Here is a 1,044,395-nt window from a genome sequence, read left to right as displayed (position 1 = left end):
ATTCGTATAAACCGAAAGGAGTGATGATAGCCGTTTTACATTTGTCTTCTTCTGCAATGGGAATTTGAAAATAAGCTTTGAATAAATCAATTTTAGAAAAAATATTTGTACCTCTTAAAATATGATGAAAATCTTCAATGCGAGGAATTGGGTATCGATCAGGTATCGTCTGCGCATTCAATCGTCGGTAGTCTCCGCAAGGACGATATGAACCAACCTTTTTCGTAACAAGGTGCAAGGGGCTTGACCACTGGGAGTTTGATGGACGAATTATTCCATTGTCAAGCATAAATTTAAATTCCTCTTTAGCTATAGCTAAGCGTTTTGGATCGAGCTGTCGTGCCTTTGAATAAACGGGTTGACCAACAGTCGAAATAAAATGTGTAACACCATGTTTAATTTGTGTAGGAAAAAGGTTAGGTTTAGAAATTTCGGGATATTTCGACAGTAAATCGAAAATTTTTATGGATTTATTTAATGTGGTTACTGAGTAATCACTGGAAATAGCAGCGACATCACACTGGACACAAAGCTGTGTTACGCCATCAATTAATTTTTTCTTATTTATATCGACAAGCAATTTATATTTGTGAAGAAAGTCAGCTCCTAAAATACCTTTTGTGACATCAGCAATTATGAATGGAAACTGAAAATCACGACGTAATCCCAAATCAAGAGTTAGCGTTTTTATGCCATAAGTGGAAATATCTGTGCCATTAGCTGCATACAGTTTATATTCAGTTTTACATTTATTCTGTGAAGTAGCAGGAATTATGCTTACGTCAGCTCCGCTATCAATAAGAAAGTGCAAATTTGATCTTCGGTCACGAACGAATAAACGAAATTTGCGACAATCCTTCATATTTTCTGCAGCAGCGTTTGCCGCTGAACCTACTGCAGATTCGAGTTTTCCTGGTTTTTGAAATCGTTTTTTACCCAAGCACACGGAGGCTTGCATTTCTCTAGAATGAATTTTGCTCCAAAACGAAAGTGATAAAAACAAAATTTGCCAGTAGGGTCATATCGTTTACGAGGTTGGCTTCGAGATCGTGAACGTGAATTACGTAAATCCGAGTCCCTTCGTCTTGAGCGAATGGTTACTTGATCAATTTTTTGTTCAAGAAAGGTAATTCTTTGCAACAAATCATTTGCGGGAACAGAAGGAGCATTAGTACTAAATACTTCTGGTTTCCGATTCATATCACTAATTTTATCTGCCATAGACGCTAACTTGGTTACATCTTCATCACTAACTAATAATATATTTTTATGGAGTCAGGTAGCTTCTCCAGCCATAATGTTTTGATTAGATTTTCAGACACATCTGTAGTAGCAACTGATCTCAACTTCTGCAAACGTTGGCTTGGTTTCATGTCTCCAAGTTCGATACCAGTAATCAAACGTTTAATCCGTACATTTTCACTTTCTTTGAATAAATGTAATAACCTAATTTTAGCATCCGAATATTTTGTGGCACTATCGTTCGTTACAATGTCCCAAATATTTTCGACGAACTTAGGTTCAAGCTGTGAAACTAAATAATTAAATTTCGTTTCTTCTGAAACGATATTTCTAAGTTTGAACTGAGCTTCAACTTGAAAAAACCATATTTCCGGTTTATCAATCCAAAAAGGAGGTATTTTCACACTCACCTTATGAAGCTCCGGTGACTGTATCGTATCTTTCATAGCAGTTTCAGAAGAGTCATTTGTTGACATTTCGAAAATTAATCAGGGTCACCACGATGTAGCCTTGGCTACTAATGTTTAAAATTAATTTATGACTAGTAACAGCATGAATTATAAACAAATAGCTAAGTTATTGCATTTTATTTTCCAGCTATCGAAATGCGACGCTACGAGCAACGTTTTGAAACCAAAACCTAGCAATCATGAATCAGAACTAGAACTAGTTGCCATTCAGCATAAAGAAATTTAAATATAAATATGAATATTAACAAAATATTAAAGTTAATTTTATAAAATAATTAAACACATGAACAAATATATGAAATAAAAAATAATTATTTCTCATGCAATAACTGGGTCACTACAACGCCATATATCGGCCACAGATGAAGTTTTCGTTGGATAAGCTATAATAGCAACTAATAATTTTGGCATATCTTTTACACATTATCGTAGATTTGACACAGTATCGTACAGTAAAAATGGAAAATAATATATACAAGTCCCAGAACTTTTTTTTCTTTCGTCTGAGGCGAAAGTACCTATATCTTAATACTCATAGGGAAGGAGACGCGTATTTCCAAACCCTACCCCACTTTTCAAATTTTTGACGTCACGGAAATATCGACTAGTTTGGCAAGACGCCTACCCCACTTTTGACTACTACGGTGCGCTTTCGAAAGAATTGTGCTCCTGAATAGTGTGTTTAGGTGCTAATTGTGAGATTTTCGCAATTTAAATTATTATGAGTGGAAATTTACGCAAAATCTTTAGTGAATGGTTATTGTTTAACGCCGTAGTGTATTTGAGGAAAGAGGAGAATAATTCACTGCTGATGTATACATTAACAGTATGAAAAGTCTGGAAGGTGATACTCGGCAATAAATGTGCTGCATTTCATCGCAAAATTCAGCGACGCCAGTAAAATAAACGAAAGTGTTTGAAAAACTTATCCACATCTGAAGCCACTATACAAAAATTATATGTGTGCCAATACAGCAATTTAAATAAAAAAAAAAATTGCAGAAAACTTCAGATCAAGGAATAAGAATTGCAGTGCCTCTATGTGCTTAAAAACTACGAAGCATTCTGCAGACTTTCGTGCCAAAATCAAGTTTGACAAATAGATTAATACATTTTATTGTTTCTTTTAGTGTATATATTTCAAAATTATTAAAATAACTTGAACAGTTTATTGCTGTTCAAGTTGCTTAAAACAGCAATAAAGTTCATTTATAAAGATACACAAGGAACTTCATAATTCATTGCTTTGATGAACAACTGAAATTTACTAAACTACCTAACTTTATAACATTAAATATCTTTGTAACTGTGTTATTATGCTCTGTTTTATAAAAGTTTAACTAGTTCTAAAAGCTAACTACTAACTAAAAGCTTAGTTACTTACTATTAATTTGTTATACATTAAAATATTTTCTGATTTATTTACTAAATGTATTAAGAATTTCCATACATGCTTGTGCAGTGTGAATGCATGTTTGTGTAATGAACTTTGATTTTCATGAACGAAAAAGAAATACAATCTCCGAATAAGTGTTTTCCAGTTCCTGTGTTTAGCTGTAAAAGTAAATTCACTTCAAGTATGTGTCTGTGTAATTTTGACGATGTAAATGCTGAAATGTATGTATAGTAAAAACTCGACAAAAAAAAATATCCGGAAAGCTCTTGAAATTTTGGATAGCCGAGCATATAAAAAATGAAATATTGTAATAAGTGAATGTAAGAATAAACTTAGTCTAAAATCATAAAAACAGTTCATCTTATTTGTATCAACTTGACTATCAAAAGCCAATATTTAATATTATGCACGATTTTGAAAAAAATGTATGCTGCTGATCTTTGGAATATGATAACGGGTGATTTTTACAATGGTTGTTATGTGGATTAAGACTGCAAGTTGAGACTTTAAATATGAACAATAGTAATCTGAAAATTTGAAGTAGTAATTTCATATCCAACAATCTCTGCCAAATAACTTCTATGTTTTAAGTAATTAAAAAATATATTTTAACCACTTATTATTAATTTTATAAAGTATATTCTATAATTTAAATTTTATTTACTTTCATCTATTTTTAATGTTTGCCATTATAAATTTCATACTATGTACTTTTTTAAGATTTCATAGTTGCTAATTAAACTTCCTTTACAATTTATTTAGTTATTCTATACTTACAGTTATATTTTATGTAAGAAAGGGATTTATGTGCAAGAGATATACAGTGAAAGTCATTTAACACAAAACTGAGGGGACTGAAATATTTTTTCGTGTTAAAGAATATTGAAAAGAAAAAAAAAGCATATATTCAACAAAATTAAGCTTAGCTAAATTAAGCTAATCCGATCCCTAAAGATCCTTCACCTTCGGACTTATCCAAAATAAAAACTGCGATCAAATCTTCGCAAATCATTTCAAGCAACTTAAAACATTCGCTTATCCCATCTGTTGCGAATTGTGCCAGATTATATGTTCTTCCCAAAATTCATAAAAGTGGTATTCCTTTCCGCCCTATTGTATCAAATTTAGGTACTGCCTCGTATCCATTAGCTAAATATTTAGTTTCTAGATTTTCCACTCTATTAGACAATAACATTTACACCATAAAAAATTCAATAGAGTTTGTAAAAAAGGTTAAAAACATTTCTCCTCGTAATTTACTCATGGTTTCTTTTGATGTAAAATCATTATTCACCAATGTCCCAGTGGAGGGTGCATTAAGATGTCTAGAAACCAGACTTCGCGAATTTCATTTCTCTTGCATCGAAATTGATGAGCTAATTTCTCTCACTCAACTCTGTTTGAAACAAACACATTTTGTTTTCCAAAATAAATATTACAAGCAAACTGAGGGATTAGCCATGGGAAGCCCCCTCAGTCCCATCCTGGCTGATATCTACATGCATTATTATGAATCAAAATTGTTTGAAACTTTAAACTTCCCGGCATGGTTCCGCTACGTAGACGATACTTTTACCCTGTTTGAAGGTAATAAAGATGATTTAAATAGAGTTCTTTCAACAATGAATTCTATTGATCCTGCTATTCAGTTCACTTTTGAACTTGAGACTTGCAATTCTCTTCCGTTTCTCGACATTCTGGTCACACGCAACACATCCAACTTCAGTACTACAGTTTACCGTAAACCTTCATCGGTTTGCCTTCCACCACACTTTAAATCATGTCATCCGACTAAACAAAAGTTAGCTTCATTTTATTCCTATGTTTTCCGTGCTCTTCAAGTTTGCTCCTCCAAACTAGCCCTTGATGAAGAACTAAATTATTTAAAAGCAATAGCTATTGACAGGGGCTTTTCACCTAACATTATTAATCAAGCAGTTAAAAAATTCTCATCTCAACACACTAAAAGCCACACTCTTATTTTAGGAGATTATAAAAATTCTGTTGTTATTCCCTTCTTTCCATCAATTAGCTATAAAGTTGCACATATTTTGCAGAAATTTAACTTTCGGGTTGTTTACTCTCCCATCAATAAAATTCCAACTTCTAAACTCAAGGACCCCATTCCGGATATGAATTCCTGGGGTATTTACTGCATAGCAGCTTTCCCTTGACCAAGAGTTCGCATTGCATACGTAAATCTTCTGTTTAGCTCTGATATATTTTTTCGGACACCCATCATATTAGAGTTTCTGAAAGTTCTTTTACATGAACACTTTGAGCATAGTAACTCAAATTTTGAGCTTAAACCATGATGAAATAGTTCACTTAAATGAACATTACAAATTTTACAACATAAATTATTTTCAATACATTGAAATAGGATATCCAAATCAAATAGTCTATAACCACTAAAATTAGGCTCTAAAGTTATCTTTATCTCTTGGTGGCAAAACAGTGTCACTATTTAATTTTTTAAACGAAGAACTGACACCACACTTCTTATTCATTGTATCATTATGCTGATTTCCCTGGAACTTTCTTTTCTTTGGTCGATGAATATAAGATCTTTTATTTTTTACATCTTCCTCACAATTTTCCATAATTATCAGGTGATAAAAATACTAAACAAAAACTGCAATGTTATAATAAAAACACCTTCAAAAAAGTCAAAAGAAATTTAGAAATCGCAAAAGAGCTTGTAAACAATCACGTTTCACGCTAATCCAAAGCTGGAGTAAGATTTCAACACATGCCTATGTTAGATTCCTACGTTAGAATAGTGCTATGTATAAATCTAATATATTCCTAAGTCGCGCTTTCGAGACATGAAAAACGCAGTTTGAGTTTTGTCAATCGGCCCAGTAGAACGGGAGATATAGCACAGTCCTCCTTTTTTTTTTTTTTTTTTTAGCTTGATAACACGTCAGCACTGTTTTTCCACCATCTCAAAATAAATTATGAAGATTTGTGCTTATGCAACTAGTTGAATTTCAACAGAAATACACGTTCATATGAAAACGTTGAAGCTCTTTTAAAGGGCCGGTTTTATACCTTTATGCAAATGTAATTCTACCGCATATAGCAGTACTTCCCTGTTCGCTGAATTACTTTCACACTGAGTCTTCCGATGAGAATTTTCCTAATTAAATACCAAAGGATGAATGATTATAAATTTCAAAGCACCTACTATCTTAACGATCGTTTCACTCAAAATCAAATATTCGAAAAGTGAGCAGAAAGGCAAAATAGACAATAGCTAAACATGCGAACATTGAATGTGAATAGCACTTTATTGTTGGTCTGCTGCCTTTTAATAGCTAAGATAGTACTTGCCAGAAACCGAAGATTATCCAACTGTGGGCATTGTGGCAAGAAGTCCTTTAATGAGTTCTCCAGCCGAGTAAACGTAAATGCGATTAACCTCTCGAAGCCGGCTGGTACAGCAGTTGTACAAGGAGAATGACTTTCTCAGACGCCGGCATCGGTACAACTGTCGTACCATCCATGCCCTCCCCATTTTAGAGAATCGCCTATCTGTAGATCTTTGGGTGGTCCATTGTCGCTGCTCAGAGTAGCCGCTGGCTACGCATTATTTCCCTCTTCTTATCAGTTTAGCTACATTTTGGCAAAAACCGCAGGTTTCGTCTCGCGCCAATATACTTGAAAATTAAATAGAGGCCATCTCTTTCTCAATCTGTCTCATAATTTTAATGCTATTTTTTTTAGTACTGACTTTTGCTATGATTAAAACGTCAGCGATTTTGCACGCTCTTTAAGCTTACCATATTTAATGTTCTTTAATCATAACAAATAAGAATAGATTAATATTTTAGATTTAATGCCCTTCTAGAAAATAGGTAAAACCGTTTTTATCGTTTACTCGTTTACTTCCTTTTCATACTTATGAATAATAAGATTTTATTTTGACATTGTTTTGTGGAGTGCATAAAACCCTTAAGAACTGTCAACTCTTTCAAAGTGCTTCTATTATGCAGGCAATTTTGTCTGATTTATCAGGAGATAAATAAGAGACAATTGTATGCATAATAGTTTTTCTGATTTTCATTCATTCAGTGATTGCTTTCAATGATTTTCATTGATTGTAAATTAAATAAAATCAATTTATCTTTACACCCTCTTTTAGGATGAGATCTGCCAAAAAATATTTAAATATCAGTAAAGCTCACGTTACTTCTAAACTGAATCAAAACATCAGTTAAATGTTATAAAATTTTGGCCAGTTTTATTTGCTGAAATTCTTATACTCTTCAAAAGATAGAGAGAATTCAGACAAGTTGATAAAAAAATATCTTAAAAAAGTTGTTATTTTGTCTGTAATAAGGTGTATGTCAACTTACTACTAAATGTATGAAAATTAGGATTGGATTACGGAAAAGCACGCGAACGCTATCTGCTTAAGGGAATGGATGCTTTCGTGTAAACCTTTTTAAGAGAAAATTGCTCGCATTTACATTCCTGGTGGAAAACTCCACATGTAATCAACCCGTTCTTCGGTATTGATTGGATTAATTTGTTCGCTTACTGAATTACATCAAAGCACCCAACGATTACCTGTATAAGGGGAGTTATGTCTTCGCGGAGGACTTTCTAAGAGAAGCTGGCTTGCATTTACGTTACACAAAAACCATGACTCCAACTATTTATCCGGGATTCAAATCCAAGCGAGCTATAAGTGTTCAGCCACCTTTACCGCTTTACTGAAGAGCAGGTAAAAATATTGATAAAGGAAAAGTATTGAATTAACCGGTTTAATTTACTAACCTGTATTTCGCAATCGGCAGTATATAAATTACGCATGTGAGGGGGATTATTTGTGAATAAATAAACTGTATTGGACTTTTATCCACTATGTCATATTACAATGGAATTATTGCATTTCAAAGTTATTTCTCATGAATTAATTTTGCTCTTCATGATTTTTGATATTTTCAAAGAGAAAATTCCACACTTTAAATAAAAATATACACGAGAAGATACTTTATGCAAAATTTGGCGTAAACGGTTTTCTTAATTTTGCTTTGAAAATATTGCAGGGTAATCGTTTTCATTACTGGAAGAAATATAAAAAACAAATTTACTACATGGTATCAACACCCAATATTTCCTTATTCTTTTGAAAACGTGAAAGATTACTCTTTCTAAAATAAATTGGAAAATATATTATGTGCAAATAGAATATTCGTTGAAAATGAAATAGACTTCAACTTTTGGATATAACGATAGTTTTAGACGAAATTTCTACCTATGGAAAGAAATTGACGTATAATTAATTTTTCATGAACATTTAAAACTGTTCTCAAAATTCTTTTGATGATTGCATGTATAAGTCACGAATTTTTTTCTCGGCTAACATAAACAAAAGCCAATTTTACAAAGAAAAATTCTCGTTAAAGATATACCTTCTTTGCCTGATAGTCCAATGTAATATTTGTTAAAATTAATTATTAAACGCAACCAATGTATCTCGGATTTTGATTTTTATATTATAATAACAAAATTATCGAAAAAAGCAGATTTAAATCTCTGTTATTGTTATGTAAAGCTTTATTATTGCTGTAAGTTCATCTCAAAATCTATTTGTATTGAATCTCATTCTAATCATCTAATGGTAATAAATATTATTATTATTATTTCATTAAATTAGTCATTACCATTATTTTATTAATGAAAATATGTTATTAAAAATCGCATTCCGGCCTGCAGACTTACAGATCTAGTCTGTATTTACTATATTTTGTTAAATTTTGTTCTCGCTTGCTAATTTCTAATACGAAAATACGCGAATATAAATGAAGAGTGAAAACAAAGTTAAAAAATTCACAAATTATTTACGAGATTGATTAGAAATAGTGAATGAAATATAAACATTGCATACATTTTGTTCTAAATAAAGTGTGCACTGGATATGCATCCAGTACTGCACATTTATTTATGCACTATTTATTTAGAATTTTGCTTTCACTTAAATATGAAAGCAAAATAATCATCGAAAAAATTGCAAATCTAGCAACTCCTCTACTATGGGACGTAGGCGTCCGACAAACATGTAAATTTTACTTCATCCATGGAGGGGAACTGACGACTTTTCTCATTAGGAAAATGTCAAAGAGGGGGCAAAACTGTTTCGGATTGCGCTGGTCTGAAAGCTATAATATGAGAATTTCGGCCCGGTTTTAGAAGGTTAAGAGGGTAATGCTTGAGAACCTATTGTAATAATTTTGTGGAAACATTTATTTGGAAGAACGTTTATAAAAGTATAAAGAAACATTACAATGAGAGAGAAAATATAAATTTTATCAGGTTTTAGTCAAATTATCTGTATATGAAACGTCGAAATGGTAATATGAGGAGTATTTTATTCATTTGTGTAAGCATTTTATTTACTTGCATACCAACGAGTTCTGACGAAAAGTCTGCATAGATTTATTACCTAATTATTGGCACTTTTTGCAGACTCAAATGAGATCTAATCAGAAAATAATCAAGAATCTGAATCAGTCAATCATCAACACGCACATTCTAAATCAGATTTCTGAATTACTTTCTTGAAGCGTTTACGGTCCAAATAAAACTGAAGAAACATTTTAAACACAAAACAAAGCAGCAGAAGTGTGATAAGTATATATTACTATAAAGCCAACACTCTGTCAGTTAAAGACAAAGTAGTTTGATTAAATAAACAAGGTGAACAGAGACACAGTTGTAGCCGTTTGTAATTTTAAAGTACATAAAGCGCAGGAGTATATGAGAAAACTAGTGAGTAGCACATTGGTTACAATTTTTATTATAAACATGCTGAAACTGTGAATATAATTTCAAGCATCGGTGGCATCATCGAATGGAGACATGCTTCAGTGTCAGATGTATTTCATTAAAAGATATGAAATATTTTTAAACGTTTAAGAACACAGTTTCTGAAGTACTTGACAGCTCACCCTGTATAAGCTTCATTCCTTTGTTTAAAAGTCGGTAAAGCGTTATCACAGATTTTCTTAAAAATTATCGGTGATCAATACTGGTATTGATCAATCATAACGACAATAACATACATTGTTATGGAAAGAGAGAAAGTACTTGTGAGGCTTTCTGAAAGACCGAGTCTCAGTTTTAATATTTGAATATTAATCTCTACAAGTCTGAATTAACTGACACTACTGAAATAGTTACGAAAAATTGATTCCCACTGTTAAAAAATTGATCTGCATTTTTTTTTCGTAAATTTTATTTTTTTAAACAACATGTCTGTAATCAATGTGCGCAACCGCTTTGATGCTGGAAAAACACTAAAATTTGAATCATCGTTGTACAAGCTAAAAAAAAAAAAAAAAAACAATATTTAATTGTGAGAATAAAATATTCTAACGACTATAACGATAAATCATGAATAAAATCAAATCTGTAGCTGCAAGCCTTTTTTTAGCGTTATGGTGGTTACCATAACGCTAAAAAAAGGCGTTAGTGGAAACCTGAGTGCGATACCGTAGGGCTCAGGTTCGAATCCCGGAGAAGGCATGGATGTAAAATTGTCTGTCCCTTCATAGGAGGCAATGATGTCCCGCCTACTAGGCGCCTCCATGATAAAGAGACTACCGATCTGGCCTTAGGGCAGGACGATGCCGACATAGGCAAGTGCCAACCATAAGAAAAAAAAATTGATTGTAATCTTATTCAAAAATTCCTAAGTATAAGACGCAAATTTTTAGACACCTTTCTCATGTTCGTTTTTAATGGTAATCAAACTAATATGAAAGTGGACTGAAAAGTCATTTTTAAATGAACCCCATAATCTTATACGTCTCTGTACATTTGCATTAATCCATAATGGGCCAGGTATTATTTTGTCGAAGGACAAGAGTCTAAATGGAACGATTATTTCGCTTGCTTGCGAGTGAATTCTAGGAGGTCCGACGAAGACATCGCGGACGAAAACGTAGCGGAGAAAACAACGTAAGAGGGAAACTTCGTTGTAGAAAACATGTGGGAGAAAAGAAGGCAGGAAAACATATCGTAAGTCTAAAACATCATCGAAGAAAACAATCGTGGTACAAAACATCGACGAAGAACAGAAAGAGGTTCCAAAACTTCGCAGTTTAAAAATATCGTCGTGGAAAATATATTCCTATAAAAGAGAGTAAATAAAATAATCGCATGACGATTATTCTGCAGATATATCTTTTCTACATTTAAAAGGTGCTGGTGCGTATTCGAGTAATGAATTATAGGTGCGAGTAAGAATGAGGAATATTTTTACCTCTATATTTCATATATTTCCTTTCATTAATAATTTTTTGCTAAAAATCCAAGAAGGAACTCTTGCATTGAAAAGTTGAAAGGAAGTAGAAAATTAATGATACGTATGGGAGTACTACGCAGTATTTAATTTTTATTTTAAGAGAATTTTAAATTTATTTACTTAACTATTAAACGTTATTATTTAATTAAGTCATTTCATAAAGTTGTATTGGCAGTTCTTCATGAACAATATATTTTTAAAAAATTAAAAAAGGGAAAAGGAGCATTTATTTTAGATTAAATGTATTTAAAAGTTTTATGCATGTCTGAAATTTCTAATATTATGTTCTTTGAATAAAATTAAGACTTCTTTTGTTCTTTTCCCTTCAGCTTCTTCAAAGTAATCCTTTTATATAAGTATCCTTTGCATGTTGCGATTCGTTAGTTGTGATGACACAAGTCAGGATGAACTACGTAATATTTCAGTACCGTATTTATATTTATTGGATTATTGGAAGAGCACGTTAGGGCTCTTTTCCTAAGGGGAGGGAAGCGTTTGGGGAGGACTTTCTCAGGAAAAGTTTCGTACGCACATTACACATTAGAAAAACCACAAAATTCTCAAGCAGCGTGTTTTTGTGCTGGGTCTAGCTACCAGCGTTCAACGACTTTACCTCTGGACCCCTAAAGCCAGATAGAGTTTTTAACGGAATAGATTATTAACGGAAATGCATTCATTTTCACACTATTTTTTTGAGAAAGATCAAATTTAAATTTAGATCTAGAAAATGTAAACGCAGAATTTTACAAAAAGAAAATATAGGTACAATAAATCCTCTTGTCGATTACCATCCTAAGATGACCGATGTTTCTGAGAAAATAAGTAAATATAGGTTTTTCACAATGTCTCTCTAAGATGACCGCATCAACGGAAGACTAAAGAGATATGGAATCGTCAACGATCGCTTTGAAACGAATATTTTATATTTAACTTTACATTTATATATTTTTATAAATGATTCTAAAATATGGTTAAGCTTCTGTGTCTCAGTGTGCCACTACATGGAACACCCAAATTGAATCGCTTCGAAAGCCTCTAAATTCAACCGTAAATAGATAAAAATGCTTTTATAATATACTTTGAACTTTTCTTTTTAAACCGTAGATAGCAGCATATCACAAGGAGACACATAACTTTAATTTATTATGTGTTATTAAAATCCATTTTTTCAAGTAATTTTCTCTGTTTTTTTAATGATATAAAAATTTTATTTGGAGAAAAAATAGGCATAATTTTGCTGGCTGTACTCCAAATTATTTTTTTAATCTTTCATACAAAAATCATACGCAGAATCATTGAATAAAACCAGGTGTTCCATTAGCGGGAACACTGCGCCTTTAGCAATCTCATGCTCTTACTAATCAGAACATCTGTGCTCTTAGGAGAGAACATCCGTTGTTTTCGTTTTCTGTTTCCGTTGATTTTTTTTGGGGAGGGAATGAATTGAAACAAAGCAGCATTGATGGGCGAGGTGGTTTTTGTGTTATGAAAGCATTAATATTGGCATCTCGAAATTTTTGGGGGCAATTTTTAGGCGGGAATTTCATTAGTAGCTTGACTCATCTTTACTTAGACCTACGCGAATTTTTTGCTGTCTTTTTAGTCTCATTCCCGTTTATTTTCAATAATTGTGTAGATATATTTCGTGTATCTCTCTATTATAAGCTTATTTTTCTTTTTTGTTAATATTAATCGTAGTTAATTATTTTAATCTTAGTTGGTTTGTGCTTCCATCAAAAAGGTGTGACTTGCTTTGAACAATTTCACGAAGCTAAGAAATAGGAAAATTTATAAACATTTTTGTATATAGGACTTGTGTATATAGATATGTATCTCATTTATCCGTATATATTCAAGAATATTGTGTATATCCAGGGAACCATGTATACAGCCATAATACAGAGTTTTTTCATTCTTATGCAAACGCTTCTACTCATTTTCGTGCTTCACTGCAATGCTCGCTTAGTCGCACTTTTAAAAGCTCTGGCGGCGCAGTGTTCCACCTCATGGAACACCCACAGAATTAAAACGGTAAGTGCAATTTTTACAATATTTTACCTGTATACTTATTTAGGACTAAATAGACTGAATACAACGTTTCTTGCTGAAATTCCGACTTTAACGTACAGTGCGCCGCAAAGGATTAAATATTTTAGTTCTATGTTACGCAAATTGTATTTCTCTCTTTGTACCGAGGAGAGGCGCAGACACAAATTTGTTAGGATCGTAAAGCTCGGGTTTAGAGCTTTTAAGTTGCGGTGAGTTTCAACTAAGACGAGGTTCTCCTGAGTTTACTTGGTGAGCCGCTACTGAAGGCGGAGATTTCAAAGTGTTCTTCGCCGTTCCTCAGCCAACTTAATGTTTGAAAGCCAATAAAGTAGTTTCGGTCAACATTATGACTCTGAGGTTTCTTGGGTTCTACACTGAGGGAACATCAAGTGAATTTACAGTCCACTACTTTTGAACGACGGGACATACAGTTTTCACACACAATTTATTCGAAAATGTTTTAGTTATTGCTTGAACTTTTAGAACGAAGTTCTCAGCGAACCACTTTTTTTTACGACCACTTCTTTAAAGTATAGCTGTGGAATTCTGGTACTAATTCTCATCTTTTTAAGATTTCCCATTTAGGTAATATTTTATTACTGTATTTTACAATATAAAGGAAGTATTATAATTACGAAAATTTTTAAATATCACATTTCAGTGGAAATATCCATTTTGTCCATATCTGATTCCATTTGGATGATTTTTGTGCGACATCTCATACGGACAGAATAAAGACATCTTCCTTTTCATAATATATTTTATAATGCATTCAAAAGGGATTTTTTCGTGTTCTCTGTATGTATGTAGATATAATATATGTGTGTATGTATCTCGCATAACTCAAAAACGTTTAGCCGAAGAATATTGAAATTTTCTAAAGAGTAGGCTTGCTTCTCTCTTTATATTGCAGGTTAGCTGTACCAACCGTATATGTATATGCTCACGTATATGTACACCAACATCCTTTATCCGGCTTAAAAGTCCCTACACGACCTTTATTTTTGCAATCGTTGCTTGTAGTAATATACTTCCAGTTATCGAAATGTTTTTAAATCACGAAAATATTCATGTTTTGGCGATGTCAAATTTTAACAAAAATTCTTTTTTGACAAATAAGTAAATCCAAATTTTAATACAGTCTCGCGGTTCGTATACTTACATTTGGGAAAGTTTCATACTTGTTATCTATATAGTATATAAAGAAGAAAGTTTGTGTGTTTGTCCTCTCATAACTAGGTCACTACTATAGCTATCACCACCAAACTTTCTACAATTCTTTTATCGTTCCCGGAATAGGTCGACGTCACTTTTCTAAAAAAAAAAAAAAAAAAAAAAAAAAAAAAAAAAAAAAAGTAGCTAAAATCAGAGCTATAAATTAAAAACTCGGAAAAACGATAATTTTCTTTCTCATTTTTCGAGTGGCAACAGTCTCGCAAGCTGGAGACGAAAATCTGCTTTATTTCGAAAGTTGTTACCATTGCTCTCTTTCAAATCCTAGAGTTTGTTAAAATACGAAAATAGACAAAAGATGAAATAAAAATAGCTTTCCCAAACATTAAATACGTTATTCCCGACTCCGAAAATTCGAGGGAAGCCATTTCGACTATACTCATCTTAACTACTTTCATGAGCCAAAATACTAATTAAAAATTCTGAAAGTTCTAATTTTCGCACTCATTTTTCCTAGTGGTAACAGTCTCGGGCGTTGGAGATAGAATTGTTTTATTTCGAAAAGTGTTGCTACTGCTCGCTTGCAAATCGTACATTTTGTTAATAAAAAAATTTGTAAATTTTACATAACCTATATATATAAAGAAGAATGTCTGTTTGTGTGTTTGTTTGTTTGTTTGCGTTATTGATTTCTGATCAATTATGATAAATATTTTGCGACATTGAATCGACTAAAGTTGAAATTAGGTGAAATATTGGATGGAACTTGAGCTGTTATGGCCATTTGATTAGAAAGACGAAAATCACTAAAAGCTTAGTGACATTGCTTCTGATACAATGAGAGAGAATTATATTTTTCTATCGAAATTTTTTATGTGGGGTTGCATATCGCACCAGACTGAAAAATATATAACTATGAATCGTATTTTTTACATCGTTAGAGAAGGATTACAACGGTATCGTTCTCTCTGTTGTTAGATACATTGCTTTCAATCTAACTTAATTGACATCGGGTACTTCCGCTAATAAAGAAATAAAATTAGAAAAAATTCATAAACGCACGACCAAAATTGTGCAGTATACGTAATTTCAAAATCAGCAACTTTCTTTTAGGAATCGGGTATTCAAGTTTGAAAGAGCAATTCGAAGAAATAAATTTAAATGATCAGCAGCAAAAAGTGTGTATAATTTAATAGGCCTTATAAGGAAATTCACATAACTTATAAGGAACAACACATAAGGCCTTACAAGGCCTTATGTGTTGTTCGCCTGAGATTTTTTATTTTAGTAAGCACATAATTTTTCGATTTTTTTCATTCGAAAAAATATGCGTCTGTTTCTCGTACTTTTCTAATATACAGTAAATTATTTCATAAGGGCATTACGCGGAAGTTTCTAATTATTAGTTTATATATAGTATATAGACATTGTCAAACATTCGTTTCCTCCAGATGGAAACCACCTGTTTCTCGACCTGGCCCAAACAGCTTTTTACATATTGTTAACTGCAAACAATCATTCGATTTACTGCATAGTTAAATGGAATGTATTCTGAGAGCTGAAAAATGTCATCTAAGCAATTTGCAATTTGATTCATTACTAGTAAATCTGAAATCAGTTTCGTTATTTTAACAAGAAAGGGCATTTTTATGCATAGTGCTGGAAATAGAATAAAGATTTAATAAAAATTAAATTTTAGGTTTGAGTTCCATTTGACGAATATCAAAATGTTTACCTTGAAATCTTAATAAAAGTTTTTTGAAAATAGGAATGTAATTTTTAATTATTTTAAATCTATTTACTCTAAAGCAAAATGCCGTTACATTAAATATCAGAGGCACAAGTAGAAGATATAGAACTGGATATAGATGGCTAGAAGTAAGAAACAAACAGAAAAGAAAGAGAGAGATCAGAGTAAAATTATTCATGTTAAATTCAAATGGAAAGAATTTGAAAATGCTATATTTCAATAGCTAAGATTTAGTTAACTCTAACAGGGAGAAGTACCTCATATGGGCATAGTATACATCACAAGTGAAGTGGTGAAAGCATACGGTATCGTGTTTTTACTATTTGAACACTTTCGAAGATCTGAATGATGAGTTTATATATGTCAAATACTCTATTAATTACTTATCTCTATCTATCTCTAATTTTACACGTACTGTCCACCAATGAATGCTCGATGTATAGGTCACAGCCACTATCCCACCAAAAGAGAAAACTTTCATTTATGAAACTTCCTAGTACGTCTGCCAGGGAAACGAAAAATGGCTTTACATCTAACATTATCCTGCACATTTTTATGAAAAATTAACATTTTGATTCGACCCTTTTGTTTTATTTTGTTTTGAGTTTTGTTCAAGCAAACGTTTCGAAAATCATTCCTACTTGTAAATACCTGTTTGTTTCTTGTATGTTTGGGGCACCATTGGTCATGTGGTTAGGATTGCAGAATACTGAGAGTTTTATGGAACTGATCATCCCAATTGTAATTTCCATTATTTATATACAAAAACAATATAGGAGCATGAAAAACACCAATATGGATAGTTTAATAAGACGAAACTTCAGCTCGTAAGTGCTGATAAAAAACAATGTACAATAACTAAATGTTACTGTAGGATGTTTATTATAGCTTAAATAAACAATATTCTGTTTTTGCTCAAACACAGCGTTAAAAATACCAAGTGGTTGACACGAAGCCACATAAATTTCATTTGACTAATTATTAATATATTATTATATCATAATATTAGTTAGCAGTGGTAAATCTAGGTATTAAAAAACCGTAAACACGAATTTTTGAAAATTTTAATATTTCTCCTTTGACCACGTTTGAATTATCCATTTGAAATTAGGCATCAAGAAGGTGGCAAGGGGCCTTCATTTTCAAGGAATGATTTCTACCGGCAGTAATTTTACAATAATATTATAACATTAGACGTAATAAATCTGACAGCATGAAAGCATTATATGAAAAAAACCAGGAATTTGCATTATTTTGCTGTAGAATGTTATACTAATTCTCGATTATCCGTGTGTGGAATACCCGTCTTGCAATTTGGAACTAGGTACCGTTGAAGCAATTTTAAGCGACCAGCGAATATATTTTTCATTTAGTCAATTTGTCGAAATTTTAATCTTTTTAATTGCAGTTTTACATATTTTGATTACCATTAAAAACGAACGTGAGTAACTCATCTGAAAATGTATAAGCTGTGAGAGAAATCATATTGAATGATCTGAGCATACAGAGGAGACTAATTATATGCCTTTGGCTTTACAATCCTTGTTAGAATATTTCATTTTCAGAGTTGTGTTTCTGTGTTTATTGCAGCTTGTAGGATGATGAGTGAAATTGCTTGGAACTCCGTGCATTAAATAAGTGCAAACATTGATTACAGACCTTGTTAATTAAAAAAAAATAAACTTTACAAAAAATAATATTACAGAATACATATATTTCTTTTACATTCCGAATCAATTTTCCGTACCTAGTTGAGTCACATAAATTATGACAAACTTTGAGAAATGAATTTAAAAGAATTAAATATGAAAAAAAGAATTTAACAAAACAATTATAACTTGGCTGTGCGAGAAATCTCACAAATACTACGTTTATGTTTCTGAACAAATGCATAATATTCCCTTCATTTCTATCCATCAATTTTATCATTTATCTCTCACACACTTTTTTATAAAAATCTGTGATAACACTTTACAAACATTTAAACAAATAAATGAAACTTATACAGATTGGACTGTCAAATACCTCGAAAAATTAGTTGTTAAATTTCAAAAAATTTCAGATTTCATTACGAGATATATCTGACATCGAAACAGGTCTCAATTCGATAATGTCATGGATTTTTAGAATTATGTTTACAGTTTGAAATTATCCTCATTATACGAAAAATATTAAATAAATTTGTTAATTATTAGTTTCCTTGCACACTCTTGTGCTATATGTACTTTAACGTACAAAGAACGTTATAGAATAGTGTTATCAAGGGTTATTTAAATCAAACTGCTCTGCGTTTTAAGGCTGAGCGGTGGCTTTCCAATTAACACGCTGAGTTCGGCGCCGAATTTGCTGTCCTTTCCATTCAGCCGGCAGCGAGTTAAACCTTAAAGCTAAGCCGTATTATTGTTTAGAATGTTTCAATACATTTCATTAAAGCTAAATTTGATCACATTTTATTGACACTATGTTTATTAACTTATACTGTCGGTCCCGTGGAACGACGCCAGGCAAACGAAAATTCCAGTGCCGGTCCCCAGGAACCGACGCCGGCCACACGGAAAGTTCACTGTCGGTCCCCAGAGAGCGGCGCCGCGATCAACGTGTTAAGAAAGTTTCGGGCCGGTAAGTAAATATGTATTTAATTCAAATATATGAATTAATATGTAATCTATATATATGATTGATTGCATTTGAGTTCCATTTCGAATACTCAAAACTTAAACACAAAGAACTAGAGCCAGCAGATACATAAATCAGTTTATTGAACGCAATTTAACAGAATCGTTACAGGTGATGAGATGTGGGTAGCTCACTTCACCACAGAAACCAGCAACTCACGATTGATTGGCGTCACAGGGATCCACGCGCCGGACGATCCTCAGTCTATGCACGGAAATTGATGTGCACGGTATTCTGGGATAGTAAAGGCATTCTGCTCATTGACGTATTGGCGAGTGGTGCTCCGGTGAAAGCTGATCTTTATTACGCTTTACTAGAGAACATCTGAAGAGCCATTCAGAACAAATGGCTTGGGATGTTCAGTGCTGGTGTTGTGGTGTCCTCCGACAACATCGGACGCATACGGGGAATTCCACAAAATGTATGTTGTAGACGTTTCGCTGGGAGATGTCTGACCATCATGGCTCCGATCTTGCTGTCAAGTACTTTCACGTGTTATTGCACCTGAAGACGTTCTTGTCTGGGCACACTTTCCTACAGGTGAAATGTTGCAGACAACTGTGACGGGCTTCCTTTCTTCCCAGGCGACAGACTTCTATGACACTCTAATGGAAATAGGTAACCGACGCTATGACAATTGGTATAGTTCCATGTTTCTTATGCTGAGAAGTAGCAGAAATATAGCTGTATCTTTTGCAATAGAGCTTTCCAGGTAATAAGACTTTGTTTTTATGGTTTACGGCAAAGTAATTTTTCGGACGACCCTCTTATTGTTTAAATAATCATTATCAAATGAATATACCTTCATCTAAATAAATATCTAACTCATTGAAATCATCATCTATATAAATTTCCTTCTAAATCCAATCAACTTCATCTGCTAAATTTAAATCATCATCTAAGACATCTAACTAAGCATAACTACCCAAAACACATCTTCATGTTAAACCATCATATATATATTATCATCATCATCGTCATTGAAAATATCGCCAAATTAAGATAAATCATCATAGCTCAAATCAACTAAATAAAAAGCAGTATCATCTAAATCACCACCATCAACAATATGGTTCTCATTTGATCATCGTCTTCATCACCTCAACCGTCTAAATCACCATCAAAATTGTTATCTGAATAACCAAGAAAAAAATTATAAAATTATCACCAGATAATTCAAAACCATCATTTAAATAATCATCATCATCGAAATCATACCTTCAGTTTAAACCGTCGTATATGTCATCATCACCATTATCATCGTCGAGAGAGATCTTCCAGATCATCTAAATAGAAAGCAATATGAACCAAATCATCATCTTCTTCATCCTCATTTAATCATCGTCTTCATTGCCTAACTCCTCTAAATTATTATATAAATCACTCTCACATCATGTATAAAATCGTCATCAGTCAAAACTATGTCACCATCAAATTCATCTAAATATTTATTATCACTTAATACACATCGTCATTTTAACCATCATGTATATCGCGTCACCATGATCATCGTCAGAATAAGATAAACCATCATCACCCAAATCACAAAATTTTAAACCATCCTATGTATCATCTTCATCATCATCATTGAAGTCGTCGTCAAAATAAAAGATCTTCACCTAGATACAAAGCCCAATCACCTCAAGTTTTATTATCATCCTACTCAAATATTCATACTCTTCATCATTAAACCATATACTCACGATCACCTAAATAAAAAATCATTAGCAGTTAATCTAAATCCTCGTCCTTAAAATACCAGTTAAATTATTTAAATCATGATTTTTTAGTGTTTCGCTAGAGTGCCGTCAAAAAGAGCCAGTTTCGTTCAGGTACAGACAGAAGGATATCACCGGAAGTTCACTATCTTTGGTACAGGTGTAGTAACCAAACGCCCTCAGGAGATGCCAGAGGCTTGGGTACGTAGCCGAAACCTATGCCATCTTAGATAACGTGACACTCGGAAGTGACATAAGAGTTTGAATAACGTAATGTTTCAAAAAGTTTTGTTTTTGTGACAACGAAAATATTTTTTTAAGTTTCATTTCAAAACGACGAATTGTTTTCTTTTTTTTTAGGCAACGGCCTCTTGAAATCTTGTTTGTAATGACATTAAAAATTTCCCTTTTATCATTAAATCTGTATTTGATTTTAATTGAGCATCTCATTACTTACTGTTTGTTCATTTTGCATAATTTTAATATAATAATAATAAGCAAAATGCAAAATGTTAATCGTTAATGAAAAATGCGACCAGAGATATAAAATAAAAAATTAAAAGACAAAGAATTAAATTTATATATAAAGTTTTACCAGAATAGAAAAAAAAGAGAAAGGACTTTAAAGAATAGAATAGTTGAAGGGGTGTTGTTTATGTGAGTATCGTTTGCTTCATTTTATTGTTGCAAACAGCGTAAATTCCTTTTGCTTTTCTTCCTTTAGTTTTGAACTTTATGTGTGGCAACAAGATAATTGATTGATAGAATTGTGTTTGTGACAGCCATGTAGAATGGCTCGCTTATTTTGTATCAATTATTTTGCATCGCTGACAAGTGTAATTTAATAAAAGTGTAGGAATACAGTTCATTTGTTGATTGATTATAGTTTGTGAAACATATTAATTTAATAGAATACAGGTGTTGAAAGCCAAAACATTTCATAAAATGAGGATTTCTGATATTTGCATTTTCAAATTCTCTATAATTTTAGCTTTCTTAAAACACCATTCTTTAATCTCTATGAAAATTAGGACTGTACAAAATCTAGCTTTAATTTGTCATTGAATGCTTTGATAATTGAGAATTTTTACATAAAATCGCCTTTTTCGAACGTGATTTTTTTATACTCGATGTAGTACCTGTTCTCAAGAACTACTGCTCACAGGTATCTGAAATTTTTATACCTTATTTACTACGCTTCCAAATATTTGCCGAAATGAGCTTTTGATTATAATCAGTGCTAAATTTTACTATGCGTAACAAAATATACTGTAAAATACTCTAAAATTTAAAATGATAAAAAAGCTCGTTTCAGGATATTCAGCTAGGTATTGTGATGTTCCTTCCCTTAGCGAAAGACGTTTCCAGAACATTTTATCTGCGAGGGGCTAAAGACGGTTAAAGGAAGGGACGTAGTTACGCCGGAAAACAGAGTGGAGGCAAGCTGGTGGGAAGAATACGAGACTTGTGACTTTTGCGGTTGGACCGGCAGTCATGCCGTGTGCAAAGGGATAACTTAAGCTAAATGTATAGTAGTGGTATTTGTTTTATTGTGTATTGTTTAATAAATTAGTGGATAAAATTTCAAAGCTGATCGAGATTATTTTCCTATTATGGCGAGTGCATTAGAAATGACCGAACCCGCCTCGGAGTTAAAACGGCGCGAGGTGCAAATCGGCGCAGTCGATTGGATAAGATTGTGAAAAAGGAAATCACTAAATAGTGAAAATAATAAATAAATATGGTTGTAAAAAGTTACTGAAAGTTATAAAATGAAATTCGGTGATAGTTCACGAATGGATCTACGATGAGAGAAGATTTTTATGACGAAAGAAAATGGCGCGTTTAGGGCCATGTGTGCGAATAAATTCATCCGATTTGTGAAAGCGTGATGTGCTAAAAAGTTAACAGCCAGTGAGTGGTAAAATGGGATCATCAGTGTTGATCATCCTAGTGAAATCGTGAAAAGTTAAATCAGGGGTAATGTGAATTACCGTGTTGTAATCATGTCAAGTTACGTGCCACTGCAGTGTGCTCATGATTAAAGTTAACAGCGTCAAGTTGTGCTCTTCGTTCGATATTTTCACTATCGGGATCAAAGGTAAGTCCTTCTTAATTTATATATTAACCATATTAACTTAGAAAATTATAATTGTTTTTATCTCTGTTAATAACATGATTCGAATGTCAGGCGTTAAAGCCAGTAGACACCGAGAAAGTATATTTTATATGGAAATGAGAAATTAAGGTTCTTATTTTTATCAAGATATAGGAGATTCTTAGAGATTCTTAGAGCAAGGGAAACGATTATTGAAACATTTGAAAATAATGAAAGGAGTTATGTTTGACTCACCATCGAAAGCTGATAAATGGCTGTTCTTTTTACATCATGCTAAAGTGATTCTTAATCTCTATAAAATATCTGAAGAAGGGAAAATTATTTTGCAGAGTTTAAAAACAAAAGTTAAAAGTTTGATCGCGACTCTCAATGAAATGGATTGAAATAACAATATTATGATTAAAGACACCGTATTAAAAGAATTCGAGATTCCTCGGAAAAACCGATCGAGGCAGGCTGGTGGCGTGAATACGAGACTTGGTACTTTAGCGATTGGACCGGCAGCCATGCCGTGTGGAAAGAGATTACTTAAAACATGTTTTGCGCGCCTTATATTATGTATATAGTTGAAATTACTTAAAGAATGTTTTGCACGCCTTATATTATGTATATAATTAAATGTATACTATACTAGTGATATTTGTTTTATTGTATATTGTGTACCGTTATGTGTAATAAATTAGAGGATAAAGATAGAGATTATTTTCCTACTATGGCGAGTGCATAGACGTCCTGCCTTCGTGGTGGAAAGGGCGCGAGGTGATAGATGTACTTTAATTATGTAAAAACCTTCAAGCCTGTAAGAACAGTAGATTTTCAGAAAAGGTAATCCAAAAATGGCCAATTTAACATTGCCGCTATAGGGTTTCCAACACCCCTTAATAAAAAGGAGTAAAATATTTTTTAAAAAATGCCATTTGTGGAAATACAAAAAAGAAATATATTTTGCTTATAAGAGTATATAATATTTCTGTAAAATAAATAAAGTGAGCATTTAAAAGCAAATTTTAAAATAAAAAACCAAAAGGAAATATTTATAGTTTTCAAAATCAGTATTACTTTTGTAAAATGAAAGAACTTAAAACCTTTTTAAAGTAAAAATAGTGAAAAGGAAAATTTAAATTAAAGTTTCACGTTATTAAAGTTAAATATTGAAGAGAAAAACATTTTTGACACGAGAAAGGGAAAATAAAAGAATTTTAAAGTCAAAATTACATTTGCACAAGTTGCAAATTTGATAGAGATTCGCGTTCCTTTAAGCCTCGGGCGCATCCCTATGACGGTCGGTTACTATTAAGCTTGTTATTGTAAACTGGCTATTCAAATTACAGTCGGTATGCGCAAAGGGGGCCTGAATCTTCATCCTGAAAAATAAACAAAATTATTGTTACACATCACATAAAAATATCAGTTAAAATGATAATTCAATTCTGAGTCACAAGCATGAGAATATTTGAAAAGGTTATATCGCATACGCAAATAACCAAAATGAAAGATACTCGAAACGGATGACTGTGCACTGTCTGCAAAATTTCAGACCGGATCTTGGTCGTTTGTGGTGGGCATTGACTTCCAAGTACAAAAGTGTTTTGAAAAACGTAAATGTTTGCGCTTTGGTACTTTTAAATTTAAAATAATTTGTTTTGTAAAAATTACGAAGCCTAGCTCTTCATATGTTTCTCCGACACTCATGATTTTATGAGGAAAAAGTTTGCACTCGTTATGAAATAATTTTGAACATAAGTATCTCCGTCTGATTTCGATGGACATCAGTCAATTGTTTTGTGATTTATTTCTTATAACCAAATACCTAGACAGAAGTCTAGGTATTGGAGGAAAAAATAATTAGTCAGATTTCGTACTTTGTGCAATAATAACCGTTTATTATTCGAAAAGACAAAAAGTTGCGTCATTTAAAACAGATTATTAATTGAAGTATATCCACGGTTGCACAAATAAAGAGCGAGTGAATATTTTGTGGACAGAGCGTGTACAATTTGATGAAAGGCATATGCAGTAGAAAAGTGCCCAAACTGGCGTAAATGGATAAAACGGCTTTTGTGGGAGTAAAATCTTTTTTATAATTAAATTTTAAATTAGTAAGTTATTTATTATGATATAAATAGTAAAATATAGATAACTGGTACTTTTATTTTCAGCTTTTTTGAAGTAAACTCATTACGCATCGTGCCAAAAGAAAATAAAAAACTTCTTTCAAAATTTAATGCTTAACGTTCTTTTTTGGAAATGAAAATATCAATTAACAATAGACAAAACTCTTCCTTGACCTTGCAAATTATTCTAGAAATCCTTGACTTCCTTTAGCTGGTAAAAACCTGAAATCTCTTACTAAATTTGGCATGGAATATGCCAGTAAATTTCAAACGTAAAAATGTGCGCCATTTGTTTTTACATAAAATTTCTCATATAAATAACTCTTGGATTAGACTTTTTTTGAAAAGTATCTTGACCCAAAACGTCTAAACTGTTTTCTTAAAACATTCGTTTGCTATTGAAAATTTTTAAATATAACTAGACTGAGTTTTGAATAAATGAAATTACAACGCATAAGTACATTGTTGGAACATTTTGTATAAGAAAACGTAATCGCATATAAATCAAGTTCTTATATCGCTTAATTACAATGCATCAGGTCTTTAGTAAATAAAGAAAGCAATAAAATACACATGGTGGTTTGGCAATACCAAAACCATCATATCCCGCAACAGCTCTTCTTGATTATTTCATACCTTAGGAAACACGAGCAAATATGTCAATTGCGGAAACATTGCAGTTTGGCAAGCGATAAGGTGGTGCGCAGGAGAAATGATTATCGGGGAAAATATTTCTGCAAGGTAGGAGGTGATTTGTATTCATTCTGGATGTGGAAGAGAATGTTATTCTAGGACTTCGAGAAACAAGGAACATAATTTGGATAAGAGTGCACTTTCGACCAAAGTGAATTTGCGGAATTAGGAGTCATGTTCTTCTTTCTGTAGTCATTTGAAACCGTGGTTCTGATGTCAACATCAAAGACTTAACGATATCACATTTGATTTTAGTGAAGTGTAGTTCATCCAGTGCTTTCTTCAGCAGTAGTTATGGCTTTTGCCGAACGAAACAAACACAATGCAAGTTTCAAATGTTAAGTCATTCAGTTTGCGAAAGAAAATGGAAATCATGCAGTTTGGTTTTCGTGAGTGCTTCGTACACGAGTGGAGGAAACATGAAATTTTACAATGATTATTGCGCCAAAGAATAACTGTGCATTGCATAAAGAAGTAATGAAATAGCTTACCGTCGGCGAAAGTGTTGGAAACTGCATTGTAGAAAATCCCCATCATCGCTAGAATGAATTAATTGTAACAAGAAACAGCGTACGTTTCTTTGACTTAAAAATAGAAAAAAGGAGTGCAAATGGAAGTGAAAACTCTAAAGCAAACTGAGTTTGTGTTTTCGATTTACTTCACGGAATAATTCAGTTCTCCGAGAAAAAAAGACAAAATTTTTTCAAAGGCTTCGCAAATATAGAGATAAAACTTTGATGAGTTTTTAAAAATATGGAAAAATTTAATTACTATCACGTGTTGCAAATATGGATGTCATTCCAGTAGTTTTTATACGGTAGGAGATAAATAAACAATGATATGAAAGAAAAATAACGGTTAACATAGAAACATTAGTCCAACGAGAAATCTCACCTCACCGTACTGATCTCCTGCTTAGCCGACCGTACGAAATTAAAATCCCATCGATATCTTTAAAAGAAAGATTTTGCAGAAGTGCAGTTTCCCGAAAGTGTTTTCATCCGTATTCAAGAGAAATGATCGACGGAGAAAAATGTCGTGAAACTGTGGATAAGAAATATTTGGCAAAAGATTCCTTTTGTCTCAGATAATCAAGAAAATCCAATACTTTGAGACATGTTCAGCCTCCATCTAACGGATAACACAAATATGTTGTTGAAATAATGTTATACAGATATGACAGTTTATCCAGGCGGATTATTGCCATCAGTTCAGATATTAGACATATATGTCAATATATCATCGATAGAATATTTTTAACGTCAGTGGAATACTCGAGCAAACGTGAAGGTGAAAAAAACAGTTACAAATGGAGACCAAATACGTCATGCCAGTCCATAAATAGTGTGTCAGTAAATAATAAAAGCACGGAATAAAATTAAACCCATTTAATATATGTGGTATATCTGACGGTCTAGTTGAAACGGAAGATGATTATTTATCTGTTGATCAGAGAAAAAGTGACGGCGAAAATGAAACAGAATCCGATGATGTGCTTGAAGATATAACTTAAGCCGAATATGAGGAACTTGGATCTATGGAAGTATGGATCAGATGTGAAGGTGAAAATGAAACAGAATTTTTATAACGAAAATTTTTAAGTACATAAACTGTGTTATTTCTTTTAAAGAAAAAAAATTTAATTACACGCAGAAATCTAATTTTCGTATGCTCACTTTTTCCATATTTCCAAACATAAAATTTTTATAGCTGGCGTACAGAGCGCACGCATAAATTTCCATCTTACATTTTGTTTTAAAAGTGCGTCTTATACGCCTGAATATACTATAACAAACATAGCTGAAACTTAAGTGATAGAGATATTTACATGCTTGCTGAACCATTGTATTCTGCTTTTTCCCTTCTATTAGTTTACAAATGTTTTCAAAATGTCGATGTTACGTTTTTCGATCTTTGTGTTGAGAAAAGAGATAAGGAATTAAAATTTTTATCTCGGAAAACAAAATTCCAAATCAGATTTCTAATGAAGAAGTGAAATTTTCTATAGCTTTACTTTCCGGATTATTTAAAATTAAGAAAAAGAAGAGAGAAAAAAAATAACTGATTTGGGTAAGCAGAATATTTAGCCATTCAGAATCTATTGATGGGAATGTATATAACTCTAATGAATAGTACAGAAATAAGATAAAGTTACGTTTCAGTTTGTAGGCCTTACATTTCAAAATGCTTTTATACATCTTAAAGCGCATAGCAAAAGATTAGGCTCTCAACCGCTTTTTGTGTAATAACGTCAGAGAATAATTCTTACAGTTACAAGGTTTTCAAATAATACATTCCTTCAAAAGTAATCTATTGTATTAAGATAATGCGTTTTCGAGGGGGAAGAAAATGAAACAGAACGGCGAGATCCTTCAGAGTATGATCCTGTAATGCTTTAGCAAATCTTTCGCAGTCTAAAGTAATAGAGAAATGTGGTAGAGCTTCATCTTACACTATAGTAATGTAGTCAGATTATTTATATTATGTGACTATGTGTCTCTATTCGATGTGTGGGAAAAAAACGTCTCCAACAGGTTTATATATACGATACCATTCAGATAAACGCAAAGCAAACCAACATTTCCATCTAATAATATTTATTTTATTTTAGTTATACCATTTTCTAGTTAGATAACCAATTTGTGAGCAAGAATTTGTATCGTAACAGTGAATCATATTGCTGCCAAATTCCAAATATAAAAAACTAAAGCTCACGAATCACAAACCGAGAGTTTCTGTGAGATTTGTGAGGTGCGAAGGAATCTCTATTTTGAAAGAAATCGAAATTGATATAAATTCGCTTTATAATATATTATTCAGTTTTTTTCTCTAATTATATTATGATTCTGATTTAATGTATACACACATTTTAAAAGTTATTTTTTCGCTCATTTTAATTTGTAATCTTGAATTTTTACACTAGAAAAATCCTGAGTAGAAACGGAAACTGTGGTATGTCAAACTACATTTAAACAAGGTGAAAGCAAATTAAAAGCTAATGTACATACTACAATAGCTTTTAATTTGTTTAGAATTACAATCTTAGTAATGCAACTCAAGCTGATTAACACATAATTAAAAGCTGATAAACATTCCTTTTTGAGCGTTTCTTTGAATCTTGATATAAAGTCCTATAAATATCTGCAGTTGGATAAGACAGCTCAGGGTCAAACAAATTTTAAAATGAAATCTGTATAAATTAATTTCATGAGTTCAATTATGAAAGATATGACGTGCAATATTTATTTGCACAATTTAAAGCCAGTAGCATAACATAAATTTATAGTTGAAAAATACTGTCATGTGACTATGTGTTAAAAAAGTCAATAAACTGTGACTTTCCAGGTAAAACCGGAAGACCTCGCAGCCATGAAAGGCACTGAAAACATAGATCTGAACTACGAAAGAGTGTACTTAGTTGCTGCTAAAATAATGCTGATATCTTAAAGTTAGCATGACTAATTACTAGCTAATAATATATCAGTAGTTACACTTACCGAGCAAAATATTATCAAATGCTGTCCATATACTAAGAATACCATAAAGTTCTTCATAATAAAAATGTTATTGATAATAAATTTTGGTAAAATGAAGCAGGTGTATGATTTATTTGTTCTATTTTTCTTTTCCGGGTCTTGCTTCGTTTGGTCATTAAATCAATCGTTCTACAGTTGTTATCGAGTTCTGGCTCTTTTCGCAGTTCATCCGGTTTCCTTTTCGGGTTTGACAGTTCTTTTCCGGTTCCAGCTTGTTTTTCAGATGAGGATTCTTTTCCGTTTTTTGCTTTTTTTCCAGGTATTGCGTCTTTTCTGACTCGTCTATATTTTCCAGTTCTGGCATCTTTTCCGGCTCTTGCTTCTTTTCCAGTTTTTGCATTTTTTCCAGTTTCTTATTCTTTTTCAGTTCTTCTTTGTTTGTTGTTTTTTGCATTTTTTCCAGTTTCTTCTTTTTCAGTTCTTCTTTGTTTTTTAGTTTTTGCATTTTTTCCAGTTTCTTTTGACTTTTCAGTTCTTCTTTGTTTACTAGTTTTTGTATCTCTTTCAGTTGTTTCTCCATTTTCAGTTCTTCTTTCTTTTCTAGTTTTAGTATCTCTTCCCGTTTTTTCTTCTTTTTCAGTTCTTCTTTCTTTTCTAGTTTTTGAATCCATTCTAGTGTTTGTTTCTCTTTCAGTTCTTGCTTCTTTTCTAGTTTCTGTTGCTTTTCCAGTTTTTGTTTGTTTTTCAGTTCTTCCTTCTTTTCCAATTTTTGCTTCTTTTTCTGCTCTTGTTTCATTTTCAGTTCTTGCTTCTTTTCCAGTTTTTGCTTCTTTTTCAGCTCTTGCTTCTTTTTCAGTTCTTGCTTCTTTTCTAATTCTTGTATCTTTTCCTGCTCTTGCTTCTTTTCTAGTTTTTGTATCTTTTCCAGCTTTTGCTTCTTTTTCAGTTCTTGCTTCTTTTCTAGTTTTTGTGTCAATTCCAGTTTTTTCTTGTTTTTCAGTTCTTGCTTCTTTTCCAGTTTCTCCTTCTTTTCATGTTCTTCCTTTTTATCCAGTTCTTGATTCTTTTCCAGTTTTTGCATCTTTTCGGGTTCTCGCTTCTTTCCCAGTTCTTTCTCGTTTTCCAGTTTTTGCTCCTTTTCATGATCACAAGGAGGGTTTTCCAATCTACAAAATAATCAATATATCTTTATTTCAGTAGTAAAAAAGTGAAAGTAATGCAACGACTATCACGTTTAACATGTACAACACTTCCATATTTAGATACTATATAACACTTTTGGCTCAGTTTCATAGGGAAAAATCTCCCCGTAGATTTATTGCCTGACAGAATGTTTTTCTACAAAAGGCGAATTTGTTGCTTTTGTTCTTCTGACCTAAAGCCAAGCAGAAAAGTTAAAGCATTTGGCGTGATTTGTATGCAATAAGCGACCTCCATGAATCTCACGTAGAGCGTAATAATTTGCAAAGTTTCAGTGCCTTACTTTTCCTTACTTAATTTTGACATAAGTTGAAATAATAATAATAGTAATAATAAACAGGTGGCTTAAAACAGAGGGAAACAATGGCGAAAATTGCAAAATAGGAGGAAAAATGAAACTGAAATGAAAAATAAAACAACTACAAACAAAGGATGGAAAAAGCATTTTAGAAGATATACACGTAACGTTCTTTCTGAATCAGCAAAACCTGTATTTAAACGAGTATAAGTTTGAAAGCTTTGGATTCATTTATTTTTTGAATCAATTACTATTTCTTACGCATGCCAGATATTTTAAATTTCTTCAATTTTTGTATAATTTACTTACGTATTTTACCATTTCTTATTATTATCCAGTAGAGGTAACCTTACACATCATTAAAATATCTCCGAGTTTCCTCATTTAAGTCATCTTTCTCGCAGATCAATCTCTTTGCATCGCTGGCTGCACAGGTTTCAAATTTTCTCTCGTTATTCCGAATTCGGAACATAATGCTGGTCTATTTTGTCGTCCAGCAAGAAGAACTAGGATTTTTGCCATCATTTGTTTTCAATTGAAAAATTTATTCTCATCTTCAGTTGCATTCTTAAAGTTTTATTATTTATACAGGAATAAAGAAAGAAATCAAACAAAGCAAAACAAATTAGGAAAAGAAATATCTGTTTTCTCCTATATTTATTGTTCCCTGTAATTTCTTTTGCCTGTTCCATTAAATTTATTGAAGGAAAATTTGCTAAATCTTTCAAAATGTATTTCCTAAATCCTTATGCGAATTAAACCTTTCTGAGCGTTTCGGCTACACTTTAATGGCTTTTACAATTTAATGTTTGAATACTGACAGTTGCCTATGCTGAAATAATTTCTCCATTGACCTCGAAAAAAGAAGAATTAAAGTTCCAGGAGATTTTACAATGAAGGACACATATTTCTTATTTGAAGCGCAAGAGGATAAAAAAAAGATATTTTCGGATGGGAATATGTAGCATTTTAAACACCGTGTTTGTATATTTCATCATATAGTAGCAACACTTGAGTCATAAGCATTTATGCTCATATATGAGAGAGACGACGATGACGAAAAATGAAATGGCAAAACAGGGCCGAAACAACTTTCCTGGCCGCTACAAACAACACAAAACACAAGAAAGAACGGACACCAGTTATGCTTAGCGCAAGAGAAATTAAAAAATAGGAACAAAATTAGACACTTATGGACCTGAAAGAAGGTGTTCGAAATTACGACCTGCACCCTGATGTTATATACTGGCAGAATTTTAAAAAAAGAACATATACATCAGTGTTTTAAAAATACGAATTTTGCATCAAATTGCAAAACAAATATCTTAAAATCTGCCTTTCCATGCATAAGAGTTCAGGATTCGGAAAATTATATTTTCGTAAACGGTTTAGGAAAAATAACAAAAATTATTGCCTTGAGAAATGGATAATCTTGATATGAATACGAATTACGCCAAGACTACTCGTCAATGGTTGTTTTGAACACGCCCTTAATGTATATATATAACCCTTAAAAAACGTAAAGTGAGTGAATCTACTATTCGAGTGTGTCTTTATATCTTGAGTATTTAAGAAATAAGAATTGCATTTATGTATCTCGATAAAGCTAACGCTATTGCCCGAATAACAACGTTTATTTAACACTTGATATAACCAACTTCATATATATCTTGAAATAAAACATAAATTTCCTAATCAGATACTACCAATTGCAGAAAAAATACAAAAATAATGGAATTTCTAATAACACTACAAGTAACATACCGAGGAATAAATTGCGCTGCAAAACTGATGCAATCTACAATATGTAAACCACAAAATTTATGTACCGCTATAGAAATGCAATAGAATGAGAAACGAAACTGTGATGAGAATTATAATGAAAAATTTACCATAAACTATTAGTATATGATATAAGTAAATATATACTTTTAATACTATTCATTTAAATATGTTCAAACGTTCATAATATTCATTACTTACAAACGCTTCTTCATCCATCGAAGCATAGCACAAGCCATTCTCAATTCAGTGCTGGTGCACGTCAATAAAATAAGGATAAATCCAAATTTTTACAAAAAATCAATCGCTTTGGCTCGTTTCTCAAAAAACGTATATCTACAAATGCAGTATTAATATATCACATCAATATAATTCGGGATCATAAAATCACCAAACAACGCATTAAACGCAAAAAAATCGCATTAAGACAGAATGAAGAATTTTCACTCTTACAATGACTTTTACAAGAATATATAATAGAAAATTTTATTCTCATTCTTCAGTTACATTCTTTAAGTTTTAATCATTTATACAGGAAGAAAGAAAGAAATCAAACACAGTAAAACAAATTAGGAAAAGAAATATCTGTTTTCTCCTATATTTATTGTTCCCTGTAATTTCTTTTGCCTGTTCCATTAAATTTATTGAAGGAAAATTTGCTAAGTTTTTCAGAATGTATTTCCTAAATCCTTATGCGAATTAAGCCTTTCGGAGCGTTTCGGCTACACTTTAATGGTTTTTAAAATGTAATGTTTGAATATTGACAGCTGCCTATACTGAAATATTTTCTCCATAGTCTTTAAAAAAAGAAGAATTAAAGTTCCAGGAGATTTTTTTAATGAAGGACACACATTTCTTATTTGAAGGGCAAGAGGAAAAAAAAAGATATTTTCGGATGGGAATATGTAGCATTGTAAACACCGTGTTTGTAAATTTCATCATATAGTAGCGACACTTGAGTCATAAGTAATTATGCACATATATGAGAGAGACGACATCGTGGAAAAATGAAATGGCAAAACAGGGCCGAAACAACTTTCCTGGCCGCTACAAACAACACAAAACACAAGAAAGAACGGACACCAGTTATGCTTAGCGCAAGAGAAATTAAAAAATAGGAACAAAATTAGACACTTATGGACCTGAAAGAAGGTGTTCGAAATTACGACCTGCACCCTGATGCAGGTATCACATCTCTCGCACATCGAACATAGGATGTTCTCGAAAATACCGTGCATTCCCAGGACTTTCCCAGCAGCTGCCACGATATGTGTCACAAGTTCCTGTGTGACTTCTAACAGAGGTTTCGTGCAATAATGTGTTGACGTATCCCGAGAGGAAGTCACCGAAGGAACTTTCGAATACTTTCTTTGATGACGATCCCCTGTTTTTGTTCTTATTTCTTAGTTTCCGCTGCGCTAAGAATAATAAACAAATACCTTTACACTGTTCGTACCCTATTTTTCTTGTGTTGTGTCTCGTCACTATGGGGCCAGGAAAGCGTTTTCGATCATGAATTGCAATAAACGATTATATATATATATATATATATACGGGAGTTGGTTTCTTCCCCTTGAAAAGTCAACTATTTTCTGATCAATGACAATGATTACATGTTTTTAATTTAATTTTTCCTTTTAAAATTGAAATTTTGTTCTTCATGATGATTTAATTCTAGTCCCCGTTAAAACATTATTAACAATTTACTTTCAAGTTACCTCAAAACATCTTTCAAAATATAACTTACCAGTATTGATTCACTATTTTAAAATAATTCTACTTTAAATAAACTTAGGAGACAATATAATCAATTAATCAATATTGTTTAGGAAATAAATTATATATATATAATCGTATATATATATATATATATATATGTTACCGTGAAAGATCGAAACTGGAGAATGTCGACTTTCACCGGAGAATGTCAACATTCACCAAATACGTCGGTGAATGATCGAATATTGCATTACATTTTTGTACATTCGGACCCTCACCGGTGTATGTCGACAATCACAGATATGCTCTGGTGTAGGTCAAAAAGAGAGGAGTATATGTACACGCTCTCGTTGCAAAAGGAAGTGTTCCACAAATAAATGCAGTTGTAAAAGCAAGGGCCTCTTGTGCAATTGAAAGTGTCCTAATAGTTTAAGTTGTTGCAAATAATAAGATTTGAATCACGTAATTTAGTAAATTTTTAACTTCTATTATTTTCCTTTCTCATTTTGAATGTACAGTGTGTTTCAAGTTCTTATATTCTTAAGTTCTTATTTTAAGTCCCAAGTGCGTTTTTTCGCGACCGAATTACGGAGAAGAAAATGTAATATTCTTATGTGTTCAACATTCACCATTAGTAGATGGTGAATGTCGACATTTACCGGTGTAAGTCAGAAATAAGTGTTTTTGAAAAATATTTCGGACATACAACAAGCGACTATGTGAATGTTGACATTCACCGGTGAAAGCCGACATTCTCCAGATTTCGGTGTTTCACCGTAACATATATACGATAAACGTATATATATAGATATATATGCAAATGTGTGTGTGTGTGTGTGTGTGAATTAATGTTAGGAATTCTGATCGCACATATTGATCTATAATACAGAGCAAATTTGGCAGATGAATAAGATAAAATATTCAGATTTATTTCAATTCACATTTGCGCCCCCAATTCATTTGAAATTCTAAACTTACCTATTTCTAGAATATTTATATTTCTCATATTGTTGGAATAGGAAGAAAGTAGCACGACAGAGATAGGAATACCGTGCCAGCGTTGACAGAGATAGAAAAAATATGCATAGTTCTACAATATTGTGGTTTAGTAAGAGAAATATTTGTTTCAGGAAAATTTATATTCCCACTTAGCTAAGTCATCATCTTTAACTGAAATCATGTGATGGGGATATATAATATTAGATTTTTTTTCATAGATAGATTTTGCACTTGATTTGCTTATGCTTCTGAATTTAAATGATATTGTAGATTAGTTCGAGAATTAAATCGTTTACATGTTTGCATATTTTTAAATTATTTTAAATTATTTGGCTTTTTTCCTTTTTTTAGAATTTAAATTTGCATTTTTATATTTTTATTTTTTACTTTTATACGTATTTGTTAAGAATTTAAATTTGTTTAAATATATATATATTTATATATATATATATATATATATATATTTATATATATATATATATATATATATATATTATATATATATATATATATATACATAAACATATATTTTAATTAATTAATTTTTATTTTTTAATTTGTTATTAATTCAAAATTATTTAATATTATATATTAAAAAAATAATTGCAATGAAAAGTTAGAATCTCGAAATTTTTATTATGTTTGATGAGTAAATTCTCAAAACTATAGCTAAATAATATCATAAATCTCTGTAAATCTAGAAATATGTAGTCTAACAGAAACAGGTGGGGAGAGAAAATATTCTCACGACCCTCTGATATCTTTTCATAAATATATTTTTTATTAAAGTGTTTCTTTCATTCCGATCCTTTTAGGAGGTGGGAATGACCCTGACATTTAGATGGGGTCGCGATACCGACAGATGTCGCGCGAGTATAAAAGTGTGTGTCCTCCACGAGATTTCTCCAGAGAACGGAAGAAGCTGGTAAGTCCCTTTGGTCCTATGAATATGGTTACCTATAAACTCGATTTGATTCTTTGTTTCTTTTTTTAATAATCATAATAATCATAACTTCATTTAAAAAGAACTCTCTTCTTAACCCTTTGAAAAGAAAAATGTCTCTTTCAAGACGACGACTCTAAAACGTTTTATTGTTTTTTTTCCCTTTCTAGATCTTCCCTGTTATACATATATACCTTTTCGATTCTTTTTTTTTTGCTCCTGTTTGTGGAAGACATCACCGTATTCATCGCCATGGCGTGTTCAGAAAACTTTATCGTGCTCGATCTAGAGGGTTTCCAGTCCTACAATCCTACAACCACAAGAAGGTTGAATTTACCTACGTTTTAAAAGAATTGGGCTATGCGACAAAAGATTTTTTGACCGTGGGATCGTTGACGTTTGCTCCTCCTCAACCCTTCCACCAACTGAGTGAAAAAAACCAAAAGACGAATGCCTGGCTGACGAGAAACCGGCACGGACTTCGTTGGAACGAGGGTCATATTCCCTACAACCATTTAGGACGCATTCTCCAATCGCTCACTCACAGCTTCTCCACGATTTATGTGGTGGGATGCCAGAAAGCTAAATTCTTTGCTAAAGCCTTGGATTATCAAAAACCCGTGACGGAAATTTATGTGCCAGATGGAATCATTTGGAAGTATCGGGAAAAATGTGCCCGACATCATCAAAGGAGGAAATATTTCCATTGTGCCGAAAACAAAGTGCGCAACTATCGATGGCATATTATGGAAGGAGATTTTCATATCAATCACGTCTATCCAGACGGAACGGAGAAAGAGGAGAGGATTCAGGAGGAAGCAGACAATCCTCTGCAAGCTTTTGATAAGGCCTACGATCAGTTAGAGAAGGATCCGTCCCCAAAAGCGTACGATAATCTCATCCAGAAATGGGATAATCTGTCCTGTTTCCAAGTGATGGAACATCCGGATGAGCATACGCCTTTCCACTTGATGGGCTCTTCTACCTCTTCTTTGTCGTCAACTTCCTCCAATAACTCGAGGAAGACGGAGGGTTGGGGAGACATACCTGAAAATATTCCCCATTACGATCCAGCAGCCTGTTGGGACGAACCTTCCAAAGAATCTCATGAGACCCCCAAAATATCTTCAGAGGATCCAAAGACAAAATCCACTGAGTGTTGGGACAATGAACGGACAACTCATGCTCCAAAATCCACTAAGACTATATCCACTGAGTGTTGGGACAATGAACAGACGACTCATGCTCCAAAATCCACTAACACTATGTCCACTGAGTGTTGGGACAATGAACAGACGACCCATGCTCCAAAATCTACTGAGACTATGTCCACTGAATGTTGGGATAATGAAACCGAAAAGACGACACAGAATTGGGATGACCGTTCTCAAAAGTATTTGAATTGATATATACATAAACTCAGGAGAAAAAAATAAAGAAAAGATTTTTAGAAATAAGTAGGGAAAGGTTCTCCGCTTTCCCTATATTTATGGAAATGGACTGAGAAGAGAGAGAGAGAGAGAGAGAGAGAGAGAGAGACGAATCAGGAGACCAAAAAAAATGGGTCTTGGAAGGAATGAGTGCAAATGCATTCGATTCCTTCCGAGACCCATTTTTTTGGGTCCCTCCCTCATCCAATCTTGGAAAAGAACTTTGTCCTATTTTTCTAGGTCCATTCAAAAAGAAATGAATCTATCCATAAATTTTCTTAAAAGAAAAAAAAAACAAAAAAGATCCTTTACATCTTGACGGTCCAAAGTCGAGAATCTTGGAAAAAGTCATCCACTCTCCATCCAGTCAAGCTTCTCTGTAGAAAATCTAGTAGGTGCATCTGCATTCTTGAACACCTGGCAGTTATTATTGGACGCGAAACGTCGAATGCTGAAATAGTTAACATTGAGCCCATTCTTAAAGAAACGGGGATGTTTTATTCATCCAGTCGAGTGCGGAAAAATTTCTGAGAGCCGGAGAAAAATTTCTCTGGCTGGAAAAAAAAAAAAAAAAAAAAAAAAAAGAACCCCTTTTAGTCTGAAAATTGATGTCTTCAATTTTTCAAAAATTGAAGACATCAATTTTCAAATTTTCAGACTAAAAAGGGGGGTAATTTATTTTTCAGAAACTTTTCCCAGCCGACTCGATGTGAATAAAACTTTACTGTTTGTTGAGAATGTTATTTAATGGATCGATTTCAACCTATCGAGTTTCGCTTGAGTTCCGGCCGTGCTGTGGGCCCACCTGGATACAAGTTTTCCCCTTTTGGAATAGAATAAAACTTTACTGTTTTTTAAGAATGTTATTTAATGGATCGATTTCAACCTATCGAGTTTCGCTTGAGTTCCGGCCGTGCTGTGGGCCCACCTGGATACAAGTTTTTCCCTTTTGGAATAGAATTTCCGTCAAGGTAGGCTACTTTTCCTCTTTTTGCATTTTTCATGTCATTTCATTTGTATTACAATATACTGAAAACGGGCGTTCGAACTGATTTCTAGGCTATTTCTATACAAATGGAGCTCGATCCAAGAAAGAAATGATGTCTTTTTTTTATTTTGTGGACTGCCAATTTGTATTGGAATATACTGAAAACGGGTCTTTGAGTCGGGTTTCAGTATATTTCAATACAAATAGAGCTCGATCCAAGAAAGAAATGATGTCTTTTTTTTATTTTATGGACTGCCAATTTGTATTGGAATATACTGAAAACGGGCGTTCACGTCGGTTTTCAGTATATTCCAATACAAACGGAGCTCGATCCAAGAAAAAAATTATGTCTTTTTTTTATTTTGTGGACTGCCAATTTTGTATTGGAATATACTTAAAACGGACGTTCACGTTGGTTTTCAGTATATTCCAATACAAATGGAGCTCGATCCAAGAAAAAAATGATGTCTTTTTTTTATTTTGTGGACTGCCAATTTTGTATTGGAATATACTGAAAACGGGCGTTCACGTTGGTTTTCAGTATATTTCAATACAAATGGAGCTCCATCCAAGAAAAAATGATGTCTTTTTTTTATGTTGTGGACAGCCAATTTTGTATTGGAATATACTGAAACGGGCGTTCACGTTGGTTTTCAGTATATTTCAATACAAATGGAGCTCGATCCAAGAAAAAAATGATGTCTTTTTTTTATGTTGTGGACAGCCAATTTTGTATTGGAGTATACTGAAAACGGGCGTTCGTTGGAATATACTGAAAACGGGCGTTCACGTCGGTTTTCAGTATATTCCAATACAAATGGAGCTGGATCCAAGAAAAAAATGTCTTTTTTTTATTTTGTGGACTGCCCTATTTGTATTGAAATATACTGAAAACGGGTGTTCACGTCGGTTTTCAGTATATTCCAATACAAGTGGAGCTCGATCCAACAAAAAAATGATGTCTTTGTTTTTATTTTGTGGACTGCCAATTTTGTATTGGAATATACTGAAAACGGGTGTTTACGTCAGTTTTCAGTATATTCCAATACAAGTGGAGCTCGATCCAAGAAAAAAATGATGTCTTTTTTTATTTTGTGGACTGCCAATTTTGTATTGGAATATACTGAAAACGGGTGTTTGAGTCGGATTTCAGTATATTCCAATACAAGTAGAGCTCGATCAAAGAAAAAAATGATGTCTTTTTTTTATTTTGTGGACTGCCAATTTTGTATTGGAATATACTGAAAACGGGTGTTTGAGTCGGTTTTCAGTATATTCCAATACAAGTAGAGCTCGATCCAAGAAAAAAATGATGTCTTTTTTTTATGTTGTGGACAGCCAATTTTGTATTGGAGTATACTGAAAACGGGCGTTCACGTTGGTTTTCAGTATATTTCAATACAAATGGAGCTCGATCCAAGAAAAAAATGATGTCTTTTATTTATGTTGTGGACAGCCAATTTTGTATTGGAGTATACTGAAAACGGGCGTTCGAGTCGGTTTTCAGTATATTCTAATACAAATGGAGCTCCATCCAAGAAAAAAATGATGTCTTTTTTATGTTGTGGACAATCAATTTTGTATTGGAATATACTGAAAACGGGCGTTCGAATCCTTTTTCCGACTATTTCTACACACATTCCACTATATTAAAATGACGTTATGGTTGAGTCCAAACAGAGTCGTCCCCGGACAGAGTCGTCTCCGGACAAAGTCGTCCCCTCTTTTCTTTGAATTCTATTCTTTAAAAGGATGAGTCATGGTCTATTTTTAGAAAGTGGGAGACAACATTCCCAGACAAAAGGGGGGTGAGTTAATTTTTATCATGTCTAGAAGACATGATAAAAATTAAAAAAAAGTTTTTTTTTTTTTTTTTTTAATCTCAAAATTTTTTTCTGAGCTCTGAGAAATTTTTCCTAGCCGATCCCATTTCGTTTTTCGAATTTCACTTTCAACTCTTCACTTTTCTATAAAAGCATTCCACGTTTCTGTTCAGAACAGTGTCTCTCTCTACCCAAATCTGAAACCCTAGTCACGAGAGAATATGAGACAAGAAAAATAGTTTAGCTTATTGATCTAAAAAATGTCCCATGTTAGAACTCAGAATTATAATCAGAGCGGGGCTTTCCAGTATCCACTTCCAAGATTTTAGATTTGCCATGGATGACATGTTCCCAAATTCATAAATTTTTCAATTATAGTCCCCTTCTTTGACAAATGGCTAAGAAATTCTTAAAGAATATCATGATAAAGATTTAGCTATCTATATATAACATTATGTTTTGTTTTCAAAAAAAATCGAGTCTTGATCGAAATGGACGTCAAGTACAATTTATTGTATCCCCCCCTTTCCAAGATTGGCTTGAAGAAGTGATAAAAAAAATGGGTCTGGAAGGAAAAGAGTGCATTTCGAGAAAAGGAAAGAGGACCCTCTTTTTCTCGCAATGCACCCGTTTCCTTCCAGACCCATTTCTTTTGCCTCCTCAGAACTCTCTTTCTTTTCTCCTCCCTCTCTCTCTTAAGAGGGATTGAAAGAAAGAGGCTAGATGGAAAAGTTTCTTTTTTTTTCTTTCGAGAAGATAAAAAAAAATTTGGAGGAGGAGCAAATTTTTTTTGGGTGGTGGTGGTTGTTTTTTTTTAGAAGGTGATGACTTTAGTGACATTTAAAGAGACCACCAGAGGATCCGTTTGAGTCTCGACGACCTTTTCTTGACGGGGGTCTGTCTGGCAATAAGCGCTGGCATATTGTTTAGGGTAAGTAGAAGAGTCCGTCATGCCTGGATGAGGCGGTATGTAGCGCACTCCCAGATTAAAGAGGGTGATGAAGGGAAATTTCTCCCCCGGATAGAGCAGTCGGTAAACGGGTTGATTGGGTACAACTCGAACCAGCGGCTGAGTTAAAATGCTATACACCCAGGCCAGAAGCTGATTTTTTTTAGGATTATTTTCGGCCAGATGTAACATTTCTTCGCTGGAGAGGACATATCCCTCTTGAGAACTGCCGAGACTCTCAAGATCTTTTATTTTCCTGAAGACGTGGTGTTCGTCGAAAAACACGGAGAGAATGTCCCAGGTTCTTTTACTGGAAGTATGAATCAGAGGCAAAATGTCCGTAGCGTTCCAAAACAATCTTCCGTCATCCACATAACAGCGAATGCTCACAAACTCATTATATAAGACGCGGATCATCATCTTGAGCAGAAATATGGATACGCACAGCAGTCTCTCTCTCTGGGAAATAGAGTCTGTCTTCCACTCGCCTCTCTATATATACGAGAAGACCACGTGATGGGCGACGTGACGGTTGACTTCTAGAGAAAAAATCAACTTTGTCTACCTCTCTCTCTCTCTCTCTATGACCTTCTATTTTTTTCTTAAAGGACACCCCGTCACCTTTTCAAAGGTCATGGGATTGAGAGGAACGAAAGAAAAAAAACAACCATCCTTTGTATACTACCTATGACTTTCTCCTAGAGACCCCTGTCATTTTCTTCTCGAGAGCTACGTGATGAAAGCTTTTTTTTTATTCTAGAGTTTATCAACTTTGTAGACACATGACCCCGTCACCTTCTCAAAGGCCATGTCGTATGGAATGGGACCCTTTTGGTTTTTTCTTTTGAGAAAATAAAAAATAAAACAACTTTATAATCATCTCTCTATGACCTTCACAAACACTCATGTTTTATCATTTTTTTTATTTTAGAATTCATCAACCTTGTTCCTCCTCCCCTCTCCCTCTCTCTCTCTCTGAGGAGTCTATATAAACGGATCGCCAGCGAGCTCTTGTTCATATCAGACGAGTGTTTCGCCTTGAGAACGGAAAAAAAAATACAAAAGCCATGCTGCTCAAACTGGAATATAACGATGACTATTACGTGCACGCGTATGTGGATCTAGGATTCGTGTACTGGAATGCCAAAGATATCTTGACTCTCTTGCCTACGAACGTCTCGCATACGACGAGTGTTCTCCAAGTCTTTTTTCCTAATCGACACCATTTTCTTCGACTAGGCGATTTGGACAACTACTCCAAAGAATGGGGTCAACCGAACCAGATTGTCCTCACTTCGAATGAAGCGGCCTTCGTCGCTTCGAAATCCCTGCATAACAAGTCGCTCTTCCCTTGGATGTGTAAAATATTCATGAGACCTCTGACGAAAATTGAGGAGGACGGGGAAACGTATATCACCCTCCGAGAGACTGTGCAAGACGAACAAGAAAGGAAAAAGAGTCCTCTCTTTTTCATCACTCAATTCGGGATCCATCATCTCCCCAAAATCATCCAGAGACATCAAGCCTTCGTTGAAAAGTATCAGAAAGAGGATGATGGTGATGATGATGATGATGCGATATGGTCTCCAGTCGCTTAAAGAAGGGGAAACGTTCTCCGCTTTCACTATTCCATAGACTGGAGAGTTGAATCAGGAGACCAAAAAAATGGGTCTTGGAAGGAATGAGTGCATTTCAAAATGCATTCGATTCCTTCCGAGACCCATTTTTTTGGGCCACTCTCTCCTCCAATATTGGGAGAGAGAGAGAAAAGAAATTTATCATCTCCTGTCCACACAAAAAGAAACTATGTATTTTTGTTTTTCTGGATGCGGCTGAATTTGAAGAGGAATCGTCCAGAAACAGGCCCTCAAGCCCATTTTCAGACTATTTCTATACATATTCGGTCATCAAGATGGTCCGGGGACGACTTTGTTTGGACATCATTTCTATATAGATGGTGAAATTTGTATAGCCATTTCTAGAGAATCTCAGAGAAAACTAAAAGCGAGATTGCAAAAAAAAGAAATAGCCTCCAGTGAACACAATTCCAACAACAGTGGATAGGAAAAGTGAAGAGTTGAAAGTGAAAGTCGAAAAACGAAATGGGATCGGTTAGGAAAAAGCAAACTTTACAAAACTTTTGCCTGTAAAGAGCGAACTTTTTTTTTTTTTACCGTGCACCGCATTGAACCTAAAATTTAAAATGGCTACTCGTATAACCAACCCCTTAAGCCGGCACCTCTTCTTAGAAAGTTTCCTATGCAGATGACTTGGAAACTGGTTTCAGATTCGGTGAGAACAATTTATCCCGATGTGTATGTGGTAGCCGCACATTGAAACTAGAAATCTCTCATACAAGACAAATTGTAATAGTTTAAGTCCTCCTTGCTCAACAAGAATAAAGGTTACTTGTATTCCGGATGGATACTAGTAAACGCATTTATATTATATGCGAGTTTAGAACTGAAACATTTGCAAACTTGCAAAAAATTAATTTCAAATATCTCTTAATTTATTATTAATTCTATGCAAATTTGTAACAGTGGAAAAAGAAGAAACTGAAAAGTTTTCTTCCAAATGAAATCTCATGAAGATTACTATTCTTTCATCTGAATATCTAAGCATCTTCTTAAGCAAGGGAAATGGTTTTGCAAGCAATTAGCAAGGGTCAATAAAGAGTGACTGTAACCAAAGTATATGTATTTTTCTCTAGACCATTTTTTGTTCTTTAATGAGGGAAAAATAAGATTATAAGGAAATACAGGATGATTTGATGACCTCTTAAAATTTATGGCTCCAGGCATGAACCTTTTAGGCCTAGACTGTAAATAAACTCTGATTAGTTAGTGCACTGTAGAATCTGCCATCAGTCCGCTGTCGATAAAATGGGTTATTATAATAATATTCGATAAAATGGTTAATTTCGTTTAGGGTGTCTATGCTGGAACGGCGATTGATACGCATAATACATATATTTGCTGGCAGGCAATTCTTTGCTCTAAAGCTATTAAGGAATTCAGCTTAATAGATAGTGTTTGTCCTATTAATGACGGCGCTAATTTCTCAGAGCTCAGAAAAAATTCTGAGATGTAAAAAAAAAAAAAAAAAAAAAAAAAAAAAAAAAACTTTTTGTTAATTTTTATCATGTGTTCTAGACATGATAAAAATTAACTCACCCCCCCTTTTGTCTGGGAATGTTGTCTCCCACTTTCTAAAAATAGACCATGACTCATCCTTTTAAAGAATAGAATTCCAAGAAAAGACTGGGTTCTGGTCTATTTTTAGAAACAGTGAGACAACATACCCAGACAAAAGGGGGTGAGTTAATTTCACTTTCAACTCTTCTCTTTTCTATAAAAGCATTCCACGTTTCTGTTCAAAACACTGTGGGCTGTTGAAAAGGCAACACGCCTCCCTCTCTCCCCTAATCGGGAATCCTGATCCAGGTGTCCTCCGCTTCACGCTACCCATCTTCACCCTTTCTAAAGAATCTCAGAGAAAACTAAAAGCGAGATTGCGAAAAAAAGAAATAGCCTCCAGTGAACACAATTCCAACGACAGTGGATAGCTTTTTGGGGTCCTTCCAGATATAAGATTCCGGCTAGGAAAAATTTCTCAGAGCTCAGAAAAAAATTCTGAGATGTAAAAAAAAAAAAAAAAAAAAAAAAAAAAAAAAAAAAAAAAAAACTTTTTGTTAATTTTTATCATGTCTTCTAGACATGATAAAAATTAACTCACCCCCCTTTTATCTGGGAATGTTGTCTCCCACTTTCTAAAAATAGACCATGACTCATCCTTTTAAAGAATAGAATTCAAAGAAAAGAGGGGACGACTTTGTGCGGAGACGACTCTGTCCGGGGACGACTCAGTTTGGACTCAACCATAACGTCATTTTAATATAGTGGAATGTGTGTAGAAATAGTCGGAAAAAGGACTCGAAAGCCCGTTTTCAGTATATTCCAATACAAAATTGATTGTCCACAACATAAAAAAAAGACATCATTTTTTTCTTGGATGGAGCTCCATTTGTATTAGAATATACTGAAAACCGACTCGAACGCCCATTTTCAGTATACTCCAATACAAAATTGGCTGTCCACAACATAAAAAAAGACATCATTTTTTTCTTGGATGGAGCTCCATTTTTATTGAAATATACTGAAAACCAACGTGAACGCCCGTTTTCAGTATACTCCAATACAAAATTGGCTGTCCACAACATAAAAAAGAGCCATCATTTTTTTCTTGGATCGAGCTCCATTTGTATTGTAATATACTGAAAACCGGTGTGAACGCCCGTTTTCAGTATATTCCAATACAAAATTGGCAGTCCACAAAATAAAAAAAAAGACATCATTTTTTTCTTGGATCGAGCTCCACTTGTATTGTAATATACTGAAAACCGACGTGAACGGCCGTTTTCAGTATATTCCAATACAAAATTGGCAGTCCACAAAATAAAAAAAAGACATCATTTTTTTCTTGGATCGAGCTCCACTTGTATTGGAATATACTCAAAACCGACGTGAACACCCGTTTTCAGTAAATTTCAATACAAAATTGGCAGTCCACAACATAAAAAAAAGACATCATTTTTTTCTTGGATGGAGCTCCACTTGTACTGAAATATACTGAAAACCAACGTGAACGCCCGTTTTCAGTATATTCCAATACAAAATTGGCAGTCCACAAAATAAAAAAAAAAGACATCATTTTTTTCTTGGATGGAGCTCCACTTGTATTGAAATATACTGAAAACCAACGTGAACGCCAGTTTTCAGTATATTCCAATACAAAATTGGCAGTCCACAAAATAAAAAAAAGACATCATTTTTTTCTTGGATGGAGCTCCACTTGTATTGAAATATACTGAAAACCAACGTGAACGCCCGTTTTCAGTATATTCCAATACAAAATTGGCAGTCCACAAAATAAAAAAAAGACATCATTTTTTTGTTGGATCGAGCCCCATTTGTATTGGAATATACTGAAAACCAACGTGAACGCCAGTTTTCAGTATATTCCAATACAAAATTGGCAGTCCACAAAATAAAAAAAGACATCATTTTTTTCTTGGATGGAGCTCCACTTGTATTGAAATATACTGAAAACCAACCTGAACGCCCGTTTTCAGTATATTCCAATACAAAATTGGCAGTCCACAAAATAAAAAAAAGACATCATTTTTTTGTTGGATCGAGCCCCATTTGTATTGGAATATACTGAAACGCGACGTGAACGTCCGTTTTCAGTATATTCCAATACAAAATTGGCAGTCCACAAAATAAAAAAAAGACATCATTTTTTTTCTTGGATCGAGCTCCATTAGTATTGGAATATACTGAAAACCGACGTGAACGCCCGTTTTCAGTATATTCCAATACAAATTGGCAGTCCATAAAATAAAAAAAAGACATCATTTCTTTCTTGGATCGAGCTCTATTTGTATTGAAATATACTGAAAACAGACTCAAACACCCGTTTTCAGTATATTCCAATACAAATTGGCAGTCCACAAAATAAAAAAAAGACATCATTTTTTTCTTGGATGGAGCTCCACTTGTATTGAAATATACTGAAAACCAACGTGAACGCCCGTTTTCAGTATATTCCAATACAAAATTGGCAGTCCACAAAATAAGAAAAAAAACATAATTTTTTTGTTGGATCGAGCCCCATTTGTATTGGAATATACTGAAAACCGACGTGAACGTCCGTTTTCAGTATATTCCAATACAAAATTGGCAGTCCACAAAATAAAAAAAAGACATCATTTTTTTTTCTTGGATCGAGCTCCATTTGTATTGGAATATACTGAAAACCGACGTGAACGCCCGTTTTCAGTATATTCCAATACAAATTGGCAGTCCATAAAATAAAAAAAAGACATCATTTCTTTCTTGGATCGAGCTCTATTTGTATTGAAATATACTGAAACCCGACTCAAAGACCCGTTTTCAGTATATTCCAATACAAATTGGCAGTCCACAAAATAAAAAAAAGACATCATTTCTTTCTTGGATCGAGCTCCATTTGTATAGAAATAGCCTAGAAATCAGTTCGAACGCCCGTTTTTAGTATATTGTAATACAAATTAAATGACATGAAAAATGCAAAAAGAGGAAAAGTAGCCTACCTTGACGGTAATTCTATTCTAAAAGGGGAAAACTTGTATCCAGGTGGCCCCACGGCACGGCCGGAACTCAAGCGAAACTCGATAGGTTGAAATCGATCCATTAAATAACATTCTTAACAAACAGTAAAGTTTTATTCACATCGAGTCGGCTGGGAAAAGTTTCTGAAAAATAAATTACCCCCCTTTTTAGTCTGAAAATTTGAAAATTGATGTCTTCAATTTTTGAAAAATTGAAGACATCAATTTTCAGACTAAAAGGGGTTCTTTTTTTTTTTTTTTTTTTTTTTTTCCAGCCAGAGAAATTTTTCTCCGGCTCTCAGAAATTTTTCCGCACTCGACTGGATGAATAAAACATCCCCGTTTCTTTAAGAATGGGCTCAATGTTAACTATTTCAGCATTCGACGTTTCGCGTCCAATAATAACTGCCAGGTGTTCAAGAATGCAGATGCACCTACTAGATTTTCTACAGAGAAGCTTGACTGGATGAAGAGTGGATGACGTTTTCCAAGATTCTCGACTTTGGACCGTCAAGAGGTAAAGGATCTTTTTTGTTTCTTTTCTTTTAAGAAAATTTATGGATAGATTCATTTCTTTTTGAATGGACCTAGAAAAATAGGACAAAGTTCTTTTCCAAGATTGGATGAGAGAGGGACCCAAAAAAATGGGTGTCGGAAAGAATCGAATGCATTTGCACTCATTCCTTCCAAGACCCATTTTTTTTGGTCTCCTGATTCGTCTCTCTCTCTCTCTCTCTCTTCTCAGTCCATTTCCATAAATATAGGGAAAGCGGAGAACCTTTCCCTACTTATTTCTAAAAATCTTTTCTTTATTTTTTTCTCCTGAGTTTATGTATATATCAATTCAAATACTTTTGAGAACGGTCATCCCAATTCTGTGTCGTCTTTTCGGTTTCATTGTCCCAACATTCAGTGGACATAGTCTCAGTAGATTTTGGAGCATGGGTCGTCTGTTCATTGTCCCAACACTCAGTGGACATAGTCTTAGTGGATTTTGGAGCATGAGTCGTCTGTTCATTGTCCCAACACTCAGTGGACATAGTCTTAGTGGATTTTGGAGCATGAGTTGTCCGTTCATTGTCCCAACACTCAGTGGATTTTGTCTTTGGATCCTCTGAAGATATTTTGGGGGTCTCATGAGATTCTTTGGAAGGTTCGTCCCAACAGGCTGCTGGATCGTAATGGGGAATATTTTCAGGTATGTCTCCCCAACCCTCCGTCTTCCTCGAGTTATTGGAGGAAGTTGACGACAAAGAAGAGGTAGAAGAGCCCATCAAGTGGAAAGGCGTATGCTCATCCGGATGTTCCATCACTTGGAAACAGGACAGATTATCCCATTTCTGGATGAGATTATCGTACGCTTTTGGGGACGGATCCTTCTCTAACTGATCGTAGGCCTTATCAAAAGCTTGCAGAGGATTGTCTGCTTCCTCCTGAATCCTCTCCTCTTTCTCCGTTCCGTCTGGATAGACGTGATTGATATGAAAATCTCCTTCCATAATATGCCATCGATAGTTGCGCACTTTGTTTTCGGCACAATGGAAATATTTCCTCCTTTGATGATGTCGGGCACATTTTTTCCGATACTTCCAAATGATTCCATCTGGCACATAAATTTCCGTCACGGGTTTTTGATAATCCAAGGCTTTAGCAAAGAATTTAGCTTTCTGGCATCCCACCACATAAATCGTGGAGAAGCTGTGAGTGAGCTATTGGAGAATGCGTCCTAAATGGTTGTAGGGAATATGACCCTCGTTCCAACGAAGTCCGTGCCGGTTTCTCGTCAGCCAGGCATTCGTCTTTTGGTTTTTTTCATTCAGTTCGTGGAAGGGTTGAGGAAGAGCAAACGTCAACGATACCACGGTCAAAAAATCTTTTGTCGCATAGCCCAATTCTTTTAAAACGTAGGTAAATTCACCCTTCTTGTGGTTGTAGGACTGGAAAGCCTCTAGATCGAGCACGATAAAGTTTTCTGAACACGCCATGGCGATGAATACGGTGATGTCTTCCACAAACAGGAGCAAAAAAAAAGAATCGAAAAGGTATATATGTATAACAGCGAAGATCTAGAAAGGGAAAAAAAACAATAAAACGTTTTAGAGTCGTCGTCTTGAAAGAGACATTTTTCTTTTCAAAGGGTTAAGAAGTTTCAAAGGTCTTTTTAAATGAAGTTATGATTATTATGATTATTAAAAAAAACAAAGAATCAAATCGAGTTTATAGATAACCATATTCATAGGACCAAAGGGACTTACCAGCTCAGTTCACGTCTTCTTCTGTTCTCTGAAGAAATCTCGCAGAGGACACACATTTTTATACTCGCGCGACATCTGTCGGGACCGCGACCCCATCTAAATGTCAGGGTCATTCCAACCTCTTAAAAGGATCGGAATGAAAGAAACACTTTGATAAAAAATATATTTATGAAAAGATATCTGAGGGTCGTGAGAACATTTTCTCTCTCCCCCCGCCTATTTCAAAAAAAAAAAAAAAATAAAAAGTCTTTCTTGGATCGCGTCAAGATTACAAAACAACTCACAGGACTTGTTTATCTCGATCTCGTCAGGGTCACCGTTTCACATAAGAAGATGGATGGACCCTGAACTTTAGACATGATAAAAATTAACTCTACCCGCCTTTTGTCTGGGAATAGGGTCTCACCGTTTCTAAAAATAGACCAGATCCCATTCTTGGAATTCTATTCTTTAGGAAAGGAGGAGTGATGGTCTATTTTTAGAAAGTGTGAGACAACATTCCCAGACAAAAGGGGGGTAGAGTTAATTTTTATCATGTCTAAAACATGATAAAAATTAACAAAATTTTTCTGAGAGAGCTGAGAAAGATTTCTCCTCCCAATCTTTTTTCGACGATGAAAAGGGAAAAACTACTGATCCGATCTCCCTACGCTTTAGGGAAAAAAACAAAAAAAATACTTATGAAATATTCATGTGTTGAAATTGGCTATTCAAATAAGTGACATTTTGTTTCTCATTGGAACTGTTCAACGGCGAGTCCACTCGTCTCATTCTTTGGGGTAGGGGATGAAAGTACAGCGGTTTGTTGAAATCGATGATAGTTTCCTCTTTAGTCGGCGGAACTGTAAATCTATCCCGTCTTAACTCTTCTAATCTCTTTGAAAGTCTTTCCACTTGCTCTGCTAAGTTTTCCTCGGTACTCATGGTCTCTCTTAGTTTAGGGAAGTCTTGACGTATTGGCTAGAGAACAGAGGGTTTTTTTCTCTCTATACATATATCATGTGGGAGAGTGTGATTTATAAATCCTTGTGAAATCTTTCTACGTCTTGTGTAACTTGGAAGATTCGTGTTGTGTAACTTGGAAAATTCTTCTTCTTCTCGTCGATTGGGCTGGAGTTATGGAAAAGAAATGGGATTGGACAGAAATCAACATATTACAAAAAAAAGGAACTTTTTTCTATTTTTTTCTCTAGGGATTTACATACCATTTCATTCATGAACATTCAAGGCTTCTCTCCAAGACCAAATTTTAGAAGAGGACCACAAAGAGTACACTTGAGGATCCTCTTTCAGGTCTAGGTGAGATAAGGGTTGAGACCAATATTCTTGGGTCTCTAAAGCATCCCAACTTAGACATTTATTATTATTATTAGAAAGTTCATCCTCCTCCTCCTCCTCATCGTCGCACGAGTTCTCCTGGGGGGATTCTTCCGCCTCCTCTTCGTCTTCGACAGCTTTGCTTTCGGAGGGGTAACAATGTAATTTCCGGAAAACGTAACTACCCTCCATCAAATGGTATCGAAAATTTCTCACCTTGTTCTCGGCACAATGAATCATCTTTTGGAAATATTGGTGTCGCGTGCATTTCGACTTGTTCCGCCACTCGGTTTTCCCTGGGATGTAAAACTCGTAAACGGATCGCTGGCAGAGCTTGCTGAAGAATTCGGCTTTATCGTATCCGTTGACGTAGATCACCTCCACATTTTCGGTCAGTATTTTCAGGATCGTAGGAAGACGCTCGTAGGAAAGACAACCCTCGGTCCATTGCAGGCCGTGTCGGTTATTTGTAGTCTGGTTGACCACAGCTTGATTGCGGGACGATAAGTCATCGTAATGGACAGGAGGGAGAAAAATCAGGGATCCGCATAAGGTTAAATCGCAAGTGATGTAGCCCAGTTCTTTCAAGATGAAACATATATCTCCCGTCTTTGGATCATAACAATGAAAGTATTCCATGTCCAGAACAATGTAGGAATCTTTGAGAGGTTTGGCACTCAAAATGTCCATCTTCTTCAATTGAGGAAAAAAAGAAAACAAAATTCTCTCTCTCTCTCGCTGTGTGTCCTGAAGGAAAAAATGGATAGCGTTCTCTCGCCGTCTCCTCTTTTATATATATAGAGAGAGAAGGTTGCACGTGACAGGTCGTATGAATTCTGGGAAAGGTCACATTCGTATATATATTTGTTTTTTGAATAATATCGTGCGTATCTCAATACACATCCATCATAATAATAATAAAGGTCACCTTGGAAAGAAAAAGAAATAAAAAACATGGAACTCGTGCTCGACTTTGAAGGTTTCTACGATTCTCAAGGAGCCTTTATTGTGAAAGAATTGGCTTACGTCACATTGGACGGTACTTCTCGAGGGGTATTTGTTTTTAAACCCCCGTTTCCGTGGCAAATGCTCACCGAAAAAGAAAAACGAACCGCTGTGTGGGCGAGTGATTATTATCACGGCTTGTCGTGGTACGAAGGAGAAATTCCGTACAGTTATTTTCCATGGGTGTTAACGATGTTGACGGAACCTATTTCCATGATTTGGGTGCGAGGAGAAATGAAACGGCGGTTTTTAGAGAAATGGTTGCAAAGATCCATTTATTGCATTTCGGGATCGACGCAAGAGATTCTCAAATACAATAGGATCGAACACATGAATTGTCCTAACCATACAAAAGGTTTTTTCCATTGCGCTCTACAAAAAGCGGTTCGGTATCATTATTATTTAAAGAGACAGAGAAGAAATTCGCAAGCTCGATCCTGCACAATTCAATCTTGACAGAACTCATTAAAAAAAATACATATATCACGTTACTTCTTCAACAGCACAGATGGTTCTGAAGCGAAACTTGGAATTTTGAAATAATAGATCAGAGAGAAATCATTCTTAAAAACAAATGGTAAAGTCTCGAATCGGCTGGGAGAAAAAAAAAATTCTCAGAGCTGAGATAAAAATTCTCTAATGAAAAAAAAAAAAAAAAAAAAAAAACTTTTGTTTAATTTTTATCATGTCTTAGACATGATAAAAATTAATGACCCTCCCTTTTTGTCTGGGAAGGATGTCTCACCCTTTCTAAAAATAGACCATGACTCATCCTTTCTCTAATGGCAATCATTCCATGAATGAATCACGATTTGTTTTTCAAAAGAGTGAGACAACATTCCCAGACGAAAAGGGAAGGGGGTCGTTAATTTTTATGATGTCTAAGACATGATAAAAATTAACAAAAAGTTTTTTTTTTTTTTTTTTTTTTTTTTTTTTTGGGTTGTAGAATTTTTCTCAGCTCTGAAAATTTTTTTCCAGCCGACTCGAGACTTTACCATTTATATTTACGAATAATCTTTGGATTATTTATTTATTTTCTTTTAAAAAGAAAAATTCTAAGCTAGACCTATCTATTGGCTTAACATTCTGGTCATAGAAACAGTCTAGAATCTCATTTTTTTTTTCGAGGCTAATGCACGGGTTCTCCAATCAAAAGGGTTACTATAAAGGGATTGGTTTGAATGCATTTATCTGCAAATGTTGTAGGATTCTGTTGTTGAGAAGGGGGTATATTATTATTATTATTATTATTATTATTATTAATATTATTATGATGATGATGATGATTGTGGCAGATTCGTTTTCTACATGGAAGTCTAATCTCCTCCGAAGACCTTTTCTGGGGATCGTCGATAGATGGTTTTTCAATAGGAATCGTTTCCCTCGGATCCTCAAGAGATAGAGGGGGGTCCTGTCTTGAGACATGGAGCGGTCTCTCCTCCTCCTCCTCGAGAAGTCTTGAGAAAGGGAGAGGATTTTCGGTTCCCTTATTCTCGAGGGGTCTTGACAAATTGAGAGGTCCCTCCTCTTCGAAAGAGAGAGAAGTTTTGGTTCCCTTATCCTCGAGGGGTCTTGATAAATAGAGAGGTTTTTCATCTTCGAGGGGATTTGATAAAGGAAGAGGTCCCTCCTTCTCGAGGGGTCTTGAGAAAGGGAGAGGTTTTTCATCTTCGAGGAGGTTTGACAATGGGAGAGATCTCTCCTTCTCGAGGGGTCTCTCTTCCTCAAGGGGTCTTGAAGAAGGGAGAGGTTTTTCATCCTCGACGGGTTTTGACAAACTGAGAGGAATCTGAACAGGTTTCTCCTCATCCCCATCATTATCGAGGAGGATGAGGATAGGCTTTTGGAAAGGTTTTTTCTTTTTCTTCTGAACACGCTCCTCTTGATGCTCGGGGAGAGGGATGGGGTAGTTGTTCCACCATTCTATTTTTTCTTGCTCGAGGATTTTTTCAAAAGTCGTGGCCTCTTTAAGATGAGACGAAGGAGGAGAGTCCTCGAGAAGAATATAATAGGTATTCTTCCCAGTCTTCTCGATCGAGAGAGGTTCGTGCAAACATTTGTGCAACCATTCACTAAAATGAACGAGAATCCCTTTTGTCTTCTCAAGACGATCCATAATCCTATTCATTTGCGAGACGGTTAGAAAGTGGGACGTGTAAAAATATTTGGCTCGTTTCATTAACAAAATTTGTGCATCCAAAGGTGGAATGTCACGAGCCATCAACACGTTTTCGTCGGATAAAAATTCATCCCGCATCTTTTGATAACTCCCCACGGTATGATAACCCGCACATTTTGAAAAATCGGAGGCTTTCAGGTAAACGACTCCTTGGATGATATAAAAGGAAAGATCAACATATTTATATTTGAAAGGAATACACGTAGTGAGCTGGGGATGCCTCCTCATGATCCACTTGGACAAAAATACGACTTTGGGGCTCTCCCCTTTTATTTATAAAGAGAAAGAGAGTGTGACCTTCCCTTCCCTCCTCCTCTCCCCCTGCTTCCTCTATCTCTGGTCGTCCTTGGATTGGAAAGGATGACTCTGAAAAAAAAACAAGGTCATGGTTGGATAATTTTTTGTTTATTAAATTATTACTTTCACTTCCTCATTCCCACACACATTCATCTTTTAAGAAAAGAAAAAGAGGTCATGGAGATAAGATTTCTTGGAAAGAAGAGAGAGAGAGAGAAACAAAAAAAAACAAATAAAACGGACGTCATAGAGCCTCTATGTGTATCTGTGTGTGTCTATATATATAAAAAGGCGAGAGTACTGGGCGAGATCATTTCTTTTCCATTGGGAGCCATGTCGCTATTAGACGTTTTTCCAACTCAACGGATTTCGAACGGGGAGGATTTGAAGACGCTAAAGCAAATCTCCAACTTGAAAATTTTTTTGGCGTGTCATTGTGCGACATTTATTCCGCATTTACCACCTCATCAAGCGATCGTTTCTTTCAACCAAGATGTCGAATCCTCCAACCTGCTCGTTCAGAATATATACAGAAATTTATTCGAATCGCAACAAACGAAAGAGGAATCTCCCTTCTCTTGGAATCGGATGGATCGAGCTTTGAGACGGCCCATTCAAACAGACCGGCGATATACGGATCCGCGCACGAGTTTTGGTGGAAGAATATTTTTCTCACGAAACGATATTTTACGTTTGGAGTGAGAATGACGGCTGAGGACGAAAATCATATTGTTCAGACCACAGCCGCTCCTCTCGCCTATTACGAATCATCGTCCTCCAATCTGAAGGAAAGAAGTTTTAAAGTCAGCGACAGGATGAAATATAAGAAATATATTCTAAGACCTTTTCAAAACTATGTCGTTCCCCCGAAAACGCAATATCTCATCGTCACAACCCAGAAGAGTCTCTTTCTCGTCGATCGGTGCTCGTACTCGCTTTGGAAACAATTGAAAGAGGAGATTTCTTTCCAATCGCCGATGATGTTTCAAGAAAAAGAAGAAGAAAACCCTCCGCCACCTTTACCCATCCCTTCCTTAGATGATAAGAGGAGCTGGACCAAACCGTTATTTCCCGAAACAAAATCGACCCGGCAACGGAATGAAATTGAAGTCATCACAATTGAAGATGAGGAGGAAGAAAAAAAATTACCTCTTAAAAAACGGTAAACTTACCGGAACCTACCTGGCGTGCAAGTTCCGCTCCAGAACCCAGAAGCTTCTTCTTCTTCTTCTTCCCCGACTTGTTCAAACAGGCAACCTCTTTCGGACTCCTCACAGACAGAACCTCTTCCAGTATCCTGTTCTTCTTCTTCTTCTCCTCCTCCAACCTGTCCCAACATCGTAGAGGTAGAATGTCAGACGGGTCCACAAGCTTCAAAAAGTCCCGACATCGTAGAGGTAGAATGTCAGCCGGGTAAACAAGTTCCAACGGGTCGAGAAATCATGGAGGCAGAATCACAGCCGGGTTCACAAGTTCCAACGGGTCCAGAAATCATGGAGGCAGAATTTCAGCCGGGTAAACAAGTTCCAACGGGTCCAGAAATCATGGAGGTAGAATCGCAGCCGGGTCCAGACATCCTAGATCCCTCCACTCATCCCAAAGAGACTCCAAGTGTTTCAAGACAGCCTTGTGAGGATCCAGCCCTTCCCGTATGGAATGATTATATGGACTTACAAAATTTGGTGCAACAGGAAGAAGAAGAAAATAATCATACGGATGGGTGGGTCAAAGACTGTTTAGATCATTTAACCTCGAATGAAATTGAACTGTTATGGAATTGCATTTCTGAAATCACATCGGAAATGGGATAAAAACGAAAACAAAAAAAAACTTTTTTAATAACAAATTGGAGGAGGGTCATGATGTCAATTAAAAAAATATTATATAGAGTCCAATCTTGGTGGTTCACTTCAGTTTTCCAGCATGAGGTGATCCACGTTTCCCGAAATATGAATCCCATTCCAAGAGAGATTGTGTAGAGCCTTCACTTCAGTTCTTTTTTTTCCTACCAAGAGGAGAGGGTCCCCAAGGGGCTACCCATGTCCAAAGAGAGAAAGTGTAGAGCGTTCATTTCAGTTTTATTTCCAAGTTTAGGCGAGGGAGGTCTCAAAATGACACCCCCCCATTTTCAAAGAGAGATGGTGTAGAGCGTTCATTTCTGTTTTTTTCCAAAGTTAGGGAGTTTTCAAATGACTACCCATTTCAGAGAAAGAGAGAGAGACAGAGAGAGAGAAGGTGTAGAGCGTTCATTTCAGTTTTCCAAGGTTAGGATGGTGGTGGAGAATCCTCCAAAATGGCTACTCATCTCAAAGAGAGAGAGAGAGAGAAAGCGTAGAGCGTTCATTTCAGTTTTCCAACATTAGAAGGTCCCAAAATAACCTTCTGAATTCAAAAGAGAGATCGTGTAGAGCGTTCATTTCCAGTTCTCCAAGATCAGAAGAAGAGGGTCCGCTTTTCCCAAAAGGGCTTTCCGTATTCAGAGACAGCGAAGTGCAGACTTCAGTTTTCTCCCTCCCCAAGAATAGAGGGTCCCAAAATGGCTTCCCATTTCAAAGAGAGAGGGAGAGGCGTTCATTTCCATTCTCCAAGATAGGGTCGTCTGCTTTTTCCCAAAATGGCTTCCCAATTCAAAGAGAGAGAGAGAGAGAGAGAGAAAGGGTGTGTAGAGCGGTCATGTTCATTCTCCAAGATAGGGTCGTCAGCTTTTTCTCAAAATGGCATCTCCCCATTCAAAAAGAGATCGTGACCAATTTTTTCCAGTTTTTTCCAAGATGGGGGGGAGAAGAAAACCTAGGATGGAATAACACGACACACAGAGAGAAAGAGAAAAAAAAACGCCATCTTGTCATTTTCTGATAGGGTACCGGTGTTCGAATACTTTTGTGACCGACTGTCTGATTATACTGGGAGAACCATAAAATCGGAAAAGCGATGAGTTTCACAGTTAACGAGGCAATCGAAGACAGACTGGGAAAGAGAGATCCTTTTTTTTAGCTGAGAAGCAGATTACCCTGGAAATCCGTGACTCTGACCATATAATTTCTCCATAGACTCTTTGAACGGTATTCAGGAGACATCCTCCATGAGGGCAAAAAATCTCCCCTTCCCCTTCTAAATCGACTGGAAAGAGAATGAGGTGGAAGAGATCCATCCACGAGAGATCATACTCTTGAACGTCAGACAAATATGAAGTCGAATAGGTTAAACAAAAAATGCTTGAAAAGTCATCGAGTCTCGAAAATCTAGGTCTCTCTCTCTCCCTCTGAAGGAAATGAGAAAATGGGAATCTGCGTTTTTCATCCTAAACGGCTGACATTCATCTGAAGTGACACTCGAAATGTTTAAATAGATAAACGAGAGTCCATTCTTAAAAAAATGACGCTGTGTCGTCAATTGGAGAATCGAGTCGGCTGGGAAAATATTTTTGAGAGCCAGGAAAAAAAATTTTCTAACTCTGAAAAAAAAAAACACTTTTTGTTAATTTTTATCATGTCTTTAGACATGATAAAAATTAACTACCTTCCCCTTTTGTCTGGGAATGTTGTCTCACCGTTTCTAAAAATAGACCATCACTCATCCTTTCTAAAAAGAATAAAATTCCAAGAATGGGTTCTGGTATATTTTTAGAAACGGAGAGACAACATTCCCAGACAAAAGGAGGGTAGAGTTAATTTTTATCATGTCTAGAAGACATGATAAAAATTAACCAAAAGTTTTTTTTTTTAGTCCAAAGGGGCATTGTCCCCGAAGGACTATTAGTTTCGTTTGGGCGTTTTGCGTCGGAAACCGTAAGAAGGCTGTATCACTTTTCAAAATAACGCACTTATCCTGATCCACTCTCACCTCCTCCTCGCTCTCTTATCCTTATCCACTCTCTCCTCCTCTCTCTCTTATCCTCCTCCTCTCTCTTATCCTCCTTGCTTTCCCATCCTCCTCCACTCTCTAATCCTCCTACTCTCTCTACTCATCCACACTCTCTCATCCTCCTCTCTCTTGTCCTCCATTTCCATATAGTTACCATTTCCCGTTGTATGAAACAATAGAATAGTAATCATTCTCAATAAAACGGTAGTCAAGCAACCGCAGTAAGAAGAAACCATTCAAATAGACCTTAGTAAAAAAAACTATTGTAAAAATCATTTGTATTGAAAAACAATTATCATATCATTAATAACAATCAAAGTCCTTCGGGGACAATGCCCCTTTGGACGTAATCCAAAATCTGAATTCTTTCAGATTTTTTTTTTTTTTTTTTTTTTTTGAGTTAGAGAATTTTTTTTCCCGGCTCTCAAAACTTTTTCCCAGCCGACTCGATTCTCCATTGACAAGACAGCGCCATTTTTTTTAAGAATAAACTCTCGCTTATCTATTTAAGCATTCCCAGTTTGGCTTTAGATGAGTGTCAGCCGTTGAAGAAGAAGCATCCTGTCACTTGGGAGAGACATATTTTGAGGAGTCAACATGTTGTGTGGACCGTTGAGATCGATTTTTCTCTTCCCATTGTGTGGACATTGTTGGGCGTTTTGTGAAGCTTTGAAAGAATGGAGCGTTTTTGATGGAGAATATTTCTTTTTATTGAATTTTTAAAAAAAGATTTAAGATTGACATTTTATAACAGGTTTTACATGGAAAGAAGTTTTTTCTTCTAGTTTGACGATTTCTTTTTCTTGGGAGATGTTTCTATTGGAAAGATGGAAGGAAAGAGGATTCCCACATTGAAGAAGGTTCATGAGAAACTCGTACGGATCTTGGTTCTCCTTTCGAGCCGATATATCATACGGAATCCGGGACATGTTTTGCAATCGCTCCAGTTCCTCCTCGTATTTTTGCTTGCTCGCCAATTTCATGCGGGGACGAAACTGGTCCAGAATATACAATCCCTGGGGTTGAGTCACTCGAGAAAAAGCGACATATTGCTGAAATGGATTAAAAGGTCCGTGCATGTAAATTGCGATCGACGGAAAGGTGGCTCCTTGGGCTTTATGAGCCGTAATCGCTTCGGCTAACATCAAAGGAAACTGCTCGCGATAAAATGCGAGTCTTTTCGTCGAACAGGTGTCAATACGAATGGAGACGCGATCGATAGGAGCTAGACTATTCGAAAATTGCAGCCAGACACGCGTCACAACTCCGTCTTCATCCTGGTCTATTTGGTGTAGTGTTCCAATCGCTCCATTCATCCATCCTTTGGATCTGTCGAGCGTTTCAGTCAATTGATATCGCGCTCCTCTTTGTAAATGGAGGACGGATTCGAGATTCGCCATCTGAGATCGATGTAAATGTCGACTCCGTTTCATCATCCTCTTCCGCAATTTTTCGCTCTCGGAATAAATCACGTCTCGAGCCAGACACGAACAGTACGTCCCTCGGGATTGGAGACGTTTCATATTATATTTCTCTGCATCCTTGCTCGAAAAACAGAGAATAATAGCTTCGCGAGGAATTTCGTCGAAACTGCGAACGCGGGACTGGAAAAATGCCACATCGTCCGGTTCTAAAAAGTGATTTCTCGTTAAACGATCGAGTCTCTCCTCGTAATCCAGAGAAAATCGCATACATTCGACTAGTTCATAGTAGAGCGTGGATTGAGGCGTCCACCACCCTTCAGAATAAAAAATGGGCGTGTCGCGAATCGGTTGGAGCTGCTGCAAATCTCCAAATTTAATCATATGCACATTCCCAAACGGCTTATCCGGCACATGACACAATTGTCGAAGTTGCTGGTGGAGGCGCGAAAATAAATTGGATCCGATCGTGGAAACGTCATCCAAAATCACCATCCGTAAAGGAGCATACAGGGGTCTGTAATAGTCTAAAGTCTTTTGGGTCAGAGGTCGAACAAAAGTCCCGTTCATTTGAAGACGCAGGGCATGATGCAAAGTATCTCCCGTAATGTAAACCGCTCCTTGAGCACTAAGTGCGAGTTTGAGAACCGAGCACGCTTCGCTAAAAAGAGGCGTTCGAATCAGAGTTTGGTATAAAGCTTGGATCAGGAAAGATTTACCCGTTCCGGCAGATCCTTGCACAATAATATCCAGAGGAGGGGGACGTTTCGATTCAGGTAACGCGTAATAGGTGTACAAACGAACGAGAACGTAGATCAGGAAATTGTATTGCTCTTTATTACATTGTCGAATACATTTTTGATAGGCTTCTTCGGACCACATATCCTTATACTGCAAATTCGTATAGCTTTCCCACTGCTTGGGAGGAAGATGTTTCTTTCGCGGTCGGGAGTTTTTTTTAAGAACAGCATAACGTTCCCTTTGAAGTATTCGTTCTCGCTCTCGATTAGCTGAATTGCTTCGCCAGCGTCGTTTCTGTTCACGCATTCTTTCCCTAAGACGTTCTCTACTGGATAGGCTCATCGTGACACCACTCAAAAAGGTGAAGTGTGTGTATGAAAATCACTTCCTTTAATTTATATATATATATATATATATACTTTTTGAGGAGGAGGGGGGTGTGAAATGACCTCGTCTCGAAACGAACCAATAGCACTTTGAGAAGACTTGGAACGAGATAGGTTTCTTAGAGAGAGAGGGACACAAAAAATATATAAAAAATCAGAATGATTTATCCGTCGACCTCTGGGCTAAAAGTAAACAAACAAAATTTGAAAAGGTCAAGGTGAACTCACTGAATTCATCTTAGAAATCAGATAGGAAAAAAAAATGAGGGTACCCATGTTTCCTCTTCAACAACATAGACTCATCTAAAACGAAACTCGGAATGCTTACACAAATAAACAAGAATCCATTCTTAAATAAAAAATGGGGACGTCTTGTCGATCGAGTCGGCTGGAAAAAATTTCTATAACTCTGAAAAAAAAAAAAAAAACTTTTGGTTAATTTTTATCATGTCTTCTAGACATGATAAAAATTAATGAACCCCCCTTTTTGTCTGGGAAGGATGTCTCACTCTTTCTGAAAATAGACCATCACTCACCCTTTCTAATAGCAACAATTCCAAGAATGAGTCATGGTTTGTTTTTTTCGAATGGGTGAGACATCCTTCCCAGACAAAAAGAGGGGACAGTTAATTTTTATCATGTCTATAAGACATGATAAAAATTAACCAAAAGTTTTTTTTTTTTTTTTTTTTTTTTTTTTTTTTTTAACTTAGAAATTTTTTTCAGAGCTCTGAGAATTTTTTTTTTCTAGTCGACTTGGCTGGACAAGACATCTCCGGATTCTTTCTGGAATGGACTCTATGATCTATTTAAACATTTCGAGTTCCGAGTTTCGCTTCAGTTGAGTGTGAGCCGTTCAAGAAGAAGAAACCATCCTGTGACTGGATAGAGAGAACTATTCCTTTTCCCATTCACCCGTTGTGTTGAACCGTTCAAATATTTGCTTTTATTAATATTTTTTTTCCTAACCCACCCGTCTTTAAACAATGGAATAGTTTGAAAGGGTCAACCCATTTTATAGATATCAACCTCATACCCTCATCTCAACGGGTCTCGAGTGGGAGGAGGAAGGAGCAGGCGACGAGAACTAAGCATGTCTGTTTATCGAGTAGACGCATCGGGGAAAGAACGATACCCGACCGACCCCCAACATCCTCATTACGAATTATACGTTACGGATCCTGAAGGAAATCCTATCTTGGCTCGAGACAAAAACGGTCATGAGTATTACGCAGTAGATTTAAACGGAAACCAATACATTTTAGTTCCTCGACGGTATGCCCGAACGGCTTTTGGACGAGAATACTACCCGAAATTTCAAAATGGGGACGAGTATTCGCTTTATACGTCTGTTTTATTCCCTTATGCCAAAGACGAATCGGGGCATGAAATGTATCCTAAAAAGGCGGATGGAGTCGAATATTGTTTAACGGCCGGCGATCGAATTCGTTATGCTCGCGATGCTTGGGGAAACGAGTTTTATCCTCGAAGAGCGGATCAGCAAACGGAATACCTCTGTGAAGAAGTGGGGTATGCGAAAAGAGCCGACGGATCCGAAACGTATCCTAAATTTTATATCTACACTTCTGGTTAAGATCTCTCTCTATCGAAAGAGAAGAAAATAATAAAGAGTGTGTTACTGCAATGGAGCATTCTGACGCGGAACCTGTTTCGTATTCCATTTGGTGTGTGAAATGCCGAGCCAAGACCGATACAGTCGACGTCCACTATCGCATGTCGAAAAATCGACGGCCGATGGTCACGGGAAAATGTCAGGCGTGTGGAACCAAGACCTCTTATTACAAATGCTTCCGTTCCACCTGGAATTCAGTTCCTGGATGAGGAGGAAGAAAAAGGAAAATGTTCCGAGTAAGAAGAAACAAGTATATTCAAATCAAAAATTGGAAAAAGATGGATCTTACTATTATATGCTCTCCTAAAGCGGGTGGTTCTCCTTTACAGTTTGCATACAGACGGATTCGCATAATCCGATTCCAAGATTCGTGAATTTTCCTCAACCGGCAACTCCACCCTTAGATACTTCTTCTTTGAATGAGTTTTCTAGCATTCTGAAAGAATATCTAAACGTCGTGAGAGAATTGATTCTTCCCCTGCATCGAAATGTTGAAGAAAAGAGCTCTGAATGTGGAAACAAGGACACGGATCCAAAGCCAAATTCGGAGGGTTGAAAGTCCATTATTAAAAAAACAATGGTCATGTCATGTCTTGTCGATCGAGTCGGCTAGAAAAATTTCTCTAGATCAGATTGAAAAAAAAAAAAAAAAAAAAAAAAAAAAAACTTTTGGTTAATTTTTATCATGTCTTACAGACATGATAAAAATTAACTCTCTCTTCTTTTTGTCTGGGAAGGATGTCTCACCCTTTCTAAAAATAGACCATCACTCACCCTTTCTCAAGGCAATTATTCCAAGAATGAGTCATGATCTATTTTTAGAAATGGTGAGATAACCTTCCTAGACAAAAAGGAGGGACAGTTAATTTTTATCATGTCTAGAAGACATGATAAAAATTAACCAAAAGTTTTTCTTTTTTTCTTTTTTTTTTTCTTTTTTTTTTTCACTCAGAAATTTTTTCCAGAGCTCTGAGAATTTTTTTCCAGTCGACTCGATGATCCAAACAACAAGACATCCAAAATTGTTTCTAGAAGAAACTCTCGCTTCTCTATTTAAACCCCTCGCGTTTCCAACTTCAGATCCGTGTGCGCTGTGCACTCAACCTAGATACGCGCTTCTCCTCCCTCCTGGAAAGAGCCTTTTTTTTTTCTGAGCTCTTAGCATTTTTTCTCAGCTTCATTTCCATTCTACAGGTTTCTGTCTCCTCCTTTCCGTTAACACTGCAAAATTTCTAAATTTCTCATCACTCGGAGCTTAAAAATCTGTCATCAAAAAAATATGACATAACTCTGCTTTCAAGGAGTCGGTTTAGATTCGTCAGGATCATGGCTGATTTTCCATGACGGCTCTCCAACCGCAATATTAGAGTTTAAAAGGAATAAGGTAAAAAAGTTCGTCCTAGATATCCAACGAAACGTAAAAAGAGCGACGAGGATCTAAAAAAGCTACGACCCTTTCCAGAAGGGGGAGGGAGCAATGGATATTCAGGTGAGTCCACAGCATGGACTGCACGAAAATGAAACGGCTTCCGCAGATAACAGAATGTTCGAAATGTCTCTCGTCGATCAAGTCAGCTGGTAAAATTTTCTAAGAGCTGAGAAAAATGTTCGCATACCTTCACAGAAATTCTTTCCAGGAGGGAGAAGTGTGTATCCAGGTCGAATTCACAGCACAGACTGAACTGAAGTTGGAAACACGAGTGGTTTAAATAGAGAAGGGAGAGTTCCTTCTAGAAACAATTTGGATCTGTCTTGTTTGGAGCATCGAGTCGGCTGGGAAAAAATTCTCAGAGCTTTGGAAAAAATTTCTGAGTGATGAAAAAAAAAAAAAAAAAAAAAAAACTTTTGGTTAATTTTTATTATGTCTTCTAGACATGATAGAAATTAACTCTCTCTTCTTTTTGTCTGGGAATGATGTCTCACCGTTTCGAAAAATAGACCATCACTCATCATCCTTTCTAAAATAATAGAATTTCAAGAATGGGATATGTTCTATTTTTCGGATATCTTTTACCTCGGATATCTTTTCGGGACCGGGTTTATTATTTCCAAGCTCAAAGGTAAAGGATTAGTGAAAGGTTCGATCGCGACGGGTAAGAAATTTTACCGTCTTGTACAGAAAGTGGCCTTGAAAATACGCGAATTTGAAAAATCCGACGAAGAAATTTTCTGGACGATGGAAATGGTGAAACTGTTCTTATGTTCCGACGGGTATATGGAAAAAGAATTGAGAATGTTACTCAATGTAGCGACGAAGGAATCTCAAGTTCCCTCTCGTCAAGAAATATGTCAAGGAGGAGGAGGAAGAAGAAACGAAGATGGCGAAGAGATGGATATGTCATAATCAAGTAAATAATTGGGAAAAATGGCAGACGCAGAGGAAGAAATCTGTGGAATTTGCCTGAAGGCCTTCAAAGAAACGAAACGCCATAAAGTCTTCAATCTCGATTGTGAGCATTCCTTTCATATTAAATGTATAAAGAAATGGATTCGAGAGTATGGTAAAAAGAAATGCCCGACCTGTCGGACTCGTATCAGCCAGGATGATATGCTCTATTTTACCAGCGGAACATTGCAAATGGAACATTTAAGAATAGATTCGGATGAAGAGGAGGAGGAGGAAGAACCAGAGGTGGAAGAACCGCCAAGGCAACGACGAAGACGAAGACCCGAAGAAGAATTAGTCGATCTGGGAGGCCATGGTCTCATTTTTTCAGGGTCTAGTACCAGTCAGACGAGACCCAGAAGACAGAGAAGAGAAGATTTAGTGGGAGATTATGCTTATATGGATACACCTAGACAAAGTTCACCTACCTCAGATGATGAAGAACGGGAAGTCAATCCTTATTTTGGTCGACCGAATGCATTTTGGAGAGAAATGAGACGACAAAGACGAAGTAGAAGGAATTAGATGATTCTTAAAATAAAAATAAAAACAGTAAACAAAAATGGAAAAGTAAGACTCACGAACGGTGTATAATATTTCGTTATCAACAGATCCATCTCCTATACATCGTTATATCAACAAATCTATTTCCAAATGGAAAAGAAGTAAAACCGACCGACTGTTGAAAAATATTTCTCAAAAATTTTGATAGTTAAAAAAAAAAAAAAAAAAAAAAAAAAAAAAAAAAAAAAAAAACTTTTTGTTAATTTTTATCATGTCTTTTAGACATGATAAAAATTAACTGTACTTTCTTTTTTATTTTGAATGATGTCACCTTTTCTAAAAATAGATTTCTAAGAATCAATCATGCTTTTCTTGGAAATTTAATTCTTGGAAATTCTTGGAAAAATAATTTCTTGGAAATCTTTTGTCTCACTCTTTTGAAAAACAAATCGTGATTCATTCATGGAATGATTGCCATTAGAGAAAGGATGAGTCATGGTCTATTTTTAGAAAGGGTGAGACATCCTTCCCAGACAAAAAGAGAGGGTCATTAATTTTTATCATGTCTAAAGACATGATAAAAATTAACAAAAAAATTTTTTTTTTTTTTTAATACCATATTAGATTTTTTTGAGAAATATTTTCCACCAGTCGGTCGGTTTTACTTTCTTTTTTTGGAGATGTTGATAACGATATATAAGTCTATATATAAGTTTCACTCACTGGGTTCTGATTCATTCGTTTTCGCCTTTGCTTTCACGAGATATCGAGACCGCTTCAGCATTTCGAAGGAAGCCCCTTTGATGTTATACTGTTTCTTCAATCGTCGCTTTAGATTAAATAAATACTGGTAATGATACTGATTCAGAAGTCAAACAACAAAAATCAGCGTTAATTCACAAAATTTTCACAGGACTAGTTTCGATGGTTTTACCGAACCATCATCTTCAGCTGCAAAACCGCAAATGAAAAAGATAGGAAATGATGTTTAGATAAGATAAGAAAGCCTGGACAAGAATAAGCAAGTGGCGCCATCTGTTGGCGAAACCAGAACTAAAACATAATTTCTCTAAAAGCCGAAGGCAAATTTGGATTGGAATTAGGATCGTTAACTAGAACAGAAAGATTTTTATGAATGTGAAATGCCTCTAGAAAATCCAGTTCTCCAATGGAAGATGTTTTTTGAATAATTTTGGCAGCAGAAAAATTGAAAGTGTGATTTTCGGACCAACAATGTTGAGCAACAGAAGACTTCTGTGTTTCCTTTTTTCTAACATATGCCTCATGTTCTTTGACGCGAAATTTTAAGGCTCTCTTAGTTTGGCCAATGTAAATTAAACCGCACTGGCAAGGAATCCTATAAATACCCCAGGAATTCATATCCGGAATGGGGTCCTTGAGTATAGAAGTTGGAATTTTATTGATGGGAGAGTAAACAACCCGAAAGTTAAATTTCTGCAAAATATGTGCAACTTTATAGCTAATTGATGGAAAGAAGGGAATGACAACAGAATTTTTATAATCTCCTAAAATAAGAGTGGGGCTTTTAGTGTGTTGAGATGAGAATTTTTTAACTGCTTGATTAATAATGTTGGGTGAAAAGCCCCTGTCAATAGCTATTGCTTTTAAATAATTTAGTTCTTCATCAAGGGCTAGTTTGGAGGAGCAAACTTGAAGAGCACGGAAAACATAGGAATAAAATGAAGCTAACTTTTGTTTAGTCGGATGACATGATTTAAAGTGTGGTGGAAGGCAAACCGATGAAGGTTTACGGTAAACTGTAGTACTGAAGTTGGATGTGTTACGTGTGACCAGAATGTCGAGAAACGGAAGAGAATTGCAAGTCTCAAGTTCAAAAGTGAACTGAATAGCAGGATCAATAGAATTCATTGTTGAAAGAACTCTATTTAAATCATCTTTATTACCTTCAAACAGGGTAAAAGTATCGTCTACGTAGCGGAACCATGCCGGGAAGTTTAAAGTTTCAAACAATTTTGATTCATAAAAATGCATGTAGATATCAGCCAGGATTGGACTGAGGGGGCTACCCATGGCTAATCCCTCAGTTTGCTTGTAATATTTATTTTGGAAAACAAAATGTGTTTGAAACTTTAAACTTCCCGGCATGGTTCCGCTACGTAGACGATACTTTTACCCTGTTTGAAGGTAATAAAGATGATTTAAATAGAGTTCTTTCAACAATGAATTCTATTGATCCTGCTATTCAGTTCACTTTTGAACTTGAGACTTGCAATTCTCTTCCGTTTCTCGACATTCTGGTCACACGTAACACATCCAACTTCAGTACTACAGTTTACCGTAAACCTTCATCGGTTTGCCTTCCACCACACTTTAAATCATGTCATCCGACTAAACAAAAGTTAGCTTCATTTTATTCCTATGTTTTCCGTGCTCTTCAAGTTTGCTCCTCCAAACTAGCCCTTGATGAAGAACTAAATTATTTAAAAGCAATAGCTATTGACAGGGGCTTTTCACCCAACATTATTAATCAAGCAGTTAAAAAATTCTCATCTCAACACACTAAAAGCCCCACTCTTATTTTAGGAGATTATAAAAATTCTGTTGTCATTCCCTTCTTTCCATCAATTAGCTATAAAGTTGCACATATTTTGCAGAAATTTAACTTTCGGGTTGTTTACTCTCCCATCAATAAAATTCCAACTTCTATACTCAAGGACCCCATTCCGGATATGAATTCCTGGGGTATTTATAGGATTCCTTGCCAGTGCGGTTTAATTTACATTGGCCAAACTAAGAGAGCCTTAAAATTTCGCGTCAAAGAACATGAGGCATATGTTAGAAAAAAGGAAACACAGAAGTCTTCTGTTGCTCAACATTGTTGGCCCGAAAATCACACTTTCAATTTTTCTGCTGCCAAAATTATTCAAAAAACATCTTCCATTGGAGAACTGGATTTTCTAGAGGCATTTCACATTCATAAAAATCTTTCTGTTCTAGTTAACGATCCTAATTCCAATCCAAATTTGCCTTCGGCTTTTAGAGAAATTATGTTTTAGTTCTGGTTTCGCCAACAGATGGCGCCACTTGCTTATTCTTGTCCAGGCTTTCTTATCTTATCTAAACATCATTTCCTATCTTTTTCATTTGCGGTTTTGCAGCTGAAGATGATGGTTCGGTAAAACCATCGAAACTAGTCCTGTGAAAATTTTGTGAATTAACGCTGATTTTTGTTGTTTGACTTCTGAATCAGTATTTATTCGGCGTGTTATTGTGTCTTAATTACTGGTAATGATATTTTCCAAATAGTTTGGATGGAGGAGCATTGTAAAGAAACTGGAATAACTTTATCTGATTTGGATCCTTATAGACTTCTAAAGATTTAGACGCAAACGCTTTTCGTTTCTCTGGATCATCGTTTAGATAGCCCAAGATGTGAATCATCCTCAATTCCGTTTCTAAAAGTAATAAGACTATCAGCGACAGTTCATCTGTTTCATAATTGGAGAGACAGTGATTACGGATTTGATTCATCTGCTCTGCTGTAAAACGTTGGTGTTTTCGACGACGAGGTTTCTTGACCACCACCTCATCTGCAGAAGGTAAGAACCATTTTCGTCGAATAGCATTTAAAGCATTTGAAATATATTTCGCGGAACGTTGTTTTTGATCGATAAGATATTGATGATATTCTTGAAGTGTTTCGGTATGATTTAGATCTTTATGCATTTCTAAACACCAAGTTTCATATTGATTTTCATAAATAGAGTAGACTAATTTACTAGTTTTTGAGGGAGACATGATGCTTCTTTTATTTTTGGTATAATGAAGAACTCTTACTTATTTATAATTTTTTTAATAGGTTTTTGAATCAAAAAAAAATATTTATAATAATAAGAAGAAACAGTAGAGACAAAATGGCCGAATGTTGTCCAATTTGCTTAGACGAACTCATTGCCGAAGATGTAGAAACCATTTCTACTTTAACGTGTCAACATCAGTTCCACACGAAATGTATTGACATTTGGAGAGAAAAAGCATTGACGTGTCCTGTCTGCCGAGAACCGTTTGAAGATGCCCTGCAGAAATTAATTTCTATGTTTCTCCCTTTGCGACGTTCTTTTTTATATGATGTAATTTACGATTATGAAAACCGCATCAGGTTTTCAGACGATGAGGCTGATTTAGATGATTTACTCATGTATGAATTATTGGGACCTTGGGAAACTTCTGAGGAGGAAGAGGAGGAGGAAACAGAATCAATCGAACCTGAGGAAGAAAACCAGAGTGAGGAAACTAATTGAGACTGGAAAAAGGAATCGAGACTGGAAAAAGGAATCGAGACCATAGATGGGTTTGAGTAAATTAGCCGATGACGGATGTAGGGATTGGACTCGAACCGATGGAATGGATTGGGACTGATATTCATCCCATTTCTTTAATCCCATCCGAAGATTTAAAGCCAATGACTTTTTCATATATTCGGAAAGAAGGAATCGCCAGGTTTTGGGACGATACTTTCCAACAATCTCGAGAGCGTTTAACATGCTGAGATAGCATTCTTGAGCTGTCCGACACAGTTTCAAATGAAAGACAACATCCATTTCATTCTCGACTTGCTTCCACCATCTCCCAGTTTGATATTTCCTTGGGTACAGCACTTCATTGTGTGGATATATTTCAGCCTCATCTTCTATCCACGGTTTCATGGTACTGGAAGGAAGGTCGCAGGGATCGCCTAAATGATAATTCAGTAACTGACAATTAGATAAATTGAGATGAGGATGGCTCGTGAAAACAATGAGACGACCGGCATAGGCTGGTTTGACCACCGAGTCTCCAAAATTCGGTTCGATCCAGATGAGAAGATCGCAATGCGTGCCGTCGCATTCGTAAGACGGATCTAATCCGCTGACGAACCAATCGTTGGAATCGTCGAGAAGAATATGAACCGTTTTATGATGTCGAACATAAAGGGTTTCCAAATGATAGGATAAGAGGGAAGGATGCCTTCTTAAATTACCTAATACAACGGTCACGGGTGCGTCTTGACATTTCTTGAAAAGATCTTGAATGGAACCCATGCTGGTTGTTCCGCATACTTGATTCCCGAGACGAGTCAGAAAAGATCCCATGCTTCTTATTCTTTATTTTTTTAACGCAGCTCGCATATATTCTTGATCTTTCTGGAATTCCGATTCAGGATAAGGTGGCTTTTGAAGACTGGCATTCACTTCATTATGAAATTGAAACCAGACGTGGGCAAAGTGTTCGCCTAAAAACCGTTCTTTATACGTTTTGAGTTTGGATAAGTAATGATACACACAAATCCCGCATCGGAGAGTTCGATATAAAGATTCTGTCACAAAGTCTCTCCAAAGAGTTTTCGCGAGACGAATATCCTCGTCCTGCTCGTCCTGAACTGAAAACGCTTCGGCCATCCAATGTAAAAGCCGCCAGTAATAAGGACCAAAGACCAACGTGTTGTGGTAATTGATGTGATGAAAATAATCTTCGGCTGAAAAAGGTTGTGGGGATACGGAAATGCCGATCCGGGTCATCAAGTCTCGAATCGCCTGACTTTTCCCCTGGAGTAATTCAATCACCGCTTCGTCTAAAAAGAAAAAGTATTCGCTCTTACATCGAATACGGTACAGGAGCGTTAAGACGCAGTACGTGGTCAATTTAAAGAGTTGAATCCAACTGTATTCACCTACCCAAGCTCCAGGTCGTAGAAACGTCCGTCCCCATTTATCTTGGTTCATTAAATTGGCCATGAATAATAAATAGGTGACGACGACTTCATCTAATCGTTGTTGGGGCTCTTCTTCTCGGAAAGCGGTCGTAAAGTGTGTGACGTCAATACCCGGAGGAGGAGGTGGAGAAGAAGGGGTTTTGAAGTGTAAAAGTTCATGAATTTTATGAGCCACGAACGGTGAAACACGAGCCTGGCATTCTTGGAGTTCGTTCGAAACATTCGGTTCATCTTCTAAATAAGTTCGTTTTAAACGTTTAAAGGTTTGAGCATCCATTCTCTTTACTTAAACCACCATTGACGAAAACGGCAATACCAATCTCCCACGTCTTTATTTTGCACCAAACTGCCGAGCAATTCGCCGAAGGTTGTAAAAATCGTCAGCTTGCGAATGTATCCAAAAGCCAGAAAGAGAAAAATGAGTCCGTTGATGAGGAGGAAAAGGAGAAAGAACCAGCTTTGTGTTAAAATGAGACAAAACAGGATCACGAAGGACGTATACGCTCCAGCGACTAAAAGCGTTCCTAATGTTAAGGAATCCATTGGTTTTTTTTCTTCTTCTTCTCTATTCTTGACCTAATGTCTCGTAATAAAGGGTCCGATACGTAATATTCTGGTAAGCATTATAAACGGAATGGTGGATAAAGAGAAATAATAAAATCCATAAGAGGATCGATACCATATTTTTGTTTTCTTTGTTCTGAGTCAGAAGAGAAGAGATAATAATAAAGTAACTCATATTAATTAAAAAAAATGGTTCGAACGGATAAATCCAAATCTGATAAAGCGGAACGAAAATTGCTTCGAATGGAAGCAGCTCCTCCTAATCATGTAGGAGACCCAGTCGTTGACAACCCCCTTAACAATCACCCTCCAAGCAATCCATCTAACCATCCTCCTCCAATCCATGACAATCCTCCTAATAATGATAATGTAGGCAATATTCCCATGGACGTGGATGAGGAAATAATTCGTCGGCATAGGCGAGATCTCCTGAATTACGAAGAATACTACCCCGATCGAATAAAATCAGATAAGCGCTATGCCAAATTGGCTGACGGAAATGAGATTTATGCTAAGAATCGACAAGGAGATGAATTTTATATGCTGGATCCCGATCGAAATATTGTGTTTGCAAAACAAATCTCTCCCATCACCGGTAAAATAACCCCTGTCTATGCCGTCGATCATATGAACCGTTCTATTTTACCAGTCGACGCCCAAAACCGTCCCGTGTATGGATTTGATAGTGATGGGGAACCCATGTTTCCCATGGAAAACGGAAAAATGGTGTATCTGTTCTACGGAGGAAAAGAATGGTATCCGGAAAATCCTCAGACCAAAGAACAAATCTATGCTTTAGACGAGCACCATCGACCCTATTTTGCCAAAGACGAGCATCAAAAGCCTTACTATGCTCGAAAACTCGATGTCAATCAATTCCCCATCGAATATGCCCCTCTCGATTCCAACGGTCAACGGATCTATATTCCCTTAGAGAACAATAAATTCCAATACCCGTTTAATCTCGTCACAAAACGACCGCTGTTTGAACTCTCTCCGGATCAGGACGAAATGTATTTCCGAAACAATACGCTAGGCGAATATTATCCCGTCAACGAATTCAACGATGAAATTTACGCTCGAGATCGTTTGCACAATGAAATGCCGGCTAGGAACATCGATGGAACCCTTATTACGCTAAGAGAGCGAGTGGGGACGAATACTATCCCAAGCAACTCAACGGTCTCGAAACGTATATTCGAATTGGAAATAGGGACGAACCGGCCTTAGATGCTTTGGGAGGAGGCATTTATGCGAAAGATGAAAACTTGGACGAATATTATCCGAGAATTTACCATGACGACAATGACGAATAAAGCAAAACGATTACCAAAGGATCTTCGATGGCAAAAGATGAGTATTATGCAGTCGACAATCTTGGAAATCAGCGATATAGAAAGGATCGAAGGGAATTTGAAACGTATATTACCACTGACGATCCCAGTCTACTGTATGCCCTAGCCAAATATAAAGTTCCCCATTATGCTAAAAAACCCGTGTATATCGGTGGAGAAAAAAAATTTGAGGAGTATTATGGAAAAATCAATAACTTGCCCGTCTTTCTAAAGTACCAGGGTCGAGAAATTTATGCCAAAGAGCATTCCGGGGCCGAGATGTATCCCAAAGATTTGTTTGGGAACGACATGATTGCTCGAGATGCCGACGGGCGGTATTATTATGCTAAAGATGAGACAGGAAATGAAAAATATCCCTTGTTCGCCGACGATACGGAACACAAGCCCGAATACATGTCTTACGCCCTCGATAAAAACGGTATTCCGTTCTATCCTATCAATTCTCAGGGTAAACCCATCTATCCTAAAAATGCTACAGGCGATGAATTTTATCAAATCCTTCACCCTTTCACTCAGCAAGTCATCTTTGGAAGAGATACCGATCAGAACCAAGTGTATGCGCGGAAAGCGGATGGAGGCGAAATTTACCCGGATAGCGGTCAATTCGCCATGACGAGGCTGAAAGAATTCTTTTATGCTCATGATAAGAACGGGGTCATTATTTACCCGGTCGATCAACACGGCAACGAACGATATTTAGTGACGGACAAAGGATCGTACGATCAATTGATGAAAGATCCGGCCGTGAAACGATACGCCAAAGATGCAGACAATAATGAAATCTATCCGGAAATTATTCATGCCGATAAGCGCATTACCCAAAAACCTTTAGGAAACCGGTAAGCTCAAAATAAATTGGGTGAATATTACTACCCGGTCGATCGATACAATAACGAGTACATTGTCCAGTTCAAGAAAGTAAGTGAGGAACAATTCTTTGCGAGTGGATACCCCATCACGTGTGATCAAATCATCATTGTTCCCAATTTAAATGACAAGCCCTGGACGCCTGCGTTTATACGAGATCCTAGAATTGAACCCGAAAATTTGATAGGCCACTTGTACCGATCGCATTCGAAACCGATGGATTATTTGACCAATTTGAGATCTAAACGCGCTTCTCGACACGGGTTCCAACCCTATAAAGTTATATATAATAACTCGGAGGGTAAAGTGGTCGAGAAAGTGGAAAGCGGTCTTCCAGGACAGGAAGATCCAGTGGAAGAGGAAGAGAAAAAGAAGAAAAGAAAGAAGAAAATATATGCCAACCCGATACAGTCTGACGAAAATAATCATCAATCCACCACCAAATGGACTAAAATCATTCTTTCTATGATAGGTATCTTGGCCATACTTGCGTTCCTAATCTGCATTAATATACTGTTTAAAAACTAAAGTCGTGAGAGAAAGAAAAATATCTGAAACAATCCATTCTTAAAAAGATTGGGATGTCTTTTCAATCCAGTCGGTTGGAAAAAATTTTTCAAAGCTGAAAAAAAAAAAAAAAAAAAAAAAAAAAAAAAAAAACTTTTTTTTAATTTTTATTATGTCTTCTAGACATGATAAAAATTAACTATCTACTCTTTTTGTCTAGGAATGATGTCTCACCCTTTCGAAAATTAGACCATGACTCACCCTTTCTAAAAATAAAATTCCAAGAAATAAATGAGTCATGGTGTATTTTTAGAAACATGGTGAGACATCATTGAAAACAAAAGGGGATGGTTAATTTTTATCATGTCTAGAAGACATGATAAAAATTAACAAAAAGTTTTTTTTTTTTTTTTTTTTTTTTTCATTACAGAATTTTTTTCTTAGCTTTGAGAAATTTTTTCCAGCCGACTGGATTCACAAGTCATCACCATTTTTTTTAGGAATGAACTCTTTCTTATTCTTATTCTTTAAGCATTTCGAGTTTTGCTTCAAATGTGTACGTGCTGTTGAAGAGGGACCCACCTAGATCCTAGTTGACTCATTCATGGGGAAGGAAAAAAAAAAGTATTCTATAACGTGTTGGATAATGTTGGAGGTAAGTCTCTTTCTTTTTCATTTTTTTCTAAAGATTTATGAATGACAAACGGAAAGGTTTCTTTCTTGTACTCTTGAAGGCGATGAAAATAAAACAAAGCTTCTTGAAAAGCACAATATTTGGTCCGACCTATATGTTTCGGACAAAACGATGAATATTCATAGTTCATTGGTATGGGCGCGGTATGAAACGCCTCCTTGTTCTTGGAGACGAAATTGAAATAAATAGGACGGGCCAGTATCTGGTACAAATCATTAATTTTCCAATAATGAGGGCAGTAAATGTTTTTATATCCTGCCGTTAGAGCTACGAGAAACGGTTTTAATTGATCGTACGCAAATGACCCTCATTCCATGAAAAGCCATGCGTTATATCCGCTAACGGTAAATGAACACTCGATACACTTTGTTTGGCGGAATAGGATAATTCAGACCACGGTATGGGTGGTTCCACGTAGATAATGCTTTGGGAACGATCATGGGTGATATAAGCCACTTCTTTAATAATATAGTCGGAAAAGTCATCATTATAAGAAAGATTGAGTTCTTTGGCGAGAGGATCACCATTCAATTCGAAACCTTCGAAATTGAGAACGATATAGGATTCCATGTTTTATTTTTATCGGTCATCTTGTTTCAGGAGAACATTGAATCTAAAATCCTCTACGGTTATCACATGAAAATCTCTCAATTTGCCTTTTAGATAGGTGGCTGCAACTAAGTGGATGGATTGAGTTCCATATTTTTTCTTTAATTGTTGGAAACAAATCCGCTCTGATACTTGTACTGCAATAGGTCCTAGACGTATCCTATCCTTGCGAGTGAACAGAGGTATATATTCTATACCCACTCGATGTTGACGAAACTTTTGTAGAAATTGTATTAAGGAAAAGATTGAAGACCCAAGGTCGATTTTAAATCTCTTTCCAAATTAAACGTGGCAGTATGTGAAATAAGAACAATATATCGAAAGGAGGGACCTATTTGTCGATTGAACCGTTCGGTGATTTGCCATGGAAGAAAGGTTGAATGATTCATTTTTTTTTTCAATTTAATTTAATTTTTTTTTCTTCTTCTTCGGTTCGAAGGATTAAACAAGCATGGCAGAGTATTACGATATTTCTGTTTTGAAAACTATTCAATTACCGATTGATCGACTCATCCGATTCGTGATTGGGCAAAATCCTCAACTTGAAAACTATCAAGCGACGTACCGGTTTCTGAATTTATTTTTTGAGATTACGCCTCGACTCGTTCGAGATTTTCAATCACAGGCCGTTGCTCATATCCGTCACGTGTTAGATAATATGTCGCAATATGGACACCTATATCTTTTAATCGATCAGCAGCCCCTGTTTAATGCCCTGGAATGGAATGATGAAGAATTTATTTTATCGAATGAAGAAGTCTTAGACCCTATTCGCAAAATGGCCAGTCAGTTTTTTCCTAAAGATTCTGCTCATTACCATATCACTTGCATCTATCTCTTATATTTTTACGCACTCCTCGCGAATCCGAAATATACTTGGATCACAAGGGATTATTTAATGCACGGCAATAAATATCATCAATATTTATTAGCTAAACATGCTCACGAAGAAAAGTAAAAATAAAATCATTAGACGAGAAATTTATTTTTGAAAAGATAAGGCAATATAATGGAATTTTATCCGAATCGATATGGTAGCGAATATTACAAATATCGAAAAAAAGATCCAGTCTTTGTGAAAAGTGAATATGGTCATGAAAGGTATGCCATTCACTCCCAAAAGGGGGAAATCTATCCCGACAAAGGTCATCCTTTCGCTAAAACACGAGACGGCCTTCCATATTATGCCAAAGATCGGAAAGGAAATGAAAAATATCCTCTACAACGTAAAAAATCCCTCGTTATTCAAATTCAAAACGAATTCGTTCTGGCCAAATACGCGGACGGAAAAGAACGATACCCGGTGGATTCCCGAGGGAACGAATATTATTTAGTGAAAAATGAAGAACCTTACGTCCTGAAAGATGCCCAAGGTGAAATCTACTTTGCTAAAACATGTAGTGGAAAAGTCCTCACTCCCTGGAATTATTTTGAACAGTACAAGTGTCTTCTCTCAGAACATTATAAACGCACATGCGATGCTGCAGGAAACTGCGTTTATCAATCCACGGTACCCGTTGAAGAAATTCTTAAAACGTTGTTTCCATGCCTCTGTTTGTGCTTAGCTGAAATACCTACAATGGCTTTTATTCTAGCAGCTACGTTAATGTCAATACCAGGACTGTAAGAACAACGTTCTTATATTTAGTCAGTGAGAAGAGAAAGAATGACTCGAAGCTGGCTGAGAAAAAATTATATTAAGAAAAAAAAAAAAAAAAAAAAAAAAACCCTTTTTCTTCCGAAATTGATGTCTTCAATTTTCGAAAAATTGAAGACATCAATTTTCAGACTAAAAGGGGGTATTTTTTTTTTTTTTTTCTCAGCTGTTAGAAATTTTTCCAACCCGACTCGATCGACCGGACATCACCCTTTTTTAAGAATGGACTCTCACTTATATATTTCAGCACTGCGAGTTTCACTTCACATGATTCTGTGTTTTTGAAGAAGAAACATCTTGAAATCTGGCTTTCTTCAGTCAACTTTTGTTTTTTCCAAGTCATTACACAATGAAATGTTGGGAACCTACCTCATGCATATGTAAAAAGGTTAGTAATTCTTGTCTTTCTTCAGATTTTTGATGATAACATTATCGTAATAAATAACTTGTCTTTTATGCTGAGGCAGATCAATGGGTTCATCGTCCACTTTTAAATGTTTCGTGGTTGAGTGTTCTCCCTCTTCGTCGTCATGCTTTCGTTTGAGAGACGAATTCAATTCGGCATTTTCAAACTGAAGGGGTTCTACTATATCCAAAGACGAGGAAATATTATTTTCGGCTGAAAAGGAACTGAAATCCATTTCGGTCCGTTTCAAATGTCCAAATTCATCATTGAAACGCATAATGAGTTCCGTTTCGTGGATGGAGGTGTCGCGCATCGTTTTCAAAAATTGTCGAATGGCCGATTTCAGTTCGTTAAAGGTCGTAACAGAACCGGGAATGATTTGTACATCGGCATACTGTTTGAATTGTGTAAAAATATCGGTCGAAGATAGAAATTCTTTTTTGAATTCTACTAATATTTCAGGTTCGGAACGGTAACGGATCATGCCGTCCTCCATGTTAATATTGTGGGCCAGATGCAGATAAATCATTAAAAAGAAACCTTTATAGGAATCTTCGACGATAGAATCTTTGGTTTCGAGTAAATATTGATCCTGCATCACTTGTTCTGAGGTGAGGGATGGAGCATTTTTCGTAAACACGGCGTCAAAAGGAATTGCTACCACGCGATCATTAAACGCCTCTGTGGCCGTACACACTGGGAACGTATTGGTAGAAGCCATGAGTTTGGCACTGGGAATCGCTCCTACATTTTGCTCGTACAAATTCCGAAAACTGGTGGTCGAATTACCCGTGATTTCTTTCACGAGGTTTTCGTTTAATTTTCCCGACATTTCTTCAACAGTCACTACCCGACAACAAAATAACGAAGAGGCCAGTTCGGGTTGGGCTGATAGTCCTTGACCACTCGTCGTTTGTAAATTGACGGCTCGAATACCATGACTATAGCCTCCAAAGACCTTCGAGATCATTTGAAAGAATTTACTTTTGCCATTGCGCGTGTTGCCTTTCAAAATAAAAAATTTGCGACCGTAATTGGTCGCAATGAGAAGACTGGCCAGGACATCTAAAAGGTACATGAACAAATCGTATTCAAAACACGTATATTTACACATGTGCACATAAAAATGAAGCATGCTTTGAATGAGCGGGTTGGTTTCTAGTTTGTCATGAAACTCGCGCACTTTTTCCCGCAGCGTATCCAGTAAATCGTCCGTGAGGTCGAGAAAACAGCTTTTCAGGTATTGTAGAAAAAATTTCCGGTCGGTTAATAAACGATAGATGGCTATCAAATCCGGATCGTGACGAAATTGCATCAACTCGTGTCGACTAAAATTGATGCCCAGACGTCGATCCGATAGGTAAAATTCCGGAACCGTCCCTCCTACATGACCCGTCAAGAGATTTAGAACCCCATCGTGGGTTCGAATATGCCATTTATGTCGATCCATTTGAATGATTTTACGATCAATGTTGGTTCGACTCAGAATGGACGAGACCACATAATTAATGTTGACCTGTTTCATAATGTCTGTGAAAGGACGCATGTTTTTAGTTTTATCGGCAAACTGATTCCGAGCATAGGCCTGAATGGAGGACCAGATGGCATTCATCAGGTTTAGAATTTCTATCTGGTGGGGCACTTCTTGCCAGTACTCGTGGATATTATACCACATATAGCGTTGAGGTTTCTTACAGGAATTGTGCATGGTAATGACGAGAATCGGAAAATATCGCTCTTGAATTCGATGAATTTGTTCCACGAGCTGATCTCCAGACACCGAATATAAAATAACGCCTTTCATGGTTTTGATAATAGCTTCCAGTTTATCTTTAAATTTGTAAATTTTAGGATTGAGATTCGAACCACAAAAGAGGATCGTGTCGAGAGTAAAATCTTGGGAAATGATATCTATAATTTTACTGTTGATTTTTTCCACAGAATCTATGAGTTCGTGAGATTCTAATATCGTACGCAAATGGGATGCGAGTGTATGGGAGGACATTCGTAAATGTTGACACAAGGCACAAAACACAGGTAAAAAATAGTAACCTTGATTGTACTGCATAATCGTACGAAGGGGATTGGGATCGGAATGCAAACTAGGATTGTCTAACTTGAGAGCTTGATTCACCGTCTGGAATACATCGTTTTCGATGACGATAGAATTTTGACTTTCCCGGTACCATCGTTTTAGAGCCGGGTTATTTGATTCAAAGTCTGAAATCACAAACCCGTTAAACTTGATAAAGTAAAACGTTTTTAACCAATGATGACCTTCGGTTCCAAAATCCTTCCCTTTGTAAATATACATCGGGGTTTTTAGTTTATACACAAACGTAGCCACTTTTTCATCGTGGGGTCCAGCTTCCTCATCTTTGCTAATAAGCGTGGGATACGATACTCGATACAAAGGATCGTACAGTGTCACCACAGGCATCATATATTCATAAAGTTGTTTTTGAATATCCATTGGCTGGAGGTGGAGCAGTTTACGAAAAAAGGAATTGGTATTATCCTTGCGACGTTTAAATTTTGATTAAATGCCTAACAATCGCATGCTGAAAGCATTGGGATTGGTCAAATCTAAACGCCAGGTGGTTTGTTCGTCTACATAAATAATCAGCATGGGTTCGTATTTATTCGTATAGGGCTTGGAGGAATTCACAAGCGTCGCATTCGCTAAAACGTCCAACTGGAAAATAAATTCAGATGTTTCGTGATAGAACCGGGGTTGAAGTTGGCTGCAGAATTGAATATAATCATCATGAGCGATCGAGATTTCCGGCAAATGGACATGAATACCACCTCCTGGACGAACAGCCACAATAAAAGTAAAATGCTTAAGGGATAAAAAGTAAAATTTTAAGGTTGAGAGAATAACAGAATCTACATAATCGTAGAGCATAGATGAAGGAAGGGATGCATCGCATTCGGTTTTAATATCAATATCTAGGATAAGGGAATGATGGGTCGTCGAGCAAAGATCCATCGTTAAAAAAAGATTTTCGGCAGACGTTCGAGTATAAAATCGAGAAAATTGTGCGTAGTCTTTTCGGTTACAGTAAAAGATTCCTCCCGACATCTGGTAGAAAATGTAAGCATCGTTGGGCGCATCTCCAGCCGAATTAATCCTTTTTAAATAATGGAGGCTCTGCGACATGATTATATATCTTTAACTTGATTAATATTTCTTAAAAAAATACAAGCAATGCTTTGTAAGTAAATATCCTATAACATCTCCACGTGCTCCTCTAAAGAATAAATAAACTGAGCACTTTTACCTTCATAAAGTCTGTTCCTATATACTGTTGAATTCACGGCACAGAATGATTTCAAGTGAAATTCGTTTCGCACGTCTTAAATAGATAAACCAGAGTTCTTTCTAGCCAGAACTCAGAAAAAAATTCTAAAGTAGATATAAAAAAAAAAAAAAAACTTTTTGTTAATTTTTATCATGTCTTTAGACATGATAAAAATTAACTACCTTCCCCTTTTGTCTGGGAATGTTGTCTCACACTTTCGGAAAATAGAACATGACTCATCCTTTCTAAAAATAGAACTCCAATAAAAGAATGGGTCAAGGTATATTTTTTAGAGAGTGAGACATCCTTCCCTGACAAAAAGAGGGGACAGTTAATTTTTATCATGTCTAAAAGACATGATAAAAATTAACAAAAAGTTTTTCTTTTTTTCTTTTTTTTTTTTTTTTTAATATACATTTCAGATTATCTGAGAAATTTTTCCCAGCCAGCTTTTACTTTTCTAGACATAAACGTCCTTGTTTATGTCCTTGAATGACGTCATCTCTCATGTATATATAAAGCGTGTAAGTTGGCTCTGTAGACTTATTCCTTTCGAGGAAGAAGGCGAGATAAAGTAAGCTCTGTCATGGATAATGAAAAGTACTACAATGTTTCGGATTATGTGGAAGCGTATGGAAATGTTTATAGACAATATTATTTTATAGCTGTTCGTTTCAAACTACCCATCTTCCATGTCGATACTTTGAAACATTTTAGCCCGGGTCTCGTTCAAGCACCTTGCATTCTCGTGGTCAGTGAAAATCGACTCATTTTCCAAGGAGAAAATTTAGACAAAGACTATCCGTTTCCTCGTGGGTCTTTAGTCTTTTGCGTGCATGGAACAAAAGAGGATACTCGTTGGATTAACGTCTCTAGAGATACGACCGATCAGTTTTTACAAAGTTTATTTCCCTCTCGAGATTTTATCAAGGTCTCCTATGAAAATAATACCTTATTTGTTTGTTCGACCATCAATCCGTTTTCCTTGTTCTGGAAAGTACTTCCTCGCAATATGGCTTTTCGCGCCTTAAGCGATCTGACGATGACCTACATAAAAAGAGAACCTTTCCAGTTTGAGCATTGCATGCGCCTCCGATTTTTCAAACGAAATACGCACGTCTGGGAATCGTGCTCCAACTGGTATCACTATTTACATCTCATGCTCATCCTCCTCAATTGGCTCAAAGTGCTCAATTGGCTGCCAAACTTCATAAATTGTGGAAACGCTCCCTTCCACCTTACCTGCATACGGATTCTATTCCATCGGACTTTTATACTTGTGAAATAACTTTTGATGCCACGAAATTAACCGGTGTTTGGTTTGTCGTTTTGAATATGTCTTTAGTGATATATGTTTCGCTCATGATTGCGTCATTCCATCATGAAACGTTCCTCGACGTGAATCCTGAACAATGTAATTATTGGCTACCGTTTTACCGAAATAATGAATTATGGACCCGAGAAGGATTTAAAATATACGTTTCCCACTTTAGAAAGAATCGTCGCTACTTGAAAGAAGTCATGATTTGGTTATCGTCCCGCTCCGAAGAAAAATATCAATATATGTTGCTCGATTTGAACAGAGTAGCCTACCTTTTAATGATTTAAAAAAAGCAAAAAGAAAAGAATGTTACGAGAACTGGTTCGATGTCTTATTCAATACCAGTCCGACCCCACTTTTATATCTTTAAATGTCGTTGATGGTCTCAAACAAAATCTTCGAGACGACGTGATCGATGCTTTTCTCCTGAGTCGACCTTTACTCCATCTCTATCCTCAACTGTATAAAAAGAGTTCGAGCATCATCGATTTCTTGTTTCGCATTTCGGGCTTGCATTTGGAAGAGATTGTTCCGATGGAATCGCAGGACCTGGAAAACAAAATCGCTTCTTTGGAAACTCAATTGGAGGCAGATCGGAAAGCTTTTGAGAAACAAATCGAGACGCTCCAACAAGAGCACCGGAACGAAATGCGTTATTTTCTAGCGGAAAAAGAACAATATGTGAATACCGCTCGATTCGGAAAAGAGCATTCAGTCGTGGATTTGCAACGACAATCGGAACGCCTTACATGGGAGAAAGAAACCCTGCAGACTGAGTTGGAGCAGCTGAAACGGAATCACGAAACCTTACAAACTCAGTGGGAGCAATTGAAACGAGATCACGAAACCTTACAGACACAAATTCGAACGCATGAGTCTGAAAAAATACAATGGCAGAGGCAAATAGTAGAACAACAACAACAACAACAACAATTGAATAATAATAATAATAATAATAATAATAATAATAATATCGAGTTTCCAAACCGTTTGATGAACGAATGGCAAATGCTCCACCAACGCTACGAAACAGGACTTGAAGAATGGATGCAACGAACGGAAAGTTTAATCCGCCCTTTGCAAATGGCTTTACAAGAAACGATCGAGCAACTGAAACTTCCTCCGTCTTCTACGACTACGGTCATTGAAACTTTACCGCTCGAATCGCCTCCTTCTCAGCAGCTCATGATCGAGTCGTCGCGATCTAAATTAGAGCAATTACAAGAAACCCTCGACGAGTTTTTAACATCATATCAATCGGAACAAAAACAGCACGTCCAGCAATTGAACGAGAAACTGAAAGGACAATTGACCCTTTGTCAAAACGAAAAACGGATATTGGAAAAGCAGTTGGAGCAGGGTCAGAAAGAACGAACCGACCTCCTGCAAAAATGAAAAATCGAGTCCGAAACACATTTTCAGGAAGGTATTCAACGCGTTCTTGACACACTGCAAAAGAAAAATCCTCATATCGAGACGATTCTTCGAGACGAAATGGCTAAACAAATGAAGGAGTTCCACGAAACGCAGTTTATGACGTTTTTACAGACGATCCTTCCCCCCTCATTTTGGAAACCTTTAGGTGCGAACCAAGATTGGAAAACATTTTTCTTCCAGCAAATTCAAACGTATATCCAGTATTTACAAAATTGGCAAACCCAGCTTTTGAACCAATTAACACTTCTCGGGAATGCTTTAAATCAATCGCTAACGCCCGACAATTTAGCTCATACCGTTCTTCACAGTCTCCCTTCTTCCTCTAAAAGCATGATGGAAGACACGACCCTCTTGCAACGATTGCACGATCTTCAACAATCGATTGAGAACCAGAACGAAGCGAAGGAGGTCCTACAACAAATCCAAGCTCAACTCCATCGGGATCGTAGCCAAGAACATAAAAAATTACAGCAGAGTCTAGAACATGAAAAACGGCAACGCGTCGCTTTGGAAAAGAAACTGGAGGTCCTGAAAACGAATTTGGTAACTCTGATACGGACTAAATGGAATGCGTATTTTGGGGCCACGGATTACGATCAGATTCTCTCGGAACTCGGAAAAGTATTCCCTTTCAAAGAAAATCTAGAGAGGACCCTCGAAACGCAATTGGCGCAACTGAAAGGTCATTTTCCCGAAATACAGGTCGTTCAATTCGATAATTTGGCGTCGAGCATGATCGAATGGGCTCGACAGGTCGAAAATCGCAACGATTGTGAAGTCGAGCTCCGTAAAACCAAAGAACAACTTTTCGAATTGAAACAGAAACTCGATCAAGTCGAAAGTAATTATACGAAATGTAATAAGTACCTTCTCTACGCCAAAACGAAATTAACCACGTTCCTAAAAACGATCCTTCAGAATGACCCTAGTGATCAAAGAGAAGATTGGCCGCAAGCCGTTGTCCATCAACTCCAAAACGTGATTCACGAGCATCGACAATTTCAAGATCTCGTTTATAAACAAATTATCACGCTTCGAGCCCAGTTTCCGAACATACCGGATCCCATTGAAGAATTGGCTAATTCGGTGATTTTATATTTCGAGCAGGAACGAGACCTGTATCGACGGCAGTTGGAGGAACGTCCTCACATTACCGAAGTGAAAGAACCCACTACCGTACCGGCCATTACGTATCCTACGGATCAAGTGGAGGAATTACAGCGGGAAGTGAAAGATTTACAAAACCAACTGGAAGTGTCTCGGTCTCGAAACCAAACTTTAGAAAACCAACTGGCTAAAGCTCTCATAGCTCCGCAGGATGTAGAAATGTCCGATACTTCGAAATATAAACGAAAGCACGTATCGACGGTCGACGAAGACTATGTAAGAGGTCTGTCATTGGATTTACAAGATGCCAAACACGCTTTAGATCGATGTCTGGACGAAAAAGCCCACTTACAAAAGGAATTGGAACACATTAAAACCGAACCAACCCCTTCTCCCTCCGTATCGTCCGATTTCAAAATGCTCAGCGACCTGTTTTATCAATTATACGTGTCCTATTTTCGATTACGATTTGATGTCGTGTACGGAAAAACCGTTTTTTCGTCGGAGGAATATATTAGATCCGTGCTGAATAAATTGGATTTCGTGGATCGAAGCATTCGATCCAATATGACTGTGAAAGAATGGACCGATGTTTTATTGCAATACATCAAATGGGAAGTACAAACTCTGACAGGAGGGTTAGATTGGCAGGAGTCGCATACAGCCTACATTAAAGATGAATTCTTAACCTATTGCATGAATCAAACGATTGAAATCATTGACCGGTACGCGAAAGAATTGAGGAAACAGACCGAGATGTTTAGAAGTCCATAAAATAATAATAAAGGGGAACTATGGAATATTCAGAGTTAATCGATCGTATTCTTGCGCACCCGATTTTAAAAGCGGGGATTGACGAAATCGTTGAAAATAACCCGAGAACGTTAAACCTCGTGAGTCGGGAATGGAAAAATATATTAGCCAACAATCCTCAGTTTCAAGATTTTCAAGCTAAAGCGATCCCGTTCCAGCATCCCGTAGAAAAAGGTTATATTCAGATTGAAAATATTAAAGATTTCAATCATCATTATAATATTCTCGTAGCGGGGTATTGGGTTCTCTGCGCTACTAATTATAAGAGGAATCTGAATGCCCATTCTTTCATATGTAAACTCTGTCCTCCTCTGGTGGACATTACCAAAGCCGTGGCCGCCGATCATTCCCAAATGCTGATTTCAGAACAATGTCGGTTCTTCATTGAAAAATGTAGACCTTCTCTCTGTAAAGCGTGTCGGCAAATGAGTCAACGAAATAATCTGAATTCTCAGATGTCTCAAAATCAATGGTGTTTACGCAAAACCAAAGTGTTTGATGGAACGACCCTTTTAAGCGTGTTTCAAGAAACCCTGGACCAAGAATTTGTGAATAACGATATGTTTATTGGTATTTTAAATATTAAAATTAATTCGTGGTACTTTTACGAAACGGACGCTTTGTATTGTAGAGTCGGAGGCATTTGTAGAGATATGATTCTCTTTCAAGAAGATGCTCTGAATATGATCGAAAAACCCGTGTTTCAGTTAAATATTTTAGAACCTTCTTCGAGAAATATTATTAACGAAACCATTTCCACTACCTTCGATAAAGAGAAAATCAAAACTGAAAAGGTGGATCCAGACCAGGTTCCCATCAAAAGCAAGATCAATCCAGATCTGTGCAAACCATTCAAGAAAGAGAAGCCTAAGAAGGAGGCTGAGGATGTAAAAGGCAATGAGGATCCAGTCTATTTAGGTGAGGTTTCTGCCAGTTCTATGAAGAACAAGTTTAGTAAATTTGCGTATAAACCGTACGCTCTCAGGTCTCGTCGTGATCTGGATGATCTGGATTAGAAATTTAAAAAAAAAAAAAAAAAAAAAAAAAAAAAAAAAAAAAACTTTTTGTTAATTTTTATCATGTCTTTAGACATGATAAAAATTAACTACCCTCCCCTTTTTGTCTGGGAATGTTGTCTCACTCTTTCGAAAAATAAACCGTTACTCATTCTTGGAATGATTGCCATTAGAAAGGATGAGTTATAGTCTATTTTTAGAAAGTGTGAGACAACATTCCCAGACAAAAAGGGAAGGGGTTTGTTAATTTTTATCATGTCTAAAGACATGATAAAAATTAACAAAAAGTTTTTTTTTTTTTTAGATCTCAAAATTTTTTTCCAGCCGACTCGATCAACAAGACCATCATTTTTTTTCAAGAATGTGTTCTCACTTATCTATTTAAGCCATTCAAGTTTCATTTCAGATCGTTTGATGTTGTGGCCTGTGTACAAGCTTCTACATGATGAAAACAGATTCTGTGTCAAGGTATATTACCATTTTGTTTTTTTTTTCCTTTTTTACATAATAGAAATTTTTCTGTACTGACTTTTTAACCCCCCCCCAACCAAATCAATTTATTTCTCCAAACCTTTTCGCATTTAGCAAGTTAGGAACCGCGTATCAGAAAACTGCATGGCATTTTTCATAATGAGATTATCGGGCAAATCCTTTCTCGTCAATTGTTTATTTAAAGCCGTTTCTTTGGGATACGTGATGCATTTGGATTGATAGAGATACGAAGATCCTGTTTCTTCTCCCATCACAACAATCGGTTCAGGGTGACAAATATCTTCTAACGTATAAAACCCAACCCCTTTCTTGTACGCGACATTCGAAATAACGGTTTCGGGAACGAGGTCTAAATTGGGTAGTTTATGAAAATCGAATAAACAATGCGCCAGCAGGAAATTGTAAAAAGGAGAGAATTCCGTTTTAGGGTCGACAAAGAGACCTCCATTCGCCATGTCGCATACCTTTATCTTGTCGAAGAGCGTCGCTACATTTGAATTATTAATATAGTGGTATAAACCGCAAAGACGTTGCTGAAGCGTGCTCTTGAAATGAACCATCATTTCTTCTTGCATCTTCGTGGTATTGTTCACGCCTAAACCAATTTCGTTCGTGTTGCCAACACTTAAATTCCGTAGCAGTTCGTAATGGAAACGCCGATCAAACACATCCATGGCGTTATTGCGTTTCAAGTCGGTCGGGTCTTGAGAATACAGGTGGTTGATATAGTGCTCGATGCACGGGTTGAGTTTAAATGGGAGATCGTCCAACTGGACGTCGTGTAAATCGGGTCGGAAATGTTTATCCAGGAACTCGCGCGTCGGTAAAATGACAGTATTTTTCGGAAACGAGAAATTTTCCTTCACAATCAGGAAAGGTCCAACGACCTTGGTATGCGATTCCGATTCCATTCGATGAAAATAAATTTGTAATCCATAAGGATTTCGAAGATGGTTCAGGCAGAGAATATTCCGAAACGCCGAAATATTGTCGGACCCACAAGGAATTTTTCGATTACTAAAAATACAATTGGATTCGTTCATTGTCTTGGTTTCTGAAAATCCGGCAAGGGTCAAGAGACATGCGATTTTTTAACAAGTCTGGAGGCAAAGTCGCTAAACAATTTAAACAATTCGACATTCCTGTCAAACGAGCAGGGGAGGTCGCTAAAGTCGTCGCGAAGAATAAACCCCTTCAAAAAGCTTTTGATAAAGTGTTTAGTAAGAAAGCTCGTCTGAGGGGTGACGGCCGTCGCGCTCGGTTCTCAATATGTCAACCAATACATTCGGGACAATTCGGGCTGTTTTCTCTACAACGGAGGGGACATGGTTTGTAAACTTAAAGAATTGAGTTGTTGTCAACCCGAACCTGTTCACGGGATCGAATCGTGCACGGGATTTCCTATTCAGCAATGGAATGCGTGTGAAGGGTACGACAACGAGAAAGAGGATACGTGTTGTCGATTATGTGATTGTCAATATCACGATTGTACACCGACGCAAGAATTGAAATGCCGTCGACCCACGATCGGAGAAGCTTTAACGCATTTCAGTCAAGACGTGACGGGTTCCATCACGAGTGGTATTTTAGATGTTTTGGGTAATATACCGTACCTAAAACCAATCTTGTTGGGAATCGTTCTTGTCATCATCGGCCTTATTATTTGGAAATTCGTATAAGAAAAGATGGATATCGTTACACTTCAATCCTTAAAGACTCCTATCGATCACCTTCTTCATCATAAATATCGTCCTCGACTGAATACCGTGGTACCTCAATATATCAAATTTCATAAATTTCCGCCCTTCACGAGCCTCGTCACGCTCGAACTGGTGCGCGATCCAGAAGTACGGGAAGCGGTGCGAGACTATATTCAAACGCTGTTTCGAGAAAAAGAGAAATACGGCTATTTGTATTTTTTGAGTGAACAAAACCTCGTACTTCCATTTACGATTCAATGGAATACAGAATTGGTCGTGGATCCATTGAACTTTTTTACTATCATTACGGAAATAGATCAGATAGCCGACCAGTTCGCTCAACGGGGAGATATGACGTACGAAATAACTCGCGTTGAAATACTCTATTTTTTAGTGTTGATTGTGAATATTCAACTCAATTGGATCACGGTGGATTATTTGCTACGATGTAATCAGATGAATGATTACTTGATTGTTGCTCCTAATCGAATCTTGACCAATTCCGAAATGGAAAAGAATACAATATGATCTCCAAGTGACGAAATACTTCTTCTTCAACCCACCTGAGCGATCTGAAGTAAAACTTGAAATGTTTAAATAGATAAGCGAGAGCCCATTCTAGAAAGAATTTTGAGATGTCTTGCCAATCGAGTCGGCTAGGAAAAATTTCTGAGAGCCCAGAAAAATTTTTGTAGATGAAAAAAAAAAAAAAAACTTTTTGTTAATTTTTATCATGTCTTAAGACATGATAAAAATTAACTCTCTCTTCTTTTTGTCTGGGAAGGATGTCTCACCGTTTGAAAAAACAAACCATAACTCATCCTTTCTCATGGCAATCATTGCAAGAATGAGTCACGGTTTGTTTTTCGAAACGGTGAGACATCCTTCCCAGCCAAAAAGAAGAGAGAGTTAATTTTTATCATGTCTTAAAGACATGATAAAAATTTACAAAAAGTTTTTTTTTTTTTTTTTTTTTTTAAGCTCTCAGAAATTTTTTCCAGCCGACTCGATTCACAAGACATTTCAAGATGACTTCATCGTTTCAAGAATTGTGTATATCAGTGGATACCTTTCGCACTTCTTGTGAGTTGAGTTCCTAGCTGAGCTAAGGGAATCACCATTTCTCAATCTACAGATATTTGTTTCGTTTTTTTTCTCTTTACAACAGAACACATGGAGAGGAAACTGGTCGTTCCATAAATTCAATTCTTAACCGGACAATATCGAGAAATTTTCGAGCTTCCCGACTTAGGCGAATGACGATCGGGGACGATGAATTTCTTGGTACAATGATACCTTCTTCTTCTTCTTCGGTTTCGACCGTTTCGGCCGAAAAGCATATTTTATGTCGAGCCAAAGTTAGAGCCAATTGAAAGAGTTTCAGATTGCCGTACCTGATTTCTGGATCCGTGGAACGATTCTGATGATAAAACTCCAGACATGATTGAACCAGGTAAGGTAGATGAGCATAGGGTTTAGCAAGTGGAACTGGTTTTTCTTCTTCGATTTTGGTCAGACACCATAAATCATGAGGAATGGAAGCATATCGAACTCGGTGAAGCGCATGCTGACAATCGTATTCGTAACTCTCGAGAAACGTCAATTCGCTCACATCTGTGACGGGATGGAACAGACACGCTGTGTTTCTATTAGCAGGTTGTTTCGGATGAGATTCGAGCATGACATAACTTAAACATAAGAAAGCCTTTTTGTATTCAAACCCGATGATCGTCGAACAGAGTACGACCGGTTGAAGTGGATACGTGGTTTCTGGTTCGTAAAGAATAGGAATCCAGTGCACGGTCGTGGGGATGGCTTGCATGTACCGCTGATACGGTGATCGAACATATAAAATCGTTTCCGGTTCAGAACCGTTGACGACGAGTCCAATGCATTTCCCGTTAGGATTCGATCGAGTAGCATTTTCGAACCCGATTTGAAACGGGTATTCGATCAAGAGTCCGACCTTCTCAAGCGAATTTCTCTGATCGTACGTATTCAAAATATCTTGGACAATATATTGAGGATGGTGCTGATACGTCCATTGTTTTTGAATGAGCGCCGTACTCTTATTGTACTCAATGGGAAACGGGATGGGTTTCTCAGGATTCACGGACGGTAAAAATTCAATAAAGGAAGACGTTCAGAGGATCGTAATAAACGTCCGGTCGATCTTTCCATTCGTTGATGAAATTATGGACGAGGTCATTCTCGTGATGGACCTGGTTGGACAAAAAACAAAGACGATACCTTTTCCCTCCGTCATCTTCTGGTAAATGTAATCTGGGCCCGTTATCATCATCAAAGTAATGTCCTCCTGGATACGGTATATCCCATTCGTCTAAATATAGAATTGTATGATTATTTTGGGAGCGGTACACGTTTTCGAACACGGGATTTTGTAAATACCGTTCGATCGTTTTAGGATCTTTCACAAAAAATGGTGTGGCGAAAAGTTTGAAAAGATTGTGGGAGGATTCCGATGAATTCGGGATCGTGGGGAAAATGACCCGTTCGTTTTCTAAAAGAAGGATCCATGACGCATTGCGTTGAAGAAAAACGGTACACGACAAGTCCGACATTTTACAATAGGCGGCTAGGGCAAGAACGAGTGGTTTCTGACTCGGGACGACTTTATCGAAATGAACGAGTTTTCGAATCACAGAAGGTTGAAGCCGCATATGGGCTAAGGGAAAAAAAATCGTATCTTGAATCACATTGAATCCTCCTAAATGCAAGCCATGAAATTGGCTGTAAAGTGTAGCGTATTTATGAATATTCATTATCCTTTGTTTTTGAGAGGTTCGGATTAAAAAAAGAAGAAAATAGACATCTGAGAAAGTATCCGCAAGTGGAAAAGCTTACGATGACCCGATTTTATAGTTGGCGTAGTATCCGAACTGACATTCGCTAAGGGGTCTAATAAAATCTAAAATCCATGGCTAGAGAATAGATGGGGAAAGTCTTTTATGCTTCTGATAAAAACCGCTCGTTGTAAATCCAGAATCCATTGATTAGAACAGATGCGGGAAATGTATTTGGAATTCTAATAAACAGACCAAACTGCCTTGAGTATCTGCAAGTAAAAAATCTTACGATGAGTCAATTTTATAGTTGAAGTAGAATCTTGGATCCATTAAGGATATTGATAGAACTTGTATGTAATTAGAGAGAAAGGAATGAACAAGATAAAATGAGTTATGAATCATTTCTCCGATCCGTTTTTGGATCTAATTATAAGACATTTATGCCTTTTATTCATACTATTCAGCTTTACTGTTTATTTGTCATTACATTAGTAATTTGTCTGACCATCTACATGATTTATGAAACACAGCAAGATAAATATTAGGAAAACTATGTTCCCCCTTCATGGTATTTGTTTTTCAGACATATATATTATGGATTAAGTTATTTCTTTATCAATAGCGTCAGATCCTGGCACCCATTCAAAAAATCATTAATAATAATTTAATATCATTAATAAAATTTTGAAACCTTCTAGTATAAACCTTTTTATCAAATTTTTAGTAAAATAACAAAGATCCTAAAATCCTTACCTTTTAAATCTAGTGTGTCCCATAGGACAAACCGGTTTGTCCTATGGGACACACTACATTTAAAAGGTAAGGATTTTAGGATCTTTGTTATTTTACGGTCAAGGAAAATTTAAAAGTTTTATGGAATCCTTATATTTTTTTTTAATCAATTTACTTTTTAGGTACCAAAAAAGGATTAGATTGAAAAATATAAGATGAAGTGAAAAATAATAGATAATAATTAATAATGAAGGGTAGGAATCAAGATGGATACTGAGGAACCTACAACTTTATCTGAAAGGAAAAGAAAAGCATATTTGAAACATTATTGGTCACTGGAACGAGTAAAAGAAGCAAATCGATGGAGAAAACGAGAAAGGCGAAAAGATCCAAACGTTCGATTCAAAGAAAAAGAATACCAACGAATGAGACGATGGAAATGTTGGGATAACGCTCTTCCTAAACATAGACATAAGCCTGACAATACAGTATTCAAACAATGTCCGTCGATGGAGGAATGTCAAAATATTATTAAACGTATGAATATTTCGGAAGGAACACGAGCTAAGTATGAATTTTATTTTAATGAATTCTATAATTGGTATCAAAAACATGGTGACGGTATAAAATATCATTATAAAAGAGCACTAGAGATATATGAAAAGTATCTGACTGAGGAAAAGAGGAAATCGTATAATAAAATAAAAAATAAAATCGTGTTTTTATACCGTTTGCTCGGTGAAAAAAGGGAGCGCTCGAAACAAATTCATATTAAAAGATGTCAAGGTCCTCTTCTTACATTAAATGATCTCAAAAAACTTAGAAAAATAGTTATAGATCGCTATGAATATGAAGAGATGGCTTTATTTATTCTTGTCATTCTTGAAACTGACTTAAAAGCAAACGAAATTTTAAAACTTCTGAACGAAACAGATCTTCGACGACATTATGCAGAAAAGAAATTGGCATCGTCCAATATATGGGATCAACGTAATCGGTTTTTGTATGAATTTTTGGTTTGGGTTATTGCCGGCCCACTTTTCCCTCGATCATTAGATGGTTGCTTAAGAAAATTAAAACGATTCTTTCGAAAGTATTTTCCGTATCGACCCTTTAATCCTTCCTATACCATCATTAAACGTTCCATGAAAATTGCAAAATATCGTAAATATATACGAGAAGAAGCTAAAAAAGAGATGAAATCAGTGTAACTAATGGGAATCAAGATGAATATTGAGGCATCTACAATATTGTCTGAAAGGAAAAGGAAAAAAAAAAGCGTATATGAAATGGTATTGGTCACAGGAAAAAGTAAAAGAAGCAAATCGATTGAGATCTCGAGAAAGGCGAAAAGATCCAAATGTTCGATTCAAAGAGCGGGAATACCAACGAATGAGACGATGGAAATGTTGGGATAGCGCTCTTCCTAAACAGAGACATAAACCTGATAATACAGTATTCAAACCATGTCCGTCAATGGAGGAATGTCAAAATATTATTAAACGTATGAATATTTCGGAAGGAACACGAATTAACTATGAACTTTATTTTAATGAATTCTATGAGTGGTATCGTAAGCATGGTGACGGTATACCAGATCATTATGCTGACGCCTTAAAAAAATATGAAAAATATCTAACTGAGGAAAAGAAGAAATCGCTTAATCACGTAAAGAATAGACTTTGGTTTCTATATCGTTTGTTAAGTGTTAAAAAGGAGCGTCCGAAACAAACTAATACTAAAAGGTGTCAAAGTTCTCTTCTTACATTAGATGACCTCAAAAGACTTAGAAAAATAGTTATAGATCGCTACGAATATGAAGAAATGGCTTTATTCATTCTGGTCATTCTTGAAACCGAATTAAAAGCAAAAGAAATTTTAAAACTTTTGAACGAAACAGATCTTCGTCGACATTATGCAGAAAAGAAACTGGTGTCATCCAATGTATTGGACCAACGTAATCGGTTTTTGTATGAATTTCTAGCTTGGGTAATTGCCGGCCCACTTTTCCCTCGAAGGTTAGATAGTTGCTCAAGAAAACTAAAACGATTCTTTCAAAAGTATTTTCCGAATCGATCCTTTTGTCCTTCCTTTACCATCATTAAACGTTCTATGAAAATTGCAGGTTATCGTAAATATATATAAGAAGAAGCTAAAAAGGAGATGGAATCAGTAACACAAGAGTCTATTCTTTAAAAAACTTTCAAAAAATATAGGGATCATTACTTTTATGGATTGAAAAAGATAACCAGATTGGATCTTCAAAAGCACTTCGTAATCTGAAGTAGAACTCAAAACACTTAGAAAGGTTCAAAAAAATAGGATAATCATTTCTTTCTAGTAAAACAAAAAATAATTAAGAAGGAAAAATCTCTTACCTTTATTGAAGCATTTGTCGTAACGTAGAAGCTGCGTTGAAAGATGTTACCTCTTCAGCAGTACAGACTGATCTGTAGGGAATGTCGGATTGTTTAAATAGATAAGTGAGAGTCTGGATAATTAAAAAACCACAAGGATCAAGTCGATCGAATTGGTAGGAAAAATTTTCTGTAAACTTAAAAAAAATCCCCCTTTTCGTCTGAAATTGATGTCTTCAATTTTTCGAAATTGTGAGACATCATTTTCGGACAAAAAGGGGGGGGGGTAATTTCTAATTACACCCAATGTAAGATAGAGTCACGGTTTGTTTTTTCAAAAAATTTGAGACATTTTCAGACGATTTTTTTTTTAGTCCAAAGGGGGCATTGTCCCCGAAGGACTATTAGTTTCGTTTGGGCGTTTTGCGTCGGAAACCGTAAGAAGGCTGTATCACTTTTCAAAATAACGCACTTACCCTGATCCACTCTCACCTCCTCCTCGCTCTCTTATCCTTATCCACTCTCTCCTCCTCTCTCTCTTATCCTCCTCGCTTTCCCATCCTCCTCCACTCTCTAATCCTCCTCCTCTCTCTACTCATCCACACTCTCTCATCCTCCTCTCTCTTGTCCTCCATTTCCATATAGTTACCATTTCACGTTGTATGAAACAATAGAATAGTAATCATTCTCAATAAAACGGTAGTCAAGCAACCGCAGTAAGAAGAAACCATTGAAATAGACCTTACTAAAAAAACTATTGTAAAAATCATTTGTATTGAAAAACAATTATCATATCATTAATAACAATCAAAGTCCTTCGGGGACAATGCCCCTTTGGACGTAGTCCAAAATCTGAATTCTTTCAGATTTTTTTTTTTTTTCAACTTACTCAATTGATTTGGTCCTTACATTTTTTAATGATTCAGTTCATTACGGATCCCGATAAAACCGAGCTATATTTCTATGCACACACTGAGGTTTTCCTTGAATCATAGCCTTTACTTGTGGAAATTGACACATGCATTCATGCTGATTGAACCCCCTATAGATAAATGTACCATTTTGACAAACGTCTTTCGCCAATTCTCCACAATCCGGTCCATTGTAAAAAGCTGGATCCGTACAGTAACACGACCACTGATAGAATCCATTTTTTTCGGTAAGAATAATCATACCTCCTTTTTCAGTTTGACACGGGTAAGGATTCAGTTTGGGCATACAGAGTCCTCGAACACATTGCATTTCTTCCCCGTTTGTGCAAAGAAAATCACATGTATCCACACACCAGACTTTTTCTCGTCGACAATCTTTAAGCGGTATAGATTCGTTCATGGAGATGGAATCCGATTCTATGACAGAAGTAGGAAAGAAAAATAGAAAGAGACCAAACATCATCAAGAATATATACATTTCAGCCATCTTTTTTTTTTCTTTGGAAAAAAAACAAAGGATAAGGATATGGAAAGACGAGTTGATCAACACGAAGAACGTCGATCTTGTCGTCAAACGGCTCTTCAGTCTAAAATTAATACTTGGCGAGATGCTTGTACGGCATGCTTTAAAATCATGGATGATTGGGCCACGATCGATTTTAAAAAATTCCATTTCATATTTGAACGATGGGTCTCGATTCTCAATCGTATCTTGGAAAATCCAATTCGTCGATTGGACCGTTACGAAATGTCCATGTATTATTGTGAAGAGCCAGGAGGACCCAAAGAGATTATTCAGTTATATATTAATGAAACCGAAACCGAGGAAGGAAAAATTCCCGTCTACGTTATTTTTAATCTTTTCGAGTTTATTAAAATTCATCGCAATTACTGCTTAAACTATTCCACTTCGAACAAGATGCTGGTAGATCAAAACAGGGGCACGATCAATATGAACACCTATTATGCTAATCAGGTCAATGTAGATCAAACTCGATTTTATCGTAATGAAACGACATGGCAATTATTATTCATTTTTACTTTACATGCCTTGGCTCATTTAGATGTGTTTGATTTATACGATCACGCTTACTATGATACACACCAGCACGTTCGAGATTCAGTTTTCTTCCGATTATTTTCTTCCGAAAAAAAATGTCTTATCCTTCCAAAGTTCCTATTGAGTATGTTCAAAAAGTGTTAGAAGAGGAATTAAATCGAAACGTGCGTCGTTCTGAATTGACAGGGACATGTTCGTTGGGGCACGTTTTATTCGACTTGTCTCATTTACAAAAAGTTTTTCCCCGCTATAGTCCAGAAGAGTTTATAAAGTTTCGAGACGATAAATTTATAATCATTCCGGGAAATTACTGGTATGACGCTATGAGTGAAGAACCTCGTGTCCAAGACTATGTAAAACGTTTCTTAAACCGTAATAAAGTAGAAATAAATCCAAATATGCGGCGTCGATCTCAACGTCAACGTTCTAGAAGTCGATCGAGAAGTCGATCTCAAAGTCCAACGAGAGTCCGAACACGATCTCAAAGTCCAACAAGAGTCCGAAGTCAATCTCCAAGTCCAACAAGAGTTCGAAATCGATCCCGAAGTCGCTCTTCGAGTATAGATATACCCATTCGGCATTACTTGGCTCCTCTACCCAAAAAAAGAGGGAGAAAGAGAAAGTCCAAACTCAAAGCTCGTGTTGGCTACGATCAAAAGTTTATAAAAGCCCTCGAGACAAACGAATCGGGTCTGATTCTAAAACCGACTCGAGGAATGGATCGAGATTTAAATTTGCCGGGATCTATTTGTCGGGGTATTCGCCAAGTCTGTCGCTACAAGGATCCTCAAACGAAACGTTACGTCAATTTTGTTCGTGACGGGAGTGAAGACGATGAGTACGTGCTGCAACTGGAATATTAACAAATGATGGGATTTTCTAACGGATTAAAAGCCAGCGGGACAAGAGCCTTCCAGTGATCCGAATAATATAAATTATAAGGATCGTAATCATATACATAAGACGGTAAAATGGCTTTATCGGTATGATTCTTCCAAGCATAATCATCTCGAAGGGACAATAATACTGATTTAGAAGTGCACGGTGACAATAAACCTTGAATCATGCGTGTTTCCAGTAAAAGAGATGAACGAGGTCCAAAATATTCGGGATCCATAATTTGATGAGTGATCTTGGCCGTTTTATAGTTATACACCCATAGTCGTATGGACTGGGGTAAATATCGAGTACTTTCGTCCTGAGTTAAGTTCAAAAATTCTCGAATGGCAGGAATGTTACTATTCAGATACATTATGAAATTATAAATTTGTTCTTCGAACATCTTGTATTTAAACATATCAAATTCAGCAAGATGGTGACTGGACAGTTTAACACGAAAACATTTTTCCGGATATTGATTTATATTAAAATCTTTAGGATCGATTTGTCGTCGAATAACCAATTTACTACTCTCGTCCGAAGTGATAAATTCCAGTTTATATGGATTGGGTTCTTCTAAATATCTTTGATTCAACTCGAAACATGGGGAGTCAAATCGTTTTACTTTCCCGTCTGATTTATAAACCTCTTTGTAATAAATATCCATGACCACATAATCCAATAAAATGGGATATTTTTTCTGTTTCAATAAATCGAGGACGAGTTGTTTATAATCCATCTTCTTGTTTATCTCGCAGAAAGCCACGTTCGAATGAGTTGACGAATAGGCTCATGGGGCATGAGTTCTTGAAAAGTATCTAAAACCTCGGCCAGACTGCGTTGTCGACTTTTACAAATCAGTTGATGCGTTACATCGTTGAAGACGACTTTCTCGGAGAGAAAGCATTGAGCGCGACATTTCTTCTTAAAATAATCCGGATGCATGAGTTTCACGTACCGAATAATGTCTCGAGTCGTTCGTCGTTTCATGAACCGATGCCATTTCTTCTCGTTTAAAAATTCTCGATGACCGATGCGTTCTCTCTTTTCCACATTCAGAGCTCCAATATCCACGAGCACGGGATGATGGTCCGTGTACACAAAAGAACATAATTTTAAAACGGGAGCCGTTCCTCCGAGTCGATAACAAATACTACACAAGAAAACAATGAACGTGTAAAACGTTTCTGCTAAATATTCCGGTTGAAGAATGCGAGCACTATAAAGTCCAGGATTCATTTCAAAGAGACCTAATGTATATCCCGAACGTTCTCGGAAATGCGTTGCAAAAGGCAACACATACTCCGAACTCAATTGTCGATGAAGAAGGATCAAATCGAAAAAATGTTCGGGTAAGTCACAAGAGCTGCTGGCACTGTAAGATCTCCATTGCAACGAGTGGGAAGTAAACAGGCAGTGGAATCGTCTTTGACTGAAATTATTTAAAATGAGGAAACAGGCATAATCAAAATGCCAAGGACATTTGGAAGGAGCATAATAAACAATTTCTTTCACGTGTTCAATAATAGTATGAGTGGTGGATCGACTCATCTTCTTCTTTCTTTAAAAAAGGAAGATGGTGGTGGTCTGTGTCTTAGATATGGATGAGACGCTTGGATACTTTGAAGGAGAAACATTTCAAATTCGACCCAAAACCAATTTCCTGATCCAGTTTTTACGTCTTTGCAATATCGATATCATTTTGTGGAGTAAAGGTTCGGATGATTATGTCGAGCGAGTGATCAACAGTTCATTGCACGATATGCGTATCGGATATTTGGCCGCACGCAATGTGAAAAGTCGTGCCGAAAGTATAATATTTCAAAATGTTCGGAACATATCAGAGTCTTGTACGATTACGACATTCTTTTAATTGGGGTTTATGATAACGTCAATGAAAATATGGACGAGCGCTATGATTTAAGAATTCACGTGAAGCCGTACAAGCAGATAGATCCCCGTGATCAAGAACTGTATAAAGTCGTGGAAAAAATTACCCAATTTTGTATAGATCATCAACGAGAGTTGTAGATGAAGCGAGATAGGGTTTTTGCTATGTCAGCTGGGAACCCCATTCCGTATAGAGAAGTGAGTACGAGAAAGTTATGTCTATATAGTTCTTGAAGGAATGACGTCATTTTTAAACAAACCAATAGCGAGCCAGTTTTAAAAAATGATGATTGGGAAAAGGTCGGTTGAAAATCTGGCTGGAAAAAAATCTGTCAGGAAAAAAAATTTACAACTAAAAAAAAAAAAAAAAAAAAAAAAAAAAAAAAAAAAAAAAAAAAAACTTTTTGTTAATTTTTATCATAAGACATGATAAAAATTAATGACCCCCCTTTTTTGTTTTCAATGATGTCTCAGCATCATGTTTCTAAAATACACCATGACTCACCATTTCTAAAAATAAAATTCCAAGAAAAGAATGAGTCATAGTTTATTTTTAGAAATGGTAAGACATCATTCAGAGACAAAAAGGGTGGTAGTGTTAATTTTTATCATGTCTTAAGACATGATAAAAATTAACAAAAAGTTTTTTTTTTTTTTTTTTCTCTCCAGATATTTTTCTTCCAGGTCTCACAAAATTTTTTTCCACTCGACTTCATCAACCAAACAAGACTGCAAAATTCTTTCTAGAATGAATTCTCGCTTATCTATTTAAGTCATGCCATTTTCGCTTCAAATCAGTTTTTGCTGCTGAAGAGGTAACATCTCCTAAGGCCAGTAGTCTAATAACCAAGATACTACATTCTACTTTGTTCGAAAAAAAGAAATCTATTGAGAAAGAATGGATTATTCGTTGATTATCAAGAATATTCTTTCTTCTCCCATCCTTGAGAAAGCTATCGACGAATTAAAAGAACGTCAAGGTGCTCTCAACTTAATATGTCCCGACTGGGAAGATGTTTTAAATCACGATCCGCTGTACGAGACACATTGTCAACAAAAAGTTCAATTTTCCAAAGGAACTCGAAAAGATACTGTTCACATCCGAAACATTATTGGTTTACAAAATTGCTATAATGTTCTCGTGGCTGGTTATTGGTATTTGAAACCGGGGGAGAATAATAAAACAGGAACTTTGTTCATGACTCGACTGTGTGCTCCTTTAACTAAAATTGGCGAAAGCATGAAAGAGAATCCGCAACACAAATTTGCGGAGAATTGTCGTTTTTTCCGGTGCGATCCCGCGTTTTGCTCTGCTTGTAAAGGAGCCCAAGATAAATTTCAAATTCATAGAAATATGTGGTGTATACGAAAGAGTCGGATCTTTAATGGAGAGGGTTTAAAAAATACTTTTCAGTGTTCGATTGAAAATATGTTTGGTACGACGACTTCTTTTCTAGGTATTCTAAACCTTCAAATTTCTAACCGGTACACTTTCGGAGAAAATTCGTACAAGATAGGAGGTTTAGTTCGCGAATTTATCTTATTTAAAGAATCTGTTCTGTTCTCGACCGATCTGGATATGGAAACTCCTCTTTCCCTCCCTGTAGTCGAAGAGATGGAAGAAGGGGAAGAGAAGTGTCCCGAAATTATCGGCATTCCCAATTACTTCAAACCCGTTACTCATTTTTAAATAAGAAGAAAGCATTTAGAAATGGATTTATGGAAAATCCATCGTCGACATTTATTATCCAAACGACGTTACCGATTTTTTGCCAAGATGGCTCAAAAAGAAATGGATCAACTTCCCTATCTCACCCCTCATAATATGTTTATTCATCGAGGTTTATCGGAATCGCTGTTGAGTAACAGTTTTGTGATTACCGATCATATGCTTTCCAGCATTATACACCGAAAAGATAATATTGATCCTCAGTACAGTCAATATTTGAACAAAATCGTTCCTTGCCGCAATTTTAATCAACCTCTCCTCCTTCAGTTAATAGCCACCTCGATCGTGGAAAAGGTGAAAACGGAACAGAAAGAATTACCGATGGACACAAGAGGACTTCCTAAAGACCCAATAGAGGATCCAAATGCTAGGAAAGTAAGTGTTATTAAGGGGGGTCCAGGAACCTCCACTGAATCAAATGTTTGGCGTAAACAAGTAATTTAAAAAATAATGGACGACCCTGTCAAAATGGTGAAGGCTCAACGAAACGATATGGTCTACAGTGTTCGAAAATATTTATTATCGATCCAGAATCTACAAACCAAATATAAATTTTTGCAATATTTTGAACAAATAGGGGCTCAACGAGATAATGCCGGTCTGGTGCATGAAGATCGAGGCGATAAAATAAAAGTTGTGAACCTCTATTGAAAAAAAGAAGATGACGCTTTGGATATTTCTTCTCGTCTTTTATCTTTACCTGATCATGATCTACCTGTTTCGAAACGAGTCCCAAACGACTACAACCCCTCCTTGGCAATCCATTTCCTACCACCCTCCTCAGCGGACGACGCTTTATTCGACTTGCATTCACGCAACCGATTATGACGACGATCAAATATGTTTTCGGGGTGAATGTCTTCCCAAACTCCTTCCCCATACCACTCGTTCTTCAGCTACGGGAGAGTGGGTTCTGGTGAATCAAAAAGGATTGAAATTCGCGACCTGTTTTTGTAAATACCCTCATCTCGTCACGCAAAAAGAACGCGGGGGGGAATTGTGACGTAGACGTTGCTTGCGGACCTCACGGCTGATTAGAAAGTTTAGACAAAGATCCTTTGAAAGAAGGTAAATGTGTTTGCGATTTTGGATACAAGCCGCTTTTGCAAGGTTTCGGGTGTGAAGAAATGACCGCTCACGAACGATTAGCATTTTCGAAGGAAGAAGAAAAAAACAACGTATGGGATCCGAGCGTATTTTCCGAAAAGTATCTCGCGTCTTTCCAAAAACCCGGTTACTTCCAGCAGCCCTGTTCCTTCGATGCTTTTACAGGTCAGCCTTTAAAACATACTTTTTATCATGCAGAATTTGGAAGTTGTGTGTGCGATCCGAGGTATGGGAATATTGGGGTGCGACTCGATCATCCCTATTATTTGAAAAATAACGATAAGGGCTATAATGCTTGCGCGAATATTTTTAAAAGCGAACCCGATTCCCCGATCCATCATGTGAAACTGTTTGCCTATTTCTACATGTTTGATTATTCGCCGGTCGCGTTCATCGAATTTGAGAATTTAGACCCGACTCAATTATCCTATCCTTTCAATTATTACGTGGTCCAATCCAAGAAACACCATCTACAAATCGAAGAAACGTGGCCTTTTGACTACATGCAATATGTTTTTAAGTACCTTCCCTTTACGGTGCATACGCGTCACTGCCACGAAGATCCTATTTTTCATGTTAAAACGTGCTACGAAACCATTATTCGACAAAACCAGCTCACACGTTGCCAGTTGATCGAGCAAGAACTGGGTGGAAAATTAAGTCAACACGCGAACGCCTACACGCTCCTGTATCGATATCCCGTATGTCTTTTTTCAGAGGAGGATCGACGAGTTCCCGAAATTTATCAAGGCCATGTCGTTCTCAATCCTTTCCATTTACTGTTGAAAGCCCTCCCAAACCTTCTTCGATCGAACGGTATTCAGATGAAACCGAATGAGGAAGGCATGTGGCACGTCACGTTTGCTCGAGCTCCTTATGTAGAAACATATGCGGCGACGTTAGATCCAGTCGTCTTTCCCGATATTAAAGGAGAACCCACGAAAGCGTTGGAAAAAGGTCATTTCTTTTAAAGAGAAAGAGAGAGAAAATCAAAATAAAAGAAAGGGAGACATATAATCAAAATAAAAATGAAACGCGCTCATGAAGAATCCGAAAAGGAAATGGACCATGAAGAGGGGGAGAAGGAGGAAGAAGAACCTACCCATAAACGAATTAAAGAGTCGGACGTGTCTCTATTATTAGAGCTTCAAAATAAACACACGGATCCCGGTCAGCAAATGAATCGAGAATTGGAAACGGCTCGCGAAAAATATCTCGTTTCTTATCTACGGAAAGTCATTGAAAAACTGCCCATGAGTAAACATGTTCTAGATTCAACGACCGAAATTCCAGAAGGCTACGAAGGATTTTTAAAAATGTACAGTATCGTTAAAACATGCGTCCATTCGGAAATTCAGTTAAAAAAATTGATGGCGTTTAATTCCATCTTTGACATGTTGAATGGCGTGATCGGAAAAGTCATTCACGATAAATATATCGCTCCATATTTAAAGAAAACTCGTCACCGATCACGATTTGAATCGGGCTTTTGCCGTATTCCAAGAAACTCTGCAAGCAGACGATACGAACGTATCCACGCAACTCCATTGCGTATGTTTTTGATTCAAGACGAATTGTCAAAGAAGGAACCTCTCAAAGTCCCCAATCCTTTGTATAACCGTTTCACACAGCAAATGTATGCCGTCAGTAAATACCTGACAAGTATATTAATGGCGATCGCAGCGAATCATGCAACTGCATCTACGCCTGACTTTGAAATGATCGGAACACCTAGAAAAGGAGAAAAATAACCAATGAAAAAAAAAGCTTAGGAATACGAAAATCCATTAGTAACAAAACATGACAATGTCAGTTGGAAAAATTTTCTAAGAGCTTTTTGTTAATTTTTATCATGTCTTTAGACATGATAAAAATTAACTCTACCCCCTTTTTCTTTTTTGTTGTGAATGATGTCTCACACTTTCTAAAACTAGATTTCTAAGCAAAAGAATAAGTCATATCGTTCTTGGAAATTTATTTTAGAAACATGTTGACACCTGATTCAAACCAAAATAAGGGGTGAGGGGTGGTAAAGTTAATTTTTATCATGTCTAAAGACATGATAAAAATTAACAAAAAGTTTTTTTTTTTTTTTTTTTTTTTTATGGCTAGTTTGATGTGGACAAGAAGTTACCCTTTTTTAACCAGAATAAACTTTCACTTAACTATTTAAATCGTCAGTCAGTGCTGTGGCCTGGATCCAAGCTTATACTCCATCATAGGAAAAACCTTCTTATTTGGGTCCATATTCTTAAAAGAATTTCTTTTTTTGAATGTCTATTCTCCATTCGATAAACCACGCAACCAACACCAGAAACACGATCCATCGAAACTGAAATATATAGAAGAGTTTAGGAAAGAAATGAAATCCATGGAATATAGTTTCGGCCGCTTCATGGTACCGTAAACGCCGATCAAGGTTGACGAGCTGTTTAACCGGTTCAGGAGCGATTAATAATTGTCTGTCTTGATTCACCAGAATCACGGAATGAGCCCAATCCACCTCATTTAAAGAATCCACGTTGAATTTTTCTGCCGAGGGGTAATTGGGATAAACATGTTCCGTTACATATCGTAAATGCGCGTCTGAGTTGAGCTGTAAAAATAATATTTTTGGGATACGTCAATAACAATTGACTTCTTAGAAATTCTTCCTGATAAGGAATCCAAGCTGATGAACGATCAAGAATCGTTTCCATCATGATATTATTTCATGTACTCTGTTTTTTTTCTTCTTTACCTATTCCAATGTTTCATGTACCGAAATTTACTCGTCTATTATTCGGGACAATCGATCCCTTTTCATTTCAATCTTCTTCAATGGTATCGACAAGTCCATCAAGAAATCACATAATAAAGGAATCATTAGTGGATAAAACAATGTTTGGTTTTAATCTTCGTTCGACTCTCGCCATAACCATTTTAATATGTCTGGTGACAACACTGGTCATCATGGCCCTCATCGTATATCGTCTCTCCTACGGCAGTGTGGCTTTCGTTTACGATGCTGCTGATCCGAATAAAGTCACGACCAAAGGAACGACAGCGAGCGATTTCTGGGCCAATAATAAAATGTTGCTCATTGCTCCAACGGTTGTCAATGTGATCAATATACTAATGGTCGGTTTATTACTTTACGTGTAACCGAAAAGAGAATAAAGACTAGATTCAAAAATACATCACGATGGATACAAAGGCTATCATGGTAATTATCTTATTAGGAATTGTATTTGTCTCGTTACTTAATTTCGGCTACCTGGCAACAGCTATTTACAGTGATGCGACACCCAAAACAGGAGCCGAACATTTTAATCAACGCAACTGGATGTTTTACGGAAATATAATGCTACATATTATTGCTCTGATGCTAGGTGGAGGCATTTTTATGAAAAAGTAATGATTTAATTAAAAAAATATGACAAGACCTCCCAAGATGAATCCAAAATCTTTCAGAGAAATACTTTCATAGATAACGATGAGTCACTCGTATTCATAAACACGTTCAAGGTGATGGACGGGCGTAACTTCAATCCAAGAAGAAATATACCAACAACTGCTTTTATTGACATCTTGCCCACTCAAGAAGGAAGAACAAGAATGATCAGAGTCAGCTAGAAAAAAAAAAAACTTTTTATTAATTTTTATCATGTCTTCTAGACATGATAAAAATTCACTCTACCCTCCTTTTCATTTTGAATGATGTCAACATGTTTCTAAAAATAGATCTCTAAGAATGAATCATACTTTTCTTGGAAATCTATTTTTAGACACATGTTGACATCATTCAAAACGAAAAGGAGGGTAGAGTTAATTTTTATCATGTCTAAAAACATGATAAAAATTAACAAAAAGTTTTTTTTTTTACTACTAGAGAATATTTTTCTCAGCTCTCAGAAATTTTCCCAGCCAACTCGATTGACCAGATATCACCATTTTCTTACAATAATGAACTTTCACTTATTTATTTAAACCATCCCAGTTTCACTTCAAAAAATCAGTCTGTGCTATGACCTGAATACAAGCTTCTGTTCAGGTATGTTAATAATATATTTTTTATTTCTTTGGCTTTTCGCGTTTAGTTTATGTGATTCGTCTTTCGCTATAGAGATCCAATATTTTATAATGGCAATTTTGATTTAAGATGGTCACCATTTTCGCCATTTTCCGTAGCGCTTGATCTGCTCGAGTGTCCATGTTGCGTCTATCTTCATAAGACATATCTAAACACAGCTCATTAGCGTTCGGTTCAATATTTAGGTGATACACTTCATGATTGCGTTCTTTGTCCATGAGAAACTTGAACACATCAAATTCATTTGGTCGGCGATCGGATTTGAACGGTTTCAGGACTCTCGGACTGTAAAGTCGTTTCCCCTTCGGATCAAAGACGAAACCCGGACAAGGTCCACCTTTTTGAGAACGAACTTCCACCTCGTCCGGTTCAACATCTTCTTCGACCTGTCGGCCATTGTCGGAACGATACTGTAATTTAAACCGTCGCCAATTGTCAATAAACGCGTCGAGAGTATCCTCCGATTCTGGAAAATATTGTCGGTAAAGCGTTTCGGCTTGAGTTTGTTCTTCGGGTAATAAATTGGCATACTCCACATATTCAGTGAACAATTTTCGGAAAATAGGATCTTTCTCACTTAAATAAGTGGCCATTTCATCCAACGTCATTTCGTATAACTGTTCGACAAAATTCATGATGGAAGTGCTTTTTTCTTCTTATTATTACTATTGAATTTTCAAAGCGGACATTATATCTTCCATTCTCTCACATTGATAGCGGTATTTTAAATATTTGAAAGATGTGATGGCCATGAGCGCTAGAAAAATGACGAGCTTTAAGACCGTGAAATGAAATTTAAAGTGAGTTTCTTCCTCATGCACAATCAACACGCAAATGGAATAGAGTAATCCGCCCGCTAAAGCAAAGATACCGAACGGTTCTAGCTTCGAAATATTCATGGGGATCCTAAAAGCGACTGGGCAACTCTCAAGTTAGTAAATACTTTATTCCAAAATTCTTCGTGAATAGCGAGCGAATTTTCTAAAGAGGCCTGGAACGTTTCGTACTGAGGCAGAGTTTGAGCAAACGATAAAATACAGTCTTTGGGATTCTGCATCGGCGTATGAACTAACCATTCGCGTAACCGGTTCCACGTCTCGGGCCAACATTGAATTTCTTGGTTGAACCGATCGGCAATCGAGGGACCGAACGTTTCATTCAAAAACCAAGAAATGCAAGCTACAGTTTGTTTCATAATCGTTTCTGAATTCATAGTTCCTTATTTTTAAATATTTTTTTTCATTTATTTCAGAAAAAGAAAAAGAAGAGCAAAGAATGAATCATTTAGACGAATTGTTTCAGTACCTTCTCCAACACAAGAAAACAATTGTGTTTGGGAACCTGAGTCGATTACCCTATGTGATCAACAATTACATTTCCAAACATTTATCCCACCTCACCATTTCTGTCATTTGTCCCTTTTATACGTACCCGTCTTCCCCTCATGTGCGTGTAATTAAACCGGAAGAATTGAGCACAAACACGTGCGATTTATTATTCTACATTGAACCTTTTCCGCATGCCGTTTTAGATCACGACATTAAAACGGCTCAACACCTCGTCATTTTAACGAGCCACATGATTTTTATCGATCGATACCATACGTGTTCCTATTTATCCTATTTTCATTTCCCGGGAAGTTTAGAAAGGTATATTTAAAAAACAAAACAGCTGATGGATTTGGAACAGACGTTCCTTTACAAAACGGATCTACCCGAAGTTAAAGAGTCCAAGAAAGCTCTTTCGATCGGTCCTAGTCCTACCCTGGATCGATGGATCAGTCCCGAGAATCCCGATCCGACTCCCTTAGAAAACATGTCATGGATTTTAATCGATCTCACGTCCTTCCGGAATACGTCGTCACTGTTATTTCATTTTTGGACAGCTTTTGATTACATGCTGAATCATATCGATCGCATTGAAGGCTGGCAATTGTGTTTTAAAACGTCCGCGGAAGCTCGTGCTTATAAGAAACTCGTTCAGAAATGGATCGATTATCTCTGTTGTAGGGAATTCCAGCACGGGAACGTGTTACAATTGAATGAAATTCTCTCCCTCACGTCTTTTTATCGAGCAGGGACGGTCGATCTTCCCATTATTTTAGAAAAGAAACGATTCGGACCTTTGGAATATATTCTTTGCACATCGGTTCAAGATGCATATCGAGCTTCTATGCGATATAACTTAGATCCTGTCGTCGGATCCGTGTTTCGATTGAAATAAAGTCAGAATGAATGATCCTAACGAGGATGATGTTTCGAAGGAAATTCCACCTCTTGGAACACCCGAAGTTATTTATTATGACGATATTCTACCTTCACAAATTCAAAACCAAGTCGACCTTCCCGACAATTTCGAACTTCAATTTCCTCTCCACACGTATGCCAAATCCGATGTAACCACTAGCCCTTACATTATTCGACCGTCCGTTTCTCCTTCTTCTCGAAGTTCGAGTCCAAGTTCAAGAAGAAGTCCAAGAAAACGCAGTCCGAGTCCAAGAAGGAGCAGAAGTCCAAGTCTAAGCAGGAGCAGAAGTCCAAGTCCAAGAAGAAGAAAAAGTCAGAGAAATCGTAGTCGTAGTTTAGAAATACGTCATTCTAGAAGAAGAAGTCCTGTAAGAAGAAGTCGTTCGGCTTCCTTTTCATCGTCTGCATCTTCTTCTTCCTCTCCTTCCAATATCAATCGTAGAGGAACACAAAGACCCATTCGTAGAAGACCTATGAGAAAACGTCGAGGATACGTTCTTGGATCTCGAACCGTTCGTGTGGGTCCTAATCGATTGCTTCATAAATATGGTAACCATTCCATTACGTTTGTGACCGAAGGTGGGGCCCACATACGAAATAAGAAAATTCCCAATAAAGCTTGTCGATATCTATTAAGTCATTGCTCACGACGGCATCCAACAGCTCGAGATTGATTGCCACGACAAGCTCGTATTGTTTTGAGAAAGAAAAGAGCTTAAACACAACGAGTTGAAAAAGAAACAATATCCAAGCAATTCACAAAAGCCAAAAAACAATTCAACAAAATAATAAAGTTCACTTACCAAAATGTGTATATAATAGACTTTAACTGAAGCTCTTTGGAGGCTGGTATCCAAAGCACAGACTGATCTGAAACCGAAACTCGAGTAATTTAAATAGTTAAGTGGAAATCCTTTTTCTGGTTTTATCGATCGAACCAACTGGGAAAAATTTCCAGAGCTATATTAAAAAAAAAAAAAACTTTTTGTTTATTTTAATCATGTCTTCAGACATGATTAAAATTAACTATCCCCCCTTTTGTTCAAATGATGTTAATCTGTTATCTCGATATGTTTCTAAAAATAGAACATGACTCATTTCTATCTTGGAAATTTATTTTTAGAAATATGTTCGAAAAGATGAGACATCATTCCCAGACAAAAAGAAGAGAGAGTTAATTTTTATCATGTCTAAAGACATGATAAAAATTAACAAAAAGTTTTTTTTTTTTTTTTTTTTCCCCGAAGCTAATTTTTTCCTACTACCCAACTTTTGCTTCTCCTTTCTACCTCCTCCCCCTTTCGTTTCACAGTATATAAACAGCTGGAGCTGAGACGATTTTCTCATTTCATACTGAGGACAAGATGGATCAGGAAAACACTGTAACCCTGGAGCCTTTGACATTACCCTTGAAGGATCGTCTCAAGTACGTGTTGGATGAAGTCGTGCTGGAAGAATTTAATCAATCTAATTTGTTTACGACTAAAACCACCGTTCAGTTGAGAGTTTTAAAAAGAATAGCTAATATGATGATGTTTCCGTGGACCTTGATTCAAGATTTGAAACCTCTTGTACCCGTTCATCGATACTGTTTAAATACCATTTGGCGTTTATGGATGGATGTGCAACAGCAGTTGGTACAAAATAAAACCATCTCCACGCCAGATGAATGGAATATGATCGAGAAAGTTTTATCTAAAGACTATTCTAGATCGACCGATCTAATAAGACTTTCCAACATCTTATTCAAACGACAGGAAATACCTAAGATAGAAGTGTATAAATTATTTGCCGTAGATGGATTGCTGGGCGAGGATCTGCAAAAGTATGTTTTTAATCTACAGTACGGAGGAGATGAAAAAACACCTTTAAACGAACAAGAAGCTCTAGATTTTAAAGCAGTTCATGCTCGAATCGTCCGTTGTTTATATCACGAAGTTTCCAAACGATCGGAATCTCTTCTCTACGTGGATGTGATTCGACATACTATAGAAGAAATAATAAACACTACACCTTCTACCAGTGATGAAATAAGCGAATGGGGTGCATTGTATTTAAAGTATCTTGGAGAGGATCTATTTTCAAATATATTTTACGAAATTAAAGTCTGGAAGACGAAAGAATTGGAACAATACCAGGCGAAAAAGAATCAACAAGAAAATAATTCTCAAAAGAGAAAGAATGTGAGAGAGGATCCTAGAATCAAGAAGAAAAACAGAAATAATATGTCGGACCTTACTTTAGCTTCGAGTGATTATTTCGACCCTTCGATTGTCGATTTACAACCTGTTTGTTATCCTTCTCCCAAGAGTCCACCTCCATCGGAAAAGGGGGAAGAAGATCCTATTTCTCCCGAGAGTCCACCTCCATCGGAAAGGGGAGGAGAAGATCCTGTAGAAGCTTCCTTCGAAAGACTAGAGTGTGAAGACGAAAATGTAGAAACTACAAGTAGTGAACAAGGCAAAATGAACCCCTAGAGACTCGGAACATTTTTTCCATGGCTCTTTAATGGAATATAAAGAGTGGACAGTCCAATAATACATTGAAGGTATGTGGGAGACTATATATATATATTTTTGGAATAGATTTGAATACTTTAGATGCACAAATATTAGACGAAATGAACTTGTTTTTGTCCTTTACAAGAAGAACTACTAACCATGATAAAATGTTTTTCGAATAGCATCCTTTCCAAAATATTTTTTCATCAGGTTCCATCCTCAACTGTAAAAACTGATTTTGACAAGATTTTATAGATAAGATAGTTCATTAAAAAATTTTTTTGAGAACTGGTTTTTATTGCTATTCCATACGCAACTGTAAAAACTAAAATTTATAGGATTTTATAGTTGAGACAATTTATTTTTTAATTAAAAAAAAATTTTTTTTTCGAACTGGTTTTTGTATATGTTCCATACGCAACTGTAAATACTGAATTGAATCTCATTTTATACTTGTTACTATATAGAAAAAAAGAATCCTTTTATTTTTGTTGTTAAAAAAGCAACAACATCGAACTTTTTTTCGATATATAGGAACAAAGCCCTCCTTCAAGATGAAATGGGATTCGTTTCAAAATAGAAATGAATATACTGTCACTTCTTACGATCTCGATCATGCTTTTCGGTATGCTCAAGAAGCGACTCAACTCTATATTTACGAACAAGCTCTTCAAAGTCGGTACGCTTTTATTTTTAAACATACCACCTTCCAAATAAGAAAAGCCGACTCCAAACGGGATTACTACATACCTAAAACCCTCGATCCGGAACAATGTCACGTCGTCGAAAAATTTGTTTTTACGCAAACGGGATGTGACATGATTGCCTGCTTCCCTTTTCAAGAAAATTTAGAATCGTGTTCCCCGGAAGATGAACCGCGATGGATTCGACTCGGAACGGGTTTCAGTTTAGCTTGCCAACCCGCCTGCGATCGTTTATATTCCAACACGCAGCAGAGTATGGACACGGAATATCGAAATGGAAAATGTGTAGCCGTAAATCTCGCCAAGAAATTATTAGCTCTCTTGCCCGAACAAGTTTTCTTTCAATCGAATCATCCTTCTCTTCCTCGTCATCATGCCGGCGTCAATCTCGTCGAGGGTCATTTACGACTCAACCAGCCTTATTGTGAAGCGTACGGTCTTGTTTTCAACGGGTCTGATTGTGTGACGACGACGGGGCAAGATATTGGCGAATTATTCTTGGGAAGCAGTATCTATCGATCTATTTCCACTCTGCAAAAAAATCATACGTTACCACCATATCCTCTTCATGTTCCCGACTTTGTACAAAACTGGCCCAAGAAACATGTGAAACGGTCCTTGGTTCATGAATTGGCGATTGATGTAGGGATCGATATCGGATTAGAAGCTGCGCAAAAAATCCTTGAAAAACGGATGCCTAAACTCTTAACCAAATTGAGTATGCAGTCTCTTCCCATTCAATCGGCCACCCTTCAAGCCGTCGTTCGGACCCAATTAAGTACGCTCGCAACACTTTCCAGAATCGCCGCGACAGGATTCTCGGTTACTTCCAATGTGCTGACGGGTATAAGTATTCTGTCCGCCGTACTCGATATATTGGATCCGTTTCATTTCAATAAAGTGCTGACCGCTCGAACTCTTTACGATATCGATTGGCGATTAGACGTTCAGTTTTATCAATCGGAAACGGACCATGTTCTAGAAATCACACCCGATCTTCTATGGGACGTGTTAGAAGAAGATGCGAGCGATCGATACTTCTTCTTTGCCGAGAAAGTGCAAGAATATTTAGATGCTATCCATAAAGTGCCCATGACCGATCGACCCCAAACGCGAATGTCATTTCTCCAAAAATCACGAACAGACGCCTCGAAAAATTGGATTTATTTCACGATAATTGTTTATTTGTTAACAGGATTCACCTTCCTATTTCAACCCTACATGCATTACTTATGCGTGACCATCTTTTTCCTATTTGTGTTTTATTTTTATCGTCATTCTAAAAGCTGAAGATTTTTGGAGGTGAAAAAAAACGAATGACTTGGAGGGGGAGTAACTAACCAGTGAATAAACTAAAAAATCAGTTAGTACTTACAAATTACAAGATGTTTCTTCTTTCACAGCACAGAGTGATCTGAAGTGAAACTTGGAGTTTAAATAGATAAGCAAGAATCCCTTCCAGAAACAATTTTAACATGTTTGATTTTCTGGATCAAGTCGGCTGGGAAGAAACTCTAAGAGCTGAGAAAAATTTCTAGATAAAAAAAAAAAAAAAAAAAAAAACTTTTGGTTAATTTTTATCATGTCTTTAGACATGATAAAAATTAACTACCTCCCCCTTTTGTCTGGGAATGTTGTCTCATACTTTCTAAAAATAGACCATCACTCATCCTTTCTAAAGAATAGAATTCCAAGAATGGGTTCTGGTCTATTTTTAGAAACGGTGAGACAACATTCCCAGACAAAAGGGGGAACTAGTTAATTTTTATCATGTCTAGAAGACATGATAAAAATTAACCAAAAGTTTTTTTTTTTTTTTTTTTTTTTTTTTTTTTTTTCAGCTTTAGAAAATTTTGAGAAATTTTTTCCCAGCCGACTCGATGGACAAGATACCATTTTTTAAGAATGCACTCTCGTTTACCTATTTAAGCTTTCCAAGTTTCGTTTCAAATGAGTTCGTGATGCGGATACTGTTTTCCTGAAGATCTTTCAATAATACCACTTTCTCGGATAAAATTCATCACCATTCGCTTTTTTAGCATAACTTAGATAGATATAGAGAAATTCCTCGTTTTTATGATCTTTCGGGTAATACTCATTTCCATTTTCGTCTCGTGCATATCGGATGTAATTCGTCTCTGGCTTTTCCCGAATTCTGTCCTGTATATAATATTCTTTTCCAATGCTGGATTTAGGATAAATCTCTCCTCCCCTCGCATTGACAGCATACGTTTTCACATTTACATCCAATGAATTTAACGGGTATTCTCCTCCATTGTTTAATTTAGGATAAAATTCGTCTCCGGAATTGGATTTGGCGTACCGACGAGGAAGCGCTATATATTCATGACCCCGATATTCCACAGCGTAATATTCATTTCCATGCTCGTCTTTGGCAAAAATAGGTCGATTGTCATTATCGAAATAATACAGCTCCTGTTTAGGTTTTTTAGGATCTTTTGGATATCGTTCTTTTCCAAATTCATCTATGGTGTAAACCGAAACCATGTTTTTTTCCTTTACCGATCTTGATATTTACATGAGTCACCTCCGATTATCCAGTTATCTTTTGATACATCTTTCGAATCCAGTCTTCAATCGATTGGCCCGTCGTTTTGAGATGTTCGGAATTATGAACGGTCAAATAAGCCATGTAAGCAGCTAGACCAAACGTGAGGACTAATAAAAATAAAAAGATGAGCCGGTTCGTTAAGAGGGTGACTGCGACTAGGATGATGCTGATATAAACCGTAGAGTAAAACAATATGCCTTGACCTAAATAACGATCCATTTTTTTTCTACTTTATTCCATTTGAATCAACGAGTCAGCCGAGACCGGATAGTCATCGGTCGTGACGGGCTTTTCGGTCATTTCACCTGTGTACAACAACGTCATGTCAGGATCGGGGAGGGCTTTTAATTTTCGGTCTTCCCAGTAAGCTGAACGAGGATGCGTGACGAGAATTCTAAAAAACAATTTCATGTCGCGCTCGGTCCAAATTTCATAGACTGAAGTGAGGAGGGGGATACCTTCGGGATGCTGCGTCGCATCAAAAACAGCTTCTCGTCCATCTATTTTATATCGCGCTCCATGTTCCGGTATAATACGACTCAGCTCTTGAACTTCAAGTCGAAGGGTTAATCCAGCCGGTAAAATCCCTTCATAGGCTTCTTCTTTGGGTACGCATACGTGATACCCGTACGGAGTGGCTCGAATTCCTTCTGTGGAGGAAGAAGGACAAAAGACAAAAGGTTGACGCCAATTACAAGGGGCGTATAATACGGAATCGGGAATAAATCGTCCCGATCGTATGCGATGGCCTTCACGACACGTTTCGGGAACGCTATAAGTCGAAGCCTGTTTCACGAATCGCTGCGACCAAAATTTCAAACCTTGCCGTCGAACGCGTTTCTTTCGAATTTTTCCCTTTTCGAAAAGACACATGTGAGAAGTGGGTAAATAAATAGCCGTTTTCAATTGTTTGAGGAATGGGTACGGCGTGCAGTCGGGATGAGAACAAATATTATAGCCGGGAATATAAACTTCTTCGTTGGTTTCGTCACAAGAGGCACGAGGTTCATGATCAAGAGTCGTCCAGGGCCGAATCCAATTCGCAACGATCGATAAATGATCGAATTTAAACACATCGAGATGCCGATACTGAAACGCCCCGGGGATGCGCGGTCGACATTCATTTCCGTCAAAAAGTGTTTGAGGAGGACACGTTTGAATTTCCCTCCGAGCGCAATCAAAATATCGATGGCTCGTATCGCCTATCGCGAGTTTCGACGATGACGACTTATCCTCACAAGCCCATTCAACCGTATATTGATCCGACACTCGATAGCCTCGTTCTAGAACCGTACGTTTTCGGGTTGGATCACACGTGTAAGCTACAGCTCGATCCAAGGATGTTGAAAATTGATAGGACGGAACATGTTTCGTATACTCGTGAGCGGGAACGACAATTTCTTTTGAGCTCGGTTGAACATTTTCACAGAAAAGAGGCGGTTGGCATGTTTGGGACGTTTCGTCGTACACCATCGGTAAATGGAATAAGGCATCGCCGGTCCATGTATCCCAGGAAAGAGGACAGGATATAGTGTCGCGAACCATTCCGTTTTCACAAATCGCGTAAGCCGGAGAGTACAGAAAAGATCCTTTTTGGACGATGGGGAGAGGTCGTTGCGTATTATCCGGAAATACGTCGCAGAGATCAGACACGCATCGCCGATAATGTGTCGAATATTTTTCTCCGGGCGGACATCGAATCATTTTCGGTCGATGGCCACGACACTCGATATACGTCACCTCGTCAATCGGAAAATGTTGACCATCTTCACAGTAAGATACGAAATGTTTTCGCGAAGTGCAAGCGTCGTAGTAGAAAAATGTCTTGGGCGGACAGGCGATTCGAATCGGTTGTACGTTCTGGCATTCGTAATAAAAACGTCGATTGGTCGGGTAAAACCGATCCGTCATGCTGATCGATGCAGGGATTGAGGGGAATGCAGGTAGAAGGAGAATGTTCTTCTTGACACATGAGCACGTCTAGAACACGACCGTGCCGACATCCATAATAATAATAAATCATGGACTTTTCGCGGGGTACAAAACTCTGCGATCGTAATAAAAACAGGTAGAGGTTTTTCCCCGTTGCGGGGAGCTGAGTATCATCGGGCTGTCCAAAACATTCATCTTTTTCCCAAATCCGTCCTTCCGCGAAATAATATTCGAGTGGGAGAGGAAACGTCCATGTTTTTCCCGTGGAGATGTGAAACGAGACCTCGTTGTCGTTTGAGGTCTCGATCTGATATTGGAAACGCGTCGTTGTCGTCCGAGGAGAAGAAGGAACTTTCGGGGACGAGACCGAAAAATTATAGAAATACATGTAGCAGTAGTATAAACCCAAAACGAATAAAAGTATGGCGAGCATCCAGCCTTTATTCATAAACGAGATGTGCCAATTATGGAAAGAGCAAAAAATTCCGAAAAAGGACGCAGCAGCGTGTTGTTCCAAACCGAATTATCGACATTTTTTAAAACAAGATCGCGCGTTGGATGAAATGCCGGCTCTGTATCGCGAATGTTTATCCTGTCAACAAAAAAGAAAGATCTTGGCGCGATAAAAAAGTAAGTCAGAATGGATTCGTATCGTCTAACCCGACGTTATTTTCGTCAATTGCAACGGCTTCACTTCCTCTCGCAAATGCGGCAACGCGATTGGTATCATCATATCGTCATCCAATACGTGATGGATCCCCAAAAAGGACGCCATTTCACACTTTTTCATCCGGCTATGGATACCCATACAGAAGAGTCGCTGGTTTTCTTTGGAAAACGTCGCTTGTTTCTTACGTTTATGTTGAAACGGATCGTTCACCAAGGTTTGAATGCCGAACAACGGTTACAACCGAACGCGTTATTACCTCTCAAATCGCTCGACGATCCCGTCTATGAAACACAACGCAAGGCTATTCAAAATATTTGGGAGGTCGATGCTCATTGGTATACTACGGAGAATAAAAACGATATTGCCGTGAAGAATACGGCTCCTTTCATCAAAACCGAACCTCAAGCTCTGTAATTTAAAATATCCATCGGATGGGTGAGATGATTCGGATACGACACGATTTCAATCGTATGAGGCCATTTTAGCATGTATTTATAATGTAAAAGATCGTGCCGTCTCAGCGTATCGAGCCGGATAGCTGAAATATAGGTTTTTTCTTCGTTGGTTTTCTCGTACAAATAACAAATACCTTGATCGACGAACACGTAAACGTCTTGAGGAAACAGTTGCAGAAGCGACTTGTCCTTGGAAAAGTGTCGAATCACAGTATAATGAGAACTCGTAGGGATTGGAACCGGTTCTAATTTATAAAGGAGGAAAGAAAGAAAAATGATACACCCGAGCGCGATCATTCTATGCATTGTATTTCTAGTGACTCTCTTGAATCTTTTTAATAAACCCGATCTCCGGATGCCCTCTATTCCTCCCTCATCATCATTAGCCTTACCAGAAATTTCAACCGAGACGTATTGCCCTTTCCAAATCTTTCAGTGTCCCGATAGCCATTGCGATTGTTCTCAGCTCTGTGAAACAAATCCCACGTTTTACGAAAAACTCACTCTTTCTGATAAAACATGGAATCATCTCGAACCGGGTACTTATTGTATTCCCCAAGGAATTCGGACCGCTTGTCTTTCTTCCTCGGAAATTCCCATTTTTTCGGCCTCGGGATGGCTCTGTGCTCCTCATTCCTCTTTCACCCATCCCTGTCAACATCCAGAAGCCCGTGATCCTTCTCTCAATGTTTTAATAGATCGTCGAACCCAACAACCCGCTCAAGAAGTAGCCGATTATTACGAAACGTTAGAAGATGGATCGTTCCGATACCAGTGTCAATGCCATTCTTTAGATCGACGAGGTAATCGAATGATTCAAACATCTCCGTGGGTCTGTTCTGTCGATTACTGCGTTCGAGATTTGTGGAACGTGCCCGGACTAGGATGGGACGCCGAACGACACGTCTGTGAATGTGGACCCTACGTGCATCGAGTTCTGGGCGATCTATCTTCCCCCTGTGTTTTGGAATATACACACATAGACGAAAAGCATAGGTTAACGGGAAAACGAGAATGTATGACCGACCAATCTGTTGAATTCCGACCGATTTATTGTCCAGAGAATCAGTCGGTTTTACGGTTCACAAAACGGGTCTTGCGAGGCAACACAGCGTACGATTATGTCATTGTACATGTAACAAGTGTTCCTAAAATTTCGAGAGGTCAAGAATGACATCTCATTTCAAACGAATCGAGAAAAATTTTCAAACGGACCAGGAATTGAGTCGGTTTGAAAAGGAAGACGAAAGCCCCAAAGAGGAAGGATGGTCGAAGAGACAAACGTTCGCCATTCATTTACTACTGGTAACGGCGAGTCCTACGATTCTTTTTGCTTTACTGGGCAACGTATTGAAGATTCATTATTATGTCGTCTGTTTAATTCTATTATTTTACTTTGGAGCTCTGGCCTACTTGATACGATACCGATTTCAGTGGCTATTGCAAGCTTTTAAAGAAAGCCAGAAATATATTCGTTGAATATGGGACTTGAAGAGTGGATTATATAAAAAAACTTTGAAACAAAATGAAGAGGGAGAAGAGTAATAAAAAAGGAAGAAGCAATAATTTAACCATGGCGATGGATCCTGTACTTATTCATCTATCTCCCAAAAATTCTGAAGGTAAAGAGTTAGATTTGGACATATGGATAAACCCCGATGATACGGATGACAAGATTATAGAAATACATCGTCATGATCGCAAAGACAAAACGAAAGAATTTGAACCCTGTTGTCAAAATCCTTTTTTAACTCCCGTTATCCTCCAACGTATAGAAAATGAAAAGAATAAGACGATAGATAAAACATTAGAATTTACCAAAGAAGCCATCCACATGTTGAAAGAAGTCTTTTCGGGAAATGGAGAATTCAGTACAATGGAATTTGATGCATCGTCCACTGAGGTAAGAGCTGATTTTAGACAGCCGACCAAAGAACCTGAAGTTGAGAATGCAACAAGTTGTCAAGGTCGTAAACATAAGAAAAGAGTTAATAAAAAGAAATAGTACATTTAAAAAGACCTCCCCATCTTTCCATGAATTTCTTGAACAATGAACTGTTTTCACGAGACTCAATCCACATCTTTGCTGGATCTAAAGAGAATCTTGAGAGAAGACATGGCTTAAACTGTTTCCAGGAGAGTTGAAGTGCAGGCCTTTTCAACAGCACAGAGGGATCTGAATCAAAAATTGAAATGTTGAAATATATAGAAGAGATATTCTATTCTTAAAAAAAACTGTGATTTCTTGTCAATCGAATCAGGTGAAAAAAATTCTAAAGGCTTTAAAAAAAAAAAAACTTTTTGTTAATTTTTATCATGTCTTTAGACATGATAAAAATTAACTCTACCCTCCTTTTTGTTTTGAATGTGTCTCACCTTTCCTAAAAATAGATTTCTAAGAATGAATCATACTTTCCTTGAAGTCTATTGTTTACAAACATGTCTAGACAACATATTGACATCATTCAAAACGAAAAGGAGGGTAGAGTTAATTTTTATCATGTCTAAAAGACATGATAAAAATTAACAAAAAGTTTTTTTTCTTTTTTTTTTTTTTTAAAGGCTAAAGAATTTTTTCTCCCAGCTCTCAAAAATATTTACGATGTCTCGATACCTCTACCTACTTTTATTTCTCCCCTCTCCCTCTCTTAGTATATAAATGGTTGAAAAAGAAATCGGAGTTCATTCTGTTTCGTAAAAAGATAGCGAAGACATGGCAACGGATAACTTAGTCATTTCATGTAAAGAAGATCCCTTTGAGGATATTCCAGATACGGAACCCACTTTTTATGGAGCATTTTCACCCGTTTTTAGAGTACCGAAAAAGTCTTCTCCTTCTCCAACTCATTCTTTGGAAATACTGTCTTCTCCTCCTTCGTCATCCACTCATCAGCGCTCTAGAAAGAAGAAGTCCTCACAGACCAAGCTCCACCAAAAAATTGTTGGTGTGTTGGCTGTCACCTCTGATGGATATACTCTTACGAACTGCGTCCGGTTTATAACCAGAGACCTGAAAACACATACGAAGGAATTTATTCAGCAATTGAATGCGGATCTGGAACGACTTCATATTGAAAAACTCTACGTGGCGAATGAACCCACTCGAGAAAAAATTCATCAAAAGGTACATCTCAAGTTTTTATGGACTGTTATTTACAAACCTCAACATCGTCAGCCACAGCAATGTCCATCTTGTCGATCGAAATCTTGTCATCGATTTATGGCCATGCTAGCGCTCCAACAATTAGTGAAATTTGCTGTTCATAAATGTATTCATTGAGTGGATAGGTAATCAAGGAATTTTTCTCTCTTTTTCCTTTTTTCAGATGATCCAGAGAAACAAATACTCTACTTCATATGGTTTAGTGGTAAAGACCTCATCAGGACAGGTGGTGATGATTCATCGAAAAATGCCATACTGTTTTCAAAATTATTTAATTCAGCTTTTAAAAAATAAACGTATCGAACCACCCTTCGATTTGGAAAAAATATCGGTGCTTCAAGATGAATTTGAAAACCATATTTATCCGACTCTCCATCCCAATTTACAAGACGATTATGATCGGTACAAGGCTAAATTAGCTTATGAAGATGAATGGGATTTCCCGCATGGACAAATGGATAAAAGACGCTTCAAGAAAGACGACGACCCTCGATTCAAATGGTTCAGAGTCGCGTATCAGGAATTTGAAGAAGAGTCCGGCTACCGATTGGCCTACCAACCCTCGGACGTGGCTCAGTATCCCTTAATCAAACTAGAATTTACGGGATTAGATCAATGCATTTATACACAATATTTTTTTATAGTCGAACATCCTAAACATTTACGCCGTAATACCTACTTTGATAATTATTCTCCTTTCCAATCTCAAGCTGCTTATAGAATGGCTCTCGAACGCAATATCGGGAGTATTGATGATCGGATGGTCTATCGGGGTTACTTAATTAAAATCGAAGAGGCTCTAAAGTATCTAACACGTCAACAGGAAATGAAAAAGGACGGGAAGGATCAAGTGTTGCTATATTTTTTAGAAGGAGATAAATGGAATCCACCCGATTCTATTTGTTATTTAGAAAAGCAAAAAAAAGGAATAAGATCCCTTAGCCACCCCGCATTTCCCACTTGAAGAATCCATCCTATCTATTCTTTTTTTAAATGTCTCGGGATGTCATCCGACGCATTCTCTCCGCCAAAAAAAAACGAGTTCCTCCCACCTACCCCAAAAAGAAGAAGAAGAAGAAATTTCCCATGAGTCTTTTCGAGAACCCTTTCCCCCTCTCTCTTCCTATATATAAAAGAGACCGAGAGAAATGTTGTCTTTTCTTTTTTTTTCCATCTCGTCCTCAGGAGAAAGAGAGAGAGAGAGAAAACCAAATGCCATGGAGTGGTTACGGCGAGAGTCTTTTTCCCTCGCGATTCGTTTCCGTTTCGCCAAGACAATTCCCCTCACGTTTTACTTAGGGTCGGGCACGCTCTATTTTCGAGGATCGGAACTCGTGACTTGCCTTTCCCAGCAAGGGACTTGGATGAGTCCGAAAGGTCAACGGACCCTTCAGCAATGGATCTCTCGAGCCCCTTTTCGCCCTTACCGATCCTTAACGACGGATCTCTGGATCGATACGTCGGACCGCCCCAGCCGGATTCTCCGCTATACTCCTTTTATCACCTTCGATTCCCTGGAAAGACTGCTCAACGATTTGGGTCCAGACGCTCTCCTCTTTTCGACCTGGCTTTAGAGTGTGATGAGAGAACCTCTTCAAATCCAAGAAGATTTTCAGACCGGGGAAACTTATTTTAGTCCCGTGGAGAACAAGGTGATGGACTTTCAGTTTCAAAATTTATCGGAACTGTTTCAATGTGCTTTATGTTTTTATTCTTCTTAAAGAGTGTGGGGGGGAAACTAAAAATTGTAGAATAATCATAAAAAATAATTTCGTTTTTCTTTAAAAAAAATATTGAGATAGTCCAATCTTGGGGAGGAGGTGGAAAATTCAAAACTATTATCTAAAACAGATATGGCTATCAGTCCATTTCGATCCACGAAGGAGGATATGTGTGAGATTCTCTGATCCATAGAGGGTTTCAGGAAAAAAAACTGCGAAAGTTTCCCCCCTATCTCCAAAAAATGGGTATCCAGGTTGAATGCACAGTACAGACTGATGGGAAGCCGAAACTCAAGTTCCTTAAATAGAAAAAAATAAGAGCTCCTTCTAGAAACAATTTTAGATGTCTTGTTTGGATGAGTGAGTCGACTGGGAAAAATTTCTCAGCGCTGTGGAAAAAAAATTTTTGAGTTAAAAAAAAAAAAAAAAAAAAAAAAACTTTTGGTTAATTTTTTTTATGTCTTATAGACATGATAAAAATTAACTCTCTCTTCTTTTTGTCTGGGAATGATGTCTCACCGTTTCGAAAAATAGAACATATCCCATTCTTGAAATTCTATTATTTTAGAAAGGATGATGAGTGATGGTCTATTTTTCGAAACGGTGAGACATCATTCCCAGACAAAAAGAAGAGAAAGTTAATTTTTATCATGTCTGAAGACATGATAAAAATTAACAAAAAGTTTTTTTTTTTTTTTTTTTTTTTTTTTTTTTTTTTTTTTTTTCAATTCAGGAAATTTTTCTCTGAGCTTTGCCAATTTTTTTTCCCAGCCAGCTCCATCCATAAAACAACACCTCTCAAAATCTTTTCTCACTTATCTATTTAAACCACTCGAATTTTTGCTTCCAATGAGTCCCCGCATCTTGGCCTTTCTTCCACTCTGCTCTGAGAAAGATAAGATAGATTGTTTTGGGTGGACCGTCCTGTTGACGCTTCCGATTTATATAGAGAGCTATATATCGATAGGGTCCCTCCTAACTCCCTCTATTATGACTATTAGTCTTTTTCTTTTTTTCCAAGAAATATACAAAGAATGATCCACACTTTTTTTTCCGTTAATGAAAAAAAAAATGCTTCTACCTTCCGACTTCTTTTTTAGTACCTCTTTAGGTGTCTCCTCCTTCTGGATCATTTCCTGCTCCTCTCTTCCTCGCGAGAAGGGAATTGGAAATGCTGTTCAGGATGCAACGCTCGTAAAGACTCCATTTTCTTCCTGGAGAGGGCGTCTACGGCAAACACCGTCTTGTCATGAAATTGGAGTTGGTAGTAAAGAGGTCCGTGAATAATATACACGGAGCGAACTCGCAGTCGATAGGGAATCATACGATACCCGTCGGCTTCTGATTCCATTTCCCATCCATAAAGACGGATAGAAGCTTCTCCGGTTTGAAGAATATGAACCCACTCGGGTGAAACGTAAAACAGTTTTAAAAAGGTTCCAGCATCGACGGCGATCACATTTTCCCATCGCAGATAAGCGTGTAAGCGAAAGGTTCCTGCCTCCATCATCGATTGGAAAGCAAAATGCTTGAAAACTTCGATGGACGAAAAATAATGCAGGATTTTTCCATCGTAACAGGATAAATAGCACATGGTTTCTTGGACGATTTGTTCCATACGCTCCGGGTCCCGAAACCATTCTTCGAAACGGGAGAGAGGTTCCCATTGATGAGCTACTTCGAGATGACAGACGGGCGTGATTTCCACCAGGGTAGGTAGAACTGCGACGGCATCGGTCGACATTTTAGTTTTGCTCGTTTGAGAAGGAAGAACGAGAATGAACCCTGTAGGCAGAAAAACTCGGATCTATATAAATACTAGAGGAAAAAAGGCGGGGGGAAGGGAAGTTCTTCCTTCCTCCCAAAGAAAGAAAAGTGGGTGGAAAGAAAAAAAATCATTTCGCTCTCAGGAAAAAAAAAGAATTTTTTTCTTGTCAACATGTTGTCTAGACATGTTTCTAAAAATAGATTTCCAACAAAGGTTCATTCTTTTCTTAGAAATCTATTTTTAGAAAAAAACTGACATATCCTTCACAACTAATTTCTTTTTTTTTTCCTCCCTGGAATCTATTTTTAGAAAAAAAATTCTATTTTTAGAAAAAAACTGACATATCCTTCACAACTAATTTCTTTTTTTTTTCCTCCCTGCCAACTGGATGGGCAAGCGTTTCGGGTCAGATCAGTCCGTGCTGACATTATTTTTTTTAAATACAATGGAATTAGTATAGGAATGTACTAGAAACTGACCCAAGGTTGAAAAGAAAATATCAAAATCAATACTCACTTCTTGACGATTTCTTTTTTCCAAAAACCTGTCGAAGAATTCTTGATGGGTTATCCAATCTCTAGACCTGTCTGAAGGGAATCCAATCTAAGGTGAGCGCGCATTTACCTGACGCGAAACTCGGAATATCTGCATAAATAACAAAACGTCCATTCTTAAAAACTCATCGTCTAGTCCATTGAGTTGGTTGGGGGAGAAAAAAATTCTCAAAGCTCTGAAAAAAAAAAACTTTTTGTTAATTTTTATCATGTCTTATAGACATGATAAAAATTAACTGTCCCCTCTTTTTGTCAAGGAAGGATGTCTCACCGTTTCGAAAACGAAACCAAAACTCATCCTTCTCATGGCAATTATTCCAAGAATGAGTCACGGTTTGTTTTTCGAAACAGTGAGACATCCTTCCCAGACAAAAAGAAGAGAAAGTTAATTTTTATCATGTCTAGAAGACATGATAAAAATTAACAAAAAGTTTTTTTTTTTTTTTTTTTTTTTTTTTTTTTCATCACTCAGAAATTTTTTCCAAAGCTCTGAGAATTTTTTCCCAGCCGACTCGATGCTCCAAACAAGACAGATCCAAATTGTTTCAAGAAGGAATTCTCCCTTCTCTATTTAAACCACTCGTGTTTCCAACTTCAGTTCAGTCTGTGCTGTGAATTCGACCTGGATACACACTTCTCCCTCCTGGAAAGAATTTCTGTGAAGGTATGCGAACATTTTTCTCAGCTCTTAGAAAATTTTACCAGCTGACTTGATCGACGAGAGACATTTCGAACATTCTGTTATCTGCGGAAGCCGTTTCATTTTCGTGCAGTCCATGCTGTGGACTCACCTGAATATCCATTGCTCCCTCCCCCTTCTGGAAAGGGTCGTAGCTTTTTTAGATCCTCGTCGCTCTTTTTACGTTTCGTTGGATATCTAGGACGAACTTTTTTACCTTATTCCTTTTAAACTCTAATATTGCGGTTGGAGAGCCGTCATGGAAAATCAGCCATGATCCTGACGAATCTAAACCGACTCCTTGAAAGCAGAGCTATGTCATATTTTTTTGATGACAGATTTCCAAGCTCCGAGTGATGAGAAATTTAGAAATTTTGCAGTGTTAACGGAAAGGAGGAGACAGAAACCTGGAGAATGGAAATGAAGCTGAGAAAAAATGCTAAGAGCTCAGAAAAAAAGGCTCTTTTCAGGAGGGAGGAGAAGCGCGTATCTAGGTTGAGTGCACAGCACACACGGATCTGAAGTTGGAAACGCGAGGGTTTTAAATAGAGAAGCGAGAGTTTCTTCTAGAAACAATTTTGGATGTCTTGTTGTTTGGATCATCGAGTCGACTGGAAAAAAATTCTCAGAGCTCTGGAAAAAATTTCTGAGTGAAAAAAAAAAAAAAAACTTTTGGTTAATTTTTATCATGTCTTCTAGACATGATAAAAATTAACTGTCCCTCCTTTTTGTCTAGGAAGGTTATCTCACCATTTCTAAAAATAGATCATGACTCATTCTTGGAATAATTGCCTTGAGAAAGGGTGAGTGATGGTCTATTTTTAGAAAGGGTGAGACATCCTTCCCAGACAAAAAGAAGAGAGAGTTAATTTTTATCATGTCTGTAAGTCATGATAAAAATTAACCAAAAGTTTTTTTTTTTCCAATCTGATCCAGAGAAATTTTTCTAGCCGACTCGATCGACAAGTCATGACATGACCATTGTTTTTTTTAATAATGGACTTTCACCTATCCATTTCAACCCTCCGAATTTGGCTTTGGATCCGTGTCCTTGTTTCCACATTCAGAGCTCTTTTCTTCAACATTTCGATGCAGGGGAAGAATCAATTCTCTCACGACGTTTAGATATTCTTTCAGAATGCTAGAAAACTCATTCAAAGAAGAAGTATCTAAGGGTGGAGTTGCCGGTTGAGGAAAATTCACGAATCTTGGAATCGGATTATGCGAATCCGTCTGTATGCCAAACTGTAAAGGAGAACCACCCGCTTTAGGAGAGCATATAATAGTAAGATCCATCTTTTTCCAATTTTTGATTTGAATATACTTGTTTCTTCTTACTCGGAACATTTTCCTTTTTCTTCCTCCTCATCCAGGAACTGAATTCCAGGTGGAACGGAAGCATTTGTAATAAACTGTTGTTTCTTGGTTCCACACGCCTGACATTTTCCCGTGACCATCGGCCGTCGATTTTTCGACATGCGATAGTGGACGTCGACCGTATCGGTCTTGGCTCGGCATTTCACACACCAAATGGAATACGAAACAGGTTCCGCGTCAGAATGCTCCATTGCTTTTATTATTTTCTTCTCTTTCACACTCTTTATTATTTTCTTCTCTTTCGATAGAGAGAGATCTTAACCAGAAGTGTAGATATAAAATTTAGGATACGTTTCGGATCCGTCGGCTCTTTTCGCATACCCCACTTCTTCACAGAGGTATTCCGTTTGCTGATCCGCTCTTCGAGGATAAAACTCGTTTCCCCAAGCATCGCGAGCATAACGAATTCGATCGCCGGCCGTTAAACAATATTCGACTCCATCCGCCTTTTTAGGATACATTTCATGCCCCGATTCGTCTTTGGCATAAGGTAATAAAACAGACGTATAAAGCGAATACTCGTCCCCATTTTGAAATTTCGGGTAGTATTCTCGTCCAAAAGCCGTTCGGGCATACCGTCGAGGAGCTAAACTGTATTGGTTTCCGTTTAAATCTACTGCGTAATACTCATGACCGTTTTTGTCTAGAGCCAAGATAGGATTTCCTTCAGGATCCGTAACGTATAATTCGTAATGAGGATGTTGGGGGTCGGTCGGGTATCGTTCTTTCCCCGATGCGTCTACTCGATAAACAGACATGCTTAGTTCTCGTCGCCTGCTCCTTCCTCCTCCCACTCGAGACCCGTTGAGATGAGGGTATGAGGTTGATATCTATAAAATGGGTTGACCCTTTCAAACTATTCCATTGTTTAAAGACGGGTGGGTTAGGAAAAAAAAATATTAATAAAAGCAAATATTTGAACGGTTCAACACAACGGGTGAATGGAAAAAGGAATAGTTCTCTCTATCCAGTCACAGGATGGTTTCTTCTTCTTGAACGGCTCACACTCAACTGAAGCGAAACTCGGAACTCGAAATGTTTAAATAGATCATAGAGTCCATTCCAGAAAGAATCCGGAGATGTCTTGTCCAGCCAAGTCGACTAGAAAAAAAAAATTCTCAGAGCTCTGAAAAAAATTTATGAGTAAAAAAAAAAAAAAAAACTCTCATATTCTCTCGTGACTAGGGTTCCAGATTTGGGTAGAGAGAGACACTGTTCTGAACAGAAACGTGGAATGCTTTTATAGAAAAGTGAAGAGTTGAAAGTGAAAGTCGAAAAACGAAATGGGATCGGCTAGGAAAAATTTCTCAGAGCTCAGAAAAAAATTCTGAAATGTTAAAAAAAAAAAAAAAATCTTTTTGTTAATTTTTATCATGTCTTCTAGACATGATAAAAATTAACTCACCCCCTTTTGTCTGGGAATGTTGTCTCCCACTTTCTAAAAATAGACCATGACTCATCCTTTTAAAGAATAGAATTCCAAGAAATAACTGGGTTCTGGTCTATTTTTAGAAACGGTGAGACAACATACCCAGACAAAAGGGGGATGAGTTAATTTTTATCATGTCTAGAAGACATGATAAAAATTAACAAAAAGTATTTATAATATATATTATATAATATATAATATATAATATATATATTATATATTTTTTCTTTTTTTTTTCTGACTCAGAATTTTTTCTCGGCTCTCAGAAATTTTTCCCAGCCGATCCCATTTTGCTTTTTGACTTTCACTTTCAATTCTTCTCTTTTCTATAAAAGTATTCCACGTTTCTGTTCAGAATAATACGGGCTGTTGAAAAGGCAATATGTCTGGTCATCAAGATGGTCCGGGGACGACTTTGTTTGGACATCATTTCTATATAGATGGTGGAATTTGTATAGGAAGAGTTTAGAAACCGACTCGAACGCCTGTTTTCAGTATATTGCAATACAAATAGGGCTGTCCACACAATAAAAAAGACATCATTTTTTTCGTAAATAGAGCTCCATTTGTATAGAAATAGTCTAGAAACTGACTCGAAAGCCCGTTTTCAGTATATTGCAATACAAATAGAAGGCACTCTCTCTCATCCAATCTTGGGAGAGAGAGAGAGAGAGAGATCCGGTTTCCATAGTCATCCTGTCCATTCAAAAAGACATTCTTTTTGTTTCTGAATGCAACCGAATGTATATAGGAATATATTAGAAAGCGCCCCCCCTCCAAGCCCATTTTAAGTATATTTCTATACAAATTCGGTATAAAATTGTCCGGGGACGACTTTGTTTGGTCTCAACCATGACGTCATTTTAATATAGTGGAATGTGTATAGAAATAGTCGGAAAAAGGACTCGAACGCCCGTTTTCAGCATATTCCAATACAAAATTGATTGTCCACAACATAAAAAAGACATCATTTTTTTCTTGGATGGAGCTCCATTTGTATTAGAATATACTGAAAACCGACTCGAACGCCCGTTTTCAGTATACTCCAATACAAAATTGGCTGTCCACAACATAAAAAAAAGACATCATTTTTTTCTTGGATGGAGCTCCATTTGTATTGAAATATACTGAAAACCAACGTGAACACCCGTTTTCAGTATATTCCAATACAAAATTGGCAATCCACAAAATAAAAAAAAATACATCATTTCTTTCTTGGATCGAGCTCTATTTGTATTGAAATATACTGAAAACCGACTCAAACACCCGTTTTCAGTATATTCCAATACAAATTGGCCGTCCACAAAATAAAAAAAAGACATCATTTTTTTCTTGGATCGAGCTCCACTTGTATTGGAATATACTGAAAACCGACGTGAACGCCCGTTTTCAGTATATTCCAATACAAAATTGGCAATCCACAAAATAAAAAAAAGACATCATTTCTTTCTTGGATCGAGCTCCACTTGTATTGGAATAAATATACTGAAAACCGACTCAAACACCCGGTTTCAGTATATTCCAATACAAAATTGGCTGTCCACAAAATAAAAAAAAGACATCATTTCTTTCTTGGATCGAGCTCTATTTGTATTGAAATATACTGAAAACCGACGTGAACGCCCGTTTTCAGTATATTCCAATACAAATTGGCAGTCCACAAAATAAAAAAAAATACATCATTTCTTTCTTGGATCGAGCTCTATTTGTATTGAAATATACTGAAAACCGACTCAAACACCCGTTTTCAGTATATTCCAATACAAATTGGCCGTCCACAAAATAAAAAAAAGACATCATTTTTTTCTTGGATCGAGCTCCACTTGTATTGGAATATACTGAAAACCGACGTGAACGCCCGTTTTCAGTATATTCCAATACAAAATTGGCAATCCACAAAATAAAAAAAAGACATCATTTCTTTCTTGGATCGAGCTCTATTTGTATTGAAATATACTGAAAACCGACGTGAACGCCCGTTTTCAGTATATTCCAATACAAATTGGCAGTCCACAAAATAAAAAAAATACATCATTTCTTTCTTGGATCGAGCTCTATTTGTATTGAAATATACTGAAAACCGACTCAAACACCCGTTTTCAGTATATTCCAATACAAATTGGTCGTCCACAAAATAAAAAAAAGACATCATTTTTTTCTTGGATCGAGCTCCACTTGTATTGGAATATACTGAAAACCGACTCAAACACCCGTTTTCAGTATATTCCAATACAAATTGGCAGTCCACAAAATAAAAAAAAAGACATCATTTCTTTCTTGGATCGAGCTCCATTTGTATTGGAATATACTGAAAACCGACTCAAACACCCGTTTTCAGTATATTCCAATACAAAATTGGCTGTCCACAAAATAAAAAAAAGACATCATTTCTTTCTTGGATCGAGCTCTATTTGTATTTAAATATACTGAAAACCGACGTGAACGCCCGCTTTTCAGTATATTGTAATACAAATGAAATGACATGAAAAATGCAAAAAGAGGAAAAGTAACCTACCTTGACGGAAATTCTATTCCAAAAGGGGAAAACTTGTATCCAGGTGGGCCCACAGCACGGCCGGAACTCAAGCGAAACTCGATAGGTTGAAATCGATCCATTAAATAACATTCTTAAAAAACAGTAAAGTTTTATTCTATTCCAAAAGGGGAAAACTTGTATCCAGGTGGGCCCACAGCACGGCCGGAACTCAAGCGAAACTCGATAGGTTGAAATCGATCCATTAAATAACATTCTTAACAAACAGTAAAGTTTTATTCACATCGAGTCGGCTGGGAAAAGTTTCTGAAAAATAAATTACCCCCCTTTTTAGTCTGAAAATTTGAAAATTGATGTCTTCAATTTTTGAAAAAGTTAAGACATCAATTTTCAGACTAAAAGGGGGGTATTTTTTTTTTTTTTTTTCCAGCCAGAGAAATTTTTCTCCGGCTCTCAGAAATTTTTCCGCACTCGACTGGATGAATAAAACATCCCCGTTTCTTTAAGAATGGGCTCACTGTTAACTATTTCAGCATTCGACGTTTCGCGTCCAATAATAACTGCCAGGTGTTCAAGAATGCAGATGCACCTACTAGATTTTCTACAGAGAAGCTTGACTGGATGGAGAGTGGATGACTTTTTCCAAGATTCTCGACTTTGGACCGTCAAGAGGTAAAGGATCTTTTTTGTTTTTTTTTCTTTTAAGAAAATTTATGGATAGATTCATTTCTTTTTGAATGGACCTAGAAAAATAGGACAAAGTTCTTTTCCAAGATTGGATGAGAGAGGGACCCAAAAAAATGGGTCTCGGAAGGAATCGAATGCATTTGCACTCATTCCTTCCAAGACCCATTTTTTTTTGGTCTCCTGATTCGTCTCTCTCTAACTCTCTCTCTCTCTCTCTTCTCAGTCCATTTCCATAAATATAGGGAAAGCGGAGAACCTTTCCCTACTTATTTCTAAAAATCTTTTCTTTATTTTTTTTCTCCTGAGTTTATGTATATATCAATTCAAATACTTTTGAGAACGGTCATCCCAATTCTCTGTGGTCTTTTCGGTTTCATTGTCCCAACATTCAGTGGACATAGTCTCAGTAGATTTTGGAGCATGGGTCGTCTGTTCATTGTCCCAACACTCAGTGGACATAGTCTTAGTGGATTTTGGAGCATGAGTCGTCTGTTCATTGTCCCAACACTCAGTGGATATAGTCTTAGTGGATTTTGGAGCATGAGTTGTCCGTTCATTGTCCCAACACTCAGTGGATTTTGTCTTTGGATCCTCTGAAGATATTTTTGGGGGTCTCATGAGATTCTTTGGAAGGTTCGTCCCAACAGGCTGCTGGATCGTAATGGGGAATATTTTCAGGTATGTCTCCCCAACCCTCCGTCTTCCTCGAGTTATTGGAGGAAATTGACGAAGTAGAAGAGCCCATCAAGTGGAAAGGCGTATGCTCATCCGGATGTTCCATCACTTGGAAACAGGACAGATTATCCCATTTCTGGATGAGATTATCGTACGCTTTTGGGGACGGATCCTTCTCTAACTGATCGTCGGCCTTATCAAAAGCTTGCAGAGGATTGTCTGCTTCGTCCTGAATCCTCTCCTCTTTCTCCGTTCCGTCTGGATAGACGTGATTGATATGAAAATCTCCTTCCATAATATGCCATCGATAGTTGCGCACTTTGTTTTCGGCACAATGGAAATATTTCCTCCTTTGATGATGTCGGGCACATTTTTCCCGATACTTCCAAATGATTCCATCTGGCACATAAATTTCCGTCACGGGTTTTTGATAATCCAAGGCTTTAGCAAAGAATTTAGCTTTCTGGCATCCCACCACATAAATCGTGGAGAAGCTGTGAGTGAGCGATTGGAGAATGCGTCCTAAATGGTTGTAGGGAATATGACCCTCGTTCCAACGAAGTCCGTGCCGGTTTCTCGTCAGCCAGGCATTCGTCTTTTGGTTTTTTTCATTCAGTTGGTGGAAGGGGTGAGGAGGAGCAAACGTCAACGATCCCACGGTCAATTCACCCTTCTTGTGGTTGTAGGACTGGAAACCGTCTAGATCGAGCACGATAAAGTTTTCTGAACACGCCATGGCGATGAATACGGTGATGTCTCCCACAAACAGGAGCAAAAAAAAGAGTCGAAAAGGCATATATGTATAACAGGGAAGATCTAGAATGGAAAAAAAAACAATAAAACGTTTTAGAGTCGTCGTCTTGAAAGAGACATTTTTCTTTTCAAAGGGTTAAGAAGTTTCAAAGTTTCAAAGCTCTTTTTAAATGAAGTTATGATTAAACCATATTCATAGGACCAAAGGGACTTACCAGCTCAGTTCACGTCTTCTTCTTTTCTCTGAAGAAATCTCGCGGAGGACACACACTTTTATACTCGCGCGACATCTGTCGGGATCGCGACCCCATCTAAATGTCAGGGTCATTCCAACCTCTTAAAAGGATCGGAATGAAAGAAACACTTTGATAAAAAATATATTTATGAAAAGATATCTGAGGGTCGTGAGAACATTTTCTCTCTCCCCCCGCCTATTTCAAAAAAAAAAAAAAAAAAGTCTTTCTTGGATCGCGTCAAGATTACAAAACAACTCACAGGACTTGTTTATCTCTATCTCGTCAGGGACACCGTTTCACATAAGAAGATGGATGGACCCTGAACTTTAGACATGATAAAAATTAACTCTACCCGCCTTTTGTCTGGTAATAGGGTCTCACCGTTTCTAAAAATAGACCAGATCCCATTCTTGGAATTCTATTCTTTAGGAAAGGAGGAGTGATGGTCTATTTTTAGAAAGTGTGAGACAACATTCCCAGACAAAAGGGGGGTAGAGTTATTGTTTATCATGTCTAAGACATGATAAAAATTAACAAAAAGTTTTTTTTTTTTTTTTTTTTTTTAAGGCTTAAAATTTTTCTGAGAGAGCTGAGAAAGATTTTTTCCTCCCAATCTTTTTCGACGATGAAAAGGGAAAAACTACTGATCCGATCTCCCTACGCTTTAGGGAAAAAAAACAAAAAAAAAATACTTATGAAATATTCATGTGTTGAAATTGGCTATTCAAATAAGTGACATTTTGTTTCTCATTGGAACTGTTCAACGGCGAGTCCATTCGTCTCATTCTTTGGGGTAGGGGATAAAAGTACAGCGGTTTGTTGAAATCGATGATAGTTTCCTCTTTAGTCGGCGGAACTGTAAATCTATCCCGTCTTAACTCTTCTAATCTCTTTGAAAGTCTTTCCACTTGCTCTGCTAAGGTTTCCTCGGTACTCATGATCTCTCTTAGTTTAGGGAAGTCTTGACGTATTGGCTAGAGAACAGAGGGTCTTTTTCTCTCTATACATATATCATGTGGGAGCGTGTAATTTATAAATCCTTGTGAAATCTTTCTACGTCTTGTGTAACTTGGAAGATTCGTCTTGTGTAACTTAGAAAATTCTTCTTCTTCTCGTCGATTGGGCTGGAGTTATGGAAAAGAAATGGGATTGGAAAGAAATCAACATATTACAAAAAAAAAAGAACTTTTTTTAAATTTTTTTTCCTCTAGGGATTTACATACCATTTCATTCATGAACATTCAAGGGTTCTCTCCAAGACCAAATTTTAGAAGAGGACCACAAAGAGTACACTTGAGGATCCTCTTTCAGGTCTAGGTGAGATAAGGGTTGAGACCAATATTCTTGGGTCTCTAAAGCATCCCAACTTAGACATTTATTATTATTATTAGAAAGTTCATCCTCCTCCTCCTCCTCCTCATCGTCGCACGAGTTCTCCTGGGGAGATTCTTCCGCCTCCTCTTCGTCTTCGACAGCTTTGCTTTCGGAGGGGTAACAATGTAATTTCCGGAAAACGTAACTACCCTCCATCAAATGGTATCGAAAATTTCTCACCTTGTTCTCGGCACAATGAATCATCTTTTGGAAATATTGGTGTCGCGTGCATTTCGACTTGTTCCGCCACTCGGTTTTCCCTGGGATGTAAAACTCGTAAACGGATCGCTGGCAGAGCTTGCTGAAGAATTCGGCTTTATCGTATCCGTTGACGTAGATCACCTCCACATTTTCGGTCAGTATTTTCAGGATCGTAGGAAGACGCTCGTAGGAAAGACAACCCTCGGTCCATTGCAGGCCGTGTCGGTTATTTGTAGTCTGGTTGACCACAGCTTGATTGCGGGACGATAAGTCATCGTAATGGACAGGAGGGAGAAAAATCAGGGATCCGCATAAGGTTAAATCGCAAGTGATGTAGCCCAGTTCTTTCAAGATGAAACATATATCTCCCGTCTTTGGATCATAACAGTGAAAGTATTCCATGTCCAGAACAATGTAGGAATCTTTGAGAGGTTTGGCAGTCAAAATGTCCATCTTCTTCAATTGAGGAAATAAAGAAAACAAAATTCTCTCTCTCTCTCTCTCTCTCGCTGTGTGTCCTGAAGGAAAAAATGGATAGCGTTCTCTCGCCGTCTCCTCTTTTATATATATATAGAGAGAAGGTTGCACGTGACAGGTCGTATGAATTCTGGGAAAGGTCACATTCGTATATATATTTGTTTTTTGAATAATATCGTGCGTATCTCAATACACATCCATCATCATAATAATAAGTGCACCTTGGAAAGAAAAAGAAATAAAAAGCATGGAACTCGTGCTCGACTTTGAAGGTTTCTACGATTCTCAAGGAGCCTTTATTGTGAAAGAATTGGCTTACGTCACATTGGACGGTACTTCTCGAGGGGTATTTGTTTTTAAACCCCCGTTTCCATGGCAAATGCTCACCGAGAAAGAAAAACGAACCGCTGTGTGGGCGAGTGAATATTATCACGGCTTGTCGTGGTACGAAGGAGAAATTCCATACAGTTATTTTCCATGGGTGTTAACGATGTTGACGGAACCTTTTTCCATGATTTGGGTGCGAGGAGAAATGAAACGGCAGTTTTTAGAGAAATTGTTGCAAAGATCCATTTATTGCATTTCGGGATCGACGCAAGAGATTCTCAAATACAATGGGATCGAACACATGAATTGTCCTAACCATACAAAAGGTTTTTTCCATTGCGCTCTACAAAAAGCGGTTCGGCATCATTATTATTTAAAGACACAGAGAAAAAATTCGCAAGGTCGATCCTGCACAATTCAATCTTGACAGAACTCATTAAAAAAATACATATATCACGTTACTTCTTCAACAGCACAGATGGTTCTGAAGCGAAACTTGGAATTTTGAAATAATAGATCAGGGAGAAATCATTCTTAAAACCAAATGGTAAAGTCTCGAATCGGCTGGGAGAAAAAAAATTTCTCAGAGCAGAGATAAAAATTCTCTAATGAAAAAAAAAAAAAAAAAAAAAAAACTTTTGGTTAATTTTTATCATGTCTTAGACATGATAAAAATTAATGACCCTCACTTTTTGTCTGGGAAGGATGTCTCACCCTTTCTAAATATAGACCATGACTCATCCTTTCTCTAATGGCAATCATTCCATGAATAAATCACGATTTGTTTTTCAAAAGAGTGAGACAACATTCCCAGACGAAAAGGGAAGGGGGTCGTTAATTTTTATCATGTTTAAACCATAATAGAAATTAACAAAAAGTTTTTTTTTTTTTTGAGTTGTAGAATTTTTCTCAGCTCTGAAAATTTTTTCCCAGCCGACTCGAGATTTTACCATTTATATTTACGAATAGTCTTTGGATTATTTATTTATTTTCTTTTAAAAAGAAAAATTCTGAGCTAGATCTATCTATTGGCTTAACATTCTGGTCATAGAAACAGTCTACAATCTCATTTTTTTTTCGAGGCTGATGCACGGGTTCTCCAATCAAAAGGGTTACTATAAAGGGATTGGTTTGAATGCATTTATCTGCAAATGTTGTAGGATTCTGTTGTTGAGAAGGGGGTATATTATTATTATTATGATGATGATGATTGTGGCAGATTCGTTTTCTACATGGAAGTCTAATCTCCTCCGAAGACCTTTTCTGGGGATCGTCGATAGATGGTTTTTCAATAGGAATCGTTTCCCTCGGATCCTCAAGAGATAGAGGGGGTCCTGTCTTTAGACATGGAGCGGTCTCTCCTCCTCCTCCTCGAGAAGTCTTGAGAAAGGGAGAGGATTTTCGGTTCCCTTATTCTCGAGGGGTCTTGACAAATTGAGAGGTCCCTCCTCTTCGAAAGAGAGAGAAGTTTTGGTTCCCTTATCCTCGACGGGTTTTGACAAATCGAGAGGTCCCTCATTTTCGAGGGGTCTTGATAAATGGAGAGGTTTTTCATCTTCGAGGGGTCTTGAGAAAGGGAGAGGTCCCTCCTTCTCGAGGGGTCTTGAGAAAGGGAGAGGTTTTTCATCTTCGAGGAAGTTTGACAATGGGAGAGATTTCTCCTTCTCGAGGGGTCTCTCTTCCTCAAGGGGTTTTGAGGAAGGGAGAGGTTTTTCATCCTCGACGGGTTTTGACAAACGGAGAGGAATCTGAACAGGCTTCTCCTCATCCCCATCATTATCGAGGAGGATGAGGATAGGCTTTTGGAAAAGTTTTTTCTTTTTCTTCTGAACAGGCTCCTCTTGATGCTCGGGGAGAGGGATGGGGTAGTTGTTCCACCATTCTATTTTTTCTTGCTCGAGGATTTTTTCAAAAGTCGTAGCCTCTTTAAGATGAGACGAAGGAGGAGAGTCCTCGAGAAGAATATAATAGGTATTCTTCCCAGTCTTCTCGATCGAGAGAGGTTCGTGCAAACATTTGTGCAACCATTCACTAAAATGAACAAGAATCCCTTTTGTCTTCTCAAGACGATCCATAATCCTATTCATTTGCGAGACGGTTAGAAAGTGGGACGTGTAAAAATATTTGGCTCGTTTCATTAACAAAATTTGTGCATCCAAAGGTGGAATGTCACGAGCCATCAACACGTTTTCGTCGGATAAAAATTCGTCCCGCATCTTTTGTTAACTCCCCACGGTATGATAACCCGCACATTTTGAAAAATCGGAGGCTTTCAGGTAAACGACTCCTTGGATGATATAAAAGGAAAGATCAACATATTTATATTTGAAAGGAATACACGTAGTGAGCTGGGGATGCCTCCTCATGATCCACTTGGACAAAAATACGACTTTGGGGCTCTCCCCTTTTATTTATAGAAAGAAAGAGAGTGTGACCTTCCCTTCCCTTCCCTCCTCCTCTCCCCCTGCTTCCTCTATCTCTGGACGTCCTTGGATTGGAAAGGGTGACTTTGAAAAAAAAAGAAGGTCATGGTTGGATAATTTTTTTGTTTATTAAATTATTACCTTCACTTCCTCATTCCCACACACATTCATCTTTTAAGAAAAGAAAAAGAGGTCATGGAGATAAGATTTCTTGGAAAGAAGAGAGAGAGAGAAACAAAAAAAAACAAATAAAACGGACGTCATAGAGCCTCTATGTGTGTCTGTGTGTGTCTATATATAAAAACGCGAGAGTACTGGGCGAGATCATTTCTTTTCCATTGGGAGCCATGTCGCTATTAGACGTTTTTCCAACTCAACGGATTTCGAACGGGGAGGATTTGAAGACGCTAAAGCAAATCTCCAACTTGAAAATCTTTTTGGCGTGTCATTGTGCGACATTTATTCCGCATTTACCACCTCATCAAGCGATCGTTTCTTTCAACCAAGATGTCGAATCCTCCAACCTGCTCGTTCAGAATATATACAGAAATTTATTCGAATCGCAACAAACGAAAGAGGAATCTCCCTTCTCTTGGAATCGGATGGATCGAGCTTTGAGACGGCCCATTCAAACAGACCGGCGATATACAGATCCGCGCACGAGTTTTCGGTGGAAGAATATTTTTCTCACGAAACGATATTTTACGTTTGGAGTGAGAACGACGGCTGAGGACGAAGTTCATATTGTTCAAACCACAGCCGCTCCTCTCGCCTATTACGAATCATCGTCCCCCAATCTGAAGGAAAGAAGTTTTAAAGTCAGCGACAGGATGAAATATAAGAAATATATTCTAAGACCTTTTCAAAACTATGTCGTTCCCCCGAAAACGCAATATCTCATCGTCACAACCCAGAAGAGTCTCTTTCTCGTCGATCGGTGCTCGTACTCGCTTTGGAAACAATTGAAAGAGGAGATTTCTTTTCAATCGCCGATGATGTTTCAAGAAAAAGAAGAAGAAAACCCTCCGCCACCTTTACCCATCCCTTCCTTAGATGATAAGAGGAGCTGGACCAAACCGTCGTCATGGCCCGAAACAAAATCGACCCGGCAACGGAATGAAATTGAAGTCATCACGATTGAAGATGAGGAGGAAGAAAAAAAATTACCTCTTAAAAAACGGTCGACTTACCGGAACCTACCTGGCGTGCAAGATCCGCTTCAGAACCCAGAAGCTTCTTCTTCTTCTTCTTCCCCGACTTGTTCAAACAGGCAACCTCTTTCGGACTCCTCACAGACAGAACCTCTTCCAGTATCCTCTTCTTCTTCTTCTCTAACCTGTCCCGACATCGTAGAGGTAGAATGTCAGACGGGTCCACAAGCTTCAAAAAGTCCCGACATCGTAGAGGTAGAATGTCAGCCGGGTCCACAAGTTCCAACAGGTCCAGAAATCATGGAGGCAGAATCACAGCCGGGTTCACAAGTTCCAACAGGTCCAGAAATCATGGAGGCAGAATCACAGCCGGGTTCACAAGTTCCAACGGGTCCAGAAATCGTAGAGGTAGAATTTCAGCCGGGTAAACAAGTTCCAACGGGTCCAGAAATCATGGAGGTAGAATCGCAGCGGGGTCCAGACATCCTAGATCCCTCCACTCATCCCAAAGAGACTCCAAGTGTTTCAAGACAGCCTTGAGAGGATCCAGCCCTTCCCGTATGGAATGATTATATGGACTTACAAAATTTGGTGCAACAGGAAGGAGAAGAAAATAATCATACGGATGGGTGGGTCAAAGACTGTTTAGATCATTTAACCTCGAATGAAATTGAACTGTTATGGAATTGCATTTCTGAAATCACATCGGAAATGGGATAAAAACCAAAACAAAAAAAAAATTTTTTAATAACAAATTGGAGGAGGGTCATGATGTCAATTAAAAAAAAATATTATATAGAGTCCAATCTTGGTGGTTCACTTCAGTTTTCCAGCATGAGGTGATCCACGTTTCCCGAAATATGGATCCCATTCCAAGAGATATTGTGTAGAGCCTTCACTTCAGTTCTTTTTTTTCCTACCAAGAGGAGAGGGTCCCCAAAGGGCTACCCATGTCCAAAGAGAGAAAGTGTAGAGCGTTCATTTCAGTTTTTTTTCCAAGTTTAGGGGAGGGAGGTCTAAAAATGACACCCCCCCATTTTCAAAGAGAGATGGTGTAGAGCGTTCATTTCTGTTTTTTTCCAAAGTTAGGGAGTTTTCAAATGGCTACCTATTTCAGAGAAAGAGAGAAAGAGAGAGAGAGAGAGAGAGAAGGTGTAGAGCGTTCATTTCAGTTTTCCAAGGTTAGGATGGTGGTGGAGAATCCTCCAAAATGGCTACTCATCTCAAAGAGAGAGAGAGAGAGAGAAAAAGCGTAGAGCGTTCATTTCAGTTTTCCAACATTAGAAGGTCCCAAAATAACCTTCTGAATTCAAAGAGAGATCGTGTAGAGCGTTCATTTCCAGTTCTCCAAGATTAGAAGAAGAGGGTCCGCTTTTCCCAAAAGGGCTTTCCGTATTCAGAGACAGCGAAGTGCAGACTTCAGTTTTCTCCCTCCCCAAGAATAGAGGGTCCCAAAATGGCTTCCCATTTCAAAGAGAGAGGGAGAGGCGTTCATTTCCATTCTCCAAGATAGGGTCGTCTGCTTTTTCCCAAAACGGCTTCCCAATTCAAAGAGAGAGAGAGAGAGAAAGGGTGTGTAGAGCGGTCATGTTCATTCTCCAAGATAGGGTCGTCAGCTTTTTCTCAAAATGGCATCTCCCCATTCAAAAAGAGATCGTGACCAATTTTTTCCAGTTTTTTCCAAGATGGGGGGGAGAAGAAAACCTAGGATGGAATAACACGATACACAGAGAGAAAGAGAAAATAAAACGCCATCTTGTCATTTTCTGATAGGGTACCGGTGTTCGAATACTTTTGTGACCGACTGTACAGGCATTATCGATTTCTGTACCTAAAAAGGGTGAAGCATGGAACTCATTTTTTGATTCCATAGAAAGGGCTTTTAAGCATAAGAACGTACCAAATGAGTTTAAGTCTGAAATTTTACTTAAACTGATAGGTGATAAATCTTCTAATATTCTAGTATATATTAAAGATGATGATTTGAAAGATTATGAAAAAATTAAATCTTTAATTCTTAAGGAATATGAACTATCGCCAATTATATGTTTAGAAAATTTTCGCCAAGCTCAAAGGTTGACGGGGGAAACTCATTTGCAGTTCGCCTCTCGTTTAAGATCATGTTGGATCCATTATTGTAAAAGTAGAAACGTCAATGATTTTGAGTCTTTAATTAACTTAATAATTTCTGACAAACTTTTTCAAACATTGGATAGTGATTTAGCGTGCCATGTTGCAGTTCGACAAGGTGAAAGTTGGCTACATCCAGAAGAACTAGCGAAGGAATGCGACACTTATTTCATCGCAAAAGGTAAATCTTTTGATGACATAAGAGGTGAAAAACGCGCTAATTTTCGTGATTCATACAACAAAAACTCTAAATATATTCCACCAGCGCTAAGAAAAGATTTAGTGGTAAATGAACAGAAACATTCGTTTAAACCGCGAGAATGTTACGTGTGTAGTAGCAGTTCACATTTGGCTAAGGATTGCCCGAACAGGCGAAATAAATTTGAGAGGTCCAATAAACAGAACGATAATTTCCCGGTCAAACCGAAAGTTAACACTTCAACTAAACCGAAGGACAATGCGGTTGTTACAAATGTAAATTCTAAACATTTACAAAAACCCGAGTGTTCCGACAGAAAACTTAATTTTTATTCCTTGGAAAAGATTACTATTTACATTGCAGGGAAGCAAGTAGAAGCTATAAAAGATTCAGGTACGGAAATACCAATTTTGAACACTACATTAATTCCTGATTTAAAAATAGAAAGTAAGGGTAAAATCATTTTAAGTTCCGCATTTGGCGACGTCATAGAGGCAACGTTAGCAACTATTCCCATTTATTACAAAAAACCAAACAGTTGTCTATATTCGCGCGTAGAAGCTCTTTTCGCGTTGACAGATAAGCTAAATGTCCAATGTTTAATTACACCAGATGTATGGGATCGCATATTTGAAGACGAGAATGAATCAATGGTCTACCCCGAGACAAAACCGGAAACTCATAAACAAAAACACCCTAAGGTTGGCGCCGTTGAACTGTCAAATGTAAATCTTTTTTATAGCTCAGTTGCGAATCAGAATGATGAAAGACTAAACAGTTATTCGGAATCGAATAAATTTAAGGTCGATCAGAGAAACTGCCAAACGTTAATAAATTCTTTTAAGGACGCAGAAGTAGTGAAGAATAATTTCTTTTTACAGGACGAATTATTATTTCATAAAGAAAAAATTTGTGGGGAAAACATACAACAGTTAGTTTTGCCCGAGAATTATCGAAATAAAGTCCTTCAATTAGCTCATGATTCCATATTCGGAAATCATTTAGGTATGAGGAAAACTAAAGAAAGAATTAAGCTTTCATTTTATTGGCCGAACATATCCAAAGATGTAGAAAATTATTGTAGAACATGCGAAAGATGTCAATTAAAAAGTCCGGAAAGACAATCGGATAAAATTCCGATTACTCCTATTGTTCGCGCGCCATATCCCTTTCATACAGTAAATATAGATATTATTGGTGAAATTTCACCTCCTTCAGGAAGGAAACATAAATATTGTTTGTGTTTGATAGATAATCATTCAAAATGGCCAGAAGTCATACCTTTAAAAAGTCTTTCTGCTAAAGCTACTTGTGAGGCTCTTTTAGATATTTTTATGAGAACCGGTATTCCAGAAATAATTTGTAGCGATCAAGGCACTAATTTTACCTCACAATTAACTCAAGAATTCGAAAATAGGTTAGGAACTCATCCTCGTTTTTCGACACCTGGTTACCCAGCATCAAACGGCTCAGTGGAAAAATGGAATCGGGTATTTAAACAAATGTTACATCATGTAATTCGCACAGATCCTGTTAATTGGGACAAGCACATACCTTATTTACTTTTTGCGTATCGTGAAGTTCCAAATTGCACTACCGGTGTATCTCCATTTATGCTTATGTACGGTCGTGAAGCTAGAGGTCCCTTAGCTGTGTTAAAATCATCATGGTCCGGTGAAATACCATTACCTCTTAATCTGAGTAATTCAGCAGTTGATTATCTACAAGAATTAAAGATAAATTTAGAGAAAGCATCTGAGCTCGCTTCTTTATCTGCCGCGGAAAAACAAGAAGCTTATGCATATTATTTTAACCGTCGCAAAAGTTTGAAAGAATTTAAAAATGGTGATCTAGTATATTTACTTATACCAGACTCTAGCAACAAGCTATATGCTAGGTGGACAGGTCCAGGTGAAATTGTTGAAAGAGTGAATCCTCATTCTTACAAAGTTAAATTACCCGATGGGAGTGTGAGGCATGTTCATGTGAACAAAATAAGAAAATTTTATGTTCGAGCACAAACTGTGGGAGTGATATTTGAAGATGATTCTGAGTTTGGGGAAATTCATACCACTCCAAATAAAGGAGATTGCGCAGTAACTAGAAGGGACATCGAGGTGGATATTAGTCATTTAGAGGATAGCAAACAAAAGGAATTACACGAGCTCTTACTCAAGCACATCGCGTTATTTTCTGGGGAGATCCAAATAGCCAGAGTTGGTGAACATAGAATTCGGTTGTTACCTGGAGCTGAAAGAAAAAAGCCATATATCTATAAGATCCCAGAATCTTTGAAACCTGAAGTAGATAAACAGATCGAGGAATTGGAGAGCTTGGGTCTTATTGAGCCAAGTGAAGCTGAAATAGCATACCCAGTCGTATGTGTTGCCAAGAAAGACGGAAGTATGAGGTTATGTATTGATTTCAGGTTGTTGAATCAAGTAACCAAGCCTGTTGATTTTCCAATGGAGAATGTGACTGATCTAATCAATAAAATTGGACACGCGAATGTTATCACCTGTTTAGATGTCTTGAAAGGTTACTGGGAAATACCTTTAGAAGAAGAAAGTCGTGATTTAACATCATTCAAGACACATCGTTCCCAATATCGTTGGAAAGTGATGCCTTTTGGATTAAAAAATGCAGCTTCTACTTTTCAGCGAGTGATGAATGATGCCTTAAGAAAACATAGTGAGTTTTGCAAAGCATATATTGATGATATTGCTATCTTTTCACCAGATTGGGATTCGCATCTCAAACATTTAGATGCTGTGCTAACTACATTAAGTGATCTCAGGTTTACGGTGAACGTGAAGAAATGTGTTTTTGCACGTTCGGAGATAAAGTATTTAGAACATATAATAGGAGCTGGAAGACATCAACCTGATCCTGAAAAATTACAAGTCATTGAAATTATAAAAAGTCCTAAAACAAAGACTGCTCTAAAGAGTGCATTAGGCTTATTCAACTATTATCGTGATTACATAAAGAATTATGCAGAAATAGCTCGCCCATTGACGGAGCTTACGAAAAAGAAAATTCCTGAGATAATTCCATGGACTGATGTTGAGGAATCAGCATTTAAAGAACTGAAACGTCGACTGTGTGAAGCACCAAAACTTTACACTCCAGAACCAGAAAAACCTTACACCATACAGTGTGATGCTAGTTCATATGGTGTTGGTGCTTGCTTGTCACAACGAGACAGCAAAGGCAGTTTGCATCCTATCAGCTTTGCCAGTCAAAAACTTTCGAAAACTCAGCAGAACTGGTCAACTATTGAACGCGAGGCTTATGCCGTTGTGTGGTCATTAAAAAAGTTCGAGTGTTGGGTGTTTGGATCGAATATCGAGCTGATCACAGACCATAATCCATTATTATATTTGTATAAGTCGGCACCGCATTCAGCCAAATTACAGAGGTGGGCAATGGCACTTCAGCGCTATAATATTCATATTTCTCATTGCCCTGGTGCACAATTAAAAAATGCAGATGGTCTTTCAAGACTAGTGGGTGAATGAAATAGGTGTGAACTAAGTATGAACTAATATGTTTTAAAACTTTGCATTAGTTACTTTCTTTTGTTCCGGAATTGTACGAGAGCTACTTTCCATCTGTTTTGAAAATCAAATTACTGGTTTCCATTTAATATTGCATTATAATAGTGTGTTTTGAAATAGTATTGCATATATGTTTTATTACAGAACTCCGGTATTGTATCAAGCCATCTGTTCATCTGTTGTGAGATGAATGTTTATTGCATTTATTTCAAAGTATGTTATTACATCATGTATACATGTTCATATATTTTGAATTAATTTGGTATGTGGAGTATGCAATTTAAGTTTGTATTTGCTGGTACAGTTTTCAGATTCTGCTTCGCTTTGGCGTAGCACAATCTTACCGGGGGGGTGTCATGTATCTGGCAGCGGTGAGCCAATCAGCTGCCTGGCAGAGCCCAGCAAGTGAGAGAGAAGAGAGTTGCATGTTAGCCTCAGAGGAGGCAGGTTGTAGGTTAATTATGTTGTAGGAGCGAGGTAGTGCTCCGAGTTTGCCTTTATTCTTTAAATGTTAATTCTTTTTCATTATTCTTTGAAAGTTAATTTTTAATAAATGTTGGTGTCGTTTTCCTTATGGTGCCTTATTAATCCGCAAGGTCATTACAACCTTTAACCAAAAGCCATGCATTTTTCTCATTTAAGACAAACTTCATATCTTTAGACCATGTAAAATAATTACATGCATCAAGTTTAGCAATATTATGCATGACACTAACAGTAGCCATATTTGAATTTTAACAAAAACCGCCCCCCAATCTCTTAAGTCCTAAATTAACTTTAAACTTCAAAAGTCTGCACCAAAAATAACTCAGGGTCTGTGGCCCATAAACAAAATGATGCTAAAGCAAAGTTTAAAGTTTAAAAAATTAAACTTTTAGCAGTAGTAGCAATAAAAGCTCCCTGAGATACCATGTTGTGCAGACATTGAAGACAATAAAAGGTTTTGAACTTAACCAATTTATTAACAATATAATAAAGAATAGAAACACAAAAAATAAATTTCAACAATATCAGATTCTTAGGAAAAATATAATATAACTATCATTCATCAAATAATATTTTTTACCTGGTTTCCAAAAACACTGGCATTCAATACAAATAAAATGTCCTAAACAGTAATTAAGCGGCCTCAAAATGAAGTTGGCTACACATTCAAAAAGCCCATGATCAATGGTCGAGAAAAACACCTGAAATTTAAATCAAGTTCTTGAAAGCACTCAAAACAGGCCTAACTCCGTTTACATTCGTTAAACACTAGGAATCGCTGCTCACGTATTTTAAATGCCACCTTCATTGAAGAACATGGATGCCGCTTACGGCAGTCACTCACATGGTAGCCTCTGGAACCTAGGAATTTATTCTGGAACAATCATCTTGTGGACAGGTACCAAGGAACTTTATTCAGGAACAGTCATCTTGTGAACAGGAACCAAGGAACTTTATTCACCGGACTGCATGCATTCTTCTGAAGGGGCTAGAAACCGCACTCCGAAGTGCCAGGAAAGCAGGAACTAGAAGAAAGGCTGAGCCAGATCAGATCAGATAGTATCATGAAAATCGCAGCATTAGTCGATCTACGACTTTGACTGCGTCTGTTGAAGATTTTTGCCCTAAGGCGATGAATTTAAAGGAGGAGAAAAAAATCTCCGCGCCGACTACGGCGAAGCTCCAAAACGTAAGAACGCTTCTCTGAGAAAGGATTTGAAAGCTGTCCGGTGATGCGTGAATGGTGGGGTCGGTCAATGACCCCGTGCTTAGCGTCATGAAAGCGCTCTTCTGGTAGAAACTGGTTTCCTTTGAATAGACACGGAGATTTGAGTAGTAATGTTATCAGCGTTGAGTAATACACAAAAATTTTCTAAGCAAATTTTTGTAAAAGTCTTTCGGCATTTAAACTAAGTCCATTTCTTAGTAGTTTACACTAAGTTGTTGCACTATGTACACTATTTATACATATTAACACTAATTTACGATACTTGAAACACTTGAATAATAATTTTCTTGGTTAGATAAGTTGATAAATATGAAGAAATAAATTAAGTAAGTAATAAAATAAGTAAGTATAAGATGCGGTCGGGTACCGGACCAAGTCCATTTTTTCAAAGTCACTATATACAATATGTACAATTACCACCTTGAGTTGTGGAATATGCTGCGAGGTCTTTTTGTTGATGTGTTGATTGTAGGATCGTAGTCAATTAGTTTCCTAATATGTTCATATCTTGAGTGCGCAATTTTAGAGTAGAAGTTGTGGCTGGTACTTAATATTTCATCTTCTATTGCATTTATTTTAATATCTTTATGAAGTGAGCGTTTCGCACGAACCATGATGCATTTAGTATTTCTCTTATTATTTTGTTCTGAAATATCTGTATTTTCCTTCTGTATGTTTTGCAAACCGTAGCCCAAACTGGTACTGCGTATAAAAGCATTGGCCGAATCAAGGTGAGATAAATTCTTCTTTTAAGGGTGATGCTAAGGGTGGATTTTCTGTTTAAAAGAGGTCGTAGGGCCATTTTTGCTGCGGTTGCTTTTCTTATAGAGTATTCCACTTGGTTTTTGAAAAGTAATTGCTGGTCAAAGTAAACTCCAAGATATTTAATGTTGGTAACTTCATTGACTTGCTGGTTATTGATTTTGATATTATTTTGTACTGGAGTATTTTTATGATGTCTTCTAATGATAAGGACTTGACTTTTAGTAGGGTTAATTTTGAGTTTCCATATGTTGTAGAAGTGGGCAATTTGATTGACAGCTAGTTCTAGTTTGTCGGCAGCAAATTGAGGCTTTAAAGATTTTGTTATTATAGCTGTGTCGTCTGCGAATTTGAAAATTTCTGAGTTGAGAGGTATAGGCATGTCGTTGATAAATATATTAAAAAGTATTGGGCCTAGAACACTGCCCTGTACTACGCCGCTTTTGATTTTTTCTTCTTGGAAGTACGTCTATTGATTCTTACTTGGAAACATCTTCCTTTTAAATAGGAATTAATTAATCTTATGAAGTTGATAGGCAGTCGAGCAAGGTAAGGCTTGTAGAGTAAACCCTCATGCCATACCTTGTCGAAAGCTTTCTCAAGATCAATGAAACAGCTAGCTATTGTATTTTTTTTTTTTTTGGATATTGCTTCTGCCATGTACTCTGTGACATTTAAAAGTTGATGTATGGTACTATGTTCCTTCCTGAAGCCAAATTGCTCTTTCTTGATTATGTTGTTACTTTCAAGATGGATGGTCAGATGCTTTTGCAGGACACGTTCAAAGACTTTACCCATACAGGGCAGCCGGCTGATGGGTCTATACGAATTTAAATCTGTTGGATTTTTTCCTGGTTTGACGAAAACAGTGATAATGACGTGTTTCCACTGCCCAGGGAAGTAGTTGAGCCGGATACAGGCGTTAATGATGTTAGTGAGAAGTACCAGGTATCTGTGGGGGAGAATCTTAAGTATTTTGTTAGTGATTCCATCAAATCCAGGGGCTTTGCGCGTTTTAAGGTTTCTGATGATCTGTTTTATTTCTGCAGGGGTGGAAAAGGGTATCCGTTCAGTATCTGTGTAGTAATTAAGCTGGTTGATAAAATTATGGACTTCATTTTCGGTGTCTTCATCTTGATAATCATTTGTGGTGAAGGTGGTTTCGAAGTGTTCTGCAAGTGCTTCAGCCATTTCGGTGTCAATATACGCCGTTCCTTAGCCTGTGTTGATAGGTCCGAAATTATTACTGTTGTTTCTGAGGGATTTTGCTATTTTCCATACCGTATCGTGATTAATGGACATGGAGTCAAGCAGGAGTTCCCAGTTGTTGGATTTGTATTCGCTCATTAATTTTTTGACTTGTCTAATCTTTCTATTAAGGATATTTTTAATTCTAGAGTCAGCAGTAATTCTCCATAATTTAGCGGTTCTATTTTTATCTTTAATTTTATTCCGTATTTCTTCTGGCAGTTTAGGCTTTTTATAATCTTCATATTTAGTAGCTTGGTAAAGTGCTGTGTTTACGTTCCTATTTATTCTAGTGATCTGAAGTTCGATGTCAGCTGTGTCGGCTAAAGCCGGTCGTGCAGGTAGTTTTTCTAGTGTATTAGTGAAGATATCCCAATTAATGATTTTTTTTCATAGGTATGGTGTTATCAAATCCGTAGTAGATGAATAGCACAGGAAGGTGATCTGAAGTTAGTTCGTGAAGGACTTCCAGGTAAGGCGTTTGGTGAATATTTTTGGTTATGATAATGTCTAATACTTCTGCTGTGCCAGTATGGTGGTATCTAGTCGGCTGAGTGGGTCCTTGTATTTTGAGATCGTTGTTAATAGCAAAGTTATTGAGAAGGATACCGTTAGGGTTGTTAGTGCTTGAATTCCAGGATTGGTGTTTGGCGTTAAGATCCCCGGCTATTATAATGGGGTAATTGCTATTTGTGAGCTGATAAAGATCGTTATAAGTGATAGTATTATTAGGTGCGCTATAGATAGATATGAAAATTGTAGGTTCGTCAATATGCGAGTGCACTATGACTGCACAGTATTCGAGGTTGTTAATACCCGTAATATTATAACTGGTGGCTTGTATGTGCTTTTTGGTGAGAATCAGGGTTCCCCCTCCTCGGTTATATCTTCGATCAGATCTAAAGGTATTGTAGCCCTGTAATTTAAATTTATTGGCTGCACGTAAGTGCGTTTCGTTAATGAGGAAGATGTCGATATCATGCTTTGTGGTAAAATCTTCAATTTCAGTGCGCTGGTGCGCAACTCCGTTAGCATTGAAAATGCTACATTCAGGCTGCTGGGGGCAGCAGTGTGAATATTATTAATATTATTGATGTAATTAATTATTGCAGGTGGCAAGTAATTCGAAGGCTTCCAAGCCTATTTGGAGTTTATCCATGATGGTTTTGGCTTTGAAAAACCTATCTAATAGGGTTTTTCCTTTTTGAAAAAGATTCTTTATCCACATGAGCATGTCAGAGGTGGAGGTGGTGGTACTATCTTCGGTATTATTATTATCCTGGCTATTGTTATTGGAATTAGTATCATTGGTGCTAGTAGGGGTGGGTTTTCTACTGGGTAATGGCGGGAAATTTTCAATATTATTGACAGGTGCTGGGGCTGCCGTTATATTATCTTTTTGTGCTCTTTGAAGCTCTATGGATTTTTTGATATTATCCGGGTGTTTTTCACATCCACGATAGGACGAGACATGCGGACCCCCGCATAAACAGCACTTTCCTGGTGTATTTTTTGCAGAGGTAAGTGAAGTGTTTTTTGCCACATTTAAGGCATCTTGGATTATGTTTGCAATGCGCTTTACTGTGGCCATATCTTTGGCATTTATGGCATTGCTTATGCCCTAGTGTTGGTCTAAACGGACAAATTTGGACTCCAAGGTCCAGAATATGCATAACTTCAAATATTTTTTTGTCGTTTGCGTTGCGTGCGACTTCTGCACTGTAAGTGGGTAATGTGATTATTTCGGTTTCAACTTTTTTAGTAACTTGCCGTACTGTGGAAACAGGTATCCCCAGTTCTTTTAATTCTTGCATGATGTCTTCGGTTTTGGTATGACCGGGAAGTTTTTTGATGACTGCTCTTATAGGTTTTTCATGAGGTAAAGGGAAGGTATGATATGGTATGGCTTTGGTGTCAAGATATTTGGTTATTTTTCTGTACTCGTCAGAATCGCGAACTTTGATGTGAATATCACCTCCTTTTAAATTGCTGTCAAATTTTTCTACCAGCTTTTTAAGCTCGTCTCTTAGGGGTTTCGATTCGATCACGTCAGAAATTATTATTGGTGGAATTCTTTTGGTTGTTTTGTATGGTTTAGTGAATCCTTCTTCATCAGTGGTTTGGGAGTTAATCACTTGAGTGTTGTCTATGGTATCCATGTCATCCTGAATTCGTAGTGCGGTGTATCTATTTTTTACCGAAGTTAGTGATGAATTGCTTCCTTCACTTAATGTTCTTTTGTGGGTTTTTCCCGGTATGCTCCATTTTCCGGTGGTGTCATTTTGTAATGTGTTGTTGTGATTTGAAGTGCTAGGTTCTACAATTTCCGATATAACGGGTGCGTCTCTAATGGCCTGTTCAAATTGGCCGTTAAGCAGTATTTTCTTTGCATTTAGGCGATCATAAATATCGCAGAGCTTATCAAAAATATCAGGTGCGACCTGAACGGTTTTGTTAAGAATTAGATTTTTTTGAATAGCTAGGTGAGTAATCTGTGCATCAATTTCCTCACGAGTGCCTTTTTTAATTATTTCCTCTATGGCATTCGATTGCCGAATAAAATCGCAGGGCTCCATAATGTAGCGCTGAATCGTACTCCTAGTCTGGCATGTCGATCATGATTTCAAAAGTACAATACTCACGAATAGTCAAGGAGAGCTGATAAAGTACAACCTGCTCGGTCAAAATCCAAAGCTGAATGAGATGAAGGCTGAGCCAGAGCGACGCGAGATACTTATAGCAGAATTAGGCATGACGTCATCTCACGGCAACCAATCAGCTATCGGCACGAATCGGCTTTCCAGATGACGTAACATCACTTTCGTTTTTGCATCTCAATTAGGTTGAAACAGCCCGTTCTCAACGCAAACAGTGGCAGTAAGAAAAAGAAGTAGAAGTAACTAATATATTACATTAAAATAAGAACTAAACTAAATAAATATTTCAAGGAGGAGAGATGATGCAGTAAAAGGTTTACAATAAGTTATATTTTCCAACAACTGTTTCTAGCTTCTATTTTAAAGATCTCCAGCGATCAATATATGTTTCTGACTCATCTACCACTTTCTCTATTTCTGTATCGGAAGTATTTTCAGAATATAACAATTGTTTATATTTCTCTTCAATTACCTTTAATTTATTAATTTTCTCAACATAATTCAGTTTAATTTCTTCCTCATAAGAATTACATGCTCGAGTAAACAACCTTATCAGTTGTTTTCTATCTTTCAATAGTTGGCTAAAGTGCAGAATCGCCCATTTATTTGTTTGGCGCTTTTTACAAGAGTAAGAAGAATTGGATTTTTGACATAAAGTCAAGGGAGTGCACAATGCCATTTTTCTGCAACTGGGATGTTGTTTTAAGTGAAAATAGGTCGATGTGTACATGGATACCGAGTATGTGCAATTCTTAACCTTCCAGCACGCGCGTATGTGCAAAATTTACGACAAATTCAGTTTTCAATGCACTTTTTTCGCATATCGAAGCTGAGACGTCTGAAGGTCATTTCTATCCCTCCTTTCTACCCTTCCCCACATCACGGAATGTGCCAATAGGAAGTCATTTGACTTTTTTACTGGGCTTTTGTGCTACGTGGCAGTGTTTTCATAAAGGTTTAATCTTCGGATTATGGTAACTTGGCGATTTTTTGGCGACCAACCCTGCTACAGCAACCTCCTAGTTTTTTTTGGATGCCATTTTGTTTTCACGAAGTAAAGGTATGTTTTTTTTTTACTCAACATTTTTTTCCAACAATCTGCTAGCCGAATTACGCTTATGCTAGAACTTTTATGGAACAAAAGTGCTTAATTGGGAGAAAGTGCAGAATCGCCCACTGCTTGCCGCGTTTTTAGGAATCGCACATACACGGCATCCATGTACAGGTCGACCTATTTTCACTTAAAAAAAATCCCAGAATTGCACAAAAATGGCATTGCGCACACTCTTGACTTTATCCATGTGCACTGCTAAAGTCCTAGCTAGTAACCTTTATCGCCTTACCAAAATGTCGCCAAACTACCTGTTACCATATTCCAAAGATTAGCCTCGTAAAGTTATGGAAACCTTATTATGACGTAATCGAGTGCATGATTCTGGGAAATTTTGAATCACGGGATGTTTTGTAAGCGTTTTTGTGGTGTGTGTTGGTTTGATTCATTAGACGGTAGAATGGCCGAATGTAGTAAGATTACTTTTAAGTTTCTGTACGATTTGGAGCGAAAGGGGAAAAGAGCTTTAATTGACTGGTGTGTAAATGAAGGTTTACTTAGTAGCCATTATAAGTGTCCTGTATGTAGGAAGGATATGCGTCTAGTCGAACGTAAAAACCATTTAGATGGATTTGAATGGGTTTGTAGGAAGAAAGGTTCAGATGGTCACTATGGGAAGCGTTCGATCAGAAAGAGTACCTGGTTTGAAAAAAGTCATTTGAGTATGACTGATATTTTGATTTTTACGTGGCTCTGGGTGTACGAAGCGAACTTGAAAAGCATGGTAAGTGAATATATGCTTTTGGTCGTGCTTAAATGTATAAAATGTTTTTCCTTTTTTGATATTATTTTATTGTTTGGTTTAAAATGCATTTTACTGAGATTATGTATTTTTTGTTTGCGTATATTTTAGAATTTGGTGCTCCTTTGACTTTTTAAGTGAAAATATATCGAAGTGTACATGGACAAAGTAAAGGGAGTGTGCAATGCAAGTTTGTGCAATTCTGGGATTTTTTTTTAAATGAAAATAGGTGGACGTGTACATGGACAAAGTTAAAAGAGTGCACAATGCCATTTTTGTGCATTTCGGGGGATTTTTTTTAAGTGAGAATAGGTCAACGTGTACATGGATAAAGTCAAAGGAGTGCGCAATGCCATTTTTGTGCAATTCGGGGTTTTTTTTTTAAGTGAAAATAAGTCGATTTGTACATGGATACCGACTTTGTGCAATTGTCTTGTGAGTCAGAGAATTGCACAAAATCGCAAGCAAATGTAGTTTCAACATCTCAAAATAACATTCAAATATAAATGGCGTAAGATAAATACTCATTAATTTCTCAAAATACATGTGACATGCAAGTCGAAGCCATTTTTCTCCCTTTCTCATAAACAAGCAAACAAACAAACAAAAAAAAAACCTCAGCAACCACTGAGTATAAACAACCTCCTTGGTATAAACGGAGTTCAACAACGAAAATGTAAACAACATCCGCTGTTGCCATACGTAATGTTCTAAATTACATTAAACAAAGATAAAATTAGGTAGAGGTTTAACTTGACACTCTTTGTGGAGTTTCCCCCCCAATGGCAGATTGTGAACAGTTATAGTTTTGTAACAGAGTCCATTAATGTATACTAATGGCCAGATGTGGTAGTCTCTTTGTTATGGAGGCACCTAATAAGTGGGTCACCATTGGTTTCTATGATAGGACGGACAGTTACAACCATGCCTTCTCCGGGATTCGAGCCCAGGCCCTACGGTATCCCAGTCAGTCTCCCCTAAACGGTATACCGTCTGGGAGGCACTCTTTGTGGAGTAGATCGCAAAGCATACATTGACTATATTTGCAATCTACGCTTTGTACATATATACGAGGGCCATCCAGGAAGTAGATTACGTTTCCGTCTGTGTCCGCTAGGGGCGGGGCTAGCGCGGCCATCTTGGGGTCAGAGCGTTGCGCAGCTCAGTCTGCATCTAGCCGTGCTAGTGAGAGGTTCGTGCTGTGCTCCGTTCAGATACTGTGACGGTTTGAAATGTCTGCGTTAATTGAAAATCCCGCGAGCTGCGAGGTGTGCTCAGTAATAAGGTTTCTGACTGCAAAAAACTGTAAACCGATAGAAATCTATCGGCAGCTTCGTGAAGTGTATGGGGACAACATTATCACTGAAGGTGGAGTGCGTCAGTGGGTCATAAGATTTCAAAATGGCCGAACCAATGTTCACGACGAAGATCGAAGTGGGAGACCCAGCATAGTGACCGCCGAACTTCTCGAAAAAGTCGATGCTAAAGTCCGTGAAAATCGAAATTTCACAATAACGGAACTTTCTTTGAGTTTTCCACAAATTTCGCGAAGTTTGTTGCACGAAATCATCAGCGAAAAGCTTGGTTACCACAAGTTTTGTGCAAGATGGAAGGCAAGAAGAGGTAACGAAGTGGTTGAAAGCGCAGGCGGCCGAATTTTTCGACGAAGGAATTTCCAAGCTCGTACATCGCTACGATAAATGCCTTAATTTGTATGGTGACTATGTAGAAAAGTAGTATTTGAGTGTGGCTTTCATCTGTATATAATAAAATTTGTTTCCTATACTTTGTTTATTTTTTTATTCCAAAACGTAATCTACTTTCTGGATAGCCCTCGTATATGTAAGATAAAATTATATGAATCAGAATAACTAAAAACATTAATTCTTCCTCTTTATTCTAAAATCGTAATAACTTCTCTGCATTGCGTCATTTCTAGATCACTCTATGGCCCGCGCAACTCTGATGACGTAATAATTAAGAACTGAAACCGACCTTGTAAACCAAAACTTTTCTCTTCGCGTGCTTCCATCTTTCATAACTACGTACTTCAGCTTTTGCTTGCTACTCTGCTAAGATGTGATTTCGCTGGCTTGCTTTCCTTCTCAATTATATCAAAAATGTAATGTTCTTGAATAGGCACGACTAGAGTGCCAAGTGATTGTGGCCACAAATATCAATTGGAAATAAAAATGGAATTAAAACTGCCTTGACTGCCAAGTTCTTTAAATACTACGTAATCAAATTCTTCTTCAATATGGGTCTAATCACGCATCTACAGTGTTCTGTCTTTTTTTTCCTGTGCTTTTAATATGACAATTTAAGCCGGTAGGATAGTTTCCTGCAGCCCGAAACCTCAATGGAAAATTTAATTCAGCTCTTCAAATCATCGTTTTGTGAAAAATCCAAGATAATGTGAAAGAAGTGAATCATTAAGTTTGTTTTTTCAGTGTTTAAAAAATAACAGATCATTCTTCTACTGTGGTGTTTTGTTTTTTCAGTGTTTAAAAATAACAGATCATTCTTCTGCTGTGGTGCAAGTGCTTCAAAAAAAAATAATCACGCGTAGTGTTTACAGATTGAAAGTAATATCTCGATAAATTGAGAAGTTCGAATGCCTAGTGAAAAGGAAATCATCAGTGAATTACCGTTTAGGAATTCAGCATTACAGCGGGTTGAAGGTCGATCTGAGTTAGTGTTTGCAAGTATGTGCGACAGAAAATTATTTGCACTTCCGCTTTTTCAACAGCTCAAAAATTATTACATTCGTGTGAATTTAGCTCAGGAACTAAATTATTTAATGTGCTGCGGATTCTGTAGTTTTCATTTCAACTTTGGTTAAAATTTTTGCAATTTGTTTTGAGAAAATCTGATATTCTTGTTCATTAATTTTTCTAATTTTTCATAATTATGTGTGAGCAAATTAAGTAATTAATTTTAAGCTATTTAAATTATTCATAGGGAAGGATATTAAGATAAGTTTTTATGTTTTTGCAATTTTGTTCAGAATTTTGAATACAAATTTTATAATTATTCTAAAAATGAAGTAGGTGTAAAAAATAAGTAAAATTATTACAGATACGTAATATGAAATTATGGTAAATTCATGTTAAATTTATGGGTGATTGTATGTTAAGTATAGTGTATGTCGAGGGAGTACTGGTTCCTTCAACACAGGCCTGTTATTACCTCTGTACAGTTGTTCCTTTTACCCTCTTCATGCAAGATAATGTTGGAGGCTCTCATTTTATGAATGCATGTAAATTTTTTATATTATTATATATTTTTTTATTATGGAATGTATTAGTGCAGTTCTGAAAGGCCAGTTACCTTAATGCAAGGAACGGAGGTCTTTTCAAGTAACTGTGTAGGCACCCTGGGCCACCAGTGCAGAGAACACACTGGTTAGCTCAAGAGGACAGCCCTATTGATGGATATGTTTGTTTAGAAGTATTGCGAGGCTTCCAGTTTGGTAAAATCAGGAATTGTAAATGAAAGATGATAACGGTGAAACCATAATTTCAGAAGCTTACTCCTATTATTATATGGTATTAAAATATAATTTATCAATATAGAAATAAGTATCATAAATATTTATGTGCATTACATTTAATTACAAGTAATGATTGTGTAAAAGTTTATTTTGTGATATTCTGTAATAACAAGAACCTTCCCTGAAGAATTATGATTATGTGAATTCTCAAACAAAAAGACTTTTGGACTGAAATGCTGAAAAATTCAATAGGACTCTAAAAATTAAAAATTTATTAAAAAAATTGATATTTATAAATTATACTTTACAGGACAAAAATTTTATGATTTATGTTTTTTTTTTACATTTGCTAGTGCTTTAACTCTTTCTCTTTCAAAAGGCTTCTCTGTCGCTACACCTTTTTCTTTTTGAAGGGGGGAATATGTAAGATAAAATTATATGAATCAGAATAACTAAAAACATTAATTCTTCCTCTTTATTCTAAAATCGTAATAACTTCTCTGCATTGCGTCATTTCTAGATCACTCTATGGCCCGCGCAACTCTGATGACGTAATAATTAAGAACTGAAACCGACCTTGTAAACCAAAACTTTTCTCTTCGCGTGCTTCCATCTTTCATAACTACGTACTTCAGCTTTTGCTTGCTACTCTGCTAAGATGTGATTTCGCTGGCTTGCTTTCCTTCTCAATTATATCAAAAATGTAATGTTCTTGAATAGGCACGACTAGAGTGCCAAGTGATTGTGGCCACAAATATCAATTGGAAATAAAAATGGAATTAAAACTGCCTCGACTGCCAAGTTCTTTAAATACTACGTAATCAAATTCTTCTTCAATATGGGTCTAATCACGCATCTACAGTGTTCTGTCTTTTTTTTTCCTGTGCTTTTAATATGACATATATATATATATATATTTGCGATCTACTCTTTGTGGAGCATATCGCAAAAGACGATCCGTTCTTCCGGTCTCGGCGGTGTCCGGACTACGGTCTCAAGATTGAAATTTTGCTATACGGCATGTCACCTTGTACGCTTAAAAAAACTTTAAAAAACTGGAATTTTGGATAGGGAAATGCAGTTTGAGAATGTATTTTAGAATTTTCATATCAAACATAATTATATTAATGCTACTTATTAACATTGACAAATAGATATGAGTTCAGGTGTATCACAACAAAGAAGTGAAGCGAAGAATTGTACAAGAAATGTATTTTCCGTGTTAGTGAGTGCAATGCGTTTTAATTATGATTTGTTATGTGTATATTTCTGTCTAAATAGATGAATTTGTTAACTCATTTTCTATGTTATCACTCTAAATTAAAAAATGGCCGAGAGATTTACTCGATTTCACGAAGATCGGGATTATGAGGTAATACCATCTTGTATAAAAAAATTGTAATGAAACATCTAATTCTTTGTATGTTTCTTCAGAGTAGAATACCAGTATTATAAGCGGTACAGTTAATATCTCGTGTTTTCTTATTTATTGCGGTTACTGCTGTATATTCGGTAATAATCCATGTAAGTATTTGTCACATCATTGGATATCATCAGACTTCATGATTTTATTGTATTTTCTCGTTGCTTTTCATTCATAAACATAAATGTATAAATTATATTTCAAAAAGTCTGTTTAAGGCTACAAATCCGGTCTGAAATGTTATTATTTTTCATTTGTCAATATATGCAGAATTCTTTATTAAAATTAATGAATTTAAAATTATGTATTAGATTCACATTAAGAATAAAGTGGAAATTTCTTTACATTGCGACTCAGAGCATTGCTTATGAATTGTGTAAAAAATTTGAATTTTTCAAGCGCTGTAATATTATGTTTTAATGTATGTAATTATGCTTGAATTAAACTTTTATTTTCAGTTTAAAGTATATAGTTTTAGGTACTAAATTTTGGGTGTTCGTGTTAATTTATATCTTTAATTTCTATAGGCAGTGACTTGCCAGTATTGAAGTTTTTTGATTGGCTGTAGTGTAGAATTGGGTGTCCTTTCCGTTAGCAACATTTTTAAAAAAGTTTTGGCGATGAAACCTCACTTCTCGTTACCATGATAGTTTTAACTTTATTTTAACTTCCGGATTTTATTTAAATGAAAATAGATTGATGTGTACATGGACAAATTTAAGGCAGTGTGCAATGCCTAGTTTGTGCAATTCTAGGATGTTTTTTTAAGTGAAAACAGATCGATGTGTACATGGACACAGAGTTTGTGCAATTCTTTGACTTCTTATTTTGGTTTTCTCTAGTGGCCATCTTGAAATTGTGCCTTCCTGGCGCCGATCTTGGCGTCAAAAAAGAATTGCCAAGAAACAAGGGGCACCCAATTGTAAACTTTTACCTTTTGATTTCTTTTAACTGCCATAACTTATCAGTAAATGTTTGGCTATCTATTGCAGCCATATATAATCATAGTTGTGTTCTATTAACTGTGCATCCAGTTTTTTCTTATATGCTTCTCAGCAATTATTCTGAGTGATAATTAAGAGTTGTGTAGTTTTGAACAGAAGAGCGTGAAAACAGAAGCTCACCATTTTAGCTTGATAACAGTGTAATGCTGAAGAATAGAGTATACTAATTCTAATGTAATTAATTTATGCATACTTTTGAAAGTGTAGCATTGATAAGTGAAGGAAACAGAACATTTTTGAAAGTTTCATTTACATTTAGTGTATGCTTTATTAACTGTTGTCTTTATGTTTGTACATATCTGCAACTTCCAGACAGCAGTTTGCTGTCAAGTTATCACAGTTGGTACTGCAGAAATAATATGTATTGGTTACACGTAAGTATCAAATTTTGCTTGTATCAGAAAGTAACACATACAAAACTAAAAAACCTTAATGTTTTTCGGCCATAAAATGTAATAGAGAAGAAGGCTAGTTCTGAATTCTGCTGTGTAGCAGGAAATGGTAACATTAATATACATCTATCAAATTATTGAAACTTGTTTATTATTTCAACACTTTATTTACATTCATTATACATATATTTTATTTTTGTAGAGCAAGAACATTGATACATACGATGATGGACTTTTAGAGCTTGAACAGTCTTCAATGGCTCAGCCTATATCCCAGGTGATTTTGATGTTTTAGTAATAAAGTTATTTATTTTATAAGTATATAATAGCTTATTATTTAAAATATTCGGTTAATCTTTGGATTATGGTAACTTGGCGATTTTTTGGCGACCAACCCTGCTACAGCAACCTGCTAGTGTTTTCACGAAGTAAAGGCTTTTTTTTTTTTTTACTCAACATTCTTTCCAACAATCTGTTAGCCAAATTATGCTTATGCTAGAACTTTTATGGAACAAAAGTGCTTAAGCATGACGATAAGGTGCGAAATTGGGAAAAAGTGCAGAATCGCCCACTTCTTGCAGGGTTTTTAAGAATTGCACTTACATGGTATCCATGTACAGGTCGACCTATTTTCACTTAAAAAAACATCCCAGAATTGCACAAAAATGGCATTGTGCATTGTCCTGACTTTATCCATGTACACTGCTAAAGTCCTAGCTAGTAACCTTTATCGCCTTACCAAAATGTCGCCAAACTACCTGTTACCATATTCCAAAGATTAGCCAAATATTATTTATTTTGTGTGTGTCTGTGTATGTACGTGTGACAAAGAGTTGAGAAAAATTCAGATTATGTGATGCATAATAGAAGAGGACCTTTTAACTGTATGTGGCAAAGATTTAAACAGCTTTTGTTGGTTAAACTTTTAGAATTGCTGAGTTTAGTGACTGTTTTCCCAAACTTAAGATGATATTTACATCAATCAAGATTGTAAGAATATTTGGCTAATCTTTGGAATATGGTAATAGGTAGTTTGGCGACATTTTGGTAAGGCGATAAAGGTTACTAGCTAGGACTTTAGCAGTGTACATGGATAAAGTCAGGACAATGCACAATGCCATTTTTGTGCAATTCTGGGATGTTTTTTTAAGTGAAAATAGGTCGACCTGTACATGGATACCATGTAAGTGCAATTCTTAAAAACCCTGCAAGAAGTGGGCGATTCTGCACTTTTTCCCAATTTCGCACCTTATCGTCATGCTTAAGCACTTTTGTTCCATAAAAGTTCTAGCATAAGCATAATTTGGCCAACAGATTGTTGGAAAGAATGTTGAGTAAAAAAAAAAAAAGCCTTTACTTCGTGAAAACACTAGCAGGTTGCTGTAACAGGGTTGGCCGCCAAAAAATCGCCAAGTTACCATAATCCAAAGATTAACCGAATATTTTAAATAATAAGCTATTATATACTTATATATGCTATTATATTAACAAAATATCTTGTGACCTGCAAAAAGCCATTCATGTTACACAAGGTAAGGGGGTGGGCTTCTAAATAAAATGGTCAAATAATTTATTTATTATATTTTATGTTTAAAAGGAAAATAAAAATTGGATTCACAACTCGGAAATCACTATAAACGGGGTTTGTATGGTCCTTAAGAGTCAGCATTTTGGAGGAATATTTTTGGCAATTCACTGACATATATGGTTATCTTTTGAATGGGTTCATGGGTTATAGTTTGTTTCGATTTCTAGTATAAATGATGGTATATCCAGTTCTAAGCAAGAAGTGAAACATAAGCATTTTGAAATTAATTTTTTTCTAATAAAGAGCTCTTAAACAGCTTTTCAATTTTGGGGATGTGAATTCTTTTATAAAATGGTTCTAAATTTGGTGACTTATCAACATTTTGGTGATTTTAAGTATGAAATTTTTAATTCCAAGCTCTAAGAACTTTTCGGTGATTTTTTTTAAAACGTATCATTGATAAGTTTCTTTAAAATAATGGTAAGATATTGAAATTATATTTTAAAAAATAACATTAAAATAAAACTTTTTTTATGTTTTGCTGTCATATTACAAAGTTTCATTTTGGCAACTTTTAATAGAATATTTTGAATCTGAAAAATAAACAAGGTATAATGCTATAAAGCACAATTTATGAAACAGCTCATAGCAAAAGAAAAATTAGCTATGTAATTAATTAAAAAGAGTCTTCTTTTTAATTTTTTCCATAATAAGAGTTTTCCCTATGTAATTGTCTCAGAATATTCAAAACTCTCAGAATATGTATCAGTTTTTTCTATAAAATTAATTTTCCACTTTTTCCTCCTTTTTTTTTTTTTTTTTTTTTTTTTTTTTTTCGAAAATATTTCTGGCTTTTTGCTGTTACAGAATTGGTAGCGATAATTTTTCTTTAGGATTTTAAACATTGCAGCTTGGAAAGTTTAGAAGGATTTGAAGGCAAGATTTCTAGACCCACAATTCTAGAAGATTCGGGAAATATGTGACAAAATGAAAAATGTGTCCATGGTATCAAGACATAATGGAGGTATTTTACAGAAAGTTTGCAATGAATTTCTTATTTTTTAGAGAACTTCTGGAAGAACAATGAAAATATAATATTTGAATGTTTTACTTATGATACTAGAATCTTTTTCTTAACATGTTTATCTTCCCTTTATTTTCTCTACTTTTCACTAGGCACAAGCACGTAAAATATCAAAAATGCTTCCAATCTTATCACATGGACATTATAGAAAGGGATTTTTTTTATTTATTAATAAAGAAATTGAAAAGTTACAATTTAGAAGATTCATCTAATATGTCTTAATGCATCATACACATAGCTGGCACTAGGTTTTTTCAAACTGATGCAATCTCCGTGAATCCTAAATTTTGCTGCCTAGTGCCTTTCTAAATTCTGCTTCCAATGCCTGCTCTAAATTCTGAAAAATTTGCCATTTCTAGATTTTGTTGTTCGGTGTGTGACTAAATTCTAAAAATTCTGCCACATCAGCTCTGTAACTGGCCTTTACCATATATATTTTATATTTTTTCTGTGTTCATATTAACAAAATAAAATTAGCCTTTTTTTCTATATATTCTAAATGCATTTAGTGTTTTTTAGAATAACAGAAATCCTTAATTAAGTCCAAAAATTCTAAAATGAAAAGGAAACATATTGAAGAAAGAAACTGAATATATAAAGAAAATTATTCTTCAAAGATATGTGCAGTTATTATTATGTAAATTACTCAATTGTTTATGATTTGAACCTTTACTATAATTTCCCATTTCTATTTCCTCATATGAGAGAGTTACTGAGCCAGATTAAATTAAAATTAAATTGTGTAATCTTTGACCACTAGTCCACATATGGGTGCCCCTTTAAGATCATAAGATCACTTTGTGATCAGGTGGGTGGGGGAGCACTCCAGCAATCTTACCACTGTGTGCAGAAATGTGTACGAACCCTGTAAAAATTTTCGATTTAAATGTGTTATTTACTAGGGCATTCAACAAAATATAATGGCAGAGCCTAATTTCTAAAACCGTAGGGCTTGAGCCCTCTGGAAAAGTGGTGGGAAGGAGGAGAAAATAAAGGAATAAAATAACTAATAATTAAAATAAAATTCAATAAATGTAAAGATATAAATGAAAATTTAATAAATTATTAAATTAACAATAAATTGTGGAATAAAATATCAGGCCTCGTCTTATTTGGGGCTCTGATTGACCTTATAATATTGTACAAAATCTAAGAAACAGCTCAGCCTGCCTACAGCTGAATTTAGACCTTAAATATACAGTATATAACATGCTGTTTCAGTGGGGGTGATTCTTTTTGCAGTATATTTTTCAGTTAATTCTATTCTTTTTTTGCAGTACACTGATAAAAAGTAAAACTATTTAAGTATAAGTAGACAGAAAGCTAGAAACAATATGAGAGTATGGAAAGAAATTTTAATGGAGAATTGTAGCTTTGAAAACAAGCAGAGAAGAGTATAATTCTTTCTGAGCAGGATGAAGCCAATATAATTCTATCTGTGAAGCTCAAATATGACAGGAAAAAAATTTTCTGTGAATCTGATCAGATGATAATATGGGAACAAAAGTAAGGCGTGCATGTGTGACATTTTTTGTCCTCCGTATTTGGTTATGTAATTCAAGTCTGCAGCTCTGCAGTGAGAGGTCAATAACACTGGATGTGGAAGACGAAGGTAATCACTGTTAATTCTTTTGGGAACAAAACATTTACTGGCCTTTGACATATGAATGGGCACTTTTCTTTCCTTAAAAGTCTTAAACTCTGTCAAAGTGTTTGTTACTTAGAGAAAGGCGTGAATTCAAAAATTATAATCGGCTTTAAATGTATATTTATTTAAAAAATAAAATTTGTCTGCTGAAACTGTGTTTCACTTACATAAAAGAAGTACTGGAACCCTTTTATTTAGGGTTCTGATGCACTTCGGCTAGCATTATAATTTATCTCAGAAACTGAGAAGTACCGGAGCAATTTAAGCTCTGAATACAAGCTTTGAGCTCAATTTAGAGCTTTTGAAATAAATAATTCTTTATAAGATCTGGTACTTCTTTGTTAAAGCAGCACATAATTTTTAAATTCATAAAAATCTTGAAATCACTTGATCATAAAAATTTGCAAACTTCATAGTCTAATCTGCAATAATTTGCTAATTTCAAATATTGCCAAAGACTTCATTGACTGCTTTAACTAGGAAGGACCGAAAATTGTTGTCACGGTAAAAAAATCCGATTTGGACACCACATGACTTCCTTATATGGCCTAAGGGTATGTGTGTGTATATATAATATATGTTTGGTACTGCTGACTGCAGTAAAAAAAGGTGCACATCTAGATATTATAGCAGTCCCATATACAAAATTTAAACATTGTATGGCTAATCATTTTCGAGTTATGCCAGATACGATACATACATACATATGTACATACAGACATCATGAAAAAAACTCTTTTGAATCCATTTTAAATCTGTAATCTGTTTTGGAAAAAAAAAGGTCCTTTATTTTGTCTGTACATGCAGATGTCATGCAAAAAAAATCGTCCAAATGGATTTGGGAGCGCTCAGAATGGGTATTTCATTTGAAATACGATACCTGAAATTTTTTACCCTTTTTAACATGGAAGTAAAAAGGTTGGGGGGGGGGAAGATGTAATATGAAGCTATCAGTGTTATTAATAGGTCGACATTTTTTCCCAATAATATATCAGCAAGTATATGTTGCAAAATTTGAATAGTCATCATATGTTGTTGCCATCCAGAAGGAAGAGCTGTTTTTTAAATTTCTAGTGTGAATGGCTACTTTTTTAATTAATAGCATAGGCAGTTAAATTAATAAGCGCAAATTTGAACCTATGCATTAACTTTTAAAGGCATTTATTTTATAGAACTTGGTCCTTTTGAACAAGGAAATATACACTTTGAATTAGTGTGTTCAGTGCAGCTTGTACACATTTTAATTTAAAAACAAAGTTAAATTCATCAAGATAATATATGCTGAAATTTGAGTATATATATGTATGTGATAATTTAATATGTAAGATATAAAATAAGAAAATACATTTAATTAGCAGTAGCCCCTTAAATTTCCTTTTTAGATTTAATTACTTACCCTCCTAAAATCCAGCATCTGCAATGTGTTCTGTAGTGCCAAATATTCTTGACCAATCCCTGCTTAGATTCTAGACAAAGAGTTGCATCACTATAAATAGCCCAGCTTTTACTGCGTTGTCCCTTTTCTTCGCTTCTAGCTCCTGCTTCACTACACATAGTATTTGCTTTGCCCATTATTTCAAAATGTGATACATTGTATAGCTATTATAAAGTGCTTATTGCATTCATAATGTCCCAGCTCAGTGGATATGTATTTCTAAAAAATCATTCTTCAGGAAATAAATTTTTGCTGTTGAAAAGCTGTTTTATGATTTTTCAAAAATGCAGTCATCTTTAATGCAGCATAGGTCATCCTTCTCCATCAGGTTAATTGCAAGGTACTGATGCCCTTTCTCTATAGAAAATGTTTCTTCATTTCCACAGCCTAAATCACGGTATATTTTTAATGAGAATATGTAAAATAAAAAATTAATCACTAATAAATTATTGACTAGATTCTAGACAAAGACTTTGCATCCCTATAAATAACGTGGCTTTTACCATGTCACGCCTTTTTTCACATCTTGGTCTTGCTTCACTAACACATAATCGTAGCTTGCTGACTTTGTCCATTGTTTCAAAATGTGGTATGTTGTATAGCTGCAATTGCTGTAGTGTTATCCACAAAGAGTATCTGAAAAGGTAAAACCCTTGTCAGTACAGTGTACAGCGAGATGCTAGTCCATGTTGACGCTGCTATCAAGGCAAAACATTGAACTGAGTTCCAGCGAAAAAAAGTAATGTTCCATCAAGATAAACTTTATGTGTCTGCATTCACTGGCTGGACTCTGTATGGACTTGAATAGGATCTTTTGCCACACCCATCATATAGCCCTGACATCGCTCCTTCAGACTTCAGTCTTTTTTCACACCTGCAGCTACATCTTACTGGTGCTATCTTCCATTCTGCACAGGATGTCCGAAATGAGATTGATCTGTTTTGGAACTTACGACCACCAAGTTTCTGGGCCAAATGCTTTGAAAAACAACGAAAACGTTGGCAAAAAGTCATAGATTTGGGTGGTGATTACTGAGGTTTTAAAAAACTACGAAAACGTTGGAAAAAAGTCTTAGATTTAGGTGATGATTACTATTCGTACTAAGGGTACTGTTTTCATGTTTTTTTTCCTAACTCTATTAGGAATGTTTTTTGCTGGCAAACTTTCATTACGACCAAATATTTTCTTTTTCACATATAGCAAATATTTATTTAAAATTTGTCTAAGAGCTCTCAAAATAGCTGGTTAATTTTTCCAACCAAAAGGTAATTTATCAAATTCATAAAGACAAAAATTGGTTGTAAATGGTAGTTTTTCTAAATCTTTTTTATTTAAATTTATATTCTAATAACCAGGTGCTGAATCTAAGTTAAAAAACACTTTTGCATTCATGAATTGATCTAATGCTCTATGTATTCCAGGTATAGGTTTGAAACTGTTTTAGTAATTACGTTTTCCATAATCAATACATAATCTGTGTCTTGCATTTTCATCTCTTTTATAAACTAAAGTAAAAGGGGCAGCTAAGGGCTGAATGATTTTTTTATGATACCTGCATGTAATATTTGCTTTATGATTTTGTAATTACGTATCTTTAGGGGGATGGTCAGAAAGCCACGGGAAGCTCTGAAGTCCGTATTACTTTTGGAGGTTCAGTATTAATACAACCCACATTATATTTACTTTTTACAAATATATGACTGTAATCATTTAGTACTTCTTCCAACTAGTCATTTACATAAAAATGCTCATACTAGTTATTCTCAAAATGATTAGCATAGTCATTTTCATTATTTTCACATAAATATAAAAAAAATTACTCTAAAAAGGATTACTTAGACATATATCTTTGCTTATAGTTTTTTAAATTGATACACCTCATAATCAGTATAATTCAATTTAAATAAGGGATTACGAAAGGAAATAATTTAAATAAGAATTTAGCACATAAATTCGAAGATTTCTACTTATTCTTCCATTTTGCATGACAATTAATTTAGTGACGAGACCTCCAAGTGACGAGACCAAGTATTTTCAGAAATTACATTAATCTGACTACCTGTATCAATAATAGCATGTTAAGTTATTACTTCCTACTTTAAATTAAAATATTGTGATTTTTATCTGACGTTTCATTTTGATGAGAGGGAGGTTGATGATAATTTAAGGCAGGATACTGGGAATTTGGATATTTCAATGGTGGTGGCTGAACATTTCTCCAAACTGGATTTTGAGGCAAATAAGACCTAGAGTACAATACTCTTGGAGATACCTTGGATGATTAAAATATGAACTAGGATTCTGCATCAGAACTGTAAACCTGGGTGCATTAGTGGGGCTTGGTTATTGAGGTGAACCTGAAGTTGGAAATAGTTTTCTTGCTAGGGAAATCCATTTTTGAAGGGAACTTATCTTTTAAACAAATAGTAACATATCATATTGCTCTGGGTAAACCCTGTGTTAATGATTCAATTATAATTTGATCACTTATATGCAATCCAGAATGTAATTTTAATTTCTGGCGGAAATATTTATTAACGTCTTCAAATTTAGTGACTGAAACACAGGCATCAAAGTAACATGTTCAGAATTGGAAAAGTACTTCAGAAATTAATTTTTAAGAATTTCTCTTTTAATGGATTCCAACTATCTATTTTGGTACATTCGTATGTATAGCATGATAATACCTTAAAAAATTCAGCAAATAAAGCAAATTTTTCTTTTTCAGAAAGATCTATTGTATTAATTTGCTTTTCGGAAAATATCATATATTTGTACGATTATATTATCATATAATTGTAAGTGGCATCAAATACTGGACAGGTAAATGTGTCTTTATCTGCAGAAGCAATTTCAGATTTTTGTTAGACCATAATGGTTTTGGATCTTATCTGCATTTAAAATTTTCTCAAAAAAGCAATAACTTAAGCATATTGTTGCATGGATACGGGTTCATGATAGATTGAATGAACACAGAATTGATCATAGCTTGATAAAATTTATTTTATCCAAGAAAGCACTTCACAGTTCTGGAACTTTCCAAAAAATATTCCTACAGCTCTTCACAGAGGATGAGTAGTTACACTTCAAAGTACTAGGAGCATTAATCACTATGCAAAGTGCATTTAAAAGGCAGAAGTTCTCATGCATATCTCAATACTCTAAAGTTGCTCTGAATTGACAACTAACAGCTGAAATACTTTCACTGGTCTTATATAGTTCCCCCCAGCCATCGAGAAATCTCTAGTATTTTCTGTTTCTCAAAAGTACTGGAAGGCATATGAGGGCTGGATATGGTTACAGCTAATATAGGTATCAATTACTGTTATTCAGTTACAATATGCATTGCAGTTATACAGGTACCAGCCCAAAATGTGGGCAAATGGTTGCCAAATTTGGTGACTTTTTAGGATTTCTCACCAAATTTGATGACAAAAAGCAGTATCCAACAATGTTGTTAACTTGGCGATATCTCATTAAATTAGTGAGATAGCCAGTTACTCAATGTGAAATAGACTTATCCCTGTATTCTTATTTTTCTGGCAGAATGCATTTTCTTTCAAGCTTTTCATGTTATATTATACAGAAAAATACAGCAATTACATATATAATTTCACTAAAATTATTTATCAAATTTATATACCTAAATTTTTAACATTGTTCCCTTCCCAAGGAGTGCATATTCTGGCTATACAATCCCTGGACAGGAAGTCATACATACAACTAAGGCAAATCAATGCAATACTTAAACAATAATTGCAATAAATGACATAAAACAAATCAAATGCTAAATCAATAAATAAATGCATAAATTTAGAAATTTATATACAAATATGACCACGGTGTTATGGTCTATATACATAATGTACATTATGGGGACTAGGTACTATGGCCATAGTAAGGGAGAAACTTGTCTTAATGAACGACTTTAGGCTTATAATTGATGACTTGTGGATCCAGTACTTTGTAACTAAACAAGATTTTATGCCTGTTTATAGAATTAAAGAGAAAGTATTTGCATAAAAAACAAAACAACTTAAACAACTTACATTGAAAGAAATGTTTAATAAAGTAAAATAAATACTAAGCTTTTTTTTTTTGTAAATTTTGATACCCTTTAGATCTTAATTGTATAATTTCTGCATGCCATCTTACCAGATTTAAATTGATAGTCTATAATCCGGAACCGCCGAAGTCCTGACGAGTCTGGATTACGGACTTTGTACTGTATAACTGAAATTTCACACATTATAAGATTTCAGGTTATGCGCCAAAAATTCCACAACTATCCCCATCATGACCAAGTAGGTATATTTACACAAAATGATTTAATTTGAAGTGCTGGCTCAAAAGGTGTGACTGAATCTTAGAATAATTTTAGACTTAATGCTTTTTTATTATTTATATGTTGTAAGTATGTTCAACTTATTTCCATTTTATGTAGGATAATCTGGGTTATCAGCTTCTTCAGAAGCAAGGATGGAGTAGTGGTAAAGGTTTAGGTCGAACAGAACAGGGTATGTCTATATACTTTTTACTTGCTACAAAATACTTTTTTTTTCAGAAAAGTTTCATTATTCTTTTCAAATACATCTACATTTTATTTTTTTACGCATAAAACTTATTAAATTTGAAAGCAACTTTTTCTAAAAATTTTATTATTAAAGTATGTTTGTATTTACTTACTATTTTTGTAAAAAGTGTGAAGATGTTGAAATTTTGAATTTGTTTTAACTTCCCTTTAAATTCTATAAGGAGTAGTAAAAAGTTTTTGTTTGATAGCGCCAAAATTACTTGCATGATATTCATTATTAGCCAAATAGATTGTGCTTGAATTATACCATTGCTATTGTGTTTGTTGCTGTCATAATTATGGGTGGAATAAGTGATATAGTATATATCGATGGCTTTGGCACATACTTGATTCTAGTCTTTCAGATGCAACTTGCAATTAAGATGAAATGTCTAGCTACATTCTGTAAAAATTCCATCCTCTTGTTCAATAATGCATATATAACCAAATGCAAAAGTCAGACTTCCTTAAATGGAAGACTCGGGTTTGTAGCCTAGATTAGGGGTTTACAGCAGGGTAGATATAAAACCCTGGTGATTTATGATTTAGGGATAGATAGTCCGGTATGCATGGGCGATTGGTTGGTATAATGAAGATCCCATTGATCATAGAAATATTTTTTTATATTATTAAATAGATAATTAATTGTTTATTGGTATAAAGCAGAGGTTCTCAACCAAGGGGAATTTCATAGTGTTGTTTTGACTATCTCACTTGTCTGACAGTCAGAACAAGCCCACGAACTTCATTGTGGCAAGGAGAGCAAGATTGTGCCTGTCGCTGGCAAGAGCTATGACAGTACAATTTCGCTCAGTTCTGCCTCCAGTTTTGATGGAGAGCACCCCAGGGGAACGGATCCAAGGGTATCTCACACCTCTTTCCCTACCACCAACCTCTGAAGAGGACTTTCGGCTTACTGCAAATTTAGAGTGTCCCATGCCACAGACACTATACGATTACAAGCATCCATACCCTTATCCAGGATTCGAATCCGGGCCCTTCAGTACTGCAGTATAGTCCCCTAACCACTATATCATAGTTTCAGGGAAGAATGCTTTCAATCTTTTATTTAGCTGTTCGGTATTTACCATATAAGCTGTGTATAAGCTAAGAATTTTTGAAACATTTTTCTAAACCTAAATTACGGGAGTTGGCTTTTATATGGATCTGCTATCTTGCAAGAAAATGTAGATACTTGTTAGCCAAGTGAAAGCAATAAATCGACAAATACTGCACTTTTTACTTCCTTGTACAAGTTAAAAGAAGTATTATAATCACAAAAAATTTCGTATATCATGTTTCAATGAAAATATCACTTTGACCACTGTTGTGATCATTAAAAATCATTTTGACCGCTTTTGAATCCATTCAAACTATGTTTTTGCATGACATCTGAGCATAAGAGACAGAATAAAGGACTTTTTTTTTTTTTTTTTCCTTCCTCCCTGAAATGGATTGTAGCATGAATTCAGAAGATATTTTTTTCATTACATATATGCATATGTCCATACTTACGTATGTATCTTGCATAAATAAGAAATGAGCAGCTGTAGAATGTACTAATTTTGTATATGGGGCTGCTATAAAATGTAGTTTTGCACCTCCCTTTTTCTTTGCTACTGGTTGCACCAAACTTATATTTTCTCTATATATAAACCTATAAACAAGATGACTAAAGTCCGATATGACACATTTAACTGTCGAATGGCTGCAATAGTCATAAAAGTCGTATCTAGGTATAATACAGTAGCTGTGCAGTATTTGATGAGACCGCTTATGCCACCACTTGGTGGAACACAGAGTAAGCATTCTTATCTCAAAACCAGCACAAGATGAGAGGAAAAAGTGAATTACCAAATTGTGGAGCATCATCAATTTAGTACAAAAAGGCATTTCATGGCCATGAATATTAAAAACGGAATGTTTTAAGTGCACGTTTGTGTGTTCACAATTTCCTATACAGCGATGTGGTGAAACATTCTTAGAAATGGGTGGGGGGACACCTAATTATCACAAGATACTTTATTTTCAATGTTCGAACTTCACTCCATCAGCTGAAATACACATTAGGACCCTTGTTAGAACTTCACGTTGTTCGCTTTGTTGCATAGCCGGTGACATGTTTGCATGAGCATCTGCAATACATCATTGAAGGTCCTGCAATGTTTGGGTAGTATTGCATACATCTGCTGTTTGAGGTATCCTCGCAGGAAAATGTCTATTGCAGTCAAGTCATGTGAACGGGATCCAGTAGAATGGTGTTCAGACACTAGGGTACCTGGATTCAGAGACCCTACCCTTTGTAGAACGTTAAATAACTTCAAATCGTTAGAGTAGGCAGGTGAACATGGAGGCTACTCTTCTAAACCACCTTTACCCTGAGACAATTTACCCCTTTATCTGAGACAATTTAAAGTTCTTAACAAAATCAGATTTATGTCTTGCAGAAGTTTTAAATATTGTGCTGCCATTAACGTACCGTGACAAAATATTAGGTTGATTAGCCTGTTATTGTAAATTCCACACCAAACATTAATCAAAAACTGTAATTAATATCTAATCTTGGCAGAAAGGGATGAATTTTCTAGCACTCGGTAATGGGTGGTCTACCTGTTGTACGTTTCACTCCATGAAAATCATTTGTGTACACTATATCTGATAAGAATGTTGTCTGGACCTTTTATTGATTCATGATGAAGTTGCTCAATGCAAAATGTCTCTTGACATCTCTGTCCAATAATGTCTAAACTCATACTAATTCATTTACAACTTTACAAACTTGACTTTTTGAGAGGATATAGTTTTCTCTTATGTTTCATGTGTTGCTGTTTGGATATGTGAGGGCGTATGATAATACATCTCCCAGTTGTACTTTCTGCCCTACTTTAACCAGTTTGCCGAATTGAAGTTAACTAATGACACAGCCTGTTTTCCCTTAGACTTTTCAAAACCTTGTAGTATGGTCTTTCAGGAAGGATGCAGGCCTGCTGGTAATTGATGCCACAGACTGTCGATTGTATCTTGCATCCACTTTTACCATAAAGTAGAACTATCTCGCAGTAATCATTTTTTTTTTTTTTTTAAATCACTTCATGATCATGAGTTTCAACATACAACCCTGAGGATATACCTCTTTTATAGGTGTCTCATGTAAACACTTGTGACATTTTATGCATTATTTGCATAATGTACAAATTTTGCACACCAAGCTTAAAGTGCGTTGAGTTGGTGCATTTTGTGACATGATTATGCACAATCTGCATATTGTCTACTCTGTTTATAAAGAAAAGTACATGGATGCACCCCACAGGGTTAGAACCATAGTCCTCTCAACTGTGAATTACAGGCGATACCACTGTGCCCTGATTTAGCCTCGTTTTTCATTAGAAAGATAATCTTTTCTTCTTTTGTTCAAGTTTCATGATGTAATAATTTCAGAAATTATGAAGAAACAAATATACATTTTCAGCATTCTGTTTTTAACATTCATATCCACAAGGTATCTTTACATACTAAATCGATGATGTTCTACAATTTTGTAATTCATTTTTTCCTCCTATCTCTTACTGTTTTCGAGATATCAATACTAGCTATGCCTGTTTTCACCACATTGCACTGTGAGCAGTCTCATCCAATAGTGGGTAACCACTATACTGCAACTGACACCACTTTTACAACTATAGTTGCAGCCATTCAGCAGTTAAATGGGTGGTAACTTTACTGGGCACCCTGTATGTATTGCCACTGGGCTACCTCGTTCAGTGAGTTTAGTTTTTTTTTATTCTTATAGGATGATGAATTGTGCTTGCATTAAAAGTGATTGAATTATGCTCTTATGTTCCAGTTAAAGTTTTTATGCCTTTAGTTAATCTGTACGCAGTAGTTGTAGAATTATCAACAATTTTAAAGATTAAGTGCCTCTCAACCTAATGAGGCCTCCATTTGTTTACATTTGAAACTCTTAGTAGAATAGAGAAATAAGTCAGAACTTGAGTGATTTTTTTCCCAGTGTGGGAGAAAAATAACTTTCAATTTTATGCACCAAATATTTTGTCTTTCTGCCCGTTGGTCGAATTGCTTGTTATGCTGTAGAGAAACTCTAATTTTAATTATAAAAAATATTTTTTTAAACTGTTTTTAATTGTATGTGATGTTTTAGGTTTTCCTGTGTTTTACAGTTTTTAATGAATTTTTATGTATTTTTGCTTTGCCAGTAAATAAGAAGTGAATTGATTGAATTAGAAATATATCTCTAATGAAATTCGAGGAAATAAGTTTAAATGAAGTGCAGCAAAAACTGTGTATAATTTAATAATCTGTTCAGAGAAATCATGGGGTTTCCACATCAGATATTTTATTTTAGTTTATTTTTCATACAAAAAAAAAAAAAAAAAAAAAAAAAAAAAAACTTAAAATCAAATTAGATACTTATTGTATGAAAATCAGTTCTTTTATTTTTGAAATTGTTTATAATGATAGTTTGGTGCATTATCACCAAACTTAAAAATCTGTTGTTGGTGAAATGTGCATCCCGTTTTTTTCCTGTCTCGAGCTTTTTTTTTCATGTGTGGAGAAATGCTGAGCAGCCAACGTCAGAATTTTCATCAAGCTCTATCACCTCATCAAGCTCATCAAGCTCTATCAAGTTGTTATAAATTTATCATATAACAATTTCTCTTTCCAGTCATCTTTCAGACAAAAAAGAAAATGATACTGAGAAAATAAGACTGATACCAGTTGTATATAAGATGACAAATGAATGGGGAAAATATGCTAACTTTCAGATAGGGTTTCTAGTCTTAAAACTGTCGTCATTGGCGTCTGTCATTTTACATTATGGCAATTTGATTGGAAAATAATTTACCTGTTTTATGTGCTTGACAACATTTTTGCCTTCATGGTGTCATGTTTGAATGTTACAGGATTCTCCCCTGTCCCAATATTGACTTATATATGAGTTTTGATAATATTTCCAGGAGATATTAATTTCCAGGACTGATGTAACTGTAGGAGAACGAAAAGTCGGAAGATAGTGCTAATGATTGCATATTGAAGAGTGTTTTCTTGCACATGTGCAATGGGCGCCATTCTGAAGTAAGTGGTTCTCGTGGAAAGCCGCATTAAAACATAGCTTAAATTCCTAATGTCAAAGTGAAAATGGAGCAAAGAGTTAACATTAAATTTTGCTTCAAATTGGGCAAGACAGCTGTGGAAACCTATGAAATGTTAAAACAAGTTTACGGCGAGGAAGCATTATCCCGCTGAAGAACTTTTGAATGGTTTAAACGCTTTCGAGAAGGGCCAAAAGCGTTGAAGATGATCCACACACAGATCGGCCACAATCCATACGTAGTCCGGAAGCAATTGAAAAAGTTCACGATACGGTGAAATGTGATCATCGATTGACTATTTGAGTACTCGCCAATGAATTGAACATGGACAAAGAGATGGTTCGGCGAATTTTGACGCAAGACCTAGGCAAATGCAAGATTTGTTCCACATTCATTCCTCACCATTTAAGGGACGAACAAAAGGAATTGAGACTGGACGCATGTGGCGAACTTATCGACAATGCTGATGCTGACCCTACGTTCCTGGATAGGATAGTCATGGGAGACGAGTCTTGGTGTTATCAATATGATCCTGAAACCAAGCATCAAAGCTCCGAATGACGGTCTCCAAGTTCACCTAGGCAGAAAAAATTTCAATTTGAAAAGTCCAAAATCGAGGTCATGTTAATCGCTTCCTTCGATTGCGATGGACTCATTCATCATAAATTTCTTCCTCCTAACATGACTATCAATGGGCTGTTCTATACAGAAAATCTAGACCAACTTCGAAAACGAGTTCGTAGAGTGAGGCCTCATTTTCAACAAAATGGGAGTTGGCTGTTGCTACATGACAATGCCCGCCCACACATTGCCTTGCCTGTGAGGCGATTCTTAGCCTAGCATGGTTGCCTTGCCTGTGAGGCGATTCTTAGCCTAGCATGGTGTCGTTGAAATGCAGCATCCACCATACTCTCCAGACCTAGCACCCGCAGATTTTTTCCTGTTTCCTAAGTTAAAAAATCCGTTGAAAGGAACAAGATTTCAGGATGTTGAAGCCATAAAGAAAACTGTAACATCACTATTAAAGAGCTTCAAAAGAGGACTTTAAGACTTCTTTCCAAAATTTGTACAGCCGAGCACAGACGTGCATTACAGCTGATGGGATTACTTTGAATCATATTAAATGGCTATGTGTTTAACCTTTTTCCTTCTGAGTTATTCCATGAGTCCTGGAAATTAATAGCCAGATCTTGTATTTTGACTTAAAGAGAATGAAAAACATATAACTTGCTTTGCCTTAATTCAGAAGTCAAACAAAAAAAATCAGCGTTATACCTGCAAAATTTTCACAGGACTAGTTTCGATGGTTTTACCGAACTGCTGCAAAACCGCAAATTATTTGCGGTTTTGCAGCTGAAGATGATGGTTCGGTAAAACCATCGAAACTAGTCCTGTGAAAATTTTGCAGGTATAACGCTGATTTTTGTTGTTTGACTTCTGAATTAGTACTTATTCGGCGTGTTATTGTTGCTTTGCCTTGTTCATGAAAGCTCCCATTTCCATGGGAATGGCTTCTTTGTTGGGATAGAGTCATAAAAAAATGGCTGCACCAAACTATATATTTTAGATGGAAATTCTGCTTTCAGTCACAGGCATGTGGACAAGGACTTGGAATCCCATGGAAGGCTGTTTATTGATGCTGTTGGCCGAAAGTTTTTTTAAGTGCATTACAGTTCTAATTTGTATTGAACACCTTTATCGTCAGACTGTTTAGAAATAGAAGATATTAATCAAATGGATTGGCCAACTTACTTATCATCAGATTTAAACCCTGTTGAGCATGTGGGGGATGTCTTAGGATGCCTAATTGTAGTGTTTCATATGTCTTTCTGGACTGTTTAGGATTTGAAAAGTGTGCTTTTCAAAAAAATGGCATGCAACTCCTCTTTCTGAAACTTGATCAACAGTTTGCTAAATTCCATGAAATCACTCACCTTGTGAAATTTGTATTTCTGTCACAAATTTGTTATAAAACAAGGGAAATCATTTTAAAATTTCTATAAATTTGACTTTAAATTCAGTATTTTGAGATTAATTAGCTGGCAAAAGTGTTAATATATGTTAAGTAGCTCTTTTCTACAAGTTATTTTTAATCCCATAAGTAACAGTCAAGTTTTATTTCTGTAAGTATCATTTAATTCTGACAAGCTGTGTTGAATGGATATTTGGAGAAGATGATACGTTTGTGTACTTTTTTTTACAGATTGGAAAGTAAACATAACGAAATTCATTTTGCACTATAAGTATCTTTGTTTCATCCTATTTGTGTAGGCATGGATATGCATTTATGTCTTAAAAATGGATATAAAAACGTTGAATGTCCTATGTTCTTTATGTGGCATATTCTATAATTCAAAATTTTCTTTTGATAAAACTTTAAAATTAATATTGCAACTTCTTGTTTATTCTTCGTTTTTAAATTGCCTCTTCATCGGATAGAGAAATATGACAAACACTGATAAATATTTACTTTGACATCATATTAAAATTGAGTTTCTGTGTGACTTATTCTCATATTTGCACTTTTCGTATCATTTAACTTCCCTTTGCAATTTGGTACATTTTAAACTAACAATAAAATCTTATAATGTAAAATTTTGATTTGTTAAAATTCTATTATTTTGAAATGTTAATAATGGATATTTTGTAATGGAAGTATGGACTAATATGTAGTTTCCATATTAAATTTGCTTTTTCTCATCCTTTCCTGTGGGATGAACCTGAAGAGATATTAAATACTGGCCTTTTTGGTCACACAAGTATTGCATGTTGTCAAGGTACCTTATGAGCATGTACGTATGTATGTCTATCTGCCATTGACATTAACAGAAAGGAATAAATTATTGTTTTTGACTCGGAAATCATGCAATTTGAAAAGTGATGACACTAAAAGTAAAACAAAAGTAAAAAGCAAAAATAAATACAAAGTGAAAATTTTAAATTGTGTATCATATAAGCTTGTGAGCCAAGTTATCAGTTATCAATTGAGATTTGATGTAATCTAGAATTTTTTTAGCATATTCAAGTACCTTAAATGACATTTTCTGGGTTATATTAAATCTATGGTGTAGATTTGGTAAATCTTCAAAGTGCACAACAAATTGATTCTTTTATTAAAAATTTCATTATAGGTTATTTTATTATGAAATGTAGAATGAATGAGCATTTATTAAAATGCTAAAATGACAGATAAATAAATGGGCATACTGTTTTGTTAGAACGTCTGTAATTTTATTTCGTTCATTTATAATTGAACTAAATATTTTTTACCCATAAACTATAAAACATAAATTTTGTATTTGATTACAGTTAGGTATCTTTTACCAGAAACACCAACATTTTTTCAAGTACCACGACATAAATGGAAAATATTACAAGAATCTGGAAAGCATATGTACAAACTGATCTCTATGCTATAAAACATAAGAAAAGGCTATTGTGATAGATGTAAAAATGAAACTAAATGTGAACATATAAAGGAAATCAGTTCAGAAGTTTTTTTTTTTCTTTAGTAATTAGTCATGAAATGGATATGACGATCTGAATTAAAGTTGCCTGTGATAGTAAATGAAAATGAAGATGGTTTTTTTAAAATATGACAGAACTACATGATTCATTTTTATTTCAATATTGGAACCAGAGTATAAAATGATATAGAATAGTATTAATTTATGAAATTAAGCGAGGTCATCTTAGCAAAACCATAATTCATATTGTTATGGATGTTGTTAAAAACCTGTTAATGTGTTATCTGGGTGTGTGTCATTACTATTTGAAATAGTCACTTCCTGAGCAACTTCATATATTTCTTCTTGACTACATTTGGGTTTATAAAGCGCAAGCTTATGCTTTTGCAGCTGAGGATGATGGTTCGGTAAAACCATTGAAACTAGTCCTGTGCATTAGTTTAAAAACATAATGCTGATTTTTGTTGTTTGACTTCTAAATTAATACTTGTTCGATGTGTTATTGTATTTTACATTTGAGTTGTTATATTTTTTATATATGATATAATACCTATCTTAATCTCATTCTCATTTATATGGTGCATTTTTTAACTGTGGTCAACAATTATAAAAATGGTGAGATGTTGGGAATTATTTAATATTTATAAAATTAAATTTCATGAAATAATTGAAATTTAAGAGTTAAAAATTTGAGAATTTTGCCAGTTAATACACTGCTAGCCGTTCAAATTGCAACACCAGGAACGAATGGTCTGATTGATGAACATCAAAATCACATGAAAGGAAGAATTAGGTTGGGATATGCAAATGATTAGTAATTCAGCGCAGTTAGACGACGCAGGAGGGAGAAACGACATCTGAAACACTGCATAAAAGTTGTGTAGTGGATTTCTCGTTCGGAAAGTGCTTTGTAAGGATGGAGTTTGCTCAGAATATTGTGTTATGCCTCGAATAAGAAGAGGAAAAGCTTACAAGCAAGTTTCAAAATGTCATAGATGCAGAATCATTGCCTATCGAAAGTGTAGATTATCGTTCCATGATATCAGCTGTCACATTGGTCAATATCCAACCACTGTCATGTGAATATAGAATCAATGGATTGCTGAGAGTCATGCTCAACAGCATGCAGGTGACCTCCCATGACTAATGCCAGAGAGGACATACATGTTGTGAGGTCAGCTCTGCAAAACTGTACAACCACATCATGGACCATTAGTCAGGAAATGGGCATGTTTGCAGCACGTCCAGTATCAGCTTGTAAGGCGCGTTGACATTTGCAGCAGGGTGGACTATCAGCACAGCGACCATTATTTCGGCTTCCCTTAACAATGCAACATAGAGAGAGATGACAAGTCTGGTACCCCAAACAACAAAGCTGGACATAGGTGTGGCTCAATGTAGTCTTTTCAAATGAATCCTAGTTCTGTGTGCAGTATTCTGATGGCTGGTTTACGTGTCTGAAGGCTCCAAGGAAACCGCATGTCACCTGCTTGCATTCAGTATGGCATAGGGACCCTGGTGATCTGGTGTGATGGTTAGGGCAGGCATTGGGTATACAAACGCAAATCTCTAGTCCCAATCGACAGTAATTTGAACGCAGATCAGTACATTTCTGACATGTTATGCCCAGTGATTGTGCTCTATCTTCGAGGCCTGCCAAATGCCATCTTTCAACAAGATAATGAAAGACCACATGGTGCATGTCGTGTTCTGACCTTCTTTGATACACAGGGTATTTTATTGCTGCCCTGGCCTGCACGATCTTCAGATTTATCACCCACTGAAAACATCTGATCATGGGTTGCTGAGAGACTGGTCTGCCACCCCTCTCCAGCTAATACAGTCAATGAAGTGCAGTTGTGTAGTGGATTTCTCATTTGGAAAGTGCTTTCTAAGGTTGGAGTTTGCTCAGGATATCGTGTTATGCCTGAAATAAGAAGAGGAAATGCTTACCAGCAACTTTCGAAATTCGATAGAGGCATGTTCACTGCCTATCGAATGTGTAGATTATGGTTCCGTGATATTGCCAGTTGTACTGGTCAACATACAACCACAGTCACGTGAGAATATGGAAGTCAATGGATTGCTGAGGGTCATACTGAACAGTATGCAGGATCTCAATGCCCTCCTATGACTAATGCCAGAAAAGACAGACATATTGTGGGTCAGTCCTGCAAAACCGTGCGACCACTCACGGAACATTAGAAAGGAAATAGGCATGTTTGCAGCACATCCAGCGAAAAAGCTGCGTATAGGAGTGGCACTATGTCACCTTTTCAAACGAATCCCGATTCTACATGCAGTATTCTGATGGTTGTATACGTGTCTGGAGGGTCTGATGATACCGCTTGTCGCCTGCTTGCATTCGATATCAGCATGGAGGCGGTTCACCTGGTGTGATGGTTTGGGCTCTATTTGGGATCGACAGTAATTTGAATGCAGATGTGTACATTTCTGACATCTTATGTCCAGTGTTTGTGCCCTATCTTTGAGGCCCCCAAACACCATGTTCCAACAAGATAATGCCACACTTCATCAAGTCACCACATGTTGTGCATCGTGTTCTAAATTTCTTCGAGACACAGGGTATTCGATTGCTGCCCTGGCCTGCACAGTCTCTAGATCTGCACCCATTGAAGACATCTGGTCATGGGTTGCTGAGAGACTGCCCTGCCACACCTGTCCAGCTAATATGGTTGATGAAGTGTGGCATAGACTTGAATCAGCATGGAATGAGTTGTCCATTTCTGTCATCCAGGCCCAGTTTGACTCCATGCGTAATGGGTAAGGGTAATTTTAGCTGCCAGTGATGGCTGCTGTCTCTACTAATTTCACAGCCCTGTGAACCTCAAAACTGCTTACAAATTAATTAAATCATTATGTCTTCATGCCATACTGTTTATGTGCAAAATATCATTTTTGTATTTGCTTTTCTTCATGGTGTTGCAATTTTAATGGTAAATGTCAGTGTAAATGTCCACTTGAACACAAAATTGAAGATGTATTTGTCAAGAAGTATCTTATAAATCATCTTTCAATCCAGCATGAAAATTCTGTTTCTTAACCACATTTATGCTCTGTGTTTGTGTAATAGAGTTATTCAGTATGAATTAGGGTACTTGTTATAGTAAGCACCTCAACAGAAGTCATTAAATTTTTGGAAGATTCCAAACTCAGGCAACCATGCTCATAACAGTTCTTCAGTCAAGATACATCGTCATCTCATATGCATTCGTTTTGTTGTATTCCAAGTTTCAATAGTTTTTGTAAACAAATTGGGACTTTTTGGCTTTAAACTTGGTTTAAAACATGCGCTTGTGGAATTTTCCAACAATAGAAGGAAACTATGGTAAAATTTCTGCAGGAATACAAAATTTTGCTGCAAAATTTCTAATGAAACAAGATGTGTTTGAGAGACTGCCACTGTTGCCGAGGTTTGTGCGATGCCAAATGACTGTAATTTTTTAATATGGTTTTGAGCAAAAACAGATCCCTATGTACTCAAGGAGAAGAATAGTGCAAAAATATTGCCGAGAGATTTGAACAATGTAAATTTTTTAAATGTATTAAGTAATCATTATTTAATTCCATAACTGCCGCAGGCGTATATATACGCCTTTCTCAGCCGATGCGCTAACTGTCCCGGGTGTGTGTATACACTCTTCTGAAATACTATCATATGCTCTGCTCTGCTAGCAGTAAAATTATTCACAGAGCTTTGGAATGCAATGCCACAATGACCTTGACAGAGTATGCGATTTCGGAGAAGAGGGGGGAGGAATTAAGAAGGGGATGTTTCTGAAATGGTGAAAATAACGAATGTGCTGTTATTTGTGTTTCTGTTTGAGTAAAACGTATTTTTTTATTCTGTGTGTTCGGTTTTCGTTTACTGTTTGTAGTAGGTACTTACAAATATGTCGGCTCAGGCAAACTCGATGAGCTTTGCTGTTACGGGTGCCCGTGTGTACATGCTATCCCGCCGTAATGATTTTCAATTCTTTGAGTGTTCTAACAGTTTATGAGACACTTCGAAGAAAATGAAAGTTCAGAACAGTTCACAGTATGGGGGAGCACGTAAATACAAGTCCGACAGAAACACACGTGCGGTACAGGCCTGGAGGCGAAGGTAAGTGCACATGATAAGCAATAACATTTCTTGGATAAAAAGAAATGCCTTATTCAGTATTCAGTATATACTCTCAAATTCTGTGTCCTCAGCTCGCAGAATTTGAGAGTATCTTATGTGTTACATTAACAAAATAGGAGTAGATAACATAAAAATGACAGTAAACATAAATGCATATATAAGTTAGAAAAAATATATACAATATGTACAGGTAAATGTATACAAACGTCAGCAGCTGGCCAGAAAAGCAATATGAGAAATTGTGCATAGGTATAATTAGGATGTCAAAACTGAGTAAATGGGTATTAAGAATTACAGTTAATTATCAAGATATCTGAGGACCACAAGCGGCTGTAGTCATAATTTAGCACTGGTATTGTGCTATTGTTAACATTTGGTATATTTTAAAAAAATTTATCTGCGAGATTAGCAAAGTAAACACATAAAGTTGGTACTTCAAGCTCTTGGTAAATTGCTGAGTTTCTGACGAACTATTGATAATTCGCCGCTTGTCTGAGTAAGATGTTCTGCAGTATTTGGAGTTTCTTTACATTAGTAAGACTAACATATCCCCAAAAAGAACTGAGTATGTCTGCCAAATGTGTCTGACAGTGACGACTAATGTCTGCTCAGTTATTGCTCTTGTGTTTCTGATTGAATAAATCATATATTTTTTATTCTATGTCGCCTCCACGCTTTCCATTTTTTGGGACAGCCAGGTATAAAGAAAGGTACAATGGATTTTTCAAACCCACTTATCTGTTTTGAATTATTTTTTGATGAAATGCTTGTGCTTCATATTGTTACTGAAACTAACTGCTTTGCAGAGCAGTATATGAACCAACATTCTGCAAAAGAAAATTCAAGAACAAAATCGTGGCATCCAACCAATTCAGAAGAAATACACACTTTTGCAAAAACATCGAAGTACCATGAAGGAAGGGGTTGTTTTTGATGAAATTGAATATGTATTTACACAGATTATAAAATGATTAAAATTCAAGGTCATATTACCTGTTCACGTCTCGCAATCACCCATTGAGTGTTCAACTTAGTAGTTGTTTGAACCGCTCTTGGCTGCAATGAATGCTTGAATTCATCGAGGCAAGGAGTGGTAGAGAATCCTAATGTCATCCTGCAACACATTCTGCCAAGCATTCATCAGTTGTTCCTCCGGATATGCGATATTTTGTGGTGCCTGAATCTGGCGGCTTACTATATCTCAGACATTCTCAATTGGTGAAAGGTCTTGTGATCTTGCTGGCCAAAGAAGAGTATCAACTGCACAGAGACAGTCCAGAGATATGCGAGCAGTATGTGGCCTGGCATTATCTTGTTAACAAAATGGCCCCAGGATGTCGTGCCATGCAGGGTAATGCAACTGGCCGCAGGAATGGTATCAGCGTATCGTTGAGCTGTTAAAGATGTACGGAGGATGACTAAAGATGACCTGCTGTTATAAGAAATAGCGCCCCACAACATCACACCAGGGATTATTGGCTGTATGCCTTTGTAAAATAAAGGCAGATTGGGACTGCTGGCCCCGTCCTCTCCAGCCACAAATACGGTGGTCATCTGCTTCAAGAGTGAAGCAGGATTCATCGCTGAACACGATACCATGCCAGTCTGGTGGCAGCCATGATGATCGGGTGCCACACCATCTAGATGACTCTGCTGATGTTGTTCGGTCAAAGGCAAACGTCTTAAAGGCCTCTGTGAGTGTAACTCCGCCTCAGATAAACGCTGTGAGATAGTGGACGGTACCACGGGAGGTATAGATGTGGCTGTAGTACGTTGAATAGTCGACAATGATACCAATGAGGCAATTTGGACCTGGCAAACAATCATTCTATCTTGCCTCGCATTTGTGCTCCTTGGCCTTCCAGAGCCTTCGTTTCATTGGCAATTTCCTTTTACCAACCTTGTGGCCTTTTTTATGACGCCGTTAAGGAGTGCCAACATATGGACATTTTCAACCTATTTCACTATGAAATTTTACACGAGGACAGGCACCTCCGTCCATATGCCGCTTTTCTACTCAGTGGAAACCAGGATTTTCCAACATAATTTGTGTTTTTAGTATGTAGTACTCTGAAAAACTTATTTGACTTGTAAATAATGATGTTTAGAAATCTTAGCCGGATGATCATGTGACACACACAGCCACGCCCACAAGATATTACTTATATTTTTCCTGTATGTACTATTTTACTTTTTGGAATCGTATTTTATTTTCTGCATTTATGACTGCAACACACACCTTTTTTGAACTGATTTAATACTATTTTATGTATAACTATTGTAAAACTTCAGATTTACAGCGCTACGATGCTTGGATACCTCATCGTTAACCAGATGTCTTATCGCTCATCACGTGACATTGGTCACACCCCCAGCATCTGCTATCCTGTCTCCACGAGAACTACGTTCGGCATTTCCTTACCTGCAGCGCTCCTAGAAGCACCAAAGTTCAATAGCTGGAACACAACCTGCGATTTTGCAGGTTAATCGCGGCAAATAAAGCAAGTTGGAGTTGGTACGCTGCAGGTGGCGGCCTGTTGCTCAGTATGACCCCCCAGCTTGACGCAACTCTACAATGCGACGACATTTAAAGTCATTTAGTTGTCTGTAAGGTCTTCGATATCGTCGTAATGGCATCTTTAGTTGCTTCTTTACGGAATTACAATGGCAGCAACAGAAAAGATAAATTTTCCTCCTCTGTTATTGGTTTATACTTTGCGAATTGTGCAGTAGAAATGCATTCTATGATCGGAATTCCTGTTCATTTACCTTGAAATTTTGATCATTTGCATGTTCGATCAAGATGGTTTTGCATACCAAATTTCGTCATGATCGCAAAAGTCCTTCTTGGTGCTTTGATTTTTTTGCAAAAGAGTGTACGTGGTTTTTTAGGTACAGTGATTTTAGAAGGTATAACACTGAAACCTGATATTACAATAAAAATAGATTGATCGAAACTATTTTTTGGCATCCTTTTTATTATCATTTTTATTATACTTGCATCTTTTTTGTTATACTTTTACTCTAAACATTATTACTTTTATTATTTATTTTGCAAAAGTAAACAGTTTTTAGACAAAAAAACTTGCACTTATTTTCCCCCTAATACATCGCATAACTATGCACACCTGTGTAAAAACAGTGGCACTGGAGAGTGAATCTTGTATGTTTCGTGTGTCAGTTAAGGGGTTAAAAATTAAAACTTGTATTTTAAATCTATGTGTTCTCTTTTCATATGTTGGTAATGCCTGTCAGATTATGTTAAAGATTGATAATTTAGGAATTATTTTTTAAAACGTTGCAAAAACCACCAACTTGTATTTGTTATGCAACTTTTACCTCTTCATCTGTAAAAAAATCACCAAATTGCACCAAAATGTTTGCACCAATGCATAAGTACCTGAAATAGCACATATGCAGCATATATGTGATATATATATATATATTTAAACTGAGGAACATGGCATAAATAACACATACTCTTAAATAGATAAATATAATTAGCACATATGCAGCATTTATGTGATATATATATATATATATATATATTTAAACTGAGGAACATGGCATAAATAACACTTACTCTTAAATGGATAAATATCATTTGAAATTAAGGAATTATTACCACACAATTGATTTTGTATGTAAACCTTTTCTTCTGTATTTTGCATTCTCAAAATTAAAAAAAAAAATTGATATATCTTATAGAAAAGAATTGGTTTAACGAAAGTTTTTTCTTTATTATTGCATCTGCTAAAATGTAATCCTAGTACAGTCAAAAGTCGTTAATTCGGACACCTATAATCCGCACATCAAAGCTACAAACTTTCTGCGCATGCGTCGCGTTGACCTTTACGGCTGCGAACATGCGTGTGCGCGTGCGCAAAATATGTTTACGAATGCGCGTTTAATGTATAACGGACGGGATAAGCTAAGCTAAAATTATCTAATTCAGTTAATGTTGCAGATTGCGTTGTTTCTTAATCTTCGAATTGGATTCGGCTTTTCATTTTTTGCAGACTGTTAGAGCAATTTTATAAAAGTAAGCTTGAACTTTCGATTATGTCAAATAGAATTTCTGATATATATTTGCTAATATGTAAAGGATCTACAAAGCGAAAGTATGTTTCGAAGTCCATTAAACAAAAAGTGGAATTGCTGCAAAAAATGGATAAAGGCATATTCTTTGTTTATCTAAACTTTAACATTTGTTTATCTGAACTTTGTTTATCTTTAACGCTGCGGCGCGCAATGAATTGGAAGTTGATCTGTCAGCACTATCCTTATCTTCAGAGCAGATGTTTTTATTTTATTTGGCTTATAATTCCTTACTAAATGTAGTATTTCATCTCGATGTACTCCGTCCTTGATATGATTTAAATCAAATATCTCGTCATTATAATTCCCTTCCGATAGCAAAGAAAGTGACAGAGGTTATTGAAAACGAAAAAATTTCAATTGACAGATTAGTCGGTATTCTTGACACAGCAATTGACTTAAACAGTGGAACTTTGTAACTGAACAAGAAATTATGTCTGTTTATAGAATTAAAGAGAATGTATTATCACATAAAAAACGAAGCAACTTAAACAACTTTCATTGAAAGAAATGTTTAATAAAGTAAACAAATAAATATTAAGCTTTTTTTTTTGTAAATTTTGATACCCTGTAGATCATAATTGTTCTTTATTTCATAAATTACGGTTTCATATTTTTAATTATATAATTTCTGCATGCCATCTTACCAGATTTAAATTGATCTATAATCCGGAATCTCCAAAGTCCAGATTACGGACTTTGTACTGTACAATATAGAAAATGCATTATGTATGTAAATAAATATTTAGTTAAGGGAAAAATTATTTCTCGAAAAATGTTACTTCATTTAAAATTAATAGTATTAATCAAAATAGCTCCAAAGTCACGTTTTACAGTCGTCGATGATCTACTATACACTCTCTGGAACAATCAGCGACACAGCCTTCAGGTTAACAGGCTATCGCGGTGGGAACAGCTTCACTGTAAAGCACCAGAGTTCAGCTCCCGACTGCTCGGTCGTTCTTGGAACTCCACATACTCTCAAGACTCTCCACACTACAACTCGCAATGCACTCGACGACACATAGAGCACAGCTCCCAAATCTTCGAAGTCGTTCCCAGAGCTTAACACACTCTCTCAACAATGCACAACCGCAATATACTACGAGACTCTTCGATGCACTCAAGTACCCACTCGGCACTTGCTGCTCACCTGTCAACTCGATCAACTCCGCACGGACTGACTAACTCGAGACTAACTATCTCGCACTCTAGACGAGGCACACACACTAAGTGACTGTGGACCTGCAGGATTTATATAACTTTTAGCTTTCGTAAAATAAACAGCAGGAAATGTTTAACTAAATATTTCAGTATATCACTCAAAACTAACCTAAAATGCATTTTATTAATGAAAACAGGAAAGTGCTTTGTACTTACAAGAAGCGTCAAGGATACAAAGAAAAATTAATACATATGTACTGTTTTAATACTGTAATGTATTATGTAATTACAATAGCATAACTGTAAAACTACACCTTTTTGAAGAAATCAGTCATTTGTGTTTGCTTCTTGCTTTGGAAGCATTTTCTCTTGTTCCGAGATTGCATTTTTCGTAGCATAAGTTTCTCGGCCAACGCTGCGTCATCTTGTTCTTCCAAATAGCTCAGCAGTCCGTCGACTTGTTGCAAAGCCGCTTCGTGAGTCTTCCGCGTCTGCACAGTGGGCTCTTCTTTGCCTTCACTTCGCTCTCCTTCATTCTTGGCCTGTCCCCTTGCTTTCTTCACAATTTCGTCATCTGTCAAGCGTTTGAAGCCAGGTTCGTTGACGTCACATTCCAGCCACTCGTTAATGTTTTCAGCATCAACATTCTCACCACCCGGAACTGTTTTCACCATATCGGCAAGAGTTGCCGTGGACATGTCTATATCTTCATTCTCTTCTTCACAACTCAAAGGGGTTAGGTTGTTGTTGTTGGCTTCAACATTAGGCATGAGCATTCTCCATGATTTTATGAGGGATGATGGTTTCACTGAGTCCCATGCAGATGCAATATCGTAGATACTGTCCAAGATTGTGTAGTACTTCGAAAACTCTTTCAGATCATAACCTTCTTCAATTTTGATCATTAGCAGCTTGGTTCGGTATGTTCTCTTCATTGTTGCAATGACTCCTTGGTTCATAGGTTGGATTAGCGCAGTAACGTTTGGGGGGAGAAACTTTGCAAAAATTTGTCCATCAGAAGACTTTAGCACGCTTGTTGCTGGGTGAGAAGGTGCGTTGTCGATCAATCAAAGCATTTTTAGGCAGGTTTTTCGATTTAAGATGTTTTTGCTCTTGAAGAACAAAGATTTTTTCGAACCATTCATGAAAAATTATTCAGTTCATCCATTCTTTTATTTATTTATTTATTTATTTTTTTTTTTAGTTAAAGTAATCTATGGTTAAATTTTCTATCCTTGTGCTTTAGAAAGATCTCGTTTTTTTTTTTTTTTTTTTTACTTTCCTATGACAACAAGTCTAAGTTTATACCCACCGGTAGCATTACTACAAGACCTGATAGTGATCCTTTCCTTGCTGCTTTTATGACCCGTCGCTTTACTTTCACTTTCAAATGCTAAAGTGCGAGTGAGAAGACATTTCCATAAAAGTCCTGATTCGTCAGCATTGTAAATTTGTTCAAAAGATAGCTCTTCTTTTAAAACAAATTCTTCAAATTCATGGTGGAAATCGTCGGCTGTTTGTTGGTCATCATTAAGTTTCTCCCCATGAAGTCCAATTTCTCGAATTCCATGTCGCTACCTAAAATGAGTCAACCAGCCAGAAGACGCATCAAAATTTCCTTTCAGGCTTAACGAGTCAAAAAAGGTTTTTGCCTTCGCCGCAATGATAGGACCATTTACAGGAGTACCCTCTTTTCGAACTTGAGCTATTCACTCTGTCAATGCCGTGTCTAGCTCATCAAAGGTAGAACCCTTCATAGTTTTTTGCGTTTTCATTGCGGAAGCACTGTCCGACATTGATGCAAAGTTCACTAGTTTGTCTTTTTGCTTTAGAATGTCACGCACTGTTTTTTCCGCGATTCAGTAATCCAGTTCCATCTGCTGTCTTGTAGCGCCGTTTGCTACTTTGGAAATTAATTCTGGTTTTCATGCAGTCGTCAACACAACCTTCTTTAATTTTCTTGACATTTTAAATCGGTAACAGAAAGCACAAAACCGGAAAGCACAAGCACTGAATACAATAAAAGATAAGAAATTAACTCCGACCGGTTTGCAAACACTATCAGGCTTAAACTAACAATGGTGAGTGGGAGGAAGTGGACGTGTCAATAAGATTAAGACAAGAGAGGGCGATGAAGCGGGCACTACAAGGCATCAGAGGGGAAGGTTTCGAGAAGGTTCTGAGAAGGCCTGGGATATTTTTGCCATATATAAGCAGGATGTTAGCAAATTTAACATTTCGCTCAGTTTTGTGAACATTTTTATTTTCTTTGCTTTATGCTTGGGGGGGGGAAATTTAAAACAGTAGTGTAAATTAAAATTACCCTTGTAGAATGCAATTTAGTGGAAATTCATTATAAATTGACTACTAACGAGACATATATGTCCCACCAAAAGACTGAGTTAATAATAACTGGGTAAAAAAGTACTTAAAATCTCCTGAATGTTAGGTATCCTCATCCAATAGTTGGAAAATCAAGTTGCTGCCGTGCTCGTTTTGCACAAACGAACATGGAGAAAAGAACAAATATGAGTTGCCCAATGTGTAATGTTGGGTTATGCAAAGAATGCTTTGCCCTGTGTTATATGATGTAAAATCTATTTCATATAATAAAGTTTTCCAGAATAATAGTGTAAGTATTATAGTAAGTCTATCACTAGGTGTGGAATGTATATACTCCTCTGTTAACTATGGCTGGGACATATGTGTCCCCGCCTTTGGCTTAAAAACCATTTGTCAAAAAAACTCAAATGCTGAATTTATTTTATTTATGACATATTTTATTCACTTGGATAGAAAACGAGGTAATTTCTCTCTCTCTCTCTCTCTTTTTTTTTTTTTTTTTAATTCATAGTCAAATGGTTAAAAGTGAAAACTGTTAGTATAAAATTATTAAAACACTGTGAACTTTATCTTTACAGCCTTTAGCTAAACTGTTGTTATTTTTATTTATTTTTACAGGCTTCTCAACTTTAGTTAAAGTAAAATATTTCTGTGGTTAACTTATACATAAATAATATTAGAACTGCATGTTCAGATACAAATAAAACTAGGTATATTTTTGCTATTATTTTATTCTCCTGTTCTTTTAGCAATAATAAACCTGCACATCTTTTCTTGAAGGCAAAGCCAAAAAGAAAAATTGATTTTATTTCTGTAAATATTGTTTTATTAAATTGGAATAATTTGTAACTGAATTTAGTTATTATAAAGGTATGCTAATGAGCTTCAAAAAATAACTTTTTATGTGTGCAAGTATTCAATAAATTCTTTCATGTACTGGATGGTCAAAATTTAATTTTGAGTTTTGATGAACTATTATTATAGCTACTTTGTGCACTTTGGATTAATTCATGCTCATTTCTTAAACATATTATGAACAATACAATGGAATTCTTTTAACTAATTGATATAAATATCAGGTACTTTTACAAATTTGTCTTTCTCTTTGTGACTAAGTATGTTTTGTTTTTGGATGTGATGTTGCTGGTATTCCAGCAATATCATTCAGGAGATTCTTATTCATAATTTTATTTGAAGTAAAATCATTAAATATCTCAAAGCTAATTATACTAAGATGACAGTATTACAAAATGCACTTTTCACAAGATGTAATTTTGGAACCGAATACTCGTTTTAAGAATATACATTGTTACCTTGAGTTCCACCATAGGATGTACTATGAGTATATTGACATGCACAATGTGGGAAAAAATCAACGCTGTTTTTAATAATGTGCATGCCAGCTTTATTTTCACAATAGCACATATTTGGATTACTATGATACACAAAATTATTTTTTACTTGTACGAAGTAAAGGAAATGTAATCGCGAAAAATTCCAGGTATCATATTTCAACGAAAATATCGATTTTGAACAGTATTGAATTCAATTTAATGATGTTTTTCCATGAAATCTATATGTAAGGACAGAATAAAAGACGTTTTCCCCAAACAGATTATAAAACTGATTTAAAATGGATTCAGAAAAGATTTTTTCTGTAGTGTTTATATGTAGGTATGGTATGTATGTATCTTGCATAACTCAAAAACGAGTAGCTTCAGAACGTTGAAATTTTGTATATAGGACTGCTATAATATGAAGTTGTGCACTTCTTTTTTGGTTGCAGTCAGCTGTACCAAAAGTGTATATGTTTACTGGGCTCCATGGGCTGAGTTTTTTTTTTTTTTTCCTTTTTTTTAAAAAAAAATTCTTGTATGTTGGTAAATTACGCATTTTTTAAGTGAGTTTTAAATAAATTAATTTTAAAAATAAGTGAATTAATGTTGTTCTTATCTTTCAGTTAAGTTTTTTGTGCTTTAGTTAATCAACGTGTAGTAGTAGAATTATCAATAATTTAAAAGTTGTTTAAGTGCAGCTAAGCCTATTTTTTTTTTTTTTTTTTTTTTTTTTTTAAGCACCATAGCAGCCATATTTGTTTACATTTGAAACCTAGCATAATAGTGAATTCAGTTTCTGCACCTTCAGTGTTTTTTTGCTGAGTGGGACCAATTTTAATTTTTGTAAATTAAAGTAAATTTTAATTTTTGTACACCAAAAAATCTGCCTGTTGTCTGCTGGCCAAATTGCTTCTTTTTGCGTAGAAACTAATTGTAAAAATTTTTAAAATTGTGTTATTTGTATTTGGTGTTTTATTTATTTATTTATTTATTTTTTCTCTATATTTTTCAATTTTTAAAGAAGCTATTTTGAGGTTTTATGTATTTTTTGCCTTGTCGTGAACTGAGAACAGAATTAATTGAATGAGAAATATATCTCTAAAGAAATTCGAGGAAATAAGTGCTTCGTATTAAGAGCAAATATTGTCGCCAGTTTGTCTCGGTCAGAGGAGAATGTTTATGAGTAGTGCATGTGTATTATGTAAGCAGCTGAATCGTCTGTGAAAAACTGTTTCTTTTTTATTTGTTTAATTTCTTTTTAACATCATTTTAGTTTTATGATAGTATTTGAATAGAACATGTGGCAATGATTAGATAATTCTTCAGATGATATAATTTTTGTGCATTGTGAGTTATAAAATGAATGAGATATAATGCTGTTAAGTGAACCTAGTGGCAGAGTATCGCTATGGTAAATAAATATAGTGGATTTTAAAGAGTGAATTTATTCGATTGTGATGTATGCGCTATTGCCGAAGTAGAAATCAATAAGTTTAATTGAAGTTCAGGAAAAAATTTCTGTAATTTAATATTCCATACAAGGAAGTCGTGGTATAAGCATCAAATTTTCTTATTTGTAACTGTTAAAAATATTACCATGATAGAAAAAATCTGTATTAGATATATTAGATATGTGTATGTGTGTTGATTGGTATGCTATCTATTGATACTTGCGTCAGTTTAGTCTAAACTCGGGTCTTTTGCCTTCAGAAACGGGCAAATGTCACATTCATTTATGCAGATAGACCTGTTTAATGTGTTGCTGAAAGATAACTCATTTTGTCTGTTATTAATTTAAAACTCTAAGTTTAGCTTTTATGGTGTTTTGCACCATCTCTTCTTTTTAGAGCAAACCTATTAGTAAGTATATGCACATGAGCATCTTTAAACATAACTGTTATAGCAGTTGTCATGTGAGTTAGCGTAATGTGGATTCCATGCATTTGTCCAGATATTCAAAGAAAAAATTCCATTTGTGTATGCTGATACACAATTATCTAGTACAGGAGTTCTCATTCAGGGAAGAATTTCATAGTGTCAGGGTAGGGGAATGCAGTGAATCTTTTATTATTATTATTTAGTTTCAATTTATGAATAAGTTATGTTTACCAGCATCATCTGTACCCCCTTTTTTGTTTAATTTATAAAACCTCTTTAAAAATAATGAAAATTTAAATAGTATATATGTTTTTTTCGTGTTTTGGAAAGGAGGGGGCTGGGTTGATAATCTAGTTATGGTGAAAGTGATGCATGAGGTAAAAAAGGTTGAGATTCACTGCTGTAGTATTATCTGAAGCTTTTCTGGAGAGCTACAAGAATTTATGGGTGAAATAAACTCTTTAGTTATTTATTAATTAAAATTAATAAGATAGATGAATTCTTAAAAATAGATAATGAAAGAACCTTACCTTCTCTTGGTTTAAATCGGATTTGATATAGGTTTAAGATTGGTATTTGAGTGATAGTACTTTACATATCATGTAGACCAATGTTCTCAGCCATTTTGCTCCGTGTAATCCTTTCAGCGTTGCTAAACAATTACTCCCCTTCGTGCATTCCAAAAGTCGAAAAATACACGCACATTTGTTTAAATTTAGATTATTTTTTAGTGTGCTTTACAAATTAAACAAGAAGAAGCATAGGAAATGTTGATAAATACCAAAACTTGAATAAAAGTAGTTTTTATATTCAAAATAAAAAAATACTTAATAAGGGAAATAGAAGTATGTCTGCATTCCTCTGTAAAAACTGTTCCTCCTGGTTGAAAGCTCCTGGTCTAGATTTCTTCTGGACCTCAAAATAGAATTAGTATGAAAGTAAGAGGTCTTTACCACACCACCAAGCACTGTGTCAGGTTTCCCATGCTCTCAGAAAATTCTAGAAAGTTAGAAAAATTAAAAATTGATGGAGAAAATGTGATTTTTTTTAAAGAAAAATTGTATCTTTTTTCATAAATTTATAAATGTTAAGTAAGGTAAATTTAAGGTAATACAGAGTTTATGTTTTAAATTGTAACCAGTTAATTGCTTCTCTTAAAAAATGGCCGAAGATTTACTGCAATCTTTATTTTCTGTGTAAAGAAAAACAACTAAAATTCTGGGTTTTACTTATGCCATATCTTTTACAATTATGTCAACACAAAATCCTTCTCTACAGCTGCTTTTAAACTGTTGATCACTCTTCTTTTTAGAACTATAACTTTTTTACCATCTTTCAGTCTTTAGAAGTGAAATTGCCTTTCAGAATTAAATAGTGTAAGTTTTGAAATTACCGTGCTGTCTGTTTTATGGTGTCATAGTTAACCCTTAATTAAACACTTTTTCTATTCGATGTATTGTTATATTATCAGTATCATTTAGCTGTAAGCATTGTGTTCAACATATCTGGTGTAGGAAATTAACTGAATCCCTTAACCAGTTCACTGTTTGCCCCGAGAGAGATACGTTCACAGGAAATGCATCATCATCTGTTAGCATCGGCAGACTGTCTTCGGGGTGAAATCTGGGTATGTACTAATATAGGTGGAGAATTCTTGGCAAATCTCATGAAAGTTTGCATTTTCATCTATTTCCTTCTACATAATTTTCATGCTTTGCATATCATTTTCATCTCCCCCTTCTCATCTTTTTCCCCCAATACATGTCCAATTGTTTTACGTCGTCATGAGAGAATGTGACATAAACAGAACTGTCTACATCCATTCAAACCTGCGTCTCCTCATCATTAATATTAATTAACCTTCTCCAAATGTACAACTAAATCTAAGAGGTCAGCCACAGGAGTCAGACATACGTTAAAATTAAGAAGAATTGTGTCATTTGATTTGTCATCTACAAAAATGATAGGCCACAATTTATACCAACAGCAATGTAAAGTGACTGGTTTTACACCTTTCCAATCAAGAGACAAAGTAAATGTGGCATCTTTCAATCTGAACTGTTTCTCAAAATTATGGTCACTATCTTCAAAGTTCACCTATCAACACATAGAAAGAGATCGGTAGATCTTTATATTCTGGATACTTTACTGGTTGGAAACATAACACAAATACTCAGATCTTCAGTTTGTTAGGCAATTACATATTTTTCTATTGCATAAGCTTAAATTTTGAACCCGCAAAAATGCCTTTGTTTCGATATCACTGATTAATTGGGTGCCAGTTACGAGAAATTTTACAGTATAAATTTACATGCACACACTATATTTACATATCTTTAAATGAATTGTCTAAAACATATAGCCTGTTAAATTGCTGTTAAAAATTGTGTGCATTGGTTTTATTGGGGGTTACTAAGTTTTAGTTTTATTCTTGATTATTCTTGATTATCCAGAGAAAATTTCAACTTGCTTAGTTTTATTAATGTAATTGTATTAATGAACTATCATTTTATTTCAAGTTTTATGTTAAACTTTGTAATTTGAATATTAATATTTTGTAAAGGGTTGTCAGAATGAGTCTTTAGTATTTATATAGTATAGTATTAGTTATATATCTCTCTCTATATATAATAAGAAATATGTATATAATAACAAAGCATTTAGAAGAATAAAAATATTTTTAATATTAAAATTTTGCATTTTTATGGTATAATTAGTTATTTAGAGGAATATAGTCAAACCTATAAATCTCAAATCTTGTTGAAGGGGGGGGGGAATCAAGATAATGAGGGTTTAATTTCTGACAGATTTTAAAGCAATGATTGGATACGAAGGTAGCCATTGAATACACATTAAAAATATTTAATCATTAAAAATAATAATACATTAAAGTATTTAATCTTTAATTTTCTTTTAATATATTAATATTTTAATTATTAAAAATATTTAATCAATAACTTGAATATTAATACATTAAAATATTTAATCTCATTAGTATTTAATTTAAAGCTTTTAAACTAAAAATACTTTACAAAATTTTAAATTTAAGTTTTTTAATTAAGTACATAACAGAAATATAAGTAGCTACTACAAACCATAGTGAAAATAATCTGTTAATAAAGTTTGTTGTCCATTTAAATCTTTTGTAGATTAGACAATTTTCGGTAAAGTGGTAATTGAGCTGAATATTTCAAGGCCAGTGTTTTCAGAAGCTTCTAAAATGATATGCAGTGTGTTTGTTAACTTCTCCATCTTTAATCATCATAGTTTTATTAGCATTCTGCAATTGTACTTCATATTTATCTTCAGATGAGGATTTTATATGTCCCACAATTTCTACATTTCTGTATGTTATAATTGAAGTATTCAATTCCCATATATATATATATACATATATTAATTTGTTTATCTAAATTTATATATATATATATATTAGATTTCAAGATTTAACATAGTTTAAGAATTTTCCACTTTTTAAAATCAATTAAAGTTTTTTTCTTGACTTTCAACAAGTTCATTGGTTCGATTTTCTTCTTAATTATTCTTTTCTTAAAAGAAAATTATTAAAGATTATTCTTTCTTTCTGAGAAATTACGTAACTGTAGATTATCTAAATTAGTTCATTCTTGATTTAGTGATATTTAAAGGTTCTTAATCAATTCCTTGGAATCCTATTGCGGCAGACTTTAATAAGAGGCTATTCTTTGAAGTTTTTTCTGTTACCCTTCCTGACATCAGCAGCCTTAAAAATCCAGTTCTTGTGGAAATTGCAAAGGTTTTGCTTGGTGTAGTGTATTGTGTCATGGCAAGTGACTAAGAGATGACTGCAGTGTCTTATTTGTCGTGGAAGACATTAAGCCTTTCAACCCAACTTTTGCATGATTAAAATTTAACTACAAAAAGTTGTTTAATTTAATGTTGACATACTAAAAGAAACATAATATGAGTTTAAAGTTTTTAACTTTTCCAGTTTCCTGGAAATCTCATGGAACAATATGTCCCAATCGTATAGGATATTACCCTTTCTCAGAAAACAAAACTAAAATTTGTGGTAATATATGATGTGAATATTACAAAATGTAAACTTTGCTACATGCACCAGTTCATATACAACAAAAATTTTCATATATGTTTCATAATTGTAGCATGTAGTAATTGTTCATAATTCAGCATGTAGTAATTTGATCACTAATGGTACATATTAACCCACTGTTCAATACAATTGGAACAGTATATCCCACAAAAAGAATTTATTCAAAATTTCTTAAATCTGACATTAATAAAGTTAAATTATTACTTAATAAGAACAATAAGAACTATTTCATATTAAGCATGCCTTAGATATAATTGTATTTACTGTAAAATTCAAAAACAAAACAAACAAACAAACAAAAAAAAAAAAGATAAATTGAAATTTAAGTAATTGGCGTGCTCAAAAACATAAGTGCGCCATTTGCAATTTAAAAAAGGTTGCAGGTTTCTTTAGTCATGTATTTGTTTCCTAATTCCTTAAAAACGCTGCAAATGTAAAACCTCTTTTCAAAGAGAGCTTTATTTACTCATTTCTTATTATTTATTCATTTAAGACATTGTATTGCAGAAATTAGGCATATTTTATAAATCTTAAGTAACCAGATTCAGACAATAATTGTGTGGTTCTACTTTTAAAATTGAATAACGTTAAATGCTACATCCCATAGCACTTTTTTTTTTTTTTTTTGGTGCACTGTCATTTTTTATGAAGCATAAAACAAAATATGTGATAATGTGATGGTACAGTTGACTACATTGTATATGTTAGAATACAGAAGTATGTGTCTTTACAAATATTATTTCGTATTTAAAGTACATATAAAGATTGCAAGAAGATTGTCATAAAAACACTACCGTATTTGACGGTATATAAGACACACTTTTTTTCCTAAATTTGGTCTCAAAAAAGTTACCTGCGTCTTATATGTGAAGAGCACAGGTTAACTTTCAATACTGAATGCTATTTTTAGCCCGGATAAAGATCTAGACACAGATAACTTTGGCCTTCTAAATAAGGGTGCGTATTATATGCCGTCAAATACGGTATTTCTTATTAATATGGCTCTTGTATGTAAACAGTTTCAAGAGCCTTCTTGTTAATGGACTGGGCCAAAGCAGTAACTATACTAAGAGCTGTTTGCTGACAGTCCTAACCACAATCACTTACAGTTTGCCTGTCATGAAAAGAGTTGTGAATATAGTTGCTAATTTGATGCAGTCCATTGGCTAGAAGACACTTAGCAGTGTTAAAATAATGGCGAGTGTGGTAACAAGTGAGTACCAGTCATGCTTTTCTTACATATTATTTTTATCATTGGTAGAATACTAATTGATAGAAATACTAAGGAAATATATTCAGAATATAGCTTCCATTTTATTCATTTACATATTGGGAAACACCAGTTTAGAAAAAATAATAAACATAGATTTTGGCTGTAGTATAGAAAACATAGGTAATCAGAACATAATGAGCAATTTGTAATACTCCAATTTTGAAAAGAAATCAACAATAGCCTAAAACAGGTAAAACATTATCAAAGCTAATTTTGCTAGTGAAATTTGTGGAGTGTAATTTTGAAGCTCCAACAATATCTTCTTTTAGAAAACTAGTTTTTTCCCTTCATTTTTTAATGATAATGATTTCAGAATGAAAATATAGAAATACAGAGTGTGAATTGTAAAAATTAAATCAATTATTTTGTATGTGCAGCAAAACCTGATCCTTTTTTTTTTTTTGTGTGTGTGTGTGTGTTTTGATCCTATTTTTACTGTTGTACATGTAGTTTATAGAATTTAAAATAATAATAATAAAAAAAAAAAACTAGAATCTAGTTTATTGATTTTGAACTAGATTCTAGTGTATTAATTTCGAATTTTTCTATTTGTGTTTCATCAAGTTTAAATAAAAATTTTGGCACGTAAGACTAAATAAAATCTTTTCTTGAGTTATAAAAGTTTGATAATAATGAAAATATGTTTTCATTGATTTTTGGCTTTTGTAATTGAGCATGAATACTACTTCTTTACAATATTTCAAGTAAGAGATTTATTGACATTATTGAAAATATATGGTTAGTTGTTCATAAAGAAAGTGTGTCTTATGCATAAGATTTTTTTGGGTAATGTTTTTTTTTAAAAAAACTTTTCTACTATTTTCTTTTTGTTTTTTACATTTGTATTTATTATTATTTTATAGCAAATCTAAAAAATATAAGCCAGTTTCCGTGCTTTTTTTTTTTTTTTTTTTTTTTTTTTCAAAAATTAGGTTTAATCCAAGCAATATATATATATATATATATATATATATAAAGCTGATTCGTATTATGATACTTTTTTCTCATTACTGCAGTTTATATGACCTCTGGTTTAAATTCACTCTTTTGCTTTCATAGTTATTTCATGACCCTTGTAGGTCGCCTTGATCCACTTCCAATTGTATTGAAAGAAGATATCATGGGCTTTGGACGATGGGAAATGGAGGTAAGATGCCAACAAAATGAAAGAAAAGTCATTAATTATTAATTAAAGAAAAGTCAGCTTTTGAATACAATATTATTTTTTTCCTCTTTTAGAGCTTTTTTTATTCATTTACTCATGTGTTTAAAATTGAAAATACGATTAGTAACTGATGTTTATTTCAAAATAGGTGGAAATTTTTTTGTGAAATAAAAAAAAAAAAAAAAAAAAAGGACCTGTACAAAATTTCTTATTCTGTAATTTTGATGTATGGTTATGTGTATAATCTTTAGTTGGGACTTACTTAAATTTATTAATTTTTTGATTCATTAATTTAAAATACTCTTCAAGATATTATTTTTAGTATAAAATAATAATAATAATAGCACAAAAATAATGTAGCACAATTAATAATAACTGTTCCTGAAGGTTAAATTTTCTGATTAATGTAAATGAAATTATTAAAAAATTTTAAGATCTACCAGAAAACTTAAATGTTTGAGCAATAACTGCTGTTAATGCAGTATTTTAGCAGCTTTTTTATTTGAAAAGTTTTTTGTTATTTATGTGTGTAAAAACATGAATGAAATTTCTTAATTTTTTCCCCTTCTGACAAGTTAGGTAGTCATTAAATAGAAGTAAAATATATATTTTAATACAATTTTTGTTACATGAGAAAAAATTTAATATATCAAAAAATGCTTTTCTGAATTTAAAAACTTAACTGTTTTAATTTTGGTTAATATTTAAGTTGATGCATTCTCCTAACAAATTCTGAGCTGTGTGTAGCCATACTTGTTTCTAAATTTTTCTTTAAATGCTGAAAAATTGAATGTTAACTGATAATTATTATTTCTTTCGAAAATTTTTTTAATGTGTTGTAGCAATAAATTGCTCAGATTAATATAAAAAATATCAAATAAAGGTTTTGTCCTGCAAATATTTTTTGTTTATAATTAATATTTGGTTTTATTAATCAAAATTGAGTTTTCTGTTGTGAAAATTTAAAATTGAAAAGTATGTGAAATAAACTGAAAACACATATTTGACATTTTAAAGAAATTTTATGTATGGGGTGAATCCCAAAGTTTAATTTACCTCTGTATGCAGATAGTAAGCCATGCTGTCACAGAAGATAGTATATGAATGCTAGAGATTCATGTGGTGGCAATTGTGTGGGCCAAGTATCAATTCTCATTTGTTTGCAATAGCATTGCTGCATCAGCTGAATGTGGTGATTGACTGCTAGATATTGGATCAAATATGTAAAGCATGATGTTCATCAAAATTTATCATCAGCATTTTCTGGTGCATGGGCTAGATGCCATAAGCCAGTAGATGGTAAATTCCCAGCACAATCTGTTTTCAGAAAGTCATCGAAATGTCCATAAGGAGGAGGGGTCTTTACCTAGAGCCTTGTGGAGCAAGTGAAGGATCATATTTTTTAAGAATGTTGCTTTGCATTTACAGAACTCTGCTGGCATTTGCCTCAGATATGTGCTTCTTGTTGCATGAAACTGTTATGAAATACTTGTTTTTCTGGAAATCAGGCATGAGATAGTCACTAAAGAAAGTAAAATTCAAACCAAGTAGTATTGATATGTTTGCAATGGTGCCATGTTGAATACAGCAAGATTTTTTTTTTTTTTTTTTTTTCTGGATCATCATTACTGATAAAATGGTGGTTTCATATTTCAGGAAGCTAGCGGCAGTTGATGCACTGGCATGATAGTGGATCTTGAAAAAAATCAACCATTTTATTTTCTACTGAAGAAGTATTTGGAAATGTAGAGATCCTCATACTGGCAAAAAATTATATATTGAATATTCTTATGAAGCACATATGCTTAAACACAACAAACTTCTGGAGGATTTCTGCTAAAAGCTTTTGAACATCTCTAGTATATTCCCAAACTTGTTTGCAATGATCCCCATCTTTTGTTTCATTTTAGGAATTTCCAGTTTGGTTAACATTTAATGTGACGCATAGGTGCTAGTCACACATTAGTGACCACTCATTGGTAACTATCATACTTTGCTTTTGATGCCAGATAAGATTCATTGATAGATTCAAATGATGATTTTGTGGGATTGTATTGAAAAGTAGATGAGCAATTGATGTTCTGTTGTAATAAATTTTTCCATGAAATTTTGTTACTTCCCAAATATTGGCCCAATAAACTTACTTTCTGTATGTCTCATAACACACTGCTCGACATTGAAAATGCAACACCAAGAAGGAGTGGTTAGAAACATAGAGTAGATGCACGTCACTGAGTTATGCGAATGATGTGAAGTGCACAGCTCTCCGACACACGTGAAGTAAGATATAAGGGAAGGAACGTGCAGAATGGGCAATATTCATGTCGTTACTTTCTGCCAGATGAATTATCGAAGAAAGTTGGTTTTTGTATTGGAGGACACGTGTAATAGTAGAGAATGCCAGGCCGCCGGCAACAAAGGCACTTTCAGCAGATAGATGATTTTACAAGAAGTATGGTGATGGACTGAGAAGGGCGGGTTTGTCCTTACATCAAATCGCAGCTGATACCCACATGGATGCGAGCACAGTGTATTGGCTATGGCGAGCATGGTTGGAACAAAGAAATGTGGGACGAAGGAGGGTTGCAGGCACAGCCAGAGTGCCGTCAGCATGCGTGAATTGATGCATCCGCCGACAAGCTGTGGCGGTCCTGCAAGTCACTTGTATCGCGATTCTGCAGCATGTGCAAGATATCCTGGATGTTCCTGTGTCGACCAGAACCATTTCCCGTTGATTGGTTGAACGTGGCCTGCACTCACGGCGTCCGTTAAGAAGACTGCCATTCACACCACAGCATAGACACCAACTTTTAGAATGGTGCCGGACTGTGGATGGCAAAATGGCAAAACGTCGTGTTCTCAGATGAGTCATGCTTCTGTTTATCCAGTGACAGTCACCGCATACGTGTGTGGCGTCGATGTGGAGACAGATCTAATCCGGCAGTAACTGTGGAATGCCCCACTGTGCGACAACATGGCATAATGGTTTGGGACGCTATTGCCCTACGATTCCAGGTCTCCTCTAGTTCGTATTCAGGGCACTATGACGGCCCAACAATACTCGGACAATGTACTGCAGCCGGTGGAATCCCCTACCTTCAGAGGCTGCCTAATGCAATTTTTCAGCAGGATAACGCCCGACCACACAGTGCTCGCATCTGCCAACATGCTCTGCAAGGTGTACAGATGCTTCCCTGGCTGCCGTACTCTCCTGACCCCTCACCAATCGAACATGTGTGGGGTGTGATTGGACGCCGTTTGCAGACTCTGCCCCTGCCTTGTTCAAAAGGCGAACTGTGGCAAATGGTTGAAAGGGATCCCTCAGGACACCATCCACACTCTTATTGGCTCTATGCATAGACATGTTTCTTCGTGCATCGCTGTCTGCGATGGTCCTACATCCTACTGAACCGACACCGTTCTCGCTCTGGATTCTGACTATCATTTTGAAATAAAGTTCACTTATTGCTGCTTGCTGTCTCTGTCTTTTTTTCCAAATTTCATCACTTTCTGACCACTCCTTCTTGGTGTTGCATTTTCAAAGTCGAGCAGTGTATAAAAGAAGAATTCATTTTATTTTGAACATTTTTTCTCTTAGTGGAATATATCTTTTATGCAATTCTCAGACATCTCTCCCCCTCCAGCTTTTCAATGAATTAAGAACTGATTATAATAAAATTTCAAAAGGAATGCAGCATTTCATTTAAAGAAAATATATAAAGCAATTTTTTTTCCTCAAAATTAATTTAATTGTAGCTTTACATAAGTGCCTATAGATTTTGTTTTCATGGATCTCTTTGTTTGAAATTAGGAGTTGTAGTTTTCAGGAAATAAAGCTTTGTTTAGCACCTAATAAACATATTTTTAAACATCAATTTCATTGCAATGCATTTTTAAATATGTTTCAGTAATTTGCATTCAAATTCATTTTTATAAATTACAAATAATTTGGTAAATTCTCATGGGAGATACGTAAAGTTGGTCAAGATTAAAACATTATAGTCGTCATATTTTTAAAGCATGAGTAATGTTATTGTATTTTACCCTAAGTAATAAATTCTGATTATTTTAATGTTTTACTTGAATCTGTAATTGCATAAGGAGTATTATTTGTTTACATTGCAGCATTTTGCACCTGATAATTAAAATCAATTTAATGTTTTACTTTAGTATAGTTTATCTTTTTAGGTAGCTATTTTTGAAAGGCCTATTTTACTGCAAGTATGCTAAATATTTTAATCTTACATTTGCATATATATGCAGTAGAATCAGGGCTGTGGAGCCGGTAGGGAAAATGACCTATTTCGACTCTGACTCCTACACCTAGAATTTTTAAAACTCCGACTTCTACTCCCTCATATATACATGTAAACATATATGCATGGTTTAAGGCTTTTTTTAATATAAAAGAAGTAATAGATGCTACAGAAAAAAAAAAAAAAAAAAATGTGATGGCATAACAAATTATTATATTAATTAGCATTTATTATGAAATGGGAAAACTGGCATTAGTTATTTCTAAGAAACAGCATAGTTTCAGCTAGAACTCCTTTGTTGGAGGACCATAGATCTGATTTGATGAACTTTAGAGCCAAGAAGAGTTTCCACACTTACTTGAGTAGGAGGAAATGCTATTACTGTTAGGGCTACTTCTTTCAACTTTTCAGGATAGATTTTTATAAGCTCTAAAAGAGGTGTCTTGCAAGAGCAATCATATTTCTCTCTTTCTTCAAAGGCCGATTAGAAATCTTGTTTGTATTTTTTCATTTTTATATCTAAAGTCTCTTGATTTTTTTATTTTCATTCATGTTGCCTTAGCCTTTTAAATATCATCCAAAAACATGTCTCAAAATCTAATTCATCATTGAAAAGAGGATTCTGTGTTTTGGATCTACATATATTGAACCCAGCAAGGTCTCCTTGTCTAGTAAAATAGTTTGTCTAGTCTTCATTGAAGAAATGAGTCCTTCTGCAATAAATCCTCCATTTCAGAAAGAACTAACATCACATTCTTCCATTCTTGCCTCCTCTTAATTTTTCAGATTGTAGCTTTTTTTGTGGCTAAATATGGTGTAGAAACAAGTTTCCAGTTCTGAAAGATCAGACTCTTTCTGTTAGTGAAGCATTATGGTTATCTACATCTTCTAAAAACATTTTTAATTCTAACAACCTCTATATCATCAAATATGTACTTCCCATCGCATCCAACAAAAACTGGAGATGGAGTCCAACCTGCTTTTAGTAACTCCAGCTTCGACTCCGTCTCCGACTGAGTAGAGCTCCTAATATATATACATACAGTGTGTCATAAAAATGATAGGATACTATTTTTTGTATTTTTTAAGTAACAGGAGAAAAGCTTTGAAATAAAGTAATAAGGAATATTTTTCCTTTGAATACATATTTCTTATCTCCCTTTTTGTACTTAATAAATTTGAAAAAATAAATAGTAAATTTTAAAAATAACTTTTTAGGCTGGAGTTTGGGGGGGGGAGATATATATTACAAAATTAATCAGACATTTTCAGAATCCTTATTAAAATCGTCTTTAATAAATAAAAAATAAACTTTTATGTAATTAATTTGGATAAAGAAGCTAGGCAACAATCTAAAAATCATTTGCTTTTATAATTAATTTCATTTTGGCATTTTGCATTGGTTCACAATAAATGTCACTTCACTTTTCAAATTGTTGCCACCAACTATTATCGCCCTGTATTATATTTAAAGAAATTAAATAATGAAGAATCTGCATAAAGTATGTTTCTCGCATTGTGATAAAACAATGGTACCTATAGCCATCAAATTTTGAATAATGTTCATTTCCACATGAATATGGGCATCTGGAAGCCCAATTTGGAATTTGTTTTATTACCTATTTCATATTTTATAGAATTTTAACGATTTTGATTGACAAATTCGGCGATTTCAAAGCGAGTAGTGGCAATACTGTACAGGAAAATGAAAAATTTATCTCCAACGTGCAAGACTGCGTATCGGAAGTTCTAAAGATATGCTCATTTTAAAATTGTTTTGTGATATTACTGTTGACATGAATTTTATGGTTTAAGTACAAAGAACGTAGCCCACTAGCGGCCGAGCGGTAAAGTTGCTGAACACTGGTAGTTTGATCCGAGGTTCAAATTCCGCAAACGGGGCTGGCTGCATGGGCGTTTTCGTGGTTTTCCTCCATGTGTAACATGTATACAGGCCAGTTTCCCTTAGAAAGTCCTCCATGAAGGCATTCCTCCCATTAGGCAGATAGCCCTCGAGGCTTTGCCTTAATCACACACACGCACACAAAGAACATCAAATTTAATAAATAAAGGTTAAAAAAGGTCCCTGTAAGTGTAATGTAAAATCTGAAAGGAGTTTCAGATTTGAAAAAAAAATTTTTTTTTTTACTATGGCTCACTCACAAAAGTAAACATCTGTAGAAACTTGTAGATTAGTTACTGATTTGCATCAAAAGAAAAAGAAATCTATTAGAAAAAATGCTGATTTACTTAAGTAGTTTTACAGTTTTTGATATTATTAAGCATTTTAAGAAACAAAATTGTATTGAAAACAAAAGAAGACCTGGAAGACCATCTAAGTTATCTGATGGTTTATTCTAAGGTATATTAAAAGAATCCAAGACTGAGTGCTCCTAAACTTGATGCAGAGCTACGTGAATTATATGGAACATTTGTAAATCCAGAAATTGTAAGAAGGGTAATGCGATCTGCAGGATATCATGAGTAGCAAGGAAAAAAATTATGTCAGTAAAACAATTAAAAACTTCAACTCTCTTTCTGAAAATTGATGAAACAAAAGATATCCGACTACTGGAAAAATGTGTTTTTTGTTGATGAAAGCAAATTTGACATCTTCATCTCAGATGGACGAGTGCTGTTGTAGAGAAAACCCAAAGAAGAATTTTGTAAGTAAAACTTAGTACCAAGCTTTAAACAAGGTGGAGGAGTACCGTAATTTCGCATGTATAGACCGCACCATCGTATAGTCCGCAGACATGATTTTATATAAAAAAAATTTTAAAAATCGTCAGGTAGTCCGCGGACTTTACGTCCGAAATTACGTTTTTTAATACGGCAATATTCCCATGCTTTTTAAACGCATCCTTTTGTTTGCGCCAATTTCTCACCGCTTTCTCGTTCATTTCAAAATAACGGGGTAAAATCCTAGTATACGGTGCAGCCTTGGCACGACTTTGAAAATTATCGCCAACACCAAAAATGATCCAAAGAACGTCTATATATATAGTATACACACATAGTATATGTATATACACACATAGTATATATACTATATGCATAGTATATACTATGTTTAACTATATATTTTCTTTGAATGACCCGTTAACTACTCATCGTATATGTCCCGTTTTCACTGCTCATCATAAAGTCGCCAAATCCCGTGTGCACCGAATACTAGGATTAAACCAATAACGGCCCACTTCTCTATTTCCATCTTTTTCAGCTTTCTCAACTACCTTGAGTTTAACTCAGCAGTAAAACTCCGGCGATGTTTCATCAACGTTATCGAAGATGAAAGACAAAATACGAAAACAAAATACTGTGCAACGTGCTATGCTCGTGATAAGTGGTAATGAAATGTGACCTTCGACCCCACTCACTCGGTGTTGCCAAACCACACTTTATAAGTAAACGAATCACGCTTTTTTTAAAGCAGTGCGAAGGATAGTGGGATACAAGACTTTGGTTGCGCTAAGTGAGTGCTCATACAAGACTTTCTTTGGCTCATATCCCGGCATCGCTTGATGCGCCAGCCTCGATTTTAGGAGCTCTACTTGCTACTACTTATTCGTTCTGCACTATGCTCTATGGTTTACTATCGGTACGATACATACGAATGTTTTCTTGAAATCTTGCGCATTTTTTATATTTGATCATCGGCAGTTCACGACAGCGTGTTTTTTAAGTTTCAACGATTTTAACCGTGAACAACCAGCGTATTATCCGCACTGGTGGATAGTCCGCAGCTTCAAAAATTCGCATTTTAAACACAGACAGTCCGCAGACTATACACGCGAAATTACGGTAGTTATGGTATGGGGATCTATGGCATAATTGTGGAGTTTGTAATATAGAATATATACATGGTATCATGGATCAGTATAAGTACCTTGACAGCTTAACCCATTAACCGCTGGTGTTGCGTTGACGCAAAGGTGAAAATAAATGCATATATAAATATAACTACCTAAGATATTTTATACCAGCAGATGATTTTGTGTAGGGAATATTATGAAGATTATATCTGTAAAAAAATATTTGCCTTCAACAATCATTTTGTTTATAATAATTAATCTCATACTTTAAGCAAAATTTTCGTCCGGGTATTTTTGCTGAAAATATTTAACGAAAGAATTGCCGTCTTTATGTGATCTATTTTTAGTCAAGGTCACCGTTTATCAAAACATTACATCAGTCAGATGTTTATATTTGTGTTGGGAAGGAAGGGAAAACAAGTGTTGCGCTGACGCAAGGTCAGCGGGAAACGGGTAGTCGATCTCCTTTTCCACTCAATCCTTTCGATGTTCTGGTTGTTTAAAAATGCCTAGAACGAGGTATCTTACATTAGAAGAAGCCCTTCAAAGATTTTTTAATGAAGAAACGGATGATGATAGTATTAATAATGACCAGAATGAAACTGATATTGTTGTTCGTCCCCCAGAAATTGCAGAGGCTAGTGACGAAAAAGAAAGGAATGGCAATGTTTTAAATAATGATAATGATATTTTACCAAATGATACTGCTGGAGAAGTTGAAATTCACGTAAGAAGTAAGTTTCAGCCTTCTAAAAATAGTTAGAGTCATACTAAAAAGTTTAAAAAGCAGAAGACTGAAATCTTAAAGTGGATAAAAAAGGAACTGTTAGTTATGTCCCAGGAAGAACATGAAGAAAGAGATAGAAGAGAAATTATAAAACACAAAATATAAGGTAAAACTAGTGCACATATTTTTGATTTTCGTTTTGGTTTAGACATTTACTCTCTTCTCGTTGAACAGACAAATATATACTCTCAGCGAAAAAACAAACAAACAAAGAAACAAAAAAACAAAAAAAAAAAAAAAAAGCACCCAGAATTTATTGCATCTGAAGCCTATATGAGAAGATTTATTGAAATATTATTGCTTACAGGAAGGATATCATTCTTTACCTCAAGAAAAAAAAAATGTATTGGCTTTTGATAAGGACATTTCTGTTCCTGTTTTACGAGAATCTATATCATGTTTGCAGTACAGGAATATGAAACAGAATTTGCATTTGACAATAGTCAAATTGACAATATTGATAAATTATATGACGTGAGATCGTATCTAAACTTACTAAATCTCATCACCTTTTTACTACTGGAAATATAAAGTCTCTTTTATATTTCAGACGCGAGAATGCATTATTCCTCAAACTCCTATTGAGAGTGTAGAATTAGCCAGAAATAGATCAGCAACAGGAAGACCTAGTAAATTCAGCATTAAAAAACCACCGCAGGGAGATGGTAGACATTTTATCGTAAAGTCCGTTGATAACAAAAGACCTTGTTGTAAAGAGTACCATAGCCAGACTGTTTATGCAAAGTATGTAATGTGCCAGACTGTTTATAGATGCAAAGTATGTAATGTTGCTTTACATCATGATTGTAATCAAGCTTGTCATGCTTGAATCTTTCAATTGAAATAATCTGTATTTGTAAAAGAAATACAATGTATATTTTAATATTAAATTAATTAAAAGTAAAGTCATTTGGTAGATTTATAAAACGTTATACAGCTAAAAAGTAATTCTGCACTCCACTCGAAAGAAACATCACACGAGCACAATCCTACTTACTAAACATCCGTAGTCTTATTCCGCTGACGTTGCGCGAACACAACACTCGCGTTTTCCACAGGTAAGAGCATTTTTTTTTTCAATGTATTTTCAATGTAAATTTATGTTACAAATGCTTAATTTGATATGTGTTATTATTTTCATGAGAAAGGAATCATTCCTTGTAGTTTTGGCGGTTAATGGGTTAAAGCAAAACTTGGCATCATCAACACAAAAACTTAATATGCAAAATAGTTTTAAATTCTACCAGGACAATGATCCAAAGCGTACTGCAAACAGTATTAGACTCTGGTTATTATATAAGTTTCCAGAAGTAATTAAGGTGCCAACCCAATCTCCAAATCTTAATCCTATTGAACATATTAAGAAAAGCTGGAATCAAAAATATTATAACAGAGTATATCTTCATGACAACAGCTGAAAGCAGTGTTTCAAAAGAAGATGCATAAAATAAGTCCAGAAATAAAAAATCTGAAAGGTTTCAGATTTTAAATGGAGTCCAAAAAGGCATTTTTTTTTAATGGTTTGTGTTACCTTTATTTATTAAATATCATGTTTGCACTTAAACCATGAAATTCAGTTCAATAGCAGTGTTGTAAAATATTTTGAAAATGAGCATATCTTTAGAATTTCCAATACATAGTTCCATGCGCTGGAGATAAAAAGTTTTTTCCCCCGTAGAGTGCTGCCATTGCTCGCTTTTAAATCGTTAAGTTTGTTACTCAAAAATTCGTTTTACAAAATACGGAATCGATAATAAAACAAATCCCAAATTTCAAATTTGGTCTTCCACATGCCCATATTCGTAGGAGGATTACGTCATTCAAAATTCAATCACTCTATATACCGTTCTTTTATCACAATGCAAGAAATATACATACATTTATGCAGATTTTTCATCTTTAATTTCTTTAAATATAATGCAGGACTCTGGCAACAGTTTGAAAAGTGAAACGGACATTTATAGTGATTCAACGCAAAATCGCAAAACGAAAACAATTGTCCTTAAGGGACAAAGACCCTTTGAACTAAAAAAATAAAATTAAAAATTAAAAAAGGGAAAAGAAAAATTGTTAAGAAAATCTGAGAGGTTTCAGATTTTAAATTACATCCAAAGGATCCTTTTTTAACGTTTTGTGTGTCACCTTTATTAATTAAATATCATGTTCTTCGCACTTAAACCATAAAATTCATTTCAAGAGCAATATCACGAAATAATTTTAAATTGAGCTTATCTTTAGAATTTCCAATAGACAGTCTCACGTGCTAGAGATAATAGTGTTTTTTTCCTTTTTACAACATTGTCGTTGCTTGCTTTGAAATCGGTGAGTTTTTAATCAAAAATACATTAAAAGTTTTACAAAATATGAGATCGATAATAAAACAAATTTCAAATTTGGGTTTCCAAATGCCCATATTCACAGGAGGATTACGTCATTCAAAATTGGATGGCTCTAGGTACCGTTGTTTTATCACAATGCGAGAAACATACAGACATTTATGCAGATTCTTCATTATTTAATTTCTTCAAATATAGTACATGGTGATAATATTTGGTGGCAACAGTTTGAAAACTGAAGCAGGCATTCAGAGTGATTCAACGCAAAATTGCAAAATAGAAAAAATAGTTCCTCAGGGACAAAGCCCCTACCCAAAAAATTAAATGAAGTAATCAAGTATAAAAGTAATCCCGCAAAATATCAAGGAGCAAAAACAATGTAATTTTTGACTGTTACTAAAAATGTCCGATTATGTGACAGTATTTCTCATCATTAAACAAACAGTATTAATTTTTTAATTTAATTTTTATCTTTTCGAAAGTGTATTTACTATAAAAAGAATGTTGAATTTACATGTAATCAAATTAAAAGCATTTATTCTTTTAATTTATTTTAGTTTTTGTGTTCATAAAGTATACAAAAATTTAAAATGTCCAATCATTTTTGTGAGCCATTTTTAAAATCTTTGGACTGTTTAGAATATTTACCAATGTTTGCTTAAAAATCCTTGAAGATAAAGTGTGCTTAAAAAATTATGTATATTGTGCTATGCTTTAAATATAAAACTAGCATTAAAGTATTAATTCCACGGGGGGAAAAATACAAAATCATGCACATGCTATTATAAAGGACATCTTTAAAAGTCTTTAATATAGTATTTGCACCAACAAAACATTTTGTGCTACTTTTCAGGTATATTTTAAGCTTGGCATCCCAGGTGGATCACTTGTGTAGCCCTTTGTTCGCCTCCGTCTTTTACGATGCTTTCCATGCATGTTTTTTAAAGCTCCATTTTATGCAACTTTTAAATTTGATTTCTAATTTAGCCATTCCAGTTGTGAGGTTATAAGGTATTTCTCCCGCATTCTTAGCTGGCCTTCGTTGTGTAGTGATCAGCACGCTTGGCATGTATTTAAGAGGTCCGTGGTTCGATTCCTGTCAAGGGCATTGCTCATTTTTCACATCTCCTGCTTTGAAATAACCTAATGTCTCTACAAGGTTAAGTGTTCATTTCTTCTTTTGTATGTAGGTAGGTGTGTGTGTGTTTGTGGGGATGACGGTGCAATACATTCACAATACTTATTATGATGATACATACTAGATTGCTCTTAGCATAGTACATTTAGAAAGATGCTCTATTCATAATATTTTAAATGCAACAGTAACACTGGAAACTTACTTTTAGTGCAATCACTTTGGCATGAAGAATGATGGCTTATAATAGCAAAAAGTTGTTTATTAATGCATACATATACATTTTCCATTTTAACCCTCTAACTGGCAAGGCCATATATATATGTAAGATAAATTGTATGAATCAGAATTATAATATAATTATAAACATTAATTCTTCCTCTATTTTAAAATGGTAATAACTTTTCTGCATTGCGTCATTTCTAGATCAGTCTATGGCCCGCACAGCTCTGATGACGTAATAATTGTAAACCGGGACTTTTCTCTTCGCCGTGCTTCCATCTTTCATGGCTGCGCACTTCAGCTTTTGCTCTCTACTGTGCTGGGATGTGATTTCGCTGGCTTGCTTTCTATCTCAACAATATCAAAAATGTAAATCTTCTGTGGAAAGGCACGACTAGAGTGCCAAGTGATTGTGGCCACAAATATCAAGTTGCAAATAAAAAAGGAATTAAAACTGCCTCGACTGCCAAGTTGGCATTACTGGCTTACTTCGCGGTCAGAATCTTCTTAAATGTGGGTCTAATCACGCATCTACAGTGTTCCATCTTTTCCTTGTGCTATTATTATGACATATATACTAGAATATTTTTTGTGATATCGCTTAGAACATACACTGGTGTGCAAAAATTAAGGACGAAGTCGAAAAATTAGCATATCAGCTGAATGAAGAGGCAGAGCGGACAGAAAGACCAATCAGGAGATTAAGTAAGGTGATGTACGGTAGCACATGCACAGATATGCAGGTAGACGTAATGGAGGAGTGTCTGAGTAGTATAAAGCATGTTGTCGGTGTAAGATCAGTATTTCTGTCAAAGAGATTGCACGCCGTATAGCAGTTATAATCACACCGAGTTGCTGCCTCAGCAAGAAATGGCGAATAATCAATCTGTTAGACTACATCTGGATGCTTTTACCCGAGGTCGAATCATTGGGAAGTTGGAGGAAGGCCGCAGTGTGACAAGTGTGGCTGCAGAGTTCGGAATTGCTCACAGCATCGTTCCACAACTTTGGAGACAATTTCAAACTACAGGAACAGCTATCCGGGGGTTTAGTAGTGGTCGTCCACGAGGAACCACACCCGCAGATGACCGGTATATTGCCTTACAGGCCAGAAGAAACAGGCAACAGACAGCGGGAGAAATCGCTAGACACATGACACAGGCGACTGGACGACCGATATCGTGTTTTACCGTGGCCAGAAGACTGCACGGTGGTGGTCTGTTTGCACGACGCCCTGTACGGTGTGTACCTCTAACGCCTGCCCATTGGAGAAGGCGTTCTCTGTGGTGCCGGGAATACCGGAATTGGAGAGAATGAATGGGGACGAGTACTCTTTACAGATGAGAGCAGATTCAGTCTGAGTAGCGATTCTCATCGCATGCTCATCTGGAGAGAGCGGGGAAGCCGCAATCATCCCTCGAACATCATTGAAAGGGAAGGTATGGAGGTGGCGGTGTTCTCGTTTGGGGAGGCATCATGCTTGGTAATCGTACAGACCTTCACATCTTCGACGCAGGTTCAGTCAACAGGACCCGTTATTGTAAAGAGATTCTTCTTCCATATGTGCGTCTTTTTAGAGGTGCTATGGGTCCGCAGTTCCTTTTCATGGATGACAATGCACCATGTCATCGCACAGTAGCTGCCAAACAGCTCTTAGAGAGTGAGGATATTGAACGTATGGATTGGCCGACACGATCTCCGGATCTCAATCCCATCGAGCATGTATGGGATTTTCTAGACAGACGCTTGGCAGCTCGTACCTTACCACCAGTAACGATTCCGGAGCTTCGATTGGCGCTGCAAGACGAATGGGCAGCAATACCTCAACAACTCATTGATACCCTCATTCTCAGCATGGGCAGACGCTGTAAAACCTGCCTAGCAGTCAGGGGAGATCATATCCCCTATTAAAGACCGGATGTTTCTTGCTGGACACCCATCACAGGGATGTTTCGGCCTTCAGTCACATTGCGCTCCATGCTACTTTTTCAATAAAGCTTCTTTTTATCCCTCTGATTTCTCTTTTATTAAGTGTTGCTTACATTACTCATGTCCTTACGTATTGGGGATCTTATGGTATTAAATGTGTTTATTTGGAAAGCTTTTGTACAAAGTTATATTGAAAAAACCGTCTCGTCCTTAATTTTTGCACACCAGTGTATGTATATATACGTGCATATTAAAATATGTCAAAGTAATTAAGGCAATATATTAAAAGTACACAAATCCAGATATAAAATACCAAAAGAATTTTTCATTAAAATCAAGAAAATTTTTTCTTATAGTACTTTTGGGAAATTTGTACTTTCTTAACGAAAACCCTAGCCGGTCAGAGGGTTAATATATCCCCAAAATCAATCAACAAACCTCGTTGCAAGTGTGTTTTTTCCTTTCCTGTTTTGGTAAAAATTTTGTAGCAGTTAATTCAGAACAGTTGTTCACTGTACTGATTTTGTGAGAAAATATTGTAATCTTGCAGAAATTTACCTTGCAGAGAAATTCCATAAGTATGTAGTTTAAAACTGAGCTTAAAACAAAAAATATCGCTTGTTGAAAAACTGGTGGAACGTGGAAAATAACACCAAGAACTCATATGAAAAGGGTGAGATTGTTGTTGAAACTGGAGAACTGTTATTAGATTGGCTGGCAGAGTTTGGCACAGTCTGAAAAGTTGATTACTTATATTAAAATTATCGATCAAATACTATGTTCTGTGAACTAACATGTAAATATCAAATATTGTATACTTCTCAGTTATGATTTATCATACTGTGTACTTAAAACTTTAAAATAAATACTAAATAATGTACTCATACACTAAGCAGAGTTTCTAAGCATGAATACTACATAATTTTTTATATTTTAAACATGAGTGTCACATAATATTAGACACTACAGATGAACACTAAATATGATATTCCCAAACATGAACACTGAATATGTTGTTTTGTATATATTATATAAAGGTTAAGTACATATAGTAATTCACATTATATAGTGCAGCATTACAGAGTACAGTAGAATTATGTGGTACAACTCATTCATACTTAAACTGTAGTTGCCAATATAAGATGGAGGACGGGAGTATTCTATAAATATTGTAAACTTTATCATAGGACTAGAACAACAGTGGCATAGGCTATAGTGAAAACAAAATAAAACCTGTTGCCTCTTGAGTTTTGTTCCTTGAAAGAAAACCCCAAAAAATGCAAAATATTTTGAATAAGTTCAAACTCTGTCATTTTATAAAAAAGTAATATCATAGGAAAAAAATAACTTAATCTTAATATACATATATCAGTTTCATGATTTTTCATCAATCTACATATGTTTGCCTTTGTTAACAGTGTATCTGTCCTCTTCAGCTTTGGAAGCAATAATGCTTTGATTAGAATGAATTTTACATAAAATAAGTTAAGGCCACTATTGCTTCATTCCTAAAGATGTTTTAGCATCTGACCTTTTAAGAGTTATAACAAATATTAAATGTTATGTTCTTAGATACTACCAACTAAGTTTAAGAAATCTCTTATTCACGTATTGCTAACTGCACTAAGTTTTATCTTTTTTTAAAGCCCACAAAATTGCAATTTCTTTTTGACCTGTATTTTCTAACTTAGGACCAGCATCATACCATTTAGCCAGATATTTAGTTTCTAGATTCTTCTGCTTACTAGCTAGAAACATCTGTTCTTTTGAAGTCATTGATAACCTTAGCATATTTCTTCCTAGCACTGAGTTATGGTTTCCTTTGATGTTAAATTACTGTTTACTAATATTCCAATATAGCGAGCATTAAAAAGGCTTGAAAACAAAGTTAGGCAATTTCATTTCACACTTACCAAAATTGAGAAGTTAATACCCATCACTAAAGTTTCTTTGAGTCAGACCCACTTTGTTTTCCATAATAATTAGTAGCAACATATATAAGGATTAGTTATAGGTAACCCCTGCAGTATAATATTTGCTGCCATTTAAATGCATTGTTTTGGAGTCAAATAATTTTAAAAACCCTCTTTCTGGCTCTGGATTTGTATATACTGATGACACATTCACACTTTTTGATGGTAATAAAAGAAGATTTAAGACTTTATCTCTATAAATTTGATACATTCAGCATCCAGTTTACATTTGAGATTTAATATTACAATTCCCTTACGCCCTTAATATTTTGTTATCTGCAAAAAATTTCATTTCAGTGTTACTGTTTATCACAAATTTTTTTTCTGTTTGTTTGCCTCCCCATGCTAAATCATGGTACCTTTCTTAATGAAAAATGGCTTGTTTTTACTCTTACATATGTTCTTAAAGTTTGTTTTGCAAAATCGTTGCTTTGTTATGAACTCAGTTATTTGAAATCAATTACTATTGACTTTTCCCTATGGTTATTGATGCTTTAAATAATTATCTTGTCATTAAAAATACATTTTGCTATTAGAAAAAACCTTCATAACCTTATTATTATTCCATTTCATCCTTCTGTCGGTTTCAGATTTGCTTGAGTTCTTCAGAAGCTCAGCTTTCATGTCTTTTTTTTACCCATCTTCAAATTTCATTATTTCATACTTAAAGATGGGTAATCAGGGTTCGTACAGTCCTTAAGAGTCCTTAAAAGTCCTTAAGTTTTTTGGAATACATTTTTGGTCCTTAAAAGTCCTTAATTTTAATCATCAGAAATTTCTGTCTGTTTTTACGACTGTCATTTTGAGTGTGAATTAACATTTTAGAGTAATAGTTTTGGCGATTTGCTGATAAATATGTTATCTTTTAAATGGGTTCATGGATTATAATTTGTTCCTATTTCTAATATTAAATGGTGGGATACTCGAGTTTCTGAGCAGAAAGTGAAACATGAGCATTTCAAAATTATTTCATTTTTTCTAATGAAGGGCTCTTAAACGGTCTTCAACAGTTGCAAAATTTAGAATAAATATCATAATTTTGGCGATTTTAATATCTGTTTCTATAGAAAATTTTTAATTCCGAGATCTAGGATATTTTTTTAGAACATTGTAACATTGATAAATTTCATTTAAATAATGGTAATATTTTTTTAATTATATTTATGAGATAAGATTAAAATAAAGCATTTTTATTTTCTGCTGTGATATTATAAAGTTCCATTTCAGCCATTTATTATATGTGGAAAATGAGCAATGTATAATGCTATAAAGCACCATTTATGAAACAATTCTTGGCAAAATCAAACTAGCTATGTAATTAATTAAAAATGTATTTTTAATATTTTCATGGTAAGGTTTTTTCCCATGTAATTGTCTCAAAATATTCAGAATTCTCAAAATATACACTAGTTTTCTCCAGAGCGTAAAGCTCAGGCACAATTTAAGCTCTGGAAGAACAATGAAAACATTATAGTTGAATGTTTTACTTCTGATACTAGAATCTGTTTCTTACCATTTTAATCTTCCCTTTATTTTCTCTACTTTTCACTAGACACAAACATAGAAAATATAAAAAAATGCTTCTAATCTTATCATATGGACAGGCATTATAGAAAGGAATTCTTTTATTGATTCCTTACTATAATGCCTGTCCATATGATATGGAATTCTTTAAAGATATTGAGAATTGAAAATTTAAAAGATTCATCTAATATGTCAATGCATCACACACAGGGCTGGCACTAGGCACTTTCCCATCTGATGCAGTCTCTGTGGATCGTAAATTCTGCTTCCAATGCCCGTTCTAAATTCTAAACGTTTTGCCATTTCTAGACGTGCAGTGTATATTACATTGTGTTATTGCTCAGTGTGTCACTAAATTCTAAAAGTTATGCCACATCAGCTCTCTAACCGAAGCTTACCATATATATTTCAAATTTCTTCTGAATGTTCATATTACTAAAGAAATAAAATTAGCAGTTTTTTCTATACATTTTAAATGCATTTAGTTTATTTAGAATATCAGAAATCTCTAATTAAATCCAAAAATTCTAAAATGAAGAGGAAACGTAAAAGAAAGAAACTGAATGCATAAAGAAAAATTTATTCTTCAAAGATATGTACAGTTATTATTATGTAAATTACCCAATTGTTTACAATTTCAGCCCTTACTATAATTTCCCTTTTACAATTTCAGCCCTTACTATAATTTCCCTTTTACAATTTCAGCCCTTACTATAATTTTCTCACCAGAATGCAAATCACATAGACAGTTTTTAAACCAAGATTTTTGGAGTGTAAAACGAGTGTGTTTCTGACCTCCACTTGCTCACTGCATTAGTTCCTGCCCGCTGTGATAATTTGTAATTATTCGTCTTGGATTACCGTTGGCGACATTTGAGTTTGTTATGATGATAGAGTTATTGAGCCAGCCTAAAATGAAATTAAATTGTATAGTTTTTTACCACTAATCCATATTTTTAGTTTGATTTTGACTCTTGTTTCGTTACATCACTACGAGCTGTAATTGATTTGTTAGCATAAGAACATGCCTTTATTTTTTAAGTTCTTTTTAAATAAGAATCTTATTTAAACCTTTGTCAGACATTGTAGTTACTTTCAGACATAGCGATAATTTGCTTCATATCTGTTGATGTGTTTTGGACTATTTAACTTTTACCGGATCAACTAAACCTTCATAGGTACATTATGGATAGGTTGACAGGTTAGGAGATAAAACACGCAGAAATTAGAGAGAACATTCTTTTGTGAATTGAGACAAATTCCTAATTGTTAAAAAAGGTGCTTAAAGGGACGGAAATTGATATAAATTAGCCAAAATGTCTGGGAAGGCTTCAAATTAAAAAGGTGCATAAATATTTTGTTGAGTATTGTTACTACAAAACATAAATGTTTTATGTGTAATTATCCAAATATTGTTTAAGAATCAATGTCATAAATTACATGTATTTTAAACTGTGAAATTTTATTAGATTGGGATTTTAATAGAGCTAAAAATAAATAAAATTTAATAGTGACCATATAAATCCATAATAACTAAGGTTTTCTTATACCTAATTTAGTTACTTATAACTGCTTACTGCTTGCCCTTAAAAATTATCTCTGCTCCTAAAGCACCAGCCCTAAAGCACCAGTGCATATTAAAGTGAGTTATTGCCTTTCATTAACCCTTACCGTAGTCACAAGATAAAACACAAAAATGTAAAAATTCATGTAAAACTTATTCTTCGCATCTAGTGGGACTTGAAATAATGCAAAACAATTTATCAGCTCTGGTGCTTTAGGGGTTTATTAGAACCTTAAAGTATATTAACTGAGTCACAACCCCTGCAAGTAAGCAGCAGCAGTGACAACAGCCAGTCTTTTGTTGCTCATCATGCTGATTATGATTTTAGTTCTCATTTTAACCTAAGCTGCTTGATATAAAATCTGCTTACTATTTACTAAAACTCTAGATTGAGCAAGTATGTGACAAAATGAGGTATAAAATAAAAGGAACATAAAACTAACTGTTAGTAAAACGTAAATAAAATGTCACTTATCTCCTTTCAAATATGTTCTGTTCTTATAAGTGTAAAATTTATAATGCTCCTTGATAAATTTCGGCCCACCAGCGGCCGAGCGGTAAAGTCGCTGAACACTGGTAGTTCGGTCCGAGGTTCGAATCCCGCGAACGGGCTGGCTGCATGGGCGTTTTCGTGGTTTTCCCCATGTGTAACATGTATACGAGCCAGTTTCCCTTAGAAAGTCCTCCATGAAAGGCATCCCTCCCCTTAGGCAGATAGCCCTCGTGTGCTTTGCCATAATTAAATACACCACCTTGATAAATTTCATATATTTTATTCTCAGACTTAATAATAATTATGTTAATTAAGTCATGTTTAATAATAATCCATCCTACTTATGGATCTATTTTATTTTTAGGATGGTATTACGAAAGTGAAGTTCAGGCATAAATAATATTTTTAATTGAATTTATTCAGTTCCCATTCCCTCATAGGTCCTTAATTTTTTTCATTAATGGTCCTTAAAAGTACTTAATTTCCATGCGCAGAAATGTGTACGAACCCTGGTAATTACTTAACCATTTCTGATATTAATTCCTGGGGAATTTAAAACATATCTTAGCAGTGTGGTTTGATATATATTGGCCAACCAAACAAAACATGAAAGTTTCATGTGAAGAAATACATTTTTTGTTCAAAAAGGGGAAATCAACAGATCTTTGATAGAATGTATATCCATGAAGCTTCTTCAGATAGTGAATTGAATTTCCTTAAAGATATTTCAATTTGCAAAAATTTGTCTTTTTTAGTTAATGATATTAATTCTAATCCATATCTTTGTAATGCTTTTTTTGATTTGTAATATCTTAGTTTTACACATTTCACAGTGCTCATGTTTTCTTTGCTGTGTGCCTTGTTTTGGATATTGTCTCTCCTCCCATTTTGCATTTTTTAAAATCTCCTGAAGAAGAGTCCTTTTCAGTTAGGTTTGATCCAGCTTGGATAGCACTAAAATTCTGCATTTAAGGGCATGAATCCTGCTATAGAAAAGGTGAAGTAAATAAATCTTGATATCTAATTGTATTTGATTTCCTAATTAATCATAATTAATTTTGATCTTCACTGATCTCAGTTCACTGAAATCTCCCCCCAATTCCTCCCGCAAATTTTGATGAATAAAATTTCTTTCATTCAACATTTATTGTCTTCAGAATTGACAAAATTAATTAACTTTAGTTAATGACATTGGTTAGAATTCAGTTTTTCTTCAAGTTCAAATTTCTAATATCTTATCTTCAGCCTTTTTTCTAATATCTTAGCAATCGAGTTTTCAAATTTCTAATATCTTAGCTTTCATGCTTCTTTGTGATTTCGTTTGATGTCTCTATATTCATTGATATAATTTTATATACAGTCTGCATCATTCTTAACATTGTTTTATTGCTTGCTTTATGCTGAAGTTATTTATTAAATCATTCACTTGTTTTATTAACATTTTCTAAAGTAAGTGTTTGTTTATAAAATATTTAAAAGGCAAAATGTATAAAACACTAATTGTGTCTTTAGCTAGTCTATCAGTCTATCTTCAGAATACATTTGAATGTATTTTATAAAGTATTTCTCCTGCCTTCTTAACATGCCTCCGTGATGTAATGTCAGCACACTCGGCACATTTTCGAGAGGTTCGAGTTCCAGCTAGAGCATTGCATATTTTTCATGTTTCCTGCTTTGAAATAACCTAATGTCTCTAAGTGGTTCCTAAACTAAAAAAGAAGGTGGATAATGATTCTCCATGACCAGGAGTTGGCGTTTGAAGCCCCTAATCCCCAGTTGCCTTTAAAAGGGAGAGTATGTAAGGTATTTCTCTCATCTTCTTAGCATGCTTTCATGGTGTAATGGTCAGCACATTCAGCGCGTCTTTCGAAGTTTGAGTCCTGGCAAGGACATTGGTCATTTTTCATGTCTCCTGCTTCCAAATAACGTAATATCTCTACAGTTTGATCTTAAATAATTTGAAATTGGTATTTAATTTTGTGATAGTATTTCAAGACTCACTATTTTGTAATGGTATTTCAGAAATCAGTATTCAGAAAGAGTGTTGGAGACTCATTATTCTGTAACAGTATATCATTTCAGATTTTATTGAAATCCATTTTAGCCTGAAGCCTAACCTGAATTATGCATTTGGCTAGTCTATGTACAGAATGCATTTGAATAATTCTTTGAAGCCAATATATAATTCTATATTATTTCTGAATCTATTATTGTGTAAGAATGATGATAAATGATTTTCTTAGAATCATTATTATAATCAGGGTTAGCAACTTTCTTCCATAGTGGAAAGCACCATAAAAAATGGCGGAGAAAATAGTTTCTTTCATTTAGGTTTGAATAACAGAAGATACTATTTTTATTTATTATTATATATGTATTTTGTTTATATGTTGCAATATTATACATTTAAATATTTACATTTTCTGTATAATTTAAGGAGTTGTATTTATATGTTTTCAATAACCTTGTTTTGTGTTATATATTTCCATACTTGTTATGAGATTTCCTTTCGTGTCTATGAATTTAGATAGATTCTGAAATTGAATTGCAGTTCATATGAACAACGAAAATAGCAAAATTACATATTTATTTAGAAAGGAAATTGAATTATTAAGGAAATTAAATAACTCATTTACCTTATTTAATTTCCTTAATAATTGAATTGCAGTTCATATGAACAACGAAAATAGCAAAATTACATATTTATTTAGAAAGGAAATTGAATTATTAAGGAAATTAAATAACTCATTTACCTTATTTAATTTCCTTAATAATTATATTTCCTTTCTAAATAAATATGTAATTTTGCTATTTTCGTTGTTCATGTGAACTGCAATTCATGTAATGTAAAGTTCATTCATTCAATGTAAAGTCATTTACCTTACAGTAAAAACAGTTTATGAAAACAAAACAGTTTTTGCTATTTTATGTAGTAATTTGTATTGTAATTTTTGAATGGATAAATTCAAAAGAAAAAAAATGCTTTAATTTTGTGGAACTTGAATTTTAACTACGTTATACAGTTCATGAGAAATTCTGAAATGGAAATGGCAGATTCCTTTTTACCATGCAAAATGTAATGTATTACAAACAACATCAGGGTAAAATTAAGATTTTGGAAATGGTGTATTCTCATCTGGGTTGATATATGCTATGGAGAAAATTGGCTTGAAGGAATTAGTATTTTATCTATTTAATGTTGTTAAATTTATATTTTATTCGTATGTAATACTACTATATACTGGTCAATTTAAATATTTTCATTATACATTTATTTTTTGTTGTTTATATCCTTGCAGTAACATTTGGTCACATGTATGTGTGTACATATCATAGCTGCTAACTTTGAAATATGAAAAACTGGGAGTTTCTGAAAGGTTTTTCTGTGCGGCAACACAGTTTCAGAAGAACTCCATACTGACTTAAATTTATTTTATAATACATAATTTAGGGTACTGAACTAATGTAAAATATATTAATATTTAATTCATATTCTAAATCTTATGATAATTGAATAATTTAGGTTTGGAATTTTTTTATTCTTCTATATTGACAAAATCCTGGGTAGCCAAAAATCGCTTTTTATCAAAGTATCTTTAAAGATGATGGAAATAAATTTAATAATTAGGGTACATGTGGATAAATTTATGAATGTTCTGCTGACTAATGTAAAACAAATTTAAATACAAATATGAATTGATTACACATTGCTTGAATCCCATAAAAGGTTCTATACTTCTTTACAGTAGATTAAGGTAATTCAGATTAAATAAAATATAGTAAGAAAAGTAATCCTGAAAATCACTAGGTGGAGGGAAAATGGAATTTTCAAAATTTAAATTTTATTAATTTGATAAATTTCAATTATTACAGGAAATATTTTCCTTATTAATTTCCCTTAATAAACATTGGAAGATTTGGTCATCTATAAGAAAACCAGAAGTTGTGATGAAAAGTAGGAGTCTTCCAGTGGTAGCTATAATAATGTATATATCTTTCACATTTGCGATTTTCAATAGATTTTAAAACTAAATTTCAATTTATAAAAATAATAAAAATGTAGATTTAGTGCAAAAGTTCTGCGATTTTTCAAATTGAAGCATATTTTTTTCCCACGGATTATTTTGTTATTGCTGATACAGAAAGACCTTGATTAAAATGGATGTTTAAATATGGTCTTTTTTTTTTTTGCTGATGTTGCAAAATTCTAGCATGTCTTGTGTGGATATTTGTGTTTTTCTTGTGGGATGTTTTTGTTTGTGCTGTGCTAAGAATGAAAAACCTAAAAGTTCGTTTATGTCATATTATGCTCTTTCTTTCTTTTCACTCTTTTTTTTTTTTTTTTTTTTTTTTTTTTTTAAGACTGCTTGTGAAAAAAGGAGGCCTGACTGCACATAAAATTTGTGCTACATATGGAAAAAGTACTGTTTCTGTTGACACAATTTAAAGATGGTTTGAGAATTTTAAGTGTGAAAATTTCAGCCTGAAAGATGATTCTTGCTTTTATCTATCTTTTAAAAAGAACTATTGCTATGTAAGGTATTTTCTCCCTCCTTCTAGCATGTCTTTCTGGTGTAACTGTAGCACACTCGGTGCATATTTGAGAGGTCTAGGTTCGAGTTCTGGCAAAGGCATTGCTTATATTTCATGTCTTCTGCTTCAGAATAGCCTAATGACTCTACAACTGAAGCATCCAAGTTGTACAATGCAGGAACTATAAGACAGAATAAGTATTCCAAAAAACATGATCACTTAAAGATCATGTTTTTTGAAACATGATCGTTTCAAGAAGATTAGGTATGTAAGGTGCTACAATGTACACAGTAGCCCATTCTTTAATGGAGCAGAATATGCTTGCTCAAGTTTTGGCATGCTATCTTCTGCTAAAAAAAGGTAAAGAAACTCCATTTTTGAAATAGCTCATTACTTGAGATGAGAAGTGGATACTATCTAATAATATTACAAGAACAAAATCATGAGATTAAGCAGAAGAACCTGCTTTGTTAGCATTGAGAGGGAGGGCCTATTGAACGTGGCTGAGATGTTTGGTGTCATCTCCCATATTTACTAGATCTTATCGTCTTAGATTTGCATCTTTTGAAGCTGCTTCAAAATTCTCAAAAGTATTAAAAATTCCCTTCTTTGGAGACTATTAAATAGTGCATTGATAACTTATTTACTAATAAACCTAATGGCATTTTTAAAGAAGAATTTTTCTGCTGCCTGTGAGATGGCAAAAAGCCATAGAACAAAATGGTGCTTATGTGATTCAGTGTTACTTAAGTATTCAAGTTAAAAAGTTACTTAAGTATTTATAATGCTTCATATGTATTTATCATGTTACTTAAGTATTTATAATGCTTCATATGTATTTATCACGTTAGTTAAGTATTTATAATGCTTCATATGTATTTATCATGTAAAAAAAACTGTAGAATTCTGTGGAATTTTTTAATGGCCTAATAGAAATTAACATGTTTATTTGAAATGAACAGGTGGAAATGAGTTAATTTATTGCAAAATCAAATCTGCATCATTATCAATGCAGTGTAATAAATATACTATAACAAAACACATTTATTTTTCCTGTTGCATGCAGTTATCTATTTTGTAATTTCAAATGGACAAATCTAATGGAATAGAAATTTGCTCTGATTGTGTTGACTTTGAAAGGCAACATAAAGTTTCTCAATTGTATTTCATTGTTCTTATGGGATTTCAGAAATTCTGTGCAGTTCTTTCTCCCGAAAGGTAGAATTTAAAGGCATCCATAAAGTAAGACTTGGAAATGGTGCTATTTAAAAAGGTGTAATGAATCGCTATTTATGGTCATTTTCTTATTACTTGCTCCTTGTTGCTCAGAATGTTATCTCTTTTCTTTAATTATCAGTAAATAATCAAGAATTTTGTCACACTTTTCACTGGATTTTTTTAGAGGAAATAATATTACTTTACGTTCTATTGCAGAAATAATAAAACAGTTTTCAAATAAATTAGCAGCCCCACAAATGCATTATTCTTTCATTTCTTCTTTTTTCTTCTGGCTCTTTCTAATTTCTTCCTCTGTGCTGGATGAAAGATAAACCTGATTTAAATATTATCTCAGTTTAAGGTAGCATTTGGAATTTTCTTTTTGGCGGGAGGGAGGGAGATATAGGTATAATAAAAACATTCTTTTGATATTTTTATTTGTAATACTTTAAAGTTAATTTATGCTTCTATATTTGCATTATAGAATGCTGGCTAAGATTAAAGCAGCATGATTTCTGAGATTTTCTCACTTGAAAGATGAAGTCATTTTGTTCCTGACTGGTTTATGTTTTCATTCTTTTAAAAAGTGACTGGCTGCTAATTAAGTATACTTATTAATGACACTCGGAGAAGGTACATTATTTGTTTCTTGTTTGTGCATTATTAGTGTAATAGAATACAGCATTTAAAAGATAATACTAGATAAGAACAGTAAATTACCATAGTAATTAATTGCCAGGCTTGATTTACTTAAAACAACTTGAACCAATTTGCGCGTCATAGCCCACTTTGTATGATCATATCTGGTTGTAACGAAAGTTTTCCGCCAAACAACATTCTCAATAAAGTTAGGGGGAAAATGAAAGCAGTACCTTTAGTGTGGGTAGTAATCACCACTATGATTTTCTACCAATGTTTTGATAGTTTTTCAAACCCTTCGCCCAGAAACTTTGTAGCTGCGAGTCCAAAAACAGATCAATCTCATTTTGGATGTACTGTGCAGAATGGAAGACAGCACCAGCAAGATGTAGCCGCTGGTGTGAAAAAAGGTAGATGTCCGAAGGAGCACTATCAGGGCTATATGGTGGGTGTGGCAAAGGATCCCATTTGAGTCCATACAGAGTCCAGCCGGTGAATGTAGATACATGGGGTCTTACATGATCTTAATGGAGCATTCATTACCTTTTTGCGCTGAAACTCAGTTCAACATTTTTCCTTGATAGCAGAATCAACATGGAGTAGCATCTCACTGTACACTTTACTGTCGAGTGATTTACCTTTTTCCAGATACTCTTTGCAGATAATACTATGGAATTTATTCCAGATACAAAGCACGATCTTTTTGTTAGTCAAACTAGCCTGGCTCAGTAAAAGTAGGCGGCCAGTGTAACTCTGATCAAAAATCCGGTTATAACCACGTGCAGTGCTGATAAGGACCACGTGTTTCTGAGACTCCTTCCCCCTTTATTTTCTTCTTTCTAGGTATTTCTTTCTCCTGATGAGGAGGGACCTTTAGCTGCCCTCGAAATCGATTGAGTGTTTCTATATACTTATGCTAAATACAAGGTTGTTTTTAAATTTTGATTGTCACATTAGCGTGTTTCTCTTCTAGTCTACCAAACTACATGTTTTAATAATATTAATTGGTCATAACTTTCCCCATATATTTTGTCTTAATCTATTTTAGAAATAACATGTTATTAGGCAAAGTATCCTGCTGTCTCTTAAACTACTCTAGAGCTTCTCATTTCAGTTTCCAGTGCCTAGTGTATTTGACTCACCTGTTTTTAAAAAAAGGCCATTAGCCACACATTGAAATTTGCATATAATAGTTTATTTAAGGCTGAGGGACTGTGATGTATGATAATGGTCTGATATCTATGATAGTGCCAAATGATTGAATTTACATGGCATCTTGTAGAATTTTTGAGTCTCGATTTATATTTTTATTGAATTATAAAAAATATGTAGTTTATGAATTATGCTGTATTTTATATGTTGATTTCACTAAAGTGTTTTTTATTGACTTAATAAAATAAATGCTCTATTTCTCCAATTCTTAATATACACACTTTTATCTCATATATATATATATATATATATATATATTGCTAAGGGTAGGGCATATGACATACATGCCATGTCTTAGATTTGACTGCATTTTAAAAACACAGATATTTCTTAATTGCTAATTATTCTGAAGTAATTGCTTTTTCCAAAATACTAACTTAGATATATACAGGGTGTCTCAAAATGTCATTGCCAAACTTAACATGCTGGTCTGTCATACCATGACAAACAAGATTTACATGGGAACTTGTGTTTGAAAATGCAAATGACAACCGCAAGTGTAGAGGGGAAAAAAAAGGATGTCGAAAGAGGCATTAATATGACTTTTATTAAAGAAAATAAATCACAAAAAGGTTATCAGGTGGTTAAATCACAGAAGGTGTTCAAAATTCCTTCCATTCGCTACAATGCATGCTTCACAACGTCGATGCATGGATTCATGGACCCATTGAAAATCAGTAGGTATGTCACGGACACGTGCTGCCACTTCCACGATCCTGGTGACTAGATTCATGTCCGATGTTCTTGTCGTTTCGTTACACTACAGATTTCATATATCCTCACAGGTAGAAATCCAGGGGAGTCAGGTAAGGGGATTGCAGTGGTCATGCAGCTATTCTGCCTCTGCCAATCCAGCTATCAGGATATGCACTATCAATGTATTCCCACACAGTGCCGCTAAAAATGTGCAGGTGCTCGCATCATGCTGGAACGTAAACCTTCAGATCTCGCAACATTCTTTCCACAAAATGTCCATAAAGAAATGAGTTAGTGGATTGATTCATCCTTCTTTGCAATGTCCTCGCCTGAAATGATCACACTTCCCACTTTCCCATAAGCATGCGGGCATTGTCTTCTAGCTGTCACTGTTTGCATTTACGGACACAAGTTCTTATGCAAATCTTGTTTGTCATGATATGACAGACCAGCAAGTTAAGTAGCAATGACCTTTTGAGACATCCTGTATGCTATTGTTGCTACAGTGTTGGAATTGATTATTAAAATAATGTTTCTTGAATGGTTTATTTCATTGTTTTATGTCTCCTATTTTATTTGCTTAGTATCAGAGTTTTTTTTTTTTTGTTTTTTTTTTTTTTTTTTTTTTGTGGTACTAAGGGGTGTATCTTAATCAATGAAGTATGCTATTATTAGTTAAATTTTTAAAGCATTGCTTCCATATTTGATATTGCAGTGATGGACATATTATTGTAGAATTATTCATAGCAAAATTAATTTTCATAGCAAAATTAAACGCATGGACATATAAGCAAAATTATAAATTTTGCTTATATGTCCATGCGTGTTGTAGTGTTTGTGATAATAATTTTTTAAAAAATGAGCCAAACTTCCCCCCTCCTAATATTAATTTTGTGGTAAGGGTTCCGATTATATTCTCTACATAAAAATGAGAAGCTGTTGAACAAATAAATAAATAATTGATAAATCGTTGTGTATGAAACTTCATATGAATTGAGATGAAGATTCTGACAGTTAGTAGAAAAAACTACTTTTGAATCTGATTCATGAAATATAATCTAAAATAGAAATTCATTTTTAATAGTAGTTAAAAGATCTTTTTAAATAAAGAGCTCATGATGATCTGTTGTCGCTTGTAAATAGTTTTAAATTTCTTGTATAGTTAACATATATCATTCACTCTCAAGAATGTATAATCTCGGTACCAGTTCAGTTTTTCACAGTATTCTGTATAAAGTATTAAAGTGTAACCTTTTTCTATCATTTCTTGTTATATAAAAAGTCAGTGATGCTGTTAAATGAGTTCAACTTATTTTCTAGTGGGCCAAGCAAATCAGATGATGAATTTTGAATAATATTTAGCATAGGAATTGTTTTTGTGATCTGAAAATATAATCAGTTCATTTGATAAAATGGTAAATTGAGTTTCTTTTTCTGTATCCATAAATTAATTTTACTGGCTATCACTTATTAAAACTATTTGGTACATATTAAAACTATGTTTAATTGTTAACAATACTTAGTGACTTCTCTGGAATATTTAGATATTTGTAATCAGTCTCAGATTTGTTTTATGTATACACTAAAACTGTGTATTATTGAAATACACTTGGAAATCATTTCATACACACAGCTGTAAAGTTGGAAAACAATGTGTTGAAATTGTTGTTTTATTTGAGCACTACAGTACAAACTCTGAAATCCGGACGTTCATTATCCGGAATGATCTAAAATACAGACCTCAAAACCACCAACAACGTTTTCTCATAGGCTTTCTGCATATGCATTTGATTCCTCCCTCTGCACGTAATAAAACATCTAAAGAGTCCTGGTTCTTAATTTCACTTCGACACTAAATAAAATACCTTGTTATTGAAGAAACAATCACTTTAGCATAAATTTATATGATCAGTAATTTGGCTGTATTGCTGCGTATCTACTTGGCACACACCTCAAACCGAAACATTCCACATAGGTACATCATTGATACGATGCCAGCCTGGTGAATCATTATTTTGTATACTTTCCTTTCATCACTGCATGTTTATCAAAACAGACAACTTGAGTAATGACTCATGTACCAATGTCTAAACAATTTTTTTTATGGTAGTAATTGTAGTATTGTAAACTTTTATGTTGACATTACGCTTGGCGATGATTACAGATTTAAGTTAAATGTGCTAAAAAATGTTGACGAGGAAAAATTTACCTAAAAATTCTTTCCATGTGCTACAAATAGATTTTGTTGATGATACTCATAAACCCAAAGAACCAGCGCCAGGTCTCCTATGGCTGCACTGGGTTGCAGAATTTAGGACCCACAGAGACTGCATCAGGCCGTAAGATATCTAGTGCCAGCCCTCAATAAGGCTTAAGTATTTGTAGGAGTTTATTTATTCAGAACTCTGATAAGAAGAAAGAGCATGACATTGTGCAAGAAATAGACATAAGTATAATAAATAACTAAAGAATACAATTCAGGCTTAATTGTCTCAGTGCCCGATAAAAGCAAGATAAAATTTAATGGAACAACTTGTCGTTAGTCACCAAGTTCATAATGCATAGCCAAATATGTATACCAAAGGATAGCTAAATTTGATGATGATAGCCACTAATGTTAAAGGTTTTCAGATATCACAAAACAAAGGTGAAATTTTCCAACTAACGGATTTTGTAAAGAAATGTGGAGAAGCAGTAGTAAATGAAGATGATATAAAATAAGTTTTTCATTGTGATGACAATGCTTCTCAATCATCAATCAATGAATGAATGGTAAAATCTGTAGAACGGTTCTACATTCAGAAAATACCGCTACTGATAGTGAAGTAAGTAACAGAGAAGTTACTGAAAACGAGAAAATTTCAATTGGCAAGTTAGTGGGAATTCTTGAAACATCAGTTACAGGACTTCAACAATGTAACTGAACAAGAGATTATGTTTGTCTACAGAATTAAAGAGAAAGTATTAGCATAAAAAACAAAGCAACTTAAAACAACTTACATTGAAAGAAATGTTCAATAAGGTAAACAAATAAATATTAAGTTTTTTTTTTTTTTTTTTTTTTTTTAAACTTTGATTCCCTTTAGATCATAAAATACTTCATCATTATTTCATATTTTTAATTTTATAATTTCTACATGCCATCTTACTAGATTTAAACTGATGATCTAAGATCCGGAATCGCCAAAGTCCCGAAGAGTCCGGATTTTGAACTTTGTACTGTATAAATTTTTATCTCTAGTATATTGTCAAAATTTCTCTAATCTTATGTATTCAAATTAGTCAAAGTAATATTATTTTTTATTGCAGGTTGCATTCATGTATTTTAAATGATGATTAAAATACCTTTTCTTCTGTGCATGCTTATGTGAAAAAGTCCCCCCCCCCCCCCCAAATTTTAAATTTTGCAAAAAAGTACATGAACATTTAGATCATTAGATATTTAAACTTTATTTACGTGATTGCGACTTTAAAGTGGTATCAATCTAGTAAATATTCTAATGATTAATTAATTATTTTCAATTTATAGCAGTAATTTTCAGTTCAGTCTGTTTCTATCACTACTGCGCTAATCTTACTTGAAACTTTTTTTTGAGGGTGGAGGTACATATGTCTTGACATATAGAAAAATTAATGGTTTCTTATTAAATAGTTTATAATTCATGTGAATGATTGTTCTGTTAGTAATGGAGTATAAAACTATGAATTGTTTCCAATGACACATCAAAGTAACATATAAAAATATTGGGACCCAAAAGTTCAGAAATTTTGCCCACCCATGACATTATAAGCATGTAGTTTTCTCATATCTGATACATCCTGTTACCCTCTCGTTCGTCCATCCATCCATCCATCTTCACCTATCTTAAACAACTTGAGATATCTGGCAACTTGAACATTAGTACCATCTTCATGACAATCCTTTTTCATGTTGATCCTTAATGGTCAAAGATTCTTGCCAGAAATGATAGTAAAGTGCTTCTGTTCTCCTTTCAGCCATCGTAGCTACCTGCAATTTTAACTTTTTCCCACTGATGAGAAACAGAATCTTCAGGCATACTAATTTATATAAACAATTAAGGTAAATGCAGCATGTAAAGAAGCATTATAGCCATTTTCAAGAACTGGTGTACAGAAGTGCTTCGAGAAGCTGTATGTATGCCAGTGGAAGTGTGTCAACACACAATAAGATTATATTGAAAGTGCTTGTTTATAAAATGTTTGGTATAGAGCAGTGCATTAAGGCCTCAAACATGCAGATTGTGCTTAAAAATATTTTATAGCAGTTTTGAGTTTAAACATATGATTTTCCTATGAACTGAGTTGCTTAAAAATGTATCATCTATTCCAGGAAAGTGCCTTACTGGATTGTTTGCATTCCAACATTTTGTTATTCAGTATTTTGGAAAAATAACGCTTTGCAAAGCTAAGCATTGTGAACACAGGAGGAAGTTAGAAGTCTTCTAGATATAATCAAGTCCCCAGAAAGTTGTTTTTTCCTTAGGTTTTGATAATAAGCTATTAGTAGTTCAAGATATCCATAAATTTGATGGATTAATTGGTTTTCAAAATTGTTTCTGAACAGGCAATTCATTTGATAATTTGAAGAAGCTGTTGTATTCACCATTCTCTACCAAAGGATTATAGTAATGTGGAGAATTTTTAAAGATCCAGTACCCATATCTACATTATTTTATGTATTATTTTATGTATTTTACATTTGAAAAGCCTTTAGTCATGTGTTTCATTATTGCAAAAGCAAAACTTTCCCATGCATTTTAGGAGCATATTTGTACTTCAGTCATTAAAAGCACTGCAAGTTTATGTCCCAGGTTTGATTTGTTTCTTGTACGTGTATTCCTATTTAGATAAACATTCATATTGACTAGTTAAAGGAGTTATAGTAAAACGGCCATCTAAATTTTTATGGAAATAAGTAAGAGGGGGAAAAAAGTAAAGAACAGATTTTTCTTCCAGGGAATGAATTATAATGAATGTAGTTTTAGTTAAAAATTAGCTTTTCTTCTGTATTTTTGCTTTCAGCTGTATATTTTTATTACTTACCAAATGATTGCAAGATATAAGGCATTTTAAATTTTGTATGTACTTAAAATAAACATCATTCTATAAGAAGCTATGACATTCTTTTCATCTGTGCTCTTGATTTAGTGTTAGTGTGTAGCATATTTTTCTAGCAAGTGAAAGATCCATGTTTGAATTCCCAGCAAGGGAGCAATTGATTTTTCACGTTTTATGCTATGAAAAGCCCTTAGTTTGTATAATTTAAAATATGAATTTTTCTTTTAAAACTATATAAATAGTATTAGTGTATTATTTTTGTGTGTGTGTGTTTATGTGCATACAATTTTAGTACATAAAATAATGTTACAAAATGGCCAGCTGCAGTGAGATAGCTGATAGCTTCCCCGTAAAGCGGGGTTAGGGTTGCTAGAAAGTCATAAGGAAAGGCAGGGTTGCCAGATCTGGCATGAAATTTCCCATTTGGTGACAGAATTAGCGATATTCCATAGATGGAGTGAGAACATTCTAGAGCAAAGTCTTACTGGTTTTCCTGAGAATGTTCTCAAAGGCAAGTCAAATGCTATATATAACCTGCCTGTGTGTGGAGTAGAGTATCTAAAGTATGTTGGGTTCCTTTAGAAAGCAACAACTGGTATCAGAAGTGGGATGAATTTTCTTGCAATACTGTAACACTCTGCATAAGCTGTACATCAACTTCTGCCCCATTTAATGCAAAAGCTGGTGTCAGAAGTGAGATGTATTTCCTTGCAATATTGGAGTACTCCGCTTAAGCTGTATATCAGCTTTTTCCATCTCTGCATCACATGAATTTTCAGCTGGTTCAGTACTTGCTAACTGCAACTTTTTAACTTCATTATCAGTTTCTACCAACTTAACAGTCACATTTTCACTTTCTTCCATTTCTACTTGAGGCACTTTATTCGCATGAATTATTTCTTCACCTTTTTCAGATGCTTTACTAGCTACTTGTTTCATTTCTTCTTCTTTACAAACAGTATTGTCACTTTCTTTCATTACAACTTCAGGCACTTGAGAGTCAATAGCTTCTTTCCCGTCTTTTGTTTCTTTATCTTTTCGTTCTCTTTCTTCAATCTTGTTAAATATTTCATCATCATTTATTTCTTAGATCTTTCTCAGAAACATCACCAGATACTTCCTTTATTTCTTTATCCTTTGATTCTTCAGTTGCCACTATTGTCATTTTCACATCTGTTTTGGCTGCAATTTTCCTTCAAAATCCAAGGTGTCACTTTTGATTTTGTTTTGCTTTACTTCCATGTTGGAGTTACTCTTGCAGCTTTTCTTATCGAGCTTTAATTTCTTCTCACCATGATTTTATTTCGAATATGAACTCTTTTTATCCAGCTTTCATCTCTTCCAGTCCAACTTTCATCGCAGCTTTAGTTGGTTCCTGTCTGGCTTTCTACTCTTCTTATCTGTGTTTTATGGCTGTTAGCAAGTCCATCAAAGCCTTCATTTCCTCTGCCATGGCTTTCTCCTGCACGTGGGTCACTGGCATTCACTTGCAAATCCAACTTCTCACACAAGTTGTTGCATTCTGTGGGAACTCGACATATTCTAGATACTCTACTCCGCATACAGGCATGTTATATATAGCTTTTGACCTGCCTTTGAGAGAACATTCTCGAGAAAACCGGTATGAATTCATTCTAGAATCTTCTCACTCCATCTATGGCATATCGCCGATTTTTGTTGCTAAATGGGCAATTTCTTCCTAAATCTGGCAACCCTAATCCCGCTTTCAGAGAAGCTATCTTACGGCAGCTGGGCATTTCGTAACAAGATATTGATTTTATTATCTCTGAGGATGGGAATTTATGCCATCGGTTATATTGTTCATTGTAATTAGACTTTCTTATGATCATTTTATGAATTTCATAGATTTTAAAGTGATGATTGGTTTTATGAAATTGTTCATTGTAATTAGACTTTCTTATCATTTATGATTTTCAAAGATTTCATGGATTTTAACCTTTTCGGCGCACCTTTGTTTAAGACGCTTGAGCGGGACGGAAGGGAATCAAAGGCAGTCACCGTACAAGACGGAGATTTTGCATCGCTAAGCCTAATTTTATAAAAAAAAAATCAGAAAAACAAAAGTTTCGCTTCTAGCATCGTAATTTTTTGTATCATTTTAGATTATTACTTGAGCTCTTATATATGTTAAAATTAGCTCTTAATAACATTTTTTTTCTTATTACATGAAAATATACTTAAAAAATTGCTTATCTTGTAAAATAATTTTCGGAAGTGCTATTCAAATTATTCCAAAGTTTTAATTGATAAAATCCATCAATAAAGATTTAAATTAATAAAACAACACAATAAAGACTATTTACGGTAAGCAGTAACAAAATGTAAAATGAAGACTGTGGTAAATCTCGAAGCACGGGGAAGTATCACTTTCTAACTCTTAGAAAAGGTATCACTTTCTAACTCTTTAGAAAATGAATCATCACTCTCATCTGCGTTAAAAATGGTTCATTGACCATACGAGGGTATTCTTCCTCTGATAAATAGCACCTTTTTGCCATAATAGACTGGAGGTGAGGCTTTCTGAAATAAAAAATGAAGACCGGAAATATATCTGAAGGGTAATGCAAAACATAACAATACTCCACATACTAACCCTAAAAGCCCATACATAGTAAATGAAAAAATAGAATAAAAAAAGGAATTGGATATAAATCAGACACACGAATGTTTTCATTAGCACGCAGCGATTTAAAAAGCTCACCTCTGTTTGCACTCCCCCCCCCCCCACCCTCGCAAGAGCTGAGGAGTAAAATACCAAAGTCAAGCAGAATATATCAAACTCAAGGTCAGGAACTTAAAACTGTGTTCATTTCAAAAGTAATGAACTTAGGATGCCATCTAGTGGTCTTCAGAAAATCGTTCCAGCTTAAAATGTGTATGCGCATCACCCGTCCTCTGAATACAATCTCTAGCGATGCGTGGATGGGAAGCCCGGCTGTAAGAGACGTTCTTAGGGAATGCGTATGTGTGACGCCCGTCCCGAAAGTTTTAAAGTGATGATTGGTTTTATGGTAACTAAACTTGGTAATGTCATTGAGGTTATTGCCTAGCTGCCATCACACTTATTAATGTTGACTAAGAGTTGTTGTTTATCACTCCTAGACTTATACTCCTTAACTAACATTAACTACATGATAATAAGGTCAATATAATTGAAAATATTATTATTTCTTCGGCGATTCTGAATGTGGTATTTTTCCAGAAAATAGATCATCAGTTTAAATCTAGTAAGATGGTATGTAAAAATTAGAAAATTCAAAATATGAAACCGTGATTTATGGAATAATAAAATATTTATGATCTAAAGGGTATCAAAATTTATTTTAAAAAAAGCTTAATATTTATTTGTTTACCTTATCAAACATTTTTTTCAATGTAAGTTGTTTTAAGTTGCTTCGTTTTTTATGCCAATACTTTCTCTTTAATTCTGTAGACAAACATAATCTCTTGTTCAGTTACATTGTTGAAGTCCTGTAACTGATGTTTCAAGAATTCCCACTAACTTGCCAATTGAAATTTTCTCGTTTTCAGTAACTTCTCTGTTACTTACTTCACTATCAGTAGCAGTATTTTCTGAATGTTGAACCGTTCTACAGATTTTACCATTCATTCATTGATTGATGATTGAGAAGCATTGTCATCACAATGAAAAACTTATTTTATATCATCTTCATTTACTACTGCTTCTCCACATTTCTTTACAAAATCCGTTAGTTGGAAAATTTCACCTTTGTTTTGTGATATCTGAAAACCTTTAACATTAGTGGCTATCATCATCAAATTTAGCTATCCTTTGGTATACATATTTGGCTATGCATTATGAACTTGGTGACTAACGACAAGTTGTTCCATTAAATTTTATCTTGCTTTTATCGGGCACTGAGACAATTAAGCCTGAATTGTATTCTTTAGTTATTTATTATACTTATGTCTATTTCTTGCACAATGTCATGCCCTTTCTTCTTATCAGAGTTCTGAATAAATAAACTCCTACAAATACTTAAGCCTTATTGAGGGCTGACGCTAGATATCTTACGGCCTGATGCAGTCTCTGTGGGTCCTAAATTCTGCTACTCGATACGTCCATACGAGCCCTGGCTCTGGTTCTGTGTTTATGTGAATAACAAATCAGTTATTCTTAATTCAAATATCCCTAAATGTAATCTTTGGGTTTATGAGTATCATCAACAAAATCTATCTGTAGTACATGGAAAGAAATTTTTGGTAAATTTTTCTTTATCAACATTTTTAGCGCATTTAACTTAAATCTGTGATTATCGCCATGCATAATGTCAACATAAAAGGTTACCATGCTCCTTTATTATTCAATTACTAACATTAAAAAAATTTGTTTAGGCATTGCTGCATGAATCATTACTCAAGTTGGTATGTTTTCATAAACATGCGGTGATGAAAGGAAAGTATACTAAATAATGATTTGCCAGGTTGGCGTCAGATGAATTATGTATCTATGTGGAATGTTTCAGTTTGTGATGTATACCAAAGCGGATACGCAAAAACAAAGCCAAATTAGTGATTGTACAAATTTATGCTGAAATGGTTGTTTCGTCAAAAACAATGTATTTTATTTAGTGTCGAATTGAAATTAAGAATCAGGACTCTCCAGATGTTTCATTATGCACAGAGGGGGGATTCAAATGCACATGTGTAAGGCTTACGAGAAAAACATTATTGGTGTTTTTGAAGTCCAGGTTTTATATCATTTTGGATAATTTTGGACTTTGTACTGTAGGTCTGTAAAAAGCCTGCAAACCCCCCCCCCCAAAAAAAAACTGATGTTAGTAAAGTATGTGACTATTTCTGATCATCATGCAAACTTTGTAGTGACATTCCATGCCTCAAATAAATGGTCAGGTGCACAAGAAGAATAGATTAAGAAGATGATAAGAAGTGTCTTTCCTCTTATAAAGTAGTTTCCAGATATGGGCAGAGACATCCAAGGGAATCTCAAAGATTTCAGTGGGTTGAGCTTAAGTGAATATGGTGGCCACTTCAAGCAAGCCATGCTTGATGTACTCATCTGCCAAGTTTGCTCTAAGTGAAATTGCATTATTGATATAGGAATAAATTATCTTGTCATAATGAATAAATTATGGGCTAACTACTGCATTGTACAGTCGTATAGTATTGTCAAGAGTTTCATCCTGATGTCTGTAAGCCATCGTTGTTCTTTCTGTGCAAGTAGGGAAATTTGTTCGAAGAAAATTGTGCCCAACATCATTGTACTGCCAACAGTGAAGCCATAGTATTTTGGGCATGTATACCATGTTTTTTCTCCAGATCCTAGTATGCCTGTTCTGAACTCGACTCATTTGGCTATAGTATGTTAGACCATTCAGGTGCTGTCCAGTTCACATGTACATATTGATGATTCCATTTCAACCACGCTGTTCTGGCACTAATGCTTAAAGAGACATTAAACTTATAGTACTTGCAGAGGTAGACATTTTATGGAGAGTTTTTTCACAAGCAGTGATAGATATTGATCTTCCAGTTATTATTATTACTTTTAGAGTTAATGCTGTTATTTATGAAGTACATTTACCTAATAGACACAAATATTCATCACCAGAAAGTGTGGTAACTCTTGGAAGAAAAACATTTATCCAGATAACAGTATACAGTTATCCAGATAACTGATCCACTTGTCTAAAATATTTTCAAAAGTTGAAAAATTGTAGAATGATTAGTACCAATTAAGTTGGTGATATCTTTAATAGATTGTCCTACTTCAAACCAGCAAACAGCACACTGGCAATGAGAATCATCTAGTCATTTTTTTTTAGTTGTAATTAATCTTATCTAATAAAAAAATAACCAAAATCATCTTTTAGAAATTTTTTGTCAGTTGCTAAACTTATCTGCTGAAAGATTTTAGAAGAACATTATCTTCAACTATTCTTCAATTTGCATATTTGTGGAGAGAATATTTAATTGGTCTCGATATGTGATATTTTCACACTAAGTTTCACTCAATGAAATTTAAGTATACATTTTGAAGCTAAGAATTTGCATACTGTGCTTAACTTTTGGAAAGTCATAACCTTAATTTTTCAGTCACTCCTGAACTTTCCTGTAGTGCATCATCTTATTTACATAAATGTTTGTTAATGTTAAAACTTTTTTTTTTTTTCCATTGTTTGGTACAGAGCCTTGAATTTTTTGTTAATTTTCAATAAAAATGTTAAATGATAGTGATAAAAAAATTATGGCTATACCTCATATTTATTTGATTCAGAGGCAGATATAGGAGTTACTCTGTTTAAGTTAAGACAGGTTTTGATATTCCAAACACCTCCAAAATCAGTAATTATTTAAAAAAAAAAAAAAAAGTGAACATACTTTGTGCCTTAAGATGAGGGACCCTTAAAGCTTAGATGAGATAGATCCCTAATTTATAAATCTACTACTGCTTTGATTGTTTCAGAGTAACACGATTGTTGAATTTTGGGAAGTTGTGGCTAAGTTTTTTAAACTGACGAAAGTTTGGAATTAAAAATTTGGCATGCAGAGAATAAATTGACTGCAATTTTGGGCAGTTGTTAAGGCAACCATTTTATATTATGACAAATGGCTAAAAGGAATAAACAAAATTTTTATTAATTAATTAATTTTTAACAGTTCTATCTTTTGTCATTAGGGAGTGTTTATAAAGTTTCCAATTATGTTATTTTTACTGCTTTGAGAAGTTTATGATGCAGTTTTAGGCAAAATTAGATGTTGTTCTCCATAATGTAAATTAGTTGTTATACCCCAAAATTAGATGTTTGTATTTTAAAAATTATTTTTGAATTTGTAGCTAGGTATATGGTTATTTGTGAATGAAGATTGCTGACTAGTATTAATATGTTCTGAGCTTTGTATTAGTAAAGATTTTATACACTGCATGGCAGAATAGTGAAGATCATGCTTCAGATCCTCTGTGTACCTGGTTAAGCTAAACTTTTTCTGGACAGTATTAAAGTAACAAAGCAACTTTAAGAGTTGTGTGATAAACATTTTATACACATGTTCTGGCATTTCCTTTTTCTACATTAGGTCACATTGTGATTGGCAATATTTCTACCTTAACATAGTCACTGGTTGAAAACTGAAAAATTTTCTTTGAAATTATTCATATATATTGAGGAACTAACTTCTTATAGACATTCCGAGAAAAATGATGAACACATCCTGCTGATTCCTTACCATAGATAGTTCATACAGATTATATATACAGTACAAAGTCCGTAATCCAGACGTCCATTATCCGGAATGATCTGTAATCCGGACCTCAAAGCCACAAACTTTTTTTTTTATACTTTACACATGCACGTTTAATGTATAACAAATGGTATAAGCTAGGCTAAAATTATCTTTCCTGGTTCTAAGGCACTTCAGTCAATGTTGCAGATTGTGCTGTTCCTTAATCTTATAATTGGATCCAGCTTATTATTTTTTGCAGACTGTTAGAGCAATTTTATAAAAATTAAGCTTGAACTTTCGATTATGTCAAAAAGAGTTCCAATTCTGGAGCTGCCAAAAGGATCTACAAAGCAAAAGCATGTTTCGATGCCCATCAAACGAAAAGTGGAATTGCTGCAAAAAATGGATAAAGGCATATCCGTCTCAAAATTATGCTAGGAGTATGACATTGGAAAGTCAACTGTATATTACATAAGGAAAAAGAAAAAGGAACTTGAATTTTTTGTGGATTCAAATACCCCACTTGCCATGAATAACAGAAAAAGGGTTCGTTGTGCTAAAACTGACAATCATGGCAGAGAGATGATTCAGTGGGTCAGACAGCATTGCAGCGAGGGCGTGACAATAACGGGGCCAATTCTAATGTCTCAAGCCAAAATATTTCATGAAGAAATGAACTTAAACACTGAGTGCATATATTCAACAGGTTGGTTAACCAAATTAAAAAATCGCCATTGATCTTTTCTGGCAATATGTACCACGAAATACCTTGGCAACCTCTACAGAAAAGGCTCCAACTGGTGTCAAAGATTCCAAAACGAGACTAACAATTTTAGCATGCGCAAATGCTGCAGGAACGACAAGTGTAAACTTTTTGTAATCGGAAAACATGCACAACCTCGAGCATTTAAAGGACTAACGATTTCCCCCGTTATATATTGGGTAAATAAAAGAGCATGGATGACACAAGCATTGATAAATGATTGGTTTGAAAATCATTTTCTACCTGAGGCTCTGTGACATTTGAATTTGGTTGGTTTACCTGATGACTCAAAAATAGTCCTGATTGTTGACAACTGTTCGGCGCATACTTCACTTAACGTTTTAGTAAAAGATAATGTATCCATATTATTCTTCCCTCCAAATTGTATATCTATCATTCAACCTATGGATATGGGACTAGTGCATGCGTTGAAATGTAAATATAAAGTAGCATTTTTAAAATCTGTGTTAAATTTCTTGAACAATGGCAAGACCATTCAAGACTTTTTGAAATTATTTAGATCGCATCGGATATTTGGAGCATCGCAAGATCGGGAAAGGATGTGTCTCCAGATACGTTAAAAAATGCTTGGCATAATTTATGGCCAGCTACCATATTTCATGGTGAGGACGATGAAGATGATAGCCGCGAATTTGAAGGTTTTTAGACATTGCAAACTAAAGGTGAAATTTTCCAGTTATTGGATTTTGTAAAGAAATGTAGAGAAGCAGTAATAAATGAAGATGATATAGCAGAAGTTTTTTATTGCGACAATGAAGCCCCAATCATCAATCAATTAACAGATGGCGAAATCTGTAGTATGGTTCTAAATCCAGAAAATACCGCTTCCGATAGTGAAGAAGGTGACAGAGAGGTTATTGAAAACGAAAAAATTTCGATTGACAAGTTAGTAGGTATTCTGGACACAGCAATTACAGGACTTGAACAGCGAAACTGTGTAACTGAACAAGAAATTATGTCTGTTTATAGAATTAGAGAGAAAGTATTAGCACAAAAAACGAAGCAACTTAAACAATTTACATTGAAAGAAATGTTTAATAAAGTAAATAAATAAATATAAAGTTTTTTTTTTTTTTTTTTTTGTAAATTTTGATACCCTTTAGCTTTTAGAATTGCTCTTTATTTCATAAATTACAGTTTCATATTTTTAATTGTATAATTTCTGCATGCCATCGTACCAGATTTAAATTGATGATCTATAATTTGGAAAAACCCCTAATCCGGAATTGCCAAAGTCCCAGCGAGTCCGGATTACAGACTTTGTACTGTATATATCTTTGGTAGTTAGTGGAAAATCCTTCAGATACTTCATATGGTGTATGACTTTCATTTTGAAATCAAAATTATGCTTTTACTGATAATTGGTAATAAAAAATTATATGATTTATAGACTTGCAGTTTGTTTAAAGAAACAGAAGACCATCCCTTAGTTGTTGAATAATTTTATTTTTTAGGGCATCCTCTTTGTCTAAACAATAATGATTCTTTTAATCTATTTCTTCAAAAATGTACCATCTTTTCTAAAAGCAGTAAGCTATAATTAGCTTCATAGCTGTTTATGCTATGAAAGGAATATATTTGCAAGATGCCAAGCTTTGGAAATGGGTTTTACAAATGAATGATAAGATACAATAAAAAGTTAAACACATGGATGATAAATTGTGTTTTTACAAAGTGAAAAATTAAATTAAGAATTTTTATTAATCTCTTTTTAGATGGATTATGCTGAAGAAACTACTGAAAAACGCAGAGTTTTAGAAACTGAGAAACAGGATTCTGCTGAATTGCAACAAAAGTACAAAGTGAGTGTTTCTTTCTTTTAATATTGTATGATTTCATTTGTAACCAAATCACAATATGCCTGTTAATTTAATATAGTAGTTAGTTATCTAAGCAATAAATCAATTTTTGTTAAAATTTCATTCATTAGTTTGTCTTATTTATATGTCAAATATGCTTACGAGGAAATGTTTTATGGCCAGTTACATGCATCTAGAGCAGTAGCTCTCAAACTTTGTCAATTCTTCTACAGTACAAAGTCAGTAATCCTGACTTTTCGGGACTTCGGCAATTCCGGATTAGGGGTTTTTCTGGATTATAGATCATCAATTTAAATCTGGTAAGATGGTATGCAGAAAGTTTACAATTAAAAATATGAAACCATAATTTTTAAATAAAGAGTAATTATGATCGAAACAGTATCAAAATTTAAAAAAAAAAAAAAAAAAAAAAAACGCTTAAACTTAAGGGGGGAGCTTAAGTTAATATTTATTTGTTTACTTTTTTAAACATTTTTTTTCAATGTAAGTTGTTTAAGTTGCGTCATTTTTTGTGCTAATACTTTCTCTTCAATTCTATAAACAGACATAATTTTTTGTTCAGTTACAAAGTTCCACTGTTCAAGTCCTGTAATTACTGTGTTGAGAATACCCTTTAACTTGTCAATTGAAATTTTTTCGTTTTCAATAACCTCTCTGTCACTTTCTTCACTATCAGAAGTGTGCATGCGTAAAGCATACAAAAAAAAAAAATTGTGGCTTTGAGGTCCGGATAATGGACATCTGGATTACGGATTTTGTACTGTATTATACACAGGGATTATTTTACTGCACCTGAAGTGATGGTGCCAACTGAAAGCTCACATAAGCCACTGCTTTTCAGACTGCCACGGCCTGCGTTACAGTTATGATGTGCAGTTATTGTAGTAAGTTAAAAAAGTAATGAAAACATAAATTTTTAACTTGTATACAGCTTATGTAGAAAGTGTTATAAGTATATATAGAGTCATTAGAATTTTTTTAAAGCAGGATAGATGAAAATAGTTGTATGAAAAATTAGCAATGCCCTCATTGGGACTCGAACCTCTGACTTAACGAATACGCGACGAGTGTGCTGACCACTCCACTACAAAGACGTGTTGAGAAGTTTGGAGAAATACCTTTATAAGTACATATTTTGGAAAACTGGATCATTGAATAATTAAATCTGTGGAATATATAAGTTTGTTTTTCGTTGCCCAACTTCAGAATTAAATACAGAATAACTACTTTCATTTCTTTTTACTGCTTAAATTTCTCCTACGGTTTATTTCTTAAACTAGCAATCTTAAAATACTCAAATATGTTCTTGCAGATGGTCTTAAACATTGTTTTGCTTAGCTTTACTACTTAGCAGTGGGTATTTATTTTCATTCAGTCAGTCAGTCAGTCAATTCATGCAGTTGAATTTTATCTTCAGTATTCTTTTACTGGATACTTAAAAAGTTTTATCTTCTACAAAAGAAGATTCAGATGGAGCTTTGCTTCTGAAGGGGTGTTGAATCCATATAAAATTATTGACATTATCTTCGTGAAAGTTTAATAACACCACTTGGTAAGCTGATTAGTGTATTTAAAAATATACTAATAAACAGCATATAAATTTATTTGTTTGACCGTTGTGTCAGGGTATCCCGTCTTCCAGACGAACAGTTGCTCCCACCTGTGTACAGCAGGTCGTACACAGTAACATGCTTTGGGAGACATTCTCATGGCTGGCTGAGGGACCCTTATTTGTGGTAGAACAGACCATGAAATCTGCAAACTAACTACAGATCTGTTGTCTTCTTACATTGTGTCTGTCTTCCCAACTGGAAATGGAATCTCCTAGCAGGATACAGCTCCATTTCACAAGGCTCAAGTTGTATTGGTTTGGTTCAAGGAGCATAAGTATGCATTCCAATTAATGTACTGGCTGACTAACTCGCCATATATTAACCCAATAGAGCACATTTGGGATGTGATGGAGTAGCAGTTCAGAGCTCAAACATGACTATGTCAGAATATCTCGACTTTGCATGACTGCTGCTTAGACATTTGGTACAACTTGTCTCCAGTCATTTACCAAGAACTTATGACATCCATGTCAAGACGAGTTGCAGCTGTTTGGTAGGCCAAAGGTCGTGCAATGTGTTATTGAGTAGATTGTCATAATGTTTTGCTGTTCAATGTATGTTGTAAATATTGTGTTGTAACCATATGTGCGTGTGTGTATATATACATTTATACATATATACAGGGTGTTTCATAGATCATAGGACAAACTTAGAGGGGTGGTGCAGCGTACTAAAACATGTTTTTTTTTTTATAGGAGTGTAGGGTCTAAAGTGATGGATTAAGGCAGGAATGCAAAAAAACGACACGAGAGGAAAATGTGTTTATGTACAAAATCAACGCAAAGGGCTTCTTTGTAGCAATACAGTATTCACAATAAATGTTCAAAATTGTAACCACCAGCAGTAATACATGCTTGGTAACGTCACAGAAGGGATTGACGAACATTTTAAAAAACGACAGGCATTTCGCGCACGCTTGCAATGGATAGTCGTGCAACAAGGTCCTCCAGTGAGTCAACAGGAGTCTCGTAAAGGATGCTCTTCAGATAGCTCCATTAAAAAAAAATCCAAGCTGGACAAATCTGGCAAATGGGGTGGTCATCGAACGGGTTCACCACGGCCAATCCATCAGCCCAGAAATGTCCCATCCAAGTAATTGCGGACCCGCACGTGGTTATGGGCTGGTGCACCATCATGTTGGAACCACATGCGATCACAAACGACAGCCGGAACATCCTGCAGCAATTACGGTAGCACCTCTTATAGAAAAATATGATAACATAAGCCATTATTTGTATATGCAAGTAAGAGGTATGGGCCTATGAGGTAGTCATTAACAATACCCGCCCACACATTCAATGAGAAGCAGGTTTGGAATACATGTGGACGTGTGCCATGTGGATTATGAGTTGCCCACACGTGCATGTTGAGGCTATTGAAGATGCCTCCTATGAGAAAATTGCCTCGTCCGTGAATAGCACATCTGATGGGAAATCCGCCTATGCCGCACACTGCTGCAAGAACCAATGACAGAAATGAATAAGACTGTAGCATCCAAATAACTAAACTTGTAATGTACCATCCAAATGATAACTAAACTTGTAAAGTAGCATGCAAATGATAACCAAACTTGTAAATGCTAAATAAGTTAGGTTATTAAAAATTAAAATGGGAAATAACTTTTAAATTAGTACCCGTCTGCTAAGAAATTTAAAAAAAAAAAATTAAATAAAAACTAAATGTTTAAAAAGAAAATCAACTCTAGCATTTCTAACTCTAAGGATTACTTTTCCATGTATTCTTCCTGTAAACTGATCATTTTTTTATATTTTATATTGCCACATGGCAGATATTCTTAGATATTTACGTGAGATTTCATGTTGCAGATAGAGTATTTGACTTCAGTATGTAATTATTGATCTGATGCAATTGCCTTTCTGATGTGATGATGTGATTTCTGATCTGATTCTTTCAGTGATGCTGATGATAGATTGATGTTGATTATGTTATGTGTTGGGATATATGTTAAAATTAGACTGAATATTGACTGGATTATTTTGCTAATGTGTTCTGGCTTAATCTATGTGAATATGACATTCATACTCAGAATTTTAATTTTTTTTAATGTATCTCAGCACAAGGTATAAATTTTTACATGAAAATTCAAGAATTGAGGTCTTCTTGTGCAGAAATATAATTGCTCAGAGTAAAGTCTCTGCTAATTTACATCATCGCTTCATCTTGACTTGAAGTTATGTGCAACACTTGAATAGTGTCCTTAAGCTGCCTGAAAAAACAGCTGAAAGACAGAGAAATTCTCTTGAAGTATAAAGCATCTCAGCAACAGTAATGTGCAGATTTTTAAATTGCTGTGAATGTATTGTTGATAGGATAACATTTTCTAAGGTATTAGATGATACATAATTGCTAATTTAAATTATCAGTGAAATCCTGTAACATTCTTTTTTGCAGCTATGTGGTAACGATATGCTTAATATCTGTAAATAAGAAATACTTGGTAATTAAACCATGATTTCAAGAAGTAAAGATTGTTACTCCTTATTCTGTTATTACTTACTTCAAAAATTCAAAATGAGAAGTCAAACTACAATGTTCTGCTGCTATGCTTGCATTATCATCCGTCATGAATAGTACTATTGGCTGTTTAAAAAATGATCATTTATGCATAAAGAAAAACTAGAGATTCCACTGCATGGGTATATTAATGGGTCATCCCATAATGTGTACTTTAGCCTAATGTTTTTGTTGAGGAGATTATTATTACTATGTTGTGTAGTAATACTGTTTGATAGAGAATTTAAAATCGTACCCATATGGTAACACCAACTTTCATCAGAGACTGTAGCTAATACTTTTATGTAAAATTTTTTAATATTTGTAAGACCTGAAGATTCCATGCAAGCTAATGATAATTAGCTTTTGGTGGTTGAAGGATACTTATGAATAAATTTGGCTACCTGGTATATAATGGTTGTCATTGCACCAAATGGGAACATTTTAGGAAGCTTAGGCTTAACTGTATCTTGTTCTTTTCCAATGTTTCAAGCTTATTTTCTTCAATTGTTTTCTTGTTATGTGCTGAATGTCACCAGGAAGAGGATCTTTCAGCTAAAGCATATTGTTAAAGCGAACTATACTTCATCAGTATTATCACTATGCATAAAACATATCAGTTCTATTTGTAATTAGAAATGTTCTGTCATTGCTAACAGCACTTTATAATTGCATGGAAGCATTTTTAAAGCTTTGCTGTTATTATATAGTTACTACTGTTATTATTAACTGAAGCTTTAAAGCTGTTATTCATCCTAGCTGTCTAAGCAGATGAGAGCTGCCTCTAAAAATTAATTATTTCAAGTAACAGATTAAAATCTTTCATTATTCCTGATTAAGATGAATCCAATATGGGAATCATCTTATCCTGCAAATGAATAATTTTAAGAAACATGTTTATTATTATAAAATGCATCTTGTGCAAATGATCTGTATTCCATTGAATTCAAGTAATTTATTGTGTCCTATTTAGAAGCATTGTATTTATCCCAAAGTGAATGAAATAATTTTGTAGATGAAAAGTAGACTATGTTTTATTTTCAGATATAACTTATGTGTTGCCATAGTGAGAATTGCAAAAATTCTTATATAAGATAAAAAATACAGTCAAAAGTCGTTAATCCGGACTCGTCGGGACTTCGGCGATTCCGGATTATCGATTTTTCCGGATTATAGATCATCAGTTTAAATCTCGTAAGATGGCATGCAGAAATTCTAAAATAAAAAATATGAAACCGTAATTTATAAAATAAAGAACAATTATGATCTAAAGGGTATCAAAATTTACCAAAAAAAAAAAAAAGGTTAATATTTATTTGTTTACTTTATTAAACATTTCTTTCAATGTAAGTTGTTTAAGTTGCTTCGTTTTATGTGATAATACTTTCTCTTTAATTCTATAAACAGACATAATTTCTTGTTCAGTTACAAAGTTCCGCTGTTCAAGTCCCGTTAATTGCTGTGCCAAGAATACCGACTAACTTGTCAGTCGGAATCTTTCGTTTTCACTAACCTCTCTGTCACATTCTTCATGTCTTTATCCATTTTTTGCAGCAATTCCACTTTTTGTTTGTTGGACATCGAAACATACTTTCGTTTTGTAGATCCTTTGGAAGTTCCAGAATCGGAAATTCTATTTGACATAATCGAAAGTTCAAGTTTACTTTTATAAAATTGTTCTTACAGTCTGCAAAAAATAACAAGCGGGATCCAATTCGAAGATTAAGGAACAATGCAATCATTAGCATTAACTGAAATAGATAATTAGATAATTTTAGCTTACACCGTCCGTTATACATTAAACGCGCAGGTGAAGACATATTCTGCACACGCATATGCGCAGTAGTCAAGGTCTTACGCGCACGCGCATGTGCCAACGCGGCGCATGCGCAGAAAGTTTTTAGCTTTGAGGTCTGGATTATAGATCATTACGGATTATGGGTGTCCGAATTAACGACTTTTGACTGTACTGAAATATAGCATATGTGTTTATGTATGTAACAAAGCTGGTGAATGAAACCTTGTGGCTGTCTGGATGGCATAAGTTGCTCACTTATTTTAATATAATGCTACTACTGAATATTTTCTTCAGTCCTGAGAAAAATCCAGTATTAATTTCGATTTGTAATATCCAGCTATAACTCTGAATTAGGCAATAATTCATTCTAATTTTATTACTTTATACAGCAAATTTTGCAATAACAAATTTCAGAGTAGCATTGAAGAGCTGTGACTTATATAGGATAATAGAAATAAATTTGTATTAGAGAGGACAAATTGACCTGGTGTTTTTTTTTTTTTTTTTTTTTTTTTTCTTTCAGATTGTTTTTCCCTGGATTAATCAGCACCAGTGTCTAATTCTGCCATGTATTCATGTATTTCCTATATGTTGCTGTTGCTATAGATTTACAATTAAAAACTCTTTATCACTAACATATCTTTGCTATCCATGTATAGTATATTTGAATTATTAAAGTTATTAAAACCAGTGAAAAACATAAAAAAAAAACTATAATTTAAGAAGTTAGTATACTTTCTCAAATTGTACTTGATAAGAATTATACTTGCTTTCGGGACTATTTACACATGCTTTAAAATTTTACCTTATTTTTCATTGCAATTTTTGTTTTGTTTTAGGCTGTTCAGGAGAAAGAAAAGGCTGTACAAGAAGGTCTTGCAAGCTTGAAGGCTAACTTCTTTTGTGAGTTATGTGAAAAACAATATTACAAGTATCATGAGTTTGATAATCATATGAATTCCTATGATCATGCTCATAAGCAGGTGAGGTATCGTTTTTAATCTTATTTAAAAAAATTAACCTAATGCATTTAATCAAATTTGCATGTGTTACCTGTAATTGTGTAACAACTATGTTAACTGTTTCTAGTGATTAACTAGACAGAAGATCCTCTAGTTATACAACTAGAGGAAATAACCTGCAGTTGTAAAAAAAAAAAAAAGTTCCCTCTGTCTAGTTAATTACTTAATTTCAGTTCTTACCCCTCAGTATTCCTTAAAGCTTTGATGTGAGTTACACTATGTAAACAAATAGACAAACAGTTCTACTTTTTCACTTGTGATAGTCGCATTAAAATACCAAAGAAAATACCACTCTTCACATCTTTGCAGAGAAGCAAAGTTGAAACTTTGTTAAAAAATACTCATGGATACAATCAACAGTACTCATGGATCGAGTATTTCATATCAAGGAAACAACATGCTGGATCAGACAGACAAAATCTAAGCAAGAGTAACTTACCAGCTATGCTAACATCTAGTAGATTAGCTAGAGCGTTGATGTCCTCTAAATAGCAGGAAAGTGCAACCCCTGTATGCTCAGCAAACTTTTAATTATTTCAACTCTTTTTGTTGCAAATTCCTTCCTTCACTTTATACCAAGCAACTTACCAATCAAATTTGCATAATTCTCACTTGAACCTGGAAAGAAGAAAACATAATATTTATGTGCAAAAACACATTTCATTGTACTACAAGATATTCATTTCATCTCAGTTTAATTATGTACAAACTTTCCTGATCATCTTTATAGCTGTTGTTGTTTGTGCTGAAACTATCAAAGTGTATATGTTCTGTTAACGTCTTCAACTACCCCCTAATCCATGCTACATTATATTTTAGTACCAAGCAACTAAATTCAAGAACAACATAGTGATGTAAAGCTGCTTAATGTCTGAAAACGGGAGCTCTTTACTTATGAGTAGTCGTCTCAGAACCTTATGCTGCCTTTTTACACCATTAATTTTCGTAATTCTGATTACAGTTTTTAAAATAAGAACACTAAATTTAGATTTTAACATTTAGTACATATGCGAAACAGTGTAATTTTTGTATCTTTTTAGAGCTCTAGCATTAGAAATGTGCATTTTATCCAGATATTTTCATCTGATTAGAATTTTTTAAAATACATTTGTTAACATTAGTTTAGTTTTAAATACATTTCAATATTTCATTTTGGGGCCCACCAGCAGCCGAGTGATTAAAGTCGCTGAAAACTGGTAGTTCGTTCCAAGGTTCGAATCCCATGAACGGGCTGTCTGCATGGGCGTTTTCGTGGTTTTCCCCATGTATAACGTGTATACGAGCCAGTTTCCCTTAAAAAGTCCTCCATGAAGGCATCCCTCCCTTAAGGTAGATAGCCCTCAAGTGCTTTGCCATAATCTAATAAACCAAACCAAACCAAAACCAATATTCCATTTTGACTACAGTCTGTCATCCACCTTTCACACCTTATCTGAAAGTCAATCATTCACTGCTTGCCTTAGTCCATCATTTCTTGAACAATCTTGGTCTTAGATTGCTTTCCTGCCTCTGTTGTCTTTTGAATGGTGTCAGTCATAGACTACTTTCCTGCCTCTGACATCTCCAAACTGTGTTGACTATAGATTGCTTTTCTTACTGCAGTGTTTCTCAAATGTTGTCAACCATAGATTGCTTACCTTACTCTGGCATCACCTTGATCTTCATCTACTGTAGGCACTGCATCATCAGTGTCTGGACTCTATTTAGCAAGCTAACTCTTTGGTAACAGGGCTCAGAATCCATTTGCAAATCTGCTTTCCATTTTTGCCCTGCTGATGGCAAGTATATTTGCTTAATTCGCAGCCATTTGTATTTGGTCTGCTTATTCTTGCACCCTAGGTGTTTAACTTCTTTGCACAGTTGATCGCTTGACTTTCCTTCAAATTTTTCCTATAATTCATTTTTGGCGATGCCTTGTTGCTTCTATCCTATTATAGCAAAGTATCTCACTCTTCTTCTGGCCTCGATTCTGTTTCTGCATCCCTGTTCTGCTTGCTTCTGCCTTTTTGCTACTGAAACCTGCTCTCTGACCTCTTGCTGCTTACCTTTCGTATTTCAATTTGCTGGGTGACCTTCTTTCTTGAACTCCTTTCTAGACCTTTTTTTACACCCATCTGCCACATTTGCCTGCATTCTATTTCTGACTAACTCCCATTTCTCTCAACGAGGGCATGTCATCTTTATCATACAATTTTTTACACCTGGTTCATATTTCTAGAAATCATCTGCGCTTTGTTTTTGGCTTCATAATATCACTACATTTTCCTTAATACTCACTGCCATATAAGGGTTCCTGAATTTTAAATTAAATTTACTTGTTTTTGACTTTTCTGTGGACAGCTGTTATGTTTTATTTTTAATACTTTATCCACAATCTTTATATTGGCTTTGTTTTGCCTTTTATCATAATATAGCATTTACTTTACTCTAGCCTTTTGTGATGTTTTTGAGTGCCTCATCGGCTAACTTTTGAATGTCTTTCTTCTTGAAATCTGCCCCCCCCCCTTCCTGATCATAAAGTAACTTATCTGAAGGTATCATGATTTATGTCCCCAAAAGAACTCTGTTTTCTTTTTATCGGTTGCCTCATGCTCAGCGGACTTCATGCCTCTGCTTATTCGTAACTGTAGTCATCCCAGCTCTTGTGGTACATATTAACATAGCAATCAATTATCTGTGCTACATTCCTTATTTAGGTGCATTTTTGGACTGATGTCTATACATGGTTATTTTTAAATTCCAGGTCTGTGCACAGCTTTCCAAAAATATTACTAACAAATTGCTTCCCACTACCCAAAATTATTTTAAGTGGGGCCTCAAAATTAAATATGTGCTTTTTGAAAAGTGTCTTCATCTAAATTAGCTGATGCCTAATTAAATTATTCTAACTTTCATAGCATTAAAAAATGATTAAGAATGACTAAAAGGTAGCATGCTTTCTGGCTTCTGGGGTAAGAGGTCCTAACATATTTATTTCAAAGATCTCATTATGGAAGCTAGATTATATGCTATTTAAGTAGCAGGCCAGCATGAACTTTACATATTTACATTTCTGGGGTTTAACACAGCTCTGAACCTTTTCATGTGTAATTTGTTGTAACTTAAGGAAGAAAACAGCTTCCCTAACTCTTTGTATTGTTTTCTACACACTCAGGTGCACCAGAATCGGACTACCGTGCAGTTCATGCAAAACCTTTTAATCTCGAAACAGCTGGAGACTGGCCTTAATTCTAGATTCTCCTTTGCACTTTTCATATAAAACAAAATGTTATTGATAATTTCATAGTACTTGACCTTATCCTTAATTTCTGCCTCATTTACAGCCTTAAGATTCTATGAATCATTGTAAGATGCATAGATTTATCCAAATTCTGAATCCTGTGTAACTTTCCAATAATTATTTCTGATGAGTTTAGAATGGATATATTACAACTGATTTTATTTCTGTCTTTATCTATTCAGATTTAAAGATTGCATTTGCAGCTTTCTTCTCATTTTATGACTGATGTTTGAATTTTAATTTATATTCTTGTGTCCACCTAGTTATTCCTGGGGATAAATTTTTCATGCCTGCCAATTTGTTCATAGTAGCATGATCTGTGAAGATGCAGAAGGGTTTTTTGCCAAAATACACACTAAACAGATGCATGCAAGCCCTTCATGTTCAGTCGCAGAATAGTGTTTTTATGCTGGGCTTATTGTTTTACAAAAATATGCTGTTGCATGCCTATTTTGTATTAAAACGGCTTGTGTTGAGTAAACTGAGGGATCTGTGTAAATTTATACTGGCTTTTTTTAGATTTGGAACTTAACTCACTTTTCATTGTCTTGGGGATAATTTTTCACCTTAAGAATTTTCAACTCATTTTAAGTCCTTCGTCCATTACTTTAAATCATAAATACCTTAATTCCTGACTCATGAAATTACAATTTTCAGTATTAATCTTCTCTTTTTTTTAACAAGGAAAATATTTTGCATAGGGCCTTTACATTTTTTGTGCTGATTCTGATGTTATTATCTGTCAAGTAATCCTTGGCACACTGAAAAATCAGTGGGTTATTATACAGCCCCAAAAGGCATCTGTAGGAATTCATACATTCTCGATTATGGTATAAAATTGTTTTATTTACATCTACTAGCCTTAATGCAATGAGTATCCAGATGTTAGATCTAATGCAGCTGTATAGTGCATACCTTTTATATTTCTGACAATTTCTTCCATACTAAGCAAATAATAAACAGGTTACTCTGTAATTTTGTTTACTTTTCAGTAATAAGCATTAAATCTCCATGACTTAAAATGCAATATCAAATAATCATTCTTTTTCCTATCCAGCACTAACTAACTTACCAAACTAAACTTACTTCTGTTAGGTGGCCGCTAAACCAAAAATGAGAAAGAGAAGGAATGAAAGATGAAAAAAAAATTAAATTAATGAGGCATTCAATACCTGTATTATGATCTTATTTTCCAACATGCTTTTAATATGTTCTTTGATAATTCTTTCTTTAATGGCATCATACCTATAGCACTTTGATCTATGCAGCAATTTGTAACCTTTCTTGTATGGATTCACCATTGTGGCTATTTTTGCTTTCTGTATATTTAAACTCTGCCTGTTAGCCTTGTAGTGAAAATTTTGATCAAATCCACCTTGTGCTTGTGGATATTCTACCTTCAATATTTTACTTTCACACTTCATTGCCAACTGAAACAAAGTGTTTAATGATTGGGGGTTTCTTCATTTTAGAAAATCTTTAAATTTTGTTAACATTCGTGGGACTGCTGTCTCAAATCTAGTATCCTTCTGTTTATCCCCACACAACAATTTATAAAGCTTTGCTTTTCTTAAATAAATTTTGTTACTTTCTTGCTGTGTCCTCCTACTGAAATTGGGAGCTGTACAGTTTCTGCATTAGCCCTATTTCTCATCACAACTTTGAAGATAACAAGCTTTCAACATGGCTTGCTTAAATACATCATACTTACAACTCGGTGCAACTAACAACAACTTTTGAATATATTTTTACCTATTCAACAATAGTCCCTTTAAAATAGATGTGGCTATTACTACTTTCTGAGCTTTCTGTATTGGATACTGCACAGAATATGTTTACTGCAATAGATGGTGCATTCCAGATAATAAATAAAACTGGAAAAATGAAAATTTATGTTTTTAGCATGTTAAAAATATTCATTTAAATTTAAGATTTATTTTATTTAACAAATATATATCATTTATGTATTTACATTTTAATGTGGGATCTTCAAAAATTATCCTTAAAGCTTCTTCATTTAATCAACTTTCACATCATTAATAATTTTTCTTGTTTATTTAATGATATTAATTTTCCAATATTGCTCTTCCAAATGCTTTCAAATTTCTAATATCTTCTTTACATTACATTACTATTTTGCTCATCACATCGTGTTACGTTCCTTCCCTTAAAAAATCGTTTGGCTCCTCCCACTAATGAAATTTCCTTTCCCTGTCATGAAAAATCTGAAAAATGCAATAAAAATTATTGTTATTCTTGAATTATACTTTGTTATAGAAACATATGGCGATGAGGGTTAGTTTAGCAAAATGTCAATAGGTAATATTATGTACTATGTTCAGAAAGTCGCGATGTGTAATTTTCGGCACAAATCTTGCCAAGCAGACTTTATTGGCGACGACATACACATAAAAAGTTTTAGCAAATGTTAGTTCTAAGAATTTTTTTTTTGAAGGCATAAACGTTTTAATATCATTAAAAATTTTCTAAAAAGCCAATAAATAAAGACAATAAATTGGTAAAAAAAGACATTAATTTAAGAATTTACTGTGCTTTCATATGGTTCAACATCCTGATTCGCCAGTTCATATCGCGTGACCCCAAATGATCTCATCTCACGCAAACTACGCTGCAAAAATATAATTATGTCTAATTATCTACATTAATTTCAACTTAACTCTTAATTTGGAATACCAGTTTAAATGCAAAAATTACTTCAATTTGTACGAATAGCTTATTCAGAAATTATGTAAAACCGCAGTGCTTTACTTCGCTAGTGCATTCTCAATTAGAATTGATGAATTTAACCCTTGACTTTGCTTTTTCTATATTTTTGCCTTTGGGTGAGCGGTGTGATTGCATTCTAATTGACTTAATTACCACAAATGGCCTTAGGGCATAAAATTGTACTATCTGATAAAAATTTTATGAAATTGTATTCCAGTATTGAAAGAAACAATCAGTCTGATAAGAAATGGCTGCGACTTGTTTTGAAAATGAACAGTAAAAGGTTTCCAGCGAGTATATTCCGTTTGGCATCGGTCGTACCATTATTGGCGACTTTACCTTCTGCGCCGGCAAAACGGAAAAGTACCATAATATGTTATATTAATGTTTTTCTTATAAAATATAACTTTTATCAGTATCTGTTAAAAATGTATAAATTTTCATTTCTCGTTTTCGGTTTAGCTACATTGTAATGGGAAAATTTTTGGTGCCCATTTTCCTGAATGTTCTAGCCTAAAAAGGCAATTTTCATTGGAAGAGACTGGTTATGTATTAAGTAAAACGGTCACTCTATTTCTGTTAGACTCAGCGGCTGTCGAGCGGTAAAGTTATTGAACACTGGCAGTTCAGTCTGAATTTGAATCCCACAAACAGACAGGCTGTTTTTGTGGTTTTTCCCATGTGTAACATGTATACGAGGCAGTTTTCCTTAGAAAGTTCTCCACAAAGGCATCCCTCTCCTTAGGCAAATAGCTCTCTGGCTTTGTCGTAATTACATAAACTAAACTTACTTCTGTTAGGTGGCCGCTAAACCAAAAATGAGAAAGAGAAGGAATGAAAGATGGAAAAAAAAATTAAATTAATGAGAAATGAAATGAAAATTTATACATTTTTAACAGATATTGAGAAAAGTTATATTTTATAAGAAAAACATTAATATAACATATTATATTGCAAATTACACATCGCAACTTTCAAAACATAGTAAATAATATTATCTATTTACTTGACAGATATAGTTAAATCTCGCATCGATAGATGGCACTACATTACGTTGACTTTTCGCGATGTGTCACTTTGCTCCTCCCTACTTTGTGCCCCCTTCTGCAGCTTCAGTTATGGGGGGGGGGAAAAATCCTTAAAGAATATTTTACTTCTAAATTAAACATTATGAATTAGTTTAGAGCAATAAACATTAACCTAAGTAAGAATTTTAAGCGAGAGGCGGTGTCAATAAAATGTCACAATATTTTTATCTCAAGAATGGTGACATGAACTGCAAATTATGGAGGTCACAAATAATTTATACCTTTGCTTGTCTTAGAAATTCACTTTTTTTAATTGTTTCTAATAACAAAATAAAATATATTTGCTAAACTAAGCTTAACCATCATATAATATATATTTTAACAAAAATGTATATACGTAAAAAAGCAAATTTAAAGTTAAAATAATGTGCAAACATATAAAAGAATTAATTTTTGAACTAATTTACAATATCATTTAAATTCAGATTGTTTCAAAAGAATAAATTGAATAAATACAAATTTAATTAATTCTTTGCGCCATTGCTGCAAAGAATGAAATTTAAATTTGAACAAAAATGTATATATGTAAAAAAGCAAATTTAAATTTAAAATAATGTGCAAACATATAAAAGAATTAATTTTCGAACTAATTTACAATATAAAGTACATTGAGTTACATTATATATATGTGATGTACCAGCTTTTGTCCCGAATAAAAGATTGGTGAAGAATCATAAAATGTAGTCGTAGCTTAAATTATCAGACGATAAGTTTAAAAAAACAGGATCCATTTATTATTGGTCAGGAGAAATAGCAGTTACAAAATCAGATATCCGGAGTAAATAAAAAAGAATTACTAATAACATTTTGTATGAAGTTTAATGCATCATGACATTTAAGAAAAAGCTCCCGATGTTCTTTTTGCGAGTCCTTTTATAGCCTCTGGAAAGGCAGAGCTTCCAAGAAAGACAGCCTCGTCAGCCAATCCAGTTCGCTTTAAATATTTCCAGAAGATTCTATAACTGTACGTGTAGAAAAGGCGGGAAAAACAACTTGACTACGGGGCTGTGGATTTAATTCCACATACTTTCAAATAAGAGACCGTCACCATTAAAAATAAAAAGAACATACAGTTAGAATTTTAAGTGTGTTCTTGATTATGGAATTTTATTATTACACACACACACACACACACACATATATATATATATATATATATAATGTAATTCAAGAATAACAATAATTTTTATTGCATTATTCAGATTTTTCAGAACGATCTACTCCTACTACGCTGAAGACAGCAGCCAGTTCAGTCTATCCTATGATGTCTCTCAAGTAACTGCACATCTAACACGAAATGAATGATCCCACCTCACTGCGGATTCTCGCACGATATTCCTTCAACCAAGTTATGCCTAAACAGTATCTGCCAGATAACTATAATTGCTCATCCCCTCCTACTTCGCTAAAATGGTATCTGAATGCTTCACATTCAAATCTCCTGAACTTAACGCTAGCACAGAAAAACTTATGCTTAGTAATTTCACTTGCTATATACAGAGTAAGGCAATGGCTGGATACCTACATCTGCAATTGCGTCGCTTCATAAGACAGGGAAAGGAAATTTCAATAGTGGGAGGGGAGGAGCCAAACCATTTTGTAAGGGAAAGAATGTAACATGATGTGATGAGTAAAATATAAATGAAACGTAAAGATATTAGAAATATGAAAGCATTTGGAAGAGCGAGATTGGAAAATTATTATCATTAAGTAAACAAGGGAAATTGATAATCATTTGAAAGTGTTCAAAAATACCCTGTTGATTAAATGAAAAAGCATTACGTTTAATTTTTGAAGATCCCATTTTAAAATGTAAATAAGTGACTGTCGTACTTAGCTAAAAAAATTCTTTTTTCCTTTCGAAATTTAATTCACACTCCCCGACGAGAAATTTCAGCGCTTTTTCAATTTGGCCAATATGCACCAAACAGCACAATACATATCAAACAATGCTAAATTAACACAATAATTAAAAGCACGTATGAGATCTTCAAAAATCAAAAACTGAATTTTACTGATAGGTGAAAACAATAACTTAAATATTGAACTTATGGAGAAGTCGAGAAATTTTGTAATTGATTGTAAATTTAAATGATTATTGGGTACGCGTCAGCTAAACGTCACTCTCGGCTTAGTGTCTTGTTGACTAAATGTCTTGACAGTTAACTGTCAAGACTTTTAGACTAACTTTTTCTAACTTGACAGTTAACTGTCAAGACTTGACTAACTTTTTCAATTTGGCCAATATGCACCAAACAGCACAATACATATCAAACAATGCTAAATTAACACAATAATTAAAAGCACGTATGAGATCTTCAAAAATCAAAAACTGAATTTTACTGATAGGTGAAAACAATAACTTAAATATTGAACTTATGGAGAAGTCGAGAAATTTTGTAATTGATTGTAAATTTAAATGATTATTGGGTACGCGTCAGCTAAACGTCACTCTCGGCTTAGTGTCTTGTTGACTAAATGTCTTGACAGTTAACTGTCCCGTAGCTAAATGCCCTGACGGCGAATTCTGTGTGTCGGCTAAATGTCCTGTCGACTAACTGTCCGTGTCGGCTAACTGTCCGTGTTGGCTAAGTGTCCTTGTCTGCTAAATGTCCTGTCGGCTAAATGTCTTGTTGGCTAACTGGCATCGGTTAAGGTATGATCTATAATCCGGACATCAAACTTAGTGTCCGCAACCGGTGTATAAGTTGTTTTGATTTTAAAACATACAAATTTCAGCTTTTATTATGTTGCCAGATGCAAACTAACAGTAATGACAAAATTATTATTTGCTTTAAAATGGAAAATAATAATATCAGTTTATAACTTAATCCCATTTTTTGTCTTCCTGATTTAATTAGAAATACAAAACTACAAATACTGAAATTGAGTATATTTGAACCTAAATAATTTTAAATCTAGTCTTTCAGGCTTCTTAATTTGTCTACCACTTTGTGTAGAAACTTGCTCAGAAGTACATGAACATTATCATTTGTGTTCAAATCAAAAGTCTGATGTCTGACTGTAGTATTACTGGATGCATCATCAGTTTGAATTTTGTCTGGAAGAGGGAGAGATATATCTGAAGACAATATTTTCAAAGTGTATATGTGTTACAATGGTCGAATAGGTTTGCTGTTTGCTAAGAGCTAAGCCTTGAGCTTTGTATTTTCCTATAAATAATTCCATAACTCTACCCCAATAATACTCAACTTGGTCCCTACTGTCCACTATTGGGCATTCCAGCTTTCATGGTGGGAGGTAGGAGAGCAACCAAAAGCCGCTGCAATTACATACTAATCGACTAACCGTTGACCATCAAGATCAGAACAACGGTCAGACTCTATTACGGTAATTTTTATTGGGATTTCATCTGACCTCTTTGGCAACCACCTGGCCTGCATCTGCTTTATCCTGCCTGACCGGTGCCAGGAGACGAAAAAGATGTCTCCCAAACTAATGAAAAAAACTGGTAATGCATCGGGATGTACCTCATATTTTTAAAATGTGGCTCCTAAGCACTAGCACAGTAGAGCAATGAATTGATGAAATGGCAGTTAATGGTGGAAACAAACTTGTCCAAAATTCTATATTTTCCATGCAACTAGACGAATTTACCATTGCAAGTAATGGTGTTTTATTGAGGACACCATTATTTGCAATGGTAGATTCGATTATTGATGATTATGATGGCATATGTATGCTGTTTAATGAAATTTTATTATGATTAATATTAATTAATATATATTATAGGTGTACATATAAGGCATATTAATGATTATTGGTGGCATATGTATGCTGTATTAATGAAAACAATATATTGCGAGAAGAAATGCTAGTTACAATAAATCTCATTATAGAAACAAAAGAATTATCCATATTTAATACTGTGAAAATATTCCTTGGAATAATATGTCATGCACTACTAATGAAGCATCATTAATGGTCACAATCGTGTATTTGTTGCTTATTTAAAGTGCCATATGTTTTATGTATTCATTGTGTGGTGTGCAGATATCTTGCAGGAAAATATCCAGGTCTTCATTCATCATTAACTTTAATAATTTGAGTTGTAAACAAGTTAAAATCAATGCAAAGAATGACAGAATGTTTACGCAGTTTTGCAAGGACAATAATGAAGATCTTATTAAGTTACTTTTGCACGTAGAAGTTTAGTGGCTGTCTAAAGTTACATTTTTGGCTAGATTTGTAGCATTATATTAGTAGTGTCATGCAATTGTTTTAGAGTACAGTCAAAAGTCTTTAATCCGAACGTCCATATTCCGGTATGATCTATAATCCGGACCTCAAAGCTACAAACTGTGCATGCGTAATGCATTTACGCATGCGCATAATACCTTTACTCATGCGCATATACCTTTACACATGCACATAATACATTTACGCATGCGAATTTAATGTATAACGGAAGGTATAAGCTAAGCTAAAATTATCTAATTATCTATTTCAGTTAATGTTGCAGATTGCGTTGTTCCTTAATCTTCTAATTGGATCCGGCTTATTATTTTTTGCAGACTGACTGTTAGAGCAATTTTCTAAAACTAAGCTTGAACTTTTGATTATGTGAAAAAGAATTTCCGATTCTGGAGCTGCCAAAGGATCTACAAAGCGAATGCATGTTTCGATGTCCAAACAACATGAAACAAATGGATAAAGGCATATCCTTTGTTTCTCTAACCATTCCGAATCTGTTTATCAATTTCACGCTGCTCTCGGGGGGGGGAATCGCAGCGGTGCAATGAACTGGAAGTTGATCTGTGAGCACTATCCTTATCTTCAAGGCAGATGTTTTTATTTTATTCAGCTTATAATTCCTTACTAAATGTAGTATTTCATCTCGATGTACTCCATCTTTGATATGATTTAAATCAAATTCCTCGTCATTATAAATATCACGAATACACATCAAATAGTTTTCTGGTTGCAATTTTCTAATTTCGACTAAGCGTAATGTATGTTTTACACATGTGCGCGTTGAAAGAAATGTTTAATAAAATAAACAAATAAATATTAAGCTTTTTTTTTTTTTTTTTTTTTTTTTTTTTTTTTGTTGTAAATTTTGAAATACTTTTTAGATTATAATTGCTCTTTATTTCATAAATTACAGTTTCATATTTTTATTTTTATAATTTCTGCATGCCATCTTACCAGATTTAAACTGATGATCTATAATCTGGAAAAACCGATAATCCGGAATCGCCGAAGTCCCGACAAGTCCGGATTAAAGACTTTTGACTGTAATAATCAGGCCAAGCTGTGTCAACAGTTAAAAACAGTAAAGAATGATGCTTTTTACTTGGCATATATTTTCAAGAGATTTAATGATGTCAATCTCCAGCTTCAAAAAGCCAATAAAACTCTTATGGGTTGCCAATGTATAGTGCTATTATTTATTGACAAACTTGAACTACTTCATCATAATCTATCGAAGAGAGAATTGCATCAATTTCTTCAATTATCATATATAAAAGATGATGTAACTCCAGAGGATATTGACAGATTCAGTAGCCACCTCAACAAACTTGAATTGGGCATGAAAAAACAATTTGAAGGTGTTTTGAAATTGTAGGTACATGACTGGATGAAAAATCCTTTTACTTCAGATACTGAAGAGGCTGATACAACTTCCTAAGAAATGTTAGATATTAGATATTATGAAGAAAGTAAACATTAATTCGACAGTCGTGATAAAGAACTGTAGGAAAATTTTAAAAAATTGCTAGTCTTATATCCAAATATGGGGAAAGTGGTATTCAGTTTATTGTTATCTTTTCCTACATCATATCTTGTGGAATCAGGATTTAGCTCTGTTAATCATATTATGACCATATAAAGAACGTGAATATTTCCGAAAGGTAGACCTTCGTTTATTTCTCACAAATGTTGAACCGAATGTTCAATATTTAGTTCCCCAGTCTCAGCCTCAGGGATCCCAATAATAATTAAATTAATTGATGTAATTTCTTTGTATGCAAAGTATGAATGTTTTTGTTTAGATTTTAATTATAGAAAGTTGTTTTATAAAAACTTATTCTGCCAAACTTAAGGAAAATCCAACTAAAGTATTTTGTAAGTAATTATCTTGCTGTAACTCTGCTTTATAATCTTATAAAGTAAAGTTACTTCCCTACTTTGTAAATCTTTGTAAATCATTACTGTGTAACTGGTGGGCAGTTAGAAAATTTTGCTAGTTACAGAGATACAAAAGTGGGCAGTAGGTATAAAAAAAAGTTTAACTACCTCTGCTCTAGCCAATGGCCAGTTAATCCTCTTGACATTATCAGATCCAACAAGAACAATGTCCCTGACTAGAATATTGTGTCTTTGCTTAATATTTAGATTCTTAATAAGCTCAGAAAGATTCTGTATGGAATCTCATCTGAAAATTCTCTCTTAACATTCTGCATGTGATGATGTCTGCATTTTCTTATTGTTTCCATCGATTATACCAGATTCATGAAGAAAATGAGCTGATGATAATGAAAGAGGTTCGTTCGGATAAATATGTTAGAGATAAATATGTTAGAGGTTTCTTATTAATGAAAGCCTTTCCACCAACCACCATACCAAGGTGCACTTGGCAGACTGAAATTCCACTTTATTTTCTTTAGAGCTTTCTCATTAGATAGCATTCCAGTCCAAACTGCGGAGGGCTCTTGTGGTGCCTAAGAATTTAGTCTCATTATCAGTATAAATGATTATCCATATAAATGACCAAATTTCTCCCCCTTCTGATAGTACATCTTCTCATGGCCAGAATACAGGCTTCTGTCAATGAAGAAATTATAATCTCTAGATGTACATTTTTGATACACCCCACACATAAGCAAAACAATCCAATCCTTGTATTCCTGTGTGGGGGAAGAAAAAAAAAAAAGAGAGAGAGAGAGAGAGTCCAGCCAAATCAGCAACTGCAATTTGAAAAGAGCCACTTTCTGCACTTTCTCAGGAAGAAGTGGAGCATTTTTATAGATGTGCTGCAAGAATATCTCTTACACAGAATGATTATAGTTATAACTTCTCAAATAATCTTCATCCATGAGGTGTTCAAAATCTCTCTCTCAAATGCATGAAAACAATTTGTATATGAAGCATGGTTTAAGGAATGGTGGGTATTCGCAATAAAGCATCATACTATTGAGTGATCAAGAAAGACTATTGGATAAGTAGAATCATTAGTTTCATCTCCAAAAACAAGTCAAGTTTGGACTTTCAATATTTCATTATCTTCATAAAATTTCATTCCTCCCTCACATTTCTGCTTGTTCTTCTCTCACCATTCCTTTTGAATAATCTTTATTAGATGGTCTTCAGCCCCTTCTAGATCTTATCTAGTCGCATTCTGAGGAACAGATTTAACTTCCTTTCTTAAACAGTTACCCATAATATTTGAAAAATATAAGAATTGTTGACTAAATGTTTCAACTTTTTGAACATTTGAGGCACTCAGTGCAATTTTCCTTTGTTCATGCAAAGTATCTGTTAACTTTTGGTTGTTTCCAAATCTTAGCAATTTGATACCTTACTATGGTAGATGAGGGTTATAGCTTGGAGTATATCCTTCAAAGACATGACTCTGCTTCGCTAAACATAACTTTATTCACACCATATTTTTAAAACAACTATCATAACATAACAGAAAACTACTACACAAAAATTCATACATCCTATGCTCGAACTAAAGGCAAAGTTGGCGAGATCACCATCGCTCTGGCAGTTTTTTATGTACACAACATGACGTGGTTTGGCAGTGTACGCAACTGAACACCAGACTGCAGCGGAGTATCCCCCAGTGACACGGTCACAAGTTCTAAGAATTTTTTATTTTGAAGGTATAAACATTTTAGTGCTGTTTAAAATTTTAGAAAAAAGACAATAAATTTGTAAAAAGACATTAATTTAAGAATTTACTATGCTTTCATAGTACAACATCCTGATTCGATGGTTCATATCAAGTAAACTACGCTACAAAAATCTGATTCTCTTAGTAATTATATACATTAATTTCAAGTTATAATTACTAAGAGAATCAGTTTAAGTGCAAGAATTATTTCAGTTTGTACGAATAGCTTACTCGGAAATTATGTAAAACCGCAGGGCTTTACTTCGCTAGTGCATTCTCGTTAGAATTGATGAATTTAACCCTTGACTTTGCCTTTTCTATATTTTCGCCATCAGGTGAGCGGTGTGATTGCATCCTAATTGGCTTAATTACCACCCAGGAATGGCCTTAGGGCATAAAATTGAACTATCTGGCAAACATTTTATGTAATTGTATGCCAGTATTGAAAGAAACAATCAATCCGATAAGAAATGGCTGCGACTTGTTTTGAAAATGAGACGTAAAATATTACCAGCGGGGATATTCCATTTGGCATCAGTTGTACCATTATTGCCGACTTTTATCGCCTGCGCTGGCAAAACAGAAAAGTACCATGAAAAGATAATAAGAATTTTAAGTAACTCCCAATACGTATTGGGGGGGGGAGCAAGTATTTATACATTATGACTTTTGCAGCAAACCACAAGAGAAAACTTCAATCATATTACAGTAATTAGTTTTTCAGGAAAATGAACACTATGTCCACTGTGGGTAACTACTTGTTTTGGAGCAATTTTAGAGTCTTCACAGACTTCCTGTGAAAGTTGAGGAATTACAGGTGAATTTATACATTCTGACAGCATATACACTGGTTTTAAATGATCAATTGAAACTGTAATCTTTTTTTTATTTACCTCAATAATAAAATTTTTGTCCATTTGTTTAGCCACGGCATGAGGACCAGTGTAAGGTGGAGTTAGAGGAGGTTTAACAGAATCGATACGGTTGATGGTTGAACATGCCTAGAGGTTGGAATAGGTCTAACTAAATGCATGGCTGATTGAAGCTGTGACACATAAGATTCAGAAGGAGGTATGACATTAGTAGCATTCAACATATCTGAGGGTAATTTAAGTCTGGTACCATAAACAAGTTTAGCACAAGTAGCATTTATATCTTTCTTAATGGCAGATCTGATCCCCAACAGAACTATAAGCAGAATTTCAGTCCAGTTTGGATTGTTATGGGCCATTATTGCACTTTTAAGTTGCCTATGAAATCTCTCAATCAGCCCATTGGACTGAGTATGAGAAACATTAGTTCTAATGTGATGTGTACCCAAAATCTTCATTAAATCTTTAAATAAGTGAGATTCAAAATTCCGGCCTTGATCAGTTGTTATAGATACCGGGCAGCCAATTCTAGGTATCCAGTTATGCACCAACACTTTGCAAGTTGTCTGAGCTGACATGTCGGCAGTAGTTATAACTTCCAGCCATTTGTTAAACCTGTCAATAATTGTCATGCAATAACGGTTACTTTCAGACGGTGGAAGAAGACCTATGAAATCAATATGGATATGTGCAAATCTTGCATCGGGCAAGGAAAAGGTACCCAATGGTGATTTTGAATGTCTATGAATTTTAGAACGTTGGCACTGTAGACATGATTGAACTACAGTTTTAATAAATTTCTTTATATTAGGCCAAAAATAGCGTAATTGGTTTTGTTGAAGCTGAAATACCGGCATGAGAAAGACAGTGAATCTGCTGAAAAATTTTAGAGCAGAAAGATTCAGGAATGTATAGGCAAGGTATACCTGTGTCCATATTACTGTAAAGAGTAACATCTTGTAAAGGAAAATAATGTTTCTCTAATTTAAAAACTGGTGAAGATTGAGATAAAGAATTTTGAATTTCAGAGTCCTGAATTTGTGCTTTAGATAACTTTTTATAATTAATGTGTTGATTATCAGATACTGCATCTATTATCCTGGATAAGGCATCAGCAACAATATTGTCACGACCTTTCATATACCATGTGCCAGTGGAAAATTGGCCTATAAAATCAAGATGACGAAGTTGCCGTGGAGAACACTTTCCGAGCTTCTGCTTAAGAGCATACATTAAGGGCTTTTGGTAAGTGTAGATTGTAAAGGCCGTGTCTTCAAGCATGTGCGAAAACTTCCCAATAGACAAATAAATAAATAGCCAATAGTTTTCAATCATAAGTTGACTATTTCCTTTGACTTTTGCTGAGTTTAACAGATAGAAATGTAATAAGTTCCCAAACTGAATTATGCTATTACGTGAGCTACTAGCCGTAACATCCGATGCATCAATACAATGTTTCAAGGTTGTACCAGGAATTGGGTGTCTGAGAAGGGTTGCTTCAGCAATTGCTCTTTTTGCATTTTCGAATGCTTTCTCATTTTGTCATCCCATTCGAGAGGGTATTCTTTTGTTTTGCTTGGTTGTGGAGTTTTCCTTTTATTAATGTGGACTTCCAATAACCTATTTAAGGGAGCTACTAGCCGTAGCTTCCTTGAATGAAACATGTGAAGCTCTTGGAAGAAAACGTCTGTAAAAATTATATATGCCAAGAAATTTCCTTAACTGAGTTAAGGTGTTTGGTTAAAGAAAATTTTTGAATGGCTTTTACCCTTTCGGGTAAAGACAAAAGTCCAAAAGGAGTGGCAATAGCCGTTTTATGGATATCAGAGGGATTGATTGGTATTTGATGATAGGCTTTAAGTCTAATCGAGAAAATACCTTTGCTCTATGCAACTCTGTTGCAAAATCACAATTGTTGAAAATAGGATACTTATCCTTAACTGTCTGAGCATTTAACCTCCGAAAATCTCCCATAGGTCTTCACACGTTTGTGCCTTTCTTTGACACTATGTGAAGAAGAGAGGATAATTACTTTTGGAGGGTCACATGTGACCTAAACTGATCATTTTTCAAGTTTCATGCTTCACAATTTTTAATCTATCTGGAGTTAATCTCCTGGGCTTACATGAAACAGGAGGACCAACAGTTTCAATGAAATGCATAGTATTAAGCTTAAAAGTCTCATTAAGACCAGAAAGCTTCAACAGTGAAGGATAATTAGATAGTAATTTATCATAAACGCAATTTGTAATAATTGGTTTAACAGAATACAAATGTGTGTTAATTACACTGCAATTAATTTTTAAATGTGTTTTTAAATCAACAAGCTTTTTGGTTCTTAAATCGGGTAATAAATCAAAATAATGCAAAAAAGCAGATACTATAATATTTGTTGACACTTGACACACATAAAAAGTAAAATTAAAATTGCGACGAAGTCCAAGGTCAATGCTTAGAAATTTTTGTCCGTAAACCGGAATATGAGTACCATTGGCTGCAGAAAACGTCATAATAGGTGTTTGACGCATTTCATCTTTGGTTGCTGACAGGAGACTGACATCTGAGCCAGTGTCGCACAGAAATATTTTATTTGATTTTCTGTCTCTAATAAAAAGGTGATGAGACTCAGAGGGTAAAACGCAAGTCGCCATTACACTTTCCCTGGAACATACATGGTGGAACACACTTTTTAGCTTTCTCATTAAATTTGCAATGATACCAGCAATAGGAACAATTCTAAGCAGCTTTAGCTGAAGGGCTTCGCTTCCTGTTATAGCGATTTTTGGAAGCACTGCATGATCATTGTAGAGACAAAACCTCACCATGCAATTTGCAGACCTCATCCAGTAGGGAATCCAATTTATAAGTATTAGATACATTGACAGATACAGGTAAAGAAACTGTGCGTGCCTGAGCAGGTGTAACTTCCAATATTCTATCAACAATGCTGGCTGCTTTTGACGAATCGAGCGGCTCAATCGACGCTAGGATAGCTTGGTCATTTGGCAGCATTTTGCTACCTGAATAACTCCAGTAATAATTAGTTAGACACATCGTGTTTTCCGGCATGCCTTGTCGTGATGTGAAGCAATTCTTATGACTTTCTTTCTCCAAGTTGCTCAGTGGTGAGTAATTTCTGAATTTCATTGATACTGCTTTCATTTTATCATTCAATAATGGCAGCTTTGAGGTCTTCGTAAGAGGAATCTGTGCTTTTCCCAAAGTATGAAATCTCGAACCAGTGAAGTAATCTCCAGCAGCAAATGATTGACACAGTAGTTGAATTTCATCTTTGGATCCATAACAGGCTTGTGTGCGGCTAAAGCAAAAGTTGATTTGCACATAGCAAAACCACATTATCGGGTTTATAAGATCTTAAATTGGTATCGTAACGGCTGGCAGTGGCTGTAGGGAAGAACACAAATGTCCTGGAACCAAGCTCTTGGACAAACAACCAGTATGCAGCCTCATGCGAGTAGCCCAGTCGCCAATTTATGGTGGGTGAGGGTTATGGCTTGGTGTATGTCCTTCAAAGACATGACTCCGCTTCGCTAAACATAACTTTATTCACACACACCATATTTTTAACACAACTATCATAACATAACAGAAAACTACTACACAAAAATTCATACATCCTATGCTCGAACTAAAGGTGAAGTTGGCGAGATCACCATCGCGCTGGCAGTTTTTTACGTACACAACATGACGTGGTTTGGCAGCGTGCGCAACCGAACACCAGACTGCCGCGGAGTATCCCCCAGTGACACAGTCACAACACAAAAGGGTCTGGCTGCAAACTTCCAGTTTAAGATATACACATTCACATAACAGTTTTACTTCAAAATGTACATACAAAAAAGAAGAAATACAAACAGAAGCTCTTACGAAATACATAACAGAAAACTACTGCATACAAATTACACTCGAGCTAAAGGCGAGCTCACCGTCGTGCTGACAATTTTTTATGTACACAACACGACATGGCCTGGTGGCGCACGTAGCCGAACATCAGACTGCCACATTACTATATTCAAGGGATGTCTTTGGTAGCATATAAAAGGAAAAGACTTTATATGACTCCAAATATCACTCACGAGTGCTGGTAAATTTCAGTTTTCTCACGTCTTTTATTTTCCCACCATAAACGTTTTAAGACATCTTTAACTGTGTCATAATTACTGCCAAGAGCATGATGCCCAACTAACTAATCATGGAACTGTGTTTTCATATGATTGATCTGAATTGTTTTTTGAAAATGAACTAATGTTTCTTCATCCAAGATACTAGTAGATTTTCTTGCGATAGTATCTCTTACTCCTAAAGTCTACGAGTCTCAAAATTTTATCACATCAAAATTCTAAAGCTACTAGATTAATAGCAGCACTTTTTATTTTTTTTTTTTTTTTTATTTTTTTTTTTTTTTTTTGACTAATCTTAATATACACCATCCTAATTTTGTTTTGATTTTTGAAAATTTCTTACTTTCCCTGTAAATAATTCTAGTACATCAATCAGCTTAAGCAGTATTCATATTGGTGGTTTTCCTGAACCATTATCTGTGTTGACTTACTTCCTTGAGCAGTGAACTCTGTAATTAACTCCATGTTCTTAATCATCGGTAGATTTGTATATATTTTTGGTTGATCAGGAAAAGACACTTGGCAAGAAAAATTAATCACCAATGCTTTCTAAATGAATATCATAAAAGCAAGGAACACTTCTGTTGTCTTTCCTTCTCCAAAAAGTCCTTGAGATAATATCTCCTTTCCAATGGAAGAAAATTGTACTTTTGTGAAAGCTTCTTCGATATAAAAATGGTGAAATCCATCGTGTAAAAATGCTCTTACATATTTAATTCCACCTTTATCTCTAATACTGAGTATAAGGGTTTTCAAATATATTTTCCTGGGTGATTGCATAGTAAAAAGAGAACTCTTTTTTTTTTTTTTTTTTGTTCTGTTTTGTACTACTCCCTTTTACTTAAATCCAAACATAATAAAGCATAGTGTCTTCAACTGCAAGTAATACACTTTACAGAACTACAGCATGTTTTCACCAGATGTCCCCTTTCAAACATATAAATATGTAAACAGCATTTTTTTTTTTTTATTACTACTGCTTTCTGCTCATCCAAAGACATTTGAGTGCTCTTCACGCAGTCTGTACTGTTGTAAGTTGTATCACAAAAAATACAGCCTAACTTAGTCAGTTATTGCCATAAAATGAAACGAGAGTAGATGCTGATAGCATATCAGTAAATCTGGGGCTGAACTTTTAACTGTTGTGTGTGAAGCGAAACCAGATTCTGCTGAAGCACAATGCTCTTCCCTTCAACTGCATTTCTTAGAAAAATCATTAATTCTAACTGTATTCTAACACTATTTGTATGTATTAGCTTATAATTTAAAATATTTTGCTTTCGTACTCTCATTAATGATGTAAATATCATCTTAATGAATAGAAGTTCATGAAAACAGAGACTAAAATCAGTAATTATACAAATTTAGCCAGGGAATGCTATTGAAATGCAAGTATTCATGAGCAGTTAAAAAAGCAGTGCCATTCAGAGGGTTAAAAACATAATCATCATTCTGAACAATCTATTAAAATGTAAGTGGACAAATTCCTGTGTTTATTTTGTTGCCAAAGTAAAAATAAGGACGAAACTATTATTTATTTTAACATGGATAGTAAGAATGTCAGTTTGTAACAGCTTTGTCAATTTGGAGCAACAAATTTCTGTATTCATTATTGAAGCTAACTACTGGGTTATGCTGTAACAGAGTTGCCAACTCTCCCGATTTAAGTGGGAGACTCCCGCTTTTCGACCGCTCTCCCGCCAACCCGACTTACAATATATTTCTCCCGACTTTTTCTTATTCTTAAAATTTCTCACGACTTTTATGCAACTTGGCTTAATACTTTGTTATATGAATAAAAACAAAGTGCTTTTGGATGTCTGAAAGCAATTGAATTATTCTACATTATATCTAAAACAAAACCTTGCTAATCAGATAGCTTCTGCTTTGTGAGTGAGAGCATTATACGTATCCAGAAACGTCGTTCTCCGGTTCTCCAATGGGCTTCGAGCTCCACTGCGTGTCAGCTGGCATATATTAGCCAATGAGGACAAAGTAAGTTGTTATTTGGACGTGCTTTAGTTATTTCTTTCATTTTGTCCAGAGTTGTGTGAGTACACGTGCCGTAGGGAAATAGTTTTAGAAATTATCATCTTTTGTTATGTCTGCGAGAAAGTGAAATACTCGTGTACGTTTCAAAAATCGTACACAGTTGACTTTCATTCCATTATTTCCTCAAAGAAATGTAATAAATTTGCGATGTGTACCGCCCGTCGTTGCGATTTTTCGATTTCGCATGGTGGAAGGGCGGATGTTCTCAAACCTGTACGTACGCAAAAACACAAGGATAACATGAGTTGTTTTTTAAAAAACGGAAAATTAAATTTTTCTTCGGAAACAAAGGACCAAAAAGTTATTAATGCAGAATGTCTGTTCTCTGCCTTTTTACTGGAGCACATCCTGCCACTGAATGCATCGGATCACGCTGCAGCTTTATTTAGAAAAATGTTTCCCGATAGTGAAATCGCTAAAAAATACTCAAGGTGCAAGAATCAAAACAGGATCAATTGTTAAAGAAATGGGTTTGAAAAATAAATCTTCAGTTATTGATAGCATTAAAACAGCTCCTTTCTGCCTCTCTACGGATGGAAGTAATAATACCGATTCAAAACTGTATCCAATTGTTTCTTTTTTTGATCCAGAGTCTTCAGAAATTGAGTGCAGTTTACTTTATGTTCCTACTTTAGAAGGACATTTGACAAGCTTTAATATAGCACAGCTAATTATTAAAACTTTAAAAGAAAATGCAGGCCCTCTGGATAATTGCTTAGCACTTGGTGCCGATAATGCACCAGTATTGGTAGGCTTGGAAGACTGGTGTTGCAGGCATCTTAAGAAAAGGAAAATTCAGATTATGAGGTGCACCTGTCACCTCTTAAATTTAGCAGCTGAAAAAGGGGCAGCTTTTTTACCAATAAATGTGGATGAATACATCCTTGATATTTATTATTATCTTGAAAGGAGTTCTAAAAGGAAGGAAAAATTGAAACAATCCATCCAAGTCTTCATTCAAGTTTTCTAATTGTAACAGCTGCATAACAGCAGTTTACAATTAGAAAACTTGGATGAAGTTATAAAATCAGCTAGGATTGACACCCAGTGGAGTTTAATTGGAAAAGTGAAAGGTGCTGATGGAACTGTAAAATATAGTGAACTGTCTAGAATTGTGTTACCATCTTGACAGTTCCCTATAGTAATGCAGAGTGTGAGAGGATTCTCAGTGTTGTTGCGAGAACGAGGACTAAATTTAGATCTAATATTAGTGATGACACATTCGAAAAACTTTTATTAGCGAAAACAGGCCTACGTGGCAATTGCTGTGAACAAAATTATGAAGTTTCTTTCTTAAAGAAAGCAAAATCTGCCACCGTTTATAACATTTGTACGAAAACTAAAATGTCTTTTTTTTTTTTTTTTTTTTCCTTAAATGATGCAAGTAATAAAAATGTTTTTTATGTGTAAGGTATTTTTTTGTTGCTTGCATTTAAGAGTTAGTTACTATTTAAAGTTAATTCATTATTAAAAACTATATTTTTATCATTTAAAAAGTCTTTTTAACATTGTGAAAAATCTCCTGATTTCTTAAAAAAATCTCCTGATTTTTGAGTGTCATAGGTTGGCAAGTATGCTGTAAATTACTTTTGTACCTGTCTCGAAATAAATATTTTCTCAAAATTTACTGAGCCTACAACTGTTGTCATTGTTTCAGTCAACCAAAATGCAGTAACAAGAATTTTGGTTGCATGAACTGAGGAAGAGCAAAAATATATGTAAGGGCACCAAATTATCAACCATATACTGCAAGCTATGCTAAGCTATGTGATTCAAACATAATTTAATCCTACTTTATTCAAATAGCCGCAATGAGTAGTAATGCATCCTAAAGGAATTATTAGAGTTTCCATTACTATTTGCAAGAACTCAAGCTGCTTTATTTAATACTATTCTATTTCCAGTGCTAAATTGCTGTGAAAATTTTATGTATTGATGTTGATGTAGTTTTTGCTGTAATTTAAAATCTCATTTAACTGTTAAAATCTGCTCATATGCTTTAGTTTGAGACTAAAACAAAACTGAACAACTGTTGATCACGTATTGAACAAGTTAATGATCTGAGATACTGTTTTATATTTATTTAAACTCTATATTATGTATGAAATGTATTTTCATTTCCTGTTTTAAAATTTTAGCGTTTAAAAGAATTGAAGCAAAGAGAGTTTGGACGAAATGTAGTTTCAAAGTGGAAGAAGGAAGATAAGAAAAAAGAACGAGAAGCCAAGAGATTACATGAACTTGCTGAAATGCGTGCCCAAGCAGCTGAAATGAGGCTAGTAGATATTTTAATACTATTATTCATAGAAGAAATAGTGTTTTCTGTTTGTAAAGCAGTAAATCATAAGCAAATTGTATCTGAGCTTGTTTTAGAGCAATAGGTATATTTTTTAGTTTATTGCAGGATATTGGTAAAAAAATTACAAAAAAAAAAAAAATCAGTTACAAATAAATTAAGAAGTAATCCAAAAAGTAATTTATTAAAAGATCATTTGTATGAAAATTAATTTAAAATTACTCAAATAATAAAATGTCTAGTTAAATAGCCCACTTCATAAATATGAAAAGCAGTTTTCTTCAGTATGAGGTAAAAATTGAAGTAGTCCTATAAAGTTTATTCACTGTAATCATAAAATGGTGCATAGTGACTGACAGATGAAGCATGATGCCAGAAACGGATTAAAAATGATAACATAGAGATTGGGAGGAGGAAGCAAACAATGTGAAAGGTGCTGATAATAGACTTGATGCATTGTACAGGGTGTGAGTTATAATATTATATGCAATTCTTCTGTAAACATCTGTATATTTAGTAGATTAGTGGGTAATAATTAGTATTTTATCAACCATAAAACCATTAAGAGTCTTGTGAATTTGTATTATCTTGAAACTGTAAATGTAGCATACTTTAAAAATCTCGTACAATATGTATATGTGTGTGTGATATTTTAAAATGTGTCCATTTATTCAGAATTGCCAAAGTATTGATTATTACCTATTAACCTACTATTTTAGTTGACTTCTGAATATTTTTACAAGAGAATTGTGTACAAAATTATAACTCAAGCTTGTGAAATGGAACAGCGTGGTAAGTTCATCACCTGCATCTTATATGTTGTCTTCACCCTTTTTCTCTGTTATCATCTCCAGTCTGCCAGTCTTAGCTCATTGTTTTGTGCTTATAGTGGATATTCCCATGAAGAACTTTTTAATGTCAATAGACCTTAAAAAAATCTGTCAAAGTTGTCCTAACTTTAGAATCCGTAGTTTTTTTTTTTTTTTTTTTTTTTTTTTTTTTAAACAGTTTTTGGTTTTTAAAAGCACTTAATTTTGTCCAAAACTTGTCAATGGTTCTTAATTTATCCACTGGGTGGCTGATCAATGGAGGACTGTTGTCTTTATGGATGAATCCAGGTTTAGCATCCAAAGTGATAATAGGTGTTACTTGATTTGGAGATAACCTGTATCCCATTATCATCCATCAAACATCCATGAAAGAGATGCATACAGAGGAGGCAGTGTCTGTGTTTGGGGTGATATCTCTTTGGGTGGATGCACAGGCCTCCGTGTCTTTCCATGTGAAACCATGAATGCTTAGACCTATAGAGATGACATTCTTGATGCTTTACAGGTGATAATTTCCTGCTACAGAACAACAATGCTAGACCACTCAGAGCTTGCACTGTGGTTGATTATTTTATCAAGCATGTTTGGAATGCTTTAGGAAGACATGTAGCTTCTCTGAATCCTTCTCTTCAGATCCTTGCCACACTTGTAACTGCTTTACTAGAGCAATAGTTCTCACATCCTATGGAACTGATAGACTACGTAATTGACAACATAACATATCACATTGCTTCTAAGGGAGTTCATACTCCAAATTGAAGAGGATTTTTCTTGTGCTAAACTAATACACCCAATTTGCTCCATTTTATACACATGCTAATTTTTATAGTACCATAATTATCTGGTATAATGGTTGCAATCTGCACTCCCATCCTGATTACATTTTTATCTTTTCTGCATCTTATGATAATACAATGGATGAAAGAGAGAGGTGCATGACTACATGTTCACAGAACAGAAAGCAAGAATAGGAATATGACATGTCCAAAATGAAAGTTGAGTTTCACTTCGCAGTGTTCCCATCGATTAATAAAAGGTTTTGGTACTGCTGTTTAATGTCTTGATTTCCATATTTGAAATCATAGTCATTATTACTAGATAAAGCCTTTATTTAAAAGCCTGCATCATTAGTGTTAGGTAAGAATTATATGCTGGATTAATTTGGGAAGAATGAGGTTTAGAGAGATTTATTTTAAGCAGCTTCTATTTTTAGGATAGGAGGAAAAAAAATAGCCAAATTAAAATTGAGAGTTAAGGGACTATATCAAATCAAAATTAGAATTTTTCTGGGCATTTTTTTTTTTTTTTTTATCTACATACACATATAAGAAAGTTATAAATTGATTCAAAGACCATAAGTTGACAGTTAAAGTGCTGTAAATCTATTTTTTTCTGATCAGTTGAGATTTCTGTTGCTAAAAATATCATTATCTGCAACACTACTTAATCACCCTCTGTATTGTTTCACTTTTAAACATGTACCAAATAATCAGCCACATTTTCTTTTTGCCCTTAAGTAATTATGCATCTATCTATTTTATCTCTGTACACAGTAAATGAAGCCTGAAGATTATGTTAGTGTGGAGTGGAATGTTCCATATACCGGTTTTCTTTTGTTGGCGTTCGTGAAAGAAGAAACAAAGAATTCGGATTTATTTAAAAAACTCAACTATCATTGCAAGTTGCTTTCTTTCTTAACTTTCTAATTTGATCTAGCTCACTTTTTTGTTCGGTTTTTTAATATTACTGCTGTTGTATTAAAATTAAAGATTTAGTAAAAGATAATTTATTCATTTTACTCTTTCCTGAAAACTGTGAACTGAACCAGTGGATATGAGGATTTTGCGAACACTGAAATGCTGTTTTATATTCATTGCAACAACAGTATCATTCAAGAATTCTTGAAATATTTTAATACAAAAGCTGCTGTGTGGAGTATTGCATGGTCATAAAAGGTAAAGTCTGCTGATATTTTTTAAAATTCAGCTACCATATTTCATCATGATAATAATAGCCATGAATTTGAATGTTTTTCAGATATCACTAGTAAAAAGTGAAATCTTCTGATTTTTGGAATATGTAAAGAGATGCTAAATGAAGCTGATGTAACTGAAGTCTTCCATTATGAAGTTAAGATTCTAAATATGAAATTACAGACTAAAAAAATTGATTGTATAATTTTTTAAATCTAGAAAATATCGCCCCTTCAGATTAAAGTCACATTTTAATTTCACAATGTAGTTATTCAGAGTCTTTCTTTGTTTGAAACACCATTTTCTTGATGAAATTGATTTCCATTTTTGTATATCTAAGCAAACCCCAAATTATAAAAAAAATTTCAGGAGCTGGAAAAGAAAAAAAGTAGTGACTAGATGAAAAACATAGTTCTGTCAAGAAATAAGGCAACCAAACTGGTGATGCCTAGCATGGAGAAAATAATGGCAAACAGAAATGTTCAGTATGGTATGGCTTTAATCCAACAGATTTGCAAAACTTTCGAGTTAATGAAATATGAAAAGAGATGCTAAATGAAGATGATGCAATGAAGTCTTCATTGTGATGGCAACAATCCAATCACAAATCATTTAACAGATTACAGTATCAGCAAAAAAATATTTCGCTGATAATGTAGAAACCAATAAAGAGAACATTATTGAGAATGAAAAGATTTCATTTAACTATTTAGTGGGATAACTTAATTTAGCAATTACAGGACTTGAGCGAAACTTAAAACTGTCTATACAATTGAAGAGAAAATATTAACACACACACACACAATATATATACAATCAAAAGTCGTTAATTCGGACACCCATAATCCGGACCTCAAAGCTTGCGCATGCGCCGCGTCGACACATGCGCATAGGTGTTTACGCGTGCGCGTAAGACTTTTTACGACTGCGCATATGCGTGTGTGCAAGTGCAGAATACGTTTTCGCGTGCGCATTTTATGTATAACAGCCGGTATAAGCTAAAATTATCTAATTATCTGTTTCAGTTAATGTTGATGATTGCGTTGTTCCTTAATCTTCGAATTGGATCCGGCTTATTATTTTTTGCAGACGAGCAATTTTATAAAAGTAAACTTGGAACTTTCGATTATGTCAAATAGAATTTCTGATTCTGGAGCTCCCAAAGGATCGTACAAAACGAAAGTATGTTTCGATGTCCATCAAACAAAAAGTGGAATTGCTGCAAAAAATGGATAAAGACATGAAGAATGTGACAGAGAGGTTAGTGAAAATGAAAAAATTTCAATTGACAAGTTAGTCGGTATTCTCGGCACAGCAATTAACGGGACTTGAACAGCGGAACTTTGTAACTGAACAAGAAATTATGTCTGTTTATAGAATTAAAGAGAAAGTATTATCACATAAAACGAAGCAACTTAAACAACTTACATTGAAAGAAATGTTTAATAAAGTAAACAAATAAATATTAAGCCTTTTTTTTTTTTTTTTTGTTTGTTTGTTTGTAAATTTTGATACCCTTTAGATCATAATTGTTCTTTATTTCATAAATTACGGTTTCATATTTTTAATTTTAGAATTTCTGCATGCCATCTTACGAGATTTAAACTGATGATCTATAATCCGGAATCGGCGAAGTCCCGACGAGTCCGGATTAACGACTTTTGACTGTATATATATAATTGAAGGGAAAATACACACCCCCCCAAAAAGAGGCTTAAGCTAAGTTTCATAAGATAAATTTTAATATTTTGTTAAATTTGCCTCCTTTAAGATCATAAATGCTTTTTTATTTCATAAAAAAGTGATTTCAGACTTTTAATTTTAAAATTTTTATGTCATTTTACAAGATTTAATGTTTTAAAAGCTGAAAATTCCAGAATCCCGAATTGCCCAATTCCTATATATATATATATATATATAATGTTGAATGATCTAAAATTCTCCTACGTCCCATAAATTACTTCTCACAAGTTTCACCATCTGAAATAACTCAAAGTATCCCTGCTGCCGATAACGGAATTTTGGACACACACCTCTTCTGAATAAGACACAGAGAACACTTTACTGACATCTCACTAGAAAGAAATACTCATGAAAAAGTTAATTAATGTACGAGGGCCATCCAGGAAGTAGATTACGTTTCCGTCTGTGTCCGCTAGGGGCGGGGCTAGCGCGGCCATCTTGGGGTCAGAGCGTTGCGCAGCTCAGTCTGCATCTAGCCGTGCTAGTGAGAGGTTCGTGCTGTGCTCCGTTCAGATACTGTGACGGTTTGAAATGTCTGCGTTAATTGAAAATCCCGCGAGGTGCGCTCAGTAATAAGGTTTCTGACTGCAAAAAACTGTAAACCGATAGAAATCTATCGGCAGCTTCGTGAAGTGTATGGGGACGACATTATCACTGAAGGTGGAGTGCGTCAGTGGGTCATAAGATTTCAAAATGGCCGAACCAATGTTCACGACGAAGATCGAAGTGGGAGACCCAGCATAGTGACCGCCGAACTTCTCGAAAAAGTCGATGCTAAAGTCCGTGAAAATCGAAATTTCACAATAACGGAACTTTCTTTGAGTTTTCCACAAATTTCGCGAAGTTTGTTGCACGAAATCATCAGCGAAAAGCTTGGTTACCACAAGTTTTGTGCAAGATGGATTCCAAAAATCTTGACAGAGGACCACAAAAATCAGCGAATGGCTGCAGCGTTGAACTTTTTGGACGCTTACCATAAGGATGGTGACTCTTTACTCGATCGCATCGTTACTGGTGACGAAACATGGGTGAAACGAAATTGCAATCAATGCAGTGGGGGCACACAAGTTCTCCCCAAAAACCCAAGAAATGCATGCAAACAATGTCGGCAAGGAAGATGATGGCGACTGTTTTTTGGGACAGAAAAGGTGTAATTTTGGTGGACTTCCTGGAAAGAGGCACTACAATAAACTCTCAAAGGTATTGCCAAACTCTCCAAAAACTCAGAAGAGCAATTCAAAACAAGCGCAGAGGAATGTTGAGCTCTAAGATCTTGTTGATTCACGACAACGCCCGGCCCCACACGGCAAATGTCACTCGTAAAGTTCTTGAATCTTTTAAGTGGGAGTTGTTTCCTCATCCGCCGTACAGTCCCGACCTGGCACCGAGCGACTTCCACCTATTCCCAGCAATGAAGAAGTGGCTGGCTATGCAGCGTTTTGATGACGACGCACAGCTGCAAGAAGAGGTAACGAAGTGGTTGAAGGCGCAGGCGGCCGAATTTTTCGACGAAGGAATTTCCAAGCTCGTACATCGCTACGATAAATGCCTTAATTTGTATGGTGACTATGTAGAAAAGTAGTATTTGAGTGTGGCTTTCATCTGTATATAATAAAATTTGTTTCCTATACTTTGTTTATTTTTTTATTCCAAAACGTAATCTACTTTCTGGATAGCCCTCGTATTTTTTGACCTTTTATATATTCATTTACATTTCACATTTTACTTTCTTATTATATATTTCAATTTTTATTTGATTTGTTTTTGCAAAGTTGCATTGTTATGTTTCTTAATTTTCTCATGTTTATTTCAATTACTTTGAGTTCTATTTCTTTTTATACAAATAGTCTTGAATGAACATGCATAAAATCAAAGGTGTTGGGGGACATTTATTCAAGTATTTACTAAATTTTCCTATAGCTTTTCACTCAAAATTTATAAAGAATCTTGTGTTAGCAAAAATGCTTCATTCAGAATGAGGTCTTTGGTACTCTACTTTGGTTATAAATCACATCACTTCACGATACTACAATTTTGGCCTAACTTAATTTGCCGGTTTGGCATAATCATTCTTACCTGAGTAAAAGACGAAACACATTCATATTTATTAATTATTGTTCATTGAACAGGAGTTGATTTGTTCCCCTTGAAAAGTCAACTAATTTACGATCAATAGCGATAATTACTTGTTTTTAATTTTTAATTTCTTTTTCAAAGTCCCCGTTAACCTTTTTTCCATAATTTACATTCAAGTTACTTACAAAACGCAATTTTCGGAATTAAACTTCCTACATATGGGCTCCCTCTTTTTTGATACCTGTGCTAAATTTATATTAGGAGATAATATAATCAATATTTCATTAGTAAATAAATTATATAAATATATATATATATCCACGTACCCCCTCTCCAGGCACACATAATAGAATTCTGATAATCCACACTCCTCTGGACAAAGGATTGTGAGGATTAGTAAATTTTCCAGAACATGGGTCATGTCTTTGATTTAGTTTACATTTTCCCCTTTTTACATTAAATTGTGTACACATAAATAAGTAACAAAAATCATACTTTACAGAATTATCTATATTATATTTTTAAATATATGGAAAGTACAAGAGGAAAACATTGTTAGGAAGAAGAGATAATTGATAGGGATTTTTTTTTTTTTTTTAATAACTGTTTTATAAAAACACATCAAAATATTTTCTGCAAAAAAAAAAAAATTGTATAGCCACTCGAAAAGTTATTTTAAAAATAGCTTTTGTGCTCTTAAATGAAAATAAAACTAGTTAACTAAATACACTGTTTACAGAAACATTGGCAGCACCTTTCCCGACCCCCCTAAATTCACACCCTATCTAAATTCACAATTATTTCTGTTTATGTGATATTGAATTAATTACATAACAAACAGGTTACAAGTGCTAAAATTGAAATTTTGATTTTTATTAAAAAATATTTCTGCTTTTTTATATCACTGTTACCATGTTATTGACTTAATTATTATTAGTAGTATAGTTTTTGATATGATGCCACTTAAATCTTCGTGAGGTTTGTTTTTAAGAACCTTTCTTTTTTGGCTGGTCATATAAGTAAATGGCATTTTTTATGCGGTTTGTAAACAGACCAGTTACAAACCAATGTTCAGTTAAAACTTCGGACCTAAAAAACTGTGAATAAGTAAATTCTTTGCGCACGTAAAAACAGAAACTTGAAATTAATATTAAAACAGTGGAAACACTTAACTGGAGTGAACACTCAGAAGTACTGATTTATCTAAAACATGTGTAATTTCTATTAAAAAAAGTCGTACAGGAAATATTATAGAATTTTAATAACTACTTAAATTAATTTTTTAGCAAAATATATTCATACTTTTATTTGTTCATTTATATTAGAAAAAAATATTGTTAAATTTGTTAGTATTATTTGTATTTACATGCATTAGAAAAGTATATTAGAAAAAATTACCATTACGTGTATCCTGTATGTAAGTGAATTTTCTAAAAAAATCAAAATTTGGCTGAATTATCAGTATGCGTAGAAATAGGATTTTGCAGAGTGAAAATTTCCGATTACAGCCAAAAAAAAAGTTAACAACTTTTTTTTTTATTATTATTATTTAAAAGCTATGAGAAATAATCTAAATATTTTCTTTCTCCTTTTGAAATAATATAATATCTTCTGCTACCAATGTGAATGTCTTTACAAATAATACTAAACTAGAAAAGAATTTCAATTTTAAAAGCTCTGTATGTTCTGTATTTCTGTTTTGAATGTGATATGATATAATCAGGAACATATGAAAATCTTAGAAAATTAATTACTGTAAAATTAAAAGCGGAAATATCTATAAATGCTTGAAATCTGTGCGTGTTCTACTAATTAATAACAATAATTTTGGGTACTTTTCCGTTTCACCAATGCAAATTTCGCCAAACAGACTTAATTGGCGACACCATACAATATATACAAAAAAAATATTTAAAAATGTTTGTTCTTAGAATTTTTTTTTATTTTAAAGGCATAAATATTTTAATATCGTTTAAAATTTTGTAAAAAGACATTAATTTAACAATTTACTAAGCTTTCATGGTTCAACATCCTGATTCACTGGTTCGTATCACATGACCCCAAGTGATCTCATCTCACGTAAACTACACTACAAAAATCTCATTCTCTCAGTAATTATCTACATTTAATATCAAGTTAAATTTTAATTTGGAATAAAGGTTTAAATGCACAAATTATTTCAATTTGTACGAATAGCTTACTCAAAAATTATGTAAAACCGCAGTGCTTTATTTGGCTAGTGCATTCTCATTAGAACTGATGAATTTAACCCTTGATTTTGCCTTTTCTATATTTTCGGGTGAGCGGTGTGATTGCTTCCTAATTAATTACGCAAATTGCTTTAGAGCATAAAATTGAACTATCTTGTAAACATTCTATGTAATTGTATGCCAGTATTGAAAGAAACAATCAATCTTATAAGAAATGGCTATGACTTGTTTTGAAAATGAGACATAAAAGATTACCATTGAGGATATTCCATTTAGCATCAGTTGTACCGTTATTGGAGACGTTATCACCTGCGCCGGCAAAACGGAAAAGTACGTAATTTTGTTTTTTTGATGCAAACAATAGCATGCACAAGAACTAAGAAATTTTGTGGTTGTCAATTATATGGGTAACCAACCTTCCCATACCTCATCAATTAAAGATGTTTCTGAACTGTGAACTGTCTTCATTTGTTTTGTCATTTTATTCAGAAATAAAGTCAACAGTTCTTAATAATTTATTGCGCTTTCATTTTTGTTTGATCATTGTAGTAAAAACAAAATTTCCTGAAACAGATTATGTAGAATTGTCAGCTCTTGTTCGCATTCTGATGTATCTGTTTGGATGTTGCTTTGGAAAGGAAAAGCAAACTTTGAAAACCACTTAAATTTCAGAAACATATGCTCTTTTTATTAAAAGAAGAAGAATGATAAAATAGTTAAGGAATATAAGTTTAGTGAATGTCCACAAATAATAAATAATTCATATTTCACAAATCTGGAAATGAAAAAATATGTTATATCAGGAGCCATGGGTAAGGAATTTACATGCAGTGCCATTACCTCTAAACTAAGAATTTTTTCATGGCATATATGCTGTGACTGTTGACAAAGCAAAGCACCAGTTTTCAATTCCATTTAATTTCTTAAACTATAAGAATTTATAGTTGTGGCACCTTAAAACCTATTAGAAAAATGCAGTAATAATGGAATAGTGACTTGTGGGAGGAGGCTAGAAAGATGTAACATAATAATAAATGAAACAAAGTTATAATCTTAAAATTATTAACTATGCATTGTACTGTTAGACTTTTGATGCACAAATAAAACAAAATTTCCACTACATACAGCTTTTTAATTTAGGCAGAATTGTACTTCACGCTTAACAGAAATATTAATTACTGCAAAAAGTAACATAGATCATATGTGAGTCTATAGAACTATTATTCTTTTAAGAAATGTGTCCTTAAAATGAAAAATGCTTGTATAATTTAAGGCGACAGTGTTTAATTAAAATTTGTAAAGTTTGTTCATATATATCTGATAAAAGATTCTTTTCAGGGACACACAATGAGAATTTATGGACAGCTACTGCATTATCGTCTATTTTGTGTTAAAGAGATTGTAAATTTAATAGTTGGACCGAAAAGCAACCTTTTTTTAGTGAAGATTTTGAAATTAATTTTAAGAGCAATCAGACATATGAGTGAAGTGATTTTATCTGGAAAGAAATGGGTGGAGCCAAGTGAAAACAAATGTAATGTAATCTGTTGAGAAAAATAATAATAAAAGTGAAAAAAAACTAAGCTATTAGAATTTTGAAAGCAGTGAAAAATTAATGTCATTAAATAAAGTAGAAAAATTTTTGTTAATGTGAAAGGGTTTTAAAAAATCCAGTTTACTATCTGAAGAAGCTAAACGGTTAATTTTGATAGATTGAAAATCAAAATTATGATTAAGTGCCCAATTGAATTAACTATCAAAAATTTATTTATTTCTACTTCTATATGATTCATGTTCCCTGATGAGAAATATCAGTACTGTTTCAATTTGGGGTTTATACATCAAACCACATTGATATGATAGACTAAAATTCAGGAAGTAAAATCAAAGATGGGATCAAGAACTGAACAACAAATTTTACTTGTAAGTGAGGTATTTTATTTAGTGGTGAAGTGAAATTAAGAATCAGGATCCTTCGCATATTTTCTTATAGAGAGAAGAGAAAAAAAAAAAAAAAAATCAAATCAAATACGCATGCACAAAGCATAAAAAAAATTCCTAAAAATAATTATTGTTGCTGACTTTAAGATCATTCCGGGTATTGGACGTCCGGATCTCAGACTTTGTACTGTATTAATGTTGTGTCAAGCATAGAGCATTCTGTTTACTCCAGTGACATTAGGAAATATTAAAATATGCTAGCAAAGGGAAAATGATTGGAATAAAAATTCATTGTAAACAATATATTTGAAATAACAAGTTAAGATGAATAAAAGGTGAGCAAATTTTTAATAAAGAATATTATTTTGTGAAGAATTCCTTTAGTGACTTCTGAAGCATAGAGTACTCTATTTATTCCAATGACATTAAAAAATATATAAATATGCAAGCAAAAAGAAAATAGGAATTAAAAAGGCATTGTAAATGTAACACAGGACAGCATAAGACAGGTACTATCAACAAAGAATCTATTAATAACACTATTGAATAAGAAAAAAATAATAAGAATGGGACAAATTTGTTATTCTGGAATATTCTAAAATCTTCCATCAATGCCCCCCTCAAGATTATAATAGCAAATTTTTAGATTGTGAAATATTACAGTTAAAAAGTTTTTGTATAGGAATTATTTAATATATATTTAAATTAGAGTGTTTAAAATAAACACCTTAAAAAGAGAATTTCAAAAATACGAGAGTAGCTATTTACATTTCTGGCCTATTAATGCAAAAACAAATGTTTATGATCAAAATTGGTTTTATTGTTTTTCAGAATATTGAATATTCCATGAAGATCAATACACTTTTGCATGTATTTGAACCAATTTTCAGAGCATTTTTTCCACTCCGAATGAGGTAACTCCAAGACATACGTTTTGAATGCATCAACCGCTTCTTCAGGTGTCGCAAATCGTTGACCATGTAATTTATTTTTTATGTGTGGGTATAAAAAAAGGTTGTTGATTGCCAAATCAGGGCTGTATTGTGGATGACCCATCAATTTGATGTTTTGGCCCGTTAAAAATTTCTTTTTTTTTTTTTTTTAATTTCTCTGATGACTTCTGGCAAACAAATAGTTGTGTATCATTCGGAATTGACTGTCTTGCCTTGCTCTAACGCTGCTGTTGCCACATGACTGGTAATGTCGAAGAAACAGGCAGTCATTTGCTTCGATATATGCTTCTTCCGCAAACAACTTTTGTTGGATTTAGCTCATCTTGGAAGACCCATACAGTCAACTGCTGTTTTATTTTGGGCTTATATGCATAGATCCATGATTCCTCACCTGTGTAGATGTTATACACAGCCTTTGATGCACTTTGAATGTATTTTTCCAACATTTCCTTGCACCAATCAACACATCTTTTTTTGAGCGTTTGTCAGATTATGCGAGACCCAACACGAACAAAATCCGTTTTATGGCCAAATATTTTTTTCATGTAATATTTTATTGATGCTTTTCATGCTATTGCCCAAAGATGCCCTAGTCTCGCAGTATGTCACATTACGATCTTGTTTCATTAGTTCACGCACAGCATCGATATTTTTTGGCACAACAACTGATTTTGGGTGACATTTACAGAATTTGTCCTGGAGCGAACGTCGACCATGATTGAATTCGTAATACCAGTCTTTTACAGTGCTGTAGGATGGGGCTTTATATAAAGAATTAAGTTCACTGAAGCAGTCTTGTCTTGATGAACTATGTTGAAAGTTATGAAAAATAATCACATGAAAGTGTTTGAGTCAATTTCATTTTTTGCCTGAGATGATTATTTAATTTACTATAAACAACACAAATCACACTAAAGTGGCAGAATGTTCAGAAGAAGTGATAGTTAAAAATATCAAACTTTTGATTGAAATCATCTGCAGTCATCTGGCAACACTTCCACTTGCCGAGGCCAGAAATATAAGTAGCAACTTTCGTATCTTCATCTGTCTTGTATGCAAGTACAGCAGATCTTTAATTATGTAAACTTTAATAAGCTGAAATTTCTTGTGTGTCAAACAGTGATTTTACTTTTGAAATCCCCCACAAAAGCTTCTCACGCCCTAGGCTGAGTTCTTGCATGTTTTGCTATAGTTGATGAAACAAATGAGTAATATATGAAAGTTGATAGCTCTCTTGATTTCCAATCGTACTCTCGCCAACCTGATTTACCTCCCAGCTTTCTCTTATTCTCAAGATTTCTTGCAACTTTTATGTAGCTTGGTTGCACCCCAAAAAAATATTTTTGGGTTCTGAAAGTGCTTGGTTTTCTTCTAGATTACATGCGGGGGGGGGGAGAATTTAATTTATCAGTGAGACATTTTGATGTCCTTCTTTGTGTGGGAAAGACATGTGAAGACAACGTGCTCCAGTTCTAGAGTGAGCGTCAAGTGCCACTGCCAGTTATCTGGCATATATTAGCCAGTGAGCACAAACAATAATCAAGGAATTTGTAGTTGAGACTTGGAGAGTGAAGGTTGCATATGCACAGCTCTCTCTTCGCCACCTTAAATACAGCTGGCTCCCAATTTTACGATTGAGCTGAACTCGACCACATGCTTAGCAAGACTGTTGACTTATGCTGCGAATCTCGTCACCATGTCTTAGGCTTACTGCTGGCTTTAATTGCTGTCATTGGCTTTTAATTTCTATCACTTTTTTGCTTATTTTTATTTAATTTTTTTCTCTCTTGGATTTAGTCGAGTAACTTGTGTAATTTCCTCTAAGCTTGTTCCTCGTGTGCATGTCAGAGGACTTGGAAGCTGTTAGTCTGCTCCAAGAGGGGTGCAGAATTCCTAAATTTGCTGGTTGGATTTTGCTAGGTTTTCCTTGAGTATGTCTTCTTTGATAATTGATAGGGCAAGAGCTATTATTCAGTAATTAGTTGCTGAAATGGAACAGACTTCAGAATGGTTCACTGAATAAGTTTGAGGCATGTGATTGTAATTTTCTTCAGTATGTGCTAAACTAGATTGAATCATATAAGATGTGCCTAATGATACAAGTGCAGCTTCTAAGTCACATTCACAAGGCCCACTTAACTTCAATTAATGCTAGTTAAAAAAACCCAGGGCAAACAGAAATGTACTGTGATATTGAGGAAATTACACTGGGTAAAGGTACAGATGAGAAATGCTTACCTGGTGATGGGAAAGCTGATCAAACTGTGTGAACTAGGAATTATTGTGTTATGCTGTACAAACAGAAACCAAAAATACTCACACAAAACAAGGCAGTCAAACAAATACAAAAATCTTGTTAAAAAAGAATAGTTTAAATTACAAAGAAATGAAAATACTGAAATGGAAACAAACGAAGTTGAAATGATACAGAACGCAATGTAGATAAAAATTAAAATACCGAGGGTAATTAATAATGGCAGTTTAAAAATAGTAGCAATACCCATGGTCATATGATATTGGGTGACATCAAAATCTTTGCCACTAACGTTAATGCACATAGACAGATTATAAATGTATTTTAAAAATTAGAAATTGACACCACTGATATGCCCTTTCAGAGCATAGAAATTTAACAGTAGTTTTTCACTGTTTTACTGATGTGACATCCAGATTGAAGAAGTAAAAGAGGGACTTGAGGGAAAAATGCAAAATGGGGAAATTATTAAGTTACCTCTTTTCCTTGTTACTCTTCCCAAGATTTAGAAATCTGCAGAAATTTACTTACATTGATTTACGGATTAAAGTCCTACATTACAAAGGCAGGGCAGGACCCTTGCTGTGCTACAGGCATCAAGTGTTCCACCGTGCTCAGAATGGGTGTAATCACCAACCAAAATATGTTAAATGTGGTGAAAGACAATTTTCTTACTTATGTGAAAACAAAAGTAATGAAGTCATTCCCCCTGTGAAAATTTTCCCAAAAGAATAATGAAAGAGAAAATTATACTTAAGTCTTGTAGTTGAAAATAAATCCTATTCAGGGCCCGACATAACCTAATTGGGGCCCAAGGCAAAAACTTCTTTGGGGGGGGGCCCTCTGCTTCACTACTTCAGTAATGAAGAACCAAACTTTATGGGAGTATTTATATTTTTCTCCTCATTATAGATATATAACAAAAAAATTGACTAGAACCTAAAATAGCTGTAAAGCTCCCCTCCTCCTCCAATAGTCTGGTTCTGCCTCTTGTTTGTCATAGTATTACATATTTCTGATCTGATATTTTGTTTAAAAAATTCATTAATGAAGGAAATGTAGAATAAACTTTCTATTTGATTTTGAGCCCCTTTCTGTTGTGGAGTCCCGGGGCAACTACCCCATATGCCCCTGCCATAGTCAGGCTCTGATCCTATGCACAAGCATTCAATACAGGGTTCAATATTCAAATCACAAGTGAGGTGAAAAAAAGTCTGCTGATCTGACAGAACTTGTTACTATCATTAAAAGCTCAGGTATCCAAATTTCACAACAATTAAGACAAAATTCAAATTAAGATTCCATAAACACTTTTAATTCTGATAATGAGCAAACACAATTCCAATAGGGCTCTTATTCATCTTATGATTTGGAATGCTCACAGCATTCTTATTAAAATTATCATTATGGCATTGATATTGCACTTGTCACTAAATGTATGCTTCAACCATGCAATAATACTAAAATCCTCAATTATAGGTGTTGTAGGTGTGACCAACTGAGTCACAGAGCTGGGAGAGTAGTGATTTATTTTAGAAACTCACTGAATTTATGCCTGATAAATGAAAAGGTCATCTTTTATCAAGCTATGGCATCATATATTTTAGCTCTTTTTATAATCCTCTTGATAACAAGCTTATCGACACTGCCAAAGAACAGTCTGGTTATTTTCACTGGTGATCTCAATGTGGGGGTGTCCTTGTTCCAACCAAAATGCAAAAATTCTTCATAACCATGTACTGAACTGTTCAGTCACTGTTTATACACAGGAGGATTTTACATATTCCCTGAACAATCCATAAAAAGCAGACATTCTCAGCCTTATTTTAACTAACTCGTCTATACGAATGGAACTGGAAATTAAACAAGACCTTTTCGCAGAACATCTGTCCATTTTAATCACTCTAGAGACTGCTAAAATCACAAAATCAGCTCACAAAAATATTGTGGACTGGAGTTATTCCATAATATACTCCAAACACAGTCTATCAACAGTCTCAAAACTCGTGATGTTGGCAAAACAATTGAGAAATTGTACAGCATGATTTCGGCAATTGATGACGCCTCTCATTTTGACTCCAAGGAGCAAGCAGCACTCTGATATTTTACTTATGAAAATTAGAGAATTAATTATGGAAAGAAATTGGTTAAGAAAAAAGTGGCCCTTAATCTAGGAATCAAATCTGAAGAAAGAAGTCAACAAGTTCAGTAAGAATATAAAAAATAAGAATAAGAATATAGGAACGATGAATAGGAAGATAAAATTCTCAGTTTAGATACCACAAGCGCATGGACCCTTTTGGTCTTTTACCAAAGGATTTCAATGTAAATTCTTATGCAATAGGCCAATTTATGCAAATAAGCGGTACTCACTGACAAAGATAAGTTTATGGTTTTAGTTGACCATCATACAGACAATTCATACCTAAAGCCAACCCTCAGGGCATTAATTTTGCGATTAATTGTCTGCTATTCAGAGATTGGCTTAGTATGCCCACAGTAAGAAATATTAAACATTTCACAATGTCCTGTTAAGTGAGCCAAATTATATAGATTAAAATTGGAAAAACTCTGGGTTACAACAAAATGGCAATCCTGCCATCAGTAACTTCCCATGAAACTTCATTAGTAAATTCATGAACTTAAAATACCTATATGGATCATTCCTATTTTCCCAAACTATGGAAAATTGCAAAAATTATTCTTATTCCGAGACTAAAATGATACTATTAACCACCTGATGCACGGTGGTTGCGCCCTGAAACCACCATTTTTTGACCCCCCCCCCCCTTCTTTCTGAAATTTTTGAATGAAAACCAGTTGATGACTTATCTTTTACCTTTAAATAACACAAAATGATTATAGAACCATACATTTTTTAGGTCTTAGTACTTCAAATCGGATGGCTTTTAAAATTGATTTTCAGTGAGCCAGAATAACTTCCTTTTATTAACATAAACAACTTTAAATTTCAAAAGTTGTTCATCGCACATCAGCATTTCTCTCATAAACAATAAAAATATAGGAATGATTAAGGTGCATATATAAACAGCATGTGTATATGGCATTTGCTTTGTGATTTCAGGGCATGACCACTGAGCCACTAAAGCATTGTATCACAATGCTTTAGAACAGTGATTATCAACCTCTGGTACTCAAGAGAAAAATAGGTGGTATGCAAGGAAACAAAGTATTTTTAACTATTAAATTAAATACCTCAACATCCTGTTTTGGAATAGAAGAGAATCACGCCAATGTGACAATTAAAATCGCAATAACAACCTTGTATTTAGCGTACATATATTAAAACACTGAATCGATTTCGAGGGCAGCTAAAGGTCCCTCCTCATCAGGAGAACGAAATTACTAGAAAGGGGAAAAAGAAGAAAAATAAAGCATAGGCAAAGGAGTCTTCGAAACACGTGGTCGTAACTGGATATTGAACCAGATTTACACTGGCCGTCTACTTTTATACTGAGCCAGGCTATCTGATCAAACATATAACATATAGACTAAAATGCAAACAAATCAGCGAAGTCAAAAAATAGCAAGCGAGAGGCAACTGCACCTTCACCCAAGTCTGAACCTCAAATAAAGGGGGGTATATTATCCCTTTATTCGAGGCTTAAATTTTTTTTTCCTTTTTCGAATTTCATTTTAATTGTTTAAGTTGCATGGTTTCTTTAGAATAACTGTTTTAAAATTTTCTGTTTACCCATTCGAACTGCGTAGTTTAAATATAAGGTGCATCGTTTATTTTTATTTTATTTATTTATTTATTTATTTTGGTCACAATTATTATTTTAGGTAATTTTTAAATTTTTAGACTTTTATTTTAATTGTTTGTGTTGCATTGTCTCTACAAATTTTCTGTGTATTCATTCGAACTGAGCATTTTAAATATATTTATTAATACAGTACAAAGTCCGTAATCCGGACTCGTCGAGACTTTGGCGATTCCGGATTAAGGGTTTTTTTTCAGATTATAGATCAATTTAAATCTGGTAAGATGTCATGCAGAAATTATACAATTAAAAATATGAAACCATAATTTATGAAATAAAGAGTAATTATTGATCTAAAGGTATAAAAATTTACAAAAAAAAAAAGCTTAATTTTTATTTGTTTACTTTATTAAACATTTCTTTCAAAATAAGTTGTTTAAGTTGCTTCATTTTTTGTGCTAAACACACATGCGTAGACATTAAACATGCATGCATAAAGCATACAAAAAAAAAGTTTGTGGCTTTGAGGTCCAGATTATAGATCATTCTGGGTAATGGATGTCTGGATTACAGACTTTGTACTGTATAAATTTTCCAGGATTTTATTTTATTTATTTGAATTGCATTTCTTTTGGAAGAATACTATGCGTCCCAGACTATGATGCATCTGAAAATTGAATATATTAAAAGAGAAAAATACAGTAAAGCACAGTTAACACACCTTACAATGTTCTGTTCAGAAAAGATGTATAACTGACATTTTAACTTAGGATGACTTGCATATCTTGCTTTAAATACAGTCAAAAGTCATTAATTCAGACACCCATAATCCGGAATGATCTATAATCCGAACCTCAAAGCTACAAACTTTCTGTGCATGTGTCGCGTTAGCGCATGCGCGTAAGACCTCTACGACTGCGAATATGTGTGTGCGCATGCGCGTTTAATGTATAACAAACGGTGTAAGCTAAGCTAAAATTATCTAATTCAGTTAATGTTGCAAATTGCGTTGTTCCTTAATCTTTGAATTGGATCGGGCTTATTATTTTTTGCAGACTGTTAGAGGAATTTTATAAAAGTAAGCTTGAACTTTCGATTATGTCAAATAGAATTTCCGATATATATTTACTAATATGTAAAGGATCTACAAAGCGGAAGTATGTTTCGACGTCCATTAAACAAAAAGTGGAATTGCTGCAAAAAATGGATAATGGCATATCCTTTGTTTATCTAATCATTCCGAAATCTGTTTATCAATTTCACACTGCTCTGGGGGGGGACGCCGCGGCGCGCAATGAATTGGAAGTTGATCTGTCAGCACTATCCTTATCTTCAGGGCAGATGTTTTTATTTTATTTGGCTTATAATTCCTTACTAAATGTAGTATTTCAACTCGATGTACTCCGTCTTCGATATGACTTAAATCAAATTCCTCGTCATTATAATTCGCTTCCGATAGCGAAATCCTTTTTTTTTTTTTTTTTTTTTTTTTTTTTTTTTTTTTTTTGTAAATTTTGATACTCTTTAGATTATATTTGTTCTTTAATTCATAAATTATGGTTTCATATTTTTAATTTTATAATTTCAGCATGCCATCTTACCAGATTTAAACTGATGATCTATACTATAATCCGGAATCGCCGAAGTCCCGATGAGTTCGGATTAACGACTTTTGACTGTAGTTTTAATATTGTGCTCATTGCTTTACACAATTTTATCATCCTACATTTAGTTTCTTAAAATGTTATTCATATTTTAGTCAAATATTTTATTTTTGAAATTGCAAGAATTAAATATCATAAGATTTAAAAGTTTTAAATTAAAAAAATACTAAATTTTGTGCAAAAATTTATTTTTTTCTTCTTAATGGCTTGTTCTTTTTCTTCAGGCATTGTGCAAGTATATAAAAAAGCATCCAACTTTTCGAAACATCTTGGTATTTCTGACAGTAATTTTAAATAAAGTTATCGCTCCAGAGTTCGAAAATGGGCTGTTTTGCATGGGCATTTTCGTGGTTTTTCTCATTGTAACGTGTATGCCAGCTGGTTTTCCTTAGAAAGTTCTTCACAAAGGCATCCCTCCTTTTAGGGCAGATAGCCCTGCTTTGCTATAACTTAATAATCCATTTCATCAGTATTTGGTCTGACCCTTTATCAGTCTTTAGAGGCTAAGCATTTTAAGATAAGAGGATGAAAAGAAAGACTGATTTCATCAAGAAGGGAGACGTCTTTAGGTGACATCCACATGCATCACTGGATAAATTCCTGAATATTCAAGTAATTTGACTAAGAAATCATGGGATTCTCCATTTTTGATGATATGATGTTCTATAACGTGATTTAAATTTATACAAACACTGGTTTTCGACTATATGTTCACTTTAATCTGCAATGATACTATACTCTTCACTTTAATCTTCAATGATATCGTTTTTGTCTTTTCCATTAGCACAAGCTCAATTGATGGTATTTGCTGCTGTACACTTCCAAGTGTTTTCTCTTTGAGCACCCAAATTCCTTGAAGTATTCTGAAAGTGTATTCAAAAACATCTGACAGCCAAATTCTCCTTCAAATTTTTGCTTACTTTTCTTCCTAATTTTCTTCTTTACTTCTACATTTATTTTCAGTGCTCACCACAAGAAAATTAAGATTTTTCAATTGTTACACTTCCATAAATTTTGCATTCTTGTCTTTTTTTTTTTTTTTTTTTTTTAAATATCAATTATGTCAACTGCACTTCAGTTGAAGACAGCTTTTCATTTTCTAGGCATTTTAACTATAAATGAAGTTTAAAGCAAACTCAAAGGATAAATATTTTAATTAAAAGATTTTTTGTTAAATAACATAGAAATAAAACAGTCCAGCAAAGTTTATTCTGTACCACGGAGTAACCCAATTATTATATCGGCTACAAACAATCTAAATCATATTAAAGATTATGTTTTTTATACAATCTATAATATGAGAGAAAATAAGCTACTTAAAACATTCTTTTGAAGAGGATAAATGTAAAAATTTATACTTATATATATAATTTTTAAACCTGCGACATGACCCAAACTATCAACGTCCTGTTTGCTGATAAACATTGTGAAAATAAACATCAAACAAAAAACTTTCTCAGTTTTAGACAATTCAATTTAAATGCAGTCAAAATAAAGTAGCAGACTATAACACGGCGAAGGTAAAAATTTACTCTTACAAATATTTAAAGAAAACAAGAAATTTAAAGAAAAGTTTAAAATTTGAATAATATCATCTATAATTTAAAAAAAAAGCTTTTCATATAGTATTAGTATTAATAAAGGATTAATAAATATATATACAGTCAAAAGTCGTTAATTCGGACACCCAGAATCCGGAATTGTCTATTATCCGGACCTCAAAGCTGAAAACTTTATGCGCATGCGCCGCGTTGGGACATGCGCACAAGCGTTTTACGCGTGCGTGTAAGATCTTGACTACTGCGCATATGCGTGTGCGCAAGTGCAGAATACGTTTTCGCCTGCGCGTTTAATGTATAACGGACGGTGTAAGCTAAAATTATCTAATTATCTATTTCAGTTAATGTTCATGATTGCGTTATTCCTTAATCTTCGAATTGGATCCCGCTTATTATTTTTTGCAGACTGTAAGAGCAATTTTATAAAAGTAAACTTGAACTTTCGATTATGTCAAATAAAATTTCCGATGCTGGAACTTCCAAAGGATCTACAAAACGAAAGTATGTTCCGATGTTCAACAAACAAAAAGTGGAATTGCTGCAAAAAATGGATAAAGACATGAAGAATGTGACAGAGAGGTTAGTGAAAACGAAAAAATTTCGATTGACAAGTTAGTCGGTATTCTCGGCACAGCAATTACGGGACTTGAACAGCGGAACTTTGTAACTGAACAAGAAATTATGTCTGTTTATAGAATTAAAGAGAAAGTATTATCACATAAAACGAAGCAACTTAAACAACTTACATTGAAAGAAATGTTTAATAAAGTAACCAAATAAACATTAAGCTTTTTTATTTTGTAAATTTTGATACCCTTTAGATCATAATTGTTCTTTATTTCATAAATTACGGTTTCATATTTTTAATTTTAGAATTTCTGCATGCCATCTTACGAGATTTAAACTGATGATCTATAATCCGGAAAAATCGATAATCCGGAATCGCCGAAGTCCCGACGAGTCCGGATTAACGACTTTTGACTGTATATAGTATTAATAAATATATATATAGTATTAATAAATATATATATATATTTATTACGCATCATTGAGGGAAAAAATTTCATATAATTAATTCTCCCTAAAATTTTATTTGAAGTTTAAGGTTAAAAATAGCTGTGGCAATTCACTGTAACAAAAAGGCATAAACCACATTTGGCGTTATTATCGCTCAAAAAAAAAGATGCCAAATTTCAAAACGTGAAAATATGTAAATTCGTGTATATCTTAGAAAATTTTGAATAAAAACTCTAATTTTTTGCAGGTATGCTTAGAACTAGACCTACTTTAAGATGATAGTAAAAATTTTATAGGTTATGATTAAAATTTTTTTTTCGAAAAATTTATAAAAATTATTTTTAAATAGAAATTAAAAAAATAAAACACAAAAAATGGGGAATTTTATTTAAAATGAACCTAAATTTCGAAATGTGAAAAGAAAAAAATCAAAAAAAGTTTAATAGAAAAAGAGATATTAATAAATACCGTATTTGACGGCATATAAGACGCACTTTTTTTCCTAAATTTGGTCTCAAAAAAGTTACCTGCATCTTATACGTCAAGGACACAGTCTTATACGTGAAGGTAATTGCATTCAATAATTGTTTATTTGGCTTTTACGAAACGTGAGGACTAAAACCATGCTATTGAAACTTTTTTTCCTTGTGTGTGGCCATCTAAATAAGGGTGCGTCTTATATGCCAGTGTGTCTTATATGCCGTCAAATACGGTATATGCCAAATTCAACTAACATTGAGGAGCTAAAATTTTGAGAGCTAATTTTTTAAAAACTACTCGTACGATTTTTATAAAACTTGGTAGTCTGGCATAATTTGAGATTTAGAATCGAAATATGTAAGAAAATTGTTATGTTAGTTCAGAAAAAGTCCGATTTTGTGTCAAAATACCTATGTTAGAATAGTGCTATATATAAAACTAATATACTATATCTTAAGTCGCACTTTCAAGACATGAAAAACACAATTTGAATTTTGTCAATCGGCCCAGTAGAACGGGAGATATAAATTTGTCCTTTTTTGCCCCCCCCTCGATGTGTACATAAAAAAAAGTAAGTTTCCCCCCCCCCCCCGCCTATTACCTTAGTAAGTTTCAAAATTACTTTGTCAAATAATGCACTGGTTTCAATGTGTGACAACAACCCACAGATCAGTGGGCAAAGTAAGATTTTTTTAAATTCATATATTATTTTCTGTAGGATCATAATATTTGATTTCTAAAGTTTTTTAGTTAAAACATTTTAAAAATAATATTGCACACATCAAATGGTTAAAGCAGATGGGTGCAGTCCCATAAATTTATTTTCAAGGTTTCCAAAATTTATGAGAGAATAATCCTCAAGAGAATTCAACACTACATGAATCTACTTTCCTTAAATTATTTGGGTTCGGGAGAAAGGCTCTTGACTACAAAGCAACTGGTCGGGCTCACTGAGTTTATCATTGCAGCCTTGCACAGTGGAAATACAGTCAAAAAGTCGTTAATCCGGAATCGTCGGGACTTCGGCGATTCCAGATTATTGATTTTTCCGGATTATAGATCATCAGTTTAAATCTCGTAAGATGGCATGCAGAAATTCTAAAATTAAAAATATGAAACCGTAATTCATGAAATAAAGAACAATTATGATATAAAGGGTGTCAAAATTTACAAAAAAAAAAAAAAAAAAAAAAAAAGCTTAATATTTATTTGTTTACTTTATTAAACATTTCTTTCAATGTAAGTTGTTTTAAGTTGCTTCGTTTTATGTGATAATACTTTCTCTTTAATTCTATAAACAGACATAATTTCTTGTTCAGTTACAAAGTTCCGCTGTTCAAGTCCCGTTAATTGCTGTGCCGAGAATACCGACTAACTTGCCAATCGAAATTTTTTTGTTTTCACTAACCTCTCTGTCACCTTCTTCATGTCTTTATCCATTTTTTGCAGCAATTCCACTTTTTATTTGATGGACATCGAAACATACTTTCGTTTTGTAGATCCTTTGGGAGCTCAAACATCGGAAATTCTATTTGACATAATCGAAAGTTCAAGTTTACTTTTATAAAATTGTTCTTACAGTCTGCAAAAAATAATAAACCGGATCTAATTCGAAGATTAAGGAACAACGCAATCATCAACATTAACTGAAATAGATAATTAGATAATGTTAGCTTATGTACACCGTCCGTTGTACATAAAATATGCACGCGAAAACGTATTCTGCACTTGCGCACACGCATATGCACAGTCGTACAGGTCTTACGCGCATGCGTAAACGCCTATGCGCATGTGCAGAAAGTTTTTAACTTTGAGGTCCGAATTAACGACTTTTGACTGTAATATCATCTTCTTATACTAGACATAGTGAAAGCATTTGATCACATGTGCCATGAGGAGCTAATTTATTAATTTTTCTAACTGAACTTCAGCAGAAAAATCTTTAAACTTATTAATTCTTTCATCTTGGACAGGATATTTTTTGTGGAAATCAGAAAGGAACACTCTAACCTTAGTCTGATAAATGCTGGAGTTCTACAGGGCTCCATAATTGGTTCCATATTATATTTATCCTTTGTAGTAGATTTTTGAAGCCGCAGTTGGATAATAACCTATTTCTAAGATGTTACACTGATAACACAGTCTTAGCTGTTAAATCTGCTAAAGCAAATCACATTGTCATGAAACTGCAAGGTAGTATTCCTTCGATAGAGGGAGGAATAGTGCACTAAATGGCACATTGCAATTAATATGCATAAGTCACAGCTTCTGATTATTCACAGAAGACACATGAATATTCTTTCTATTTAACGACAAAAGGTCCCCCAAGTATAATAAAGCAAAAAATTGGATTAGGATAACCACTTGACAAAGTTCGAAGTAAAGCAGTAGGTGTCAAGAATGGGTTTATGCCAATTATTGGGAAATTTTCCAACCTTAAGTTAAAGTGACTCCTGTATATTATGATCATCAGACCAATAATTGGGTATGCATCGCCTGCATGGACAACCACTTCAAAAAATGACATCCTCAAGCTACCCAGGCTACAAAATTGTTATTTATGTATCATAAGTAACTCACATTATTATGTCATTAACTAACGGCTGCGTGAAGATCTTAAAATTGAGAGCAATGAAAAATTCCTAAACTAGACAAAAAAGCAGTTTCTACAGTAAAGCCACGAACTGCAAGCATTTGAAAGTTCTCAACATATTTGACTACAAGATTCTCAATGAAGATAGTGATCTCTGGCGACATGCTGCTTATGTCGCATGTAACTTGAATTTTTTACTTAATCTTCCTGATTACCTTTCCAAATAAGTATATAGTTTCTTTTTCACTCACTTGCATCTTTTCGTAACTGCATTTTGTATTTTTTAGTATTGTTTTGTAAGTATGTATTGTGGTATTGTATTTTAGTATTTAGTTACTTTGCAATCAGAAGAACTTTTTTTGCATTGTCCTGTATGCAACTATTTGTGTGATGACACTTACTTCCTTTTACTACTGCTGCTAAGTTTTACCCTACTATTATCTTAAGATATTCCTTTTTACAGGCCTCATCATTTTGGTCACCGCTTTCTTTTCCCTTCTAGGTTTTCCCGGCTCAGACTAAAACTGCATTATGTGTCCTATGGACTTTACTTTATCGAGCCAAACATGTTGCACTCGTGGGACATTTGTGGCAGTAATAGTTGAATTCAATTCAAGATTGAGATTGTTATTTCGTTCATCTTGCCATTGAGTGCTGTGAGTTTCGCGTGCTTTCGAGAAATGTTTTAAGACAGTGGTTCTCAACCTTTTGGCTAATGCGTGCCATCTAAACAAAAATTGAAAAACTTTTATTCTCCTACATTTCCCAATGGTTATTTTCCAATTTCTCAATAGAAATATTCAAAAAGTATATTTTGCCATTTACTAAACCTATTGGCTATTCGTATTAAATATGTAAACCGAAAATTAGGATCCGCTTGTATTTATTTTTCAAATATAGCAGGGAAGAAATCTTTGTTCGTGCAAATAGGCAATAAAAATTTAGTAGCTTTATTTATCTAGCTAATGTAATTTAATAGCTTTTATGTCTATGGGTAAAAGAATATTTGTGAAAATAAAAATGTATTATTTTGCCATAGTGTGTGAGCGGCTGTTGACCACGAACAAAACTCGGTTCGTATAAATTTATGAGTGTTAGAGAAAAGGCTTAAACAGGATGTTGGGGAATTTAATTTTTGAATTTAATAGTGTAAAATACTTTGTTTCTTTGGTTACCACCGGTTGAGAATTGCTGGTTTAAGAAATTGCAACCTTTTCTCCAATTACATCTGTGAGAAAGTTAAAGTACTCATGTACTTTTCAAAAGTTGTACATGGATGACTTTCTTTCTGTTACTTTATAATATAATATACTTGTGATATGTACCATTTACCATTACAATTTTTCGATTTTGCATGGTGGAAGTGCTGATATTCTTAAATGCATACATAAAAACACATGCATAACTTGAATTGCATTTAAAAAAGCAAAGAATTTATCTATGGAAACAAAGGAACCAAAATTTAAAATGTGTGGTGCGCAATCTGCCACTGAATGCATCATATCATGCTGCAGCTTTATTTATATAAAAATGTTTCTCCGATAGCAGAATTGCTAAAAAATACTGAAGTGCAAGAACAAAAATGACAGCATTTATAAAAGAAATGGGCAAGAAAAATAAATCTTCAGTTATTGATTTCATTAGGACAGGCCCATTCAGCCTCTCTATGAATAGAAGTAATAATACAAAACTGTATCCAGTTGTCATTTCTTTTTTTTTTAAGCCATAGCCTTTAGAAATTGAGTATAGTTTACTTCCTGTTCTTACTTAAGAAGGAGATTCAACTGGCTTTAATATAGCTTAGGTAATTATTAAAACTTCAAAAGAAAATGCAATTCTTCTGATAATTGCTTAGCACTTGCTACGGACAGTGCACCAGTAATGGTAGCCTTGAAGACTGGTGTTGCAGTAATCTTAAAAAAGGGGGGGAGGGGGAATCAGATTTGCAAATTATGAGGTCCTTCTGTCACCTGTTAAATTTAAGAGCTGAAAAGGGGCAGCTTCTTGACTAATAATATGGATGAACACATTGTTGATATTTATTATAATCTTAAAAGGAGGTAAAAATTGAAACAGCTTCAGAAGCTCCATAATACTGAAATATGAGAAATTTTGAAACATGTATGTGTACCTAGTTATCTTTAGAGAAATGTTTATCTAGAATCCTTGATTTATTAATGGCAAAAACAATGCAAGGTGGGAGAAAAAAAAGCAAGGAGAAAACATCGTAATATAAAACATTGTTGTAAAAAATAAAGCAGTTCAAAAACATCATCTTTATTTTTATAAAGCGTCTACAAATTAATGCATGATAACTTCGCAGCCATGTGTTAAGGCTTTAAAAGTTGTAAATGTATATTTGCATAATGATTTGTGTACGCTAGTAGGTATGAGGAATATTTTATTCTCTATATTTCATATTTTTGGATTAATTTATAATTTTTTGTCTAAAAATGTAAGAAGGAAATTTAAAGCATTCAAAAGCTGAAAATGAGTAGAAAATTAATGCTACATACAATAATAAATTGAATTAAAAATTTATTTACTTAACTATTAAAAGCCATTATTTATTAATGGCTTTTATAAAGTTTTATTGGCAGTTTTTTATGAATATTTATTCATAAAAATTATTATTTTATGTTTATTCTTAACATATAATGAAACATGTTTTAGTGGCATCTTTTGGAAGTGTTCAATTTATTGTAAAAGATTGTTCCATGTGTTGATAGATAGGTGTTTTATCATGGCTGTTGCTGTTCAGGAATTATCACTTATCGATTTGGGGATTCAATGAGAATGTTCTAAGGTAAACTGGCTCATATGAGTAATTAGAACAAAAATACTTGTGAATGTCTTTTATTTATTTATTTATTTTGGATCTTTTTCTTAAGATTCCATCACTGTTTATAATGTGTTATTTTAACCGTTTTAACTAAAAATTAATATCTGCATTCACTTCCTACATAATTATTTTTTAATTAAAGTAATCATAAACAATTCTCTTTCAGTAAAATGAAACTTATTTGTGCTTCTGTTCACTAAATTAAAAGTATGTAAGAAATTTTGGAATTAAAAAAATCAAAATCGAATTTAAAAAAGTTGTTTACCTCATTGCATTGTTATTGACAAACAGTTTGTGTACAAAATTTGAATTCATTAGCTTATCAAGAAGTTGGTTAAAAATCAATGACAAAATTCCACCGGAAGGGAAACATCATGAGTGAACTAAATAGAAGCTCATCAAAAGGTAATTTCAAAGAAGAAATATTGATTTTCGTACCTTAAGGTTTTAAATTGAACAGAAGTATCTTTTCGTTTTTATGAAAAAGGTACAGCAGAAGTCCAGATATCCACAAAGCTGGGGACCAGAGGTTGTGCGGATTTTAGGATTTTGCAGATTTCAGGACAGAAAAGATAAATCATAATATTCAGGCTAAAAGTACAAAATAAATAAGGTGTATTAGATACATTTAATTAAATTATTATATACATTATTACAATAATTTATTATATGCATTAAATTATTATTACATATATAAAATGATTATAGACTCCTTTATTTTTAAATCAGCATGAATCTGCTTCCCCTTTTCTATCAGGAGCAGTCCTGAAATTGGTACCCCATCACTCAGGCCGTTGCCGGAACCACTCATGCGAGACGATATCGAGGTTTGCTGATTTCTCCTTGTGTAAAGATTTCAGATTTCGGTGTTAGAATCACTGCTGCTGTAAAATTTTAACAGCTTTTCTTTAATTTTCTCTGTATCATACATGGTCCGTGTCGCAATTCCATACGATTCTGCTGTAAACCGAGGAGTAGCACCTGCCTTTCATCTTTTGCAGAATTTCCACTCTTTGTATTACCATCAATGCAACGTGATTACGTTTTTCAACGTTGAAAGCAGTAAAATCATAAGTGCATTTCTTATCTATCTGTCATTGTATTAAAAAGTGCTGAAATTTAAAATATTCTTAATTTATCCACAAAATATCTGGATTAAAAAAAAGGGCAGCACTAGACAATCTCCTGAAATAACAATGCTCAGAAAGTACAACGGCGTGAACCGTGTACTTGAAGGAAGAGTTAAGTGAATCACATGCTTTTTTACCTCTATGCAGACTGGAGGGAAAAAATCTTTTATCATGATGTCAATAATTTGGTATTTCCATTGTGGCTCATTTTATTCGTTAATTATGATGTCATTATCCTGTATGTACTTTTTATTCAATATGTCGTACTCCATATTGCGGTTTCCGAAACCTATAAACTGAATGTTTATATTTTGAGAGGCAAAACGGATTTCAGGAGTTGGCGGATTTTCGGTATTTGACTGTATTAATGTTATTATTTTACAGTGTATGAGGAAAGTAAAATAAATTTTATTTTTAATTTACCTATATTTCAATACTACTATTTGCATGTAAAATAAATTTCTGATTTCAATTTTGTATATTAAACAAAGGATATGTAATTTCAAACATTTATAACTATGCTTAGAGCTTTATTTAATGGATCTTTCAGATAACTAATTTGTCCGAGGGAAAAGTTTAAAATATCTTGTTTGGACTGGTGATGTCCTCCCACTTTGCTCTTTTATCCCATTTATCTCTCCCACTTTTAATTTTTCAGAAGAATATCCTCTATTCTGCCGAATAATGAAAAAAATTGCTAGATAAGTAGCTACAAAGGGATGTTTTTACAACAATATGTTTTTTTGTATCAGAGGAGGCCTAACGGGAGAAAATCATGTGCGGCTAATTATTTCTCATAGCTGTAACTATCAAACCATTTAGTGAGGGAGGGTCAGCAATATGATATCACCATCAGAACAGGTATGTGATCGAGAGACCAGGTATAACACTTGCACTACCTGTGTGTTTAAGGCTATTTTGCTGATAGAAAACAGATGACATTTCTGGTCACTTAAGAATATGCAGCATGTGCTTAGTAACCGAATAAACATAATTTTTATCTCAAATAGTATTTGTGTATTCTAAAGCTTAGATGCTTATATATTCTAAAACTTACATACTTGTGCATTCTAAAGCATTTTAATTAAGAGCTCAGAAATATTTAGACCAGAGTTTGCTAATGTATCCAATTTCAGATTGAAAGTATTGGAAATAAAAATGTCCGGGTACAAAAGTTGAGGAACATTTTGGAATTATAATTAAAACAATACCACTTTTCCATTGCAGTTTGAAGAATTTAAGGATTTCAGGGCCAAACTCTTAATGAAGGGTTGATGAAAACCTATCTTAAAAACATTGTGATATGTTAAATTCTACCTTTTAGATAGCATAAAATTCTGATGAGAAAATTGCACATCTATTTCATAAATGTGTAAAAATACAGAAGAAAATTTATTCTCAAAATATTATCTGACTATGTGCATGTTTACTGTGTGTGAAATATATACATTTAGTTAGTGTCTTTTTTTTTTTTTTTTTTTTTTTTTTTTTTTCCCCTTGCAGAGGACCAATTGAAATGGGAACAGGAGAAAAGTTTATACCAGGAGGTGGTTTTAAGGTTATTATGGAAGCTAATGAAAAAGATTTTACGAGTGATGAAGCAGAAGGTGACAGTTGCCATTCTGTTAATCAGTCCGAACAGGAGGATCCTTCTGAGAAAGATGCAGGTGAAGAGAGCAATAACACCAGTAATTTGGATGTACATTCTGTTCGAGGCGATGATAATTTTTCAGAATTAAATCCTCAAGAAGATGATGATATAACAGATGTTCTAGATCATTCAGTGGCTAAAGACTTAACTTATCTTGAAGACAAAGACTCGGAAAGCAGTCCTGTTAATGATACTCACTCTGATGAAATTCAGAATCATGATTCTAATTTAGATGCAAATGCTGAGTCATCTGAATGTGATCCTGTTGTAGGGGAAGCAGAGAGTGAGAGCATTTGTATACAGCAGGAGGAAGCAGAGCCAGAAATGGTAAAATCTTATGAAGTTTCACCTGATTCTCCAGGAATATCTACTTTGCATATGAATACAATTTTTTTCTCACCTGATGATGTAGATTTACCTCCTTTGCCTGATGTTTTAATTAGTGCTGATTCTGCAACAAATATTTCAAAAATTAGTGATTTTAAAAAATTGAATGGTTCAGAATTACCTAGCATAGGGCAAACTACAGGTTCTAATGAAATTTTAGAACCTGAAACTATAACTGAAGGTAGTAACATGCATGATATTACTGAGCGTGCATTAAGTTTTAATTTATCTCCAACTGAGTCTAATTTAGTTCCAAAGTCGATAGTTCTTCTTGGTAAAGCACTTGCTCGCAAGAGACTTATGGCATTCTCTCAGTCAAAATCTGCAGATGTAACTAACAGTGAAGCAAACTTGTCTAAAGCAGGTTCATTGTCATTCAGTTTGGCAAAGAAGGCTAACCAAAAAATAAGTGCTGATGTAGTAGCATTGTTTAAAGAAGAGGAAGAAGATAGTGAACAAAGCAGAGATGAGAATCTGGCTGAAAAGAATTTGAAAGATACAAGCAATAAAAGCGAGGATGCTAATTCTCCAGTTACATCAAAAGCTGAAATATATCCTAACCAACCGCCAGATGCCTTTTCAAAAAAGCCAAATTTTGGGTTTTTAACATTTGTAAAAACAGATGTAATTGTAGGATCTGAAAAAGGTGATGGAGATGTGACCCAAAATATATCTCAAAAAGATTTAAATGAACCTACTGTTGAAAAGTCACGCAAACAGGATCAGTTGGAGAAGGAAAAAGGTAGACATTCAGAAGATGCACCTGAAAGGCAATTAGAGAGGGGTACTAAAAGGTCTCGTGAAAAGTCTCATAGATCATCTGAGAAGAAAAGCAGACAATCTGAAGATAAAGATATCCAATCAAGTGAGAGAAAAAGTCGGAGATCTGAAGAAAGGGATACTCGGTCATCAGAGGGGAAAGGCTGGCGACCTGAAGAGAAAAATAAGCGGTTACTTGAAAACAAGAGTTGGAAATCGGAAGAAAAGAACAATCGATCATCCGAGAAAAAGAATTGGAGGTCAGATGGAAGAGATAGTCACTATTCTGAGAGTAGGGAAAGGAAGTCTGAAGACAGAGTCAAAAATAAGAGATCTGATCATTATGATAGGAGGCAATCTATGGAAAAAGATAGAATTAAAAAACACATAGACAGAGATGCAAAATCATCAGAATGGGAAAGGCATAAAAAGTTGGTTGACAGAGGAAAAAAATCACAAGAAAGAGAGATGTCACAAGAGAGAGACAAAGCAGTTAGGAATGAAAAATCTGATCGCAGAGAAAGTAAAATGTTAGGCAACAGGGAATCTCCATATCAAGAAACACATATGCAAGAATATTCTTCTAGTTTAGAAAATACTGAAACAGTTCCTGATAAAATGCACTTGAAAGAACCAGAAATAGAAAAGTCGAACTCTGATGATTCAGATATAAAAAATTCTGAAGTAAATGAATCATCTGCAGTGGAAGCTGATGATTTTAGTTTAAATAGAACAGTTTTTACTGATGTTTGCAGTTCTGATACTGACACTAAATATTCAGAAGGTATACATGCTGAATTATCTGAAATTGATCAAACTTGTAATTTATCTGATGTAAAATCTTCATCAAATGTAATAGTCTCTCAATCATCTTCTAACTGTGATGCAACAAGATACATTTTAAAAAATAATGATTTATCCAAAAATATTGCAAATGAAGACTATAATAAATGTTTGTCTGAATATCAGAAGCACCATTGTAGTGATCATATAAATGAAAGGGAAATGGATCAAGTTGTGGTACATCATAATTCTGAAGAGCCTCATTCACCTTTAGAAGATGAAAATTTTTCTGGTCATGAAGAAGCAAATATTGATCAGCAAAAAGCAAATAAATCATTGGAAGTGAACAAAAGGAATGTAAAGAACAAATTACAAAATGATAAGCTTGTAGACTGTATCTCTAAAGAGACCAAAAGAAATGATAGCACAGCCTCTGTTAATAAAGATAAAATAGATGAAGATATTTCTGAAAGTAATTCATCCAAAGAAAATATTGTTACCCTAAGAGATGGTGCTGGTAATTCTTCAAAAGAAGTGCGTGAAGAAAAAAATTCTAATGAATATAAAGGCAAGAATTCTGGAAAACTGAAACGAGTCATACATTCCCCAAAGAAAGATAAATCAAGTCCCAAATCGATACCAAAATCTAAATCTAAGCCTAAACATAAAACAGATAAATTGCTTGCTCATATGCTAAAAAACAAAACTTTTAAAAAATTGTGTGTGAAAGCTGGTATTGATGTGTCTGATAGTTCTAAAAAATTGGAAAATACTATTCGTGCTATGTATAAAATAATGTGTGAAAAGCAGAAGTCAAGTAAACATCAGAAGCGTAATGTATCTGATCAAAGCAGCTCATCCAGTAGTAGTAGCAGTGATTCTGAGAAGAGTAATGACAAGAGTGGATCTAGTTCTTCATCCGACACAGACAGTGATACATCTTCTAGCAGCAGTTCTAGCAATGAAAGTGATCACTCTGTAAAAGTCAAGGTAAGTAATAAGAAAATTAAAACAGACAAAATCAAAAGTGACATAGTTTCCAATTCCAGCTCTAAAAAATTGCATAAGCAAGATGTTGCACCACATATCACTGTTATGAATGAGCAGGAAAAAACATATTCAGGTGATATAAGTAACATTTCGATTCAGTTTGAGACACATCCACAAAAAGATACGAATTTTATTTCTAAAACAAGTAGTAATAAATTACTTTTGGGAGAGAAAATCACACCCTTAAAAGAAATTTCAAAGTTAGAAAATGGTCAAAATTTTGAAAATAGCCATGATAAAAGTCAGCATGATGCAGATGTAGAGCCTGACAAATTAAATTTGCAACCTGCTATAGAAAACTCTGTTAACATAAATTCTCGTTCAGATTCTCAGTATCCTGTGGAGGAAAACAGTACCAATTTTTCGTGTGTAAATAAGAAAATATCTGATTTTTCAATGCCAAAGTTTTCTCGTAGTATTGAAGATACTCAAATTAATTTAATGTCTCACAAAGATAAGCATAGCAGAACAGCTCTGCAAAATGATGTGGTACCAAAAGCATCTGCTGTATGTCATAAGAGGCCTGAAAATCAAGAAGGGGCTAATTTTGTTAATGGTGTGAAAAATGAAGAATTGCTTAGTTGCAGTGATAAAAGTTTAAGCAAAACTGTTCTGCCAACAGAAAATTGTGATAAACTCGTTAAAGGCAGTGTGACTGAGAAAGTGCATCCATCTAAACATGGCACTGGCAAGCGAAAGAAAGAGCATATTTCTGATATTAGCACCAAAAAGAAATCAAAAAGCTCAAGTAAGCATAAACTGAGTTCAAAACATATAGACAAAGAGGCTAAAAAGTTCTCCATTCATAAAGATGATCATCATCATTCTTCTCAGGAAAGGAGAAAATATAAGTCAAAGGATGTGGTAAGGCATACTTATACATTACCTTCTATTCCTTTCTGCTGTAATCGAAAGTGTGGTGAATTTGAATGTGTTTTCAAAAAGCGAAGTCCTAGTCCAAAGTATAATGATTCAGATTCTTGTCAGCTTGATGTAGGAAGCATGTCAGCCCTTGATGCTCTGAAAACATCATATGGCCAGATAGACAGCCCTCCTCTCAAAGGGTCTAAAAGACGTTCAGTATCAACAGAACCTTCTGCAAAGAGAAAATCTAATAATCTGTCATTAAAATCTTCAGAAAGTCAGGCATTGAAAAAAATACCCATTACTGAAAACAAAGCTGAGAAAAAAGAGCCTTTGGTAGATTTATCTGAAACTTGTGCAAAAGGTGCTAAATCTGAAGTATTCCTGCCAGTAAAGATAAAATCAAAGTGGGACACTGATTCTGAAAGCAATTCTGAAATGGACTGGAGCCCTCAAGTAAAAGGAAGTAACTTGCACATTAAAACTGAACAATCAGAAATACCAAGTGGTGCATCGAATCCCTTAAATGAAGTTGTATTGCAAGAAATAGATGTGGAAAACCATATAAAAGGAGAACCATTAGAAAACAAAAACAGCAAAATTGTAAAGGAGAAAATTCCTTTTGAACTTGGAACAGGTAAACAGTTTTGTGTAAAAAATACGAGCGATTTGCTTCCTTCATGTGAATTAGAAGTAAGCAAAGATAAAGAAAATTCCTTACCAGAGGCAGTTAATACTAACTTAGAAAGTATGTCTCCTATAGGTAATGCATCTCCAAAACAAGTTGAGGTTGTAGCCACCAATTTGCAGTCACTTCATGATAGTACAACACATTCAACTAATTCTTCTGCTCAACCTGCATTATCTAGAGAAACAGATACTAAAGGAAATGAAGTGCAGCTGTCTTCATTGAGTGTGAAAGAAAAACCATGTGGGATGAAATATCCAGAAGTAATATCAAGTGAATCTGAAGAGCCTCTTTTACCAGTATACTCTCAAAACTTAACCCTTGCACAAGATGTAAGTAGCAATGTTTCCATGGAAAATGAAGGAAATCGATCTAGTGATCTAGATTCTGAGTATGATGAATTCATGAAATTAGTCAATCTTAATGAATCCGAAAATGGTATACTTGATTCTACTGGAACAAAACCTGAAAATGAAATGCAAGAAGCTAATACACTTGATTTGCCTCCAAGTGATAAAACATCTGTGTCTTTTCTAACATCTAAAATAAACAATTTACCAACTTCTTCATCACATATTGTGCACAAAAAAAGTGAAAATGAAAAAGAGAACAACACTACTAAAAGTACTGAGTTGCCAGTGTCACCAGCAGTTAAAGCAGAAGATACACAACTAAATAAAAGATCTCGAATAAAATTAAAGAAAGATAATCATAGATCAAAGCGAGCATTAAAGCAAAGTGGTGAAATTTCTCATCCTGTGTCTAAAGAAGTCAAGGATGTGATGAAAAGCAATGATTTTACTTGTGTTCAAGAGGAAGGAACTAGTGTTGAACTTTTAAATAAAAGAAGTTTAAATGAGAAACAGTCTTGTATTGCAGATTCCAATATTAATAGTGAAGAACATCCAGCGTTACAGAAAAAAGATCTTATCATAGATAAAGCTAATTCTGATAATATTCTTCAAGAGACGTCAAATCCAGTGCCAATTGTACAGAAAAACATTTTGGTTGAAAATGCTACATGTTCTGAATTGACTAAATCCATGTCACTTAAGAAATCAGATCAAAGTGACAGTGAAGGACAGAAGCAGTTGGCTTTATCTAAAACACAAAATGTACCAATATCTTATCCTATTATATCTTTTAAACAAGGTTTGCAAACATGTGATTCAGAGAATTCTAATATTGAAATTTCAACTAATACTAAGCATAATAATAGTAAGTGGGATATTAAAATTACTGATGATAAGCAATTAAGTGATGTCAATCAGTCATTAAAAATCAGTCCTTTGTCCATTCCTATAAATCTGAATCAATCACAAACAAGTCAAAATACTGCAGAAGTAGCTGTAAATGAAATTGTACCACAGTGTCTACAAAACATTGTGTCTAATTCTTCAGTTCTAGATGCAGTGCCTAATTCTGATTCACATTTCCAAAATGTTAAGAGGGAAGAGAAGTTGTTCAAAAAGACACCTGAAGAAAATTCTACAGTGCCAGTGTTAATTGATCCTGCATCATTAGTTGAAAAGAAAACATTTGCTGGTGCATGCATGGAAACTTACTCTGATACTGACAGTTATGGTAACTCTATATCATACAGTTCGGATGATATTTCTAGAAGTTACCTGGAATACCTTCAAGGAATGCACTTAAACCCTACTGGTTCTTCTGAAATGGCAGAAAACATGTCATATGCTGTAACAACATTAGCTGAGGGGTCCCCCTTACAAACTGGAAATACTCACCAAATTAGCACAAATGTTGACAATTTAAATGCTACACTTTTCAAGAGTAGTGAAAGTAGGGCAGAAGAAATTGTGATTCCTCCTCAAGATGAAGCCATTAGTAGCTCTGATACAGATGTTGTGATGGCTGGTAGTTTAGAATCTAGTGAGGCTGTGTCTTCATCTGCTGAAATTTCAGCTTCAGTAAACAAAAAACTCACTTTTGATGACACTGCATCTGAGCAGAGCACAATTTCAGATTCTTCTGTTGTTATTTCTGATGTTCAACAGAATTTAGTCAATAAAACTGAGAAAGGAAAAGAAGAACCCAAAAGGCTTTTCAGTTCTTCAGTTTTGATTACAGCCTCTTCTACTTCAACAGTGCCCAGTCAAAGTGTTCCTAAAGCTGGTATTTTAATTATGCCATCTCGAGAATCAGATTCTTTACCTAAAAAGTCTGTAACATTTGCTGATGGCATACCTCCTACAAAAGACTTGTTCGTTGGATCAATTTCTCCTCCTCCACCACCACCTCCTCCTAAGGAACGACGTCACAAAGTTAAAGTAAAACATTTGAGAAAGGCAGAACGATCATCTTCACCACCTCCTCCTCCTCCACCACCACCAAGATCGCCTCCTCCTCCCCCACCTCCACCAGGTAAACCCAAAACAAGCACTGTTACTCCAGTGCCTCAAACTACAGTGGATCCTTACCAGCAATTGCAGCCGGTACAGCCATTACCACCTCAGTATTCTGTTGGTCAAATTCCATGTCCCACTAATCGAGCATCAGGATATTCTGTGCCTTATGCCTACACTGGCAATTATCCACTGTATACTGCAGCTCCTCAAGCTATGCCTCATCAATATCCATACCCTCCTCCAAGCACTCAAGTTTTTGTCAATCCTCAGATGCAAGTACCATATTCATACCCTCCCCCTCCAGGTACACAGTTGCCAGGTTATCCCATGCCCCAGCAGCCACCTGGTCACCAGCCACAATAGAAAATGATTGTTATTTTTGTTGATCATTATATTCTAGGAATGAATTGTACAAAGGAATTAATGTGCTAAAAGTCACTCATTCTGAAAAATAATCATTGTTCCATACTTTGTTAATAAACTACCATATTTCATCTCAAAGTTTTATGTCATTGTAGTGTTTTTATTATCATCTAAAAATTATTCCATTGTTGAATAAATCTACTTTAATTCGAGGAAATATCATTAAGTCCTATATGTATGAACATCTAAATACAGTGACAATGATTCACTTACTATAGACCTGGCTAACTGCATGTTCTGTAAAAAGCCATGCCATGTTTTTAAAACTAATTATGGTAAATTATTTACAAGATTATAACTTAATAAAGAAATTTTTGTCAATGCAGTATATTATAATCTGTAACTTTTTACAGAGTTTTTATTTTAATACGGTGATAACATTCATATTATGTGTGTGAAGTGTGAAAAGAAATTAGAATATACTACATGTTATTGTTAATTTTTCACCTGTCCTAAACAAGAGTGGTGATACATTGATGATTTATTACAAAAAAATTTGGAAACAGAAATTCATTCATTAATTAGGATTTTGCAGTAAAAGCTTCCGTATTTTAATAGTTCATGAAAATTGAATGAGAGGACCAAGTGTAGGTTTATCAATCTCATTACCCCTCCCCCCAGATTAGAGTGGCACATAAATAGTGAAATAGTTACATCTGCTAAATATGTGATTCGACCCATATTCAGATCCTGGCAAATAGACTGGCTGTAAAGGGTTTTCATATTTTTTGCTTTTGTGTATTGTTAATATGAGCCTGTTACTAGTGTTGTAAAAGTAACAAGAAATTGTCTACCTGAATGTATTTGTTACTAAAACAACCAGTACATGTTACTGTTGTATCATTACTCATTACTTTCAGTACAACTGAGTACTAGTATGAAGCATCGAATCGTATTGAGTGTCATTGCACATAACTTCAGAGTTACTTTGTGCATATATAATGTATGTGTTATGAAAATTTTGCACGTTACTGTAGTTAAACTATTCTCATCTTGTTATTTATATTCAGATCTGTTTATATTAGCTGTTGGTAAATAGATAATAATGATTATAATATGACGTATAAAAAGTATATACTAAGTTATGTTCATTTGGGTCGGTCATAACAAAGGATTTGTTTTAAATAATGTACGACAACATTAGGAAAACTATTTATAGGTATTAAAAATTAAGAAAAACAATAGAAATTTGAAAAACTGTGAAATAATATTAAACACTTATAAAAATAACTAGGCATTTGAGGAAAAAACAGTTTAATATTATGATTAGCAAAGAAATCTGGTTCCTATTTAAAATTGAAACTTTTTCCATTCGTTTTGGTTGAATGAAGCAATGCCTTAGTATTTGGCCAAACTTTCGAAAAAATTCTTTCAGTTGCCTCCCAAAGGTAGCCACGACCGATAAATATTTCTCTGCCAAGCCTGAAAGTTGGGGGTACAGTATTGTCTGCTTCTGCCACCATTTTAATGGGCACTCATTTCTAGAAAGAATACATTCCTCTAGATCCTTGCCTCATAGTGACAATGCTAGAAAAAGTAGAGTTCAAGACAAAGTTGGACGTTGCCCTTGCATCAGTCTTTCTATATTGAGTCGTCGTCAGTGTCAGCGGATACTGCTGGTGTGGATTTATTTGGCTCTACTGTCTGTTGTTTATTAAGATTAAAATATTTTTCAAGTCATTTTTGAGTGTACTTTTTTTCATACTTATAACTAGATTCATCTGAAAATCTGAATGCCAAGCTTCTTAAACTGTGGGTCTAATAGCACTGCTTTAGATCATATTGAGTGCTTCTAACAATTTTTGAACCTGTTATTATTTTGTTAAATAGATTTTTTTCATATTTCTGCAATAATATTGATATCTAAATCTATCTGTTAATTATGCTTTCAGTGGCAGCTAAGACCATCGAAACAGTAACCTTGTTTTGAGTTGACATTTCTTTGGTTAACTGCTTAAATACTTTAAAATTTTGATTATATCTGGAACAGTCAATTCCTGATAGATTTTCAGCCAGATTGTGTAGGACTCCAATAGCCGCTTTTAGAGGTTCTTGAAGGTTACACATTCTTTTCAACATATCCAGGTTGCTGTTCCACTTTATCACTTCATCTGCTTTTAATTTCAGAGACTTTGGGTCAGGTCTCAAGGCCTCAGCTGCTTTTACACGTCAGCGAGTGTTTTTTTTTTTTTTTTTTTTTTTTTTTGTTTGTTTGTTTGTTTGTTTGTTTGTTGCCAGCGGACTTCTTTGGAAATGCTCCATGATGGTTTTAATTTTTTTTATGAGACCCTCTAGTTCGGATCCCTGCAGTCCCACGCAAGCAACTAAATTATGTGTATACGTGACTCGAGGCAAATGTTGAAATTGGGTCAGTCACATGGCTGCTTTCATATTGGCTGAGTTGTCTGTTACTCAAATACTTTATTTTGTATGTCCCAATGGTACATATTTCATTTTTATATAGTCAGTTGCATGTTGTTCATGACACTCAAAACATCCCAACAGTACAGACTTCAGCTCCTAATTTGGGCAGTAATGGCCTGGTATAAAGTAGTTGCCCAGGAAGTCCAATTATTGTATTATTGATATTAATATAAACTTTAATTGATATAAACTTTGTACTATGCAATTCTTCTTTTAATATGTTTTGGACTTCTAGGTACTGAGTGTGCAAGAAAGTATTACTCAGTGTTACCTTGATAGTACTTTGTAGCCAAGTTGTAAATAATTAATATGATCTTTAAAAAACCTCAAAGACAGAAAAAGGTTGTACATCTTTATTTTAAAAATTAAGTCATTCATTTTTTCCCCCTGTACTATACTCACGTAATGTTTAACAAAGGTACTCAACGTGGTTTGTTTTGAATTTGTTGGAGATACCAGTTCTAGTACAGGATTAGTACAGTACTTGCGTTCGATGTTGATGACTCAGAAGCTTCTTGAACTATTGTATCTCTCACAAAATATGGAATGATGGTTTCATAAGTTGACCTGTGTTTCTTTATGAGGTATTTTTTAAATTTGTTGTGAAGCCATCTTTCACTGAATGCAGCCTGTGGTAAATATCACATTTCGCCTTCTCATCGGTACCTCTGCGTAAAAAAGCTCCATAGCAGACATCTCTAAAATAATGAATGTGCGTTAAAAATTTAAGTGAAAATAAATATCCCTTATATCATCAAATTATTCTAACTTATTTAAGATCCTTCAAAGCAAGTTGAAAAGGACATCAAAAGGTGCAAATTTTAAAATTAAATGTCTAGGTCAATTTTTGTTGTAAGGTACTCAAACTTTCCATTATTTTGTTTTTTTCATAATGAATATAAAACTTTATCAAATATAAATATATTAACCGGGAAACCGTATTTTAAACATTAGATTTCGTTATTTGTTGAAAATTAATTTTTTTTAAATTTAGCATTTTCAAAATGGGAACATTTTCGTCATTTAAAACACTTCTGTAATTGGAAGTGACCAATGATTGCGACAATAAAGGTCGGGTAGGGACTTCTAAGCCAGGTGATGAAAATTGCAATATATATGTTACCAGCAAAGTGTGAAACACCGCCATTCTATAGAATGCCTAGGCATTGTATATAATGTCGGATGTTTTTAGGCAAAGTATGAAAAAAGATTATAATAAAGCTGTTATTTAAAAGATATTTCACTTCTCAAATATACAAATGTTATTTTGAAAATTAATGAAAGAGTGCCATTAAAAACTGTTATCCATAATATGTAAAAAATAATACTGAGATGATAAAACATAATAAATCTATATTTTCTATCTGGCTGAGACTGGGAATCAGTAAGATCTACCTGACAATGGAAATTAAATTCAGAAACAGTCATAAGTTTCACAACAATGCCCTTTTTAATAATTTTTTTTTTGGGGGGGGGGGCAGGGATCACAAAGAGGGTTGTACTGTTCAGTATCATTTACATGTAACATTTTTGTATTTGGTTGAATGTTCTTTCAACATTTGTCACGTCATCCATGCCCACTACTGAAATGAGTTTTCATGAAGTACGGGAAATAACTCAGCGTCCATGACGTAATCCTGTATAGTACTGACGCTTTCTTTAACATTATAAACTAATGTACTTATATTTTCCACAAACATCATATCCCAGCGGCCATTAGCCCCGCGGTTTCTTCTTAGTAGTCAATTGTGACTTTTTCACATCATTTATTAACTTCTGATAAGCAATTTCGGTTCTTTGAAATGAATCGGAAATGTATTTCATACTTCCATACCAAGTATTTTCATTACTTGTCATTTGGCATTCTATAGAATGCCTAGGAAATGTGTGAAATATTTAATCGTTTCATGCATTGGGGGGGGCAGTTTTTGGCATTCTACAAAATGACTAGGTATGTGCACAGTGAATTGTGTAAGTAACAAATTATAACTTCTCATATAGTCCCATCGAGCGAAATTTCCAATTAATAAAACATTCATTACTTTCAGTACAACTGAGTACTAGTATGAAGCATCGAATCATATTGAGTGTCATTGCACATAACTTCAGTGTTACTTTGTGCATATATAATGTATGTGTTATGAAAATTCCTGGCATTGTAGTACAATTACAGGCATTGTAGTTTAATTAGTTAAATATAAATTTATGTGCTATGCGAAATTCGTGAAGTTGGAAAATTGCGATTTACTCTCTTAGATCATGGTACTTATGCAGAATTCCTCGGTTTTAAAGGTACCCCTTCCTCTTTTTTACATTTTCTGACAAAATAAAACACACATGTGAAATCAGTTATATCCTAACACTGAAAAATCAGTCTGATGAACACTCAGAGCAGCGAAAATATTTTCCGCCTTTTCATAATGGATTATTAATCAGGAATGAGTTAACTCTACATGAGTTTCTCTACATGAATTACTCCCGTCTGACTGACTATCTTATTTAAAACTGAAGTGCTTCCGATTGCTGAGGCTTTCGTTTACATTTATATGCTTTAAGTCTTTTAGTTGAAGTTTCTCAGTCCGTTAAAATAGTCCCTTGTTAGACTAGAAGAGAAACACGCTAATGTGACAATCAAAATCGTAAAAAACAACCTTATATTTAGCGTAGGTATAATGAAACACTCAATCGATTTCGAGGGCAGCTAAAGATCCCTCCTCATCAAGAGAAAGAAAATAGGAATCACAGAAACACGTGGTGCTTATCAGCACTGCACGTGGTTATAACTAGATTTTTAATCAGAGTTGCACTTCGCTCCCTATTTTAACTTCGCTAATATTTCTTTATGCTTGATCAGACAGCCTGGCTCAGTAAAAGTAGGCGGCCAGTGCAACTCTGATTAAAAATCTAGTTATAACCACGTGCAGTGCTGATAAGCACCACGTGTTTCTGTGATTCCTATTTTCTTTCTATGTATTTCTTTCTCCTGATGAGGAGGGACCTTTAGCTGCCCTCGAAATCGATTGAGTGTTTCATTATACCTACGCTAAATATAAGGTTGTTTTTTACGATTTTGATAGTCCCTTGTTGTTTCTTGTGTTAGTCCCTTGTTGTTTCTTGTGTTGTTATCTCACTATTTCTATTTTTTTAAATGCATTTATCGCATTTCAGAAAGTATAATCTCAAGGATTCTCTAATATTTGTACCTCCAGAAATTATACCCACAGCACTAATTATCACTGCCTTAAGATAAATTCTGCGTCGGATTTATCTCGTGAGATATAGTAAAACACTATCCATAAAAGTTTCTATGAAAAATGTAATTTTTAGATTAGCAGGAATGTATTCGCATTTTATAATTTTAAAGTGCATAAAACTGTGATTTTGATGCGGAACTAATATATTTTTCATGATATAGTGAATTGGTATTTTGGTATGTATTATTACCAAAAGAACTTATTTTGTGCAATTTATCATTTAACAGCTGAAAGCCAATGGTGGAAAAAAAAATATTAAGTGCATAAACATAAGGATCTGAATAATGTTATGAAAATATAATCTTCGCTTACATGTCTCTGTGAAATGTTACGAATGAATGAAAGTTTTCTTACATTATATGAGTTAAAAACTGCCTGAGTAAAATGTAAAGTTAGGAAATAGTTAATCTACCTGATTTTGATTTGACATGAAGTATTAAAATCACGCGCAGAATCTCTCAAGTAGTTTATTCTGGGTAAAACAGTTTTTTAATTTCTAATTCGATTGTTTTGAAACGATTTAGTGAAAAATCTGTCTAAATGACTTTAGTCAGGGTTTAATTTTATATGGAGAAAATCCCAGAAAACAAAGAAATATCTGTTCTGCAGAATAAATTTAACTATCTATCTTTTAAATCTCGATATAAATAACGAGAAAAGTTTATTGCCATAATTGATAGAAATGAAGTAAAAAGTTATTGTTTTGTCTCAAAAGCTTACATTTCTGTCTTAGAGTGATAATTTCATTCAGTCAGTCAATTGTAAAAATCCCAGGGGGGGGGGAATATCTGTTCTACAGAATAAATAAAACTGGCTTTTTAAATCTAGAAATCAATAATGAGAAAAGGTTTTATCCCTAAAATGTATAGAAACGAAATAAAAAGTTTTTGTTTTGTCTAAAACACTTATTTCTGTCTTAGAATGGATAATATTTTCAAATATAATTTCATTCATTCAGTCATAATAATAAATAAATAAATAAACTTTTATATAATAACAAGCTTAAAATTCACACATGCCATCGATTTGTAAATGAAAGTCTCTATTAAATATTCAAGAAAATTATCCTGAGAGGTTTTCAGATTTGAGAACATTCAAGAATATTCTCAAGAAAATTCAAAAAAAGTAAAAATCGATTTGTAAATGAAAGTCTCTCTAAATATTCAAGAAAATTATTCTGAGAGGATTTTAACAATCGAAAACATTCAATTCTCAAACAAATTTTTTAAAAAATTCTTGACCAAGTAAAAATGTCTTAAATAATAAATTTGCAACGAATTAAGGTGTTCTTTTTACACCCACTTCCAAAAGTTAAGCGCAGAGAGGAAAATGCTAATTTCCGGAAGACAATCAGAATTGAAGAGCATGCAATTTGCCGCAGAGGTAGATGGAAGTATGCAAATATGTTAAGTAACAGGCAATTGCGCTTTCATGTCAAGAAATATGCAAAAAAGGCAGTCTTATGAGAAGGATTACCGAAGTTGATTGTAAATGCTGATAGGTGTTTAAAATTTTTGTACAATTTGTTTTCAAGACATACGTGTTTCTATGACTTCCAAAAGACGAATGGAAGATTCTGAGCACCGGCGTGATGTGGGGCGCATTGAAGCAGGAGAGCCGATCACAGATGTTGCTCTTTTCTTCGGCGTTCATCATTCTGTAATTTCACGTTTATGGAAACAATTCCAAACCACACAGACAGTTGTCCGAAGGCCTGTCGCCGGTCGCCTCAGGGTTACAACCCCCGCGGAAGATCGATATATTGCTATTGTAGCCAAGCGGAATCTCAAAGCGACCTCCACACGTGTGACATCTATGGTTACAGCGTCCATCGGTAAGGCGATATCTGCAGCTACTGTACGCCGAAAATTACATATGAGTGGACTGTACGCCCGGGTATCTCGAGTTTGTGTTCCTCTATCCGTCCAATCAACAGGGGCACGATTACAGTGGTGCCGGTAACATGTCAATTGGAATGTGTCTGACTGGGGCAATCTCATGTTTACTGATAAGTCAAGATTTGCTCTGGAGCCAGATGACAAGCGTATAAGGATATGGCGTGAACAACGAACACGCAATCTACCTGAGTTCCTCTCAAAATCATGTCCTTCGGGAAATCTCTGATGTTACTGGGAAGTACTGCTTTAAGCAGTAGAAACCCAGCAAACCACCTTAGTATCTTAGAACATGCAATCAGTCCCAAAACATCACGGCGGAAGCATTATGGTGTGGGCAGGGATTTCATTAAGATGCCGCACCGACCTGCACACCTTTAAATGGGGTTCTTTGACGGCTGTCCGGTATCGAGATGAAATCCTAGAACCCATTATGAGATTGTACGCTGCAGTAGTTGGGTCTACTTTTGTTTTAATAGACGATAACGCACGTCCCCATAGAGCTGACATCGTCGATGACTACCTGGAGAATGAAGGGATTGCGTGTATGGCGTGGCCAGGATATTTGCCCGACCTTTAATCCCATTGAAAATCTTTGGGATGCTCTCGGCCGTGCTGTATCTTCACGTTTCCCACCTCCAGCCACTCTTCTTAAGCTGGAAACTGCTCTATAAGAAGAATAGTGATTGCTTAATTCTGCGGTGGTTGACCACCTAATTGAAAGCATGGTCACAAGGTGTAAACTTTGTATACAGATGAGGGGGGGGATCACATACCCTATTAATGTCCTTTATTTATATATATATATATATATATATATATATATATATATATATATATATTTCATTTTATGCTGTTTATTTTCGTTTTATACATAATTCTGATGTCTCCAGTATGTCATTATCTGATAACTTACAAAAATTTAATATTGTTTTCATTTCTGTATATAATTATTGATTTTGTTTTATGCATAAATATATATGCTACTTGCCGAATTTTGTGTCAATCAAAAGCAGTATTTGTTGATTTTTTTGCATTTTACATCTTCGTGCTTAACTTTTGGAAGTGAGTGTATATGTTCGTATGATCTAATGGTCGGCATGTAGAACCAGTTACTAGAAGGTTTTATATTCTGTACCCTGGGGATTTCTGAAGGCGAATAATTGAATTTGTTTAAATTTTTTTTATTTCTTGTTTTAAGATTCTTTCTTTTACCTTCAACACAGCACTATTCTTTCGAATCTATTCATTTCTGAGAAGAAGCATTAAAAGGTAGTAAAGATTTTTTTAAAGGGTATTTAAACAGAGAATCATGTTTACAATTTTTAATCTGTGGTAAATCTGAAAATTGCGTCATAATAAATATTTCGGTTTATAATATTTCTTATTAATTGTTAATTTATTAATATTGCTTTTGCTCTTATTTTGCTAGAGAAATTGTCTTTCTCGACCCATAAAATAATAACGCAAATGCATACAAAGAAAGTTTTCATATGACGTGACATTTATGAAATTCTTTTAAAAAGGCTCGCAGATTATAAGAAGCTTCTAGATAAATTTTTTCTAGGCTAAGCAATATTTGGAAAACTTGTAAATCTATCAAAATATAGAGCGAATTTAAAATTACTTTTCCTAAGGAAGCATGCATTGTTTACGCGTGATAACTGATTGCTATCTTTCGCCTTTAATTCTTAACCTTTTTTTTTTTTTTTTTCTGAAATTTGGAAGGTAAATGTCATGTATCTTGATTCTAAGACAAACATGCTGGACATGTTAGCACAATCAATGCTTGTTATAACGATTCTCATTTCATCGCAATGGTTGATACGAAAGGTCACCATATGGTGAGAAAATAATAAAACAATTTTCTCTATAGCGATTGTTCTTTATAATATGTTCTTTTTCTGTGAGATGTGAGTTCTTTTTAGAAGAAGCTTTTCTGTGAGATGCAAGAGATTAAAAATAGATTTCTATCAATTGTTAATTACCTTAGCAATCATATCGAAAGAACTTTCATTATCAGTAAAATTTGGTATTAAACAAAATGTTACATATATATATTTTTTAAATTATGCATATATTAAATATTAAAGAAATCTGATGTGTACACAACATGACTACCTTGTACGTAATATTAAATTACACGCAATATTGCTGCATTTCATTTAAACATATTGAATTAACAGTTAGCGAATTTTGAATTAAGCTACTTTGTGGATAGCGCAGAAACCACTATAGAATAAACGCACTCTTTAAAGTTTACTATATTTATTTACCATAGCGACACTTCAGCGCTAGGTTCACTTAACAGCATTACATCTCATTCATTTTATAACGCAGAGTGCACAAAAGTTATATCATCTGAAGAAATAATTATCACTAGTTCTATTCAAATAATATAATAAATGTAAAAGGAGGTATAAAAGAAATTAAGTAATGTAGTGGAACATATTTGAATATTTTTATATAATTATTTAATTGGCAACATGATGTAATATTTTTGCATAATTAAGATTCGCTGTGTGGAAGCAACGAGTTGAGTTCAAAAATGTTGTTACTTGGAGTGTTCCGTGATAAATGTTGCATAAGCCTTATTTCTTAAAAAGCTTGTTATATCATTTTTATGTCAAAAAATAAGTAATATGTTGCAAACAAGTATGGAAGTTATATAAAAATAAATATGCTGTTTTTTAAGACCAAAATAAGTATTTATTTAAGTTATGAAATGCTCTAGCTGTTTAGTTTCGATTTTTCCATCAATACTCACAAAACAAATGAAACAGTTTTTTGCTGACAATTCAGCGCCGCTTACCTAATGCGCATGGCCTGGTAATTAATTTAATTGTCACTTCGCGGAAAGGCAAAAATACATAAAAATTCGAAATATTTCCATTAAAATTTGAGAGATATAGAAAAACATAAAACACCAAGTACAGTTAACACAATTAAAGAAACAATTTTTACAATTAAAATTATAAGTTCTACGCAAAAACAAGCTAATAACTGAAATGATAATTCCAGAATGAATTAAGCATAATTTAATACGCAGTAATAAAAGAAGACGTTACTTTGGTGTTGCGAAGCTTAGTTTCTCTAGATAGGCAACAAATCCACTATTTTGCTAAGTTTCAAATGTAAACAAATATGGCTGCCATGGTAATAAAAAATTAGGCTTAGCCGCACTTAAAAAACTTTTAAATTTTTGATAATTCCACAATTATTGCATGCAGGTTAACTAAAGGCATATAAATCATAACCAGAACAGCGTAATACAATAATTTTAAAGCAAAAAAATGCACAATTTTCAAACGTATAAGAATAAAGAAACTGAGCCGAGTAACAGAGTGGATATATATATGTACACTTTTGGTGTGGCCGATTGCAACCAAAATCGGAGATGCACATCTACATGTTATAGCAGTCGTATATACAAAATTTCAACGTTCTGAGGCTACTCGTTTTTGAGTTATGCAAGATACATACGTGCAGACGCCACGAAAAAAATCTCTTCAGAATTCATTTTAAATCAGTTTTATAATTTTTTTTTGGGGGGGAAAGAGTCCTTTATTCTGTCCTTACGTACAAATGTCAATCAAAAACATCGTTAAATTGCATTCGATAGTGGTCAAAATGAATATTTTCGTTGAAATATGACACCCGAAATGTTTCGCGATTACATTATTTACTTCGTACAAGGAAGTAAAAATGTCGAAATTTGTGTGCAATGAAATTTTCTGAGAACAGGAAAATATCCAATATAATAGAAGAATGCAAAATGAAGAAATAAAATTTGTAATTAGAATAATGAGAGAAAAGCGATTTAAAATCTTTAAATTGCACATTAAATTACTATCACGACTTTAGACGGAAACAACTGTTCATCAATAGATATGTATGGTCCTGGTTTATAGAAAGTTATCAAATTTTCAATAAATTTCTTCCAAACTTCAGAAATAAAACAGAATTTATTTGTTTGAAGGTGTTCAGATCGTGTAGTTTTTTTGTCGAGTCGCAGAAATTTCTTAAGTTTTCTGAATCTATCTCTCGCCATAGTATAACGGAAAAAAGCTGGATCCCAAGCAACAGACCACAAACTATCAAGCTGTAGATTATTTACACCGTATATACCTCGGGCATACAAAACTGATATAAAAGCATCTAGTTCGTCTAAAGTTGTTGGGCATTCATTTTTCCCAGTTACCGGTGAGCTTTCTTCCTCTGTACAATTTTTGATATGACGAAGCGTAAGCTCATTTATAAGTAGCCTCCATGAACTAATTGCATAGGCATTTTCAATATTTCGCTTTGCATAACTGGTTGGGCCACTCTTTTCTTTAAAAGCATTATGTTCACCAATTCTTCCACGCATACAACTTCCATAAGTGATGCTTTCCCAACACGTTCCACCATTTGTAACAAAAGTTCCAGAGTCATTTCATCTGGATTTGAATCTGATAACTTTTTACGTTTATTTACACATTGTTTTTTCTTCCTAGAAGTGGTTTTTTCTGCTAGTACATTGTACAGGAAAATTAGATACGGTATCTTCATCCGAGGAAATATTTTCTTCATCTGGAGGCACATATTCATCATCCCTGAAAACAATTCCTTCATCATTATCGTTTTCGGATTCATTTTCCGATAATTGTCGCATATATTCGAGGGCCTCACTAACTGTTAATTTACCCATATTTCTACCAGCCATTTTCACCTAAGATCAATTTTCTCTCCGCGTGTAAACAAGGTGGCAAAAATGGAATAGACTGGTACACTCAAACTATCTCTAAGGCAATGCGAACAACCAGTTGTGCAGTCATAAAGAACCAGATATGCGCCCGTTAGACTACCGCATTGCCTATGGTAGTATTGCACCACATTCCATTCAATAGACCAAAACAAAAAACGTCGGAGAGAAAACATTCCTTACCGCTAACAATTGGCAAATTTTCCCATACGGAAGATAACGGGAGGAGGAGGGAGGTTTGCAACACCTGTCTACTACTACTACTACAAAATTCTCAGCTGCTCTTCTGTTATCAGTAACAATCTACTGAACTTGAAGTATTGTTCTGCTTACATCTGGGAAATGGAAAGAGCACTGAAAAAGCTTTTCCCATTCCAGGAAACATTGAATTGCAAATTTAGTACTTGTGATTATAATGGAATCAAAATGACCCATTCCGCGGTTTTAGATATAAGTATTAAAAAAAAAGAAAAAAAAATGATAAGTATTTAACGTATCATATTTTCACAGATTATTATTGGTATAAAAATAGGAAAAGTCAAGAAATTTTGTTTTCAGTTCCATTAGTAACGTTTTGAGAAAATCGGAAACAAAATTGCTTTTGGGTCAAAATGACCCCATCCGCGATTCTAGTGTTAAACTCCAATTCAAAGATAATAAGAATGTGTCAAAGGAATCTATTTCTCAACTATAACAGAAAAATCGGCGCACCAAGAAAGAATCATCCGATTGCTTTGAAATTTTAAGCACATAAATGTTTTGAGGAAATCAGAAACAAAATTGCTTTTGGGTCAAAATGACCCCATCCGCGGTTCTAGTGTTAAACTCCAATTCAAAGATAATAAGAATGTGCCAAAGGAATCTATTTCTCAACTATAACAGAAAAATCGGCGCACCAAGAAGGAATCATCCGATTGCTTTGAAATTTTATGCACATAAATGTTTTGACCAAATATACAAATGATTAAAATTTGGTGTTCAATGAATGAATAGTGCAATTTCCAGCGCATCGGAACTGCGCATCCAGCAGATATACATAAAGAGCTGTTCTTGAACTGTTGTTAAAAATCTCTGTTGCATTGTGATTTAGGATACCTTTCAACGACTGAAAAAAATGCCTCACCACAGGATTCGAGCTCATTACGAGTAACTGTCAAGAGTTTGAAAGAGGTCGTATCATTGGATTGAGAGAGGCAGATTGGGCAAATCGAAGAATCGCTCATTATTATGAGTCGAAGCGATGCGGCGCTTAGAAGATGCTGGCAAGAATGAATGAGCAATGGCAGATTTCCGCGTCATGATGGTATCGGTCGCCTAGGGCCACAACAGATCGGGTGGACAGAGCGATTGTCAGATAAGCTATCACAGCGCCTGATTCATCGCTATCAACATCCAGACGTGCAATCCACCCATGAGTGTCCACCATGACCATTCATAGACGGCTGATAGCGCGAAATCTACTTTCATACCGACCGTTACGCCACCTGTCACTCACGCCCGCACACTGTCGAGCCAGATTACAGTGGTGCTTGGCTCGATCAGGTTGGAATGATACTGACTGGGGACGTATAGTTATTAGCAACGAATCCCGCTTCCAACTGTGTCGTGACGATCATCGAAGACGTGTCTGGAGACGCCCAGAGCAATGTGCCGATCCTGCTTTCACTATTTCACGCCACACAGGCCCTCAACGAGAAGTTATGATCCGGGGCGCCATTTCTCTTGATAGCCGGACCCCTTTGGTCGTCATTAGAGACACGCTTACAGCACAGCTGTACGTCGACGACACTCTGAGACCTGTTTTGCTACCGTTCCTTTTGCAGTACTCTGGCCTTATTTTTCAGCAAGATAATGTCAGATTACATACGGCACGTGTTGCTATGAACTTTTTCACAGCTTGTCAAACACTTTCTTGGCTAGCCAGATCGCCAGATATCTCTCCCATCGAGCATGTCTAGGACAAAGAACGTCTGTGTAAACAAGGAAAGGCTCCATAGACGTAATGTAAACCAGTTTGTCTTCTACGCCACTAGAAAGAAGACAAAACATTTGCCAAGGGATTTGGCGACGGAACCTGTTGGCGAGAATTTCGGATGTACTGGACCTGGCCGAGATTTCCCTCCTCCGTCACGTATACTGGAAATTGAATAAGAAAATTAGGTGAAGTTTCACTTTCACTGGCTGTTGAACTTGCATTATCCATATCGCAGTTTGATGTCTGATTTTATATCCGTCAATATGGAGGGGAAAAAATGGAGTCACACAGCTTTAAACTCTTGATAAACGTGACCGTCGAATCTGTTCGTACTTCGACATCAGCTTCGAGCTTTGGCGCTTTTTGGCGACAGATATTTTACGCATGCCCAGCTGTTTCCCTTTTCGTTGGAAAGGAGCCACTCCTGCTGTTGAGAAGCTTTCCTTCTTAACAATACATATTCTTTGTATAGGATATGAAGGGAAGGCAACTGCATCTACCAGGAAATGTTGATGACCTAGCCCAACAATTGAAGCAAATTTGTCAAAAAAATACCGCAGGAGACCATCCATAGCTTTATCAGTCTATGCCAGGCCATGTGGCAGCTTGCATCCAGGATAGAGTTGGTTCAACACTTTATTGAGCTCGTTATTTTGTAACTATGTAACCCTGAAATAAATCATTCAATTGTTCTGAAATTTTAATCATTTTCTCTTCTGTACATAATCTTCCTATCCACCAATTTTGTCTCCATCGGGCAACTCCTTCTTGGTGCGTCATTTTTGTTATAGAGTGTAGATCAGCCTAAATTTGATTTGAGTCACATTCTTCCAAAGTTTAACCCAAAGGAAGATGAAATAAGACTTTATCTAACAATGTTTGAGCGTTATTTGAAATTCATAAATATGCCTGAAACTAATTGGATCCCATACTTGATCAGATCATTACCATCTGAAATAAATCATTTAGTTATTAAAGAAAACGAAGATGATTCTTAAGTTTATGGAGAAGTAAAAGATATGATTTTAAAGCGATATAGACTCACAGCTGATAGGTTTCGACAAATGTTCTCTCATCATAGAAAATCTGCAGAAATTACATGGAAGGACCTTGCTTTTGAATTGAAATCTTATTTTGAAGGATGGGTTAAATAATTGAATATCTCTAGTTTCGAGCAACTTCAAGACTTGATCATGGCAGATCATATAAAGAAAAGAACATTTCCCGAGCTAATTGAACGTTTTGTGTGACATATTATCAGAAATGAATAATCCGTTGAAGCTCGCAGGAAAGGTCGATTATTATGAAAATGTGAGACTTGGCATGAAGAAAAATGCACTTCCTTTTGCAAAGAATTATGGTGTATGGTGTATTTAATTATGGCAAAGCACACTAGGGCTATCTGCCTAAGGGGAGAGATGCCTTCGTGGAGGACTTTCTAAGGGAAACTGGCTCGTATACACGTTACACATGGGGAAAACCACGAAAACACCCATGCATCCAGCCCGTTCGCTGGATTCAAAACTCGAACCGAACTACCAGTGTTCAGCGACTTTACCGCTCGACCGCTGGTGGGTCCTTTTGCAAAGAAACCATATTGTAAAGAAAATGTTGAATTTGTTCCAGGAGGAAAATTTAAATCTGGTAATCCTAAAAGTGTTAACCAGATTAAAAATACACACATTCTTCCAAAGTTTAAGCCAAAGGAAGATGTTTAACCCAAAGTGATTATTCTAAATTTACTAATTCTAGACAAGAAATGAAAACTTCTATTCATAGCTGTGGTTGTAGATATCCCGGTTTCATATAATCAAAGTGCTCTTGGTGCCCAAAGTGCCCTAAGTTAAAAGAAGAAACTATAAAACTGTCGTCAGTTTCGTAAAATTGTATGCAATTGAATCATCCAATCTACTGTCCAGTTCCATTTTTTTTAACTGTTTGTGGAGAAAAAGCAGCTTTTTGCGCCGATACAGGAACGTCTAAGTCTATTTCAGGAGAAAGATTTTATAAATTGTTACAAGATCGAGGTTTATGATTTAAAACTGTGGGATTCTCCACTGTGTAATTCTAAGTTACAGTTGAAAGTGAAGAATCTTAAGAACTGGTAAGCGAATAATCGCTTAAGTACGTGTACAGGAAATAACAAGTAAGAAGGGGGAAATAACCCTTTACTATTCCAATTAAAGTTTAACAAAACTCCGTCTTGAAGTTGTACAAGAGAAAGCCGACACCTGGGCTTGAACTTAAGAGACTAAGAATTAAACTTGATTAATCTTAATTAAAGTGATCTAGCCGAAGCAATCAAAAATTTTAAGAGAGTTGTCCCCTTAACACTAATTGACTAAGCTATCAAGAGCCTAAAGTACGGCCTAGCGTAATAATAGCTTACGACAGAGTAGCCTAAAAAGGCGGACGCGAGCAGCCAGAATATCTGGTATCTATCTCCCTAAGACTGTAGAACTTCGCGGTTAAGTACCGCTCTTCCTCATTAGCAGTCAGACATGATTCTAAAACTACATTCTGGTCGGAAGTGTTCTGGTGGAAGTTCTGGTCGGAAGTTGAAATTAAGAATCGATAGGAAAGTAAGTTTAACTCAAAATTTAACTGTTAATAAAATTAACATAATCCTTACATAACAAAAAGTATTACGATTGTACTAGCAGATGGCCAGGAAAGAAATGTCCATGCTTTGACTGCGATGGTAAATCTTAATGTTGAAGGAAAGATAGTTCGTATAAAATTTATTGTTTTGCCAAAAGCGAAAGGTAACAGGACGTTATTTCGAACTGATTTTGCACAGACTGAAGGAATGATGCTAACCATCCAGAATGGCACATGGTATTTTAGTGAAAGTCCACAAAAAATGTATCCCTTTTACAAAGAAGCATCTGATGTAAAGAGAGTCCAAACGTGCTAACTTCTGAAAGTAACATCTCCAGAAACAATAGCGTCTGCTGATAATCTTGTTGCAGTACCGAAAGCAACTGAATCCGTGAAGTTGAGAGATGATGAAGGAAAGCATTTGACGAGAGAACAACGGAAAAATTAAATTCATTGTTAGAAGAGTATGAAGCTAGCTTTCAGCCAGGAGGAGACCCTGCTCCTCATACAGGGTGTTTCATAGATCATGGGACAAGCTTGGAGGGGTGGTGGAGCGTACTAAAACATGCATTTTTTATAGGAATGTAGGGTCTAAAGTAACGGGTTAAGGCAGGAACGCAAAAAAACGACACGAGAGGAAAATGTGTTTATGTACAAAATCAATGCAAAGTGCTTCTTTGTAGCAATACAGTATTCACAATAAATGTTCAAAATTGCCACCACCAGCAGTAATACATGCTTGGTAACGTCGCAGAAGGGATTGACGAACATTTTGAAAAACGACAGGCATTTCGCGCACGCTTGCAGCCGCAATGGATAGTCGTGCAACGAGGTCCTCCAGTGAGTCAACGGGAGACTCGTAAGTGATGCTCTTCAGATGGCCCCTTTAAAAAATTCCAAGCTAGATAAATCTGGCGAATGGAGTGGCCATCGAACGGGTCCACCAAGGCCAATCCATCGGCCCGGAGATGTCCCATCCAAGTAATTGCGGACCCGTACGTGGTTATGGGCTGGTGCACCACCATGCTGGAACCACATGCGATCACGAACGACAGCCGGAACATCCTGCAGCAATTACGGTAGCACCTCTTGCAGAAAATATGATAACATAAGCCATTATTTCTACATGCAAGTTAGAGGTATGGGCCTATGAGGTAGTTGTTAACAATACCCGCCCACACATTCAATGAGAAGCGGGTTTGGAATACATGTGGACGTGTGCCGTGTGGATTATGAGTTGCCCACACGTGCATGTTGAGGCTATTGAAGATGCCTCCTGTGAGAAAGTTGCCTCGTCCGTGAATAGCACATCCGATGGGAAATTCGCCTGCGCCGCACACTGCTGCAAGAACCAATGACAGAAATGAACTCGAAGAGGGTAATCTGTCTCTTGCAAGGCTTGCACTCTCTGCAAAAGGTATGGAGACAAACCATTTTCATGCAGTACTCTCCAAACGGTGGAATGACTCATCTGCAGACGACGTGCAATAGCTGTTGTACTTGTCTGAGGTGATTCATGCACAATGTTCAAGATGATTCTTCAATGCGAGGTTGTCGTGCACTTCTTCCATTTCTAGTGTCAGATGTGGCTTCAAATGACCCCGTTTTCACACAGAGACTGATGCTACCTCTCGAACATTGTGTGCTTCGGCATACGCGTGTTCGGATACCGTTCCTGGTACAACCGTAACGATGCTCTGACGTTCCCATTAGCAACATCATACATGAGATGCATGTCAGCGTTTTCCCTGTGCGTAAAGTCACCCATCATGCTCGACATCAGAGTTCCGAATGATCCTCTGATGCATCGGATCGTGGTTTTTCCGGCTCACTACCGCCCTCTACCGCTGCATTGCCAGCCAATCACAGCTGTCGTTCCTATTACTGTTAGTGTTTCCTTTTTTTGAAAATTTATTGTGAATAATCCTATTGCTGCAAAGAAGCACTTTGCGTTGATTTTGTACATAAACACATTTTCCTCTCGTGTCGTTTTTTGCCTTTCTGCGTAAACCCGTCACTTTAGAACCAACACTCCTATACAAAAAATGCATATTTTAGTACGCTTCACCACCCCTCTAAGTTTGTCCCATGATCTATGAAACACCCTGTATTGAGTACAGAATCCAGACTGGAAATAATTTATCTGTTGTCGAACCACCATATAGAATGGACATCCACGAAGAAAGAGTTGTTGAAAAAGGAGATAGATTCCTTACTAACCCTGGGTATCATTGAGGAATGCGAATCACTCTATGCCAGTCCTGTTGTGGTGGTCCCAAAACCTAATGGTTCCATGAGACTATGTTTAGATTATCGAGAATTAAACTCCAAAATCATTACAGATACCTATACATTACCGAGAATAGATGATTTGCTAACTGAAGCCATATCAACGAAATGCATGTCTACGATTGACCTAAGAGCAGGTTATCATCAAGTTAATGTTCATAAAGCAGATAAAGAGAAAACTGCCTTTGTGTGTTCATTTGGCACTTTCAAGTTTTTGCGAATGCCGTTTGGTTTGCGAAACGCCCTTGCAACTTTTCAAAGACTTATTGATAAATTTAGTTCAGGGTTAAAAGATGTTTTTGCATATCTCGACGATGGACGATGGATCTCAAAGATGGGGTCTGCGCATGTCAGCGGCCATATTGGTTGTGGTTTTTGTGTGCTCCGTTAAAAGTGCTAAAATCTTGGTAATTATACCACTTGTGTTTGTGAAAATGTGATTCTTCCATGGATTACTAGTTCCGGTTGCGATATTTGTGGTGTTTCTCTGCGAAGAAGGGAAATCTCCGAGGATAGGAAGACTTTTAAAATTGTTGCTGTCCGCCGCCCTCATTTTCATATCCTGAGTAAGCATTGTCTCTTAAGGTTTTTATATACTGTGCTAGTAACTTTTGAGTATAAAATAGGATTTTATATCTGTTTCTCTACCTAGTTTTTGAAAATCGTGATTTTGGGTACATGTATGGTTGGTGCACCAGCCACAAAAGTCTTTCTGCCCGTCGAAAGGCTGAGCCGGAATTTTTGGTGCGTCGAATTTGAAGTCTTTCTGCCCGTTGGTCGATTTGTTTAATTTCCGTCAGATAATTTAAATTTCTGCTTAAAAAATATTTTGGAACTATTTAATACACAAAGTGAGATGGTTCGTTCAAAAAATAAAGAGCCTAAGGGGCAACGCCCCGACAATGAGACGCAGTCGGCCAGTGCTCCAATAATAGATAAGACACAGAAAGAGAGCAGTACACGACAGCTAGACGTTGATATAACTATGGTAGATGCCAATACAGAGTATCAAGAGGCTTCAGAGTGCTATATTAATCTAATTGGATATTTAAATAGAGACGACATTTCCACAAAAGCAAACAAAAAGATACGAGTTTTCTTTGACCATATGTTAAGAATAGTCTCGAGGCAGAGTTACAAAATTGCCAATTTGGAAGGACAAATTGAACAAACTAAGAATATAGAAACATGCATCCAAGGAATAGTCGCCACTCAAAAGCTGTCTTATGCAGAAGTTGCAAGATCTCGACGGCCATCCAGAAGTAGTTCTAGATCTAGACGATCACAATCAAGATCACGGCAAGAGACAGAGCATGTATTACTAGTCTATCCTAAGACTGAGGGTAGTACATCCGACGAGGTAAAGGAGAAGCTGGTGAAGTACATAGATCCAGGGAAACTCAAAGTAGGCGTCAAGAATATAAAGAGAGTCAACAAAGGAGGGCTCCTAGTAGAAGTTACGAAAAAGGAAGAACTGGCAATACTTGAAGAGGCCATAAATGAAAATCGGAAGCTGAAGGACGTAGTGGAGATGAAACATCCACAAAAAAGAAACCCCAGAATAATAGTCTACAATGTCAACGAGAACATTAATAAAGACGAGATAGTAAACTTCATTAAAACACAGAACAGCGACCTAGCAGAAAGTGAATTAGAGGTTCTGTTCGCCATGAAGGCCCGCTTTGGACAGCACTGGGTTCTATCTATAGACCCAGTAGCTTTCAAGATCCTTATGAAAACGAGGAAGTTGAACATACAATGGTCAAGAAACAACGTAAGGGAGTTTATAAAGGTTTCGCAATGTGTCAAATGCCTTGGGTATAACCACCCAGCGAAATACTGCAAGGAAGATAAAGTCTGTGCCGGATGCGGCTCCACACACCACGAGAAGACCAATTGTGACTAAAAAACAGTCAGCTGTGTCAACTGCACAAAGGTGAATAAACGATATAATACAATCCTCGATGCCCAACATGATAGCTGAGATAAGAAATGCCCATGCTACCTAAAAGAGCTCGAAAGACTAAAACAACGAACAAATTATGAATAGTATCCAAATAATCCAGATTAATCTTAAGCACTCCAGGAGTGCAACAGAAAACTTAAAGATAAATTTTGAACAGAACGACAAACTCAAAGCAGCATATATCCAGGAACCGTACACAGTACAGAACAAACTGTACGGATTCCCCACAAAATATAGGAAGTTCTACTCTCGAACAGACGCAATAACTGCAGTGATTATATCGGACTCAAATCTCCCAGTTCTGGAACTTTTCAGCTCTCCGGAGATTATAGCGCTTGTAATAGGCAGTGACTCAAGATTTATACTAATCACGGTATACTGTCCTCCATCGCAATATATTGCACCAATCCTGACAACCCTAGAAAGGTTTATGCAGGACAATAACAACATGACTACAATAATTATCGGAGATTTCAATGCCAAAAGTCCCCTATGGGGCTCACATAATACGGACACACGAGGCCTCGAAGTATGCGAATTCATTGCCAGCACTGGACTATCGATAGTCAATGAGATAGGGGATACGCCAACCTTCGCAGGAGTAAGTAGCAACAGCTGGATTGACCTCACACTTATCATAAGTAGAGACAGAATCCGAATCGATAATATGAAGGTAACGGACGAAGCAAACAATAGCGATCATAATAATATCTATTTTGACGTCTCCAGCATTCATTACCCAACATGGGGAAGATCGAAAATCAATGTACGACATACCGACTGGCTAAGTTTCAAAAGGTATGTCTGAAAATTTTTAGCTGACCCTAGAAATCTGACAACTATCGAAGAAATCGATAAATATGTAAGAGAAGTTACCACTAGTCTTCACGAGATCTATCAAAGAACAGTTCTCTCACATAACTCGAAACCAAGATCGCGCACCTGTCCATGGTGGACAAAAGATCTCACTATTCTCAGGAAAAAGGTCAGAGCAACAAGGAAAAGATTCCAAAAAACAACTGGAGAGGAAAGGACCCATAACAGGCTGCTTTACCAGAGGGTACGTGCACAGTACCGGCAAAAAGTGTATAAAGAAAAGAAAAAAGCATGGGACATGACAGGGAACAAAATCACTGTTAGCTCTCCGTTCGGAACATACTTCGATCTAGCTAAAGGGAAGAGCATGGATCCATTACAGATAGGTTCAGTTCAAAAAGAAGATGGCACAATGATGAGCACAATTGAGGATACAATTAGAGAAATCATGAGGTTCCATTTTCCAGAAGACGACCCCAACGAGGACTCTACATACCACGCAGATATCCGTTCCCAATCAACCGAGATTCCAAACTCGGAAGACGATCAGCCGTTCACACTCGAAGAAATGCAACATACGATAAACTCAACACGCCGAGGTAAAGCTCCTGGGCTGGATGGCCTCACGATTGAAACCATTGAAGAGCTTAGGCTCGCGGACGACAAACAAATTCTAGCACTCTTTAACAAGTGCCTTGAATTAGGTTATTTTCCAAAGGAATGGAAAAACGCAGAGCTAGTATTGTTCCAGAAAGAGGGAAAACCAAAGTCCATGCCCAGTTCTTACAGACCTATCTGCTTACTCTCAGCGTGGGACAAGGCCCTTGACAAGATGCTTACGCAGAGATTAACGTATTACCTGGTCCAAAACAAACTACTAAACCCCGCCCAATTCGGGTTTACTAAAGGGCGGAGCACCACCGACGCCCTCAACCGTGTTCAAGACATCATCTTAAATAACAGACAAAATAACTTCCATACGTGTATAATATCGCTTGACGTAGCTTCCGCATTCAATAAACTATGGTGGCCAGTGTTCAAAACAAAACTAAAAGACCTGCGATGTCCAAAGAATCTTTACCAACTGATCGCGAGCTACCTCACAGAACGTCAAGTGACCTACAAAAGAGACGGCTTAAATATCACGATGAATTACCACAAAGGAGCCCCACAGGGGTCTAATATCGGACCCATCTTGTGGAACATAATTGCAGACTCAGCGCTGAACATCAACTTTGGAGACAATGCCAAGATACAAGCTTACGCCGACGATATTATACTCATAATAGGCGGAGGCCATAGGACAACAATAGAGCGTAAAGCAGACGCAGCACTCAAATTGCTTGCAAAATGAAGTCAAGACAACAAACTGTGTTTCAGTATTGAAAAGACACAGATGATAGTCTTTCCAAAAGGTTCAAAAATAGACGCGAATCCACCACGCATAAAGTGGGAAGGGCATCCACTGCGACGCCAGGATACCATTAAATACCTCGGATTCACGCTTGATAAGAAGCTCACGTGGGTATCACATCTTACGGAAGTCCGAGATAAGACGCATCGAATCATCAATAAACTAAACAGGATAATCACAGACAAGTGGAGCCAAAAGGGGCACCTGTTGAAACATCTATACCTTAATGCAATTGAACGCATGATCCTCTACGGCTGCCCAGTCTGGATGAATGGCACAGCAAGAATATATCAAAAACTACATCAAATACAGCGAGTAATCCTGTTAAAAATCACCAGTGCGTATAGCACCACATCAACCGCAGCACTTCAGGTTTTAGCTGGCACGTTCCCACTCGACCTAAAAGCAAAATTAGAAAGATCAATCTATCGACTTCTACATTACAAAGAGGACCTTCATACTAAAAAAGATTTACATCTATCCTATGCCAGCATAGAAAGGTTCCAAGATCCCCCTGACTTACACCCAGGAGATCTACCCATCCTTCCCTGGTGCAAATCGCCACCCTCAGGACAACAAAGAGAGATTTTTTCTGACGGTTCAAAAATTTCAGGACGAGTAGGGGCAGCGTTCACGGTCTTTTCGAACAATGAAAAATTTATCAAGCACAATTCCGTCTAAGCAATCATGCTTCAGTCTTCCAAGCCGAGTCCCTAGCACTCAAAGAAGCAGCACTATGGTTAGGTACGCAACCAGCAGCTCACACTTCATTCTTCACAGATAGCATGAGCTTTCTGAATGCGCTGAATTCCTTTCCTCCAAAACATCCGCACACGGCAGCACTTAGAGAGATCTTCTTGACGTTAGGCTCTTCCATACCTTTAAAGATCAACTGGATAAAAGGACATACCGGGCAGAAAGGCGACGAACGAGCGGATGAACTAAGACTGCAGCTCTCAAACCAGAAATTGACAAGGAAGTCCCGCTTTCCGCAGAAGTTGCAAAAAGGCTCCTCAAGACAGCATTTTAAGAGACATGGTCATCACGATGGCAGGAAGAAGAGACAGGAAGATTTACTTACAACATCTTCCCAATACCTTCTCTCAAGAGTCTGAAATGCAACCGACTCTTCCTCCAAGCCTGTATCAACCACGGGAAATTCCCAGCGTATTACAGACGTTTCCTCAGACGGGACGTCAACTGTTCTTACAGTTTTCGCGGGGAAGACGCGGACGCACTTCATTACCTGCTCTCCTGCTCTCTGACAGAGCACCTTCGACAGCAGTTCTTTCCTTCCGACTACATCACATATCCTGTGAATAGACTGTTCACGGACTATTACTGCAACAAGGGCATCTTAGAGATAATGAAGCAAGTGAATGAAAATAATTATATCCAAGAAACTACAGATTAAAGTGAAATGTAGAAAGGCGGCCTAACCGTCAGATTGCTAGCAATGACTAGGATGATTTCCTAACCCTGTAGTGCCATTAACTCAGTTTGGCGGAACAGGTTAAGTAAAGTGACTATATATATCTCGACGATATCATAGTGTTACCAGAAACCTTTGATAAACATTTATCAGATTTGAGAATAGTGTTTGCTAAAAAATGCTAACAAGAGCAAATGCCATTTTCCTTGTTACAGAATAAGTATTTAGGTCATTGGATGTCAGGAAAGAGAACTAGATGCCGAGAAAGTATCTTCCATTCATAAAATTTCAAAAGCAACGTGCGTAAAGGAAGTTCAATCTTTTCTATAGACGTGTTCCTGGTTCGGAAGATATGCCCCTAATTTTTCAGATGTTGCTAGGCCCCTCAGTGAATTAACCAAAAAGGTAAACAGTGGACATGGGGTGATACCGAACAAAAAGTATTTGAAGAGAAGGTTGACTTCACCGCCTGTGTTATCTCAACTTGACGGAACTAAACCATTCATCATTAGGACAGATGCCAGTAATTTTGCTTTAGGAGCAGTTCTTATCCAAGGAAAAAGCCTAAAAGAACATGTGACTGAGTATGCAAGTCGATTGGCTAAACTCAGCAGAAAGAAATTATTAAACTACCGAGAGAGAAGCTCTTTTCAGTAGTTTGTGCTCTTGAGAAGTTCCTCGGTTATCTAGAAAATCAAGAAATTATAATTGCACCTGATAACCAACCTCTGAAATGGCTAGTGAGTATTAAATCACCATCTGGTCGTTTGGCTCGATGGGCCTTTCAAATCCAGTCATATCACCCCAAAATTAGCGGTACTCTAAGAAAATCTAATGTTATAGCAGATCTTTTTCTAGATCATCTTATGCAAATAACTGCTTTGTATGTGATTTAAATACTGTTTCTATAGATTTACTATCCCTGAAATCTAAAGACATTCGTGAGGAACGGATGAAAGATGAAGATGTAAGATGTTTTGAAAGTGGCAAAAAAGATGAAAATTATATAAATTGGACTAGAAGAGGATATCTCATGAATCAAATAATTTTGTATCGTTACTCTTCCGACACAGACTCCGTCGAGGCTCAGTTAGTGGTCCTTCATCAAGAGCGAGAACGAGCCCTACAACAGTATCAAGATTCACCCACTGCAAGGACATTGTGAAGTTGAAGGCACGTATCATAAGATTGCCTCCAGATATTACTTTCCTAGTATGAGAAAGTATACCTCAGAATATGTGAAAAATTGCGCTGAGTGCAATCGGTATAAACCAAATAACCAGAAACCTGCTGGATTACTTATAAAACGTACAAAGGCTTGAAACACTTGCTATAGACCTTTTTGGCCCACTTCTAGAAACCTGAACTGAGAAAAAAGGGATTTTCCTTATTGAAGACACCAGTACGAAATGGATAGAGCTCTTCGACTTGAAAGATGCCATTTCAACAACTTGTGCAATATTCTTAATTGAGGAAATTTTCTTACACTATGTTTTACCCAGAAGATTGATTAGTGATAATGGCACACAATTTGTTAGTGCGGTAATGTAGCAAACCTGCAATTTCCTTGTTATTAAACAAGAATTCATACCTATCTATCCCCCTCGGGCGAATCATTTCTGAACGAAAGAACAGAAACTTAAAACCCATACTAGTCGGTGATGCTCATGATACTTGGGAAGAAAAACTGCCCTTGATTCGTTTTGCTATGAATACAGCAAAATGTGACACAACAGGTCACACCGCTGCTTTCTTTCAGTTCGGAAGAGAACTTAGGACGACGGTTGATGTTAATCACGATTTAAGAGCACTTATTTAAAACGACAACTTTGTTGTTGAAATTACGCCGTATTTGACAGAATTCGCTCGTCTGACACCTCAAATCAAGGAGCGTGTCGAACAAAAACAAGACAAAAGAAAAAAAAATACTCTGATAAAAGACGTAGATAAACTTTCTATGAGCCTGGTGACGAAGTATGGATAATTCTACATCCAGTCAGTAAATCCATAAACTAGAATAGTAAAAAAAGGTGTCCGCCGATAACATCGCGGCAAATACATCGCGAACGAAAACGTCGCGGAGAAAACAACGCAAGGAGAAAACGTCGTGCTACAAAACATCGTGGGAGAAAACATCGCAAAGAGAAAACATCGAAGTTCTAAAACATCGTCGTACAAAATATCGTCGTCGAAAATAAAGCGGTTCAAAAACTTCGCAGTTTAAAAACATCGTCGTCGAAAATATTGTGGTAAAAAATAAAGTATCTACAAATCATCGCATGACGATAACATCGCAGACATGCTTTTTTAAGGCTTTAATAACTGTAAATGGATATTCCCATAATGATTTATGAGCGCAAGATGGAAAGAAGGATAATTTTTACTTTCATATTTTTTATTAACTAATAAATTTTTGAGAAGGAGACTTAAGCACAGAAAATTAATGCAACTTATATCACTTAATAGAATTTTAACTAACAAACTAACAAAGTAATATATATAGTAGTAACAAAGTAATATATATAGTAACAAAGTAATATTAATAGTTAACTAACAAAGGTCATTAATAAATCATTTTTATAAAGTTTTTACTGGTAATTTTTTATGAAAAGTATTATCTAAAAAAGATTAGAAAAAAGAAGGTAAGTAACTGCATAACCTTACTTTTAAAAAAATTGCTAAGTTAATTTTGAGATTATTTTCTTCATTTTTGATAATCTAATACACTTATAGAGAAAATTATTTCTTGTTTTGTTTCAGTTTATTCTTAAAATGACATTAAAAGTTTCATGCACAGTTAAAGTCAGTTACTTGAATGCTGATTTTTTAGTTATGAAGAAAGTCAGCTATATAATATTTCAATAGGTTTTATATTTATTAGATTATGCCAAAGCACTCTACGGCTATCTGCTTAAGGGGTGGGATTCCTTTGTGGAGTACATTCTCAGGAACTGGTTCATATGCACATTATACTTTAGGAAAATCACAAAAAATCCTCCTGCAGCTTTTTTTTTTTTTTTTTTTTTTTTTTTTTTTTTTTTTTAGAAATAATGTATACTTGCAGTGAACCTTCTTGGTGACTATCTCCCTCTAATCTAAGACGAACAGTGTTTTTGAGAACAATAAACATTGGTTTTAATCATTACGCAAGCTCACCACATTCACTCAAGATTAAAAAGAATGGAATTTTGAGTAGTCGCTTTAAATAGGATTGCTTACATTTACATATAGACCACCTAGACGGTATAGTGGTTTGAGTCGCGGGGCTGCGATACCAAATGTCCGGGGTTCGAACCTCGGAGAAGGCAGGATTGTAACTGTCCTTCATAGGAGGCAAATGTGGCCCACTTATAATTAGGTGCCTCCGTAATAAAGTGACCATCACTTAGTAGTGGCCAAAGCGAAGTCCGCTGAGGGCCGCCATTGGTAGAAGAAAACTTTTATATTAAGACATTTCTTATAAGCACTTAGGAGTATTTTATTTAAATTTTCATATACATTTTACTCGAAAATTTTGTAATTACTTATTGAACTTACAGTGACAAACTTCCTAAGACAATTTTAATGTTTTTCTTTTGTGTTTCTTAATTTTCAGAATATCTAAATTTATGCACTCCAGAAATCTGTAGCGCAATTAAAATTAATATTTCTGAGAGAGAGTCTACTTTGTGGCGGTTCTTTGTCCTAAGAATTCTTTACCTTTGAAGTATAGTATTTTTTAGTGTGCTGTAGTTTAGTACAACTTTTAGTGTGTTGGTTGTGATTCATACTATGTATTAATACTTGTATATACTCGAAACATATGCTTTTTTTGGAGTAATGGATTGCACAGACTCTCTCTTTTTTGTTCATTTTATTGTTGCAACATGTTTAATTCTTATGTAGTGGTGATGATGTGGAAGTGTGAGGAGCTGTATATAGTCCTTATTTATTTTAAATATTGTCCTCATTCATTTCTGTAGTCTTTATTATGTTGCACATTGTCCTTATTAATTTTGGTAATAACCATGGTTTCTTACTGATCCTGTGACTCAATTATTTTAATGCATCTTATATACTATTAGTGCATATTTCCCACTAAACATATATTATAAAACTCTATTAATATACGCCTTCAACATATTAAACATGTTTTGGATATAAGAAACACAATTAATTCAAATATACTCATGATTCTGTGAGTTTTTATGAGCAAAAATTTATAATTTTACGTGTGATATAGTGCAGGATATCAAAAACAAGGATGTGCAAGTTGTCAAAATATAAAATCTTTAAATGAAAGGGAAAATACTTTTTTTGAGGACTTAAATACATTTAACAAATGGCATTTAGAGAAGATGATTTTACTGGTTGAAATCTGAATAACTAAATACTGAAAATTTATAAAACATCTTAAATTGTTTAACCCTTTCAATCCCAATTTATTTGTTTCAACTGACTTGATTTTTTTTTATGCCTTCTTGGTAATTATCACAAATGACACAAATCACACTAACAGAAATTGACAGTCTGTCACTAAGCCTCTAATAAGAAGATGCGCGCAACAATTTTGTAATGGGGATGTTAAAAATGATGCCTGCTACCAGTGGGACATCAACTATGTAGTAAATTAATGCGTTTAATTCTCTCTAGGTTTCTTTAAACATCTACTGGGACTTAACTCATTGGGACTGAAAGGGTTAAGGGAGAGACTTAAATGCTGTATTTCACCGCACTTAAAATTTTCAGAATATTGATTTAAGAGTTTTTTACAAAAGTTCATTTTTTGATAAATGATTACATTTCATATTCAGTTATTCATAAAATGAAATTTTTTCTTTCATTAATAGTGGTAGTATATATTTGTTTCGAAAGAGAAGTGAGAATTAGGATTTGCCTGGGAATTGTAGCAATCTGTATGCAAGATGAAAGCAATTAAGAACTTTTCGGGAAACTAACGCTTGAAGGTCTTAGTTTTGAGTATTGAAAACAAGCTAAGTGGCTGAACTCAGGGGAGGGCGGATGAATTACAGCTATTTATACCATGGAGGTAGGAAGTAAGAAGTTCCTACCTCCATGATTTATACTATTGGGGAGAGTCAACCATTAGTTAACATCCGTGAGAACGGGTGTTTCGTTCAAGCCTTACTCCAGGGTCCTGTCCCCTCTGGCCGCTGAAGGCTATTTGGTTAATAAAAGACAGCTGAAAATTTCGGTCATTACTGATGATGGTCCATGTACAGACAGAAATAGCATTTCTTAACTTCTTAGTATTTGTGTGTTTTACATCTACCATGCAGTTTAAAAAGAGAACCCAGAAAAGTTTAGAGTTCAAACGTGTTTAGATCGCCCTTCCTTGTTTGTTTTTGAAAAAAGGCCCTTTGCCTCTTTTGCATATAAGTATTCATGCATACAGATTTATTTAATTAATATATAATTTCATCAATGAATTATATTAAAAATATAGATTTAATTAAAATTTATTCTTTCTTTTTTGGCCTAAGTTCAACGATACGAATAATGAATAATCCAAAATTTTAAACTTTTTATAATAAAATTACATATCTACGTAGTTCGATTAAGGAGGCGAAACTCTACGATTATACGTATGATAAAAACATCATAAATTCAAATTTTGTCGCTGAGAATGGAAAATATTTAAAATCTGAGGAACAAGATTTTCCAAAATTAAATATTTTTTTTAATTATATAAATTAATTTATATAATTAAAAAATTAATAATTTTTTTAATTATAAATTAATAATTTTTTTAATTATATAAATTATTAATTTTTTTAATTATATAAATTTTAAACAGTGTCTTTTCAGAACTGTGAATTATGCATTTATTTTTTTAAAAATTTCTTTATTATTAAATACTTCTTCAGACAAATAAGAGAAATATACAAATTTTCCCGAAATATGTTTTAATCTGTCAAAACAACTTTAAAAATTTGGTGTCCGGTCTTTAAACACAAAAATTATAAAATTTCCTTTTACGATTTAATGTATTTAAGGAATAAAACTTTAGTTTATGTAAATAATGAGAATAATATAAATACGAAGAAATGAAAAAATATAAGTGCTTTACAAGTAAATGAAATTGGTATAATGCTTTTAAAAGTACTGTGGTTTTTTTTTCCAGTTCCGCTTTCCGAAATGTTTCATTAATTCCCCTTTCTTCCGATTGCTCAACAAACGCCCACACGACTGTCTTTCTTTATGTCTCGTGTTCACAACGTCTGTTCCTGTGCGATTAAATCTACATAATAACAGGACCGAGTAATTCTAAATTAAAATGTAATCTTAATTATCTAATTAATCTTATTTCTAAATTAAAATGTAATCTTTAAAAAAAATTATACAAAATAAAATTTAGAATTGTACACAGCCCCTTAAAAAATAAAATATCATATATTTCACATCTACGGCCTAGAAACAGCATCTACAGCTTTACGGACTGGGAATATCATTTTAGGGATTATTATTAACTAGGAGTATGATATACGGCTTTACTAATTGGGAATATGATTTGGCCTTTACGACGAACTGTTAAAAAAATAATCGACGTAACGTCTACATTGATAAGCATAATGCACAATGTTCCAAAGACCTAGTTTAAATTTATATGTGATTATCCACATAACACAATCGTATGATTAATTCTATTCACTTTAAGTATCTTTTATAGAATATTTCACATTTAGTACATTTTTATAAGATATTTCATTAAATGTAAGGCAACTTTCTTATGTAAAAGCTAAATAATGTTCATTAATTTTAAAAGTTATATAAACATGTGGTGATATTTATGATATGACACTAAATAGTTTGCTATAAGATTTGGAAAAATAAGAAAATAGCCATACATTTTCTAGAAACATTTAATTTTTTCTGGAAACATGTTTACTGGAACATTTTTTCCAGGATAATTTTTCAGGGACATTTTTTTTACACCGTGCGTAATAACACTGCGTAATAACAGTACCGCGTGAAATAAATTTTCGTAATGATAATTTTTTATCAAATAATACAGTTGTCCATTTATCCGCACTTCCTGTTATCTGAGGTAATCCACATTACCTTAAATGATTGAATTCCACACATATGATAAGAAAACCTAATTAAACAAAACTTATATAAAAGACTTAATTACTAAAAACCTACATAAAATATTTATCAGGACAGAGAATAATGCATATTAATTAATTTTCAGATTTAAATAACACTGTCTTTCATGTTATTTTTTCCCGTGCAATTCCCGTCTGAGTTATTTATTCTAGCTGAGTACTTCTTTCTCTTCATCATTGTCTCGGTCCTGTTATTATGTAAGAAGTATTTAAACTCTTTATAAAAATGCACTAAAAATAAAAATTGTTAGCAAATAAACGCATTGCACAATTTACATACTACATTTACATATAAATATATATGTAAACAACATGTCTAGAATTTAATTGCACACTTTCGACACGTACATTTCGTTTTCCATAAAGAGTGTAATCTCTTATCATATGTTTCTATGTTTACACAATAGGCTAGGTTGTTTAAATATGGCAAGGCACACAAAGGCTATCAAGCTTAGAGAAAGGATGCCTGCGATGAGGGCTTTCCCGATACCAACCACGAAGCCAGCCTCTTTGCCTGAAATGGCACTGCGTTCAAACTCCTAGGATTCAGCGATTTTAACCATTCGACCACTAATAGGGGTCATGATTACAGTAAGATTAAAGATTATAATTTATAAATTCGAATGCTTTGCGAAACGTTTGTTCATATAAAATTAAATGTGAAACAAAAACAAAAAGATTCAATAAAAAATGAAAATGCGTCAAAAAACGTGCAGAGTGACTTTTAGATTTAAAGCTCATAGCTCATTTCTGATTTTCCTGGTAGACTCAATCTTAAGTTTCTCAAGTAAATGGTTTTCTTATAGTCTTATAGTATGATAGTGGCTGTGATCTACATGCATCTGGTACTCGCTGCTCGACAATACGTGGATAAATATCGATAGAGACCTCGAGATACGTAATTAATAAAGTACTTCTGATAAAACTCAACATTCAGATCATTACAATAGACCAGTTGTACAAAAAATATGACAGGGAAGGCTTTTTACCACTTTACTTAGAGTATAAATATGCTTACATAAGACATCTCTATAACTAAAACTTGGATGTTGGATTGCTGTATATTTTACTCTTTTTATTTTAATTCTACACAGATATTTTTATTCTAACTCGACTCATCTCTGTTTCTATCTTCATTTTACTTCTAATTGTTTATCATAAAATTTCAGTCTAATTATTTTAAGATTCAATTACTATCTAATATTTGATTTAAAGATCTTTTTCTTTGGGTTTTAACCATTTTAAAATAATTAAATAATTTATTCCGATTTCAAAACTCTGTTTACTAGCTTTTCTCAGTAAAGATGCTAATATTTGTTACCTGAAAGGAACCTCGAGTTTAATTTTTATTAAATTTTTAATCTGTTCCAGCACTATATACAAAAACTGCTCATTAGTTTTAAACTAGCAATAATGATTCCAGGTACACTAAAAATAAATCAAATTGTAAATTGCTTAGCTGACATTTTTCAGTTCACAGAAATTTTCCTGGTGTTCAACTACTAATAAACATATACTAACTGTGTTCAATAATGGAACACCTGCTTATTTTTATTTAACAAACTGTAAAACGTCATTTGAGCCTGAAGGGGAAACAGGTGGCTCCTGCCTCGAGAAAACCATTGTTTGACAATTAGGTAAATAATGCATGTCTGATGCTCCAAGTCTTAGTTGTACCTGAAACTCGGAAACTTAACAGCATTTTCTGTCAGAGAAGCCAACATGCCGTTACACTATATCATCAGCCAAAAGAACCGTAAACAACTTATGGTGAAAGGATACATCTATAATTTTGAACGTGCTAGTGCTGAGAAAAGTATTTGGAAATGTGTAGAGTATTTTACTTGTAAGTGTAAAGGGCGAATTCACACTCAAGATGATAATATAATTCTTGAAAAATCTCACGGGCATCCTCCAAATGCTGGCAAAATTACAGCGAAAGAGATTATGACTTCAATTAAAGAGCGTGCGGTAACAACGCAAGAATCGACACATTCTTTAGCAGCAGTTGGTACAATTGGTCTTCCTTGTGCTGTTTCGGGGCATATACCGAAAATATTAAAAAAATTATCAGATATGCTCGACACGGAGAAATGCCATTGCATAATCCTAGATGTCTTGAAGAATTAGTAATTACAGAACAGTTTTCAAAAACACTAAAAGAAGAGAAATTTTTGCTGTATGACAGTGGAGCGCAGACAGACAGAATTCTAATTTTATCGACCCTCAGAAATCTGGACTTCATGGCTGAATGTCCGAACTGGTTTGCTGATGGAACTTTTAAAGCAACACCACCGCTTTTCAGTCAGATTTATACAATCCATGGTGTTAAATATGATAATGTGATACCTTCAGTGTATGTATTAATGCCAAACAAACGCGAAGAAACATACAATAGAGTGTTTACGGTGATAAAATCTTTGAAACCGAATCTGCAGCCCAAAAGTGTAATGACTGATTTTGAAAAGGCTGCCATAAATGCCTTTAAAAATTCCTTTCCGAATATCATTCAGAGAGGATGTTTTTTTCATTTAAGTCAGTGTGTGTTTAGAAAGATTCAGTCTGCAGGTTTGCAAAGTAAATATGAAACTGATCCGAATTTCGTTTTGGAAATCTCTCAACTTGCAGCTTTGGCTTTCGTTCCTACTTCAGATGTCATTGAAGCATTTGAACTTAAATAATATGAATATCATCTACTTATTTTGTAAATAATATGAACATCATTCAGCCAATCATAAATTATTTTGAAGACACATGGATTGGTAGATTTACTCGTCGTGGACAACGTCGCAGACCAGTGTTTGACATCCCTCTTTGGAACTGTTATGATGCTGTAAAAGATAAAGTTCCAAGGACAAATAATGCGGTTGAAGGATGGCATCGCAGATTCAAGGAACTTATGAACGGATGCCATCCAACAATCTGGAAATTTATTGATTGCTTAAAAAAGGAACAAAATTTAAATTCTATAAAAATTGAACAATACATTGCAGGTCACCATCCACCAGTAAGTAGAAAAGTTTACAGAGATACATCTTTCAGAATTCAAAAGATTGTAAATGAGTATAATGATCAGCCTATTTTAGATTATTTAAGGGGAATAACCTACAATTTTCAACTGCAGGTGTAAATATTTTATACATTAATAAATGAGGATGTTTAATGTCTGATATAATTATACATGTTTTTATTATTACAGCTTTAACATGAGTCGTAATTACATTATATTTTCTGAAAAATATTAGGCGAACTTTTATGCTCTTAGAGTTGATATTTACAATTATACTAGCTTTCATGAATATATGTGAATGATATTTTACTCCATATAATGTGTTTTATTTAAGCCTCTTTGGTATAATGTGTTTTATTTAAGCCTCTTTGGTATACACTCTTTGGTAGTATAAATCAAATTTTATTTCATCAGAGAAATTATGAACGACAAATGATGATGCCTTGTTCGTTTAAATATCATTTATTAACTGAAACGGTATGCGAAGCTAAAATTTATTGGAGATTTGGTAATAACAATAACGATATTTTTGAAAAATTCCTATCAATTAAAATTTTATTTCGTTTCATTTTTCATTAATTCATGTTTGTGTGAGAAAATGACTTATTTTCTCACACAAACATGAATTAATTATGAGTAATACATGGATGACGAATTAATTATGAATTAATCATGAGAGTATTTGTTTACAGTGGATACATTTTTATCTCAATAAGCTATCTATATTTTAATAAAATTCAGTAAATTTAATACCATTGTGGATGCATATAAGACGAAATTTTCAATTTCTATTCCTTACTGAAATCATCCTGATCAGGCAGCTTAATATTAAAGAATACGTTTAAGAGTATTTTTTAACTCGTAAAGCAATGGGAGATATATTTACTTAATTTTATCTCAAATACTAATAAGATTAGACTTTTAATGGCTTTTCTTGTAACTTACTTTGATATATCAAACTTATATACTTATATATGTAAGCCCCTTTTGTCTTTCTGAAAGATTCTTAAAAGAAAAAACTTTTTCATATATGACACCATTATGTTTTGAGACAATACGGTATTTTATTGCGTATTTCTGCATATTTAAAAGGGGGAAAATTTGAAAACTGAGGTAAGAGATTTGCTTTTAAATCCCTAGTCACTTCAATTTTGATCAATACTGATTATATAACATAATTTTAAAAATAATTTATTATATGACAGTAATGTAAATTTAACGTTAAAAATCCTTAACAGCAGTTTTTCATTTGCTAAATATAGAATGATATATAAATGGAAGTTTTATTTGATAAATATGAAAGGTATTTTAGAAAGTTTCATGTTTTTCTCAAATGGGTAACATTTTAACATCGGTCTTTTGCTACAAAAATACATTCTCAAAATATGCTTATGGTTTTCCATGTATAGCTTAATTGAAAATATTTATGAAGCAATATTAAATATTAGCTCTAACTTAGGCGGAAATTTCTGCTATATTTACAGTTTTCTCGCGCTCCTAATTTTTTAAATGTATACAATGAAGTATTTATTATTTAATTAATTTTTTATAACTGCATTAATAGATGGTACATTATTTACAAAGTATTGACATGATATCACCTTTTTTACGAAATGAAGGAAAGTAAAATTATTGTTTATTCTTAAGCTACAAATTTTGAACAAGGCTGACATATCTACGCTAAATTTTATAATGGTGCCATAAATATTTTTCATTATTCAATAACAAATATAAATTTTTGTAATTACTTAAAAATAGTAAAAGAGTGGATTATAAAGCACTGTGTTTAATAAAAATAATATAATATTAAGAATGGCAACTTTTGATTAAAATATAGATTCAAAATATTATTTCCTGACGCATTGCAAAATCTGAAAGTAACACAGTCTATTGTAAACGAATTTTTCAGGATGCACTTTTGGATATAATTTGATCTGAGAAATAAACATTAATACAAGATGATTATGTAATTCAACAAACAATCTCTATACTGCTTCATAAAATAGATGACTTATGATGGAAATCTTGTTTTATAAAATACTGTGGTTTAATGTTGCAAACGAAGTTTCAGCTTAAATTTGGAAATTAATATAGAGGGAAAGTTAAAAAGAGTCTTTGAAAACTAACAAGTTAGCATATGAATAGCATTAGGGAAGAATATAAAACACATTTCAGTATACATTCAGTATTTATTTCACAATAAGGAAACATTTTTCACTATATAAATAGCATAAGGAAATACTTTTTCAGTATATGAATGTAAAAAAACTTTTCAGTATATATCCAGTACTTATTTCAGTATAAAAATACCCATTAGATTATGTAAATAGCATAGGGAAAGAATTTTTCAGCATATGATTCATATATTATATTCATATATTAATATATCGATTTCTTTAATCAACTTTCGATTTCTTTAACAAACATTAACATTTAAGAACTATTCAATAGAAAAATGCAAATAAACAAAAAGTAAACATATTTAATTAAAATAAAACTTTAACAAACATTCTCTATTCGTAAAAAGCAAATTTAAAGTTAATTAAATTTTAAATTATGAAATTTAATTGCAAACAAATAAATGATTAATTATTGCTGCGAACTAATCTACAATATCATTTAAATTCTGAGAGCATATATAAATTACGTGAAAGTATCAAAATCCATGAATAAATATATAATTCCAAAAAATATTTTAATTGTAAAAAAAATTTTAAAATGTATAAGTGAATAATTGTTGAGCAGGCAGGAGACAAACTTATCAAGGAAAGTGGTCTCCAAACCTAACTCTTCAATTATTCAATTTGTGTTTCGTCATCCATGTATTCAGAATTAAAATGATATTGCAGATTAGTTCGCAGCAATAATTAATCATTCATTTGTTAACAATTAAATTTCATAATTTAAAATTTAATTAACCTTTAATTTACTTTTTACGAATAGAGAATGTTTTTTAAATTCAAATTTCATTACTTAAATCAATGCGCAAGAGAATTATTTAAATTTAACTTAATGTTTATTAAAAGTAAAACTATTATTTAACTAAAATATTTATTCTTTTTAATTAAAATAAAAATGTATTTTTTATTCACGAGAGATGCCTTTGACAAGAATTTTTATGTCGGTTATGGAACTTGAAGGGCATCAAAAGAACTTTTGAAATCTGCACTGAGATTGAACTTATTGAGATCTGTAGTTTTCAAAGCTTTATTTTTTTATATGAGATAAGGTTAGTTTGTGTAAAAAAAAAAAAAAAAAAAAAAAAAAAAATCTAAAATGAGAAAAGATATATATATTTTTTTTTACTTTTCAAACGAAAATGTCAAATGCTACCTCCTATCCAACCTTTTTCACATTTTAAATGATTTTTAAAATTATTTGGATGATTACTCCAGGAACCAAACCTTTTTTAGTAAAATCGGTCAAAAGTACGCAATTTGTCTAGTAATTTAATAAAAAAAAAAAAAAAAGAAAAAAAGAAAAAAGAAAAAAAAAAAAAGAAAGACATGAAAGAAAAATAATATATTTACACCAGTTTTTTTTTTAAATAATATTGTAATTATTTAGTAAAATCATATCTTCTTCTATAATGCATACCACATTACTTCATTTTGTTTAAATTGTAGAAGATATTAAAGTTAAGTAAAAATTTCAAATTACCTTCGAATGCCACTTCCAGATACTTTTACAACAGGTAAACGAGTAAACAAAAAGTTAACATTTCTAGTATCCTCTCCTGAAATTAAGCTCATACTCTATACATTACTGTAAATAAATTAAATGAATATTGTAGAAAAAGTAGAAATCTTCTTCATTAAAATTTCTGAATTTATGTGTTCATTGATACTGGACTATCAAAAATGCAAATTGTGTGTCTTTTAAATTGCAAATTCATAGATATGCAAGAAATTCATATTATATTTAATTGTAGGGAGTTATGAAACTAGCATTATTTTCAGTATAAAGACCTACATTCATTTCAGTCATAAATGTAAAGACCTACATTCATTTAAGTCAATCAGAGTTTTACGTCTGCTTTCTAAACATTTGTCAATAAAATAAATATAACTCAAGTATTTTTGTATACAAATCAGAAAGACCTTACACAGAGATGTAACCAGATAGCCATTGTCTATACTATTTTAATGATTTGAAGCATTATAATATGCATTTTTGTAAGACTCATTTGATAACACTGTAGTTAGCTAGGTCATTAGTGAAACAATCATAGATGACTCAATGCTAAAGAAAAAGATGCAAGAATTCTGAATACAGTTGAGAAAATTCCTAATTATCTGATTGTTTTATAATTCTACATTTCCTATGAGCTATAATTTTTATTCCAATTCTTACCCATTACAATTAGGAATATATTAATCCTAGAAGCATTTGACATTCATTTAAAAGAAATTCAAAACAATTTAGAGAAACTACTATTTTATACTTTTATATATGTATTAGTTTTCAATAATAAGAGGATTTCCCAAAAATTTTGGTCCAGTTTAATGCAAAATTAGAGCACAAAATTTAAATCATATTTTTCGTATCAATTCATTTTATGATGAAACTGAAACATTCGAAGTTTATTGCAAAAGTTGCCTTCAAGAAGCAAAATGATTGTGTCACAGTATCAATGCGAATTCGTAAATATTACTAAAATGCATTACTATAATATGTAATATAATAAAGACTAGTAAATACGGACAATATACAAAACGAATAAGGACTATATGTAGTCCTCTTAACACGCACCATCACCACTACACTTTATATAAAAATTAGTCATATTTTAACAATAAAACGAAAAAAAGTTTTTTTTTGAGCAATACCAGCACTTAAAAAAGCATGTGATTCGATTTTATACAAGTATATAGTATGAATCATAGCCAACATGCTAATTAAGCCTTACGTGAATATTAAAAAGAACACATACCTAAGTATAAAAAATGGGTAACTCCATGAATTTATAAACTTATATGCACTATTTTGTTCTTTTTTTACATGCAGATGCAATAATGAACATCGTAGTAGAGTTTTTATGGCTGGGAAAAGAGATAGAGAAGCTTTTTTTCCCTCCCTGTGGAGTGTAAGAGGAAGAAAATGTTTAACGTTGAGGTAAAGAAATCCAGATAAGCAATTAGTATATTTGTTGTTTACAGTGGTGCACATAGATAAACTGAATTCTACATTTAACCTAATAACACACCTCTCATTGACTTAGCTATTTCACAGTATATCTTTGCTTATTATTGTGAACTGAGAAACTAAAACTACAGTTAATTACAGATAAAAAAAACAATAAGATTTGTAAAATTATTAAAACAAAAAGATAATTTTGTTTGATTTAAAACGTAAACTATGGAACTTAACATGCCTTCTTTCAAGATATCTTTTTCCAATAGTTTAATGCCTAGACGCACTAAATACTTTCATTTTTTTTTAAACAATTTCTTTCTGGATACTTTAATTAAAAAATAATCACGCACGAAGCGAACCCGGATTTTAAAATTTAATTACGATTGATATTCAAAATCATATGTTTCTAAAGCATATATGATTCATAAATATGTATTCATATGATTCATATGATTCACAAAAATGTTATATTTTCTTATTCCAAACAATTTGTCATATAAATACAAAAAGAAGTTGTACTTGAAACGTTTCAGTCAAGAAAAGACAATATAAAAAATGTACAGTTTTTATCCTTGAAATCTATATAAAGGAAATTCGACTAAGTTTTTATTTCACTAAATTTTATCTTTAATTAAAAATCTACAAGAAAAATTAGTCGCTTCAAAGTTGCTAGACAAAGAATCGCTACAAAATAGAATCTCACTCAGAAATATTAATTTTAATTTCGCTACAGATTTTTGGTGAGCATAATTTAAGATATTCTGAAAATTAAGAAATACCGAAGAAAACATTCACAATTGTCTTAGAAAGTTGGCCACTGTAAGTTCAACGAATAACTACAAAATTTCGAATAAAATGTATATGAAAAATTAAATAATACTAAAGTGCTAAATAAGAAATGTCTAAATCTAAAAGTAAATGTAAGCAATCCTATTTAAAGCGACTACTCAAAATTCCATATCTGTTTCATCTTGAGAGAATGTGGTGAGCTTGCGTAATGATTAAAACAAAAAAAACAAAAAAAAGCTGCAGGAGGATTTTTCGTGATTTTCCTAAAGTATAATGTTGTAACGTCGTCAGCTATTTTCCCACGGGCTCCCACGAAATCTGGGAAAAGGAGACTTCAAATGGGCGCCAGATGACCACCCTGATGACACTTACAAATTCTTGAGGTCAAACGTGACCCCCAACAAAGTGCGGAAAGCATATTGTTTTTACGAAAGGAGAAAACTTTCATACAAGTTCTCACGGGTTTTTACGAAAGGAGAAAACTTTCATACAAGTTCTCACGGGTTGTGGAGTGTCCATTGTGTGTATGCGATAGACTGTCGCCAACTGCCTGTTTCTCCAAAATAATTTAGATAGACCTCCCAAAAAGACGTTCTGTATTTTCCCATGGAAAATTTCAGTTTCTCAGGCTGTCAAGAGAGTATCTGAGAACAAATCAGCGCCTGTTAACCAATGGAGAGATGCTCCGAAAAAGACGTTTAGCGAATCACTGCAGCAGACGCACAAGACACGCCCAGAAAACCTGGACATAAAAACAGTGAGTGAAATTAATTAGAGAGAGTAGTTAGTCTGAAGAATACGCAGTCGTTGAGTAGAGAAGAGAGAGCCTTTCTCTTGTATTTTACGGCTCTTCCCGAGTCGCTAGTAAGCTTTAGAGAGCCCCTTTCTCTCTTGTGTATTTTACGGCTCGTCCCGAGTCGCTACTAAGCTCTGTCAAGAGCGGAAAAAGAAACCCTCAAAGAAGCGTAGCCGGACTTTTTCTCCGCTACCTCTGTTTGAACTCAAGTGATTATCGTTTCCTATTGCAAACGGACTGTTTTACTAAGCAAACTACTTTGTTATGATAAGCAGTTGAACTTACCTTAAAATTCGATTTGTTTAATTTAACACCTATCTTCCATTATTTTATTTACGCTACCCAAAATAAAAATCTGACTGTTCTAAAATCGCTACAGCTAGAAGGTATGTGTTAATTGGTGGCAGCGGTGGGATCGTAAAAACCCAATAGACAAACAAAGACGTGATCGTTTTGGAGAACCGTCCCGGTTCTTATCTTCATTCAGAATCAGCCGATTCTAGCAGTGGAAAAGAATTCTTTCGCAGTAAAGTTTGGAGAGTTTAACCAGCAGCTGAAAAGGGATCATCGATGAGAAGCGTTCGTGAAGAATCAACTACTACAAAGACTAGTTCCGGAAGTGCCTGGGAAAGAGTGTGAAGTAAAATTCTCCCTCGGGTGTAAAGACAAGACATAAGAAGTCTAGACAAGAGTGAAGAATTGTGAATTCGCGTTTGGTGTTTACCACCCTCTGTGCAGTGAAAGTGCTTTTGGTGTTTAGTGAAAGAAGAATCGCCCAGTCGACTATTGTTCAATTGGTTTCCTTCTTCGGTCATGTAATCGCGTATGCAAATAGAAAAGAAAGGAAAGAAGAGCTGTTATTTTTTTTTGTCTGCAATGGGTAAGTTGATATGGCATTATCTTTTTAAAGAGGCATTTTAATGGAGTTTGTCTTTTGTGTATCGAAATTATATGTTTAAATGGTTACTCGTAAATGTTTTGTTTTTGATGAGTAGAGAATTTTATAATAGTATTTTCAACCTTTAGAAAGCACGCATCAGTTGTAAATTGAGTCAATAAGTGTTGCTCTTTGTGACTAATATTCTTTTGCCAATAAGTATTTAGCAATTTTTTTTATATACTGCATTAAGTATGGTTATGTGTTAAGCTGCAACAGATTATTTAAGAAATGCTTAATTCACTTTAATTTTTTTTCCTATGTTGCTAATGGTACGTATTTTATGTCATACATACCATAAATTGCATTGCTATGTTGTTTTACTGTAGTATTTCTGGATAGTGTGAAACTTTCAGAGTAGACAAACTGGTACCTTTAGTTTTATTTTATTGTATCATTTTAAAATTTTGTCACTGGCAAAATGTTATATCTTAGCAAGGGTAGAAAGCAAGACCTCATAAATCTGTCTGTAGAATTAGGTCTAGAAGTTCCCCCAAATGCAAAAATACAAGATCTTAAAAACCTCATTGTACAGAGCCCTCAGTATGACGAAAAATTCGTCGAGGGAACACTAGAGTCGATTATCGAAGCGCGAATCGAACAACATAGACTCGAAGAAGCCGAAGAGCGTAAACTTGAAAGGGAAAGGGAGAGAGAATTTGAATTAGAACGTCTAAGGTTGACAAACGCCAATAATGGCAGAGAAAATTCTCAAAATAATATTCCGAGATCTATGAGAGATTTGCAAAACTTAATGCAGAGATATAATCCCGAATCATCGCATATTTCGCTTTACTTAGCGATGTTTGAGCGTCAGGCTCGCAAAGCGAAGGTAGAGGAAGGAGACTGGGTGTCACATTTGATGGCTCTATTGCCAATGGACATTGTTTCTATTATTCTACGAGAGCCAGAACAGGAGCTAGATAATTACTCCTACGTAAAGAAATTTCTTTTGCAGCGGTTTAAGTTGAACCCAGAGGCGTTCCGCGTCAAATTTGTTCAACACCAGCGTCGTGCGGGTAATTTATATAAAGACTTTGCTTTTGAGTTAAAAAACTATCTAGATGAATGGTTAAACGGAGTAGACGTACGAGATTTCGATGCGCTAAAAGACTTAATGTTGACGGATCAAATTAAACGTGGAGTAAACAGCGAAATTCGCGAACAATTCGTGGATGAGTGGCCGAGTATAATATCTTCTGCCGAACTAGTGAAGAAATTAGATGAATATGAAGCAGTACGAAAGTCCGTAAAAAAACCAACAGGTTTTACTAAAAATACCGAACAGGATTCAAATATTAACGAAAGGAAAATTTTCAGATCGAGTACGTCGCCATGATAATGTTTCAAAAGAAAAAACTGCGGAGAAATGGAAGTCAAGTGTTTTCGAACAACGGAGAATACCTAGATGTTATGAATGTAATTCAGATAGTGATCTCCGACCTCAGTGTCCTCGGTTAAAAAGACAAGAGGCCGCTGAAGCTGTAAACAAACTAGGCACTTCAGAATCTCCAGATACATGGCTAGCTCCCTATATGAGTATAGCGAGAGTAAATAATCGAGAAATGCCTGTACTCCGAGATACTGGCTCCACTATCGATCTGATCGGATGGGACCAAGTAACATATCAGATGTTTCTAGGAGAGACAGTGTGGGTTAAGCAGCCGCTAGATTTACATCCCTGGTGTTTACCCTTGGCTCGAATTGAATTAGAGGGAGAGGACTTTGGGAAAGTCATTACTAAAGCCGCAGTGATTAGCTCCGACCTGAATCAAGAATATTATCTGCTGGGAAATCGAACAGCCCGATTGATAGAACAGAATAAAATGCAGCCCCATAAATTCAATGCTGTTATGACTCGCAGTCAAACGAAAGCTTGCAGCAGGAAAGAAAATTCCCCTAGCCAAGGTCCAGAGAACAAAGAAGTTGAGCGCCCCGCGGGGCGAATGAATGACGAGGAGGAGGGTGAAATTTTCCCCGTCCAGTCAGCTAACGTCCGAGGCAAAGAAAGGGTAAAGTGTCCTCACCGTTCGGAGAACAGGTCAAGAAATGGACAAATCAAGATAACAAAAGCGGTCATTAACCCACGAAGTGCATGGACTTCTTTAGATTTACGAAGAAAGCGAAACATTTCTAAGAAAAAAACGCTGGTCCGTCAGGACGAATTTTTGCCTGGAATCCCGGAAGAAAGAACTCGGAAAGAAAGAAGTGCAGGAAGACCCCCGGAGCGTTTCCATTCACGATGTGCTGTTCGGAAATCTGAAACTGAACATCGAAATCGAACAGATCACTGGCAAAGTAGTTTTCAAGATAGAAACACAAAATATTTAGCCGTAAGTGGGAAACCCACAGACATAATGAAAGCTCATAGGTGCGAAAACGCACCAAATGAATTGAGATTTTATCTGAATTAGGTACCGATAGGAGCCGACAACTTGTTTTGAGTACAATAATTTTTTGTTTTTTTTTGTTTATTGTAGTACTTTGTATTTGTATATTGAGTGTTGATTCTTTTAAAATTACTTAGGATTTATTGTGTTCCTTAGCTTTTTAGTACAGTTGCTACCTTATAACTTTTAGGTAGTTTACCGCCCAGGCAAATTGAATAAAAATGCTGATGGGCTGAGTCGTTTCGAATCGGGCGAAACATAGAGTGTAAAGAGATGATCATGCCTGTTTCTTATCTGAATAAGTATTTTGTATATAGTAAAAGTGTAATATAAGAATATATCATCAGTTATTTTGTCCCTTTGTTAAGAATATTTGTGAGGTCTATGTGTATATATATATGTGTGTGATTCTGATTTTAAATATTCCATTAATTCTCGCCTCTAAAGTTAATGCCTTATTGACTTATATGTGAACTTTTCAATAGTGACATTACTAGTACTGTTATTAATCAATGTAGCTGTGTTCCTGTAAAGGTGTGTTTGAAAGTGTTATCGAGAGAACAGTTTATTTCGTGTCATTTTTTAAATTAGTGAAATGATGAGGAGAACTTTCCTCTTCGTTTCAACTTGAGAAAAGTTCTTCCGAAGGGGGAAGGAATCTATAGCTGTAACGTCGTCAGCTATTTTTCCACGGGCTCCCACGAAATCTGGGAAAAGGAGACTTCAAATGGGCGCCAGATGACCACCCTGATGACACTTACAAATTCTTGAGGTCAAACGTGACCCCCAATAAAGTGCGGAAAGCATATTGTTTTTACGAAAGGAGAAAACTTTCATACAAGTTCTCACGGGTTGTGGAGTGTCCATTGTGTGTATGCGATAGACTGTCGCCAACTGCCTGTTTCTCGAAATAATTTAGATAGACCTCCCAAAAAGACGTTCTGTATTTTCCCACGGAAAATTTCAGTTTCTCAGGCTGTCAAGACAGTATCTGAGAACAAATCAGCGCCTGTTAACCAATGGAGAGATGCTCCGAAAAAGACGTTTAGCGAATCACTGCAGCAGACGCACAAGACACGCCCAGAAAACCTGGACATAAAAACAGTGAGTGAAAATAATTAGAGAAAGTTGTTAGTCTGAAGAATACGCAGTCGTTGCGTAGAGAAGAGAGAGCCTTTCTCTTGTATTTTACGGCTCTCCCCGAGTCGCTAGTAAGCTTTAGAGAGCCCCTTTCTCTCTTGTGTATTTTACGGCTCGTCCCGAGTCGCTACTAAGCTCTGTCAAGAGCGGAAAAAGAAACTCTCAAAGAAGCGTAGCCGGACTTTTTCTCCGCTACCTCTGTTTGAACTCAAGTGATTATCGTTTCCTATTGCAAACGGACTGTTTTACTAAGCAAACTACTTTGTTATGATGAGCAGTTCAACTTACCTTAAAATTCGATTTGTTTAATTTAACACCTATCTTCCATTATTTTATTTACGCTACCCAAAATAAAAATCTGACTGTTCTAAAATCGCTACAGCTAGAAGGTATGTGTTAATTGGTGGCAGCGGTGGGATCGTAAAAACCCAATAGACAAACAAAGACGTGATCGTTTTGGAGAACCGTCCCGGTTCTTATCTTCATTCAGAATCAGCCGATTCTAGCAGTGGAAAAGAATTCTTTCGCAGTAAGGTTTGGAGAGTTTAACCAGCAGCTGAAAAGGGATCATCGATGAGAAGCGTTCGTGAAGAATCAACTACTACAAAGACTAGTTCCGGAAGTGCCTGGGAAAGAGTGTGAAGTAAAATTCTCTCTCGGGTGTAAAGACAAGACATAAGAAGTCTAGACAAGAGTGAAGTGTTGTGAATTCGCGTTTGGTGTTTACCACCCTCTGTGCAGTGAAAGTGCTTTTGGTGTTTATTGAAAGAAGAATCGCCCAGTCGACTATTGTTCAATTGGTCTCCTTCTTCGGTCATTGAATCGCGTGTGCAAATAGAAAAGAAAGGAAAGAAGAGCTGTTATTTTTTTTGTCTGCAATGGGTAAGTTCATATGGCATTATCTTTTTAAAGAGGCATTTTAATGGAGTTTGTCTTTTGTGTATCGAAATTATATGTTTAAATGGTTACTCGTAAATGTTTTGTTTTTGATGAGTAGAGAATTTTATAATAGTATTTTCAACCTTTAGAAAGCACGCATCAGTTGTAAATTGAGTCAATAAGTATTGCTCTTTGTGACTAATAATCTTTTGCCAATAAGTATTTAGCAATTTTTTTTATATACTGCATTAAGTATGGTTATGTGTTAAGCTGCAACAGATTATTTAACCCATTAACGGTTTGGCCCGGGTTTTCTCGTTCTTTTATGCAGGTCTCTTAACGGTTCGTTACGGATAATTGTTAGTTTAAATGTACCCTCGAAAACGGACAGTCCCGTGTTTTTGTATTATCGAAAAAACACGCTAAAAAGGACTAGCCCGTATTTTTGTATGTCTTCCAACCCCCAATGCCTAAGGGGACAAGGGTCCATGCAATTCTGACGACAATGGGTAATGGCTGTCATTAGCGTGGGGAGAAATCTTCTTGATGTTTTGGGATAAATGCCTTACACTGACTGTAAAGAAACAAATTTATTACCAGTTACAAAGTGGATGCATATATAAAGGGATTTAAGAATTTCCGTTTTAGAGCAGTTATTGAATAAAAAATAGAATTTTTTACAAAATGAACGTTTACCTATAAGAGCATTAATGAATTAAAACGAGAAAAATAAAACTAATAAATGCAAACATAAAAATCTGAAAATGCAAATCTTTCAGCTTTTACATTAGGCCCAAAGGGCGTTTTTTTAACGGTTTGTGGGTTACCTTTATTTTTAAATATCATGTTCTTCGCACTTAAACCATAAAACTTCAGTTAAACAGCAATACCACAAAATAAATTTTAAATGAGCATATCTTTAGAATTTCCGATACACAGTCTCGCCCGTTGAAGATAATTTTTTATATTATTATTTTCATACAGTGTTGCCTTTGCTCGCTTTAAAATCGTTGAGTTTCTTAATTAAAAATTCATTGAAGTTTTACGAAATATGAAACATATAATAAAACAAATTCCAAATCTCGGCTTCGAGATCCCATATTCGGGTGGAAATGTACGTTATTCAAAATTGGATGGGTCTAGGTACCGTTGTTTTATCACAATGCGAGAAACATACATATATTTATGCAGATTATTCATTATTTAATTTCAAGGCAGATAGCCTCGAGTGCTTTGCCGTAATCTAATAAACCAAAACCCTTATTTAATTTCTTTAAATATAATACAGGGCTGTAATATGTGGTAGCAACAGTTTGAAAAGTGATCTGACATAGTTTTCAACGGAAAATGAAAAAATGAAGTTAATAGACCTTCTCGGCTAACGCCCTTTGTTTTAAAAATAATGTGTCGTGTAATTTAATGGGAATACGAGATTAAATAATTCTCTTTAAGAAATTTATCTACAAATTTATATCACGAATAACAAAAACGTGAGGCTGTCTTGATAAATTTATAAATATTATGCATCTGACAATGCGATTCAATTATTTGATTTCGTAATTTAAGAACCTATGATTCTTCTTATAAAACTGTACAGGAATTTAGCAAAGAAGCTATTAAGTAATCTCTTATTACCATTAATCTATGCGATAAATTATTATTATTATTATTACTATTGGTTCAGTCTTTTACTTCCAAGTATCCTTTTACCTCAAATAATCGAAAAGATATATAAATTTAAAACAAAATTCGCCCCAAAATCAGAAATTAGGTTACGAATTTCATGCAAATTTTATTTCAAAAGCTATTTTACGCTCTGTAAAATGATGCAAACTTAAAAATTTTGAGATTTTTAGTTTATTTTTAAATGGAAATATGCGCAAAAAATTTCTTCGACATTAAATTTAAAAAACTCTAAATCGAATTATTATCATCCGTAAACGGTGTGTGTACAAAATTTGAATTCAATAGCTTATCGATAAGTAGTTCAAAAATCGACGACGAGCTTTTGATTAAACACCGTGAATGAACTGAATACAATTTTTGGAACAGCTCTATTTTTAAGCACTTTGGAAAGATCGGTAAGTTGTTGATATAGCATAACCGTTATTTTTATAACATTCTTGGCACTATGAAACGTGTAAGTGACATTCATAACCGATTCCCGACAGTTCTGTTCATTTGTCAAAGTGGCTGCTTTTGAAAATATTGTGAAGCTCACTCGATGTGCTCCACTATCTATGATACTCATTAAAGATATTTAATTATGTTTTATTTCTATACAGAAATACTGGTAAAATTAAGATGTCAAATATTTAATTATTTGAGTTATATAACTACTTATACTGTCTCAAGAAATTTTGAGTCATTTTGTAAAAATAATCTTTTCTTTAAAATTCCTTTCCCCCCCTACCCCCTATCCTTCATAACTTTATTACTATTCTGATGAATGGAAGGTTTGTAGAGACATTACAATTTTTTTTTAACAGCAAGAGACATGAAAAATGAGCAATGCCTTACCCGGGACGCGAACCACGGACTTCTCGAATGCGCGCCGAGCGTGCTGAGACCACGAAGGCATGCTAAAAGGGCGGAAGAAAATACCGTATATACTCCCCCTTTTAAAGGGCGACTGGGGATTAGGGGACCGAATCGCCAAATCCTTGCGGCGGAGAATCATCATCCACCACCTTTTTTGGTTTGGGTGCCACTATAGAAACAACCTATAGAAACATTAGGTTATTTCGAAGCAGGACATGTTAAATAGGAGCAATGCCTTCGCCGGGACTCGAACCACCAACCTCTCGAATACACGCCGTGCGTGCTGACCATTACACCACGAAGGTATGCTAAGAAGGCGGGAGAAAATACCTTATAGGTTATGAAAACCAAAAGTTGAGTAGGTAGTCACAAATCTAACTAATAAATGCTCTACAAATACAACTTTTAATATTTTAGCAGAATTTTTTGGAAACGTATTTATATAGATTGTTGTAGAAATCGACACAGTTTGATGCCAATTTAAAGGAGGGGTTGTTTATGAGCGTATTAAAAATGCTTTTCCCACTCAAAATGTTAACTACTTTAAAATAATAATTCATAATCGCACTGAATCTGATGTTTACAATTATTTCCCCTGAGATTTCTTTAAAAAGAAAGAATTACAATTGTGTTTAATGCAGAAAATTTAATGGAATTGGCATCTGAGCAAGAGGACGGAAACTATCAGGGAGGACTTTCTAAGGAAAACTAGATTTCCTTCACATTGAACGTAGAAAACCTTCACCAGGATTTGAACTTATGTAGGATTACCAGTACTCAGCGGTTTTAGCGCTTGGCCACTGGGGCCCGCAGACCGATTTAAAATCTTGTTTAGAAACCTTTTATCTTGATTTAGTGTGACAGGTGCCGTAGTTTGAAGGTTAGGATTACTTGAATATAGCAAAACACACGAGGACTATCTGCTTTTAAGGAAAGAGATGCCTTCGTAGAGGACTTTTTAACGAGAAAAGTCTCATATTCATGTTATACATAGGAAAAAACATGGGAAAATACCATTCAGCCATCGTATTCGTTCGTCAGGGTGTAAATCTAAGTCGAACTACCAGTATTTACCTGCCACTAATATGGCCGTATTTTAATAGGGGAAATAACTGTTGGATTGTAAGGCATCTAAATTAAGAAATAAAAAAAAATTCACTTCTGAGGTAATCTTAAACCTAAATTAAGTTTTTTATTATAATTATGAAAGAGTTCAACTCATTTTTTAATTTTCAGATCGTTAAAATTAGTGTGGCTGTAATGAATGATTATTTAGACCTGTTACAGGAAACAAATACATCAAAAGTTTCCTTTAAAATATCAGGAATTATTGAAAAATCTTCTGTAATTTATAAACGAGAAAACGTATTTAACCAGATTTTACATGTGTGAAAAAATAATGAATTTTGATCTCCCCTAGTAGAGACATTTGTAATTATATTTCTAGTTCCAAATTCAAAATGAAAAATCTAGGTGCCTGAAGCCAGAGAACACTATCGATTCTTCTTGGCTTCTATTTTCAGCGACGAAATAGATCAACTGCAGGGAATTTTTATGATTTTTCTCAACATGTAAACTAAATGCTTGTAAGTGTTTCTTAGAAAGCTCGTCGGAAGTAGAATATCTCTATCTTGGTAGATAGATATCGTGTGCTTTAGTAAATTTAGCAAATCTAAACACAGAGCCGACAGTACTATGTTTGAGGCCTTTCTCTAACATAGTCGAATAGTGTATCGAATAGTCGAACAGTGAACTCACTCTACATCGCCCTCTTTTACTTACTTTTATACTTTTATCTCAATATTATATATTGCATCCACAAAAATTTCTCTAAATTAATGTTATTTGGATTCGAAAACCATTTTATGCTTAAATACATCTTTCCAGATGTCTGTCTTTTACTCACTGAGAGTCAATGCTTCTTGAGGATGTCACTTCATGAATGAAAAATTATTTCTTGCTTTTCCGGTTTCCCCTAACCGTTCCCACAAAAGCCGAACATTTGGGCAAAAACAGCCCTCCTATGATGTTAATTCCTTAGTAAAAGAGAAAGCACTGAACGGGGTAATGTAGTAGAAATCTTGACTTTCCTTTTCACTCAAAATTCAAGCATTCCCAAAATCTACTATAAAAGATATACTCCCTAAGGTATAAAATTTTTGTGTAATGAAATTATAAAATGAAATATATATATATATATATATACATGCATTCTAATATATACAAATGCTAAAATATGAATGCATATATATATCATTGATTATATATATATATCATTGATGACATATATATATCAATTAAACCATTAGACACACTCACACACATACATATACAGATATAGAATCACATAGTATCAGTAGGTGAAAGAAGAAAATAAATCCTACTGGTGGAAGATTGCTGAAGAAATTCAAAGCATAATGAAAGTTTCTTTTATCTTGGTATCAAAGAACTTTTTTATCGCTTTAGGTTTGGGAGACTATTAGATTAAAATGTAATAAATAAATAAGTATATGGAAGAAAAATAAATCTTTAAAGGAAGAAAAAGGAAAAATAGAACCAAACAATCAAATCATTTTCAGCATTAAAACCAATTTTAAATGCGACAGTATATTTTTCTGCCGACACGAAAACTTAAGAAAATAGACAGAAATCTGCATTGTTTCACCTATCAATATACGACAAATGGAAAAACGATACAAGAAAAAGTAAATTTGAAAAATTTGCGAAAGCGGAATAATTTCGAATGCTGCACAAACAGAAAGATACCATGCAGAGACTTTGGATTTTTTTCGAAGCAAGAAATGCGAAAATTCAGCAGTGCCCTCATTGTGCTTCTAATAAAGAGGTCTTCCAAATTCTAGCTGGAAGGACTTCCATTTATAACAAGATAGTGAGAATGACATAATTCCTTTATTATTTGTTTCATTTAAAGGGCGAGAGAGAAGAAGCACGAGGCACTGTCGGAATAATTCATGTGTTAACGAATTATCGTCTGACATGTTTTCGTTGGGGTGCCATTGAAGAGACATAGCGTTTTTACGAGAAAAAAAAAAAAAAAAAAACACGAAACATCCGTTATCCTATCAGCGGAATACGCATCACATGCATTCCGACTGATAGTCCGATCTACTATCACTTACACCCCGAGTTCAAATTCTAGCTGGAAGAAGCTCTTGAGCAATTTCCAGCTCAAAGAAGAATGAGATAATTTCTCATAATCAATACGGATATATAACTGATGATTCTAAAATTTTATTATCATTAAGACTGGAAAAAATACACGATTTAATTCATTTTCATACATTTTAAAAGAAGTTAAATTTTTCAGAGAGTTACTATAAAATATTTATTAGAATGTCAAATTTAAGCATTTCAATTATTTATATAATAAAGGATAAATTTTATATTTATATAATAAAGAAAAATCGTTGATAATATCACTCTGATTTTAGTGGAGATATTTTAAGAAGTAAATAAGTGAAAGCTGGAGGAAGAAAAACTATTTCAAGTTATATGTTTATCTTAAAAGTAACGAGAGAAAAGCTATGTTAAAAGAAAAGGCACGCATATCGAAATTGTTTCCTGTACTGCTGACAAATTGTTATATAGCATGCATACTATAATGTTCATGAATAATTGATTGCTACTAGATTAATACAGGCATAGCATATTTCTAGGACTGATTTGCTGCAATTTCCAATTTGATTTTTACATACTTTTATATTTAGGACACTAATTACATCACACTGAAGATTACTCAACGCAATAATTCCATTGCAGTTTTATAGAAAATTATAAAATTTTCAGTTTCAATAAACAAATACATAATATTTCGATGACTCAGCAGGTAACATAATTTATTATCTTTCAAGTTTTTTTCGAAAACACCTCGGCAGATATAGAATCAGCCGCAGACTGTACTAACTTTAACAAGCGCAGTATCTGAGTGTTCACATTTCTGTTTATAACTGCAATAAGAACAAGTATAAGTTTGAAAAGTTTACCAATGGCTATGTGGATAAAAGAGATGATCATAAGTATTTTGACCTGGTTTTGGTTTCTGGTCAATACGTTGGCTGTAAGGAAGATTTCGTGATTTTTTCCATGTGAACTAGTTTTCTTTATAAATTCCTCTAAGTCTTTCGTTAAGTACATACAAAGTTGCTACATTAAACATTAGTAAGTGTTTACATAGGTAAACATTTTAAAAGCGACTAGCGTAAAGAAAGATTATTTAAATTATGTTTTTAAAATGCAAATTCAGAACACTGAAAACCAAACAGTAAACATTATAAGACTAATTTAATAATCTTTGGTTTGGTTTACTTGAAATCTTTACTTAAAAAAACGTTGAAATTTACAATGTTTACAACAAACTATTATTCTGTCATATTCATCGATTGCGTTAATCAAAATCTAAAATTATTTAACGTAAAATGTAATTATCCGAAAATTATGTAAAATGAGAATTTTTTCCCACTATATCTGTAGCTTACAATGGCTAGGAAAAAAGATAGCTCTAGATAATGACTATTTCTACAATGAAAAAACTCTATTGACTAGAAATAGTCTTTGGAGACCTTAGTGTCAGTTAGCCTGGGGAGGTCAGGTTCCCTTCCAAGTGGTTTTCTTTTCCCAGTAGGCAGGGGTAGAAAGGATTCTTCCCGATTATTATTACTTTTAGCAAAGACGTTTATAATTATCTATTCAATCCTTGCTAATCAGACGAAATTGAGAAGAAAGGGGAAGTTGTAGATAAATTTTGCTTCTTCCAGTGCCAGTTACAAATCGTACAGTTGTTCAATAACATTTGAACTATATCATTAACGTTGCATATTACTAAAATGTACTTGTTCTTTAAAGTCCTTGATCTGTTTTAAAAATAATACCGCAGAAGTTTCAGAAGTGAAGTACAATTTAAAGCTACTTAACATTTGTATGCATATAAAAAAGTAAAACTGTTTAAAATGCATATAGTTTAACGCTTCCTGTTTTATGTGGGATAATATTTAAAAAATAAAACTCGTGTTGGTTACGACTCAAGCAATACTTAACGGGATAAAGAGCCGTACTTTGATAATGCATTCAGTTTTCGTCGTTTTAATAAAATCCATTATGATACTTATGCTGGTAATTACAAACTGCATTTACGGATACAGAAGTATGATTAATACACTAATATCACAGAATATACATTTTTTATGCTCTGACAAGTTTTGTCAAGATACCACTTTTTAGTTCATATACAAGTCGTAAATTCCCTAGCCAGATTCCTTTTTTTTATATAAATAGATGCATAGAGGACAAAATGGAACAGTTAATTATATTTTTTATTCTTTTACAAAATTTAATTCTTTTAGATATAATTTTTAACGGTAAACGATATTCTGCTAAGTTATAATACAAAAATTATTAATAATAATAATTTATATCCTAATATTTATATCCTAATTTAATAATATTTATATCACTCAAAACAGACTTGGAAAACTTATTCAAATCATATTTAATCAAAACATTTTACGAAGTTTTGGAAAAAAGGAATTTTGGGGTTTGTTTGATTTTTAACGGTGAATTCAATCATTAAAATATTTTTACCGTGTTTCATCATTCATATAACATTAGCAAAATAATTTACTAAATAATTCTTAGATGTAATAGTATTCTTGTTTATCTTTTGTTATATGACTAAAAAATAAAAAAGCGGCTGGTATTCAATATTTATTTTTATTTAATTACAAATACTTGGCTATTGGTACTTAAGACATAGTCTTTCCATATTATCACTTTTCTATTCGGCCTTGAAATTATGTTAACGACCTAATAGAAATCGGAAAATCCTATGATTGCATAAAACTGCGGGAGGTGCTAATAATGACAAATTTTAAATGAAAATAGAAATTTATTTAAATAAATTTATTTAAATTCTATTTGTGCGTGTCTACTTTATGCATTTAATATATCAAATGCAGAAAAGTGAGAAAAATTCATCCAACACAGAGAAATAATTCTTCTAGTCTGTGCTAAGATTGTATCAAATTTATTTAAACTTCCGTTTAAATTCGAAATGCGATCTCTCAAATCAACGAAGGAATACATTTTTGGCTTTAAATTCCACATTAGTAGCAACTGTATAATAGCTAAACGTACCCAAAATATTTGTAGAAAACCGCAAAAATTCTAGAAATTGCTATAAAATCCCGAAAAAATATTAGGAAGATTATTGCTTGCCATTTCCATGCTGAAAAGATTAAGCGTTTACGAGGATGAGCTCGACTGTTAACGAACAACTTGTGGAAAAAATTCAACGCTAAAATATAAATACGTATGCCAAATTTTCCAAAAATTCCTGATAAATATTGTACTCTCATCGTAAATATATATGGACTTATAATGTGATGAAAACAGTCGGTAAAAGAATGGATTAAAATTTAATTTCCAAAAATTAATTGGCCTACTAAAACTAAATAAAATAGATTAGTAAATAGTAAAAAATTGTGTAACAAAACAAATAATGATCTTTCTTAAAATACTGCCCAATAAAACAGGTCGAATAATGGAAAATTTACAAGCTTGGAAGCTAAAATTCTAAAAAGATTTCGGAAAATTTGGCCGTCACATGTTAAAAGAAACCAGTCTACAGGCTACTAGTACAAAGAAAGAGGAGGGAGACGAAACGAAACGCAAGCCATTCAATACCGGGGAGGCAATTTTATGGCTTATCCATCACACTAAGGGGAAGCAAACATACTGCCATAGGCTGGGCCATCTTAGAGAGATTTCAGAAAACGAAAGCGATTTTTTTGGAGGGGTTTGTTGTCTGACAACGCCGCCGTTTTCAAAGCATTTCGTTCCGAGAGGCGGGCTCGTTGATGGGTTAAGAAATGCTTAATTTACTTTAATTTTTTTTCCTATGTTGCTAATGGTACGTATTTTATGTCATACATACCATAAATTGCATTGCTATGTTGTTTTACTGTAGTATTTCTGGATAGTGTGAAACTTTCAGAGTAGACAAACTGGTACCTTTAGTTTTATTTTATTGTATCATTTTAAAATTTTATCACTGGCAAAATGTCATATCTTGGCAAGGGTAGAAAGCAAGACATCATAAATCTGTCTGTAGAATTAGGTCTAGAAGTTCCCCCAAATGCAAAAATACAAGATCTTAAAAACCTCATTGTACAGAGCCCTCAGTATGACGAAAAATTCGTCGAGGCAACACTAGAGTCGATTATCGAAGCGCGAATCGAACAACATAGACTCGAAGAAGCCGAAGAGCGTAAACTTGAAAGGGAAAGGGAGAGAGAATTTGAATTAGAACGTCTAAGGTTGACAAACGCCAATAATGGCAGAGAAAATTCTCAAAATAATATTCCGAGATCTATGAGAGATTTGCAAAATTTAATGCAGAGATATAATCCCGAAATATCGGATATTTCGCTTTACTTAGCGATGTTTGAGCGTCAGGCTCGCAAAGCGAAGGTAGAGGAAGGAGACTGGGTGTCACATTTGATGGCTCTATTGCCAATGGACATTGTTTCTATTATTCTACGAGAGCCGGAACAGGAGCTAGATAATTACTCCTACGTAAAGAAAATTCTTTTGCAGCGGTTTAAGTTGAACCCAGAGGCGTTCCGCGTCAAATTTGTTCAACACCCGCGTCGTGCGGGTAGTTTATATAAAGACTTTGCTTTTGAGTTAAAAAACTATCTAGATGAATGGTTAAATGGAGTAGACGTACGAGATTTCGATGCGCTAAAAGACTTAATGTTGACGGATCAAATTAAACGTCGAGTAAACAGCGAAGTTCGCGAACACTTCGTGGATGAGTGGCCGAGTATAATATCTTCTGCCGAACTAGTGAAGAAATTAGATGAATATGAAGCAGTACGAAAGTCCGTAAAAAAACCAACAGGTTTTACTAAAAATACCGAACAGGATTCAAATATTAACGAAAGGAAAATTTTCAGATCGAGTACGTCGCCATGATAATGTTTCGAAAGAAAAAACTGCGGAGAAATGGAAGTCAAGTGTTTTCGAACAACGGAGAATACCTAGATGTTATGAATGTAATTCAGATAGTGATCTCCGACCTCAGTGTCCTCGGTTAAAAAGACAACAGGCCGTTGAAGCTGTAAACAAACTAGGCACTTCAGAATCTCCAGATACATGGCTAGCTCCCTATATGAGTATAGCGAGAGTAAATAATCGAGAAATGCCTGTACTCCGAGATTCTGGCTCCACTATCGATCTGATCGGGTGGGACCAAGTAACGCATCAGATGCTTCTAGGAGAGACAGTGTGGGTTAAGCAGCCGCTACATTTACATCCCTGGTGTTTACCCTTGGCTCGAATTGAATTAGAGGGAGAGGACTTTGGGAAAGTCATTACTAAAGCCGCAGTGATTAGCTCCGAACTGAATCAAGAATATTATCTGCTGGGAAATCGAACAGCCCGATTGATAGAACAGAATAAAATGCAGCCCCATAAAATCAATGCTGTTATGACTCGCAGTCAAACGAAAGCTTGCAGCAGGAAAGAAAATTCCCCTAGCCAAGGTCCAGAGAACAAAGAAGTTGAGTGCCCCGCGGGGCGAATGAATGACGAGGAAGAGGGTGAAATTTTCCCCGTCCAGTCAGCTAACGTCCGAGGCAAAGAAAGGGTGAAGTGTCCTCACCGTTCGGAGAACAGGTCAAGAAACGGACAAATCAAGATAACAAAAGCGGTCATTAACCCACGAAGTGCATGGACTTCTTTAGATTCACGAAGAAAGCGAAACATTTCTAAGAAAAGAACGCTGGTCCGTCAGGACGAATTTTTGTCTGGAATCCCGGAAGAAAGATCTCGGAAAGAAAGAAGTGCAGGAAGACCCACGGAGCGTTTCCATTCACGATGTGCTGTTCGGAAATCTGAAACTGAACATCGAAATCGAACAGATCACTGGCAAAGTAGTTTTCAAGATAGAAACACAAAATATTTAGCCGTAAGTGGGAAACCCACAGACATAATGAAAGCTCATAGGTGCGAAAACGCACCAAATGAATTGAGATTTTATCTGAATTAGGTACCAATAGGAGCCGACAACTTGTTTTGAGTACAATAATTTTTTGTTTGTTTTGTTTATTGCAGTACTTTGTATTTGTATATTGAGTGTTGATCCTTTTAAAATTACTTAGGATTTATTGTGTTCCTTAGCTTTATAGTACAGTTGCAACCTTATAACTTTGAGGTAGTTTACAGCCCAGGCAAATTGAATAAAAATGCTGATGGGCTGAGTCGTTTCGAATCGGGCGAAACATAGAGTGTAAAGAGATGATCATGCCTGTTTCTTATCTGAATAAGTATTTTGTATACAGTAAAAGTGTAATATAAGAATATATCATCAGTTATTTTGTCCCTTTGTTAAGAATATTTGTGAGGTCTATGTGTATATATATATATGTGTGATTCTGATTTTAAATATTCCATTAATTCTCGCCTCTAAAGTTAATGCCTTATTGACTTATATGTGAACTTTTCAATAGTGACATTACCACTACTGTTATTAATCAATGTAGCTGTGTTCCTGTAAAGGTGTGTTTGAAAGTGTTATCGAGAGAACAGTTTATTTCGTGTCATTTTTTAAATTAGTGAAATGATGAGGAGAACTTTCCTCTTCGTTTCAACTTGAGAAAAGTTCTTCCGAAGGGGGAAGGAATCTATAGCTGTAACGTCGTCAGCTATTTTCCCACGGGCTCCCACGAAATCTGGGAAAAGGAGACTTCAAATGGGCGCCAGATGACCACCCTGATGACACTTACAAATTCTTGAGGTCAAACGTGACCCCCAACAAAGTGCGGAAAGCATATTGTTTTTACGAAAGGAGAAAACTTTCATACAAGTTCTCACGGGTTGTGGAGTGTCCATTGTGTGTATGCGATAGACTGTCGCCAACTGCCTGTTTCTCGAAATAATTTAGATAGACCTCCCAAAAAGACGTTCTGTATTTCCCACGGAAAATTTCAGTTTCTCAGACTGTCAAGAGAGTATCTGAGAACAAATCAGCGCCTGTTAACCAATGGAGAGATGCTCCGAAAAAGACGTTTAGCGAATCACTGCAGCAGACGCACAAGACACGCCCTGAAAACCTGGAAATAAAAACAGTGAGTGAAAATAATTAGAGAGAGTTGTTAGTCTGAAGAATACGCAGTCGTTGCGTAGAGAAGAGAGAGCCTTTCTCTTGTATTTTACGGGTCTTCCCGAGTCGCTTGTAAGCTTTAGAGAGCCCCTTTCTCTCTTGTGTATTTTACGGCTCGTCCCGAGTCGCTACTAAGCTCTGTCAAGAGCGGAAAAAGAAACTCTCAAAGAAGCGTAGCCGGACTTTTTTCTCCGCTACCTCTGTTTGAACTCAAGTGATTATCGTTTCCTATTGCAAACGGACTGTTTTACTAAGCAAACTACTTTGTTATGATAAGCAGTTGAACTTACCTTAAAATTCGATTTGTTTAATTTAACACCTATCTTCCATTATTTTATTTACGCTACCCAAAATAAAAATCTGACTGTTCTAAAATCGCTACAGCTAGAAGGTATGTGTTAATTGGTGGCAGCGGTGGGATCGTAAAAACCCAATAGACAAACAAAGACGTGATCGTTTTGGAGAACCGTCCCGGTTCTTATCTTCATTCAGAATCAGCCGATTCTAGCGGTGGAAAAGAATTCTTTCGCAGTAAGGTTTGGAGAGTTTAACCAGCAGCTGAAAAGGGATCATCGATGAGAAGCGTTCGTGAAGAATCAACTACTACAAAGACTAGTTCCGGAAGTGCCTGGGAAAGAGTGTGAAGTAAAATTCTCCCTCGGGTGTAAAGACAAGACATAAGAAGTCTAGACAAGAGTGAAGTATTGTGAATTCGCGTTTGGTGTTTACCACCCTCTGTGCAGTGAAAGTGCTTTTGGTGTTTAGTGAAAGAAGAATCGCCCAGTCGACTATTGTTCAATTGGTTTCCTTCTTCGGTCATTGAATCGCGTGTGCAAATAGAAAAGAAAGGAAAGAAGAGCTGTTATTTTTTTTGTCTGCAATGGGTAAGTTCATATGGCATTATCTTTTTAAAGAGGCATTTTAATGGAGTTTGTCTTTTGTGTATCGAAATTATATGTTTAAATGGTTACTCGTAAATGTTTTGTTTTTGATGAGTAGAGAATTTTATAATAGTATTTTCAACCTTTAGAAAGCACGCATCAGTTGTAAATTGAGTCAATAAGTATTGCTCTTTGTGACTAATATTCTTTTGCCAATAAGTATTTAGCAATTTTTTTATATACTGCATTAAGTATGGTTATGTGTTAAGCTGCAACAGATTATTTAAGAAATGCTTAATTTACTTTAATTTTTTTTCCTACGTTGCTAATGGTACGTATTTTATGTCATACATACCATAAATTGCATTGCTATGTTGTTTTACTGTAGTATTTCTGGATAGTGTGAAACTTTCAGAGTAGACAAACTGGTACCTTTAGTTTTATTTTATTGTATCATTTTAAAATTTTGTCACTGGCAAAATGTCATATCTTGGCAAGGGTAGAAAGCAAGACCTCATAAATCTGTCTGTAGAATTAGGTCTAGAAGTTCCCCCAAATGCAAAAATACAAGATCTTAAAAACCTCATTGTACAGAGCCCTCAGTATGACGAAAAATTCGTCGAGGCAACACTAGAGTCGATTATCGAAGCGCGAATCGAACAACATAGACTCGAAGAAGCCGAAGAGCGTAAACTTGAAAGGGAAAGGGAGAGAGAATTTGAATTAGAACGTCTAAGGTTGACAAACGCCAATAATGGCAGAGAAAATTCTCAAAATAATAATCCGAGATCTATGAGAGATTTGCAAAATTTAATGCAGAGATATAATCCCGAATCATCGGATATTTCGCTTTACTTAGCGCTGTTTGAGCGCCAGGCTCGCAAAACGAAGGTAGAGGAAGGAGACTGGGTGTCACATTTGATGGCTCTATTGCCAATGGACATTGTTTCTATTATTCTACGAGAGCCGGAACAGGAGCTAGATAATTACTCCTACGTAAAGAAAATTCTTTTGCAGCGGTTTAAGTTGAACCCAGAGGCGTTCCGCGTCAAATTTGTTCAACACCCGCGTCGTGCGTGTAGTTTATATAAAGACTTTGCTTTTGAGTTAAAAAACTATCTAGATGAATGGTTAAATGGAGTAGACGTACGAGATTTCGATGCGCTAAAAGACTTAATGTTGACGGATCAAATTAAATGTCGAGTAAACAGCGAAGTTCGCGAACACTTCGTGGATGAGTGGCCGAGTATAATATCTTCTGCCGAACTAGTGAAGAAATTAGATGAATATGAAGCAGTACGAAAGTCCGTAAAAAAACCAACAGGTTTTACTAAAAATACCGAACAGGATTCAAATATTAACGAAAGGAAAATTTTCAGATCGAGTACGTCGCCATGATAATGTTTCGAAAGAAAAAACTGCGGAGAAATGGAAGTCAAGTGTTTTCGAACAACGGAGAATACCTAGATGTTATGAATGTAATTGAGATAGTGATCTCCGACCTCAGTGTCCTCGGTTAAAAAGACAAGAGGCCGCTGAAGCTGTAAACAAACTAGGCACTTCAGAATCTCCAGATACATGGCTAGCTCCCTATATGAGTAAGCGAGAGTAAATAATCGAGAAATGCCTGTACTCCGAGATACTGGCTCCACTATCGATCTGATCGGATGGGACCAAGTAACATATCAGATGCTTCTAGGAGAGACAGTGTGGGTTAAGCAGCCGCTAGATTTACATCCCTGGTGTTTACCCTTGGCTCGAATTGAATTAGAGGGAGAGGACTTTGGGAAAGTCATTACTAAAGCCGCAGTGATTAGCTCCGACCTGAATCAAGAATATTATCTGCTGGGAAATCGAACAGCCCGATTGATAGAACAGAATAAAATGCAGCCCCATAAATTCAATGCTGTTATGACTCGCAGTCAAACGAAAGCTTGCAGCAGGAAAGAAAATTCCCCTAGCCAAGGTCCAGAGAACAAAGAAGTTGAGCGCCCCGCGGGGCGAATGAATGACGAGGAGGAGGGTGAAATTTTCCCCGTCCAGTCAGCTAACGTCCGAGGCAAAGAAAGGGTAAAGTGTCCTCACCGTTCGGAAACAGGTCAAGAAATGGACAAATCAAGATAACAAAAGCGGTCATTAACCCACGAAGTGCATGGACTTCTTTAGATTTACGAAGAAAGCGAAACATTTCTAAGAAAAAAACGCTGGTCCGTCAGGACGAATTTTTGCCTGGAATCCCGGAAGAAAGAACTCGGAAAGAAAGAAGTGCAGGAAGACCCCCGGAGCGTTTCCATTCACGATGTGCTGTTCGGAAATCTGAAACTGAACATCGAAATCGAACAGATCACTGGCAAAGTAGTTTTCAAGATAGAAACACAAAATATTTAGCCGTAAGTGGGAAACCCACAGACATAATGAAAGCTCATAGGTGCGAAAACGCACCAAATGAATTGAGATTTTATCTGAATTAGGTACCAATAGGAGCCGACAACTTGTTTTGAGTACAATAATTTTTTGTTTGTTTTGTTTATTGTAGTACTTTGTATTTGTATATTGAGTGTTGATCCTTTTAAAATTACTTAGGATTTATTGTGTTCCTTAGCTTTATAGTACAGTTGCAACCTTATAACTTTGAGGTAGTTTACCGCCCAGGCAAATTGAATAAAAATGCTGATGGGCTGAGTCGTTTCGAATCGGGCGAAACATAGAGTGTAAAGAGATGATCATGCCTGTTTCTTATCTGAATAAGTATTTTGTATACAGTAAAAGTGTAATATAAGAATATATCATCAGTTATTTTGTCCCTTTGTTAAGAATATTTGTGAGGTCTATGTGTATATATATATGTGTGTGATTCTGATTTTATATATTCCATTAATTCTCGCCTCTAAAGTTAATGCCTTATTGACTTATATGTGAACTTTTCAATAGTGACATTACTAGTACTGTTATTAATCAATGTAGCTGTGTTCCTGTAAAGGTGTGTTTGAAAGTGTTATCGAGAGAACAGTTTATTTCGTGTCATTTTTTAAATTAGTGAAATGATGAGGAGAACTTTCCTCTTCGTTTCAACTTGAGAAAAGTTCTTCCGAAGGGGGAAGGAATCTATAGCTGTAACGTCGTCAGCTATTTTCCCACGGGCTCCCACGAAATCTGGGAAAAGGAGACTTCATATGGGCGCCAGATGACCACCCTGATGACACTTACAAATTCTTGAGGTCAAACGTGACCCCCAACAAAGTGCTAAAAGCATATTGTTTTTACGAAAGGAGAAAACGTTCATACAAGTTCTCACGGGTTGTGGAGTGTCCATTGTGTGTATGCGATAGACTGTCGCCAACTGCCTGTTTCTCGAAATAATTTAGATAGACCTCCCAAAAAGACGTTCTGTATTTTCCCACGGAAAATTTCAGTTTCTCCGGCTGTCAAGACAGTATCTGAGAACAAATCAGCGCCTGTTAACCAATGGAGAGATGCTCCGAAAAAGACGTTTAGCGAATCACTGCAGCAGACGCACAAGACACGCCCTGAAAACCTGGAAATAAAAACAGTGAGTGAAAATAATTAGAGAGAGTTGTTAGTCTGAAGAATACGCAGTCGTTGCGTAGAGAAGAGAGAGCCTTTCTCTTGTATTTTACGGCTCTTCCCGAGTCGCTAGTAAGCTTTAGAGAGCCCCTTTCTCTCTTGTGTATTTTACGGCTCTTCCCGAGTCGCTAGTAAGCTTTAGAGAGCCCCTTTCTCTCTTGTGTATTTTACGGCTCGTCCCGAGTCGCTACTAAGCTCTGTCAAGAGCGGAAAAAGAAACTCTCAGAGAAGCGTAGCCGGACTTTTTCTCCGCTACCTCTGTTTGAACTCAAGTGATTATCGTTTCCTATTGCGAACGGACTGTTTTACTAAGCAAACTACTTTGTTATGATAAGCAGTTGAACTTACCTTAAAATTCGATTTGTTTAATTTAACACCTATCTTCCATTATTTTATTTACGCTACCCAAAATAAAAATCTGACTGTTCTAAAATCGCTACAGCTAGAAGGTATGTGTTAATTGGTGGCAGCGGTGGGATCGTAAAAACCCAATAGACAAACAAAGACGTGATCGTTTTGGAGAACCGTCCCGGTTCTTATCTTCATTCAGAATCAGCCGATTCTAGCGGTGGAAAAGAATTCTTTCGCAGTAAGGTTTGGAGAGTTTAACCAGCAGCTGAAAAGGGATCATCGATGAGAAGCGTTCGTGAAGAATCAACTACTACAAAGACTAGTTCCGGAAGTGCCTGGGAAAGAGTGTGAAGTAAAATTCTCCCTCGGGTGTAAAGACAAGACATAAGAAGTCTAGACAAGAGTGAAGTATTGTGAATTCGCGTTTGGTGTTTACCACCCTCTGTGCAGTGAAAGTGCTTTTGGTGTTTAGTGAAAGAAGAATCGCCCAGTCGACTATTGTTCAATTGGTTTCCTTCTTCGGTCATTGAATCGCGTGTGCAAATAGAAAAGAAAGGAAAGAAGAGCTGTTATTTTTTTTGTCTGCAATGGGTAAGTTCATATGGCATTATCTTTTTAATAAGGCATTTTAATGGAGTTTGTCTTTTGTGTATCGAAATTATATGTTTAAATGGTTACTCGTAAATGTTTTGTTTTTGATGAGTAGAGAATTTTATAATAGTATTTTCAACCTTTAGAAAGCACGCATCAGTTGTAAATTGAGTCAATAAGTATTGCTCTTTGTGACTAATATTCTTTTGCCAATAAGTATTTAGCAATTTTTTTATATACTGCATTAAGTATGGTTATGTGTTAAGCTGCAACAGATTATTTAAGAAATGCTTAATTTACTTTAATTTTTTTCCTACGTTGCTAATGGTACGTATTTTATGTCATACATACCATAAATTGCATTGCTATGTTGTTTTACTGTAGTATTTCTGGATAGTGTGAAACTTTCAGAGTAGACAAACTGGTACCTTTAGTTTTATTTTATTGTATCATTTTAAAATTTTGTCACTGGCAAAATGTCATATCTTGGCAAGGGTAGAAAGCAAGACCTCATAAATCTGTCTGTAGAATTAGGTCTAGAAGTTCCCCCAAATGCAAAAATACAAGATCTTAAAAACCTCATTGTACAGAGCCCTCAGTATGACGAAAAATTCGTCGAGGCAACACTAGAGTCGATTATCGAAGCGCGAATCGAACAACATAGACTCGAAGAAGCCGAAGAGCGTAAACTTGAAAGGGAAAGGGAGAGAGAATTTGAATTAGAACGTCTAAGGTTGACAAACGCCAATAATGGCAGAGAAAATTCTCAAAATAATAATCCGAGATCTATGAGAGATTTGCAAAATTTAATGCAGAGATATAATCCCGAATCATCGGATATTTCGCTTTACTTAGCGCTGTTTGAGCGCCAGGCTCGCAAAACGAAGGTAGAGGAAGGAGACTGGGTGTCACATTTGATGGCTCTATTGCCAATGGACATTGTTTCTATTATTCTACGAGAGCCGGAACAGGAGCTAGATAATTACTCCTACGTAAAGAAAATTCTTTTGCAGCGGTTTAAGTTGAACCCAGAGGCGTTCCGCGTCAAATTTGTTCAACACCCGCGTCGTGCGGGTAGTTTATATAAAGACTTTGCTTTTGAGTTAAAAAACTATCTAGATGAATGGTTAAATGGAGTAGACGTACGAGATTTCGATGCGCTAAAAGACTTAATGTTGACGGATCAAATTAAACGTCGAGTAAACAGCGAAGTTCGCGAACACTTCGTGGATGAGTGGCCGAGTATAATATCTTCTGCCGAACTAGTGAAGAAATTAGATGAATATGAAGCAGTACGAAAGTCCGTAAAAAAACCAACAGGTTTTACTAAAAATACCGAACAGGATTCAAATATTAACGAAAGGAAAATTTTCAGATCGAGTACGTCGCCATGATAATGTTTCGAAAGAAAAAACTGCGGAGAAATGGAAGTCAAGTGTTTTCGAACAACGGAGAATACCTAGATGTTATGAATGTAATTCAGATAGTCATCTCCGACCTCAGTGTCCTCGGTTAAAAAGACAAGAGGCCGTTGAAGCTGTAAACAAACTAGGCTCTTCAGAATCTCCCTATATGAGTATAGCGAGAGTAAATAATCGAGAAATGCCTGTACTCCGAGATTCTGGCTCCACTATCGATCTGATCGGGTGGGACCAAGTAACGCATCAGATGCTTCTAGGAGAGACAGTGTGGGTTAAGCAGCCGCTACATTTACATCCCTGGTGTTTACCCTTGGCTCGAATTGAATTAGAGGGAGAGGACTTTGGGAAAATCATTACTAAAGCCGCAGTGATTAGCTCCGACCTGAATCAAGAATATTATCTGCTGGGAAATCGAACAGCCCGATTGATAGAACAGAATAAAATGCAGCCCCATAAAATCAATGCTGTTATGACTCGCAGTCAAACGAAAGCTTGCAGCAGGAAAGAAAATTCCCCTAGCCAAGGTCCAGAGAACAAAGAAGTTGAGCGCCCCGCGGGGCGAATGAATGACAAGGAGGAGGGTGAAATTTTCCCCGTCCAGTTAGCTAACGTCCGAGGCAAAGAAAGGGTGAAGTGTCCTCACCGTTCGGAGAACAGGTCAAGAAATGGACAAATCAAGATAACAAAAGCGGTCATTAACCCACGAAGTGCATGGACTTCTTTAGATTCACGAAGAAAGCGAAACATTTCTAAGAAAAAAACGCTGGTCCGTCAGGACGAATTTTTGTCTGGAATCCCGGAAGAAAGATCTCGGAAAGAAAGAAGTGCAGGAAGACCCCCGGAGCGTTTCCATTCACGATGTGCTGTTCGGAAATCTGAAACTGAACATCGAAATCGAACAGATCACTGGCAAAGTAGTTTTCAAGATAGAAACACAAAATATTTAGCCGTAAGTGGGAAACCCACAGACATAATGAAAGCTCATAGGTGCGAAAACGCACCAAATGAATTGAGATTTTATCTGAATTAGGTACCAATAGGAGCCGACAACTTGTTTTGAGTAGAATAATTTTTTGTTTGTTTTGTTTATTGTAGTACTTTGTATTTGTATATTGAGTGTTGATCCTTTTAAAATTACTTAGGATTTATTGTGTTCCTTAGCTTTATAGTACAGTTGCAACCTTATAACTTTGAGGTAGTTTACCGCCCAGGCAAATTGAATAAAAATGCTGATGGGCTGAGTCGTTTCGAATCGGGCGAAACATAGAGTGTAAAGAGATGATCATGCCTGTTTCTTATCTGAATAAGTATTTTGTATACAGTAAAAGTGTAATATAAGAATATATCATCAGTTATTTTGTCCCTTTGTTAAGAATATTTGTGAGGTCTATGTGTATATATATATATGTGTGATTCTGATTTTAAATATTCCATTAATTCTCGCCTCTAAAGTTAATGCCTTATTGACTTATATGTGAACTTTTCAATAGTGACATTACCACTACTGTTATTAATCAATGTAGCTGTGTTCCTGTAAAGGTGTGTTTGAAAGTGTTATCGAGAGAACAGTTTATTTCGTGTCATTTTTTAAATTAGTGAAATGATGAGGAGAACTTTCCTCTTCGTTTCAACTTGAGAAAAGTTCTTCCGAAGGGGGAAGGAATCTATAGCTGTAACGTCGTCAGCTATTTTCCCACGGGCTCCCACGAAATCTGGGAAAAGGAGACTTCAAATGGGCGCCAGATGACCACCCTGATGACACTTACAAATTCTTGAGGTCAAACGTGACCCCCAACAAAGTGCGGAAAGCATATTGTTTTTACGAAAGGAGAAAACTTTCATACAAGTTCTCACGGGTTGTGGAGTGTCCATTGTGTGTATGCGATAGACTGTCGCCAACTGCCTGTTTCTCGAAATAATTTAGATAGACCTCCCAAAAAGACGTTCTGTATTTCCCACGGAAAATTTCAGTTTCTCAGACTGTCAAGAGAGTATCTGAGAACAAATCAGCGCCTGTTAACCAATGGAGAGATGCTCCGAAAAAGACGTTTAGCGAATCACTGCAGCAGACGCACAAGACACGCCCTGAAAACCTGGAAATAAAAACAGTGAGTGAAAATAATTAGAGAGAGTTGTTAGTCTGAAGAATACGCAGTCGTTGCGTAGAGAAGAGAGAGCCTTTCTCTTGTATTTTACGGGTCTTCCCGAGTCGCTTGTAAGCTTTAGAGAGCCCCTTTCTCTCTTGTGTATTTTACGGCTCGTCCCGAGTCGCTACTAAGCTCTGTCAAGAGCGGAAAAAGAAACTCTCAAAGAAGCGTAGCCGGACTTTTTCTCCGCTACCTCTGTTTGAACTCAAGTGATTATCGTTTCCTATTGCGAACGGACTGTTTTACTAAGCAAACTACTTTGTTATGATAAGCAGTTGAACTTACCTTAAAATTCGATTTGTTTAATTTAACACCTATCTTCCATTATTTTATTTACGCTACCCAAAATAAAAATCTGACTGTTCTAAAATCGCTACAGCTAGAAGGTATGTGTTAATTGGTGGCAGCGGTGGGATCGTAAAAACCCAATAGACAAACAAAGACGTGATCGTTTTGGAGAACCGTCCCGGTTCTTATCTTCATTCAGAATCAGCCGATTCTAGCGGTGGAAAAGAATTCTTTCGCAGTAAGGTTTGGAGAGTTTAACCAGCAGCTGAAAAGGGATCATCGATGAGAAGCGTTCGTGAAGAATCAACTACTACAAAGACTAGTTCCGGAAGTGCCTGGGAAAGAGTGTGAAGTAAAATTCTCCCTCGGGTGTAAAGACAAGACATAAAAAGTCTAGACAAGAGTGAAGTATTGTGAATTCGCGTTTGAAGTTTACCACCCTCTGTGCAGTGAAAGTGCTTTTGGCGTTTAGTGAAAGAAGAATCGCCCAGTCGACTATTGTTCAATTGGTTTCCTTCTTCGGTCATTGAATCGCGTGTGCAAATAGAAAAGAAAGGAAAGAAGAGCTGTTATTTTTTTTGTCTGCAATGTGTAAGTTCATATGGCATTATCTTTTTAAAGAGGCATTTTAATGGAGTTTGTCTTTTGTGTATCGAAATTATATGTTTAAATGGTTACTCGTAAATGTTTTGTTTTTGATGAGTAGAGAATTTTATAATAGTATTTTCAACCTTTAGAAAGCACGCATCAGTTGTAAATTGAGTCAATAAGTGTTGCTCTTTGTGACTAATATTCTTTTGCCAATAAGTATTTAGCAATTTTTTTATATACTGCATTAAGTATGGTTATGTGTTAAGCTGCAACAGATTATTTAAGAAATGCTTAATTTACTTTAATTTTTTTTCCTACGTTGCTAATGGTACGTATTTTATGTCATACATACCATAAATTGCATTGCTATGTTGTTTTACTGTAGTATTTCTGGATAGTGTGAAACTTTCAGAGTAGACAAACTGGTACCTTTAGTTTTATTTTATTGTATCATTTTAAAATTTTGTCACTGGCAAAATGTCATATCTTGGCAAGGGTAGAAAGCAAGACCTCATAAATCTGTCTGTAGAATTAGGTCTAGAAGTTCCCCCAAATGCAAAAATACAAGATCTTAAAAACCTCATTGTACAGAGCCCTCAGTATGACGAAAAATTCGTCGAGGCAACACTAGAGTCGATTATCGAAGCGCGAATCGAACAACATAGACTCGAAGAAGCCGAAGAGCGTAAACTTGAAAGGGAAAGGGAGAGAGAATTTGAATTAGAACGTCTAAGGTTGACAAACGCCAATAATGGCAGAGAAAATTCTCAAAATAATAATCCGAGATCTATGAGAGATTTGCAAAATTTAATGCAGAGATATAATCCCGAATCATCGGATATTTCGCTTTACTTAGCGCTGTTTGAGCGCCAGGCTCGCAAAACGAAGGTAGAGGAAGGAGACTGGGTGTCACATTTGATGGCTCTATTGCCAATGGACATTGTTTCTATTATTCTACGAGAGCCGGAACAGGAGCTAGATAATTACTCCTACGTAAAGAAAATTCTTTTGCAGCGGTTTAAGTTGAACCCAGAGGCGTTCCGCGTCAAATTTGTTCAACACCCGCGTCGTGCGGGTAGTTTATATAAAGACTTTGCTTTTGAGTTAAAAAACTATCTAGATGAATGGTTAAATGGAGTAGACGTACGAGATTTCGATGCGCTAAAAGACTTAATGTTGACGGATCAAATTAAACGTCGAGTAAACAGCGAAGTTCGCGAACACTTCGTGGATGAGTGGCCGAGTATAATATCTTCTGCCGAACTAGTGAAGAAATTAGATGAATATGAAGCAGTACGAAAGTCCGTAAAAAAACCAACAGGTTTTACTAAAAATACCGAACAGGATTCAAATATTAACGAAAGGAAAATTTTCAGATCGAGTACGTCGCCATGATAATGTTTCGAAAGAAAAAACTGCGGAGAAATGGAAGTCAAGTGTTTTCGAACAACGGAGAATACCTAGATGTTATGAATGTAATTCAGATAGTGATCTCCGACCTCAGTGTCCTCGGTTAAAAAGACAAGAGGCCGTTGAAGCTGTAAACAAACTAGGCACTTCAGAATCTCCAGATACATGGCTAGCTCCCTATATGAGTATAGCGAGAGTAAATAATCGAGAAATGCCTGTACTCCGAGATTCTGCCTCCACTATCGATCTGATCGGGTGGGACCAAGTAACACATCAGATGCTTCTAGGAGAGACAGTGTGGGTTAAGCAGCCGCTACATTTACATCCCTGGTGTTTACCCTTGGCTCGAATTGAATTAGAGGGAGAGGACTTTGGGAAAGTCATTACTAAAGCCGCAGTGATTAGCTCCGAACTGAATCAAGAATATTATCTGCTGGGAAATCGAACAGCCCGATTGATAGAACAGAATAAAATGCAGCCCCATAAAATCAATGCTGTTATGACTCGCAGTCAAACGAAAGCTTGCAGCAGGAAAGAAAATTCCCCTAGCCAAGGTCCAGAGAACAAAGAAGTTGAGTGCCCCGCGGGGCGAATGAATGACGAGGAAGAGGGTGAAATTTTCCCCGTCCAGTCAGCTAACGTCCGAGGCAAAGAAAGGGTGAAGTGTCCTCACCGTTCGGAGAACAGGTCAAGAAACGGACAAATCAAGATAACAAAAGCGGTCATTAACCCACGAAGTGCATGGACTTCTTTAGATTCACGAAGAAAGCGAAACATTTCTAAGAAAAGAACGCTGGTCCGTCAGGACGAATTTTTGTCTGGAATCCCGGAAGAAAGATCTCGGAAAGAAAGAAGTGCAGGAAGACCCACGGAGCGTTTCCATTCACGATGTGCTGTTCGGAAATCTGAAACTGAACATCGAAATCGAACAGATCACTGGCAAAGTAGTTTTCAAGATAGAAACACAAAATATTTAGCCGTAAGTGGGAAACCCACAGACATAATGAAAGCTCATAGGTGCGAAAACGCACCAAATGAATTGAGATTTTATCTGAATTAGGTACCAATAGGAGCCGACAACTTGTTTTGAGTACAATAATTTTTTGTTTGTTTTGTTTATTGCAGTACTTTGTATTTGTATATTGATTGTTGATCCTTTTAAAATTACTTAGGATTTATTGTGTTCCTTAGCTTTATAGTACAGTTGCAACCTTATAACTTTGAGGTAGTTTACCGCCCAGGCAAATTGAATAAAAATGCTGATGGGCTGAGTCGTTTCGAATCGGGCGAAACATAGAGTGTAAAGAGATGATCATGCCTGTTTCTTATCTGAATAAGTATTTTGTATACAGTAAAAGTGTAATATAAGAATATATCATCAGTTATTTTGTCCCTTTGTTAAGAATATTTGTGAGGTCTATGTGTATATATATATATGTGTGATTCTGATTTTAAATATTCCATTAATTCTCGCCTCTAAAGTTAATGCCTTATTGACTTATATGTGAACTTTTCAATAGTGACATTACCACTACTGTTATTAATCAATGTAGCTGTGTTCCTGTAAAGGTGTGTTTGAAAGTGTTATCGAGAGAACAGTTTATTTCGTGTCATTTTTTAAATTAGTGAAATGATGAGGAGAACTTTCCTCTTCGTTTCAACTTGAGAAAAGTTCTTCCGAAGGGGGAAGGAATCTATAGCTGTAACGTCGTCAGCTATTTTCCCACGGGCTCCCACGAAATCTGGGAAAAGGAGACTTCAAATGGGCGCCAGATGACCACCCTGATGACACTTACAAATTCTTGAGGTCAAACGTGACCCCCAACAAAGTGCGGAAAGCATATTGTTTTTACGAAAGGAGAAAACTTTCATACAAGTTCTCACGGGTTGTGGAGTGTCCATTGTGTGTATGCGATAGACTGTCGCCAACTGCCTGTTTCTCGAAATAATTTAGATAGACCTCCCAAAAAGACGTTCTGTATTTCCCACGGAAAATTTCAGTTTCTCAGACTGTCAAGAGAGTATCTGAGAACAAATCAGCGCCTGTTAACCAATGGAGAGATGCTCCGAAAAAGACGTTTAGCGAATCACTGCAGCAGACGCACAAGACACGCCCTGAAAACCTGGAAATAAAAACAGTGAGTGAAAATAATTAGAGAGAGTTGTTAGTCTGAAGAATACGCAGTCGTTGCGTAGAGAAGAGAGAGCCTTTCTCTTGTATTTTACGGGTCTTCCCGAGTCGCTTGTAAGCTTTAGAGAGCCCCTTTCTCTCTTGTGTATTTTACGGCTCGTCCCGAGTCGCTACTAAGCTCTGTCAAGAGCGGAAAAAGAAACTCTCAAAGAAGCGTAGCCGGACTTTTTCTCCGCTACCTCTGTTTGAACTCAAGTGATTATCGTTTCCTATTGCGAACGGACTGTTTTACTAAGCAAACTACTTTGTTATGATAAGCAGTTGAACTTACCTTAAAATTCGATTTGTTTAATTTAACACCTATCTTCCATTATTTTATTTACGCTACCCAAAATAAAAATCTGACTGTTCTAAAATCGCTACAGCTAGAAGGTATGTGTTAATTGGTGGCAGCGGTGGGATCGTAAAAACCCAATAGACAAACAAAGACGTGATCGTTTTGGAGAACCGTCCCGGTTCTTATCTTCATTCAGAATCAGCCGATTCTAGCGGTGGAAAAGAATTCTTTCGCAGTAAGGTTTGGAGAGTTTAACCAGCAGCTGAAAAGGGATCATCGATGAGAAGCGTTCGTGAAGAATCAACTACTACAAAGACTAGTTCCGGAAGTGCCTGGGAAAGAGTGTGAAGTAAAATTCTCCCTCGGGTGTAAAGACAAGACATAAGAAGTCTAGACAAGAGTGAAGTATTGTGAATTCGCGTTTGGTGTTTACCACCCTCTGTGCAGTGAAAGTGCTTTTGGTGTTTAGTGAAAGAAGAATCGCCCAGTCGACTATTGTTCAATTGGTTTCCTTCTTCGGTCATTGAATCGCGTGTGCAAATAGAAAAGAAAGGAAAGAAGAGCTGTTATTTTTTTTGTCTGCAATGGGTAAGTTCATATGGCATTATCTTTTTAAAGAGGCATTTTAATGGAGTTTGTCTTTTGTGTATCGAAATTATATGTTTAAATGGTTACTCGTAAATGTTTTGTTTTTGATGAGTAGAGAATTTTATAATAGTATTTTCAACCTTTAGAAAGCACGCATCAGTTGTAAATTGAGTCAATAAGTATTGCTCTTTGTGACTAATATTCTTTTGCCAATAAGTATTTAGCAATTTTTTTATATACTGCATTAAGTATGGTTATGTGTTAAGCTGCAACAGATTATTTAAGAAATGCTTAATTTACTTTAATTTTTTTTCCTACGTTGCTAATGGTACGTATTTTATGTCATACATACCATAAATTGCATTGCTATGTTGTTTTACTGTAGTATTTCTGGATAGTGTGAAACTTTCAGAGTAGACAAACTGGTACCTTTAGTTTTATTTTATTGTATCATTTTAAAATTTTGTCACTGGCAAAATGTCATATCTTGGCAAGGGTAGAAAGCAAGACCTCATAAATCTGTCTGTAGAATTAGGTCTAGAAGTTCCCCCAAATGCAAAAATACAAGATCTTAAAAACCTCATTGTACAGAGCCCTCAGTATGACGAAAAATTCGTCGAGGCAACACTAGAGTCGATTATCGAAGCGCGAATCGAACAACATAGACTCGAAGAAGCCGAAGAGCGTAAACTTGAAAGGGAAAGGGAGAGAGAATTTGAATTAGAACGTCTAAGGTTGACAAACGCCAATAATGGCAGAGAAAATTCTCAAAATAATAATCCGAGATCTATGAGAGATTTGCAAAATTTAATGCAGAGATATAATCCCGAATCATCGGATATTTCGCTTTACTTAGCGCTGTTTGAGCGCCAGGCTCGCAAAACGAAGGTAGAGGAAGGAGACTGGGTGTCACATTTGATGGCTCTATTGCCAATGGACATTGTTTCTATTATTCTACGAGAGCCGGAACAGGAGCTAGATAATTACTCCTACGTAAAGAAAATTCTTTTGCAGCGGTTTAAGTTGAACCCAGAGGCGTTCCGCGTCAAATTTGTTCAACACCCGCGTCGTGCGGGTAGTTTATATAAAGACTTTGCTTTTGAGTTAAAAAACTATCTAGATGAATGGTTAAATGGAGTAGACGTACGAGATTTCGATGCGCTAAAAGACTTAATGTTGACGGATCAAATTAAACGTCGAGTAAACAGCGAAGTTCGCGAACACTTCGTGGATGAGTGGCCGAGTATAATATCTTCTGCCGAACTAGTGAAGAAATTAGATGAATATGAAGCAGTACGAAAGTCCGTAAAAAAACCAACAGGTTTTACTAAAAATACCGAACAGGATTCAAATATTAACGAAAGGAAAATTTTCAGATCGAGTACGTCGCCATGATAATGTTTCGAAAGAAAAAACTGCGGAGAAATGGAAGTCAAGTGTTTTCGAACAACGGAGAATACCTAGATGTTATGAATGTAATTCAGATAGTCATCTCCGACCTCAGTGTCCTCGGTTAAAAAGACAAGAGGCCGTTGAAGCTGTAAACAAACTAGGCTCTTCAGAATCTCCAGATACATGGCTAGCTCCCTATATGAGTATAGCGAGAGTAAATAATCGAGAAATGCCTGTACTCCGAGATTCTGGCTCCACTATCGATCTGATCGGGTGGGACCAAGTAACGCATCAGATGCTTCTAGGAGAGACAGTGTGGGTTAAGCAGCCGCTACATTTACATCCCTGGTGTTTACCCTTGGCTCGAATTGAATTAGAGGGAGAGGACTTTGGGAAAATCATTACTAAAGCCGCAGTGATTAGCTCCGACCTGAATCAAGAATATTATCTGCTGGGAAATCGAACAGCCCGATTGATAGAACAGAATAAAATGCAGCCCCATAAAATCAATGCTGTTATGACTCGCAGTCAAACGAAAGCTTGCAGCAGGAAAGAAAATTCCCCTAGCCAAGGTCCAGAGAACAAAGAAGTTGAGCGCCCCGCGGGGCGAATGAATGACAAGGAGGAGGGTGAAATTTTCCCCGTCCAGTTAGCTAACGTCCGAGGCAAAGAAAGGGTGAAGTGTCCTCACCGTTCGGAGAACAGGTCAAGAAATGGACAAATCAAGATAACAAAAGCGGTCATTAACCCACGAAGTGCATGGACTTCTTTAGATTCACGAAGAAAGCGAAACATTTCTAAGAAAAAAACGCTGGTCCGTCAGGACGAATTTTTGTCTGGAATCCCGGAAGAAAGATCTCGGAAAGAAAGAAGTGCAGGAAGACCCCCGGAGCGTTTCCATTCACGATGTGCTGTTCGGAAATCTGAAACTGAACATCGAAATCGAACAGATCACTGGCAAAGTAGTTTTCAAGATAGAAACACAAAATATTTAGCCGTAAGTGGGAAACCCACAGACATAATGAAAGCTCATAGGTGCGAAAACGCACCAAATGAATTGAGATTTTATCTGAATTAGGTACCAATAGGAGCCGACAACTTGTTTTGAGTAGAATAATTTTTTGTTTGTTTTGTTTATTGTAGTACTTTGTATTTGTATATTGAGTGTTGATCCTTTTAAAATTACTTAGGATTTATTGTGTTCCTTAGCTTTATAGTACAGTTGCAACCTTATAACTTTGAGGTAGTTTACCGCCCAGGCAAATTGAATAAAAATGCTGATGGGCTGAGTCGTTTCGAATCGGGCGAAACATAGAGTGTAAAGAGATGATCATGCCTGTTTCTTATCTGAATAAGTATTTTGTATACAGTAAAAGTGTAATATAAGAATATATCATCAGTTATTTTGTCCCTTTGTTAAGAACATTTGTGAGGTCTATGTGTATATATATATGTGTGTGATTCTGATTTTAAATATTCCATTAATTCTCGCCTCTAAAGTTAATGCCTTATTGACTTATATGTGAACTTTTCAATAGTGACATTACTAGTACTGTTATTAATCAATGTAGCTGCGTTCCTGTAAAGGTGTGTTTGAAAGTGTTATCGAGAGAACAGTTTATTTCGTGTCATTTTTTAAATTAGTGAAATGATGAGGAGAACTTTCCTCTTCGTTTCAACTTGAGAAAAGTTCTTCCGAAGGGGGAAGGAATCTATAGCTGTAACGTCGTCAGCTATTTTCCCACGGGCTCCCACGAAATCTGGGAAAAGGAGACTTCAAATGGGCGCCAGATGACCACCCTGATGACACTTACAAATTCTTGAGGTCAAACGTGACCCCCAACAAAGTACAGAAAGCATATTGTTTTTACGAAAGGAGAAAACTTTCATACAAGTTCTCACGGGTTGTGGAGTGTCCATTGTGTGTATGCGATAGACTGTCGCCAACTGCCTGTTTCTCGAAATAATTTAGATAGACCTCCCAAAAAGACGTTCTGTATTTTCCCACGGAAAATTTCAGTTTCTCAGGCTGTCAAGACAGTATCTGAGAACAAATCAGCGCCTGTTAACCAATGGAGAGATGCTCCGAAAAAGACGTTTAGCGAATCACTGCAGCAGACGCACAAGACACGCCCAGAAAACCTGGACATAAAAACAGTGAGTGAAAATAATTAGAGAGAGTTGTTAGTCTGAAGAATACGCAGTCGTTGCGTAGAGAAGAGAGTGCCTTTCTCTTGTATTTTACGGCTCTTCCCGAGTCGCTTGTAAGCTTTAGAGAGCCCCTTTCTCTCTTGTGTATTTTACGGCTCGTCCCGAGTCGCTACTAAGCTCTGTCAAGAGCGGAAAAAGAAACTCTCAGAGAAGCGTAGCCGGACTTTTTCTCCGCTACCTCTGTTTGAACTCAAGTGATTATCGTTTCCTATTGCAAAGGGACTGTTTTACTAAGCAAACTACTTTGTTATGATAAGCAGTTGAACTTACCTTAAAATTCGATTTGTTTAATTTAACACCTATCTTCCATTATTTTATTTACGCTACCCAAAATAAAAATCTGACTGTTCTAAAATCGCTACAATGTGCATATGAACCAGTTCCTGAGAATGTACTCCCCAAAGGAATCCCACCCCTTAAGTAGTTAACCGTAGAGTGCTTTGGCATAATCTAATAAATATAAAACCTACTGAAATATTATATAGCTGACTTTCTTCATAACTAAAAAATCAGCATTCAAGTAACTGACTGCACGCTGTGCATGAAACTTTTAATGTCGTTTTAAGAATAAACTGAAACAAAACAAGAAATAATTTTCTCTATAAGTGTATTAGATTATCAAAAATGAAGAAAATAATCTCAAAATTAACTTAGCAATTTTTTTAAAAGTAAGGTTATGCAGTTACTTACCTTCTTTTTTCTAATCTTTTTTAGATAATACTTTTCATAAAAAATTACCAGTAAAAACTTTATAAAAATGATTTATTAATGACCTTTGTTAGTTAACTATTAATATTACTTTGTTACTATATATATTACTTTGTTAGTTTGTTAGTTAAATTTCTATTAAGTGATATAAGTTGCATTAATTTTCTGTGCTTAAGTCTCCTTCTCAAAAATTTATTAGTTAATAAAAAATATGAAAGTAAAAATTATCCTTCTTTCCATCTTGCGCTCATAAATCATTATGGGAATATCCATTTACAGTTATTAAAGCCTTAAAAAAGCATGTCTGCGATGTTATCGTCATGCGATGATTTGTAGATACTTTATTTTTTACCACAATATTTTCGACGACGATGTTTTTAAACTGCGAAGTTTTTGAACCGCTTTATTTTCGACGACGATATTTTGTACGACGATGAGAACTGCGATGTTTTCTCTTTGCGATGTTTTCTCCCACGATGTTTTGTAGCACGACGTTTTCGCCTTGCGTTGTTTTCTCCGCGACGTTTTCATCCGCGATGTTTTTGCCGCGATGTTTTCGGCTGTAACCGTAAAAAAATATGCCTAAACACGAAGGTCCTATTCTAGTCATTACAAATAGATCTCTCACAACATATGACATTGCAGATCCTGCTATTCCTGATCAAGTATTAGGTACTTATCATACCATTATCATGAGACCCTATGAACTGTTCCCGTCGAGAAAGACCGAGGTTTTGTGATACCCATACAGTAAAAAGGCACACCTCCCAAAAAATGAAACTATCCAACGCGGACTCTTCGTCGAGACGTCATCAGAGCCTGAGGAGGAGTCTGTAACCTAACGGTAAATAGCAACAGTCAGAAAAGTTTTGAAAAAAAAAGGGATTAAAAAGAAAAAAAAACTAACAACACAACCGATAGTTAGAGATTCGACAGATTTTTGCATGGACATAACTTTTCATTCTTATCCAAGTGTAAATTTCCTTATGTTACATTTTATTAATTTTGGCATGTACATTTCTTTATGTAGTGTTTGAGTTTAATTAAATTCCTTTTGTTAAATGCCCAAAGTTTGTTTCAGTTAAATTTTACCAGTTTTGTTAAACAGTTTTACAGCTAGCTGTGAAAACAACGCTACAAAATATATTTTTTTCACTCATCATCACAGACGCAATATGCACCCAATCTTAGTAACATTCTTTAAAATATATTGTAGACAATGGAGACGAGCGGCGTTTCTTAGCAGGAGTAAACGGAAAAAGAGGTAGAAGAAGCTTAGATATGGAGTAAAAGTTTCAGTTTTCGAAGAAAAGATTGGTTATAACAAACCTGCGTTGCAGTGCTGAAAATAAGATGGGATGGAAAGGATTAATTTTGTAACGACACAGTCCAAAAAGAAGTTATTTTAAACAACTGCTATTTTTAGAACAAGAAGGGGAAATACACAAAATAAAATGCAGAATTTCAGAGCTCTGTGTCTTATATACATTTATATATGTAAGATATATCAAAAGCGATTGGCGACCTCAAAATTAACTATCTGAATTTGATGCTCTCCCCCTAAATTCGTCTGTTCTCCCAAATTCGAGATCCTTCCATGTTATATTGTAAGGATCTTAAGTTTTACTAACGTTTATTTTATTTTAAATCTTTACTATCACTTCTTATTTTCTACTTCCGGCCAGAATTATAAGCGTGAAGGTTTTTATGCAAAGTTTGTCTGGCGAACGCCAAGTATTTAAGTGTGGCCTTTTTGCCAAGCGAAACAGAGGAAGCAGTAAGTCAACGCAGGCCGCTTACCTTAGAAGTTACGCAGTTGCTGTTCGCCTTCCAGGCCAGAGCTTTTAATCCTCTTGATAAATTAAACGTATTGTAGTGTTCACAGTCTCTGTGCTACATACGCTTCCTGTTATTATAAGGCCAATCTTCCACGTGTATTATTCTAATGTTAAATTAGAGTTTAGTTTTATTTTTATACTTTTTTACGTTAGACCCCGAGTGGAGGGTCAGTGTATTCCGAAGTACGCAAGTTATTGTATATAGAGAAAAAAAAAGGGTTTTGTATACCCTTCGTCTGTATCCTGTCTACTTACCACAATTAGTGAACATAGCTTTAGTAAGCTCTCTGTTCCGAGTCAGGTCCTTGTATGTTCCCGAAGAAGGTTAGAAGGAACATTGAACCTGATAGTGGCGCCTAACGAAGAAGAATAACCATGGCCGAGTTTCAAGAAGAACCTGTGCTGCCTGCAGAAACGGCTCAGAATCCAGAAATGGCAGCTGCCGCCCTGGAAGGCTTCGGTTACATCGTCCAGACCATGCGCGCTTCGATGAAACCAGAAGCAACGTTTAATGGAAACTCACCGGTAACCAGTTTTTTGGAAAAATTGGATGACCACTTCATGCTCTACCCCGTGCACGAGTTTCAAAAAGTTACCTTAGCTACCAGCGCTTTGAGGGGCCAAGCGCTTAACTGGTTCAAATGTATAGGCAGAAGTCTCTTGGGTCAAGCAGGAAGTCCCACCTATACTTACGAAAATTTCAAGACTGCCCTACTAAAAGCCTTCCCTGTTGTAAGGGATCGTGCGAAATTAGAAACGGAAGTTTTTAGTATATATCAACAAAGAATCGAAAACCTCTCGAGCTTTATTTTAAGAAAAATTCACGTTTTCAAGCTCTTGTATGGAAACCGTCCGGATCCTGAAATAATTCAAGTGATTTTGCCGAGGTTACTGCCCCAAGTGCAAGACTTTATTGAATTAAGAAATCCGACTACACTGGAAAAGTTATTTGAGCTAGCAATCCAGTTTGAAAGTAGAAGAACGGCGGACGTCGAAAGAAGACGCCAATATCAACAGCGAAACCAATTTGGTACGCCAAGACTACAGCAAACTCAAGCATACGGCTACGGAGAAAAAGCGAATCAGTGGGCAAGGAAACCCGAGCATTCAAAAACAGCCGGCGAACGTCGACAGTTCAATAGCAACCCAGGAAAATGTCTCAAGGCCAGGAGAAAAAGAAGGAAAGCACGGAAAGGAAAAATAATTTAAACTAAAACGGATTTCTGCTGACGAGAGGGTGCGGAAATCCGAAGGCCACGAAAACCCCTCTTCCTACAAGATAAATACAGTAATGGTGAAAAATTTGACTCTTCCGAAGATTGAAGTCTTGGTGAATAATATCCCGGCCACCGCACTCCTGGATACCGGCGCGCAGTGTTCCTGTGTGGCAGAGGAGTGTTTTAGAAAGTATTTTCGGAAATACCGCATATATAATGCGGATAATACAACAGTGTTAGCGGCGCAAGGAGAAAAATGTAAGTGCGTAGGTAAAGTACCTTTGTATATCCGTATCAAGGACGAACAAGTAAAGGTGATGTTTTTTATAGTAAAGAATCTGCAAGCACATTTAATCTTAGGAATAGACTTTCTTTCAGACGCACAAGCTACACTGGATTTTAATGAAGCGTCCCTTAAGCTGACAATGAAACCAGTGCGTGTAGAAAAGGTTGAACCGCCAAGGTTAAATCTTGACCACCTGCCTAATGACGAGCAAGATAGAATCCGACAAGTGGTAAGTGAATTTGCTTCGTTATTTAGTGATATTCCAGGATTTACTCAGGTTACTAACCATAGTATTGACACCAGAGATGCATTGCCAGTTCGTCAAAAACCATACCGGTATGATAAGAATAAGGAAAAAATTATAGAATGGCATATTACCGATATGCTACGTAAAAAGATCATAACGCCCATCTCAAGTAGTTATGCTAGCCCCGTGGTTTTATGTAAGAAAAATAATGACTATCCTTTGGAGCACCCAAAAAGGTGGAGATTCGCTATTGATTACCGTAAATTAAATTCCATAACGAAATATCCGGTATATCCGTTACCGATCATAGAAGAAATTTTAAGGAACATAAAATCAACAAATTTATGACGACTTTAGACTTAACGACTGGTTATTTTCAAATAGGGATGAGGCCTGAGGACGTGCCTAAGACTGCTTTTATAACCAAGACTGGCACTTATGCATTTTTGCGTAAGCCGTTTGGCCTTTCAGGGGCGCCGGCAACATTTCAGCGATGTATGGACATGGTGTTAAGACCTGTTCTTGGAAAGTCCACATTTATCTATTTAGACGATATCATTATTACTAGCGATAATCTCGACCAACATGTACAGGATTTAAGACAGGTGTTTTCTTTATTAAATGAGGCCGGTCTAAAAGTTAATGTCGAAAAAAGCAAATTTGCAGCCCCTGAATTAAAATATTTAGGTTAAAAAATATCTCAGAAAGGAATAGAGACAGACGAATCAAAAATAATTGCTGTACAAAAGTATCCGACTCCAAACACGGCGAAGAAGCTCTCTTCTTTTCTAGGACATTGTTCATATTATAGGTCCTTTATAAAAGATTTTGCAGGTATCGCTGAGCCACTGTTAAAATTAAAAAGGAAAAAGGCAAGATTCTCGTGGACGGCCGAAGCCAATAGTGCTTTCGAAAAATTAAAACAAGCATTAACGCAAGACCCTGTGTTGAAATTTCCTGAAAAGGATGAAAATTTAGAAATTTCAGCAGATGCTTCGGATTATGCGGTAGGAGCGGTACTTTCGCAAAATCCGCAGCCCGTTGCATTTTTTAGCCGAACTTTAAATCAAACACAAAGAAACTATTCCGCGACCGAGAGAGAGGCACTTGCAGTTCTGTTAGCAGTGCAAAAGTTCCGAGTCTATTTTGGAAAGGCGCCGATAACAGTATACTCTGATCATGCTGCGGTAACTAGATTGTACTCAGGGAAAAATTTATCCCCAAGGTTAATAAGATGGGCACTCAAGCTGCAAGAATATAATCTGGTAATCAAGCATACCCCTGGAAAGGAAAATATCGTAGCAGATGCCCTATCAAGGATTAAAATAGACGAACAAGGCAATACCGTAAAGATGGCAATGCTGACAGCGTGTACAATAAATTCCCGAGAAACTGTAATAACCGAACTGGGTAAGGATCCTGAGTTTCGAAGTATTTATGAGTATTTGAAGGATCCTGGAAATTTTAGCCACCAAGATATTGTGGCGATAAGAAATAGGGCGGCCCATTACGAACTAATAGATGGTCTATTATTTTATACAAAAACTACGAATTCCAACAACGAATTTCGACCTGTTATCCCAGCTAGTCTTAGATTAAATATCCTGCAGGAGCTCCATGACAGCCCTTTAGCTTCTCATGCTGGTATTCGAAAAACTATCCAACGCGTACGCGAGGCAGTCTACTTTCCTGAACTGCAAAAGTTAACAAGGGCGTATGTCCAGTCCTGCCCAACATCTCAAGCAGTTAATTATATTAATTTCCGCCCGGCCGGGTTTCTAAATAGTATTAAATCCGAATTTCCAAATGAAATAATTGGCATCGATTTATTGGGCCCTTTCCCAAAAAGTCAGTTAAATAAAAGTCGCTATCTCCTTGTTATGGTTGATCATTTTAGTAAATGGACCGAAATTGTTCCCTTAAAACGAGCCTCCGCGAAACTAGTTACCGATTCTATTTTAAATAAATATATTTTAAAATACGGGGCGCCCCTAAAAGTTATATCGGATAATGGTCCTCAATTTGTAAGTAATATATATGAAGACATGTGCCAAAAACTGGGCATACGTCATTTAAAAATGGTCCCGTATCGGCCGCAATCAAATATAGCGGAACGGATCAACAGAAATATAGTGAAAATTATCCGTAGTTATGTTAAAAATTTTCATAAAAGCTGGGATAACTATGTCAATGAATTTGCTTTCGCCCTTAGGACCGCAAAACATGATACAACGGGCAAAACTCCTGCTGAGTTATTTTTAGGTAGAAAGATTATAACGCCGTTAGATAAATTATTTTATGTGCAACAAAGAGCCCCAGAATTTAAAATGGGTGATATAGAAAAACTAATAAAAGAAGCAAAAAAGAATACGGAAGTAGCACAAAGAAAACAGAAGGTATATTATGATTTGAAACGACGAGGAGTAACTTATAAAGTAGGGGATGAAGTTTTAAAAATTAAGCATTCACTTTCTTCAGCACCAGAAGATAAAACTGCCAAATTTTTTCCACGATTTGAAGGACCATATGTTATAGAAAAAATAACTCACGCTGTTGTAGTGTTAAAAGCCAGAAATGGTGAAACCTGTTCCGCAAACATTGATCAAATTAAGCCCTACTTCGATCGTAATAAAATGCAAATCTTTTCAGATCTTTTGCAGGATCCGGCACGGCAGACACCGCAGGTACAAGTTCCAGAGGTGGGAAAACGACAGGTACAAGGGCAAGCCAAGGAGAGACAGAAACAAGTGAAAAGAAAATTGCCCCGCGGAAAAATTGAATGTAACAAGAAAAAGAAGCCGTTCCACCGTCCAGAAAACAGAGTTCACGAACACCCCCAGAATGAAGAAGGGAGAAGGACGACGTATGTGAAGAGGACCAGGAGAAATGACGCCAACTATAACCCGGCTTTAAAACGGAAGATCTACTCATCCGACAGAACTCTCCGCAGCAAAAGTCGCCGAACTGCGGAAGGGCCATCAGCGGCGGAGGAAAAAGTTCAAGGAAAGTTTGAACGGCCAGCAACGAGGTCCAAGCAAGAACACGGAAGAAATTTCCCGGTTCCGCCAAGACCAGCTGCCATCATACGGCAAAGACCACAAGCAGAGGAGAAAAGGAAAGTATTCAAGGGTGGCCGTACTGGTGAAAAAAGGAATCTTCCAGAGGAAAGCACTGAAGGGCGAGCCCGTACAAGAAGGAGGATAAACCAAGCTACTATCTGCAGTACCTTTAAAGACTGGGCCCAGAAAAGGATGTCCGAATATTACAAAGATAAGTAAAATTTTATGTTACTTTGCAAACTTAAGTTAATCTTTCATTCTTACTGCAAGTGGCAGATTTCAAAAAGTTTTACCTCATGCGAGGTCTACCTTTATCGCCAAAAGGGCGAGAAATGAGTTGTGACCGATTTTCTTATTATGTTTTTCAATTACTCGCGCGTAAAACTAAAGTTGATGTATAATAGCGTTGTGTAAAAACTTAAATATTGTAAAAAAAGTTATTGTATAAATATTATTTAAAACATTCTAGCAAGAAAGAAGTTTTAGTCTGAAAGACTTTTTGAAATGTATTATTTCAATGTAGAAAGAATTGGCACTTGCTTTGAAAAGAATAGAAGTTAACAATGTACTACTAATGTATGTTTTCAAATCTGTAAAATTAACGGCATGTTGATATGTTCTGTTATTTTAAATGTTAAGAAATACCGTGATATGGTAAAAGTGAAAGTAATGTTAAAAATTTGTTATTCGTGTGACTGTAAAGATTAAATCATGGCGAATATGTGGTAAAGGTTGAATGATGTAGTTAGGCTCTCTGACGCTACACTTTAGAGTTAGCCACTTTTAGAATAGTACCTCAGGGTTTAGAGTTGAAATTAGGGTGTGTTAAGAGGTCTCGTTATGTTGAATTTTAACACGTTAGTGTTTTGATTGTAGGAGGAAGTGTGGCACACGTAGACAGAAACACATTCGTGTTTGGTGTTCTTTTACAACACATGTCAGAGAGCACGGGGAGAGATAATTAAAATAGTCATGAATGAAATAAGAATGTTAAGAGCAGTATAATTCTATATGTTACTTGCCATGTCATTGTGTAACATTTCATTAAACTAGTTTTCCTTCCAGATCTCTGGAAGGAACCAGAATTGAATAAAAGCTCCTGGTTAGATGCAGTACAGATGAAAAAAGATTGTTGTATATCCTGGGAGCTGCTATTGTAACAAATTTCTTTCTTTTAAATTTTCTAGTTTCTAACGAAGTTATGTTTGTAAAAGGTTGGCCTCGCGTTAGATTCTAGAGCTAAAAGTTTTCAACAAGGTCGTTTTAGACCTCAGTTTCAAACTAATTAACTCTGGCGGGAAGTATGTAAGGATCTTAAGTTTTACTAACGTTTATTTTATTTTAAATCTTTACTATCACTTCTTATTTTCTACTTCCGGCCAGAATTATAAGCGTGAAGGTTTTTATGCAAAGTTTGTCTGGCGAACGCCAAGTATTTAAGTGTGGCCTTTTTGCCAAGCGAAAGAGAGGAAGCAGTAAGTCAACGCAGGCCGCTTACCTTAGAAGTTACGCAGTTGCTGTTCGCCTTCCAGGCCAGAGCTTTTAATCCTCTTGATAAATTAAACGTATTGTAGTGTTCACAGTCTCTGTGCTACATACGCTTCCTGTTATTATAAGGCCAATCTTCCACGTGTATTATTCTAATGTTAAATTAGAGTTTAGTTTTATTTTTATACTTTTTTTACGTTAGACCCCGAGTGGAGGGTCAGTGTATTCCGAAGTACGGAAGTTATTGTATATAGAGAAAAATAAAGGGTTTTGTATACCCTTCGTCTGTATCCTGTCTACTTACCACAATTAGTGAACATAGCTTTAGTAAGCTCTCTGTTCCGAGTCAGGTCCTTGTATGTTCCCGAAGAAGGTTAGAAGGAACATTGAACCTGATAATATAACCTTGCTTGAAAAAGGTAACTAAAATTAAAATTAACCAATCACGGCTTGGCTTTACAGTTGTATCTAACGTAGTATAAATACTGCTTCGCGTAATTACGCCTCCTTTTTTCCCTAGCTTCCGCCATGCCAACAACTCTGCGCTGTTTATGCTTTCCTATCCAAGATGACGTCGTACTTTAAAACCCGTGTGCATGGATATTATTGCATTCAAATATGATTAAAAACTATCTTGTCTGCAAAAGGATGATTTGAAATGTGTAAAAATAAAGCTTGTGATTCTTAAATTAAGTTTTGTTAGCTGCTTTATCAAGCCTTCACTTCAGCCACTACTGTCTTCTCAGTTACCACTATCTTCGAATGCCAGAAATTAAAGTACTGGATTCCTCCTACGCAATTAAAATATTACACACACACACACACACACACACACACACACACATATATATATATATATATATATGTAATTATTTTAGTTTTGAAGTTTAGACATGCAGATGTAAGTCAGAGGCGCAGGTAAGAACTCTTAAACTTCGGGCCTCTAATGTACCGGCATGCTTTTGATAGTCCTGATTACACCATTAGTATAACTCCAAACCCTTTCCTGCTCTTCTAAAGATAAGATAGACAGTTTAGACCAGGGGTTCTCAACCGGTGGTACGCAAGAGAAAAATAAGTGGTCCGCAAAGTGTTTTTAACTATTAAATTCAAAAATTAAAACCCCAACATCCTGATTGAATTTTTTCTCTAACACTCGTAAATTTATGCGGCCTAAGCTTTGTTCAAGAGTGGTGGTGGTAGTAGTACTTTGTAGTGGTGGTACTAAAGGTTTTCTATTTTTGTTCAGATGGTACGCTTTAGTCAAAAGGTTGAGAACCGTTGGTTTAGACAATTAAAGATTGACGTATTGCAGACCGAAAGCAAAGACAGCAGTTGTCATTAGACGATTACTTAACAGGAATTGTTAAATGCCAAATTATTGGCCTTGATGACTGGTAATGTTGATTTCAAAAATTTTAAATAATGAAATACCGTTTTTAGTGAGAAATCGCAGTTTTATTGTTTTTTGCTTGTGCTTGTTTATTTTAGACCTAGTTCGCTGTCGTTCACTTTTCATTTACCCCACAAAACCGCAACGTAATTTATGGTAGGTATTGTGCAGATCTGCTTTAACTGCATGACAAATTATATGATACAAAAATCTTCCTGGCCTTTAACGGTCCTGTCAGCAATAACAATAAAGTTGTCAAAATATGGGCCGCTCTACTCAAGGGGCCCCGGGGCAAATTCCATAGTAGCTTTCGATATATAAGTCCTACTGAGCATTTAATGATATAGGAATCAGATCTCTCTAAATGCCTCGCAGCAATATCTCACAAACACGGCAGCATTGTGGATAGTTTTAAAATATGCGAGTTTGATATCCTTTTGCGAAAACTTTGACATTTTACATCTTTTCATTCTCCGTTGCTGTAATGTTAACACGGAACGCTGAACTGTCAACATTTTAGAAAGGGAAAATAAACATGACTCTGCATGCTAAAAAAATATATCATGATAAAGAACTAGCGGCTAAAAATACTAAAGATAAGCAAATAAAAATATGTGCATTGTAAGGGCTATTAATCGATGCAAAGCCACCTTTTTTTTTTTTTTTATTTTATTTTTTACTTTTTATTTTATTATTTTTTTTTTATGCCTAGAATGATGAGTTTCTAGAATTTATAAATGTTACTTTCCGAAGCCCCAGACAATAGATTTTTGGAACAAAAGTATAACTAACGAATCGTAATTTGCATGCATTTTTTTATATATAAGTTTCTTCGTTTATACGTATTATCGTTAAAATAATAAATAACATAAATTGCTTTTACGTAATATTCGTTCGCGCTTTTACTACAATTCATGCAAGAAAATTCATGTTCTTTTTGTTAATCCGAGCTAATTTAATAAACAAGGGAGAAATTTAAATTTGGAAAATGCGGCCAGAATTTAACGAACTTACAAAAATCTTCTTTCTGTCATAAAATGCTTTATACTGCAGATTCGTGTTATTAAAATCATACGCAGTTTATCTCAATCAGATATATATTATTAGCACATATTTTTATAGATCAGGAATGGCCAATATTCAGAAGAGTAGGAGCTGCATGTTAGGTTTAAAGAAAATTTTGGGAGTCACAACTAAAGATTAACATTTTCTTATTTACATAATTTTAGAAATAATGAAACAGATTTTCATGAAAAGATACGTTTAAAGTATATGAAAAATTCGCATTTTTTGTGTAAGTAATGAGGTTGAATATAAACTTAAATGAAAACTTTTATTTCTTCTGCCGTATATTAAAATTTGTTTTTTCTACGATACATAAATTTGAAGCTGTTGTACTATCAAACTGAAATCTCTTTTTCAGACAGAAAACCGCGCATTTTCTTTTGATTTCCTTTCTTTATTTCCCCATTTATTAACAGTTGAATGGTTTTAGCAAAAGTATACTGAAATCGAAAGAATGAATTAATAATGGTGTTTGCTTGTTCAACAACTTAGAAAGCTTTTCATTTGAGTGAAGAATAAAGCAATAATTTGAAAAATAGTTCCAGAGACTTTTCTTAATTCTTTCAATCATGCGCTCATGCGCTTTTTGAGAATTCTACATAAAAATGACACTTTAGTTTTCTCCATGCAATTAACGCATACATGGCCAGCATACTAAGATCAAACCATAGCCCTCTACATTTTACATTTTATTTTTTATTAAAAGATTTACATCTAATTTTTTCTAAGAGTGTTACGTTATATTTTTACTAAATTACATTCTGTTTTTTCTAAGATGGGGCATTTAAAATTATCAGACTGATGAATCTCCAAAAAGATTTAAATTTACCAGTTTTTGTCTTCGAGGAAGACAGATAAAATGTTCTAATTATAACTTAAAGATTATATAGACTTAAAGATTCATAATAGACTTCAAAAATTTTCTAATTACATTTCGCTGAAAGAAAAGATAAGTTTTTTTAATGAAGTAAACATTGAAATATTTAATGTGTGTATTAGTTATTGAATGAGGTAGGTAAGACATATAAGCTAAGAAATCTTTTTCGCATTACTAAAATTGTGTGAAAATTTAGATGATCATATGGTAGCTCACATTGCATACATTTTTTTTTTCCTTTTTGGTACATTTTTCTTTACAAGTACGAGAGTAGAACCACCTTGTTACATTAAATATTTTGTGCTATTTTGTTAAAACACACATGATCAACAGTGCCGCCCTAACCACAGGGCTAAATGGGCGCAAGCCTTTTGAGGCGGCAATTTTTTATTTGCAATATAGTAAAAATTTATTTTTCATTTTATTAGTTTTTACTTATTTTTAAATTAAAACACTTCTTAAAATATTAAACTGATTTTTATTTCTTCCAAATGTGCTGAAAAACGATAGATAGAGAAGGGCAACCCGAAATAGGAGTAACACCCTACCGATCGTACTTTTGTTTCAGTCGCATTTGAACTGTCGGAGCTGTACTGGAGTTAATATAAGACCTACGTATACTCACCGCGTCGCCAGGGCATATTCATTTATCTAAACGTAAATTGTATTATTTTAACAATCCTGATAAAAGATAGGAACATAAAGGGGTCACTGATGCGTACCTTAATATAGATTGCACGACAAAAGTAAAATTGATATAATTTTAGTATTTGTCGACTGAATAAGGTGAATTAAAAATTGAAAATTAAGTGGAAATTATTAAATTATATTATTATCTTCCTAAGGTAAGTGCTTTTCCTTTTACATACACTAGTGGACAAAAAAAAAAAAAAAAAACGCATAATAAAAAAAAATGGCATTTAGCAAGATAATATTTATCAATTTTAAAAGGTTAAAAAATAAATTGGTTTTTTTTTCTCATTTTATATTTAAAAATATATTTACTTTAAGGTATAAAGAAATTAGGTAGTATATTGAACGGTTTATAAAAATCAAAGTGGACAAAAAAATGCATATTGAAAAAAATTGCCTTTTCACGCCAAAAAACATAAAAAAATACTATGATTCAGTGCATCCATGTCAAAGCAATTATCAGTTGAAGACAAGGCTCAAATTGTAGCTTTCCACGAGTCTGGAATGAGCCAAATGGAGTTACCAAAAAAATACTCCGTAAATCAATCAACAATTTCCAGAATTGTTAAAAAATATATTATAAGAGGGTCTTCATCTCGAAAACCGGGATCTGGCCGAAAGTTGTCACTCTCATCAGGTGATTTAACTTTTTTGAAGCAAAATATCTCAAAAAGATCCTAAATTAGGATCAAATAAATTGAAAAATATATTAAATGACAGAAAAAGAAAATGTGTTTCATCTAGAACAATTCGTCGTGGATTGTGTTCTATAGGTTTGCCTGGCAGAGTTGCCTGTTCTAAACCATATTTAAGTCCTGAAAATGTTTTAAGCAGATATGAGCATGCTAAGAAATGGGTTTATTACACTCAAGAGCATTGGAATAGCATAATCTGGTCAGATGAGACCAAGATAAACTTGTTTGGATCAGATGGACGAAGATATGTGCGTCGTAAGGTAGGGGAAAGATATAATTTGAAAAATTTAAAGCCTACTGTTAAACATGGCGGAGGGCATATTATGGTTTGGGGTTGTTTTAGCTCTAATGGCACTGGAATGTTAACGATCATTGAGGGAAATATGGATTCCCTTAAATATACTAGGATAATCGACTCTTGTCTTGCATTGTCAGCTTCAAAAATGGGTCTTAATGGATATGAATTCCAACAAGATAACGATCCAAAGCATCGTTCAATGCATTCAAGAGAATATTTCAGAGATAAGAAGATTATTGTGCTAAGCTGGCCATCCCAATCACCAGATATGAATCCAATAGAACATCTCTGGACTCACCTGAAAACAAGAATAAGGAAAAGACAGCCAAAAAACATTGATGAGTTAAAAAGGATAACGCATGAAGAATGGGACAGGATTGATCCGGATTTCTGCAAAAAGTTGGTCGAAAGTATGCCAGATCGAGCTGAAGCACTTTATAAAGCAAAGGGCGGGCATACAAGGTATTAATTAAACAATATGAATTTTTTTTTGTCCACTTTGATTTTTATAAACCGTTCAATATACTACCTAATTTCTTTATACCTTAAAGTAAATATATTTTTAAATATAAAATGAGAAAAAAAACCAATTTATTTTTTAACCTTTTAAAATTAATAAATATTATCTTGCTAAATGCCATTTTTTTGATTATGCGTTTTTTTTTTTTTTTTTTTTTTTTTTTTTTGTCCACTAGTGTATATGTTAACTAAAAATTAATTAATAATGATATATACATATTTAACAATTTTATAACAATTTTTTATTCCATTATGTAGGAAGACTAACCATGGAACATAAACGAAAAAAATTATCTGGTTCCGCCAACCGTAAATTAAAAGAAGAGAAAGAGGCGAGGCAAAAAGCTCTCTTGGAAAAAATGCCTACATTAACAAATTTCTTTAAAAAAGGCGAAGCACTTTCTATGGATATTACAGAGGATGAGCAACACAAAGAGGGAAAAGAAAAAAATCAACAACAGTATGACAATAATGCCCAGCAATCAAATGTGAAAGAAAAAGAAGAGGACCAGAAACAACAAAACATGGAACAGCCACAGCCAGAAGATCAAGAAAGAGAATATTTAGATGAAGATGAACTTAGTAATATGTTGAGTGTCAATTATACTGATCCAGCATTATGGGGAAGATTAAGCGAAGATAAAATTATAGATATAATGAAGAACATATCTAACGTAGAGGTAGATATTCAAGAACTAGACTTTTCTGCATCTAAAGTGGTCTACAAATCACAGAGCAGGTATGCCACAAAAATGATATTTTATAGACGTTTACAAAACGGAAAACAACAAAACGGAAAACAACAAAAACGAAACTGGCTTTTATACTCAAATACTTCAGAAAAAGTATATTGCATCCCTTGCAAACTGTTTGGTAGTGCCAATAATCCATTTAGTGCAGGTTTTAACGATTGGAAACACAGTGAAAAAATTTCGGACCATGAAAATTTAGCCCTTCATAAAGAAAACACCCGTATAATTGTGAACAGATCTACAGAAAAATGGGAATATTTCAAAAATTATTCTATTATATCAATGGAAAAAAATACGAATTACTGGAAAAATATTTTAGAACGTATCATCGAAATCATAAAATTTTTAAGTTCAAGGGTTTTGGCTTTTAGGGAGAAAATCAACTATTGGTGATAAACATAATGGGAATTATTTAGGGTGCTTAGAACTTTTAGCAAAATTTGACCCTATTTTGCAACAACATATATTTAATTTTGAAAATAAAGGTACTGGGAATATTTCTTATTTATCTGCAAATATTTGTGATGAGTTTCTAAAAATATTGGGCAGAAATGTTAGATGTTTTATTATCACGGAACTAAAAGAGGCAAAATATTACTCTATTATAGTAGATTCGACGCCCGATATTTCCCATATGGATCAATTAACCATTGTCGTAAGATATGTCAATAAAAATGGAACACCCGTTGAAAGGTTTTTAAAATTTTTGGAGAATACTGGCCATAAGAGCTCAGAAATGCAAGACTGTATTTTAAAGCTATTATCTGATTTAGATATTAGTTTGGAAGATTGTAGAGGACAATCTTATGATAATGCCTCTAATATGTCGGGTATATATAACGGCCTCTAAGCACGCATTAAATCTAGAAATAATCTTGCCATTTACGTGCCCTGTGCGGCACATTCTTTAAATTTAATTGGACAATCGGCAGCTGAATGCTGCATACAAGCAACTAAATTGTTTTTGTTTCTACAAAACTTATACAATTTCTTTGCCGCATCAACATCAAGATGGGAAATTTTAAAAAATACGCTAACAGCAAAAAATAAAGTTCCCAAAAAATTAAGCGACACTCGTTGGTCAGCAAGAGCTGATTCAGTGAAAGTAGTGGTTTCGGGCTATGAAAATTTTAAAAATGCTTTAACTAAACTTTACGAAGATAATTTTTAAAAGCCTGCAACAAAAGTTGAAGCCCAGGGGTTGTTAAATGAGTTCAACTCATTGGAAACTGCTATTATGATAACATTTTGGAGTGAAATATTGGAAACCATCGATAAAACTAATATATCGCTTCAAAAAGTTGATATTACAATTGAATGCATTGTTTCATTATATGCTTCTTTAGAAAAATTTGTACAATCGAAACGAAATATAGATTCGTTTAACCTTTACAAATCAGAAGGTATAAAATTATCTGGCTGTTATGAATACAAACGGTTACGGAAAAGAAAAAGACAGTTCGACGAAAATACGTCGGAAGAAGTGCAACTTGATGCAAATGACGAATTCCGCATAAAAACATATTATGTTATTATTGATCAAATTCTAGCAGAAGTACAAAAGAGAAAATGTGCATATGTTGACATTTATTCAACATTTGGGTTTCTAGTTAATTTAAAAAATATAAATGAAGACATAATTAGAAATAATGCTGCAAAGTTGTGCGAAATATATCAGAATGATTTAGAAAACAACTTTATTGAAGAATGCCTACATTTTAAACATGTGAATTTATTGGAAAATACCGAAAATATATCTATCGCAGAACTAAGTTTAAAGACAATAATCGAGTTAAAAATTGAATCTACATTTCCAAACGTAACCACAGCACTGCGCATATTTTTAAGTATCGCCACAACAAACTGCAGTGGCGAAAGATCATTTTCAGCAATCAAAAGAATAAAAAATTACTTACGATCTTCTTTGGGACAGAGTAAACTCAATGATTTAAGCATTTTGTCTATTGAAAGAGATTTATTTGAAAATTTAAATACTAGTGATATTATTGATCAGTTTGCCAAAGAAAAAGCTAGGAAAGTAAATATATAAGTTACATTTGTTTAGATTAAGGTGTGTTTTTGTTCTTAAATGGTTTTTTATTTAATTAAATTTTATTTTTGTTTATGTTATGCACTGATGGAGAATCATATAATAGTTCCTATGAAGTTCTAAGGATTAGACTAAAAACTGATCGGAACTGTCATTATTGAGATAATCCCCTCAAATCTGGGTAAACATTTATACCCATCTTTTAAATAAGTGACTTTAAAGAAAAGTTACAATAAAGATAACAGTTTATTATAAAAGTAATAAATAGTTTTTTTCTAGTTCTGACACTTTTGTTTTGTATAACTTTTCCGACTCCCATTTGCCATTCTGTGTATTTTCTTAGGAAGAAGGGTGCATTATTTTTAGTAGCCCATGGGCGCCGAATTCCTTAAGACGGCCCTGATGATCAAACATTTTTATGCATATTTTAATTTTAATCATTATTAGTTTGATGAAGAAAATTTCAAATGGTATTTTTCATAAATTGCTTTTGAAATATAAATAGAGTGAGTAATTAATAGAGTTTATGTAATACCAAATATGCTAATCTTGGGAGTAAAAGATAGATACATGAATTATTCATTTGAAAGAAAATAATGTAAAGTGAAATCTCGTATAGTAGTTATTTTCTTAGATGACCACCTTTGACAGTAATACGTTTATCAGGAACACAATTAAATAACATTACTTTAAATTACCGATAGTTCTATAAGGCTACAAGAACCTGGTATTATCCGGAATTGTGGAGTTAATTGTTTTAGGAACGTTTCACTGTATAATCGGTTGATTTAGGTGTAGTAATTTTTATGTGGGTACGAATTTTGCAGAGGTAATTGAAAGGTTTTACAAGACATTTAATACCAACGTTTTTCAAATCACAAGTCTTCTAAGGACACTGTTTTAGCATTACTTTCAGATATTGTTAGAGTAATATTTAAGCATTATTTTTTTTTATTAGTTATACTGCGGAAATGGTATTTACAATTTTCTGCACTAAATTTGTTTGTTTTTATAGATGTTATTAACGTAGATAAAACTGTTTGTAAACAAATGTAACTATATGTGCTATATCTGCTTAATTGCAATGACAGCAATTTTAACTGTGTGTGTGTATAAAGCTGTGTAGAAGATTTTTTGTATTGCTAAATACTACACTATATAAATTTCGTTTGGCAGTGTAAATGTAGAAAATGCTCAACACGAAATGATATTTTTATATTATATAATCTACGGCCAATAACTACCTTTACTTTAAACTTTACTTACTTACTTTACCTTTAATTTTTACTTTACTTTAAATTTTGCTTTTTATTTTTACTACTTAGAATTTTTACTGTTCAAAATACTATTTCTGTACAGTTTTTAAAATACTTTTTCTAAAAAGGAAATCTAAATAACTTAAACCTAAAACACTGACTCTCTATATAAGTAAATGGCATTTTTATACAGTTTCGTTAAATTAGTTATTTAATAAATAGATACTTATAATTGCGTGTACATGAGTATGACTATATTAATACCTATTCACAGAGATGGAATTCTTACAGTACAAAAGTTAATTCAGAAGAAAAACAACAAAAATCAGCGTTATATTTACAAAAGTTTCACAGTTTTACCGAACCACCATCCTCAGCTGCAAACCCGCAAATGAACAAGATAGGAAATAATGATTAGTTAAGATAAGAAAGCCTTGACAAGAATAAGCGAGTGGCGCCATCTGTTGGTGAAACCAGAACTAAAACATAATTTCTTTAAAGGCCGAAGGCAAATTTGGATTGGAATTAGGATCGTTAACTAAAATTGTTAAATATGTACAACTTTATAGCTAATTGATGGAAAGAAGGGAATGACAACAGAATTTTTATAATCTCCTAAAACAAGAGTGTGCCTTTTAGTGTGTTGAGATGAGAATTTTTTAACTGCTTGATTAATAATGTTGGGTGAAAAGCCCCTGTCAATAGCTATTGCTTTTAAATAATTTAGTTCTTCATCAAGGGCTAGTTTGGAGGAGCAAACTTGAAGAGCACGGAAAACATTCTGTTGTCATTCCCTTCTTTCCATCAATTAGCTATAAAGTTGCACATATTTTGCAGAAATTTAACTTTCGGGTTGTTTATTCTCCCATCAATAAAATTCCGAGTTCCATACTTAAGGACCAAATTCCGGATATGAATTCCTGGGGTATTTATAGGATTCCTTGCCAGCGTGGTTTAATTTAGCCTTAAAATTTCGCGTCAAGGAACATGAGGCATATGTTAGAAAAATGGAAACACAGAAGTCTTCTGTTGCGCAACATTGTTGGTCCGAAAATCACACTTTCAATTTTTCCGCTGCCAAAATTATTCAAAAAACATCTTCCATTGGAGAACTGGATTTTCTAGAGGCATTCCACATTCACAAAAATCTTTCTGTTCTAGTTAACGATCCTAATTCCTATCCAAGTTTGCCTTCGGCCTTTAAAGAAATTATGTTTTAGTTCTGGTTTCACTAACAGATGGCGTCACTTGCTTATTCTTGTCCAGGTTTTCTTATCTTATCTAATCATTTTTTCCTATCTTGTCCATTTGCGGTTTTTCAGCTGAGGATTGTGGTTAGGTAAAACCATCGAAACTAGTCCTGTGAAAATTTTGTAAATATAACGCTGATTTTTGTTGTTTGTCTTCTGAATTAGTATTTATTCGGCGTGTTATTGTGTCTTAATTATAGAAGCCCCAAACAGGCTTACTTTTTGCTTTCTTTTTTGCACGTGGTGTGGCCGCCATTTTGTGATTGCATGAGTTTCGGTAAGTACTTTTTTACAAGTTTCAAGTTATGCTTATGTTTTGTATATTTGGATATTGTGCTTTGCTTGTATGATTTCATGCATTTTGCTTACAAACGTTTTGTTTTCTATTCATTTCAGTGAGGGATTTTTCTGTTTTGTGTGTGCTTTATTATTGCTTAGTTAATTTAGTTTGTTCTTTTTGCATTGTTTATCATGCCGTCATCCGTTAATCGTTTCACTAAATTACGCCTGAAACGGCAAAAATTCCTGAATCATCTTGACTTTTTACTTAAATGTAAATGTGAAAATTGATCCCCAATTTTATTCAAATCAAATCTAATCAAAAACCTTCGAGTCGCGTTTCAAGAATTCTGTTAAATTGCAAGCTTGCCTTACTTCGGTCCGTCATAAGGGATACACGTCAACAATTGTCCAAAATTGAACATGAACTCTATAAGCTACATCTGGAACTCGCTAAATCATATCCAAAATTCACTGCCCTTGAACAAAAGTCTTGGTCTAGAACGGAGAATGCAGTTAACCGTCATAAAAACACCCTTGCAGTTAAATTCGAAAAACTCCTTTTACAGTCTTCCAGTTCAAGTAGTTCAAAAAATCTTCCCACTGTAAACATCAAACCAATAGTTAATATTTCTAATGTTAGTCTTTCAGAAGAAGAAGAGAGAATTCTAAAATATAATTTTAACTTCTCACAAACCTGTAAACCCTCGATTCCAATGATTTTGGCTCCTATCAAAAAAGCTTTCAAGTTCAGTAAAGTTTCAGATTCACAGAAAGAAATGATTAGGCATCTTATCGCTCATAATGTGACATTCAATAATAAACCTTTGAAACCAAATCTAACTGCGAGAGAAAGAGCTACAATGCGCGAAATTCATTCTAACCCGGATATTATCATTTCAAAAGCCGACAAAGGTGGCCAGATAGTCGTCATGGATAAGAACACTTACATCGATGGTGTCACTAAACTCTTAAACGAAGGGCCATATAATCCGATCCCTAAAGATCCTTCACCTTCGGACTTGTCAAAAATAAAAACTGCGATCAAATCTTCGCAAATCATTTCAAGCAACTTAAAACATTCGCTTATTCCATCTGTTGCGAATTGTGCCAGATTATATGCTCTTCCCAAAATTCATAAAAGTGGTATTCCTTTCCGCCCTATTGTATCGAATTTAGGTACTGCCTCGTATCCATTAGCTAAATATTTAGTTTCTAGATTTTCAATTCTATTAGACAATAACATTTACACCATAAAAAATTCAATAGAGTTTGTAAAAAAGTTAAAAACATTTCTCCTAGTAATTTACTCACGGTTTCTTTTGATGTAAAATCATTATTCACCAATGTCCCAGTGGAGGGTGCATTAACCCTCAGCTGGAGGGGCTGGCATATGGTACAATTTTAGAGGGGCGGCGTATGAAGTACGCCAGGTCATTTTTCGAGCCTCTGCTTCGTGTTTGAAACTATTTAATCTTATACACGGCATTAATAAGGTGGTTCGTCATAGTAAAAATGGTATAAGGAAAAGAATAACAGAAAAAAAGCAGTAAAAATGGAAACTACGAATTTTTAATTAATTCAAAAAGTGGAATGCACTGGAAATATAGATTAAAGTTAAATAGTATTCTGCATTATTTTCTGTATGAAAATTATAAGAACATAAATCAAATTTACAAATTATAAATATTCCGTAAAGAAAAGTTCGGTAAGTAACTCTCCACTGGGACATTGGTGAATAATGATTTTACATCAAAAGAAACCGTGAGTAAATTACTAGGAGAAATGTTTTTAACTTTTTTACAAACTCTATTGGATTTTTTATGGTGTAAATGTTATTGTCTAATAGAATTTCACAAATGAAAAAATTGAAAACCTTTTGCTACTGTAATCCTCTTCCGATTGTCCCTGTTCACTGCAGCAGGGTTTGCAAAGTTGTACTCTCTTGCCCAGATGATTTTTGCAGAACACTCAGAACATTTTATGGTAGTGTAGTTATTCTTCATTCTACCGCACTCAGCGAAGCGTCCTTTGATCTTTTTTACAGGTGGTTCCTCGTCGCTTTCGGCCGTCTTGTCCGCTTCTGTTGTTACCAGCCTTCTAATAATAGCTTTGGACTGCGACAGGAGAAATGGCATTTTCAGACGATTCTGAAGATGTGGTTTCATCAATGATGAAGCTAGATTTTTCAAAAAATATCTTCTAAACTTGATGGTTGCATCAGGTTTCGATAAGTTCAAGAGCACTTGCGAATTTATGCCCGCTACGTTTAGTAGTGCAAAAAATATTGCCATTGTCCACCTCTTGGTTTTTCGGGAGACAGTGAAATTACTACAAAGTTGGTCTACGGTATCAACTCCGCCTTTACATTTGTTATAATCCAGGATTATTTGAGGTTTATTCGTTTCCTGGTCAATTTTGTCATCATCGTGTAAAGTACTGAGCAGTATTACACACTTATTTTTTTTCGTTGCATATGAAACAATTCTCATATCCTTTTGAAAACCAAACAGTGAACTGCCGACTTCTCTCGTTTTTGTTGGCTGAAATTCATTTGGAATTTCCTTTTTATTTTTTTTTCAGCGTGCCCACAAGTGTTATACCTTTGATAAGAAGATATTGAGCTAGAGGGTAGCTTGTATACCAATTATCGGTCGTCAGGTTACGGTTGGAACCTTACCAATTAGCGTTTTGACCGCACCAATTAGCCTTTTGACAATGTCAATACTTGAATTAGAAGCCTCGTAAGGTTCTGGGGGTTGATTGCCACAGTAAATTTCAAGCTTCAATGTATAAAACGTTCGTGAGTCAACAACTGCAAAAATTTTCAGACCATACTTTGCGGGCTTGTTGGGGATGAATTGAATAAAAGAGCATCTCCTGCGGAAGGGTTCCAACTTCTCGTCGATTGTGAGTTCGTCACCTGGTGTATAAAAGTTTTGACAGTTCTGATTGAAAGATTAAAAAAATTCTCTTAGTGCAGCAAGCTTATCAGTTTTTCTTCGCACATACTTGTGCCTTTATCATCGAATTTAATAGCAGCGCACAGGTTTCTAAATCGCTTGAGACCCATGACTCCCTGCAAAATTTCAATTCCAGTACTGTCATTTGCCCATGCTTCCTCCAAATTGAGTTTTGACATCTTTTTGCACCCTAATAAGAATAAAATTCTTAAAAAGGCCAAAATTTCTGCTCTATTAGTATCATACATGCTTCACTTTGAGATGTTTTCGAGATCATCTGCAGTCCTGTTACATTTGAGATAAATATTTGTATATTGTACGATAGCATCAATCATATTTGTATTTATGATTTTCTGGAAAGCATAAAGCTCATCATTTATATCGTCACAAGTTTTGGCACTTGGGTATATTTTTTGCATCAAATTTTTTCGAGGCGTTCTGCGAATTTGCTCTTGAAGGGAATTTTATTCCACTTAAAAGTTTCCTTTTCTTCTTTCAGAAACTTTCTCCCAACTTTCTTCTTTTTGTAAATTGTTTTTACAAAAAAGTCCAAATATTTTAAATCACTCATGTCATTTTCAATATCGCTAAAATCGTCATTTGTTCAGGAAACATCATTTGAGGAAGGAAAATGAGGATGTTTAGAAACATTTCCCTCAATTTCTGAGTCACTTTCATGAACAGAATGTTCGATGACTTCCGATTCATCGACATCCGATGCGTTATCCAAATTGTCGGAGTCTTCATCAACCGAGACTTCTTCTAAAATGCGCAAATAATCTTCAGGAGGTACAATATTCTTTCTGTACATACTTGGAGAGGCGGCGTACTGCGTTCGCCTACGCGACATGCTCACAATAACTGCTTTCGGAAGGAAGGCGAAAACCAGACTGACCGGAAATACCAGGTGCATTGCACTCATGGAATGTTTCTAGGAGGGTAGAGGAAGGGAGGAAGCTCAGGAAGAGGTTGTCTAAAAATTACAGCCCAAAAGATGGCATTGGCGTACTCTGTACGCCGGCTCCTCCATTGCAGGGTTAAGATGTCTAGAAACCAGATTTCGCGAATTTCATTTCTCTTGCATCGAAATTGATAAGCTAATTTCTCACACTCAACTCTGTTTGAAACAAACACATTTTGTTTTCCAATATAAATATTACAAGCAAAATGAAGGATTTAGCCATGGGAAGCCCCCTCAGTCCCATCCTGGCTGATATCTACATGCATTATTATGAATCAAAATTGTTTGAAACTTTAAACTTCCCGGCATGGTTCCGCTACGTAGACGATACTTTTACCCTGTTTGAAGGTAATAAAGATGATTTAAATAAAGTTCTTTCAACAATGAATTCTATTGATCCTGCTATTCAGTTCACTTTTGAACTTGAGACTTGCAATTCTCTTCCGTTTCTGGACATTCTTGTCACACGTAACACATCCAACTTCAGTACTACGGTTTACCGTAAACCTTCATCGGTTTGCCTTCCACCACATTTTAAATCATGTCATTTGATTCTTGTCTGTGGATGGCGCTGCGATCACGAAAGCTGGAGGCAATGTCTAAACATAACTCCGAAATTTTTTTAAAAAGTGTTTAAGTAAATGTTTTCAACTCTCTAAAAAAGTTTAATGCACTTTTCCTATGCAATGTCTCATTCATCAAATTGCAAAAGGAAACTTCGCTTCTTCTAAACTTCAGGTGTTTTGTTAGCTGTTCACTATCAACACGAGAAATCCAAATGAGGCCCTGACACGGAATATTCAGATAAGTAACATTCTGTTCTCTATACAATATCTGTTTCTCTATCACTAGAGTGCCATTAAATTTCTTTATTTATTATTTTTCATAAGATTCTAACATTATACAATAGTTGGTAATAGTAGCAGGTCATGTGGTTCTTTTCTTCGTAACTATTCTGTAGAGACGCCACATTCCTTATCAGCAGTCCGTTCTTATCAGCAACTCACACCCTTCGGAGCCCCCCCTTTTCGTGCTTAGGAATTTCTTGTGAGGGAAAAATGGGGATCTCTTGACCATCGATGAGTATAGATTGTGATTTTTGTAACTAAGATCTCCGATTTTTTTTTTTTTTTTTCAGGTCCCAAACTTAGAATTATTAGCAAATAAAAATACAGTGTGACGGAATTTGTTAAACTTGTACTATAATAAATTACAACGGTGAAATTAATAAATTAATTTTATATTTAACTAATATTTAAGAAAAATAAACTGTATAATTTATTTTTGCTGAAATGCTCTCACACTGTGTATGGATTTATGATTTTGTCAATTACTGTTTTTCTGAAATATACATGAATTTTTTGGGAACGGTAATATTTAATGTTACTTTAGTTAAAATATTATGTACATCTCTGTGATGATATATATCTTTTCTAGTTAGGTCTCAAGATAAGGGCATACACATTACCATGTAGGAATTCATTCATTCATTCATTTATTTTTTTTTTTATTAAACTTAGCTAAAGTTTGCTTCTTAAAGACACTAATTTTTGCAGATGAACTCCTTAACTACACTCATGGACACAATCGTATTTTAGGATATTTTCTACTTCTTTTCCTTTTCTTTCTATAGGCCATTTTTTCCCCCTCTATTATTTTTGGCCATTTATTTTAAATTTCATTTTGTCCCATCTTTTCTTTCTGGCCTTTTGAACTCGTAAAAAATGTACGAAGTTCCTTTTTACTCTCCTCAAATACGAAATTGCCCCTCTTTCTATATACCTTTCCTTCGCACCTATGCTTGATTTTTCGGCCATCGGTGCAGAAAGACTTAGCGGGTGCAAAACAAGACATCTGTCTACTTTGTCTGTCTGTCTAAATCATGTCATCCAACTAAACAAAAGTTAGCTTCATTTTATTCCTATGTTTTCCGTGCTCTTCAAGTTTGCTCCTCCAAACTAGCCCTTGATAAAGAACTAAATTATTTAAAAGCAATAGCTATTGACCTAACATTATTAATCAAGCAGTTAAAAATTCTCATCTCAACACACTAAAAGGCACACTCTTGTTTTAGAAGATTATAAAAATTCTGTTGTCATTCCCTTCTTTCCATCAATTAGCTTTAAAGTTGCACATATTTTGCAGAAATTTAACTTTCGGGTTGTTTATTCTCCCATCAATAAAATTCCGAGTTCCATACTTAAGGACCCCATCCCGGATATGAACTCCTGGGGTATTTATAGGATTGCTTGCCAGTGTGGTTTAATTTACATTGGCCAAACTAAGAGAGTATATGTTGAGTCTTGTAAATTTTTGAAAGTTTGTTTTATTATAATATAATCTATTATATTTTGGGTATTATTAAGTTTATTTTATTTTTATATTGAAATTTCGTTTATATTCTGAGAAATACAGGTAACGTTCAAAGTATTGTAAAGAGGTGGTCGACACAGTATTCATATATTATTATTTCTTCACTACATTATATTCTAGGATTAATCCTTTCTTCCATACAAACATCTATGAGTATGCATGTATAAATAAGCTTCAGGGTGTTGCTATGAATGGTAAGCGAACTTTAAAGAGATAGCAAGTATGCTTTGAACTCTTTGTTAAATTTCTAATTTGCAAGCCCCTTGTTTGTAATTTGCAAGCTCCTTGTTTGTAAATTTCTAGTTTGCAAGCTCTAGTTTTCAAAATGAGGAAGTTACCTCATTTTGAAAACATTTGAAACTAAAGCTGTTAATCATTACAATGGTGTGACTGGAAGTATATGACTAAGAACAATTATTGTCGGGTAAGCCGGGTAAGGACTTTTAAGCCAAATAAATAGATGGGTGTGTATATACGAGTTTATATATATATATATATATATATACACCTGTAATCAATTGTTTATATATATATATATATATATAAACTTAAAGCATCTAAAGTTAATATTAAATTGGAATCAAAGCAAGGCAATTCTTCATCAATATTAGAGAGGCCTTGCTTTGATTCCAACTGAATATTAACTTTAGATGCTTTAAGTTTTTTTTTTACTTCAACCTTGTAGCTATAGCGCAGGAAGGGTTTAAAAGTTTTTAATTTTTGGTCTATGTTTCTTTATATATATATATAAAATATGCATATTTATAAAGAAACACAAGGAGGGGGGGGAAACCTTAAAAGTTAAGGATATACAAAATTTATTTAAAAAGGACTTAAAATGTAAAATCCTGCGCTATCGCAACCAAGATAAGAAAATGAAAAATGATCCAAATGAATTGTTGGTGACTGTATAGATGGATACCATTTACTCTTGAAAAATCACGATGTAGAATCAACAACTATTTTAATCACTTAAATATACTTTTCTTTAAAATTTTTAATTTTTATTAATTTATCATTTAATAAATTACAATTTCCAATTTTTGATTTCTACAGTGGTATACCTTTACTATCTAAAATTTCTTCACATTTCCTAGAATATTATCTAATCATATATATATATATATATATATAATGTATATATATATATATATATATATATATATATATATTATATATATTCTACATTCAAATTAATGTAGACCTGCTCAAAAAATAAGCAACAAAGGCAAAATACGGAATAAAAATAAAACTATTTAATGGATATGAGTGAAAAATTGATTCAAACTTTTATCGGAACTGCGTTACCAGGAAACCGGGTTAATGTCCTCACTTGCTAAACAGATTTGAAAGCCAAACGCCCACCAGCGGCCGAGCGGTAAAGTTTCAAAATGAGTGGTAAAGGCCGAGCGGTGGTTTTACTTGACCACTGATGAAATTACAAATATAACAGATGAGGCGGAGCGTTTGAACTTTCAGTTGTAATAGTTGAATAGCATCAATCCATAGATCCTTCCTCAACATCAATTAGTTTAGAAAACTGGAACTATCGTCATTTTGAAAAACTAAGTTTGACTTATCAGGTTCAATGTTCCGTCTAACCTTCTTCGGGAACATGCAAGGACCTGACTCGGAACAGAGAGCTTACTAAAGCTATGTTCAACAGTTGTGGGAAGTAGACAGGATACACAAGAAGGGTATACAAAACCCTTTATTTTTCTCTATTTACAATAACTTCCGTACTCCGGAAATACACAGACCCGCTACTTGGGGTCAAAACGTAAAAGTATAAAAATAAAACTAAACTCTAATTTAACTTTAAAATAATAAACGTGGAAGATTGGCCTTATATTAACAGGAAGCCGTATGTAGTACAGGGAACTGTGAACACTACAATACGTTTAAAATTATCAAGAGGATTAAAACCTCTAGCCTGGAAGGCAACCAGCAACTGAGTAAACTTCTAAGGTAAGCGGCCTGCTTCGACTAACTGCTTCCTCTCTCTCGCTTAGCAAAAAGCCACAACTTAAATACTTGGCGTTCGCCAGACAAACTTTGCATAAATACTTTAACGCTTATAATTCTGGCCGGAAGTAGAAAATAAGAAGTGATAGTAAAGATTTAAAATAAAATAAACGTTAGTAAAACTTAAGATCCTTACATACTTCCCGCCAGAGTTAATTAGTTTGAAACTGTGGTCTAAAACGACCTTGTTGAAAACTTTTAGCTCTAGAATCTAACGCGAGGCCAATCTTTTACAAACATTTTTCGCTAGAAACTAGAAATTTAAAAGAAAGAAATTTGTTTTTACAATAGCAGCTCCCAGGACACAATTTTTTTCATCTGTACTGCATCTAAACAGGAGCTTTTATTCAAATCTGGTTCCTTCCAGAGATCTGGAAGGAAAACTAGTTTAATGAAATGTTACACAATGAAATGGCAAGTAACATGTATAATTATATTTCTCTTAACATTCTTATTTCATTCATGACTATTTTAATTATCTCTCCCCGTGCTCTCTGACATGTGTTGTAAAAGAACACCAAACACGAATGTGTTTATGTCTACGTGTTCAACACTTCCTCCTACAATCAAAACACTAACGTGTTAAAATTCAACATACCAAGACCTCGTAACACACCCTAATTTCAACTCTAAACCCTGAGGTACTATTCTGAAAGTGGCTAACTCTGAAGTGTAGCGTCAGAGAGCCTAACTACATCATTCAACCTTTAACACATATTCACCATGATTTAGTCTTTTTACAGTCACACGAATAAAAAAAATTTTAACATTACTTTCACTTTTACCATATCACGGTATTTCTTAACATTTAAAATAACAGTTCACATTGTATATAAGAACATATTAACATGCCGTTAATTTTACACATTTGAAAACATACATTAGTAGTACATTGTTAACTTCTATTCTTTTCAAAGCAAGTGCCAATTCTTTCTACATTGAAATAATACATTTCAAAAAGTCTTTCAGACTAAAACTTCTTTCTTGCCAGAACGTTTTAAATAATATTTATACAATAACTTTTTACAATATTTAAGTCTTTACACAACGCTATTATACATCAACTTTAGTTTTACGTGCGAGTAATTGAAAAACATAATACCAAAATCGGTAACAACTCATTTCTCGCCCTTTTGGCGATAAAGGTAGACCTCGCATGAGGTAAAACTTCTTGAAATCTGCCACTTGCAGTAAGAATGAAAGATTAACTTAAGTTTGCAAAGTAACATAAAATTTTACTTATCTTTGTGATATTCGGACATTCTTTTCTGGGCCCAGTCTTGAAAGGTAGTGCAGATTGCTGTTTGATTTATCCTCCTTCTTGTACGAGCTCGCCCTTCAGTGCCTTCCTCTAGAAGCTTCCTTTTTTCACCAGTTCGGTCACCCTTGAATACTTTCTTTTTCGCTTCTGCCTGTGGTCTTGGTCGTTTGATGGCAGCTGGTCTTGGCGGAACCGTGAACCTTCTTTCGTGTTCCTGCTTGGACCTCGTTGTTGGCCGTTCAAATTTTCCTTGTAACTTTTCCTCCGCCGCTGATGGCCCTTCCGCAGTTCGGCGACATTTGCTGCGGAGAGTCCTGTCGGATGAGTAGATCTTCCGTTTTAGAGCCGGGTTATAGTTGCCGTCATTTCTCCTGGCTCTCTTTGCATACGTCGTTCTTCTCCCTTCTTCATTCTGGGGGTGTTCGTTAGCTCTCTTTTCTGGACGGTGGAACGGCTTCTTTTTCTTGCCACCTTCAATTTTTCTGCGAGGAAACTTTCTTTTCACTTGCTCCTGCCTCTTAATGGCCTGCTTTTGTACTTGTCGTTTTTCAACCTCTGGAGCTTGTGCCTGCGGTGTCTGCCGTGCCGGATCCTGCAAAAGATCTGAAAATATTTGCATTTTATTACGATCATAGTAGGGTTTGATTTGATCAATGTTTGCGGAGCAGGTTTCACCATTTCTAGCTTTTAACACTATTACAGCGTGAGTTATTTTTTCTATGACATATGGTCCTTCAAATCGTGGAAAAAATTTGGCAGTTTTATCTTTTGGTGCTGAAGAACGTGAATGCTTAATTTTTAAAACTTCATCCCCTACTTTATAAGTTACTCCCCGTCGTTTCAAGTCATAATAGAGTTTCTGTTTTCTCTGTGCTACTTCAGTATTCTTCTTTGCTTCCTTAATTAGTTTTTCTATATCACCCATTTTAAATTCTGGGGCTCTTTGTTGCACATAAAATAATTTATCTAACGGCGTTATAATCTTTCTGCCTAAAAATAACTCAGCAGGAGTTTTGCCCGTTGTATCATGTTTTGCGGTCCTAAGGGCGAAAGCAAATTCATTGACGTAGTTATCCCAGCTTTTATGAAAATTTTTTACATAACTACGGATAATTTTCACTATATTTCTATTGACCCGTTCCGCTATATTTGATTGCGGCCGATACGGGACCATTTTTAAATGACGTATGCCCAGTTTTTGGCACATGTCTTCAAATATATTACTTACAAATTGAGGACAATTATCCGATATAACTTTTAGGGGTGCCCCGTATTTTAAAATATATTCATTTAAAATAGAATCAGTAACTAATTTCGCGGAGGCTCGTTTTAAGGGAACAATTTCGGTCCATTTACTAAAATGATCAACCATAACAAGGAGATAGCGACTTTTATTTAACTGACTTTTTGAGAAAGGGCCCAATAAATCGATGCCAATTATTTCATTTGGAAATTCGGATTTAATACTATTTAGAAAACCGGCCCGGAAATTAATATAATTAACTGCTTGAGATGTTGGGCAGGACTGTACATACGCCCTTGTTAACTTTTGCAGTTCAGGAAAATAGACTGCCTCGCGTACGCGTTGGATAGTTTTTCGAATACCAGCATGAGAAGCTAAAGGGCTGTCATGGAGCTCCTGCAGGATATTTAATCTAAGACTAGCTGGGATAACAGGTCGAAATTCGTTGTTGGAATTCGTAGTTTTTGTATAAAATAATAGACCATCTATTAGTTCGTAATGGGCTGCCCTATTTCTTATCGCCACAATATCTTGGTGGCTAAAATTTTCAGGATCCTTTAAATACTCATAAATGCTTCCAAACTCAGGATCTTTACCCAGTTCGGTTATTACAGTTTCTCGGGAATTTATTGTACATGCTGTGAGCATTGCCACCTTTACAGTATTACCTTGTTCATCTATTTTAATTCTTGATAGGGCATCTGCTACGATATTTTCCTTTCCGGGGGTATGCTTGATTACCAGATTATATTCTTGTAGCTTGAGTGCCCATCTTATTAACCTTGGGGATAAGGTTTTCCCTGAGTACAATCTAGTTACCGCCGGATGATCAGAGTACACTGTTATTGGCGCCTTTCCAAAATAGACTCGGAACTTTTGCACTGCTAACAGAACTGCAAGTGCCTCTCTCTCGGTCGCGGAATAGTTTCTTTGTGTTTGATTTAAAGTTCGGCTAAAAAATGCCACGGGCAGCTGATTTTGCGAAAGTACCGCTCCTACCGCATAATCCGAAGCATCCGCTGAAATTTCTATATTCTCATCCTTTTCAGGAAATTTCAACACAGGGGCTTGCGTTGATGCTTGTTTTAATTTTTCGAAAGCACTATTGGCTTCGGCCGTCCACGAGAATCTTGCCTTTTTCCTTTTTAATTTTAACAGTGGCTCAGCGATACCTGCAAAATCTTTTATAAAGGACCTATAATATGAACAATGTCCTAGAAAAGAAGAGAGCTTCTTCGCCGTGTTTGGAGTCGGATACTTTTGTACAGCAATTATTTTTGATTCGTCTGTCTCTATTCCTTTCTGAGATATTTTTTAACCTAAATATTTTAATTCAGGGGCTGCAAATTTGCCCTTTTCGACATTAACTTTTAGACCGGCCTCATTTAATAAAGAAAACACCTGTCTTAAATCCTGTACATGTTGGTCGAGATTATCGCTAGTAATAATGATATCGTCTAAATAGATAAATGTGGACTTTCCAAGAACAGGTCTTAACACCATGTCCATACATCGCTGAAATGTTGCCGGCGCCCCTGAAAGGCCAAACGGCTTACGCAAAAATGCATAAGTGCCAGACTTGGTTATAAAAGCAGTCTTAGGCACGTCCTCAGGCCTAACCCCTATTTGAAAATAACCAGTCGTCAAGTCTAAAGTCGTCATATATTTGGTGGATGTTATGTTCCTTAGAATCTCCTCAATAATAGGTAACGGATATACCGGATATTTAGTTATGGAGTTTAATTTACGGTAATCAATTGCGAATCTCCACCTTTTTGGATGTGTCAAAGGATAGTCATTATTTTTCTTACATAAAACCACCGGGCTAGCATAACTACTTGAGATGGGCGTTATGATCTTTTTACGTAGCATATCGGTGATATGCCATTCTATAATATTTTCCTTATTCTTATCATACCGGTATGCTTTGTGGCGAACTGGCATTGAATCTCCGGTGTCAATACTATGATTAGTAACCTGAGTAAATCCTGGAATATCACTAAATAACGAAGCAAATTCACTTACCACTTGTCGGATTCTTCCTTGCTCGTCATTAGGCAGGTGGTCAAGATTTAACATCGGCGGTTCAGCCTTTTCTGCACGAACTGGTTTTATTGTCAGCTTAAGGGACGTTTCATTAAAATCCAGTGTTGCTTGTGCCTCTGCAAGAAAATCTATTCCTAAAATTATATGTGCTTGCAGATTCTTTACTATAAAAAACATCACCTTTACTTGTTCGTCCTTGATACGGACATACAGCGGTACTTTACCTATACACTTACATTTTTCTCCTTGCGCCGCTAACACTGTCGTATTATCCGAATTATATATGCGGTATTTCCGAAAATACTTCCTAAAAAAATCTTCTGCCACACAGGAACACTGCGCGCCTGTATCCAGGAGTGCGGTGGCTGGGATATTATTCACCAACACTTCAATCTTCGGAAGAGTCAAATTTTTCACCATTACTGTATTTAACTTGAAGGAAGAGGGGTTTTCTTGGCCTTCGGATTTCCGCACCCTCCCGTCAGCAGAAATCCGTTTTAGTTTAACTTATTTTTCATTTCCGTGCTTTCCTTCTTTTTCCCCTGGCCTTGAGACTTTTTTCCTGGATTGCTATTGAACTGTCGACGTTCGCCGTCTGTTTTTGAATGCTCGGGTTTCCTTGCCCACTGATTCGCTTTGCTTCCGTAGCCGTGTGCTTGAATTTGCTGTAAACTTGGCGCACCAAATTGGTTTCGCTGTTGATATTGGCGTCTTCTTTCGACGTCCGCCGTTCTTCTACTTTCAAACTGGATTGCTAGCTCAAATAACTTTTCCAGTGTAGTTGAATTTCTTAATTCAATAAAGTCTTGCACTTGGGGCAGTAACCTCGGCAAAATCACTTGAATTATCTCAGGATCCGGACGGTTTCCATACAAGAGTTTGAAGACGTGAATTTTTCTTAAAATAAAGCTTGAGAGGTTTTCGATTCTTTGTTGATATATACTAAAAAGTTCCGTTTCTAATTTCGCACGATCCCTTACAACAGGGAAGGCTTTTACTAGGGCAGTCTTGAAATTCTCGTAAGTATAGGTGGGACTTCCTGCTTGACCCAAGAGACTTCTGCCTATACATTTGAACCAGTTAAGCGCTTGGCCCCTGAAAGCGCTGGTAGCTAAGGTAACTTTTTGAAATTCGTGCACGGGGTAGAGCATGAAGTGGTCATCCAATTTTTCCAAAAAACTGGTTACCGGTGAATTTCCATTAAATGATGCTTCTGGTTTCATCGAAGCGCGCATGGTCTGGACGATGTAACCAAATCCTTCCAGGGCGGCAGCTGGCATTTCTGGATTCTGAGCCGCTTCTGCAGGCAGCACAGGTTCTTCTTGAAACTCGGCCATGGTTATTCTTCTTCGTTGGGCGCCACTATCAGGTTCAATGTTCCGTCTAACCTTCTTCGGGAACATGCAAGGACCTGACTCGGAACAGAGAGCTTACTAAAGCTATGTTCAACAATTGTGGGAAGTAGACAGGATACACAAGAAGGGTATACGAAACCCTTTATTTTTCTCTATTTACAATAACTTCCGTACTTCGGAAATACACAGACCCGCTACTTGGGGTCAAAACGTAAAAGTATAAAAATACAACTAAACTCTAATTTAACTTTAAAATAATAAACGTGGAAGATTGGCCTTATATTAACAGGAAGCCGTATGTAGTACAGAGAACTGTGAACACTACAATACGTTTAAAAATTATCAAGAGGATTAAAACCTCTAGCTTGGAAGGCAACCAGCAACTGAGTAAACTTCTAAGGTAAGCGGCCTGCTTCGACTAACTGCTTCCTCTCTCTCGCTTAGCAAAAAGCCACAACTTAAATACTTGGCGTTCGCCAGACAAACTTTGCATAAATACTTTAACGCTTATAATTCTGGCCGGAAGTAGAAAATAAGAAGTGATAGTAAAGATTTAAAATAAAATAAACGTTAGTAAAACTTAAGACCCTTACAGACTGAGAACACATAATGCGTCGATAAGTAATTTAACGAATGGCTGTTTAATACGAAACGACTGGGGATTGGGACCGGATGTGATTGAAATATCTCTGGATTTCATGTACGAAAAGGATTTGGTCCCTGAAATCTTTGAGAAAAGCATCGCGCTTGATATGGTGCAAAAGTTATTAAAAAGAACCATTCTCTGCCGATATTGATGGGATAAATAAGTTAATAAATATTTGGTTAATATTTTTGAAGAAGGTGGTTTTACTTGACCACTGATGAAATTACAAGTATAACAGAAGATGAGGCGGAGCGTTTGAACTTTCAGTAGTAATAGTTGAATAGCATCAATCCATAGATCCTTCCTCAACATAAATTAGTTTAGAAAATTGGAACTATCGTCATGCTATTATACGTGGTTTGTGTAACGGAACGAAGTAGATCATTGAAAGTATTCAAGAAATTATTTTATACGCTGAAGTGATTATCGGGCGAAGGATAAATTGTTCTAATTCCAAGAATTGAACTCATTCGCTTGGGTTTGGAATTACTGTTTAAACTGAATAGAAGGCAAATTCTTGTCAAGTCTGCATTTCAAATGAAACAGATAATTCACTCTTGAAAAGGTCTCTTAGCAAACTCTTGATCAAGTCATGTATGACGTCATAACGTAGTCTTTTTTTTATTTATTAATTTTTCTTAGACTCATAAATTAAAATACATATGTTTGCATATGTAAATAATTATAAATTTTGCATAGGAATGCGAAATTTGTTTGTATGGTATCCGTGCATTGGAGAGAAATTACTACAAATTATCTTTCTTAGATTTTAGGTAGATGCTCATCGGTCTATCGGATTCTTTCGTTATTAATTTTAGCTTTGAAAAAAAAGCTATTCACATATAAATTCCAAAACAAAGCGATTATTGTTACTGAAAAAAAATTCGCAACTGTGAGTACTGATATTTTTGAACCAATAAAATAAAAGTTAATTAAATTTGCATTTTTAAGTCTTCGAATAAGAGTCAAATCATATTGCAAATTATAATTAGCTGCATTTATAGACTTTTTGGCGACTTGTTTACATTTGTTTTTAATGTAAATTTGGACTTCAAATAATTGAAATTTTGAAAATTTTATAATACCATATTTGCAACAAATATACAATTGAAGTGCAAGCCGCATTCGGGGGCCGTCAACTTGAGACCACTGCCATAGGGCAACTTTAGAATTTAATTTTATTTCTGCACTATGAACAGCACCATATGAGATGTACAAATGTTTCTGATCAATGACTTCGAAAATTTCAGCTCGTAGATTTGTGTTTATTTTATTGCGGTAAATGTGGAACACACCCACGTTTTCTACTTACGTTTCGGGCACTTTGACACATTCAAATTTAGAATTTTGAAATTAAGTAAATCTCTAACAGTATTTCCATCATTCAATTAAAGATGATTTATGATTTTTTATTTTTATCTGTTGTAAATGCTTAACATTGAGTATTTTCGCTTTTATTCTCCAAGTTTTTAATATTTTAAATGAAAATAGATTTGATTTCATTCCATTCTTTCCATCTAATAAAATGTCATAACTTCTAAGTTATTAATGGTGTCGACATGACTTGCGAGAAGTTAGCTTTTTCAGATATTAATCTGGCTATCTGCCATTAATGCATGTGTGGCAAACAAAGAATAAGTTCAAGAGAAATGGAATGAAATGGGGTCATCTAAACAATTACAGAATCTCTGAAAGCTTTGCTCAGTCCTTAAAAAGAAACCGGCAGAGTTCCAAAACTGTGGGTAACATTTTATACTTTGTATAACATTTTTAGGGAAAAATCAGATTTATAGTCTATAGACTTTAAACTTTTATTCTTGAGCAGTCGTTTTACCTTTGTAAAATGAATTCCTTATTCCTTGACAGAAAATTAAAGTTCTTTAGGACTGTATTATTTCCAAAGCGTTTAACATTGTGATTCATATGCATGTATAACCAAACTTTGGTGCCTGGAAACTGTAGGTAATAAGGAAAAAATGAGTTAGCAAAACTTTAGGGAAATTACACCTAAAACATCTAGGATTCTTCGTAGATATGTGTATGGACGCATATTTAACAAAGCAAAATATAAATATTGCATATATTAGGGATAAAAATAAACTAGAGATATGATAAGTTTCGTAAAGGGCTGTACATCACGAATTTCATTATCACAAATTTTGGATACGACGTTAAAACAAATAAAAATAACGAAAGTATTTCTAGAGGAAGGCACATAGTTCTAATGGAAAATGAGAGGGCGTAGTTTACAGAAAAATATTAAAGAAAGCTGATGAAGGGTTTTAATGGCATTTAATGTTTCTTTACAAGAGCAAAATTATTATGAGAAAAATTAATATCCGAGCTATGAAAGAAAAAATATTTTAAATACGTTACCTGTAAATGCACTGAATGTTTTCAAATATAGCCCAAAAATATAAGTAGAATATTCGCTAATTCCAAATATAAATACAGATATCTTTATAAAATAAACTGCACTTCTTTTTAAGTTTATTTAAAATGCTCCAATAAGCTAGAATGCAGTTTCTTGTGTAGGTGACTAAAAGATTTTAGAATAATAATTGCAGCTTCATTCGAGAGAATTCAACTCGAATGCAATTTCTCTATGGAGAATACTGATTTCAGCAAATCAAAAATTTTGTAATTTGAGTTATCCAAGTTCTGTTGCGGTTGTGTAGTCTAGCTGCAGCTGCGAGAACGTGTTTAGTTTCACTGAGTGCGCGGTATATTCATTACCATACATTTTTTTTTCTGTGCAATTTTTAATACTTGCTCATAAGCCTAACGCAGAATGATTTTGGAATGTTTATTTATATAAGTGATAAATCGCCAGATATACGCTGCTATTAAACTGAGAAATTGGTTAAACTTGGTCAGTGGCTGGATTTATAAAACTGTGCTTATAATTCACATTGAAGTTCTCAAATTTGGCTGTTTCTAGCTCCACAGTGCAGATTTCCGAGAATCCGAATATATTATGGAACATTCCTAACACATTACCAGTCCACCAGCGGCCGAGCGTTAAAATCGCTGAACAGTGGTAATTCGTTTCGAGGTCGAATCCAGTAAACGGGCTGGCTGCATGGGCGTTTTCGTGTTTTTCCCCATGTGTAACGTGTATACGAGCCAGTTTTCCTTAGAAAGTCCTCCACGAAGGCATCCATTTCCTTAGGCAAATAGCCCTAGCGTTCTTTGCTATAATTCAATAAACAAACCAAATCCTAATACATTATTTGCGTAGCAGTGATAAAAACAATAACTGAAAGACGTACCGCACTGAGGAATGGAAAAATGCAAAAGTAAATGTTTCCTAGAAATATATTCTCCCAGAAACAATTTGAAGAGTACCAGCAGAAAAGTTTTACTGCCAGACTGAAAAGGTTGCCTTCGACACCATACTTCGCATAGATCACCAGTCAGAAGCATGTTCTGTTTCAGAAAGATCACGGAACCTAGTTATATAAGGTTATTGGAAAAATTCGGTTTGAGTGCAGGTAGTCTCCAGTGGTCATTGGATTTGATTAACTCAATTAAGTACATTCCTTCACCATGTAAATAGTGTGCATAGCACTTTCTGTATATTTTATGTAATTATTTGGTATTATGTGCATATATCTTTTCGATTTGTGCAGTAGTTGGCAAGCCACGCCCCTCATGACATTAGATTCGCCACGTGACCAGCTCAACAGTGCATGACCACAGCCCCTATTACAGCTCTACTCTATCCTGATATTTTTTCGTAGGAAGCAAATGGGCTTCAAAATGTTTCCCACCTCAGCTTATACCTCATTTGGATAATACTATTTACGGACTTTTTCAGACGTCAGGCCCAAATCGAGATTCACTCAGGTACGTGGAAAGAGCAGGGATAGGAATTTCCCGCTGCATGCCAGAATAATAAGAAATAGTATCAAAGTATCGGTTCGAGTGGGTGTTTGCTGGAATTTGTTTCTCGGTATAAGGGCTTTCCAAGAGAATATCAACTACTGCGGGAAAGAATGGCTTATTTAACTTTTGTTGAAAAGTTTTCGTCCACTTCAACGATTAACATTGTACCATTATTATTAGTAGAATTGAAAAATTTGCATTTTTCCTTTGCGTCTGCGCAATATTGAAGAGAATATGAAGTATAATCTTTCGGTAGAAGCCAAGAAATGTGTCAACATTATGTGCCCTCCTCCTCCGATGTACTCCTATAACGCAACAGGTAAGTTAATCACCTATTATCTATCACAATTTTTTCCCATCACAACGTCATAGAATGACATGTAAGGGAAAAAAAACCTGTTTACTGGTTTCGTAAAGCTAAAGGAAAGCACCCATTAAAATTTATGTTTTAATACATCAAGTATGCTCATTTGGTAGATAACCACGTTTTACCCCACATAGATATTCTCAGCATTACCAAAAAACAAATAATAGTTATTATTTTGCGTAGTTCCTATAATGATCAAGATAACTTTGTCGAAAATAAAATGATCATTTGATCAGACGGCGTGATTAACGGTCGTCTGAATTCTTTCCCGGCAGGCCTTGCGGCAAATGTTTACGAAAACAAATCTTTAAAATTCTATGTAACGTTTTTTTTTGGCTTACTGTAGCATTACCACCTCTTGGCTGTCAAAATCCGGGAGAGGAAAAACGTTTCTTTTCATTCGGAACTGAAAAAATCTCTACCTCCTTAATCTCGTTTAAAAGTACTTTTTGAGCTGCAGGAGCAAGCACACTCTCGCAAATACTTGTGCATTTTGTTTTACCACAAGAAATCGTTTTTGCCAAAGAAGAATCTGGAAATAGAGTGCTATAACAATTTGTGCAATCCTGGCTATTAAAAGTGTGATGGTGCTTAATCCTATGATAGACTGAAGTAATTTCAATTGCTAATACATTGTCCTTTTCTTCTGAAGATTTCTTCAGGAAAAAGTTCGAAACCAATTGCGAAGAATCCCTATTTAATATTAACGACTGGTGTTTTTTGCTTTGGGAATGTACAGTTGAAGTTCTATAATAAATAATATAAGTAATAATATAAGTTGTTAATATTAACCGTTTTCCGACATACTTTACATTCTCCGTTAAAGTTGTCTCTCTTCATAAGCTAACCAAATTGAGTTAACCATTTGTCTTGAAACCACGTCGAATATTTTGTCTTTTTTTTTTTTTTTTTTTTTTTTATTTGTTTACTTGCAGAATAAGAATCGTTTTTTTCACTAGACATTATTATGAAAGTATTTAAACAATTTCAAAATACGCACTTGTTTGTAGATAGATACTAACTGCAGACTAAATGAAAGAGTGGATTGAAAATGAGAGGGTGAGGGAGATGCAGGTGCGTGCGCGCAACACGCCGGCATGAAACCACGACTCATCCCGTAAGGCGTTTACTCACCGCTCACCGTAGATCGTTGCTGCAAAGAACATGTATTGACACAGACGGAAGAACGCGAAGCTGTGTGGTGAATTCTTCGACTCGCGATTGTTTACTTCGGCGAAGTGCTACGTGTTAAAGTGCGGGTTTTCTTCCCGTATTGTGGTGTTTAGTTTGCGTTTTAAGTAAAGCTAAAAACAGATTATTTTGTTCTCCTGGTTTGGTGTTTTAGAGAAGATTCAGGTAGAAGAATTTTCCTTTTTATTTTGCTCTCATACGCAATTATGATGAAGAAAGATGGAATGGAGCTCTGACCTGGACTGTCAGTACGAACCGCCCATATCGTCAGAACGTCTATTAAAAATTTGTCATGAAAAAGGAGTAAGAAATTACACTATTTTTCTTAAAGGTATAGAGAAAAATATTAACGTAAACAAGTCTAAAATTTTGAAAGATGAAATATCCAGCAAAGTGGCTTTAGTTAAAAATATTGACTTCATTAAAATTATAAGAGATGGAAGGCTTCTAATAAATACCTCAGTAGCAGAATGTGCATGGCAAATTTTAAACATATCTGAATTGCATAATGTAAAGGTCTTCCCGATGCTTGCCATGTCTGAACTGACAAGCAAATTTCTTCTATCATCCGTTCCAGTAGAAGTCGAGCTCTCGGAGCTAGCTAACGAGCTGAATCATCATAACGAGATTGAAGTATTAAATTTAAGAAGATTTTTGGCGAAACGTTCAGACAGTAACAAGAAATCTTCAGAAAGAGTACTCGTTACTATTGCAGGACACCACTTGCCAGAATATGTAAAAATATGGCTGACAAGATATAGGATCACAAGGTTCTACGATAATCCAAGACAATGTCCTCAATGTCTGAGGTTTGGTCACGGGATTAAAAGCTGTAGAGGATTAGTAAGATGTAGCAAATGTAGCGAAAATAACACCAGGGCACAGTGCCAGAGTGTGCAGATCAAGTGTGCGTTGTGCAGTAACTAACATGAAGCATCCTCAAAGAATTGTCTCAAATAAATCGAAGAGGGCAATATTCTGAAATATAGTGCTGACCATCATGTTCCCGGAGTAGAAGCAAGGCAGCCTGTAGAAAACAAAAATTCTGCGAAGGTGGCAGGAACTCAGGTGTCAACTCCTGCAAAGGAAGATTTCCTGAAAGTCATAACTCCAATAATAGCTGCGCTGCAAGGATCTTTTGAAAGTGCGTTAAAACAGCAGGCTGACTACTTCGAAAAAATCTTAGCAGGATTGGGTCAGTATGAAAGCATTTACAACAAGCTCGATACAAAGTTGAGCGAGATATCAGAATGCACTAGAAACAAGCATATTGGGAAAAAAGCTATTGAGTCCGACAGTGACCTGACTTGGATGAGCATATTGCGGAAATAGAAGTAGTAAGAAGCAAGGGCAAGAAGCCCCATTCTAAATCAGACCTATAACAAGGGAAGCCTGCATTCAAAGCAAGTATGACATGAGCAAACCAAAAAGTCTGGCCAAGGTTAGAAACTGGGATTTTAGTCATAAATTGAGTTTTTTCCCCCTGCTTCTCTCTTTGCTTCTTTTTCTCATCTAGTTCGATGGGACCTACGTTTTGTTCATGGAATACAAGAAGCATCTCTAACAAAAGAAACTTTATCATTAGCAAGGAAGAATTCTTCTGCGATGTTTTAATTATTCAGGAGACCTGGCTTTCTAATTTAGACGATTTTTGCTTACCCGATAAAATTACTTTTCGCAAAGATAGATTAAGCTCCTACCAAGGCGGAAGTCTAATGATTGCCATCAAGAAACAATGGGCAAGCTTATTTATTTGTACAAGATAGCAGTTATGATTTAGCGGGAGGAGAAATTATGGGAGTAGATCTCCGAGCAAATATTTCCGATATTTCAGTGATCAACGTCTACCTTCCCAATTGCCAGTTCAGCGTGAAAGAGTGGGATAATGTTCTGGCTACGTTGCCCGGCAAGTTTATTATCTTAGGAGACTTCAACTATCAATAACCCGGCTTGGGGATCAAGCAGGCTGTCAGCAGGAGATAGAGTGCTTTTGGAGTGGTGTAACAACAACAACCTTTGCATTTTAAACACAGGGAAGCCCACTCATGTAAGGTCCTGGAGGAATTGAATCCTACATTGACATCGCTTTGTGCTCAGCCGAGCTTTATGGTCAGTTGAAATGGGAAGTTTCTCCTGATCCCTTTAGCAATGACCACTACCCTATAAAAATTAAGTTCGCAAGTGATAACAACACCTCTGCTGCAGAGAATAATGGTTCACTGTGACTGGAAGAAGTTCGCTAAAGAAAGAAGTAACAGAATCAGGGCTTCGCACCCAGAAGAGAGGAACCTGGAAAATTTCAATCGTATCTTGAGCGTCACGAAAAAGGAGAACCTAAAAAAAATTGCGATTCAACGCAAGAACAGCCCGTGGTGGGACACAGAATGTAACTTCATTCTTGGCCAGAAAAGGAAATGTCTTGACTAGCTAAAGCTCATCTTTCAAGAGGTTACTGGATCTCTTACAAGAAATGGAATGCTTACCTTAAGAGGGTCATTAAAATCAAGAGAAGGCTGTATTGGGAAAAATTTGTAGTCGTACCAGAAAGGATGGCAATTTATTTAGTACAGTTAAAAATATTCAAAATAAAAAAAGTCAAGTCCAGTTCTCAAACAATATCTTAAAGTACCAGAATGGCCACACCTGGTCAGCTGAAGAGCAAAGTGTAGTATTTGTTAAGTACTATTCAAGTTTCACTATTCAAAAGTTCATTCCCCTAGATTTTAGTGACGAAGAGAGTAGCCGTATTAATAACCCCTTCGCAGGTTCTGAATTCGATAAAGCTATCAGGAGCCTCAAAAACTCTGCTCCGGGACAAGATAACCTTACAAGATATGCTATCATAGTTTTAGCTGATGATTGCAAGCATGCGCTCCTTGAGGCCTGCAACAAGTCATGGAATTCGGGTCTGATCCCTAAGAATTGGAAAGAAGCTATTGTTATTCCTTTTTTGAAACCTGAGGACGACAGTGCGCTGGTTTCCAGTTACAGACCTATTTCTTTAACGCAAATTCTTGCCAAAGTAATGGAAAGGATGATTCTCAATAGATTACTTCCGAGGATCCAGCAAAGTAAAAGACTCTCAAATATGCATTACGGCTTTATTCCGAATAGAAGTAGCCTGGTCCTGCTTAATAATTTGTTCAGTAGTATCCTGCACCACAGGAAGCAAAGGAAAGTTGTTCAGCTGGTGGCCCTTGATCTCAAAGCTGCATTTGATTCAGTTTGGCATGATGGCCTGCTCTATAAAATCATGCAATTCGGTGTTAAAGGGAATAGTATGCTGTGGATTGCCAATTTCTTAAACCAGAGAACTATTAGAGTAAAGTGGAGAGGAGTCCTTTCAAGAAGCTATGAACTTACCAGCGGTGTCCCTCAGGGCTGCATTTTGTATCCTATTTTCTTCACAATTTTCATGCACGATATCTATGAAATTATCCCGGCTGATGTCGACTACTACGTGTATGCGGACGACATATTCCTCTACAGTGCAGATGTCTCGTCCCCCAAGGTAGTCAGTAATTTGCAGCGTGCACTGTTCAAAGTGCGCTGTCTCCAGAGAAAAGAAAATCGATTATTTTCGGCGAGACAAGGAGTAGTGAAGAGAATCTATTGAAGCTTGATGGTGTTAGCATCCCTACGGAAGATCACATTAAAATTCTGGGCATGTGGTTTGATAGTAAATTGAGCTGGAACGTCCATGTTAATAAAATAGTACCGAAATTGGAAAGAATGCTGAATGCTTTTAAATTCATCGCGAGCCCAAGGTGGGATGCCAGAAAAGCAAAAATAATATTGCAAATGCTACAATAAGAGGAAGAATAGAATATGGCAGCTGTCTCCTCATGTCTACCTCTCAACAAAATAAGAAAAAGCTTGAAATAGTTTATAATCACGCCTTAAGACTGGCTATAGGCACGCCTATCAGCACCCCTCTCCATTTGTTATATGTTGAAGTAGGGGTTTTCACCTTAGATAAGAGAAGATCATCACCGCAATGAAGTTTCTAATAAAGAATATCACTCTGTCAGCAACCTCTCCCATTGCGGAAAATCTGAAAAATTGTTTGCAAAGATGCAAGTACAAGTGGAGCAAAATACGTAATCCCATTAGCCAGGGTGTTAAAGATAAGCTAAGCAATCTCGATCTAGATTTCAGTAAGTGTATTACTTTTAACAATGAACCAGATTTTTCTGAAGAAGTTAAGTGTTGTTTCAAAACTAATGAGTATGAGTTCCAGAATAAAAATCTTTCAGATGTGGAGATACAGCAATTTTCCGTTCCATTATTAATGATTACGTGAATCAAGGTTTTAAAATCTACGCTACAGACGCTTCCAAGTCCGATACAGGAGTTGGCATTGCGGCTGTAGATCGTACCGCGGCAATTGTCAGTCAGCGCATAGACAATAGAAGCTCCATCTTTTCAGCTGAGGCTTGGGCCATTTGCAAGCTCCTTGAGATACTGAATCCTAACGATAAGATTGCTATCCTTACAGATAGCAAATCTGTAGTCAGCGCGTTGAGCTGTGTTCATAGGAGATTCAACTCTCTCATTCTTAAGCTCTTCGAGCGGATTAAGTCTTTCCATCACCTCACAGTTATCTGGGTTCCTGGCCATAAGGGTATAGGGTTCAATGAAAGAGCGGATAAAGTTGCGAAAAGAAGAAATATGAATAACTCGGGGGATCTTTCAGCAGAGGATGCGTGTAGGTTCATCGAGAATACTATTAAGGAAGAGCAAGTCGACAGCTGGCGGACTTCTTACACCGGCAACAGATTCAGCTACTGTAATGTTCATTGTGAGTGGAGTAAAGGTTTAAACATCGATAGGAAAATGGAAGCTGTAATCAGTAAAATAAGACTGCAAATGTTGGACACGACTCAACTGTTGTACAGGTATCGTAGAGCGAATTCGCCATTTTCTGACTCATGTTATACGATTGACAGTACAGAACATGCAGTTATTCACTGCAGAAAGTACGATAGCGCCAGAAACATTATGCTGAAGAAGATGAAAATCAGCAATATTGACCTCTTAGATGATCTTTTAAATCATTGCAATAAGAAACCTTGGAGAAATTATTTCCTAAGCAAATTTGTCATCAAATACATCTTAAAGAATTCTTAAGTACTTTTAGTGTAAGGGTTTGGTTTTCGGACCGACGTTTCCCCTGAATTGGAGAGAATGCGTAATTGTGGTTTAACTTGTAAATAATTTTTTTTTTTTTTTTTTTTTTTTTTTTTTGAGTTGGAGCATAAGGCGCCAAAGGGAAGCCAAGCTTCAAGAAGAAGACATAGACGTGCACGGTCGTGTGATTTTCGATGCTCTGAACCATTTCGTCCGTGGACATTGTGTCGTTATTTTCGAGAAACTTGATATTTCGGAAGAGTAATATTTATTTTAAATTCCTTCCCGAAGACGGGAAATTTTAATTTTCAGGATTCAATTCCGAGTGACCCACCTACTTACTAGGCTAGATTTTTATTTCCTGTTTTCGGATTAATTACGCTTCGATTTTTCAGTCTAATATATTTTTGTGTGTGATGTGAATAAAAATAAGGGAAAACTGGGCAACATGTTCTTCATTCAACAATCTCGTTTAATTTTCTAGTGATGATATTATTACTTTTTACTTGGTGCTGAAACCCGGGAAGGCTGGATTATTTCTTTCGGATTGCTCTAGGCTAAGTTTTGAGCACTTGGATTGCAGGTACTATAACTTTGTAATTTAATAGTTTATTTATTACTTGAATTGTTATCACTTTCAATTTTGTTTCGTGTATAAAATGGAAGCTCTTGACAATTTGAAATTCAAGTGCTAAGTAATTAGAAGTGCTTGCACGAAATTAATTAATAGAATTGACTCTTATTTTGATAGTATGGATATTAATAAAGATGAAAGCGTTCAGGAGAATTTGTCGGAATTTTTGTTAAGAAGAAAAACAGAATGAACTAACTTTAAACTTGAAAATCGAAGACCTAATTCATGATAATACAATGTTTGAACCGGAAATTCAAAGTTCACTCGAGTATAATGAATATATAAGTAATGTTAAATTCAAAATCAAAGTAAATTTAAAAAGGTATGAAAGTGAACATTTTAAATCTTCACAAAATGTTAACGTTTGTAATTCGAATATTCGCAATACATCATCTTCTATAAATTTGGGTTGATCTTTACATTATGGTAACTTGGCGTTTTTTTGGCGAAAATTTGGCGACCAACTCTCCTACAGCAACCCTCTATTTTTTTTTTCCCGCAGCCATTTTGTCTTCACGAAGTAAAGACATGTTTCTTTTCTTTTTATCTACTGAACACTTCTTTTAACAATCTACTAGCCGAATTACACTTATGCTAGAAATTTTATCTAACAAAACTGTTTAATCATGACAAATATTCACTGCAAAATTGGGAAAAAGTGCACAATACCATACTCCTTACGCGTTTTTCAAAATAAAACACATACACATAAACCATGTACACGTCGACTTATTTTTACTTAAAAAAAATCCCAGAATTGCACAAAAATGGCAGTGCGCACACTCTTCACTATATCCATGTACACTACTTTTTTCTCATAAATTAGAAAAATTTCACGAAAATACATGACAATTTTCTCAATCTTTATACCCTGTAAAAAGAACATATATGAAATTACCTGATCGCGAAAAAGTATTTACCCTTTCCAAATATGAACATTTCCACATATAAAATAAATAAAATATCCAAAAACTTTTACCTCTAAATCATCTATTATATTATAAACGTCACCAACGAATTCATACCGCAACCATTACAAATACTTAGTGTCAGATATTTAAATTATTTCCATGCACGTTTACTTCAACTAAAACGTATACCAAATTCCTACAAACATAAAATTCACAAAATAACTATCATTTAATTAAAATATCACTAAACCATGTACACGTCGACTTATTTTTACTTAAAAAAACATCCCAGAATTGCACAAAAATGGCATTGCGCACACTCTTCACTATATCCATGTACACTGCTTTTTTCTCATAATTTAGAAAAATTTCACGAAAATACATGACAATTTTCTCAATCTTTAAACCCGGTAAAAAGAACATATATGAAATTACCTGATCGCGAAAAAGTATTTACCCTTTCCAAATATGAACATTTCCACATATAAAATAAATAAAATATCCAAAAACTTTTACCTCTAAATCATCTATTATATTATAAACGTCACCAACGAATTCATACCGCAACCATTACAAATACTTAGTGTCAGATATTTAAATTATTTCCATGCACGTTTACTTCAACTAAAACGTATACCAAATTCCTACAAACATAAAATTCACAAAATAACTATCATTTAATTAAAATATAATTAAATTCAAAAACACTAATTAAAATATAAATGAGCACATACATTAAATTAATAAAAATTACCTTACAATCCTAATTACTTTAAACTAAATCATTGCTAATAACAATTTTCCCAATAATACCAAATTCCTTTACTTCCACCTTACATTTAGAACAATGCATAAAAATAATATCCTCAAATAATTAAAAATACTAACTTACCTAATCTTCTTCAGAATCTTGATTACGTGTCCGATAAACTTTTCTTCTTTCTGTTTCAGGATCTTTAAAATCATACTTATATTTCACAGCAAGGTACCAGGTAAAATAAATAACTTAATAAAACATCTTTATTTCTATCTCGCACAACCTTAAAGAAACATTTATTACTACCCTTTTCAATACCACTAAATACCCATTTCGAATTCACTTTAGTTACGGCCATGGGATCCAAAAATTCACGAACACTGTTTCACACAACACAGAATAAAGCCAAATACAAAATTTCCAGATTTTTTCCCGATTTCCCCCCTTTTCCGATTAAAGAACCGTAATTCGTCCATTAATATCACATGACATATCCCATGATCTCTCATTTCCCTCACACAAAATAATGCGTAATCGGAACTGAGTACTGCTCACATTATTACCAAAGTCCCAGGTAGTAACCTTTATCGCCTCCAAAATGTCGCCCAACTACCAGTTACCATATTGTAAAGATCAACCTAAATTTGCCTAAATTACGTATTCCCATTTTTAATGGCGATTCTATTTATTTCAAAAACTCTTTAATAGTTTCTCAAGTGCAATTAACTCTAATGAGTCATTAAGTAATGTTGACAAGTTCATATATTTAAAATCTTTTCTTTCAGGTGATGCTTACAAAATTGTTTCGGGATTCGCGCTCACGGACAAAAATTATAAATCCTGTTTTGATTTGTTAAAGGAGCGATACGATAAACAAGAACACTTGATTAGTTGTTTCATGAATTGACTGTTAGAAATTGAGCCAGTTAAGTTTTCTTCAAATCTCTTCGCACTTCGAAAATTGTATGAAAAAAAGTGAAATTAGTATATGAAATTTAAATTCTATAGGAGTTGCATCTGGAAATTACGCTCATCTGCTAATACCAATTTTATTAAAACAATTACGTCAGGATTTAGTAATAGAATTTTATCGCAAGAAAGATCCTAAAAATTCTAGTGATAAGCTAATGAATTTTATAAAACTTGAAATTGAATGTAGGGAAGCTGCAAGAACAGTTTCTGGGCTTTCTTTAAAGGCACGGAAATCTTTAAAATCACTCTCAACCTCAGGCTAGATTTAAAACCAATATTCCCACATCAGCAGCATTAAATACGGTGCTAAAGAAGTGCAACTTTTGTAATTCTAATTCTCATTTCGGATTAAAATGTAATTCACCAATGAACAAAAGCGATACAAACTAAAAAAAAGAGGGACATTATTATAGATGCTTGGTTAACAAATATTTAATTTCGCAATGTAAAGTAAAAATGGAACCTTGTGAAATTTGTCAGAGTTTACAGCATAATTCATTATTCTACCCCACAACAAGGAATAAAAATGCATCGGAAATTAAACTGTCAAAAAAGGCCCAATTTATTCAAAGTTCTAATAAACAAGCTATGATGTCTTCTGCATTTAAGTCACAAAACTATGTACAAAATTACACTACTTTACTTCCGACTGCTTGCGTACAAGTGGAAAATAATTCTAAACGGGTAAGTGCATTGATGTTATTTGATTCGGGCTCTCAGAAATCATTTATTCGCAACGATTTAGTAAGGGCTTTAAATGTGCAACCCTTAAAGAAAGAAAGGTTTTTAGTTTATACTTTCGCAGAACGTAATCCTTATGAGAAGGATTTTTGAAGTCGTTAATATAACTCTTAGAAGCAAATATCATCCTTATTCTAGCATAGATATTAAAGCTTCAATAACTGATGAAATCTGCGGAGTTCATATATATTCTAATATCAAACCTAAATTATTAAAAGATTTAACTCCACACGGCTATGAAATTTCTGAAGCATTACGAGATAACAGACCAGTCCAGGTACTCTTAGGGTCCGATTTTATGTATTCGACGCTAATCGGAGAAGTTAAAAAAATAAATAAAAACTTATAGATTCAACGGACACTAGTCGGTGATACGATCGCAGGGCAGATTCTGGAAAATTGTCTGCATAATTCTACTTCCTGTTTGAAGATTGCATACACTTCGGTAGAAAATGATTTGAATTGATTGTGGACTTTTGAATCCTATTTTCTTGAGAATGGAAAAGAGAAAATCTCGGATAATATTACAGAATTCGAAACTCACTTACGGTTTACAAATGAAAGATATGAGTCACAACTTTTATGGAAGTCTGAAACTTTACGAGAAAATTTGTCTAGTAATTTAGAAATCGCGACAAAAAGATTTGCTGCATTAGAAAAGAAGTTATTATTTAAGCTGATGAGTTATTATTTGAGAGATATAATGGAGTTATGAAGGAACAACTAAATGATGGGATTATTGAAATGTGCAACAATAGTTGGTTCACTGGATATGTAATGCCTCATAGAGAAGTTTTCAGGGAAGATTCTTCTAGTACTAAAACTAGGGTAGTTTATGATGCGAATAGTAAACAAAGAAGTTGTAATAGTCTTAATGAATGTCTCCTTCCCGGAAAGAATTTAAATGCTAATCTTTTAGATATTATTTTGCAATTTAGAGAACGTAAAATTGGATTGCACAGGCATTCCTTCAAATTCAAGTCACGAGAGATGACCGAAATTATTTGTTTCCTGTATTATAAAAACTGCGACAAAACCCAACCCATAACCATGTATGATTTTAATAGACATTGTTTTGGCGTCACTTGTTCTTACATTTTGGCTGCAACAATTAAAACTCATATTAATGCTTTCAAGAATACACACCCTCTTGCATATGAAATGTTGAATAGTTCTATTTATGTGGATGATCTTTTTCTTAGAAGTCCCCCTGTTTAGGAAGTTTATGAATTATCTTGAGATGCTGTTTTGATTTTAAAGAACGCAAACATGAATATGAGAAAATTTGACACTAACTCTAAAGAACTGAAAGATTTATGGAAGGATTCTAATTTATTAATCGAAACAAATGAATATTCTGATTCACATTTAAAAGTATTAAGACTCAGTTGGAATAATATTGAAGACACATTAAGTCCAGACTTAAGGTCATTGCTATCCACGATGCACTAAACGAAACGTACTACACACAGCTGCAAAAATATTTAATCCATCTGGACTTATCTCTCCGTTTCTAGTTCGAGTGAAGTGTATGTTACAAGAGCTGTGGCAGTTAGGTCTAGAATGGGATGAGATGTTTTCCGGAGAAATTAAAGAAAAATGGCAAGCATGGTGTAATGAAATTAAAGAACTTCAAAATTTGAAATTTCCTCGACATTATTTTCGTGGCACAAATCTGAAGGGGAAAGAAGATTTACACATCCATATATTCTCTGATACTTCATTAAAAGCTTTTGGGGCGGTTGCATAGTTTAGGTGCAAGACATCGCATGGCACTTTTAAAACTAGCTTCCTAGTTTTCTAATCACGAGTTGCGCCAATTAGAAAAGTGACGTTGCTCCAACTAGAATTAATGGGTGCAGTAATTGCAGCAAGGTTAGCCAAATATTGTAATTTTTTTTTTTTTTTTTTAAATTTAGAAAAGATTTTTCTATGGAGTGATTCAACAATAGTGCTATACTGGATACTAAAGGCCAGACAAGTTATAAAATCTCTTCTAGGTAAATGCGTTATTTGCAAAAGTTTCAGCATTTCTCCAGATCAGATGGTTATTCCATTACCAGCTCTCCGAATGGAACAATCAGCTCCATTTGCAGTTAATGGGATCAACTATGGTCCGTTATTTTTAAAAGATACTAAAAACAAACAATATATTCTCTTGATCATCTGTGCTGTTACAAGAAGTGTTCATCTGGAGCTAGTTAATAATATAACCCCAGATGCATTTTTTGCTTGCCTTCCTACGTTTTGTATCTCGAAGAAGGCTTGCAAGGTAAAAAAACGAGTCATCGTTTATCAGACCTCCTGTAAAACTTTTGTACAATTTAGAACTTCAGAACTAAAGTTTTAACTTCAGTGTTAATTTACAAATATGTATTGTAAGTATATCTTTTTATAGCTGTTTATTATTTTTTGAATTATTCTGTTAAAATTTGTAATACTAATAACTTCCAGGCACAAATTTAATAATTTAAAATGTATTTAAGTTCACACAGACATGGTACGCTCTCTTAGGTGGACATTAAATAATCTTTTAAAAAATAAGGTGAATATTGTTTTTTCGAATTTGGATAATGTTATATTTAAATTGCTTAATGTTTCATTTAAATTCTCAGTTATGTTTTTCTTGTGTCTGGAACTCGAGTGTTTATGCAATATGAATGCATACTGTTTATATACAAGTTTGTTGAACCCCCTGTGGTTCATGGGGGCAAATTGTTAAGAATAAAATGATCATGTGATCAGACGGCGTGATTAATGGTCGTCTGAATTCTTTCCTGCAGGCCTTGCGGCAAATGTATATGAAAACAAATCTTTAGAATTCTATGTAACGTTTTTCTTGGCTTACTAGGCCAGCTTTTTATTTCTTGTTCTCGGATTAATTACACTTGGATTTTTCAGTCTAATATATTTTTGTGTGTGATGTGAATAAAAATAAGGAAAAACTGGACAACATGTTCTTCATTCAAGAATCTAGTGATGATATTGTTATTTTTTGCAAACTTCATGCATGCAATTATTGCTATCTATTACGATGGAATATGACATTCAAGTTGTTTTCCGCATTTTTTTATGTTTTTCATCTAAATCAGTGAATTTTGTTTTCTCGCCAATGTAGGTAAACACAAGCGTATAAATCATTTTCACTCATCGGTGCGTGAGTAGGCAGCTCATGGCGGTGCGTTTTATACGGTGCGTGAGTGTACCGATAAGATGGCTTTCGACCACGGAAGTGAACCAAACGGAATTGTATACCATTACAAGGGGAAAATCTACAAAGTTACAGTGTTGAATATTATGTACTGATAACAGTGTCTATATTTTACGAAGTCTTTCTTGTCCAAAGTTACATATTAATACATATTCAGAATACCTGAAACAAACGTTCAGATTTATACATCTTGTTGAATGAAAACAAGCCTTACTATTCTATGATGAACTTATCAGTAGTTCGGGGATTATTTAGCTTAATGACTGCAGACTTTAAGCATTATCCTGATATCTGCTTTATTATGATCATTTTAAACATAATGCTATTCAGAGTGGTTTTTGCTTACGCAGTGTCTTGAGATTTTCTCTATTATACCAAACAGACTACTTTATTACTGAGTGTATTGGACGTCCACGTTGCCCAGGAACAGTCCGCTGGTTTCTTTAAGTGCCAGATTATTACTTTCATTGTATTAATACAACGAAGGTAGTAACTGTCACCTTCCTCTTCGCGCCCGTAGAAGAGAGTATCCCTAAGTCTGAATCTGTTGAAGTATACAGGGAATGGCCCATCACCTGTCAAGAATTATGTTAGGCTAGCACGGTGGGTCTTGATTTCCATATTAACTTTGGGCAGAGAGCGAAATGTCTTTTGTCCTACCTCTGTCTCCGACCATCTTCTTTGCCAAGGAAGTTTTGTAGGCTGTTTTAATAACTCCGCGCCATGAGCTGCCTACTTGGCCAGAAGGTCCACCAAGTAGGCAGCCCGGTTGAATGCCTTTCGAGATCACCGGACCTATTATGCAAGAACTTCTTCATCTGGGGTCACATGAAGAATTTGATGTACGAAACGCCCGTTTTTTCAGTTGAAGACCTCGTCGCTCGAATATCTGTAACTGGTTTCTACTGTTCTATTTCTAATGTTTCTACTATTCTCGAATATTTGCATCTGAATATTTGTATCGCTTCTTGGCATGTCACGTATCTTCGTGACATGCCAAGAACTCCGAGTAGTCTCGGTATCCCCTACACAGCCTACAAGTTTGTCGGTCTGGTAGCGAATCACCCTGATTATCAGCTAAACTAAAAGTGTATTCAGATTTTTTGTCAAGGAAAATGAATCGTGTGTTTGAAAGGGGAAGTAAAGCTGATACTAGCTAATCACTTTTGAACGCTTAATCGTAATTCTTACTTTTGATGCACAAAAATTATCCGTAAAGCTTCTTAGGTTAGTAAACTGAATTTCTCTGAACCCTTCCAAAATATTTTCTTCTTTAATTAATGATATTAATTTTCAACCCTTTCAAAATTCTAATATCTGATTTCTTTTACCTTTCATTACTACTTTGCTCGACAGTCATGTTACATCTGTTTTGGCTTTGCTGCGCTCATTTCTTTCGATACAAAATTGTTCCCTCCTCCGACTGCTGAAAATTTTTTTCCCATTTCTGATTTACAGTGACTTTAGTATGCAAACTCTATGCCAAAAAAAGAGGTGCTTTTCTGTCTAATTTTAAAATATATAGCCTTAAATGAAGACAAAAATGTGATATTTGTCCATAAATTTTCTCGTTGCATCCCTGGAAGCAACTTTTTATCAGGTAAATATGGACAAATTTTACTCAACTATTACCATATGTTTTCTGTCTACATGTACCTGTTATCAGCTAAACGTGTTTGTCAGCTAAATGTATTGTCGGTGAAACATTCTTCGGCAAAATAAATTATAGGCTAAAAGTCTATGTCGGCTAATTATCTTGTCTGCTAAATGTCCTTATCGGCTAAATGCCCATGTTGGCTAAATGTTCTGTCGGCTAAATGCCCGTGCTGACTTGATGTCCGTGTTTTCTAAACGCCCTGTCGGCTAAGTATCATATACCCCATTTTAGGTATCATTATAAAAATTATAGCAAATGAGCTAGCTGCAAATAATCCTGATACAATCCGTAGGATTTTATGTCTTGTCGTAAAGATCTAATTTTATGATTTGCATTCTGTGAACTGGTTTGATGTTAGTTTGTTTTAAGATGCTATGAGATGACTAAGTTTTAAAGCACGAGTTGCATATTTTAGTTATTATTTATTGTTACTTTAGTTATTATTCCTAGCGTTAGCAGTGACATCAGCATCTTGGTTAATATGATTCATAACGGCGAAGAACAAAAATGGCTAAGAATAAAAAAATGCGAAGTGAAAAAAGCCTGTTTGACGTGGACCTATAGCTGCAGCTGGGTGTATTCCAAAAACAATAATTACGTGCTTTCTTATTTAGCAAAAAGAAACATTCGAAAAAAGACTTTTAGTAATAAATTTTATTTTAAATGCTTTAATTCTTCTGTTTATTTTGTCCCTCTAACCTTGACACCATTTGCGGCACTCATCTGATAAATGTTTATGCTTGCAGTTGCAGGTATACACTGACTACCAATAAGTATTCGGACACCTGTGATAGAAAAGAAAAACTAACTTTATTCAAAATCAATAGTTGTTAGAGCCTCCATGAGAGGTAATTACAGCGTGGACCCTCCGGGGCATACTTTCCACTAGTCTTTGTATGACAGCTAGTGGTATTTTCTTCCACTCGGCTTGGAGAAGACATAGAAGTTCCTTCACCGTTTTTGCACGGGTAGTGCACCCCTGAATTTGGCGATGCAACTCGTCCCAGAGGTTCTCGATAGGGTTCAGGTCTGGACTCTGGGCAGGCCAGTCCATTCGATGAACTCCATTGGCGCCATACCAAGCCTTGGTTAACGTCGAAACATGACAACTGGCATTGTCGTCCTGAAAGTAACAGGGGTCCAACCCGTAAAACTGCCACAACGTAGGAAGCACATTGTCATCCAAAATAGTGCAGTAGGCATCGGAGTTGATCTTACAATGAATGGGGACCAAGGGTCCCAGCCCATATCAGGAGAAACACCCCCAGACCGTAATTCCACCTCCGCCGAACTTGACTGTTGGCACAATGCATTTTGGCAGGAGACGTTCTGCAGGTAGACGCCAGACCCAGACCTTGCCATCCGAACTGTAAATGGTGAACTTTGATTCGTCACTCCAAAGAACCCGTTTACACTGATCTACGGTCCAATTTCGATGTGCTTTGCACCACATTAACCGAGCAGCGCGGTTGGACTTTGTGATCAAAGACTTATGGGCAACAGCACAACCATGAAAACTAAGCAGATGTGCTTCCTTACGGATGGTATTCATTGAAACAATACTCCCGGATACCTGCTGAAACTCCTCGTGGATGAGGGCCATTGGTTGGGTGCGTTTCTTCCGAATTTCTCTGGACAGCACTCGTCGGTCTCTATCTCCCAGTTTCGCTGGTCTGCCGACTCGGGGCACATTCCGAAAATCCCCGCTCACCTTCCACTTCTTAATCACATAGGCCACTGTCGATTTTGGGTACTTCAGATCGCTAGATATGTCCATTGAGGATCGGCCACATTTGTGATACCCGATAATTATACTTTTCTCGAAATTAGAGAGCTTTGAACTGCGAGGCATCTTGAATGCGACTAAAGCCGATGCTGTTTCCTACACGATATATACCGGCGGAGTCCGTGACGTACCTTAGGACCGCAGATGTCGTGATTTTCATAGGTGTCCAAATACTTATTGGTAGTCAGTGTATAAGTAGGTGGGACACCATAATTTCATTACAGGTTGTACAGGAATAGTCCACCGCAAAAATTGTGCAATTCCGAACCAGTTCTAAAGAAAAACTGCCTAGGGGGCAAGTAATGTTTTCGAAAATGAGAGTAATCACAAACAATCTGAGAGGGATCATTCAGCAATTAAAATATTTTAGTTTTCTCTGCTCAACGAGTTAACATCAATATTGAGCTGTCAAAAAAGTTTAGTTCTGCATTCACATGCATTCTACAAGTGTAAACATCAACACTGATACATCAGAAAAATATTTGATATAGATCATAAGAGATTGAAAACAAAAGTTGAATGTTGTACAGAACATATGTACAATGCACACACAAAAAAGGGGGACAGTTCTATATCTCCCGTTCTCATGAGCAGATTGACGAAATTCAACTTGCGTTATTCATGTCTCAAAAGCGCGACTTAGGATACATACTACATTGTTCTAACATAACATTTTGACACGACATCGGACGTTTTCTGAAATGGCATGCCAATGTTTTCCATATTTCGATTCTATGACTCAAATTATGCCTAAATATTAAATTTTGTAACATTTTGTGCGAAATTTATGGACAAATTCAAAAATTTATCTTGGCGCATATTTTTCAGTTGCGCCAAGAACAGTTTCAACCTATTTTCCTTTCCTTTTTTTAATTGTACAGGAGCGGAAAAAAAAAAAGGTCATCGTTAATGCTTTCAAATAGTTTGAACTATTCTAACCTTCTTGATTTGAACAAAGTGCGTAAACCACCTTTGGCGTTATTATCGCTTATAACAAATATGCCACGTTTCAAAACGCTCCAATATGTAAATTCACGTATATCTTAGGAAATTTTGAATTAAAAAAACTCTAATTTTTTGTAGGTACGCTTAGAAATACATCTACTTTTATGAGGATGGTAAAATTTTTATAGGTTATAATTCAAAATCTTTTACGAAAAATTTATAAAAATTATTTAAAAATATAAATTTAAAAAAAAATCATTAAAAAAATGGGCGAATTTAATTCGGAATGAACCTAAATTTCGAAATGTGAAAGGAAGAATAAAAAAAAGTTTAATAAAAAATGAGATATTAATAAATATATATCAAATTCAATTAACATTGAAGAGTTAAAATTTTGAGAGCTAATGTTTTAAAAACTGCTCTCGCGATTTTTACAAAACTCGGCAATCTAGCATAATTTGAGTCGTAGAATCGAAATATAGAAAAAAATTGGCATGTCATTCTAGAAAAAGTCCAGTTTTGTGTCAAAATATTTATATTAGAACAATGCTATATATAAATCTAATACATATTTTAAGTCGCGCTTTCGAGACGTTTCCATATATCGTCAATTTCAATTTCGACAATTGTCTAATAAGTGGAACGGGAGATATAGAACTGTCAACTTTTCTCCCCTCGCAGTGTACGTTGCTTGGTCATTTTAATTTAAAGCATTATTCGATTCGTCAAAATCGATTCATGTAGAATATTGTATATTCATTGCTACTACGCATGCGTGAGAATTCAAAAAATAATTGAATGGGCAGAAGGCAGTTAAAAATTCAAGATTGTCACAGAAACTGAAGCAAAGCCATATAAAAACATGTGAAAAGAAAATTAGGCACCAATTTTCGACGTGCAGTAATTGTATTTTATTGACATTATCAGTAGTTTCTTGTTAGCCGAATATATGGAAAACATCTAGTCCTGCTTGTGTTGGTCTCTACAGCATTTTTCAAATATTATCTGCGCATATATATCTGCATCAGTTATGCAGAACGGCATTTTAAGAAAAAGAAGGTAAAAGCATCTCATATTCATAGCTGTGTGTTACTTTAACGACAGTAGGAACAAAATAGTAACTCTTCTTATTGATTATAGGGACTATGAAGCCAAGCACGGTGCCACAGCAAATTCTGACTTATATTGATTGCTGATATTATAAATATAAGGTGCTTTTTTTAACTATGGTGCTTATACCGGTTGCTGATATTATAGATAGATGGCGAAGCGTTACCGGTAATAATAAATTTAATGAAATTTTATCCCAGTAACAGAGTTGGGGTTTAAAGAGCTTTCCTTGTCGAAAAAAAAAATGTTGTGTTATATTGAAATTTGTACACAACATTTTTTGGTACTATTCCGTTTTGAGGACCGTAAAAAATTGCAGCGAAAATGTATGGGCAAAAGCGCCAAATATAACAAACGCGTCCATTTAACAGCTCGCCAAATCTAGCGTACGCGCTGATTTCAGATTGCGTAAGTTTATATAGTTCTATATTTCTTAAAACGCCATTGAAATACTAGTTTAATTTTAAAATCCTTTTTTAATATCCTATGGATTTAACAATTTGGGAATTGCCCATGACGAAAAGTCGGCAATAGAATTTTGGGTAAAGTGCAGAATTACGCACTGTTTGACGCGTTTTTAAGAATTGCACATACTCCGTATCCATGTGCACATCGACCTATTTTCACTTAAAAAAAATCTCAGAATTGCACAAAAATGGCACTGCGCACACCCTTGGCTTTATCTATGCACACATCGACCTATTTTCACTTAAAAAGTAAAAGAAAATTCACAAAAATCCAATTGTTTTTACTCTTGTAAAAAGCGGAAACAAATACGTGGACGATTCTGCACTTTACCGAGAATTTGTTTCAAAGAAAAGGCATCATTCATTATAGCAAATTATACTTGAACAACCAACGACATGAAATTATGCTTTAGCGATAACTCGGTACCGAAATAGCGGTACAGGCATCCATTCAGTCACGTTTAGCCTTTTTTATATAAATTATAATAATAAAAAGTATTATATGAAATTAACCTTTCATCTAAATTAAAACATCAATCTTTTAGATAGTTATTTACTATTATACTTCCTTTCTTGCGTTAGGGTTGCCGCAATTATTTTTGGCAGCACTATCATCAACAATAGTTTGGCGATTTTTTACGGCCCTCAAAACCGAATAGTACCCATATTTTTTTTTTTTTTTTTTTTTTTTTTTTTTTTTTTTTACAAGGAAAGCTCTTTAAACCCCGTTATTACTAAAATTTGTATTGTTGTTTTTGCATTGAATTATGATATTAGATAATATCGCCAATGTCCATGCTGGCGACAACTCGAAAAAGCAGTCGCTAACGCATGGTCTCTAGGCCTACCAAGCGGAGGAGCGGTAAAAGCCGCTGAACACTGGTAGTTCGGTCCGGGGCATGAGTCCCAGCGAACGAGCTGGCTGCATGGGCGTTTTCGTGGTTTTCCTCATGTGTAACGTGGATACGAGCCATTTTCCCTTAAAAAGACCTCCACGGGGCATTCCTCCCTTTCTGTGTAGTGCCTAAGGGCGGAGCACGTAATAAGAAAAAAAAAAAAAAAAAAAAAAAAAAGGGTCTCTATAAGCGGGTGTTCTCCAACTGCGCTAATGAAAATAACCCCCCCCCCCGGGTCTAGCTATAGTCCAACTGCGCCAATCAAAATTTCTTCCCCCTGCTGCCTACAGGGTTAAAATTTAACTTTTCGAAGCCAATTGTAGCCAAGAGGAAAATAAAAATAAATAAATAGAATTACATATCACAAGAACAAGTAAAAAATATCTAACAAGCAGGCTAATTACTTGAATAACAGTAATAAATGCGAGAGCTAACAAAGAAAATAAAAGGTATTGGTAAACATACATATTAGCATTACAAACATATTTCATTTATTATAATAATATCATAAATTAAATAATTATAAAGCATACAAATTATATTTTTAATAAATTACATCAATAATAGTCAAGATGTCTGAACTAGACTGGAAAATTTAATAGAGTTCACTATCGTGCAAAAAATTATTCCATATCAAAGGGTGTTAAAATGTGCTAAAAATAATTTTTGCTAATTAAAGTAATCAAACTTCAACTGCGCTAATGAAAATCGCTTATAGGATAAGAACCAAATTCATGAATACGGAAATAGAATTAAATAATGATAAAAATAACAGAAAGAGCGATAAAGGCTAAATCGGACAGAATGTTAACAAAATTAAAAAAAAAAAAAAAAAATCAAGTAGCTAAGAGTGAGCTGCAACAAGAACGGAGACGAAATCAAAACGAAAACATAACAAAATACTTAAAATTGTTTGATTAATAACAAAATGCAACCTTTCATTATTAAAATGGTCATCTCATAAACCATGGGCAACATTTGAAATTCACGCATTATTGCTTAGGCGCTTAAATTTGTCAGTTTTAGCTGTTAACAGCAGTAGCCATTTTAATACAGAAATATCCGAAATGGTAATTAATGTCATAAGAAAAATGAAATTAAAAAATAACACCTTACAAAAACGAACAATTTTGTGAGTCTTAACAAAATAAAGTTTGCATTTCAGTACTGATTTGAACTTATTGTCTCATGAGATTTACAATTTGGAAATACAAGAATACTTTAGGTCTTGTACATTAAGCATATTTATTGGAATTTTCATCAATACGAGATCTGTTATTTCAATAAATTTCCAGCTTTTTTTTACTAAATAATTTGCATTTCTTAGAGAATGAAATATGTTTAATTTTCTTATCAGGCGATAACAATATTCGAATCTAGGAATTTTTTTAAAAAAAGCACTTATAAAAAAAGCATGCTACAAATTGAACTGCAGAATTATGACAGTCAAAATAGTTTAGATTTGCTTATATCTGGTTTTCCAAATCTTACATTCCAATTCATACTAGTTTTGTAAATAGGCAAACGACGACGAAACAGTTTCAAGATATTTTTTGATATATCCAAGTGATTTTCAATAACTGAAGTATGAAATTCAGTTTCGAATTTTTCTACCAAATTCGTTAATTTTGATACAGTCTGCTCTTTATCGCTTATTGGGATAATAAAATCTATGTTTCTGTCTGCTGTTAAAGAAGACAGACCTTCTTCGGAATAATAAGCATCTATCTTCAAAGTGCCTTTAAGTTCAGCTTCTTGTAAACCTTTTATTATTCGTACTGTCCAAACAGACTTCCAACTTCCACTATAAACATGTCCTCTGTTTCGCAGTCTATGGCTGAAGCAAATAGTTATAATTATTATGTCGTTCTTGCTAGTGCCGAAAACAGAGCAAGCACCACTTTCGAAATATTTTTTGGTGTACGGAATGAAGGAAATCTCGATAGCTCGTCGCCATGGCTCGGATACTTCATCAGGTTCCCAATCTATCCACATAGTTACCTTTTGCATTAGGTGATTGAACTGGAAGAGTTTCCGGCTTCTTGGATCACAGAACCAATTACTTCTCACTTCGTTAAAATCTGTGACCATTGCAGACTGATGATCATTGATAAACTGGCATGGTGTCATGTTAGCTTTGTTGTAGGCAGAAATAGCTTTCCACGTCAAGTCTTCAGCATTATGATATTTTTTCAAAAGTTCCTGAATATTACGTATTAGGCTTTTAATCTCTGCAGCATGAATACGGTGTATAATATCAAGAAGACTTTTTTCCACCATTTTCTCATTCTCATCCACATCATCCATTATACAGAACTGAAGCGTTAAATGTATTGATTTTCACAGGCAACAGTTCAACAAACTTTAGGGCCAGCAAATATCTTAAAGAAAATTGTTTGTTACCAGCAACATTCTATATTTGATTTCTCCTAACCATAGTACACAAAACAGAATCTCATGAAAACAAATATATTCTCTAACTGATGCATTTCAAGGCTGTTGCCAGCATAATAATGAAGGACAAATAAAGAGTGTTGAAACTAATAAAACAAAATACAGCCGACCTACATCGAACGTAGCAATATGCAACATGAAAATGAATATTCATTTAAAATGTCATACCTAAGTTTACGGTTGTTACAAATTTTAGTGTAAAATAAAAAATTCAATACGTAACAGAAATGAAATCCATATGTAAAGAATTAAAAATAAGACAATTATTTATTAAACTATCGTCTGTTGGGGCTGTTGCCATTATGAAAATAAATCAAAAAATGTAATATCAAGCAAAAATTATTACTATTAATATATATAAATACATACAACAAATTAAAGTGGCAAGCTATCTAACTTGAATAAAATAAAATAATAATAATAACAAAAAAGAAGATAAAAAAAAAATCTGAAATGTTTCAGATTTTAAATTACGTCCAAATTAAATTACGTTTTTTTAACGTTTTGTGCGTTATCTTTATTTGTTAAACATCATGTTCTTCGTACTTAAACCATAAAATTCAATTCAACAGGAATATCGCAAAATAGTTTTAAAATGAGCATATCTTTAGAATTTCCGATACAAAAACTCACGCGCCGGAGATAAAAATGTTTTTTCTGCATAACGTTGCCATTGCTCGCTTTGAAATCCTTTAGTTTGTTAATCAAAAATTCGTCAAAGTTTTAAAAAATAGGAAATCGATCATAAAACAAATTTCAAATTTCAAATTTGGTCTTCCACATGCTCATATTCGTTGGAGGATTACGTTATTCAAAATTCGATGACTCTATGTACCGTTGTTTTATCACAATACGAGAAATATACATACATTTATGCAGATTTTTCATTATTTAATTTCTTCAAATATAATGCAGGACTCTAACATTTTGTGGCAACAGTTTGAAAAGTGAACCGACATTTATGAGTCCGACGCAAAATGCCAAAACGAAACTAATAGTCCTTCGGGATTCAAATCCCTTTGGACTAAAAATGTGAAAGCTTTTAGATTTTATATTACGCCCAAATTTTATATTACGCCCGTTTTTTTTTACCATTTTATGTGTTACCTTTATTTATTAAATATCATGTTCTTCGCACTTAAACCATAAAATTCAATTCAACAGCAATATCGCAAAACAATTTTAAAATCAGCATATCTTTAGAATTTCCGATACACAGTCTCGCGCGCTGGAGATAATTTTTTTTTTCCCCGTACAGTGTTGCCATTCCTCGCTTTAAAATCACTGACTTTGTTAATCAAAAATTCTTTAATGTGGGACAAAATATGAAATAGATAATAAAACAAAATTCCAAATTCCAGATTAGGGCTTCCAGATGCCCATATTCGGTCGAGGATTACGTTATTCAAAACTGGATGGCTCTAGATACCATGGTTTTATCCCAATCCGAGAAACATACATACATGTATGCATATTCTTCATTATTTAGTTTCTTTAAATATAATGCAGGGCTCTAATATTTGGTGGCAACAATTTAACGCATGATTCGCCGTTTATAGTGAATCAACGCAGAATGCCAAAACAAAATTAATAGCTCTTCTGGGCTGACAATATAAGTATAATTCTGAAACGAAATGCAAATAAAAAAACAAAGCAGTTAAATAATAAAAGCTGACAATTCTTTCTGAAGTACCAGAAAAGCGAATTATTAACAGAGCCACATTTCTGAATTTTAAATAAAAATAAGTATAACATTTAAGACAAAATACTTTAGGAACATTTATCATGATTATACCTACACGGCTCGGAAAAAAATACAAATATGTGTTTTACATTTCGCAATTAATCACAATTTATAAATACACAGTTAAGGAACGTAAATGCGTTGAAAAAAATTAATAAGGCCTTTATTTCAGCTTTAGATTATGAAAATTTTATGAATAAAATTTTTAATAAAATAAAAGTTTCTAAATAAATTTAAAAGGACCGAAGAGGAACACCATTTTGCCTTAAAAATAAATAAATAAATTATAATTGTAACCAATCCCTTAACATAAACTATTGGACTAACTGTGACAACAAGGCTGCCCTCTGGTGAGTAGCCAGAGAAGTACTTCAGTAAAAGCCAAGGCTCCCACTTCATAGGTAGTATCAGATTCTTGCTCTGTAATTTTCTTAAAGTTAAATGTAGTGTCCGTGTGTAACTTAAACCTGTTAATAAATATTTGTTACACTATACCGGACTCTTCTATGATCCTATCTAAAACGACCTCTTCACAAAGTGACGCCCAACGTTAATTTTAGCTTTAAGAATTTTCCTTGGCTTTTGCTCACTTTCTTTTTCAGAAACAGTACTTGCAGCCACACCCGCTGGATCTAACTCCTAAAACTTTAGGAAAGGAGATACCTCGCCTGTCAGGTATGAGTTTTTCCTTTTTTTTTTTTTTTTTTTTTTTTTGTTTTTTGTTTTTTTATGTGCCACTCCGATGGCCTATCAGCAACAAATAGTTGTCGTTAATGATGTGAGTTGTTTTGCATTTAAACACTAATGTTCTATAATGTGTTAACCCTTAATGTTGAAAACGTGAAAATACTTGAATATGAAAACATAAAAATACGTTACTGTGTCCTTAAAGTATATATGTATATCGTTTATGAGTATTGTATCATTTTGAAGTGATTAAGAAATTCTTTTATTTTGTTTACACATAATGAGTGCTTGAGAACTTCATAATCATAATATTCAGTTTTGTTTCGAAATGGTAAATGTGGTAAAACATAAAAAGATGGAATATATATTTAAAGCAACGCATTTTAAGAGTAAAATTCTGCATTAGAAATTTTTATTATAATATGCTGAATGTACTAATTCACAAGTTAAACAACAAAAATCAGCGTTATATTTACAAAATTTTCACAGGACTAGTTTCGATGGTTTTACCGAACCACCATCCTCAGCTGCAAAACCGCAAATGAACAAGATAGGAAATAATGATTAGATAAGAAAACCTGGACAAGAATAAGCAAGTGGCGCCATCTGTTGGTGAAACCAGAACTAAAACATAATTTCTTTAAAGGCCGAAGGCAAATTTGGATTGGAATTAGGATCGTTAACTAGAACAGAAAGATTTTTATGAATGCAAAATGCCTCTAGAAAATCCAGTTCTCCAATGGAAGATGTTTTTTTGAATAATTTTGGCAGCAGAAAAATTGAAAGTGTGATTTTCGGACCAAAAATGTTGAGCAACAGAAGACTTCTGTGTTTCCTTTTTTCTAACATATGCCTCATGTTCCTTGACGCGAAATTTTAAGGCTCTCTTAGTTTGGCCAATGTAAATTAAACCACACTGGCAAGAAATCCTATAAATACCCCAGGAATTCATATCCGGAATGGGGTCCTTGAGTATGGAACTCGGAATTTTATTGATGGGAGAATAAACAACGCGAAAGTTAAATTTCTGCAAAATATGTGCAACTTTATAGCTAATTGATGGAAAGAAAGGAATGACAACATAATTTTTATAATCTCCTAAACCAAGAGAGTGCCTTTTAGTGTGTTGAGATAAAATTCTGTTGTCATTCCCTTCTTTCCATCAATTAGCTATAAAGTTGCACATATTTTGCAGAAATTTAACTTTCGGGTTGTTTATTCTCCCATCAATAAAATTCCGAGTTCCATACTCAAGGACCCCATTCCGGATATGAATTCCTGGGGTATTTATAGGATTCCTTGCCAGTGTGGTTTAATTTACATTGGCCAAACTAAGAGAGCCTTAAAATTTCGCGTCAAGGAACATGAGGCATATGTTAAAAAAAAGGAAACACAGAAGTCTTCTGTTGCTCAACATTGTTGGTCCGAAAACCACACTTTCAATTTTTTTAGCTGCCAAAATTATTCAAAAAACATCTTCCATTGGAGAACTGGATTTTCTAGAGGCATTTCACATTCATAAAAATCATTCTGTTCTAGTTAACGATCCTAATTCCAATCCAAATTTGCCTTCGGCCTTTAAAGAAATTATGTTTTAGTTCTGGTTTCACCAACAGATGGCGCCACTTGCTTATTCTTGTCCAGGTTTTCTTATCTAATCATTATTTCCTATCTTGTTCATTTGCGGTTTTGCAGCTGAGGATGGTGGTTCGGTAAAACCATCGAAACTAGTCCTGTGAAAATTTTGTAAATATAACGCTGATTTTTGTTGTTTAACTTGTGAATTAGTATTTATTCGGCGTGTTATTGTGTTTTAATTATGCTGAATGTATTCAATCTTATAAACGTAGTTTCGATTTGAGATTGACTTGACGAACCATTGGCTCCATGACATGTTTATTACCCTGTTGCTTCCATAACGATTTTATTTATTGATATTTTTTTTTTCTTCCATTTCCGCTTACATTGCTGAAAATTGTTTATATTTGATGATTTAACTAAGCGTAAGATTCTTTCTGGTAAAATGTTATTTTGGAAGCACTTCCGCAGAGAACCCAGTAAATGTAAACATCGCCAACTTTGGCGATAATAGTTCAAACCTGGTAACCCATCACATTTATTCTATTCTCTTGTTCGAAGTTTGCAACCATTCCTCATGCGTTCATTTTGTTGAATTATTACTGTCGTTGTTGGCATTTGCAGATTTATATTCTTATTCTCTTATTTATTATTATTTTTTGTGAATTTTTTAACAACGAATAGATAGAAATATTTTCGGAAGCACTTCCGCAGAGAACCCGGTAAGTGTAAACTTTGCCAACTTTGGCGATAATTGTTCAAACCTGGTAACCTATCGGATTTATCCTATTCGCTTGTTTGAAGGTTGCAACCATTCCTCTTGAGTTCATTTTGTTGAATTATCACTGTCGTTGTTCGCATTTGGAGATTTGTATTCTTCTTCTTTATTTATTATTATTTTTTGTTATTTTCCACGTTATTTTTTCTGAATTTTTTAACAACGAATAGATAGAAATATTTTCGTATAATTAAAGATGCCGGTTCTCGGCTCCAATTTTTATGGCGTAAAATTTTAACTTCCGAGGATGGCAGGTGTGACATAAATAACTGATTAAATTGAAATAAAAAATATTATTGATTATCTAAGACGACAGTAGTTTGATGCACATCCCGATGGTCATCAAAATTAGCAAACCACTGCTGGTGTAAGGAATACAGTTCAAATAACTCTTGAAAAATAATAAAATGTATAAAGTTTTAGTTTTATTAACAATGTTACTAAAGGAAATTTGATTACTGTTGAAGGTTATTTGTATTGTGAAATATATTATAAAAAAGACAGGTTTAGTTTCGTATATCACGTTTAACCGGTTAGTTTTACATCTGCATGCTTATTATCTGTGAATTTTTACTACCATATGCTTAATATATTGTTTTGTCTGCTAACTTGAATTTACATGCATTAAAAATCACGTTTACGGCTCCGCTCATCCCTTGGCGAGTAATAATTGCGTTGGCGCCAACGGGTTCTCTGCGGATGAAAACCCGTTTATGGAAGCACTTCCGGATACGTTTCAGATGTGCGTAATTCTTTTAGTTTCATAAGTGTACTGCTATCCATGAATGTTTCATTTTGTTCTTTGAGAATAGAAATAATTAAGGGAAAAGGATTTTATCGATGTTATTTAAACTGTGCTATTTTTAAGCCCTGTAAAATGTTTTATTTTAAGGATGAGAGTATTTTTTTATATATTATTTTAACACTGTGTTACTTTTCATACAACTAACAACTGGTCGCCGAGATATTTCTAGTAATTTCTGCTTCCCGAAATTACTGGAAAGCAATATGAGTCTGGAATAATAGTTACAGTTAACATAGTGGTCAATTACATTTATTCAATTTCAATAGGGACACTTGAGTCGGGGTGGGCTTAAAGGAGCCTCCAATTCTTACATATTATGGGAATACAGAGACCGGACCAAAATGTCGCCGAATTTGGCGACGTTTGACGATTTTTTGCCAAGATTAAGTGCACTTGCCCCTATATTCTCACTTTTACGGCATAGCTTTTCTTTAGATTTTTCATGTTACAAAAGAAATACAACAATTTTACTTATAATTCTATTAAAATTGCCTATCCAAGTACAAAATTCGTAGCAATAATAATAATTAGGATATAAAATATAATAAGTGTGATTACAATAGCAAACGATTTATATTAAAATAATAATGAAAAAGTTACCTATCGGATGCAAGTTTACAATTTTTGCGACTCTTTAAAAATCGTTAAACTACCCATATCTAAGTCGGAAACATTATCAATATACCAAAAGAAAACGCAGAAAAATCCATAGTATACCTACGGATATACTATGGTTTCAATAAAGTGTATATATTAGATCAAAGTTTATTCAGATATATAATAGGTTTCTTTACTAAAAGTGTTTCATATATAAACGAGCGCGAACAAGGAATACTAAAAGTGTTATAATAACGCAGATATACTATGGATATCTATGGATATGTCTGAATAAACTTTGATCTAATATATACACTTTGATCTAATCATCTTTCAAAGAATTTTTAAAGGTGACGTGAAAGAATGTTAATACAATATGCTAAATCTGGTTTTGAACTTTAAGATACGGTTAAGTTCCTGCAGCTTCTCATAACGGAAAATTTCCCAGTCTGTTTTATCTTCATTTTTTTCTCCGTTGGACTATCCTTCATGATAAAAGTTACACTAATTTTTGAAAATTTTCTTCCATTTGCTTGCTGACTATTTTTAATGTTTTATTTCAAAGATGCTCAACATTCCGAGTCCGAGAAAGTAAACTACCGGTTTCGATCTAATTCTGAATCTCAACTTCGATTCTCTGATGAATTTTTCAGATTCTTCTAAGTCCGTTCACTCGATCAAACCATTAACTAAGTATTTTAACGTATGATTAGCTTCTTTCCACTATTATTCCTCACAAACAAGCATGGATCAGATTCGCTTGTCTCAAAGGTTCCAAAATATTTATCCCAATAGCTTGAAGCTTGTTTCAATCCATACTCCTCAGAACAATTACTATATGTTTCTGGATGCCACATGTAAATCGTTTCTGCAAGTTCTATATAAAAAGTGGTCAACAGAGAATAAGATAACATTTTCTCGTTAGCCTGCTGATTACAGATGTGCCAGATGCCAGACGCACCAGCCGCCATATTCGGCAATATTTTGTCTTGCATGGTAACCATACGATCTTGAGAAGGGGGTTATTTTATATTGTAACCGATTTAACTAATTTAGGCATTTTTGAATGTAAGCGATTTTTTATTTAGTAGCATCTCTCACTTGGATTTTGTGTGCTGAATTGCACGTGGGTGTTATCTAGAGCTTTGGTTTCTTTACTGCCTTATTTGTTATGGCTCGAATGCTGGTGAAGCATATTGTTTACAGATATCAACCACGCATTTTGGATGACACTAGGTCTCGATTTTCTAGAAAGAAATCGGGGGGATAATGGTTTAGGGACCACTCCTAAAACACAAAGATCTACTTACATTGTGTTGATAAGACCAAACCCTGAATATGTGGCACCTATTTGGGCACATGCTTTTGAGGCCGCATTGATGAAACTTGATAAGATACAGGCAAGAGAAACCAAAATAATATCTGTTTTATCTGCGTGCTGTTTCATCTGGAACTGTTTCATCTATCATGCAAAACTAAGGCAGAACAGGAGTGCGGACTTCGAATCCTTTCACAGAGAAGGAAGTATCTCACACTCAAGTTTACAAGCAAGGCCGGGAACCGAGACATGGGGCGCATTTCCAGAAGGACCTTTGGAAACTGGAACAACATGTCAAGACTACTCTGAAATATGACAATGAGACCAGAGAAAATATTGTTTTCAAACATGACACCTACATTGCCCGTCAAGAGCCTAACCTGCCCTCTTACATCTCCATTTACACTAAAATAAATCTCGATCTGGTGGAACATCGTGCAAAAGAGGAAATTGAAGCTATTATCAAGGCCAAAAGTACTCGAACAGTTGAGCCCTTTTTGGGAGCTTATTTGGTAAAAATTTACACAGTTGTTTCATCAGATGAGAAATTATTGGTCTGATGGTTCAGCAGACATGGAAAATGAGCAATACCCTGTCCGGGACTCAAGCCTCGGACCTCTCGAATACGCGCCGAGTGTGCTGACCATTACATCATGAAAGCATGCTAAGAAGGCTGGAGAAATACCTTATATAGGCCCCCTTTTAAAGAGTGAGTGGGAATTAGGGAGCCAGATCCTGGTGGTGAAGAATCATCATCTACCACCGTTTTTAGTTCGGACACCACTGTAGAGACATTAGGTTATTTCGAAGCAGAAGAGATGAAAAATAAGCAATGCCCTCGCTGGGACTCGAACCACGAATCTCTCGAATACGCTCCGAGTGTGCTGACCACTACACTACGAAGGCATGCTAAGAAGGCGGGAGAAATACCTTAAAGAGTTTGTTAATAACAAATTCGTTAAAGTTTTGAAAAATATGAAATAGATAAAAAAACAAATTCGAAATTCGGGCGTCCAAGTTCCCATGTTCGGGTGGAGAATTACATTATTCAAAATTTTCTGGCTCTAGGCAGCTTTTTTTTTACAGTGTGAGAAACATACATACATACATTCAGATTCTTCATTATTTAATTTCTTTAAATATAATACAGGAAGATAATATTTGGTGGCAACAATTTGAAAAGTGAAACGGACATTTATAGTGAAACAACGCAACATGCTGTTTCAAAACTAATAGCTTTTCTGAGCTACCGCCCCTTTGGACTAATAAAACAAATTCCAAATTCGGACTTCCAGGGGGCCATATTTGGATGGAGTATAATGTTATTCGAAATTTGGTGGCTCTAGGTAGAGCTATTTTTTCACAATGCACATGCAATTATGCAGATTGTTCATTCTTTAACCTCCTTAAATATTATACAGGGCGATATTGTTTGGTGGCAACAATCTGAAAAGTACACAACGCATTTAGGTTATTGAAAGCAAAATGTCGTTTTGAGACTAATAGCCCTTCTAGTCTAACTCTCCTTTGGCTTAATAAAGCCTAGACCATATAGAGAAAAAAAATTAAGGGCCTAAGTAAGATAGAAAAGGTGAAAGAGAATGTGACGCGTAGGGGACTTATTAGCGGTACACAGCATTAGCCCTATACACATTACGCACATTAGCCTACGCACCGGAAGAGGGCGCCCATTAGCGTATCCTAATGTGCAATAAACAATGTGCCAAATAATGGAGAACTCCATGCGACCTGTCACCTTATAATGAAGGCCATAATGTGCTATTGTAAATGTATAGTATTTTGAGTGACGTGTTGAAAATACTAACCAAATGAAAAGGGGTTTAAAACAGGAGGGATGCTTCAATCAAATAATTGAGCATCCCTGAATATTTATTTCTTATCAGAGGAAAAAACGAAGCTAAGAAAACCTCTGATCAGGAGTATGGTGCTTTGGAGACTCTTTAAGTGCGTTTGAGCTAGTTGAAAGCAGCGGCAGAGCCAAAGAAAAGGGAGAAAAAGTGATAGGGGTTCAGTTTCATAACAATTTGAAATCTAGTTAGGGAGCTAACTTCACAATAAGACAGGGGTAAGTAAAAATAAAAAAAGGGGATAAGCCCAGACGTGTAATACAAGGCAATATGTTTGCTTTCACCTTGAGACACAACAGTAAAAAAGAAACACAGCATCAGATAAAAGTAGATTTTCAAACGTTTTTCAGAACACAGCAGCAGACAAAAGCAAATATCCATACACAGAGCAATTAATGTAGTTGCATAATATGGGTGGTTTTTCTAATGGGTATTGTATTTTAGGTACATTGCGTTGTCTGTTCTATATATATTATGATATATGTAATGATTTACAGCAAACATAGCAGTGATTTACTTAAAGTTATGAGCAACATTGTCAGCTACTATACTGTTAGTAGTAATCTAGGTTGTATAAACAGCCAACTGTAGTAAACACTGTTGACAACAATGACTGTGATTTAAATGTGTAATACCTTTGTTACGATATATCCCATATAGGTACAGATGCAGGTAAATGTGGGGGAGACACCAGCGTTATACTATAGATCAACTGGTAATACCTTCCCATACTAACTATTCCTAAAAAGACATTTCTTTTCTTCTTCTTCACAGTAATATTTTCTGTTGGGATATTCAATTCCACATGGCTCAACTTAGGTTGATTGTCATCTTGATTTCAATGATGTATACGTTCAATCAATAAAGTAATGAGAACATTGTCTAAAGTAACATTGTCAGTGAAGAAACATTTTATTCAGGAAATGATTATGAGCTTAATGTGTATTACGATTGAGAATCCTAAGCGTGCAAGTCAGGTGAAAGTTAAAAGGAATTCAGATGACCATATCATTAAGCTGTTAAATGGCATTATATATATCCTAATTGTTTTCATTACAAGCTGTCAGTCACAGATTAACACAATTAATATTTTTTGTTCATCTCAAAATCTGACTAAACCGAGGTCTTTCGCTAAGTCCAGTCATAGAGTCCAATCCCGATGAAATTCATTAAACTTTTAGGATTTAAAAAGGCTACAAATGCTTTAAAAAGATTTGAAATGTTTAAAGATTTTTTTAGTCTACACTTGTTAGAATCGATTTATCACGGAGCAATAGAATTTATTTTAAAGCACTTAAAATTATTAAATACAGATAGTTCAGATTTAAGTGGACATACATATGACAGAGAGTAATATATCAGGCAAAACCTATTAAAGACAGTAACCGACATTAGCTGTAATTATTTTGAAGTTAATTCAAAATCCTTTTCCATTCATTATGCAGCTTTTCTATAGATTTTTTTTTTATCATTGATGCATTAAAGCTTTACTATCTCAAATATAGTAAATTTTACACTAGTAATATGGGGGCTGTATAGCTATTTTTCAGAATCTGTAATGTATTGGTCTATATTAATAAGCCTATCATGTTTAAAACCACTTTCTACTAAATCTATAACACTAGAAAGTAGAATTGAAGCAATAAAAACATTAAAAAGTAACACTCATGAAATTTATAAGACTGTTTAAAAAACTGCAGAAGATCGCATTAGAAATATTGATTCTGACTGACAGCGTAATTTAAACATTTCTTAAACATTTTCTTAAGTTAAAACATTTCTTCATTTGAATTTCTTTTTCCCTTCAATACTTAGAATGCTATGTTAAGCACCGTAGATGTTATAAGTATAATGATGTAGAATCCAGCATTTAATATACAAGCTAGAGAAAATCTCAATCTCATTTCAAAAGTTTTAAGCAATTTCAGGTCCCCTGAAAGGTTGGATGATATTATTACTTCTATAACGACAGTAGTGTGTGTGTGTGTGTGATTATGGCAAAGCCTCGAGGGCTATCTGCCTAAGATAAGGAGAGGGATGCCTTCGTGGTGGACTTTCTAAAGGAAACTGGCTCGAATATATGTTACATATGGGGAAAACCACGAAAACACCCATGCAGCCAGCCCGTTCGCGGGATTCGAACCTCGGACCGAACTACCAGTGTTCAGCGACTTTACCGCTCGACCGCTGGTTGGCCCCCTATAACGACAGTAGAAGACAATCTCAGTATTCATCTTGTTTCTCAAGAAATTTGAAAGAGTAAATCCTTTTTAAATAAAAAGTATTAATTGAATCTATAAATGACGCGCCATTTTAAAATTATTATTATTCCTACGATTCTCGGTATTTTCCCTACGATTTTAAAGACCATGTTATCATCAGTTACAGAAAGATTTTTACAGTTGAAACAGCACAATGTCGTCTTAACTGTAGACGGGAATTAAAAGAATGGAATAATCAGATTATACTAACACTGCAAAAAACTGCATGAAATAGCATGATAATAAAAATTTTAGAAAACTGAAAAACGATGAATGAAGTAAAGAAATTTAGAAATAAGAACTTGTAAACTTCTTAAAAATATGTCTCCCAATGGTATTTAAAAATATTAAGAAAAACACATTTAATGAAGCATTTGCAAATGCTGTTGTACAGTATATGACATATTTATTTTGCTTTAGTTTTGATATTAACGTTTCCGTGTCTTCTGACGGGAAAAAATCAGGACTAAAAATTAATAAAAAATTATTGTTTACGTTCCTCGTATTAGAATGGCGCCGACATGGATGACGCAGTTTCGACTTTAAATATACTTAATAAATTCAAATACTCTTAGTCTATTTAAATCAAACTCAATACATTTAATAATATAACATTCACACGTAAACATTTAGTAATAATTCAGGAGTACAGATAAGCATAAAATAGGAATTACAACCGTTACAGACCAGCTACGCTTTTAGGGACCGAATTCTACGAACGACAAATCTCAAAAGCGTGTTGCCAACGCAGGGCAACGAAAAGGTAGAAATTAATTCGATAAGCGTGGAAGTGAACATACTCCCACCCTTCACTTCTATGATTTGAGATGTTCTGTTTGCCACAAAAGTTTTCCACTTACGTGGATGAGCGGATATCCAAGACAGAACTACGTTGGAATCCGTCCACACAAAGATTTCAAAATCAAACTTCTTTAAAATGTTCAATAGAGATCGCATTAATCTGGTCAACAAATACACAGCACAGAGTTCTAATCGAAGAATGGATACTTGCTTTATAGGCGCGACTTTAGTCTTTGATACCAAAAGATTAACCTTAACCGTACCATTGCATTTTTGACGACAGTAAATGGCTGCTGCATAGGCCTGCGAAGATGCATCAGAAAATCCATGTAGTTGGATAACACTGTTCGTTGTAAGTATGACACATCTCGGAATTTCACAATTATTGATTTGACTGAGTGCCTCTTGAAATTTAAACCAATCATCTGAGATATGCTGGGGAACAACTGAATCCCAGTCGCCTTTAACTAACCATAGCTTTTGATAGAATATTTTAATCAATACAGTGCAAGGAGATAGGAGACCTAAAGGATCGAAAATGCGAGCAGATTCTCCTAATATGCGTCTTTTTGTTATAGGTGCGTTGATAGGAGCGTAACTTTAAAACTTATTTTATAGGTATCATTAGTCGAATTACAAAAAAGTCCTAAGACTTTCGAACTCGAATTAGGAGATATCTCAAAATCAGAATTCAATGATCAATGTTCCTTAAATTCAGTTAAGAATTCTACAGAATTTGAATTCCACTTCCTCAAATCAAAACCACGTGCATGTAAAATTGAAGATATTTTCTTGCAGACAGATACTGCATCATCAGCTGTATTTGCACCCGACAATAAGTCGTCCATATACATATCCTCTTGCAATATAAGAGATACATCTGATTCCTCTTTAGAATCTAAAGCTACCTGCTTCAGACATCGAGTTGCTAAAAATGAAGCTGAGGAAAGACCATACGTAACTGTTTTCAACTTGTACGTACGCATTGCATCACTGGAAGTATCAATTGATAATTCTGATCTTCAGGGGGTTACCATCACCTGACGATACATCTTCTCCACATCGGCTGTGAAAAAAATTTTAGGAAATCGAAAATTAATCAAAATCTCAAAAATATCTCTTTGTAATTTCGGACCTACCCCTAAAAGAGAATTCAATGATATACCGCTTTCAGATTTACAGGATGCGTCAAAAACTACTCTTAATTTTGTCGTTGTGCTAGAAGATTTAATGACCGCATGATGAGGAAGATAAAACTTTTCTATATCCGATCTGTTAGATAAATCATCATTAATCACAGTCATATGTCCTAACTGTTCATATTCATGTATAAAATCTTTATACTGTTTTTCAAATTCCGGATTATCATTGACTACCTGACCTTGACCCTCGCATGGTTCATTCGAAATTCTCTATGAAGTGCTTTCGTTTACATTTGGCGCTGTTAAAAGCTGTACGTTGTTAGCTTTAATATCTTCATGCAACAAACTACTATGCGTTTTTGAATTACACAAATTACACTTTAACTGTGAATTACAATTTTTGACTAGATGTAAATTTAAACATAAAAAGCACAATCCTCGTTTTTTCACAAAGTTCTTTCTAGCAGTAACATCCAAATTCTTAAATTTAACGCATTTATATAACGCATGAAGTCCATTACATTTCGAACATTTAGTATTACTAAATTTAGAATTCTGTAACATTTTAGAACTAACATTACTATTTTTATGAACGACGTTAGCTTCTGCTTCTTTATTTATAATAGTTTCGAGAGAAGAACACCTTAAATTTAAAAATTCAAAAAATGATTCCAATGTAGGAAAATCATCTTCCGCTGTTTTCTGTGCCCATAACTTTCGAGTTTCTGAATCTACCTTTTGAAGCAACATAAATATTAACCATGGATCCCTAGAAGTTGCTTTGTCACCAAGAGCTTTTAAACCTCTGATAACGTCATCGGAAGTATCAGCTAATTGCCGTAAATTAACATTATCAACCTGTGAAATACATTTTTGATCCAGAAATGTTTTAATTAACGATTGTACAATTTGCTTCTTTTTATCGTACCTAGCGAGCAATTTTGCCCATGCTTCTTCATAAGAATTATTTGATAACGGAATATGTTTAATTATAGAAGCTCGTTCATCAGCAAGTGATCCGATTAAATACTGAAATTTCTGTATATTCGATAAAGAAGTATTGTACATTGTTGCAACAAACAAATCTTTAAAATTCATCCAGTCATTAAAGTTACCCGAAAAAATAGAAATATTCAACTTAGGTAACTTAAAGTTACTAATATTAGAATTTCCTGAAACATTTGGCACATTAGTCAAATTCAATACATCTAATAAATTTTGATACTGAAGTTTCAAACTAAAATACTTCGATTCAAAATCTTCAATTTCTGACTATTCTTCTGGTAATTGGGCATCAAATTTATCAAAAATCTGAAAAAATCCTTTCCAAGCTCTCCAGATGCAAAATTACTTCATTTTTAGGTAAATCGGAAAAATAGTATTCTGAAGCCTTGTGAAGGCCACTTTTGCCCTACAACGCAATTTAATGACTATAGCTTGATCCATAATAAGTAATCGAAGTATTCAAGTTCAAAATGAAAATCAATACAAAATAGATATAAAACTTCAAGAATCAAAGGTTTAATCCTAGTATCCGGTGCACACGGGATTTGGCTACTTTTGGCGACTTTATGATGAGCAGTAAAAACCGGACATTGCGATGAGTAGTTAACGGGTCATTCAAAGAAAATATATAGTTAAACATAGTATATACTATGTATATACACACATAAGTATATAGTGTATAATATCTATACTTTTTTTGACTTTTTTTGGATCATTTTTGGTGTTGGCGATAATTTTCAAAGTCGTGCCAAGGCTGCACCGTATACTAGGATTTTACCGAATCAAATTCAGATGTAAATCGAAATAAAAAGCACTTATCTGTACTTGAACTGCTGACGAATTCTCTATCTCGCCGCCGTGCCTCCAGAAATTTGTTTACGTTCCTCGTATTATAATGGCGCCGACATGGATGACGCAGTTTCGACTTTAAATATACTTAATAAATTCAACGACTCTTAGTCTATTTAAATCAAACTCAATACATTTAATAATATAACATTCACATGTAAACATTTAGTAATAATTCAGGAGTACAGATAAGCATAAAATAGGAATTACAACCGTTACAGGCCAGCTACGCTTTTAGCGACCGAATTCTACGAACGACAAATCTCAAAAGCGTGTTGCCAACGCAGGGCAACGAAAAGGTAGAAATTAATTCGATAGGCGTGGAAGTGAACAATTATGAAGAACCCTGGAATTTATTAACGATGTCAAAAGAAATGATATTATGGGTACTTTACAAGTGAATAATCTAATAAAAATCCTGTGTTGGCTAAAGCTAGAAGAACGAATATATAATAAATAACATCATAATATATTAAGTCCAAAATAAATTACTTTATATGGTTAGGAATGATAAGTTTTGGGGGGAGGGTTATGCTTTTCATATAGACATAAAGTTTATCTTATATTTATATATTATAGGAAATAAATTTAACTCTGGTTTGAAAAATCTATTTACATGCATTAGGATTGAGTAGTTCTGTATTAGAGCTCTGTTTCTAAGCACCGAATGCAGCAGTTGATGTCCAGGTATGTGAAAGTAAAACAGAACAAAGTCAGAAAGGTTAAATTTCTTAATATTGACTTGTCGGGGATGTAAAATGATATCTTAGCTTGTAGAGATATTAGGTAATTTTTAAAGCAAGCGTGATGAAAAATGAGCAAACGCCTTCGCCGGGAATCGAACCGCGGACCTCTGCAATTCGCGCCCAGCGTGCAGACCACCACACCACGAAGGCACGCCAAGAAGGAGGGAGAAATACCTTATATACTCCCGCTTTTAAAGGGAGACTGTGGTTTAAGGGGACCCAATCGCCAAATCCTGGGTGTGGAGAATCATCATCCAAAACCCTTTTAGTTCGGGCGCTACTGTAGAGACATTAGGTAATTTTTAAAGCAGGAGTGTTGAAAAATGAACAAACGCCTTCGCCAGGAATCGAACCGTGGACCTCTGGAATAAAGTATCTGCTCAGCTAGCAAAAACCATTCACTCTAGTCCTGAGATTTTACAATTATTTTCTGACTTAAGTTCTCAGACATAAATTATTATCGAAAAGTAACCTGTGTGACGATGCTCAAGATACCTAAAGAACTGTACCATCAAGCATTCCGACAAAACCACATAAAAATGTGCAATGTAGGCTGTTACAGGCTTCGTGAAACCATAGCATTTGACGTATCTATGCAAAAGCCAAGTACAATCGGAAGTGAGAGATTCAGTAGATCAGCGTGCAGAGAAAAAGGGCAATTTCTTGGTAATATTTTATCATGCTTCATGTCCCTTGATTCTCTATGTCTGTCTACTCCAGAGTCTAAAACTGTAGTTTTTTCCAAAGTTTTGGCTGATGATAAAAGTTTGATATGCAGCAGATTACATTTTGTTTTTTCTATCTCACATTTCCTCACGGGCTATTAAAGTACCTTATATAATTGTTTTTAGTTGTAGGCATGTTCATAAAAGTCCTACTTTTCTATTAGCAAACGCTGGACAGTATTGTCGCTTTTCGCCTTTTGTCGTAAAAATCTTCCTCGAATGTTTTTTCTGTGCGCTACAAAAGAGGTATTCTACTTCGTAAACTTTAGGTGGATTATTTTCATATTTGAAGAATACATTTTTATTTCTTCCAAGTAAAATGTTATAATAAAAGTAAAAATGTAAATTATGTAAATTCATAAACAAAAATATAAATAAAGTAAATAAATAGAAAGAAATTCGTTGTTATGTGCTATTTTATATATAAATGTCTGAACATTATTCCAAGGAAGATATAAAAAGTTATTTAAAATTAGTCAAGATTTCAGCATCAGATTCGTTTTAAGTTTAGATATATGCTTTATGTATTCCGAGATAGTATGATAATGTCGTCTCTCCTTGAAAGAGCAATTTTCTCTTTGAAGATACGAGACCGCATCTATTTTTAACTGAATACCAGTTTAAAGTTAAAACTTTATCTAATTTAATTTCAAAACTCCCATTTACGAAAAAATGAAAGAAATTCGTAGCTACCTAAAACTTAGTCGTTAACTGTCATATTAAGCCTTAACAAAGATCTTTAGGAAAAACGATGAGGTTGGCTAAAAGCAAAATGTCTACTTAATTTTGCCTTTGACAGTGTATTTTCCTTTTGATTTCCACTGCTGTCAAACTGTGAATGCAAAAAGAGATCAATTTCATTTCTTCTTACTTTCGAATATCCTCTTTATCTAGAATAACTCTTTTATAAAATACTCATAAATACGTATATTTAATCTTACTCGCAAATTCACGATGTAACAATTTTAGTGATAAAAGATCTCCAGGGAATTTTGGAGGAACTGATTTTGCTTCCATCCTCCAGTTTTCTGCAAACGATAATAAATTGCTGTCGGTAAGTTATTACCACTCATCTATTCGGCAACAAGCGTCTAGAACAGTGTTTCCCAACGTGGGGCCTACGCCCCACAAGGGGACAATGCGACTATTAAGGGAGGCAATTCGAAAATGGACTCATCGAGAGTTTAAGGGAACAAAGGACGTTCAAATTTCTAAATATGCTATAAAATGTCAAAATTTTTCGAAATTTCATTTTTTATTCCCCAAAATAAAGGAAAATGTAAGTGATGTATACGTAAAAAAGTTTTTAAATTGCGTTGCATTTTAAATATTTTATAAAGAATTCTCGCTGTAGACATGGACATTTGAATGCTTTTAAAAAGCATTTAAATAACTGACACATTATCCTTTCCAGACGTTTCTCGCACATTCCAGACATTTCTCGCACAACCGGTATATTATTCTTTTCTTGAATGGTAACAGCAACTGCTTTCAGCTTTGTTTATATTGATCTTGTATTTATTTCTTTCACCCCTTAGTGAAATGAGGGATGCAAGCAAGAAAAAAAGTTCATCGTTATTCGGAGGCATATTTAAAATTTGGTTTCATAACCGGTGCATAAACCGTCAACTTCTGTCTTTTATGCCAATAAACGCCTGACTAATGAATCAATGAAACTAGGTCGTTCTGAGGAACATTTGAAGGCGAAACATATTGCTGATAATAATTCAGATTTGAATTATTTTCCCACTTTAAGGAAAAATTTTGAAAAAAGAGTAATATTAAAGTCTCTATTTACTGCTCATAATGCAACTGTTAATCGTGCTTTTGAGGCTATTCATCAAATTTCATTACTCATCGCTTAATCTGGGAAAAACCGTACTATAGCGGAAAATTTAATCAAACCATCAATATCAGCATTTAAAACTGTTCTAGAAAAAGATGACAAAGACGTTAAAGCTATGCCACTAAATAACAATACTGTTTGCAGAAGAAAGATGAAATGAGTGAGGATATTGAAAACAACTTGTTGAAAAGCTGAAAACAAGAAAATTTTTGGTGCCAATGGATGAACCAACTTTGAGAGACAGTGAGGCCGTACTTGTAACTTATGCAACTTAAGATATATTCATAAAGGGGATTTTGCCGAAGAAATGTTCTTCTGTAAATCATTAGAAAGCACCATTAACTCCAAAGATATTTATAGTAAGCTAAAAAATTACTTAGATATAAAAAATATGCCAATAAAAATATAATACATCTTGTACTGCAGATGGTGCTCCTAATATGATGGTTGAAAAATAAAATAAAGCACGGAATAAAAGAAAGGATTGCTTAAAATTGATAAAAGATGAGAATCCAGAAATGCTTCTTGTGCATTGTGTTGTTCATAGAAAAAAACCTGGTAGCTAAAAACAATTCGCCTGTTCTAAATGAAGTATTAAATTCAGTTATAAAGTGTATCAATGCTATTAAAGCTAGGGCCAAATGTGAACGTATTTTCAAGTTATTTTATGAAGAACAAAATGAAGACTATATGAGACTTGTACTTCACATACTGAAGTAAGAAGGCTGTCGAAAGGGAACTGCTTGGAAAGATTTATGGAACTATTTGATACTCTTAGTTATTTTTTAAGCGACAAACCTGAAATGAAAAATCCATTAACGAATGATAACAAGGCAATTGTGAGTTATTTAGCCAATATCTTATTATATTGTGAGTTATTTAGTTGAAAAATTAACTATATCAAATAAAGAACTTCAAGGAGCAAATAAAACTTATGTCGATGCAAAAGGAAGACATTTGGTTTCATTATCTTTGTTGAATTATGTCAGGCATATACTATTTACCAAAAAAATTTTCAAAAGTTTCATTGGCTCCAAAAATGGGACGCGACTACCGCTATACTTGTTATTGATACCGCTATACGTGTTATTAGCGATCATCTGGAAATTTTATCGGCTGACTTAAAAGATTTTGTAACTTAAAACAAATTAATTTTCCAACTTGGATGATGCAGCCAATGCTAGTGGATTTGGCTGATATTTCAAATATGCAGTAAAAAGAAGAACTCGCAGAAATGCAAAATGATGAGTCAATTAAAACTTTATTTAATATAAAAGGAGCTATGACATAGCTTTGTAAGGATACCAGAATCAGATATCCAAATGCAAGAAAATTTGCAAAAGAACTATTCTTACCGTTTCCATCTTCATATTTTGCTGAATGCGGATTTAGTGCCATAAATAATTTGCTGCTAAAAAAAAGAAATCGGTTGCGTATAATGAAACCGGGAGACTTGAGACTCAAGTTATCTAAATTGGAACCTGACATAAAATTTCTTTGCAGCAAGTATCAAGCACAAGGAACTCGCTAAATTTAAATAATAAAAATTACTAATACTTAACATAATATTCAAACAAAAACTTTCACTAAAATGAGTTTGTTCTTCAATTTCAGTTCTCCATGTCTTGAAAGTTCACTTACTGTGTTTGCTCAGAAAATTTCGTAGTCATTTCATCCTAAAAGCTATCATTCAAGTTTCTTTCGTGAACATTTCAATTTTTAAATATTAAAAATTATGTATATGCTAGGGGAAGCTTAAGAATTTTAGAGAGGATTAGGTGGGGCATGGCACAAAAAAGGTTGGGAAACACTGGTCTAGAATGAAACCTAAAACAGTAAAACTTCTCTCTTCAAATATTCAACTACACACTGCAAAAGCCAATTAAAGTCAAATACCGGCTGTTTATTGTGAATTTTTTCCCATATCTTTTAAATGTCAGAGACGGCTGTGTGCTACTAATTCTCCCTTTTCTGAGAATTTAGTATTCAGAAACTTGATATCATCTCAAATTAAAAAACTTTCTTTTTAGAAAATTACTTATTTGCTAAAAACCGCGTACTTTACTCCTGAATTGACGCTACAAAGTAATTGTCTTTTCAATTATATCTGCTTATGAGAGTAACAAGCAATAGCTTCTAAAACATGGCTACCACCCGTCGAGCGATTAGGATTGCTGAATACTTTTAGTTTGCCCCGGGTTTACATCCCGGCTAACGTGCCCTGCGTACGTATTTTCGTGGTTTTCTTTTCCTAATGTGTAGCGTAAATATGAGCCAGTTTCTCTTAGAAAGTCTTTCATAATGACATCCTTAAGGGTTATAACAATCATAATACCTTCCTTAGATATTGTTTCGTGGAAAAGTTTTTAAGAGTACCTAGCTCGTTTCAATGTTATATATAGGAAAAGCCATAAAAGTACTCATGCGGTCTTGCTGACATTAAATGTATAGGAAATTGAACAGAACCCAAAAACGTTTGTTATATACAGGAGTTTGTTATAAATCGGGTTTATTATAGCGTGGTTTAATTGCATTTTGATTAGCAAGTGTAGTTCGATAAGGCAGGAGATCCGCTAATTTCATAAAGCATAAAATTGCAGCCTGGTCCTGCAGTTTCTAAGTTCAAGCGTAAGAGAATTTACAACAGCCAAGAATTTCTGAATAAGTTTCAATCGACAGAGTTGTTCATTACCGCTGATAGAGGGCGCCATTATTCGTTATCCGTTCGGTCATGTAATCTCAGTAAATGCAATAGGCTTATCAGCTGATATTTGTTCGTCGTTTTAAAAATGCACCTTTTTCTTCAGTTTATGAATTTTAGCTTTTCTGCAAGTCTGCTGCTTTTGTTGTTTGCAAACATACTTTCACCGACGTGGATATGCAATATTTACTTAGTTTCTCTTCGACAGAGCTTTTCTAAAGAGACTCAAGTATCTTAAAGAATTTAGGATTCTACTTCATGTTTGTTGTTTCTATGACATACTTATTAATTACAAGTTAAAAGATCTGATTAAAACGTCTGAAACTGAAATAAATTTCAATGACAGTGGGAAAATTTTGCCAAAAAAATGTGTATATTAATAGATTAAAAGAAAATGTAGAAAAAAAATCTACGTGCTATTTTTTAGTAAACTAATTTGTGGAAAAATTTTTGCTTTCTGAGTTCTGATTTAAAGGTTTTTCTTCATAAGCTACAAAAATTAATTTCTTTTTTTCACTCAAATGTCTGTATAAATGTTTGCATCTGTCTGTCAAGTGAAAAATTAATCCAACATGGGAACTGAAATACTAATTGCGATGTTTAGTTACTTATTTACTTTACATTATGAAATTCTATTGAAACAAGAAAAATCAACTGTTTAAAACAAAATGTTTACTTTATTTGGAAAAGAAAAAAGATTTTAATGTCTGAATGAAACTAAAATGTAACTTTTGCTATCATAAATTATACACAGTAAGACTCATTCTTAGAAAAGTAAATATTAGTATAATAGATCTTTTTTACTTAAGACCTCAAGATTATAAATGTCATGCAAGCCACACATATTCCATATTTACAAGTCGTGCGCACATTGCATTTGGCTAAAAAACATGTCTGTGTTTGCAAATGGCGTGTTCCCCCTCTTACTTCCAGTTAATTTTACGCAAAAATAAAATTATTTCATTTTCGGCTATGAAAACCTTTGTGAAATAACTGTAATTTACTTCGCAATATTTTAAGATTAAATTCTTTTTTTCTTTCTAAAAGTGGAGTTTATCTCCGAATAGTTATCACTGGGACAAATGTGATTAAAAAAGTGGGTAAATTTTAGAAATACTCATATTTTATGAATTTTCAGGCTAAACTCATACTTGGGCTTTTGCATAATCTCAGGTAAGGATTATGCAACAATCAGGGCATGGCGTCAATCAGTCTTGTATGCTGGTTGCTGGTATGTTATAAGAGTTCATTCATGAAAGTATAAAATAATGTATTAACAACAAAAACTAAATCAGTTGTCGATATTATCACTATCTGTTAAAGAATTCTTGATGAACTTCATTTCTTTATTAATAAAACGGCAGCTGCAACTTTATGAGCTTTCTATTAGTTCAAGAACTTGGTGAGTGGTTAAGACAGCTGAATACAGAAAATTTGACCCGTGTTCCATGCCTGGCGAATTGGCTGGCTGTATTTCTGGTTTTCCCAGTGTAGAGAGAATATGAGCCAGCTCCCTTAGAAAATCCTCTATACAGTCACTCTTTGCCTTAGACAGATAACCCTAATGCGTGTTTTGTCCTGTTCGAATAACCTATACATTAACTCAAGGAATGAAGTGTAGTAAAGGATAAATGAGGGCTGCAATATTGAAAAAGGCGATTAAGACATTTGAGACAATTGGTTCTTCGAGAAATTCCACATGAAAAAGAAGAGGAGTAACAACGTATTTTTCAACAACGTATTTTTCAAGTTTGCAACTACAGAAGAAAAATTTACGGTGGCATCATCAAGTTCCCGTCGAGCTAGCATTTTCAGAGTGCTCTTTTAATGCAGCTTCAAACTCAGGTAAATAATAGGCATCAAAAGGAACAATAATTGCCATGAAGCATGTTTTGCAAACCACGTATGATAGGTGAAAACAAGCCAGTGTCTGAGATAGGAAAAGAAGCTAACAATTTGCTAACAATTGCTGGTTTCTCTCCATAGGTTGGCCCATCATGTCTGATGTAAGCAGGTAGAGTCATTAGGTATTTCACCAAAGCAGGGAACGTAAACTAATTAACATAGCCCCTAGCCATGATTCGAACTCCGGGTTTACCGATTGCCAACTGGACATGATTTAAGTTACACCACGACGAAGCGGTAATGAGAGAGAAAATACCTTACATTACCTTCCACTTAAAGGGACTGAGGAGGAGAGGATCTAATCGCCGAATCCTGGCAATGTCGAATTTTCGTTCGTCATATGTTAGTTTGGGAGACTGAAGAGATTAACATGTGATGGACGACTACGAAACTAACGAAGCAAGAAAGGTGAAAAATGAGCAACGCCTTTGCCGGGATTCCAACTCCAGACTTTCTAATTGCCAGCCGGACGTTCTTCCAGTTACACCAAGTACTCTATAAGGAGGGAGAAGGTACTTTACAAGCAGTGTTACAAAACACCACGCGCGGCACAGGAGTACTAGCTGCTGGAGAAGTAAAGTATCGCCATCGCAAAGGTAGGCACACGGAACAATTGCTTGTCTGTTTCATTCGGGAATGAAATGGCTCAGTGAATACTTAGCACAACGAGATGCATTAAGAGCACTACAATATCCGTGGAGGGAATGGGGGAGCTGCAATACGAATGCATCTCGTTTTCTCTGAGAATCCACCAAACGCTGCAATGGGAGAACACTGCAGATGATGTATGTCCGGAGAGCGTGCCGATCGTTCCAAATTCATGTCAGCTTTCCGAAAGGAATTTATTTCACCGAACCTCTGGTCAAAACGTAAATTTAGGTTGGAAGTACTCCTCATCAGATAATGTGTCTTGTATAATCACTGTGCCTCTGAATATACCGTACAATACAGTCCTATGCTAGATACATATCGGCTAACTCAGTATAATCACCCAACTATTAATCTAGATCTGTTTATGAAATGATGTTTCCCTGTGAAAACAGTCAGAAAAACATCCGCATCTTCAAAACATGTCTGACTCTGCATTGCTGCGTGTTTCTGAGTCATCTGAGTGCATCATATTCATCCAATAAGTTTGTCGCCCTGGTACTGAGACAAGCTCCTCACTCGGTACAGAGTTTAGTGAAGCTGACCACTGTACCTATGGGCCGGGGTTCGAATCCAGGAGAAAGCATGAATGTTGCCCAGAGATCTATCAGATGTTAAAAACTATTTTTCACTACTTAGACAATTACTTGTAAAATAAAGAAGCTTGATCTATGTTCAGTGCGAAACAAAGTGAATTGAAACATACTTTTCTCTCCTCAGCAGAAGTAAGCAAAAAACAAAAACTGCAACGTAATTAAAGAGAGAAAACGTAAAGAGAGAAATCGGTCTTACACGGTCATCTTAGATTTTAGTTGAATGTTCGAAGGTAAAGAGCTTCGAAGCCTTCTTTACACCCGAAAAAAAACCTGTTGCACTGTGTTTCTCTATTGGCGTCATTTCTTCCTTAAAGTTACATGATAACAACAGATCTATATGCGGCAAATGCATGGAAAGCCATGCATTAAGCGACCAGGATTGACTAATACAAATCATCTCCTTTTGCTCTGAGGTATTTCAAGAATCCAAAATGCAATGAAAGTGATGTAATTATCTGAGATAATGAGTTCCTTTTTTTTTTGTTTCCTCAAAGACCTTATTTGACGGCTTTACTTTAATTAAAAAAATTTTTATAGTAGTTTGATCGAATTAACTGACTTGTTGATCACAGTACGCTATGTATATTTTCCATATTTTCGTATACAAACTTCGCTGACTTGAGGTATTCGACAAAAATATCCAAATGATAACACTCGCCGCAGTCATATAAAGCGACGTCTTCTGTAAGGACTTTTCTATATGTTGTTTTAACTTTTAAAATGTTAAATTCTGAAGGCTCATTTCTCTTCAGTTTTACTAGCAAACTTCTAGAAATTTAGCATAAATGATGCTTCCTTTAGTCGTAGAAAGTTGCTCTTTCAAGGTAAAGAAATAAAGCAGGGGCTAACGGATTGCCTCCTTTCATTGTTTTTTAATGAGTTAATTGTTTTTATTTGTTATCTCTCTAATTCTTTACCTTTGAAAGGACAAAATTTAATTTAACAACTCTTAGCAAAAAAGAAGATGATTTTATTGATGCTAAATTCCACATGTCGTAAGGAGACGAAAAGTCACTTAGTAAGATCCATACAAGCAACAGTTACAGGCTGCTCCATAAGATTAAGATATTACTCACAAATAAGTAATACTCTCGCCGGGACTCAAACCACGGAACTCTCGAATATGTGCTGAGTGTGTGCTGACCATTACACCACGAAGGCGTGCTATGAAAGCGGGAGAAATACCTTATAACTCTAGTTGCTGCAATTCGTAACCATGCCGAATTTCTCTCTCTCTTTTTTTTTTAAACAAAAAAAATCAACGAGAAGGAAATTTGAATTTGCCAGTAAAAGCATTAAAAATTGCTGAATTTGCTTTGAATAATTTCAAATTCGAAAAATATTCGTTCACGAATTAAAAAAATTTTCTTTTGTATACATATGATTTAATGACTTTAGAAATTATTCTCTATTTGCAGTTTAGGAAGAAATCTTGGACTTCGATTGTTTGATTAGTTACAATACTTATAAAGGAAATAAAAAAAGTCTATTCATTGCGAAGCTCAATAATTTCTCGCAAAATGCTCATTGAATTCCCCCCCCCCTATTCTATTTCAGAAAATTAATGACGTTTTCCTCCTCATTTGCTTATACTGTGCATTGAAAATTGAGGTTAGGACATAGACGAGAAAATAAATTGGCAGTAATGTTGCTGAGAATGACATTTTGAATAACACTTCTCAGCTTTTAAATTGTTCAATTAACATTTTGTAGCGCTCAAAGCTTAATAATTGTTCGTAGGTATAGATGGCTTCATTTTTTTTTTTTTTTTAATTTTTTAGTTTCCTTTAATGCCATTTAATAATAAGAATGCCGGTTTTGAAAGAAAAATTTTCAAAACTGGCCTTATTGGGTAACTTGGCTGTTAGTTTAAAGATACATTTCACAGAGATAACGTATATCTCTTATATTTTGATTCTAGCCAGCGCACAAGCTTCATCATTTACGTATATATATATACACACATACACATAGGACGTCTCAGCACCAGGGTTTACAAACTTCTTGGAAGGGTAGAGTGCGCTCAGACGATTCGAAATCACATATTAATGGGGGCTCAGAAATGACATGTGCGTGCAATAGAACACAGAAAACAACAAAAATGAAAGGACGGGACATAGGTGAATATGCATTTCAATAATAAGAGGTCAATGAAGATGGTCGAAGAGCCCTTTGCGAGTTGTAATGCAGAACTCTCACCTCATGCGCATGGTATTCGGGAATATTATAGAAAATTTCGTTCCCTACCAGCTCTTCGGTACGTGCAACTAGTTCCTCAGCTCTGTCAGCGCGGATGTCAATGTTTTCATATGCCCCCAGACAAAGTAATAGAAATCCGGTGGTCGAACAGGCCAATGTATTGGATCATCCCGTCCGATTCACTATCAAATGTAATGTCGAAGTGGTTAACAGAACGTTATGACTGAAGTTTCGCCTATCAAACAGTGAAGATTACATTCATGCAAGAAGTTGTTTGTCATCCAAACGTTGTGGCAACCCGTGCTCCAGAAATATCAAGCACTTTTTATCAGTCAGATGAAATGAAAACAAGTAAGGTCCAATGAGGTAATATCCCACTTCGTATATATAGCATAAAACGGCTCTCTCCTGCACAATTTCGTGTCGCAACACAGCCGCCACATGGGCGTTACGTAAATTCTTTCGCTTTGAGGAAACCATGACTCATCGTTGAACATCACAACAAAAGCAGTAAAAAGAAGATCTGTAGCCAAATATCCCAGAAACCATGTAAGAACAATCGGAAGGGCAGAATAATCTGGTTCAAGTGGAATGGGGGGGGGCTGCAATACGAATGCATCTCGTTTTCTCTGAGAATCCACCAAACGCTGCAATGGGAGAACCCTGTACATAATGTAACACAGTCTGCTGTATGTTAGGAGAGCGTGCCGATCGTTCCAAATTCATGTCAGCTTTCCGAAAGAAATTTATTTCACCGAACCTCTGGTCAAAACGTAAATTTAGGTTGGAAGTACTCCTCATCAGATAATGTGTCTTGTATAATCACTGTGCCTCTGAATATACCGCACAATACAGTCCTATGCTAGATACATATCGGCTAACTCAGTATAATCACCCAACTATTAATCTAGATCTGTTTATGAAATGATGTTTCCCTGTGAAAACAGTCAGAAAAACATCCGCATCTTCAAAACATGTCTGACTCTGCATTGCTGCGTGTTTCTGAGTCATCTGAGTGCATCATATTCATCCAATAAGTTTGTCGCCCTGGTACTGAGACAAGCTCCTCACTCGGTACAGAGTTTAGTGAAGCTGACCACTGTACCTATGGGCCGGGGTTCGAATCCAGGAGAAAGCATGAATGTTGCCCAGAGATCTATCAGATGTTAAAAACTATTTTTCACTACTTAGACAATTACTTGTAAAATAAAGAAGCTTGATCTATGTTCAGTGCGAAACAAAGTGAATTGAAACATACTTTTCTCTCCTCAGCAGAAGTAAGCAAAAAACAAAAACTGCAACGTAATTAAAGAGAGAAAACGTAAAGAGAGAAATCGGTCTTACACGGTCATCTTAGATTTTAGTTGAATGTTCGAAGGTAAAGAGCTTCGAAGCCTTCTTTACACCCGAAAAAAAACCTGTTGCACTGTGTTTCTCTATTGGCGTCATTTCTTCCTTAAAGTTACATGATAACAACAGATCTATATGCGGCAAATGCATGGAAAGCCATGCATTAAGCGACCAGGATTGACTAATACAAATCATCTCCTTTTGCTCTGAGGTATTTCAAGAATCCAAAATGCAATGAAAGTGATGTAATTATCTGAGATAATGAGTTCCTTTTTTTTTTGTTTCCTCAAAGACCTTATTTGACGGCTTTACTTTAATTAAAAAAATTTTTATAGTAGTTTGATCGAATTAACTGACTTGTTGATCACAGTACGCTATGTATATTTTCCATATTTTCGTATACAAACTTCGCTGACTTGAGGTATTCGACAAAAATATCCAAATGATAACACTCGCCGCAGTCATATAAAGCGACGTCTTCTGTAAGGACTTTTCTATATGTTGTTTTAACTTTTAAAATGTTAAATTCTGAAGGCTCATTTCTCTTCAGTTTTACTAGCAAACTTCTAGAAATTTAGCATAAATGATGCTTCCTTTAGTCGTAGAAAGTTGCTCTTTCAAGGTAAAGAAATAAAGCAGGGGCTAACGGATTGCCTCCTTTCATTGTTTTTTAATGAGTTAATTGTTTTTATTTGTTATCTCTCTAATTCTTTACCTTTGAAAGGACAAAATTTAATTTAACAACTCTTAGCAAAAAAGAAGATGATTTTATTGATGCTAAATTCCACATGTCGTAAGGAGACGAAAAGTCACTTAGTAAGATCCATACAAGCAACAGTTACAGGCTGCTCCATAAGATTAAGATATTACTCACAAATAAGTAATACTCTCGCCGGGACTCAAACCACGGAACTCTCGAATATGTGCTGAGTGTGTGCTGACCATTACACCACGAAGGCGTGCTATGAAAGCGGGAGAAATACCTTATAACTCTAGTTGCTGCAATTCGTAACCATGCCGAATTTCTCTCTCTCTTTTTTTTTTTAAACAAAAAAAATCAACGAGAAGGAAATTTGAATTTGCCAGTAAAAGCATTAAAAATTGCTGAATTTGCTTTGAATAATTTCAAATTCGAAAAATATTCGTTCACGAATTAAAAAAATTTTCTTTTGTATACATATGATTTAATGACTTTAGAAATTATTCTCTATTTGCAGTTTAGGAAGAAATCTTGGACTTCGATTGTTTGATTAGTTACAATACTTATAAAGGAAATAAAAAAAGTCTATTCATTGCGAAGCTCAATAATTTCTCGCAAAATGCTCATTGAATTCCCCCCTATTCTATTTCAGAAAATTAATGACGTTTTCCTCCTCATTTGCTTATACTGTGCATTGAAAATTGAGGTTAGGACATAGACGAGAAAATAAATTGGCAGTAATGTTGCTGAGAATGACATTTTGAATAACACTTCTCAGCTTTTAAATTGTTCAATTAACATTTTGTAGCGCTCAAAGCTTAATAATTGTTCGTAGGTATAGATGGCTTCATTTTTTTTTTTTTTAATTTTTTAGTTTCCTTTAATGCCATTTAATAATAAGAATGCCGGTTTTGAAAGAAAAATTTTCAAAACTGGCTTTATTGGGTAACTTGGCTGTTAGTTTAAAGATACATTTCACAGAGATAACGTATATCTCTTATATTTTGATTCTAGCCAGCGCACAAGCTTCATCATTTACGTATATATATATACACACATACACATAGGACGTCTCAGCACCAGGGTTTACAAACTTCTTGGAAGGGTAGAGTGCGCTCAGACGATTCGAAATCACATATTAATGGGGGCTCAGAAATGACATGTGCGTGCAATAGAACACAGAAAACAACAAAAATGAAAGGACGGGACATAGGTGAATATGCATTTCAATAATAAGAGGTCAATGAAGATGGTCGAAGAGCCCTTTGCGAGTTGTAATGCAGAACTCTCACCTCATGCGCATGGTATTCGGGAATATTATAGAAAATTTCGTTCCCTACCAGCTCTTCGGTACGTGCAACTAGTTCCTCAGCTCTGTCAGCGCGGATGTCAATGTTTTCATATGCCCCCAGACAAAGTAATAGAAATCCGGTGGTCGAACAGGCCAATGTATTGGATCATCCCGTCCGATTCACTATCAAATGTAATGTCGAAGTGGTTAACAGAACGTTATGACTGAAGTTTCGCCTATCAAACAGTGAAGATTACATTCATGCAAGAAGTTGTTTGTCATCCAAACGTTGTGGCAACCCGTGCTCCAGAAATATCAAGCACTTTTTATCAGTCAGATGAAATGAAAACAAGTAAGGTCCAATGAGGTAATATCCCACTTCGTATATATAGCATAAAACGGCTCTCTCCTGCACAATTTCGTGTCGCAACACAGCCGCCACATGGGCGTTACGTAAATTCTTTCGCTTTGAGGAAACCATGACTCATCGTTGAACATCACAACAAAAGCAGTAAAAAGAAGATCTGTAGCCAAATATCCCAGAAACCATGTAAGAACAATCGGAAGGGCAGAATAATCTGGTTCAAGTGGAATGGGGGGGCTGCAATACGAATGCATCTCGTTTTCTCTGAGAATCCACCAAACGCTGCAATGGGAGAACCCTGTACATAATGTAACACAGTCTGCTGTATGTTAGGAGAGCGTGCCGATCGTTCCAAATTCATGTCAGCTTTCCGAAAGAAATTTATTTCACCGAACCTCTGGTCAAAACGTAAATTTAGGTTGGAAGTACTCCTCATCAGATAATGTGTCTTGTATAATCACTGTGCCTCTGAATATACCGCACAATACAGTCCTATGCTAGATACATATCGGCTAACTCAGTATAATCACCCAACTATTAATCTAGATCTGTTTATGAAATGATGTTTCCCTGTGAAAACAGTCAGAAAAACATCCGCATCTTCAAAACATGTCTGACTCTGCATTGCTGCGTGTTTCTGAGTCATCTGAGTGCATCATATTCATCCAATAAGTTTGTCGCCCTGGTACTGAGACAAGCTCCTCACTCGGTACAGAGTTTAGTGAAGCTGACCACTGTACCTATGGGCCGGGGTTCGAATCCAGGAGAAAGCATGAATGTTGCCCAGAGATCTATCAGATGTTAAAAACTATTTTTCACTACTTAGACAATTACTTGTAAAATAAAGAAGCTTGATCTATGTTCAGTGCGAAACAAAGTGAATTGAAACATACTTTTCTCTCCTCAGCAGAAGTAAGCAAAAAACAAAAACTGCAACGTAATTAAAGAGAGAAAACGTAAAGAGAGAAATCGGTCTTACACGGTCATCTTAGATTTTAGTTGAATGTTCGAAGGTAAAGAGCTTCGAAGCCTTCTTTACACCCGAAAAAAAACCTGTTGCACTGTGTTTCTCTATTGGCGTCATTTCTTCCTTAAAGTTACATGATAACAACAGATCTATATGCGGCAAATGCATGGAAAGCCATGCATTAAGCGACCAGGATTGACTAATACAAATCATCTCCTTTTGCTCTGAGGTATTTCAAGAATCCAAAATGCAATGAAAGTGATGTAATTATCTGAGATAATGAGTTCCTTTTTTTTTTGTTTCCTCAAAGACCTTATTTGACGGCTTTACTTTAATTAAAAAAATTTTTATAGTAGTTTGATCGAATTAACTGACTTGTTGATCACAGTACGCTATGTATATTTTCCATATTTTCGTATACAAACTTCGCTGACTTGAGGTATTCGACAAAAATATCCAAATGATAACACTCGCCGCAGTCATATAAAGCGACGTCTTCTGTAAGGACTTTTCTATATGTTGTTTTAACTTTTAAAATGTTAAATTCTGAAGGCTCATTTCTCTTCAGTTTTACTAGCAAACTTCTAGAAATTTAGCATAAATGATGCTTCCTTTAGTCGTAGAAAGTTGCTCTTTCAAGGTAAAGAAATAAAGCAGGGGCTAACGGATTGCCTCCTTTCATTGTTTTTTAATGAGTTAATTGTTTTTATTTGTTATCTCTCTAATTCTTTACCTTTGAAAGGACAAAATTTAATTTAACAACTCTTAGCAAAAAAGAAGATGATTTTATTGATGCTAAATTCCACATGTCGTAAGGAGACGAAAAGTCACTTAGTAAGATCCATACAAGCAACAGTTACAGGCTGCTCCATAAGATTAAGATATTACTCACAAATAAGTAATACTCTCGCCGGGACTCAAACCACGGAACTCTCGAATATGTGCTGAGTGTGTGCTGACCATTACACCACGAAGGCGTGCTATGAAAGCGGGAGAAATACCTTATAACTCTAGTTGCTGCAATTCGTAACCATGCCGAATTTCTCTCTCTCTTTTTTTTTTTAAACAAAAAAAATCAACGAGAAGGAAATTTGAATTTGCCAGTAAAAGCATTAAAAATTGCTGAATTTGCTTTGAATAATTTCAAATTCGAAAAATATTCGTTCACGAATTAAAAAAATTTTCTTTTGTATACATATGATTTAATGACTTTAGAAATTATTCTCTATTTGCAGTTTAGGAAGAAATCTTGGACTTCGATTGTTTGATTAGTTACAATACTTATAAAGGAAATAAAAAAAGTCTATTCATTGCGAAGCTCAGTAATTTCTCGCAAAATGCTCATTGAATTCCCCCCCTATTCTATTTCAGAAAATTAATGACGTTTTCCTCCTCATTTGCTTATACTGTGCATTGAAAATTGAGGTTAGGACATAGACGAGAAAATAAATTGGCAGTAATGTTGCTGAGAATGACATTTTGAATAACACTTCTCAGCTTTTAAATTGTTCAATTAACATTTTGTAGCGCTCAAAGCTTAATAATTGTTCGTAGGTATAGATGGCTTCATTTTTTTTTTTTTTTTAATTTTTTAGTTTCCTTTAATGCCATTTAATAATAAGAATGCCGGTTTTGAAAGAAAAATTTTCAAAACTGGCTTTATTGGGTAACTTGGCTGTTAGTTTAAAGATACATTTCACAGAGATAACGTATATCTCTTATATTTTGATTCTAGCCAGCGCACAAGCTTCATCATTTACGTATATATATATACACACATACACATAGGACGTCTCAGCACCAGGGTTTACAAACTTCTTGGAAGGGTAGAGTGCGCTCAGACGATTCGAAATCACATATTAATGGGGGCTCAGAAATGACATGTGCGTGCAATAGAACACAGAAAACAACAAAAATGAAAGGACGGGACATAGGTGAATATGCATTTCAATAATAAGAGGTCAATGAAGATGGTCGAAGAGCCCTTTGCGAGTTGTAATGCAGAACTCTCACCTCATGCGCATGGTATTCGGGAATATTATAGAAACTTTCGTTCCCTACCAGCTCTTCGGTACGTGCAACTAGTTCCTCAGCTCTGTCAGCGCGGATGTCAATGTTTTCATATGCCCCCAGACAAAGTAATAGAAATCCGGTGGTCGAACAGGCCAATGTATTGGATCATCCCGTCCGATTCACTATCAAATGTAATGTCGAAGTGGTTAACAGAACGTTATGACTGAAGTTTCGCCTATCAAACAATGAAGATTACATTCATGCAAGAAGTTGTTTGTCATCCAAACGTTGTGGCAACCCGTGCTCCAGAAATATCAAGCACTTTTTATCAGTCAGATGAAATGAAAACAAGTAAGGTCCAATGAGGTAATATCCCACTTCGTATATATAGCATAAAACGGCTCTCTCCTGCACAATTTCGTGTCGCAACACAGCCGCCACATGGGCGTTACGTAAATTCTTTCGCTTTGAGGAAACCATGACTCATCGTTGAACATCACAACAAAAGCAGTAAAAAGAAGATCTGTAGCCAAATATCCCAGAAACCATGTAAGAACAATCGGAAGGGCAGAATAATCTGGTTCAAGTGGAATGGGGGGGCTGCAATACGAATGCATCTCGTTTTCTCTGAGAATCCACCAAACGCTGCAATGGGAGAACCCTGTACATAATGTAACACAGTCTGCTGTATGTTAGGAGAGCGTGCCGATCGTTCCAAATTCATGTCAGCTTTCCGAAAGAAATTTATTTCACCGAACCTCTGGTCAAAACGTAAATTTAGGTTGGAAGTACTCCTCATCAGATAATGTGTCTTGTATAATCACTGTGCCTCTGAATATACCGCACAATACAGTCCTATGCTAGATACATATCGGCTAACTCAGTATAATCACCCAACTATTAATCTAGATCTGTTTATGAAATGATGTTTCCCTGTGAAAACAGTCAGAAAAACATCCGCATCTTCAAAACATGTCTGACTCTGCATTGCTGCGTGTTTCTGAGTCATCTGAGTGCATCATATTCATCCAATAAGTTTGTCGCCCTGGTACTGAGACAAGCTCCTCACTCGGTACAGAGTTTAGTGAAGCTGACCACTGTACCTATGGGCCGGGGTTCGAATCCAGGAGAAAGCATGAATGTTGCCCAGAGATCTATCAGATGTTAAAAACTATTTTTCACTACTTAGACAATTACTTGTAAAATAAAGAAGCTTGATCTATGTTCAGTGCGAAACAAAGTGAATTGAAACATACTTTTCTCTCCTCAGCAGAAGTAAGCAAAAAACAAAAACTGCAACGTAATTAAAGAGAGAAAACGTAAAGAGAGAAATCGGTCTTACACGGTCATCTTAGATTTTAGTTGAATGTTCGAAGGTAAAGAGCTTCGAAGCCTTCTTTACACCCGAAAAAAAACCTGTTGCACTGTGTTTCTCTATTGGCGTCATTTCTTCCTTAAAGTTACATGATAACAACAGATCTATATGCGGCAAATGCATGGAAAGCCATGCATTAAGCGACCAGGATTGACTAATACAAATCATCTCCTTTTGCTCTGAGGTATTTCAAGAATCCAAAATGCAATGAAAGTGATGTAATTATCTGAGATAATGAGTTCCTTTTTTTTTTGTTTCCTCAAAGACCTTATTTGACGGCTTTACTTTAATTAAAAAAATTTTTATAGTAGTTTGATCGAATTAACTGACTTGTTGATCACAGTACGCTATGTATATTTTCCATATTTTCGTATACAAACTTCGCTGACTTGAGGTATTCGACAAAAATATCCAAATGATAACACTCGCCGCAGTCATATAAAGCGACGTCTTCTGTAAGGACTTTTCTATATGTTGTTTTAACTTTTAAAATGTTAAATTCTGAAGGCTCATTTCTCTTCAGTTTTACTAGCAAACTTCTAGAAATTTAGCATAAATGATGCTTCCTTTAGTCGTAGAAAGTTGCTCTTTCAAGGTAAAGAAATAAAGCAGGGGCTAACGGATTGCCTCCTTTCATTGTTTTTTAATGAGTTAATTGTTTTTATTTGTTATCTCTCTAATTCTTTACCTTTGAAAGGACAAAATTTAATTTAACAACTCTTAGCAAAAAAGAAGATGATTTTATTGATGCTAAATTCCACATGTCGTAAGGAGACGAAAAGTCACTTAGTAAGATCCATACAAGCAACAGTTACAGGCTGCTCCATAAGATTAAGATATTACTCACAAATAAGTAATACTCTCGCCGGGACTCAAACCACGGAACTCTCGAATATGTGCTGAGTGTGTGCTGACCATTACACCACGAAGGCGTGCTATGAAAGCGGGAGAAATACCTTATAACTCTAGTTGCTGCAATTCGTAACCATGCCGAATTTCTCTCTCTCTTTTTTTTTTTAAACAAAAAAAATCAACGAGAAGGAAATTTGAATTTGCCAGTAAAAGCATTAAAAATTGCTGAATTTGCTTTGAATAATTTCAAATTCGAAAAATATTCGTTCACGAATTAAAAAAATTTTCTTTTGTATACATATGATTTAATGACTTTAGAAATTATTCTCTATTTGCAGTTTAGGAAGAAATCTTGGACTTCGATTGTTTGATTAGTTACAATACTTATAAAGGAAATAAAAAAAGTCTATTCATTGCGAAGCTCAATAATTTCTCGCAAAATGCTCATTGAATTCCCCCCCTATTCTATTTCAGAAAATTAATGACGTTTTCCTCCTCATTTGCTTATACTGTGCATTGAAAATTGAGGTTAGGACATAGACGAGAAAATAAATTGGCAGTAATGTTGCTGAGAATGACATTTTGAATAACACTTCTCAGCTTTTAAATTGTTCAATTAACATTTTGTAGCGCTCAAAGCTTAATAATTGTTCGTAGGTATAGATGGCTTCATTTTTTTTTTTTTTAATTTTTTAGTTTCCTTTAATGCCATTTAATAATAAGAATGCCGGTTTTGAAAGAAAAATTTTCAAAACTGGCTTTATTGGGTAACTTGGCTGTTAGTTTAAAGATACATTTCACAGAGATAACGTATATCTCTTATATTTTGATTCTAGCCAGCGCACAAGCTTCATCATTTACGTATATATATATACACACATACACATAGGACGTCTCAGCACCAGGGTTTACAAACTTCTTGGAAGGGTAGAGTGCGCTCAGACGATTCGAAATCACATATTAATGGGGGCTCAGAAATGACATGTGCGTGCAATAGAACACAGAAAACAACAAAAATGAAAGGACGGGACATAGGTGAATATGCATTTCAATAATAAGAGGTCAATGAAGATGGTCGAAGAGCCCTTTGCGAGTTGTAATGCAGAACTCTCACCTCATGCGCATGGTATTCGGGAATATTATAGAAAATTTCGTTCCCTACCAGCTCTTCGGTACGTGCAACTAGTTCCTCAGCTCTGTCAGCGCGGATGTCAATGTTTTCATATGCCCCCAGACAAAGTAATAGAAATCCGGTGGTCGAACAGGCCAATGTATTGGATCATCCCGTCCGATTCACTATCAAATGTAATGTCGAAGTGGTTAACAGAACGTTATGACTGAAGTTTCGCCTATCAAACAGTGAAGATTACATTCATGCAAGAAGTTGTTTGTCATCCAAACGTTGTGGCAACCCGTGCTCCAGAAATATCAAGCACTTTTTATCAGTCAGATGAAATGAAAACAAGTAAGGTCCAATGAGGTAATATCCCACTTCGTATATATAGCATAAAACGGCTCTCTCCTGCACAATTTCGTGTCGCAACACAGCCGCCACATGGGCGTTACGTAAATTCTTTCGCTTTGAGGAAACCATGACTCATCGTTGAACATCACAACAAAAGCAGTAAAAAGAAGATCTGTAGCCAAATATCCCAGAAACCATGTAAGAACAATCGGAAGGGCAGAATAATCTGGTTCAAGTGGAATGGGGGGGCTGCAATACGAATGCATCTCGTTTTCTCTGAGAATCCACCAAACGCTGCAATGGGAGAACCCTGTACATAATGTAACACAGTCTGCTGTATGTTAGGAGAGCGTGCCGATCGTTCCAAATTCATGTCAGCTTTCCGAAAGAAATTTATTTCACCGAACCTCTGGTCAAAACGTAAATTTAGGTTGGAAGTACTCCTCATCAGATAATGTGTCTTGTATAATCACTGTGCCTCTGAATATACCGCACAATACAGTCCTATGCTAGATACATATCGGCTAACTCAGTATAATCACCCAACTATTAATCTAGATCTGTTTATGAAATGATGTTTCCCTGTGAAAACAGTCAGAAAAACATCCGCATCTTCAAAACATGTCTGACTCTGCATTGCTGCGTGTTTCTGAGTCATCTGAGTGCATCATATTCATCCAATAAGTTTGTCGCCCTGGTACTGAGACAAGCTCCTCACTCGGTACAGAGTTTAGTGAAGCTGACCACTGTACCTATGGGCCGGGGTTCGAATCCAGGAGAAAGCATGAATGTTGCCCAGAGATCTATCAGATGTTAAAAACTATTTTTCACTACTTAGACAATTACTTGTAAAATAAAGAAGCTTGATCTATGTTCAGTGCGAAACAAAGTGAATTGAAACATACTTTTCTCTCCTCAGCAGAAGTAAGCAAAAAACAAAAACTGCAACGTAATTAAAGAGAGAAAACGTAAAGAGAGAAATCGGTCTTACACGGTCATCTTAGATTTTAGTTGAATGTTCGAAGGTAAAGAGCTTCGAAGCCTTCTTTACACCCGAAAAAAAACCTGTTGCACTGTGTTTCTCTATTGGCGTCATTTCTTCCTTAAAGTTACATGATAACAACAGATCTATATGCGGCAAATGCATGGAAAGCCATGCATTAAGCGACCAGGATTGACTAATACAAATCATCTCCTTTTGCTCTGAGGTATTTCAAGAATCCAAAATGCAATGAAAGTGATGTAATTATCTGAGATAATGAGTTCCTTTTTTTTTTGTTTCCTCAAAGACCTTATTTGACGGCTTTACTTTAATTAAAAAAATTTTTATAGTAGTTTGATCGAATTAACTGACTTGTTGATCACAGTACGCTATGTATATTTTCCATATTTTCGTATACAAACTTCGCTGACTTGAGGTATTCGACAAAAATATCCAAATGATAACACTCGCCGCAGTCATATAAAGCGACGTCTTCTGTAAGGACTTTTCTATATGTTGTTTTAACTTTTAAAATGTTAAATTCTGAAGGCTCATTTCTCTTCAGTTTTACTAGCAAACTTCTAGAAATTTAGCATAAATGATGCTTCCTTTAGTCGTAGAAAGTTGCTCTTTCAAGGTAAAGAAATAAAGCAGGGGCTAACGGATTGCCTCCTTTCATTGTTTTTTAATGAGTTAATTGTTTTTATTTGTTATCTCTCTAATTCTTTACCTTTGAAAGGACAAAATTTAATTTAACAACTCTTAGCAAAAAAGAAGATGATTTTATTGATGCTAAATTCCACATGTCGTAAGGAGACGAAAAGTCACTTAGTAAGATCCATACAAGCAACAGTTACAGGCTGCTCCATAAGATTAAGATATTACTCACAAATAAGTAATACTCTCGCCGGGACTCAAACCACGGAACTCTCGAATATGTGCTGAGTGTGTGCTGACCATTACACCACGAAGGCGTGCTATGAAAGCGGGAGAAATACCTTATAACTCTAGTTGCTGCAATTCGTAACCATGCCGAATTTCTCTCTCTCTTTTTTTTTTTAAACAAAAAAAATCAACGAGAAGGAAATTTGAATTTGCCAGTAAAAGCATTAAAAATTGCTGAATTTGCTTTGAATAATTTCAAATTCGAAAAATATTCGTTCACGAATTAAAAAAATTTTCTTTTGTATACATATGATTTAATGACTTTAGAAATTATTCTCTATTTGCAGTTTAGGAAGAAATCTTGGACTTCGATTGTTTGATTAGTTACAATACTTATAAAGGAAATAAAAAAAGTCTATTCATTGCGAAGCTCAATAATTTCTCGCAAAATGCTCATTGAATTCCCCCCCTATTCTATTTCAGAAAATTAATGACGTTTTCCTCCTCATTTGCTTATACTGTGCATTGAAAATTGAGGTTAGGACATAGACGAGAAAATAAATTGGCAGTAATGTTGCTGAGAATGACATTTTGAATAACACTTCTCAGCTTTTAAATTGTTCAATTAACATTTTGTAGCGCTCAAAGCTTAATAATTGTTCGTAGGTATAGATGGCTTATTTTTTTTTTTTTTAATTTTTTAGTTTCCTTTAATGCCATTTAATAATAAGAATGCCGGTTTTGAAAGAAAAATTTTCAAAACTGGCTTTATTGGGTAACTTGGCTGTTAGTTTAAAGATACATTTCACAGAGATAACGTATATCTCTTATATTTTGATTCTAGCCAGCGCACAAGCTTCATCATTTACGTATATATATATACACACATACACATAGGACGTCTCAGCACCAGGGTTTACAAACTTCTTGGAAGGGTAGAGTGCGCTCAGACGATTCGAAATCACATATTAATGGGGGCTCAGAAATGACATGTGCGTGCAATAGAACACAGAAAACAACAAAAATGAAAGGACGGGACATAGGTGAATATGCATTTCAATAATAAGAGGTCAATGAAGATGGTCGAAGAGCCCTTTGCGAGTTGTAATGCAGAACTCTCACCTCATGCGCATGGTATTCGGGAATATTATAGAAAATTTCGTTCCCTACCAGCTCTTCGGTACGTGCAACTAGTTCCTCAGCTCTGTCAGCGCGGATGTCAATGTTTTCATATGCCCCCAGACAAAGTAATAGAAATCCGGTGGTCGAACAGGCCAATGTATTGGATCATCCCGTCCGATTCACTATCAAATGTAATGTCGAAGTGGTTAACAGAACGTTATGACTGAAGTTTCGCCTATCAAACAGTGAAGATTACATTCATGCAAGAAGTTGTTTGTCATCCAAACGTTGTGGCAACCCGTGCTCCAGAAATATCAAGCACTTTTTATCAGTCAGATGAAATGAAAACAAGTAAGGTCCAATGAGGTAATATCCCACTTCGTATATATAGCATAAAACGGCTCTCTCCTGCACAATTTCGTGTCGCAACACAGCCGCCACATGGGCGTTACGTAAATTCTTTCGCTTTGAGGAAACCATGACTCATCGTTGAACATCACAACAAAAGCAGTAAAAAGAAGATCTGTAGCCAAATATCCCAGAAACCATGTAAGAACAATCGGAAGGGCAGAATAATCTGGTTCAAGTGGAATGGGGGGGCTGCAATACGAATGCATCTCGTTTTCTCTGAGAATCCACCAAACGCTGCAATGGGAGAACCCTGTACATAATGTAACACAGTCTGCTGTATGTTAGGAGAGCGTGCCGATCGTTCCAAATTCATGTCAGCTTTCCGAAAGAAATTTATTTCACCGAACCTCTGGTCAAAACGTAAATTTAGGTTGGAAGTACTCCTCATCAGATAATGTGTCTTGTATAATCACTGTGCCTCTGAATATACCGCACAATACAGTCCTATGCTAGATACATATCGGCTAACTCAGTATAATCACCCAACTATTAATCTAGATCTGTTTATGAAATGATGTTTCCCTGTGAAAACAGTCAGAAAAACATCCGCATCTTCAAAACATGTCTGACTCTGCATTGCTGCGTGTTTCTGAGTCATCTGAGTGCATCATATTCATCCAATAAGTTTGTCGCCCTGGTACTGAGACAAGCTCCTCACTCGGTACAGAGTTTAGTGAAGCTGACCACTGTACCTATGGGCCGGGGTTCGAATCCAGGAGAAAGCATGAATGTTGCCCAGAGATCTATCAGATGTTAAAAACTATTTTTCACTACTTAGACAATTACTTGTAAAATAAAGAAGCTTGATCTATGTTCAGTGCGAAACAAAGTGAATTGAAACATACTTTTCTCTCCTCAGCAGAAGTAAGCAAAAAACAAAAACTGCAACGTAATTAAAGAGAGAAAACGTAAAGAGAGAAATCGGTCTTACACGGTCATCTTAGATTTTAGTTGAATGTTCGAAGGTAAAGAGCTTCGAAGCCTTCTTTACACCCGAAAAAAAACCTGTTGCACTGTGTTTCTCTATTGGCGTCATTTCTTCCTTAAAGTTACATGATAACAACAGATCTATATGCGGCAAATGCATGGAAAGCCATGCATTAAGCGACCAGGATTGACTAATACAAATCATCTCCTTTTGCTCTGAGGTATTTCAAGAATCCAAAATGCAATGAAAGTGATGTAATTATCTGAGATAATGAGTTCCTTTTTTTTTGTTTCCTCAAAGACCTTATTTGACGGCTTTACTTTAATTAAAAAAATTTTTATAGTAGTTTGATCGAATTAACTGACTTGTTGATCACAGTACGCTATGTATATTTTCCATATTTTCGTATACAAACTTCGCTGACTTGAGGTATTCGACAAAAATATCCAAATGATAACACTCGCCGCAGTCATATAAAGCGACGTCTTCTGTAAGGACTTTTCTATATGTTGTTTTAACTTTTAAAATGTTAAATTCTGAAGGCTCATTTCTCTTCAGTTTTACTAGCAAACTTCTAGAAATTTAGCATAAATGATGCTTCCTTTAGTCGTAGAAAGTTGCTCTTTCAAGGTAAAGAAATAAAGCAGGGGCTAACGGATTGCCTCCTTTCATTGTTTTTTAATGAGTTAATTGTTTTTATTTGTTATCTCTCTAATTCTTTACCTTTGAAAGGACAAAATTTAATTTAACAACTCTTAGCAAAAAAGAAGATGATTTTATTGATGCTAAATTCCACATGTCGTAAGGAGACGAAAAGTCACTTAGTAAGATCCATACAAGCAACAGTTACAGGCTGCTCCATAAGATTAAGATATTACTCACAAATAAGTAATACTCTCGCCGGGACTCAAACCACGGAACTCTCGAATATGTGCTGAGTGTGTGCTGACCATTACACCACGAAGGCGTGCTATGAAAGCGGGAGAAATACCTTATAACTCTAGTTGCTGCAATTCGTAACCATGCCGAATTTCTCTCTCTCTCTTTTTTTTTTAAACAAAAAAAATCAACGAGAAGGAAATTTGAATTTGCCAGTAAAAGCATTAAAAATTGCTGAATTTGCTTTGAATAATTTCAAATTCGAAAAATATTCGTTCACGAATTAAAAAAATTTTCTTTTGTATACATATGATTTAATGACTTTAGAAATTATTCTCTATTTGCAGTTTAGGAAGAAATCTTGGACTTCGATTGTTTGATTAGTTACAATACTTATAAAGGAAATAAAAAAAGTCTATTCATTGCGAAGCTCAATAATTTCTCGCAAAATGCTCATTGAATTCCCCCCCTATTCTATTTCAGAAAATTAATGACGTTTTCCTCCTCATTTGCTTATACTGTGCATTGAAAATTGAGGTTAGGACATAGACGAGAAAATAAATTGGCAGTAATGTTGCTGAGAATGACATTTTGAATAACACTTCTCAGCTTTTAAATTGTTCAATTAACATTTTGTAGCGCTCAAAGCTTAATAATTGTTCGTAGGTATAGATGGCTTCATTTTTTTTTTTTTAATTTTTTAGTTTCCTTTAATGCCATTTAATAATAAGAATGCCGGTTTTGAAAGAAAAATTTTCAAAACTGGCTTTATTGGGTAACTTGGCTGTTAGTTTAAAGATACATTTCACAGAGATAACGTATATCTCTTATATTTTGATTCTAGCCAGCGCACAAGCTTCATCATTTACGTATATATATATACACACATACACATAGGACGTCTCAGCACCAGGGTTTACAAACTTCTTGGAAGGGTAGAGTGCGCTCAGACGATTCGAAATCACATATTAATGGGGGCTCAGAAATGACATGTGCGTGCAATAGAACACAGAAAACAACAAAAATGAAAGGACGGGACATAGGTGAATATGCATTTCAATAATAAGAGGTCAATGAAGATGGTCGAAGAGCCCTTTGCGAGTTGTAATGCAGAACTCTCACCTCATGCGCATGGTATTCGGGAATATTATAGAAAATTTCGTTCCCTACCAGCTCTTCGGTACGTGCAACTAGTTCCTCAGCTCTGTCAGCGCGGATGTCAATGTTTTCATATGCCCCCAGACAAAGTAATAGAAATCCGGTGGTCGAACAGGCCAATGTATTGGATCATCCCGTCCGATTCACTATCAAATGTAATGTCGAAGTGGTTAACAGAACGTTATGACTGAAGTTTCGCCTATCAAACAGTGAAGATTACATTCATGCAAGAAGTTGTTTGTCATCCAAACGTTGTGGCAACCCGTGCTCCAGAAATATCAAGCACTTTTTATCAGTCAGATGAAATGAAAACAAGTAAGGTCCAATGAGGTAATATCCCACTTCGTATATATAGCATAAAACGGCTCTCTCCTGCACAATTTCGTGTCGCAACACAGCCGCCACATGGGCGTTACGTAAATTCTTTCGCTTTGAGGAAACCATGACTCATCGTTGAACATCACAACAAAAGCAGTAAAAAGAAGATCTGTAGCCAAATATCCCAGAAACCATGTAAGAACAATCGGAAGGGCAGAATAATCTGGTTCAAGTGGAATGGGGGGGCTGCAATACGAATGCATCTCGTTTTCTCTGAGAATCCACCAAACGCTGCAATGGGAGAACCCTGTACATAATGTAACACAGTCTGCTGTATGTTAGGAGAGCGTGCCGATCGTTCCAAATTCATGTCAGCTTTCCGAAAGAAATTTATTTCACCGAACCTCTGGTCAAAACGTAAATTTAGGTTGGAAGTACTCCTCATCAGATAATGTGTCTTGTATAATCACTGTGCCTCTGAATATACCGCACAATACAGTCCTATGCTAGATACATATCGGCTAACTCAGTATAATCACCCAACTATTAATCTAGATCTGTTTATGAAATGATGTTTCCCTGTGAAAACAGTCAGAAAAACATCCGCATCTTCAAAACATGTCTGACTCTGCATTGCTGCGTGTTTCTGAGTCATCTGAGTGCATCATATTCATCCAATAAGTTTGTCGCCCTGGTACTGAGACAAGCTCCTCACTCGGTACAGAGTTTAGTGAAGCTGACCACTGTACCTATGGGCCGGGGTTCGAATCCAGGAGAAAGCATGAATGTTGCCCAGAGATCTATCAGATGTTAAAAACTATTTTTCACTACTTAGACAATTACTTGTAAAATAAAGAAGCTTGATCTATGTTCAGTGCGAAACAAAGTGAATTGAAACATACTTTTCTCTCCTCAGCAGAAGTAAGCAAAAAACAAAAACTGCAACGTAATTAAAGAGAGAAAACGTAAAGAGAGAAATCGGTCTTACACGGTCATCTTAGATTTTAGTTGAATGTTCGAAGGTAAAGAGCTTCGAAGCCTTCTTTACACCCGAAAAAAAACCTGTTGCACTGTGTTTCTCTATTGGCGTCATTTCTTCCTTAAAGTTACATGATAACAACAGATCTATATGCGGCAAATGCATGGAAAGCCATGCATTAAGCGACCAGGATTGACTAATACAAATCATCTCCTTTTGCTCTGAGGTATTTCAAGAATCCAAAATGCAATGAAAGTGATGTAATTATCTGAGATAATGAGTTCCTTTTTTTTTTGTTTCCTCAAAGACCTTATTTGACGGCTTTACTTTAATTAAAAAAATTTTTATAGTAGTTTGATCGAATTAACTGACTTGTTGATCACAGTACGCTATGTATATTTTCCATATTTTCGTATACAAACTTCGCTGACTTGAGGTATTCGACAAAAATATCCAAATGATAACACTCGCCGCAGTCATATAAAGCGACGTCTTCTGTAAGGACTTTTCTATATGTTGTTTTAACTTTTAAAATGTTAAATTCTGAAGGCTCATTTCTCTTCAGTTTTACTAGCAAACTTCTAGAAATTTAGCATAAATGATGCTTCCTTTAGTCGTAGAAAGTTGCTCTTTCAAGGTAAAGAAATAAAGCAGGGGCTAACGGATTGCCTCCTTTCATTGTTTTTTAATGAGTTAATTGTTTTTATTTGTTATCTCTCTAATTCTTTACCTTTGAAAGGACAAAATTTAATTCTTAGCAAAAAAGAAGATGATTTTATTGATGCTAAATTCCACATGTCGTAAGGAGACGAAAAGTCACTTAGTAAGATCCATACAAGCAACAGTTACAGGCTGCTCCATAAGATTAAGATATTACTCACAAATAAGTAATACTCTCGCCGGGACTCAAACCACGGAACTCTCGAATATGTGCTGAGTGTGTGCTGACCATTACACCACGAAGGCGTGCTATGAAAGCGGGAGAAATACCTTATAACTCTAGTTGCTGCAATTCGTAACCATGCCGAATTTCTCTCTCTCTTTTTTTTTTTAAACAAAAAAAATCAACGAGAAGGAAATTTGAATTTGCCAGTAAAAGCATTAAAAATTGCTGAATTTGCTTTGAATAATTTCAAATTCGAAAAATATTCGTTCACGAATTAAAAAAATTTTCTTTTGTATACATATGATTTAATGACTTTAGAAATTATTCTCTATTTGCAGTTTAGGAAGAAATCTTGGACTTCGATTGTTTGATTAGTTACAATACTTATAAAGGAAATAAAAAAAGTCTATTCATTGCGAAGCTCAATAATTTCTCGCAAAATGCTCATTGAATTCCCCCCCCCTATTCTATTTCAGAAAATTAATGACGTTTTCCTCCTCATTTGCTTATACTGTGCATTGAAAATTGAGGTTAGGACATAGACGAGAAAATAAATTGGCAGTAATGTTGCTGAGAATGACATTTTGAATAACACTTCTCAGCTTTTAAGTTGTTCAATTAACATTTTGTAGCGCTCAAAGCTTAATAATTGTTCGTAGGTATAGATGGCTTCATTTTTTTTTTTTAATTTTTTAGTTTCCTTTAATGCCATTTAATAATAAGAATGCCGGTTTTGAAAGAAAAATTTTCAAAACTGGCTTTATTGGGTAACTTGGCTGTTAGTTTAAAGATACATTTCACAGAGATAACGTATATCTCTTATATTTTGATTCTAGCCAGCGCACAAGCTTCATCATTTACGTATATATATATACACACATACACATAGGACGTCTCAGCACCAGGGTTTACAAACTTCTTGGAAGGGTAGAGTGCGCTCAGACGATTCGAAATCACATATTAATGGGGGCTCAGAAATGACATGTGCGTGCAATAGAACACAGAAAACAACAAAAATGAAAGGACGGGACATAGGTGAATATGCATTTCAATAATAAGAGGTCAATGAAGATGGTCGAAGAGCCCTTTGCGAGTTGTAATGCAGAACTCTCACCTCATGCGCATGGTATTCGGGAATATTATAGAAAATTTCGTTCCCTACCAGCTCTTCGGTACGTGCAACTAGTTTCTCAGCTCTGTCAGCGCGGATGTCAATGTTTTCATATGCCCCCAGACAAAGTAATAGAAATCCGGTGGTCGAACAGGCCAATGTATTGGATCATCCCGTCCGATTCACTATTAAATGTAATGTCGAAGTGGTTAACAGAAAGTTATGACTGAAGTTTCGCCTATCAAACAGCGAAGATTACATTCATGCAAGAAGTTGTTTGTCATCCAAACGTTGTGACAACCCGTGCTCCAGAAATATCAAGCACTTTTTATCAGTCAGATGAAATGAAAACAAGTAAGGTCCAATGAGGTAATATCCCACTTCGTATATATAGCATAAAACGGCTCTCTCCTGCACAATTTCGTGTCGCAACACAGCCGCCACATGGGCGTTACGTAAATTCTTTCGCTTTGAGGAAACCATGACTCATCGTTGAACATCACAACAAAAGCAGTAAAAAGAAGATCTGTAGCCAAATATCCCAGAAACCATGTAAGAACAATCGGAAGGGCAGAATAATCTGGTTCAAGTGGAATGGGGGGGGCTGCAATACGAATGCATCTCGTTTTCTCTGAGAATCCACCAAACGCTGCAATGGGAGAACCCTGTACATAATGTAACACAGTCTGCTGTATGTTAGGAGAGCGTGCCGATCGTTCCAAATTCATGTCAGCTTTCCGAAAGAAATTTATTTCACCGAACCTCTGGTCAAAACGTAAATTTAGGTTGGAAGTACTCCTCATCAGATAATGTGTCTTGTATAATCACTGTGCCTCTTAATATACCGCACAATACAGTCCTATGCTAGATACATATCGGCTAACTCAGTATAATCACCCAACTATTAATCTAGATCTGTTTATGAAATGATGTTTCCCTGTGAAAACAGTCAGAAAAACATCCGCATCTTCAAAACATGTCTGACTCTGCATTGCTGCGTGTTTCTGAGTCATCTGAGTGCATCATATTCATCCAATAAGTTTGTCGCCCTGGTACTGAGACAAGCTCCTCACTCGGTACAGAGTTTAGTGAAGCTGACCACTGTACCTATGGGCCGGGGTTCGAATCCAGGAGAAAGCATGAATGTTGCCCAGAGATCTATCAGATGTTAAAAACTATTTTTCACTACTTAGACAATTACTTGTAAAATAAAGAAGCTTGATCTATGTTCAGTGCGAAACAAAGTGAATTGAAACATACTTTTCTCTCCTCAGCAGAAGTAAGCAAAAAACAAAAACTGCAACGTAATTAAAGAGAGAAAACGTAAAGAGAGAAATCGGTCTTACACGGTCATCTTAGATTTTAGTTGAATGTTCGAAGGTAAAGAGCTTCGAAGCCTTCTTTACACCCGAAAAAAAACCTGTTGCACTGTGTTTCTCTATTGGCGTCATTTCTTCCTTAAAGTTACATGATAACAACAGATCTATATGCGGCAAATGCATGGAAAGCCATGCATTAAGCGACCAGGATTGACTAATACAAATCATCTCCTTTTGCTCTGAGGTATTTCAAGAATCCAAAATGCAATGAAAGTGATGTAATTATCTGAGATAATGAGTTCCTTTTTTTTTTGTTTCCTCAAAGACCTTATTTGACGGCTTTACTTTAATTAAAAAATTTTTTATAGTAGTTTGATCGAATTAACTGACTTGTTGATCACAGTACGCTATGTATATTTTCCATATTTTCGTATACAAACTTCGCTGACTTGAGGTATTCGACAAAAATATCCAAATGATAACACTCGCCGCAGTCATATAAAGCGACGTCTTCTGTAAGGACTTTTCTATATGTTGTTTTAACTTTTAAAATGTTAAATTCTGAAGGCTCATTTCTCTTCAGTTTTACTAGCAAACTTCTAGAAATTTAGCATAAATGATGCTTCCTTTAGTCGTAGAAAGTTGCTCTTTCAAGGTAAAGAAATAAAGCAGGGGCTAACGGATTGCCTCCTTTCATTGTTTTTTAATGAGTTAATTGTTTTTATTTGTTATCTCTCTAATTCTTTACCTTTGAAAGGACAAAATTTAATTTAACAACTCTTAGCAAAAAAGAAGATGATTTTATTGATGCTAAATTCCACATGTCGTAAGGAGACGAAAAGTCACTTAGTAAGATCCATACAAGCAACAGTTACAGGCTGCTCCATAAGATTAAGATATTACTCACAAATAAGTAATACTCTCGCCGGGACTCAAACCACGGAACTCTCGAATATGTGCTGAGTGTGTGCTGACCATTACACCACGAAGGCGTGCTATGAAAGCGGGAGAAATACCTTATAACTCTAGTTGCTGCAATTCGTAACCATGCCGAATTTCTCTCTCTCTTTTTTTTTTTAAACAAAAAAAATCAACGAGAAGGAAATTTGAATTTGCCAGTAAAAGCATTAAAAATTGCTGAATTTGCTTTGAATAATTTCAAATTCGAAAAATATTCGTTCACGAATTAAAAAAATTTTCTTTTGTATACATATGATTTAATGACTTTAGAAATTATTCTCTATTTGCAGTTTAGGAAGAAATCTTGGACTTCGATTGTTTGATTAGTTACAATACTTATAAAGGAAATAAAAAAAGTCTATTCATTGCGAAGCTCAATAATTTCTCGCAAAATGCTCATTGAATTCCCCCCCTATTCTATTTCAGAAAATTAATGACGTTTTCCTCCTCATTTGCTTATACTGTGCATTGAAAATTGAGGTTAGGACATAGACGAGAAAATAAATTGGCAGTAATGTTGCTGAGAATGACATTTTGAATAACACTTCTCAGCTTTTAAATTGTTCAATTAACATTTTGTAGCGCTCAAAGCTTAATAATTGTTCGTAGGTATAGATGGCTTCATTTTTTTTTTTTTTTAATTTTTTAGTTTCCTTTAATGCCATTTAATAATAAGAATGCCGGTTTTGAAAGAAAAATTTTCAAAACTGGCTTTATTGGGTAACTTGGCTGTTAGTTTAAAGATACATTTCACAGAGATAACGTATATCTCTTATATTTTGATTCTAGCCAGCGCACAAGCTTCATCATTTACGTATATATATATACACACATACACATAGGACGTCTCAGCACCAGGGTTTACAAACTTCTTGGAAGGGTAGAGTGCGCTCAGACGATTCGAAATCACATATTAATGGGGGCTCAGAAATGACATGTGCGTGCAATAGAACACAGAAAACAACAAAAATGAAAGGACGGGACATAGGTGAATATGCATTTCAATAATAAGAGGTCAATGAAGATGGTCGAAGAGCCCTTTGCGAGTTGTAATGCAGAACTCTCACCTCATGCGCATGGTATTCGGGAATATTATAGAAAATTTCGTTCCCTACCAGCTCTTCGGTACGTGCAACTAGTTCCTCAGCTCTGTCAGCGCGGATGTCAATGTTTTCATATGCCCCCAGACAAAGTAATAGAAATCCGGTGGTCGAACAGGCCAATGTATTGGATCATCCCGTCCGATTCACTATCAAATGTAATGTCGAAGTGGTTAACAGAACGTTATGACTGAAGTTTCGCCTATCAAACAGTGAAGATTACATTCATGCAAGAAGTTGTTTGTCATCCAAACGTTGTGGCAACCCGTGCTCCAGAAATATCAAGCACTTTTTATCAGTCAGATGAAATGAAAACAAGTAAGGTCCAATGAGGTAATATCCCACTTCGTATATATAGCATAAAACGGCTCTCTCCTGCACAATTTCGTGTCGCAACACAGCCGCCACATGGGCGTTACGTAAATTCTTTCGCTTTGAGGAAACCATGACTCATCGTTGAACATCACAACAAAAGCAGTAAAAAGAAGATCTGTAGCCAAATATCCCAGAAACCATGTAAGAACAATCGGAAGGGCAGAATAATCTGGTTCAAGTGGAATGGGGGGGGGCTGCAATACGAATGCATCTCGTTTTCTCTGAGAATCCACCAAACGCTGCAATGGGAGAACCCTGTACATAATGTAACACAGTCTGCTGTATGTTAGGAGAGCGTGCCGATCGTTCCAAATTCATGTCAGCTTTCCGAAAGAAATTTATTTCACCGAACCTCTGGTCAAAACGTAAATTTAGGTTGGAAGTACTCCTCATCAGATAATGTGTCTTGTATAATCACTGTGCCTCTGAATATACCGCACAATACAGTCCTATGCTAGATACATATCGGCTAACTCAGTATAATCACCCAACTATTAATCTAGATCTGTTTATGAAATGATGTTTCCCTGTGAAAACAGTCAGAAAAACATCCGCATCTTCAAAACATGTCTGACTCTGCATTGCTGCGTGTTTCTGAGTCATCTGAGTGCATCATATTCATCCAATAAGTTTGTCGCCCTGGTACTGAGACAAGCTCCTCACTCGGTACAGAGTTTAGTGAAGCTGACCACTGTACCTATGGGCCGGGATTCGAATCCAGGAGAAAGCATGAATGTTTGTAAGTGTATAGTGTCTGTGCGGCAAAGGGGCACTCAAAATAGATGGCGAACCGAACGTCCTCTCAAGAAGTTGATAGTAGGGGAAGAGAGATGAGCGACTCTCCAACCTTTTCCCAGGTGTGTTCTACATCAAAACTGGGAAGTAACTACGGTGAACTGCGCTATTTAGGCAGAAATACACCTGTACTACCAGTGATGAAATTATGATGTCCTAACTACTTCTACCTGTACCTGTACATTATATTAAAAAACTAACTCTATTATACTAATTCAGAAGTCAAACAACAAAAATCAGCGTTATATTTACAAAATTTTCACAGGACTAGTTTCGATAGTTTTACCGAACCACCATCCTCAGGTGCAAAGCCGCAAATGAACAAGATAGGAAATAATGATTAGATAAGAAAGCCTGGGCAAGAATAAGCAAGTGGCGCCATCTGTTGGTGAAACCAGAACTAAAACAACAAACTTAGACAATAATATTTACACCATAAAAAATTCAATAGAGTTTTTGAAAAAGGTTAAAAACATTTCTCCTAGTAGTTTACTCACGGTTTCTTTTGATGTAAAATCATTATTCACCAATGTCCCAGTGGAGGGTGCATTAAGATGTCAAGAAACCAGACTTCGCGAATTTCATTTCTCTTGCATTGAAATTGATGAGCTAATTTCTCTCACTCAACTCTGTTTGAAACTAACACATTTTGTTTTCCAAAATAAATATTACAAGCAAACTGAGGGATTAGCCAAGCCCCCTCAGTCCCATCCTGGCTGATATCTACATGCATTATTATGAATCAAAATTGTTTGAAACTTTAAACTTCTCGGCATGGTTCCGCTACGTAGACAATACTTTTACCCTGTTTGAAGGTAATAAAGATGATTTAAATAAAGTTCTTTCAACAATGAATTCTATTGATCCTGCTATTCAGTTCACATTTGAACTTGAGACTTGCAATTCTCTTCCGTTTCTCGACATTCTGATCACACGTAACATATCCAACTTCAGTACTATGGTTTACCGTAAACCTTCATCGGTTTGCCTTCCACCACACTTTAAATCATGTCATCCGACTAAACAAAAGTTAGCTTCATTTTATTCCTATGTTTTCCGTGCTCTTCAAGTTTGCTCCTCCAAACTAGCCCTTGAGGAAGAACTAAATTATTTAAAAGCAATAGCTATTGACAGGGGCTTTTCACCCAACATTATTAATCAAGCAGTTAAAAAATTCTCATCTCAACAGACTAAAAGGCACACTCTTGTTTTAGGAGATTATAAAGATTCTGTTGTCATTCCTTTCTTTCCATCAATTAGCTATAAAGTTGAACATATTTTGCAAAAATTTAACTTTCGGGTTGTTTATTCTCTCATCAATAAAATTCCGAGTTCCATACTCAAGGACCCCATTCCGGATATGAATTCCTGGGTTATTTATAGGATTCTTTGCCAGTGTGGTTTAATTTACATTGGCCAAACTAAGAGAGCGTTAAAATTTCGTGTCAGGGAACATGAGGCATATGTTAGAAAAAAGGAAACACAGAAGTCTTCTGTTGCTCAACATTGTTGGTCCGAAAATCACACTTTCAATTTTTATGCTGCCAAAATTATTCAAAAAACATCTTCCATTGGAGAACTGGATTTTCTAGAGGCATTTCACATTCATAAAAATTTTTCTGTTCTAGTTAACGATCCTAATTCCAATCCAAATTTGCCTTCGGCATTTAAAGAAATTATGTTTTAGTTCTGGTTTCACCAACAGATGGCGCCACTTGCTTATTCTTGTCCAGGCTTTCTTATCTTATCTAATTATTTCCTATCTTGTTCATTTGCGGTTTTGCAGCTGAGGATGGTGGTTCGGTGAAACCGTCGAAACTAGTCCTGTGAAAATTTTGTAAATATAACGCTGATTTTTGTTGTTTGACTTCTGAATTAGTATTTATTCGGCGTGCTACTGTGTCTTAATTAACTCCATTATATTAAAAAAGTAAAAATAATGATTATATACGAAAAAAAATAAAAGTGGGAGCCTTCAAAGTTTACCTGAATATATAATTATTCATACATGTTAAAATTAGTTAACATAATTCCATACTATTTATGCTAATCATTCAGTTTCTCGAAGTACTCATATCTTTATATGTTATTACACTATTCTGTATCAAAACACTGAAAATTTAGCATAGTAAGACTGAAAACACTACTTGCTTATCATATTCTATACCAATTTTTTAAAATTATTTCATTGACATGAAATTTTATGAACAATCCAAAATTTTCAGCATAAATTCAAAAATATAAAAAGTATAATTAGCCCACCAGCGGCCGAGCGGTAAAGACGCTGAATACTGGTAGTTCGGTCTGAGGTTCGAATCCCGCGAACGGGCTGGCTGCATGGGCGTTTTCGTGGTTTTCCCCATGTGTAACGTGTATACGAGCCAGTTTCCCTTAGAAAGTCCTCCACGAAAGGCATCCCTCCCTTTAGGCAGATAGCCCTCGTGTGCTTTGCCATAATTAAATACACCACACCACCAAAAATATAATTATTTATCTTAATATCCTTCCCTAAAAATAGTTTTAAATATCTTAAAAGTTGTGTCTTAATTTATACAATATTAATTATGAAAAATTAATTAACAATAGTTTTATATTTTTGCGAAAGAGCACAATCAAATTGCAAAAACTGTAATCAAAATTTAAATGCGAGTACGCAGGGTGTTGACTAATTTTGTCTCATTGGAATATAAACGCGAGTTCAGTTCACAGGAAGATCTTGAGTTGTCAAGGAATGAAATGCAATTTGGGAAAAAGAAAACGCAAATAATAATGCAAATGTTCTTCGCACAAACTTGAACCACATTAAACACAGATCGACGATCTGGAACTAACTGTAATACTGAACCTCCTTAGCATTAATTCACTGATTATTTAAAACACCTTTTTGTTTTTTCCTTCTAAATGTTGTAGAGATGACCGAGTCAAATTGTAGACTTCGTTTCAGTAGACGTTGGAAGTTTTGGACTTGCTGATAAACAAACACACGTTTTTGAATGTCGTAGATATGTTACCGAAATCCAGTTGGGAAATAATGTTCCATTCCGCTCTTGAAGCATCCTATCTGACTAAAATGTATTTTTTTTAAATTTAATTTAACCAGTTTGAAGATTTGGTACTTACGTATTAACGCAACCAGGCCAAAATTCGCATAAATCGCCAAATTTGGCGACCCTACGTGTTATACGTAGTTTTGTAAAACGAAAAAATAACACTGGGCGTGTACTACCACAGCAATGGGTTTTTGGCGGAATTTGCCGAGAAAAGAAAGAGACTTTTTTGGTTACTGTACCTAACAGAAGCGCCGTTACCCTCATGGAAAAAATTTGCGAAAATATCAAAGAAGGAGGCATCATTTATTCGGATTGCTGGAAAGGATACAATACAAATGAGTTCGAAAATGCTGGAACTGTTAATCACAAATATAACTTTGTGGATGCCAACACGGGCGTTCACACACAACATGTAGAGCGCATGTGGGGCTCAGCCAAATGGCGCAACAAAAAACAGAGAGGAACAGCCCGTCATCATCTTGACTCATACCTTATCAAATTTATATGGCGCCAAGCTCAAGCTGTTAATGGCGAAGAAGGTTTTCAATCAGTGCTAAAAGCAATAGCCAAAAGATTTCCACCGAAAAAATAATTCTGCAATTTATTCAAATTCGAAACCGGAAGCGTAATGGCAGACCGCACATTGAGTTGAACAGTGTTAAGCGAATTTCGCTTACTGCGCATGCTTGATGGTGTACCTTTGGCGCGGGAAGAAATATTGGCGACTAAAAGCAACCCTACGCTAGCTTATTCGTGATCTCCATGGCTGTTGAGTGTGGGCGAATGATGTGTATAACTGCAATGTTGTGGAACTTTGTTTATTAGTTATTTTAACGTTCATACCGATTGCACTTGCTTATTTTTCTAATATATGTTTCATTTTAATTTGTGTAACAGTGCATTTAATAATTGCTACCATATATTGTGCTTAATAATTCGTTATTTAGATGTAATTTGTTTACATGTTATAATTCTCAGTAATGTAAACTGGATTTTCTCGCTTAGTTTGTTAACGTATATTCGTGCTTTTATTTCTTATTTAAAAGAATTAAATAAACAGCATTTTTGAATTGTAAAATTTCTTCAATGTTATTTGCAAACACTTGCTATATTTTTTACGTATGTCCATGTTTACGTATGTACGTGTGTATGTACGAATGGAACGTATGGTAAATTCTGAGTTGTTTTTATTCCTTAAAAGTGTAATGAATAAATTTTCAACTAATATATCCTAAATTTCAGTCTTTTGAGCGAAAATTCGTACAGTTCCAAAGTAAAGTGCAGAATTTCATAAGTATAACATATTACGTTTTGAATGCAAACACTGCTTCACATTATTTCGTAATAATTATTTACATCTCTTCCATCTATGCCTGTATCATTTTTTTCATCGGGTTATTTGTCAATATATCCTGGTAGAATTAGAAATATATTATTAGAAAAGGTTTTTCCTGTATCATCTGCAAGGAACAGAAATTTAAAGCGATGAATTATTGGAATGAATTTTAGTCAGCATTTGAAGTTATTTAGAATTCCACTGCAGTGGAAAATATGTTATTTAGATTTCTGTTGCGTTAAAAATTATTTAAAAGCTGCATAGAAATATTATTTTGAAATGCAAACATTTTAAGTACCAAAATTAAAAGTATTTAAAAGGTAGCTATTGTCATTGATGATAGATTGATTAATTGACTTGTCAAGGGAAACAAACCAAGTCTTCAGTACATAAACAATATATTTTTTATTCTGGGGGGTGAACATTGTTATTAATGGTGATATAATCAAATAAATAACAAAGAATCTGCAAGTGAAACGTATTTTACCATTTCTTTGAATTTAGATATTTTTCCGAATATTCCAAGCATTTAAAAGAAATATATTTCACAATATTTTACATATTTTGTAACTGTGAATGTATTCGTAATTCCGGAAGTTCTGAATATTTGCAGAAACACATATTTCGGTCTATGATTTAGCTGGCTTCGTAAGTTAACAAATAAATTTTTCTTTAATATTAACAAATGATTTTATATTAATAAGAAATTGGTACATTTGTAATTCCCCCCAAAAATTCTTTAAGACTAGCAAATACGTACATAAATTTGATTCCCCCCAGTATGTGTGACGAGTACGTTCCATTAGACTTCGTGATTATTTTGTAACAGCTCTACTTATTGCCAAAATTGGATCTTTATGCATATATATATATATAATGCATACAACATACATGCAAAGTTATGATAGCTGTTAATATATCATAATTGACTAGACATTACGAATACTGTTTCTCTTTCAAGACATGTACTTTCAAATGTTTTCATAACAACTTCTGTATTTATTTAGAATTGCCATGAATTTCGGTCTTGACGAGTCTTCGACCCGAGGGTCTTTACTCCTACATTATTTCCCCTACTGGGGCAGTCTTGGTACGCATAAATTTTCCTTAAAAAAGGAGCATGTTAACATCTTTAAGAATAGGAGGAAGGCGAGCGTGTGACCATCTATTGACGGTGGAAGTAATAAGCGTCTTGGAGTTTAATAAGCAGGACGAACGTAGTAGAGGTTACCGCAATTGTAAGGATGAAAGTGAAATTGTTGCATAAGAGAAAATGAGTATATCAAGTGTGGTGAACGTAGCGAAGTGGTGAGGAGAGTAATATTATCCATATGGTCACTGGAGGTGAAATTAAAAATTTTTGCAGGTCACGTGATGCGATATATACAAGTCCTTTGCGGTTTAAGGTTCTGCTGAGGATCGAACCCTGAATGCTATGAGTAGCGAAGTAGTGAGGGGTGACCGCTCGGCTATGAAGCTCTTATTTAGTTAGAGAAAATTCTACTGATAAAATACTACACACAGAAATATTTTTAAAATGGTGTTTAAGAATGCTGTTCATTTTTCAGAGACACAGTAACAATTTAACTGGTTATAACCTTAACAGAGCAGAGATGTCAAACAGAAAAAGAAATGCTCTAATGCCAAATTAAAATATTTGATCATAAAACAAATGTAATTACAGTTAACTTATTTTCGAACTTGAAGATTGATTATCAAGTATAAGTTAATGTTTAATAAAAGAATTTCATGAAAACAACCTAAATTGGAAGTACAATGAAAATAGTAGATTTTATTTTACCAAAATAGCTTAGTACAATGATTTTGTCAATGTATTCGTTATGTTTATTTATGAGAAATTAACAGAATGTAACCTATGTTATGAATATAAAGGTAATTTTTATTTTTAACTCTCGCTAATTAAATATAAAACATTTACAAAAGTTTGAATATTTGGTGTAAAATTCGATTTTTCATTATTAAGATTAAATGCCCTTTCCACCGATTACTTTTCTTGATTTAATAAATCTCCTTTTGGTCTTTCTTACACCTTATACGAGTTTCACCCACTTTGGTAATGTATACTGTGTGAGAACTCTGGAAAACTTAAGCGACTTCTCGTTATGTTTTGGAAATTACAACAGAGGTTTGGAATATGTGTAAAAAAAACCCTTTTATAGACTCGGACAAATTAACAGAGTGCACAGCGTGTTCATACAGAATCAGCCAGCATTTATGGCGTAAATCAAAAGTAACGAAATGAATTCAACTAAGTAAATTTTAGTTAGTCCGAAGGCTACACAGAAAGAAACTGCACAAATTATCTCAGACCTAATATTGTAGTATGATATTCAAATAGATTCTCCCATCTAAAACCTCTTCCTTTCAATACTACTGCTTTCTACCTCATTCGAATACACTCAAAATTAGCATTCTGGCAGGAAAATGGAAAGGAAGAAAGAAAAGCTAATTATCATAAAATAGCTGGTTAATAAAAATAAATGAGAACTCTACAACCTCAATTCACTATTTTAATTTAGCCATTTTCATTTTTATGCAGCCTTTATATCGAAGTATGATTTGTTTTGGTGTCAATAAACTTAATTCTTTCATTTTTTACCCGATTACATAACATCACATGCGACAGCTGTAAATATGAAAAACGCATGCATATATCCAGCAGCATGTTAATTTCTTTTGAATATATGGTGTCTGTAATAAACAAAAGAAAACTGTAAATTCAAAATACAAGATGTAAACATAGGTCTCCTGTTGGATAATATAAGAAAGTCACATTTTCTGGTATTACTATTATTTTTTATTATTTGTAGAACCTAAGGTCCTACAAATAATAAAAAATAATAATTAAAAATTAAACAATTTGTAGAGAGTAAAAAGCATAACGCAGAAACTTGTTGAAAAATTAACATGTATATCACTTTGCCCGAGTGTTATGGTCAGAATCCCATTCTGTATAATAATATATGCATTTGACATTATTAGGTATTGCTAATTAAATTAACATTTAAATACTTCAATGAAATATTAAGAAAATGAGAAAAATTATGAATACTTACTATATGATATGAATTTTTTAAAAGTGAGCTAATTAATAAACAAAGAGCAAAATATATAGTTCCATATTCTTTACACTGAAGTCTACTTCATGCTTATTATATCATCATTAGTTATGAGGGCAGAATATTTGTGGTCTTCACCTTGCAAAATCATGAGGAACATTTTAATAATATAGGAAAATTTCATATAATGGCCAGTAGCTGAAGTGAATGAAATGAGTATTTTAAATTCACTAGAAATTTAGGGTCATGTAATGTTTAAATATTTCAAGTTTTTGAAGAAACTATTTAAAATGTCTAAAATGGATAGGTTGCTTTAACTGCTTTTGGGATACAGATTTCAGCCATATAATCTCATAAATAGCATTTAAAGATTAATTTTTTAACCCAGGCAGATCATATTTCCTCATATGAAATTATTGTTCAAAATTTATTCACTGCCTTACTTATTCATTACACACAATATATTCATATACTAATTAATCATATATTAATACAATATTCAAATACTAATAATTAAATCCTTAAAAAATTTTCCTCTATTAAAAGGAAAAACATTTTAAAATGTCCAATTGAGCAGTATTTGTTTTACCTCAAAATATGTCACTATTGTATTATTTTTCAAATTCGTTATTAATACATGAATTAAGTAAACTCAAGTATTATTTAGAATCGAGGATTAGTGATATGGGATGTTTAGAATGTTCAGGGTTTTATGGAAAAGTACTACTGAATGGTAAAAAGGTTTATTAAAATTCAAATACAGTGATTCAATGATGTAATATATTCACATATAATTAATATGCACAACAAACGATTATTGTATGAAATGCATGACAGAGCAAGAATGAAAACATACATGAATTTACAATAACATAAGCTGCAAAATAAACAGAATACAAGAAAAGTCGCATAAATTTACAATAATATGAAACAATTAAGTGTTATGAGTAATAATATTAGTCAGATTTTTCCTTATAGTTAAATCTTCATTTTCATTGCTCTTTTAATATCTTGTGTTGGTGGTTGGCCTGCAAGCATTCTTTAAGCGATAATCTCTGTGGCACTTCATCAAACCCTAAATTGTTGAAACAAACATTACCAAATGCTAACTTGTAATGACATTAATACATGCATCATAACAAATACACAATGAATATTAACAAAATGTTAATGTACCAATATTTCTTGTTTCAATAGTATCAATTCTTGAAATATCATAAAAGAGGAATTAGACATTTTTGATTAAACATTCAATTATACATCTATCAATTTCAGTGTTATCGTGTGGCACCAGGGTAACTATGCGAGACACACTAATCCCCTCGAAGATTTCTGATTTACAAAATAGTTTTGACAGTAACTTGTAAAGGCTAAAAAAATATTATCAAAAAGATACAATTCTTAAGTAATTACGTATATTTTGCAGAAATACTTCGGAACTGTTTGAGCTGGTATTCGTGAGAATCCTTGAGTAATTTTTTGAATGCAGAATAGTTTAACTGAGAAACAACAGAATGCAGCCAAATGATATCCCTAAGTAATATTTCATTTCACTTTCTAATGCATGCATAATAGCATTAATTAAGAATTTAATAAAAACATTAAAAATAATTACATGAAGCAAGATCTCTAAAATTTCAAAATTGCATATAATTAAAATCTAGTTTAATATCTGCAATATATTTTTAATTCATCATATTTTCATAAATTTAACTTTACAATCTAAGACTAATTACAATAAAGCATACTTTATGACACAAGAATATGAACTTCCAGATAATGTGTACCATTTAGTCTGAGATTAAAAACTATGGTAGGAAACATTCTGGAAAACCACGTTTAATATGTTTTAAACTATTTTACTTTCCTAGATAATCTCATTAAAATTATTAAATGTTCATCAATCTTTTCGTCAATTTCTGTTACCTGCCAGCGAGGTAGAATGTATTCACCAAGACACAAAGAATATGTATTACATACATGTAAAATATAGAAAATACAGTGGCTTTGCACTGCGCGAGCATACAACCTATAATTAAATTACTGCAGTTTCAGGATCTTATCCTAGACCAGTACTTTCGAGAACATTCTGGCATGTTATATAACTGCTAGTACACATACTGAATACGTGCCATTTTTCGTCAGACTGCTTTCTTCTACCGCTGCTACAAGACCTTGCAGCTGCTCCTCCCATCTTGTTCTTTCTTTTGTTAAAGCAGATATGACGTAAAGTCTAAATTTAATCTTACTTAGTTTAAATCAATATTGAATATATAATTTTGAGAATTTCATCTAAAGGCAAAATGATCTGCTGGGAGAATTGAATAAAGATGTGGGATCTAAAAAGCTAAATCCTTCTTTGTCGTCATTTTGCAACCTTCTATTCAGCCATAACAATGCCCAGCCTATGATGTAGTTATATTGTCAAGCTTTCGTCATTCCTGTGCCTGCCAAAATATTACATATACACGTATGAAAATTACAGTCAAAAGTCTTTAATTTGGACGTCCATAATCCGGAATGATCTATAATCCGGACCTCAAAGCTACAAACTTTCTGCGCATGCGTAAACACATACCTTTACGAATGCGCATATGCGTTTACTCGCGCGCATAATACGTTTACGCATGCGCGTTTAATGTATAACAGACTGTATAAGCTACGCTAAAATTATCTAATTATCTATTTCAGTTAATGTTGCAGATTGCGTTGTTCCTTAATCTTCTAATTGGATCTGGCTTATTATTTTGTGAAGACTGTTAGAGCAATTTTATAAAAGTAAGCTTGAACTTTCGATTATGTCAAAAAGAATTTCCGATTCTGGAGCCGCCAAAGGATCTACAAGGCGAAAGCATGTTTCGATGTCCATCAAACAAAAAGTGGAATTGCTGCAAAAAATGGATAAAGGCATATCCTTTGTTTCTCTAACTGTTCCGAAATCTTTTTATCAATTTCACGCTGCTCTGCGGGGGGGGGGGAGGGAACGTCGCGGCATGCAATGACCTGGAAGTTGACCTGTCAGCACTATCCTTATCTTCAGGGCAGATGCTTTTATTTTATTCGGCTTATAATTCCTTACTAAATGTAGTATTTCATCTCGATGTACTCCGTCTTTGATATGATTTAAATCAAATTCATCGTCATTATAAATATCACGAATACACATCAAATAGTTTTCTGGTTGCAATTTTCTAATTTCGACTATGCGTAATGTATGTTTTACGCATGTGTGCGTTGAAAGAAATGTTTAATAAAGAAAACAAATAAATATTAAGGTTTTTTCTGTAAGTTTTGATACCTTTTAGATCATAATTGCTCTTTATTTCATAAATTACTGTTTCATATTTTTAATTTTATAATTTCTGCATGCCATCTTACCAGATTTAAATTGATTATCTATAATCCGGAAAAACCGATAATCCGGAATCGCCGAAGTCCCGACGAGTCCGGATTAAAGACTTTTGACTGTATTAATATAAGCTACATAATGTAATATACTACGAATGATTTGTCACAGTAATTAGAATAAAAGTCTGAAATATTGCCGTGTCTTGCAAAATATCAACTAAATCTGTACACAAGATACGAAATATCAACTAAATCTATACAAAAGAATTTTCCATTAAAAATTTCTGTGCAGACCTGATAATCATTATATATACTGCTCTTTGTATAATGTACTGAACTGTAAAGCTCCAGGTATACAAAACATTTCAAGACACTCGATATTTATTCTGTTGCAGAAGCAGACTGTTTATTTTCAATATATATAATAATAAATGAAGATGATACGTGACAAATCATTCAGTTCTATAATTTTTATATCTAATATTCAGTGCACTATTATGCTAATAAGCAATCTTTATTCTGAAATCCTTGCATTATATGTTGGTGATTATGGGTGGTCTATTATTCATCTGTTTACTTATCCGTCATGGCGACTACACTAAGTCTGTTAATCAAAGCTCAAATGTATTCCTGTAATTTTAAAGAAATATTTGAAGGAAAGATAGGTTAAATTACATAATAATTATACATACTTTGCCTGTGTGTTTACAGTCAGACATAATATTCAACAACTAATATGCTTGAAAATGCCCAAGTGGGATTTGAATGGCTTCAATAACATATACTGGAAAATTAAATAAAAGTATTATAAAAATATTGCGCCCATTTGGATGGCTTAAATAATAGTTGTGTAATAAAAGAACATTTTAGGTATGATATTAACTAATTATTTTTTTATTTTTTTTTTATTTTATCTCTTTAATTTTTTAAATTAATTTTTCTAATTAATTTTTTTATTTTATTTTATTTATTTATTTTTTTTTTTTTTTTAATCTTTTTGGCCAAGAGGGGAAACGGAATTGAGGTAGGACGTCTTTTTGGTGTGCTCCTGAAAAAGCGAGTTTTTTCGCAGCAATTTTAATCCTACGAATATAATTCTTACATTAAATAGTGCTCGAAGTATCCCTGTACATTTGGATACCTCATATATGTGTGTGCGATTTGAATTAGTTGAGTTACTAGTGTTTTTGCGCCATCAACAAGGGAAAACAGGCAGCAGCAATTTTACGGTGAGTGTGCCAACCTACTAAGTCGACACTGCGACGGAAGGGTGCCGCGGAGCCACCACGTGGTTATCGTAGTAGGCATAAGAATCTAGTGATTTCCAGCAGAGCCACAAAGTGCTTAAAAGTTTAAAAAATCAATATCTTGGAATATAATCATCGCAGGAATTCCATCTAAAGAAGATTAAGGTAGGGTTCTTATAATCGACCTCCTAAAAACTTCAATAGCCTCTAACTGTGTAATCTCAAATTTTGATAATATGACATAGAATTCTTCGTTCAATTCAGCGGTAAATCTACCAGTTTTAAAATGTGTAATTCTTAATACATTCATATCTTGTTTAATAATTACAGTAGAACACACCCTCATCTAAATAAGTTTTACCTTGTTTTATGCTCCATCTGATTATGTGTTTATTTTAATTCTTTTTCATTATTCTGTGTTTTGTTTATTTAGTATACATGCAACGCTAATGCTATTGTTATACTGTATGATACTTTCAAAGTGCTAAAATTGCCTAAATACCTAAACCAATATCTCTGCTTAAAATAATCCTAGAATTTTCTTCTGCACAGATTTTAAATCAGTATCGTATTTTTATGTGTATATATATATATATATATAGTCATATATTTCTTTTATGTGCATCTGTAATAGTTGTATGTCTTAATTCACTACCGTGCACAATCTAGATAAATTCTAAGTCCCCAACAGGACGACATATTGCCAACCCTGCCAAAATCTCAGCAGTAGCTGCGCAGGGTCCGTCCATGTAGTTCGGATATAACTTCTGCCTTGTATTTAATTGCTATTAACATTGACCTCTCATTGAAATTTTTGCTTTTATATACTGTGTCTGCTATCATGTATTGTATAGTGTGCAACAGCATTTACAAAAATTTTTAAGTCCGGAGTCGGACAAATTCTGCATTGCACTTAATTGCTATTAACATTGATCTCACATTGAAATTTTTGCTTTTATATACTGTGTCTGCTATCATGTATTGTATAGTGTGCAACAGCATTTACAAAAATTTCTATGTCCGGAGTCGGGCAAAGTAAATAGACAACTTTTGTTATAATTATCACCAGAGGTTCCTAAGCCTAAATCTCAACTTTTTATCCTAAGCCCCCTTCTTTAATTATAGTACTAGACACACCAAACTCTAATAAAAGATCCCCCTAGTCTTCCCCTTTAAATAATAAATAACTTTCATTGAATCTCTCCTATTAGTTACCCCTCAAAAAATACTTTTCATTAGCTTTAATTTCGTTTAATTTCACTTAATTTCTCCTATTTCTCAGCCCCTAACCCCCAGATACTAACCAAACCTAAAATGTCTTAATCCTCTCTCTTCCTCCTCTTTCTGAAAACCTATCAATCAATAGTTTCAAAATTACAAGCCCTCCCCTCAATTTTTAACATTTATTTTATTTTATTTATTTTTTTTTTTTACCTTTTTATTTTCCGTTTTTTACTTTTTATTTCTCCTATATCTTCTCTCCTAATCCACTTAGTCTTGTAATTCTTTCAGTCTCTCTCTCTCAGCTTGCCCTCAGGTTTTCAACAATATTACACTTTAGAACCTCCCTTCAAATTTATTTTCTCCCTATTTTTAATCACTCCTTATTAGCATTTTATTTCTCTTCCAACTTCCCAACTAATAGTAGTAACTCCACCGTACCACTTCTATTTACCAACATAAACTCCCTCCTTCATTCTACCACCATCCCCTCATATCTATACTAATTAATATATTTTTCAATGAGTTTAATTAACCTCTTGTCTCATTTTCACTTCTAATTTCCATTAATCAGCACTCGTAACAGTCTCAAAACTACACAACAGAACCCAGCTTTTCTCTTATACCCCTGCGCCCTCCTGACTTACCCTAAAACACATTAACTAATTATTCCGTAGATTCTCCCCCACTTTCCAATCTTAACGTAGGACTTGCGCATCAGTACTCACCACCCTCATTTCCGATTCTCTGGCGTATCTCCTGGGAATGTCAAGATATATACTGCTGCTTTTATGTATTGAATTGATAAATACTGCTGTTATTCTGCATTGAATTACCCATTTACCTATTATCATACTTGTGAAATTACATTCCTGCATACATTCAAAGTGCATTTTCTTATTTACTAACTTTGCTATCCTCACCACTTGAAGTGTACTGTCCGATTCACTTACTTTAATGTCCTGTGGTATCACAAATTAAGCATATGACTGGTGGTGCCACACTGTGATATTAAGTGCTTACATCACGCATTCTCCCACCTTGCATACCTTAGTGTCCAACATAACAAGGGCCTTTTTAATCAGTGCATTTCAAGAATCAACGTATCCGCTCTGACATGTCGCGTCCCTCGTTTCAACCGACCGACACAGAGAATACCCAGTCACAAGGCATTTTAGATCCTGAAGCTTTTTTGGCATCGGACTTATCGCACGAAGAACGTGTAGCCGTCCTAGCAGGAAACATTCGGCAGATCTCTGCAACGTTTCGAAGAAATAAATTCCTATTAACCCAAGATTTAAGGGAGCAATTGGAAAGGTCCTTAGACGTCCTACAAGAATTAGCACTTGCAGGACCAGCATACGCACCAAAGCCAGTAACTGAAGAGACAGGCACTAATACTTCTACCTTTGTGTGCTGTCAAGCAGTTCACGCCTCCACACACCCTGTGCAACAGCTCAATAGCGAACCAGCTCTGACTTCGCAGTCCAATACCTCCATTCCGACGTTAGGTATTGCGTAAATCCAGAATACCTAGCATCATAATCAAGGCCATCACTAAGAAACCCACTGGAGAGCTAAGGAAAGAACTACAAGCAAAAGTTCCCCTTACAAAGATCCCAGTCACAGTGGAAAAGATCCAACCTACGCCACAAGGAGGATTAGAGGTATTCTGCCAGACAGCAGAGGAACTTGACCAACTGCAACAGCATATACAAAAAGCCAACATAGATGTCGACGTCAAGAGACGCCAACGACGACGACCGAGGATTGCCATACACAAAGTTCCTGAGAGCACCAAGCCGGAGGAGATCATCTCCGAGCTTAGTACAACAACGGGAACATCGTCTAAGCTCTACAAGGCGCTATTCCGACTTAATGAAAGGCGACCAAAGACAGTCAAGTGGATTATCGAATGCGCAGCAGAAGGATTTGCTGCCGCAACCAAAGCCCGACGCATCTTCACTGCATGGCAATCCCATGGCATCTCTGAATTCATTGGTATCAGGCGATGCTATCGCTGCCAGCAGTTCGGGCACAGTCAAGACGCATGCAGGTCAAAGAAGGTCTTCTGCGGCTTCTGCTCCGGCCCGCATCCAACCAGATGTTGCACAGCTGAGCAGCCCTCATGTATTAACTGTGGGGACTAAAACTGTAGATGGGCACAAGATACAACTTCTTTCACCCGACTTATGCTACCGAATGCCCAGTCTACCAGCGGGCAGTCGATACAATCCGCAGCAATACGGATTATTAATGACAGACCACCTTGCACGACCTCGTTATGTGAAAACAGTAAGCAGATGAAAGATCCATCAACGACAAAGGATGCACTTAACATAATGCAGTCGGAACGACAATCAGAAACCAGGTGCCTGCAGATCAACCTATAGCATGCACGTGCAGCAACATCGCAGACAGCTCTCTACGCTGCAGAGGAACGAATAGACCTAATCTTAGGTCAAGAACCATACTGCAGGAATGGTAAAGTAGTCGGCTTCCCCTTACAATGGAGCATTTATCAAAAAGAAGATATCGATCAACCACCAAGAGCATTTATAGCAAACTGCAACCCCAAATGGTCACCATTAATGATAGCAGCCGAAAGGGACTTTGTAGCAATACTATTAGAGGTACTAAATCTAACAGTGGTTCTGGTTTCAATCTACTCTCCACCAACAGAAGAAGCAGATCCCACATTAGAACGCATACAACGATTGATGAGATCGCACCGAATAGCTAACATACTATTTGCTGGAGATTTTAACGCACACAGCACCACCTGGGGCTATGCAATCACAGCTCCTAAAGGCCGCATACTCGAGGACTTTGTTCACAGCAGTAACCTCGTAATTCACAATCGTTCGGATGCACCGCCTACATTCAATAGACTAAACTCGCGCAGCTGGCCAGACCTTACCATCACCACCCAACAGATGGCACCCATACTGCAAGACTGGACAGTCGTCGAAAACCTTAGTATCTCCGACCATAATTATATACGGTTTAATCTAGCAAATAGCACAGCCACCTCTATTCTTAAACGGTACAATCTCCCTGGACGGAAAGTTCGAGCATTCACAGCCATCATTAGAGCCCGTATGGCATCTTTTGCAACCGCAATAAGACAGGCCAACAGCAAAGAGGCCCTCCAGAACCTCACCCAAGACATCTTAACCGCAATCCAGAAGGCATGTGATGAAAATCTCCCCCTGCGCACGGCCAAAAGAATCACAACGCTGAATTGGTGGAATGGCACGCTTCGAAGTCAACAACAACGGTGTCGTGCTCTACGGCGACGCCTAAAGCAAGAGCGCAGACATAACCTAGAAACTTCCACCCTGCTCATTTACCAACGGGAGCGAGCACTCTATAAGCGAATGATTCTGGAAGCTAAGATAAGCAGCTGGAGAAAATTCTGCACAGAAACTACGACCACCTTTGGTATCCACCACAAAATCGCAGTTGGCAAACTCTTCAAGCCGGCAACTCTCTACCTCCAGCCAACGCCAAATACTAATGACCATCTCACGGAGGCTACGTTATCAGAGATCCTAAGGACAGTCTTCACCAAGGACAACCCGACAGAAGACACAGCCTTTCATACCATCGTCCGAAACCAGCCTCTTGAACTAAATACCATGGATGACCCTGATATTACAACTGCAGAAATACTCCAGGTCCTGCGCCAGCTTCCGCAGCGTAAAGCACCTGGACCAGATGGCATCGACAACCGGATAATAAAATTAATAGTGCGAACAAATGTCAACATCTTCCAACTGCTATTTAATCAGCTTCTTCGTACCGGGACATTTCCCAGGTGTTTCAAAATCGGTCATGTAGTCTTGTTCCTGAAGAAGAACAAAGATCCTACGAGACCAGAGTCATTCAGACCGATCTTCTTACTCTCTACCCTGGGTAAGGTTTTCGAAAAGGTACTCATGACAAGGCTAAGATACCATCTGCACAGAACCCGGTTCCTGAGTCCAATTCAATTTGGGTTTACCCCAGGTAAATCAACACTACATGCTCTGATGGAAGTCAAAAACCAAATACTGGCTAACAGATCCTCTGGCTACCACACAGCGTTCATTTCAATAGATCTTAAGAGCGTTTTTGATACGCTGTGGTGGCCAGCAATATTACAAGCTCTACGAACCGCTGACTGCCCAAGCAATATTTACAACACCATCGTAAACTATTTAGCGGACCGCCGGCTGATCCTTCCACATAACAGCGGAATTATAGAACAAGATCAGACACAGGCGGGCACCCCTGTGTCTCATGCGCCGGACCGTTCCTATGGAACATAACCTTCAACGGAGTCCTCAACAACCCATGGCCTGACCATACAAGGATCATCGCTTATGCAGACGATACAGCCCTAATCGTCAAAGGAAGAACCAGGGAAAAGCTCCAGGCCAATGCAATCGAATCCTGCTCCCTTTTTCAGGAAAGATGCACAGCCCTAAAACTTCAAATAGCAGAGGCCAAATCTCAAATTTTGCTCGTCCCAAAAAAAGGCGGATCGCTGGCAAGACAGCCAAGGATAACTTTAAACGGACATCGCCTCCGCATCACTCCAATGCTGAAATATCTAGGAATTCTCTTCGACACCAAATTAAACTGGATCCCCCATGTGCTGGAGCTGAAAAAGAAAACTGCAAGATTAGCCCAACAACTAAGATATATGCAGGGCTATAAATGGGGTCTCAATCCCTATATCCAGAAAACGCTTTACACAACAGTAGCCGAGAAAGTTATAACTTATGGAGCGGCTGTTTGGTCAGCGCCTATGCAGGGCCGCAAAGTCAAGCATCTACTTAGCATACAAAGGCTTTTTCTCCTGAATGTCACCAAGGCCTTCCGAACATCTCCTACAAATGCGTTATGCGTACTAGCGGGATTGCTACCGCTCCATCTGAGCGTAGAAAAGGAAGCAGCCTATCAGGAGATCACTCAACTTGGCAATCTAACCACCTTCAGAGACGAGCTATACTCACCAGCCGAATTTGAACAAAATATGATACGCCTTGCCGATCACCCCTCAACGCAGGGACAGGGAGTAAAGATTAGCACCAAGCAAAACACCAATGTAAAGGAAGATGATCTAGTCTATTATACCGACGGGTCAAAACTAGATGAAAATACAGGTTGCGCCTATGTTGCCCTCAGACAGCAAAGCACAATAGCACAATGGAAAGGTCACCTGGTCACAAACAACAGTGTGTTCCAGAGTGAAGTAATGGCCATCAAACAAGCTCTACTTACGATAATCCAACAGCGGCAAAGAGACAGCTTCATTATAACAGACAGCCTCTCCTCCCTGTATGCAATTGTGAACCCTGTGCACAGCTCCCCACTGATTGCAGAGATTCAGACACATCTGCGCGACCACAGCCATCTTAACACCAGGATAGAATGGACCAAGGCCCACGTCGGCAACAGGGGGAACGAGCAAGCAGATCAACTTGCAAAGGAGGCTGCAAGAAACATCAATGCCGAACATATCACCATCCCTTGGCCAGTTTCATATTTAATGAAAAGTCTGAAACACAAGGCAAAATCCGTTTGGCAGGAGGAATGGGATACTGGTGAGACAGGACGCCGTGCTCACTATCACGTCCCTACGGTAGAATCAGACCGTCTCATAGTGCATGCACAAATGATCCGATACATTACCGGACACGGTCCTTTTCCCGTGTACTATGAAAAACACAGGATCGCACAAAATGCACATTGTATATGTGGTGAGATGGGCACACCAGATCATTATGTTACCCAATGCCCGCTTACAGCAGATCTGCACCTGCCAATTCCAACTACAAACACGCAGGCTTTCTGCAGATTTATAGTTAAAGACATACGTACTGTCCAAAAAATCAACAAGATAGTTGATAAACTCATGAACATGGGCACAGACTTATGTCTAATCTAAAGCAAACGTGCTAAGATATGATATGCAAATGCAAGGTGGAGTGTGCAACGCCATTTACCATGTGCCATGTATCGTGTAAATTAAAAACCATGTCATACAAACTCCATGTATATATAACTATCGGCATGATATGCTACGAGCAGCTCACAAACTAAAACTGTAAATATTGCAAATGAACTGAGTCAGTAATGAACATTACGCACTGAGGTCAGTTATCGTGCATATAACTATGCACTTTGCAGCGCGTATAACTGCCTTCAACAGAACAGCAACGTGTCAATACTGGCAAATTACGCAATGCAGGACAGTTCATGTACTACGCGTACTAATACCATCACATCCATATACCGCGACCTATTCTAAGGTGCGAAATGTAAGTAATGGAGAAATGCACAGATGCAAAATTCTGCAGTAATATGCTAACTGTAAATGCAAAAGTAATCTATGTATATTAGGAATGCTAATGTAATCCATTATATGTTTTTGTACATGGTAAATATATTAATGTAATGATTAAGCAATGTATTATAAGTGTAAAGAACTGCGGTACAGAATAACATTGTAAAGCTTACCGGTTTAATTATAAGGAGTAATGTAATATGCACTTTCGTATAAGTTTGCCAGTATAATTTATCCTGCATAATGTTTCACCAGTGCATAACAAATTTCCCTGCGTGTAACTTAACACGCATCATGTATATACCCCCTTCTGTGCATAATGTTTTTCCTACGTATCACTAATTTCCCTGTGTATAATTTAATGCGCATCCTGTGTTGAATGCGCAACCAGTGCAAAACAACATTATTACAATCTGAGTGTGTGTGTGTGTGTGATTATGGCAAAGCCTCGAGGGCTATCTGCCTAAGGGGAGGGATGCCTTCGTGGAGGACTTTCTAAGGGAAACTGGCTCGTATACACGTTACACATGGGGAAAACCACGAAAACGCCCATGCAGCCAGCCCGTTCGCGGGATTCGAACCTCGGACCGAACTACCAGTGTTCAGCGACTTTACCGCTCGGCCGCTGGTGGGCCTCTTATTACAATCTGAAGATAATGTATCTGTTACCAGTATACGGTATATTAGGAAAGAAAATTAATGTAATAAGTATTGGAAAGTTAATGTAATGTTAAGGTAAGGCGTTATTTTGTCTTGTCAATCTGATGTGTAGAATATAATGTAATGTGTAAACCATGTATCGCAATATAAAATATGTAGTGTAGTATGTACTGATAAACTATCTTGTTAATTTGATATGTAGTACATTATCTAATACGTAAGCCAAGTATCGTAATATGTAATGTAATCGTAATAGTGTCATATGTATCATAATATATAATGTAATATGTAATGCAATCGTATTAGTGTCATATGTATCATAATAAATAATGTAATATGTATGTAATCGTAATAGTGTCATATGTATCATAATATGTAATGTAATATGTAATGTAATCGTAATAGTGTCATATGTATCATAATATATAATGTAATATGTAATGTAATCGTAATATTGTCATATGTATCATAATATATAATGTAATATGTAATGTAGTCGTAATATTGTCATATGTATCATAATATATAATGTAATATGTAATGTAATCGTAGTAGTGTCATATGTATCATAATATATAATGTAATATGTAATGTAATCGTAGTAGTGTCATATGTATCATAATATGCAATGTAATATGTAATGTAGTATGTGCTGATTAATGAGCAACATGACACAGAATGCAAAGCCCAACTGAAGAAATGTGAATGCAAACTTTATAATAGTATTATGCATAACGATGTAGGCAGTGTATCGAGAAGCCTATCATGTGAATAAGTTATCCTGTATAATGCAATACCTGTGTATAACTAATTTCCTGTGAATAATCTAACCCGTATCGTGCTTATAACTTCCTATTGCGTATAATGTTCCTATGTATCATTAATTTCCCCGTATATAATGTAATGTGTACCCAGTGTATAATGATAATATAATGCGTATCCTGTGTCTAATGCGAATCCTGTGCAAAATAACCCTTTTATAATGTACCAATATAGGGTTTATTAGAAAAGAATTTTAATGTAATAAGTTGATGTGAAGTTAATGTAATGTTAGGATAAGGTATTAATTTGATATGTAGTATATAATGCAATGTGTAAATCATGTATCGTAATATATAATGTAATATGAAATGTAAGATAAAGGTGGACGTGGTGCTGTACTGATTAACCCAAATGGTAAAGGGACAGTGCCCACGTCCTCCGTCGCTTATCGCTTATTTTATCTCTTTGACCTTTAAAATGAAGAGGTAATGTTTCTAGTTGATATTATGTGAAAACCTGAAAAGCAAAAAAAAAAAAATCTACACTAATTCTAAAAATGTTTCCAAAGTTCACACATCTGCAAGAAACTAATAAGGTCAACAATGCCTAATTAACTGAATTTGTTGTCGGATGATGATTCAAATCTGAATATAGAAGACATGTAAACAGTATAAAAGCATACCAAATTTATATCAGTGTACGAGTCATCATATGTGTGAATGAGTACCTAGTATAAATTAAGTACAAGTCTTACTCTGAACTACTTAGTATGCTTATACACTAATTTTTGCATTTCCTTAATTCATATTTTTAATTAGCATTATTACAAAATTAAATAATATCTGTAATAATTGTAACTGAAACAACTGTATTTGAAATTTCACCTCTTTCATAATAACCACAATTGCCTAGTACATATTCATTAGCAAAGCATACAATTAAGTGCTGCACAGTATTATTAACAGTAAGGATGCTATCACACGTCGGTTTGTTTTGGAAGAACAACTATTTGGAACAATTTTTCTGCTTTGTCACAACAGCCAATTATCATAGATCACTTTGGGGTTAACATGGGAAACTGGTTCCCCATTACAAACAAACTGATAGCTGATTGATTGAAAACGAACAATTTGCAATTTTTTTAGAAAGGAAGGAAAAAGTCGCATGTCTTTCTTTCAATAGTAAACCAGGCAGAAAAATTGTCCGAAACAAGTTGTTCATGTTCATGTGTGATAAGGGTCTCAGACATCATTACTTACATCTAACATTTCACTTCCAGAAACAAGAGTCAAAATTTTTCAGCTGCCATTCACTGTGCCAATGCCTGAAATTAAAAAAAAAAAAATCATTTTATAAAAATCTTTAAAAGAATAATTGAAGTATTGAAAAATCTTAGGTCATAACTTGGTCATACACACAAAATATATTATTTTTTATACCAATAAAATAATATGTTGTTCAGTGCTAAATGAATTATTTAACAATAGGAGAGGGTCAATGGTTGTGAAATGACATCATAATAATAAGAGAATTTATAAAAAATGAAATAAGGGGTTTTATTTTTATTTTATTTAAATTTTACTATTTAGTTAAGAATAATTATCCTACTAACTTTAATTCATATATTCAACTCTGAAACACACTTTCTACATCTTATCTTTGGCTACTATAGTCTGTGTAGTCAGTTGGACAGATACAGTCAGCAAATGATGATTGACAGCCATAATTGTTATCTTGTCTTCCTGGTACATGTGCAGTACACGTACATGTTTTCCTACAACTTGCATGATCGCATACATACTTTTTCACTGCAGAAATATACAATTTTATGAAGAACTAATTTGCAATAATATATAGCACACGTGAAAACAAGCCAAGCATACTTTACATTAAAGTGCAATGTTATGTAATCATTGATGAAAATTACATACATCAAAATATACTTTATTGTTGACTTTACTATTACTTTAGGATTATTAAAAATCATCATCAATTCCTACATGCTGTACAATCATCTGCCTTTTAAAAATAGAACGTGTTACATTTAATATTTCAACAGGTTTTTCTATTCAATAGATATTTGATAATATAAGGAGTTAAGTAAATTTGAACTAATTATATTTTATTTTTACCAATTCTTTACAGTTATACCACAATTCATTACATTACGAGTTCATTACATTATTTTATATCATATTAACTTCAACCAAAACATTTCAACACATTTGGAGATAAAAGACTCAAGTACCTTGCATCAGTTTTAGCTGTAATAAAATTACGCTGTACATACTAATAACTTTCTTCTTGAAGTTTCTCGAAAATGATGTTTCTTTTCGAAAAAATTAAAACAGTAAGGAAACAAATTATTTCTTAAAACATCTTTCTTAATGCTACATTATATAGAAATTTAGGAAATGTTAATGAACTGTATATGTGTTAAAATACAATATATCACATATTGCACTTATAACATATCAAATTTACTGAAATGGGAAAATATATACATACCTGAAAGCAATCTTGCAATAGCATTTGGTTTGAAGCTCGCGCTATCCACTGGAGCATCTGCATTTACGCTGATTTCCTTTACCCATTTTTTGCACTCTTTAGTCGAATTTAAACTTGATAGTATCGTTCAACTTTCCAGTTGTTGGAGCAGTACAGGAAAAAAATCTAATTTTACACAGTAATTACTTTACATTGCACATATACTCTACGAAGACTTAAACGCCGGATTTGTTTACAATCAGATGGCGGTGCATCTACCACATACCGTATTTATCCTCTTTTCAAATCGCGCCAACATAATAATTACGCCAAATTTGTTTCTGGGCATGCGCAGTATGCGACATTCGTTTAACACTGTTCAACTCAATGTGCGGTTTGCCATTACGCAAACCGGAAGGGTTTAATTGCTATTTTATATTTTAAAACAAAATAATATAAAAACTGTATTAAAAATTATCTGTAATTAATAAATGTACATTTTCTTTCTATTCATACTTTTTTACTCAAACTTACAAATCGCGCCAACCTGGTTGCGATAATACGTAAGTACCGAAGAGTTTTATCGCCATAAGGTATAAATGCAAACATTGATAATTATGCAGTACTAGAAGCCACTTACCTTTATTAAGGAACTGAGGGTTTTAGGTTCTATTGTATTTAAGCATTCCACAGCCTTGCTACCCTGATTTGCATTTAAGAGGACTTTCCCATTTTTTTCAACGTTTATTTTGTTATTGTACTGAATTTTGTTACATTTTTATGTTTATTATGTTCTAAATTCCATTTTACATTGCTTTACAGTTAAGAAAATGTGGATTGTTATACAGCTGTTAAATAAAATAATATTGTTGCGTGCGTACGGGTTTGTTACAAAATGAATGCACAAGTCCGATGAAAAAGGAACAAAATTTATTATTATCGCAACAAAATGCTTAATTTTCCTCAGATATTCGTTCAGTATTACAATCAGGGCTTAATTTCTAAAATTAGAAGTGCCGGAGCCCTATGGAAGACCGTCAGCAAAGAGGAACAATAGTATATAAATAAATAAAATGACTATTAAACTCATTAATTTTTTTAAATTAAATAGTTAATTATTATCAAATTAATTAATAGCTATTTAATTAATGTTTATAAACTGTTATTTAATCAATAATTATTAGATAATTATTTAATTATAATTCGATTGATAATTATTTATTGAAATAACTAAATAATTAAAGATTAAAGTAATTAAATGTAAATAGATAAATTAAAATTTAATAAGCGATTTTTAATATAATTTTATTGCTAAAGATAAAATTTTCGAGATAAAATTTCTACTGAAATTGTTATTCAATTACATAAATGAAATGCCGCAGCCTTCCTATTTATGGCTCCGGTGCGCTCTGGCTGTAATTATGATTGATTACAAAAAGCTAAGAAGCATCGAAGCCGGGGAACTCTGGCCCAATTTAAGCTCTGATCTTATGGGAAAATCATCACAAAAATTAAATGTGCTTAAAGTATAGCTGATGAAAATTAAGATAATGCTAAAAACAGGGCGAAACAGAATGAGGGCATGAGTGGGTAGAAGCAAAAAATGAGGGGAATCTTGGTAAGACAGAACGTTTCTTTGATCGCGGCTCTCTGCTGATATAATTATAGCCATCAAGTGAATGTGTGTCAGAGGTAAAATGAGTCCTGTATCTGACTTCTAAGGATGAATGTAAAGTTGTTGGTTACACTTTTCGCCCCCCCCCGTATTTGGTTACTGGTAGTTTGTGCATTAGCACTGAAGGCTTAATGAGTAAGTTTCCTCAACGCAGTTTTCATTAAAGAATCATAAGACAAAAAATTAACTACGAAATCTTTATTTAATAAAACAGGAGAATTCTGCCTTAACTTAAGCATAACAAAAAGTAATAATCTTCACAGACATTAAAACACTGAATTATCGAAAAGGAGATAACTTACATAGAATCATCATCAGTCCTAAATATCATCAGGTTTACCTATTTAGGCAATAAAAAAAGGAACATACTGAAAAGAGAAAGTACTAACTAAATACACTTCACGTAGCTAAGGTGAAAGTCAAATATACTGCATTGCTCGCGAACTTTACTTTCTCTCGCCAATATATATCTTGGCGCACGTTCGTTTCGTATGCCTTTCGAGTTTCATTATGCAAAGTAAAATTTATGCTAACAGTTACATTAGTTGGTACTGTGGGAAGACGATGTGTAGGACGTGCTTGAGCAGTTTATCTCAGCATTTCACTCTTATTGTACTCACTGTCACTTAACGAACATTTAAGAACACAAATTTTCATTCCTGGGAGGATAACTAACCATCGATAACAATACCCTATATACGATTGCATGGCGAGAAATTTAAGCGTTCCTAAACAAATTCTCCCAAATTTATTGCCCTTCTGAAAGGGAAAAGTTTCTGCATGTGAGTGAGGGGACTTTACTTGAACGTCTCATGTTCTCATGAGTTCGTATTTCAAGGGAAATTGAGTATTGCAAAGTCTGCTTATTGTTAAACTAAAACGTTAGGAATTCTAATTTTTTTCCTTGAAATTGTAGTTCAGTTTTATAAAAAGAAGTACCGGAGCGCATCTTATTTAGCGCTCCGGTGCGTTCCGGCTAGAATCGTAATTTATCTTAAAAATTGAGAAGTACCGGAGCCGGGCTCCGGTGCGCTCCGGCGCAATTTAAGCACTGATTACAATAGTTCAGTGTTACAGTAGTTATCTTTTAATTACTCAAACGTTCAAGAGAACCTTATTCAAAACAGCTAGAGAAAGCTAATCCGCGAATTCACTAGTCAGCAATAGCAGTTTTCTAAACAAACTCTTCTGACAACAACAATTTTTACGAAAGACTTTCAAGCTTAAAGTTGCAAAATATTATGATTATGATAATGCAGGTAATATTAGTGCGCGGGTAGAGTGATAGAGCATCTTTTCAACTCAACCCCTTTAAAATCTGCTACAACACCCATCCGATGTTCTCACCTACCTCCATTACAACGGCACATCTAGAAATCCTAATTATGGTTTCGGGTGATCTAGCACCTAACGCCGTAAGAAATGTAATTCACGACCCCAACTCTGGACACATAGCGATCATTACAGCAATCAAAGAAAATACTCCTATAAAAAGAAATACCAAATATAGTATAATATTGTATAAATACTAAATATAGAATAATACCAAATATAGTATAAATAAAATAATATTGAAAAAACAAATGGTACGTTTTTTCCTCAGGGAGGGAGAAATGTTAGACCCCCCAGATTGAAATATGATCATAAAAGAATAAAATTTGTGAATACCTTTAAATACCTGGATGTAGTGATCGATGATAAGTTGAATTTTATAGAGCATTTTAAGTCAATACAACGAAAATAGAAAAAAATTTAAATTATTATAAAAATACTTTTACTCCAATCACTCTTTCTGACAAAAGCTTTACCCTGAGGGATATTTACAAAAATGTTACTATACCGAAAATTCTTTATGGTATTGGCGCATGGGGTGATCGAGCAGGGGAGCTGGTCAAGACAAGGCAGAAATTAGAATCATTGCAGAGGGCCTGGACACTTGCAATTACAAGATCATTTAGAACAGTCCCGACAGAAGTTGCGTGCTTACTGGCTGGTGTACCGCCTCTCTCACTACAATTCAAATTTACTTATGACAAATTTTGTCTGAAATATGGTATAAAACAGATAATAATGTATGAAGATAAAGCAATTACCAGCGAAGCCTTTTTAGAACAAGATCTGACTTCAAGCCATCCTAGCGAATATTACGGTATATCGTACTATAAAGACTATATTTCAGCTGGAGAAATTGAAATTTATACAGATGGATCAGGGTTTGAGGAGAGCCTTGGCTGTGCCTTTGTTGTATTTTCCCACGGTATTGAAATTGATTACAAAACGTTTACTTTAAAACCAAGAAATTCAGTTTATCAAGCAGAATTGTTGGCAAATAAAATGGCTTTATCCGGGATCAAGAAATTATCCGTGGGGTATTACATTAATTTATACTCAGATGCCTTATCTGCTCTTATGGCGCTCTCTCGCCCCTTTCAAAAGAATAATATTGTTAATGAAATTAAGCATATATATTTAGAACTACGAAAGAAGCATATTTTGAATATACATTGGATCAAAGCTCACGCTGGTCATTATGGGAATGAGAGAGCGGATGCTCTAGCGAAAGAAGCCTCCCTGGGGGCTGGGACCGAAAAGGTTTTTATTCAAGATTCGAAAAAGAAGACATGTACTATAATAAATGACAAGCTTATTAGAGATTGGAAAAATTTATGGGATCTCTGAAAGAAACAAAAACTATCTAAAATGTTTAAAAATTAACAAAAAAAAAAAAAAAAAAAAAGGGAATTTTAGGAGATTTAGATGTTAATCAAATTCTCACTGCACATGGAAGGTTCCCTGCTTACTTAAAAAGGTTCCACCTCCAGGAAAATGATATATGTAAAGTTTCAAAGCATTTCGTCGAGGACTGTTGCCTGACTGGAAGTGTGAGAGAAAAATATAAATTTTCGAAGTTTGAGGATTTATTTAGTAACTATAAATTGTTTAGTAAATTTGCAAGAGATATTATGCAAACGGTGAATGAGAATAAAAAGAATATTGGTATCGAGATATAACAAAGCAGAAAATCTTACTGAAAACAGAAATAATTGAGGTAATTTATAAATTTAAGATGAATTTTGATAATATAAAGAAGTTTTGATCAATAATAACTAATTGAAAGTAAAACTTATAAAAATTTTAAACTTCAGAAAAAAGTCAGAATTGGAAACGACGTATTTATATACTGGTTCACCGAGAGTGCTTGGAATGTATGTATCTACTTTACGTTTTTTTTTTTTTTTTTTTTTGGTTGTTGTTGTTTTGTTATGCCTTTGTGGCTTGGCCTGTTCACTGAGAGCCATATGGCAGGTTTCGCCTGCTAGGTGGTCTGGGGGCCAGTGCTTAGAACTAACTAACTAAACCAAATATAGTAGACCACAACGCAGATGGAACTTTAAAAAAGCCAACTGGAATGCATTTACTGGAGATCTAGAACAGGGATTTGAAGATGAAAATATATTCCATATTGGGAACATTAATACTTCGTTTAAGAGGTTCTGTGAGACAATCCACAAAAGTTACTAAAAAATGGATTCCCAGAGGAAAACCTCGCAGTTACAAACCACTCTGGTTCCCACATCTCCAGGCCCTGAGAGACCAGTGCAACAAGGCTCTGGTACTCAAGAATTCGTATTTCTGCTGAGCAGTCAAAGAAGGCCGAGTATGGTAACAACTTAAGGGTTGGCCCTTCTCAAATTACTAATGCCCTTCTTCAAGGATCTTCATGGAATTTTATCTAATGACAAAGCTACTGGAAATGCATTTACCTCGTTTTATTCTCAATCACAAAGACTTAGTTAAGATTCCAGGAGAACTCAAAAAACGCTGAAAAGTAATATTCACAAAGCTGTAACTGGTCTTGGCACGCATCAGTTGGTTTTTAGTGCCGACTTGAACTCGAAGACTATATTAAATACCTTAAAACGGGAAGATTCCCGGCACAGACTGCTTTCACCCATAATTACTCGTATTAAGAAGCTGGGGCCTAATGGTGATCAACAGAAGCTGGAACTCTAATGTACCAACAATTTGGAAGAAAGCTGTTATTGTTCCAATATATAAGCAGAGCAAACCTTCTGACGAAGTCGATGAATATAGGCCAATAGCCCTTAGGAGTATTTTGGCAAAAATTATGGAACGAATGATCGCCTCAAGATTGACCTGGTTTCTCGAGTGCCACGGTCTAACTCCCAAGCGGCTTTAGACGTTTTCATTTTACTGCCCAGCAGATGACCTTCCTTAACCAAAATATTATGGATGATCTCAACAGCCGTAAATCTGCTTTGTTGACTTCTCATTAGCACATGATAAGGGCTGCCGCTCTAAGTTAATTTATAAGCTGATTTCCACAGGAATTAGTGGCAATATGCTGCGCTGGCTACGTAATTTTCTTGGTCAGCGTTTTTATTCAGTGAATTTAGAAACTCTTTATCCATATTCAAACAAATGGAATCTGGACTTTCTCAAAGCGCTGTTTTGAACACTATACTGTTTAATATTATACGATCTGACCAATTCATTTAAAAGCATTCCGGGAATAAAAACTGCTCTGTTTACTGATGACCTGGTAACGTGGGCGAGCGAGCCAAAGAACACCCACAACAGGCTTAACGTTATATTGAATAAAGACCTTGAGCAATTTAGTTTTTGGTGTTCTGACAATGCCGTGTCTGTCAACAAATCAAAAACCACCTGCCAATTTTTCTCCCTAAATAGGCATTCTTTTGTATCTAACCCTAAATTTCAGGGTACGGAAATCCAAAGAGTAGGAAGCACGAAGTATTTAGAATGCATTCTTGATTCTAAGTTGAGTTGGAACAAACATGTTGATTACGTATGTAGAAAAATTGTTAGAAGACTTCCTGTTCTTAAAAGGTTGGCTGGTTGCAAATGCGATTGCAGCCGAGACACTTTGAATACCACCTTCAAGCTTTTCATTTAAATAATCTTCAGTTATTGTAACGAAGTTCTGGTCTCTGCTGCTACTAGTATTATTAAAAAACTTGAAACTGTTCAAAACCAAGATCTCCGTATTATTACGGGAGCTGTAATAACCATTCCTATTCTAGCAATGCAATGTTTTACTCAAAACCCTCCAATAAAAAACATAGTTGAAAGAGATGCAGTTCTTCTTTATGAAAAGATGATTCGCCTGCCCAACAATACTTTTGGAAGGATTACGACACCAACGTAGAGAGAAATCTTGCAACTCAAAAAGGGTTTTATACAATATGCTTACTCTGCAGCCACTTACTTTAATGTCCATCTCAATCCTCAACTTCTCTGCAGGCCTATTTTCTGTTTGAGATATGGAGAGATCTCGGTGTGTCTGAAGCTGGATATGCAGTTTAATAAGAGTCATATAAGCGAACAAGAGGTTCATGCCATTGCTCTATCTACCATTGAAAACAAATATCCTAGAGACACACGGTTACATGTCTACACAGATGGATCAATATTTAACGATGAAGAGAGCGGGAGCCGGTGCGTGTTGTGATCTTTTCTCATGCTATGCGCCAATAGATCTGGGCATCTGAGATGGAGAACAGCCAGTAGTCTTGCGTTTCTCTTCGACCCTTATATGATTTCGGCAGCTTTCTAAGCTGGGAGCTGGGTTTTCAGACAAGGCGTGGGCGTTTCCAGGTGAGAATCCCTTCTGATGATGGATAGCTATGTCCTCTGATTCTGAAAGCAATGAGTTGTTTTTGAAGTTCAAGGAAAATTTGTATTTCCTTAAAAAGTCCAATCCGAGTATGCAAGGATCTTTAATCTCTGCCACGTATGCCATGTGATGGTAGGCGGCACTTCCAAACGTGATGTTCAAGTTTAATTTCCTATCTATGTCGATTTTATCATCAGACGCAGTCTGGAGGGCAACACAGGATGGCGTCTTAATGAGTTTATCTTTAAACTGTTGAGCTAAATCTTTCCGAATGGTGGTAACATTAGCTCCTGTGTCAATGATCATATTGCAAGGAACTCCATCGATATATCTATTGGTGGACAGTCCGTTACTGCTGTCACTCACTGCGGAAATCTTGAGCTATTAAAAAGGGGTCTTTCACTATCCTTCAAACTCCGCACCAGGACGTGATCATTAATTTGTTTCCCGTGTCGTTGCTGGGAAATGGTCTTAATTTACGTGCCCTGGGATGTTCTACAGTTCCTTCGTACGTGGGCTTCAGCTCCACAGTTCTAGCACTTTTGTTTCTGGTCCCTCCTTTTTCGTCTCATGGCATTTAATTGCCTGTTTAACACTTTTGCATTATTTTCACTGCTGTGGGGTATTCTGCAGTTCCTTCGTATGTGGCGTTCAACACCGCAGTTCCAGCACTTTAGAATTGGTTTCTTTTCCCTCCTGTTCCGTCTCAAGGCACTGGCTTGTCTGGTCAAAATATCTGTTTTATTTTCCGTGCCGTGGAGTGTTCTGCAATGCCGTCGTATGTGGCCTTCAGTACCCTATTTCCAACACGTTAGACCCAATTTGTTCTCACTCCTATTCCGTATCAAAGCATTGACTTAATTCAATAAATCATCTGAACGAGCCATCAATTGATCCACTGGCTCGTGGACTCGCACACCTCTGACTGGGTGGCATTCTCTACGAGTTGTTTGCTGGGTTGCCTCGAATTTCATGGAGTACACTAGAGTGCTTTTTACGTCCCATCGGCAACAGTAACAGTAAGTACAACTAGTAAGTATTCTATACAATAAGTACAACTAGTAAGTAGATCACTATATTCACTATCTGCCATTAGCAGAGCTTTCTGTATTTCTGCATCCTGGATGCCGTCGATGATATATTGTAGCAACAGGATTTCTCTTGTTTCTGTAGGGCACTCCAAAAGGGCGATGTGAGATAGAATTTCAACACCCGTGGCGAACTCCTGGAGTACATCCGTTGGCTTCTGTTGACGGGATTTTAATTGTAGCCTGCTGTAGTCTTTCAGACATTTCTCCCCAAAACGCAGCTCTAATGCGGCCGATAGAGCTTCGAAATCTAGCATTTGGTTTTCAGGGAGAGTTTGGAGGATATCTGCTCTCAGAGAAGCGGCGAGATAGCAGGCTTTAACTTGTGAATTCTGTTCATTCGCACCCGCCACTAAAGAAAATTGTGTCTTATACACTTGCCAGGAGGTCTTCCCATCACGGGCGGCTAACTTCAGGAAGGGACCAGCAGGCATACATAAAAATCTGAAACCATCAGAACTGTTCCCTGCCGTCTCTACGAAGTTCTTTAAGGTATCAACTTCTTTGGCTACTGCAAAAACCCTGTCATCAATTTGTTGTTCGATTTGCTGTTAAATGGACAAACTCTTCCTTCGATTTCTTTTTTGACAGAAGAAACTCTGTAACCTATTTGTTGTTCCACGGCCGAAACTCTCTCTTCTATTTGCTCTTTCACAGATGAAACGTTTTCTTCAATTTGTCCAACTTTATTTTCAACCGCGTCTATTCTGTCTTCCATAGCTTCGAATTTATTTTATATTATGTAGGTAATTTCTCTTTTAATTTCTTCATTACCTTCTTCAATCTTTTCTTGTATGGCTTACATTCTTTAACCAATTCCTGACCAGCTTCCATCTTTCCTTGAACCGCATTCATATCTCTCTTTAACTGAGTTGACGGCCCCTTTCATCTTTTCTTAGAATGCAGCAAATCCAGTTATCAACAGCCTCATTTGTTCTTCCATCGCTCTTGTAATTGGCATTTAATACCCCACTCCTGACACAAAAAAGTGTAACATGCGTAGGGATTCGTAATAAATTGAATGCACAAGTCGTATTTGAAAAGTGAATGAAATTTATTCTTATCACAACAAATAAAAACAAAATGCTTAAATTTCCTTAGCTATATTAGTACAATATCGCAATATCTCACAGTAGTTATATTTTAAACTACTAAAACGTTTTGCAGAACACAATTCAAAACAGAGAAAGCTAATCCGATCTCACCGCAAATTCGCTACAATCAACAACAAGATATAAGTGCTAAACAACTGAATTAAGATGTTTTCCTCAAGCTTTTATGAGCTTTTTAATCCTGCACGAGAATATTCTGGTATTTTCTCGATTTTTCTGGATAGCAAATGTGTACAATTACGAGATATATATTTATTAAAATGTTGAATACGCGTGCTCCTGTATTTTAATTTTTCCGGCGTAGCTTTCTCTTCAAATAAATCTCATGCTGCATTGCACGGGAATATAAAACAAGTTTAATCACAAATATTATTCGCGCCTTTCACGTTGCTTTCAGAGCGCTGGTTTTTTTATATGGAAATCTCGCTTGGCTCTAAATTAGTAAACTTGTCGGGTTGACTTCTGTAAAAAGCTTTCGATCTGACTTAGACAGGCAACCAAGGTATCGCCCCATTTGTGAAATTACTACAGAGTCATACGAAGATTTAAGCAATTCTTTTTATTAGAGGCTTTAAGTTGAATAATTGCACACCTTAAAAATTAAGTCTTTGCTTTTTGCAGGACAGCAGTTAATAGAAATTTTGATTTAGAATTTAAATTCATTCAATGCTGGAAATTTTACTAAGCGTGTGATCTGTGTGCGATTAACTTCTACTATCAAATTAGCTAATGCCCGATAACTAATGTAGCACAGCCGTGGGAGATATATTACTTTGTTTGAGAACGTTCTCTACCTGAAGCTACCAAATGCTCCGTCTTAAATGCTCTCAACTCATTTACATCGTGGTGAGAGCTAAGGAAAAGGAGAAGTGAAAATAAAAAATGGGTTAATTAACATAAATATACTCACAAATCTTAAAATTTGGTGAAATTATATGACTTCTATCAGTCCAAATATCAACATGATGAATACTAATTTTTTTTTTCCATTACCTATGTGTAGCTGGTAAACAAATTAATTTTCAGATGGTGCCTATGCCAACAAAAGGCATCATAAATGCGGATTTCTTTTCCCATCACAGTACAACTAGTAAGTAGATCATTATATTTGGGTATCTGAATAATCATATTATTTATGATAGCATCTAACTGAGATAGCTTTCAGGGATTCAGCGAAACATGCATTTAAGAAGATGATTTTTAGTCGAATGGTTGGATGTGTTTGTGGAACAATGGGGATGACAATACGGTAAAGAGTATTTTTGGAAACGTAATATTTATTGCGAGTTGCACGAAAGTAGAAAGGATAAATTCCATTACTATACCAAAATGAAGTCGCACAACTAAATCAACAGTTATGAACTTTAAGCTGAAATGACAAAAAGACATTTTTTAAATGCATGTCAATGTCTCTACTTCCTAAGAAACAAAAGAAGGAGAAGGTGATAAACATAAAAGCTGATAAAATACCAATAATTTCATTTAAATAAAGTTTTAAATTATATAAACAAATTAAAGCCTTTGATCTTCATGAAAGAACTTACCAGGTATTGAGAAAAGCTCTTACAATTTATTATTCTTTTATTTTATGGTTTGCTTTATTTTGCATGCGATGCTAAAGTTATCAGCAAGTTGAGAATGAATATATAAATCAATATAAAGTTGAATTTTGACAATTGAATAAATCAACGTACAGTAGACTTTTGACAATTATTAATCATATATCTGATTGAAGTTTTCCAAAAGAAGAACCTAAAATTTTATGTTCTTATTTTTATGAAATCGAGGCTAAAGTAAAACATCCTATTTATTTCGAAATGTTTCTGTGCATCCGTAGGAAGCGAATGAACAATATACTTGTCATGTGACCAAAAAGAGGAAAAACACCTGCGCCAGAGATAAAAAGTAGTTAGCAGTCCTCCCAGCATCCTGCATAGGTTTTTGTAGATGGAAATAAAAACCGTTATTCGTGTGTTTGGAAGCAAAGCAATTTCTTTCGCTCAATAAGGTGGAACGTCGTTTTATCTGGATCACCGAATCAGTGACTTAAATTTGTGCAAGGCGAAAGGCAAAAAGATCTCAAAGTATGCATTATTTTTCTGTTTCTTTACTACAGTCACGAAAGACAACGATATACATTAAATACTATAAATTATATCATAGTTTCAGTAAATTTTCATTTTCTATTCTACTCTATGTAAGATTAGTTTGTTTCGAATTTTTTTTTTTTTTTCCGTATCCGAATCGTTGCAAAATGAATCGTACCTTTTAGTAGCATTTGATGTATTCTACAGTTATTTGTTCTGTGCCTCATAGAACTAATAACTGGTTTAAATTACTTTTCTTTACCCATAATTTTTTGTTAGTTAAATTCAGATTCTGATTTTTCGTAAACTTATTTGGAATGGGAGGAGAGTTACGTATCTGAAATGCAGTAGAGGTAAAGAATTAGTTACTCAATCAATCTGTTAACAGAACTCGTTAAAAATTATTTTGACATGTAACTGCGAAATATCCAGAAAATGTGTGGAAGTAAGCTGAAGTGGTAATGACTGAAATTATTTGAAATTGTCTGGTCACTTTTACCTTAGTAAGCGAGTGATTTTGCTTTTGGATCTGTACTCAGAATCTTTTATGTTTTCTCTATATCTGTTTGCTTTATTCCAGATTTGTTTATTTTGCTCAGTTTGTGTCTTTAGATGCGGTAATTTGTTTTAAGAATGTACTATTCCTTGTTATTGCATTTAAAATAAAAATTTAAAAAGCTGTGCTTTATATTAAACGCGTGTTAACAACTGTCGTACATTTCAAAAAAGAAAAGAAAACCAGTAGTGAGTTTGCTGAGGATTATACTATACTGTTATAAATAAAATTCTTAGTTTTTGAAATTAAATTTATGTTTAATTAAAATATATAACGGAATTTTTGATAATAAATGGCTTATTAAAAGTATTATTTTTATTAAATCTCAACAAAACATTAACACATATTATCCTAAATCATTATCTCTCTACTGAATTCGAATATTTGAAACCTTATAACATCTGAAATTCGAAGTGCGATAGTTAAAAATATTATACTAACATAAATGAATCATTGAATTGCTCCCAATTATGTAATTTTAAATTTAATATTTCTCTTCTTTTCGTAAAATAAATGTTTTTATGTCGTTCAAATTAAAATCAAAAGAAACTCGAAAAACTTTTCGGTTTCGTTTATTATGTCACTTTTCTAACTTTAGGAAGACACATATGTTCATAATTATATAACTTAATAAAGAATAACTGTTTGCGCCTCCTAATATTGAGAACTAGGTTTTAAATTTTGACTCTAAATTGTAGATTAGTTGCCTCTTTTTACTTCCTTGTACGAAGTAAAGAAAGTATTGTAATCGCGAAAAATTTCAAACATCATATTTCATCGAAAATATCCATTTTGACCTCTATCGAATGCAATTTAACGATGCTAACGATGTAACGAATTTAACATCTGTACGTACGGACAGAATAAAGAACTCTTACTCAAAACGGTTTGCAAAAGGGATTCAGAAGAGAATTTTTTCGTGACGTCTGTGCGTACGTATGTATGTATCTCGCATCACTCAAAAACGAGTTGCCTCGGAACGTTGAAATTTTGTACATAGGACTTCTATAACATGTAGTTGTGCAGCTGCCTTTTTGGTTGCAATAAGGCGCACCAAAAGTATATATATACACACACACCCAGTCTTTTACCCTCCTCCGTAAGCTAGGCCTTTTTTATTCTTATATGTTGGTAAATTGTGCATTTTTTGCTTTAAAAGTGATTAAATTGTGTTGTTCTTATGTTTCGGTTAAAGTTTTTATGCCTTTAGTTATTCTGCATGCAATAGTTGTAGAATTATTAACAATATAATAGTTGTTTGAGTGCCACTAAGATACGTTATTTGTTTACATTGAAAACGTTTAGTAGGATAGTGAATAAAGTCAGTTTCTGAACCTTCAGTGTCTTTTTGCCGAGTGGGACTAAATGTAAACTTCCACTTTTGTGCACCGAAAAATCTGCCCTCTTGTCTGTTGGCCGAATTGTTTGTTTTTTGCATAGAAACTCTAATTCTAACTGTAAAAATTGTTTTTTTTAACTGTTTGATCTGTATTTGGTGTTTTATGTTTTCCTGTATTGTACAATTTTTTATGAAGATGTTTTGAGTTTTATGTATTTTTGCCTTGCCGCAAAGTGAGAAGTGAATTAATTGAACGCGAAAGATATATACAATGAAATTCGAAGAAATAAGTTTAAATGAAATGCACCAAAAAATGTGTATAATTTAATAGACGGTACAAGGAAGTCATGTGGTGTCCACATCAGATTTGTTTCTCTTGATTTCTGATGGATTAACTTTTCCTTTAGTTCTATTATAACTAAGGTCTAGTGTCTGTAAAATATAAAACATGTTTTTCATTCTTAGATAAAAAGAATAAACCACAATGCAGTATCACAATTAGATTTGCCAATGCTATCATGTAAAAAACAGATCGAATTTTTTTTTTTTTTTATTTGAAACGGTTTATGAAAATGTATAGCATAGGAGTTGTCAGATAATAATCAGTTTTAATTATTGTTTAAACTGATGATTATACAAAATTAATATTTATGAAATGATAACAGAGTGAGTATGAAGTAAGATTAGGAATTCTTGATTTGTGTTCTTCATATATCATGGCAGTCCAAAAAATTGCAAAAATCTATAGAATATTACATAAGTTTTTACCATACCTTTAAAGAATTATTATATTTAGTTCAAATTCCTAATGCTGGTCTGTAATTTAAACACTTTTCTTTTCCCAGTATTTAAACTAAAAATTGTACCACTATTTAAAACACATAATTCATTAAAATTTTAAGAAAACTGGTCCCAATATTACACAGGGTGTACGATGAATGCAACTAAAGGCTTTATTTCTTTAAATATTGACTTTAGATACATATGGTTCCCAGTTGTAGATTTACTATTATTTTGAATTAACCAGTTATTTATAGTTTCAGCCTTTGCTATAACTTCTCCTTGCCATTTCCTTACCAGAAAAGTAAATGAGTTAGTATTTAAGCTGAGGTTTTCGGATTGTATGACAGAGCATGTTTCTGCCTCTAAGGGCTCACGGGCTTCACTTTACTTACCAGCTCTGGTAAGATTGTAATTATTCGGCTTTTCGTTACAGCTGCCGTCAGTTAAATTGTTATGCAGGGTTAAATTCTGAGCCAACTTAGAGTTAATTTGTGTAGTCTTGATTACTAGCTTGCATTTTAAATTTTGAATTTGACTGTTACTTTAAGTTGCATCGCCACAAGTGGTGGCTGTTTATGTGAGCACGAGACGTTCATTTTCTGAATTAAATAAAAAGGTTTAATACTCTGTAATTAATTTCAAGCTTAGCGATAATTCGCTTAATGTCTGTTAGGTGTTTGATTCTAGGTTATGTTCCCAAAGAAAGTCAAACTCTATACAGTTACGGAGATTCTTAAAACATGACAAAGAAATTAATGAAAATAAGTTCAGCGCTGAGTATAAAATCTCACTTTTTATATAATTTCATCACAACAAGAGTTCCAGTTAGTAAAATATTTACCAATTGGTATACCAAAAGTCTTTATTAAGTTAAACATAAAACGTTTGCACTTTTATAAGTTAAACTCTGTTTATTAATAAATATTTTCTAGGAACCGGATGCAAATTTAATAACTAGTGCTATTTTGTTCGTTGTATTCTTAAACCAGTATCTTTTGGTTATTTCATAAATTTGGTCCAAGGTTTCGAGAAAAAGTTAGAAAATATTTATTGACAGTAGGTAATGTACATCGAAAAATTATGTTAGTAAACTGGTAGTCTCAGGTGGTATGTTAGTAAACTGGTATTCTGCATATAGTATACTTGTATAACTTTTCGAGTTTAACTCATTAAAGCATAGTAAATGTTTTACTGATTGGAATTGTTGCTCAGCGTTGATAACATAAAATTCATATCTCATCGAATTTTCCTTCGTATGATACTGAAATTTTTCTCAGAAAATTATATGTGTCATTTTACGAAACTTAACATCTGAATATATAAGGAAATATACTAGTCCGTAATCACATTTTTCGAATACCCTACATATTTCCGAATCCTATAACAAAATTGTTTTACCCAAAGTGCTTTACTGCATCTGCACTTTTATTTACAATTATATGTTATCATAATTTGAAAAGATTTCTAATAGTACTTTCACGAAATAAGATATTCTATATCGAGCGTCATAAGTTATTTTTTACCCTTTCCTTTTCATTTGGTATATTACCTCGCAGTTTATACTGAAACTTAATTAAAGATACTTACTCTTCTTGCTTTCTTTAAATATAAGATTGAGCCAACCTAGAACAGAGAGTGCTAAATGAAACAGCATTAAACGGAATCATTTTAACGACTGAAAGGTAGAGAACTGCTTACAAGGAATGAACAGGGTTTACATCAATTCCACCTTATTTCTTATACTAACTTTGATGTTCATATACGTATATGGAAACATATATTTTTCTTTCTTATATTTGAATGTCCTGGGTCTTTTGAAAAACCAGATAGTTTGGCGAAATCATATAGTTTCGCCTACTGTTTCCTTTTCCTTTCAGAAAGTACTTTTTTTGGTGTGGAATACTATATCCATGACGTTTTGTTTAATTTCGAATTTCTATCAAAATATGGATTCATCTGCTGTAAACTGATCAATGAAATCCATTGCTTCGACCAAATATTGAATAAGGAAATCTCAAGCACGTTCTTTATGCGCTTTATTTTTAGATTCACTGTCCTCGTGTATCTCCCGGGGCTTCTCCTATTATAGACCCATAAGGCCTGGTCTTGGAGATTTGTATGATCCTAATTTTCCTCATAATTGTGTTCTTCTCTTGTGAAAACTAGACTGTGGGGCTTGAGACCCCTGAACAGTGCTATGTCTGGGTTCATCGGATCGGGGTTTCATACGAACTTTCCTGCTTCCTGTTATTCGGTAGCTGCAACTTAGTCTTTGGATAGTTTAAAGCATCCAGTTAGGATACGCAAATGTGTGAAATATTTCGAAAAAATCAAAAGTAGCGAATCAGTTTAAATTCAGCAATTTTAGATCCAAGTACAACTAACTGCACTGTAAATTTGACTTTTTTAAAGCTCCGTGTTGTATCAAATCAATTTCAATAGACATCTTATCATACAAATACCACAATTGAATAAATTAATTTAAAGTAGATGAATTGTACAAGGTATTCCAAAAGTTCTTTAACATTTCAAAAATATATAAAAATCAAACTCATAGATATAATGGTGGGTGATTTGCATTAAATTGAAGAAAAAACGAGGCACTGTTTGGCGGGAATTTTTTAATTTTAATGTTTGATTAATGTACATTCTAGTTATCATATATTTAATTTATGCAATATATAATAGGTCTAAATGATATATTTTATAAACATTTGCGGCATTATTGTAGTTAATAGAAGATGATAAAAGGATTAAATTAAGGAAGTTTTGAACTGTGAACGGTATACGCTAGTGGCTTTTGTATAGATTAATAATTTATGTAGCATCGAAAAAGGTATTTTTACTCGTAAATCACGTCAAAAATTAATTTGGTTTAAAAATGTAAAAATAATATTTACATGCAGTGCCTCGAATCAGTGTTAAGCTAATTACAGCTATTTTGAGTAAATTTTACTTATCCCGCTTTATTATACTGATAACAAATCTGTAATTTACTAGTATGTTCCTCTTTTCTGAAACATCTTTTTGAAGTGATGAGTTCAATAAGAAAAAGAAATTCTGACATTAACAAGGCATCTTTAAAAAATAACTTCAATAATAGAAAGAAAGGGAAATCCAGAAATATTCTTCAAGTAAAATTATTGAGTTTCCAAGATATATTCGAGAAAAACAGAAGCCCGAACTAAAACAGAAAACAAAATGAGTTTTGGAGGAAACAAGATAAATAAAATGATAGAACAACAAAACTTTCAGGGCTAGAGATAACATATTTTTTTATATATCCTCTGAAAAAGAGCCAAAAAGAATCTCAGAAAATCTTGGCAAGAAACTACGGGGAAAGTAAGAAAAGGGAAATACTGTAGGCCAACTAACTGCGGCAATAGGATGTCCAGGTTGAAACCAAATAACAACTAAAGCATTTTGATGTAAAACGAGATGCCATCAAACTTTGAATCACTGTATATTTTCTACTTTTCAGCTGTTGTTAAACAAAATTTATAAGGAATTAAAATTTAATATTATCTGAGAACTGATTAATCTCATTGGTGAAGTACTAATATTATGTTTCGTGTATATGTAAAATAATATAAGTAATATTAGTGTGATCTCAGATAAAAATTTCTCCGTGAAAGACATTTATCCCAATAGAACCGTCTCCATAAATTTTTACTATAACTGATGGACCTAGGATAACTAAGGATTGTAACTTTGTTTTGCATAAATTCTTAAAAAAAACATAATTTAATTTTTTTACACAAATGCTGCTTAGCTTAAATTTACAATACGATTAATAGTTTAGAACGGGCCTATCAAACACCTCTGAGCCAAATAGTTATCATTTTGTGGGCAATGTGCCTGATGAGAATCGCCGGCTAGGTTAATTTAAGGGCCAAGTACGCTAAGTATTTGTGTCTAGCTTCGGCTAAGTCTACTTAGTTTAGTATTAGATTAGTTTCTTATTTTCTTATCCTGTTTTAAAAGCCCGAGGGGAGACTTTCCTGTAAACCCGAGAAGGGTTATTATTTCTTTGAATGAATAAAAGGGTATATTAACCCCTCCAATGCCTTTGTAGCAACTATTGAAACTGAGCGATAATTCGCTACTTAGTTCACTAGGTTACTCGACGTTGTATGTAAACATAAAGTGGCCCACCACGGCCGAGCGGTAAAAACGCTGAACACTGGTAGTTCGATCCGAGTTTCGAATACCGCGAACGGGCTGGCTGCATGGGCGTTTTCGTGGTTTTCCCCATGTGTAACGTGTATACGAGCCGGTTTCCCTTAGAAAGTCTCCCACGAAGGCATCCCTCCCCTTAGGCAGACAGCCCTATTTTGCTTTGCCATAATCGAATAAACCAAACCAAACCTAAAGTATCGAAGAACATTTTTATAACTTCCCTGTTTCAATACTTCGCTAAAAAGTCACACCTGGAATATTCAACTGAAAATACTTAAGTTATGCTTTTAGAGAAAGCATCCTTTTGGTGTTAGAAATGTATGAAGTAATAACGTGTAGAATTGCGTAGTTTATATTGTGATGTAAAAGGAATTCGATCCGGCACGATGCCGCGCATTTTCAGCAAGATGTATTTCAACCCAAAAGCCTCCTTTTTTTTGGAATAGGATAAACAGCCATATAAACTATCATATCATGTCATAAACGCCTTACTTGTCAGTTTTCTCCTTTTGTGAGCTTACTTTCTCTCTTATCAACCTTTTACAGGGCAAAATGTTTCAGACCATTCAAGCTTCCCAAAAAAGATAAGATGGCTATTCTATGACGAATACCAAAAGCGGCATTCTCCTAATACTTCTAGGAATGTCAGAAGTGCTGGGAAATGTATATGCTTCCCGATGGATGTTACTTCGAATAATTTTATGACAATGATTTTTAATATTCAAAACAGAACTAGCTTATAAGCATTTTTGCGAGCCATTTAAATATAGGAGTATTTTGCTATTAACAATAGAGTTATCAAGCTCTATTTTGCATTTAATCTAAATAAAAAAAGACCAGCTACAGGTTTTTAAGGCCAAATTATTTTTTCACAGCTGGCTTTGCTTAAAATTAAAAAGTTAGAGTTAAAAAGCTGTCAATGAAATGTTACGCTTTGATTTTACAAAATATATTTCATCAATGATGTAAATATCTGCCAATTTGAAGTGATATAAATACGTGCCAAGAAATAATATTCAAAATACAGTTTTCATTCCATTCGTTAAACTCGATTAAAATACAAATTCACGATCATTTAAAATTGATGCGAACATACTTATTGATTGCAGTGTTGACATGAAAACAATTAAAAGACAAATCAGGCAGAAAATCAATTTCGGACATTGCAGTTTTCAAAAACAATTAATATAATTTTTGAATACAGCAAAATTTCCATCTTTCTTCTCAAACATAATAAATTAAAAAGGTGATTAAAATGCAGGCGTGTTTGCATTTTTGCCACACATTCCTGTCCAGTCATTACAGTTACTCCCCGTTATTAAGCAGACCAAAGACTGAGTTCAAAAAATATAAGAACTTATGGTAAAAAGTACTATTATTATGAGAGACAGAACAGATTTTTCAACAATCGATTTTAAGTAACTATCGATTCTGTTTTGAAGAACAATATGCCCATAAATTTGAAAATGACATTTCTAAAAAATATGCTATCTCTACTTTTATCTATAAATATGATAATGGTAAAAAAGCACCAGATTTCATAACTGTACTTCTGTAAATGACATTATCCGCCTCTGACTGAGAAAATAAGATTGTTAAATATTGGCAATTCGGTTCTTGTTCAAATTTAGATGAGCGAGCTCTTGCATGAACTTTAAATGATTTTTCTCACGTGTAACGTGGGTAAGAGCCTGCGTTTTTTTTTTTTTTTAGAAAATCCTCCTTTAGGTCATCCATTCCTTAGGCAGGTTTCGCGAGCTTTGCGATTAAATCAATTTTGATACTAGTGAAAACAGTTTTGAGAAGTCTCCGCGCTGGCTTTAACTTAATATAGAAAATAAGACACTAAACTAGTGTTAACTATCTAAGGCTAGCTGAAGTTGTACAGAGACCATCTTTGTAACTAACAGATATGGTCCTTATTTAAACCTCACAGACGAGTAGCAATGCGGCTGAACGTAGTAAGATTTGGCTTAAAGCAATGACGCGGTCAGAAGGCAGAACACACTGTACTCAGCTCTTCTCCGGAAGTGACCAAGACTTCCCATTAAATACTGGTTCTACCTCATTTACATAAAACGTGATTCTGAAAACTCATTCTGGTAGGGAGTTGTAGGTGGGAAACAAGAAAATGCAGGAAAACTGTGTGAAATTAAAAATAACTATTAGGAAATTAAAATAATCCCTACAACCCTATCAAGTGAATCTGGATTCCGAAGTACAGTAGTAATATAATATAAGTCCCCAACATCCAGTTTCCTATTCTTAAGAGGGAACAAATTGTCAAAATTATATCCTAATTTTGGGTCCTCTAATTCGGCTAAGACCTTGGCAGTAGTCAAATCTTGAATATTAGCTATGTTTCCATTTACACTTCATTACAATTTTAAAGAATGAAAGGACTTTTCTGAAGTGTAATAATGCAATGATAATTCTACATTTTATTGCAAACTGCTAATTACTTCTGAAATTTTTAAAATTTCACAGCATTATTAGGTTCCTTATATTATAAATTTCATTCTGAATCCCCCCAAGTGAGCCCAGTATCGCTTTAAGTACAGTTTGTAAGTGAAAATAAATTAATAATAACAAATGTTTTTTTTTTCAAATATGCTGTTATTGTTTCACTTTTCGAGACTGGCGTTTTATTTGAAAACGTAATTGACTCGTCGGGCGCATTTTTTATTAGTCTTATTTTGATGGTGTATAAATGCGCATCTACTAATTTGCTCGAACCTTATCTATCAAAACGAATTACTCCTAATTGCATAAGCAGCTGTTCCATTTAAGCAAAGTAGGTCGATTTAGTAACAAGTCACTCCATTCATATTGAATGTTATATGTATGACAAATTTGTTTAATTTATATTATGAGTTCTTTCTGTTTGTTTGATCTCCAAACTTGACATCTTCATTTAAATATGTGTAATATTTTCTCGGGGAAACAACATAATAATACATAAATGGATTCATGCGCACTGTACAGCCTCGATTATTTGAATTAAAAGTGATAAGGCTTGGTTTAGATAATACATTTTTACCTTAAAAATGTTTCAAGCAAATCATTCATTCAGAATTATTTATTTTACAAAACAGTAAATGTTTTAAGAAAGAAACATTTTATATCTATATTAAAACAAATTCTTCACTTAAACGATTGAAAAAGAAAACGCAAATGATTTAATTTCTTCTAAGTATATAAACCTTCAATGATTTCGGAATGCTCTCTTTCCTTTGTCGAAAATAATCTAAGTCACTTGGTTTTCATTAGTGATAAACTCTAACGCCTTTATATTGCTCGAGTCCAAGTAACACTGATGCTTCAAGAACACGAAAGTTTCAGAGGCTGCATGCTTTCAAGTAATTTCTACGTCGCCATTTTACCATTGTTACAATATCACATTGCATTTTTATACAATCGTTTTCACAGGCTTTAATCTTCCTTTAATTTTAAACCTACTGTTATTTTATCCTCAGTAAGTGTGTGTGTATGTGTGTATTTAATTATGGCAAAGCACACTAGGGCTATCTGTCTAAGAGGAGGGATGCCTTCGTGGAGGACTTTCTAAGGGAAACTGGCTCGTATACACGTTACACATGGGGAAAACCACGAAAATGCCCATGCAGCCAGCCCGTTCGCGGGATTCGAACCTCGGACCGAACTACCAGTATTCAGCATCTTTACCGCTCGGCCGCTGGTGGGCTATCCTCAGTAAGAAGTGAAGTGATTAAAAGTGATCAGCGAGAACAAAAAGGTCACAAAGATTAAGAAAGAAATTATCAACTATTAAGAAGAACAGCTATTAGTTATTTCCGAAATAATTCAAATGCCACACTTTTATTTTCTGGGTGTTATATACAAGCTTTGCTGACATGCTCAAACAAATTAGGATGAGCTGCACTCTTCGGATGATAAAGGTTGTACTGTACCTAAATTCTTCGATTTAGAAGCAAAAGTTTCTATTATTAAACTCCTGAAACTTTTTTATCCTTGATAAATTCGATGAGCACATTTTGCACTTAATCTCCGCTAATTTGAATGGAGTGTAAATCAACCTCTGGTAAAACGGATATATTGGTACTGTGGCTTCAATTAAATAATTCCCAGACATTTGGTTTTGCCTACGCTTTCAAATTTGAAGAAAATGAGACAACAACAATATCGCTAAATAAATTTGTAACAATCATTCTACTGCCTTATTAGGGTGATGCTTTTCAACATACGATTCAATAGTTTCAGCATCTCCTTTATTTTACTTGAAGGTTGTTGCTTCGCTAAAGCTGTTATTTCCTCCTCCCCTGACGAAATCTCCTTCATAGCCTCTTGTTGCGGAAGGAGTTGCAGCTTTATAAGCCCTTCGTTGGTCAGATCCTGACTATCTTTTCCCATTAGCTTATGAATTTCTTTGCTATCCACATATAGCTTGGCTCATAATCGTGGTCAGGAACACAGTCTCTCCGATTACAAGTTCCACAAGTGCTTGCCTATTGCTGAAACACCTAGGCCTGCGTTCAACAACGCTGTCCACCCGAAGCTTCTTCCATGCAGAAATAAGCGTTCTGTTGGTGATCTTTCTCAACCCTTGTCGATCATCTTGAGGGAGGCCACAGGGTGAAACTGGTCTGTAGCGTCTTGTTCTCTTTGCTATCATAAACTAACGAAACACTAGAAGACCATGTGAGGAATTATTCCAAAGTCTTAAGTCATCTCATCCAGATAATTTTTACAGACGGGCGAAATAATTCATTGATACAAACGGTGAAAAGGTCACATGTCACCATGCCTTGGTGTTGGCCTTCCACGTGATATTGAGCCTCTTTATCTGAGGACATTATACATCTTGAAACCTCGTGGATTGTTCGAATGGTAAAGAACAGTGGTTTAATTTTCAAACTGTCATTTGCATTTGCATAAAACAACAACGTGAAACGGTCTTTTATTGGCTTGTGGCCCGGGAATGCATTCTCCTCTACTGTAATAAAAGTTCGCAGGTATATAAGTAATATAATTTATATAGTAGAGGCCCGTCTCCTGACAATCAAAAATCTGCTGACACAGATAACCATCAGAATTCATAAGCTTCTTGAATACGTCGATTAATTCTCGGCTGCTTTTATGTTTTTATGAGACAGCTGTTTCTTCGTGTTCCACAAGGCTATGGATGCTTGTTCTTCGCTTAATTGCTTTGAGATATCCACGGTTTGCTTTGAATTGTTCGTTTATCATCCTGATGTCTTCTTAATGAGGTCGTCAAAAAAGTTTCGCCTTCTCCCAAATTATGTTTTCATTAATAGTGTCGAGTTGCATTTGCTCTCCGTATGAAGATTTGCATTTGCCTTTTATCGCTCCATTGTGTCGCCTTGCATTGGCTTCTCCATTCCCTTCTTCGCCTTGCATTTGCTTCTTCTCATTTGCTGATCCGTATGAGAAGCTCCATTTCAGCTACGTCAAGAATAATGGCCGTTTAGTAGATATTCTTATGACACCCGCTAGGTCAGTCACGCTCACCACCACGTTCTCACTTCTTTGTGATTTGGTGTTTGACTTCTACGGTCATTTTTCTTGTCTTTCGTTTGCGAAATTTCTTTTTTGGAACAAACGTGTAAGTATACATAAACTTTGCGCTGAAAAATAATATATAATAATGTCTCTAAATATAACTTTCACAAGCGACAGTAAGGTGTTAGTTGATAAGACTACCCACACGTCATGTGATTTAACAAAATATCTTCACGCCACTCGTTCAGTGAAACATCGCTAATTAAGAAAGTCATATTTTACATTTTGTTTTTATCATGACAAGAATCACTCGTTATAGGAGGTGCTTGTTTAGCGAGATTTGACTGTAAATCCGTACCTAAAATCCACCTGAACTTACTATCATTTGCCTTTGTGAAATGGTTAATTTTACCGACTGGAGTTTTATTTTGTGAATTATATAATTGCTGTCAATAAAAGAAACTTAAATTTTCTAAATAATATCGATACAGGATACAAGATATTATTCCTGCATGAATCCGAAGTGAGTTAGTGTCATATGCATGAAGAATTTCGGCCTAGTGGATAAAATGTTTTATTGCATTTTACTTCAAACTAGATTGTGTTAATCTTCTAGGCTTCTAAATCTTATTTCAAGCTAGATTGTGTTAATCTAATATTGCGTATATCATATGCTATTACGCTATTAAAAAGAATTAAAAAATCGCTATATTTCTCATTAGCTATGTAACGCCCCTTATCATATGATTCTTTGTGTAAGAGTGTTTGACCCAAAACTTACTTAAATTTTACCACACTCGGAACCGGATAATTGCTTAGACCCTCAAAGTTCTGACGTAGATTTTAGACAAATTTTAAGACTGTATTTCTTCATGTTGTTCTATTCCTCTTATAAATGAAAAAAGCACGGGTGTTGGGTTGTCCATATTAAAACTATGTATCTAACACCGAAGATTAACACAATCTAGCTTGATCAACATTGATTATTTTTAGATTTAATACCCTGTGATTTCTTTTTTTACCCTGAAATAAAAACTTTACTTTAAGAGTTCTTTGCGTTTAGGAGAAAGGAAGTGGTTACAGGTGGAGATGTACCTACCGTCCAGAAAACTTTTAAGTTTATTTCTTTTAAGCAGCCATTCTGAGCTGCTTAAAAGGAAGGTTTTAAGAAATATTGCTTTTAAGCAGTTATTCTGAGCACTGTATAGGTTCCGGAAAGAGTTCTATTTTTAATAAATTCACTATAGGAATTCATGACTTTTATCTTGTATCATTCTTGTTTTTAAATTACCTATATATGATTTAAGATAAAATACTTGAATGAATTTTAATGCTCTTTAATTTAATTTTAACGCCAATCAGAAATTTGGAAGCTGACAGGAAAAAGTTTATAAAATTCTTTCCACACATCGAGTCTCATTATAAGTCTAAAATACTTTTGGCCACGCACTATTTCCAGTGCTGAATTAATATGGGCAAAAATAAACATTCATTAGAAAGAATGAATAAAAATGATGTGCTTTGCAATGGCAGAGTTACAAATGGCAGTCACGCAAATCAAAAAATTGAACTGACGTGGAAATCCGACGGGAAGAGGCCATATGCACGAAAAAATTGACTTGGAAGTAAATATTAGGAGAGAAAACAAAACTGGATGGTACAGTAGAAGGCTAAAGGCATTATACCTCAGGCAAATTACACCAAGGGTAAATTCGAAGGCTGTATGCTCCAATGTGATGTCGAATGAATGAATAAATGAAACTTAGTATATAGAACATTTTCCGTACTTGAAAGAATACTTCTTAAGAATAAATGGTTTTTCAGATAATCTTTCCATTTTCGATTTTTAAAACTGATATTCGCTTTGAAAACACCACCTTGCCATTTCTCAGATTTCGTCTTAAAATAACCAATTCATGCAAAAATTTAGAGGGACAAAAATTAATAATATTATGTATGTTCAATAAATGTTAACGAAATGTTGACAGAAATTTAAAAAGAAACGATATTTTTTAAGATAAATAAATAACTTTCAAAAATTTGCATTAGTCATTGGGCACTTAGCGTCTACTGTATGATTATTATTTGATCTAATTTGTGTGTAATATAATAATGAACAATTTTGAAATATTCGTAAAATCTGGCAAAGCGTCACATATAAGTAAATATAGTTTGCAAAACGATGCCTATCAAATGGCTTGATGCAAACTGCCGAAGATGCAATGCTGTGTATGAAACTTAACTGCAAAAAATATGTTCTCTCTAGCTCCGTGAAAACAGTCAAGGGACATTTTGCACCATCTACGTCTTCCAGTGAAATAACACTAAATGCACTTGCACTATGTTGCTTAAATTGCACTATCTTGCCCAGCATGCAAAAGAAAGTTTAAAACAAACCTTTTTATTACTAGCTTAATAAATTTAAAAGCTCATTTAAAAACTCCACTGATTATGGAATTAACAAAGCACAAGGATAAAAGTAAAACTTAAGTATTTAAAATTTAGGTTCACAAGGTGAAATCTGTTTATAAGTTTTGGCTCCAGACCCTTGACTCATATGAGTAAACAGGACTAGAAAAGGCTAAGGCCAATTCAACTAAATTTAGAAGCTGAGCAAAGATAGTATTGAAACAATTAACGGTCACTGCCAGACTCTCTTTCTTGAAACATTAAGAGCTTTTCTTTACTGCACGCTAAATAATTTGCTTCCTAGTGAGAATTGACTAAATTAAAAGTTGCAGTAAGGATAAAAATAATAAGATAATTGATTGATAAACATAAAACCCTAGAAGTTGTTGTTTTGATCAACGTTTAATAATTACTATTTAGTTTTGGTGTGAATATCTTATTGTTCTGCTGAAACCTGACCTTGACGCTCATTTTATAGTATGAGTTGGGTCATTAAATTTAAGGTCACCTTAAATAGAATTAGCGTTAAGACGTATAGACGAACCTTGAGAAAGCAGAAGTCATGGCGGTATCAACATTCATAGACTAGCGAGCATAGTATTTTTCGGGAAGATAAAATGTTTAGTGGTCAATACTCAAAACTTATTCAAACTGAAAGTATCTTTCATAAAATTTTGAACATCATTCCCTATATCTGTTGCGCGCTTACCAAATGATACTGATGATGAAATTGATACTTGAAGAAGATTAAATTCAAAATTGAAACTAAATTTAGACTAAATGCATTATATGATTTGAAAAATTCATAGCATGGATTACCTGTATATAGTAATAAATGTAAATTAATTACAATTTCTTTTACCGTAGTAAACGCTATTTACTTGCAGTCATACTCAAAACAACCATGTTTGTCTGCATGCTGATATATTCCCCTAGTGTATGAAAACAAATACTCCTCCAAGTAGTGCTTCTGAATTCGTTACAGATGGTAGAGCGTTAATATGTAAGCTACCAGAATTCAAAAATCACTAGGTGTTTTTGCACCAGAGTATTACACTTAAAATGATTAGACTATCCCAGATAGCGAGGGACAGTCTCGGATTTTAATAGAGTTCCACTTAAGGATGTATTCCAGAATTTGTAATATTTTAGAATCTAATTCCGCTTCAGCTCTTTTGAGCAAAAATATAACTATTTGATACTAAATAATCATGCGTTCTAGATATATAGTTTAATCGAGTGATTTAGAGAAATAATAATTTGGGAAATAGCTTCTGAGTTTTCATACCATTTAAATTTCGCACTTGGTAATATGGAAAAGTCAATTAAATCATATACATAATTTTGAATGAATGACTTTGGAAGATGTTGAAGAATAACAAAAAGTGAAGAAAGGTTTATTTTTTTAATAAAATATTTTGACGAAGGAGAGTTATTTGATAACTAGCCATTCAATGAAATAGTGCAAGCAGAAAAATGTCTAACAGCCGGAAAATTCACAATGCGTGCTAATCTAGAAGTTAAATGAAATACCAGGTAATTTGTCCCATTTTCGGAAATATTATGTTTTATTGAAGTTCGTAGTTTTGGTTGTTGAATTGTACTTATTACGATCAGATGCGACAACAGAACATACATTTCAATGGTATAAATAATAAAAGAGCAACAGAATGGAACAAAAATTATTTCGAAATATTTTCAGGTTTAATACAATTTGTACACTTGTCAAAATATTTATTGAAAATATTAAAAATAATTTGACCTCAAAGGTAATCCTGACGACATTTAATATTTTTGAGCTGTTCTAAAAGTTTAGCGAGCTGAAAACACGAAACGCCTGAAGAGAATAAGAATGTATCTAATGTTTTGTTATTTTGTATAATGTTATGTTATTAGAATTATAAAATTATGAAAATTGCTTCACATAATAATATTTTATTTTCAAACACAAACTTTTCGCCTTTAAGAAAGTATCCAAAATTTATTGTTTTAGGTTGATTCCAAAAGTCCCGAGAAAATTTTGTCATTTTAAGAGGTATATAGATCACACACAGATTTTCAGAGGGTATATCAGAGGCATCGTAAGCTAAAAAAACACAGCAGAGGCATTTGGGGAAAACGATTATCAGTGGTACTTTCAAATTTTTAAAACTGTTGAGCACTCAATAGCGTAATGAAAAGTATATATATACAGAGATACGAAATAAATAAGGAAAAAAATACAAACAAATAAACTAAATACACTCTTTTGCAAAAACATCGAAGCACCATGAAGGAAGTGGTTGTTTTTGATGAAATTGAATATGTGTATAGCTCATACACAGATAATAAAATAATTTAAAAATCAAGGTCATAGTACATGTTCACGGCTCACAATCACCCAATGAGTGTTCAAATTAGTAGTTGATCGAACCGCCCCTCTCGGGAAAACATGCTTGAATTCCTCGAGGCAAGGAATGATAGAGGTTCCTAATGTCATCCTGCGAAACATTCTGCCAGACATTAATGTCGCTCCAGATCTGCGATATTTTGTGGTGCCCGAATTGGCGGGCCACTATACCCCAGACATGCTCGATTGCTAAAAGGTCTGGTGACCTTGCTGGCCAAGGAAGAGTATCAACCGTAAGGAGACAGTCCAAGGATATGGTATAGCATTATCTTGTTGGAAAATGGCCCCAGGATGACGTGCCATGAAGGGTAATGCAACCGGCCGCAGGATGGTATCAACATATCGTAGAGCTGTTAAAGATGTACGGAGGATGACTAAAGATGATTTGCTGTCATAAGAAATGACAAAAACCATCACACCAGAGGTTATGGCTGTATGCCTTTGTAAAACAAAGGTTGAATGGGACAGCTGGTCCCGTCCTCTCCAGACATGAACACGGTGGTGATCTGCTTCAAGAGTGAAGCGGAATTCATAGCTGAACACTATACGATGTCAGTCTGATGGCATCCATGATGATCTGCTGCGACACCACTCCAGACGACTCCGCCGATGTTGTGGGGTCAAAGGCCTCTGGGAGCGTAACCCCGTCTCAGACAAGCGCCGTGAGATGGTGGACGGTACGTATCACGGGAGGTATAGACGTGGTTGTAGTGCGTCGAATAGTCGACAATGATACCGTTGTGGCGGATCGGGGCCTGGCGAACAATCATAGTATCTTGCCTCGCATTTGTGCTCCTTGGCCTTCCAGAGCCTTCATTTCGTCGGCAATTTCCTTGTAGGAACCATTGCTGTCAACATCTTTGCACAGCAGTGTCTGTACGTTGCAGATGGCTATTGCTTGGTATGAACACCCAGCTTCACGCAACCCTACAATGCGACTATGTTCAAAGCCGTTTAGTTGTCTGTAAGGTCTTCGATATCGTCATAATGGCATATTTAGTTGCTTCTTTACGGAATTACAATGGCAGCAACAAAAAAAAAACTTTGATCATTTGCATGTTCGATCAAGGTATTTTTGCATACCAAATTTCGTCACGATCGCAGAAGTTCTTCTTGGTGCTTCGATTTTTTTTTTATGCAAAAGAGTGTATTTACATAAAATTTAAAGAAATATATAGAGAACACTGTCACGTCAACGCCTTTTATAGACCTTCTATAACCTCTGAAACTGACTGTCATTTTCGAAAACATAAAAGAACAGCAGCAGTGGTAATTACACTCTTATTATTTCTAAAGATCACTTCTCCCTAATTCTTCCGAGTCCATCAAATATTTATTAATGCGGCAACCAATTATTTCGATATTACACTGAATGTTTCGATCTGAACCAAATAAAGGAAAATTACATTTCAAAGTTTTATTATAACAAAAAAATATTTTTATAAAAACAATAACTAACAATTTCTTAGCATCATTTTTATTCTTTATCAGTATGGTATAATTTATTATCTAAGCTTATTTCAAAGTTATGATTCAGTGAAATTTTAGTGATTGGTCAGATTCCTGATCTGTTTATACTAATATTTTCGTTACAGTTAAAATGTTTAGTTAAAAGTTACAGAGTTAAAACGTTCGAAATCAATACTCGAATAACGCCAAATAGTTTATTTTCTGCTTTTGACATTTTTGTAATCAGTGGTATTTATTGTAAGTGTTTTATCGTTAGAGATTGTCTTGGCAAAAGGCATTCTGAAAAGTCCTAATAATGCTCCTACTTAGAGAAGCAAAAGAAATTCGGGTGGAGGAAGAACGTGAAAAAATCTTTACTATTGTTTGAAAATTGGAGATTGAAATTTTATTTGGAAATTAAGTAAATCATAATATGAGAAATAACAACTGATTTGATTAACTGTAAGAAGTTTAAACTATTATAGAAAGAGATGTGATTAATTAAAAATAAAGCTAAGCACACTGACTTCATTGAAGAAGTAATAACAGGAAACGTTACAGAGTTTTATTTTAATTAACCAAATATCTTTTGTCTGTAGTTTCACTTCTAGTTTCTTAACAAGAAGCACATTAGTCAAGGCATACAAGCAAAGATTTCTTGAGTTCGAGAGAGAAACTTTAACAGCTATCACTGACTTTATTATTCCTCCTCGCTACTGAATTACTTAAATCGGCTTTAACTTTGTTAGCCATAACTACTTCGTGAAAAACTGAATCTTGAGCCAAAGCTTAGGTGCGATTTGCTCTGCTATTTAATATTTTAATTTTACTTAAGCATTTGTTCTTAATTTCCTTCAAACAGCTGAGGCTTGATTTTTCTGTTATTGCTAAGCTTGTATAATTGTCAGGCTGACGAATAAAGAAAAAACATTTAGTTTAAAACTTAATTGAAACTGTATGTCTGACATATATGCTTGACATTATTGCGTTATATTACAAAACTTTATAATATTGCAGAGTTTACTTTAGCTAATACATTGTTTTTTAGTTTAGCTAAATAGAAAGATAAGCTGTAATTTATAGAGACTATGGTGCAGCATCCAATCTATATAAGTTTCTTAGCTTAAGGAGAGCCGCCCAGCTAGTCGACCTGCGCTAATGAATTTTGAATCTGTTAAACCGTAAGATTATAATCTTAATTAATTTAAGTCTAGTTATTTAAATAAAAGTTAGACTGTATTTTTTATTGTTTTAAATTCTGGAGCTTGAAATCCCGCAAGTAACGATATATATAATTTGTTAAGTTATAAACTATGTGAGTAGTCTGATAAATTTTTAGTTAAGTTCTTTAGTTACTTCTTGTATTAGTTTTTGTAGTTAGACTGTTTAGTTGCGAAGATGGTAATTTCCGGGAACAAAGATGTACTGATTACTAAACAAATATTATAAGATAATTGACTAGTTTACCTTACTGTGTAAGGCTTTAATTATCCCCCTTTACTCATAAGATCTGTTTTTCGAATTTTAAAACTTTATTTATCCATTCACAGAGTTTCAAATATTAACTGTGAGATAATATTTTTTCCACGTTTTGTTTCATTACTATATTACTCACTGCTTATCTTTATAAATAATTCGATGACTGAGTGATTTATTTACTCCAAGACTAATTTAGGACAGGACTATTATGGTTTCATGAAAAGGGTTATCAAAGAAGTTTGGCACACTTTAAATCCTCTATCAGATCCGGTTATTGCTGCAATCTTGCTCTAGAGACGAATCTTGAATACCAATTAGCAACCGATTTCCATTATGAATCTTAGATCAAATCAGTCTTCCTTTCTAGTTTTTAATAAAAACAAAGGTAATATGCTTCGTAAATTTCAATCAATATTAGATTTCGACCGTGATATTACGCAAATTAAGAGATTACATTTCATGATGCTTCATAAATTTCTATTTTTATATCCTGTTGTAAAGCATAAGTTCTGGCGATTATCTTCGGAACAATGAGCCATAAACATAAAAAAGGAAAATAGATAATATCCATGTTAGTGTTATTACCGCTTTAAATGAAAATGAAAGCAAATAAAATTTTTCATTGCTGTCAAACAACATAAAATCTGTCTGCCTTAGAAAACCAGTTTTCAGTCGACGAATTCATAAAGAGTTTCTGATTGCACTGAAAAACATTCAAAAGAATATCACAAATAGGAATGATCAGGTTTCATTTATTTGATTTACTGAATCCGAAAATGACAATTAAAATTGTTTATTACTTCAAATTTTGAGGATACGTGCATTTATGCGCATTCAAAGACTTTCATTGCGTCAACGGGAAGATTTAGTTTATGATATAAACCTTAACTTCATCATGAGTTTTTTTCATAAATAAATACTTTTGTTTCTTCTTTGTATCTCGTCTAATTTAAGAAATAGATTTTACAAAATATCAAAACATTTATTAAACGAATAACTACTAAATACATTTAAAGAAATTTAGATACATTTAAAGAATTTAGAAATTCAAACAAATCGCTAAATTTAACGACATTTAGGGATTTGTTGACTTCAAAATTAAATTCTTCAAATCGAAATTTTTAGAAATTAATGTAGTTAATTTAATCAAACTGGTCACTATTAGGAACTTTTAATTAACTATCTGAGAATCGTAACCAGTTTTTCAGTTTTATTATCATTTTCATTTTATTTGTTATCAAAGATTACAGAAAATAAGCTAAAATATTATATTATTCAGAAAGTAATTTCGTTTTACCCTATGAAGGGGAAAAATCGTATAAGATATAAATACAGGATGTCCATAATACACGTATGCATGGAGAATATCAAATCCGTTCTCAATTTCCCTCCAGACTTTATTAAGTTTTTGCGGAATCAAAGTAGCCGTTTCTTTGGTGATTCCATTTTTTAATTCTTCGATGCTGCTAATCTCTACAGAATAAACTCAGTTTGGCTGCAAAAAATTCCTTACGAACGACTTAATCATTAAGTTTGATTTGCTGATAAATCTGCAATTCATACGTAGAGAGTTTCAGCTGTTCGTGACTTTATAAAAGTCGACCTGGGAATTCCTGTGTGTAGGCTGAAACGGCGAATGGATTTAGTGGGACAACACAAACACATCTCGAACAGCTGAAATATTTTCCTCACTGATGCTTGGCCTACCTGAACCTTCTTTATGCAAAATGTGTCCGGTCTCTTGAAAATGTTATAACCATCTTTAATTGGTTGTTCCATAGGTGGATGTTTATTAAATTCATGTCAGAATCGCCTCTGAACTATTTCCAGAGATTTCGTTTCCCATAACCAGAGAGCGCATATTGCTCTTGTACTCTATGACATTGCTCTTGTACACCATTTTGTCCATAAGCAAACAAGTTCTCTGTTGCCATTCCCAAAAATTAGAACAAGTGATATTCCTGGAACTAAAGATTATATCGATATACATTATTTCGGTTATTTCACAAATTACGTTTAAATTAAATTTTGTTATTCGTTGATTAAATTATGAGTACCCCGTATTTTATTGAATTATATTGACTATTTTAGTCCAATACCTTTTTGCCATCTTTTTTGGTAGTAGATTCCACGTTAACCTAAGTTCTGATCTTGGATTGCAAAAATATGATACGAGTGATTTTTGACATCCTCATTTGAAAAAAAAAATTTTTTAATGTTTTTAAAGAATTATTAAGAACGAAACAAATAACAATCTGTTGTTACCAGATCTGGTGAATCTTATGGGTATGATAGCACATTCCATCCAAGCTGTAACGACTTCTGACGAGTTGTCAAACTTGTGTGACAACTGGCATTATCATGATTAAACATTACATTTTTTTCTGTTGATCAGTTCTGTTTTTTTTTCTTTTTGATGGTATCACTCAATTTGCTCAGTAGATAACATTACACTTTCGAATCAATTATAGCATTGTCTGGTAGAAGCTAAAAGAAAACAATTACCTTAAAATTATACCAAACAGAAAGCATCCCTTTTTTATTAATTATCAGCTTTCAAAATATTTTGAGTCCATTCATCTCTTCTGCTCCATGATAGCTTGCGATTGACGTTTTGCAAACAATCCATTTCTTATCGCCAATTATGGCTTCAAAAATTGATATTGTCTTGATGTTTGAGAAGCAAATCCCTGATGCCATTGGCATGGAGCAAATCTATTTCTTTGAGAATATATAGAACCCATATATTAAACTTTGAAAAGACACCAAGTCGTTTCATCTCATCATAAAAACAGTTAAACATATTTAATATCTCTGCGGTTTTTCATTTTATTATTTAACGATTTGTTTCAATCAATAATACGGTTTTGGTACTGCCGTTCTGTCAATACTTTTCTCTGCTTTTCTCTTTCTATCTCACACTTTCCGAAACAACATTCTTATCTTTGCGATAATAAAAAAGCAAAATATGCCAAAAATGTTGCTTTTGACGTTCCATATTTAACGAGACACACACAAAAATGCACATAATTAAAAAAAATCACAATTAAGTTTTCTAATATGTCAAAATATGTAATGAAAATACGGATAAGAATTAAATTAACTTACAATTTACAATTTAAGAATTAAATACAGCTAGTTTCTCTTGGGGGGGAGGTAAAACAGTGAACTTGCTGAACAAACTAATATATTGTTCGATGTTCCCAAGCAAATGTCCGTGCTAACCCATAATAGCTTGAACATTTCCCGGAAATGCATCTCGGAGAAGAGGATCCGTTGGAATTTATATATACAGAGGATCAGTTGGATTATAAAATCAGTTACATCTGTTTCATAAACTTATTTTTAAAAGCATCCGAACAATAAATGAAGAACAAAGCCATTCTGTAGGAGATAGTGTAAAGTTTCTTCAGCTACTTACCACTGAAGCTACGTACAGGTATTTGCAAAATTCAAGATTCTTTTCTAAGTTGCGGGGTGAGACTTAAAGGCCCAGGCTTGGAGGCGACAACAGGAAAAAATAATTACTTTGCCTCTAATTATTCTTTCCTTTTTTGTATCACTTATCTAAAAATTACGTTTAATTCTTAAAATGAAATGATTTAAAAGATTCATAAGTATCTGAATGTGTAATAGTCAGAATTATATTTTGTATGTAAGGGTCAAATTACTGCAAAAATATGAATTTTTTGTTCATTTTGCAGTTATCTTACCTTAAATGATGAAGAAGATTTTAATCCTTCTATAAACTGAAAAGTATACTCGATAACTTTTCTTATAGCTACACTATGCACAGATGCTCCTCAGCTATGTGCTTTATAAAAAAAAATTATTTAAAAAAATAAGTTTTTATTTAAAACTCATAAAATAATTAATAAACTAAAAGGCGAAAAATGATTTATCATATACTTTCAGGGGAACAACAAATTAAATTATTCTCTATACAGAATTCATCTACAATTTTACATCACGGATAATAAAAGCGCCGGGCGCCTAAAATTGATCACAACTTTTGGCCTTAGTAGTGGCTAAACCAAAGTCGGTTGAGGGTCCCGCCATAGGTGAAAAATAAAAATTAAAAAAATAAGTAAATGAATAAAATAAAAAATAAAAAAAGAATCCTTTATTTAATGTTTTTTATAATTCCTGATATCAATTGTAGATGAGTTTGATAAAGTAAAGGGGGTTATTAAACCAATTGCTCCCATTAAATTACGTTATAAGTTTCCTTCTTCAAGTTTAAGTAATTTATGAGTTTTAGATATAAGCTTATTTTTAAAAAACTTTTTTACTTCCTTGTACGAAGTAAAGCAAGTATTGTAATTGCGAAAAATTTCGGGTATCATATTTCAACGAAAATATCCATTTCAACGATGTTTTTTGCCTGACATCTGTACGTACGGACATAATAAAGGCTTGCTTTTGTCAAAAAGGATTGTAAATTGGATTTAAAATGGATTCAGGAGAGATTTATGCATCCTTGTACGAAGTAAAGAAAGTACTATAATCGCGAAACATTTCGGGTATCATATTTCAATGGAATTATCCATTTCAAACGCTCTCAAAACCATTTGAATGATGTTTTTGTGTGGCATCTGTACGTACGGACGTAAGGACGTAAGGACTGTTTTTGCCTAAAAGGAGATTGTAAAATGGATATAAAAGGGATTCAGAAGAGTTTTTTTCTTGACGTCTGTACGTACTTACGTATGTATGTATCTCACATAACCCAAGGACTAGCCATAGAATGTTGTGTATGGGACTCCTATAACATGTAATTGTGGACCTCCCGTTTTCGTTGCAATCGGCTGCACCAATTTTATATAAATATATATGTAAAATAACCTACGCTGCTGCTCCCATCTTCCTTTCCTCTATGATACAGTAAATTTAAAATAATCTTATTTAGTAACGAATAGGGATCTGCTTCTGAAATTGAAATAAAGATATGGAATAGTAAAAAGTGAAATCGTGTGTCTTCTTCGGATACCACCTTAACACTCTGCTACAGAAATGCCTGGACTTTGATGACAAGCCTCGTCATTCATGTGCCACGACTGCCGTATCATCAAATGTGTATATTCCCACTCTGTTACCTGGCTCGGTGAGCTTAGTTTTTTTATTCTTATATATTGGTAAATTGTGCATTTTTGCTCTAAAAAGTGATTGAATTGTGTAGTTTTCATTTTCCGGTTAAGGTTTTTATGCCTTTAGTTACTCTGCGTGCAATTGTAGAATTATCAACAATTCAAAACTTTAAGTGGCGAGTTAAGCTTAAGTAACCGCCATTTGTTTGCATGTGAAACTTAATAGAATAGTGAGTTAAGTCAGTTTCTGAAAACTTCAATACCTTTTTGCCGAGTGGAATCAAAAGTATGCTTTCAGTGTGCACCAAAAAATCTGCCTTCTTGCCAGCTGGCCGAATTCCTTGTTTTTCGTAAAAACTCTAATTTTAATTGCATTTTTTTAAAACTGTTTTAAGTGTATTTGGTGTTTTATGTTTTTCTGTATCTTACAATTTTTAATGAAGATGTTTTGAGTTTTTATGTATTTACTTTGCCGCGAAGTGAGAACTGAATTAATTGAATGAGAAATATAGCTCTAATGAAATTCGAGGAAAAAAGGTTAAATGAAATTCAACAAAAAATGCGTATAATTTAATAGGCCATACAAGGAAGTCACGTGGTGTCCACATCAGATGTTTTAAATGTTTTATTTTATTTTCATTTTGTTAGTATCAACGATATGTTATCAATCAAATTATGCAACTAGAAAATCGTTTTCCGACAATGATTTATCGCTCTTTTAATACCAACAGTCATGGACGTAAAATGGTCTTGGAGCAATTTTACCCCCCCCAAAAAAAATTATATTAAAACTCTCGTATGAACTTCATTTAAAGGCTTTTTTTTTTTCACTCTGTGCTCTGATGCAAACAATAAAATGATGAAAATTTTAGTTTATTCATTAAACATAGAAACGTGCGAAAAATCGTTTCAACATTAAATTGTCAAACATCTAAATCAAATTTGAAAACATAACTTCACCATGTCGTGTTATCATCGACAATAAGTATGTGCGTAAATTTTGAACTCCGTAACTTGTCAAGAAATCGTTTAAAAACCGACGACAAAGTTTTGATCATGTTTGATCAGTTTTGATAGTTTTTTATATCTGATAGTTTGATTATATTTGATAGTTACCATGAGGGAGTAAATAAAAACTTATAAAAATGCGGCTGGTTTGAAGAAAATATGGAATGCTGTATAATGAATATTGTTTTATCATTCTTCTTTTAAAATAGACCAAAAAATTTGTTTTATAACCTTTAAAATTTCAAATTTTTGTAACAGATATATTTTTGGATGTTAGAATTGTAAAGTCTACATTAATTGTTATAAAAGGATATAATACAATATTACGTGCCTCAAAAAATCAAGTAAATTAACTTTTAAATTGAAATGCTGAAAAAATCTATAAATTAAAGGAAACGGAAAGAAATTAAAACGATAGGATAGATTTCATTGGAATCCATTATTCTTATGAGGTTAGGTTGGTGTGTGTATGGTATATTTTAAGCAGGGCAAAGCATTCGAGGGCTATTTGCGTAGGGGAAGAGATGCTTTCGTGGAAGACTGTCCAAAGGAAACTGGCTTGTATATACATGAGGAAAGCCTCGAAAGCGTCCATGCAGCCACCCTGTTCGCCGTAATTTGAACTCCGGACCGAACTACCGGTGTTCAGCAACTATATCGCTTAGCCGCTGGTCGGCTTTATGAGGCTAAGAATCATCGGGAATATTGTGGCTTATGTGGCTTTTTCAGCATGAGCGATAAGACTCATGAGGCATAAGAACTTAAGATAGCATATGTCCGCAAGTTATGCGATGGGCGGAAGAACCGATTTCTCCTTCTGTTTGAGACTGCAACTTATTTTTTAAATAAATAGAGAAAATCGCCTAATTACCGTTAATTGCCGTTCATGATTGTCAGAAAGAGGCAGACATATAGTGCATTGTATTCAGCGTTAGATTTCGAAATAATTTCCATCAGTATCCAGCAACATTTCTCAACGTTCCTGCAGCCATGCAGTGTCCTGGCGACGAAACTCGGGGAGTCTTGGACGCAAATACAAATTCCGTGAGTGCGTGCCGCAGGTTTGCCTTATGCTCGAATGATTTCCCACTGAAGTCGTTTTGCAGCAAATGGAACAAGCAGAAATTTGAGTGCGTTAGATTCGTCGAGCACACTATCTCCCAGTCCAAGCCATGTGTGATTTCACATTGTCGCGGAGATATAGCACACTCTTGCGATTAACCAACACTGGCTTCTTCTGTTGCAATGCATGCTGAACCCGTTACAACTGCTGCGAATACAGGTCGTCAATGATGGTGTGCCCTGGTGATAGTAGCTCGTAATGCAGCATTTCGAGATTATTACCATGTGAGGCGCAAGATCACATGGTGACAACCATCGTCTGGAACGCTTGAGGTTATCATGATGGATCCACGTTTCGTCATTCGTGAGCATTCGACCAAAAATTAGTGTGTTGAGTTGTCGAGATAACAGCCGGAATGTTATGTTTCTTTTAGTACGATTATAAGTTTAATGAATAACAGAGGGAAATAAATTATGCCTCATCGACAATAATAATACAACTTATCTGGTAAATAAATCAATCCAAATCACGCATCTTGTTTGTGTTCATTATCGCAACTGACTTTGAAAAGCTAAGCTGTGCTTTAATAATTTTTGACATTTTTTTATTTTAATGTAATAGATTTAGAACCCTTTTCCTCTGCACATATTTTGCATCTTTGATCTAATCTACAGAAGTGAATATAATTACCGTAGGCGCTTTATGTGTAAATATCCTGTACCTAACGCCGTCGTCGGCTGGGTGCACGAGATATAAAAATACATATTTGAAATCAAAGAAATTTGCGCACTATCTTATTCGGAGACAGCTCACACGAATTCTTTTGAACGAAATATGAAAATGAAGATGAAATTTAAGACGAAAATCAAATAAAACTGCAAATTAAGCTTACATATTTTTTCACCCAAGGAAACTTACTGCCATCTCGTTTCCAAGAAAAGAAGGAATTACAAAAGAAAATAATTCAGATCTTAAATTTGTTTTCTTAGAACTGGTGATATGACAAGTTCATTTCTCATATGAATTACAGAGCATAAAAATATAAATGTTCGTTTCTGGTCGCATATGCGTCACAAAAGAAGCCCAACTTTCTTAGAATTTTATTTGTTTTCCTCCGTCTAAGTCCTACTAAATGTGTTTGTTTTGCATTTTTGGACCTAATGAATGCGTTTCCTTTAACAGCGGGATGCGCATTTCCTAGAAAAGAAAAGAAGCCAACTGGAACTTATGTGCGTTTTCTGAAACCACTTCAGTCGCAGAATTCTGTGAGATTTAAGGGAATTGATAGATTAAAATTTTGCATGTAAAAAACTCGTAGCAAATTTATTTATTATAAAAAGTATATTTTTGAACGTTATATTTTAAACATATTCTAATTTCTGTATATGAAATCCTTAGCTTAAAACAGCTTGGATATTTTTTCTGTCAACGAGGAGAGAACGCAGAGTGACTAGATATTTATTTTGAGCAGGAAAAGTGATGCTATCGCTGGGATTCGAGTTTCGGATCTTCCGGTTGCTAGCCGGATGTGCTGTCAATTACCTCACGATGGCACAAAACAAGGAAGGGGAAATTCATTACAAGGCAGCAATTAAGGGTGGCATCGGATATCGACAACGCATAGCTACTTCCGAAGCATCTTTAATATACCTTTCAAGTCGTAAATTCATGCTGACATATAGCTTGATGCGAAGTTCTGTAGTACCTCTGAAAAACATGTCTTCTGAGCATATAATTGTATTTTTGTATAACTAACTACAATTCCACATTTAATAAATTATATATCACTCAGTAATTCATATAGATTTCAAACATTTTACTATTTTAAAATAACACTATTATTTGAAAAGTTATGAAAGAAAAATGCTTCATAAAAGCACAATTAACCAATAAAAAATCAAAACCAACTTTTCAATCCTCTACAGCTCTCTCTCTCTGTCTTTCTGACATTTGAACTTTAACTATAAAATAATGATTATTTCTAGCTTTAAATTTTAATATTTAAAAATATGTGATATTTATCTTAAGTTATTGTAAGACGATCTTAGGAGTAAATTTTGGATTTTTTTCTTCTGTTCTGGCTTGAATGACTACGATGGACAAAAGCTTGATTTCGAGTTTTAAATTATTTATCGGTTTTCTAGACACTCAGATTCCTTAAAATAAGCTTGGGGTTAATAATAAGTGTGACAGTCCTAGTACAGAAACTACCGTGTTTAACTCTATAAAACAGCTCTTAAAATGTATACTTTCCAGGGAAACTAGGATGAATGCAACCAGAAAATAAAATAATCGAATTACTATCGCCTCCAGATATAGAATAGACTCTGTTGAAGACTTCACCTAACACCCCCAGGAGCTCTTCAGAACAGGAAACGCTTATGGTGGGCTTCAAATTCACAATTCTTGATACAGAAATGGCCGTGAGCATTTCCAATTATCTCGGTGATGTTGCAGTTCTTCCCATCTCCAAAAAACGAGCTAAGAGTAAGAGCCCTCAAAAAAGAGCATCCTGATTCTGGAATAATTTCATAGAACCCAGCGCAAGTTGTTCTTGAATATATACAGAAATAGCACCAGTCGATACTTGTTTTAATATGTAATAAATATGAAAAGAGAAACCTGCGTCTTAGAAAAAGCAAGGGTAACTCCGTTTATTGTACGAACCTTGGATTCCTAAATATATTTACACGCACCCTGCAATACTGGTCTATAGCTTCATAACATTAATGGATGCCCTCAAGATATTTCACAGATAACTCCAATTTGCTAAAGAGTTGGCAGCACACATATTGGTTTGGCTCTTCAATCTAATCTTATTATAATACCAAATAACCAGTAAATACTAACTTGAATAATTATATATGCATGAATAATTACTGCATTTTACTTTTTGCAGCAGACGTTCTTAGTTATTCTGAAATCATTGATTTTGATTGCTGTCTAGTGTTAATTTTCACTCATTAAATATTTCACTACATTATATAAAAACGTCTAATCTTCTTTTGAACATCTCTAAAAGTCTACGTCACTTATTATAAGCTGTTTCATAATTTCCAATAGTAAGATTAAACTTTTGCTCGCAAGAAGGATTTGCCAATCTTGAACTCCAGCTTGGGATTTGAACAAAAATACAGTTGATTATGTGCATTCAAAAAGAACGGTAGCAATCAAAATCAGTTGCTTAATGTAGCTATAGATTATTCAGAAAACAAAATATTAACTTTAAAGCTTTAAACGTACCGAAGGTGAACACTTTTACTCAATTTGAACATATTTTTAAATTTCGGGTACCCTTCTTTATTAAGACCGGATTCAGAAATAATGTAGGAATGGTTGTATGTGTTCATGTATGCATGTATTACATACGTACGTAGGTATGTTTGTGTATATACATAAATACGCACAAACATACATACTACACATGTTCATACGTATATACATTTCTGAACACAAAAACAACAGACACAGTTCACAAAAACAGAAGTGTAATCACCAAATACATACGCTTTCAACCGTCAGTTAACGTCGTTTTTGCATTAATTACTTCCTTCTACGAAGTAAAAAAGAAGTATTGTAATCGCGAAAAGTTTCAGGCAGCATATTTCAACGAAAAAAACCATTTTGACCGCTTTCGAATGCAATTTAACGATGTTTTTGCGTGATATCTGTACGTAAGGATAGAATAAAAGACTCTTTTCCTCCAAACAAATTATAAAGCTGCTTTAAAATGAATTCTGAAGAGAATTTTTCGTGGCGTCTGTACGAACGTATGTACGTACGTACGTACGTATCTCGCATAACTCAAAACCGAGTAGCTTCAGAACGTTGAAATTTTGTATATACGGCTACTATGGCATGTAGATGTGCACCTCGTATTTTGGTTGCAATCGGCTGCGCCAAACGTATATAAATATACTCGTATTTTTATATATATATCCACTCTGTTACCCGGCTCAGTGATCTCAGTTTCTTTACTCTTATATGTTTGTAAATTGTACACTTTTTGCTATAAAAATGATTGAATCATGTTGTTCTTTTTTTCCGGTTAAGGGTTTTGTGCCTTTAATAAATCTGTATGCAATATTTTTAGAATTATTAACAATTTTAAAGTTGTTTAAATGCCGCTAAGCCTAATAATTTTTTTGATGGCGACCATTGCTTGTTTACGTTTGAAACAGCAAAGTAGTGGATTTGTTGCCAATCTAGAGAAACGTAGCTTCGCAACAACAAAGATAACGCCTTCATTTATTATTGCGAATTAAATCATGCTTAATCTTTTCTGGAATTTTTTCGAGAGAATGTTTCAGATTTACTTCGTAATTTTTAATACAGATATTTTGAGTTTTTATGTATTTTTGCCTTGTCGCGAAGTGAGAACTGAATTAATTGAATGAGAAATACTCAATCGTCTGTGATTTTTTTTTTTTTTTTGCTTAATTTCTTTTATACATCATTCTAGCTTTATTATAGTATTTGAATAGAACATGTGGCAACGATTAGATAATTATTTAAATGATATAAATTTTGTGCATTATGAGTTATAATATGAACGGAATATAATACTGTTAAGTGAACCTAGCGCCAGAGTGTCGCTATGGTAAACAAATAGAGTGAATTTTAAAGAATGCATTTTTTTCTATTCTGGTTTATGCGCTGTCGGCGAAATAGATTTAATTCAATCCAATAAGTTTAAACGAAATTCAAGAAAAAATGCATATAATTTAATATTCCGTACAAGGAAGTCATTTGGTGTACACATTAGATTTTTTGTTACTTCCTTGTACGAAGTAAAAAGGAAGTATTGTAATCGCTAAAAATTGCGGGTATCATATTTCAGAGAAAATATCCATTTTGACCGCTATCGAATGCAATTTAACGATGTTTTTGCGTGACATCTGTACGTAAGGACTCTTTTTCCCCCCAAAAAAATATAAAGCTGATTTAAAATGAATTCTGAAGAGATTTTTTTCGGAGCGTCTGTACGTACGTACGTATGTATCTCGTATAACTCAAAAACGAGTAGCCTTAGAAAGTTGAAATTTTGTATATAGGACTTCTATAACATGCCGATTTGCACCTCTCATTTTGGTTGCTATCGGCCGCCCCAAAAGTTTTTATGCGTTTAGTTAACCTGCGTGCAATAATTGTAGAATTACCAGCAATTAAAAAGTTTTTTAAGTGCGTCTAAGCCTAATTTTTGGTTAGCATTGCAGCCGTATTTTTTTACGTTTGAAACTTAGCAGAATAGTCGATTTGTTGCCAATCTAGAAAAACTAAGCTTCACAACAACAAAGTAAAGTCTTCTTTTATTATTGCGAAATAAATTATGCTTAATTCATTCTGGAATTATTGTTTAATTTATTAGCTTGTTTTTGCGTAGAAACAGTAAACATAATAAAAGTAGAAAAAATAGTAAAAAGTAACATAAGATGAAGTTAAAAAATTTTGTTATGGCCAATAAACAAAGGTTGCGCCTGTTGTTGTCTTAGACAGTAGGCATCTTATAAATAACAATACGAATTTGCCTATTTCTGGGCCAGTTTTGAAGCAGAATCCTCTGGAGGACGCATCTGAGAGTCTGACATCCATCTTTTCTTTCCAATAACCTATCGAGAGGACATTCAGCTAGACATTATTTTTTTAATGCTTTCATACCAAAAAGATACTAAGATACTTCCAAACATTTATGTAATCTTCGGAATTCGAACCCGGATCTAAGGCTATAGTCAGCCGCCTACTCCACCATCATATTTACTTTAGCTAGTTTAGAATTTAGACAATTCGGAAAAAGCAAAGTTTAAAATCTCGTTTTGGTAAAGAAAATATTTCAGTCGAAGTATACGTAAGAGAATTGTGGAAACTAATCACAAATGTCCAAACTAAAACTAATCACACAGCTGCCCAAACTAATAAAACTAACCACAACTGTCTAAACTAAAGAAATATTTTCGTTAACTTCTTTGTACGATAAACTTGGATCAATTTATGTGCGTTAGAAATATTAGGTGCAACGGATAAATATGCCTCTATATTATATTCAGTAGTTGAGTCTTGCTTTCCAGCTGATTTTTAAAAGGAAATCGTAGCAATTCTTCTGACTCTAAAAAGGATGCGAAAGGCCGATTAAATAAGTTAAAGCAGGTTTTGAGTGCAGATTTTGAGGGAGAAGAAATAATAAGCTTAACTGTAGTTGGTTTCAATCTAGGAAAATATAGATATAAAAAGCCGTTAAAAGATGGATTCTAGTGCACAATATTTACGTTATAAGACGCCAACAGATGCAGGATTATGTTCCTAAAGTTACGAAATCATGTATTTTTTTGTGAAGACAAACATCTGAGTTCTGATTTTTTCCAACTCAAAAATAAGTTTTTTGGAGAAGCAAAGAATTTCAGAGCTTAAAAGAAATGCTTTGCTGTTATGCTTGTTTATCTACTAATCATACACTTAAGGAAATGTCGAATTATCCTGCGTTTCATTTTTCCTGTGTTAGCTAGTGCTGCATTTTTTTTTCTATTAAAAAAAAGTGTCTTTAATGTGTGATATGCTTGATACTCAAATCAAAGTTGTGCAAAGGAAAAAAAGAAGAAAAGTCGATTAAGGAAGAAGTCAATTAGTATAATTTCAGTAGACATACCTTAATTAGACGTAGCTCTAGAATGTTTCATCAAACTCTGAAAGCTAAGCATATATCTAAAGCTAAGCATTAAAGCTTCTGAAAGCTAAGCATATATTATGAGATCACTTTTAGATTTAGCTTCGCATATATCTTACATCTTAAAGAATATAGCCGAAAAAATACATTATTTGCCTCTTTATCAAGAAAGTATGGTTTATTCTCATTTTATAGCAATTGAAAAGTTCAAATGAAAATTCACTTCTCAGTTCAAAGTTCTGAATCAAGATACAATGTGTGATAATATTCAACCTGAGTGTAAAAGCCACTGGATCAGAGAACTTGCCGGAAATGACATAATTTTTGACACATGTTATGGTTATTTGTGAAATCATTCATAAACGTGCTAACCAGAAGTAGGAAGATTTTGTCTTCGTGTCTATTAGCTGCAGAAACCTGTTTAGAGTGAACCTTTAAAAGATATTTCTCCCGCCTTCTTAACATGCCTTCGTGGTGTAATGGCCAGCACACTCGGAGTGCATTCGAGAGGTACGAGGTTCGAGTCCCGGCGAGGGCATTGCTCATTTTCCATCTCGCCTGCTTCTAAATAACCTAAAGTCTCTACAGTGGCGCCCGAACTAAAAGGGTGGTGAATGATAGTTCTTCCCACCAGGATTTGGCGATTGGGTCCCCTAATCTCCAGTCGGGTCTAAGACCCCAGTCGCCGTTGCCATTTCACCGTGGCCGTTCCGCCGTTAAGACTTATTTTTCTTTACATGACTGTATTATATCTTGCCGTATTATACTGCTATTAAATTGATTTAGTTTAATAATTCTGTTTACCTTTTGTATACTTAATAAAGGTTGCTTATATATACAGTTATTTACAAACATCAGATATACAGAAATTGCACATAGTTAGTTGGAAAATTATGACAATATCAAAGAGAACTGGGGCTTTGACACTGACATAATTTTTGTTATATCAGAAGTGATATCACGGATTTTAAAATTATGTGGGTGCAATATTTACATAATTTGCCAAAATTTCTTGAAATTTGAATCGGCTGGTTCAGAGAAATCACACATAAAGCAGAGTATTCAGATTTTTATGAAATCTGAATGGAAAACGGAATTACTTTGGAATCTTGGAAGCACATTACTTTCTTAAAATTAATATGACATTTGTAACGGTGTATTTGTATAAAACTGTAGACAAAGTATTTATATTGTATTTTATACAAAATGTTTATTAAATTAAAGGAAATTATTAAACTAAACAGAGTTATTAATTTAAATCAACTTAATATAATACGGCAAGATATAATACAGTCGTGTAAAAAAATATTTCTTGATTGCGAAATGTCCCGACCGAGAAACGACCCGATGGCGAAACGGCAACGGCGAACAGTTCCATTCCCTCCGCAATCGCCCTTTAAAATGGGAAGCATATAAAGTATTTCTTCCGCCATCTTAGCATGCCTTCGTAATGTAGTGGTCAGCACGATCAACGCGTATTCGAGAGATCCGTGTTTCGAGTCCCGGCGAGGATATTGCTCATTTTTTCATCTCTCCTGCTTCTAAATAACCTAATGTCACAGAAAAGCCCCCACATCTGAAGTGAATTCCTATGGTAATTACTTGTCATCGTTCTGTCCTAAAGGCAAGTAGCAGTACTATAAGTCGTCCAGTGTTTGGTGCTCCAGCGAGATTTACCAATTATCTTTCTCTGATGCTTGCAGTGCGAGAATGAACTCATTCCAGACGTTTTAGAAATTCAGAGAGCGTCAGCTGATATTCAGAGAGTCATAGCTGATATTAGAAGAGCCTTTCCACAAATAAGTATTCAGAAAGAGGATAGAGATTTCTTATGGTTTTTATGGTGGGAAAATATGGAACAGAAAATTCGCAGAGTTTTTTGACATTCCAAACTTGTCTCTGGTGCAAAACGTAGTTGTATCCCTTTGGCCTCGGTTATTAAACACCACACTGAGAACAGTGAATATTTGGAAAGTACTTTTCAAAAAGATTGTTGCAGAGTTTCTATATTTACAGTGTCGTTACTAATGTTAACACTAAACAACAGGTAGAAAAATTTGTTTTCAATTCTAAGATATTAATGTCCAGATGTCCTTGACCTAAGGGGATGCGAATATCCTGCAGATTGCGATGAAATGAACAGTAAGAAAGAAACACTTGCATTAGGTCTGCTTTGGTATGAAGAACTGGTCGTTCTGGAAACCAGTATGGGATTAATTTGGAAAAGAAAATTAAATGAAGATGTTTATCTAAAGTTCATAAGGTATTCGATACTTTTGGTTTTCTTCTCCCCAGTTTGGTTTTTGTCTCCAAAATAATGTTACAAAATGCAAACAAAAAAGTGTCCGCGGGGACGAGGGGTTGACTGGCGAACTTCGCAAAAATTTTTACAATGGTTCCAAGAATAAATCTCTAAGTGACCCTAAAATTTGCAGATTTATTCATGTCACTTCCGAAAATTAAAATAATTATGATCTCATTTTTTATGGGAGAAAAGACGCTTAGTTCATCACAGCGAACGAACCGGCTGCTTAAAAATTTGGTTGTTTTTCTAATAAAGGTATGAAAGCCAGTTTCTGAGAACATACTCCACAAAGGTATCCTTCCCCTTAAGCAGATAGCGCTAGTGTGCTTTGCCATAATTCAATAAATTCAAATTCTCTACTGAAATATTATGTAATTTATATGTTTGTCATAACTAGCAAATCGGCATTCAAACGATTAACTGCTCGCCGCACATGAAAATTTTAATGATGCTTCATGAAGACGGATGAACTGAAACAAAACATGATTTAATTTTCACTAAAATAATATCAGATTAACAAAGGGGAAAGAAAACAATCTGATAATTTGATAATTAGCTAAACAATTTTAATAGAGGTAACCTCAAGCAGTTACTTATCTTCCTTTTTCTAATCTTTTTATTAGATTATAATTTTATGAAAAAATTCTAATAAAATTTTATAAAAGAGTTTAGTTAATTAAATGGCTTTCATTAGTCAACTACCTAAGCTTAAAATTCTACCAATTGTTATAAAGAAGTTTAAATTTATACTAATTCTCAGTTTTTGAATGCTTAAATTTTCTTCTTAAGTTTCAGCAAAAATTTGTTAGTTAATTCAAAAATACGAAATAAAAAAGTAAAAATATTTCTCATTCCTTCTTGCGCCCAGATCATTATGAATAGGCATTTACAATTTTTAAAAGCTGAAAAACGCATATCCGCAATATTATCGTAATGCGATGATTTATAGGTGTTATACTTTTTGCCACGATATTCTCGACGACGATGTTTCATACTAGATATTTTAGAACTGTAATGATTTCTCCTTCTTTCCTTTTCTTCCCGATGTTTTGTCCGTTGACGTTTTTGCCTTTCGTTGTTTTCTCCGCGACGTTTATTTCCGCGATGTTATCGGCTGTAACTATCGATGACGCAAAAGGAAGAATTTTCAACTACTTTTAAATTTTATAGAAATTTTAAGCTGAGTTGTTGCAGTTCGTGATAGCATACGCTATTTAATGTAAAAATTAAAAAAGACATTTGATGGATATGACGCATTAGTGTATTTAGGAAGAGATTTCCCTGAATACTTAATTCTATTGAATTCAATCAATTTCATGGCACATATGACAACTGCAATATTTTCCGGCTCACTTTTCAAAATGTGAGTTAACTAAGAATAAAACTGTATAATTAAATAAAAAGACCAAAGAAAGATAAAGACGATTTTTGATTTGCCTCATACCTACTGAATACTGAAAAATGCATATTAAAGATTTTTCCGTAAACACAATTTGGAGCTTTGTTCTATTAGTCGACGTGCGCTATTGTTTCGGCTATATATTCCTTGAAAAAGGAATGGGAAAAAAGTGCTTTAAAAGCCAAACAGAAATCTTTGAAAAGTACGGGAAAAATTAGAAAATAAAATAAAAATTACCAGGAAAAAAAAAGAAAAATATATAAAATAGAATAAAAATTCTGAATGAATTCAAATTTTAATGTCGCACTAGAGGGTTTACTAAGGTTTTTTTATTCTACTGTTAAGATCGCAGTTATATACGTGCTCTTGGATTTAATCCTGCTGACATAATGTTTTGAAAATTTTATTATTAAACATTGCTTTCTTCACGCTTAAGCCACATAAAACTCAAAAGCAAAATCACAATATTTTTAGAAAAAGCTTACCTTTAGTATAGTGTTGCCATAGGTTTTTTAGCCCAGAAGGTCTATAATTCTTGAACCTCGGTTTCAAGTCGAATCACTTTTTTTTTTGTTTCACTTTTCAATCCAATGGTGCGGCCAGGGGTTACTGTGAAACTGTGAAAAAGAAATAATATATATAATGCTTTTAATTAATCCAACTATTGTCATTTCTCAGATTCAGCAGGTAATTATTAAGAGGCTTAAAACTGCATTTATTGCTTTTAAATATTTTAGTTTGTTAATGATGGAGGGGCTGATTAAATTTAAAAGAAAAATTAAATATATAAAACTTCGCCAAATGACAACAAGTTGGTGCGAGGAAGTTCAAAGTATTTTACATCGATTACGGATCTGAAAGGTGCAGTCACTAGAATGCCTGTGCACGAAACACTACCCTTGTCGAATTTTTTTTTCTTTTTCGAATAATGTGAATTCAAAGAATGTCCAACGTGTGTAAGTCCAAGAAAATTAATTTTTTTAGAGATTAAAATTCCAAGAAAATTTACATTTGAGAGTGTAGCAGGATAACTAATAATTGCTGCCCTTAGATAATATTTACATTAAGGATCGTCCTGGAGCGTTTTAAATTACGAGCATTATATATATATATCTTATTCATAATTGCTAATTTTACATCGAATATGCATAATATTCTAATGTATATATATATATATTGATAAAGTATTCAATATTGTCATACATTTTATTATATTCCATACATTATTTCTTTAAAAGTAATTCATGGCGATAGCTTTTATGGTAACATCCTTTTATTTGTGTTGTCATAATTTTTTTAATATTCCCTCTCTTATTTCCTTAAAAGTAATACAGAGAAATTACAGTTGATGGCAATATTTGGAACGTGATACGGGGGTGAAAGTGAGGTTTGAGAATAATAGCACCTCTAGTGCTAAAAAACTGCATGCTAATGATCGTTTAGTTTGTCGCTGAACTTTTGACGGATTTTAGTTAATGTCTAGTTCAAGGAAATAATTTGGTGCAATGTTGATCTTAAAAACACCTACGGGTTATTTTTACCATTTTTCGTACTCATTATGTTATACATTCGGACATTTACCAACTACTAGGACTGACAAGCTGTTAAATCTAAAAGACGTTGCTCTTCCACATCGCATAAGATTTTTAGTTTATGTATCAAACTGAAACGAAGAGAACAATATAAATGTCCAATACGTGGCCACTTAATAATTTGGATTTTTACTTTATTTCCTAGCCAACATACTACTGACTGAAAAATCAACAATTTCAACCATAGCAAAATAAGCGATAGTTCAAAATTCATAGAAATTTATATTTTATAGCAAATAATCCATTTAGAACTTGAGTCTCCTACAAAATTCAGAACTTCTAATTTTTGCAACATCCCGATCTTTGATTCCAACACCAGTTCTAGTGGTATGCAGTGGCATATTTGTTTGCTAGTTTATTCACGGTTTTTGAATCATGTCTTTTCTGAGGGTTATCAAACTTTTATCATGAAAATAAGGAAGATTTAATCTTGGCTATCATGAATACAAAACAGAACAGTCATTTTTTGTTAACTTATCTCCAAATAAAGAATTTCTGTCAATAAAATCAAAGAATATTGCAGAGTTTTCCCTTTTTACGGATACTGAAATTAGATTGTGATGTCCTAATGCAATGAAGACTACCTTTTTGGATCCTTATATCCAATCCGACGGAAATGCTGGATTATTTTGGAAATAATAATACATTGATCAATAAATTTTAAATTATTATGAATTTAAATGTATATATATATATATATTTAAATAATTTACTTTTCTAAATATCCCATTAACGAACAAACATAGGAAACGTGATATAAAATGAATTAATTAATCCAAAAACTAAACAATAAAATAAATAAGTCATAAAAATCAAAATGTAATAAAAAAATCAAAATAATTACTGAATTTAATTGTTGCTGCATTCTTCGCAAATTAAGCAATTGTTCTTGGAATACTCGTACATATAGATACATATATATGAAATTAAAAAAATATTAAAACGATTATCCCATCCTAGGAAAAATTTTTAAAGTATTAATATAATATTAGATAAAATATTAAAGACGGAAAATTTTTTTCTTAAGAAGATAACTGAGAATAGGTAATAAAAGTTAATATAAATGGGAGAAACAAGTAAAAATTATTTTTTACCCTCTGCTTAATGCTTCAAATAGAACTTTACGAGGGTTAGCATCTAAAACATTAAACCTGGATGATTAGCGAGTGCCGAACAGTTTCCTTATTTTTGCCTTTATGAGGCTCAAATCGCAGCTAACCAGTTGTTCAAAAATCCTAAATAATAGTCAAAAATTATGAAAAAAGGAAAGAATTTAATTTCAGTACTATTAAATTAATTAAATAGTATTCTAATATTTTTTATAAAGTAATTTTAAATACTATTCGCACTCAGCTGCTCAGAATCAAAAATGTTTGCAATGATATTAATGTTTTTCACGAAGAAATTTTCAACTTTTGGGAAATATACTATTAGAAAATGCAATTCCTAAAATTGAAATTTACCAAGCATAGAAAGAAGCAAGCATTAACTACATGTTAAAGGCGATATGATAAATTTACTCTAAACTGAAAGGCGGGTAAAGCAGAAAGGCTTTTACATGGCGTTTTCTGTAAATATGTAAGCAATCTGTAGTATAGTTGTAAACTGATCTGGCACTTTCCTCTTATTAGTTAAAAGCCAACACACACACAGTACACCTCCATTATAACCTGCCTGATGATAAAGCACTAGCAATATATACAGAAGGCTCAAAACCAAGGAAGGGCACAAGATGCACCTACTATGTACTCCAAGAGGGATAAGTGATTAAAAGTTGGGAAAGACGACTGGGAGGTAAAAATACCGTCTTTCAGGCGGAACTTCTAGCATTAAAAAAGCCATTCTTCTAAAGATCCTACCACATGACAGACCCAAGCTGATCTGGGTTTCAGCTCATGTGGGTATTACTGGAAACGAAGCGGCGGAATTGCTTACGAAATCTGCAGCCAATGACTCCAGTAAACTGGAAAACCCAGTAAGTGTGCCACAGTCTTACTTAAAAATAACGCTCAATAGCCTTGTACAAGAATGGCAGAAAAGATGGGAAAGCACAAGGAGGAGAAACTACAAGTTCAATTAAAACGCACAGCAGCGCACAAACTCATTTCTACATTGGCTATGGTCCCTTCCCACATTATCTTAAAAGATTCGACAAACGAGACTCAGAATTATGCGAATGTGGTGCGGTAGGTGATACAGATACCTCTTTAACTGCTCATACACCGATAAATTAATTACATTTAAAAACACCAAGCAGTGAATACTAGCTGTAATGGGTGGAGAATACCTGCGGCAACAAGCAGGCGAAAAGTAAGATAAATCAAACTATGCTCAGCAAGGTATTAAGAATTTTTTGCGTGGGGAGAGAGAGAGGCCTTAAAAAAGTGGAGTACATTGAGCTGGCAACTCGCAGATAACGGAACAGCAGATTAGTTTAATTATCTCTAACAACACTATGTAGTACCCAATAATTGAACAATAACAAAGATACTCCCTTCAATAGGTATTACAACTATAATAGCAGTTGCAATTATTCCCTGCAAATCAATTAAGTTACCAGAAAATTAAGTCACGAAACTCTCTACCCAGACTAAGCCAGATAGTACTACAACAATTGAAAATCAACATTAGAAAAATAGCTCACCGCGTAGAATAGTAACTGAACTAGTATAAGAGCACGAACTATTGTAATGTAAGCTTATTACTATCCATTTTGCATATACTTGTTAAAAATAAGATTGTAAAGCAGTTAAAAATAACATAGTAACTTCAATCAATGTACAACTGAATTACAAGTTTACTGTCATTATCTCAGTAACAGTATTGTAAATAATAAATCAGATAATTTTTAAATATGCACATAACTGTCATGATTATATCTAAGTATCTCATATAATTCAGAAGTCAAACAACAAAAATCAGCGTTATATTCACAAAATTTTCACAGGACTAGTTTCGATGATTTTAGCGAACCATCATCTTCAGCTGCAAAACCGCAAATGAACAAGATAGGAAATAATTATTTCCTATCTTGTTCATTAAATAATTATTTCCATTAAATAATTATTTACATTGAAATAATTATTTCCTATCTTGTTCATTTGCGGTTTTGCAGCTGAAGATGATGGTTCGGTAAAACCATCGAAACTAGTCCTGTGAAAATTTTGTGAATATAACGCTGATTTTTGTTGTTTGACTTCTGAATTAGTATTTATTCGGCGTGTTATTGTGTCTTAATTATCTCATATAACTTATAAAGACAATGTTTGTAATTAACATATCTGGGCTTATACACAGGCCTTGTATGCCCACGTAATATTTATGTATGGAAGAAATAATCCCTTCTGCAGGATGACTATTAATAGTGCAAGACCTTTACAATAAAGCCAGGTCAGTGGTTATCCCAGGCGGCGTTCAGTGTAGCTTTAATACTTGACTACCGTTTCAAATCACAACAAAATCTCTGAGCAGGTCGCGAATGCGCATGAATGACGGGTGACAGTTATACTGTCTAATTATGTAATTTCTTAGCAGACATTTGGAAGGATTATTCAACAAAATATAATAAGATCATTAAATTTAAAATTCACCATTACATCAAAGATGCATCCTGCTCTGGACTTCTGATGTCACCCGAATTCGACAGCCAAAATATTAAATTTTGCAGTTTGGTTGACGTCATTTTACAGAATAGTGCAGCTTCATCGACGTTTTCCCATCGTAACAGTTCGTGTGAAGTATCAAATATCTGGTTCGTTGCACTGACGACAGATGTAATCTCAAACACTTTTTGCTTTTACTTGACATCAGATGTTGCAAACACTCGCTGATTCTCCAATAATTTTCCAGGACGAATGCTGTTCGATCAAGCAGGCTGTTAAACGTTTTCCGCTGGTCATTTGAACATAGAAAGACCGTCTTTACAAACCCTTTGGAACACTCACCGGCGTTGACTGAAGTATTGCCCAAATACTGACAAATTGCGGATTCTGTGAATTTTACGTCATTTCAGCAATGGTTCCTCAACACTACTGTTATTTGACTTTCATGTTTATAGCATTCTGTATGACAGCACTCTATGTGACACGCTGTGTTTTAATGTAGGTGGATGTCGTTTTACACCATTTCGGTTTTGAAAAAGATTTGATGGGTCTCTTTCAGAAATCCTAACAGTACGGCAAAAAGAGAAAATAGCTTTTGGTGTTCGTTTTATTCATTGGTTTTAGAAAAGTACAGTTTAATTGAGAAATATTTCGGTTTATGTTTTATAGGATGTTTTGAAGAACTAGAAGACAGGAAATAAGTTTTTAGCTAAGCTGCCAAGGATTTTCGCAGTTCAAGCCTTTCATCTCAGCTAGCATACTTCGACTGTATTTTGAAAAATATTAATAGTAACTGCAAATGGGAAAGAATGACACGTCAAGTAAAACTGAATGTAAGAAAACGCAACGCTGATTGATGCAGATGAGTTATTGTTTGATACTCTTAAATTATGGAAAGCACTTCTGTTAAAATCTGCACATCAATCAACGTTGTGTTTTTTATACTCACTAATTGCGATTATTTAAGTAAGATAAAATTTCTTTGTCTCCAGAATCTATTAGGCCTTTTGGTATGGGAAACACAAAAAATGTTAAATTTTCGCTGCTATTCCAACTCCGAATCTGCCGATTGCCAGTTAGATGTGCCACTTAACACCACGAAGGTAGGCAGCGAGGTAGGAAAAAACTGCTTGCATTATCCCCAAATTAAAGGGAAGCTGGAACCAGGACTTAGAAGAGAAGGGCTAGTTCATAGAGCTTTTCCCCCTGAAGCAGAAAGTGAGAAGTGATGACGTAGCCATGATGACACTGAGCGCGCAGATGCAATTCGCAGCTTGAAAATTAGCGATTTTGAACCAGCGTTTGAAATGAGCTGTGTGTGAAAGATAGCTATAATTTGGAAGAGACAATGTTACTGCTTTATGCATTTTAGACTGAACCATTAAAAATTTAATAATACTTACTCAATTTTAAAATAATAGATAAAATGTGCTACTCTTTTAACATAAAGTTCCGTGGGTTTTTTTCAATTTTTATTTGCAGGTTTTTTATTTAATGAACGTTTATTTCTAATCATTTCTTTATCTGCATGTGAACTGAGAGAATTTTTATACTGCTTCTAAGATAACTATAATAGCAGCTATTTAAATTTACTCAAAAAACAATTTTACATTGACATAGTTTTAAACATATATGACATATATGGCAACATTTCTGCTAACCTACGTTTGATTTTTGCCTAATTGTAAATTTTACATTGTTACAATTTTCTTCCGATTCAATATAATAATTTTGTAATTTATACTTATAACTATATTACAATTAAATAAATGTATGTAAGATTGTTACCGTAATTTTGACAAAATAGCTTTACTCAGAGTACCTAAAACAGTTATTTAATTTTTCAAAAGTGTGAGTAAAGGAAGAAAGTCTTTTTATGCCAATTACTTTAATGTTTTATACTATTATATTTTATCTAGAATGCTAATTTAGCACAAAATCTAATCAATAATTAGTTACAAAGGATACAATAAGAATAACTTTAACAAGTACTTAACAAAATTAGTTTGTTAAATGCTTGTTATTCTTGTTGGTACTATTCATAATACCGAAGATATTATCGATTAACTCATAGAAGTCAGATGCTTTTTGATTTTCTGTGGGGTGGAGTATACCTTTTGCGGTACTTTTTGAAAATAATGTTTTCTCTGGAGCAACTTTTTGTCTCTCGTTTCCCTTGACCATTAAATATTTCGGTTTTAGTTTGTGACATAATTTGATTTCTTCTCAATCTCTATTTAAAACCTCTTTAATAATAACAAAATTTAAAACAGTTCCAGCTTCTAAAACAAATCCTTTATCTAAAACGTGGTTTCTCAGTAATTTGAGGCAGAGCGCGAAATGAGACCTCTGATTAAAACAAACTGCACATTTTGAAAAGAACCGAGAACTTGATCCACTTTAGAGTTATAGCAGAGTTTTCAATCTATATGCATTTCGTCGAAACTGAGAACGCATATTTTTTCTACAGAATGCAAATATTCGCCTCTTTCCTTCTTTAGAGTAAGAACATCACTTTGAATTCTTGGACTACACTAAAATTTAGCGCACCATTTCTTTAATTTGCTAATACTAGGTAAAGATCTTCCAGTTTTTTTTCTTAATTTTTTTTCTTTCCAAAAATCATAGCTTTAAGATGACAGAGCTCTTATGACAATGCAACGTGAAATATCTTCACTAGTCCACCTGATTTTTTCCTTCTTTTTCAGTAATACATTAATCTGCGTCTTTATAAAAATAGGCTTTAGACATTTTTTCAAATTCTCCGATTTGTGCTCCCCCCCCCCCAAAATTTTGCTATTTGAGATTTAAATTTCTGATACCAATTTCTGTCTAGATGTCGTCCACCTTCTTTGCCGCTGAACAAACATTCTAAAATTTTTCTTTTCTCTATTTTTCAATACTTTAATACAATTTTCTAAGGATATTATTTTGTTCTTCAAATTATCAATGCATTCTTGTTTATCCTTAAACTTAGGGCATTCAGGAATATCTATATTTTCATTTGTGAGTTTTATTTCAAAATCATTAAAATTTGATTTACTATTGTCATCATCAATTTCAATTTATTATTGTCATCATAATTTACTTTCGGCACAGCATTCCATTTCAACAGTTTCTTTTTGTGGCTATCCAAACAAGCAATTTTTCATATCATCTTCATAAACACTGCATAGAAAATGTTCGCTGCAGATTTTTTCGCTCTTCGCATTAATAGAATCTTGTCTTTGACATTTGTGTATCCATTCTTTCGTCAAAAGCAAAACCTCATTTGGATCCTTTGGTCCCATGAAATAAAATATCTCATCCTTTCGTACTTCTGTAAGTGCTAAGACAAGTTACTACAACGCAAAAAGCCATATTACGTAAATGGTACTTTACAATATAGAATTTAAAATAAAAACTGACTAAAATTACATATATATAAATTATTTTACATATATACATTATTAGAAAACAGGTATCTATATGATTAAAATTAATTTGGAATATGTAACCTCTAGAAAATCGTCTCACACCTGAATGAAACTACAGTTTCAAACGCGGGAAATCAGAACAGGTGGCATCACAGTGACGTCAGATTACTGCCTGTTAATTTTCCCCATTAGGCTCGCGTCGGCGAGGTGTTGAACAAAGAAATGAGCTAGCCCTTTCTATTTATCCCTGGCTGGGACAAAGAGGAGATCCAATCGTCAAATCCTCGCAGAGACAAATTATCCTTTACCACATTTTTAGTCAAGCGCCACTATTGAAGTGTATTACATTTTTTGGATGAAAAGTACATAAGAAATCTGCCATGCACTCGGATTCAAACTCTGAATCTTCCATTTGCGAGCAGTAAAAGTTACCATTTACTCCATGATGCCACGCAGTGAGGAAGGCGAAAAAATCCTTACACCTTACGATATTTTTTGGTGAGATCACGGGTAGCTCCGTTAGTCTCAAAGTATTGATTTAACGCTAAAGTATTTCAATGAACTGTAACTTGTAAAGCATTATCATTTGTAAGTTGAAAGAAGAAAATATAAATTTAGGATATCCCATGCAGAAAGCAGCTATAATACCCTCACAGGTATGAAATAGAGATTTTGGCAAAAGTCGAAATTAGATCAAACGGTATGCTTTTTATTGTCCATTGCGTCGTAAGTAAACATGTTACCTACAAATGCAGAATGCAACTATAATACCCTCACAAATATGAAATAGATATTTTGGCAAAAATCGAAATTCGACCAGATTGAGCGGTGTGCTTTTTATTGTCCATTGCATTGTAAGTAAACATGTTACCTAGAAATGCTTTTGGTAAATATATACCAGAAGGAGGCTGAAAATACTGAAATGACAGCAAGGAAAAATTCTCCTATTTTGTTGTTAGCGCGTGTGGCATTTGAAGGAAGTTCCTTTTCTTTCTGACTGAGAAATGAAAGGAAAATATTTTTATGTTGTAATGATTATCCGTTTCATGTTTTCAACGAAAAACATTTCGATGTTATTAGTGAACTATGGAAGATTTTAATAATGACTCTTTCAAGTAAATAATGAGAGTTTATTAAGTAAGGAGAGAAAAGATGCGCCTTTCAAAAGCTTTTTTACATTCACAACCGAGAAGGTTCAGTATAATTTAATAATTTTGCTGATTACTAAAGCAAAGAAAAAGGTTGAAATGAAAATGAAACTCTCAGTATGAATTTACATTGCATGTAATGGTATCAGTAGTTCATGATGTGTTTACATGAAAATAAACTTTTAAACATAATACACAAATTTATGTAAAATGAGAACTAGGTCAGCAATTCTGTTTACACATGAGTAAGCGTTGGTGCATGATTATTGCAAGATAGTAGCTGTTATTCATATTAATTCATTTGAATTTTAGTTTAACATTTCTCAGCTACCAACTTCTTTTCTCTCTAATTTTTTTTTTTTTTTTTTTCAGTTTTCTTTTTTCTGTTTCTATGCTCTTTTTTCCCTACTGTTTCTTTTCCTTCTGTTCATTAAAATTATGATATTTATTTTTATTCCTTCCTGTTTTCCAATTTTGCTTCTAAATTTTATTTACTTTCTCTTTTCTTTCTGTTTCTTTTTTATTCTGCAATTATTCTTCAAATTTTCTAAATATTTCTTATCTTTGTGAAATTATTAAAGCAGTTGCTTAACTAGTTGATCTATTTTATATTATTTTTATTAGTATGAAAAACTAGGAACAATACCTGACGTTTTGACCTCTAATCATATTATAATAGGAATTATCATCTTGAAGCTATTTATTATCTTAAGATTTACCTTTCACAAATGACACCAGTTATTTCCTGTGTTTTCCGTAACTAATTATCTTGTTAATTATTTTATTCTACCGTATAAATTATAAGCTGGTGACAAAGTGTTTATGACAGAACATTTTTAATGAGTACAATGCAGTTGAAAAGTACTTAATTTCAGGATAACTGTTTGATCCCATACTGCTAATAAAGCTGTAGGGTTACTTTAAGTTTCTAACAGTTATTTTAAGTTTAAACATGCTTTACTGTCTATTCTCTTTTCCCATCTACTATTGCCTACCAGAATAAGTTTTTAGTATATATTGTTACAAAATGTACAGGCGCGGTAAGATGGCTTCCCCGCAAAGCAGTTTTAGGTTTGCCATAAAATAGCAAGTAAGGCAAAGTTGCCACATTTGGCGAGAAATCGCCTATTTGGTGATATTTGGCGACAAAATTGGCGATATATCATGCACGGTTGGAGAACCTTCTGGAACGAATTCTTACCGGTTTAGCCCAGAATGTTCTCGAACACCAGCCAAAAGCTATATAAACCCTGCTGGTGCGCGTAGAGTTAGTCGGTACCGAGTTGGTGTCTCTTTTAGCGAGTCAATCCCTGCGGAGTCGATAGAGTTGACAGCCGGGCAGCGAGTGCCGAGTGGGTCGTCGAGTGCGTCGAAAGAGTCTCTTCGCGTATCACGGTTAGTGTGGAGAGTCTCGAGAGTACGCGGAGTTCCGAAAACGACCGAGCAGAGTCGGGAGCTGTACTCTGGTGCTTTGCAGTGAAGCTGTCTTCACCGTGATACCCTGATTACCTGGGGGCTGTGTCGCTGATCGTGTCAGCGTGTTTATAGTAGTTCATCGACGACTGTAAAACGTGTTTTGGAGCTGTCCTGATTAATACCGGCCAATAAAGTGTGTTTCGATACTTCATCAAGTGCTGTCGTCATTATTCACTCCAAATCCTCAAGAACCCCGTACGAACGTGAAGGAAGAAAATAACGTAACAACTGGTGTGAGAAAAGAAAAAAAAACCTAACAATATATACGTTATATACGTTCGAGTTAGAAAGAGTATTTAAGGGAAGTTCAACTTACTTCGAGAGAGAATGCTTAGGAGTTCATAGTGGCGCCTATTGCCTTCTGGCTACTTCGTTCTTAAATCTACTACGCTCGGCCATATTATACGTGCCTGCTGATAATCGCCGGCTAGGTTAATTTAAGGGCCAACTACGTTAGGTATTTGTGTCCAGCTTCGGCGAAGTCTATTTAGTTTAGTATTAGATTAGCTTCTTATTATCTTATCCTGATTTAAAAGCCCAAGTCGAGGCTTTAATGTAAGCCTGAGAAGGGGGCCATCTGTTATGATTTCTTTGAGTGAATAAAAGGATATTTTAATCCTTCTCTTAAGTCTGTGCAGTAACTTTCTTGAACTCAGCAATAATTCGCTACTTAGTTCACAAGGTTTCTCGACATTATGTCATAGACAAAATACTGAGGAAGATTACAAAGCAAAGAGTCAAATTATAATTAGTATTAAATTAATAAGTAAAAAATGAGTTAAATAATTGTGCACTTTTTAAAAACGAATGTGTTTTTGAATGAAAATTACATTGCATTCGGTACTGAGTCGTAGTCCAGAAAGCCATTTATATCAACTGTGAAAAATTTCTCAGTCCTGGCTAACATTCTGGATGGTCCCCGGAATGATTGCTCTAAAAGTTTTCTCGCAGTATCTCGTCTAAAGGAAGACACGTGAGCATGTACTTAAATCACTATAAATGAACACACTGCGTAAAGAGTGTCTGGTTGAGAGTGGCCGAGTGGTAAAGTAGCTGAACACTGGCAGTCCGGTCCGAGGTTCGAATCCCAGCAAACGGTTGGTTGCATGGACATTTTTATGGGGTTTTTTTCACTGTCTAATGTGTATACGATTCTAGTTTCCCTTAAAATGTACTCCACGAAGTCATCTATCTTCTTAGGCAGGATAGCCCTCGAGCGCTTTACCGTAATCAAATAAGTCAAATAACCAAGGCGCTGTCTCAGAATGCTCTTATGACTTCAAGAAATTAATATTATGTTGTTATCTATATTAAAATTTGACCCTTCGCATTGAAATGATAGATTACAATACTGTTTTTTACTTCGCAATAATAGACCATTACTGAACTTATTTTTAAAGAACAAAACCTTTAGTTTAAAATCTTAACGGCTGTAATAAATATTTTTTATTTAATTATTTTTATGATTACTTTTCGTTTAACCTTGTAAAACACAAAGTAGTCATATGTGTTTCTTTTTATTTCTAAAAGGACATACGGTACTTTGAAGTTCTGGGAAGTATCCCCCTCCACTCCGCTGCAGAATAAGTAGTGGGATATCCGTCAAAAGCGTTAAAATTTTTCTTTGTATGAAGGATGGAAAAGTGCCACTTACAATGATGCTAATTGTTACAAAAAACGTCATTGGCTAAGTACCTGCGTTTTTCGTGTGTCGTAGTTCATGATTTTGAATTGAAATTATATTCGAATTTTAAACTGATGTGTAATGTTCTAATTATTATAAGCCATAGAGCAATGAATATTTATCTAGTCTTAATTTTTCAGAAATATATAATTTGCAGAAAAATACAACTTTTAACAGCAATTTGTTTCTGTAGCAGTTTTTTAAAAATGTTTCCTGGATTTTTTTTTCTTCTTGGCGAACAATCAATAAAAAATGTTGCTTTTCTTTCGTCTATAAACTTCATTGTTTGTATTTATATATAATATTTCTTTTGCTCAAACTAACATCATCATCAGAGATGATGATATGCGTAGATGTAGTCGTCATATCCATACAATGCTGCCGAATGTGTCAAATAATATTTGTCGAGTCACTATCTTAATAATTACAATATAAATACAAAAAACGATATTTTAAGCACCATTTCTTTTAATGCACTTTATTAAATATTGCCTGCAAAAGATTTCAATTCATATCTGAAGATCTGAATTTGGAATGAAACGTGTGGGCGGAGCACACACGTTTTCACAGAAAAATGAAGAAAATGCGCAACCGCGATTGAGAGCAAAATTAAATTCGATCGATATTAATTGCTAACTTTTCAAAATTTAGCCTAACTAGGGAATACTAGATACATTAGCGCAAAATATATTTTTCGCTTCTAAGTAATTTAATTCTGATTTCTGGGACCTCTTCATAGAATGATAACAATAAACATGTGCATAAACTTTAATATTATAGGGAAAACATTTGCATTCTGAATTCTTTAAATTAAGGTCTAAAACCTCAAAAGAGAATTTGCTATTATGTACATAATATTACCTGTTGTTTACAGCTGATAAAATTAAATCTTTAGCATTAAATAAAATTTAACTGAAAAAAAAAAAAAAAAAAAAAAGAATTTCAATTTCGAAATTTACAGCTTTTATGTATGCATACTTTTTTAGCATAACACAGTTATACATCAAAATACTGAATGATATATTAACATTCATAAATGAGTAAATAATAAAGATAATAATTTAAACAAAGCTTTGAAAAAGAATATTTAAAGAGGATTATAGTTTATATGTTAAATACTATGAAACGCGGGCCATTTTTATTAGATATCACTTTTGATGCAGCAAATAAATATTATACATAAAAAGTACAGTTAGTATAAATGAAACTAGAAATTTTGGAATATATTAAAAATGTATTTTATTTATTACACTATTGATATAAGATAATATTAATAGTAAATCGTTATTGAGAAATGCAAATCAAATTATTTTTTAAATGGTTTGCTTTATTACACTACATAGTAACGAACTTTTATTATATGGAATCTAACTGAAAGATCTTATGTCTCCTTCATTGTCAATAGCATATGATTTTTATTTGAAGCGAACAAAAATTCCTACGTAAATTCATTGTAAAGTTTTAATAAATGAATGAAAAATTCTACATACATATTGTCTAAGAAAAGTAACTCAGAGATAAACAATGTTTAAATAGCTTTCATTCGCAAACTGTAATTAAAAACTCCTTATTACTATTAAGTTAACTGCTTTTGGAGATCAATTTTTTTTTTTTTTTTTTTTTTTTTTTTTTTTTTTTTGGCGTGTGGGAGAAGGTTTATCCACAAGGATTTATTATATATCAGTGAAATGAAGTATGAATTTAAGGCATTTTAAATGTTTTCGAGAAGTATCTGGAAACTCGTTTAATTTTCGAGAATTAAAAACATATGCCAATGAATAAACAAATAAATAAAGAGTATTTCTCTCAAAGTGCGATTCTGTTTTCCCAGAGTAGAAATCACATTTCTGATCCTATGCATACTATTGTTCTTCAGAACTACACGGATGAGAATTCGTCAGAGAATCTTTTTCTTACAATTTTTTTTAAATTTAAATATCTGAGTATTTAAATATCTGATACACTTTCCAGTACTAATAAATTATTTTGTAAGCTTAATTTCTTTTAAATCTTAGAACTGCAAAAATCTCTTGAATTTATAATTTATTTGTCAAATGCCAGTTACATTGGCCGTTACGTCATTAAACTCCTTGCCTGCCAGTTGCGCTGAAATCTACAAGAAAAATTTGTCAGTGCTTTACACTCGTCCAAATGTTCCGCCGTCATTGTGAATTTATAATAACTGAGCTAATGAAATTTTATTTCAGGATTTCGGAGAGAAATTTCATTCCAAAACGTATTCACGAAAATTATTTTAGATTAATATTTTTTACATCCATGTGTGTGAGCAGTTACGCATAGCTATTATTTCAGTATCTGTGGTTTACTGAAGCTAACGTAGAATTTTAAAATTTGAAGAACTTATCAGGTTCAATGTTTCTTCTAACCTTCTTCGGAAACATACAATGACCTGACTAGGAACAGAGAGCTTACTAAAGCTATGTTCACTAATTGTAGTAAGTAGACAGGATACAGACGAAGGGTATACAAGACCCTTTATTTTTCTTTATATACAATGACTTCCGTACTTCGGAATACAATGACCCTCCACTCGGGGTCTAACGTAAAAGGTATAAAAATAAAACTAAACTCTAATTTAACTTTAGAATAAGATTGGCCTTATAATAACAGGAAGCGTATGTAGCACAGAGACTGTGAACACTACAATACGTTTAATTTATCAAGAGGATTAAAACCTCTGGCCTGGAAGGCAAATAGCAACTGCGTAACTTCTAAGGTAAGCGGCCTGCTTCGAACTCACTGCTTCCTCTCTCCTGCTTGGCAAAAAGGCCACACTTAAATACTTGGCGTTCGCCAGACAACTTTGCATAAAATCCTTCACGCTTATAATTCTTGCCGGAAGTAGAAAATAAGAAGTGATAGTAAAGATTTAAAATAAAATAAACGTTAGTAAAACTTAAGATCCTTACATACTTCCCGCCAGAGTTAATTTGTTTGAAACTGAGGTCTAAAACGACCTTGTTGAAAACTTTTAGCTCTAAAAACTAACGCGAGGCCAACCTTTTACAATCATAACTTAGCTAGAAACTAGAAAATTTAAAAGAAAGAAATTTGTTACAATAGCAGCTCCCGGGATATACAACAATCTTTTTTTTTTTTTTTTCATCTGTACTGCATCTAAACAGGAGCTTTATTCAATTCTGGTTCCTTCCAGAGATCTGGAAGGAAAACTAGTTTAATGAAATGTTACACAATGACATGGCAAGTAACATATACAATTATACTGCTCTTTAACATTCTTATTTCATTCATGACTATTTTAATTATCTCTCCCCGTGCTCTCTGACATGTGTTGTAAAAGAACACCAACACGTATGTGTTTCTGTCTACGTGTGCCACACTTCCTCCTACAATCAAAACACTAACGTGTTAAAATTCAACATACGAGACCTCTTAACACACCCTACTTTTCAACTCTAAACCCTGAGGTACTATTCTAAAAGTGGCTAACTCTAAAGTGTAGCGTCAGAGAGCCTAACTCCATCATTCAACCTTTAACATATATTCGTCATGATTTAATCTTTACAGTCACACGAATAACAAATTTTTAACATTACTTTCACTTTTACCATATCACGGTATTTCTTAACATTTAAAATAACAGTTCACATGTATATAAGAACATATCAACATGCCGTTAATTTTACACATTTGAAAACATACATTAGTAGTACATTGTTAACTTCTATTCTTTTCAAAGCAAGTGCCAATTCTTTCTACATTGAAATAATACTACATTTCAAAAAGTCTTTCAGACTAAAACTTCTTTCTTGCTAGAATGTTTTAAATAAAATTTATACAATAACTTTTTACAATATTTAAGTCTTTACACAACGCTATTATACATCAACTTTAGTTTTACGCGCGAGTAATTGAAAAACATAATAAGAAAATCGGTCACAACTCATTTCTCGCCCTTTTGGCGATAAAGGTAGACCTCGCATGAGGTAAAACTTCTTGAAATCTGCCACTTGCAGTAAGAATGAAATATTAACTTAAGTTTGTAAAGTAACATAAAATTTTACTTATCTTTGTAATATTCAGACATCCTTTTCTGGGCCCAGTCTTTAAAGGTATAGCTGATAGTAGCTTGGTTGATCCTCCTTCTTGTATGGGCTCGCCCTTCAGTGCTTTCCTCTGGAAGCTTCCGTTTTTCACCAGTACGGCCACCCTTGAACACCTTCCTTTTGTGCTCTGCTTGTGGTCTTGGCCGTTTGAAGGCAGCTGGTCTTGGTGGAACCGGGAAACTTCTGTCGTGATCCTGCTTGGACCTCGTTGTTGGCCGTTCAAATTTTTCTTGTACTTTTTCCTCCGCCGCTGATGGCCCTTCCGCAGTTCGGCGACTTTTGCTGCGGAGAGTTCTGTCGGATGAGTCAATCTTCCGTTTCACAGCCGGGTTACAGTTGCCGTCCTTTCTCCCGGTCCTTTCCACATACGTCGTCCTTCTCCCTTCTTCATTCTGGGGGTGTTCGTGCACTCTGTTTTCTGGACGGTGGAACGGCTTCTTTTTCTTTTTACCTTCAGTTTTTCCGCGGGGCAATTTTCTTTTCACTTGCTTCTGTCTCTCATTGGCTTGCCCTTGTACTTGTCGTTTTCCCAACCTCTGGAACTTGTACCTGCGGTGTCTGCCGTACCGGATCCTGCAAAAGATCTGAAAAGATTTTCATTTTATTACGATCGAAGTAGGGTTTAATTTGATCAATATTTGCGGAACAGGTTTCACCATTTCTTGCCTTTAACACTACAACAGCGTGAGTTATTTTTTCTATAACATATGGTCCTTCAAAGCGTGGAAAAAATTTGGCAGTTTTATCTTCTGGTGCTGAAGAAAGTGGATGCTTGATTTTTAAAACTTCATCCCCTACTTTATAAGTTACTCCCCGTCGTTTCAGATCATAGTATAACTTCTGTTTTCTTTGTGCTACTTCCGTATTCTTTTTTGCTTCTTTTATTAGTTTTTCTATATCACCCATTTTAAATTCTGGGGCTCTTTGTTGCACATAAAATAGTTTATCTAACGGTGTTATAACCTTTCTGCCTAGAAATAACTCAGCAGGAGTTTTGCCCGTTGTATCATGTTTTGCGGTCCTAAGGGCGAAAGCAAATTCATTGACATAGTTATCCCAGCTTTTATGAAAATTTTTAACATAACAACGGATAATTTTCACTATATTTCTGTTGACCCGTTCCGCTATATTTGATTGCGGCCGATACGGGACCATTTTTAAATGACGTATGCCCAGTTTTTGGCACATGTCTTCAAATATATTACTTACAAATTGAGGACCATTATCCGATATAACTTTTAGGGGCGCCCCGTATTTTAAAATATATTTATTTAAAATAGAATCAGTAACTAATTTCGCGGAGGCTCGTTTTAAGGGAACAATTTCGGTCCATTTACTAAAATGATCAACCATAACAAGGAGATAGCGACTTTTATTTAACTGACTTTTTGGGAAAGGGCCCAATAAATCGATGCCAATTATTTCATTTGGAAATTCAGATTTAATACTATTTAGAAACCCGGCCGGGCGGAAATTAATATAATTAACTGCTTGACATGTTGGGCAGGACTGGGCATACGCCCTTGTTAACTTTTGCAGTTCAGGAAAGTAGACTGCCTCGCGTACGCGTTGGATAGTTTTTCGAATACCAGCATGAGAAGCTAAAGGGCTGTCATGGAGCTCCTGCAGGATATTTAATCTAAGACTAGCTGGGATAACAGGTCGAAATTCGTTGTTGGAATTCGTAGTTTTTGTATAGAATAATAGACCATCTATTAGTTCGTAATGGGCCGCCCTATTTCTTATCGCCACAATATCTTGGTGGCTAAAATTTTCAGGATCCTTCAAATACTCATAAATACTTCCAAACTCAGGATCCTTACCCAGTTCGGTTATTACAGTTTCTCGGGAATTTATTGTACACGCTGTCAGCATTGCAACTTTTACGGTATTACCCTGTTCGTCTAATTTAATTCGTGATAGGGCATCTGCTACGATATTTTCCTTTCCGGGGGTATGCTTGATTACCAGATTATATTCTTGCAGCTTGAGTGCCCATCTTATTAACCTTGGGGATAAATTTTTCCCTGAGTACAATCTAGTTACCGCCGCATGATCAGAATATACTGTTATCGGCGCCTTTCCAAAATAGACTCGGAACTTTTGCACTGCTAACAGAACTGCAAGTGCCTCTCTCTCGGTCGCGGAATAGTTTCTTTGTGTTTGATTTAAAGTTCGGCTAAAAAATGCCACGGGCTGCTGATTTTGCGAAAGTACCGCTCCTACCGCATAATCCGAAGCATCCGCTGAAATTTCTAAATTTTCATCCTTTTCAGGAAATTTCAACACAGGGGCTTGCGTTAATGCTTGTTTTAATTTTTCGAAAGCACTATTGGCTTCAGCCGTCCACGAGAATCTTGCCTTTTTCCTTTTTAATTTTAACAATGGCTCAGCGATAGCCGCAAAATCTTTTATAAAGGACCTATAATATGAACAAAGTCCTAGAAAAGAAGAGAGCTTGTTTGCCGTGTTTGGAGTCGGATACTTTTGTACAGCGATTATTTTTGATTCATCTGTCTCGATCCCTTCTTGCGATATTTTGTAACCTAAATATTTTAATTCAGGGGCTGCAAATTTGCACTTTTCGACATTAACTTTTAGACCGGCCTCATTTAATAAAGAAAACACCTGTCTTAAATCCTGTATATGTTGGTCGAGATTATCACTAGTAATAATGATATCGTCTAAATAGATAAATGTGGACTTTCCAAGAACAGGTCTTAACACAATGTCCATGCATCGCTGAAATGTTGCTGGGGCGCCTGAAAGGCCAAACGGCATACGCAAAAATGCATAAGTGCCAGACTATAAAAGCAGTCTTAGGCACGTCCTCAGGCCTGACCCCTATTTGAAAATAACCATTCGTTAAGTCTAAAGTCGTCATAAATTTGGTTGATTTTATGTTCCTTAAAATTTCTTCTATGATCGGTAACGGATATACCGGATATTTCGTTATGGAATTTAATTTACGGTAATCAATAGCGAATCTCCACCTTTTTGGATGCTCCAAAGGATAATCATTATTTTTCTTACATAAAACCACCGAACTAGCATAACTACTTGAGATAGGCGTTATGATCTTTTTACGTAGCATATCGGTAATATGCCATTCTATAGTTTTTTCCTTATTCTTATCATACCGGTATGGTTTTTGACGAACCGGCAATGCATCTCCGGTGTCAATACTATGGTTAGTAACCTGAGTAAATCCTGGAATATCACTAAATAAGGAAGCAAATTCACTTACCACTTGTCGGATTCTATCTTGCTCGTCATTAGGCAGGTGGTCAAGATTTAACCTTGGCGGTTCAACCTTTTCTACACGCACTGGTTTCATCGTCAGCTTAAGGGACGCTGCATTAAAATCCAGTGTAGCTTGTGCGTCTGAAAGAAAGTCTATTCCTAGGATTAAATTTGCTTTCAAATTCTTTACTATAAAAAACATCACCTTTACTTGTTCGTCCTTGATACGGATGTACAAAGGTACTTTACCTACGCACTTACATTGTTCTCCTTGCGCCGCTAATACTGTTGTATTATCCGCATTATATATGCGGTATTTGCGAAAATACTTTCTAAAAAAGACTTCTGCCACACAGGAACACTGCGCGCCGGTATCCAGGAGTGCGGTGGCCGGGATATTATTTACCAAGACTTCAATCTTCGGAAGAGTTAAAAATTTTTCACCATTACTGTATTTAACTTGTAGGAAGAGGGGTTTTCGTGGCCTTCGGATTTCCGCACCCTCTCGTCAGCAGAAATCCGTTTTAGTTTAAATTATTTTTCCTTTCGGTGCTTTCCTTCTTTCTCCACTGGCCTTGAGACTTTTTTCCTGGGTTGCTATTGAACTGTCGACGTTCGCCGGCTGTTTTTGAATGCTCGGGTTTCCTTGCCCACTGATTCGCTTTTTCTCCGTAGCCATGTGCTTGAGTTTGCTGTAGTCTTGGCGTACCAAATTGGTTTCGCTGTTGATATTGGCGTCTTCTTTCGACGTCCGCCGTTCTTCTACTTTCAAACTGCGTTGCTAGCTCAAATAACTTTTCCAGTGTAGTCGGATTTCGTAATTCAATAAAGTCTTGCACTTGGGGTAGTAACCTCGGCAAAATCACTTGAATTATTTCAGGATCCGGACGGTTTCCATACAAGAGCTTGAAAACGTGAATTTTTCTTAAAATAAAGCTCGAGAGGTTTTCCATTCTTTGTTGATATATACTGAAAAGTTCTGTTTCTAATTTCGCACGATCCCTTACAACAGGGAAGGCTTTTAGTAGGGCAGTCTTGAAATTTTCGTAAGTATAGGTGGGACTTCCTGCTTGACCCAAGAGACTTCTGCCGATACATTTGAACCAGTTATGCGCTTGGCCCCTCAAAGCGCTGGTAGCTAAGGTAACTTTTTGAAACTCGTGCACGGGGTAGAGCATGAAGTGGTCATCCAATTTTTCCAAAAAACTGGTTACCTGTGAGTTTCCATTAAACGTTGCTTCTGGTTTCATCGAAGCGCGCATGGTCTGGACGATGTACCCAAATCCTTCCAGAGCGGCAGCTGGCATTTCTGGATTCTGAGCCGTTTCTGCAGGCAGCACAGGTTCTTCTTGAAATTCGGCCATGGTTATTCTTCGTCGGGCGCCACTATCAGGTTCAATGTTTCTTCTAACCTTCTTCGGAAACATACAATGACCTGACTAGGAACAGAGAGCTTACTAAAGCTATGTTCACTAATTGTAGTAAGTAGACAGGATACAGACGAAGGGTATACAAGACCCTTTATTTTTCTTTATATACAATGACTTCCGTACTTCGGAATACAATGACCCTCCACTCGGGGTCTAACGTAAAAGGTATAAAAATAAAACTAAACTCTAATTTAACTTTAGAATAAGATTGGCCTTATAATAACAGGAAGCGTATGTAGCACAGAGACTGTGAACACTACAATACGTTTAATTTATCAAGAGGATTAAAACCTCTGGCCTGGAAGGCAAATAGCAACTGCGTAACTTCTAAGGTAAGCGGCCTGCTTCGAACTCACTGCTTCCTCTCTCCTGCTTGGCAAAAAGGCCACACTTAAATACTTGGCGTTCGCCAGACAACTTTGCATAAAATCCTTCACGCTTATAATTCTGGCCGGAAGTAGAAAATAAGAAGTGATAGTAAAGATTTAAAATAAAATAAACGTTAGTAAAACTTAAGATCCTTACAAACTAATGGCTTTTAAATTAAACGCATGTCTAACAAGTCATAAGGAAAAAATGCAATATCCCAAAAGTCCTCAGTAATGCATCCCATGATAAAACCGAGCTCAAATATGCTTGTGGGATTCTTCATGAGCAAATTTGAGCAATGCTCGTACAGAAATCAATGAAAATTTATTCAAAATCTACCCTAAGTTTTTTTTCCCTAATTTTAAATTTTACTTTGGGTTGTTTCTCTTCCAGTTTTATTTTCTTCCTTTGTTTTCTTATCCACCTTTCTCTATAAATTATAATTTTCTGCCATACTCTCTTACTGTTTCTAGCATTCTACTCTCCTTAGAATTTTGCCTTGACCGTTTTGCCCTTTTTTATTGGTATTGTAAAAAAAAAAAAAAAATATTTGTGCTCTATCATCCCTTGAAAGAGTACTTCGTTTTGTATATTCAGTATATAAGTCAACGGAGGCACATCGGATCCCTGGTCCGAGGCACTTAATAGTCTTTAGATGAAATTATAACTCCGGATAGAAACCGAAATAAAATAAGATCCGTTATTTCACTTTATTAATTAACTATTTAGTATATTAATTTTTATTTATCTATTTTGGCTTTATTTGATTATAATTGTTAATTATTTTATTAATTTATTTTTGTTAATCTTCTCTGACGGCTTTCTATAGGGCTTCGGCTCTTCTAATTGTAAAAATTTAGTCCTGGCACTGCTATACGCATGATCAAGTATAATATGCTATATACTTATAATAAAAGTTAAATGATTAAGGGACCCTTTCCTCCCCTGGCACAAAATTGTTTTCAGTGAGCTTTGTTTTTATACATACGAGAAGAAACAGGAAAAAAAAGCAATTTTATATTGCAGGATACAGTACACATTACCAAATTTTGGAATCCCCTTGCAGTGCGCAATTTATTCATTAAATTTTATCGCAGTTATTTACGTTATATGAATATTGAATTACACAGAGAGCATACAGACGTTAGATTAATATTAGTTTCGTTCTGAAATATAAAACATTTCATTTATTTTCAGACGTTCTCTCCTTTATTTAAAATTCTGAAAAAAAAAAAAAAAAAAGTAGGCATATAAAATATGTGAAACAAAATATTGAAGCATATGTAGCAGATATTTTTTATGATCAAACTTGATTTAGAAAAATATACTTATTTACCGTGTTGAGCAATTGCTAAAGACGAACGAATACTGTCGTTCATAGCAATCACAAATTGAAGACAAGCAAAATGTGGAAAATTAAATTAAGTTTCGGATGCCGTAAGAAGAGGTGTGAGTACGCAAATTTTCGTTTCCTCCCCTCTTCGTCACGTGATAGCGCTCCTAAAAGATTTAAAATATTTGACGCGTGCGACAGTTGTACCAGGTAAAAGTGTTACGCCAAATATTTAATTCACCATCTTGAAAGTTCTGAATATGTTCACAGAGGTAAATTTGTGCGGTGCCTTAAACAAATGATGCCAGGCAGTTCCACATATCCCATAGCATTGTTTCATGGCTGTGGAAAACATTTAAAACAATTGAAACGTGTGGCCCATGTCAGGGGTAGGTCGGGTTAGATGTACTACGCCTACGGGAGACTATCGCTATCGGCGATATATTTGCGCTATCGGCAAAAAAGAAATCGAAGGACTGCAGCTCAGCAGGTGGCTAATGAATTTCTTGCTCCCACACTGTAAAAAAAATCTGTAAAGTTACTAAGAAAAGTCGTGGAAACTGGGATGCCATGGATTATTTGAGTAATCAAAACAGGAATATTTTTAGTAACTTTACAGAGATTATACCTGTAATGGTTACAGATGTTTGACATGTAATGTTACAGGAAGTTATTCTGTAGGCATAACAAAGTTTTTGTATGTTGATTACCGAAGCATATGTCTGTAAAGGTTACAGATCAAAGATCTGTAATGTTACAGGAAATTATCGTGTAAGTATAACATGTTTTTCATATGTGATTTACCAATGTAAACATCTATAAAGATTACAGGAAATAATAGTGTAAGTAGATCGTAATTTTTGAATGTGAATTACTAAAGGGAATATTTGTAGATTACTAGTGTTCTGCTTGTAAGGTTTATTGCAAGTGATTATGTAAGAACATGTATTTTCATGTGAAATTTTAAAGGATATATATGTAAAAGTTGCAGATAATTTACTTAAAAGTTCTTCCAAATAATTATGCATATAGAACATATTTGTCTTATACAAAATACAAAAATGATGTATTCTCAGATATTAAATATTTTGATTGTAATATTACTATAAATAATTACACATGTAGAACATATGTTTTATGTGAAATATCTACAGCTACTGCTTGTAACAAAATATGCTGCATTTATTTATTTGTGGGGAAAGGGAAGTTATGTAACTTTAAATATTATTAAGTTTTTTTTAAGGAAAAATACCTTAGATTTTCTAAAAGATATACAACATTTTCTTTCAAAATATTCCCAATGTTAAAAAGAAGCTCAAATTTTATGTTTTTCTTACATCTGCATTACTTTCCTTTATTGAATTTTAAGACATCTCAAAGTTACATATGCATCATGAAATAGCTGGAAAAAAAACTTGTGTATTAGACTTAATGGTTTTTTGGCAATAAATTAGTAATGTTCTAAAATTCCTCCGCTGAACACTGGTAATTCGGTCCGAGGTTCAAATCCCGCGAATGGGCTGGTTGTATGGGTATTTTCATGGTTTTCTCCATGTGTAACATGTATATAAGTCAGTTTCCCTTCGAAAGTGTAATCTAAAGAGATTACACAAAGGCATTTCTCCGCTTAGGCAGACAGTCCTAGTGTGCTTTGCCATACTTAAATAAACTAAACCAAATCATTCTCCTTATACCCAACAGTGTAATCTAAAGAGACTGCAATTGGATATGATTACAGTAAAAAATATTTTAATGAAATTGTTTCAATAAACAATTCTAAATATTTTTTCAAATTCTAAAAAAAATTACTGATGTAACTCAACAATAAACTTAAATTCAGTTATCACAAGCTATCCAAAATTATTTTCATGCTTAATTGCATTATTCATTTAAATTACAACATATAATTCTTTTAGGCATAAATGCTTTTTAATCTCTTCTGCTACTGACCATTAATTGAAATAATAGATTAATTAATCGGACAGTTGTACAGGCATTTTCCCAGATTTAAAACTTTATTAATAAATTACATTCTTCTCATTGAATACAAAATTGAAGAATTGGTTAGTCCTAAATTTAATTTTTCAAGTATTCCTTCTACTAAAACATTTATTGCCTACAGGCAGCCAGACAGTAAGCTGAACACTAGCATTTGTCTCTAGATTTAAATCCTAGAGAATGGGCTGCCTGTGTAACATGAAGTTTTCCTTAAAATATTCCTTTCCTTGGACAGATGGCCCTCTCTTGCTTTGTCATATTTCAAATAATCAATTCAAGCATTTAATGTAGGTATGACTTCACAACTTCGTCCCAAATTCTAACTGAAAAATTGAACAGAATCCCCTGATACTGTGTCTGTAATACATGATGAATATAGAATGATCTTAAAAATTTAAGGAAGAAAATATAACGTATTTGGAAATGCTTTGATCCTATAATTATATTTTTCTCTGCTATGCCTAGAAAATTAAGAAAAGTAGACTTAAGAATGTAAAAACTGAAGATAAAAATTCAGCATTAATAATTGATATGATAGTAGTAATAAACTAAAAATTTTTTAATGAAAAATTGATAATGCATAATGGCTCCTTAAAATTTTAATTTTCTATCCTACTATTAATGGAACTAACTTATCACTATAATCAAAATGACTCAGATTTTCTTTCTTTAACTGATGTCAAAAATACGATGATTATTTCAAAATTCCTGTGGATGATTTAATTGTTCTCAAAATTTTCTATTCATTTATTAAATGCTTCAGATTAATGTTTTTGTTACCATTATTTCAAACGACTTTTTAAATCTTCGGGAAAAATGTTTAAATCTTCATTCAACAAAATTATATTTTTAGATAGATTTTTATGGAATAAAAAATTCTGTAAGATAATATTCATTCACACAAGATATTAACTTAGTATTTGCTCATTACTTTACAAGTATTCGATGAAGCCTTTTAGTGTAACATACAGGTTACATAAAGAACCATTTCATTTTAATGTAATATTCCATAATCATATATTTTATTTAAAAAAATCATATTTTTAAAATATTGGATATTACAATGCATTTCACTCCTAACATATACAGCTAGCGTGAAGATCTATAATAAACAGTCAATATAATTCATAATAATGAATTTCGTTATGCATAACTACATCTTGCAAGATTAGATTTAGTTGACAAAAACTATTAAAGATAATATAAAAGATCTATTTGGTTCCAGCAATTTAATGCAGAAATGAAAATACTTTTAATACCATATATTAGTGGTTCCCAGCCATTTTACCTTTGCTAGATCATGCCTCTCCTCTTTACCCAACTTGAAAAATAGATATACACTTATTTTGATTTTATTATATTTTAACGTTTTTATAAATTAAATAAGAAAAAGGTATGGAAAATGTTGATATATACAAAAACTGATCTTATATTTAAAATACACAGAAAAAAATGACTTATACTACAATGAATCTTCTATTGTAGATCTTGAAAATTATACATACTGTGAAAAATGAATGTGTCAAACAAAAATTGATTTAATTTTGCACACAATTCTTTTACATGCATATCAGTGAACACTGGGGGGGGACTCTTTATTCCAATACACAGAATATAGAAACAAAAATAGGTTTATTTTTATTTGAAAACTATCCAAAAGGAAAATAAAATAAAAAAATAGGTAAAATTTATATTATTGTTATTTTTAATTAATCATAGTTGTGTAGGTGCAGTCCTCTTCTTCTTAGGATTCAAAGCATGGCTCCTAAATAAGGAAAAAATCACATTCGTTAGAAGTACATAACATATTCTAAATTTGTTATGTGACATTTTAATTCAGAATCTCTTCATAATAATTGCATGCACTTGCACATATTCCAAATGATTTAAATCTTTTTTTTTTAAATTAAATAATTAAATTGCAAACAAGATTCCTTTTGGTCCTTTCATGAAATCATAAATTGCATGTATCATCCATTTTTGAAGCAAAAGCAGTACAAATTTAAATAATTCCTTTTGCAGAAAATAATTTGAGGTTTATTAGATATTTACTATATTTATTTGTAATATAAAATAAATCTGTAAAGTAGTTTTAATAATGATCAGATTTTTTTTAAGATTAATTTCTCTAGAAATTGAAATGTATTAAGGTAGCACTTCTCAATCTGTGGATCATACAGCTTGCCCTCGTGGTCGTTCCGAAGTTCCCAAAGGAGACAAAAAAATTTAGTTGAAAAATCTCAAGAGTTTAAAAAGTTACATATGACAATCATCTATCACCTTTTCTCGTAAGATAGACATTTTATGAAATTTATTATTGGTTACCCTACTTACAGACTTCCCACTCAGTCTTAGCAGTAAAAGATGGATTTAAAGCACTATAACTGTGGTACTTACCACCATATATCCAAATATACTATCATATATCCACTAAGACTGTGGTGTTACCATCATATATCCAAATATAGAAGAGCCATGCAAGAATTACAAATCATCCTTCTCATTAATAATCTTGAAATATTAGAAATATAACTTTTCTTCAATGGACTTAATTTTAAAATATAACGGATTTTAATTATATATTAAAAATATTAGTGTACTAGTAGTAATATATGCTAAAATATTGCTTTCGAAGGGAACAGCAGCAAGGTGATTCACAAATTATGATAATTCACATAATCTCTATTCGAAAAAAGTTTGAGAAACGCTGAAACAGGAGAATAATTAAATTATGGTTAATACTGGTAATTTCAGCCGTATGCTTTAAGCTTGATGATCAACATTAAAAAATTCTCAGAAAGTGTTAGATCAAAAACTACTTTTCCACATAATATGAACTTATACGTAACAGCATTTAATACTTAGCTCACTGGCAAAATATACAAAATTTTGAAATGCAAGTATATACTCGTATATAAGGCCAATAATATAGTTATCAACAATGAATGCATGAACTTCAAAACTTACACAATTAACAAACACATGAACAATGATGTTACATGCATTCATCCTCTGAATTAACTAGTCAGTTTGGGTATTTTCTATCTTAGATGTCGCAAAAATTGATCGTGGATTTAATATTTTAAATGTTCCTCTCATAGACATTTTCATACTTGTATTTTTTACATAGAGTGTCATCTTTAGTTTTACAGATATTCATTTGTTCACTTATTACGATTAAGTTTTACAGACAGAACAGATGATACCTGATTATATTAAGTGGTATTTAAGACAGAAACTTACTTACTGGTACTTAACACAGTTCTAGAAAAATATTACATAGTGAAAGACAGGGTACAAAGTCAGAATCTGAAAACTTATTGACTTACACTAAGCTATTTAATGCTTGAAATATTTATGATTAGATAATATCTTTTACATCATCAATATCTAACAGTGATATGATATACTTAAAGTATACAGTAAAACCTCTCTATAACCTTCCATTATTTTGTACAATTTTGATATTTAATGGAGGTGGTTACTTCACAAAGCATGATTCTCAGTGATAATTAATATCAATGTTTGTATCATCAGAATACTTGACATAGTCACTTAAAGAGGTATAGTTACTAAGGAAGGTTTTTCTGTACTTCAAACAATGGTTTACATATTTTAAAAAGTATATTTTTCTGACACTGTTATTTAAAAAGTGTATAACTCCTTCTACTCTTAATGAATGACTCTTAAGCATAAAAATATCAAATTTTTATGCTTAAGAGTCATTCATTTAGTTGTAACTTACAGGAAGATATCTTAAATGTATAAAATGTTTTAATTTATGAAAAACAGCAGTTAGAGTATATTGATGGGTGCTCCCTGTATTATCAAGGGATATCAAGGGATATTAATATGCTTTTACCAAAACAAGCTTTAAGGCATACTGTCAATTACATTTTAAATTCCAGTGATTTTTCAACACTAGTTCAAATACTCTAAGCATATGTTTGCATAAGTTACATAACTTTTGCATCAGCAAAATTTATAACTTAGCAAATATGAACTATGAAAAAAAAATATCTGAGCTTACCTTGACCCTTGGATTTACTAAATCTCTGACACTTTTAACGCCAAAGAAATTCGATGACCGAAAATACGCGATGATTTATTTAATCTGGTTTTAAAATGGGTCATTTTAAGTTTGGCTATATCAACAACTTATATTACTCAGTATTGTTGGATAGTGAATTTGTAATTCTTTTTCATTCTTGAAATATATACACATGACAGAATTGGAATAAAAATTTTAGGTTTTTCAGATGAACTCATAGATTGAACTAATTTGTTGAATTTTATCAAGTAGTTCTTAAAAATACAACCAACGATTAATTAAAGCCAACTGCAATTCAAATGGATACTCTTTGTCAAAAAGGAGCAGTAGAACTTATTTTAAACATTCAGCAATAAATAGTTTTCTGAATATATTTTTTAGCGTAACGGCAGTTTCAAACATAATAAAGAGAACAACATTCATTCTAATGAGGATAATTTTGAAAATAATTCACATTAAAATATATCTCAAAGAGATTTTTAAATGAAAAGATGACACAAAAGAATTATTCTCAAAAAAATACATGTTATCTCAGATATAGAAGAAATTTGCCATTGAGCTGAGTATTGAAATTAATATATGCAACTGACGTATCATTACTTAAATTTCCATGATTTGATATTGAATGCTATAACTATTAAACATTAGCAAATGCATTTTATAATGAACTTTGCATCAAAATTTATAGTAAATTTATATGTAAATTTACATTGTAAGTACTAGAATGAATGTTGTACCATTTTATTAATATTTTACTTTTCAACAAGCATAAAGGAAAAAATAGAATTTTTTTTCTTTAATGTTCCTAGTATGTTACATCATAGTTAAAAATATGTCAAAGACATGGCAATTCGATTATTGCCTTTTGTAAATGTTAGTATGTTACATCATAGTTAAAAATATGTCAAAGTCATGGCATTTCGATTATTGCCTTTTGTAAATGTTGGTTATAATGTAACTTAATAGATGCTTTATAAGTTGGTAAAGACTGTCCTGGATTAAAACTATCTTTAACACAAAAAATAATATACATTGAATACTTTTACAAATATGTAATTGCTATCCGACTATATATCTTTTAAGGCGAACTTATCGCATGTATTAATGAAATAATATTCCATTTTTAATGTATGTTATTTTGTCGAATTTTTTAAATATATTACATTTATTTTTTCTTTTTCGTTGAGATTAATAATAACATACATAGTGTAATAATGCTCTGAAAAATATTCTAAAGCAGTTCACGCTGGGATTAATGATAACATGTATGGAATAATAATGTTACATCTGTCAACAAAATGAAAAATATGAATATTCTAACTCGATATGTTTTAAAAGATACATAAATATTTAACATGAGAAATTATTAGACTATAGATAGAACATTAATATTAAGCTTATTTGTTTTTAAACTAACATATTAACAAATTTGTTTCTGTTTATAAATATGAGCGGTTTAACTGCAGACGTAACGAATAAAAGTTGTTATTTTACTAAATGAAACACAAGCTCTGTGATTTGAACTCTAACAATAATTCAACACAGGTTTATTTAGGAGCATTGGAATTATAAGCTAAACATTAAAGGAATTTAATTATAGATAGTGTAAAGAGCATAACAAATACATTACATAAAATTAGTAAAATACACGTCAAACACTATTTCGAACTTACCTCGACCATAGCAAAAATAATGGCTAACATGGCGACTATCGTTGAACTCTCCCGCTAAGACGCTGTTTTTCCACCTTCTTCCTGATTGGTTCTTCTCTCTCAGCCGTTTTAAGCCACGTGATCACACGCTACGGACAAAATCCAAGCAAAACTTCTTGAAAAATTCCTGTAGAGTTTACAGTTTCGTTTGGTTCTGTGTTCGTTACAGGTATTTCCTTCGTAATTGTTCGCATTTCTGTAACTATACAAGACTTTTGTCTGTAAACTTCGAGATTTTTTTTTACAGTGCACAGGACATCGAATCTTTCGAAAAGCAGTAGCCAGACGTTTGGGAGAAGGAGGACTATATGGTCGTAGACCTGTTGTGTGTCCTTAGTCCAGACAGCACCGTACCGCTCATTTGCAAATGATATCATATGTCGCGAGCATCGGGACTGGGCTTGCGTACTATTATCAGACGAGAATAGGTTCAATCTGTCATCAAACTGCAAATGCCAAATGATCCGGTGCGAGAGTGGTACTGATTATCACCCGGAAAATATCCAGGAAAAGAATCGATATCTTAAAGGTAGTGTCATAGTACGGGCTTGCACCATGATCAAAAGCCGCAAGCCCCTACATTTGGTTGCAAATGCGATTATGGCCGACTAACGATGCATTTATAAAGTTCTACTGTCTCATGTTCACCTTAGCGCCTGCCGTCATGCATTTATCTTTTTCTTCGTTCACCGAATAAAAAGAACACTTTTTTACTTTCGGATGTTTCAAAACTTTCTGCATTTTCCTGAACAATACATATCCTTTATTCTAATGTCCGAACAGCATGGCTACAATAGTCCTGCTTAGCCTCCATACCTGCTTAATGCTATATTACATTGTAGTTTGATATCCTTCTTCATCAATTGGTCAGCAGTGTAAATTAATAATTTGGAAAAATTAATTGCTTCCGAATAGTTACAATTAAAGTAAAATCAGTTACTCTAAGAAGTTAGAAGAAATGGCAACTTAGTATCAAAGGAATAAAGTAATTATAATTTGCCCAGAATATAATGACATTCTATTTTATCAGTTTACAATTTTAATTTTTAAAATTAAAATATACTAATAATTTAAAACTGTTACAGAATGTGCAGCACTGTTATCCGTCCTAACAATAAGCAAAAGATTATTAAATCCGTTCCTGCCATTTGCCACCGCATCGTGCCGAAGCTTTTGTAGAGTAAGTAATGGCTACTGAGACAGCAGGAAAGACGAGTACTTAAGTATACATGCTGCATTAACGATGTAGTCGAATCTAATTGAACAATATTATGAATATGTAGGCATATAGTATAAAAAATGTATTTCAAGTTCCTTTTCTTAATGAATTTATTAAATGGTTCAGAGCTATGTATGAACTCAATACGCTGGTCATCATGCCATCATGCTAGTTGTGTATAGAAAGAAATGAATGAATTTTATGAATAAATTTTATGAAGAAGTTGTAGGAACTAGTAGTTTATTTTAAAATGATTTCCAAATTTCAAGTGCAGCGCCTTTGCAGTGCGCGTTGTCGCATCAGTCCTGGTTTTATTCTTTTTAGAGAATATAAATGAATTAATAGCAGATTAAAATCTCCGGTTCTATTTATTAAATTACTGCATTGACCTTGTTTTTCTTTTCTTTCCGTTTCGGTACTAATCACATCTTATTTCCTTTTTGGTATTATTCACATCTTCTTTGGATTTCAATTTACTTCCATTAAAATTCTTTGACAATCGCAATAGAAAAAAGTATTTGGACATCAGAAAATCCCTAGTTTTGTATCTATGACATCCTTGAACGGTTATATTTTTCCTATTATAGGAGACCTATACCAAGAATTGCTTACTTTTGTTTGAAATTAATCAGTGAATTAAATAAGAACGAAATCCATATTAATCTATGAGGAACTTCTTTTTTATCAAAAAAAAACTATTCTAATACTTTTAAAACGAAACAAATGTATAGTTAGTCTTGATAGAAAAGTGTGCTTGCGGCTTCTGAAAATTTCTGAACTCTTAACACACACTTCCTGGTAACATAGAGTTAAGTTAGTGATAATAGTAACATCAGCGATTTCCCAAAAGAGCTGTAGCTTTTGAAACTGTAATCTCAGATAAGAACTTTGTTGAGCAAATTAATTACATAACATCTTTTGGCAACACATGTCAATACTTCTGACAATGAAAAATATCTTTTCCGATTTCTCAAACATGTATGTTGAAAGAGGGTTTCTTAGTTATTTTCTTCAGAATATACTTAAAATCAGTTAGAATAACAACAAAAACAAATCCAACATATCAATTTTCTCTCCCCATAAATATTATTTTTTGATAAATCAGTATTTCGTATTTTTCTCAATGAAAAACTTAATGTATGCTTGAAGAATAGTATTAATTATGATTCGCTAATTTTTCTCTCGTCCTGTCGAAATTTGGAACGAATTAGGTCTAAATCAAGCCGAAAACTTATTTAAGAAAGAAAAATCCCGTTAGTAAATGGCAGAAAAAAGAAAAGAAAGAATAATAATAAAAAGAATGTCGTTCATTTATGTAAATTGGGTTTGTGCGCAGGTGCCGTGCGAAACCTTGCGTGAATGGCGATATTGGGATCACGCGCTTGCGCACAGCGGAATCGATAGCCGGCGAGTGAAGACCGACTGCCGCGGAAAAGCCCAGTGGCAGACGATAACCGTGAGTGTAGAGGAACGTGTGATATCATTTATTTTGTTTTAGTTTTGTTGTACGTATCACTGGATCACATTTTTGGCAAGGTCGAAGACCGCTACTATGGATGCCGATGCAGGTGAGTTCCGTTCGTTTCTGTTCGAATTGTACTAGTTTGTATATCGGTTTCGGATCCTACTTTGGTCTGTCAACATTAAATGCGAACTGCGGACAACTGCATTCGCGTAGTCATGGCAGCGTGACGCCATAAACAATTGCCGTCGACAAGTTCGCGACCTTGCGCGTGGAAACTTTCCCGGCAAATCCGAGAAGTTATTTCTACCGCAGCAAAAATGATTTCTTTCTTCTTATGGACCATGTTCGCTGATTTAAACAACGGTGAGGAAATCTATCAAAAGATCAATCTTGACAGTTCACGGGATAAGGAAGTTTGAATTTCAATCGCTTGCACAAACTACACAGAAAACTTACTGTCGCTGTTTTTTTCCTCCTAGATAACCCGTGGTATAAAATAATATCTTGATAATTGGCCAGCGTGTAAGAAAGGAAATTTGTACAATTTCTGATCAATACTTTTTTTAAATCATTGTAGGCATGAATGAAACCAATTGAAAAATAATTTTTGGGGAAGTATTTATTGTTGGCGCGCTTTCATTGATCGAAGCAGAGGGTTATCTATATTTATTATGAAATTATAATCACTGTTACTTGAAGAACATAAATATCTTAGCGTAATATACAGCATACATGTACTAAATATGCTTTCTCGGAACAATAATATGTTAAATACATTAAAATAGAAATGGAATTTAGCTTCTTATTTGCATTAGAATTTAAATCCTTAATTACAAAATTAAGAAATGAATATTAACGGATTATAAATGTTTATTATGTACCAATAAAATATATCTGGTGTATTTTAACTAAAAATTTATGTGTAATCAGTTTTGAAATTTTCTTTTCGCCCTCCTTCAAAAAAATTGATAAGAAATTCATTAAATGTACTCTGTAGTCTTGAAAGTGCAATCAAAGATATTATATTGACTTGTTCTGGAAAAGTTTAGATGAAATGAATTTGATTATGTGTATCTATGTTATATCCATTTGTTGCATATTATCGTTTTTTTTTATCGCAGCTCATGTAGTTTTATTCATAGAGATCTTGAATTAATCGTTAGTTTTCAATTTCGTACTCATATAGGCTGCTAAATATTTTAGAGGTATAGACCGCAAGCCTTAATTGACCGATGAGTTAATTTCTTTTAAGTTTAAATCATCAAAAGCTTTGAAATCAAATATTTTTTGGTATGCACAAATTCATTCTGTTCATATGTATCCTCAGATCTAGGTAATTGTAGACAAAACTCATCAACACAGGCTGAAAATACCGGATCTTTTAGTGTTTCTTATTTTGAAAACAAAGTCTGTTTCAAATCGATATTAAAACTCGAAACTCTTAATTCATCCTCAGCCAGCTTAGCAACTTCAACCCTTACCTGCTACTGTAGGATATCGTATCTAGAACACTTTTGAACGGATCTGAAAAGGCTTCCCAAAAGTATCTTCAGATTTTTTTATTTATTTAGATCTATAACTTTAGAATTATGATTACCATTGACTGGTTTTTATTATTGGCCCTATGAACAGTACTAAAATATTACAGTGAGTCTAACTAATATTGTAAAATAGGTACTTGCGTATTATCCTGTAAACCGTTGGCGGAAATTGTCAGCTGTTACTGCGGTGTTGTAGGAAGTGGTCATCCATAATTGGCGCTGAATTGCGCTACTTGGCCGGTGGACGAGAAAATACGTAAGTATCTGAAATATTTATGCACAATCATATGGTTGTTTGTATGAAACCATAAAATGACACACTTTGTTAACTTTCCAAAATGAAACAGCCGTACTTTCGGATTATTTTGATCTTCTCTAGGTATGGATGCCTTAGAAAAGTGACACATGTTATCGATTCCCCCTCTTTATTTTGTACATGTGTGTGTCTTAAAACATAAAAATCATTTTCGCAGATTTCAGATTTTCTGTTCACTTTCAACGGTTCAAATCCTAGTTAGAGGTAGTCATCTTTGATAGGTGGCAGCTACGGAAGATTCATTCCAAACTTGTAAGGAGTTATTCATAGCTAATTTTAGGATAAAATACTGCTGTATATTTTCACTAAAATAATAGTGATGCAATACACATAATACTGATATGTCTGTAAAACTCGTTAAGTAAAATTTGAGGTTGTTTTCCCATGCCATACTAATTAAAGATTTTATAATTAGATTAGTTAAGAAAGTTTTTCGAGGTAAAGATAAAGAGCAAAATTTTTCGTTATGACACTTTCAGTTGTCTTTAGTTTAAAAGATCAAAAGAATGTACTACAGAATTACATACTAGAACTTTTATGGAACAAAAATGCTTAATCGTGACGAAAATTAGGTGCGAAATTGGGAGAAAGTGCAGAATCGCAAACTGCTTGCCGCGTTTCTAAGAATTGGACATACACGGTATCATCCATGTACACGTCGACCTATTTTCACTTAAAAAAACATCCCAGAATTGCACAAAAATGGCATTGTGCACACTCTTGACTTTATCCATGTACACTGCTAAAGTCCTAGCTAGTAACCTTTATCGCCTTACCAAAATGTCGCCAAACTACCTGTTACCATATTCCAAAGATTAGCCAGTTGGTTTTTTGTAATTTTGATCTTAAGTTTCAAAATGCTCAGAAATGTATTTTAAGTTACTCTTCATATTTTTATTAGAAATACTTAAAGGGACCTGAAAGTAACTCGTATTTTTCGATAAAGCGGATGACTTCGTATTGCTTCCTAACTCGTGTGCGAGCTGACGGAATAAATTAAAAGAAATAATAAGTTGGTATTAATGCATTTCAGAAGCAGTCTTTATTACATTAAGAATTCTCCGCATGTTGCTTCAATAACCCCGATCGCCTGTTGTCGATGGTCAAAGAAATTTATCGCTTTTAGTTTTCTAAACACCTTTCAGAGATAATTTCTAAAATTATCATTTTAGTATGAAATTTTCTCTATCCATTATTGATTTTTGATTTGCTTATTAATTCTGATCAGCAGATTCTGATTTATGAACTTGCTGTCTGAAATAGCGAAATTAAAAATTTCCTGGTCACAAAATAGTTAAAAAAATTTTCATGTAACTTAAATCTTTGGTGGGAGAGAGATTCTGAGAGATGAATAACAATGTGTAATGCAGTTTCGATTAAAAAGGAAAGATCTGAATATTTTATTCAATATAAGAAAGCGATTTACTTTTAGAATATAGAAGTATTCATAACAGAACAAATTTTAAGTATATTTACTACCGACTGCGATACTCTAATCCAGACACCGCCATAAAATGAGATCAGTTTAGAATTCGAGCGGAATAAATAAAGTTCATCTAAAATTTTGATATCATGTCTAATAGTCGTATTTATTGACGCCATCTGTGATTAATCTTTTATACTATATTTTGTATTGCAAACATTTCTGATGTATTTTGTATTAGAATTCCAAGTTAGTGAAATTACTTGCTGTCACTAAAATTGTAACTAATTCGTCACTCTTGTTAAAACAGAGAAATAATAATTTTTAAAAATTTTTGTAAATTTGAAGTGGAGATAATTGTAGTACTGAAACTATAACTGGCTTTCGGGATTAATTTAAATCTTGCAAAATGATGCGATGACATTCAAATTTTATATATCGTTGCCTTAAATGGTGCGATACTCTTTTTATTCCTCATGCTTTACATTACCCTCGTTATGCAGTAAATATGGTTTTTCTTGTCATTGCCAAAAGTTCAAAAGTGTTCCTAATAAGTTTAACTTGAAGGATGTATCTCGAAATTTAAAGGGTAGCTGAAGAAAATGTGCGTATCACAATACTTTCCGAAAATATTGAAGGATATTCGTGTTAAGTTTGATGCGTTTACGTTAAATGTTCAAACCCTAACACACACACATAATCACATATATGTAAGATATTGAAAAATACGATAGCTATTTTAAGAATAATTGACGACCCCTATATTAACTGTTATAGATTTGGTCCTCGTCAAAATTTCAGTTAAAGTTAGAAAACGTTTGTATGTACAAATATTTGATTGGGCAAGAGGTATCTGCATTCAGCTTTACGTAAGATCGCATAATCAATTTGACTGACGCAGTTAAGACTTAGAGCGCTATTTTTAAGAGATATGAAGTCGGCAAAATTAAATAAGAGGTTATGGCCAATTAAGATTAGAAGTTTGCTTGTCATATCTTTTATCTTACACGATGATGTAAAGGACCTAAAACAGCCAATAGTTATTTTACAGCAGTATTAACTATCCAATCAAAATACATTGAAAACCATGACTAACTCAGTCTGAATTAAGATTTCACCCTGAACATAATACATTTGCTTTCTACGCTTTGGCCTAGCTATACTGCAGTCTGTCTGCTCTTTCTCTCTAACTGCAAATTTATCTAAAACGTAAACTTTTTGGAATAGCCACAATTAATGTGCCGACCTGATTGAGGCCACAACATGTTTACTGAAATAAAAGTTGAATTAATAGTTTGACTGCAAGATTTCTTATTCATTGTGGATCAGCATTTCAGCACTCTACGACATCAAAATTCTCCCTGTTCATTATGGATTCGACCGCCTGCGTTCTACTATAGAATCTATTACATATAGAGATACATGCAATAGATTCTTTCTATATATATCTATTATATATAGAGAGACTTATACCTGTGTAATTATTGGAAATTACTCAATATCTCTCAAAACAGTCGCCATATATTAAGGTTTGATTACGATTCACGAGCATCAAAACATCCTGCTTAGTGGAGAGCACAGCAGCAGCTGGCACTACATAGTAGAAACTCAGGGTTAAAATCGCTGAATACTAGTAGCTTGACCCTGGTTCACATCTGATGAACGAGCTGTTCCATACGAGGTTTCGCGCGCGTGTAATGCCAATATGCATTAGTTTCCCCTAAGAAGTCGTTGGGCCAATTGCTGAGAGTTTAAAAGACCGCTGAATGCTGGTAGCTCGATCAGGATTCAAACCCAAACAAATGGGTTGGCTGCATGATTGCTTTCAGTGTTTTTTCTCACTTGTAAGGTGTATACGAACCAATTTCTCTTGTAAGACCTCCATGAAGTAATCGCACCCTTTAGGCAGATAGCTCTCGTGTTCTTTCCCCTCTTCAAATAATCAAATAATCCTCGAGATGCCTTCCCCTTCGCTTGGGTAGGTATATCCTTTCCCAGGGAAGGGATGCCTTCAAGAAAGTACTTTGCTAAATAATCCAATTAAGATTTCTGTGTTTGTGCCTCTTTTTTTATTCCAACCCAAAAAGTTATTTTTACTTTTTTTATTTTCTAAAATTTTTAGCCCTGCTGTTGACCCTGTAGACAAATGTTTGTTGGTGAGATTTAAAGTGTGAAGTTTTTGAATAGGACAATTATGTGTAAATATTAATTGCAGAATCTTTTAAAATATTTCTGAGTTAGTAATATAATTTTGATAGTAATATTTACTATATTAATAACTAAAGTCTGCTATTTCTTAAAGCATTTAATTCCATTGAAGTCGGGCGATGGATTTTAATCTGATTTTTCACTTTGTGTTTGCATTCACAGACATAAAACGTTCATCAACGCCTACTGTGAATTTTTTTTTACTGTGTATTTCCATTTTCGTTATCTGTAGATCAACCGCTTAAAAACAATTTTTTAGTTTTTTTTATTCCTGGAATGTGTGTGTGTGATTATGGCAAAGCATCGAGGGCTATCTGCCTAAGGGGAGGAATGCCTTCGTGGAGTACTTTCTAAGGGAAACTGGCTCGTATACACGTTACACATGGGGAAAACCACGAAAACGCCCATGTAGCCAGCCCGTTCGCGGGATTCGAACCTCGGACCGAACTACCAGTGTTCAGCGATTTTACCGCTCGGCCGCCTTCCTGAAATGAGAATAATACTATTAGAATTACTTTCGCGTCCGTCATTATTAGAATAGCACTTGAATATTTTCGAAAATCAACCACATAATGCGGACGTAAGATTGAAAGCTGTTTTCATACCTGCCCAATTTTGTTTCCTCTAATGTCTCTAAAGTATTAGCTACAAATATTAAATAGAAAGTACTATTTCAGAACAAACCGAAGTACTGAAAAATACATAAGAAATATTTCTACTAAAACAATTACTTTTTAAAATGTGATTTTGTGCTGACTACAGCAGAGGTTCTTTTTTGCCGCGTGCATCCGTTTTATCATTGCTAAAAGATGATTTCCCCCTCCTTTCTAAACCTACAAAAATAAGTACATATATTTATCCAGATTTATATGATTGTGTAACATTTTATATAAATGAAACAATAAGAAATGTAGAAAATGCTGATAAATGCCAAAACTTGAGGGCTGGCTGGGTAGACATTTTCGTATTTTGTTTCTATACATAACGTAAACACTAACCACTTTCTGACACCAAAGTACTCCTCGATGATATTCCTCGTGTTATGCAGATATCCCTCACATGCTTTGCTTTAATTAACATGATGTGATACAGATAATATGGTTGTGCATTAAAAGGTGTTAATACAGATTAATGTATTTTAGAACGTTTTCGATAAAGGATTAAAAAGGATAAATACGTACTGTACATTTTCCAATCTTTGTAAAGTGAAGTCTCCGGAGAAAACAACATAAAACTCAATAACGCAGAAATAAATCGCAGAGTCTTAAGATACGAATAATTTTCAGCAGCAATATACAGCTTAAAAATGTTTGAAAGCAACTTCACCGGCTGTTGCCGAGGCATGTGGCTGAGCGCAGATGTAGGTAAAGCCTTATGTGAGCACCACCTGTTAGGATATAGTAAATGTGAATATTTTTTGTGATCGCCGATGAAGCATGGATTAACCTAAATGAATGAATAAGAAAATGTCTACGAAAGAAAGCAAAGAAAAAACACTGTGTAAATGTGGTTCCAACACAATGCAAAGGAAGTTTACGGATGGGATTTTTGATAGTTGCAGGTTTCTCCTGTAACAGGAAATTCAGAATAAGAAAAGTGGGGAAAATATTAAAATTATCATATCATATTATGAACAATAGGTTTTTTATCCGATATTTACGGAAAGCATTTCTTTATTTCAGATTTTTAAAAAGTGAATTTGCACTGACAAAGTCCCCACTCATAATCTTAAACCTATTGCTGCATTCCTTACAAAAAGGAAGGTTGTTGTGAAGGTATTGCATACATGTCTCTTCAAAATGTTTCTTCGAATTGTGTAGACATTTCATCTACCGATTATTATAAATTTTTTTCTGCTAAAACGAGCTCTTTCTGAACGCAAACCTATCGCGAATGATAAAGTACTTAGAGACATGGAAAGCAGTATCCCGAGCAATTTTACGAAAAGCCTTACTGTCATGGAAGGTACGAAGCAGATTTATAATACAGAAAGCAAAACGTCTATCAGGACTGAGCATTTAAATAAAAATTATTATATACTTTAAACATTAATTTAACGACTCCGAAATCATTTAAAAATACCTTGATATGTATCCCAGTGCATCGAACGCTAATTATCAAATGCCTCATTTTCTGGGAAAGCTTATAAAATATTTATGCTTTATTTAATTACGTGTATTAAAAGTATTAACATATTTGCATGCATACAAAAATGAATAATATTAAACATATCTCAAGAATTTTAAAGAAGTGTTTGAAGTGCAATTATTGGCATTTTCATTCTGCCATTAATTTTTTTTGTATGAACTGCAAATAGCTGTTTTGAATATGTGCAATCCGTATAATACACCTCACAATGAAAGCAAACAGTAATAATAACTGAAAAGAAACAGTAATTCCTTTCTTGCAATATTTGTAGTTTTCCTCGTAGTAAGTGAAGTAAAAGCATTTGTAGTGAATCATTCAATCAATCCTATTGATCACAGAAATGGTTACTAAATCCTGACTATTTCGTTTGGTCGATTCTTGACGGAACAGGCTGATTGCATAAGTATTTTTGATTTTCCTTGCGTAATTTAAACCATACTTACTCCCGTATGGTACGCAGATAAATCCAAAAGTTCCCGGCCTAATATATTTCTAAAAAAATGTATTTGTTTATATTTCAATATGATCTTCCTGTATTTCTATACAGTTTTCACATCGTTTAGTGAGCAACTCTGTATCCATATAGACCTCACCTAGTGGCTAAGACCGCTAAATATAGAGAGTCCGACCTGGTTCGATCCCATATGAATAGGCTGGTTGCGTTTCGTAGTTTTCCCCATATGTAATGTGAATCCGATCCAGTTTCGATATAAGTCCTCCATAAAGGATTTTTTTTTTAAACACAGTCCTTGCGTGAATTGCCATATTCGAATGGCCTAATCCATGCCCCTGTAAAGTAATTCGAAGGTTTGTCTTCAAAATGTCCTATAACTGCTCTTTTTCACACAGTTATCTTCATTGATTCTCTTTTATGACGGACAAATTTCCCTTTAGAGAACCGATATTAACTTGAAGCTAAATGTGGTCTATTGGGGGGGGTAATCAAGCTCTTTAAACCACATTGTAGCTTTTGAATTACCGAAAGAAACTACGGTGTCCATCTTGCGGAGACTTAATGTAGGAATGTGTAAAACAGTTGTTTTACATCGACCCGTCTTACTGCTGTCTTCTTTTAATCTATCACAAAATTTCCTCTTGGGCAAAAGCAGTTATTTTCTGATGATAATATCTCCACCGGTCGACCTTGCGGATAATCATCATCTATGGATTCTTGTCCCATGAGAAACTGTTTTATCCATTCTTTTAACTAGAGTATAACAAGAAAATAAATCGTCATACACATGGTCCATGCGTCGTTTTATTTCTTGGGGATTAAGATCTTTAGTTAGCAGTTTAATTACAGAATGATACTTAATTTTAAACATTTCAGAACAAATTAGCATATTACGTTATTCTCTAAACAACGCATACGATTTCTGTAATGACCTTAAATTTATACATTTAGTATTTACACTATAGAGGAATTTATTGCCTATTCCTTTAGTTGAGACCGGAAAATTTTATATACGTAGATAATTTTTCCATGATTGATTAAACATAATCTAGATTAAATACAGAATATGAAATAGAAAAGAACTGGTAAAAAGAATAATAAAATTAATAATTTAAGTTTTTTTCGTATTTTTTGGCTTCGTTTCTGTGAACTGTTTAATGTTCCGCTTCTCCTTTTTTTTGTACCTCGTAAAGAGAACATTCAAACGAGGACATTTATATACCGTTTTTCTACATTGTAATAAAGCCTCAGAATATCAATATACCTTTTATTTTACGGAAAAGAACTCTTCAGTGAATAAATATCTGAACAAAATTAGAATTCGTCATTTCTGATTTAAATTCTAAAATTAAATAAAAAGTATTAAGATTAAATAAAAAGTATTTACATTAAAACTTTTGTCTCACCAGCGGCCGAAAGGAAAAGGCGCTGGATATTGGTATTTCGGTCCTGGGTTCGAAACCCGGTGAAGGGCTGGCTGCATGAGCGTTTTCGTGGTTTTTCCCGTGTAACGTGTACGCGAGCCAGTTTTCTTAGAAATATTTTCACTAAAGCATACCTTCCTTCCCTTAGGCAAATAGCACTCGAGTCCTTTGCCACGATCATATAAACTAAACATTAAAAACACTTGATTTAATATGTTTTACAGGAGCTCATATGAAAGTGAGTTTAAAATTACAAATTATTTGGTTTGAATTGGAATTAATAGTTTAAAATTACAAATGATACAACCTCGGCCTTTCGATTTTGTTAGTGTGCTTTATTTTTAAGAATATTATTAGGCTATGTTTTTAAGCGGATGAATTTTAGTTGCACAGTTGATTTTCACAAGGAATTAAGTATCCTTATAAGTTAATCTTAAGTGTTGTTATAGAATCATTGCCATTTCAGAAACATATCATTATCTAATGTTTATTGTTATGGACTACTCATAAATATCTTCAATCAGATTCGGCCAAAAGCGTTATGTCTATTCAGTAGAATTCCTATTACTCAGAATTTCCCTTATCCGAACCTCTGTGTCTTCTTTATATAGTCCAAGTAAAATTTAAATTGTTTACCTATTTACGAATTTTTAATCCTTTCATAGATTCAAATTCTGCGAAAAAATTATGAAGTGTAGTACATTCTTTAAGAACTAAACTATTAATTAAATGTGAATGAACGCAAAAGCACGTAGATCGGCATGAATTGCTTTACTTGACTGGTTTAAAAGAAGCATTCTGCATAAAACTGACGATTCCATTTTTGTTGTTTTGGTTAAAATTGTAAACTGAGTGCAACAATTTAGTAATATGCACTGTATTGTTAAATTTATTATTTATATTCATGGAAAAATAATTTTTATTGAAGAGAAAAGTGTGATCTGTCTTAAATAGACGAAAAAATAATTTTCGTAGTTAAGTAAAAATAATAAAATGTATTTAAGACAATACGAAAGAAATACAGTTTCATTATTCTATTTTAAATGAAATAGAAATTGGTTGTATATTTCAGCAAATAATTTCATTGCTTCATTTCATCAAGGCAAGGGTTTTTGTTTAGCTTTACGAAAGCAAAAATACTTTTAACTGCGTGATCTTTGTTACGATAAAGGAAAAAATAAAATTCCCTCACGTGTAGTGCAATAGATAAGTATTTAACCTATGAAAATGGTCAATCCTAGTATCCGAATCTACTGTAGTCCTATTTAGCCTGAATGTTAGGAGTTAGTACTTTCTTTGGAAATCGGAAAGAATGGTTCATTAGAGAACTATTTTCTCCCTATCGGAAAGTAACATGACTTCAGCAAAATTCCCAAGGTATAAAATTTTTATTTTTGTGACTATTTTTAGAAGGGCTGAGTTTATCATATTGTATTTTTTACGATCTGATTTGAGGTCTTTTGAAATCTTTTCGAGAGAATCTGCAGTATTCGTAATTTGCTAAACTGTTTGTCACCAGGCGTATATTTGAAGATCATGGTTGGTTTACAGTTATCAAAAAAGACAGTCAGAATTTTCATTTTAGAATAAAATGTAGGAACATTCAAAGCATTTTTAATCGATAAATTTGATCTAAATATGATTTATTCCCGAATCATTCAATGTTCTATTTTTATCTGCCTCTATTCTCATGTAAAAATAAATATTTGAGACCTAGAACAAAATTTATTTGAATGGAAATAAATCGATATTTGGATAGGTGTATGCATCTTGGATTCAAGCATACGGAAAGAATTTTATTTTCGGCTCGATGAACGTTTGAATCTACTGTAACTTCTATTTTAGTTGATACGTATTAAAACAAGTTAAAATGTTATGCGTGTGATACTTTCAACAATGATTCGTACAGCTGCTAAACTCGGATGGAAAAAAGAATGAAGAGAAAGTGAAAATCATTTTTTAAAGGAATTGTATGGTCGTTGTTTTATTTGCTAATGTTGTCAGAAATTTTGTGTATGGCTGGAGGTAATAGTGACTCCTTGTCATCGAATTAATCAAAATTTTTTGAAGATTTTAGTGGAATTCAGCGATGTAAAATTGGTTACAAAGTTTTTTTCGTTGACAAATTTGTAGGTTAAGTTATTCAATTACGGCAAAGCCTCGAGGGCTATTTGCCTAAGAGAAGGGATGCTTTCGTGGAGGACTTTCTAAGGGAAACTGGCTCGTATACACGTTACACATGGGGAAAAACACCTTGACAAATTTGTAACCCCAAAAATTCCATTCAAGTGCAGTTTTCAAAGTTGTGTGCTTGAATTTCGCATTTCTTTCTTTCCAAACTGTGTTAATTTTTAGTACATATATTATGTTTGAATACTTTCATTCTGTATTGCAAGTTACGTTTAAAACATGGAAAATAAAATTTGAACCGGATCAGAGGTTCTCAAGTGGTTGAGCGGGAATTTCATATTTTGTAAGGCGGAATGTGATCAGCCTTTTATTTAGCTTTTAAGCATTTAATTTTAATTTATGAACATAAAAAAAACTACTGTTTTTCAAGTTTTGGTATTTATCAAAATTTTCTGTCCTTTTTATTGTTAATTTATAATACACGAGTTTTAAAATAATATAAATATATATATATTTCGATTTTTGGAGAGGAAGCAATGTCTAGCAACGATGAAAAGGATGCATGGTGCAAAACTTACCTGCCACACAGAAATTGCAGTATTTTAAATAATTGATAATTTCGCCAAGGCAATTAACTTTTTCAGTAAAGCTCTTGTTTTATTTACTACATCAGGTGTTATAATGAAATTATTTACGATAATTGCACATATTTTGTCTAAGACGCATGACCACTTCTGGTGGTTAGTGTCAGCGACCACCGCCCACAGAACACATCCCTACAAATCAATATCTATGGTACTCATGGAAACAGTTTTTCTTTTTCAAGGAGAGTGCAACTGTGCATGTGATGCATTCCCACACTGTTCTTACAGTCTTTTTCTTGGTGCTGCAGAATACACATCGTCGTGATGTTGCCTTCGATGGCTGATTCTTATTTTCATGAAGACAAATTGATGCATCAAACTACTAGCTTATGTTTCTTGATTACCATCTAGTGAACTACAAGGGAACTTCAGAAACGTCAGTCTAGAAAACCAATCACACGAGTGAGTAAGACGTTCAGTAGAAAAGGTGGTTACTGTAGGTAACCACCTCCCTTTGAAGAGTTAATGTACCACTGAAAATAATGAATCTTTGGCATTTTATATTAACTATTTGGGCTGAAAACTGCATTGTTTCTTAAATGTCTGTTGTTGGACTGATGCGAATTTAATTTGTCATTCGATATTTGTGACCTAATTTCAGAACGTGCTAGTCTGAGTGTATGGGCTTTTCTGTTTTTTCCTTTTAATCAGGGTAAATCAGCTCAAGTTAAGCAGTTTCAGTTTCCCTATGAAGATAGCCACACTAGTGGTAGGATTGTTATGACCACTGAATACTGGTAGTTAGAACCGGATTCGAACTCGGGCGTATAGGCTGGGTGCATGTTTTTTTTTTCTGTCGTTTTCCCCGTGTGTAATGAGAATATGACACGATAAACCTTGGAAAATCCTCCAAAAAGGAATGAAGCTGTACACGAAGGCCTACCTCTCCATAGGCTGATAACCCGCAAAATTTTAATGTATAGAAAACTGAGCTATAACGAATTCAGTAAAAACAAAGAGGATGTAAATTTTATAATATACTGCAAAGTTTTACTTTCATTCGAAGTAAAAGTGCCAACGGCAGTAGAACACTAGATTCCAAAACTGAAAATGACAGTGAAACTCCTTGATAATTTTCAAACAGCTGTGATATTTTAATACTTGCATTTCGTTACTTAAAAATTACATCTGAAGATTTCTGAAAACATTTTCTGAAAGATTTCTGGGGCCCACTAGCGGCCGAGCGGTAAAGTTGCTGAACACTGGTAGTTCGGTCCGAGGTTCGAATCCCGCGAACGGGCTGGCTGCATGGGTGTTTTCGTGGTTTTCCCCATGTGTAACGTGTATACGAGCCAGTTTCCCTTAGAAAGTCCTCCACGAAGGCATCCCTCCTCTTAGGCAGATAGCCCTAGTGTGCTTTGCAATAATGAAATACACACCCTGAAAGATTTCTGAAATATGCCTGCAAATACTGCTTCATCTGAAGGCAAAGCAGTGAAATACTTTCTTAGACTCGCGAAAAGGATTATTTACAGAAAACTAAGAGACAGGAGAGAAAAGACCGCTAAGGTTTGATTACTTGACCGGCATTCGAATCCTGGTGAACGGGCTGGTTGCATGTACATTTCTGTGGTTTTCCGAATATGTACGAGACACCAAGACATCCCTTCCTTTCGATAGCCCTATTCTTGCTTTGCCATATCTTATAAACAGGCTTTAACCATAACTAAAATAGACAAAATGTATCTCATGTTGAGCTGCAGAGCAATTTTTTGTGTTTGCTTCCAACCTTAATCTTGAAGTTAGAGAATTCGGATAGAAATGTGTTGAGAATAGCAGCATATTTAAAGATTAGTAAAATGATAGTAGTTTAAATGAAAATTGTTTTTCAAAGTAAATTCTGAGAGCTGAAAAACTGCGACAGGTTATTAAACTAGTTGTCCGAAACATTTTCATTTTTAAGTTTCATTTGAAATTTCAGATTTTCCTGTTGGTAGTTTATTGTTTATATCACGCTAATTCCTTCTGTCTAAACAACACCGAGATGGTTTTGAATGCGATCGTGCAATAGCTATCGGTATTTTCATATGCACCTTGAGTAAGAAAGTTCATTGCTGGTCATACTCACTTAATATTTCAAGGTGTTCTTAATAGGTTCAGGCCTATGTGCACTCATGTGATAAATGTTATGTTGAAGGATGTTTACGTTGTAATGATATATTCAAAGTTTCCTTTTTGTACTATTTCACCTTGGGCAATGCAGGAAATACTGCAGTGTTGGTTACATCTGGGAAAATTTTATTATCAACCCACTCTTCCTCCTTCCAAAATTCATTTTCTCATCACCTGTGTTTATATGAAATTTACGCTTTGATCCTCTCGAAACATCCAACATCCTAGTAAAGGTTTATTTCCTTACATATTTATTGTTGTATCGTATTCTTCTGATCTTCGATCAGATTCCAAATGAGATTGGCCAAGAGAAAAGGTAGAACGTTTTAAATTGTTTATGCTAGCAAAGTTTGGTCTTCTTTGCTAGCATAAACGAAGTCCAAACTTTTAATAGACTTAGAGCGAATTATCGTTTCGTATCGTATGAAAAGAACTAAAATAAATGCACGATTCGTGCCTACAAAGCAGCCGATCACTAACTTAATAAATTAAAATTTAAAGCTAAGCTTTAGTAAGTTGGCTCAAACTTTTCAGCGGCATAACGATTTAAATATCAGCAGCTATAATGCAAGCCGAAGAATGCTGTCTTACCTGAGCCTAACGTGGCCTCGAGAGGCAGAAACACGCTCTGTCTAACAATCTGAAAATCTCACGTTATGTAATCTCGAACTAATTACTCTGGTAGGGAAACAGAAGAGAGTATAATGGTACAGATCCCCTAACTTATTAAATAACTAGTTATTTAAAATAATAAAGGAACTTTATGTATTCTATAGATGAGAATATAATTTTTGCCCCTACGCATGCCACATTTTGAGAAAACAACCTAGAGGACTGAATTCAGGGCTCTTTTATCCCTCTCGCCCCACCAATGGCCGAGTGGCTAAAACCTCTGACAGCTGAGAATTAGAGGTGTGTTCTATTCCAGGCGAACGAACTGGCTGATTGGATAAGTTTTGCTCACGTGTAGCGTGTTATGAGAGCCAATGCTTCGTTAGAAAGTTCACAAACGCGCCACTTACCCTAGCCAGGTAGCTCTCTAGTTTATTTTCCTTAGAAAATTCTCCGCGAAGCATCCTTCCCCTTAGGCAGATAGCCCTGGCGTGTTTTGCCATAATTAAATAAACGAAACCAAATCAGTCTTTGCCATATTCAAATAATCTAACGTAATCTTTAACTTTTTCTTACACCTCAGATTCTCGATGGGCCTTTCATCTCGACGGATTTTATATGCTTTCATGGTGGAAAAACACTGTAAATTCACAAACATCTCTTCTCAAGTATTTTAACCCTGGCTCACCGACATGGCAGCGAGATCAGTTAACTATCATGCTAGTCAAGGCAGATACTTGCATATTTAACATCGGTTTGAGAGTATTAACCACATTACTGAATGCGATGCTTATTTCTATACATTCTGGTGAAAGTGTGTCTTAATTTGGTGGAACTTTATAAAATTTTAAATTTGTCGTATTGGTGCCTGTCGACAAAATATGTTTGAGAAATTTGTATAGCCACATGTCTGAAAAGCTGTATTAATAGCAGAGCCGCTGTGATCTATTCATATTCCGTGATGCAGCTTTGTAAATACCCGAGTATTATGTTGTACCAAAATTTGGAATTCTTTCATAGATATTTAATAAACTATTTGGTGCAAATAGTACATATTATCCCATTGACCGGCCAAGTAGCACGATTTAGCGCCAATTATGGATGATTCCCTTCCTTTAGAATTTCGCAGTAAAGACTGGCGACATGGACCTTATAAGAAATAGACTAACCCAATTGCGTTTTCTCCCTTGTCTGGCGCGTTCCCGGCTGTCACCTTGATCACATCCGGAGGAGTAGGGACGACTTCCAGAAATTAGCAATGGTTGGCTATTGCAGCGCGTACAATTGTCACGAAAAAGCTGGTGGTAGTGTCTCATTTCACAAGTAAGAATTTTTAAATATTTTTATTTTTGACACTGAGATTGCTTTTTAAATACTTAGCATGTTTTTCAAGCATAATTAGCGTTCTAAATAATTATAAAGCTGTTGCATGCTTTCAGGCTTGTATATATTTTTAGCTTTTCCTATGATGTAAGCGAATTTGTAACTTCTTCTTTTAGAAAATATTTTAAATCTGAACTAACAGAAAAATTCAACCAAGTAATTTTCTCTTACAATTACTAAAACTATAACTAATACTAAACTATAGCTAAATACTAAAATGCCTAAAAATGAATATTTGAAAGTTTTTCTTTAAAATTTATAATTTTTTGCTTCTTTTTTTAAATTATAGGTAAATTTTAATTCCTAGCATTATAACTAATCAAAAATAAGAATATTTAAGAACGAAAAGTATACATCTTATATAGCTGGTTTTTTTGTTAAAAGCTTAGCTTATAAAGTAAAATGTAATATCTGTTTCTCAGCTTTAGTTTCAACAGAACCATATGATGGTTCGCTAGGTTTCAAATATTATAAATCTGGATGTAAAGGTTTGACTTCTCTTTCCAGTGACGTCCGAATGATCTGCAAAAATGCAAAAATAATTTTTAGGCAGACTGAAAAGGAGTTTAAATTAAATTAAAAAAATATTATAAATTTCATGACTCTAAAGGTCTTAAAAAGCGTAGAAACACATATATTTCCTTCTCTTCAAGACCATATTTATGATGATGAGCCAGATAAAAACCACCTGATTAAATTAATTAAAGCAGTGATATTTCAATATTCAAATCAGAATGCATCATGCTGTTGCATGTTACAATGAATCTCAACAGAACATATTCGAAGCAGATTTACTAAATTAATTTAAGCATCAATAAACCATATTATCTGTTTCTCTTCCTCTTTCTCTCACTCTAAATATATATATATATATATAGATGTGTGTATTTACATTAAGAGATAAATAGATATAATCTTGTTTTGACAAATATTTGAAATAAAAAGTGAAGTAAGCGAATTTTTCAATGCAACAAATATCCTAAATTGTTTACTTTCATACATATGTATTTATGGATGTATAGTCATTCTGCTTAAAGTATTTACAGGTATATAAAATTACAAGGTTACTTTAGGCGCATTAATAAAAATTTAAGATTGGACATCTAATATCTTGTATTTTATAGTAATTATTTTTTTTAATTTATTTCTAGTTCCGCATAAGATTTTTTTATTTACTGCGAATTTTTTTTTAATTTTTCATTACACTCAGAAAAGTTTATGCACCGAATTTTATGAGTTATTAATATTGTCAAAAATGATCATCTTTTAATACCATAATAATTTTGAAAACAGAAAAAATAAATAAAACAATCCTTGTTTTCTATAAACATTTGAAATGATAAATATTTGCTACTACTGCCTGAAAATGTTCATAAATTTAAAAAAAAAAATTACCAAATCTTGTTTAATTTTACCTTATTTGTTTCATAGCATATAATGTACTATCAATCTTACTTAATTTTACTTTATTTGTAGGCAAAAGTAAATTCACAAATTTTTTTGTTTAGAGTTTTTACCGTTTTATCAAAGTAATAATATTTAGACAAGAATTACGCTTATGCTCAAAATGCAGTAAAAAAAATACTCAAAATGCACTAAAAAGTGGTTTCATGAGATATATAAAATCTTATTAGCAAAAACTGTGATTTTTATTATCTTATCATTTATACAACGTATCGCATTTAATAATTAAAAAGAGTTATGTGATACAAACGCCATATGTTTCAATGTTACAATAAACTAAATCGTCTCTACTCTCTCTTCCCGACATGTGTGTGACGCACGCCCCGCCCACTGGGTTAGTCTATTTCTTATAAGGTTCATGATTGGAGACCGTTTCGGAAATTTCCGGCAGCCGTCGACGAGATGATACCTTAGTACCATTGCAAATTTTCCATTACTTAGTATCTTGTTGGCTACGGTGTCAGAACTAAAACTTTCAGTAGCGATTGGAAAGAAAGAGTCATTTTAATTGATACCAAACTGCTTTGTTAGGCATATAATAGCCGTTTTGTGATGAATGGGTTAAGTATGTAATAAATCATTCTATTGTGAGAGAGGTAATTTGTAAAGTATTTCTAGAATTTTTAGTCTTATTCTACGCTACGTTATTGTGCTTTTCATTATCCTCTTGCTTTGGTAAGTGTTGCCACTGCACGAAACATTACGTTCAATCATACCAGTGACTAAAGGTCTTCACGGTCATTTACGATCAAGTGCATAGATGATCAGTGTTTTTAGGTTTAGTTTTAATTCAATAATCTCTCAATTTTCTGTGCCGCCTTGCCTAGTGGCTTGTATGTTGACCTTCAGCGAAAGTTAACTATAGGTTACATACAACCAACTACCTTGACCATTGATGTCCTTTAATTTCATTTTGAATAATTTATCTAAACTTATGCGAAACCCCACAATTTGACCTTTAATCAGTTTGTCTCGGAGGTAGACGGTCTTGGGTGGTCACGTTTGGTTTAATTTTAACAATCTGAATTATTAAATACACATAATTTGTTTTATGCTCGATTGATAACTTAACATTTATAGTATTTTTTTTATTTATGAGAGTAGTTCGGATTTTAGTCACTTTTCTCTGAATATTACATCATACAACTTGTTATATTTGTTATTTATGATATCACACTATATTAGCTACTGTACGGGAGGTTCGCGAAAGGTGACTACATGTGTTCGTTAACTGCTAAACCTAGGCATGTGTTTCCACATGCAGAGTACCTTTAAATAAGGTCAGGGGTTTCTGAAAACAATTTCAGCTTGAAGGTAGGTTTTTTTTCTCAAAGTAAAATTTACTTTTTTATTTGGTACGTGTGCCACAGGAAGCTCGGTTTACTTTTTAATGAGGTAAATGTAAATATGTCTCGACTTACGTGCAAAATTCTTGAGGATTTTAGAAAATAAGTTTACTGAGTTAGATTACTTTTGACGCATAATTTTCATTAAAATTATATCCCTCTGAAATTTTTTTTAAATTTTAGGAACATATATAGAACAAAAGCATTTCGTTAGTGATTAATGTTTGCTGTGTTGGATAAAATAGTACTTGAATTTGTACATCACCTCAAGAAAATACAAATTACGAATATCTGATTGAATTTTGTACGTAACAGTGAGAAGTGTCTTTTTATTTAACAGTGAGAGTGTCTTTTTATTTATTTTGCAATGAAAATGGTTTACTGACTAGACGTCTTGAATTTCAAGGTCTTTTTGTATAACATTAAACTTTTATATTAATTATTAATTAAGGGGCTTTGTCCCCGAAGGACTATTGTTTTCTTTTTGCTATTTTGCGTTGAAAACTTTAAAAGGCTGTATCATTTTTCAAATCGTAGCCACCAAATACTATCGCCCTGTATTATATTTGAAGAAATTAAATACTGAAGAATCTGCATAAATGTATGTATGTTTCTCGCATTGGGATAAAACAGTAATACCTAGAGCCATTCAATTTTGAATGACTTAAACCTACTGCGAATATGGGCATCTGAAAGCCCAAATTTGAAATTTGGGATTTGTTTTATTATCGATTTCATATTTTGTAAACCTTTTAGCGAATTTTTGATTAACAAACTCAACGATTTAAAAACGAGCAACGGCAACACTCTACGGGGAGGGGGAGGGTACCTTTTTATCTCCAGCGCGCGGAACTGTGTATCGGAAATTCTAAAGATATACTCCTTTTAAAATTATTTTGCGACATTGCTGTTGAACTGAATTTTATGGTTTAAGTGCAAAGAACATGATATTTAATAAATATAAGTAATACACAAAACGGTAAAAAAACGCCGCTTTGGACGTAATTTAAAATCTGAAACCTTTCATTTTTTTTAATATTAAATTTATTTTCATTAAACTTCATATTTAAAAAAAAAAAAAAAAAAAAAATCAAACTTAGTACTAAAAATTCTGTATTTTATTTGAAGGTACATGTTTAGGATAAATAGTTAAAGAAATGAAACCTGTAATCACCTTTCACGAATATCCTGTATAAGTATCATAACATTAGTTGTAACCTAAACGTTATAAAGGGCACAGAAAGATGGGTTTAGGTGTATAAATACAAAATGAATTACAAAAAATAAAGTGCAAAATAAATTCTTTAGTGATCTTGATGTGTTTAAAAAAAGCGTAGGCAATTGGGGAATCAGTTGGCCTAATTAGATGCAGGATTATTGAATCGATTCGCTTTGTAAATAACAGAGCAAAAATGATAAATTTCTGAGTAAAATTAATATTTGCTGTGTTAAACCGACAGCTGCACACAAGTTAAAGAAAGTCTTTCGAAGTTAAAGGAAATTATTTCGCGGAGAACTACATCGCAGTTGCGATAGACGTTCTTCATTAACGATTTTTTAAGAGAATACCTTTCCGTTTTTTAATGAGAAACTAGATTATGATCTAAATTTTCATAAGCCAAATACTACGAACATGGCTTTGTTGGTAAGAGAGTTAATTTAGCATTTTGACTTAAGATTTTTTTTCGTAATATAATCACTTATATAAAAGTCGTGTGCATTATATGTAGTTTCTTCACCTTCTCTCAAAAAATTGCTTCATGCTTCTGAAGTATTTTCTTTCCAAAATAAATCCTGTACATTATTTGAAGTTTCTTTATCCGGAAACGTTCCTATGCTTTTATGATTAATAATAGAAATAAAATCAAAATTTAGCATCCAGTTTGTAAAGTATTAGTATCTTATTCAGAGTCAACAAATAATAAAATGAATTTTTAACCATGTTTGTATTTTCTTGTCCAGTAATTTACTAATACTGCTGCCTGCAGGATATGCTTTCTTATATACACATTTTAAGCAAAAACTTGAAGTGTAATGCACTTAACTAAAATACTCTGACGAACAGGGAGAATTCTGGTAGTAACGTAGCCATTAAACAACAAAGTCACAAAAACGAACGAGCACTTGTCCCATTCGCTGGGATTAGAATCGGTATCGAATTACCGATCTTGAGCTGTCTTTGCGACTCGGCAGTTGGTGAGCCGACGTCCACAGGAGATCAAATTCGTCTGGAACTGTCACTAGCCATCCTAAACAGATTTCGCTCTAATACTTTAAATTTTAATTAGATACTTTCATGGAAGTTCTTTCAAGTGAATTGAATGAACTATGGAACATTCTTTCCAAATATCGGTATCAAATTCAAAACGTTTGTTTAGTTATAAATATTCCTGAGAATGGTGATAATTCATAGCTTTAATGACCGTCTTGTCATAAAAGAGAATATTATTAGCATCTAATTAAATATATTTACCTGTTAATTAGAGAGTCTAAGATCAACCGGTTTATTTCCCTCGAGTAAAATGGTACTGAAATCGTGCTTGAAAGTGTTACAATATTTCGTCTACTTTTCTCTCCTCCCCAATGATTTAGGTCATTGTGTTTGTCACTAGTTGACCAATGTTTGCTTAAGGGGATACGATCTTAGGTTCATTTATAGGTAATTCAGAACTACATAGTTTCATCCCATACGGCATATCGGACCACTTGCTGTTGCGTCTGGAGGCACTGAAGGGTGGTTGATTTACCTAACAGAAATTCAGCAAAGGTTACGATTTTAAAATATGCAGTTTAAACTGTAAAATTTAAAATAAACGATAATGTTTAATATTAGAATGTTGGTCATATGTTAGTGAAAATACTAATTTCCATAAAATTGCAGACATTTAATTATGCCGCAATGTACAATAATATGAGAAGAAGTTTTGTCAAGAATTGCAGCGAGATATTATAGGTACACATAATTTTTTTATCAAATTTGATATTCAATGCGTAAATTTGTGAAGACACGAAATTGAAATGTGTAAAGTAAATTATTTTTGTGCTTCGCTAATGGCTGTTTACATATTGTTTCTCTTCGTGTTTTTCATTTGTATAAGATTTTTATTCATAAAAAATTTTTTACTCGAATTGGTTATTTTTTATATGTTTGTGAAGATTGGGAGTAAAGTATGGAAATATAGCAGTGAAAGATGAATTATTTCTAATTTTTCAACTTTTTATGTTCTCTAGTATTTGATAATTTGGCTTCCTGAGACTTTTCGCATTCATCTTCACGGCACTAACTTATCCTACTATACCATACTGTATTCCATAGAACTCTTAAAACAGATTGATGTTTTTGATTTAAAGTTACCATTTTGAAGAACCATCACTTCAAGTTAGTGAACGTTACGTCTAGTTAGTGAACGAACAAGTTGGTACTAGAGAAACGTTACTCTAAAATTACGTTTAGAACGGGAGGGGAACAGGCCGGAACAGACGATCTTTTTGGAATAGCAACAGATATCCGTTGAATATGGAAAAGTTAACTGTGCAATAAAAAATTAGATTAAAATTTAAGTGACTTTCACTGAAGTTGGATAGTAATTGCATTTGATGTAGCTCATGGCATTTCGAAGATATAAGCAGGCTTTGGGTTTTAACTTTTGACTATTTTAATAGCGTACCGCAAATTTAAAAATATTGGACGTACGGCAACAGTATGGCGATAAAGGCTGGAGAATAGTGACAAGGATCACATCCCTTGATTCATTTCAGGTAATGAACATACAACACTGTCATACAGAGCAATTCAGTGCTGGAATTTCTGCTAACATCATTATGAAACCTGTAGAAATCTTCATGCAAGATATGAACTTTAACTACCCATACATTATCTGAATGCCATTATCTGCGTCAAATTATAGCAAACTTCAGCTTATTAAACAGCTTCGAACTGCATCTAAGCTCCGAGAAAGAACCGTTTTACTCTGATAGAGTGAAAACGAGTAATCTAGTTTTGACGAGCCATATTTCCGACTGATTTGGGGCAGATGAAAATCCATAGGCGGAGAAAACCGCATTCATCAGTGCTTATAACACGTTAACAGAAACAAGAATTAGAATCTGGTAAGAAATAGTCCTTTAATATAACTGCAATCTGCTGTGACTCGTTGCCTTTTAATATCACTTCTTATGTCATTTACGTTATTATAACGCACTCACTATGCTGGATTTGGCTGTTGCCAGCGATACAATGTGCAACCACACACGTACTAAGTTGTTCGAAGATCACAGATCAAATTACAGATCGTTCTTTGGAAGAAAGTGTTCATTGTTTACAGATTTTTGTTAAATACATCGTCGGGGATCTAGTCCAGGATTTTTACTCCTCAGATGTTCTACTGTACGTTGTCATGTCATTCCAGTTTTCCTAACTACTTCAGTGAATATATATATATATATAGATGTTAATATCGTATTAGGTACATTTGTTAATACTTGCGACAGCTTTCGAAATTCATTTGATGTCTTTCAATTTATTTCTATCTATTATTGAATATGAATGTTTCAAAATATTGTTTTTTAGTTTCTTAATGGATTTTCTTAATGGTAGTTAGTAAACGCATTGCCAATTATTTAAGAATAGAATGTGGTTTCATAAGAAAATAAAACAATTTCTGCAAAAGTGCTGTCCTGTGCGTTGTGATAATTGTTTAAATACAATAGTTCCCCCGAAAGGTTAAAAAATAATAGCTGTAATGTTTTGGTTACACTGTTTACATTTATGTTTTTTCATACAATGTTCCTTTCTTGAAAGAAAAAGCAGTAATTAGTAAAAACGAAGGAAACATTTTATATTTTATTATCACTTATACGTCAGCTTGTCTTCAAATTCCCACTTAGAATTGCATAAATTCATACTTTTGTATACAGCACATTTCGAAAGGAAACTAACGATTAAAAAAGTGAGTTTTGTAAATTTGTTTCAATTCTTTTTGTGTATCCACATTTATATTCACATTTATGTATTTCACATTTATATTTGTTCACACTTAAATGTGAATTGCCTGCACAAGACATGCTCTTCAAACGGAATAAATTTATCTTAGTCACAACGAATATATTTAATTTATTTATAAATAACTTTTAATGTTAACAATATCTATAATAAGATCATTCATAATATGTATTTTGAATCTTGTATTTTCAAAATTAAAGGAATGCAAGCATCCAGATAAAATACTAGATTCATTGGAATACTTCCAGTTATTCTCAACTAAATAAAAATATATATACATGAATTCTTTTAATCCAGAGGTGTTAATAAATACATGCTAGAGGTTAATTATAGCCTGAATCATTTTCTCGATATAATAAGCAGTAATGTGCCACGAACGTTAATCCGAATGTTATTGCGTGAAAACCTTCGCGAAAGTGAAACGTTGACGTTTAAATAATAAAATGAAAGCACTGCGAGATATCTTACTAAACTGATAGCGGTATTTATGCGCCATAGATTTATAATTGTGAAACAAACACAAAATAAAATATAAACAACAACATAAGCAAGCTCGTACGCGAAGTTTCAAATATTTAGCGTCACAAGAGCAATAGAAGCTCATTGGTCCATTTTTGAAACCCCTCCCTCAGTGGCGATACTGATGTGCACTTATGAATTATACAAACGGTAATATATGGCATTAAAATAAGTTAAATGAACTTTGTAGCGATATTTTGATCATTATTGAATATTTTTCAAACGAATAATCATCTCAGAAAGAAATAGCATTTCTGTGAATGGAAGCACAAGCTGTACTCTTTTGTTCGCTCTTTAGTTTACATCAAATCCTTTTTTAAACTTTAAAAAACTTTTTCCGAAAATTTATCCTAAATATCATTTGTGTGAAGCATTGAAAAATATTCAAACGTTCAAGAGTAAACATTGAAATTTATTTTTGTTTAGGGTGAATTTTTGCGAGTTTGAGAACGAATTTTAGTTCTTAAGTAATTTTGTTATTTTATTGCCAAGTAAAGATTGTTTTTCTTTTATAAAACTCACGAATCCTTCTTTGCCTTCTGAATTTATAGCCTTCATTCTGAACGTTATCTGTTATTTTTGCTTGCAAGTTCGTCGACAGTTCTTGCCTACTGGCCGCGTTCCAATTTATTTGGAAGACAATTGAAATGATTTTTTGTATAACTTAGAAGTGCAATAGAGTGTTAGGCAAAACGTCGCTGTAAGGTTTTGTAGTTACTTTCGTTGGCTTCGATAAAAGAAACATCGCGTTCGTATAGCTCTTTGATGAGAAGGTCCTCAATTAAAGAAAGGGCTTTCGGCCAATGTTCTAAACGCGATTGTGCAATGGAATGTCTTGGCATGTTCCTCTTGTGGAGCCGTTTTCCGGCTCTTTTCTTTCGGAATCTGGTGACATTTTATCTGTAAATAAAGTGTAGTTCAAGAAGCAAAACCTCCCCCCCCCTTATGTTTGAAAACAGTTTTTTGTTACTTAGATCATTAGAGGAAAAAAGGCTCTAGGAATGGAAATTTAAAGCAATTAATTTTTTTCTAGTATAAATTAAATCCGCGTAGGGAAGCAAGAAATATTGCTTACTGATATAACTGAAATAGCTGTATTATCTTAGTTGACTAGAAAAAAAATGGTTACATGTAAATCATGCATTCGGGGTTAAAACTAATGCAGTATAAAATATCATTAAAAGCATTCAGATATCATGAATAGAAAGTATAATTGTATTCTTATAATTGTGGATAATGGCGGCTAACGGAGACTTACTGTTATGACACCAGACTCGAGTTCGACTTCTAAGTAAAGCATGAAAAATTGTTATTGGAGTGTCTGTGAGGAGGAATAAGGGAACTCGAAATCCAACGATTTGGAATTCTTTCCGAGAGAATGGAAGTAGAAGTGAGGTATAAGATTCTCGCCTTTTAATCTTCAAAGGCGTTCGGTCAAAACTGGGATTGACGTTCAGCCTTCTGCACTTTTTAAAATTAAATAAAATTAATCTTTACACTCCTGAGTTGCATGAGTGCCTTGGCAATTTTCCCCATGAGTGACATGAATACAAAGTAGTGTTTCTAGCAATTTCTCAAGAAAACATCTCTCCTTTAGCAGATAGTTGTCATGTGTTTTGAGTTTATCAGTTAAACAAATCTCGCATTAAGGTTCACACTCGTATTATACAGTTTACTGGCTACCTCCGTGTAACGGAATTTATTCTTTGTTCAAAAGCGCGTTTCTCTAAAAATTCCTTGATACTGAATTAACACTATCTGGACATTCGGTGATGAGAAGTTTATTTAAGCCATTGAATGAGGTAATGATCGATCAGTGACTGAATAATTAAAAGCTTCTAAACACTGGAGTTGTTTTCACGGTACTTGCGTATTAACGCAACCAGGCCAAAATTCGCATAAATCGCCAAATTTGGCGACCCTACTTACGGCAACCCGACGTGTTTAGACGAAAGTTTATTTGTAAAAAGAAAAAATAACACTGGGCGTGTACTACCACAGCAATGGGTTTTCGGCGGAATTTGCCGAGAAAAGAAAGAGACTTTTTTGGTTACTGTACCTAACAGAAGCGCCGTTACCCTCATGGAAAAAATTTGCGAAAATATGAAGGAAGGAAGCATCATTTATTCGGATTGCTGGAAAGGATACAATACAAGTGAGTTCAAAAATGCTGGATTTCTGCATGGAACTGTTAATCACAAATATAACTTTGTGGATCCCAACACGGGCGTTCACACACAACATGTAGAGCGCATGTGGGGCTCAGCCAAATGGCGCAACAAAAAACAGAGAGGAACAGCCCGTCATCATCTTGACTCATACCTTATCGAATTTATATGGCGCCAAGCTCAAGCTGTTAATGGCGAAGACGGTTTTCAATCAGTGCTAAAAGCAATAGCCAAAAGATTTCCACCGAAAAAATAATTCTGCAACTTATTCAAATTCGAAACCGGAAGGGTTTAATTGCTATTTTATATTTTAAATAAAAAAATATAAAAAACTGTATTAAAAATTATCTGTAATTAATAAATGTACATTTTCTTTCTATTTATACTTTTTTACTCAACCTTACAAATCGCCCCAACCTGGTTGCGATAATACGTAAGTACTATGACGGGTTATTTATAATTTGACTTTTGAGGGTTTTCGAGAGTTTACTCATACCTAACGAAACTTTGAAGCAGTTTCGCTTAGAAAAGTTTTTCACGAAGGAGAACTTCCTCTTCGACCCGCATTCCTTGAAATGTAAATTTTTGTAAACTGTACAGTTTTACATTTTTGGTTATATATGTTTTCACCTTTGACCGAAAAAAGTGAACGTCATTTCATTTTAAAAAATAAAATAGGTAAAATGCAATAAAAAACCAATTTCATATATTTAATGCATTACTGGAACTCCGGTATTATTCCTGGTTAATTCCGATATTATTCCATTGATATTTGTATTGTTTACTGAGGTTAGACACGTAATTTTGTTTAAGAATAACGGCTTTGTTTACATAAATTGTTTATATAGCCTTGTTCGGTACTAAAAAGCTATTTCTCATGAGATTAAAGAACTAGATTTCCGAACTGCGCATGATATTTCCGAATTTTCACGTACTTTCCAGCTTCGAGATTATCTGTTGGAAAGTATCCCGGATTCTCTAAATATTTCTTGTTTTTATAATTGTCGATGTGAAATTTGCTAATACCGCTGTAGGTCGTCTTCGAGATACATTGTGGGCCATCCAAAATAATACTATCATAAAGGAAACAATCAGTAGGCTTGAAATTAACATCAAGTGTAGCCTTCGATAGGACATATAAAGGATTAAAATTGCAGTGCATATGTAATGTACGCCTGTCCCTCCGTCTAGAAAATCAAAGGATTCGCGTTTATATGTACATTTCCAGAGTATGATTTAGGCTAAGATGTTACGTAAATGAAAATGGTTAGCATTGCAGCGCATATTTAATGTGTGCCAGTCACTTTGTCTAAAAAATCAAAGGAGACTTGTTCATATATATAAGATCTTAAAAATATGGCTTAGGCTAAGATATTATCTGAATGCATGGAAACTGGCTAGCATAACTGCTTTTGAAAAAAATCAACAAAAGTTTATTTACCTGCCAGCTTTCGAATTGCCTACCGCCTGAAATTTTGAGAAACAGGATAACGGATAACATAAACATCAATCTGGCTTTATATAAGATCACTCCACCACACATAAGATTCTGCGAAAGCTTGATATTAATATGAATGTCAACAGTTACTTGTTTCCTGGACTTTAAAAAAGCATTTACAGAATCTAGCATGAGACCTTAAATAAACATTTTTCGCGAATCTAGTATGAGAGCGTGATCAGGAAATCTGATTGAGTATGAACTACCTGCTGTACTGTGACAAACTAGCTAGCTCAGTCAGCAAGCATTTCTTCAGCTTTTCCTTTTCATTCTAATATTAAGAGCATACCAGCTGAAGTGCTACAATTATATTTGCATAGGGCGCTACTATTTATCAATTTCATAAATGAAATAATTTTTCTTGTTGCAGAGGGAACATTTTCGACAGTGAAATTGCAATTTTTCCGAGCTCACTAAATGTAATCATCTTTCAGCTCCAGTATGCCGTCGACAGCTTCCAAGAATTCAGCAGTAAGTAGAGAGTAAAGATAAACGCAGAAAAATGCCTTTTGTTGTTATTTGGGGATGCGCAAAATGCGAAGACTAGTTGACACAATTTGAGACAAGTCTCAATTTCAAGGAGCATATTAATTATGCATTGAATAAATAGATGCAACATTTTGAATTTAATGGCTGTTTTGCAAAGAACCTCGCTACTTGCGATAAACACTAATTTAAGGTCCTGATCAAGCCTATAGTCGCCTACGCAGCTCTTACTTCGATTGCTACAATACCAACATATAGAGAACGATTAGAACATTTCCAGAATAAATGTACCAAAATTGTTATAAGTACACCTCGACTCATCCGTTCGTCTATTTGGAAAGCTAGTGGGCAAACGGTCAACTGATAATTTGACCCGGGCTGAAATCGCGGTGAAATTATTGGCTGTGCGAAAGTTTTCCTTATGTGTAACGTAAATGCGAGCCAGGTTTCTGCAGAAAGGCCTCCACGAAAGCATCCCTTGTTACCAGCAGATAGCCTTGGTTGCTTTGCTTTAAACAGTTAACAAAACCTAACCTAAAACTAAATGCGACCTAACCTAACGAAAAAATATTTTAACAGGTCACTAATAAAGATACAATATTGTATGCTTTAATTACTTAAATTAGAATACCTAGAACTTTAAGTAATGTGATAAATATCCTATTAAATGGAAATATGGTATAAAAGGTGTTTTCATTTTTCGTCCTTTATGAAAAATCTAGCAACTGGAAATGTCAGAAGGTCACTTTCTGAGCTTCATTCATTACTGAATAATTTAGAAAGCCGTATTTTACAAGGAAATAAAACCCTTTTCCAATCACGAGATCTTTCTGCCAATGTTAAAGGAAGTACCTTTCAGTCACTAATTAGCTGTGTGACGTAACAAAAATCAACATTCACTGTAACCGGACAGTCGAAACAAAAAAAGATTCTCTCGCATTCTTGAGCCAGCTGCCGAAAACGAGGAAAGTTTTTTTCAGTGTAGAGTTTGAGAAAACTTTGAGAAGCGCCCAAGCTACATTAACCTATGCTGCAGTCGCGACCGGTCTTCAAGATTCCTCGCTGAGCTTAAATCCAAGGTCTCTCTTTACGTTGTTGCGTCGCAAGTTCCTGGCAGATCTCCATACTCATGCAATCTTGGCTCCTGACAGGTGCCGAGCACACTATGTCCGCGTTTGTGCTCAACAAGTTGCTGGTACAGAACCTCACAGGTTAGTGATTTTGTCCATGCGTATTCCTCGGTTGTCAGCTTGGAAGATCTGATTTGTTTGTCATTGTGTTATCTTAAAATTCACAAGTTGCGTAATATTCAAAGTGCTAGTAAGATGCCATTTGCAAGCTACTGAGCAATTGTCTGACATACATATCCAAATGCTTAAGCTCGTTCGATTCGCGAAAGGTAAGTTTTTTCTTTCTTTCCGAGAGTGAGATTATGCATGCTTAACGCCTAAGACTCTAACCATTAATATGCGGAGCCGCAAATCATTAAGTTTCCTTATTTACTTGAAACTTTATTTTAAGAATGAATGGGGTGCCTCTTACTTTGACACATTAGCAGCATTTTTGTACTGTTAGTATTTAATAACAAGGAAAAGTAGTTAATATAAGATTGATTTATTCAATAAATCAAAGCATCCGGATCATAAGCAAAAATGCAAGTTTTAAAATAAAAAAATGGAACATTTGGCTTAGCTTCTTATTCGATAGTACAAATAACTATTTACTGTGAGGCAAGTGAGAAAAATTTTATTTTATCGCTTGTGGGAGTTTCACTTAAAAAGTGTTATGGAACTTCAAATATTTTTTATTTTCGTAAAACAATGTACACAGGCATTTTTCATGTACTACTTTTCCGCAAAATTTAATAACACTTATCCTCATTCGTCTAAGTACAATGTTCAACTAAATAAATCTACAAAAATTTGATTTACACTCTGAAACTATAATCTTTCATATATATATATATTCAGAGAACTCTTTGTGTGTAAAATGAAGCGTACAACCTCAGAAATATTATCACTTAATCTCTTAAAATACTATAATAAATAAAATACATACTACTGGATGAGCATTGAAAGCAATCTTCATGTAATACATTATTTTTGAAAGCTATTAACAAAGATACCATTTTATGTTTTAATCAAAAAAATATTCAAAAATGCCTACAAATAGCGGGAAACGTTTTATTTTGTATTTTAAAGAAGAGCAACGATCACTATAATTGGAACTTTGTTTTAAAAAATCACTTTACGTATAAAAAATGTATATTATCTGTTTTAGGTTTTGTTAACTGTTTACGTATAAAAATTATATAATCTGCCAGGAGCTTGCGATTTCTGAAACTGCAGTTTTGTGAAAATATTTACTTCGATTACGCTGGTGAAGCAGGTTAACAGCGTTCAAGTTTAAGCAGCTTGTTTGTGTTACGGTTGTGTGGATACGTTATAAAGCAAAAAGGATCGCAAGCAGCAATCATTTTGGCACATTTGGGGGTGAAATAGTTATATCGATTGGTGGCAAATTTTTCTCGAAAGTCATCCATTCAAAATCTAATTATCAAAAGTTGGATCAAGTAAAAAACATCTAAAATATTTTTCATTCTGAGTGTTAACAGCTTAAGAGTATTCACGATCAAACCAAAAAGTTAAATGAAACCGTTTATGAATTCTTTTTGCGGGGGATTTAAGTAAATGTATGTCAAAATATACGCCAAAATGTCAAAATTCTAAAATAAATATATATATATGTCAAAATTTGACATGCTAATGAATCTATATTGCGTCATCGAAATCGACTGGGTGAGAGAAGAAGACAATAATAAAAACTTATCTGAAAATAGTTCTGATAAATATGTTAGGGTTATCAAGCGATATCATACAATGCTCGTTATTACAAGCGGGATAACGAAATCTGAACAAAACAGCCGTTATAAAGCCACATATGCTGTGCGGAAACTGGTTTCTCTTTAAATTGCTAGCATATAGTTTAATTAGAATACATGAAACGATATTATATTTCATGAAGTACAAACACACATCATGCATTTCAGCCAAAATCATTGACTGCTCCCGAATGCATTTGGGCGATTTTGTTTTCGTTACATGTATACGTACGGACAGCATAAGGAACTCTTTTTCATCCATAATCAATTGTAGAAGGTATTCAAAAGGAATTTTTTCGTGACGTCTATAAGTATGTACGTATGTATCTCGCGTAACTCAAGTGATTATATAACTACTATAATATTTAGTTGTGCGCCTCTTTTTTTTTTTTTATTGCAGTACCATATATATGTTCACCTTTCTTACCCAGCTTAAAAGTCCTTACTGAGGCCTTTATTTTAGCAATCGTTGGTCGTAGTCATATGGTCCCAGTTACAGAAGTGTTTTAAATGACAAATGTATTCATCTTTTGACAATTTAAAATTAAAAATAGTTTCTGACAAATAATGAAATCCAATTTTTGAAATATTGAATCCAATTTGATTCCAGGTTCCTTTATATTTGGGAAAGTTTAATGGTTGTTATGAAAAAATAAAATTGACCAGATTATTTAATTTCAAAATTTGCAATTTCTGATGTCATTTTTAAATTGCCTCGAGGACCGATTAATTAAGTTATTCGAGACAATAAGTTTAAATGAAGTGCAGCAAAAAATGTGTATAATTTAATAACAGGGAAGTCATATTGTGTCCACATTAGATTTTTTTATTTAATGTTTGTTACGAATCTGCTGATGATGCACTGCATTCGAAAGAAATATTAGAGTTAAGTAGTAAGTTTCAAATCTCTTTGATACAAAGTAAGTATTTGATACGGGCATGTGTTCATCATGTGTTGATAAGTTCATCGCTATTTTTAATATATTTTATTATTAATTTTATCTATGCTATTTTTAATATATTTATATAATTTAATTATGTATAGGCCATGCTTTCTTGTTAAGCTGCTGGATTATGAATGGCTAAATGCGTTGTTTCAAGACTGCGTTTTTGATGCAGAAAAGCCTGACATTTGGAAGAATAACCTTTTTTTGCAAGAATTGTTTCAAAGCTGCATTGTTAATATGCGGAAAGTAATAGTGATAATACCAGCATAATATTTAAAGTCACGGTATATTTATCAGCATTACGAAAGGGAGTATTTAGTGTAAAGAGATTCGTTTTCAGCAGGAAATGCGAAACCGGCCAGTGGCTGAATGAATGAAACAGCTGAAGACTGGTCATCTATTCTGATTTGAATTCCGAATGAAGTGAGTAGCTGCATGGAGTTTCTGTTGGTATCTGTAATGTGGATTCGATTAATTTCCCTTACAAAGGACTTCCACGCTAGACCAAATAGCGTGCTTTGCCATAACTGATTGAACAGCTTTTTCTCCTTTCTTAAAAGATGGATTTCTCTTTTGCCTGCTATAAGTTAAAGAAATTTAGGCTTGTATGCCAGTCATTTAATTCCGTTATTTAATCTGCAAACACTGGATATATTTTCCACTGTTCATGGAAAATATGAATTACAGCAAAGTAAGGGAGAAGGTGGGATGTCTTTCTTTTGAAAGACATGTTAAGTTAAAGCTGTCTTCAAGGTATATATATATTATGTAAATAGATTGGGGACCTAAACATCTGCTTTAAATCTAATGGACAAACTAGGACTCTTGTCCTACTGTCAACAAATCAGTGAGAAAATAAAGCCTTGAAAAAGAGAATAGGCCTTGATCACTTCCTGAATTCCCTAAAAAAATCTTAAAATATTGAAAAGATAAAATGTTCTTTTATTTTTAGCCTAAATTTCTGGAATATCTACGTACAATATTTAAGACTATCTTTTTGATATTTTGGGGAATATGCCGGGCATATTAAAAAAAGATGGATTTCGTAATATTCCGTGCATATTCTAATATGACTTTAAGATTATAGAATTGTTTTGGGATATTATTTTAATATGTCGGAGGGACATTATTACATTAAACTTCTAAGGGCTTACTTAAAATAAATGAATACATATGCAAGGACAGCCACTAACGAAGAGAAAAGGAAATGCCTCATGCCTATCCACCACGATGTCCTACTCACGGATATACTTCATGATGACAAGAGTCCATCCAAATTCCTCTGCGAAACGAACAGTCGAAAAAATGGATAGAAGTGACAACATTATAAAATTGTCACCAGCTTGATGTAACGGAAATACCAGACGACCACAAATGCCCATTAGAAAGTCAACATTTTTTGCAGGGAAACAGACGCACCTAGAGAAAATAGTTTCCGACAAGGGTAAAATTTGGGGAGAAAACAGATTATCTAATTAAAAATCAGAAGCTAAAGATATATTCTTGTTTCCTATTCAATTTCAAAAATTTTCTGTTGAAAGAAAAACCCGAACGATTTGCGGTTTCGAAAACATCATTTCAGCATATTTGAATGCATTAACAAAAACCCGAGATTACTGGAAAACTGGGATGTCGGATAAACCTGTATATGAATCATACAATGGTAGTGAAAGGGTTAAAAGCCATCGCACCCTAAATACAAATAGCTCTAGCGTGCTTTGTCATAATAAAATAAGTTCTACCATATCTGTAAGGATGCTTCCTATAACCAGAATACTTATCACACTGCGAATTGCGATCAACTTACAAAGCCGGGGAAATTCCAGAAAGGAAAACGCACGGCCATTTCATAACAATTTCTCTTCGTTACAGAGTTTCGCTTTTTGAACTTTCGATTTTTCTATAACCGCAGCTCTTCCTCTTAAAAAGTTTGTAAATAAATGTAGAGGTAACATCAAGGTTGGCGAGTCGAATTTTACCGGTGGCGGTGCCACATGACCTCAAAAACATTACGCTAAGCCTTTCTAACGTGGCTGCTGCAAATTATGTCTTCGAGTTTTTTTGTGGCGAATTAACAGCAAACCAGTTTTCTATCGCTTTCTTTTTCTTTCGTAACAATATTTATGAATATGTTTGTTCTAATTCCTTTAATAACCACGTGAGAATTCGTCAATTGTTTTCTCGTCACACTCAGAAAATGTTCTAGTGTGCATATGCGCTAAGTTATGATCAACAAGCCTTTGCGGAAATTAGGTTTTGACAATAAGGAAAGAAGAACTAAGAAAATGAAATAAATCCTTTGATCTGAAGGTCATTTCATATATGAACAGTCAGAAGAAAACAGGCCTTTTTTGTTCAGGAAGAGGTTAAAGAAATCTTATCTGAAAAGAGAATTTTTTTAAAAATTTTGTACTTGTTTATACATACAGTTATCTAATGTGTCTTGAGAACCCTCGAAACTGAAAAAACAGCTGTAGAAATCCGTATTTTTGCAATCAATGTAAGGCACTTTGAATTCAGTATCTTTTCTACTTATTTCAATAATTCAGGGATAATTGGACAAACGGATCAGCCTACAGTTAGTGTAAGTAACCAAACGAGAATTCATTAAGAATGATATTTATTGATGATATAATTTGTTTAGGAATTTTACTGTTGATTTCTTAGCATTGCTTCTTGTCCTTTTTTCAGTTAATTCGGAGTTTATTACCTTGTGGTAAGCGGCTTTAACTCCATGGGGTTTTCGAAACTTTTCTAATATATAGCATAATTATAAAGCAAAGTTTCTGCTGTGAATCCATCGCGAAAGCATTCTCACTAAAAACAAAACAACAACCAAAAAAAGGGGGGAGGGGGAATAAAACGTTTAGTCAGGAAACTTTAAATTGCAATCTAATTTCTCAAGGCCATGAACAGTCTATGATCAAAAGTTTTTTAAAAAATTATTATATAACACAAATTTAAATATGAATACAGAGCAATTAGCTCTATTCCTTTTTATAGTAGAAAGAAAAATCTGTTTTTATTAGCATATGAAACTAAATCCTTACTGTTAAATTAAATTAAGACTCATAACGAATTTAAATTTTAAAAATTCTGGCTTTTATTTCTGCATTTTGTTTTTGAATGTAAAATAATATAAAACAGGAGAATTTTAAAATACTAGAAAAGTACGTTATAGTGTGAAAAAATTAGAAAAATAGTATTATAGAGAGAGAGAGAGCAATGCAGTCTACACCTTACAGTATCTTTAGGCTGTATAAGAGAAAGGGCAAATGGTTGGTTTGCGTGCTTACAAATTTTAACCATCGTCAATAATTAGATGTTTTTGTTGTTAAGTAGAAAGTATACGGATCGTAACCAACTAGCATATTGTTTTTCCGGCTAAAAAATGTATTTTCAGTGAATCGAAAGTTCTGCATTAGCGTAATTTTTTTTTTCATATGCAGAAAATGTATTTCTATTACTTCTAAGTTTTAGTTTCTGTTTATTATGGCAAAGCACGAAAGGGCTACCTGCCTTTATATTCTTCAGAATAAACTAAATGAGATAGGAGAAACAGGTCGCATGAAATGCATTTTTTAAAATGTTTCATCGCCTATACTGTACGTCCGGGATTCTCTACCAATGTCAATCGAGCTTTGTACTTGTAACTAGTTGCTCAAGTTGTACTATGTGCTTCCTCTTATTTGATACGTAAGTTTATGCGGCCTAACTCTTTAAAACACCCTATAGAGTCATTAGGTTACTTTTAGGAAGCAGGAGCTATAAAAAATGAGCAACGCCTTCGCCGGGAATCGAAACATCCACTTCTGGATTACGCGCCCAGCGTGCAGACCACTACACTACGAAGGCACCACTAATGCTGAGAAGGCGGGAGAAATACCTTATAACCCTTTCCAGCTTTCAGACCTGATTAAATTCCAGTAAAGATAATGCAGCCGTACGTCAGTTTGACCCAAAACCTCGTGCTCGATCAACTTACCTCATGTGTAGCGTTATCACATTAGGTAATTTAAAATCATTCTGTTGCTATCACTTGTGTGATGTGTAGCGGTATCAGAGCTTCTTGACATATTGTCGAAAGCAGTACTACATTTTACAAGTGCGTATGAAGGTATTTATATGCAGCTAAATAAAGTTATTGAAAAGGTCTCGATTGTGAAGTTTCAGAGCATCCATTCCCTTGCTGTGCAATTTTGTAACACTCAATTGCTTGTACGTTCAGCCAAGCAGAAGTGCTTGTATCTTCGAAATAGTTTCACCTATTTTGGGTAATATCAAAAGTGAATGTGCTGCATTATCATAAACTGAGGCATTATGCATCACTGTGCATGGTACAAAAATAAAGTACGAGTGAAGAGAGTAAATTAAGTAACGTGATACAAGCAGAAAAGAATATTTTACGAAAGTTAATACGTTTAACACCATTATCCATGAACAAAGGAGACTATTAAAAGTTTACTTAGAATTTATTTAAACGTACGAGCATCAACTGTTAATTGAATTAAAACAAATCGGTCCAATTCAAATAAATACTGTAAATAATTAACCTTTAAAAGATAGTTAATGCAGGGAGACACATATGCTGGAGAGATTTCAGTATTGTTTCAGATGAATACTTGTAAACAATTTTATTGCTATAGTAATGCAGACTCTTATATACTGAGTATTTTGGCGAGTGCAGCGTATATTTTCACGTAGAACAATGCCATATTACCAATTTTTGTACTTATATATTATTAGTAATTATAATCAAAATATACTTAAATCATAAAATCAGATTATAAAATATGAAAGAGTTTAATCTTGTTTAACCATATCTAATGATAGGAAGCTTTGTATAATCTTGCAGAGGTTCCCACAAACAAAATGCTTCTGGTTCGCATCTGGGAATGTGCGTTGCAAATATGAGGCTTTTTATGAGCATCAACTTCATATTTTAATAAACATCATCTGATTTGTGGTTATTTTTAAATATTATGATAATTAATAATAGTTACGCATCAAAATACTAGAGGCAATTCGAGCAAAATGTTTCTCAATTTGTTACCCATGCATTCTGCTTTGTATACAACAGAATTTATGAATAGTAGTTTCTAGAAACATAAAATACTGTCAGTAGTCCATGAATAAAAATGAATCGTCGAAACAATTTCGGTATTGTGAATATGCCTTTTTTACGTGTAGATCAGTGAAATGTGAATTGTTTGTGACACAAACTTAATTTTAACATAAATTATTTCATAGATAATAGAAATTCCGTTTATTAAAATTTACTAATTTTTGTGTTAAATAGAAATAGCATGTTAAATATTAATTTAATGCTAATATATTGCTGAGCTAATTTAGTCGTAGGCGACCAAACTGAGCGCTAGGATTTCCAAAGCTTTTAACTAACGCAAGTTTAGAGAATGTCTTTTTTAATTAACTTTTTATTGTTATATTATTATTACTAATATTTCGACTTCATTGTCATTTTCATATTAAGTATCAAACGTTCTATAATGAAACGTATCTGGTATCAGTGATGCAAAAAATAATTTTAAATTTGTTGTTCAGCTTTACTAAAGATTAATAAGGCAAATTTTATTCTATAATGAAGATTGTCTGTCATTAGTTGAAAAAAGTTAGAAATTGGATCGTAAATGAACTTCTTTTCACGAAACGGTGGAGTGATTAATTTAGCCCGAAGCACACGTTTTTTGACACTTTCATCTCATGAGCCTTCAAAATTATTTCCTGGATTCAAGAAATTGCTGCATAAAAACTGCGTTATACCCAAACTCTCGATTCATTAGTATGATCATTTGAGTTGGCAGCCATTAATATACCAAATGCAAGGGCTCGTTTTGAGTTGCGAATATTCCCTGGATGCCAGTTGCGAATATTCCCAGGATATTTTTCTAAAACGTGTTAAAAAAATACCGATTTTCTTCATTTAAACAAGATAGCTCCACTTCAAGTATCATTCGTAGAGAATGGGAAATTCAGTTTTAGGTTTATTTTCTTATTTTTCAACATCTTTAAACAAAAGAATTGCGCTTAATGCCTATAAAATCATTCCAAGAAGGTTTTATTCTCTTGAATTAGTAATAACATTCTGATAAAATTTTTCAACTGATTAGTTTAACTTTTTAGATAAGTCCAAATTTTATTACGTCTTTAGTTCTATTTTTTACACTGTGGTGCGATTCATGTTATCATCTGTAGACCTCACATTGAAATAAACTTTATTTTACATGGTATTTTAAGCATTAAGCGACTGGTCTATTATGTTACCATTCAAGTGTATATTCGCCGAGGTAAAATAAATATATTTAAATTATTTTTGCGCAGTGAAAATGTCTTTTTAACATACGTGTACGAAGTAAAGAAAGTATTGTAATCACAAAAAATTTCGGATATTATACTTCAACGAAAATATCCATTTTCACCGCTCTCGAATCCATTTGAATGATTTTTTTAATCACATCTGTACGTACGGACAGAATAAAGGACTTTTTCCAAAAAAGATTTTAAAATGGATTATTTGGTCTTCCTGCCCATTGCCCAAATTGGTTGCTTCCCCCTAGAAACGTTAATTTTAATTCTAAAAAATGTTTTTCTTAACGGTATTTGGTGTTTTAGGCTTTTCTGTATTTTACAATTTTTAATGAAGATGTTTTGAGTTATGTATTTTTGCCTTGCCGCGAAGTGAGAACTGAATTAATTGAGTGGAGAAATATATATTTCTAATGAAATTCGAGGATGTGTGTTTAAATGAATTGCAATAGAAATATATATAATTTAATAGGCTGTACGAGGAAGTCATGTGGTATCCACATCAGATATTTCTTAAAATAGAACTCCTGCCTCCACTAACTATACCGCGACCGACAGTTACGGTGACGATATTCGAACTGGCCACCAAGACTGACACATCAGTATCTCTGGAAAGGAGATAATGAGCCTATTTGTGGCACTTGCAACGTTCCCATTTCAGTCAATCACATTTTAACCTGCTATCCTGCTCTTAGTCAGAAACGTGAATATCATTTTAATTTTACGCCCACCAGTGGCCGAGGGGTAACGTCCCTGAACACTGGTAGTTCGGTCCGAGGTTCGAATCCCGCGAACGGGCTGACTGCATGGGCGTTTTCGTGGTTTTCCCCATGCGTAACGTGTATAAGAGCCAGTTTTCCTTAGAAAGTCCTCCACGAAGGCATCTCTTCCCTTAGGCAGATAGCCCTAGTGTGCGTTGCCATAATTAAATAAACCAAACCAACCAAAAACCATTTTAACTCTATGAATGTTAACAGATCTCATCGGAAGAAATCCTCACATCAACCTCATAAGATTTTTAAGACATCTCTTTTTACCATATGATTTGAACTACATTTTATCCTGCTCTACCTGTTGCTAGAGCATTTCTCAAAGTCATTTCTCCATGCCTTCATCAGCATTACAGGTTCATTTCAACAATTCATCTGATACAGTGTTGTTTGTGCATTTTGGATTTTATTCACCATTCGTCTGCATAGTAATCTTCAAGATTTTGTGCCATTAAAAGTCAACCAACCATTCATGTAAAATGGGAAGATGGACTAGTTTTCTAATTTTTTGTGTTACTATGGCAACGACGTAGGCGAATGCATTTTGCTTTTAATTTTTTATTTCGTCTGCACAGTGCGATATTCAAGTTACATCATTTCAAACATATGCTTTCAAACGTAATAAAATATTTGATATGCATGTTTATTTTGAAGTTATTCTGCAAACAATAACGTCGTCCATTTCTTTTTCACATTTAAAAGTATGTAGATGCTTCCTTACAGATGCTTCCTTACAAAACATTCAAGACACTTTTGAATACTTGTGCTTAATGCGTCATCTTTTGTATTAGGTATTATTTTCTGAGAAGCTAAGATGCAGAGTTAATGCGATTTCTGTATATTTCCTATTTTAAGGCTGTTGTTTACTGTAAAAAAATCTTAACGAAATATAATAAATCCATGATGCATGAAGTCAAAACGTTATCCCTTCATCCATTAACATTATAAAATATTTTAAGTATATTTTAAAATGAAAATAATTTAAAGCTTCACATTTTAACCCTATTTACATTTGTATCACATTTAAAAAAGTGTTGCGATCAGAAATTATGAAACCATGCTCTTCAGGGCAAAAATAAATTTTTCACTTGTTCATCTAGTATTTCCCTGTTAGGATAATTTATTTTAGATCAGTTAGCAGTTCATATTGACGGTAGCAAAAACTTAATTCTCTTCGTTATACGTTTTTCTCTTCATTATATTTTTCAGCATGCTGGAGGCGTGACAATATGTTCATTTCGCAGTTTTTTCCTCCGCTGCAGATAAATATTAGGGAAAGGCAGTAATTTCATAGCAACATTGTTTTGCACAGGCACTACACTATAATTCAATAAACTCAGGAACAATGGACTGTATTATATCTCACTTTAATTCTCATTAATTTACATAGTTCATGGCCACTCGAAGCCACGCTACCTCTCACACGCTCTTAGCTCACAATCTCATGTCACAAACTCCAAGAGCTCAAGGCGCATGCGCCGACGCTAGTAATGAAATGCGCGCGCAGGCGCAACATACCGCCCGCCTTGACATGATGTAATCATTCAAAATTAAATCTTACAATAAAAAATTACAGAGTGACAATACGAAATACAGGTAAATAATTGTAAACATCAAATAATAACATCAACAAATCAAACTACTATAATAAGAAAATACAATAATTAATTACAAACATACTTTTTGTTTAATTTGGCATAGGTAAAAGACAAATTTTATTAATTGATCTCTTAAAAATACCTCCTTTCGTTTTCACTGAAACTACTCTAACCTTATTGTCTTTACCTAAGAATATCTGTACGATTCTGCCAAGAGGCCAGTTACATACAGGAACATTATCAGTCTTTAAAATAACCATAGTTCCAACCTTGACATTGTCTTTTTCAAAGAACCATTTAGTTCTTTCTTGCATTGCACTTAAATAGTTATTTCTCCAATACTTCCAAATTGTTTGCACTATTTTAGTCAATTTTTGCCAGCTCTTTAATCTATTATCGTTAACGTTTAAAATATTAGGTTCTGCAATAGCCGTGATAGGTCTGCCTATCAGAAAGTGGCCTGGTGTCAAGATATCAAAATCCTCTGGTTCGGATGATAAAGGTTGCGAGGGCCTAGAATTCAAAATGCCTTCAATTTGAGCAATTACTGTAAGAAACTCCTCATAGGTTAGTTTTAAATTGCCTACTACACGTTTCAAATGAAACTTAACAGATTTGACACCTGCCTCCCAAAGACCTCCATGATTGGGAGCTCTAGGGGGAATGAACGACCAATCAATACTCTCACTCGATAAATAATTACCTAATTCATCATCTGGTTTGCTGACTAGCCTATTCAATTTCTTTAATTCTGCATTACTACCAACAAAATTGGTTGCGTTATCTGAAAATATGCGTGCACACTTGCCTCTCCTGTTGAAAAAACGCTTTAAGGTTGCAATAAATGCTTGACTAGACAGGTCTGTTACCAACTCAAGATGACAAGCTTTGGTAACAAAACAAACGAAAATGCACACATACACCTTTTAAGGCGACCTTTTCTCTGATGTGGGTATTTTATAAAATAAGGACCAAAAAATCAACTCCAACACAATTGAATGGAAAATTCAGGCTGACTCTTTCTTGAGGGAGTTGACCCATAAGTTGTTGACAGGGCACTGGTTTTGCTTTGAAACATACGACACACTCATGTACTATTTTTCTACAAGTGTTGCGCCCGTTTAAGGGCCAAAACCCTTGTCTAACAATAGACAGTAAGCCTTGTGGACCAATATGCATGTATTTCTTATGAAACATCACAATAATTAGATTAGTCAACTTATGATTCTTTGGTAAGATTATAGGAAATTTTCTATCAAAATTCAACTTACAATTAGCTAATCTGCCTCCAACTCTTAAAATTCCATATTGATCTAAAAATGGAAAAACACTTCTTACCTTGCTATCTGGAGGTACCTTACCCTCCTTTTCAAGGCTTGAGATTTCTTTTTTAAATTCACTATCTTGAATTAACTTAATCAGTTTGAGTTCAGCTAATTTTAATTCTGAGCTCTGAAGAGGACCTGAAACCTTATCCTTTCCCTTGCAGTTGTTTACAAACCTAAAAATAAAACTTAAAACACGAATAATTTTAGTGTAATTGTTACTTAAATTTAAGAAATCCTCAATGAAAGGGTTAGCTTTCACATTAAGAAAAATATTAGAGTCACTAAGGATTTTAAGTTCGTCTGGAAAGTCCTTCACAATGACTTCCACCGGAATCTCTCTATTTGGGTAGTCGTCGTATCTCAGGAACAGAGGGCCTTTCCACCACATATCATTTTGTAGAAGTTTACTGGGATCCAAACCTCGGGATATAAGGTCACTCGGATTCTCCTTTGATGACACATGACGCCATTGATGACCATTAGTCAACTCTTGAATTGTTGCCACTCGATTTGCAACAAATGTCTTCAACTGGTAAGGCTCCTTTTGTATCCATGAAAGCACGATCATGGAGTCACTCCACAGATAAACGTTGTTCACAGAAATCTCTAATGCAGATATTACTCTAACCATCAACCTTGCAAGTAGGACTGCCGCACAAAGCTCCAGTCTCGGAATAGTAACTCGTTTAATAGGCGAGACTCTGGATTTACTCGTCACTAGCCTTGTCTTCACTTCTCCATTTCTCGAACGGCACTTGCAATATATGGTTGCTCCGTATGCTACCTCAGAGGCATCTGCAAATCCATGAAGTTCCACATAGTCTACTTCTGCAATAAGAATAAACCTTTCAATTTCTATTTTACTTAAAACTTCCAGTTCAGTAGAGAACTTCTTCCATTCATCAGCTTCATTTTTTGGTAGTGATTCATCCCAATTCAGCTTTAACAACCACAACCGTTGCAGGAATATTTTCGCTTTACTTATGATTGGCCCTAGTAAACCAATCGGGTCAAACAATCTTGCAATTGTGGACAATATCTGTCGTTTGGTAACAACTATGTCATTATCGAGTTTCACTCTAAAACAGAAACAGTCTCTTCTAGACCTCCAAGACACTCCAAGTGTTGTAGATTCTGCTTCATTAGGAAAGGAATAGGAGTGATCTTCTTCCGCAAGTTCAGCATGATTACTGCACCCCTTGTGCAGTGTCATTCCTGCACTCTTCAGTATTGCAGTTAACTGAGATTTAAGTTCCTTAGCTGTACTCAAAGATTCCGCTCCACTAAGCACATCATCCATATAAAAGTTTTTAAGTAAGACTGGCGCAGCTAATGGAAATTTTGGACCTTCATCAATCGACAATTGTTTAAGAGTTCTCATAGCTAAGTATGGCGCACTAACTGTACCGTAAGTCACAGTATTAAGCTCGTAGATTTTCACAGGTGCATCATTTTCCTTTTTCCACAGGATTCGCTGCAAGCATCTCTGTTCAGGGTTAATTTTAATCATTCTATACATTCTTCTAATATCCGCCGTAAATGCGAATGGGTACTTTCTAAATCTAAGCATGATTGAAAAGAGATCTTCTTGAATAACCCCTCCATTACGTTGTAAAGAATTTAGCGAAATTCCATTTGATGTTAAACATGATGCATTAAACACTGTTCTCAATTTAGTTGTTGTTTTTTGAGGTCGGTATATCCCATGATGTGGCATATAGTACACTACCTTAGGCTCATTTTTCTCTTTAACCTCAGTCATATGCCCAAGCTCTTCATACTCCTTTAAAAAATCCTGATACAGACTCAAATATTCAGGGTCTTTAACTAACCTTTTCCATAGGGAATTTAATCTCTCAAGGGCAACATCCTTTGAATTTCCTAAGCAAATAGGATCTTCCTTTAGTGGCATTGTTACAATTTATCTCCCTTCTTCATCCCGCTTATGAGTTTGCACATAATGTTCTTCACATATTGCTGTTTCTTTATTTTTTGGAATGGCTATTTCAACATTCTCTATTTCCCAAAATTTTCTCATTGTTTGTTCTAAGTCATTAGACGTTTTCATTAACCCACAATGTACGCGGCTCTGTTCTTCTGATGTAACGCTTCCCGACACTATAAACCCGAACACGCTGTTTTGTAAAATAAGACCCGTGTTTTCAGAGCGAATTTGTTCAGATTTTAATATCTCAAAGAAAACCTCAGCTCCTAAAAGCATCTCTATACGTTCTGGAACATTAAAATTTTTATCGGCTAATTTTATGTTACAAAAATCCTGCATTTTAATATCAATTTTCCTTGAAGGAATCAAATCTTGCGTGATTTTTGGTACAACTAATAAGTCTAAATGTCTCACGTAACTTTTATCTTTATTGCTAATGCATGCCGAAACTTTTTTCCGAATTGTAAACAAGGAATCATTTAATCCGGAAATCGCAATGTTTACCTTCTCATAATCAAAGTTGAATTTATTCGCGCAGTCTCTGCTTATAAACGATGAAGTACTGCCGCCATCAAGTAATGTTTTGACTGGATGTAGCTTACCCATACCATCACTAATAAAGCAAATAGCCGTGCTCAGAAGAACACTTTTTTTGGATCTGTTTACACTAGTCGCTGTAAGTAGAGTATTACCGCTGTTAGGCAGAAAGTCTGGCGCTAGGGGGGAAAGCACACTGGAACTACTCGCTGTTTCGTTTTTATTTTTTTCCTTCTCTTTCGATGATTTATTTTCTACTGGAAAATGCAATGTCATGTGGTGTCTTTTCCCACAAACGGAACACGAAAACTTTGATTTGCAGTTTTTGACGGAATGGTTTAATGCTAGGCAATTAAAGCATAATTTATGACTTTTGATGATTTCAACCCGATCATTCACCGGTTGTTTCAAGAAATTTGGGCATTTTGCCAAAAAATGATTCTCCTCACAAAGAACACACTTTAAGCCTTTTACATCGGCAAGGAATACCTTTGAAACATTTTTCGACGTTTTGTAATTGTTGCGGGATTTTTGAAAACTGTCCACACTTGCGGCAAGGGACTTTCCGCGAGATGTGAAAAATAAATCTGCTTCCTTAGCCATTTGCTGAGGCGGAAACCAACTTTCAGCTTGCCTTATAGAAATATGGGCTGACGTTTCTCGATCTAATGTTTCAAACAATTTGTCTGATATTATTAACTGCTTCAGAGTTTCAAAATCAGACACTTTCCTCAATTTTAAGTAATATTCGAAATTTGTGGTTAATCGCGACACGAACTGCATATGGGACTCATTTAGGCGTTGAGCCTTTTTAAAATTTTCTAAAACAATTTGTGGTGTAGGTTCGAATTCTTTTAGAATAATAGCTTTTACTTTTTCATAGTCACTTAGCTCCTCATCTCTAATATACACGATAATGTTCGAAACCCGTTCCCCTAACAAGTTTAACAATATTTCCGCTTTAGATTTCTCAGGCACATTTTTTGTCGCGAAAGCTCTTTCTAAAGACGAGAAAAAATAACTCCAGTTTTCAGGTTTACTCGGAACCTTCAATGTTAGTGTTCTTATACTTTTAATAAGAGATTCTAAGGAATCGGAACTTTCTCCTTTACTTTCGGTTTGATCATTATTAACACTTTTTGTTTCAGCTCGCAATCGAGCAATTTCCAGTTCTGTTTTAGATCTCTCTAATTTAATTTGTTCTAACTGTAATACTTTAGCTTCTTCAGATTTACGATGCTCTACTATGGAATTACCCAACTCTATTACCGAATTTGGATCGGATTTAAAAGCTTCACTACTTTTAATCGCTAAATTTAAATCTGTAACAGTTATCTTTTCACTTAACTCTATATTCAGTTCTAAAGCCAATAGCTTTAAATCCTCTTTAAGTGCACCTTTTATCAACATTATACTCTTAATGAAATAACACAAGATAATAAGTAATTCTTCTCAATAATTTAAACACAGTAACACAGTATATAAATTTTCTCAAAACTCTTACACAGTATCTCAAAGTAACAAAATGATACTTTATTCTTAAATCGAAACTGCTGACTTACTTGTTACTTGTAACTAACTCTTAATCCATAGATCTCTGGCCCATGACGGACCACGATGTTTTGCACAGGCACTACACTATAATTCAATAAACTCAGGAACAATGGACTGTATTATATCTCACTTTAATTCTCATTAATTTACATAGTTCATGGCCACTCGAAGCCACGCTACCTCTCACACGCTCTTAGCTCACAATCTCATGTCACAAACTCCAAGAGCTCAAGGCGCATGCGCCGACGCTAGTAATGAAATGCGCGCGCAGGCGCAACAAACATAGCGATTGAAAGCCCCTCTTTTGACGCCTACACCAGGCCGCCTACGCTGGGAAACATATTTCTGGTGCGAAATGAGTATATCGCTGGTGCTAGCTCAAGGAAAAGTGACCATAAGCACGATAGGAAACAAGGTTTCCAAGTCTGCAGCAGACTCTTAATCAGCGCTTTGTTTCCTGAATAACGTATGCCACGAATTGGAGTTTTTGTTACTTTAACAAGCATGATTTATGACGTCATATATTTCGGCCCATAGATCTTTTCTGATTAATTTTTTTTATAAATGATAATTTTTCCCAAGTTTTTTTCTCACCGTGATTTGTTACTGTAAGTTTTATAGCGATGTAAAAACAAGACTAAAAAAAGGGTTTTTAATAAGATTGAGTTTTAATTACTCAAACTGTTAATTACAAATCAGTGATATATATAATTAGCCGTAATGTAAATTATATTTTTTACGTATAAAAAGATTATTTCTTTTACTTAAAATGAATGTTTCAATATAAATCTAACGCTAGAGATGTAAATTATACTTTATTTAACTAAAGTATTCTTTAGATAGTTTTTCATGATTTCAAATGTCTTTTATCAAATCGGATACAAATATACTGCAAAGTTGTCTTTGTGTTTCGAATTGTTTCATGATACTTTTTTTCATTTGCTTTTTTACACCACGGAACTTTTAATAAATGAAAAGGTATTTCATTTTATGAATGATTTAATTTAAATTTCATTTTACGTCATTTATCAATGAATTATTAACAAACTGAAGGAAATGTATATATTAACGAAGTTCTAAGCATACATATCTTGTAATGCTCAAGCTTATTTTATCAACAGGAACAACAATTTGGAAAACGTACGCAGTGCTTCTAAAATAAATTAAAAAAATTATCATCCAAATTCATCTAGACATTGAGTTTTTGATTAAAATACACTATACTATTTGAGCGTTGATTTATTGAGCAGTTCCAGTGTTATATACAATAGGTTTACTCTTAAAATTGATACTAAATTTATTATTGATATGAAACTTCTGAATATAGCTATATATAGCGAAACTATATAACAAAAATTAATTTTATGGAAGTAATATTTTGGTAAAAATTTACCTTAAATTTATCACAAAAAAATCAAATGAAGTTTCAGAATACATATATTTCTTTCAATTTTAGCTTTGTTTTATTATTAATTTCTTTTCTTTCCCTTTTCATTAATTAAAATTTTATTTTTTAATTTACAATATATTAATTTACTCTTCGCTTTTTATATTTTTATCATTACTTTTAATCAGTGTTCCGGTTTCCCTCCTATTAAACCCTCTATTTACTACTACTGTACTATAGTTATTTTAAAAATTAAGCCTGTAATAAATAATATAAACCAGTTTTACCAATTGCTTATTGTGAGAGTGATGGAGATCTATTTGATGTAAATGACATGTACAGAAATAACTATTTTGGAAAAAAAAATTCTTAATCCCTCTAATATAAATTTTTTAATTTATCTTTGAGATAGATCAAAATTATCTCCGTAGCCGTGACTTCGCAGATTAACTTATAGAACTTTAGAGCAAAATCGCTATCTGCAGATGAACCTTTGTGAGGCAGGTTAACAAGAGAAAGTTACAGCATCGCAAAACAGTTTTTGTCGCCTGGTATAGACGGGCCTTTCCTGGTAAAGTGTCTTTAAGTGGCCTTTCTGTTACCTGACGTTTTAGAATGCTGGCAAAGTAATATGCAGCTATAGCTTGTTTTTATATTAATATTCCAGTGTTAGTGATATCTTTTCCTACTTCTTCAATGCTTGTAAAAAAGCTGTCCTTGCTTCTCACTCCTAAAAGATTTGAGTGCTTACACTAGTACCAAGAGTTTTTGAAAAACCTACAGGTATGAATATTAAAAGTCGAAATTAAGATTTGAACTCTTCAGTTATGGTTGTATACTCGGTTCTTTTAGCTGACCAAAACTTCAACTAATAACATTATTTGAGGCACTCTGAGATCTGGTGTTAAATTCATACATGATACGGTAAAAGTAGAGACCTGACATTAAATTTATTGGCGTGTGGCTTGATTAAAATAGTACAGGTAAGGATGCGAAATTGTCAGATTTGCTTTATACGCTAAAATTTGTACGATGTACAGCTATTTTCTGCATCAAATGTAAATAAGAAAGCGCGAGTGTCTTATAGTTTCTGCAGTCTGTATAATGTAAACATAACTTTCTGTAGCAAGCATGCGAATGCCAAAGTGATAGAACTTGATTGCTTATATTTTATAAACTTACTGCAGCAACATATTAATGATAAGTGAGAGCATCTTATTGCACTGTAGACTACAGTTTGTAGTATAAGCATAAAATTTTATATGCCTTGAGAAACTGAAAAAGCCATGTAACTTTTTATTGATATTCATATTATTTTGGTAGACTTTAATAGTATTCGTGCTCTCAGTTTTTCAAGGTATGCCTTATCAGCATACCATTAAAGAAATATTATCACAAAATAGATCGATAGTGATTTGGCAATATTCATATGAATTACATGTGTATGCAAATAATCATTCGATTCTGTACACGACAGGGCCTCACGAGTTTGACCCTATTTTTTTGGTGGAGATTTTAAGAAAAGAAAAGTTATCTGTTTAGCGTACAGTACACATCTGTCCTGGAACTTCGGCATGTTTCGTATGAGTGAGCTACTGGAATACTAATAACCTCATGTTGCGTGAATTTCTGAAATTGCTTCACTGTAAAGCCGTCTACAATAAATAAATTGATAATAGTTGTACTGTGTGAAGAAAATTTTATTTTCTTTCTATGTTTCATAAAGTAAACACTGGCTCCATAAAAATAAAGAAAATTCCAATAAACTTACTTTTTTAAGCAGACGGTACTTTAAAGAAAGTAACTTGATATAAGCAAGTTGTAATCGGTGCTAATTATCGTAGTGCTGTTTCGCTGACACTAGATAGACTCAGGTTTTTAAGTTCGTAAACATTATATACATTTCTTTACCTGAGAAGATTATTTGCTTTGAAGTTCGTCGATTTTATTTATTCTCTTTAAGACTTATCATCTGGTAATCTGACTAAATCAATTTACCACTTTTTCCGATTAGAATTGAATCGGACTTGAATTACTGGGAACGAAAAAGAGGAAACTTTGCTTCCATCAGTCATTCGCAATCCAAACAGTTTCACGTTCTTTCTTTTGTTTGCCAACTTTAGACTTTTATTTTGTAATTTGTTTTCTCTCCCTTTGCCGTGAAAGCTTGTTAAAAAGTTTGAGTGCTTTTTAGGATTTTTTTAAAGTGTTACTGTCTGTCAGGTTTAATTCGTGTTTAGTTTTCTTGAAAGAATTTCCTGACTGTATGACCTGTTTCTTGAACAGTTCGCTAAATTCACTTGGAATATACTTCAAGAAGCTGTAATAAGCTTCGAAATAAAGCTCTTTCCATCTGCCGCAGGCTTACTTTAGCAGAACATAATCTAATATTTTTAGGACGCTATTTTGGCTTTATGGTTTTCTCCACATGGCGTGGTTTGTTTTTTCCATGTGTTCTAAGCCAATTCCACTAAGATAGGTTCCTGGAAAGAGGTCATTCTCTTAAGGGATATATTCATTATGTGTTTTGTAACAATCGATTAAACAACAACAAATATAGGCTATTTTCCCCTTTTTCATTTATAATAAAAACCTGCCCTTCGGTTTTTGTTATATATGTTTTATTCGGTACTCATTATGTTTAGTATTTTACTTGCTTTCTCATTTGATCTGTATCGCCATATTTTGTTATGTTTTAAATGTAAGCTTTTGATTTTCTTTACAACAAAGTTTGTTCTAAAAAGGTGGCTGCTGCTTTTATTCTCTTAAATATTGATCCGAAACTAGTATTTCAGTTAGAATTTCTTAAAATAGAAAATTTTGTGAAAGATATTTCAACGTTATGGTTGACAATATAAAATAGTTTCATATTTCTCCGAATAGGTGAAAATTGCAGTTAGTAAAAGCAATTGATTATGTCTGAATGAGTTGAAATAAATGTTACTATTTATACCAAAAACGGTACCTTGAATATTCTTACTGCATTGAATTATTATGGTAATAAAACTACAATATCGCACACTCAAAAGAAATTAGTGCATTTATGCTTATTTCCTGTGCGTCAGGTGTAAATTAGGAAGCTTATGATGAAATTTTCGTTCGTTTTCTTCTGAATATTTAGAATAAAATATATTTTAAAACTATGTTATATGTGATGTGAGAAGCTAAGAATATGAAAGAAAGAGAAGTAATTGTTATTAATTTATATGAGAAAAGTATGCTTTGTATTTCTATTCCACCTAACGAAAAACAATAAAATTATATACAATAATGTATAAAACCTAAAATATCATTAAATGCAAGACTGGTGTGATAGGAATATCATACATAGATCTATTCTTGTATCTGTTTTGGCCGTTAAGGGAAGTCTTATGATGGCCCAAATGAACAGAACTAGCATACGCAGTTTCCTTCTTAGTTTTGAAAGCAGTGTTTTCGGTCAGTCCCAGTAGGCCAAACAAAAGTAACTAATGACATCTATAAGTAATCTGTGAACTTTTTTTAACATCGTTTATAAGGTTAAGTTATTTGATCACGGCAAAGTACACGAGGGCTATGTGCTTAAAGTTAGACGGGGAACGATGATTGGGAGACTTACAAGTAGTAATGATGACAAAGATTCGTTAAGTCGAGTCGGAGAATATTAGGTAGTAAGAGATGCAGGTGGCTAAGATTACATAAGAGAGGCTCATGATATGTAACCGTCATATAATCGCATATAGTTCTTTTTTGCCTGTTTCATAGTTAGAATTTGAGAATTATCTGGCTGACGTTCCCTCCAGTATACTGGTTAATGACACTGACTGCCGCACAGATGGGTTAGATACAATTTCGGAGAAGGCCGGGACGTTTGTAAGCTTATAGAGTCTGTGCGGCAAGAGAAAACTTAAAATACAGAGCGAGCCAAAATTCCTCTGGAGAGGTTGGTAGTAAGGAAAGAGGATCAGAGTCCCTTGTACCGTCCCCCGGGGTATTCCCCTCGAAAGTTTAACAAAGTAGTAGGGTGGGATTATCTGTACGACCAATGGTGAAATTCTGTCCTCCCGCCCACTTCTACTTGTATCTAACAGTATTGTTTGAGTATTTCCGTATTTCCTGCTCTGTAGATCATCGTAGGCACCCAAAAAATCCTGCAAATTTGCTCTAAACGTACGCATAGCTAACCATATTTTTCCACAGTTACAGTTAATAACAGCATAAAACAAGCAATGAACGTTATTTTCTACCATTTTGTCCCAAAATAGGAAACTTTTTTCCGGAATGTATTCGTAATGCTAAGAAAGATACCTTTCGTAACAGCGCATTCGCAAACTTTCATAAAGTCTGTTTTCCTACACATTTAAAATTTGAAATTCCTTGAAAATTTATCAGTTAGGAAACATTAAAATTTTGATGGAAAGCAATTCGTTTTCATATCTATTATCAGGATTAAAATGTTGACAGCATGTCAAATCCACAAGTGAAGGATGGTATTTTGACCTTAAGAGAAGTGGAGTGACAAGCATCTTTTTCACTCATTTCCTCTTTGCACCCGATGGAGCACAGTAAGGACTTATTTCTTTACTGTGACCCTATATGTTTTTCAAACGCCTGTCAGAGGTTGGCAATCTGTTATGAAAGAACTGCATGGGCCTAACTTGGTTTGCTCTGACGACTAAGGACCAGTACCGACGTCATTTCTGAAGAAAACCGTCTGTATTATAGTTCCTTGAACTATTGTAAGGGCAGATGGAAATCCAAGAGTGACGCGAATGCTGCGGTAGTGACGCAAACGAATTTTCGACTAGTAATTACCTTGTTGTCCTTCAGTATTTTGCTGTTTTTAGACATTCGTCTTTCTGTATTGTGTTATATGAAGGTTTAATATTTTTTAATCAGCCTGATTAAGAGGTTCTGCTTTGTTTTGCGGGTAATTCCCTGGGCTCAATGTTTCTCTTTTTTTTAAACTTTTATGTTTCTATCTAAGCTTATTGAAAGCATGTCCGTTATAAAACACGTCTCTTTTGCTAACTCAGGTGATAATTTTATGAGAATGAAGTTTTAAGCCTACCAGTGGGAGAATAAGAAAAACTATTAAACACTAGTAGGTTATTCGGGTCCTTTGTTTTTAAACGAACTGGCTGGTAGTTACAAGTGTTGCTCAAAACCTTTTGTTAAATTACATTGAGAAAGGAAACTTCAAGATTCAAGAGTTTTAATAAAGTACTTCATTGAAATTTATATTTCAAATTTAAGTCCATTTTTTTAAAACTGTTCTTAAATTTATTTGCTCAATAAATTTAAGTCTAAATTTTTTCTTTAATTAAAAACTTCTAACATATTTTGCCCTTAATACTTCTATATGAAAGATTTGAGCGATTCCAAACGGTTCTTGACTTAACAATTCGGATTGAACACAATTTAGGATTTGTCAATCAAACTTTATTAAGTGATACATAATCTAATTAAACGAAATTAAAATGCAGAGTGAGAATTAAATTTTCATTGAAAAGAAATAAAATAAGTGGTTGGGTTAAATATTTTGAAACATTGTATTTTCTCTTCGCGCTTGATGAATTAAGTTTCGATCGCATGTGCATTTTACATGAAAATAGTGAACCAACTATTTTTTCAAACTTTATACTGTGGAGCAGGTAGCTGTGGGTCATATTTTTGGGATATTTGTTTTCGCCCAGTAAGGTACGTATACACTATGCACGCAGATGAAATTGACTTGCATCTAAAAGAACGCAACAAAGGAGGAGCTTCGAATTCATGCCAGACCTCTCACGTGATGGTGACATATCACGCAATTAGATGTCAAAAACGCATGCTTTCCTGTTTAGGGATGCTTGTATGTTTGGTAGCTGTGGAGGTTACAGCAGCAAAACTTCAGGTTATTCATAAACTTCAGATTATTATGGCTACAATCATAATGGAGTCTCTTGGAACACTGAAGAAGTAACTTGTTTTGTAATTTTGATACTGTTGCTTTTCTGGAAGAGACGCATTCCAGTATTGTCACAGCAAATTTTGCTTTTTGCGAAACGAAATCTCAAACTAAATCTGTATCTTTAAGAAATTTAAGATTAAACTGTTCTTGATAAAATCAAGTTTCTTGCTTTTAATTATTTTTAAAGTTTTCCTTAATACCCCAAACACCGTTCGCAGACAGATCTTGCATTCAAAAGTTGGACTTAATATATTCAACTCTAAATTTATTTTGTGCAACTACCGTCCTTCAAAACAATTTCATATTAAATTAAATTTCGCGTCGTATTATTTTTCCAGCAGAATTATTATCAATTATTTTCTGAATGTAAAACAATTTCCTTTTTTATGTAGCCATAAGAATGTAATGGTTTCACAATTATTATTAACGATCATTGAAATCCTTGTTTAATTTATGTTAATTATTCATTCCTTCAAGTCTTGCAGTATCTGTCACACTTTGTGATGGGTGAAGTTTCTTGCTTTTTCTCTTGCTGATTGAATTGTTCTGTTGATAAAATTTTTAATACCCAATACAAAACTGTGTTTCAACACTTACTTTTTTGAAAAATAGCTAGTGTTACAGAGTAAATTCTTTTTTTTTTCTTTTACAGGCATGATAATAAAATGAAAAAATCATAAATAAAAATGCATAAAGCAAGTAATATACTTCATATAATGTTTTCGACATGTATGGGAAGTGAAAATGCTTTCATTTAAAATGGCACTGCATTATTTGATCACAACAAAACACGCTGGGATCTGTATGGAGGGCTACTTGCCTTCATTCAGAAATTTTTAATTCAAGGGTACATATTGTCTTTAGAAGTAAGGAAAATAACGGAATCTCGCAAGCAATCAGCTCATTCGGTCGCCAAAATAAAATCCGGCGTGAAATATGCGTTTCGCTGATTTAGCTCTTTGTTGCTGGAGGTCCTATCGTGTTGAAAGTGCTGTTATACAAGTACATTTGTTTATTTCAAAGTAATTTCGCAAACTATAAAATCGGATACGAATAAATGTCATTTAAGAAGCTGTAACAAATATGAAGCAATCTCAGAATATTGCACACAATACAGCGTATAATTTAAAACCAAAAACGAATTTGCTGATTTAAAGGTGCTTTTCGGGTTATCCGATACTTTTCACGACATTCATCATGTAAGAAGATCATGTACAAGGAGAAAGAGAATGGGAGAAAAGAGCAGGACAAGGTACTTAAAACCTTCGTAAAGGAATTTTTAAGGCAAACTAGTTCGTATTTACATTACACATGAGGAAGTAATTTTACTGTACACCAAGTAGAAAACGCAGTTTATAAAAAGCAAATAAAGATATAAATTGTTTTATCTATATAAAAAGAGACAGGGTAATAATTTGAGTTAGATTTTGAATAAGAAATGTGCATAAAAAGACATAACTTTTCATTCGCAAGTAAACAGAAACTCTGATTTGTATTCAAAGAATATACACTCTTTTGCAAAAACAAATCGAAGCACCAAGAAGGACTTTTGCGATCGTGACGAAATTTGGTATGCAAAAACATGTTGATCGAACATGCAAATGATCAAAGTTTCAAGGCAAATGAACAGGAATTCCGATCATAGCGCACATTTCTAGTGCGCAATTAGAAACCAGTAACAGAGGCGGAAAATTTATCTTTTTTTGTTCCTGCCATTGTAATTTTGTAAAGAAGCAACTAAAGATGCCATTACGACGATATCGAAGACCTTACAGACAACTAAACGGCTTTGAACATAGTCGCATTGTAGGGTTGCGTGAAGCTGGGTGTTCATACCAAGCAATAGCCATCTGCAACGTACAGACACTGCTGTGCCAAGATGTTGGCAGCATTGGTTGCTACAAGGAAATTCCCGACGAAATGAAGGCTCTGGAAAGCCAAGAAGCACAAATGCGAGGCAAGATAGTATGATTGTTCGCCAGAGGGGCGGTATCATTGTCGACTATTCAACGGACTACAGCCACGTCTATACCTCCCGTGCTACCGTTCACCATCTCACGGCGCTTGTCTCTGAGGCGGGGTTACGCTCACAGAGGACGATTGCCTTTGACCCCACTACATCGGCGGAGTCATCTGAAGTGGTGTCGCAGCCGGTCATCATAATCGATAGTATTCAGCGATGAATCCCGCTTCACTCTTGAAGCAGGTGACCACCGTATTCGTGTCTGGAGAGGACGGGACAGCGATCCCAATCAGCCTTTGCTTTACTCCCTTGAGATTGTGAATGCTTTAAAAGAACAAAGTAATAATGTCAATGATAACATACCTGCATCTAGCACAAGTAAAAACTATGATGAAAACAGCAGGGCCAGAAGTCCAATAAACTTACATGACGATCCCACTAACAGCACCGAGGAAAAAAAAACTTGATCAAGACACGAGTTCGGATGAAGAACCCTTTAAACGCCGCAGAGGCGACCAAACCGTAAGAACAAAAACCCACAAACCAAATGCTAAAAAAATAAAACCCTGGTATGATGGTGTGAGGCGCTATTCTTACGACAGCAAATCATCTTTAGTCACACTCCGTACATCTTTAACAGCTCAACAATATGTTGATACCATCCTGCGGCCGGTTGCATTACCCTTCGTGAGACGTCATCCTGGGGCCATTTTCTAACAAGATAATGCCAGGCCACATACCGCTTGCATATCTGTAGACTGTCTCCATGCGGTTGGTACTCTTCCTTGACCAGAAAGGTCACCAGACCTTTCACCAATCGAGCATGTCTGGGGCATGGTAGGCCGCCAGATTTGGCCACCACAAAATATCGCAGATCTGGAGCGACAACTGATGAATGCCTGGCAAAATGTATCGCAGGATGAAATTAGGAACCTCTATCACTCCTTGCCTCGACGAATTCAAGCATGCATTGCTGCCAGGGGCGTTTCGACCAACTACTAATTTGAACACTCATTGGGTGATTGAGCCGTGAACAGGTACTATGACCTTGATTTTTAATCATTTTATTATGTGTATGAGCTATACACATATTCAATTTCATCAAAAGCAACCACTTTCTTCATGGTGCTTCGATTTCTTTGCAAAAGTGTGTGTATATATTTATTTATGTATACATGTAGTTAAAACGGATTTTTGAAGTAAAAGAAGAAATTGAAGAAAATGATACGTGCAACAATTCTCTCAATAAAAATAAACACCAATGTAGAATAAAAAAAATGTGTAAGAGGATGTAAATAAATTATTTCAGATTACATGTGATTTTCGTTTCGCGGGAAACAAAAATTTAAGTCAAATGTAAAATACACTTCATATTATGAAACAAATGAGGAAATCTGTTAAGTTGGAAAAAAAAAAAAAAAAGATTACCAAGGAAGGGGGAGGAAATCAGTTCCCTGGGTAATAGAAAAGGGATTATTATCGGAAACGGGAGCATAGAATTACCTACAGTGAACCTTCATCAGTCACATGTATGAGTTCACAGCTTAAACCGTACCGAATTTGTCAAAGTTAGGGGAAAAAAGGAAAATTAGCAATTAATAAACGTTGGTATGATTTCAGAAGTTGTAGTATATACCGTACATGTGTTTATTCTCAACACACTTCGCATGAAAGCAAATATTTTGTCCGTGTAACTATGTAAATTTATTGAGTCTTTTATTTATTTATTGCTCCTTTTAAACTTTGTTTTGCTTATGTTAAAATTTAAACTTTTACCTTAGCCTCTTTTAACTCCTTGGAGTGTTTCAAAATTGAAGCAATTTTCTTTACTGTTGACACAGAAAATGCAAAATAAAAGATTAAATAGATTGTATTCCAGGTCCATTACAAGACAAAAACTCAGTTAATATAATAGCTATGCACGTTTAAAAGCCAATATTTATTCGATAAGCGTAATTTGTAGAAGAATGAAAATAAACTTCGCTTTAGTATTACTTAAATTTAAAAAAAAAAAAAAAACCTATCTAAATTTGTTATCAGGAAATCTTATTTGGTTGACTAAATACTGAAAAGTACGTGAGGGCTATCTATTCAAACGAATGCTCTCATGGAGGAGTTTATGAAAGAAACTGGTCATCTTTAAGTTAGAACCGGGAAAAATCACATGCAAATAATCTCTTCAGTTATCCGGGCAAGAATTTGAAACGAACTACTGGTATTCCGCATCTTCAATCTCTTGGCTACTAGTAGAGACAAATCTTGTGAACTAATGGCTGCACGAGATTTACGCGGTGTCCCAATATATATTGTCTGTTCAATTCTGTTGAACTAAACAGACACTATATATTGAGACCAGTTTCTGTAAGAAAGTTCATAACAAAAGAATCCTGTCTGAGACTGATAACTCTTCTGCTTTGTTATCAACAAGTAATCAAACAGCAAACAGCTGGCAGAGTCATCAAAAATATAGGTTATGTTATTTGAATATGGAAAGCACACGAGGGCTTCTGTCTAAAGGCAGAAACGTCTTCACGGGAGGACGTTTTAAGGTAAACTGCTTCATATTCATGCCACACATGCGGAAATCCAACTATGCAGCTCTTGCATCGATTGACTCGGATCCAGCTCCCAGTTTTCAGCAAGCTTAACCACTCGGCCATTGGTGAAGCCACCAGAAAAGATAAAATAATTAATAATAAACAGTATGCATTTTCTAACAAAATAGGGAACTTCTAATATTTTATTTATTGTGAAAATGTGAGTTTTAATTTGATGCTGAAATCCATTTTATTATGTTCGCTATAATTGATTACATTTTGTAAAGCCTATAAATGGCCGAGTGACTAAACTCGCATGATACCAGTGTTTTTTCGAGATTTGGTTTTCGATTACGAAAAGGTTGGCTGCAAGATGTTTTCTCTGTTTCCCAGTTTACATAGGGAGCAGTTTTCCTTTGCAAGATTCTGCCCGATTGCATTCCTCAGCTTAGGCAGATTATATATGTATATATACTTGCTTTGCCATGAATACTGAGTTCAAAGCAATCTAAAGGGCAATATAAATAAGGATAAAAAATAGGAAGAAATGTTAACATAAAATTTAAAACAAAACTGAGTTATTAACAAAATATGGGAGTTCAGTAACTGAAAATTCATTAGTAATGGTATTCATCTAATTGGAAAAGGAACATAAGTATGTCATCAAAGATACCACTTACCTTAAGTTGATATTTGAAATGCTACTGCGATTCTTTGAAGAGTGTTAGTAAAATTTTTGTTCCCAAGTTAACGACTATGATACTCACAATGACTTTTTCTGACAGAAATGTTTCGATATTTTCTATACAAAGTTTCCAATTTACTGTACTGGATTACGGTAATTTCTTGATTATTTGTTAATAATATATTTTTGTAAAGAAATTATTGATTAAGATCAATGAAAGTTTATGTACCTTCTTAGTTAAATGAGTAATTGCAATTAGCAAGAATGAATACATTTGTCTCTTGTTTTGTAATTGCCCTAGTTGTTTGCGTTTCATATTGGTTCCATACATTTCATATGCGGTAAATAAACTTCTTTGAATAAATTTGCTTTATGTAAGTATTGAATTCCTATTTTATATTTAACTTTTCGCTGATTTTTTCCCTCTCATTTACAGGTAAGAAATTATTTTATTGGATTTGATACCGGTAATGCAAAATATTTACAACTTCCTTGTTTGAGTATTGTATAATTCTTCTGTTGTAACTACAAATATTAGAATTGTTAAGTAATGTATTTAATATTTTATTAATTTTCGTTTTTATATATTTCGCATAGACAAAGTTAGTTTTTACATCTATCTTTATAAGAAATGAATAAAGAGCTCTTTAAAGTATTTTTTTCATAAAAAACAGGGTTAAAAAGTACTTTCGTCAGATATTAAATACACTTGTAACTGGAGGTGGCATTGATTAAATTCGCATTTAAAATTTTGAATTGCACTTTAAGTGGATTCTTTCCGGTGGTTTTGGTTTTCTTTGTTTGACGCAGGAATAGCACAACGCCTGCAGCTTATTAAAAATACACCATTTAATATTTTACTATTTATTTTCAAGCAGTTTAATCTAAAGAATCATTTTATGTCATAAATTAAATCCACATTTAAAATAAAAAATAATGCTTTAAATAACGGAACATGAACATCATGAGACATGAAGAAACTAACTTATTAATAACATTAAAGAATAGTATTTGCAAGATAATTTGAACAATGTTATTGAGCTCAAACTTACTTACCAAAGTTGATTAGAATTTGTTTTCTGGTAGTTTTTCCCTTTCTCCATTTCCTTTAAACAATGTTATTTTGGTTTGGAATAATAAACATGACCAAGGATGGGGCATAATCTTCTGGTAGTTTTTCCCTTTCTCCATTTCCTTTAAACAATGTTATTTTGGTTTGGAATAATAATTTTCTTATAGTTACGCACTACACAAACTAAAGTTTTTTGGATAAGGCCTTATTAATATGCTCCGATAAAGTTGATTGGACACAGCTGATTTTGCAATTTTGTTTGCATGTCAGTTGAAAGATTACTCGAGGCAAAGATACCCGTAGTTAATTGCTAAAAAAAAAAAAAAACTTAATGCAATTCTTTCCTCCATTTTACTTGTAGAATTTTTAACATTCCTTGCCAGTCTTATTTAACATACATTGACCATATCAGATGTTACAATTACTTTTTAAAAAATTACAAATCTTATGTACGAAAAAGAGAAACCAATCTTACCACGGCTAATCTTTCTTTTGATCTTTTTATTATTCATTGAATTTTCTTCTAAAATTACCCAAAAGAGTTGTTCAGTTAGAAATCTTCAATTCATTAAAATTTTAAATTCTAGGCTTCCAAAAGAATTTCAGAATTGTTTTGTTAATTTTTTTCATCTTGCTCAATAGAGGGGAAGAAATAGTATTGTAGCTTCATACCAGTAAGGAGTTAAACTGTTCTGCAGAGTGATTACACGGATAACTCAGTTTTCAATAATAAAACTTCACTAGCTTATGCAAACATTAAGCGCATAAAACATACATTGATGCTGGTTTTTGTTTCCTGCGTTAATTTTTGTAGCTGTAAATTCTAAATTAATGAACAGCTGTGAAGGGAAAAGTAATGCATATTTATCAAGAATTAAATTTAACTTTATAAATTTCTAAAGTTTGCTTTAGATTGTTTAAAAATCGACTTTTATTTTATTCTTGAAACTTATATGAACTTAATTTGGTGATTAAAATGACAGAGTGTTCAGTGAAATCATATTTTTACAATTTTCTTCACATTCATGATGATTTTTCGCTCTACAGATTTTCTTCATTTTGTTAGTATGACTACAGCTATCATAGTCTTAGGCCCTGATTCGAATTCTCAATAAAGCATGGATGTTTATAAATATATAATGTCTAAAGGGCACTTACTGTCGAACAGAAAATAATTTCGAGATGTTGTAGTAGTTTAATCCTCGATCCATCCACCGAGCAGTCTCTTTTAAAATTCGGATGGGGCTGGCCAAAATTGTGTTATAAATTCTAAAGTCTTCATTGCCCTTACATTTTGGGCATGATGAAGTCTTCCAAAGTAGGATGATTGGAAGCAAAAGAATCTGCTAAGCAATAATATCGTTTCTGTGAAGGAACATTTTTAGTTTTGTTCCTAATAAGAGAGAAGATAATTTTGTTTCAGATGCTTTTAAAATCGACCATTTGGAAAGGTTTTAGGAAAAAGACAAATTTTAATCACATAATTTCTATGATTTAAAATATGGCAACGATTATTAAATTCTTGTACTGTTTGTCTAACTTAACATTTAATTTCTTCGCTTCTGTTATTATGTTTAAATTCGACGTAATGGGCTTTTGATATTATCAACGCAATCATTACGAATATGTTATCTTCAGAACCTTATTTAGTGTTAGTTCAGTTATGCTTGCCATCATAAGAATTTAAAATCTTCCATATTACTTTCTTACTGGGTTGGGGTCAATATACGAAACAATTAACCATTCAACATTAATTACGATACAATAACACGCCGAACAAGTATTAATTTAGAAGTCAAACAACAAAAATAAGCGTTATATATTCAAATTTGAAAATATAACGCTGATTTTTGTTGTTTGACTTCTAAATTAACATTCAACATTATTTTCATCATTACTTGACCCTTCAAATAGTACGCACCTTTATTTTTTCTAGAAGCTAAACCTAAGTTGCTACTATTTGAAATAATCGTGTTGCATTTTTCTGTATAAAGACCAATAGCTACTTATTTATAGTCAATATAATCTAGTTCGTCATAATTATAATTCCTGTATTTCACTTGTGGGGAAATTAATATTTTATAACATTTCAATAATATGAGAGTGTATCAAAAAGTTCCCGAATTAGCTGTGTAGCCTGCTAAATAATGGCAACGCGTAGTTGCCAACGCAGCTATAATTTACTTTCAGTCTCAATAATTTAGTGTGCCTAGAAGACAGCATTGTGTTAACATCGCAAGTTGGTATAGTAGTGTTATGTTGATTATGTGCATGGTAGTATGCGATTATTTCATGAACATAAAAGTGAAATGAAGAGGCCGCATGAAATTTGCTTGTTGAAACTGTGAAAATAGGCCATACAGGCATTAAACATAGATAGGCAAGTCTATATTGATGAAGCAATTAGACTTAACGTAATGTTTTGAGATGCACCGGCCCTTCGAAGGCACAAAGACATGCCTTGAAGTCAATGAGCCATCTTGAAGATCTTCCAGATCATAATTCCCTCTCCCAAAAACATAAAATAAATTCAGGAACCTGTGTGTATGGGTCGTTGGAGGACGATCTAGACATCGCAAGCTTTTTGATGTGTCGAAAGGGCCAGTGCAGACAATTCTGTCGTTCTAATGTAACATGCAGCATATTACTGCCAAGTTTTTCCCCCCGTCTTCTAGCCTCTGAGTAGGAGACTTCACGTCCCGAATCATTATCAACGATGACATCCAGAATAAATCTCGAAAGAATATGGACTTGCTTGCTCCAAATGGCTTCACTACCACATTTCAGCAGCGGCAGGAAGTTTGGAACTGTCGCATTACTAAGCAAAGTACCTGTTTAGAAGGCGATATTCCTTTATCGACACTTCGTTTTATCAAGAAAGTTAATCCGGGAACTTTATTAGTTTTGTATATTCCAGATTTTACCAAATAGATAAATCCAAAAGTATCAGAAGGTAAGCTGCATTTAGCAAGCAAATGATTTGCTCCTAAGATCTTAAATTCTTAATCATATTTGTCGAGGTTTGTTCATGGCGATGTGAATTGTTTATAAAGTGAGCATATGAATTAGAAAAACCTCCATATGGACGGATGTAGTTGAGATATCTTTTACAAAAAGTGTTATGTTCATTAAATACGTATTTTTTCACGTCAGTGTAGCTGAAATGTTAGAAATTAGTAAAGTTACATCAGCTAATTCGAAAGTAAATTACCTATCAAAATATATTCTCACAAAAGGAAATTACAATTGAAGTCGCTGTGTGTACGGATGTAATTGAACCTTTAAGTGTAATAACGTTGTGATTTCAGTTCATATTTTCAGAAATTTAACTCATCGAAGATTTAAAGAATGCTTACAGTAGAAAGATTTTTAATTTTTAAGCAATACGTTTTACTTAAAAGCACAAATGAATTTATATATAGACTTCAAAGGATAATTTAAGAAGTATCATAGAGAAGAATTATTTTAATAAAATATATTTTCTACTGTTTTTAAACAAAAGTTTCAGCTACTTTAGGGAAAAATTAGCTTTTTGTGAATTTAACCAAGCAGTGGTTTTTATTATTTCCAGTTGCAAACCAAATTAAAAAACTGAAACATCATCGCTACAGAAAATACAAATATCAAGAATATAGCAACAACTACCATTAAGTAGTGATAGAAGTTTACTTTTCAAACAACTGATACCATCATTCGGGCTCTTCTCTCGACTACGAAGTGCACTTAAATATTCTAATAGTCAGACATGTAAGACGAGTTTGAAAACGTTTGCGAATTGAATTTCGATCAGTACACATTTATCAGGAACCGAAAAGCGTATCTTGCGAATCCGGAAATAAACTCGCCTTCCTTCCTCTACACCAATGTCACATCCTGGCACTTTACTAGCTGTAAAAAGAAAGGTGGGGATCGATTATTTTCTCGCTTAGAAACTCCGGCCGATCCGGAGATCCCTCTCTGGATGAGAAATGGGCCTAATAGATAAATCCTTGCCCCTGCCAGTCCTCGAGAATTCGAGAATCATTTGTATAGTTTTAACGAGTGTAACTTCCATTCAGCCGCTTTCGGTATGAATAAATTACTGAATTTCAAGATTGGGTTAATTTGAATTATACTCAAAGGGCGCATTTTGGGAAATTGAGAATGAAATATATTAATACCCAAGTTAATTATCAGTATATATTTCTGAAAAACGAAATTCGAAACAAAGCATCATTAAAAGAGGCTATTTTATTACATAGTCAGTAACGAAATGTGAACCCAAGAGAACGAAAACAGATTTTATTGCAATTTTACTTTTTCATCTATTAATTTCATTGTGTTGATCTAATATTTATAAAATGCTGGGCAGGATGCGTTGCGGCGAAGTAATCAGGCGATACTGGTTAAAAGTCCAATTGACAAAAAAAAAAAAAAAAAAAAAAAAAAAAATGATTATCATAAATGTAGAATATATTTATGATTGTATAAAACATATTTAGGGTTTAAATACAGTAATGAGTCGTAAAAGTTGTATGTTTCCAAAATGGTTAGCTCTCTAATTTGGATTTGAGATTTGGTTTTTGCTTTTTCTTAGGCCTTTACGTAGATTAATATTTTACTTATTCTATTTTATTAAAATTAATTTCGTAGGAATTTGCTCGACAGTAGTATTTTTTTAATTAAATAGTTTTCAGCTATTTTAGTTGAAATGCGCAATTTCAAGAAATATTTTTGCTGTTGAAGCTCAAAAGTGCGACAAGTTTTAAAATAACTTGCTTTATATAAAGTGTGTAAGGTGTATTTTAATTTTATAACAGTTATTTTTAATTTTGAAACCCTCTCCTTTCAATTCTTGTTTCCCACTTACAACTCCCTACCACAATGAGTTTTTAGAATCGTGTTGAATGCAAATGAGCAAAAGTAGTATTTAAGGGAAGTTCTACTTACCTTAAATACTTCAAAAAGAAAGAGTGCTTAGGAGATTTTAGTGGTGCGTGTATGCCTTCTGGATATTTCATTCTTGTAGCTGTTGCGCTGTATCGTATTGTACGTGCCTGTTGATAATCGCCGGCTAGTTTAAATTAAGAGCCAACTACGTTAAAAACCTGTGTCTAGCTTCGGCTAAGTCTATTATAGTTAGTATTACATTAGTTTATCTTGAATTGTAAGTCCGAGAAGGGGCCAACTGTTATTATTTGTTTAAGTGAATAAAAGAGTATCTTAACCCTTCTCGAGTCTGCGTAGTCTACTTGAACTCAGAGTTAAGTCGTTACATAGTTCACTAGGCTCCTTGACATTTTATCATAAACGAAGTAGCGAGGAACATTATACCTTAAAATAGTGGAAAGAATTTTCTCTTTCGTGGTACTGTAGATGTTTATCAATGCAGGTAATCATGACTCTGGGGTTTCTTTTGTGCGATTTTCTAGCAAGCGCTTTGGTCTTGCGTTCTTTTATCTGGTTATCCTTGGTTTATTTTGTAACTTGGAGCTTTCTTGAAAAATTGAAATAAAAAAATCTGTGTACACCACATGACTTCCTTGTACGGAATATTAAATTATACGCACTTTTTCTTGCATTTCATTTAAACTTATTGGATTGAATTAAACCTACTTCGTCGATAGCGCATAAACCACAATAGAATAAATGCACTCTTTAAAATTCGCTACATTTGTTTACCATAGTGACACTCTGACGCTAGGTTCACTTAACAGCGTTACATTTCATTCATTTTATAACTCGGAATGCACAAAATTTATATCATCTGAAGAATTATCTAATCGTTGCCACATGTATATTCAAATACCACATGTTCTATTCAAATATAAATTTCTTTTATATATCGTTTTAGATTTATTGAATACAACATGTTGCCGCGTGTTCTATTCAATAAATCTAAAATGATATATAAAAGAAATTAAACAATAAAAAACGTTTTCCACTAACAATTCAATATTTCTCATTCAAATAATTCAGTTCTCACTTCGCGACAAGGCAAAAATACATAAAAACTCAAAATATCTATATTAAAAATTACGAAATAAATCTTAAACACTTACTTCCTCGAATAAATTCCAGAATGGATTAAGCGTGATTTAATTCGCAATAATAAATGAAGGCGTTATCTTTGTTGTTGCGAAGTTTAGTTTCTCGGGATTGGCACTATTCTGCTACGTCCACTATTCTGCTACGTTTCAAGTGTAAACAAACATGGCCGCCATCGTAAAAATACTTAGGCTTAGCCGCACTTAAACAACTTTTAAATTGTTGATAATTCTACAAATATTGAATGCAGATTTACTAGAACCTTAACCGGAAGATAAGAACAACATAATTCCATCATTTTTAAAGCAAAAAGTGCGCAATTTACAAACATAAAAGAATAAAGAAACTGAGCTTGCTGAGCCGAGTTACTATATACACATACTTATATACTTTTGGTGCGACCGATTGCATCCAAAATAGGAGGTGCACATCTACATGTTATAGCAGTCCTATGTACAAAATATCAACGTTTTGAGGCTACTCGTTTCTGAGTTATGAAAGATACTTACGTACGCATAGATGTCACGAAAAATTATCTTCAGGATTCATTTTAAATCAGTTTTATAATTTTTTTTGGGGGAAAAATAGTCTTTTATTCAGGGCTGAGGCCTGAAGACATGGTTGGCCAATCCATCCAGCAAATATCCTCACTCTCGAGAAATACGTCGACCAAAAGAGCTCTATGTGGCCTCGCGTTATCGTCCTGTAAGATGAACTCGGGAGGCCCACTGCACCCCGGAAAAAGCGAACATAGGGCTCCAAGACCTCATCTGATACCTCACACCAATCACAGAGCCTCTGTCAAAGACGTGGAGAGGTGTGCGGCCATCCAACATGATGCCTGCCCAGACCATTACACCGCCACCACGATAATTGTTGATTTCGCATGCATCGGAGGGTAGGTAGCGGGTCCCTGGTTCTCTCTATATGAAAGTACAGCCAGAATCGGTGTTTAGGTTAAAACGGGACTCATCAGTGAACACAACGGTCGCCCATTGCTCCGTACTTCAATCGCTATGCTGCCTGCACGATGCTAATCGGACTGTCTTGTCTGTAGACGTGAGAGAGACGTAAACGGCCGGTTTTCTCGCAAACAACCCTCTCTCATTCAGTCTTTTGGAAACAGTCACCCTTGTTACACGGCTCCTGCGGCTGCATGCAGGTCCCGAGAGAGTTGAGAAGCTGTAGCCCCTCTGTTATGCCTCGCTAAAATGGACACATAGCGATCTTCTCTGGCAGTCGTCGCTCTCGGACGACCTTGCCCAGGCTTTCTCTCGATGGATCCAGTATCCTGAAACAGTTTCTATAGATTACACACGACGCTGGGCGTTAAATTAAACTCTCTGCATATATGGACTTGCGATTGGCCTGCGTCTAGCCTCCCCACAAATCGACACTTAATACCATCATTTAGACGTTCGTGGTTACTCATTTTTATTGTTCCGATGTGAATTTAACCGATTGCTGCAAGATAACACCAAGAAATTAGCCTAGGTATGCTAGCGAACGCAATTCGTCTTACCCCTCCAAGCGCTTATAAAGCCTGTTTTTGTGCTGCCTCCGCCCACACACACGTGTACGCTTACGTATTTGCCGTACAAGATTTGCATTTTTATCTAGAAGCAGTGGTTCTTTTCATGCAATTTGATAAAATATGCAAATTCTCTTAATTTTTTTCACCAGTGTATATTTTAATTAACATTAATTATTCTCTGTTTATTCATCTCTTTGACTCCTTAGCTTTATAAATTATCAAAAAGCGCTTAAGAAGTACGAATGAAAGTGACTGAGAAAAGGAATTTTACGTTTGAATTAATATAAGAATCAAGACGTTCTTCGTTTTAGTCCTTTCTTCCAGTAGAAATTATAGTTAGTACTTTACTAGTCAGCAGTACGTTTACGTAAGATATATTTAAAAAAAATCGCTTTGCATATTTCCTTCAACGGCCGCGCATTCTCCTGTTTGGTACTCACTAGGATACGACCAACCTGTGCCTCCGTCTAATAAAGCTGTAGCCTAGGGAATGTAGCGGTATTCTCCAGCGGAGCCTCCCACCGGTATACTCGTAGTGGTTAGTGGCTCTGACTTAACATTGCAATGGGCCCGGGGTTCGAATCCCAGAGAAGGCATGGTTGTTAATATCTGTCCCTTCACAGAAGGCAACGGTGACCACTTATTAGGTGCTTCTATAATGAAATGGCCACCACTCTCAGCCCTTATAATGGCGCAAGGCTAAGGGCTATTAAATAAAGCGCCCGGACATTAAAAAAATGTTCTTCAGTAAAAAGAGAAGACAACCAAACAACAAATCTGCGAACAGGAATCAGAAATCACGCCGGCTTGCGGATCGGCGATGTAGAGAGCATCTTTAATGCCAACTTTTAAATACCAGTAATTCCACTCTGATTTTGTAGCTCAACTTTTTGTCAAAATACGCAGCATAATGTATTTTATCAACTGTGTAATTATTCCACACCAATTAAAATAAGTATAGCCCGACTTCAGAAACTCCTGAAGGATGTTTTCTACTTTTAGATGGTTGTTCTATTAGCAACGGATAATAATCATTTTGAGGGATATCAGAAGAATATGTGAAGGGGATATAAAACTACCACGTAATTTCTGAAATAAGATGCGTGCGACATCAAAACTCATTCTTGCGGTTTACCATCATTTTGAATTTTTCGTAAATTAGTGTCAGCTGATTTGCAATGAACAGTTACTTAACAGCGCAGAAGTATAGGCATGTAGATAAATGCTGTAGTCCGTTAGTCCAGTACTGCGAAGATACGAAATTTATAATTCCTAATGAGTACGAAATTTGTAAATGAGATACATTTTAATGGATGATAGACAAACATCATACTCAGTGCGTTATGGAAGTTTTTTCGTTCGTTTCCTCATGTATACCGTGGGTACGAGTTAGTTTCGCGTTTTCGAAGTCTTCCACGAAGCATTCCTCCCTTTAGTCGGTAGACCTCATGTGCTTTGCCGTAATTATATAAAGCGAAACATACCGGCAGTTTTCAGTTCGTACATTTTCATATAAATTGGCATTAACATGCCACTTTGTGTTTACAAAATATGGACAATTTTTCCTTTCAATATTTCCATTTTGTATATTGTTCACATATTGACATTAACATACTGTTATGTAAAATGTGGAAAAATTTCCTTTCATATATTTTCAATCATTATTTTTATTTCGTACATTTTCATTTCGTACATTATTCATACAAATTGACATTAACATGCCATATTGTGTTTGTGAACTTCAAAAATATCATTGGGCATATTTCATTTCATACATTTTCATTTTGTACATTATTTTCATTTCATACATTGTTAATATAAACTGACAATCGTTTAATTTGTCTTTGTAAAACATGGATAAGTTTTACTTAATACATTTTGGCATTCAAATATAAACAATTTTCATTTCGTGCATTATACGTAAAATTTTCCGTTAACATGCCATTTTGTGATTTTAAAATTAAAAATATTTGATGTGAACACCAAATGACTTCCTAGTACAGCCTATTCAATGATACGCATTTTTGCTGCATATAATTCAAACTTATTTCCTCGAATTTCATTAGAAATAATACTTATTCGATTAATTCATTTCTCACTTCGCGACAAGACAGAAATACATAAAAACTCAAAACATCTTCATTCAAAATTGTAAAATGTAGAAAAAAATAAAACACCAAATATATAGTTAAAATTGTTTTTAAAAAAATTACAATTAAAATTAGAATTTGTAGGCAAAAACAAGCAATTAGACCTGCGGGCAGGAAAACAGACTTTTTGTTGCACAAAACTGAAAGTTTACTTTTGGTCTCGCACGGAAACTGAAGTTGGTGCACAAACTGCTTGAATTCACTATTCTACTAAGAGTTGCAAATTAAATAAATAGTGGCTTCGTTAAGCTTAGTACCACTTAAACAACTTTTAAATTGTTGATAATTCTACAGCTAGTGCATGAAGATTAACTAAAGGCATAAAAACCTTAACCGGAACATAAGAACAACATTATTCAGTCCGTTTTAAAGTAAGAAATGCACTATTTACCGTTGTATATAAGAATAAAAAGCTGAGCTCACCCAGCCAAATAACAGAGTGGCTATATATATATGTACATGCACGTTTGGTGCCGCTGATTGCAACCAAAAAGGGAGGTGCTCGACTACATATTATAGTAGTCCCATATACAAAATTTCAAGGTCCTATGTCTACTCGTTTTTGAGTTATGCGAAATACGTACGTACGTCACGAAAAAATTTCTTTTGAATCCAGTTTAAATCTATTTTACAATCGGTTTTGGGAAAAAGTCTTTTATTCTGTCCGTACATACAGATGTCACACACAAGCATCGTTCAAATGGATTCGAGAGCAGCTAAAATGTATATTCCGTTGAAGTACGATACGCGAAATTTTTCGCAATTTTAATGCTTCCTTTACTTCGTATAAGTAAGTAAAAATATCATAGGAAATCAAGTCAAGCATCCAAATAATATGCATCGGATTACAGAAAGATTTTTAAATTGTTTGTTTGGTTTTTGTTAATACAGTCGCATTAAATGCTTGATAACTGAAATTTCGGTTTAACAAAAGGAATAAATTTGAAATTGCAGTTGGGAGGGGGTGTACCAAAAACAGCTTCTCCCTTTCCGTTAGATGAAATCATAGAGCTTTAAGGAATTGGGTTTTCATCTCTTTCTCAGCTGACATGTGTATTAAAGCCTGAAGTCATTTATTAAAGCTGAAAACATTTTCTAAATTTTTTGTTCGTGTTTCCTTTTTTTTTAACTGGCGATTCAATTGATCTTGTCAGAGACATGTGGGAAATTTCATTTTCTAACGACAGTTTCTTGCTTCAGCTGAAACAAAAATACCGGGTTGTGAAAGCTTTTGCTCTAGGAGGGATGTTTTGCATTGTGAACTTTTAATATGGAAGCTTTGGCTTATGAAACGTAATCCACTGAACCTAATTTTTAAAACTGTATAAATAAGATGCCATCGCAGGAAATTTCTACTAATTTTTGAGTAAACAAAATCAAAATTCCAGATTTATTATTTAAAACATTATAACAAATATTGTTCTAAATTATGCTAGTTGAATCGTTTCGTAAACTAAAAATTAAGCGTTTGCGAAATATAAATATTCATGCTGAATTATATAGCCCTAAGCATGTTTCTTTGATACCTTGATACAACTTGCTTTGTTAGAGGACAAAGTAGAGCTTTGTTGGAAACAACTTGTGATTATGAGACGTTGTCAGAAAAATATCCCGTAAGAACTGAATTTTTATTTATTTTGATGCAAGTAACTTATATGCTAGTAAGTTTAGTATGTTTAAAATAAGTATTTTTCCACACGAATTAAGGCTAATTCATTAATTCTTGATAATTACTGTAAACTCATGAGAATGAACAACAGAACATAGAAAATCAGTCAAAGAATGCATATTCAAGTGATTCTTACGATGTACACATTCAGCATCCTTATCTGATTTTTGTATCTTGAAAGCGAGTTCATGTGAAACATCTTGCTTGTTTAAATCAAATATTACAAATGCAGTTTATCTTCCGAATGGAGCGCAGGAGTTGATAGAGATATGAATTTCATCTAGCATGTTTGCTGTCAAGTCAACTAACAATTTAAATGGTGATATTTAATTTATAGTGGATTGTTTGTTTCCTGAAATTTTGTTAATTGGATTCCTGGATTAATGTCCAGAGGAATTTGGAGATCTTGAAAGATATTCATATTTTAAAGAAAGCCCCAAATTAATTTAAATATTACCTTAGCTACTAGTATACTGTTATTAATAACTGTACCACTGCAGATACTCGTACGGAATAAACGAAAGTTTGCAAACCGTCATATTATTAAGCACGAATCTTTAATAATAGAAATATAATTCGTGTTTATTCCTCATTATTACACGGTATCAAATGTTATTCACATGCGCAATATTTATTCGTGAACAGATGTATTAATTTCATAATTTTCTCAATAAGATTAATTTGGGTGCATTCTGATTGTAAAGAAAAGTTTCCAAAAACACAGGAATGATCACTGATAAAACTAGATTACCTCCAATATATTTAAATAGGCCGCAGTTAAAGAGATTTATTCATGAATATCAATTCCTTTATAAATTATAGCTTCATTTAGTATTATGATGAATGAAGCTTTACTGAATGATAAATATTGGTTAAGGGACAATTAATGCGAATTTAGAAATTTCTAAGGAAAAAAATAGTTTTCCAATTAAAAACCTCAGTCTGTTGTTAAATATTATGTTATAAGTAAAAGTACATTTATATGCTTCTTGTACGAGCTTTTATTTTCTGAATTACTCGAAAATAGGTTTTTAATTTTGAAATGTAAAAATTCGAGTTTCTCGTAAATATTTGCTAAATTTGAACAACTGAGTGAAAAATGAGGCAAAACCAGTATAACTTATTTTAAAATTTAGAGAAGATGATGTAGGCTTAAATGAAAAATCTGATACGTGATGTACATTTGAGTCTAAATCAGATAAATAGCGTCAGTACCAGTAAAACCTGTCATTTACGAAAGCAATAGTGCGTGTGCTGCTTATAGATTATTCCTGGCGAATTTTTTTCAGTTACAAGAAATCTTATTAAAAAAAAAAGTGCCGTTTTGGATCCATTGCGTTCTTTGCTTAAATACCATGCCATCTGGAACAAACATGGCTGCCGCACGTAGTTTATAAAAATATTAACGAAACTTTTATGAATGCTAATTTATTTGAATACTAGTAAAACTCTGTTTATCCAAACTAAGTGGGACAAAGTCAACTCGGAATAATATCCTCCTCCTTGGATAACCATCAATCTTTTTTTTTTAATAATTAATGGTAACGATTCATGTTTAACTATATTTTCGAAAATATCTAAAGTTATATTTTAATAAATTTTTTTAAAATGTTTCCAGGTTTCTCATCTAATTTTTTTTATTCAAAGCAAGTATGAAAAATATTTAACTAGAAAAAATGTTGAGTTTTTAAGATTTCTATAGTTATTTCTTAAACCAGTTAAAACATTTCCTAATGGATGAAGCTGGAAAAATGCATTATGAAAATTAATAGTGTTAGTTTGATGTTGCGGAATTAGGTTCTGAATTTTGACTTTAGCGATGCTGTAAGTGTATTAAGATAATGCTAAAATATTGAGTCATCTGCTCACTATCAATTTTTATAAAATTTCCAAAAGCAAAATATTTTTTTGCGATAGATATTCCTGCTGCTGTTATTTATCATGATGCAAATGGCAGGTAAAGATAAAGGTTAGATTCAGATGTTTTAGAAATCCCTTTACTTAATGAATTTACTCCGGCTCCAGAAAATGAAGTCGTAGATGTTTACAGTTTACGGAGAGCTCTTATTGGAAGCTTGCCACGGATAGAGAACTGCTATTGTTTTACTTACTGAGAGATCTCAGCCTAATTACCGAAAAACGACTGGAGCGCTTATTGGAAGCGTGCTAAGAAGTTTCGGTTTTAGAAGAGAAAAGAATATTAATCTTCTCACTGTTAAAAGTGAGTTTAATTTTTATAATTTTCCAACTTTTTAAAATTTTTATTCTAGAATTTTGTTGTTAGTTTTATGTGGAAAAGAGAGCTTTGGAAATGTTAAAACTACAGTTGAAAGAATCAGTTCAGGGAGCTGTAGTATAATTGAATCAATTGTTCCGATCCCACTTCTCGTTCGATTCTTTTCCCCTTCAGCTTTATTACACGGTCACGATCCCATTCTTCGTTCGAGTCTTCCTCCTCGCTAACGGCTGTTGATGCACCTATCCTTCCGGATCTTATCACGGAGCTTACTGTTAGTGAGCTCTGAGTCAAAAACGAACCGACGCCTTTCAGTGAGCGAACCGTTCTGATTCGATCCCATTAAATGTGAGGTTTTATATATATCTAGTAAGCACTACTAGTTTACCTCTACTGCATGGCATAAGCCATTTAATCCACAAGATTCATGAGAAGACGGGCAATGTCGTACTTAAAATCACGTTATTCATTCGTCTAAGAATGTGTCCAAGATAATTTATATTAGATTATGATATTTATGTTACATTAAGGAAACGCTTTTGCTTGTTACGCTGTGCTTACGTTATATGACTATTTAACATTTCAATCTAATATTTCGAACATGAAATTTTAATCGCACTATAAATTACTTCCTTTCAAGCCTGCTTTATTCATTGTCTCACGCATTCTTTATCTCATATTCTCATGTTATCATTCTCGCATGATATTGCCTCGAGGTTCTTGTTTTTCTTATCTTTACGTGACAGAAACTAATTTCAGTTTAGTGTAATTAATTATATCTCCCACCATTGTTTAAATTGTTGAAAACATCTGTATGGGAAGTTTATGAGTTCTTGATGAGTATAAAATCTCTCCGCTCTTTCGCCGCATAATAGACCGGAACACTTACTTCCCTTATCGATTAGTTTTGAGACAGCTTTAAGTAGTACATTGTTATGCTTTAAGCTAATTCAGAAATCATTACCCTTTTGTTTACCGGTAAATGCTGAGTGGCTTGTCTCCCGCTTGTCGTTTGTCTTATTCCGAATGAAAATTTATGTACGACAACCAACCGTCGAGGAAAGAATTATTAACGGGACCCTCTTGAAATTTGCGGTAATTAGAAAATAATGCAATTTTATCTCCGAGGTCACTAATAAAGATAACAAAGGAAATGGGGGTTTTGCTTAATTTGAAATATTAAATTAGTTTCTTCAATCATATTGCGATAATTTAATAAATACGAAGGAAATTAGAAATAATATGCCTGAAGAGAGGATGACTTTATTCTTTTTTCCCTAACACTACACGTTATTTAATTGAGTTCACTTTCACTTAAGTAGCATTTCCTCTGTCCTCCCCTTCTTTATGTACGCTTGGTTAGGAAACATTTATTTTTAACTTGAAATATTCTGATATTATATTGATAAATTAAAAATTTATCTGAATATTTTAGGGTGCATAATTTTGCGCGTATTTTGTTTGTAAATGTTTTCTGGTACTGCCCATTGTATTTATGAAATTGATAAGCCAGTCCGATAATGCGGAAAGATCAATTTTTAGAAACAGAAAGGGTTATGATGACTCTTCAGAGAAGAACAGATGTTAAAATAAAGAATTAGCGTACACTTTCATATTGTAGTGCAAATCTTCCACTACTGTTATGTAAAAACTTAATTCTATGTGTCATTTTTACATTATCGAAATATTTATGTCTGATTAAAATTACAGAGCACGGAACGCTGAAAGCCTGCATTTGTTTCAAGTCTCCTCTGCACTTTGCGTAAATTGTTCCTAGTGTGCAATGTGGAGAAGTTTCTTGTCAGTAGCATTATATCTAAAATCTATCACCACTTCTTGTCGATAGAATTATTTATATCTAAAATCTATCACCACGGGAATTTCCTTTTACTAATTTATATTAATTTGTGTGAGAACGCTTGAAACAATGTTCATAAACAATACCCGCAACGTGGAAGAGTTGGATGATAAATTTCATGGCTGCCATCCAGAGCATTGTTAAAAAGAGATTTATAATGTTCCTAGGGACAAAGTGAAACGTGTAAATAAATGAACTACATTAAAGAGGCGTCTTTTCTATCGTATACTGAAAGCAAAATGCGTTTAATAAACGTGCACATTTTTAAATGATTATTCTGTATATAACTTCAAACATGAGCTTATAAAATTTATTCTTAGTGTTCATAATGGGCGCCTTTTTGAATACGACCATGATGCTCATACTAACCATCTGATTGGCTTTCTAAATATCTCAATGTATCCAATATTTAGTTTCGGTTCGTGCAACTGCTATAAAAATAATTCTAAACTCTTTAAATCTCTGTATAATCCAAAGTATGTGGAATCTTAACTGTATGAGAGTGGCATGTGACGACTCAAAACAGTCTAACATTTATTTATTTCTCAAAGATATTCATCAATATGTGCGAAATCTAGAAAGATAGCTTAATTTTCTAATGATGCTTTAAATTCAAAATCTATAACAAATACGTAAGTCGTAAAGCTGCACGACCGTTTTTGTGACGATTATTACTCTTTTCAAACCAAGAACCACTAATATGCGAGACCGCTATATGAATGAGAAGAAGAGTTGAAATCATGGATTTACCATGATTCTTTCCTATGCATTATTTTTTTTTAACAATCAACAGGAAAATAAAGGGGAAAATGAACCGGTTTTTGAAAGATTGAAAGGCACGACTGTTGATAGAAAACTGACCTTCAAAAATTATTTTTGGCGAGTGAACTTTTATGTGTTGGCTGGAGTTATTGTATGTTTTCACTATTGCTTTAAGGAACGAATAATAAATAGCTCTGCTCGTTTTACTGTAGCTGTCGAAAGAGTAATTATCCAGAAGACTAGCATTCTCTTGACATTTCAATATACTTCGGAACAGTTAAAAGTGCCATTTATGTTTTCGCGTCGGAGGTTTAAGTAGCAAATTACATTAACTCTGCTCTCTTATGGTTTCTTTGTAGCAAACATATTATTGCTATTATACTGTGAATAGCAATTAGTAAATTTTTATAGGGTTCATGAAGCTCACTTATATTAGTGATTTAATATGGTATTGCATTTTAGTAGGGGGGGAGTTTTAGTTTGTTAAATTCATAATCATTCCTCATTTAATTGGAAGGTAGGAGAAGCGAAATAAATGATAGAACTGAATTTATCTGGCCATCAGATAGTTTGAACTCTAGTTATCAAAACTGCTTTTTCTTTCTAAACAATATATAATTTAAATTGTTGTTCATTTATTATACGTATATTTAATTTTCGTTATTTTAAATACCGTAAAACCAGTGCAGCGTATATTTTTACGAAGCTATTAGATTTAGATGAATGTGTACAGCATACTGGACTACATTGTTTGCAAAGAATGTTTTGTTGTATATTTTTTTATTCTTGAGGAAATGCAATTTCTTGGTGTGTGTATCGAACGCAATGCATTTTTTACTTAATTGGTGTCATCTATAAATGATTTTCAGTTTTAATTTTATTGTAAAGCCTATTTTTGTTTTGTGTAAATAAAGGATTTTTTTCTATTGTAAAGTTATGAATTAAAATAGTATGTCCCGAGGCTTAGAATTTTTGTTAATTACATTAATATTGCAAACTAGTCGAAAATAAATGCCGAAAAATAAAATTCTCATAAAACTATTAATTTGATACATTGTAAATTAAATGTATTTTAAATTATGCTTATTAAATATTAAAGATTGAAACTGCTGATAAATGCGTTTATTGCTTTCCTACTGTTCAATTTAAAAGCATTATAATTTTATTTGAAAGATCTGAAGTCGCACCCAAAGGCAAGATCATAGAAAATGTTCACAGGTTGCGTGGAAGTTAAAGATGTTATGTTTTGCGCAATGACAATACTTTTTAAGTTGTCTGGATTATGATGGCATGGTAAAAGTAACAAAGCGGTCCAACATTGTGAAAGATCGGCTAAAGATATTTCAATCGTCAACAAAATTTCTTTAACTTCATTACTATAAATACGTATTTGGTGTTCAGAAAATTAACGATCTAATTATATATATTTTTGGCTATCCTGGTAACTTTACTCCCATGTATTGGAATTATTCGAAGTTTTATATATACAGTGATACGTTGGTATGTCGTTCATCCGTTTCAGATTGTACCAAACTTGACGCTTACCTAAGGAACGTTTCCGACAATAAATAAAGGAAAAATATTTAATCTGTTTTCATAAAAAAGTCCTATCAACACTGTTTAATGTTAAAATACGAATGCAGTGGGTGAAACATATATTGTACGTAAACAAAAATTTACCAGATTTATTTCTCTTTTCTCTTTGTCGGGTTTATACTTGGAATTGGTTTAGGATCACCAGGTCTGACTAAACATCTGTCGAAAAAACTTCGCCTCCGCCTTCTCCTCAGGATGTTTTGGAATTGTAACATTATTTGGTCTTTCCAGATAATATTGTTTCGGCTTCTTTGAACTTCTGCAAAGATTTTGATATCTAGTTATTTGGAGAGAATTTCCTTTATTAACTCAGCATTAGTCGCGTATGTTTATGTTTCACAATTACTCGTAGAAGACAGTTGAATGTATAAAATATTATGAAATCTCGAAAATTGCGTTGCATCGCCAAATATCGTGTAACTCTTACATTTTCAGTATCCCATTCAGATTGATTTACGAGTGAAAATTTTTTACATTATTTCCTTTTAAATGAAAAAAAGCATTTGTAGCTAATTTGTGTATTCCTTCATTTTCAATCATTTCAGTTGTTTTTATTGAAAACGCTTTCTTAGATTTTAAATAAAATTACAATTTGAGAGTACGTGAACTTAAAGCCCATTTGGGAAAAAGAATGCAATGGATTCTACACCTTCAGAAAGAAAGCTATTGAGTGAATGTTAACAGCTAAATTCCTGCACATGAAATAAACTAAGCAAGCGAAGCGTTTTCAGTTACCGAAGGCAAACTTTCTGCAGGGATTTGGGCCAGCTTTAAGATTTATTTTCGTCCAGCAGCCTTAAACCAAGAAAATATTGCCCTCAAGATTCGCCTTACGAACACTGAAAGTTAATTACAATCAATATTTACGCTTAATTTATGTTGCGTTGTATATAATATATATATATGCGCATGCATTTTATTAACTGTAAGCTGCTGCCTATTTTGTAAATATATATTTTCAGCAACTTGCAAACTGATTTCTAAAATTTAAAAAATAGGCATTGAATTACACTTTTAATCTAAAGATATTTCTGTATTTGAGGGTATTAATTTATAAAATGTGGTTCGAATATTTTTTCAAATTATATGTATATTATTTTATTGGATGTTGTTTAAACTGTTCATATGCTTTTCTGATACATCAGGATCTCAGATGTCAGATTCTTTAGTAGCTCACGTATCATAGTTTGTCAACTCTGTGGCTGATGTGAAGCGTATATTGTTTCAAATTGTATATATTATTTTATTGCATATTGTTTCAAATTGTTTGTATGCTTTTGTGTTGTATCTGGATCTGAGGTGTCGCATTCTTTAGTGGCGACTTGCTCCCGTAGCGATTGTCAGCTCTATGCTATGCAAGTTCAAAAACTTACTAACGTTATCATGATAACTTTAGCGAACTGGATACGAAAATCGCTTAAATAGTAAACAAAGATAAGGAGACCTGCATACATTACTCATTGGTAAATGTTTTCTGGTCATATTTTTTGCCGAACATTAAACTAATGTACACATCGTATGCGCTTGTGTAAATCAGTTTCATACCTTTAACACAAAAAGTGGAATCCTGTGCTATATTTTTATTTAAATCATAAAGGTTAAAAACATGTTGATATGTTATAGGGTTATGCATGAATAAGCAACCGGTATTACGAACAATTAGATTTTCTGAAATCTGAGTAAAAGGAGTTCTGTTGTCAGCCGACGAACTTCTACACAGAAAAATGTTCTTTTTTTTTTTTTTTTTAGACTAATTCTGCTTTGGAGCTTAGGTTTCTTTTTTGTTATTCTGTTACATGAAAGTAAAGTCAAACACGCCCGAAAGAATTCTTTCGCAATCATCTTTTTAAACATATTTTTACAATTCTCGTTGTGAAAATGCCGATTTACTATGCTGCGACCGTCATGTCCTCGGGAAAGAATTGGACATGGAAACAGCTGGGAAACATGTGACGCTGTCATATGCGTTCTGCATAAAATCGTTTTTATTCTTCTTAATAATTCAGTTCTTCGAAAATAATAAAAAATTAAATCTTTGCTTTTACTCATTAAAAAAATAGGTTATTTTATTTTTAACTAGTTTATTGGGTCTATAACAACCAGCAATCTAATTAATGATTATGCTTTTCATTGTGATAATTTACATTCTTGTTTACTTTCAGTATAGATGATGAAGATTATCAATACATTTCCGAAACATTTATAAAGTGAAACATCTCGCTTTTTAGGGTAATTTTACTAAATGTTGGATTATCGTCAGTTCATGACTGGTAACGCAATACTTCTATATTATGTAATGTAAGGTTTACTGCTGCTGAAGATTTATGACGTATTTATAAATTTCTTCACTTACCGTAAATTCTGCTCATTCTTAATTTAAATAGAAATTAAGTCTTCAAAACGTGTCCAGTATTTAACGCAGACTTCGTATCCTTGTTAACCCACCCTAATTCTGCTTTAAGATTCCTTAACCTGTGCAGTTAAAACATGCTTTAGTTGTTTCTAATACGTGGAAATAGATTACAATGATGGAATAGATTTTTCTGTGTCGTGTTATTTTGTACGAACTCTTTTATGAAGATTTTAAAGCAAAATGCTGCGATTAAGAACAAAATTTATGAAAATAACTATTTGAGGTATGGCTTAAAAATATCGGTGGTTATCACTGAATAAATTACGTGAGGTACTGCTTTTTACGGCTGATACCAGAACCGTGTTATCATAGATGTTTCTATTTTCAAGGGAACAAAGTTGTTTCAAAACACAATATCAGCGTCGGTGCTATCTAAGTAAGAGAATTTGATTTATTTTAATAAATTAAGGAGATATTTAATGGTATCTTTATTCGTTTTTGAGATTTTTCTTTTGCGTCATAATATCTAGATATACATTTAGAAAAGGAGCCAATAAATTCTGACTAATTCAGACTATCTTATCCTTGCTTTTTTATTTCTGAATTTTAATTGGAAAGAGATTTACTTAAAACAATTTTCTTAACATCTGTTATGGTCTTTTATTTCTAAAATTAGAAATGGCAGAGAAAAGTGGGAGACCGCCAAAAAAGATAAAAATTAAAGAAAAGGAATTTAAATAAAATATTAATGATAAATAATTAAAAGTAAAATAACTGCAACAATGTTTCCTTCTGAAAATTTGTCTGTATGCTTGATGAGCAGTCCAATGGTAAAAATAGATGTGTATTTATTTGTAAATAATCGTATACTAAGACGGTCATCATGAGTAAGCGTAAATCACTTGTACATCTCTATTGATGCCTCTCTGCCGGATCTTTCAGATACAAGTTCAGTAATATCAGTTGTCAAATGCGTTTTATATGTCGAAAATAAAAATTCTAAAGCTCGAAATGAAGATATTCAGTGTCAGACGACGAAATACTCTACGTTTTAATAAATATTTCTACGTTTTTGTGAAAGCAGGGCTAGTATCTGTCATAGAAAAGAAAAAATATTTTTTTGAGAAAGACGCTTACATGAATACTATATTGCATGCTTATATGGATTCATGCATAATTCATTCTCCATAAATAATTAAGCCACATGAATAGAAAGACTTGAAACGTTTTTGAGAATAACTCTTTTACCAGCAATACATCAACTATAAATTGTGTAAGAGCAAAAAGAAGAAAAGGTAGTACTTCTTTATACTAAAAGAAAATCACAAAATCCCTCATTAGTAGTAATCACAGAGTACTATGTCAGTACCAAAAGAGTCGCACAACTTTAGCCATATAGAACTCAATAGTTCTAAAATGGGTTCAAGCTACCAATGCAGCTTCATAGTTACAGCTCTGCTGGAAGGGGAAGAAAATCAGTTTTTTTATTACTCTATCGCACTTGATGTGAAGCGATATAGGTTTACTTTTACTAAATAGAATAATTCAGTTGTACGCATTGTTGGCATCTAGCTGCTAAGCTAAAGTCAAGCTCTAATTTGAATACCAGCTCTCTTACTAAATGATGTGAAGAATGAAACTCTGTTCGTTCTTTGTAACTTTAAACAAAACTTTATGTTGTATAGAAGTCCAGGGTTAAACAAAACTATGTTATAGTGAATATATATGCATACTTAAAAATGTCAGTTCTAGACAGATGCATCTGTAGATATCGAGCGGAAAGATCGCTTAATATTGGTGATTCGTCCCAGGTACAAATCCTGGCGAACGGACGGGTTGCTTGGTAACTTCCTGGTTTTCCGTATATGTAACGTTACTGTAAGCTAGTTTTTTTTTTCTTAAAAAGCCTTTTATGAAGGCATCGCTCTCCCTAGACAGATAGCTGTGTTGTGCTCTGCCATGATCCGAGTAATAATCAATTTCTAATAATGAATTTCATTATTTCATTCAGTCCTTTTTACACTGTTAATCTTGAAGTAATGACTGTTTGAATATTGAGAGAAATCTTCCATGCATGGACAGTCTTTTTTGTAATTTTCAGCGTCCGTTTGCAGGCAATCCAACCCATACATTTTGAGATTTCGTTTAAACTCTTGAAATACGATTGCAATTTTTCTTGATTTGTTGATAGTTGACTAACAGGAGCAGGGCAGATATTTTTCTCAATCTGTAAGGACGTATTCAAACGTTTAGCAGTTCCTATACTGTTGAAACATAGAGTTTGGAACAAAATTCACGTCTGTGCCTTCAAAAGCACGTTTCTCTGAAACTTCCAGAATGTCGCCAAGGCCGATAAGCAGTTATCGATCTGTATTTTCAGCACCATTTCAGCTATCCTTGGACTTTCAAAGTCTAAATTTACAATTCCAAGATTTTAAAAGTTCTGCAAAATAAAGGGACTCGTACAGATATAATAAGCGGTCACAAAATCAAGACAAAGTATACAATAAATAAGCGTAATAAATACACAATAATTGTTTTACAAAATAAATTAAATTATTAAATAACAAAAATATGTGTAACAAATTCAAGACTTATAAAAACAAAAATATAAAGGTAGCACAAATACTTGCATAATTTATTATAGCATACAATCAAGGTAGACAGGACCTTCTGTTCCCCGTACCTTTATCCAGATTCACTGCAGAAGAAGGCTTCAAGGTACAGAAGTCCTCAAATTTATAGTTCATTTGTTTCTGAAACCTGATATTTTTGGATTTTATTAAAGCAATGAGCTGTAAATGGCTGTGTATATATTGTGTCTACATATAAAATTTCTAAAATCTAGAGTAATTATATACATAAATTCAGACTAACAGTTACATAGACTTTAGTAGTTATATATAATGCCATTTAGTTTTTAAAATACAATTATATCTAATATCATGTTAAAACCAGTTGATAATTAAGCAATTCTGTGTAAATAAAATTTTTGTCTAATAATTTTGCTTGTACTGTTGTGCCCAGTCGCCGTAATACATTTTACATAGCTAATAAAATAAAAGGAAAAGTATTTTCAAATATTTTCGCATGATGGCAACCTGCGATCGTCCGTAGGGCACAGAAGCTAAGAGATCATTTGAGACAGGTATAGACATGCGGCGAGTAACTGTATATATAGCGACTTACCCTAAACTTCGTGGCTTTTTATCACTCTAAAGCTGGATTTTGAATCCAGATTGACTACTAATGACCTATTACTCTAACCTCTTTCGTGCTTAGATTTGTAAAACATTTTTAAACTAAGGCAGTTTAATTTTGTAAATTTAAGGCAGTTTTAAAGTTTACAGCTTCAGTGTTTACGATCAAACGCTTTCTGATCTATCATACGAAGAGTCTACTATGTAATTATGGCTTCAATATATTAGAAACACTTTTGTGCGACGGTTTATTTTGTTATTGACATTGCTACGTCTGTGAACTCTTGTGCAAATATTTCACGGTATCTAAAAACCACTGATGCTTTCCTTGGAGAACTGCAAGAGGATGAGCATCTTGGAAGAAAGATTAAATCAAGTAGTAGATTTAATACTCAGACCTGGCTCTCTTGAGAATTGCTCGCATTCCTTTCGAGTTTGAGAAGAGTCAACATTACGTGATAAACAGAAAAAAAGGAAATATCTGTTCGTTCCAATATCCAGTTTTGCCAGATATCTAGGAAGTTAATGGATCATCAATTAAAGTGAGACTCTATAATTATATTATATTGATCTGCCATTAATCAGGCCATTTCATCATTGCAGTAATTCAATAGCCTGGTAATAATATACAACACATTGTCAAAAATTCATTATTGAGTTAGTTTTAAGAGAAATTTTAAGATAAGTATATGGTATAAAACGAGATCAGGACTGAGTGATGGGCATTGGTTTTAATAAGTCAGAAGCATCTGAATGTACAGCATATAACTCAGGCAAAAATATAAAAATATGGACAATACAAATGGTTCTAACTGCTTTACAGCATATATTGCATATGAGTGTGTTATACAGAAAGCTCTACATCGAGTTTACAAAATGTTCCAAAACCCACCTGAGGCTTACTGGTCGACTACTGAATACCAGTGGTTCGACTTGGGGTCAAATATGATAAAACAAACTTCTGCATGCCATCCATGATATTTTAATGCATAATGGGCATACATAATGGCAAGCATAATCTATTGAATAAAAAATTGTTTACATTATTATTAGTTTATTTATCTCATTCTAGCAAAGCTTACGAGAGCTGTCTTCCTAATGAGAGGGGTGCCTTCGCGGACACTTTCTCGCAAAACTGGTTCGTATTCACGCGGAGAAAAATCATTAAAACTCACATGCAGTCAGCCCGTTCGCCGAGATTTTGAATCCAGGTTGAACTATCACTGTTCAGTGGTTTTTTAGCTCTCAGCCGTTGGTATGTTTAAGCGATAAGAAATCTGGCAAATAAGACGACGAGAGCATGATGGGGTGTTTCGGATTATGCAGTAGAAAAGTCTAAAAATGAATTAATTATGTTTGTATTATAGCACGAATTACGTTGCTTCGGATGAGATTTCATACATTTCTCAAAGTATGGTCCATATTTTTTTAAATATAGTTGTGTCCATTGTAATTATCCAATATGCTAACAAAATAAATCTGGCGGATGGTATTGTATCCCACAGTTTTTGAATTTCAAAGCTACGCACGGTATTGTGTTTTATAGAGTATTATGGTGAGGTATACTTCCTTTTCTTTTGATTTATGATAGGTATTTCCTCTGCTTATATCTGTCTATCTATGCTTTTGATTTTTGAACTGTTTTAACAAAAGAGTATTTTGAACTCAAGTTTCCAATCGCTGTATGGTTGAAAAGCAAAAGATAAACATGTATGGCGTTAGCTTTCAATATCTCCAGGCACTAGCCGTTATGAATATTTTCCTATGAGGTTTATGAAGCAGATGGTATACATGCCGCCTGAACAGCATTGCAATAATCTCGGCAGCGATTTTTGCAGTTCTACACTTTGTAACTGAAGATCAGAAAGATCACGTGAAATTGACTGTACATTAAAGTATGTATAATTATAGAAGAACATATAAATGTCTGACATCGCAATTTTTTTTATAATATGTGATGTACGTACCGACCCTATATTGTAAGAAATAGTTTCGCAATCAAGTACACTCTGCGTTACAAAGAAAGGAAGCACTGCCGCAATTTTCATGTTCATTTTTACCGCCGTCAGTGAAACTCCAAAGGGCATTGTACTAAAAACCCTGACCACTGTTCTGATTTTCATTCTGAGCATATAGCAATTGAGGAAGACCTTAAGGCTGCATTCACTTGCACTGCCTACAAAGACATTTGGATTTTGACTGTCAGTCGCAGTTCTATCCAGCATCTGAAAAATCTCGTATTGCTGTAAGACTCTCGTATTGCTGTAAGACTTCGTTCTCCATTTTGGCTTTGCTGCAAAATCTATCTTCTCGTCATAATATGCATCTGCAATGGATCCCTTCACATGCTGGCCTCGGTGGTAACGAAATGGCTGATGCCCTAGCTAAGGAAGGTACTTCAATGACTGTGACCACTGGCGCCTTGACCTTTTTGGAGAGTTAAATCTACTGTTGTCTCTTCCTGGCATTATCTACCAACTCATGACTGGTACTTCGGCAGGTAGCCGGGAGGTGCTATTGCTTTTGAGGGTAATCGGGCTCAGCAGACTACTTTGACGAGACTTATAAGTGGACACTTGAAATGCCTTAAATTTAAACCGGGAAATAACATCTACCTGATCTGTAGGAAATGTAATACTGACCATTTCACTCCTGAAAATCTTGTAAAAGATGTCTGGGATTATAAAAGAGGACCTACTTTTGTTTTGGATTTATTGACGGTTTTTGGACCCATGGATCTGGTCTAGCCTAATGGCTAACCAGTTAGGATCAGTAACAGCAACAACAAAAAGAAAGGAATCGAAGAGCTCCAAAAACTAAAGAATGATGCAAATTAATAAGATGAGCGCATTTACTTAAAAAATGCAAACTTCAAATTCATTTGGCATTAATTTCAAATAAATAACAAAATATATTTCGTTGGGTAATTGAAATGTATCGTGCTCGCAATAATTTATGCCCACGAAGAGCGGTTTAATATTTTCTCTGCCTCTTTTCATTAGAAATTAACTAGGGGGAAATTTTTTGGCGTCATTAAAAATTTTTTTCGTTAAGTTCAGTTTAAAAAATTTGTTCGAGAAGAGAAATGCCGTGCCTGTCTTCTTTAAAATTCATAAGTTTTTCTTTGAAGTTTACATCAACATTAAGTTGAATTGTAACTTAATTTGAATCAAACTGTAGAAGAAAAAAAAAGCATAAAAGAAATTTCATTTTATGCTCGTTCTTAAAATTAGCTTCTAAGAACCTTTACTGAACACAAGCGTTTCCTATATTTCACCTTTTCGTCTAAGTGATACTTCAGCTACATAGTGTGTTACATCTTCTAATCTTTATTTCACTTTTTAAAACCATCAATAATCATTACGTTTATGATGCAGCCCAGCACTGCTCGAAAATTTTATAATACCCTGTATAATACATATTGCTTCCAAACACTCAAGTTTATGTTAGAGTAAAAAGTAAGCTTTTCGAGTTAATATATGAAATGGAAGCTTCAAAATGGCCTTCCCGTGCAACAAAATCTTCCCACCATGTGGCCATGTTCCTTAAGTGCTTTTTTCTACGTAGTACTTCTACTCTCCAAGACGTCTTGTTTCCCCAGTGGTGTATAAATGGAATAATTTTCTTCTCTTCGTCAAATTTCTCCACTATGCCGCAGAGGGCGCCTCCGAGGCGAGAGAAAATAAAGAGATTTTAATGGATGATAATGTTTTTTATTACTTTCTTAGTATAAGAGGAGAGTCTTGGGGGAGATTAATTTTTTTTTTTTTTTTTTTTTTTTTTTTTTTTTTTTTTTTTTTTTTGCGTTGCGGACTAATGGGATTACGCTTCGATAAATTTAAGACCACTCACGAGGGAAGGATTAGTTTTGTTTAATGTTTCGTGTCTAAGGCACATAAGAGACAGTGCTTAATTACGAGTAACTTAACTACAGCCTGATTAATTGGAGAATCCTAAATTTTTTTAATTATTTGACGTACATCTCTTTTAAATGTACTATGACAAATGAAATTTTATCAATTAGATCTAAGAATTAGATTAGGAAAAAACTGAAAAATCTTCTTTTAATGATCTTGTTTAAAATTTTTCGTGTTTCGTGAAAAATGGAACTATTTCAAAAAATATTCAGCTCTTACTGAGTTAGATTATGTAGCAAATATAGATTTAACTTTTATTCATTAAATTGGGAGAGGACTAAAAACACCTAGAAATACAGAGTACTAATATTTTATGTAATTTCTTAGTTTATAAATATGTTGATTCTCTCTTTTGCGTTTGGCAGGATGAATATTAGTCTTAGGTTATTTATTGTGGAGCATTCTAAGAAAACGTAATTAAAGTAAATCCTGCAATGTAGTTTGCGGATGCAATTCAAATACTGAAGTATGACAAATCGAAAATCTCAATTTCTACGAGCTTCTTAGGTAACTAATCTAGCGGGTTTTGCTGTTGTGAGAAGGTGAGGAAATATTACGTAATCATGTAGACTGGCGGATTTCACACTGAAATTCATACGTTATGCCCTGATCTAGTTAGTCTTTGTAGGAAAAATACGTTATTGTATATTGTTTACATTACCACAGCCGGCCATCGTATTAGGTGGGTATTGTTTTATCTATGGGATTGGCCTCGTAAACTAAATCAGCGTAAAACGTACTTGTATTATGTAATTAGGAGAGAGAGAGAAATGCTTTTGCATATTCAAAAATATCCTATTTCTAACGCATATTAATGTTAAGTGTACCTACGAAAATAATTTTATTTCCATATTAAAGTCTCTAATAATGAATATTTCTGCTAGTGTGTGTACTGCAGGACGCAAAGATTGAGCGTCTTCGAGCTATGAAATTTGGTACGCAGTTTATCCTGATAGCGCCCGTGTATCTCTCGAATTAATACTGTTGCGTGCGTACGGGTTCGTAATAAATTGAATGTACAAGTCCGACGAAAAGTGAATAAAATTTATTTTTATCACAACAAATAAAAATAAAATACTTAAATTTCCTCGGATATTCGTACAATATTGCAATATCTCGCAGTAGTTATCTTTTTAAACTACCAAAATGTTCAACAGAACTAATTCAAAATAGAGAAAGCTAATGCGATTTCACCGCGAATTCGCTAAAGTCAACAAGAAGAACTAAGTAAACAACTCCCTAAACAACTGAATTTAGATGTTTTTCTCTAGCTTTTATACCCTTTTTAAATCAGCAGGAGAACATTCTGGTATTTTCTCGATTCTTCTGGATAGCAAAAGAGTATAGTTACGAGATATCTACTTATTAAAATGTTAAATGTGCATGCTTCTGTATTTTAATTTTTCCTGCGTAGCTTTCTTTTCAAATAAGTCTCGTGCTGCATTGCACGGGAATATAAAATAATTAATTACAAATTCTACTAAAAATAGCTAAATAAATACAAAATCCGTAACAATATCCAGCTTGGAAAAAGCTTCTTCGGACAAATATATCCTCTTCGGACGAGGCCCACCAGCGGCCGAGCGGTAAAGACGCTGAACACTGGTAGTTCGGTCGGAGGTTCGAATCCCGCGAACGGGCTGGCTGCATGGGCGTTTTCGTGGTTTTCCCCATGTGTAACGTGTATACGAGCCAGTTTCCCTTAGAAAGTCCTCCACGAAAGGCATCCCTCCCTTTAGGCAGATAGCCCTCGTGTGCTTTGCCATAATTAAATACACCACACCTCTTCGGACGCTAAACATTTTGTTTGATACACGGTATTTGTTTGTAGTATGACTCGAGTTTTATGAATCAACGATTGCGCGCACTACGCTTGTTTATCTCTGTCGAGACTGTGCTGCGACAGCCCATGACTATCAGAATGCTTATTTCTACTATTCAATGAACAACACTATAACTCTGTATTTTAAAGTGATTTTGTGTGTGTGTGTGTGTGTTTTTTTTTCCAGTAAGTATTTCGAAAATTCATCAAAGATCAGTTTTAGGAAAGTTAATTAGAAGACTCAAGCAACGAAGGAAATTATTAGGATTACTACAGAAGTGAAAGAGGAAATTGGTGAAAAGTATGAAAATGGCAATGATAACTGGGGCATAGCTATTACATACCGTATGACTAGAATGATGGTATCTTACGATTTTGAAAACCGAATACGTTATTAAATCGATTAACGTTGCGGTGAGGCTGAAATCAATTATCAGTTGAAAATCAGATACATTATAGGATGTTGAGAAATTGCTTATTATCTAGATAACAGAAGAATATTTATTTATAGTATACACTGGTGCGCAAAAATTAAGGACGAGACGGTTTTTTCAATATAACTTTGTACAAAAGCTTTCCAAATCAACACATTCAATACCGTAAGATCCCCAATACGTAAGGACATGAGTAATGTAAGCAACACTTACTAAAAGAGAAATCAGAGGGATAAAAAGAAGCTTTATTGAAAAAGTAGCATGGAGCGCAATGCGACTGAAGGCCGAAACATCCCTGTGATGTGTGTCCAGCAAGAAACATCCGTTATTTAATAGGGGATATGATCTCCCCTGACTGCTAGGCAGGTTTCACAGCGTCTGCCCATGCTGAGAATGAGGGTGTCAATGAGTTGTTGAGGCATTGCTGCCCATTCGTTTTGCAACGCCAATGGAAGCTTCGGAATCGTTACTGGTGGTAAGGTACGAGCTGCCAAGCGTCTGCCTAGAAAATCCCATTCATGCTCGATGGGATTGAGATCCGGAGATCGTGCCGGCCAATCCATACGTTCAATATCCTCACTCTCTAAGAGCTGTTCGGCAGCTACTGTGCGATGACATGGTGCATTGTCATCCATGAAAAGGAACTGCGGACCCATAGCGCCTCTAAAAAGACGCACATATGGAAAAAGAATCTCGTTACAATAACGGGTCCCGTTGACTGAACCTGCGTCGAAGATGTGAAGGTCTGTACGACTACCAAGCATGATGCCTCCCCAAACGAGAACACCGCCACCTCCATACCTGTCCCTTTCAATGATATTCGAGGGATGATTGCGGCTTCCCCGCTCTCTCCAGATGAGTATGCGATGAGAATCGCTACTCAGACTGAATCTGCTCTCATCTGTAAAGAGTACTCGTCCCCATTCATTGTCTCTCCAATTCCAGTGTTCCCGGCACCACAGAGAACGCCTTCTCCGATGGGCAGGCGTTAGAGATACACACCGTACAGGGCGTCGTGCAAACAGACCACCACCGTGCAGTCTTCTGGCCCCGGTAAAACGCGATATCGGTCGTCCAGTCACCTGTGTCATGTGTCGAGCGATTTCTCCCGCTGCCTTGTTCTTCTGGCCTGTAAGGCAATATACCGGTCATCTGCGGGTGTGGTTCCTCGTGGACGACCACTACTAAACCCCCGGATAGCTGTTCCTGTAGTTTGAAATTGTCTCCAAAGTCGTGAAACGATGCTGTGAGCAATTCCAAACTCTGCAGCCACACTTGTCACACTGCGGCCTTCCTCCAACTTCCCAATGATTCGACCTCGGGTAAAAGCATCCAGATGTCGTCTAACAGACTGATTATTCGCCATTTCTCGCTGAGACAGCAACTCTGTGTGATTTTAACTGCTATACGGCGTGCAATCTCTTTGCCAGAAATACTGATCCTACACCGACAACATGCTTTATACTACTCAGACACTTCCCCATTACGTCTACCTGCATATCTGCGCAAGTGCTACCGTACATCACCTTACTTAATCTCCTGATTGGTCTTTCTGTCCGGTCTGCCTCTTCGTTCAGCTGATATGCTAATTTTTCGACTTCGTCCTTAATTTTTGCACACCAGTGTATATTTCATCTACTGCATTTGTATTTTAATATTAAACAACGTTATAATAATAGCAAGTAGGATCATTTTACTTAGAACAGATTATTTTCCCTTTCTTATTGTAAAAGCTCGTTTGGTATGCTTGGATATATCCGGAACGTATTAATGACGTATACCGAGGTACCATTGTAATTAAGAGTAACTTAATTATTACTTATTAACCAAACATTAAATTTAAAAACCGCACAAAATTTTACTCTGCAGAACAAATTTATCAAAAAATTCAATAAAAATGCATTTTATATAAAAAATTACAATGAAATAAGCAATATTCCTTAATACAAATATTAATTATCCTTAATAAATAAATAAATTAACCAACTTCCCGTTGCCTTCTCTCGACCGACGGCCAGCATCCAAGAGAAACATTAAATTAAAAAACTCTACAGAATTATCGTTCTCATTTTTCCGAATAGCAATAGTGCTGATATCAGCAACAAGGGCTGCGTGCCATTGTTGCTGATATAATGAGAGAGAATAACCGATTTGATGCAATTTCATCAAAAAACATGAAATGAAAATCGCATTCGGATTTTGAAAAAAATCCCTTCGAGGTGCACTGGCTGTTGTCTAGATGTACGTATGTAGCAAATTTCGTAGCTCTGGGTCCATTACTAGCACGACGAAAGACACACACTCTCACAGACAGACTCTTCCTTTTATTATACGTAGAGATATTCGCATCTAATACTGCGGCGTAAGAATTATTCAGGGACCCATCGTAAGGCACACATCACAGCGGTTTCGCGCTCTAGCTTCTTCAAATGATCGCGATCTGCGCTTTTTGGAATATTTAGTCCTTTTTACTCGTTCCTGGTCAGACAAGTGAGCTTCAGTGAACAACAATTCGTCCCTGAATTATATAGCGGGATGTTTCGAGGATGTGGTAAACCCTCTTCTGAAATCTCCATGCTTAAAATTTTCAAAACATCTTATATAGACGAAATAGAAGGTAATAGATCTTAGGTAAACGAAATAGAAGATCGTACCATATCGAAGTCCATATGCAGTATACATTTTATGAACTATAAGATTAACCTTTTTTTTAACAAAGTTTATATGGCGAAAATTAATTTTTTATCCTTCATCTTTTAGCAGTGCCCTGAAAAGCTACGGTATATAAAAAATATTTATTGTAGTGTGAATAAGGGTACTCGAATTTTCTTGTGAGGTTAAATCAGTGTCACCTTTCGTCAGCAAGAACAAAAATCAGGAAAATGTTCTTTGCTTTAAAAAACTACAGGATTTTTCTGATTGCCCAATAAATTGGCAGATAAACTCTGAAGAAAGTAATCTGCCAGCTCAGAGCTGATTTATGTGTCAGCTATCTAACTGTGATGGTAATAGGGAACCGTATTATTAGGAATAATGATGAATGGTATTAGGCTGTCTAATAGAAATCTGAACAATTTTTTCCTCAGTTTATAATTCAGACATATCAAGTTCAGAAACATGTCGTTTTCGTGTGTGCAATATAATTATGAAACGGGTTTGCCTTAATCATCCATGGAGAAATCCGTCCCATTAGGCAGGTACAATCGTATGTTTTGCTTTAATCAACTAACTGAACAGTCACTCGTGCATAAACCACCATTACATGCACATTAAAAGCAGGCACATGATTTAATCTTTGGAACTGAAGATCCAAATTTGAACTTGTCCAAAAGGCTTTAAGCCCCTTACCAAGAAGTTACAGAATTTTCCTTTCCTCGTGTTATAAGACCTTCGATTTGGAAAACATTTCCCATTGCTAACTAAATTTTCCATCTATTTTTAATTATATTATTATATATTTCAGTATTTTAACTATACCGTCTCTTTGTATAAGTTTTCTGACTCTAGCTGTCTCTATAGCGTAATTCAAACTGTAAGTAACCTCACTTACTCATGGCTCAAATCCGTTTTATAGCTGATTCTTTGGAAACATCAAAATTTATACGAAATATATATAAAAATATACAACAAGCCATCGGAGGTATTTCTTGCCGTAAGCAAAGAAATATCTCGAAAGTTCAAGTAAGTTATAAAAATCTTCAGATTATGTGCATACTTCCACTTCAGCCTAATAAAGCATTACTTAAGCGAACACAGAGTGGAATGCTTAATTAACTGAGCATAATTACGAGACTAATAAAATTAAATATGAAAATTTCGCTTTGCCTCCGTTAGTATGACGCATATCTTGAAAACTCTTAAGAAATGACTTAGTCTTTACTGTTGCGCTGTTTTTTTTTTAAACAAGTTGCTTACTCACCATATTTAACCGGCGTTTGTTTTAAATACATATTTATCTTATTTCTCCGGAAGTCATTACTAGCAAGATTGAATTTCGGGGAAATGAGTTAGCAGTTAGATGATTCAGAAAACCTAACGACTCGACATAAGATGTTCTTTAAAAACTGATTTTTCTCTCAAGGTAATTTCTTGGGATTACGTTATTGAATTAGTGATAATGGGCATCTGTTTTACTGTTATCATTTCCATCCTTTGCATTTTCCATTCTAAAACGGCAAAGATTGTAGTTTTAATCTACTCTCAATATTCACCTGCTACACGCAGAGATCATTAAATGCAATTTGATGATTTATTGTGATGCTAGAAACGTTCACATAGAATCGAAATTGGGGCAGAAAAAGCTTTCAGACATTTTATGAAAGAATAATTAAACATTTAATTTAAATGAAATATTTTTATTACATATCACATCTTAAATCTGAATGAAGTTGGAAAACCTAAGAATTAATTAAAAATAAAGGTAAATAATTATTGAATATTAAATTTTACTCTTTTCGTGTACAAACGAGAAAGTAATCATTTAAAACGTATTGGAGCATTCAAACATTGAATACATACTGAAAAAATAAAAAAATTAAAAAAAATTCTCTGATGACGTATTCGGGCCACCTTTCCTTTTCAGAAGTTTACTGAGTCTTCTAGACATAGATTTCACAAGATTTTGATTGAGATTTGCTTCTATATTTTCCCGTTTTGTGGTGAGTTCTTCCAAGTGCATTTCTGTCGGAAATTCTACTTTTATTAATCTGGTTATCATCTTGTTAATGATTCTAACTAAGCTCAATAGGATTTAAGTCTGGACTAAACGCAAGCGTTTTGATCAATGGAGACACGTGCATAAAGTCCAGTTTCAAAACTTTTTTTAGAATATTCAGATTCATAAAATTATCAGTTTTGCTTCAGGTAAAGTATAGAAGTCAAACGCCACAAGCACTCATTCAGCCGAAGACCAAGTGGTTACTTCTACCATGTTTTACTGAAGTAGTAAAATTCTTCATTTGAAGTTCAGTATTGTGTTTTCGCCCCACCATTTGCTTTAAATCAATCCAAAATATTACATTTACTTTTATCTACAAATATAGCCGAATTAAAAAAAATTGAGGTTTTTTTAATGTAGGTCTTTGAGAACTGCAGTCAAGCCCTTCGATTCGCTTTTTTAAGAAATGAAATACTAATATTCTGCCTACCCTGTCGTAAAAGTTATATTTTTTCGAGATATTTCTAACAGTTTCTGTATTAATTCAGAAGTTAAACAACAAAAATCAGCGTTATATTTACAAAATTTTCACAAAACTAGTTTCGATGGTTTTACCTAACCACAATCCTCAGCTGAAAAACCGCAAATGGACAAGATAGGAAAAAATGATTAGATAAGATAAGAAAGCCTGGAAAAGAATAAGCAAGTGGCGCCATCTGTTGGCGAAACGAGAACTAAAACATAATTTCTTTAAAGGCCGAAGGCAAATTTGGATTGGAATTAGGATCGTTAACCAGAACAGAAAGATTTTTATGAATGTTAAATGCCTCTAAAAATCCAGTTCTCCAATGGAAGATGTTTTTTGAATAATTTTGGCAGCAGAAAAATTGAAAGTGTGATTTTCGGACCAACAATGTTGAGCAACAGAAGACTTCTGTGTTTCCTTTTTTCTAACATATGCCTCATGTTCCTTGACGCGAAATTTTAAGGCTCTCTTAGTTTGGCCAATGTAAATTAAACCACACTGGCAAGGAATCCTATAAATACCCCAGGAATTCATATCCGGAATGGGGTCCTTGAGTATGGAACTCGGAATTTTATTGATGGGAGAATAAACAACCCGAAAGTTAAATTTCTGCAAAATATGTGCAACTTTATAGCTAATTGATGGAAAGAAAGGAATGACAACAGAATTTTTATAATCTCCTAAAACAAGAGTGTGCCTTTTAGTGTGTTGAGATGAGAATTTTTTTAACTGCTTGATTAATAATGTTGGGTGAAAAGCCCCTGTCAATAGCTATTGCTTTTAAATAATTTAGTTCTTCATCAAGGGCTAGTTTGGAGGAGCAAACTTGAAGAGCACGGAAAACATAGGAATAAAATGAAGCTAACTTTTGTTTAGTCGGATGACATGATTTAAAGTGTGGTGGAAGGCAAACCGATGAAGGTTTACGGTAAACCGTAGTACTGAAGTTGGATATGTTACGTGTGATCAGAATGTCGAGAAACGGAAGAGAATTGCAAGTCTCAAGTTCAAAAGTGAACTGAATAGCAGGAACAATAGAATTCATTGTTGAAAGAACTTTATTTAAATCATCTTTATTACCTTCAAACAGGGTAAAAGTATCGTCTACGTAGCGGAACCATGCCGGGAAGTTTAAAGTTTCAAACAATTTTGATTCATAATAATGCATGTAGATATTATAGCATATATTGTTGTAAATTATAGCATCTAATTAATGTTATTTGTTATAAAAAGATCTGCAGTCTAATTGTAACTAATACAATATGTTCTTAACGAAATATAAAATTTGTAATCAATGTTTGTGATTCTTAAAATTTGTAAACAATGTAGGGGTTTGCAATTTCAAAGTAGTTCAAGTGAATCTACTTAGTATTGATGAATCTTTTTTAATTTAGGCGTGTTTCTGCTTATAATGTACATTCTGCATAAAAAAATGGGGGACAGTTTTGTATCTCCTTTTCTACTGGGCTGATTGATAAAATTTAATTTGCATTTTTCATTCTCAAAGTATGATATATGATATGTACCTGTGTTAGAAAAATGCTGATTTCTATACAGCATTGTTCTAACATAGGTATTTTGACACAAAATCGGAGTTTTTCTGAAATGACAACGATTTTTTTTAATATTTCGGTTCTACAATTCAAATTATGCCTACATATTAAGTTTTATAAAATTTGATGAGAAACTAGAGTTAAATTAAAAAAAATTATCTCGCCGCCCTCTTTCAGTTTGCGGCAAGAGTAATTCACTTAGCGAAATTCTTAATTTATGGTAATGTAATTTCCTTTCCCTTTCATTGAGCAGAAGCGGAAAAAAGGTGCATAATTCATTCTTTCAAATAGTTTTAATCAAGTGCGTAAACCACATTTGCCGTTATCATCGATTATAACAAACATGCCAAACTTCAGAACGCGCTAATATACAAATTTGTGTATATCTCGGGGAATTTTCAGTAAAAAACTTCAATGTTTTCCAGGTATGCCTAGAAAGATATCTACTTAATAACTATATTAACCTATTATTAAGGTGATGACAAAAAATATTATGGGTTACAATTCAATTTTTTTCGAAAAATGTAAAAAATTTACTAAAAAATGCAAACTTTAAAAATAAATCAAATAGCTGCAGAATTTATTTGGATTGAACCTAAATTTCGAATTGTGAAAGAAGGAATTAAGTTTAATAAAAAAAAAGAGCTGTTCATAAATATATAACAAACTCACTTAACATTGAGGAGCTAAAGTTATGAGAGCTTTTTTTTTTAATTAGTAGTACCATTTTTACAAAATTTGGCATTCGAGCATAATTTTAGTAGAAGCCAAATATGAAAAAAAATTCGGTATGTTATTTCAGAAAGTCCGATTTCGTATCAAAATACTTACGTTAGAATAATGCTATGTATTAATCTTGTATCCTAAGTCGCGCTTTCGATATATGAAAAGCGCAAGTTAATTTTTTTCAGTTGGCCCAGTAGAACGGGAGATATAGAACTGCCCCTCCTTTTTTTGTGTAGAGTGCACTTCAAATTCACAGGAATACTACTTTGTAACGTTTATTAAATTTTCAGCAACCAAGTAAATTATCGTAAATGAAAATATTTTATTACGTAAAATACCAGTTACCTAATTTCTAGTAAATTAAGAAGTGAAGCAATTTTTTTAGATTATAGTCCATATTTCTGTAATCTCACTACTATTAAAATCTGCGCCCGTCTGTCTGTCTGTTTGATAGTCTCCTACGGAACGGCGGAAAATCGAGTTTCGAGAGAGGTATCCCCCGGATTTCAAAAATTCGTGGAAAGCCATTTCGACCGTTTTCATCTTCGTACGACTTTAATCAGTTTATTAATGAAAAAATTAATTTTTACAAAATATGAAATAAAAATAGCATTGCCAAATATTAAAATGACATATATAAGATCATATTCTGACATTGAAGAAAGAACGTTGTATGCGACGTCATTGTATATCAAAAAAGTTTTTAATAAAAATAGCTGCTGTTGGCAACTTTTCTGTTTCAAGTTAGGATAACTGACACTTTATGTTATTGGCATGTTAATCCTTTTATTGATTTTGAGGAAACGTTTTTAAGTTACATTAAGTTTAAATCATGACGTCTTACGCGTACGCAGGAAACACAAGTTTTTGTTTCCTTGTTTGAGAACAAAAATTTATTTACGAATTGGTTGTTTGCTTGGAAAGAATGATTTAATTTCATTCATACTGAAATGCTTTTACTCATTTACTTTTCAGGTGTACATAGCACTTATAAATTTTGCTTTGATCGCTGCCCGCTAGTAAACTTTCTTTCAGCCTGGTGTAGAAATAAATGAAGCTAACAAATGCTTATCGTTTGGAATAACAATGAGCTTACCTTTAAAATAAATTTTCGTTTAAAAGAAATAAACTTCAATCCCCTTCTGACCTCTTTATAACGGGAGCCAATGGTTACTCTGTTCTTCACGTTCTTTACGACAGGATTTACTGTCTGCGATAACCATTATGCTAACGTTCCAATTCAGCTGAAGCTTTTTGTGTATATGTGCATTCCTTTCAAAATAAATCTTCCCTTAACTTTGATTGGTATGTTGAAAATCTGCCTGCAGTAGCGTAGTTGAGTGCGTAAATAAAATAATTTTTGTAAGTAACTTTTAAGTGTGTAATTATTCATAAACTTTTTCTAAGATAAAATAAGGTCAATAGTTCCATTGAAAATGAAAGTGCCATAATGCATATATTCCTTACGAAAACAGAGTGCCATGAGATAAATCACGATTAAATAGCAGAGCGATAAAGTTGTTGATTACTGGTAGCTCTATCCGGGTGTAGATCCTGCCAAATGAGCTGCCTAAATGAGAATTTGTGATTCATCCTAAGTATAACATGAATAAGAAACGGTTTCCCTTAAAATATTATCCAGAAAACATTCTTCATCTTGGGCAGATAGCCTTCGAGTGCTTTGCCATAATCTAAACAATGTAATCCATATAAATGAATGTATTTTATGTTGTAAAATTCCTTACCAAAATCATTTAACCATCGATGAAAGGATATATACTGTGAGTAAATATGAAGTACTTATTTATTTATACTCTTTTAATTCAAAAACGCTTTATAATTCGATAAGTTCCAGAAAAACATCTATCGACTTGATCTGAAAAATGTAAAGCAAATTTTAGTAAATGACTTGCAAATTTTTTTTTTGTTTCGTACAACTGGGATTTAAGACATTGAAGAAAACTCTTTTTGTTATATTAATGCTTCAACACTCATTTTTAAAGCAGAAATTTGTTTTTCGTCAGAATCATGAAAGCATGCCACTTCCATAACGATGAAGCTAATGCGCATAAATCTAAATTTGCAGCTTAGTTCTTTTAAAATAAATGATAAAGGAAACAGGTACTAAACCTAAATCTTACTTCATATTTTTTAACTTCTTCCCCCCTCCCCCAACATTTATCAGAACTTTTGTACCTTTAGACGCCTACGAAACATGAAAAATCCCTTTTCTTGAATACCTCAAACACCAAAACGATTGGTCTGAAAGAGAGGTGAACAAAATAACCTCTACTAACAGGAATATGTGCACTCTTATTTTGGAAATCAGGACGTCGATTAACAGTCCCGAAAAAGATCAGTAAGTCTTTAAAATATCAATGCATAAAATTATTTCTTAAATGCGTAAAACGCCTTCTATAATCATGCTGGGGGAAAAGGAATGAATGATGTTGCATGTTTTGTAGCAGAATATTTATTTCAAAATTTGAAAATTAAAAAAAAAAAAAGATTATAGCGTATCAAATGACAATGTTATAAAGATTTCCTGTAGCTATTAATGAAAACAACTGATGCCGTACGTCATATATATCTCGATACAGAATAATTTAATTTTCTTTACATTAAATACATATTTTTCTCTACACTTACGAAAGGTAATAGCATAGATTTGTCTTCACCTCTCGGCAAATACCGGGGTTTCATTTTTTATAAAGTTTTGTTTATTTTTACTTTCTGCTCCTTTATTTTAAAATAAAATTTGTACACTTTTCAATATATTGCCTTCAGCCCAACTCAAGTGATACATGGCTAAATATTATTTCATTCGCTGCCGTTGGCATTTCATTAATTTCTCGCCGTTTTCAGAGCGGATTTCTAACAACCGACAGTTGATTATTTTACCAAGATTCCAACATTCTTAATTAAGATAAAAATTTGGAAATGGAATTTCAACATAAGAAAAAGCCATAATATTGTTTCAAGGAAACGCATTTTACCAACTAATGCGGTTAAAATTCGGTATTGCATTTCAGAAGTCCGATTTTGTATCAAAATACCTACGTTAGGATAATGCTATGTATTAATCTTAAATCACAAAATGAGAAATCACGCAAAATCACGAAAAGAAATTTTATTTTGAAACGTCATTCTACGGTATTCTTCAGTTATGTATATTATATGCGCTGGTTTGAAATTTAAATTAAATATTTTCCATTTATGATATTATTAAAACGATTGTTTCTGTTTTGCATTTGAAATGAATCGACTGAAAGTTTCTTTTCAATTTTCTAGTATGTTTACCTATCAGTTCGTTAGTGTTAAATTACGTAGTACGTCATGGCCGACACGAAAACATTGCGCAGCGCAAATGTCAATTTCAAATAAGAGGAAAGCAGTTTTTCAATAAATATATTTTTGTGTTAATTAAATCGTTTTCATATTTTTCTATTTATGATGAACTTAAATTTTTATATCCAAATGCTCTGAAATTATTAGGTTAAAGTAATACTTCCTCAAAAACAAGAACTTTTTCTGCTATTGTAGATTTGTTTCGTGCTATGTCATACGTAAAATTTCAAAGCGAAACTTACTCTCATCTTGAAAAACAAATCTGATCTTATATGGCAGCCAACTTCTGTTACAGTTGTAAATTCCGAGAACTGATTCTTGATGGGAATATCTTTTATAAATAAATTCATATAATGTTTTAAGGAAAGCGACGTTTGAACTTCACGAAAAGAAACTCAATTTTTTTATTCTGAATAGTGAAGTTAAGTGAAACTTTTGAGGGGAGGAAATGTCTTCAAAAACATGATTGGGTATAGAAATGAAAAAAATACTATCCAAAGCTCCAAACTTTTAAATAAATCTTTAACCTTTAAATTTGTATCTTTTTCTTTGCTTGTTTCAGAGTCTTTAAACCCATTTTTGGTCAATACTCGAATACCATTTTACAGCAGCTGTTCAACTTGATACTTTTGTATCAAATCGATATGTGAAGCTCCGCAACCAAACGGTGAAAAACGAATATTTTCATCGTAGTAGGTCTTCGTGACTCCTTTAATGCGTATTGGACAGAAGCCAAAAGTTTTGACCCATCAGTATTTTCGCTGAAAATTAAATTCTTTCCTGTCATTTCATTGTGTTGCGACGCAAAAGAATGGAGCGAGTTATTTTCCGTTTATCTAATCTTGTAAATTTCACTTTGCAATTTATCTGCTTTATACGAAAATGTTTCTCTTCTTTTTCCTTTATAACGAGTATCCTTATGGAATTTCTTTAATCAATAGTATGAAAGGTCTTATATGCAAATATACAAATATTCGTATTATACTGAAATATCTTATGCGGTTTTGCACTACAGATTAAATCTTTCATATTTTATCAATGAAAATGACGAGCTACTTTTTATTTATTTATTTAAATTTCATATTATTCAACAACTGCTTATAGGCATATAATCCTTCAACAACTGCTTATAGGCATAATCCTGAACACATCTGGCTTTTTCCTCGCAGACCCAACAATGGAAAGACCACTGTGCCCCACAAGCGGGCGAGCGATTAGATTGCTGAATACAGGAAGTTCGCTGAGTTTGAATCCAGGCGAGCAGGCCGGTGGTTGGTGTTCGCAGTTTCCCCATGTGTAACATGAATACGACCCATTTTCTCTAAGAAGCCCCTCCACAACAGCATCGCTTCTCTTAGGCAGATAGTCCACTTGTTCTTTCCCATATTCAAGTAATTTAACCAAATAATACCTAACTGAATATTGGTCCTTCATCATGACGTCTCACCAATGATTAAAACCACTAAATACTCCAAGTTAGACTTGGTTTTAATCCCAGGCGAATGGGCTAGCTGCATAGTTAGTTTTCATAGTTTTCCTCACAGGTAATGTGAATACGTCCTCCACGAAGTCATCCCTCCTCTTGGGAAAATAGCTTTCATGTGCTTTGCCGTGTTCAAGTAACTTAACCGTTCATCCTAGCAGTGTGCCCATCTCCTGCTGAGTGATAAAATCCTTGAACATTGGGAGTTTGGCATGGATTCAAATCCTTGTGAAGGAGTTGGCTGCATGGAAGTTTTTATGGTTTTCTTATGTGCGACGTGAGTACGTGCCATTTTCCCTCACTGTAAGCAGACGGCCTTTTTGTTACTTGCCCAATAATCCAATACTTCCGGTTAGCAATAAAATTCTTGTGATTTTCATCAAATGTAACTTGATTATGAGTCATTTTCTTTATAAAGTATTCCACGAAGACATCCCTTCCTTTAATATAGCTCTCGCATAATCAGTTCACTGGACAAACTTCTAAAAGGTATAAAGCAAAATTTGCATGTTGGAATAGGATAAGATTGGAATGAATTGTTGATTTTAGGCGAAGCCGATTGAAGGCTGTCAGCCCTGGAACCTGAAGTCTCGTACATTTCTTCTCTTACTGAAAAAACCTCGAAAACGATTTATTCTTCCCTTAGTTCCCCAAATCTGCAAAGATACTACATAGCTTTTAAATCCAAATCTATGTCCAAAAACGTATGCAGTTAATCTTCCGCTAATTGCATACCGTCTAAGACGGCTATGCATGAGAAACCTTATTTGTATGAACTTCGTTAGTTTTAAAAAGTATCTTTTTTTTTTTTTTTAGATTATGTAGCAGTCAGAGAAATCATACTCTTTATTTGTTGCCAGGGTGAACTGCGGTGCTGATGGTTTTCAGAGTAACTAACATCAGATGCTGCGTTTCTTACAACGTTCAGAAAAAAACCTCCAGGAGTTCCTTTTTTTATGCTGTGGACTAGTGGCAGAGTATAACTACTGAATACATATTTAGGCGAAGGAGGAATAATAGTAAACGAATCGCACAGGCCTATAAAACTTTTCATAGCAGTCCTTTGGTGCAGAAGAACAATATATTCCATTGTAAATCAGTACACAAAATTACCATTTTGCGCTCAGTAGATAAAATGGTCACATCTCTTAAGTTCGGAAGCATTTTGAGTAGGAATATAACAAAAGGGGAATCCATTACCGTTCTTAACATAAATTTAAATTGGATTTTATAAACAGATCTTTTTAAGACTGGTAGAAGTTTGAAATGCGAGTTGTTTATCCTGGTCCATCTGGCATTCTCAAGAACAAGATGAATATGTTTTTTGAGTCTTCCAAAGGAAATCAAGAGCGAAAGCGAATCTTGAACTTCGGATTCCTCACTCAGCTGTTTAAAACATTTCGCGGAAGCAGCTAAAATTCATTTTATATAAACTGCAAATGTTTAAACAGGTGGCTGGCATTCTTAAGGTCGAGTTTGGCAAGAAATGTATCACCAAATATATATTTTCCACGCGGCGAACACTGCATAATTAGCATATGTAAATTGCTGCAATAAATTTAGACTTTTCTACATCTTAATATAAAAAGATGCAAAGTCTTGAATTCTGCCTTTTTATAAAGTATTAAACTTTATAGTTATCTTGAATTATGTTTATACATTGCATAATTTTCCGAAAGATAAATTTTCCTTTCGAGTTAATTGTTTTTCGCATGATTTATGGATTTAAAATATGCTGAGAGATACTGCGAACAAAGCTCTTGCTGTTATCAGTTAGCAGCATAAGAATCGGAACTCCAAGTTTTTCTTTTTCCTCAAAAAGTGAAAAAAAAAGTGTATCTAATAAAATTTTTCATCTTTGGATATTTTCTCCGAGAATAAACGTATTGAAAGAACGTGACATTTTCTCTCCACTCAAATTCTTGTTATTCAGTAACAGCTTTTTATTATCTTCAAAAAGCTTATTTTCTGCATAAACGCATCCGTTTTTTCCTACTTTGTGCCCTGGAATTCCACTTGTGTGTCCTCGAGTTTTATTTTCCGCCCAAACGTACAAGTAGTTATAAAAATGTTTGCTTCTGTGTTCCTGAAGACGGCTACATTATTTAAGCGCGCACATCTTTAATATATAAGTAAATATTATTGCTATTTTAAGACAATGATGAAAAATGTGAAGAAAGAATTTTTAAACCACTTTGCTAATTTTAGAAGGTGGAAATTTATTCCACCATTTTCCTTTGGCTTGTACGGAAAATTTCGTAACTGGCATCCATTGACTTACTTTATTAAATTCTTCAGTATCTTTACTAATGGAACATTTTGAACATTTTTATGCTTATTAGCTTATTCATTAATACAGTATTCTACGCTGTTTTTAATACCTCAAGGACTCTGTTACTGTTTCCGCTTCTCCAACTCCCTCTTCTATCAATAAAAATTATTGCCATTTCGTTTTCCAGAAATATGTGCTTATAAGCTCGCGTGTTAATGAGGTAGTTAAAAATTCAGGACTACGTCTTGATAATTCTTTCGTTTATAAATAGCTGTCTTAGTAGAATATCTTGTTTTAATTTATGATATATGTTCTGCACCTTGAAGTTATGGGTATCTATTTTAAAATAATGAGCTAATCGTAACTGATTAGTTTAAAATTGTTTCGCGAGTTTAAACTAAAATCTGAATATGGAAATCAGATTGCAATTTTTATGTATTTTAATTTTTTATGTTAAGAAATCCGAAAGAAGTTAGCTTGTAATCTGAAGTTCTTAGTTTGAAATTATTCAAAATTCTTTTATGAACATTTTAAACAGACTTAATATAATGGTAGTTACAGTTCTAAAAGGCTGCCTTTCTGGAACTTGTGTCATATAATACAAACTGGAAGGAAAAAACTAGATTAACATTAGTAAACCATTATTTTCATTTTATAGAATGTAAAAAATATATATCTGAAAAATATCAGTAATTTATCAAAACTAGCAAACTAATTTTTTCTGTATTACGCGACTTATTAACCACAATTAAATACTCCACCCTCTTCGCCACAACATATCCTTAAATTTGATCCTGCAGCATTTTTATTTTTACTTCTCTGCTTTCATTTTCCCATCTACTCACACAAAAACCCCTTTACGTTCTTAAGACTATTTTAGATTTCTCTGTTCTCTTTTTAGATTTTTCTCTTCACATAATGGTAGAATTCCTGTTTAATATTTGCTTGTCATAACCTGTTCATTTTTCGTGTCTTGTTATGTTACTGCAATGTTAATAAACTACCCGGTTTATTAGCAGTTTTGAAAATTGCCGTTGAAATTATTTAATTTCAGTTGTATGTTGGAGGAAAATTAACTATACTACAGGTACTATTCATTATTATTTTTTAATAGTGAACCTGTTTGGTATAGTTTATAATTTCTAGCTGATAATTTTTATGAACGCTTACACCATAAAAATAATTAATAAAATTTCCTAACATAATCTAGCTCTAGAATAATCGTTAGTTCATCGTTTAGCGAAGAGCTTATTTACATTTTTATTTTTATACATTTCCTGCTAAGAGTCCAAATCTGTAAATATTAAGAAGACGAGTAATCGATTATGACGACATTTACTTAAATAGGCTATTACTTCGACTGTACCATTTGTTCTGCTCATCAAATTTCACTCTAGGGAAGGAAGACAAAACAGCCCCGTCTTGCATGAAAACGTTTAAAGACATTTTGAGAAGGTTATTTTCAGCATATGATTTTCGAATTATTTCAGCCATTGTGTTCTCAAGATAAATTAAGCTTGGCCTTCAAAATTCAAATTATCCCTATTTGAAAATCCATTTACTTTAAATTCCTTCTAAATTGAAAAATAGATCTTTCAGAGCTGCAACTTCACTTCCCACTCTACATATTGCTGAGTTTGACGGACTAGTTGTAATACACATCGCATTCCCATCGGCATGACTTTTAGATGAAAGTACATTCTAAGACTGCTTCTTATTCATGAATTCAAGTAAATGTATGACGTGCAGGAATAATCTTATCTTTATTTGCATTTTTAAGGAAAGAAAGTGAGATAAGTATATATTCGTAGTAAAAGGTTTTCTTAGAAGTGTTGGTAGAGACTTCATAATTGTCTACTTTGTGTGAATTGTCTACTTTGTGTGAATATGTAACTGTTTTGTGTATAGCTGAAAACAGTGCTAGTTTTCAATTTTTCAAAGATGATCAAGCAAAATATCAAAACGCCCGCCCACAAATCGAATCTGACATGGTGCCCCATCCATTAATACGACAGATATTAAACTAGGTTTTCTTTGTTTTTCTTTCCTTGGATAAACTTCGAATATAAATTAGTTCTGAAGAAAAGTATTTATCTCCTGCAGTGCTTTTTCTTCTAGGAAAGGCAGACATTTTTTTCATTACGTAAAGGAAAGTGGTTAGCAAAATTAATGCTTTCTGAGTATTATAATAGGTATTCTCTAAGTTTTAGCATAGTTACGAATTCTGAAAGTTTAAGAGGCTATTCCTAAGTTCGTAGGAATTACTTCTTATCACAAATTATTTTCAGGAAAGAAATCTTAGCCTTTATAAACCTTCCTTTTTTATGCAACGGTAGGAGTATGCCTCCTAGTATAAGAATTTATCGGGAAAGGGGACCGAACACTTTTATAATTCAATCGCCTCGTCATCGACTGTTGTCCAAATTGCACTACAATAAATGAGCGATATTATACCTACAAAGAAAGGGAAAGGCGCAGGGAAGACATCTGAGACATTTATCCGAATCAAAAATGCACTCCCAGTTTCGGACTAAGATGTATGCCTCCTATATAATTGCCATACTCGATCGAAATATTAGTATAAAAATACTTTTCTTTTAAAAGTCAACAACATGGCCATGTATCCTATTTTCAAACTTTATTGCTTTAAAAACTGGTTTTAAAACCAGTTATTTCTTTTGCAGTATTGGTTAAAATTATATTGCCAAATGCGATTTACCAGACTTTCGACCCTTAAACAGACATTGGTTTTTTTAAATGTTTCATTTAAAATTCAGCAGAAAAACTTGTGCACAGTTTTCAAAACTTAAAAAGCGTTGCTTTCTTTTTGTGGTAACTGTTTGTTCCACTTTTAGAATATTGTTCAAAACTTAAGCAAATTAAATTTTCATGACCACCAGTAATGAAATTTAAAATTTAAGTTTCTACTCTCTTGAAACCTTCATGCTGTAAAGATTGATTTTACAGAGGTGTATACTGAGGAACGTTTCCTAGAATGTACCACAGGAAACTAAAGATATTGCAAACATTCGTGCCTCCTTCCAGATTCGAACTAGGATCCAACGATATAACAATCAGCTCCATTAATCGTACCGACCAAGGCGGCTGTGTTAGTCATATGTTAGAAAAACCTTCCCTGGTATTTTCCATTAAAATTTTGACAGAGATGCCCTGGTATTTTCTATTAAAATTTTGAACTATTATCTACAGGGTGCCCGAAGGCCTTGGCCAACGATAAGCACTATACCAGCTCCCTCTTAGTCACGATAAAATTCGACTTGACCTGGAATGACAGGATAATAATAAATAACATCTCAGACACTGATAAGAACGGTAACTATTTTTATTGCACGTAGCAATACAATGGAGTAATAGATAATGATGTCTTTGGTAGTATGTAAATAGTCTTAATTAAAAGATTGCGGGACGCGAAGACTTTTCTTGAGATAAATTATGCAAAAGTCATTTTTATCCATTTTATGAGCTTTTTCTTTGCATGCAGATGTTCACTGAGCATACTGCATATAAAGTTATTGAAATATAGCTCCTAAGTTATAGGATGGTCATAATGACATCTATTAATTTCAAATAATAATTAAAATATGGTGAGTGCATGTAGTAACTTTATGCGGTTGTAAAATAGCAATACACTCATTGGCATTTTCTGCAATATTACTACAATACCGAAAACAGAGTACTTTGAAAATAATGTTTTTATGTTCCCTGCTGCTTGAGTGGACTATTTGAAGCGAAGTGGGAAGGCTTCCCATCACATATCTCATCATGTTTTCTAGAATATTGTCAGAGTTTAGAGAGGCTTCTGTTTGTTGATAGTTGGTCCGCGGTAAGACTATACCTGTACGACCAATAGTGAAATTCTGGTATTCCGCTCACTTCAACCTGTACTTGTTGAACTAAATTGTATCTTTCAACTATCTTACACACAGTTCTGCCTATCTTGATCGTTTCGCTGCAGTCATAAAAATGTCTATGAGCCTATTCTAGTGAAGCTTCCACTACCGCAACTGCACCGGCCAGCAGTCTATGGTATACTAATTGCCTGACTGCTAACTTTCCACGGATATAGATATGCCATTCACGCTTATTTGCATTCTTGCAGAATTGCGAACTCAAATTGTAGATACATTATGCGCCATCGCGTAATTTCATCAATATGGAACTTGACACATCTAATAAAAACAACCATGAATTGTATTGTGTCAAGCTGTGTGGGTGTGTCAAGCTCTGTTGTGTCAAGCTGTTAGATGTTCAGTATCTCAAATATAGAGAATCCCAGAGAGGATATTTTCATTGAGGTGAAGAGATAAACTTCTTTAATATGAACTTCATTTGTAGATTTACTGGAAAATAATATGAAAAGTAATTACTTAGTAGCTAAAAAATATCTAGCAACAGAGACAAATTGGAGAAAATGACAAATTACAAGGCGAGAATTATAGTTCATAATTTCAAAATCTCTTAAGATGAGTATAGTTGTAAATATTGTAAATTACTGTTCAACTTCTTTTATACTTCGTAAATATACTGTGGTATTTGGGATGTAGAGAGTTCAAGCTTCGAATTACTTTACACCCTGAATCAGAATTTCAATCCTGTGATCACAGTTAACGCCTTGAGCATTGGCGAGAATTGAAATGTTAAATTCACTTCTATCATTTGCTCATCATTCTCTCATTGGCTGGCACTTCCACTCGATTCGAACTTTTTATCGGCTCTCTTAAAACTCGTTCATAAAGTGTGTAAATGTCTCCTCCGTTAAGCACTTGTATTGAATAATAGTTCTTCGACCAGTATAAGTTAATTATGCAAAATACCTATTGCCTGCAATAAAAAGTCTTCCTTTCGTGCATTATAAGCGAAAGCTGTTTCCGTCGACTCTTCGTGCATGAAAAATAAAGCACACTTGCTCATTTTCGTGAACGCAAAACTTTGGAGGCCATGGCAACACGAAACATTCATTTTTATGCAATTTTGTTTGTGTCGTAGCAACTGTTTCTTTAATACGCAATCAAATACTTCAAAAGAAAGGATTCTGAAATGGTTTATCAGTTAAATATGCTGTTTAAAATTTAAAATGGTAATTGCACTTCCATGGTTTATAACTTTTTATTTTATCTAATTTCGCAGTTTCGAAAATAATTTCTGTAAAAATACTTTTGATTTAAAACAATCATGCTGTAGGATCTAGTCTTCTTTGCTAATGTGCACTGTAACTAGATCTACCTGAAAGTATATTTTGCGACTTCTCGCAAAGACTGGAAGATGAGTACAACAGGGTAAGGGTGTAAAAGACCCTTTTATTAAAAACAATAGTTTACGGATGTCATGGACTTACATGCTTAGACTATCCCAACCACTTGTGATGAGGAACTTAAAAATATAATATAGCAACTAAATTCAGAGATACTCGTAAATAGTACTGCAAGACTAATCAATTCAATTTAACCTAACAGGTAGGCTCATAAACCTATAACGGTGAGATACTAATTTCGGCTGCAAGAATGCGAACCCGAGATTCAAAATTCAGAAGCTGCTAGAATTAACAACGTGCGCTCTCAGTAGCGAAATCACGCTCTGACTAACCTTTTCACTACATCAGCTTAAATACATTCTAGTTCACTCTAAATAATTTACATCATGGCGAGGAAACGTGAGCAGAATCAGAAGGGAGAGGAAAGGCTAACAAATTAAAATAACTATTAGAAAAAATAATGTTCCGCACCATATTTCTTTAAACAAGTCATTGAATCTAAATTTTGAAATTCTAAAGCATACTCAATAAGTTTCAAACTTATCTAAGTGCCTGAAATGCTAACGTATGTAAACAGAAGTTTTCCTTTACTCATGTAGGTTTAGATAATTATGGAGTGTAAATTATTGCGTGATTGCTTCAATCCTTTAGAATGTGGTTCCGTTAGGGTTCAATATGGAAAAGGTGCAGAGAAAATCAGTAACGCTTACGAATTCTATCAGTGATTAATAATTTGACCTTTCTTTATTCAACCGCTTTTTTGTCTTGCATCAAAGTGTAGTCATCAATACTAATTGGCAAGGAAATTAATATCAAAGATTAAAACAGTATTGGTAATGACTTTATAGATATTTGCATAGTTAAAAGTATGGCATTTCATAATGAATAAATGTAGAAAACAACGAATTCAGTTTTAAAGTTCTGAGTGACGAAGGATTTTTTATGGAAAAAACCACGAATTTCTGTGCAGTTAACCCGTTCGCCGGTATTTAAACCAGCGTCGAACTACCAATTTTCAGTGACCTTACTTCTCGGCCGCTAGTGGGTACATCTACTAGCAGCCGAGCGGTAACTACTAATAACAGTTTATTAAATTGTGGATAGTAGTACTTCTGCATTTACTTTTAACATTTCAGAAATTCTTGTCTGGAGAAAACCTGGCAGGATTTTATTGTCTATTAACCTAATTATCGATTATCCGAGGTGGTTACACAGACCGAGGTGATACATTACCTCAAGCAGTCGAGATTCTTCTGTAGTAGTAAAGATTCTGAAACACAATTTCCTTGCCATCTGAATGTAATTATTGAATATAGGACAGTCCATCCAGTGAATGAAACATTTTGCTGTAGACTGATTTTACACATAAGCTAAGAGTTTCATAGCGTTTAGATAAATCGTAACTTTCATCAAAATAACCCATACTGCGATGTCTTTGGACTGAAATTGTTTGCTAATAATTATGAGCAGTCACCCGCCCCTTCTTCTTCTTCTTTTTTTTTTTTTTTTTTTTTTTTCCCGGAAGGGGAATTTTCAAAGAAGTACTCCCGACAAAATTTAATTGCGATTTCTTATGTAACAATACAATATAGCCTCATTTTTACAAGTAGTCAAAGGCTTCGTCTAGCGCACTTTTTCATCCATAGTCTACACCAATGGCTTGCGCCGAACGCACATATGTGCTTGTAGACCACGCCGATAGTTTTTGCTGGATGGATATATGCGCCTCTCAGAAGTCAAAGGGTTAGAAAGAAAGGCTACAAGGAAATGTTCCGATGATAAAGTGGTTCATCTTTGAAATGTATGGTTAGAACATTTATATCTGCTGATATTTGTGCGAATAAATTTGAAATGTTTTTTGAGGTGGCGAAATTGACATTTATGAAGAAACGTATTCAGGAAAACAGACTTTATAGTGACGACTCGTATTATTAGAACGTGGCTTAACAATTGAATCTGGAAAATTTGTTGCTTTTTTTCTCCTGTTAACTAAATAAGTATATTTAATAATTCGACGAAATTTTTAAAAATACTTTCCCATTTTAGCTTTTATTTGCTTATAAGTCTGATTAAACACATTTGAATGATAAATCTCATTTTTTCAAAAAAAGTGTAATTTCTTTTACGTTTATTTTGTAAGTGTGCGACACGTAAATGGCTCTGTCTACGATCATCTTTGCGTTTGCGCAAAAGTGTTATATATTTGGTCTTAAAGCTCTAAAAATCAAGTTCGAAATTACAAATTTTTTAATTTACCCTTTCATTAAATTAGTTATTATGAGTGTTAAGTTTTGAACACCACGCATGCGCACTTTAGCCGAACGGCGCCCGTTTTCACCTCTCTCACGTGACACAGAGTCGAGATTATAGAACGATAAGAGAATGTTACGTTAACAAGGAATTATATTTAACTGTAGTTTTGGAATAAGAAGGATTATATTTAACTGTAGTTTTGGAATAAGAAGGATTGTATTTAACTGGAATGGATTTTTGTAATCGATTTCAGTAAGTTCCAATAAAATGAATTGTTTTATATTAAAATGGATTATATTTAACTGCAATTTTGATTACGCTAAATCTAACTGCCGGCCATTAAAATTGCAACGCCAGGCAGGAACGATCTGACGAATGTCAAAATCACATGAAAGGAAGAAGTTGGGATATGCAAATGATCAGTATTTCAGCGCAATTAGACGACGCATGAGGGAGAAACGTCACCTAACGCACCGCATAAAAGAAAAATTGTGTAGTGGATTTCTCATTCGGAAAGTGCTTTGTAAGGTTGGAGTTTGCTCAGAATATCGTGTTGTGCTTCGAATAAGAAGAGGAAATCCTTACCATCAAGTTTCGAAATTCGATACAGGCAGGATCGTTGCCTATCAAAAGTGCAGATTATCGTTCCGTGATATCGCCGGTCGCATTGGTCGACATCCAACAATTTTCATACGAATAAGGAATCAATGGATTGCTGAGAGTTACGGAACGGCACGCAGGATCTCAACGGTCTTCCATCACTAGCGCCAGAGAGGACAGACAGATTGTGAGGTCAGCCCTGCAAAACCGTACGACCACATCACGGACCATTAATCTGGAAATGGGCATGTTTGCAGCAAGCTCCGTATCAACTCGTAAAGAGCGTCGACGTTTGCAGCAGCGTGGACTATTACCAAGGTGACCATTACTTAGCATGCAATGCAGCATAAAGAGAGACGGCGACCTGGTGCGCCAAATGACAAAGCTAGGTACAGGAGTAGCTCAGTGAAGCTTTTTTAAACGAATCTCGGTTTCTACGTACCGGTTCTGATAGCCGTACAAGTGTCTGGAGTGTCCGAGTAGATCGCACGTCGCCTCTTTGCATTTGATATCGGCATAGGGGCTCTGCACCTGGTGTAATGGTTTGGGCAGCCATTAGGTACACGACACGCACATCTCTAGTTCGGATCGCTGGTAATTTGAACGCAGATGGGTACATTTCTGGCATTTTACGTCTAGTGGTTGTGCCTTATCTTCGAGGCCTGCCAAACGCTATGTTCCAACAAGATAATGCAAGACCACATGGTGCACGTCGTGTCCTGACCTTCCTCTATATTCAGGGTATTCGATTGCTGCTCTGTCCTGCGCGGTCTCTAGGTTATGTTACCCATTAAAAACATCTGGTCACGGGTTGCAGAGAGACTGGTCCGCCACCCCTCTCCAGCTAAACGGCTGATGAAGTGTGGCATAGACTTCAAGCAACATGGAATGAGTTGCCAATTTCTGTCATCCAAGCCCAGTTTAAATCCATGCCTAATGGGGTAAGGGCCGTTTTAGTTGCCAGAGGTGGCAGCTGTTTCTACTAATTTTGCACCCCTGCAAACCTCCAAAATGCTTACAAATTTAATCATTTTGTTTTCATGCCATACTGTACATGCAACAAATATCATTTTTGCACCTGCTTTCCTTCATAGTGTTGCAATTTTAACACGTTGAGCGCGGTGCCGAATTTGTTGTTCTTTCCGTTCAGCCGGCAGCGAGCTAAGACGTATTTTTGTTTAGAATGTTTCAATACATTTCATTAAAACTAAATTTGATCACATTTCATTGAGACTATATTTATTTTTTAACTTTAATACTGTCGGTCCCGCGGACCGACGCCAGCAAAACGAAAATTCCAGTGCCGGTTCCCAGGGACCGACGCCGGCCACACGGAAAGTTCACTGCCGATCCCCAGGGACTGGCGCCACGTTCAGCGTGTTAATGGCCAGCAGTGTAGTTCAAGAGTATTCAAATACTATGTCGGGTAATGCACCGCTTGCTTTATATCCATGAATGAATCAGTGGACGAAAAGAGAACAAAGTTCCCAGGACACATTTCTGAATAAGCTTGTTATGTAATTATGAATTAATAGTTATCCATCGATCGATTATTTGAAGAGCTAGCTGAGTTTTGCTTTGTTACCCTTTATGTCATTTTTCGGAAAACCAGCTAACCATCCAGTTTGGCCAATTTCTTCGTGGCTTTCGAAATACTTGCGAAAAACTGATACAACGCGCACATAAAATCTGTTTTGAAAGTTCTAGTCTGTTCTGAAGAGTAAGCAAACACGACGCCATCTAATGATTTTATTAACGGCTGATAGCAAGAACGCAACAACGCACAATGTGAAGCTAAATCGAATAATGTGGTTTCAAAATTGAAACTATGTAGAAATATTTACTTTTTGTTTAAAAACACTTATGAATTCTTTGCTTAGCATGCACGACATCCACTGATAGGGGGAATTCTATTACAGGGCCATGAATCTAAGATTGGTGATCTAAGATTTAAGTTAGGTGTGCGCAAGATGGGGGGGGTCGTGAATTCATCGTTCTAATATAAATTCCCCCGAGTGTGGGTGGTTTTTTTCGAAATCTTATGCACACAGTGATCTTCCTCTTGTTAAATGCATGCGATATTTTAAGGCGTAGTCGTGATGGCTGAGGTAAGGCAGGAACATGTTGACAAAACTAATTTCGGCGAACCACCATCTTTATTTTTAGGCACATCAAAATCATTTCTTTGATGAAATCATCTTCAATCTTTATAGACAATATACTTTTTGATCATAAGCAATTACAATGATTTTATATACATGTTACGTCATCTTAAAGAACAAAGGAGGGCATAGCAGCGTAGCGATGTTTGCTTGGCAGAAGTTAGGAAAAGGAAGGCATAATTGCTCGCGAAGCAGTATTTATACAATGTAGGTGCATATGTAAAGCTAAGCTGCGATTGGTTAATTTTAGTTTTTAGTTCTCTTTTCAAGCAGTGTTATGTAATTTAGAAAGATCTCGAATTTGGGAGAAAAGATGAACTTAGGGGAGAACATCAAATTTAGAATAGTCAATTTTAAGGTTGCCAATTATTTCTTAACGTAACGCACAAATATTTTATATCTTACACACACAAATATATATATAAATGACTGAATCCAAGTAGTAATTAATGCTTTTAGGTAGTAATTAATAATAATGAATCTGAGTTCATTGCTTTTAAATCGCCTAGTTTGTTAAGTAATAACTGGATGAATTTGAAAGAAAAATAATATCCCAAGCTTTGCTCAATGAAAACGCACTTTAAACTATTTTAATTTGAGCAGTGACAATTTAAAATCGATGAATATGTTAATTACGAGAAACAAATAAGTTGCGTTTTGCTGAGCGACAACGCACTTTTATATTGATGAATTTTCTGATTCAGATATCTTACGCTTTGCAGAGTGGTAGCAAAAAGCTTTTAAATGAGTTTTTAAATAAAAGATAAAAGTTCGTTAAATTAACATAGAATATATGAATATAAAGCAGGCGGTTCTTGAGAAATCTTACGTAGACAAAATGACTTTCCTCTTGTTTTGAAGGTAAAGTGAGCCATATTTCATGAAAATCGGAATAAACACTGTAGATTTGAATGCAAGATAAACACACCGACACTCTTGCTTATTTTCACAGAAGAAGGTGCAGTATTTTTAATTAATAAAGGAGGTTTCTAACGCTATTTATAAAGTATTTGGTACTGTGTTTTCATTTTACAGACTATAAAAAATTTTGGTATTATGTTACAAAATTTTTCCAGCCTTGCTGCTAAATGTGTTATAAAATTCTCTACCTTATTTGAGAAACATCATGACTACAACGTACGTTTATTGAAGGAGATAAAAGATGCAGAAACCTTACATAAACTTTCTGCACGTGGAGAAGAACGAAAGATAGGAAACTTCATTTATGAGTATTAAAGTATTAAGCTCAAAATAACTGTTTCTAAGTTTTTTGAAGCGCACTTAACTAAACCAAACATTATTCTGTCGCACAGAGTTCTGCTTTATAAGTACTTTCTGATTACTAATCATTAACATTATGTATTAATTGCATTTTCTCAAGAAATTATTGATCTCTAGGAATAATTGTACTTTGATATTAAATGTGCTCTGAAATTTGTGAAATGTTTCTTTTTTAAATTCTGTTATTTAATTCTTTTAAATAATTACTGAATTTGGTCACTTTTAGCTGAAATTTATTTTTATTTTGCAGGTAAGAAATTTCTTTCTTTGGCTGAATCTCAAATATGAAAAATTTGCTGCTTATTTTCTGCTTAAGTAACGTATATTTTTAGAAAATATTTTTTTAAATGTACTACAGTGGCTCATATTTTTATTTTCAGTTACTTGTATTTTTGAATTTATTTGCATAGATCTTGTAATTTTTGAAACATAGACTTCAAATTTTGTTCTAATTTTTTTTAATTTTTATTTCAAGTCTTTCTTGTTGTAAAGTAAATATCATCAAAATATTTCTTGTAATAAAATAATTTGCTTCGAAATTGTTAATCAGTAACTCACATAATAATTCGGATACTCCAAATTTTTTATGTATGGTAGGCATTGTTTTTCGCTATATTTTTTGCTTTTAAATGAAAATACGTCACAAAAATTATCGTCTGTATTTATAAATTTATATTTGAAGTAAGCATGGCAAGACACTGCAAATTAACGACAAACTCTGTGATAAATTATTAATTCTTCTTTTTCAAATATAGCAACGGTATTCGAAATATTAAAAGAAATCCTTGATGTAAAGCATTTAACTACTTTTGATGTGAAAAAAAGATGTAAACTGCGTGGAACTTTAAAATGCTCTGGGATCTGGAATACATTCTAAGCTAAGAACAACGAATCGCGGATTTATTCTACGCAAAATCAAACAACATCCAAAGATTTAGAAAAAAGGTTTTCAATAAAATTTAGATCTGAAGCGTTTAGAAGTATATTTAAAGCATATGGATGCAATGGAGCGATCAAGAAAAAGAAGAAAATTCTTCGTCAATAAGAAAACAAGTAAAATACGCCTAGCGTTCGCAAAATGCATGATCAGCAAAGTTTTATGATATTGAAACAATATTATATTTTCAGAGAAGTCAAAATTTAATGTATAATTGGGGCTGATAGTCGAATTAATAAATGGCAAAATCCGAATTAAGAATTGAATTTGAAAAACCTATTGCCTACTGTTAAGCAAGGGATGAAAGCAGAATGATTTGAAGGATGTTTCGCTGCTTTTGGAGTAAGAAGTTTAATATTTATCAAAATTAATATGGATTGATATAAATATTAAAATATTCTTAGTGAAAACTTAAAAGCTTCTTCGAGAAAACTTGCTATGCAAATCACGTTCGAATGCTATCTAAAACAACGATCCTAAACATATACCCCTAAATGTTTACTTTTAGTTATTATACAATTGTCCTGAAGTTATCAAAACTTCTCCCTCTTATTCTGACTTAAACCCTATGGAACATACATGGAGTAAATTGGAGAAAGAATATGGAAGCGTAAAATTTCTTCCAAAGCTCTACTAAACAGTGCAAAATAGAGTATTCCTACACAAAAACAAATTACTGAATCCATGAAAAGTGTAATTTTAGCTAAAAGATATCTAACAAAATATTGATTGTCTCATTATTTTCGTGTTTTTTTTTCCGTGGGGGGGGGATAAATATAAACTGTTTATTTAAAGTGTCCCAATTCATAGGCGAGTTCATTTTCAGAACTTTTCGAATAAATTAAGATTTTAACCATAAACATTTTGAATTAACTCTTTTCAAAACAAGATTTAAAAGTAGATGATCAATAGTATATGAGAGGCACACTAACGGACGAGCGATAAAAGCCTCTGAACAATAGTAGTTGTATCGGGCGTTCGAGTCCCGGCGAACGAGCTGGCGAAATAGGCATCTTCGTGATTTCCCCCTTGTGTGTCGTGGATACGAGTTAGTTTCCCCTAAAACGTACTCCAAGGTGCCGAATGACGCAACTCGTAATAATAATAAAAAAACGGATATGTCAGAAAAAAGTGATTTTGCTAGTATATTTAAGTCAGTGATATTTGCAAATAAGACTGAAAAACACAAGGTTCCAGAAACAAATGTGAGTCACGCTACATACAGTCACTATGTAAGAATACATTTAGCAAATAATTCTTTAAATTCTCGACTTTAAAATGTATCATAAATAACTGAAAACGGACAAGAGAAAAGCTTATCTTTACGTAATGAAACTTTTCCGTTTCTTACAGATTGGCATTCATCTTAAATTATGTCTTACTAGGAAGAGTTTTTTTTTATAAAATTCGGCTGCACAATTTTCTTTTAGCTATTGTAATTGCCTCCATAACATCGAAATGACTTACGAAATACTTGGAACCGGAAAGTAAAAATAAAATGAAAGTAAACGAACGTTCTATCCTAGGAAGGCAATATCCGATTGAAATGATAAATGCATGTTGTGCCCGGATATCTTTTGTTGCTGCGGAAACTCAATATAGAACTGGATCAGAATCTTCCGATGTTTATAAATCTGTAGCGGAAGTCGACTCGCACATTATAACAAGTTATCTTTCGTAGCTTATTTGAGATTTTTGGAACTTTTTTATTAAACTGGATGTAGAAAAAACTTTAAAGGATTTAATTACGTACATCACTTTTCTTTCCAAGATCTCCTGCTCTAAGATATAGTGTAAGTTTACATTTATTTAAAGTAGTAAGTTTACAATACATATGAATTTTTTACTTACATTTTTGCTTCTTTGTACGAAGTAAAGGAAGTATTGTAATAACGAAACATTCCGGGTACCATACTTTAACGAAAATATCTATTTTGGCTGCTATCAAATGCAATTTAACGATGCTTTTGCGTGATATCTGTACGTAAGGACACAATAAAGAACTCTTTTTCCCAAAATGAATTATAAAACTGATTTAAAATGGATTAAGAAGAGATTTGTTTCGTGGTTTCTATACGTATGTATATGTGTTTCGTATAACTCAAAAACGAATAGCCTCAGAACGTTGAAATTTTGTATGTGGGACTGCTATAACATGTAGATGTGCAATATATATATATAATGTTGTATGATTGTAAAGTTGTTTTGTTCCCCTTGAAAAGTCAACTAATTTCCGATCAGTGGCAATGATTACTTGCTTTTAATTTAATTTCTTTTTCCAATTGAAATTTTGTTATTCATTTAATTCAAGTCCTCGTAAAACATTTTTAACAATTTACATTCAAGTTACTTTAAAACGATTTTTCGGAATTCAACTTACTAGCTATGGGTTCACTCTTTTTAGATACTTCTACTAAAATTAATATTAGGAGGTAATATAATCAATCATATATATGTAGAGTTCTTTTTCAAATCAGATCAGAGAGCAGCATCGTACGATTTTTAAATATGATTTTATTTAAAGATAAGAAATAAAGAGTAATAATGATGAATTAAGTAAAGATTAAATGTTGAATTGTTCATGTAATGATGCGCAATCACAGACAGTCCTTCACACAGAGTTAGTTCCTCCGGCGTTGATGGAATAAATTAGTACACAGCTAGTTTAAATAGTATGATCATCTAAAGTCATCACAGCTAAAGGCGAAACATCAAAAGACTTCAGCTAGACGTAAGAAGACCGTCTGTCTTCTCAAACTCTTGAAGGCATACGAGCCGTCTGCTCGTATCTACATCTGGAATCCATCTGACTCTGTCTGGGATGATTCGCGCTGAGCTATACTGATGACGTCATAATCCTGGTTTTCTAATTCAGCATTGGGTGTTCATGATTCCCGCCCACACATATATATATATATATATCCACTCTGTGATGCGTGAGCTCAGTTTCATTAATCTTATATGTTGGTAAATTGTACATTTTTTGCCTTAAAAATGAATGAGTTATGTTGCTCTTATCTTCCGGTTAAGGTTTTTGTGCCTTTAGTTAATCTGCATGTTATAGTTGCAGAATTATCAACAATTTAAAAGTTTTTTAAGTGCGGCTAAGCTTAATTTCTTTTGCATAGCAGCCATATTTGTTCACATTTGAAACTTAGCAGAACAGTGGATTTGTTGCCAATCTAGAGAAACTAAGCTTCGAAACAACAAAGTAACGTCTTCTTTTATTATTGCGAATTAAATCATGCTTAATCCATTGGAAAATTATCGTTTAAGTTATTAAATTATCCCATATATTGATTCAGCATAGCGTCCACAACAAATTAAATCGTTTTCTACGCGGCTCACCAGGAGCAATATTATATAATGTTTATTATGAGAAGCCCACCAGCGGCCGAGGGGTAACGTCGCTGAACACTGGTAGTTCGGTCCGAGGTTCGAATCCCGCGAACGGGCTGGCTGCATGGGTGTTTTCGTGGTTTTCCCCATGTGTAACGTGTATACGAGCCAGTTTCCCTTAAAAGTCCTCCACGAAGGCATCCCTCTCTTAAGTCAGATAGCCCTCGAGTGCTTTGCCGTAATCCAATAAACCAAACCAAATGAAACGTTTTCTACGCCTTCAGTGTCTTTTTGTCAAGTTATATCAAAAACTTTCTGTTTTGTGCACAGAAAAATTTGCCTTCTTGCCCGCTGGCCGAATGGCTTGTTTTTGCGTGGAAACTGTAATTTTAATTGTAATTAAAAAAAAATGTTTTTTAACTGTATTTGGTGTTTTATGTTTTTCTATATCTTTTAATTTTTAATGAAGATATTTTGAGTTTATATTTTTATTTATTTTGCCTTGCTGTGAAGTGATAAATGAATTAATTGAATAAGAAATATATCTCTAATAAAATTCGAGGAAATAAATGTTTCATATTAACAGAAAATTCCGTTGCCAGTCTGTTTCGGGCAAAGGAGAATGCGTACGAGTAGCGCATCCGAATTAGGTTAAGCAGCGCTGAATCGTCTGTGAAGAACTGTTTATTTTTAATTTGTTTACTTTCTTTTATACATCGTTTTAGATTTAGTATAGTATTTGAATAGAACATGTGGCAACAATTTGATAATTCTTCAGATGATATAATTTCTGTGCATTCTGAATTATAAAATGAATGAGATGTAACACTGTTAAGTGAACCTAGCGCCAGAATATCGCTATGGTAAGTAAATATAGTGAATTTTAAAAATCTCATTTATTCTATTGTGGTTTATGCGCTATCGACGAAGTAGATTTAATTCAATTCATTAAGTTTAAATTAAATGCAGGAAAAATGGGTATAGTTTAATATTCCGTACAAGGAAGTCATGTGGTGTACGCATTTTTTATTTAAAAGTCCATCATTCTGAATAATCCCATAATCTTTGTGAACGGCCATCAATATTAGCTGCCCGTCAATCATTATCGAAAATTAAAATGACCACAATTCGGTAAATTAGGGATTTTGAATATATTTCATTGGGAAAATTGCGTATTTTCCGATTTAAGGATATGTGCAAAAGATCTGTCAATCATCACTTCAATATTGATAAAAATGCCTCTACCGAAACTTGAAAAATAGATCGCTGTAATATTGTATTGTAATCGCAAATGTATACGACTGCAAAATTCATAGAAAATCAATTCTGTAGAAATGGGGAGAAAATTATTTTCATAGTTTGACCGAAACAGACACAGAAACCAAACTAAATGTTTAATTAAAGAATAAGTCTTAAATGCTTTGAAATTTTAATGGTCGCCTAAAAAGGTTCATTATTATATTTTCTGCACTTTCGCTCAGCTCATAATCTACCACTCTACTTTTGCACTCACTCATGCTATTCATTTTTTTTCTTTTTTAGCTTTATTATCAAGCGTCGTTTTCTTCGTACTTATGACAAATAACATAACAACAACAACAAAAAAAAAAAAAAAAAAAAAAAAAAAAAAAAAGTTTTTAAAAGCTGTATAAAAAGAGTCCTTTATTCTGTCCTTAGGTAAAGCCATCACGCAAAAACATAAACATCGTTAAATTGCATTTTCGATAGCAGTCAAAATGGACATTTTCGCTGAAATATGATAACCAAAATTTTTCGTGATTACAATACTTCCTTTACTTCGTACAAGGAATTAAAAATGAATCAGATAAGAGATGCTATAGCTAATCATATTTAATATGAAGTTAAAATAATTTTAGTCATATAATGTTTAGCATAATACACGAAATTAAAATTTTTGTTAACCTTCTGCGATGAAAGTTTGGATTATTGGGTTTTTTTTTATTCTACTGAAGGTCTTTTTAAGAAAACATTCATTTCTACAAAATGAAAATTTATAAACATTTCTAAAAATGGGAATTTGTAATCCATGGTTTTCTTTCTCGTTTCTCTGTTGTGAACTTGGTATTAATAATTAAAAGGTTAAGTTATTTAAAAGTGAATTTATTGCATTTAAATCGGCCTTTATTAAACATTATTTTTAATTTTAAACATAAATTAAAGGTTTTATATCACGTCTAATGGAAGGACAATGGAACTAATAATTTACCAAGCCGCATGAAAGATAGATGTTATATTTTATGTCAATAGTTTGCAAGCTCAATATGGTGTGGTAACATTGACGCAAAAGCAAAATATTTTTTTAATGTCGTTATTATAGAAGTTTATAATTTCAGTAAAATCACACTGCTGCCATTAAATAAAATAGTATTTTTATCGTAACAATGAAACGTAGAAAATTAAAGAAACAATCTATTCCAGTCTTTTGTATATTGATAAAATCCGAGAATATTTAATAGCCTAAATTTTAGTTTTAGCTCAGACGGTAATGCTTAGGTGAGCTAGTCAAAATTTCTCTAAGCGAAATATATAGTGTTGAACGTTAGAACGTCTTAAGGTGAATCTTTTCAAAATTTCTGAATCTTTAAGTTAGGCTACCGAGCTATTGTCTGAAGACAGTATCTTGACTATTTTCAAGATCATCTAATAGTCTAATAGTAATTTCATGCAAAATCTTCAATTCAGATCTGCTATTTTTCACTTTATAAGGTATTTCTCCCGCTTTCTTAGCGTGCCGTCGTAGTGTAGTGGTCAGCACACTCAGCGCGTAATTGAGAGGTCCGACTTGCTGAGAAAAATTAACAGCATCCTAATGATTTTTCGGTTAACATTTCTGTCTCGATTCTTCTTTATTTAGCTTACACTTGTTTTTACTTGTTGAACCTGCTTTAGGTGTTTTCAGTCTTGTTTAAAATGATCTTTAGTCTTCCTTGCTTTAATTTAAGCTGAAATATTCTTTCACAGAAATTACCTTGCTGCTGCTCAGCTCTTTTTCTTTCATTTCATCTCAGCCTTTTTTTTTTTTTTTTTTTTTTTTTTTTTTGTTTTGTTTTTTCGATTTACTGATTTTATAATATGCCTATTGAATATCAGATGGAAAAATTCCACTGTTACGAAAACCGGAAATTGCATTTAGTTTCTAACCATCGCATTAAATATCAATGCAAAATCTTTGCTCAATTCTTGCATATTGAACCTATATTAATCACTTGAAATGTATGCCTTTTTTTTATTCCACCTGTTTTGTCTCGGAGATTCAAAGATATCATCATATGTTTGGCACTCTTAACTAAAAATGGCTCTTGGCTGAATCTCTATGCCAATCCAGAAGTTTAAGCTTCTTCAAAATAATTCAATGATTATTTTTGCGTGCACATGGATTCGTAATGGTCTGAATGCACAAAGAGCGGGTAATAGCTTGATAAGGAACACTTTACATTTCTGGAACTTTCAAAAAAAGTACTTGTACAGCTCATCACAGTATGGCAGAGCAGAATCAGTATTTACCACTTCTTACCTTAAGAATATTAAACACAATTCAGTACAAAGCGCCTCTAAAGAGCGAAGCTCGAACGGAAACCTTTCAAGTCAACTTTGAACTGAACTCCGGTCTTTTATAGTTTTTCCCCTTAAGCTATAGGAATTTAGAATACCTTCTATTTCTGAAAGTTACCGGAAGGCATATACGGTTAAAGTTACATAGTAGGGCTGGATAATGTTAGTTACATATACGGATCAGTTAGTTATTCAGTTACAGTATCAGTTACAGTTATACAGGGACTGGACCCAAATGTCGGCAAATGACCTCCAAGTTGGCGATTTTTGACGATCGCCAACTTGTCTTATTTGGCGATAAAAAATTTCACCAAAACCATCGCCAGCTTGGCGACATCTCGCCGATTTAACGAGATTAGTCATTTATCTCAATGTTTAATAGATTTACCCCTGTAGTCTTATTTTTCGGGAAAAGCTTAGAATTTCTTGAGGCCTTGCATGTTACACTATACAGAATTCGTAACGATATGTATGCAAGTTATTAAACCTGGTAGTGACCAGATGATTATTCTTGCATTGCCATTTGATATCAGAATAAGTAAAGCAAGCCATTTGATATCAGAATAAGTAAAATTTCTAGTATTCTCTCCTTCGGGTGAAGAAATTCTCATTTTTTAATACTTGATGAAAAAAAATCCTTCCTCCAGGCTACCTAGCTTATACGAAAATAGAAACTGCATCCTCGCCGTTACCTCTAAAATTATGTAAACTTTACGGGGTTGTAAAAAAATATGTTCTAAATTTTCTTTGTTTCTACAAATGCTGCTGCTACGACATGTGCTGTGATCTCTCCTTCCTTTTTGTTGTTACTGAGTTTCAAAGTTTCCTTACATTTCAAGCTCATATACTATTTTATTGCTTGTTCTCCTTCAGGAGCAGAATTGTTTCCTGAAAGGACCTATATCTGATCATGATTACACAACTTCGAAAAGTTCGGTCAATAATAACAGATTTTGATAACTTTGTCTAGGGACACCAACTGGCCATTATTAATGTTAAGACATAACATGATTTTTCCTTTACGTGTTCATGCATATATGCGATCGTATATTTATTTGTGTATTGTATTCTGAAATTTTGTATTTGCTCTTTTCTTATTTACGTAATTTGTTGACAAATGTGTAAAACAGGCTATTAAACTTAAATTTTATACACGGGAGTAACTCGAATCTCTCCATTCTTAGCATATATTCAAATCGATATTTTCGTTGTGCAGACTTTCGTTTTTATCATTTCGGATGATCTTCGACATTTTTTAAGGCTAGATCCCCCAACTCCTACTTGAAAAAATAAAAGAATTTTGTAAAATAAATAAATCTTATTATTTCATCGCAATTTAATTCAGAATGCTACACTTTGAATTCGACTCAGTCTTCAGCTTACTCTTATTTCATTCTTTTCCTTTCAAGCACTTACCTTAATCTCCTTGAACATCATTTGGTTTCGAGACACTTCAGTGTCATTAAAACTCGCCTTCCATCCCAAGAATCGTGTCTCATTTTGGCACTTTTTCTTCTCCCTTCGGTGATACCTCCAGCCATCCATTTAAACTCTCCTGAAAGCGTGAGAGATTGAACATTTAAAACCGCGGAACATCTGCCTGTTCTTTTTATTGGCTCTGTGAATGGCTCTTGTATCGGCAGAGTATTGATTTTTTGATGGAAGACATTAATGCAGAGAGGGGCGGAGAGTTTAGAATCCTCTTTTGAGGTTAAGGACATGACCTCGGGAATTATGCCGTTATACTCAATCAGTCAGTCAGTTGTTTTCTTTTGAACTTAAGAGTGCTTTGGAATATACGGAAGAAAAGGCTATCAATAGCAAGTTTAAAACTGGCTAAACATTAAGTTTAGATCGAGAACGGTTTATACAGAAAAAGTGCATACATTTCAAGGGAGACTGTATCGCTTTTTCCACGGAGCAATAATACTCGGATCAACAGCCAGATATCATCAGATGAGTGTGTGTGAATTTTATAAATTCCGGACAGCTAGTCGAATCTGAGATGGGCTTCAGTGCACTTTTTGTAGTGTATATATTTTCAAATAGATGGATTAATACAGTAAGCAATATAATAGAAAGGTTCTAATTGTAACACATTTTTATGGAAAAAAGAACAAATGAAAGGAAAAACAATCGCACTAAATGCAACTGTATAAATTTTCAGAAACAAATTGGATTAAAGATAAAATTTCAAGAAGACAGCTGATAAAAACTAAGTGAATATGGCAAAAATCGTACAAGTAACTAAAGTTGGTCAGCTTTATTCTCAGAGTATACTAAATTCTTTATTAAATCGATCACTGTGAACGAAAAATTTTCGTTCAAATATCTCCACAACCTCCATTAGCCTGGACGAAAAGATGAGTTTTTCACGGTAAGAAAAGAAACTGATTACGTGTGCAGAATTACCCTCATCGTGAAATAAGATATAAAAATTGGCTTAATTTATCATACTCGTGTAACGATAAGTGGCTGATCAAACTGAAGAGTTCAAAATTCATCATCAACGCAGCCTCAACAATTTTCGCATCTGAGAGCTGTTGCCATTCTCTGAACGTAAAAGCCTTGGTTTTAAAGTTTTAGCCAGGCATTACTTACTTACTAACGCAGCAGACTTGGTGATTTAGAAATATACCTAATTTTCGATAACTTTTATTTTAACAACATATATTTGATAACATATATTTATTTAAATGATAATTCTTATAAATATTTGCATCATAACCGTAAATAAAAGATATTTCATAGCCGTATACTATGTACTTTAATGCTAAAAAATTGCCTGTTTACGTACTACATGAGCCAGAAAAATAATGCATATTGCGTACCGAGGTATGTAACTTGTAGTATTTAAAAACATTTTTATTGATTAATGTAATGACGCAAATGTTTATGAAAATTATTAGTTAGATATATCACGAATTAAATTAATTTAAAATTATGTCAATTAGGCAGATCATTAAAATATAAAAGTTTAAATTATTAGTATTATAAATGCATGTATCACTTTTTCTAGTAGTATAGTTGTAATCTGAAAGATGAAGATCGCAAGCGGCACAGTGAACAGTGACATAGTGGAAACTCGCTTTCTGCAGACCATGTGGATGATCATGAGAGTTTCGCGTAGTGGTAAGACTTGTCAACTTGTGAGTGACAAATTCTCGGTAAAAAAATGTAGCGAAAGTAACGATTCAAAAAGAAAAGCTTACTTGAAAACGTTTCTACTGTTAAAAAATATCTAATTTATTAAGAAGAGCGTTTATTGCTGTTAAAGAACTGTTATTAAACAGTTGTAATTATAAAAAGAAAGTGTAAAAACTTTAAAGCTTGTACTAATCGTTTTCAGGGCATATAAATAATACTAAGCTATTAGTGAGAAGAGGTGAACCAAAGGTTTATGTCTTGTGCAATGACACCATAATGCAACGGCTCTAAATAGAGGTTTCTAACGCCAATAAATTCTTGACTAGTTATTTACTTTTGCCTTTATTGTCTGCGTATACCATAGCATTATCCTAAAAATTTCAACTATCGTAGCAATGTTGCTGAGCGCATTTAAAGCTTCTAAGGGATAATTTTCGGTCAAGTTCGTGACTTGTTTTATAAGGTTAGAGAAAGCCTTTATTATCATTCCACGTCAGGTCTGTGTGTTGAAAATATTCGAAAAAAGGTCTACAGAACGTGTGCGCTGAAGGCGCGATTATGAGATGGATATTCCAAAGTCTTTTAGAGCACTATTTGCAGCTTTTCTTTGTTTTTCGTAAAGAAAATTCTCCTTCAGATTCTTGGAATTCCTTTAAAATATTTTAAGGAAGAGAACGTTTATATTCTAAATTTTGTTATTGTCTTTGCATGATTCCATATGTCCATGTTTTTCACATAAATCATTATTAATCTATGTAGGTTTAATAGTATTTTGGTTAAATATAGCAGTCTCCAAAACAAAAAGATTATCTCTATCGGTTGTGGTCGTTTTGCACCGTATATAGTACGGTGAGGGCTCCCAATGGCTAAAATCGTTAAGTACCGGTAATTTCGCCCACGGTTTGGTTCCTGAATATGTAAAGGCTGATTTCCTTATAGTAAAATGAATCATGTTAAAAACTCTTCCACAAAGCTCTTGCTAAGGCCAGCTGTTCAAGGGGCTTCGGCATAATTAACCTAACATAGTGAATCATACTCGAAAAGACATTGTTGTGCAAGGCCCACCAGCGGCCGAGCGGTAAAGTCGCTGAACACTGGTAGTTCGGTCCGAGGTTCGAATCCCGCGAACGGGCTGGCTGCATGGGCGTTTTCTTGGTTTTCCCCATGTGTAACGTGTATACGAGCCAGTTCCCCTTAGAAAGTCCTCCACGAAAGGCATCCCTCCCCTTAGGCAGATAGCCCTAGTGTGCTTTGCCGTAATTAAAATACACACACACATTGTTGTGCAGCCCACCAGCGGCCGAGCGGTAAAATCGCTGAACACTGGTAGTTCGGTCCGAGGTTCGAATCCCGCGAACGGGCTGGCTGCATGGGCGTTTTCTTGGTTTTCCCCATGTGTAACGTGTATACGAGCCAGTTCCCCTTAGAAAGTCCTCCACGAAGGTATCCCTCCCCTTTGCCAGATAGCCCTAGTGTGCTTTGCCGTATTCTCAATACACCATTGTGCATTCCTGCATAAAATAGGCTTGGGGAGAATGAGTCACCAAAATGGTACTTCATTCTCCCCGAGCATGTGTTTTCAAAGAACAAGGAAAGCTGTTCAAAATTACACTCATAACTTTTATGCACATTATTAATATTTAAATGTTTAGTACGTCTATCAAATGAAATTTAAAAAAGAATTTTTTTTCTTCAAAATACGCTCTGATTCTGGATTTACTCTGCATGAGAGTTTTCGTTGTTTTCCCACTTAGAATGTCAGTACGAACTATTTACCTCAAATTCCTCCATGAAAGTCTCCCTTTAGTGAAATAGCACTTGAATGCTTTGCTTTAATCTAATAAGTAAAATTCAGTTTTCTCATTTGGAAGACGGAATTTTGTATTCTGAAGATTTCATAGCGCAGATCATCATACCAGAGGAAATTTTACTATTAAATAAATGAGTGAAATAACACCCATTTCCCATTGTTCCTAAAAGATAAAACTAAATTTTTACTGTGAAACGGAATTAAAATTGGTTAAAAAACTACCTTTGAAACCTCTGGCGTCATTTATTGCACTTTCTTAAACGTTAAGTGGTACAAATAAGAAGATATCAAAATATTAAAAGCTGCCTGGTGTTTGAAAGAGAGGCAGCCTGTTGAGTAGAAAAAATCAAATACAAAGTAGAGATTCCACGTTGCATGTTATTATAAAATTTTTATCATTACCACAAGATTTTTAAGTACTGAAAAAGTGCAATCGTAAATTTTGTATTCTGCTGGTCATTTAGGTATTAGAAGGGTGTTCTATTTGTCACAAAAAGGGTACAAAATATTCAGATTATAAATATTAATTACATATTAAATGACGTCTTTGATTAATTGACATCACGTTTACAATACGAAAGTAAAAGTTCTTCGGCTTCATCAGTTAGCAATAACTTCAAAGAAACCGACAAAAATTGTTTCGTGGAAACAATAACACGTTCACTCCTGCGATACGTTTAAAATTCTTCATCAGTTAGCAATAACTTCAAAGAAACCGACGAAAATTGTTTCGTGGAAACAATAACACGTTCACTCCTGCGATACGTTTAAAATTCTTCATCAGTTAGCAATAACTTCAAAGAAACCGACGAAAATTGTTTCGTGGAAACAATAACACGTTCACTCCTGCGATACATTTAAAATTCTTCTTGAAGGAATTATGCCTCTTCCAGAAGTATTCTTTCTAACATTTATTATCATTGAAAGCATCGAAATGTAACATAGGCTTTTATAAAGTTCTAAAGGTTAAGCACAAAAAACTGCTCATGCTCTAGTAAATGGCGTAACTGCTTGTACTGCACAAAAACTTTCTCAATCTCTGTGCAAAACATGCAGTGCACAGTCTGATAGATCGTTCATTTGGAAGTAAAAAAAAATCATCTTCATTGATATTGCAAACACACATCCACTGAGATTTCAAATCTGACCTATAGCCGAAAACGAAATTTTTTATAACACAGCTGACGCCCTTCAGATAGCTTGATTTTGAAAAGGGTCGATGTCTCGAATTCAGTTCTCCTTCATAGTGTTGTCTAGAAAGGTAATGCTGTCAACGCGTCGTGGCTGGGTCCGAAACGACAGTATTTTTATGCGATTTCCTGAAGTGACCTTTTCTGAATTCACAAGAGAAAACAAATATAGTTGAGTTATGTTTATTGTTGAAGCTAACTGTTGCTTTAAGTTGATTGCTAACTGTTGAAGGAATTTCAGATAACTCATGGCCAAATATGCATTTCTTTAAAAATGGGGATGGTTTATTATTTTTCACTCATCACTTTAGAAAATTGTTTTTGCATACATTTAGAACGATATTAACTTCCAAATTTTTATTGTAAGGAGTATTTTGTAAAAGTCGTATGAATTAAAGCAGCTGTAATTTCAAAAAACAAATGGTAATTATTTTTGTATCAAAATTCAGATAAGCACTCTTGATGACTTTTTCTTTGTCGTAACGAATGACAAAAACAAAGGAAAAAAAATCCTCCTGCCTTAGACAATGGTTAAATTTCGTTTGAAATGCACTGCAAAAAAAATTTACGATATATTTTAATCGCTGATGTTTCCGTTTTTTGAACGTTGTAAACTTTCAGAAGAATCTTAGTACAGCTTAAAATTTATTTGACATAGTTCTTCAACGATCGAAGGTATTCGAATGTCATTTCCAGAACGAATTTCAAAGACCTTTATTTTTGTCCTTAAAATAACATTGGTCACTGATTTACATTATAAAAATGTTTGATTTAATAAGAAAATAAAAAACGTCATTTAAAAGTAAATGACTTTTAAATTATTCGGAATGCTTCGTTCTTTAGTTTATTGACTCAGTTTATTTTTCTTCAATTAAGTGGTATTTTACTGTGTGACAGTACTAGCTTCCACAGTCGGGTGTACATATTTTTAAACTGGTGTAAACGCACGCTTCTATATACAATGCAATATGTCCTGTGTTATATCCTAATTTTTATTTTGATAGTTCTGTTTGTAATGATATTCGATTACAATTTTACGCTTATACTCTACTCCAGTGGTATTCAGTGCGACCTCATAAAATGCAAGCGACCCCCAAAAATAATTTCGCGACCCAGTCAGAGGGTCGAACCTTAGTTATATATAATCAGTTTACTCTTTTTAGGATTTTTATCAACCTTGCGACCCCACTATAAATTTTCATGACCCATATAGAGTTGCGACCAATAGTTTGAATACCACTGCTCTACTGTATTCTACCCTATTGCATAATTCTTACAAGTTATTTGCCCGTCTCTGGATTACCACGAATAATCGCGAACAATCCTTTTCCGGGCAGGTTCGAATTGCAGCTAGGATGGAGGGAAATAAGGCAGTCGCCAATAATGGTGCATAGAAAATGATGGAGGTGGAGGAAAATGAACAGTTTTGATATTAAGTATCACATGTCTCCTTTTTTTCATCAGGTGTGGCAGTTGTTAGTTATAGTGCAGTGGTAGAGAACACGGAAGGAGGGGAAACATGCAACCCTGGAAGTGAGATCGTCTCCCATTTCCACGATTCTAAAATCTCTTGTGTTATGACTGTGCCATACCGCCGTCCAAGCTGCAGTTCAAGCACAGTCAAAAACCGATAACTCTACTGCATTTAAATACTGTGACGAGGAAATAACTTGTAAATGCTATACAGTGATTATAGAATAGGCATTATTGCAATAAAATTATTTCATTATAACGGTAGCATTAATACATTATAAAAGTAAAATTATTTGTTTTAACATCATTATTGGAAAAAAGCATACCAAAATATTTAGGGTAATAAATATGGATTTCTCTGTAAATAATTTTCAGAAAATTGTCTGTCACGCCGTTTAAACCGAAAGAAAAATTCTGAATTAATACGCGTATTGTACTACTACTAAAATATCTGTAAGAAACAAACGTTTAACAATGCACGCAAAAGGAGGTTTGTTTATCTTTTGATTTTTTCGATAAAACACTAACGCACACATTCATCAAAGGAGACGGAACTGCGATCTGAAGGTTTCAGATTAGTTTAACAATTCAAATAAGAGTTCGCTATTAAATATTTCAAACAAAATATTTAAAGACTTAAAACTGTAAAACACCAGAAATTTTTAAACGTTATCGTGTACCAGTAACATAACATCTTTTTACAGCAAAGCTGTCAATGTTCATAAAACTATCGGTTAAATTTCAATTAAATATTATGGGTATTTCGTTTATATCCATTATATACATTATTAAAAATAGTATTAATGACATATTAAATTGGAAACCAAATTAAATATCTTCTACTTTTCGAATGGCAGCATTCCGAGAATCGGTTGCAATAGGAAGCTCACGGAATATAAATTCTTATGCTTCGAGAAGTGATAACATTATACAACTTTCTTGATTCCTCAATCATTTAAAAGTCAAGTATAATTATTGGTAAAGGCCGTTAAATTGATTGCATCTTACTAAGTGATAAGACATAGTGATAACATTTGCCAATATTTGCTACTGGTGAATGCTGCTTCTAAATTCTTTTTGTTCTTTATCCTTCAGCTTTCGAGGCATGATAGTGTGTACGGATTTTTTTCCAGCATTGTGTTAATCTAAAGCAGTAACACCTCATCGAAATGTTAAAAAGATGCTTCGTTACCATTTGTTGTAACAAAATATTAAAATGTATAGCTTATTAAAAAGGCTAACAAAATGAGTTAGCTTTAGAAAATAACCGCAGAATTTTTATGGTCATTGAAACTTTTAAAATCCAGGGTTAATTTTGGAATAGTTTACAGAAAACTGTGTAGATAAATATCCTCCATGTCATCCACCATATTTGAGAGACAGTCTCTAAAAGCTGGAATGCGTATCTCTCCATCAAGAACGTAATATTAATCTTGAGAATGCAATCGTTGAATGGCGAAAAGAGAGATATTATGATCGTGACTAGAATTTGAAAAGTTCCAGAAGAGCAGTATTCCATTTATCTGTTTTTTGTACTATTCTTTCTTATTTATATTCTTTCATGATTCTTATTCTTATCAAATAGTTACAGAAAACGTTTTTTTGCAGTTGAACCAGTGTTGGTTGTTAAAGCTTTTTCCTTTAGTTCTTAGCGAATCTTCTTGGATTCTTAACGATTTTTTCAAAGAATGCCTTTTTTTAATGTATAAAATAGTTTGAAGTTCTTTTATATCATAAGGCAGCTAACATATTCATAAAAAATAATAGTTCTTATGTTCTAAGCGTTAATAATCTGGTATTTAGTAAATTATTATTCATAAAAACTGGCAGTAATTAACAACCACAGACGTTGTAGAAACTTTGAAACTAGAATAGAACTTTTACAACTTCAGTTGAATGTTTTTAAGGTTTTCTCCGTATGAATTTGAACAAGGTTTCGTTAGAAAGACGTCCGCGAAGGCAATTTATTCAGATAAACTCAAGTACTTTGAGCATAATCAATTAAACAAACTGACAACTTTATTCCGATTTAAGTTAGTTTTTGTATTAAAAACTTCACAATTTAGTTTTCAATATTTCTCTTCACACTTTTACCCTATCAAGCCATTTATCATCACACGATTTAACAAAGTACTGTGTTTCGAGAAACGCTGCTATTCAACGCAGACTAAGATCTTTAATTTTTTCAGAAAACTAAAACTGTACATTGCTTAACAGACTGAAAACTTTAAAAACAATTTACTTAGAATATTTCAGTTTTTTTAATTTTTCATATCCAACTTATTACATATAAGTGATGATTTGTTATATATCCAATTGATAATTTTGTAAGTATATTATTGTATTGTATATTTTAGCGTATTTAATTTTAAAAATTTTAACACCGTGTATTGCACAAATAAATACAGAGCAATCGTTTCTTCTCTGCCTAATAAGTTTGTTGAATTTTCAACAAAATTGAGAAGTTGATGAACTTCTCAAAGGCATCAGAAATAGTAGCAAAAGATTTATCTGAATCCCTTAACAGCAGTACATATTTTGTATTTTAAACCTCTTCTAATTAAGCTGTAATGAGTAATAAGCATTAAATCATAAACCTAGTTTTGGTTTCCTTCCTTACTATTCTAGACGTAGCCTAATATTTAAAGTATATACAGAGGTAATGGTGATTAAATAAAACATGTTTTACTTCAAGATTTTGATTTAAACATAATTAGCTTTTCTTTTTAAATAATTTCTTCAACGTATCGAGCCCATATGTGAACAGGGCATATATAAGTAAGCTTTTTTCTTATCTTTTACCTTGTAAAACATCATCAAACACGCTACGTAGTCTGATATGGGACACGATCTTATATTCAGGTTAGTACAATAATAAAATTTCGTTACATTTGCAGAAGTATCGTTTTATACCACTGATGCGAACTTGAGTTTTCACAAACAGAATATTAATCACCCATGGGCTGCATACATGATATTATGCTATTCAAATTCTTTTTCAGTAAACTTTTTATTGAACCAACGTCTAGCAAGCGTGCTGCACACGTATCCTATTCTAGTTATGTAATATTGCTAATGAGAATCAACCCATTCCCATTCTATGGAATGCGCACGCATATGCGCTCATTATTGCCAGATCTCCTGTAGTACTCTTAGTGATTAGTTCGGTACGCATGAACCCTATACTGTTATTGACTGCCAATAAGTATTTCGACACCTATGCAAATGACGATATCTGCGGTCCTAAGGTACATCACGGACTCCGCCGGTATATAACGTGTAGGAAACAACATCGGCTTTAGTCGCATGCAAGATGCCTCGCAGTTCGGAGCTCTCTGATTTCGAGAAAGGTATAATTATCGGGTATCACAAATGTAGCCGATCCTTAAGGGACATATCTAGCGATCTGAACTACCCAAAATCGGCAGTGCCCTATGTGATTAAGAAGTGGAAGATGAGCGGTGATTGTCGGAATGTGCCCCGAGTCGGCAGCCAACGAAACTGGGAGATAGAGACCGACGAATGCTGAATGCTGTCCAGAGAAATTCGGAAGAACCGCACCCAAACGATGGCCCTCATCCGCGAGGAGTTTCAACAGGCATCCGGGAGTATTGTTTCAATGAATACTATCCGTAAGGAAGCACATCTGCTTGGTTTTCATGGTCGTGCTGCTGCCCATAAGCCTTTGATCACAAAGTCCAACCGCGCTGCTCGGTTAATATGGTGCAAAGCACATCAAATTGGACCGTAGATCAGTGGAAACGGGTTCTTTGGAGTGGCGTATCAAGGTTCACCCTTTACCGTTCGGATGGCGGGGTCTGGGTCTGGCGTCTACCTGGAGAACGTCTCCTGCCAGAATGCATTGTGCCAACAGTCAAGTTCGGCGGAGGTGGAATTACGGTCTGGGGTGTTTCTCCTGGTATGGGCTGGGACCCTTGGTCCACATTCATGGTAAGCTCAACTCCGATGCCTACTGTACTATTTTGGATGACAATGTGCTTCCTACGTTGTGGCAGTTTTACGGGATGGACCCCTGTTACTTTCAGGACGACAATGCCAATTGTCATGTTTCGACGTTAACCAAGGCTTGGTATGGTGCCAATGGAGTTCATCGAATGGACTGGCCTGTCCAGAGTCCAGACCTGAACCCTATCGAGAACCTCTGGGACGAGTTGCATTGCCGAATTCAGGGGCAAAATCGGTGAATCTACCCGTGCAAAATCGGTGAAGGAACTTCTAGGTCTTCTCCAAGCCGAGTGGAAGAAAATACCACTAGCTGTCATACAAAGACTTGTAGAAAGTATGCCCCGGAGGGTCCACCCTGTAATTACGTCTCGTGGAGACTCTACCAACTATTGATTTTGAATAAATTTAGTTTTTCTTTTCTATCACAGGTGTCCAAATACTTATTGGTAGTCAGTGTACTTGAATGAGCAAAGAAAACTAATTTCGAATGAGAACAGCTGTGACCATTTAAGAGCCTATATTTATATTTGCTATCATGAATTTAATTGACATGTCTAAACAATATTTCAGCAATTTTTTTAATACACTCTGTATACTTGTTAATCCTTGTACTTCCATTTTGTATTGTAGCTCATTGTATTGTAGCTCATAAATATTTCTCTTTGTCTCTGCAAAAGGGCTGTTACTCTCAGGCTTTCTAAATATGAAATAAAGTTTCTTTCCTTTAGGTAAAAAATGATTTAAGTCGTATAATTTTTCAGTCCTCCTCCTTCTTTATGGAAAAAAAGCATTAGTAAGATCAAATTTAAATTTTGCATGTTTTAATTAAAATTTATCACAGGATCAGATCTCTAATAATCTGCAATCCAGACTTATTTAATTTCTTGAACTGGAAGCATGATCCCACGACCAACCGTTAAAGGAATATATATGAACGTATAATATTTATAAAATTCATTTCTTCCCTTCATCATTCACTACGCGTTTCGAAACTTTTGCTTGTATTTAAATGACATTAAATGATAATAATCGTGATATTTTCCTGCTTCGCTTAATAAATGAATGCAAATGAAAGAAAATAAAATTTTATGTAGAGTCTGGCTACTAGAATAGAGTAATCAAAGTGGGAAGAGACTTTGATGATTTAGGTAATTGTGTCAGTCAACATTCGGAGTACTTCATATCACGATAGTTCATGCAGATTTCTTTCAAATTTTGATACTGAACTGCTTTGTATATGCATCTCTTAAAAGCTGCCACCTAAGCCAGTTAACCTAGTCCATTTTAGAGATTTCTAAAGGTTATGGCTGGATATTTATAATTTCGACTTTCTTTCTTTCAACGCCTGCTTTTTACCTTAAGTTCATTATTTAAGTCTCTGACGTTTCCAAAATTGCTTGTAGTATTCGTTAGATTTCGAGCGAAAACATTTTACTCTCATTTCTTGCAAGAATATCCACAGCAAAATTCGTGCATTTTCTGTTCTTTCTTGTTGATTGCATATCAATGATGATTTAAATATGCCACTATCGGTAAAATTTAATGTATTCATTATTTTTATTTACTGTCATCATAAAACACCATTCCAGAACTACAAGCGTTCTTGAAGTTTTAACACTGTGATAGTTCTTTTCGAAAAGTCGAATTATTATATGATAAGACAAATGTTTTTTAAAGGAATAACTCATTTAAAAAGAAACATTTGCCCTTATAATATCTTCTCTTTCTTTTACATAACTATAACAGTCTTTAAGTAATAAATATTTGAAGGAAAAATGTTTCTACCAAAAATTACTAATTTGTACGTTTTACATGAATTCTGCTTCGATGTTCCAATCTGGTAAGCATTCATGCTGCCTAACAGAAAAGCTCGTGAGAAAAGAACTTTATATGTAACAGCGGGATTAAGCAAATCGATAAAGAATGTCTACAACTACATCTTCATTCTGGAGCTGAAGATAAGATAATCACTTTCGGACTTTCCGTTCACTCAGGTCAGGTGCCAATATTGCTTTATATCACAGTACGGGCTGCGAGAATAGGATTAACACCATTTAAACACTCAAATATCTCTACTTTCTGCATTTAATGTTTTCATGATGTGTGGGAGTAGTATTATTGACAATTTTGACATTTTCTTCCGCTTGGATAATCTAGGACTCTAGTTTATGTGAACTATCTGTGACGAAATCCTTTCTGACAGCACATCCCCCTATCTGCATAAACAATTTTCTGCATAGAATAAATTTAAATCTTTGATGTCAAATAAAACTAAAAATCAATCCTGAAAACCTGTTTTTGTTCTTATTTAAACACTTCTTTGAAACCAGATAGCGTAAATGAAGGGCAATAGATGAAGCATGGGTATATTTTTCACACTGAGCCGAAAATTTAGAGCTCTGAAAATTCTTCCTAGCCCCGTCTGGCAAAAAATGTGCATCACTTCCACCTGCTTATCTTAAAGGCGGTATAATTTTGATGAATTGTTCTGTAACTGGGTAACCAAATTTTGATATGTTTAGCTAGGGGCTGAAAGGAATTCTGAATGCTGTATACAGAAGAATCTTTTCTCCTACAATAGGATGGGGGTGAAATTTCCCGTTAAATTTCTGTCTCTTCATACACTGCTAGAAACTCGTTAAAATTCAAGGGAAATGTTCAGTTTATACTCATCGGTGGATGGATATGAAACAATTTTGATGCTGCAGTATATGTTTATTTCGAGTGTTATGTAAATGTACATGAAAAAGAAAATAAAGGAAACTTTCTTCTCTGAATTCATTAAGTTGTTTTGTATTTGCGTATAAAAGTGAAGAAAATCCCTCAAAACTTTTAGCTGCTTTAAAACCGCTGTGAAAGTAATGAAGACTAGTCTATAATGTCAATGACACTCGTATTGAGAAACATCACTACCTTTTGTTTTTGTAAAATTAACGAAACATCAAACGTAATCTCTAAAATTTATTACTGTATAATTTCACGCAAGAACTTCAGATAAGCTTTCTTACGTACTTTCAGGTTACGATGAAGAAACAATTATGTGCAAAAAAAGTGGTTCTGCTTCGAGAGGTTATATTTTTGGAAAAAAGGTATCTGACGTTGTATGTATAAATCATGAAAGAAAGCAAAATACAACGAAATCCTTGGTGGTATTCTTAGTGGCTCAAAAAATGTCAAGTGTATCAAGTGGTACAAAAAATCACTCTTGTTCAGTTAAAAATTACACTGTGTTAATCTATTCCTTACCCTTGAAGTCTATTTTTTACTAAGAATGTCGAGCAAAGATTATGAGCAAAAAACATACGATTGAACTTCCTGAAGTATTTATTACATCTGTGTTGCAAAATATCGTGTAAATGTAGCAGCAGATTTTAACCGTTTGAGTCCGGCGCGCGCTTCACTTGTATGCCAAAAATACGGCGCAGCGCGATAGCGCTTCTCTTGTTTTGTATCGAGAATGCGAAGACGCTGCTGTTGGTTAGTATACTTGAAAAAAAAAATTATTGAAATATTCAATCGGTTTCACATCAGGAGGAGGGGCATACTTTGATCCAGGTACTTCAGAAAAAGTATTCGATTCGTTCGAAAACATTGTATCCACGTGTAAAAACTCATCAATAATATCGTCATCGGAGGTACTTGCAGTTACTTCATCATCATCAGTGCTATCACTAATAACTCGTAATCTCTTAGAACGAATGATGATGTCACTTCCACTATCACTTTCAAGGTCATTACTATACTCTTCATTATCACTTCTCATAAATTAGTCACGTTCAAATGAATCAGAACTTGACATGGGTTATTTCGTAATCATCAGTATAACACTTGGTAAAAAAAATGAAAACAATTTCCAATTCCTATAAAATAACTGCTACAGATATCACTATAACTGCTCTCAATAACTGCGTAAAGTATACTAACCAACAGCAGCGTCTTCGCATTCTCGATACAAAACAAGAGAAGCGCTATCGCGTTGCGCCGTATTTTTGGCATACGACAAGTGAAGCGCGATAGCGCTTTGCCGGACTCAAACGGTTAAAATAACAGCAGTAAAACTTGAATGCTGGCTTGTAAAAGAGATCGAATGCCACTGCTTATGATCTTAAAAGGACATTGCTTATGTAAATAACAATAACAACTCTACTCCGATTATGCGCTCAACAGCAATACAAGAGAAAATATTATCAAAGAATTTTTTATAAACTGAAATTGATAAGGGCGAAAAGTATCCAAAGTGTTATAGGAAAAGAAATTAACAATGAAAGCTGAAGTGATCGATTTACTTCTATGTTTCATGCATTTTGTTTCAGAAATCCCAATATGTATCTCAGTAGTTGGATACTTATTGTTGTTTTATTCATTTCGGCCTGAAACTACCTTTTGAAGCATATTTTCTTTATCTCTTTACGACTGTTCTCCTTTGGGAGAGGGATGTTGTTTTAAGTTTTATAAAAACATTCAAAATAATAATTACGGATGGATTGTGTAAAAGCTTTGCGGGTGAACTGGAAAACAAATTAATGTAATTCATCTACCGTTCAAATTTATAGTAGTAATTCTGCTTTGTTTGTTTTCAAAGAATAAAAAAATCAAAATAACCCAAATGATGTTAACTGTATATAAAGTTTATCTATAAAGCCTTCCAAAGATAAGTATTCAAATTCGTACCAAAAATTAAAAACGATATAATATTTTGTGGAGTACTTAAAATGAATTATGTACTTAACGAGTCAAATAAAATAAGTTTGTAAATGGACTCTACTGACATTTAAATTGGAACTAATTTAAACAGCTGCATAAAAGGAAACAAATATAAATTCGAATGGTCAATTTTTATACTGCCGGTCGTCTAAAGATTTCTTCAAAAGATTTCTATCACTAAATTTTTGCTGATAAAATAGGTTTCTGGAAAATACATTACGTGCAATTTATGAATTTCGGTAGACATATATTCGTTTCCTTAAAAAAATGATAATTAAGAGTAAATTTGATGCTTTAAGTGTTTCCTGCGAAATGGTTAAATTTGTCCCCTCATCTGCAGCAGCTGTTCTTTTATGAATGCAAATGATTTCTTTTATTGTACGAATTTCATTTTTCATCCCTTATATATAAAATTATTGGAATTATCTCACGTTAATAAATTAAAGATTCAGGAATGCAATAAATTGTATTCCTGGCAATTTTGAAACGATCCCTTTTCTGTAGCACTCATTTTCAAGATTTGCGTTGGAGCACCTTTTATTTGCCACTGTGAAACGTGACCAAGTTACAGAAACTGAAAAGGTGATGCACCTGAGGCTTAAAGTGAATACTGCTGCCACTCCCCCCGTTAGCAGCTCATGAAAAGACTAAAGTGCTTTGTTTGAATGAAAGGCTGGTTTCGCTTTCCTGTGTTCTTAGAAATTGTAGAATAATCTTAAAAGTATCTAGAACATACAGCTGAAATTTGTATTATTGGATAATGGGGACCAATGCTTTAGCAAAATTTCTCGCTCTAAGAGCGCGAAATTTACCAAACGCTTTTTGAGGATCTACTCAAAGCAACTTTGGTACAGCCTTGGCCTGGATGAGAAGGACGAATTATCTCTTGCTCGAGGGGAAAAAGAAAGTATAGTATAATCTCATCCTTGAGTATCTAGCTTAACACCTGAACTATGTCATGAACTTGTTTCCTTGCCTTGCGAAACATTTGGTTATCGAAAAAAAATGGATACCTATTTTTTATCCTAAGAGAAATATTCATTTTAATGTACATTTGATAAGTAAACTGCGTAAAGTCTCCGAATTACATGAACCAAAATTCGTTAAAGAGTGAATGAACTGGAAATCATACAAATGTAACAATTCTCTTTTTAAAAAAAGTATCTACTTTTTCCACTTAATGGAATTTATTTTCTAACACTTTAAACCCATTAATGTCGTAGCGGATGAAGCTGCAAAATAGTAATAGTTCGTGTTGGTTATATTACTACTTCAAACGGACTGGATGCATGAGATTTTCATGTTTTCTAATGTTTAGTGTAAATAAGAGCCAATTCACCTTAGAGAACTCTCCATTTACCTTTCACTTCCAGTGGTCTAATACTGAAAGAACCTATTAAAAAGTCTATAGAATGTAGATCTGTGATTTTCGTTTGTAACCACATGCATAAATAGGTATCGCAAGACGCTATCTTTTGGCAAGGATGATTATGGCAAGCAGATGATGGATCAGTGGACGAATCAATGATCATATTTAAAGGACGCTTTTCTGTACACCAATACATGCCTTCAAAACCTAGAAAAATAAATTACAAAGTATGGGTTTACAATAAATCAGCCTATATTTCTTATTTCCGAATATATAGCGGAAAATTGAGACTACAGAGAAACATCTAGATACACGCGTTGTAGCGTTGACTTATGCAAGACACTGCGTGTGAATACCATAAAGTATATTTCGATGACCATTTTACTGAAATTATATTTCGATGACCATTACCTTTGAATAACCTGAAAAGAAAAAAAATTCTTGCATATGGATCAGTTCGCAAGCATCGTAAGAGATTGCCGAATGATTTCGAAACCTACAAAAGTAGGATGAGAGGACATTTAGATTGGAGGATGAGCAAGCGACGGATTTCTAGCCATGAAATGAATGCAGGGAATATATTCTCTCTTCTCAAATTTTCACAGTTCGGAGGCGACAACAGTGAATAGGAGATCTAAAGGCGGAACAAAATTAGAAGTCGATTGGTTTCTTTTAATGAAATGCACTACAATAAGAATACGAACATGTCGACGAAGTCAACTTACTGAAATCCTTGTATAAAATTAGCAGGAAAAGCATACCTTGGTGGCTTCGTATATTTTTTATTTTGCTGACATAAAACAATTGCAAATTTTTTCATCTTATTCTCTGAGGATTGAAGGTCAATCCTTAGACCTGAAAGATTTTGGAAGCACTGCAAAAACGTAGACGAAAAAATGAAGACATCAACACAGACGTTTTGTTCCATATGTGACAAGCCAATTAGCACCTGCATATTGGGACATCTGTGTGATGTGATTTATGCATTACAAAATGGCGGTGTATAGTTTGCAGTATTGGAATCTGCCTGAATGATTTCTACAGTATCTAGAAAAAAACAGGAATTATAGTCCTACTGGTGTTGTGGTGTAACCATCATATTTTCTATCATTTAAAAAAATCTTTTAGAAAATTTTTACATTGTTACCAATGTGTTAAGCATGTGAAAAGTAAATAAACTTTTTTACTCATCACTACTTTTTTTCAGAAGCCAAAGGTTTAAGAACTATTTTCCTGTAAGCAAGTTACGCTTCTGTGCTTTGCAGAACTAAACATTCCAACTCTTATCATTTATTTTAAAGCGAAGGAAAGGAAAAGAGGCATAGCTATCTATATCTTATTACAGAATTTCACTGTTAGGTTTCTTTTTAAACATACGGACGATAGTTTACTTTTAAGTTTTAAGAGCGAGAGTTTCGTTGCCGAGGCATATATGTGCGTTAATGAACGTCTGTATTAATTATATGTACTAATCGTATTTTAAAGAAAGCCTTGTGCGCAATAAAAAAGAACCAAATATAATTCACAAGCGCGTATTGTTTAAAAATTTCACTTGATTTCTTAGATATGCAAAGTATTTTATAATTTGGCAACTGAATGAAAGGTTTTGTGCCCAAGAAGAAATCTTTCTATTTTTCCAAAATACAGTTTTCTTTGGGGCATGAAAACAACATTTCTCAACCTTTTCACGACTAGCACCGGTTATATCAGGCATCCACTAAATGCTTCACACCAGTTAGCTCCGGCTATACCCAGCGTCTATTAAATCATGCTCACATTGGTTTGCGCTAGCTATATCCAACATCCATCAAATATTTCACAGTGGCTACCGCCGATTATATCCAGCATTCAATAAAACTGTCGCATTGGCTAGCTACAGTTGCAGTAATAAAACGCGAATTGAACATCTTACAATTCATTGGTGCATAAGAGAAATATCTTATCAGGAGTGCATATTTGTTATCAACAGGGCTGGATTTAGACTTCATAACGCCCTAAGATATTTGAGCAGTGGGGCCCTTTATAAATCCAGATATTATATGCGAGTGTCAAAAATAATGTTCGGATACCTAGACGGTTTTGGGGAGGCCTCTAAGAAAGTGGAGGTCCTAAGCTGTAGCTTGTGTAGTTTATACGTAAATTCTGCACTCAAGAATCAGAATCAAACTAAACTGACAATGTTAACGTACAAAATACCAAACGATCAAATATTACGTGGACTTCGAAAAATCAATACTTCGTGATTTTACACAACTGGTTATTCGAATAAATATAAATTCTTCTTGGATATTTCTGCCCTAGTAGTTTTTGAAGAATTGGCAGAGTTTATTTTTTGAAAAAACAAAACTGTTGCTCATAAATAAAAATTAATGATATTACAATTAGAAGCAGACCCAAATTTTTTATCTGATTACCATCGAGCTTTCATTAATGGCGTACGAAAGGCTAGTTCCGCTGTCGCAAAAGAATTAAAAATAATGCACAGTTTTCAAGCGTCTCTCAAACAGCTGTCAAATAACCATTAGCTACTACATTATTGGTTAACAACTACGGATATCATGAAGCTCAGCTTGGGAACCTTCTTGCAAGTTCTCAAATCTTTTATAAATCTCCATGGGCCATACATTATGTATAGCGTGCTTAGCTTAGACTTGAGATAATTTAGCTTGTGGTGATATGAATAACCTTTGCACTATCAATGTTGAAATAAATTACATATTATTATAGTAATTTATGTTTCCTGCTATGTTTATGTGATACTGTTTAGAAAATTTATCCACACTTTTGGAATAAATATTACTGAAACTTAACGTTTTTTAATACTAATATAGTATTTTAAATAAATACAGTATTTCGTGAAGACTTTTCCATTTTCAAATTATCTCATCGGTGGAAATTTGCTATTGTATTATGTTAAAAAAATTACATTTCTGTGTTTAAAATTTCACTTGCTAACATTCCTGCCTTAGTGATTAACAATTAACCAAACTATTGAATGATTCCACTTGTGATTCAACATCCAAGCGACTTGGTTGTTACGCATATGGACAGGTGGAGGCTGGGTTCCTGATGATTTACAAATTAAGGTTTAAGTGGACAAAAATAAGCATGAAGACCGTCATCTAGAGAAATGCTCTCGTGTAACATTTTCTAAGGAAAATTAACTGGTTTTTACTGTGTAGATAACGAATTCCAAAACATTTGGTCGTTGGTATAGAACTCTCTTATGGAGTAGGGAGAATAAATACAAATTTAAATTTGTAAGCTGGTGTACCTATCACAGAGTGAGTGCCAGTAAGCTGTTAAGAATTCTAATAATTTGAGCTATTTTTCCAGAAACTTAAATACTTTCAGTATCATAGAGAAGGTGTAACATATTTCTTACTTAGATTCCGGTTTGCAGTTCAAACTGCATCGACTCCTTAATTCCGATATTATGATTTAAAAATTTATTATCTCTTTAGGAATGCTATGGTTTATTACTAGTCTACATTAAGCAGTTCTACAAGCGAGCACTACTAGGGTTGAAGTCGGATTTATACCTCAAATAACTGGTAAAGAAAGCAATCGTTAGTAACTCAGTTGAGTTTAATCCCAAAAGTTCTTGCTTATTGTTTTAATGATATAAATAGAAAGCTTTAATCACCTATAATACGACTAAAAAGGTGTTATATAATTCATTTATAATAATCGCAAGGTTTCTCGATTTCGCGTAATTTTTCGCAAAGTTTTTTTCCCAGAATAAACTCCCGAATAATTATCAATTATTAATTATCAAAGCGTTTCTGATTTCGAATGCTAAAGGTGGAGCTGAATTCAATATTATGCTTTCACTGAAATTAGTAGATCTGATATAGATAGAAGATGGGAAAAAAAGTTATACCTGCATAAAGGTTATGTGAAAATTCTGATGTTCGTTACTTCCGCGTCAAAACGAAATCCTGTCACATAGCCTGAACAAGACACACCCCATTTCATTGTTCTACGACACGTAAAAGCTGCCGTTAATATTTGATTTGTTTGACCAGCTTGAAAACTTCTGTAGTAAACACAGCTATAAATTTTCTTCTTCATTCTGTGGAATAAAGATATGATTATTACACTTCCTTTATTTGTTATATTACACGGAAAAATTCTCTTTTGCTCAAATTCAGTTTTTCATGTTACGTGTTATGCAAGTGTTATTGGCATAAATTTATTGCATACGACATGCGTAGTCTTCGAAATGCGGTTTCGTTGAAACTTTAATTTCCTAGCGGGAAAAGAGAAAATAGAATTGATACTGTACAAATGGATCGTATAAAAGTCTGTACACTTTTATGTTGCGCTTCTATTATATCAGGGTTTCTTTAAATTTGCGGTGCTATAGGTCGCTTTAAAAGATCATCTATAAACCTTACTTTGCAAAATGCATTTAAAATCGCAATAAATGAATGTAAATAGATCGAGCTTGTTGCTGCCCTGTACCACTTTCATATGGACAAGGTTATGAATATGGTTGAAGAAAATAGGTGCATATGTCATTGCCATATATCGCGAATACCATGAGGATGATTCTTAATCAACAACTTCCCACTTTGATCAAGACACCGAAGGAATGAACGGCCTGAAAAGATCTTATAATTTAGTGGATAATTTAGTGTAGAGGGTAAACAACCTTTGATGCTTGAGCTCTTTTCAGAATCAATTTCAATGGCGGAATGATTCCTTAGATTTGCCTACTCTTTGTCTTATAAATTAATCTTGTTTAAGAGAAAAAAGGAGGCTAGATAACAAAGGAAAGTAAAGACATATTTAAACAATTGCGCAATGTTCATGCAATGAAACTGTATTTAAAAAAATGCATGTTTTTTTTTGGGGGGAAAGAATCGTTTATTCTGTCCTTACGTACGAATGTCACGCAAAACTATTGTTAAATTGCATTCGATAGCGCTCAAAATGGATATTTTCGTTGAAATATGAGGCCTGAAGTTTTTCACGATTACAATACTTCCTTTTTACTTCGTTCAAGGAAGTAAAAATCTGGGTTTTAATATAATATTTCAATTTATTCTCAACTACCAGCAGTACGCTTGGTATTGTCAAACTTGCCTATATGCAAAATTACTTTTAAGTTTTAATAAATCAGGTTATTTGCGTTACAATAGATTTTACATTGTTGGTGAGAGCCACAATGAAATATAATAAAAATAATAAAATTAATTCTTCTAGTTTAATAATTATATCTAATTTAATTCAAATTTGAAATGTTTATTATTCTTTTTGGAAAACAATATTAATTTAAATTTTCTAACTAGAGTGCTCTTCAGAGCAACGGTAGGCCTAAATTAAGGCATAATATAAAACAATGTGTAAGCATTTAATAGCCTGTGGTTGCACACTTTCCAGTTTTCTTTTTTCGAATGCAACTTATAATAATTTTAAGCAAATGTTTATCTGCATTAAATAGCTTTATTATTTTGTTACCTCTGTGAACACAGAATCTCACTTGACAGTTGTATGTAATTGAGAAAAACTGTACTATAATTTTGCTTTCTCAGATATGATTTTTAATTCATCTTGTAAATGCAGCTAAGACTTCAGTAAACTTTGGTTTTGATACGCGATTTTTAATTTTTTGTGAGATGTCAAATCTACGAGTACCTTTCATTCATTTCTATAAGTCGTCGCGGAGTCACAAGAAAACGTGCATAAAATGGTTCTGGTCGATATGGCAACATCCAGGGTGTCTTGAATATGCTGCAAAATGGAGGTAGAAATATATGGCAGAATGGAGCTAGTAACGCGTACTGACATTACGTTGGCTGCACCGGCACCCCTCGTTCTCCGTTGACGACGGTCTGGCATTTTCTGCTATTACACGCGTCCTCTGAAGACAAGAATAAATTTTTTATGATGATTTCCCTAGCTGAAACAACGGCATGAAAATTTAACATTGAGTGACGTGCGTCTACCCTGAAATTTGCATAATTCTTGGGGCACTCCTTCTTGGTGTTACATTTTCAGTGTCGGGTAGTGTACTTTGAAATGACAGTTTTCTTGGTAGGAAAGCAAAATTTATGAAATTAAATAAAATAATGATTCTTTTTTACTGACCCATATGGAGAAATATGAGTACATCTGTTAAACAGACTTGATTTACATTCAGAGTAATCAGAGAGATTACATTTCATAGTTTTCGTATATGCATTAAATTTTTAAATATGCATTAAATTTGAGTCATTGCATTATATCGATGCAGGAACGCGAAAAATGTGCAATGTCTTCGCCAGTATTCAAACTCCGGTTACACCACAAAGTCATGCGGAAAGAAGAAAGACAGTACCTTAGAATTTTTTTCATTTAAAAGTGAAAGGTGCATATGGTATTATAATTTTTAAAAGTAGTATTTTATTGATGAGCAATAAATAAAATATTCTAACATTTCCAAGTATACAGGCTGCTTGTGTATTTTAGGACAAATTTCCCGCATAATGATTGAGATTTCGAATAAAAACATATGTGTATTACATTTTTTAGCTGATGGCCGTATTTCCGGAATATTAATCGATATTTTGATACTCAAGGTATTAGATCATTTCTTAAAATTAATTGCGGTATTTTGATATTGTCATTTTTCCCTGCTTTCCATAGACGATCCTGTAATTTAAATCTGGGGTCGCAAAATCCTTTTGCAGTCATTCCACAACTGCAGTAGTTTTAGGAGTACACTCATGTATCTGACGGGTATGTTGCAATATTTCGTTGTTAGAATACGGATATCTCTAAAAATTTGATACATTTCGATAGAAAAGTAGTTATTTCTCAGTTTTAAGTATCAAGAATTAGTTGTGCCGCATTGTGATCGATATAGTGGTTAGCGTTGCTGGCTGCCATATGGTTGAGCTGGGTTCGGATCCCAGAAAATGCATAGATGTTTGTAAATGTAGAATATCTGTGCGGTGTGGGCACACTTAAAATATAAGATGAGCCTAATGATCTTTCGAGTGGTGTAGTAGAGGGGACAAAATGTAAGAGATCCTTGGACTTGTTCCTTGAAGGGATTCCGCTTCAAAATTTGGACAGAGCTGCGCAAAGTCGTACTGATACTTATAAGATGCTGAAGGCCAACGACAGATGCAGTTATGCGCTCCTGGCCACGATAAAATAAGTAAACTGGTGTTACTGTCAAACGAGAAGTTATAACAACAAAACTGGTTACAGAATAATAATCGAGAAAAGAAGAGCTTTCGTACGTTTAAAAAAAGGATCACATGAAGTCTTTCGAGCTAGTAAATATTAAGCCTAAATTTTAAAAATTCCTTCAGCAAAAGCGAACATTCATTTACTGCTTTCGCACGTTTAAAAGAACTATTATATGAAGTCTTTAGAGCTACTGTAAGCCTAAATTTTGTAAATTACTCCAACAAAAGCGAAAATTCGTTTACGTCGTCTTAAAAATTTGAGACCGTGTTATATAGGCCATAGAAAATGTACAGGAAAGCCAATAAAATCTGCAAACACTATGCCGCGTGATCGTAACTCGACCGCATTTGCTATCATTACAATATCTGGAGCTAAATTTCTCTCATATACCATTGTAAGGGAAGTGTTTGTTACATTTAATCTTGAATTAATATCCTCATCGTATCTAATTAAAATAGATAGCAAATTTGAGACATTGGACAGATACATTTGAACAATGATCACTTGTTTCCTGGAAAATTTGCGTAGTATTTGAAATTATTGTCGACATGCCTGAAAATTTCCATCTGCTACTCAGTCTAGTCATATAAATTTGCTGTAAAGTAACTGAATATTCCTTCTTTTTTTAGACTGTTTTTCAAATTTACCCTTAAACGGTTTAATATAAAATTCCGCTTAAATATGGTGTTGCGCAACGACAGCTGCTCCTTTATTTTTTCTCGTTCTACAATCATTTTTCGATACCCAGAACAAAACTGAAAGGTAATTAACTACTTTTTAACAAAATGGAATGAAATTTTATCTATACCTTGCACAAACAAGATACTGAGCTAATCTCTTCTGTCACTCTGTAGAGAAGTTTAGCTGTAGAATTAGATGTATGACTGATGAACTTACCTTAATGGAACTGTTTTTACTGATTCTTTCGCAAATTAACGGAGAAAATTGTGGCGATAAAACATATTTTGATAATAAACAACAGAATTGTTTTTAAAGCTTTTTAATTTTCCTTTTCTCGAAAAGCCGGTATCAATCGTAAATCGTTTACTGAAACATTTTCGAGTCTTAAAATCATTTCCTCTGTTTTTGCAATTATTAATAAATTTTTTCTTATTGTCATTTAGATAAAACGTGATTCATCATAGTCACAATGTATGTACCTATTTATATTGGGCTAAGCGAATTTGGCAAAGTTTTGCAGCAATATGCTTTGCATTTTGTGCCTGTTTAGCAAAACGAGCTTTACATTACGCTTTAGCTGTAGCTTTTTTGAGCTGAAGGCCTGCTTATTTTGTCTACTCTCGACTTCGAGAGGTGTTTTCGGTAGGAGGGAGCAGACGTAAAAGTAAGGGCTCATCATAATAAATCATTAAGTATGTTCCCACTTACTAGCCTTCTTTTCTGATTTAAAGCTGTGTTGTTCCTCGTCACAGAAATAGTTCTGCTATCTTCAGTAGCCCATCATAGCCATCCCAGGCAATGAATTCTTAACATTTGGTACTCTGAATGAAATAAATCCGTTATAGGAGGGTAACAGTAACAGACTGAACTAATTAAGTTGTACAGGGCTGTTAGATTTTTTCCATCAGTTATCACTTTCCATTAATAAGTGCTATTTACTTTAAGGCAATATACTAAAATATGCATATATATAATAAAGACTATTTTGTCTTACAATTAATTAATTTTTTAATGTCAGTCACACAGTTTTATTAATAGTAGGGTTAAAAAATAGGTTATCAGTATCAGTCTTAAAAATATTTTTATTCTTGCCAATTAGTGTTGCTGATGGCGAAAGAAATTTCAGCAAATTTAAAATAATAAAAGAAATTTTGTATGATCTTCACATTGTCAAGGATAATTTTCAAATATGTCCATTCTTTCCATATAACATATGATTTCCATATATCATATGAACAAGGGATAAATAGGTTTTCGAAAAAATGGGTCATGCTTCTAATAGTTGATAGCTCTGAATGTATAAAAATTAATTGTCTGAGACTTGATATAGTTCTGTCCCATGTGATGCTAATTTAGTCATGATGATGTTTGATTCTTGCTATCAGATGTGGAATTTTGATCAGAAAGAGAGTTCGTGGTTGGCTAAGTTCTTAAATTTAAATTCCAGTGTTAAAAGGCATTTAAAGACATAATGATCTGCGTCTCTGTTTCTTTATTTCTCCAGATTTCTGCAGAGGAAATAGTTCTTGCGTGAAAATATGTCGGAAAATGGCCGTGACAAAAGACAACAATTGGTGTTGGTATGTTTTTTATTCACTACTGGAAGAAAACCGTTACTCTTCTTCCTTCTAGTGCATTATACCATTCATTTTGCCAACTTAGTGAGGCTTTCTATTTTAGTTGAATTTTAAATATGACCGAAGTCACGGTATTTTATAAATTCATTTTCTTGATTAACTGCTGCTGTTTTTACCAGTTTATCAGCTTTTTCGTTCCCTTGATGTCCATTATAGCCTTTGATTCATAAAGTTACAATTTTCATATTTTACGATGAGTTTGAGGACGTTTCGATGTCATCTATAATGCGTGATGTAGCCGTCCGATTTTTAATTGGCAAATAGAGCAGCCTGGTTATATGTTTTAACGTGAAATTATCCCAGGTGGTATTCTGCTGTTACTTGCAGTATCGCTCGAATAGATACTAGTTTCGCTTGGAACACCACAGTTACGGGATTCATGTGTCTCATCCAGATGATAGAATGATTCTTCGTTAGTGTAAGATACACAATCAAATTTTTCTTCGATTAAACATACGTCTGTAAATGCAGTCGGGTATTCGGTTTCTTCTTGTCTTTCAGATCTTGCTTATTGTTTATTATATGGCCGTGATTTCTTTTCATGTTTACTTGGGATGAAGGTTGGACCTCTGTACTCTAATCGTTGATTCAATTTTATGACCTTGACGCTACAGATTTTGCATTTTCTTAGCTAGTTGGAGTATTACTTCATTTGAAAACTCGTTTATACTTGTTGTATACTCGTTTTATACTTATTCTTACTCTATGTGAAAACAATATTTGGCATTTCTTCTTTACTTTAGTAATATATCTTTTGTGTATTTTTGGAATGATAATTCATGGTTTCTACAGCATATTCTAATTACAGAATCAGGTAGCACAGAGTTACCATAGGCCCTGAAAGGTTACCATATGCGGTAACCTTTCAGGGTACCAACAGCGTTCTAGTAAGAAAAAAAATTATAACCTTTGACCCTAAACGCGCATATATGTGCCATTTCTAAATTACATCTATTCAAATTTAGCTACATCATTTGTGTTGGAAATCTTGAGGTGTTGGTAAATAGAACTTTCGGAAACAGCCTGTGTTTATTCCGAAACGAAATTTTCTGTCTTTTAAGCAATCGATAGTTTTTGTGTTGAAATAGTATAAATTGAATGTATTTTTTGTATAAAAATTAAATACTTTTCTCATGCTTGCTTCTCTCTTGCTATATTCAGGATTAAAAAATAAATTTTCTTCATCAACGGCCTACATTATATTTTCTTATAATTTAGAATTAGGTATTTAATATTCCTTAATCTGAAATTCTATTATGTTTATTATCATTTGTATATTTATTTAAATGTTTGTTTTAGGAGACTGAATTTTAAAATGATTCCACTCTCTCTTATCTTTCATTTTTGATTAAAGTAAAAAGATCACGCACAACGCCTCACTTCGCTTATATTTACTTCTTTCTGCCTAAATGTTAAAATGGCCTTCGAGATCTAATCTAATTATGCTTTCTCGTGAAAATAGGACGAAACTTTTTTTCTTTCTCTTACAGTTTCTTCATATACCTTAAAATGATTTACTGTCAAAAAGAAAAAGGAAGCTCTTCTCTATGCTCATTTTTCTTCTGTAAATGAACGTTCTGATGTATGGGTAGCCCCAGAGTTTACGAATGAATAACATTGGAGAAATCTTTCTAAGCCGAAATAGATGGAAACTAAGAGATTATTATTACTAGACACCGAAAACGTTTCTAAGCATTCAACAGGTTTCCGAAAAACATCTCTTACGTAAATAACATATAAAGACTGAGAAGTAATGTCAAAGGGTTAATGTACTATCGCTAATAAGATACTATATAGTTAATATATAACATGTTGCAACAGAGAGGTTCACCTGATAAGCCAGTAGCAATCATGAATCATATGCTGGAACTTCTGTGAATTCCTGAAAGAAAGTCCTTAAATCTTTATCTCTTGTGATTATTAATAATCTTCTTGTTATTGCCATGTAGGTAAAATGTGATTCTTTCATAGGTTCCATATAGGTAAAACGTTATAGGTAATATAGGTAAACTGTGATTATTTTCTTTCGTGATTCTGATCATTTCAGTCGTCATTACATCGACAGGTTTTCGAGCCTTCTTTGCACAGGTTCGAAAATCGATTCATGTGTCAAAGAATTTAGATTATAGCAAAGCACACAAGGGCTATCTGTTTAACGGGAGGGTGCATTTGCCGAACACTTTTTAAAGTAAATTGGCTCATATTCATGTTACATATGGGGATAAACATTGAAATTTCCCGTGAATCCATCTCATTCATGAAGACTTGAAACCTGATCAAACTACCAGTACTCGGTGGTTTTACCTCTTGGCCGGTGTTGGGAGCGAAAGGCGTGAACTATGGCAGATATGCTGAATTGTTAAGAATTAATGCAATGTTATTAACGTAAGTTTTCTATTGGTATTCAGTATAACTAAAAAATGCCCTAAAGCTGCTTAACTTTACAGTGAGTTTGTTTTCAGTCACTACGTTAAACCGACGCCGAATTATCGTTTCCTTTTTTGCCGTTTTTTTTTTTTCGTAAATATGGAAATCCTCTTTGGATTTCTTTCATTAACTGGAAAAGATACAAGTGAGTAGCATTTTCATAAATTAAAAGTAAATAACATTTAGATATACAATAATTTTAAAATGCACTAGTGCATACAATAGTACTATACTACCACATACTAATATGCAGTACTTTGGAAAATGCTGTACAGATACCTTAGCTTATCTCTCACTTATAATTGCTGAATTACATACATTAATTACGAAAAATATAATAACAAACATGATAAACTGTATTCACCGAGAAAAATATACACTTTTTTTCTTAAAGAAGAACAATATTGGTAGATTAGGAAATCTACCAATATTTTTAGCTAGGTAATGTCTGTTATAACAGTCATTCCAATAAAGTTATCTTTGATCGTAGAGGTTTATTTCAGAGATATAATTATGAAAGCGAAATTTCTCAAAAAGATATTTCCCTGCTTTAGGAAAAAAAAAAATCATTCCAGATATCGAATCTCTTTTGCATAGTTTTGCCGTAAAATGTTTTGAGAACTGTATTTTTGGAGGGAAAAAGTATCTTTATGAGAGAAATGAGATTAAATACTGAATATATATGCGTTAAGAATTCTTTAAAAGAAAGGCTTTTCAACGTAACATTGAACATTTAAAAATTTTATGTGACATAAAACCCATTGAATATTTAATAAAATTTCGCACTTTGGGTTTTATCATCGAACTTCTATTTGTACAGCTTCTTATCACCATCTAGTGATAGTAGCAGTTCTGTGAGTGAAGTGGAACTTCACATAAAAACAGTGATATCGTTGTGTTGTTGTCATGATATTTTTATCTCTAGCACCTTTCGCAATAAAATTCTGGTTATTTATATCTAATATTATCACTTAGGTGGTATATAAACTTAAGATCTATTATCTATATATGTAAAGAAGAAAGCCTATATGTTTATCCTCTAATAACTCAGTCACTACTGTAGCTATCGTCACCAAACTTTCTACGGTTCTTTTGTGGGGCCTGGAAAAGGTCGACGTCCACTTTTTTTCCCCAAAAAGTAGCTAAAGCCACATATTAATTAAAAACTCGGAAAAACAATTATTTTTGTCTTCATTTTTCTGAGTGGCAACAGTCTCGCAAGCTAGAGATAAAAATCCGCTTTATTTCGAAAGTATTTGCCACTGTTAGCTTTCAAAGCCTAGAGTTTATTAATAAAATTGTAATGTCTGATACCTCCCTCCCCCTGGTATTCGAGGGAAAAAGTTTGTACTCCCTCTGGCGATTGATTGCCGCAGGAGAGAGTCAGTTAGGGTTTGGACAGCGTCGTGTGATGCTTCTTTGGCGATATGAAGCAACTCCAATGATGGAACACAGCAATAACTTTTATTTAACACTCAAAAAAATGGCGACATACAAACAAGAAGAGAAAACATATTCTAACATTTTAAAATAAATTACATTCTTCGTGCGAGAGTCGCACGTGGCACTCGAGTCTGGTTTCAAATATTGCCATTCACAAATACCTTAATGTTCATCTACTTAAATTATTTAAACTACAAGATTTTAATACTATTTAAAGCTGCTACAACCTCTCTCCCAACGGAGAGACTTTTTCCGAAGGGAAAAGTTCTGTAAAATTTGACAGTTTAATAAGCTCGGCTTGCTCATTTGCTTAAAGAGAAAAGGTAACTTCTCTCATAAGTTTCCAAGTTTCGGGTCAAAAATTTGAAGTTTTAAACAAATACTTTTACACCACATTTAAAAAGAAAAAAATGGAGAACGTTCAAATACATCAGTTGAGCATATATTAAATAATAAAATAAATTCTGAACGTGGTTACATACACTAAGTATTATTACATTACTTAATTCTACTCAGAACATCTACGTTCTTGTGCAAAGATCCTTTGCGATGAATGACCTTAAAAATTATAAGGTTGTAATGAGAGTGCCCAGCGCATCAATCTAGAGTTACATTTGGCGTTGGACCAAAGGATTATGATCAGTTTGAATCAAGAATTCTTGCTGACCATCCAGATAAAAAATGCAGTTTCTTGATAGCGTAGATGATAGCAGCGCACTCCTTTTCAGTAGTACAATAATTCTTTTCAAACTTAGTAAATTTTTGCTTATATACAAGATAGGATGTTCACGTTGTTCATCATCTAATTGGCATAGTACTATACCCATACCATTGTCTGAGGCATCGGTTTGTATAATAAACCTTTTATCAAAGTCGGGAGCATACAGAATTGGTTTCTTGCATAGCAACTCTTTTAAATTTTTAAAACCTTTGTCACATATTTCAGACCATTGTATATTTCCTTTTTTGTTAACCCCTTCAAAGCGTCCGTGAGGGGTGAAGCAATTTACGGAATGGTCATTCATATCCAGAATGGGGTCCTTGAGTATGGAACTCGGAATTTTATTGATGGGAGAATAATCATGATGATAATATTGATAACATTGATGGGAAAATTGTTAGTCCGAAAATCACACTTTCAATTTTCCTGCTGCCAAAATTATTCAAAAAACATCTTCCATTGGAGAACTGGATTTTCTAGAGGCATTTCACATTCAAAAAAATCTTTCTGTTCTAGTTAACAATCCTAATTCCAATCCATCTTTGCATTCAGCCTTTAAAGAAATTATGTTTTAGTTCTGGTTTCATGAACAGATGGCGCCACTAGCTTATTTTCTGTCCAGGCTTTCTTATCTAATCATTATTTCCTACCTTGTTCATTTGCGGTTTTGCAGCAGAAGATGGTGGTTCGGTAAAACCATCGAAACTAGTCCTGTGAAAATTTTTTAAATATAACGCTGATTTTTGTTGTTTGACTTCTGAATTAGTATATTCTAACATTTTAAATTAAATTACATTCTTCGTGCGAGAGTCGCACGTGGCACTCGAGTCTGGTTTCAAATATTGCCATTCACAAATACCTTAATGTTCATCTATTTAAATTATTTAAACTACAAGATTTTAATACTATTTAAAGCTCTTACAGTCGGAAGTGACTGCACGATTATCGCAGGCGTGCACTCACCGTATGTCTTAATAGGACTACACGATAATATGCAGGCGTGTACTCTCCAATTGACTTTAATTAATGTTAATCTTATGTAAATATTTTGTAATCTAATTAATACCTTATATATATATATATATTATATATATATATATATATATATATATATATATATATATATAATAATGTGTGAGAAGAAAGAAGTCCCATTATTGGATTAACACCACGAATGACAGCAAACTAAAGAACCTTTCAAAAAGAATCATCACAAAAATAATTTTAAGTTTTACAATGAAATAAAATAGTATTGCTAAACATTAAATACTAATACTACATGAAATTATTCCCAATTCCGAAAATTCGTGAGAAGCCACTTCTACTCTTCCCATCTTCGTACGACTTTAATCAGCCAAGATATTAATTAATAAACTTGAAAAAAAAAAAAAAATCTGAAAGGTTCCAGATTTTAAATTACGTCCAAAGGGGTGATTTTTAACATTTTGTGTGTTACCTTTATTTATTAAATATCAAGTTCTTGCACTTAAACCATAAAACTCATTTCAATAGCAATGTCGCAAAATAATTTTAAATTGAGCATATCTTTAGAATTTCCGATACGCAGTTCCGCGCGCTGGAGATTAAAAGTTCCCCCTTCCCCGTAGAGTGTTGCCATTGCTCGCTTTGAAATTCTTAAGTTTGTTAATCAAAAATTCGTAAAGTTTTACAAAATATGAAATCGATAATGAAACAAATTCCAAATTTCAAATTTGGTCTTCCACATGCCCATATTCGTAGGAGGATTACGTCATTCTAAATTCGATGGCTCTATGTACCGTTGTTTTATCACAACGAGAGAAATATACATACACTTATGCAGATTTTTCATTATTTAATTTCTTCAAGAATATAATGCAGGACTCTAAAATTTCGTGGCAACAGTTTCGAAAGTGAAACGGACATTTATAGTGATTCAACGCAAAATCTCAGGATGAAAACAATAGTCCTTCAGGGACAAAGCTCCTTTGGACTAAAACTCCGAAAACGCTAATTTTCGCACTCATTTTTTCCGAGTGGCAACAGTCTCACGCGTTGGAGATAAAAATGCTTTATTTCGAAAAGTGTTGCTACTGCTCGCTTTCAATTCGTAGAGTTTGTTAATCAAAAATTTGTCAGTTTTACAAAATATATAAATATAAAGAAAAATGTCTGTTTGTGTAATTGTTCGCGTTATTGATTTCTGATCAATTATGATCCATTTTTACCACCTTTAATGGACTAAAATTCAATATAGGTGAAATATTGGATGGAACTTGAGCTTTTACGACCATTTGATTAGAAAGACGAAAATCATGTTTCTTCCAGCCTAATACTGCAATGTAAGAAAGTCTCTCATTCGCAACTGCAGTTGTTTGAAGATGGTTTGAGAACATTTTATAGCAGACATTTTTGTATTTCCAAAACGTTCAGTGTTCCTTTCTGGAAAACATTCTGTTTATTCAATTTCAGTCCACCTGCTTACGAAACTTTATTGTTCTTGGCACATGCACGTAACGTTAGAAAGGAAGTTGATTTATTTTGAGGTAAATTAGGTATCGAACTCAACTGTAATATATGTCAGTAGCACTCCTTTCGTTTCATGGCGTGTATAAAGCAGTGTTGCCACTGTTAAAATTCCAACACGGAGTATATGTGAACTTTTCAATATTTTGCTTTGAATATTTAATTTTAAAATCTACGAAATGGTCGTCTTGTTCAATACACCTTCGTTTAAAAAAGAAAAACAGTAAGCTAGGAAAGGCAAGCAAAATAAACTACATTTTTAATGAGTTTTTCTAATTTTTATCAGCTAAAAAATAATAAATGAACGGTTTTCTTCTACTTCTCATACAGAAATTTACGAGTTGTGTAAATCTTAGTTAAAATGTATAGTTGCATTAGTATGGTGGTATCACTGTCACAGGTTCTGAAAACAATTTTGTGTTAAATTAACGGTCACTTCTTCGAAAGCAATTTATAATCGATTCGAATCAATAACCGAATCTTTCAGTTATTTAGCCGTTTCAAGAGTGCGAACTTTGCCCAGGGTGCACCACGGTGATTAGACCTTCTTCTGAAAACATAGTTTTGAAGGAAAACAGTTTACATTTAACTTCGGCCTTATTTTAGACCTTCATATTTCCTACATTTCTTGTTATTTTTAAGAAATTATTTTGTGCGCTTACCCTAAAAGATCTACAGAAAAATAAAATGCGCATGGTAATAACCAAATTTTGTAATCCAATAAACGAGAAACCCTCTTAAAAATATAAATTGTCGAGATTTTCATCAATTTTTTTAAATCGATGCAACCTTAAAATTCAGTGTATATCTGAAATCACAGTAAGATTCCTAAAGATAAATAATATTCTGGTTAAATCAATATCATTAGTCACTTTACTCACAGTGCACTAGGGAGAAGGGGCACCCAGACCTGGTTAGCTCGAGGCCACCTTACACAGTTAAACGGCCGATCCATATTCACAACTTTCCATCTGCGTATCTTCCCGAAGCATTTGATTCTGCCTCAATCTCCACATTATTATCTAGATTTTATTACCAGCTATACTGAAAGCGGTCATCCAGATTTGTTTTAAACTGAGAAAGAACCCGCTTTTAAATTTGCCTTTTATCATTAAAATGGATTATTTCCGTTTTCCTTCTTGTAAACAGTTTTATTTCACTTCATGAGTTGCAAAGATTGTAGGCTTGTATTCGCGTTACAATTGAGGAAAACCGGAAACACCCATGTAGCCTTCCCGTTAACTGGGTTCGAACTCGGGTTGAACTGCCAGTATTCAGCGACTTTAACCGTTCAGCAACTGGTAGGGTGCTGAATAGGCAGCTTAGGTTATATTGGAATATGGCAAAACAATACAAACACCATCTGCCAAAGGGAAAAGGCCCATCAGCGGCTGAGGGGGAAAGTCGCTGAACACTGGTAGTTCGGTCCGAGGTTCCTTGCCAAACATAAACATTTCCAGTGGTGTTTTGGCTTAATAAGCAGTACATTTGGGTTTCAATTCACTCTTTTTCGGTAGATCTTTATCTTCCCACTTCACAATTTTCTCAAACTGACATTTAAAATAAAATGTCTAAAATTACTAATTATGAATAAAAAAATGGCAGTATAAGAAAATGTAAGCAATATTATATAATGTTTATTATGAGAAGCCCACCAGCGGCCGAGCGGTAAAGTCGCTGAAAACTGGTAGTTCGATCTGAGGTTCGAATCCCGCAAACGGGCTTGCTGTACAGGTGTTTTCGTTGTTTTCTTCATGTATTACGTGTATACGAGCCAATTCGTAGTACGTCCTCCACGAAGCATTCCTTCCGTTAGGCAGATAGCTCACAAGTGCTACGCCGTAATCAAAATAAACCAACCTGATCAATTCTTTTCGCAGATTTTCTACTTGAAGTCTGGCAAACACCGTTATCAGTCTTTAGATGAGCAGCGCAAATTTTATGATTTTCCTCGTACTTCTTGATCTTTCCATTTATAATTCTTGTATTTTTACTTTATTACGTGGTAGAAACATTACATGTATTGTAATTATGAAGGATTTCTCATCTGAATCACTGGCAGCAGTGGTTAAAAAAAATTGTATGCTGTTGCTTAGAATCATTTTTTAAACAATGAATTTTGATTTAATTAACTTTTAGTGGGAGACGAAAAGAAACCGCAGATTTTTATCATTGCATTGATTTTGGGAGATTTTGGCGTAAAAGGAGTCGGAGCTGGAGTCGCTAAAAACAGGTCGACTGCGATTCCAGTTTTTGTTCGACAGTTTGAATTTGAAATGAAATTTAAATGATTTGAAAAAAAAATTAATGACAAGCTGAGTTATTATTTTTATTTCTGGACTATATACATTAATAAAGTTATTTTCTATTTCATTGACCTATTAATGAATAAATATAAGAAATGGATGTGATATTTGCCATAAGTGATTAATTTGATTCATTTAGTTACAAATTTCACTGGTAAATTTAGGTAAGCAGCAATAGTAGCAAGAACTCCCAAAATTGATGCCATTTTTCGGAAGCGAGCAGGAAAAGGAGCAATTGTTAATCAAGCAGCGCGATAAGGAAGTACGTATTTGATGATAAAGAGGTTGTTAGAATTAAGAACCTTTTTAGAAGATGTAGATAACCCTAATGTTTCACTAACAGAAAGACTGTGGAATGATCTTGCAGAATTGGGAACTCTTCTCCACCGTATATAGCCACAAAAAAGCTACTATCTGAAGAATTGACAGGAGGCGAGAATGGAAGAATGTGATGTTTGCTCTTTCTGAAATGGATGGTTTATTGCAGAAGGAATCATTTCTTCAATGAAGAAAAGAGAAACTAGTTTGCTAGACAATGAGATCTTGCTCATATGGAGATCCCAAACACCGAATTTCGTTGGGTAACGAACAAATTTAAAAGGCAAAGAAAGCCATCTATGAACATTAAGAATGAAATTATTCTCAGAACAGTTGGAGAATTCGAATCAGGACAGTCAAACTGCAAACACTGCATCCTCTTCCAGTGATGAATTAGATTTTGAGAAATATTTTTGGATAATATTGAAAAGGTTAAGGCAAAGCGAATGAAAATAAAGAAGCAAAAGCCTTTAGATATAAAAATAAAAATAAATAAATAAATAAAAAAATACAAACAAGATTTCTGCACGGCCTTTGAAGAAATAGAGAAATATGATTGCGCTTGCAAGACACCTCTTTTAGAACTTATAAAAATCTATCCTGGAACGTTAAAAGAAGTAGCCCAAACAGTAACAGCTCTTCCTCCTACTCAAGTTATTGTGGAAAGACTCAGCTCTGAAGTTTATCAAATCGGATCTGTGGCCTTCCAACAAAAAAGATTTTACCGAAGCTATACTCTTTCTTAGAAATAACTAATGCCAGTTTTTCCATTTCATAATAAATGCTAATTAATATAAATAATTTGCTATGCCATCAATTTTTTTCTGTAGCATCTATTACTTCTTTTATATTAAAAAATAAGCTGTAACACACAGATATATATATATATATATATAGTATGTGAGGAAGTCGGAGTCATTAAAATTCCAGGAGTCTGATTCGGTCATTTTTCCTGCCGATTCCAGAGTCCTGACCTAAAGTTCATGTTAACTTTCTTTACCTACCCAAATCTATGTTCTTAGAGAAGATAAAAGGCATATGATACAGAAAGAAAAGCAAGCATCAGTTCTGCAAAAACAGGTTTACGATACATTTCACTGCAAATTAATGTACTGATGCAATGGAAAATAATAGCAATATGATTGCTGTCTACTTGTACTGTTAACACAATTTTAATATTGTTTTATTTATGAAACTGCTTGGGTTTAAAATACAATATTGTTATTGGGCATCGCATGTTTTTATATGCAAAGAGAAATAAAGATTTGAAAGTAAAAGACGCTTCATAAGCAACCATGCTTTTCTAAAGATACGCTTTCTCCGTTTTGACGTTAGAAATGTCTGTAGTCGTTATCTTTCTTTTCTTTTCTTTTTTTTTTTTTTTTTTTTTTTTTTTCTCCTCTAACACCGCATTGCAATAATCGTCCACTCATCTTGGCAAACTGCCATTTCTTACATCCGATATCACTCGTCAAGATTTTTATTTTCTCTTTCCTGATTTATTGCCAGTTCTGAGTCTTGCCAAATATGGGAAGATGATTTTTAATGTCTTTCAAATTGTCCCATATGTATTTATTGCATATAGCGACAAACTGAGAGAATTAAGAATATATCGCATATTTTTTATTTTTTGTCTTTATTTTCCCTTTTAAATTCCATTTGGTAAAATATGTGATGCATTTAGGTGATAATTTTCATTAACGAATTAATTCAAGAAGGCATTTCTAAGGCCATTTACTATGTACTCTACTACAAAGTGATTGTTTTCAAATTTATTTCTTTTAACATTTGGACATTCGGAAAAATGTCTTAATGGAGTAATAAAATTTCTAGCTGAATAAATCCGTGGAAATCCGTGGTAAAAATCCGTGGAAAGTTACCACGTCCTGGTTTTGGTTTCCAATTATAGAATAGTTCGTTTGATATGGACAAAGTACGCGAACACTATCTACTTAAGAGAATGAATGCCTTTGCGGAGGACTTTTTAGCAGAAATGCCTTGTTTCCATGTTATATATGAGGAAAATCGCAAAAATGCCTTTGCAGCAGTCGTTTGCTGAATATGAATTCATGTCAAACTACCAGTGTTTCAAAGACTTTGTCGTTGGGCCGTTGTCGTTGGGCCGCTGATGAGACCTGAGTGGTGGAATGATATAGTTACGAAAAATTTTTATAGCTTCCCTATTGCTTATGTAAGTTTCAGCCAGGTTTCCTTACAAATTAGCCTACTAGCAGCGGAGTGGTCGCTAAACACTGGTAGTTCGGTCCGAGGCTGAAATTCCGCGAACGGGCTGGCTGCATGGGCTTTTTTGTGGTTTTCCCTATATGTAACGTGTATACGAGCCAGTTCCCGTTGGAAATTTCTCCACTAAGGCATCCCTCCCCTTGGGAAGATAGCCCTCGAGGCTTTGCCGAAATCGCGTAAACCAATTCTTACAAATTACTTAACCTTTCGCGGAATTTTCCAAGATAATGAAGTATGATCATAACTTTATAATAAATATCTGCTTTCCTTGCTACACCCATGCCTTCAATTATCGCTGTGGTCTTTTAACAGTGTTCATTATTTATTTCTGTTCGGCTTACCAACGGCAAAGTCTCTCAACACAGGTAGTTCGACTTGTGTTCGATTCCAGGCCAACGGGCTTTCTATATGGCATTCCCCCCCCCGTGTGTAACGTTTATAAAAGTCAGTTTCTCTTAGAAAGTCCTTCATGAAAACATGCCACTCTTTAGGCAGATAGACCTCGCGTGCCATTACGAAATAAACCAAACCAGTTTATTTCTGTTAGCTTTGACGTGTTCCACATTTGATTCTTTTTGGGATTCTAAGATTTTCGAAGTACCGAAACTGAAGTTATCTTTTGTCTTCAGAATTGTTGAATATTGAAAAACAGTTTAAGAATTTGTTTTATTTCTAGTTTCACGGCTACAACGAATCTGTGAAAATGAAGATGGATAAGACTGAAATTAGGATTAAACTTACAACAGTCCTTCGATTTGCTTCTCCAGGTGTGAACAGTTAACATTAGACAAATTTTGCCGAAAACTGCTTGTTGTGGCGAATAAAACTATAGTAAAACTGGAAAAATTATCTTTGAATATTTATATTACTGAAGAAAGGGAAGAATTCCGCATTTTCTGCCCTGAATCGCCAACAAAAGGTTCCGGTGCACAAATCGTCTCCAACGTTAACTTGGCATATCTGGAACTTCCGGTAATTATTGATACCGAAGTACTAAATTTCCTGAATGAAGAGTACCAAATTTCCTGAATTACTTCTGAATTACTTTAGGTAAGATTACTCTGTAATGCTTCTAACTAAGATTAAGCATTTCCCTAACTGTGTTATAACCATACATCTGCTATACAAATTACGTACGAAATACTGTTGTTAATTTGTCCCATTACGTTCTGAGCGGCAAAACAAACATGTTGCACGAGTATGTTTTCAGGCTTCTCCGTGCCAAGCATAAATAATAATTAATGCTACCGTTGCAAGCTCTTCACGAAGGCACCCCATTCTAAATTTATTGCATTGGCGTATGAGAAGATATCACAATCAAACAATTCTGGGATGCTTTATCCTAAGTCAGTGTTTCCCAGCTAATATGCTACGGTACACTAGTGTGCCATTTAAGAACTGGAATTGTGCCCCAAAACGTTTCGTCTCAAAGTTCTGATTATGGAGCGACAGTGCCAGAATGCTGGCTTTGGTGTGATTTCCTTTTTTGCTTTATTGCTCTAGCTACGCAGATGTGATTGATAGCCGCCTCCAAAGATGTCATTCTTTCCTTCTTAACATTTTGCATCTACGACTCAGAAGATCGTTGCTCTCCTGCAGGTCCAAATCGTCTGTTGTGAGAGTGGCAATCCAGTGTTTCAAGGGCACATCATTTCTGTAAGAACTGCTTTCAAGTGGATGTTCTCTTTTGCTAAGTGGCCTGCATAAAATATCTTGACAGGAATGATTTATTGCGCACCGTTTCTGAATTTGTCTTAATCAAGTCTTATTGTTTGTAAAACATAAGTTAAACTGTTATTATTTGCTGAAAAAGACGCAGTTCCTATTGATCAATAACACATTTTAGCTTAAGCTATAATGAACGTACAAGAATGAAATACCATCAACTGTTAAGATAAACAGTACTCATTTTGTTTTTCGAATAATTAATCATTTTTTCGTAATGTTTTCTTTGGAATCAAAAGGTACCTCAAATATTTTTAGACAGTTTTTTAGACAATGAACGCTGACATTATGAACTAAATTTATTAATGTGTTATTTGTATAGCTTAGCCTTGGTGAAAGTATAGTTTGTGTCATTAATAGGCATTTTCCTGACAGGGTTTTGTATATTCCGGTATTTTGGATGTCTTAGTGGAATGTTTCCGCAATTATAAAGTATAGTATTTTGAGTTTCATGTGATTTATCTTTCTATTTAATGACTTGTTTATTTTTGCATTCTGCGTATATTTTAATTAGATTAAATTTAATTTTTGTCACCCATAATAATGGTCAAATATTTTAAACACCTGAAAATCTTTCTCGATAGCAAGAAAGTTTACTGCGCATTATAATCATAGGCATATAAAGAATATTATCTGAAATTTGTTTTCCTGTGCTTTAGTAATTCTCTGCCTCATATGATGTCTCTGCCTTGTGTCATATGATCGGAAAAGTTGTCAAGTGAAGCGATGATAAACTACATCCACATTTTTCTACCAAGCAACCTTCGTTTATAAATAAAGAATTTAACTATTTTAAACATCTAGAAACTTCGATCCAAATCCGAAATTCTCTTAGATCAGTAACAACGTTGGTTAATCTTCGGATTATGGTAACTTGGCGATTTTTTGGGGAAAATTTGGCGACCAACCCTGCTACAGCAAACTGCTAGTTTTGGACACCATTTTGTTTTCACGAAGTAAAGGCATGTTTTTTTTTTTTTTTTTTTTTTTTTTTTTTTTTTTTAAACTCAATATTCTTTCTAACAATCTGCTAGCCGAATTACGCTTATGCTAGAACTTTTATGGAACAAAAGTGCTTAATCATGACGAAGATTAGGTGCAAAATTGGGAGAAAGTGCAGAATCGCCCACTGCTTGCCGCGTTTTTAAGAATTGCTCATACTCGGTATCATCCATGTACACGTCGACCTATTTTCACTTAAAAAACATCCCAGAATTGCACAAAAATGGCATTGCGCAAACTCTTGACTTTATCCATGTACACTGCTAAAGTCGTAGCTAGTAACTTTTATCGCCTTACCAAAATGTCGCCTAACTACCTGTTACCATATTCCAAAGATTAGACACTATTTTTCATAGTTTTGGATTAATAATTTTATTCCGTCTGAAAAGGCAAAAAGGAAACTAAAGCATTCAAAAACTGAATATGAATAGAAAATTAATCCTTTTAAATTTATATACTTAACTATTAAAGGTCATTATTTAATTCATATCTTTTATGAAGTTCTATAGGCAGTTTTTCATTAAAAATATAGTTTAAAAAATTAGAAAAGAGAAGATGAGTAACTGCAGGAGTTTACCCATATTAAAACTGTTTCATTATCTATCAAATTATAAAATTATTTTCTTTGTTTGTTAATTTGATATTCTTTTAGTGAAAAATAAATCTTGTTTTATTTCAACTAGTTAAATGATATTACCACTTTTGAAGCCTAAAAAACTCATATTTGCGATGTTGTGGTCATACGATGATTTATTTTTACCCACGATGTTTTAAAACTGCGATATTTTGTAACCGCTTTATTTTCGATGATGTTTTATTCCAAGATGTTCTCTTTTTGCTTCTGGTTTTATTAATTTGTATTTCTTTCTGTCCATTTTAGAAAGCTTTTGGTAAGCGAGATGGGCCTCCGAATTCTGTCACAATCTATTTTTCTCAAAGGCTTTATCATATAGACTTTACCAAATCCTGGTTGTATTCCTAATAATTTCGTTATTTTACTGTGGCTTTATACACCATCATTAAAACATATTATCGCATCTAACAAACCTATTTTAATGTGATGACACAAAAACAGTTTTGGGTATGAAATCTGATCGGATGAATTCTGATCGGAATTTAATTTTTCTAAATTTGTATTTTCAATTCAGGATCATATATTTCAATAATCCAAAAAACGATTCTTTGATAGAAACTTTTCATACTTAAAGACTTGCGACGTTTTTTCTCGATGACCAATATCATGAGTCCAATCAGACAAAAGTCCATAATATTTATTTCTTTTGAAATCACTTATTAGTTGATTATTATAGCTTGGCGGCCGAACTAATAAATAGCTCAAGGTCGAAGGCCTTATAATAAAAGATTACAGTGTATTATTATCGTTTTAAAATAATAAGTGCGAACTGTACGTGCATTTAATTGAAAAACACAAAAATATTTCACTATTTTAGAAAAATAAAGTGTTCAGAAAGAAAAGAGGAAGAACGTTTTCTTACGGAGATATTTGATTGATTTACTGCAAACATTATTTGTAGCATATTTTATCAGACAAATCAAGAAAGGAAATATTTATATTACAATAATTATTAATTTAAAATGTATTTCTCAAAAATCGATCAAGATAAAAATTGAAAATTTCCGGAAAATCTTTCTTACATTGGGAACCATTTAACGCCCCTCTGCGAGCGGCCCCGGGGCCTGATAGACCTCCTTGCCCGCCTCTCGCTTGTCTAATGATGCAAAAATATTGGAAGCTGATCTTACTAATTAAATTCCTAGAATGAAACAGAAGAAATAAATCATATTAATGAAAAAAATGTTCTTTCAAAGCGTGTCGTGAAACTGTAAATGCTTCTGAGTTGTGCCGTGATGTAAAAAATGTTGGGAAATATTTCCTTGAGTAACCAACAAATATGAATGAGTACACGAAAATTGTTTAGCCCAAGACAAGAATTACAATAATTGTAATTTTCATTCCGAAGGTATTGAATATATTCCTTACCATTGCTATATTATATAGTTTGAGCCAATGTAAACACTGAATATTTAAATTGATACAAAATTCAAAATATTTTGTGCAGTAAATGCTGATTTTTAATTGCTTTACATTTTATACAAGATTGCTTGATAAACAATAAAAAATTAGAATTGTTTTTAAACTGTACCTGATTTTCTGATTAAAACTAAATCCTGCTTTCCCCATATGCGTTAATTATGAACATATCTTCGAATCGAAATTTCTGTAGTGATTAGAGAGAAAGATTAGGTAAATTAGAACTGCCATTTCCGGCATACTTCAACCTCAATTTCATATCCAGTTAAATTATTCTGAGATATAGGCTTCAGATTTCCGTAATTTAATTAATCCTCGTGCGTAATTGAGTTCATTTGAGAATTCCTGTAGGGAGAGAATATTGATTGGGTATAAATTAGAAACGGAGATGCTGTGATGATGGTTATCCACAGCATTCTGCTCAATGAAATTCCGTTCAGTTATGAAATTCCTCGGGAAAAAGATTCCTCCTTGTTAACAGTAATAATTTATTGCTTAAACATTTTCGGTCTTCCGTTGTAGGACAAGATAGATGCCCTAAACAGTTTTTTCTAGAAAGAACCAAATTACACTCTGATCCGAAGTTACTTTGTTTGATTCTTATTTATGTGAATTCATGTGGAAATGCCGGAATAAAGATAAAACTCCATTTGAAAAGATCTTAGCCGACATTACTCATCGGTCACCTGTGAATGAAATGTGGTGTTCTTATCGCTTATAACAGGTCTCTTGAATTTCAAATATTGTCAATTAAGTTCTTAAATGTGCAATTTTAATTCTTTTAATTCAAAGAACTAACCTAAGACCATGTTTAGAACATGTTTAGTAATCTTAGACCAGACTTATTATGTTAAGAAAACCTTTATCTCATTGCTGCGTAACGGAAAAAGTCGTGCGTTTTAATACAAGCAAGATTGCTTACGCCATAATATTGACTAATATTACTAGCATAAAATCAATCTGCATAAACTGAAAAAAAAAAAAAGTTCTCAACACAACATCAAAACTTATGAACCTGAAAAATCGTTTTTTCGAGGAAGCGCTTAAAGTTCGCTATTTTGGGTTCAAGTTACGACTTTACTCAGTAATTCTAGGTGATGATAATGAAGGGTAGAAAAGATTCCGCGAGTTCCTGTGAAGCAGAGCACTAATTAACCTATAGGAAAGTATGACCGTTTTTGACTTGAGACATGGTCACATATCTAAGTCTGAACGTAGTCTCGAGACACTGATGGTTGAAGCTTGTAACTATAAATGTTCTGTTGAACTTATGACTGTTAGTTCTCGATAAAAACTTAGTGACTTTGATTTGGACAAGATAGTATGTTCACACTGATTTCGGATTTGGACAAAATATGTTGGTACAACTGATGCGTTAGCACTGAAAAGGCAACTTTTGTTATTCTGACAATTTCATCTTTACTTTTGAGCGCTGTTTCCTTAGTTGTAGGCTTTGGTTTCTGAAGTTTTATTATTTTTGACGATTTTAATGGCATATATGCACACTTTTAAAAATCTCTATTCAGTTTTAAAAAAGGGAAATGTGCTGTTCCGTCTAGAGCCATCATTTTGACACCACCGTGGAAAACAATCAGAAATGCTTGAAAGAAACGCTTAAAAATATTATTGGGTGAAGAAGTACTTCCGTATTTTCTTTTTTCCTGTGTTCAGCAGATGATTTTTCGCTTTAAAGCGATGATCTTGAGAATACCACTTTGTTCTACCACATGATCAGTGAAAAGAGAGGGAATATATGTGAAACAGAGCGAGTACTCAGTCTTCAACATACAAAAGATGATTCACTGATTATAAAAAAATAAATTTAATATACTGATATTCCTGATTTTAATTGAATCCATCAGAATGACGGCTTTGGCCTTTTTCATAAGGCGGAAAAATTGCATCTGTAAGTAGCAGTGATGACATCACTATTTCAATTGCGAATGGCAAGTACAAATGTACTAATGATTGTTTAAGAAATTTCTCCATGTAAGAATCTATATTTTTACAAGGAAATAACAGAAAAGGCAAATTCGCAGCTTTGGCGTAATAGGAAAATGTATATCAGGTTTTACAGACTAATATTTCAAATTGTTTAAATACTTAAAACTGCAAAATGCTTGAAATTGATTTAGTAATTAACATAAAATACTAGAAATGGTTTTGTAAAATCTGTCAGTGTTTGATAAAATATTAACTGATGATTGGAAAGCATACTTTATTGCCTTAGAAGTTTTATTGTAGTTTTATCGTAGTCGTTGCTCTTGCTGAACTGAAACCGTGATAAACATAACGAGTGAAGAAATTCGTATTAACTAGTACAAATTTAATAATTAATAAGCAAAAATTTATTGCTTACTGCTGTTTCTTTATAGATAAGACCAACTTTACCAAAGCGGTTACGGTGAGAAGGTAATAGAAATTGTAGTACTGGACATAGAAATTAGTGCTTGGTACATACGATTGGCAAAGCACGCAAGGGTTATCTGCCTTATGAGAGGGACGCCTTCATGGAGGATTTTTTAAGGAAAACTGCTCGTATTCACGTTAAAAGTGTGGAAAAAAACCAAGAAATTGCCATGCAGTCAGCCCGTTTTACCCAGGCGCAACAACCAGCGCTCAGCGATCTTACCACTCGGCCGCTGGTGATCAATGCTTGATCGGGAGAAAAAGAAATGACATCTTCACCAAGAGTATTAACAACGTCATTCATGAGATTGCAAGGCAGGAAAGTATTAGACGTTTCTTGTGCTTTAATACATATCTGAAAAATGTTATGGCAGAGACCCCTAAGATATAAATAACTTGAAAATTTCCAAATTTGGAACCCGGGTGGAACTAAAAAGAGAATTCAGTGATCTGATTCAAACTGACATCGGTGGCCACATCATGAAAATAAGAAACAATTGGTGACGATATGATTATGTTAATAAATGTTTGCTTAGATGGCCAGATATATTGATGAATAGCATAATGGTGTTCATGCATTCTGGATGGACCTAAGCTCTGAATTTTTATGCGGAGAAGGGTTGGTTAAAATTTCACGGTATCCCTCTTGCGCTGAACGAGATAAGACTAAACATTTTTAGGCTCCACGGATTAAAACATTTTATACTTTATTTAGCAGTTCCGAGCATAGTAATGTCTGAGAAATCAAAAATGGGAAGAATCTTCCCAGGAGAATTAATCAAAAGAAAACTCCGCCTAGCGATAAATGAAGTCTCTCAAAGAATTAGTAAAAGATCTAGGACGATGATGTTAAGCATAATTCTGAACACAAATAACAAAAGTATTTGTATCATTCTCTTTTCATACATTAAATTCAGTTTTGAATCAGTTGTAGTGTTTGAGGAACGGCAATTTGTATTGTATAATTTGTTTTGTTATTGCCTACAGCCGAAATCGACATTTTCCTATTACAGTATTAAATTATATTCATCTTCTCTTACCTGTCTTATGAACAAACTCTTTAACAGTTCATAGAATTTTACTATTATGTGCTGCACTACACGGAAAGGGAGGGATGCCACGGAGGAAGTTTTAAGGGAAATTGGCTCGTATTCACGTTACGAATGGGGAAAACCGTGAAAATGCCCATGCAGCCAGCCTGTTCGCTGGAACTCGAATCCCGGACCGAGCAGCAAATGTTAAGCGGCTTTTACCGCTCGGCCATAGTAATTATCCCATAGGTAAGATGCAAAATTTGCAGTACTTTCTATAAGCCTTGAAATTTGTATTCTGTTTAGAAGTTAATTAATACGAAGAGAAAATATATAAGATTATTCAATGCTTTACACAAAATACCTCTCGCAAAAATGTAATTTTTGTATGATGACACGAATTATAGGTGAAATTATTACATCTACTTTAGAAAGAAGGTAAGTTTTAAAATTTAGTAATCTATTTTAAAACGCCAAACAAGTAGATCAGTTTATCCAATCTGCGGTATTAATATGACTATATATTCTGATTTACCTTTTCCGGTTATTGCTCGAAGTTTAACTGAATTCCATTTCGAGTGTACTTTCGCTGCTTAATGCAGCCATTTAACGGGCCAAAGCATACCTTTTGAAATCATCGTGATTCTCATTTACAGGAGGGGTAATTTGCTGTCGTTCCAAAGCTTCTGAGAATTCATTAAAATTTACGGCCAAGTCCTTTCTTTTTCCACTACAATGCATTTGTTCTAATTCAGTCCGTATCCTCTTCTAATTTCCAATTATTTTTCTCTTTTAATTTAAAATTTTCTTTGTATTAACTGCTGCAGTGGCAAAGTACTCCATTCTTTGCCACTGTAGTAGGCATTTTCCACTTCGGTAACATTTCAATGCTTTCTAATCCTCCCCTGCTGCTTTTGATTTACAGTGTTGCAGTTCTACCAATTATTAAGAGGAAACGTTTAGAAAGAATTCCTATGAAAATTATGTTACATTTACCAGCGCATTTGCTACATTTCTAGTAGGCAAATTAGTAGCATAAGTTTTCTAAGATTCTTATTTATATCTGAAATATGATGTAACTTTGAATATTAAAGTTAGAGATTACATTTAAATCTGTTTGAAATCAATTTTGAGAGTAGTCTAGTTTTATCCCTTCTTCTTTCAGATCAATTCGATTTGTTCGAAAATATAGGTTAAGAAAATTATCTGTATTATAGTTTTAAAAAGGCTACATTAAAAGATGGATGTTAATTTTAAAAAATGATTTCTATAATAATTTAAAAAGGGGAACTCGTATTTTTTTGGGTGGTGGCAAGGGGATATAAGCAAATTTACACCAATACCCAAAAGTGTTTATTTTATCCTGCTTTCTCAAACATCGCCTTGAAAATCGTGTAGATAAGTTGAAAGTATAACAAGCGACTGATAATTTTACTTGATTTCATTCGTGATCTTTTCAATCTGCAAAAATAATTCTGATGGAATGGCTGAAATCTGAACGGTCAATGAGTCTGAAAGGGCTGAGATTCATGAGTCATCATTTGAATAAGATAATAAAACCATTGAAAATGCATAATTATTTAAAATTGATTTTTTGCTGTTGTACACCATTTGAGTAGCCTCATGTTCAGTAAATGGATGAGTTTGTCTTATAATCAAGAGCATCATGATATTACATAAAGAATTAGGAATACTTCCTTAAATAATAAAAACGGCTATATCATGATTCTTAGTAATTTCAAATAATCTTTCTAAACAGTTTCTGCAAATAATATATTAGTGAGACCGAAGATAATCCTGTTTGGAATATTTTTGAGAAAAAACGTTTGTTGTTAAAAGCAAAACGTTTTGAAAAAAGTTTTCTCCTCAGATCTTAAAGCTAAAAATATACTATGGATTACTGCGAACACTGCGGACGTTCGTGTGTAAAAAAAATCATTTGAGTCAGTTTTCAGTAATATTGTTAATATTTATGTTCTAAATATAATATTAAGGTAATTAAAAGTATGCACAGATTCAGAAATCTCGGTTAATGCTAAATTTCGGTTGCCTAGCCGGTGATCGCAGAAAAGCACACCACGGACAATCACTATGTTAAGAATAATCACAAAGATAAAATAAAATGTAAAGCGAAAAAATAAACAATAATTAGCATACATACATTAAAATTAAAGTACTGAAGTTTTTAGTTTTCCTCGCAGTCAGTATCACTTATCATTTCCTTCAGCAGCGGCCCAAATCAGAAGATAGTGGGGGCCTACCTGCGGCCGAAAGGTAATTTGTTCAATACTGGTAATTTGACTACTAGTATTGCAAAGATCCCGTAATGTATGAAATCCCGGCAAATGCATTGGCTGCATGGAGGTTTCTGTAATTGTTCCCCATATGTAACATAAATACTAGCCATTTCCTTTAGAAAGTCCTCAACGAAATAGTCTTTCCACTCGGCAGATTGTAATAATCTAATCCAATCAAAATATCTCGTGATTGATCAAGGGCAATGTTTTTCTACTTGGAAAATTATTTATCTAATAAGTTTATGTGCCCCTATATTCCTACTTTCTTATTTCTAAAGAATGTCTTTGTGGATAGTGCATTGGTGATGAAGAAAATGAATTCATTATGCAATTCTCCTTTGTGCATCTAATAAAAAGGCATGCAGATACTTTGTGCTATTTGGAATGTGCTCTGATCGTGAAACTTATCTCATGTATCCTTTTTTTTTCCTTTTACTTCCCGATGAAGCAGAGATTTTAGTTATTTTACTATGACTGAATACTTTTGTTTATTTTTTTTACTTTCGTGAAAACTCTGAAAGCAAGGTAGTAACTTCTAACCATAAAATGAAAGAACTGCGTACACTGATTGTAGAAATGAGGCTCAAATTTACCAACTCAAGACTTTTCCTCCATCATCACATTAGTATTCACGTTTCTCTAGCAGTTCCAAAATGAAGAAATCCGTACTATTTCTTCAAACACTGCGTATTTACCTTTGTAGATTTAATTTATGCGAAAATCCGCAATTCGGAAAAATGATTCCTAAAACACTTTCTGATCCCGCATTAATTCCAAACTTAAAGCAAATATAAAACTGAACACTACATATAGCAATTAATAGAATTTTAAATTCCTGTATCATCCTTTTTTAATCCTTTTTGTATTGTATCTTTTCATAAAAATATAATGATACGTCTTGTTAAAGAAGGTTAATTAAATAATAGCTTTTAATGGTTATCCATTAGCTGCTAAACGTAGCATTAATTGTTTACTAATTTCCAGGTTTTGAATGCTTAAGTTTTATACTTGCATTTTCATAAAAAATTTATTAGTTACTTCAAATATGAAATATAGAGGTAAAAGTATTTCTTCGTGCTCTCACAAGTCATTACGCAAATATTCACTAAACAATTTTCGCAGTCAGAAAACGCATGTCTGCGATGTTATCACCATGCGTTGATTTGTGGGTGTTTTGTTCTTTACTGCGATATTTTGTACGACGATGTTTTCACCGAAGGAGGTTGCACCTACTTCTTGTTTATTCTTCCAATTGCTGTGTGTCTCCCTTTCAGGATATTTGTCACCGACTCGAAAAGCTTTCACCAGATGCTTTCTACATTAGTCGACTCTGTTTCACTACACCTTTTAAATTCTTATCTCATATTAACTTTTTATTAATAATTTAATGTTAATATCTTGCTTAACTTTATTACCTTTTGATTATAATTTAACGACTTACCTTCAAGTTATTTGTGACAAAATTTATTATGCAAGTTGTTACTCAAATCTCTTCATATAGCTCAATTTTTCTTAAATTAGAAATTTTCTTTGAGTTTTAATGGTCACATAATTAGTAATTTTTTAATTATGTTCGATAGGGGTAGGGCCTTTGGCCCAGGTACCCAGGTGTATACACCATTCCCCAGTGAAACAGACGTTTTCGTGGTTTTCCGCATGGATACCAGCCAGTTTCCCTTAAAAAAAACCTCCACTGGGCATCCCTCCCTTTCCGTGTAGTGCCTAAGGGCGGAGCACGTAATAAGCAAAATAAAAAATGTATTTTAAATGATCTGTTTCACAATTAAAAAAAATCAAGATATCAAGAAGAGCTTTTAAATCCCTTAGCATAATAAGCAATTACAGATTAATAAACCTCGAAAGATAAGTAAAGCCGAACAGAACACAGTGCGAATCATCTGTTTGTGATGCTGTGTGCCAGATAAATTAAAGCTATTACGTTTCACGCAGTAGCCATGCTATCCAATTCACGTTGATAATACTAAATGTATCGTAGCGTAGCTTAACGTAACGTTACTATGAATCGTTCGATATTTGTACTGTTCTGATTTTTAATTAAAAGTAATTTTTTTCTACTTTCTTCACAAAAGTTTTCCATTGTTTATAGAATATCATATTTATCTTAGCTTTTTCTAAACATGATTTTTTTTTTCAGGCGACTCAGATCGCAGTCCCCCGGATGACGGAATCCGGAAACGAAAAAAATTCCTCCGGCCAAAAGCGAAGAGCCAGACTGACCTCTCTCACCGGACTTGCTCCGAAGAAGGGGACGAGGATCCACCCTCTTTACCACCTTCACCTCAACCCCCTTCCACGGACCCTCCCTCGCCCTATAAGAAGATCCTCGGTTTTAAGTCTGGCAAAAAAATCCAAACCGTCATTTCTACCTTGAGAAAGTTCGCACCGCACAAACTTCGCCATCATAAGTCCAAGGGCTATGCTTCCTCACAAGGGTAAGTGCGCTTCTTTTTAGATTTGAATTTTGTCCAGACAAATACAAGTTACTTTGAATTTATTAAAGTTTCGTGCAGAAGGTAAATAAGTAATCAGATTCAGAATTTAAATGTCAAAAATCTACATTAATTCAAGATTGTCTATTGGTAGATCTTAGAAGCGAATCATGAATAATGAAAGTTCATATGTTCCAATCATTCGCGGAAAATGTTTATAGGAAAATTCTGTTTGAAATGTAAAGTAAGTACCTAGTTGCTTTCGACGTAATATCCATCAAAGCACACACTTACTTCTGTGCTTCTGACATTTTAGGAAACACAGGTCGAACATCTCTTTTAGGTGGAGCATGAGAAATGTAGCAAATAAAATGGTTAAGTGGTGATAGGGATCTGCTTTTGATCAAGAGAACACCAAGCCTCTTTGCTCAAAATGCGACATCTGGCTACATCAGGGGTTGAAAAAATGGTTCCACGAGCTACACTGTACCGGATGAAGCCATTTCATAAATTCTACTAAACGTGCTGCACTACACACTTACTGCCGAATTCAAATATTGCAGGTTTTCCGCACGTAATATGACTTTTTCGCAGTGTTTTCGAACAAAGTGCTGACAGAAATATAGCGCATAACTGAATAATAAATCTATAAACAGTGTTATGTTATTGGTCTATGCGTGCTGTGTTATATTGCGAGTTTGTCGACGTTGCCCAATTTGCCCTTTTTTTCAGTTTATTGTTTATAAAATACAATTGTATGGTGTAAGTAAACATTGCTATTTCTCATATCTAAAAGGATTAAATTCGTGAAATTTTCGTTACCTTCTTTTCGTTTCATTGAAAAGTGAATTTTTATTATAAAGATTTCCACAAAGGCATTCCTTCCAGTGGTTCCCCATAATAAATAACTTCATATTATATTTGGTTGGTTATATTTTGACCTTTCTCTTTTGAATAATGTGGCAGGATCAGATTTTATGGAACTGGAACTACATCAGACAGTGAGAATGAACATCAAAAGCAGAGAAATGGAATCAGTGATATAACAACTAATACCTTCTGATAGCGTTCTGTAATTAGTACAACTACATTTTAAATTAAGTCATGAATTCTTTCAGATGTTTTTATTTCTTTTCAAAGCCCGCTTGCGCCCGAATATGAAAATCTCTGACCACTAGTGGTCCAATACTCTTTCAGATAACGGCAAACGGGCTGATTACATAAGTTTTATGGTCCCTACCTTCATTTAACGTGAACATTGACCACTTTTCTATAAAAATAACATCAACGAAAGCATCCTTCCCCTTAAGCAGATTTCCCTAGTGTACATGCTACTTCCCTTTAAGTAGAATGCCCTAGTCCCCATATTACACATGGGAAAAACCAGTTATAGATTCAGCCCGTCCGCTTGGTTTCGAACACTGGACAAACTACAAGTATTCAGTGCCGCTCAGCACTTGGTGATATTTAACTGCTCAGCCACTGGTGAAGCCAGTTAGAAGTTTAACTCGGATTTCAATCTTGTCGAGCCACCTGGCTGCGTGGCCGTTACATGACTTTCCCTAACATAACGTGTGAATACAAGAGAAAAATCCATAAGAAAATACTCCACGAACAAAAGCTTTCCGTTGGAAAAATATTCTTGGACAGCGTTTGTCAAACTTCTTTCAAATGGGGAGCACTTTTATAAATAGAATGATCTGCGGCTTGGCATATATTATTTCCAGTATACTTGCATTTTTAAAATTAAGTTTATATTTGTTTAAAGTAATATAAAAAAAAGTATATTATTTAAGTTTGGATAATCTTTGTCGTATTATCTGAAAATTAAATGTTGGTATTCACACATTAATGAGACGATTGGGGGTGCTAATTCTTGCATAGCTGTCATATATTTGAACGCAGGTAAAAAGCACCGCAGTCGTAGGGCTCTTTGTTGTTGTTGCAAAGAGCATATGTAGATAGGGTAACCGGTGACAAATTTGGTAAAATGTCGGTTTTGAGGGAAAAAGTGATAAACTATTGTCATGTATAATTTCCAAATTGAGATTTTCTACTAAAATGCGGTATACACAGTTAATATTAATTTTTTGGTCCTTTTTTGATAGTTTAAGAGGACCACAAAGCCGGCTTCGAAGACCATTTCTGGTCCGCTGATCACAGACTTAGAACCACTGCTCTAGTTAGCTTTTGTCACTATCTGTAAGTCCAAAAAACATCTTTTGATAGCATCAGTGCTTAAATTGCGCCGGTACTTCTCAATTTTTAAGATAAATTACAATTCTAGCCGGAGCGCACCGGAGCCCTAAATATGATGAGCTCCGGTACTTCTTTTTATAAAAGTGAACCACAATTTAAAGGGAAAAAAATTTAGAATTCCTAACGTTTTAGTTTAACAATAAGCAGACCTTGCAATACTCTTATTTCCCTAGAAATACGAACTCATAAGAACATGAGACGTTCAAGTCCCCTCACTCACATGCGGAAACCTTTCCCTTTCAGAAAGGCAGTAATTTTGGGGGAGTTTGTTTAGGAACGTATAAATTTCTCGCCATGCCATCGTATCTAGTGTATTATTCTCGATGCTTACAGTTAGTTATCCTCGCAGGAAGGAAAATTTGTGTTCTTAAATGTGCGTTAAGTGACAGGGAGTACAATAAGAGTGAAATACTGAGATAAACTGCTCAAGCACGTCCTATACATCGTCTTCCCACAGTATCCATTACTGGGGAAGGGGGGATAGCGTAATCAGCAACTTTACATTCATCCTTAGGAGTTAGATTCAGGACTTATTTTACCTTGACATACATCTGCTTGATGGCTATAATTATATCAGCAGAGAGCTGCGGTCAAAGAGAAAAACGTTCTCTCTCACCAAGATTCCCCTCATTTTTTGTTTCCACCCACTCATACCCCCATTCTGTTTCGCCCTGGAACTTTCATCAGCTATACTTTAAGTATATTTAATTTTTGTGATGATAAAAGATATCCCTTCTTACGATCAGAGCTTAAATTGGGCCGGAGCCCACCAGATCTCGGCACCGGTGCTTCTTAGTTTTTGTAATAAATTATAATTCTAGTCGGAACGCACCGGAGCACTGAATAAGAAGGCTGCGGCACTTCATTTATGTAACTGAAAAACAATTTCAGTAGAAGTTTTATCTCAAGTTTTATTTAAACAATAAAATTATATTAAAAATCGCTTATTAAATTTCAATTTAGCTCTTTACATTTTATTTAATTTTAATTATTTAATTACTTCAATCTTTAATTATTCCAAGAAATAAAAATTAATTATCTAATAATTGTCAATTAAATCTTAATTATATAATAATTGTTCATTAAATAGCAATTTATAAACATTAATTAAATAGCTAGTAATTAATATGATGATAATTAACTATTTAATTTTAACATTATTAATGAGTTTAATAGTCATTTTATTTAATTATTTACTCTTGTTCCTCTTTGCTGACAGTCTTCCACAGGGCTCCGGCACTTCTAATCTTTGAAATTAAGCCCTGGATAGCATACAGACTTGGATCACAGAACAGATGCAGGTTACTAATAGCCTTATAAGTTAAAAGCGATTTTGGTAATTTTTCTGCTTCGTCTGAATGTTCACAAAGTTTTAACGGAGTTGCACAAATATATTACTGACAATATATTGAAGTGGCAATCTGAATTTCTGCTGAAAATTTTTATGTAAGTAAGCTTAAATATATTTAGCTGCGGTGCTATTATATCCGTAAAAAAAAAAAAATCGCAAATTTTAATATGAAGTGAATATTAATGGGTAGTACTTTGAAATGCTAAAATTAAGATTCATAAATTCATAAAATAAGATAAATTAAAATTCATTACTTCATAGGCGTATTCCTTAATATTGGCTAAAACCATGTTGCATGGTCCGTAGTATAAATACGCATCTTAAATCGGTCCTCGTTACAAAATGTTGTAGCCACTAATCTAAATTACGCTAGTAATCTAAGTTACAGTGCTATCTACTGTGGAAAACTTATGTTCTTTTGTGCATCATATAGCCCATTTTTTAGGCAACAAGTAATACATTGCTCAAAGCGATTATTTCTGGCAAAACTGGCAAAGAATGAAGTTATTACACTTAGAATTTACTGTTAATGTCGACGGAAGGTTTTCTGCAGACAAGGGGCTAAAGATTATAGCTTCTTTTTTTTTTTTTTTTTTTTCTTTTCCTATTAGAATGCGTATACACGTTCAGTTTCCCATTATCTTTTAAATAATATGACTCTATCTCTCTGTTTTCCTGTCTGAACGTTTCATCCGGTGACGCCCTTTGGTGTGCCAAACTATTCCCGAGAGTCTTTTTGTTTGAGAGTTTTGCTCGAATTTCGACCTTCTTTCTAATGCAGTCCCTGTAAGTGAAAACGCCGTTTTATTATTCATGTCCACGGCCACGAGTCATAAAAACGACGAATGCTATTCGCGCGCTTCGGCCATTTTGTACCCATAAATCGGTTTCTAAATGTAAGCAAAGCTGAACGCATCTTAAAGAACGTTTTTATCGTTCCTTGGCCGTGCTGTTCTCTCACGTTTTCCATAATTATGGCTCACGTAAGTGTTTCCGCCTTGCTTATGTTGAGCAATTACATCTCGTCCCTTCGGACAGAGAACTGGAATGAGAACTCTGCGAGGCAAAATGGTCATTCTTTTTAACCTACAATCTTTCTCCATCCCATACTAAACACTCTCCAGTAATGTTTAATTGAACGTGCAAGGCAAGATAATTTGCAGATGAATGGTTAAGTAAAGAATACTTAAGTGTTCCCTTTGTACATCTATGACACTATTTCTATATGTTATAGAACAGAGACTAGTTTTTTGTGGATAGCTTAATTATTCTTACCGAAAATGAAAGTAGTCTAATATGATTCCAGCCGCGAGTAACGAAAGTTTCAAAAGTATTTAATCCTTCTACGTTACTTTAGTTGAATATAGGAAATATAGTTCTAATAGTAGTCTTTGTAACAATTCAATTAAATACAAGATATTCGCGAAATTTCCTTATTACTGTAATATTTTCTTGATATAAAAAACAAATCAATGTATTGAAATGCTGTTTGGGACTAGAACTTTATTACTCAAAATTGCGTATTGCAAACATTCATAACACAAAATTCGAAGCTTATAATTGCACTTTTAATAAATCCGAGCTTGTTTAGTTGCACGAACAATGTACAAGCTTTCTTCTTAACTGGAAATTAATTGCAATTCAGATCAAAGTTAATTTATATTACGTTCTGATTGCTTTTAACATGTTCGATATATTCAGCCGATGTTCGATGTACCGCCGTAAATTTTCGAATGCTAACACTTCTCATGCTCTTAAAGTTTCCGCATCTAATGTAAATTTAAATTACAACTATAAGTGAGCATGACTTCTTGAGATTCGTTCTTTACGCAATTACGGGCGGTATGCTTCAACTATCCTCAATATCCATTCCAATTTTTACAGATAATTTGAATAGGACGAATCATTAGCTTTTCAGCACTATTTTTCTGCCTTTTGTCATAAAAGCAATTAGCAAACCTCTTAGATTTTGTGTAATGCTTTTTTTATTATAAAAGAACTTTCTCGAACGTTTGTGTAATGACCTTGCGGATTAATAAGGCACCGTGAGGAAAACGACACCAACATTTATTAAAAAATTAACTTTCAAAGAATAATAGAAAAAAAATTAACATTTAAAGAATAACGGCAAACTCGGAGCACTACCTCGCTCCTACAACATAATTAACCTACCACCTGCCTCCTCTGAGGCTAACATGCCACTGTCCTCTCTCTTACTTGCTGGGCTCTGCCAGGCAGCTGATTGGCTGGCTCACCGCTGCCAGATACATGACACCCCCCCCCGGTAAGATTGTGCTACGCCAAAGCGAAGCAGAATCTGAAAACTGAACCAGCAAATACAAACTTAAATTGTATACTCCACATACCAAATTAATTTTAAAATATATGAACATGTATACATGACATAATAACATACTTTGAAATAAATGCAATAAACATTCATCTCACAACAGATGAACAGATGGCTTGATACAATACCGGAGTGTTCTATAATAAAACATATATGCAATACTATTTCAAAACACACTATTATAATGCAATATTAAATGGAAACCAGTAATTTGATTTTCAAAACAGATGGAAAGTAGCTCTCGTACAATTCCGGAACAAAAGAAAGTAACTAATGCAAAGTTTTAAAACATATTAGTTCATACTTAGTTCACACCTATTTCATTCACCCACTAGTCTTGAAAGACCATCTGCATTTTTTAATTGTGCACCAGGGCAATGAGAAATATGAATATTATAGCGCTGAAGTGCCATTGCCCACCTCTGTAATTTGGCTGAATGCGGTGCCGACTTATACAAATATAATAATGGATTATGGTCTGTGATCAGCTCGATATTCGATCCAAACACCCAACACTCGAACTTTTTTAATGACCACACAACGGCATAAGCCTCGCGTTCAATAGTTGACCAGTTCTGCTGAGTTTTCGAAAGTTTTTGACTGGCAAAGCTGATAGGATGCAAACTGCCTTTGCTGTCTCGTTGTGACAAGCAAGCACCAACACCATATGAACTAGCATCACACTGTATGGTGTAAGGTTTTTCTGGTTCTGGAGTGTAAAGTTTTGGTGCTTCACACAGTCGACGTTTCAGTTCTTTAAATGCTGATTCCTCAACATCAGTCCATGGAATTATCTCAGGAATTTTCTTTTTCGTAAGCTCCGTCAATGGGCGAGCTATTTCTGCATAATTCTTTATGTAATCACGATAATAGTTGAATAAGCCTAATGCACTCTTTAGAGCAGTCTTTGTTTTAGGACTTTTTATAATTTCAATGACTTGTAATTTTTCAGGATCAGGTTGATGTCTTCCAGCTCCTATTATATGTTCTAAATACTTTATCTCCGAACGTGCAAAAACACATTTCTTCACGTTCACCGTAAACCTGAGATCACTTAATGTAGTTAGCACAGCATCTAAATGTTGGAGATGCGAATTCCAATCTGGTGAAAAGATAGCAATATCATCAATATATGCTTTGCAAAAATCACTATGTTTTCTTAAGGCATCATTCATCACTCGCTGAAAAGTAGAAGCTGCATTTTTTAATCCAAAAGGCATCACTTTCCAACGATACTGGGAACGATGTGTCTTAAATGATGTTAAATCACGACTTTCTTCTTCTAAAGGTATTTCCCAGTAACCTTTCAAGACATCTAAACAGGTGATAACATTCGCGTGTCCAATTTTATTGATTAGATCAGTCACATTCTCCATTGGAAAATCAACAGGCTTGGTTACTTGATTCAACAACCTGAAATCAATACATAAACGCATACTTCCGTCTTTCTTGGCAACACATACGACTGGGTATGCTATTTCAGCTTCACTTGGCTCAATAAGACCCAAGCTCTCCAATTCCTCGATCTGTTTATCTACTTCAGGTTTCAAAGATTCTGGGATCTTATAGATATATGGCTTTTTTCTTTCAGCTCCAGGTAACAACCGAATTCTATGTTCACCAACTCTGGCTATTTGGATCTCCCCAGAAAATAACGCGATGTGCTTGAGTAAGAGCTCGTGTAATTCCTTTTGTTTGCTATCCTCTAAATGACTAATATCCACCTCGATGTCCCTTCTAGTTACTGCGCAATCTCCTTTATTTGGAGTGGTATGAATTTCCCCAAACTCGGAATCATCTTCAAATATCACTCCCACAGTTTGTGCTCGAACATAAAATTTTCTTATTTTGTTCACATGAACATGCCTCACACTCCCATCGGGTAATTTAACTTTGTAAGAATGAGGATTCACTCTTTCAACAATTTCACCTGGACCTGTCCACCTAGCATATAGCTTGTTGCTAGAGTCTGGTATAAGTAAATATACTAGATCACCATTTTTAAATTCTTTCAAACTTTTGCGACGGTTAAAATAATATGCATAAGCTTCTTGTTTTTCCGCGGCAGATAAAGAAGCGAGCTCAGATGCTTTCTCTAAATTTATCTTTAATTCTTGTAGATAATCAACTGCTGAATTACTCAGATTAAGAGGTAATGGTATTTCACCGGACCATGATGATTTTAACACAGCTAAGGGACCTCTAGCTTCACGACCGTACGTAAGCATAAATGGAGATACACCGGTAGTGCAATTTGGAACTTCACGATACGCAAAAAGTAAATAAGGTATGTGCTTGTCCCAATTAACAGGATCTGTGCGAATTACATGATGTAACATTTGTTTAAATACCCGATTCCATTTTTCCACTGAGCCGTTTGATGCTGGGTAACCAGGTGTCGAAAAACGAGGATGAGTTCCTAACCTATTTTCGAATTCTTGAGTTAATTGTGAGGTAAAATTAGTGCCTTGATCGCTACAAATTATTTCTGGAATACCGGTTCTCATAAAAATATCTAAAAGAGCCTCACAAGTAGCTTTAGCAGAAAGACTTTTTAAAGGTATGACTTCTGGCCATTTTGAATGATTATCTATCAAACACAAACAATATTTATGTTTCCTTCCTGAAGGAGGTGAAATTTCACCAATAATATCTATATTTACTGTATGAAAGGGATATGGCGCGCGAACAATAGGAGTAATCGGAATTTTATCCGATTGTCTTTCCGGACTTTTTAATTGACATCTTTCGCATGTTCTACAATAATTTTCTACATCTTTGGATATGTTCGGCCAATAAAATGAAAGCTTAATTCTTTCTTTAGTTTTCCTCATACCTAAATGATTTCCGAATATGGAATCATGAGCTAATTGAAGGACTTTATTTCGATAATTCTCGGGCAAAACTAACTGTTGTATGTTTTCCCCACAAATTTTTTCTTTATGAAATAATAATTCGTCCTGTAAAAAGAAATTGTTCTTCCCTACTTCTGCGTCCTTAAAAGAATTTATCAACGTTTGGCAGTTTCTCTGATCGACCTTAAATTTATTCGATTCCGAATAACTGTTTAGTCTTTCATCATTCTGATTCGCAACTGAGCTATAAAAGAGATTTACATTTGACAGTTCAACGGCGCCAACCTCAAGTTGTTTTTGTTTATGAGTTTCCGGTTTCGTCTCGGGGAAGACTGTTGATTCATTCTCGTCTTCAAATATGCGATCCCATACATCTGGTGTAATTAAACATTGGACATTTAGCTTATCTGTCAACGCGAAAAGAGTTTCTACGCGCGAATATAGACAACTGTTTGGTTTTTTGTAATAAATGGGAATAGTTGCAAACGTTGCCTCTATGACGTCGCCAAATGCGGAACTTAAAATGATTTTACCCTTACTTTCTATTTTTAAATCAGGAGTTAATGTAGTGTTCAAAATTGGTATTTCCGTACCTGAATCTTTTATAGCTTCTACTTGCTTCCCTGCAATGTAAATAGTAATCTTTTCCAAGGAATAAAAATTAAGTTTTCCGTCGGAACACTCGGGTTTTTGTAAATGTTTAGAATTTACATTTGTAACAACCGCATTGTCCTTCGACTTACTTGAAGTGTTAACTTTCGGTTTGACCGGGAAATTATCGTTCTGTTTATTGGACCTCTCAAATTTATTTCGCCTGTTCGGGCAATCCTTAGCCAAATGTAAACTGCTACTACACACATAACATTCTCGCTGTTTAAACGAATGTTTCTGTTCATTTACCACTAAATCTTTTCTTAGCGCTGGTGGAATATATTTAGAGTTTTTGTTGTATGAAGAGTTTTTGTTGTATGAATCACGAAAATTAGCGCGTTTTTCACCTCTTATGTCATCAAAAGATTTACCTTTCGCGATGAAATAAGTGTCGCATTCCTTCGCTAGTTCTTCTGGACGTAGCCAACTTTCACCTTGTCGAACTGCAACATGGCACGCTAAATCACTATCCAATGTTTGAAAAAGTTTGTCAGAAATTATTAAGTTAATTAAAGACTCAAAATCATTGACGTTTCTACTTTTACAATAATGGATCCAACATGATCTTAAACGAGAGGCGAACTGCAAATGAGTTTCCCCCGTCAACCTTTGAGCTTGGCGAAAATTTTCTAAACATATAATTGGCGATGGTTCATATTCCTTAAGAATTAAAGATTTAATTTTTTCATAATCTTTCAAATCATCATCTTTAATATATACTAGAATATTAGAGGATTTATCACCTATCAGTTTAAGTAAAATTTCAGACTTAAACTCATTTGGTACGTTCTTATGCTTAAAAGCCCTTTCTATGGAATCAAAAAATAAGTTCCATGCTTCCCCCTTTTTAGGTACAGAAATCGATAATGCCTGTACAGCTTTCAAAAGCTTATCTAATGAAAGTGTATTTTCTACGTTATTACTAGATTCGTTGCTACTTTCGATTTGCATCAAACGCAATTTCACAATTTCTTCTGACTTTTTCCTTTCTTCAACCGTAGTATTAAGAAATTCAGTAACAAAATCTTTATCTTTCAAATATTCTTTAGAACTTAAAAGCTTATCTTTTAATTCTACAACTTTTAAACTAGAATCGGCTTCTTCACCTAGTTCCTTCAACACCGAAATCAAATCACTTTTAACTACTCCTTTAAACATATTTAGAAGAAATTTTCCTTAAAGTTACAACAAAAATTTCTCACCTTTTCTCCAAAATCCAGTCGGCTTCGTTAGCTCTGGTTCTCGTAAGAGAGCGTGCTGTAATGACCTTGCGGATTAATAAGGCACCGTGAGGAAAACGACACCAACATTTATTAAAAAATTAACTTTCAAAGAATAATAGAAAAAAAATTAACATTTAAAGAATAACGGCAAACTCGGAGCACTACCTCGCTCCTACAACATAATTAACCTACCACCTGCCTCCTCTGAGGCTAACATGCCACTGTCCTCTCTCTTACTTGCTGGGCTCTGCCAGGCAGCTGATTGGCTGGCTCACCGCTGCCAGATACATGACAGTTTGGTATATCTATCTGTAAATATTCTTTTATGTTATTCCCATCTTTTCTGATACCTTTAAATATTACATAATCAGGTTCATTAGTGGCTGAATGGATAAAAATAACTAATTATGTTAGTTCAATCAGGCTTCAGATTCTGGCCAATGGGCTTGCTACAAGGAAGTCCCATGGTTCTCCCCATTTCGGTATTAAACGTAAACACGAGCCAGTTTCTATTAAAAAGTAATTATAATAATTAACTAAATACACTCAGTTGCGTAGTATGCATTCTTTATTTTCATTCCTTTTTAATTTCGGTGTGATCGCATATCTCAGATTCGCTCATTTGATTGGCCAATTTGATGTCTCATCTACGAAGAAAACATTTTTTTTTTCAATTATATTGAAATAACATCGTTCAGTAAATACTTTGGACGGCCCTTTTTGAAACATATAAGAAATTTAAAAAAAAATTAATTATTCTTTTACGCGAGCTGCAATTCAGCAGACTGCTTCATTTCGGTGATATACATTTCTTTTAGAATAAAGGCCTTTCTCAGATACCCAGAATACTCATTTGAAGCCAGTTTATTTACCTTCTAGGCTGAATGGGCTCTAGCCAATGGGCGCCAGTAGTTCTGAGAAATATGTTGTTCCCCCCTCCCAATTTTGAGCTCAAAATTCCCTATTTAATTTAAAGTCTTATCAAAATTTTGCAAAAATATTTTATTAAACAAGAAAATAACTAAGATTTATTGTTATAGCTTTATAAGAAAGTATCTTTAATAAATTTTAATTTCATTTTTAAGTACAAAATTTTGCATTTTTATATTTAATGTTTTAAAAATTGTTTAAAAAATAAGGAAGCATTTTTCGTTACCTACGTTTTTTTGTTGTTTTTTGAATTCTTGGATTTTGTTGCGTAATGTGAATACGAACAAGTTTTCTCTTAGAACTTCACCATGAAGGTGCCTCTGTCTTTATGAAGTTAGAAGTCAAAATCAATTAAACAACAAGCAGTAATTAATGTGAAATGTTAACATTTTGTAGCATAAATCGCAGGTGAACGGGTACTGATCGTTTCACCGATTGTGTATTGAACTCAGACACACACAAAAAAGGCTTAAAGTACCGGTAAATAAGTATTCTGTGCAATTATTTTTATAAAAATTAAGTATTTTGTTTTATCCCCGCTATTTGGTTCGTATGACATAACTCAGTAGCAAAGAAGTTATAAAACTGGGAGGGAAATTCACTTGTTTTTATGAAGGTTATTGTTTTCAGAATTGCTCATAAGTAATATGTAAAAAATTTTCGCAACAGCAGACGCAATTGCGGAGTAGCTCTAGGAACTGCGTAAATAATTTATTTAATGAAGTTGTAAGAGGAGGTACAAACAGACATATTGAGCTTCTGAATGATAATATCAGCTGTTTTGATATATCAGTTATCTTGGAATTTTCTAAGACATGTGCATAACCGTGGAATAGCAGATTTAGCAGAAATATTACGTAAAAGCTAAATATGTGAGACTTTCCTCAGAAGTGTCGGGAATTGTCTATGCCAAATGAATCGGGATGCAGATCGCACCGTTATTGTAGAAGAATTTGACGGTATTTCGTTTAGAAACCCTGCCTTATTCAGAGCATAATAGGATCAAAATGACGTAATTATGTTGATAAGCAACAAATAAAATGACGAAAATTGATAAAAAATAATGCAAATAGATCTAGATAATCAAATAATCACATTTTAATTTTTAGCGTAAAGACGTTAACTCAAGGCTATTAATTTGAAAACGGCATTTTGCGTCGATTCACTTTTCAAACTGTTGCCGCCAATTATTATCGCCATGTATTATATTTAAAGAAACTAAATAATGAAGAATTTACTTGAATGCATGAATTTTTCTCGCATTCTGAAGAAAACTGTAGCTAGAGCCATCTAGTTTTGAATAACGTAGTCCTCCAACCAAACATGGGCACTTGGAAGCCCGAATTTTGATAATTATTTATCTAAAATTACGTGAAACTTTAAAGAATTTTTGATTAACAAACTCAACAATTTCAAAGCGAGCAATGGCAACACTAAAGGGGAAAAAAATTTTATCTCCAGCCTGCGAGACTGTGTATCGGAAATTCTAAAGATATGCTGTTTTGCTTGTTATTAAATATTTTGTGATATTGCTGTTGAATTGCGTTTTATGTGTTTTAAGTGTGAAGAATATGATATTTAATAAATAAAGGTAACACACAAAACGTTCAAAAAACGCCTTTTTGAACGTAATATAAAAATTTGAAAACTTTGTGATTTTATTATATTTTCACTTCAGTTACGACTGCTTCACGGCTGTGTAGCCATAAACTGGAGTTTTAATGAATTTTTATGTATTTTAATCTTGTTTCACATTATATAGGTTTTAATTTTACGTATTCGACAATTTTCTTCCTTTACTGAATGCTGAATAACAATTCTTCATACACTGCATTAAAACTCTCAGAAACATTAATACAATTTATATAATATTCAATAAATTTTTAATGTTTTTCATTTCATGTAAAAATATCCTATGGTATTTTTTTTTTTTTTTTTTTTTTTGTTCTTTGTTTTTGTTTTTTGTTTTGTATTCTTAAAAATGTTTTACCACTTGCCCATTAAAAAACCTTTATTGAGAGAAAAATCGTGGAATGCATCATGCAGGTTACATTAGTTGCAATATACATATTTCAGCTGAGAAAAGCCTTCGTAATGTAAAATCTGATCGATAACAACCAGTCTTACCTTGTCGTGCTGCATTTCTAGTATAACAACTTCGAACAGTATCATTGAATGAGTACAATTATTAGTTTTCTTCAAATGATACATTATGAACATCCCGAAACTATATGGTTCTCCGTTTAGAAGAGAAGCAGCAGTAGAAAGAGTGATAACTGTTTCCGGGTCCTCTCCGTTATGGAACAATATCCACAACTCGCTCTGCAAACCAAATGTGGATTCATCTGTGAACAGAATAGAATATTCTTCTAGCAATCGAGCTGTGATATGCAGAAGGTCTTTTACACATTTTTAGAATGATTTCGATAAAGAATTTTAAAAGAAGCAAATGTTTTGGAATAAAATTGTCTGGCAAGAACTTATTATTTGAAATGAGAAATTTCGTCCTCTACTTTTAAATTTATTCTTCTTTCTAAATGTCGCATGTAAACAAGTTGTGGATAAGGATTATGTTTTTGCGCTTTCCGAAGAGAAGTATTCCTATTCCATAAATCAAAAACGTTGTCAAACGAATAGTATTAAAATTTCTAAGTTGAATTATTAATGGGAAAAGGAAAATTTGTCAGTCTACATGGAAAGAATACCCCAAAAAGGGACGTACTTTTTCTAACGTTCTGTAAAAAATCAGTGGAATCATGAGAAAAAACCAATCGCAGAGTCTTTAAATATATCTGTAGAAACAATAAATAAAGTAATAAGCTAAGATTTACTAAGTAAAGAAGCTAAAAAATATAATTTTGACCTGGTTTTGCCGATACATGTGGCTCAACGCAAAATAATTTGTAGAACCCTGCATGAAAACTATTTAGCGGAAGATAAATGGAAATGCATTGTGGCCCTTGACGAAGCATGGTTTTACTTAAATGACTGCAACAAAAAAGAAAGATGTGTTTAGTATCGAAAGCGAGGAGAAAAAAGTGTGCGAGCAGGATTACGTTAATGCAAAGAAATTGTCAGTAAGGATTTTATGATTGTCGCAGGATAAAATAATAAGAGTGAGGGAAACAACTTTAAAATCAATTCAGCGTAGTATCAAGAAAAAGTTTTGCTCCGATATTTTCAGAACAAATTCGATTTCTTTATTCTAGTGATTTTCAAAGAATGAAACTTCGTGAAGACAAAGCAATACGTCATACTTCGAAAGGTGGCATTGTATTTCTTGAAAAAATGAAGACTGATACAGGTATTGTATTTATATATTTTCAGTATATTCCTCCTAAATCCCCTCACGCTTCACCCATGAACTATTCTGACTCTGGTGTTTTCAAAAGAGCTCTTTCAAAGCCTAAACTCACCATGATTCATAGAAAATAGTGGATGAGGAATAAAAATCAATACTCTTGGAAATTTTACTAAAAGCCGTTATCATGAACATCCCAATGCAGACTTGTAGGATCTAGTACGCATAGCTATTATAAAATGTGACTAAATATACAAAAGTGTTGTTTTTTTTTAGGCTTTGTGTAATATGAACTGTGAAATATCTGGTGTTCAGAAGATTACTTTTATAAATATTTATACACTCGCATTGAACAGTAGAGCAACCAAAAATATCACTTATCACTTATTACTTTAATTAATATAACTATGTAGATTTATTTCATATTTTTGTTTAATGCGATATTCACTTATTTTTAATTATCGAAAATAGAATTACAGAAATAAAAAATTATTCAGAATTCTTCCTATCCAATTAGATCGAATAAATGGGGTTCTGCTGAATGAGATTCTTTAAGAAAGGTTGGACCAATATGGACAGCTATCGCTTGATCTGACCTCAGTGGACAGTTTGTTTTTTCCATGACAAAACTGTTAACTGTTCACCGAAGCTCGGTAAATTCAGAGGAACAGCCCACAGAATCATTTCAACAGCAATTGAGGAATGTGTTCATAGAAACGAACAAATGGTTCTGAAAGATGGTAATCCGAAAAGTTGGATTCAATGATTAAATGTTGCAAATGTGAGCTGTATATTAAATAGAAACTTCATTTAACCACTTGCGCTAAAAAGACGGGCCACGTACGTCGAGATGCTTTTATCTCAAACCGCAAGCGACGTGAACGCCACGTCGATAGGCATTTATCGCAAAAATGAAAATAACGTGGTGCACATGTCGCAAACAACGAGATTGTTTATTTCTCGAGTTACAGCTCTGTATTGCATTCGCAGACGCGGATCGGCGTAAATGAGACATTTTTTCGCTTGTTATATTGTAGCGCATGGCTCCGCAACCGTGAAGTTTAGTCATAGCGCAAGTGATTTAAAGTGCATTTTTATCATAAGTATATCCGTAGTTTTTAAAGTTTAAAATGGTACAAGAATTTAATTTGTGCCACGTTTCAAAAAGAAAAATACATACAATGAAACAAACTGTTTAAAATTAAAGCGTAAAAAGTTTTAAGTTTCGTATAGCTGTAGAATAAAATTAGTATGGTCACCTTCTTATTTGAGCTGAACCTTTGATCCAACAGACAGAGATCTTAAACAGTAACATATATACGAACCGATATACAAATTGCAGTATGCATGTGTGAGTTATCTGATATTTAATTGCTTACTGAAAGCAAGAAGAAATTCTTTTTTTTTTTTTCTCGGTTTCAATTGTATTAACGGTGTTGCGAATGGTTAATCTGCTTAACGATGACGAGTTGTATTCTATTAGCTTTTCAAATGAGAAATTCTTCAATAAAACTTTTAACTCAAAAAAAAATTGTTTTAATTCAAAAATATCGAGAAAAGTTTACTTCCTGCAGCAAATTATTTCAAAAATCTTGAGTGTGAAAATTTTAAAAATTAATTACTAAACGATTCGCAATAGGCGCTGATGTCTTAATCAAGGTGCTGAATGTTTAAGGAATGAATAGTACAAGCGTAACGATTATTTTTAATTTATGGAAGGTAATGTTACGAGTTTGCTATGTACCATTGCTGAAGCCTGTTTGTTTTTTCTAGAAAGCTAATTGTGTAAGCTTCTTCAAAAAAGATTTCTTTGGGAGAAAAATTTATGTTGGTTAATATTTTTCGCCTGCATTAAAATGCTCTTCACTTAATCTGTTACCATCAAAAACCATTTTCTTAACTCAAATTTAATTTTTAGTTACATACAAATGCAAACATTTTGCTGTTCATTTTGTATGCGGCCTCTGAATATGATTTGCAGTTTAAAAATATCTTGATAAATTTTTTATCGAATGCATATATTTTCTAAATTTTATTTTTTCCTTAATATAAAGACTGGGCGAACGTATAAAAAGTTCTATTTCATAACTTTTGCAAATTATTTTTTTTAATTTAAAAATAATAAAGCATGAATATTCGCGTCATTTAAAATAGTTTCGTAGCCGAAAATTTATGTCTATGATCAATTGTTTAAAAAAAAGGACTGAGTGAGAAATTTTTTGGGCATTTATAAATCTGATTGAGATCCATATTTCTCTCGCACTCTTTGTTGGTCATTGCAATATTTTTACTTCTGACGACTTCCAGTTTATCAGAACTCGAAAGAGACGGGCAGCCATTTTATTTCTTACGGTGCTTCCAATTTACGAAAACCAGGTTAACATGTAGAAAATCATTGTCTTGCTAGGTTCACGAATATTTGGAAAAGTCGTTTTAAATGCTTCTTCACCTTTTCCGTAAGAATGCGCTGCGAAATAATGCTGTGTTAGAAAAATTCGTTTTGTTCGGGGAAAACATGTCTTCATCTTGCCCCAAACAAACGGTTCTCTGAAATTTCGGAAGGTATATTCCTTTTTATATTATAAGGTTATCTTTCATTCGTTAAAACAATTTGCCATTAATATCCATTTTGGAATTTTCACAATTTTTGAAAGTTTAACTTGACTGGATCTACCTATATATTTTTACATAAAGGGCTATTAACATTCATATTATATTCTTTATGTTAACGAAGTTGATTGTTCTGATATTTCTGATGCGATATCTTAAAAATTTCCGCTGCCTTAAAGTTATCTCTCTTTTCTGTTCGCTGTTATCCATATTAAATATAAAGCTTTAAGATCATGCAAATAATTAAGTACACATTCATTTTCACCGTTTTTGTATTTCTTAGGCAATTTTACTTTAACGGAACTTCGTAACATTGCTATTTTTTATGCATTGTCGGTCAATATGCGGTTGCCATGACTGCTTAAAAAATACATACAGATGCCCACGTCCTGCTCGATGTACAGTTGCAACTTACGTGGTTTTCATCACTTGCGATAGTCGCTGCGGTCAATTTTAGATGCAATAAGGATACGTTTTTCCACCTTTCTCCATATCTTGCACAAAGTAGGTCACGAAATTTTTATTTATCTTTTTAAAACACTCCACCTTTTACGCAGGGTGCCCTAATTAGCCTTTCTAAAGCTAAATTTCGAAAATGTGACTTTCAATTTCTCAACATCCTAGGTTTCATATAGATTTTCTGTTTTGTCTTTGTTTTTTAACCCTTTGTTGCATCATGTCCACTCTAGTAGACAAAAAGTTTAAATTTGTTTATTCTTCTGTAAATGCAGATTCTATTCCTGTGTTTATTCGTTCTATGTTGTTAGAACTTTTCAACTGTCGATCATAGGTGGCTGTGTAGCATCACTAATTAAAGCATTGTTATTTGGAAAATGGCTGCTACTTCTGTTTCCAAGTTAGTACAATTTCTCATAGTAAGGTTAGGCTAGGTTATTTAATTACTTCAAAGCCCTCGAGGGCTATCTGCCAAAGGGGAGGGATGCCTTCGTGGAGGACTTTCTAAGAGAAACTCGCTCGTATGCACGTTACACATGGGGAAAACCACGAAAACACCGGTGCAGCCAGCCCGTTCGCGGGATTCGAACCTCAGACCGAACTACCAGTGTTCAGCGATTTTATCGCTTGGCCGTTGGTGGGCTTCTTATAATAAACATTATATAATATTGCTTGCATTTTCTTATACTGCCATTTTTTATTCATAATTAGTAATTTTAGACATTTTATTTTAAATGTCAGTTTGAGAAAATTGTGAAGTGGGTAGATAAAGATCTACCGAAAAAGAGTGAATTGAAATCCAAATGTACTGCTTATTAAGCCAAAATACCACTGGAAATTTTTGTTTGGCAAGGAATTTCTAGAACATTTGACATTTGAATCCAATAGGTACAGGTTACAAAATCGTAGCAAAATGAATTCATTTACAATCGACGAAATGAAGGTATTTTGGGAGATCTATATGTACATGTCAGTTGTAGATTTACCATTTAGAAGATGGTAATGATCACTGCAAACAAGGCAGGAAATGATTTCAAATGCAATGACCGTAAATCGTTGGGAAGAGATTTGTATGCATGTACGTATATGCATGCTGTCCACTGTAGTGAACAAACTGTAGCAATTATTTAAAACGAAATATGAATAAAATTATTTTTTATTATTACTAAGGTTATTTTAAGTATAAAAAATACAAGCATTTTCGTTTAACTTCTCTAGCTTATTTGTATGCAACAAAGAGTTAATGTAGTAAAATTTTTCTTACGAAAACTACATGCATTTACTTTTGAGCACTTCATCTTTAAAAACACCTTTAAGTAGTATGTGCGGAAATATTTTTACATTAAAAATGAAATCGTTGCAATTTTTAGGAACTTCTGATTAAGTAACAGTGCTAAGAAAGACACCAAATTGTTTCGTTGAAAAGGATCGTTTGGTTAATAGTTGTTTTATGTTTTTATAAGTTTTAAATTTACGATTAAATAAAGAAATGATTCATGACAACCAATTTCGTGCTAGGGAGAACATGTACAACACTATCCTTCGTAAATCTAACTTAGTCCTTAAAATCTTACTGGGCTCAAAAGCGACTTATCGCTCCCTCTGTGTAGAGTCCCAAGAAGGTTTTAAAAGAACATTTCTGTTTAAAACTTGAACTTGATTGTGGCCCACTTTGTGCTTACAAATCAAACTCCGCCAGTTGCTGGCATTAAGTGACAGAAAAATGAATTTACAAATTGAAGCGAATTCGTAGCTTGATTCTGCAATAGCTGGCCTAATTAAGCCTTGGCTCAAGCTTTTAACTGAGCGATTTAACTTCGGCTAGCAAAATAAACTAATGCCTGAATATGAATATGGAAGAGCTGGGCGAGAGCGAGCATTGCCAAAATCTATGTCTCTAAAACTCGCCGCCTGGACGGAATAGTGCTAGTGACGCTAACTGCCACAGCGAAGGCCGGGATTCGAATCTCGGAGAAAGCATGGATGTTTGTAAGCGTATATTGTCTGTGCGGCAAGAGGGTCCTCAAAATATACGGCGAGCCGTCATTCTGTGGAGAGGATGTTGGTAAGGGAACAGGATTAGGCAACCCTCTGTCCCAGAGGTATTCTCCCTCAGAATTTCATCCAGGTCGGAAGTTTAGCAGCTGGGAATTCTCGGCAATATGCCTAGATTGGATGCTGGCCGTGTTTCAACCTGAGCCTGTCTCTAAAATTTCCAAAAATTCCGCTTTAAGTACGCTTACCTATCTGCATTTTAGCGAGGGCCAACGAAAGAAGTGAGAGAACAGTTTTAAATTATAAGGAAATGGGTTAATTATCATAAACCATACAAACAAAATACTGAATATTAATAATATGAATAACATTTTGTTCACCTGAAGAAATTTAGCAGTGGTTATTGGTAATTCAAGTATCAAATGATTAACAAAATAAAAGTAAAGTTTTAAGATTATTTGTTCTGGAAGTTTGGTGGCTTTATTTGTTGGATTATGGCAAAGCACGCTAGAGCTACTCTATCTGCCTAAGAGGAGGACTTTCTAAAGAGAAAATGTTTCGCATCTTCGTTACATATCGGAAAACCACGAAAAATGCTCATGATATGGGCCCTTTCGACTTAAATCGAACCTAGGCAGCACCCCCTGGATACATACCGTAAGTTCTAGGGGATGTTGTCCTAGGTCGAACTATTAGTGAAGTTCTGACGGAGACAATAATAAATGAAAATTCCAGGTATTACGTTTAAATCTGACACAAATTTAAATGTCTCCAAAAAAGGAGAGATCAATACAACAGCGCTTGAGATAAGATTTCTGACGATAAGCATTTTAATGGCTACGAAGGACTAGAACAAAAAATAGTTAATCATCTTGGTAATTCTGACGCCTTTTTCCTCATAAATAATAATTTTAATAGTAATTGAAGTAGATTTTAATAATATTTTTAGTGTCCAAACAATCTGAATTTAATTGAAAACTAAGCCCATAATAATTTTAACAAGACAAAATACAAAATCCTTATTCATAATGCAAAAATCAAAATTCATTCCTAATACAAAATCCTTATTCATACGACTCCCCTCCATGAGAGAAAAATCAAAATTCATTCCTAATACAAAATCCTTATTCATCCTCCTCCCATTCATACGACTCCCCTCCATCTCCAAAAAAAAAAAAAAAAAAAAAAAAACCTTTCTTCGAAGAAAGGTTTTTTTTTTTTTTTTTCCTCCGCTGCTATTCTTGTATTGCATGAAATTTGTTATTTTGTCTCTAGGCCTTTTCAGTTGGATTTTTTTTTCCCGTTTTTTAAATTTCAATGAACGTTAAATATTGTTCATGGATATTTTAAAACAAATTTTGTACTTTTTATTTTAGTCTTAATGGCAGAGCCCTTGGCAACCAGCTTTTGAATGTTTATATTTTAACCAGTTACGAGCTATGGATGTGCTGAAGTTAGATCGGTCATTTTCGATAACTCTGTGCAGAAGTGCTTGTATCATAAAAGTTTTTTTTTTTTTTTTTTTCCTTTCGTAGGAAGAACGTCCTTCACAACAAGCGTCTCTGCGCCAGCCATCCCAATGTGTCGACCAGCGATTTAGCAGCTGTCGCTCAGAACGGGACGACGGGTACTCGAGACGACTCCGCTGTCTATGGCGCTATCCTACCCAGTGGAGTGATGTCCGACGGAGTCAGCTACAGCGACCCCACAATCCACAGGAACTCTTCATCATCTTCATCTCCCGCTCGTGCCATCCGGAACTTAATATCCCGAGCTAGCGGGTCGCGACCTCTCGACGCTGATGAAGACGATAACATGCGAGACAGCGGAATCACTATGGACGTGCCCGCAGGCGCTTCCAGTGTGGTAAGTTTGATATCAACTTTACTGCCAAGTACAACCCATATTTTTTACCGAAGACTCCTGATTTTTGCCTGTTTCTGATTGCTTTCCTCTGTTTGCAGTATTGCTGTCTTTAGTAGTATTTTTGTAAATGAACGTACATGTATTGACGTTACAATGATGTACCGTAAATCTTGCAGAACAATATTGCAGTTATGTATAAATTTTAATTTGCATTGGGAAAATCTAAAGGTAGATAATATCCTGAATTTCTTCGAGTTTGAAACCGACTTCTGAAAGATTTTCAAATATTTTCAGTATCTGGTCTCTCGAATTCTTCAAATAAAAATAACAAGAATAAAAAAAATTACTAATTTCTAAGTAAAGTTTGAAATTTGTGCTTAATGAAAAAAATATAAGAATATATTTGTTATTTCCGTATTAATGCGACCACTTTGGCGATTTTTTACAGATAGAAAGGTAAAAGTTGCTTATCGGGTGCAGGTTACGATTTTCGCGACTTTTTTCTGAAAGATTGCCAGACTCTCGGTATTTCTTGTAAGTGGGCAAACATAGCATATCAAGAGAAAACATACTTTGGAAATTTAAAATAGAAATTTTAATTCTTTAATAGAGACTACTAAACTGTACATTAAAAAATAAAACACCTAATGTGTGTGTTCCAAAAACAATAATTACGTGCTCGAAATCGGTGTTACAAGCTGAGTGGGAAGAACCCAGGGATAAATAGAAGGGCTAGGTCATTCCTTTGTTCGACTCCTCGCCGACGCGAGCCTCATGGAGGGGGGGAACCAAAAGTAATCTGACGTGTCTCTGTTGCACCTGCTCTGATTTCGCGCCTTTAAAACTGTAGTTTCATTCATTTGCGAGACGATTTTCTGGAGATCGCATATCCCAAATTAATGTTAATCATACATATTTGTTTTCTAATAATGCAAATATTTAAAATAATTTGTGTGTATATATATATATATATATAGTTTTAGTCAGTTTTCCTTTTAAATTCTATATTTAAAGTATCCTTTATGTAATATGGCTTCTTGTGCTGTAGCAACGTGCCGTAACACTTATAGAAATACGAAAGAAAGAGATATTGTATTTCATTCTTTCCCAAAGGATAATTTGCTTTTGACGAAAGAATGGATACATAAATGTCGAAGACAAGATTCTATTAATGTGAAAAACGCAAGAATTTGCAGCGAACATTTTCTGTGCAGTGATTATGAAGATGACATGAGAAATCGCTTGCTTGGATTGCCGCAAAAGAAACTGTTGAAATGCAATGCTGTGCCGAAAGTAAATTTATCGTGTGCAGTAAACGAAATAACACAAAGAAATCGGAGACATTTGAAAAGAAAACTAATGCAGAGTGCTTTTGAAAGACTACACGAATTAAGCCCAAAGAAAATTTATTTTGAGGCCGAGAACGAAAGTGAAGCTAACAATAATAAATCAAATGTGAATGATTTTGAAATAAAACTCACAAGTGACAATGCCCTATGTGACAATATCCCTGAGTGCCCTAAGTGTAAAGATAAACAAGAATGTATTGAGAATTTGAAGAGCAAAATAATATCCTTAGAAAATTGTAATAAAATATTGAAAAATAGAGAAAAGAAAAATTTTAGAATGTTTGCTCAGTGACAAAGAAGGTGGACGACATCTAGAAAGAAATTTGTATCGGAAATTCAGAAATTAAAATCCCAAACAGCGAAATTTAGAAAAAACAGAACAGATCGGAGAATTTGGAAAAACGTCTAAAGCATATTTTTATAAAGACGCAGATTAACGCATTGCTTAAGAAGGAAAAAATCAGGTGGACTAGTGAAGATATTTCACGTTGCATTGTCATAAGAGCTCTGTCATCTAAAAGCTACGATTTTTGGAAAGAAAAAATGGGAATTCCTTTACCTAGCACTAGCACATTAAAGAGATGGTGCGCTAAATTTTCATGTAGTCCAGGAATTCAGAGTGATGTTATTGCTGTAATGAAGGAAAGATGCCAATATTTGAATTCTGTAGAAAAAATATGCGTTCTCAGTTTCGACGAAATGCACATAGATTCTAAACTCTGCTATGACTCTAAACTGGACCAAATTCTCGGTCCTTTTCAAAAAGTGCAGTTTGTTTTAATCAGAGGTCTCATTTCGCAGTGGAAACAACCAATATTTTTTTATTTTAACACTCCAATGAAGAAAGAACATTTTTTTCACTCATAAGACATATTCAATCATCTGGAGTAGAAGTGAAAGCAATAGTGTCTGATTTAGGAGGATCTACTACTTTGTTGAAAGAGTTACAGATTTCAATTAATAGTTCTCAGTTTCCAAATCCAGTATTCCAAACGAAAAAAATATGGGTTTTTGCAGATTTAGCACACTGCCTCAAATTACTGAGAAACCACTTTTTAGATAAAGGATTTGTTTTAGAAGATGGAACTGTTTTAAATGTTGATATTATTAAAGAGGTTTTAAATAAAGATTCAGGAGAAATTAAATTGTGTCACAAACTAAAACCAAATTATTTAATGGTCAAGGGAAACGAGAGACAAAAAGTCGCTCCAGCGAAAACATTATTTTCAAGAACTACAGCAAAAAGTATACTCCACCTCACAGGAGATAAAAAAGCATCCGACTTCTTTGAGTTAATCGACAATTTTTTCGATATTGTGAATAGTACGAAAACATACCCTCCTTCAGATAAAATACTTAAAGCAACATTTGGATTAAATGAACATCATGAAAAACAAATTCAAGTTTTGGAATTAATGAAGAAAGTCATTGGTGGATTAAGAGTTCAGGGAAAAGCCAACTTACTGCCTTTCCAAAAAGGAATAATAATTTCAATAAATTCACTTTTTGGCCTACACCAGGATTTGAAATCATCGTATGATGCTAAATATATTTTAACCTCTAGATTAACTCAGGATGCACTTGAAAGTCTCTTTAGTCAGATTCGAGGGCTTGGTAGGTTTAATGACCATCCATCACCTAGTGAAGTTATACGCCGCTTAAAGCAATTAATACTCGCTAATAAGCTGCCAAATTTATCTTCAAAAGTATGCATGACTAAAGAAAGCAGAAATATTGATTCATATTTAACATCCGAAATACTTGAAAAGGCTTTGAAAACTGAGGAGGAAGATGCTTTTCCATTAAATACTATTGATGATTTGGATTTAGATTTCATGGAGGAACCTTCTCCTATGGCATGGGAATTAGAATTGAATTCCGACAGACAATTTTCGACAGCCGAAAAAGAAGCATTAACATATGTTGCAGGTTATATTGCCTATCGTGTGCGAGACAAAGACCCATCATTGGGAACAATATCTAAAAATAGTGCTGATGAACCAATATTTAATTCAGAATGGATTAAATTATTGTCCTTAGGAGGTTTGACTACACCCACCTCATTCATGGATGAATACAGTTTATGAGTTCGAAAACATATTTTGTGCAGTTCATGGTACAACTTACTATAAAGGGAAGCATGTAATTGGCTCTTTAATTAATAAACTGGAGAAATATTATCCTGAAGTTAACAGAGAAGCAATTCGTTTATTTTGCAGAGTGAGAACTTTTATTAGAATACGTTTCTTAAATAGAAATGCATATGTTTTTTCCCAAAGAAAAGCAACCCAAAAGGCAAAAAAATGGATTGCTTCGAATGTGGCAGCCAATAAATAATGTTTCAACAACTTGTAGTTGCATTGCGACTGTACATGTGAGCATATATAATATGTTTTGATTTGAAATATTTCTAGATGGCATTTTAGAAGTTAATAGCTTAAAGCATATTTCAAATGAGAACTAATTCTGTTAAGTTATTTTTATTATATCCTCTGTTATTATTGATTCGATTTTGTGTTAGCTTAGCATTCTAGATAAAATATATATAAAGTATGATATTAAAGTAATTGGCATAAGAAGACCTGTCCCCTAACCCCCACTTTTGAAAAATTAAATAATTATTTTAGGTACTGTGAGTAAAGTTGTTTTGTCTAAATTAAGATAAGAATCTTACATGTATTTATTTAAATGAAATATTGATGTAAGCCTAAGTTACAAAATTATTTAAAAAAATATATGTTATATTGAATCGGGATAAAAATATGCCAATGTAAAATTTACAATTAGGCTGAAACTCAAACTTAGATTAGCAGAAATTTTGCCATATATAACCATACATGTTTAAAACTATGCCAATTTAAGGTTGTTTTTTGATTAACTTTAAATAGCTGTTATTATAGTTATCTTAGAAGCAGTAGTACAGTTCTCTTAGTTAACATGCAGATAAAGAAATGATTAGAAACAAACAGGCATTTAAAGAAAAAAAATCCCTGCAAATAAAAACAGGAACTTTATGCTAAGAGTAGCGCACTTTATCTATTATTTTAAAATTGAGTAAGTACTATTAAATTTTGTAATGTTCAGTGTAAAATGCATACTGCAGTAACATTGTCTCTTCCAAATTATAGCTATCTTTCACACACAGCTCATTTTAAACGCTGGTTCTTCAAATTTAAAACGCTAATTTCTATGTTGTCAATTGCATCTCCGCGCTCGGTGGCATCATTGCTACGTCATCACTCCTCACTGCATGTTTCAGGGGGAAACGCTCTATGAGCTAGCCCTTCTCTTTAGTCCTGGAAGAACCTATGATCTGATTTTCTGCAGTTGGCTTGTTTTTAAAGCAAATAACACAAGTATGAATTATTTTACTAGCTAAATCTTCGCGGTAAATGGGCCAATATTTCAAACGCACCTCATACAATAAACTTTGTGTTCCAGTATGTAGACACTTCTTATTAAAATATTCAAAAATCAATATGGTAACTTTATGTCTTAGAGACAAAAATCAACTGATGTTTACGATTGAAGGACAAGTTTGACTTTTTTTAATCTTCCTCTAACTCTTAAAAGAGAATTCTTATCTAGAAAAGGATCAAGACCTTTTAACTTGTGTGATAATAGGTTTGCCTCGTCGAAGAGCTGTAATTTCTCAATTAAAGGCATTTGAGCATGCCGCATAAAAAACTCCTCAGCTTTTTGCACCTCATCAAGGGTTAAATACCCTTGCATCTTATCCTGCGATTTATAATTTATGATAAACCTAAAAATAAAACCGATAATTCTTATTAGTTTATGAAAATTATTGAAAAGTTTCAGGGAAGGGTCTATAAAATGTTCATTGATGATGAAAGTCAACTGGATTCAATAATTGTTTTAGCTCATTAGCATACTCCTCATTCGAAGAATAAGGATTGCCTTCTAACAGTGAAAGTTGATTGAGGAGCTCCAAAAACCTGACCACCACAAGGGATTAGCTAAACGTTCACTGGTGTCTACTTTTCAGGATTTTATGTCTGCCGGATTTTGCTTTGAGGAAACATGCGCCCTCCTGGATAGGTTACTCAAGGTTTGAATTTCAACAATTAGATTGCTCATAAAAGTTTTGAGCTTGTATGCAGGAGCTTTAAGCATGGAGGATGTCCATGCTTAAAATAATGGTAGAATCACACCACATGTGAGCATCATCTACACTTAGGTCTTGAACTGTCTTGTCACAGTCTTGAACTGTGTACAGCAAGGCTGCACACAGTTCAAGACATAGTATTGTAACAGTCTTTATCGGAGAAACTATGGATCTGCTACAAAGGAGATGGTAATAATTCATTCCGTCAGCAGTAATACAACGGATGTAATAGCACCATAAGCGTTTTCTGAAGCTTCCGAGAGCCAATGAATCCCAATTCTAACGGAATGTTCAGTTAAAATATATCTTTGAATGTTCAGTTTATTGATTAATTGAAGCTGTTAAAGATATTTTTTCATGCACCATGCTTCTCGGAAGATACTTCATCATTCTAATCCAGTTTGAGTAACCTTAGTTTCTGCATGAATATTTTTGCGCTGGTTACTATGGGCCCGATGAGATTCAAAGAATCAAATTTCAAATAACACCTACATTTAGTAATACTATCTTAATTGTTCACAACTGTTCTGAAATTGAAGTGATCATCTTTCGGTTAGCATTCCTAGCATCTTCCCTACACTTTTCTGACACTCAGGTGAATATTCTTTTGTTGTTGTAATATCATACAGCGGCTCCGAATGATTAGATACCCATTTAGATAGCTCCATACCTCTGTGACGAAGCATTTTTACTAATTTCGATTAAGCTTCTTTGCTTTTCCTAAAGTATCCCCCCCCCCTGTCAGTATATCATCCATGTAAACATCCGTTGCTGTGACAGTAGCAGCCTTGTAAAAATGGTTCTGTTCGTCTGCTGCCAATGCTTTTAAAATTCTCATAGCTAAGAATGGTGCACTGATAGTATCCTAAGTTACAGTTCATAACCTGTAAACTTGAACCGCCGCATCACAGCTTGGCTTCTATATAATTCATTTGAAATCTCTCTGTGGTGGATTTATTAGCCGATATATCTTCTTAATGTTGGCACTGAAGGCAAAGCGATGTTTTCTAAATCTGGAAACTATAGAAAAATGTCATCTTGAATTGCGCCTCCTTTTAATAGAACTGAATTACGGAAATAGCCACTGGATTATTTACACTATGCATTGAAAACAACCCTTAATTGAGTTGAAATTTTCTCAGAGCGATATACTGCATTACGGGAAATGTAATAAGTATCACAGCTATTCACGTGCTTAACAGGTTCCATGTAATTCATACACTTGGTTTTCTAAATGTTCGCGTAATAACCACTTTTCACCATCTGCTATCGGTATGCAGTGTTGACACCTGTAACCTCAATGGATAACTTCAGAGGACGTGCTTGTTAACCATCCGCTTGTTATCACTTTGAAATAGTCTTATCATTGAGGTGCTAAAGAATGGTTAAATCTTTCATCACTGCCTTGTTGGAGTGGTCGAATACTAAAAAGCGATGAATAATATTGGTCATCGCTTTCTAGTATTCTACCCGGGTGCGAATTCTGGTAAGCGGGTCGGTTGCTTAGTATAGTTTTTGTGATCTTCCACATGTGTGACATCGGTACGGGCCACTTTCCCTTAAATAGGCCTCCACAAAGACATCGCTTCCCATAGACAGATAGCCGTCGAGTTACTTTGCCTTTGTTAATTAACCTAACCTATAATCATCACCCCTTACATACTATAATATCTTAAATACACTAATGTTTGTGTACTTGAAAATGCAGCAGCATGAAGAAATTGTCGGAAATGAATGAAATTTATTTACTATACTTCTTGATAGTGGTAAAAATAAACTATCAAATTTACAAGACTGACAATAAAACAACAACGAGGAAATCAGTACTTTGTGTATCCGCCATGTTAAGCGATGAGAGCCTGTGTACACGTCGTGTCATTAAATCATACAGGTTCTGAATATAATCCTGGGGAATGAAATCCATATGGCTTCGACTTAACGCCGAAGTTCAGTCTTGGTGTGTTCTCCACTGGCTGTGCGTATTAGTCGCCGACCAATGAAATCCTAAACATGCTCGATGACGACATATCCGGATAATAAGCAGTCTATGGAAGAAGCAAAACCTGTTGTGCCCTAAAAAAGGCATGTGCAGCCTGAGAAACATGTGCATAGGCATTTTACTACAGCTAAATACAGCACCCGAAATACGACGAAGAATGGGGAGGACCTCTGGCTCCACAACTCCCCTTTTGCAGCGATCATTGTTGAAGTTGCCCGCAATCTGCTCTAGATGGGATCGACAATTACACCCAATAGTACCCCGAACCATGAAGCCAGGCGTTTGTGCTGTATGACGCTGGATAACACACTGTGGAAGCAGACGTCCCCCTCTAAAGTCTGACGTGTATTCTTCCATCACTGTACTCCAGTCTGTAGCGAGATTCATCGGAGAAAATAATTTGTTGCCACAGGGCACGATATGCACTGTGTTGCATCCCTTTGAAGTCTGATGCGTCTGTGATTCAGCTAGAGGGAAATCCTGCGTAGAGGAACCATGAAGCTAGGTAACACAACACTTGTAGCCGGGCTCCATAGTTTTATTAACACACGAAAGGACGCTGTACAATCCGTCACAGCCATGCGGATGAGGCACCGTGTGCTATTCCCACGCCGTTGTGCTATTGCGTGAATCACTGCCAGGATTTCTCCTTGCGTAGTTCTCTGTCCATTTCTTCCAAAGTCGCTGTTGTAACATTACCCTGCGTGCGGGTTGCGATTGCTCGATACGGTTCCACCCTCTTGCATACTGACGGTGCGGCCTCGTTCGAACTCCGTTTGTTTTTGGTATGGCACCCTCCGTTTTTCATGAGGCATATAGACCACTAATTAAACATTCATCGCAGACATAGGACTTTTAATAGGTTTCAACGCAACTTTGCAGTCCTTTATATACATGAAACAAGCGGCCGGTTCTCATTCCATGCTTGCGCAATCGCTTTGTAATTCTAATCATTTTCATGTCTGACCTCACTTTACATTTCCTGTAAGCTTGTTTTAATTTACATAATTCCTTCATGGTTTTCCAATTTTCACAAACATTTTTTAGTTTATTTCATTACATTTCTTCTTTTGTTTAAATAAAATTCTATCACATTTCTGCTGTAGTGTTGGAGACGTCTTTCTTACACGCCGTGGCAAATCGTAATAGTTACTTACATTTGCTGCTTTTAAATATTAAAAATCATGGTAAGTTCAAACACAAATAATCTTTGCAAAACTATACTACAAGGTTATTACTTCTAATATGAACAGTTCAGATGAAAAATTAGAATTTTACATGTGAATCACAAATTCCTTCTGTAAAATTAGATACATTACTTTGGTGTTTTTCGGACATGTTTTATTTTATTTACTTTGCATCATAGTGGACATTCGTAAACTAACAGCATTATGCGCAGGGCGTGGCTGTTTCCTAATAGGTTCCCAGATAATTTGCTATTTCACTTCGCTGAGGATTTGTTGCGTGCTCTGCAGAGAACGTATTCTCCTTGTTGCTAACAGCAGGCATGAAGCAAATGTAATCCCAAGAAGAACATTTTGTCATCAAAATGTTAAAAGTAAGTGTTCATGCGATGCGTGCGTTGTCATACAACAATTTTAAATTAACTAGAAGTGGACTGTACTAAATATTTTATTCAACAACTTTAATCAAATGCGTGCATTCTTTCAAGCGATGACTTACTACTAATAACAACAGCAATAAAAAAAAAAAAAAAAAAAAAAAAAAACTGAGTAAGCGTTTACAGGGTTGCTGTAATGAACATCTGCGCCATGCAAGGCGCCAAGAAGAGAAAAAATGACGTAATCTTACAGTTCAATAGTCTTAATGACTTAACATACCCCTCGGCATTGAAGGGTTACTTCAATAATTTCGTGCGATAATACTCATAATAACCTACAAAATTGTACAATTACTACCTTATACAATAATGCAATACGAATAACATCTCTTAATTCAATATAATAATATTCAATTTTCAATACAAAATTTTATACACAATACTATTTACAATACAAGTTTTATAATAATAAGCTAACACTTAACTAACTTAGGAAGCTTCTTCTTGGGGTAAAATTGCAAATTTGTAATTCCACGCTTAATGATGCCCTTTGCTGTCTGTATTTCTACTACTCTAACCTTACCGTCAACTCCAGGAAAAATTCTTGTAATGCGCCCTAACACCCATCTACAGACAGGAAGCTCATCCTCCTTAACTAGTACTAGCATACCTATTTTAATATTCGTTTGTTCTACCTTCCATTTTGAACGCTGTTGTAGTGTGTTTAAATAGTCCCTATGCCAACGATTCCATATCAACTGGACAAATCTGGTAGTTCGTTTCCATCTCGAGAGTCTGTTTTCAGGTATATCAATTAATTCGGGTTCTACTATAGCATTCAAGGGTCTTCCTATGAGAAAAATGACCTGGTGTTAATGCCTCTAAATCATTTACATCGGAAGATAAGGGAGTAATAGGGCGAGAATTTAAAACAGACTCTGAGTTACTACAGTTAATAACTCCTCGAAAGTCAACCTTGCATTACCTACAATCCGCTTTAAGTGATATTTCACGGATTTTATTCCAGATTCCCATAGTCCACCAAAATTAGGTGTCCGTGGGGGAATAAACTTCCATACTATTCCTTCTTCACCTAAATAATCTGCTAATTTTTTGTCAGGATTTCTAATTAAATTGTTAATTCTTTGCAATTCGGCATTTGCGCCAACGAAGTTTTTTGCATTGTCTGAGAAAATGATTGAGCATTTTCCGCGCCTAGCAATAAATCTCCTTTAAGGTAGCAATAAATGCGTCAGTGGTGAGATCACTCACTAGTTCGAGATGCACTGCCTTTGTTATAAGGCAAATGAAAAGAGCTAAATATACCTTATGAAGATTTCCTTTCCTCTGTCCCTTGTACCTAATAAAAAATGGACCGCAAAAATCGGTGCCGACATGATTAAAGGGTGAGCTTGGATTTATGCGCTCTGCAGGTAATGACTCCATAATTTGTTCCATAGTGACTGGTTTATTTTTACTACAAATTATACATTCATGGGTAATCCTTCTAGTTAAATTCCTACCTTGTAATGGCCAAAATTTCTGTCTCATAAAACACAATAATGCTTGCGAACCTACGTGTAAATATTTCCGATGATAATGCTCAGCAATCAGCTTAGTTATTTTGCATTTAACAGGCAAAATTATTTGATGTTTTTGTGAAAACATTACATTGGCCCCTTGTAATCGGCCTCCTACTCTCATTACATTATTTGCATCCAAAAAAGGGTTCAAAGAAATTAAATTACTTTTATTATTAATGGGTTTACCTTGTGCGAGGGAGTTGTAATCTGAATAAAAACTACATTTTTGAACCTCTCTTACTAAAAAGGATTCTGCCTCATTTAACTCCTTTGAACTTACTCCTCCTGTTCTTCTCTGTGCTCCTTTCTGTTTTGAACACCTAGAGTTCCAAATGAACCTGAAAATATAACTAACAATACGCAATAATTTTAAATAATTGTTAGTGATATCTAGGACATTATCAATAAATTTTGAAGGCAAAGTGCATAAACAAGCAATGTCAGTTCTTTTTCTCAGTTCATTAGAAAATGTCTCTGTTTTTTCTAATTGTTCAAAGTCAATGTTCTTGTTAGGTATGACACCCTCACTCAAGAATGGAGGACCCTTCCACCACAGATCAGCATCATGCAGCTTGTCAAAATTCAGTCCTCGGGAAATAAGGTCTGCTGGGTTCTCCTCTGAACGCACATAATTCCACTGGCATGTATGTGTTAGCTCTTGGATCTGCAACACTCGATTAGCAACAAAAGTTTTTAGTACATGCGGAGGATTCTGAAGCCATGCTAACACTATGGTTGAGTCACACCACAGACATATTTTACTGATGTCCAATTTCAATAAAGGCACCACCTTTGCAACAAGCTGTGCTAGCAGTACAGCTGCGCAGAGTTCCAGTCGAGGTACTGTCAGCGGTTTTAGTGGAGCTACTCTGGACTTGCTGCAAAGCAAATGTGAAGATAAATTATTGTCACTTCTACAGCGTAAATACATGGCTACTCCATATGCGTGTTCTGATGCATCTGAAAATCCATGAATCTGTATCTCAGAAAACCTGTCCTGTAAAACATATCTACTGACTTTCAAATTGTTGATAGATTGCATTGAATCAATAAAAAGTTGCCAATCCTTAATTATCCTTTCGGGTAGCGGATCGTTCCAATCAAGCTTCAATAACCAAAGTCTTTGGATGAAGATTTTTGCTTTTGTTATCCCTGGACTAAGCAGTCCTAATGGATCATAAATGCGAGCAATATCAGACAACACTGTTCTCTTTGTGTAAGTAGTTGGTTTCTTGATGGTTGATTTGTACGAAAAACAATCTATCTTTGGATTCCATAATAATCCTAAAGTTTTGATGCTCTGATCGTCATCGAAATTACTGAAAGAATATTCCTCTTGTCCATCCGGAAACTGCAAAAGATCAGGATGATTAGCACACCATCTGTGCAGACGCATTCCTCCACGTGATAGTAGGTTAATCAATTGCGACTGTAATTCTTTAGCCTCTATTAGAGTATGGGCTCCTGTGAGTACGTCATCGACATAAAAATCCCTTTGTACTATTGGCGCTGATAACGAACAATTATTTTTCTCGTCTTCTGCTAATTGATTAAGTGTGCGTGTTGCTAGATATGGTGCGTTGGAAGTACCGTAAGTTATAGTCTTCAGTCTATAGACCTTAACTGGTTCTTCTTCACTACTCTTCCATAAGATGCGTAATAAATCTCTTTGATGTTCTTTAATCAAAATCTGACGATACATTTTTACAATGTCTGCTGTGAAGGCAATTTTATGCGTTCGAAATCTGCAAATAATATCAAATAGTTCGTCTTGAACTAACCCTCCATTCAGCAGAATATCGTTTAACGAAATTCCAGTAGTCGGAGCAGTGGCATCGAACACTACCCTAAGTTTAGTGCTAGGTTTCTCGGGCCTGAAAACCCCATGGTGAGGAAGATAATATGAGAAACTAGAGCTATCCCCTTCATCAATTTCTTCGGAATGGCCTAATTCATTATATTCCTTAATGAAATCTTCGTATAAGTGTTTCATTGCGGGATTGCGAGTGAAGCGTTTAAGTAGATAATTCAGTCTTTTGCTAGCGTTTTCTCTAGATTCCCCTAAAAGTCTAAGTCCTTCCTCCTTAATTGGCATTTCCACTACATATCTGCCATCATCTTGCCTCTTGTGTGTACGAAGAAAGTGCTGTTCACAAAATTCCTCTTCCTGACTTTTCACTTTTTTTGCTTCATTAATACCTTCAATTTCCCAAAACCTTCTCATGTTGTCAGATAAATTATCCCCGTTTTCCACAAACCCACAATAATTATCAACACTGCCTTGCTGCGGCAGGCGTACTGACCCGCTAACGATGTATCCAAAAACTGACTGATGGAGAATCAGGTCTTGCATATTTATTCTATTTGTTCCCAGTAAATCAAAAAATATTTCGTTAGATAATAAAACATGTATTTGACCAGGTTTATAAAACTCTGGATCAGCTAAACCAATGAGTTGCAACTGCTTAACATCAGGAATGTTTATATATCTAGCAGGCGTTACGCGAGTTATTTTTGGAACAACAAAAAATTGTAAGGTACGAATAAAACCTCTAGTAGCGTTAGCGATGGATGCTATAGCTTTTTCCTTAACACCCATAACTGTACCATTGATACCTGAAATAAAAGCGTTTATTTTTCTTTTCTTCAAATTCAATAACTCAGCACCTTCTTTGGTAATGAAATTATTTTGAGAACCGGAATCCAGCAAGGCTCTCAGCGAGATAAATTTTCCATCATTACCCTTAACGAAAATAATTGCAGTTGAAAGTAGAACTTGTTTATTAAAAGAACTGGAAATATTCAGCGCAGTACCGTTAATGGACTTTGCTTGGTTGGTTTCATTAGTGTCACTAACGTTTTGGCTGCTTGCCATTGGAGTAAATGTATCAGCATTTGGAGAAAGATTACTGCTTAATTTATTAGTCTTGTTTGTGATTTGATTCGGTGTGCCATTTGCTTTATCGAAATTTTCTTCATTTCGATCAAAATGTAAGAGCGAATTGTGAAATTTCCGACATTTTCTGCATGTATTAGAACTTTTACAGTCCTTGATTGTGTGGACCGAAGATAAGCAATTGAAACATAGTTTTTTTGTCTTTACAAATTCAAATCGTTTCTTGACTGTTAGATTTAAGAATTGCGCACATTTCAACAATAAATGATCGGCTTTAGAATAAGGACAATTTTTTGAATTTTCCGAAAGTGATGTAAGAGCTTTGGTATTAAATGAACGTTTCGATTCCCCATGCGGAGATTTGTAATGTGATAGGGTGCGAGCGTGTTCCTTCAAAAAACATGTCAGTTGTTTAACCGTTCCTATCTCGTCTTTTTTAAGTGACCTTTCCCACCAACGCCGAGTATTTCTATCCAACTTTTCAACTAATAAATAAACAATTAACGTGTCCGAAAATTCTTCCACCTTTTGCTCCAATGCTTCCAAGGATCGTAAACATTCATGCACCTTATCGATAAATTTTAAAAGCGACGAAGTAGAATCACTCGTTTGAGGTATAGAAATTAAATTTCTTTATGATAGAATTGATCAAATCTTTTTTGTTGCAATAGCGATCAACCAACAGATTCCATGCTATGTCATAATTCGAATCTGAAATTGGAATGGACTGAATAATATTTAAAGCGTCTGCCTTACACGAACTCTTTAAATATTGCAATTTTTGCGCATTAGTTAATTTGCTATTTTTATGCACAGCTGCGGAAAATAAATCCTCAAATTCAATCCATTCTTCGATTTTCCCACTAAATATTGGAAGAGACAATTTAGGCAATTTTATATCCGAAACAATTATGTCTTTACTCGAACCGTTTTCATTTGAGCAGCTATTCCTTTGAGAACGGATCTCAGAAATTTTTCTTTTAATTTTCAAATGAATTTCATCGAGATTATCTACTACATTTTCCTTTTCCTTAATGAATTCGTCAGTGTCCTTTTCTTCACAATGTGCAAATAAAGAATCGAAAATGTTACTTAATTCCTTTTTAAATTCTAATATTTTTGATTCGTATAACTCCAATAAGGAAATATCTGCTTCATCCACTGTAGAATTTACCTTATTTTCAAACCTTCTGATACTGCATTTTAAACTTTTTTTGTTAGCTTTAATCACTTTCAATTCACTCATCATGAACAAATAAATAATTTATCACTTACCGTGATTGCAGATTTCTCGACAGCAACACCGGAAATGAACGATGACACAGTATCCAATCTTAATTGCGTAATCCACACGAAAACGAAAGCATTCCAAACACTCTATATGAAGTTATGCGTAATACAACCAAACGAAAGTATTCTAAATGTTCTAAAAAGTTAATTTTAGCAACGATATCTTTTACCTCCGGCTCGACGGACCATAAAGTGTTCATGCGATGCGTGCGTTGTTATACAACAATTTTAAATTAACTAGAAGTGGACTGTACTAAATATTTTATTCAACAGCTTTAATCAAATGCGTGCCATCTTTCAAGCGATGACTTACTACTAATAACAACAGCAATAAAAAAAAAAACTGAGTAAGCGTTTACAGGGTTGCTGTAATGAACATCTGCGCCATGCAAGGCGCTAAGAAGAGAAAAAATGACGTAATCTTACAGTTAAATAGTCTTAATGACTTAAGGTAATTTTAATTGTATATTTTTCTTGAAATACCTCTAACTTAAAAAATAACTATTCATGTGATCATCAGCATCTTTAATTTATTGCTGTGCTTGGCGTATTATCATGTTTCCTAATAAATCAGACATGGTGGAAATCGGAAAATGAAGCAAATAAGTTTTATTTGTTTATTTAAAGATACATACATCTAATTCGATAATCTACAATTTTCAAACTTTTGTGCGACTTCAAATGTCATTTCGGAATAAACAGTTATACAAAGTTTCATTCTTATTTAAAGTGAATAGGGAATAGTAAGTCAAAATGAATAGTGAAATCAAGACTATTTTATTCTTGAATTCGTACTTATTTTAATCCTTGTAGCATTGGATATTTTTATTCTTTTCTTGTTCCCTGAAAAGATAAAATGTTAAAAAATTAAGTTCTTTAACAATTCATAAATATAATTTTTTTTTTTCATTTCACAGTAATGAATTTTAGAAATGATGCATTCTGTGTCTTTTACATTAACGCCAATTTTTCGTACTTTTGTCTTACTGAGAAATTCTTTTACTTTGGCTTTTGTTGTTCTTTCAGCTTTTATTCCGTGAAATTTTCCTGCGTAGCCTGAAAGCCAGTAAATTAGTTTCACTGATTCTGATGATAACAAAATACTTTTCTTTTATTTCAAAAAACTTCATTTACTCTCAGATTTTTCACTTCATTGCTACCTGAAAAAGAACTGTTTTTATTTTCTCAAATCGGATCGGTTACATTTAAAACTTAATTGGGCTTCCAAATTTCCTTACTGTAATGGAATATTGGAGGACTCATGAGTAATACTCATGCTTGCTTGCCTGATATTAACTTTTCTCTGTGTACCGCGATTACGATCCGCTTGATTCCCAAGTAGTTTAGCCCAGTTTTTGACACTCCTTACTAACACCAAAACTTGCCTCTTTAGGGCTATCTGCAACTAGTGAGTGAGTGAGTGGAAAAGTTACACAAGTTTAATGTCAAAAATAAATCTTGAAGATTATCATAAAATGGTATCATTTATAGTGAAAATCTTATGTGAGTAAAGATGCAGCACATTATAGTAATTCTTGAAAAACGGATCTGCGTCAAGAGGAATGAAAGATCTCAAATCATATTCTACAGTAACCGTATTGAAAGGTTAATACCTTCTAGTTTATCTAGGCATTGTGTAGGAATAAAGACTGAAATGCTGGAGAATTTATCATTATGCGTAATCGGTGAATTTAAACTCTGATGCTGTGTAACAAACTTATTAGCACAAGCCAATGGAAAAATGCTTTACTTGATTACAACAAAGCAAATGAAGGCTTTCTGCATAGAAGAAATGTCTTTGTGGAGGACTCCCTAATAAAAAAACGGCTCGTATTCGCATTGGACACGGAGGAAATCACGAAACGTCCCATGCAGACAACACAGCATTTGAAGCTGGGTCAAATTACCAGTGTTCCATTCGACCTCTGATATGCCAAAAAATGAATGATTGCAGTGTATTTTATTGATAATTTGAAAGATGGTAGCAGTAATTTTTAGATGATAATGCAGTATTCTGTGAGAGATTAAAGCAGAAAAAGCAAGCCTCTCTGAGTGCTGTTTTATATCAAAAGTTTCTTTTATGAGCGAAACTGCAATGTTGAGGGTCGGAAAGTCGTGTATGATTGATTACACGATTGATCTGATGATGAATCTTTCTCTTGACCTTTGAGAAGCGTTAGCATAGTAATTAAAAACTATCGTAGACTTGAAAATAAATTCGTGAACGAAATGTAGTAACCTGCTGGGAAACGTTGCATAAAGTTACTTCTGCGCAACAACTTTGAGACCTGCTGTCTGACTCAGATTAAGTGCCATCTTTTAAGAGGATTCTTTGCTGCAGACATTTGGATTTTTAAAAGAATGGTCCTCAGAAGATATCATTTGCTTGTTCCCTTCCTTAGATTTTTTAGCCCAACCTAAAATCTGAAAATATGATTGGCAAAGATTTCAGTTCGCAAATAATGACCAATTCTTACGTAACGAATAAAGCATATTTGAAGACGGAGGGACTTGTCGTGGTTTCAGGTGTTGGATATGTAAGTATCAAAAGTTTGGAAGTAGCAAAGAATAGATATGCAATAGTTCCTTTTCAGTTTTGTCGGCATTTAAATTAAGAGCATCCTTTTGTGTGTTCTGCAATTGAATGAGATCGTTACACAGTCGTCTCTTAATAAACAAAGTGTGTGTGGACACTTTGCTGGATGTGGCTGGACATACAGGATCTGATTACCGCAAGAAGGCCTTACGTTTTCTGAAACCCAAAACGTCCTTTTATTCCCTGGAATTCTGTTTTTCTACATAAAACAAAGGATTTGAGCATTGGATGCCCTGAAAGAAAAGGGTATAAGAGGTCTTAATGTCTTATTAGAGATCTAAATGCAAGCATCTTTCAGCTGCGTACCGCATTCAGGAACACAACGAGCGAGCTTGGTGTGCTGTGATGCGCCTTTGTTACGCCGAATGCATTGTGAATGATTGTGAGAGCGCCGTGCGTAATGTGTAATTGCCGTTTCGAAACTAAAGAAGCAGGGAAGGAACTTATTGCTATCAGTCGTACATTTTCACAAGTGAAGCTGCTTGTTCTGTTGACCTTTTTATTATTGGTTGCTTCGATGTCTCCATCTATCGATGTATATTCAGGGGCCAATGTTTCCGCCGTCTAGTTGACCGAACTGCGAACTTTTTGCTTCATAGGTTCATACTTCTATCTGCAACTAACAGCTTACTGACAGCTTGGCATATGTTTTCTACAAATGAAATCTGTATGACGATGTTATAATTCTTGATTTAATTTTGAAAGTAAAAAATTTAATAAAGTAGTTTGATAGCTTTTGAAATGTACTTCGAACTTTTGTCTGCTGTAATCTGAAACTGAGCAGTTTCATAAACTTTTGCGCTGTTTCAAGTGATCTAGAGATATTTTTACGAATTTTTGTACATATGTAAATAATTTTAAGTGAAATTATGTTTAAAATTTTAGTATCTTTTCTATGATGCAACCTAAAAATCTGAAGAGTTGGAGCCCTGCCGAATAATAAGGTTACAGGGGCAGGTCTGTTTAGCAATGAAGTAAATGGCTATCTCGCTAAATTGACGAGATACGGTTGACGGTTTTTGCGACTAATTTTTTTGGCGAGATTTTGGTGCGGTCTCTGTATAACTGTAATTTAACTTTAATCGTATTTGCTTCCTTTGATTTCGAGAATTGGAAGGTATTAGCGATTTCTAGGCGGCCGGGTGAAAACTAATAATATATAAAACCGAAGAGAGCATTTGCTCACAGTTTTTCAGTTCAGAGTCGACTTCGAAATATGGAGCTATCTTCTTGTGAGCTTCACTCTTTAGATGCGCTTTGCATTTCGTTGTGTTTAACGTTCTTAGTAGTTTGAAATGTAACTACTAATTGTGCTCTGCGATACTGAGAAGAACTGTAAGAGTATTTTTGTGGAAAGGTTCTAGATCTGTAAAGTGTTTCTTTTAGTAAAATAAAGTATCAAGCTATCATCGGCAGTGTGTGTGTTGTGACTCCTATTAAGTTTAGCATTCCCTGTTTCTTATTATTTAATAGTTTGTTTTGTAATTTTGTTTGATGTATGAATCTGCCAACCAGTTTTATTTTTTAATGTAATGATCGGGAAATTCCCTTTCTTCTAAGTAAGCAGCAGTTAAGTTACGGAAATACAAAATGTTTTTTCATTCAAGTGTTTACGGATCACTTTAGCTTTATACTAAATTATACATATAAATAATCCCATTTATCTGTATGTGTTCGTAAAGGGAAATAAATTGGATATAAAACGAAGTCTGGTTTTGAATCAATGGCGTCCGAAGACAAGACAGTTTGTATTCTGCATTTGAAGAATTTAGAATTTGAAATTATAAAATTGTACAAGACCGAATGAATGATTTAAATTACTGCTTATAAGTATTCGATTTGCTGTTTACGATTATAAAGTGACTTAAGTTTATGAAAGTATAAACACTTTAATTTCTTCAGTATAAATAGAAATTAAGAATTTATTACGAATCGTTTTAACTAACTATTTTAAGTGTACATACAAACATGGATGCTCTGAAGATAAAAGTCGTTAAGAGCTTCATTTACGTTTACGGTGAATAAGTTGAAGCGATATTTGGCAACGGAAGTAGACGCCAAGGATGGCGATAAGCTGAGCGCGTTGAATACTCAGTTACAAGATAAATTTTTACGTTTAGACGAGATTCGGAATAACGTTTCGTCATTGCTTTTACAAAATACTGATTCTGTTGCTGAATACGAAGCCGATTTTGAGGCGGCAGAGGATTACAGAGATAATTATCTTGAGCTTAAATCAAAGATAGAAACACTGTTGAGTAAAGATTCTGGATCTTTTTTTTAAGTCCTGCAGAGCGTGTTGGAGTAAAATTACCTAAATTTGAATTAAAAGTGTTTTCGGGTGATCCCAAAGAATTTTTAACATTTTGGAGTAATTTTTCAAAAATACATGACTTAAAAGACCTGACTGCTATAGACGAATTCCAGTATTTATACCAGTGTATGGTGCCTGATTCGAGAGCTACTAGATTAATATCCAGTTTCCCAATAACAGCTGAAAATTATCCAAAGGCCGTCCAATAGCTGAAATTAAGATTTGGCCGGGAGGATCTCCTAGTTCAAATATATGTCTGCGATCTCCTTTCACTGGTTCTGAAAAATGCTACGGCTGGAAGGAGTGCCCCTAATTTGGCCACACTCTATGATATGCTAGAGACCAAATTAAGAGCATTAGAAAGTTTAGGGCGCACAAAAGAAACGCAAAAGAAAAGCTTGCTGACATTTTAGAGCCATTGGTCGAGTCATGTTTGCCAGAAAATGTTCCGTGAGCGTGGGAAAGGAATAGAATTTCAGAAAATATTGACGAAGCAGAAGCTACAAGTCAGAGATCCCTGGAAAAACTGATGTGCTTTTTACACCATGAAGTCGAATCAGAAGAGATGATAAATTTGGCTCGATCAGGTTTCGGAACTCAAGGTTAAAAGTGAAGTTGATACTACAAGAAATGATATCCCTTCTGCTTCAGCTCTTATTTCATCCACGCAGGAAAAGGCTAAATCTATTTTTTGTGATCATCCACGCTTAAGTAGAGACTGTAAGAAAGCTCCCAAGATGACTCTAGATGAGAGGAATTGTTGAGCTTGCTTCACGAGGGATAAAACTGGCAGATGTTGGAAGAGATACCCCACCTATACGATTTCTTCTCGGAGCCGATGTACTTGGAAGCATTTTAACTGGAAGAATTGAGGTACTTACATCTGGAGTTTCAGCTGTAGAGACTTTACTAGGTTGGGCAATTTTAGGATAAGGCAAGTAGTTAATTTGGTCACGTTAAATATTCAAAATTTTGAGTTGCCGAAGATATGGGATTTAGAAGTTGTAGGGATTTTTGATATATTTCAAGAAAACCTTAAGGATATGTGAAAATGGACGTTATGAAGTAGCTTTGCCATGGCTAGCTTGGGCATCCTGCTCTTTATGATAAGTACGATATAGCTGATTGCGACATCGCACAGTAACAAAACGGTTTTTAAACGAAAATAACTTCGAAGCCTACGATGCTGTATTCCAACAGTGGAAATTAGAAGACATCATAGAAACTGTTCCAATGCAGCAGGTGTTTAAGCTCAGTCAATTATCTCCCTCATAGGTCTGTTATCACATCCAGCAAAACTACGAAAGTTCGCGCCCAGTGTTCGGCGCTTCTTTCAAGCGGCCTGGATATGCTTCTTTAAACGATTGTTTGATTGTTGGACTGCGTCTGATACATCAGATGATTCCCATGCCGGGAATCGAATCCAGGCCGCCTGGATAAAACTCTGGGGCCTTGTGATAACAAGATTCCAGAAGATGTAAAGGTAACTCGCAGCGGTCGTCGAGTAGTGCCTATTCAACATATGGACTCATGAGCTGCTCTTGACATTTTTTCTTAGAATTTGATAATTGTAATGTTATTGTGGTTTTATTGTTCTTTGATGTTATATTCACACGTTTATAGTTCTTAGTTTAGTTCCATGTCATGTGTTGAAATTTATGTCTATTATATATGTATACACTTTCATTACTTCATTTTGCATTGCTTTAAGGAAAACATACCTGCAGTGCAAAGGGGGGAGGATGTTGTGACTCCTATTATGTTTAGCATTCCCCGTTTCTTATTATTTAATAGTTTTTTGTTTGTTTGTTTGATGTATGAATCTGGCAACTAATTTTATTTTTGAATGTAATGATCGGGAAATTCCCATTCTTCTAAGTAAGCAGCAGTTAAGTTACGGAAATACTGAATGTTTTTTCATCGTTAAGATGTACGGATCATTTGATCACATTCTAAGCAGTTAAGCAAACAGCAGTTAAATTTGTTACGTTACTAAAATACTGAATGTTTTTTCATCATTAAGATGTACGGATCACTTTATCTTTACACTAAATTCTATATGTAAATAATCGCATTTATCTGTATGTGTTTGTAAAGAGAAATGAATTGGAGGTAAAAAACGAAGTCTGATTTCGAATCAAAACAGTGTGCATTCAATCCATTACAAACTCGTACGCATGCAACAATTTATAGTCTTAGAAATAGGATGGAATGCCGGTGACAAGAGGGATCAACGAGCAACTGAGATAGCTGGCAGAAGCCTTGCTACATTCAAAGAAGAGATGAAAGCGGATCAAGTGGAAATGAAACGAGAAACTACTGCCGTAATAGACTACAAATTTTAAGTTCTGGAAGCCAGAGTGGACACGGTTGAAAACAAAGTTTGAGAGGTTCAAGAAAAAGTGTCTGCTGCGAAAAACAAATCGGAGAACGAATTTCTGCTGTCAAATAACAAATCGATTTGAGAGTTTTTGCTGCAGTCTCCAAAAACGCTGACAGCTTAAAGACATCCATAAGTGCAGCAGGAAAGAATTCTGATGCTAAATTTCTAGCCATATCTTTTTGTCCCTCTCTGAAGCTATACACGTATGATGGTAGGACCTCCTGGCAATGGAACGGAATACTGCTAAAAGATACGATTAATCATAAGGAATATTTTAAACTTCTGAATTATGTGACCATAATCCATACTGAAAATCAAACCCTGGATGGAGTGTTCGCTGTTTTCAAACCGGACTTAATGCCTGCTAGCATAGACCATTACAAAAAGAAAAGGGCAATCTGCGAACGATTACTCACATTATTCGACGGTCAATGCAAAGCATTCGGTGCAGTGCAATCTGATTATATTAAAATTGATAATAGCATGCAAGACCAGAACGAATCTCCGACAGATGGAAATCCCATTAATAACGCTAATTATAGTGATACTAAGGTTATGGATGATGATTGTATTATGATTACGAATGAAAAATGTATTCTCGACCCACCAATTTCTGATACTGATGTAAATACTGTGACTTCCAAAACCCCTATGCCTAAACGGCCTTCAAAAAAATCAAGCAAGCGCCCCATAATACAATATTTAGATGCTGATGGCTTCACTTCGCCCGAAAAAACGGCCCGACCATCTAAGTTAAAAGTAACGTGGAAATCCCTCTAAGCAATAAATTCGACAATTCACCCAAAGATGTTGCTGATAATAACGAAAATGTTATGGAAAAAGAAATTATTGATATTCTCGCTCCAAAAATTAAGCCCATAATGGCTAAGCCTGATATCAAGTACTCAGAATTTCTGAAAAAAATGAGACAGGAATATTTTAAACTTCTGAAACTCAATTGAACTTCGCGGGTAAGGCTTCGAGAGAATTTCTGAAAATCTTCCCTAAAACTAAAGATGATCCCAGAGGCATCACTAATTATTTAGACCAACTAAAAGTGGATCACTACCTCATTACAAAGAATTATGAACGACTAGTAAAGGTAGTCGTAAGAGGTCTTCCGATGGATTGTCCCATTGATGACATTCACTATGAACTATTTAATTTAGGATTTAAAGTGAGAAAAATAACCCAAATGCACGGGCTAAAGACTAAGGCGCCCATGTCACTATTACAAATCCAACTAGAAAATGTTCCAGGGGTAGAAAAATTTTTGGAATCAAATACTTGTTACTTTTCTGTGTAGAATTTGTCGAATATAAAGTGAATGGAAGTGTTGTGCAGTGTTATAACTGCCAGCACTTTCATCACAATTCGGATACTTGCAAACTCAGACCGCGTTAGTGCGCTGGCGATCGTAAGACTTCTAAATGCACAGCTAAGAGACTTGGTGTAGTGAAGTGCTGAAACTGTTTGGAAAAGAGACGTACGGCCAATTTCAAGGGTTGTTCCAAGTTCCCTAAACCTAACAAAAACAATGCTAATCTTCATTTGAATAATGACAAAAATGCAATTACGAAGCCCATAGAAAGTAAATATTCTCAGGTTACTAATGGCATATCTTATGCAAATATTACCCAAAACGGCAGCAAGGCTAATAGACATTCATCAAAAACCAAGTAATTCTGATGTAAACAATACCAACAACTTTAACCTGAGTTCTCTCGGTGAAGTTTGCAAACTTCTTAAAGAAATAAATAATCTGTTCAAAGGACTCTCACTAACTAATATAATTATGAAAATTTCTGCCAAAACGTCAGAAATTCAATCAACGGAAAACCCAATCGACAAATTTTTCCTATTATTTAACCTATTTGAAGAAATATTTATGCAAAGTAATGCCAGCGTATAATATTTCTTATATATAAGCTTTAAAAAATATATATATATTCTATATCTTGTTAGCATTATGATGTATGTATCTTGACAAATAACCTATTATATTCTCGGCTGGTTATTGGTTTTCACTCTTGTATATTGCCATAGCGGTACAATTCGGTTTCGGGGACCGTAAAAAATTGCAACGAAAATGCATGCGCAAAAGCGCCAAATCTAGCAAACTCTCCCATTAAACAGCACGCCTAATCGCGCGAACGCGCTGATTTCAAATTGCGTAAGTTTTAGATAGTTCTATATTTGTATGTCATCATTGAAATACTAGTTTAATTTTTTAATTCTCTTTTTGATAAAGCTATGGATTTTTCAATTTGGGAATTGCCGAGTAAAGAAAAGTCTGCAATAGAATTTTTTCAAAAAAAAAGGCATCATTCATGATAGAAAATTATGTTTGAAAAATCATGAGATGAAATTATGCTTTATCGATAACTCGGTAGCAAAATGGCGGTGCAGGAAAGAAACCTGTAATGAGAAGAAAGGTTTGAAGGATCGAAAATCCCCTTCCTTACAGCCGTTAGGTTCATATATTTTTGGTGTCAGGAAATGACATCTGTTGAATTTTGTGAACTCCAGCTCAAGATGAACCACAGTACAGTTTTTTTTTTTACTTATTACGTGCTCTGCCCTTAGGCACTACACGGAAAGGGAGGGATGCCTCGTGGAGTTCTCCCACAGTACAGTTGTAGACTGGAACAGTTACATGCGTGAGGTGTGGGCCTCAGATTTAATTGCTCGGCCCAAGGCTAAAATTGGCGGATGGGGCAAAATTATTGAAGTAGACGAACGCCTTTTCAGTAAAAGAAAGAACAATGTTGGACGCGTTCTTCCGCCACAATGGGTTTTCGGTGGATTACACAGAGAATCAAATGAATGTTTCTTAGTCGCTGTTCGGGCCCACCAGCGGCCGAGCGGTAAAGTCGCTGAACACTGGTAGTTCGGTTCGAGGTTCGAATCCCGCGAACGGGCTGGCTGCATGGGCGTTTTCGTGGTTTTCCCCATGTGTAACGTGTATACGAGCCAGTTTTCCTTAGAAAGTCCTTCACGAAGGCATCCCTCCTCTTAGGCAGATAGCCCTCGAGGCTTTGCCATACTCACACACACACTGTACACTTAGTCGCTGTTCCAGATCGATCGGCGAAAACCTTATTGAACATCATAAAGGATAATAAGCGTTATTTATACTGACTGCTGGAAATCATACAAGTCAGATGAACTGCAAGATGCCGGTTTCGAACACTTTACTGTCAACCACAACTACAATTTTGTGGACCCAGAAAGTGGGTGTCATACACAAACAGTAGAACGGCTGTGGGGCAGTGCTATATGGCGTAATAAACGCCATCGGGGCACTGCTCGACAGCATTTTGATTATTACATGTCCGAGTTTATGTACAGACGTTTGCACAAAAAAAACTGAAATTTTTTCTGCTATTTTGGAAGACATAAAAATTTTTATGCCACCCGTTTAATTGCAAGTATATTTAGCCTTTTTTTCATAAAGTAATACAAAATTGTATTATATGAAATTAACGTCTCATCTAAATTAAAATAAAAGTCTGAAATAGGTATTTACTGTTATGTTTTCATTCAGTTATTTTAGCCTTTTTTATATAAATAATAATAAAAAAAATTTTATGATGTGAAATTAACCTTTTATGTAAATTAAAATAGTAATCTGAAACTGTTATTTACTCAGGCTAAACATGACTGAATGGAAGCATTTTTTTATATAAATTATAATAAAAAAATATTATATGAAAGTAACTTTTCATCTAAATTAAAACATCAATCTTAAAAAGTTATTTACTATTATACTTCCTTTCTTGCGTTAAGGTTGCCGCAATTATTTTTGGCAGCTTTGGCATCAACAATAGTTTGGCGATTTTTTACGGCCCTCAAAACCGAATAGTACCGCCATGGCTTATGATTATCACCCCACTTACTTCAGTAAATTTATTTCCCCATCTTAAAAGTACAGTTATATTACCAGTGTCTTAATCTACAATATTTATTTAACCCTTAGCCTGTCGAGTGATTATCTGCGAATCTCTTTAAAACTGTCGCTAGTTTTGGACCGAACTTCCCGTAAAATGTCGCGAAAATAACCCTAAACCTCTGAAAATTGTCAAGCAGTTCTTTTGTTATTTCCCATCCCTCCCAGAATTTTACTTCAATGATTCCGCTAAGTGAGATTGATTGCTATATATTGTTCAGTACCTGTGAGCTCTCAAGAGAATTGCAAAAGGCTAGACTCTCCGTGATGATCGTCTTAATGCCGCAGGGGGTACAGCTGCGAAACTTGAAAGTTTCCTTCACTTAAACAATCTTATCTCTACATATCTTCTCTACATATAATAAAAGAAAGAGTCCGTCTGTGTGTGCGCGCCTTTCGTTCGCGCTGCGCGTAAGCTAATAGACCCACGGCTACGAAATTTGGTACATATGTACATCTACACAAGAGCCAGTGCACTTCGAAGCGATTTTTTCGAAATTCGAATTCGAATTTTTTTTATTTCATGTTTTGTAACGAAATCGTGTCATTTTGAAACATAATGTGCTATAGGAAAGTGAGATTTTACTCTACACACTCCATTTTCACATCGTCATGAAACGTAGGCACTTAGCTATTTTACGAACTTAAAATAAATTTCATGTTTCAATAAATCGATTAAATACGAATTTATTTAACAAAGGGAGCTTAACACTTTTTCAATGGGATTTTTTCTAAAAAAGTTTATTTTTAAAAATGTACAGATTATTTTTCTTTGATTTTTGGACACGTTAAACTTTCATCCTTGCGAATGCTTTTACAAAAAGAATTTTGGAAAAATGATAATATTTTGTATTTTTAAAAGATTTTTTAAATGAAGCTTCTGAGTACACATCTTTAAAAATGTGATTTGGGCAACAATTTTCCTGTCTTATTGTTGTTGATAGATTTTTGATGAAATCGCATCATTTTGAATAGTTTCATTCTTTTAGAAATATGGGTTTGGCAACAATTTTTCATCGTATTTCTTATGTCACTGTTTTTAAGAGATTGGCATATTTCATTGTCATTTTTATATAAATATAATTTTTTTTTTTTTTTTTTTTTTTTTTTTGGAGATAAAGTTGTTCTGTGGAGTAAAATTCTGCGCGGAATTTTATGTTTTTTGAGTTGCTTATTTCACTGTTTATAAGATATTGAAAAGTTTTACATGATTTTTGTTCTTCTACGGAAAGTTGGTTAATTTTTTAATTAGAATAATTAATATTTGTATTAAGGGATATAGCTTATTTCATTGTAATTTTTTCCCTTGAAAACATAAGATAAAATATCATTAATTATACTTTGCTTTTCAGAATTTTTTGTTTTTGCATTCCTTTATTTTATTTATTGCTCATTTCACTGTTTTTAAGATATTGAAAAGTTTTGACTGATTTTTTTAGGAAACAAAGTTATTAACCTCCTTTATACCATTTGAGTTCTTAAGATTTTGCAAAGGGAATTTGGTTAATTTATTTATTAGGATAATTAATATTTGTATTAAGGGACATTGCTTATTTCATTGTAATTTTGTTATACGTAATAACTTTTTTTATGAAGTTGTTCTGCAGAGTAAAATCCTACGCAGTTTTTAAATTTAACGTTTGGAGTTCCCTTCAGCCATTTTTCCGGTACATTTAAAAGCCAGACGAAGGCTCGCAGCGAAGCTGATAGTTTTCAAATAAATTGGTTTTAAAATTTACCCGGTTAAATTTTAAATTATTACGCATTTTTAACCTAAGTAACCTAAATCTGTATGTCACTGATTATCACCGGAATTTCAATGCAGACTGATTAAACTGCTATCACTAAAATTATATTCTGACAAATATTTGGTGCAATTTTCATTCCTTCTGAGATATTGCTGAAACATTTCGTATTATTTCCGATTTTCTGTATTTTTGTCATTAATTAAAAATCTTTAAAACCTTCTGCATTTTCCTATATTCTTCAACTGCAGGCAACTAATAATTATTTTAAATAATTTCTTTTTTCCTTAATTATTACGTAGTTTTAAGAGAGTAATAAACGAAATATTTGGGTGTTTTTAAGGGTGGTAATATTAATATTAAATTTGCATTTTACTTTTTCATATACATTCAAGATATTCAGAAAGGGAATTATAACATGAAACCGTTTTCAGTGTATCATAAATTTATGGATTCAAATTAAAAATTCTTGCTTTCCTGTCCAAGGAACACTAGTAAATTTTATCTGAAATAGGAAGGATGAGACATATTAATAACAAACAAAGCAATTAATTTGGAAGTCAAAGAACAAAAATCAGCGTTATATTTTCAAATTTTCACAGGACTAGTTTCGATGGTTTTACCGAACCATCATCTTCAGCTGCAAAAGCGCAAATAAACGAGATAAGATATAATGAAAATTAGATTGTGAAAATTTGAAAATATAACGCTGATTTTTGTTGTTTGACTTCCAATTTAATGTTTGTTCGGCTTGTTATTGTATCTTAATTAAACAAAGCAATGTTGTTACTTATTAGCTTACAATATAATTTATTCAATATGTTATTTTTGTAAAGAAAGAGTGTTGCTGTACATTTGGTAAAGTATAAATAAGCATTTCATTTAATAATTATAAAAGTTATTAATTATTTAATAATTAATCATAAGAATATGAATAATTAAATATTTTTTCGGAGATATATTTTCCGGCGATATTTTTTTTTCTAGGGATCCCAGCATACATTTTTGAAGCATTATGCTCTAAATAAATGTCTTGTTTAAACATAGCATTTATTGTTGACAAATCTCCAACCAAAGGAAATACCTTATTAGGGAGGATATTCAAACAAAAATTTTTATTAGAATAAATATTTTCGTTATTTTAATACTACTAATAATATACAAAGATTAGTTTAAGTTCACTATAGTTGAGTGAATAAGATTGCTGGATGTTGGTATTTTGTTGTTGGCAACCGAACAGTTTAGCTGCTTGTGGTATTTATGATTTTCTCGATGCGTAACGTGAATTCAAGCCAATTTTATTTAGAAAATTTCCCACGAAGGTGTTCTCTTAAAGCAGATAACCCATGACTTCTTAAAAACTGTAAAATATAATCTGTGGATATTTTCCGTTATACGATAACACGAAGAAAATGATTTCCTATACGAAACATATGAGCAGCGCTGTTATTGCCCGCCGTTTAATTAAATGCATCCATCTTATTCCTTACAATTAATTTTCCTTTTTCAAAGAAAGTTTGATTTCAGTAAAATGTACTATTTACAATGTGTCATTTTATTTTGCTCGTTTTTTATGCAAATATTCAAATTCAGATAGATATTGCGTAAGTTCAGAAAGCCAACTAGTCTCCAAGCGGTAAGATAGCTGAGCACCGGTAAATTCTAGCGACTGCATGGGAGGCTTAGGGGTTTTTCATAAGTACAATGGATTGTGAATTAACAGTTTGTTTCCCACAAAAAAAAAAAAAAAAAAAAATTTACTCTGAAGACTTCCTTTCCCTTAGACAAATAGGTCCTGTGTGCTTTATCATAATCCAAAATCTTAAGCGTATAAATCTTTTATCATAGCCGATGATGACGATAAAATATTTTCTATCTGATGTGTCAAGTTAGCATAATTGTATATTTCTAACGAAAATTGTTTGGCTCATGTTACCCTATAATGAAAAAAAGATTCAAATCGGTTTTTAGCTTAAACAGTATTTTCATTATTAATTATATCACGAATTTTATCAATAGTATTCTTAGTATTAATTGCAGGCATGTATTCAAGAATATAATATACACAAAGCTGTGTCTAATGATTACGGCTAATTTTTATATAAAATTTTATAGTATAAAAATTTAGGTTCATAGGTCAGCCATATTTGAAAGAGTACTTGTGTATTATAAGAAAAGAGAGAGAGAAATTTAAGAATAAAAAAAATGTACCACGAAGTAATATAAAAATGCAATAGAATACAAAAGAGTACAATACTATTTCATGTTTTGTGATATACTTGAAGACAGAAACATGTTTCAGCTGTATTCGTTCATCGGAGAAAAACTTTTCATATGAAGCTATTTTTTTCATATCTTTCACTATACAAGTAATGCAAAAGCAGTATAGGAATTTCTTTTCTTAATACCCAACCGAAGAGCTGAGGGGACGTACAATGATTAACATACAATGGGTGCCTAGAATTATTTTGCTTTACATGCAGTTTCCTTATATATGTAAAACAAAATAAACTTTCACCCATTCCAAGATTTCAAGAACTCATAGAGAGAGAGAGAGAGAGAGAGAAATATCTATAACAAATTTTATTGCTGTCTGACTTCGAGAACATCTTCCAATTCAAGCTTCAAGCTATTCAAATACGAACGCTTCTCAGAAAAGCCATTTGGAACGCATCTGCTTTGTTAAAGAAAACCTCTTGGGGGTAAAATCATCCACTTCATCGGGTTTTTCAAACAAAGCAGTCAGTGGTCCTGTTACTACCTGCTGACCTAGAGAAATTTCTCAGAAACTTTTGTTCGAAAAAAACGAACTTCATATTTTTAAGAATTTCCATTCTGACAACAAGATTTTGTTATTTTTCATATATAGATGAAAAGAAACTAATTTGTTTTTAATAAAGAAGAAAAAATTAATAAGCTTTCTTAAATTTTTTACACAGCACCGAGTAAGGAGACGAAATTTAATTTTCTTCATAAATATTTTTCTCAGACAATACTTTAGTGTTTTCAAATTACGAGAATAGCGCGTTAGTGCATGCATTTTCAAATCAGATTTATTTAATTAATATATATGGATATGCCGAACAAGCACACTTTCGCACACATACACTGTATATTAGTACATACATAAAAATGAAATAAAATTTGAAAACAAACAATTTAAGAACTACTGTATTGAAAAATTATTGAAAATTTGTTTTTACTTCATTTTTTTTTTTTTTTTCGTTATATACATTTACTTCAGTTTTTTTATATGCATTTACTTAATTTATTTTCTTATATGCATTTACTTAATTTTATTTTGTTATATGCATCTATTAGTGTTTTTGAAAAAGTTTTAGATTTTTTGAGTATGGCAAAGGAAACGAGATCTATCAGCCGAAGGCAATGAATGTCTCCATGGACGACTTTCTAAGTAAAACGTACTCATGTTCGTGTTACACATAGGGGAAATCACAAAATTCAACCAGATCGTTTGTTTGGGTTCGAATACGAGTCGATATAGCAATAATCAGATATCTTAGCCAGGAGGCCATTGATTGGGTTTGACAGATTTGAAAATCTAATAAATAGTATTTAATAAATATAATATTATTAAACGAATCGGATTTATATAAACCAAATAAAATTCTTATATCGAACACAACTAAAACTCGATATAACTTACACTGATAAACTGATGTGTAATAACACTGATAAATTAAAATACTAAACGGAATGTACATTAATTCTACATAGATAATTTTTTGTAATTTATTTCGCTGGGAATGTCTGGCCGCAAAATCCTGATTATATATACCCTTATTTTAAGGTTATCACATATCTGATGGTTTGAATTTTACCTCAAAACACAATGAATCCACAAAATTCAGTAAAATTAATAACTTTATTTCCATGTTGAAAATTCTCTGAATCTTTTCAAATATAAAATCACACGCGCCAAGCAGTTTGCTTTAAATAAATATATGCAGCAACGAGAAGATGCGCTTTTGACAGTAACTCGTTTCGAAAATCGAAAATTTTTTTAAATGTAAGAGATTTGTCGCTTAAATTAATTTTTCATTAAACAAAAAAACAAAATAGAATCGCATATTATTAAAAGAATTTTATTGATAATTCAGATTCTGAAAACAAGAACATTGTTGTTATAAAAAACAACATATTTCATTCAACGGGGGCCAACTTAGGCGCATGAACTTATAACGTTGCGCGCCTCTAACTAGCACGCAACCAAGAGGTGACTGTGAAAGCTTGTATAAACCACAGAGTCTTATAAAGGGTTTAAGTCCCTTTTTATTCAACGTACTAAATTACAATTGCGTCCTCTTGACGCTTACAAACTGTGCCAACTAGGCAGTCAAAATAAAAATAATAACCTGAAAAGAAAATAAAGACAAGATTCTAACTACGAGGCTCTCTAAAATAACTAACTCACCGCGTTTTACAAATACCGCAGCTAATTCAGCAGACTCGAAGCTCACTGGAACAATTACAACTACTTCCCGCCAAGCACATAGGCCGCAACGCGGGGTTCTTTAATTCTCGATTTCTACCTCCGCGCTCGCTAAGTAAGAATAACTCTCTCTCACCGAACTTGTTTCCTTCTATTTAAATCATACTACTTCCGCTGATAATTTGAATGCTTGCGCGTTCTACTCAAATTTACATATTCTGGCATTGGCAGTTCCAGGGGAAAGTAAGGCTTGACAGGAAAGATAGTTTAAACTTAAAATAAATGTTAGTTAAAATAAATATAAACCCTACAAACTTTTCAACATAAAAATATTTGAAGCATGTTATGGATAAAGGTTTATTTGATTATGGCAAAGTACTCGATGGTTATTTGCCTAAGGTGAAGGATGCCTTCGTTCGAGGACTGCCTAACGGAAATTAGCTTGCATACATGTTACACATATGGAAAACTAAGAATATCATCCTGGCAACCAGCTCGTTTCCCGGGATTCGAACCCCGGACAGCTCCACCAGTTGTTCCGTTAGACTCCGCTCAGTCCCTGGTGGGCTGTCCGATAACGGAAAATTTCAAAATTTCATATTAGAGGAAAAGTAGTAGCATAGTATAATTCGAAGTTATTGCCATTTCAGTAATGTGAAGAGATTTCAAGAATGTTTAATTATTTTATTTAGCTTATGACAAACTAAATAAAATAATTAAACATTCTTGGAATCGCTTCTCTTAACATACTGGTAGTTTGACCTGCATTCAAACCCCCGTGAACAAGCTGATTGCATGGGCGTTTTTATGGTTTTAACTTTTTGCAGTGCGAGATTGTTTCCCTTAAAAAAATCTGTCACTAAAGCATACCTCCCCTTAGACAGATCGCCTTCACGTGCTTAATAATCTAACAAGCCAAACCAAACACAACCCGAGCGAGGACTCGTAGTCAAGGCACGTCATCATGAAAAGCTAAATAAATTGTCTCATATTCACATTAAACATGCGCAACAAACATTCGCTAAAACTGGTATGCAGGCAATCCATTCATCAGGATTTGAACCCGCTTCAAACTATTAGTATTCAACGATTTTACCGCTACTTCGTTGGCGGCCTTTTGTAGTATCTATAAGAAAAGTAATCGCAAAGACACAATCATTGCGTACTGACGGATGAACTAAGTTCGGAATTTAAAGAATAACTTTCATTCGTGCTATTGCTGTTAGCATTGACATTTGGACAGATGTTAATTTATTTTAAATTCTTTTAATGTAATTAATTTATATCTTTAAATAATTGATCTTCTGACTGTAATTTTTTGTGCGCAGTATATCTAACCCTTCCGTACACTAACTGTTTTAATTAATTTACACTCCATTAATTTTAAGAGATTTTATATCGATAGATTTCTTTCCAAAAATTTTTCAAGGATTACATATTTTTTTCTTTAGATTTCAAAACATTTTGTATTTAAAATCTTAATAATAAAATTTTTAAAACAAATACTTCTAGAAATTCCTTGGGCGTATTCATTTATTCCATTTAGTTGAAGTTTCGAGTAGAATATCTTCCTTTCAACATTCATATAATTTTTATATGTCAGTTCGCCATTTCTACGGAGCATAGAGCCACACATACGAGTACAAAACTCAGGCATGCTGAAAGCACAGTTTTAACATTTAAGATTGTAAAAAGAAGAATATAACATTATAATAACGCGCATTTGAAATACGAAGGCAAACAAGAAAGCTGGTTGCAACATTTTATATTGTTTCCTGACGAATCAGAAATTGTAATCATTTTTCAATACAAAAATAAAATATTTGATTCTATAACATATAGGCATAAAGGCGTCCTCCGTTACAATTCTTATTTTTTCTTGTTTCTACTAAAATTCGGCAATGTACTATAACAACGTCGGATCCTGTTTGACTTTCATTTGTATAAAGTACCACAAGGCAAACAGTTGTAAAACGATTTATCTTCTTTCACAAACTTTTAGTCGGCACACAGATAATACATACCTGCTGTCTGACAAAGATACTTCACTCTAAGGACTTTTTCCTAAAGTGCTCTTTTGAAAGAGACTTCACACCCTATTTTAACTTTGTGTCAACTGACAGCCGCCTGCAGAAAGGTAGGGGAAGGAAGACCAGATCGCGTCGTCTAAACACGTCTTAAGCAATCTTCGCGAAATTCGGGCTTCGTGTATACACGTCTTAAGCATTTTTCGTGCGATTTGAAATTCGTGTAAAGACGTCTTAAGCATTTTTAAAGAAATTCCAAAAACGTTTAAACACGTCTTAAGCAGTTAAAGGGTTAATTAACTTAAGTCCCAATTTGTATCTCACTGAATGCTTCTATACTGCCTTATCTCTCATGTATTAAGAAACTCTCTTACAGTATTTCAAGTCACCAGCTCCAACAATTTCCTAGATGCTTTGGCATTTTCACCTCTCGATTGGTTTCACGCACACTTAATGTTCATTCTAAATTTCTAGCAGCACTCCCAACTTCAAAATTTTTTATCATTGTTTACATTATACGTTTCACTTTATGGCTTGCAAAATTAATAAATACCCAAATTGTTCCATAAGGGATAGGGCCTTCGGCCCAGGTACCCTGGTACCTTCTACCGCGAAACCTTAGCGGGTGCAACACAAGGAATTGCATTATACGCCAAAGCGCAGAAAATAAGACCGCTTTCCAGCAAATTAGTGGCCACACATTGGAGGTTGCTAACTATTGGGAAGCCTGATTTAAAAGCAGTCCACATTTCTGCAGTGAGTGATGCAGTAATGCACTTCTCATCATGGAACATAAAAGTGGAGTTACTTGCAGTATAACTATCGATGCTGCGGCCAATGTTACCCTGACCCGAAAAGATTTAGCTGAATAGTTAGATGGGAAACCCATCTGTCCGCCTCCCTGCATTACCCTCTAGACTGTGTTTGGTGATAAAATCGAAATTCATAGAAAGTTCAACATTAACATCACGTTTGGCAATGCTGCCTACCATCACACGGCATATGTAGCAGATATTATTGACATACTCAGACCTTTCTAAAGAGATATAATTATTCCTTGGGCTATAACGAACTGCATTTTGCCTCTAAAAACATAACCCTGTTTGAAATTGAAGATGGGATTAAATCCGTCCACCAAATCGTAGCTGAAGAAGACATCACAGTACCAACAAGAACAGAATTTTTACCTCCTGCATCCATAGCTAAAAAGATAAATTTCTAGTACGGCATAATGGAGTATCTCAAGAACTGGAGCAGCCTGAAAGGAGTACTATCAACGTAGGCACTCGTCGACCTATCTAAGAGCGTCATCTCAGTAAGAGTTGCTAATTCCAGTGATAAAGCGAAAGTCCTTAGAAAAGGTGAAGTTGTTGCAGCATGTACTCCAGTAATCTCAGTTAAGTAATCCAATAGTCCGCCAATCTCTTCGAAGAACTTAACATCGGAGTTATTGCAGAATGCACAACTAAGCGATGGAGGGAGGAGTGCTGCCGAGCGTATCATTTAAGAATTTCAAGATGTCTTCTCCCGCACATCTTCTAGGGCAGGATCCGCACATCTCCCACACATCTTCTGGGCACTAATTTGACTCCGCATAGAATTGATACGAGAGATCGTCGACCATTCAAGCAATAAGCAGAAAGTCTCATGACTGCTAAGTAGGAGGAAGTAGGACAGCTTCAAAAGGACATACAGGAAAGCGAAGTTATCGAGCCGTCAGCAAATCCTTCGGCCTGGTCAGAAAGAAGAATGATTCAACTAGATTTTTGCATTGGCTATTGCCGTTTAAATGACACAACGATGAAAGATAGCTACCTTCGTCGCAGAATCGACGACATTCTGGACACTCTTTCTTCGAAGCAAGTGGTTTTCGACGCTTGATGTAAAGAGTGGATATTTCTGTTGATCAAGCAAAGACAGCCGTTTCTACCGGAAAATGACTTTGGCGGCTCAAGGTGATGCCGTTTTGATTATGTAATGCGCCGGCAGCGTTCGAACGTTTTATGGACGCAATGCTGAGACGTCTTTCTTACGAATTCTGTCTGATATACCTGGATGATATCATCATCGTCTGGAAAGCTTTAGAAGAACATTTAGAAAATATTAGGAAAAAGCTTCAGAAATTGAAGGAATCAAGTCTGCCAAAAGTTAAATCCTGCCAAATGTAAATTGTTCAGACAGGAAGTAACTTCCTTTGGATATATCATCTCTTCCGATAATGTGTGTACGGATCCGTAAATGTGTCATCAGTTAGACTGAGGACGCCATGAAAGTGTTCATCAGCTGAGAGGTTTTCTGGGACTTCGCAGCTATTATAGGGGATTTGTGAAGGAATTCTTTCCCATCGCAAAGCCCCTTTCAGAAACTTAGAGAGAGCAAGCAAAAGCTCTTGTGGACAGTAGAAAGCGATGGTGCATTTAACAAACTGAAGGAGGCTTTAATATCTTCGACAATCCTGATGGTTTAATGGTTTTTTTAATAAAAGGTTTTCAATTCTGCCGCATCCGAAGTTCGACAAACCGTTAATTCTTGACACGGATGCGAGCATTGGCGTTGTCAGTGCTAATATGTAAACGATAGAGAACGTGTCTTGGCACACTGGAACAAGTGACTATCTAAGCCGAAGAGGAATTACCTTCAACTGCTTTCAGATCGTGCATTCAGTGCGCATTCTGTTTACTGCCGCGTTTAACAAATCAAGTACCAAGGGAAATGTTCCTGCCTAGTTATTTTAACCGGTAAGGTGGCTTAGGTAAAGATAAGAGAACACCGATTTAATATTAAAAAATTAGCGTTGAATTAAATTTGAATTTTTCCTAATTCTAAATACAGAATGTCTGTTTCTTAATATTCTTGTTAGATCATTACCTGTTGTCATGAAGTCTTTAAATAAAAGAGAGAAAATAGACTCTTGAATAATAAAAAATGTAAATTAATGCATTATGAATATCAGTATTAATTTTAAATCTTTTTTACTGCAATGAATATATGCTTTATGTAATCAGAATAATAACACTTGTTAATAGCAATGTTATTAATAGCTGATTTATTTACTGAAATATTGACTAAAATATACATACTTTTTACTTTGATAATTAAAGTGAAGGAAAATAAAAATTTAAGATGAAAAATAACATTTGAAATGTCCAAATGTTTCAAGTTTTACATTAAAAATAACGATCTTAGTTTGAATTGAAATTTGTAATTTTTTTAAAATGCGATAGAAAAAATGAGCAATTATGTAATCTTTGAACGGATGTATTTTTGTGAAAAAAATTGGAATGAGATTGTAGTGAAAATTCGTTTTCCTGAGATAAATGTGTTATACAATAAAAGCTCACTATGCTGGATATCTGAAAATTGCATATAGTTAAGTGTATAAAAAATTCATGTTAGAAAAGCCAAATGAATGGAAGAAATTTCCGACCAGAAATTGTAAGCAATTTCTTATCAACTTAAATGTCAAAAACCTGCATTTAAAATTTTATAAAATTGGGAGGGGGAGTTACGTATCAGACATACATTCTTTTGCCAAAAAAAAAAAAAAAAAAAATCGAAGCACCAAGAAAGCCTTTTCCGATCATGACGAAATGTGGTATGCAAAATATCTTGATCAAACATGCAAATGATCAATTTCAAGGCAAATGGCGCATTTCTAGTGCGCAAATCGCAAAGTTATACAATTATAAAATAAAAGAAAAATATGCACTTACATTTTTTCAAATATTTAACCACCTGTTTATTGATAAGTACCACAAAAAAAAATCAGAATCATTATTTAGATAACATCTTTGAAGACATCTTTGAAGGAATTCGAAGATATGAATTAAATTTTAAAACGGCGCCGAAATACACAAATTGTCAGTAACCAATCAGGGATCTGATTACAGCTCATTAATGCACAAATATTCTATAACCAATCAGAGAGCTTATTACATCACGGCTAGAATTAAAATTATTTAAAAATTCATACATAATAAAATCATTTTTTAAAAAAATGCAAAATTAAATTGTATTTTAATATTTAACAACCATAAATAATGTTTAAAACATTAGATTAAATTTATACATATTAAAACGAATTACTTTTAAAGTCACAGCCAACTCTATAAAGGTAAAGAGAAAGAGATCGACTCTTTCGATCACGTGACCTTCCGAAACTGATTTCGCTTCAAGGCCATGATACAGTCAACTGTGTTTTAAAGTAAGGTGATGTCATTAATTACATCATCCACAACATTAAAATTTCATAAAATATGATAAACAATAAAATTTTTAATTTCAAATAAAAATGCAAAATTAAATTGATTTTTAATATTTAAAAGCCATAAATAACATTTTAAACACGGAATTTATGCACAATAAAACGCATTATTTTTAAAACAAAATGACAACAAAGTATCGGTTACTATAAATAACTTATCCAGCAATGGGTTTACCGTAAGTTGTTGTACTCGCCAAAGGAAAATCGCCAAAAATCCGTGCAACGGTCTACCAAAGTAGCACCTAAAAGAAAAAAGGTTTCTGAAATTAAACCGTCATAAATATCGTTTATGCCTGAGATCTTTTAAAATATTTAGTACATCAATGATTGTAATAAAAATTTAAAGAATTTATCTTTCTAACTCGGAATGGATTATCTTGAATATTTTTCTCTCTTAAGTTTTACAATGGTGATCAAAATAAAATACAGTTTAATCCAATGAGCAATATTTAGTCTAATACAATAGTTATATTTTTAATACAATAATTTTGTGTATGGTTTATATCTAATTTAATATAATTTTTTTTTTGTACTTTTCCGTTTTGCCGGCGCAAGCGATAAAGTCGCCAATAATGGTACAACCGATGCCAAACGGAATATTCTCGCTGGTAACCTTTTAAGCCTCATTTTCAAAACAGGTCGCAGCTTTTTCTTATCGGATTGATTGTTTCTTTCAATACTGGCATATAATTACATAGAATTTTTATCAGATAGTTCAGTTTTATGTCTAAGGCCATTTTCGGTAATTAAGTCAATCAGGATGCAATCACAGCGCTTAACCCGAAGCCGAAAATATAGAAAAGGTAAAGTCAAGTGTTAAATTCATCAATTCTAACGAGAATGCATTAGCAAAGTAAAGCACTGCAGTTTTACATAATTTCTGAGTAAGCTATTCGTACGAATTGAAATATTTCTTGCATTTAAACTTGTGTTCCAAATTAAGATTTAACTTGAAATTAATGTAGATAATTACTGAGAGCATTAGATTTTTGTAGAGTAGTTTACGTGAGATGGGATCGCTTGGTGTCACGTGATATAAACCGGCGAATCAGGATGTTGAACCATGAAAGCATAGTAAATTCTTAAATTAATGTCTTTTTACAAATTTATTGTCTTTATTTATTGGCTTTTTATAAAATTTTAAGCGATATTAAAATGTTTATGCCTTCGAAAAAGGAATTCTTAGAACTAACATTTTTTTAATATTTTTTATGTGTATACTGTATGTTGTCGCCAATAAAGTCTGCTTGGCGAGATTTGCGCCGGCGAAACGGAAAAGTACCTTTTTTTTTAACCTTTACAGGAGGATGGTCTTATCAAACAGAAACATGTTGTCCTGCGTCAGCATGCATTTTATCTCCTCGAAGTTCATCTCAGATTTGGGAAGGACCTTCAGGCTAGAGATGCGTGTGGTATGTATTTTATAAGTCCTATCCTGTGCACTGTATTTCAATTATTAATATACTAAAATATGAACTTCGTACATATTGTATATTTTGTCATATACAAAAATTTCAAAGAATATTTATACTGTGATTCGCAGCTGTTTTTCTAGGTTCACCTTAGTTGAATATCCATGATCTAGGCGACATTAATATTACTTTTATAAACACTTGAATTATTAGCAAGTAGAATGTTATTTTTATTAAAACTAGCCTATTACTTTTGAGTCACTGTTTTTTTCTTTTCCAAAGAATTTGCTAAGATCTGATGTTATGGTTAACAAACTAACATACAGCTCATCTTAAAGATGCACAAGTTTGTTTCTGTATTCGGATTTCAATATTTTCTTTGAAAAAAATTCATATTCACACATTTATGATATTAAAATTTGAAGCAAAATTTTTAAATATGTATTTAAATATAAAAATTCATCTTCCTGCTTTATAGGCCTTTATGATATACTGATTGGAGAACACTACCTTTGTGTATTGTTGCATATTTAAGTTTAGTATTCTAAACATTCTATTTCAAAAATGGAGCCTAAAGAACTCTGAATTACTATTGAAATTTCGTTAAATATTTTGTGATGGGGTTTCTGTTTGGTGACATAGTCTAAAAAATAAGGGTACTTTATGATACTTTATGATTATCCTCCACCAAAAAGTTGCAAACTCGTTAGTGACTTCATTTGCAAACTGGTTACTGACTCTAAAGAGAAGTTTTTGGGATATCTTTATACCTATTTCAGTAGTGCACCCAGTGATACCTATTTTCTTACATTTTTCTTTTTACTTGCAAGAAACACAAACTTCTTGGTTTTTCGATGTGTTGTTCTTCCCATATACACAGCAATCCACTTTTGCTAAAAAAAAAAAAAATTCGCGAATTGCATAAACACAACATTACACACAGTCTCAGCACCAAAATCCTAAAACGAGGTATTTTTAAAAAAATGCAGCATGGTGCCGTTAAGTTGGCCATATTATGCTTTATGCAAGCTGAGTTAGAAATTCCCCAAAATATTGATATGTTTTTCCTATTCTTCTGACACCAGTTGTTGCGGGGTTCGTAGATTTGGAGTGAATAACGACGACACTTGATTAAGTATCGAAGCACACTTTATTTAGCCAATATTAATCAGGACAGCTCCAATAACACTTACTTTTTACAGTCGTCGAAAATCTTATGTATTTAGAACCGTTTGAAAAACAAAATTTTTAGATTTAATGAAAAGAATTTTTTTAATTAGATTAGAACTTTTTACTGAAAATAGTGAACTTGAAAGGTAAGACCATTCTGTTATCTAAGAAGATTCATTAATATTTATCTAGACAACAACAACAAAAAAAAAAAAAAAAAAAAAAAAAAAAAAAAAGAAAGAAAGAAAGAAAGAAAGAAAAAAAGAAAGAAAGAAAAGAAAGCTAATTTCAACTGTGCTACAAATTAATATTAGTATCTTCTTTTAAATCTGATATTTGATTTTATATGTATAGTACACACACACACACACACATATATATATATGTATATATCACTCTTATGTGGGTCATTAATTTATCTGGTTTAAATATGTGAAAATTTAAATATTACCTCCATAGAGAAATTAAAAGTGGACAAGTAATGTTAAAACTAAATAGGAGAAAATTCAAATTAAACTCAGTTATTGCACTTCTTAAAATTACATCAGTAAATATGGATGGTAATTTTAAGAAGCAGGATAACTTAGTGTAACTCTCTCCTATTTAGTTTTTGACATTAATTGCCCACTTTGGATTTCAAAAATTTGGAGATAATATTTTAGTACATGAACTATATCTGCAGCATCTGCCCAAGATCTTATCTACTTAAGTACCTATTTCACCTTATATGATAATTGTCACAACTAACATGTATCAGTTAAGTTATGACTTGGAAATTTTTGAATTCCTGTGGAGAATAAACAAGTTCTGGCTCATTATTCTTTTAAGTATTATAAAAAATATAATATGAGTATAAAAGAAAGTAATTTTTACTTTAGCTCTTACTAGATTTTCATTTAATATTTGCTCTGTATGCACAATTATCACAATATCTGAAAAAAAGAAAATGGAGATTTGTAGTCTCAATCAAATATGCCCTGGATAAGTGCCTTTTTGTAGCAACCATCCTCTTAGGGTTCGTACAAATAGGGAAAAGAAGGCGTCGCACAGTTCATAGTTTCTTCATCTGTCATCCTTCATATTTTAAGGTGGGGGATGTAAATTTGGCCATTGTTAGTTATCGGGGAGAACTGAGGGGGCTTCAATTAATGCCATGGAGTTGGTAAATGACTACTGTGTGTTGCAACAGAAATACCTTTTGGAGACATGGTGTATTGCCTCACCCGTACTTTTTATGGGGTTTTGGTGGGGGGGGGGAAGGCTGAGAATAATCAGAGTGACTAAATAAGGTATGAAATGTTTAGATTCCAGTATATATGTTTGATTTTTTTAATATGGCAACTTAAATAATTTAATGAAATTGAATTTATGTAAATTATAAATTTAAAATATATTGCTTAAGTTTAAAACAATAGGAAGATATTTTAATGATGTAAAGATCAAAGAAATTAGATAAAACTGCTGTTTATCAGACTGGAAACTGTCCTTTTTAAAGTTTGAACTTGGGGAGGAAGAAAAAATTTCTTCAAAAGAAAGGGGGGAACTTAATACAAATATTAAATATAAATCTAGATATTTTAGGGTTTTACCTGGAAAAGGAATAAATGTGAAAGTTATTTGGAGTTAATCTGTTTTGTCAATGACGTGAGAAGCATCTTGCTGGAAGTTAATCAGTAAATTGTATTGTTTCAAATTCTCTTCTTTATTCTTTGTTGCATTTATAGAGTAAAATAATTATTTTGTTTTGTTTCTTAATAAAATCAAGACTTTTGTACTTATTAACTTACTTTAGTATTGTTTTTATGCTTTATTTTTAACAAAATTTTTAGGTACTAGTGACCCATATGTTAAGTTCAAAATTAGTGGAAAACAGTTGTATAAAAGTCGCACTGTCAATAGGACATTGGAACCATATTGGGATGAATTCTTTACAATTCCTATAGAAGATGTATTTGAACCTTTGCATCTTCGGGTATATGATTATGATTTTGCATTCCAAGATGATTACATGGGTACTGCACAAATTGATTTAACTCAGTTAGAACTGAATAGGTAAGTTTGTTTCTAGAAGAAATTTTAATTCTTTAATTTTAATTGGAAATTTTAATTTAAATTTAATAATTACAATTTAATTCTTAAATTCCTTTTTTGTAATCAGATTAACACTAGTATAGTATATTTATGGATTTATCATATCTGTTGATTTTATTATCTATTGTAATAATGTTGTCATTGAATATGAAATATATTAAAGAATAAACAATTTGCAAAACTTTAAAGTCAGAAATGTGTAAACGCAACGTATTAATTTTATTTAAAATGTGTTTTCCCGACTGGCAACAACAGTTTTTTTTAGAACGATAATATTTTTTTAACTGTAAGTTTTTGAGCAGTAATGTTGACGGTAATGTTTCTGAATAAAGCAAGTATTTAACAATTAATGTTTGACGGAATGTGTTTTTAATAAAGGAACTAATTAAATGCTAACATTTCAGAAGTGGGATAAACTAGAATTATTATCTAGATTTAACAACGTATTGCCTTAACGTACGCTAAGCCTAAACTGAATGTGGAAACTCGCCAAAACTGAAAGTAGAAAGGTACGTGAATTTATAAACTGTTTATGTTATGTCTAAGTATTAAACGGAAAGAACTTAAGTATAATTATTGTATTATTATTTGAAATTTGAAATCTAAGATGGCTTATTTGGCAAGAGGCAAAAAATGTGATTTAAAAGAACTTGCTTTGGAACTTGATGTAGATGTCCCTTCTGATATTAAAATTGTAGGCTTAAGAGATATGATTTTGAATAGTAAGAATTATAACGAAGACTTTACTAAACAAATGCTAGATAGAATTATAAATGATCGTTTAGACAGGGAAAAGTTAGAAATTTTAGAAAAAGAAAAAGATAAGCAAAGAGCATTTGAAATGGAAGAAAAAGATAAGCAAAGAACATTTGAACTTGAAAAATTGAAAATAGAAGCGGAAATCAGAAGTAGTAATGTAAATGATTCTGTTCCTTCTAATGTTAGTAGAAGTAATATTTGTGATATGAGTAAATTAATGCATAAGTATGGTTTGAATGAAGGTGATATAAGTTTTTATTTAGTTTTATTTGAGAGACAGGCACGACATATTGGGTTAGAAGAACAAAACTGGGTTTCTCAGTTGTTGGGTCTATTGCCTTATGAAATAACTCAATTAATTGCCTGTGAATCAGAAGAGAAAGCTAACGACTATAAGCACGTTAAACAACTGCTACTGAGAAAATTTAAGTTAAGCCATGAACAGTTTCGGCAAAAGTTTGTTGATCATATTAAAACATTGCGTAATACGTGGAAGGACTTCACGTTTGAATTAAAAAATTATTTTGAAGAGTGGCTTGCTGGATTAAATGTAACAGATTTTGACTCTTTAAAACAACTTATTATTACTGATTAATTAAAGAAGGTCCCCGCTGCTATCCGAGACCATTTCATTGATGATTGGTCTAAATTCATTAATCCTGAAGAGTTGGCTGAAAAACTAGATGAATATGAAAATATTCGGGCAGGGATAAAAGTACTTCAAGTAGAAAATAAAACTTTTAGGCATAATTCTAAGCCCAAATCTGGTTCTAAATTTTACGAAGGATCCTATAATCAGTATTCAAGACAAAGAAATGTTAACGATTCCATGCAGACAGATGGTAATTTCAAAGTGGGTTTTAAAAACAGTTTTGATAATAAATACAATCTGAGAGATAAGTTTTATAAAACAGACGAAAGGAAAAGGGAATATAATCCTGGCATCCGCAATGAAAAGGGTGAGCCGAAATGCTTTAATTGTAATGATTATGGACATATAGCGACGGATTGTCCTCAGCCTAAAAAAGAAATTATTTGCAGGAAATGTAATGAAAAGGGTCATACTTTTAAAAAGTGTACGTCTAAGAATCCAGACTTGAAAATGTTAAAAATATCCGTGGACCAGAATTCAGGTGTTTCACCAGCTGTATATTTAAAGTATGCTCGCATCAATAATGGAGAAGAAATTACTGCAATCATAGATACGGGTTCTAGTTCGTGTTTATTGAAACAGTCTGCGGCTAAGAGACTGAATCTTATTATAAAACCTGATGTGGAGGAATTGTTTAGCTTTGGGAACCAGAATAAACCAGCAGCTAGAACATTGGGAAAAGTAACTGTTAACTTAGAGATTGATAATGTGAAGGAAAGGACATTACAGTTCTAATTGTAGGAGATGAAACGCAGCCATACGACTTATTAGTTGGTCGAACATGGATTGATTTACCGCATATTGCATACGCCAAGATAGGTAATACCTTGCACATACGCTATGCTAATGACTGCCCATTTTCACAGTTGCAAAATGATAGCAACACTCCGCGAATTAAACTGAAGGCTTCCCAAGAAACTCAAATCGAAAGTAATACGGTTAATTTCGTGAAAGTTAAAACTGATGAAATAAATAATGGTTATGTTTTAATAAGTGGATCGGAAGATGACTTGGGCTCATTATTGGAAGTAATACAGGGAGAAACAGTGATACCAGTTACTAACTACAATGATAAAAAGGTAGAAACTCTGGACAATGATGGAAAGTTTGAAAATACAAATACTGTAAAAGTCACTAATTCCAAAAGTAGAAAATCACTGAAAAGGAAAGGGACTTCAAAGAAAATCGTTAAACAGAATACAAGTGAAGAAAATAAGTATCCTGAAGAAGAAGCTAGAAGTGATGGCATCAATAATATTAAAGAATGTAAGTTATTCAAGAAAAGCATTATAATTAAAAGCTTAAGAAATATAGTAATAAGTGTAAAATTACAGCACTTGAGAAAGAGTTTAATACAGGGAAAGAAAAAAGTTTACAAAAAGAAACTGTAATAGATAATTTTACTGGTGAAGAAACAAAATTAAAGGGAAATAAGTTTTTTGAGAAACAAAACAAAAGACAAACGGAGAAAGATATTGCAAAAGGAAATAAACCTCGGGAAGATGTAAATCCATCTGCAAAGCAATCTAAGATAAATGAGGGAATAGACAAATCTCCTAAGAAAGTAATTACTGGTAAAAGAAAGCATCTAAAAAGGAAGAAGTTAAATAAGAGAATTGAAGATATGCAGATGAAAATGAAAGCAAATTATGACAAGAAGAAAAGTAATTCTTTAACATTCGAACGAGGAGAAATAGTAGTTATGAGAAGAGTACCTAAATCAACTGGAGAATCAACCAAAACACAACAAAAGTATCGAGGACCTTTGGTAGTTACAGAAGTTTTACCAAGTGATACCTATAGAGTGACTCAATTAGAAGAGAAGGTGAAAGGACATTTCTTTAGTACGACAGCTCATGTGAGCCAATTAAAGTCATGGCAGTGTCAAACTGAATCAGAAGACGATGATGATGGTGATGACTGGGGATAACGATAACAACACGCCTCATATTACTAAAACTAGGACACGGAAAAAGAAGGTGAATCTATATGACAGCTAAAGACTTTCGAACTATAAACATTAATATTACAGATTTAATTTTTTTAAATATAAGTTCTTAATGTTCCGAGGTCGTAACTAAGTCAGGATGCTCAAATGTAAACGCAACGTATTAATTTTATTTAAAATGTATTTTCCCGACTGGCAACAACAGTTTTTTTAGAACGATAATTTTTTTGAACTGTAAGTTTTTGAGCAGTAATGTTGACGGTAATGTTTCTGAATAAAGCAAGTATTTAACAATTAATGTTTGACGGAATGTGTTTTTAATAAAGGAACTAATTAAATGCTAACAAATGACTTCCATAATAGCGATGGGAAGATTAGGTATTCATTTGTAATCCCAAAATGATAAATATGCAAGGGAACATAATAGCCAATTAACTACAAAAGAAATGTTATTAGAATTGCCATAAATATGTTTTAAGATTTGATTTTGGTCATTAGTTTGCTGTTTGTCTCATGCTGAGGATCGTGGTAGCTGTGTCTGTAACCTTGCTGCTGTGTCATTAAACTCGGGGAGCAAACTGAGATCTGTTGGTTAGAAACTGAGTTTTATTCCTCCAAGACCAAAAGAGCAGTTAATGACTTCAAGGCTATTATCTCGATCTTTCTTGGTATGAGCTGGTTGTTGCTGAGTTATACATCTCTTTCCCAGGCATTTATAAGAAAGGACAGTATTACTCGTTACTCAATAGCCATGTTATAGATTTAGTTTTAAGCCTCTGAGGATTAATCTGTTTAATTGTTGTGTTGCTATAGCAGCTTGGTTGCAAGTGCTCATCTGGCCTTCTCATGGAAGTGGCTTTTATCTGCCAACACAACAGATCTCCACTCTGCCTTTCTATAAACTGTAGCTTGATGCCACCATGTCGCAGATGGTGGTGATATTGAAGCAATAGGTCAGCTACAGTGCATCTGGCTTGGTACTGTCCCTCAAGTAATTGGTTTGTTACAGTTCACTGTATCATTCTTGAGCCGACAAAACTTGAATATCTGCTGCATATGCAGTGCAATGTATCACAGATATGTGGCAAATACTATGGTCTTTGCTTTGTGTGGTGGCTTGTTTGCAGCTGCCTCCAGCCTTCTTGAGACCTTCCCATCAGAAAATACTTTCAAACATACAAAAAAAATACTTTTTTCATACAAAAAGAAAATACTTTTTCACTACCTTATTATATGATTCAAACTCAGCAATCTGCTGATACTGCCTTCTTCATCTCTTTGAAGGCGTTCTGGACTCGAATCTCACTTGCATTGCCCAGTATAAAAGATAGATAAAGCACACAAAGGTTGCATCATATATTTAAAACATTGCCTGATTTGCATGTTCATAGTGGCACTACTAGCTTCAAAGTTATTTGTCAATAGACATCATCTTTCAAATGTGTAAACATGCCTCCTAAATTTCATTTATCTAGCACAACTTCTTGGTGTTGGGATTTTATTTTCCATCAGTGTACATAAATTTTACACATTTGGAATATATATGTTTAGAGGTGGAGGTAGCAGGTTATCTTAGCTTGCAGTATGTTCTTTTCTAAATGGTATTTTCTTAGGTAATTCACTTTTCATTACTAGTTATCATCTGGTACAAGAAGAATTTGTTTCTGTCTAAACAAGCAAAGATGTGCATATGAGGACTCAATCATCAGTCATGAAAATTTTTCTTAATTAACTCATCAGACACCCATTTGGAATATTTATAAACATATCCTAATTTATTACATCGTCTAAATTAGTTTGTAGAGCTGAGTTAAATTTTTCCTTAATCTCTGATGTTATGAAAAAGGATCTTGCTCTCTATCGTAGTTTTGACTATATCATCATTGATTAAAGATGGCTACCCAAAACTTGGCTTATCATTAAGGTCAATATCACCTGATTCAAAGTTTTTGAACCATCTCCTGGATGTTGTGACCAAAACTGCATTTCCACAAAAAACTTTCACTAAATTTTAACATGCTTCTGTAACATTTCTTTCTTGATAAAATTTTTATGCAACATAGTGTTGTAAATGAACTAGCCACATTTACACATTCACACCTTACTTAGTAATGATATGAGATACTTTTGTTTCAGTTAATCTGGAAGAGCACATGTGCATAAATGCAGTGATAAAAGTGAGGCAGTCATATATGTCTCAAATGAACATGTACATGTGTGATGAAACTTCAAATAACATTATCAGACAGAACTTTTTGGTAGACTTTATATATGTCCACATAATAATATGACTCTATCATGACAGTAATTATTTTCATTATCCGTACCATAAAAAACTCACTTACTTCACTGGCAACAACATTCTAGTACTGTTATAATTGCCTGAAATGCTTATGTTGCCTAATTTTATAATGGGCAGAATAAACAGAAGATTTTTTAAAAAATTAAAGAGTTCTCTTGTGTGCATTAACATATCCTGCGCATTGTCCTTGTTGTATTACTACAGCTCATGCCATTCTCTAATTTTTTAAAGATTACTAAGCTATGAAGATTTCTCTGATCTGGATAAAGTTGTATTTATAAATTCTTCATTGCCATTAAATTTACCACAATATCAAGGGCAGGAGATATATTGTATATAACTTTATTGATGCAATGCATGCATTTATGCATACAATGATACTGAGTATGTCTTGCCTATTCAATAGGCAATTCATAAACATTTAAAGGTAACATTTTTATACATTAAGATTTGCAAAGTGTACTTCAAAAATCATAAATTAGAATCTAATTAATATAAATGTTTTTATTTATAATCGTAAATGGGCATGTAATTAAAAGTTATAAAACAATGTAAAGTATATGCAGGTATCAAGATTTTCCTGTAATTTTTTTGTTTTCCTGTATAAAATATTGTAGATAGGTTTAATTTCATTGGCAAATTGGTTACTTTTCTCATTCAAAACCATTATTTGTAAAATATTAAATTTGTCAGTACAAATTAAACAGAAAAATTATGACAATAGCTGTGTCATTCAATTCAGGACAGTTTTAGAGATAATGAATCATCATATCATATATTTTGAATGTAAAAATTTCTCGGCATTTTAAATAACCAAAGAAAAAAGGGGAGGGAAGTATTTTTATATTGTCAACGTTAAAATCGCAAGATATTATTAATGCTTGCATTAATAAAATACCTAATATGAACACGTATATAAAACTATATCAGCAAGGGAAAAAGGGTATAATTAATTTAAGTTGTACTAACTGAAGAGCATAATTTTGGAACTAAATCTTAGTTTTTAATTTGAGAAGGAAATCATGAAAAATTGTGAGTAAAATCTGACTTGAAGATAATAAAAGCTGTGAATGAAAATGCACTCAGAATTTTCTTGGAATAAATTACTTTAGCTGCAGTAAATTAATGGCTTTAAAACAAACTGTACAACACAACTGAATTATGAAATTACCCAGATTGTTAAATTACTAATAATAGGGTAAATGACTTAATGAAACATTAAATTTGGGAGAAAATGCTATATCTTACTGTGGTGGAAAAGCATTGTGTTTTCATTCAGAATGACGAACTGAATCTCTGTGATAGTGAGTGAATGAATTGAAAGTCAAGGAAATAAGACTTAGAATTTTTTAGCTACAGAGATTGCCAGTTTTTATCTTTATGCAGAAATAGGAAAGTTTTCTTGCATTTTTATCACAGTCCAATCCACTTTCAAATAGATCCTTAATCCACATAATTTATTTTGTATAATATGACAAACTTAAAAGTAATCTGAATTCCCCAAAGTTATGTACTTTCCCTTCTCCCACCTTCAATATTTGTTATTTACTATACTTTGAAAAAATACATATTTCATATTTTTCTGTGTTTTACCTATATTTTGCTTATTCATAATTTATTTCTTAATATCCATATTGCTTATAAATTTTCTTAACTATGTATGATTACTGTTCACAGAAACCTTTCCAGAGGTTTTAAATAAGATTATAAAATAGTAGGCTGCGTGATTGTAATTGCAACATGCTTTCAGTTTGAAGCAGAAGGATTATGTTCTTTCAACAGTCGGTATATCTAATTTTCCTAAATTTTATGAATACTTGATCGTAATATTTCATCCAAACATTTTAAAAAATCCATCTGTCTATGTATAGTAAAATATAATTTTTAGACTTTAAATGGACTGTGTAATTTCTGTTAAATATGTATAATTAGTGTCCTGTTATCTCTCTGCATATTCAAAATAATGGAAAATTTTGAAATGCATATGAATTTGAGGAGATTGTATTAAAAATTCATTTAATCATTTCTTAGTTGAAAAAAAAAAGTTTCAGCAAAGTAACTTCAGTTTTAATTAATAACTACTGGTCTGCATTTTACCCTTTATTGAAGAAATACTACTTGATTGTGCTTCCTGGTGTAAAGTGAGTTCATAACTGTTATTTATTAAATCATATGTCTAAATCTTTCGAAAGAAGAAAACTATTGTTGTAATGTCTGGCCAGCTAGTGATTGTGTTCTGCTAGTCCATCTTATATGCTTATTAAAAAAATATTCAAATTTACTAAATGTAAAATTTTTCAAAATTTTTCGTAGCTTACATGTGACGTAAGAAAGAGCACTGGATGGTCAGATATTGCAGCTTTCATTTCTGCTTTCTTGAAGATAAGTGACTCATTGCTTGTTAAAAGTTCAAGTAAGTTTTTCATTTTGTCATTCAAAATAATATAGTGAAACTCTTATTGGAAAGGTCTCTGTGAACATGTATAATGAATTGTCTTTTTTTTATCTGAACTTGCCTTTAATTTGCAAAGTAAACTGTTCCATATGAAAATACTATTCTTATTAAATTGTAGTTAGCTATATCATAGTATTCATGAATGTCAGTCATTTGCATTTACTTTTAAAATTCCCTGTAAATGTTGATTCAGATTATATATGTAAGATACTCTTGAAGAGAAGCCAAATAGTTAAATAGCTAATATTAATTTTTAGTTGATTAGCCAAATATAAAAGCAGTTCATGTGTTTATTTTTAATAAAAATCAAGTTTATGCAACATTAAATGTTTTATTAAATGAGTATCGAATTATTTTCTAGGCCTACAGATTTAGTTGTTACCCTTACAGAATCTTTCAAGCCAGATGTAACAAGTCCATCATGGGGTCAAATATTCCTTACTCTTACACTCATCCCAAAAACTCAAGAAGAAAAAGAACAGGTTGGTTTAAAATGTGTTGTTCAGTGTCTGTTTGAAATATTATCTTATATATGTGAACTGAAGGAGTGAGGAAAGCAATCAAAATCTATTTTGTTTTACACCCTGAATAATTTGTTTGATAGATTGAAAGGTGTTGAATAAAACAACGAACTTAATTTTGTGGAGAGAAACAATAATAGGCATTTGCCACAATCCTGCAAAGAAAACTTGATTGCTGAAAGAGGATCACATCTCATTGCATCTATAGAGAGGGGGGAAAAAATATTGAAACATAATTATATGGCTGTAGCAGCCAACAGAGACTAAAATTTATTCTAGCTGATTAATGTCATTAATAACAATGTTAAGAATCACATAAGATTTGCATATTTTTGTGATAACTGAGGCAAAAATTATACAACATTGAAGGTACTGCATAATTGTTTAACAAGTCAAACCAATCAGAGTACAAATATGAAATAATTCACACTTCATATGCTGTCTCAAATTATTTCATATTTGAGACAGCATGGTTACTTGGAAATTTATTACATTATTTTTTAGTAATTCTTTGTAAAGAAGTCAAAAGGAGTTTTCCCATAAAAACACAAAGGGTGAGATTGTTCCTGACAAGTGTTAAGAAGTTGGGTTGAATATTGGGAAAATGTTGTCACTCCATGAAGTTTAATTTGGAGCATAGTAGCTGTCCTGGGTAAGAATTTGTGTCATCAACAAGGATTAAATTACTGATGCTGTTATAAAATGTAAAATAAATTTTTTACAGTTAATATACCCTTTATTACATGAGATAGTAATGTGAAAATTTCTTTTTAATGTGAAAATGTGTGTGCTGAAATTTAAGCTTTTAAAGTGGGGATTATAGCATGCTAGCATACTCAGTGGTGATATGTTGTAATGTAGACTGAAAGTGATTTAAAAAAAAAGAAGAAAAATATCAAGTGAAAGATTAAAAAAAAATAATAATAATAAAGCACAGTGCAAGTTGATACAGACGCTTAAAATTCACCAAATGGCACCAGACACTACACCTTCATCTCCAAAACAGTTTGTGCCTACTTATTACTAGGATATTTTGTAATGAAGCAGTGGTTGAGATAATCATTAAGTACAAAATTTTCTTTAATTGCAATATTTTCAGTCATTTTTCCAGCTTTAAAGTGATTCAAAGCATTTATTACAGTTTATAAAATTATATTTTATTGTGTACTTTAAATTTATCAAGTTCTAAAATTTTTAAATTCAGCAAAAATGGGCTTTCCCAACCCTTTAAGTGAGATAATTTTTTCTTACTTTTTCCTTACTGTACAAGCTGATACAGACACTTAAAATGTTAAATTAAATCATATGTCTAATAAATTTTAATAATGATTAAATTAAATTTTATTTATCAAATATTATAACCTTAGTATAACAATACTAGGCATAAAATAAATTGAGTACTTCCTTATTATAGTAGCCCCGACCTTATTTGGCAACCTTAGGATTATGCTAAGGCAGCATCTATGATTTCACCAAGTTCATGAAATGTAAATGTAAAATAAATTATACAATATATAGTAATAACAATAATGCTTATGTGTTGTTTCCTAAGAATATTTTTAATGATTGTTATGACAAGCCCCTATTTCGAAATTAACAATACATAAAAACATCATTTTTTTGTATTTACTTTCTCTGCATGAATTTTGAATGATATGATGAGGTGATGCCGAGCCCTGCCCCATTGTTTTTTATTATGCTACTCGGCTAAGCTCCACATTTTGGGTGTGAACACCTGTTGTTGTGTCTATGAAATTATAGTTCACTGTAAAATGACTAATCATCTTCCTTATGTTTCTTCATTTTATCTCTTTTAGCAGTCTGAATAGATTGTTAATTTGTCTTATACATGTTGAATAATTTTCTCCATAAGTATACTGGTATCTTTATTTGAGATTTGAACAACACTGCATATTCCTCTAAAACTCCATTGTTATAGAAGTACTCTGTTGCTGCAATTCTTGTGTCAGACAAACTGTCACAGATTTCAAGTATTTTACTGGGACTGCTAATCTTTGCATATTTACAAAAAGGGAAAGAATATTCTTAAGTAACCAATGCGAATTCGAAAACTTTAGTAAAAATTAAACACAATGCTCATATATGAACACAAGGCAAAAGCAAAACTGTAACACGATGCTAATATAGGAACATGTGTCGAGTTATCTCGGTTGATTAACAATTCAAAATCTCGGTCTACCATTTTAAGGAAGTACCATAAATTGCATGTACTTTAATGTTTTTCTTGGAATGTAAATTTTTCCTGTTTTTAAATTTATTTTAAAAATTTCCTTAAAATTTTTAAAGTTTATTTTTAAAACTGCTGCATAAATTTAAGAATTTGCAGTTGGATATGTTTACCTGAATATCCTATGTAAATAAAATTTTTTTGAAAAAAGGTGATAAAAAATTAATGCTACATTATGAATTTAATTATGCATGTATTATTATTAACTTTTGCTTTTAATAATATTAATATGTTTTTAATATACTTTAAATGTTGATTAAAAATTTTGAATTTTGCAATAATAACACATGTAGCATCTGATTTCGAGAGTATCAGTACTCTTATACCCGAGAACCTCTGTGAACGAGAGTAGAGTAGAATGTAATGTAACTGCGTAAATAGTGCATTGCTGCTGTCTTATTAGTTAGAAATAAATGTTTGTGCTGCAAACTAGTCTGTTTTGAGTTGCATCATGCATTTCACTGAACCCACACCGCTAGACACAAGTTGGCGATGAGGCTGTGTGAGAAGCAAATCGTTCCCGACTCGGCGCACTCAGTTACATGCGTAAAGTAGTGGCAAAACCGAAACTTGGATTTAGGGGATTCCCCGAAAACTGCAAAAGGTAGGAAAGTTATTTGATTTTTATTTTGAAAGGATGGAGAAGTTAATTGAAGAATTAATAAAGCAAAATGAAGCTTTAATGGTCACATTGCAAGTGAAATCGGAACATAAACAAGACAAAATTTCTGCTTCTTTTGATAAGTTCGATGAAACGGTAGAAAATTTTGATTCGTTCATAGAACGATTTGAGGCTTTTTTGGACATTCAAAATGTTCCAGAGGCAAAACGTGGGAAAGTTCTGATCTCAAGCTTGAATGCAAAATTGTATAATTTGTTGAAAAATTTACTCTCTCCAGATAATCCTTCAGATAAAAATTTTACCGAACTAAAAAAGGTTCTTAAGGATCATTTAAATCCTAAAGCTTTAATAATACCTAGTCGGCACATGTTTATTAATAGAAAACAGCATGAGAGGGAATTAATTAGTAGTTATGTCACTGAATTACGCTCATTAGCAATTCCTTGTGAATATAAAGAGGATATGCTAAATACAATGTTAAGAGATGTTTTCGTTAGCATTCTACGAGATCATAATATCTTAGATCGATTATTTCAGGAAGATTATATCTATTTAGAGAAAACATTAAAGATAGCCTTGGCGATGGAAAAGGCGGTTAAGGGTGCAAATGAGATTATAGGAAATTCCGTAGAACTGAAGGTACTTAAAACCAAGAAAAATGAGTCCAAACCGCGGAAACGAAACCTTGTTGCTAAGAATAATAAAGGTAAAAATGAAACTTGTTCGCGTTGCTTAGGAGCAAATCACAATAAAAACAACTGTAGATTTGCAACAAGTGAATGCCGCTTTTGTAAAAAAATTGGACATATTCAAAAGGCGTGTTATTTGTCTAGGAAAAACCACCAGGTTAAACAAAAGAAAGTTGAGGCAGATAATGATTATGATTCGAAAAGTGAGGTCCCCATCTATGGATTTAACTCCAGAACGCACATGTTAAAAGAGGAAGAGCCAAAAAGACCGCCAATAATGCTTCAAGTTAAAATTGAACACAAACCAGTTAGCATGGAACTTGATACTGGGGGAACAGTTTCGGTAATGTCTATAAATAAATTTAGAAAAATTTCCAATAAAAAGATTCAGCCTACAAATTTAGTTTTTCAAACTTACAGGGGTGATAAGGTGGTACCTTTAGGATATGTTCCTGTTAAAGTTGAATACCAAGGTCAAAAATTAGTTTTAAATCTATACATTGTGAAGGAAAGTTTGGACACAATCTTCAGTCGAGAATGGCTATATAAAATCAATCTCGATTGGAATGCTATCAAAACATTGAAAACTTCTAGTGAATTGAATTTTAAAAAATTGCTTGAGGAGTATAAGGAAATTTTTGACGGTAAATTAGGTGAAATTAACAATCACAAAGTAAAACTAAATTTGAAACCTAATACTCAACCTATATTTTGTAGGTCACGACCGGTACCTTTCGCATTAAAAAATAGGGTTGAATCAGAAATTGATCGGCTTGAGAAAGAAGGTATCATTGAGAGGCTTGAGACTTCAGAATGGGCAACGCCTGTTGTGCCAATTGTTTAATCTGATGGTTCCATTAGGCTTTGTGCTGATTATTCTGTGACTCTGAATCCTAATTTGGAAGTGCCACAGCATCCATTACCAAAACTCGAAGAAATATTTTCATGCCTTAATGGAGGTAAAAATTTTTCAAAACTTGATTTCAGTCATGCTTATCTACAAATGAAGGTGCAGCCGGAGAGCCAACGGTTATTAACAATAAACACGCATAAGGGGTTGTATATTTGTAAACGCTTAATGTATGGATTAAATGCAGCTCCAGCTATTTGGCAGCGCTATGTTGAGGGATTATCTCAGGGGATCGAAGGAATTAAAATTTTTATGGATGATGCTCGAGTGACAGGACTGGATGATCAGTCTCATTTAAAAGCATTGGAAAGATTTTTCAAAAAATGCAAGGAGCACGGCCTAAAATTAAACTTAACTAAAAGTAAATTCTTTCAAAATGAGATTAAATTTTAGGGCATAAAATTCATGCTGATGGATTGCATAAAACGGATGAAAAGCTTTCGGCAATTGCTAATGCCCCTACGCTGAAAGGCGTCCAAGACATCAAAAGCTTTTTGGGATTAGTGAATTTTTATGCCAAATTTTGCCCTAATCTGGCAACTTTGGCACATCCATTAAATAATTTAACAAAAAAAGATGTTAAATGGAGTTGGTCAAAAAACTGCCAAATTGCTTTTGAAAAAATAAAAAAGGAAATTTGTTCAGACAGAGTTTTAATGCATTACGATCCCACATTACCGTTAATTCTAGCTACTGATGTATCTCCGGTAGGTCTTGGGACAGTGCTCTCACATGTTTTGTCTGACGGAACAGAAAGGCCTACAGCATTCGCATCGAGGACATTGACTAACACGGAGCAGAAATATGCCCAAATCAATAAAGAAGCACTGTCAATTGTTTGGGCTGTCAAAAAGTTTTATCTATATCTAAAGGGGAGACGCTTTTCTCTGGTGACAGATCATAAACCTTTAGTGGCTATTTTCAAATCGAAAAGAGGACTTCCTATCCTTACAGCCACCTGACTCTTACATTATGCACTGATATTGCAAGCATATCAATTTGATATTGTGTATCGAAATACCAATACGGTAATGCTGACTGCCTGTCGCATCTACCTCTTAAGTCCGAAGATTTAAACATTAAGGATGATGTTGAAATATTCCAAATCTCCCAAATTGAAACTCTTCCGGTAACAGCTAGGGAGATAGCTCGGGAAACGCGAGCTGATGAAGAATTAAATAGTCTTTATATGAAATTAAAATCTGGAGAAAGGTTGGAAGGCAGGGAAGCAGAGTACACCTTACAAGATGACTGTATAATGAGTGGTCAGAGGGTAGTTGTTTCAAAAAAACTCCGAGTTAAAATTCTTGAAGAGTTACACCAAGGACATTTAGGAGTCGTTAAAATGAACCTACGTCTTTTGGATGGGAATTGATCATGATATTGAAGAAGTTTCTAGGAACTGTGTCGATTGTATTAAGTTCGAATCAGGTCCAGTAAGGGAAAGTCCCATCACTGGTAATATCCAAGTGTGCCTTGGGAACGCATTCATGTAGATTTTGCAGGCCCTATTTTTGAACGAATGTTCTTGATTATCGTTGACGCACATTCTAAATGGTTAGAAGTGTATACCTTAAAGTCAGCAAATTCCTTTCAGACAATTGAATGTTTGAGAGACTGTTTTGCAAGATACGGACTGCCTTTAGTAGTAGTGAGTGACAATGGTCCTCAGTTTACATCGGGGGAATTTGAAACTTTTATGAGGAATAATGGAATTAAACACAAAATGTGTGCTCCATTTAAACTGGCAAGTAACGGGCAAGCAGAGCGGTACATTTACACTGTTAAACAAGCATTACATGCAATGCAAGGTTATCCAGGAAATATTAAGCAAAAACTTGCCATATTCCTCATGAATTACAGAAAGGCACCGAACATGACAACCTTGTTAAGTCCAGCAATGTTATTCTTAAAAAGAGAAATAAGAACTCGAATTGATTTAGTTCCGAATCTTAAACGAAGAGTGGAAGAATGCATCCGAAGGAATACTTATGATTTCAAAGACAGAAATTTTGAGATTGGAGAAAAGGTTGCCATTCGGGATTATAGATCGGGAAATTCTCGACGGAAAATTGGCAGAGTGACAAATAAGGATGGAGTGCTGCATTATACCATTGACGTTCAAGGAACTTTACTACACCGGCACGTCGATCAGATCGGTAGGGAGCGAGGTTCCGTCTGTGCCGATAATCTATGAACCTCGTATGGCTGCTACTTCAGATGGAAACATGAAGCCACAGGCTCCGGACAAGGTCATTGAACAAAGAAGTGAAGCTGTGCAAACTTCAGCCGGACTTGAAACATCGTCAGTTCCAAGGAAAACTGATCCAGTCCTTCCAGTGGATCCTGATAAAGAGTTGCAGCAACCTCAGCCAGGACTTGGACGATCTACGCGCATCCACAAAGCTCCTCAGAGATTAAATCTATAAATAAGTTGGGAGGGATGTAGCATCTGATTTCGAGAGTATCAGTACTCTTATACCCGAGAACCTCTGTGAACGAGAGTAGAGTAGAATGTAATGTAACTGCGTAAATAGCGCATCGCTGCTGTCTTATTAGTTAGAAATAAATGTTTGTGCCATGAACTAGTCTGTTTTGAGTTACGTCATGCATTTCACTGAACCCACACCACTAGACACAACAACACAAATACATAAGCAAACATTATTTTAGGTATAGTCATAAATCAAATTTGTTTTAGAAGACTAAAAGATGTTTGTGAAGTATATTTATATATCAAACAGCAGAATGTTTTTTTATTCATTTATATTTAATGTATGTGAAAAGATATTTGCTTACAACCATGAGTGTATAATGCCAAAAAATGAGCGATAAATTTCTGTCAATTATCATCTTAGGATAAGTTTCAGTCAACTAACAACCAGCTGGTACTCTGGAAAGATATCATTTGTTCGTTGATCTACTTAACTGGAAGTTAATTTCATGAATGCAGTTTAAAAAAGTGATATGAGAAAAGAATGTTCTTCATCTATTCTAACACTATTTAACTTTAGAATTATTCCATAACCTATTTGTGGTGTAGGAATTTATTTCTTATTGACCAGTTGCATTCTTACATTCTTGTCTAGTGTGATGTTATGACCCATTCTTCCACTTCTCCTTTAATAAATTGATATTTAACTCCTGAGAAATGGTAAATAAAAAATACACTGCTGGCCACCCAAATTGCAACACCAAGAAAGACCAGAGATATCACAACAAAATTTATTTAGTAGATAAATGTTGACCAAGTATCAAATGATTAAATTTATAGACTTCTGTGAAGTGTGGTTCCTTCCAGAATCAGTAGCCAGTGTAGCCGCCATTGTTGGAGATCACCGCTGCCACATGCCTCTGCATTGATTCAAAGAGACTTTGGGTGTGTTCTTGAGGTACAGCAGACCAAGCAGCTTCCACACGTTACCAAAGTTGATCTGGTGTGGCAGCTTGGGATGTAATCTGGGTCAATCGTTCAGCAACCATGGACTATATGTTTTTTATCGGTGAAAGATCCGGAGAGCGAGCTGGCCAGGGAAGCAATTCAATCTGGAGATTGATGAAGGACCCTTGGACAATGCGTGCCACATGCGGTCGTGCATTATCTTGTTGAAATATGGCTGTGGGCAAGCCCTGAAGGTAAGGAAGGACAACTGGCTCCAACACCTCAGAGATGTAATGCTGGCTGTTTAAAGTACCTGCACTGCGTACTAGAGGAGTGTGAGAGTGATATCCAATACCGCCCCATACCATAATACCCTGTGCAGAACCAGTGTTGGCGGTGCATAATGCAGCTGTTTAGCATCCTCTCATCCAGACTCGAATCCGACCATTGTGGCGTTGCAGATAGAAGCGTGACTCGTCACTAAAGACAATTTCATTCTATTCTGCCGTCCGCATCCTTCTTTCATTGCATCAAATGATGATCGCTGGCGGCAGAGAAGTCTGCGGTTCTGCGTCAAGGGTAGACGAAGCAATGGACATCTTGCGGGCAGACCACTCTGCTGTAAATGGCGTTGAATGGTACGCACAGACACTGGATGATGTGTTAGAGATTGAATGTGCTGTGCTATGGTTCGTGATGTGACTGAGTGATCTGTCACTGCCATGTGCAAAATGTTCTTGTCATCACGTGAAGTGGTGCAATGAGGTGGATGTGATCGAATACATCAGTCCGTCATACCCTCCTGCATCCAAAGGTCACATATCTGCATTACAGTTGTTTGGTTTCGTCCAGCATAACTACTGATTTCCCTGAAAGATAACCCACATTCTTGGTAGGCCACTATCCTTCCTCTTTGGAACTCAGATACTTGATCAAATGATAAAGGCATAATTGATCTTTTTTTTTTTTTTTTTTTTCAAAAACCACAAGAAAAACACAATTGCCAAACTTTAAATGATTGAAAACTCCAAGCCTTAAATACTGCTTTGAATTGGCGCGACAGGCGCACATGATGTGCGTCTGCACTGAAATTCTAATCATTCCGCTAATGCATGTTGTAAATTTCATATTATTTGCATGCTTTCTTCAGGATGTTGCATTTACGTTGGCCAGCAGTGTGTTTTATTATGAAATTCCTAATGAAATTGCGGTAGTAATTAGAATTGTAATTAACATTGAAAATGAATTATGATCAGAAAGTATCATTATTATGAACCCCCCAAAAATTATTCGAATAATTGAAAGAATAAATTTAATAAATATTTATATACTAATGCATTTTAATATGAATCACTTAGCAGAAATATCATTATTATCCTTGCAATTCAAAAATGACTTCCTTATAACCATACAGTTCTTTACTTTATCCACGTACTCTAATAGTTTATAGCTTTGTGAATTAACACGTTGACAGCGGCACGAATATTCATTGTTCTTTTCATGAATTGAATTAGTGGCCCGTTTCCCCGGGCAGGGCAGCGCCAAATTATAAAATTAAAATTTTAAAATTAAAAAATATAAAATTATAAAATTAAGTCATTATAATATAAAATATATTATATTTTATAATATAATAATTGTACTTTTTGGTATAAAGCATATTTTAGTATTTTTTTATATACAAGCTTGACCCATAGGTGAGTCATGCCGGCCCGCTGAACAATCAAGTTATAACCCACAGGTGGGTCAGGCCGGCGTCAACGTGTTAAGTCTAATCCTAATTTATAAAACATTGAGTTATAATCTTAATTAAAAGTATATATAGAATGTTAATGTATAATAATTTGTTTTTAATATTCCAGTTTTTCAATAAAGGCACACTTTTACGCTTGGGATTCAATACTCCTTCTGCAAGCCCTGCTGTAAAGAGACAGAAGACTCAAATGTGGGATTCTGTGGTTACAATAGTGCTTGTTGAAGGGAAAAATCTATTAGCCATGGATGAAAATGGAACTAGTGATCCATATGTTAAATTTAGTTTAGGAAATGAAAGGTATAAGTCAAAGGTATGTAGAATAATTTTCTACCATGCGTCTTAATTCCTAGGTTAGGTTATTTGGATATAGCAAAGTAGACAAAAGCTACCTGCCTAAGAGGGGATGCTTTTGTAGAGGACCATTGTAAGGGAAATTCACCTAATGTTACACATGGAGAAACCATGAAAAACAAATATGCAGCCAATTCAACCTGAGTCAAACTACCAATATTCAGTGGTCTTTACCACTGGGCTACTGATGGAGCTTCTAATTTTTAAAACTTTGCATATGACAAACTTGGAATTGACATGAGATAGATGCTAAATTCTTCTCTTAGGCAGATATGTCATGTGCTTTGCCATTTTCAAGTAATTTAGCTAAGAGTTAATTCTAGGTATCCAAAACTGTCATAAAACTTTCTTTAAAATTTGTATAGGGGATGCTTAAGAGCTATATGTTTTATTTCCTTAAACTAAAGCATATACTTCCAGTTAGAAAGCTTCCCTAAATGAGGCAGCAAATTGAATGAGAACATTTTCAAAAAAAAAACAAATTTTAGTAATTTGTGTAATCTTGACAGAGCGAAATATACCTAATTAGAAAATTATTTACTGTCCTTTAATAAATTTAAGTCATTTGATGTTCTTAGATACTGTGCTCAGGAACATAATATATTGGAAAATAAATTTAGTAGTATTGACCACCTTTCAATGCATATTTTTGGCTGAAATCAAAATTTTCCTAAATTTTTGATAACTAACTATAAAACAAAGCTGCTTAGCAATTAAAGATTCTTCAAGCAAACCAAAATTAACCTAAGAAAATTGATTCTTCATTAACCTAAGAAAATATTTATTTCGAATATGTCACTTAATTTTTTACATAAAAATGCAGAACACTTTGCATTAAGCATATAAAGCATAACGGACATTGTTCTGACAGGACGTTTTAGGCTGCAAAAACTATGTAGAAAGTTAAGTTCCATATTTTCAAAACTGCTTTAATCTCAGTGCTAAAAATTCTCTAGTTTATTTAGAAAAACTATGATTAGGAGGATTGCCTATGATTAGTTGGGGGGGGGGAAGCTTATAGCCACATACCAAAAATACCCTGTATATTATAGGTTTGCTGTTTGAATACTGCTCATATAAAATATTAATATAAGGCAGTTTTTAGTACATATGTGGGTTCCCATTGACCATGACAATTGGCAAAGATTCTGCCAAACTTGCGCTAATCATTCCATTGACATTTGGAAAAACAGATTGTTCTTTATGTAGTCTAATAATAAAAAAAATAAAAGTTATGGATATAACATGTAAAAGCTTAAATAAATATGAGCTCAAGATGTAACGTTATTCAACTAAAACATGCACTAGTCATTGCACTGCCCAGAAATCTTTAATGCCCTTTAAAATTGCAACAAAATGAAAGCACCATATAAATTCACTTGAATAGGAATCTTAATTTGTCGTGGCTGTGCAGTGTTTTTAGGTTCCTCTTCTTTTTTTTTTTTTTTTTTTTTTTTTTTATGTTTCATGAGTCTTTTGATGCCTTGTGTGCAGTATAACCAGTCCTATAACTTTGAAAATATTGTGTTGTTTGCTCAGTCCTTTTTACTTTCTTGTACGAAGTAAAAACAAAGTATTGTAATCGCGAAAAGTTTCAGGCATCATATTTCAACACAAATATCCATTTTCATCACTATCGAATGCAATTTAACGGTGTTTTTGTGTGACATCAGCACATAAGGACAGGATAAAGGACTTTTTCTCCCCCAAAAAATTGTAAAACTAATTTAAAATGAGTTCTGAAGAGAATTTTTCGTGGTATCTGTGCGTACATACGTATCTCGCATAACTGAAAATCGAGTAGCCTCAGAATGTTGAAATTTTGTATATAGGACACTGCTATAACATGTATATGTGCTCGTTATATTTTGGTTGCAATCGGCCGCACCAAAAAGTATATAAATATATGTATATATATCTCCACTCTGTTACTCAGCTCAGTAATCTTAGCTTTTTATTCTTATATGTTTGTAAATTGTGCATTTTTTGCTTTAAAAATGATTTAATTATGTTGTCCTTATCTTCCGGTTAAGGTTTTTATGCTTTTAGTAAATCTGTATGCAATATTTGTAGAATTATCAACAATTTAAAAGTTGTTTAAGTGTGGCTAAGCCTAATTATTTTTGCCATGGCGACCATGTTAATTTACATTTTAAACTTGGCAGAATAGTGATTTGTTGCCAATCTAGAGCAACCAAGCTTTGGAACAACAAAGATAACGCCTTCTTTTATTATTTCGAATTAAATAATGCTTAATCCATTCCATCGAATTTATTCAAGGAAATAAGAGTTTAAGATTTACGTAATTTTTAATATAGATATTTTGAGTTTTTATGTATTTTAGCCTTGTAGAGAAGTGAGGACTGAATTAATTAAATGAGAAATACTGAATCGTCTGTGAAAAACTGTTTCTTTGTTGTTGTTCTTTGCTGAATTTCTTTTATACATCGTTTTAGATTTATTTTAGTATTTGAATAGAACATGTGGCAATGATTAGATGATTCTGAAGATGATGTAAATTTTGTGCATTCTGAGTTTAAAAATGAACGAAATGCAATGCTGTTAAACGAACCTCGGGCCAGAGTGTCGCTACGGTAAACAAATATAGTGAATTCAGAAATCAAACAACAAAAATCAGTGTTAGATTTTCAAATTTTCACAGGACTAGTTTTGATGGTTTTACTGAACCACCATAGCCAGCTGCAAAAGCACAAATAAACAAGATAGGACATAATGATCAGATAAAATAAGAAAGCCTCGACAGAAAATAAGCTAGTGGCGCCATTTTTTCATGAAACCATAACTAAAACATAATTTCTTTAAAAGCTAAAGGCAAAGATGGATTGGAATTAGGATCGTTATCTAGAACAGAAAGATTTTTTTTGAATGTCTAGAAAATCCAGTTCTCCAATGGAAGATGTTTTTTGAATAATTTTGGCAGCAGAAAAATTGAAAGTGTGATTTTCGGACCAACAATGTTAGGTAGGCAACAGAAGACTTCTGTGTTTCCTTTTTTCTAACGTATGCCTCATGTTCCTTGACGCGAAATTTTAAGGCTCTCTTAGTTTGTCCAATGTAAATTAAACCACGCTGGCCAGGAATCCTATAAATACCCCAGGAATTCATATCCGGAATGGGGTCCTTGTGTATGGAACTCGGAATTTTATTGATGGGAAAATAAATGACCCAAAAGTTAAATTTCTGCAAAATATGTGCAACTTTATAGCTAATTGACGGAAAGAAGGGAATGACAACAGAATTTTTATAATCTCCTAAAACAAAAGTGTGCCTTTTAGTGTGTTGGGATGAGACTTTTTTAACTGCTTGATTAATAATGTTGGGTGAAAAGCCCCTGTCAATAGCTATTGCTTTCAAATAATTTAGTTCTTCATCAAGGGATAGTTTGGAGGAGCAAACTTGAAGAGCACAGAAAACATAGGAATAAAATGAAGCTAACTTTTGTTTAGTTGGATGACATGATTTAAAGTGTGGTGGAAGGGAAACCGATGAAGGTTTACGGTAAACCGTAGTACTGAAGTTGGATGTGTTACGTGTGACCAGAATTTGGAGAAATGGAAGAGAATGGCAAGTCTTGAGATTAAAAGTCAATGAATAGCAGGATCAATAGAATTCATTATTGAAAGAACTTTATTTAAATCATCTTTATTACCTTCTAACAGGGTAAAAGTATCATCTACGTAGCGGAACCATACCGGGAAGTTTAAAGTTTCAAACAATTTCGATTCATTTTAATGCATGTAGATATCAGCCAGGATGGGACTGAGGGGGCTTCCCATGGCTAACCCTCAGTTTGTTTGTAATATTTATTTTGGAAAACAAAATGTGTTTGTTTCAACAGAGAGAAATTAGCTCATCAATTTCGATGCAAGAGAAATGAAATTCGCGAAGTCTGGTTTCTAGACATCTTAATGCACCCTCCACTGTAACATTGGTGAATAATGATTTTACATCAAAAGAAACTGTGAGTAAATTTCTAGGTATTTTGTATGGTGTATTGAGAATATGGCAAAGCACACTAGGGCTATCTGCCTGAGGGGAGGGATGCCTTCGTGGAGGACTTTCTAAGGTGAACTGGCTCGTATACACGTTACACATGGGGAAAACCACAAACGCCCACGCAGCCAGCACGTTCGCGGGATTCGAACTTCGGACAGAACTACCAGTATTCAGCGATTTTACCGCTTGACCGCTGGTGGGCCGTAAATTTCTAGGCGAAATGTTTTTAACCTTTTTTACAAACTCTATTGAATTTTTTATGGTGTAAATGTTATTGTCTAATAGAGTTGAAAATCTAGAAATTAAATATTTAGTTAATGGATACGAGGCAGTACCTAATTTGATACAATAGGGCAGAAAGGAATACCACTTTTATGAATTTTGGAAAGAGCATATAATCTGGCACAATTCGCAACAGATGGGATAAGCGATTGTTTTAAGTTGCTTGAAATGATTTGGGAAGATTTGATTGCAGTTTTTATTTTTGAGAGGTCCAAAGGTGAAGGATCTTTAGGGATCGGATTATATGGTCCTTCGTTTAAGAGTTTAGTGACACCATCGATGTAAGTGTTCTTATCCATGACGACTATCTGGCTACCTTTGTCAGCCTTAGAAATGATAATATTCATGTTAGACTGAATTTCATGCAATGTAGCTCTTTCTCTCGCAGTTACATTGGGTTTCAAAGGTTTATTATCGAATTTCACATTATGAGCGATAAGATGCCTAATTATTTCTTTCTGTGAATCTGAAACTTTGCTGAACTTGAAAGCTTTTTCGATAGGAGCCAAAATCTTTGGAATCGAGGGTTTACAGGTTTGTGAGAAGTTAAAATTATATTTCAGAATTCTCTCTTGTTCTTCTGATAAACTAACATTAGAAATATGAACTAGTGGCTTAATGTTTATAATGGGAAGAACTACTTGAACTGGAAGACTGTAAAAGAAGTTTTTTGAATTTAACTGCAAGGGTGTTTTTATGACAGTTAACTGCATTCTCCGTTCTAGACCAAAACTTTTGTTCAAGGGCAGTGAATTTTGGATATGAATTAGCGAGTTTCAGATGAAGCTTATAGAGCTCATGTTCAATTTTGGACAATTGTTGACATGTATCCCTTATGATGGACCAAAGTAAGGCAAGCTCGCAGTTTAGCAGAATTCTTGAAACGCAACTGGAAGGTTTTTGATTAGATTCGATTTGAATGAAATTGGGGATCAATTTTTTATGTTTACACTTAAGTAAAAAGTCAAGATGATTCAGGACTTTTTGCTATTAATATTTTTCTGCTCCCAAAATTATTCAAAAAACATCTTCTATTGGAGAACTGGATTTTCTAGAGGCATTTCACATTCAAAAAAATCTTTGTTCTAGTTAACAATCCTAATTCCAATCTATCTTTGCATTCAGCCTTTAAAGAAATTATGTTTTAGTTCTGGTTTCATGAACAGATGGCGCCACTAGCTTATTTTCTGTCCAGGCTTTCTTATCTGATCATTATATCCTATCTCGTTCATTTGCTCTTTTGCAGTTGATGATGGTGGTTCGGTAAAACCATCGAAACTAGTCCTGTGAAAATTTTAAAATATAACACTGATTTTTGTTGTTTGACTTCTGAATTAGTATTTGTTCGGCGTGTTATTGTGTCTTAAATATAGTGGGTTTTAAAGAGTGCATTTATTCTATTGTGGTTTAGGCAATATGGACGAAGTAGATTTAATTCAATCCAATAAGTTTAAATGAAAGAAAAGATGGGTATATTTTAATATTCCATTCAACGAAGTCATGTAGTGCACACATCAATACATATATATACAAAGAGAGAAGAGACTGCTAGAAATAAGTGTTAATTTATACCCTTCTTCACAAGAAGAAAAGCTCGCTGATTGAGGTTACGTAAAATCAAAACAAAGACCTTATGCGTGTGTTTTAACATCATGCTAATCTATTACTGGTGACAAATCATATTAATCTCATTGTTCGGCAACACTTTTTATTTATACAAAATGATCAACAGAAAAATACCTAAATACCTACTTTTGGATAATAATGTAGTATGCTTTTAATTAGTTATTTATTTTTTAGATGGTACCTCTAAAATTATATTTTTGAATATGAAAATAAAAATAATTAAGAATACATAAATGAAGATTATTTCATTAATAATATATTAAGCTTTTATTTCTATCCAATTTTACATGGCAAAAGCATGAGTAGCCCTCAAAGGGCTATTCCTTTTAAATCACTCACCATACCCATTACATATTTGCACACCATAGCCCAGAAATTCGGCATAATTTTTATTAACAGATCTTCACCATGCCTCTGTGAGATAACATAGTAGCATTTGCCGTGTGGTGATCCAGATTTCATTCATTCATAATTCGGTAATGATAGCTTTCATATTTCAACATGCAATAAAATGGTAAGGGAATACAAATTATGAAAACAACCACTTTTAATCGTGTTATTTAAAATCTAAAACATTACTTAATTTTCATTAGAAGTGACTGTTAGTTAAGATAGTTTTTGAGTATGTTGGCAAAATGAATCAAAAGAATATACTTTTAGAAAAGGGTTTTTTAGTTGATACTGTTTATAAACTAGTATGATTTTATTTAAAGTGAGCATGCACTGTTTTTCTTTCTTTTTTTCCTAGGTAATGTTCAAAACTTTAAATCCTCAGTGGTTAGAGCAGTTCAATCTGCACATGTATTCTGATCAACCAAAGGTGCTTGAAATTTCTGTGTATGATAAAGATTTTCATGGAAAAGATGATTTCATGGGCAGGTATGTTGATATTTAAAGTACACTGAATGCAGAACATATAAATTTTAATGAAGTAGATTGTAAACAGAGTGTAATATATAAAATTGGGCAAAACATCAATATTATTCTGAAATACGTTTTGTGTAAAACTCTATCGATTTCAATAGCAATCAGGATCTTCTTTTGCAACAATCAACAGTGATCTTCTTCAGGAGCAAAAAAATATGAAGATATTTTTGCTTCTAATTTTTCTTTTTCTATTTGAAAGCATAATATATTTTGAAAACATGTTTATTAACTTAAAAAATATTTTCTGTACGTTTTTGACTGCCTAACAACAATAACAAAACAAAAAAATAAATAAATAAACTTGAAAAAATATTTAAGCTGTTATAAATAACTTCTACTAAATACTTTTTATATCTGTTTTTTATAAATTAAATGTTTAATAAAAATTGATTTTAGGTGTACTATAGATTTAACTGGTTTTGATGAAGAACGAACACATTCTGTTTGGAAAGATCTTGAAGATGGTGCTGGGTCAATTTTCCTCTTAATTACAATTTCTGGCACAATGGGAACTGAAACAATATCTGATCTTGCATCATACACATTTGATAACAGTACACAAAAAGATCTGATTAGGAAATATGTAAGTTTTTCTTTGTTTTAGAGTTTCTGATTTTAATGTTATGTAACAAGTTTTTAATATTAAATACATTTCAGGTTTATGATTCTTAATATAATTTATCTATTGCATCTTCTTCTGTACTTAATACTAAGTTATTAATATTGTAAAATGATATTCTTATTTCATGTTTAATTATTTATCCTTAAAAACAGATAGTCTAATTAATATACTACACAATTAACAGATGGAATGATTAATATTCTGTGAACAATGATGTGATATTCTCTGAATACAGTTTTTAACATTCCATGAATATAATAGTATGTGTATTATATGTGTATACACTAGTGTATCTATAAATAATATATAAAACACATTGCAGATAATGCCCAATAGTAAGTATAATTATATTTATGTAACATACATAAATATAGTAAATCTTTTTTCATAAATTGTATACATTAAAGTATGTAAAGTGTACTTTTACCATTGAAAATACTATATTTTCACATACGAGGAAAATCCTTTATTTTTGCTTAGGGCTGTAAAGGAAAAAAAAAATTCATTTTTTAGGAACGTAATTTCTTCTTTTCTTTTAGCTAACCTAATAAGAATTTTTTTAATTTAATCCGGGGGGGGGGAGGGAACCAAAAGTAGGTTAAAGGAATAAAAACTCGTGTTTATTTCTAACTTTCAAATTATATTTTTCTTGGTGTCATATAAATGCAAATGTATGTTGAAAAATTGGTAAAGCAGTTTAATCTTCATTTAACACTACATCTGCATATTAGTACATAATATGCTTTCTTAATCATTGGCAGAAGCAATAAATTTTATAGATTTGCTTTGAATGGCTCCATTCTATAATGTAGGTAACAAGTTATGCATATCTATGCTTTAGCAATAAGTATGCATCAATATTTTCTCATTTGTATGTTTAAGTTACACTTGTGATTTAAAAAGACAAATGCAGCTTATATATAATGCAGCTTATATATAGAATGTGGTGATTGTAAATATTGGATGAAATGCACACATGGAGCATGTGTAGAAAAATAAAAGGTTCTGGAAACTCTAATTCTTAAGAAAGACTAGAGCTGTGGAACAATACTATATCGGTAAACTATAATACTATCTTCTATTTCAAAAGGTGACATTACAAGAAAAATTGTTGAGTTGTATAATTTGTTTCCACTCTAATCACTAAGATATGCTTTAGCAAGGAATTTTGAGATTGCTATTCAAATAAAGTACTTTGGCAACTGGCTGCCAAGACGGTATAGTGGTCAGGGGAGTCGACAGCGATACCAAAGGGCCTGGGTTTGAATCTTGGAGATGACATGGTTGTTAATTGTCCATCCCTTCATAGGAGGCAAAGGTGGTCCACCTATTAGGTGCCTTCATAATAAAGTGACCTCCACTTGTGGCCTTAGTAGTGGCCAAGCCAAAGTTGGCTGAGGGCCTGTCAGTGATAAAAAAAAAGAGAAAAAAAAATTAGCTACTGTATTTAGGTATATTATAGCTGTTACCACTTCATTTATGTTCCGTAAATTACCGTCAATTTGTTTAACACTTTTGACCACTTATTTCTTTCTTCATTAAAATTTTAGGAGCATGATTATATATGCAATAAATTACCTTCATCACTAAATTGGCAACTGATTCTAAATGGTTTATTAATAATATCTGAGCTGTGAAATTATGTATAATCATTGAAGTGAATATGGGGGGGGGGAATAAATTACCTGTAAAACGTGTGATGCTCTAAAATATGAAACAAAAACATAGTTGAAATTTTCACTTGATTTATGGGTCAGAAATGCAAATTAATATACCAAAAACATGAACATTAAAATATCTGTCAATAGATTTCTAATTAAATTAATTTATTAGTAGATACTTTTTATATTTTTCAACTTCTAAATGAAGTGTAAAAAAATATTGTTAAAGGTTTTGAAAAATTAAGTATATACATAAAATACCTAATTTATACATAAAAATATCAACCAGAAATTAAATATTTTGATTTTAAATTATAAAATGAATGCTTGGAGGTATATCAAAGAAATTTGCTTAACCATTATTATTATTATTATTAGCAGCTAAGGCTTGAGGGACTAAAGGGTAACCTTAAGTCTAAAGGGTTAAAATTCAAGGTAAGCCATAATTATATGATGCAAGGTTAGCATGTAATCTATTGGTGTGAAAGTCATCTAAAGAAATCTTTGGTAAGGAAAGAATGATAAACGTAGCAAAAATTTCATATTCTGAGATATTCTAGTCAAATGATTGAATGGCTTCAGCTACAAAATACTAGTAATTTGTCCTGGGCTGTATTCCTAACATTTAAATAGGCTGCCTGTATTATATAAAATCTCAAACTTCATCTCTGAATTTATTGTAATGTATGTCTCTCTAAGTTTGGAAATTTCACGTATGAATTTAATTTAAAAAGCAACAATATTTAGTGGTTTCAAGGCAACCCTTAAGGCAATACAAGAATCGGAACTTGCACAAAATATCAGTCATAACACCAATGGAGAGTCGAAATTCTTAAATACTATGAATGCCTTCTCATGTCACATCTGTATATAAAGAAGCTGTCAATGAATTAGTCTTAAGAATCTTGGAGCTGAACAAAGCTGATTTCTCTAAGTGGTTGGCAATACTGTAAGAGTATTAAGACAAAAATTCAATATAAAGTGCAAGGTCTGTGAAATTTAATATCATAAGAGCTATCGCTCAAACCATTAAGATTTTTTTAAAAAAGCATTTCAAGAGAATGAGAATAAACCCAGTAGGAATAAAAGTATACACCAATTATAAAAATTGTGTTGATATTTTTTTTTTATTCCAATGGTAAGCTCTAGCCACTTATAGGCATTGGCTACTACTAAAACCAGAAGTGATGGTCTCTTTATTATGAAGGCACCTAATAAGTGGACCACTGTTACTGCCTATGAGGGAGTGGACAAACTACATCCATGCCTTATCCGGGATTTGAACCCGGGCTCTACAATACAGCAGTCAGAGTAACTAACTACGTTTCCATCTGGATAGCACCTTGATAAACTAGCTCAATAATATATGTATGCCATGATAATGAATGATTTGGAGTTTGGTGGTGGCATAACAGATGGCTAGCAAAGAAACTTAGCAATGCAGACATGGCCTGATTCAAGATAGTTTTATTATTAAGGAAAACAATTCTGGATTCACCAATATTTGGTTTATATACGGACGGCCGTCTTATGCACCCTATATTTTTATTAGCTCAACACATATTCAGTGAACAAAAAGAAGGTAGCCGCAAAGCGTCTTGCCAGGAGGAAAGCATAAGCTAATGTGCTGCAGGATTTCAGAGAAAGAAGGTAGATATTCAAAAAGTTTCAGTTTGAGTTAAAAAATTTTGGTTAACAATTATTTAGTGATTGAGCAAAGACGTATCTGCATTAAGCATTACGTAGGATCTCATGATAATTTGAATGATGCAGTTTAGAATTATAGCGCTATTTTTAAAATAGAGAGAGGAAGTTCCCAAATGAAATGAAAAATAAAAGAAGTTATAGCAAATTAAAATTAGAAGTTTGCTTTCATAATGTTTGTCTTGAATGTGTTTATCCATACAATATTAATACTACTTCAAAACCTTCAAATCTTGATGGACATCTTTAAGAAAATCTTTCTTATGTAGTTGTTCTTTAATTTGCGAAAAAGGTACTGCTAGCTCACAGCTTAATTTAATTCTTCAGTGTATACAACAACACCCAGCCAACAACCAATATAAGAAAAGCCAGTTTCTATTAGAAAGCGCGTAATCATATTTTCATGCAGGTAGATAATCATAACATTAAAGATACAGCTGGGCAAAATTAGGATAGAGCTGGGCTTGAAGGTCTATGAAGAATAGCTGATGTACTTCCTACTCTACTCTAAATTTATTCATAGGACTGTCTACTCAAGTTGTTCAGTAGCTAAGACTCTGAACACTAGTGGTTTCTCTCATGTTTGGCTCCTAGGAGGAAAGCTACATCTTCTTTTCAGGTTGGTATGAGGATGGTTTAAATAATCTGTATATGCTTTGTGATATTTGATTACAAACTTGAAAAGTTAAAAACAGCTAGAAAAGTCAAAGCTGGAAGGTAAACAGAACATGACGAACATAGATAAGAAATTATTTAACTACCACCCAAAAAGAAAACACTTTTAGCAAAATCTGAAATGTATGCGTATTCCCAGATGAAAGAAACTAAATGCCAGTGGTTTGAATTTCTTAACAGAATATAACAAATATTAATTTTAAAAAATTAAAGATTTGATGTTGTAAATTGAAGTATTGTTTTTTAATATGATTTGTTTTTCTCATAAACTTCAGTAGAAAAATCTATGTTAATTTACATAATGCTAGATTGTTTCATTCTGTTTTAGGGATTATTTAGTTCTTTTAAAGATCCATATGATATTGGTCATCTAATTGTTAAAGGTATGTTAGTTTTTATATTTCATTTAATATGATGTTTTGTTTTTTTATCTTTCTACAACAGAACCCTAATCTTCTGGAATTCCAGTTATATGGGCTGCTTATTTTTGGTTTAAAAAAATTAAAACATTTTTGTTAATTTTTGGTTTTAATTTTTTGTTAAATTATGTAAAGTAACGCACTGCAATGATTTTTTTTTTAGTTTCTTAAATGAACTTCGAAATATTTTTATTATATTTTATCCTTTGATAGTATATCTACTTCATCTAGAAAAGAAATCTATAAATCTCCACACAAAGCTATATTCAGATTCAAAATATATAGAACTGTTTATTTAGATTGCTTATTTTTCTTTCTCGGCCTGTTCAAGTTAACTTGGTCATAATTTACTCAAATTCTCCCCTTCTTTTAAATAATATAAAAGATACATACAGTAAATAAATAGAGTATAGTACGTGCATTGAAAAAAGCTTTGTTAATTTAGATGAATATGTAAATTACAGATTTGGTTACAGTATTTGAAATACGAGGTTTCAGATTTAAAATTACGTCAAAGGGGCATTTTTTTAAATGTTTTATGTGTTACCTTTATTTATTAAATATCGTGTTCTGTGCGCTTAAACCATAAAATTCAGTTCAACAGTAATGTCGCAAAATAATTTTAAAATGAGTATATCTTTAGAATTTCCGATAAACAGTTCTGTGCGCTGGAGATAAGAAGGTCCCTCCCCAGTGGAGTGTTGCCTTTGCTCGCTTTTAAATCGAGTTTGTTTATCAAAAAAACATTAAAGTTTTACAAAATATGAAATCGATAATAAAAGAAATTCCAAATTAGGGCTATCAAATGCCCATATTCTGTGAAAGTTACATTATTCAAAATTTGATGGCTCTAGGTACTGTTGCTTTATCACAATTCGAGAAACTTGCATACATTAATGCAGATTCTTCATTATTTAATTTCTTTAAATATTATACAGCGCGATAATATTTAGTGGCAACAATCTGAAAAGTGAAACAAGACAGAAAGTGAATCAACGCAAAATGCCAATATGAAATTAATAATCCTTCTGGGCAAATTGTGCCTTTAGACTAAAAATGAAGAGAGGAAGCAAGAGTAAATTTATCCCTTGTGCACCACTTGAAGCACATTCTATAAACAGATTAATGACCTTCAAAATCATTGACACTGCATAGTTAAATTATTTAGGGAAAATTCCCTGAAAAAACTCATTAAGGCACTTTTAATGTAAATACTTTGTTGTTTAATTTTCAAAGCAGTGTGGATGATAGTTTTCTTCCCCCCATTTCTGGACATTGAATAATAGATCAAGAGCGATGTTTTCTATGAATGCAAGAATAAGGTAAAATTAGTTATCATAGCAAAGCTACAATCCTTGTGGTTTACACATTTCCTTGAATTCTGTGGGTAAACTATGCTTTAAGATAGGGCTCATTCTGCACAGTTGAACTTTTAGACAAGGATTTCTGTATCAGATAATAATATCCTTATCTACTAAATTATAACTGTAATGAATCGATGGTGTAGACTTGCTGATTACTAAACTGTGCACATTGACTGATAAAGCCGTTTAGATGGAAATGGTGGACTTGCAGATAGAAAGTGGTCCGAGTTTGACTTAATTTTATTATTGGATAAAGCATTTTTAGAAACCCAATATTTGCTTCACACAGAATTATAGGTACAGTATGTATCTTACAATTTTAAAGCTTAGACCTTCTTCAAACAATGGGTGATACAGGAATCCGAGCAGCATATGAAAGCTAGAGCAGGAGAGAAGGGCAAAAGAGCAGCAAAAAAGAGTGTATAGTATGCAAGTGAGTGGTGTAACACCAGCGTGCCTGGATCATAGACCCTATTTCTAACTGAAAATAAGTTATTTAAAGTATAGTGTTGATTCCAGCATTATTTATAGTAAAATATTTTGTTAATCTAATTGGCTAAGAACTATACACAGTGCAGAAGGATAAAATGAGATGATACAGAATTAGTTTTCAGATATGATGCAGTTTCAAAAAAGTTATTACTATTTTAAGAATAGAAAAAATGCTCAAATTAAAATGACGAGTTACAGGGCTGATGCAAATTTAAATTAGAATATTGATTCAAATATATTTTATCTTACACACACACACACATATATATAATCCTTAGTGATGTCCTGTGGCCAAAACATTTGCCCAGAATGCTACCCTTTGAAAAACTTACAGGAATGGTAACCATTTGTTTCCGAGATGAAGTGTGCATAAGCATGTTTAAAACCTATTTTAAAAGTTAGAGTAAAAGATGCAGAGGATTTCATGACTTTTGAACTTCAAGAAGAGAGAAAGTGTCATTTATTTATTCTCAAAGCGCTCTTTACGCATATTAGCACACATACCAGCACATTGCTCTGGAACATGTTTGACAAAAATTGCACATCATTTTGTGCAAATTGTCAGGGCAAAATGCACTTTTTTTTTTTTTTTTTTTTTTATCTGTCAGATTGTTTGGAAGGTTGAATGTTCAAATCCAATTTAAACAGTTCCCTTATAATTGTTCTTATTGATCAAGGCATTGGTCCATTGAGATGCTTCTTCATCCATGCAGCAAGAACATCTTCATTTAGCTTTATTGCAAACTTTTTTCTCAATAATGTCTCTTCAGATTTTTTAGCCATATTATGCACATATACAAAACACACAAAGAGACCATCAACGAGTTTTTCTACTACATGATATAGTGTTGCACATCTGATCCGATGTGTCTATGGTCCCTTTTGTGGCTCAGTGTTTTGGCCCTTTAATAAATTGAACAATATTGTGAGATGCTGACCTTTTGTTGCTTGATTTAGAAACAGATGACCACTTATCTTTACCTTCAGCTAAATTTTACCTGATAAATAATAAATTTGTCAGGTTATTAAAAAAATTTCAGTAACCTGACAAATTTATTATTTATCAGGTAATATATTTTGGGTTCATATTTCAACTTCATATTTTTATCTTCCCCCTTTTTTTTCAAGCATTGTTTCTTCATCTTTATTGTGAAATGATAATTCCTCATTTTTATCTCTGTCACCCTTTGTTAATTCATGATTATCAACTTCTACAAAATGATGTTTCTCTGACTCAACACTTAGTTCTTTTAACAGATCTCCAATAGCCTCAGGTCTACCCCAAATATTTTCTCAGTGAAAACGCTTTGACATCTTCAAGGCAACAAAGAAATAAATTTTAAGTTGGATTTTGAAATTCAAACATTACAGCTAACCATTTCACTGTGAGACAAACATTGTTATAAGAATGCCACATGTGGAAATATTATAGGAAGAAGTAATGTCTTTATGTGTAGCAGCCAAGGTCGTACAAAAGTTGTTTTAGGACAAGGTTATGTGCTTCGTCCAGGAGATGAATGGTAGTATTCTAGGGTTAACTGTGGGTTTTTGGTGATGTTGTCCCTAATATGTGTAATATTTTATTCTTGATGAGGCATAATTTTTATTTTATTTATTTTATTGGGCACAAAATTAAATGTGTTTATGGAAATGAAGGCATTTTAATTTAACTGTATAATTTTTGTTGAAACAAAATGCAATAAAAAATAAAATTCCATTATTTAAATTACAGTAAATGTGCCTTTTTTCTTACAAAAAAAAGTGCAAACTAGTTTATCCAAATGCATTGCTAACACAAGTACAGCGCTTTGGAATTCTGCTGTGTAATATAGTTATAATATACTGTATATTTGTAATAATCTGCCAAGGTTATTGGAAAACTAGAAAGATTTGATGAAAAATTAAATTCTGTAACTTTTATTCTATTTTACCTCCCATTTCCTTCAAAATTGTCTCCTTATGTATGCATATGGAAATATCATTGGTTTTTCCATGCTTCAGGAGCATTATGAAAGTCATTATCTTTGAAGCTGTTGAAGATAATTTATGATTCCCATTGAATACCAAAGTTTCAAAATATCACCCTTTTACTGTCACTTTCAACCTAAACAAAGCAAAATTGCAGAGAACTAGATCAAATAGGGGGAATACAGATTGATAACTGTGTGTGTTTTTTTGTCAAAAACTGCGTAACGTTCAGGAATGTAGGGGCAAGAATTAAATAAACCTTCACAGCAGTCTGCTGCTGTAGTTTCAAATTTTCTATTAAATTGTCTTGATACACTTCGTGATTAATTTCAACATTGGCCATAAACTAATGGATTTTTAATATGATCTGAATTTTTGGGGAGGAGCTTGAAATGTGAATGCCATTGAAAAACATCTGTCAAATTTGAAATATTGTTGCCAAAAGCGATATGAAGGATATCAAGGATTTTGGTAGCAGTTATCAAGTTTTGCACAAGTTTAATACAAATATGTTGTGCTCTCTATTGCCAAAACTTCAGATGAAATAAAACAAGAAGTTAAAAAAAAAGTATGAAAGAAATTTTTGTTTATATATTAAACTTATGTGGTAGAACAGAGCAGACTGCAAAATTATAATCCTGGAATAATTTTGCCTTCATTCAACAAGATGGTCTCAATAATAACAATCTGGTAATTTTCTGATATACATCATATACAGTCAAAAATCGTTAATTCGGACACCCATAATTTGGAATGATCTATAATCCAGACCTCAAAGCTACAAACTTTCTGCGCATGCGTCCCGTTGACCTGTATGGCTGTGAATATGCATGTGCAAAATACGTTTACAAATGCGCATTTAATGTATAACGGACGGGATAAGCTAAGCTAAAATTATCTAATTATCTATTTCAGTTAATTTTGCAGATTGCGTTGTTCCTTAATCTTCGAATTGGATCCGGATTATTATTTTTTGCAGACTGTTAGAGCAATTTTATAAAAGTAAGCTTGAACTTTCGATTATGTCAAATAGAATTTCTGATATATATCTACTAATATGTAAAGGTTCTACAAAGCGAAAGTATGTTTTGAAGTCCATTAAACAAAAAGTGGAATTGCTGCAAAAAATGGATAAAGGCATATCCTTTGTTTATCTTTAACGCCGCGGAGCGCAATGAATTGGAAGTTGATCTGTCAGCACTATCCTTATCTTCAGGACAGATGTTTTTATTTTATTTGGCTTATTACTCCGTCTTTGATATGATTTAAATTCCTCGTCATTATAATTCACTTCCGATAGCGAAGAAAGTGACAGAGGTTATTGAAAACGAAAAAATTTCGATTGACAAATTGATCAGTATTCTCGACACAGCAATTATAGGACTTGAACAGTGGAACTTTGTAACTGAAGAAGAAATTATGTCTGTTTATAGAATTAAAGAGAATGTATTATCACATAAAAAATGAAGCAACTTAAACAACTTACATTGAAAGAAATGTTTAATAAAGTAAACAAATAAATATTAAGCTTTTTTTTTTCTAAATTTTGATACCCTTTAGATCATAATTGTTCTGTATTTCATAAATTACGGTTTCATATTTTTAACTTTATAATTTCTGCATGCCATCTTACCAGATTTAAACTTATGATCCATAATCCGGAAAAATCGATAATCCGGAATCGCCGAAGTCCCAACGAGTCCAAATTAATGACTTTTGACTGTATACTGTATATTTAAATTAACCTATATTGATAATGTGTAATATTCAATTTTCCAGTTTTCAAAGCTCAAGGCCTAGCAGCTGCTGATCTGTGTGGAAAAAGTGACCCTTTTTGTGTTGTTGAGTTGGTAAATGCCAGGTTACAGACTCATACAGAATACAAAACTTTAACACCTGAATGGAATAAAATATTTACGTTGTAAGTCAGCAATTTAAAAAAATTTAATACTTGCAATATTGGATTATATTTTTTGTAAAACAAGTATGGATACTACTTGATCATTAAGCAGAACTAAGAGATCTTTGCATTGCTGTTTATACATAAAAGTATTAAGTTATCTTTAACTTGCTATATTATAAATGTTGTAATTATAATAATTTTTATTATGAAGTTCTGTTAAAAAGTGTAAATGGATAGGAAAAAAAATTTATGCAATGTATAAATTATTATTCTGCACTTAAGTATATAATATAGCAAATGTTAACAGCAGTAATAGTGAATATGTTTACAGAATTGAATTTCAGTTGAGAATGTTATAATTTATGTGATTTAAATGCAGTTATTAAGTAGTAATAATATAAAAAAATTTAATTAAATTAAGAAATATACAGGGTGTCTCAGTACCATGTTTCAGATCTTCTAGCAGGGGTAGGAAGCACACCGGTGGATCAGAATCATATAGAAATGCAGGTTTGGAAATGATTTCCTAACACACTGGTGTACACAGAAACATCAGAAAATAAAAGATGCCAGGCAAGTTAATATCCATTTCAATAATAAATTTACATGAATAAAAGTAACATTAGTAAAAGATAATGTTTGAAGTTTCATTCACTGATTTCAGTGCATACATCACATAATGGAAATCTGAATAATCTGGAATACTCCAGGCATATCTTGAATTTGCCCAGTAGCTATTGTGATTTGTGCAACCAGCACCTCAGCATTGCCAATGAGGATGTCATAAACCCGTGCCTTTATACGCTTCCTTAAAAAGAAATCAAGACATTATTGGTCTGGCAATCGAGCAGGCCAATGCACCTGATCACCATGTCCGATCCACTGTTGGTCAGATCTAACATCTAGGTGGATACGAACATTATAGCAGAAATGGGCAGTGGCCTATCATGTTGGAACCACATTGTCTGTCCTATTGATACAGAAACCTATTACAGTAGAATTCCAGAAATCCGCAAAGCTTGGTACCAGAGATCGGGTGGATTTTAGGATTTTGCGGATTTCAGAACAGAAAAGATAAAGCATAATATTCAGACTGAAAGTGCAAAACGAATAAGGCATATTAGATACATTTAAATTAAATTATTCTATACATTATTGCAATAATTTATTATATGCATTAAATTATTATTACATATATAAATTGATTATATTATTCATTGTAATATATGTACACAGCATCAAGGTTTGCCGATTTCGCCTCATGCAAAGATTTCCGGTTTCGGATTCCGGTGTTGGAATCGCGTAAAATTTCAACAGCTTTTCTTTATTTTTCCGTATATCATACACAATTGTGTCACAATTCCATACCATTGTGCTATAAATCGAGGAGTAGCACCTGCTTCCATCTTTTGCAGAATTTGCACTTTTTGCATTACCGTCAGTGCAACGTGTTCACGTTTTTCAATGTTGCAAGCAGTAAAATCATGAGTGCGTTTCTTATCTGTCATTGTATTAAAAAGGGCTGAAATTTAAAATATTCTTAATTTATCTACAAAATATCCAGATTAAAAAAAAGGCAGCACTAAAGAGTCTCGGGAAATGAAATAACAAAGCTCAGAAAATACAACAACATGAATCGGGAACTTGAACAAAGAGTTGAGTGAATCGTCTGCTTTTTTACCTCGATGCAGATTAGAAGGAAAGACTTTTTTTTTAAACTTTTTATATCAATAATTTGTTATTTTCGTTTTGACCCGTTATTATTAATCGGTAATTATTTTTTCCTTCGATATTTTGTACTCAATGTTGCGGTTTCCGGAACCTATGAACTAATAAATTTACATGAATAAAAGTAACATGTTTATATTCTGAGAGGCAATGTAGATTTCTGGAGTTGGCAGATTTCAGGTCGCCGGATTTTTGGTGTTTGACAGTATTACATTGACTAAAAGTTGTAGTATTACTTGCTTCAGAAAGATCAAGTAGCTACAACCAGTTAGACGAAATGCAACAGGTAAGGTCCTGTGAGGCGATACCTCACAATGCCGGCCAAAACATTAACTGAAAACCAACTCTGTACTGCACAACATTGTACTGCATCAAGGTTCTCTACAGCCTAGAGATATGTGTTATGTGCATTGAATATTCCTTCCCTTGTGTAGGATGCCTCATCGGTGAACAACACATCAGCAGAGAATCTGTGATTTGTAGCTCACTTTTCAAGATATTATTGTGCAAAAGCAATAGCAGGTGTATAAATGCTCAGTTGAAGTGTCTGGTATTGCTGCACGTGATACGTATGCATTTAGTTTTCTCTGAGAATCCTCCAGATGATGGAAGGGGAAACCTCGACTGCGTGTGCTACACTTCGCATACTCAAACTTGAAGTCCCCTGCACCTGATGTAGCATTCTCTTTGATGTTTAAAGTCCATGCTGCTCATGCCCAGTTCATGGCATCTCTTTAAAAGGAATCTGTTTCAGCTAATATCCAGTGCAGCATTGTAAAATATTATGGCTGGGTGTATACCTCGTAGGATATTGTTCTGCATGCAAACACTTTGCGGCTGGCCCTTTACAGCCTGCAGCCTTATATGCCAAATGCGTATTGACTAACTCCACATTCATATAATTATTCATCATACTAATTCTGATTCCTTGTCCAAAATGATGATTCCTTGAAAGAACTCTCAGAACTTTTGTGCAACGCCATCTACTGCATGAGAAAAGCACCTCAGATCCTGCATTGTTATATGATTCAGAGTCGTTGGGTTGCACCATATCCCTCCTAGAAGTTTGGAAATGTATAATGTTAATATGTGTGTAATGTTTTCAGATTTCTTAGCTAAGCATGATACTGTTTTAATTTGTAGAATAAACTAAAGATCATAAGAAATATCAAATAGCTAAAATCTCAACAGAGAACTGACATTCTGCCCAGTTATGTAGGTGGCAAACAAGAGATTTTGTGCCTTGTAAAAATGGCAACCTTCCTAGGCTTGTGTGAACGATAAATGCGCTGGTAGTATAAAATAACAAAATTGCCATAAAAACAGAAAGATGAAATTATAGAATATTTCTTATGTTACTAAATATCTGCAGAACTGAGTTTTTAAGCATAATGAAAATAAGTCTTTGTATTTCTAATAAGACTAAATTTTCTTTTACATGTGGAAATTAGATGTACAAAGAATGCTTATGAAAATTCCATTTGCGTTACTGTGAGGAACATGAGGTTACTGTGTATTAATCACTGAGCTGGAGAGAGTTATCTACTTATAAATTCGTAAAGATTAAATTTCAAATGTATTTGTGATTTAAATTTTTCTAACTTGTTCTAATTCTGTAATAGAATATTTTCTTTGTATTGCTTCCAAACATTTTTTGAAGCTATTTTGACTGCTTGATTTTCAATTTTTGTGTTAAGTTTATCTCCCCCCCTCCCCCTCATTTATTACTGTAACCTTCCACCACACGTGTATGCGCAAAATTTACGACAAATTCAGTTTTTAATGCACACTTTTCGGATATCAAAGCTGAGACGTCTGAATGTCATTTCTATTCCTCCTTTCTACCCTTCCCCATATCATGGAATGTGCCAACAGGAAGTCATTTGACTTTTTTTTTTTTTTTTTTACTGGGCATTTGTGCTAGGTGGCAGCTTTTTTGTAAAAGTTACGACGCGCGCGCGTTTTCATGAGTGAAAATTCGGAAAATATTTTTTTCTCAAATATTTTATAATTTTATGTTATTAATTGCCATGTATTATTTTAATTTGAATACATTTGGCTCTGTAAATTTTATATCAGTTTTTATGGCAAAAATGCATGTACAACCAGCTGATTTTGCTTGCATTCGTCAAGAATTATCTGATGAAGAAGAGGAAGACAAGGAAACCTTTGGATGGGAAACAATAGCGATTTACATTCCTTATTTTCTTTTATTTCTATTTTTCTTTAAATAAATAAAAATATTAAAGTTAGTTTAAAGTCTGTTTTTGTAATCAGTAAGAAGTGAATTTCCTTGCAGAAGTAAGTAATGCTAAACTTACTTTTTTTCTTACCGAGGTGTTTTCCTTTTTTATTTGTCTATACTTGCCCTTGATGAATATTAAAATTAGCTTCGATTTTAAAATATAATTATTAAATAATAAATTTAAAATGTTCTATAATGAAATACATCATTGCATTTCCATTTCACTAACATAAGAATTTAAAAATAATATATTTATATTTGAAACCATTTGTATTTTGCAATAATAAGATTAATATTTTATTTCTTAACAAATTTATTATAAATATTCACTCATTTCTGTTGTTTTTCGTGCCAAAAACGGTAAAATAACAGATGTCGTAAAAAATACGACGCGCACGTTCTCATGTTAAATTGCCAAGTGTGTGTGCTGGAAGGTTAAGAATGTTGATTATTTAAACTATTTTCTGTTTATTGGTATTCTTTTTTGAGATTCTCACTTTCTCTTTTTTAAAAGTTGGTATTCACATTGCGAAATTGCTGACATATGTATATACATATATATTGTAAAATGTATGTTCTGATTATATGTGCAGTTTATACTGAAATGTGAAAAAGGAACATTCAAAATTTTGGCTAATTTACTATATAATTTAATATTTCTCAATCCGTATATTGCAGTATACTGGTATACAATGAAGTTTTACAAGGTATCATGAAATTTTAAAATTTAAATGGGCATTTAAAATGTTGCTTAAGTCTTCAATCTTAATAATTGTTCAAATCAATAATTTATCCGGGACAAAGTCTGAGATCTGGACTCATCGGGTCTTCGATGATTCCGGATTTTTCTGGATATAAGATCATTAGTTTAAATCTAGTAACATGACATGTACAAATTATAAAATAGCGATTTATGAAATAAGGAAGCATTTATGCTTTTAACCACTTGCGCTAAAAAACACGTCGAGATGCTTTTGTCTCAAACCGCGAGCGACATGAACACCACTTTGATAGACATTTATCGCAAAAATGAAAATAACGTGGTGCAAACGTCAAGTTCCATTATTCAAATTTTGATTTATGATGTCAAGAATTCTCACTAATTTTTTTTTTTTTTTCCTAAATTTCTCAGACACCTTTCTGTCATTTCCTTCACTATTGGTAGCATTATTTTCTGGATTTAGAACCATACTACAGACTTTGCTGCCCATTAGTTGACTGATGATTAGGTCATAGTCATTGCAATGAAAAACTTCTGTTATTCTATCTTTCATTACCATTTCTCCACAAATTCCATTAATTGGAAAATTTCCCTTTTTGCTATGTCTGAAAAACCTTCAAACTTCCAGCTATTTTTATAAAGGATTATCTAGTGTCTGCTGTAAACTATTGGTGATGTATTATGAGGTTGCAGATTAAAGATGTGTTGTTTGGCTAAATTTTTGTCTTGCTTCCATCACATGCTCACAATGTTAACGCTGAACTACTATGTTTGAGTTATTTATAATGCATAACAGCTATTTCTAGCTCATGCGTAAGGCTTATTAGTGTCAGGAGTAAATAAATTTCTACTTTAAGCTTATCCAAGTCCAGTGCTAGACATTTTACAGCCTGGTGCAGTCTCTACAATTCCATAATTCTGCTGTCAAGCATCTTCCCAGAAACCGAAGAGAAGAAAGACTGCTGCATATCGTAGTCAATCTGCATGTTGGTCTCTCAACATAAAGCAAGCTTAGTTTTTATATTAAACAGGAATGAAAATGATTTCATCTATTAGTAGTAAATATTTGCTGTGAATAGATTGCATCAAATTAGAAATTGAGAATTGGTTATTTTGCCAAATTGTACAAATGATAAATAGTATTGTAATGTCTAAGGTGGTAATTTTTTTTTTTTTTTTACTGTCCACGGTTTCTATTATCAAACATTTTCTTACGATGAAAATCAGTATGCATATAAAATTTCTCTGAACGTATCTGAAATACCTGTAAATCTGTTGATTTATTATGACAATATTCTTTATTGTGAAAGATTATTGAAATATCTAGTCATAATTTAATATTCAACTAAGTTTGATATAATCTTACAGCCAGATCACCGATATTCATTCTGTGCTGGAAGTTACAGTTTATGATGAAGACAGAGACAAAAGGTGTGAATTTTTAGGAAAAGTTGGCATTCCTCTTCTGAAGGTACTGAAGCTCTCTTTTTATTCCGATTTTCATTGCCTTTAGAGTTAAATTTAATTCACAGCTAATTATGGTGTTGTAAGAGAGAAGTACATTTATAAATTGTAAATATCCATTTTCCAATTAAACATTTTAAATAAACCTGAAATATTTTAATGTAATATTTAACTCTTCGTTTTTTTGTCTTATGAAAGGTTTTACATATACACTTTTGCAAAACAAGGGAAACTTGTGTTCACATAAATTATTCTTCAATATGTGCTGCTTCATGATTTTATATAAATAAAATTGCTAATGCTAGATAACTGTGCAATTGAGTTATTTGAGTAATTTTAGTTATTTTGCAATGATTCTAAAATATGTTACCTTGAAAGATTAAAAATTATATAATAAAAATTACTAATAGCATGTTCTGGTAAATTATTATGAAAACTTATTTAAATTCTAGAATGAAATAAATTTTCATGATAAAAAATAATTTTCAAATAATTAATAAATAACAAATTTTCTGTTATGATGGACGTACAATGGATAATTGAATGTGTTGTAAATCTAGGTCTCCTCTTGCATTAAATTTTTTTTTTTTTTATTATTTATTTTAATCTATTTTATCGTTTTTCTGCTAAAAGTTCTTGAAAGTATGCTTTTCTATTATATAGATAAGAAATGGAGAGAAAAAATGGTATGTTTTAAAAGATAAAAAGCTCAGGACAAGAGTAAAAGGACAAATACTACTGGAACTCCATGCATTTTATAATCCTGTAAGTAAAGCCTTTGAATGTTTGAAAATGTTATTTTTTTATTTTTCTTAAACTATACAGATTCTCACTCTTTTAAATTGTAAATAATATGAAAAGACCCATTTTATTTTGATTTTGGATAGTGAATGCATTATTATTTATGTATTATTGTTTTTTAAATAATCAATCCATATTTTATTTTGAATGCTACATATTATTATTATAGCATTATAAATAGTTGTAAATCATTCTCAAACTTTTAGAACAAGTCAAGTAGTCTTAGGTTAAAATGCTTTGCTATTATTTTCTTGTGCTGAACTCATTTTTTTAATTCCATATCTGACTATTCACAATGATTTATTAATTGCCTTTTTACAGGACTCACCATATTTAGCATATTATGAGATACAGAATGTTTTGATGTTTCAAATCATTGGGAGGCATGGCATGGAGATTTTTTCTTTCATTTAAAAACAATTTCATTATAATTTAGAAAATGATTTAAAATATTGCATGGATAATCTGACTTAAATTATTATCTAAATTGTTTAAATAAGCAATCTAAATTAATAAGGGAGACTAAATATAAATTTATTCTAAAATGTAGTGCTACATCATAATTCAATAAATCTGCCATAAAGAATCTGTAACCACTTTATTTGTACCTATATATTGTTACGAATTTATACATAGATTTTAGTGTAATTATATGTGAAATTGTCATATTTTTCTGTGTAATGTAACACAAAAAAAATTTGGGGACCAGCTGTGTAAGAATACAGAGGCAAATCTATTTAACATTGAGTAAGTAGGTATCTCAGTAATTTGGTGAGGTATCGCCAAGCTGGCAATGCTTTTGGTAGCTTATTTCTGTCTCTAAAATTGGAGAGAGATTGCCAGACTTGGCGACATTTTGGTCCGGTTCCTGTATCACTGTAATAGGTGATATAATTGATCAGCTGCAACCGTAATTTGACCCTGATATTGTCATCCAGTAATTTTGAGTAGAAATTTCTTGGCGGCTGGGTGAAAACTATATAAGGCCAGTGAGAGCATCTGCTCTCAGTTGTTGTTAGCAACACAAGTTTGGAGTACTGAGATATCTTTGAGTAGCTTTCTCTTTAGCTGCACTTTTTATTGCATTGTGTTTAACATTCATGGTAGTTTGAACTGTAACTACTAATTGTATTCTGTGATACTGTGAAGAGTTGTATGACTATTTCTGTGGAAAGTTCCAAATCTCCAAAGTGTTCTTTTAATAGAAGTAAATTTTGTCAACCTATCATCGGAGAGGTGTGCATTCAATCTATTACAAACACATATGAAAATATGAAGCTGAATATTACATTTAAATATTCAGTACACATTAAACAATGTTGAATATTTACATATCATTTACAATAAACTCAAATAAATTCGATATAAAAATTATAATTTTGAGAAGAGTAAATGTTTTGTTCCAAGTTTTTAGTATTTATTTCTGCAGTATTTTGAATAGTTTTGCATTTTTAATAAATATGAACTTTCATTTTATTTCCTAGAAAAATTTTACTGTTTTTTCTTTCTAGATTAGAGCTAGCATTATTACATTTACTCCTAAAGAATCAAAATATATGCAGCAAGAACAAAGATTTAAAAGATCTGTGAGTAATATAAAAAGTACTGTAATTTTTTATTTATTTCCATTTCATTTATGAATACTCACATTTTTGTTTTTCCTCACAGATATTTGTGAAGAATGTTAATAGGGTAAAGCTTATGCTTTTTGGAATTGTAGAAGTGATTAGATTTCTCAATAGCTGTTTTTTATGGGAATCAACTTTGCGCAGCATTACTTCTTTTATAGTAAGTTATTTTAATAAATTTGTCTCTAAACTAATGATTTACTAATAAGAATTTCTATTTCTAGCTAAAAGCAATTGTTTCAGTAATATTATGATTTTTACTTTTTCCAAAAAACTGCATAACCAATCAATATGAAACTTCAAATATTGTTATTTGAAGGTATGCATTTAGGATTGTGGTGATTTAAAACAACAGCACTCTCAAAGTTATGACTACGATGAAAAAAATTGGGAAAATTATTATATGATATGTAACATCATATAATATTGTTACGAAATGTACAGGCACGGTAAATGGCTTCCCGGCAAAGCAGTTTTAGGGTTGCCATAAAATGGCAAGGTAAGGCAGGTTGCCACATCTAGCAAGAAATCGCCCATTTGGCGACAAAATTGGTGATATGCCATAGACCAATGGAGAACCTTCTGGAACGAATTCTTACCAGTTTAGGCCGGAATGTTCTCGAACACAAGCCGAAAGCTATATAAACCCTGCTGGTTCGCAGTCAGTGTGTGTGTGTGCACCTCGTCTATAGTGCAAGATAGTTAGTCAGTCTGTGCGGAGTCGAATGAATTGACAGCCGGGCAGCGAGGGCCAAGTGGGTCATCGAGTGCATCGAAAGAGTCTCTTAGCGTATTGTCGAGAGAGTATGTTGAGCTCCTGGAACGACTGAACCGAAGAGTCAGGAACTGTACTCTGTGTGGTTGTCGAGTGCATTGCAAGTTGTAGTGTGGAGAGTCTCAAGAGTATGTGGAGTTCCGAGAACGACCAAGCAGAGATAGGAGCTGCACTCTGGTGCTTTGCAGTAAAGCTGTCTCCACTATTATAGCCTGATAACCTGAAGGCTGTGTCGCTGATTGTTTCAGTGAGTGTATCGTAGATCTTCGACAACTGTAAAAAGTGTTTTGGAGCTGTCTTGAATTATATTGGTAAATAAAGTGTGTTTCAATATTCCATCAAGTGCTGTTGTCATTATTCACTCCAAATCTATTCGAACCCCATATGAATGTGAAGGAAGAAAATAACATTACGACTGGTGTCGGGAAAAAACAATATTTTTTCCTTCTTTAATATCATACTATACTAATAGTATAGTATCTTTCCTTAATATCATGACTGTATAGAATGTCAGCTAAATATAAACTAGAGTTGTCCAAATTATTTTGGTAAAATGTATTTTGCTTTGTTCTTAAAATTTATGTACTTTCGCTACAAGAAAGTTTATATATATATATATATACTCATATAATGGGAAGAAATTTCCTCCCATTAAATTTAGCTATATTAAATAGTCTCCTAATTTGATTAATTATCCATTTATTTATGATTACATTTTAATAATAAATTCCTTTCCATCCCTTATGGAATGGAGAGGGAGAGAATTTAACCCTTTCCATTTACAACTCCAATTTTAATAATATTAAATATGAATCTGTGAAGTAAATATCCTATAAAGTATTTCTGATTCTTGGTGAATTGTGTATAGAAGAAAAAAAAGCTTTTAGCTCAAGTGCTAAAAATTTTTATCTCAATTAACAGTTTAGATTCAATATATTATCAAAAAAAAAAAAAAAGATGAAGCTATTATTCCCCTTTTTTATTACTTAAAAGTGATATAAATGAATTATTGTAGTAGAGCTAGATTTTGAATAACAACTACTTTCTCAGTGGAAGTTAAGTTTCATTTTACAATTAAATATTTATAAATCTAAAAATAAGATATGTATGTATTTTAATTCACAATAATTCATCTGACCTGTTGGCTAACAGAATATGATTAATATGAGCTTATGGATTATGTAGACCAGACTTATTAAAGCATTTTTTCACTTAACTGAATATTTTTAACGCTATTTTCCCCATATATTAATGATGAAAATGAAATTATTCTGTTAAAAGAGTTGATATAAATTACTATAATCACCCAAATTGGTGATGCTTTCTCTTGAAATGTTCTAAAAATCATACCCATCTGACATTTGCAATATACAGTAGACACCGCTAATGTTATCTTTCAGATTTTGTTATAATTCAGTTTTTGTGATTAAAATACTATATAATAATTTTTTAAAACTGAAATAAATTAAAATGCATTATAAAAATCATCAAATTGCAGAGGAATGTAACCAAATAATTAAGCATCCAAACACCTTGGTTTCGATTTTAGTCAAATTGAGCAAAGAAACAGCTTGAGTTTGACACAAATTTCAGTAATTCTGTCGATCTTGAGGGGATCAGACACATATCAGTCTTTGTCAGGAGCAAAAACATAGGTTGCGTAAAGGCCAAACTGTAGTTGCTTTTTTTTTTTTTTTTTTTTTTTTTTTTTTGCCTATTTTAAAATTTTACATTGACGAGTTCTCTCCCAGTGAGAGATATCTTCCGAGTTGGTTATAAGTACCCAGCATCAGTCAAGTAATTTCGAGAAACATTTATGAAGCGTTCATAAATGAACAAGCAACAAAGATATTACTAGCACTTCATAAACAAACTTTTGCATTTTCCTAGTTAAAATGCTGTGAAAGTGCCTATTTATGTTTTTAAGAATATTTATATTAAATTCTTTTGCTATTTTTTAAGGATGGTTTTTCACATCATTTAATGTTATCAAAATAGCTGTGGACAAATGTGATCACATTAAGTGGTTTCCTTACTGTAGCATTTAAAAAAACATGTTAAAGCATAATTATTTAATTTCATCATAGGTCAGTTAATTCAGTTAATTATCCACTTTATAGAATTCCTTCAACATATCTATTCTGAGCCCATTTTATGTTCAGTTCAAATTTTTTAACCATACAATAACTCTTAAAGTAGAGGGTTATCATTTGTTCAGGGCTATGTTTGACTTAATTTTGATATATAAAATGTTGTTCCTGAAAATTACAGATAATACATGAAATTATGATTATACTGTTTTGCAGTTTTATGTATTTTTAATCTGTGTGCAGAAGAATACTAAACATAAAATCCACTAACTGGAAACTGCTCTTGAGTGAAACTATAGAGCTTTTCTCAAACTTGAATACAAGGCATTAATTGCTTTAAATAATATTAGCCTTAATAATTATTTTAATAATCTGCAAATTAATTAAATCATTCTAAATTATAGACTATTTTATGAATACAATAAAATAATTTACAAAGTAAGCTAATAAAAAGAAAAGAGGAATCAAGTTGAGAAAAGATGATGAATAAACTTGTGGAGAACTCTTTATTATTATTATTTGTCCGCTGCCCCGAGAGAGGGTGCTACCAGCTTTCTTCCTCTTCCTCTCTGGAGGAAAATTCGAACTGGTTACTCGGTTCCTGGCTGCCGTCGGTGAAGCACGCACTAACCTCTCTTTCCCTCCGTGGTGTTATCGTAGCTGTAATATGACTTTCTTGATTTTTACTCATGCGGACTTGCGAACTGAAAAATGCTCATCTTGTAACTACATGCAATGTGATTGTGTATAAGTGAATATATGTTAAAATATATATCATCCTAGAATTAAATATAAATGTTAATATTACCGAGTCAGATTTTGTTAACATTCAACGTGAAATCAAAAATGTCATCCATCAACAATAGCCATAAATGGTGACTCGTCAAGTTAGTGAACACGTGCCTCCTGTAACCTGCTTGCATCCTCAAGTTCTGTGATTATAACGTGCTATGAAGTGAAAATTATTTCTGTTGATGCAAACTACTAGCGTAATCCATCATTATTTTCTTGTCATCAGCAATATAGTGTGAAAAACAGTTGTGCCTGCTTAACAACGTGCTTGTGAATTATCATGTGTCTCATGCAAATCGTCAAAGTGAAGTGATCTCCATATAAATCGTACGACGTGGTTACATATCATAAAATAAGTTTTTTTCGGAATATTTTTTCTATAAGTGAATTGTGTTGTGCCAAATCTGCTGCTGACTGAGCAAATATTTCTCGTATAATTTGGAGGTAAGCCACGCAAATTCTTAGTATTACTTATGCTTATATTCGGATAGCTTACCTGCAAAAGTGTTTCTCTCACGTTAATGTTTACATTAACTTTATTTATTTTGCACTAGTGTCGTATGTGAACTTATTAGTGACTGATTATTGTGTATTTATTTGTGTCATATTGGCAATATATATTTGTTTTTGTGAATCATGGCTCCACCACAACCCATCGCAGACGATCTTAATATTTCACGTGTTTCCGTCAAACCTCCCCCATTTTGGAAGGTCAACCCTACTTTGTGGTTTGCACAACTAGAGGCCCAGTTTGATATCGCCGGAATCACTGTTGACTCCACGAAATTCAATCATGTGATATCTGCAATCGAATCTGATATTCTCAATAGCGTTTGTGATATCATTTTACACCCACTTGTGACTGGCAAATATGATACACTAAAAACACGCTTAATTGAATTGCATTCTGAAAGCGAGGGGTCAAAGATACGTACACTTCTTCAAGGGCTAGAACTTGGCGATCAACGCCCATCACAATTACTTTGCCGTATGCGAAACCTCGCTGGAAAGACCGTTGGAGAACCTTTGTTGAAATCCCTATGGATATCTCGTCTCCCGCAAAATACACAAAGTATTCTTGCTGCCTTAAGTGATGATCTTCCAAAACTAGCAGTTGTAGCTGATAAAATTACAGATCTCACAACTCTCCCGCACATAAATAGTGCTGCTACGTCATCTACCTCTCCCATTGAACAGCAAATTGCAGAGCTGACAAAGCAGGTAAATGAACTTTCGCTAGCCCTCAAAAACAGCCGTGAGCGTTCCTGTGAACGAAGAGACTATTCCCAACGCAACAGTAGGCGTCATAGATCTAGTGGACGCTATCGACAGTATAAAGAACCGTGCAACAACATCTGTTTCTACCATACTAATCTTGGTTCCAAGGTACGAAAATGTGTTTCTCCGTGCAATTTCCAGCAGTCGGAAAACTAGATCGGCGATCGCTTGCCGGCCAACGTTGCGACCGCCACATCAATCGAATTCTTTTGGCCGATTCATCTTCAAAGCTGACTTTTTTAATTGACACCGGAGCCGATTTATCTGTCATTCCCAAGAGTTACAGTCAGCATAGCAGCTGCATTGGAATTCTTTTCCGCTAACTGCACTAAAATTGCAACATATGGCACCAAACTTTTGACCATCAATTTAAACTTACGTCGCTCATTTACTTGGCCTTTTATCCTGGCAGACGTCAATCAACCCATCATAGGTGTTGACTTTCTCACAAAGTTCAACTTACTCATAGACGTTAAAAACAACCGTTTAATTGATGGACAAACAAAACTATATTCTTGCGGTAGACTTCCTTATGTGAACCCACTCAGTACTAGCATTCATATTTTGATGGGTAACTCAAAATTTGACAAAATTCTTGCCGATTACCCTAGCTTGACGAATCCTTTGCAAACTTTTGAGAGGCCACTAATGTCAACAATTTTCCATCACATTGAAACTAAAGGACCTCTTATTTTCTCCAAACCTAGAAGATTATCTCCAGAATTACTTCAAGCTGCACGTCAAGAGTTTGATTTTCTCCTATCAAAAGACATTATTCAGCCTTCAAAAAGTTCTTGGGCAAGCCCCCTGCACATGGTTCGTAAGGCTAATGGTGACTGGCAACCGTGCGGGGATTATCGTCGCTTAAATGCCGTTACAATTCCGGATCGCTATCTCGTACCCTATATTCAGAATTGCACTCAAATGTTTTCAGGAAAGAACATATTTTCAACACTTGATTTAGCACGTGCCTATCATCAAATTCCTGTTAACCCCGCAGACATTTCGAAAACTGCCGTCACAAACCCTTTTGGTCTTTTTGAATTTTTGGCTATGCCGTTTGGTTTACGAAATTCAGACCAAACTTTCCAACGTTTTATACGTGAAGTTTTATTTGGATTGGATTTTTGCATCCCTTATTTTGACGACACCCTTATTGCATTGCCTAGCGAAGAAGAGCACATCCGTCATCTTCGTCAAGTGTTTGATCGTTTGAATAAACATGGTTTGACATTAAACCCTAATATATGTGTACTCAGAAAACCATCTGTTCCATTTTTAGGTTGCCTCATTACTGCCTCAGGTGTAAAACCCCTGCCTGAGAAAACAAAAGCAATTGCCGACTTCCCAAAACCTTATCACTATTGTCGAGCTCAGACGTTTTTTAGCCATGATAAACTTTTATCGCTGCTTCTTACCAAAGGCAGCCGAGACCCAAGCTTCACTGAATGAACTCTTAAAAGACTCACGTAAAAATGATAAATGCCCTGTTCCTTGGAACGACGAACTTAATCAAGCATTTGAAAAATGTAAACACGACCTTAGTAATGCTGCAACTCTCTCCTATCACTCTTCTAACCAAAAGCTGAGTGTTATAGTCGACGCTTCTGACATTTCCATCGGAGCTGTCTTAAACGTTTGACATTCTAATGACTACCAGCCGCTAGGATTTTTCTCACTTAAGCTGTCCCCTACAGAATAAAAATACAGCACGTATGACAGAGAATTATTAGCTATTTATGCAGCTATTAAGTATTTCAGGCATAATCTTGAAGGTCAACACTTCACTATATTTACTGATCACCGACCTCTAACTTATGCATTCACATCAAAATCAAATTCTGCTTCCCCGAGACAAATTCGGCATTTAAATTATATAGCTCAATTCAGCACTGATATTCAGCATATATCAGGTTCCAGCAATGTCGTCGCGGATACTCTCTCACGTATTCAGGGCATTGATGCCAATGCACCATTGGATTTCACGCTCATTGCTCGCAAGCCACTGATGAGGACTTAAAACGTCTGAGGGAAGACCCAAACTGCTCGCTGAAATTCCAGTCATTACAACTTACTCGGGACCTCCAACTATTGTGCAATACCTCCAACAACAGACTGCGATCTTATGTACCACTTGAGTTCAGGAAAAAAGTTTTTGACTGTTTTCACAACCTACCGCACCCAGGTATCCGGGCTTCCAAAAAGCTCATACAAGAAAGATTCGTTTGGCCATCCATGCTAAAGGACATTGCCAACTGGACTCTTTCCTGCATCATGTGCCCACGTTCAAAAGTTACCAGGCACACATATAGCCCTTTGGAAAAAATTGCGATGCCATCCGAACGATTCGACCATAGACATCGTCGGTCTTCTGCCACCATCTGACAGTTATCGATATCTACTCACCTGCATTGACAGATTTACTCGTTGGCCTGAAGCTTTTCCCATTCAGGACATCTCTGCTGACTCTGTGGCTCGACAATTTTTCACCGGTTGGATTACACGATTTGGTGTACCATCAGTTGTGACTACTGATCAAGGTCGACTATTCCAGTCACACCTTTTCGCTTCTCTGGGAATACTGTGGAGAACTCTTTATTATTATTATTTGTCCACTGCCCCAAGAGAGGGCGCTACCAGCTTTCTCCCTCTTTCTCTCTGGAGGAAAATTCGAACTGGTTACTCGGTTCCTGGCTGCCGTCGGTGAAGCACGCACTCACCTCTCTTTCCCTCCGTGGTGTTATCGTAGCTGTAATACGACTTTCTTGATTTTTACTCATGCGGACTTGCGAACTGAAAAATGCTCATCTTGTAACTAACTACATGCAATGTGATTGTGTATAAGTGAATATATGTTAAAATATATATCATCCTAGAATTAAATATAAATGTTAATATTACCGAGTCAGATTTTGTTAACATTCAACGTGCAATCAAAAATGGCATCCATCAACAACAGCCATAAATTTACAAAGTTGGCCTTTTTTGCATACATAATTTTCGACCAAAATAAATATCAATTAGAATTTTTTGCCTGTACTAACTGATTATATGATTTTTGCTGTAATTATCAAGTGCTTATTTTTTATTAATTTCTTTTCATCTTCAAACTAGGTATTCCTTGTGATAACATATACATTTGAGTTTTATATGTTGCCAATCGCCTTGTTAATATTGTATGTAAAGAATTATGTTATATATGCACTTACTGGAAGACTGGTGGTAACTAAGGATGAGGATGAGGTAATGAAACAAATTTCTTTTTAAATTTTATTTCATGTAGCATCAAAATTTTTATTTGTTACAAAGTAAAATAAATTTCTTGGAATTTTCATCTTGCTTTGGTTTTAAAAGAACATTAAGTATTTTAAATAACATTTTTCAATTTTAGACATATTTTTGATAACTTTTAAAAATTATAGACAGTCATCTTTCATCGTATTCTCTGAAGAACTGTATATGTATATAACAATGTTTTGCATATGTATTAGTGCATACTGTAAATTTCATGTCAGTTATAATTAGACTCAACATTTTCTGAGTATCTGTCTGTACTACAACAAATGTTCAAATGTAAACTTTTAAGTTTTTTTAACACTTTATTGCACTATTCAACACTGAAATTATAATACCAAGAACAAAGTGCCACAGAAATTTGAAATTGACAATTTGATATATATGTGGACCATACGCAAATGATAAAAAATTTGGAAGAAAAACATTCAAATTGTTTAAATTTAAACGTGAAATAAGCCCTTGTGTATAGAAATACACACTTTTGCTGTAATTACAGCAATAACTGGTCAACAAGCAAACTATTCTCAATAAACTTGAACGTTCTAGCTGCATGAAAGGCATCTCTCCTTCTATGTGTAGTAGAAATGTCAGCCAGTTTATAGCATTTAATTACTTTCAAATTGGGAAAATTTAATTTTTCATTAACTAGAATTATGCTATGTATTTTTAAAGAATATGGCACAAAGTTAATGGGCAAAATTGGTCATCAATATAATTCTGCTACATGGAAGAAAAGCTCACGTCAGATATATCAGCGTTTCCCAACCTTTTTTGGTCAAGGCACACTTGTCGCGGGGAAAAAAATCACGAGGCACACCACCATTAGAAAATGTTAAAAAATTAACTCTGTGCCTATATTGACTATAATAAAGTAATTCTCTTGAATAGGAATCAAATAAGCACAAAGAAAGTATTTTATAATTATGTACTTTATTATGAAATATTAAGTAAACAGAATAGTGAAAAATTATAAAATACTTTCAGTGCGAAACCTGGGCCTGTTTGGCTGAACACAAAGCTGATATTCTGGCTGGAATCGAAGAAAGACACACACGTAGCTCTTCGTCAACAGTTCTCAGTCTCTCTCTGTATTTGGTTTTCATAGCAATCATGCTTGAAAAGCTAATCTCACACAGATATGTAGTGGGAAAAGGGAGCAATGTCAAAATAGCTTTGTTTGCCAGAAGGAGAAACTCCTTGGCAGTATCCAACCAAAAACTGTCCAAAGGTAGATCAGCAAATCTTAGCTTGCAACCACGATTTTGTCTCAGTTCAATTAGTTCCTCCTGCTCCTGTAAAGTCATTTCCTTTCCAACAACTGATGCTGAGCTATAAGGGTCCCTAACCCAGTCAAGACATTCAGTGGAGACTGAAGAGAAATAAAATGATAACTTCTCCTCAAGAGTTTTTAAATGCTTAACTATTATCTCACACAGTGCAGCAGTGTGAACTCCTTGCCATTGCATGGTGAGTGTGAACATTTCAAGATTGCCACTTTCCACGTGTTGATGCCAGAGTTGCACCTTTGAACGGAATCCATTTTTATTTTATCTGTACTTGTAAGCAGGTTTTCATTTCGGCCTTGCATTCGGGTGTTCAATTCATTCAGATGATGAAATATATCTGCCAGGTATGCCAGCCTTGCACACCACTCATCACTTGCAAGCTGCTTTGCGTAATCTGACCCCTCATTTGTCAGAAACACTTTAAGTTCCTCCCGCAGCTCATACACACGAACCAAGACCTTGCCACGCGACAACCACCGGACCTCCGTATGAAACAGCAAGGTTTTATGCTTTGCTCCCATCTCCTCACACAAAGCTGCAAATATGCGACTTTTCATGGGTCGTGACTTTACAATGTTTACCATGCGCACAACATCATCCAACGCATGAACTAAGGCTGATGGTAAAGTCTTGGCTACGAGGGCCTCGCGGTGTAAAAAACAATGCGTAATAATCACATCTGGATTTCTTTCCTTCACTCTGCTTACAAAGCCTTTGGTGCGCCCGACCATGGCTGCAGCTCCATCGGTGCAGACACTTGTGCAGTTTTCCCACTTAAGTCCTCCTTGTTCAAGGTATTCTGATGTGACCCGAAAAATTTCTTCTCCTGTTGTTTTTTCTATCAATACCTTGCAAAAAAAGAAGTTTTCTCTAATTGCATCACCATCAACAAAACGCACATTAGCTAAGAGTTGAGCATGTCCACTGATATCAGTAGACTCGTCAAGTTGCAATGCAAATTTCTCACTGATACGGATCTTTTCCAAAACCACACTTTCGATGTCTGCAGACATGTCATTAATACGTCTGGAAATTGTGTTGTTTGAGAGAGGGACTTTGGCTATTTCCTTTGCTGCTTCAGGTCCGAGCATCTCCTCTACAACAGCTTTGCAGGCAGGAAGTATTAATGTCTCTGCCACAGTGTGCGACTTTTTTGTCTTGGCTATAAGTTCAGCAACTTGATAGCTAGCTTTAAGAGCTCTTTCATTTACCTTTGTTGTTTTTCTCATAAAAGTTGCCTGTTTCTCCATGTTGTCACGCAGGCGAGCAAAATAGTCCACATTCTTGTTTTGAAGCAAAGGGTGTTTCGTTTGGAGATGGCATTTAAGTTTGCTTGGGACCATAGCACTGTTAGCTAGCTTTTCACCACACACCACGCACAGTGGAGTTGGTTTGTGTTCATCTCCAGTGAAAGTAAATCCAACTGACATATAGCTTTCGCTATATTGCCTTGCGCCAGAGAATTTAACCATCTTTGCTTTCTTTTGACCCCCACTCATACTCGGGCTCTCATCTGGCTCCAGATTTTGTTCAGAGTCCAGTTCTTTCCTTTTCAAAAACTTGTCCATCACTGCAGTATCAGTGTCTCTCTCCTCACAGCAGCCGTTGTCTCTCTGACACTGTGTGAGGCGTCTGCCTGCGTCTCATGGGGGCGGGGACACGGCGGACACTTGTCAAGATTGGCAGGGGGAGGAGTTATAGCACTGCACAGCGCCGTGACCACCTATGACACTGGCGGCGGGAGTGACGGGAGGAGTTATAGCGGGCGAACAGCACCGTGACACCCAGACCCGGCGGCACACCACGGTGCTTCAGACGGCACACTGGTGTGCCGCGGAACAGCGGTTGGGAACCGCTGAGATATATTATTCTAGGTATAGATATATGTGGGGGGTATAAATATCTTATCAGGTTTTGAAATACTATGGGCCATATTAAAAGTACACTTTGGGTTAAGTTTTAATTTTATTTTTATTAGGTTTTAATTTTATTATTGTGCACTTGCACATGCATATGCATTAACTGCCATAAAAATCTGCATACCAAGAAAGAGCAGTCAGAATCAAGCGAAATTTTATATATATGAGTGTGACATTTATATAAGCAAGTGGTTGCAGAATCAAAGCAAAGCGATCATTTATTACAGGAAAAACTGCAAATTAATGGTGGTTCTTGTGTTTTGTTAGGGTATTTCTAGTGTGAATACACAATGTAATATGAGCAAGCATTGAGGCTTGCAGATCCCATATGGTGTCCTGCATCATGTCATTTTACAGTTGCTGTAAATGTGCATCTAATTCAGCCATACTCCAAGGCTGTCCACCTTCTTACTCAAGTATTCTCAGTTGATAACATTGTACTGTCAAAAATGCCTCCTGGAAGCTTTACCATGAGTGGCAACATGTCTAGCTGAAAAAATGTTGCGTGCACCTTGGATTGTCTTGATGCCATGGATCATCAATATTAGAGTTGACCAGTTGTCGTATGCGATGACATCCATACTATCATACCGGATATGGGAGTAGTGTGCCATAGTGAAATGAAGGCAGAATTGAAGTGTTCACTGCAGGGCTTGCACGTACATACACAGCCGTCATTACTTCTCAAACTGAATCTTGTTTCGTTGTTGAAGGAAACCTGGTTTCCTTTGGTTTCAGTCAAACCCCATCAAGCACAAAACCACTCTGAAAGGTGAGTGGGTGTTATTGGCAGCACGCATAATCAGTTACTGCGATACCAAATGTTCTTCAGCCAGGCATCTTGCGATAGTACTGACAGACACAAGGGCTTTCTATAGAAAGTGTTGCATATCTGAATGGCAAACAATAATGTAGTTGGCATTCTGTATGTGTATTGAGTGATACTCCAGTCTTCTCAACTATTGGTCTGCCAAGGACATCTTGAGCCTGGCCACTGTGTATGTGACCTTTCTGTTCCATTAGTCATATCACTTCCCCATTAAAATCAGAATGGCATAGGTGGCAGCTATTCGCTAAGCTGACCACCCAGCTTCCATCATCTTGATGACTCTTCTGCTGTTGAACTCTGACAGCTGATCATATTGTCTTCAATGGTGGTGTAATGGTATCCCTAATAAAAAAAAAAGTGTCCTGTTATAACAAATTAAATGCAGACAAAATGTCTCTGCATACCTTTTTTTTTTTTTAATCCACCGGGGAGAAATAAAGTTGAGTGGCTTCTGATGGCATTATGCAATCATGCTGTATTTCTAATCATTTGTACATCTACCTGGCATGTATTAAGTTGAATTAAATTCCAACATTTAATTTGTGGTGCACAAATTTTTATACCAGTTAAAGTATAATGCATCCACTAATTATTAATAGTATAAGTGTGAAAATAGTTCTCAGAAATGCTGTCATTTCAGTAGTGTATGTATAATTTTTAAAGGTGTAGCACTTTAATAATGAGATTAGAAATATATGCAAAACATTTTTATGCATATTAACTTTTTTAGATAGAAGAAATAGAAGATGATGATGATGATGATGACAAAGAAGACAAAGGTGTAAGTTGAATAACAATTATACTAATAATGAAAATGTTATTTGTACTTTTTCATTTTAAAAAATAAAGAGATTTTAGTTACTGAAATTGCATTTGTAGATTATTTAAATATATTAGAATACTTTTGCAGTCTGAGGCTTTCAAAAATGTTTTGTCAGAAATCTTATCAAATGCTCTTTGCAGTTTTCATTTGACTTCATATTTGAAACTTTTCATTGTGCTAATTAATGACACATAATTATCACTTCGGTTGTAGCAAAACTTTGCTATGGGTGCTCAAGATTGTCAGTAGTATTGTGATAAGATATTAGTTTACTCCTGATTGCCTTCCAAGGATAAAAAATTCAGAAGGCAGAACAGTATGTGAATGCTCTTTATTTCACCTGTGTATGAATGCTGAAAGATTCATTTACTGATAAATATGTTTTGTATAACACTATTCCTAGAAGATGCTACCATTTAAAAATATTCCTTGTTGAGGGAAATTGCTGTTTTTCTTCGGTATAAAAATTCTCTCTCTTGCTGATTTTTTATGTCTGTTACTTTAATTTGACCAAAAACAAATTGTTCATCAAACCATATATATTTTGAAAAAGAAACCTGTAAAATAATAAAAGCTCGCATAGACACTGTCATTTAAATTCAAAAATTTTTTAAAAATACTTTTGCATATTGCCATGTGGCAAACTAATTCACAGTACTATAAGCATCTCCTGGACGATGTTTCTGAGAGAGAATTAAAATTTTATTACATATAAAGCATATATCAAAATGATTAGAAGGGTCTGGAAGTTAATTATACATTGTACAGAAGTAAAAAAATTAGAACTGAAATAGTAAGTCTACCAAGTGTATGACACACTTAATCAAATGTTATATAAGCTTGATCACCTGGGGCAGATATTTGAATGATCTAATTTTTGCCATATATTGTGATTGTTGTACAAAGAACAAAATATTTGTGCGGTAACTATCCAGCAGCTAATCTATAGAACAAGATTACTGCAGCTTTTTAGACAATCAGAAAAGTTTTATTGATAAAATTGTGGTAGGAATTTTTAAGGTTTAGATAAGATACTCATTCAAGTAGTATTTCTTATTCATGCTCATATTCGTTGGATTTATAAAATATAATTATCGATATAATTAAATTTTATATCAGTTCCACTTTAATATATCCTATAATAAGTCCAAAAGTTTAAGAAATAATTTATGGATACTATTATTGAAAATATTTAAAATATTAATTCATTATGCACAAATAGGAGGAAAAAAAGTCTCTGAAAGAAAAGCTACAAGCTGTCCAAGATGCCACAGCAATGATTCAAAATATTTTAGGTGAAGTAGCTTCTTTTGGGGAAAGATGCAAAAAGTAAGTATTCATTTACTATAAACTTCATTTTAAATATTGTTATGAATTTTGTACATATATAAATAATTTTATTGAAATTGTAGTATTTTTTTAATAATTTAACATGAAAATCTAAAGAAGTGGAGCTCTGCCTTAAAAATAAGAATATGGAGACAAGTCTATTTAACATTGAGTAACTGGCTATCTCGCCAAGCTGGAATTTCAATTCATTTCTGATATTGAATAAGAATACAGGGGCAGGTCTATTTAACGTTGAGTAAATAGCCTTTTCACTAAATTGGTGACTCTGTCGCCAAACTTAGGAACATTTTGGTCCAATCTTTGTATAACTGTAATGGATATTGAAATTGAATTACTGGTCAAGTCCCTGTAAAACTTTAACCCTCTAAGCGACAAGGCCGTATATATACTGTTTAGAATATTTATTGTGATATCTGTAAGAACGTACATATACGTGCATATTAAAATATGTCAAAGAAGGCAATATATCAAAAGTACGCAATTCCAGATATGAAATACCAGGAGAGTTTTTACATTAAAATCAAAAAATATAAAATAAATTTTATCAACCTATCATGAGTTCTGTGTGCATTCCATCTGTTAAGAACTCATGTGTATGCAACAATATCTTTCAATAATATGGCATAATCATATTACTTTTATATGATTTATTACAATTACTGCGTGAATTTTTGTTAAATGATTTTTATCAGAAAAATGCTCTAGTGTAAGATGCATTTCACATAGAAAAATTGAACAAATTTATAATTTCATTTTCCTTTGCATTATAATTTTTAGTGAAACTTTTCCTTTCTTCCAGCACATTCAATTACACAGTGCCATTCCTTTCCTGGCTGGCCTTCCTTGTCCTTGTGGTAGCAACAATTGTGTTATATTTCATTCCAGTCCGTTATTTGATAATGGCTTGGGGTAAGTTAAACTTTCCTTGGAATTAAATTTTATGCTTTTATCAGCATTATTGATTTCACTTAGTAACAGAAATGTTCATTGCTCAGAATGTTGTATGTAGCTTTTAAGATGTAACATTTGTTAAGTCAAAAACTCTAGTGTTAAAAAAAAAAAAAAAAAAAAAAAAACTGAAATGTTTCAGATTTTAAATTACGTCCAAAGGGGCGTTTTTTAACATTTTGTGTGTTACCTTTCTTTATTAAATATCATGTGCGTCGCACTTAAACCATAAGATCCAGTGCAACAGCAATATCGCAAAATAGTTTTAAAACAAGCATATCTTTAGAATTTCCGATACAGAGACTCGCACGCTGGAGATAAAAATGTTTTTTCTGCACAACGTTGCCATTGCTCGCTTTGAAATCCTTGAGTTTGTTAATCAAAAATTCGTCAAAGTTTTAAAAATAGGAAATTGATCATAAAACAAATTTCAAATTTGGTCTTCCACATGCTCATATTCGTTGGAGATTACGTTATTCAAAATTCGATGACTCTATGTACCGTTGTTTTATCACAATACGAGAAATATACATACATTTATGCAGATTTTTCATTATTTAATTTCTTCAAATATAATGCAGGACTCTAACATTTTGTGGCAACAGTTTGAAAAGTGAACCGACATTTATGAGTCCGACGCAAAATGCCAAAACGAAACTAATAGTCCTTCGGGATTCAAATCCCTTTGGACTAAAAATGCTTTAAAAATGGGCGTAGCAACCATTGATTTTTGACCATTGACCGTGGAAGAAATTTATTTGCACTTTTTAGTTCTGTTACTGACTGAAATGTAAAAACTAAAATTAGAAAGTTATGATAATTATGGTGTATATTAAGTTTAATTAAAATTTTTTTTTAAAAACTAAAAGTTTTCATATTTTATGACATCCCAAGGGGCTTTTTTTTTAATGTTTTGTGTGTTACTTTTATTTATTAAACCTCATGTTCACACTTAAACCATAAAATTCAATTCAACAGCAATATCACAAAATAATTTGAAAAGAGCATATATTTAGAATTTCTGATACACAGTCTCTAACGTGCTGGAGATAATTCTCTTTTTCCTCGTACGGTGTTGCCATTGCTTGCTTTGAAATCGTTGAGTTTCTTAATCAAAAACTCATAAATGCTTTACAAAATATGAAATAGATAATAAAAGAAATTCCAAATATGGGCTTCTAGAAGCCCATATTCAGGTTGAAGTGTACATTATTCAAAATTTGACAGCTCAAACATTCATGCATATCTTCATTATTTAATTTCTTTAAATATAATGCAGGGTGATAATATTTGGTGGCAGCAATCTGAAAAGTGAAACGTTGATTGTAGTGAAATGCCACAAAATACCAAAATGAAATTAATAGCCATTTTGGGCTCATAAGATGGAAAGTTTTAAAAACCAATCAACTTTACTAATTCAGAAGACAAACAACAAAAATCAGCGTTATATTTACAAAATTTCACAGACTAGTTTCGATGGTTTTACCGAACCACCATCCTCAGCTGCAAAACCGTAAATGCAGCTGAGGATGGTGGTTCGGTAAAACCATCAAAACTAGTCGGTGAAATTTTGTAAATATAACGCTGATTTTTGTTGTTTGTCTTCATTTGCGGTTTTGCAGCTGAGGATGGTGGTTTGGTAAAACCATCGAAACTAGTCTGTGAAATTTTGTAAATATAACGCTGATTTTTGTTGTTTGTCTTCTGAATTAGTATTTATTCGGCGTGTTATTGTGTCTTAATTATTAAATCAACTTTAATTATTTAGCATATAGCTAACTTTACTTATGTGACAAAATAAAAACAATGTGGAACCTTATATCAAATTTGCTTTGCATGTTTGGGTCCTAATTGCAAATAAGTAGTCCAATGTATTTAAAGAAATAATCTTTTCTGTTCAGAATAATTTGTATTCTTCTAGCATAATTAAAACAAAAATCTACATTTTGTCATTCAGTTTGAATTTCATTCAATTGTAATTTAATTCCTAGCTAAAAAAAATTTCCTTTATTTGAAACCTTTTTATGTGATCTTCACAGTTTTAAGCATATGAGCTTCTTACATGTCCAAGGACAAGTCTAATTTCAACATTTCTGGTATCCTAGGTGATCATTACAGCTGGACACCATTTAAATTAAACATATAAACAATTTAAAGTGAAATATGCTTTTATTTAATTGTCATTTATAAAAACAACAAATGCTTTCCAACTTGATATATTAGTAAATGAGCTCTTCTGTAAAGTTCATAGATGCAATAGAGTAACATTGCCAACTAATGTAGATTATTAACATGTTATATTCTGTTACAGGTATTAACAAGTTTACAAAGAAATTAAGAAATCCACATGCAGTGCCTAATAATGAAATTCTTGACTTCATATCAAGAGTACCAGATGACGAAGAAAAGGTAATTCCATAATTAATCTCAAAATTATCCTAAAAATGTACTCATTTTTCAGCCAGATGAATTTTTTTTTATCAAATTAGGTGGACCACATGTGAGTTCAAGAGCAAGATCTGAATACAAGAATAACAGAATTAGCAGGACTTGGAGAATTAAAAAGATTATAATGTTCATATATTATAATGTTCAGCTATCTAATATTTACCATATCAAGATGATTGGCCGTCATAAAAATGGTACTGGGTCATTTGGAAAGTTTCTTGTTTTGGGGGGGAGGTGATAAATGCAAATGAAGCATTAAAAAAACATAAGAAATTTTCATTGAATCACATAAGCACCATTTTGTTTTTCTGTTCCATTTTTCCAGCAGCTGGAAAATTGATTTAAAAAAAAAAAGTCATTAGGTTTATTCATAACAATGTTATTGTGTTGCTGTCTCCCTGAAGAAGTAACAATCCTAAGGGAAGCACAGTCTAGTGAATATGGTAGGTGACACAAAATATCCCACCCATGCTCAACAAGTCTTTATCTGACTTTTGCTTTTAAAACTACCATTTGGGAATGGTATTTTTCTGAATTTATTATAGGATTTGGTAACAAAAATTAATAGTATGCAATTTCTTTGTAGTTCTACAATACACAATGCATTATTTTGAGGGCTGGATGCAGCTCCCTGTTGAAATTAATAAAAGAGGTTCTTTGGTCTGTTGCATGCTCTTTTTTATTGTAACATTATTGTATAGTATCCACTTCTCATTTCCAATGATCAACCATTTTATGAAAAAGGAGCTTCTTTATATTTTTCAGCAGAGAGTTGCATGTCAAAATTCAAGGAATCGTGTTCTACTCTGTTAAAGTATCGGGTACCCGTACATCCTAGTTTACATAACCAATCTTCTTCAAATGATCGTAGATATTATTTTAAATATCTCTAAAAGTTCCTGAACTGTATATCATGTATTTTTAGTGACAGCTTCCTTCACTAGGTCTTTATTTACAGAGTATGGTCATCCAGAGCAGGCATCATCTTTGAGGCTGAAATTTCCATGCTTCTCAAGCTACCTTCAACAGTAACACATACTTGGTTTTATAACTTTACTGAAGTTTTCTAATTGTAAACTGAACAACTGCAACTACAGTTTATAAGTTGCAACATTGTCTTTCAAAACTAAATGAAGTAAAGCTGGATATCTGTTAAAAAAAATAATCTTATATCAAAAAAAGATGCATTTGCGTGAGCAGAAACATCTGCAACTTTAGCATGCAAAATCAGTTCATCATTGATTGGAAATCTATAAAGTATGCAGTCACATATTCAGCAAAAGTAGCTTCTAGCATGAAAATAAAACTTATTTTTCTCTTCTGTTCTTTCCTCAAGTTCTTCCACTGCTTTGTTAGTTGCAGCCCCAGAGTTTGTCCCCTGCTTTGTTACCAAATCTTCACTTTTCTTCTGATTTTCTTTTTATCATAAATTACATGAAATATAGAAGACAAAGGTTGGTTTTACAAACTTTGATAATGTCTTTAAACAAATCACTAGTCATTGATTGCAAAACATGAATTCATAAAATTCTGCATAGTAGAATTGTATTAAGAACATCAAATGATGGTAAAATGGAGCACACAAAAAAGCAAAAAAAAATTTTTTAAGGTCCGAAGACAAAAACATAAACATTTGTTCTTCAACAGATAAACTTACAGTAATCAGCAAATGTTTCCCTTCTTAAGCAATTTTTTTTTTTTAATCTTTGTACCAGGTTTATGAATATATTTTGTAGTATTATTTTGAGAATTGCCAACTAAATTGCTCACAGGTACAGAAATTACTCTACTTTTCTCACACCTATATTTAACAGTGAAGGTAGGAATTACATCTCCATTTACTTCAAGTATTGTATAACTTTCAGGAGCCCTTTTTATTATTTTAAGGAAGGAAGCATTTACTTCTTCCTTAAAAGTAAAAAGAATGTTCCATTGGTCAAGGATTCTAGGTTAACATTTCTCTACATACATACTTCAAAATTTTTTTTATTTCATTACTATGAAGCTGTTTGGATTGTTTTAGTTTTTCCTTAACTTTATCACTCTATTCAAGATAATAATAAATATCAACAATGTGGCACTTATTGGCAAAGAAGCTGTCCCTTTTTCAGCTGCTAAATGTAAGAGGTAACATGTGTCCCTCATAATTTGCAAATCTGAATTTTCTTTTAAGATACTGCAACACTAATATTCAAGTCTACCATTACTGGTGCATTGTTGGCACCAAATGCTAAGCAGTTATCCACAGGAATGTACTATTTCAATTTATTTTAAAGTTTTAATAACCTAATCATCATATGTTTTAATAATATCTACTGTAGAAGCATTTATTCCATCATTTCTGAAAAGCTGTTATACCCAGTATTGTGGTCTAGATGTACTGAAGCTTGAAAGGAAGATATTGGTTGTAACATGGTTTGGTGGTGATTTTAATAACTTTTTGAATTTTGAGGCTGTTTCTATGCCAGTGTTTGGCAATGATTGTGACCTTGTCCCACTCTAATATTGATTGTGGATCCTCGGTAAGGTATTTGACTAAAGATGTGCTATTTTCATTTATTAACTGTTTGGCAAAAAGTGTAGATATACAGGGTGATTATAATTAAAGTTTAAGTTTCAAAACGCTATAAAAAAAGAACCACTCATGAAAATGACGTCAAATTTGAAAGGAATGTTATTGAAGAAGGCGGAAAGCGTATGGCAGAAGAAAAAATTTAGTTTCAAAAGTTAGCAACAGATGGCGCTGCAAGCGGAAGAAGACGTAAATTAAAATGTTAGTTAAATTTCAGTGTTGTAAAGCCGCCAGGTACCAGGCTGTTCCTCATTTCACGTCTCAGACGTTCGCCATGGGTGTTTCACTGCAGGATCGTGTCTGCTGGTAAAGCTGTATTACAAGAATGATGATTGTGCAAGAGTAGCTCTGCCAAAATTCAGGACGCTGAAGGGCATAAAAGAAGGTGTTGGTCCGATGAGTGTCGTAGGTCTAAAGAAAATAATGCAAAAATTTGAAACGACAGGTTCGTTTGATGTGCAATCTGGTAGACGGAGAAAACGAGTGCATTCGACGGTAGTTGAAGAAGTGGCCACAGCATTACAAGAGGGGTCGGCCAGTGGTGTGCAACCGTGCAGTGCACAAGGAATTGCCTGAACATTGGACAGGCCTACGAGCGCGGTGCTGAAAATTGTACGAAACATCCTGAAATGCTATCCGTACAAAATTGGCCATGTGCAGGACTGTCTGACTTGACAGCTAGGGAGACGTTTGCGTTAGAATTCCTGGCTCGCATGGAAGTGGATAATGAATGGCCGTGGAAAATTTTGTGGACAGATGAAGCCCATTTCTATCTGACAGGATACGTGAATACCCAGAATTGTCGAATATGGGCAACATAAAATCCACTGGCAATGCACCCCGTACCACTTCATCCTGAAAAGGTCACGGTATGGTGTGGCTTTACAGCATCATTCATCCTACAACCATATTTTTTCGAGCAGACTGGTGCTTCCGGTCCTGTTATCGCAACCATCACTGGTCAGAGGTATGTGTCTATTTTGCGCAACCATGTGATTCCAGCTCTGCAACAGCGTGGATGTGTGGATGAAATCATTTTTATGCAAGATGGCGCTCCTCTGCACATTGCACATCCCGTGAAGCAGCTGCTGAGACGCCATTTAGGAAATGCTCGAATTATCAGCCGTCATTTCCCTACAGCCTGGCCGTCCCGATCGCCTGATCTTATTCCGTGTGATTTCTGGCTGAGGGGATATCTGAAGGATGTTGTGTTCCGTGCCCCAATTGCAAATTTAGTGGAATTAAAGGCACGCATTTCGCAACACATTCTGAACATCACCCCGGAGACACTGCGATCCGTTGTGGAACATGCTGTTTGTCACTTTCAACTTGTTGCACACGACGGTGGACACCATATTGAACATGTTTTGCGGCAGTCTCGTGACAGTTCCGAACTTCTTTGACGAATGGTTCTTATGTGGTATGTCACCGCAAAACTCTTGAAACCGATCTGTCCCTTTCGATGTGATATGTACAGTCATGAAAATAAAATTATTCAACAATTCTAATTTGTAAATGCGTTTTAATGTGTAACTTCCACCTTAGCCGTTGTTTTACGAATCATTTCTCGTCGTGATTCTCCCGCTTACAGCGCCATCTGTTGCTAACTTTTGAAACTAAATTTTTTCTTATGCCATACGCTTTCTGCCTTCTTCAATAACATTCCTTTCAAATTTCACATCATTTTCATCAGTGGTTCTTTTTTTATAGCGTTTTGAAACTTAAACCGTTAATTATAATCACCCTGTATTTTCAGTTTTTTGGATATTAAGCCAATGTTCTATGTTTCCCTGCTTGTATCTTCATTGCGAATCAAATTGGTATTATTCATCTGAAGTATATATTGTTCAGTTTATCTGATCTTAACAATTTCCATTGCTAGGTCTGGGGTAATGGCAAGTTTATAACCATATCTTTTAAATATATAACCATATCTTTTAAATATGGAACAGATGTGTATGATTGGGTTATAGAAAGAAAGTTCCAATAAATTTACTGTTATTTGATGTTTAATCGGTAACAACTGTACGTTTTGAGAAATGACAGTAGAATCTTTTTTATTTTCTTATTGCGCTCTTCCACAAAATTAGGAGGATATGTATTGTTTTACAGTATGTATTATATGTATGTTTGTAATTGCGTTTAGTTTCATATAATTCCAGTGTGGAACTAAAATCCTTGGATTGTTCCAAGCTTAAAAAAAAGCAGCTGTTTTATGAGGATGAAAAGGCAAAAGTCAAACAAGCTTATTGCTGGGTTGCCTATTAGTTTATGATAGATTGTAGTCTGAAGAGAACTGCTTTGTCTTTAAATTAAAAAGGTCAAGAAATTAAATGCTATTATTGACTTCTCTATTGATCACTAACTACAAGTTGCAAAATTTCTCTAAAATACAAATAATTCTGGAATAAGACAACAAGTGTTTAAATTCATCTTATGAATGTTTCCTTAGCACATAGCATGAAAATATCATCTACATACCTGTTCCAAAAAACTTCAATTTTCTGTACATTTAGCCTGCAATTCAGAACACACAAACAATGTGGAAACCAGTGAAAGGTGACAAATGTGATGAAGCCATCCATATCAGCTCCAGCTGATGAAACTGGTGTGTCATGTGTAAAAGCTCGTATACTTTCATTTTATTTGTGCTTAAACATGATTCCGATTTGTTAAGTAAAATTTTTCTCTCATTTTTATTTTCATTTTAACCATGTGCCAGTTTTCCCCTCCCCCTTTTTTTTTATTTATTTATTTTTTTATTTCCACAATGTTAAATTATCTCAAGGGGAGAAGTTTCCTGTGGTGCTTGGTGTGATCAGGGCTTTCTAAAAAAAGAAAAAAAAAAAAAAAAAAAAAAAGACTGAGCCGAAACTTATTTTTATCATACATCCAACAAACTTAACACTGTTTAACTATATTTTCATTCTTACTTCATTTTGACTTTTGTCATAGCTTTTAAGCAATATATTATTGTAATTCCGCATCTAGCATTCCTTTGTTTTTAAGACCTTGTTTCTATAGTAGAGGTATGTTTGAAGTAAAAAATTCAGAATCTAATAATCATAAATTGATAGAAATGTTATTGCTGAAGATATATTATTCAAGGAAGAGAAAGCCCCTAAGATTTAATGTGTTCCTTGCATAAGCCCTCAGAATGTAATGATTATGTAGCACACATATATATACTACATATATATTCGGTCTACCGGAAAGTTCTGTTGGTTTCTATGACAACAATTTTCGACACGTAAGCACATGTTTATTTGGCGCATGTTCTGTTCTCTATTTTTATCGCTAATGTATACATACTGAAGTAGCAAATTAACTAAAACAAAGATGATTCACATTAATCTTGAAGCCATAGTGTACCCATGGCTACTGATAAAGTTCATTTACACCGCTGTTTTTTATATGAATTTCAACAAGGAAGAAATGCTACAGTAGCATGTAGAAATTTATTGAAAGTGTTTGGTGAAAGTACGGTATCTGATAGGACATGCAGAAGATGGTTTGAAAAATTTTAAACAGGTGATTTCGACCTTTCTGATAAGCCATGTTCTGTGCAATTATCTTTGATCAACGAAGATGTTGTTAAGACCATGTTGGAGCAAGATCCTTTTCTGACAACACTGGAGATTGCAGAAATGCTTAATTCAGCTCAGCAAACCATTTCAGACCATATTTGGAAGATAGGGTTGGTGAGGAAATATTCAAGATGGGTGCCATATGAATTAAGTCTGAAGAATTTGGATGATCGAGTCGTCATATGTACATCTCTGCTAGCTTGGAACAAAATTGAGCCTTTCTTGAACCGGATGATAACTGGGGATGAAAAGTGGATTACCTAAGAAACAGAATAAAGGGCATGTTGTGAACCCAGGAAACATAGACCTTTCACCTATAAACCAAATTTGACTCTGAATAAGAGAATGTTGTGTGTATGGTGGGACATTTGAGAACCAATACATTATGAGCTTTTAAAACTGAATGAGCCACCCAACTGGTATAGTGGTTAGCGTAGCTGACTGCCATGCCGAAGGGCCCAAGTTCAAATCCCAGAGAAGGCATGGATGTTTGTAAATGTATAATGTCAGTGTGGCATGGCAGCCTTCTAAATATGCAGCGAGCCGAAAGTCCCCTCGTGTGGTATGGTAGAAGGGGAGAGGGGTGGAAGACCCATCCCACGGGGGTGCTGCCCATCAAAATTGGGGGCGGAACTGAGCTAAATCGCACTGTCACGTGAGTGGTGCTCAAGGCTGTTGCCAACAGCAGGCTTAATTTAGTGCTCCTTGCCACAAGAAATTTCATGAGCTTGGGCTGACTACATCAGACAAGTGAGCATAAGCAACAACAGCAAAACCAAATGAAAAGCTCAATTTGGAGAAGTATTGCCAGCAACTGGATAATTTAAAGACAGCAGTCCAAGAAAAGGGACCAGCGATATTCAGCAGGAAGATCATAGTATGCATCATGATAATGCCAGTCCACATGCTGCTTTGGGGACATGACAAAAAATTACAGAATTAGGCTGGGAAATTCTGTTACATTCACCATATTCCCCAGACTTAGCACCTTCCAACTATCACTTGTTTTTGTCCTTACAAAATTCTTTTGAAGGGCAAAAAATTTAAAAGTAAAGACCATATCAAACAAGCATTGGTTCAATTTTTCACATCAAAAGATACAATATTTTTCAAAAATGGGATATACTAGTTGCCCTCACGCTGGCAAGAAGTTATCAGTAATAATGGCGATTACATTATTTAATTAATAAAGTTTATTGACAGTAAGAAAAATTTATATTTTGTTTTATTCCAAAAATGGACAGAATTTTCTGGTAGACAGAATATAGAATGCATATATAAGATGTATTTAATCTTAGTATATATTTATGCCACTGAATTTTTGAAATCCATTATTTTTTAGGTCATGTATCGAGAGCTGAAGCCGATGTTTGTAGATCTTACAGACAGCGATAAGAAAAGAAAGAAAAAAAGGAATTGAATCTCTTGGCCTGAATATTATTCTTACAATGTGAAAGGAATATTTTGCGCCTCTTCTAAATTATAGAATTGCCAAAGGAATTTATTCATCTTTCTCTGTGGCATGTATGCCAACTGTGATTTAAAATCAAACGGTACTAGGCGTCAGAAGTTTCTTGCTATGTTGCCATTAATCAAAGTCATTTGTTGGCACTAGCATTTCTTGAATGTTGCTGTTTCATTTGCTCATTTGATGTTCCATATCTGGTATTTTAACTATGATATTCTAGTCACTTGTTGATAAACTCTTGATATCTAGTCAATCATGTAGCCTTACAAAGTTGACTGGTTTGAACTATTTTTGTATGATATATCATTCCAATCATTATGAACATTTTTAGTAGCATTTTAATATTTGAAAGTGCAACGAAAAGTGGCATAAGCAAGTGAAAAAAATCTGAAGCTTATTGTTGGAAGTGCATTACATTTAGTTTATTCGAAAGACATTTTGTACTGCAATTTCCTAAGTATTTTATTCCAGTTTAGTATGTATTTTTTTTAAGTGAACGAGATTTTTATTTTAATATAAAAAGTTTCTTTGTTTCACTTAACTTTCTAGAGCAGTGCTCTGTAAATGAGAGTATATGTTCCTTGCATGTGCCACAGGAACTTAAAAATGAGTACTTACATTTTCAAAAAATGTTTATCTTTGAGGAATAAATCCTCAAACTTTTATCTCAGATTTCAAATATTAGAATATAAGAATTAAACACTTAAATTTGAGTTTTCCTCTCTTTTCATGTCCTTCAACTTCCACTACTTATAAATTTTTATTTAATCTTTTATTATCAATGAATATGTATTGTGTGTTTCCTATTTCATTGTCCTTTTTAACTATTTCTATCAATTTTTAAATATATTTTCCTTTATATAAGTGGTTTGTTGTCATTTTTGTAATATCATTTACACACATGGTAATAACTCTTAAATATGAGACATATTCAAAATTTAAGTTCTGTTTTCCAGTTTTTTTCACAAAATGCTTTGGGGAAAAAAAATTTGTGCATACATAATAATTTAAGAATCTCGGAAATCAACTGACATTTTTTCCAAATTCGTAAGTTCAATAAAATTTACATGTTATGCTAAGATATTTTAAATAACTTAAAATAAATATGATCTATTGTTTATTTTTGAGAAATTTGAATTTTTTTAATCAGACAGGTAAATTAAACTGAAAAGATGATGAGTACAGTGTCTTGGGACAAATGGAATTTTGATAATGGAATGATAAGAGGCAACACCGATGGTTTGCCAAAACAATGAATTTAAAAATATGTTCCATTTTAAGATTTAAAAACATTTTCATGAATTAATTCAAAACTAAGTAGTATGGAAGACACAATTATCCCATGGGCCAACAGTTTAAATAATTTGGTGGCATAAGCCCCGTTCACCTGCAACACTCTTTCGCACAGCCACCAATTGTATTAGAGAGAAAAGGGGATATAAAGTAGTTTTGTCTTCAGGACTAGTCCAGATGCACAGTCTTCCATCTCTTAACCCATAAGCCACTGCTAGCAATAATGTCACAAATGTGAATCTGATTGGCAGATTTCTAACATCTGCATATATCTTTTATTAACATAATTTATTGTTGCTATAGAACACTAGCTGAGTTTTTTTCATGGCATCTCTGGATCATAAAATTTTGTCCATTTGGTCATAAAATCTGAAGGTAATTTTACCACCAGCTCCAGATATTCTTAAAGGGAACTTGGTACCCCAAAATCGATTAAATTACTGATTTTTTAATTTTTTACTAAAAAAAAAAATGCCTTTTATACCCTTACTACTCTGAAGAGAAATTTTGAAATTATCTGACGATAATAAATGGTATAAAAAGGCTTTTAAAATTTTTGACAGTCCTTTAAATGCCACGTCCCTTCAGCGTTTATTTTTTTCACTTAATTGCTTCAGTAACTTATTAAAAATCAGTGTAAAAGAACAGGAATGTAATTCAATATGGCTGCAACTATTAGCAAACTCTGTTTATATGTATAAACCAATTTATTTAAATACTAAGTAAAATTGGGGTGGGGGTGGATTTTTTTTAACTAGCAAGTTTATATAGTCAGCTCAGCAAATATTTTTATGTGTATTATCAGTTTTGCTATGCTCCCAATTTTTTTAAAATTATTGTAATGTTCATATTTGCCTCTTTGGCTAATAAGTTTGCTGACCACTGACCTAGGGCAAAATGATTTTGGAGAAGGATATCTTGGATAGTTTAAATATGGACGAGGATTTTGCCAGGGAACAAAAAGGTGACAGAAGGTGACTAGCATCTTACCCGCATTAATTCCTACTCGTAATTTATCCATCGGTGATTTTGCTTCCTGGATTTTCATAATAAGTAACATGATATTTTCTAAGACTTGCTGAATATTTTCATCGAAGATCCACTTTATAGCTTCATCTAAGGAACTTGTGTTTTTTGGGATTTTCTGCAACTTTTTCTTTACTTCCCCGGAAACTTTTTCGCTGTACTTCCTTTTCCTTATCAGTTCTGGTTACTTCTTGTGTATTCTTTAGCTTTGCGAAATCTTTTACAGACAGGATTGGTGGGGGAGGTTTCTTCAGGATTGATTTTCTTTTGAACTTTTCCTTATAAACTTTACGTTCACTATAACTACCTTACGTGGCTATCGCCGTAAAAAATACAGGTCGGTTTTTCCTCAGGTTTCTTTTGGCATGTCCGTGTGCTGTGATTTTCTCCGCATTTATAGCACCATTCCTGATGCTTGCATAAATGCTGTATATAACCATATTCTTGGTATCTGTAGCACTGTGTCGGGCGTTTTCTGGGGGCAAACTTATCGATTCTTATGTTAATGCTCAACATGTTATTCAAGTTAAAAATGACATTTCCTGCGTTATTTCTTTTAAATTCTAAGAAGAATATTGGCAACTTTTCAATGACGCCTTTTCTGGATCTGGTAAACTGCTTAAATTTCCTTTTCTGCAGATCGTTGAATATCGCTTCTTCAGCGACTGTCTCTGGGATATTCTTTAACACTGCTGTTTATGTTCTTTTTCACTGGCCAGTTGGAAGGTGTGAAAAGGAATATTCCTTTCGTCTATCAGCTTAGTCATTTTTTTATAATCCTCTGTGTTTTTAACATAGACGTAGATATTATTTGTCTTCATATTTCCCTCATATTCTTCCGAACAGTGATTTTGAAAAATGTCATCGACTTTCATCCAATCAGTTGAATTTTGCAGAAATACAATGGGTGGGGGCGTCTCCTTCAGGATAGCTCCCGCCTTCCTCATTAGCATCACTATTTTCAAGCTGCTTGTACCGATTTTCGTGTGTAATATCCATTGCAAAATTTTGCCGGGGATTTTGCAGTTTTCTTTGGGAACTTCCATTCCATGTCCAAATTTCCACTCTCATTTATTCTAGGTTTTTCTTTACTGCTTTTGAAATTTCCTCAACCTTTCCCTTCTTATTTGGGATAGCTTTCATTAACTCTTCCGTGACTGCATCCACCCCTCCTCTTTCTAAAACTTTCTTTAGATATCTAAATCCTTCTTCATCCGTCATGCTATTTCTCCTTTCTTTTTCTGTATCAGGATTGGTTTTCTGCATAATCTTTTTGCCTTTCCCTTTCTTCTGTCTTTCCTCTGCTTCCATGACTTCGTGAAATGTTGGACACACCGGCTGCGATCTTGAAGAATGCAGCGAGATTACAGAGTCTGAATAGTCAAAATCGTCATCATCCATGACATCTGCGGTGCTTGAGGACATTTTAGTGAGACCCGAAGGAAGGAACTTAACAAAGTTTTAAGAATCAACACGCAGATAACAGTTTATTTCGCTGATCTCCTACTATTACTGGGCCAACTCGTCTTACTGACTGCTTATAATAATCGACTAATCACCTTTGCACACTCCTCTTGATCCATGCCTATTCTGAACACATTCATCAAGGTCATTGTTAGTGAGTGGTGAATCATTTAAAAGGACTGATTCACTTCAGTGAGCAAACGGTTCCGATCTGATCCCTTAAAGGAGCAGTTTTGCCTGTCTCTGTTCTCCACAAATTACATTAATTGGAGAATTTCCCTTTTTATGCATGCATGTTATCTGAAAACTGTCAAACTCCCCGCTAACATCATAAGAAGTATCATGAGATTGCCAACTTAAGAGATTCCCCCACACGGTGACAAGCTCTAGCTGTTTATATGCATCGGGCACTACTAAGGTCGGAAGTGATGGTCTCTTTATGAAGGAAACACCTAATAAGTGAGCCACCACTACCTCCTATTAAGGAACAGACAAATAACATCCATGTCTTCTCTGAGATTCGAATCTAGGTTCTTCGATATGGCAGTCAGAGTCACTAACCACTTTCCCATTTAGTTGGCACTAAAGAGATGTTCCGCTAAATTTTGTCTTGCTTCTATTGCTCATTGACAAAGTTAAGCCTCAAGTAGTATAATTATTTATTATACTTAAGCCCATTTCCTGCATATGTGTAAGGCTCACTAAGTCCCAAATAAATTCATTCCCACATATACTAAAGACTTTTCAAAGGCTAGTGCTAGACGTTTTGTGGGTTGATGCAGTCTCTGCTGATCTGAAATTTTGTTGCCAAGCGCCTCCTTAAAATCTAAAATTTTTGCTACCCCTATATTTTACATCCCAGTGCCTTCCCTAAATTCTAAAGATTTTTCTATTTCTTAATTGTTTTGCTGTTTCTAAAAACTTTGCCTCTTCTAAATTCTGTTATCTGGGCACCCACACCATCTCTGGCACTGGTCCTGGGCTCAACTAAATAACAAATCAGATTTTCTCAGTTCAAACTGTGCCAGATGTTCATCTTTTGACCTACGAGTATCATATACAAAATCTATTTTTAAATATGGAAATGAATTTGTTAAATTTTTCATCACCAGCACACTCAACACACCACAGCAAACTTAGCTGAAGTCTGTAATCATTGCCAAGCATAATGTTAACATAAAAGGTTACCATGCTCTTATGTATTTAATTACTAATATTAAAAATTTTAAATGTTCAGATATCGCTGCGTGAATCATTTCTCAAACTGCAAAAAAATATAAATAGGTTGGTGTCAGTGCTGAAGTGAAATTAATAGTCAGGATTCTCTATACATTCTATTATGGAAAAATAACAAATGTGCAAACGAAGCAAAGAAACAGTTATTTAAAAACCAAACGGTTCACCAAAACAGTTGTTTAAAAAAAAAAAAAAAGAGGTTGCTGGCAATCTGGAGGTCCGGATTTTGGACTTCATATTATATAAAACTGTAAACTTAAAACAACATAATCACATCCCATAAGTTCCTTTAGTTACGCTATAAATTATTCCCAAGAAGGAGAGAAAAGTTATCATATTTAATGAAATATTTGAATTGTTAACATTTGATGAAATTAACAGAGCATCAATAATCATCCAAGAGGAAATACAAAGATTTTGAATTTACTGATTATCAAAACATCTCTCCATCCATAATCTTGAACTGATTTTAAAAAATACAGCTTATTCTACATGTTTGTAAAAGAACAATATCAGATAATATAAGATGGTCAGTTTGTAAGATAATGCAGAAAAAAATTAATATAGTTTTGAAAGCTCAGAGTGCTGCTTTATGAAAAGCACTCATACAGTATTCCATAAAATTTATAATCTACATTAATCCCTGAACTCATGAATAATCAGCAACATTAGAAAATCTCCAGGACTGCATTATAGTTACTTTGGCAAGCATCAGTGGGAATATATGGGCAGAGCAGTCACCAGAGGTGGTACAATAGGTGCTGTACCTTCTTTAAATAACTAACACTAGCTATATGTTTAATTGCAGCATCCTTTTCTGGCCTCCTAAGAGTATTATAAATATTTACTCACAGTGATGTGTGTCACTGAAAGTGGAAACTACATTTTTTATTAACATTTTTATGCCATCAACAAAGATAAAAATCTATGATCACTTAATTTGTCTATATATTTAGAAATAAAACTAAAGAAATACATATTGCACAGTCTGTGGTATGGTTTGCCTCATTATGATAAATCATGAAAGGACATCATATATCTAAAGGACTTTTCTACTTTTTACACATTAGTAAGGGACTTTCCAAGGGAAAATTTTACAAATCTCCCAGTTTGCGATGTGACTGAACTGCTGGAGACAAACAAGACGGAACAAGCAAGTAGGTTCATGAAACAGAGAATTTAAACAACATGCAGCAAATCACTGGATGTCGAGCATCATGCAAATTAAGCGAGTTATTGTTAAATGCCTAATTTTCATTCAGAAAAGTATGAGGTGTGACCAAAAAAAAAAAAAAAAAAAAGACTGGTCTAATAAATCATTGTACTTACAGAATCAGTTCTCCGTGACATTATCACCTTCAAAGTAGTCCCCTTCAGCATTCACACACTTCTGCATTTGGTGCTGCCATTGCTGGTAACAGTTATGGAATGAGGTTTTTGAAAGGTCCTTCAGGAGATTCTCCGTTTTTGCCTGAATCTCTTCAACTGAGATAAAAATGGCTTCCCTTTAAGCAAGATTTAACTTTAGGAAATAAAAACGTCGCATGGAGCCAAATCAGGTGAATAATTCAGGATACCTCATCACAGTAATGTTTTTGCTGGTCAGAAACTGCTTGACAGATAGGGGCCATGTGAGCGGGTGCATTGTCCTGGTGCAACAGCCATCCATCACTCCACAACTGTGGCCTTTATTCCCTAATTTTTCCACAGTCTTTATAGTACTTCAGTGTAGTAAGTAGTGTTGATTAACAGTCTGACCACTGGGAACCCACTCAATCATTACAATTCCATTGAAGAAGAAAATTAACATTGCCTTGAATTTTGATTTTGGCATGCATACTTTGTCCAAAAGCCACTTATGTCATTCAAACACACATGCACAAAACAACGTTTCATTTCCATAAGCCTCAGTTAACATTTGAAATGTTTTTGTGGCTGATTTCTCAAGTTTTGCAAGAAACTTGATATTGATTCGCTCTTCGGTTTTTACATGAGACATATTTTCCGGCAGAATGCAGCTGCACTTGTTCACTCAATGACACAGTACTCCCAACTGTTGTGATCGGTTAAGTGTCGAAACTGACCGCATGGATAGAAGGAGGTGTGTGGGATGACATAACCAAAACAGTTGTTGCCAACTCCACTCTTTTTTTTTTTCTTGTTTTTTTTTGTTTTATTTTGTGTCACAACTTGTATGTAATTATATATCTCTAACTATGCTACAGACAGTCTTAATTAGATAGCATGTTTTTAAATTTAGCAGAAAAGAATTATTCAGCATTGAGTAATTGTGTTATCAGTTCTGAAAGGCAATACAGATCTACTTCATGAAATAAAATGAAAAATAAAATTTTGTAGTATTCCAAAAGTCTTAACTAAACTGAAGATTCAGCTTAGTTTAAATTTCAGAATAATATTTATAGATTAATTAGGTAAGATTTTAATTACTTTTTAAAGGCCTTTAAATTCTTTAATCTTGAGAACTAATCTCACTTCTAAAGATAAAAAAAAGAAAAAGAAAGAAAGAGAAAGAAAAAGAAAAGGTAATTTACCTTTTCTTATCCTGATTCTTTGTTCTTTGACTATCATACCGGTAAATTGTATTTAATGCCATATTTAGTTTCCCACTATATGCAAATTTACAAATTAGGTTATATACCTTAATGCACATCATCATCAATCCAGAAATGAAATCAACATATATGATATACAAGAGCATAATCATCAACACAGTATACAACACATATGATAATTTAAAATCTGAAAATACAAGTGGATATTAAAATTTATACCCTCTAGTGTGATAGTTTATAGTTGTGCTAATAATAATGTAGACTGCATTCTCCAATAACTCTGTTCAGAACTATTATGTTGGTGTTCTTCAATAATTCTGTTCATTCTCAGGATTTAAATTTTAATATCATTTCCTTTCCCCTATCTAATATCTCTCCATTAAAAGATACATAGTATCTCTAAGTGTTATCCAAATGTAGAAAAAAAAATATATCTATATTCTCGTGGATAAGGGCAACCATCTTACTTCCAAACTGCTGCAATACTACTAGAATATCTGAATTTAAATTTCGATTAAAATCTAAGCAATCATTTATTGGCATATGAGAAGCACATGCCAAGAATGCATATTTTATCCTCAGTTTTATCATCAGTTTAAAAAAATGCATTCTTTTAACAAAGAAAATATAAACATATTCGGTGTACAGTTTCGGTAGCAACATCTTTGCATATCAAAAACTCATTTGGCATGTGAACAGAGTGGCAAGTATCTTCCACAGCAGAAAAATACTGGCCGTGAACAAATGAAATTAATTTTAGAACTTATTTTATCCCTATATTATTAGCACTTATATTACTTTTTTTTTCTTGTAGTATTTTCTTTTTCTGTATGATTTAAAAAGCCACATCTCTATGCCAGCAACAACCTTTCTTTGGTGATATATGCATGTAGGTATTTCTGTTTACTCTCTGTGAGACCTCTTTCATATTTGTAGATTTAGACCAAATCCAAAACTGAATTTCTGTTTGTATTAATTATAAAACAGCATGATTTAAAAAGAACAGAAACCCAAATGAAAATTAAAAAGAAAACTAAATTAGAAAATTATACCTCGATCATCACAAAATTGATGTAACAAAAAAAAAAAATTTGCTGTCACATGTAATAATATATTTCAAAATTTTGATAATGAATGGATAAATTCAAAAATAAAAAAAAAAATTGCATTAATCTTGTTAAATTTATCTCAATAACTTGAGTCACTTTACCAGAAATTCAGAAATGACATATTTCTACCACACAAGATTTTACGTATTGCAAATAGCCTCAGGATAAGGTAAAATTTCAGAAATGGTAAATCCCCAGCAGGCTTAGTAAATTTCTTAAATGGCAAATCAAATCTTGCTTTGGTAATATGTATGCATTTCTTTACTTGCTTCCAGATCTGCTTTAAAATGTTAGTTTGGACGGATTTGAAACTGAATTTCAGTTCCTAACACCAATAACATAGAAAATTAACATTATTCAGAAAGAATATAAAGCAAAACTGAATTAATTATTAAAAAACATATCTTCATTAATAGTTGAATTTATTGTAAATGAATAAGAATTCTACCATAATTATCACTAGATATTTTTTAGGAATAGTTATTTGATTACTTCGCATTTCAGTCTGAAAACAATATACCCCCTCCAAATAAGATAAACTATTAGTGGTAAAATCCTCTCCTTTAGCAGCCCTATAGTTGTATGATTGTTCATTTCTTTCACTGCACTAGAAGAAATCCAACCCTGCATTTGAAGTAGTCCAGCCACCTCACTAGCTTTATGTAAGCCAAGAACTAACAAATCAAACACATACTTCTAATACTAAACAATAAAAGATGCAAAATCATGCTCTCTTATGATACTTAATGGTTTAGTTTATTTCATTATGGCAAAGCACATAAGGGCTGTATACTTAAGCAGAGGAACACCTTTGTGGAGGATTTTTTTGGTTCGAATGCATGTTATACATGGGATAAACCATATAAAAGATGGAAATATCAGCATTAAGTGATTTAATTTATACAGCCATTAACAGATTGATGAATTTTTGTTTGCTATATTACCTTTACCTTCACTCGCATTTGGTACTAACTGCTGTGAGTTATCACCAATAGATCAAGTATGCCTTAGGCCTTTCACGTTTGTATCAGAAAGAAGATGTACTATTGGTACATCTAATCACCCAGAGGCGTAGAATGCATTAAAAAACTCTAAGGTTTGGAGTAAACTGGTCGTGGGGAAGCAAACGTTTCCATAGATCTTAAATTTTAAAGCAATCTTTTACCTAGTGCCAGAGTCGCATTCAGTCTCTGCTAGATATTAATTCGGAGTTATTTAAGGAGAAGCATTCTGAAATGAGAGCACTTTGTCAAAAGATAGGAAAACGATTTAAGTCTGCATTCAATTAATCAGTAATGCCCTTATCATGCTCTGCAACGTCAAAGTTCAATCAGACTTTGGTCAAAAACACAAAGTTCATAAAATTTTGCAGAATTTCCAATCACTCAAAAGTCACATCACATGAAGACACGTTAAAATTTTATTCGCAGATACACCCATGTGGGAGTGTCAAATGAAAAAAATAACACAATTTCCACTTCAAATCTTGGAATTAAACATAAAGTTTACAGTCATAAATACGAAACACTTGATTAAATACGAAGAAAAATGAACTGCTATTTACATATTTACAGTTACCAAGATGCGTTATGGTGTATTGTGCGGTGTCTTTTTACCACGCTTTCAATTGTAGGATCGTAGTCAAACAAACTTCGGAGAGAGGTGTATCCTGAGTTACTTAAACTTTCAAAGAAATTATGAGATTAATATCTGTTTGTGCATGACTTTTATGTTAAGGTCATGCTGAATATCCGCATTTCTCACATAACAAGGAGCTTTAACTATGGAACGTGGAATTTTATTCTGGAGAATATCAAGTTTAGAAAGCTCTGTTTTATTGGCGGTTGCCCAACCCGGCACGGCATAAAGCATGATAGGCCTTATTAAGGTGATATAGAGAGTTCTTTTGATTTTGAGTGATAATTTAGAGTTCTTGCCTATTAGGCTGTAAAGTGAATGAAAAGCCACATTTGCTTTATCTGCCACTGCTTTCACATGATAGGCGAAGGTGAGCCGATTATCAATAATAACTCCTGAATATTTGTAAGAGCTTTCACGCAGAACAACTTCATTCTTAATTTTGATCTCATTATTGACAATTACATTTTTCCCGTATCATCTAAAAAGAACAACACAACATTTGCTTGAGTTTAAATTTATCTTCCAATGGTCACACCATTTATTAATGATGTTAACTTTAACTGCAATTTGTCCATGGCGAGTAATGGGCTAAGTGAACCCACAAGGACGACCGTGTCATCTGCATATTTCAAAATTTTACACTCAAGAGGGCTTGGCAAGTCATTAATATAGATGTTGAAAAGACGGGGCGAGAACCACTCCCTGTGGGATTCCACAAGTCCTGCGTTTAAGATGTGAAATAAAGAGGTGGATGAAACTGACTGGAAGCAGAAAGTTGCTAAGTTTGTGAATTAGTCCTGCGTGCCACACTCGATCGAAGGCTTTTTCGAAATTGAGAAAGCACACAGCGACTGCTTTCTTTTTCTGAAAATTATTTGCAACATACTCAACAAGGTTCAGAACCTGATGAGTGGTTGAATGTCCACTTCTAAAGCCGAATTGTGCGCTATTGAGATCCAGCCTTTCAAAGTGATTTGTCAGTCTAATTTTGAGAATTCTTTCAAAAACTTTCCACAAGCAGGGAGCAAGCTAATAGGACGGTAGCTGGTGACCAATTTAGAATCTTTTCCCAGTTTTGGGATGGTGATAATTATACCATGTTTCCATTGTTGCGGAAAATATCTCAGTTTTATGCAAGCATTAAAATTTTTGTGTGCAGAACAATGCATTTTCTAAGAAGAGCATTGAGAACATCATTACTAATTTCATCAAAGCCTTTTGCTTTTCGGACTTTAAATTGTTTAATAATTTGCCTTAATTCTCTGGGAGAGGTGAGTTCAATAAAATTAGAGTGGGTGCTGCCTTTCAGAGATTGAATCAAGTGCAGAATTTCTTCTTCAAGCTTCTTAAGCTTCTTCAGACACAAAGCTTGAAGAATTTCTTCTTCAAGCTCTGTGTTTTCTTCAGGATGTGGCTTGAAAACTTTTCCTAGCTCTTCAGCCATTAAGTTTGCAATCTCAGCTTCTGAGTGGTGCGTGACACCCATGTGATTAATAGGAGAGACAGAATTGGTTCTGCTTGTTCTTAGAGACCGGGCAATCCTCCAGACTGAGTTCGGTTGTAGAGACGGAATTGGTCCTGCTTGTTCTTAGAGACCGGGCAATCCTTCATACTGAGTTCAGTTTCAAGTCCATATTTTCAAGTAAGAAATCCCATTTATCAGAGCGGAATTCTTGGATATTGTTTTTAATTTTCCTATTTAGATAATTTAACTGTCTTCTGTCTTGAGGATTTCGGGATAACTGCCATTGTTTCTTGGCTCAATTTCTCCTTTTAATTAACTCTTTTATTCTAGTCGGGAGTGCAAGATGTGTTTGCTATATAAACTGCCACAGTCAAACATTGATCCAATTTGTTAAACACAACCAGTATTATACTGCTACAGTCAAAAGTCTTTAACCCGGACCTCAAAGCTACAAACTTTCTGTGCATGCATAAATGCATAATGTGTCTACGCATGAGCATAATTTGTTTACACATGCGCGTTTAATGTATAACGGACGGTATAAGCTAAGCTAAAATTATCTAATTCAGTTAATGTTGCAGATTGTGTTGTTCCTTAATCTTCTAATTGGACCCGGCTTATTATTTTTTGCAGACTGTTAGAGCAATTTTATAAAAGTAAGCTTGAACTTTCAATTATGTCAAAAAGAATTTATAATTCTGGAGCTGCCAAAGGATCTACAAAGCAAAAGCATCTTTCGATGTCCATCAAACAAAAAGTGGAATTGCTGCAAAAAATGGATAAAGGCATATCCTTTGTTTCTCTAACCATTCCACAATTTGTTTATCAATTTCACGCAGCTATGGGGCAGGGAACGTCGTGGCGCAGCATTATCCCTATCTTCAGGGCAGATGTTTTTAGTCTATTCGGCTTATAATTCCTTACTAAATGTAGTATTTCATCTCAATGTACTCCGTCTTTGATATGATTTAAATCAAATTCCTCGTCATTATAAATATCACGAATACACATCAAATAGTTTTCTGGTTGCAATTTTCTAATTTAGACTATGCGTAATGTATGCTTTACGCATGCTGAAAGAAATGTTTAATTAAGTAAACAAATAAACATTAAGCTTTTTTTTTTTTTTGTAAATTTTTTATACCCTTTAGATCATAATTGCTCTTTATTTCATAAATTACGATTTTATATTTTTAATTGTATAATTTCTGCAAGCTATCTTACCAGATTTAAACTGATGATCTATAATCCGGAATCGCCGAAGTCCCGACGAGTCCGAATTGAAGACTTTTGACTGTATTTCAATCTTTTTTTATAGGCAACTCATTCATGTTACATATTCAGTCTGTATTCAAAGTATCATCACATAAAATACATATCTTCTTATAATATGAATCTAAGACTTCTCTGCATGCATCAAATTTTAATAAAATTCTTAATTTTATTTCGAGTTCCATAATAGCAGTTAAGATGTATTTGCGATAAGATAACATAGGTCCTGCTTTTTATCTACTCATTTTATATTTTCGCTTTAGGAATGTAGGGGTTCACAATACAGTATTTAAGAATTTTGGAAAAGGTAGTAAACATTACCTATTTAAGTTTTCTTGGTCTCTTTATACTTATTACAGTACTTACAGGAAATCCCATCAACCAGAAGAGATGGCGCCAATCGTGCCAAACCAAAAAAAAAAAGGTAATTTTCCGTTTTGCCGCCGCAGGCGATAAAGTTACCAATAATGATACAACTGATGCCAAACGGAATATTCTTGCTGGTAACCTATTACGCCTCATTTTCAAAACAAGTCGCAGCCATTTCTTATCTGATTGATTGTTTCTTTCAATACTGGTATACAATTACATAGAAGTTTTACCAGATAGTTCAATTTTATGCCCCATGGCCATTCGCAATAATTAAGTCAATAAGGATGCAATCACACCGCTCACCCAATGGCAAAAATATAGAAAAGGGTTAACTTCATCAATGAGTGAGAATGCACTAGCGAAGTAAAGCATTGTAGTTTAACATAATTTCCGAGTAAGCTATTCATAACAATCAGTGGCGGCTCGTAATAAGCACTGTGGAACTGAAACACCCCCTATTTCCACTTATTATTATTTTTAATATTTAATATAGTGTGCCTTTTAGACTTTAATTCTTTCTTTATACTTTTACAATACATAATCCTTAAGCTTAATATCAGTAGCCATCCCTTACTTTGTGAAAAAGGTACGAAAGTCTTTGTTTGGAACTGCGCGCTTCACAGTTCCAGCGACGTGGTGATTGGCTGTTCTGTGCATGCGCACACGAGCCGGGTAGAGAGAAGAGCACTGTCGCTCTTGCAGTGCTGAAATTCTGGCATGTTGTTGGAAACGTGATTTCGTTTTACTCCGCGCGTGAGGTATTCCTCCACAAGGTGGAACTTCACCATACGAACCATAAACAGAGTTAATGAAAATTTTCAACCTTTAAAAAATTGCCTTACTGAAATTCAGTCAACGTCAAATGCAGATCAAACTATTGCAAAAGCAACAGGAATTTTAAAATATCTAAATGATGATAATTTCAAGTTTTGCTTAGAGCTTTTTTATCAGATGCCTCATGTTGAAATAATATACAACTAAATGCAATCCAGAGAAATTAGTGTGTTTATAGTTAACGACTATGTAACATATTTCAAAACTGCCATTTTAGAATTAAGAAACTTAAAATACTGTGAGAATTTTTCAAAGACACTGATGGCAGAAGCTAAGGAAATATGTAACTTTATAACTATGTATTGATATAATGCACAGATATTCTTCCACTAAACACTTCGCAGCTGCTAAATTGATAAATAAGAATTGCTTTGCCAGTTTTAGAAATGAACATTCTACAGAAGAAATAGTACTGACCACTGAAGCCTATCGAATGATTGACAAAGAAAAGCCTGAAACCGAATTAAAAGTATTCTATTGTGAGTCTGATATCCATGAATATTGCAAATTAATTGAGCTACTGAAATTTACCTTCGAAAATAATCTAGATATGTTCTTAGTGAAATTACGAAACAGATAAAAATTCTCTTGAGAGTCAGAGGCAGAACGCTGCTTTTCAACATTGAAAAGAATGAAAACTTTTCTAAGAAGCACTAGGAATTCGGAAAGACTAAATGCGCTTGCATTGCTTTCAATAAAGAAAAATTTCCTCATTTGTGATCCAGAGATCAAGGAGAAAATTATTGATCTTTTCCTGCAAATTAAAACAAGAAGAATCGATTTCATTTTTAAGTGAATAGACAAAGATTGAACTGTAACAATTTTGGTTAAAGTAATTAGGAAATGTTTAATTTTTTTTTCTTGTAAGATTTCATGAAGTTTCAAAATAAATTTTCTTTTTATGCATTTTTGTTTCCTTTTAGACAATTGTGCCCACCAGCAGACGAGCAGTAAAGATGCTGAATACTGGTAGTTCGGTCCGAGGTTCGAATCCCGCGAACGGGTTGCTTGCATGGGCGTTTTCGTGGTTTTCCCCATGTGCAACGTGTATACGAGCCAGTGTTTCTTAGAAAGTCCTGCACGAAGGCATCCCTCCCTTTAGGCAGATAGCCCTCGTGTGCTTTGTTAATTAAATAATCCAGTCCTTTTAGATAATTTTTAAAGGTTAAATTTTTTTGGAACAGCACCCCCACTAATTTTAGGCACAAGCCGCCAGTGATAAAAATTGAAATAATTCTTGCGTTTAAACTTGTATTCCAAACTAAGATTTGACTTGAAATTAATGTAAATAATTACAGAGAGAATTAGATTTTTGTAGCGTAGTTTACATGAGATGAGGTCACTTGGGATCACGATACGAACCGGCGAATCAGGATGTTGAAACATGAAAGCATAGTAAATTCTTAATTTAATATCTTTTTACAAATTTATTGACTTTTTACAAAATTTTAAAAGCTATTACAATGTTTATAACCTTCAAAATAAAAAATTCTTAGAACTAACATTTTTTATGTGTATACTGTATGTTGTCGCCAATAAAGTCTGCTTGGCAAGATTTGCACCGGCAAAACGGAAAAGTACCAAAAAAACCATTTACTAAATACAAGAAAAAATGATCTATTCTTATTTTTCTTTCAAATTTATTATATTTAATTTTTCATTAGAAATTTCCACTATTTTTTAAGGAGATATACTGTAAAAGCAATTATTTTTGCTAATTTTTAATTTTCAAGAGAATTATTATTTAATATGCTCTTCTGTAGTACGCAGGTCCCAAATTTTAATCATTTTTTTTTTTCAAAAATGCGTAATACAGAGGAAAAAGGAGTCTTTACTCAAGAATAATAACTAACACATGTAATCAAGGTTACACCAAACCCCACGTGTTTGAAGAAGATTGTTTAGCTAATCTTTGGAATATGGAACAGGTAGTTTGGCGACATTTTGGTAAGGCGATAAAGGTTACTAGCTAAGACTTTAGCAATAATCTGAGAAGTACACAGTTCAAATCACAGATTATTTTGTCTCAGAGAAATGAGAGATCATGAGACATGTAATGTGACATTTTCCGGAAATTTCCAATCGTGATTTTAGCTAATAAGCAGTTCAAAACAATTCGCTGCTAAAGTGCAGAATCGTCCACTTATTTGTTTGGCGCTTTTTACAAGAGTAAGAAGAATTGGATTTTTGTCAATTTTCTCTGACTTTTTAAGTGAAAATAGGTCGATGTGTACATCGATAAAGTCGAGTGCACAATACCATTTTTGTGCAATTCTGGGATTTTTTTTAAGTGAAAATAGGTTGACATGTAAATGGATATATGTGCAATTCTTAAAAACGTGGCAAGCAGATTGCGATTTTGCACTTTCTCCCAATTTCGCACCTAATCTTCGTCATGATTAAGCATTTTTATTCCATAAAAGTTCTCGTATAAGCGTAATTCGGCAAGCAGATTGTTAGAAAAAATGTTGAGTTAAAAAAAAAACCATGCCTTGACTTTGTGAAAACGAAATGGCGTCTAAAACAAAACTAGCAGGTTGCTGTAGCAGAGTTGGTCGCCAAAAAATCGCCAAGTTACCATAATCCGAAGATTCACCAGATCGTTTCATTTTTGGCGAAAAATCGCGTAGTTTGGCATCTGTTCTTTAATAGGTAAAAATGGTTGACAGTATTTTCCGTAAGTACCGTTATTACACATCTAATACTTCCATGATTTATTTTTTCTAAATAAGCAGGATCATACACCTTCCTTTCCAAACATGCTGACCATCTCAGTTTCAGACTTTCCTTGTCTGCTTACGACACATTCATTTTAAAATTTATTTTAAAAAAGTCAAATGTCTTTAAAAGCAAAGGAAAAAAGTCCATTAAAATAATAATCCTTTTAATATGCAGAGTATTTAAAGTGAAAAATAGAACAGAAACTGTCAATAGTCCGATATATTAAAGGTATAAAATAAACTCATTTATGGAAATTCTGTAATATTTGTATTATTTCATAGTTTGCCATAAAATTAACACAATGTCATATTCTGAAGCAATATGGTGCTAAGCTACTTTTTGGCACAAAATTAGCATTATTTCATTTTGTAGCAATAAGGCTAAATTGGTGTGTCTGCTAATAGTTAGAGGAAAAACTAATATTTTCTGCATTTTTTATTTGATGCAGCACATACTGCACAAGTAAAAAAATGCTAACCAAATGAAACACAGATTACCTATGTCCCTGACTGATAACATATCCAGTGAAAAATACAGTACACTGATTATTAGTATCTATCGGAAGAATTTTGATAAAATAAATAAATCACCTCTCATCAATGGAAACATATCAAGCCAAATAAACATAATGTAATACGAGAAATTTATTAACAAATGGAAAAAGAGAATGTTCTTGGATGTTTTTTTCTGAAAATGTGGGACAAAAGCAGTGGCGGCTCGTAATAAGCACTGTGGAACTGCAGCACACCCAATTTCCACTTATTATTATTTTTAATATTTAATATAGTGTGCCCTTTAATCTTTAATTTTTTCTTTATACTTTTACAATACATAATCCTTAAGCTTTATGTCAGTAGCCATCCCTAACTTTGTCAAAAAGGTCCGAAAGTCTTTGGGACTGCGCGCGTCACAGTTCCAGCGATGTGGTGTTTGGCTGTTTTGCGTATGCGCACACAGAAAGCAGCACGCGAGCCGGGCAGAGAGAAGAGCACTGTCGCTCTTGTAGTGCCGAAATTCTGGCATGTTGTTCGAAAAGAGATTTCTTTTTACTTCACGCTTGTGGTATTCCTGCACTTCATCATACGGACCATAAACAGAGTTCACGAAAATTTGCAACCTTTTAAAAAATCGCCTTAGTGAAATTCAATCAACATCAAATGCAGAACAACAAATGAAACAACTGTTCCTATTGCTTTTGCAATATGAATTTTAAAATATCTAAATGATGATAATTTCAAGTTTTGGTTAGAGCTTTTTTATCAGATGCCTCATGTTGAAAAATATACAATCAAAGAAATTAGTGTGTTTAAAGTTAACGAATATATAACAAATTCCAAAACAGCTATCTTAGAATTAAGAAACTCAAAGTACTGTGAGAATTTTCCAAAGACACCGATGGCAGAAGAATAGAAGAAGGAAACAAGTGACTTTATACTATGTACTGATATAATTCTTCCACTAAACACTTAGCAGCTTCTAAATTGTTAAACAAGAAATGCTTCGCTAGTTTTAGGAATGAATATTCTACAGAAGAAATAGTACTGACCGCTGAAGCATATCCAATGATTGACAAAGGAAAGCTTGAAACTGAACTGTCTATTGTAGGTCTAATATCCATGAATAATAAATACAAATTAAATGAGCTACTGAAATTTATCTTCGAAAATAATCTAGATGTTCTTAGTGGAATTACGAAACTGATAAAAATTCTCTTGAGAGTTCCCATGACTACATCAGAGGCAGAACGCTGCTTTTCAACATTGAAAAGAATGAAAACTGTTCTAAGAAGCACTAGAATTCGGAAAGACTAAATGCACTTGCATTGCTTTCAATAAAGAAAAATTTCCTCAGTTGTCATCCAGAGATCAAGGAGAAAATTATTGATTGTTTCGTGCAAAGTAAAACAAGAAGAATGGATTTCATTTTTAAATGAATAGACAAAGAGTGAACTGTAAAAATTTTGGTTAAAGTAATTAAGAAATGCTTAATTTTTTTATTGTAAGATTTCCTGATATTTCAAAATAAATTTTCTTTTTATACATATTTGTTTCCTTTCAGACAATTTTAAAACAAAGGTTAATTTTTTTTGGAACAGCACCCCCACTAACTTTAGCCACAACCACTGGACAAAAGTTACATTCAGTTACACACAATAAAGAATTACATGGATTCTGCAAAATAACGATACAGTACATGTCAGTAAATTCTTGTTAACTCTGGTGGAGAAAAAATATTTCAGAAACTTAACATCTACCCTAAAAAAGTTTATATCTTAATGACTTCATCTGATAATTATTACAGAGGTAATTTTAGATCATAACATGAAAAAAATTAAGGAAAACTAACTTGCTTAATTGGTAAAATCCTAGTATACGGTGCAGCCTTGGCGTGATTTTGAAAGTTATCGCCAACACCAAAAATGATCCAAAGAACGTCGCGATTTTGAAAATTATCGCCAACACCAAAAATGATCCAAAGAACGTCTATATACTATACACTATATACTATGTGTGTACATACATAATATATACTATATATAACTATATATATTCTTTGAATGACCTGTTTACTACTCATCGTACATGTCCCGTTTTTACTGCTCATCATAAAGTCGCCAAAAGTAGCCAAATCCCGTGTGCACCGGATACTAGGAATAAACCGCTTAATTTTTTGTCTGCTTGAAAAGAACTATGAGCAATCAGAATACAAATTTTAAATACTCGGCACAGCTTTATTATTAGTCCGATAACCTTGGTAACCTAAATACTGAACTGAAAAACATGCCGCCATTTCTGTCCACGTAACTTTAACGAATTTGGTAGGTATCAGAGCTTTAATGGCAGGAGGGATAAATTGCCTGTTTAGGGTTTTCATCCGCAGAGAACCCGTTGGCGCTTCGGGAAGGAACCCGTTGGCGTCGTTGCATTTTTACTCGCCAAGCTCGATGAGCCGAGCCGCAAACGTGATATTTTGTAAACGTGATTTTCTTTCGGAAACACAAATTTCGGGATTATTTTATAACATCTTTAATTAATTTTAGTTAATTTATCTACATTTATATGTTTGTTTGTCAGGATTATTTCTGAATGCATGCGGATCATAAATTCGTAAATTACCAAATCTGAAGGTAGTAATTTTATTTCTAATGTTGATAATCTGCCAGAAAAATTTGCTTATTTTATGCACCCTTTTTTACTTTTTGAATTTTAGTAACTAAAGCATACAGAATACTGTTCTTTATGTAAAAAACGGCGAATGTAATTTTCTGCTGATTTACAATTACCTATCAAACATTTTAAATTAAATTTTTGTGTTATAAAAAGATTCATTTTACATCATAAATTCATAATTGGGATATTATGAATTTAATCATGTAAATTCATGATTCATGTAATTCATGTGCATGTAAATTCAAGTTAGCAGACAAAACAATATATTAAGCATATGGTAGTAAAAATTCAGAGAATAAGCATGTAGATGTAAAACTAACTGGTTAATCGTGATATACGAAAATAAATTTTTATTAAATTCAAGTTATAAATCTGCAAATGCGAACAACGACAGTGATCATTCAACAAAATGAGCGCAAGAGGAATGGTTGCAAACTTGGAACAAGCGAATAGGATAAATCCGCTGGGTTACCAGGTTTGAACTATTATCGCCAAATTTGGCAATGTTTACATTTACCGGGTTCTCTCCGGAAGTGCTTCCCATGTTTTTCTTAAAGTTACGTTTGTGTTAGGAAAGCTCAACATTTAAAATATTTTTAAAAAAGCTAAAATTTGATAGTTAAAACTGATGCTTTTAATATTACATCACATGAGTCTTGACATTTTTTCATATGTCAACTCTGCATATTATAAACTCCATTCCCCAAGGAAAAAAAAAACACATTTTCAGTAGCATGAGGTAAACTCTTTGTGTTTCCTTTGCTAAAAAGATCAAAATTATCATGGTCTAAAAATACTTTTTTGCCTCATATTAGAACTATAGGGATGTGTAATTGCATGAATTCATAGGTTCAAATCAGGACCAAAATTATTGCTTTTATAACATTTTTATAATTTGACTGACTATAAAAAATATAATATTGCTTAGATTATGGAATATATTGCTTATAATTTACAGTTCTCAAATTTTGTAAATCTTACAACCTAATAGTAGCTGTATATGAATAACCTTCACTGAGTATTATTACTTTTATTAATAGTATGTTGACATAACAGTCGACTTTTTACTTTAAATTTTATGCCAATTTTCTACATTACTTGAACATTTTATCTAACAGAAATCTGAATTTTTTGTAATAAAAACTATAATAAAAGTAAGAGTACAATTTATATATAAAAATTTGACTACATGGCAAGCACTTAGATACTGATTTCAATGTCTTTAAATGTTATTATTATAAAGTTTAGATATATTCTTATTAAGTTAAGATATACTTTTATTCTCTTATAATGTTTAGATGTACAGAACAGAAGGCACACTTTGTGCTTACAACTCAGTCAACCACTTGTGGCAAGATAACTTATGATAACAATTAAGTTCAAATGTAAAATTTAAATTCAAATACATCAATTTAATGCAAAGTTGGTTAAAAACTTAAATGGCATGGAAATCAAACTATCAGCAATTACAATGCAAGACTGAAGACTGCAAATCTTATCTTATCCAGAAACCTAGTAACATGGCCTTGAAAGGCAAAATACAGTTTGTTTTACAAACTAAAAACTTCCATTTAGATTCTGGTGGGAAAATGGATGGATGAAATTGATAGTAAAGATCCCAAGCATAAAATAACTGGTTACAAAATAAAGAATGTTACATTATACTTTGTGCCCTGATTAATTATTCACTACATGAAATAGTGTAATGCATTTTTGTTTGCATCATATACAAATTATTTATTTTATTTAAATGCTGTCCAAAACTGAACAGGATTTTGCAAACATATTGACCATATTTTTCGACCTATAGATGCAACACTTCTTCGCTTCAGAAGTAAGATTTAGAATTAAGAAATAAGAAAATAAGAGAGAATTATGAATAGAAAATAAATATATATGCTGGCTAGCAGAAGAAGGATGCCTTTATAAAGTACTTTTTAAGAGAAACTGGCTCAGATTCACATTACATGTACGAAAAACCACAAAAACTCCATTATAGCCAGCCTGAACTACCACTGTTCAGTGGCTTATCACTTCAACACTAGTGGATTCCAATGACTGTTCGAATTTTTCACAGAAATCATCATTTATGATGATTGTTGTATTATTACCATTGGTACAAAATTTACTCATTGTGATAATTTAATTTTAGCTTTTAAATTATAAACATAAATTACTTGTAATAAATTTAGGGATTAAAAAGTACACACTTCTTAATATTTTTACCATTTACAAAATTTAATCATAAAAAATATTTCTAACGCTGCTACAAAACTTGCTCATTATAATTTAATTTGATTTCCTTCACTTTGAAATATTTTTTTATTTTCTTTTAATAACAGAATCTAAGAAACTAAAGTAACATATACTACTAGTTTGAAAAGCACTTATGAACCTCTAGTAAATTTCATTATTCATAACATAAAAATTAACCTTTTGTAAATTTAAAATATTAACTAAATACTAATATAACATAAATATTAACTAACTACTTAAAATATTAATGTTTAATACATTAATATTATATTTTGTAATTTAAAATATTAACCTTTTGTAAATTTCATAACTCATAACATAATCACTGCCATAAATTCATTTACGGTAGTGTTTCATGAATTTATCATAGCTGTACTAGAAATGTTGAAAATTAGAGAAAGACAGATTATTCTGATTAAGAGCTTATTTTTTAGGATTGTTATTTAGTCTAGATCGGATTTTGTTGACAATCCGCCATTTTTTTTCCGATCTTGAAAGCCGGTATACATTGGCAACCGAAGTTTGTCGCCAAATCAAAAAATCGCCAAAACGACCAATACTAAAGTTGTTCCTAAATACCTAATGTGTAAAAAACATAGCAATGAAATGTTATGATAACAGAAAATGAAAAACCAGTATGCAGAGTCTTGTTTTTGACCAACATGGCTGTGGTTTAAAAGTGTGAAATTTAATAGTAATCTTGAAAATAAATGTTAAAAAAGTACAAAAACTTAATAAACTATCCGTATTTATTTTCTTGTCCACATACATACACATGTTTTTACAACGGAGAGCACTTTAAATTCAATATATTACATACAGAACAAAAATAAAGAATTATTGCTTTCAAATATTACTGAGTAATGGAATAAAATCATTCATTTTAAGAGTGCGTTCCTACTTTTTAAATACATTTACATAACTAAACATCTGCTTTATTTTCTAAATGAATATCATGTTTTGATTTAAATAAATGTACAACAGCTAACATTTAAAAAAATATATTTATATCAGCTTTTATGCTAATAATAATCTTAATAGCAGAAACTTAAAACATGTAGTATTTTTAATTATCAGTTTAGAAGAGAAAACAATTTCACTTTCTTCAATTCTTACATGCTGCATTTTAAATCTAACATACAAACAAAATTAATAATTGAATTACTCATATATATATAACTACACATTAAGTAAAACTGGCATTAATTGCACTGAAACATCACTCAATGCTCTTTTAGTTAAGCTCATTCAAAATAAGGCTTAATTACGACATAAGCACCAGCTAAAAGTTTTTTAAATACATTAAAACACAATCAGTAGTTATTCTAGATGAACTTTTTTTCAACAACTTAATCTTAGATATGCTATTCTACTTCTTAAATTAAAAAATCAGAACTATCACTTAGGTTTGGAGAGCTTAACAAAACCAAACATTAATTTAAAAGTGAAACAACAAAAATCAACATTTTCAAATTTTCACAGCCAAAATTTGAAAATATAACGCTGATTTTTGTTGTTTACCTTCTAAGTTAATAGTTGTTTGGCATGTTATTGTACCTTAAAAACAAACTTATCAAATTTTGTTACAAATACCTTACATGGGAATATAATGTTACTTTTATAAGTGTGATTACACTAGATTACAAATGTTTTTAAAATACATCATGCTATTTTTAAAAATGCTACAACTGTAAATTGTTTTTTACAAATGCATATAAAATTACTGAAATAGCTATTAATTACCCTTAAATTGAAAGCAAATATTTTTATACTATCTGAAAAATTTGAACATTATCCTGAAATAAATACACTTATAAAAATGTCATGTGATTTAGTATGAAAGACATAATATTTACAGAATAAAAATGCTTGAGCAAATATTTTTTACAAAAGCACACCGAGATTATGAATTTTAAACTCTAACCAATTATAGGTACTCAGACTGAATTTCTTATCAGTTTTAGTAATAAAAATAAGGTATGCAAATAAATTTGTTGCCTAACAGTTTCACAGAAAGCAATAAATCTAAATTTGAATCATTTATTTTGAAGTCTATTTAATTAATTACCTAGAGAACACAATAATCATTTTTCAAAGTGGAGTGTGCCTTCAGCAAAATGGTTTAAGTCATTCATTCCTTTCTTTGCAGAGGATGTGAAATCCTCCATCACAGAAATACTTTTTTTAGCTGTCACAGTTAATTCATCCATGCCTTTTACAGTTTTATGAGTAAATTCTTGAACTTCATCATTAATTTTTCCAATAACCCATTCCATAGCCTGACGACCTTTAGCGGCATTTGAAGATATTGTGCGGGCTAAATAATCTTCTATATAACTGCTTAAAGGCACATTTTTTATTGTAACTACTGCTTCTTGCTTTAAAAGAGTACAGTCCTGTTTCGATGGATGAGGACTATATGTAAGCTTTTCTACCACAGACACCTCGTTACAAAATGTAAGATTTCGAGTCTGTAATGTCATAACTTTATCTTTAGGGTTGACTTCAGAGTGTTCACTGGCGTAACATGTTTTGTCTGATCCTAGAAGTTTGGAGGCCCAGGATGGTAGTCCCCACTTGGAGCTGATGAGACGATGAGTTTTGAGTACTCCATTGCAAATTTTTCTATCGACGATGTCGATTGCTTCAACTGCAGGATTCATTGGATTTGGATATTTCCGCCAAGCTGCTTGAGTTACAGTCTCCCAAGGGTGCTGGAAAGTATGCTCCGATGTCCAAATTTTCATTTTCTCTAGAGTTGAAAAAAATGCACAGTTCACATATGATTGATAAATATAATTTAAGTTCGGTTCCACAACCTAATACTTGTTTAATTTAAATGGCAGGCTCTAACCATAATCAACATCAGCAAAATAAATAGTGGTGATAACACTTCTGAATATACTAAATTTTTCTGTCCTTCTAATTTAAGACAAAGTAATAACTTGAATAAAAATACTAATAATAATTGTATGAAACTCCAAGATGATCTCAAGGCAGCAGCCTTGTACATACCTTCCAAATACTGACGGATAAAAACGATAACACAAAAATAAGCATTAAGTCCGTCACATATGAATAAGGGGACAAAAGTTGACCACCATGACATCGCGATTTCATTTTCGAGTTTTAGAGTTGCCATAAGTGAAAATACAGAAATGGCAATCAAATTTAAGAGCATTTCTATCATAGTTAAACCCAGCCATCTTACTAATTCTCTCAAAGTAAAAATCATGCCTTTTCAAAATATAGAATTAATCTTCCATTGTGATACTCTAGCATACAAGAAACAGTTACAGAAAGCAAGACCATAAATAAAAGTTATATTAGATACATTAGTAATTTCAAAAAGAATCTGACCTTCGAAATTTATGTTGCACAAGCAGCCATTAGAAGGATAAAAAGGAGTATATATCGGTTACAGTTAATGTAGTGGAAGAATAACGCCCGTCATACAGGTACAGAAATTTCTAGACAAATATTGAATTTTGCAAGGTATTCCTGTATTGCAAGCACTATAATTCATAAACATTTTACTGCAATAAGAGCATATTCTCTTATGTTATGATTTTGCGAGGCATAAAATGGATATTTTTCTTAAAGACAGACAGACAAAGTAGACAGATGTCTTGTTTTGCACCCGCTAAGTCTTTTTGCACCGATGGGCGAAAAATCAAGCATAGGTGTGAAGGAAAGGTATATAGAAAGAGGGCAATTTCGTATTTGAGGAGAGTAAAAAGGGAACTTCGTACATCTTGCACGAGTTCAAAAGGTCAGGAAGAAAAGATGGGACAAAATAAAATTTAAAATAAATATCCCAAAAATAATAGAGAGGGGAAAAAAAAAAGGGCCTATAGAAAGAAAAGGAAAAGAAGTAGAAAATATCCTAAAATACGACTGTGTCCATGAGTGTAGTTAAAAGGAGGAAAATTTGTCTTCATTTACAATAAATAGTGTCTCACAAGTGTGTGTGTGTGTGTGTGGTGAGTGTGTTTGGTAATGATGAATAGATGTGTTACTGGAGGAGAAAAAAATATTGACGGTGTTAAATTGCTTCGTATCAAGGTATTTAGCATGAAATACAAAGTAATATGTATGCTGAGTATATGCAAAGTAATATGTATTGCATCCTGAGATATCAACAAAAGTCATCATACGTATATATTAATTTAACTAAAGTAACTTGTGCTATTTTCGTTCCCAACATTTTCATACATTTTTGCAAAACACAGCAGCAGACAAACAAGATAGAACCATATACAATACAAGACCACAACCGTACACACACACACACACACAAAAAAAAAAAAAAAAAAAAAAAAAAGATATATATATATATATATATATATATATATGTATGTAAATTACTGAGTATATGTATTAAAAACACAAATTAAACATAGTATTTATTAATTTATATATCATAATTTATTACAAGATTTATTATTTTGCTATCATAATTTATTACTACTTAATTAATTAATTACACAATTAATTACTTAATTAATTACACAATGAGGGACACTGTTGTTTATATAAGCTCATAGTTCTAAGAGTTTATTTAAGGCAGTGACGAATAATCCATCCGTTACATATGGACATTTAACAGATAGCAAGGAACAGTATGAGAAAAAATCGGTGAGGTATAATATTATTTAAAGGCAAAAAATATTTAAGCGATCTAAAAAAAAAAGAATCCAGAGGATCCGAGAGGAAATAGCGCGATGCCGTGAGTCCCCTATTTTCCCTCTCACGAGATTCCTCAAAGCAATTGTAAGTGACGACAGACGTGAACTGATAACGTTGGCGTCTGTTCGGAATTGTTTAACAAAGGAAGCCACAGGCAATAAGCAATTTCAAGTATTTTTTAATGCTAAAAACTGATTAAAAGTTAAAATTTATTGATTTAAAGGCACTATAGAAAGCACTATAATTCATAAACATTTATAGAAATTTGATTGAGTTTAGATGAAAGAAGGGTACTTATCTTAAAATTCCAGCCTTTCGTTGTACTTCCTCACATTGTCCGCTGTTTCATTCTCATCAACATCGCAACTGAAAAACTTTTGAAAACGTGTAGGTATTGTAGAAAAATCAGTATTTCAAAGTAATTTAATTGATAATCCCCAAGGGGAAATGAATTTTTTTCACTTTTTTACGGAGCGCTGCGAACGTCCAGCCGCTTGCCTCGGTGATCGCAGCGCCCTCAAACACAAACAAACACAACTCCCTATTTTTCTTAAACATTTCCTTTCAATTCACCTATAGGTGACGGTTTCACACATTAATGTGACGGATAAAAACCGGTATTTTTATTTGTGATCTGACTTCGTACATTCAAAAATGGAGTTGCTTAGCTGTTCCGAAATGTTTGATTTTGTTCAAGGAGGCGTAAATTCTCGCTGTGTTACTGAAGTAGAGAAAATTTTAAAAAGCGGATTACTTGATAATGCACGAAATTTTACTTGAAAAATTTAATTTACAAATTTTGGCTTCCTATTTAAGGATAAGTTGTATAGCATCCTGATCGCATGAAATCGAAGGACATTTCATTGTTAAAAAGGAAAAGTAAATTTTTTTAGAAACAATGTCTTGTTTATGTAAAGGAGGAACTGCGGGTTGTTGTAGGAAATTGTGTCTGTGTTTTATTGTATTGCGACAGGTAGCTGATTTTAAAGTTCATTGATTGTAAACGAATGATTTCATACGTGTTTAACTTGGGATTTCCAGAAAATCTGTGCAGTCAAAAGTGTCTTTTTTTTTCCCATAAAAATGATAGTGAATCATTATGTACTAAAAATATATTGATCTAATATATTCGTCTATTATATTTATATCTATTATATACATAATAGCACTAATTATCAGATGCAATTTTGAGAATATCAACAAGCAAAGCACTTAAAAATGAAAAAAGACACTTGTAATATAAATATTAGTATTCTATATGTATTATAAAAATACATGCAATGAATAATACCATGACCAAACATTCAGAAAAAAAAGAGCAGATTAAAGTATTACCTACCGGTTGTAACAGATTTAAATAATATTAAAATCTTGTAGTTTAAATAATTTAAATAGATGAACATTAAGGTATTTGTGAATGGCAATATTTGAAACCAGACTCGAGTGCCTCGTGCGACTCTCGCACGAAGAATGTAATTTATTTTTAAATGATAGAATATGTTTTCTTTTTTTGTTTGTATGTCGCCATTTTGAGTGTTAAATAAAAGTTATTGCTGTGTTCCATCATTGGAGTTGCTTCATTTCGCCAAAGAAGCATCACAGTCTTAATTATTTTGGAGGCACCGGCGAGATCGAATAATCGTGCGTATTTTTATTTTATTAGTTCATCACTGAACATAATATTAGTGATACCAGATTATTACTTCCTGTTAATAATAAATTGTCTTATTTTATTACCGTATTTGATATTATATTTAATATTCATTTTAGTTGTGCAGACGGTAGATATATATATTGCTCTATGTTATTATTCTTATTTTAATCACAATTAATGTGGTAGAGAGAATGAACTTCATATAATTTAAATACTTCATTTTTGAGGTATACGTACTTAACAAAGTGCATTTAATTTCGTGATTCTGACTGCATTAATTAATTAAAGTACTTGAATTGAGCTATTTTGAGGAAATATAGGAACACAGTGTTCGTTAATTTTAAACATAGAAACAATGTCTTACTTAGGAAGAGCTCGTAAGGAAGATTTGCAAAATCTCGCAGCTGAACTGGGAGTTCATGTGACTGCAGATTTGAAAATAGTTGATTTAAAACAGAAAATTGTTGAAAGTAGAGATTATGATGAAGTCTTCGTCAAAGGAGTTTTAGACACAATAATAGAAGAACGGAAAGAGAGGGAGGAAAGAGAAAGAGAAGAAAGGAAAGATAGGGAGGAAAGAGAAGAACGGAAAGAGAAGAACGGAAAGAGAGGGAGGAAAGAGAAGAACGTAGGAGACAGGAAGAAGCTGAAGAGCGGAGAAGAAACGAACAGTATGAATTAGAGAGATTAAGACTTGAAGCAGAGACAAAGTCTCAAAATACCGGACAGATCCGGCCGAAAACGGAGCTGCGTCACCTTATGCAGAAATTCGATGACAAGAAAGGAGATATCAGTCTATATTTGCTATTGTTTGAAAGGCAAGCAGAATGGGCTAAAATTGATAAAGAAGAATTTGTATCTCATTTACTAGGACTACTTCCTTACGAAGTAACCCAGTTAATAGCTAGAGAACCCTCCGATAAAGCTAAAGACTATGAACACGTGAAAAATTTATTGTTAAGACGGTTTAAATTAAGCCCGGAAAAGTTTAGGCAGAAATTTATGAAACATCAAAAAAGTACCGAATCCACATGGGTGGATTTCAATTATGAAATAGAAAATTATTGCAAAGAATGGGTGACTGGTCTAGGAGTTAAGACTTTTGATCAGTTGCTAGATTTGATGGTGCTTGACCAACTTAAACGTCGAGTTCCTCCTGAAATTCGAGATCATTTTCTTGATGAATGGGTAGAGATGATTTCATCTCAAAAATTATCTGAAAAACTTGATGCCTATGAAAACGTTTGCGGAAACTTTCAAAAAAAGCCTGTAATGGATCGGCAGAAAGAAAGATACAATGCACTAACTCATGGTAAATTGAGTTCAGATAATAAAAATAAAACTGAAAAAAAATTGTCATCAGGATTTAATTCGCAAAGCTGGTTTCATAGACCTAGAAGTCCACGTCCAGATGATAAATATGAAAAACGAAAAACGCCACAATGCTATCAGTGTGGGTCCTATCAACATTTAAGACCCCAATGTCCAAAACTTAAGAATAGTACTGAATCTCCTGCTAATCTTAACAGAATTAGGGCAAAACCAGAGGATAAATTTCTATAACCTTATACTAGTATGGGTTACGTAAATGGTCATAAAATTCCTATATTAAGAGATTCAGGTGCTAGTATTGATATAGTTTGTCGCAAATACATCACGCCGGAAATGCTGACAGGTGAAAATGTGTGGGTGCAACAGCCATTAGATTTGAATCCAACCTGTTTACCATTGGCTGAGATCGAACTAAATTGCGATCTTGGGCGAGTAATAACTAAGGCTGCCATTATTAGAAATGAACTCGACAAAGGAAGGTATTTATTAGGCAATCGAACTTTTGCACTGTTGAATAAACAAGGAAAGGAACCTGATAGTCATCCTCACCAGGTTAATGCCGTCTCTACTAGAGTTCAAAGGAAAAGAAAAATAGCTGAAGAGAAGATCTTGGAACCGATGAAAGAAGAAAATAAAGCATCCAGAGATATCTTTGAAGAAGTTAAATCACCGGAACTAAACGTAGAAGATTTTCATGAAAATTTGAAAAACGATAAAGAAATTAATATTGAGAATCATTTTGCATTGCAGCGTTATCATCATCTTTCGGCTTTTGATTTAATATCAAAGCCGCTACTAATAGACGAAGAAAACAATTGTCGAAAACAAATGACAATTGAATATTATCCGAAAGGCACAGATGAACTGAGGAAAGGCTTTGCTGTGAATTATAGCCGAGAAACTGGTCCACCATGGAAGAGATATAGGCGCCGTCAAGAAAAAAAAGGAAGACTAGATCATTCTCCATTTTTTTCTATTTAAATGTGGTGCAAAAGTATTTGTTGAAAACTTAAAATTTTGGTCTAAAGTTTGGAACTTATGGGAGAAATTACCTCTTCTTAAAATAATTCAGCATGCCGAGCTTATAAACTTTCGAATTTTTACAGAACTTTTCCCTTCGGCAAAAGTCTCTCCGTTGGGGGAGAGGTTGTAACACATTTAAATAATATTAAAATCTTGTAGTTTAAATAATTTAAATAGATGAACATTAAGGTATTTGTGAATGGCAATATTTGAAACCAGACTCGAGTGCCTCGTGCGACTCTCGCACGAAGAATGTAATTTATTTTTAAATGATAGAATATGTTTTCTTTTTTTGTTTGTATGTCGCCATTTTGAGTGTTAAATAAAAGTTATTGCTGTGTTCCATCATTGGAGTTGTTTCATTTCGCCAAAGAAGCATCACACCCTCAGTACTTGAGAAAGCAATCCTGGCATATAACATGTAGTTAACTTTTGATTACATGATATTAGAAGCATTTTCTTTAGATTTGTCCTACAAGTGATTAAAACGACTGAACACATAATGCCCACAACAATAAAAAATAAACGTTTAATTACTTTTCGATCACAACACGCTTCACAAACTACATAGTATTGTCAAACTTAAATACTATTTTTTAATGTTTCCACCTTTTAGCCACTAGATGGTGTATCAGAGCTCTGGAATCGCGGATAAATAAATTAATAGTTACTAGAAAACTCACTCGATGGTTACTTAAGTAACTATCAATAATGGCTATGAGAAAAATCCCTGCATAAATTCAAACTAATTAATTAATTCAAAATAATGGTTCATATTTGATGGTCTTTTTAATGTACACGCAATTGAATTTACCAATAGCATGGCGCTATCACTCATTAGCATGGCGAGTAAACAAAATAAAGAATGGTATTGTGATTTGATATATTATTGAAGCAAAAGAAATTTAAAAGCGGATCATTTACCCATGCACGAAATTTGACACAAAAAATCGGATTTATAAATTTTGGGGGTTCAATCCTAGAATACGTTGTTTAGTTCTCTTAGGCTCGGACACGCCTTTTATATGACGTAATATTGGTTACGCCCACAGCCTACTGTCAGTTGATCATTTCTGTGCATGACGTTGAGCAAGATGTAAGAAGAAACTACTGCTGATAAGAATCCCTATTTCTTATATCTCATTGGCAAGGACGATTATGCCTACTATCGTACGGCTTACGACACCCGTAATTGTCAACTGGATGAGCTTAAGCAAATCATCCAAACTGCTAAGGCTAACGGAATCTCTGATGTACCCGTTCCTGACGGAACGGTTAGAACTATTACTTACTTACGACAAAAATATCAAGAAACTACCAAGGAAGTTAAAAAAGCACGGATACAAGCTGAACTAGCAGATCTCTTATGCAAACTGCAAGCTAACCCTCAAAGCGATCACGCGATGAAGCAAGTTATTCGATTCTTCTTAGAAGAGGTGAAACGACCAGAATCAAGACTGCAAATATCCGAAAATGGAGTAATTACTTTTCCTCCCAAGCTTACACTCTCTAATGGTACTAACTACGGAAGTGAGCTATTGCTGCCACTCTGTCGTACTTTCAATATCCGAGATACAATGGACTACGAAGCCGCCATTCAAGCTATTCCTCTTATTGAAGAAGCACGTGACCACCTGAATGCTGCAATTCCCCTGATCAAGAAACTCAATCCAAACCACTTAAAATTAGTGGAATCCGGTCTTGTGGAAACTGTTAATATTCGCAACAAATTCAAGGAAGATATTACCTCAATCCAAGGAAAATGTGAAACTTATCTTTCAAGTATAGACCACCCAGAAGCGTGTCTATTCCGAAAACGCAAAAGACCGTTTCCTGTTCTTCCCCTCCCTAACATTGAAGAACCCTGCGAGCCTGCGGATGCTGTTAAGGAAAACGAGTTCACTACGCCGAAGAAGATTGCACGCCTCAAGAGCCCTGAACGTGCCCTGCAGCCGGAGTTAAGCAATCAATTTAATGCTCTAGAGAGCGAAGAAAACATGGATACGAACACTGCTGATAATACTGAAAAACCTACTCCTACTAATAGCTTGAGCAACGTCCCTCACGTTATGATAAATACTACGGATGAGCACCATCAAATTCTCGCGGACATCAGTGAAAACACTGAAGCCAAGTTCCTAGACAAATTCCTCCACGACTGTCTTCGTGTTATTCCTGAAACATTGCAAGATTACAACCACATTGTGAACCTTTTAAATCAACGTTCCATTGGATTCTTCCTGGTGAAACACAAAAATGATAGACCCAGAAAAATTGTGATTAAAGGACTGCCCGTTAATACTGATGTTGACAAAATTAAGCAAGCCCTAACGGATTTGAACTTTCAGGTGCATAAAATTGCACGGCTCAGAAATTTTCGTACCAAAGCCCCCCTGCCTATTTTCCAAGTGCAACTGCGTCATACTCTGAATATTGATGAAGTTTACGATATCCAGCGACTCCTTCGATTTGCCGTGCAGGTCGAGAAGTATAAACCAAGATTCTCTGTGTATCAATGTTACAACTGCCAAAAAATTGGACATTCATTTGATAGCTGCAAACTCCCCCCCAAATGTGTGAAATGTGCTAAAAATCACATCTCTGCGGAGTGTGATCTTAAGAAGACTGACGAACCAACTTGCAGTAACTGCTCAAAAAACCACGTTAGTTCCTATCGTGGTTGTGAGTATTTTCTGAAATTTACGAAGAATCCTCGTCCTTCACATGCAAGACCAGGCGTGAGTTATGCTGACGCGGCTAAATCACAAATTTCCCCTGTGCTACGAACTCCTAAGGAAACTGATACTACCCAGCCTCAACAGATACAAGACATCGGCTACGCCGTGAAAGAAAGTGATTTCAAACCTATACTGGACCTTATGAACGTTTTCAAACAGATGCAAGAAATTTTTAGTGACAACTGCATTAGAAAGTTTGTTACAGCTTTCAGAGAAAACCATCAACATCTTCAAGCAGCCCTAGCAACCCTGAGAAACTTCTAATTCTGATGAACATCTTTCAATTAGCAAGTGATTAAACTTTCACCGTACAACTCTTTTTTTCTCCAAGATCATGAAGCCTTATTGCGGCGTTAGCGCCGAAAAGTTAAGCAGCAGGGACAGGACTTGGGTGGGTGACCACCTGCTCCGCCCACCTCGCTCTCTATTCTTCCTTTCCGGAGTACCGCGGCTACTGGTTGGCGGATAACTTGTCCTCGGCGACATACTTCCAGAAAACTTTTTCAGTCATGTAATACTGCTTGGGCATGTTATTTTTTCCAAACCATCCTACATCTTTTGTTTCTTCTATCATGTTTTGTTTTCTCCTTTTAGGAACTACCAATGCTATGGTAAATCAGAAGCTCGAAAATCGCCCTCACATGTTATCCAGGGATAGCGCATCCGCGCGGGGGCCCGTTTATTGCGAACTGCGTTCGCCTGAGTCGTCAGTTACGCCTCTTCTTAAAAACAAGCTATAAGCATGCAATAGCTTTATACTTAAAGAAAAATTATATTTTAACTGAGTTGAAATGTTAGGTTTATAATGTTCCGCGCGAGATTTCTTTTATTATAAATCTACTTTTGTGTGTTGTGGGGTAGAGAAGAATTTAATGCAACAAGTTATCTCTCACAAATTAATTTTTAAGATACCACACGATTAAAAACGATCATTACCAAACGATTGAAAATTTTGAATGCATGATTTAAAAATTATAACCATAAGAGTTCAAAATACAGAAAAGAATCCTTTTGCTTAAAGAACGTTTTGGTTATTGATGAGTGTGTCTGATTCGGTGCTTTCTGAAGAACCTTGCACTTCTTCAGATAATCATTCTTTCTGAAGAATGATTATCTGAATCTGAATTTTTTTATCAGTCGGAGCGAAGAGGTAAAAAAAAAGCGTGAGTGAGTGGTGTGTGGAGAAAAGTTTGATTGTAAGATCATATAAATACCCAGTTTGTCAAACTGATATGAAACTAGTCTGCGAAAGAACTGTGTAGATGATTTCGAGTGGATGTGTAGAGTTACTGGAGACGAATGTAGATATCGAATTACAAGGTCTGTTCGAAAGCACTCGTGGTTTGCGAAGAGTAAATTGAGTATGCGTGGTGTTTTGCGAGTTACCTATATGTGGTTGGGTAAGTGCAAGGTCCGTAGAAAGAACAGGTTAGCTCAAGTGGAGTAAACAAACGAAAAGCCAGAGACTCGTTCAGCTGTGATGTCACTGAAGTTCGCTGTAGCATCTCCTAATAGTAGTTTCGTATGTCCTTTTGAAATATTTTCTGGTTTTATAGTAAAGTAAAAATTCTAATATTTGGATTCGAAACTTAACTACCTAAAATATTGTTCACTTTGTAGAATAAGTCTTAATTACGAAAAGTTACCTCAGTAATTTATTGTTTCACCGAAAATCTTTCAAACGTCCTTACAGAATTTGCCATTCAAGATTCAGCTGTTTATACCGTTACTCATTTTAGCTTCAACAGACTGAAAACCCACATTTCACAAAAACTGGAAAATATGTAGTGATGTTCAAATGTTGAAGTAGAAGAAATTCGAATTAAGAACATTTATTCTATAAAGCTGTACAAACTTGTCCCTACTGTTTGGAATCTAATTTGGCTGAAATTTAAATTTATTTTATTTTGCTAAAGCCTACTTTGGGTCCATTTGTTTCTGCAGTACTTGTTTCATTTAGAAATCTTAGTTTTAAGGCCCGTCTACACGTACCGATTTTATCGGCCGACTTTCTCGTACGATTTTATCTGCGAGAGCTTGCTTGTCCACACGCAACGATTTTGTCGTCGGTACAGGAAATGCCTTAACCAATCACTGTCCGAGGAAGAATTCCCGCCCTATGTAGCGTCACACTATCAACAACTGTGAAAACAAAACTGTGCGGGAGTGAATTTAGGCGACAATAATAAAAACGGATGAAGATTTCCCGTTAATTGCTACTGTAGCAACATCTGCGATTTTGATCCTCGCTGCTGCTGCTGCAGAAGAAGAAAAAAGAAAGCGTATTTGGACGAGAAATTGGGTGAAACGCAGAGAAATTCATGGAGCCCATAATACCCTGTTCCAAGAGCTGCGTTTTGAAGACAGGGTGGAATTTGGAAAGTATTTGCGAATGATGCCGTGCGATTTTGATTATTTATTAAACTTAGTGAGCAGCAAAATTAAAAAACAGGATACGATTATGCGTTGTGCAATTTCACCATCTGAGAGGCTGCATGTTACTTTACGCTTTCTAGCTGGTGGTAAGTTAATTTTTATTTTATTGAAAAAAAATCAATTAATTTTTATAAAATTAATAAATCAAATTCACAAAAATTGAAATACAAATTCAAACAATAATTTTAACCACAATTTTTTAAATTTTGAGAAATTTATAATGAATAAATATCATAATTATATCACTACATCATTTTTAATAAATTTATTTTTTAAGTTTTTTATTATGTTACAGGGTGTTCCTATTCAAATTTACAGTATTTGTTTAGAATACCTAAACAAACATTGTCAAGAGTGATACCAGAAGTATTGGATGCTTTATGGGAATGCATGCAAGATTACATAAAGGTGAGTTAAAACTTAATATATCAATGTTACATATGAGGTCTTATAATTCACAACAACATCATGACCTTTTAATTTTTAAAAAAAAATGTTCATTTTTACAGGATCAGGATACTAATGTTAGGTTGAATTTTTCTCAAATTTGTAATATTGAATTAACTTCAGAGCTTGTTTTCCTTGAAATGTGATTAATTTAAAAAGAGTATTACAGGAGTGCAATGTATAATTTTCTATTTAGAATTAAGAGCCCCACCAGTGGTTGAGTGGTTAAGACAACTGAATACTGGTAGTTCGACCTGGCTTGGGTTCCGTCCCAGGCGAACAGGTTGGCTGCATGGTTGGTTTTTGTGGTTACCCCATGTGTAACATAAATATGAGCTAGTTTCCCTTAGAAAGGCCTCTACGAAGGTATCCCTCCTCTTACACAGATAGTCCTCGAGGCTTTGCGATATTTAAATTTAAGTAACCTATTTACAATTAAAGTCATAAAATAATAGTTGCATTGGGGTATCTGGATAACGGATAACTTTGAGTTTTTTCTTTGTAAGTGCTAGCAGAGAGAGATTTAGTATAGCAATTGGAATTTCATTACTCATGTAACATTCTCTTGAAAATGTTATGCAAACACCGTACTGATGAAATGTCTCTCCAAGTTATATTTTACACTAACCATTATACTTCAGTTGCATAAGCATGCACTTTTTACCATGTAATAAATCAGGGCTTTTTAAACTTTTTTGATTGACACTTTTGATTTTATGGTGGTTAGAGATGAAAATGTCTCTCACTAATATGTTGCAGAAAAGGTAAAAGTTTATGGCAGTTTCAGAAATTGTTGGAAATCTTTTGCAATTGCTAGCAAAAAATCTTCTGAAGACTTCGTATTAAAGATAAAGTTTCAATCCCGAATTATTTGATAAATCAGCAAGTTCTTCTTGTGATTTTAATGGCAAATGAGTAATATTTTCCACATTAATTCTAAATAGTTTCACAATCCATATTAGTTCTTTGACACTAAAATTTGAAGGGAAATATTTCTTAAAGTTTTTCTCAAGACATCATCTTTTTGATTTATCTATTTCATCATTTTCATTTAAAAATTCAGTTGTTGCGACAAATATTTCTAACAAACCCTTTTCCATCATAGTTTTCCATATGGTCATTTTCTTAATAAAGCATCAATTTTTAATTTGAATATGACTATGTTGCAACCTTTTTCTTGAAACGACAAATTTAGATCATTTAGTTTTTCAAATATGTCACTCAAATAATGCAGCTTTTGTAGCCATAACTTATTATGAATTAAATTCGCAAAATCAGATTTTTGTTCAGTTAGAAAGAGAACTTTATACATTGCCTTATCTTTATCTATTTTCAGATACATTGTGTAAAAATATTTGGTAATTGTAAAATTATTGGAATAAGTTAAAGGATTATCAAAAACTGCTAAAATGTTTTGGTGACCTCCTATGGGGGTCGCGACCAACAGTTTAAGAAAATAATTTTAAGTTATAAATGAAATTGTTTTTCCCACTCAACATTAAAATATCTCGTCAGCTTCTTAAAATTTTACAATTCTTTTGCAGGCACCAGTTTGTTGGTCCATGCTCTAGATAATAATTTGACTCAAATTCTAGAATGAACCATTTTCAATGCGAATGTCTGTCATAATGTTGTTTATGCTTTTCAGTATATTTAAATAAAATTTTCATTTATAAGAAGAGATATGATTATTTGATTTTGGAAAAATCATAATAAACATTGTTGTATAATTAGGGAGGCATCTAGCAATAGAATGTAGGAACTGCAGAGATTGCATTGGACAGCAAATTGACAACCTAGTATCAACCCTGTATAAAACACATAATGAATCTGCTAAATTGACCACCTATGGGTTCATCCAAAATTCTTCAATAGACACTTTTAGTTTTGAGTTTTCTTCAAATTAAGAAGCATATATATTCAGTTATAAAATGTTTAAACATCTTGTTTAAATGAAAATTCTGTTTCTGTGTACAAACAAGCATAAGCCTTTTTTGTTTATTGTATTATTGTTTGTACAACAACAGCTTATTTTTTAATCATTTATTTTCCAAAAATTATCAGTTTTTCTGTCTGTATGGGTATTGTGATCAAAAACATTCATTTACCCACAGTCACTTAGCTTTAATTCCATTTATTGTATCTGACACATTCATTATTTTAAAAACTTTAAATAGAATCTATGTAGCTTAATCAAAAACAAGAGAGAAAAAAATGGGGAAAAATTAGATAAAAAGTGAAACATAGGAACACAACCAAAATATATAAGCACATTTTTTTATCTATTTCTTTGATGTGAATTTTATTATAACAAATGAGTAGCTAATATTCGTTGATAAAATATTTGATTTTACTATTTGCCAATATTTAAATAGCATTTTCTGCATTTATATTTTGTATTCGCATCCTTTTTTCAGTTTCGTAATTAATACTTATTTTCTCATTTCGTAGACACCAAACACTGCTCAGGAGTGGAAAGCCATAGAAGAAGCTTTTGCTGAAAAGTGGAACCTGCCACACTGTGTTGGTGCCATCGATGGAAAACACGTTATGATAAAAGCACCAGCAGGGGGTGGCAGCACTTTTTACAATTATAAAAGTTTCAACAGCATTGTGCTGGTGGCATCAGTTGATGCAGATTATAAATTTACATTTATTGATGTTGGATGTAATGGACGAATATCAGACGGAGGAGTTTTTGCCCAAACAAGTTTATTTTCGATGCTAGACAATAACTTGCTTGATCTGCCCAGCCCAACACCTTTGATTCCAGGTAGTGAGCCTGTGAATTATTTTATGGTTGCAGATGAGGCGTTTCCTTTGAAATGTTATCTGATGAGGTCATATCCTGGTAAAAATATCTCTCCTCAGCAAAGGATTTTCAATTATCGACTGTCCAGGGCAAGGCGTGTTGTTGAAAATGCATTCGGGATATTATCAAATAGATTTCGTATCTTGATGCAACCAATACAGCTGCCTCCTGCGACAGTTGATAAAATTGTTTCTGTATGTTGCTGTTTGCATAACTTTCTACGAGAAAGACCGTCCAGGCAATTGTATACACCAAGAGAACTAATCGATCATGAAGATGAGGACTTTAATTTTATACCTGGATCATGGCGAAATGAGGAATCGCTAAGTAAGATGAAATCCCTGTGTAAACAAAATGGTTATAACACAGGGTCTGCTGAAGCAAGGCTAATGCGAGAAAAATTTGTGATTATGTAAATAATGAAGGAAAAGTTGCATGGCAAGATAAATTTATAAAATATTATTAATTTCTCAATATATGTTATTCAATTTATGTTCCCTGATTTCTCAATATGTGTTATAATAAAAGATAAAGAAATAAAGATTATTTATAAGTATTTTTATTTTATGTTACAAAATAATGTGGTAAGTAATAAATATATCTAAGTTTCTTATTTATTCTGTGTTGTTCATGGAATCTAATACATTTTGTTCTGTCTGTGCATCTGTGAGAATTTGGTATATTTTATATTTTGTGTCTGTGAGGAGTTGAGAGTCACGGATTAGACTTAGTTCGGAACCAACAAAGGAACCGAACTGTGTAAATGTATTTGGAGTAGTGTTTTTTGATTTTAATATTGTAGAAATTTCTTCCAGTGTTGTTGTGGCTGCTGTGTAAATGTGATCGTGTTTCTGTTTTTTGTTTGAAGTTGTAGTGTTTGATGTGTGTCTTTTTAGCTGTGGTAGTGTTTGTGTATGACATAGTTCTCTCTGTGTCTCTTCAGTGTCTTCAAAATCGTTCATGTCAAACATCTCCTCAGAATGACTGGTAACTTCTGCACTTCTTTCTTGTGTACTAGTATCATTAAAATCCTGAAAATTAAAATAACACTTTAATTTTTACTATTACAGCTATCATTCATTCATATATAACAAATCATAATTAACAAGCTATGGGAAAACATGCAGAAATAAATATTTATAAGGATAATGAATATATTTCCTAAGCTTGATTTTTCAAGAGATATCAAAGTTGAATAGTCAAATATCTTGAATAAGAATACGAAAAAACCTCGTAATTCTGCTGTCTAAGTTGTAGCGTATTTGGTATCAATAAAAACATGCAATACATATATTTAAAAGAAAATATATAAGAAGTTAATGCTTATGTTTAAGTATGTTAAAAGTAACAAAATATTGACTAACTTATGTCTGATTTAGCTGTGAATATAAGTTTATCATTGAAAATGGTATATATATATATATATATATATATATATATATAAACTGAGAAGAAAGCAAAGCTAATAATTACTACAGTAAAAAGAAATAATTTGAGTGTTTTTAAAAGAACAGTATCTGTGCATGTACATCCCATATTTTTATAACTTTTCAATGTGAAGCGGAGTTGGACTTCATTTACTTGTAAAAACTTGAACAATATAAGTAAGATTTTGATAGTAATAATTACTTAAAATGCAATAAGAATTCATGTTTCTCTATTAATATTTTAAAATTAGAGGTAGTCACATATTATCTCAACCACCTTAATAAAAATTGCCATACTCTGCACATAAAAATTTCACAGGCAACCTTGTTCATAAAAATCCTTCAGTCAAGCAATGTTTCAATTGTTTATTTTTGTTGTATTTGGAATTCTAATGATTTTGACAGATATCGTAATTTTTTTTTTGGGAGTTGGGAACCTTTAACTTACTTTTAAAATATCACTTGTGGAATCTGCTAGCAATGGAAGAAACTGCAGTAAAAATTCTGCAGAATATAGTATTTTGTCACAAAACCGTTAACGCAAACAGCGATGAGATGTGTTTGGTAAACAGTTGATGTGCAGTACAAGTTTATGCAATTTATTGGTTTTTTAAGTGAAAACAGATCACTGTGTACATGGAGAAAAGAATAACGCTAAAAGTTAGAGAAGTATTTTGCAAATTCATAAGTGTTTTATTTTTTATTACTTAACATATTAGCGTAATCACCTCAAGTTTGGCAAATTTTTATAAATGAAAAAGAATGAGGGTAATGTTGCTTGACTGAAGGAATGTTTATGAGCATGGTTGCCTAAAGTATTGTTATGCTCATGGTCGACAGATTTTAGCACATTCTGGAAATTTAAAAGAGCTTGTAGTAAAGTGCTTGTGATAACATGTAAGAACCTATTTTTTAATGTATCATATAATTTTTACTTAATAATTAAAATTCATGTTTAGATTTTTCGGCTTTTTTCGGTAGGTCGATAATACTTTGCTGACTCACTATCAGATATTTGGGAATGGTTTTTTTAAAAAAAAGTTATAAAAACCACTAACTTGTACCAGTAAGTAATTTTTACCTTTACATTTATGAAGACCACCAAATATGTGACAAGGTGGTTGTGTTAATACATGAGTACCAAAATAGACTTACGAAGAGAAATTTAAGTACCTTAACTCTCATTTCAAAATAAATTACATATGCTTTTCTGGATGTTAGACTAATTGATTAAGACAACGCAATTCAAGGACTATCTGCCTATAGAGAGGGATGCTTCATAGAAGAATTTTTAGGGAAAAATGGCTCGTATCCATGTTCTGCATAGGAAAAAACAAAAACCAACCTTACAGTCAGCTTATTTGTGGCATTCGAACACTGGTCAAATTACCAGTTATTTAGCAGTTTTACTGCTCAGCTATTTTGGAAATTATCAATAGAATATCATTCATTGGAAAAAAGATTAGGTCTTCATATAAATTCAAAATATAACTTCTACTAACTCTGACACTTCTGATTTTAGAAATTAAGCCCTGGTCCTATCCACTTTTACCTATACTTTAATGGGTATTGCACCTATACTTTAATGGGAAATGGGATTATTTTTAAGTAAATGAGCTTAAGAATAGTCTTTAAATATAAAGATTTCATTTAAGAAATTAAATAGCACACATAGTTGTAAAAGGATAAATAAAATAATACTTTTGTACTGAAGTTATATATATAGAAATTGCTGTGAGTGTGAACTTTTGCAGATGACCCATCTGCTGCATGAGCTTGAAGATTTGGCTAATATAATTTACACAGCTAAGTATGTATAACAATATTATTTTATTTATCACAAAAACTGTTAAAGTTTTGCCTATATTAAAAACAATTCTATAAATTTTCAAATAGTAAAGGGAAATTATTTACTTTATAAGCCAAATTATATAAATTTAAAAAGTAATCACTTACCAAAGAAGTCACAGTATTCCTTAAGGACACGACATCACTTAAAAATTGTAACGATGTGTAAAACTGCCATGCCGATTTGTACTGCATGGCAGTGCTTGCACCAGATGTATAATTTTTTTTCTCTTTATGTTTCTCCTTTGTAAATTGAGTACGCAGGTTACTCCATTTTTTTTAAATTTCATTTTCTGGAACGCATATTTGTGTGCTTAAGTCCTGAAATGTTAAAATAACCATGCTTCAGAAAAAGTAAATAACTACTGTGCTTTAAATGATAACCTTTACTATTAAATAAATAGACAATAATGTTATGAAAACCGCAACAATATGAGTAAAAAGTACTAATACAGAATAAAGATTACTATAGTAGAAAGGAATAGTGTAATTTCAATACAAAAATTTCAAATAAGAAATATAAATATGCAAAATCTTAAAATAGCATATCATACTGAATATTAAAAAATACTATCGGTATAGTTTAATAACTAATACAGTTCTGAAAACTGTAATCATATTGCTATATCAGTTAATCAGCTAATAAAATTGAGCAATATTGTATTAAATTGAGCTGTAATTTGTTTAACAAACATAAAATAATTTTCATCACGAATAAAAAAATATTTGATGATAAAGTAACGGGAAGATAACTTACCAAAATAAGGGAATCCTTTAACTTTTTATTTTTATAATTTATGTTATTTGTGTCCCACAACACAGCATGGTCTCTATAAAAATCAATCAATTGAAAAATTTGATTTTCGCTCCAACGAAAAAGCGCCATGTTTCCAAAATGAGAGAGAAAAGCACGTGATCTCTGGAAGCAATCTAATTGGCTAGAGTCGCCGATTTTATCGTCGGCTAGTGAGCGGTGAACACTAGCTCTGAAATCGTCGCAGAGAACATGACAGATTTTTAGCGCATGCGCACATCCTGAAAATTGTTCCTCTGCGAGAAAGTCGGCCGATAAAATCGGTACGTGTAGACGGGCCTTTATTTGTGGCTTTTTTTTCAGATGAACTCGCATGAGCTTTTTCTGTAATACATGATTAATTTTAATAAATAAAAAAGAAATTGCATAAAATTATAAGTCGCTAGATTCTAAAATTCGTTTGTAATTTCTTGATGTAAAGAAGCAACAAGAAACATGGACAAATGAACTATTCAAGTTATAACTGAAAGGAAGTGTAATACTTAATCAGCATACTCTTTAAATTGAGCAGCTGCATTATGTAGTTCTATATAAACATATATATATTGAGACTACATTTAATCCTTTGAATTTTACTTTTTTAGCAAGCATAAAAAATAAAATTTTCCGAAAGTATTCAAATTAACTTTTTATATGAAAAAAATAAGTAAAAGATATTAAAAGAATATTTGGATATTCTCTATTATGTTTTGTTGTTATTAATATTGTATATTTAAAATTTTATCTTTTAAGTTTCTATATTTATTTCACTTATGTATTATTTAATGTATAAAAATAATAACAAAATGAAACATGTAGTCATTTTCTGGATTGTCATCCTCATTTTTTATTTCAGGGAAGTAAATCCTAGATATTAATAGGACTGAATGCTGTATGTGTTTGTTTTGGTATAAAAAAATTTTTTTTTATATAATAACTTAAATATTACATTTCATTTAACATATTCAGTTTAACCATTCTATTTATAAAAAAATTAAATTTTATCAGTTTAGTTGTGGACAAATATTATTCATACACAGATAAATGCACTCATTAAAACGTTATGCAATTTATATTAACATCATTTGACTGTCATCGTACTTTCCGTGAACACATGGAAAAAGGGTAGATGTTTATTTAATATGATAATCTGTATATAATATCTTCACAGACATAATGATTACATTCGTAGATACCAACAAATATATTTTGCATATTTTGTTAGTAAATTTATATAATTAAATGCAAAAGTCAAAATTGGTACTAAACTTTAAACACTACATTCAACAAAATCTTTAAATATGGATCTTAATTTTATAAATGAAATTTTGTGTGAAATATATCATGATGCACTGTATAGTAATGGATGCATATTTTAAAACTATAATAAATAAAATATTTGCTTAAGTTACATTATTCATTCATAATACAAATCATTACAAAGTACAGATAGAAAATGAGATTTTATATTTTACAAGAATTTTGGCATATTTGATTTTTAAACTTTTCTATATTCTTAAATCATACATTTCCTAAATTTTAATAATTTCTTAAATTTTTGCTTCAATTTAAATTTTTTTCATTTATATTTTTATATTTCATTCTAATGCACATTCTCTCATTCTCTGCTTTACAAAGGCTTCAATTACATTTCTTCCTAAATCTTCTCCTTCCATTTTCGCAACTAATTTTCTTAGTGTGCCCTGTATAACTTTAGGAATTTCATCATTCCACAATTTCTTTAACAGCATTTCTAAGCGCAAAATTTTATAATTAAAATTTTGTGATGGCATAGTCAAGCCATCATAGGACAAATGAATAATCCAAGGTGGTGGTGCACAGTCATGATCTGTTACTTGACTGCCAGTTATCTGCCCAAGATCAGGATACTTGATTTTAAATTTTCTAGCAATTCATCCAGCTAGATACATTAAAGCAGCTTCAGATGTTTCAGCCACTGGTGATGATTCATTTGTTGGAGATGATAATATTTCACTTGCAGTATCTGTTTCACTAGATTCATGAAAATCTGATATGCTATTTAATTTGTCTATAGTAATTCTTCTGCTCCTTCATCCTCAGTTTCAATGTTTGCTGATGTAAATGCAGATCCTAAAATAAATTCTTCCTGATTTGTGTCTTCAGTGTTTGTATTTACATGCACAAGACCAGTATTCTTTCCCAAAATAATCGTTCGAAGTCGATATAAAGCGTTAAGAGGAGACGGATGGTCATTAAGCTCTCCATGACTTCTAATTTGCAGGGCTTAATTTCTAAGATTAGAAGTCGGAGCCCTATGGAAGACTGTCAGCAAAGAGGAACAAGAGTAAATAAATAAATAAAATGACTAATAAACGCATTAATAATTTTAAAATTAAATTGTTAATTATTATCAAATTAATTAATAGCCATTTAATTAATGTTTATAAATTGTTGTTTAATCAATAATTATTATATAATTAATTATTATTTAATTGATAAGTATTATATAATTAATTATAATTTAATTGATAATTATTATATAATTAAATATTATTTATTGAAATAATTAAATATTGAAGTAATTAAATAAAACGTAAAGAGATAAATTGAAATTTAATAAGCGATTTTTAATATTATTTTATTGTTAAAATGAAATTTTCGAGATAAAATTTCTACTTCTTATTCAGGGCTTCGGTGCGTTCCGGCTAGAATTATGATTTATTACAAAAACTAAGAAGCACAGGAGCCGAGATCTGGTGGGCCCGATTTAAGCTCTGATCGTAGAGGGGGGGCGGAAGTTCTTTTATCATCACAAAAATTAAATATACTTAAAATATAGCTGATGAAAATTCCAGGGCGAAACAGAATGAGGGTATTAGTGGGTAGAAACAAAAAATGAGGGCAATCTTGGTGAGAGAGAACATTTTCTTTGACCGCGGCTCTCTGCTGATATAATTATAGCCATCAAGCAGATATGTGTCAGGGGTAAAATGAGTCCTGAATCTGACTCCTCAGGATGAATGTAAAGTTGCTGGTTACGCTTTCCCCACCCCTATTAGTGGATACTGCGGGAAGACGACGTATAGGACGTGCTAGAGCTGTTTATCTCAGTATTTCACTCTTATTGTACTTGCTGTTTCTTAACGCACATTTAAGAACACAAAAATAACTAACTGTAAGCATTGATAACAATACACTAGATGCGATGGCATGGTAAGAAATTTACGCGTTCCTAAATAAACTTCCCCAAATTTATTGCCCTTCTTAAATGCGAGTGAAGGGACTTTACTTGAACGTCTCATGTTCTCATGAGTTCGTATTTCTAGGGAAATAGAGTATTGCAAGGTCTGCTTATGATTAAACTAAAAGGTTAGGAATTCTAATTTTTTTCCCTTTAAATTGTGGTTCATATTTATGAAAAGAAGTACCGGAGCTCATCTTATTTAGAGCTCCGGTGTGCTCCGGCTAAAATTGTAATTTATCTTAAAAATTGAGAAGTACCGGAGCCGGGCTCCGGCGCAATTTAAGCACTGCTAATTTGCGAAAATAAATTTCCAGTGCATCCTGATTCAGCTTTGATGTTAAAATGTATGCCATACCAAATTCTTTTACATTTGCTAAAAGACACTTTTTACATTTGCTAAAAGACACTTTTTACATTTGCTAAAAGACACTTTTTACATTTGCTAAAAGACACACAATAAGTGCACTTATTGAAATTAGAATACCTTTCTGAAATATTTGTAATCTAGCCTTACTAATGCATCTCATGTTTTTAATTATGTCATAAAATTCATTTAATAACTTATTTTGAGTTTTCAAATCCAGTCTATAGTCTGATTTAAATGATGGAGATGTCATGCCCGTAGCTGGGTGGTATACATTTAGCTGGGTGGTATACATTCATCATTTCAAACCAGTCATTAACAAGCTGAATGAGATATACTGTATTTTTACACAGTTCTTTATCTGTGCCAGGTTGTAAATGAAGCAAGGCCTTTGCTGCATTGTGTGATAAGAGCTGTGCAGCCATTCTAACGTTTTGACGTTGACTGCCTTCACAATTAATATGGGAATTATTTATTTGATGGCATATATTTAATTCACTCAGTGCATTTATGTACATTGCATCACTTGCATTTAATATATTCAAACTCAAGTGTAAAGTTTCTGTACATATAATAATGGTATTTATAATATTACAAATTGCATTAGTATAATAATTTGCTATTTGTACATATATAGTAATGCTATATATTAATTCTATTTGCACTATACAAGCAATGTATAACATAACATGCTTGCACATAAGAGTACTGAAGGAAATGTATCAGATATTTTCTCATTTATTATACATAATCGTATGTAATAAAAATAATCGTATGTAATAAAAATACATATGGTATTTTTATTACATATACTGTATTTGTAAGTATGGGTAACATTTAACCACTGCCCACCGTTGCCCAGTATTTAACTTGCTAACACTGGTAGGTTAACCCAGGTTCATATCCTGGCGAATGGGCTGGCTCCATGGGAGTTTTCATGTTTTTCTTCATGCGTAATAGGGATACAAAGCAATTTCTCTTAAAAAGATTGCCTTGATGGACACCCTTGTATGCATCGGGGTAAAACATGCAGATTATCAAAACTATGTATCTTTAATAGATTTGTACTTACACATCCTTGAACTCGCTGTATCTTGTGAATTCTGATTTTAGCCTTAGATACATTTATAACCGGTGTAATTTCAATCAATGCGATGCTGTAGCTTTAGTATCGCATTAACTTAATGTGATCTAAACAAATTGTAATAAGCTAACATAGATTTAAATTTCCCTGTTATTCATGTTATAGTGTTTTCTTTATTATGCATTTCTAAGCTTATGAGTAGATAGAATATGTCACTTTGGAGCCATGTGGCGCTGTGGCGCTGGGACTGTGATGACGTCACCAACCCCGGGCGTGTTGCATCCTGTTCCTGACGTCATCACGCTTTATCACCTCGGATTATCTTGCTACGTCAGCCACATGTTTCATCCTGTTTGTGTTGTAATCCGGTTTCATGTCCGCGCTTATCTATTAACGAAAATCCGCCACGTGATTGCAACATGATAGAAGTTTCTAGTGCATTCTTTTTAGTTCAGCAACGACCGCTAGAGGGCAGTAGTCTTACCCATAGTGCTTTCTGATTGGTTCTCGTGGATCCTGACCAAGTTATTAACCATTATTTTTAATTGATTATACTATTTGATTTAATAATTAATATATTTAATGAAAAAAGTTCATGTATTTATATGTAAATTTCATGTATTTGTCTATCTATGGCGTGGAAAACGTGGACGATAACACAAAGCCGTGCTTTTATCTCTATTATTTTGATAGCATCTATCTTCTTTGTCCATCTGATATTGTGCAGCGGAAACCAGCATGAGGCTGATGGATTGTACATAGGCAATTCTGTTCCAACTTGCTCAGACCTTTGTACATCCTCGATAATGAATGAATTCATGACTTTAAATTAATTTTGTTTCTATTTTAGATTAAGCTATTTTAAATTTCTCATTTCTTTATCTTGCAAACATAATTTAAGTAATTTTCTTTTTTTCTCGTTGTTAAATTAAATGTACTAATTTTCACACCATATTTTTTATACACAAACATAAGATTTTTCCCCCCATTTTTAAGTTTTACATTCTTTTACCCTACGTTTAACTTGCAAAAGTAATAGATTTTATAAAAGTAATACGTTTTCACATTTTTAATTTTTTTTTTTTTAAATTTTTATTTTACAAAAGGTTTTTTCCCTTCAGTTTAACCTTTCCTTTCCGTGTTTTACATTTTTCACTTTATTTGTTTTACAAAAGTTGTACTTATTTTCATACGATTTTTTCTTTCTTTTTTACGAACTCAATATTTTTTCTATATTTTACTTCAAGAAGTAATTTTTAACTTTTCTTTTATATAAAAGTATTTTTTTAATTCTTAGAAGAATTTTCTTCTCTCATTTCTTTTTTCTTTCTTTTATCTTACTCTTAAGGTTTTTCTTAATGTTTTAAATATCTATTGATGTTACAATTCCATTTCTCGAAGCGTAAAGTTACATATTTCTCTGTCTATGAAATTTAAGATGGAACTTACACGAATATAATTTCCCTCTAGAGGCTTTCATGGATAATATTTTCTGTAAATTTAACCAATAAGTACGATGTTCCTTCCATATAGCTTACTTAGCATATTATATTTCTTATTATTTTTTACGCTACTAATACTTAAGATATACAAAACTTTCTCTTCTAATGTATTACACCATACTACTAACACTTAACGGGTGACACTCCGAACTTTCTCTTCTAATGTATTACACCATACTACTAACACTTAACGGGTGATACTCCGAACTTTCTCTTCTAACGTATTATACTAACTTTTTGAAACATTATACAAAACGCCGCGGATTCTCTTTTACACATCTCATTTTTGTTCAAAGGATTCACGAAATGTGTCAAACAAATGTAAATTTTTAACTTTCTGTTTTCCATTTAGACATTTTGCCTTACATTTAAACTTTATCATGTTTATAAAACATATCTCTGTTAATATTTCTGATTCTTTTTTCCTAAAAATAAATACAGACTTATACGGATTTTTTAAATATCTACTGACTTTGAATTAAACCTTCTAATTCAGAAAAAATAAATTTTCACAACATAAAATCTACTTTAACTAATATATGGACATCTCTAGCCAGTTTAGTTCAAATACATACGAAACAATATGAAATTTCTTATTATTGTCTACCCCCAGTTTAATACGTACCAACAGCATTTCATTTCCTATTATTTTACATTACAGACATTTACATGACTATATTCAGAACACTCCTTTTAATTGAGCAGGAGGTTTCAGATATATTACTAACACAGATTGACTCTTTGAAATATTTTACAAAAATATCTTGGATTTTCTTGTACACATTGTATTTAAATCACCGAACATACGTTAAATTTTGATTTCTATCATGGGAAAACTTCACCCGGATTCTTAATGTGATCCCATCATTTACCTCAGACCTTCATAAACACTGCTATATTTGAACTTAAAACAGATATTTTTTTTAACAAGCTACAGAACCTTTAACTACAGAGAAAAATATCCACATTGTAATGTAATATTTTAAATTCACTATAGAGCCATATTTGTGTAAAACATCTAAAACGAAAGCATGTCTGGACATGGAATAAATGTTAAGTCACGGAAGTGAAACTTTGTCATCTTTTCCCAACTTAGAATATAAAAATTTCTCAGCTAAGAATATATATATAATTTCGATCATTATTTTTACAAGTCTCAAAGCTTTTTAATATATTCCTTCTAACTTAAGATATGCATTTCAAATTGACAAACACTGAACTCTTACAGCTTTTTGAGAATGATTTAAGTTATGATACATAGCAAATAAAATCCTACATAACAGGGAATATTGACATGAATTTCCAAATACTAATACAACATAACTTCCATATATTCAATTTAACTGAAGATTTCAAACTGACATTACTTTACTTTGAGTTCTTACAGCTCTTTGAGTACATCTGATATTTAATTTTTCACAGATATGAGAAATATTTTTGCATAAGTACCATACAAAACATATAATATTGACATGAACTCCATATCATGGTCCAACGTTAGTAACTTAAATGAACCTTTAATACATTTTATTATGAATTAATAGAATACTAATATCTAGAGATATTATTTACACTAGTTGGTAATGTAATTTATTAGAACAGCCGCAGACGCATAGGAGAGGCATGCAATATCCATGAAAAAACTTCCTACCAAGCCAAAGAGCAATAGTGAAATATAACATATAAGAAGGGAAAAAAAATGTCTGAGTATGGAAAACATGAACAAGAAATGAATATTTTTTCTGAAAATGTGCCGAATGGTATAAGTCAGGAGTAAGAACCTTAACCAGTTTCAGGACAGGGCCTGAAAAATAATGAAGCATTTTTAATCTTGTTTTTTGTCTATAATGCATTTATTTATACTAAAATATTCTGTTTGAAGACTATATTCTACACTTAGAAGGAATTTAATAAATCAGAATGATTTCGTTTTCTGAAGATTCAGGTTCAGAAATATTACAACTCAAAAGAAAAAAAGTTAGAGCGAGAATGAAGTACACCGTAACCAATAATTTTTTTTTCTTCCTAAAAAATTAAAGTGAAACTTTTTCCACCAAAAAAAAATCTAAATGAATTTTTTTCGACTTTTCAAAATCAAAGTGGAGATTTTTCTCCCTAAAAAAATTAAAGTGAAATTTTTTCGACTTGAACGATTTTTTTTTCACGTTTTTAAACTCAAAGTATAATTTTTCTAACTATATTTTGAAATTAACATGGGTTTTACCATAGACGAAATAACAGTGGAGATTTTTCGTCTTAAATTATTAAAGTGAAAATTTTTCCAATATATTTTTCTGCTTGTCATGCAACTACATTTCCAATGAAATTTGATTCATTGCCAGATAGTTAAATGTTTGTTATTTTTTTTCACATTCGAATGCATTTCGTGTCTCACATATGATCATTACAACCAAGTTAGAAGTTAAGTGAATTCTTCTTGAAATACTGTACATTTCATTACGGAAAGTATCTTCATTTTGAATCCTCTAATGTTTCTTTTTTCCTGCATTCCAAGTAAATTTTGTGCATAAAGTTTTCAGTTTCGATGGAAGTTATTTGCGGATGACTATGATGTTATCGTGTTTCCATAAACCTTTTGAAAACTTTGAGTATTACCAATTTTTAATGTTACGGCCACTGCAAATCATTGAATTTTCAAATATTTTCTTATTTATCTTTTACATTGCCATGTAAAGATTTGGGAATAAATTTTCATTAAATAGATATATTGTTTAATAACGTTTGGAAGATTTTACTTCAATAGCACTACCACGCTGAATCAGAAAATTAAGAAAAGAAATGGAATTTTTTTATCTTAGCATACTATGGAAATAGAGACTGTTAACCCAGCTCATAAATAATATTTTCTCGAAGTTACCAAGCATCACTGACTTGCACTATCATAGATTTTTCTCATGAAGTCTATTTCTTTCTTAAAAGAAGTATATATACTAATTTCATTAGAAACATGTCTAAGAAAATACCTGATATTCATGAGAAACATCAGCACCTTGATTTAAATTACTAGGAAACTAAGAATCATTGTTTTGTAAATATGTTTCTCTTTGACATAAAAGTTTCTTCTTTATCATATTCTAAATGAACAACTAACCGTACACAAGTAATATATTGTATTGATAAACCAGTGTTATATTTTAACTTATTGTATTACATATTAAAAGAATATGAGAAGAAAGTCATGTTTTCCCCTAAATGCTCTTTTCCAAGTAGAATTTTATTATCACACACATGTGTTTATTGCACTTTTTGATAAAATCTCAAAGGCTGAAATGAGTGTTTCATTACCAAATTTGTACTTTCCGACTTCATTCTACTGAAACGGAAACATTCATAAGTTATTGCGAAGAAATATTTGTACGTGTTGTACTTTTTGATTAATTTTCTTGATTATCTTTGAAAACTTGCTTCCTAGTCCAGTGCTAATACTATATTGCTAATTTTCGCTTTTTCAGTGCCTTTCGTATGTGACATAAACACAGTTTACAACCTTTTCTTACTTAACACATTGCATTGCATTGCTGAACCGGAGCCATGCTTTCATTTTTATTACATATCATGCGAATATTATAAAAAAGGCACATTTTTTCCTTCTGTTAGCACAATTTGAACGAGCATTTTACTATTACAGATACTTTTTTAGTAAAATCTCAGTGTTAAACTTTTCAGAGTCAATGTTCCTTCTAACCTTCTTCGGGAACATGCAAGGACCTGACTCGGAACAGAGAGCTTACTAAAGCTATGTTCAAAACTGTGGGAAGTAAACAGGATACACAAGAAGGCTATACAAAAGCCTTTATTTTTCTCTATTTACAGTGACTTCCGTACTTCGGAATAGACCGACCCGCTACTTGGGGTCAAAACGTAAGAGTATAAAAATAAAACTAAACTCTAATTTAACTTTAGAATAATAAACCTGGAAGATTGGCCTTATATTAACAGGAAGCGTATGTAGTACAGGGAACTGTGAACACTACAATACGTTTAAAATTTATCAAGAGGATTAAAACCTCTGGCCTGGAAGGCAACAAACAACTGCGTAACTTCTAAGGTAAGCGGCCTGCTTCGACTCACTGCTTCCTCTCTCTCGCTTGGCAAAAAGCCACAACTTAAATACTTGGCGTTCGCCAGACAAACTTTGCATAAAAACCTTAACGCTTATAATTCTGGCCGGAAGCAGAAAATAAGAAGTGATAGTAAAGATTTAAAATAAAATAAACGTTAGTAAAACTTAAGATCCTTACATACTTCCCGCCAGAGTTAATTAGTTTGAAACTGAGGTCTAAAACGACCTTGTTGAAAACTTTCAGCTCTAGAATCTAACGCGAGGCCAATCTTTTACAAATATTTTTCGCTAGAAACTAGAAATTTAAAAGAAAGAAATTTGTTTTTACAATAGCAGCTCCCAGGATACACAATTTTTTTTTTTTTCATCTGTACTGCATCTAGACAGGAGCATTTATTCAAATCTGGTTCCTTCCAGAGATCTGGAAGGAAAACTAGTTTAATGAAATGTTACACAATGAAATGGCAAGTAACATGTATAATTATACTTCTCTTAACATTCTTATTTCATTCATGACTATTTTAATTATCTCTCCCCGTGCTCTCTGACATGTGTTGTAAAAGAACACCAAACACGAATGTGTTTCTGTCTACGTGTTCCACACATCGTCCTACAATCAAAACACTAACGTGTTAAAATTCAACATGCCAAGACCTCGTAACACACCCTAATTCCAACTCTAAACCCTGAGGTACTATTCTGAAAGTGTCTAACTCTGAAGCGTAGCGTCAGAGAGCCTAACTACATCATTCAACCTTTAACACATATTCACCATGATTTAGTCTTTACAGTCACACGAATAAAAAAATTTTAACATTCACTTTTACCATATCACGGTATTTCTTAACATTTAAAATAACAGTTCACATTGTATATAAGAACATATCAACATGCCGTTAATTTTACACATTTGAAAACATACATTAGTAGTACATTGTTAACTTCTATTCTTTTCAAAGCAAGTGCCAATTCTTTCTACATTGAAATAATACATTTCAAAAAGTCTTTCAGACTAAACATCTTTCCTGCTAGAATGTTTTAAATAAAATTTATACAATAACTTTTTACAATATTTAAGTCTTTACACAACGCTATTATACATCAACTTTAGTTTTACGCGCGAGTAATTGAAAAACATAATACCAAAATCGGTAACAACTCATTTCTCGCCCTTTTGGCGATAAAGGTAGACCTCGCATGAGGTAAAACTTGTTGAAATCTGCCACTTGCAGTAAGAATGAAAGATTAACTTAAGTTTGCAAAGTAACATAAAATTTTACTTATCTTTGTGATATTCGGACATCCTTTTCTGGGCCCAGTCTTTAAAGGTATTGCAGATAGTAGTTTGATTTATCCTCCTTCTTGTACGGGCTCGCTCTTCAGTGCCTTCCTCTGGAAGCTTCCTTTTTTCACCAGTTCGGTCACCCTTGAATACCTTCTTTTTCTCCTCTGCTTGTGGTCTTGGTCGTTTGATGGCAGCTGGTCTTGGCGGAACCGTGAACCTTCTTTCGTGTTCCTGCTTGGACCTCGTTGATGGCCGTTCAAATTTTCCTTGTAACTTTTCCTCCGCCGCTGATGGCCCTTCCGCAGTTCGGCTACATTTACTGCCGAGAGTCCTGTCGGATGAGTAGATCTTCCATTTTAGAGCCGGGTTATACTTGCCGTCATTTCTCCTGGTTCTCTTCACATACGTCGCCCTTCTCCCTTCTTCATTCTGGGGGTGTTCGTGAACTCTCTTTTCTGGACGGTGGAGCGGCTTCTTTTTCTTGCTACCTTCAATTTTTCCGCGGGGAAACTTTCTTTTCACTTTGTCCTGCCTCTTAATGGCCTGCTTTTGTACTTGTCGTTTTTCAACCTCTGGAGCTTGTGCCTGCGGTGTCTGCCGTGCCGGATCCTGCAAAAGATCTGAAAATATTTGCATTTTATTACGATCGAAGTAGGGCTTGATTTGATCAATGTTTGCGGAACAGGTTTCACCATTTCTGGCTTTTAACACTACTACAGCGTGAGTTATTTTTTCTATAACATATGGTCCTTCAAATCGTGGAAAAAATTTGGCAGTTTTATCTTCTGGTGCTGAAGAAAGTGAATGCTTAATTTTTACAACTTCATCCCCTACTTTATAAGTCACTCCCCGTCGTTTCAAATCATAATAGAGCTTCTGTTTTCTTTGTGCTACTTCCGTATTCTTCTTTGCTTCCTTAATTAGTTTTTCTATATCACCCATTTTAAATTCTGGGGCTCTTTGTTGCACATAAAATAATTTATCTAACGGCGTTATAATCTTTCTGCCTAGAAATAACTCAGCAGGAGTTTAGCCCGTTGTATCATGTTTTGCGGTCCTAAGGGCGAAAGCAAATTCATTGACATAGTTATCCCAGCTTTTATGAAAATTTTTAACATAACTACGGATAATTTTCACTATATTTCTATTGACCCGTTCCGCTATATTTGATTGCGGCCGATACGGGACCATTTTTAAATGACGTATGCCCAGTTTTTGGCACATGTCTTCAAATATATTACTTACAAATTGAGGACCATTATCCAATATAACTTTTAGGGGCGCCCCGTATTTTAAAATATATTTATTTAAAATAGAATCAGTAACTAATTTCGCGGAGGCTCGTTTTAAGGGAACAATTTCGGTCCATTTACTAAAATGATCAACCATAACAAGGAGATAGCGACTTTTATTTAACTGACTTTTTGGGAAAGGGCCCAATAAATCGATGCCAATTATTTCATTTGGAAATTCGGATTTAATACTATTTAGAAACCCGGCCGGGAGGAAATTAATATAATTAACTACTTGACATGTTGGGCAGGACTGGACATACGCCCTTGTTAACTTTTGCAGTTCAGGAAAGTAGACTGCCTCGCGTACGCGTTGGATAGTTTTTCGAATACCAGCATGAGAAGCTAAAGGGCTGTCATGGAGCTCCTGCAGGATATTTAATCTAAGACTAGCTGGGATAACAGGTCGAAATTCGTTGTTGGAATTCGTAGTTTTTGTATAGAATAATAGACCATCTATTAGTTCGTAATGGGCCGCCCTATTTCTTATCGCCACAATATCTTGGTGGCTAAAATTTTCAGGATCCTTTAAATACTCATAAATGCTTCCAAACTCAGGATCCTTACCCAGTTCGGTTATTACAGTCTCTCGGGAATTTATTGTACATGCTGTGAGCATTGCCACCTTTACGGTATTACCTTGTTCATCTATTTTAATTCTTGATAGGGCATCTGCTACGATATTTTCCTTTCCGGGGGTATGCTTGATTACCAGATTATATTCTTGCAGCTTGAGTGCCCATCTTATTAACCTTGGGGATAAATTGTTCCCTGAGTACAATCTAGTTACCGCCGCATGATCAGAGTACACTGTTATCGGCGCCTTTCCAAAATAGACTCGGAACTTTTGCACTGCTAAAAGAACTGCAAGTGCCTCTCTCTCGGTCGCGGAATAGTTTCTTTGTGTTTGATTTAAAGTTCGGCTAAAAAATGCCACGTGCTGCTGATTTTGCGAAAGTACCGCTCCCACCGCATAATCTGAAGCATCCGCTGAAATTTCTAAATTCTCATCCTTTTCAGGAAATTTCAACACAGGGGCTTGCGTTAATGCTTGTTTTAATTTTTCGAAAACACTATTGGATTCGGCCGTCCACGAGAATCTTGCCTTTTTCCTTTTTAATTTTAACAATGGCTAAGCGATAGCAGCAAAATCTTTTATAAAGGACCTATAATATGAACAAAATCCTAGAAAAGAAGAGAGCTTCTTTGCCGTGTTTGGAGTCGGATACTTTTGTACAGCGATTATTTTTGATTCGTCTGTCTCGATTCCTTTTTGAGATATTTTGTAACCTAAATATTTTAATTCAGGGGCTGCAAATTTGCACTTTTCGACATTAACTTTTAGACCGGCCTCATTTAATAAAGAAAACACCTGACTTAAATCCTGTACATGTTAGTCGAGATTATCACTAGTAATAATGATATCGTCTATATAGATAAATGTGGACTTTCCAAGAACAGGTCTTAACACAATGTCCATGCATCGCTGAAATGTTGCCGGAGCCCCTGAAAGGCCAAACGGCATACGCAAAAATGCATAAGTGCCAGACTTGGTTATAAAAGAAGTCTTAGGCACGTCCTCAGGCCTAAACCCTATTTGAAAATAACCAGTCGTTAAGTCTAAATTCGTCATAAATTTGGTTGATTTTATGTTCCTTAGAATTTCTTCAATGATCGGTAACGGATATACCGGATATTTAGTTATGGAGTTTAATTTACGGTAATCAATAGCGAATCTCCACCTTTTTGGATGCGTCAAAGGATAGTCATTATTTTTCTTACATAAAACCACCGGGCTAGCATAACTACTTGAGATGGGCGTTATGATCTTTTTACGTAGCATATCGGTAATATGCCATTCTATAATTTTTTGCTTATTCTTATCATACCGGTATGGTTTTTGACGAACTGGCATTGCATCTCCGGTGTCAATACTATGGTTAGTAACCTGAGTAAATCCTGGAATATCACTAAATAACGAAGCAAATTTACTTACCACTTGTCGGATTCTTCCTTGCTCGTCATTAGGAAGGTGGTCAAGTTTTAACATCGGCGGTTCAGCCTTTTCTGCACGGACTGGTTTCATTGTCAGCTTAAGGGACGCTTCATTAAAATCCAGTGTTGCTTGTGCGTCTGAAAGAAAATCTATTCCTAAGATTATATGTGCTTGCAGATTCTTTACTATGAAAAACATCACCTTTACTTGTTCGTCCTTGATACGGATATACAACGGTACTTTACCTATGCACTTACATTTTTGTCCTTGCGCCGCTAACACTGTCGTATTATCCGAATTATATATGCGGTATTTGCGAAAATACTTTCTAAAAAAATCTTCTGCCACACAGGAACACTGCGCGCCTGTATCCAAGATTGCGGTGGCTGGGATATTATTCACCAACACTTCAATCTTCGGAAGAGTCAAATTTTTCACCATTACTGTATTTAACTTGTAGGAAGAGGGGTTTTCGTGGCCTTCGGATTTCCGCACCCTCCCGTCAGCAGAAATCCGTTTTAGTTTAAATCCTTTTTTGTTTCCATGCTTTCCTTCTTTTTCCACTGGCCTTGAGACTTTTTTCCTGGGTTGCTATTGAACTGTCGACGTTCGGCGGCTGTTTTTGAATGCTCAGGTTTCCTTGCCCACTGATTCGCTTTGCTTCCGTAGCCGTGTGCTTGAGTTTGCTGTAGTCTTGGCGCACCAAATTGGTTTCGCTGTTGATATTGGTGTCTTCTTTCGACGTCCGCCGTTCTTCTACTTTCAAACTGGATTGCTAGCTCAAATAGCCCACTAGCGGCCGAGCGGTAAAGTCCCTGAACACTGGTAGTTCGGTCCGAGGTTCGAATCCCGCGAACGGGCTGGCTGCATGAGCGTTTTCGTGGTTTTCCCCATGTGTAACGTGTATACGAGCCAGTTTCCCTTAGAAAGTCCTCCACGAAAGGCATCCCACCCCTTAGGCAGATAGCCCTCGTGTGCTTTGCCATAATTAAATACACACACACTGCTAGCTCAAATAACTTTTCCAGTGTAGTCGGATTTCTTAATTCAATAAAGTCTTGCACTTGGGGCAGTAACCTCGGCAAAATCACTTGAATTATCTCAGGATCCGGACGGTTTCCATACAAGAGTTTGAAGACGTGAATTTTTCTTAAAATAAAGCTTGAGAGGTTTTCGATTCTTTGCTGATATATACTGAAAAGTTCCGTTTCTAATTTCGCAAGATCCCTTACAACAGGGAAGGCTTTTAGTAGGGCAGTCCTGAAATTCTCGTAAGTATAGGTGGGACTTCCTGCTTGACCCAAGAGACTTCTGCCTATACATTTGAACCAGTTAAGCGCTTGGCCCCTCAAAGCGCTGGTAGCTAAGGTAACTTTTTGAAACTCGTGCACGGGATAGAGCATGAAGTGGTCATCCAATTTTTCCAAAAAACTGGTTACCGGTGAGTTTCCATTAAATGTTGCTTCTGGTTTCACCGAAGCGTGCATGGTCTGGACGATGTAACCAAATCCTTCCAGGGCGGCAGCTGGCATTTCTGGATTCTGAGCCGTTTCTGCAGGCAGCACAGGTTCTTCTTGAAACTCGGCCATGGTTATTCTTCTTCGTTGGGCGCCACTATCAGGGTCAATGTTCCTTCTAACCTTCTTCGGGAACATGCAAGGAAAAAATGTGCCTTTTTTATAATATTCGCATGATATGTAATAAAAATGAAAGCATGGCTCCGGTTCAGCAATGCAATGCAAGGTGTTAAGTAAGAAAAGGTTGTAAACTGTGTTTATGTCACATACGAAAGGCACTGAAAAAGCGAAAATTAGCAATATAGTATTAGCACTGGACTAGGAAGCAAGTTTTCAAAGATAATCAAGAAAATTAATCAAAAAGTACAACACGTACAAATATTTCTTCGCAATAACTTATGAATGTTTCCGTTTCAGTAGAATGAAGTCGGAAAGTACAAATTTGGTAATGAAACACTCATTTCAGCCTTTGAGATTTTATCAAAAAGTGCAATAAACACATGTGTGTGATAATAAAATTCTACTTGGAAAAGAGCATTTAGGGGAAAACATGACTTTCTTCTCATATTCTTTTAATATGTAATACAATAAGTTAAAATATAACACTGGTTTATCAATACAATATATTACTTGTGTACGGTTAGTTGTTCATTTAGAATATGATAAAGAAGAAACTTTTATGTCAAAGAGAAACATATTTACAAAACAATGATTCTTAGTTTCCTAGTAATTTAAATCAAGGTGCTGATGTTTCTCATGAATATCAGGTATTTTCTTAGACATGTTTCTAATGAAATTAGTATATATACTTCTTTTAAGAAAGAAATAGACTTCATGAGAAAAATCTATGATAGTGCAAGTCAGTGATGCTTGGTAACTTCGAGAAAATATTATTTATGAGCTGGGTTAACAGTCTCTATTTCCATAGTATGCTAAGATAAAAAAATTCCATTTCTTTTCTTAATTTTCTGATTCAGCGTGGTAGTGCTATTGAAGTAAAATCTTCCAAACGTTATTAAACAATATATCTATTTAATGAAAATTTATTCCCAAATCTTTACATGGCAATGTAAAAGATAAATAAGAAAATATTTGAAAATTCAATGATTTGCAGTGGCCGTAACATTAAAAATTGGTAATACTCAAAGTTTTCAAAAGGTTTATGGAAACACTATAACATCATAGTCATCCGCAAATAACTTCCATCGAAACTGAAAACTTTATGCACAAAATTTACTTGGAATGCAGGAAAAAAGAAACATTAGAGGATTCAAAATGAAGATACTTTCCGTAATGAAATGTACAGTATTTCAAGAAGAATTCACTTAACTTCTAACTTGGTTGTAATGATCATATGTGAGACACGAAATGCATTCGAATGTGAAAAAAAATAACAAACATTTAACTATCTGGCAATGAATCAAATTTCATTGGAAATGTAATTGCATGACAAGCAGAAAAATATATTGGAAAAATTTTCACTTTAATAATTTAAGACGAAAAATCTCCACTGTTATTTCGTCTATGGTAAAACCCATGTTAATTTCAAAATATAGTTAGAAAAATTATACTTTGAGTTTAAAAACGTGAAAAAAAAATCGTTCAAGTCGAAAAAATTTCACTTTAATTTTTTTAGGGAGAAAAATCTCCACTTTGATTTTGAAAAGTCGAAAAAAATTCATTTAGATTTTTTTTTGGTGGAAAAAGTTTCACTTTAATTTTTTAGGAAGAAAAAAAAATTATTGGTTACGGTGTACTTCATTCTCGCTCTAACTTTTTTTCTTTTGAGTTGTAATATTTCTGAACCTGAATCTTCAGAAAACGAAATCATTCTGATTTATTAAATTCCTTCTAAGTGTAGAATATAGTCTTCAAACAGAATATTTTAGTATAAATAAATGCATTATAGACAAAAAACAAGATTAAAAATGCTTCATTATTTTTCAGGCCCTGTCCTGAAACTGGTTAAGGTTCTTACTCCTGACTTATACCATTCGGCACATTTTCAGAAAAAATATTCATTTCTTGTTCATGTTTTCCATACTCAGACATTTTTTTTCCCTTCTTATATGTTATATTTCACTATTGCTCTTTGGCTTGGTAGGAAGTTTTTTCATGGATATTGCATGCCTCTCCTATGCGTCTGCGGCTGTTCTAATAAATTACATTACTAACTAGTGTAAATAATATCTCTAGATATTAGTATTCTATTAATTCATAATAAAATGTATTAAAGGTTCATTTAAGTTACTAACGTTGGACCATGATATGGAGTTCATGTCAATATTATATGTTTTGTATGGTACTTATGCAAAAATATTTCTCATATCTGTGAAAAATTAAATATCAGATGTACTCAAAGAGCTGTAAGAACTCTAAGTAAAGTAATGTCAGTTTGAAATCTTCAGTTAAATTGAATATATTGAAGTTATGTTGTATTAGTATTTGGAAATTCATGTCAATATTCCCTGTTATGTAGGATTTTATTTGCTATGTATCATAACTTAAATCATTCTCAAAAAGCTGTAAGAGTTCAGTGTTTGTCAATTTGAAATGCATATCTTAAGTTAGAAGGAATATATTAAAAAGCTTTGAGACTTGTAAAAATAATGATCGAAATTATATATATATTCTTAGCTGAGAAATTTTTATATTCTAAGTTGGGAAAAGATGACAAAGTTTCACTTCCGTGACTTAACATTAATTCCATGTCCAGACATGCTTTCGTTTTAGATGTTTTACACAAATATGGCTCTATAGTGAATTTAAAATATTACATTACAATGTGGATATTTTTCTCTGTAGTTAAAGGTTCTGTAGCTTGTTAAAAAAAATATCTGTTTTAAGTTCAAATATAGCAGTGTTTATGAAGGTCTGCGGTAAATGGTGGGATCACATTAAGAATCCGGGTGAAGTTTTCCCATGATAGAAATCAAAATTTAACGTATGTTCGGTGATTTAAATACAATGTGTACAAGAAAATCCAAGATATTTTTGTAAAATATTTCAAAGAGTCAATCTGTGTTAGTAATATATCTGAAACCTCCTGCTCAATTAAAAGGAGTGTTCTGAATATAGTCATGTAAATGTCTGTAATGTAAAATAATAGGAAATGAAATGCTGTTGGTACGTATTAAACTGGGGTAGACAATAATAAGAAATTTCATATTGTTTCGTATGTATTTGAACTAAACTGGCTAGAGATGTCCATATATTAGTTAAAGTAGATTTTATGTTATGAAAATTTATTTTTTCTGAATTAGAAGGTTTAATTCAAAGTGAGTAGATATTTAAAAAATCCGTATAAGTCTGTATTTATTTTTAGGAAAAAAAGAATCAGAAATATTAACAGAGATATGTTTTATAGACATGATAAAGGTTAAATGTAAGGCAAAATGTCTAAATGGAAAATATAAAGTTAAAAATTTACATTTGTTTGACACATTTCGTGAATCCTTTGAACAAAAATGAGATGTGTAAAAGAGAATCCGCGACGTTTTGTATAATGTTTCAAAAAGTTAGTATAATACGTTAGAAGAGAAAGTTCGGAGTATCACCCGTTAAGTGTTAGTAGTATGGTGTAATACTATCAGGTTCAATGTTCCGTCTTAACTTCTTCGGGAACATGCAAGGACCTGACTCGGAACAGAGAGCTTACTAAAGCTATGTTCAATAACTGTGGTAAGTAGACAGGATACACAAGAAGGGGATACAAAAACCCTTTATTTTTCTTTATTTACAATAATTTCCGTACTTCGAAATACAAAGACCCACTACTCGTGGTCTGAACGTAAGAATATAAAAATAAAACTAAACTCTAATTTAACTTTAAAATAATAAACGTGGAAGATTGGCCTTATATTAACAGGAAGCCGTATGTAGTACAGAGAACTGTGAACACTACAATACGTTTAAAATTATCAAGAGGATTAAACCTCTGGCCTTTAAGGCAACCAGCAACTGAGTAAAACTTCTAAGGTAAGCGGCCTGCTTCGACTAACTGCTTCCTCTCACTCGCTTGGCAAAAAGCCACAACTTAAATACTTGGCGTTCGCCAGACAAACTTTGCATAAATACTTTAACGCTTATAATTCTGGCCGGGAGTAGAAAATAAGAAGTGATAGTAAAGATTTAAAATAAAATAAACGTTAGTAAAACTTAAGATCCTTACATACTTCCCGCCAGAGTTAATTAGTTTGAAACTGAGGTCTAAAACGACCTTGTTGAAAACTTTTAGCTCTAGAATCTAACGCGAGGCCAATCTTTTACAAACATTTTTCGCTAGAAACTAGAAATTTAAAAGAAAGAAATTTGTTTTTACAATAGCAGCTCCCAGGCCACGCAATTTTTTCATCTGTACAGCATCTAAACAGGAGCTTTTATTCCTTCCAGAGATCTGGAAGGAAAACTAGTTTAATGAAATGTTACACAATGAAATGGCAAGTAACATGTATAATTATATTTCTCTTAACATTCTTATTTCATTCATGACTATTTTAATTATCTCTCCCCGTGCTCTCTGACATGTGTTGTAAAAGAACACCAAACACGAATGTGTTTCTGTCTATGTGTTCAACACTTCCTCCTACAATCAAAACATTAACCTGTTAAAATTCAACATACCAAGACCTCGTAACACACCCTAATTTCAACTCTAAACCCTGAGGTACTATTCTGAAAGTGGCTAACTCTGAAGTGTAGCGTCAGAGAGCCTAACTACATCATTCAACCTTTAACACATATTCACCATGATTTAGTCTTTTTACAGTCACACGAATAACAAATTTTTAACATTACTTTCACTTTTACCATATCACGGTATTTCTTAACATTTAAAATAACAGTTCACATTGTATATAAGAACATATTAACATGCCATTAATTTTACACATTTGAAAACATACATTAGTAGTACATTGTTAACTTCTATTCTTTTCAAAGCAAGTGCCAATTTTTCTACATTGAAATACTACATTTCAAAAAGTGTTTCAGAATAAACTTCTTTCTTGCCAGAAAGTTTTAAATAAAATTTATACAATAACTTTTACAATCTTTAAGAGTTTACACATCGCTATTATACATCAACTTTAGTTTTACACGCGAGTAATTGAAAAACATAATACCAAAATCGGTAACAACTCATTTCTCGCCCTTTTGGCGATAAAGGTAGACCTCGCATGAGGTAAAACTTCTTGAAATCTGCCACTTGCAGTAAGAATGAAAGATTAACTTAAGCTTGCAAAGTAACATAAAATTTTACTTATCTTTGTGATATTCGGACATTCTTTTCTTGGCCCAGTCCTGAAAGGTAGTGCAGATTGTTGTTTGATTTATCCTCCTTCTTGTACGGGCTCGCCCTTCAGTGCCTTCCTCTAGATGCTTTCTTTTTTCTCCACTTCGGTCACCCTTGAATACCTTCTTTTCGCCTCTGCCTGTGGTCTTGGCCGTTTGATGGCAGCTGGTCTTGGCGGAACCGGGAAAGTTCTTTCGTGTTCCTGCTTGGACCATGTTGCTGGCCGTTCAAATTTTCCTTGTAACTTTTCCTCCGCCACTGATGGCCGTTCCGCAGTTCGGCGACATTTGCTGCGGAGAGTCCTGTCGGATGAGTAGATCTTCCGTTTTAGAGCCGGGTTATAGTTGCCGTCATTTCTCCTGGCTCTCTTTGCATACGTCGTCCTCCTCCCTTCTTCATTCTGGGGGTGTTCGTGAGCTCTCTTTTCTGGACGGTGGAACGGCTTCTTTTTCTTGTTACCTTAAATTTTTCCGCGGGGAAACTTTCTTTTCACTTTGTCCTGCCTCTTAATGGCCTGCTTTTGTACTTGTCGTTTTTCAACCTCTGGAGCTTGTGCCTGCGGTGTCGGCCGTGCCGGATCCTGCAAAAGATCTGAAAATATTTGCATTTTATTACGATCATAGTAGGGTTTGATTTGATCAATGTTAGCGGAGTAGGTTGCACCATTTCTGGCTTTTAACACTACTACAGCGTGAGTTATTTTTTCTATAACATATGGTCCTTCAAGTCGTGGAAAAATTTGGCAGTTTTATCTTCTGGTGCTGAAGAAAGTGAATGCTTAATTTTTAAAACTTCATCCCCTACTTTATAAGTTACTCCCCGTCGTTTCAAATCATAATAGAGCTTCTGTTTTCTTTGTGCTACTTCCGTATTCTTCTTTGCTTCCTTAATTAGTTTTTCTATATCACCCATTTTAAATTTTGGGGCTCTTTGTTGCACATAAAATAATTTATCTAACGGCGTTATAATCTTTCTGCCTAGAAATAACTCAGCAGGAGTTTTGCCCGTTGTATCATGTTTTGCGGTCCTAAGGGCGAAAGCAAATTCTTTGACATAGTTATCCCAGCTTTTATAAAAATTTTTAACATAACTACGGATAATTTTTACTATATTTCTATTGACCCGTTCCGCTATATTTGATTGCGGCCGATACGGGACCATTTTTAAATGACGTATGCCCAGTTTTTGGCACATGTCTTCAAATACATTACTTACAAATTGAGGACCATTATCCGATATAACTTTTAGGGGCGCCCCGTATTTTAAAATATATTTATTTAAAATAGAATCAGTAACTAATTTCGCGGAGGCTCGTTTTAAGGGAACAATTTCGGTCCACTTACTAAAATGATCAACCATAACAAGGAGATAGCGACTTTTATTTAACTGACTTCTTGGGAAAGGGCCCAATAAATCGATGCCAATTATTTCATTTGGAAATTCCGATTTAATACTATTTAGAAACTCGGCCGGGCGGAAATTAATATAATTAACTGCTTGACATGTTGGGCAGGACTGGACATACGCCCTTGTTAACTTTTGCAGTTCAGGAAAGTAGACTGCCTCGCGTACGCGTTGGATAGTTTTTCGAATACCAGCATGAGAAGCTAAAGGGCTGTCATGGAGCTCCTGCAGGATATTTAATCTAAGACTAGCTGGGATAACAGGTCGAAATTCGTTGTTGGAATTCGTAGTTTTTGTATAGAATAATAGACCATCTATTAGTTCTAAATGGGCCGCCCTATTTCTTATCGCCACAATATCTTGGTGGCTAAAATTTTCAGGATCCTTTAAATACTCATAAATGCTTCCAAACTCAGGATCCTTACCCAGTTCGGTTATTACAGTTTCTCGGGAATTTATTGTACATGCTGTGAGAATTGCCATTTTTACGGTATTACCTTCTTCATCTATTTTAATTCTGGATAGGGCATCTGCTACGATATTTTCCTTTCCGGGGGTATGCTTGATTACCAGATTATATTCTTGTAGCTTGAGTGCCCATCTTATTAACCTTGGGGATAAGTTTTTCCCTGAGTACAATCTAGTTACCGCCGCATGATCAGAGTACAGTGTTATTGGCGCCTTTCCAAAATAGACTCGGAACTTTTGCACTGCTAACAGAACTGCAAGTGCCTCTCTCTCGGTCGCGGAATAGTTTCTTTGTGTTTGATTTAAAGTTCGGCTAAAAATGCCACGGGCTGCTGATTTTGCGAAAGTACCGCTCCTACCGCATAATCCGAAGCATCCGCTGAAATTTCTAAATTCTCATCCTTTTCAGGAAATTTTAACACAGGGGCTTGCGTTGATGCTTGTTTTAATTTTTCGAAAGCACTATTGGCTTCGGCCGTCCACGAGAATCTTGCCTTTTTCTTTTTTAATTTTAACAATGGCTCAGCGATAGCAGCAAAATATTTTATAAAGGACCTATAATATGAACAAAGTCCTAGAAAAGAAGAGAGCTTCTTTGCCGTGTTCGGAGTCGGATACTTTTGTACAGCGTTTATTTTTGATTCGTCTGTCTCGATTCCTTTCTGAGATATTTTGTAACCTAAATATTTTATTTCAGGGGCTGCAAATTTGCACTTTTCGACATTAACTTTTAGACCAGCCTCATTTAATAAAGAAAGCACCTGTCTTAAATCCTGTACATGTTGGTCGAGATTATCACTAGTAATAATGATATCGTCTAAATAGATAAATGTGGACTTTCCCAGAACAGGCCTTAGCACAATGTCCATACATCGCTGAAATGTTGCCGGCGCCCCTGAAAGGCCAAACGGCATACGCAAAAATGCATAAGTGCCAGACTTGGTTATAAAAGAAGTCTTAGGCACGTCCTCAGACCTAACCCGTATTTGAAAATAACCTGTCGTTAAGTCTAAAGTCGTCATATATTTGGTGGATGTTATGTTCCTTAGAATTTCTTCAATAATAGGTAACGGATATACCGGATATTTAGTTATGGAGTTAAATTTACGGTAGTCAATTGCGAATCTCCACCTTTTTGGATGCGTCAAAGGATAGTCATTATTTTTCTTACAAAAACCACCGGGCTAGCATAACTACTTGAGATGGGCGTTATGATCTTTTTACGTAGCATATCGGTGATATGCCATTCTATAATTTTTTCCTTATTCTTATCATACCGGTATGCTTCGTGGCGAACTGGCATTGAATCTCCGGTGTCAATACTATGGTTAGTAACCTGAGTATATCCTGGAATATCACTAAATAACGAAGCAAATTGACTTACCACTTGTCGGATTCTTCCTTGCTCGTCATTAGGCAGGTGGTCAAGATTTAACATCGGCGGTTCAGCCTTCTCTCCACGAACTGGTTTCATTGTCAGCTTAAGGGACGCTTCATTAAAATCCAGCGTTGCTTGTGCCTCTGAAAGAAAATCTATTCCTAAAATAATATGTGCTTGCAGATTCTTTACTATGAAAAACATCACCTTTACTTGTTCGTCCTTGATACAGACATACAGCGGTAATTTACCTATACACTTACATTTTTCTCCTTGCGCCGCTAACACTGTCGTCTTATCCGAATTATATATGCGGTATTTCCGAAAATACTTCCTAAAGAAATCCTCTGCCACACAGGAACACTGCGCGCCTGTATCCAGGAGTGCGGTAGCTGGGATATTATTCACCAACACTTCAATCTTCGGAAGAGTCAAATTTTTCACCATTACTGTAATTAATTTGAAGGAAAAGGGGTTTTTGTGGCCTTCGGATTTCCGCACCCTCTCGTCAGCAGAAATCCGTTTTAGTTTAAATTATTTTTCATTTCCGTGCTTTCCTTCTTTTTCCACTGGCCTTGAGACTTTTTCCCTGGATTGCTATTGAACTGTCGACGTTCGCTGGCTGTTTTTGAATGCTCGGGTTTCCTTGCCTACTGATTCGCTTTGCTTCCGTAGCCGTGTGCTTGAGTTTGCTGTAGTCTTGGCGCACCAAATTGGTTTCGCTGTTGATATTGGCTTCTTCTTTCAATGTCCGCCGTTCTTCTACTTTCAAACTGGATTGCTAGCTCAAATAACTTTTCCAGTGTAGTCGGATTTCTTAATTCAATAAAGTCTTGCACTTGGGGCAGTAACCTCGGCAAAATCACTTGAATTATCTCAGGATCCGGACGGTTTCCATACAAGAGTTTGAAGACGTGAATTTTTCTTAAAATAAAGCTTGAGAGATTTTCGATTCTTTGCTGATATATACTAAAAAGTTCTGTTTCTAATTTCGCACGATCCCTTACAACAGGGAAGGCTTTTACTAGGGCAGTCTTGAAATTCTCGTAAGTATAGGTGGGACTTCCTGCTTGACCCAAGAGACTTCTACCTATACACTTGAACCAGTTAAGCGCTTGGCCCCTCAAAGCGCTGGTATCTAAGGTAACTTTTTGAAATTCGTGCACGGGGTAAAGCATGAAGTGGTCATCCAATTTTTCCAAAAAACTGGTTACCGGTCAGTTTCCATTAAATGTTGCTTCTGGTTTCATCGAAGCGCGCATGGTCTGGACGATGTAACCAAATCCTTCCAGGGCGGCAGCTGGCATTTCTGGATTCTGAGCCGTTTCTGCAGGCAGCACAGGTTCTTCTTGAAACTCGGCCATGGTTATTCTTCTTCGTTGGGCGCCACTATCAGGTTCAATGTTCCGTCTTAACTTCTTCGGGAACTTGCAAGGACCTGACTCGGAACAGAGAGCTTACTAAAGCTATGTTCAATAACTGTGGTAAGTAGACAAGATACACAAGAAGGGGATACAAAAACCCTTTATTTTTCTCTATTTACAATAATTTCCGTACTTCGGAATACAAAGACCCACTACTCGTGGTCTGAACGTAAGAATATAAAAATAAAACTAAACTCTAATTTAACTTTAAAATAATAAACGTTTAAGATTGGCCTTATATTAACAGGAAGCCGTATGTAGTACAGAGAACTGTGAACACTACAATACGTTTAAAATTATCAAGAGGATTAAACCTCTGGCGTGGAAGGCAACCAGCAACTGAGTAAAACTTCTAAGGTAAGCGGCCTGCTTCGACTAACTGCTTCCTCTCACTCGCTTGGCAAAAAGCCACAACTTAAATACTTAGCGTTCGCCAGACAAACTTTGCATAAATACTTTAACGCTTATAATTCTGGCCGGAAGTAGAAAATAAAAAGTGATAGTAAAGATTTAAAATAAAATAAACGTTAGTAAAACTTAAGATACTTACAATACATTAGAAGATAAAGTTCGGAGTATTACCCGTTAAGTGTTAGTAGTATGGTGTAATACATTAGAAGAGAAAGTTTTGTATATCTTAAGTATTAGTAGCGTAAAAAATAATAAGAAATATAATATGCTAAGTAAGCTATATGGAAGGAACATCGTACTTATTGGTTAAATTTACAGAAAATATTATCCATGAAAGCCTCTAGAGGGAAATTATATTCGTGTAAGTTCCATCTTAAATTTCATAGACAGAGAAATATGTAACTTTACGCTTCGAGAAATGGAATTGTCACCTCAATAGATATTTAAAACATTAAGAAAAACCTTAAGAGTAAAATAAAAGAAAGAAAAAAGAAATGAGAGAAGAAAATTCTTCTAAGAATTAAAAAAATACTTTTATATAAAAGAAAAGTTAAAAATTACTTCTTGAAGTAAAATATAGAAAAAATACTGAGTTCGTAAAAAAGAAAGAAAAAAATCGTATGAAAATAAGTACAACTTTTGTAAAACAAATAAAGTGAAAAATGTAAAACACGGAAAGGAAAGGTTAAACTGAAGGGAAAAAACCTTTTGTAAAATAAAAATTTAAAAAAAAAAAAATTAAAATTGTGAAAACGTATTACTTTTATAAAATCTATTACTTTTGCAAGTTAAACGTAGGGTAAAAGAATGTAAAACTTAAAAATGGGGGGAAAAATCTTATGTTTGTGTATAAAAAATATGGTGTGAAAATTAGTACATTTAATTTAACAACGAGAAAAAAAGAAAATTACTTAAATTATGTTTGCAAGATAAAGAAATGAGAAATTTAAAATAGCTTAATCTAAAATAGAAACAAAATTAATTTAAAGTCATGAATTCATTCATTATCGAGGATGTACAAAGGTCTGAGCAAGTTGGAACAGAATTGCCTATGTACAATCCATCAGCCTCATGCTGGTTTCCGCTGCACAATATCAGATGGACAAAGAAGATAGATGCTATCAAAATAATAGAGATAAAAGCACGGCTTTGTGTTATCGTCCACGTTTTCCACGCCATAGATAGACAAATACATGAAATTTACATATAAATACATGAACTTTTTTCATTAAATATATTAATTATTAAGTCAAATAGTATAATCAATTAAAAATAATGGTTAATAACTTGGTCAGGATCCACGAGAACCAATCAGAAAGCACTATGGGTAAGACTACTGCCCTCTAGCGGTCGTTGCTGAACTAAAAAGAATGCACTAGAAACTTCTATCATGTTGCAATCACGTGGCGGATTTTCGTTAATAGATAAGCGCGGACATGAAACCGGATTACAACACAAACAGGATGAAACATGTGGCTGACGTAGCAAGATAATCCGAGGTGATAAAGCATGATGACGTCAGGAACAGGATGCAACACGCCCGGGGTTGGTGACGTCATCACAGTCCCAGCGCCACAGCGCCACATGGCTCCAAAGTGACATATTCTATCTACTCTTATGGTATTTTTGTTTATATTGGATTACTAAAAGTGTATGTGACATTATATGCTATGTAATACTGTATTCCTTGCAGTATATGACATGTTTTGATGCTTTTTACCTCAATAAATACTCTGATCGTAAAATCTAAAATGATATGCATAAGAACTAGGACTTGTATGCCCATGAAGAAATGGACTTGTATGCCCCCCCTTTTTTAAAATGATTCAATAGCTGCTACTTCTGACCCTGGTCATGGCTTCGATGGAAATATATGTATCACTAAACATTTCTGTTCAACTTTATACAGCCATAACTGGGAGTTGCTTCAGTGGTAAAAATGTTGTTACTTGATAAGTAATGCTTTATATTTATATGCATTTGTCATATTCAAGACCTTTGGCATTTAAATATACCTAATAGAAGGCTAGTAGTTTCTATATATATTAATGAATCAATTTAAGTAACCCGAAAATTCAAAAACTGCTATTTAAACATTAAATCAAATCAAAACAAACTATAAGTTTCTATACCTATGAAATGATACATTTTGCTGATTATTTTTCATTTTGCCTGCATTATTGGTGCATAATGCAATCGCGCAGTGTGTACCAAGCATTATACTATGCAAATTTAATTATATTTGAGAGCGGAAAAAAACAAATGAGTTTCCACAGTCGCACACAAGCTTACATTCAGCTTAAATGAATGCAAAAATTGATCTGAGGAGAGAGAACTTCAGTGACGACACAGCCAATAGACAGCGAGAACGCATTTTCGTTTGTTTACCCCAAGTTACTTTTCTTTCTACGGATCTTGGGGTAAGTGAGGGAATGATTTTATACGATCGGAATTACGTATTGCTAAAAATACGGTGACAGATTGGAAAAGTTTTTGTAGGGAAGTGTGTATGGAGTTATGCTTGAAGGAGAATGTGATGTTGGGTGGGGAAGGCGTGATTGTGGAAATTGACGAAAGTAAAGTTTGGCAAGCAAAAATATCATTGAGGAATATATACAGATATGCGCACCTATAAGTCAATCATAGCTTGTGTCTTAAAGATCCGAAGACAGGTGCGCATACCAACATTATGGAACTTGGGCAGCAATCAAAAGAAGTTTCCGTGGTTCTCGTTAAGCAAAAGGACAGTTTGATTACTACCTGGCTGAGTACATGTGAAGACGGAAACAGAAGAAATCCGACACGTGCCAGTTGAGGCATATATTTCTCAGTGAGATTACAGCAATATATTCTGGAAAAGGAGAGGACTGAAATAATTTTCATTTATTATTATTGACGTGAGTAAAATATCGGGTGCTTGTCAAATATGGCAATTTGGATGTTCGGTAGTTACTTTATTCTGGTAGCTTTATTTTCGTTTTGTGTCATTTTTCTGGAAACATTTTTTTTTACAACTCGAATCAATGGAGTTGGTTATGCGCGAGTTTCTGCAATTCTCTGATTTTTTTTTAAGTGAAAAGAAATCGCTGTGTTCAAAGCCAAAGTAATGCGTAATGCCGAGGTTGTGCACGATGCCGGTTTTGTGCAATTCTTTGATGTTTTTAGAACAAATACGGATCGTTGTGTACAAGGGAAAACGAGGTTGTGTGTGATGCCGAGCAGTAATGTAACGTATTTTATGTGCAATGTTTAACATATCCTTTGTATATTTTAAACCTCTATTGTTGTGTTAATTGTAAATCATATTTGAGGCATTTTTTTTTTTTTTTTTTTTTTTTTGTTATTTAAATTGTATTTTTATTTGTTTGGTTTTGATACGTTGATAATGCTTTCCGACTTACGATAAATATCGACAGTCTGACGATGTACTCAACAGTAGTAAAACTGTACACTTTGACGGTTCAAGTAACTTTTACCACATACATTTAATCCGTAGTTTTCCCTATGGTAATTGCACTTGGTAATATGAATTCATTGATAATATGTGCGTGTGTGTGAAGCATTGCTTAGTGTTCCAAATTTGTAGTATTTATTTTCTTATACTATTTTCTTTCATTGTGAGAAGTTGGATTTTTTTTTATTTATTAATGTGTAGAATTCTAGTATGCCCACAGAGAATATGACGTAATTTATGAATTTAAGAAACTGTTATGAAGTTCATACATAGGCAATAAAAAAATATTTTTCCTTTGGTAAAAGCGCAGAATTGGCTGCGTCATAAAGTAGAAAAGGCGGAGCTGGTTGACGTCCATAAATGGGTGGGATTAAGCTTGTGACGTCACAATTTATTATCCATGGACCTAATAAGAGATAGACTAACCCAGTGGGCGGAGCGCGCGTCACCAACATGTCGGCAAGAAAGAGTAGGGACGATCTGGTTTACTTTAACACTGAAACCTATGGCGCTTGTATCACATAACTATTTATAATTACTAAATGTGATACGTAGTATAGTGATGATGTAAGGATCCTAAGTTTTACTAACGTTTATTTTATTTTAAATCTTTACTATCACTTCTTATTTTCTACTTCCGGCCAGAATTAAAAGCTTTAACTTATTTATGCAAATTTGTCTTGCTAACGCCAAGTACTTAAGTTGTGGCTTTTTGCCAAGCAAGAGAGAGGAAGGAGTTATTAGAAGCAGGCCGCTTGCTATAGTAGTTTTACTCGGTTGCTGGTTGCCTTCAAGGCCAGAGGTTTAATCCTCTTGATGGTTCAAACGTATCGTAGTTTTAGCAGCTCTCTGTACTACATACGGATTTTTGTTCAATAACGGCCAATCCTAAAGTAGGAACTTGTATATTAATCCAAAGTTAGTTTTAGTTAGAGTTTTTAGTTAGTATTTTTATATTATTACGTTCAGACCACAAGTGGTTGGCCTCTGTGTTCCGAAGTTCCGGAAATCGCTATAAAGATAGAAAAATAAAGGGTTTCGTATACCCTTCCTGTGTGTATTGTCTACTTCACAATTTATTGAACATAGCTTTAGTAAGCTCCCTGTTCCGAGTCAGGACAGTTCATGTTTCCAAAGCAAGTAAAGAGGAACACAAGTCCTGATAGTGACGCCCGACGAAGAAGAATAACCAAGGCCGAGTTTCAAGAAGAACCTGTGGTGCCTGCAGATGCGGCTCAGAGTCCAGAAATGCCAGCTGCCGCCCTGGAAGGATTTGGTTACATCGTCCTAACCATGCGTGCATCGATGAAACCAGAAGCAATATTCAATGGAAACTCACCGGTAACCAGTTTTTTAGAAGAATTGGATGACTACTTCATGCTGTATCCAGTCCATGAGTTCCAGAAAGTCACCTTAGCTACCAGCGCTTTGAGGGGCCAAGCGCTTAATTGGTTCAAATGTATAGGCAGAAGCCTCTTGGGTCAAGCGGGAAGTCCCACCTATACTTACGAAAATTTTAAGACTGCCTTAGTGAAAGCTTTCCCTGTCGTAGGAGATCGTGCAAGATTAGAAACGGAACTCTTCAGCATATACCAGAAACGAATTGAAAATCTCTCAAGCTTTATTTTAAGAAAAATTCACGTCTTTAAACTCTTGTATGGAAGCCGTTCGGATCCTCAGATAATACAAGTGGTTTTGCCGAGGTTACTTCCCCAAGTACAAGACTTTATTGAATTCAGGAATCCGACTACACTGGAAAAGTTATTTGAGCTAGCAATCCAGTTTGAAAGTAGAAGAACGGCGGACATTGAAAGAAGACGCCAGTATGAGCAACGAAGCCAATTTGGTGCGCCAAGACCACAGCAAAGGCAAGAACACGGCTACGGAAGCAAATCGAATCAGTGGGCAAGGAAACCCGAGTATCCAAAAACAACCGGCGAAAGTCGACAGTTCAATAGTAAGTCAGAAAAAAAGTCTGAAGGCCAGCGGAAAAAGAAGGAAGGCATGGAAAGGAAGAAACAAAATTTAAACTAAAACGCATTTCTGCTGACGGGAGGGTGCGGAAATCCGAAGGCCAAGAAAACCCCTCTTCCTTCAAGTTAAATACAGTTATTGTGAAAAATTTGACTCTTCCAAAGATTGAAGTTTTGGTGAACAACATCCCAGCCACCGCACTCCTGGATACAGGCGCGCAGTGTTCCTGTGTGGCAGAAGATTTTTTAGGAAGTATTTCCGTAGATACCGCATATATAATTCGGATAATACGACAGTGTTAGCTGCGCAGGGAGAAAGATGCAAATGCATAGAGGCAGAAGCAAGGCTGGATTTTAACGAAGCTTCCCTTAAGCTGACGATGAAACCAGTTCGAGAAGAAAAAAGAGAACCACCGACGTTAAACCTCGACCACCTGCCTAAGGAAGAGTAACAAAAAATTCGACAAGTGGATCCGGCACGGCAGGCACAAGCTCCAGAGGTGGAACAACAATCACAAGGGCAAGCCATGAGTAGACAGGAGCAATTGAAAAGAAATTTCCTCCGTTGGAAAACTGAAGGTAACAAGAAAAAGAAGCCGTTCCACCAACCAGAAAAGAGAGGGCACGACCACCCCCAGAATGAAGAAGGGAGAAGTACGATTAATGCAAAGAGAGTCAGGAGAAATGACAGCAAATACAACATGGCTCCAAAACGGAAGATCTACCCATCGGACAGGAGTCTACGCAGCAAATCTCGACGAATTGATGAAGGAAGACCAGCTGCAGAGGCAAAGAAGCAAGAAAAATTTGAACAGCCAGCAACGAGATCGAGGCAACAACAAGAGAGAAGTGTCCCGGTTTCGCCAAGACCAGCTGCCATCAAACGGCCGACCACAAGCTGATGCTAAAATTAAGGTCTTCAAGGGTGACCGAACTGGAAGGAAAAGAAAGCTCATGGAGGAAGGAACCGAAGGGCGAACCCGTACAAGACAGAAGATCAACCAGACTGTAGTCTTCGCCACTTTCCAAACCTGGGCAGAAAAAAGGATGTCTGAATATCACAAAGATAAGTAAAACTTTATGTTACTTTGAAACCTGAAGTTAATTTTTCATTCTTACTGCAAGTGGCAGAATTCAAGAAGTTTTACCTCATGTGAGGCCTACCTTTATCGCCAAAAAGGCGAGAAATGAGTTTTTACCTATTTTGGTATTATGTTTTTCAATTACTCGCGAGTAAAACTAAAGTTGATGTATAATAGGAATGTGTAAATACTTGAATATTGTAAAAGTTATTGTATAAATTTTATTTAAAACATTCTGGCAAGAAAGAAGTTTTAGTCGGAAAGACATTTGAAATGTAGTATTTCAATGTAGAAGAATTGGCACTTGTTTGGAAAAGAATAGAAGTTAACAGTACTACTAATGTATGTTTTAAAATGCGTAAAATTAACGGCATGTTAATATGTCCTTATATACAATGTGAACTGTTATCTTAAAAGTAAGAAATACTGTGATATGTTAAAAGTGAAAGTAATGCTAAAAATTTTAACTTATTCGTGTGACTGTAAAAAGAGCAAATTATTGTGAATATGTGTTAAAGGTTGAATGAATGTAGTTAGGCTCTCTGACGCTGCACTTCAGAGTTAGTCACTTTTCAGAATAGTACCTCAGGGTTTAGAGATGAATATAAGGTGTGTTCTAAGGTCTTGTTATGTTGAATTTTAACACGTTAGTGTTTTGATTGCAGGCGGTAGTGTTGAACACTTGTTCATAGACACGCTCGTGTTTGGTGTTTTCCTTTAAAACACATGTCAGAGAGCACGGGGAGATAATTAAATAACGTCATGAATGAAATAAGAATGTTAAAAGAGAAATATAAGTATTCATGTTACCTGCCATTTAATTGTGTAAAATTTCATTAAAATTTGTTTTCCTTCCAGATCTCTGGAAGGAACCAGATTTCAACTAAGAAACTCCTGTTTATAGATGCAGTACAGATGAAAAATCTTGTTCATGGAATTGATAATGTAAAAACGACTTTTTTTAATTTCTAGTTTCTAGTGAGAAATGTTTGTAAAAGATTGGCCTCGCGTTAGATTCTAGAGCTAAAAGTTTTCAACAAGGTCGTTTTAGACCTCAGTTTCAAATTAATTAACTCTGGCGGGAAGTATGTAAGGATTCTAAGTTTTACTAACGTTTATTTTATTTTAAATCTTTACTATCACTTCTTATTTTCTACTTCCGGCCAGAATTAAAAGCTTTAGCTTATTTATGCAAATTTGTCTTGCTAACGCCAAGTACTTAAGTTTTGGCTTTTTGCCAAGCAAGAGAGAGGAAGGAGTTATTAGGAGCAGGCCGCTTGCCATAGTAGTTTTACTCGGTTACTGGTTACTTGATGGTTCAAACGTATCGTAGTTTTAGCAACTCTCTGTACTACATACGGATTTTTGTTAAATAACGGCAAATCTTAAAGTAGGAACTTGTATATTAATCCAAAGTTAGTTTTAGTTAGAGTTTTTAGTTAGTATTTTTATATTCTTACGTTCAGACCACAAGTGGTTGGCCTCTGTGTTCCGAAGTTCCGGAAATCGCTATAAAGATAGAAAAATAAAGGGTTTCGTATACCCTTCCTGTGTGTATTGTCTATTTCACAATTTATTGAACATAGCTTTAGTAAGCTCCCTGTTCCGAGTCAGGACAGTTCATGTTTCCAAAGCAAGTAAAGAGGAACACAAGTCCTGATAATGAGATTATAAAAGCCCCAGTTTTTTCCAAATAGGATTTAATATATCTCATTAAAGCACGTTTTACTGCATTTCGCGCATTTTTCTCACGAGTCATTCTTGTACAAACATCTTTACTTTAGTAAAACGGTAAAAACTTTAAGCGCAAAATTTATGGGCTTAATTTTGCGTACAAAAAACGTAAAATTAAATAAGATTGACAGTACGTGATGCTTTGAAATAAATAAGGTAAAATTAAACAAGATCTAATTTTTTTTTTAAATTTAGTGACCATTTTCAGGCAGTGATTTCTAAAACTATAATAACATTACAAAACAATCATTTATTTGATTATATCATCATTAACTTATTAGCATTAAAGTGAAATATTTATTTTAGTAATTTATAAAAATTGGGAGCATAAAATTATCTGAGTGTAATGAAGGGGGAAAAAAAAGGTAAAATAAAATCTAGAAGCACTCAGATTTTATATTACGCCCAAAACGAACCTTTTTTTTAACGTTTTGTTTGTTACCTATATTTATTGAATAGCATGTTCTTAGCCCGTAAACCACATACATTTGAAAACAGCATATCTTTAGATTTTCCGCATTAGAGATAAAACTGTTATTTTTCGTAGAGTGCTCGCTCTGAACTCGTTGAGTTTGTTAATCAAAAATTCGTTAAAGTTTTACAAAATATGAAATAGTTTAAAACAAATTCGAAATTCGGCCGTCCAGATGCCCATGTTCGGGTGGAGGATTACATTATTCAAAATTTGATGGCTCTAGATACTGTCGTTTTTGTCACAGGGCGAGAAACATACATGCATTCATGCATATTCTTCATTATTGAATTTCCCTAAATATAATACAGAGCTCTAATATTTGGTGGCAACAATTTGAAAAGTGATTCACCGTTTATAGTTTTCAACGCAAAATGACAAAACGAAATTAATAGTCATCCAGGCAAATTGCCCCTTCGGACTAATAAATCTCCACAAGTTTGCAAATTGAAATTTTATTCATGCAGATTCTCCATTATTTAATTTCTTTAAATATAATACAGGGCGATAATATTTGGTAACAAAAATTTGCAAGGAGACACAGACATTTATAGTGAAATAGCGCAAAATGCCACTTAGAGCTAATAAATTAAATTAAGAGTAAATAAAAAAAATCTTATGCAGAACTAAAAATAAATTTAAAAAATAGTCACTATAAAATACAAGCAAAATTAATTATTACGGTTAAATACAATTTTAATATTAGAATTAAATGTATAAAAATTAAGGAGTCAAAAGTCTTTATCACTATGATGTATTATGAAATATAATTGAAATAAAATTGCTTTTTAGAAATTGTGCTATAACACTCATCTATAATTTTAAAAAAGCAGCGCAATTTAGAATTTTAAACAAAACTTTCAAAAATTCGTTTTTAAATATTTGAATATTTTTTACTTATTTACACCAATAAAAAGCATAAAATTTGCAAGAGAAAATTGCTTGTTTGAAATTTTCTATTAGTTCAGATTTAAAATATTATTTTCTAAAATATTTAAAAGTAGTTACACATTTCCTTACAGCATAGGAAAAGCTAAAAAAAAATATCCAGCCCTGAAAGCATGCAACAGCTTTATAATTATTTGGAACGCTAATTATGCTTGATAAAAATGCTAAATTTTTAAAAATCAATCTCACCTTCAAAAATAAAAATATGGAGAACTTCTAATTTGTGAAATGAGGCGCAACAACCAGCTTTTCTTGACAATTATACACGCTGTAATAGGCAAACACTGTTAAATTTCTGCAAGTCGTCCCTACTCCTCCGGATGTGATCAATGTGACAGCCGGGAACGCGTCAGCCGAGGGAGAAAACCCATCTGGGTTGGTCTATTTCTTATAAGGTCCATGGTATTATCGCAGTTACACTATGCGTACTTTATATTTTCTCTTTAAAATAACAATAATGAAATGTTTATTATTCTAAATTAATATCAAATTCTTTACTTTAAATTTACGTTTATAATATTAGGCGTTACTGAAAATAAGTATAATAAATAGTTTATATTTAAAATTACCATGATACAGTTAGAGAATTCGACCAGTTATTAAAATGATAAACAAAGTCGTAGTCTCTAATACTTGTATTTCATATAGCTTAAATATTTTCAAAGATTTTTAAGCTTTAGCATTTATAAAAATAAAAAAAAGATTACAATAAATTTTAACTCATATTGTGGAACATTACAATTTTATCATTTTTACAAATTACCTTATTGCTACGTAACGACATAATTCCTTACATACCAGTAACTAGACAATTTTCATTATTTTCTAAAAATTTTAAACTTTACGATATGTTAAACATAGCACATTTTAAACGATATGTTAAACATTGCACATAAAAAAAGTTACATTACTGCTTGGCATCAAACACAACCTCGTTTTCCCTTGTACACAACAATTCGTATTCGTTCGAAAAATATCAAAGAATTGCACATACTTGGTGTCCATGTGCACATCCATCTATTTTCACTTAAAAAAAAAATCATAGAATTGCACAAACTCGTCATCGCGCAGAACCACGGCATTGCGCACCACATTGGTTTTGCCCATGTACACATCGATCTATTTTTACTTAAGGTATCCGACTACGTTCTGATCGTCAATTTTGAAGAAATTTTTCAAAAAAAATTTATTACTTTAATTTAAAGCTTATAATTTTAGCTTCTAAAACCTATTTTGGTTTTGTGTCTCCGGTGATTAGAAGTAGATTTATTGCTTTTTTTGTTCTACACCATGAACCGGAAGTTGCTGCTTAAATGGCCGGAAGTTGATATTTATGGGACACAGACTGCTCTAAACAAGAATATTTTATTTGAATACTGTTGGCGATATTCAAAAGATGATTTTGAAATATATGTATTATTATTATGTGCTTGGAAGCAAGATTACTTTCGAAATTTCAGTATCATATTTGGCAAAATTTCGGTTTGTCTTTACACTTTGATTTGATTACACTCTGATTTCGCGTGCTTGCTGTTACTCAGTATAATGATTTTCCTTTTTTTTTTATTTGATTTTCATATCAATCTTATACCATTACTCAGTATTATTTTTTTATCTTTTTCTGCTTTGTTATTTTAACATTGTGATAAAAATATTTTCACTTTATTATTGTAAACGTCGTAATGGGTCGGCGTGGAACTTTTCGTTCGAAAAACGACGATTTGCTGGAAACAGATATACTGTGAAAGATTCTGCCAGTGAATTGAAACTAGGAAACAATAAAACATTTTCTGAAAATTATAATGAAGCTAATAATGCTGCTGGTAATACAATATTCGATGTTGAAATTCTAAAATCTGTATTTTCTGCATTATCCTGTCCAGTGTGTTTCGAAACTCAAAACAGTGAGAGTTTTAATAACGTATCATGCCAAAACAAGTGTTTCTTGAGTTGGCAACATTGTGTCTTGGTTCCTATATAGGAGTAATACAGTTTAATAATGAATTTTTGGGTATGTTAAAAATATTGGCAAAACTTAATATGAAACATGGACAATATACTGGCAAGGGATATAACTGTATTGATAAAACTCGGATTGTCAATTCAAAACGGTATTCTTTACATTCCGCAAAAATCACAAGAAAAAAATTAAGAGCTTCTTTAAAGAAGAAATCTTCTAAAATAGAGTAAACAGAAGGTGTAATATACAAAACAGGGCAGTTTTAGCAATGCAATATATCAATTTCTAATATATTTACTAAAGATAAAACTTTAAATTTGGTTTTTGAAAAACTTGTTTTTGTCAACATTTCTAATACGAAAAACACCGTAACTTAAAATATTACTATAGCAATTTTATGATACTTCCCACAAATATTCTGTAGAATATTGGGAATTAAATGTACTAAAAGTTTAGATTTATATACATATTTAAGATTTTTGCAGACAATTTTGTAAATGAAGAGAGAAAAATTTCTCGAAAAATAGCTAGTGTATGTACTCAAACAGATACATTTAATAGACATTTTGCTTTATGACTTAGATTTTAGTCCATTTTATTCCTTATGCTTTAATAAATATAAGTGAAAAAAATAAAAGTAATATATTGATAAATAATTTTGAGGGAACTAATCTCGTGATACTGAAATTTGAATAAATTTTTGATCCAAAATGTGAGAAAAAAGTAAAACTTACATTTTAATAATTTGCTTATAAATTGTTTTTATCATTTTAGGTAGCATTCTGCTAATTAACACCAAAAATACGTTTATTTGTACACTTTTTCAAAATTAGGGTATCGAACGTAGTCGGATACCTTAAAAAAATCAGAAAATTGCAAACTCGTCATCGCGCACAACCTCGGCATTGTGCACCACATTGGCTTTGCTCATGTACATATCGATCTATTTTCACTTTAAAAACATCAGAGAATTGCACAAACTCGGCATTGCGCACCACTTGGCTTTACCCATGTACAACATTGATCTATTTTCACTTTAAAAAATTAGAGAAATGTACAAACTCGGCATTGCGCAACTACCTTGGCTTTGCCCATGTACATAGTGATCTCTTTTCACTTAAAAAATCAGACATTGAATAAACTCTACATTGCTCATATACTCAAAAATATGCTTTCACTTAAAAGAAATCGGAGGATTGCAGAAACTCGCGCATAACCAACTCCATTGATTCGAGAGGTAAAAATATGTTTCCAGAGAAATTACACAAAACGAAAATAAAGCTACCAGAATAAAGTAACTACCAAACATTCAAACTGCCATATTTGACAAGCACCCGATATTTTACTTAAGTCAATAATAATAAATGAAACTTACCTTCAATCCTCTCCTTTTGCACCCCATCAAATTCTCCTTCAAGCATTCTACCCAACTCTACATTTTTCTTCAAGCGTAATTCTAAGCACACTTCCCTACAAATTTCATTCCGTCACCGTATTTTTAGGAATACGTAATATCAATCGTATAAAATCATTCCCGCACTTGCCCAACCACATATAGGTAACTCGCAAAACACCACACATGGTCAGTTTATTCTTCGCAAACCACGAGTGCTTTCGAACAGACCTTGTAATTCGATGCTTACATTCGCCTCCAGTAACTCTACACATCCACTGAAAAGCATCTATAGAGTTTTATCGCTCTACTAGTTTCATATCAGTTTCACAATTGGGCATTTATACGATCTTGCAATCAAACGTTTCTCCGTACACCAGTCAATCGCGCTTTTTTAACCTCTTCCTTCCAACTGATCAAAAAAATCTAGATTCAGATAAACATCCATTCTGCAGTAAGCACCGAATCGGACACATTCACGAAAACATTCTTTCTTTTCTGCATTCCGAGAAGTTACGGTTTAAATTTTTAAGTCAATATTTTCAATTATTCGGTAATGATCGTTTTCTATCGTTTGGTATTTTAATAATACATAATGTCAGAGATAACTCGTTGCGTTAAATGCTAACACTATCACACAACACACAAGAGTAGATTTACAATTGCAAAAATCTCGCGCAGAATTTATAAACCTAACATTGCAGCTCAGTTAAAAAAGAGCCAGTTTCCCTTAGAAAGTCCTCCACGAAGGCATCCCTCCTCTTAGGCAGATAGCCCTCGAGGCTTTGCCATAATCACACACACACACACGCAGCTCAGTTAAAATATAATTTAAATTTTCCTCAAATACTTAGCATACTTATAACTTGTTTTTAAAAAGAGGCTAACCAATATTATGTCATAGAAAGGCGTGTGCAAGCATAAGACAAGAAAACATCGCATCGACTGATGCAGCCTGTTCTACGATTTAGCCTTTCTTTTTTACTTCCTTGTACGAAGTAAAAAGGAAGTATTGTAATCGAGAAAAGTTTCAGGCAACATATTTCAACGAAAATATCCATTTTGACCGCTTTCGAATGCAATTTAACGATGTTTTTGCGTGATATGCGTGTTTTTCTGTACGGAAGGACAGAATAAAAGACTCTTTTCCTCTTTAAGACTCTTTTCTTCTTAAAGACTTAAAGACTTTTTTATAAAACTGCTTTAAAATAAATTCTGATGAGAATTTTTCGTGGAGTCTGTACGAACGTATGTACGTATATACGTATGTCGCATAACTCAAACACGAGTAGCCTCAGAACGTTGAAATTTTGTATATAGGACTACTATAACATGTAGATGTGCACCTCGTATTTTGGTTGCAATCGGCCGCGCCAAAAGTATATAAATATATTTATATGTATATTCCCTCTGTTACCCGGCTCAGTGATCTCAGTTTCTTTACTCTTATATGTTTGTAAATTGTACATTTTTTGCTTTAAAAAGGATTAAATTATGTTGTTCTTATCTTCCGGTTAAGGTTCTTATGCCTTTAGTAAATCTGTTTGCAATATTTGCAATATTTTTAGAATTATCAACAATTTTAAAGTTGTTTAAGTGCCGCTAAGCCTAATAATTTTTTTTTTTTTTGATGGCGGCCATTGCTTGTTTGCATTTGAAACAGCAGAGTAATGGATTTATTGCCAATCTAGATAAACGTAGCTTTTAAATCTAGAGAAACTAGCAACAGCAAAAATAACGCCTTCATTTATTATTGCGAATTAAATCTTGCTTAATCCTTTCTGGCATTTTTTCGGGGAAATAAGTGTTTAAGATTTACTTCGTAATTTTTAATGCAGATATTTTGAGTTTTTATGTATTTTTGCCTTGTCGCGAAGTGAGAACTGAATTAATTGAATGAGAAATACTCAATCGTCTGTGAAAAACTGTTTCTTTTTTGTTTTGTTTGCTTAATTTCTTTTATACATCGGTTTAGCTTTATTATTGTACTGGAATAGAACATGTGGCAAAGATTAGATGATTCTTTAAATGATATAAATTTTGTGCATTCTGAATTATAATATGAACATCTTAACAGTATCACAATTAATAATATCTCCATCCCAAATGAAAAATGTGTTAAATATTTAGGCGTTGTAGCCTTGGCTACTAATGTTTAAAATTAATTTATGACTAGGAACAGCATGAATTATAAACAAATAGCTAAGTTATTGCATTTTATTTTCCGGCTGTCGAAATGCGACGCTACGAGCAACGTTTTGAAACCAAAACCTAGCAATCATGAATCAGAACTAGAACTCGTTGCCATTCAGCTTAAAGAAATTTAAATATAAATATGAACTACTTATTGCCATTCAGCATAAAAGAAATATAAATATGAATATTAACAAAATATTAAAGTTAATTTTATAAAATAATTAAACACATGAACAAATATATAAAATAAAAAATAATTATTTCTCATGCAATAACTGGGCCACTACACTACTCCCCCACCAGTAACTAAGTTACGTTACGAAGATGGAGAAATAGGTAGTAACTAGTATTGCAGTGTTAACCACTATCAAAATAATTTAGTCAGTCCTTGAATCTAACAGGTAAACGTATAGTTCTGCCTGTGCGAGAATGTTTTTGATTCACATCCGAGACTCGAGTCCGGTCTCTGCAAATTAGTGTAGTCAGGTTGTATCAACTGAGAATTTTCCTCAGCTAAAATATATGCTGGTTTCAAGCGATCCAGGGATACATTAACATGTTTTCCTTTTATGCTAATAGTAAAATATTTGTCCTTGCGATCAATAACAGGAAATGGTCCTTCATAAGGAGGTTCCAAAGGTTTTTTTACCCGATCTATTATCTATGAAACACATGAGAACAAGTTTTTAAGTCTTTATGGACAAATATCTGTTCAGATGAATTTTTACGAATTAGTCTCGGTCCAACAACTTCCATCTGTTTCTGGAGTTTATTAGCAAAAGTCTCCGATGCTGTCTGGATACTTGGTTCGCTGAAAAACTCTCCAGGAAGTCTGAGACTCTGGCCATAAACTACTTGTGCAATAGAATGATTGGTATCTTCTTGAATAGCAGTACGCAAACCCAAAAGTACTGTTGGAAATGTGTCCGTCCAAGATATGTTGTTGTGGGCTTTTAATGCTGTTTTTAATGTTCGATGAAGGCGCTCAACTTTGCCATTACACGAGGGGTGGTAGGCAGTAGTGTGTTGTAAATTGATGCCACAGATTTTGGACAAAGCTCGTAATGTATCACTTTTAAATTGGGATCCACGATCACTAATGAGTTTACTTGGCGTTCCGAAACGCGCAATCCAGTTGCTATAAAAGGCTCTTGCGACGTTCTCAGCGGAAATATTTTCTAAAGGAATTGCTTCCATCCAATTCGAAAATCTATCTATGCAAGTAAGACAATAAATATTCCCTTTAGATGGTGGAAGTGGTCCTATGAGATCGATATGGATGACAGAAAATCTTCCTGGTGGTACTTCAAACTCACCTAATTTTGTTTTGGTGTGCCGACTGATTTTAGCTTTTTGCCAAGGAATGCAGGTTCTTGTCCACAACTGTACATCTTTTTTTATGTTAGGCCAAATGAATTTTGATGTCATTAATTTCATAGTCGATTTTATTCCTGGATGTGATAAACCATGAATTCGTTGAAAGACGTGTTTTCTGAAAGCCTGAGGAATATATGGCCGAACATGTTTAGTTGATGTATCACACCACAAATATTTCCCCGAAGGTAGAGAAAATTGCTTGAAATTCAAGGAAGTAGTGGTTTGCAAACTCTTCAGTTCTTCATCTTGAGTTTGTTCATCAGCTATTTTATCATAATCTATCGATGAAATTTCATTAACTCTAGATAATGTATCCGCCACAATATTATTCTCACCTTTTACATATTTGATATCAGTCGAAAACTGGGGGATGTATTGAAGTTGGCGAGCCTGTCTAGGTGTTGCTTTGTCAAGTTTTTGACGAAAGGCGAATATTAAGGGCTTGTGATCTGTATAAATTGTAAATACTCTTCCTTCTAGATAATGCTTAAAGTGTCTAACTGAAAGATATATGCTTAATAGTTCTCTATCATAGGTGCTATATTTTTGCTGAGTATCACTTAATTTTTTAGAAAAAAATGCTATTGGCTTCCACGAGGAGTTTTCATATTGTTGCAACACTGAGCCAATCGCCGTATCTGAAGCATCTGTAAATAACGCCAGAGGTAATTCAGAATTGGGAAAAGACAACAGTGCCGTGTTCACCAGGTCATTCTTGCACGTTTCAAACTGTTTTTCAGCTTCTTCAGTCCATTCGATTTTACGTTTGTCCCTCTTTTTAGCTCCCTTGAGATACGCATGTAACAATGCTTGATTCTTCGCTGCATCCTTTATATAACGACGATAAAAGTTAAGTATTCCAAGAAAAGTTCTAAGTTCATGAATTGTTTCTGGTCGTTTGTAGTTAGTAATAGCTTGAACTCTTTCTGGCAAAGGACGGGAACCCTTAGGTGTAATTAGGTAGCCTAGAAACTCGATTTGGGGAACAGCAAAGACAGATTTTGAAACATTAATTCTTAACCCAAATGTATGTAATCTTTCGAAAACTAATTTAAGGTGATTTTCGTGTTCTTCATGGGTACTGGATGCAATGAGTATATCGTCTAAATAGGGAAAAACGAATTCTAATCCTCTAAAGACTTCGTGAATAAATCTTTGGAACGTTGCAGGAGCATTTTTTAAACCGAAACTCATTACATTAAATTCGTATAAACCGAAAGGAGTGATGATAGCCGTTTTACATTTGTCTTCTTCTGCGATGGGAATTTGAAAATAAGCTTTGAATAAATCAATTTTAGAAAAAATATTTGTACCTCTTAAAATATGATGAAAATCTTCAATGCGAGGAATTGGGTATCGATCAGGTATCGTCTGCGCATTCAATCGTCGGTAGTCTCCGCAAGGACGATATGAACCATCCTTTTTCGTAACAAGGTGCAAGGGGCTTGACCACTGGGAGTTTGATGGACGAATTATTCCATTGTCAAGCATAAATTTAAATTCCTCTTTAACTATAGCTAAGCGTTTTGGATCGAGCTGTCGTGCCTTTGAATAAACGGGTTGACCATCAGTCGTAATAAAATGTGTAACACCATGTTTAATTTGTGTAGGAAAAAGGTTAGGTTTAGAAATTTCGGGATATTTCGATAGTAAATCGAAAATTTTTATGGATTTATTTAATGTGGTTACTGAGTAATCACTGGAAATAGCAGCGACATCACACTGGACACAAAGCTGTGTTACGCCATCAATTAATTTTTTCTTATTTATATCGATAAGCAATTTATATTTGTGAAGAAAGTCAGCTCCTAAAATACCTTTTGTGACATCAGCAATTATGAATGGAAACTGAAAATCACGACGTAATCCCAAATCAAGAGTTAGCGTTTGTATGCCATAAGTGGAAATATGTGTGCCATTAGCTGCATACAGTTTATATTCAGTTTTACATTTATTCTGTGAAGTAGCAGGAATTATGCTTACGTCAGCTCCGCTATCAATAAGAAAGTGCAAATTTGATCTTCGGTCACGAACGAATAAACGAAATTTGCGACAATCCTTCATATTTTCTGCAGCAGCGTTTGCCGCTGAACCTACTGCAGATTCGAGTTTTCCTGGTTTTTGAAATCGTTTTTTACCCAAGAACACGGAGGCTTGCATTTCTCTGGAATGCATTTTGCTCCAAAACGAAAGTGATAAAAACAAAATTTGCCAGTAGGGTCATATCGTTTATGAGATCGGCTTCGAGATCGTGAACGTGAATTACGTAAATCCGAGTCCCTGCGCCTTGAGCGAATGGTTATTTGATCAATTTTTTGTTCAAGAAAGGTAATTCTTTGCAACAAATCATTTGCGGGAACGGAAGGAGCATTAGTACTAAATACTTCTGGTTTCCGATTCATATCACTAATTTTATCTGCCATAGACGCTAACTTGGTTACATCTTCATCACTAACTAATAATATATTTTTTATGGAGTCAGGTAGCTTCTCCAGCCATAAAGTTTTGATTAGATTTTCAGACACATCTGTAGTAGCAACTGATCTCAACTTCTGCAAAAGTTGGCTTGGTTTCATGTTTCCAAGTTCGATACCAGTAATCAAACGTTTAATCCGTACATTTTCACTTTCTTTGAATAAATGTAATAACCTAATTTTAGCATCCGAATATTTTGTGGCACTATCGTTCGTTACAATGTCCCAAATATTTTCGACGAACTTAGGTTCAAGCTGTGAAACTAAATAATTAAATTTCGTTTCTTCTGAAACGATATTACTAATTTTGAACTGAGCTTCAACTTGAAAAAACCATATTTCCGGTTTATCAATCCAAAAAGGAGGTATTTTTACACTCACCTTATGAAGCTCCGGTGACTGCATCGTATCTTTCATAGCAATTTCAGAAGAGTCATTTGTTGACATTTCGAAAATTAATCAGGGTCACCACGATGTAGCCTTGGCTACTAATGTTTAAAATTAATTTATGACTAGGAACAGCATGAATTATAAACAAATAGCTAAGTTATTGCATTTTATTTTCCGGCTGTCGAAATGCGACGCTACGAGCACTGTCGAAATGCGACGCTACGAGCAACGTTTTGAAACCAAAACCTAGCAATCATGAATCAGAACTAGAACTCGTTGCCATTCAGCTTAAAGAAATTTAAATATAAATATGAACTACTTATTGCCATTCAGCATAAAAGAAATATAAATATGAATATTAACAAAATATTAAAGTTAATTTTATAAAATAATTAAACACATGAACAAATATATGAAATAAAAAATAATTATTTCTCATGCAATAACTGGGCCACTACAGCGTTTATCTCGATCAAAAACTAACCTTCAAAAACCATATCGAAAATATCTGTAAAAAAGCCAACCAAGCAATAGGCAGCATCTATGCACTCATAGGGAGAAATTCTAAACTTAGGCTCGCTACAAAAAGAGTTATCTGTCTACAAGCTATCCGTCCGATTTTACTGTATGCTTCCCCAGCGTGGGCTGCAACTGCAAGGACTCATCGTGAAAAAATACAAAGAATTCAAAACAAGGCCATCCGAATAATTACAAATGCGCCTTGGCGCGTACGAAACAGCACTCTTCACAATGATTTAAAAATTAAACCCAAGGATTCTGAAATTCTAAAAGCTTCTCATAACTTTTTTATGAAATGTGACAGTCATCCTATGTTAGAACTTTTCATAGTATAGAGGGCGCTGTTGCGCCAAAAGAATTCTTCTGTGTTTTTACATTATGTAACTGCGGTTCGCCGTTGCGATGTATCTGTATTACTGTGATATATTTTGGTGCTTTCATTAAATATATATGAAAGATATCGTTATGTAATTTTGTGTACCAAATGAAGATTAAATTTACCACTGATGCAAACTCGTCGAAACAAAAATAGCGTTCGAATAGGAATCGTCAAGTTATTACTCGCCTTTCGAACTACGCATTCGTATCGTTAATCGCTCCGTAACATGTGGTGCTGTCACCGGGAATTATCGTAATGGTGGGGTGAGTAAATAGTTTTGTTGAAAATTGGTTTGAATAGAATATTTTGTAATTGTTGAAGTGGTAAAGTTGTTTGATGTTGTTGATCTTGTTTGGTAAAAATTTACAACTTTAGGTTTCGCATTTACTGAATATTTGCATTGGTATTTGCAAGTAAGAAAATGTTGTGCTTTCTTAGAATTAGAATTTGTTGTTAATGCTTGAAGTGTGATTTGTTGTTGAAAATTACAGTTTGTTTTCTTAGAATTCCAGAATTAGAATTTATTGTTAAAGTATTTGAGGGGTAAAATTTGTTGCTAGAAATTGTGAAAATGGCTAAATTGTTAAAACTTCGAACTAAGCGTGACACACATCGTGAACAAGATTTTCGAGTTAGTAGAAAAGATAAACATATATTTTAATGAAGCAGATATTGACATAAATGTATGTGATTCATATTTAGAACAGTTGAATAGTAAAATTGAAATTATTAACATACTAAATAGTGACATTGACGAATTATTGAAAGAAGAACAAGAAATTAAGGATGAAATTAACACAGTAGATGAATATAACGAAAAAAAAATAATACCAGTTAAAGTTGCAAAACAAAATTAAATCAATTGGAAAAGTTCCATATCAGTCAGGTGGACAAACAGTAAATCCAGAAAATGTTCTCGTAGAAAATAAAACTTTGCATTATGAAACAGAACTAAACTTCTTAAACTTTCGCTTCCTCAATTCTATGGTGAGCCTTCAGAATATTTAGATTTTTGGAATCAGTTTGAGAATTCTGTGCATAATAATTCTAATTTAACTGAGGTTGATAAATTTTGCTATTGAAAGTCGTTATTAGGTGGTAAAGCCTTAGCTAGCATCAAAAGATTCTCAATTACTCCAGAAAATTATAAACAGGCTGTTAAATTAATTTCGGAAACATTTGGCCAAAGAGACATTTTAATAAATGCTCACTTATCAAATTTATTAAATCTGGCACCTGTAAAAAATGCTTTTAACATTCAGGCCCTTCGTAACCTTTATTTTGAAGCCCAAACTCAAATTATATGTTTACAGGAATTAAATGTCAAATCGGAAACATACACAACAATACTGGCCAACATAATACTAAAAAATCTGCCAGTAGAATTGACTCTTGAATTTTCGAAGCAAAATATAAATAATTGTCATGATTTACAGGAATTGATGAAGTTTTTACGTAATGCTATTAGTGCAAGAGAAAAGGCATTCCGTATTAATTCTAATAATGTATCTTCATATAATAATTTTCATTCTAACCAACACAAACAAAACAATTTTCAAAATCAGAAACGAAACTTCCCTCCGAGTCGCAATAATCAACACGCGTCAGTAACAGAATTTCTGCGGTCAAGGTCACTGTAAGACTGAATGTGAAAACATGACTGTACAACAAAAAAGGGGATAAATTAATTAAGGAAAGGAGATGTCTGTTATGTTGTAACACAAACTGTTTTGTGAAAAAATGTAATGCTAAACAGTGTTCATTCTGCTTTGGTAGACATGCCAAAGCTATTTGTTTTAAATTTGAAAATTCTAGCAAGTGTAAGTCTAATTCCAAACCGAAAGAAGAAAAACCAAAGGAAATGGAAATTCAGCCTACTATTTCGAATTCAGTTGTAAATGATAGGAATGTGATTTTATTGCAGTGTGTTAGGACAGAAATTGTTGGTCGTAAAGTGAAAAGAGTTTTATTAAAAGAAATATTTCTATGAAGTTGGGATTAAAATGTCTAGGGTCAGAAACATTAAAGATTTATTCATTCGGAGCAAAGGATACTAGGTTGCAAACATGTCTCAGAGTTGAAGTGAGATTGCGAAATATTTTAGATGGAAAAGAAGTCGTAATACAGGCGTTGGAAACAGATGAAATTTCGAGGGCGGCGATTAATTTGCCAAATGAGAGTACAAGAGCTGAAATGGAAGCCAAGGGATTAACTTTAACGTGGGGTTATAATCAAGCGTCAGATGATAATGAAATTTCCTTGTTAATAGGTATAGATTTTTATTGGAATTTGACAAAAGGTTTTGAAAGGTTAAATACGTCTTTGGTAGCTGTAAACACAGAACTTGGATGGTCCTTTCAAGGAAATTGTGTGATATGAGTAAAACGGCTGCTGTAAACTTAGTTTTAGGTGATCAAAGCACTGTATCAGCTGAACTCAGGCCTTTCTGGGAACTGGAAAGTTTAGGTATTGAAAACAAGGAAGCGGAGTGTTTGACTTGAGTGGAACAGGAGATACTTGATGAATTTAATAATTCTGTTGGGTTCGTAGATGGAAGATATTATGTAAAGTTACCGTGGAAACCAGGTATGCAGGAAAAATTAGCAAATAATAGAGAAGTAGCTCGGAAACGTTTCGATGGTCTGGTTAGGAGATTTAGAAATGACATAGCTTTTTATGAGGATTACAAAAGGGTAATTGATGATTATCGTAAGGACGGTATCATTAAGAATTCGTCGTCAGATATTGAAGTGTCATATTCTGAGCAATCATTCTACTTACCCCACCACGCTGTCATTCGCGAGGACAAGTGTACTAGTCGACTTCGAATCGTGTTTGATGGTTCTTCTCATGAAGGAGGACAACTTTCAATTAATGACTGTTTATTTAAAGGACTAAACTTGTATCCAAATCTATTTGAAATGATTTTAAAGTTTCGACAAAATACAATCGCCTTCACAGCGGATATAAAGCAAGCGTATCTACAAATTTTGATCGATCCTAGTGATAGAAAATTTACTAGATTCTTCTGGACTGATGATATCGGTTCTAATTCATATCAAGAAATGAACTTTAGTAGAGTTTTATTTGGACTAAAACCAAGTCCATATTTATTACCTGCAACTCTGAAATATCATTTTGATAAATGTGAACAAGAATTTCCTGATACTTGCAAATTACTGTCAGAATGGTTTTATGTCGACGATTTGATTGGAGGCGAAGAAGACTTGCAAGCGGCTTTGAAAATTACTGAAAGTGTAGAAATTCTCAAAAGATGTGGCATGATATTACGAAAATGGAAAACCAATTCCATGGAACTGCGTAAGCTGTGGAAAGATGCTGAGTTCGACATCGATGAGGAAAAGAGCTCAAGTACGGGACTTGACTCACCATCCAAGGTGCTTGGTCTAGTTTGGGATCCAGATGCGGACAGTATATCTTTCAACGTAAAAGAATTATCAAAGTTTGTCAAGAACGGAACTGCTTCAAAAAGTAGATTCTTCGAGTAGAAAAAAATTCTTCGAGTAGTGGGTCGTATTTATGATCCTATCGGATTTCTTGGACCTTTCATCATAAAGCTGAAGTGCATTCTACAAGAACTCTGGAGTCATGACATGGACTGGGATGACAATTTCCATCGTCACTGGATCACAAGTGGCAGTTGTGGTGCAGTGAAGTCGAACACTTAGAAGATCTCCAGATTCCTAGATGTTATTTTTCAAATTTTAACTGTAAATTTATTCTTTTTCAGATTCATCTCTTTTAGCCTATGGAACTGTGTTGTATTTAAGAGCTATATCTGAAGATGGGAGGATAAGTGTCAGTTTTATTTGTTCTAAAAGTCGTGTAGCTCCTCTGAAAGGTCCTACATTACCAAGACTGGAATTAATGGGAGCTTTATTGTCCGCAAGATTAGTCCATCAAGTAAGTAAATGTCTTAAATTTAATACTTCTAGTTATTTTTGGACCGACTCGATGATTACATTATGTTGGATTAAGGGGCAAGCTAGTAAATACAAAACTTTCGTAAAAAATAGAATGGAAGAAATTCAATCTTTATCAGATACCAATAATTGGGCTCATTGCCCTGGTCAGGATAACCCTGCAGATATCTTGTCCAGAGGAATTTCTGCAGCAAATTTAGCTACAAACCAGCATTGATGGCACGGTCCACCGTGGCTAAGCCAATCACCTGGATACTGGACTACTGAAAGAGAGAACTTAAAATGTATAGACGAAGGCTTAGAGCTAAAAAAGGAATTTGAAAGTACAGTGCAAAATAACTGTTTGGTAGAAAATTCGAAATTTATTTTAGATTTAAGGAAATATAGTTGATTGTTAAAAGTTCTAAGAGTAACTGCACTAGTTAAAAGGTTTGTTAATAAACTTCAAAAACGACAAACGATTGCAGGTCCCCTCACAGCAGAAGAACTTCAAAATGCTGAAATAGACTGGATAAAACATGAGCAAAACGTAGAGTTCAACTTAGAATTACAGAACCTTAAAAATGGTAAGTCGATTCCTAAAAACTCACCACTTTCAAATTTAGCCCCATTTCTCGACAGTTGTGGTGTATTGCGCATGAAAGGAAGATTAGAAGAAGGAGCTTTTACAAAGGATGAAGCTCATCCTATGCTTCTTCCTAAGCAGTCTAAATTTACAGAGTTAATTATTATTCGAGAGCATAATAAAATTTTTCATGGTGGAGTTACATTTACGCTAGCCAAAATTAGGTCTAAATTTTGGATTCCACGAGGTAGACAAATTATAAAAAGAGTATTAGGTAACTGCCTAATTTGTCGAAAGTATAAGTTGAAACCAGCTAAACAAATAACTATTCAACTACCTAAAAGCAGAATTACTGAAAACCCTCCTTTTACTGTAACTGGCATAGATTTCACTGGCCCAGTTTTAATAAAATCAGGAAAGGATACGCCTCAAAAGGCTTGCATAACATTATTTACATGCAGTGTTACTAGAGCTGTGCACATAGAATTAATCACAAATATGTCAACAAAAAATTTTATTTTGTCATTAAGGAGATTTTTAGCTAGGAGAGGAAATTATAAAGTTATCATTTTCGACAATGCTAAGAGCTTTAGAGCCACTAATGAAATTCTTAAAGAATTTTCAAAAATTATAATAGATTCAAAATTGAAAGATTTCATATCAATAAACGGCATAACTTGGCAATATATTGCGCCTCACGCGCCTTGGTGGGGTGGTTTTTATTAAAGGCTTATGAAAAGTATCAAAGATCCTTTGAGAAAGATTCTCGGAAGGGCTCTTCTTAACTTTGAGGAAATGATGACTACTCTATCAGAAATTGAGTTAGTTCTAAATCATAGACCTCTTACTTATGTCCACAATGAAATAAAAGAGCCAGAAGCTCTCACACCTGCCCATTTCTTGTTTCCAGGGCAAGAAAATATTTCTTATCCTGTACATTTCGCCGACCTTTTCAGGAATGAACCATTGAACAGGCAGACTTTGATTAGGAGAAAACTGTATCAAACTAATCTTTTGAAACAAATTTGGAAAAAGTGCTTTCATTAAATATAAATGAAAGATATCGTCATGTAATTTTGTGTACCAAATGAAGATTAAATTTACCACTGATGCAAACTCACCGAAACAAAAATAGCGTTCGAACATGAATCGTCAAGTTATTACTCGCCTTTCGAACTACGCATTCGTATCGTTAATCGCTCCGTAACATCCTAAGAATATCATCAAAAAACTAGGAAATTATGATTTCACAATTGAACAACGCCACAAGAGGCCCCGCACTATTCACCATAATAGTCGGTGGTAATGTATATATTTTCGTTTTCTTCTTAGTTAGCCAAGATTTTACTTCATTTTCTTTACTTATAGATTTACTTATCAAATTACAAAGACTTTGTTCCTGCCAAAGCAGGTAGACTTTGTGTGTAAATAGTTTTTACTCTTGTGAAACGTTTCAATGTACTGCAAATTGTGTTTTTCATCATTTTACTTGCCAACTATTGCTTATCAAAAGAATAATTTTTATGAAATTTTAAAAATGCCTTACAATACATCCTGCAAGAAATGGCGCAACCAGAGCTCCAGTCAACTAAAATGCTTTGATCACTACTAATAGATGGCGCTACACGAGCACCTCATTTGTTCAAAGTTTACTTATTCTACGGACGGCGGCCCAGGAGCCTCCGTCGCTAGTAATCTCTGACTTCTAGCACAGCATGTGTACAAGTACTTCCATATTATTGGATACAACTTACTCGATTCTTCAAGCATTTAAAAGTCAAGTATCATATATTGGTAAAGGCCGTTAATGGTGGATTGCCTCTTACTAAGTGATGAGACATAGACATTATAATATGAACGAAATATAATAAATACTGTTAAGTGAACCTAGCGCCAGAGTGTCGCTATGGTAAACAAATCGAGTGAATTTTAAAGAATGCATTTATTCTATTGTAGTTTATGCGCTGTCGGCGAAGTAGATTTAACTCAACCCAATAAGTTTAAACGAAATGCAAGCAAAAAGGCGTATAATTTAATATTCCGTACAAGGGAGTCATGTGGTGTACACATCAGTTTTTTTATAAATGTAAAGCCTAAAATTTTTTGAAAATAATGAAAATTGTCTACTTACTGTTATGTAAAGCATTATGTCGTTAAAGAGAATTAAGGTAATTTGTAAAAATGGTTAAATTGAAATGTTCCACAATATGAAATTTAATTTTTTTTATTTGTATGAATGCTAAATCTTAAAAATCTTAGAAAGTACATAAGCTGTATAAAATACAAATATAAGAGACTGCGACGTTGATTTTAGTTTTAATAATTGCTAGAATTCATTTACTGCATCATGGTTATTTTAAATATAAACAATTTATTATACTTATTTTCAATAACGCCTAAGCTTAAATGTTAGAAATCTAAATTTAAAGTAAAGAACTTTGTGTTAATTTTCAATAATAAACAATTCATTATTGTTATTTTTAAGAGAAAATAGAAAGTACGCGTAGCGTAAATGGGAGAATACATTGTGACGTCACAAACTTAGTCTCACCCCCCCCTTTTTTTATGGACGCTTTCTCAACTTTGTTGATTCAGTGTATTCTGAGCTTTTACCAATTTTGTCTTCGTGTTCAAGGGCAAGATCTGTAGCGTCCGCACCGCATGAAATCGAAGGCTGGAAAATTTGCTGTTGAAAATGTGAACTAAAATTTCTTGTTTATGTAAAGGAGGAGCTGCTAGTTGTTACAAACACTCTTTCGCTGTTTTATTGTGTTGCAACAGGTAGTTGATTTAAATGTTTACTTTTACTGATCGTAAACAAATGATTTTATATGTGTGGTTTATGTGTTTAACCTGAGATTTCAAGAAAAGTCCTGCAGTCAGAAGTGTCTTTTTTATAAAAATTATATTGAATTGATGATATATATTTTAAAAAAATGAATGAGTTAATTCATAATACATAAATGACATTGAATTCTTGAAAGTTCCCTTTACAAGCAAAACATAAGCATTTAAAATTAGAATATCATTTTTAAGAATAGCTGAAGTTGTTTTTTAATCTAATGCAGTTTTTATTAATAACTTTATATATGAGTGAAAAATTTAAGAATAAATTGTAATAACCCTGTTAGTTACATTATATGAACTTCATCATCCTTGAATTGCTATGTATGAAAACACTCATTCCATTCCAACACAAAAGTAAATTATACTCATCAAAATTCAGAATACGAGCAGTGTAACAATGTTTTGCTCAATTATATACACATCTTTTCACGGTTATACACACATGTCTGCATGCTGTTTCATTTCTTCCAAAGTTACAAAGTTGTATGCAGTGATATTTTCAATAATGACAGAAAGGAAATACATTAAATTATGTAAAATTCTCTGCCATATCAATATTTATCATGGAACAAAAAATTTTTGTCTTTTAATTATAGGACAACACGTCACGTGCCAAAATATTTTATCAAACAAGATATCTGTGCAAATTTGCTACTTTTAGTGGGAAAAATTACTTTCACGCAGGGCCGGATTTATGTCTAAGCTACACATGCCATAGCTTAAGGCCCCTACAAAAAATTAAAATATAGTATAAATAGTATTAAAATATATTATAACACACTTATAAAGGGTCCCTTATTTCAAATACCTTAGGACCTTATCAAGTCTAAATGTGGCTCTTCTTTCACCATCAGTTAATTTTCACTGCGGAGAAATTCATCTAAACATAGGGAATGTATTTTTATGCTAGTTATTTCAATAAAGAATAAATATTATTGAATAAACTGTAAGGATCTTAAGTTTTACTAACGTTTATTTTTATTTTAAATCTTTACTATCACTTCTTATTTTCTACTTCCGGCCAGAATTAAAAGCTTTAACTTATTTATGCAAATTTGTCTGGCGAATGCCAAGTACTTAAGTTGTGGCTTTTTGCCAAGCAAGAGAGAGGAAGGAGTTAGTCGAAGCAGGCCGCTTGCCTTAGTAGTTTTACTCGGTTGCTGGTTGCCTTCCAGGCCAGAGTTTTAATCCTCTTGATAATTTTAAACGTATTGTAGTGTTAACAGTTCTCTGTACTACATACGGCTTCCTGTTAATATACGGCCAATCTTCCACGTAGGCCCTTGTTTATTATTTCAAAGTTAAGTTAGAGTTTAGTTAATATTTTTATATTCTTACGTTCAGACCACAAGTGGTTGGTCTCTGTATTCCGAAGTACGGAAATCATTGTAAAGAGTGAAAAATAAAGGGTTTCGTATACCCTTCCTGTGTATCTTGTCTACTTCCCACATTTATTGAGCATAGCTTTAGTAAGCTCCCTGTTCCGAGTCAGGTCTTTGCATGTTCCCCAAGCAAGTAAGGCGGAACACTGAACCTGATAGTGGCGCCCGACGAAGAAGAATAATCATGGCCGAGTTTCAAGAAGAACCTGTGCTGCCTGCAGAAGCGGCTCAGAATCCAGAAATGCCAGCTGCCGCCCTGGAAGGATTTGGTTACATCGTCCAGACCATGCGCGCAGCGATGAAACCAGAAGCAACATTTAATGGAAACTCACCGGTAACCAGTTTTTTGGAAAAACTAGATGACCACTTCATGATGTATCCAGTGCACGAGTTCCAGAAAGTTACCTTAGCTAACAGCGCTTTGAGGGGCCAAGCGCTTAATTGGTTCAAATGTATAGGCAGAAGTCTCTTGGGTCAAGCAGGAAGTCCCAACTATACTTACGAAAATTTCAAGACTGCCTTAGTAAAAGCCTTCCCTGTCGTAAGGGATCGTGCAAAATTAGAAGCGGAACTTTTCAGCATATACCAGAAACCAATTGAAAATCTCTCAAGCTTTATTTTAAGAAAAATTCACGTCTTCAAACTCTTGTATGGAAACCGTCCGGATCCTGAGATAATTCAAGTGATTTTGCCGAGGTTACTTCCCCAAGTACAAGACTTTATTGAATTAAGGAATCCGACTACACTGGAAAAGTTATTTGAGCTAGCAATCCAGTTTGTAAGTAGAAGAACGGCGGACATTGAAAGAAGACGCCAACATCAACAACGAAACCAATTTGGTGAGCCAAGACCACAGCAAAGTCAAGCACACGGCTACGGAAGCAAAGCGAATCAGTGGGCAAGGAAACCCGAGCATCCAAAAACAGCCAGCGAACGTCGACAGTTCAATAGCAATGCAGGAAAAAAAGTCTCAAGGCCAGTGGAAAAAGAAGGAAAGCATGGAAAGAAAAAAAGATTTAAACTAAAACGGATTTCTGCTGACGGGAGGGTGCGGAAATCCGAAGGCCAAGAAAACCCCTCTTCTTTCAAGTTAAATACAGTGGTGGTGAAAAATTTGACTCTTCCGAAGATTGAAGTGTTGGTGAATAACATCCCAGCCACCGCACTCCTGGATACAGGCGCGCAGTGTTCCTGTGTGGCAGAAGATTATTTTAGGAAGTATTTTCGGAAATACCGCATATATAATTCGGATAATACGACAGTGTTAGCTACGCAGGGAGAAAGATGTAAGTGCATAGGTAAATTACCGCTATACGTTCGTATCAAGGACGAACAAGTAAAAATTATGTTTTTTATAGTAAAGAATCTGCAAGCACATATCATCTTAGGAATAGATTTTCTTTCAGAGGCAGAAGCAACGCTGGATTTTGATGAAGCGTCCCTTAAGCTGACGATGAAACCAGTTCGAGAAGAAAAGGCGGAACCGCCAATGTTAAACCTTGACCACCTGTCTAATGAAGAGCAACAAAGAATCCGACAAGTGGTAAGTGAATTTGCTTCGTTATTTAGTGATATTCTAGGATTTACTCAAGTTACTAACCATAGTATCGACACCGGAGATTCACTGCCAGTTCGCCACAAAGCATACCGGTATGATAAGAATAAAGAAAAAATTATAGAATGGCACATTAGCGATATGCTACGTAAAAAGATCATAACGCCCATCTCAAGTAATTACGCTAGCCCGGTGGTTTTATGTAAGAAAAACAATGACTATCCATTAACACATCCAAAAAGGTGGCGTTTCGCGATTGACTATCGTAAATTAAACTCCATAACTAAATATCCGGTATATCCGTTACCTATTATTGAAAAAATTCTAAGGAACATAACGTCTACCAAATATATGACGATTTTAGACTTAACGACTGGTTATTTTCAAATAGAGGTTAGACCGGAGGACGTGCCTAAGACTGCTTTTATAACCAAGTCTGGCACTTATGCATTCCTGCGTATGCCGTTTGGCCTTTCAGGGGCACCGGCAACATTTCAGCGATATATGGACATTGTGCTAAGGCCTGTTCTGGGAAAGTCCACATTTATCTATTTAGACGATATCATTATTACTAGTGATAATCTGGACCAACATGTACAGGATTTAAGACAGGTGTTTTCATTATTAAATGAGGCCGGTCTAAAAGTTAATGTCGAAAAGTGCAAATTTTCAGCCCCTGAATTAAAATACTTAGGTTACAAAATATATCAGAAAGGAATAGAGACAGACGAATCAAAAATAATCGCTGTGCAAAAGTATCCGCCGCCAAATACGGCTAAGAAGCTCTCTTCTTTTCTAGGACTTTGTTCATATTATAGGTCCTTTATAAAAGATTTTGCAGCTATTGCTGAACCATTGTTAAAATTAAAAAGGGAAAAGGCAAGATTCTCGTGGACGGCCGAAGCCAATAGTGCTTTCGAAAAATTAAAGCAAGCATTAACGCAAGCCCCTGTGTTGAAATTTCCTGAAAAGGATGAGAATTTAGAAATTTCAGCACATGCTTCGGATTATGCGGTAGGAGCGGTACTTTCGCAAAATCAGCAGCCCGTGGCATTTTTTAGTCGAACTTTAAATCAAACACAAAGAAATTATTCCGCGACTGAGAGAGAGGCACTTGCAGTTCTGTTAGCAATGCAAAAGTTCCGAGTCTATTTTGGAAGAGCGCCAATAACAGTGTATTCTGATCATGCGGCTGTAACAAGATTGTACTCAGGGAAAAACTTATCCCCAAGGTTAATAAGATGGGCACTCAAGCTACAAGAATATAATCTGGTAATCAAGCATACTCCCGGAAAGGAAAATATCGTAGCAGATGCCCTATCTAGAATAAAAATAGATAAAGAAGGTAATACTGTAAAGGTGGCAATGCTCACAGCATGTACAATAAATTCCCGAGAGACTGTAATAACCGAACTGGGTAAGGATCCTGAGTTTGGAAACATTTATGAGTATTTAAAGGATCCTGAAAATTTTAGCCACCAAGATATTGTGGCGATAAGAAATAGGGCGGCCCATTACGAACTAATAGATGGTCTATTATTTTATACAAAAACTACAAATTCCAACAACGAATTTCGACCTGTTATCCCAGCTAGTCTTAGATTAAATATCCTGCAGGAGTTACACGACAGCCCATTAGCTTCTCATGCTGGTATTCGAAAAACTATCCAACGCGTACGCGAGGCAGTCTATTTTCCTGAACTGCAAAAGTTAACAAGGGCGTATGTCCAGTCCTGCCCAACATGTCAAGCAGTTAATTATATTAATTTCCGCCCGGCCGGGTTTCTAAATAGTATTATATCCGAATTTCCAAATGAAATAATTGGCATCGATTTATTGGGCCCTTTCCCAAAAAGTCAGTTAAATAAAAGTCGGTATCTCCTTGTTATGGTTGATCATTTTAGTAAGTGGACCGAAATTGTTCACTTAAAACGAGCCTCCGCGAAATTAGTTACTGATTCTATTTTAAATAAATATATTTTAGAATACGGGGCGCCCCTAAAAGTTATATCGGATAATGGTCCTCAGTTTGTAAGTAATATATTTGAAGACATGTGCCAAAAACTGGGCATACGTCACTTAAAAATGGTCCCGTATCGGCCGCAATCAAATATAGCGGAACGGGTCAATAGATTTATAGTGAAAATTATCCGTAGTTATGTAAAAATTTTCATGAAAACTGGGATAACTATGTCAATGAATTTGCTTTTCCCTTAGGACCGCAAAACATGATACAACGGGCAAAACTTCTGCTGAGTTATTTTTAGGCAGAAAGATTATAACGCCGTTAGATAAATTATTTTATGTTCAACAAAGAGCCCCAGAATTTAAAATGGGTGATATAGAAAAATTAATTAAAGAAGCAAAAAAGAACACTGAAGTAGCACAAAGAAAACAGAAGCTCTATTATGATATGAAACGACGGGGAGTAACTTATGAAGTATTAAAAATTAAGCATTCACTTTCTTCAGCACCAGAAGATAAAACCGCCAGATTTTTTCCACGATTTGAAGGACCATATGTTATAGAAAAAATAACTCACGCTGTAGTAGTGTTAAAAGCCAGAAATGGTGAAACCTACTCCGCAAACATTGATCAAATCAAGCCCTACTTCGATCGTAATAAAATGCAAATATTTTCAGATCTTTTGCAGGATCCGGCACGGCAGGCATAATCTCCAGAGGTGGAACAACGTCAAGCACAAGGACAAGCCATTAGGAGGCAGGAACAATTGAAAAGAAAGTTTCCCCGTTGGAAAATTGAAGGTAACAAGAAAAAGAAGCCGTTCCACCGACCAGATAAGAGAGGGCACGACCACCCCCAGAATGAAGAAGCGAGAAGTACGACGAATGCAAAGAGAGCCAGGAGAAATAACGGCAACTATAACCCGGCTCTCAAACGGAAGATCTACTCATCGGACAGGACTCTACGCAGCAAATTTCGCCGAATTGCCGAAGGACCATGGGCGGCGGAGGAAAAGATGCAAGGAAAATTTGAACGGCCAGCAACGAGATCCAAGCAGGAACGAGAGAGAAGTGTCCCGGTTCCGCCAAGACCAGCGGCCATCAAACGGCCAAGACCACAGGCAGAGGCGAAAAAGAAGGTATTCAAGGGTGATCGAACTGGAGGGAAAAGAAAGCTCCTAGAGGAAGGAACTTAAGGGCGAGCTCGCACAAGAAGGAGGATAAATCAAACACGAATCGTTGCTACCTTTCAGGACTGGGCAGAGAAAAGAATGTCCGAATATCACAAAGATAAGTAAAATTTTATGTTACTTTGCAAACTTAAGTTAATCTTTCATTCTTACTGCAAGTGGCAGATTTCAAGACGTTTTACCTCATGTGAGGTCTACCTTTATCGCCAAAAAGGCGAGAAATGTGTTGTTACCTATTTTGGTATTATGTTTTTCAATTACTCGCGAGTAAAACTAAAGTTGATGTATAATAGGAATGTGTAAATACTTGAATATTGTAAAAGTTATTGTATAAATTTTATTTAAAACATTCTGGCAAGAAAGAAGTTTTAGTCGGAAAGACATTTGAAATGTAGTATTTCAATGTAGAAGAATTGGCACTTGCTTGGAAAAGAATAGAAGTTAACAATGTACTACTAATGTATGTTTTAAAATGCGTAAAATTAACGACATGTTAATATGTCCTTATATACAATGTGAACTGTTGTCTTAAAAGTAAGAAATACTGTGATATGTTAAAAGTGAAAGTAATGCTAAAAATTTTAACTTATTCGTGTGACTGTAAAAAGAGCAAATTATTGTGAATATGTGTTAAAGGTTGAATGAATGTAGTTAGGCTCTCTGACGCTGCACTTCAGAGTTAGTCACTTTTCAGAATAGTACCTCAGGGTTTAGAGATGAAGATAGGGTGTGTTACGAGGTCTTGTTATGTTGAATTTTAACACGTTAGTGTTTTGATTGTAGGCGGCAGTGTTGAACACGTATACATAAACACATTCGTGTTTGGTGTTTTCTTTTACAACACATGTCAGAGAGCACGCGGAGAGGTAATTAAAATAAAGTCATGAATGAAATAAGAATGTTAAGAGAAATATAATTATACATGTTACTTGCCATTTCATTGTGTAACATTTCATTAAACTAGTTTTCCTTCCAGATCTCTGGAAGGAATAAAAGCTCCTGTTTAGATGTTGTACAGATGAAAAAATTGCGTGGCCTGGGAGCTGCTATTGTAAAAACAAATTTCTTTCTTTTAAATTTCTAGTTTCTAGCGAAAAATGTTTGTAAAAGATTGGCCTCGCGTTAGATTCTAGAGCTAAAAGTTTTCAACAAGGTCGTTTTAGACCTCAGTTTCAAACTAATTAACTCTGGCGGGAAGTATGTAAGGATCTTAAGTTTTACTAACGTTTATTTTTATTTTAAATCTTTACTATCACTTCTTATTTTCTACTTCCAGCCAGAATTAAAAGCTTTAACTTATTTATGCAAATTTGTCTGGCGAACGCCAAGTACTTAAGTTGTGGCCTTTTGCCAAGCAAGAGAGAGGAAGGAGTTAGTCGAAGCAGGCCGCTTGCCTTAGTAGTTTTACTCGGTTGCTGGTTGCCTTCCAGGCCAGAGGTTTAATCCTCTTGATAATTTTAAATGTATTGTAGTGTTAACAGTTCTCTGTTCTACATACGGCTTCCTGTTAATATACGGCCAATCTTCCACGTAGGTCCTTGTTTATTATTTCAAAGTTAAGTTAGAGTTTAGTTAATATTTTTATATTCGTTAAGTTAGAGTTTAGTTAATATTTTTATATTCGTTAAGTTAGAGTTTAGTTAATATTTTTATATTCGTTAAGTTAGAGTTTAGTTAATATTTTTATATTCTTACGTTCAGACCACAAGTGGTTGGTCTCTGTATTCCGAAGTACGGAAATCATTGTAAAGAGTGAAAAATAAAGGGTTTCGTATACCCTTCCTGTGTATCTTGTCTACTTCCCACATTTATTGAACGTAGCTTTAGTAAGCTCCCTGTTCCGAGTCAGGTAAGGCGGAACACTGAACCTGATAAAACTACTTTAAAAACTTTTTATTATTGATATTTTCTTCAAGAAGTTGAAAAGTTGGGTTCAAGAGTTCAAGAATTTACTTCCATTGGCATAATAAAATATCGCCCACATCCATAAAGGAGCCAAATTGTCGCCACCGAGGCTGTTCTCCGAAGAATACCCGAACGCCGCTGTAAGATATCATAAAAAAACATTTAACACTACCAAAAAGGTAAAAGTATATATATTTTTCTATAGGGTATTGTCTGGCGCCTTTTGTTCTGTAATGCAAAATATTTGATAATTGCACTATAAGAGATAATCTTGATTTTTCCTGAACTTGAAAGTTGTTTATGTTTTGATCCTCAACCACTCATAATATCCTTAACCACTGTAAACTGTTCCAAACATTTTAAGAAGAAATGACCGATACATATAAATGTTAACATTACTAGAATTTGAAATTAAAAACTCATTATTAATGCTATTAAATTTTCATTTAAATCATTGCTTACATTAACTGAAATAGAAATTAAATTTCTGCAGAAAAAATATGCATAAAACCTAATATATATATGTATGTATTAATAAGATTTAAGAGATGAATGAGTTATAATAAATTATATTTCAGTACTCAAATATGTATATATTTATATATATATGTGATAAAATTTTGAAGCTGCGACGGATTGACGATAGTTCTCTGCATTATAAACTTGGAGAGACTTACATTATTAAAACGATGACAATCGAAGTAGAGCCTTGTAGACAGACGTGGCCGAAGTAAACATAATTTTTATTCCTGGACACGAACTAATGATCAAAAACGTGTCTTTCGTCAAACATCATGGGAGCAATACGCACACGACAATTTTATATAGAGTGTGACATCTTAAATAACCGCAAAGTTAGCAGCATGACAATGCACAAATGAAACAACGTCCAAACGGCAACAAAACTGAAAGATAACTGCGTATTTATCCAATATGACAGTTCGTTAATAGGAAGGTTTTTGGTTTAGGTTAGAGAAGTTGCAGCCCTGACGGTTTAGTGGTTAGGGGCTGACTGCAATACCAAAGTGTCCGGATTCGAATCCCGGAGAAGACATGAATGTAAAATTGTCTGTCTCTTTATAGAAAGTAGCGGTGGCCTTAATAGTGGCCAATGCCATAGGAAAAAAAGATTAGAGAATTTCAGTTCCCAAGAGTTCAAGTATCGTAAAAGCTGCGTCATCAGCGTTACGCAAACCTTGTGACATAGATTAATCTAGAAATGACGCAATCTAGAGAGTAGTTATTACCATTTTTAGATTAGACAGGGAGAATTAAGGGGTTATATGTTGGATGAGGTTAGGATTAATAACAAGGAAGGTAGCGGTATTCTATCGGTTTTTAATAATGACAGAATAAACATGATGATGGTATATACAGAGTGAAAGGCAGTAAGGAAGAAATGAGATGATAAATTCAGTTCATCATAAAAACAGCATCACATTATCAAGTAAATGATTTTTTTGTTCAATCACATCGAGCTGCATCCGTCGCGGCGTCCTAACCTCATCTACTGGGATCCTCTCCGTTTCCTCACTCAGCTTAAAGAATCTTGTAACTGTTGTAGCTGTTGCAAGATTTAGGATGATGGGAGGAGTTGTAGGAGGAAGGCAGATGATCACACGGCGATCCAGGCCGACCCCAGGCGAGGACTGGATCTGAAAAGAACGATAAAAAAGCCGAAAAAGTGAAGGAAAAAGCAATATCCGGGGGGACGAATGTTAATTTGGTGCACCACCAGTGCACTTTCATCTTATCAGCAAAGGTTGGCATGATAATGGGTCCTTCATCGCGTATCTTTCTTGCTTCGTGACAATCATACGGACGAACGTTTGTTGTCTCATAAGGATCGAAGAATTTGGGAAAGTTTAAGGTCCAAGTTCAAGTTTCAGTTCAGGTCGAAGTTTTTGTCCAGGTTGGATTGGCATTTGGTCTCCAAGTTTGCATTTGCAGCCAGGTTTTCGACGTTTTTTATACTGTCGTATATCTGATCGCTGTAAACGGGGTATATTCCGTTGAGCTTCAATGCGTAATGCAGCTTTTTCATCACCTAGCTGTGGTTGTAATTTCATTTGCTTTGAAGTCCGTTTAAATTTTGTTCGTTTATAATACCAGACCCGTTACTTGCATTTCTTTGGGAATGAAGCAGCTAAAGAATATGAAACACTAATTTTTCTTCCAAGTATTTCAGCATTCTTTGTTACATCAACAGCTTCAACTGTATCATTTTTCTGTACGTAACTTATGGTAGCATTTGAATGTACAGGTGATAAATTCAGAGTTATCTGAGATGCTTTTAGAAAAAGTCCGGTGATCTGTGAAATTGTAGTCGCAGCGGGAATGTCAGAGAGAAATAATTTTATTGGGTTATATCTCCTTTCTTTCGATTCCTTTGCATCTTTTTTCGGCAGAGCAACATCTAAAATATCAGAAAAGAAAGCTTTGATTTCTGCTGTAGTGATGAGGTCTTCTGTACTGCTATCATCGAGCAAATGATCCAGAGATAGAGGGTTCTAGTATGTGTTGCTTCACCATCAAGAGTCTTCTGGGAAACGAGAAGCGTTTCAGTTTTCGGTGACTTTTCTGTCGTTGGAGTTTTCTCTAGTTTGTGTTTGGGAGTTTCTACACTTTTGGCAGGTGTTTTCTCTTTTGCTTGTTCAGCGCATCCTTGTTCAAACTGATTCAGTTTATTTTTCACAGTTTCTTCATTATTCTGCACATTTTGTTCACTTTGTTCATCATCGATCTCATTATCATAATTAGCTTCATAATTGTCATTATCATCGTCGTTATCATCAAAATCATCTTCATCGACAGCATCAGCGTCGTCTTGATCAACATCATCAACATCCTTTTCATTAGCTTCATGAGTGCCATCACCATCAGCAGCAGCATTAGCTTCATGATTGTCATCATCGTCAATATCATGATCTTGATCTATGTCGTCATCTAAGTCATCAATGTCAGCTTTATCAACATCATCGTCATGAACTTCATGATTGGTATCAACACACTTTTCGATATCATTGGAAAATTCTAAATACAGTAACTTACATACGGGAATTAAATCCGTGAGAGAAAATTCTTTTATGATTTTTTGTTTCGTATCTTCGAAGTTGAATGGTTTGGGAAAGCGTCAAAACTGACGTAAGCGAGCACGATTCTGTCTTTCACCGTCTGTGCCAAAACCGAAACAATGTACGTAGAAGCTTGATATGCTGGGTACTAGCGGTTTTTAATGACCGTGCAGTGTTGGGATAATCGTTAAATGTAGCCATTACTTACCAGTTTCGTTTTTACCAAAGATCAAATTCACAAAATATGTATGTTTCGATTTCATCAAATATTATTAATCTGTTTTGAAAAATTATCACACCAATATATATTCTTAATTTTTATTATTCTTCACAATAATCTTAATTCTTCTTAGTATATTACGCAATAACTATGATGTTAAAACACCCATAAATCATAAATGAAATTGCGAATATACGATTAAAAAATTGTAAAATATAACTTCAAATTTATTTATCTTAAGAATAGAAAATAGAATTTCATTTTAAGATATCGAAATTAATAAGATGAAATAATATTTTATAGTCCTTGCAAAATATATGTATCACAAGAAAGAAGGAAATGTATGCATCAAATTCAAAAACGAAAGTGTTAATTCTTCAAAGTAATAGTCATTTCAAAACAAAATTAATTTTCATCAAAATAAATGCGTTTCGTTTCTTCAATTATACTTCATCAAATATGCATAAAAACATAATCAAAGAATAGCATTTGTTTAAAGATCATTACTTCGTTGATTCATTGATTCATCGTAAGTATTATTTCATCAAAAAGCAGATAAGAACAATGTTTTCCTGAAATACACTGGGTGTGCAAAAATTAAGGACGAGACGGTTTTTTCAATATACCTTTGTACAAAAGCTTTCCAAATCAGCACATTTAATACCGTAAGATCCCCAATACGTAAGGACATGAGTAATGTAAGCAACACTTACTAAAAGAGAAATCAGAGGGATAAAAAGAAGCTTTATTGAAAAAGTAGCATGGAGCGCAATGCGACTGAAGGCCGAAACATCCCTGTGATGGGTGTCCAGCTAGAAACATCCGGTCTTTAATAGGGAATATGATCTCCCCTGACTGCTAGGTAGGTTTCACAGCGTCTGCCAATGCTGAGAATGAGGGTGTCAATGAGTTGTTGAGGCATTACTGCCCATTCGTCTTGCAGCGCCAATCGAAGCTCCGGAATCGTTACTGGTGGTAAGGTACGAGCTGCCAAGCGTCTGCCTACAAAATCCCATACATGCTCGATGGGATTGAGATCCGGAAATCGTGCCGGCCAATCCATACGTTCAATATCCTCACTCTCTAAGAGCTGTTCGGCAGCTACTGTGCGATGACATGGTGCATTGTCGTCCATGAAAAGGAACTGCGGACCCATAGCGCCTCTAAAAAGACGCACATATGGAAGAAGAATCTCGTTACAATAACGGGTCCCGTTGACTGAACCTGCGTCGAAGATGTGAAGGTCTGTACGACTACCAAGCATGATGCCTCCCCAAACGAGAACACCGCCACCTCCATACCTGTCCCTTTCAATGATGTTCGAGGGATGATTGCGGCTTCCCCGCTCTCTCCAGATGAGTATGCGATGAGAATCGCTACTCAGACTGAATCTGCTCTCATCTGTAAAGAGTACTCGTCCCCATTCATTGTCTCTCCAATTCCGGTGTTCCCGGCACCACAGAGAACGCCTTCTCCGATGGGCAGGCGTTTGAGGTATACACTGTACAGGGCGTCGTGCAAACAGACCACCACCGTGCAGTCTTCTGGCCACGTTAAAACGCGATATCGGTCGTCCAGTCGCCTGTGTCGTGTGCCTAGCGATTTCTCCCGCTGTCTGCAGCCTGTTTCTTCTGGCCTGTAAGGCAATATACCGGTCATCTGCGGGTGTGGTTCCTCGTGGACGACCACTACTAAACCCCCGGATAGCTGTTCCTGTAGTTTGAAATTGTCTCCAAAGTCATGAAACGATGCTGTGAGCAATTCCGAACTCTGCAGCCACACTTGTCACACTGCGGCCTTCCTCCAACTTCCCAATGATTCGACCTCGGGTAAAAGCATCCAGATGTCGTCTAACAGATTGATTATTCGCCATTTCTCGCTGAGGCAGCAACTCGGTGTGATTTTAACTGCTATACGGCATGAAATCTTGCCAGAAATACTGATCTTACACCGACAACATGCTTTATATTACTCAGACACTCCCCCATTACGTCTACTTGCATATCTGCGCATGTGCTACCGTACATCACCTTACTTAATCTCCTGATTGGTCTTTCTGTCCGCTCTGCCTCTTTTCAGCTGATATGCTAATTTTTCGACTTCGTCCTTAATTTTTGCACACCAGTGTAATTCAAACAGTGTACTTACTGCTTGGATGCATCATAGCAGTGGCTAGTCATCACGGCATTCGATGAGGAACATCAAAACAAAATTTTTTAGTGGAAATGACAGGTGTCTAGAGGAATTTAGGAAAGTTTAAAGAAGTCGAAAGTCTTCAAGGGGCAGAGCCTCCATGTAGGATGAGGTTAGGATTAATAACGAGGAAGGTAGTGACATTTTATCGGTTTTTAATAAAAGAATAAACATGATAATTGTATATACAAAGTGAAAGGAAGTAAGGTAAAAATAAGATGAAAAGTTCAGTTTATCATAAAAACAGAATCACATCATCAAGGAAATGGTTACAGTCTTTTTTGTTCAATCACGTCGAGCTACATCCGTGGCAGTGTCCTAACCTCATCTGCTAGGGTCCTCTCCATTTCCTCACTCAGCTTGGAGAATCATCTAATTGTTGTAGCTGTTGCCGGATTTGGGATGATGGGAGGAGGTGTAGGAGGAAGGCGGATGACCACATATACACTGGTGTGCAAAAATTAAGGACGAGACGGTTTTTTTCAATATAACTTTGTACAAGAGCTTTCCAAATCAACACATTTAATACCGTAAGATCCCCAATACGTAAGGACATGAGTAATGTAAGCAACACTTACTAAAAGAGAAATCAGAGGGATAAAAAGAAGCTTTATTGAAAAAGTAGCATGGAGCGCAATGCGACTGAAGGACGAAACATGCCTGTGATGGGTGTCCAGCAAGAAACATCCGGTCTTTAATAGGGGATGTGATCTACCCTGACTGCTAGGCAAGTTTCACAGCGTCTGCCCATGCTGAGAATGAGGGTGTCAATGAGTTGTTGAGGCATTGCTGGCCATTCATCTTGCAGCGCTAATCGAAGCTCCGGAATCGTTACTGGTGGTAAGGTACGAGCTGCCAAGCGTACGCCTAAAAAATCTCATACATGCTCGATGGGATTGAGATCCGGAGATCGTGCCGGCCCAATCCATACGTTCAATATCCTCACTCTCTAAGAGCTGTTCGGCAGCTACTATGCGATGACATGGTGCATTGTCGTCCATGAAAAGGAACTGCGGACCCATAGCGCCTCTAAAAAGACGCACATATGGAAGAAGAATCTCGTTACAATAACGGGTCCCGTTGACTGAACCTGCTTCGAAGATGTGAAGGTCTATACGACTACCAAGCATGATGCCTCCCCAAACGAGAACACCGCCACCTCCATACCTGTCCCTTTCAATGATGTTCGAGGGATGATTGCGGCTTCCCCGCTCTCTCCAGATGAGTATGCGATGAGAATCGCTACTCAGACTGAATCTGCTCTCATCTGTAAAGAGTACTCGTCCCCATTCATTGTCTCTCCAATTCCGGTGTTCCCGGCACCACAGAGAACGCCTTCTCCGATGGGCAGGCGTTTGAGGTATACACTGTACAGGGCGTCGTGCAAACAGACCACCACCGTGCAGTCTTCTGGCCACGTTAAAACGCGATATCGGTCGTCCAGTCGCCTGTGTCGTGTGCCTAGCGATTTCTCCCGCTGTCTGCAGCCTGTTTCTTCTGGCCTGTAAGGCAATATACCGGTCATCTGCGGGTGTGGTTCCTCGTGGACGACCACTACTAAACCCCCGGATAGCTGTTCCTGTAGTTTGAAATTGTCTCCAAAGTCATGAAACGATGCTGTGAGCAATTCCGAACTCTGCAGCCACACTTGTCACACTGCGGCCTGCCTCCAACTTCCCAATGATTCGACCTCGGGTAAAAGGGTCTAGATGTCCTCTAACAGATTGTTTATTCGCCATTTCTCGCTGAGGCAGCAACTCGGTGTGATTTTAATTGCTATACGGCGTGCAATCTCTTTGCCAGAAATACTGATCTTACACCGACAACATACTTTATACTACTCAGACACTCCCCCATTACGTCTACCTGCATATCTGCGCATGTGCTACCGTACATCACCTCACTTAATCTCCTGATTGGTCTTTCTGTCCGCTCTGCCTCTTCGCTGATATGCGAATTTTTCGACTTCGTCCTTAATTTTTGCAGACCAGTGTATATATATATATATATATATATATACATAAGAAATAATATATATATACATAAGAAAAAATTTTTGCAAACACAAGCAAAATATTTCTTACGAGGAAAAATGTAATAAGTTTATAAGGTATTTCTTCCGCCTTCTTAGCATACCTTCGTGGTGTAATGGTCAGCATACTCGGCGCGTATTGGAGAGGTCCCTGCTTTGAATCTCGGCAAGAGCGTTGCTCATTTTTCATGTCTTCTGCTTCGAAATAACCTAATGTCTCTACAAGTTTTTCAGAAATGTATAGAGCGCACTTACATATAATGTCCAACTTCCTTCCTCCATTCAGAATACGCGAATCACCTCCTTCCTTCACTTTACAAAATTACTACCTGGTTTCATATTTTTCGGATCAGGAATACGCTGGAAGCATAACTTATGTTCCTTGCAAGCTCATGATTTACACTGTGGCGCGCAATAAAACACGTGCTTTGTACTCATTATGTTTAATTATTTTTCGATCACAACATGCTTCACAAACCGCATAATATTGTTAGACATACTACCGTTCTTTATGTTGCTTGTAAAAAATATCAGATTAAACCCTAATGAAAGGACGTTTGAAAAATTACTGCGGATGAAATGAAAGAAGCCGAATTAACTCTTCTGAGATTAGTGCAGAGTGAATCATTTTCTGGGTTAGAGGATAAAAGATTGCGTATACTTCAACCAATGTTTGATTCTAGCTGAATACTTCAGGTTAAAACCAGAGTTCTGAGAAGAAATGATGCAGAAAATTTTCTATTTCCTATTATTCTTATTTCTGATTATACTATTGTAATAAAATTAATAAGAGCTAAACATAAAATGACCAATTATACAAGAGTACAGTTTTTGATATCCGATTTACGAAAACAATATTGTATTTTGAAAACACGAAAGATTGTCAAGAAAATCATAAGAAGCTACGTTGAATGTCAGAAGTTCGATACTAGTTCTTCGAATACCGATTGCGCCTCTGCCTGAAGACCGAGTAAGACAAGCAGCAGTGTTTAAGACTCCAAGTATTGACTTGACTGGACCATTGGTACTGAACGGAAATCCAAAATCATGGATAGTAATTTTTACTCGTAATGTTTTTCGCGCAGTGCATTTGGAATTGATTTTCTCCTTATCAGCTGAAAATTTCATTCAAGCGTTTAGACGTTTCATTGCTAGATGTGGAAACCCTATACCATCTATTCCGACAATGAAACGAATTTCACAGGAAGTGACAGATTAATCAAAAACTTAAATTGGGATACAATTTTAGAACATGCTAGCATCCGCACGAAATGGAATGCATTCACAGGAATCCACATGGAAATTTCTTCCGCCATCTGCTCCCTGGTGGGGAGGATTACAAGAGCAATTAATAGGAGTCCTATTAAGCTAAATTGACTAAGGATATTGTATTTATCTGTCTTCCTATTCAAATATCTCCGCGACTTACGCGCATGGTGTGACGTGTCCGGCTCATTATATTATGCTGAAAATTAGCACCATGTTATCTGATTTCTATATTTATTGATTAATATACGCCGTATTTTGTTTATATTAGACCTTTTACTGTCCTTTGATCGTATGCTTCATATTATGAGCAGGTCACCTTTATTTTCGTAACGGATTTACAATTTTGTGTCCATGATACTGAAAAACTGTTTTCCATTCCTGTATTTTCAAACAATTTTTAATTCCTCAGGGAATACGTGTTTCTATGTATTTTATTTATTTAGATAACTGTACTTTATTTAATTAGTTATGTTTTCTGTAGACACACCATAGAGATTTAAAAGGGTTCCATAACTAAATAAATATAAATTTCCCATAAATCTTTCTCATATCCAACAGTCATGTCTAAGATCAGATTTTTGAGATTTCATGTTGTAGGAAATTTTCCCAGAAAGAAAAATTCATTTCATCACTTACGACGTGTGCTACTAAGAATCTTTTTTCCATTCCTTTAATTACCATTTAATCTTAACATTTAAGTTTTTAAATATGTTTATTTGAGAAAAAGGCATAGCAAATTCAACGTACGAATTCCATTCTTGCACTGAAATTCAGTTTTTTAAAAGGATATTAAGAATTTCAAGTTTTTAATTTTAATGACGCAATCACATTTGTCATGTTTAAAATATTCGCATTAGCCATCCAAATACAGGTGTTGGCAGTAAAAGACACTGGAAGGTTGTCATAGAAGTGGGTGCCAAAAGTACTTTTATCCCATAGTTTGGATGTTGAATCATTTTTCCTTGCAAATAAGCTGAGAAGCAGAACGAACGTTTGCCGCTTTGTAAGTTCAAATTTACATCCAGAGAGGCATCGAATTCAAGAAACCTCTTCAGTTTTAGGATTTTATTTTTATTACTATGAAGACATGCTTTAAAATGCATAAAATACTCCTTTATTTGGCTCCCTAACATCTAAAGAGTACTGCAAGCCACATAGTACTGTTTGGTTTGCCCGGTCCAGAAAGAGAGAGAGAGAGTGTGTGAACGGGGGGGGCAGGAATATCTCTCCTCAGTTACTTAGACGGGGTGTGATGAAAGCCAGATGGGAGTTCTCTGTGATTGATGGACGTTAGACATCAAGAACAAAACCCTCTTTTTTTATTAATTCTGTTTTATTTTTCGCATTCGATTTCACATGTTAGCTCGTGAAGCCTAGAAGTTGCGCAATTTTCTAATCTCGCTTTAATTGAGGCATTGAATACTTTTCTTTGAGACGGTGAAACGTAGCTCTGAAAGGCAGTCTACTTCTAGCGCTTTTCTTCAGCGATATTATATAAGCATTGCAACAAGCAGCAAAAAACACGCTTCTATTTTTAAAATGGGATTACCTTACAGGCCTGGAAATTCAAGACATTACGAAGCAGCTGCCGTCTTATTGCCTACATATATTTGACGGATTCATAAAAGGCACTGCGCAGTTACCGTAAGAATATGAGGAAACAATTTTTTACCTCGCAAAATATTTTGTCCATTAATAAACATAATAGTTATGCAAAAAGCAGTTGTTTAACAGGGTTTCTTTTTTCATACGATTCAAATTCGGAATTATCAGTTTAGTTTACAATATACAGGCAAACTATAATAGCAAAACATTATAAAAATAGCCAAACAAATTTAATGTACTTTTTTAAAAGTAAATATATTAGTACATGATAAAATATTATTATTTTGATTGCGGCACGGCTATCTGCGTAAAAGAAGGGCTGCCCTCGTGATGGACTTTCTAAGGAAAATAGTTTATATTCAGGTTACACATCAGGAGGAAAACGACGGAAACTTCTTTGCAATCAGCCCATTCGCCAGGATTCGAACCACAGTGAAACTATCAGAGTTCAAGAATTTCGTTGCTCGACCGCTGGCGAATATACTAAATGTTTCCATATGCAAATGATCGAAAAGACGAGAAGAAAATGATTCCATACGTAGATGATGAAATGAAATAATGTAGTAAAGAAACGTTCTTTAAGAATTAGGGTTAAATTTGTGTTTTTAGTATATAAATAACATCAGCAAGCAAGAAACGGAAAATGAACTTCAAAAACATTTAACTAAAAAATTAATTTATAAAACTTTTAAGGGAATGCAAGCAAACAAAAAATTATAGATTTCTGGAAGAATTCAGAGCTGAGAAATCAAGGCGCTGCAGAAGATAGCTAAATTAAGAAATTATTTTTCAGCAGGGCAATCGAAGGTTAACGACGATAGGTCTTAATATATCTAATAGTAATTGGTTCGATTTCATTTTACATTTAGAGAACATTACAAAACTGTAAAGGCCCGTTCCCACCGGGGTTTATTTTAGCTAACGGAGTCAGTTCCATGTGCCGACTATCTACGATGTGCCTGCAGTTCATATTTTTCAACTTGCTGCCCTATGGGAGAAAACTGGTTTTGGAAATGGGTCCTGCTACGTCAATTGTGTTTGTTAGCTCAGATAAACCCCAGTGGAAAACGGAGTCAGTTCCGTGTGTCAACCAGCTCCGCTATGCCTGCAGTTCAGATTTTTCAACTTGCTGCCCTATAGGAAAAAAACTGGTTTTGGAGATGGGTCGGCTATGTTAGGTGTGTCCGTTAGTTCAGATAAACCCCAGTTGGGAACGGCCCTTAAGTCACCAACCGAACCCAATTATTCGCCTAGAACCGGACTCGGGATAAGCAATTCTTCAGCGGTCTGCTCTAGTGACAGTCGGGGAGAGGGTTGTTACTCTCTTGAAGTTGGAAAGGACTGGATCTCCGGAACCGACTATTTTATGGGAGGAGACCCGGGATTCGATCTGGACCTTCTGAGAGTGGGTGCAGCTGCCGGGGCAGTGACGCCCTACCTTACAGCCTCTCCTGCCCCTGTCCAACATTGGCCTCCTAGTGGCCCCTGCCGGTAACCAGGTTCGCCTGGGCTAATAATGTAGGACAACCGTCCCTGGGTTCCGACTGGGTGGAATTTCCGGAACCGACCATTTAATGAGAGGAGACCCTTGGTTCTTCCAGACAACTGGTTAGACCTATGTCTAGACAGCTTCGGCCTCTGGGAAAAATAGTCAGTTTTCACAGAACTAGAGCCATCGTTTATTCGGTGGTAGGTTCAAGCTTCTCAGTAGGAAACTTCTCAGTTGAAGGACATTTTCAAGGTATCTCTAATTTTTAAATGCTGAAATTTTTCCTGGCAAAGATTACATGTCCGGAATAACTGACTACCTTCATATCTGAACAATTTACATTTGGCAGGACTTAATTTTAGACTGGTGTCCTTCCGTTTCTGAAGAACCTTCGAATACGTTTTAAATCCTTTTAAAACCTTTTCCTGACTATAATGATGTTATCCAGGTATATTGAACAGGCTTCGTAGGAATGACCTCTAGCGCGATTAGGCATTCGAATGTTGCCGGCACATTGGAAATTCCAAACGACATCACTTTGAACTGCTAAAGTCCTTGTCTAGTAGCAAAATCTGTCTTTTCACTGTCATCAGTCTGCATCTCTACCTGCTAATATTCCCTTTTAAATCAAGCGTCAAAAACCACTTGATTCCAGGACGAGTGTTTGCAGAATGTCATCAATTATCGGAAGAGGGTAGCTGTCGTTCTTCGCGATGCCGTTCAGTCGGCTATCGTAAACCTAATATCTAGTTAAAGCATCTTTCTATCCAACCAGGACGATGAAAGAGATCCAAGGACTTGCTAAAGACTCGATAATATCACTTTCTTTGCATGCCCTTTAAACGTCGTTTTCTTATCTCTTCATGTTTAGCAGTCGGTAGATGTCTTGGATATTACTTAATTGGCGATGAATCCCTGTATCAATTTTATGCTGGTCCAAACTAGCTCGGCCTACATCAGAAAATGTGCGGCAAGAAACTTTTTGAAATTCCTGAATGAAACATTTCTTTCTTCACCACTTAAATGAGAATTATTCAGTAACTCCGATGTTAGGCTCTCAGAAGACACAACGACTGAAGAATTTTAGTTTGTTTAGCTCAGGTTGCTGGAGTACCTGCTGCAATCACCTAATGAACTTTCGCCTTATCAGTTAGTTTGGCAATTCTCACCAGGATGACATTTCTAGACAGGTAGTGGAGTGCCGTGGCTACTAGTACTCATTTCAGGTTGTTACAATTTTTAAGATATTCCATTATGCTGTACCAGAAATTTATATTTTCTGCTATGGGTCCGATTAGTAAAAATTCTCTTCTTGCTAGTACTGTGATATCGTCTTGAGCTATTATTTGGTGAACGGATGTCACTCCTTTACCTTTAATTCCGAATAGGGTTATGTCTTCAGAGGTAGAATACAGTTCGTCATTTTTAGAATCCAAGGATAAATTGTATTTCTTTAGAAAGGGTAATCTGAGTATTGGGAGTGGTAATATGTGCCACATATGCTGTGTGATGGTAGGCAGTACTTACAAACGTAATGTTTAGGTAGTGAACGCTTAACGTTCCATAGATTCTGATATTTGTTATCAGCAGACACAGTTTGCAGGTTAACGCAGGGCGGCGTCTAGATGAGTTTACCCTCTAGTAATGAGCCAGATCTCTTTCAGATGGCGGTAATATTGGCTCAAGTATCGATCGTCATATTGCAAGGGACTCCATTTATATGTTCCAGTGATAAATAGCCTATTACTATTGCCACTCATTTCAGAAATCTGAAGAAATTGACAAATGGGACTTCTCAATATCTGGGAACCTCCTCCCCGAGAGATGGCCAGTCCGTGTCTTGGAGTGTTTTGCAGTTAATTCGCACGTGGTTTTCTCCACCGCAGTTCCAGCACTTTAAGATCAAAATAGAAGAGAAATACCCCAAACTGAAACAGAAAATTACCAAAGCAACAACCTTGTGTTTGCATACATTTACTATAGAACTCAATCGATTTTGAAGGCAAACAGGTACAGGTAGCTTTTCATGACGAACAAGGAAATTTGCAGTTTTTCATGACGAACAAGGAAATTTGCAAGGAAATTTGCAGCTTTGATATTTTTTGATATGCTATTGTCAGAGTGAATTTTATCATGCTATTACCAGCACTTCAAGTAACCGCAGTTAGGGAATCTCACATAGTAAACCACGAGTAATTAAACACTATGGGTGAATTGCGTAGCGAAGTAAAATAAGGCCCATTCCTAAGAAAAGTGATGCGCAGTGGATGGCGCACGCAGAATTAGTGTAGTGTTATTATGTAATGTAAGTTATATTGTCAACAAAGAGATGAGGAATTAACTTCGCGTGAACTCTGTAGATAGCGATAAATCGGCATGAATTACACTAAACATCGTAGCACGTTTAGACAGGACAAAGGGTCGTGATTTGTCGGCGTCGGTCACGTATACAGTCTCACTCCAAATGGTAAGTAGCTGACGCAACGGTCGTATTTAGAGCCTACAGCAGTAAAGCGAATGAGAATATAGCGCCATTTGTCAGCAAAAATAGAAATGAAAATTGAAAAATTAAATTAGTAGAATTAAACAACGGTAAAAGTAAAAATTAATTTAATATTGCTGTTAACTTAATTTTAGGATCGCTTTACTGCTGCAGGATATAAACACGACCGTTGTGCCCGCTGCTTTCCAATCTTGTAGATTCCTTTGCTCTTGATGAAGAAGAACCTGTTCCTTTTTGCCTTCGAAATCAATTGAATTGTTGATTAAATCTACGCCAAACACAAGGTTGTTGCTTTGCTAATTTTAGAATCGCTTTTTGCCACTTATAATCCTCCTTATGACATTGAATTCCCTGGTTAAATTGTCCAGATGAGTAGTCACTTGATTCACTGGCTTCTGGACATGAGCAGCTCTACTGTGTGGCGGTCTCTAAGGGCTGCTTGCTGATCTGCCTCAATTGTTATAGCGTACAATAAAACGCTTTTTAGATCCTTGACATCTGCCATTCGCAAGACTTTCTCTATTTCAGGATCCTGGATGCCATTGATAAAATACTGCAGGGACAGGATTTCCCTTGTTTGTCTCGGGCAGTTCGAAAAGGCGAGATGAGACAACCTTTCAAAATCCGCGACGAACTCCTGGAGTGTTTCCGTGGGTTTCTGTATCTGAAATTATTACTAAAGCCTGCTATAGTCTTTCAAGCGTTTCTCTCCAAAGCGTATTTCCAACACAACAGGCGGCGAGATGGCAGCCTTATTTCTGAATGCCATCCATTTGCGTTTGCCATTATAGAGAACGTAGTCTTATACACTTGACAGAAGATTTTTCCATCATACGTGGATAAGTTTAGAGAGGATCGGGGCGACATGGGTAGGAATTTAAAGCCATCAGAATTGTTTCCAGCCGTCACTATGTATTCCTGCAAGCTTTCAGCTTCCTTGGTGACAGCAGAAAGTATGTCACCGACTTGTTGTTTGACAGCAGAAACTCTTTCTTCGATTTCTTCATCTTTTTTTGAAGCGTGTCTATTCTGCTTTCCATAACCTCAAATTTGCTCATTATTATGGCAGTAATCTCGCTCTTCGTTTCCTATTGGCCTGCGTCAATCTTCTTTTGGCCTGTTTCCATCTTCTTTTGGCCTGCTTCCATCTCTTTAACGGACTTGATGGACCCTTCCGTGTTTTCTTGAAACCGTCTTTCGTGTCACCAACTGTCTTAGTGTTCTTCCATTGCTCTTGTCGGCGGTGTGCAACCCAACTTCTGACACCAAAAGATTTTACATACGCACGGATTCGTAATGAATTGAATACGCACAGATCTGATGAAAGTTTATTTAATTTTTTTTTTTAAATATACTTTACATTTTTTAAAACACTTTACATTTCAGTAACTTTCTAAATGCAGAACACAAACGAATAGCCGTTAGATTTAACACGTTATAAAATAAATGTAAACAAATATTTGCAAAGTTTTAAAATAACACAAGTATATATTTACACACCAACCACCATTTTTATTATAAGCTTTTATTTAACTCACTCATGGTATATATCATTATGTTCAAAAGTCTGCCATCTATTCTTCAAATGTTTCCTGATAAGCTATCGAGTTCAAATTTCGCACATACATTGTTAGTGGATGACAATACAAAGTAGCGAAGGGATTTTTTTTTTTTTTTTTTTTTTTCAAAATTTGATTTGAAATGTTTTTAAATTTTATGTTGGAAAGATTTCTCGTACATCTCTTCGTTTTACGAACAAACTAAAACTCTCAGAATTTTATTGTTTGCCTCATCGGAAACGAAAAATGTCTTTTAAATAAAATTTAAAAAAGGTCTTAACAGAATTCCTTCCTTTTTTTTTTTTTTTTCGAAAAGCATTCGGTTTTTTTCGATTATTTGACGTTTGATTATTACATTACTTTAAAATTTCAATATCTAAAAATACATTCCATATAAAGTTTTGAATTTTTCATGCAATGTAAAACAAACTGTTCCAGCACTTTTAAAACAAGATTTGTAAAAAGATAATTATCGGACGATTTTCGCCGTTAAGAAAGTGCTGAACATTTTAAGCAGAAGGTAAAATTTCGGTTTTTCCGTTGGCGTTACATCGTTACATGATTTGCTTGGAGTCGCAAGGTTCGATGTCATTATTTGTTACACAGTGTTTCTTGCTTTCGTAAAGAATTCCTTGAAATTGATTTTATTTATTTATTAATATCCCTTCCTTCTCTTATTATAAAAAATTACTCTAAAAAAATAAAGCTAGTGCAGAAGTCTTCTGCTATTTTATAAATTCTAATTCTTCCCCTTGTCTTTATAGATAGATTTTACCTCTCCAAAACTTATTATTCATTTCCGTTTTATTAGAACATAAACAATAGATTTTAATGGTTGATTAGCATTTAAAATTATTGGCAATGAAATCTGCTGTACCATTTTAATTTTTTTCCTGCTTTAGAGGTTTATGCATACTTTTCTCAGCAATACAAAATTTTTTATGTAAAGTTTAAAATAATACATTTTATTTTAAGAATATAAATAATAAGAGAATTTCCGGATGACTATTCGTTGTCCAAAAGCGATTTTTCATTTTTATTTAATATAAATAATTT

General features: G+C 34.3%; 7 protein-coding genes and 2 long non-coding RNA genes across 20 annotated transcripts; 4 read left to right on the top strand and 5 right to left on the bottom strand.

The window, feature by feature from the left end:
* Nucleotides 1–19,132: 19,132 nt before the first annotated feature.
* On the bottom strand, nt 19,133–31,451 carry LOC146996190 (uncharacterized). The gene is made up of 2 exons (XM_085820258.1): nt 29,215–31,451; nt 19,133–24,274 (listed from the first exon to the last, which is right to left on the bottom strand). The coding sequence occupies exon 1, from the start codon at nt 30,272–30,274 to the stop codon at nt 29,369–29,371; it is 906 nt and encodes a 301-aa protein (XP_085676384.1). The 5' UTR covers nt 30,275–31,451; the 3' UTR covers nt 19,133–24,274; nt 29,215–29,368.
* A 125,198-nt stretch (nt 31,452–156,649) lies between these two features.
* Nucleotides 156,650–312,519, top strand: LOC118206146 (uncharacterized). 6 transcript variants are annotated; one of them, XM_085820247.1, is made up of 8 exons: nt 156,650–158,028; nt 159,825–159,899; nt 169,763–169,835; nt 199,882–199,949; nt 243,105–243,191; nt 249,974–250,117; nt 274,320–274,456; nt 304,971–312,519. In XM_085820247.1, exons 1-8 carry the CDS (start codon nt 157,960–157,962, stop codon nt 312,379–312,381), a joined length of 8,064 nt encoding a protein of 2,687 aa, XP_085676373.1. In that variant the 5' UTR covers nt 156,650–157,959; the 3' UTR covers nt 312,382–312,519. The 6 variants fall into 6 exon arrangements, with proteins under 6 accessions (XP_085676373.1, XP_085676374.1, XP_085676375.1 ...); XM_085820248.1 differs by lacking the exon at nt 156,650–158,028 and adding an exon at nt 158,035–158,175; XM_085820249.1 differs by lacking the exon at nt 156,650–158,028 and adding an exon at nt 158,211–158,327.
* On the bottom strand, nt 194,277–656,932 carry LOC146996189 (uncharacterized). 3 transcript variants are annotated; one of them, XR_015042008.1, is made up of 5 exons: nt 656,774–656,932; nt 576,663–576,794; nt 302,776–302,928; nt 250,596–250,774; nt 194,277–194,435 (listed from the first exon to the last, which is right to left on the bottom strand). It is a non-coding gene; the product is annotated as an uncharacterized LOC146996189 (long non-coding RNA). The 3 variants fall into 3 exon arrangements; XR_015042010.1 differs by lacking the exon at nt 194,277–194,435 and adding an exon at nt 235,652–235,919; XR_015042009.1 differs by lacking the exon at nt 194,277–194,435 and adding an exon at nt 246,925–247,061.
* LOC118206147 (uncharacterized) lies at nt 274,474–277,355 on the top strand. The gene is made up of 3 exons (XR_015042011.1): nt 274,474–275,269; nt 277,136–277,262; nt 277,345–277,355. It is a non-coding gene; the product is annotated as an uncharacterized LOC118206147 (long non-coding RNA).
* Mctp (multiple C2 domain and transmembrane region protein) lies at nt 609,938–922,210 on the top strand. Of its 5 annotated transcripts, XR_015042007.1 has the most exons (22): nt 639,857–640,092; nt 785,680–785,977; nt 807,491–807,821; nt 847,660–847,768; nt 850,768–850,990; nt 859,507–859,627; nt 869,380–869,583; nt 876,298–876,428; nt 876,873–877,059; nt 881,467–881,521; nt 887,161–887,302; nt 893,347–893,449; nt 894,106–894,207; nt 895,755–895,829; nt 895,912–896,031; nt 903,921–904,049; nt 908,868–908,918; nt 910,183–910,289; nt 911,110–911,219; nt 913,570–913,667; nt 913,748–913,900; nt 921,208–922,210. XR_015042007.1 is itself a non-coding variant. In XM_085820256.1 (21 exons), the coding sequence occupies exons 1-21, from the start codon at nt 610,091–610,093 to the stop codon at nt 921,283–921,285; spliced, it is 2,790 nt and encodes a 929-aa protein (XP_085676382.1). In that variant the 5' UTR covers nt 609,938–610,090; the 3' UTR covers nt 921,286–922,207. The 5 variants fall into 5 exon arrangements, 4 of the variants coding, with proteins under 4 accessions (XP_085676382.1, XP_085676379.1, XP_085676381.1 ...); XM_085820256.1 differs by lacking the exons at nt 639,857–640,092; nt 913,748–913,900 and adding an exon at nt 609,938–610,106 and having other exon boundaries at nt 921,208–922,207; XM_085820253.1 differs by lacking the exon at nt 913,748–913,900 and having other exon boundaries at nt 639,862–640,092; nt 921,208–922,208.
* Nucleotides 900,035–900,966, top strand: LOC146996188 (uncharacterized). Its single transcript, XM_085820257.1, has one exon. The coding sequence runs from the start codon at nt 900,165–900,167 to the stop codon at nt 900,960–900,962; it is 798 nt and encodes a 265-aa protein (XP_085676383.1). The 5' UTR covers nt 900,035–900,164; the 3' UTR covers nt 900,963–900,966.
* Nucleotides 922,211–944,496: 22,286 nt separating the features above from the next.
* slmo (PRELI domain containing slowmo) lies at nt 944,497–947,277 on the bottom strand. The gene is made up of 2 exons (XM_035357231.2): nt 947,126–947,277; nt 944,497–946,517 (listed from the first exon to the last, which is right to left on the bottom strand). The coding sequence occupies exon 2, from the start codon at nt 946,510–946,512 to the stop codon at nt 945,850–945,852; it is 663 nt and encodes a 220-aa protein (XP_035213122.1). The 5' UTR covers nt 946,513–946,517; nt 947,126–947,277; the 3' UTR covers nt 944,497–945,849.
* On the bottom strand, nt 946,524–947,119 carry LOC146996187 (transmembrane protein 203-like). The gene has a single exon (XM_085820246.1). The coding sequence runs from the start codon at nt 946,998–947,000 to the stop codon at nt 946,596–946,598; it is 405 nt and encodes a 134-aa protein (XP_085676372.1). The 5' UTR covers nt 947,001–947,119; the 3' UTR covers nt 946,524–946,595.
* Nucleotides 947,278–961,295: 14,018 nt separating the features above from the next.
* Nucleotides 961,296–964,453, bottom strand: LOC118187047 (uncharacterized). Its single transcript, XM_085820245.1, has 2 exons — nt 964,280–964,453; nt 961,296–961,927 (listed from the first exon to the last, which is right to left on the bottom strand). The coding sequence occupies exons 1-2, from the start codon at nt 964,364–964,366 to the stop codon at nt 961,511–961,513; spliced, it is 504 nt and encodes a 167-aa protein (XP_085676371.1). The 5' UTR covers nt 964,367–964,453; the 3' UTR covers nt 961,296–961,510.
* Between the last annotated feature and the right edge of the window lie 79,942 nt (nt 964,454–1,044,395).

This window comes from Stegodyphus dumicola, chromosome 7 (genome assembly GCF_044657685.1).
Source record: "Stegodyphus dumicola isolate Sdum_Otavi_A_Nest chromosome 7, ASM4465768v1".
NCBI classification, from domain to species: Eukaryota; Metazoa; Arthropoda; class Arachnida; order Araneae; family Eresidae; genus Stegodyphus; species Stegodyphus dumicola.
The sequence above is the reverse complement of the archived record's forward strand: the minus strand, read 5'-3'. Positions and strand labels throughout refer to the sequence as shown.

Bases quoted from the DNA above. Each gene is read 5' to 3' on its own strand.
- LOC118187047 (XM_085820245.1), bottom strand. From the start codon at position 964,366: ATGCAGTACAAATCGGCATGGCAGTTTTACACATCGTTACAATTTTTA. The intron at 961,928-964,279 runs GTAAGTGATTAC...TTTAATTTTCAG, and splicing joins GGAATACTGTGACTTCTTTG to GATTTTAATGATACTAGTAC.
- Mctp (XM_085820253.1), top strand. From the start codon at position 640,011: ATGCAATCTTGGCTCCTGACAGGTGCCGAGCACACTATGTCCGCGTTT. The intron at 877,060-881,466 runs GTAAGTTTTTCT...ATTCTGTTTTAG, and splicing joins AAGATCTGATTAGGAAATAT to GGATTATTTAGTTCTTTTAA. The intron at 911,220-913,569 runs GTAAGTTAAACT...ATTCTGTTACAG, and splicing joins TTATTTGATAATGGCTTGGG to GTATTAACAAGTTTACAAAG.
- LOC146996188 (XM_085820257.1), top strand. From the start codon at position 900,165: ATGGCTCCACCACAACCCATCGCAGACGATCTTAATATTTCACGTGTT.
- LOC118206146 (XM_085820247.1), top strand. From the start codon at position 157,960: ATGAGTTCAGGTGTATCACAACAAAGAAGTGAAGCGAAGAATTGTACA. The intron at 250,118-274,319 runs GTGAGGTATCGT...TTAAAATTTTAG, and splicing joins ATGATCATGCTCATAAGCAG to CGTTTAAAAGAATTGAAGCA. The intron at 274,457-304,970 runs GCTAGTAGATAT...TTCCCCTTGCAG, and splicing joins GCCCAAGCAGCTGAAATGAG to AGGACCAATTGAAATGGGAA.
- slmo (XM_035357231.2), bottom strand. From the start codon at position 946,512: ATGAAAATTTGGACATCGGAGCATACTTTCCAGCACCCTTGGGAGACT.
- LOC146996190 (XM_085820258.1), bottom strand. From the start codon at position 30,274: ATGCAAAAACTGGAAAAGAATCAAGAACTGGATAAAAAGGAAGAACAT.
- LOC146996187 (XM_085820246.1), bottom strand. From the start codon at position 947,000: ATGATTTTTACTTTGAGAGAATTAGTAAGATGGCTGGGTTTAACTATG.